The 887,099-nt window shown below is 36.3% G+C and overlaps 5 protein-coding genes, 1 long non-coding RNA gene and 1 pseudogene across 35 annotated transcripts; 4 read left to right on the top strand and 3 right to left on the bottom strand.

Annotated features, from left to right (window-relative positions):
• The first annotated feature begins 17,528 nt into the window (after nucleotides 1–17,528).
• Nucleotides 17,529–32,103, top strand: LOC137245322 (uncharacterized). Of its 2 annotated transcripts, XM_067775808.1 has the most exons (6): nucleotides 17,529–17,763; nucleotides 17,835–18,660; nucleotides 27,278–27,801; nucleotides 27,867–28,719; nucleotides 28,786–28,846; nucleotides 28,967–32,103. In XM_067775808.1, exons 1-6 carry the CDS (start codon nucleotides 17,722–17,724, stop codon nucleotides 30,522–30,524), a joined length of 3,864 nt encoding a protein of 1,287 aa, XP_067631909.1. In that variant the 5' UTR covers nucleotides 17,529–17,721; the 3' UTR covers nucleotides 30,525–32,103. The 2 variants fall into 2 exon arrangements, with proteins under 2 accessions (XP_067631909.1, XP_067631907.1); XM_067775806.1 differs by having other exon boundaries at nucleotides 28,786–32,103.
• Nucleotides 32,104–43,251: 11,148 nt separating this feature from the next.
• Nucleotides 43,252–81,644, bottom strand: Xpc (DNA repair protein complementing XP-C cells homolog). Of its 3 annotated transcripts, none has more exons than XM_067775804.1 (6): nucleotides 81,259–81,644; nucleotides 80,388–81,199; nucleotides 70,124–72,300; nucleotides 56,628–57,092; nucleotides 56,389–56,557; nucleotides 43,252–44,104 (listed from the first exon to the last, which is right to left on the bottom strand). In XM_067775804.1, the coding sequence occupies exons 1-6, from the start codon at nucleotides 81,435–81,437 to the stop codon at nucleotides 43,827–43,829; spliced, it is 4,080 nt and encodes a 1,359-aa protein (XP_067631905.1). In that variant the 5' UTR covers nucleotides 81,438–81,644; the 3' UTR covers nucleotides 43,252–43,826. The 3 variants fall into 3 exon arrangements, with proteins under 3 accessions (XP_067631905.1, XP_067631904.1, XP_067631906.1); XM_067775803.1 differs by lacking the exons at nucleotides 43,252–44,104; nucleotides 56,389–56,557; nucleotides 56,628–57,092 and adding exons at nucleotides 61,110–61,739; nucleotides 63,206–63,374; nucleotides 63,437–63,904; XM_067775805.1 differs by lacking the exons at nucleotides 43,252–44,104; nucleotides 56,389–56,557; nucleotides 56,628–57,092 and adding an exon at nucleotides 61,598–61,739.
• A 6,853-nt stretch (nucleotides 81,645–88,497) lies between these two features.
• Trpm (transient receptor potential cation channel, subfamily M) lies at nucleotides 88,498–882,252 on the top strand. 27 transcript variants are annotated; one of them, XM_067775782.1, is made up of 39 exons: nucleotides 93,998–94,501; nucleotides 146,313–146,375; nucleotides 146,503–146,639; nucleotides 234,957–235,120; nucleotides 276,350–276,618; nucleotides 452,062–452,217; nucleotides 459,403–460,067; nucleotides 606,808–606,864; nucleotides 660,418–660,500; nucleotides 691,496–691,658; nucleotides 704,842–704,982; nucleotides 709,844–709,916; nucleotides 715,309–715,468; nucleotides 718,043–718,179; nucleotides 722,817–722,973; nucleotides 735,422–735,569; nucleotides 738,419–738,605; nucleotides 738,854–739,010; nucleotides 742,289–742,390; nucleotides 780,319–780,505; nucleotides 780,866–781,055; nucleotides 786,628–786,839; nucleotides 787,073–787,225; nucleotides 787,901–787,972; nucleotides 815,543–815,599; nucleotides 826,255–826,401; nucleotides 835,418–835,575; nucleotides 836,044–836,234; nucleotides 838,236–838,381; nucleotides 853,251–853,350; nucleotides 855,510–855,631; nucleotides 859,207–859,330; nucleotides 860,836–861,068; nucleotides 866,547–866,756; nucleotides 866,927–867,305; nucleotides 867,658–867,843; nucleotides 871,027–871,164; nucleotides 877,179–877,336; nucleotides 880,522–882,252. In XM_067775782.1, exons 7-39 carry the CDS (start codon nucleotides 460,020–460,022, stop codon nucleotides 881,767–881,769), a joined length of 6,024 nt encoding a protein of 2,007 aa, XP_067631883.1. In that variant the 5' UTR covers nucleotides 93,998–94,501; nucleotides 146,313–146,375; nucleotides 146,503–146,639; nucleotides 234,957–235,120; nucleotides 276,350–276,618; nucleotides 452,062–452,217; nucleotides 459,403–460,019; the 3' UTR covers nucleotides 881,770–882,252. The 27 variants fall into 27 exon arrangements, with proteins under 27 accessions (XP_067631880.1, XP_067631883.1, XP_067631877.1 ...); XM_067775776.1 differs by having other exon boundaries at nucleotides 146,065–146,375; XM_067775779.1 differs by lacking the exon at nucleotides 93,998–94,501 and adding an exon at nucleotides 88,498–88,515 and having other exon boundaries at nucleotides 146,065–146,639.
• LOC137246118 (uncharacterized) lies at nucleotides 105,583–107,071 on the top strand. The gene is made up of 2 exons (XM_067777211.1): nucleotides 105,583–106,452; nucleotides 106,523–107,071. Exons 1-2 carry the CDS (start codon nucleotides 105,583–105,585, stop codon nucleotides 106,529–106,531), a joined length of 879 nt encoding a protein of 292 aa, XP_067633312.1. The 3' UTR covers nucleotides 106,532–107,071.
• Nucleotides 194,901–202,428, top strand: LOC137246117 (tRNA-dihydrouridine(20a/20b) synthase [NAD(P)+]-like; annotated as a pseudogene).
• Nucleotides 473,418–474,569, bottom strand: LOC137245320 (uncharacterized). The gene is made up of 2 exons (XR_010951295.1): nucleotides 473,996–474,569; nucleotides 473,418–473,932 (listed from the first exon to the last, which is right to left on the bottom strand). It is a non-coding gene; the product is annotated as an uncharacterized lncRNA (long non-coding RNA).
• Nucleotides 570,612–571,678, bottom strand: LOC137245316 (trypsin alpha-like). The gene has a single exon (XM_067775774.1). It carries the CDS (start codon nucleotides 571,472–571,474, stop codon nucleotides 570,698–570,700), a length of 777 nt encoding a protein of 258 aa, XP_067631875.1. The 5' UTR covers nucleotides 571,475–571,678; the 3' UTR covers nucleotides 570,612–570,697.
• Nucleotides 882,253–887,099: the final 4,847 nt, after the last annotated feature.

The following is an 887,099-nucleotide window of genomic DNA, read 5'->3' as shown; positions in this document are numbered from 1 at the left end:
CGATGTTTTAGTGTACGAGCTGTTGAATCAGAGAGACGAAGAATTGGTAGAGAACAGGCGTAAGCAATTATGCAAAATGTGGTCCGACAAAGTCATGCCTGCCGTTTGAAATTCAAAAGAGATCTGTCTCATCCTCAAAATAGGTTCCAATCAGCCTGTTCGATATTGCATATTGGGTTCTAACCAGAGTATTGTGCGAAAGGCCAAAGCATAGAGTCAATGAATAGGTTGGACCTTATCAGTGTGATTTCAGACCTTGTAAGTCTATCACACATCGACCACATTTTCAAAAAACGCCAAATTCTGGAATCTGCTATTTTGAGTTCCCACAAAAGCTTATAAAACGGTGCTGAATGACGTTTGGACTGGAAAGGATTTCTTCGAGAGGGCAACTCCCTATCGAGCCATTTATTTAACTTAATTTTGGAGAAAATAAAACAAGCATCCGATCTATGTATATAGTAATAAAATGCCCTTAAAAAGCGTCGTAAGTTCTCTATAGGAAAAAATTGTGGGTCTTGCTTTCTCTCAGTATTGACAGATATAAATTCGAAGACATGAAGGACTTCGCCTACATGTGAACAAGCTTTAGCAGTGAAAATAAATGTCAGATTAGAAATCGAATCCTACTTCGGACTGAGTAGGCACTTAAATCAGAAGTCCTCTCTCAATGAACAAAAATTACGCTCTGTCAGGAATCGAATAATGTGGGTAGAAGTTGGGATGTGTCCTTTGTGTATTCAAGAGAAAAGTTCTACGGAAGATTTATGTTCCTATCTGTGTCGACATCGCTGCTTTAGGAAGAAATCAGCTCAGCTTCTTCCTCTTCTTCTTGAAACGGTCATTCGCCCCATATAATAGGTGTGAACACTTACAAATTTTCATAGATATCATCTAACAGGAATTCCAAGGAAGCTTATTGTTTCATTAGGGTTGGACCAAAGAAACATGGCTGTGTTAGAGGCTTTGGTTCCACATTGCAAGTGAAAGGATGGGTAGTTTCATGTGGGGACATATGAAATGCATATATTGCACATATCGGGGTTTATCCTGGATAAAACTTTATCCTATTTAATTTGTTGTTATCAGAATAGCTTCAAAGTTTTGCTGGCTAGGACATGAGACAGACAGTTATTGGGGGCCTCTACTGAGCCGAGAGGTATAGGTTCAAAAAGGATTGGACTTCATTGGAGGTCCTAAATGGAGTAAGTTATGCCCAAACTTCTTAAGCAGCGGCCAAAATTACCCATACTGATGTTGGTATCGGAGATATGATTTTTGTCTTCCATCTTAAGGCGACCGCCCTGGTGTGGTGGAGCATGCACCACCTACCACACCGTAGGTCCTGGAAATAAGTCCAGGCCAAAACAATATCAAAAAATTTTTAAATAATTTGACAAACCATTCCGAGTGTATTTCTGCCATGAAAAACTTCTCAGTGAAATAGTATCTGCCTTGCAGCTGCTTTTCGAAGGTCCCGTCCCGTTAATGATTTTATGAAATACATTTTCTCGTTCCTCCAAAACATTTTCCCATATTCCAATGTTCCCATATATCAAATTAATTTGCCCTGTTCTCCAATAAGCTTGTGGTTTTATTAGAAACTGTTACCTCTTCTCAAATACAAATGCCCGTTTCTCAAATAAAGTTTAAAAAGGTGTAACATAACGGTGACATCTGATACGGGACCCAGCACGTTAAACTGCAGTGTCCCACAGATACAAATTTATTTTCGCCCGATTGGTGAGCGATAGAAGGCGAGGAAGGGACATCTTCGTACCCACCACCATTGTAAAGGTTTACAATGCCCACCACCACGGTTCGGCACCCTCCAGCATTGCAGTGGGTAAGTAAAAGCATTATGTTGCCGTAATCGAGCTCGAGAAATGCTCAAGAAAATTTTACACGTTTCAACTGATGCATGCAGAACGCATCTTGAACGAAACATCGTACAGAAAACGAGGTAATAGTTTACAGCATGGGTCCACTGCTAATACGCGTCCAAAAATATCGCGATAGGTGTTAGGTGTTAGAGAGAAAAATTTTAGCTCTGTCCGGAGATATTTGCGATTGAAGTTGACAATGTGGTTGTTGTATTTTTGTTATACACAGGAAAAAAAATTGTATACAAAGGGATTTTCCGAGGATTTATTTTTAATCTCACCAATTGAACCGACAAAGGTAATTTTTAATCCTACCCCCGGTTTCGGAGAGGTCCGGGGCTATTTTTCAAGTTTTCAGAAATTATCTTTTTACAGACGCACATTTTTTTTCAACCTTCATGTTATAGATATTGAGTTCAAAATCATCTGAACAATCGATTGTATCTGTATATACTTATATGCCCGATCCTAACGATTCAAGCTTCTAGGGGTTAAAATGAGGAAAAAATTGCGTTAAACCTCTTAACTAAACAATCGGTGGTATGGGATATATATTATATATATCACCCTCTTTTTCGAAAAATCTGTTGTGGGTGGGTGATATATGCTATAGTGGTCCGATACAGTCGGTTCCGACAAATTATTAATCTAACCACAGTTTCCACACCATGTTTTCATTTGGGACCAAAATTCATGGGAAAAAAGGACCAAATCGCAAAGAAATTGACCAAATACTTGTATTCTTTTACAAATGTGTCGAATTCTTGGTAAAATCTTTCATTTCAGGTTCTGGTAAAGTACAATGTCACATACACTTTTATTTTAACACAAAGCCTTATATAAATATATGTTTTAACGAAAAACCTTTGCGGGAAACCAATGGCGCAAGCTAAAGCTAATATTCTCCAGAGTTCGGTTGTATAAATATTGTTACGAATATTAGCAACACTAAGGGGTACTACCATCTCTAAGCCGATGCTAAGCAGCGCCTTGTATGCATATCCATAAATCAATCATTATATATCTACATAAACGAATCAATCAATGTGTCTACACATACATATGTACGTACACGCAGTTGAGAAGCAACGTACCACCACATGCATATATCGGAGAAACTCCCGAAAGTATGCAATGAGAGAAGCTATATAATCGTGCAATTGTAGTTTCAGCTGAGAAATTTGATAACTGATGACCAACTAGTAGATTCTGGAAATGGAAGCGCCTAGAAGATGCGAACGAGGAAATCAAAGAATATAAAAGGCAGTGACAGATAGAGGCGCTAATTCAGTTTCGATTAAGCACGCTATCTGTCGGGCAATAGTAGAGTTATTTATTGTGAAGTACTTTAATAAAGGCCATTTTGCATTATTAAATATTAGAGTTATTTATTCAACAGTTTAGTGATTCGAACTTAGCAGAAGGTTGCAAATAAGAGGATTTGCAAGTAAATTCGTTACAATTGGTGTCAGAAGAGGAATTGTTGAATAAATTCCAGAGGACAACAAGGACATGGCAAAGTTCAGTGAATTGAAGATGCAGCAACTGAAGAAGGAGTTGGAGAGCCGTGGATTGAATACAACCGGCATTAAACTCGAACTTCAGGCACGACTACGAGAGGCAATGGAAGCAGAAGGAATTAACGTGGAAGAGTATGTCTTTCATCTTGATGTCAACCAGACAACAACAAAAATTAAAGAGAAAAACGAAACATCGCAGACAGTTACGAGCACAGACTTGAACATGATATTGGCTGCAATAACTGCTCAAACATCGACAGTGGCATCTCAGCTGGAATCGCAGGAGACACGTATCCAAGATGGAAGCACAGGACGCACGCATTTCAGAAATGTCGTCACAAATGTGATCTCAACTGGAATCACAGGAGACACGCATAACATCCAAGATGGAAACTCAACTGGAAGAACAGAAAACATATATGGCATCTCAACTGGAATCGCAGGAGACACGCATAACATCGAAGATTGAAGCACAAGAAACGCGTATTTCAGAAATGCCGACACAGATTACATCAAAGATGGAAGCACAACTGAAAGAACAAGAGACACGCATAACAGACAATTACGAGCACAGACTTGAACATGATATTGGCTGCGATAACTGCTCAAACATCGACAGTGGCATCTCAGCTAGAATCGCAGGAGACACGTTTAACATCCAAGATGGAAGCACAGGACGCACGCATTTCAGAAATGTCGTCACAAATGTCATCTCAACTGGAATCACAGGAGACACGCTTAACATCCAAGATGGAAACTCAACTGGAAGAACAGAAAACATATATGGCATCTCAACTGGAATCACAGGAGACACGCATAACATCGAAGATTGAAGCACAAGAAACGCGTATTTCAGAAATGTCGACACAGATTACATCAAAGATGGAAGCAAAACTGAAAGAACAAGAGACACGCATAACAGTACAACTCGAAGCGCAAGAGGCGCATATATCATCAAAACTCGAAGCGCGCATGGACGAGAAAATAACGCGAGGCCGAGGTGGATGCTTTGAGAGGTCGTATACAGGAGTTGCAACTAAATCGCCCAGCTGTTTCAGCAAGCAATACGAAGGTAAAAACACCATCCTTTGACGGTTCTGTTCCTTTCCAGGCTTTTAAGCTACAGTGTGAGAAGACCGCAGCAGTGAACAACTGGAATACTGAAGATAAAGTTGCTGCACTGTTCATGGCATTGAAAGGGCCTGCAGCTGAGATTTTACAAACCATTCCAGAGGGTGAACGGAACTGTTATGAAGCATTGATGGGTGCTCTAGAGAGACGATACGGAACTGAGCATAGGAGACAGATATACCAAATGGATTTACTGAACCGCTTCCAGACGCCTGGTGAAACATTGCAAGAGTTTGCGTCGGATGTTGAAAGGCTGGTACATTTAGCGAATGCGGACGCACCCGTGAAATACACTGAAAGGGTAAAGATTCAGAGCTTTATAAATGCCATACGGGACGTCGAAACAAACCGAGCTACATACGCAAACCCAAAGCCAACATTCGGCGAAACGGTGCCACAAGCTCTGATTCAGGAAACAGCGTCGCTTCTGTGTAAGCCAGTTTTCAAACCACGCCGTGTGGAAGTAGAAAGACCAGAGTGGGTAGACACAATATTGGAGGTGCTGAAAAGATCGCAAAAGCGGAGTGAAAGAGTTAGCAAATGCTTCAAATTCGGGAAGCCCGGTCACATTGCACGTCATTGCGATCTTGATCCTAGTGGTTTCAACAGCATCAGTGGTCTTAATGACAAAGCTGGAGGGGATGTGCAAGAGCGAGTAGGATGTAGAGATCGAGAGCTAGCTCCAGCTATTGAATTTCCTGTGATATATGTGTCGCAAATTGGTAGAAAATCGAGCAGTCTTACCGTCAGAGTGAATGTGGATGGCAAGGAGCGTGTACTGACTGTAGATACGGGCGCATCTCATTCCTTAATTCGATCTGACTTGGTTAACAGGAGAGTAAAAACATTACCTGGAGCAAGGTTGCGTACGGTCACTGGCGAGTATAACCAAGTCCAGGGAGAAGTGGTATGTGAAGTCTTGATTGGAAAGGTCACAGTTTTACACAAATTCGTTGTGGCGGAGATCGTTGATGAAGTCATATTGGGAGTGGACTTCTTGGTTGCCCATGACATCAAGATCGATATGCAGACAAGGGTGATGCGTTATAAGAACCAGGATACACCACTTAACTTCAGTTTGCAGAAAGGGTTCAGTAGTAATCGAGTACTGGTGGAGAAGACTCGACAAAGACCACGAAAGTCAAAGGCAAAGGTTGATAGATCTAATGGGCCAAATAAAGCAAAATCAAAAGTACCTGCGAGAGAAACACTGGCATTGACAAAACCTAATGGACGCACAAAAACGAAGCAACGAATTTCCCAGAAAGAATGCGAGGGTAGTTTCAAGCCAGAGCGCACTACTGTTGTGAAACGCGGGAACGATACTGAGTATGCGAAGCCAATCCGTCAAGCGCAAGCTGTACGAGTAGTTCATTGGCCCAAAAACAGAGTGCGACGGAACGATCCAGGATAATGAGTAGTAAGATGAAACACAGGTACGACAAGGAAAATAATTCGGAAGGTTTCCGGGAGGGAGATTTGGTACTGCTATACAACCCTCACCGGCGGAAAGGTGTTCCATCCAAATATCGGTGCAGTGGGGAAGGTCCGTACAGAGTTGTGAAGAGGATCAGTGATGTCATCTACCGCATACAAATAATTGGGAAACAACGAAATAGAAGGGTGGTTCATTTGGAGAGGCTAGCAGCGGTTAAATCGAAAGATTTGTCTGATCGAGACGATCAGACTTAGATAGAGGGCAGTGTTGCGAATATTAGCAACACTAAGGGGTACTGCCATCTCTAATCCGATGCTAAGCAGCGCCTTGTATGGACATCCATAAATCAATCATTATGTATCTACAATTTATTTTCTTTTTTGGCCGTTAGTATATACCGTTGTTGTTATTGTTGAGCTCAAGGCCGGATTAAATAAAACGCTTTTATATGGTTTTAATTTAATTTAATGTCAATATTTCGACCACAGTCTGAAGTCATCATCAGGACTGCAAAAAACAATACGTATTTATAACAAACATATGCACCTAAAAACATTAAGTAACATATATCATATCAACACAACTTACATCTTAAGCTGCACTTGCAAGACTAACATTTAACAAAAGAATTATAAAACAAGTAAGGAAGGTTAAGTTCGGGTGTAACCGAACATTACATACTCAGTTGAGAGCTATGGTGACAACATAAGGGAAAATAACCATGTAGGAAAATGAACCGAGGGAAACCCTGGAATGTGTTTGTATGACATGTGTATCAAATGAAAGGCATTAAAGAGTATTTTATGAAGGAGTGGGCCATAGTTCTATAGGTGGACGCCATTTAGGGATATCGCCATAAAGGTGGATCAGGGTTGACTCTAGAATTCGTTTGTACAATAGGATATCAAATGAAAGGTCTTAAAGAGTATTTTATGAGGGAGTGGGCCATAGTTCTATAGGTGGACGCTATTTAGGGATATAGCCATAAAGGTGGATCAGGGTTGACTCTAGAAAGCGTTTGTACGATATGGGTATCAAATGAAAGATGTTAATGAGTATATTAAAAGGGATATATCCTTAGTTCCATAGGTGGACGCCGTTTCGAGATACCGCCATAAAGGTGGACCAGGGGTGACCCTAGAATTTGTTTGTACAATATGGGTATCAAAAGAAAGGTGTTAATGAGTATTTTAAAAGGGAGTAATCCTTAGTTCCATAGGTGGACGCTATTTAGGGATATAGCCATAAAGGTGGATCAGGGTTGACTCTAGAAAGCGTTTGTACGATATGGGTATCAAATGAAAGATGTTAATGAGTATATTAAAAGGGATATATCCTTAGTTCCATAGGTGGACGCCGTTTCGAGATACCGCCATAAAGGTGGACCAGGGGTGACCCTAGAATTTGTTTGTACAATATGGGTATCAAAAGAAAGGTGTTAATGAGTATTTTAAAAGGGAGTAATCCTTAGTTCCATAGGTGGACGCCGTTTCGAGATATCGCCATAAAGGTGGACCAGGGGCGACCCTAGAATTTGTTTGTACGATATGCGTATCAAATTAAAGGTATTAAGGAGGGTTTTAAAAGGGAGTGGTGGTAGTTGTATAGGTGGTCGCCTTTTCGGGATATCGCCATAAAGGTTGACCAGGGGTGACTCTAGAATGCGTTTGTACGATTTGGGTATCAAATGAAAGGTGCTAATGAGTATTTTAAAACGGAGTAATCCTTAGTTCCATAGGTGGACGCCGTTTCGAGATATCGCCATAAAGGTGGACCAGAGGTGACCCTAGAATTTGTTTGTACAATATGGGTATCAAAAGAAAGGTGTTAATGATTATTTTAAAAGGGAGTAATCCTTAGTTCCACAGGTAGACGCCGTTTCGAGATATCGCCACAAAGGTGGACCAGGTGTGACCCTAGAATTTGTTTGTACAATATTGGTATCAAAAGAAAGGTGTTAATGAGTATTTTAAAAGGGAGTGATGCTTAGTTCCATAGGTGGACGCCGTTTCGAGATATCGCCATAAAGGTGGACCAGGTGTGACCCTAGAATGCGTTTGTACAATATGGGTATCAAACGAAAGATGTTAATGAGTATTTTAAAAGGGAGTAATCCTTAGTTCTATAGGTGGACGCCGTTTCGAGATATCGCCATAAAGGTGGACCAGGGGTGACCCTAGAATTTGTTTGTATAATATGGGTATCAAAAGAAAGGTGTTAATGAGTATTTTAAAAGGGAGTGATGCTTAGTTCCAGAGGTGGACACCGTTTCGAGATATCGCCATAAAGGTGTACCAGGTGTGACCCTAGAATTTGTTTGTACGATATGGGTATCAAATTAAAGGTATTAATGAGGGGTTTAAAAGGGAGTGGTGGTAGTTGTATAGGTGGTCGCCTTTTCGAGATATCGCCATAAAGGTGGACCAGGGGTGACTCTAGAATGCGTTTGTACGATATGGGTATCAAATGAAAGGTGTTAATGAGTATTTTAAAAGGGAGTAATCCTTAGTTCCATAGGTGGACGCAGTTTAGAGATATCACCATAAAGGTGGACCAGGGGTGACCCTAGAATTTGTTTGTACAATATGGGTATCAAATTAAAGGTATTAATGAGTATTTTAAAAGGGAGTAATCCTTAGTTCCATAGGTGGACGCCGTTTCGAGATATCGCCACAAAGGTGGACCAGGGGATACCCTAGAGTTTGTTTGTACAATATGGGCATCAAACGAATGGTGTTAATGAGTATTTTAAAAGGGAGTGGGCCTTAGTTCTATAGGTGGACGCCGTTTCGAAATATCGCCATAAAGGTGGACCAGGGGTGACTCTAGAATGTCTTTGTACGATTTGGGTATCAAATTAAAGGTATTAATGAGGGTTTTAAAAGGGAGTGGTGGTTGTTGTATAGGTGGTCGCGTTTTCGAGATATCGCTATAAAGGTGGACCAGGGGTGACTCTAGAATGCGTTTGTACGATATGGGTATTAAATGAAAGGTGTTAAAGAGTATTTCATGAGGGAGTGGGCCATAGTTCTATAGGTGGACGCCATTTAGGGATATAGCCATAAAGGTGGATCAGGGTTGATTCTAGAATGCGTTTGTACGATATGGGTATCAAATGAAAGGTGTTAATGAGTATTTTAAAAGGGAGTAATCCTTAGTTCCATAGGTGGACGCCGTTTCGAGATACCGCCATAAAGGTGGACCAGGGGTGACCCTAGAATTTGTTTGTACAATATAGGTATTAAAAGAAAGGTGTTAATGAGTATTTTAAAAGGGAATAATCCTTAGTTCCATAGGTGGACGCCGTTTCGAGATATCGCCATAAAGGTAGACCAGGGGTGACCCTAGAATTTGTTTGTACAATATGGGTATCAAAAGAAAGGTGTTAATGAGTATTTTAAAAGGGATTGGGCCTCAGTTCTATAGGTGGACGCCGTTTCGAAATACCGCCATAAAGGTGGACCAGGGGTGACTCTAGAATGTGTTTGTACGATATGGGTATCAAATTAAAGGTATTAATGAGACTTTTAAAAGGGAGTGGTGGTAGTTGTATATGTGAAGGCTTTTTCCAGATCGCCACCAAAATGTGGACCAGGGTGACCCCGAACATCATCTGTTGGATACCGCTAATTTATTTATATATGTAATACCTGCCAAGATTTTAAGGGTTTTTTATTTCGCCCTGCGGAACTTTTTCATTTTCTTCTACTTAATACACAACCATTTTATAAAGTTTTCTCTAAAGTTATATTTCGTGTCAATAAACCAATCCAATTACCTCACCATGTTTCATCCCTTTTTTCGTATTTGGTATAGAATTATGGCATTTTTTTCATTTTTCGTAATTTTCGATATCGAAAAAGTGGGCGTGGTCATTGTCGGATTTCGTTCATTTTTCATACCAAAATAAAGTGAGTTCAAGTAAGTACCTGAACTAAGTTCATTAAAGATATGTCGATTTTTGCTGAAGTTATCGTGTTAACGGCCATGCGGAAGGACAGACGAACGACAGTGTATAAAAACTGGGCGTGGCATCAACCGATTTCGCCCGTTTTCACAGAAATCAGTTATCATCATAAAATCTATGCCCATACCAAATTTCAAAAGGATTGGTTAATTTTTGTTCGAATTATGGCGTTAAAAGTATCATAGACAAATTAAATGAAAAAGGGCGGAGCCACGCCCATTTTGAAATTTTCTTTTATTTTTGTATTTTGTTGCACCATGTCATTACTGGAGTTGAATGTTGACATAATTTACTTTATACTGTAAAGATATTAAATTTTTTGTTAAAATTTTACTTAAAAAAAAATTTTTTTTTAAATGTAGGCGTGGTCCTTCTCCGATTTTGCTAATTTTTATTAGGCGTACATATAGTAATAGGAGTAACGTCCCTGCCAAATTTCATCATGATATCTTCAACGACTGACAAATTACAGCTTGCAAAAGTTTTAAATTACCTTCTTTTAAAAGTGGGCGGTGCCACGCCCATTGTCCAAAATTTTATTATTTTCCACTCTGCGTCATAAATTCAACTCATCTACCAAGTTTCGTCGCTTTATCTGTCTTTGGTAATGAATTATCGCACTTTTTCGGTTTTACGAAATTTTCGATATCGAAAAAGTGGGCGTGGTTATAGTCCGATATTGTTCATTTTAAATAGCGATCTGAGGTGAGTGCTCAGGAACCTACATACCAAATTTCATCAAGATACCTCAAAATTTACTCAAGTTATCGTGTTAATGGCCATGCGGAAGGACAGACGGACGACTGTGTATAAAAACTGGGCGTGGCATCAACCGATTTCGCCCGTTTTCACAGAAAACAGTTAACATCATAAAATCTATGCCCCTACCAAATTTCAAAAGGATTGGTTAATTTTTGTTCGACTTATGGCGTTAAAAGTATCCTAGACAAATTAAATGAAAAAGGGCGGAGCCACGCCCATTTTGAAATTTTCTTTTATTTTTGTATTTTGTTGTACCATGTCATTACTGGAGTTGAATTTTGACATAATTTACTTATATACTGTAAAGATATTAAATTTTTTGTTAAAATTTTACTTTAAAAAAAATTTTTTTTTAAAAGTGGGCGTGGTCTTTCTCCGATTTTGCTAATTTTTATTAGGCGTACATATAGTAATAGGAGTAACGTCCCTGCCAAATTTCATCATGATATCTTCAATGACTGACAAATTACAGCTTGCAAAAATTTTAAATTACCTTCTTTTAAAAGTGGGCGGTGCCACGCCCATTGTCCAAAATTTTACTAATTTTCTATTCTGCGTCATAAATTCAACTCATCTACCAAGTTTCGTCGCTTTATCTGTCTTTGGTAATGAATTATCGCACTTTTTCGGTTTTACGAAATTTTCGATATCGAAAAAGTGGGCGTGGTTATCGTCCGATATCGTTGATTTTAAACAGCGATCTGAGATAAGTGCTCAGGAACCTACATACCAAATTTCATCAAGTTACCTCAAAATTTACTCAAGTTATCGTGTTAACGGACGGACGGACGGACGGACATGGCTCAATCAAATTTTTTACCGATCCTGATTATTTTGATATATGGAAGTCTATATCTATCTCGATTCCTTTATATATGTACAACCAACCGTTATCCAATCAAACTTAATATACTCTGTGAGCTCTGCTCAACTGAGTATAATGAAACATCGATTGATAATCTAAACAGAGAGTATAAACAAATGAAAGAACCGTAATTGTAAACAAAAAACTTTCAAAACAACAAAGTAATAGACGGAGAATACATAAATGCGTGGTCATCTCAGCATTACAATTACATTCAAAACGAAGACGAAGCCTTTATATTTGTGTGGGTGGGTAAAAAATGTGTCACGAATGTTTGTTGTTCCTGATTAGGTTGCGGTAGCCATGTGAACAATTCGCGATGTCCGTTTTAAAATTCATCCTCTTATCATTAGGGGTGTCCACTATGTGTAGCATTTCTAACATGAAACGTTTATTATAATTTCTCTCCTTTTCTAAAATAGCGACATTGTCAAAGTCCGGGTAATGTCCTGTATCTTGGCAGTGCGAAGTTAAAGCTGTTTTGTTGTCCGCAAAATTGTTCCTTAATTTTATGTTAGATTTGTGTGCGGATATCCTTGTCTTGAGTTTTGTTTTTGTAGTACCCACATATACTTTCTCGCATATGTGGGACCCGTCACCAGTGCAAGGAATCTTGTATACAATATCCGATTTTTCTTGTGTTGAGATTTTATCTTTTAGATTACTGAAAATTTTCCGTAGTGTGTTGTCATAGGTGAAAGCCAACCGCACGTTTTCTTTTTCATACATGTTCTCATATCTTATTATTTCTGATAATCTCGGGACATATGTTGCAGACTTGTATATCTTAACGTTTTTAGCTTCTTTATTAACGCTATCACTGGGTCGGGAATAATCGCGAATTATTTTCTTGGTCAGCTCTGTGGGAAAGTTGTTGTTTTCCAAGATCTTTTTAATAACTATAATATTTTTCTCATGGTAAATATTGTCGCTGATGGACAAAACTCGTCTGACAAAATTATTAGCAGTGTTCAAAATAAGTATTTTTTCATGTTGTGAGTAGAAATTTATGAGCCTCCCCGAGGCTGTTGGTTTTTGGTACCAATCTATGGTTAAGAAATTATTCCTTCTGATGACCAATGTATCCAAGAATGGTAGTTTTCCGTCTTTTTCTATTTCCAGTGTGAATTTGATGGATCTGTGATATCCATTCAGTGTATTCAACATTATGTTCGTATCTTCCGTTCTATTTACCATGAGAAAAATATTATAGTTATTAAAAAGATCTTGGAAAACAACAACTTTCCCACAGAGCTGACCAAGAAAATAATTCGATTATTATTCCCGACCCAGTGATAGCGTTAAAAAAGAAGCTAAAAACGTTAAGATATACAAGTCTGCAACATATGTCCCGAGATTATCAGAAAGAATAAGATATGATAACATGTATGAAAAAGAAAACGTGCGGTTGGCTTTCACCTATGACAACACACTACGGAAAATTTTCAGTAATCTAAAAGATAAAATCTCAACACAAGAAAAATCGGATATTGTATACAAGATTCCTTGCACTGGTGACGGGTCCCACATATGCGAGAAAGTATATGTGGGTACTACAAAAACAAAACTCAAGACAAGGATATCCACACACAAATCTAACATAAAATTAAGGAACAATTTTGCGGACAACAAAACAGCTTTAACTTCGCACTGCCAAGATACAGGACATTACCCGGACTTTGACAATGTCGCTATTTTAGAAAAGGAGAGAAATTATAATAAACGTTTCATGTTAGAAATGCTACACATAGTGGACACCCCTAATGATAAGAGGATGAATTTTAAAACGGACATCGCGAATTGTTCACATGGCTACCGCAACCTAATCAGGAACAACAAACATTCGTGACACATTTTTTACCCACCCACACAAATATAAAGGCTTCGTCTTCGTTTTGAATGTAATTGTAATGCTGAGATGACCACGCATTTATGTATTCTCCGTCTATTACTTTGTTGTTTTGAAAGTTTTTTGTTTACAATTACGGTTCTTTCATTTGTTTATACTCTCTGTTTAGATTATCAATCGATGTTTCATTTTATAATTGTTTTGTTAAATGTTAGTCTTGCAAGTGCAGCTTAAGATGTAAGTTGTGTTGATATGATATATGTTCCTTAATGTTTTTACGTGCATATGTTTGTTATAAATACGTATTGTTTTTTGCAGTCCTGATGATGACTTCAGACTGAGGTCGAAATATTGACATTAAATTAAATTAAAACCAAATAAAAGCGTTTTATTTAATCCGGCCTTGAGCTCAACAATAACAACAACATTATGTATCTACATAAACGAATCAATCATTATGTCTACACATACATATGTACGTACACGCAGCTGAGAAGCAACGCACCACCACATGCATATATCTGAAATACTCCCGAAAATATGCAATGAGAGAAGCTATACAATCGTGGAATTGTAGTTACAGCTGAGAAATTTGATAGCTGATGGCCAACTAGTAGATTCTGGAAATGGAAGCGCCTAGAAGATGCGAACGAGGAAATCAAAGAGTATAAAAGGCAGCGACATATAGAGGCGCTAAATTCAGTTTCGATTAAGCACGTTATCTGTCGGGCAATAGTAGAGTTATTTATTGTGAAGTACTTTAATAAAGGCCATTTTGCATTATTAAATATTAGAGTTATTTATTCAACAGTTTAGTGATTCGAACTTAGCAGAAGGTTGCAAATAAGAGGATTTGCAAGTAAATTCGTTACAATATTATCATAAATTCAACCCTAAATGTTAAAAAAAAAAAGTTGTTTCCAATAGATACATACATATGTAGGTGTTCCAATTTTTTTTTCATGACACGCAAATTTAATTTTAATTTTTCCTTCCGTTTACTAATACACCCTCACGTGTGTGGAAAATTTTGTGAGCAGTGTTTTTACCTCAATTTAAAACAAAAAAACACAGCACCAAAATTTTGGTTGCGGTTTAAAAAGGACCAAAATTGGAAAAAAGGGCGCAGCGGACTAAATGTAGTTGGAAAGGACCATTTTTGGTCCAAATGGACCAAAGTGGCAACCGTGGATCGGACACCTAAATATAGCCGTTCACCAAATTTCATCAAGATATCTCAACAATTTTGGTACGAGTTTGCGTTCAAACAGACGGGCATGGCTAAATCAACTCAGCTCCTCATTCTGATCATTTCGGCATAGTTATTGGGGGCTCCATCCCTTCTTCTTTGAGAACTAACACGAATCTCAAGGCCAAACGCAATTTACCATTGGTAATAGTCTTAAACAGGGTTGAGTCATTTTGAAATGAAACAAATCAAAATAAAAAATAAAAAATTATTCATCATTTTAAATTTTCTAATTGATGAATAAAAAGTTATTTTTTATTCAAGCATTTCTTGAATAATGGATAACATTTTCTCGTTATTCAAAATATTCTAATTAATGATAAACGCCCATTCTTATTTTTGCAAATTTTGAATAAAGAGTTGAGTTATTATTCATTATTTCCAAAATATGGAATAACAATAAAATTTTAGTTTTTATTCAGTTATTCAAAAATAAAAAAATAAACCATCGAGATGCCCTGAAAATATAACCATATGCGTAACCAGTTTGCGTGTAGTTCTGAAGCTTCTTAGGGTAATATTGAGATGATTTTGGGGAGTATTCGCGGTTTTTTTGTGGGCCGTTTGGGGGTAATTTCTGGGACACCCTGAGCATCCTCCCGGGGTCTATTGGGGTCCATTCCAGGGGAGCCCTCGCGATCCTTCTAGGGTTTTGGGGTCATTTCGGGATGCTTTTGGGGACTCCCTCGGGGTCATTTGAGGGTCATTCCGGGATCTTTTTGAGGACTCCCGGAAGGGTTCCGAACAGATCCCGAAATTATCAAAAAGATCCCGGAATGACCTCCAAAAGACCCCGAGGGAGTCGCAAAAGTTATCCCGAAATGACCCCAAAACCCTAGGAGGATTGCGGGGGAGCCCCTAGAATGGACCCCAATAGAACCCAGGGTGTCCCAGAAGTTACCCCCAAACGGCCCCCAAAAAACCCCGCGAATACACCCCAAAATCATCTCAATATTACCCTAAGAAGCTTCAGAACTACACGCGAACTGGTTACGCATATGGGTATATTTTCAGGGCATCTCGATCGTTTATTTTTTTTATTTTTGAATAACTGAATAAAAACTAAAATTTTATTGTTATTCCATATTTTTTAAATAATGCATAATAACTCAACTCTTTATTCAAAATTTGCAAAAATAAGAATGGGCGTTTATCATCAATTAGAATATTTTGAATAACGAAAAAATGTTATTCATTATTCAAGAAATGCTTGAATAAAAAATAACATGTTATTCATCACTCAAGTTTTCTTGAATAATGAATAAAAATTTATTTTTTATTTTTTCGTCAACGGTTATTCAAATTTGTTGATAACGCCCATCCCTGGTCTACACCAGGGATCGGCTGCTATTACTCGTCCAAAAATGTCGGCCGAGGTATCAAACGACGCGACTTGACATCAGTATTAATAAACCGAAGGCGGAAAATAAAAATTTTAACTCGTTCAAAAGATATTAACGAAAAAATTACCCCGTGTTCTCCGAAACCGGAGGTGGGATCCATAGTATTTTTGCGCAGAACACCTTTTTGTTACCCTATCAGTTATTTGCGTTCGTTCCAAATTGCGTTGAATATACTCAACAAGCATTTGGGCTTGAGTACCATTAGAGCTCATGTTGATAACTAGGAATATTTAAAAAATCTCAAGAGTTGTTTCGAAACAGTGGCTCAACTCAAAAAATGCCATTACTTAGGTTGAAAAAATTTTCAACTTTTGGTTCTCTAACTGGACTCGAATGTTAGATTCCATACCACAGTATTTTCATGAAAAGAAAATAAAATATATATAATTTAAAAAAAATAAATGTAAGGCGCGATAACCTCCGAAGAGATCTAAGGCCGAGCTTCTCTTCCAATTTGCGTCGTGCTCCTCTTGATTTTCCCTACAAATTGGCCGGACGGGACCTACATGTTTTATGCCGACTCCGAACGGCATCTGCAAGGCAGATGAGTTTTCACTGAGAGCTTTTCATGGCAGAAAATACACCCGGAGCGCTTGCCAAACACTGCCGAGGGGCGACCCCGCTTAGAAAAATTTTCTTCTAATTGAAAAACCTTATTTCTAAAATTTTGATGTTGCTTTGCCCGGGAGTTGAACCCAGGGCATACGGTGTGATAGGCGGAGCACGCTACCATCACACCACGGTGGCCGCCATATATATAATTTATTTTTGATTAATTACGCTTCATCACTGCTATCAACCAGGTGTTTATATCAATAAACAGCTGTTGGTTTTGGTGGTACCACCTTGGAGATAATTTTAAACTGCGCCTCAACTCGATATCCAATGTAGCATATCATCTGGAGAAATGTGTTTAATATTCATTTGAGAACTGTGCATTTTTCAAAATCTTTCAATGGTCGGAGAATAATTTAAGAATGACGTCTTAAGGAATGTTTCGACGTTGAAGATTCGAAACTATACGCTTTACAAAATTTCTCAAAGGTTGGATGGTGATTGGAGAATGAAGTGAGATATCTAGACTAGAGAACTATCTGATTTAAGAATTATTAAATAATGATGTTGGATGTCACCCCCGGAACTAGATAGATTTGGCTGGAGAGATTTTTTTTTTATGCTTGTTGGGATAATAAAAAACCAATTTTGCAGCACAAAAACCCTACCCCAAAGTTGACCTTAAACTGTGACTTAAAAACTGCTCAGTAGTTTAACTGGAGTTTACATTTGACTAAAGTTTAAGCAAACTTAGTTTAAGCTTAGCTAAACCAACTACTCAAAAACTGGTCCTTAGTAAGCTGTAACAGTACTGTTGTGACAAATCTTCTTTTCAAACACTTCCTAAAATGCTTTTGACAGTTCGCACCCATGCACACACATCCACACAACAACACGTTTGGCAAATGCCATTTTCAGCTGTTCATTGCACTCAATATTTTGTTTTTTCTTGGCTGAACTTTTGCAAAATTTGTGCAATTCAATTGCAACAGATATTGGAGAATGGGAAACAGATTGAATGGCAAACATATTGTTAGTTGTAGGTCAACTTGAACAATTTCGTATTTGGAACGGAAGGTGTCGATAGAAACAAAGAAATATGGCGAGTTATCCGCATTGCGCTGTACGCGTTAAAGTCAAGGTAAATATGCTGGAAACCATAAAAAATCCAAAGTGTCACCTAACTCTTTTTTTGTACATATTAAATTGTAGAAATGCGAACTAAATGCACCGCCTGAGTGGCGAAAATTTAGCGTCGATCCGCAAATCACATCATTGGAAGTACTTTATTCACTGCTTGCTAAAGCTTTCGATATTAAATCGGATTTCTCAATTAAATATAAGGCATTCGATCCAGCAGGCAATGAAATCTACTTGGCGGTGTTGTCCGATTGGGATTTAGATGCTGCATTTTTACGTATACATAACCTTTCCATACAAACTGCAACGGAGCCATGTCTAATGTTGCATATTGACATTAAACCATTTACCGAAGTAAGGGAATGGGATATAGATGCAACAGCGACAACGACAACGGCCAACTATAACAATGATAGTAATGTTAGCAATGTCAGTAGCGTTCAAGCGGTTTCGCCTAACTTTCCAACAAATGCAGGTGTGCGTGAAGCTTTCTCACCGTTACAACAATCTTTGGGTGCCTCACAAAAATATGTGCAAAATATGCAAACAAAGTTACCAGGTCTCATTATGAATCATATGGAGAAAACTTTTTCGATTATGCAGAGAGCTTTCAATTTAACTGAAGAGACCATGTCATCATTGCCGCCAAGACCACCACTGGCCGACAATGAATTTCGTGTATTTCTCGATGCCTTAGGGCAAATAAAGCGTACCGATGAATTGCGAAAAGTTATATTCTTTGGCGGCATAGATCCAAGTTTGCGTCGTGTTGTATGGAAACATATACTGAACGTTTATCCACATGGCATGAACGGCCATCAGCGTATGGAATATATGAGGCGGAAAGCTGAACAATATATTAAAATGCGCGACACGTGGAAAAATGCAGTAAAACAAGGTGTGTATATATCGCGGAAAGTAGGGGCAATTGGTTAAGCCCTTTCAAATTACTGACGTTTTGTTGATAATGCAAGAAATTCCCAGCGCTGGGTAGTTTCCCCCTGCCATCGATGTATTTAGCTGAAATCTCTTATTCCGCGAAGCTTATTTTTTTTTTCTTTGATCTCTAACGATTTATGAAATTTTTATCGATTCGTGTTTGATGATTTGTAGTTGTTGTTGTTTTTTTTTTTTCAAATCTTTTACCAGTTGCTTTTTATACTCAGTTGAGCAGAGCTCACAGAGTATATTAAGTTTGATTGGATAACGGTTGGTTGTACATATATAAAGGAATCGAGATAGATATAGACTTCCATATATCAAAATAATCAGGATCGAAAAAAAATTTGATTGAGCCATGTCCGTCCGTCCGTCCGTTAACACGATAACTTGAGTAAATTTTGAGGTATCTTGATGAAATTTGGTATGTAGGTTCCTGAGCACTCATCTCAGATCGCTATTTAAAATGAACGATATCGGACTATAACCACGCCCACTTTTTCGATATCGAAAATTTCGAAAAACCGAAAAAATGCGATAATTCATTGCCAAAGGCGGCTAAAGCGATGAAACTTGGTAGATGGGTTGACGTTATGACGCAGAATAGAAAACTAGTAAGATTTTGGACAATGGGCGTGGCACCGCCCACTTTTACAAGAAGGTAATTTAAAAGTTTTGCAAGCTGTAATTTGGCAGTCGTTGAAGATATCATGATGAAATTTGGCAGGAACGTTACTACTATTACTACATATGTGCTAAATAAAAATTAGCAAAATTGGATGAAGAACACGCCCACTTTTTAAAAAAAATTTTTTTTTAATTCAAATTTTAACAAAAAAGTTAATATCTTTACTGTATATAAGTAAATTAAGTCAAAATTCAACTCCAGTAATGATATGATGCAACAAAATCCAAAAATAAAAGAAAATTTCAAAATGGGCGTGGCTCCGCCCATTTTCATTTAGTTTGTCTAGAATACTTTTAATGCCATAAGTCGAACAAAAATATACCAATCCTTCTCAAATTTGGTAGGAGCATAGATCCTGTGACGGTAACTGTTCTCTGTGAAAATGGGCGAAATCGGTGGAAGCCACGCCCAGTTTTTATACACAGTCCACCGTCTGTCCTTCCGCTCGGCCGTTAACACAATAACTTGAGCAAAAATCAATATATCTTTACTAAACTTAGCCCACGTACTTACCTGAACTCACTTTATCTTGGTATAAAAAATGGCCGAAATCCGACCATAACCACGCCCACTTTATCGATATCGAAAATTACGAAAAATGAAAAAAATGCCATAATTCTATACCAACTACGAAAAAAGGGATGAAACATGGTAACTGGATTGGTTTATTGACGCAACATATAACTTTGGAAAAAACTTTGTAAAATGGGTGTGACACCTACCATATTAAGTAGAAGAAAATGAAAAAGTTCTACAAGGCGAAATCAACAGCCCTTGGAATCTTGGCAGGAATACTGTTAGTGGTATTGCATATATAAATAAATTAGCAGTACCCGACAGATGATTTTCTGGATCACCTGGTCCACATTTTGGTCGATATCGCGAGAACGCCTTCACATATACATCTAAGGGCCACTCGCTTTTAAAACCCTCATTAATACTTTTAATTTGATATCCATATCGTACAAACACATTCTAGAATCACCCTGGCCCACCCTAATGGCGATATCTCGAAAAGGCGTCCACCTATAGACCTAATGCCCACTCCCTCTTAAAATGCTCAGTAACACCTTTCGTTTGATACCCATATCGTACAAACATTCTAGAGTCACCCCTGGCCCACCCTAATGGCGATATCTCGAAAAGGCGACCACCTATATACCTAATGTCCACTCCCTCTTAAAATGCTCAGTAACACCTTTCGTTTGATACCCATATCGTACAAACATTCTAGAGTCACCCCTGGCCCACCCTAATGGCGATATCTCGAAAAGGCGTCCACCTATAGACCTAACGCCCACTCCCTCTTAAAATGCTCAGTAACACCTTTCGTTTGATACCCATATCGTACAAACATTCTAGAGTCACCCCTGGCCCACCCTAATGGCGATATCTCGAAAAGGCGTCCACATATAGACCTAATGCCCACTCCCTCTTAAAATGCTCAGTAACACCTTTCGTTTGATACCCATATCGTACAAACATTCTAGAGTCACCCTTGGTCCACCTTTATGGTGATATCTCGAAAAGGCGTCCACCTATAGAACTAAGGATTACTCGCTTTTAAAATACTCATTACCACCTTTCATTTGATACCCATATCGTACAAACACATTCTAGAGTCACCCTGGCCCACCCTAATGGCGATATCTCGAAAAGGCGTCCACCTATAGACCTAATGCCCACTCCCTCTTAAAATGCTCAGTAACACCTTTCATTTGATACCCATATCGTACAAACATTCTAGAGTCACCCTGGCCCACCCTAATGGCGATATCTCGAAAAGGCGTCCACCTATAGACCTAATGCCCACTCCCTCTTAAAATGCTCAGTAACACCTTTCGTTTGATATCCATATTACAAACATTCTAGAGTCACCCTTGGTCAACCTTTATGGCGATATCTCGAAAAGGCGTCCACCTATAGAACTAAGGATTACTCCCTTTTAAAATACTCATTACCACCTTTCATTTGATACCCATATCGTACAAAAACATTCTAGAGTCACCCCTGGCCCACCCTAATGGCGATATCTCGAAAAGGCGTCCACCTATAGACCTAATGCCCACTCCCTATTAAAATGATCAGTAACACCTTTCGTTTGATACCCATATCGTACAAACATTCTAGAGTCACCCCTGGCCCACCCTAATGGCGATATCTCGAAAAGGCGTCCACCTATAGACCTAATGCCCACTCCCTCTTAAAATGATCAGTAACACCTTTCGTTTGATACCCATATCGTACAAACACATTCTAGAGTCACCCCTGGCCCACCCTAATGACGATACCTCGAAAAGGCGTCCACCTATAGACCTAATGCCCACTTCCTCTTAAAATGCTCAGTAGCACCTTTCGTTTGATACCCATATCGTACAAACATTCTAGAGTCACCCTTGGTCCACCTTTATGGCGATATCTCGAAAAGGCGTCCACCTATAGAACTAAGGATTACTCCCTTTTAAAATACTCATTACCATCTTTCATTTGATACCCATATCATACAAACACATTCTAGAGTCACCCCTCGCTTCCCAAGGCAGTCGGTTCTATGTACCGGAGCGACTCGGGATTTTTCCCGACCAAGGACTGTCATTTCAGTGTGACCCCATTTAATTTGTTTCGTCCCTCCCACAAATTGTCATCCTCCCAGCAGCTCCTTGCAGCAGGACTGCTACATATTCTCTTACTCCGGGAAGGTATCGAACCCAATCCGGGTCCGTCTCCTCACCCCGGTCCTGAGAAATGGTTTTGCTGCATTTGCCAGAAAAGAATCTTTTTAGGACGGTCATACTCTGTTCAGTGTGTCTCGTGCAAGGGATGGTTGCATCGGACAGGTTGTTCTGGGCTTGATCCCAAAACCCGACGTCCACGTAACTTTTATAAATCTTTTGTGGCTCCTTGCTGCTCACGCCTAAGGGCGTCCCGTAGTCTACGCCTAAGCGTATCCCCACTACCTTCCAGCAGCTTCGCTGCTCAGCAAGCCACAACAAGTACCCGCTGCTGCTCGCGCCCCACGGCGCCAACAACTCAAACAGCTGATACCACTCATAACTACTACCTTCGTAGTAGAGCTGGTAGCAATGCTGAGCATCAGCCCCTGTCCCCTTCTTCTTCTCCTCCCCTCTTTTCTGGCAGCAATCGTGCAGGTCAGGGAAACAGACTCTTAGTCCCTGCCTCCGTTTGCACCGTCTGCCAGCACAGAATATATAGGTTTGCGACATCCGCTCAATGCAGCTCCTGCCTTGGGTGGTGCCACTTTCCTAGATGTTCTGGTCTCCGCGACGGCAACCCCTCCACGGGTTTCATCGCGCCATGTTGCCAGGTCGCAAACCCAAATCATCCGGGTACCCCAATGCTTGCCCAAGGGCGCCCAGTCCCAAGGCCACAACAGCAATTGCGTCCTGGCCTTCCACAACCTAGGCGTAGTCACCCTTCACTTACCCCTAGAGTGGCGGCGTCACCCCTCATGCACTTCAGAATTCTGCAGTTCAACTGTAATGGACTAACTGGGAAGATTACGGAGATAGTCGATTTCATGAAGCGGCACAACATCCGCATTGCTGCGATTCAAGAGACTAAACTCACAGCAAGATCTGCATTGCAGACCTGCTCTGGTTATAATGTCCACAGGAAAGACCGCGAGAGCGGAAATGGAGGCGGCCTCGCGTTTATTATACACCACTCTGTGCAATATCATATATTTGATCCTGGCATCGACCGCAGTGACAATGTCTTAGAACGTCAAGGCCTATCTGTCCGGTCAGGCGATGCAAATCTAGAAATCATCAACATCTACATCCCTCCTGTCACCTGTTGTCCCAGTGGATACCGCCCTAATATCGAGGCCTTACTCACTGGCAACAATCGCATTATCTTAGGCGATTTCAATGCCCATCACGACCTATGGCATTCAAACTTGCGGGCGGACAGTAGGGGTGAGATGTTGGCGGATCAAATAGACGAAACGACGTTCTGCACAATTAACGGAGACGCCCCCACACGTATGGTAGGAAGCTGTCATAGCTCGCCAGATATCTCAATCGTGAGCGCAGAACTCGTAAACTGCGTCAACTGGCAGCCGATGGTAACATTGGCATCCGACCACCTGCCCATACTTATTTCGTTCGAGCGTACCGCCGACTTCATCGTCACCGAAAAACGCACTTTCATAAACTTCAAAAAAGGAAAGTGGGAAGAATATAAATCTGCAACAGACAGCAGCTTTGCTGCCCTCCCTATCCCGACTGATGCCCGCCAAGGGGAGCGTGCCTTCCGTAAGGTCATTGAATCCGCCTCGGCACATTTCATTCCCGCCGGGAGAATTCCCGAAATCCGGCCCCACTTCCCGGCGGAGGCCGCGACCTTAGCGAGGGAACGCGACCTTATAAGACAGCTTGATCCAGGCGACCCCCAAATAAGGGATATAAACCAACGCATCAGATTGCTTGTGGACGAACACAAGCGGGCGAAATGGGAAGAGCACATAAGAGGTTGTAACCTCTCTACCGGTGTAGGTAAGCTTTGGTCCACCGTAAAGTCCCTATCGAATCCGACTAAGCACAAAGACAAAGTTTCCATCGCCTTTGGCGATAAGGTGCTGTCGGATGCGAAAAAATGCGCGAGCGCTTTCTGCCGACAATATATAATGCATCCTACGGTCGACAAAGATAGACGGAGAGCCAATAGACGTGCACATAAACACAAACTCAGCGCGTCACCAATTACCATCACTGCTAGAGAGGTTGAGGACGCCATTGGTCGCGCTAAACCATCCAAAGCAGTGGGCCCAGACGGCATAGCCATGCCGATGCTTAAAAACCTAGGGAAAGAGGGTTTCAAATATTTAGCGCATGTCTTCAACCTGTCTCTTTCCACCTTTGTCATACCCGAGAAATGGAAAATGGCCAAGGTGGTCCCGCTACTAAAGCCTGGGAAACCAGCTAACGTAGGTGAGTCATATCGTCCGATATCTCTCCTATCGCCAGTGGCAAAGACGCTTGAAGCCATTTTGCTCCCTCATTTCCAAGCACATTTGCAGCTAGCCCCTCATCAGCATGGCTTCAGAAAACTCCATAGCACTACCTCCGCGCTAAATGTCATTAGCACCCAGATAAATTGCGGTTTGAATCAATATCCCCACCATAGAACAGTACTCGTAGCGTTAGACCTATCAAAAGCTTTTGATACGGTCAACCATGGCTCGTTACTGGAAGACCTGGAAGGGTCTACCCTTCCCCATGTCTTAAAAGGTGGACCGCAAATTATCTAGGTGGTCGGCAGGCATCGGTGCAATTCAGAAACGAAACATCAAAACAAAGGAGAATTAAACAAGGGGTGCCACAGGGTGGTGTCCTATCCCCGCTTTTGTTTAATTTCTACATATCTAAGCTACCTTCACCACCGGAAGGAGTCACAATCGTTTCCTACGCCGATGACTGCACAATAATGGCCACAGGCCCAGGCCCAAAGATCGATGAGCTATGCAATAAAATAAACGGCTATCTCCCTGATCTCTCCAGTTTTTACGCCTCGCGAAACCTGTCATTGTCACCGACTAAATCTTCCGCGACCTTATTTACAACATGGACGCCCCAAATGTCGACCATATTGAACATCCACGTCGATTGCACTACGCTACCGACTGTCCTACACCCCATAATCTTGGGTGTGACGTTTGATCAGGATCTACATTTTGGTGCGCACGCAACCGCAATTGTTCCAAGAATTCAGAGCCGTAATAAAATCCTCAAATCCCTTGCTGGCAGTACCTGGGGAAAAGATAAAGAAACGCTCTTGACCACATACAAAGCAATTAGCCAGCCGATTACGTGCTACGCGTCACCCATATGGTCGCCAAGCCTAAAAACCACCCACTGGAAGAAACTACAGGCCTGCCAAAATACTGCTCTCAGAATCGCCACGGGCTGTCTTCTTATGTCCCCAGAACACCATCTGCATAATGAGGCGAGAATACTCCCCATCAGGGAGAGAAATGAGATGCTGACCAAACAGTTTCTGTTGAATACCCAGAAACCTGGGCATCCCAACAGACATCTGATTGACGAACCAGCACCGCCTAGGGGCCTAAGGAGTCATCTCCGTAAGCATTTTGAGGAAATACGGCACCTGAGAACCCAGCCGTATGAAGCGGAAAAACACAAGCAGGTCCTTGGTGAACTCCATAGACAGGCGTCGGACCTTTATGTCGGGAATTGCCCGGTGAATCCAGTACTTGAAGAAAAATATCCAGAACTCGCAGAAGAGGAACGCATACTCCCCAGGGAAACGCGTGTCACTCTTGCTCAACTTCGTTCTGGATACTGTAACAGGTTAAACTCTTACCTATCCAGAATGAACCCCGACATACAAAATGTATGCCCTGCTTGCAATGTGTCCCCACATGACACCAACCATCTCTTTAATTGTAATGTGGAACCAACGCCTCTAACACCCCTTTCCTTATGGTCCACCCCTGTTGAAACGGCAAGTTTCCTTGGACTCCCGTTAGAGGATATTGATGACAATTTGTGATCGGTCGCGGCTATTAGGTGGGGCGAGCATTGCTACAACAACAACAACAACAGAGTCACCCCTGGCCCACCCTAATGGCGACATTTCGAAAAGGCGTGCACCTATAGACCTAATGCCCACTCCCTCTTAAAATGCTCAGTAACACCTTTCATTTGATTCCCATATCGTACAACTAGAGACACCCCTGGTCCACCTTTATGGCGATATCTCCAAACGGCGTCCACCTATGGAACTAAGGATCACTGCTTTTCAAAATACTCATTAACAGCTTTCATTTGATACCCATATCGTACAAACATATTCTAGAGTCACCCCTGGTCCACCTTTATGGCGATATCCCTAAATGGCGTCCATCCATAGAACTATGGCCTACTCTCTCTTAAAATACTCTTTAATACCTTCCATTTGATACACATGTCATACAACCACATTCCAGGGTTACCCTAGGTTCATTTTCCTACATGGTGATTTTCCTTATTTTGTCTCCATAGCTCTCAACTGAGTATGTAATGTTCGGTTACACCCGAACTTAGCCTTCCTTACTTGTTTAATTTAAACATGCGTTTTATAAAAGATGCAATTACAAGGTGACTGACATTATTTGTTGTTGTTGTAGCGATTAGGGTGATGGTCCTTTGCCGGATGCAAATTCGGTACGTGCCGGTACCAAGCCCGACCATCTCGGCGACCTTCTAGGTCATACTGCCCTCCCGCCCCTAGATCCATGAGGAGTTCGGGGTCGTAAGAGCCTCGGCTGTTAATGGAACAGGATTCGCCACGGACAGGTGAGGTTGACAATTTGGGTGACGAGAAGCTATGTATTGCGCTGGCAACCTGCAAAGGCTGCGCTACATAAACCGCTTGAATCCGGTATTTTAGTCGCCTCTTACGACAGGCATACTTACTGACGTTGGTAGCTTCTCTTTCTAATCCGCCATCTTGAACTCCCAGTTTGAAACGTAGTAAATTAGGGTCGTCCCTCAGCGGTTGGCTTGAAAACACTTCGAGTGTTTTTCTGTTATGAAAGCTTCTCAGTGTAAATTCATCTGCCTTGCAGATTCCGTTCGGAATTGGCGTAACGCATGTTGGTCCCATTCCGCCAATTTGTGGGAAAAATTAAAAAGCACAAAAGTAACTCGCCCTAAACAAACTATCGAGCCAAGTATTTTTATTTATTTATTATTATCGGTATATATCAAACATCGTACATTTTCAGCGATATGTGTCCTGTACGCGCCGTTAATAGCACCTTCCTTGCAGCAATTTGTTTATCTAAAGCAGGGAGATCCTCAAATTATCATATAATTACTTATATATGCGTTTCCAAAAACTAATGGATACCTTCTTTTTCCAGGCTGCATAGCTGGCGAATTGTCATATGTCACGAGTATGGTAAAAAAAGATGTACTACGAACGGATCGTTTGCATCCTTTCTATGCCGGTAGCGACGACAATCAAAATATAGCATCACTGTTCAATATACTCACGACATATGCGCTCAATCATCCCTCCGTTAGTTATTGTCAGGGCATGTCGGATATTGCTTCTCCTCTGTTGGTAACAATGAACGATGAAGCACAGGCATATATTTGCTTTTGTGCAATAATGTCACGTCTGAGGGGTAATTTCATGCTAGATGGTATAGCAATGACACAAAAGTTTGCACATCTTACAGAGGCACTCAGTTTCTATGATCCTGAATTTTGGGATTACTTGAAATTGCAACAAGCTGATGATTTACTTTTTTGTTATCGTTGGCTACTGCTGGAATTGAAGAGAGAATTCCCATTTGATGATGCGCTACGTATGTTAGAAGTACAATGGAGCTCGTTAAAATATGAGACAAGCATTTGCAAGGAACTGCATTTGTATGAAAAGGTGAGAAGAAGTTGACTATGTTTATATTAAGCCCACTAGTAAATGAACGATTTTATATATTGTAGGAGTTTGTGCCTATAATGGAAAGCACCGCACCGACTACGTCCAGTTCACTTTCCAGTTCTTACGGTGTACCTATGAGTCCATCCTATTTGTTGGTGAAACCACGTGAAAATCCCTATACCAAGATTTGCGCGCTACGGCGTCAAAGTTCTTCAGCTTCTTTGAACTCACTTAGTTCGTCGCTGAGTGCTAGCGGAGGTGTTGGAGTAATAAATAGTTTGCGATTAGATGCAACAAAACGCCTTAATCAAAGTCTTGATGATAACATGCCACGTGCAGCGGCAAATCGGCGACGACATTCATCGAAAGCGCATAAAAGTTTAGATGAATCTAAAATGCTGCTACTAATGGAGGGTATGGAAGATGTTATGCAAGTGGAAACAAACGACCTAGCATCCACAGCAAATTATGCTGTGGAATGTATAGAGGATGTGGGTAGCGACGATGTGTTTACTAGTACGGATAGTAGCGCCAATAACGAAACAAAGGAGCATAACAATTTTACATTTCATCCAACTAATCCTTTTATAGATGATAGTCATATAATTGCGAAAACTACTGAAGCATCTAAATCGCCTACAAATGAAATTACTTTAGAGCCTGCCACTGCAGACCGCGATCGTGAAAACTGTGAAATAAATTGCGATATCGGAATTATTGGCCAAATTCCGCAATTGCCAAAAGGAATTGCTAAACTGCAAAATAAGAATATATTATCGAATTACAATACTGTAAGCAATATAATAGCCAAACAAATAGCTTCCAATATGAGTGAAGGCGTGCGACGTGTAGGGAGTGGCGGTGGTGGACACTTTAAGGATCTCAAAGAAAAAATTGCTGCAACAAGCAGAAAAGGTGAGTTTAACAAAATATGGAAAAAAACAATGCGAAACAAATGCTTTATTTTAACTATGCTTTCAGGTTTATCTTTCGATGAAATGAGTAGCAGTAGCAGCAATAGCACCGAAAGATCCCAACAAAAGTTAGTAAAAAATTTCAATGAATTTCTTAATTTCGCTTCTATAAATAAAAACCGCATTGTCGATAAATTTTCTACATCACCAACTTTGTCCAATAATCACATCAACATGGCCACATGCAGCAAAGAAAAATCCAAGTCACCTTCGCCAACAAATGCTTACATTCAAACATCTATGACAAACACAACAACAACACCAACAACGGTACATATTACAGCACCTCCACTTGTGCAACTTCAACGCAGTGCTTTCTTCTCCTCGTTGGACGAATCAGACTCATCATCCGTGCCCGATACGACTTGGAGCGGCTCTACTGCCGCTACAGCTATACAACAAAATAATAATGCCAGTAATAATAGTTTACATTTAGAGCTTGCATCCTTAAACTCATCCACGGCTCAAACGCCCGACCGCACACCGATATTAGAACGCAAAACTGCAACTGAATCAATAATAGTGGAAACCTTAGTGAAAGAGCGTCCAGTGATAGTAGGAAGCCAAATGCCAAAAGCAGTGAGTACTCCAACCAAAAACTTGCCACCTGAACCGAGCTTAACTCCCGATGATAGTCAAGATCAAGAGTATTATCCAATGACGACGGCGATAACGCGTGAATTGCGTTTAGAGGCTGAAAGTTTGGATCGACAAGTGTTTGGTGAACGTAACACCACCGATAAAAACTCATCTTCCACCACCAGCGCAGCTTCAGATTATGAGTATGAGAAATTAGATAAAGATTCTTTGGATTTGGTGCAAGATTTAAAAGAAAACGAAATTGTTGCGTGTCCTGACATAAGCGAGTTATTAATGCGGCGACGTAATCGTAATAGTCGTATAAAAAGCAGTATAGAACCACTACAGCACGTAAAAACCAATGCAGCATGGGCGGATGTTGATGAAGTGACCACCAATGCAACAAATAATAGGTATTTAAATGAAATACGGCAACCGTTTGCCGCAGATGCGATGGTGACTGGTGATGGTGTGCCACCAATGCAAAATATGCACAATCCTTTTATTGATCCATCCACAAATGTGCTGTCAAATTGGGTAACAGACGATACAATGGACATTCTTCCTAGTAGTAGTAGTTTGCCCGAAGTTTTGGTACCAATTTCCACAGGCACGCTGAATGCAGCCCCTATTGAGCTGGCGAAAAATGCAGTTGATGAAATAGCTTTTACTAAATCGTCAACGGTTACTGACGCCGCTGCTGCTGAACGCGCTATGGGCGGTGGTGGTAATAGTGTCGCTTCTGCGTTACGTCCACCACCACCCGTTTTGCCACCACCCACAGAATTTGGTGGCGGTAATCCTTTCCTCATGTTTCTTTGTTTAACGCTGCTGCTGCAACATCGTCAAATAATTATGAAGAGTAATATGGATTATAATGAGATTGCAATGCATTTTGACAAAATGGTACGCAAGCATGATGTCACACGTGTTCTAAATCAAGCGCGTCGTATGTATATTGATTATTTGAAAGAACAAAATGCTTACAAGCAACGTTTACAAAAAGCATCGGACGGTGCAGCGGCGATGTTAGCTAAGACTGCATCTGCACCGGCGCTAACAAGTACGGATATGTTGAAAATAAGCTCAAGCACGAACGATACGGCATCGCAACAACACTCCAGCTCGAGTTATTACAATGCTCTCAGCACAACAGCAAAGTCTTAGTGTAAGGGGACAAACTGGTTTTTAATGAACCAAGCTTTTGCATAACAATCACGTATGTAGCAGCTATGAAAAAACACCAAAGCATTTTTTAACTAATCAAGATTATCGAACTCGACTTTGTTCTAATGACTAATTTTCGTTTTTTTGACAGCGCTTTTACATTTTAATATACATTTTGTTTTAGTTTGCTATGTTCTATATGCAATTCGCTAGTTTAATTCACAAATATTCTGGTATGATATACATATTAAAATGCACCCTCACTAATAATCGAAAGTATTAAAGCAAATAACTACGTAGTTATGCCACTTTGAAAATCCCATATCTGCTGGTATGAATGTTAGACCGAAGTGTTTTTGCTTCTCTTGTAAAATTTTAAAAATGTTGGTAATGGCCTTTGTGATTTAAGCTAACTATATATGTAAGTATGAAAGAGGTATCAGAGAAAGAGGTTGCAGATTAGTACTTTGGCTTTAGATATTGGTATGAGCCGCTGAAAATAATATGAAAGAATGGGTCGATTTTAAACTAAGTAGCTTGCTGAGCTTCATGGAATGTGCTTATAAAATGAAAAAATGTTAAAAATCTATATTTGGAATTGAAACCAATAACTTTTTCGGTAATGTATACTGAAGTTCTTCGTTGGCGGCGTTGGCATATCCTAACCGTGCCTCGATTTAAAAAATCTTCAACTTCGGTTTTAATTATACATAAATCAAATAACATACATTTTTTTTAAGTCCGAAAGATATTTCCTTTGAATTGAGTTACATGATAAGGCCCCTGGAAACAAATCGAGCTACAAAGCAATATTTCAGCAATTATTTTCTTATCTACGAACAATTGAAGTCCAACTATTGTATGTACTTAAAAAACTATAAATGTATGCGCACTAATAGTTTTTACACCAACAAATTCATCACATTCCACAAGCTCAACATTGGCATAAATATACAAAGTTTTTACTTTACAACCGTGCATATTTATATATATTATTACTAAAAGCAAAAAAGGAAAATAACAAATTCAATGCATGTATGTTGATTAAGGTTTTTTCAATATTTTTGATGTGAACAATAAATAAATCTTATTCATAAAAAAAGAAGAGAAAAACTTATAAATATTTCGATAATAAAATATATATATATTTAAATTCCCTTTAATTGAGTATATTTATTAAAATAATAGAAAACGAAAATAAAAAAAATTTAATTATTTAATTAAAAACATGAAAAAACGTAATAAATGAGACTCAAGTCTATTGGTTAACTTAACAACCACATATTCTGTATGGTAATTAAAAGGCAACAAATAAAGATTAATTTAGCATAAACACCAAAAATTAATCGTGGTATTGATTTTGCAAATTTTTTCATTTCAACTTGTGGCTATGTACATATGTAGATGCATCGTACTGGGTGTTCAAGTAATTTTTTTTAATTTTATTAAAAACGGCTGAAATAGATTTTTTTTAATTTGATTATTTGACATGTGTTTTTGAATATTTATGAGTGAATATTTTGGTCCTAAGGAATATTAGATTTACTTCTAATATCCTTTTGAGTTTTGCAGTCGTTTTAACCAGAGACGTAGAGAATCGCCAACGACGTGCATCAATAGAAATTGTCAAACTGTGGGTAGGTAATTCACCGCATTACCAACTTGAAGATTAGCAAAAAACGCGGTGTTTTCGTTGAAATTTCACAAAAAAGTAATTGAAAACGTAAACAAATAGTTAAATTGTGGTTATTATATCAACATGATATTTTTCTTGTGTTGGAATTGACGAATTTCATGCCACATTTCGCCAATGGTGAATGACCTACCCGCGATTTGATGATTTACTGTTTCCACTGTTTCTGTTGGCGGTTCTCTAATGTTATCTGTTCTGTGGGTTTAACATAGTTTTGCCAAAGAGGATAAATATAATAAGAGCCACCAGTCTGCTACGAGTTGCGAGTAACTCGTTGGAAATTAAAAAAATTGATGCCTAACGTTTTCTAAGAGGGACATCTTTAACTGCCTCGCATTTATACATGCCGTGTAGGCACCTTGTGCAACTGTGATTTTTGGAAAGAGAATTATTTAAGTAATTAAATACAGTCGGAAATATAAACACAAATCACGTATAAAAGACATTTTATGCACATCTCGCCCAAAAAACACCACCGACTACCTCGAAGAAAACATTTAACAAATGGCTACAAGTAACAAGTGACGCCTCTTATTATATTTATATAACGGTACCCAGTAACGGCATAAACTAATGGAGATATATCTATCTATACTTCTATATATCAAAATTATCTAGGCGAAAAAAGAAATTCATTTAGCCATGTGCGTCAGTCCGTCTGTCCCTGAACACGATAATCTGAGTCAATTTTGAGGTATCTTAATGATTTTTTTGGTATGCAAGTTCCTGTGCACTCATCTCGATCGCTTTTTATACTCAGTTGAGCAGAGCTCACAGAGTATATTAAGTTTGATTGGATAACGGTTGGTTGTACATATATAAAGGAATCGAGATAGATATAGACTTCCATATATCAAAATAATCAGGATCCAAAAAAAATTTTATTGAGCCATGTCCGTCCGTCCGTTAACACGATAACTTGAGTAAATTTTGAGGTATCTTGATGAAATTTGGTATGTAGGTTCCTGAGCACTCATCTCAGATCGCTATTTAAAATGAACGATATCGGACTATAACCACGCCCACTTTTTCGATATCGAAAATTTCGAAAAACCGAAAAATGCGATAATTCATTGCCAAAGGCGGTTAAAGCGATGAAACTTGGTAGATGGGTTGACGTTATGACGCAGAATATAAAATTAGTAAGATTTTGGACAATGGGCGTGGCACCGCCCACTTTTACAAGAAGGTAATTTACAAGTTTTGCAAGCTGTAATTTGGCAGTCGTTGAAGATATCATGATGAAATTTGGCGGGAACGTTACTACTATTACTATATATGTGCTGAATAAAAATTAGCAAAATTGGATGAAGAACACGCCCACTTTTTAAAAAAATTTTTTTTAAATTCAAATTTTAACAAAAAATTTAATATCTTTACTGTATATAAGTAAATTAAGTCAAAATTCAACTCCAGTAATGATATGATGCAACAAAATACAAAAATAAAAAAAAATTTCAAAATAGGCGTGGCTCCGCCCATTTTCATTTAGTGTGTCTAGAATACTTTTAATGCCATAAGTCGAACAAAAATTTACCAATCCTTTTGAAATTTGGTAGGAGCATAGATTCTATGACGTTAACTGTTCTCTGTGAAAATGGGCGAAATCGGTGGAAGCCACGCCCAGTTTTTATACACAGTCCACCGTCTGTCCTTCCGCTCGGCCGTTAACACAATAACTTGAGCAAAAACCGATATATCTTTACTAAACTTAGCCCACGTACTTATCTGAACTCACTTTATCTTGGTATAAAAAATGGCCGAAATCCGACCATAACCACGCCCACTTTATCGATATCGAAAATTACGAAAAATTAAAAAAATGCCATAACTCTATACCAAATACGAAAAAAGGGATGAAACATTGTAACTGGATTGGTTTATTGACGAAAAATATAACTTTGGAAAAAACTTTGTAAAATGGGTGTGACACCTACCATATTAAGTAGAAGAAAATGAAAAAGTTCTACAAGGCGAAATCAACAGCCCTTGGAATCTTGGCAGGAATACTGTTAGTGTTATTGAATATATAAATAAATTAGCAGTACCCGACAGATGATTTTCTGGATCACCTGATCCACATTTGGTCGATATCGCGAGAACGCCTTCACATAAACATCTAAAGGCCACTCGCTTTTAAAACCCTCATTAATACCTTTAATTTGATATCCATATCGTACAAACACATTCTAGAGTCAACCCTGGCCCACCCTAATGGCGATATCTCGAAAAGGCGTCCACCTATAGACCTAATGCCCACTCCCTCTTAAAATGCTCAGTAACACCTTTCGTTTGATGCCCATATCGTAAAAACATTCTACAGTCAGCCCTGGCCCACCCTAATGGCGATATCTCGAAAATGCGTCCACCTATAGACCTAATGTCCACTCCCTCTTAAAATGCTCAGTAACACCTTTCCTTTGATACCCATATCGTACAAACATTCTAGAGTCACCCCTGGCCCACCCTAATGGCGATATCTCGAAAAGGCGTCCACCTATAGACCTAATGCCCACTCCCTCTTAAAATGCTCAGTAACACCTTTCGTTTGATACCCATATCGTACAAACATTCTAGAGTCACCCCTGGCCCACCCTAATGGCGATATCTCGAAAAGGCGTCCACCTATAGACCTAATGCCCACTGCCTCTTAAAATGCTCAGTAACACCTTTCGTTTGATACCCATATCGTACAAACATTCTAGAGTCACCCTTGGTCAACCTTTATGGCGATATCTCGAAAAGGCGTCCACCTATAGAACTGAGGATTACTCCCTTTTAAAATACTCATTACCACCTTTCATTTGATACCCATATCGTACAAACGCATTCTAGAGTCACCCTGGCCCACCCTAATGGCGATATCTCGAAAAGGCGCCCACCTATAGACCTAATGCCCACTTTCTCTTAAAATGCTCAGTAACACCTTTCGTTTGATACCCATATCGTACAAACATTCTAGAGTCACCCCTGGCCCACCCTAATGGCGATATCTCGAAAAGGCGTCCACCATAGACCTAGTGCCCACTCCCTCTTAAAATGCTCAGTAACACCTTTCGTTTGATACCCATATCGTACAAACATTCTAGAGTCACCCTTGGTCCACCCTTATGGCGATATCTCGAAAAGGCGTCCACCTATAGAACTAAGGATTGCTCCCTTTTAAAATACTCATTACCACCTTTCATTTGATACCCATATCGTACAAACACATTCCAGAGTCACCCCTGGCCCACCCTAATGGCGATATCTCGAAAAGGCGTCCACCTATGGACCTAATGCCCACTCCCTCTTAAAATGCTCAGTAACACCTTTCGTTTGATACCCATATCGTACAAACATATTCTAGAGTCACCCCTGGTCCACCTTTATGGGGATTTCTCGAAAAGGCGTTCACCTATAGAACTAAAGCCCATGCCCTTTTAAAATACTCATTATCACCTTTCATTTGATACCCATATCGTACAAACACATTCTAGAGTCAGCCCTGGTCCACCTTTATGGCGATATCCCTAAATGGCGTCCATCCATAGAACTATGGCCTACTCTCTCTTAAAATACTCTTTAATACCTTCCATTTGATACACATGTCATACAACCACATTCCAGGGTTACCCTAGGTTCATTTTCCTACATGGTGATTTTCCTTATTTTGTCTCCATAGCTCTCAACTGAGTATGTAATGTTCGGTTACACCCGAACTTAGCCTTCCTTACTTGTTAAAATTAATTTCGAAAATTTCGAAAAACCAAAAAAGTGCGATAATTCATTACCAAAGACGGATATAACGATGAAACTTGGTAGGTGAGTTGAACTTATGACGCAGAATAGAAAATTAGTAAAACTTTGGACAATGGGCGTGGCACCGCCCACTTTTAAAAGAAGGTAATTTAAAAGTTTTGCAAGCTGTAATTTGGCAGTAGTTGAAGATATCATGATGAAATTTGGCAGGAACGTTACTCCTTTTTTTAGAATACTTTTAATGCCATAAGTCGAACAAAAATTTACAAATCCTTGGAAATTTGGTAAGGGCATCGCTTCATGATGATAACTATTTTCTGTGAAAATGAGCGAAATCGGTTGAAGCCATGGCCAGTTTTTATACACAGTCGACCGTCTGTCCTTCCGCTCGGTCGTTAACACGATAACTTGAGCAAAAATCGATATATCTTTACTAAACTTAGTTCACGTACTTATCTCCACTCACTTTATCTTGGTATTAAAAATGGGCGAAATCCGACTATGACCACGCCCACTTTTTCGATATCGAAAATTTCGAAAAATAAAAAAAATGCCATAATTACATACCAAATACGAAAAGGGATGAAACATGGTGATTGGATTGGTTTTTGACGCAAAATATAACTTAAAAAAAACTTTGTAAAATGGATGTGACACCTACCATATTAAGTAGAAGAAAATGAAAAAGTTCTGCAGGGCGAAATCAAAGGCCCTTGGAATCTTGGCAGGAATACTGTTCGTGGTATTACATATATAAATAAATTAGCGATACCCGACAGATGACGTTCTGAGTCACCCTGGCCCACATTTTCGTTGATATCTCGAAAACGCCTTCACATATACAACTAAGGGCCACTCCCTTTCAAAACCCTCATTAATACCTTTAATTTTATACCCATATCCTACAAACACATTACAGAGTCACCCCTGTTCCACCTTTATGGCGATATCTCGAAAAGGCGTCCTACTATAAAACTATGGCACACTTCCTTTTAAAATACTCTTTAATACCTTTCATTTGATACACACGTCATACAAACACATTCCAGGGTTACCCTAGGTTCATTTTCCTACATGGTGATTTTCCTTATTTGACAAAGGATGAAGGAAAATCGTTCCAAGTTGGTCGATATTTCCCAAACGTATGTGATATGGAATTAAAAACCACTTATAAACCATCTACGAAACCCTACGAAACCAACGCAGCTAAGCTCTCATCTGAGTATGTAATGTTCGGTTACACCCGAACTTAGCCTTCCTTACTTGTTTAAAGTATAAACACATTTCATTGAGAATCTTTTCAATATTAGCTTCCATTCGGACTTTAATCGTTGAGTAAAGTGGATCGTCCCGCGTTTTTCTTTAAGTGTTACGTGTTAGTGACTTACAAGTTTTGTGTTTGTCAAATATAATTAGAACTGTTCTCACGTTTTATTGTCTACGATACATATATACATTTAAATTGGTGAGTATTTTGGTTGTGTGACACAAAAAAATATATATTGATACTTTTGGATAAATTAATAACAAAAAAAGAAAAAAGCAATTTATTACAGTGCCCAAAGAAAAAAAGGCAAAGGTGTCTTACAAGGCACCTAGAAATCTTAAAGACACTATGGCGTCGCCGACCCGACGAAAATTCTAATGTTAATTTCAACATGGCTCAAGCCATGGATATAGAAATGAAGTTTGGGGATGATGAAAGCAAAAAAGGCGCCAAAAGCGCCAAAAATGGCGGGAAAAAAGAAAGCAACAATAATAGTGTGACATTAGGCAATGCTAGTGGTAGTGTAGAAATGGAAGGAAATGAAACAGATACAGCTAAGGGCACGAACCCAAACATAAGTACAGTTACAACCACAAATATAGGTAATGCACAAAACAGTGCAAGACAAAAATATGAGGACAGACAGTTAATACAATACCCTCAAAATTTCCAAGGTGAAATTTTTGTGCTAGTAGACTCTTCGTCACATGCCACATTGAAAAATGAAAAAATGACAAATGGTCTCACACTATTCAGTCAAATAAGAGACTTGCGTATAAAAGACATTGACCACATCCAAGCCATTGGAAGAACGTTATATAAAATTATCTTTAAAAGTACATATAATGCTAATAACTTTGTTATAGATCAACGTGTCATCCAAAGAGACTTGAAACCATTCATTCCAAGAACTGCCTTGGAAATATATGGAATTGTAAAAGGAGTCCCACTCTGCTTCTCAGATGATGATGTTGCCAAAGAAGCAATCACGACTATACCTATAGTGTCGGTGAAACGCTTTACACGAAAAGACCCCAACACTGACAAGTATATTGCGACTATGACTTTAAAAATTGGGTTTTCAGGAAATAACATTCCTACCCACATTATATACAACTATACAAAGCTAAATGTTGAGTTTTTCATCCCTCCCCTCAGACAATGTGAAAATTGTGGCAGAATTGGTCACACAAAGATGTCGTGTAAAACGAAGACACGTTGTTTAACATGTGGTAAAGCTGAGTGTCAAAATCCAAAATGTGTATCTAACACCTGCATTCTATGCAATAATCAAGGCCACTTAGCCAGAGATAGGAATACATGCCCACAGTGGGAAAAAGAAGCAAAGATTGCCCGCGTCAGGGTTGTCAAGAAGCTAACAAGAAAAGAGGCACTGGATTTGTACTACCCTCGTGGTGGTAATAGATTTGAAATGCTTGAAGTTGAGGAAACAGATTTCCCTGCGTTGGAAAATAAATATTCAAACATTGTTGATAAAGACACTGAAATAAATAGAAATTTCACCAAAAAACAATATAACCACGTGGCCAAAAAGGGCAATGAAAGATACATGACCCCACCTCCCAGAGAATCTCCTCCCAAAATAGTTAGACAAAAAAATCCAATTAATCCTGTATTCAACTCTCCTGAATACCAAAAAGGATTAGTATCCCAATTTGAAAAAAAAAAAAAAAAATATCTCTAGAACATAACAACTCCAACGCTCTTGAAGAAATTCAAGGCCTTAAAGGCCAATTTGAAGCAATAATTGCTCAAAAAGATACTCTCCATATTCAACAATCAAATCCCTTCAAAAATCATGAAAATAATGCAATATAATTGTCAATTATTAAAAGCTAATATAAACACAATAGAATATTACCTAAACAAATACAATTTTGACTTCGCTTGCTTAAGCGAAGTATTCTTATCCAGAAACACATCTCATAGAAAAATACTCAATTTTAATTTATGTAAAAAACATAGGAATAATGGCTATGGTGGCGTAGCCATAGCTGTCAAACGAGAAATCAAATTCCACAAAATTAATTTCAATAGTGAATATGATGTTTTAATTATACAAACAAAAAACTTAAGTCCAAACATAATAATTTGCAGCGTATATTTCCCTCCAAATAAATACCAGTAACTTCACTGGTGAAATTTCCAGAATGTAAAATTTTTTAGAACGATACAACAACGTTTTTTTAATTGGTGATTTTAATGCAAGATCCACTGCTTGGGGTGACACATGTGAGTCAAATAAGGGAAAGCACTTAAATCATCTCATACAACAATCCAACTTTACCAATATAAATGATGGCACCTACACATTCAAAAGTGACATCCGTACAAACAACGGATCAGTACTCGATTTATGTTTCGTCAATAACAATTTCATATACAAATTTTCTGTAGATCAAACCAGAATTGGAGGAAGCCATCACTTTCCTATTACAATAGAAACTAACAACATTAGCACATACAACACTAAATTCATTTCCAAAAAAACAATCATCAAGTCACTAAATGAACTTGAATGCGACTCGTCTCTAGGTGTTTTTGAAGAAAAAATCAAAGATGAAATCCAAGATGCTACATATGTTGTTAAGAATAACCGAATCCCCAAATCTTAGTGGAATGAGGAAATAAACAAATCATACAGACTTCTTATTGTGGCATTCAAGAAGGCCAAACTCATCCCCAATCCCGAAAATTTTGAAAATTTAATTACAACCAAAAAACAATGGAAAAAAGATGTGAAAAGGGCAAAAAAAAATAATTTTAATAATAAAATTGAAGAATTAGATCTGAGTAAAGGCAAAGGTGCATGGAAATTTGTAAAGGCCCTTAGAGGATACTTCAGTCAAAATATCTCTCAAACATGGTGTGGTAACTACAATAAAGATTTCTTGAATATGTTGAACGACCAAGTACCAAGTAACTCTTTAAGACTTGCAATAAACACCGAAGTGGAACCGAACCTTGATTTAGCTTTCACCTTTGAAGAAATCCAACTAGTTTTGGCCAATAAAAAAAAGGACTCTGCTGCGGGTATTGACGGCATCTCATACAATATGATCAAAGCGTTACCAGATCTGACACTAAACAATTTAAAAACAATACTAAATGACCTTTTCTTATCAAATCAAATTCCTGACCATTGGAGAGCAATTAAAGTAGTTCCGATTCCAAAAAAAGATGCTGATCTCAGTCAATATCAAAATTTCAGACCGATCTCCTTAATACCTGTACTCTTAAAAATTATTAATTCATGTATAAAAAACAGATTATACAACTTTCTAGAAACCAACAATTGCCTTCCCAAAAATTCCTTTGCTTACAGGAAAAACAAATCATGCTCTGTATGTCTAAATTATATCCTACACAACATCAGTGTATCAAAAAATGAGAAAAAACACGTAATTCTCTGCTCCACCGACATATCCAACGCATACAACTGCGTCGACATAAGCGCTCTTAAAGATATGCTTTTTGAACTACAAATTGATCAGATATACATTGAATGGATAATAAACTTCCTAGCCCTCAGAACTCTTAACATAGGCAAGGAGGTAATTAATATTTACAATGGATTTCCCCAAGGTAGCTGTTTATCTCCCATACTATTTAACATTTATACATCCAAATTGCATGATACTACTAATACCAACACTCAAATATATCAATTCGCAGACGATTTTTTCTTTGTTGTTTCTGGTGAAACCATAGATGCCGCCAAGATAAATCTACAATATACCTTAAACCGGTTTGCAGACAAGTGCTCTGAACTGAACCTAAGCTTCAATTCAAGTAAAACAAAAATTATGCACCTAAATAGAGGCCCGCTAAAAGATATTCAAATTAGTGTTCACAACCAAACACTCCCACAAGTTCAAAACTTAAAAATTTTGGGAAGAATCATAAACAGTTCCCTCACAATCAAAGATCATTACGATTCTGTAATTAAAAAAACAGACAACAACATTAACTTTTTCAAATATCTCACCAATATTAAATCAGGGCTACATCCACAAAAAGCTTTAAATATTTATAAAACGTTAATTAGATCAAAAATAGAATACTGTGGTACCACGGCATCCAACAGCCCTAATTCAAATACCAAGAAAATAATTACTTTGCAAAATAAATTTCTAAGAAGGTGTTTAGGAGCCACCCCTTCAACACCCATTCCCTTGCTTTATGCAATTGCAAATGAACTTCCTGCCTCTGAACGTGCAATGTGGCTGACAGCTAAAGAGCTGGTAAAAATCTTTGCATATGATGATTCTATCAAATATTCCATTTGCAATAATGCTAGTCTCAATTCTAGCTACTCAAAAACCTACAATCGTTTCTCAGCGATTCTTGACAGCCTTGACGTGGTGAATCCCCATGTATTGTGTCCTGTTTCTGACCTGGTGGTCCTAGATAAATTGTTTTCTGGAAAGAAAGCAAATATGACAAGTGAAAGTGTTCAGGCCAATTTCTCAAGCATTCTAAATGACTACAAAGCCAATCTTTTTCACATAATGTTCACCGATACATCTCTTTCACACAATACGACTGGATGTGGCATATATAACTATTCCTCGAATCTAGAACATAGCTTTAATTTTAATTTTAAATCCTCATCTATTTTTGGTGAATTGATGGCTATACAAGAAGCCTACAACATAGCCATAAATAACAAATGTGATAAACTGGTGATATTTACGGACAGTTTGGGTTCGTGCCAAGCACTCCTAAACCCAAAAGCAACCAATAGCATTGTATATAATATTCATCAAGACATCATGAGTTATAATTTTAGACAGATCCACATTGTCTGTATACCTAGCCATAAAGGTAACCCAGGCAACGAAAAAGCTGATGAAATAGCCAAAAAAGCAACGATTAATAGTCCGAATAAAAGTTTTAAACTTACAATTGACGAAGCTCTCAAGCTAATAAAAACTAATATTCATGATGACTGGTATGAAGAATTTTTAAATTATGCGAGTGATAAACCCAACTTATTCGCAACAACATACCCCATTAGAAAAATAAAACTTGGTTCAAAAATATAGATATACCTACTACAGAAATTAAAACAATAAATAGAATCCTCACCGGTCATACCTATGACAAGCAATACAAAAAATAAAGGCAATCAACTCGACACGGTGTCGCTGTGGTCAAACAGACAGTTACTATCACCAAACCTTCCTATGCAGAAACCTAAATGATATAAGATCTGAATTCAATTTATTCAACAACAACTTCAGTTTTGAAGATATTTTTAGTGGTAACAACACAACCAAGATTACTCAACTTTGCTTCATTTTTAAAAAAAGCACAAGTTAAATTCTAAAGTCTGTGATTAAAAATTATAAGAGCAATATACACTTTTCTATACTTTTCTCATTTTTAAGTATATTATTTGAATATAAAACTTCAAGATACCAATATCGACAATTATATGTATATGTACATGCAAAACTTCATTTAAACGAACATGCCAAAATGGGCATTCATACGTATCCACTGATCTCATTCGCGATACAGTATAAAGTCAACATATGTGCTTTCGCTTTAAGACAAAAACCAAACCAATAAAACAGATATAAAAAATGCAACCCTACTTAGTACATGAAAACTATCGTTCAACATACAATCTTTGTAATTTCGTTACGAAGGCAAAGCAATCATTGTAAAGATTCATCCTGGCAAAACTAAACCAACCTCTACAAAGAAAACAACAAACGGAAAACAGGAACAAGCTGAAGAAAACACAATCCGATATATAACCTGGCGTTATGGACTAACGTCCGTGCCATTCAACCAAACCACAAAAAAAAAAAAAAAAAAATATTAGCTTCAAATTTAGGACGGACCACATAACAAGTGACGGCACGACTGGATGATTTTCTAACCTAGAACACATTTTGGAGTGAAAAAAAAACAAGACATTGTTAATTTTGTTTGCACTTTATTTACGGAATTTCAGGATACCAGTAAAAAAAAAATATACTTTGGCGTTCAAAAAAGGCAAACTAATTTGACGAAATTAGTGAAATTGAATTTTAGCAAATTTGGTCAAATAAGCTTTTTTATCCAATAACCGTTTTTACTTTATACCAAATAACTGTCGGAAGGATAATTCTATTTGGTCTGTTAATTACAAAAGCAAGAACTACATAGATACTTTTGGAGTTCTAACTTTAAGCCTCATGTAAAGTTTCAAGAGCAAACGGTGCAAGAATCTTCTTAATATAACATTTCAAATTTTTCGAACTTTCTTACTAAAAAGCATAAACAAAGAGGACGTTTAATACAAAAACGGGTTTCTTAGTAATACATATTTATAAAAATCTATGGCAAAGAGGGATTGTTAGAAACAATACATTCATTACATACATATTTGTACATTTACATATAATCACAAAGAAACAAAATTTTATCCACATTATTGGAAATAAAATACTTGTAACTTAAGCCCTAAGATATTTGTTTACTTAAATCGATTTTTAAAAATTATGAAATTTCAATTTTTGATTTTTTTTTTAACAGGCACATACAAAATTTTACGGAGGTGTTGATATTTTTTTAATGCCCACTTTTAAAAATTATATTTCTTCTTTAAACGCTCGCGTATAAGTAAACCTTTAATCAATTTTTTCCAATTTCCATACACACGCGCTTCATATTTTTCTCGTTCCTTTTTCTCCTGTTCCTCTTGCTCTTGATGCCAAGCGGCAGTCACTTGTTCGCCATATTCTTCACAAACCACGAAGCCATCGTAAATCGGGTGACAAAAGCCTTTGTGACAATCAAAGCCGATCAATGCTTGAGCGCAATCGACTCCCAATTTTTTGCAGACACGAAACAAGTTAGGCACTAAAATTGAAAAAATTCGAAAATAAAATTTATGATCTGATATAATTATAAAAGTAGAGATTTGAATTGGCTGCTGAGTGGAGTATCAGCCTTTTATCGAAGGACACCTCCCTCAGAATTTTATTTGACAACGATCTATCTCAAAATTTCTTTCAAAAACGCCCAATATCAATTTAAGTACATTATTATTGAGCTGAGACAGAGCGATTATGAAAAAAAGTTCTAATCTATGGTATTTAAAAAAAAAAAAAATTAGGTTGAGCGTTTTCGAACTGGCAGCTGTTTGAAGGCGATATTCAAATTGGAATAAATTTTAAACAAATGTACCTATTAGACTGGGTCGATTTATTAACCGATATTGCGCCATCGATTTTTCGATAGGATTTGGGCTCAGGAAAAAAAGTTCCACTACGCATACCCAAAAAAATAATTTTCGAGCCTACGTACTTTATTTTTTTATACTCAGTTGAGCAGAGCTCACAGAGTATAATAACTTTGATTGGATAACGGTTGGTTGTTCAGGTGTAAAGGAATCGAGATAGATATAGACTTCCATATATAAAAATCATCAGTATCGAAAAAAAATTTTATTAAGCCATGTCCGTCCGTCCGTCCGTCCGTTAACACGATAACTTGACTAAATTTTGAGGTATCTTGATGAAATTTGGTATGTAGGTTCCTGCGCACTCATCTCAGATCGCTATTTAAAATGAACGAAATCGGACTATAACCACGGCCCCTTTTTCGATACCGAAAATTTCGAAAACACAAAAAGTGCGATAATTCATTACCAAGGACGGATGAAGCGATGAAACTTGGTTGGTGAGTTGAACTTAGAAAATTAGTAAAATGTTGGACAATGGGCGTGGCACCGCCCACTTTTAAAAGAAGGTAATTTAAAAGTTTTGCAGCTGTAATTTGGCAGTCGTTGACGATATCATGATGAAATTTCGCAGGAACGTTACTCCTATTACTATATGTATGCTTAATAAAAATTAGTAAAATCGGAGAACGACCACGCCCACTTTAAAAAAAATGTTTTTAAGTCAAATTTTAACAAAAAATTTAATATCTTTACAGTATATAAGTAAATTATGTCAACATTCAACTCCAGTAATGATATAGTGCAACAAAATACAAAAATAAAAGAAAATTTCAAAATGGGCGTGGCTCCGCCCCTTTTTATTTAATTTGTCTAGGATACTTTTAATGCCATAAGCGGAACAAAAATTTGCCAATCCTTGTGAAATTTGGTAGGAGCTTAGATTCCAGGACGATAACTGTTTTCTGTGAAAAAGGGCGGAATCGGTTGAAGCCACGCCCAGTTTTTATACATAGTCGACCGTCTGTCCTTCCGCTCGACCGTTAACACGATAACTTGAGCAAAAATCGATATATCTTTACTAAACTCAGTTCACGTTCTTATCTGAACTCACTTTGTATTGGTGTAAAAAATGGCCGAAATCCGACTATGACCAAGCCCACTTTTTCGATATCGAAAATTACGAAAAATGAAAAAATGCCATAATTCTACGAAAAAAGGGATGAAACATGGTAATTGGATTGGTTTATTGACGCAAAATATAACTTTGGAAAAAAACTTTGTAAAATGGGTGTGACACCTACCATATTTATTTATTTATTTATTTATTTGTTAGTCTACAAATTTTACAATTAATCAGACTAAATATGAATGAATGAATGAATATAAATGCGAATTACAGTGTAAAATTAACAAGCATACATAGTGAGCAAAATTATATTATAAAATATGTATATACATATATTATTGAATCAGTTGTCGGGATGGACTGTGATGCCGAGCAACGGAATTGATTATCAGTGCTGTCGGAATGGACGTGATTTCGAGCAGCTGATGTATATTTAACACACAATAGTAGGGCAAATAGTGTGGGAGGTTGGAAAGGACAGATTTAGTTTAACATGTGATTTTGAAACAGTTATGAGTTCAAGGCGGTGAGTATATATTTTTTTATATTGCGACACACTTTCGCAAGTATCAATATTATTGCAGTGATTATTGAAATCTTGACACAGACAACGAAGAGGTTCATGCATTTGAAAATTCGATCTACATGTATTTAAATATAGCGGTTGGAAATACCGAGAGGGCCTAAAAGTGACATTAAACATCACCTCGCCAAGCAGAAATGGACTGTTTATCATCCCCTTAATAGTTTTACCATAAATAAAACGCCAAGCATCTCCCTTCGGCTCTGTAGTGAAGGCAGCTGTAAAAGTTTTAACCGGTTGCAATAGGGCGGTAGGTTCCTTGATGGATCCCAGGGCAAATGATTTAAAGCAAAGAGCAAAAATTGCTTCTAGACCGATTCCAATTTTTCGCTATGAACCTGATAACGCGGGTTGCAGATAATGGAAGCATATTCCAATATAGGTCTTACTAACGATAAAAAAAAAGAGTTTTAGTGGCATAGGGGTCATTGAATTCCTTTGACCACCTTTTTACGAAAGCCAAAGTGCCTCTAGCCCTATTCACACACGATTCGATATGTAATTTGAAGTCCAGTTTAGGGTCCATTATAACGCCAAGATCAGTAAAGTTTGTGACTTAAAAAAAAAAAATAAAAAAATAAATGTAAGGCGCGATAACCTCCGAAGAGATCTAAGGCCGAGCTTCTCTTCCAATTTGCGTCGTGCTCCTCTTGATTTTTCCCTACAAATTGGCCGGACGGGACCTACATGTTTTATGCCGACTCCGAACGGCATCTGCAAGGCAGATGAGTTTTCACTGAGAGCTTTTCATGGCAGAAATACAATCGGAGCGCTTGCCAGACACTGCCGAGGGGCGACCCCGCTTAGAAAAAATTTCTTCTAATTGAAAGATCTTATTTCTAAAATTTTGATGTTGCTTTGCCCGGGAGTTGAACCCAGGGCATACGGTGTGATAGGCGGAGCACGCTACCATCACACCACGGTGGCCGCCGTTTGTGACTTGCTTAATGATATAATCGCCTATCATGTACTGATAGGTTTTAAAAGATTTCCTCGTAAAACACATAAACTTGCACTTCGGTAAATTTAGTGAGATGACGTTCACGTCACACCACTCAACCAGGTTATTCAGATCCGATTGAAGAAGTGCCCTATCTTCAGGTGAGCGAATGGGCATAACCAGTTTGACATCGTCAGCGTACATCAGCGGTATGCAGCGCTTCAAAACATTTGGGAGGTCATTAATGAAGAAACAACACTGGACCAAGGTGACTGCCCTGTGGAACTCCAGAACATACATTGATGAATTCAGACAAGAAATTGTTAAACACAACGGTTTGCTTCCTACCTACCAAGTACGAAGAGACCCAAGAGAGCAGCCGTGATGGAAAACCCAATCGATCGAGTTTTAGTAGGAGTAAGGAATGGGAAACTTTATCAAACGCCTTACTGAAATCAGTGTAAATGACATCAACTTCGCAGTTCGTCCTTAAGTTATTGGATACGAGGGTTGTGAACTCCAGCAAGTTAGACACAATGGACTTACCCCTGCAAAAGCAATGTTGTGACAGGTCCACTGCCGAAGATACTGCAAAAGCCAGTTGATTTGTGACAACTGATTCAAATAGTTTTGGAATGGCACAAAGTTTGGCTATTCCTCTATAGTTTGTGACACAAGATCTACTCCCACTTTTATAAAGTGGTATTATAAACGACTCCTTCCACTTCTTAGGGAATATCCCTTGCCTCAAAGAGGTAAGTAGAAGAAAATGAAAAAGTTCTGCAGAGCGAAATCAAAAACCCTTGGAATCATGGCAGGAATACTGTTCGTGATATTACATATATAAATAAATTAGCGGTACCCGACAGATGATGTTCTGTGTCACCCTAGTCCACATTTTGGTCGATATCGAAAACGCCTTCACATATGCAACTACCAGCACTCCCTTTTAAATCCCTCATTAATACCTTTAATTTGATACCCATATCGTACAAACATAGGGCTGACTCTATAACACCCCTGGTCCACCTTTATGGAACTAAGGCCCACAAAAAGGCGTCCACCCATAGAACTAAGGCCCACTTCCTTTTAAAATACTCATTAACACCTTTCGTTTGATACCAATATTGTACAAACGCATTTTAGAGTCACACCTGGTCCCCCTTTATGGCGATATCTCGAAAAGGCGTCCACCTATAGAACCAAGGCCAACTCCCTTTTAAAATACTCATTAACACCTTTCATTTGATACCCATATCGTACAAACAAATTCTAGAGTCACCCCTAGTCCACCTTTATGGAGATATCTCGAAAAGGCGTCCACCTATAGAACCAAGGCCAACTCCCTTTTAAAATACTCATTAACACCTTTCGTTTGATACCAATATTGTACAAACGCATTCTAGAGTCACCCCTGGTCCACCTTTATGGCGATATCTCGAAAAGGCGTCCTCCTATAGAACTAAGGCGCGCTCCCTTTTAAAATACTCTTTAATACCTTCCATTTGAAACCCATGCCATACAAACACATTCCAGGGTTACCCTAGGTTCATTTTGCTAAATGGTCATTTTCCCTTATTTTGCCTCCAAAGCTCTCAGCTGAGTATGTAATGCTCGGTTACAGCCGAACTTAGCCTACCTTACTTGTTATTATTATGCTAAAAAGTAATAGGCTTTTTCGCTTTAATATTTTTGCAAATTTAAAATTTGAATTTTTATTAACTCGAAATTTTTATTTTTTTTTAATGAAATTTAATGTTATTTTCCTTTATTTTTATTCACATTGGAATATTTTCTATTAAGTCGTTTCTTTGTGACTCTTGCTTTCGAATTGGAAAAGTTTAATTCATATTCGACATATATCCTATGATTCTTATTTTTCGAACAGAAATGATCGTTATTCGGAGTTTATTATATTCTCGAAATGAAATTTTTGCTCCGCATTGAAAGCTCTTTCATATTTAATTTCCATTTTTATCTTGAAAATTCGATTTTCAATTATATGTTAATTTATTTCTTGACTAGCAGACCCGGCAGACGTTGTTCTGCCCTAAATTTGGTCTATCTGCAAACGTTTTAATAAGCTTATTCCGTCTAACTCTGCCCTCGCCCCTCTACTTTTTCCTAATCTTTGTATTCACACCTCCCTCCGTATTTTTCGCTTCATCTATCTCCATCTTCCTCTCATTCTATCTCTTTCTCAGTCTCCTTATCCTCTCTTTTCTCCTCTCTCAAGTTTTTCTCATTCTTCTTCATATCTTATTGCCAGTCCCAGAGGGTGGTATGTATTTTGTTCCAGCCCCATTCCGAGTCTCAGTCCCAGTCCCACTCCGAGTCTCAGCCTCAGTCTCAGTCCTAGTCCTAATCCCACGAATTTTACGATTGCCCCTCTTCACATTTTGTGTGAAATCTCCGAAATAATTTGAGATATTGAAATAGATCTCACATCACAATGTAGTACTCATTTCTACCTCTCGTTTGACACCCATGTTGGAAAAACTAATTTTGGGTCACATTTGGGTCAATAACTCTGGAACCGGATAAGATATGCTGATGAAAGATGTCTTAAATTTTAGGATAGACGTCTAGTAATATAATAGTGAAGGTTGCATTCAATTCAATGGAATAGTTTTTGTGTGTGGTGGGCATAGTGGTAAAAAAACAACATTTTTGGTCACCCTGGGCCCAGATTTTGGGCAATAACTCGGGAACTGGGTGAGATATCCAAATGAAGGTTATCCTAAGTTTTAGGTTAGACGTCATGTGATAGAATGGTGAAGTTTCATGCAATTCTAACCAGTAGTTTTTACGTGATGCCCGGACAATCATACAGAAAGACAGACAGACAGACAAAAATTCTAAAAATTGTAGATTTGGGTTCCGTTGGTCCAATAACGACCTCTCCTCTCAGTTTTTCTTGAATATCTTCAATGTACAGACATCAACCTGTTACAATTTTATTATATGTAGAGATATTATTTTTTCGAAGTCTAAAGTTTTCTATTCTATTTTATGATTTTAATTTTAAGTTCAAAAAGAAATCGGATTTTGGAATTTGAGTATTTTCGAATTTGAGTGTTTCGTTCATATTTCAGGTTATTTCGTATTAAGTTTGCGATATAAATAATATAGTTGAGGTACTCACGTAACCCTGCTTATCAGCTTATCTGCTTATATGGTTATATTTTTTACGCAGCTTACAAAAAAAAATACACTGTGGAGAAATAATATTTGAGCAAATAAGTTGATAACGAGCTGACGTGAATACCCTCAATAGTTTTTGTAATCTTCAATTCGATTATATATTATACAATTTTTGTTTAATTTTCGTTTACGAAGTTGAAAATAATACTTGGACTAATAAATTAAAAATAAATTCAAGGCACGGTAAGCTCCGAAGAGATTTAAGTGCGAGCTTCTTTTCCAAAATACGACGTGCTCCTTTAAGTCAATCCTACAAATTGGCGGGACGGGACCTACATGTTATACGCCGACTCAGAACGGCTTGTGCAAGGCAGATGAGTTTTCACTGAGAAGTTTTTCATGGCAGTAATACACTCGGTGTGTTTGCCAAATCACTGCCGAGGGGCGAACCCGTTTAGAAAAGATTTTGTCTAATTGTTTCTAATCTTTTGATGTTGCTTTGGTGAGCACGCTATTACCGCACCACGGCGGCCGACTGTTGAGTGGTTTGAATAACGTCCAATTTTCGAATTTGTTTCAAGAATGCTCTATCTGAGAATTCAGTTGAAGAACGACCTATCTCATATTTTGTTTAATTCAATTCAGTTTAATGCATTTTGACATTACCTGGGGTGTTTATGAAAAAAGTTCTGAGATAGGGCGTTATCGAAGGGACAACCGAGATAGGGTGATGTTCCACTCAGCAGTCGACTTAGTTTGGTTTGCCTTATTTTCGAAATTTCGCCCTTTTTTACGTTTCTTATAATAAATAATAGGGGGACTCATATAACCTTATAAATGCCTTATAAAGTGTGTAAATTTGGTATGAAAAACCATTTACACAATTTGTATAAATTTACGCGCACATTTCATTGTGTAAACGCGATAAACTCAAAGGAATGCAACCTTGCAGCCATTACAGCAGGCATTTTAATCAGAAATCTCCAACATCAGCAAGTCATTTCCAAGTATATCTTAGTAAAGACGTTTTAGTTTTAATTTTTCACTTAATCTTGACATTTTTTAATTTGTATAACAATGAAAATTTTTTTTTGCCAATAATACAGCTGATAAACAATTAATTTTACCAAGAATATTACTAGGTGCGTTCATATAACATCGTGTGTAAATGGATATAATTTTACGCCTTAGAAGTTTATATGCTTTCATGAGTCCCCCTAATGCTGTATAGGTATTAGGGTGGGTCGATTTGTATGGACGAAAGTTAACCGATATCGCGCCATCGATTTTTCGATAGGATTTAGGAAAAAGAGTTCCACTACGCATACCAAAAAAATAATTTTCGAGCCTGCGAAATTACATTTTTCTGACTTTTTTTTCGACTTTCATTTTTAAGGTTTTTTTCATGACCTACTAAAAAAAATTTCATATGTATACCCTGTCCGACCCAAAAATGTCGTGTTTTATTTTAAATTGTTATCGACAACGATTTTAGCGGACATTTTTGGGTTGGACAGGAAATACATGAAAATTGTACAATGAAATCAAAATTTTTTTAGTAGGTTATAAAAAAAAACCTTAAAAATCAAAGTCGCAAAAAGCAAAAAAAAAGTAAGGAAGGCTAAGTTCGGGTGTAACCGAACATTACATACTCAGCTGAGAGCTTTGGAGGCAAAATAAGGGAAAATGACCATTTAGCAAAATGAACCTAGGGTAACCCTGGAATGTGTTTGTATGGCATGAGTTTCAAATGGAAGGTATTAAAGAGTATTTTAAAAGGGAGCGCGCCTTAGTTCTATAGGAGGACGCCTTTTCGAGATATCGCCATAAAGGTGGACCAGGGGTGACTAGAATGTGTTTGTACGATATGGGTATCAAATGAAAGGTGTTAATGAGGGTTATAAAAGGGAGTGGCCCTTAGTTGTATATGTTAAGACGTTTTCGAGATATCGACCAAAATGTGGAACAGGGTGACCCAGAACATCTGTCGGGTACTGCTAATTTATTTATATATGTCATACCACGAAGAGTATTCCTGCCAAGATTCCAAGGGCTTTTGATTTCGCCCTGCAGAACTTTTTCATTTTCTTCTACTTAATATGGTAGGTGTCACACCCATTTTACAAAGTTTTTTCTCAAGTTATATTTTGCGTCAATAAAACAATCCAATTACCATGTTTCATCTCTTTTTTCATATTTGGTATAGAATTATGGCATTTTTTCATTTTTCGTAATTTTCGATATCGAAAAAGTGGGCGTGGTCATAGTCGGATTTCGGCCATTTTTTATACCAATATAAAGTGAGTTCAAAAAAGTACGTGAACTAAGTTTAGTAAAGATATATCGATTTTTGCTCAAGTTATCGTTTTAACGGCCGAGCGGAAGGACAGACGGTTGACTGTGTATAAAAACTGGGCGTGGCTTCAACCGATTTCGCCCATTTTCACGGAAAACAGTCATCGTCATAGAATATATGCCCCTACCAAATTTCACAAGGATTGGTAAATTTTTGTTCGACTTATGGCATTAAAAGTATTCTAGACGAATTAAATGAAAAAGGGCGGAGCCACACCCATTTTGAATTATTCTTTTATGTTGACATAATTTGCTTATATACTGTAAAGATATTAAATTTTTTGTTAAAATTTGAATTAAACAAATTTTTTTTTAGTGGGCGTGTTCGTCATCCGATTTTGCTAATTTTATTTAGCACACATATAGTAATAGGAGAAACGTGCGTGCCAAATTTCATCATCATATCTTCAACGACTGACAAATTACAGCTTGCAAAACTTTTAAATTACCTTCTTTTAAAAGTGGGCGGTGCCACGCCCATTGTTCAAATATTTACTAATTTTCTGTTTGCGTCATAAGGTCAACGCACCTACCAAGTTTCATCGCTTTATCCGTCTTTGGTAATGAATTATCGCACTTTTTCGGTTTTTGGAAATTTTCGATATCGAAAAAGTGGGCGTGGTTGTAGTCCGATTTCGTTCATTTTAAATAGCGATCTGAGATGAGTTCCTGGGCGCTACACCTACATACCAAATTTCATCAAGATACCTCAAAATTTACTCAAGTTATCGTGTTTACGGACGGACGGACGGACATGGCTAAATGAATTTCTTTTTTCGCCCAGATCATTTTGATATATAGAAGTCTATTAAATTTGGTCAAGTCAACTTGTCAATTTCGAAAAAAATAACCACAAAATACATTTTTTTATAATTATTATTTCGGTATCGAAAATTTAATACAAAATACAAATACAAGCTTTAGCGCAAAAATTAGAAAATTTACGAAAACCGATTTGTTTTTGGACGGAATAAATATTTAATGGAATAGAAAATGCTGAACTTCAAAAACAAGAATCTTAAAAAAGGCTTTAAGTATAATCGAAAATTAAAACTTCAAGATAACTATATGTTTTTCTTTAGAAAGTTTAATACAAAATAATCATCAATATGTGCGCAAAGTTTAAATTCGAATATATATTAAGCCAGAATACCGAATATTTGATCGTAAATTAAACTGAATGAAATAACTAACAACATATAACGTTCAATCTACTTATCGAAAATTTTATTTTCGAAAGTATATTAATTCGAAAATATCGATAATATATTTAAAAGAAGTTATAATCATGAAATAACTGTTAAATACAGACATTTTATATATTCGCGAATACAGAATCACAAAATAACGATGGAACACATTCGACAATTTTCAAATTTGAAGGAAAATAATCAACAATGATTGGATCAAAATATTCAACCAGACAAGATAATGAAAATGAAAGTTTTAAATTAAAAAAATTTTAAACTCAAAATACTGATTATATTTGCGCGCACAAAACAGCAATCAACTATGGTCGAAAAAAATCAACTACGAAAATAATGGTCATAACTATATATATATATATTTTTTTTTAACTATATAATACAATAAGAATATGTATATATGTATATTTAAAAATAACAGTTTAGATACGAATATTATTCCATTATCAAAGCTTGAATACGAAATGAGCGATACGACCAATACTCAGAAAGAAAAATGTATTGTAAAGTGCTGGAGGTAGATTCAGGTGGTGTGAATTTTGAAAAGTAAAGTTTTCTTTTATACAACTTCTATAAAGTAGAAGTGTACATTTCAAATCTCACAATTACGAAATAAATGCTTTGATTAAAAAATAACAAATGAAATCTAAATAAAAAGATGATAAAAAAATTTTAAGGACTACCTTTATATAAATGGACCAAAAAATAGAAGGAAATTTTTCCTTTAATACAGACATAGTCTTGTTGAATTTTGACTAAAAAACTTTAACAATAGCTCTTGTAAGAATTTGGGATTTAAAACTATAAAGATGGAGCGCAATTTTTCAATTTAAGGCAAACCATGTACTTGGGATTAACTAATTGATTATTTAAAATTTAAACACGCGCTCTACCTTTATAATTTTAAATCCCAAAATTCTTTTACAATAGCTAATGTTAAAGTTTTTTAGTCAAAATTCAACAAGATTATGTCTGTACTAAAAGAAAAATTTCCTTCTATTTTTTGGTCCATTTATATAAAGGTAGTCCTTAAAATTTTTTATCATCTTTTTAGTTTCACTTTTTTAGTGCTGCCTACAAAAAGGCAATTGCTACTTTGATTAGTAATTTAAGTAATTCCTAAGTGAAAATTCATATCTTTATTTATTTGTTCAAAATAGCAAGATTTAATAGAATTAGTAGAATTTTCGCTGACAACACTGGCGCAAACAACAGAATTCCACCTCGCATCATAACAAGAGAATTCCACCTCGTTTGTCAGCTACTTAATTTGCACAGCTAAAAATCGTGGTGAAATTCGCATACGCCTGAAAGTCTAAAAGAATCGTGTTGAAAGTCGCGCAAGCCTAACAGTATGCAAGGACGTGCATTGAGTTGGGCCTTCAACGAGGTGGAATTCTACAACGCCTGCAACACTCAGGAGGCTAGCCAAGAAGGTATGGCCTAATCTTCTAAATAGGTCGACTTGTGCGTTACGTAGCTCAAATTTTTTGACAAGCATTGCACTGTCACCGAGTTTTTAACAATATTTCAGGTTTCAAGTCCCTAGATATCCAGGAAGTTAGTTAAAAATCGATTGCAAGATTCCAAATTTAAAACTAGTTTTCTCAATATCTCGATCCATGCGCCACGGCTCAAGTTTCATGTCTCTAGCTCATCGGGAAGTTACTCGACAATCGATCGCAATATTCCCCCCGTTTTTAAAGGATTTGCAGTTATCTTGACTAGCGCGCCACCTAGCGGAACCTTGTTTTCTATAAGTTGTATTGTCACCAGGCTTCTAAATAAGTGCCAAGTTTCAAGTCTCTAGATAACCGGGAAGTTAGTTAAAAATGGATTGAAAGATTCCCAAATTAAAATCTGTTTTCTTAGTATTTCGATCCGCGTGCAACCTAGCGAATTTTTTTTGATCAAATGTTGCATTGTCACCGGGCTCTGACCCACGGCCCAAGTTACAAGCCTCTAGCTCATCGGCAAGTTACTCAAAAATCGATCGCAAGATTCCCCTCGTTTTCCAGGGATTTGTAGTTATCTCAATTAGCACGCCACCTAGCAGAACTTTGTTTTCTATAAATTGTATTGTCACCGGGTCTCGAACTATGTGCTAAGTTACAAGTCTCTAGGTAGCCAGGAAGCTAGTTAAAAATGGATTGAAAGATTCCGAAATTAATTTTCCTAATATCTCGATCCATGCGCCACCGGGTTCTGACTTACGGCTCAAGTTTCATATCTCCAGCCCACCGCGAAGTTACTCAAAAATCGATTGCAAGATTCCCTGTGTTTTTTTCAGGGATTTTCAGGGATTTTCCTTTATCTCGATTCGTCTGCCACCTGGCGGCATTTTGTTTTCCACGAATTGTAGTGCTATCGACTCGCAAACTATGTGCTAAGTTTCAAGTCTCTGGATCACCGAGAAGTTAGTTAAAAGTCGATCGCAAAATTTCCATTTTAAAATTAATTTTCTAAGTATCAAGTGTCTAGCTCAACGGGAAGTTACAGAAAAAGACTTTTCCGTGGGTAAAAAATTCGTATGGAAATGAGGGGACAAACATGAAAGCGACTTAATATAAAGGTAAAAAAAGAATTGTGTGCAAAGTATGACTTACAGCGTAAATGCACTGTTTTATTCGGTAACATGCATTCTTTGAAAAGCTCAACATTGCCGTAAGCGTTACGAGGAACGATACCATTTTCTGCTGTTGGTGGATCATACTGCTCGGTTTGCCAGTAACCGAAAAGATCTACTGGCTGATTTTTGAGGATCGTGCGCGTAAACTGTAAAAGAGAGGAAGAAAAAAGAACAACAAATAAAAAATTGATTTATATTTTTCTTTGCCATCCTCACCTTATCCCATTTAGGACGTCCTATAATTTTATAAGGCTCTTCGCCGAGTTTAACAACACGTGCCTCCTTCAGCCAAGTATCACGTGTGTGTAACAAGTGTACACATTCACGTGCATAAATCGGTTCTCCGCGTATAAAACCCAATGTTGGTGGATTAGGTGGATAGATTGCTTGGAATAGAAGTAAATGACGTTGGAGTGCATACAATGGATGGTCTTTAAAAGCGGCGATTGAAGTCGGCATGGGCTTCTCTTCGTGTATACGTCGTAGCTCTTGATCTTCGCGTATGTCGCGCGGTGTACTTTTGCTATAGTATGGTGCAAAGCTTTCCTCAAACCAAGTTCGTTCCACACGGGACTTACGTACAGTTATAGCCCAATCCGAAGAGTAACGAGCGGTAACATCTTTAATGCTCAAATCGTTTTGGAATGCGAACACGTAGGATAAATTGGAAGATGCAGATTTCTAAACAAACAAAAGTTACAATTGTGATGAATTTTAAATTTCGAAAAGGCGCTGTCTGAAATATGACTCTAACTAGCTTTAAAATGTTATTACCTCAAAACCCTCTCAAAGTTCACATCAGTTCAACCAATGACCCTATAGTAGAGCTACTTGTTTTTACATTTATCGGCTGATAGTCAAGGTATGGCGATTTTGGAAGGTTACACAGGTCAAAATAAATCATTCGCATTACAGTTTCGCAGCGCTTCTCAAACCAGCGGGGAGTGTACGGACTTTTCCTCTCGGCGATAAAGTTCACAAAGAAATGCATGCCTGAACATTTTTTTAGTTCATCCTAGCACCTAAAACCCCCAGTCCGTCTCAGTTGCTTCTTCAGGGCCTATCTTATATATAAAAAGAAAGCCTAAAATGTGTGTTAGTTTGTAGCCGGTGTTTGAAGAGATGCGTCGGTCGATTTTGTTCAAACTTTCGCATAAGTTGCGTATACCTCACGCGGTAGTTTGCACATAGGTTTGGTTTCGATCGACGCACAGGGTCTCGAGATATAGGCCAAAACGTGGACCCGTGTTTGGTGATTAACCAAAAAGTAATTCGATAATAAAATATTTAAAATTCAAAGTATAAAATACAAAGTTAATAATTTAACAACAAATAATAACCACTATACCGGGTACCCCTAGAATGTGTTTATAGAATATGGATAACAAATGAAAGCTGTTGATAAGTGCTTTAGTAGAGGGTAATTTTCATACCCCTGGGTGACTAGGATCTCGAGATATAGGCCAAAACATGGATCAGGGTAACACTAGGATGTGTTTTTACATTATGGGTATCAAGTTGAAGCTGTTGATGTGTGCTTTAGTACAGAGTAAGTTTTATGCCGCTGGGTGACTAGGGTCTGGAGATATAGGCCAAAAAGTGGACCCGGATACCCTTAGAATGTGTGTGATATGGTTATCAAATGAAAGCTGAAAGCTTTAAAGTAATTTTCATTGTGATATTCGATTTAGTCGCATCAACCTAACAAAACTGATAAATATTCATGCGAAGCCGAAATTAAGACATGAATTAATTATATCCATATACGTATCTACGTCCTATACGATAAGCCTGAAATTTGGTATATAAATTTGTCTATATTAGCATTTACGATCCTTTTTTCCAGGAAGTAGACCAGAGACAGACTGGGACTGAGACTCGGAGTGGGACTGGGACTGGGACTCGGAATGGGACTGGAACAAAATACATACCACCTTCTGGGACTGGCAATAAGGGATGAAGAAGAATGAGAAGAACTTGAGAGAAGGAGACTGAGAAAGAGATAGAATAAGACAAAGATAGAGATAGATGAAGCCAAAAAGACGGAGGGTGGAGTGAATAAAAGGATTTGGAAAAACAAAGGGGGGGAGGCCAAAATTAGACGGAAACAGCTTATTAAAATGTATGCAGATAGACCAAATTTAGGGCAGAACAACGTCTGCCGGGTCTGCTAGTTTGCTTATTAAGACACATTATTCGATGTAGTGGTGTGGGGAAATTATCCTACGGCTGATTTTATGCTGCATGGACAATTTGGTGGATATTAAAGCGCTAGTCACCAAAACTCTGCAGTCGATCATGGTTTGCGTTTTAATTTCGGATTCATATATAGCGTATTTATAATGACGTCTAGGTAAAAGCGAAGCCTGCTTTATAGACCCAGCTGTGGGCTCTAGCAGTCCGATACAATTTTTATTTATTTGGCAAGAGCTTCCTAAAATATCTACCATGTCTACGATTTGGTAACTCAAAATTTTGTTGAATTACATAGATTAATTTAATAGTTAGTACAAGGTGTAATTACTTCAGAAATGTGATCCCCCAAGTGAGTTTCAGATTCAACAAAATTGTATTTTTCCAAATACTTTATTTAGTTACAGAGATGTATTTTAAATTGTATTACTCATTCTCTGAGTATTAGAAAACCTGCTAAGTACAATCCTTCGAGGATTTATTGTAAATTCATCTAAAATTAGATCTTTTAACTCCGTACCATTTTCCGCTACCAATTTTCTGTGAGCACTCAGCATACATAAACCTTTGAAAAAAAAAAATACAATAAATATATTAAAAAAACTGTATTTACCATTAAGATGAGAGTCTGCCATTGTTGTTTTTTACCCTCCTTAGAGTGCTGAAGGAGCGTTCCACAGTTGCGGTTGTGCAGGGCCTTGCAAGCAGAATTTCAAATGCTTCTCTTATCTTTGGATGGAATGATGTCTTTTCTCGAAGGCACATACAAGATCTGTTGGCCCTAATTTTGGCAAGCCTTGTACCACAATTCCAGTTCATTACCAATACAATATAAATTATAAAAAACCTTGGCATCGGCAAGTTTGCTTTCAGTGTCTTTAAGACTCATCTTTTTGACAATATTTGGATGCAATGTAGTCAAACAAAAAGCAGGATTAATTGGCTGCGAAAACCTTTCACTTAGTGAACAAATTAGGGAGTCTATATGAAGGTGAGGAACTAAAAACCTTTTATGTTGTTGATGTTCAACTTTCAGTTTTGTGTTCTTAGTTCGCGAAGCCCTCCCCCCCCCCCTGCATACGCCTGCCCTTGAATCTAGTCAATAACTGCCCAGCATTTGCAAAAAGGCGTAAGTACATCCCTATGAATGCGTACGAACGCTCGGGGGCTATACGATATTTGCCTTATCAGCAAGTATACCTTTGCTACGCAGCGATGCAATTAATGATTAGAGATCAGTGAAGCCGTACGAACAGAGAGTAAACAGAAATACTTAAAATAAAAAGGGGTAGATTTTTTTTTGGTCTGGAAGTGGTTTTTCATAGCAGGCCCTAGGCTAAGTGCACAGGCCCTAAGGGAGGCTAGATAAATTTACACATTTATACAGCACCCGCTTACAACAAGACAAATGCTTGATTGCATTTGAATTCATTGGCGACCATACGCAGTGTGCCTCAATGAACGATACCAGCGAACTCCTAAACGAGTGCTGGAATATCTTTATCTCAAAGAGGTCGTTGGGGGTCAGATGACCTAGATGATTCGGATAGTGCCTCATGGCACTAGCTACCGGATCTATATTCTGCAAAGGACCGATAGCAATCTCCAAAAACCTCCGAGAAATGTCCTTCCAAATGACTTTCAGCAAATGACCTCAAAAAACAATGTTATACCAAATAGCCAAGGTGCCGCTATATTAAGAGAAGTTGAGAAAATCAGATGGAGGAAGGTGTTTTCTCTCAATTGGGCTTACTTATGCTAAGAAGGAATCATTGGACCAATTGTCAACCTCGCCTACCCGTGACAAATCCCAACGCCTTCGGGGAGTGTCCTTATCGCTACAACGACAACAAGGAATAATTGATCATTGGCATACTTGCTTTCGCAAAACACCTCGGTGAACGGTGAACGCAGATTGAATTTAATTCATTCACAAAATATACTGGATTCATACTGTGTCGAATATTAGCAACACTAAGGCATACTATCATCTCTAACCCGATACTAAGCAGTTACTTGTATCTACATAAACAAATTTATGTCTACACATATGTACATACAAGAAGCGGAGAGATATGTACAAACACATGCATATATCTGAGATACTCACAAAAGTATGCAATCATAGTTGGAAGTATATATGGCTATGCGAGAAGCTATATACGTGCATCTGTAGATTATAGCTGGTGAGTTTATAGCTGGTAAACAAGTAGTAAATTCTAGAAGAAGAAACGCCTAGAAGTATGCGAACGACACAGCGGAGAGTATAAAGGGAGCAAAAGCTGATTAAGCAGAATCAGTTTGATTTAAGTAAACTATCAGTTGCGAAGTATAAGTGTTATTGTGAAGTATTTTCAAGGTAGTCTAATAAAGACCATTTTGCCTTATTGAATATTGGAGTTATTTATTCAACAGTTTAGCGATACGAACGTTAGTTGAAGGTTGCAAATAAGCGGAGTTTCCCTAAATTCGTCACAATACTAAATAGATAAAAGAAAGAAAGTGTTATTCTTAGCAAATGTATATTATTAATTAATTTGAAGCCTCATGCAAAATTTGAATAAGTAAAAGTAGTAAATATTGCTTAACCACATTACAAAGGATACCAACTTTGTGAGGCGATAACGCTGACAAGAACAAATTTTGGTAGGCTGCGTAAAATAAATATTTAAAGAAATTTATGCAGAAAATAATTATCAGATAAATACATTTGTACATATTGTTTGTTATATAATCACAAATCAAAACGAGAGCAAGTAGTTATACATAGGATTGGCAAAAACCAATTAATAAGCGTATACAAAATACTTGCTGGTAGACTTAAGCGCTACAAAATGTCTATACTTCATGCGAATATTTAAAAATTATATTTCTTCTTTAGACGCTCGCGTATTAGCAAGCCTTTAATCAGTTTCTTCCAATTTCCATAGACACGCGCTTCATATTTATCTTGTTCCTTTTGCTCTTGCTCCTCCTGATCTTGATACCAAGCAGCGGTTACTTGATCCCCAAATTCTTCACAAACAACAAAACCATCGTAAAGTGGATGACAAGCGCCTTGATGAAAATCAAAACCAGTCACAGCTTGAGCACAATCGATACCCAATTTCTTACAAATGCGATTTAAGCCAGATACTAGAAAGAATCATAAGGAAATGGTTTAGATTAAAAAAAAATACAAGTGAAGGTGTCTAAGTTCGGGTGTAACAGAACATTATATACTCAGCGTGAGCTTCAATTGTACATTTCATTTCAGATAAATTACTTTTCTACATAACACGTGACACCGCCCGTTAAAAAAAATGTCTCCCCATTTCCTCTTACAAATAAAACTTGATAAGTGAAATATCATTGATTCAAAACTATTTTTTTCTAAATTATAGCTTATTAATCTAGTCTACGAACCTTTTAAACTAGTTTTATATCTAAGTTGCCGTGGTCTTTAACCGAGCCCGTCCATTTTTACTAGAAATATTTCTGCTATAAGGAAAATATGTGTACCCAATTTTGTTACGATATGTAAATTTTTCTTGGAGTTATGGCTACCGAAACATTGAAAATTGCTTAGACAAAAAAGGTGCGGTGCCACACCAATTTTTTCAAATTTAATTGTTTTCCAATTTAATGTTATAATTCAAATTAGAAAGTAAAATTCTATTGATACAAAGCTCTTTTTCGCTAAGATATAGCTTATTATTTTCGTCTACGACCCTCGTCCATTTTTTCTAGAAATATTTCTAGCTATATGGAAAATTTGTGTACCCAATTTTATTAAGATCCGTTAATTTTTCTTCGAGTTATGACTCCCGAAACATAGAAAATTGCTTAGAGCGGTGCCACGCCCATTTTTTGAAATTTAAAGTTTTTCCTGTTTATTGTTATAAATCCACTTGGGAAATGAAATAAAATTTGATATATAGCTCTTTTTTGCAAAGATGTAGCTTATTTTTTTCGTCCACGACCCTTTTAAAAATCTTTTATATAAAAGTGGGTGTGGTCCTTAACCGATTTCGTTAATTTTTCTTCAAAGCATTACTTATAGTAAAGGCAACCTCTCTGCCGAATTTTGTTACGATAGGTTTAACGATTTTTGATTTATGATTAATAATATTTGTAAAATTGATTTTATTACAAGTGGGCGGTGGAAAGCCCATTTAAATTTTTTTTTTTCAAATTTTTATCAATAGACTCAATATCAGTCCGCATGTCAAATTTCAGCATTCTAGGTGTATTATTTACTAAATAATCAGGTTTTTTGTGTTTTTCAAAATGTTATATATATAAAAAGTGGGCGTGGTTATCATCCGATTTCGCTTATTTTCAATACCAATCTATTCTGGGTCAAGATAAGCTCGTGTACCAAATTTGGTGGAGATATCTCAATATTTACACAAGTTATCGTGTTAACGGACAGACGGACGGATGGATATAGCTCAATCAAATTTTTTTTCGATACTGATGATTTTGATATATGGAAGTCTATATCTATCTCGATTCCTTTATACCTGTACAACCAACCGTTATCCAATCAAAGTTAATATACTCTGTGTGCAAAGCACGCTGAGTATAAAAATAAGCATTAAATTGCATTTAATACATACAACGTAAGTGCACAGTTTTCTTGGGCAACATGCATTCCTTGAATAGCTCTACATTGCCGTAAGCATTACGTGGCACAATACCATTTTCAGCTGTTGGCGGCTCATAGTCCTGTGTTTGCCAGTAACCGAAAATCTCAAGCGGTTGATCTTTGATCACTGTTTGTGTTAGCTATGAAAGTTTAAAAGTTTTAAATAACAAAATATAACACAAAACTACTTCACTTCACTCACCCGATCCCATTTGGGTCGCGCCTTTACAATTTTATATGGCTGCTCGCCAAGTTTCACAGTACGCGCTTGTTTAAGCCAAATTTCTCTTGAGTGTAGCGTATGTACACATTCGCGTGCATAAACCGCCTCACCGCGTACAAAACCTAAAGTTGGTGGATTTGGTGGATATATAGCTTGAAATTTGAGTAGATGCCGTTCGAGCGCATACAATGGATGATCTTTGTAATCACCAATTGCGGTGGGCATCGGTTTCTCTTCGTGTATCCTGCGCAGCTCTTGATCTTCGCGTATATCGCGTTGTGTACGTTGGCCATAGTACGATCTAAAGGCTTCCTCCAGCCATGCGCGTTCGACTCGTGACTTGCGTACAGCTGTTGTCCAATTGGGACAATAACGCGCAGTCACATCTTTGATGCTCAAGTCATTTTGAAATGCGAACACGTAGGCAAGATTTGAGGAGGCGGATTTCTAAAAGCGAAAAATCCAAATTAACGATAATGTTAGCGGGTTTGGAATGTTGACGTTAACAGTGTAGGAATTTTCCATATAAAAGTGTTGTTAAAGAATGTCACCTTAATTCGAATCACATTCATTGAATAAATTTTTTTTTAACTACCTAGTGCCGACTAATCACTTTTTTGAATAAAAATTTCAGGAAAAATAAAATTTGGATGAAAAAATTCACTTAACTCGTGCAAAATAAACAAAAGAAACAAGTTAGGAAGGCTAAGTTCAGGTGTAACCGAACATTACATACTCAGCTGAGAGTTTTGGAGACAAAATAAGGGAAAATCACCATTTAGGAAAATTAACCCAGGGTAACCCTGGAATGTGCTTGTATGACATGTGCATCAAATGGAAGGTATTAAAGAATATTTTAAGAGGGAGTGGGCCATAGTTCTATAGGTGGACGCCTTTTCGAGATATCGCAATAAAGGTGGACCAGGGGTGACTCTATAATGTGTTTGTACGATATGGGTATTAAATTAAAGGTATTGAGGGTTTTTAAAGGGAGTGGCCCTCAGTGGTATATGTGAAGGCGTTTTCGAGATATCGACCAAAATGTGGACCAGGGTGACCGAGAACATCATCTGTCGGGTATCGCTATTTCATTTATATATGTAATACCACGAACAGTATTCCTGCCATGATTCCAAGGGCTTTTGATTTCGCCGTGCAGAACTTTTTCATTTTCTTCTACTTAATATGGTAGGTGTCACACCCATTTTACAAAGTTTTTTCCAAAGTTATATTTTGCGTCAAAAAACCAATCCAATCACCATGTTTCATCCCGTTTGGTATAGAATTATGGCATTTTTTCATTTTTCGAAATTTTCGATATAGAAAAAGTGGGCGTGGTCATAGTCGTATTTCGCCCATTTTTAATGCCAAGATAAATAGAGTTCAGGTAAGTACGTGAACTAAGTTTAGTAAAGTTATATCGCTTTTTGCTCAAATTATCGTGTTAAGGCCAAAAGGAAGGACAGATGGGCGACTGTGCATAATAACTGGGCGTGGCTTCAACCGATTTCGCCCATTTTCACAGAAAACAGTTACCGCCACAGAAGCTATAACCTTACCAAGGATTGGTAAATTTTTGTTTGACTTATGGCATTAAGTATTCTAGACAAATTAAATGAAAAAGGGCAGAGCCACGCCCATTTTAAAATTTTCTTTTATTTTTGTATTTTGTTGCACCATATCTTTACTGGCGTTGAATGTTGACATAATTTACTTATATACTGTAAAGATATTCAATTGTTTGTTAAAATTTGACTTAAAAATTTTTTTTTTTTAAATGGGCGTGTTCGTCATCCGATTTTGCTAATTTTTATTTAGCACACAAATAGTAATAGCGGTAACGTTCCTGCCAAATTTCATGATATCTTCAACGACTTCCAAATCACAGCTTGCAAAACCTTCTTTTAAAAGTGGGCGGTGCCACGCCCATTGTCCAAAAATTTACTAATTTTCTATTCTGCGTCATAAGGTCAACCCACCTACCAAGTTTTATCGCTTTATCCGTCTTTGGTAATGAATTATCGCACTTTCTGTTTTTCGATATCGAAAAAGTGGGCGTGGTTATAGTCCGATTTCGTTCATTTTAAATAGCGATCTGAGATGAGTGCCCAGGTACTTACATACAAAATTTCATTAAGATACCTCAAAATTTAATCAAGTTATCGTGTTTACGGACGGACGGACGGACGGAGCTAAATGAATTTCTTTTTTCGCCCAGATCATTTTGATATATAGAAGTCTATATCTATCTCGATTAGTTTATGCCGTTACGGATTACCGTTATGCGAACAAAATTAATATACCCTGTGAGCTCTGCTCAGCTGAGTATAAAAAAAAATAAAGTGATATAAAATAAATAATTGTGCCAGAAAATTAATTTATAACTTCTTAGCCAAAGCTGGCCGATATGGATTATATATGTAATTGATTGCACCTACTATTAGGATTAATTTAATCGTAAATCTATATTCTTTTTAATTACGATTGCTGTAATTCTCTGAGCTCGTAATCGTGGACGAACAAGTGTGATTGCGTAAATCACAGTTTTAATTAAATTCAAATTTTAAAATCAGCCCAGCTTTGTGAGTAGTAAGTAGACTACATGCAAAAGTATCCAAAACCGGTTAGTTCATCTCAAAGCGAATTAAACAAATAAAAAGAAATTAAAAAGGAAAATAAAACAAAATCCACCGTAATATAATGCCTGAAGGCCAGCCTACAACTGGTTTAAAATATAGCCTTCCTCGTTTCCAATTACTTAATTCATTGATTAAATGACGCTCAATCTCTTAGGCGTCTCGTAGGTAAGCATGCCAGTTATCCATTCTAAGCGACAACAAACGACAATTGGAAGCATCAAAGAAGGTCAAATCTTCTTCAAGCTGTTTCCCTCAAATCAGTAGACGCCTTCATAGTCTTCCTCTCCCCGATTCGGGTGTCGATAGGTACAATTAATTTTCTAGGCAGGGCAGTGCCAAGGCTTTATTCGATACACTGATTTCACATCTTTATAAAGTTCGTACATGTAATTATTAAAAAAAAGTCCATACATCCTTCGGAGAAATTTGCCTTCCAAGGATCTTCTCATCTATTTTTTGACATTTCCCATAATTTCAAACCATAGATCAAATCAGGTATGCCCAGAGACTGAGTTTGTTCGAGCCGCCAAGAAAATGAGCAATATCGCAACAATGTTATTTTATTTATAGCCTTCGCTCCTACTCAGACGATATAACCATAAACAAATGAGCCAAGATGCCGCATTCCGGAATCGTTGTATTTGTAATCGGATTTGAAAAAAAAAAGTTTGATGACGTAGAGCTTTTCAAGTTTCTCGATTTTGTACATTTCTCTCATATTTCGCTAGCAGTGTTCGGAGTATTTAAAACCGTTACCTGATTAAACGACTAAGCCGTAGTAAAAATTATATATCGGAGAAAGCTTCGCTAGCTAGGTCATGTTATGCAGATGAACGAATACGCTCCGGCAGTTTGTAAACAAAGGAAAGAAAACACCTTTTCTACCCCAGCGGGTTAGGGGGTTAGAATATACCCGCGGTAGGTATGCCTGTCGTAAGAGGCGACTAAAATACCGGATTCAAGGGGTTGGTGTAGCGTAGCCCTTTCAGGTTGCCAGCACAATATATAGATTCTCCAAACCCAATTGTCAACCTCACCTATCCGTGGCGAATCCTGTTTCATTAACAGCCAAAGCTCTGGCGACCCCGAACTCCTCATGGATATAGGGGGTGGGAGGGCGGTATGGCCTAGAAGGTCGCATGTGGTTATAACAAATGTTCCCGAGATGGTCAGGATTGGTACCGGAACGTACCGGATTTGCATCCCGCAAAGGACCATCAACTCGATAACACTCCCCTAGGCCTTGGGGAGTGTCCTTATCGCTACAACAACAACAGAACACCTTCTATGAGTTGGGAGAGACAGTTGGAGGAAGCTTTGATCTCGCTTGGTGCTCCCAATTGGCGACTGTTATCGCAAAACAGGGTTAGCTGGCCTCACTGACTCAACGCACTACATTTTTATATACATAGATCGCGTCCGGACACATTTTTTCTACAGTTTACTCCTTCAATGCTCATATTGCACTTAGCCCTCTCTGAACTGAAAGTTACGACTTCTTCTCCGTCACACTCCGTAATTCTGTATCAAATCACCGTCACTTGTTGCCTGAGTGGCTATCGCCCCATTATAGGTCACGCGCGAAATAGCATATTCGGTAGCGGAGTGAAGCTGGGATCCAGTAGCCAATACGACGTTCAGCGTGGTGAAAGAGGGAAACTGCGAAGGTTCGTTAGATATCTCCATCGTGAGAGACAGGAGGCCGATGCTCATTTTTGCATATTGCAGTCAGTAGATCCATTGGCGTATTTCCTTACTTCTAAGTTTTTATTCACATCAACTAAACCAACATAAAACAAATTTTTGCCGAGTTCAATAAAAAGTTAAAAAAAGTTGTTTGCCTCCAACGCAAACATTTTCGGTCCACTAAGCAGTTCTACATTTTAAACCGAGGGTATATCCTTTAAGCGCATATAACAGGTATTATAAGGGGTAAAATGCATTTTCGAAAAATTAAAAGTAATGAACTACAGATATAGTTGGATTATCTGGTAATGCAACAGATATATTTCCATGCATTTGTATGAGCTGACACGCCATCAGAATAGGCCAAAAAGGTTGTTATTCGACTTAACCCCAAAAACGGAGAAATAATTGGCGATTTTTAAGGTTAGGACCGAACCGGTGATGCTACGAACTATCTGATAAAAGATACGGATTCAGCTAATCAAAATACATGCATAGGTCTTTTGGTTTCTTGTGCGGCTGTGTAATTTATCGCTTTTAATTTAAGATCAACCTTTTGACTCCTTATTTATATATTTATAATGCATAGTATCTGTTAAAAAATGTATACAACTTAATTAAGAAAAGAAGGTAGACCACGCTTATACTTTGTTAAATACAATAAATTAATAAAATATTTGGGGAAGATTATAATTTTGAACTTCGAAAACCAAAATCTACGTTTTGAAAGCTAACTTCGAAAAACATGGATCAATCTCTACAAAAATGTGGTTTGGTGCGATACCCAGAAAAAAATTATTTGTATTACAGAAAATTTCTCTGGATTGTCTCTTGTTGATTTCTTCGGATATTTTCTTGTCAGTAGTTTGTTTTGTCTGGTTTGTGTCTTGCCGGGATTTCTGAAAATTATGGGAGAGTCGGAATTTTAAGGTGCATCCATGCAGTACTTCCATAAACCGGAAGAAAGTTGCTTAGGATGGCAGAACTTACGGAGCGTTGTTTTGCTGCCCTCGCCGTTCCGACTGACACCTTGATAAAATAATTTAAAAAAAAATTTTAAGTTAAACAGTTTTATTGAAAACAATACTTACAAGAAGTAATAATAATACTAAAAGCTAGGTCGCTTTCTATTCTTGTATGTATTATGTGTTCCAAATATGAGCCAAATGGGACCACAAATACGATTTTTGTGAATACCTCAATCCTTGCGCCACCTAGTGGCGATTTTTTTTTTCATATGTCGCTTTCTATTCTTGTATGTATTATGTGTTCCAAATATGAGCCAAATCGGACCACAAATACGATTTTTGTGAATATATCGATCCTTGCGCCACCTAGCGGCGATTTTTTCATAGATCGCTTTCTATTCTTGTATATATTATGTGTTCCGAATATGAGCCAAATCGGACCACAAATACGATTTTTGTGAATATCTCGAGCCTTGCGCCACCTAGCGGCGATTTTTTCATAGGTCGCTTTCTTTCTTGTATGTATTATGTGTTCCAAATATGAGCCAAATCGGACCACAAATACGATTTTTGTGAATATCTCGATCCTTGCACCACCTAGAGGCGATTTTTTCATAGGTCGCTTTCTATTCTTGTGTATATTATGTGTTCCGAATATGAACCAAATCGGACCACAAATACGATTTTTTTTAATATCTCGAGTCTTGCGCCACCTAGCGTCGATTTTTTCATAGGTCGCTTTCTTTCTTATATGTATTATGTGTTCCAAATATGAGCTAAATCGGACCACAAATACGATTTTTGTGAACATCTCGATCCTTGCGCCACCTAGAGGCAATGTTTTTTTTTCTTATTATTGCATTGTCATCGGGTTCTGAACTATACTCCAAGTTTCAAGCCTGTATCTTATCGGGAAGTTACTTAAATTTCAATTACAAAATTCGTGCCAGTCAACTCAAGCTAAAGAGAACCGTTTAAAAAAGGGACGTGAGTTTGTCATCCCTAACGAAAAAATATCTATCAGATATTAAAGAAACCGTCTAAGAGGTTGATCCTTTCTATTTGTATGCTTCTATTCCTGAGTTTAAAAGGTATCTCTTTTTAAGTACAGGTCCTTTCTGACCCATATTCTGTGACACAGCGCTATCACGACCGTTGTAAAATCCAAACATATAAAGAAAACCAAATAATTGATATAAAATGATTTACACAAAAAAATTATATAAATTAAATGTAATAATAAAAGAGCCACAAAACTGTTCTAATAATTGGAATACAAACGAAGTTTAAAATGTTTTACTTACGTGTGTCATTTGTTTTATCATTCAAAACTCTTGAGTTCATTTATTTCACAATACAATTTTTCTACTCACCCTAATCGCATCTACGGAGTGTAATTTGCCTTTGAACAACTCTATGCATATCCACTGCTCTTCCGCATCAGACCATGCTTCCACCCAAATATCTGCTGCTGTTGGATTACGTTTCACTGCACCACCGCCACTGCCTTCATCATCCGACGATATTACACGCCTATCAACTTTCGTCTTATCTTTCGCTACCTTTTTTTTCTCAACAGAATTTGGCGCCTTCTTGGGTTGCTTCGGTGGTGAAGGTTCGAAATCTTCATCAGATTCATCATGCGTTTTCGATTTGTTTTTCTTTAACTTTTTTAATTGTGGACGCTTTTTCTTATCCAAACTATCATCGGCGCCATCCAATTGTGGCAATACGACTCCATCGCCATTGACTTTTTGACATGCACGTAAATTACGTCCTGAGCGCGTACCACTCGCTACTTGTTCAGGGGCGGCATTAGCACTTTTTGATTTTAAAAATTCTGTCGAAATTTGTATTTTTTGTGTTGGACTTTTCGCGTTAGCGCGTGTGCTTTTTGGTTTTGTTCCGCCTGTTTGCGACTCGGGAAATGTATTTTTATAATTTGTACTTTGTAGAAATTTGGGTGAGATATGTAGTTTGGGTGATTTGCTGCGCGAACGTGTATCACGTGTGTTAAGAGCAGACTCAGCATGCGTTTGATTTGATTTACGTTCGTTTGTTTCGGCAGTGTGTACCGTTTTGCCCGATTGTATAACAATTTTTGGCAAAACAGGTGAACCTATTTGTATAATGGGTTTATCATTTTTTGTTATATTTGTTATAGCTTTATTTTTTGCTTGTTGTTTAGTGGGAGCTTGGCGCGTACGTTTTGCGATGGGTGTTGCTCCGCTCACGCTAAAACAAGGTTTATCAGCTGATAGTTTGGGGACGATTTCACTTACTTTTGCTCCTCGCTTGCTCTTGAGGCGTGCGAGGGTAGGTTTTTTGGTGGGAACTACTGTTTCTTTGGGTGGCTTTGAGTTGCGCGCTGCATCCTCGTCCTCTTCACTATCTACTGTTTTGTTAGACTCCAAGGACCTTGTGTCGGAGTTTATGGCTATATTTTCTTTTCTCTTATTGGCTGGCTCTAGTGTCTTACATTCTTCTTTATTTGCATCGTTTCGCGATGCTTGCATCATTTTTGAGTTGCGCTGCTCTGTATCGTTTATATCTGTTTTAGCTTTTTTGGCTTCACTGTCGCCACCATTCACCTGCTTTTCACTCGCTATCATATCAGCCAGCTTTGCACTAAGTGCTCTCTTGCGTTCTTTGTGGTAGTCTCTGGCAACTTCTTTTTTTTCACTGTAGTTTTTTTTCCTTTCTAATTCTTTTTTAATGGTTTTATTCTGCTCTTTTAACGCTTCTTCAACTTTTTTTTCCTTCTTTTCTTTTTCCTCCTTATTGCTGACTTTTTCTTTATCTTTCTCTCTTTTTTTCTCTTCCCTCTTGCGGTCAGCCTTCTCTGTCCTTTCTTCACATGATGTTTCCTTTTTTAACCCTTCCTTCTTCAACTTGTTCGCCTCTAGTTCAATCTTCTCCACCTCGGCCTTTATTTCACTCGCTTCTTTCTTCATTTTGATTGTCAACAAATCTGACTGCGCCGGCCGCAGTGGCAATGGCTGCATATTAACGATTAATCGACACTGCAAACCCATCGCTCTTAACAAAATTACAAATATGAATGCAAAATCCTGCTTACAACTTGCTTCCTTCTTCCTTATTTGTTCTAGAAGCTCACGCTTTACACGCCTTCTGCTCTTCCGTACTTTTTCACCATACAAATTTGGTGATGTCAATTTGACTGCCGTTTTATACCAAGTGACCATCGATTGAAAGTATTTTATTTCTGTGCCACGATCTGGTGGATAGGCATTGCTGCTCGGTAGCAGTTTAAGTGCAGCTTGCATTAGTCGTGTATAGTTTAGCATGCGATTGTAACGATAACTTCGTGCAAAACAGCAAAGTAAACTTGTTTTGTGTAAATTGAGAAAACGTTCTTTCAAATCTCGATTCAATTTCCGTTTCAATGCCATCTCAAGATCTTGTTGTTTCTTTTCTTTGTTGCGTCGTTGCTTGGAAGGGAGTTCCACATGTATCTCAAGACCTTCGGTGGTATTCAACAATGCGCTGGAATCATGTGTGGTCGAGTGCGACACACATCCAGTGTCTTCTGAAATAATACAAAAAAACGACCCGTTGAAGGGAAGGAAGCAAGTGTAAGTGATGTTAGCATTTCCGGTTATTATATGCAGTTTTAGTAGTTAGTAGTAGCAGTGGTTAGTTATTGGAAGCTTAGTGATGCAGCGATTATTTGTTAGTGATAACGAGTGAATGCGACATGTGGAGACGAGGACGAGCAGTTAGACAAAGGACAAGTGTAATCAAATACTACACACAAAAACTAAGGAACATATACCTACTATTTTAATATAAAGGCACATACATACATACATACAAACAAACCCACAAATTTACGTACATCTGTGAGTAAAAAAATAACAGCAAAAATAATTTGTTGTTGTCATCAATTACATATTTCCCCTTCTATTTTTTCCCTTAATTAAAAAAAAAAAGTTCAAGAATTGCACATTGAAAACTGTGTAAACCAATTTCGGAACCGTTTTAGAAAAACATCAAAATTTCAAAAAGTTACACAAAATTTTCGTGAAAGTCTTCAAATGTTTATTTGGAATGTTAGCAAACATTTTCGAAAAAAAATCGAAAACTCAAAAGATTTTTGAAAACCAAAATTCGAAAACTCGAAGTTTTTAAAAAACGTCACAAAAATGTTCAGATGTTTATTTAGAATGTTAGGCGTTGTTTTCGAAACAGTTCGAAAATTTGTGTGGTTTTTAAAAATCTTCATAATCCTTCACTTGTTTTCTCAAATCTAAAAATTCACATTAGTTTTGACCCCTTTTTCAAATTGGAAGAAATTTGATGATAAACTTTTAAAAATCTCTATACATTAAAATGTAGCAGTAAAAAAACAGATTTGGCACTTTCTACCGATTGTCAAGAATTGTTTGCGTGTTCGAAAAGTTTCGAGTTATTTTCGATGTTGAAATAATAAGCACATAATTTTAATATCGAATTTCGCTTCGGAATCCTGGTTAAATTATTCAATTTTCCACCTTCTAATTATGATCGATGTTCAAATAATTTTCGAAGTTTCGCTCCAAAATCCTGGTTAAATTATTCAATTTTCCACATTCAAATTATGGTAGATGTTCAAATAATTTTCGAAGTTGGAGTTATTTTCGAAATTTAAATTTAATTTGGAAGCTATTGCAATTACCTTTTTGAGAGGAACCAGCTTCATAATTCAAATATGCTAATTTTCTTTGACATTGAAAAGTAATACTTTGAACGCTTATTAAGCTTTGGTTTATTTTCGAAGCGGAAGGCATTCTTAAAAATTAAACACTTATATTTTTATGTTATAAATATAAACTTCTTTCCTTTTAGTTTTTCGCCAAGAACTATTTTTACTTAGGTCACTTTCAACAGCGTACACTACAAGATCGAATTTTCCAAAATTATTAAAGTTAAAAAAAATGGTTGTTAAAATAAAATTACGAATGCTTTTTTAAGCTTCATTTTATTTTCGAAGTGAAAAAATTTTTCGAAACTAGATTCATATACAGCGGCGAACAAAAAATAACAGTGCCAATTTTTACCCAATTTCGTCAATCAATTTATTTTCTATATTGTAACAAAAACACTTTGTAACTGAAAATATGCAAACCAATAGCAGACGCTTTCGAAAAAATGCGAAACTTCGAAAAAATTTTACGAAAAATTAGAAATTATTTTTAAATAATTTGGGAAAAATTTAAACAACATGACTTCAGGACGGAAAAAGCGACAGCTGTTTCGATCATACCTTGTAAATCTCTTCACAGGCTTTTTTCCCGGGAGTGGGATTTGAACCCGCACTCCTACGATGGTTGATGTGTTTCAAACGCATTCAGCTACGTTATGCCTTAGTTGTTGTAAACTTACCCCAACTGCCTTCTTCGCATATTTTATTCTTTACATACTTCGTATATTATCATGTGTTAAAGATATGCTTTTTGTTGGTGGAAGGTTCCAAAGGAACTGGTATTATTGCCTTTGTTTTGTTTATAGAACTACAAAGAATTAACCATTGTTGTCTATTTAATTTAAGTCGTACAAATATTTGGTGCTCCCTGAACTTTTTTAATATTACGTTTGGCAATTTTTTTTTCCGAGGGTGTTTAAGATTTTTCTCCAAAGTGTGACTTTTTTTTTTTTTTTTTTTGAAGAAAATCTGAAACACCCCTTTGGAAACAAAAATTTTTTAATTAATGCGTATTTCGAGAGACCTATAACTTCTATTTTGTTAGACTAAACTTGGTTGCCAATTAGAGCACTCCAAATAAAAAGTTTTGTAAAATTCTCGATTTTGTTCGAAAACGTTTATGAGATCAAATGGAAACATACAAAAAAAGGAATTTGCTTTGACGAAATTTGAAAAAAAAATTGTCACCGCTATTTTTCTGTTCGGTGCTGTACTAGCAGAGTATCAAATTTCTAAAGTTTTCATAGTAAAGTTAATTGCTTTGCTCACTCTGAATAGTGAAAACCTCAATTTCGAAATTTCAAATTCGAATTTTCGTAGTCGTGTCCATTTCCACCTGCTTTGTATAAGTGTTAATTTTAACGCAGGAAAAAAATACAAATGCTTTTAAAACATCAATTCATTTCCGAAATGGTAAATATTTTCGAAACCATATTCTTATCTGTATTTCGGGAGCTGAGTATTGAACTCGAAATCTTCAACATTCACACTTTATACTAGATACCCATATTCACTCAGTCATATTTCTCTAATATCAATAAATAAAGCATATTCATATATAATTTCTTTGTCTAATCAAATCATTAATTTATTCACTTGTTTCTGGATTTAATTTGTTATACTAGCGTGGACCATGTAGGAATAAAATACACTTGAGAAAAAGATAATTTTTACTCAGTTAACTTGATAACTCAAGTTTGAATTTTCGAGTTTTAGTGAATTTCCCTTTGTGGTGTATGATTTTCAATTTTATTGGATACAACTTCAGTAAGAAAGGAACGAAAATGATTGAGAATGCCATTGCAAGATGAAATCACTAAGACTCGATTTGTTCGTCTGAGCTATCGTTCGAATGATGCCCTTAAAGAAACTTGTTAATTTTCGAAGCTTATAAAACAAATCGCCACTTTATTAAAAAAAATGTTTTCTTGGTTTTTGCATTGAATTGTATTGCATTTTTTTTTTATTTTCCACATAAAAGCGTGAGTATGTGTGTTTATGTGTGTGTGTAGGTGTTGTTGTTGTTGTTGTTGTAGGTGTGATTGTGCAGCTTAAAATCCATTGAATATTTATTTATTTATGTTCACTTTTGTATTACTAATACGCTTCATTCGGTTTTTTTTTGTTTTGTTAGATTCATTTTAAATTACATGTAATTGTTTTAACGTTTAATTATTTGAGAAATTTCACATTTTTAATATTTTCAGTACCTACGTTTGCACTAAAAGGTAAAACTGGTTTTAAATTTAATTTTGCATTTCTTTATTGGTTTCTTTTTACGTGATTTCCTTGCTTTATTGTATATGTACATATATAAATATGTGTGAATGAATTAATTTCATTAAAAAGAATTTTTTTTTTTAATTTACACGCGCTTAGACATGACAAATGTTTTTTATCATTGCTTAGTTTGATTTTTGACATGATTTAAAGTAAATTCGTTAACAACCAGTTCGAGTTAATTAATGAGTTTATATATCTGTAATATAAATTGCTTAACAAATAAGTTAGGCATACTCTTTCTGTTTTAAATTTTTGTTTTTGGATGCAATGGAATGTGAAAATTTTTTTAAATCAGGGATATGAACAAGATAGAAATTTCATTTTTGTAGAACTAAGTCCACGCCCTTTTAAAATACTCATTAACACCTTTCATTTGATACCCATAACGTACAAACACATTCTAGAGTCAGCCCTGGTCCACCTTTATGTCGATATCCCTAAATGGCGCCCATCTATAGAACTATGGCCCACTCCCTCTTAAAATACTCTTTAATACCTTCCATTTGATACACATGTGATACAAACATTCATTCATTTCATTTTCCTACATGGTGATTTTCCCTTATTTTGTCTCCATAGCTCTCAACTGGGTATGTAATGTTCGGTTACGCCCGAACTTAGTCTTCCTTACTTGTTCTTTCTTCTATTCTAATTTAAAAAAATTTCAATTAAGAAAAAATGTATCATAACAATAATAATGATAAAATAATTATTGTTAGGCTTTGAGTTCGATTCAAACCAGCGATCTTAGAAATCAGTAGGCCGATATAACAACAAAAAAAAATTGAAAATCAAAGATGGCAAAATTGCCTGAGAGGATAACAGTGACTGAATTCTACACCATCATGTTAACAGGTACACAAATCCGCATCTCGCCAATTGAGTTCCATAAAACACATGTTCCAACTATACTCCAGAAAAAGGGAAAAGGTCAAGTCGTCGTCCAAAACTGGTATTGAAAACGTAATTCCAATTCAATTTCAAAGCAGATATTTTTTAAAAAGTAAGAAAATTTTATAATGTTATGGTAATAAAATATTGACTAACGGAAAGGTGCTCACAAATAAACTGATTGTCAGCGTCAAAAAAAAAAAACTAAATGTAAAATTTTTCACTAAGCTGTGATTATTTTTGTTTATAAGTTTTAAATTTATTAAGGACATGCGACAAAATATGAAAACATTTTGTACTCACAATCCTATGGTATATACAGACGGACCATAGATACCAGAGGTGATTTCAGTCAGCGTCTTCGGACACAGTGCCAGAATATCGGTGCATTCGAGAATGTATCAGAGCATAAGCCAATGTGCTAAGTAGAACCTATACTTTCACAATACTTAGTCGAGCCGCACACGATCTCATCATGCGAAATAAAAATGGAGCGAAATCTCTTTAGAATTTTCGCAAAACTTAATTAGATATTTAAAACCGGATAACACAATTTTAAAGATCTAGATTAGTTAAGTATTACTTTATTATTAACTTATAAAGGTGAGGAAATATTTTTTCGGATTTCCTGACCTAAATTTGCCACTTTCTGAACTTCATTTGCTTTGTTCTCAAATACATTTTTCTCAAATACAATTGAAGCAGGTCTAGAATTTTTGGAAAATTCTTAATCTACAAAAATTAATGAAATTATACTACTTTATACATAATTTTTTACTTTAAATGCAAAAAATATTTTATAACAAAATGTTTACATAAATAATGGCGTTAATTTTGTAAATAGAATGTTATTTTACATACATATACATATGAAAGTAAGAATGTAAGTACCTACAAATATGTATATTAGAGCGGGTCAAATTGTATGGATGGATGTTTCTCCATCAGGAGCATAGCAAAAACGTAATCTACAGATGATTCTAAGAAAAATTGCTCAATACAACATAGCTCTAAGTCCGATTTCGAGATCCCGGTTTTTGCAAAATAGATATTTTGCCATATGAATGTAGGGTTTGGCCAAAAAGTCTTCATAGCTTCTGATAGAATTATAGGAAAAATATCATATTGGGCTTACTTTAGAGGTATTTTAAGTACATTTCAGAATCTGTATTAATATTAACAGAAAGTCGTGAAAAACCACCACGAATGGAGGGAAAAAAGATTTTAAAAAATAAATAACATAACATTACTTTTATTTTGAAAAATACGTTTAAATGGTAAATTCTAAGTAAAAAAATTATTTTTTAAATAAATTAGATTAAAATTATAAAAATTGTATTTTTTTGCTTATTACTTGAAAATATAGGTTTTTTTTTAATTTTTTTCTACTAAAAAGAATTCGAAAAAAGAAAAACTGTCTGAATGAAAGTTGACGGAAATATTTTGAACTTATTTTAGCTGTAAAGAAAAAAATTTCCATAAGAAATTTGTTAAAAATAATAATATAGTAGTTAAAAGTTCATTTTAAGCCAATTTCTCATAATTTAAGCCTGATATCTCTACTAAAATTCAAAAACACTATAGATATTAATACAGATTCTGAAATGTACTTAAAATACCTTTAAAGTAAGCCCAATATGATATTTTTCTTATAATTCTATCAGAAGCTATGAAGATTGTTTGACCAAACCCTACATTCATATGGCAAAAAATCTATTTTGCAAAAATCGGGACCTCGAAATCGGACTTATAGCTATGTTGTCTTCAGCAATTTTTCTTAGAATCATCTGTAGATTACGTTTTTGCTATACTCCTGATGGAAAAAAATTTGACCCGCTCTAATGTATATGTATGATGGATCCTGTTCAGTCACTTAGAAACCGTTTATCCATCAAAATATTATTAATAATAAGCGTTTTAGTCTAAATCCTAAAATCTAAGCGCTTCGAATTGCAAATGATAAACGCCTTATGAATACATATATGTATGTATGAAATCGCAATGTTGGTACTATTAATTTTTTGCAAAATGTTTCATTTTATACTTTGCATACGAGAACAAATCTAACTATATTAATATTGAATACGCAGCGTTCATTGCTTGACTAACTACTTGTTTCCGTTTTACTTTTTTTATTTTACAATAATTTCATCATTAGGAAATAATTTTAACTTCAATCTCCCAACAACATTTAAATTTGCATCACCAGCCACCAAGGCAGATACATACAGTTAATATAGGTACATGGGTATTGAATACTTTTTAAATTTGTTAGGTTGTCCCTATTCGCTCGGGAAATTCAGTAGAAAAATTTCCTGGTTTTGTTACTTTATATTTCGTTTTTTTTTCTGTTTTTCTTCTTTATATTTCATTCTTCGAGACGAATAGAAGTATTAATTTGTTATTGCGAAACATGTATGTAAATACTATCATTGTTATTTTAAGAGCAAGTTTTTGAAAACTAATAAAGAAATCTTAGTTAGCTGAAGCCCGAAGGCAGTAACTATACCCACCTGTAGCTTAATTTACGTTACCGCTTTTAGGGAGTTAGTGGGTTTGCAATTGGCGAGGCGTGACTGCGTGCGAATATATCAACCTTATGTACTGCCATTGGACAATTGTACAAAATAAAAGTTCTTTGTAATTGCTGCGGCACTTATTGCATTGCTAACTTTTTCTATTCGATTAAGTTTTATTGAATAATCCAAAATAAATTAGTTTATCTTATTTGAGATTGCTTGAAATTTTTCTAAAATTATTTTTTGTTGGTTTTTTGGCCCGACATTTTTCTAAAATACCCTCCTAAAAGGTAGTTACAAAACGATTTACAAACCGTCATACCAATACTAAAATGTAACGAATTAGTCAAGAATAATAAAATACGAAAGTATCTAATATTGCGACTGCCCGTAAAAATGACGTATTCATGCAAAGGAATGGAATATTAAACTAAACCGGTTCAGAATCATACAGGTATTAAGGAAGTTTAAGTGAGATGAAGAGCCACCCTCAATTTTTTGAGGAGTTTTATCGATTTTGATAGTCCTTTGCCGAGCATAAACCGGGACCTATCCGGAGCTAGCATCTTATACCAGCCCAACTGGCCTGGAATAGTTTGATATAACTATCGCAAACTTTCTTGGTGAGCCCGCCCATTACTTTCGTAAAGAACTTGATGTTGCCACAGCTTTCTTAATAAGTGTAAGTATACATTCAACTTTGTAATATGTTCAAATTAAGAACGGAATGAGATACTTAAGCAAATTCAAAAAATGTAATTCTGGCATAGCTAGTATTTCTCACATTAAGAACACATCTGTATGCACAAAAGTAACCACCTCTTCACGTGATATCTTTAACAAGGCCGTCCCACACACTAAGGATATGCCAAGAAAGTTATCTGTGCTTACAGGTAGTCGCCATGTTTGCATATATATTTCTTTTTAAATATGGTTGTAGTCTTAAATCAATATAACTCGATGAGTTTACAAAAATTCTATACAGCTAGGTATAATACAAAACAAAAAGGTGAAAGGAAAGTATGCCGAACTGAACTCTTGTATTACTAGAATCCCACAAAATATATTTTTTCATTTCATTCAAAAACTTACTCTTATTTGCTTTTAAACAAACGCATAATGTTTGCACTAAATCTACACACACAGTCTCATTTGAACAACTGGAAGCGCGTTCTAGAGATTTTACTACTAGAGCTTGCTATGACATGACACGTCGACACGACTACTTGCGTTTCCTACCTGCTACTTCCTCAAACTCTGAATCATCCGTATCGCCTGCCAGCACGGTAGATGTTGGGCGCGTTTTGGTATGTCGTTTGACACGTGTCGATTTCGTCTTACTCAATCGCTGTGGTCCACGTTCGATTTCATCGCGTTCATCATCCTCTTCTTCACCATCATCCTTCGACTTCATACTACGCATAGTAGCATGACTTTGTTTTGCTTCGCCCAATGCAAGCAGCGTATTAACATCCATAGTTGTTGTATTACATTTATTACCGCTGCGACCAGTTATTTTGGTATTCTCCTGCTCTTTTGCAGCAGCTCTTTTAGCTATGGTGTCTTTGGCACGTTCCAAACTATTGACATTATCTAGTAAATTCGCAAAGTCAAATGATTTTGCATTCCCCTGTTCTTCTGTGCTAGATTCGTTATCCTCTGATCCAGAATCAGATAATTTGCCAACTCCAGCATTACAATCGAATACCGGCGGTTTTGTTAAAGCTGTTGTTTTATCTTCGCTATTGCGTACATTGAAGAAACTTGATTGAAAGTCGATATCTTCTGGGTTTACTAGATAATCATCTACGCTTGATTCGCTGCTGGAGACGCTACCAGGTTCGCCACTTTCATTGAGCATTTTTACGTTTTTTGAAGCCGTTCGTGATGTCGATGCTGATGGTGAATTGCTGCCTGCGCTATTCGGCGATGGACATGTTTTTGGTGGTGGCCGATATTTGTTGTATAATTTCGTACGTAATGATTGGCCCGCACCTTTACGTTTCTTTATGGCAGTTTGCTTGACAACGGCGCTCTTAGGCGATGCGCCTCTGGTGAGATGAATAGAGATAATAATTAAATTTAAATTGTTTAAATGAATGCAACTCACTTTCGCCTTGTCGTAGCACCGTTTCCATGAGTTTGCGCGCCTAAAGCATGAGGTGACTCTTCGAAGTCGCTATCATCATCGTCCGATGATTCGCCACCACGCACATCCTTACTGGGCTTCCATTCATCCTCACTGGCGGAGAAACCTTCCGACATTGACTCCTCATCTTCGTCCGACATTTTTTGCACTTCCTACGCGCGAAAATGGGTGTTTTCTTTACATCAAGGATTTTATTTTGCTTTATCGATTTTCTTGGATCCGCTTGAAAATCTTCGCCTTGTTTCTTCTATAAACAGTAAAATGAAATTACAATAGTCCTCCTTTTGACATGAAATATATGAGTTGGTAACGCGGCTGAAATTGTGAAATTGTCGGCTTCATTGTGAATGCATACAAGTTTCTGCCAATCCCATTTCACACTTCAAATAACATTGGCAAGGGGAACAGCTGATGGCGAATGGCCAGAGAATAGCACAAATCACACACACTGTATGTGAATTCTGAGAGAATAGAAATGCCTTGTTTTTTGCTCGCGATAAAATAAATTGAAGCACCATTAACCGCCCATTTGTGTTTCAAACCATTTCTTTTAAATAATAATCGGCTATTAATTTTTGCAATATATGCCATCATCCGGTGGCAAAATCCTGAGCCAGATATATAATTTTGCATGTAAATGCAACAACAACGATTTGAGCCAGATAAATCTAGATAGAAAACTGGTTCAATTTGTGAGCCAGATAATTTGTTAATTACTTCTTTTTAGTTTGGCAACACTGCCTTGCCGCTAAACTTGCTTTTTCAAAAATAGATGTCGCTGCTTAGCCTTTCGCCGTATGAGTTAGATGAAAAACAGCGTGGGCATCTGCCTATCACATTTCACGTGTACGAAAATTTCACGACATCTGCTTCTCAAGTCTCTCAATGATCCAGAGCATTCCCGTGAGAATTGAGCGTGAGCCGGAGCTGTAAAACTCACTGGAAGACGGCAATAGTTAATGAAAAAATATGAGCTACCAATTAAGCAAAGATTTTAAAATATGCAAATAATGAAATATACCAGTCGTCTAAAAAACGGTTGAAAAACATTATTGAGGAAATAATTTAAAGGCCAATTAATGGTGACTTATAACCATAAAACCATAACCAGATAAAACAGCTGATTCAACCAACCTTATGGGAATCGACCCAATCGATTATTGGTGCCGCCAAGGTCGTAACCGTATCGTAGCCAACCAATTGGTTTTTGGTTTACCGTCGTAACGATAAACAGCTGATTACGTTAGGGATACGACTACAGCAATACGACATACGGCACCAATGACTTCCGCTAAAGGAAGTTTAATTAGCCCCATTGTGAATACATACAAGTGAAGGATCTTTCTATTCCTCCATTGCCATACCTACCTGGCAAATAATAGTTGACAGGGAGAACGGCTGTCGCGAATGGCCAGAGAATGGAAGAAAGGTTTATTTTTTGCTCGCGGTTATTAAATTGAAGTGCCATGAATTGCTCATTTGTGTTTCAAATCACCTTCTCTTTTAAATGTGTAAGCAGAAAGTCAAACTACATATGAATATTAATTTCTAAAATCTAGTTAATAGATTAAATGTGAGCAGCGAGTTAAGCAAACATGTTAAAATATGTAAATAATGCAATATAACAGTCGTTTGAAAAATTTGAAAAACACTATTGAGCAAATGATTTAAGTAATCGAACAGAGATTTAACAGGTGATCCAGGCTGCTTACTATTGTGAACGTTTTTTGTCAAACATTCGCCACTTGTATGAATTCACAATGATTAGCCCTTTAAGTAATCAAACAGTGATTTACCAGGTGATCGAGGCTGTTTCCTATTGTGAACGTTTTTTTCAAACATTCGCAATTGCGTTAACTTGTATGAATTCACAATGGATGAAATTAGGAAAAAAACATACGTTGTGAATACACGAAAGCAACATCAGGGGCTTTATTCACTATCTGTGAGTTTTTAAGTGTACACAACAAATTGTGTAAACTATGAAATTCTGAATCTGTAAAGCAAAACTGTGAAAAAGAAAACTCAGTGATAAAAACTTCTTGAGTTTTCTTGAGAGCCAGCAAGGCGAATCCATAGCAAGTGGTGGCAAAGCGAATTCAACCAATTTTCGCCTTGATAGCCAGTATCATGGCGGAGCGATACAAGGTGGCAGCACAGTGACATACCTACAAACACAAGTACAATTTCCATGTACTTTGTTCTTCTAAATTCGATGGACAAATGTTAAAATCGTACTGCGCCGGAAGTTGGTGTATCAAATCATATTAAAAAAATATATAATCAGCTGTCCCATGCTGCCACCTTGTATCGTTCCGAATGGCCAGTGTACACTATTGTGACCATTGTTTACTATATAGTTTGCCAGCTTAAATTGAGGTTATGTTGCGAATAGAGTGGAAGGCACTCGAATTCAATGAAAGAGACACTCGAATGGAGTGGAATGAAGAACAGTAGGAAGAGCAAAGTTGCATTGGATCAATCATTGCATCAATATTAAAGATAAATTTAGAAAAAATAATTAAATACTTGAGTATAAGCAAACATTTTCTTTCAATTACTGCATTTAGGTGTCCTAGATGCTATATATTCCAAAATTATAACATGTTATGTCTGTATAAAAATTTAACTTCAATTTCCCCAAGATTTCCGTAATATGGCCATTAGTGATATTTGTGTGTGTGTGCAAATTTTGAGCGATCAGCTGTTAGTTACGCTACTTGGTAAAGTTTACAATGATTGTGACATTCCAAACTCATACGCACTGTTGCAGAATAACTTTTTATACTCAGTTGAGCAGAGCTCACAGAGGACATTAATTTTGTTCGCATAACTGTACCCCGTAACGGCATAAACTAATCGAGATAGATATAGACTTATATATATCAAAATGATCTGGGCGAAAAAAGAAATCTTTTAGCCATGTCCGTTCGTCCGTAAACACAATAACTTGATTCAATTTTGAGGTATCTTAATGGAATTTGGTATAAAAGTCCCTGGGTACTCATATCAGATCGCTATTTAAAATGAAAGAAATCGGAATATAACCACGCCCACTTTTTCGATATCTAAAATTTCTAAATACCGATAAAGTGCAATAATTTATTACAAAAAACGGATAAAGCGATGAAACTTGGTGGGTGGGTTGACCTTATGACGCAGAAGAGAAAATTAGTAAAATTTTGTAAAATGGGCGTGTCACCGCGTACTTTTAAAAGAAAGGAAGTTTTGCAAGCAGCTTTAATTTGGCAGCAGATTAGGCAATGTTCGATTACACCCGAACTTAGCCTTCCTTACATGTTTCCTTTCATTGCGTTCGATCAACATTTTCTCACTGACATATGACTTTTACATTCAGCGCTCGTTCAGCAAAACAATGTGACAATACTTTACAGAACCGCATGTAAATTTACAGTGCAAATTTTGTGTGCAAATGAGTTTTAAAAAGGTGCACATTTTTCAGTTTTTCATAGTTAAGGAATTGACCCCCAGGGCGTACACGTAATAAGGTTATGGTCAAGGAATGAAAAACATTTTCAATCAAGCGATAACTATGCAACTGTCAAACTATTTCTAAAAATTATAATAAGTTATGAATCCACCGAGTACTATTTGTCGCCAGTTCGCATATGCTATTAATCCGATCCACTATTTCAGAGCTATTGTGATAAAAAAAAATTAGTTTAGATAGCGGATCGTAACACGTAATACGGGTCCAGCTTACTTTCAAAGGGGTTAATAAGCACAATACAAAGATATATATGTAGCTTTAGAGCTTCCGCAACCCAATTGTCTACCTCACCAACTCGAGGGGAATCCTGTTACAAATATTAATGTATTATACACATTTATTGCAGGCTAGGCTCTGGCAACCCCAGATTCCTCATGATGGGGGTGTGGGGCGGGTGGCCAGAAGGTTCAATGTGGTCACATTAGCCGCTCCCCAGATGGTCGGGCTAGTACCATATTTATATCCGGAAAAGGGCCATCAACATCGAACCCTCGGGGAGGGTCTTTATCGTTAATATAACAACAGCTTACTTTCGCCATCGCATGACAAAATAGTGGTGTTGTACCGATAAAGACACTCGCTCTGGGGAGTGTTATCGATGTAGATCCGGTCCTTTGCCGTATGCAGATCCAGTATGTTCCGGTAACAAGCACCATTAAGGTACTAGCCGAACCCCCAGCGGGTTAGGGGGATAGAATATACCCGCGGTAGGAATGCCTGTCGTAAAAGGCGACTAAAATACCAGATTCAAGGGGTTTGTAGCGCAACCATTTCAGGTTGCCAGCGCAATATATAGCTTCTCCAAACCAAATTGTCAACCTCACTTATCCGTGGCGAATCCTGTTTCACTAACAGACGAGACTTTGGCGACCCCAAGCTCCTCATTGAACTTGGGGGTGGGAAGGGAGGGATGACCTGAAGGTTTAATGAGGCCACATAAATCGTTCCCGAGATGGTCGGGCTAACACCTTAATGGTGCTGTGTTACCGGAGCGTACCGGATCTGTGTCCGGCAAAGGACCATCACATCGATAACCTTATCGCTACAGCAACAACAACAGGTACTAGCCCGACCATCTCGGGAACAACTTAGTATGACCAAATGAAACCTTCTAGGCCATATCTCCCTACCACCACGTAGATACATGAGGAACTTGGGGTTGCCAGAGCCTCGGCTGTTAAGGAAACAGGATTTTCCACGGGTAGGTGAGGTTGACAATTCGGTTGGGGAATCTATATATTGCGCTGGGAACCCCTTAAAGGGGCATACCTGCTGCGGGAATATTCTAAGCCCCCTAACCTGCCTCTTACAGCAACTTCCCAATGGTTCAACGCTGTTGAAACTGCTAGTTTCCTTGGAATGCTATTAGAGGGCGTTGATGACAATTTTTGAATGGGACGAAGCACTTTTAACACAACAACAGCAATGGCAGATGCTGTTTGTTTACTCTTCAAAGCTAGAAAAGTAACAAGGCGCTCCACTGTAATTTTATACAGCGGTAAAAGCGTTAAGGCGAAGCAATACATTCAAAGGAAGTGTAAGCCCATGTGTCCAACTTTGCACCCTGCTGCGCTTTAACGCTATAGGTCCGGAATAACATAGAACTCTTGCCTTAACTTTTTGCCTCGTTTTACATTCCACAAACGTTTTGTAGTCACATATACGTTCAGCCATATATTGAGCTCATCTATCAGGCGAACCATTGCATCAAGTCGCGGGAGTCCCCATGCAGAGTCTTGTAAATTTCCTATCATCGCGGTATTTGATTTATGTAAGTAAAATGATATATCAGCCCAATTCTAAACGAAGATTCCGTGCGAGTTTTTTCCCTTCTCCCATTCCTCGTATTCTAAATAAAAATTCCTTGTGAGTTTTTTCACTTCTCCCTTTCCTCCTATTCTGAACAATGTTCGAAAAAGCGGAAACCGGTTATGGGAGAAAATTAGGTATTATGAATGTGAGGGAGAGGGAGATTTCTCTGCCATTTCATAGGAGTTTTTTCACTTGGTTAAATTGAAGGGAATGCATCAAAATAGTTAAACGAAATTGGTTCTTTTAAGAAAGAACACTTATTTGTATAAATTTGTGCTAAGATATGTATTTACATTCTACCACAATATTCTCACTGTTAATACAACAACAACTACAACCACAATATTCTTTATTTTAAGTCGAAAAGTATATCATAAGCAACGGTAGAGCTCTTGGTATACATATTTGATGCAGCCATCCAGAAATTGCGCAAGGATTTTTAAATAAGGCTTAAATAGATTTTGGCATATGACGAAGGACGAATTCAACTCAACGTGGCCGCCAGAAAATTGCTTTGCAGAATGAAAGCAGGCAACTCCGGCGGATTTGTGTTATCCCGCCATCTTCTTATTATGCTCCTCTGATGTTGCTGTGGCACCAATTCATTACTCATTTCAGTGAATACCACATGAAATGCAATAATGTGCATTGTTTATACCTTATATCTTAATTTCAAACAAATTCGCAACAATATTAAACTTTTCAATTTTTTAAAAAAAATAAGAAATGCGCAACGAAATTTCAATTGACAAAACAGCTGACTTCGAAAATTCGAAATTCCTATTCCCCAATTTTTCTTCTCCCTAGGAGAAATGAATTGGAGGAATTTTTCCGCGGGAATAAAAAAATCCGCGAGAACAAAATTCCGCGAGAATATTTAGAATTGGTCTGTATATGATATATATACATATGGAAAATAATATCGACATACTGAAATATGGTCATTTGCAAATGGGAATATCAGCGCATCTACATAGAAAGTAAAAATTGGGCTAGGTCATGGCATGCTGAAATTTGTGGGACAGAGCCGAAACGCAAAGGGCAAAATAAACGCGAAAATATCCACAAAACTATATAGGTATACATACGTAGTATATATACGTAATATACGCGCAACAACTGAGCGGTAGCGGTTGCAAGTTGCTTGTAACATACACTTGATGGAGATGGGAAGTGGAGCAAGAAGAAGCTGTTTAGTTTTATGTTATGTGACCAAATGGAATTGGAGAACACGTGCTCCTGGTTGCCATGTGCTATATGCAGCTTGTAAATAGAGCTAAGGCAAACTAATTTCTTTATATATATTTGAAAATGGCGTATCCATTTTTATATTAGACAAGATTGATAAAACCCAAGCATTATAATAATAAATTATTAAGCATTATAATAATTTTTTAAAGAGTATAATATATTTTTTTTATATAAACATAGATTTGTTTTTGATTGTCGGCCGCTTTACTCTAACCAAACTGGCACAAAAAAATATCTTTGCGGCGAATATTAGTTGTTGATCCTGCGCATTTCGCAAATTCAGAGGACGCTTTTTTGTTGTTGCCCTCACATAAAGGTATTATTGCATTCCTGTACTTTGTGCTTATGTGGCCCGATTCGAAGCAGTTCCTTTCTTAAGCTCGTAGAGAACGGTCGTGCAAATTTCATATACGCTTGCCAACTAAACTCTTAAGGCTTTGAAATATTCTGTGTGCTATATCTTTCAAGATAAACCTTTAACTGTACACTTTTAACGGGTTAAATAGTTGAAACGGAATAATAGTTGCTTATATTTTTATTTATGAACCTATTTCGAAGACAACAATATATAGTATGAAAGTGCATTTTTAAAAATGTATTAACCACCTCTCTGCAGTACTATATGCATCACACGATTGCAAAATGTATATATGGTGTATTTCATATGAATATAAAACAAATTCTTAGTTAACACGGTTTAAAAATATCTTAATAGTAACTTTAATTATAAGCTGTGTAATCTCTTTTCTGTTAAAACTTCAACCAAATTCCTGAAAAATTAAACAAAAAAAGTTCATATATTTAAAATTTTAATTCAGTTCTGTAAAACATTAAATTAAGTCTTACAAAGTGCCATTGGAAGTGGAAAGAAAATTACTTTGTATTTTTTGGACTTTTTCTTCGGCACCAACGGAAGGAAAAAATTCAACGCGATGTTTAAACCAATGTTTTTGTTATTTATATCTTATTATGCTGCAAAACAGCTTCCTTTCTTAAACATTTAAATTTTTGATAATTTCGAAAGTTTTTTCGGCTTATAGCGATTTCAAATTGCATAAAGCAATTATTTGTGTGTTTTTATTAACATGTAATAATAAAAAAATTTTCATTAAAATTAATGAATTTGAATTTTAGTAAAGAAATATTGAAAATAATAATTTAATGACCGAAATAATAAATACCACAATAAATTTATATGATTTTTAAATATATGTATAAGTGTACTGATCGAACGAAGCTTTACTTCGCTTTGTTGTTTAAACATCATTGCATGGCAGAGTTAACATTTTTTTTAAATGGCATAGCTTGAGCTATGTGTCATAGAGCTGCGAATATATATTTTTTGTTTATTGCATTCTTGGTTCAAAACCCAAAAGTGAAGCTTGAAATATATGTGCATTCAATTATATAAATCAATGCCTTAAATGTTTGATAGGTTTGTTAGGGGATTACGTATGTACTCAGCACAGTGATGATGGCCAAATCTCTTTTCATGCAATTGTAGCTTAGTAGCTATACCTGGTCTTATGGATATTTTCTCAAACGTGCCATAAAGGAAAATGCTAGATAATATAAAAAACAACAAATTTACCGATCTCTAAAACTGTACAGTATTATCAGAAAAACGGCCACATTATATCAAGCCAGTATTTGATAAAAAAACCATTTAAACCGCAATTCAGAGAACATCTTTTAATTTCAGACTTTGTGTTACGGCGCGGTATCTAGATCATTAGAAAGCGCTCAAGAAATCATTTAATTTTCTTCTTGTAGCTAAACTAAAAGCGTTATTATTTGAAAGTATGTATTTTTTTGTATTATTCATTTTAGTTATAAAATTTCATTTGAGATACATCCTACATGTTTCATTTAAAACGTGCAAGGATTTCTTGATGATATTTTTTCAAGTTCGGCTTACGTAATGACAGTAGGAAAGTTTCATTTTTCAAGTTAAAAGCATATTATTAAATACACTCCCAAATTCCTTATTTAATTGAAAGCTATTACCATAGTAAATAATAATATTTTAAAGTGGTTTTTGCATATATTTCGTATCTTTATTTTTAATTAATAAACTCAGGTCAATAACAGACGTAAACAGCGTTACACAACTTTAAAACAAAAATCAGTAGGCCGATATAACAACAAAAATTGAAAAAATATTTTAAAAATTCAAAGGCTTTTACTTACCAAAAATTTTTTTGTTCACACTTAATTCGGTTGCACAGTCTTTTATAATTAAGATATTTTCCGCACATTGTAAATTGTTTGTTTTTCTTGCATTTAAATCCAAAATAGCACTCTAATTAAAATTAACAAGCGTTTTCTTAAGCTTATGTCCCAGGAAAAGGTGAAAACTAGTTGAGACACAAATTGAATTCGTGAGCACTGAATGAACTGAAATTTAAATAAATGTGTAAATTAAAAATAAAACTGGAAAAATGTGTGAATACTTTCAAATCGTTAATAATGAAACGTTGACATACAAAAGATGCTCACAGTCACGTTGACATAAATGTGGTAAATTTAAGCATTTTTAATATTACAATAGGACTATGGGTGCCCTTTATATTTAAAAACTGAATAACCTTAAAAAAGGTTTAAATAAAAATAATTAATAAATAAATATTTATACAATTTTCGTGAATGAATCATGGAACTACTTAAAATATATAAGCTATGAACACTGCGGATTTGAAGCCGTATCTACATTAAAAGCTTTGCCCATGGCTTAGACAGACAAACGGCTAACTGTGGAATGTATAGGGACTCGAAAATTTAAGGAATTACCTCCGACGGTAGAAAAATATGTATAATAGCTGTGATTTTTTTTACATATGCGCTTAAACTTTATATTAACTGCCAAGTGCATAAATTTATCTACACTGAAATTGTTACACAGTAAATTAGTACCAGTTGCAACTGAAATGTGCGTCTCCATCATATATCTACTCTATTCGCCACTTTTATGACCGAAAAGTGTGCGTGTCCATGATTTATCGCAACCGATAGAGCTATGGGTTATACACTATGAACAACAGGGTACGTGTCTCTGCTATTAAGCACAGCCCGTTTTATAGCGAGTTATTTAACCACTGCTGCGAGTCTTCAATAATTGCCGCTGGATGGGTCTACTAAACATTATCTAAGTGATCAGCATTTAGGCAATTAAATTTTGAATTTCCCTACATATCAATACAATTTGATTACTCTTTCCGACTAAATAAAGAGTTATCATACAATTGAACAAAATAAACAACCAAATATGAATACTTTTGAAGATCAAAAACTGAAAAGCATTTTTCGATCACTTTTTGGAATCATTTTTGAAGTCCTTTGATGATTAAATTTTAATATTTCATAAATATCAATAAATATAATAATCAAATTTGTTAGTTTTGATGATCAAAAACTGAATATAGTTTTTTAATCACATTTTGGAATCATATTTTAATCAAATGTGTTTACTTAAGGTGATCAAAATTGTATAATCATTTCTAATTCAGCTTTCTGAATCTTTTCTGACTTTATTTGTTGACTGAATAATGAATTTTATATTTGTTAAAATTTTACTTGTCATTTAAATTTAATTTTTTTTCACATACACACATTTTCTCAATCATGAGGATCACAAAAAATATATAAAAATTTTATTATTTATATATACAAAAGATATTCTCCAAAATCTGCTGCTCGTGACCGAAGAATTTCCCAACCATTTCTCCACCTTCGGCTTCCCAGAAAATACATAATGGTTGGACAATACAAAGGTTGTGAACTATTTGAACCCCAGGTAAGTGAAACTCTCTTAACATACCTGGACACGGCTTCAACATCCCGTATCGTATGGATCGTATTTTAAGATGTTGACGATAATAGCTAATGTTATATGTTGTAGTCGCAGGTGTATATCGGTCAAATTTGTTTGCAAGTTACCTGTGGTTCAAATTGTTCACTTCTGCGTGTTTTCTTCCCCTGATGAAATAAGATTATTTTGTAGTATCTTATTTTGAATGAGATATGAGGAATCAATTCATGATATACGGATTCAAAAATTATGCAAAAATCTCCACCAAAACGATTGAAATATGTTCACGAATATGATGAGAAAATGTGTGAAAAGCAGTCAAATGTTGCTCTAAAACAATTAAAGCTCAATTTTAAAATTATATCAAATATGAATAAAAAGCTTTTCGAAATAGGAATCATAAATGATTCTTCCAGAATAATCAAATTTAGGGTACATTTTTCTTCCGTTGATACATTAATTTTCGAACAGAAATTGCTTTTAATATATAAAGTTTTTAATCATCTAGGAGTACGATATTTAAATACTTGCTGGGAAGTTTAGTTGTATATACATATATATAAAAAAGGCCCGGTTAATATATATTTATTATGGAGTTATCTTGCGTTCGGGAATATACATATTCGGGAATATACATATATGGATAGACGCAACCGTTTTTTTAGATAATTGATACTGATACATCAAGGATAACCTCTTAAGGCGGTGACGCAATTACATTTTTCATATAGATGCGTTTAACACAAGCTTATGCATTCCAATAACATCGCCACAATCAACCAAGATGTTGCGTTTGTAAATATGAAGGAACTTCAGACTTGGCAATTGTAGTTTATTACGCCTTGCCCATTCACATACAAAATTTCGCGAACCACTGTTGTAAACATTCTCCCTATACAACAAAAATACTTGCTAACATATTTTTTTCGTAATCGATTGTTATATTGCAGTTTTTAATTGCGAAAAATGTTAGAAAATTAACCAACCAGTGGGAAAAATTATTTCACTCGCAAAGTGTGCCAACACCCTTAACCAAAGCAAATGTCAAATTCTTCTTCTTATGATTTGCTTGGCGGCCTCCGTGGTGTGATGGTAGCGTGCTCCGCCTGCCACACCGTATGCCCTGGATTCGCACCCCGCGCAAAGCAACATCAAAATTTTAGAAATAAGGTTTTTCAATTAGAAGAAAATTTCTCTAAGCGGGGTCGCCCCTCGGCAGTGTTTGGCAAGCGCTCCGAGTGTATTTCTGCTATGAAAAGCTCTCAGTGAAAACTCATCTGCCTTGTAGATTCCGTTCGGAGTCGGCATAAAACACGTAGGTCCCGTCCGGTCAATTTGTAGGGAAAATCAAGAGGAGCACGACGCAAATTGGAAGAAAAGCTCGCCCTTAGATCTTTTCGGAGGTTATCGTGCCTTACATTTCACATAATTGGTGAGTTGGCTACTTTTCAATATTAATATCTCCATAAAAATACGTGCAATCTACTCATAATGTATAATCATGTGTTAAACTCATCTATATGAAAAACTGGTTATGTGTCGGAGCTATTAGGCAAGATGCATACGAGGCGTAGCTTCATAGACGCGTACAAGATTTGACATGTACCCTGCAAAAATTGTTGGATCAAAAAGCGTCGTTACAAAAAGCAAACAATTATTGAAAAAAAAGAAATTAAATTTCTTCAGGTATATCCGTTCACGAAACCAAAGGAAAATGAGTGTGGCATCAAAAAAATGTAAAAAAACGTCTTGTTCTTCCTTTTTTTCAAGCGTATGTACGCTCAGCGACAACATTGCTGTACACTTAGCTACATGAAGCTTTCATGCAGCTTACGCCTAATGTGTAGCTCTCCATTCAAGTATATGTGTCCGACATCAAATCGTACAGATTTTGCCTGCAGCGTCTAATACGTGTGTATGACTCGTAGCCTTATGTGCACCTTGCCTTACCCGCCTTTTTTGGACGCATCATAGCAGTAAAACAAGGATTGTAAATTATTACATCTTGTGACATAAATCAAATTTTCAGTTTCCGCTTTCGCATTCGCGGTCCTAGGTTCAAAGCGTATCTTTTGGAAACCTCATCTAATATTTTTAGACGAGAATTTGCGAAGAAAAGTATTGAATTATCTAAAATTCCTTAAACGACTATATGCCTGCGTTAAAGTTTAATCATAATTTTTCCACGTGTATTTCTTCATCTTTTCATGCACTTAATTTGGTGGCATCACTCTTGCTGCCGGCTGATCAAGCAAATGTCAAAATAGATACGCACCGCAAATATGTTAATCAAAACAAACAAAAAAAGCAGGCGAATTTCTAAATTTCCACAGATTGAGATTTTTTGATCATTCTTATTCTGTTTTGCATCGCGTTGTGTGGTTTTGATTATAAACTTGGTGTTTCTGCCCGTTTTATTCTTGTTTCAACGTCAAATATTTCATAATACGACGATTAGAAACTACTTTAATTAAAAACATTGTGTGCTTACCGTTGTTGGTGGATTAAAAACCAAAAGATAAACGTAATTACGATCATTTGATATCAGTGCGTGCGAATGTGTTTGATAAAAACCACAATAAAAATCTTGAATCTAGTGATAAAACGACTGAAAGAATATTGCGAGATCAATCACTTTCACTTTACCGCATTCATGAATAATTTATGAACATCAATTAAAAGAAAAAAATAGAGAAACAACGAAAATATAGTGAATGGTTTAGTAACGAAAACGAACGTATACCCACATTTATTTTAGGAAATCATTAATTAAATGAGAAGATAACTTTCTGAGGAACTTAAGCCACATGCGCTTTAATCATGTATGTATGTAGAATATGTTTAATCTCTATTGTAAAAAAAAACTACGGTTTTAAGATAGCAATGTGCACATCTTTACCTAAGCATTCGTATTTTGCAGTCTTTATCACTGTATTGGCGTAGGGTGATGAGCGATCTGTGCACAGTCAGATGGCTGAAATGGCAGAGGTCATAGCACAGCATTCGCTCCCATTAAAACAATAAAGTGTCGATCCAAATGTATGTATGTATTAGAGGTTTACGCCGGTCACTTTATCGGCGGCAACGGCGTAGGCTCTATTATATACCGACGGCGGCGGCGTGGCCGGCGTGCCGACGAAGTGATCGGCGTAAACCTCTGAATTGAATCGCTGGACTTCAAAGTATCACATTGTCCACAACTAACGAATATGGAAACATACTGCCGACGTCAGTGGTATGTTGGGCGATCTGGAACAATATCATTAACTTACGGATGAAGATCTGGGAGGCTTGCAAAGCGAAAATTTACAATTATAATATTGGGAAAGGTTTTGTTTATATTTAACGAAATCGACGTTTCGGCCATTTCGGAAAGATCCGCGGTTTTTTCCTCAAAACCTCGTGGATCGTTCAAAAATTTTTGGGGAGTAGCTCCTTGCGGAGAGAGGGAGCAATACTTTAGGCGACTTACGGTTGCTATAAATTATCTACTAAGAGTCATGACTCTCGTGGCACAGATTTAACGATTAGCATCAATGCTGGCTTATAGTTCATCGCGCCAAAGTTTTTTTCGGCTATTTTTAAGAGCTACAATTCCCGACGTGCGAACAGTGGCAATCCCGACCACCAGTCGCTACCACCCATCCTGGCCCTTATACCATATGCCAGCACAGAATCCATAGGACTGCGACTTCGAACTCATACCTTCATCGACGTTACTTTCCCAGAAGCTCTAGGTGTAGCTCCGAAGACTTTCTGACGGATGTTTTGGTTTCTTTTTGCTATGCTTCCGAGCTACAACAAAAAAAAAAACACATTGAAACGATAGGGAGTAACTGTTCGGCCAAGGATGCCGCCCTCGAAATCATAAGCAGTCTAGCTGGATATCATTGCGTAACACATGGGTGAAAATCGTATAATCCTTGACGCATCTACATAATTTAAACTTTACAAACACCGTGGATAAAAGACTTAACCTCAATACTCTCCGTTTCCGGCCTTATTATATACATAAGAGATCATTATGGATGACCGCGTTCAGTTTTCACACTAATTCGACTATACCCTACGTTAAGCTAGTAGAACACCCGGTCATTTGTTCGACTGTCTTGAGAAAGCTTTTGCGTCACCACTTTGAGTGTTCTTGCGAAGGACAAAGCCTAACCTGGTTAAAAAATGTGCCTACGTATTCACATTTGTAACAGAAGCCGTCACGTGTTGGTGATTTTTAAACATGGTTGATAGGCTATATCCAATGGGATTCACTGCAAGACACTAGTTGGGGATAGAACAGCCAACTTTAGGAAATGTCAAACCGAGAGACTTGGGTGTTGAATGATGAAGTGTGAAAATCAAAATTAAGATTTCAGACGCTCTTTTATAGTTCAGCAAATAAAGTGATTTTTCAAATCCTTCTCATATATACATATAACACGTATACGTGTTGAAGATATATGCAACTTAAGTATGAGCTGAGAATCATTTCAAAGGAGAATTTAAACCTCTGAAGCCTACTAAAGGATTTTGCAACACTGATTTCGCTTATTCTTTCAGCCAATCGGGATATAAAATTCGGCACCTTTTTCGGGTAACTTGCTTTTTTAACAACTTGTGGACAATTTGAAAATATGTTCGACTTTGTACCATTTATTTAAATTCATTGTACTTTATTAATTTTTTGAAAAAAGTATGCGAAGTGAGCATTTAAATTTATTATATAATTTTTTTAAGTGTTTTGTTTTAATAACTTGGTGAATTCGGTGATGCGAAATCCGTGTTAAGCTGGCATTGAAAGCGCCTGTTTTCTCAAATAACTTTTGAACGGTTAGAAAGTGATACATTTCGCAATTGGATTTTTATAACTGGCAGTGATGCGCATCCGTTGATGCCCCTTTCGATCATATCGGACCAATTTTCGAGATGAACAATAAATGGTCTAGACAGCATTAAAAGAGTAAACAATATGGTAACGCGCCGAACGCCGCCGCCACCGCCGCCACCGCCGCCGCGCCGATATTTTTGACATTCGGCGGTGGCGTGCGAAAAACGTCGCTAATCGGCGGCGTATATCTGCATTATGTATGGATATACATACATATGTAACAATGTATCGGCATTGGCTTTTTATTTGAATAGTTGGCAGCTGCCGCTAGCATAACAATCCAGTTACGTAGCCATCTGCGGTAGATAAGTCTTATACCCAGTAGCGCTAAGTTGTCTTTACACAATATGATTTTTCAACCGATTTCGATTGCCAACCAAATCTAGAGGCAGAAATGGACGCAAACGTTTAAAAATAAAAATTAAGAAAATTCCATTTTGAGATGAGTCCCAACCGTAACATTTGTTAACTTTTTCTTTGAGACTGAAGGCAGTATACTTAAATCTGATTCGCCTTTGACTCAACTATACCAAGTCCACTGAATTCAGTCGTGCTAATCATTTTTGTATTTTAAACGCGGGATAAATATTCACCAAAGTTAAGACCTGGATGTCCTTAAAATTGTGTACTTCAATATGGGTATCACACGAAAGGAGCTGTTCAGACTATCAAGATAGGATGTTTTTCGTTTGTTAACAACAACCGGTTGTTGAGGGTTTCAAAGAGCTGACAAGCGCAATTCAAAGCTAACGTATCTCAATTGTCAACCTTACCTACGCTAGGCGAATCCTTTTAAAAATATGAATGTATCAAACACATGTTTAGCAGGCGAAACCATGGTGACCCTTAGTTCCTATGAAACTGGAAGGAATAGCCTTCAAAGGTTCAATGGGGTCATATTAAATTGTTCCCCGCAATTGTGAGCATAGTATCTTAATGGCACTTATTACCGGAACGTACCGGAAATTTTCCAGGGCATGGTATAGAAACGAATTCCACTCAATTTATAACGTTACGATCTTCTTTGTCCTTTGACTTTGAAATACACTATATTTCTGACTTGAAGTACTTTTTGCATATAATAATTCAATCATTACTTTGGCATTTTTATTTAAAATTAAGAAAGTTTTACACAAAAGTGTCGCGACCGGAAAATGATTCACGTGTCTTAATCACATTGGCATATTTCTCTTAATTAAAAAGAAGCTCCTTACATAAGGCAACCCTGCAAAATATTTCTACACCAAAGTAAGAGAGCCCTAAAATGTAGCCGTACAGTCAGCAGATTTCGAGATATTACAAGATACACATGAGTTAATCTAGTGTGGTTAGATGGAAACCCATTTTGTTCTAATTTCCTATTAGGTGGCAACCTGTTTTAATACCCATGTTAGCATATCTTCTTTAATAAAGTGTTTAATTGTAAAACACTATATTCATATGTAGTATGTATATTAGACTGGGTCGACTTAATAACCGATATCGCGCCAGAGATTTTTCGATAGGATTTGGGCTCAGGAAAAAAAGTTCCGCTACGCATACCCAAACAAATTATTTTCGATCCTGGGAAATTTAATTTTTTTGAAATTTTTTCGACTTTTATTTTTAAGATTTTTTATGACCTACTAAAAAATGTTCATTTTATTGTAAAATTTTCATGTATACCCTGTCCGACCCAAAAATGTCCGCTAAAAACGTTGTCGATAACAGTATAAATATAAATGTTTAATTTTTTTTTCAAAAAACTGTTATCGCCAACGTTTTTAGCGCACATTTTTGGGTCGGATAGGGTATACATACGAAAATTTTTTTAGCAGGTCATGAAAAAACCTTAAAATTCAAAGTCGAAAAAAAAGTCAAAAAAATTAGATTTCGCAGGCTCGAAAATTATTTTTTTGTGTATGCGTAGTGGAACTTTTTTTCCTGAGCCCAAATCCTATCGAAAAATCGATGGCGCGATATCGGTTAACTTTCTTCCATACAAATCGACCCACCCTAATGTACATATATACCAAATATAATTCAAATCGGTTGATAGTAGGGGATAGGTATACAGCCATACGCGAGTTTCTCGTTTAAAGGTAGGTTTTAAGTTAGTTGTTCTTATTGTTGTTGTTATAGCTATAAAAACACTCCTCTAAGGTTTTGGAGAGCGTTATGGATGTTAATGGTACTTTGCGGTATATTGATCCGGAACGTTCTGGCAACAAGCACCATTAAAGTACAAGCCCTATCATCTCGAGAACGAGAAGAAGTTGGGTTCGCCAGGGCCTCGGCTGCTAAATAAACAGGATTTGCCACGGGTAGGTGAAGTTGACAATTGAGTTGGAGAAGCTATAAAGAGTTGCGCTACACAACTCCTTGAACCATTTACGTATCTTATTAGTCTCCTCTTACGACAGGCAAACTTGCTGCGAGAATATACTAACTCACCTAACCTTCTGGGGGGTTTTTATGTTAGTTGACTTTGGTCTTTGCTCAGTAGATTAGGCATCGAAAGATACATGTACTGCAGTCCTTAAAAAGAATGTAGGCATCTATGTATGTACATTCCTACTGAAACTGACTTATTGAACTTATTTATGCAAAAAAGGTTCAAATTTGAATTCCTTTTATGCGAATTTGGCGTCGGCAGTATAAATTTATAGCCATACGCGAAGGTTTAAAATTTTTTTAGTTTACTTTGCTCTTCGAAAGCTGTTGATAGACGGGTTTGTGCTTCAGAAGATCAGTGCTCGAAAGACACAGCCGGACAATTGGATATATAATACTCGGTTTCGCTCAAACTCAATCTTTCTTAGTTGCTTTTTATTCTGTTACTTTTCCAGCTCTTTATTTGCCATATGAAAAGATATGTCTATTTGTTAATTACTCCCCATTGTTTTTCTTTCAAACGAATGTTATGAGTTTAAATTTAATTGGCTTGTGTACTTATTTACAGTAGCCAATTAATAGTGAAATTTATAGATATGTACACTAACGCAATAATTTAAATAATGTAAATGATTGCGTTAAAAAAGTGAGAAGCAATAAAAATTTTTCAATAATAATAACATTCGCATCTTTTTTGAAAATCGTAAACTAACGAACGAAAAGGTAATAAGTAATGTGCAAAACTGAAAAAAATTCCAAACAAACATAAATGTTTACTTTGCAAAAATGATAATTATATTAAAAATTAAAATCTGATCGCTGTGCAAGCCAGTCTCAAAATAATGCAATCCAAATGCAAATATTTCACGGTATAAGCGATACAATAATGAATAAATTTGTACTAAAAAAAAAAACTTATTTCACAATACATTAACCTTAAAAAAGCGAAAAGTTCATTGGCATTTAAGTCCAAAGAATATGCGTGTCAAAAATCATTTGAACAAAATTTATCAGAAGTTTCACTTTCCTGTATTGCGAACTAATAACAGCCAACAAATGAACTTTGTGAAAGGCTAGAACACTTTTTTTTGATAATCATACTTCCATTTCCAACACTTTGAGAAAGTTCATAAAAGCGCCTCTTTTTCAGCAGCGTGCTCCGCCTACCACACCGAAGATCCTGTGTTCAAGCCCCGAGCAAAGGAATATCAAAAATTTAGAAACACGTTTTTCAACAAAAAAAAAAAAAAAAAAAAAGAAGTAAAGGTGTCTAAGTTCGGGTGTAATCGAACATTATATACTCAGCGTGAGCTTCAATTGCATATTTCAGTTCAGATGAATTACTTTTCTACATAACAGGTGGCACCGTCCGTTTAAAGAAAAATGTTTCCCCATTTCATCTTACAATAAAACTTGATAAGTGAAATATCATTGATTCAAAACTATTTTTGCTAAGTTATAGCTTATTATTCTAGTCTACGACCCTTTTAAACTGGTTTTATATCTAAGTTGCCGCGGTCTTTAACCGATCCCGTCCATTTTTACTAGAAATATTTTCTGCTACAAGGAAAACATGCGTACACAATTTCATTACGATATGTTAATTTTTCTTCGAGTTATGGCTCCCAAAACATAGAAAATTGCTTAGTCATAAAAGGGGCGGTGCCACACCCATTTTCAAAAATTCTAGTGTTTTCCAATTTAATGTTATAATTCAATTTAGAAAGTAAAATTCTATTGCTACAAAGCTCCTTTTCGCTAAGATATAGCTTATTATTTTCGTCTACGACCCTTTTAAAAATCTTTTATATAAAAGTGGGCGTGGTCTTTAACCGATATCGTCCATTTTTTCTAGAAATATTTCCTGCTATAGGGAAAATTTGTGTACTCAATTTTATTACGATCCGTTAATTTTTCTTCGAGTTATGGCTCCCGAAACATAGAAAATTGCTTAGTCAGAAAAGAGGCGGTGCCGCGCCCATTTTTTTAAATTTGCAATTTTTCGTATTTATTGTTATAAACCAACTTGGGAAATGAAATGCCATTGATATACAGCTCTTTTTTGCAAAGATATAGCTTATTTTTGTAAACTCCTTTATATGTGAACAGACCGTAAATAAGATTATTTATCGATTCTAAGTGTTCATTGTTATCGATTAGTATATAAGCAAGTACGAATCGTTAGTTTTTAAAACAAAGAAAACTATTCGCTACCACACGAGTTTGTTGTTGTTGTTGTTGTTGTAGCGATAAGGTTGCTTCCCGAAGGGTTTGGGGGTGGGGGGGGGGGTGGGGGGGGGGAGTGTTATCGATTTGATGGTCCTTTGCCGGATACAGATCCGGTACGCTCCGGTACCACAGCACCATTAAGGTGCTAGCACGACCATCTCGGGAACGATTTATGTGGCCACATTAAACCTTCAGGCCATCCCCTCGCTCCCCACCCCCAAGTTCCATGAGGAGCTTGGGGTCGCCAGAGCCTCGTCTGTTAGTGAAACAGGATTCGCCGCGGATAGGTGAGGTTGACAATTGGTTTTGGAGAAGCGCTGGCAACCTGAACGGTTGCGCTACACACCCCTTGAATCTGGTATTTTAGTCGCCTCTTACGACAGGCATACCTACCGCGGGTATATTCGTACCCCCTTACCCGCTGGGGGTACATTCTCTGACACGAGTTTGTATCGTGTGTTTATTTATCGCAAGAAAACCAAGACATCCCCGCTTAAAAGCTTCAGGTGTGGGGTTTATCCCAAAACGCGCTATAAAAGGTACAATATTTAATTGAAATAATGGTTTATACCAAGCAGGATTACGAAAAAATGCTCCGAGAAGTTGGAGTGGATTTTCTACCAACTGCCACGCTGTTGCAACTAAAAAAATGGTTAGCGAAGTTGTGGGAGATATTGTAACGAATTTACTTGCAAATCCTCTTATTTGCAATCCTCTGCTAAGTTCGAATCACTAAACTGTTGAATAAATAACTCCAATATTGAATAATGGAAAAATGGCCTTTATTAAAGTACTTCACAATAACACTTATACTTCGCTACTCGCTGGCTTAATAACCAAACTGATTGATAACTCAAATTAAACTCTACTATTGGCCACCAGATCGCGTGCTTAATCAATAACTGATGGATAGCTCAACTCAAACTGAATTGCTTCTTACTCGCCTGCCCCGCTTTTATAGTTTACGCTGCATACTTCTAGGCTCTTCCATTTCCAGAACTTACCAACTATATTCGTGTGTGTATAGTTCTCATATATTTTCTACTTGTTTACAATTGTCTACTTTTTAGCGCTTCTCAGATGTACATATGTGAGTTTGTAGTTTACAGTCTCCCGCACACACATAAGCGTATAAGTAAATTCATCTGTGTGTGACATCTCATCTCTCGCTGCCTTGTATGTAAATGTTGCTCGTCGGAATGTGTACATATGTGTAGACGCAATTATTGATTCGTTTATGTAGATATATAATGATTGAATTATTGATGTGAATTCACGTCACTGCTTAGCATCGGCCTGGAGATGGCAGCACTCCTCAGTTTTGCTAATATTCGTAACACTGCCCTCCACCTAAGTCTGATCGTTCCGATCAGACAAATCTCCCAATCTAAACGCCGCTAGCAATTCCAAATGTAACACCCTTCTAATCCGTGATTTCCCAGTGGTTTGTATGCGGTAGATGGTATCACTGATCTTCTTCACAACTTTGTACGGGCCTTCCCAACTGCACCGAAATTGGGCTGGAACACCTTTCCGCCGGTGAGGGTTGTTTAACAGTACCAAATCTCCATTCCGGAAACCTTCCGAATTATTTTCCCTGTCGTACCTGTGTTCCATCTTACTACTCATTATTCTGGATCGTTCTATCGCACTCTGTTGCTTGGCCAATGAAGAACTACTTTGTAGAGCTTGTTCTTGACGGATTGGCTTCACATACTCAGTATCGCTCCGACGTTTCCCAACAAAAGTGTGCGCTGGCTTGAAACCATCCTTGCATTCTTTCTGAAAAATTCATTCAGTCATTTTAGTGCGTCCATTAGGGTTTGTTGATGCCGGTCTTTTCCTCGCAGGTACTTTTAATTGCGCTTTATTTGGCACATTCGATCCATCAACCTTTGCTCGATCTACTTTCCTTGACGTTCGTGGTCTCTGTCGAATCTCCTCCACCAGCACTCGCTTACTGCTGAACCCTTTTTCTAAACTGAAGTTGAGTGGCACATCTTGGTTCTCATAATGCATCACCCTTCTCTGCATATCGATCTTGATGTCATGGTCAACCAAGAAATCCACTCCCAATATAACTTCATCAACGATCTCCGCCACAACAAATTTGTGTAAAACCATGACCTTCCCAATCAATACTTCACATATCACTTCTCCCTGAACTTGGTTATACTCGCCAGTGACCGTACGCAACTTTGCTCCAGGTAACGGTTTTACTCTCCTGTTTACCAAGTCAGATCGGATCAAGGAATGAGATGCGCCCGTATCTACAGTCAGTATTCGTTCGTTGCCATCCACATTCCCTCTGACGGTAAGACTGCTCGATTTTCTACCAATTTGCGACACAGATATCACAGGGCATTCAATAGCTGTATCTAGCTCTTTACCTCTTACTCGCTCTTGCTCATTTCCTTCTGCTTTGCGTTTACGCCCACCCACATTGTTGGAACTGTTAGAGTTGGTGTTGCAATAACGCGCAATATGCCCTGGCTTTCCACACTTAAAGCATTTGACTGCATCATTATTCTTCTGCTGCGTACCCTTCAATGCTTCCAAAATTGCGTCTACCCAGTCTGGCTTTTCCACTTCCACGCGATGAGCTTTATACGCTGGCTTACTCAAAAGTGAGGCTGTTTCCTGAGTCAGTGCATGCGATACCGTTTCAGCAAACGTTAGTTTTGGATTCGCATATGTAGCCCGCTTCGTTTCCACGTCTCGTATGCCATTTATAAAACTCTGGATTTTTACCCTCTCGGTGTATTCCACGGGTGCGTCCGCATTTGCGAGATGAGCCAACCTTTCAACATCTGAAGCAAACTCCTGCAATGTCTCATTTGCTTTTTGGTAGCGGTTTTGCAACTCAATTTGGAATATCTGTTTTCTATGCTCGCTTCCATAACGTCGTTCTACAGCAGCCATCAATGCGTCATAACTGTTCCGTTCGTACTCTGGAATAGTCTGTAAGATTTCGGCAGCTGGTCCTTTCAATGCTACGAAGAGCGCGGCAACTTTATCTTCCACATTCCAGTTGTTCACTGCTGCGGTTTTCTCAAACTGTAGCTTAAAGACCTGGAAAGGAACAGAACCGTCAAAGGATGGTGTTTTTACCTTTGGATTACTCGCTGAAACTGTTGGACGATTTAATTGTAACTGCTCCATACGACCCTTCAAATCATCGACTTCTGCCTGAAATTGAGCGATTTTTGCATCCTGCGCTTCCAGCTTTGATGTTACCCTTGCTTCCTGTGCTTCTAACTGTGAAGACATTTGTGCCACCTGTAATGATAAGCGCTCTTCTTGTTCTTCCATCTTTGATGTTATGCGTGTCTCCTGCGATTCCAGTTGGGATGCCATATATGTCTTCTGTTCTTCAAGTTGTGAAGAAATTTTTGTTTCCTGTGCTTCAATCTTCGATGTTATTCGGTTCTCCTGCGATTCCATATATGTTTGCTGTTCTGCCAGTTGAGATGACACTGTCGATGTTTGAGCAGATATTGCAGCTAAAATCATGTTCAAGTCTGTACTGGTAACCGTCTGTGATGTTTCGTTTTTCTCTTCAATTTTTGTTGTCTCCTCGCTATCAAGATGAAAGACATGCTCTTCCACATCAATTCCTTCTGCTTCCATTGCCTCTCGTAGCCGTGCCTGAAGTTCAAGTTTAACGCCGCTTGTATTCAATCCACGGGTCTCCAACTCCTTCTTTAGTTGCTGGATCTTCAATTCACTGAACTTTGCCATGTCCTTGTTGTCCTTTGGAATTTATTCAACAATTCCTCTTCTGACACCAATTGTAACGAATTTACTTGCAAATCCTCTTATTTGCAATTCTCTGCTAAGTTCGAATCACTAAACTGTTGAATAAATAACTCCAATATTGAATAATGGAAAAATGGCCTTTATTAAAGTACTTCACAATAACACTTATACTTCGCTACTCGCTGGCTTAATAACCAAACTGATTGATAACTCAAATTAAACTCTACTATTGGCCACCAGATCGCGTGCTTAATCAATAACTGATGGATAGCTCAACTCAAACTGAATTGCTTCTTACTCGCCTGCCCCGCTTTTATAGTTTACGCTGCATACTTCTAGGCTCTTCCATTTCCAGAACTTACCAACTATATTCGTGTGTGTATAGTTCTCATATATTTTCTACTTGTTTACAATTGTCTACTTTTTAGCGCTTCTCAGATGTACATATGTGAGTTTGTAGTTTACAGTCTCCCGCACACACATAAGCGTATAAGTAAATTCATCTGTGTGTGACATCTCATCTCTCGCTGCCTTGTATGTAAATGTTGCTCGTCGGAATGTGTACATATGTGTAGACGCAATTATTGATTCGTTTATGTAGATATATAATGATTGAATTATTGATGTGAATTCACGTCACTACTTAGCATCGGCCTGGAGATGGCAGCACTCCTCAGTTTTGCTAATATTCGTAACAATATTAATTTTGATGATAATTCTGATTATGGTGATGCTGCCGATATTTTGGATGATGCTAATGCAGATATAAATGCTAATCGTGATGCTGCCAATGCCGAAAATGTAGTTGCTGCGGGTGCCGTAAATTCTGCCGAAAATGTTCATAATGATGCCAATGCTACGGCCAATAATGCCGAAACCTACAATGCTGCTGAAGCTGATTTGGAACGAGAATTGCGAATTTTGACCAAGCCACGCCAAGTTCTCGAGTTGAAGCGCCAAAAAAATAAACTAAGCTTAGCTACTCAGCCACAGCGCTCAGGCCAGTATGTCGACATTGAGCATACTCTGCCCAAATTTAGTTGCGATGATGTTAGCCAACCAGTTCGCAATTTTTTAACAAATTTTGGGGATGTAATGGATGCGGTGAATGCCGATGACAGCTTACGTTTTTTGAGTTTACGACGTTCTTTAGAAGGGGCTGCAAAAGTTTTCCTTCAAACCACCACAAGCTTGCGCTATGATGATCTTGTACATGCTTTGCTATCTGAGTTTGATATTAGTGTAAGTCGCCATGATGTTTATAGAATGCTTATGCAACGCCATTGGAATCAAAAAGAGGAAACTCTTCATTGTTATATTTTGCACATGCAAGCTCTGTCCCGTCGAGCTGATATTAGTGAGGAAGAGGTAGATGGGTCGTGTTTTCGCTGTTGGAAAATGGGCCACGATCATCGGTCTTGCCTGAATCCCAGGAAGATTTTAACAAAACCCAGCAAAGAAATTAAGCAAGTCGCAGGGGTTTCGGCTGAGGATGACGAATCCATTGGAGCCTTGGGTACATTCAATTTAGTGAGTATTAAGTTTAAAACTAAAAATGGTGACGTTATTAAAGATTTTGTTTGTCTTTTGACACCGGTAGTCCGACTAATTTTATCAGATGTTCTTCCGTTCCTGAAGACCTAATTGGCAGACTAGAATCGTCTTATATCTCACGATATGCCGGTGTTGGAGGGAAAAAGTTACGTATTATAAATGAATTTGGATGCCATGTAAAATCATGACTCAATTATATGGTTGGCTCATCTCATCAACTGATTATATTTATTTCATTGCATGGTCGATGGGATTGTCAAAAGGAGATGGCAAACTCAAAATGAAAGCAACACATTGGCAACATTTTCTTACACATACAAAAACTGATAAGTTTTATGTTTCCATTCCATATCATTCGCACCAACACCAATACACAGATTTTGACAATTTGAACAGACATATTTTGTTATTGTACAGATGAGCCAACCATATAGTTGAACCATGTGTAAAATTAAGAAAGTAAAATTTCATGTCATATCCGAGGACGCATTTTTTTTATTCAATTGGTATATTTTTAAGAAAAATGAAGTTACGTTATAGCAAGGCGAATTCAGTAGAGGTGGTGTTATCCCAACAGCTGATTGCTTCTTCTTGATTATTTTCCATACAATGCCTTGTACTTTAATATGTCAGTTAATCGAAATCAATGAAACTTTTCTTTTGACTTGACATTCATCTGCACGGCGAATTGGTTGAATTCGCTTTGCCACCATCTGGTATGGATTCGCCTTGACGTTATAGTAAAGACACTTTGTTGTCAATGAATAAAAATAATTTGAGTTTGAAAAATAATGAAGTTATGCTTTCACTTCATAAATTTGTAATTAGCCTTAATACTGAAAACACGCTAAAAAGATTTGGTACATAAGTAAATTCATTGTCAGACTGTAGTGACTTTTTTTCTCCACCCGAAATATTTAATATTGATATTCCGAACATATCTAAAGAACTAGATATCAACTGTAAACTAGATGTAAACTAGATATAAACTAGATATCAACTGTAATTGTAATTTGCTTTGCTCTTGCTTTCCGTTATCGAATACTGACAACCATCATGTACCATTAATATTAGAGCTTGAGTTTTATGAGTTTGCAAATGTTGCAATTCATAATGAGATTGGTTTCAATTATAGTCGGTGTGAATTTGGATTGATAAATAATTTAATTTCCAATGTTGACTGGCAACTTCTTTTTTATAATCGCAGTCTTGTGGACTGTTTTAATTTATTTAAAAGTAATATCTCAGAAATAGTAGAAAATAATATTCCTCGTCTTCCATCAAGGGTTTATAAGTTACCGTGGTATACAAAGAACCTAAAGAAACTTAAAAACCAACGTAATAAATATTATAAGTTTTTTAAGGAATCGAATTCCCTTCAACACAAGCAAGTATACTTTCAGTTGCCTTGATAAATTCTTATACAATCATTATATTAATAACTTCGAGAATAACATCAAATCCAGTCCAAAGTCGTTTTGGAATTTATTCGTTCTAAGCGATCATCTTCAGCTATTCCGCGGTCTGTGTCTTACCAAGGTATAAATTCAACATCAACTTATGACTCGGCAAATTTGTTCGCAGAGTCTTTCAAAGCGAATCTCGACTTTAGTGACGCTCCGAGTGACAGTAGTGTTATGCTAAATAACATATCGTCTTGTCTTAACTTCCCAACATTAGTTCTTGACACAGATGATATTATTATAAGTATTAAGACTATCAAGAGTTCAAAGCAGTGTGACTATCAAAATTTTCATCTTTTTTTCTAAAGAAATGTATGGTTTCGGTTGCGGAACCCTTGTTGTACATTTTTAATTTGTCCTTAAAATCAGGCATTTTTTTTGATGATTGGAAAATTACTTATATGGAACCAGTTCACAAGAATGGTAATAAGAGTGATGTTTCAACTTATCGACCAATTTCTAAATTGCCCGTTATATCGAAACTGTTTGAGAAAGTGGTTATGGGAAAGTTAATGTCGTTAGTTCAGCGGCATATCTACCCATATCAGCATGGAATTGTTCCAGGACGTTCAACAATTTCTAATCTCTCAGTATTTTCCAATTACTGCATTTCAGCGTTTACAGATGGTTGCCAAGTCGACTGCATATATACTGATTTATCCAAAGCTTTTGATAGAGTATCTCATCGAGTATTATTGGCAAAGCTACAGCATTGGGGGTTTTATTCTTCCTTTTTGCAATGGATAAGTTCATATTTATCCGATAGAATCAATTTTGTTGTTATCGATAATGTAAAGTCAGTGCCATATGTGGCTATCTCGGGTGTGCCTCAAGGAAGTATCCTTGGTCCGCTCTTTTTTATAATGTTTTTTAATGATGTCAGTGCTTGCTTTAAAAAGTGCGGTCATCTTATTTATGCCGATGACTTCAAAATCTTTTTCAAAATAAAAAATGAGTCTGATATACTTGCTTTTAACGATTGGTGCAGCAGGAATAGGCTCGCTCTCAATGTCAGTAAATGTTACAGTGTTACGTATTCTAAATTAAATAAGAATTTGATTTCAACTTATTACGTTTCTCATATACCTTTGCTAAGGGTCAATAAAATTCGAGACTTAGGTATCGTATTTGTTTCACCATTTATGTTTATTGAACACTTAAATTTTATAATCCCTAAAGCGTATTCTTTATTGGCATTTATAAAAAGAAATGGCTCAGAGTTTAGAGACCCATATACTAAAAAGTTATTGTATAATGCGTTTGTAAGATCAAGGCTGGAATATGGTTCTATAATCTGGTGTCTATATTATGAGGTTCACAGTAAAAGGATTGAACGTGTTCAAAAAGTATTTATGAAATATTGCTTATCTGACATAAATTTTGACCTGCCGATCCCGTCATATACATTCAGGTGTAAGTTAATTAATCTGCATACATTAGAGAGTAGAAGGTTAATTTCTTCTATTATATTCATTTATGATATTGTTATGGCATTATCGATTGTCCAATACTTCTTGCATTATTGAACTTTCATGTGCCACCACGTAACTTACGCCAACATAATGTGTTTACTATTGAAAATTTAAGATCTAATTATGCGATGAATGTTCCAATCACACGCGCTCTAAGTGTAATCAACTCTATTAATTCCAGTCACTGCATTGACTTTTCTATATCTCGAACTTGCTTTAAAAATATGTTATTTTCTCTTTTAAACTAAATAGTTTAGTACTATACATATACATATGTACACATATATCCATATGGAATCTAGTCTGTAAGATTTTTGTAATCATAGACTTAAATAAATAAATATGAAATATGAAATAAACTAAGTTATAAAAAACAAAAGGAATTGGAAAAGATTATTCATGATAATTATATTAATGCTGATAGTTTGATAGGATAACCTTTAGATTACGAGATGAAGATTCACTTAACCACTGACGTACCCTTTCACTCTTCTCCGCGCCGCATATCGTATGCAGAACGAAATAAAGTACAAGTAATTATAGACGAACTGCAAGCAAATGGGATAATACAACCTAGTAATTCCCATATGCTTCGCCGATTGTACATGTGAAGAAGAAGAATGGCGATACCCGTATGTGTGTTGATTATCGTACATTAAATAAAATTACAATCAGAGATAGTTATCCCCTGCCACTGATTGAAGATTGTACAGAGTACCCTCCAAGTACTCTTCTTTCCATACTTGATCTCAAGAGTGGTTTTCACCAAGTTCCTATGTCTGCTGAATCTGTTCCGTATACAGCCTTCGTAACTCCTTCCGGTCAATATGAATATCGTAAAATGTCCTTTGGATTAAAGAATGCCCCTGCGGTATTTCAAAGATTCCTTAATAATATATTCCGCGACTTAGTGGATGCGCGCAAGGTAATCATTTACATGGACGACATTTTGATTGCCACATAGACTATGGAAGAACATATATGCTTATTAAAAGATGTATTAGGGAAGATCTCTGAGCAAAAATTGCAGTTGAACCTATCCAAATGTAAATTTTGTCACGCCGAAGTTGAGTATTAAGGCTACTTGGTTTCTTCTGCCGGAATATCTCTCAGTGAGTCTCACATTACCAGTATTAAAAATTATCCAGTGCCTAAGAACCCAAAGGAATTGCACTCATGCATCGGATTGTTTTCCTATTTTAGACGATTCGTTCCGTCTTTCTCCAAAATTGCGAAACCACTTCAAGATTTGCTGAAGAAAAATGCCAATTATGATTTTGATGATAGGTGTATGGACGCTTACTCGTAACTAGTAGGCCTGTTTTAGTAATATATAACCCAAATACAGAAACGGAACTTCATTGCGATGCTAGCTCGCATGGATTTGGAGCTGTTCTGCTCCAACGCCAGGAAGACGGTAAGCTTCATACCGTATCTTACTTTTCAAAGACGGCCTCTTCTGCAGAAACTCGATATCATAGCTTCGAACTTGAAACTTTGGCTATAATTTACGCTTTGCGACGGTTTCGGGTTTATTTAGAGGGGATTCCTTTTAAGATTGTCACTGATTGTAACTCTTTAATGATGACTTTAGAGCGCAAGCAAGTTAATTCCAGAATTGCTCGTTGGACGTCGGAGCTTGAAAACTATAATTATACTATCCAATATCGCAAGGGGTCGTCTATGGGCACGTTGATGCTCTTAGTAGTTGTCATCTTGCCGCAATTGACGTTGATGGAGTAGAATTTATGATTCAAATTGCACAAGAGCGGGACGACAGCATAAAATCTATACGATCTAGTATTGAAGTAGCCAAAGTTGAGGGTTTTGATCTGAATGACGGTCTACTATATAAAATTGGGGGTAATTCCGAAAGGCTTTTTTACGTCCCAAGTGAAATGGAAGATAATATTATTAGACTGATGCACGAAAAGGTGGGTCATCAGGCTTTAGACAAGACTTACCAGAAAATTAAATCGTATTATTGGTTTCCTAATCTGAAACAAAAGGTAGAAAAGTACATTCGCAGTTGTTTGAAATGTCTAATGTATGCGGTGCCTATCCGTGCAAAGGAAAGAAAGTTACACAGCATTCCAGAGAATCCTGTACCATTCCATACGATTCACATCGATCATTTTGGTCCTCTGCCGTCTCTTAAGTCTAAGAGGAAGCTTATCTTAGTCATTGTGGATGCTTTTACGAAATTCGTAAAATTATATCCTACAAATTCTACCAGTAGTCGTGAAGTAATATGTGCCCTTGAGAAGTATTTTTCTTATTACAGCCGTCCTGCCCGCATTATTAGTGACCGTGGTACTTGGCTTAGTTTCATGGAGTTTCAAACCTTCATGTTAAGAAAAATATCAGCCATGTGACGGTGGCGACCGCTTCACCACAAGCAAATGGACAGGTGGAGCGTGTCAACCGAACTTTGAAAGCAATGCTAGGGAAGCTCACAAATCCAGTCGATCATTCCGATTGGTGTAGTAAACTAATGCCATTAATAATTCCGTGCATGGAACAACTAGTAAAACGCCAAGTCAACTCCTTTTTGGGATTGAGCAGAATGGTGCAATTATTGACGAATTTACCGAATATTTTGCTGCTAAAAATTAAGTCGGACGAAGCTTACAAAATTTGCGAGATGAAGCAGAACAAGGCATAGAGAAAAGGCAGGCCTACGATTTGACGTATTTTCTAAAAAATAGCACCGATGCAAAGAAATATGAAGTTGGCGATTTTGTTGTTATACGAAATGTAGACACGACAGTTGGAACCAATAAGAAATTTGTACCACACTATAAGGGTCCATACGTTGTGCATAAAGTATTAGGGATTGACAGATATGTAATCCGAGATATAGAAAATTGTCAGCTTACTCAGGTACCCTATGATGGTTTGATAGAAGCAAATAGGATGAGGAAATGGCTTAGCAAACCAGCTGTAGTAACGTCACCGGAATAGCAGTAAAGTATTTCATAAGTTACCATTGTAAATATAGTTCATATTAATGTTGTAAATATAACTAGGGTTAGGCTATAATCGTGGTCGATTAAATGTCAGTTTGGCCGAGCTGTAAACTCCTTTATATATGAACAGACCGTAATTGTGATCCATAAGATTATTTATCGACTTTAAGTTTTCATTGTTATCGATTAGTATATAAGCAAGTACGGATCGTTAGTTTTAAAAATAAAGAAAACTGTTCGCTACCACACGAGTTTGTATCGTGTATTTATTCATCCCAAGAAAACCAAGCCATCCCAGCTTAAAATTTTATTCGTCCACGTCCCTTTTAAAAATCTTTTATATAAAAGTGGGCGTGGTCCCTAACTGATTTCGTTAATTTTTCTTTAAAGCATTCCCTATAGTAAGGGCAACCTCTCTGCCGAGTTTTGTTACGATAGGTTTAACGATTTTTGATTTATGATTAATAATATTTGTAAAATTGATTTTATCACAAGTGGGCGGTGCCACGCCCATTTTAAAAAAAATTTCAAATTTTTATCAAGAGTCGCAATATCAGTCCATCATTTCAACATTCTAGGTATATTATTTACTAAATAATCAGGTTTTTTGTATTTTCCAAAATGTTATATATATAAAAAGTGGGCGTGGTTATCATCCGATTTCAATACCAGTCTTTTCTGGGTCCAGATAAGCTCGTGTACCAAATTTGGTACTCAAGTTATCGTGTTAACCGACAGACGGACGATACTGATGATTTTGGTATATGGAAGTCTATATCTATCTCGATTCCTTTATACCTGTACAACCAACCGTTATCCAATCAAAGGTCATATACTCTGTGTGCAAAGCACCCTGAGTATAAGAAGTGTATAAGCGGGTTCGCTCCTCAGCAGTGGTTTGCAAGCACTCCGAGTCTATTTCAGCAATTAAGGCAATAATCTCGCATAGCACATCATCTAAAAGTGTGTTAGAGTGTGAGCGATCCCTGGAACGAGTCGGGACGGGGGAAAAGCATACATCTATACTGGGTACCAGGGCATATGGGAATAGATGGGAATGAAAAAGCAGATGAACTAGCTAAAAAGGGCGCATGTCTTGAAGCTTGCTCCTTAGACATCCCAATCAGATTGGACGAGATTAAGAGAAGGCGAGAAGTGCACATGATCGACCAAGGGGGAAGGCGTGGACCCAAGGGCGGGGCTGTAAAGGGTCGAAGATTATGCGTAGGTCTTACAACCTTAGACTAAAAAGGTGCTTCTATTATTAAAAAGAGAGTATTGTAGACTCATGACGGGTATTCTGACTGGACACTGACTTCTGGCGTCATATGAGTTTAAATAGGCTTTGTCAATGATACAGATGTTGGAAGTGCGGGTTGGAGAAGGAAACGACCGAGCACGTTTTGTGCTCGTACCTTGCCCTTGTCAGGCTAAGCCTCCAGCTATTAGTGGAGGTGTCCTCCTTCCTCTGCTTCCAAACTGCGGTGTCGACTGAAATACTTTATTGTGCGGAGCGTCTTCGTCCATGCGCATAACATGACCTAGTCAGCGATACCTTTGGTCTTTTATTCGCTACAGGTGCGAACCCGCTTGGAAACACTGTTTTCTAATTGAAAAAACTTGTTTCTTAATTTCTGATGCTGCGTTGCCCGGGGATTGAATTCAGGATCTTGGATGTGGTAGGTGGAGCACGCTACAACTACACCACGGCGGCCGAAAGTATTATATGTAGCTCGGCAAAAATACAGGACAAAATGCATACTCTGCTATTACCTTCCGGGGCAGTTGCTGGCACAGAGACCGTTTACCACTTCATCAAAATGAGATCTAAGCATGCTTACCTTAGCCCTACTCCCACTGGGGTCATCGAAGCTCGAGGTGTCTAGGAACTGTGTTCACCAAATATCCACTCTTTTAAACTAACCTTTACTTGGCTAACTCTAAATGAAGCTGCAGTGGAAGTTCTATTCAAAATCTTTAACAGTCTCACTGTACATTGTAGCCTGTCTGTAAGTATTTTCAAATAAAAATATAATAAACATTTAACAATTAGTTAGTGACGTCGGTGGCATCTGGCGTCATTATTTATCTAAATTTCGCAAATGCATAAAGAAATTGTTTACCTTCCTATGCTTCTTCCCTCTCTGCGGCAAACGCTGCATTTTGTCATCGAATTGTCATGAATACAACACCGCATCTGCGCACCCGCCAGAACTCTTACTAACGCTTTGTTGTTGACATTGGAAAGACATCACATTGCATTATGGCATCTGGAATTTTTTATACTCAGCTGAGCAGAGCTCACAGAAAAAAAGAAATTTATTTAGCCATGTCCGTCCGTCCGTAAACACGATAACTTGAGTAAATTTTGAGGTATCTAGATAAAATATGGTATGTAAGTTGCTGGGCACTCATCTCAGATCGCTATTTTAAATGAACAAATGGCACTATAACCACGCCCACTTTTTCGATATCGAAAATTTCGAAAAACCGAAAAAGTGCGATAATTCATTACCAAAGACGGATAAAGCGATGCAACTTGGTAGGTGCGTTGACCTTATGACGCAAAATAGAAAATTAGAAAAATTTTGCACAATGGGCGTGGCACCGCCCACTTTTAAAAGAAGGTAATTTAAAAGTTTTGCAAGCTGTAATTTGGCAGTCGTTGAAGATATCATGATGAAATTTGGTAGGCACGATACTCCTATTACTATATGTGTGCTAAGTAAAAGTTAGCAAAATCGAATTACGAACACGCCCACTTTAAAAAAAATTTTTTTTAAGTCAAATTTTAACAAAAAATTTAATATCTTTACAGTATATAAGTAAATTAGGTCAAAATTCAACTCCAGTAATGATATGGTGCAACAAAATACAAAAATAAAAGAAAATTTCAAAATGGGCGTGGCTCCGCCCTTTTTCATTTAATTCGTCTAGAATACTTTTAATGCCATAAGTCGAACAAAAATTTACCAATCCTTGTGAAATTTGGTAGGGGCATAGATTTTATGACGATAACTGTTTTCTTCGAAATGGGCGAAATCGGTTGAAGCCACGCCCAGTTTTTATACACAGTCGTCCGTCTGTCCTTCCGCTCGGCCGTTAACACGATAACTTGAGCAAAAATCGATATATCTTTACTAAACTTAGTTCACGTACTTATCTGCACTCACTTTATCTTGGTATAAAAAATGGCCGAAATCCGACTATGACCACGCCCACTTTTTCGATATCGAAAATTACGAAAAATGAAAAAAATTCCATAATTCTATACCATTACAGATGATGTTCTGGGTCACCCTGGTCCACATTTTGGTCGATATCTCGAAAACGCCTTCACATATACAACTAAGGGCCACTCCCTTTTAAAACCTCAATTAATACCTTTAATTTGATACCAATATCGTACAAACACATTCTATAGTCACCCCTCGTCCACCTTTATAGCGATATCTCGAAAAGGCGTCCACCTATAGAACTAAGGCCCAATACGTTTTAAATAATCATTAAAACCTTTCATTTGATACCCATATCGTACAAACACATTCTAGAGTCACCCCTGGTCCACCTTTATGGCGATATCTCGAAAAGGCGTCCACCTATAGCACTAAGGCCAACTCCCTTTTAAAATACTCACTAACACTTTTCATTTGATACCCATATTGTACAAACATATTCTATTGTCACCTCTGGTCCACCTTTATGGCGATATCTCGTAAAGGCGTCCACCTATAGCAATAAGGCCCACTCCCTTTTAAAATACTCATTAACACCTTTCATTTGATACCAATATCGTACAAACACATTCTAGAGTCACCCCTGGTCCACCTTTATGGCGATATTCTGAAATGGCGTCCACCTATAAAACTATGGCCCACTCCCTTTTAAAATACTCTTTAATACCTTCCATTTGAAACCCATGTCATACAAACACATTCCAGGGTTACCCTAGGTTAATTGTGCTAAATGGTGATTTTCCCTTATTTTGTCTCCAAAGCTCTCAGCTGAGTATGTAATGTTCGGTTACACCCGAACTTAGCCTTCCTTACTTGTTTAAATTGAATCGATTCAATGCATTTTAGTATAGACTACTTGTTAAGCGTTTTATTCTCATGAACAACACAATCACTTTGGTGAATTTAACGAGGGTTTGTGCATGAAGGCTCTTGCCTTCAATTTTCTATTCCGTTTGAGCTTACACAATTTCCGTAAACACTCTACTCTACTCTACTTTACAATAGCTTTGGTTTTGAATTTTTTGTTTATTTAATTGTTGATCTAAATATGTCTGTCTATATGAATGTAGATACTTTGAAGAATTTTGAAAATTATTTGCAAACATTTATATGCGCTCATATTCAAAATTAATAACACACAATTCAGTGAGTAGTAAAGTGTAATCAATCTTTGTATATTATAAACAATTTTCTATACGCGTTTTGCGATCTTCATGAATTGTATATATATTTGTTTTATAAATACTAGATATTTGCTTACATAAACCCTCCAAGAAATCGAAGCACATACAAGGGGTAGATAAGGGCTATAAAAACTTTATAGCTGTACAACTTCCGCTACCCAATTGTCAACCTCACCTATCCGAGTGAAGTCCAGTTATAAATATGACTGTATTATACACGGCGGCCGCCGTGGTGTGGCAGTGGCGTCCTTCGCCTACCACATAAAGTTCTGGATTCAAATCAGGAGCAAAACAACATCGAAAATTAGAAACAAGTGTTTGCAATTAAAAAAAAGTTTTTCTAATCGGGGTCGGGCTTGACAGTTATTTGCAAACTTTCTTACTTACTTAATTGGCGCTTAACCGTTTCAGCGGTTATGGCCATCCAACAAGGCGCGCCAGTCGCTCCTCTTTGCCAACCGGCGCCAATTGGTCACACCAAGGGAGTTGAAATCATTTTCCACCTGTTCCTTTCAACGGAGTGGGGGCCGCCCTCTACTTCTGCTTCCATAAGCGGGTTCCGATAGAAACACTTTCTTGGCCGGAGCGTCATCTTTCATTCGCATAGCATGGCCTAGCCAGCGCAGCCGCTGCTTTTTAATTCGCTGGGCTATATTGATGTCTGCGTATAGCTCGCACTGCTCATCATTTTCAAACACTCCGAGCGTATTTCTGCCATGAAAAGCTTCCCAAAAATTCATGTCTTGCAGATGCCGTTCGCAGTCGGCATAAAACATGTAGGTCCCATTTAGGAATCTTATGACCTTTTCGAGAAAAGGATCACAACCATATTTTTACTGCATTGAAGGAAGAGCAAAACAAAAAAGCTCCTCAGGATTAACAAGGCGTCAAGTTGAAATATTTCGGTGGGATGACATAATGTCAACGGCCAAAAGGTCAATTGTAGTTATGACCACATCAAATGGCCATAAGATCAATTGACCTTATGACTACTTTAAATTTTCTTAATTTGACTTTACGGCTTTTTAGCAAATTTACGTTTTACCTTTTGACCATTTTGGAAAAAATGATGAGAATGGGTTATACGTTTAGTTAAAAATATTCTTTCTATATTAACGAGCCGGACCCGTGCGCATCTTGCGCAACCAATATAAGTCTCTTATCAAACACCAACAGAAATCAGCTGATCTATCAATGAATTAAACCTTACCAGCTTGCTCTGCCATCTAGTGTATGGTAGCAACTGCCGGTAATGCAGTGCAAATATTCACAATAGTGCCATAGTACAAATAGATATCTTTGTGTGCTAACAATCAATTATTTTTAACAAATTATTTTAATAAAATATAGCTACACAAAAGCACTACGACCAAAATTGCCCAAAGCTCGCTAATAGCCCGAATCTTCACGACCAAAACTTTATTTATAGATTTGGATTGCAAATAAGAGCGAAAAAGGGACCCGTACATAAAAACAGCAATTAGAAATAATATATATGTTGGAATCTTCACCGGTTCAGATTTTAAACCGATTTTGCCCTGCAATGAAATCAGAATAAGGAAAAGTAGCACCGCAGGCAAAACTTTTAGGTGAATAAGTACTTTTTATCTCAGAAGGGACTCAATAGACCAGTTTTTATACGTTTTTGACTAGAATCGGACCAAAATATTAAAAAAATGCGCCGTATCTGAAAATTTGAAATAAAAAAGTTTCTCTTTTCATTCGACTGAACAATAATTTAGCGAAAACAATAAAACATATACGATGAACATGATTGGTTTTATTGCTTTGCCAATAATTAATAATTATATTAATTTGCCGTCTTCAAGACCAAAATAAACATATTACAAAAATCGAACGAACCCGGTCTTGAAGACGACAAAGTAATGCAATAATTAAAGAGTAAGCTATAATTCAAAAGTAATTTACCTTATGGCTACTTGAGAAAAAAAGAGTATAATGACACTGTAACCATTTGAAATTTGGCGTTGTGACTATTTCATAAGATCATAATTTCAATTGATTTTGTGGCTATTTTAAGTTGTTATTACGCAAATTGACATTATGGCCGTTTATTTTATGTCACCTCTCCAATTATAGTTCTTATGCCAAAGAAATTCTCCCGGATCTATTTTTAATCCAGAATGAGATAGGAAGAACGGCGTCCAACTTGAAAGAGTTTTTTTATTTCAAAGAAATCCTTTTGGAATATGTCTCATACTGTGTCTTCGGCACCCATTTATGTTCCTATTCGAATACTAAATATTCCATACTCTTAGATCTGAAAGCTTTCAAACTGATTTGAAGTGGTCATAAGGTCAATTGACGTTATGTCCGTTTAACTTATGTCAACTCTCCTAAAAACTTCTAAATAACCTTTACTACAGTTTTGCTCAAGCTTTTCTAAATAATACGCATGCTTTCACACTGCTTCCACGAGAAATCAAAGCCTCTCGTATTTTCCTTGAGGGCACTTGAGAGCATATTCAAATTGTTATTGCGATGTGGCAAAAGGAGAGTTTACTATATTATTATTATTCGTTTTTATTTATTTAAATTCGCGTTGTTGGTTAAATTAAGTGAATGATGAGATTACGGCTTCCATTGTGATGTCAAACAGAATTGTTTTTCGATACCAACTGATTCAAAAGCCGCATTGGAATTCGTAGTGAAACGATTTCTATCGAATATTTTTTAATTTTTTACCACTCCTCGAGGCAGTCATTTATAATAATACTAGAGTTCCCGGCAGACTTAGTTCTGCTCGAAAGCTGGTTTGCCTGCATTTCCCTCTTCACTTTCTAACCCATTCTCCTGTACTTTATCTTCCACTTTTATACTTAGCGTGTTTTGCACACAGAGTATACTAACTTTGGTAACATAACGCTTGATCGTAACGGAATAAACGAATCGATATAAATATAGACTTTCATATTTCAAAATGCTCAGGATGAAAAAAGGAATTGATTTAGCCATGCCAGTCCGTCCGCCAGTCCGTCCGTCCGTCCGTCTGTCTGTGATCACGATAACTTGAATAAATATTAAGATATCTTATTGAAATTTGATATATGAGTTCCTTGCCAGTCATCTCCCATCTGGAATTTGATATGTGGACTGATATTTAAACTCTGGATAAAAATTTTAAAATGGGCATGGCACCGCCCACTTGTGATAAAATCAATTTTATAAATATTATTAATCATAAATCAGAACACGTTAAACCTATCATTACAAAATTCAGCAGAGAAGTTGCCTTTACTGCAAAGATTGCTTCAGAGAAAAATTAGCGAAATCGGTTGAGGATCACGCTCACTTTTACATAAAAGATGTTTAAAAGGATCGTAGACTAGAATAATAAAGATTGTTTGCGGAAAATAGTTATACCCGAACTTAGACTCCCTTACTTTTTTGGGAATAGTTTGTGTTTAAAATATGGCGCAATAGGATTAGATAAGTAATTTACCTAAAATGAACTGTACAACTGAAACTAACGCTTAGTATATAATGTTCGGTTACACCCGAACTTAGACACCCTTACTTGTTTTTCTCATTGTTGTCCATCCCTTCTTCCATTTCTCTTCCTCCCACTCCAGAACCAATTCCCCTTCTAACCACCACTCTCACTCCCACACCCATTCCCACTCCTACTTCCATACTTTTTCCTACTCCCACTCCTTCTCTCACCACAATTTCCTCATATATGGAATACATGCTTCGCCGATTACAATATCTCCATTCTCCTGCCCGATAATATTCCTCTCTGCGATATATCTACTCTCTCAGTAAACAGAGGCATTATTCATATAGTTTCTGCAAAAAAAATTTGTATCTTCTTGGGCCTCCCTACTCCCTTTTTTTTGCAATAGGTCGGCCCGAAAAAGGGTTCTTCAAACACTAACTTGGCTACTCTATGGGGTGCTGGTCAGTGCAACGGACGGCGCTGATCGGTATCAGTGGCGCCCTCAGAACAACAAATACCTTGGCACTGAATGTCATTCTGAACATACATCCAGTAGATATTGCGGGAAAGGCAGCCACGGCCCGGCCATTGGCCAATCTTCGTGATATGGGCTATGGGCTTTCTGACTTCGGACACCCTAGCCTTATTACTATGTTCGACTTTATCCCGGACAGAACGGACTATTGTATGCCGATAACTGCTCCCTATACAACCTTCACCCCAGTCATTCGCCCAATATAGGAGTGGGGAAGAGGATTCATCTGGGTCAGGGGACCGGTTAACTTGTTCACGGATGGGTCGAAGTTGGATGGAAATATTGGTGGGGGGGTCTTTTGTCAAGAGCTAAATGTAACCGCAAGTTTAAGTTGGCTGATCACTGCAGTGTATTCCAAGCGGAAGTTGCTGCGCTTAAGGATGCGGTGGATGAAATACTATCCAGTGCTACTGCGGTTAGGGAATTTAACATCTACTCTGCTAGCCAAGCGGCTATCACGGCCTTGAGCTCAACTACAGTGCGATCGAGAGTGGTCTGGGAGTGCCTAACTTCGCTTGCGATTGCATCGAACTATTTTATAATTAAGATTATATCGGTCCCGGGCCATAGTGATAACCGGATGAAGATGGCTGTAGGGATCTCCGGATTCCGGTGGTCACCTATGGTTTGCTCCTCCATAGCTGGGCCTCGAGTCAGCGCAGCAAACGTTGGGCGGACATCACCTCTTGCAGGGTAGCAAGATCTTTTCGGAAAGTGGATGGCAGGAGGTCTGCCGAAGAACTTGGTTTCACTAAGGCTCACTTATCAATGTTCATTGGCGTTTTGATAGGGCACTATCCCATGGGTATCCATGCAGTACATCTCAATAAACTGGAAACTCCAACCTGCTGCAGCTGTATGGAGGTTGATGAGGTGGAATCATCAAATCACTTTATGCTTGATTGCCCAGCTTTTGCCAGAACAAGGCGAAAGTACTTCGGTCGCGACTCACTTGGATCTCCCGAGGATTCATCCAAGGTTGAGATCAGTATCATTCGGAACTTTATCGTTGCTACTCAACGATTCTCTAAGTAGCTATATCTACGTCACCGTTTTTATTGTATGTGGTATCACAACGGACCTTCATGTTGTCCAAATGAGCTTCCCCTATCAGGATAGCTACCACCAAACCTAACCTAAACTGGCCAAACTTCAAGCAAATCGCATCACAAAATATAATTTTTTAGCCTAGGTCGGCGCATAGTTCACTTCCTAGAACGATAAGAAAGAAAACGGGCCACATTTGAATCTAAAGCATCCTCAAAATTGGTCCAGTCGTTTGGGATCAGTTCAGTCACAAACACAGGTACAGCAGAAATATATGTATATGTATTATGATGGTATACATCGGTATACCAATTTGTGGTATGCTGTTTTTCTATTTGTTCCTACAAAATTGGCGGATTTACATGTTTTAAGTACACACTTGTCGAAATAGCCTGCCTATCAGAAAAATTGAGTAGTTTTTTGATGCTAGTTGTCCCGTCACATGGGCCTGGGACAATTGGTTACCACCAACAGGTTTAATGAACTAACCAAATGATTCGAGTATAAAGAAGCCCATTGTAAAATGATTTAATCTGCATCATAACTAATTGGTTCCACGAGAAAGTTCATCAAAATTGCGCCTAAAGTGCTACTTCAGCCCGATCTCCCCGGCCGGACAGCACTGCAACCAACCAACAATTAAAGAGTCGTTCTTCATAAAAGGTATTGCAGTACATACCATTAGGACGAACTGTAGCCGTACAAGTATGAGCACGTTTTGAAAACAGGGTTGCGTGATTCCTCAGCCAAATCAAAGATACTTTTTACACCTTTCATGCAACTGGACTGGTACATTAACTTTCGTCCGAATCTCAAAATTGTAAGTCCCTAAAAGGGAAGAGATATACCCAGATAAAAATACGGAAATAATCATGATGATAATCGCAATGTATTTAGCCATGAGCGGATATATGTATATTGCTTTCTGATTAGAACTTTGTCGGAACCGACCGGATACCACTATAGTATATGTTCCTTGGCGAGCTTTTTGGCCACTGATCCCTCTAGCCAAAAAAGAAGCTTTAGGCGCTCAGGAGCCAATTATGCTCCACAGCTTGGATAGGCTGATCAGGCGTCGGTAAAAATCAGAAAAATTCTATTGGGACTGACATTTTGCGAGGTTATCGGCTTTCAAAATACAAGAACATGCCATTTTCGTACAACGCAAAATATCTCCTGCTTTTATATGGAACATAAAAGAAATCAAGACTGAAGTTGTTCATTTTCCAAAATTTGGCGGACTGGATGTCTGCTATACATAGCTTGGGATTGAGTTTTAAACTCTTGGTTCTTTACCTCAATCTGCCTCCAACAGGTCACGTAAAACTTTTTTTAAAGGAAAAGCAACATAAACTGAAAACTTCCCATTTCACACATACTCTATGAAACAAAATTATCAATTCATATTCGAGATGCCATAACTCGTCATATGGCACAGTACGGGACTGTCGAAATGAACAAAACTCTGTTCGTATACCCAGTTAAAGTGTCCTCATTTCACCTCTCTGAAGTTGGCAAGACCACTTTTACGTGGAAAAAAATTACCTATTGGGAAAATTGCCGTGAATTTGCCGTAATTTATCCGTGAAACAAAAAAAAGTGGCCATATTTTAGAAAATACAGGGTGGCACGCCAACTTCACGTGAAGTTAGCGTGCCACCCTCAGAAAACCACCTTAGAGACCAGCTAGGAATATAATTCTTGCACACGAATTTGCCGTAGATAAGTGGCATATTATATAATTTCGAAAAAAAAATTTCACTTTTTTTATGGTGCACCGCCAACTTTACGTGAAGTTAGCGTGCCACTCTTCAATAACCACCTTAGACACCAGTTAGGAAAATAATTCTTGCACGTGAATTTGCCGTAAATTTGCCGTGAATTATCCGCGAAACAAAAAAAATTTCCGTAGCCATGTTTTAGAAAATACAGGGTGGCACGCTAACCACCTTAGAGGCCAGCTAGAAAAATAATTCTTGCACACGAATTTGCCGTAAATTTGCCGTAGATAAGTGGCATATTTTATAAATTCGAAAAAAAAAAATTCTAATTTTTTTTATGGTGCACCGCCAACTTCACGTGAAGTTAGCGTGCCACCCTCAGAAAACCACCTTAGAGGCCAGCTAGGAAAATAATTCTTGCACACGAATTTGCCGTAAATTTGCCGTAGATAAGTGGCATATTTTATAAATTCGAAAAATAAAATTTCAAATTTTTTTTATGGTGTACCGCCAACTTCACGTGAAGTTAGCGTGCCTCCCTCAGAAAACCACCTGAGAGGCCAGCTAAGAAAATAATTCTTGCACACGAATTTGAAATTTTTTTTTTCGAAGTTATAAAATATGCCACTTATCTACGGCAAATTCGTGTGCAAGAATTGTTTTCCTAGCTGGCGTCTAAGGTGGTTTTCTGAGGGTGGCACGCTAACTTCACGTTAAGTTGCAAACGAGAATAACCGTTCAACCTGCGCTGAGGAAGGTAAAGCTGTGCTATATTTCAGAAATAGTTCTTCTACTGCAAAAAAGTCATTAAGGACATTAAGCAAAGTGGAAGTATGATTGAAAAAGTGTCTGAACTCAGACTCCTCTTTTAATAACAAAGGAAGGTCTTCATTAAGTACATTATTGTCAACATCGCTGTCGAAATCAAAGAAATCTTCCTTTTTAATTTTTTCGGTGCTCGCTATTTGTTTCATTAACTACAAATAACCTTGGAATATATGATACAGTTTCATCATTTCAAAATTTGATCGAAGTCTGTCAATCCTTTAAGGATGTACAAAGGTGAGACATAGCTCAAAATTAGTTGATATACACGCGCACTTATTTGTAACACATTCTTTCATTCAGATAGCGACCAAATCGGAAACAAAAACTGTCTTTGATTTCCCTAAAGAACCAAATAATAAGTAAAAACATATGAAGGCTCAGAACCAAAAGGATCTAAGTGAAATTTTTTTTTTAAATAGAGTCATACCCATATTTGTATATTTAATATAGTGTCTATTTGTTGACAATGCGATCCAAGCCATTTTGGACATTTTAGTGCCATATATTTGCCAGGCCAAAAACGTACTAAATTTTATTGCATTAATGATTGGAGCCAAAAGGATTTAAGTGCGCTCCTCCAAGCAATAAAATTTAATTGCTCGGCCAAAAGAACATGTAGAATTTTTTTAAGTATGCAGTTTTGTAGCCAGTAAGTAAGTTAATCTTAGTTTTGTAAAAAATTTCCCTAATTTTTGGCAATTTTTTTCTTGAGTTATACCCCATAAGAATTTTTTAACGTAATTTTGTTTATATGGGAAAAAGTCCTTATCCTCGTAAGAAAAAAAAAAAAAATTGCCAAAAATCAGCGATACATTCTACGAACTTAAGTTTAGCACTTTATTATACCAAAATTAAACGGGCTACAAGACTGCATACTCGAAAAAATTTTAAATGTTATTTTGGCCGAGCAATCAACGTTCGAACTTTTATTGCAACAATTTTTGGAGCCAAAAGGGTCTAAGTGCGCTTGGATCCAGAAAAAAAATTGCCAAAAATCAGCGAGACTTCCTACGAACTTAAGTTTAGCACTTTATTATACTAAAATTAAACGGGCTACAAGACTGCATACTCGAAAAAATTCTACATGTTCTTTTGGCCGAGCAATCAACGTTCGAAATTTTATTGCAATAATTTTTGGAAATTTTTGCGATAATTTTTGGAAATTTACTCTTATTTTCCATCTGCAGTAAACATCCTTTGAATTAGTTGACTAACCTGCATTCATTTAGACAGGAATCATTTCAAACGCATTTACCCAGAATTTACAATAAGTAATTTACATTAACCTTAATTATCTCAATTCAACGTCGATGTTACTTAGATCCTTTTGGTTCTAAGCCCTTCATATATGTAATACTTCTATATTGCTACAAAAATCTAAGTACATTCCCCAACATCAGAGTGACGATATATTGCTGTTTACATGTTTTTGTTTTTGTATTCAATAATCGAATGTACCAAAATTTAAGTTTTTCCTTGTCAAACTTATGCTGTTACAATCACAAAAATTGTATAGGCTGTCTTGCTTTGATTTCGCATCCAAAACACATTGCCAGCATTTTCTATTAGCAATATAGGAGTATTACATATAAGAGTAAAAAGTATTTTTTATTTGTATGTCGAATCAAATAACAAATAAAAAATATTTTTTATTTGGACGCCGAGTAAATAAAAAATAAAAAGTATCTTTGATTCGGCTCAAGAATCAAATAACAAATAAAAAGCGTATTTTATTTGAATGCCGAATCAAATAAAAGATAAAAAATATCTTTGATTTGAAAACATTTTCACATAAAAACAAGTAAAGGTGTCTAAGTTCGGGTGTAAACGAACATTATATACCCAGCGTGAGCTTCAATTGTACATTTCATTTCAGATAAATTACTTTTCTACATAACACGTGGCACCGTCCGTTTAAAAAAAATGTTTCCCCATTTCCACTTACAATAAATCTTGATAAGTGAAATATGATTGATTTAAAACTATTTTTTGCTAAGATATAGGTTATTATTCTAGTTACGGCCCTTTTAAACTTTTTTTATATCTAAGTTTCCGCGGTCTTTAACCGTTCCCCTCCATTTTTACTAGAAATATTTTCTGCTTTAAGGAAAATATGTGTACAAAATTTCATTACGATATGTTAATTTTTCTTCGAGTTATGGCCCCCGAAACATAGAAAATTGCTTAGTCATAAAAGGGGCGGTACCACTCCCATTTTTTAAAATTTGAAGTTTTCCTATTTATTGCTATAAATCCACTTGGGAAATGAAATACCGTTGATATAAAGCTCTTTTTTGCAAAGATGTTATTTATTCGTCTACGACCCTTTTTAAAATCTTTTATATAAAAGTGGGTGTGGTCCTTAACCTATTTCGTTAATTTTTCTTCAAAGCACTCCTTATAGTAAAGGCAACCTCTCTGCCGAATTTTGTTGCGATAGGTTTAACGATTTTGGATTTATGATTAATAATATTTGTAAAATTGATTTTATCACAAGTTGGCGGTGCCACGCCCATTTTAAAACATTTTTTCAAATTTTTATCAAGAGTCTCAATATCAGTTCACACGTCAAATTTCAACATTCTAGGTATATTATTTACTAAATAATCAGGTTTTTTGCGTTTTCCAAAATGTTATATATATAAAAAGTGGGCGTGGTTATCATCCGATTTCGCTCATTTTCAATACCAATCTATTCTGGGTCCAGATAAGCTCGTGTACCAAATTTGGTGGATATATCTTAATATTTACTCAATATATCTTGTTAACGGACAGACGGACGGACATGGCTCAATCAGATTTTTTTTCGATACTGACGATTTTGATTCTTTATACCTGTACAACCAACCGTTATCCAATCAAAGTTATTATACTCTGTGTGCAAAGCACTCTGAGTATAAATACCTTCATTCAAATAAAAATCACGCATACTATGCAAACCAATCTCAAGAACCTTTTTGGAAAAGAGATTTACAAAAATTTCTAACTTTTTATTTAGAGATTTAAATATTTGTTTGAGTATGCGGTTTTATAGCCCAATCAATTCTTGTCTACGAAGTCAAAAAAATAGACATCTCAAAATTCGCATTGATTTAAAAAAATTTTTTTGGAAGGTGTTTTAGATTTTCCCCCATATAATAAATAAAGAAAAAAAAATATAAAACACCCATCATAAATTATTTTTTCAAAAATCATATTTTTAGAGATCTATTGCTTGTACTTTATTAGACTAAATAAAATTCATTGGACTACAAAACTGCATATCCGAAAAAAATCAGATAACTCAACACTGAAAGTTCGAAATTTTTTTAAAACTTTGTCAAGTTTTCGAATTTTTTCTAAAACGTTTTGGAGATTGTTTTGCTTAGTTTCAGTTTCAAAATTCATGTAAGATTTTTCTTTAATTATCGAAAATAAAAAAATTCGGCAATTCAAAAGAGTGTCGTATACATGTCAAGTTTTACAATTTGATATGTTTCCATGATTTCCAATATAAATTTTGATTCAAGCATAGCAGATACGGCGAATAGAAGACCTTGTGAATCTCTAAATAAAAATTTAACTTACCAAATTTGATAAAAGTTGCGACTGCTATTTTCGTGTTCGCTGCTGTATGAAGTACATTAGAGTTTCAAGTTTACGTTAAAACTTTTAACCATATATATATTTTGGATTAGCCCCTTTTTTTGGACCACACTAGTCTTAAAAAGCTGAAATAGTTGAGCAATCTGCAATCTTTCCAAAAAAGGCGATATCCTCGTGTTGTAAAATGTTCTTAAACTTATATTTTTTTATTACCTTTATATTAAGTCCCTTTCATGTTTGTCCCCTCATTTCCATACGAATTTTTGACCCACGGAAAAGTATTTTTCGGTAACTTCCCGTTGAGCTAGACACTTGATACTTAGAACATAGGTCAGATCTATGAGACATTACAATGCAAGTGAAAAAGAAAAATCCGCTAGTTGGCGCACGGATCGAGATACACAGAAATTTAATTTTAAAATGGAAATTTGCGATCGACTTTTAACTAACTTCTCGGTGATCCAGAGACTTGAAACTTAGCACATAGTTTGCGAGTCGATGGCACTACAATTCTACCTTTATAGTTTTAAATCCCAAAATTCTTTTACAAGAGCTATTGTTAAAGTTGTTTAGTAAAAATTCAACAAGACTATGTCTTTATTAAAAGGAAAATTGCCTTCTATTTTTTGGCCCATTTATATAAAGGTAGTGCTTGAAATTTTTTTATCATCTTTTTATTTTAAATTCGATCAATTAGAATATTTATAAAATATACAAAGTTTATACATACATAGGTATGAATGTGTGTATATATGTATGTAGTTCCCTTTTGTTTTAATTAAGCACAAATAAAAGACTCGTTTCAAGTACCCACCTACATTGCAGAAATTATTTACGTAAATAAAGACTACACGAATTTTCATATGCCAAAGTCATGTTGCGTTTAAATATCTAATGTTTTTTCATTTAAATTGTATACATATTAAATTAATGCATATTGGAATATGCTAAAACAAAATAATTATGCCGAATAAAGACCAAAATACATGTGCCTACAGCGCTGCTACTTTTGCTGCTGCTTCATTGCTTTGTAGATACACGGGCATTTATATTAATGTACCTGACAGCTGTATGCAGCGACTTTTGTCAAATTCTCAACAATATTATTCAAACTCATTAAATATTGAATTTGTTAATCCAGAATCAATTTTATAATTCAAAAACCTTCTTTTGAATATAAATTTTTGATTTTGAATTAGTAAAACAACTGAAATGAAGGAAAAATATTAATTTATTTAGCATTTTGTTTTGTGCTTGTTTGGGTTTTTGTTACCCAACACTGATTCTTTGCAGCAATTTCTGTTCTGTGGACGGGGCATACAGCGACAAATGTGTTTTGCGAGTGTAAACCAGCTTTTTTTAAATCTAACTGCGCAGCACTTCTGTACTTATGTTTTGGGCATAAAACTGATTGATATAAAATACAACCCACTCAGCATTTAGGTGATTAAATTTTGAATTTCCCTACATATCAATACAATTTGATTACTCCTTGCGGCTAAATACTGATTTTTTATACAATTGAACAAAACAAATAATCAACAAGTAAGGAAGGTTAAGTTCGGGTGTAACCGAACATTACATACTCAGTTGAGAGCTATGGTGACAACATAAGGGAAAATAACCATGTAGGAAAATGAACCGAGGGAAACCCTGGAATGTGTTTGTATGATATGGGTATCAAATTAAAGGTATTAATGAGGGTTTTAAAAGGGATTGGTGGTAGTTGTATAGGTGGTAGCCTTTTCGAGATATCGCCATAAAGGTGGACCAGGGGTGACTCTAAAATACGTTTGTACAATATGGGTATCAAACGAAAGGTGTTAATGAGTATCTTAAAAGGGAGTGGGCCTTAGTTCTATAGGTGGTCGCCTTTTCGAGATATCGCCATAAAGGTGGACCAGGGGTGACTCTAGAATATGTTTGTACGATACGGGTATCAAATGAAAGGTATTAATAAGAATTTTAAAAGGGAGTTGTAGTAGTTGTATATGTGAAGACGTTTTCGAGATTTCGACCAAAATGCGGACCAGGGTGACCCAGAACATCATCTGTCGGGTACCGTTAATTTATTTATATATGTAATACCACGAACAGTATTCCTGCCATGATTTAAAGGGCTTTCGATTTCGCCCTGCATAACTTTTTCATTTTCTTCTACTTAATATGGTAGGTGTCACAACCATTTTACAAAGTTTTTTCCAAAGTTATATTTCGCGTCAATCAACAAACCCAATTACCATGTTTCATCCCTTTTTTCGTATTTGGTATAGAATTATGGCATTTTTTTCATTTTTTGTAATTTTCGATATCGAAAAAGTGGGCGTGGTCATAGTCGGATTTCGTTAATTTTTTATACCAAGATAAAGTGCGTTCAGATAAGTACGTGAACTAAGTTCAATAAAGATATGTCGATTTTTGCTGTAGTTATCGTGTTAACGGCCATGCGGAAGGACAGATGGACGACTGTGTATAAAAACTGGGCGTGACTTCAACCGATTTCGCCCATTTTCAAGGGATTTCGATTTCGCCCTGCAGAACTTTTTCATTTTCTTCTACTTAATATGGTAGGTGGTGTCACACCCATTTTACAAAGTTTTTTTCTAAAGTTATATTTTGCGTCAATAAACCAATGCAATTACCATGTTTCATTCCTTTTTTCGTATTTGTTATAGAATTATGGTATTTTTTAAATTTTTCGTAATTTTCGAAATCGAAAAAGTGGGCGTGGTCATAGTCGGATTTCGGCCATTTTTTATACCAATACAAAGTGTGTTCAGATAATTATGTGAACTGAGTTTAGTAAAGATATATCGATTTTTGCTCAAGTTATCGTGTTAAAGGCCGAGCGGAAGGACAGACGATCTACTGTGTATAAAAACTGGGCGTGGCTTCAACCGATTTCGCCCTTTTTCACAGAAAACAATTAACGTCATAAAATCTATGCCCCTACCAAATTTCGAAAGGATTGGTAAATTTTTGTTCGACTTATGGCATTAAAAGTAACCTAGACAAATTAAATGAAAAAGGGCGGAGCCACGCCCATTTTGAAATTTTCTTTTATTTTTGTATTTTGTTGCACCATATCATTACTGGAGTTGAATGTTGACATAATTTACTTATATACTGTAAAGTTATTAAATTTTTTGTTAAAATTTGACTTAAAATTTTTTTTTTCGAAATTTTCGATATCGAAAAAGTGGGCGTGGTTATAGTCCGATTACGTTCATTTTAAATAGCGATCTGAGAGGAGTGCTCAGGAACCTACATACCAAATTTCATCAAGATACCTCAAAATTTACTCAAGTTATCGTGTTAACGTGCGGACGGACGGACATGGCTCAATCAAATTTTTTTTCGATCCTGATGATTTTGATATATGGAAGTCTATATCTATCTCGATTCCTTTATACCTGTACAACCAACCGTTATGCAATCAAACTTAATATACTCTGTGAGCTCTGCTAAGTATAAAAATAATTACTTTTAATGATTAAAAACTGAAAATCATTTTTTGATCACTTTCTGAAATTATTTTTGAATAACTTTGATTTTTAAGATTTTATAAAAATGACCAAAGAGAATAATAAAATTAGTTTACTTTTAATGATCAATAACTGAAAAGAATTTTTATACTCAGTTGAGCAGAGCTCACAGAGTATATAACGGTTGGTTGTACAGGTATAAAGGAATCGAGATAGGTATAGACTTCCATATATCAAAATCATCAGTATCGAAAAAAATTTGATATGTCCGCCCGTCCGTCCGTTAACACGATAAGTTGAGTAAATTTTGAGGTATCTTAACGAAATTTGGTATGTAGGTTCCTGGGCACTCATCTCAGATCGCTATTTATAATGAACGATATCGGACTATAACCACGCCCACTTTTTCGATATCGAAAATTTCGAAAAATCGAAAAAGTGCGATAATTCATTACCAAAGACGGATAAAGCGATGAAACTTGGTAGGTGGGTTGAACTTATGGCGCAGAATAGAAAATAAGTAAAATTTTGGACAATGGGCCTGGCACCGCCCACTTTTAAAAGAAGGTAATTTAGAAGTTTTGCAAGCTGTAATTTGGCAGGAACGTTACTTGTATTACTATATGTATGCTTAATAAAAATTAGCAAAATCGGAGAACGACCACGCCAACTTAAAAAAATTTTTTTTTAAAGTGAAATTTTTGCAAAAAATTTAATATCATTACAGTATATAAGTAAAATATGTCAACATTCAACTCCAGTAATGATATGGTGCAACAAAATACAAAAACAAAAGAAAATTTCAAAATGGGCGTGGCTCCGCCCTTTTTCATTTGATTTGTCTAGGATACATTTAATGCCATAAGTCGAACAAATATTTACCAATCCTTTTGAAATTTGGTAGGCGCTTAGATTCTATGACGATAGCTGTTTTCTGTGAAAAAGGGCGATATCGGTTGAAGCCACGCCCAGTTTTTATACACAGTAGATCGTCTGTCCTTCCGCTCGGCCTTTAACACGATAACTTGAGCAAAAATCGATATATCTTTACTAAACTCAGTTCACATAATTATCTGAACATACTTTGTATTGGTATAAAAAATGGCCGAAATCCGACTATGACCACGCCCACTTTTTCGATTTCGAAAATTACGAAAAATGAAAAATATGCCATAATTCTATACCAAATACAAAAAAAGGAATGAAACATGGTAATTAGATTGGTTTATTGACGCAAAATATAACTTTAGAAAAAAACTTTGTAAAATGGGTGTGACACCACCTACCATATTAAGTAGAAGAAAATGAAAAAGTTCTGCAGGGCGAAATCGAAAGCTCTTGGAATCATGGCAGGAATACTGTTCGTGGTATTACATATATAAATAAATTAGCGGTACCCGACAGATGATGTTCTGGGTCACCCTGGTCCGCATTTTCGTCGAAATCTCGAAAACGTCTTCACATATACAACTACTACAACTCCCTTTTAAAATTCTTATTAATACCTTTAATTTGACACCCATATTGTACAAACACATTATAGAGTCACCCCTGGTCCACCTTTATGGCGATATATAGAAAAGGCGTCCACCTATAGAACTAAGGCCCACTCCGTTTTAAAATATTCATTATCGCCTTTCGTTTGATACTCATAATGTACAAACGCATTCTAGAGTCAACCCTGGTCCACCTGTATAACGATATCCCGAAAAGGCGTCCACCTATAGAGCTAAGGCCCACTCCCTTTTAAAATACTCATTAACACCTTTCATTTGATACCCATGTCGTACAAACAAATTCTAGAGTCAGCCCTGGTCCACCTTTATGGCTATATCCCTAAATGGCGTCCACCTATAGAACTAAGGCCCACTCCCTTTTAAAATACTCATTAACACCTTTCATTTGATACCCATATCGTACAAACAAATTCTAGAGTCACCCCTGGTCCACCTTTATGGCGATATCTCGAAAAGGCGTCCACCCATAGAACTAAGGCCCACTCCCTTTTAAAATACTCATTAACACCTTTCATTTGATACCCATATCGTACAAACAAATTCTAGAGTCACCCCTGGTCCACCTTTATGGCAATATATCGAAAAGGCGTCCACCTATAGAACTAAGGCCCACTCCCTTTTAAAATACTCATTAACACCTTTCATTTGATACCCATGTCGTACAAACAAATTCTAGAGTCACCCCTGGTCCACCTTTATGGCGATATCTCGAAAAGGCGTCCACCTGTAGAACTAAGGCCAACTCCCTTTTAAAATACTCATTAACACCTTTCATTTGATACCCATATCGTACAAACAAATTCTATAGTCACCCCTGGTCCACCTTTATGGCAATATCTTGAAAAGGCGTCCACGTATAGAACTAAGGCCCACTCCCTTTTAAAATACTCATTAACACCTTTCATTTGATACTCATATCGTACAAACAAATTCTAGAGTCACCCCTGGTCCACCTTTATGGCAATATATCGAAAAGGCGTCCACCTATAGAACTAAGGCCCACTCCCTTTTAAAATACTCATTAACACCTTTCATTTGATACCCATATCGTACAAACAAATTCTATAGTCACCCCTGGTCCACCTTTATGGCGATATCTCGAAAAGGCGTCCACCCATAGAACTAAGGCCAACTCCCTTTTAAAATACTCATTAACACCTTTCATTTGATACCCATATCGTACAAACAAATTCTATAGTCACCCCTGGTCCACCTTTATGGCAATATCTCGAAAAGGCGTCCACCCATAGAACTAAGGCCCACTCCCTTTTAAAACACTCATTAACACCTTTCGTTTGACACCCATATTGTACAAACGCATTCTAGAGTCACCCCTGGTCCACCTTTATGGCGATATCTCGAAAAGGCGTCCACCTGTAGAACTAAGGCCCACTTCCTTTTAAAATACTCATTAACACCTTTCATTTGACACCCATATCGTACAAACAAATTCTAGAGTCACCCCTGGTCCACCTTTATGGCGATATCCCTAAATGGCGTCCACCTATAGAACTAAGGCCCACTCCCTTTTAAAATACTCATTAACACCTTTCATTTGATACCCATATTGTATAAACGCATTCTAGAGTCATCCCTGGCCCACCTTTATGGCGATATCTCGAAAAGGCGTCCGCCTATAGAATTAAGGCCCACTCCCTTTTAAAATACTCATTAACACCTTTCATTTGATACCCATATCGTACAAACAAATTCTAGAGTCACCCCTGGTCCACCTTTATGGCGATATCTCGAAAAGGTGTCTTCCTATAGAACTAAGGCCCACGCCCTTTTAAAATATTCATTAACACCTTTCATTTGATATCCATATCGTACAAACAACACACTCCAGGGTTACCCTAGGTTCCAGGTTACCCTGGTGATTTTCCTTTATTTTGTCTCCATAGCTCTCAAGTGAGTATGTAATGTTCGGTTACACCCGAACTTAGCCTTCCTTACTTGTTCAATCACATTTTGTAATAACTTCTTGATCAAATTTGTTTACCTTCGGTGATCCGAAATTTAAATTATTTTCAATCAACTTTGTTAATCTTTTCAGACTAAACTTTTCATTGAAAATCTGACGTTTCTTCATATGTCACATTTTTTCAATCATAAAATTCAAAAAAATTATAAAAATACAATATTCAAGCCTTAAAAATGCATATGTATATGTAATACTGCTATATTGCTAATAGAAAATGCACGCAATGTGTTTTGAATTCGAAATCAAAACAAGACAGCCTGTACAATTTTTGTGATTGTAGCAGCGTAAGTCTGACAAAAAAAATTAAACTTAGGTACATTCGATTATTGAATACAAAAACAAAAATGCTTAAACAGCAATATATCGGCACTCCGATGTTTGGGAATGTACCTAGCCTTTTGTAGCAATATAGGAGTATTACATATATGAAAAAATGTAAATGCTATTCCTAACCTAAGATGTCGCCTAGCATTTCTGCAGATGCGTATAGGCATACTGTATGGAACCGGTGTATGGAAGTTTTGTGGTGTTTGAAACGCTGGTAAGTTAAGCTCGATATGCCTGGACCTGACTTAAACATCCCTCATGAATTACGATTGTCAAAAACATCACGTTACCATTATTTAAGATAACGATCATTGATGATGTTGGATGTTGTAGTCCTGTGTGAACATCGGTCAAGTTAATTATTGCCAATTACCTGCGGTTCAAATAGCTCATCTTCGAACTTCCGGATGTTTTCATCGGCTGATGAAATACGATTATTATATAGTATTTAATTATGTATTAAATATTATGGAAAAATGAATCATAATCGTGTTCACAAATGATTCCAAACATCATTTAATATGATTGAAAAATGTTCTTAAACATGATCAAGACACTTTTAAAATTATTGTGAAAAGTAATCAAATGTTATTCCAAAACAACTAAAGCACAATCTTCCAAAAATATCAATTATGGTGAAAAAAAGAATAAAAAGTGTTTAAAAATATGAATAGTAAATGATTATTCAAGAATAATCACATTTAAGGTACGTACACGTTTCTCCCGACGATACATTGATTTTCGAATAAAAAATACTTTTAAATTTGAACGTTTTCAATCATCTGGAGGTATGATATTTGAATATTTTTTGATAAACATTTTCAAAAAATGCTGGCTGGGAAAAGAAACCAAATGAGTGGGAACCCAGCCACAATTTTTTGAAAATTTTGATCAAAAAATATTTAACTATCATACCCCAAGATGATTAAAAACGTTCAAATTTAAAAGCAATTTCTGTTCGAAAATTAATGTATCGTCGGGAGAAGAATGTACCTTAAATGTGATGATTCCTGAATAATCATTTATGATTCCTATTTCGAAACGCTCTTTATTCATATTTGATATCATTGTAAAATTGAGCTTTAATTGCTTTAGAGTAATATTTTACTGCTTTTTACAGTCATTTTTTGATCATATTCGTGAATCACGATTGAAATATGCGTTTTGGTTGAGATTTTTGAATCATTTTGAATTTTTGAATCATTCTTCATATCTCATTCAAAATAAGATACTACATAATAGTAATTTTATTATAATTTTTGGCGACCTTTTTCTTCAACTAATTATCCTGTTTTGCTGGCTCGAGGTCCGTGTTTTATAAATTAAACACAATTGTTTCTTTTTTTCAAAAAACCGATATATTTCATCAGGGGAAGAAAGCATGCGGCATTGAGCTATTTGAACCACAGGTCACTCGCAAACAAACTTCACCGATATACACCTGCGACTACAACATCCAGCATCAGAGCATCAGCTATGATCGTCAATATCTTAAAATACGATATGGTACGGGATGTTGAAGACATATTCAGGTACATACATATGTCAAGAGAGTTTCACTTACCTGGGGTTCAAATAGCTCGCAACCTTTGTATTGTCCAATGTATTTTCTGGGAAGCCGAAGGTGGAGAAATGGTTGGGGAAATCTTCGGCCACGAGCAGCATTTGCATTATAAAAAAAAAAAATAAATGTAAGGCGCGATAACCTCCGAAGAGATCTAAGGCCGAGCTTCTCTTCCAATTTGCGTCGTGCTCCTCTTGATTTTTCCCTACAAATTGGCCGGACGGGACCTACATGTTTTATGCCGACTCCGAACGGCATCTGCAAGGCAGATGAGTTTTCACTGAAAGCTTTTCATGGCAGAAATACAATCGGAGCGCTTGCCAGACACTGCCGAGGGGCGACCCCGCTTAGAAAAATTTTCTTCTAATTGAAAAATCTTATTTCTAAAATTTTTGATGTTGCTTTGCCCGGGAGTTGAACCCAGGGCATACGGCGTGATAGGCGGAGCACGCTACCATCACACCACGGTGGCCGCCATTGCATTATATTGTCTTGAATAATATTTTAGTAATAACATTTTTATATACATAGTTGAACTTCATGATTGAAAAAAAGGTGTGCATGTGAAAAAAAATAAGATTTTCAATGAAATGTAAAATTTTAACAAGTATAAAATTCATTATTCAGTCAACAAATATTTATTTATATTTATATTTATTTGAAATAGTCTGCGAACATGAAAAACATTCTTACAGACTATGAGTAAATAAAATTTAGCAAATTAATAGATTATATTAAATTTAAAGTATAAAGAAAATATGATTTCGAGACCGAAAAATCAATATCGATAGAATTAGAGATTATATTGAATTCATTAACAGCCCTTGACAAAGGGGCGTTCCGAAGATAGTTTGTCTTAAAGTTTTCGCAATAAAAAATATTTGAAAATCGCAGTGTCCTTTGCGGGACTTTAAGATAAATGCGCTCCAGAAGATAAGCACAGTCAACAGTTCCTTGCATAATGCCAAAAACAAAAGTTAACGAGAGGACAGACCTTCTTTTTTCTAAAGATTTAACTCTTTCCGGCACGGTTTTTCGTTGATAATGGAAGAATCGTAAATTTCAATATAATCTTGCCTATAGGCCCAAGTTAAGCCATGGATGAATTTTTTTTTTTTTTAAATAGATCAGCGGGGGGGTGAGTTGTATGGTGGTTAGCTAAGGTAACCACTGTGAAATAAGAACCTATACACAATTTAGGAGTTTTTTTTATTTATTCAAAACAAGTATTATAAATGTTCATGGTGATAATTAAAACACTCTTTTCCTTCCCGGTAGCAAACAGGTACCTTGCATATTTTGCAGCTCCATACAGTACGCAAAGGCATATTTTTTGTGCTATACACACTGCAGCGGCTTGAGGTGCCTCTTATAGGCTCATGGTTACCCATAGCAAGCCTTATTGTTGCAGGTACTTCCGGTTTGTGCTTTTTTATAGAAGCACAGGTAGGCGAAGCCGAGTTGCTAAAAGAACGCGACATTCTCCTCTTATTACTTATATAAGCAGGTGCCAGCATATCTTCGTAAACATGTCGCGTAAAATCCTTGAGACACAACTCCTATAATCCTGAGATAGGGTCTTTTTGTAACTCTTTATAGATTATAAAAGTATGGTGCATTATAAATTGCACGGTGGTATTCTAGAAAATGAAAGAATATTCGGTGCCACCATTTTTTTGATTTGGGGTCAATCGCATAGCTTCCCGTCAATTGGTCAAATTTTTCCACGAAATTCATATATTCATTGTAGGCCTTCAAGGCCAGGGGCATGACACTTCAACTCTCTCCCCAATTTTTCCTTTTCTTCTTACATAAACCAGATCTCTGGGTTCATGAAAGTTACTAAAAATGAAAACGCAACGTTTATCTTTCCATTTCATAAAGGAAACCATCTGATTGTCACTGACTCTATAATCGTACTCCCCGCGCTTCAATTCCTTACCGGTTCAAATTAGGGAGATGTTTACGAGATTCATCTACTGTCCCACATGCATAGACGTTCTTCTGACGTAAATTGACCTGCAGTTCGTTTGACCTGGTTGTTTTGTCCGGCAAATGGTTTGAAGTTGTAAAGTTTCCAGGAGCTAAAATTGTATAAGCTTTCTTCCAGTTTGGAGGGCCCACACGAAGGGATAGTAGTGGGCTGATTACGTCCAAGCAGATTGGATAAGGGAGCTTCATCGTCAGAGTCAAACTCCTCATCAGATGGAAAAAAATTGTCACCAAGTGAAAACTGTTGCGAGTCAAGAGGAACGACTTCAATATCAGGTTCGTCTTCATCACATCCATCTCCACCCGCACAGCTATCAGTATCTGAAGGTATATCTTCATATATCAAAAAGTTTTCAATTTCACGATCAGATAACTTCTTCTTGGCCTTTTTCTCTAAAAACCCTAAATTTTTGTCCTATATTGTATTTCACTAAAATTCGCGTAAAGTTTAGCTACTTGCCGAGCGGTGGCTACCTCTGCTAACCACTTTAAAAAAGTCAAATTATTGCAAAAATTTTGGCAAGCCTGAGTTGAATTTTACACTTAGAATATCAGAATACGTATTTTGCACAAAAATAAACGGCTTATTATTGTATTTGCTTACAAGCAAAGAAAAAGTATTCACAAATGCTCACGGCCTTGAAACTCGCAATTTCGATTAAAATTTCACAACTGTAAATGACCGTTGCGCTAGGAATTTTGAAATATTTGTTTGACAGAAATCTCATAGCTGCCTTAAAGAATCATCACAATACACAATGTTTCCGTAAGATGGCGCTGTATTCAGTTACACATCAAAATTAAGGTGGTTAACTCTAGTGGCCACCATGAAGAAAATAGTTAAGATTTATTAACAATGATTGAGACCTGTAGGAGGGAACTGGTTCCGTGAAGCGAAGGCAAAGCAAAGCGTATTTAAGAAACAGTTTTTGAACACGTTCTATCCTGTCTATTCTAAATTGATAAAATGGACGCCATATAAAGGCTGCATACTCCAGAAGGGGACGTACGAAAGTGGTGTAAAGCAACTTTAATGTATATGGATTTGAGAAATCAGAAAAGATTCAGAAAGCTGAATTAAAAATGATTATAAATTTTTGATCTCCTAAAGTGACACATTTGATTCAAATATGATTCCAAAATGTGATTGAAAAACTATATTCAGTTTTTGATCATCAAATGTAAGCATATGGATTTTTCTTTTTGTTGGTTTCTATGAAATAATAAAATTTAATCATCAAAGGACTTCAAAAATGATTCCAAAAAGCGTTCGAAAAATGCTTTTCAGTTTTTGATCATCAAAAGTATTCATATTTGATTATTTCTTTTGTTCAATTGTATGATAACTCATTATTTAGTTAGAAGGAGTAATCAAATTGTATTTATATGTAGGGAAATTCAAAATTCAATCATCTAAATGCTGAATGGGTGTAAGAAAATGAAAAAAAAAGAAAATACTTCAAATACAAACAAAAAATCTTAACTTAGTAGTAGTGTAACAAATTGCAATACAATTTTGACATAATATAATGGTGCCTTTTTTTAAATTGGGTGCGGGTTTATACTTGTATTTAAATAAGTATTTAGTTGCATGACGCTTACTCTTTAGAATTGCAGCACAGCGACGTGACATCGATTCAACAAGTTTTTGGCATCTTTCAACTGAAATCGACACCCATGCGCTTTTTACAGCTTCCCATAGTTGCGTATTCAGTGCTGATTTGCGTTGGGCTACTGCCTCCTTGACATCAACCCAGAAATTTTTAATGGGGTTTGTGTCTGCTGACTGTTGCGGCCCTTCCATCACGTTGATCTGACCTGCCTCAAACCTTCTTTTTTATACCTTTATATTAAGTCCCTTTCATGTTTGTCCCCTCATTTCCATACGAATTTTTGACCCACGGAAAAGTCTTTTTCGGTAACTTCCCGCTGAGCTAGACACTTGATACTTAGAGCATAGTTCAGATCTGGGAGACATTACAATGTAAGTGAAAAAAAAATCCGCTAGGGGCGCACGGATCGAGATATACAGAAAATTTATTTTAAAATGGAAATTTTGCGATCGACTTTTAACTAACTTCTCGGTGATACAGAGAAACTTGGTACATAGTTTGCGAGTTGATGGCGCTACAATTCGTGGAAAACAAAATGCCGCCAGGTTGCAGGCGAATCGAGATAAACGAACATCCTTGAAAATCCCTGAAAATCGCAGGGAATCATGCGATCGATTTTTTAGTAACTTCCCGGTGAGCTAGAGACCTGAAACTTGGTCCGTGAGTCAGAACCCGGTGACAATGCAATATTTGATCAAAAAAGTTTCACTAGGTGGCGCATGGATCGAGATATTAAGAAAATTAATTTTGATTTGGGAATATTTCAATCCATTTTTAACTAACTTCCCGGTGACCTAGGGACTTGGAACTTGGCACACAGTTCGAGGCTTGGTGACAATATAATCTACAAAATTGCGCTAGGTGGCGCGTTAAGTGAGATAACTGCAAATCCTTGAAAAACGAGGGGAATCTTGCAATCGATTTTCAAGTAACTTCTCGGTGAGCTAGAGACTTGAAATTTGGACCGTGAGTCAGAACCCAAAATTCCAAATGCCTTTTTGTAGCCAGCACTGAAAAAGTGAAAATAAAAAGATGATACAAAATTTTAAGGACTACCTTTATATAAATGGACCAAAAAATATATGGCAATTTTTCCTTTAATACAGACATAATCTTGTTGAATTTTGACTAAAAAACTTTAACAATAGCTCTTGTAAAAGAATTTTGGGATTTAAGATTATAAAGGTAGAGCGCGTGATTAAATTTTAAATAATCAATTGTTAATCCCAAGTACATGGTTTGCCTTAAATTGAAAGATAGCGCTCCACCTTTATAGTTTTAAATCCCAAAATTCTGTTAGTATGATGTCCTTCAGTATATCAACATTCATCATCAGTCATAATTTCTCTAATCCAATGAATAATTCCCACGCCTAACCAAGAAAAGCATGTTCAGATAATAATACTGGAACCTTCATGCTTTACGGTTTTTGTTGTATACTTCGGATAGTATTCGGTATTAAGTGGCCGTCTTATATATTGACGAGATCCCTTTCCACCATAAATTACAATCTTCGACCCCTCCGACTATACCATTTACGCCTTTTGGCCGAAGGCCGATTCAAATGTTCTTTGACAAACTGAAGTCTCTTTTGTATATGCGTTTTAGTCAACAACGTTACTTTTCTTGGACTGTGGACACCCAGCTCGTGCTCACGCAAACATCGACGAACAGTCTGAACGCTTGAAGACATTTTTAAGGCATCTCTGATCTGAGTAGCAGCCACAAATGAAAATTGCTATGAATATCTGGCGATAGGCTTAACTTCCCCTACCGACATCGTTGGCTTTCTTCCATGCTTTTTGCCAGTGTTATTGATACTTGATGGCATGAAGTACCATCGCTGGTGAGCAACCAATGATATTTTACACTTCCACTTCAGTTTTGCCATAATCAATAAATTTTTTTATGACACTACTGTATAAGGAGTAACAAAAATTCAGCCATTATGTCTATACTATCAATTAAATAAAATAAACTCGATTTAATATGACCATATTGAACCTTCTAGGCCATTCCGCCCTCCAACTACTAGGGTGGTTCCATGAGGAACTTGGGGTCGCCAGAGCCTCGCTTGCTTAATATTTGTAATGAGGTGCGATTGACAATTGGTTTGCAGAAGCTCTAAATTGCGCTTATCAACCCTTTGAACTTTTTATACCTTTCATGAACATGAAATGGTATATTAACTTTGGTGCGATGTTTGTAACGTTGAGAAATATAGAAGATAGACTCACCATTAAGTATACCGAATTGATCAGGGCGACGAACTGAGTTGATTTAGCCATGTCCGTCTGTCTGTTTGAACGCAAACTAGTTCCTCTAATTTTGAGATATCTCAATGAAATTTGGCACAAGGATGTATTTTTGTATTATATTAGACATTTGTCGGATCCGGTAGGATCGGACCACTATAACATATATCTCCCAATCATTCAGATAAGACGATTTTGGTCATTCCTGCCGCAATTTAGAAAGTATAAACGTGAAACTCGGTGATATATATTCTAATTTATCATACAAGATATCCTGAAAAAATCACTTTGATCCGAGCTATATATAGTATATATCCCATACAACCGATCGTTCAGATAGAAAGATTTTTGGCCATTTCTCCCTTAGTTTCCAATACAGAAACGTGCAGAAGATTTCCTGTAAAAATCATTTCGATCGGAGCTATATATAATATATATCCCATACAACCGATCGTTCAGATAAGGGGGTTTTTTGCCATTTTTTATTTTATATTTATCTTAAAAATCGTTTAGGTATGTACATCTGTTCACTATATATTTCTTATCTTATACATCCGATTATTTCGAGATTACGAACGGGATAAGGTTATTGTTCAGCCCCATTCATGAAAGGTATGAAGACAGTCCCGTCCTTACTTGTTTTATTTACATATATTAATATTTTTATTTTTTTCTAAATCGCTACTAAAAATAACCCACATGTAAAATAACTGCCGACCATTGACGAGCGAATTAAAGAGTCCGAAATGAAGCACGCTAATAAGAGAAATAATTGAAAAATTTAAAAAGTTTACAAAATTTAGGTAGTGAACATGATGTAATAACGACAAGGTGGTATATGTAGTGACAGCGCATTTTGAAAACTCCCATAAAATATGAATGATGAGAAAAAGGGGAGCAATAGAAGAGGCCGTTTTGTGAAATAGTATAAAATAAAGTACTTTTTTTTATGAAAGCCTAAGTACGTTTTTTACACTTTTCATGAAAATAATTCTTATATTAAAGTACGTTTATGGCAGGCTCTCCGAATATACTTCTGGTTCTGCCATTAAAAGTTTCTGCCGTTCGAAGTTTGCATAAACCATACAGGGCCGCCACTTAAAGATATATTACTATCCTTTCTTCAAAGCCTTTTTGAACCTAATATTCGTGAATTCTGTTGTAGTATGGAAAACCGGAGATATTTCGCATAGTTTGTGTTCCGAAAGGCAAAATGAATTACAAGAAGAATAAACAGTGAAGGTATGGAGCCACTTAATGAAGACCAAACTCCTCCACTAATGCTTGCAGCTATTCTACTAGTAGTTATTACTAGTTAGCTGCTCGAAGAATAAGCAGCTACCTTTCAGAAATCACTTTCGCTTTCTCGGCAGTTTTTAAAGAGCAGCAAGAGCTCCTTTTCAAGATGACGCAGTGAGGGAAGGAGGTTCGATGTCCTTGCGCTCATGATGGAAATACCAGTGGCCTGCTATAGTTTGCAATACGCCTGGCGAGAGGTAGGGCTGATCATTTTATTTGAGTAATGAGATACCTGGGTACTCATGTGGAGAGTGGGGGGGGGGGATCCAAATACCCGGGCAACCTAGCATTACCCAAAATCTGTGAACAATATAAATATATAAATAAAGGCGCGCTAACCTCCGAATGGATTTAAGGTCAAGCTTCTCTTCCTATTTGCGTCGTGCTCCTTTTAATTTTATCTACAAATTGGCCGTCCCGCCGTCTTGTTTTATGCCGACTTCGAACGGCATCTGTAAGGCAGATGAGTTTTCACTGAGAGCTTTTATGGCAGAAATACACTCGAAGTGCTTGCTAAACACTGCTAAGGGGCGAGCCCGCTTAAAAAAATGTTCTTGTCATTGAAAAAACCTTTTTCTAAAATTTTGATGTTGCTTTGGCCGAGGAGTGAGCCGTGGATCCTCATTCTGGATGGCGGCGCATGCTACGATCACACCACAGCGGCCGGTATATAGTAACTGCATGTATTTGTATATGAATAGGAGCATGAGTTATTTCAGAGAACAAGAAAGGTTAGACAATACTCGGCTATCCAATTACCCGGGCATTACCAAATTTACTGAGGCAGCCGGCTCCAATAAGGGCATGGCAGTTTGCGATGTCGGGCATTGAATCGTACTGCTACATCATATGAGGCACGTCTCACAGCCCCATCTGATATTAACCAGTAAGCACCGCAGACAAGATGGGATAACCTGCGGGGCTAAAAATTATAGAAGGTCTTAACTGTATAAAGAATGTACATAAGTATGAAAATTTCTCGTCATTCACCATCGAATGGTACACGGGTAGAGTGACCATCAGTATGGTAATGTGTTTAGTGCTAAAACCCTTCAAGTTCACTCCGTCATAAACTCTTTCGTGTTTTTCTGATGGACCGCTTTACAATGAGTATTTTAACGCTATTGCTTGCTGGCCGAGATGAGCACTGGAATTGGCACCTGCCACATAAAACAACATATACATGAAAACAAAAGAGCCACCAAACGATAGGAAAGGAATATGGTCATTTGTAGAAAAGCTTGACTCTTGTGTAGTAGTTCGTTAATGTAACATTAATCTACGAGCTACAGACGAAGAATATTGATTGTACTACCATTGCGCATTAACAAAATTGTGTCTGTGTGACACCTTAAACATTGGCAAGGTGATAGTTCTGTCTTCTGACCATTTTGCAACAGGCGGAAGAAATGCTTTCGGAATACGCTTCAGAACGGCAAAAAACAGGAAAAAAAGCACCTGGAAAGGAAAAGCAAATGACGCGATTAAAAAATATCACTTAAATATGTATTAATTATAATGATTATTTTAAACAAATAACCTTTACTTTGCGACCAAAATATTAAAATCTCTATAATTTTGTTAGATAAACAAAATTATTTTATTAAAATTGCCACGAATTCGAATTGTATAAAAGTCAACACAAAATAGATTTGGAGAAAAAAAGTGACGCCGTTGCATAGTTTTTCAGAAAAATTGATTTTTGGAGTTTTTAGGACAATTTTTCTTCTTAATAAAAAAGTAGTTTTGCAAAGAGGCAAATTGAGTTTCAGAGTGGGAGTTCAAGATGGCGGATTAGAAAGAGAAGCTGCCAGCGTCAGTCACCTTGTAATTGCATCATGGGTAGTGAATAAAATGAAATAAATACACAAATTTTTTTTATTAATAATAACAAAGTGAAAAAAGCCATGAGAAGCAAAAAAAAAAAATTATCTACCTTTGTGGCTAGAACAAAAAAAATGTGTAAAAAGATATCAGTGCTTTTATTTACCTCTATATTTCCTTTGATGTTTATATAAAAAATTCACTACTAAAATTTTTATCTATCCCAAGCATCACCAATATATGTATACTAAATAACACAAAAATCGCTACAGTGCTACATTCATACTTTTATTTAATTAACAATTGAATTGAAATACAAAGAAAACAATAAAATCATTGATAAATAACAATAAAAGAAAATACAAAAAATCAACGGACTCACATTTTAATGTAAGATATTCCTTTGAATTAAATTTTGATTATATAAACAGTGTACAAACAGCAAAATCAAAACCGAAAAATTTCCACCCATTCAGCCTCCATTAAACAGCGTCACAAAGAGGAAACCACCTAACGTATGAGCTATTGGTGTATCATTGGTAAGCAAGCAAGTAATCAAACGAACATACGAACACACAAATGTTTTTATCTATGCATGTGAATACCTTGAACCCCATATCTAACTACTTCGTCGTTGTTGTCATTGACGGCATCTCATCTTCGTAGAACCTAGTCGATATTATAAAGAATAAAGGCGGCTACACGGGATTGTTTGCACTGTTTTGCTCCACAAACACCGTTGTACTTACTCGTCGTCTACACAAGCAATTTTCGTCATTCGCGTGCTTTGCAAATTTTAACTGGTGAGTGAATTTATTTATTTTACTCTGTATTTTCTAAATACTAGCTCATTTATTAAAAAAAAAAAAAGAAAACAAGTAAGGAAGGCTAAGTTCGGGTGTAACCGAACATTACATACTCAGCTGAGAGCTTTGGAGACAAAATAAGGGAAAATCACCATTTAGCAAAATGAACCTAGGGTAACCCTGTAATGTGTTTGTGTGACATGGGTATCAAACGAAAGGTGTTAATGATTATTTTAAACGTAAAGGGCCTTAGTTCTATAGGTGGACACCTTTTCGAGATATCGCAATAAGGGTGGACCAGGGGTGACTCTAGAATGTGTTTGTACGATATGGGTATCAAATTAAAGGTATTAATGAGGGTTTTAATGGGACTAGCCCTTAGTTGTATATGTGACGGCGTTTTCGAGATATCGACCAAAATGTGGACCAGGGTGACACAGATCGTCGGGTACCGCTAATTTATTTATATACGTCATACCAAAAACAGTATTCCTGCCAAGATTCCAAGGTCTTTTGATTTCGCCCTGCAGAACTTTTTCATTTTCTTCTACTTAATATGGTAGGTGTCACACCCATTTTACAAAGTTTTTTCTAAAGTTATATTTTGCGTCAATAAACCAATCCAATTACCATGTTCATCTCTGTTTTCATATTTGGTACATAATTGTGGCATTTTTTCATTTTTCGTAATTTTCGATATCGGAAAAGTGGGCGTGGTCGTAGTCCGATTTCGTTCATTTTAAATAGCGATCTGAGATTAGCGCCCAGAAACCTACATACCAAATTTCATCAAGATACCTCAAAATTTACTCAAGTTATCGTGTTTGCAGACGGACGGACAGACGGACGGACGGCCGAACATGGCTAAATGAATTTCTTTTTTCACCCAGATCATTTTGATATATATAAGTCTATATCTATCTCGATTAGTTTATGCCGTTACGGATTACCGCTATGCGAACAATTTTAATATACTCTGTGAGCTCTGCTCAGCTGAGTATAACAAGTAAGGAAGGCTAAGTTCGGATGTAACCGAACATTACATACTCAGCTGCCAAATTACAGCTTGCAAAACTTTTGAATTGTATTCTTTTAAAAGTGGGCGGTACCACGCCGCTTGTCCAAAATTTTACTAATTTTCTATTCTGCGTCATAAGGTGAACCCACCTACCAAATTTCATCGCTTTATCCGCTCTCGCACTTTTTCAGTTTTTCGAAATTTTCGATATCGGAAAAATGGGCGTGGCTATAGTCCGATTTCGTTCATTTTAAATAGCGATCTGAGATGAGTGCCCAGAGGTTCAAGGGGTTATGTAGCGCAATATATAGCTTCTCCAACGCAATTGTCAACCTCCGAGCGGCGAATCCCGTTTCACTAACAGACAAGGCTCTGGCGACCCCAAGCTCTTCAGGGAACTTGGGTGTGGGGAGGGAGGGATGGCCTGCAGGTTTAATGTGGCCATATAAATCGTTCCCCAGATGGTCGGGCTAGTACCATAATGGTGCTGTCTTACCGGAGCGTACTGGATCTGTATCCGGCAAAGGACCATCACATCGATAACACTCCCCAAAGCCTTCGCGGAGTAACCTTATCGCTGCAACAACAACAACTGAGTGCCCAGGAATTTACATAAAAAAAATAAATGAAAGGCGCGATAACCTCCGAAGAGATCTAAGGCCGAGCTTCTCTTCCAATTTGCGTCGTGCTCCTCTTGATTTTCCCTACAAATTGGCTGGACGGGACCTACATGTTTTATGCCGACTCCGAACGGCATCTGCAGGGCAGATGAGTTTTTACTGAGAGCTTTTCATGGCAGAAATCCACCCGGAGCGCTTGCCAAATACTGCCGAGGGGCGACCCCGCTTAGAAAAAATTTCTTCTAATTGAAAGACCTTATTCCTAAAATTTTGATGGTGCTTTGCCCGGGGTGCGAACCCAGGTCATACGGTGTGGCAGGCTGAGCACGCTACCATCTCACCACGGTGGCCGCCGTAACTTACATACCAAATTTCATTAAGATACCTCAAAATTTACTCAAGTTATCGTGTTCACGGACAGACGGACGGACGGACATGGCTAAATGAATTTCTTTTTTCGCCCAGATCATTTTGATATATAGAAGTCTATATCTATCTCGATTAGTTTATGCCGTTGCGGGGTACCGTTATGCGAACAAAATTAATATACTCTGTGAGCTCTGCTCAGCTGAGTGTAATATATATATATATATATATTAGACTGGGTCGATGTATTAACCGATATCGTGCCATCGATTTTTCGATAGGATTTGGGCTCAGGAAAAAAAGTTCCACTACGCATATCCAAAAAAAATAATTTTCGAGCCTGCGCAAAAAATTGCGAAAGAGTTAATTTTTCGACCAAAACACTCCCCAAAACCCAAAAAATATCTTTTTTTTTGCAAAAAACTGTTATCGCCAACGTTTTGACAACAGTTTTTTGAAAAACAAAAATATTTTTTGGGTTTTGGGGAGTGTTTTGGCCATTTTTCTTTTCGCAGGCTCGAAAATTATTTTTTTTTTGGGTATGCGTAGTGAAACTTTTTGTATGCATATAAAAGATAAAAATTCACAATGCTAAGCATATAAGAGAGAGCTCGAAATAATATATAACATTGCTGCAAACAACGGATATAAAAAAGCACTAGTAGATAAGGTCAGAAGGGCGCATGGAGAACCAAAAAGAAATAATGAAAAGGAAAATAATAACACCTGAACGACTATGATATATACTGGAAAAGCAACATATAAATTGGAAAACTTCTTTAAAAAATACAACATTAAGACAGCCTTCAAAACATCGAACAATCTAGGGCGAAAACTAAGAACTAACACCTGTTCAGAGGATCCCTTTAGCAGCCACGATGTGTACAAGCTTACATGCGGATGCCAACAAAGTTTCATAGAAAAAACAGGACGGAAAATAAGAACGAAGCTCAGAGAACACATTAGAGATTACAACAAAAAAACACTGAACCCAAACATTATACCAGAGTCTAACTTCGAGAATCACATGGTCGAAAATGAATGTTCCCCAGCAAACATCAATAAAACAGTTTGGGTCCTTCACATACAAGCAAAAGGCCGACGTCTGAACGTATTCGAAAACATGGAAATCTACAAACAGAAAATATTCGACGGTAGAGGAATAAACGAACAGATAAACACAATTTCTGACACAATATTTGAGCCTTTAAAGCTTGTTTAAAGAAACAACAATAAACGCATTAAAGCAACAAACCCACAAAGAAAGTCACACGACTAGAATTACTGACTTTTACCTGCCTCAGTCAGCCTAACAAATCGATCAGTAAAAACCACCCTCGGTTCTGAATGAACACACAGCACGTACGCACAAATATACACAAGCATCAATTTTGACCATACCAGCTCATGTACCTACGAACTATAAATACAAGACAAACGACAACAATAGATCAGAACGAAAATCGACACTGATGATGGCACAACGCAGAAACCGGTTTGTCTCGGAACCAAATTTGACAGTATGACATCATTTATCCACCCTGTCGGAAAATCAAGGTGCGTAAAAATCCTAAAGGGTAGAACAGTTACGACTGCTCAGCGATTGGCGGCATTTGTCTGAAAAAAATTATTGAATTAGTATGACGCAGTACTGCTTATACAAATAGCAGTTCGTATGATTTTTTATGGCGTCATTAAATTTAAATTTAATTGAAATTTTTTTTATTTGTTTCACTTTGAAAATAATCAGCAATTTTGATGAATGAATTTTTATTATTTAGATTTTTATTTCAAGCCTTTTCAGCGTTTTATTAGTTTCTTAAAATTTGTTCCACAACTTGGCCAAAAAACGCAAAAGTATCTCTTAATTGGTGATTTTACCTTTTTTTTTAAATAAATTTTGCATTTGACTTTAGTTATCATATAGTGTACCGAAAAGGGCCAAATCTGATGAGGGAATTTATATACTTTCCGTTCTTCTGGAAAATAAAAAACGGAAATAACTTTTTACATATGTATGTATATGTATATACTATAGTTCCCGACCCACTTTCTTCTGCTCGAAAATTTGTTTACCTACATTTCAAAAGTAAGCCTCGCTTTCCCTCTTCACTTTTTAGCCCATTATCTTCTACTTTATTTTCCATTTTCCTTCTTATTGTTGTTTCCTTCCTTATTCAATTGGTCTTCCGACCACTTCCGAACCAATTCCCCTTCTGTTTTATCAAGGTGCGTAAAAATCCTAAAGGGTAGAACAGTTACGACTGCTCAGCGATTGGCGGCATTTGTCTGAAAAAAATTATTGAATTAGCATGACGCAGTACTGCTTATACAAATAGCAGTTCGTATGATTTTTTATGGGGTCATTAAATTTAAATTTAATTGAAATTTTTTTATTTGTTTCACTTTGAAAATAATCAGGAATTTTGATGAATGAATTTTTATTATTTAGATTTTTATTTCAAGCCTTTTCAGCGTTTTATTAGTTTCTTAAAATTTGTTCCACAACTTGGCAAAAAATCGCAAAAGTATCTCTTAATTGGTGATTTTACCTTTTTTTAAATAAATTTTGCATTTGACTTTAGTTATCATATAGTGTACCGAAAAGGGCCAAATCTGATAAGGGAATTTATATACTTTCGTTTATTCTGGAAAATAAAAAACGGAAATAACTTTTTACATATGTATGTATATGTATATACTATAGTTCCCGGCCCACTTTCTTCTGCTCGAAAATTTGTTTACCTACATTTCAAAAGTAAGCCTCGCTTTCCCTCTTCACTTTTTAGCCCATTATCTTCTACTTTATTTTCCATTTTTCTTCTTATTGTTGTTTCCTTCCTTATTCCATTGGTCTTCCTACCACTTCCGAACCAATTCCCCTTCTAATTACCTCTCCCACTCTCAGTTTCACACCCACTCCCAATTCCATTCACTTGCCTACTCCCGCTCCCTCTCTCACCGCATTTCCATTATTTATAGAATCTTTATACCAAATATGGAATACTTGCTTCATTTGACCGGCCGATTTCAATATCTTTGTTTTTATAAACCACTAGAAGACCTGGAAGACGTTGTTCTCTGCTTACTTTGGTCTATCTCCGTAATTATTAAACAGTTTTTATCGCTAGCTCTCTCTCCCCCTTTTCATAATCCTTTTATTCACACCTCACTCAGCCTTTCTCTTTCTCTCCATCTTTTCCCTCACTTCTTTTCCGCCCCATCTATCCCTATCTCTCTGTCTTTGTCTAACTCTATCTCTTTCTCCTTCCTTCTTTTCTATTTTCTCTAGTTCTTCTTATTATACTACATCCCTTATTGTCAGTCCCAGTTCCCGTTACAGTTCCAGCTCAAGTCCCAGTCTCAGTCAAATATTACATGAAATTTTACAATCAAATGAACATTTTTTAGTAGGTCATGAAAAAAACCATATTTAAGGTTTTTTTAAGTCGAAAAAAGTAAAAAAAAAGAAATTTCGCAGGCTCGAAAATAATTTTTTTGGGTATGCGTAGTGGAACTTTTTTTCCTGAGCCCAAATCCTATCGAAAAATCGATGGCGCTATATCGGTTAATAAATCGACCCTGTCTAATGAATATACCGCATTTCAGGAAAATCAATCATTTTTGAATAGATCAGTCCCTGTCCGACATCCCGGAACGAAACTTCAAAGAACACTCTCCAGGCTGCTGTGAAGCTATCCTACCACTAAAAAAGATATAAATGGATAACGTTATCCTGCTCTATAATATTCCTCTCTGCGATGTATCTACTTCCTCAGTAAACAGAAGCATTTGTCATATTGTAGTTTCAGCAAAAAAAATGTTTCTCTCCCTCTCCTCTAAATTACTACTCCTCTAAATTTCGCATCATAAATAATTTTCTTTTGCAATAGGTCGGCCTCTGGTCCTCTTATCAGAAGGAAAATCTTATTTATATATTAAATATTGCGCAGCCTTACAACACTATTGACTACATTAAGCAAACAACAACAGATTTTCAAGTGCACAGCTGGGTATGTAATATTCGGTTTCACCCGAACTCAGGCTTTCTTACTTGTTAACGTAGACAATATATTATCTTCGAATAAAGGTGTTCTTAAAGTCAAGGTATAGACCGAAATAAATAACCAACCAAAAAAGAAAAATTTGATTTTTTGATTACTGGTAACCAAAAAAATCATTTAGTTATTATAATGGTTCTTTATAACCACAATCAAATTTTGGTTTTTATAATGGTTGTTTGTAACCAAAATAAGTTCTTAGTTGTTGCTGTTGTTGTTGTTGTAGCGATAAGGACACTCCACGAAAGCCTTGGGGAGTGTTATCGATGTGATGGTCCTTTGCCGGATGCAGATCCGGTACGTTCCGGTAACAAGCACCATAAAGGTACTAGCCCGACCATCTCGGGAACGATTTGGTATCACCACACGAAACCTTCTAGGCCATACCGGCCTCCCACCCTCTAGATCCATCAGGCGTTCGGGGTCGCTAGAGCTTCGGCTGTTAATGAAACAGGATTCGCCATAGTTTTTCATAACCAATATCTTATTATGTCATTCTTAATGGTTCGATAAGCCCTTGAATTCCTTTCTCTTATAACTGTTATGTCCCTGCCACAAAATAGTATCAACATACATCCTTTAAATCATGTGTCACAGCACTTAGTCACAATTATTCTACCTTTTACTAGTATATCGCCAGTTTACTTACTTTTCATCAGCAAGGATATAACTCAAATTGTGTACTTGGCCCACTCGCTGTCAGTCTTTTTCCAGTAAGTTGTGTTTAAATCACATCTTTTGTCCAAGTTAATTGCTATCGTCTGTAAGTGTGTGTGTTCAGCCATTTGAATCGTTGTAAGTTTAGGTATCCTTAATTTTTTGGGTGTTTTTGATATTTGCTCGTGCCTTTGCCTGTGACACTGTTCACTTACTTGCCATATTGCAGCTACTTACAATATTGTAACGAATTTAGTGCAATTCCTCTTATTTGCAGCTTTATGCTAGCGTTCGAATCACTAAACTGTTGAATAAATAACTCCACTTTTCAATAATGCAAAATGGCCTTTATTAAAGTTCTTCACAATAACACTACTATTGCTCGCCAGATAGCGTCTTAAATCAAAACTGATTGTCGTGCCTCTACCGTTGCTGCCTTTTATACTGTCTGATTTCCTCGTTGCATGTTTCTGGGCTTTTCGATTTCCAGAACTTACTTGTTAGTTATCAGCTATAAAATTACTCAGCGGTAATTACAGATGCATGATTTTATAGCTTCTCTCAAACCCCATGCGCTTGTATGTGTGAGCGACACTTGCACAACCATTGCATACTTTCGGGAGTATCTCAGATTTATGCATGTGGTTGTGCGTTGCTTCTCCGATACGTGTACGTACATATGTGTAGACATAATGATTGAATTATTGATGTGCATACAAGTCACTGCTTAGCATCGGCTTAGCGATGATAGTAACCCTTAGTGCTGCTAATATTCGTTACAATATTATAAAACCTGCCGCAATTATGTTAACTTGATTAAAAGTTGAGTAAAGCTAAGTGCTCGTAGAGCACAAAAACAACAATAATTAGTTTAGGCATTTGTGGTGTGTATAAATTTCACGCCACCTTCGTTTAATCAAATTGAGATTTAGTAAATTATTTATTGACTAAAAGAGAGAAAATAAAGATAAAAAGTACTTACATGCTATGAAAATTTGATACAATTAAAGTTCATTGGCAATGGTAGTTTTGTTATCTTGTAAGGTAAATTTATGCTTGCGGATCTTAAAACTATTTTTTAGACTGTAAATTATGAAATATCATCTGTTAAAATACGTACCAGACAAAATTTGAAAATGTTCATTATAATTATTAATTAAGTCACGCCAGCTATCCCTGTTTCGCAACAACTCACGCCAATTGGGAGCACCAAAGGAGAACAAGTCTTCCTCCACCTGCGGTGTCGACTGAAATACTTTCTTGGCCGGAACATACCATGAATTCATAGGTTCACCACACTACGTAATTTATGATAAGAGCATAGTAAGAAAATAACAATACAAGGGCTTAGTTGTATTGAATGTGAATGGATTAATACTGCCAGGCGAAGTAAAGAGAGACCCGTGCTTCGTTCAAAAAAACAGGTCTAAACCAACATGGATTACCGTCGATTGGTATTGGTTATGCATTGAAAAGATTACGCGCGTTCTCTGATTTTTGTTAGTGAATAAATTAGAAGAGAAACAGGCCGTTTTTGTGCAAAATTTAGAGATCTGGCGTACTTTAATATAATTTAAATTTGACTGCTTTTCTACTTTGCCTTCTCTTATAAATAGTTTAAGATACATATATGACAGATTCAAATACTCTTCGCTTACAATTTCTGTTTGCCATCCCTTTACTGTCATCCCAAGGGAAACTTGCACTTATATTATTTCTTTCACATTTTTTTCTTTTATGAGAGTTTGAACTAACTTTTTCAAATTCAATTTCTTTCCCAACTAATTGCCTCCATCAACGCCAATACTATCGCTTACACGTACGTATGTATGTATGTATGTATGTATGGAATTTAGACAGATTGTTGACGATGATGAGGTGCACCAACATTTTTGAAGAGCATCAAAGTTTTTCACAATACGTCAAAGTCTCGTTGAACTACAGAGTTCGCTTGTGGGCCTTGTCGGAAAGTGAGATGTGGTTAGCCAGTTTGCCATGTGTGCTAAGCTTGATTGTAGGTGTATTGTTGCATATGTAAGCGCTTTCATCACTGTCAATACGATTCATTCTTCAAGTGCTTAGTGCGCAAAAGAGACTATACATACTTGACAATAACGAAAGAAAGCTTATACGAATTATGCAGCTAAAAATCAAATTGAGTTAGCATTAACCATTTAGCTGGAAAATATCTTCTACTTTATTCTGTCAATCTATTTGTATGTTCAGTGGCGCACTCACAAGTTCAGTGGGTGTGGGGTGAACCCAGTTGGCAGATCTCGCGACTTTTAGGAAACAACGTAATCTATGACTGCGTCTTCTCAATTTTATCCATAATTGTGACTCAACTTTGATAGAGGAGCCGACATCTAGCGTTAATTCATCGCTGCACCGATCAGAGACTCATTGGCTCATATTATCGGAGGTAATTGTTCCGTTGTGAGAAGAACTGTGATTGCAAGCGTGAAGGCGAACTAGACGCAGTTGCTGTAAAAGTCAGCCAGTCACGGCTGATTTTATCAAGCTGTCGCTACCATGTACTGTGATCTTTTAGGTGCTGTGACAAATTAATAATTACATGGAAGCATCACTGGTTTACTCGGCCAAAGTGCATAGGTGGGGATAATGTTTATCCTTGGTAAGCTGTTGCAATTCGCTTTTATAAAATTATAAGTTAAAGTACAAGAGAAGTAAAAGTAAAAGTAAGGGTAAGAGTAAGAGTAAGAGTAAAAGTAGAAGTTAAAGCAAAAGTAAAAGTAACGGAGCAGGAGAATATGGCGCAGTCCCGCTGCAAGGATCTGCTGGGAGGATGACAATTTGTGGGAGGGACGCAACAAATTAAATGGGGTTACACTGAGATGACAGCCATTGGTCAACTCCCGGGTTAAGTAACATCAAAATTCATAAAAAAAGTTTTTCTAAACGGAGTCACCGCACGGCAGTGATTTGGCAAACACTCCGAGTGTATTTCTACTATGAAAAGCTTCTCTCCCAAAGGACTGGGGAGTGTTATGGATGTTCATGGTCCTTTCCCGGATAACGATCCGGCACGTTCCGGTATCAAGCACCATTAAGGTACTACCCCGACCATCTCCGGAACGATTTCGTGTGACCACATGAAACCTTCTAGGCCATTCCGCCCTCCCCACCTCCTAGTTCCATGAGGAACTTGGGGTCGCCAGAGCCTCGGTTGTTAATGAAATAACGTTGAAGACAATTGGGTTGAAGAAGCTATATATTGCGCTGGCAACCCCTTAAAAGGGTTGCGCTTCACAACCCATTGAATCAACTCGGCATTTTAGTCACCTCTTACGTCATGCATACCTGTCGCGGGTATATTCTAAGCCCTCTAATCCCAATATTCTACTTAATTAGCGCTCGGCGATTTTTAAGTACCTGTTAGTGAGTTTTTTGCACTTGGTACACACATCATAATATGAACGTTATTTTAAGAGTTAACTCTGGATGCTAACTTCACTGAAACGTATTTGAGTGATTTTCCTAAATCAATCTGTTCACTGAAATAATATATCGTAGGAACGGCAGCTCTGAAGGGAAAGCGTCGTTGTCAACCGCGAGGGTGTCGTGGTCGTAAGATTGTATGATACATGTGTTCTACTACACTTTTCTAATAAGTCTGTTACTACAACTAGCACTGGGAGGTTCCATAAGAATGTGAACTTTAGTGCGGAAATAATTTTTCTTATAAAACTGGAGCCAGTGTGTATACAAATGTTATAAAAACCTTTAGTCAACCCAAAAATATTAAATTTATTCTTTCAATCAATTTTCAATACCTTTTCTTAATCCTAAATTAAAGTGCCGACTTAACAATCCGAATAAGGTTTAAACAGCTTGTTTTGTGATTTACCGCTCGAGCGATTACTAAGAAAAATAATTACCGGAATTCATAAATAAATAAAGTCAGCGTATAAGAAAAATTTATTATTTTTACGAAATTTGATTTTGCAAATGTTCGTATACATATATTCGCATAGTTTTAAAACAATTTGGAGTTTGTCCTACCCATGAAATTTATAAAACTTAGCATAAATATGATATTATAACTTTTTTACATAATAGTAACTATTGAATATTAAGTATCTCAACCTATGTATTACAACCAGAATTCGCGAGAAAGTTCTATCAGAATGTTTCAACAAAGGAATATTGCATACAATTGTTACACTTGTGACGATGGAACATCCATACTTCGAAAAAAATCACTTCTTACTCCCTACTACTATTTATACACAAATTTTGTATATAGTTTCTAAATAAATCGGTTTGGATATAGAAATGAAATATACACAAACTCAATGAATATTCTCAAGCCGTTGCTTTCGTTCTTTTGCCCATCACTGGTCTATTGGACTAGTTTTTCAAACAGTTTGATCAGTGCGTTATCTAACGACACCTTTTGCTATGTACAATTATTTTATCGTAAAATATCGCCTTCTAAAAGCCCTGGAAAACTTGCCGTATTCATAACGCCATTTTCACAGTCGTTTTCTATTCTTTAGCTATTTATGACCTTATTTAAAAAACGTGATAGCTTCATAAAATAGAAAATGGAAAAATCGCTAGCCAGCTACACAATCAATAAGTCACCTAGCAACTACATTTCAAAAAGAAAAATAAAATCCCGAAAACGTCAATCAATTCGCATCACCTCGCTGTGTACTTTTAAGCTTGTAAAAACATAGTAGTTTTTGCCTAATGTCCACTTTCCGGGAGTGAAACCATGTTGCCTCGGTGACAGTCTCCCAGCTTGTTATGCGGCGTACAACATAACCTATGACTTAAAAACTTTTACGTTTTCTTATAAATGTGGGCAGTGGTTATGCCCATTATCCAAAATTTCTATTTTTAATGATCTATCTTTGGTAACGAATTACCGCATTTTTCTCATTTTTTGAAATTTCGATATCGATTTATTTTAAAAGTGGACGGGGCTGTCAGCCGATTTTGTTAATTTCCATAAAGTAAGTGTATAATGGCAGGGAAAACCTAAACGCCACATTTCAGTATGGTATCTTCAATGGCTTGGGATTTATTGCATAAAAGACTTTCGAGTTTTACTCTTGTAAATGTAGGCGGTGCCACTCTCATCATAAAATCAACCGTCCTATCAAGTTTTATCATCTTACCTAACTTTGATAATGAGGTATAGAAGTTTTCCATTTTTCGAAATTTTTGATATTGGAAAACTTTGTGATATAAGTCAGTCACCAAATTTCTTAAAAATATCAAGTTATCGTGTTATAGTTAATATAGTTAGTATAGGGTTAATAAAAATATTTTTGGATGCTGATAATTTTAATGTAAGAAAGTATATATATGTATATCTATCTCGATTTCCTTATGCGATCGCCTACAACCGTTGTCCAATCAAAGCTGTAATAGCTCCATGTATAAGTAAACGATGCCTATAAAAATTGTCTAGATCCCGACGAATGTCATTTGTCTAGGCCAATATACTTACCCTCTTATGCATAAAAAATAAAAACGGTTAACAAAGCTCTTATAGCTGATTCGAATATCGTATGGAATAGTCAGTTTAAAAAACTTCATAAACCTGTTTCTTTTTTATGAATAAGGAGGATAAAGTTCAACAAAAAATTTTAAATCTACGTTTACCTTACCGCGTTTGCGACCCCAAATTCACATTTATATTAAAAAGATTATGGGTAGTGGGTAATTAGTAACGTTATTGGAAACTCAGTTTCTATATTTTTTATAAACTTAGTGCACAGTGCCCAGCTATGCACATATCACATAAATGGTCTCAACTCATACGGTTCAATATAAAAAACCTTTCTGAGCGTTACCGGTAAAATAGTACCCAGAACATTATGTAACCGAATATCGTTACCAGTTCTTTTATCCGCGATTATGTCCCAAGTGGTAAGGCTGTCATCACCGAAAAACTCACCAGTGTCTGTGGAGAAATTTGAAAGGTAGTTTTCTTCGCTTTCACGGTTGCCACTTTGATCCATTTGCACCAAAAATGGTCCCTTCCAACCCCATTTGGTCCGCTGGTCCCTTTTCTTCAATTTTGGTCCTTTTAGGCAGTAGCCTCGATTGGTACTTTCCTTTCTTTTTCACTCAGGTAAAAACTCACAATATTGCCCAAAAATGCGCCACACTTTCGTTAGCCCCATATAATTTTGAATTTACTTCAATGGAACTCTCACCATAAAAAATTGCTCAGTCAATAAAATGTACCAGAACAATAACATTTCACCTAGGATATAATTTATGCCAGGCATTAAAAAGAAAAGTGTTGGCAAACACATTGTCGTTAATTGTTGATGAAATAACCGACTAACAAAAAAAAAACTCTTGTTTTATAATAATATTAATAACGGCTAGATGTTTCGATCGGTTATACAACACTATGTAAAATATATGAAAATAAAAAGTGCTTCTCGCCTAGCATAGCTTATGGCGAGCACTCTGCCGTGAGCCTAACACTTTCAAAACTTATACAAAGAAATTCTATGTATTACTTCTCGTTTGGCACGTTGATATTTAAATCTATCTCACCAAGTTCAATGAGTTCAAGGAATTCCAGGACTATTGTGGTGTAAAGCCACGCCAGGTAATTGAAAACTAAGTATCTTGGCACAAGAAATATTTTAACTCGAAGACAGAAGGAAGCAAATGCAAAAGAGATTTGATTTCGGAAGAAATGTTTTGTATTAAATTATTCCCATAGGTGCTAGCAGAACCCCTGACGTCTGGGATCAAAACTCACGCTTACTGAAACTAGGCTCTGATATGAAGTTTAAACGTTAATGGAAAAAGTAAGCATCTATAAAAATAGCACTAACAAAATTGCCTAGTTTCATTTATGATTTACTGAGTTTTCCACATACATAGTTCGGCAACACCAGAACGCAAATTTTGAACCGTTTCTTACTAAAACCTAACTGCACTATACATTTTATTTCATTGCAATCAACAAAAAAATGCTAGAACCAAGAGCTTTGTGACCAAAACAAGGTTCACAACGTTTGGTTGGTGAAAGACATAGACTTATCCTATGTCAAAATATAGTACCATTTTTGGTAGCATGCACATATATTTGTTTGTTCAGCTTGAATTAGAGGAAAGTCTTCACTATGTGTAGTAAAATTTTATATCGAAGCATCCTAAAATTTTGTATTTTATACTAATTAAATAAAACAAAAATTTGGTCCTTTTTTTCAATGAATTTTGGTTCCAAATAAAAACATGGTGTGGCAACCGTGTTCGCTTTACCGAAAATGTCCCACGGAAAACGTTTTACATTTTAATAAAACCATTTATACTTTATTTAAAAAACATGTGCCCAAACGCACATGCTCGTATATTGAACCAGTGCAAGCCTGGTTTACTAAAGATCTAAAGGCTTTAGAAAATAAGAAATCACGTTTATTCAAATTATATAAGAGAACCGGTTTACATTCTCATTATGCACAGTACGCTATTTTCCGTCATAAGTATTTTGAACTTAATAAAAAGTGTTATAAAGCTCATATATGTAAAATTAAAAGAAACATTATTTGCCACCCGAAGTCTTTTTACGATTTCGTAAATTCTAAACGCAGAACTAACGGGTTTCCTTCTGCCACGAAGTTTAGAAATAGCATTTCCAGCGACGATCAAGAGATTGCAAACTTCTTCGCTCAATTCTTTCACTCGAATTACTCTGCTGTGGTTGATTCATCATCTACAAATTATCCGTATGAGCTCCATTCTAGTAACTCAATATATGCCCCACATTTGCTGCCTGAAGATGTTCTACTACATCTAAAGACCCTAAAAGAATCCTTCAAATACGGTCCCAATTTGATCCCAACATGTTTTCTTAAAAAATGTGGGGAATACATTTACCAGCCCCTTACTGATCTGTTTAACCTCTCTTTAAAAAATGGCATTTTTCCGATGGCTTGGAAGGAATCTCTTCTTATTCCACTCCATAAAAAAGGAAGCAAGTTGTCTATTGAAAACTATCGTGGAATAGCAAAGCTCTCCGCTATCCCTAAGCTTTTCGAAGCAATCGTAACTAATCACCTTACATTTTCGATTTCTACATTGATAGATAGTTCTCAGCATGGCTTTTGTAGACCCAAACCAACCACAACCAATTTGCTTGAATTTACAACTCACGTCTTTAATGGGTTTAGAAACAATTATCATACCGACGTTATATTCACTGATTTCAGCAAAGCATTCGACAAAGTACGCCACTCATTACTTGTTTATAAACTCGAATTGCTTGGTTTTCAACCTGGCCTAACTCGATGGATCTCCTCCTATCTTTGCGGTAGAACTCAAAGAGTCATTTTGAAAAACATTTGTTCGAATGCCATCGATGTTCCCTCCGGTGTGCCTCATGGCAGCCATCTCAGTCATATTCTGTTTTTGATCTTTATAAACGATGTTTCCACAACTATAAAATATTCTAAAATTTTAATGTATGCCGACGAAGTAAAATTTTTAAGTCATACGCGTCGGTTGAAGAACGTTCTGTACTCCAGGCGGATTTAAAACGTTTAGTTACTTGGTGTAATGCGAATTTTATGCCTCTCAACATAGAAAAATGTAAATCCATGTCTTTTTCACGTGGGAACATACAGCCAGCTTCCTACACAATTAATGGTCAAACTCTGGAAAGCGTTGATGTTTTTGTCGACTTGGGAGTTACAATGAATTGCAAACTTAGTTTCAACCCTCATATTAATGCCACAGTCAATAAAGCGAGAGGAGTTTTAGCAATTGTGAAAAGATGGGAAAAGGATTTAGTGATTCTTACGTTACAAAAACCCTTTTTACATCATTGGTGAGGCCGATATTAGAATATGGATCGATAATTTGGAATACGCGTTATCAAGTTCATGTGGATAGACTAGAATCAATTCAAAAACAGTTTTTACTTTTCGCCTTGAGAAATATTCAATGGGACTCTCCGTATAATCTTCCTCCTTACACTAATCGATAAAACTAATAAATCTTCCTACACTTGCAAGTCGTAGAGAAATGCTCGGTGTACTATTTATGGCTAGACTTTTAAATGGATCGATTTCAAGCCAATTTCTTTTGAACGAAGTAAACTTGAATGTTCCATGCCGAGTTTCAAGGCATTATAAACCTATAATTCTTAAACAATGCAGAAGGAATTTCCAACTACACGAACCTTTTCTATGTTTGTGTGAAGACTATAACTCTCACTCGAGAATAATTGATGTTTCGGACTCGCTCTTTGCCATAAAAAGACGGTTCTATCTTCTCTTAATAATTAAAAAATTATATTTATACTTTCAATCTATTGTATTTTGTGAATCTATATTTCTCAGCTGATGAGTTTCTCTGTAGCTGAGCGGTTTTAGATCTCGGCGCTTAAGAAGCCACTGCCTCTGAAAGACTCGGTAACAAAAAAATTATAAATAACACATAAATAAGAATTAGGATACAAAAAAAAAAAGTATGTATGAATTAAAAAAAAAAAAAAACAGGATTAGCCTGGTTTCATCGGGCCACTTGAGGGCAGTGCGCTGCCACAACGTCCGAGAAAAAATAAAAAAAAAAAATAAATAAATGATTTCGTTACCGTGGTGAAGAATGTTGTTACCACACTAGAATCGGGGCGTAAAAGGAAATTTTCTGTTGAAAAATTATAGCAAAATGTTTTGTCAATGTCGCGCTAATTTCGTTTCGCTGGAATATACGTAAAGACCTTGAGTTTGTTATTCTGGCAGAACAAAAGTTGTTTATTTAACTAATTAACCGCGTATTTAGGGAAGTTCTATGGAAATGTCAATTTAAACAGCTTTATAAACCGTTGGTACTTCCTTGTTTCAAGGTATAAAAGGCCGAGTGAATTAAGTAAAAATCATTTACTTTGTATAGCTTTAACTTAAGCTTAGAAGTATTGCTATTCTGTCGAATTCCTGAAATCTAAAGTGAAAAGTTTTTGATTATTTTTTCTTCACACTACCAAATTATGTATATATAGCGCCCATAAAATTTATCTTGCTTTACTTAATACTTAACAAGCTACGGAAAGTCTTAAACTAAAATGAAATAACTTCGCGCTGCTGTTTGCCGTGCTTAGCTGCTTTTTGAAATATACAAATACTCAATATCGCATTTGGAAAAGATAGGAATATATAGAAAAGCCCATATTTGGTATCAATACATCATTCTGGTGCGTATACTTGCGCTGGTGCATTAATAAGATTGCAAATGGTGCTTACAGCTGCGCATTGTGTGGCACACATAAGACAGAACGACATAACTGTGGCAGCTGGTGTATCCAACTTAAACGATATAAGAGAACATGGATATATGCGGAGTGTACATTACCATATGCAATCTTATTAATGCACCCGTGCAAGCATACGCACCAGAATGATCTATGGATACCAAATACGGGCTTTTCTCTATATTTCTATCTTTTCCGAATGCGATATTGAGTATTTGTATATTTCAAAAAGCAGCCAAGCACGACAAACAGCAGCGCGAAGTTATTTCGTGAATTCATTTTAGTTTAAGACTTTCCGTAGCTTGTTAAGTATTAAGTAAAGCAAGATAAGTTTTATGGGCGCTATTTATACATAATTTGGTCGTGTGACAAAAAACTAATTAAAAACTTTTCACTTTAGATTTCAGGAATTCGACAGAATAGCAATACTTCTAAGCTTAATTAAAGCTATACAAAGTAAATGCTTTTCACTTAATTCACTCGGCCTTTTATACCTTGAAACAAGGAAGTATCAACGGTTTATAAAGCTGTTTAAATTGACATTTCCATAGAAATTTCCTGAATACGCGGTTAATTAGTTAAATAAACAGCTTTTGTTCTGCCAGAATAACAAACTCAAGGTCTTTATATATATTCCAGCGAAACGAAATTAGCGCGACATTGACAAAACATTTTGCTATAATTTTTTAAAAGAAAATTTTCTTTTCATGGTTTTTTTTATATTGATCTGTTAAATTTTGGTATTAACGTTGCTAAGTACCTACTACCCATAATCTTCTTATTATAAATGTGAATTTGGGATCCCAAGCGCGGTAAGGTAAAAGTAACTTTGTAATTGTTTGTTGAATTTTATCCCCCTTATTCATAAAAAAGAAACAGGTTTATGAAGTTTTTAAACTGAATATTCTATACGATATTCGAATCAGCTATAAGAGCTTTGTTAACCGTTTTTATTATACTCAGTTGAGCAGAGCTCACAGAGTATATTAACTTTGATTGGATAACGGTTGGTTGTACAGGTATAAAGGAATCGAGATAGATATAGACTTCCATATATCAAAATCATCAGTATCGAAAAAAATTTGATTGAGCCATGTCCGTCCGTTAACACGATAACTTGTGTAAATTTTGAAGTATCTTGATGAAATTCGGTATGTAGATTCCTGGGCACTCATCTCAGATCGCTATTTAAAATGAACGATATCGGACTGTAACCACGCCCACTTTTTCGATATCGAAAATTTCGAAAAACTGAAAAAGTGCGATAATTCATTACCAAAGACGGATAAAGCGATGAAACTTGGTAGGTGAGTTGAAACTATGACGCACAATAGAAAATTAGTAAAATTTTGGACAATGGGCGTGGCACCGCCCACTTTTAAAAGAAGGTAATTTAAAACTTTTGCAAGCTGTAATTTGGCAGTCGTTGAAGATATAATGATGAAATTTGGCAGGAAGGTTACTCCTATTATCGGAGAACGACCACGCCCACTTTAAAAAAAAATTCTAAAGTAAAATTTTAACAAAAAATTTAATATCTTTACAGTATATAAGTAAGTATGTCAACATCCAACTCCCGTAATGATATGGTGCAACAAAATACAAAAATAAAAGAAAATTTCCGCCCTTTTTCATTTAATTTGTCTAGGATACTTTTAATGCCATAAGTCGAACAAAAATCTACCAATCCTTGAGCAATTTGGTAGGGGCTTAGATTCTAGGACGAAAACTGTTTTCTGTGAAAAAGGGCGAAATCGGTTGAAGCCACGCCCAGTTTTTATATATATCTTTACTAAGCTCAGTTTACGTACTTATCTGAACTCACTTTGTATTGGTATAAAAAATGGGCGAAATCCGACTATGACCACGCCCACTTTTTCGATATCGAAAATTACGAAAAATGAAAAAAATGCCTTAATTCTATACCAAATACGAAAAAAGGGATGAAATATGGCAATTAGATTGGTTTATTGGCGCAAAATATAACTTTAGAAAAAAACTTTGTAAAATGGGTGTAACACCTACCATATTAAGTAGAAGAAAATGAAAAAGTTCTGCAGGGCGAAATCAAAAGCCCTTGGAATCTTGGCAGGAATACTGTTCGTGGTACTACATATATAAATAAAATAGCGGTACCCGATAGATGATGTTCTGGGTCACACTGGTCCACATTTTGGTCGATATCTCCAAAACGCCCTCACAAATACAACTACCACCACTCCCTTTTAAAACCCTCATTAATACCTTTAATTTTATACCCATATCGTACAAACACATTACAGAGTCACCCCTGGTCCACCTTTATTGGCGATATCACGAAAAGGCGTCCACCCATAGAACTAAGTCCACGCCCTTTTAAAATACTCATTAACACCTTTTATTTGATACCCATATCGTACAAACAAATTCCAGAGTCAGCCCTGGTCCACCTTTATGGCGATATCCCTAAATAGCGTCCACTTATAGAACTATGGCACACTCCCTTTTAAAATACTCATTAACACCTTTCATTTGATGCCCATATCTTACAAACAAATTCTAGAGTCACCCCTGGTCCACCTTTATGGCGATATCTCGAAAAGGCGTCCACCTATAGAACTAAGTCCACGCTCTTTTAAAATACTCATTAACACCTTTCATTTGATACCCATATCGTACAAACACATTACAGGGTCACCCCCGGTCCACCTTTATTGGCGATATCTCGAAAAGGCGTCCACCCATAGAACTAAGTCCACGCCCTTTTAAAATACTCATTAACACCTTTTTTTTGATACCCATATCGTACAAACAAATTCCAGAGTCAGCCCTGGTCCACCTTTATGGCGATATCCCTAAATGGCGTCCACCTATAGAACTATGGCCCACTCTCTCTTAAAATACTCTTTAATACCTTCCATTTGATACACATGTCATACAAACACATTCCAGGGTTACCCTAGGTTCATTTTCCTGCATGGTGATTTTTCCTTATTCTGTCTCCATAGCTCTCAGCTGAGTATGTAATGTTCGGTTACACCCGAACTTAGCCTTCCTTACTTGTTTTTTACTAGCTTTACCCGGCGTACGTTGTAAGGCCCGAGATCTAATGAATATTGCCTTATTTTTTCTGTTTTGTTTGTTGATAATTTAGTTTGTTGTTCTGTAAATTGAATTGAATTATGTACGCATATTTCGTGAAATTTTCGATTAAAATATTTTATTATTGTATCTTATTGTAATGCATGTGGGTACACAATATTTTTGGTTTTTTCGTTCGGTGCAAAGATAAACAATTTTTGTTGGCGTTCCAACTCTAGAGCAAGCAACATATAGCTGGCCATGGGAAAAGCACGGATTCTCTAAATTTAAACCTGCAATAGTAAGCGATTGTCCTTGTGCTTTGTTGATTGCAATTGCAAAAGCAAGGCGTACGGGAAACTGTAAGAGCTTAAAATTGAATGGCAAAACTGTAGGAATCATTGGGAATCAGCGGAAGGAGCACATCTTCACCCTCGCTTTTACCGCTGATGGTTGTTGCTTCGGTTACATTCGGCATTAATTTCTTAACGCCAAGTCTGGTTCCATTGCACAATTTTGTTGGGTCTAAATTCCGGAGAAGCATGATTGGTGAGCCACTTTTCAAAGTTAATATATGCGCAGGTATTCCAGGTGGTTCTAAAGAGTTTAGAAATGCAATTGGATAATTCATAATTTGATCTTCATCTATAACTGTGCCGATCGATTTAACAAGGAATTTGGTTTTGAATGCGATCATTGATTTTCTTAACATGATCATTTTTGGGAGCTAAGATTGCTCGTGCGCATAGCCCAAAAAAAATTTAAATTTAAAATTCTTAATTCTTAAATATGAAAAACCTATAGCCAAAATTTGGTGATAATTGAAGTGTGGGAAATACGTTTCCATAGGGAACACACACACATATGTTTTTCTTTATTAATTGTGTATACATATCCATTCACAAAAAAAAAAAAAACACATTTTTGTGCGAGAATCTACTTCATATAATTTACAGTTTCCGCGTATACAGTTGTGCTGATAAGCTTATCGATCCGTAGAAAAGGAATTTATTAAAATTGAATTCTATTAAAATTGGGATTTCTTAAAATTTATAATAATAAATAATTAATATTATAATTAATTTATTAAAATTGGTCGATGCCGAAATCATAGCTTTGAAGTAAGAGCATTATCACATTTTTCTTAAAAGCATTAATATTTAGACATGTTCTGACATCTTCCGGCAATTTATTGAACAATCTAACACCGGAAGAAAGTTGTCCTAATATTTGTAACACATCGCAGACTATTTTTGATTTTTATAAATAAACATATTTTTTTAACGGCGGCAGATTACTAAACGTCCCAAAGGAATAACAGCCAAACTCAACAATGCAGTCGAACTTTAGGTGTTAAAATAACCTAAGTTTGTACGCCAGCCATAGTTCTGAAAAATCCCATTTGCAGGGAAGGTGCCACGCCCCTTTTTTCCCAATTCTAAATTTTACTGTAGGTGTTAGGACTTAACGTCATATAGCTGCTTACCAATTTTCATTATCCTACCATTACTACATCCAGAGATATGCAGTATGATATATTCCATTTGTATGGGAGGTGCCACGCCCCCTTTTCCCCAATTCCACATTTTCTTGGTGGTTTAGGGATTGACCTCATATAACTCCTTACTGAATTTCAATGTTCTGGCATGTATACCTTCAGAGTTATGCAGTATCAAAGATTCCATTTGTATGGGAGGTCCCATGCCCCTTTTATATATCGAATTATGTTTAGCCTAAAACCTTCACGCCGATCGAAGGAACCTATAGCCAAATTTTGGTGATGATTGAAGTGTGGGAAATATGGAAACGAATTTCAGTGAGCACACACACACACACATAGACTTTGATTTTTATATATATTGTAACGAATTTACTTGAAAATCCTCTTATTTGCCCTTCTTCTGCTAAGTTCGAATCACTAAACTGTTGAATAAATAACTCCAATATTGAATAATGGAAAAATGGCCTTTATTAAAGTACTTCACAATAACACTTATACTTTGCAACTAGCTTGCCTAACAACCAAACTGATTAATAGCTCAAATGAAACTCTACTATTGCCCGACAGATTGCGTGCTTAATCAATAACTGCTTGATAGCTCAAATCAAACTGAATTCCAGCGCCTCTACATTTGCTGCCTTTTATACTCTCTGATTTCAACGTTCGCATCTTCTAGGCGCTTCCATTTCCAGAATCTACTAGTTGCCATCAGCTCTCAAATTTCTCAGCTGTAACTACAATTGCACGATTTTATAGCTTCTCTCATTGCATACTTTCAGGAGTATCTCAGATATATGCATGTGTTTGTGCATTGATTTTCCGCTGCTCATATACGTACATGGGACATATGTGTAGACGCAATTAGAGGCTTAGAGACGATAGCATCGCTCAGTGCTGCTAACATTCGTTACAATATAGATAAACAAGTGCATTAAATGCTTTAAATTCGAGAAGTCCCACCCGTGAAACTTATATTTTTGATTATAGCTACAAATAAACTCATCGTGTACGAAAAATTTATTATTTTTACGAAATTTGATTTTGCAAATGTTCGTATACATATATTCGCATAGTTTTAAAATATATAACTTTACAATTTGGATTGCATAAATTTTGGTCCCACCCATGACATTTATAAAACCTATTATAATTTGCATATTTGTACGTACATATATGATATTGTAACATTTTTTCATAATAGTAATTATTGAATATTAAGTACCTGTGGCCAAAAATTAAAACACAGTTGTTGTTATTTTCCCGACACGTTTCGACGTTCTTTTTTCTCACGTCATCTTCTGGGGATTTCTTAATTATATTAAAATTAAATTAACAATTTCACTTTATTTGAAACAAACTACGTCGAAACGCGTTGGGAAAAACAAAAACAACTGTGTTTTAATTTTTGACCATATGTGCTCAACCCAGCAAACACAAATATCATAAATTGGTCCATCTACAAATATAACTAGTAAGGAAGGTTAAGTTCGGGTGTAACCGAACATTACATACTCAGTTGAGTTGGTGGCAACATAAGGGAAAATAACCATGTAGGAAAATGAACCGAGGGTAACCCTGGAATGTGTTTGTATGACATGTGTATCAAATAAAAGGTATTAAAGAGTATTTTAAGAGGGAGTGGGCCATAGTTCTATAGGTGGACGCCATTTAGGGATATCGCCATAAAGGTGGACCAGGGTGACTCTAGAATTTGTTTGTACGATATGGGTATCAAATGAAAGGTGTTAATGTGTATTTTAAAAGGGAGTGGGACTTAGTTCTATAGGTGGACGCCTTTTCGGAATATCGTTATAAAAGTGGACCAGGGTTGACTCTAGAATGCGTTTGTACAATATGGGTATCAAACGAAAGGTGTTAATAAGTGTTTTAAAAAGAAGTGGGCCTTAGCTCTATGGGTGGACGCTTTTTCGAGATATCGCCATAAACGTGGACCAGAAGTGACTCTAGAATGCGTTTGTACAATATGGGTATCAAATGAAAGGTGTTAATGAGTATTTTAAAAGGGCGTGGGCCTTAGTTCTATAGGTGGACGCCTTTTCGAGATATCGCCATAAAGGTGGACCAGGGGTGACTCTAGAATTCGTTTGTACGATATGGGTATCAAATGAAAGGTGTTAATGAGTATTTTAAAAGGGAGCGGGCCTTAGTTCCATAGGCGGATGCCTTTTCGAGATATCGCCATAAAGGTGGGCCAGGGGTGACTCTAGAATTTTTTTGTACGATATGGGTATCAAATGAAAGGTGTTAATGAGTATTTTAAAAAGGAGTGGGCCTTAGTTCTATATGTGAACGCCTTTTCGAGATATCGCCATAAACGTGGACCAGGGGTGACTCTAGAATGTGTTTGTACGATATGGGTATCAAATTAAAGGTATTAATGAGGGTTTTAAAAGGGAGTGGCCCTTAGTTGTATATGTGAAGGCGTTTTCGAGATATCGACCAAAATGTGGACCAGGGTGATCCAGAACTTCATCTGTCGGGTACCGCTAATTTATTTATATATGTAATACCACGAGCAGTATTCCTTCCAAGATTCCAAGGGCTTTTGATTTCGCCCTGCAAAACTTTTTCATTTTCTTCTACTCAATATGGTAGGTGTCACACCCATTTTACCAAGTTTTTTTCTAAAGTTATATTTTGCGTCAATAGACCAATACAATTACCATGTTTCATCCCTTTTTTCGTATTTGGTATATAATAATGGCATTTTTTTCATTTTTCGTAATTTTCGATATCGAAAAAGTGGGCGTGGTCATAGTCGGATTTCGGCCATTTTTTACACCAATACAAAGTGGGTTCAGATAAGTACGTGAACTGAGTTTAGTAAAGAATAACGGCTTCAACCGATTTCGCCCTTTTTCACAGAAAACAGTTATCGTCCTAGAATCTAAGCCTCTACCAAATTTCAAAAGGATTGGTAAATTTTTGTTCGACTTATGGCATTAAAAGTATCCTAGACAAATTAAATGAAAAAGGGCGGAGCCACGCCCATTTTGAAATTTTCTTTTATTTTTGTATTTTGTTGCACCATGTCATTACTGGAGTTGAATGTTGGCATAATTTACTTATATACTGTAAAGATATTAACTTTTCTTTTAAAATTTGAATTAAAAATTTTTTTTTTTTTAAAAAGTGGGCGTGGTCGTTCTCCGATTTTTCTAATTTTTAGTAAGCAGACATATAGTAATAAGAGTAACGTTCCTGCCAAATTTCATCATATCTTCAACGACTGCCAAATAACAGCTTGCAAAACTTCTAAATTACTTTTTTTTTAAAGTGGGCGGTGCCACGCCCATTGTCCAAAATTTTACCATTTTTCAATTCTGCGTCATAAGTTCAACTAACTTACCAAGATTCATCGCATAACCCGTATTTGATAATGAATTATCGCACTTTTTCGGATTTTCGAAATTTTCGATATCGAAAAAGTGGGCGTGGTTATTGTCCGATATCGTTCATTTTAAATAGCGATCTGAGATGAATGCCCAGGAACCTACATACCAAATTTGATCAAGATACCTCAAAATTTACTCAAGTTATAGTGTTAACGGACAGACGGACGGACGGACGGACATGGCTCAATCGAATTTTTTTTCGATACTGATGATTTTGATATATGGAAGTCTATGTCTATCTCGATTCCTTTATACCTGTACAACCAACCGTTATCCAATCAAAGTTAATATACTCTGTGAGCTCTGCTCAACTGAGTATAAAAATTAAGTATCTCAACCTATGTATTAGAACCAGAAATCCCGAGATAGTTTTATCAGAATGTTTCAACAAAGGAATATTGCGTACAGTTGTTACACTTGTGACGATGGAACATCCATACTTCTAAAAAAGCACTTCTTACTCCCTGCTACTATTTATACACAAATTTTGTATATAGTTTGTAAATAAATCGATTTGAACGTAGAAATAATATATATATAAACTCAGTGTATGTTTCAAGCCGTTGCTTTCTAAAAAATCTAATAAATCAGTATTAATTACCTTTTTAGTGCATTTTCCTTATAGTCGCGAAACAAATCAGCATCTGTCCTAGCACTTGCTGATTCCAGAACTGCTGCAGGAGCCAAAGTTATGCGCTTCACTGGTATATTGGGTTGAACGAGTTTTTAAAACAGTTCGATCAGTGCGATATCTAGCGACACCTTCTGCTATATTATCGTAAAATATCGCCTCCTAAAGGACCTGGCAAACTTGCCGCATTCATAACGCCTTAGTCGTTTTCTATTCTTCAGTTATTTGGGAAAAAAATAAATAAATGAAAGGCACGATTACCTCCGAAGGCCGAGCTTCTCTTCCAATTTGCGGCGTGCTCGTTTTAATTTTTCCTACAAATTGGCGGGACGGGACCTACTTGTTTTATGCCGACCCCGAACGATATCTGCAAGGCAGATGAGTTTTCACTGAGAGCTTTTCATTGCAGAAATACACTCGGAGTGCTTGCCAAACACTGCCGAGGGGCGAGCCCGCTTAGAAAAGTTTTGTTCTAATTAAATAAAACTCGTTTCTAAAATTTTTTGATGTTGCTTTGCCCGGGGCACGGTACCATCACACCACGGCGGCCGCCAAGTTATTTGTGACCGTATTTAAAAAATGAGGTAGCTTCATAAAATAGGAAATGTAAAAAATTGTCAGATAGCTACACAATTAATAAGTTACCTATCAACCACATTTCAAAATGAAAAAATAAATCCCGAAATGTGAATAAATTCGCCGACATAAAAATTTATAGGTTATGGATATGACGGAAAATCGAATTGAAAGCCTATGGTACAGTTATGTCTAAGGCGTTATGTTATGACATAAATAACCGATTACATTGATTTCCATTGGATCAGCGTTTTATATCGAAATCGATATGGCAAGTTTGCCAGGTACTTAATCTGTATTTTTACTTCCTTTATATTAGGTCGGTTGAATGTTTGTCCGCTTTTCATACAAATCTTGCAATCGATTTTTAAGTAACTTCTGATTGAGCTACAAACGTGAAACTTTACACAACAAAAGGAGAAAAAAAATCCGTGAGGCGGCCCACGGATCGAAATAATTGAAAATTTTCAAACCAGATTCTAAGTAACTTCTCGATGAGCTTGAGACTTGAAATTTCAAACTTAATTCAGAGGTCGATGACAGCCGATGACACAATACTGAAAATGTTTCGCTAGGGGGTGCACGGACTGAGATATTTAGAAAAATCAAACAGAACGGAGGGAATCTTGGGATTGGTTTTTATGTAAGTTCTCATTGAGCCACAAGCGTAAAACTTAACAGATAGGTTAAGACACCGAGAAAATGTAAGAAAAGGAGAAAATAAAAATAAAATAAAAAAATTTTAAGCACTTCCTTTATATAAATCGTCAAAAATCAGCGAAAATGTTTGCTTATATAAGGACATAATATAAAGTAAAAATATAAAGGTGGAGCGCAATTGATTGAGTAATAATATCTCCTACCAGCTTTCCAACCCAAGTAATGTGCGCTCCACTTTTATATTTTTACTTCTCATAAATATTTTTGCAAATTTCTATGTCAAAATTTAAAAATCAAAGTTTAGCAAGAATATGTCTTTATATAAGGAGAAATTTTTCGCTGATTTTTGTCCATTTATATAAAGGAAGTGCTTACAGTTTTTTAATTTTATTTTTATTTCTTTTCGTGTTCTGTTCACTAACGTGGTAACTTTAAAGCTATGTTTTAAGTTTGATCCCACAACCTAAGGCATTTGCATGCGTCACCCTAAACTTAAGTACAATCAAATATTTGTATTAAATCGTTTTCACAAACATTTATTTATAGATAATACAAAAGAAAAATAATAATAATACCATTTCGACTGCTGATTGAAATATCATCATATTAGCCGAGCTAGGGTGATTTTCCACTAATCAGTCGATTTATACAACAACCTCAAATTAAACCGCCATAGCTAGTCTTAGGAAGTTTCTAACGTTTGCATTATTTACATCTGTAAATACAGTCGGATAACCGGGAATCTCACAACCTTTCCCAAATGAAACCACCGCACACAGTTTTCCATTCGCAACGGCCGGTGCCCCAGAATCTCCCTGACACGGAGAAGTTCCATCACGTTTAGCACAAATCATTGATTCTGTTATAATTTTATTATACATCGCAGCCATATCCGCACACTCCTGCATTGGTATTATATTCACGTGAGTAGTTTGGAGTATACATGAACGCCTCTCACTATCTCCACTTGTTACACCCCATCCGCTGACTCGCATCTTTATGCCCAGGTTCAATGTAGTATCGCAAAGTTCTATTATGTCTATTGTAGGACTCGGTGTAAAGGATGAATGTAATTTAATCACACCTATATCCATATTTACTGTTCGACGGTTATAATCACTTGGATAATGTACACTACGCACAATCCGCATATGTGGATGTCCTCTTATATCGTTTAAATTGGTTAGACCAGCTGCCACAACGATGAGGTTCTCTCTTATGTGCGCCACACAATGCGCAGCTGTAATCACCATTTCCATACTTACTAATGCACCAGTGCAAGTATACACACCAGAATGATATATTGATACCAAATACGGGCTTTTCTCTATATTCCTATCTTTTCCATTCCAAATGCGATATTGAGCATTTGTATATACCAAAAAGCAGCTAAGGACGGCAAACAGAATCGCGAAGTTATTTCGTGAATTCATTTTAGTTTAAGATTTTACTCGTTGCTTGTTAAGTGTTAAGTAAATTTGGTCGTGTGAAGAAAAAATAATCACAAAAACTTTTCACTTTAGATTTCAAGCTATCAACACAATAAAAATACTTTTTAATTTAAGTTAGAGCTACACAAAGTAAATGTGTTTTACCTAATTCACTCGGCCTTTTATACCGTGAAATAAGGAAGTACCAACGGTTTATAACTCTGTTTAAATTGACATTTTCATAGAAATTTCCTGAGTACGTGGTTAATTAGTTAAATAAACAGCTTTTGTTCTGCCAGAATAACAAACTCAAGGTCTTTATATATATTCCAGAGAAACGAAATTAGCGCGACATTGACAAAATATTTTGCTATAATTTTTCAAAAAAAAATTTCCTTTTAATTCTTATTTTATCCTAGCAGACCCGGCAGACCTTGTTCTGGCCTAAATTTTCTGCATACATTTTAATAAGCTTTTTCCGTCTAACTCTACTCCCCCCCCCCCCCCCCCCCCCCCATCTCTTCACTTTTTCCTAATCCATTTATTCACTCCTCCCCCCTTCTTTTTCGCTTCATCTATCTCCATTTTCGTCTCATTATATCTTTTTCTCAGTCTACTTCTCCTTCTCTCTTTTCTCTTCTCTCAAGTTCTTCTCATTCTTCTTCATCCTTTATTGCCAGTCCCAGAGTGTGGTATGTATGTATCTTGTTCCAGTCCCACTCTGAGTCTCAGTCCCAGCCCTAGTCTTAATTCCAGTCCCCGTCCGTCTCTGGCCTACTTCCCGGAAAAAAGGATCGTAAATCCTTCGGTATCATCATACCGACGTTATATACACTGATTTAAGCAAAGAATTCGACAAAGTACGCCACTCATTACTTGTTTATAAACTCGAATTGCTTGGTTTTCAACTTGGCCTAACTCGCTGGATCTCCTCCTATCTTTGCGGTAGAACTCAAGGAGTCATTTTTAAAAACATTTGTTCGAATGTCATCGATGTTCCCTCCGGTGTGCCTCATGGCAGCCATCTCAGTCCTATTCTGTTTTTGATCTTTATAAACGATGTTTCCACAACTATAGAATATTCTAAAATTTTAATGTATGCCGACGACGTAAAATTTTTAAGTCATACGCGTCGGTTGAAGAACGTTCTGTACTCCAGGCGGATTTAAAACGTTTAGTTACTTGGTGTAATGCGAATTTTATGCCTCTCAACATAGAAAAATGTAAATCCATGTGTTTTTCACGTGGGAACATACAGCCGGCTTCCTACACAATTAATGGCCAAACTCTGGAAAGCGTTGATGTTTTTGTCGATTTGGGAGTTACAATGAATTGCAAACTTAGTTTCAACCCTCATATTAATGCCACAGTCAATAAAGCGAGGGGAGTTTTAGCATTTGTGAAAAGATGGGCAAAAGAGTTTAGTGATCCTTACGTTACAAAAACCCTTTTTACATCATTGGTGAGGCCGATATTAGAATATGGATCGATAATTTGGAATCCGCGTTATCAAGTTCATGTGGATAGACTAGAATCAATTCAAAAACAGTTTTTACTTTTCGCCTTGAGAAATCTTCAATGGGACTCTCCGTATAATCTTCCTCCTTACACTAATCGATTAAAACTAATAAACCTTCCTACACTTGCAAGTCGTAGAGAAATGCTAGGTGTACTATTTATGGCTAGACTTTTAAATGGATCGATTTCAAGCCCATTTCTTTTGAACGAAGTAAACTTGAATGTTCCATGCCGAGTTTCAAGGCATTATAAACCTATAATTCTTAAACAATGCAGAAGCAATTTTCAACTACACGAACCTTTTCTATGTTTTTGTGAAGATTATAACTCTCACTCGAGAATAATTGATGTTTCGGACTCGCTCCTTGCCATAAAAAAGACGGTTCTATCTTCTCTTAATAATTAAAAAAATATATTTACTTTTAGTCTATTGTATTTTGTGAATCTATATTTCTCAGCTGATGAGTTTCTCTGTAGCTGAGCGGTTTTAGATCTCGGCGCTTAAGAAGCCACTGCCTCTCAAAGACTCGGTAACAAAAAAAAAATAAAAATAACACATAAATAAGAATTAGGATACATAAAAAAAAAAAAAAAGTATGTATGAATTAAAAAAAAACCAAAAACAGGATTAGCCCGGTTTCATCGGGCCACTTGAGGGCAGTGCGCTGCCACAACGTCCGAGAAAAAAAAAATACTAATATAGGCAAATTTGTATACCAATTTTCAAGCAAATCGAATAGGACGTATGTAAATTGGTATGTGGGTATTTTTAATTCAAGTCGTTATTTCGGGTTCGCATGCATATTTATCAGTTTTGCCACTTTGGTGCGACTAATTCGAATATCACAATGAAAATTACTTTAGAGCTCTCAGCAACAGCTTTCAATTGATATCCATATTACCACACATTCTAGGGGTATCCGGGTCCACGTTTTGGCCTATATCTCGGGACCCTAATCACCCAGCGGTATAATATATTACTCTGTACTGAAGCACTCATCAACAGCTTTCATTTGTTATCCATATTCTATAAACACATTCTAGGGGTACCTGTGTCCACGTTTCGGCCTATATCTCGAGACCATGTACGTCGATCGCAGCCAAACCTATGTAATAACCACCACGTGTGCTATACGCAACTTGTGTGCAAGTTTGAACAAAATCGACCGACGCATCTCTTCAAACAGCGGCGACCAACTAACACACATTTTAGCCTTTCTTTTTATATATATAGATTTTTATTTTTCACACTTCACTATAATATTAAAACGAAATGCAGATATTCGTTGCTTTTGAAATTCGGCTTAAAAATTGCACAGGGAACAACTAAGGACGCTCTTGAATTAAAAAAATTTCTTAGTACCTCTACATCGCGGACGCCCTCAGAAACCCCGGGTCCGGGGGTAATCAGAAAGTATATCCGCACCACCTGAAAATATGAGTGCCGGTGCGTATACGTAACATTTTATTATTACGTATAAACATATAAAAAAGAAATTTGCAATACATTAATATTGCGACTATAAACTGAGATATAACCTATCCTATATTTCAAAACAAATTCAAAATCGGTTCAGTAGTTTAGGAGTCCATCGCGGACAAATAACGTGACACGTTATTATTATATATAAAGATTGAAGTAGTACTGATATAAGTTGAGCAAGTTTATGTGGTAGGTGCATAGATGGGCACAGTGCACTAAGTTTATAGAAAATATAGAAACTGAGTTTACAATAACGTTACTAAGTACCCACTACCTATAATTTTCTTATTATAAATGTATGGTCCAAACGTGGTAAGGTAGAAGTAGCTTCATAACTGTTTGTTGAACTTTATCTCCCTTATTCATAATAAAAAAAAAAATAGTTTTATAAAGCCTTTTAAAATGTCATTCCGAATCAGCAATAGCAGCTTTGTAAACCTTTTTTTATTTTTTATATATAAGGGGGTAAAGATATTGGCCTGTACAAATGACATTCGTCGGGATCTAGACAATTTTTATACACAGCGTTTACTTATATTTAGGGCTATTACAGCTTTGATTGAATAACGGTTGTATGCGATCGCATAAAGAAATGAAACTACGATGTCGTTGCGCGAAGAAGACTAAAAGTTTTCGGTTCACTTAAGCTTGGAGGTAAACACATACCCTCGACGAAACCGAGTTCCATACTCGGCTTTTCTTCTCTATCAATAATAACTACCATAGGCGAGTTATCGGTTTGTTAGCAATAAAAAACCAATAGCTTGTCGATATCCAACGATATAAATCGACTTTATGTGAATTTGTCAGCAATTTGTTAAAGTCACTTTCAAAATATATTTATGTATGCACATGCCCCTCGAAATTTGCATCATGCGGCCGCCGTGGTGTGATGGTAGCGTGCTCCGCCATCCACACCCAAAATCGTGTGTTCACGCCACGGGTAAAGCAACATCAGAATTTTAGAACCAACTTTTTTCAATTAGAAGAAAATTTGTCTAAGCGGGGTCGCCCCTCGGCAGTGTTTGGCAAGCAATCCGAACGTTTTTGTGTCATGAAAAGCTCTCAGTGAAAACTCGTTCGGAGTCGGCATAAAACATGTAGGTCCCGTCCGGCCAATTTGTAGCGAAAATCAAGAGGAGCACGACGCAAATTGGAAGAGAAGCTCGGCCTTAGGTCTCTTCGGAGATTATCGCGCCTTACATTTATTTTTATTTTTTTAATTATTGTGAAGATATTTAAACGTTTAAACTTTGAGCTGGATATGGGAATATTTCGGGATACAGAGAAGTCGATCGTCCTCACTATATTAGTTAATTAATTTCATATATTGCTGTGTAAATGTACTTTTATGAAGAATATATTGTGGCGAATGTTAGCATCACTATGCTGTGAGTAAATAAATGCACAACAACACTAAATCAAGTAGCCACACTTGTGTACATGAACACATCAAAGTAATCCATTCACACATGTACATAGAAGGCGACGAAGATGTAGTCATCAGCTAAGAACAGAAGCTCCTACTCACACATACACATGCATCTAGCTAAATAACCAAGTATGGGATACAACTGTGCCATGTTCGTGAAAAGTCTAGACCTTAGGACAAATATGCGAATGAGGCAACAGAGTATAAAAGCCGCGCAAGCTGACGAATAACTAATCAGTTTGAGTTTAAACACGCTTTTGTGAAGTACGTTATAGTGAAGTATAATTGCACTACTCCCAAAGTAGTCTAAATAAAGACCAGTTTGCAATACTGAATATTGGAGTTATTTATTGCGATTCGAACGTTAGCAGAAAGTGCATAACTATCAGAAATCCTAATCTAACCTAACCTATGTACATTTTTTCATCGCCAAATACATGGGAAAAGCGGAAAATGATATAGATCTCGAATTTGTATGTGTGTTCTATATGTGGGAGTCAACCGAGTTTGTGATTCTTGTCTAGGGCAATTCTATTTTGAAAACAAAAGATGGTTATACATAATATCACATCTTCAACCGCTTTTGAAGTCGATGCAAAGATTTTCAAAGGATTCGAGTAGCCTTAATAGGCGTTTCCGTGCGCCTTTTTTTCAAGATGGTTTAATACAGTTTACAGTTACGGAGTTGATCTTATAAAATTTTAGCAGAGTAGCTTTATAAATGACAGAAATATTCCGTTAAGTATTGAATTATCACATAATTATATTTTATTTTGAAATATTATCTGTTTTTTACAAGAGTAGGAAGAGTGTGTTGAATTTCATTACAATACATACATTTCTTTAAATGCAAGGTATTGGAAAAAAACGTGTGATGATGAGCAAAGTTAACATAAATTTTAGGATATAAAACAAATCGCTAGGCGCTACCACCGATTAAGTCTATTGTGGCTGCCCCGAAAAAATTTAATTTTTTTCGAGAATTTCCTCCCCCTCAAAATGCCTCTCTGGATCCACCCATGTCGTATCTGCACCATTAAATCGCATATTCTGGTGTATCGACTTAAACAATATGTGGATTATCCGATTTTCTTCTCTTTTGCTTTTTATTGTTGTTAATACGGCTGTTGTTATTGCTTATACGCTACGCATCATTTTAAATATATTTTTTTTAAATTTATTTATCTTTCCTTTATTGACAACGACGTTGATGCTGCTGTTGTCCCCACAAAAACCTGTGGGTGAATCCTTTTCAAACGGCAGCCAAAATAGGTGAAATTATGCGAACGTGAATCCCATCGATACTACCCACTACTCCTGGGAATCCTGCTTTAGAGTAAAATACAATTTTTGCTGTTTGGGTTTTAATCCACTTCGCAGAAATATCCTCCTCAATAATATCTAAAACCAGTCCAACACCAAAATCATTTCCACAGCATTTTTTGGCTCATAATTTTAAAATAGGCTTACAGCTTTCACTCGAACGCGTTTGCGAAAATGGTACTTAATTCGCGACATGTCAATCTACAACTTTTTCGCCATTATAAAATAGATTTGATATCATATCCGTTTTGCTTTTAATAACAAATCACTTTTGCAAATGCTTAAATTTCCGCCACAAATTGATCAGCTGTTCAGTTATCTGTCAAATAATCACTTTCTTAGGTTGGCAACATCAATTCAACTTCAACCGAAATAAGTTGTAATTCGTAATACCAAACAGGAGTTGAGTTGTTTTAATTACAACCCAACTAAGTTGAGTTGTTAACCGAAATAGGGGCATAACTTATCTTATGATTACATTTTGCATCTCTCTATACTATATATACTATAGTGTTACCCAACACTGTACACCCGTAAGCTTTGACTTATTCCATGTTATCTCCCACTTCTTTTAGCAGGTGTTGTGTCACAAACAAATGTACATTTTATATGTTATCCTTCATTTTTTAACATCTACTTGTTGTTTTTACTTTTTTCTTGTCATTACATTACACAATTTTCTTGTCTCATCAAATATTCTCACGTTTACCTCTTATTATTCGCATCGAAACGAAACTGCGTATAATCCATTAAAGCAACATTTTTGTGCCTTTAGAAATATTCTCAGTTTATTAAAAATGCATTTTTTCTCAACCAGATTGCGAAAAATATAAATTCATTAAATAATTCGCAACATAAATCACTTTTATTTTACTTCAACGACAAACATATTTTCTCTTCATTGCCAAATTTTTCTCTATATTGGCATTTCGTAGAACTCCTTTATCAAAATATTCTTTAGCAGTTGAGGAAAATTTTATGATTTCTTCAATTACTGCATATTTGTATTATTTACTTGACTTCTTCGACACTGATTTCTCTTCGCTTTAATGCACTCAAGTTAATTGGAAAATTTGTTTTTGTAATACTGTTTGCAATTCATGAACAAAGTAGAACGACCGTTGCACGGTGGGGTATTCGATCAATCTAGCTGACCAAAATTAACACAGCAGTTATTTCTGTTAAAAAAATGGTTGTCTCACTTCATTGTTATGAAAGGAAATATTTGAAAGTAAATTCACGTTGTTCCCCGCAGAATTACTATGGATCAGGCCCCCGGTTTCGGATGGGCCCGGGGTCATTTTTTGGCATTACATGAAATATGTCAATATGGGTATCAAGTGAAACGTATTTTACTCTGCATATCTATTGACGTTTTTAGGTAGGGTTGCCACTTAGGGTTGCCACATCACCTTTTTATACTCAGTGGAGCAGAGCTCACAGAATATATTAAGTTTAATTGGATAACGGTTGGTTGTACATATATAAAGGAATCGAGATAGATATAGACTTCCATATATCAAAATAATCAGGATGGAAAAAAAATTTGATTGAGCCATGTCCGTCCGTCCGTCCGTCCGTCCGTCCGTCCGTTAACACGATAACTTGAGTAAATTTTGAGGTATCTTGATGAAATTTGGTATGTAGGTTCCTGAGCACTCATCTCATATCGCTATTTAAAATGAACGATATCGGACTATAACCACGCCCACTTTTTCGATATCGAAAATTTCGAAAAACCGAAAAAGTGCGATAATTCATTACAAAAGACCGATAAAGCGACGAAACTTGGTAGATGAGTTGAACTTATGACGCAGAATAGAAAATTAGTAAAATTTTGGACAATGGGCGTGGCACCGCCCACTTTTAAAAGAAGGTAATTTAAAACTTTTGCAAGGTGTAATTTGGCAGTCGTTGAAGATATCATGATGAAATTTGTCAGGAACGTTACTACTATTACTATATGTACGCTTAATAAAAATTAGCAAAATCGGGGAAGGACCACGCCCACTTTTAAAAAAAATTTTTTTTTAAAGTAAAATTTTTACAAAAAATTTAATATCTTTACAGTATATAAGTAAATTCTGTCAACATTCAACTCCAGTAATGATATGGTGCAACAAAATACAAAAATAAAAGAAAATTTCAAAATGGGCGTGGCTCCGCCCTTTTTCATTTAATTTGTCTAGGATACTTTTAACGCCATAAGTCGAACAAAAATTAACCAATCCTTTTGAAATTTGGTAGGGGAGTAGATTTTACGACGTTAACTGTTTTCTGTGAAAATGGGCGAAATCGGTTGATGCCACGCCCAGTTTTTATACACAGTCGTCCGTCCGTCCGTCCGTCTGTCCGTTAACACGATAACTTGATTAAATTTTGAGGTATCTTCATAAAATTTGGTATATATGTTCCTGGGCACTCATCTCAGATCGCTATTTAAAATGAACGATATCGGACAATAACCACGCCCAATTTTTCGATATCGAAAATTTCGAAAAATCAAAAAAGTGCGATAATTCATTACCAAATACGCATTAAGCGATGAAACTTGGTAGATGAGTTGAGCTTATGACGCAGAATAGAAAACTAGTAAAATTTTGGCCATTGGGCGTGGCACCGCCCACTTTTAAATGAAGGTAATTTAGAAGTTTTGCAAGCTGTAATTTGGCAGTCGTTAAAGATATCATGATGAAATTTGGCAGGAACATTACCCTTATTACTTTATGTCTGCTTAATAAAAATTAGCAAAATCGGAGACCGACTACGCCCACTTTTTAAAAAAAAAAATTTTTAAATTCAAATTTTAAAAGAAGAGTTAATATCTTTACAGCATATAAGTAAATTATGCCAACATTCAACTCCAGTAATGATGTGGTGCAACAAATTACAAAAATAAAAGAAAATTTCAAAATGGGCGTGGCTCCGCCCTTTTTCATTTAATTTGTCTAGGATGCTTTTAATGCCATAAGTCGAACAAAAATTAACCAATCCTTGTGAAATTTGGTAGAGGCTTGGCTCCTAGGACGGTAACTGTTTTCTGTGAAAAAGGGCGAAATCGGTTGAAGCCACGCCCAGTTTTTATACACAGTCCACCGTCTGTCCTTCCGCTCGGCCGTTAACACAATAACTTGAGCAAAAATCGATATATCTTTACTAAACTTAGCACACGTACTTATCTGAACTCACTTTATCTCGATATAAAAAATGGCCGAAATCCGACCATAACCACGCCCACTTTATCGATATCGAAAATTACGAAAAATAAAAAAATGCCATAATTCTATACCAAATACGAAAAAAGGGATGAAACATTGTAACTGGATTGGTTTATTGACGCAAAATATAACTTTGGAAAAAACTTTGTAAAATGGGTGTGACACCTACCATATTAAGTAGAAGAAAATGAAAAAGTTCTACAAGGCGAAATCAACAGCCCTTGGAATCTTGGCAGGAATACTGTTAGTGGTATTCCATATATAAATAAATTAGCAGTACCCGACAGATGATTTTCTGGATCACCTGGTCCACATTTTGGTCGATATCCCGAGAACGCCTTCACATATACATCTAAGGGCCACTCGCTTTTAAAACCCTCATTAATACCTTTAATTTGATATCCATATCGTACAAACACATTCTAGAGTCACCCCTGGCCCACCCTAATGGCGATATCTCGAAAAGGCGTCCACCTATAGACCTAATGCCCACCCCCTATTAAAATGCTCAGTAACACCTTTCGTTTGATACCCATATCGTACAAACATTCTAGAGTCACCCCTGGCCCACCCTAATAGCGATATCTCGAAAAGGCGTCCACCTATAGACCTAATGCCCACTCCCTATTAAAATGCTCAGTAACACCTTTCGTTTGATACCCATATCGTACAAACATTCTAGAGTCACCCCTGGCCCACCCTAATGGCGGTATCTCGAAAAGGCGTCCACCTATAGACCTAATGCCCACTCCCTCTTAAAATGCTCAGTAACACCTTTCGTTTGATACCCATATCGTACAAACACATTCTAGAGTCACCCCTGCCCACCCTAATGACGATATCTCGAAAAGGCGTCCACCTATAGACCTCATGCCCACTCCCTCTTAAAATGCTCAGTAACACCTTTAGTTTGATATGGCGATATCTCGAAACGGCGTCGACCTATGGAACTAAGGATCACTCCTTTTCAAAATACTCATTAACAGCTTTCATTCGATACCCATATCGTACAAACATATTCTAGAGTCACCCCTGGTCCACCTTTATGGCGATTTCTCGAAAAGGCGTTCACCTATAGAACTAAAGCCCATTCCCTTTTAAAATACTCATTACCACCTTTCATTTGATACCCATATCGTACAAACACATTCTAGAGTCACCCCTAGTCCACCTTAATGGCGATATCTCGAAAAGGCGTCCACCGATAGACCTAAGGCCCACTCCCTCTTAAAATGCTCAGTAACACCTTTCGTTTGATACCCATATCGTACAAACAAATTCTATAGTCAGCCCTGGTCCACCTTTATGGCGATATCCCTAAATGGCGTCCATCAATAGAACTATGGCCTACTCTCTCTTAAAATACTCTTTAATACCTTCCATTTGATACACATGTCATACAACCACATTCCAGGGTTACCCTAGGTCCATTTTCCTACATGGTGATTTCCCTTATTTTGTCTCCATATCTCTCAACTGAGTATGTAATGTTCGGTTGCACCCGAACTTAGCCTTCCTTACTTGTTTATATTTCTTTGTATATCCACTATCATCTCGGAAACAGCTAACCCGATTTGAATCAGATTTGGTACATTGATATAGTATTACATTTTAAGCCTTTTCACCTGGGTGTTGCCACTGAGGATGTTTTCACAAGGTTTCCACCTTTTTTAAGTTAAAAAAAATTACATGAGATATGCCAGTAAGGGTATCAAAGGAAAGGTTTTCACTCCTTCTGAGTATATACAAAACACAATTATCGGAGAATATGAAACTGTATCACGATAACTAAAAAACAATGGTATGCAATGTTATTCAACTTTAAAACAAAAACAAGCATATGTATTGTCAAAAAATGACTGACATGATAAGCCATGAAAAAAGGATATATCTTTTTGTTTGCAATGTTTCTAAAAAATTTAATATTGAAAAGTAGTAGTATTATAAGTAGAGTAACTCAGTTAAAACATGCGGTATAAAAAATCTGAAATATGATATTGTGACGAATATTAGTGACACTAAGTGATACTCACATCACTAATCTGATACTAAGTAAATAAAACCACAATAACAATAAAGCAAGCTGCCACACTTGGATGTACGTAAACAAATCAATCATTATGTCTACACATATGTCCATACAAGCAGCGAAGAGAAACGCACAAACACATGCATATATCTGAGATACTCCCAAAAGTAGGCAATCATCGGTGGAAGTATCACTCACATATACACGCGCATATGGCTATGCGAGAAGCTGTAAACGTGCATCTGTAGTTATAGCTGATGAGTTTATAGCTGGTAAGCAAGTAGTAAATTCTAGAAGATAGAAACGCCTAGAAGTATGCGAACGAGACATCACAGAGTATAAAAGGAGTTAAAGCTGAGTAATCAGTAATCAGTTTGATTTAAGCAAGCTATTAGTTGTGAAGTATCAGTGTCATTGTGAAGTATTGTCAAAGTAGTCTAATAAAGACCATTTTGCATTATGGAATATTAGAGTTATTTATTCAACAGTTTTGCGATACGAACGGTAGTAGAATGTGTAAAATAAGCGGAGTTTCCCTAAATTCTTTACAATATAAAAACACATTTAACTTTCCTAAAAGGAATTGTAACTAGATTTGATTAAAGCCAAACAAGTGAGCAAGTATTGAGGTTAGAAGGGTATATTGCTTTTTAATCCAAAAATACATCGAACTGCACACATTTTTTTATACAAATGTATGTACACTATTCAGTGGACATCGAGGAACGAAAAGGAGTACATATATTAAAAAAAAAAAAAAATTGGAATATTTTGAAAAATCGAATTTTGGTCAGCTAAATTGATGACATACCCCACCGTGCGTTGTTCGAGCCGTTTGTCCTGGTTTACAACGAAAGATAAATAAATATGGAATTCTGTGAATTTTTCTCTTCAACTTGAACCCAATACATTTTTGGCATCATCATAAACAGATGCCAGCGGTCTTCAATAATTTGCTTATTTGCTTATTTGTTATTTCAGTTGAGTTAATCCTCACCATACCAATTCATTTGTGTCAAGATTTTTTCACATAGCAGTCTTTATTGAAATTTGGGCTCTCCGTTCAGAAGTTTTGTTCTCGATCTTGCTTTTGAAAATCAATATACATTTTAAAAGCATAAGTGTGATATTAGCTTTTAATCAGTCAGGAACAATTTAAAAATGAGTGCTTAGAGCATACGGGATGGTTCACACTCAAAGGTTTCGCTTACTCCGTCCGGGGTTAAACGCTAAAATCACGCGCCGTAAGTTTTGCTTACTCCAAACTAAAACAAGTAAGAACGGGACTGTCTTCGGCTGTGCCGAAGACTTCATACCTTTCATGAATGGGGCTGAACAATAATCTTATCCCGTTCGTAATCTCCGAATAATCGGATGTATAAGATAAGAAATATATAGTGAACAGATCTACATACCTTAACGATTTTTAAGATAAATATAAAATAAAAAACAGGTAGGTACTTTGTGTGAGGATGCAAAGTTTCAGGTTTTTTGTGGTCTGCGTGTAAAAAACTATGACTACGAATCACGTATTTCAAAAATATATGACGAAAACGTAACTATTTGATGAAATTTGATGAATTTTGAAGATTCTAGCCGTAAAAAAGGGGTCAAAATGACAGTTTATATGAAGTATATAATATATATACGACCGATCTCTATGATTTTTTCAGACAACAATATATGCTATATACGTAAGCATTTTGTGAAATTTGAAGCTTCTAACTGTTAACACGGGGCAGAAATTGCGCAAAGTTTCTTATCTGAACAATCGGTTGTATGAGATATATACTATGTGTACCACCGATCTCAATGATTTTTTCAGACATCAATATATGCTATACACGTAAGCAGTTGGTGAAATTTGAAGCTTCTAGCTGTTAAAATGGGGCCGAAATCGTAAAAAAAAATATATATATACTATATATATATACTATATATACCATCATATATATATTATATATATCACCGATCTCTATGATTTTTTGACACAACAATACATACTATATACGTAAGCAATCGGTGAAATTTGAAGCTTATAACTGTTAAAATGGAGAAGAAATTGCGCAAAGTTTCTTATCTGAACAATCGGTTGTATGGGATATATACTATATATACCACCGGTATCTATGATTTTCTCAGACAACAATATATTGTTACGAATTTTAGCAAAACTAAGGAGTGCTGCCAGCTCTAAGCCGATCTAAGCAGTGACGTGAATGCACATCAATAATTCAATCATTATGTATCTACATAAACGAATCAATAATTGCGTCTACACATATGTACACATTCCGACGAGCAACATTTACATGCAAGGCAGCGAGAGATGAGATGTCACACACCGATGAATTTACTTATACGCTTATGTGTGTGCGGGAGACTGTAAACTACAAACACATGCATATACTTTATCTGAGTTGTCACAAGAGAGAGCAATAATTTGTGCACGTAGTTGTGGCTGGCGATTTTGTAGCCGAAACAACTAGTAACTTCTGGAAATCGAAGAGCCTAGAAGTATGCAGCGTAAACTATAAAAGCGATGCAGGCGAGTAAGAAGTAATTCAGTTTGATTTGAATTGTCAAGCAGTTACGAGTAAGACGATATCTAGCGAGCAATAGCACTATTATTTTGAAAGTCAGTTTCCTTTAATATGAGTTTGGTTATTAAGCTATTCGTTGCACAGTTTGAGTGTTATTGTGAAGTATTTTAATAAAGGCCATTTTTCCGTTATTCAATATTGGAGTTATTTATTCAACAGTTTAGCGATACGATCCTAGCAAAAGGGCAAATAAGAGGATTTGCAAATAAAAATTCGTTACAATTGGTGTCAGAAGAGGAATTGTTGAATAAATTCTAGAGGACAACAAGGACATGGCAAAGTTAAGTGAATTGAAGATCCCGCAACTGAAGAAGGAGTTGGAGAGCCGTGGATTGAATACAAGCGGCGTTAAACTCGAACTTCAGGCACGGCTACGAGAAGCAATGGAAGCAGAAGGAATTGATGTGGAAGAGCATGTCTTTCATCTTGATGGCGAGGAGACAACAAAAATTGAAGAGAAGAACGAAACATCGCAGACGGTTACCAGTACAGACTTGAACATGATTTTAGCTGCAATATCTGCTCAAACATCGACAGTGTCATCTCAACTGGCAGAACAGCAGACATATATGGAATCGCAGGAGAACCGTATAACATCCAAGATGGAAGAACAGAAGACATATATGGCATCACAACTAGAATCGCAGGAGACACGCATAACATCCAAGATTGAAGCACAAGAAACGCGTATGGCAGAAATGTCGACACAGATTACATCAAAAATGGAGACACAACTGAAAGCACAAGAGGCACGCATAACAGTACAACTCGAAGCACAAGAGGCGCGTATATCATCAAAACTCGAAGCACGTATGGACGAGAAAATAACGCAGTTTGAGGAAAAAATCGAAGCCGAGGTGGATGCTTTGAGAGGTCGTATACAAGAGTTGCAATTAAACCGCCCAGCTGTTTCAGCAAGCAATACAAAGGTAAACACACCATCCTTTGACGGTTCTGTTCCTTTCCAGGTCTTTAAGCTACAGTTTGAGAAGACCGCAGCAGTGAACAACTGGAATGCGGAAGATAAAGTTGCTGCACTATTCGTGGCATTGAAGGGGCCAGCAGCGGAAATTCTACAGACGATTCCCGAAGGAGAGCGGAACAATTATGAAGCATTGATGGCTGCTGTAGAACGACGTTATGGAAGCGAGCATAGGAAACAGATATTCCAAATAGAGTTGCAAAACCGCTACCAAAAAGCAAATGAAACATTGCAGGAGTTTGCTTCAGATATTGAAAGATTGGCTCATCTCGCAAATGCGGACGCACCCGTGGAATACACCGAGAGGGTAAAAATCCAGAGTTTTATAAATGGCATACGAGACGTGGAAACGAAGCGAGCTACATACGCGAACCCAAAACTGACATTTGCTGAAACGGTATCACATGCATTGACTCAGGAAACTGCCTCCCTATTAAGTAAACCAGCATATAAGGCTCATCGTGTAGAAGTAGAAAGGCCAGAATGGGTAGACACAATTTTGGAAGCACTAAGGGCATCTCAACAGAAGAATGCCGGAGTTATTAAATGTTTCAAGTGCGGCAACCCAGGTCACATTGCACGTCATTGCGATCTTGGTCCTAATAGTTCCAACAATGTGGGTGGCCGTAAACGCAAAGCTGGCGGAAATGAGCAAGAGCGTGTCGAAAGTAAAGAACGAAAACTTGCCCCGGCTGTTGAATGTCCTGTGATATCTGTGTCGCAGATTGGAAGGAAATCAAGCAGTCTTACCATCAGAGGGAATGTGGATGGTAAAGAGCGTGTACTGACTGTAGATACGGGGGCATCTCATTCCTTGATTCGATCTGATTTGGTCTACAGGGGAATAAAGTCATTACCTGGAGCGAGGTTGCGTACGGTCACAGGCGAATATAACCAAGTTCAGGGAGAAGTAATATGTGAAATCCTAATTGGGAAGGTCATGGTTCTACACAAATTCGTTGTGGCGGAGATCGTTGATGAAGTTATATTGGGAGTGGATTTCTTGGTTGACCATGACATCAAGATCGATATGCAGAGAAGGGTGATGCATTATGAGAACCAAGATGTGCCACTTAACTTCAGTTTGGAAAAAGGGTTCAGCAGTAAGCGAGTGCTGGTCGAGGAGATTCGACAGAGACCACGAAAGTCAAGGAAAGTAGATCGAGCAAAGGTTGATGGATCGAATGTGCCAAATAAAGCGAAATTAAAAGTACCTGCGAGGAAAAGACCGGCATCAACAAACCCTAATGGACGCACTAAATTCACTGAAAGAATTTTTCAGAAAGAATGCAAGGATGATTTCAAGCCAGCGCGCACTTTTGTTGGGAAACGTCGGAACGATACTGAGTATGTGAAGCCAATCCGTCAAGAACAAGCTCTACAAAGTAGTTCTTCATTGGCCAAGCAACAGAGTGCGAGAGAACGATCCAGAATAATGAGTAGTAAGATGGAACACAGGTACGACAGGGAAAATAATTCGGAAGGTTTCCGGAATGGAGATTTGGTACTGTTAAACAACCCTCACCGGCGGAAAGGTGTCCCAGCCCAATTTCGGTGCAGTTGGGAAGGCCCGTACAAAGTTGTGAAGAAGATCAGTGATACCATCTACCGCATACAAACCACTACCAAACCACGAACCAAAATGAAAGTGGTTCATTTGGAGAGATTAGCAGCGTTTAGATCGAGAGATTTGTCTGATCGGGACGATCAGACTTAGGTGGAGGGCAGTGTTACGAATATTAGCAAAACTAAGGAGTGCTGCCAGCTCTAAGCCGATCTAAGCAGTGACGTGAATGCACATCAATAATTCAATCATTATGTATCTACATAAACGAATCAATAATTGCGTCTACACATATGTACACATTCCGACGAGCAACATTTACATGCAAGGCAGCGAGAGATGAGATGTCACACACAGATGAATTTACTTAGACGCTTATGTGTGTGCGGGAGACTGTAAACTACAAACACATGCATATACCTTATCTGAGTTGTCACAAGAGAGAGCAATAATTTGTGCACGTAGTTGTGGCTGGCGATTTTGTAGCCGAAACAACTAGTAACTTCTGGAAATCGAAGAGCCTAGAAGTATGCAGCGTAAACTATAAAAGCGATGCAGGCGAGTAAGAAGTAATTCAGTTTGATTTGAATTGTCAAGCAGTTACGAGTAAGACGATATCTAGCGAGCAATAGCACTATTATTTTGAAAGTCAGTTTCCTTTAATATGAGTTTGGTTATTAAGCTATTCGTTGCACAGTTTGAGTGTTATTGTGAAGTATTTTAATAAAGGCCATTTTTCCGTTATTCAATATTGGAGTTATTTATTCAACAGTTTAGCGATACGATCCTAGCAAAAGGGCAAATAAGAGGATTTGCAAATAAAAATTCGTTACAATATGCTATACACGTAAGCATTTAGTGAAATTTGAACATATCTAAACGATTTTTAAGATAAATATAAAATAAAAAATAGGTAGGTAATCTGTGTGAGGATGCAATGCTTCACGTTTTTTGTGGTCTGCATGTAAAAACTATGGCTACGAATCAAGTATTTCAAAAATATACGACCTAAACGTAACTATTTGATGAAATTTGATGAATCTTGAAGCTTCTAGCCGTAAAAAAGGGGTCAATATGACAGTTTATATGAAGTATATAATATATATACCACCGATCTCTATGATTTTTTCAGACAACAATATATGCTATATACGAAAGCATTTTGTGAAATTTGAAGCTTCTAACTGTTAAAACGGGGCAGAAATTGCGCAAAGTTTCTTATCTGAACAATCGGTTGTATGAGATATATACTATGTATACCACCGATCTCAATGATTTTTTCAGACATCAATATATGCTATACACGTAAGCAGTTGGTGAAATTTGAAGCTTCTAGCAGTTAAAATGGGGTAGAAATTGCGAAAAGTTTCTTATCTGAACAATCGGTTGTATGAGATATATACTATATATACAACCGATCTCTATGATTTTTTCAGACAACAATATATGCTATATACGTAAGCAATCAGTGAAATTTGAAGCTTATAGCTGTTAAAATGGGGTAGAAATTGCGAAAAGTTTCTTATCTGAACAATCGGTTGTATGAGATATATACGATATATACAACCGATCTCTATGATTTTTTCAGACAACAATATATGCTATATACGTAAGCAATCGGTAAAATTTGAAGCTTATAGCTGTTAAAATGGGGTAGAAATTGCGAAAGTTTCTTATCTGAACAATCGGTTGTATGAGATATATACTATATATACAACCGATCTCTATGATTTTTTCAGACAACAATATATGCTATATAAGTAAATATTCGGTGAAATTTGAAGCTTCTAGCTGTTAAAATGGGGCTAAAATTTGCGAAAATATATATATATATATACTATATATACCACCATATATATACTATATATACCACCGATCTTTATGATTTTTTCAGACAACAATATATGCTATATACGTAAGCATTCGCTGAAATTTGAAGCCTCTAGCTCTTAAAATAGGGCAGTAATTACGAAAAGTTCCTTATCTGAACAATCGGTTGTGGGGGATATATACTATATATACGACCGATCTCATAAATTTTTTCAGGCAACAATATGTGCAATATACGAAAGTATATGGTGAAGTTTGAAGCTTCAATCTGTTAAATTGGGTAAGATATTACAAAAATCCTCTTTTTCTGAAAAATCGGTTGTATGGAGGATATATGCTATAGTGGTCCGATCCGGTCGGTTCCGACAAATGTCTAATCGGACACCCAAATACACCTGCTCACCAAATTTTATCAAGATATCTCAAAAATTGAGGGACTAGTTTGCATACAAACAGACAGACGGACAGACGGACATGGCTAAATCAACTCAGCTCTTCAACCTGATTATTTCGGTATACTTAATGGTGGGTCTATCTATTTTCCTTTAAGGACTTACAATTTTCGGTTTCGTGACGAAATTAATATACCATTTCATTTTCATGAAAGGTATAAAAATAGGTAGGTAATCTGTGTGAGGATGCAATGCTTCACGTTTTTTGTGGTCTGCATGTAAAAACTATGGCTACGAATCACGTATTTCAAAAATATACGACGTAAACGTAACCATTTGGTGAAATTTGATGAATCTTGAAGCTTCTAGCCGTAAAAAAGGGGTCAATATGACAGTTTATATGAAGTATATAATATATATACCACCGATCTCTATGATTTTTTCAGACAACAATATATGCTATATACGAAAGCATTTTGTGAAATTTGAAGCTTCTAACTGTTAAAACGGGGCAGAAATTGCGCAAAGTTTCTTATCTGAACAATCGGTTGTATGAGATATATACTATGTATACCACCGATCTCAATGATTTTTTCAGACATCAATATATGCTATACACGTAAGCAGTTGGTGAAATTTGAAGCTTCTAGCTGTTAAAATGGGGTAGAAATTGCGAAAAGTTTCTTATCTGAACAATCGGTTGTATGAGATATATACTATATATACAACCGATCTCTATGATTTTTTCAGACAACAATATATGCTATATACGTAAGCAATCAGTGAAATTTGAAGCTTATAGCTGTTAAAATGGGGTAGAAATTGCGAAAAGTTTCTTATCTGAACAATCAGTTGTATGAGATATATACTATATATACAACCGATCTCTATGATTTTTTCAGACAACAATATATGCTATATAAGTAAATATTCGGTGAAATTTGAAGCTTCTAGCTGTTAAAATGGGGCTAAAATTTTCGAAAATATATATATATATACTATATATATATACTATATATACCACCATATATATACTATATATACCACCGATCTTTATGATTTTTTCAGACAACAATATATGCTATATACGTAAGCATTCGCTGAAATTTGAAGCCTCTAGCTCTTAAAATAGGGCAGTAATTACGAAAAGTTCCTTATCTGAACAATCGGTTGTGGGGGATATATACTATATATACGACCGATCTCATAAATTTTTTCAGGCAACAATATGTGTAATATACGAAAGTATATGGTGAAGTTTGAAGCTTCAATCTGTTAAATTGGGTAAGATATTACAAAAATCCTCTTTTTCTGAAAAATCGGTTGTATGGAGGATATATGCTATAGTGGTCCGATCCGGTCGGTTCCGACAAATGTCTAATCGGACACCCAAATACACCTGCTCACCAAATTTTATCAAGATATCTCAAAAATTGAGGGACTAGTTTGCATACAAACAGACAGACAGACAGACGGACAGACGGACATGGCTAAATCAACTCAACTCTTCATCCTGATTATTTCGGTATACTTAATGGTGGGTCTATCTATTTTCCTTTAAGGACTTACAATTTTCGGTTTTGTGACGAAATTAATATACCATTTCATTTTCATGAAAGGTATAAAAAAAGCGGAAAGGATGAGTGTGGTGGTGAATGAGCACAAAACTAAGTACCTGCTGTTATCGAGCAAAAAGTCTGCGCATTCGCGCCTTGGCAATCAAGTCACTGTGGGCAGCCATAATTTGGAAATAGAAAACGACTTCGGTTATTTGAGAACCAGTAGTTACACAAACAACAGCATCAGTTCGAAATCCAGCGAAGAATCACGCTTTTCAGTAAATGCTACTATGGACGAAGGAACGACTTGTCGGACGGCCATAATCATTCAAACGGCTAAACTAGAATTAAGTAAGTTTTGTACGAAGCTCAGTTTTTCAATTCGAAGAAGTGGTTGTTTAGATATTTTGATTTTTATGTGCACTAATTTCTAATACGCACTCCTTACTCCGATTTTCCCCTGTAATAGAACCAGAACTCTGAACGATTTCAGTCCATTGTTTAGTCATTCCAAACTGATACTCAGAATTCTTAATTCAAATTATGGCCAATATATTTTTAACTTAAACTGAATTTGAAGTGTGAACTTTTTGACCATGTCTAGAATGCGTTCGCGGTATCGTTTTACACTTCCGCTACTTCCGTCGCAAATCTTTGGTATCCGTGGATGTATTCTTTTTGCCGTTTCATTTTTTCGGGGAACTTCGTCTTTTTTGTGTCCTAAACCTTGCTGACACATTTCCTCTAGCATCGGCGACACACAATTCCTGGTCAGAAAGTTGTGAAAAGTCAGCAAGAACGTAAGTTCCATCATCCATTATGCAGCATTCATATTTAAAACGGTATTTGCGTACAACTGTTCTGCTCGTCTTCCAGCCGCATCATTCTTTGTTGCTTCATGCTGTACGTTTTGAACTTTGTACGTTTTCCGGACAGTTTTTGCATTGCTTTTGCGTTCAAACGACTCCGACTGAGCGATTTTGGCGTTTCGTAACAAGTCGCGACAGCTATCCCTGTTTCGTGATAACTGACGTCAATTGGGAGCACCAAGGGTGGTCAAATCTTCCTTCACCTGCCTATCTCAACTCAGTGGAGGTCTCCCTCTTCTCTGCTTCCAAACTGGGGTGTCGACTGAAACACTTTCTTGGCGTGAGCGTCTTCGTCCATTGGCATAACCAAACCTAGCCAGCTCATCATTACACCTCCTTCGATACTCACCTTCAACATCACGGACAGACCATTATTCTTTCGGAGAACTTTTTTCTTGAGCACTTCAAGAGCCATCTCATCATCTCTCAATTCCTAGCCATATATCAGGAAAGGTATAATGACTGATGGTAGAACCTGAGTTTTGTTCGTCGAGGGAGGACTTTACTTTTCTATTGCCAAATCTGTCCAATGTAGCACTTGTTGGCAAGAGTTATTCTCCGTTTGATTGATGAGCTATATTGCGTCCTTAACATGGCCATCGCCTTCTAATTATCACCACATCCTTTTTTTTAGAGTGTTCTGATTCTTTTTTAGACAGTTTCAAGGCTATATTTGGGATCATTTCGGGATCGTATTTCGGTATTATATTGGAACTATTTTCAGGATAATTCTAGGCCTTTTTCGGCATCATTTCCATTTTTTGAGATATTTATTGTTCATCTCAATACTGTTTCGTTATTAACTTGGGACTGCCACAGGATCGTGTTGTAATCATTTTGAGATCACTTCTGCACTGCAACTATTTTAGCAATACATCAGACTAATTTTGATATTATAAAAAATTAAATTTAAGGGGCGATAGCCTCCGAAAAGATTTAAGTCCGAGCTTCACTTCCAATTTCCATCGTGTTCCTATTAATTTTTCCTACAAATTGACGGCACGAGATCTACATGCTTTACGTCGACTCCCAATGGCGTCTGCAAGGCAGATGGCTTTTCAATGTGAGAAGCTTTTCATGGCAGAAATACGCTCAGAATGTTTCTCAAATCACTGCCGAGGAGCGACCCCGCTTAGAAAACTTTTTTCTGATTGAAACATTTTTTTTTTTTAATTTTCGATGTTTGCTTTGCCCGCGGCGAACAGTGTAACTTTTTTCACTTTTAGGATGCCAAAATTAATAACAGCCAAACCAATGGAGCAATTCATTTGAAATTTTGCAGTGCGTCTGCATATACCTAAATCTGATTTGAGAATAAAAATGGGCGTGATCCGCCCACTTTTTCTCCTTGCCCTCATATAAGGTCAAATTTCACATAATCATATTTTCTACTTTAAAAGGATTTCCCAGTGCCAATATAAATACAAATTGTTTATATTTCTTAACTTTAGCTTAGAGTCTTTAGATTAATATTTAAACAATTTTATTTTCAAAGTCAAACACAACATAGGTACATATATTTGTAAAAACTGAATCGAAATACATACTTATAAATTAAAAGTGATATTTTAACTGGTATAAAGTTAGTCGGAGTCAATATCGTCGACATGCTCTGGTTCAGATAATAAGCCAATAAATTCACTCATTAATGCTTGCCGCTTTGACCTAGGGGTTTTCCGCAAACTGTTTATGAACGGGTCTGACGATATCAGCAACCTGTGCAGCAAATCCAAGTTACTACAAATTCTTAACCTTTTTGTGGTGAAAAGTTCACTATAGTTTCGTGCATCTTTGTTTCTGGACTCTTCAGCTTCTTCCGAAAGTTGACCAATAGGAAGAATAGCAGACACGATTATACTATTTCCATGAAACAGAATTTTATGTACGCTCACTGGCATATTGTACCAAGCATATTCCGATAAATATAGTACCCTTGTCTCTGTCACATAGTGGTCAAAAGCTTCAGAGTTTATTTGAAACCCACATCCTATGCATGCAAGTATTGTATGAAACCTTTTCAAAAGATTGATGTTTATGCCGGTTATGTCTGATGTTATTTCAGGATCTCCAAAGAATCTTCTCGCAGTGTTGTCATCATTTGTGTTGCCAGTTTTTTGCATATCAATCAAAAGATCAACTTCGTTTCTGAAGAGCGTTAGGTATACGTTTATGTGATGTATACACACATATGTATATTCCCGAAGCACTCAATTGCTTAGAAGTATCACCCATAATAGACGACCCTCAGGTAGGCGTGCATACATAACATAAGTTTCTGGGATAAGTGCACAACTCGTTAATTATGGGAAAACTCATATGACAAACAATGAAGGCTACTCAGTGCACAAGTTTCCATTTTCTGAGTTTTTACCATTTCAGATATAACTGTATTTTTTGGGATCTAGTATTGTAGACTTGAATTGAGGACATTCCATTGTTAGGTCACTGCGCTTCATACGTCAGCGAGGGCCTAGAGACCTTAAGTTGGCGATTACAAAGCAAAACGCAAAATTTCGCAATGGTTTGCTTTTTTATCTGAAACTATATGAAATTCCCTTTAATGTGTATGTATTCGCTCAATGGAATTGGGCGGAATCAGGCAAGTTGTATTCTATTGAAAACGAAAAATTTTCAAAGCTTACCAAACTTTTAGTGGCTGTCTAAAACAAAAAAAAAAAATTAATTTAAAAAAATTTCTACGTGGCTGAAACTCACCAATGCTGTTATAAACTACCCAAGTATGTTAAATAAAATAGTTTGAAGTCAAAACAGTTATCGAAAAATCCACCACGTGGCCACAAAGTTGGTCAAAAATTTTGGACTGCGAAATGATTTTTACACTTGTTTCAATTATCCAAGTTTCATAATGTTTATCATGGTGATCGTGGGTTTTTTACTTTGCTGTGTATTCATTTTCTTAACAGTTGGTTATTAATCTGTTGCATGTCAAAACATTTTTGAGATTGGAGAACATTGTTTTTTGGACTTTTGGCATCCTAAATGTGAAAAAAGTTACACTGTGCGTCGTGAAGCCAGGGACTTCGTTGTGATAGGCGGAGCACGCTACCACGGCGACCACCAATTTCGATATTTAGCATTGTTTAAAAAAAGGGGAATGAAGGCGGCAATCAAAAAAATGTATTCCATGAATGGGAATGCATGAATTGCATTGCGGGGTGATTGCATTAATTAACAACTCTGGGTGATAGTCAATAAAGCAGTAGTGCAAAACTTTCGCCTTGCGCTACTCTTCCATATTCGCTGCCGGAAAGCATCTGAAGCCCTACGCACTCACAACACTCAGCTACACATTTCATTCTTCGATTATTATTTCACATAATCCCGAAACAGTTCCTAAAATAAAATAAAAGTTTCTAATAAAAAATAATTCCGGAATGATCCCAGCCTCCTGCGCTGATCGAGCAGTTGACATACGTCTTGCTGTAGTAAAACTTTGTGCTTATAAAAATAAAAAATTTATAGTTTTTCATTCATTCATCTTAGCTCGTTACTTCAAAGATAAGGTTTTGTTGAAAAAAAGCAGTTCTAATACTTTGGCGGCCTCCGTGGTGTGATGGTAACGTGCTCCGCCTATCACACCGTATGCCCTGGGTTCAACTCCCGGGCAAAGCAACATCAAAATTTTAGAAATAAGATTTTTCAATTAGAAGAAAATTTTTCTAAGCGGGGTCCCACCTCGGCAGTGTCTGGCAAGCGCTCCGATTGTATTTCTGCCATGAAAAGCTCTCAGTGAAAACTCATCTGCCTTGCAGATGCCGTTCGGAGTCGGCATAAAACATGTAGGTCCCGTCCGGCCAATTTGTAGGGAAAAATCAAGAGGAGCACGACGCAAATTGGAAGAGAAGCTCGGCCTTAGATCTCTTCGGAGGTTATCGCGCCTTACATTTATTTTTTTTTTTTTTTAATACTTTGGCTCCATATTTATTGTCAAGTATAAATTGCATTTTTCGCATATACCATTTCTTGGCAAAAAATTGACACACTCTAATGTACATGCACTTAACTTTTCGTAACTTTTATTTGTTTCTTTATTTTTTTCTTCTTAACTCACGTTCTCCTTGACGGCATATGCGATATAATATTGTTACGAATATTAGCAAAACTAAGGAGTGCTGCCATCTCTAAGCCGATGCTAAGCAGTGACGTGAATTCACATCCATAGATCAATCATTATGTATCTCCATAAACGAAATAATAATTGCGTCTACACATATGTACCATGTACGTATACGAGCAGCGGAGAGTCAATGCACAAACACATATATCTGAGATACTCCTATAAGTATGCAATGAGAAAAACTATAAAATTGTACAATTGTAGTTACAGCTGAGAAGTTTGAGAGCTGCTGGACTAGTAGATTCTGGAAGCGCCTAGAAGATGCGAAGGTTGAAATCAAAGAGTATAAAAGGCGACAATTGTAGAGGCGCTGGAATTCAGTTTGATTTGAGTTGTCAAGCAGTTACGACTAAGACGCTATCTAGCGAGCAAGAGCAGTATTATTTTGAATAGTAGAATTTCATTTGAGCTATCAATCAGTTTGGTTATTAAGCAAGCTATTCGTTGCACAGTTTGAGTGTTATTGTGAAGTACTTTAATAAAGGCCATTTTGCATTATTACAAATTGGAGTGATATATGCATGCATGTGTTTGTGCGTTGCTCTCCGCTGCTTGTATGGACATATGTATAGACATAATGATTAATTTGTTGAATTGCATACAAGTCACTGCTTAGTATTGGCTTAGAGATGATAGTATCCCTTAGTGTTGCCAATATTCGTCACAATATGAAAGTATACACATTTTTAGTTTACTACCTACATACTCGTACGTGCCAAAGTCATTCACATCCAACACTATTAACTACATAGACTCGACGAATTCAATTTAGTAAAGCATACCTATAGGCGCGTTAACATGGATGTAAACTAAAATTTTACATTTACACGACTCCCATGTGCATACATACATATGCAAATGAGTTGCCGAAAGTTTTCATGGGCCAAAAAAAGGTTACCTTGAATCTAATATGTAAGAATATGTAGCTTAGTAATATTAGAACTATGTTCGACATGCTTGCTATTTATTATATTTTTTTTGGAGTGAGTTGCCTAGTGATGCTGGAACATAGTGATGCGCATGCATGCGTTAGTGTAAGCACAGGAATATGTACATATGTAGGTGTATTATATGTAGTTAAAAAGAAAAAAATGTGTAAAACATTTTACTTAGAATGAATATTTATGCTTGTCACACCATGTCAAGCTTTTTGAGTTAAATAAATTTACGCAGTTGACTAATTTTCTGTTAACCACTTACTCTTACTAAATATGTATGTAGGTATGTCCTCACAAATAGTTTTATGTTTGCTGAGCAATTTTGCATTTCACACTGCTACATATAATTTGCTGTTGTTCGCCCGTGGTGAAATGTGTGATTTTCAGTAGCTGGTTATGCGAACTAAACTAATAGGTCCGACACATAAGCACTTTTTCATATAGATGAGTTTAACACAAGCTTATGCATTATGAGTAGATTACATGTATTTTTATGGAGAACGGTAGATTCAGTGACACTTGCGCCATCTGATATTGAAAAGTAGCCAACTCTCAAATTTTGTTGCCAACAAATCATAAGAAGAAGAATTTGACATTTGTGTACAAGTTGAGCGTCGAAATAAACATTGTGGATAAGTATTGTACACAATGGAAATAAATGTAATTATCTGCGAATTTAACTGGCACTAATACGCACAAAGGCCAAATATAGATATTTTAAATGTTTTTAACACTAAAAAGAACACATGACATGGATTAACAAAGACAGCAATCGTGCGATATAGCAAATTGGAATTCAGGCGGCGTCTTCGTCAACTTGGTGTGAAACTGGCATGATTGCTGATTCTTTTATAAATAGTACAAATGCGTGTGATAATAAATTTACTGCAAGTTTAGAGTACATTTCTTGTATATAACAATTCAATGCATGCGATGCGCATGAATTCTCCTATGCAGCCCAGTTAATATATTCATATGTTGATGGCATGGATTTGAATTGTGGCTCTCCGCAATCATGGGCAATCTCTAAAGCAAGCATATGGCTGTGGTCTGTTGAGACTTCCAGAACTGTTGACAGATATTGTACAAACTACAATGCGTGTGCTATCGGTAAAATTACGCTGATTAAATGGAAATGGAGAGCAATCAGTACCATTTACAGTGGAACTGGCACATCAACTAGAAAAATGTGGTGCCACATATTTGACATTACATGGACGAAACATGTGGCAGAAGGTATCACAACCTCTTAATATTAACGCTATGTCTGAGGTAAAGAAAACGATCAAAAAACCACTTATTGTTAATGGAAATGTTCTCACCTGACAAGACGCTAAAAATTTGCATGCACAAACACAGGCTGATGGTGTAATGGCAGCACGAGGTTTACTTTCAAATCCTACACCTTTTAACGAACACTGCAGGAAAACCGAAACATCGATGGAATGTGTGCAGCCACACGTGCTGGCGATCACATACATATTCAATGTTTTCATCACCATCTTACATTTATGTGGAGCCGTCATATGAAAAGGAAGCTGAGCTTGGAGTTTATTTTATTTATTTATTTTACAATTTTACGAGCACGCAACAAATATTTGGATTTTTTGAGGAACGTTATGGCTTAAAGCCCCGCACAGAATCGAAAATGATTTTGAATTAGAAGGCAGCTTTTTCACACTACCAGACTGATAATTATTTACTGAAACTTGCGAATAAAAATGTGTATAAAAGAGGTGCTAAACTTATGTAAATAATAAATATCGAGTAAAGTGAAGATTTTTATAGAACCTGTCTTAAATTTAAATACTCACCATTAGGTTTGGTTTAGCTTATGGTGTCTATTGTGTTAAAAACGTTTGTTCTCCTAATCTGAAAAATCCTCTTAAAAATTATGACCTATATTATTGGCACCTAAGGAGTAGAAGGTTCAATGTGGTTGTTGTTGTTGTAGCAGTGCTTCGCCCCATTGAATTGGCGCGACCGATCACAAATTGTCATCAATATCCTATAACGGGGGTCCAAGGAAACCTGCAGTTTCAACAGGGGTTGACCATAATGATAAGGGTGTTTAGCGGTTGTTGGTTCCAAATTACAATTGAAGAGATTGTTGGTTTCATGTAGGTGAGTGTCTGTGAGTTCTCGGTATTTTTCTTTAAGAACTGAATGCGTCGGGAAATTCCTGGCATAGATATCACTGAGGACCTGCTTGTGCTTTTTGGCTGTGTTCTCAGGTGAGCTATTTCCTCATAATGCTGAAGCCCCTGGGCGATGTTGGCTCATCAATTAGATGTCTGTTGGAATGCCCAGGTTTCTGGGTATTCAACAGGAACTGTTTTGTTAGCATCTCACTTCTCTCCCTGATGGGGAGTATTCTCGCCTCATTATGTAGATGGTGTTCTGGGGACATAAAAAGACAGCCCGTGGCGGTTCTGAGAGCAGTATTTTGGCAGGGCTGCAGCTTCTTCCAGTGAGTAGTCTTTAGGCTTGGTGACCATATCGTGGCCCCGTAACATGCAATCGGCTGGCCAATTGCTTTGTAAGTGGTAATGAGCGTTTCTTTGTCTTTTCTCCAAGTACTGCCAGCAAGAGATTTGAGGATTTTATTACGGTCCTGGATTTTAGGTACAATTGCGGCTGCATGCTCACCAACATGTTGATCAAACGTCGCACCAAAGATTTTGGGGTGTAAGACAGTCGATAGCGTAGTGCCATTGACGTGGATGTTCAAAATGGTCCACATTTTCGACGTCCATGTTGTAAATAAGGTCGCCGATGATTTAGTCGGTGATAATGTCAGGTTTCGTAAGGCGAAAAAACTGGAGAGATAAGGGAGGTAGCCGTTCGCGCATTTTTTCGAACCTAAGAGCACTTTATCGCCGAATGCGATGGACATTTTGTCGTTGTGCTTAGTTGTGTTCAATAGGGACCTTACGGTAGACCATACCTTACCCACACCGGTAGAGAGGTTACAATGCTTTAGGTGCTCCTCCCATTTCGCCCGCTTGTGGTTATTCGCATGCTGTCTGATGCGTTGGTTAATGTCTGTTATTTCTCTCACAAGAGTTGCGGTATCCGCTGGAAAGTGTAACTGGATTTCCGCCATTCTTCTGGCGGGAATAAAACGAGTCGAAGCGAATTCGATGACCTTGCGGAATACTGGCTCCCCTTGATGGGTATCAGACGGGATTGGGAGGGCAGCGAAGCGATTGTCTGTGAACTTTTTGAAATCTTCCCATTTTCCCTTTTTGAACTTGATGAAAGCGTATAATTATAATACACATTTGGCGAAAATAAACATCAGCTGACATTTGTTTACAAATGCGCATCATTCATTGTGGCGCTGCTACTGTCAGGCATAAGCTTGTGTTAAACGCATCTATATGAAAAATGTCATTGTGTCACCGCCTTAAGTTTGCTTAAACTATTAAATTCCAGTTGAACTACAAAGATGTTTCTCAGTTACATCTTAAGGCCGTCTTTGGGCTAGGATTTTTGTACGGCAACATTGGTTTTCTTAATATTTAGATAATTTATAGATACGACAAATAAATATAATAAATGCAATGCGCGATAGCCTCCGAAGAGATTTTAGATTGAGCTTCTCTTCCAATTTGTGTCGTGCTTCTTTTAATTTTTCCTAAAAATTGGCAGGATGGGGCCTTCATGTTTTACGCTGACTCCGAACGGCATCTGCATGGCAGATGAATTGCCACTGAAAACCTTTTCTAAATTTTCGATGTTGGTTTGTCCGGGGCTTGAACCCAGGACCTTCAGTGTGGCAGTGTGGTATGTAGAGCACGCTACCACTACACCACGGCAAAAGTTTGATTTTGTTTACCCAACAAACATGGACAAAATATTTCTCCAGCCTTATAGAAATATATGTATATCTAGTTGTGGAGTTGACCTCCAACATCATTCTCTATTTATTGAAGTTATACTTATTTAGGCTCGTTGTGAAAAATTTATGAGATAACAAGTAAGGAAGGCTAAGTTCGGGTGTAACCGAACATTACATACTCAGCTGCCAAATTACCGCTTGCCAACTTTTAAATTACTTTCATTTTATTTTAAAAGTGGGCGGTGCCACGCCCATTGTCCAAAATTGTACTAATTTTTTATTCTGCGTCATAAGGTCAACCCACCTCCCAAGTTTCATCGCTTTATCTGTCTTTGGTAATGAATTATCGCAATTTTTCGGTTTTTCGAAATTTTCGATATCGAAAAAGTTGGCGTGGTTATAGTCCGATTTCGTTCATTTGAAATAGCGATCTGAGAAGAGTGCCCAGGAACTTACATACCAAATTTCATTAAGATACATCAAAATTTACTCAAGTTATCATATTTACGGACAGAAGGACGGACGGACGGACGGACATGGCTAAATGAGTTTCTTTTTTTGCACAGCCCTTTTTGTTATATAGAAGTCTATATCTATCTCGATTAGTTTATGCCATTACGGGGTACCGTTATGCGAACAAAATTAATATACTCTTTGAGCTCTGCTCAGCTGAGTATAAAAAATGAGACACAAAAGTCAGCGGTTGAAAATGCAGCTCGTGTGTATGTTCGCTGTGAATTGTATGACCAAACTTGCTTTGAGTGGGATGTATATGTATGAATGTATGCATGTATTCGAAAAACAGCTACCAACAAAATAGAAATAGCGCCTCTGTTTTTGGTATTTATCTATATATGGGGTATTCCATCCCATTTCGACCTATTTTGAACCCTGCCCCTTTAGAATTGGCTGAAAGTTTTTCTTCTTATTCTAGCTTACGAAAGACGTTTTTCAGAAGTTTTTCAAATTTTTTCATCCAACTCAAAAAAAGTTATGAATTTTAAAAAAACACCGTTTTTGTTTTCAAAATGCTATACCTTTTCCAAAAATTGACCGTTTGGGATCTTTTTTTTTTAATTTGTTTTTAAATGTACTTTTCGGAAAAAATTCAAAAAAAATTGTTGTTTTTTTTGTAATTTTTCATTTTTCGAGAAACACCGTTTTTTTTCAAAATATTTAAAACTTATTTTGAGTTGGAAAACGGTGTATTCAAAAAATCTCGAAAAACTGAAAAATTACAAAAAAAAAACTTTAAAATTTTTTTTGAATTTTTTTCGAAAAGTACATTTAAAAACAAATTAAAAAAAAAACATCCCAAACGGTCAATTTTTGAAAAGGTTATAGCATTTTGAAAACACAAATTCATAACTTTTTTGAGTTGGATGAAAAAATTTGAAAAACTTCTGAAAAACGTCTTTCGTAAGGTAGAAAAAGAAGAAAAACATTCAGCCAATTCTAAAGGGGTCGGGTTCAAAATTGGTCGAATTGGGATGGGATACCCCATATATACATATAGATATTTATTAGGGCGGGCCGATTTAAAAATCGCTCATTGCTCTGAGAAAATCGTATTCTAGGGATCAAAATAAGCAACTTTGCCGAAGGAACCATACCTCTAAAACGAATTCTGATTGCCCCTACCCAAAAGTTCGACCCAAATTGAGGGGGGGGGGGGGGGGGGGGTACATCAGAATTCGTTTTAGTATGGTTCCTTCGGCAAAATTTCTTATTTTGATCCCTAGAATATGATTTTCACAGAGCAATGGGCGATTTTTTTGCCTCCCCACAAATCGACCCGCCCTAATATTTATATACCAATTTTTGTTCAATAACAAAAAAATTTTGGTGCTCATCTCAGCTTGAGCGACCGAAGTGGCAGTGTTAAACTATAGTCAACTTTAACTTGAGTTTAAACTCGCACTGACGAACCACCGACCTCCTTCTAAACGACTAGACCGATTTTTAAAAATTTTGTATGTGTCTTCAAGGAGTTTGAGTATGCTTTAGATTCACAATTTGGTACGGGAAGTGAACCGAGGCCGACCTATTCGAAATAACCTTAATTATGATGCGATTCGCTTGAAATTTCGCACAGGTGTACGTACCTCTTTGACAAAGATAATATTTGAGACACATTTCATTCCGGAAAGTGGATCAGCGCCGATTATAGTCTACATAATACAGCTTATAGTGTGATTTGCTTGAAATTTGTTATAGGGGTACTTCCTTTCTTTTCGGAAAGTGGACCAGGGTCTGATCTATTATAATAAATCGTATTTATTGTACGAAACCGCAGAGTGCTCCTCTGAAGTTTCTTTCTGGGAAGTGGACCAGTAACCGATCTATTCGATCAAATTCTATTCACTGTGTGATTTGCCTGAAATTGAGTATATATAGGTAGCTCTTTTTTCACAATCCACTGAATTTCGGATTCAGTCATTACCTGAAGATGCTATGGCAGTCGAAATAATTTAAAAATAATAACATTCGATTAATTTATACTGTCACGGATATTAGCATCACTAAATTATCCCATCACTAAGGCGATGCTAAGGCCATGCCAAGCAGTATTTACGTTAATAATTAAATCAAGTATACACATATATAAGGCAGCCCAGAGAGATGTCACACACAGATGCATTTACTTATATGCCTATGTGCGCGCGAGAGACTGTAAACTACAAACATTCACATCAATAATTCAATCTTTATGTACCTACATAAACGAATAAATAATTGTGTGTACACATATGTACGTATACGAGCAGCAATGCACAAACACATGCATATATCTTATCTGGGTTGTCACAAGAGAGAGCAATAATTTGTGCACGTAGTCGAACAAACTAGTAAGTTCTGGAAATCGAAGTGCCTAGAAGTATGCAGCGTAAACTATAAAAGCTGGGCAAGCGAGTAAGAAGTAATTCAGTTTGATTTGAATTGTCAAGCAGTTACGAGTAAGACGATATCTAGCGAGCAATAGCACTATTATTTTGAAATTCAGTTTCCTTTAAGCTATCAGTTTGGTTATTAAGCTATTCGTTGCACAGTTTGAGTGTTATTGTGAAGTATTTTAATAAAGGCCATTTTTCCATTATTCAATATTGGAGTTATTTATTCAACAGTTTAGCGATACGGTCCTAGCAAAAGGGCAAATAAGAGGATTTGCAGGAAATTCGTTACAATTGGTGTCAGAAGAGGAATTGTTGAATAAATTCCAGAGGACAACAAGGACATGGCAAAGTTCAGTGAATTGAAGATCCAGCAACTAAAGAAGGAGTTGGAAGCTCGTGGATTGAATACAAGCGGCGTTAAACTCGAACTTCAGGCACGGCTACGAGAGGCAATGGAAGCGGAAGGAATTGATGTGGACGAGTATGTTTTTTATCCTGATGAGGACGAGACAACAACAAAAATTGAAGAGAAAAATGAAACACCGCAGACAATGGCGAACACAGACCTGAACATGATATTGGTTGCAATATCGGCACAAATGTCCGAAATGTCATCACAAATATCTACCAACATGTCATCACAATTGGAAGAACAGAAAACGTATATGTCATCACAGATGGAATCCCAAGAGACACGAATAACATCGAAGATTGAAGCACAAGAAACGCGAATGTCAGAAATGTCGACACAGATTACATCCAAGATGGAAACGCAATTGGAAGAACAGAAGACATATATGGCATCCCAACTGGAATCGCAGGAGACACGCATAACATCAAAGATGGAAGAACAAGAGGAGCGCTTATCATTGCAGGTGGCACAAATGTCTTCACAGTTAGAAGCACAGGAAGCAAGGGTAACATCAAAGCTGGAAGCGCAGGATGCAAAAATCGCTCAATTTCAGGCAGAAGTCGATGATTTGAAGGGTCGTATGGAGCAGTTACAATTAAATCGTCCAGCAGTTTCAGCGAGTAATCCAAAGGTAAAAACACCATCCTTTGACGGTTCTGTTCCTTTCCAGGTCTTTAAGCTACAGTTTGAGAAGACCGCAGCAGTGAACAACTGGAATGTGGAAGATAAAGTTGCCGCACTCTTCGTAGCATTGAAAGGACCAGCTGCCGAAATCTTACAGACTATTCCAGAGTACGAACGGAACAGTTATGAAACATTGATGGCTGCTGTAGAACGACGTTATGGAAGCGAGCATAGGAAACAGATATTCCAAATTGAGTTGCAAAACCGCTACCAAAAAGCAAATGAGACATTGCAGGAGTTTGCTTCAGATATTGAAAGATTGGCTCATCTTGCAAATGCGGACGCACCCGTGGAATACACAGAAAGAGTGAAGATTCAAAGCTTTATAAATGGCATACGGGACGTCGAAACGAAGCGAGCCACATACGCGAACCCAAAGCAAACATTTTCTGAAACGGTATCCCATGCATTGACTTAGGAAACGGCTTCATTATTGAGTAAACCAGCATACAAAGCTCATCGTGTGGAAGTAGAAAGGCCAGAGTGGGTAGATACAATTTTGGAAGCTCTGAAGGGATCACAACAGAAAAATGCCGGAGTTATGAAATGTTTCAAGTGCGGTAACCCAGGTCACATTGCACGTCATTGCAGTAGCAATTCCAATAGTTCCAACAATGTGGGTGGCCGTAAACGCAGAACTGAAGGAGACGAGCAAATCTCCAAATCCACTCAATCGTTAAACTAAAGCGAGTCAGCAGCAAGGGGCGACAGCTGACTCCCTCAATTGAATGCCCCATAATCTCTATCTCACAAATTGGAAGAAGGTCGAGCAATCTTACTGTCGGAGGACATGTGGATGGAAAAGAACGTTTACTGACTGTAGATACGGGTGCATCTCATTCCATCATTCGAGCGGATTTAGTCAACAAGCAGATCAGACCATTGCATGGAGCAATATTGCGTACAGCCACTGGAGAAGACACCCAGGTAATTGGAGAAGTAGAATGTGAAGTAGCAATTGGAAACGTCACGGTACTACACAATTTTATAGTGGCAGGTATTGTTGATGAAATCATAATTGGAGTGGACTTCTTAATCAACCAAGGCATCAAAATCGATATGCAAAGCAAGACGATGCGATATAAGAACATGGATGTGCCACTTAATTTCGGCTACGAGAGAGGCTACAGCAGTAAACGAGTGCTGGTGGAAGAGAGTCAGCAAATACCACCAAAATCAGAAGCAGTCATCTGGGCAAAGGTTGATGGAGATTGTGGGACAAACAAATTGTGGGTTGTCGAAGCAGCAAATAAATCAGCACTGAACATACTTGTAGGAAAAACAAGATGGACGCATTCCGGTAAGAGTACTCAATGAGTTCAAGTCACCATTCAATTTGACCAAAGGAGCTATTTTGGGAAGATGCCAAGAGGCCGAAGTAGTTATTAACTGTGAACAGCTCCAGGAACACTTTTCATCTAGTAATACTGATCTTTCAAATGATATCACGGCATGGACGCATGGGCTAGAGGAAGCCTATCAGAGTAAGGCAAAACAACTGCTCATAAAATACGCGAACATATTTGACCAGGATGGTTCTAAACCAGGCCGCACCAACGTTGTGAAACATCAAATTGACACTGGAGATTCGAGGCCGATCCGTCAAGCTCCACGTAGTGTTCCACTGGCGAAGCGGGAAGTTGTGAGTCAAATTATACAAGAAATGAGCGACAGCGGCGTCATCGAACCATCAGCTAGTCCCTGGAGCTCACCGGTAGTACTTGTAAAGAAGAAGGATGGAAAAATGAGGTTTTGCGTGGACTACCGGAAGTTGAATGACGTTACGAAAAAGGATAGCTACCCATTGCCAAGAATTGACGACACTCTGGACTCGCTCTCTGGTACGAAATGGTTTTCCACACTGGACTTGAAAAGCGGCTACTGGCATGTGGAGGTAAAGGAGGAAGACAAAGAGAAAACAGCCTTCAGCGTCGGAGATGGTCTTTGGCAATTTACAGTAATGCCCTTTGGACTATGTAATGCACCTGCTACTTTCGAGAGACTCATGGATCAGGTATTGAAAGGACTACATTGGAAAACATGCTTGGTGTACCTGGACGACATCATCGTATTGGGCAAGAATTTCGATGAACATCTTAAGAACTTGGAGGAAGTTTTCCAAAGAATAGCTGGCGCTGGTCTGAAGTTAAGTCCCAAAAAGTGTGCGCTGTTTAAAAAGGAAGTAAATTATTTGGGTCACAAGGTAACGACAGAGGGCATCTGCACTGCGAACGAAAAGATAGAGGCTGTAAAGGATTGGCCAAGACCACAGAACCTACATGAATTAAGAAGTTTCCTTGGGCTGTGCACATATTGCCGCCGATTTGTACAAAATTTTTCCAGCGTAGCCCATAGCCTCCATGAGCTTACAAGAAAAAATAAAGCTTTTGAATGGAAGAAGGAGCAAGAAGTGGCTTTCCAAACATTAAGGGAGCGTTTGTGCACTGCCCCAATGATAGCATATCCGATGCCAGGAGCAACATTTATTCTAGATACAGATGCGAGTGGATATGCTATAGGAGGCGTTTTATCACAACTGGTCGATGGACAGGAGAAGGTAGTTGCATATTACAGCCGTTCGATTGGAAAACCAGAGAGGAACTACTGCGTTACGCGGAGAGAGCTGTTGGCATTGGTAGAGTGCGTTAAACATTTTCACAAATACCTCTACGGCCAGCAATTCCGTGTCAGGACAGATCACGCAGCTTTAAAATGGCTACTGCAGTTCCGTAATCCGGAAGGAAAATTGGCACGGTGGATCGAGCGACTACAAAGCTATGACTTTTCCATTGAGCATCGAAAAGGTAGTACCCATGGAAATGCCGATGCAATGTCACGAAGGCCATGTAGTTTGGAATGCAAGCACTGTTCAAAAGCCGAGGCTAAAGAAGACATTATAGATGTCCGGCTAATAACTATAACATGTACAGATGAATGGGACAAGGAACAGCTAAGAAAGTGCCAGCTAGAAGATGCAGATCTGTCACGTGTTATGCAAGGGCTCGAACGAAATGAAAGACCAAACAGAGAAGAGATGTCAGCAGAGAGTCCCATTGCGAAGTCATATTGGGCACAGTGGAACAGTTTAGAATTGATATCCGGTTGCCTTCATCGAGTATGGGAGAGTGAGGATGGTAAATACAAGAATAAACTGATAGTTGTTCCCAGAAAGAGGATTCCTGACGTGCTCAGCGAGCTGCATAATGGTCCAAGCGGAGGTCATCTTGGAATCACGAAGACGCTCGAGAAGATTAAACAGAGATTCTATTGGGTTGGTTGCCGTCAGTAGGTCACTGAGTGGATTGCGAACTGCGAGGTTTGCAGCAGAGCGAAAGGGCCCAGAACACGAAGTCATGGCCAGATGAAGCAATATAACTCAGGTGCGCCATTTGAAAGGATCGCTATGGATGTCGCCGGTCCATTTCCTACTAGCAACGGCGGAAACAAATATGTACTGGTAGTTATGGATTATTTCAGCAAATGGCCAGAGGTATACCCAATCCCAAATCAAGAAGCCGAAACGGTAGCAGCAGCGTTTATAAACAATTGGGTTGCAAGGTATGGTGTACCAATGGAGTTACATTCTGACCAAGGCAGGAATTTCGAATCAGCTGTGTTCCAGGAAATGTGTAAACACGGACAACTGCATTGCATCCTCAATCCGATGGTATGGTAGAACGATTCAATAGAACATTGGAGGAGCACTTAAGGAAAGTAGTGGACAAGTACCATAAAGAATGGGATACCCGCATACCATTATTCTTGATGGCTTACCGATCAGCAGTGCATGAGACAACGGGCCAAACCCCTGCAAAAGTAATTTTTGGCAATGACCTTAGACTGCCAGCTGATTTGAAGTTTGGGATAGATGCCAATGCGGAGAGAAATGTCAGGAAATCCACTAGTGATTTGGAAGAAGAGCTAAGAGAAATACATGATCTGATAAGGCAACGAACAAAGATTATGAGTGACAAGATGAAAGCCAGATATGATAAAGCAATTAATTCAGAAGGTTTTCAGGAAGGAGATTTGGTGCTGTTATACAACCCACAACGTAAAAAAGGTTTGTCCCCGAAATTGCAGTGTAATTGGGAAGGCCCATACAAACTTGTAAAACGGATCAACGATGTAGTGTACCGCATACAAACCATCGGTAAACCACGAACCAAAATGAAGGTGGTCCATTTGGAAAGGCTAGCAACGTTTAGATCGAGAGATTTGTCTGATCGGGACGATCAGACTTAGGTGGAGGGCAGTGTCACGGATATTAGCATCACTAAATTATCCCATCACTAAGGCGATGCTAAGGCCATGCCAAGCAGTATTTACGTTAATAATTAAATCAAGTATACACATATATAAGGCAGCCCAGAGAGATGTCACACACAGATGCATTTACTTATATGCCTATGTGCGCGCGAGAGACCGTAAACTACAAACATTCACATCAATAATTCAATCTTTTGTATCTACATAAACGAATAAATAATTGCGTCTACACATATGTACGTATACGAGCAGCAATGCACAAACACATGCATATATCTTATCTGAGTTGTCACAAGAGAGAGCAATAATTTGTGCACGTAGTTGTGGCTGGCCATTTTGTAGCCGAAACAACTAGTAAGTTCTGGAAATCGAAGAGCCTAGAAGTATGCAGCGTAAACTATAAAAGCTGGGCAAGCGAGTAAGAAGTAATTCAGTTTGATTTGAATTGTCAAGCAGTTACGAGTAAGACGATATCTAGCGAGCAATAGCACTATTATTTTGAAAGTCAGTTTCCTTTAAGCTATCAGTTTGGTTATTAAGCTATTCGTTGCACAGTTTGAGTGTTATTGTGAAGTATTTTAATAAAGGCCATTTTTCCATTATTCAATATTGGAGTTATTTATTCAACAGTTTAGCGATACGATCCTAGCAAAAGGGCAAATAAGAGGATTTGCAGGAAATTCGTTACAATACTATACTGAGGCCCGGTTTTTCAGTAGTTGGTTAAGCTAACTCTAGTCAAATTTAAACTCCAGTTAAACTACTGAGCAGTTTAAGGCCGCCTTTGGCTTTTTTGTACGGCAACATTGGTTTTTTATTATCTAGATAATTTGTAGATACGGCAACAGCTGGATTTTGTTTACCCAACAAACATGGAAAAAAGAAATCTCCGACGAAATATACATATATCTAGCTCCGGAGGTGATATCCAACTTCACTATTTAATTATTCTTAAACCAGATAGCTCGCGGGTTGATATACAAATTCGTTGAACAATCACTATCCAACCTTTAAGCAATTTTGTAAAATTTAGAGGTGTCGAGTTGATCTACAACGTTATTATCGTTATCAAATTATTATCCAACCTTTGAGAGATTTTGGGAAATATACAGGTCTCAAATGAATATCCAACACATTTTACCTGTTGATATCCTATATTGGATATCGAGTTGATGTGGAGTTTGAAAAAAATCTCCAATGGGGTGCCACCAAAACCAGCAGCTTTTTATTCTGAGAAATAAACACCTGGTTGATAGCAGTGATGAAGTGTAATTGTTTTCCCTCTTTTGCTGCGTACGCTATGATTCTCGAGTTGAGCCACTATTTCGAAAACAACTCTTGAGATTTTAGAAGTATGCCTAGTTATCAACATGAACTCTAATGGTACTCAAGCCCAAATGCTTGTTGGGTATATTCGCCGCCATTTGGAACGAACGCAAATAACTGAAAGGTTAACTAGAGTTTAAGCCTGCCAGATCCGCCGCTTAAGTTCAGCTTAAACTTCAGTTAAAGTAAAGTAGACTGAAAACTGCAGAATAAGTTTAAGCGTAGTTTAACTGACAAACTGAGCTGAACTTGTACTGAAAAACTGGGATTAAGCTGGCAGCGCTCGAGAAAAAACGAGCGTATGTTGCCTACTTTTAGGCGTGCACTTAATCTTTCACTGTTCATGCTAAGCTTGAGCTTTGAGCTTTTTATTTTATGCAAATGAACAAAAAAAAAATTTTATTTATCAATACCAAAGCATCGCATTAAAATATTAAATACATAATTGCGAATACAAATGTACATGAACTATAGCAATTAAGTTGGTTTTCTCTAATTGCATAACATTTATTTCCCAGATCGTAAATACTCAATTGTGTGCATATAAACAACAAATAACTTTGACATAAGTACATGCATATGTATATGTGTTTATACAAATGTAATCCAATTTGTCATGGTCACTGCACAGCTGGTAGCATTGGTCACTTGGCGAACTCATTACGCTAGATAAACGCGCTCCTAGCGAAGCTAAAGGGTCATCAAGCGTGGCCACGCATGACCAAACCATAGATACTAATATAAAAGTAAAACAATTTCATCAAGCAGCTTTTCAAAGTTGATAAAAGGCAACAGGATTTCTCGTCGTTGTTGACGTATGTAAGCCCTTACACAAAATCTCAACTGACCAACCACAAATCCTGTGTGAACTAAAGGCAGGATATAAGCTTATGTGCCACTGTGTGTGCGTGTGTGTGTGTGTACGTGCTGCGCATTGCTGCCACACACAGCTTAGCGCGTTAATGCACGCTATTTAAATAAAAACAGCAAATTACAAGCTTTGTTGACAAGCACACAGCTGAGCGGAAAAACACGAGAATGAAGAAACGACAAAAATTTTAATTCAGCGCAATATGTTGGAAAGGTAAAAAAAAAGTCATGGAAATGTTTTGCTATAATAATCACGCGCAAAAAATTATAAAAACAACCATCAACAGCAGTTACGGCATTGAAAATGTAATAAAGTAAGTAAGCCGTGTTCTTGGCTATATCGCCGAGCTTGTACATTTTTTAAGCAAAAGAGAATTGGTCTAAAGTAACATAATGTAATATGACATAGAATGTTATATATGTTAAAACATACAGAAAAAATTTCTTGCATTACATACTGTAACAAAATATACCATAACAAGTCATAATATAATGCAACGTAATGTAACATAACATAACATGGCATAACATAACATTCCATAACATAACTTAACTTATCATAACATAATTCAACGTAAAATAGTATAACATAATATAGCATAACATAGATAACATATCATAACATAACATAATATATGTACATGATATAACATAACATAAAATAACTTAATATAATATAACATCAAATAACATAACATAGCAATATTTTTTTTTTGGGTTTTATGATTTTTTTAAGCCGCACCGCAAGAGTTTTCGGCTGTGGTACTAAATTTCTCATTTAAAGGGCAGTGGGAGTTCCATTGCTACTCTCACTCTAACCAGCTAGACAACAAACTCACGTTTTTCATAAGCGTATAACCTTATCCCATCTGTCATGTCCGCAGGTCATGTTATTGTCCCCAAGTGGAGTAAATCGTCCTAGTTTTTGCAGTACAGGTTTAAGTTTCCCCATTTTGTGAATGAATATATTTACAGAAGTAACCGTGTCCGGTTGAAAATTGTATCAGTTAGAAGTCGGCCTATCCTTGTGGTTGCTCGTGTAGTTCAGAAATTATAGTCCTTTTCCTTTCTGCAGTATTGCTGTTCCACTTTTGTTGCCAGCGTCAAATAGAAGCTTTTCGCTTCTCCGTCTTCTTCGATGTTTTTCTAACCCAAGCGCGAGGATATAAAAACAAGCAGAATAGCTTCTGCGGAAAACGTGCGATAAGCTGAAGTAAATCTCAACGCCTTTTTTTATTTGAACGAGGTGAGGGCGGTGCGGTACTTCGTATGTTTAGTTCATAAAATCTAAGCAAGCACCTTCCTTGTAAAACTCTTTGGACGTACGCAGGCTCCCGAAATGTGCTCCAAAAAGGTGAGTCTACTACTTCGCCTCACTTCGTTGAAGTGGTTATTTCTATTTACTGGCACCAACCGTATACTATAGATAGTGGGGATCCGCTTAAAGAGCATCTGATAACCGTCGTCAGGCATTAGCTGATTTATTTCAAGTTGTACGTCCCCTGAGAAGGCGACTACAACGGTGCTTTCGGGGATGTCCAAGCGAAGAAGGCTGTCCTAGGTACCACATCAGCGATCGGGGCCTTTCTTTGACCATAGCCCGTTTCGTACATTAGATACCAGCCTCTCAAGTTATCTAGCAGATATTGGGATACATTGAAAAAGCGTTCATCCTATCTGGACGAGTAATATATCTTTTTGACGTTGATCTTGACAATCGACACTCGGTCAAGCTTCATAGCACCCTTTCTTTCTCGACTTCGCAGTGTTATCTCCTCCATTGTTGCTTTCAGGCGTGACTTGAGATGGCCTCGCCTCTCAGGGACCTAAGAATACATCTTCGCAAGCATTATGAGGAAATAAGGAATCTGGAAATTCAGTATAAAAGAAGCACAAAGAGGTCCTCAGTGATATCCACACAAAGGCGTCGGACCGCTATGTCAGAAATTGTTCGGCGAACCTCGTTCTTAAAGTCAAATACCCCTAACTCGCAGTACAGGAATGCAACATCCTCAGGAAGACGCGCGTCACTCTAGCTCAACTTCGATCTAGAAATTTGGAACCAACGCTTATAACACACCTTTCTCTCTGGCCTACCCCTGTTGATCCTGCAAGTTTCTTCCAATTCCCGTTAGAGGACACTGATGATAATTTAAAAGTAGTCACACCTTATGGATGTGGCGAAGCACTGCTACAACAATAACAAAAGCTCTGGGCAGTTATTTCCACCATCTAAACTAATTGCCTCCCTATTTACTTCCTCAGACACTATGGCTTTTCAGGTTTCATGCTTTGATAAACTTTCTGAAACAATTTTTATATAAGAAATCGAGTACCGGAAGTCCTATATTCTAACCCCCTAACCCGATGGAGGATACCACAGCCCTGTCAAAGGTCGTTGTCATCTTAAGCTCTAGATTTCCGCGCCTGTTAGTCTGCAGCATACCCCACTGGGCGGCTTTTGAATATGACACAAGAGATCATAACATACCATATCATATCATAGCAAATCGTATATATAGCGCAAAAGCACAAACACATCATACCAACACTAACCTGCTGCCCACTTACTTTCGTCAGTCTTCGCCCCATTCGCATACTTTAAACATAAACTTTCTTTTGCATGTTCAGGTGCATGTGTGTGTGTGTCACGATTGCTGTGTTTTTCCTTTATTGGTGCTCGTTTATGTAATTATATTTTCCTTTTGCTCTTCTCACTTTCACTAACATGTATGTATATGTAAATCTGTATGTAAGTTTGTATGTAGTTGACCTAGTGACCTTAACTTACTACCCAAATGGCAATTAAGCTAGGAAAAGTAAATCGCTACACAAACATGCGAGGGCCATTTCACAGAAACGTGTCGGAGCTTCTATTGACCAGCTTATGGGTATTTGCTTTCTCAATTTTATACAATAAGTTTATATTATTTCAGTTTGAATAACTACTTTTTGTTTTGATTTCCTTTTCTTCTCCCACTCATTTACACATTTTTACAATACAAACGCTCATAATGTCAATGTTAGCGGTTGCTAATAGCTACTAACGCTAAGAGCCACCAGCTAGTGTGCAATAAAATATTAAAGCTATTTTGTCTTGACTATCTGAAGTTAAATAAACGCTAAGAGCCACCAGCTAGTGTGCAATAAAATATTAAAGCTATTTTGTCTTGACTATCTGAAGTTAAATAAACCAGATTTTTGTATCAATGGCGGCAATGGCGAATGGTATTAGCATTGGTATTCCGATCTTAGTATCTACCACCTTCTCTCCAAAGATTAATAAATTTGGGCTTAAACTGTCAACTGAGGCCTATAGGTTTATTGCGCCCTCTTTCTTTTCGCCTTACCTCATGTATGAGAATCAGCCAAAGACAATTCATGAAGACTGGATTGTATGCGTTTGTTTCCCAGCTTAAGTTAGTCGAGGAGTTTTTGTCCTCTTCTAGCATTAAAAGGATATGTTTTGCAATCGCATCATCTTATTTTTCTTGTAGCAATAATATTGATCCAGCACTTTTAAGCTACTAGCCCGAGCATCGCAGGAACGGTTTGATATGACCACGTTAAACCTTCTGGGTCATCCAACCCCCTCATTCCGTGAGGACTTTGCGATGGCCAGGTTTGCTAAATAAATAGGATTTGCCGCGGGGATGTGAGTTTGGGGAAGCCATAAATTGTGCAGGCGATTTTCATCTCTTCTAGAGCTAAATCCGCAGAGGTTGCTTGATGCCTCCCTCACAATTGTCTGTTAAAATTGTCTGACTATTTTAGAAGGATAACCAAAGCTTTATGTCGTGCTCCGTAGTAATACTTTCGTCTGTCTCCTGAGTGCTATCGCCATGAAGGCCGAAAGGTTTTTGGATGGCGGCCGTTTTTGGATGGTTTGATTGTTCACATCTGTACCGGGACCTAGACAACCAATTGAATGCTCCTCCTGCCGGTCAGTGAATGAGTTCTCCACGTACTCCAATACTGTTTCACTGGCAAAAACATATTGCTTCTGGGGCCGAAAATTTCTCTTTCCAACGCTTGCTGCTTCTTCCGAACAGGTTGTGTACCATAAAAGTGTGGAAAGTCGGTGGAGCTTCTGGACTTTGGAAGTGCTCCGTGTGGATTTGTCTTCATACCCAGTTTTGAATCTTTTCGAATAAGATAAGCTCTCTAATGTCGGGTTTATGTGAGTGGTTCTGCTTCCTCAATAGATGTGCTCAACAGGAACTGTTCAATAAACTAAAAATTGGAGTTTGATAATTGATTTTGTATTGTGACCAGAGTTTGCTCGAAATACCCATTTAAGTGCGCTTTATACTAAAATTATTCTAACTATCGTGATATACATCCATCTTAGGATCTGAGGGTTTTATACCCAGGATTTACCTGTGATGCGACTCCACACCATTTTCCTCTTGCAGCCTTGTATATGATGTTGTCAGCAAGACTCCACCATAGCTGCTTCGAACCATCGATTTGCCCGATTTTACTGGGGGTTCCAACATCCAATCTTTATATTTTGCGAGTGCCAATTTGTTGGTCTGAGGGAAGCGTCAAGAATACGCTTTTTGCCTCTTTTATGTTCACCGCCGGCAACTGACATGAGGAGGTGATACTTCCAATGATAACACGCAAAATTTGTGGTTGACCCACTGTCAGGTAGCACAACGCCGGCATCACCTTAAAGCACTAGCTCAATTATTTCGGGAACAATTTGATTAAAAGACGTCGAAATTTCTAGGTCATCCATGCGGTGTTAGCAAGTTCTCAGTTATAAGATAAGGGATAATAGATGAAATGATTTATATGACAGAAAGTCTACTGGTTAGCCGTATTCTTTTTTTAATCCCATTATTTTGCAAATTCTATATCCAGAACAGCCTTATACCGATTTCACACAGAAAGTTAATAAAGTAATTACTCAAATATTCTTCACTAAAGTGCTCATTGAATTAAGTTTTCGATATGAAGTTCGATCAATTTGGTGTGTTTTGTTGAGGCGGAGAGGATGGGAATAAGAGCAGAAAAGAGGAGATATAGGGAATAGGAACAGGCATTATAACATAACGAATAAACGAGATGAGACAGACCGAATGAGAGAGATAGTGATAAGAATACAGTGAGGGTAAGGGAGAAAGAGAGAATGTGTGAAAAAACCGGTGGAGAAGACTAAACAAGAGAGAAAGAGGAGAGAACAGAAAAAGAGTAATGATAGCAATTGCTTGAAATAGTTTTTAAATTATGCATATAAACCTAAGTTCGAGCAGAACAGCGGCTGCCAGAGCTGCTAGTTTTAATTTAAAATATCCATTTGCTTAAAATTTTAATAATAAATCTTCATAAGTGGCGGAATAAAGCGCATCTTTGGGCTTCTTTTAATTTCATTCATTTATCATAAATTAACTGCTTTTTGTTGTTTGTTTGCTCACGATGCAAAGTTTGTCTATTGAATGTGCTGGTGAAAAATTAAAAATGGGAGAAAATTCTTGCATTTTTATTTAATATAATTTGGCTATTTTAATCTCACGTACAATGACTTATGTAAGCTACTTGATGTTAAAATACATTTTTATTATCTACAGTTGCGAACACTAAAATGGCAGTGACAATTTTTAGTTATAGCTTTTTTCGATTATTGAAAAAAAAATCATAAATTCATTGTTTAACTCAGTTCCATGAAAATTTCGAATTCTTTATTTAGAATTTTATTTGGTATACAGATCTGTAGCTCAATCAATTCTTTTTTAACAAAGTACAAATAATAAGTCTCTCAAATTCGCACTGATTTTTTTCCAAAGGTGTATTAGATTTTCTTCCGTATACAAAATTAAACTATGCGCTCTTTGCATGAACAAAAAAAAAAAATTTTCAAAAATCAATGAGTATTTTGAGAGACTTATTATTTGTGCTTTATAAAGCTAAAATGGATTGGGCTACAAAACTATATACCAAAATGAAATTTTGAAAATTCTAAATAGAAATTTCCAAATTTTAAAACACACTTCGAATTTACGATATTGTTCGAAAAGGTTTTCGCAATTAGTTTACATAGTTTCAATTACGCAGTTCAAAAATTTTCGTTTTAAATTGTCGAAAATAAAAAAGGAATAGTATATATGTAATCAATGAAATTTGCTAATAATTATAAAAATAAATGCAAGGCGCGATAATCTTCGAAGAGATTTTAGGCCGAGCTTCTCCACCAATTTGCGTCGTGCTCCTCCTTAATTTTTCCTACAAATTGGCGGGACGGGATCGCTGAGAAGGTTTTCATGGCAGAAATACACTCGGAGTGTTTGGCAAATCACTGCCGAGGGGCGACCCCGCTTAGAAAAACTGTTTTCTAATTGCAACAACTTTTTTCTAAATTTCCGATATTGCTTTGATCGGGAGTTGAACCCGCGATCTTCGGTGTGGTAGGCGGAGCACGCTACCACCACACCACGGCGGCCGCCACTACTATTTTCATGTTAGCAACTGTAGTTCCATATAACTTTTGATTGCTCAGTCATGGAAAGTTATATTGAAATATAAAAATGCGAACCAAGTCATTATTTAGTGCAAATGCTATACATAAATAAATTCTGTAATGATTCATGAATAAATAATGACAGTACTAAGGCAAAGTAAACATAAAACCTTAACAAGAAGTCATTGATGATGTACAAAATATTTGCATATCAACTCCTGCGAATTTGTTGCCATCTTGCAAATACACAGTACACACACAGTACATATGTATATACTTATACGTTTCTGTGAATCGCATCTTTTTCTACCAAAGTTAAGTTGTCAATTACAATTTTAAATTTAATTGTATGAAAACAAAATTGAAGGGTATCTGTTAATTGAGAAGAAAATGGAGGAGTTTGATGGGGTTGTCTGTACAGGGAAACCCCTTTTAGGCGGACACCTTTCTTGGCTGCACAATTTTTCATGCACCAAGTTATAGCTAAAATTTGTAGAAAAGTTTTGCTCGCTTCAACGGAAGCTCTTTTAGCCGAAAGCAGCCAATTATTTCCTATCAAATGTGATGGAAAACTTCTACCAACTTCTTATCGGAGGACATTGAACCACCTTCATCACAAAATATTCTAATATCACATTTGGACGGACGTGATCGCTTGATATTTCTGTTAGGTAAATGTTCAGGCATAAAAAGCTCACTACTTAGGTTCGCTTTTATGTAAATGAAAAGCAAGCGTTTCAGATTGTGTGAAGTTAGGTTATATTGTGCCAGCCGGTCGATAAAGGACTCACCTAAATTGTATGTGTGCATAGCGTTACCGGAAGTTTATTCACCGACCAAAGTAAAAAAAAAAACCCTCCAAGAAACATGTGATAAAATAACATCATCCTCTCGGATTATTTTAAAAGTTTTTTCGCGCCCATCCCGCCAGCTGGCTCTTCACCTCAAACCTTGATTTTATAGGATTTTTGACACCTTGCAGGCTTACGCTTAGTTTCACACCCCTCTTGCATGATTGATCATATGCAGCTGCTGTCTCCTATCCCAGTTCATCCTTCTTTTCGCTTCTTCCTGTTAAAATTCTTTCAAATGCTTATTTGCACTCTACTACACTTCTAGTTGTTGTGCACGGTGAGTTTTAAAAAATTTAAATTTTTCTGTCGATCACCCGGGAAATTTTTCTGTGGGCTTATTCAAGAAAGTGCCTAGTGTCAAAAAAAGCCAAACGCGAAATCGCATATTCGGCGCTTTTTTTAGAGCCATTTGACATTTTTAATTTTTTAAATTTTGCAATTAAAGCTTTCATACGCGCTATTGATAGGGAAATCTATTTTCCCTTTGCAAAAAATAATGTAAACATTTATTTTATGTAACGTTACATACAATGCAAACAGTTATTTTAAATAAAATTTACAAAATAATGCATTGTTATGTTTGAAACCATAAAAGTTCGTTAATCAGTTTCTCCAATTTATTTGAATCACAATTGGCAACGATTGTATTCGCAAACTGCTCTCAATAAACAACTAGAGTATTCTGGATGAGATATTTTAACAGTGAACTCAATCCAATTAATTAATTATGCCAATTTGTAGAAAAAGAGAGATATGTTGCTAATACGTATTACAAAGTAGGCATTGACGGTGGTGGACTAGGCAAATGAAAAAAAAAATCACCACAGTCTTATGGAAATGGTGTAGATGCGCATTTTTTTAAGTTCTATTGTGAAAAAACTATTTATCATTGGTATAGTTGAATCAACTCAAAGAATGTTTCATTATTATGGACGTTATTAAAGCTTGATAAATTTAAGTGTCGAATCGCAACAGACTTGAAATTAGCGAATATTTATAAGCATTATGAATCATGCCAGTAAATATTGTGACGAATTTTGGGAAATTCTGCTTATTTGCAACCTTCTGCTAACGTTCGAATCGCTAAACTGTTGAATAAATCACTCTAATATTCTGTATTGCAAAATGGTATTTGTTAGATTACGTTGGGAGTAGTACAATTATACTTCACAATTAAACTTCACTTCGCAACTGATAGCGTGTTTAAATCAAACTGTTTTCTGACTACTCAGCTTGCGCTGCTTTTAAACTCTAGACGTTTCGCCTTCTGCTGTAACTCCTGCTTGGTAATTGTGCATACATATATGCGTGTGCATGTGTGAGAAACAACTTCGGCTGATGACTACATGTGTTTGTGAGTATATCTTCGTTGCCTTGTATGTATGTGTGTATAAATGATGATTTATGTGTTCATGTACACCAGTGTGGCTCGCTTTATGTTTTCTGTTGTTGCGTGATTATCTACTAACAGCCCAGTGATGTAAACGTTCCTTCTTTTAACGACAGTTGCTGCAAAAGATTTCCTAAAAATGCAGATATTTTGAGAAGAATTTCAGAAAAAGATGGCGGTAGATGTATGAAATATGTTCAGTGTTTTCAAGTTTTTGGTCTGGTAGTTAACTCTTGCTTTTCGCATAATTTAACCCGCAATTCAAAGTGCAAGTTATGAGGACTTGGAAATTAGTATTACACCTAAAATTCGTGTTGTAATTGAACACGTGCCTTACTTTTGTTCAAAACATGGAAAAGAACTCGCTTTTTGGACTGAGTAAGATTTTGAATCTGTGCATGTAGATTTAAAAAAAAACTTGGGTTAAGTACAGTGTTAAAATATCTCATCCAGAACACTCTAGTCGTTTATTGAGAGCAGTTTGCGAATACAATAGTTGACATTTGTGATTCAAGTAAATTGGAGAAGCTGATTAACGAACTTTTTTGGTTTCAAACAAAACAATGCATTATTATTTAAATTTTGTTTAAAATAACTGTACTATAACTAACTATAAAATAAATTTCTACATTATTTTTTGCAAAGAAACATGATTATTATTGCGTTAAAATAGATTCCCCTATCAAACACGCGTATGAAGGCTTTAATTGTAAAATTTAAAAAATTAAAAAGGTCAAATGGCTCTAAAAAAAAGCGCCGAATATGCGATTTCGCGGTTGGCTTTTTTGACACTAGGCACCTCCTATAATAAGCCCACAGAAAAATTTAAATTTTTTAAAACCCACCGTGTGTGCTATGCTAGATTATCACCTCAATGGCCGCCTGAATTTCAATACAAAAGCTTACACGACTGCAGTTTAAGAAATTTTTAGGATCTTATAATTACCGGATCGGCACAGTATATCATAGATCATCCCGCTTCCTTTAGTGTATACGTGTAATGCATCTTCCGACATTTCGCGCCTTTGCCACACCCTTCCATCTCTATTGGTACTCCAAGTACTTCACCGAAATACAGTCTTTTTAGAGCAGTGTAATATAAAACTTAGTCTTTAAAATAGAATGTTGTGTTGTACAACATCTATATCTGGAGCGGACACCTCCCTTGAGCTGGGAAAAGTTGGCTGACGGTGAGTGTCCGCCAAAGGAAGGTTTCGCTGTATTTGCAACATTCTTAGACACACCAAGTAACCGGAAATATACGTGTTTTCCCGGTTGAACACAAACGTTTGTATAGAACTCTGACCCAGGGATCGCAACAGAGATTAATTTCATTTTAAAAATATAAAAGGTTATATTCAAAATTTCGAATTGAAAAGTACGGACATATAATTAGCTTGTCTATATTGAAAGGTTAGCATAACCATATAACTGCTTCCATCATAGCAGGATACATATCTGTATACTTTTCCGTTCGCTTCCCTATCTCTATATCTATCCCAACTCCGTCCTCTATACAGACATACATACATATGTATATAATACGTCACTGTTGCCAGCTATACATTCAAAACTGTGAAGGAACTGTTCACCTGAAAAAAACGTATTAGTACCAACTTTCTCTGACTTTATAAATTGAAAATAAAAATAAAAAACTAGCAAATTCGGTCCCTGTAAACACAAAAAGGCTTACCACCGTCCGAATTGGCCCCAATAAAATGAGAATTTAATGACCTCTAACTTGAAACGCATATAAATATCAATTGCAGCAAATACGTCCCCACACTTAACTGCTTCATGTACACACGCACACACACAAGCAAAATAATCAAGAAAATATAAAAGTAAATTTAGTAGTTTTGCTATTGGACTGACATAGAGAAATTTGTGAGCGTGAAAACAGCTGTTTTTGTTTGGCTGTAAGACACAAAATTTTTATGTACGTGTTCAATTGTCATGGAACATGCGAGGGGGTATATGAACTTACTGATATATCGTCGTGAAAACCTGCTAATCACCGCGTCAGAATGAACTCTTTTATATAGATGCGTGCAACGCAATCTTATGCATGATGAGTACATTAGATACAATTTTTTGGAGACCGACAGATCGAGCGACATTAGCGCCATCTGACATACATAAGTTGGTAATCTTCTTTTGCTTTGGCTATGAGTTCTTTCGCTCTTTGCAAGTGAAATTATTTCCTCTATCCTTTGGTACCCTTCCAAAGTGTTTCACAATTAAAACTGCTTTAAATAAAGAGTAGCAGACAAAATATGCTAGCAAGCATTTTTCTTGTATAGTGAGAATGTTTATAACGGTGCTTTGCAAAATTGTGTATGTGAATGGGCAAGTTGAAATAAGTTTCATCTGATAAGTCTGAAGTGCTGTTGCGTGATTGTGGCAATGTTACTGGCATGCATTAGATTACGTTGAACGCACCTATATGAAAAAGTTGATTGTGACGCGGCGATAACCGACATAAAAGAGGCTTACATGGCTGGCAAAAACTATTTAAATTTTTCATTGAGAGCATAGGAAATCAACTCATCATAAAGTTGATATACTTTGTGTGTGACCAATATTTGTTGTTACTGTTATGCCCCTGATTGATGCATTAGCTCATGCTCTATCAAACTGCATCAATGAAGTCAACTTTGGAAAAATTGTTACTTAGCAAGCCGAAGAAATATTGAAAAATTACAAATGATATATGGCTCAACGAAAAAGGCAAGGCTTTGTGATTTGGTAAACACTCCGAGTATATTTCAGCGATGAAAAGCTTCTGAAAAGGCAGGAAATTTAGGCAAAATGACTACACAAATGAAAGAAAGAGTTACTCTGAGCAACTCTTCATTGGTTCTAGAGTTTCTTTTTGAAAAGTAGAAAAGCTTTACTATAAAACCACATTTTCCACAATATATCACAAGTCGAAAAATTTAAAAACTTAAAAAACAAAAAAAAAGAAAATGTAAAAAAAGAGCTATTCTGAGTAGAGTTTCGATGGCTGTCGAGTTCGTTAAAAGGAGCAAACGAAGAATTCTGCAAAATGATACCAAAAATAAAACCTTTACCAAAATTCAAAATATTAAAAAAATTTGGGGAAAAAATTGGTGATCTGAGTACCTTTCCAATAGTTTTGGAGTTCCCAAAAAAAAAACAGAGAAAAAAATTAATTATGCAAAATGACGCCAAATATTCACTTTTAATCATATATGGAAAAACTTATATGTGACCTGTAAACATGAATCGACCCTATTGTGCGAAAATACCGTTATTCACTTTTTGAGTGACGCTCTTTACAATGGAACAAACCGCAGTTTTCTATCTTTTTCAGTTTTTTCACAAATCGCATTTAAAGCCAAATTGGACCACAAGTACGATTTTCTTGAAATATTTCGATCCATGCGCCACCTATCGGAGATTTGTTTTCTTATTATTGCATTGTCATAAGGTTCTGCACTATATTCCAAGTTTCAAGCTTGTAGCTTATCGGGAAGTTGCTTTAATTTTAATTACAATTCGCTCACAACGGCCGGTCGCTACACAGAGTCAAGCTAAACAAAAACTTTAAACACATTTTTCTCGAAAACTTGTTTTCGCACAATATGGTCGCTTCATCATTCCAGGTCACATATATAAAAATTTTGTTTGGTTTGCAAAAGTATAAATATTTACATAGAAATTTAAAAAAATCAAAAAACAAGAGAATCTGATTATCTTTTCCTTGTGTTCCCGAAAACGAACAAGGAAGTTCAATCACGTCAACTATTTAAATTTTCCCAAAAATTTAAAAATATCAAAATTAGAAAAAAAAATAAAAAAAGGCGTTTTGAGTAGCTTTCCAATAGTTTAGGAGTTCATGAAAAAATTCTGCAAAGCTGCCCCCAGTATTCACTTTTTACCAAAGCTCAAAAAAATATATATATTTCCCAAAGCAGAAAAATTTTAAGACGAGAAAAGTGTTCAAGTAGATTTTCAATGGCTCTATAGTTTCTGTAAAGCAACAAATTTTTCATATGAATTTCAGCCAAGTCATGACAAATATTGCAATTTTTCCAAAAGTTAAAAATATTGAAGTTAAAAAAAAAAAGATTAAGAAGATTCGCTTTTCAATATTTAAAGCATTCCTTAAAAGACAAAAAAAAAAAAAACCAAAATCAAAAATTAAGCCAAATATTTTTTTCAAAACTAGAAACATTTAAAAACGTGAAAAAATTAGAAAAAAAGTTGTATTGAGTAACTTTTCAATAAGTCTAGAGTTCCTGAAAAGGAATAGAGAAGCGCAGTACAATCACGTTAAATATTCGGAATTTACCAAAAGTTCAAAAATATCGAAATTTAAAAAAATTATAAAAGAATAGATCCAATAACTTTAGAGAAGAATATAATTCTGCGAAGTTACGCCAAATAAAAGTAAAAAAATTTTAAAATTGAAAAAAAAAAAAAAATACAAAAGGAGAAAAACTGTAAATTTGAAAAAATTTAAAGCAAAAGAGGTGTTTTGTTTCTATAGTTCCTAAAAATCTTAAAAAATCTCCTCTAAACGACGTAACGGTTTACAATTTTTCCCAATGTTTAAAAATTTATAAATTTGAAAGGAATTGAAAAAGTTTTCAGAGTTCTAGGTTTCTGAAAAACAAACAAAATTTCAGCATTCAGAAGTTTCCAGACGTTGAAAAATTCATAAATTTGAAGGAAATGAAAAAAATATTTTTAGTAGCTTTCCTATAGTTGTCGTTTAGAAATTCGAAAATAAAAAAATTTTGAGGGTAAACTTTTTTTTGCAAAATTAAGCTAATATTCACTTTAACATTATCAAATTAAAAACAAAATTTCAAAAAGTTCTTTTAGGTATAAAAATTTAAAATAAATTAAAACAAGTAAGGAAGGTTAAGTTCGGGTGTAACCGAACATTACATACTCAGTTGAGAGCTATGGTGACAACGTAAGGAAAAATATCCATATAGGAAAATGAACCGAGGGAAACCCTGGAATGTGTTTGTATGACATGTCTATCAAATGAAAGGCATTAAAGAGTATTTTATGAGGGAGTGGGCCATAGTTCTATAGGTGGACGCCGTTCCGAGATATCTCCATAAATGTGGACCAGGGGTGACCATAGAATTTGTTTGTACGATATGGGTATCAAATGAAAGGTGTTAATGAGTATTTTAAAAGGGAATGATCCTTAGTTCTATAGGTGGACGCCGTTTCGAGATATCGCCATAAAGGTGGACCAGGGGTGACCGTAGAATTTGTTTGTACGAAATGGGTATCAAATGACAGGGGTTAATGAACATTTTAAAAGGGAGTGGGCCTTAGTTCTATAGGTGGACGCCTTTTCGAGATATCGCCATAAAGGTGGACCAGGGGTGACTCTAGAATGTGTTTGTACGATATTGGTATCAAATTAAAGGTATTAATGAGAGTTTTAAAAGGGAGTGGTGGTAGTTGTATATGTGAAGGCGTTTTCCAGATATCGACCAAAATGTGGACCAGGGTGACCCAGAACATCATCTGTTGGATACCGCTAATTTATTTATATATGTAATACCTGCCAAGATTTCAAGGGTTTTTTATTTCGCCCTGCAGAACTTTCATTTTCTTCTACTTAATATGGTAGGTGTCAAAACCATTTTACAAAGTTTTTTCTAAAGTTATATTTCGCGTCAATAAACCAATACAATTACCATGTTTTATCCCTTTTTTCGTATTTGGTATAGAATTATGGCTTTTTTTCATTTTTCGTAATTTTCGATATCGAAAAAGTGGGCGTGGTCATAGTCGGATTTCGTTCATTTTTTATACCAAGATAAAGTGCGTTCAGATAAGTACGTGAACTAAGTTCAGTAAAGATATGTCGATTTTTGCTCTAGTTATCGTGTTAGCGGCCATGCGGAAGGACAGACGGTCAACTGTGTATAAAAACTGGGCGTGGCTTCAACCGATTTTGCCCATTTTCACAGAAAACAGTTAACGCCATAAAATCTATGCCCCTACCAAATTTCAAAAGGATTGGTAAATTTTTGTTCGACTTATGGCATTAAAAGTATCCTAGACAAATTAAATGAAAAAGGGCGGAGCCACGCCCATTTTGAAAATTTCTTTTATTTTTGTATTTTGTTGCACCATATCATTACTGGAGTTGAATGTTGACATAATTTACTTATATACTGTAAAGATATTAAATTTTTTGTTAAAATTTTACTTAAAAATTTTTTTTTAAAAGTGGGCGTGGTCCTTCTCTGATTTTGCTAATTTTTATTAAGCATACATATAGTAATAGGAGTAACGTTCCTGCCAAATTTCATCATGGTATCTTCAAATTGCAGCTTGCAAAAGTTTTAAATTACCTTCTTTTAAAAGTGGGCGGTGCCACGCCCATTGCCCAAAATTTTACTAATTTTCTATTCTGCGTCATAAGTTCAACTCACCTACCAAATTTCATCGCTTTATCTATCTTTGGTAATGAATTATTGCACTTTTTCGGTTTTTCGAAATTTTCGATATCGAAAAAGTGGGCGTGGTTATAGTCCGATATCGTTCATTTTAAATAGCGATCTGAGATGAGTGCTCAGGAACCTACATACCAAGTTTCATCAAGATACCTCAAAATTTACTCAAGTTATCGTGTTAACGGGCGGACGGACATGGCTCAATCAAATTTTCTTTCGATCCTGATGATTTTGATATATGGAAGTCTATATCTATCTCGATTCCTTTATACCTGTACAACCAACCGTTATCCAATCAAACTTAATATACTCTGAGAGCTCTGCTCAGCTGAGTATAAAAAGATTAAGAAGAGTCGCTTTTCAGTATTTAAAACATTCCTTAAAAGACAAAAAAAAAAAACCAAAATCAAAAATGAAGCCAAATTTTTTTTTCAAAACTAGAAACATTTAAAAACGTGAAAAAATTAGAAAAAAAGTTGTATTGAGTAACTTTTCAATAAGTCTAGAGTTCCTGAAAAGGAATAGAGAAGCGCAGTACAATCACGTTAAATATTCGGAATTTACTAAAAGTTCAAAAATATCGAAATTTAAATAAATTATGAAAGAAAAGATCCAATAACTTTAGAGTTCCTAAAAAGAAGAATATAATTCTGCGAAGTTACGCCAAATAAAAGTAAAAAAATTGTAAAATTGAAAAAAAAAAAAAAAAATACCAAAGGAGAAAAACTGTAATTTTGAAAAAATTTAAAGCAAAAGAGGGGTTTTGTTTCTACAGTCTTAAAAAATCTCTTCTAAACAACGTAACTTTTTAAAATTTTTCCCAATGTTTAAAAATTTATAAATTTGAAAGGAATTGAAAAAGTTTTCAGGGTTCTATGTTTCTGAAAAACAAACAAAATTTCAGCATTCAGAGGTTTCCAGAGGTTGAAAAATTCATAAATTTGAAGGAAATGAAAAAAATATTTTTAGTAGCTTTCCAATAGTTGTCGTTTAGAAATTCGAAAACAAAAAAATTTTGAGGGTAAATTTTTTTTTGCAAAATTACGCTAATATTCACTTTAACATTATCAAATTAAAACAAAATTTCAAAAAGTTCTTTTAGGTATAAAAATTTAAAATAAATTAAAAAAATGGCTTCAATAGCTCTACAGTTCCTACTAAGGAGAAAAAAGTTCTAAGATACAGCCAAATATATTACTTACTTACTTAATTGGCGCTGAACCGTTTAAACAGTTATGGCCTTGCAGCCAGTCGCTTCTGCTCTCTGCCAACCGGCGTCAATTGGTCACACCAAGGGATTTTAAATCGTTTTCCATCTGGTCCTTCCAGCGGAGTGGGGCCGCCCTTACGCCTGCTTCCATAGGCGGGTTCCGATAGAAACACTTTCTTGGCCGCAGCGTCATCTTTCATTCGCATAACATGGCCTAGCCAGCGCAGCCGCTGCGTTTCAATTCTCTGGACTATGTTGGTGTCTGCGTAGAGCTCGTACAGCGCATCGTTAAATTTTCTTCGGTACTCGCCATCGCCAACGCGCTTCAGTCAAATATATGTATAGTTTTTACCAAAAGTCGAAATGTTTAAAAATCGACGAATAATTTGTTTGAGTGGCTCTTCAAGTTCGTAAAGAGCAAAAAATAAACATTATTTTCAAAAATTTAAAATAAATTTTTTTTCAGTTCTGAGTACCTTTCCTATAGTTCTAGAATTCATGAAAAAAAATGACGGGAATTGTTAAAATTCTTATAAAAGTACCATTTCTATAGTTCTAGATTTCCTGAAAAAAAAAAAACATCGGAAAAAGAGGGCAAAATATTACAATTCTTATAAAAATTTTAAAATTGGAAAATATAAAAAAAAAATTATTTTTATTAATCCTAGTTATTTTTATTACGTATATATATATATCAATGTAAAAGTTTTTAAATCATCAATATCATGGACGACTGTAACGGGTCATGTTCGCGTAGAAAATGAACAACGAACTGTGCTAGTCTTCTACGCGAATAACGAACTGAGCTAGTTTTCCATGCGAAGAACAGAAAAGTGTAAGTTTCCCACGAGACCGATTAAATGAAGTTGCAATAACACGCTATATTTACCGCACGCAATTGTTGTTGTGTTCATTGTATCCCGTTCATTGAAAGCCTTACTTTTCTCCAACTCGTTAACAAATGATTGCGTCTATTGTTCGAAAATATTCCGCCTGGGTTCTAATGAAAACGTTGCTATCGCTCATTCTGTACGCTTATCTGACAGTTATGCTAAGCGCAATAAATAAACACGCGAGCTACCAAAAATACATATTATTTAATTTAATTTTCTGACATTTTGTACAACTTTTTAGCGCAAAATAAATGCAAACAAATGAAACGACGTAAAGTTAAGTGAAAGCTTTGGCGCATTATCTAAGATAATATATTTAAATACAAAAATTCCTGCGTAACCAAACACATTTACGTCTATATACCAGTGAATAGAACAATAGCACTGGCAATTTTTTATCAAGTTTCGTAAATTAAATTCTTCTTACAACTAAAAATATATGTAAGGCGCGATAATTTCCGAGGGGATTTTAGGCCGAGCTTCTCTTCCAATTTGCGTCGTGCTCCTTTTAGTTTTTCATACAAATTGGCGGGACGGGACCGACTTGGTTTATGCCGACTCCGAGCGGCATCTGCAAGGCAGATGAGTTTTTACTGAGAGCTTTTCATGGCAGAAATATACACGGAGTGCTTGCCAAACACCGCCAAGGGACGACCCCGCTTAGAAAAATTTTCTTCTAATTAAAAAAACTTGTTTCTAAAATTTTGATGTTACTTTGCCCGGGGCGTGAACCCAAGATCTTCGGTGTGGTAGACGGAGCACGCTACCACCACACCACGGCGGCCTTCTTTTTAATTTTTGATATTTTAAGAAAACCCCCTATGAATTTGGTAGACTATCCTATGAAAACTATTCTCAAATATGTCTTCGAAAAAACTCGAGGAAACTTTTTATTGAGGAAAATCGATAACACGATTTGGGTAAAAATTTGTAAAAAATCAAATAAAATGTGGCCTATAAATAACTTGTACTCCATCAGACTAAAATTGATTGGGCTACAAACAGTATACCTTGAAAAATTCAGAAAACTCCAAATATGTACGATTTTCGTAAAATTTTCTTGACTTCGAATTTTTCGAAAACAGTTTTGGGATTGGTTTGTAAAATTCACAAAAGTATTTCCCTAAAATATCTAAAAAAGCAATAGAAGAATTTAACTGGTGCAGTTTGAAAATTTGGAGCTGCTATTTTTCTGACCACTGCTGTAGTATCTCAAAAATTAAGAATATTTTTGAATCTGCTTTGATTTTTTCCCAGCACACATTCGGAGTCAAAAAAGTGTCATAAAAGACACCTAGATCGGAGCGTTTACACTCATTATGAGCTCACCTAAGAGCCCTGAATGAGCGCATTTCCCTTCTTAGCCTTATTTCATACATTATGTGACCCTAAATAGACGTCCGATCAGACTTCAAAATAGGAGTCCAATCAGACTCCTATTATGTCCATTAACAGCTCATAATTTACTTCTTATTTGACTATTTTCGAAGTCATTTGTATGCATTATATAAGAGGTTAGGATCGGCCCGTTCAGGGCAGAATTTTAAAGTTGGTCCTAAAAAATGGGGTAGCATATATAGAAGCCTTGTTGAAAAGTAAAATATTTGAAATGGAACTCCTTAAAGGTGGAGCATACCGACCTCCGCGCTAATCGAAGACATACGAAGACTCGGCACACCAACTCGGGTATACCGCGGAAGCAATTTGTTGTGACGCGTCAAAAAAGTTACAAATACTTACATAGATTGTTAGTTTGCTACGTCCATACCAGTTTACAAAGGGAACAGGAAGAAACGTAATGATTATGTTTAAATTTTATTTAAATGAGAATTTTTCTAAAATAAAATATGAATATGTATCTGTTCTGAAGTTGCTTTGTTTGCTGAATAGTCTTGGCATAAGGCTCAAATTTTGCATCATATCGGAGACATAAAAGGCTCACATTTTAACGTATTCCGTTCTCGTATCGGATTCTTTAATTATGTGCGCTCTGAGAGTGTTTGGGGGGGTTATTTTCTTTGAATTTGTTAATGTGATTATATCCCCTCAAACACTATCGGAGCGCTGATAGATTTGGATTCTGAGTCCGCAATATGTGAAAAATATGTGCCCCAGAAATATGATCTTATATGATCTGATAATATTACGAGCGAACGAAGATTATAAAAAATATTAAACTAGGCAGCCTCGAAATAGAAATTCAAAAATTTTCATTTCAGACATTTCATTTTAAATAAAAATTCAATAGGTGTCGAAAACGAGCTGTTTGAGACTCCAATATGTGTCATACATGACTCTTATTAATCCTCATATGATACATTAAACTACGCTCGTATCGTACGATCGCTCATCTCGAACTCCAAAATGAACTCATAAAGAGCGAAAAATTTTCGAATTTAGGACCTCCTTTAAGACTCCGAATGTTTGCTGTGATTAGGGATATCACTATGTCAATGTATTTATATATATGCGAACTTGTCGATTTTACGATTTATTATTATTATTTCATTTGTGAAATTATTAACCGCAATATTGTGTGCTAACAGCAAGCTTTATTCCCCACGATCAAAAGCAGCACAAATACAAACTTATGAGGAATTCACCGTAATTCGTTTTCATTCCAGTTAAATCAAAAGAACCATCATGCATTGCTTTAACGCCTCTCATAAATCAACGAAAGTCTGCTGAGTTATTCGCATATCCGATTCTCGAAAACATCTCTTTGGTATCGGCCTATTCGCTTAACACGTTCGTGGACGCTTAAAATTTCATTGAGCTGCAAAAATATGTATGTATATTAATTACAAAACTGAAGAATTATTAACGTATATTTATTTCAAAATCTTAAAGTTGTATAAAATTAAATAAATAACAAGTAAGGGCATCTAAGTTAGTGTATAACCGAACATTATATACTCAGCGTGAGTTTCAATTGTACAGTTCATTTCAGATAAATTACTTTTTCCAATTTTGTTACGAGGGATTTATTTTTTCGTCCAGCTTTACTATAAATATTTCCTGCTTTAAGGGAAGTTTGTATTCCCAATTTTATTACGATATGTTAATTTTTCTCAAGTTATCATGTGCGCAGACAGACGGACATAGCTCAGTTGAGCCAGACTTGCTTCATATATATTGTAACGAATATTAGCAGCACTAAGGGATACTATCATCTCTAAGCCGATGCTAAGCAGTGACTTGTATGCACATCAATAAATCAATCATTATGTCTACACAGGTGTACGTACACGCAGCGGAGAAGAGACGCACAAACACATGCAGATATCTTATCTGAGAGATGCTCCCAAAAGTATGCAATTATAATTGTGTTCACACATACACGCGCATATGAGAAGCTATAAACGTAGTAATTTTATAGCTGATAACCAACTAGTTAATTCTAGAAATGGAAGCGCCTAGAAGATGCGAACGAGAAATCACAGAGTATAAAAGGCGGCAACAGTAGAGACACGACAATCAGTTTGATGTAAGACGCTATCTGGCGAGCAATAGTAGTGTTATTTTGGAAGTACTTTAATAAAAGGCCATTTTGCATTATTGAATAGTGGAGTTATTTATTCAACAATTCAGTGATTCGAACGTTAGCAGAAGATTGCAAATAAGCAGACTTCAGTAAATTCGTTACAATATTCTTATTCTCCATCGTTCAGTCGTTAGCGAGATAGCCACGAATAAACACTGCGCACGGCTGTCGCAGAAATGTTAAGATTCCCTGTGAGCAATAATATGGTGGGGAAACGCCACTGTTAAGACCATCTTAAACGGTAATTAACTCATGGTCTAAACATGTTTAGAGTGGGTTCTTAACTTTTTATTTAACAAAAGTTGTAGCAGTTTCATAGGTACTGGACTAACTTTTTTCTGAGCCAAAAAAAAAAAATTTTAACTTTTGTTGTGCAAAAAATTACTATAGAATGTTTAAAGTAACTTGGCAAAATAATTAACGTGAATGAATATTTATGTTTTTTAAGGTAGCCACATATTTTTTTAACATTCTGCACTTCTCTGGTTGATTTGATGTTTTAAGCGAGTAATCGCCACTATGTCTGGGATATTTGCCGTGTCAAACCGCTTTGACAAGCCAATTTTCATGTGCATTTACATGTAAAATATTGTTTACCCTTCGAAGCGACTAGAAATTGATGAATTAAGGGACTAGGGAATATTTTAAACTATTTCTGAATCTAAAATCAAATTTTCCAAAACGTTTGATAAAACTGCTTTTAATAAATGCTCGTTGCAATATCAACTTTAATTTCCTGCTAGAATGGTCATGCTCTCGCACTCACTAAACCATATTTAAATTTTTGCCGACCACTGCTTTAAAATCTGAATGCTATAGTATTCACGTCCGCGAACGTCACTGATGACCTGATATGAAACTTCTCGCTCTCTGAGAGCGCTTGAAAATGTGCATTTTTTATAATATTGGCCAGAGATGCCATCATGCTCAAAATCAAATTTGGGCATTTCAGAATAACTTGGTGGTATTTTACATGGTAAAGGTTTAATTTATGATTTTTACCGAAAATTTGCTCAAAATTGTCCATTGGAATATCAAAACCTCGACTTGATGTCAGGACTACAAAGCAGAAAGAAAATAACTTTCACCCGTGGACAAATTATCTGTATCATCGAAGGGCTGCACACGAAACGGCTTTTGTTAGCGCCTTTCGATTGGTGAAAAAGTTGGCTTCTGAGCCTTCGCATTGATGTAAGTGGATGGATAAACGCCATGTTTTTGTGGCGCGTTGCGACATTCCATTTTTGACAGCTGAGATAAATTGTAGGTATACGTATAGGTCAACGCAACATGTTTAATTAACAGCCTTTTGCGGACGACAACGCAGATACTTCACCAAGTGATCTAATTTCGTAATTTCTTATACATTTTTTGCGTTTTTTATTGTATGTACATAAACGTTTTGGTCGCATCAAAGTGAAAAAAGGGGCTAGCCGTTCATTGTTATCTTATGGCGGTGCCAGAGCAACAAAGCAAAGCAACGCAATCGAAATATATTATCTCATATTTTTTCACTTATCTACCACAAAATATTTCTACAAAACTTTGCCTGTTTTATAAATTTTGATAAGTTTTTATCAGCTTACTTGCTGTTTTCTTTGAAAATAATGAAATCGAACGGATTTCTTGGAGTTTTTTTTTTTGCGTATTTTAGGCAAATCTATAGCCATCTGATGTTTCAAGACCCATTCTTGGAAACCAATGAACTTTTGTTTACAATTAAATGAACTTCAAGACCCACTCCTGGAAACGAATTGAGAGAGAATGAATGTTTCGTATCAGGTCATCGGTGGCGAACGTGTTAACTTGTATTGATTGCTACTATTGCACTTGTATCAGCTTTCGTTTAATAATAGCTAGAGCAAAGATTTTAGAAATTATAAGATGGTACATTGGAGACTTGTAAAACTTTGTGGAATTTGTAGGACGGCTGCGCGAGGAATTCACCATACTTTTTGCTATGCTGTCCGCCTGAACATAGCTGATTTTTTAAGGCTGTTTAACTCTGTAATCTTTGCTGTAATTAATTTTGTTTTTGGAAAAATTACCTATTTGAAATAAGCTGGCTGAAAAATATTGGCATAATAGCTTAAGTTAAATCAACAATGGAAAATCTTGGAAAATTTGAGCAGATGTGGCAATTTCGCACATTCGTTGAACAAAATGTTGACAATCTATTGATCATCACTAGGAAATTAGCTACATTCCATCAACTAAGCAGCACTTTAGCAATACTACTGTTATTATTTGGCTGCTCAGACACACCAATATTAATTGGTGAATAAAACTAAAATATAAAACTCAAAAATGACTCTGGTTGTTATGTCCGCAGCATTTATTTAGTTCAAAGTCACAGCCAATAATAGCCAAAGCCATAATAATTTACACGGGTCATCAATTCTTTCTCTGATTCAAAAGCTGAACTACCAGCGCTACCGTCATCAGCTCAGTGTCATCATTGCCAGTAGCGCCAATAGCACCAAACTCGTGCCTGACACACAAGAATCGTTTCACTCAATAGCGCAAGTGAAATGTACTACGCACTCACTACTAAGTAGCGCCAAAAATTCGCTTGGAGTCATTGCGTCAATGAGCTACCATTGAGCTGGCACCGCATTAGCGCTGGCGCCATGCAATTTACATCACTAAAATTGCGCGAATGCCCAGGCTCATGACTTTTTTTAATCCAGATGGTGAAAACGAAGCAGGAGCAAAACGTATGGTGTATTCCTGGTGCAGCCGTCCCACCTTTTAGAGAATGAACGACTCTACAATGCTCCCTCTTATTAATCTACTCTGTTTGGCTAGAGTAAGAATTGTATAGTCAGGTGCGTTGTTTTCCAGCATTCGCCACAAATACTGTAAAAAATAAAAAAAAATTGTTTAGATAAAAGTTTAATAAAAAAAGTTTATAATAAAACATAGTACTGTATAAACAATGATAACAAATCAAAATAATTTCAAGGAAAAGAATATGAAATCTTGTCAGATAAATATATATAAGCACTGACGAAAATAATCTTTTAGTATATAAAGTATTTATCATTTCCTAGCTAAAAATATTATCTGATGATTAAGTAAGTAGTAAAAAATACACTTTAAATTTAAATTCATAATAATAACTTCAATAACACGTTATCAGTATCATGCAAATACCTACTTAATGCAATCAGTTTCTGTAAGGAGACTTCAAATTATCTTAATTCAGCGCACTAATTACAGTCAACCTTGTTGAAGTGGAAATTTGACTTACCATGTTTACTAAATGATAAATACGTCAGAGATGTGCGAAACAGCGAAATGAGAGAAAAAAGTTCGCGAAATTCTCGTCGAATGAGAAAAAGTATTTGGCCCTAAGTTTAGGCTTGCGTAACTTAAGAATCAATGACTTACATAATTGGCGCTTGGTCGTTTAAACGTTTAATTGGTCACACCAAGGGAACTCAAATCGTTTTCCAACTGGTCCTTCAAGCAGAGTGGTGGCCGCCCTCTTCCTCTGCTTCCATAGGTGAGTTCCGATAAAAATACTTTTATAGCCGGATCATCATCTTTTATTCGCATAACATGGGCTAACCAGCATAGCCGCTGCATTTTCATTCGCAGGACTATATTCATGTCTGCGTAAAGCTCTCACAGCTCATCACTAAACTTTCTTCGGTACTCTCCGTCACCAACGCGTACAGGTTCGTATATCTTTCGATCTCTCGATCACTCCCAGAGCTGATGTTTTCATGGTCGCATTTGCTCCGTCTAGCAGGGCGGGTACGACCAGTACCTTGCAGAGCATGATTTGTGTTTGTCGAGAGAGGACTTTACTTTTCAATTGCCTACTTTGTCCAAACTAGCATTCTTTGGCAAGAGTGATTCTTCGCTGGATTTCAGAGCTGATGTTGTTGTTTGTGTTAATGCTGGTTATCAAATAAACGCAGCCCTTACTATTTCGAAGTCTTACTATTTCGAAATTATGGCTGCCAACAGTGGCGCGGGTGTACAGGCCGATTATATCCATGTCGTCAGTATACGCCAATAATTGCACGCTTTTTTTAGATTATTGATCCAATGGGGCTAAGTTCTGCATGTAGTATAATTGTCATCAGCATAAAATTAAATAAACTGCATGATAGGGGGCCACCCTGTCTGAAACCTCGTTTAGTTTCGAACGAATCGAAGAGGTCCTTCCCATTTCTCTTTTCGCGAGTTTTTTCCAAGATTTGGCGTGTTGTGAAAATCCGGTCGATGGTCGATTTACCAGGTCTGAAGCCGCACTGATGAGGTCCAATCAGCCGATTCACGATGGGACTCAATCTTTCGCACAACACACAGGACCTTATATACGATATTAAGAAGGCTGATTCCGCGATAGTTGGCGCAGTTTGCAGTATCCCCTTTCTTGTGGACTGGGCAAAGAACATTTAGATTTCAATCGTCGGGCATGCACTCGTCCGAACATATTTTGCGAAGAAGCTGATGCATGTTGTTTTTCAATGTGGTTATTGACTTCGTCATAATCAGGTGGGGGACAATAACTCGATCATCATCGACTGCGGGATCGGGTACATCATCCCTGTGCGGTGCACCGCTGTCTCAATTTAGGAGAGCAAATAACTATTTCCTTCCATAATCTAAGTACTCTCAGGACATCGGTTACAAGGTCGTCGTTTTCGTTCTTACAGAAGTTTGCCCCGAACTTTTAAATTATGTATAACTTAAACTTCTAACACGAATAAACTACTTAGGATTGTTTACATATATATATATCCAGTTAAGTTAGAATTTAACATAGGATCTTAATCCTTCGAATAGCTTTATTTTATATTTGCGTTTTCACCAACACAAGGTGCTAGGCGTAGGTCATACATAGTTATAGCCATACAATTCATAGTTGTGAATATTTTGCAGGATACACCGCAAAAATCTATTGCGAATTCACAAAAGTCAACAAAACAGCTGGCTGTTTGTTTACACATTGCCTTGCACTTAATAACTTATAATAATAATAACTTATAATAACTTATAAAAGCTGCGCCGAGTCTATAAAAATCGCAATGAAGTAGGGGTAGATAGATTGGCTTGTAACGTATTTCTAAGCGCTACAGCTAACATCTATTTTTTCTTGGATTGGGATGGAAAAAGCTAAACAATGTATCATAATTACTACTTCGTCACAGCTATCTGCGTCCGTGAACTAAAAACCACCCCTTTTGGAACTATTGCCAACGCGGCACCACATTCGCATTACCTCAGAGTGCTGTTACATATTTATCTGTTGGTCCTGCGTCTAGGTCCAGCTTTTCATTTCATTTTTATTGAGCATTTTTCTTATACCTATCTATTTACATATGTAGCAAAGTTACAATAGCAAAAAAAAAAAAAAAAAAGTTTAACATTATGAAGTATAAATTAACGAATGCATAATATGTGTATGAGACCGTGTAGATATAAGAAAAAGGTAAGACATTTTTTATGTTAAGCTTAACATAGTGACAAATGTCATATCTATCAAAAATATTGAAACATTAGTGCAGTGGGGTGACTGCTAAATATAGAAATTAAGTTATAATTTTTTTAAAATCTACATATGATTTTTAGCCTTATTACAAGATGCTACTATTGGAAAAGCTAAAAGTAAGTAAAAGAAAAAATTATGGTGTAGGTATATAAAATAAAGTAAAGAAAGTTACTACTATTATTTGCTTTTAGTCTCTGTTAATAAGCTGCTTATTGAATAGGTCGTAGCAAAACTTCGATTTCATTATGTGAGAAACTCAGAAGAAAGGATTTCACACATTTTGTAAATTGTAGAACATTCCTCTTGGCCCGAATTTCGGAGGGTAGTATGTTGAAGAGTTTCCTGGATACAATTGTATAAAACTTTGTTGAGCGTGTGGTTCTGGAAGGAGGAACAATAACTGTAGGATGAAAGTTTATCCTAAGGTTATAAGTTTCCGGCCTCATACTCTGCAGATAACCACACCTAATGAAAAAGATTTTTAAAACTTTAAAATAATAAAGGTCCCTTATTGGAAGAATCCTTAGATCTCTAAAAAGCTCTCTTGAGGGATGCAGTCGATTTACACTAGATATTTTTTGTAAAACTAGGATAAACTGAATTTTATTAAAGGATGCTCCCCCCCAACAGCTGATACCATATAACAATTTAGAATGAACAAGCGCATAATAAACTGTTTTAAGGGTGTAGTTAGAGCAGCAACCTTTGAGATGATAGAAACAACGTAAAGAATATTGGAGATAATGCTTTAGGCGGGATATGTGGATGCCCCAGTTCATATTTTGATCTACAGTTACACCTAGATACCGAAAGTCTTCAACAACGTCAATTATAAAGCACTCGTTATTACAAATAGCGAGCGGATTAAAAATACCATACTGAGCCATTTGGCACGAATTATCGTGGAGAGCGAGACGCTCACAACTGGAGGAGTGGAAAACAATGTCTACGTCTGGTCTTATTTTTGCATTCAAGCTAAAAAACATTAGCTTGGTCTTATTGCTAACAACGAGCTTGTGTTTATCGAACCACGTTCTTAAAACATGTACATCATGATTTATGCTACTTATCAAGTCGAACGTATTTGATGAGCCGTAAGCTATCGCTAGATCATCTGCAAATGCAGTGACCTTCCCTAAGAACGGCATGTCGAAAATTGAATTTACATAGACCAGAAATAAAATAGGACCGAGGACGAACCCTGTGGAACGCCAACTTTAATTGGATCAGAGCTACTGAGGGTTCCGCAGACTTTAACGCGTTGTACTCTTCCAGTAAGATACGATTTGAACCACTCATGTATAAATCCTCGAAAGCCAGTATGATATAATTTATCAAGTAGAATTACATGATCCACAGTATCAAAAGCTTTTGTGATGTTAACGAAAAGACTCGCGCAATGTTTTTTACTGTCCAATTCTTGGTGAATAAATATACAAAAATCTAATAGAGCATCCTCGGTTGACCGGTTGGCTCTAAATCCAAACTGCCTTGGGCTGAAAAAGCTCTTGCTTTCAAGAAAAAGTAAAATACGGCTTTTAAGGGCTTTCTCGAAAACCTTAGAAATGGAAGGTACTAATGAAATTGGCCTATAAATGTTTTTATCATCCCTGTTACCCTTTTTGAACAGAGGAATAATAATCGCACATTTCAAGTCTTCTGGAAAAGTTCCTGAGTATACACTAGCATTAAAGAGATGTTTCAGAATGTCTAGTAGGTTAAGGGCTATATTTTTAAGCAATTAGTTGGAAATAGCATCATGACCACAAGAACCGGAGTTGTTAAGTTGTTTTATTATTGTTAGGATCTAAAAGCCAGAGAAAGGTTCAAACAAAAAACTATTGCCTGAACTAGTTCCTTCCCTACCTGACATCACACAATTGCAGGAAGAGGCATTAGATTGACCGACTGAAGCAAAAAAATCATTAAATATATTAGATACAGCAGAGGAGTCGTCAATGATGTTGCCATGATCACTTAGAGCAATAGACTTTTCATCACCGATGCCGTTTGGGTTGATAATACTATTAACAATTTCCCATTCCTTCTTTGCGTTGCCGCTACATTCTAGTAACCTATTACGAAAATAAGTATCTCTCTGCCACTTAATATTCTTTTGTAATTGTTTACACAACTTTTTATACCTGGAATGGAGCTCTTGATTATTTGGGTGTTTCCTACACTTTGCACCCAGTCTATTCTTAAGCTTTGTCTTCTTGATAAGGTCAAAACTTATCCAAGGTTTAAGTTTAATTTTATTTTTTCGTGGAGCGCGGGTAAAGCTAGCAAACTGGATATAATTTTGAAGCAAATTTAAAAATGTAGAGTACGCCTTGGATATGTCAGTCTCTGAATAAACATCAACCCAATCCTCTTGACGTAATTTTTCATTTAGTAGTGAATAGTTAATTTTTGTTATTTTTGGTTTCTCCTTTTTTTTTTCTTGAAAGGGAAATCCTATCTTGACACCCGTCATGGAGTGATCTGTAATATCCAGATCCAGATTAATACCAGTGAAGGTGCACAAACTGTTGGAACGGCAAAAAATATGATCCAAGCAGGTGCCAGAAGAAATCCTTGGTGGTTCGTTTAAATAGGAAATAAATCCGTTACTCGCCATTAATGCTAGATAGTTCTCAGAACTTGCATTAAATTGTAAAATATCTAAATTCAAATCACCTAGTACAACTGCAGAACTCGATTTTTCATTAATTAAAAGGTTTGAGAATTCCTCCAGAAAGGATTGACTAGATTCAGAGTGAAACCTGTAAACGCAAATCAGGGCTAAAACCTTATTCCCATATTTTAATGAAACTTCCAAGATATCTGCGCTCGTTAAACTATATTTAAAAAATTTGCAATCCATTGAATTGCGTACAAAAACTCCTACTCCACCTGCAGAATATTCATCATTATAGTTAGCAAAAAAATCGTAATTAGGAATATTGTAAAAATTCGTCTCATGAGAATATATCCATATTTCGGATACAAATATTACATCTGGGTAGACTGGAAATGTTTCTAAGTTACACAGTAATGAGTCGAAGTTCTGCCGTAGACTACGAAATTTTTGATGAATAATATAAAGAGCATTTCTGTCAGAAATAACCTGGTCTACAGAATTTAAAGAGCTGTTAATGATGAGGTTGTTGGTGTTGATATCATTTTTTTGCTCTGAGTGTGTTTTTATACGAAGTTTATGATAATAAATACGCCTCTCTTTCCTGTAACATAATCGAGCGTTATCGATTCTCGCTCCATCGCGAACATTTGAAGAAAGTGTGTTCAGTATAGTACTCGTCTGCATCGCAGTAAGCGCACTGGGGATCTTCGGCCTTTTTATTTTGTGCAGATATTTGTAAACGTACTCATGTTCAAAGAGCATTAGGGTAACGTAGTAGTTTACCTCACCAAAACTTCTGGTGCCCTATGCTTCAACATTTGTTTTTCTTTTCAATTTTCATCTTCTTCCCTATCCTTCCAGCTTTCTACTCTATCTCTATAACTTCGGCAAACTCTATCTCTCTCATTCTCAAAATTTCGAGCAAACAGCTTCCTGAAGGAAGTACATATGCGACATATTAATGTCGGCGAATAACAAAAAAAGCATCATAAGTTAGATGTTTTTTGGTCCCTAGTCCACTGCGCGCAAAAATTGTGTCGCAAGATCCTCATAATCTAGGCAAACAGCTATTAATGTCTAAAACGTCATCTAAGGTTTGTTTGATCTATTGGTGTCAATGGAGGAACCTTGCAATTGAGAGTGAGGTGGGAGGGCTTAAATTTAACTTTGTCTTTACCAATATTTAAAAGTTTTAACAGAAGAAATCAAATCAAATAAATGTTAAATGTTAAATCAAATCCATAAGAAATAAAAATGCATACATACAAATCATTTGATCTAAATCAACATCTGATGTGGTGGAATGCTTTCGCTAAATGCATGTTTGAATGGATGGTTGACAGCGAACAAACACGCAAACTGTTTTTTTCATGTAATTTTTTCTTATTTATCCTTACCATATTTTAGGCATTTTCCTTAAACATTTTCCTCCCTCCGCTTCTTAACGATGTACCGCAATTAACCATCTGACATAGCTAAGCTTTAAAATACAAAACATCGTTTTCAAATACGAAGCTTTCTGTGCAGAGTTATTACAAACTTAGTAGTTACATATGCGTGTGCACTTTTCTTAACTCAATCCGCAAATTACTAACAGATAAAGAGAACAAAATCGAAATTTTTTACATTGCAATGGGAGTACACGTGAACATCGTTTTTATACTCAGCTGAGCAGAACTCAGAGAGTATATTAATTTTGTTCGCATAACGGTACCCCGTAACGGCATAAACTAATCGAGATAGATATAGACTTCTATATATCAAAATGATCTAGGAGAAAAAAAGAAATTCATTTAGCCATGCCCGTCCGTCCGTCTGTCCGTTAACACGATAAGTTGAGTAAATTTTGAGGTATCTTAATGAAATTTGGTATGTAAGTGCCAGGGAAATCATCTCATCGGTATTTAAAAAGGAAGAAATCGGATTATAACCACGCTCACTTTTTCGATATCGAAAATTTCGAAAACCCGAAAATGTGCGATAATTCAGTACCAAATACGGAAAAGCGATGAAACTTGGTAGGTGGGTTGACCTTATGACGCAGAATAGAAAATTAGTAAAATTTTAGACAATGGGCGTGGCACCGCCCACTTTTAAAAGAAGGTAATTAAAAGTTTTGCGGGCTGTAATTCGGCAGTTCAGTATGTAATATTCGGTTACACTCGAACTTAGCCTTCCTTACTTGTTTTAATATAAAATGGTTACATTTTGAACAAAGAAAGAAATCAGAAGCCATTATAAGGTTTTCAAATTATAAATTCAAACTCGTATAACCACTACTGCAATTTTGAACCCGACCCCTTTAGAATTGGCTGAAAGTTTTTATTCTTTTTCTAGCTTACGAAAGACGTTTTTCAGAAGTTTTTCAAATTTTTTCATCCAACTCAAAATTGGTCGAAATGGGATGGAATACTCCATATATAACCTTTCCTCGAACTCTACACTATTTGTCCATTTCGGTTTGCAAGACCAAATGCATAACTCATCTCCATAACAGCTTTGGCTCTGCGCAACAAAAGCAGAAAATAACAGGAAGCAGAATTTTCATGATCTAGCGGATCTTTGTGTGTGTACAAAAATAATATGAATTCTTCGTACACAATCGTGCAAGTATTAACGGTAAATACATAGGTGAAGTTCAATTGGAGGCAAACAAGTATATGAATATTAGGCAGCGTCAATTTTCTTGCCTATAATGAGTATCCCATAAGCGAAATCTAGAGCACAAGATTTATCCATACTGTACACCTCTGAAATCAGCACAAAATGAAGAACTTAAATGAAAAATTCAAAAAATTTCGATTTCGGAAGATTTTAAATCAAGATATGTTTTCTCGTGAACAATTCGACGCGCTCTCATGCGCATACATTTATGTAGTCCACGGCGTATGAGCAACATTTTATGAATTTGTCAATACTTTAGCATAGCTTTTCAAACTAAATTTGATTAACTGACTAGCTGCATAAAACTTGGCATTGACAGATGTCACGTAAAAAAGATTTTTGTTGTTGGGAGATTGTGGAAAGCATTGTCACGAAAAATTTTGTAAGTGAAAAATGTTTTAAAGGGCAGTAGCCAGACCTGTCGTTTTTGCATGTAGGGAGAATTAAAAGTTAAGTTTTCTAGTTATTTTACGTTCCCCGGAGAGCGATCCGGCAGAAGTTTCTAGACACTCCGAGTAGATTTCTGAGCCATACTTAAGTCCATATTGCAGCCAGTTATCAACTGCGATGGAGCTTCTCTTACAATTATTCGTACCTAAAAGAATAGTCTTAAACTGATTTGGGAAATAATTGTGCCCGCCGGAAGTTGACCAAGGATGCTTTTTTGGCTCGCTGCTGTTCAGGGGTATGCCAATCGATCGGAACAAGGTTTATAATGCAACCCAAAACCGTTATGGGACAAAAGCCACAAACTGTAGTAGTATCATCGCTAACAGCGCCGCAGGTCAACCCAAATCGAATTCAAGTACATCCTCTCATCCTGCTCGGCTTGAGTTATTATTTCTTACCTCGATCCATGATTAGTAATATAATTTGCAATCGCTATTTGTTGCTTAGTGTAATTGACATGTAATTTTTCTTTACAGGCAATAAATTCTTTGTAGCTTTTCCGGGAGATGTGACATAAGATCACTCCTGCCAATAAATGATACTTTGGACTAGGTTCGCAAATGAAAAATAAGTCCTCTCTCGGCAAAGGAAAATCATGCTCTACAAGTCACTTATCGTACCCGTCCTGCTATATGGTGCAGAAGCATGGCCCTGATAACGTCAGATGAAGCGGCTCTGGGAGTGTTCGAGAAAAAAGTTCTTCGAAAGGCTCTACGTATTGGCGATGTTGAGTGCCTAAGCAGATTTAATGAAGTGCTGTATAAGCTTAACGCAGACACTAACATAGCCTAGCGAATGAAAATGCATCGGCTACCCTGGTTAGGACATGACATGAGAATGAAAGATGATGCTCCGGCAGAGGAAAACGGCGGCCTTCGCTCCGTTGGAAGGACAAGGCGGAAAACGATTTTAATTACCTTAGTGTGACCAATTGGCGCCAGTTAACCCAGGGATGAAGTGACTGCCGCGCCTTTTCGGACGGCCATAAATTATGCGCTGTTGTTGACTCGTTTTTTATTAGCTGGCTTTTGCATTTTGCTATTTTAAGAGGAACAAAAACCAGCTATGAATGTTGTTTGTTGGTGTTTTACAGTAAAACCATATATTTTTATTGACTCGAGATATATATTATTGATGTTATAAATGTGAAAGCTGTATGTGCAGTTGAATTGGTAGCTTGTAGGATCTGTTTATTTCCGGATCAGCACAGTATACCGCACACCCTACTCCTTCCACTACGTTGGCATCACGTTGGTACACATGTACTGCCTTGTCCGGAATTAGAGCACCCATACCCCAACTAACCACCTCTATTGTGGCCTTAAGAGCCCCATCGAAGCGCAGATCAGGTAGTTTGTTCGTCCTATAATTGATGACGCTATACTACTATGGCCGTACGTTCTACGCTCAAGCTGTTCTGAGGCACTGAGCCTCGTTGCAGTTGTTAACTCTATGTTCTTTGCTACCAGGGATACATGTGGAATGTGCAGAATTGCATGGTCTAGCAAGAACCATCCAATCATACCTTGATATATCACGTTCAGAGCTCAACTAGGGCTTTACATAATTTTGACAGTATTTCATCGTTAGCGAGCCTTTATGACCTAGACTTATTATTTTTGGTGTTTGCTTCATACAAATCAGGGTATAATAAATTGTGAAAATATGCAATGGAATCTGTCAGCTTCATACTGGGAAGTAGCAGTGGCTTACGAATTACTATCTGGTTTTATGGATGAGACTAGTGCTGTTTGCTATGTTCTGACTCTTCGGAGACGATTGCGAGACAATTATTGGATTACTTGGAACACTTCCTTTCTGATTTTTTTAATAGAAATTTTAAGTGTGTTAGATGTATTGTCTTTCTTTCATGATATTGAAAAGGAAAATAATGTTGCATGAAAACCCCAAAACAACTCGAGTACGTGCAGTTAATATGTTTTGATAAGCGCTGTTCCATTTCTGATTTTTTCAGTGCCAATTCGGAATATCTTCCAATCATTTAGGGACTATTTCCATATCATACCGCGATTGGTTAAGGGGATAATTTCGCAGATATTTCGGAATGACTTCGGTATTACCTTCATATTGTTTCGGTACTATTTTGGAATCCTTTCAGCACTATATTCGGATTGCTTCGGGGGCTTCATCTGAAAACATCTTCTCGTAACCTATTCATTAAATGACTCTTTCGGATAGCTTTTGAATTTTTTAGGGATCATATCTGAATTTCGGGATCATTTCGGGAATAACTCTGTATAATTTCGAGACTATCTCCGAATACTTTCGTCATTATTTTTGGGCTATTTTCAGCACTGTTTCTCTATAATTTCGGAACTGTGTCCGCGTCATTTCGAGGTTGTATTTGGTCTGACTGCAATTCAATTAGAAAATGATTCCGTGACTAATATCGCACCCTTTTTGGACTATTGTGCAGTTATTTTCAGATTGTTAAGAGGATCATTACTGGTCTGTTTCTAGACCAATTCGGTATCGTTTTATCATAATTTTCGGTTGTAACAAACAGGTGCCAGTTAAGAATTGCAATTTGCAATACATCACTATGGCTTCCTCAATTAATTATTTCATTGATTCACTCACATTTGACGGCCTAGTCCGTTTTGGTAATCTCTCACACACGTCTATTATCCTTTCTTGGCTGTAACTGACTTTAACTTGGAACACAAAGCGAGTTTAACCCATCCCCAACTGGTTTATTTTAAGTCAGTTCAAGTCTATTATTTACTATTCTGCCAAAACTGTTGATAGGAATTTGGTCTTAAAGGGAACGTGCATAATCTAGCAAGACTGAGGTGATTTCATTTGCCTTCAATACTCGTCATTGGTATTATCAGAAGGGCCTTAAATCGTTGAAGAATTTGATAGAAAAAAAAGTATTGCTATTTAGTAAAAAAGAGAATGCGGTTGTGCTTAAAACTATTTTAAAATCGTCAATATTGATAATATGCAGTTACGCATGAGGGTACCTTCAGTTGGTGAGGTCAAACAGAGGTAGTGGAATGTGGCCTTATGCCATTAACAATACCACCCCTCAAATATTGTGAAATATTGCTGTAGTATTTATTACGGGTTTTACTCCATCAGTTACTCTCAAGCAGGCAGAAGAAGAAACCAAACAATGTTTAAAATACATAATAAATCCCAGAGAGTATTTGAGTCCAGAAATATGGGGCCTATACATAAAACATGTGCATTTCTACACAAAAAAAAAAAAATCCGAGTCTAAGGGCTTCCTTCTCTATTGCGAACGAACGATTCGCCTCCAAACGATTTCGTTTAGCAATAAATATTCTGTATTATTTGCGCTCTGCCTTTACGTTTCTTATTTTATGTCAAACAGGAAGGCGAAAGCAATTGTCAATTGGTATGTTGCCATCTATATATATAAAAAGAAGTGCACATTTTGATTGTCACTCCATAACTCGAGAACGGATAGAAAGATTGCCATGAAATATTTAGGAAAGATACAGGAAGGAGAGATGATGGTTAGTTGATTTTGAAATCCCAAATCGGTTTAGCCATATGTATATAAAAATCAATTCTGTGTGTGTGTGTGTGTGTTCGCTATGGAAACATATTTCCCACACTTCAATCATCACCAAATTTTGGCTATATGTTCCTTCGATCAACACGAAGGTTTTAGGCTAAAAATAATTTCGATATATAAAAGGGCCGTGGCACCTCACATACAAATGAAATCTTTGGTAATGCATAACTCTGAAGGTATACATGCCAGAAAATTGAAATTCAGTGAGGTATTATATGAGGCCAATCCCTAACACCACCAAGAAAATGTGGAATTGGGAAAAAGAGGGCGTGGCACCTCCCATACAAATGGAATATATCATACTGCATATCTCTGGATGTAGTAAAGGTAGGATAATGAAAATTGGTAAGGAGCTATATGACGTTAAGTCCTAACACCTCCAGTAAAATGTGGAATTGGAAAAAAGGGCGTGGCACCTTCCCTACAAATGGGATTTTTCAGAACTATGGCGGCCATACAAACTTAGGTTATTTTAACGCCTAAAGTTTAACTACATTGTTGAGTTTGGCTGTTATTCCTTTTGGAAGTTTAGTAATCTGCCGTCGTTAAAAAATGTGTTAGCTTCAGTCTACCTACATCTTCTACAAAAATCAAATTCTGTGTGTGTGTTCCCTATGGAAACGTATTTCCCACACTTCAATCATCACCAAATTATTGCTATAGGGTGCCTCGATCACGACGAATGTTTTTCATATTTCAGAATTAAGAATTTTAAATTAAAAATTTTTTTGGCTGTGCGAACGAGCAATCTTAGCTCCCAAAAATGATCATGTTAACAAAATCAATGATCGCATTCAAAACCAAATTCCTGGTGAAGTGACGAAATATAAATCGAACGACACTTTTACATATGAAGATCAAATTGCGAATTATCCAATTGAAGTTCTAAACTCTTTAGAGTCACCTGGAATGCCTCTGCGCATATATTAACTTTGAAAATTGGCTCACCAATAATGCTTCTGCGGAATTTAGACCCACCAAAATTGTACAATGGAACCAGGCTTTGCGTTAAGAAATTAATGTAATCGAAGCAACAATCATCAGCGATTAAAGCAAAGGTGAAAATATGCTCATGCCACGCATCCCAATGATTCCTACAGATTTGTCATTCCATTTTAAGCTCTTACAGTTTCCTGTACGCCTTGCATTTGCAATTACAATCAACAAAGCACAAGGACAATTTAGAGAGTCCCGGCTTTTCCCATGGCCAGCTATTGTTTATCTTTGCACCTTTGCACCGAACGAAAAAACCAAAACTGTTGTGTACCCACATGCATTACAATAACATACAATAATAAAATGCTTTAAACGAAAATTTTACCAAATATCCGTACAAAATTCAATCCAATTTACAGAACAATAAACTAAATTATCAACAAATAAAACAGAAAAAATAACGGAACATTCATTCGATCTCGGGCGTTCAACGTACGCCGGATAAAGCTAGTCGTTTAATACAGTGCAAATATACTAGCGATTCGTCTCTGAGGCGAAACGAAACTCGTTTCGTAATAGAGTTAGGTCCTAAGGTCCACTTGCTGATCGGCAAGTTCTAATTTTAACTCAGAGTTAACCTGGCAAGTGGGGTTAAACTCGTACATCTTTGAGACACTTTTCAAATAAACTCTGTGTTAAAAATATAACTTGCCGTTCTGCAAGTGGACCTAAGCAAATTGCTCTCATTTTCTGCATGAGTCCCCATATTTTTCATTTAATATCAATTCTGACTTATTTCAAGTTAACTGTCTTCGGAAGGTATGACAGACTGATTTCACCTTCTTACTATCACCAGATTTATTTCCTCTGCATATTTAAATCGATTAAATTTTGTACACCTTCTTTAATTTATTATTTCCCGTACCTCATTAAAAATTTGATTACAGGTACCACTGCTTATTTGCTTTCAATAACTAGCTTATTACAAAGAAAAAAGGGTATTTTACTCATATGAAATAAGTAAGCCTTTTATTTTGTTATTTATGCACACTAATCTACCCATACAAATGTAAATTAGTACGTTCTTCCTTTGCACACTGAAAGGCCATAAAAATATGCAACAGTTGTATTGCTCTGTGATACTTCCACACAATTAAGTACATACAAACAACCACATGGAATATCACTGCAAAATAATGCGATTAGTCTAGGATGAATCCGGGATGAGTCGCAAAGGACTATGCGACTAATGCTAGTCTCTTGGTCTCTTTGTATGAGTTTAACTGTTCCCTTTTGTTTGAACATGTCCTATGAAGAGACTAATTGTACCTATTTATACCCGAAAGGGATCGATAGGACCAATCCCCTTTGTACCCATATTGTAACGAAGGAAGACTAATGCTTTTTCTCATCAAAAAGTGTCAGTTTTCGTATGGTACAAGGCTATGTACATTTTAGACGCAATATTAAAACTTGCTAGAAATTGTAACCATGTAAAAAATTACTATGTCGCCAACTCATTCCAACAGATATGGGTCGACGGTAATGGAACATATGGGCCAAGTCTTTTAGGTTCGGTATAGGGCTCCGCATTTTTCTTTAATAATTGGAATCAATCACCTATAATCTTTTTTATTTAACTCACTTCGTTGCCGCTTTTTTTATGTTTTTTAAAATGGGCTTCATAGATTTCAACCTGTTTAACCCTAACGGGTTAAAAGGACTACAGGTGATCAATTTTGCCCCAATGTAGACGATAGAGATCAATCGGCAACCGTTCTGTTTAGGGATTAGTTGCACTATTTTTTGCAGGAATAAAAGCTATTGCTTCCAGCGTTTTGTTAGCCCGTTCACATACATACTTAAGCATGTATGTGCATTAGGGCGGGTCGATTTAAAAATCGCTCATTGCTCTGTGAAAATCGTATTCTAGGGATCAAAATAAAAAACTTTGCCGAAGGAACCATACCTCTAAAACGAATTCTGGTGTCCCCCAATTTGGGTCGAACTTTTGGGAAATGGTAATTTCAATTCTACCTGCTGTGTCTTGTGGTAGCTTAAAAAAAATAACACAAGCAATTTTACGATCTGCAATTGTGTCACAGTGATACCTTCATTTTTTAAAACGGTTGAATAAAAAACCCACACATTTATGTTTACGACATGCAAATGCATCACAGTGATGCCTTGGTTTTAAAAGGGTTGTAAAAACGCTAATTTATAATAATTTTTTTTAAATTTCTTTTCTATTACTAAGTTAAATTCATTTTTTTATTTACATATGTTCTGACTAAATAAATTTCTAAAGAGAACAAGTAAGGAAGGTTAAGTTCGGGTGTAACCGAACATTACATACTCAGTTGAGAGCTATGGTGACAACATAAGGGAAAATAACCATGTAGGAAAATGAACCGAGGGAAACCCTGGAATGTGTATCAAATGAAAGGCATTAAAGAGTATTTTGTAAGGGAGTGGGTCATAGTTCTATAGGTGAACGCCATTTAGGGATATAGCCATAAAGGTGGATCAGGGTTGACTCTAGAATGCGTTTGTACGATATGGGTATCAAATGAAAGGTGTTAATGAGTATTTTAAAAGAGAGTAATCCTTAGTTCCATAGGTGGACGCCGTTTCGAGATATCGCTACAAAGGTGGACCAGAGGTGACCCTAGAATTTGTTTGTACAATATGGCCATCAAACGAATGGTGTTAATGAGTATTTTAAAAGGGAGTGGGCCTTAGTTCTATAGGTGGATGCCGTTTCGAAATATCGCCATAAAGGTGGACCAGGGGTGACTCTAGAATGTGTTTGTACGATATGGGTATCAAATTAAAGGTATTAATGAGGGTTTTAAAAGGGAGTGGTGGTTGTTGTATAGGTGGTCGCCTTTTCGAGATATTGCCATAAAGGTGGACCAGGGGTGACTCTAGAACGCGTTTGTACGATATGGGTATCAAATGAAAGGTGTTAATGAGTATTTTAAAAGGGAGTAATCGTTAGTTCCATAGGTGGACGCCGTTTCGAGATATCGCCATAAAGGTGGACCAGGGGTGACCCTAGAATTTGTTTGTACAATATGGGTATCAAAAGAAAGGTGTTAATGAGTATTTTAAAAGGGAGTAATCGTCAGTTCCATAGGTGGACGCCGTTTCGAGATATCGCCATAAAGGTGGACCAAGGGTGACCCTAGAATTTGTTTGTACAATATGGGCATCAAACGAAAGGTGTTAATGAGTATTTTAAAAGGGAGTGGGCCTTAGTTCTATAGGTGGATGCCGTTTCGAAATATCGCTATAAAGGTGGACCAGGGGTGACTCCAAAATGTGTTTGTACGATATGGGTATCAAATTAAAGGTATTAATGAGGGTTTTAAAAGGGAGTGGTGGTTGTTGTATAGGTGGTCGCCTTTTCGAGATATTGCCATAAAGGTGGACCAGGGGTGACTCTAGAACGCGTTTGTACGATATGGGTATCAAATGAAAGGTGTTAATGAGTATTTTAAAAGGGAGTAATCGTTAGTTCCATAGGTGGACGCCGTTTCGAAATATCGCCATAAAGGTGGACCAGTGATGACTCTAGAATATGTTTGTACGATATGGGTATCAAATTAAAGGTATCAATGAGGGTTTTGAAAGGGAGTGGTTGTTGTTGTATAGGTGGTCGCATTTTCGAGATATCGCCATAAAGGTGGACCAGGGGTGACCCTAGAATTTGTTTGTACAATATGGGTATCAAAAGAAAGGTGTTAATGAGTATTTTAGAAGGGAGTAATCCTTAGTTCCATAGGTGGACGCCGTTTCGAGATATCGCCATAAAGGTGGAGCATGGGTGACCCTAGAATTTGTTTGTACAATATGAGTATCAAAAGAAAGGTGTTAATGAGTATTTTAAAAGGGAGTAATCCTTAGTTCCATAGGTGGACGCCGTTTCGAGATATCGCCATAAAGGTGGACCAGGGGTGACTCTAGAATGAGTTTGTACGATATGGTTATCAAATTAAAGGTATTAATGAGAGTTTTAAAAGGGAGTGGTGTGAAGGCGTTTTCCAGATATCGACCAAAATGTGGACCAGGGTAACCCAGAACATCATCTGTTGGATACCGCTAATTTATTTATATATGTAATACCTACCAAGATTTTAAGGGTTTTTTAATTCGCCCTGCAGAACTTTTCATTTTCTTCTACTTAATATGGTAGGTGTCACAACCATTTTATAAAGTTTTTTCTAAAGTTATATTTCGCGTCAATAAAACAATCCAATTACCTTACCATGTTTCATCCCTTTTTTCGTATTTGGTATAGAATTATGGCATTTTTTCATTTTTCGTAATTTTCGATATCGAAAAAGTGGGCGTGGTCATAGTCGGATTTCGTTCATTTTTCATAACAAGATAAAGTGAGTTCAAGTAAGCACGTGAACTAAGTTCATTAAAGATATGTCGATTTTTGCTCAAGTTATCGTGTTAACGGCCATGCGGAAGGACAGATGGACGACTGTGTATAAAAACTGGGCGTGGCATCAACCGATTTCGCCCATTTTCACAGAAAACAGTTAACGTCATAAAATCTATGCCCCTACCAAATTTCAAAAGGATTGGTTAATTTTTGTTCGACTTATGGCGTTAAAAGTATCCTAGACAAATTAAATGAAAAAGGGCGGAGCCACGCCCATTTTGAAATTTTCTTTTATTTTTGTATTTTGTTGCACCATATCATTACTGGAGTTGAATGTTGACATAATTTACTTATATACTGTAAAGATATTAAATTTTTTGTTAAAATTTTACTTTAAAAAAATTTTTTTTTTAAAAGTGGGCGTGGTCCTTCTCCGATTTTGCTAATTTTTATTAAGCGTAAATATAGTAATAGAAGTAACGTTCCTGCCAAATTTCATCATGATATCTTCAACGACTGCCAAATTACAGCTTGCAAAAGTTTTAAATTACCTTCTTTTAAAAGTGGGCGGTGCCACGCCCATTGTCCAAAATTTTACTAATTTTCTATTCTGCGTCATAAGTTCAACTCATCTACCAAGTTTCGTCGCTTTAGCTGTCTTTTGTAATGAATTATCGCACTTTTTCGGTTTTTCGAAATTTTCGATATCGAAAAAGTGGGCGTGGTTATAGTCCGATATCGTTCATTTTAAATAGCGATCTGAGATGAGTGCTCAGGAACCTACATACCAAATTTCATCAAGATACCTCAAAATTTACTCAAGTTATCGTGTTAACGGACGGACGGACGGACGGACGGACATGGCTCAATCAAATTTTTTTTCGATCCTGATTATTTTGATATATGGAAGTCTATATCTATCTCGATTCCTTTATATATGTACAACCAACCGTTATCCAATCAAACTTAATATACTCTGTGAGCTCTGCTCAACTGAGTATAAAAACAAGTAAAGAAGGCTAAGTTCGGGTGTAACCGAACATTACATACTCAGTTGAGAGCTATGGAGACAAAATAAGGAAAATCACCATGTAGGAAAATGAACCTAGGGTAACCCTGGAATGTGGTTGTATGACATGTGTATCAAATGGAAGGTATTAAAGAGTATTTTAAGAGAGAGTAGGCCATAGTTCTATGGATGGACGCCATTTAGGGATATCGCCATAAAGGTGGACAGGGCTGACTCTAGAATGTGTTTGTACGATATGGGTATCAAACGAAAGGTGATAATGAGTATTTTAAAAGGGAATGGGCTTTAGTTCTATGGGTGAACGCCTTTTCGAGAAATCGCCATAAAGGTGGACCAGGGGTGACTCTAGAATATGTTTGTACGATATGGGTATCAAATGAAAGCTGTTAATGGGTATTTTGAAAAGGAGTGATCCTTAGTTCCATAGGTGGACGCTGTTTCGAGATATCGCCATAAAGGTGGACCAGGGGTGTCTCTAGTTGTACGATATCGGAATCAAATGAAAGGTGTTACTGAGCATTTTAAGAGGGAGTGGGCATTAGGCCTATAGGTGGACGCCTTTTCGAAATGTCGCCATTAGGGTGGGCCAGGGGTGACTCTAGAATGTGTTTGTATGATATGGGTATCAAATGAAAGATGGTAATGAGTATTTTAAAAGGGAGTAATCCTTAGTTCTATAGGTGGACGCCTTTTCGAGATATCGCCATAAAGGTGGACCAAGGGTGACTCTAGAATGTTTGTACGATATGGGTATCAAACGAAAGGTGCTACTGAGCATTTTAAGAGGGAGTGGGCATGAGGTCTATAGGTGGACGCCTTTTCGAGATATCGTCATTAGGGTGGGCCAGGGGTGACTCTAGAATGTGTTTGTACGATATGGGTATCAAACGAAAGGTGTTACTGAGCATTTTAAGAGGGAGTGAGCATTAGGTCTATAGGTGGACGCCTTTTCGAGATATCGCCATTAGGGTGGGCCAGGGGTGACTCTAGAATGTTTGTACGATATGGGTATCAAACGAAAGGTGTTACTGAGCATTTTAAGAGGGAGTGGGCATTAGGTCTATAGGTGGACGCCTTTTCGAGATATCGCCATTAGGGTGGGCCAGGGGTGACTCTAGAATGTTTTTGTACAATATGGGTATCAAATCAAAGGTGGTAATGAGTATTTTAAAAGGGAGTAATCCTTAGTTCTATAGGTGGACGCCTTTTCGAGATATCGCCATAAAGGTGGACCAAGGGTGACTCTAGAATGTTTGTACGATATGGGTATCAAACGAAAGGTGTTACTGAGCATTTTAAGAGGGAGTGGGCATTAGGTCTATAGGTGGACGCCTTTTCGAGATATCGTCATTAGGGTGGGCCAGGGGTGACTCTAGAATGTTTGTACGATATGGGTATCAAACGAAAGGTGTTACTGAGCATTTTAAGAGGGAGTGGGCATTAGGTCTATAGGTGGACGCCTTTTCGAGATATCGCCATTAGGGTGGGCCAGGGTGACTCTAGAATGTGTTTGTACGATATGGGTATCAAATGAAAGGTGGTAATGAGTATTTTAAAAGGGAGTAATCCTTAGTTCTATAGGTGGACGCCTTTTCGAGATATCGCCATAAAGGTGGACCAAGGGTGACTCTAGAATGTTTGTACGATATGGGTATCAAACGAAAGGTGTTACTGAGCATTTTAAGAGGGAGTGGGCATTAGGTCTATAGGTGGACGCCTTTTCGAGATATCGCCATTAGGGTGGGCCAGGGGTGACTCTAGAATGTTTGTACGATATGGGTATCAAACGAAAGGTGTTACTGAGCATTTTAAGAGGGAGTGGGCATTAGGTCTATAGGTGGACGCCTTTTCGAGATATCGCCATTAGGGTGGGCCAGGGGTGACTCTAGAATGTTTGTACGATATGGGTATCAAACGAAAGGTGTTACTGAGCATTTTAAGAGGGAGTGGACATTAGGTATATAGGTGGACGCCTTTTCGAGATATCGCCATTAGGGTGGGCCAGGGGTGACTCTAGAATGTTTGTACGATATGGGTATCAAACGAAAGGTGTTACTGAGCATTTTAAGAGGGAGTGGGCATTAGGTCTATAGGTGGACGCCTTTTCGAGATATCGCCATTAGGGTGGGCCAGGGTGACTCTAGAATGTGTTTGTACGATATGGATATCAAATTAAAAGTATTAATGAGGGTTTTAAAAGCGAGTGGCCCTTAGATGTATATGTGAAGGCGTTCTCGCGATATCGACCAAAATGTGGACCAGGTGATCCAGAAAATCATCTGTCGGGTACTGCTAATTTATTTATATATGCAATACCACTAACAGTATTCCTGCCAAGATTCCAAGGGCTGTTGATTTTGCCTTGTAGAACTTTTTCATTTTCTTCTACATAATATAGTAGGTGTCATACCCATTTTACAAAGTTTTTTCCAAAGTTATATTTTGCGTCAATAAACCAATCCAGTTACCATGTTTCATCCCTTTTTTCGTAGTTGGTATAGAATTATGGCATTTTTTTCATTTTTCGTAATTTTCGATATCGATAAAGTGGGCGTGGTTATGGTCGGATTTCGGCCATTTTTTATACCAAGATAAAGTGAGTTCAGATAAGTACGTGGGCTAAGTTTAGTAAAGATATATCGGTTTTTGCTCAAGTTATTGTGTTAACGGCCGAGCGGAAGGACAGGCGGTGGACTGTGTATAAAAACTGGGCGTGGCTTCCACCGATTTCGCCCATTTTCCCATTTTCAGAGAGAACAGTTAGCGTCAGAGAATCTATGCTCCTACCAAAGTTGAGAAGGATTGGTAAATTTTTGTTCGACTTATGGCATTAAAAGTATTCTAGACAAACTAAATGAAAATTAGCGGAGCCACACCCATTTTGAAATTTTCTTTTATTTTTGTATTTTGTTGCATCATGTCATTACTGGAGTTGAATTTTGACTTAATTTACTTATATACAGTAAAGATATTAAATTTTTTGTTAAAATTTGAATTTAAAAAAAAAATTTTTTAAAAAGTGGGCGTGTTCTTCATCCAATTTTGCTAATTTTTATTTAGCACATATATAGTAATAGTAGTAACGTTCCTGCCAAATTTCATCATGATATCTTCAACGACTGCCAAATTACAGCTTGCAAAACTTTTAAATTACCTTCTTGTAAAAGTGGGCGGTGCCACGCCCATTGTCCAAAATCTTACTAATTTTCTATTCTGCGTCATAATGTCAACCCATCTACCAAGTTTCATCGATTTAGCCGCCTTTGGCAATGAATTATCGCATTTTTTCGATTTTTCGAAATTTTCGATATCGAAAAAGTGGGCGTGGTTATAGTCCGATATCGTTCATTTTAAATAGCGATCTGAGATGAGTGCTCAGGAACCTACGTACCAAATTTCATCAAGATACCTCAAAAGTTATCGTGTTAACGGACGGACGGACGGACGGACGGACGGACGGACATGGCTCAATCAAATTTTTTTTCGATCCTGATTATTTTGATATATGGAAGTCTATATCCATCATTATATATGTACAACCAACCGTTATCCAATCAAACTTAATATACTCTGTGAGCTCTGCTCAACTGAGTATAATAAACTCCAAAAAGAAAAAACATAGGCATTTCAAAGTGGGATTTTTCAAAATTTGCCCCTACGACCCAAAGGGGGGGGGGGGGGACATCAGAATTCTTTTTAGAGGTATGGTTCCTTCGGCAAAGTTTCTTATTTTGATCCCTAGAATATGATTTTAACAGAGCAATGGGCGATTTTTTTGCCTCCCCACAAATCGACCCGGCCTAATGTGCATATGTTCGGCTGTGTAATACCAGTTGCTTGATAAAAATTGTTGACTGCAATCCATTTGGTTTGAATTGCACTGTAAACGAATAAAATTACTGAAGTTGTGTATATGATAGGGATGAGGACTCAATGCAGTAGATGCATGCATGTATGTATTTGTAAACGTGCTGACACTGGCACGGAAATAGTCTTTTATTTCGTATGCAAACGTTTGTATATACATACATACACTCTAAAAACATGCGTATGTATGAATATGTGGTGTGTTTATGTATCTCGACGGCATTGCTTTGGCTGCAACGTTGACTGATAACTGATACCTGTTGGAATATTTGCTCTCTTTACCATTACAGAAAGCAGTTGTAAGCGATTGCTATTGAGTCTTTCACATATAGTTATGTGCATATATACTTATTTACGCATATGTAAAATATATATTTATATGCACACATGTAGTTTTACAATATTTGCATATGGCTGTATAATATTGCCACACTAGCGCAGTTATTTGGCTGTATGAAGTCAAAACTAGGGGTTGCTGATAGATCTATAACTTTAAATACATGATAATTATGTGATGGAATTTGCTTTTAACGGGTTTGGGGACTTAGAATATTGCCGCCGCAAGTATACCTGTCGTAAGGGGCGACTAAAATACCGAAATGATTTAAGGTGTTGTGTAGCTCAACCCTTTCAATGTATTGCCAGCGCAATTTATAGCTTCTCCAACCAAATTGCCAACCTCACGTAGCCGTGGCGAATTCTGTTTCGTTAGAAGCGTAGACTCTGGCGACCCCAAGCTCTTCATCGAAGTAAGTGGTGGGGACATAAGGGCCTAGAAGGTGCAATGTGGGCATCTTAAATCGGTTCGGGTGCTTGTTACCCGGACGTAACTATCGGATGTATGAAAAGCTGGCAAAGGACCATCTATATCGACAACACACTTCAATACCTTGGAGGCGTGTCTTTATCGCTACAACAATAACAACTATGACTCTGGTATTGATTCCCCTCTGCTCAAACACCACCTGATGAGTCAAATACGTTAACTGACGTAAAACAGTATTGTCAATATTGGATTGAATTGAGATCAGAATATATGGAAAGACGTGTCGCTGTTTGTTCGGGACGCGCTTATTCGACAACAGTTATGACTTTTAAAAGGAAATTCATAATTTAATAGTTATTTTTTTTTACTTTTACCATAAAAGTAATAAGAGTTAGCTCTAAATCGAACTACATTCCGCACACACACACACAACATATGGATATCCTAAGAAAGGTTATTTGCGTCGTTTACAACAAACATTGTTTTTGGTTGCTACCTATGTATTTGGGATTTATTTCGTGACTAATTCGGGACTGCTTTCGAATCGGCATCTGTTTTGGAATATTTTTAGGATTACTTCAGGATTCTTTTGGGATAAGTGATCTATGTATTTAGGACTATTTCATTATTCTCTCGGCATTGCTTTCGAGATAAATTCGGGACTATTTCAGCGATATTTGGGATCACTTCAGGACGGTTCCGGGAACGCGAGCATGGCAAAAATTGCGTATATGCTCAGAGACTTTAATTTATATGTAGGTGACTTGTTTGCCTTGAGTTGCTGTATTATCTCGCTCATATCAACTCTACTACGTACCTCCCTCCCCATTACGCTACAGTATAGTGACAATACTTAGGCTCTCATTCGTTATTACTCCTTTTAGCAGACCAATACATTCTCTAGTACTCCATACAGTGCATTTACCAATATTACACCCTACACCTGTATTTACATTTTAAATGTATCCCCCAAATAGCATACATCTTACATCTTACGCTTACATTCAGGAAACCCCCCTAATAATTATTTTTTATTTTATTTATTTGAACTTATTTGTACAAGTAAGACTATGTCTTTTAGATAGTACATAAATTAGATCTTACAACTACAAATTACATATAAAAACGAGTTTTCTTGAAGAATAAAAGGTAAAGAAGATAATAACATTTAAAAAAGAAAATCTATTAATTTTTATTTGTACATTGTGTGAAAGTAGCATCTTTGGCCCATTAGTTGAATAATCAATGATAGAATTATATAATTAAGATAAGTTATGGATTAAGGAAGGATATTACTGCTAGCTTGAAACATCTGGCTTTTCCAATTACTTTCGTCTTGGAGGGTAGCGAGTTCCAAAGACGGATTGTACTGACAAAGAACATTCTGGAGGATGTCACGTACTTAAAGTTCGGGATCAATAGATTCAGAGTCCGAGTGGACTGACACAAAGTTAGTTTATTAAATAAGTAAGGCGGATATTGAAAATGTAGTAGTTTGTGTAAGAAACATAAATTTCTCATTTTTCCGAGAATTTGGGCAGCGTACGAAGATATTTCCTCTTAGAAAATACGAACCGAGCAGTATTGTTTATGGCTAGCTGCAAATTTATTAAGCGACAGCGAATCAAGGCTACCGTAAATAAGTTCGCCATAAGAAATGTGAACTATAATAAGAGCTTTGACTAGCTTCATTTTAGCGTTTCGCGGTAATAAATAGGCAGTTCTGTATAAGTTACGAAGGATATTATAGATTTTAAATAAAAATAAATAAATGTAAGGCGCGATAACCTCCGAAGAGGTCTCAGGCCGAGCTTCTCTTCCAATTTGGGTCGTGCTCCTCTTGATTTTCCCTGCAAATTGGCCGGACCGACCTACATGTTTTTTTGCCGACTCCGAACGGCATCTGCAAGGCAGATGAGTTTTCACTGAGAGCTTTTCATGGCAGAAATACACCCGGAGCGCTTGCCAAACACTGCCGAGGAGCGACCCCGCTTAGAAAAATTTTCTTCTAATTGAAAAACCTTATTTTTAAAATTTTGACATTGCTTTGCCCGGGGTGCGAACCCAGTGCATACGGTGTGGTAGGCGGAGCACGCTACCATCACAACACGGTGGCAGCCTATTATAAATTTTACCAACCACAAAGTTGATATGGTCAGTGCAGGTCAGATTTGAATTGATTTTGAATCCCAAATTGGTGACAGCATCGTAAAAAAATATTTTATCGCCATTAAACGTAATTTCAGGAAAGCTACTTAAATCATATGTTATATTCGATATTGCCATCGCCTTAGATTTTGTAGCATTAAGAGACAAGTTATTTAAAAGAGCCCAGTTCCCGATGCGTCTTAAATCATCATTCAGCCTAATAAATAAATCTTCCGAAAGCCCGATCGGGCGAGATATGTAAATTTGGGTATCGTCAGCATAAAGATGAATAGACACATTATGGCAGCAAGTGACTATATCGTTAATAAACAGAGTAAACAATATTGGGCCTGTGATGGATCCTTGCGGAACACCAGACATTATGGGCTTCAAATTAAATAACTTATCATCACATTGAACTTGCTGAAAGCGGCCAGGTAGATAACTTTGCATTAACTTAATTGCGAAAGGGCTGAAGTTATATGCTGTTTCAAGCTTTCGAAGTAATATAATCAACCATGTCAAAAGCTCTTGAGAAATCTAGAAGAACTAGAACTGTGAGTTCATTATGGTCGTAGGCTGGACGTATGCCCTCAAGAATTTTTAACATAGATGTAGCACAACTATGCTCTCTTCTAAATCCAGATTGAACCTCAGATAGTAAACGGTTATTATAAATATAGTCAGTTATCTGCTTTGATAGTAATTTCTCGTATACATTGGATAGAGCAGGTAGCAAGCTTATTGGTCTATAGTCTTTGCATGAAACCGGAGTCTTTGATTTAGGAACCGGAATGACATTAGGCCTTTTCCACTGAGTAGGAAACCTGCAGGATGTGATTGAAAAATTAAATATATGCGTTATCGAGGAGATTACATAAGGAAGAAGAAGCTTGATAAAACGTATGCTAATGCCATCGATTCCTACTGCATTGTACCTAATAGCCAAGATAGCATCCACCACATAACCCTCTGTTACTAATGTGAAATCAAAAATATTGGTATTCGGTCTAGTCTTTACCGCAATCATATCTTCGTTATCCTTATTGACATTAGCATTAGGTGTACTATGATTTGTATGATCACACAAGAAATGTGCATTCCAAACATTGGGGTCTACGTTGCATTGCAGATGATCATTTTTAGATATTGCGAAACAGCGTGGATTTTTCCAGAGAATTTTGGAATGAAGTTTGGAATAAAATTTAATGCTGAAGTAAGCTACCTTAGCATTTCGGATGCAGAGGTTGGTTTGGTTCCGTAAGAGACGGTAGGTTTCCCCGTGGTAATCATTCTGGCATCGCTATTGTGAGCAAAGATATTGATTAACCAAAAATCAGTAAAAGGTTGAGGTAAAATCGTCCATATATATATATCTTCAAAACATTTGCATATATGCGCTTCACTTATCAGCTCACTCTTGTAAACACGCCAAAAATTATGTGGGTTCACGCTAGCGCTTGCCCTTGACATTAAGAGTTCATGCGAGTTTCGTGCCTCCCATGCAGTACGTCGAGCAGCTTGTTGTTTATTTTCCAGCAACGAACTATGTGTTGTTGTATATTTCTTGCGAAAGCTTTCTTTCATTTTCATGCGCTTGTATTTGTATGTATGATATGCTTTTTTTGGCATTGTCTCCCCAATGCCATACCAATTTATATAAACATACATACATGTGTGTATGTATGTGTTTGCCTCTATTTTCCGCTTTGCTTTTGAAACACAACTATATTAATAAGTTAATTTTCTAACCTTTTAATAAACGTTAAAGCTTAATGTTAACATGTGTTGTTGGTGTTGTACCTAGGCCTTTGTGTGAGATGCGTTAATAGAAATTTTAATTGCGCATAAAAGTGGCTTCTTTTATAAGCAAAGGAAGTAGTGAAGGTCTTTCAAGTACATACATACATACATACCTACTACATGTGTGATTTTCTTATTATACTCAGCTGAGCAGAGCTCACAGAGTATATTAACTTTGTTCACATAGCGGTAATCCGTTACGGCATAAACTAATTGAGATAGATATAGACTTCTATATATCAAAATGATTTGGGCGAAAAAAGAAATTCATTTAGCCATGTCCGTCCGTCCGTCCGTAAACACGATAACTTGAGTAAATTTTGAGGTATCTTGATGAAATTTGGTATGTAGGTTCCTGGGCGCTCATCTCAGATCGCTATTTAAAATGAACGAAATCGAACTACAACCACGCCCACTTTTTCGATATCGAAAATTTCGAAAAACCAAAAAAGTGTGATAATTCATTACCAAAGACGGATAAAGCGATGACGCAAAATAGAAAATAAGTAAATTTGGACAATAGGCGTGGCACCGCCCACTTTTAAAAAAGGTAACTTAAAAGTTTTGCAAGCTGTAATTGGGCAGTCGTTGAAGATATCATGATGGAATTTGGCAAAAACGTTACTCCTATTACTATATGTGAGCTAAATAAAAATTAGCAAAATCGGATGAGGAACACGCCCACTTTTTAAAAAAAATTTGTTTATCTTTACAGTATATAAGAAATAATGTCAACATTCAACTCCAGTAATGATATGGTGCAACAAAATACAAAAATAAAAGAAAATTTCAAAATGGGCGTGGCTCCGCCCTTTTTCATTTAATTTGTCTAGAATACTTTTAATGCCATAATTCGAACAAGAACTTACCAATCCTTGTGAAATTTGGTAAGGGCATAGATTCTATGACGATAAATGTTTTCTGTGAAAATGGGCGAAATCGGTTGAAGCCATGCCCAGTTTTTTATACACAGTAGACCGTCTGTCCTTCCGTTCGGCCGTTAACACGATAACTTGAGCAAAAATCGATATATATTTACTAAGCTTAGTTCACGTACTTATCTGAACTCCCGTTATCTTGGTATAAAAAATGGCCGAAATCCGACTATGACCACGCCCACTTTTTCGATATCGAAAATTACGTCAAATAAAAAAAATGCCATAATTCTATAATAAATATGAAAAAAGGGATGAAACATGGTAATTGGATTGGTTTATTGACGCAAAATATAACTTTAGAAAAAACTTTGTAAAATGGGTGTGTCACCTACCATATTAAGTAGAAGCAAATGACAAAAGTTTTGCAGGGCGAAATGAAACGCCCTTGGAATCTTGGCAGGAATACTGTTCGTGGTATTACATATATAAATAAATTAGCGGTACCCGACAGATGATGTTCTGGGTCACCCTGGTCCACATTTTGGTCGATATCTCGAAAACATCTTCACACCTGCAATAAAGGGCCCCTCCATTTTAAAACCCTCATTAATACCTTTAATTTGATACCCATATTGTACAAACGCATTCTAGAGTCACCCCTGGTTCACCTTTATGGCAATATCTCGAAAAGGCGTCCACTTATAGAACTAAGGCCCACTTTCTTTTAAAATACTCATTAGCACCTTTCATTTGGTACCCATATCGTACAAACACCTTCTAGAGTCACCCCTGATCCACCTTTATAGCGATATCTCGAAAAATCCCTACACCTATAGAACTAAAGCCCACTCCCTTTTAAAATACTCATTAACACCTTTCATTTGATACCCATGTCGCACAAACACATTCTAGAGTCACCCCTGCTCCACCTTTATGGCGATATCCCTAAATGGCGTCCACCTATAGAACTATGGCCCACTTCCTCTTAAAACACTCTTTAATACCTTCCATTTGATACACATGTAATACAAACACATTCCAGGGTTACCCTAGGTTAATTTTCCTACTTGGTGATTTTCCCTTATTTTGTCTTCAAAGCTCTCAGCTGAGTATGTAATGTTCGCTTACACCCGAACTTAGCCTTCGTTCGTTTTCTGTTAAGTATTTTCTACTTTCCTCATTCCCATGCTTTAGCGTTCTTCATCAACATTTTTGTTATTCACCCACAGTTCAGTTGCATAAAGCTCTCACTTAACAGTTCATTGAAGCACGTTGAAAGGAATTTGTCTGCAAATATTTGTGTATGTAATGTGCATGTCCTTTAAATTGCATTTGTGCTATGCGAAACAAAGCCACACTTCAAAAGTGCTCACACGGTTTCTGAATAAATCTTATACAGGTTTTCCGAAGGACTTAAAAAGTTAAATGCATACTGTAATATTTCGTCAACCACTCGATCTCCGAAAATCTACGTCAAAAATATCCAATTCCATAATCTTTCTGGGAGTGTTTTTGCGATTAAAATAAGAAGAACAACAACAACAAACACAGTAGATCGGAATGAAACAGCATCGGCTATCAAATCCTTCGAACATTTTTGAAATCAAGAGAATTTTCGGCCTGCAAACGCTAGCAACAAAGTGCTACTCCATTTGAATGTCATCTTTAGACGTACACACGATGGATATGTACCAGAATCCTGCACAAGTGTACGAGTTGTTCGGATTCCTTAAGCAGCTAGGTTAGATTAGGTTGAGCTCTTCGGTCAATAAAGACCGACGGAATGTGTCCTTAGTGTTACCAGAATTTGTTCGACGACCAAACAGAAGAACCCCAAACAGCTGCCAGGACTTATGTTATAGAATAACTCTGTCCTATTGACAAATACTAGAGGTTTTCTAGGACCTAGCTTAATTGCTGTTTCGAGATCTGTCAACTTTGCCACTCTTAAAAGCTCGAGACTTGACCTGGGCAGCGCAGGACATGAACACAGAACGTGTTCAATCGTTACTTCCTGCACCTCGCACTTCCTACGTCTGCCGTTACTGGCGAGGTCTATCTTATAAGCATGCGACGCCAGAAGGCACTGTCCTGTTAGTATTCCTATTGTGAGCCTTAAGTCTTCTCTCTTCAGAGATATGAACCATTTTTGGAGTCTAATATCGTAGGCTTTGCACATTATCTTAAAAATTTTGCAGCTCCGCGCCTTTGTCCACGCCTTTACTGCTTGATGGGTTATAAGCAACTCTTGTCTTCTTTTGATTTCTTCCAAACAAATTGAGACGTCTATCATCGATTCAACGAGTGCTGCACCCTCCTTTGCCAACTGATTGGCCTTTTCGTTACCTTTCATCTCTTTATGCCCGTAAACGTAGTTTTTCCAATGCTTCTTTGCATTCCACAACACTTCTTCATGAAGTACTGTGCAAGGTTATTGCCTTACCCGACCCCTTCCATTAAGTTGGAGCAATCTAAGGAGCCAAAGAGTATGTACCAAAAACCCTCTGTTTTTATTTTCACAAACTATAGAGAGACTTACTAAGTAACCTGCACATAAGAGACAACGCTGACTTCTGCGGCATGAACAGACCTCAACACGCATACTGGAGAAGAAAATCAGTTGAAAGCGCCCTTTACGAGTTGATTAGTGTCAGCAACTTAAAGCTAAACCTAATTTTCAACCTCACCTACCCTTAGCAAATCTTGTTTATTTAGTACGCAAGGATCTGGCAACCCCAAGTTCCAAGACTTAGATGATACAACTTGGTTATATAAAACAATTCCCGAGATGGTCGGGCTAGCATCCTTACATCCTGCCTTTTTACAAGGATCTGTAGTTGCATGGATTGATTCTATGCCCAGTAGTAGAATTATCAACGCAACATTAGGCTTGGTATATGAAACGACTACAAGGCGCACCCTTCAGAGTAGCGTGCTGTCGCTTCTCCTATAGATACTGGTAGCGTACCAAATCCTGGAAACCTTTGGAGCAAAAGGAATCAAGGTAGTGTTTTTTGCTGCCGATTAAGGAAAGGAAATAAATGGAACATTGCGACATTTCCGACCAGGAAGTGCAAAACAGAGCTTGTGCTGCTCACTAGAAAAATACAGATTTCCTCCTTGTACTTGTCGAAACTGAACGGCACAACGGCAAATCTTCTGCAAAAGGCATTCGTGATGAAGAAACCGTGAATTGTCGCCGTATATCATCCATGATATTTGAATAGAGTGATTTCATCCATACTTACATATGGCACCCTAGTCTGAGCGAAAGCGCCGGAAAAAAAACGCATACAATTGAAAGATGAGAGGGCGCAAAGGCTCAGAAAAGCTTAGGTGTAATTTTTCATTTGCATGTGTCAGTGCAGGATTTTGTTAGCAAAAGGATTTTGTTATCAGAACAGAACGAACTCAGAGACCAATGCAAGAATCTCTGTCGGCGGCTTCAAACGGCAACTTGTTATAAAGCATTAAAAATGAACTTGTTAAGAGCCATCTTAATGTTTCTCTTGGGTTTCTGGGCCCAGCAGAAATGGTTCCAAAATGTATTTAAACTAACCGGACACCTCTGTACCATCACTCCAGCGAAATTATCGTGTTCATACCAGTATTGTGGGGCTTTCAAGGTCTTTACGTTGGCGTATACAAACAAGCTCCACCGGCTGGAGTTTTTGGAATCTCTACCGATTCCCAGAACTGCATACAAGACAAGAGTAGTTTTGTGCAACGTAGATATTTCGCTTCTGCTAAAGGAGTTCATTTCGGAAAGCGAGTTGTTTATTTAAAACTAATTGGAAAGTAGCTGGTTCTTACATTTAGCTCAACAGTTCTTTCGAATGAACGCAAATTCAGTGCTGTAGCGCCAAGAAGTGTGACTGTGTGAATCGTAAATCAACTGCCTTTTTACGTGGAGAGAAATTAAATACTGGTGAATTTGCCGCACTTTTCCCGTGGAACAAAAATAATTGCCCTGACCAGAAAATATCGAGCGGCATGCCAACTTCATGCGAAGCATGCCATGCTGTGAAAAACTACCTTTTAAAGCTGACAGCTGGCGATCGTAATGCCCATAACACTACTAAAATAGCAGTTATCTTATCGGGGCAGCAATTTAACAGGCGATACATTTAGATTCATAGTCGTGATGACAGTTTGCATAGATTAGTTGAAATTCCGGTGTTATGACTGTTTAGGTTACGTTGAAGTGGCTGTCCGGGAGCACATCTAGGCCACTTATGTTTGGCCCGTTGCGATACCACGCAAGATTCCTCTTCGAACCATTTTGAGGACTTGATAAAGGCTACCACGTTCTTTATGTCATATTAGAAGACCTGGCGCTGACTATCCAGATAGGGAGCTCAGAGAAAGCACTGCCTTGCGGCACTTATACCCGGGCAGCTGCAGATGAGGTAAACCACAGTTTCCTCCTCCGACGATAAGGCGCTCCTAACCGTGTTTTCATGATAGGTAGGCAGTGCCCACTTAGTACCGTACAAATGTTTTGATTTTATTCCTACTTAGGGTGCAGACACGGCAAAAACTTTTAGGATTCCATTTTGCCTGTGTCGTTCGATGTCTGACACACCCGTGTTTGTAGCCACTTTTTGTCGACTTTACGGTGCGTTCGTTCTATTAAGATTAGCCTCCATTAGGCAAGGGCATACCCAAGCGTTCTTGGTTAGGAAAAATCTGCCCGGTCGTACCGTGCCTAGCGAGTTCGTCTGCAATGCAGTTTATCTCGATCTCCCTGTGCGCCGAGACCCATGTGCGGTGCACATGCTTATATCGGGCCATCTCCTCAAAAAGAGATTGGCGATAGTTTAGTGTTAGTTCAGAATTGAACCAGTAAGATTTAATAGCAGCCTTGCTGTCTCTGGGATTAAATATTTCTTTGCTTATATTGTGTGTTCCTATCCTAACTGCGGCTTCCGTGATGGTTGATACTTCTGCCTGGAAGGCACTACTGTAATCGGGTACTCTGAAGGAGAGACTCCATCTCCAACTCTCACGTTTGCTTTGATCTTTAAGGTACTCTTTAATTTTGTGTAGAGGTGAAGATGGATATGCGATACATTTTTCTCAAGTCAATACCGTCTTCTTAGAATAAACACGCAACAACATAAGACCGTTTTATCATCCATGTACTAATACGCGTATCGTAAGAAAATACGCATCATTTTATACGATATTAAGATATGAGATGCTAAGTAATAAATACTTGGTTAAGATATGAGGTTTTGCACATCGGAATAACTCTTAACTGAAAACCATAATATTGTAGAAGCAAAGTAAATACTCGTAAGTAATTTCTACATACATGGAAGTGTACACTTGGCGGGCAGCGAAGCCTCGCGCCACCGTGGGCGGCTAGTGTAATATACTTACATATGTACCAGTTACACATTTGCATACGATTTTCTTGTTCAATCACTTCGGCTTCGTTGCGGTTAAAAGACAATTCAACTTGATGAAGCTTAATACATATTTCATTGCCTTTGTGTAGCACATTTTGTCTCAATTGAATTTTCAAAATGTTGCCTGCTGCTTGATGAGTGAGGCAAATGCCGGCGGCGTATGAGTAATTCGCATCATACGCATGTTTGAACAAATTGTCTGAGAAGTTTTATTTACATATTCGCTTTGATGAAAGTTAATTTAAATTCATTACTTATACAAAGCTGTTGTAGATTTTGTTACTTTGTAAAGTGTGTTGCAATCAAATTCTAAGCCATCAAATGTAAATCTTTCAGGAGCTGTAATAAATCAATTAGCAAGGTAGTACGTGTGTGATGCCTACAGTATTTGCATTGATTGACGAATATGTGATGTGAGCAAATTTAAATGCAAGAAGATTTAAATAGTTAATGCGTCGGTATGTTTCAATATTTGTTTTAACAGAAGATTTCTGAATTTCTCCTTTATACTGAAACTAGCAGATCCGGCAGACGTTCCACCATAACTTCGATATATCTGCATAAGTATTAAGAAGTTTTACCTCCTACTCTACTTCCCGTTATATCTCTCTGTCTCCCTTATTCCCTAACCTTTTTTCACTCCTCCCTCTGCCTTTCTCCTTCTTCTCGTCTCTTTCTCCTCTCCCTCTTTTCCATCACTTCTTTTCCGCTCAATCTATTCCTAACCCTCTATTTTCGTTTAACTCTATCTCTTTCTCAGTGTCCTTCTCGTTCCATTTTTTCTCTTCTCTATAGCTCTTCTTATTCTTCTCCATATCTTATTCCCAGTCCCACTCCTAGTCCAAGTCCCAGTCTCTGTTCCAGCCCCGTCCCAGTCTTAGTCGGTCCCTGGTCCATTTCCTGGAAAAAACTGTCGTAAGTTCTAATAAGTGCTTCCTATATACCAGGCAAGTCGAACCGTGAATAGATTTTGTTCGAATAGATCGGTCCCTGTAAAAGGTATCGTAAATACTAATATAGGAAAAGGGTTACCTATATACCAAATTTAGGCAAATCGACCAGTGAATAGAATTTGTTGGAATAGATCGGTCCCTGGTCCACTTCCAGACTTCACAGGAACACCTTTCGGGCTGCTGTGAAAAGATCCTGCAAATTGCTGACTTGTGACGCATAATGTGATGTGATGAATGTCCCACTCAAAGCAGGTATGCTCGCGCCGGTCATAGCGAACACACACACGAGCTGCATTTTTTGGACAAAGTGTTACTTTTTTTCAAACAATTTTGTTCATATAAGAAGGGAATCAAGTATTTTGTTTGATGCAAAACGAGGCTAAATATTTCATCCATCCGTTTTGAATTTATAACCTTGTAAACAAAATTTGTTTGATTCTTAATTTTTTTTTTTTTGTGGCAATTTGCCACGCTCCTATAATATAGCCCTCTAATTATATCAAAAATGCCCAACTCACGTAGCTAAACTTTCAAATGCAAAACCCCGTTTTAAAATCAGAGCATTCTTTGTAAAGTGATGGGCGTACAACGGTATTTAGCGTCTTGAATTTATAAGATTTATAAATAAATGTAAGTTTGTTCGCAAAAAACAAATAGAACAGATGAGAAAGCCAAGTTATATCAAGCACGTCAAAGTCATTTTATTATTTTTTGTCATTTCTGTAATTATTAACTTTTTTGGTTCAATGTTAGCCATAATCAAACCTTTTATATGATAATTGTGACGTGGTAAAAATGTGAAATAGTAAGAGTCTATAACTTAAGCAATTCAAAGCAAAAAGTTCTATAAAGCTTTATTTTTATAAGTGGGTGAGTGGTGCTAAAAAATACTGAGAGTGTTTGTCATCGAAAAATTCAGCGCAGTGGGAAAGTGCCATTTGCTGTCTATCTTATATAATTTATACGCCTTCAAAACGCAACTAGCAACTGCGCCAGTTTGAGTAATATCGCTGCAAACACCATGCAACAAATCAACACTTTTTTGTTTCATAGAAGTTGTTATTAGCTTTCATTTGCGCTTGAGTGTCTTGATCTGTTTTTGTCAATTCATAGCACATTACGCCAGTTACTCATACTTTGCGATAACTATCAGCAATTAGGAAATTAACTTTCTCTACAAATTGGCGGGACGGGACCTACATGTTTTATGCCGACTCCGAATGGCATTTGCAATGCAGACGAGTTTTCACTGAGAGCTTTTCATGGCAGAAATACACTCGGAGTGTTTGCCAAATCACTATTGAGGGGCGACCTCCTCTTAGACACATTTTTTTTTCTAATTGAAAGAACTTGTTTCCAAAAATTTTTATATTGCGTTGCCTGAGGCATGAACCCAGTATCTTCGGAGTGGTAGGTGGAGCACGGTACCATCACACCATGGCGGCCGCCACTAATAATTCAATGAATAATTCATCGACCGATAAGTGTTGTTTCTTCCCATGACAAGTACTCGTATAATTACTTTTTTCATAGTGATGCATTTGTTATTATTATTGCTGTCACTGAATTATAGTCTAGTCGTGTGCCATATTAAATAGGCAACTTATACCATTGCTATATTAAATTAACGGTGTCATACAAATACTTTAGCAAGGGCCTAAGCCGCTATACATTTCATATATGCGCGTGAAGGTTTTGCGTTGGATTGTATGATACATATTTTAGTAATTCAAGTAGTAGGCCGAAAGCACCAATCAAAAGCGCACACACAATAGCAAAACAACCACACTTTCTCACATTGAGGATTTGCGTGATTGAAAGCGCATATCATATGATTATTCCCAGCAAAAAACTTAAACCTTTTATAAGGCTTATTTCAGCTGGCCATAAGACTTATAGTATCAGGCTTTAATTCTATAAACAATATTTGTTTTGTGGGGTATTCCTTATAATACTCCTTATTTTTCTGTACTTTTGTCATCAGACCTAAGGTTTATCTGAAAGATACCGTTATATATAAGGCTTATAGCATATAATCGGTGGTTTACATAGGAAATTGGTATAGGCCGTTAGGTAGAAGATAACAACCTTATTATTAGGCATATATACGAAACAAAATAAGGTTTACATAAAACTTTATTATAAGACAATAATTGTTGTATTAAGCCCTTTTATATAAGATTAAGGTCGATAGTCTTAGCCGCTTGCCTTTTCAAAGTAAAATAATTAAATTATAATTACAATTAGTTGAAGTAAAATAATTATTTACAATTGTATTTCTAACTAGCAGACCCGGCAGACGTTGTTCTGCCCTAAATTTTGTCTATCTGCATACGTTTTAATAAGCTTATTCCGTCTAACTCTGCCCTCGCCTCTCTACTTTTCCCTAATCTTTGTATTCACACCTCCCTCCGTATTTTTCGCTTCATCTATCTCCATCTTCCTCTCATTCTATCTCTTTCTCAGTCTCCTTCTCCTTCTCTCTTTTCTCCTCTCTCAAGTTTTTCTCATTCTTCTTCATATCTTATTGCCAGTCCCATAGGGTGGTATGTATTTTGTTCCAGTCCCATTCCGAGTCTCAGTCCCAGTCCCACTCCGAGTCTCAGTATCAGTCTCAGTCCCAGTCCTAGTCCTAATCCCAGTCCCAGTACCGTGTGTTTAATAGGCATATTTTATAAACGAATTTTACGATTGCCCCTTTTCACATTTTGTGTGAAATCTCCGAAATAATTTGAGATATTGAAATAGATCTCACATCACAATGTAGTACTCATTTCTACCTTTCGTTTGACATCCATGTTGGCAAAACTAATTTTGGGTCACATGTGGATCAATAACTCTGGAACCGGATAAGATATTCTGATGAAAGATGTCTTAAATTTTAGGATAGACGTCTATTAATATAATAGTGAAGGTAAGTGGAGTAATAGAGTAGGTTTTGGATGTGGTGGGCATAATGGTAAAAAAACAACATTTTTGGTCACCCTGAGTCCACATTTTGGGCAATAACTCGGGAACTGGGTGAGATATCCAAATGAAAGTTATCCTAAGTTTTAAGTTAGACGTCATGTGATAGAATGGTGAAGTTTCATGCAATTCTAACCAGTAGTTTTTACGTGATGCCCGGACAATCATACAGACAGACAGACAGACAAAAATTCTAAAAATTGTAGATTTGGGTTCCGTTGGTCCAATAACGACCCCTCCTCTCAGTTTTTCTTGAATATCTTCAATGTACAGTCATCAACCTGTTACAATTTTATTATATGTAGAGATAAATAAATAAATAAATAAGATTAATAACAAACTCAAGCTTAATATAAGGCGTTAAAATAAGATAATTGCGTTAAGATAAAACGTAATTGAGTACAATAAATAAATATATATTATATGGTTTATGAGTAAGGTATAACAGGAATACTATGCCACATCTTATATGTTATTTCTAATTGCTGTTTTTATGTGCAGGTCCCTTTCCGCTCTTATTTGGAATCCAAATCTATAAATGCAGTTTTGGTTGTAAAGATGGAGATTCGTGTTATTACCAAGCTTTGGGCATTATTGGTCGTAGCGCTTTTGTTTAGCTACATTTTATTAAAATAATTTGTTAAAAATAAACGATTTTGCGCACACAAAGAAATTTATTTGTACTATGGCACTATTGTGAATATTCGATTAGAACTAACACTGCATTACCGGCAGTTGCTAACATTCGCAAGATGGCAGCTCAAGCACATGTAAGTTTTCATTGATAGATGATTAACTGATAGAACAGCTGATTTCTGTTGATATTTGATATGAGACTTTTATATTTGGTGCGCAAGATACGCACGGCTCCGGCTAATTATAACCTAAATATATGTCTTATTGCACATAACAAAATTAGGCTTGCATAGAACTTTTAATAAAACAACATCTGACTTTAAATTCCTTTATTCATCTTCATAATAACCTATTTAAAAACTTTATTAAAGTATATATTTTTCCAGATATCCTCTCCCAGATGTTTTTTGGAGTCGGCCAGTGTATAGGAAAGATACAATAACTGGAAATAGATCTCCTCGTACAGCGAGAAATATAGAATTTACATCATTGATGGATTTGTTGAAACGATATTATGTAGGTTTACTTATTGAACCTAGTTTTATCGACGTACTAATTTTTCAAATAAAAAAAAAAATCCAGTTTCCTTAAAAAAAGTACGAAAATTAATCGACTATAGTAAGGTTTTATTTATCATATATCCCGTTTAAGTTAAGGCGACGTTTTTTTATACCTTTCATGAAAATTTGATTCTTGGTGTGATGGTAGCGTGCTCCGCCTACCACACCGTATGCCCTGGGTTCACACCCCGGGCAAAGCAACATCAAATAGATAAGGGTTTTCAATTAGAAGAAAATTTTTCTAAGCTGGGTCGCCCCTCGGCAGTGTCTGGCAAGCGCTCCGCGTGTATTTCTGTCATGAAAAGCTCTCAGTGAAAACTCATCTGCCTTGCAGATGCCGTTCAGAGTCGGCATAAAACATATAGGTCCCGTCCGGCCAATCTGTAGGGAAAATCAAGAGGAACACGACGCAAATTGGAAGAGAAGCTCGGCCTAAAATCTCTTCGGAGGTTATCGCGCCTTACATTTATTTATTTTATTTTTATTTATTATTACGACTGTTTAGGCATAAAACTTAAACTACGAAATACAATTCATCAGTTCAATCACTCAGTTCAATTGTCATGTGATTCCGAACAGCATATTTACTTGGATGACAAACAGACCATTCTGGGAGTCACTCTTTTAAGGGAAGTTGGAAATGACGCGTTTCCAATCCTTCAGTGCTCCCAGCATAAGGCAACAAAATTTGGAACATATATTTTTCTTTTATATTGTTATTTAAGCTGCCGGAATGTATTAGTCTCCGATCAACGCAGTTATACATGTATTTGGATGTTGGAAATAACGTGTATCCAATCATCCCTCAACTTTGTTTAGTAATGGCGCTGCCGGGGTGCCCCCCATAAATTCAGAAAACAGAAATTCCGAAACACACTTTTTCTGAAAACTTTAGTCAGAACCCTTTTTTTAGAAAGAAAAAATTCTGAAGTCAAAACTCAGAAGTCAAATTTCAGAAATAATTATTCAGAAGTGAAGTTTCAGAAGTCAAAATTAAGAAGTCAAATTTCAGAAGTCAAATTTCAGAAGCCAAATTTCAGAAGTCAAAATTCAGAAAGTAATCAGAATACAGAAAAAACATTAAATTTTTCTCAAAATTCAGAAAAGTTGATTTATTTGGAAGGTATTATGTATAAAGAAAAAGTAGTACAATCTAAAATTTTAAATTGTGTGCAATGACAAGCATGTAATTAATTAAATCATTTTCGCGTTCATCTTTTTCAAAGGAATTTACAATACTAAACAAACGCTGATCGAAGTCTTTGTATTTTTTCTTGCGTTTTCGATATGGCTCACCTCCAACTGAAAATTGCTGTAGCTTTGTTTCTGTTATTGCCTGTTCGTTTTTTATTTTATTTATGAAATTAAATATGTTAGGGTGTGCCCCAAATGCATTTCGAATGGTGTTGTACCACCTTTCGATAGAATTATTTGGTTGGGCTTCACCCAAACGACTTCTTCCGACGTTGCTGTGTTCCAGGAAGTGGCATTCCAATATAAGTTACCTCGAAATAATTAAATAAGTTTTGTATTTCGGAATTGTATTCCTTTTCTTCGTTATCCACATAAAATTCCAGTTCAGATGTCAATCCGAATGCATCGATCACCATTTCTTCTGGAACAAATGCAAGTGCTAATAAATATTTCAAATTCATCGCGAAAATTGAAGAATTTTTATACCTCTTTTGCAGCCCTAATGATTGGATATGTCTCCAAATGTTTTTGGAAAAGTGGAGAAACATCTATGAATTAATGCTTCGGGAAACGAGTTTTTTACTGAATTAATTGCCGCCTTCTCGAAATCCAACATCACATATTAGTAATTGATATTAGAGAAAAATTGTAAGTTTACAAACGGCGATGGTTACTAGGACATGTTTCTGAATTTCACTAATTTTCTCTAATATCAATTACAAAAACCATTGTATAAAGCAATATGAGCAAAGCTCGCTAATTAAATACATATGATCACATATTTAGGTTAAAATGAGTTTCTTTGTTCTAATAAAGTCTTCATTATGATGTTATATGTTTCTTGTTTTTTGTTACGTACTAGTACATATACCAAGGGAACTATTAAACCATTTAAACCTCCTGCAAATAATAGAATTTCAATAGAATCGTTAACTGTATTCAAATATATACATATAAAGGAAACACTTGCCATGCAATGTATATAGTTGGGAAAAAAGTGGAGGAACAACAGAAAATGTGCCGTCCATATGAATCGAGGAGCAACTTGCTAAAAATTTAAAATTTCCTTCTGTGGAAAAAATGATTAGCCTTTGATAATTTGGCCCACTATCATATAGCAAAAATTTTTTTCCATCTATTGTTTTGATAAACTCATTTTCAAGAACGAGTTCTTTGAGATTATTAGGATTTTTCGGAACGAAATTTAGAGCACGTGTTCGCCTGACGGTGCGCACCATTTGATCGACTGAAGGGAGAATCGGTCTAACAGCTATATTTGCATTTGATATAATCTGTCCTACAATATCTCTCGAGGTACGACACTCGTCAGTAGCCTTTCCTTTTAAGTCTTTTGCCAATCGATAACATTCCACTTTCCTAGCATCTGGTGCATGTAAATGTATGCCTGTTATCTTCATGTTGTCATCATCTTCACCTGGTTTCACGTTGTTATATCGAATTAATTTGGCACCACAATTCGATTCACTTTTTTTACTAAAACATATTCACGAAAGTGAAAAAACTTCCAATTTTGTGAATTAGAATTAAGTTCTTACTTTCTACAGAAAAAATAATCTGTTTCATTATACGACCTATCGAATGTATATTCAAATCCATCTAAGAAAATTTACAATAACCCGAAAAAGTGATGATAAAAAATAAAGTCAGTGGTCATACATTAAAAATGGATTAGTAGTTTATACTTAAAATATATCAAAACTGAAAAACCAAACATTTAAGTAATCAGAAGGCAGAAAGACATTTATAACTTAAAATTTGGAAAATAACCAGATGGCTGGAAAAAAATTCAGAAGTCAAATTTCAGAAGTCAAAATTCAGAAAGTAATCAGACAGCAAAAAAACATTAAATTTTGCGCAAAATTTTGACTTCGGAAGTTTGACTTCTGAATATTGACTTCTGAATTTTGACTTCTGAAAATTGACTTCTGCAATTTTGATTTCTGAATTTTTGTTTCTGAGTTTTGACTTCTGAATTTTTGCTTTCTGAAAAAAGACTTCTGACTAATGTTTTCTGAAAAAATGTGTTTCTAAATTTTTGTTTTCTGAATTAATGGGAGGAACCCGCTGCCGGAATGCATGAAGATTCCGATCAGCACAGCTCACCATATAATGGGAGGTTGAAAAAGACGTGTTTCCATTCCCCCCTGTTCCAACTTTTGTTTGGCCTTATTTTCGTTACACATCAAATAATTTTATTGTTATATTGAAGCTGTCGGAATGCAAGTGATTCCGATCAGCAACACTAAATATCGGGTGAAAGTACCGCATTCCAGAGAAATTAGTTGTTGGAACGGTCTGGAGTTAAATGGTATATTAAGTTTGCCACGTATATCAAAAATGTAAGTCTTTAAAGGAGAAAAGATAGACCCACCTATAAGTATACGAAATGGTCAGGATGTCGAGCTTAGTTTATTTGGCTATGTTCGTCTGTCTGTCTGTTTGAACGCAAACTAGTCCCACAACTTTTGAGATATCTTGATGAAACTTGGTGAGCTGGTATATTCGGGTGTCCCATTGACTATTTGTCGAAACCGACTACATCGGACCACTAATACAACCGTTATTTCTAAAAAGAGGGTTTTAGTCATTTATTCCTGATTTTAACATCTAGAACATTGAAATTTTAGAGAATGAATGTTGTGTCAAGAGTTAAATGTCAAGATCGGTCATATAATATATATACTATACACCCGATTACTTAGATAAGAGGTTTAACGTAATTTCTTCCTCATTTTAACTGTTAGAAATTTCATAAGATGCTTACACATTTGTCATACGTTATTGTCTGAAAAAAACGTTAAGATCGTTCGTATATATGTATAATATATATCCCATATAACTGATTGTTCAGATTTTATGAATTTTTGAAATTTCAACACATTATGGTTCAGCTCCATTCCTGAAAGGTATAAGGTCTTCGGCACAGCCACAGTCTGTCCCGTCCTTAGTTGTTATACTCAGTTGAGCAGAGCTCACAGAGTATATTAACTTTGATTGGATAACGGTTGGTTGTACAGGTATAAAGGAGTCGAGACAGATATAGACTTCCATATATCAAAATCATCAGTATCGAAAAAAAATTTGATTGAGCCATGTTCGTCCGTCCGCCCGTCCGTCTGTCCGTTAACACGATAACTTGAGTATATTTTGAAGTATCCTGATGAAATTTGGTAGTAGGTACCTGGGCACTCATCTCAGATCGCTATTTAAAAAGAACGAAATCGGACTACAACCACGCCCACTTTTTCGATATCGAAAATTTCGAAAAACCGAAAAAGTGCGATAATTCATTACCAAAGACGGATAAGGCGATGAAATTTGGTAGGTGGGTTCGCCTTATGACGCAAAATAGAAAATTAGTAAAATATTGGACAATGGGCGTGGCACCGGCCACTTTTAAAAGAAGGTAATTCAAAAGTTTTGCAAGCTGTAATTTGGCAGTCGTTGAAGATATGAAATTCAGCAGGAACGTTACTCTTATTACTATATGTGAGCTAAATAAAAATTAGCAAAATCGGAGGACGAACACGCCCACTTAAAAAAAAAAAGGACTTGTGGCACTCGGGGACTGCCGCGGTAAAGCTATTGCATATTAATTCAAGTTTTGTCTTTGATATTAATTTAAGTTAACCTTTTTAAGCGTGGTGACAGATAAGAAAACAAATGTTTACTTTTATTGAATAAATGAGAAGTTAATATTTAACTTTCACTTTAACTTTAACTTTATTTTTAACTTTAACTTTAACTTTCACTTTAACTTTAACATTCACTTTAACTTTAACTTTATTTTTAACTTTAACTCAAACTTTGACTTTAACTTTAACTTTAACTTTAGCTTTAACTTTAACTTTAACTTTAACTTCAACTTCAATTTTAACTTTATCTTTAACTTTAACTTTGACCTTATCTTTAACTTTAACTTTCACTTTAACTTTAACTTTAACTTTATTTTTAACTTTAACTTTCAACTTTAACATTCACTTTAACTTTAACTTTAACTTTATGATCCGGGGTGGGTGTGAGCTTAGCACCTGCTAACAAGCCAACCTAATATAAACGCACGCAAGTCATTTTCTGTCAAAAATGTCTCATGCACATACAACTTGTATGAGAGCAACTCAAATTGAATTTGCTGCGTGAAAACCTAACTCGATTTCCAATTTTTGTTCTGCGTGACATTTAGATTTGACGTTTGCACACATGCTTTACATTGTCGCAACGCATGCTTATTTGGGTTAGGGCAAAAAACGCCGGTTGTTTGCGTGCGCTAAAAAAACGCAGTGCGGTTTTATTAGGTTGGCTTGTAAGCGACCATATATGTATACGATAAGCGATAGCACAATGGCTACTTCGTGAAAATCAACGACAGCTTTTTTAGTTTGATTTCGATGGTCGTACGTTGAGGAAGTATCGCACGCGCGCTTAACACAGAGTACCAAAGAGTGCGTGTGACACGTGTTCACCGTTCAAGCATTGAAATCAAACTAAATAAATAATTGATTTTGCTTTCGTGCTCGCTACGCGTTCGTGTTTACTAACACATTCTCAATTTGGTAACCGTGTAAATGTAGTGGTGCCCACCGCTGTTTATGATAGAGATCCAATTTTATGTATTTGGCCTGTTGCTAACACCGAACCTTTGCGAACCTTTTCGAACCTTTTCGAGCCTTTTCGGATCTTTTTTGACAAATATCCGTTACGGTTTTTTTTTTGATTTAGTCGCCAAGCCCGCGATAAAATCTATGCAATAGCTTAAAAATGTTTAAAAGTCAAATTTTAACAAAAAATTTAATATCTTTACAGTATATAAGTAAATTATGTCAACATTCAACTCCAATAATGATATGGTGCAACAAAATACAAAAATAAAAGAAAATTTCAAAATGGGCGTGGCTCCGCCCTTTTTCATTTAATTTGTCTAGAATACTTTTAATGCCATAATTCGAACAAAAGTTTCACAATCCTCGTGAAATTTGGTAGGGCCATAGATTCTATGACGATAACTGTTTTCTGTGAAAATGGGCGAATTCGGTTGAAGCAACGCTCAGTTTTTATACACAGTCGACTGTCTGTCCTTCCGCTCGGCCGTTAACACGATAACTTGAGCAAAAATCGATATATCTTTACTAAACTTAGTTCACGTACTTATCTGAACTCACTTTATCTTGGTATAAAAAATGGCCGAAATGCGACTATGACCACGCCCACTTTTTCGATATCGAAAATTACGAAAAATGAAAAAAATGCCTTAATTCTATACCAAATATTGAAAAAGGGATGAAACATGGTAATTAGATTGGTTTATTGACGCAAAATTTAACTTTAGAAAAAACTTTGTAAAATGGGTGTGACACCTACCATATTTAGTAGAAGAAAATGAAAAAGTTCTGCAGTGCGAAATCAAAAGCTCTAGGAATTTTGGCAAGAATACAGTTCGTGGTATTGCATATATAAATAAATTAGCGGAACCCGACAGATGATGTTCTGGGTCACCCTGGTCCATATTTTGGTCGATATCTCGAAAACGCCTTCACATATACAGCTAAGGGCCACTCCCTTTTAAAACCCTCATTAATACCTTTAGTTAGATACCCATATCGTACAAACGCATTCTAGAGTCACCCCTGGTCCACCTTTATGGCGATATCCCGAAATGGCGTCCACCTATAGAACTAAGGCCCACTCCCTTTTAAAATACTCATTAACACCTTTCATTTGATACTCATTTCGTACAAACACATTCTAGAGTCAACCCTTGTCCACCTTTATGGCGATATCCCGAAATGGCGTCCACCTATAGAACTAAGGCCCACTCCCTTTTAAAATACTTATTAACACCTTTCATTTGATACTCATGTCGTACAAACGCATTCTAGAGTCACCCCTGGTCCACCTTTATGGCGATATCCCCAAATGGCGTCCACCTATAGAACTAAGGCCCACTCCCTTTTAAAATACACATTAACACTTTTCATTTGATACTCATGTCGTACAAACGCATTCTAGAGTCACCCCTGGTCCACCCTTATGGCGATATCCCGAAATGGCGTCCACCTATAGAACTATGGCCCACTCCTTTTAAAATACTCATTAACACCTTTCATTTGATACTCATGTCGTACAAACGGATTCTAGAGCCACCCCTGGTCCACCTTTATGGCGATATCCCGAAATGGCGTCCACCTATAGAACTAAGGCCCACTCCCTTTTAAAATACTCATTAACACCTTTCATTTGATACTCATGTCGTACAAACGGATTCTAGAGCCACCCCTGGTCCACCTTTATGGCGATATCCCGAAATGGCGTCCACCTATAGAACTATGGCCCACTCCCTTTTAAAATACTCATTAACACCTTTCAGTTGATACCCATATCGTACAAACGCAATCTAGAGTCACCCCTGGTCCACCTTTATAGCGATATCCCGAAATGGCGTCCACCTATAGAACTAAGGCCCACTCCCTTTTAAAATACTCATTAACACCTTTCATTTGATACACATACTGGTTCACCTTTATGGCGATATCCCGAAATGGCGTCCACCTATAGAACTATGGCCCACTCCCTTTTAAAATACTCTTTAATACCTTTCATTTGATACCCATGTCATACAAACACATTCCAGGCTTACCCTAGGTTAATTTTGCTAAATGGTGATTTTCCCTTATTTTGTCTCCAAAGATCCCAGCTGAGTATGTAATGTTCGGTTACACCCGAACTTAGCCTTCCTTACTTGTTTTTATTTACTTTAGGGTTAAGGCTTATTTATAGCGATGAAAAGGCGTATGATCTTTATCATCGTTATTCTAAGGTTTATTTGTCAGGAGTGAAACCAGTACGCCTCAGTGCTTACAACCGCCTATGACAGTTTTTGCTAGGTCGTTAAATCATATGTTCACACACGCTCACCCACTCGTAATGGTACACGTGCGGATGAAAGTGAAAACCACGAAGAAACAACAATCGTATAGTTTGCTCTTTTTTGTTTTGTGCTAAATTTTATTGACTTACAGCTTTTGTACTGCGTTACATGAAACAACAAACAGTAAAGATAATAACAAAAAAAAAAAAAAAAAACAATAACAGAACAAAAACAACTTAAACAGCACGAATGTACTGTTGTTATGTAATCGAAGCAAATGTTAGTTATGCCAAAGTTGAGCCTCATTGCACAAATGTAGGGTGTCGGCGGTAGGCGTTGGCAGACGATTTGGTAAGCTAATTTGTCGTTTACTATTAATAGACAGCTTAATGAAATCAAGTCTTGAATTATTAATGTTGCTTGCTTAAGTATATTGTGTTTGGCTTGTGCTAAATATAGCTGCTCAACTTTTATTTTGATGCTATTTAATAAATCGTTTTGTTAATGCTTGGCATTTGGCAGCCATGATTGCACAAACTTGTGAGGTATTACCGGTAGGATCGATGAATAGTTGATGGTTTCCTTAATGAACGTTTGGGTTTGGTGATGACATGTGATTGGTAGGTGGTTGCTTGCTTATGACTGGTAGAAATACAAGGTCATACCATATCCCATTCTTTTTTGAATATTGAACCAGTCGATTTTTTCGCAGCCTATTATGACCATTTTTAATAAATTCAGGGTCTGTATCGTGTTATACGACCACGTATAGATAAGCACTTTCACTCAAAAGATAAATATGAATGTGTCAAAATATTTGGAAAATGATAACAAGGTATGAATCTAAACTGGTAGCGACTAAATCACATATTTCAAAATCCGAATCACCTTTTCAGACTAATTGCGATTCAAAAAATTTATTTCGATCAGTGATTGTATAACACGATACGTGCCCAGATTTAAATAAAAAGATGATAAAAAATTGTAAGGACTACCTTTATATAAATGGACCAAAAAATAGAAGGCAATTTTTCCTTTAATACAAATATAATCTTGTTGAATTCTGACTAAAAAACTTTAACAATAGCTCTTGTAAAAGAATTTTGGAACTTAAAACTATAAAGGCGGAGCGCAATCTTTCAATTTAAGGCAAACCATGTACTTGGGATTAACTAATTGATTATTTAAAATTTAAGCACGCGCTGCCTACAGAAAGGCATTTGGAATTTTGGGTTCTGACTCACTGCCCAAGTTTCATGTCTCTAGCTCACCGGGAAGTTACTTAAAAATCGATTGCAAGATTCCCCTCGTTTTTCAAGGATTTGCACTTATCTTGTCTAGTGCGCCACCTAGCGGAAATTTGTTTTCTATAAGTTGTATTGTCACTAGGCCTCTAACTAAGTGCCAAGCTTCAAGTCTCTAGGTAACCGGGAAGTAAGTTAAAAATGGATTGAAAGATTCCCAAATCAAAACTAATTCTCTTAATATCTCGATCCATGCGCCACCTAGCGAAATTTGTTTTGATCAAATATTACATTGCCACCGGGTTCTGACTCACGGCCCAAGCTTCAAGTCTCTAGCTCACCGGGAAGTTACTTAAAAATGGATCCGTTTTTAAAGGATTTGCAGTTATCTTGACTAGCGCGTCACCTAGCGGAACTTTGTTTTCTATAAATTGTATTGTCATCAGGCCTCTAACTAAGTGCCAAATTTCAAGTCTCTAGGTGACCGGGAAGTTAGTTAAATATGAACTGAAAGATTCCCAAATTAAAATTTGTTTTCTTGGCATCTCGATCCGCGTGGCGTAAGCGAATTTTTTTTGATCAAATGTTGCATTGTCACCGGGTTCTGACCCACGGCCCAAGTTCCAAGTCTCTAGTTCACCGGCAAGTTACTCAAAAATCGATCGCAAGATTCCCCTCGTTTTTCAGGAATTTGTAGTTATCTCAATTAGCACGCCACCTAGCGGAACCTTGGTTTCTATAAATTGTATTGTCACCAAGCCTCGAACGGTGCGCCAAGTTTCAAGTCTCTAGGTCACCGGGAAGTTACTTAAAAATGGATTGAAAGATTCCCAAATCAAAACTAATTTCTTAATATCTCGATCCATGCGCCACCTAGCGAATTTTTTTTGATCAAATATTGCATTGTCACCGGGTTCTGACTCACGGCTCAAGTTTCATATCTCCAGCTCACCGGGAAGTTGCTAAAAAATCGATTGCAAGATTCCCCTCGTTTTTCAAGGATTTGTAGTTATCTCACTTAGCCCGCCACCAAGCGGAATTTTGTTTTCTGTAAATTGTATTGTCACCAAGCCTCGAACTGTGTGCCAAGTTTCAAGTCTGTGGGTCAGCGGGAAGTTAGTTAAAAATGGATTGAAAAATTCCCAAATCAAAACTAATTTTCTTAATATCTCGATCCATGCGCCACCTAGCGAAATTTTTTTGATCAAATATAGCATTGTCACCGGGTTCTGACTCAAGGCCCAAGTTTCAGGTCTCTAGCTCACCGGGAAGTTACTTAAAATCGATCGCAAGATTCCCTGCGTTTTTTCAGGGACTTTCAGGGATTTTCGTTTATCTCGATTTATCTCCACCTGGCGGCATTAAAAATTAAAAGTGTTATTTTCTCTGTTCAGAATATCAAATAAAATTTTTAAATAGAACTGAAAATTTTACTTTTCAGAAAACGTTTGTAAAGTGCGTACACTTATTAAATTTGGATAGTTTTTTTTTGACAGCATTCGTCGAAAAATTATTTGTGTTGGTGAAAATAACGATGGAATAAACAAGACAGGTGAGGTCAATATTACAAAATGGTGTTGCATGTGACAATACTCGCCATCATAAATTTAGGTGTTGCATTTTTAACTTATCTGAAGCATTGATTTTTTCAGTATCGCAAAAAATACAACATTAATAGCTTTCAGAAATGTGAAGTAACATACAGAAAAACAACGCCTGCGGTCCGTTTTTCCTTTTGTGGGAGGGTTTACTTGTTTTGTCTGAGAGGAAACGGAAAAGTTTTAGTCAACAGAACTGAATGCCTGAAGCTTCCCAGTGTCATATTTTCCACAACCAAGGAATATGAACGAGACATACTGCTGACGTCAATGAGATGATAAGCAATCTGGAACAATATCATGAAGTTGCGGATGAGCACCTGGGAGACTTATTATACAAAAACTCCGTATTGACGGTATACGGTCCCAAGACCCAACATTTATCTATATATGTAGGTTCATTGAGCAGCCACCTCTGGTGTAAAAATATAGAGCTGCAGAGGTTTCACAGCAACGATGCTTCAACAAATCAGGGATAAACAGGTCTGGATAAGCCTGGCAACGTTTAGACAAACATGAAATCCTTCCCGCCGTATGATCAAACCTGACAGTCATTGTTCTGCCTTTCTCTATCTATCCACCTGCCTCACTGTCCTACCCCATTCCTCTATTATTTCCTCTTCCATCTGCATTTTCTCCTTTACCTTAATCGGCTCATTCAATTTCCCTATCCCTTTCATACTTCCGTAATTCGGGAACGTTTTATTTCTTACTCTTACCGCTCTTATCCAAGTCTAAATCTCACTATTATTCTTAATCTGATACTTACGCTTAATCTTCCTGCTAGCATTTTTTCTACTTTGCCTCACCTCACACCCTTACTTTTTATTTTACTCTGGCTCTCCATCTTCTCCTTGGTATCTTCACTTCTCCGACTTCCCTCAAATTTCCTCTACCTTTTTTTACAACTCCTATGTTTCCCGTCTCTTTTCTTTCATGTCCCCGTTTCCAATGTGAAGATATTTCGAGTTTAGCCTTTTTCAGCGCATTACGTTACTAAGGTTATAAAAAAGTAGCAAAATAGTACCAACAGTGCTTCCCTCTCTACTACTTTAAAATTTATGGCCGGATTATGAGAGCCGTCAAATTTTGTTGTTGTACTACCGACTTTAACCTAACCTAACAATTAAAAAGGAATTTTTTCACGATTTTGAATATTTCAATTGCGCTTTTATTTTGCAGAATGCGTTTATGTGAATCTGCTACTGCTAACTGCACACATTAGTTAGAATTTTATCCATTACAAAAAATGTAGTCGGGTTTTCGATCTGACTTTTTGATCTCTGCAAATATATTTCTATGCATTTACATATTGGGAACACCTTTGTTCGAGTCATTCCAGGAACCTATCCTAGTGGAATCCACCTTTTTTTTCTGGAGCGAAAGATTCCCGCTACAATAAGTTTTAGTGTTTTCAAGAATTCTTAGTTTCTGACCATGCAAAGCAACCATCCAACCATAGAAGTTTTGTAGGATGATAGTGCACGGTCATCAGATTTATGCGGGATGGCCAGGAAACCCCTCCATATCCTATAGTGAGTCCAATTGTTTTAGTACATGTATATCCATCTCAAAGTCCTACGACTGCATCCACAGGAGTTCCCTACCATCCCTAATGCCCACCCGCCTGTTACCGCCACAGTAACTTGGTGTCGTATATGATCCCATCCCTCCACAATAACTTGACATAAAATTTGAAACCATCCAATACAATGTTTAAAATTCCAGAATAGAACTTTCCTCAGAAAGAATTGGTGACCATCTTAGTTGGGTTGTTGTTTAGGGTTACTTCGGCCACAACTCCTAATATTGTCGAAAGCTTTTTTTTTATGTATACGAGTTGTAAATTGTGATATACTCCCTCTTTTGCCACGAAACTGATTCCTCCGTGCTACTTGTCTGAGTTTTATGAATCTTGCTTGAAATATTGTTTAACTCTATGCAAATAGTTTTGCCGAATATTTGTGACTTTTTGAACAGCGGGGTTAAATTCTTCACATTTCTCCTCAACTTCCAAAAAATAACTGTTGGTGTGGTGCGTCAAATATAAAAAAAACAGCTTTTCGAAACCTTTTGGAATTTAGCCATGGTTCGGGAATGATCCCATACGTGCTAACTCATCAGTCCACTTATTTCTCTCGATTTCACTAAGACGCCATGCCGAAACTGATTTGATTCAATATCCAAAACGACAGGGGAAAGCGGAAAGTTGACCCAATATGCATCAATAATCCTTCTCATTTATTTTTCCTTATAACAAAAACGAATAAAATTTTCTATCACTTTTAAACTAGTTCTTTTATTGCCACTTTTTCCATAGTTCGGAATTAGTGTACAAATTCACAGTTTACATCTATTTCCCTTGTTGGTACTATATCGTTGGTTCCGAATCAGACCGAAATTCCACATCTTGCTTCTGATACGATTTTCCCGCTTTTTCGATAGTTCCAAATCCCTCTATAAATATCTTCAATAGAAATTTCTATTACCATTTTAAGATAGTTCTAATCCAGGTGAAAAATCGAAATATTTAAACTGGTACCTTTTTCCATCTATTATATAACAAGACACATAACGAGTTTCGATGTAATGTTTCGCATTCTCCGGAATCGCCCTCTGAAGGACTTAGGCATGTTTAATATGAATTGACCAAACAGGAAGTTGCTTGTCATTTTATGATCCCTCATATGTAATAGAAAACACACACTTGCTTCGCCGTGACTGAGACATTGAAAAGTTAGCAAAACTACTTTGTTGAATTTCCCTTAGCCGAGTTCTTTTCATATGCCACACATGTTTCCTAGTAATTTGAATATTCCTATTTTTCTTCTTCCATTCATCATCTCTTTTTAATTGGAATGAAGGAGCTAGTTAGATTCAGCTTTTGTTGCCAGTCCCGGTCGGTCCCTAGTTCATTTCCCGGAAAAAAGTTTCCTATATACCAAATGTCAGGCAAATCGCACCATGAAAATAATTCGTTCGAATAAATCGGTTCCTGGTCTGCTTCTCAAAAAAAAGTTTCGTAAATACTAATCTAGGCAAAGAGATATCTACATAACAAAATTCATAAAATCAACCCGTACTATCAGGTTTTATCACCTTACCTAACTTTGGTAATGAGGTATCGAAGTTTTTCCATTTTTCCAAATTTTCGATATCGACAAAGTTACCAAATTTTTCTAAAGTTATATTTTGCGTCAATAGACCAATCCAATTACCATGTTTCATCCCTTTTTTCATATTTGGTATATTATTATGGCATTTTTTTCATTTTTATTAATTTTCGATATCGAAAAAGTGGGCGTGGTCATAGTCGGATTTCGGTCATTTTTTATACCAATACAAAGTGAGTTCAGATAAGTACGTGAACTGAGTTTAGTAAAGATATATCGATTTTTGCTCAAGTTATCGTGTTAACGGCCGAGCGGAAGGACAGACGGTCGACTGTGTATAAAAACTGGGCGTGGATTTAACCGATTTCGCCCTTTTTCACAGAAAACAGTTACCGTCCTAGAAGCTAAGCCTCTACCAAATTTCACAAGGATTGGTTAATTTTTGTTCGACTTATGGCATTACAAGCATCCTAGACAAATTAAATGAAAAAGGGCGGAGCCACGCCCATTTTGAAATTTTCTTTTATTTTTGTATTTTGTTGCACCATATCATTACTGGAGTTGAATGTTGGCATAATTTACTTATATGCTGTAAAGATATTAACTTTTCTTTTAAAATTTGAATTTAAAAAAAAAATTTTTTAAAAAGTAGGCGCGATCGTTCTCCGATTTTGCTAATTTTTATTGAGCAGACATAAAGTAATAAGAGTAACGTTCCTGCCAAATTTCATCATGATATCTTCAACGACTGCCAAATTACAGCTTGCATAACTTCTAAATTACCTTTATTTAAAAGTGGGCGATGTCACGCCCATTGTCCAAAATTTTAATAGTTTTCTATTCTGCGTCATAAGCTCAACTCACCTACCAAGTTTCATCGCTTAATGCGTATTTGGTAATGAATTATCGCACTTTTTCGATTTTTCGAAATTTTCGATATCGAAAAAGTGGGCGTGGTTATTGTCCAAACTCGTTCATTTTAAATAGCGATCTGAGATGAGTGCCCACGAACCTACGTACCAAATTTCATCAAGATACCTCAAAATTTACTCAAGTTATCGTGTTAACGGACAGACGGACGGACGGACGGACGGACATGGCTAAATCGATTTTTTTTTTGATACTGATGATTTTGATATATGGAAGTCTATATCTATCTCGATTCCTTTATACCTGTACAACCAACCGTTATGCAATCAAAGTTAATATACTCTGTGAGCTCTGCTCAACTGAGTATAAAAAACAATTAAAAGGAAATTTTCTTTTAAAAAATTATAGCAAAATGTTATGTCAATGTCGCGCTAATTTCGTTTCGCTGGAATATACATAAAGACCTTGAGTTTGTTATTCTGGCAGAACAAAAGCTGTTTATTTAACTAACTAACCGCGTATTCAGGAAATTTCTATGGAAATGTCAATTTAAACAGCTTTATAAACCGTTGATACTTCCTTGTTTCAAGGCGTAAAAGGCCGAGTGAATTAAGTAAAAAGCATTTACTTTGTATAGCTTTAATTAAGCTTAGAAGTATTGCTATTCTGTCGAATTCCTGAAATCTAAAGTGAAAAGTTTTTAATTAGTTTTTTGTCACACGACCAAATTATGTATAAATAGCGCCCATAAAACTTATCTTGCTTTACTTAATACTTAACAAGCTACGGAAAGTCTTAAACTAAAATGAATTCACGAAATAACTCCGCGCTGCTGTTTGCCGTCCTTAGCTGCGTTTTGAAATATACAAATACTCAATATCGCATTTGGAAAAGATAGGAATATAGAGAAAAGCCCGTATTTGGTATCAATACATCTTTCTGGTGCGTATGCTTGCAACGGTGCATTAATAAGATTGCATATGGTGCTTACAGCTGCGCATTGTGTGGCACATATCAGAGAGAACCTCATCGTTGTAGCAGCTGGTGTAACCAATTTTAACAATATAAGAGGGCATGGGCAGATTCGCAGTGTGGGGAGTGTACATTATACATGTGATTAAAATGTCCGAATAGCAAATATGAATATAGGTGTGCTTAAATGGCTTTCACCCATTATACCGGATCCTACAGTACAAATAATAGCACTTTGCGATACTACATTGAAACTGGGCATAAAGATGCGAGTCAGCGGATGGGGTGCAACAAGTGGATAACGTAGGTACACTCCGCATATGTCCATGTTCTCTTATATCGTTTCAATTGGTTACACCAGCTGCCACAGTTATGTCGTTCTGTCTTATGTGTGCCACACAATGCGCAGCTGTAAGCACCATTTGCAATCTTATTAATGCACCCGTGCAAGCGTACGCAGCAGAATGATGTATGGATACCAAATATGGGCTTTTCTCTATATGCCTATTTTTTCTATTCCAAATGCGATATTGAGCATTTGTATATTTCAAAAAGCAGCTAAGGACGGCAAACAGAAGCGCGAAGTTATTTCGTGAATTCATTTTAGTTTAAGACTTTCCGTAGCTTGTTAAGTATTAAGTAAAGCAAGATAAGTTTTATGGGCGCTATTTATACATAATTTGGTCGTATAAAGAAAAAATAATCAAAAACGTTTCACTTTATATTTCAGGAATTCGTCACAATAACAATACTTCTAAACTTAAGTTAAAGCCATACAAAGTAAATTTCTTTTACTTAATTCACTCGGCCTTTTATACCTTGAAACAAGGAAGTACCAACGGTTTATAAAGCTGTTTAAATTGACATTTCCATAGAAATTTCCTGAATACGCGGTTAATTAGTTAAATAAACAGCTTTTGTTCTGCCAGAATAACAAACTCACGGTCTTCATATATATATATATATATATATATATAATTAAATATATAACCGCGAAATGACTAAAATCGTCTATGAAACTTACAAAATATTTGTACCCATCCGATGTCATCGGATCAAAAGGACCACATATATCTGTATGAATCCTTTTTAGCAAACGTGATGATGTTGGACGACTACCGTTAAATGGACTTCGGCAATAAATAAAAAATAAAAAAATAAAAATAAATGTAAGGCGCGATAACCTCCGAAGAGATCTAAGGCCGAGCTTCTCTTCCAATTTGCGTCGTGCTCCTCTTGATTTTTCCCTACAAATTGGCCGGACGGGACCTACATGTTTTATGCCGACTCCGAACGGCATCTGCAAGGCAGATGAGTTTTCACTGAGAGCTTTTAATGGCAGAAATACAATCGGAGCGCTTGCCAGACACTGCCGAGGGGCGACCCCGCTTAGAAAAATTTTCTTCTAATTGAAAAATCTTATTTCTAAAATTTTGATGTTGCTTTGCCCGGGAGTTGAACCCAGGGCATACGGTGTGATAGGCGGAGCACGCTACCATCACACCACGGTGGACTTCGGCAATGCTTTCCTTGAATACATACATCACAGAAACCAACGGGCATATATGTTTCCAAGCCACGAACCATTTGATTTTGAACAAGATCTTGAACTGAACTATCACTTGCGTTACCCATTCGTTTATGCCACAAGTTACTTTCATCAATTTTACTCCAATGAGACTCCCTTTTACAATCCAGATGCATTTCATAGAGATTTCCATTTTTATATGCCTTCAGTATTGTTATGCCTCCCTTTTGAAAAAACGCAACATCACCAGAAAATGTTATTGTTATTCCTACAGACGTCAGTTTTGGAACCGACAGTAAGCTATCTCGAAGATTTGGGACAAATAAAACTTCCTTAATGGTAACAAAAACACCGTTTGACCAACCATTAATACAACCCACCGAACTAGCTTGGATACCTTGCTTCTCTTTTGCTACACTAATAATAACCGGATTCTGTAAATCTTCCAATGTAGAAAAACACGACATAGAATTGCACATATGATCAGTCGCCCCAGAGTTAATCTTAAAAACAACAGTATTTCTCAAAGATTCCCGCTTAGTAGATGATAGAAGTGAAGTCATAAAACATACTGATTTGAAGCTCGATGCCGCGCTGACTTTGCTTTGCGGCAATTTAACATATATTTTTCATATGGCCCCGCTTCTTGCATCTATATGGCAAACCCCAGTGAATTTCTTAAATTCTCCAGAAAATGCTGTAACTTTATCAACATCACATTGCCCATCTTCCCGATCTATACGTTTAGCTTCCTCTGCTAAAAGCCGCTGCTTCACCAGATCAACATTAAGTTCTGCTTCGCTCATATTCTCAAGAGCTGTAACAACAGGATCATAAACCTCGGGTAAGGTTGCAAATAATTGCGCAACAACATCATTCTCTGTAACAGTTGCTCCGGACGATTTGAGTTTACGTATAAGCTCATCAAAAACCAGAAAATGTTTGCGTAAATCATCACTTTTCTTCATTTTTAAATTGGTTAACTATTTACGTACCAATATCTGACTCGAAACAGACTTCTTCGCAAAAGTGCATTCCAAAGCTGCTCACATCTCTGTGGATGTTTCCTTCTCTCGAACATACTCCAGGTATTCATCAGCAACTAAGCTGACCAAAACTGATTTCGCTTTCTTATCCTTTTTGCTGAACTGCTCTGCCAAGTTCTGCTCTGCCGGAGGAGCCTCCTTTATGACTTCAAGAAGGTCCAGTGCATCTAAATGTAGTTGCACGCGAAAACTCCAGTTTTCAAAATTTTTACCATGAAATTGCAAGATTCCATGAGACGAGTCTTTCTTGATATCGCCCATAACCTTTTGTAATTATATAAAATCGCAGTGAAATTTATATAGTTATAATTGTGTTCGATACAAAGTTCAGAAAATGAATAAAATAATTTTCTAAAAATTTCTGACATATTTAACAAACTGATATGTGATTGCTATAACATAAAATTACAAGTATATAAAAAACAAGTACAAACAACAGCAGCTAAGCACGGCAAACAGAAGCGCGAAGTTATTTCGTAAATTCATTTTAGTGTATGATTTTCCGTTGCTTGTTAAGTATTAAGTAAAGCAAGATAAGTTTTATGAACGCTATTTATACATAATTTGGTCGTGTGACAAAAAACTAATTAAAAACTTTTCATTTTAGATTTCAGGAATTCGACAGAATAGCAATACTTCTAAGCTTAATTAAAGCTATACAAAGTAAATGCTTTTTACTTAATTGACTCGGCCTTTTATACCTTGAAACAAGGAAGTACCAACGGTTTATAAAGCTGTTTCAATTGACATTTCCATAGAAATTTCCTGAATTAAACGTGTATTTATTTATTTATTATTTATTTTATTAGTTAAAAAAATTAATGAAAAAAAACTTTTTTAAAAATAAGCTTTTATTATTGGTTAATAAAATTAACTAAAAACTATAAATAAATTGACTGTAAACAAATATAACAAATTATAAGTTCATTGTAACCTTTAACGATAATTAGGCTTTTTCGTCTGCGGCAAAAAAATTCCACATTGTACATAATTATATATTTTTAACATTAAAACTTTACACCAAAATTATTAAATCTTGCAGTTTATATCACAGTCCTAATTGTTCTAATAAAAAGCGTGTTACATTGTGATAGCAAGAAAAGGAGGTCCTAAATGTTCTTAGTTATACCATCAAAATTTAACACGCTTTTATTGGAACAATTAGGACTGTGATATAAACTGTAAGATTTAATAATTTTGGTGTAAAGTTTTAATATTAACAAGTAAGGAAGGTTAAGTTCGGGTGTAAACGAACATTACATACTCAGTTGAGAGCTATGGTGACAACATAAGGGAAAATAACCATGTAGGAAAATGAACCGAGGGAAACCCTGGAATGTGTTTGTATGTCATGTGTATCAAATGAAAGGCATTAAAGAGTATTTTATGAGGGAGTGGGCCATAGTTCTATAGGTGGACGCCATTTAGGGATATAGCCATAAAGGTGGATCAGGTTGACTCTAGAATGCGTTTGTACGATATGGGTATCAAATGAAAGGTGTTAATGAGTATTTTAAAAGGGAGTAACCCTTAGTTCCATAGGTGGACGCCGTTTCGAGATATCGGCATAAAGGTGGACCAGGGGTGACCCTAGAATTTGTTTGTACAATATGGGTATCAAAAGAAAGGTGTTAATGAGTATTTTAAAAGGGAGTAATCCTTAGTTCCATAGGTGGACACCGTTTCGAGATACCGCCATAAAGGTGGACCAGTTGTGACCCTAGAATTTGTTTGTACGATATGGGTATCAAATTAAAGGTATTAATGAGGGTTTTAAAAGGAAGTGGCGGTAGTTGTATAGGTGGTCGCCTTTTCGAGATATCGCCATAAAGGTGGACCAGGGGTGACTCTAGAATGCGTTTGTACGATATGGGTATCAAATGAAAGGTGTTAATGAGTATTTTAAAAGGGAGTAATCCTTAGTTCCACAGGTAAACGCCGTTTCGAGATATCGCCACAAAGGTGGACCAGGTGTGACCCTAGAATTTGTTTGTACAATATTGGTATCAAAAGAAAGGTGTTAATGAGTATTTTAAAAGGGAGTGATGCTTAGTTCCACAGGTGGACGCCGTTTCGAGATATCGCCATAAAGGTGGACCAGGTGTGACCCTAGAATGCGTTTGTACAATATGGGTATCAAACGAAAGATGTTAATGAGTATTTTAAAAGGGAGTAATCCTTAGTTCCATAGGTGGACGCCGTTTCGAGATATCGCCATAAAGGTGGACCAGGGGTGACCCTAGAATTTGTTTGTACAATATGGGTATCAAATGAAAGGTGTTAATGAGTATTTTAAAAGGGAGTTATCCTTAGTTCCATAGGTGGACGCAGTTTCGAGATATCGCCATAAAGGTGGACCAGGGGTGACCCTAGAATTTGTTTGTACAATATGGGTATCAAAAGAAAGGTGTTAATGAGTATTTTAAAAGGGAGTAATCCTTAGTTCCATAGGTGGACGCCGTTTCGAGATATCGCCACAAAGGTGGATCAGGGGTGACCCTAGAATTTGTTTGTACAATATGGGCATCAAACGAATGGTGTTAATGAGTATTTTAAAAGGGAGTGGGCCTTAGTTCTATAGGTGAACGCCGTTTCGAAATATCGCCATAAAGGTGGACCAGGGGTGAGTCTAGAATGTGTTTGTACGATATGGGTATCAAATTAAAGGTATTAATGAGGGTTTTAAAAGGGAGTGGTGGTTGTTGTATAGGTGGTCGCCTTTTCGAGATATCGCCATAAAGGTGGACCAGGGGTGACTCTAGAATGCGTTTGTACGATATGGGTATCAAATGAAAGGTGTTAAAGAGTATTTTATGAGGGAGTGGACCATAGTTCTATATGTGGACGCCATTTAGGGATATAGCCATAAAGGTGGATCAGGGTTGACTCTAGAATGCGTTTGTACGATATGGGTATCAAATGAAAGGTGTTAATGAGTATTTTAAAAGGGAGTAATCCTTAGTTCCATAGGTGGACGCCGTTTCGAGATACCGCCATAAAGGTGGACCAGGGGTGACCCTAGAATTTGCTTGTACAATATGGGTATCAAAAGAAAGGTGTTAATGAGTATTTTAAAAGGGAGTAATCCTTAGTTCCATAGGTGGACGCCGTTTCGAGATATCGGCATAAAGGTGGACCAGGGGTGACCCTAGAATTTGTTTGTACAATATGGGTATCAAAAGAAAGGTGTTAATGAGTATTTTAAAAGGGAGTGGGCCTTAGTTCTATAGGTGGACGCCGTTTCGAAATATCGCCATAAAGGTGGACCAGGGTGACTCTAGAATGTGTTTGTACGATATGGGTATCAAATTAAAGGTACTAATGAGAGTTTTAAAAGGGAGTGGTGGTAGTTGTATATGTGAAGGCGTTTTCCAGATCGCGACCAAAATGTGGACCAGGGTGACACAGGACATCATCTGTTGGATACCGCTAATTTATTTATATATGTAATACCTGCCAACATTTTAAGGGTTTTTTATTTCGCCCTGCGGAACTTTTTCATTTTCTTCTACTTAATATGGTAGGTGTCACAACCATTTTATAAAGTTTTTTCTAAAGTTATATTTCGTGTCAATAAACCAATCCAATTACCTCACCATGTTTCATCCCTTTTTTCGTATTTGGTATAGAATTATGGCATTTTTTTCATTTTTCGTAATTTTCGATATCGAAAAAGTGGGCGTGGTCATTGTCGGATTTCGTTCATTTTTCATACCAAAATAAAGTGAGTTCAAGTAAGTACGTGAACTAAGTTCATTAAAGATATGTCGATTTTTGCTCAAGTTATCGTGTTAACGGCCATGCGGAAGGACAGACGAACGACTGTGTATAAAAACTGGGCGTGGCATAAACCGATTTCGCCCGTTTTCACAGAAAACAGTTAACATCATAAAATCTATGCCCCTACCAAATTTCAAAAGGATTGGTTAATTTTTGTTCGATTTATGGCGTTAAAAGTATCCTAGACAAATTAAATGAAAAAGGGCGGAGCCACGCCCATTTTGAAATTTTCTTTTATTTTTGTATTTTGTTGCACCATGTCATTACTGGAGTTGAATGTTGACATAATTTACTTATATACTGTAAATATATTAAATTTTTTGTTAAAATTGTACTTTAAAAAAATTTTTTTTTTAAAGTGGGCGTGGTCCTTCTCCGATTTTGCTAGTTTTTATTAGGCGTACATATAGTAATAGGAGTAACGTCCCTGCCAAATTTCATCATGATATCTTCAACGACTGACAAATTACAGCTTGCAAAAGTTTTAAATTACCTTCTTTTTAAAGTGGGCGGTGCCACACCCATTGTCCAAAATTTTACTAATTTTCTATTCTGCGTCATAAATTCAACTCATCTACCAAGTTTCGTCGCTTTATCTGTCTTTGGTAATGAATTATCGCACTTTTTCGGTTTAACGAAATTTTCGATATCGAAAAAGTGGGCGTGGTTATAGTCCGATATTGTTCATTTTAAATAGTTTTCTGAGGTGAGTGCTCAGGAACCTACATACCAAATTTCATCAAGTTACCTCAAAATTTACTCAAGTTATCGTGTTAATGGCCATGCGGAAGGACAGACGAACGACTGTGTATAAAAACTGGGCGTGGCATAAACCGATTTCGCCCGTTTTCACAGAAAACAGTTAACATCATAAAATCTATGCCCGTACCAAATTTCAAAAGTATTGGTTAATTTTTGTTCGACTTATGGCGTTAAAAGTATCCTAGACAAATTAAATGAAAAAGGGCGGAGCCACGCCCATTTTGAAATTTTCTTTTATTTTTGTATTTTGTTGCACCATGTCATTACTGGAGTTGAATGTTGACATAACTTACTTATATACTGTAAAGATATTAAATTTTTTGTTAAAATTTTACTTAAAAAAATTTTTTTTTTTAAAAGTGGGCGTGATCCTTCTCCGATTTTGCTAATTTTTGTTAGGCGTACATATAGTAATAGGAGTAACGTCCCTGCCAAATTTCATCATGATATCTTCAACGACTGACAAATTACAGCTTGCAAAAATTATAAATTACCTTCTTTTAAAAGTGGGCGGTGCCACGCCCATTGTCCAAAATTTTACTAATTTTCTATTCTGCGTCATAAATTCAACTCATCTACCAAGTTTTGTCGCTTTATCTGTCTTTGGTAATGAATTATCGCACTTTTTCGGTTTTACGAAATTTTCGATATCGAAAAAGTGGGCGTTGTTATTGTCCGATATCGTTCATTTTAAATAGCGATCTGAGATGAGTGCTCAGGAACCTACGTACCAAATTTCATCAAGTTACCTCAAAATTTACTCAAGTTATCGTGTTAACGGACGGACGGACGGACGGACGGACGGACATGGCTCAATCAAATTTTTTTTCGATCCTGATTATTTTGATATATGGAAGTCTATATCTATCTCGATTCCTTTATGTATGCACAACCAACCGTTATCCAATCAAACTTAATATACTCTGTGAGCTCTGCTCAACTGAGTATAAAAATATATAATTATGTACAATATGGAATTTTTTTGTCGCAGACGAAGAAGCCTAATTATCGTTAAAGGTTACAATGAACTTATAAAGTGTTATATTTCTTTATAGTCAATTTATTTGTACTTTTTAGATAATTTTATTAACCAATAATAAAAGATTTTTTTTTCTTAAATTTTATTTTTTACTTTTTAGTTAATTTTATTAATTAATAATAAAAGCTGATTTTTAAAAAAGTTTTTTTTTCTTTAATTTTATTTTTTTCTGTTTAGTTCGTTTTATTAACAAGTAATAAAAGCTTGTTCTTAGAAAAGCTTTTTTCTTAAATTTAATTTAAATATCAATTTTTTTTTTAATTTTAGTAGGGTAAAATATTGTTTAAATTAATTATGTAATCTTTACTTAGTTATTTGTAACGTTTCTCATTCTATCCATTTCTTTTAATGCATCAGCATTACAAGGTTTATTCGAAGTCAACTTTGAACAGTCAACTTCTTCGATTCGAAGACCTACTAAAGACCTAACTCGGCTTAAAGCCACAGATAAATAACAGCATGATCTACAGTAGTTCCCTGCATTCTGTGCACAGTTGAAGCCCACGACAAGACAATCGGGAGCATTCTTCTTTCAGCTGTGCCATGGTTAAATTTAGAAGGAAAATCTACTGGTTTAGGCTGTATTATGTGAGCGCCATCGTTACCAAAGTCTACGCGAACCGATGGTATATCGTTATGGTATAGTTGAGCACGTCTGTAATATGACCATATAATTTCAGTGATGTGACCTATTGCTCCATTTACAAGTCCATTAGCAACGTCAACGTTAGATCTCAACATAACCACCAACAAATATTTCTAGTTCTTTTGGAAGACCTCCTGTTTTGTTAATGTCTGAGTGTATTATATTATTAACATCAATCTGATCATTGTTTTTTGTTCCATCAATTAACTGATCTTGCTAATAATCAGTTATCAGCTGAGTGAAAGAAATTGTGCTTTTGAAACGATACGTTGAGCCAACTGTCAAGAACCAATCGATAAAACCGTTGAGTGAATAGAACGGAAGATTTTTATGCTCACTAATTTGTCGTAAAGTTGTGCTTTTGGAATACGCTCCATGATTTGTTCAACTCATTCAAATGAATTTGTTTATATGTGCATACACATTTTCACGTGTTCTTGCAACAACAAAACGTTAAATACATACATATATACATATGAATATACAGATTTTCGAGAAAACATATCGTATGTGTTTGCCAAAAGTGGCTTCACTTCGGATATCAGCATCTTCGGTTGTCAGATCTTTCGCGTTCAACGCTAACGCGGTGTCAGGATGAAAAACACTCTCAATCAAATTACTGATACGAATCGCTACGTTTAAATAACCCTGACTGAGTATGAGTACACGATTTTTTATATCATGATGCGAATATATTGGGGCATATTCATAATCGAAATAAAATGTGAGTAAGTTAGTTGAAGCATATGTAAGTATGAAGCACATAAAATTGTGTCAAACAGTGCTAACTAACTTAAAATCATATTTTATTGTGACTTTGCCTATGTCGCGTTCAGTTTACAACTACTCATTGCAGATCTCTGCTCAGGTTCGTCAGTAGGGGAACTCCCCAAGGTGGAGTCCTATCCCCTCTACTGTGGGTCTTGGTGGTGAATCAGCTGCTAAGGGACTTGGAGGAGGAGAGGGGCAGTAAAGCTATAGCGTATGCTGAAGACCTTGCCTTGGTGATAAGTGGGAAGTTTCCACAAACTCTCTGCGATATAATGCAGGTGGAACCAAGAAGGGTAGCAGTATGGGCCAATGATAATGGTCTGAGCGTGAACCCAAATAAAACGGAGATGGTGCTCTTTACGAGGAGGTATAAGATGCCAACTCTCTCAGCTCCAGTGCTTGCGAACACAGTGCTAAGGATAAGTGAGTCCGCCAACTATCTAGGGCTCACACTTGATAAGAAATTGAACTGGACACAAAACACCACGGCGCGTGTCCGTAAGGCCACGTTGCCCTCTACACATGTAAAGGGGCAATTGGAGGGAAATGGGGTATGTCCCCTATGATAGTGCATTGGATATACACGGCCATAGTTAGGACAATATAGCTATATGGGGTGGCGGTATGGTGGTTCGCGCTGAATAAATCATCGACGGTTCTTGCTCTTCAAAAGGTGCAAAGATCTGCAATATTGTGCATAACCTACTAACTATAGATATAGTATGCATTAAATATGCAGCATGTGCAGCTATTAGGATGAGGAAACTGACCACATGGTCTCACTGCAACCATACTGAGATTTTAGACAGATTCTGCTTACCAGAATGGACGGATTGTGCAAACCACATACCAACTTTAACAAGGGATACGAGATATTAATCCCTGAGAGGGAACAGTGGGTAAATGACACATATTAGCCCACTGCCAGTATTCAGATCTACACAGCTGGATCTAAACTGGAAAACGGTCGGAGGGGGTATCTATTCGGAACGATTGGAGATATAAAGATCGTTTCGCCTTCCGGATCACTGCAGCGTAGATTGTAGCAGCCGAGTTTGTACCCATACAAGACGCTGTGGACTGCCCAAGGCAGAAGGTAGTCTCTCAGAGACACATTTATATTTTATCAGACAGTCAAACAGCGCTGAAATCACTCGACTCTGTCACAACTAATTCTGAAACTGTAGTAGACTGTCGCATATCACTTAACGTGATAGCTGAACAGTTTACTCTGCATCTCGTATGGGCTCCGGGGCATAGGGGCATACCAGATAATGAGATGGTGGATGAGCTTGCAAGAAAGGGTACCTCCCTTCCACTTTCGCCATCCTGGAAGAGGTTGGGCATGCCGATCTCCACCTGCAAGCTCAAGATAAAAGAGGCTCTATTGATGGAAACGGGAGCTAGGTGGAAACATCATGATGGATGTCACACGGCGAAACTCACATGTCCGGAATGGAATGAGAAGAGATCGCGTGAGCTTCTCACCCTCCGTAAGAGGGATCGTTTCTTAGTTGTGGGTCTTCTCACTGGTCACATCTGTATTGGACCGCATGCGGAAAGGATTGGCGCTCCATTTAATGATTGTTGTAGAAGCTGCGGCAACGAAGAAGAGCCTGCAACTGTTAGGCATCTACTTTGCGAATGTCCAGCGCTCGGTAGAAAAAGGAAACGTTTCATGGGCAAGATGTTTCCTGTAGATCTGACTGATATAGCTGAGGTCAATACACGTGTGGTTTCACAATGGGCCTATAAAGGCCCAAGTGTGCCGCTCCGATGCGGACGGCAGCCACTTGAACGTAACATAGCCTAACCTAGATAATGTATACTTATAGATGTGCCAAACAAATTAAAGAACCCCCGTTAGTAATAGCTATGAACTAAAAATAGACAACGGTGTGTTTATGTAAGTGTCAAAACTAAACTATTTAGGTATAGTTATTGATAATAGATTGAAATTTGAAGACCACATAAATGGCCTTAAGCAAAAGATTGCTAAAAAAATAGGTTTCCTGTACACGTCATGTAAATACGTATCGAAGAAGCACAATATCTTAGTATATAGAACTATAGTCGAGCCCCATTCTAATTACTGCCCTACCATACTGTTTCTACCCCAGCGGATTAGGGGGTCAGAATATACCCGCAGTAGGTATGCCTGTCGTAAGAGGCGACTAAAATACCAGATTCAAGGGGCTGTGTAGCGCAACCCTTTAGGTTACCAGCGCAATACATAGCTTCTCCAAACCCAATTGTCAACCTCACCTATCCGCGGCGAATCCTGTTTCACTAACAGACGAGGCTCCGGCGACCCCGAGCTCCTCATGGAACTTGGGGTGGGGAGGGAGGGGATGCCCTGAAGGTTTAATGTGCCACATAAATCGTTTCCGAGGTGTTCGGGATAGCACCTTTATGGTGCTGTGGTACCGGAGCGTACCGGATCTGTATCCGGCAAAGGACCATCACATCGATAACACTCCCCAAAGCCTACGGGGAGCAACCTTATCGCTACAACAACAACAACACTGTTTCTGGTGGCAGATAACATAACAGATAGCTTGCAAAAAATGCAAAATAAGGCGATAAGGTTTATATTAATATATGCTGAAGGAATTACAATGGCTTAGTGTTAAACAGCGCATACTCTATTTTGTAATGATTTTTGTTTTGAATATTAAACAAGAACATTATATACTAAGCGTGAACTTCAATTGTATATTTCATTTCAGATAAATTACTTTTTTACATAACACGTGGCACCGGCCGTTTAAAAAAAAAATGTCTCCCCATTTGCTCTTACAATAAAACTTGATAAGTGAAATATCATTGATTCAAAACTATTTTTTGCTAAGTTATAGCTTACTATTCTAGTCTACGACCCTTTTAAACTTGTTTCATATCTAAGTTGCCGTGGTCTTTACCCGATCCCGTCCATTTTTACTAGAAATATTTTCTGCTATAAGGATTTCGTTCCTTTTTTTTTCAAAGCATTCCTTATAGTAACGGCAACCTCTCTGCCGAATTTTGTTACGATAGGTTTAACTATTTTTGATTTATGATTAATAATATTTGTAAAATTTATTTTATCACAATTGGGCGGTGCCACGCCCATTTAAAAAAAATTTTCAAAATTTTTATCAAGAGTCTCAATATCATTTCACATGTCAAATTTCAACATTCTAGGTGTATGAAATTTGGTGACGATATCTCCATATTTACTCAAGTTATCGTGCTAACGGACGGACGGACGGACCTGGCTCAATCAATTTTTTTTCGATACTGATTATTTTGATATATGGAAGTCTATATCTATCTAGATTCCTTTATACATGTATAACCAACCGTTATCCAATCAAAGTTAATATACTCTGTGTGCAAAGCACGCTGAGTATAAAAAGGGGATTTACCGGAGTATTTGAGCAATAATATTGTATACCAAAAAGATATTCTCAATATTAATACTAGAAATAAGAATAGTTTTAGGCTTCCGCTCTTTTCCACGGAAAGGGGGCACCTCAATTTATTTTACAAAGCCTTAAAAATGTTTAATGAACTTCCTATATACATATATAAGAAACTGTGACGAGCTGAATGTATTTAAAAAGAAATTACTGTCATATTGTCGTACAACTCCAATAAGACAGATAGAAGAGATCTCATGTAATATGTGATATAGATTTACTAAACTACGCTTATAAGCTGTAATAAATAAATAAATAAATAAATTACTAAATATGGACCTATCCCTAAAATTATGACGAAGCAGAGCAACGGAAAAAAACATTATAAACGAATATTTTCTTATAAAAAACAAATAAAAAGAGATTAAAAATTTTAAATATAATTAAAAAGTAAGGAAGTTAAGTTCGGGTGAAACCGAATATTACATACCCAGCTGTACACTTGAAATACTGTTGTTGTTTGTTTTGTGTGCTTAATAGTGTTACAAGGCTGCGCAATAATACATATACATGTGGCTCTACTTTGTACAAATTTTTCTTCGAGTTATGGCTCCCGAAACATAGAAAATTGCTTCGCGATAAAAGGGGCGGTGTCACGTCCATTTATAAAAATTTGTAGTTTTTCCTATTTGTTGTTATAAATTCACTTGGAAATGAAATACCATTGATATAAAGCTCTTTTTTGCAAAGATATAGCTTATTTTATTCGTCCACGAACCTTTTAAAAAATTTTTATATTTAACCGATTTCGGTAGTAAACGCAACCTCTCTGCCGAATTTTGTTACGGTAGGTTTAGCGACTTTTGATTTATGATTAATAATATTTGTAAAATTGATTTTATCGCACGCCCATTTTAAAATTTTTTTCAAATTTTTATCAAGAGTCTCAATATCAGTCCACACGTCAAATTTCAACATTCTAGGTGTATTATTTAATAAATAATCAGGTTTTTTGTGTTTTTCAAAATGTTATACATATATATAAAAAGTGGGCGTGGTTATCATCCTATTCCGCTCATTTTAACAACAATCTATTATGGGTCCAGATAAGATCGTGTACTAAATTTGGTGAAAATATCTCAATATTTACTCACGTTATCGTTTAACGGATGGACGGACGGACGAACGGACATGGCTCAATCAAATTTTTTCTCGATACTGATGATTTTGATATATGGAAGTCTCTATCTATCTTGATTCCTTTATACCTGTACAACCAACCGTCGTTATAATACCCTGTGTACAAGTACAGCTGGGTATAAATATTAAAAAAGTTAAAGACCAAAAAAAAAATATAGAATTAAACATATATATATATTAGGGCTGGTCGATTTGTGGGGAGGCAAAAAAATCGCCCATTGCTCTGTGAAAATCATATTCTAGGGATCAAAATAAGAAACTGTTGCGTTATATATGGTCTACGAGACAAGGTAATAAGAATGAAATGGTAATTTCAATTCAACCTGCTGTGTCTTGTGGTGGCTTAAAAAAACAACACAAGCAATTTTACGATCTGCAATTGTGTCACAGTGATATCTTCATTTTTTAAAACGGTTGAATAAAAAACCCGCACAACTATGTTTACGACATGCAAATGCATCACAGTGATGCCTTGGTTTTAAAAGGGGGTTGTAAAAACGCTAATTTATAATAATTTTTTTAAATTTCTTTTCTATTACTAAGTTAAATTAATTTTTTCATTTACATATGTTCTGACTAAATAAATTTCTAAAGAGAAAAATAAACTCCAAAAAGAAAAAACATAGCCATTTAGCTGATTTTTTCATGTAAAGTGCAAAACCGGCGATTTTTGAAATGTTTGTATGGTGAACCCCCAGGGGGATTCCAGGGGGTGTGCCACTGGCATCGGTGGGTCGGGCCTCCAAAGTTAGTGGGGGTCGGTCATACATTTGGACTCGATTGGAGCACTCTAAATGGGTCAAAGTGGGATTTTTCAAAATTTGCCCCTACCCAAAAGTTCGAGCCAAATTGGGGGACACCAGAATTCGTTTTAGAGGTATGGTTCCTTCGGCAAAGCTTCTTATTTTGATCCCTAGAATACGATTTTCACAGAGCAATGAGCGATTTTTAAATCGACCCGCCCTAATATATATATATATATATATATATATATATAAGCATACCCGGCATACGTTGTTCTGCCCTAACTTTGGTTTATCTGAATAAGCTTTAAACACGTTTTACTTCTTGCTATCCCTCCTGTTCTCTACCTATTTTCCTTAATCTTTTGTTCAATCTTCCCTGGGCCTTTCACTTTCCCTGCGTCTCTCTCTCCCTCTCCGTTGTTTCCTCACTTCTTTTGCGATCCATCTATCCCTAACTATCTACATTCGTCTACCCCTATCCCTTTCTCCGTCTCTTTCTCGTGCCCGGTGCCAGTCCCAGTCCTCGTTAAAATTCCAGTCCCAGGCGGTCCCTGGTTCATTTCCCGGAAAAAAGCCTTATTAATACTTATCTAGGCAAATAGCTCCCTATAAACCAAATGTCAGGCAAATCGAGCCATGAAAAGAATTTGTTCGAATAAATCGGTTCCTGGTCTGCTGCACGGAAAAAAGTTTCGTAAATACCAATCCAGGCAAAGAGATACCTACATAACAAATTTCATAAAATCAACCGTCCTATCAAGTTGTATCACCTTACCTAACCTTGGTAATGAGGTATCGAAGGTTTTCCATTTTTCGAAATTTTCGATATCGACAAAGTTACCAAATTTCGTAAAAATATAAAGTTATCGTATTATAGGGCGGATATTCGGGCATGGGTTAATAAAAATATTCTTGGTATATATGTATATTAGGGTGGAGTGAATTTATTTTTTTTTCGAAATCGCTTTTAGCTGACCTCCAGAAAGTTGCCATTCTAGACCAGAAATAAGGTTGAAATTTTTTATTTCACCCATCGTATGTTTAGAGGTGCGCCAACGCGACTAAACTTTGAAAAAGACGGTAGGTACAAACATTTTTTTTGTTTTTTTTTTTGTCATTGATTTACTTTCGATTGTTGTTATTGTGCTCATGATTTCAAAGCCTACTGATTTTCATGGCTTAGTATGTGCCAGTAAAACTTTTACTTACACACTTGATTAGAAACATACTATCATCAACAAAGAACTGTAAAACACCATTTAAAATTTCTCGTTTTTAGTTATAATATGTAATTTTACTAAAGTTATGTATATTAAAAAAGAAATAAAATAAATATGTAAAAAATGAGCTTTGTAAAATCGCGATTATTTTGCTCAACTTCTTGTGGCTGGGGGCACCTCAAAACGCCATGCTACGAAAATAATATTTGGAGGTTTTGGTTAACTCTTATAAAGACAACTTTTCGTTGCTAGGCCATTACCAAAAAAAAAAACAGCAAAAAAAAAAATCCAATGGGTATCACTCCACCCTAATGTATATCTCGACTTCTTTATGCGATCGCTTGCAACCGTTATGCAATCAAAGCTGTACAAGTAAACGCTGCGTATAAAAATTGTCTAGATTCTGACGAATGTCGTTTGGTTAGTATTTAAGAATTCATGAGCTTAACAACGGATTATAATAATTGAATATTAAATTATTCTGTTTTTCTAAGAGAAACTGGCTAGGCCTTATTCATAAGAAAGAGAACAGATAAAGTTCAACAAATAATTACAAAGTTCCTTTTACCTTACCGCGTTTGCGACCCCAAATTCACATTTATAATAAGAATATTATGGGTAGTGGGTACTTAGTAACGTTATTGAAAACTCAGTTTCTATATTTTTTATAAACTTAGTGCACTGTGCCCAACTATGCACATATCACATAAATGGTCTCAACTAATGCGGTTAAATATAAAGAAACCATTAAAAGTAAATTTTCTTTTGAAAAATTATAGCAAAATGTTTTGTCAACGTTGGGCTAATTTCGTTTCGGTGGAATATACATAAAGACCTTGAGTTTGTTATCCTGGCAGAACAAAAGCTGTTTATTTAACTAATTAACCGCGTATTCAGGAAATTTCTATGGAAATGCCAATTGAAACAGCTTTATAAACCGTTGGTACTCCTTGTTTCAAGGTATAAAAGGCCGAGTCAATTAAGTAAAAAGAATTTACTTTGTATGGCTTTAACTTAAGCTTGGAAGTATTTTTATTGTGTCGAATTCCTGAAATCTTACGACCAAATTATGTATAAATAGCGCCCATAAAACTTATCTTGCTTTACTTAATACTTAACAAGCAACAAAAAATCTTAAAGTAAAATGAATTTACGAAATAACTTCGCGCTGCTGTTTGCCGTGCTTAGCTGGTTTTTGAAATATACAAATGCTCAATATCGCATTTGGAAAATATAGAAATATAGAGAGAAGCCCATACTTGGTATCAATACATCATTCCGGTGCGTATGCTTGCGCTGGTGCCTTAATAAGTTTGCAAATGGTGCTTACAGCCGCGCATTGTGCGGCACACATCAGAGATAACCTCATCGTTGTGGCAGCTGGTGTAACCAATTTAAACGATATAAGAGAACATATGCGGAGTGTACCTACATTATCCACTTGCTGCACCCCATCCGCTGACTCGCATCTTTATGCCCAGGTTCAATGTAGTATCGCAAAGTGCTATATTTGTTTTGTAAGACCCGTGAAAGCAATTCAAGCACACCTAAATCCATATTTGCTATTCGGACATTATAATCACGTGGATAATGTACACTCCGCATCTGTCCATGTTCTCTTATATCGTTTAAATTGGTTACACCAGCTGCCACAACGATGAGGTTCTCTCTTATGTGTGCCGCACAATGCGCAGCTTTAATGCACCAGTGCAATTATACACACCCGCATTATGTATTGCTACCAAATATTGGCTTTTGTCTATATTTCTATCTTCTCCATTTCAAATGCGATATTGAGCATTTATATATTTCAAAAGCAACTAAGCACGGCAAACAGCAACGCGAAGTGATTTCGTGAATTCATTTTACTTTAAGATTTTCCGTTGTTTGTTAAATATTAAGTAAAGGAACATAAGATTTATGGGCGCTATTTATACATAATTTGGTCGTATGAAAGAAAAATAATCAAAAACTTTTCATTTTAGATTTCGGGAATTCGACACGATAAAATACTTCCAAGCTTAAGTTAAAGCCATACAAGGTAAATTGGTTTTTTATGCTCAGTTGAGCGGAGCTCACAAAGTATATTAACTTTGATGGGATAACGGTTGGTGTACAGGTATAAAGGAAGCGAGATAGATATAGACTTCCATATATCAAAATCATCAGGATCGAAAAAAAATTTGATTGAGCCATATCCGTCCGTCCGTCCGTTAACACGAAAACTTTAGTAAATTTTGAGGTAATTAGTAAAATTTTGGACAATGGGCGTAACACCGCCCACTTTTAAAAGAAGGTAATTTAAAAGTTTTGCAACCTGTAATTTGTCAGTCGTTGAAGATATCATTATGAAATTTGGCAGGAACGTTACTCATATTACTATATGTCTGCCTAATAAAAATTAGCAAAATCGGAGAACGACCACGCCCACTTTTAAAAAAAATTTTTTTTTAAATTCAAATTTTAAAAGAAAAGTTAATATCTTTACAGTATATAAGTAAATTATGTCAACATTCAACACCAGTAATGATATGGTGCAACAAAATACAAAAATAAAAGAAAATTTCAAAATGAGCGTGGCTCCGCCCTTTTTCATTTAATTTGTCTAGGATACTTTTAATGCCATAAGTCGAACAAAAATTTACCAATCCTTTTGAAATTTGGTAGGGGCATAGATTTTATGACGTTAACGTTCTGTGAAAATGGGCAAAATCGGTTGAAGCCACGCCCAGTTTTTATACACATTGTTCGTCTGTCCTTCCGCATGGCCGTTAACACGATAACTTGGGCAAAAATCGACATATCTTTACTGAACTTTGTTCACGTACTTACCTGAACTCACTTTATCTTGGTATAAAAAATGAACGAAATCCGACTATGACCACGCCCACTTTTTCGATATCGAAAATTAGGAAAAATGAAAAAAATGCCATAATTCTATGCCAAATACGAAAAAAGGTATGAAACATGGTAATTGGATTGGTCTATTGACGCAAAATATAACTTTAGAAAAAACTTTGTAAAATGGTTGTGACACCTACCATATTAAGTAGAAGCAAATGAAAAAGTTCTGCAGGGCGAATTAAAAAACCCTTGAAATCTTGGCAGGTATTACATATATAAATAAATTAGCGGTATCCAACAGATGATGCTCTGGGTCACCCTGGTCCACATTTTGGTCGATATCTGGAAAACGCCTTCACATATACAACTACCATCACTCCCTTTTAAAACTCTCATTAATACATTTAATTTGATACCCATATCGTACAAACACATTCTAGAGTCACCCCTGGTCCACCTTTATGGCGATATCTCGAAAAGGCGTCCACCTATAGAACGAAGGCCCACTCCCTTTTAAAAATACTCATTAACACCTTTCATTTGATACCCATATCGTACAAACAAAGTCTAGAGTCACCCCTGGTCCACCTTTATTGCGATACCTCGAAAAGGCGTCCAACTATAGAACTAAGGCCCACTCCCTTTTAAAATACTCATTAACACCTTTCGTTTGATACCCATATTGTACAAACGCATTCTAGAGTAATCCCTGGTCCACCTTTATGGCGATAATCGAAATGGCGTCCACCTATAGAACTAAGGCCCACTCCCTTTTAAAATACTCATTACCACCTTTCATTTGATACCCATATCGTACAAACACATTCTAGATTCACCCCTGGTCCACCTTTATGGCGATATTTCGAAACTGCGTCCACCTATAGAACTAAGGCCCACCCCCTTTTAAAATACTCATTAACACCTTTCATTTGATACCCATATTGTACAAACACATTCTAGTGTCACCCCTAGTCCACCTTTATGGAGATATATCGAAACGGCGTCCACCTATGGAACTAAGGATTACTCCCTTTTAAAATACTCATTAACACCTTTAATTTGATACCCATATCGTACAAACAAATTCTAGGGTCACCCCTGGTCCACCTTTATGGAGATATATCGAAACGGCGTCCACCTATGGAACTAAGGATTACTCCCTTTTAAAATACTCATTAACACCTTTCATTTGATACCCATATCGTACAAACAAATTCTAGAGTCAACCCTGATCCACCTTTATGGCGATATCCCTAAATGGCGTCCACCTATAGAACTTTGGCCCACTCCCCCATAAAATACTCTTTAATGCCTTTCATTTGATACACATTTCATACAAACACATTCCAGGGTTTCCCTCGGTTCATTTTCCTACATGGTTATTTTCCCTTATTTTGTCACCATAGCTCTCAACTGAAAAGTTCTTCGAAAGATTTATGGACCTCTACGCGTTGGCGATGGCGAGTACCGAAGAAGATTTAATGATGAGCTGTACGAGCTATACGCAGACATCAACATAGTCCAGCGAAGTAAAACGCAGCGGCTGCGCTGGCTAGGCCATGTTATGCGAATGAAAGATGATGCTCCTGCCAAGAAAGTGTTTCTATCGGAACCCGCCTATGGAAGCAGAGGTAGAGGGCGGCCCCCACTCCGTTGGAAGGACCAGGTGGAAAACGATTTAAACTCCCTTGGTGTGACCAATTGGCGCCGGTTGGCGGAGCGAAGGAGCGACTGGCGCGCCTTGTTGGACGGCCATAACCGTTTAGACGGTTAAGCGCCAATTAAGTAAGTAAGCTCTCAACTGAGTATGTAATGTTCGGTTACACCCGAACTTAACCTTCCTTACTTGTTTTTAATGCACTCGGTATTTTATACCTTGAAACAAGGACGTACTAACGGTTTATAAAGCTGTTTAAAGTGACATTTCCATAGAAATTTCCTGAATACGCGGTTAATTAGTTAAGTAAGCAGCTTTTGTTCTGCCAGAATAACAAACTCAAGATCTTCATATATATATATATATATTCCAGTGAAACGAAATTAGCCCAACATTGACAAAACATTTTGCTATAATTTTTCAAAAGAAAATTTACTTTTAATGGTTTCTTTATATTTAACCGCATTAGTTGAGACCATTTATGTGATATGTGCATAGTTGGACACAGTGCACTAAGTTTATAAAAAATATAGAAACTGAGTTTTCAATAACGTTACTAAGTACCCACTACCCACATAATCTTCTTATTAAAAATGTGAAATTGGGGTCCCAAACGCGGTAAGGTAAAACCAACTTTGTAATTATTTTATTAACTTTATCCCCCTTATTCATAAAAAAGAAACAGGTTTATGAAGCTTTTTAAACTGACAATTCCATACGATATTCGAATCAGCTATAAGAGCTTTGTTAACGCTTTTTATTTTTTATGAATAAGGGGTAAGTATATTGGCTTAGCCAAATAACATTCGTCTGGATCTAGACAATTTTTATAGGCAGCGTTTACTGGTACATAGGGCTATTACAGCTTTGATTGGATTACGGTTGCAAGCGATCGCATAAAGAATTCGAGATAGATTTACATATATACTTCCTTATATCAAAATTTCAGCATCCAAAAATATGTTTATTAACCCATGTCCAAACGTCCGTCTGTCCGCCCTATAACACGATAACTTGATATATTTAAGAAATTTTGTGACTGGCTTATATCACACACTTTTTCGATTTCGAAAAATGGAAAAGCTTCGATACCTCATTAACAAAGTTAGGTAAGGTGATAAAACATGATAGGACGGTTGATTTTATGACGAGAGATATAAATTTCGAAAAATTTTGGTAAACAGGCGTGGCACCGCCTACATTTAGAAAAGTAAAACTCGAAAGTCTTTTATGCAATAAATCCCAAGCCATTGAAGATACCATACTGAGATGTGGCGTTTAGGTTTTCCCTGCCATTATATACTCACTTTACATTAATTAGCAAAATCGGCTGACAGCCCCGTCCACTTTTAAAATAAATTGATATCGAAATTTCAAAAAATGCGGTAGTTCGTTACCAAAGATAGATCATTAAAAACAGAAATTTCGGATAATTGGCGTTGCACTGCCCACATTTATAAGAAAACGTAAAAGTTTCTAAGCCGTAGGTTATGTTGTACGCCGCATAACAAGCTGAAAGACTGTCACCGAGGCAACATGGCTTCACTCCCGGAAAGTGGACATTAGGCACAAACGAAGATATATTTACAAGCGTAAAAATACACAGCGAGGTGGTGCGAATTTATTGACGTTTTTGGGATTTTACTTTTCATTTTGAAATATAGTTGCTAGGTGACTTATTGATTGTGTAGATGGCTAGCGATTTTTCCATTTTCTATTTTATGAAGCTATCACGTTTTTTAAAAGGTGACATATAGCTAAAGAATAAAAAAATACTGTGAAAACGGCGTTATGAATAAGGTAAGTTGTCCAGGGCTTTTAGAAGGCGATATGCTATGATAACATAATTTTACATAGCAAAAGGTGTAGCTAAATAACGCACTGATCGAACTGTTTGAAAAACTAGTCCAATAGACCTGTGATGGGCAAAAGAAAGAAAGTAACGGCTTGAGAAGTTTGAGTTTTGTGTATTTCATTTCTATATCCAAACCGATTTATTTACAAACTATATACTAATTTTGTATGTCAATAATAGCAGGGAGTAAGTAGTGATTTTTTAAAAGTAGGGATGTTCCATCGTCACAAGTGTAACAATTGTACGCGATATTCCTTTGTTGAAACATTCTGATAAAACTATCTCAGGATTTCTGGTTGTAATGCATAGGCTGAGATACTTAATATTCAATAATTACTATTATGTAAAAAAAGTCATAATATCGTATATACGCAAATTATAATAGGTTTTATAAATGTCATCGGTGAGACAAAAATTGATGCAATCCAAATTGTGAAGTTATATATTGTAACGAAAACTAGCAACACTAAGGGATACTATCATCTCTAAGCCGATACTGAGCAGTGACTTGTATGCACATAACCAAATTAATCATTATGTCTACACATATGTCCATACAAGCAGCGGAGAGCAACGCACAAACACATACATATATCTGAGATATTCCCAAAAGTAGGCAATAATTTGTGCAAGTATGACTCATATATACACGCGCATATGAGAAGCTATACACGTGCATCTGTAGAAATAATTTTATAGTTGGTAAATAAGTAAATTCTGGAAACGCCTAGAAGTATGGAACGAGGAAATCGAAGAGTATAAAAGAGCGCAATCTGAACAATCAGCAATTGAGTTTGATTTAAGCACGCTATCTGTTGAGAAGTAGAAGTGTTATTTTGAAAGTAGTCTAATAAAGAAAATTTTGCATTATCGAATATTGGAGTTATTTATTCAACAGTTTAGTGATTCGAGCGTTAGCAGAAGGTTGCAAAACTCTTAAATTAACGTTCGTATTATGATGTGTGTACGATGGGCTGCGCTTCATTGGCCATTGGTCATTTCTTATACAAGGGAAAAAACTCACTAACAGATATTTAAGAAACGCTGCGCGCTAGTTAGGAAGAATATTAGGGTTAGAGCGCTTGGAATATACCCGCGACAGGTATGCTTGACGTAAGAGGCGACTATAATACGAAATTGATTCAAAGGGGTGTGAAGCGCAACCATTTCAAGGGATTGCCAGCGCAATATATAGCTTCTCCAACCCAATTGTCAACCTCACCTAACCGCGACGAATACTCTTTCTTTAAAAGTCGAGGTTCTGGCGACTCCAAGATCCTAATGGATCTAGGGAGTGGAAGGGCGGGATGGCCTAGAAGGTTCCATGTGGTCAAACGAAATCGTTCCGGAGATGTTCGGGGTAGTACCTTAATGGTGCTTGTTACCGCAACGTATCGGATCTGCATCCGACAACACTGCCCAGGCCTTCGGGGAGTGTCCTTATCGCTACAAAAACAAAAACAACAACCAACAACCTAAATGGAGTTTCACTGTGAATTACCTCAAAAAGAGTTTTATCAGAATGTTTCAAATCGACTCTGATCGGTATCTACAATGCATTTGAATTTTCCCAGAGCTGCTTTTCATAGCAGAAATACGCTTGGAGTGTTAGCCAAACCACTGCCGTCGGGTGACTCAGAATAGAAAAACTTTTTTTTAAATTTGTTTATGTTACTTTGCCCGGGAATTTAACCCAGGACTTTTAAGGATCACTTTTAAGAAGTGTCTACCTCTTGCTCTCTCCCCCTTTACATTATCCTTTTATTTACTCCTCCCTCTGGCATTCTATTTGCCTGCGTCTCTTTCTCCCTCTCTATGTCTTTCCTCACTTCTTTTCTGCTTCATCTATCCCTATTTCTCTATCTCTTGGTCAGCCTCTTTCTCCTTTCCTATTTTCTCTACTCTCCAGTTCTTTTCATTCTTCTCCATTCCTTATTCATAGCTTCTGTAGCAGTTACAGTCCCAACCCAAGTCCCAGTCATAGTCCCAGTCCCAATCCCAATCTTATTCCCATTCCCGGAAAAGAAGTATTGTAAATACTAATCTAGACAAAGGGCTACCTACATACCAAATTTCAGGCGAATTGAACCATGAATAGAATTTATTCGAAGGGATCGGTCCCTTGTCCACTTCCAAAAAAAAAAAATATATATATATATCTACTATTCTTGGCAATGGCCTACTTATGAGCCAAATTCCAGACAAGAAATGTGAAGAGAATTTAATAGAATCGATCGGTCCTAGGTCCACTTCCTCTTCGTAGGAACTATACTCGTACTTCAAGGAATATTCTAAAAAAAGAATAAACGAAATCTTTCCAACCTTTCTCGAGTTTCGCGCTTAGCAACACATGCGGCGACTTATTTATATATTATACTAGAAGACCCGGCAGACGTTGTCCTGCCCTAAATTTGGCCTATCTGCATACATTTTAATAAACTTTTTCCGTCTGACTCTGCCCTCCCCCCTCTTCACTTTTTCCTAATCCTTTTATTCACTCCTCACTCCGTCTTTTTCGCTTCATCTATCTCCATCTTCGTCTCATTCTATCTCTTTCTCAATCTCCTTCTCTCTTTTCTCTTCTCTCAATTCCTTCCTTTTTCTTCTGCATCCCTTATTGCCTGTCCCAGAGGGCGGAATGTATTTTATTCCAGTCCCAGTCCCAGTCCCACTCCGAGTCTCAGTCCCAGTCCTAGTCCTAATCCCAGTCCCAATCCGTCTCTGGATAATATTACTCTGTACCAAAGCACTCATCAACAGCTTTCATTTGATATCCATATTTTATAAACACTGTCTAGGCATTCACTGGCGCACGTTTTGGCCTATATCTCGACACCCTGTACCTGTAGTAACCACCGCGTGGGGATTACGCAACTTGTGTGAAAGTTTGAACAAAATCGACCGACGCATCTCTTCAAACAGCGGCGACCAACTAACACACATTTTAGTCTTTCTTTTTATATATATAGATTTTTATTTTTCACACTTCACTATAATATTAAAACGAAATGCAGATTTTCGTTGCTGTTGAAATTCGGTTTAAAAATTGCACATGGAACAACTAAAGATTCTCCTGTGTTAAACAAATGTCATAGTACCTCTAAACCGCGGGCCCCCTCAGAAACCCCCCTCCCCCCTCTCGGCGGACCTGGTGATGTGCTATACTTGATGTCATTCGCTATAATATTTTTTATTGATGAGCAGATTGTTTAATTAAACACCAAGCAATTACACGTAAGTATATCCGCACCACCTGAAATTATGAGTGCCACTGCGTATACGTAACATTTTAATATTACGTATAAAAAAATAAAAAAAATTGCAATAAAATAATATTGCGACTATAAACTGAAATATAACCTATCCTATATTTCAAGTTAGACCAAACTTCACACGGGGTGCAAAACAAATTCAAAATCGGTTCAGTAGTTTAGGAGTCCATTGGCCTCAAACTTGTGACACGTGTTTTTTATATATTATGAATGGGTGTATAACTTAATCCCGACTTACAAAATCCGGAAACACTAAATCCCGACACGACCAAATCCCGACAAAAATCCCGACAACATGTAAATTGGGGACTTTAACATTTTTTATATATTTTGTCAGTATTTTTGAATAAGCTGGATTCAGTTTTCACTCAGTGATAAAACGATGCCATAAAAAATACACATCTTCGGTATTATTCTATTATTTTAGGCACCCCTTTTGCGTAGGCTACCTTCGGCCGAGACTCATAAAAATAATCCATAGCCGATCCAATCCGGCTACGCGATCTACAGTACCTATGTCTCCGCAGAACACTTATCTGCGTAGGCGGCCTTCGGCCACGCTTCATAAAAATAATCCTTAGCCGATCCAACACCGGCTGCGCCATGCACAGTAATTCTGCGTAGAACACCTTTCTGCATAGGCGGCCTTCGGCCGCGCTTATAAAAAATAACCCTGGGCTACGCCATGCCAAGTCCGGGTGTGTGGTATAACCGTGGCTACCGCCACGGTGATGTCCTTCTGCGTAGTACACCCTTCTGCGTAAATTTGTCTGGATTATGTGCTGTCGAGATTTTGAGTTGTCGGGATATTGTGTTGTCGGGATTTCGTTATGTCCGGATTTTGTTATGTCTGGATTGTGCCTTGTCGGTATTTCTGAAAATTGTCGGGATTATGAGTTGTCGGGATTTTGAAAGTCGGGATTATGAGGTGCACCCATTAACATTAAGATGTAGATATAAAAATGCAAAACTAAAACTAGTAAAAATTATTAAGACGATGAAATAAGTTAAAATAAAAAAAAAAATTATAATAATAATAACAATACTTTTAATAATATGAAAAAATAATGAAATGAGCAAAAGTGTTCATTAAAGAAAAAAAATACAGCGCGTTTTAGAATTAAAAGAAAATACAAAATTATTAAGTTGGTTTATAAAAACCCGTCATATATGTAATTGCAAAAAAAAAAAAATCAGTAGGTCCTTTGTGGACCTAACCCTAAAATTGGAGAAGCAGATCAACGAAAAAAAAAATTATAAACGAATATTTTCTCATACAAAAAATTTAAAAGAGATTGAAAGTTTTAAATATAATTAAAAGAAATGCTAAATGTATAATAAACAAATTAGGGTGTCTAAGCTCGGGTGTAACCGAACATTATATACTCAGCGTGAGCTTCAATTATTAATTTTTAACACCCTTCTAGTAGCTTCATTTGTATGTTTGTAACTCTCTAGGCTAGGCGCGCAAAGAGACCCATCCCAATTATTGAAGAAGGCAGTTGCTAAATAACGCGCTACAAAACGAGTTGTGCTTAATAGTGTGCTACGGCGTGTTTTTTTTTAGTTTTTTTAAACTATATTTATGTTATTATTACTAGAAATATTTCCTGCTATAAGGAAAATACGTGTACCCAATTTTATTACGATCCGGTAGTTTTTCTTCCAGTTATGGCTCCCGAAACATAGACAATTGCTGAGTGATAAAATGGGCTGTGCAACGCCCCTTTTCAGAAACTTTAATTTTTTCATATTTCTTGTTCTAATCCCACTTGGGAAAATAAATATAATTGCAAAGATATAGCTTATTTTATTCGTCCTCCGATGGTTCTGAATTTCACTTCTTTATCAGCTAGTTTTTCGTGAGTTACAAAGAAATAAATGTAGCTTAAAAAAAAAAAAAAAAAAAAACGCTTCTAAATAATATCGAATTAAAAAGTTAAAAATAAATTTCAAAATAAGTTTAAAACAATAATGAATGAACGTATTTTTGTGAAAAAAGTGTCGGGCGCTCGATATACGAAAAATATGACACAAAGCGCCCACGTTTTTTCACAAAAATACGTTCGTTCATTATTGTTTTAAACTTGTTTTGAAAATTACTATTAACTTCGTAGTTCGATATTATTTAAATGCGTGTTTATTTTAGTTTTTATACTCAGCTGAGCAGAGCTCACAGAGTATATTAATTGTGTTCGCGTAACGGTACCCTGTAACGGCATAAACTAATCGAGATAGATATAGAATTCTATATATCAAAATGATTTGGGCGAAAAAATAAATTCATTTAGCCATGTCCATCCGTCCGTCTGTCCGTGAACACGATAACTTGAGTAAATTTTGAGGTATCTTAATGAAATTTGGTAAGTAAGTTCCTGGGTACTCATCTCAGATCGCTATTTAAAATGAACGAAATCGGACTATAACCACGCCCACTTTTTCGATATCGAAAATTTCGAAAAATTTAAAAAGTGCGATAATTCATTACCAAAGACGGATAAAATGATGAAACTTGGTAGGTGGGTTGACCTTATGACACAAAATAGAAAGCTAGTAAAATTTGGATAATGGGCATGGCACCGCCCACTTTTAAAAGAAGGTAATTTAAAAGTTTTCCAAGCCGTAATTTGGCAGTCCTTGAAGATATCATGATGAAATTTGGCAGCAACGTTACTCCTATTACTATATGTACGCCTAATAAAAATTAGCAAAATCGTATGACAAACACGCCCACTCTTTAAAAAAATTTTTTAAAGTCAAATTTTAACAAAAATGTAATATCTTTACAGTATATAAGTAAATTATGTCATCATTCAACGCCAGTAATGATATCGTGCAACAAAATACAAAAATAAAGGAAAATTTCAAAATGGGTGTGGCTCCGCCCTTCTTCATTTAATTTGTCTAGAATACTTTTAATGCCATAAGTCGAACAAAACTTTACCAATCCTTGTGAAATTTGGTAGGGGCATGGATTCTATGACGATAACTGTTTTCTGCGAAAATGGGCGAAATCGGTTGAAGCCACGCCCAGTTTTTATACACAGTCGACCGTCTGTCCTTCCGCTCGGCCGTTAACGCGATAACTTGAGCAAAAATCGATATATCATTACTAAACTTAGTTCACGTACTTATCTGAACTCACTTTATCTTGGTATTAAAAATGGGCGAAATCCGACTATGGCCACGCCCACTTTTTCGATATCGGAAATTTCGAAAAATGAAAAAAATTCCATAATTCTATACCAAATACGAAAAAATTGATGAAACATGGTGATTGAATTGGTTTTTTGACGCAAAATATAACTTTAGGAAAACTTTGTAAATTGGGTGTGACACCTACCATATTAAGTAGAACAAAATGAAAAAGTTCTGCAGGGCGAAATCAAAAGCCCTTGAAATCATGACAGGAATACTGTTCGTAGTATTACATATATAAATAAATTAGCGATACCCGACAGATGATATTCTGGTTCACCCTGGTCCACATTTTGGTCGATATCTCGAAAACGCCTTCACATATAAAACTGAGGGCCACTCCCTTTTAAACCCTCATTAATACTTTTAATTTGATACCCATATCATACAAAAACATTCTAGAGTCACCCCTGTGCCACCTTTATGGTGATATCTCGGAAAGGCGTCCACCTATAGAACTGTGGCCCACTCCCTTTTAAAATACTCTTTAATACCTTCCATTAGATACCCGTGTCATACAAACACATTCCAGGGTTACCCTGGGATAATTTTCCTAAATGGCGATTTTCCCTTATTTTGTCTCCAAAGCTTTCAGCTGAGTATGTAATGTTCGGTTACACCCGAACTTAGCCTTCCTTACTTGTTTTAAACTATATTTAGCCTAGCCTAGAGAATTACAAACAACCATACATACAAGTGAAACTAATATAAGCGTGTTCAAAATAAGACTAGTTCTCTAAAGAAACTATTATTTATTTTCCTTAACAGATATACCCTATTATAAAGTAGGTTTTGAATGAATATTTTACAAAAATAAACATTGAAAATGTGATGTTTTCGAGTTTCAATAATGAATTGATTCCTACATCAAATATCGAGAGTTCTGAGAAAAAATTTGATTTATTTGAATGTTTTCTAATTCATAAAATCAAATAAAACTCGCCGCAAAAATTCTAATTAGCAAATGAAAACATATAAACTGACAAAAACAACAACTTCCTCTTCATTCAATAGAGAGCATTATACGCGCACATACACTAACACTTGTAATATTTTGCTAACCAAGAAATTATTTTGAACATAACTACCGACTACAGGAAACAAAAACAGCAAAACCAACATTGTTATAATACCATCAATATCCCAACATCCTGTAGAAATTTAGGTCATTGCATAATTTACAAATAAATTACTACTGGCTTATACACCCCACTACACATAGTTACCTACAACAACTACAAACCAACTGATTGCCAGCTATTATTGCATTTTGCTGCAGCAAACAGAAATTCGGTAGACAACAGCAGCATCGGCAACTACAGGCAAAAACTTTATTTGGTGGTTTATGTCACTACTTGCCACAAATGTGTGCCATGAGCAAGTAAGTAAATAAGTTTGTACGCGCCAAAAGTTAGCACCACATACGAAGTATGTATGTCTGTATGAATGTAGCATTCAACAGTGCCAAAACATTGGCTGCGTAGTATTCATACTCACAGATGCAACTCTAACAAGAAAAGGTGTCTAAGTTCGGGGGTAACCGAACATTATATACTCAGCGTGAGCTTCAATTGTACATTTCATTTCAGATAAATAACTTTTCTACATATCACGTGGCACCGCCCGTTTATAAAAAAAATGTCTCGCCATTTCCTCTTACAATAAAACTTGATAAGTGAAATATCATTGATTCAAAACTATTTTTGCTAAGTTATAGCTTACTATTCTAGTCTACGTCCCTTTTAAACTTGTTTTATATCTAAGTTGCCGTGGTCTTTAACGGATCCCGTCCATTTTTACTAGAAATATTTTCTGCTATAAGGAAAATATGTGTACACATTACGATATGTTAATTTTTATTCGAGTTATGGCTCCCGAGACATAGAAAATTGCTTATTCATAAAAGGGGCGGTGCCACGCCCATTTTTTTAAAATGTATACCTATTTATTGTTATAAATCCACTTGGGAAATGAAATACCATTGATATAAAGCTCTTTTTGCAAAGATATAGCTTATTTTATTCGTCCACGACCCTTTTAAAAATCTTTTATATAAAAGTGGGTGTGGTCCTTAACCGATTTCGTTAATTTTTCTGCAAAGCATTCCTTATAGTAAAGGCAACCTCTCTGCCGAATTTCGTTACGATAGGTTTAACGATTTTTGATTTATGATTAATAATATTTGTAAAATTGATTTAATCACAAGTGGGCGGTGCCACGCCCATTTTAAATTTTTTTCCTTAAATTTTTATCAAGAGTCTCAATATCAGTCCACGCGTCAAATTTCAACATTCTAGGTGTATTATTTATTAATAATCACGTCTTTTGTGTTTTCCAAAATGTTAAATATATAAAAAGTGGGTGTGGTTATCATCAGCTTTCGCTCATTTTCAATACCAATCTATTCTGGTTCCAGATAAGCTCGTGTACCAAATTTGGTCAAGATATCGCAATATTTACTCAAGTTATCGTTTTAACGGCCAGACGGATGGACGGGCGGACATGGCTCAATCAAATTTTTTTTCGATACTGATGATTTTGATATATGGAAGTCTATATCTATCTCGATTCCTTTATACCTGTACACCCAACTGTTATCCAATCAAAGTGAATATACTCTGTGTGCAAAGAACGCTGAGTATAAAAACAGTGCGTCAAACACCTCATGAAATTTAAAAAAATAAATTAAAAAGTTATATGTAAGTTAAGGATTCTTTTATAAGAAATCCAAACAAATTTATTTTTTGGGTCTTTACGACTTTTATTGATTAACATCAAAAGTATAACTGAACTTTACAAAATTATTAACTTACAACTAAACTTAATTAATTGGCCGATTCCGCTGGCGCCGCTGCTGCTTTTTGATATTCCCCTAATTATCCAACTTTGGTTGCGCGTGTTGGGCTTCCTGTCTAATTGAATTTGAGCTTTAATTTGCTGACATAGCGTGGCAATTTTGTGTGAAAATATTGAACTTCCGCTCTAAAAAAATTTAACTTTTGTGTGAAATATTGTGCAACAAGAGTTGCATATACGCTTTACCTGCATTGGTATTATTGCTTAGTAATCATTTATTGTTGTAGCATGTAACATGTATATATGATACTCCGAAATTCCCTTGAGTAGTAGTTGCATTTTATTTTTATACTCAGTTGAGCAGCGCTCACAGAGTATATTAACTTTGATTGGATAACGGTTGGTTGTACAGGTATAAAGGAATCGAGATAGATATAGACTTCCATATATCAAAATCATCAGTATCGAAAAAAAATTCGATTGAGCCATGTCCGTCCGTCCGTCCGTCCGTTAACACGATAACTCGATTAACTTTTGAGATATCTTGATGAAATTTGGTATGTAGGTTCCTGGGCACTCATCTCAGATCGCTATTTAAAATGAACGATATCGGACTATAACCACGCCCACTTTTTCGATATCGAAAATTTCGAAAAATCGAAAAAGTGCGATAATTCATTACCAAATACGGATAAAGCGATGAAACTTTGTAGGTGAGTTTAACTTATGACGCAGAATAGAAAACTAGTAAAATTTTGGACAATGGGCGTAGCACCGCCCACTTTTAAAAGAAGGTAATTTAGAAGTTTTGCAAGCTGTAATTTGGCAGCCGTTGCAGATATCATGATGAAATTTGGCAGGAACATTACTCTTATTACTGTATGTACGCCCAATAAAAATTAACAAAATCGGAGAACGACCACGCCTACTTTAAAAAAAAAATTTTTTTTTAAGTCAAATTTTAAAAGAAAAGTTAATATCTTTACAGTATATAAGTAAATTATGTCAACATTCAACTCCAATAATGACATGGTGTAACAAAATACAAAAACAAGTAAGGAAGGCTAAGTTCGGGTGGAACCGAACATAACATACTCAGTTGAGAGCTATGGAGACAAAATAAGGAAAATCAATCTGGGGTAACCCTGGAATGTGGTTGTATAACATGTGTATCAAATGAAAAGTATTAAAGAGTATTTTAAGAGAGAGTAGGCCATAGTTCTATGGATGAACGCCATTTAGGGATATCGCCATAAAGGTAGACCAGGGCTGACTCTAGAATTTGTTTGTACGATATGGGTATCAAATGAAAGGTGTTACTGAGCATTTTAAGAGGGAGTGGGCCTTAGGTCTATCGGTGGACGCCATTTCGAGATGTCCCCATTAAGGTGGACCAGGGGTGATTCTATAATGTGTTTGTACGATATGGGTATCAAATGAAAGCTGTTAATGAGTATTTTGAAAAGGAGTGATCCTTAGTTCCATAGGTGGACGCCGTTTCGAGATATCGCCATAAAGGTGGACCAGGGGTGTCTCTAGAATGTGTTTGTACGATATGGGAATCAAATGAAAGGTGTTACTGAGCATTTTAAGAGGGAGTGGGCATTAGGTCTATAGGTGGACGCCTTTTCGAGATATCGCCATTAGGGTGGGCCAGGGGTGACTCTAGAATGTTTGTACGGTATGGGTATCAAACGAAAGGTGTTACTGAGCATTTTAAGAGGGAGTGGGCATGAGGTCTATAGGTGGACGCCTTTTCGAGATATCGTCATTAGGGTGGGCCAGGGGTGACTCTAGAATGTGTTTGTACGATATGTGCATCAAACGAAAGGTGTTACTGAGCATTTTAAGAGGGAGTGGGCATTAGGTCTATAGGTGGACGCCCTTTCGAGATATCGCCATTAGGGTGGGCCAGGGGTGACTCTAGAATGTTTGTACGATATGGGTATCAAACGAAAGGTGTTACTGAGCATTTTAAGAGGGAGTGGGCATTAGGTCTATAGGTGGACGCCTTTTCGAGATATCGCCATTAGGGTGGGCCAGGGTGACTCTAGAATGTGTTTGTACGATATGGGTATCAAATGAAAGGTGGTAATGAGTATTTTAAAAGGGAGTAATCCTTAGTTCTATAGGTGGACGCCTTTTTGAGATATCGCCATAAAGGTGGACCAAGGGTGACTCTAGAATGTTTGTACGATATGGGTATCAAACGAAAGGTGTTACTGAGCATTTTAAGAGGGAGTGGGCATTAGGTCTATAGGTGGACGCCTTTTCGAGATATCGCCATTAGGGTGGGCCAGGGTGACTCTAGAATGTGTTTGTACGATATGGGTATCAAATGAAAGGTGGTAAGGAGTATTTTAAAAGGGAGTAATCCTTAGTTCTATAGGTGGACGCCTTTTTGAGATATCGCCATAAAGGTGGACCAAGGGTGACTCTAGAATGTTTGTACGATATGGGTATCAAACGAAAGGTGTTACTGAGCATTTTAAGAGGGAGTGGGCATTAGGTCTATAGGTGGACGCCTTTTCGAGATATCGCCATTAGGGTGGGCCAGGGTGACTCTAGAATGTGTTTGTACGATATGGGTATCAAATGAAAGGTGGTAATGAGTATTTTAAAAGGGAGTAATCCTTAGTTCTATAGGTGGACGCCTTTTCGAGATATCGCAATAAAGCTGGACCAAGGGTGACTCTAGAATGTTTTTACGGTATGGGTATAAAACGAAAGGTGTTACTGAGCATTTTAAGAGGGAGTGGGCATTAGGTCTATATGTGGACGCCTTTTCGAGATATCGCCATTAGGGTGGGCCAGGGTGACTCTAGAATGTGTTTGTACGATATGGGTATCAAATGAAAGGTGGTAATGAGTATTTTAAAAGGGAGTAATCCTTAGTTCTATAGGTGGACGCCTTTTCGAGATATCGCCATTAGGGTGGGCCAGGTGTGACTCTAGAATGTTTGTACGATATGGGTATCAAACGAAAGGTGTTACTGAGCATTTTAAGAGGGAGTGGGCATTAGGTCTATAGGTGGACGCCTTTTCGAGATATCGCCATTAGGGTGGGACAGGGGTGACTCTAGAATGTTTGTACGATATGGGTATCAAACGAAAGGTGTTACTGAGCATTTTAAGAGGGAGTGGACATTAGGTCTATAGGTGGACGCCTTTTCGAGATATCGCCATTAGGGTGGGCCAGGGTGACTCTAGAATGTGTTTGTACGATATGGGTATCAAATGAAAGGTGGTAATGAGTATTTTAAAAGGGAGTAATCCTTAGTTCTATAGGTGGACGCCTTTTCGAAATATCGCCATTAGGGTGGGCCAGGTATGACTCTAGAATGTTTGTACGATATGGGTATCAAATGAAAGGTGGTAATGAGTATTTTAAAAGGGAGTAATCCTTAGTTCTATAGGTGGACGCCTTTTCGAAATATCGCCATTAGGGTGGGCCAGGTATGACTCTAGAATGTTTGTACGATATGGGTATCAAACGAAAGCTGTTAATGAGCATTTTAAGAGGGAGTGGGCATTAGGTCTATAGGTGGACGCCTTTTCGAGATATCGCCATTAGGGTGGGCCAGGGGTGACTCTAGAATGTTTGTACGATATGGGTATCAAACGAAAGGTGTTACTGAGCATTTTAAGAGGGAGTGGACACTAGGTCTATAGGTGGACGCCTTTTCGAGATATCGCCATTAGGGTGGGCCAGGGGTGACTCTAGAATGTTTGTACGATATGGGTATCAAACGAAAGGTGTTACTGAGCATTTTAAGAGGGAGGGGGCATTAGGTCTATAGGTGGACGCCTTTTCGAGATATCGCCATTAGGGTGGGACAGGGGTGACTCTGGTATGTTTTTGTACGATACGGATATCAAATTAAAGGTATTAATGAGGGTTTTAAAAGCGAGTGGCCCTTAGATGTATATGTGAAGGCGTTCTCGCGATATCGACCAAAATGTGGACCAGGTGATCCAGAAAATCATCTGTCGGGTACTGCTAATTTATTTATATATGCAATACCACTAACAGTATTCCTGCCAAGATTCCAAGGGCTGTTGATTTCGCCTTGTAGAACTTTTTCATTTTCTTCTACTTAATATGGTAGGTGTCACACCCATTTTACAAAGTTTTTTCCAAAGTTATATTTTGCGTCAATAAACCAATCCAGTTACCATGTTTCATCACTTTTTTCGTATTTGGTATAGAATTATGGCATTTTTTTCATTTTTCGTAATTTTCGATATCGATGAAGTGGGCGTGGTTATGGTCAGATTTCGCCCATTTTTTATACCAAGAAAAAGTGAGCTCAGGTAAGTACGTGGGCTAAGTTTAGTAAAGATATATCGGATTTTGCTCAAGTTATTGTGTTAATGGCCGAGCGGAAGGACAGACGGTGGACTGTGTATAAAAACTGGGCGTGGCTTCCACCGATTTCGCCCATTTTCACAGAGAACAGTTACCGTCATAGAATCTATGCTCCTACCAAATTTGAGAAGGATTGGTAAATTTTTGTTCGACTTATGGCAATAAAAGTATTCTAGACAAACTAAATGAAAATGGGCGGAGCCACGCCCATTTTGAAATTTTCTTTTATTTTTGTATTTTGTTGTATCATAGCATTACTGGAGTTGAATTTTGACTTAATTTACTTATATACAGTAAAGATATTAAATTTTTTGTTAAAATTTGAATTTAAAAAATTTTTTTTTTTAAAAGTGGGCGTGTTCTTCATCCAATTTTGCTAATTTTTATTTAGCACATATAGAGTAATAGTAGTAACGTTCCTGCCAAATTTCATCATGATATCTTCAAAGACTGCCAAATTACAGCTTGCAAAACTTTTAAATTACCTTCTTGTAAAAGTGGGCGGTGCCACGCCCATTGTCCAAAATCTTACTAATTTTCTATTCTGCGTCATAACGTCAACCCATCTACGAAGTTTCGTCGCTTTATCTGTCTTTTGTAATGAGTTATCGCACTTTTTCGGTTTTTCGAAATTTTCGATATCGAAAAAGTGGGCGTGGTTATAGTCCGATATCGTTAATTTTAAATAGCGATCTGAGATGAGTGCTCAGGAACCTACATACCAAATTTCATCAAGATACCTCAAAATTTACTCAAGTTATTGTGTTAACGGACGGACGGACGGACGGACGGACGGACGGACGGACATGGCTCAATCAAATTTTTTTTCGATCCTGATTATTTTGATATATGGAAGTCTATATCTATCTCGATTCCTTTATATATGTACAACCAACCGTTATCCAATCAAACTTAATATACTCTGTGAGCTCTGCTCAACTGAGTATAATAAAAGAAATTTTCTAAATGGGCGTGGCTCCGCCCTTTTTAATTTAATTTGTCTAGGATACTTTTAATGCCATAAGTCGAACAAAAATTTACCAATCCTTGTGAAATTTGGTAGGGGCATAGATTCTATGACGGTAACTGTTTTCTGTGAAAAAGGGAGAAATCGGTTGAAGCCACGACCAGTTTTTATACACAGTCGACCGCCCGACCTTCCGCTCGGCCGTTAACAAGATAACTTGAGCAAAAACCTATATATCTTTACTAAACTTAGCTCACGTACTTACCTGAACTCACTTTATCTTGGTGTTAAAAATGGGCGAAATCCGACTATGACCACGCCCACTTTCGATATCGAAAATTTCGAAAAATGAAAAAAATACCATACTTCTATACCAAATACGAAAAAAGGGATGAAACATGGTGATTGGATTGGTTTATTGACAACTTCACATATACAACTAAGGGCCACTCCCTTTCAAAACCTTCATTAATACCTTTAATTTGATACCCATATCGTACAAACAAATTCTAGAGTCACCCCTGGCCACGTTTATGGCGATATCTCGAAAAGGCGTCCACCCATAGAACTAAGGCCCACTCCCTTTTAAAATACTCATTAGCTCCTTTCGTTTGATACCCATATTGCACAAACGAATTCTAGAGTCACCCCTGGTCCACCTTTATGGCGATATCTCGAAAAGGCGTCCACCTATAGAACTAAGGCCCACTCCCTTTTAAAATACTCATTACCACCTTTCGTTTGATACCCATATCGTGCAAACAAATTCTAGAGTCACCCCTGGTCCACCTTTATGGCGATATCTCGAAAAGGCGTCCACCCATAGGACTAAGGCCCACTCTCTTTTAAAATACTCATTAACACCTTTCATTTGATACCCATATCGTACAAACACATTCTAGAGTCACCCTTGGTCCACCTTTATGGCGATATCTCGAAAAGGTGTCCACCTATAGAACTTAGGCGCACTCCCTTTTAAAATACTCATTAACACCTTTCATTTGATACCCATATCGTACAAACAAATTCTAGAGTCACCCCTGGTCCACCTTTATGGCGATATCTCGAAAAGGTGTCCAGCTATAGAACTTAGGTCCACTCCCTTTTAAAATACTCATTAACACTTTCATTTGATACCCATATCGTACAAACAAATTCTAGAGTCAGCCCTGGTCCACCGTTATGGCGATATCCCTAAATGGCGTCCATCTATAGAACTACGGCCCACTCCCTCTTAAAATACACCTTAATACCTTCCATTTGAAACACATGTCATACAAACACATTCCAGGGTTACCCTAGGTTCATTTTACTACGAGGCGATTTTCCCTTATTTTGTCTCCATAGCTCTCAACTGAGTATGTAATGTTCGGTTACACCCGAACTTAGCCTTCCTTACTTGTTAGCTAGAAAATTCAAGGTGACGACGACGCTCACTCCGCATCTACTAAAACATTCTTATAACGTTTGTACTAAACAAAATTAATTTGCATAAACTCACCTACCGTTATGTACACTCCATTTCAGTCGCACATAAAATGAAAAGGAAAATCCATTCTAGGTACAATAGCAAAAATTCAAGAACAATTTTCAAAAGTTTTCTTTTCGCCCTCGACATTTTTGTGCTTTCTTTTGGTTACCGACATTTTGGCCTCGAAAAAAAGCGAAAGTTGTTGCCTTCGTGCATTGTTTGTATATAAAAATGTTCGCAAGTTACTACACTCACATGCACGCTATTTAAGTGCACGCGATCTGTGAAAGTTAAAAAACTCAACTGTCTCGCCGTCTGACATGCAAGTGGTCGGCATGTAGCCAAATTGGGATGAATTGTTCAGTTCAGTTGGGGTGTTACTATTTTTTGCGGAGCTTTCTTGTACATGTTGTAAATGTAAATAATAATTTCGACATTAAATATATGTGTACATTAATAACGTAAGGCGCGTTAAGCTCCGAAGAGATCTATGGCCGAACTTCTCCTCCAATTTGCGTCGTGCTCCTTTTAATTTTTCCTACAAATTGGCGGGACTGGACCTAGATGTTTTGTGCCACTCCGAACGGTATCTGCAAAGCCGATGAGTTTTCACTGAGAGCTTTTCATGGCAGAAATTCACTCGGAGTGCTTGCCCAACACTGCCGAGGGGCGACCCCGCTTAGAATAATTTTCATCTAATTGAAAAAAAAAAATTGTTTATAAAATGTTGATGTTGCTTTACCCGGGTGTATATCCAGGATCTTCGGTGTGGTAGGCGGAGCGCGCTACCATCACACCACGGCGGCCGTGTACATTAGAGTGGTCATAAAAATTTGCTTCCGCAAGAAGACTGTACCGGCCTCACACAATATTTCTTTGTATGTAAGTAATAAATATCCCAACTCTTAAGCAGATTTCACCAGCTTAATGCGTGGCACATTCCCAATGCCTTAAACCGTTTGTTTTTTAAACGGTTTTATTTAGCTTGACTTGACAGGCCGGCAGGCATGAATTTTGTAATTAAAATTTAACTTCCCGATAAGCTGCAAGCTTGAAAGTTGGAATATTGTTCAGCTCCCGATGACGATGCAATAATAAGTCAACCTCACCTTCGAGCGGCGAATCCCGTTTCACTAACAGACGAGGCTCTGGCGACCCCAAGCTCCTCATGGAAATTGACGGTGGGGAGAGAGGGATGGCCTGAAGGTTAATGTAGCCATATAAATCGTTCCCGAAATGGTCGGGCTAGCACCTTAATGTTGCTGTGTTACCGGAGCGTACCGGATATTTATCCGGCAAAGGACGTTCACATCGATAACACTCCCCAAAGTCTTCGAGGAGTAACCTTATCTCTACAACAACAACAATAAGAAAAAAAACTCTCCGATAGGTGGGGCGTGGATCGAAATATTCCAAAAATCGTATTCGTAATCAGATTTGGCTCATATTTGGAACACATAATATATACAGGAATAGAAAGCGACCTATGAAAAAAAATCCCCACTAGGTGGCGCAGGTATCGGATATATTCAAAAAAACCGTATTTGTGCTCCGATTAGGCTCATATTTGGAACACATAATACATACATAAATAGAAAGCTACCTATGAAGAAAAAAAATCGCCGCTAGGTGGCGCAGGTATCGAGATATTAAAAAAAAACGTATTTGTGCTGCGATTAGGCTCATATTTGGAACATATATTACATGTATTAATAGAAAGCGACATATGAAAAAAATTGCCGACAGGTGGCGCAAGGATCCAGATAGTCCAAATATCGCGTAGATGGACCGACTATTGGACGGCCATAACCGTTTAAACGGTTAAGCGCCAATTAAGTAAGTAAGTAAGTAGAAGTGACATCAAAAACCTTGGAGTTCGAGGAGCGACAAGCATACGTGGCTCTGAGTCGTGTAAAGCCTTTGGAAGGATTATGTATTGAGGAGTTAGATTATAACAAATAGTCACTAAATGAACTAAATCGACTGAGAAATAATAGACAATGGCTCTTGGGGGGAAACTCCCCCCGCCACGAAAAAGTACACATGAGAAAACATATATGATACATACATATGCAACTAGTTAAACTAAAAGATTTACTTGTCAACTGGTTTAAATGCAATTTAAGTACATAAATATTCTGAGAAATTAATGTAAAGGCCACAAACATACATACGTACGAATATGATAAAACAATAGCAGCTCACACAAATAAGAAAATTACATAATTTACTGTTCGTTACTACTTAGTTCATGTTCTGTTGGGTTGTGTTGTCTACGTGCCGACTTCCACAAAATGGATAGTAACACTTTCTAAAAGTTTGCTCATTAAATTTCTCAATGCACCGGTGCGTATGAGCAATTATTTTCGTGTTTTATATCAATTGCTTGCTTCCTCTGCGATATTCGTAGTAATGCGATGGGTGGGACAAATTGACACGCTTATTTTCAAATACTAAATAATTAATTTTTAAAGTTAATAGTCTGTCGCTAGTGACAGAGATACCACTGACCTTTCTAGGTTGATGAACACTGGGCAAGGTTGGTAATAATTGGGTTAGGAGCAATATTGTCGTTCAAGCAAAAACGTGCTTCTCCCATTAAACTGTAAAACTGTCTTCGCCGATACATTTCTTTTTGATTTTGAAGAGCACATATCCACGAGCGTCAAGCAATAAAAGTTGAAACTGAACAACGTGATATCGTGGATGATTTGTTATCGAGTTGGTAAAGGTTTGTTATCGATGTATATCGATTTGTTTTGTTTGTGTTATAAATTTGCTATCGATAACAAAGGGTATCAAAGAGCAACAAGTTTGTTGTCGGCGAGATTGCGAAAGTTTTACGGGGCAGTTTGAGCCCAGCGCATACGATGATTGTAGTAAAGCGTAATCAATCAATCGATTTTTCCAAAGTAGCGGAAGGAGTAGGGTCTGCGGCATACTGTACTGATCCCGAAATAAACAAATCTCACAAGCTGGCCAATCACTTGTAGCCGCAACCAAAGCAGTAGAAGCACTGGAAGAATATAGCTTAAACTGCGGCCGTTTCAACTTTTATATTATCAGCCAAGTAGCAAATTAGGCAATAAGCTCTCATTCACATCTTCTAAGATTGTGTTAGAGTTTAAGCAATCCCCAGAAGGAATTGGGACAAAGAGAAACATACATCTGTATTGGGTCACGGGGTATATGGGAATATATGTAGCTAAGCGTGGGGCAATTGAGGGCGAGCAGTTTAATGTGAGTTATAAGGGAGTAATTTGATGTGCTTGTAGGCGTATGAGTCGTGGCACAGTGGATGACGTACCCGACTCAAACGTTTGGGGTTGCGGGTTCAAAGCCCACTGCAACCAAGCATTTTTTAAATTTATTATTTTATAAATTATTAGTTTAATGGACTGTATTTTATGTTCATTTAGTTTATGGTGTATTTAAAACACGGGACGATACAAAGCATCGGTACACCTTTATTTATTTAAATTGTCTTTATTTTAATGTATTCAATTTGTTAAGTTTGTTATTTTTATACCTTTCATGAAAATGAAATGGTATATTAATTTCGTCACGAAACCCAAAATTGTAAGTCCTTAAAGGAAAATAGATAGACCCACCATTAAGTATACCGAAATAATCAGGTTGAAGAGCTGAGTTGATGTAGCAATGTCCGTCTGTCCGTCTGTCTGTTTGTATGCAAACTAGTCCCTCAATTTTTGAGATATCTTCATAAAATTTGGGTGTCCGATTAGACATTTGTCGGAACCGGCCGGATCGGACCACTATAACCGATTTTTCAGAAAAAGAGGATTTTTGTAATATCTTACTCAATTTAACAGATTGAAGCTTCAAACTTCACCATATAATTTCGTATATTGCACATATTGTTGCCTGAAAAAATTAATGAGATCGGTCGTATATATAGTATATATCCCACACAACCGATTGTTCAGATAAGAAACTTTTCGTAATTGCTGCCCTATTTTAAGAGCTAGAGGCTTCAAATTTCACCAAATGCTTACGTGTATAGTATATATTGTTGTCTGAAAAAATCATACAGATCGGTGGTATATATAGTATATATATGGTGGTATATATAGTATATATATATATATTTTCGCAATTTTAGCCCCATTTTAACAGCTAGAAGCTTCAAATTTCACCGAATGCTTACGTATATGGCATATATTGTTGTCTGAAAAAATCATTGAGATCGGTGTATACATAATATATATCTCATACAACGGATTGTTCAGATAAGAAACTTTGCGAAATTTCTTCCCCATTTTAACGGCTAGAAGCTTCAAATTTCACCAAATGCTTACGTATGTAGCATATATTGTTGTCTGAAAAAATCATACAGATCGGTGGTATATATAGTATATATATGGTGGTATATATAGTATATATATATATATTTTCGCAATTTTAGCCCCATTTTAACAGCTAGAAGCTTCAAATTTCACCGAATGCTTACGTATATGGCATATATTGTTGTCTGAAAAAATCATTGAGATCGGTGTATACATAATATATATCTCATACAACGGATTGTTCAGATAAGAAACTTTGCGAAATTTCTTCCCCATTTTAACAGCTAGAAGCTTCAAATTTCACCAAATGCTTACGTGTATAGTATATATTGTTGTCTGAAAAAATCATTGAGATCGGTGGTATATATAGTATATATCTCATACAACCGATTGTTCAGATAAGAAACTTTGCGAAATTTCTGCCCCATTTTAACGGCTAGAAGCTTCAAATTTCACCAAATGCTTACGTATGTAGCATATATTGTTGTCTGAAAAAATCATAGAGATCGGTGGTATATATATTATATACTTCATATAAACTGTCGTTTTTGCCCCTTTTTTACGGCTAGAAGCTTCAAAATTCATAAAATTTCATCAAATAGTTACGTTTACGTGATATATTGTTGAAATACGTGATTCGTAGTCATAGTTTTTACACGCAGACCACAAAAAAACCTGAAACTTTGCATCCTCACACAAAGTACCTACCTATTTTTTATTTTATATTTATCTTAAAAATCGTTTAGGTATGTAGATCTGTTCACTATATATTTCTTATCTTATACATCCGATTATTCGGAGATTACGAATGGGATAAGATTATTGTTCAGCCTCATTCATGAAAGGTATGAAGTCTTCGGCACAGCCGAATTCAGTCCCGTCCTTACTTGTTAATTTTATTTATGGTGTATTTAAAAACACGGGACGATGCAAAGTATCGGTACACCTTTATTTGTTTAATTTGGGGCGAGCATATGGAACTCTGAGGTTTCGCTCTAATGAGCCACCTCATCTTCTATTTGAAGACCCCTTTCAAAAATCAATCAATCGTCGTCGAGTGCAGACGTGTTTTTCGATCGCTCTCGCTGTGCGTAATATTTTAGTACGTTTTCATAATGTCTAACTGCATTAAATGCAAATCTAAATGTTCAGCCAACGACCACCTTGCGTGTGATATTTGTTGTTCAAAAACACACCTAAAGTGCACTAAACTGAATTCAAATTGTTTAAACGTAATATCCACAAACAAAAATATTGTGTTTAAATGTGACAAGTGTTGTGACAAAATTGCTCCATTTAGCAAAGAGAAACTTGATGATGCGCTTAATAATATAAATCAACTTAACGATTTCGTTCAAGCCTTCATAAATATACATAATGATAATATGCCCACCAACAATACTGGTGTTAATAGCAGAAGTATCACAACACGATCACAAGCAAAGGTGACTGAACTTGCTGCTAAACAAACAAGTGAGCAAATTTCTTCGCCTTTGCCTGCCAACGTAACAACTGATAACAACAAACAGAACTCGAGCGCAGTAAATTCTTCGGATGTTCTACCTCAAGCCGCTGCCCAGGATGTTGCTAGTGTTTCTTATGCAAATGCAGTTAAAACTAACGCTGCTACTGCGAGCGCAACTTTTCCTACCAAGCAAGCTGAATATATACCTGAACCAGCTGCTAATAAGAACAACGCGAAGAAGAACAATGCGAAAAATAAAAACAATAAAAACAAACACACTGTTATTATCGGTTCGAACATAAACAATGAGTTGGATGTTGCTGTTCGATTTAAATGGATTCACTTGTCGTCTTTCAAACCAACTGTTACCGCTGACAGCATACTGGATTATGTTTGTAAACAAACAAATCTGGATAAGAATTCTTTGCGGTGCTTTAAATTAGTAAAAACAAGTAAGGAAGGCTAAGTTCATACTAACATAACATACTCAGTTGAGAGCTATGGAGACAAAATAAGGAAAATCAATTTGGGGTAACCCTGGAATGTGGTTGTATAACATGTGTATCAAATGAAAGGTATTAAAGAGTATTTTAAGAGAGAATAGGCCATAGTTCTATGGATGAACGCCATTTAGGGATATCGCCATAAAGGTAGACCAGGGCTGACTCTAGAATTTGTTTGTACGATATGGGTATCAAATGAAAGGTGTTACTGAGCATTTTAAGAGGCAGTGGGCCTTAGGTCTATCGGTGGACGCCTTTTCGAGATGTCCCCATTAAGGTGGACCAGGGGTGATTCTATAATGTGTTTGTACGATATGGGTATCAAATGAAAGCTGTTAATGAGTATTTTGAAAAGGAGTGATCCTTAGTTCCATAGGTGGACGCCGTTTCGAGATATCGCCATAAAGGTGGACCAGGGGTGTCTCTAGAATGTGTTTGTACGATATGGGAATCAAATGAAAGGTGTTACTGAGCATTTTAAGAGGGAGTGGGCATTAGGTCTATAGGTGGACGCCTTTTCGAGATATCGCCATTAGGGTGGGCCAGGGGTGACTCTAGAATGTTTGTACGGTATGGGTATCAAACGAAAGGTGTTACTGAGCATTTTAAGAGGGAGTGGGCATTAGGTCTATAGGTGGGCGCCTTTTCGAGATATCGCCATTAGGGTGGGCCAGGGGTGACTCTAGAATGTGTTTGTACGATATGTGCATCAAACGAAAGGTGTTACTGAGCATTTTAAGAGGGAGTGGGCATTAGGTCTATAGGTGGACGCCCTTTCGAGATATCGCCATTAGGGTGGGCCAGGGGTGACTCTAGAATGTTTGTACGATATGGGTATCAAACGAAAGGTGTTACTGAGCATTTTAAGAGGGAGTGGGCATTAGGTCTATAGGTGGACGCCTTTTCGAGATATCGCCATTAGGGTGGGCCAGGGGTGACTCTAGAATGTGTTTGTACGATATGGGTATCAAATGAAAGGTGGTAAGGAGTATTTTAAAAGGGAGTAATCCTTAGTTCTATAGGTGGACGCCTTTTCGAGATATCGCCATAAAGGTGGACCAAGGGTGACTCTAGAATGTTTGTACGATATGGGTATCAAATGAAAGGTGGTAATGAGTATTTTAAAAGGGAGTAATCCTTAGTTCTATAGGTGGACGCCTTTTCGAAATATCGCCATTAGGGTGGGCCAGGTGTGACTCTAGAATGTTTGTACGATATGGGTATCAAACGAAAGCTGTTACTGAGCATTTTAAGAGGGAGTGGGCATTAGGTCTATAGGTGGACGCCTTTTCGAGATATTGCCATTAGGGTGGGCCAGGGGTGACTCTAGAATGTTTGTACGATATGGGTATCAAACGAAAGGTGTTACTGAGCATTTTAAGAGGGAGTGGACACTAGGTCTATAGGTGGACGCCTTTTCGAGATATCGCCATTAGGGTGGGCCAGGGGTTACTCTAGAATGTTTGTACGATATGGGTATCAAACGAAAGGTGTTACTGAGCATTTTAAGAGAGAGGGGGCATTAGTTCTATAGGTGGACGCCTTTTCGAGATATCGCCATTAGGGTGGGACAGGGGTGACTCTGGTATGTTTTTGTACGATATGGATATCAAATTAAAGGTATTAATGAGGGTTTTAAAAGCGAGTGGCCCTTAGATGTATATGTGAAGGCGTTCTCGTGATATCCACCAAAATGTGGACCAGGTGATCCAGAAAATCATCTGTCGGGTACTGCTAATTTATTTATATATGCAATACCACTAACAGTATTCCTGCCAAGATTCCAAGGGCTGGTGATTTCGCCTTGTAGAACTTTTTCATTTTCTTCTACTTAATATGGTAGGTGTCACACCCATTTTACAAAGATTTTTCCAAAGTTATATTTTGCGTCAACAAACCAATCCAGTTACCATGTTTCATCCCTTTTTTCGTATTTGGTATAGAATTATGGCATTTTTTTCATTTTTCGTAATTTTCGATATCGATAAAGTGGGCGTGGTTATGGTCAGATTTCGCCCATTTTTTATACCAAGAAAAAGTGAGCTCAGGTAAGTACGTGGGCTAAGTTTAGTAAAGATATATCGGATTTTGCTCAAGTTATTGTGTTAATGGCCGAGCGGAAGGACAGACGGTGGACTGTGTATAAAAACTGGGCGTGGCTTCCACCGATTTCGCCCATTTTCACAGAGAACAGTTACCGTCATAGAATCTATGCTCCTACCAAATTTGAGAAGGATTGGTAAATTTTTGTTCGACTTATGGCAATAAAAGTATTCTAGACAAACTAAATGAAAATGGGCGGAGCCACGCCCATTTTGAAATTTTCTTTTATTTTTGTATTTTGTTGCATCATATCATTACTGGAGTTGAATTTTGACTTAATTTACTTATATACAGTAAAGATATTAAATTTTTTGTTAAAATTTGAATTTAAAAAAATTTTTTTTTAAAAAGTGGGCGTGTTCTTAATCCAATTTTGCTAATTTTTATTTAGCACATATAGAGTAATAGTAGTAACGTTCCTGCCAAATTTCATCATGATATCTTCAACGACTGCCAAATTACAGCTTGCAAAACTTTTAAATTACCTTCTTGTAAAAGTGGGCGGGGCCACGCCCATTGTCCAAAATCTTACTAATTTTCTATTCTGCGTCATAACATCAACCCATCTACCAAGTTTCGTCGCTTTATCTGTATTTTGTAATGAGTTATCGCACTTTTTCGGTTTTTCGAAATTTTCGATATCGAAAAAGTGGGCGTGGTTATAGTCCGATATCGTTCATTTTAAATAGCGATCTGAGATGAGTGCTCAGGAACCTACATACCAAATTTCATCAAGATACCTCAAAATTTACTCAAGTTATCGTGTTAACGGACGGACGGACGGACGGACGGACGTACATGGCTCAATCAAATTTTTTTTCGATCCTGATTATTTTGATATATGGAAGTCTATATCTATCTCGATTCCTTTATATATGTACAACCAACCGTTATCCAATCAAACTTAATATACTCTGTGAGCTCTGCTCAACTGAGTATAAAAATCGCCGATAGTGATAGTAGCAATAATACCGAAAAGGCTTCTCCCAACAGAATAAGCTTTAAACTGGGTATTTATGAATCTCAGTATGAATCATTGTTTAATGCTAAGTTGTGGCCTAACAATGTAAGGGTCCAACCATTTCGGGTTTTTCGACCCGCCAAACCAAGTGTCCAAGAACAATGACAACCACAATGCGTCTACTTCTTCAACTAACATGACATCAAAGTATACAATGTATTATCACAACGTCAGCGGCATGCGAACAAAATCAACGCAATTTCGGCGTAACGTATGTGCTCATGATTATGATATTGTTGTGATATGTGAAACGTGGTTAAATCAACATATTTCATCCTGTGAATTTTTTGATGATTACTACCATGTTTATCGCTTGGATCGTTGTCCTGAAAGTTCAGGGCTTGAGCGTGGCGGTGGAGTGCTGATTGCTATTAGAAATAACTTGTGCAGTAGTGCTGTGGATCTTAACTCATATGGGAATAAGATTGAACAGATTTGTGTTAAAGTTAAATTTTCTAAATCAAAATGTATTTTCATTGTATTGTCTTATATTCCTCCCAATAGTACTATTGATGTTTATGAAAAGCATTTATCCAACCTAATCTTGGTATACAATAATTTAACTCAATTCGATGAATTTATTTACCTTGGTGACTTTAATTTAGGTAATATTGAATGGATATCCACTGATAATTTAACCTCACCATCCAATTTGAGATCAGATATCGATATACTGTTTGTGAGCAATATATTATCTTATAACTTAAATCAAATTAATTCTATTGTTAATTATTTAGATCGCTTTTTAGACCTAGTTTTTATTTCTGCTGATTTGAATTCTTCTTGTGGGGAATGCATTGCACCATTATTAAATAATAGTATTCATCACAAAGCACTAATCATAGAATTTCATTTCTACGAATTCGATAAGAACGTCGTTGATGATACCAAGTCATATAACTATAATAAAGCAGATGTTACTGGAATTAGTAATTATCTTAATAATGTTGACTGGTCATTTCTAGACTCCCTCGATGATCCACAGTTATTATACAGCAAGATAACCCAGATATTTACTCTTATGATTTCAAATTTTGTTCCTAAACATAAATTAAGGTCCAACAATAAGCCTCCTTGGTTCAATCACAGATTGTGTCACCTCAAAAATTTAAAAAATAAAGCCTACAAAAAGTATAAAACAACGGCTTCAGAGGCCGACCATTCAGTCTTCATCCGTCTAAGAAAGGACTTTGATTGTTTGAATAATTTTCTCTACAAGCAACATATGTTTAGAATTGAATCCAACTTGAGACAAAATCCTAAAAGCTTTTGGCAATACATCAACACGAAACGAAAAAGTTGTGGGTTTCCAACTACCCTGTCCTACGATGGTACTGTATCCGACAACATAGTTGATTCTTGTAATCTCTTCGCAAATTTTTTTCAAAAAGTGTATGAAGTTCATGCACCTAGTGACTATGCAACGCCAAATGCCTTGACATTGGATCAAGTTGATGGCTTTAGCGTCTCACCACAGGATGTTGCGAACGCAATATCTATTCTAAAAAACAGCTCAAAAGCTGATCACGAGGGGTTTCCTCCAATATTTTTCAGGCTACTTAACTCAATCATATCTACTCCCATCGCTAAATTATTCAATAAGTGCTTAAATAAAGGTATCTTTTTAGACTCTTGGAAGCTTTGCACAATATTGCCAGTCTACAAATCGGGTAACCGAAATGACGTATCTAACTATAGACCCATTGTGAAACAAAGTAATTTTGCAAAAATCTTGGATCACGTGGTCAAAGCTAAACTGTACGATCACGTTCAATCATATATCTCTATACATCAACACGGATTTGTCCCCTCGAGATCAACTTGCTCAAATCTGGTCTTAATTACAAACAAAATAGTTAACGCCTTCGAGAGCCAAGCACAGTTAGATGTAGTTTACACTGACTTTTCTAAGGCATTCGACAAGGTAGACCACTCCATTCTCTTGGAAAAACTCAAAGCATTCGGCATTAACGGAAATCTTCTAGATTTTTTCTCAAGTTTTCTTATGGGACGAAAACTTTTCGTCCAAATGGAATCCGCTAGATCTCAAACTTACATACATGCTTGGTCAGGTATCCCCCAAGGTACACATCTTGGGCCTCTCCTCTTTTTACTATTTATTAATGACCTTCCTGATCAATTTTCAACTGCGGATTGTCTTATGTTTGCGGATGATGTTAAATTATTCCTAAAAATTCAAAATACAATTGACTGTTCTAGTCTTCAGTCTGATCTAAATAATCTTTCTAATTGGTGTATATTAAATCATCTCCATCTAAATGTTAGTAAATGTTGCGTCATCACGTTTGCTAAAAAGTCTAAGACAGTGACTTGCGACTATGTACTAAATGGACAAAAATTGTGCCGTAAAGATACTATTAAGGATCTAGGGGTTATTTTCGACTCTAGGTTGACCTTTTCCAACTATGTAGACCATGTGGTGTCGAAGTCTTTTTCTATGATTGGTTTTATACGCAGAAACACTGTGGATTTTGTTGACCCACTTACTCTCAAAGCGCTGTACATATCTTTAGTGCGTAGTCAATTAGACTATTGCTGTATAATTTGGAACCCTTACTATCAAAATCTTACTTCTATAATTGAAAAGGTGCAAAGGGTGTTCACTAGAATGGCTTTGCGTCCTCTGTCGTGGCCTGATGGGCTTCCAAACTATATTGGCAGACGCAAGTTGCTAGGTCTACAAAGTTTGGAAGAGAGAAGGTCTTATTTTTCTATTATTTTTGTGTATAATGTGATGAATTCTAGAATCAACTGTGAACTCATTTCTAATTTAATACATGTTCACTCAACAAGTCTTAATTTAAGGACAACTCGTTTATTCGATGTAACTTTTCACGCAACCAACTATGGTTTCAATGAGCCACTCACAAGATGCGTTCGAATATGCAATTCGTATGCTAAAAATTTGAATTTCAGTTTAGAGATAAGTAGATTTAAGACTAGTCTCTTTATACTTTTTAATTAATGAGTCTGTTAGAACTATTCGGTAGACAATAATAAATAAATAAATAAATAAATAAATAAATAAATAAAATGTGATATGGAGGCGAGCACTGGGCTCTGAGGTATTGGCACCCCATCTTCTACTCGAACAACCTCAATTTTAAATTAAAAACTAAAACTATGTCTTTAGAATATTTCATAAGCCGGATGAGAATTTCAGCGCTTATGAAACAAATGAAAGAAAAAACTCATAGTTTAAGTCGCTTAAACAATATGGGAATGAAAAAGTGAATAAACTAGCTAAAAATGGCGCATGCCTTGAAGGTTGCTCCGTACACGTCCCAATTAGAATGGGCAAGACTAAGAGAAGGCGAGAGGTGATCATGATCTACCAAGCGGGAATGGCTAGGACCGTTGTGTGGTTGTAGCGTGTGCTACGCCTACCACTCCGAAGCCGCTGGACTCAAGTCCCAGGAAATCAGAAATATGGAAGATTATTTTCAATTAGAAAAGTTTTTCTAAGCGGGGTCACCCCTCGGCAGCGGTTTTGAAAATACTCCCAGTGTGTTTCTCCAACGAAAAGTTTCTCTGTGAAAATGCATCTGCCTTGCAGCTACCGTCCCGCCAAGTGGTTAGAAAAATTAAAAATGAGCACGTCAAATGTTGGGAGAGAAACTCAGCCCTAATTTCCTCGGTGGTAAATCGTACCAAGTGCTTATTTTTATATATCTTACCAAAATTTTTTTCGATATAGTAGCGGGAAAATATCATTTTCTTACGAAACGTTATCAATTATTCATGAAAAAAATTTCGATAACGTTCTTAAAAACATCCTTTTGAACATTTTTGGTATTGCTTTTTAACTGTGTGTGGGTCATTTGACTTCTGATTATTAAAACTGGCTGCGACCCCAGTTTACGGAACAAGTTTACGCGTGATGGGCTATGCAACCAACACGTAGAATGGCCAGACAAATCTGGTCCAGGCTGGAAGAAACGATCGCAATTGGTCATACTTCTAAATTGCCTCTCTATTAGCCCATAAGTGGGTCATCTAACAGCTTACTGCCTTATGGGCGCCCATGGTGCTCATATGGGTCTGCAAATAAATTACTTCTGTCGCAGCTACAGGGACGAAAAGAAGATAGAACGAGCAGAGCATTATCTATGCCATTGCCCCGCCCTTTCGTAAACCAGGTATGTGTCCAAAGAAACTCTTTTAGGTGCCTTGCGCAGCTAGATTTGGCGAACATAAACTACATCGACATTCTGCGCTGCACTAGGCAAACGCGCTGGTTTGGCTTCATCGACGTATGAACCATTTTATATAGAAAGGAAGCAAGGGCTTCTTCGTAGTATCACAACGGGCCACAATGGCCTACGTTAGTCTCCGCTTGGGAAGCGGAGGCGGCCACTTTAACATAACCTAACCTGTCGTCGTTTGGAAGACCAAATTATATGAGAACGACGAATCAAAACAATATGAGAAGAAAATAAGGCGCTCTCCAATACCTCTATAATAAAATTAAAAAAAAAAAAAAAAAAAATTGGCTGTATTAAGGCGAACTTCTTTATAATCATAAAGTCATAATAAAGACTTATCTCATGAATGAGACTACTTTTATGATACTAACTTGCTCTTAAGAAATATTTAATTGTTTTATTTCCACATCATAATCACTATTTCTGCTTAAAAACCGTACATTTGTCGCCTTAAGTAATTGGGTGGGTGGCTTGGAAGTTGCTCTTTTCAACCTCTCACGAAGATCAGCCCTAATTAATAGTTATACATCTGTTGCCTTAAATTACTTTCATTCTGACAGCACTATTAATCAATTAAATATAATTCTGTGTTGTGCGGTATCGCGTTCACTCGGACAACATACCATATGATTTCGAAATTATAAAATTTGAATTAATATTCCTGTTGAGAACTTTACACCACAAACAAGTAAGAAAAGCTAAGTTCGGGTGTAACCGAACATTACATACTCAGCTGTGAGCTTTGGAGACCATTTAACAAAATGAACCTAGGGAAAGCCTAGAATGTGTTTGTATGAAATGGGTGTTAAATGGCAGGTATTAAAGGGTATTTTAAAAGGGATTGGGTCATAGTTCTTTACGTGGACGCCATTTCGGGATATCGCCATAAGGGTGGACCAAGGGTGACTCTAGAATGTGTTTGTACGATATAGGTATCAAGGTATTAATGAGGGTTTTAAAAGGGAGTGGCCCTCAATTTTATATGTGAAGGCGTTTTCGAGATATCGACCAAAATGTGGACCAGGGTGAACCAGAATATTATCTGTCGGGTATCGCTAATTTATTTATTTATACAATACCACGAACAGTATTCCTGCCATGATTCCAAGGGCTTTTGATTTCGCCCTGCAGAACTTTTTCAATTTGCTCTAATTAATATGGTAGGTGTCGCACCCATTTTACAAAGTTTTTCTAAAGTTATGTATACTTTGCGTCAAAAAACCAAACCAATCACCATCATTCATCCTTTTTTCGTATTTGGCTAGAATTATGATTTTCTTTTATTTTTGTATTTTGTTGCACCATATCATTACCGGGGTTGAATTTTGACATAATTTACTTATATACTGTAAAGATATTAAATTTTTTGTTTTGTTGTTTGAAAACCGCCGTACCAAGCATAGCTTTAACACATAATTGCATACGAAGTATGCAATGTGTAAAAGATTAAAATATGCAAAAAGAAGGCAATTGGGAAAGACTTCACAACAGGCATGACGTAGCTGAATGCGTTTACAACCATTTCAACTATGGTAGGGGTGCGAGTTCGACTCCCACTCCCGGGAGAAAAGGCTTTGAAGAGATTTACAAGGTATAATCGAAACAGCTGTCGCCTTGTCCGTCCTGATGTCACGTTGTTTAAATTTTTCCCAAATAATAAATTATAAAATTAAAAAATTGCTTCAAATAAATGTTTTCATACATTTAAAAAAAAGCAATATGGGCAATCCCCGATTATTAAAAATCATACAAACAGCAAAATTGGTTAATTCGTTGTAGTTCTATAAATAGAACGAAAACAGCAACAAAACCAAAGTTTCTTTGAAAACCGCCGTACCAAGCATAGCTTTAACACATAATTGCATACGAAGTATGCAATGTGTAAAAGATTAAAATATGCAAAAAGAAGGCAATTGGGAAAGACTTCACAACAGGCATGACGTAGCTGAATGCGTTTACAACCATTTCAACTATGGTAGGGGTGCGAGTTCGACTCCCACTCCCGGGAGAAAAGGCTTTGAAGAGATTTACAAGGTATAATCGAAACAGCTGTCGCCTTGTCCGTCCTGATGTCACGTTGTTTAAATTTTTCCCAAATAATAAATTATAAAATTAAAAAATTGCTTCAAATAAATGTTTTCATACATTTAAAAAAAAGCAATATGGGCAATCCCCGATTATTAAAAATCATACAAACAGCAAAATTGGTTAATTCGTTGTAGTTCTATAAATAGAACGAAAACAGCAACAAAACCAAAGTTTCTTTGAAAACCGCCGTACCAAGCATAGCTTTAACACATAATTGCATACGAAGTATGCAATGTGTAAAAGATTAAAATATGCAAAAAGAAGGCAATTGGGAAAGACTTCACAACAGGCATGACGTAGCTGAATGCGTTTACAACCATTTCAACTATCGTAGGGGTGCGAGTTCGACTCCCACTCCCGGGAGAAAAGGCTTTGAAGAGATTTACAAGGTATAATCGAAACAGCTGTCGCCTTGTCCGTCCTGATGTCACGTTGTTTAAATTTTTCCCAAATAATAAATTATAAAATTAAAAAATTGCTTCAAATAAATGTTTTCATACATTTAAAAAAAAAAAAAAAAAAAAAAAAAAAAAAAGCAATATGGGCAATCCCCGATTATTAAAATTTGACTTAAAATTTTTTTTTTTAAAGTGGGCGTGTTCGTCATCCGATTTTGCTAATTTTTATTTAGTACACATATAGTAATAGGAGTAACGTTCCTGCCAAACCTAATCATAATATATTCAACGACTGCCAAATTACAGCTTGCAAAACTTTTAAATTACCTTCTTTTAAAAGTGGGCGCTGCCACGCCCATTGTACAAAATTTTACTAATTTTCTATTCCGCGTCATAAGGTCAACCCACCTACCAAGTTTCATCGCTTTGTCCATCTTTGGTAATGAATTATCGCACTTTTTCCGTTTTTCGAAATTTTCGATATCGAAAAAGTGGCCGTAGTTATAGTCCGATTTCGTTCATTTTAAATAGCGATCTGAGATGAGTACCCACGATTCTACATACCAAATTTCATCAATATACCTCAAAATTTACTCAAGTTATCGTGTTTGCAGACGGACGGACGGACAGACAGACGGACGGACGGACGGACATGGCTAAATGAATTTCTTTTTTTGACCAGATCATTTTGATACAGTAGTCTATATCTATCTCGATTAGTTTATGCCGTTACGCGGTACCGTTATGCGAACAAAGTTAATATACTCTGTGAGCTCTGCTCAGCTGAGTATAAAAATGATGACACACTGAAAACTAATCATTTCCGACCAGTCAGTATACACCTTCTATGGTGCTTGGAATCCCATCCTTCCCAAAATCATGAACAATGCAGTTATTTGTTTCTTTTTATCTACAAAAGGAAAGCAGTTATAAACTGAAACCAATAAAAAAACTCCAGGCGGCCACCGTGGTGTGATGATAGCGTGCTCCGCCTACCACACCGTATGCCCTGGGTTCACACCGCGGGCAAAGCAACATCAAAATTTTATAAATAAGGTTTTTCAATTAGAAGAAAATTTTTCTAAGCGGGGTCGCCCCTCGGCAGTGTTTGGCATGCCCTCCGGGTGTATTTCTTCCATGAAAAGCTCTCACTGAAAACTCATCTGCCTTGCAGATGCCGTTCGGAGTCGGCATAAAACATGTAGGTCCCGTCCGGCCAATTTGTAGGGAAAATTAAGAGGAGCACGACGCAAATTGGAAGAGAAGCTCGGCCTCAGATCTCTTCGGAGGTTATCGCGCCTTACATTTATTTTTAATAAAAAAACTCCAATTTTGTCGCGCGGAATCCTGTCCTTCCCGGTCTCATCAAACAGACAATTCTTTTTTTTCTAGTCCAGCGTGTAGATGAAGTAAATAAATAAATAAACTTCTCCCAGTCTTCAAATATTCCTTCATTCCTCCGCTGATTTGGCGTTGTTAAGTCTATACGCATTATTCTTTCTTTTAAACTGGATTCGGATAAAAGTTACTTACATCACGCATTGACGCCTTACTGAACTTAGCTCTGTAGATATTGCTCTTCTTTCTTTTGTCCTCCGCGGTGGACTGAGAGAGCGAATTATTAATAAATGCTTCTTCTCATAGAGATAAAGAGACTCTTCGGGAGTTTTGGGGAGCATTAACGATGTTGATAGTTCTTTGCCGGATACAGGTCCGGTGCTTCCCGGAAAATAGCACCATGAATATACCAGCCCGACCATCTCGGCGAAGATTCCACTCCCATTTCCTCTCCAGCTCCTAGTCTCAACTTGTATTTCCGTTGCCCAATATTCCATTTTTTTGTTCAGTTTCACCTGCATTTCACATATCTTTCTAGAAGCTATCTTAGCTACTTCAAACCTCTCAGCTCTTCGAAAAGCTCAGAAGAAATTAGAAAGTTCAAAACTAACATACTAATAACCTATATGTTTCCCATCAGGGTTCCTACACTAATAAAAGTGCAATATTGCAAACACAAAAAATTACACTGCATAAAATCATGAAAATATCACAGGTACACAGGTTGTAGCACATACATACATACAAGCAACCAATCCATGCAACCTATGCTACCAACGTAATGAGTACGGAAAATAGTGTATCGGCGTATCCTTGCATTTATGCAATGCTTAGTAAATGCTGTTAAGTGTATTAATGTTAGTTCCTATCTATGATAATAACAAGTGACAACTAAAATATGGTCGCAACAATGAGAGTTTACCACAACAACAATACCATTAACAACTTTTCAAAGTAAAGGTACATAGCATGAAAATATGTAGGCGTGTAGGTAGCAAAGCATGCAAAAGTCAAGTTGTTAAGCGTATACGGAGATGTGTGAGTGGCATGGAATTGTAGCAAGAGCCCAATGCCAACTAGCAAGCAACTACACGACTATTGCATGTATAAAGTTGAAAAAATAATGTAATGCAAAATTTCTACATACACTAATGAGTTTATACTTACATACTTACATAACTTATTTATTCTTCTTAAGCGCTATGCGTGCCTGTTTCTTTCTTTGTGTGCGTATATGAGTGTGTATATGTTAAAAAAACCTACCAAAAAATTTGCCTCAAGTGTCCTTAAATATGTGGTCAGTTGTAAGTCACATTCCTTATAATTAAGTAAGTTATACCCTGCTGTACTATTTTAAACAAAGTCGTGTCAAGTCAAAGTCTAGACAAAGTTGAATGAAAATCGGGTCAAAGTCGAATGAACCTGAAGGCAAAATCAAAACAAAGTCTAGTCTCAGTCAAGGCGAAATCAATGCAAAGTTAAGTCGAAATCTAGTCAAAGTGAAGTGAAAGTCAAGGCAAAGTCGAGTCAAAGTCGAATCAAAGTCACAGCAAAGTCTAGTAAAAGGTTAGGCAAAGTCGAGTCAAGGAGAAATCAAGGTAAAGATAAGTCGAAATCAAGGCAAAGTCGAATTAAAAACGGGTCAAAGTCAAAGAAAACCCAGTCAAAGTAAGTTCAAAGTCGAGTCAAAGTCTAGATAAAGTCGAACCAAACTGAAGGGAAAATCAAAGGAAAGCCGAGTCAAAATCAAAGCAAGGTTGAGTAAAAATCAAAGCAAAGTCGAGTCTAAGTCAAGGCGAAATCAATGCAAAATTAAGTCAAATTGAAGTAAAAGTCAAGGCAAAATCGAATCAAAGCCACAGGAAAGCCTAGTAAAAGTTTAGGCAAAGTCGAATCAAATTCAAGGCGAAATCAAGGCAAGGTTGAGTCGAAAATAAGTCACAGTCGAATTAAAGTCACAGCATATTCAAGTCGAATTCTAGTCAAAGTTTAGGCAAAGTCGAGTATAATTCAAGCAAAAATCAAGGCGAAGTCAAGTCAAAATCAAGGTAAAGTCTAGTCAAAATGGAGCCAAAGCAAAGTCGATTCAAATCCGATTTAAAGGCGATTCAAAATCAAGGCAAAAGCAAAGTAAAGTCTAACTCGAGTCTAAGTCGAAACAAAGTCGAGTTAAAGTTAGGTCAAAGTCTAGTCAAAGTGAGTTAAAAGTCGAGTGAATGCCAGGGCAAAGTCGAATTAAAGTCCAGTCAATGTTAAATAAAAGTGGAGTTAAAGTAAGTCAAGGTCAAGAGAGTTTGGATATGTAAATAAAAAAAAAAAAAAAAAAAAAAAAAAAAAAATATATGCCATGACGAATGCCTGAAGCCATCATATAGCAAAAAGCGTAAAGTAGAGTGTGGTGTATTTAGGCAGTTCCTTGCCGGGTACTTGCTCCATTACCTCGAGAACAATATGGTATGACCGATTGAATCTTCAGATCTGTAGGCTTTTGCCGCCTTCCCAGGACGCGGAATACTTGAAGCCCTTAACACGTTTGGACCGACGAATAGTGTATGTTTTCACAATCAAACTTCACGAGTACTTGGTCCTCACAATTTTTTGTTTAAATAATATTCTTGTTATTAGACTTATCGTTCGTCTGATGAATTACTAAATTTTTTGCTGGTATATAAGGAATGTGCGTGCTCGAATACAAAGTTTTTAAAAGTGCATTGCAATAGAGACAAGTGCGTTATAGCCGCATTATATGTTGAAGTGAGTCGTGTGTGCATCCGTGTGTGTAAATGTGCAAAAGTTCTAGTAATCGCCGGTAACAAATGGGTTCTGTGATGAAAATGCTGCATGAAAAAATTGCGATAATTGGATGGAGGCGTTAAAGATGACTTATCGTGAAATTTTATTAAAGAGTATTTCATTCTTCTCTCCGCTTTCCTTTTATGTTAATATTAGTTTTGCGTAGTTACTATTTTCTATGATTCAGATTTAGATTTTCAAATTTCAGAAGCCTTAGCTCCATTAAGAGGAAATATTTAGAGGAGATAAAACGAAGAGAAAAAGATAGGAGATGGTAAAGAAGAAAAAGAAAAACAAGTAAGGAAGGCTAAGTTCGGGTGTAACCAAACATTACATACTCAGCTGAGAGCTTTGGACACAAAATAAGGGAAACTCACCATGTAGGAAAATGAACCAAGGGTAACCCTGGAATTTGTTTGTATGACATTGGTATCAAATGAAAGGCGTTAATGAGTATTTTAAAAGGTAGTGGGCCTTAGTTCTATAGGTCGACGCCTTTTCGTGATATCGCCATAAAGGTGGACCAGGGGTGACTCTAGAATTTGTTTGTACGATATGGGTATCAAATTAAAGGCATTAATGAGGGTTTTAAAAGGGAGTGATCCTTAGTGGGTGACCCAGAACATCATCTGTCGGGTAACGCTAATTTATTTATATATGTAATACCACAAACAGTATTCCTGCCAAGATTTCAAGGGCTTTTGACTTCGCCTTGCAGAACTTTTTCATTTTATTCTACTTAATATGGGAGGTGTCACACCCATTTTACAAAGTTTTTTCTTAAGTTATATTTTGCGTCAATAAACCAATCGAATTACAATGTTTCAATGTTTCCCTTTTTTCGTATTCGGTATAGAATTATGGAATTTTTTTAATTTTTCGTAATTTTCGATAACGAAAAAGTGGGCGTGGTCATAGTCGGATTTCGGCCATTTTTTGTGCCAAGATAAAGTGAGTTCAGATAAGTACGTGAACTAAGTTTAGTAAATATATATCGATTTTTGCTCAAGCTACCGTGTTAACGGCCGAACGGAAGGACAGACGGTCGACTGTGTATGAAAAATGGGCGTGGCTTCAACCGATTTCCCCCATTTTCACAGGGAAAAATTACCGCCATAGAATCTATGCTCGTACCAAGGATTGGTTAATTTTTGTGCGACTTATGGCATTAAACGTATTCTAGACAAATTAAATGAAAAAGGGTGGAGCCACGCCCATTTTGAAATTTTCTTTTATTTTTGTATTTTGTTGCACCATATAATTATTGGAGTTAAATGTTGACATAATTTACTTATATACTGTAAAGATAATCAATTTTTTGTTAAAATTTTACTTAAAATTTTTTTTTTTGTTTCAAAGTGGGCGTGTTCTTCATCCGATTTTTATGTAGCACATATACAGTAATAGTAGTAACGTTCCTTCCAAATTTCATCATGTTATCTTCAACGACTGTCAAATTGCGGCTTGCAAAATTTACCTTCTTTCAAAAGTTTGCGGTGCCACGCCCATTGTCCAAAACTTTACTAATTTTCTATTCTACGTTATAATATCAACCCGCCTACCAAGTTGCATCGCTTTATCCGTCTTTGGTAATGAATTATCGCACTTTTTGGATTTTTCGAAATTTTCGATATCGAAAAAGTGGTCGTGGTTATAGTCCGATTTCATTCATTTTAAATAGCGATCTGAGATGAGTGCCCAGAAACCTGCATACCAAATTTCATCAAGATACCTCAAAAGTTACTCAAGTTATCGTGTTTACGGACGGACGGTCGGACGGACGGACATGGCTAAATGAATTTATTTTTTCGCCCAGATCATTTTGATATATAGAAGTCTATACCTATCTCGGTTAGTTTATACCGTTACGGATTGCCGTTATGCGAACAAAGTTAATATACTCTGTGAGCTCTGCTCAGCTGAGTATAAAAATAATAAGTCAAGAAGATGATGATGGTGACGGCAATGTTGATGATTTCTTGTGGTTAAGTGTAAACTTAATTAAAGAAAGAAATTACAGAAATATCACAGATACATAAGAAGCGTACTCAATTAGTGTAGTGATAAGATATTTAAAAATTGTGCTTTAAAGTACAGCTGAAATTATTTTTGATGTGTACAAATCTTTGCCCACGGTATGTGAAAATCTAGAATGTAAGCGTAAGCTTAGTGTAAATGGAAGTGCAAGTATCATGTTTGGAAGATGTATGCTTAGCAATGCTCCAAAAAGAAAGTGCACGTTTTATTTTAACGAGTTTGCACTTTATTTCCTTAAATTTTCTTCTAATGAAAACTTGCATAATTAGGGGCATATTATGTATAACGCAACGAGTCGTATTTTCTCGTGTGAACCAGAACTCTTATGATAGAAGAGTATTCTTTCACCTCAGTGAGTGAAAGTAAACCTGACTACCTTTGTGAAATTTTTAGTTTTATGTAGTGGTCAATGTGAATACCGTCCACTGCGACGCAAAGTTACGAGCGTCATACATAGTCTGGCCCTTAACCTAGTAGTATATTAAATAAAGGCAGCTTAAACGCGAATCTGAAGGAAGGAAGCATAAGCATGAGTTTCCTTTCTAACAGCTTTGATTACCTCCTGTACACTTTTCTAGTCTTTGATCGTCTTATATTTTTTCAAGTTTTTCGATATGTCGGCAACTCAAATTTACTTGGACATGTTGTGCATGCCATTAAGCCAGTACGAGGTGTACTAACTGGAATGTCTTCTGATGTTACATGCCTATAAGTTAGGCCTCGTCAGTAAAAGAAGGCGTTAGAGCATAAACTATTAACACGATTTTGTTTGACAATTCGCCTTAAAAATTTGCAATTATCCATAGCTCAAGATATGCAATTTTACAGTAGCTGTTAACAAATTTTAAGTTTGCAAATATAAAGAGAAAAGTGAGTGAATGCACTCTTCAATTAAATAAAAAAGTGCTTTTAAAAATATTGCAATACTCACCAATTAAAAACCTTTCAAATGTCAAAGTATTTATATGTACCAAATATCTATGCAAAAGTATTCTCATCAAACTTATCGCGCAACACTGCACATTTAAAACTATGCACTGTACAACAAATGTAAATGTAATGGAAATTGAAAATATACCAAAGGTCATTATTTCACATCAAGCTTACTCGCTTTTTATACCTTTCATGAAAATGAAATGCTATATTAACTTCGTCACGAATCTCATAATCGTAAGCCCTTAAAGGCAAATATATAGACCCCCAATAAGTATACCGAAATGATCAGGATGAAGAGCTGAGTTTATTTAGCCATGTATGTCTGTCTGTCTGTCCGTCTGTCTGTTTGTATGCAAACTAGTCCCTCAATTTTTAAGATATCTTGATAACATTTGGTGAGCGGGTGTACTTAAGTGTCCGATTAGACATTTGTCGGAACAGGCCGGATCGGACCACTATTGCATATATCCTCCATACAACCGATTTTTCAGAAAAAGAGGATTTTTGTAATATCTTACTCAATTTAACAGATTGAAGCTTCAAACTTCACCATATGCTTTCGTATATTGCACATATTCTTGTCTGAAAAATAGATGAGATCGGTCGTATATATAGCATATATCCCCCACAACCGATTGTTCAGATAAGAAGCTTTTCGTAATTACTGCCCTATTTTAACAGCTAGAAGCTTCAAATTTCATTGAATGCTTACGTACAGAACATTCATTGTAGTTTGAAAAAATTGTATAAATCGGTGGTATATATAGTATATATCTCATTCAACCGATTGTTCAGCTAAGAAATTTTTCGTAATTTCTGCCCCATTTTAACAGCTAGAAGCGTCAAATTTCACCATATGCTTTCGTATATACTTAGCAGATATTGTTGTTGTGCCCTACAATCGATTGTTCATATAAGAAAATTTTCGAAATTTCTACACCATTTGAACAGCCAGAGTCTTTAAATTGCAGAAAATGCTTACGTTCACGTTATATATTGTTAAGATAAGTGATTCATTGTCATAGCTATTTCATGCAGACCATAAAAAGCGTGAAACTGAGTTCCTGGGCACTTATCTCTGATCGCTATTTAAAATGAATGAAATCGGACTATAACCACGCCCACTCTTTCGATGTCGAAAATTTCGAAAAACCGAAAAAGTGCGATAATTCAATACCAAAAACGGATAAAGCCATGAAACTTGGTCGGTGTGTTGACCTAATGACGCAGAATAGTAAATTAGTAAAATTTTGGACATCGGGCGTGGCACAGCCGAATTTTAAAAGAAGGCAATTTAAAAGTTTTGTAAGCTGAAATTTGGCAGTTCGTGAAGATATCATGATGGAATTTGCCAGGAACGTTACTCCTATTACTTATAAAAAAAATGTTTAAAAGTTAAATTTTAACAAAAAATTTAATATCTTTACAGTATATAAGTAAATGATGTCAACATTCCACTGCAAAATTTGTCTCCAAAGCTCTCAGCTGAGTATGTAATGTACGGTTACACCCGAACTTAGCCTTCCTTACTTGTTTATTTTATATTTATCTTAAAAATCCCTTAGGTATGTATCTATTCTCTATATATATCTTATACAGCCGATTATTTGGATATTACGAATGGGATAACATTATTGTTCAGCCCCATTCATGAAAGGAGGTATGAAGTCCCGTCCTTGTTTATTTTATTTTTATCACTTTCGTATACACTTTCATTAAAATGTTGCCTCTCTAACAAGAAATACCAAAGTAAATATGTATGTATGTATTTATGCAACTGTTGCTGCTGCTTTTGGTGATTTTATTGCTACACAAGCTGTTGCTTATATTGTTTTTTGCCTTTGGCTTTGACTTTAACTTTGGCGTTTTGTTGCTGTTGTCATTGTGGCTTTTAACAAACAAAATCAATTCAATGTAACAAGCAAACAATGTTAAGTGCCACCGAGAGCCCAACGTTGGTCATAAGTGCATGCTTATGAATGTATTTGTGCGCTACTGAATTTTTGTCTGAGTGGCAACTTTTATGGCGAATAAAATAAATGCGTTTATAACAATATATTGTTGAGTTTATCACACAAAGGACAACACTATTGTCAGGGTTTGTTTTTTTTTTTTATTTTATTTTTTTGTATATATTACACCCTAAGTGATATTATTGTTTTCAATTTGATCTTGTTTTAATACTCTAGACTACTAAAAGCGAGTACTACGCTACTATGATAGCTCTTGATCTCTGCGGTTGCCGAGGAAGGGGGGAAGAAGGGGGTTCGGCCGCTGTAGTGTGGTGGTAGCTGCTGCGCTTACTACACCGAGAGTCCTGTGTTCAACTCCCGGGCAAAGTAACATCAAAGACTTGGAAACGGTGTTTTCTATTCGAAAAAGTTTTTTTAACGGGGTAGTCCTTCGGCAGTGATTTGGCAAACGCTCGGAGTATATTTCTGCCATGAAAAACTTCTCAGTGAAAAAAAATCTGCCTTGCAGATGCCGTCGGCATAAAACATATAGCTCCCGTCCCGCCAATTTGTAGGGAAAATTAAAAATGAGCACAGCGCAAATGGGAAGGGAAGCTCGGCCTTAATCTCCTAATAGAAACGGTAAAGAAATATATTTTTATAGAAATATACATATCGTGGGTAAAGGTAACAAACCTTCAGTTCTGTGAAGAAGTTATTTTTTTTTAGAAAACTAGTTTGGAAGAAAGCCCCGACCGAGTTGCTCCAATTCGGGATAACACAGGTATTTCTTGCGTGGTAGTAGAATGAATCTGTTCATTGTAGCCGCTATTCTATTATAGGTTGTTCTCGCATGCACTTGCAAAATTTTCATTATTAAAAACTGATACAAAGTTCAAAGATAGCCTGAATTGTGCTGTTGGCTCTATCTCAACTGGAGCACAAATTTAAAGGCAAAAGCCATGATTGCGGCCTAGAGAAGTACGCGCTGAAGTGAATAAGATAAAACGACAGGTTAGAATGCTGAGCATTAATGAAAAGTCTCAATACCAATCCTTAGTAACTATTGCACACCAGCCAGCACTTTTTATATGAGATATATACACGTTATTTCTGGGTGCAACCAAAATGCTTGCGATGTCTTCGCCTAATATAGGAAACGGGTAAAAACTGACTACCATAGCCGTGTCTAAGTAATGGCTTAGGCTTATATGTCAACAACAAAAATTCGATCCATATATGCAAGAGATCACTCAAAGGGATTCCCCAGCACTTCAGTGTTAGCTGATGTTGAAGGTAATAGTATGCTAGACGGCTGCCAAAATCCCTCCTAAACATGTATTGGTTCCTTTGAGCTTTTGTGAGCTTGGACGCAAGAGACTAGACATTTTGTGCTGATTATTTACTTCCGCGTACGTTTAAACCCGTTAGTAGGAATTTACGGCTGACATTAGAATTTGTATAAGTTCTTATGATTTCTGTCGCAGATTTAGTCATAGCTAACAGTTTTAAAAGCTGAAGAGTCTGCGAAGCGACGTTTAAAGGAAACACTACTTATCGTCGTCAAATTCTAAAGAAGACGATAATCCTAAATTGTGAGCATAAAGTAAGGGAAGCACCTTTGGCGCATCAAACATTTTTAAGGTCTGTACTTAACCGCAAATTAGTTGTAAAAGTGCTTTTTTTTGAGTGCTTCGCTAAGTTCCCGTAAAGTTAGCAAATCAACCTCGTAAAAACTGACTTACATTTTGCACATTAGAATGTGACTTGATCGGTAATTTGGCGCTTATTATCCGCTAGTAAGATGAGAAGAGAAACAAATTGCCGCTCTTATCTTGCTGTTTTTGGCTCTTTGCTAAGCTCGCTTGAACTAATTTGCTGCAAAATGCGGGCCTAGTAATTTATTGATCCATCGTAGGTCCTTCGCCTACTTCATGTTCATTCCTTATTTCATACTGAAGGTACTATACCGATGGTTAGAACAATGTCGCGGCACAAAAGAAAAAAATAATCAAAAGAGACTAGACATGAAGCCTTAAAGCAGTTAACTGTATATTCGCTGGCTGAGCCAAGTTCTCGTACAAAACTAATGCGACTTTGCGACATAACGATGAAAATAATACAAAAAACTCTTCAAGAACTTTAAACTATCAGGACGTATTCGATCAGCGCGCCACTCAACGAGAACTAAGACAAGAAGTCTGTCATTGCTAACGAATGACTTATTTAACGTGATGTCAAAGAACATAATACAAGTAGGCAGTCTAATGCGCTCGGGCAACATGTTCTTGTTATTATAAGCAATAAAGACATTTCTGGCAAGTTGCGGATAGTGTTATTGATCTCGAAAGACCTTTTTGGTATATAAACCCGGGTGGTAAAAACTGTGAAGCTCTAAGCTATGCATTGATATTAACTACTTCTATATCTCGACTCTGACGGCACCTACTTCGAGTCGAAACGTAAATTTCTAGCTTTACACTCAGCGCATAGGAATATTAGCACATACGAATATTAATATATACAAATTCAAAGCTTTGAAAAACTTCGTATAATCATATCAGACTAGAGCCTCAACGAAGAAGTACTCTTGCAACTAAGACATACTTTCCGCTTATCTGGCGATGAAAATGCAAATAGCCCACCCAATCAGTTTCTGTCTTCCGTCTTTGGCTTCTGCGGAAAAAGTCTGTAATAATAAAATTTCCAGCTACGTGCCCCACTCATATAGAAAAATCATATATGAAAAATCATGCCACTTAACTAACAATGACCAGCAACTACAATAAAAGCAACACTTAATAATCAACACCAATCTGCCATAGGCATCGCTTGCTCGCTAGCTTAGCTATCCCAGCAAACTTAAATGAATCATTGACTTTTGCTTTACAACAAACATTTGCCATAATTGCACAACAATCAGTAAAGCCTTAATAAATTGTTTTTATAGGAGAAGGATGCTGTTGAGATGTCATTTTTTACTTTAATGGCGCTATTTGGTAATATTTATCCACCACGTTAAAGCTTTAAACAGTAAGCACAAACTTAATTGGCGCTTAACAGCTTAAACGGTTATGCCCGTCCAACAAAGCGCCAGTCGCTTCTTCTCTTGGTTAACGGTACCAATTGTTCACACCAAGGTAACTTAATTCGTTTTCCAATTGGTTCTTCTAGCGGAGTGGGAGCAATCCTTTTCTTCTGGTTCTATAGGCGGTTTCCATTAGCAACTCTGTAACCAACTTAGGGAAATTCCGCTTATCTTAAACCTTCTGCTAACGTTCGAGTCGCTGAACTGTCGAATAAATAACTCCAGTATTCAGTATTGCAAAATTATCTTTATTTAGACTACTTTGGGAGTAGTACTGCACAATTATACTTCACAACTAATAGCGTGTTTAAATCAAACTGATTAGTTATTTCTCAGCTTGCGCTGCTTTTATACTCTCTGTTACTTGGTTCGCATATTTCTCCTAAGGTCTAGACTTTTCATGAAGATGGATCAGTTGTATCGCATTCTTGGTTATTTAGCTATATGCGTGTGTATGTGTGAGTAAGAACTTCGTCTCTTCGCTGATGACTACATACATATGTGTATGTGAGATAATTTCTTTACTTCGAGCTGCTGGTTATGTTTGTGGAATATTATTCGTTTCCTTGTACATAAGTGTGACTGCTTGCCGTTTTTGTTGTTGAGATTACTAACAGCATAGTGATGCCAACATTCGCCACAATACTTTCTTAGCCGGACCATCATCTTTAATTCACATAACATGGCCTAGCCAGCGTAGTTGCTGCGTGTTAATTCGCTGGACTATGTTGATGTATGCGTAAAGCTCGCACAGCCCATCATTAAATATTCTTCGGTACTGGCCATCGCCAACGGGTAGAGGCCAGTAAATCTTTTGACTAAATGACTCAACAAGCCTAAAAAATAATAGATAACTTTTTAAAGTCCATCTAAAATTATTCCGTCATAAAAATTTGCCTCACTTGTCAAAGAAAACTAGAACACTCCTAGCAAATTCTCAGGTTTATATTGTTCCTTCTTCTTAACCAGGATGAAGAAATAAGTCATCGAAATATTACAGAAACTCTTAAAGTTTTGTTTGTGTCCATTCTTTGTTATCGGAGTGTTACTAATTGTTTGATCTGGAGATGTTCGGCCCCTAAATATGAGAGAAAAAAATTTAAATGTTTCCTCTACCTTCCTACGCATTTCGACGCTACCACGTTTTTTTCTGGAAGAAAGCTTCTAGTATTTACCAAGAGGACAGAGTGAATTTATAACATACGTACTTGCGTTTGTTCGTCAAACAAATTCTGGTAACACTATGGACGTATTCAGTCTATGTGAGGTCTTTTTGATCGGCCAGTTCAGCCCAACCTATGCCTAATAACAATTTGCAATGGAGCGTGGTTTCATGCAACGGATACCAGGAAAAGCTTACAACACACTCTGCGGCATTTGCTGTTATAGACCATGCTTGATCCAAGATAGACGCCAGCCTGGTGCCGTATTTTGGATACAAAAGTTGTAAAATCTTATTATCATTATTAGCGATTGCGACAGCTGCATTTTTCCGTTAATATAATTTAATAAAGATCCATTTGCTTGCTCCTATTTTTCCCAATTTTTAATTTTACAAGACTAGAAGTCCTAATACATTACAATTTCAAAAGAAATAGATAAAACCACACATGCATTAAGCTCACTGAAGTGATTGCCGAAATATGTTAACCTTGCCTAGAAAAGGTCTCTGAGAAAAAATTTTATAAATTAATATACATAAATAAGAAAGGGAAATTTAGTCACACATGTAACACAGGAATAATAAAAACAAGTAAGGAAGGCTAAGTTCGGGTGTAACCGAACATTACATACTCCACTGCCAAACTACAGCTTGCAAATCTTTTAAATTACCTTCTTTTAAAAGTGGGCGGTGCGACGCTCATTGTCTAAAATTTTACTAATTTCCTATTCTGCGTCATAAGGTCAACCCACCTACCAAGTTTCATCGCTTTATCTGTCTTTGGTAATGAATTATCGCACTTTTTCGGGTTTTCGAAATTTTCGATATCGAAAAAGTGGGCGTGGTTATATTCCGATTTCATTCATTTTAAATGGCGATCTGAGATGAATGCCCAGAAAGTTACATACCAAATTTCATTAAGATACCTCATAATTTTCTCAAGTTATCGTGTTTACGGACAGACGGACGGACGGACATGGCTAAATGAATTTCTTCTTTCGCCCAGATCATTTTGATATATAGAAGTCTATACCTATCTCGGTTAGTTTATGCCGTTACGGGGTACCGTTATGCGAACAAAATTAATATACTCTGTGAGCTCTGCTCAGATGAGTATACAAATTTAGAAAAATACTTACACCAAGGGCAGAAGTGCATGAAGCATTAAAGCGATTTCCGCAGCTGTTCTTAAGCACATTGTATCTAACATCATAAGCGTAGGGATGACACCTTTTCCATACACAAAGGTGGCAAACACTGATATATACTTAAGTACATATCGCACAGAGTTATACAAATAAAATATGTTCTTGCTGTTTACAAGCACAACAAGAGACACACAAACGCACACATGTTCACTACACATTAGGTCAACAAGTCGAAAAGGTTTTCACTTTAGACAATTATGTGCATACATATTCACATATTAGTTAGTAAGGTCAACACTTGCCAAGTTTTATCAGGAGGAAAACAAAAAATGCAATAGTTTCGTGCGCGTTGGTATATGTGTGTAGGCTAAAACATCAATATGTTTATCCCTCTTAAGTTTGTCTTTCCATCCACTTACTCCCAAATTTTCATATGTTTCTGCTGTCTTAACGCTTAAAGCCATAGCTAGTCTTACATGATTACATATGGGGTATTCCATCCCATTTCGACCAATTTTGAACCCGACCCCTTTAGAATTGGCTGAAAGTTTTTCTTCTTTTTCTAGCTTACGAAAGACGTTTTTCAGAAGTTTTTCAAATTTTTTCATCCAACTCAAAAAAAGTTATGAATTTTTAAAAAAAAAACACCGTTTTTGTTTTCAAAATGCTATAACTTTTTCAAAAATTGACCGTTTGGGATCTTTTTTTTTTTTTAAATTTGTTTTTTAATGTACTTTTCGGAAAAAATTCAGAAAAATTTTTTAAGTTTTTTTTTTGTAATTTTTCAGTTTTTCGAGATTTTTCGAATTTCGCTCTTTTTTTCTCATAAAAAACTTCAATCAATTCTGCAATCATCCCCACTAATCCCGGAGTGGGCCGAGAATATTTTTTTTTTTTTATTTAATTGAAAAAAAACTTTAAAATTTTTTTTGTATTTTTTCCGAAAAGTACATTTAAAAACATATTAAAAAAAGAAAAATGATCCCAACGGTCAATTTTTGAAAAAGTTATAGCATTTTGAAAAAACACCGTTTTCCAACTCAAAATAAGTTTTAAATATTTTGAAAAAAAACGGTGTTGGAAGAGAACCGTTTGGGATCATTTTTTTTTTAAATATGTTTTTAAATGTACTTTTCGGAAAAAATACAAAAAAAAAATTAAAGTTTTTTTCAATTAAATAAAAAAAAAAAAAAAAATTCTCGGCCCACTCCGGGATTAGTGGGGATGATTGCAGAATTGATTGAAGTTTTTTATGAGAAAAAAAGGGCGAAATTCGAAAAATCTCGAAAAACTGAAAAATTACAAAAAAAAAACTTAAAAAATTTTTCTGAATTTTTTCCGAAAAGTACATTTAAAAACAAATTAAAAAAAAAAAAAAGATCCCAAACGGTCAATTTTTGAAAAAGTTATAGCACTTTGAAAACAAAAACGGTGTTTTTTTAAAATTCATAACTTTTTTTGAGTTGGATGAAAAAATTTGAAAAACTTCTGAAAAACGTCTTTCGTAAGCTAGAAAAAGAAGAAAAACTTTCAGCCAATTCTAAAGGGGTTGGGTTCAAAATTGGTCGAAATGGGATGGAATACCCCATATACTCATGTATGCTAAAGTACATTTGTCTACTTTTGTTTTAATGTTTTTTTTTGCAAAATATTTTCTCCGTTCATAAGGATTGCTTTTACAGTTGAGTAATCACAAAAGTATATCAACTCTTAAATCGCTTTTTAACTCACTTTGTGGCAGCCGCTTCTTTGTTTTTTTGTTTTTCGAAGTAAACCACTTTTTGTGCACTTGGTTAAATTCTAAAGGTCTTCATGTGATTTGTTCTCCTTAAAACGGTTCTTTTCTTGTTACTTAGTCTGCTTTGCAGTAGTTGACACTTGCAGAATGGCAAGCTATATTTTTAACTCAGAGTTAGTTTTATAATTTCTAAAAAAATTATGAACCTAAGCCGTCATGAGTAGTGATAGAACGAGTACTAAGTGAGTAGTATCGATACTTTTCCAAAAAATACTCTAGTATTTTGTACTCGATGCTGTTTACCAAGTACTGAGTAAAGTCTATACTTTACCTCGATACTTTTCCTCAATACTTTACCGTGTCGATGGTTTAAAAGTTTAAGTTCAACAGTGTATAGTTCATTCACGATAACTTGAAAAAAAATTTAACTCAAGATATCGTGGACGCTGCTAATCTACCTTTCATTCAAAACGACTTTTTAAAAATGGTGGAATTGGAGACGATTTCTGCATATGGTGGTAAAAGAAAACCTGCTGGCTCCACAAATTTTGAATACATTTTAAAATGTAGAATATTGAGTGACGTTTCGATCATTTTTAAAATTTTTTTGAAGTTGCAAAAAAAATAATCCAAAAATTTATTACCTGTTCGTTTGGTATTTTTTTTTTATGTTGGAAATTTAAAAAAAAAAAAAATGCTACAAAAATCATCTAAACTTTTTTTGTACGTTGACATTTGTTGGCCTTAATATTTATTGAAAAAAAGCATACGGAAAAAATCTAACTTTCGACACCCTGTTTAATCGCAATCCGTTCATATTTCGGTCACTTCTTTTCCACAGAAAGGGTGTATTTTTTGACAACAGTTACACTAACTAGGTATGAAGCATCATATCTGAGGGTTCACAGATGGGTATACAATGTTTGATTTCGCCCCAACTTAAGCTCCATTACTTGTGTTCTTCCATTTAAAAAAAAAAAAAAAAAAAAATACTGAGTTTATTCGCTTTTGGTAGTAAACCCGAATTACTCAATTGGATCGAGTATATTCGATACCTTATACTGAGTATGAGTACCAGCATCGATACTTTGGTCCGAGTATTTGAAATGAGTACCGGTATTGATATATTTTTTAAAAGTTCTATGAATAGTCATAGCCGTAGAGCCTATTGATGGTTAAAAATTTTCGCTCACGGTATGGGTGTATCAGTATGTTAACGGCGTTTTATCGACCAGGTATAGATCAGTTATCGAATTGTTGTACAAGCGTAATAAATTTGTTATAGATAACAAATGTCATCTGTGATTAATGCGGTTTTTGTCCTCAAGTTATTGATTTTCATCGCTGGGTTATTGATTCGTTATCGATTTGGTAACAAAACATATATCGATTTGCTATCGAAAAAATATAAATTTCTTATCCACTTGTTATCGGATCGTTACCTACTTGTTATCGACGTGTCATCGGTTCGTTAATAAATTCTTGACATTCTGATTCGAAATACAGTAAAATTTTTAACTGGTACTACTCTTATTTTTAATAAGGTGTTTAAATTCGCCATAATAGAACACTGTCAATTTTTATATTTTATTTCGGCCGGATGGCATTGTTTCTGCGCGACTTCAAAGGCCTTTGCGAATTACCTGCCTGGCCACCACCTACATGAAGTACCTTAAACTGGGCTACATACCGAAGTCTTAGAACACGGTCAAAGTTACCATCCTCTAAAGCATGCAGATCAGCCAGTCTCTTGTCGCTTCTCTTAAAAACTTTCAATGAATTTCTTAGTACATAACATACGGGACAGCATTCCTTGTTGTTGTTTAGTTTAAATAGCAAAAATACTCCGGTGGCGGGAATCTTTCCAAGTGTTGTACGTCGTGTTTCTGAGATGGTAGATAACCTGTTTATGCTCTATGGGGTGCTAGTCTCGTGGAACGCATTGCAAATAGCGAGCATTGGGACCCAGCTTTGTAAAATGCGCTATGGGCTTTCTGACTCCCAGCACTACACAATTTTTACCAGCTTCGGCTTCATCTCAGGGCGGACAAACTATTATACGCCCTCTATTTCCGCGGAGCAACCTTCAAGAGGTGAATTGAACTGGTTACTTTGTTCACGCATTGGTCGACGTTGGAAGATTGGTTTGAGGTTTCTGCGAAGAGCTCGACGCAAGCCATGATTTCAGGTTGTACGATAACTGTTGCGTCTTAAAATCCGGTGTAGCTATGCAGTTCAACTACGGTTAGATAATTTACCATCTGCTTCTCTTCTTAGGGATCTCGAGTCAGATTATAAAACGCTGAACAACATTATTCCTCAAAAGAAAGCGATATTATTTTCGCCGGAAGTGGATAGCAAGCCATCAGACGAAAATATTGGGTTCAATAAATAAATAAAATAAATGTAAGGCCGATAATCTCCGAAGAGATTTTAGGCCGAGCTTCTCAATAAGGCTTACCGATAAATGGTGTTTGATACGTCTTAAACAGCTCGAAACCCTTTTCTGCTGAAGCTGCATGGATAATGATAACTTCGATTCTTCGACACTCTTCATGCTTGACTGTCCAGCTACTGTTTATACCCAATGATTTTTTAAGTGCCTATGGCTTACGACGCCGTTCTCTTATGTGATTGGCCTACATGCTGTGCAAGTGAGCTTCCACATGATTAGTTACCGCTCAACATAGCTCCTAAGATAGCTTATAATGCGGAATAGCACACACACATCACAAAAGTGTTGTCTCTAAAACAAAGCTATTCGTTATAACAAGTCACCGCCATGTAGAGTCCCACTAATCATAATCTTGTTTAATGCAAGGGAGTGTATGGTGGAAAATTTAATTCTTTTTACCACTTTCAAACATATATTTTTTCAAATCTCCACTATTTTTACCAACATAGGGCCAGATTATGTATGACGTCATGACACTGCCGTCGCAGTCACTCACATTCACAGTCAACACTATATAATACCAAACATTTCATAAAGGCATTGAGGTTTACTGTCATTCAGTGAAGTTAATGAATGCCCTTATATGATAGCAAATTATAGTTCACACGTTACACATAACTTGGCCCTTAATCTCAAAATTAACACTGTAAACACTTTCAGTCTATGTGAAGTACTTGTTGGCCGCCCGTCCAATCTAATCTCAAAATTCTACACAATCATTGCATCGGCTTTCATTATCACTGCCGAAACTCTTAGCTTATGCAAGTTGCTGTATATCTATGTGTATGCCACTAGTTTGCTGCTTAAAGCATACGCAAAGATGTTGGCTTACTTGGCTTGTTTTTAATTAAACTCTTAGTGTTGAGAATTAAGCCGTATGAATGTCTTCTAAATTCTTGCTTTCTAGGAATAAAAGCATTTCCAATAAGCAGAATACAAAAAAACGCACATTATTTGCAAATCTTAGAGGTTTTTTTCTCTCATTCTTTTTCTTATGTACTGCTGCATTCAGTGCCTGCCCGCAATGAAAAAATACTATAAATATATATGCGCGCTTGCCTTAAACTATGTTCACACTACAGCACAGATAACTTAATATTGTATATATAATGAATTGTGTTCATACCACATATATATATTTGCAATTTATTGTGTAATGTTTCTTCTTGAAAAAGCAAAAAATTTAAGAATGAAATAAGCACGCTGTTCTACTAGGTCAGGTCAGGTTGGGTGGTAGCTTCCCTGATGAGAGGAAGCTCACTTGGACACCATGACGGTCCGTTGTGATACCACATATAATAAACTAAACTAACGGTGACGTAGATATAACTACTTAGAGAATCGTTGGGTAGCAACGATAAAGTTCCGAATGATCCCGATCTCAACCTTGGATAGCTCCTCGGGAGATCCAAGTGAGTCACGACCAAAATACTTTCGCCTAGTTCTGGCAAAAGCTGGGCAGTCAAGCATAAAGTGATTTGGTGATTCCACCTCATCATCCTCCATACAGCTGCAGCAGGATGGAGTTTCCAATATACTGAGACGTACCGCATGGATACCCATGGGACAGTGCCCTGTCAAAACCCCAATGACCATTGATAGGTGAGCCTTAGTGAACCCAATTATTTCAGCAGACCTCCTGCCATCCACTTTCGGCCAGAAAGATCTTGATATCCTACAAGACGTAGTGTCCGCCCAACGTTTGCTGAGCTGACTCGAGGCCCAGCTATGGAAGAGCAATCCACAGGTGGCTAGCGGAATCCCGAAATCCCTACAGCCATCTTCATCCGGTTCAGTTGTACCGATTCGGGCTAAGAGATCCGCTTGACAGTTACCCGGAATATCACTATGGCCCGGGACCCAGATAATCTTAATTGTAAAATAATTCGATGCAATCGCAAGTGTGGTCAGGCACTCCCAGACCACCCTCGATCGCACTGTAGTTGAGCTCAAGGCCTTTATAGCCGCTTGGCTATCAGAGTAGATGTTAAATTCCCTAACCGTAGTAGCGCTGGATAGCATTTCATCCACCGCATCCTTAATCGCAGCAACTTCCGCTTGGAATACACTGCAGTGATCAGCCAACTTAAACTTGCGGCTTACATTTAGCTCTTGACAAAAGACCCCCCCGCCAACCTTTCCGTCCAACTTCGACCCATCCGTGAACAAGTTAACCGGTCCCATGCCCCAGATAATTCCTCTTCTCCACTCCTCCCTCGGGGGAATGACTGGGGTGAAGGTTGTATAGGGAGCGGCCACCGGCATGCAATAGTCCGTCCTGTCCGGGATAAAGTCGAAACTAGTAAGAAGGCTAGAGTGTCCGAAATCAGAAAGCATATAACCCATATCACGAAGCCTGACCAACGACCGGGCCGCGGCTGCCTTTCCCGCAATATCTACTGGATGTATATTCAGCATGACATTCAGTGCCAAGGTAGGTGTTGTTCTCATAGCGCCACTGATGCCGATAAGCGCCGTCCGTTGCACTGACACTAGCATTTTGGAGGTGCTCGCCGTGTCCAGTGCTTTCCACCAGACCAGCACCCCATATAGCAGAATCGGTTTGACAACCATCTCATAAAGCCAGTGTACTACTCCTGGCGAGAGCCCCCATCTCTTTCCGATAGCCCCCCTGCAGCAGTACAAGGCAACCGCGGCCTTCCTGGCCCTATCTTCCACATTGGGCCTCCAGGACAGCTTCTTGTCCAGAACAATTCCCAAATATTTAACCCTGTCAGTAAGTACCAACGGTACCCCTCCAATCGAAGGAGTTCTGAAGTCGGGTATCTTATATCTCCTTGTAAAAAGAACCAATTCTGTTTTTCCCGGGTTGACCGCCACTCCACATGATTCAGCCCACCTAGCCACAGTATCCAGGTATCCCTGCAGAACATCGCGCAGGGTGCCCAGAAATTTGCCCCTGACTAGGATAGCGAGGTCATCTGCATAGGCAACCACCCGACAGCCATTGGCTTCCAGCTCCACAAGAAGCTCGTTGACTACCACAACCCAGAGCAGAGGAGATAGGACACCTCCCTGTGGCGTGCCCCTGCACACCTTCCTCCTTATTATGGCTCCTCCCCACTCCGCTGCGACAATTCTGCCGCATAGAAGTTTGCTAATAAATTCAACCAGAGCCGCTTCGACTCCTAAACCCACCAGAGCTCTTTCGATTGCCCCCGGTAGAACATTGTTAAAAGCCCCCTCGATGTCTAGAAAGGCACCCAGAGCATATTCTTTATGTTCTAGAGACCCCTCTATTTGCTTTACAATCGAATGGAGAGCCGTTTCCGTCGATCTGCCTTTGCAGTACGCATGCTGTGAAGCCGACAGTAACCCCCCAGGTATCCTTTCTCGTAGGTACAGGTCAATCAGCCGCTCAAGCGTCTTAAGAAGAAACGACGAGAGACTGATTGGCCTGAAATCCTTAGGAGTTACATGAGAGCCCCTGCCGGCCTTCGGAATGAAGATGACCCTAACCGTGTGCCACGACCTAGGGATATAGTTAAGCCTGAGGCAGTTAGTGTAGATGATGGCCAACCAGCGGCAGGAAATCCCTAAAGACCTTTGAAGTTGCGCAGGAATGATGCCATCCGGACCGGGTGACTTATAGGGCTTGAACGAATTTATAGCCCAGGATATTTGACTTTCCCGTAGTGGGATGGCAGGCATTTCTGCATGGCCAGCAACCGCCGACCACGCAAGCGAAGATCCCTGCGCAACTGGGACATCGGGAAAATGATTGTCCAGTAAAAGTCTCAGGGACTCCTCGCTACTCATCGACCAGTCCCCACCATCATCTCTCAGATACCCCCGAGGGGCGGGATTCCTAGAGAGTATTTTTCTAAGCCTCGCGGATTCATTGCAGCCCTCCACGTTTTCACAGAAGCTTCGCCATGAATCCCGCTTGGCTAACCTTATTTCATATTTATAAATCCCCAGACTCACCTTATAGAGCTCCCAGTCCGAGGGTAGTCTACTCCTCCTGGCTCTATTAAAGAGCCGCCTACTGGACGCTCTTAGGTCGTCAAGGGAATCAGACCACCAGGGCGGCTTGCCCTTCCCCCTGTAAGTTTTCAGTGGGCAGGACTGTTGAAAGGCGCTATTGCCTGCCAAGGTGAAGTTTTCCACCAGATCGTCTATTTCAGATTCGGACAGGTCCGAACCAGCGATAGGCGCCTCAGGCAATAGCTCTCCCAACTTCCTACAATACAAGTCGCAGTTGGTACTTTTAGGGTTCCTAAAAGATATTTTACCGGGACGTTCTTCATTCACCGAGAACTGAATATATCGGTGATCAGAGAAAGAGTGCTCGTTGAGAACCCTCCATCCAGATATCCGATCTTCCAGTTCTCTGCTAACCAGGGTGAGGTCCAAGACCTCCTCCCTTACCGCAGTAATAAAAGTCGGGTCATTCCCCCTATTACATATACAAAGTCCCTCATCTACAATAAAAGTAAATAAAGACTCACCTCTGGTGTTCGTATCCGAGCTCCCCCATATGCTATGGTGTGCATTAGCATCGGCACCTATGATTACGCCAACCCCTCTCCGCCTTGCTTCAGCGGTGATTTCGCCCAGTATCACAGGCGGTGGTCCCGTTACGTCCCCATGGGGCATATACGCTGAGACCACCCACAATTCGCTACTGCCTCGCTCGAGGCAGACCGTGGTTACGTCAGCATTGCTGAAATTAGAGAGAATAAAAGCTTTAAATTCCTTTTTAATAAGCACACAGGATCTAGGCCTACCTGCCTCCCCATGCACCAAGGTGTTGAATTTTCCCGTCCTTAATCCAGAAATTTTTCCGCCGTTACTACTCAGCCACGGCTCCTGGACAAGGACAATATCCACTCCGCCTTTCTCAAGACAGAGCAACAAGTTTGCGGAAGCCGCCTTAGAATGCTGAAGATTGATTTGACGGATTTCCATCAACACCACTCTTCTTCTTCTGCACCCCATCCTTGGCGGCTTCGCCCTCGGAGACTAGGAGGTCTTCCTCCTCCCCCAACAGACGACTTACACTGATGACGGATCCCGCCATCGATGATTCGCCCTCGGAGGCCAGGAGCTCCTCCTCGGCCCTATCATCCAGACGACTAGCACTGATGACAGATCCCGCTATTGACGGGACGTCGACAGTGCTTTCGCTGTCCAAATTAGCGGAGTCAGCATCCACAACCATGGGTACTGGCTCCCCTGCGGACGCCTCCACCTCCCGAACAGTCTCTGTGGGAGAGGAACCATCCCCCCTGGAATCGGCGTGGTAGATTTTAAGAACCACACGCTCGAGGCCATAGGAGATAACTCCCCTCGTGTCAGAGAGAGGACCGGTGGACTCTGCGTTTAGCAGAATCAGCACTTGCCGACGTGGCCCAACAGCCTCCTCTACTCTGAGGACCCTCCAGTTATGCGTCGGAAGGTTCGGGTTGCAGTAACGCATTAGTTCGAGTATTTTCTCCGGCTGAGATGGCCCGGCAGGCAACCACACCCGAGCCCTCGGTCGAAGGGGGAGATCCCTCCGTTCCACGGCCTCGAGTCTGGCCCCCCTCCAGACCTCCCCTACCAAAGAAATTATTTTCTTAAAGATACAGGCCGACCGCTCGTCAGCACAAGTAATCAGTCTAAAACCATGATACCACCCCGAGTATTCGAAGCATGGCCGCGTACCTGGGCTCTCCATAACAGCGGTCATATAGGCCGCTGATATGGCGCTGGCGACCCACGGCCACTCCTCTCGGGAGATGGCACCATCCTCCCTACTCCTATCCAGGACCCCGAGGGTGATGGAGCCTGCACGTTTAGCGATTTCGCTAAACGAAATTGCGTCCCCACCTCCTCGGGCCCTTTTTGTCGTTGAGGCATTCCGCTCATCCGACCTTTGCCGCTTCATAGCCCCCAAACCCTGCTGCTCACCCGCATCGTTCGACACCGGTGTGTGGTCGTCGCAAGCTACGACGCTCCTGGCCCACTCCAGCGTCCGGGAATGCTTCTCAGACATCTGAGCTGCATCCCTTCCGCCGTAGCGCTCCAAGATCTTCTCAGCTAAGCGCCGATCACCCAGAGCTTTCCTACGCGGCGTCGATCGCCTACCTTTCCCGGCAGGCTTCGACCCCAGGGCTCCCGTTGGGAAAGCTCCTCGCGACAGGGCTTCCTTACTAGTACTGGGCTGCTCCGTCGCATTCGTCGGACCTCTGCCTTTCCCTGTCACAGCCCCATATGGGCCTACATTGGGTGTCGGTTTCGACACCCTTCCACTAACCGAACTACCCGTACCTACGGGGTTTGAAACCAAACCCCTGCGCTGATCCGTCTGATCAGCCCTTTTGACCCGCCGGGAGCTTTCCCGGCTGGCGGCGACCTGCTTCGGAGCACTCTCCGCACCTGTCGCGTCCCCCGCACCATGACGACTTTCGCCGTCACTCCTACCCTCCTTTTTCTTCGTCTTCGTGTCCATTCTAAGAAGTCCCCCCTCAAGGCCGCTATCCGGAGCCGATTGTGTAGTCGCCCTTCAACGGTCCCGTGGTTATCTATGCTGCGCAGGGAGGCCACGCGAGGGTTGACGCATTACCTTATGAGTAATGCGTTCAGAGCCAGACCGGACGCAAAGCGGGAAAATCTTCAACCGCACCTACACCACCAACTTAACGGCGACGGAGCCGGAACGTACCTTGAGGCCCGCCACGGTTTTAACGGGACGTGGGCAGGTGCAGCATTAGCCTACCAGCCATTTCGATAGGGTTTCACCCCGACCTACTAAGGTGGCAGAATACTGCACCTACCAGCCCAAAGTCATCAATTCCTATCCATAGTCAAAATCAAGTCCCTAACAATCCGGTTCGTCACCATTGAGTACCGATCTTGACCCTTAACAGGGTCCTCCCTCCCCTGAGCTCGGCACAATGACTCAGGGGTGCGGGTTTTATCGAGTTGTCCTCTCTAGATCCGCCATTATCAGTAGAAGCAGGGGCACCTCGCGCAGGACGTGACAACCAATCACGTGTGACAATTCGTCACTATGGCCGGTCTAAGACTGATACCAGTCCCTGATCCAGAGCCTGGAACCACGTATGATATCCAAGCCAAGTATCTACTAAAAACCAGCCAATTATACACAATCATATCCATACCGCTACAAATAAGGGAAAATCAGCACGTGGGAAATTGAACCTATGGTAACCCTGGAATGTGTTTGTGCGATATGGGTATCAAATTAAAGGTATTAATGAGGGTTTTAAAAAGGAGTGGCCCTTAGTTGTATATGTGAAGGTGTTTTCGAGATATCGACCAAAATGTGAACCAGGGTGACCCAGAACATCGTCTCAATTCAATTCAATTCAATTCACTAGCAATTCTAAATTATTGTTTACAAAGAAATATATACCAATTTATGAAGATTAAGTATAATATGATTCAACTTTAGTACCAAAACATGATCTCGGGAGTGCGAAGTCTAGATCAAGAGTAGAGAAAATCTTGTTAAACTCCGCGAGAGCCCTTGAAATAGGGTCATAATTAAAATAGTTCGCTCTGATTACTTTGACGTGAAATGGATATTGCGTACGAAGCGTTCTGCACGAACATTGAAGGTAATTTTCCCCAGAAGTTCCGGGCAGTCAATCAAACCGCAAACTAAATCATAAATAAACATGAGGGATTGGCTAGACCGTCTAGACACAAGTGACTTCATGCTTATGAGGGCGCATCGAGCACTATACGAAGGTATAGGATCAGAAAAATGAAGGGGTTGAAGAGCAAATCGAACGAATCTCTTCTGTACTCTTTCCAGTCTTAGTGAATGAACAGAATATATTGGATTCCAAATAATAGAGGCATATTTCAGTTTTGAATGCACCAATGAATTATATAATGTTTTTCTTATGTATGGATCTGTAAAATCTTTGCCATAGCGCCGTATTAAGGTCAGATTCGTATAGGCCTTGGGCAAGATGTAGCTGATGTGATTAGCAAAACTAAAGCCCGAATCGAACATTACACCAAGATCAACAAATTCGCTTACGGTAGAAAGGCTATCACCAAAAAGGGTGTACGTGGACTCAATTGTATAAAGGTTTTTCGAAAGTGTCATATGAAAGCACTTCTTTATGTTCAGTCGTAGGTTGTTTTTAATGCTCCAACTAGTTAGATTATTAAGTTCATTTTGTAAAAGAATTACGTCAGACACACTCGCAATGGTTTTGAAAACTGTCAAATCATCTGCGTAAAACAGATACTGTGAGTTCCTGAAACAGGTACCTATATCATTAATAAAAAGAATCGGTCCAAGAATACTTCCTTGTGGAACGCCAGAAGTGGCTTCAAAGGAATAAGACTTGACATTCTCTATTTCAACAAAAGAAATTCTATTAGAGAGATATGATCTAATCCAGCACAAAAATTTAGAATGGATACCCATCAATTCTAGCTTACGCAATAATATGTTATGAGAAACAGTGTCAAACGCCTTTGCGAAATCGGTGTAAACAACGTATACTTGACTACCAATCTTAAATACACTGACGCAAAATTGGGAGAATGAGGCAAGGTTCGTAACAGTGGAGCGCCCACTGTGAAAACCATGTTGGTATTCATCAATGGTGCCCTTTATTGCAAAAGCAAGTTTTTCTTTAATGACTTTCTCAAAGAGTTTCGAGCAAGTAGACAGTTTAGAGATGGGTCTATAGTTTGTCACATCATTTTTATTGCCTGACTTAAATATTGGGGAAATCGAGGCTATTTTCCATTTTTCAATAAACTCACCACTTGATAGGGAAAGATTGAAAATATAATTTAATGGAATACAGAGAGACGAACTGCATTTCTTTAAAATAAATGAGGACAGACCATCAGTGTCACTTTTTAAAGAAGACTGTAGAGCGGTGATGCCTTTAATTACACCTAATTCAGTAAGAACAAAGATCCAAAGTCGACCGTTTGGGCAATATCAGCGTAATTAAAGCTACACGTGGAGCTAGTGTCAGTTAAAAAATTTGATTTGAAGTAATCAGCGAAAAGGTTAAGAGAATCCAATAAGCAATCCGAGGCTTTATCTAGAAACAACATACAACTAGGAATATTTGAGAATCTGTCGGGTACCGCCAATTTATTTATATATGTAATACCACGAAGGGCTTCTGATTTAGCCCTGCAGAACTTTTTCATTTTCTTCTACTTAATATGGTACGTGTCACACCCATATTACACATTTTTTTCTTAAGTTGTATTTTGCGCCAAAAACGAATCTAATCTCCATGTTCCATCCCTTTCTTCGTATTTGGTATAGAATTATGGCATTTTTAAATTTTTCGAAATTTTCGATAAAGAAAAAGTGGTCATAGTCGGATTTCGCCCATTTTTAATACCAAGATAAAGTGAGTTCAAATAAGTACGTGAACTGAGTTTAGTTAAGATATATCGAGCGGAATAACAGACGGTCGACTGTGTTTAAGAACTGGGCGTGGCATCAACCGATTTCGCCCATTTTCACAGAAAATAATTATCGTCATAGAAGCTATTATGTCCTTACCAAATTTCACAAGGATTGGTCAATTTTTTAAAGATATTCAATTTTTTGTTAAAATTTAATTAAAAAAATTTTTTTTTAAGTGGGCGTGTTTTAAATTATCCGATTTTGCTAATTTTTATTTAGAACACATACAGTAATAGAAGTAACGTTCCTGCCAAATTTCAACATATCTTCAACGACTGCCAAATTACAGCTTGTAAAACCTTGAAGTTACTTTCTTTTAAAAGTTTCATCGCTTTATCCGTCTTTGGTAATGAATTATTGCACTTTCTCGGTTTTTCGAAATTTTCGATATCGAAAAAGTGGGCGTGGTTATAGTCCGATTTCGCTCATTTTATATAGCGATCTGAGAGGAGTGCCCAGGAAATTACATACTAAATTTCATTAAGATACCTCAAAATTTACTCAAGTTATAGTGTTTACGGACGGACGGACGGACATGGCTAAATGAATTTATTTTTTCGCCCAGATCATTTTGATGTCTACATCTATCTCGATTAGTTTATGCCGTTACGGGATACCGTTATGCGAACAAAATTAATATACTCTGTGAGCTCTGCTCAGCTGAGTATAACAAATTAATAACCTTCGAAGAGATTTTAAGTCGGGCTTCTCTTCTAATTTGCGTCGTGTTCCTTTAAATTTTTCCTACAAACTGGCGGAATGGGGCTCGCATGTTTTTACGACTGCTCCGAATGGCATCTGCAAACAGAGAGCATATGAGTTTTCACTGATAAACTTTTCATGGCGGAAATACATTCGGAGTGTTTGCCAAAGACTATGACGACCATGATTAGAAAAACGTGATTAAAAAAACCGCCAGTTGATTCCTGATCTTGTGTACCACCACACCACGGTGGGCGAAATTGTTTTTAAACGGTTCTATTTAGCTTGAGTTGACAGGCTGGCTGGTTGGCACGAATTTTGTAATTGAAATTTAAGTAACTTCCCGTTAAGCTACAAGATTGAAACTTGGTACAAGGATCAAGATATTCACAAAAATCGTATTTGTGGTCCGATTTGGCTCATATTTGGAACACATATCACATACAAAAATAGAAAGCGACCTTTGAAAGAAATCGCCGCTAGGTGGCGTAATGATCGAGATGTTCAAAAAATCGTATTTGTGGTCCGATTTGGCTCATATTTGGAACACATAATACATACATGAATAGACCTGTGAAAAAAATCGCCGCTAGGTGGCGCAAAGATCGAGATTTCTAAAAATGTGAGGCGTAGCATAACCTTATTAAGTTTCAGTTGGTCTTATATATGACTATCAATAGAAATTTGACGCGTCCAACGCTTTTATTTAATTGTCTGATCAATGACCTAGATTGATGAGGAGTGTGATGACTAGTACCTAGGACTTACCTAATTATTTTTTAGCTTTTAGTATTATTACTTCATGTAAGTATTGTTTTCAATAAAACCGTTTAACTAAATTTTTTTTTAAATTAAATTATTACTTCGTCACATTTGACCACAGACTTACCCATATCATGAAAACGGTTGGACATTGCTATTGGGAACTATCGAATGAATTCAAATATCGATAGTTAGTTATTGAATGATTTTAACTATCGAATGAATTTTTTCATTAATTCATTCTTTTGATCTGTTCTTTAGCTAGCCCGAGGCCAGTACTGATGTCTTTTGTAGTAAACATAGTATACAAAAAAAAAAAAAAGAATTTCTGTATTGTTTTGGTTACCCCCGGGGTAGCTAAAGAACAAACTTATATCAGACAAAATGTTGAAAGTGACTAAAATACATATTATGGAAAGCGCATGAGTTTTTTGGTCTTACCAATTCATATGGCCAATATGTCAGTACTCCCCCCCTTTGGGAAGATTTTATACCGCTACAACAACAACAATAACAGGACATAATATTAGTGAAAATTAATTTGTATCTCTATTGGTCAACAACATATTTTGTTTGAACAGTCCTTCTCAAACATTCACTATTGCAAATGTCTTCGACAGGTATTGTTAAGGAACTGCTCGCTGTACTTACTGCAGTATTTGACGAAAGAGAAATTACAGGCGCTATTTCTCCTGAAGTTACATTCCTTTGTTCTGAGAAAGATGGATACTTATGGCTTAGACGGTCATTTAAATTTTAAAGAATTACCACGCTTAAAACGTTTGTCGATTAGATTGAAGTATGCTAAGCGTTAAAATGTAGTTTAATAACTTTTTAATTGAGATCACTGATATATGGGGAAATCCGCCAAACTTTGGTTTTTTTGGAGAAAAAAAAAATTGTTTTTGAAACATGGTATCACGCAAACATGTTTTTGTTAGGAACAACAAAAGGAAGCTGCTGGAAGTGCTGTTAGCTATGTAAAATCTTTTTGATACACGAGACCCGGTTTTGTAGATATCGGTAAAAATATAAAACCGAATAACCGCCAAATATTTTTTACTGCAAAGTTTGGAACACATTTATTTTAACACCTTTCTACCGATTCTTTTGAAACTTTAAAAACATATAGATATGTGACCGAAATACATATGTTTAGGTAAACAAATTTTAATACCCGAGATCCGGTTTTGGAGATATTGATAAAAATAAATCCGGAAAACCTAAAATTTTTTTTACTTATTTAAATACTTCTTAACCGATTGTGTTGAAATTTTATCAGGATGTACATATCTATGTGGGGTATATTTAGGTAAAATTTTGTTGATACCCGAAACCCGGTTTTAGAGATATCGGCAAAAATATGAAACCGGGTAACCGTCAAGTATTTCATACCCGTTTGTTAATTTTTCTCTACACCACAGTAGTATACCATCAATTGCCTCATCTGGGAATATTCACGCAAGGAAAGTTATTGATGTTTGTACATGGGGCAAATATACGAAATTTTCGCCAAAAATTGGAAACCGTCAAAAAGTGTAGACAAATTTTTTTTTTTTTTTTTTTAATTTTTGTGTTTCTTTTCATTTACTTTTAAATAAACCGTGGTTTAAAAAAAAATTTTTTTTCTACACTTTTGGACGATTGCCGATTTTTGTCGGAAATTTCGTATATTTGCCCCATGTACAAACATCAATAACTTTCCTTGCGTGAATATTCCAAAATGAGGCAATTGATGGTATATTACTGTGGTGTAGAGAAAAAATTAACAAACGGCTATGAAGTGATAAAAGTAAAATTTTTCCTATGCCCACAAAAAAACATGCTTCTGAAAAAAATTTACGGAACCAAGCGCTTCCACTTTTCTGCCTCTACCTTCAAAACTGAAAGGGGCACATCGAATTTGAAGCCCCAGGCATTTTTAGTCCCTGATAGGCTATTATTGTGCATAATCCAAATTTCAATACTCAGTAGCCTCAAAAATCTATAAGCAAAAAACTGTCAATATTGAAAATGACAAAAAAAAGTATCGCTACTTTGTGTATAGTTTTGAGTATTACTCATACTTTTAGAATCTCCGTCTCAAAAACAACATTCAGTTTAAATTCCATTGTGTTTCAGCGATGCCTTAAAATTTTATCGAAAAAATTCAAAAAAAAAAAAAAAATCAAGTGTATCGCTTGAAAAAATCGACGATTTTTACGTTTCGAACTTCTGCAAAAACTTACTATCAACTTTACTGATTTTTAAAATCATCAGATCGGATAGTCAAAAGGTCAAACTTAATGTCCTTGTACATTTTTCTGGCCTTAAGTTTTCTGCCCGTGTGTAAAACCCGAGTATCCAAAAAAGTAAAAGTTTTTGGGATTTGCCCATATGCACAGTAAAAATTTAAATAGAACGAACGATTCGAAAAAATAGTAATGAATGAATCATTCATACCAAAAACTAGTAATTCGAAAAATTAGTAATGAACGAATTTCAAATGACTATCGAATGAATGAAAATGAGTAAACTATCGAATGAAAAATATCGAGTTATTCGATATTTCACTCACTTTCATTCATTCGATAGTCATTTGAAATTCGTTCATTACTAAATTTTCCAATTACTAGCTTTTGGTATAAATGATTCATTCATTACTTTTTTTCGAATCGTTCGTTCTATTTAAATTTTTACTGTGCATATATCAGTGAACTCAATTAAAAAGCTATTGAAATAAATTTTAACTCTTAGCATAGTTCAACCTAAGCGGCAAACGTTTTAAGCGTAGTAATTATTTCAAATTTCGATAGTTTCCATTCGATAGTTCCCAACACTACTGGACATACAACGTCAAATGCGTTTGCCGTCCGTTTTGACTACAAAGGATAATTAAATTGGCCAGCGTGTGAAAACGAAAATGGCCCAGCGGCATGGCACATTTGATACTAACATTTCATATTGACGTAGTGAATACCAAGCGGCGTGTCGCACTTCAAACTTTAAAAAACTTTGCAAATTACTGCCGCCTAAAAATATGCTACATGCGAAAGCTGCATAAAGCTGTTACCAATCTGTGCCCAGTTAATATGTGACTTGTAAATTAACAACTACATTCAATTTGTGCGTAAATAACGATTAGTTCCAAAATAACATAACTCTAAACATACCCTAAGATTATAAGTGTATGTATGTGTGTTTCCATAAGCGTATAAAATTACTGTGCTTTTTTTGCTTTTTATATAGCCATTAAGTGTTCTGTGCGCTTTTGTGTGAAAGGACAAAACAAGTTGACAAAATATATAGCAAATTGAGTTGCGGATTGTACTGGCCTGTCAACATTGTTACGAAAGCTTAACTCCTTAGAAAATAATTGTTTAGCAGCAGCGTAGGAAGTGTGCATGAATAAAAACGAAATCGTACTTATTTACTCGTTTAACATTTTTTGTTTGTCAAATTATCGTTGAGGCGTGTTTGTTGTTTGGATTTACAGCTTTGGCTTGAGTGATGTTCAAGCTGATATTGAGGCAGCTTATACGCCTAAAAGTATACATGTTTGGATTAGTGAAGAAAGAAGGTGGAGCACTCTAAAAGAATGTTGTAAAATGTGAAGGGTCTTACTGCTGACTTAACTTTTGCTTGTTTTGAGACAAACTTAAAAGCATACGCAGTAGGATGGCAATTTGAAATGCAACCTGTTCTTGTAGTTCTAAAAGCCAGAAGTGTAAGCAAAAATTATTCTCTAGAGATTGGTTCTATAAAACTAGCACACGCATCACATTATAATAACTTCATCTGAGGTCGCACTCATATTGGAGGCTCCTAACTTTGAACTTAACTTTCGAAGCTCCAAAAATTCTACATTCTGCACCACCTTTCGATCAATTGTAGGTCCTTAGAATCTATTAGAATCGTCGCACGCAAATGAGCTCACCGTTACTGCCTGACTGCAGCGATTATGAACAGACTCATGGCCACGAGTAAAATTATTTTGGCACCGGACGTACAAAATGCCGACAACTCGATATTTTCTTAAAAATATCGTTGTAAGTCTTGAGAACACTAAGTTCCTAATAAAGCTGAAATTTGGTATCGAAGGCTGACATATAGTAATTTACTACGACATTTGGCAGACGCTGTTTTGCCTTAATATTTGATTTTTGAAAAAGCTTTTATCTTTTACTTCACTTCACCCTCCCTATTATCCTGTCTTTTCCTATACCTCTCTCTAACTCTCTCTTCATCACCCGCTGCCTCTGCATCTGCCACTACCTCTGGATATCACTATCCCTATCACTTTCCAACTCCCTCTGTATGAAACGTCTTTGTTTATGTGTATTTAAGGAACTGGATGTTTTGACATTTTTGCCTTTCGCAGCAGTCGGTACTATGAATTGAAGTGACAGTTAAGGTTTTCTGCAGAAAAAGCGATAAACATTCATTGTAACGCGTCTTAGTTTCCAGATGATCATTCAAAAATGTCCCGCGTTAACTTACTCCAGTGAAAACCCGACCCTATCACCGATCTGAGTGACTGCTACTGCTGCGTTTGCCAAAAATAAAGAACACTTGAATCAGTCACAGTCTTGTTTGTATGTATTGTGTAAAGGACGAACCCCTAATACCCGTCGCAACGCGTTTTCTACTAAATATTTGCGGTTCACGCTCAAATGCGATTTATCGTTGCGTTTAAGGAGACCTCCGCTCACTTAATCTCATGTTTCACGCAGCACAGGTTTAACGACAAGCATCAATGCTGACCTGATAGCCAGGCAAAATTTCATCGTATGGAACTTCAGCTCCACTATGTAAGGGTAGCACACCCGGTCACTTGCTCGACTCTTTTGCGAAAATGTCACATCCGAAGCTCATACATGGATTTGCGTGTAACCCGTTTGTGGCACTTGCAAATCTTCTGATAAACTGTTTCTTTCCTTTTTCTTAATTCCTTTCTTTCTTTGAGTACAGTAAAAAGCATTTAAACTAATTCAAACCGTTTCTATTTTTGATTAAGCGAAGTCGAGAGGTGCACATGATCGACCAAGCGGGAAAGGCGTGGGTTCAAGCGCGGGGCTGTAAAGTGTCGAAGATTATGTGTAGGTCTTACAACCTTAGACTAACACAGTTGCTCCTATCATTAAAAAGAGAGGACTGTAGACTCATGACGGGTATTCTGACTGGACACTGCCTGCTGGCGTCACATGCCTTTAAACTAGGCTTGGTCAGTGATAGCAGATGTTGGAAGTGCGGGTTGGAGGAGGAAACGATCGAGCACGTTCTGTCCTCGTGCCCTGCACTGGCCAGGCTAAGACTCCAGCTATTAGGAGTGATACAGCTGTCAGATCTCGAAGCAGCAAGTGGCTTAAGTCCTAGGAAGCTTCTAGTATTTGCCAAGAGGACGGAGTTATTTTATAACTTATGTCCTGGTTTTTGATAGGGTTTTTCAGTTTGGTCGTTAAAACAAACTTCTGGTAACACTACGGACTCAATCAGTCTATGTGAGGTCCTCATGGACCGGCCAGTTCAACCTACCTACCTATTTTTGAAAAGCAATGTGCGTTTGCTATTTAGTGCTTTATTTTTATGTTTTTCTTTGTGCTTCTGTACTTGCTCGCAGACGCCGCCGCGTCAGCTGTTGCAGTCAAGTCAACCAAGCGTAAGTCCCTAGCTACGTTATTGACTCTTTTGTACTGCGTCTTCATTTGCTCTGCTCCTTTGGTACAATTTGTAACCTCAGCAGATTGACGTAATTGGTGTGGATTTTCGTTTTAAATTTATTATAACAGCCGCTCGTATTGTTGCATGGATTCAAATGGACACACACGCGCTTTGCTATCAGCATATGCTTACATACATAGCTGTTACAGTAAAACGAGCTTTCTTGCTTACTTTCATATTAACGTTCACGTTTATGCCACATTAAGTTTACAGAACTCTTTACCAGCCATCCTTTTTTTCGCTTTGCTAAATTTGCAGGCGTTTAAAGTACATATTCCGCTTAAAATGCTACTTTTTTCTTTTCATTAAAGCAAAATAGTAATGCAGTTTTTTCTTAACTTTTTCGCAATAAATTTTATTAAATTTTATTGCTGTTTTGCTTGCTCATTAGCTTTCGTTTCTGCCTTTTTGAAAAGAATTTCAATAAAATAATTTTTTTTTTCAATTTGCTTTGACCGTTGGTTGGCTGTACCGCTAGTGAGCTATGCGAATTTGTTATTGTTACGAAGCTATCGTTGTGCTGGTTATACATGTTTCAAGAATCTAACAATTAGTAGACTAGCCACAAATATATTCTTTCTAACAAACTAGATATCTGATAGGATGCTTGAAATGCGCTTAATCTCTTCGAAAAACGAAATAACCGAAGAAGGACTTGAAGTGAGATAAAAGTAGGAAACACTAAAGATTGAATAGATGAAGGAAATAAAATGATAAACAAAGGAAATATAAACTACTAAGGTAGGAAAGCAGATGACAAAAATTGTATATGAGGAAGATATTTGAAATGTGAAGAAAGTTGGTTTAAAAGCATACCGATGTACACGTTGGTGCCATCTTCAGTGCTAAGAGAGAAGCGAGAACAAATTCAAAAGAACGAGAGATTGATAAGCGCAATTCAGAGCGTCCGCAACCCAATTGTCAAACTGACCTACGCGTGGCGAATCCTGTTGCAAATATGAATGTGATGTGGCGAATAATAGCATCTCTAACATCACTTTGCTGTTAGTAAATAAACACAACGTCAGTAAGGCATTTACATATATAGATCGAAGGCAACGAAGAATATTTCACACACATAACCAGCAGCTTGAAGCCAAGAGATTATGTCACATACACATATATGTATTCAGCAGATACGAGCGAAGAAGAAAGAGAAATAATCACATATCACGTTATCATCAGCTAAGATCAGAAGTTGTTACTCACACATACACACGCAAATAGCTAAATAACCAAGTATGAGATACAAATGTTACAGAAGGCATGTTTGTGAAAAGTCTAAACATTAGGAGAAATATGCGAACGAGGCAACAGAGAGTATAAAAGCAGCGCTAACTGAGGAATAAGGTACCAGTTTGATTTTAACACGCTTTAGTTTAGTACGCGATAATTGTGAAGTACTAATCCCAAAGTCGTCTAAATAAAGAACGTTTTGTTATACTGAAAATTGTAGTTATTTATTCAATGGTTCAGAGATTCGAGCGTTAACAGAAGCTGCAATGTAAACAGGAATTTCCCAAAACTCGTTACAGTATCATACACATGACGCTCAAGGCGACTGATAAAGAAATATCTCGAGATAAGCATGAAAGAGAACGCCAGAGGAAAAGAAAATTAAGTAACTAAAAGCTAGATAGTTTCAGAAGAAGAAACCATAGAAATTTAGAATACTCAGAATTAGATGCATGCGAAATCAGAAAAGGCCTACGACGAAAGAACAAAAACATAATCAGAACAAACAAGGACGAGACTGTCTTACGCGGTGTAGAAGAATGGTGCTGAGAAACAATCGTATCCCATTCGTAATATCCGAATAATCGGCTGTGACATAGCTATGACCATGATTCTCTTATCTAAATAATAGGTTGTATAGGATATATACTATATTTACGACCGAACCTTAAGATTTTTGCATACAAAAAGATATGCCAGCTACATAATCAATTGAGAGAGAAATTTGAGTTCAAACAGACAGAGGGACATGGCCAAATCATCTGAAATCGTCATCCTGATCATTTCGGTATTTTTATTGGCAGGTCTATCTCTTCTCCTTTAAGGACTTTCAATTATTAGATTCGTGGAAAACTTAGTAGTGAGAAAATACAAAAGACAAAAAAAAAAAAAACGAAGGGGAGAAAATAAATAGGTAAGAGAAATAGAACAAGAAACGGAAGAAGAGTACAAAGAAAAAAAATTAGAAACTTAGGATAAGAAGAATGAGGGTAGAAGAACGGATAAGATGAACCGACGAAGACGGGAAAGAAGAAGAATGGAAACTGGAAAGAAAAAATAGGGAGGAGAAACGAGAACAAATAAGTACAAGGCCCGATATACCTCCGAGAAGATTTAAGCCGATGTTTTTTTCAATCTGTGGTCATGCCAGGAAGGAGCATGATTACCTAGATCGAATTCCAATCTGGGAATACTAATACACCCATTTTAAAATGAACATTTTTTAACTTTTAAAATCGACACTATCGATTATCTTGCGTATTGTGGCCAGAACGGTAGCTACACACACATTTTTTGCAAAAAGACCCAACAAATTGTGCGATTTATCCCTAAACAGAGTGGTCTGAGATCGGTTGTGTCTTCATTTGGACATAATTGAAGACCTCAGTCCCTTTTGGGTACAATTGGGATAGGTCAATTTGAAATATATGTTGCCAGTTTAAACAAACAACAATACACGAAATGTGTTAAATAAAAGAAATTAAAGCAATTGAAAGTGGTTATTTTAGAGAAATGGGAGCCCTATACCAATCCTGAAATACTAGGACCTTATATCCATTACCGTAGCATTTGTTTTTTTTTTTTATTTATCTCCAATAAAAATATGAGAAAAATTAAAAATATTGTACTGCAGTTTAAAAAATTATGCAATCTGTAAGAATTCCCATTTGGGTAGAAGGGAGACTTGTCCGACTGTAACCTTATGCGAAAAAAGAGAGTGTATCCTCGATTAACAGAAAGAGAAAGAAAGTAGACAAAGGATCTGTCCGACAGTACCCAGAGGTGAAATAAGAAGAAATCAAAATGGGCTATAGTCGCATATTCCTTTGCGAGTCAACCCAGATTCGTTCAAGACTAAACGCCTGAACATCACTCTCTATTCGACTAGAAAAGGTAGCGCATGAGAAAGGCATGAAAAATAGTTTGATTTTAAAGCTTTAAGCTAGTTCAACCGCTATCGACTGGTAAATGTAAAGTAGTACCTATATTTAAGAATTCATGAGCTTAACACCGGCTTATAATAATTGAATTTCAATTATTATGTTTTTTAAGAGAAACTGAAAAGAAAGAAACATTTACTTGCATATTGCGATGAACCCATTTCGAAAACCGCCAACGTAATCATCATCAGGCAATTTTGTAATGTTATCAAAGGTTTCAGTAGTACCATCGTTGTAAGTGGTGTTGATGTTCGTACACAGTAATGGAGTGTATTTATTTGAAAACCCAGTGAAATTAATCGAAAATTAGTGAGAATCCTTAGCTGCAGCTTAAGTAAAAGCTAAGTGTGTGTAATAATAAAAGATAAATATAAAATCGACACTTGCTTTCGTGTAATTCTTCTTGTGTCCTTAAAAGTTACATTAGTTGTTGACTGCTTTTCACTTAACTTTTTGTAATTTTGGGCATACCAATTCAAGCAAGTATTGTAAATAACTTAAACCTTCTTTATAACACCTAAGAAATAATTCGTTCTCAACAAAGTATACAAATGCACAGTAAGAAGTTTGAGCCTAAATTTTATACCGCTTTTGCACTAAATGGGAAAACATTTTTTTATTTTATTCGTTTTAAATTTTAAACTTATTTACTTAGTCTAAAATTTCAAAATTGTTTTAAAATCAAATAAAAAAGTTTCAAAAATCTTAAAATAGAAACTTGTATACTCTTCTAGGTTTAAAGCAAAACCCCACAGTTTTAATTTCTGCTGAAAATTTAAAAATAAACAAGTAAAGACGGGACTCATACTTTTCATGAATGTGGAGCCACAATGTGTGGAAATTAAAAAAAATCATAAAATCTGAGCTATCGTTTTTATGAGATATATTATATATACGACCGATCTTGGCGATTTTTTTCAGGCAATAACGCATAATATATCTTGTGTAGTTTCAAGCTTCTAGCTGTTATAATGAGGAAGGAATTACGCGAAACCTATTATAAGAATAATTGGTTGTAAGGAATGTATATTATATATAGGACCGATCTCGACAATTATTTCAGGCAACAATAAATGTCTTATATGTATACATCCTGTGATATTTCAATCTTCTAGCTTTTAAAATGAGGAATAAATGAAAACAACTTCCTCTTTCGAAAACAAGGTTGTATGGGAGATATATGCTATAGCGGTCCGATCCTATCACACAAATATACACGCTCACCAAATTTCATCAAGGTATCGCAAAAATTGAGAGACTAGTTTGCGTTCAAACATACAGGCGGACAGACGGACATGGCTAAATCAACTCACCTCGTCATACTGATCATTTCGGTATACTTATTGGCGGTCTATCTCTTCTCCGTAAAGGACATGAGATTCGTGTCAGACTAAATACACTATCTCATTTTCATGAAAGGTAGCAAAAATTTAATTTGCGAAGAGTGCTGCAAGTCATAGATTTTTTATACTCAGCGTGCTTTGCACACAGAGTATATTAACTTTGATTGGATAACGGTTGGTTGTACATGTATAAAGGAATCGAGATAGATATAGACTTCCATATATCAAAATCATCAGTTTTGAAAACAAATTTCATTCAGCCATGCCCGTCCGTCTGTCCGTTAACACGATAACTTGTGTAAATGTTGAGATATCTTTCAAATTTGGTACACGAGCTTATCTGGACCAAAAATAGATTGATATTGAAAATGAACGAAATCGGATGATAACCACGCCCACTTTTTATATATATAACATTTTGGAAAACACAAGAGACCTGATTATTTAGTAAATAATACACCTAGAATGTTGAAATTTGATGTGTGGACTGACATTGAGACTCTTGATACAAAATTGAAAAAAAAAATTTTTAAATGGGCGTGGCACCGCCCACTTGCGATAAAATAAATTTTACAAATATTATTAATCATAAATCAAAAATCGCTAAACCTATCGTAACAAAATTCGGCAGAGAGGTTGCCTTTACTACCGAAATCGGTTAAAGACCACGGCCACTTAGATATAAAACAAGTTTAAAAGGGTCTATAATAATAAGCAAAAACTAAATAGTTTTGAATCAATGATATTTCATTTATCAAATTTTATTGTAAGAGGAAATGGGGAGACATTTTGCTTTAAACGGGCGGTGCCACGTGTACTACTAATATTCGGAGAACATCGGTTCTAATCCTTTCCACATCTAACCGGATTTAATTTTTCTTCTTTAATTGTAAGTGAATACTTCTCTGGTTTGAAATTGAAACCCAGTTCTGTGTATCCATTTTCACGAAAAGTGGTATAATTTAATCTTAGACCGAATTTGGTTTGTTCATGTATGTAGTATACAAAATTTTCAGATCTAGACTCAAACTTTTAACCGTGTAATTAATTTTTCGATGCAATTGAATAGGGTCGTTAAGCTTTTAGGTCATTTGATTCAAGAATTCAGGCTGAGAAGGGCTATCTTATATATTATTTTTAATTGCTGTTTTCGCTCTTATTTGTAATCCAAATCTATATATAAAGTTTTGGTTGTAAAGATGGCGATTCGTGCTATTAGCGAGCTTTGGACATTATTAGTTGTAGTGCTTTTGTTTAGCTATATTTTATTAAAATCATTTGTTTGTGAGCACATAAAAAAATATATTTGTCCTATGGCACTATTGTCAATATTTGATTAGAACTGACACTGCATTACCGGCAGTTGCTAACATTCTCGAGATGGCAGCGCAAGCGTGTGTAAGTTTATAGATGTTTGATTGATAGAACAGCTGATTTCTGTTGATATTTGATATGAGACTTTTATATTTTTTGTTGCAAGATGCGCACGGGTCCGGCTCATCAAAATATATTGCCCAAATATATTTTCCCAAAACCCGGCAATACTGAAATATTAAATTATAAATGTATCTTATATATGAAAAATTTCACCAATAAATAACTTAACAACTGTTAGCACCATACAAAGAAAAAATAGTAATAAATATCAAAAAAGTGAATTCCCAGTGCTAGCAACCAACATACCAAAATACAAAAGTGCTTATGTGAGCAAATGAAATATTTGGGACTACGGGACTGTCTTCGGCTGTGCCGAAGACTTCATACCTTTCATGAATGGGGCTGAACAATAATCTTATCCCGTTCATAATCTCCAAATAATCGGATTTATAAGATAAGAAATATATAGATGTGCATACCTAAACGATTTTTAAGATAAATATAAAATAAAAATGGTAAAAACCCCCTTATCTGAACGATCGGTTGTATAGGATATATATTATATATAGCTCCGATCGAAATGATTTTTACAGGAAATCTATGATATATTGGAATAAATATCACCAAGTTTAACGATTTTATATTGGAAATTAAGGGAGAAATTGCCATAAATCTTTCTATCTGAACGATCGGTTGTATGGGATATATACTATATATAGCTTCGATCAAAGTGATTTTTTCAGGATATCTTCTATGATATATTAGAATATATATCACTGAGTTTCACGTTTATACTTTTTAAAATACATCCTTGTACCAAATTTCATTGAGATATCTCAAAATTTGAGGGACTAGTTTGCGTTCAAACAGACAGACGGACAGACGGACGGACGGACAGACGGACGGACATGGCTATGCAACTCAGTTCGTCGCCCTGATCAATTCGGTATACTTAATGGTGAGTCTATCTTCTATATTGCTCAACGTTACAAACATCGGACCAAAGTTAATATACCATTTCATGTTCATGAAAGGTATAAAAATAGAACGAAGCAAGAAAAATATGCGCTCGCAGGAAGAATGCTCGCCACACATAAATGGATGTACATATCTCTTCAAATATGTGAGCTATGAAAAAGGAGCTATGAGCCATATGAAAGTAATGCTGTCTACATCTCAGTTATCGTCTCAGCAACAAAAAAGTGCAGGAAAGCATAAACCACTCAGAAAATAATAAAGCGTTAATATGAGGTATTGCTTGTACAATTGAAAGACAAAAAAAAAAGGAAACAGTCGAGTAATTGAGATATGTAAAAGGGCCATGACGTTGAACGAAGGTCAATATTATTACTGCAAATAAATTTTAATATTATTGTTGACATTGAACGCTGTAATGCTTTTGGTATCCTTCTCATATACATAGATGTGATGTTCATATGTTTGTACACGATGATGACATTAACAATATTTCACTTAACCCTTTCCAGCTGTTTTGCACTGCCGCATACTTAACGGTATTTCATTTCAATTAAAACTTCTAATGCGACACTATCACACTACCATACTGTGGTCGTCTACTCAGCAATGTCGAGTGCATCCCAATCCACCATAATGTCACATCGTATGACATATTGTTTGTGGTATTTCTGCACTGCACTTCTGCACATTACTGGTCTCTCCCTTAGTTAGGATTTCAAGTGTTACTTGTTTGCGGTATGCCATAGATTTTCTTTCAAGAGTAGTCACTTGAACTTTGCTGCTTTTGAGGCAAGGAAACAGTGTGTGATTTCGTGGTGGCGAAATATAAATTAAATGCTATTTTTATAGAAATGATAATACGAAACTCCCAAAAATTAGAACATTTTTTTAAGTGTAGGACATTGGCTCAACATGTGCAGTTCCTTACTTACATACTTATTGGAGCTTAACAGTTTAAACGATTATGTTCGTCCAATAAGATGCTCCGGTCGCTTCTTCTCTGTGTTAACTGGCACCAATTGGTCCCATTAAGGGAGTTTGAAACCTTTTCCACCGGGTGTTTCCTGCGGAGTGAAGACTGCTCTCGTCCTCTACTTCCATAGGCGTGTTCCGATAAAAATATTTTCAAGCCGGGTCTTCATTTTTCTTTCGCATAACTAGGTCTCGCCAGCGTAGCCGCTGCGTTTTCATTCGCAGGACTATATTAGTAGTTAGAGGTCCGTAAATATTTCGAAGAACCTTTCTCTCGAAAACTCTCAGAGCCGCTTACTTGTTTCTTCCAAAACTTCGTGTTCATTCAAAAAGTTTTGTAGTTTTTGAAGACGTGGTTTTGATAAAACGTTTTACATTCTTTCATTTACTCTTAATTCATTCACTTATAATAACCCAGTTTTTTGTTCAAGAGATTTTTTTCTACAAAATTGAGTATATACAAAAAAGTTAGGGGTTCGTAAAAAGTAATTTCTTCATTAGAGTAATTAATTTAACTTTTTTAAAAAATATATACATGAAAATAAATTCTGTTTACTTTCAAACCTGTTGTTTGCTTTTTGCGTCTTTCGATACCAAAACTACCCACTGTGCAGCGACCTGGACCAAACAAGCAGGCACAAAAAAAGCTATGCCATGAGAGAAAAGACACTTAACGGTAGTTGAATGAAGAAAAAATTGTTGCCACAGCGATGAATGAGAAAAGTGTAGCATCTCAATTGTAATAATGTGACTTACAAAAGCAACAAATGTTTGCTGTTAGTCACAAAATCTTTGAAGCTGTGTAAGTTTGCTTTTGCCACAGACACCATACCTTTCGTAATGTTAGTTTAGCATGTTAGTCATTGGTTTTGCAATTTATTGTATTACTTTTGTGCTGACTTTAGCTTTTTTACATATATATTTAGTTTTTTCTTTTAAGTTTCTATTTTCATTATCAACAATCTTAGGCACCACACTGTCTCGCAATTCCCTTCCCTTCAACCATTTAATGTAATTGAATCTGCTTTCTAAATTGAATTATTTTTATATCTCTCAGTATTTGCTTTGCCAAATGACGACGCTGGAGTAAATTGTTTTTTTTTTTCATAATTTTTTTCTATTGTTATGTCTTGTTTTATTATTGTTCTTAAAAACAACACATCACTCGACTTATATAAGTGACTTATCTTCTGTAGCTTGTCAGCGCTCATCGCAAAAATTTTCTTCAATACAAACAAAAATTTAAGTACAATCGTTTGCCGCAAAGCTCCTTGGAAATTGTTTCCCTCTGGTGTTCTTTGTCATTTTTATATTTATGAGTTATGATTTTTTCTCTCTTGGTATTTGCAAGGAAATAACTTTTTTAAATAAAATCTGATAAGAAGCTCCATTTCTTATATAAACTTCACTTGTATCTTTGTATGAAAGTAAGAAATATAGGTACCCTTTTTTCAGATGGGGCAGATATATTTTCGTTTAATTGATTATTTTTTTTATAAAAAAAAATCTTATCATCGCTGCTTTTAGCAACCTAACTCACTTACCTACTACATACACTGATTAGGTATACCAATATAATATTAAACATATGTGACGGCTGTGACATGTTTATAACAGTTTGTAAAAAATACTGTAACGAATTTACTGAAATTCCTATTATTTGCAACCTTCTACTAACGTCCGAATCACTCAACTGTTGAATAAATAACTCCACTATTCAATAATGTAAAATGGCCTTTATTCAAGTACTTCACAATAACACTACTACTTCTAGACAGATAGCGTGCTTAAATCAAACTGATCTATGATTGCTCAGATTGCGCTCTTTTATACTCTTCGATTCCCTCGTTCCATACTTCTAGTCGTTTCCAGAATTTACTTAGTTACCAGCTATAAAATTATAACTACAGATGCACGTGTATAGCTTCTCATATGCGCGTGTATATGTGAGTGATACTTGTACATATAATTTCCTACTTTTGGGAGTATCTCAGATATATGCATATGTTTGTGCGTTGCTCTCCGCTGCTCGTATGGACATATGTGTAGACATAATGATTAATTTGGTTATGTGCATACAAGTCACTGCTCAGTATTGGCTTAGAGATGATAGTAGTATCCCTTAGTGTTGCTAGTATTCGTCACAATACCTTAAATTAAACTTGTAATGTAAGATTTGAGCTATAAAGTGATTACGTGGAATAAAGAAATTAAATCATGTATGGCTCAATGAAGGTTTCGGGAAGTGTTATCGATGTTTATGGTCTTTGCCGGATATAGATCCGGTACGTTCGGGTAACAAACACCATCAAGGTTCAAGCCCGAGCAACTCAATAACAATTTAACATGACCACATAGAATCTTCCAGTCCATCTCTCCCCTCACCCCCTAGTTGCATGATTTTTTGGGGTCTCCAGAGCCTCGGCTGCTAAAGAAACAAGATTCGCGACTGGCGGGTGAGGTTGACAATTGGATTGGAGGAGTATTAAATTGCGCTTCCAACCCCTTGACAAGGCTACGCTACACAACACCTTGAATGATTTAAGTATTTTAGTGCCCTCTTACGACGTATGTACATACCTACCGCGGGCATATTCTAAGCCCCCTAATTCGCTGGTCATAATTCATGATGTGAGTGTACACACATTTAACTTGGTGGCAATTGAGGCCTATCCACAATCTTTTCCAATATATGGGTTATGGGTCATGTTAAATCAGCCGAAAATACCCACTGGCTGCAAATTGACCAATATGCACGGTCTGCATAACACCCTGACTTAGGGGTTGGGAGTTATTGTTCACCGACATCGGGCCGTCCTCCTATGAAGCGAAACGGCGAATTTTCAAGCCACTAAACCGCACAGCCACATTGTCGGACGCCAAGGACCCTCACACCGACGACAAGGTGGCTGTTATAGTGGGGTATACCAAAAAAACCTCAATATAATCGATGACAAATCTATAACCGGTAGATAAGAAAGCAATGAGAAGCCGATGACAAAACGACGATAAAATCTCGCTATCGACAATAAGCCGATAATAAGTCAATTAATTGTTGGTGTCGGTTGTTTTCATTAAGAAATCGATGTGTAGGTCATAAAAAATCGATAACTCGACCTTAATAATTCACTACTGATAACACTGGTTTACAGCTTGAAGCTTTTAAAAGGTAATAAGATTTGCTATAAACTGTGCATACAACACTTTTTGCTAGGCTCTGCAGATTCCAAGATAACGAACAATCATTACTTTGCGAGGAAGGGTCTCGAACACTTTTTATTTTTTTGTAAATTTTTTTTTGTTCTTGAGATATATATGATTAAGTGGGTCCAATTGGAATTTGTGATCCAGTGTAATCAGTCGATAATAAAACAATCAGGTCTGTTCTGAATTCCGACTCGTTTTGAAAAGGAAAACGAGGCTGATTCCGAGTTGATTTGTTTTTGGAGTTCTCAATTCCGATTGAAGCAAATCGATTCGAAGTCGATTTCGAATCGTTTTCATTTCGAGTCGATAATCAAGCGAAACAGCTGTTTTTATTTATTTTGGTTTTAGCTGAATTAAAATTGTGCAAAAATTTGAACAAAATGCCAGCACCAAGGGTTTTCGGAAATGCAGAAGCAAGAAGACGCGCAATTGTACCTAAAAATCGCATAAATCGATCGATCGAAATTGAGAACACGTGGGTTTCCTTTCGACCAGAATCGCTTTGTTTAGCTTGGAAACTTTTTGATAGGAAGTTTCAAATTAAGATTTGTTATAATAAATAAACAAATAGTTCAGCAAAAAAGTTGTTATAAATCTTCCAAATAAAATGAATAATTTAAAGAAACTTATTTGTGGGAAAAATAATGTAATTATCTGGGCTTAATAGGCTAATTACTTTCGATTCCGACTGTTCAGAGGCAAAACTTTTCAAAACGAACAAGTCTGGTCGGAATCGATATTCAGAACAGGCCCGAATAACTTGCGGGTAACGGCTGCTATCAACCGGAAGCCGGCAAAACTTCTCGAAAATCCTGAAATGATTTGTTTCTAGTAAAGTTACCTCTGTTGTGACATAGCTTCAATCACTGGGCATGCTCTCGTTAACTCAATAACATTGATTTGATAGACGTATACTCGAACTTCACGAGAACCACCTCACGCCTTTCAACTAACAAATGCGGGTTTGTTTCGAAATAGTAATGTAGAAAGTGCCGAATTCCTTCAATAGAACAAAGTCAGCGCTATTATATTTTAGTCCAAAAAACCACGAATCCATATAGAGGAGTGCTACATCAACCTAAATTTGAAGTTCTGAGCTCAGTGGAATTCTGTTTTCCTTTGCTTCCATTTCAGCTAACTGTAAACGAACAATTACAAAGAAAAGTTTAGCTGAAGATGGCACAACGCCGAAACCGCTTCGTGACCAACTCCAATTTTACTAGGCGTGATGAGAAATCGTTCCAATTTACTGTACAGAATGGAACTTGGTTGGATTAAATTTGAATTAGAGTTTCACTGAGCATGGTGCTGTGCCATCTTCTGGCCAAATTTTCATTCTGTTGCAGTGTCGCTTAGTTTTCAGTTGGTGCCATAGCACTTTCAACTGACTATAAAAAACATTGTAAAATTTACCTGAAGATGGCACAACACCAAAACCGGTTTATCTCCAAACCAAATTTGACAAGGTATGATGCAAAATCTTTAAAATATACGCACATACAACTTTCTATGGTGAGCTTTCGTTTGGTGAATGCAAACGGCCATCTTAAGAAATTTTTTTTATTTTAGAGCAGTTGCGCTCTATTTTCTTTTTACCACCACTTTTAATTGACTGAACATAAAAAAATAGAAAATATATGTATAAATAGAAATAGAAAAAATATTTACATTAGTGCTTAGACTTGATGTGAAAAGGAATGAATAAAAAAATGGTGACAACACATAAAATGTACATTTAAACGTTCCAAGCATGTTTATCCTAAACAAGTAAGGAAGGTTAAGTTCGGGTGTAACCGAACATTACATACTCAGTTGAGAGCTATGGTGACAACATAAGGGAAAATAACCATGTAGGAAAATGAACCGAGGGAAACCCTGGAATGTGTTTGTATGACATGTGTATCAAATGAAGGGCATTAAAGAGTATTTTATGAGGGAGTGGGCCATAGTTCTATAGGTGGACGCCATTTAGGGATATAGCCATAAAGGTGGATCAGGGTTGACTCTAGAATGCGTTTGTACGATATTGGTATCAAATGAAAGGTATTAATGAGTATTTTAAAAGGGCGTGGACCTAAGTTCTATAGATGGACGCCGTTTCGAGATATCGCCATAAAGGTGGGCCAGGGGTGACTCTAGAATTCGTTTGTGCAATATGGGTATCAAACGAATGGAGTTAATGAGTATTTTAAGAGGGAGTGGGCCTTAGTTCTATAGGTGGACGCCTTTTCTAGATATCGCCATAAAGATGGACCAGGTGTGACTCTAGAATGCGTTTGTACGATATGGGTATCAAATGAAAGGTGTTAATGAGTATTTTAAAAGGGAGTAATCCTTAGTTCCATAGGTGGACGCCGTTTCGAGATATCGCCATAAAGGTGGACCAGGGGTGACCCTAGAATTCGTTTGTGCAATATGGGTATCAAACGAAAGGAGTTAATGAGTATTTTAAAAGGGAGTGGGCCTTTCTGGACCAGGGGTGACTCTAGACTTTGTTTGTACGATATGGGTAGCAAATTAAAGGTGTTAATGAGTATTTTTAAAAGGGAGTGGGCCTTCGTTCTATAGGTGTTCGCCTTTTCGAAATATCGCCATAAAGGTGGACCAGGGGTGACTCTAGAATGAGTTTGTACGATATGGGTATCAAATTAAAGGTATTAAAGAGAGTTTTAAAAGGGAGTGGTGGTAGTTGTATATGTGAAGGCGTTTTCCAGATATCGACCAAAATGTGGACCAGGGTGACCCAGAACATCATCTGTTGGATACCGTTAATTTATTTATATATGTAATACCTGCCAAGATTTTAAGGGTATTTTATTTCGCCCTGCAGAACTTTTTCATTTTCTTCTACTTAATATGGTAGGTGTCACAACCATTTTATAAAGTTTTTTCTAAAGTTATATTTCGCGTCAATAAAACAATCCAATTACCTTACCATATTTCATCCCTTTTTTCGTATTTGGTATAGAATTATGGCATTTTTTTTTCATTTTTCGTAATTTTCGATATGGAAAAAGTGGGCGTGGTCATAGTCGGATTTCGTTCATTTTTCATACGAAGATAAAGTGAGTTCAGATAAGTACGTGAACTGAGTTTAGTAAAGATATATCGATTTTTGCTCAAGTTATCGTGTTAACGGCCATGCGGAAGGACAGACGGACGACTGTGTATAAAAACTGGGCGTGGCACCAACCGATTTCGCCCATTTTCACAGAAAACAGTTAACGACATAAAATCTATGCCCCTACCAAATTTTAAAAGGATTGGTTAATTTTTGTTCGACTTATGGCGTTAAAAGTATCCTAGACAAATTAAATGAAAAAGGGCGGAGCCACGCCCATTTTTAAATTTTCTTTTATTTTTGTATTTTGTTGCACCATATCATTACTGGTGTTGAATCTTGACATAATTTACTTGTATACTGTAAAGATATTAAATTTTTTGTTAAAATTTTACTTTTAAAAAAATTTTTTTTTAAAAGTGGGCGTGGTCCTTCTCCGATTTTGCTAATTTTTATTAAGCGTACATATATGAATAAGAGTAACGTTCCTGCCAAATTTCATCATGATATCTTCAACGACTGCCAAATTACAGCTTGTAAAAGTTTTAAATTACCTTCTTTTAAAAGTGGGCGGTGCCACGCCCATTGTCCAAAATTTTACTAATTTTCTATTTTGCGTCATAAGTTCAACTCATCTACCAAGCTTCGTCGCTTTATCGGTCTTTTGTAATGAATTATCGCACTTTTTCGGTTTTTCGAAATTTTCGATATCGAAAAAGTGGGCGTGGTTATAGTCCGATATCGTTCATTTTAAATAGCGATCTGAGATGAGTGCTCAGGAACCTACACACCAAATTTCATCAAGATACCTCAAAATTTACTCAAGTTATCGTGTTAACGGACGGACGGACGGACGGACGGACATGGGTCAATCAATTTTTTTTTCGATCCTGATTATTTTGATATATGGAAGTCTATATCTATCTCGATTCCTTTATATATGTACAACCAACCGTTATCCAATCAAACTTAATATACTCTGTGAGCTCTGCTCAACTGAGTATAAAAATTTCACACAGCTCTTTAGACAATTATGTTAACAGTGTACGTAATTTAAATATGTAATAATACGCCTAACCATTTTGACTTTCACTTCCGCTTTCACCAATGTTTTGCTCATCCAACATACTCCTTCAAATTCTAGTTATGGCATTTGAATCTCGTTCATGTATTTTTTTATCTGATGGTGAAAAATATCTGGCATTGCAGAGTTGCTGTATATGAAAATTTGTAATGCATACATATGCACGTAGAATATACACGTAAATAGATATGTGACGATATATGCGCAGAAGTGTGAATGATCCGCAATTATAAGTAATTGCTATGAATGTTTAAGTACGTACAACTCATAATTCGAGTATATTGATGCTTGTTGAAGAAACCGCTGACAACTTTAATGAGTTCTTATTTTCAAGTTTGTATTCTTATATATACTTATGAATGTGAATGTAACTATAGTAGCTATACTACCTACTTACATATAAAGACCCACTTAAGTTTTGAGTTAAATTGCTCTTGGCAAAGGCGAGAAGTCACTGACCCCAATATATTGTACATCCATTGGCGGAGGAACATTGGCAGCTCAACATATAGATGAGGACTACCCAGATATTGCAAACACCTCTACCGTTTTTATACTCAGTACTTTGGTAACATAACGGTTGATCGTAGCGACATAAACGAATATAGATAAATATAGAGCGAAAGCGGATGATAACCACGCCCACTTTTACATAAAAGATTTTTTAAAGAGCATAAAAGAAGCTATATTTTGCAAAAAACGGCTTTTATCAATAATATTTCTGTGAAATTATAACAATAAATAGGAAAAAATTCAAATTTTTAAAGTGGGCATGGCACCGCCCCTTTTATGAGTATGTAGTTTTAGATGTTTCGGAAGCCGTAACTCATAGAAAAATTAACGAATCGTAATAAGATTGGGTACACATATTTCTCTTATAACAGGATATATTTCTAGATAAAATGGACGAGATCGGTTAAGGACCACGCCCACATCTCTATAAAAGACTTTTAAAAGGGTTGTAGACGAATATTATAAGATACACTTTTGCGAAAAAAATCTTAATATCAATCATATTTTATTTTCTAAATGGAATGATATAACTAAAGGTAGAAAATATAAAAATTTTTTAAAATGGGCTTGTCAATCCCAGCCAGCATTTATTGAAAATTTTGATCAAAGAATATTTAAATATCCTACCCCAAGGTGATTAAAAACGTTCAAATTTAAAAGCATTTTCTGTTCGAAAATTAATGTATCGTCGGGAGAAAAATGTACCATAAATGTGATTATTCCTGAATAATCATTTATGATTCACATTTCGAAACGCTTTTTATTCATAATTGATATCATTGTAAAATGAACTTTAATTGCTTTAGAGTAATATATGACTGCTTTTCACAGTCATTTTCTGATCATATTCGTGAACATATTTCAATCGTTTTGGTTGAGATTTTTGAATCATTTTTGAATGCGATTATGATGCATTTATTCTTCATATCTAATTCAAAATAATAAATAAAATAATAGTACATAATAATGTTATTTCATCAGGGGAAGAAAGCATGCGGCATTGAGCTATTTGAACCATAGGTCACTCGCAAACAAACTTGACCGATATACACCTGCGACTACAACATCCAGCATCAGAGCATCAGCTATGATCGTCAATATCTTAAAATACGATACGGCACTGGATGTTGAAGACATACCCAGGTACATATGTCAAGAGAGTTTCACTTACCTGGGGTTCAAATAGCTCACAACTTTTGTATTGTCGAACTATTATGTATTTTCTGGGAAGCCGAAGGTGGAGAAATGGTTGGGGAAATATTCGGGCACGAGCAGCATTTGCATTATATTGTCTTGAAGAATATCTTAATAATAAAAATTTTATATACATACATACATATTTTTTCTGAACTTCATGATTGAAAAAACATGTGTGTGAAAAAAATAAGATTTTCAATGAAAAAAATAAGATTTTCAATGAAAATTAAAATTTTAGCAAGTATAAAATTCATTATTCAGTCAACAAATATTGTAAGAAAAGATTCAGAAAGCTGAATTAAAAATTATTATAAATTTTTGAGCACCTAAAGTAAACACATTTGATTCAAATATGATTCCAAAATGTGATTGAACAAGTAAGGAAGGCTAAGTTCGGGTGTAACCGAACATTACATACTCAATTGAGAGCTATGGAGACAAAATAAGGGAAAATCACCTCGTAGTAAAATGAACCTAGGGTAACCCTGGAATGTGTTTGTATGACATGTTTATCAAATGGAAGGTATTAAAGAGTATTTTAGGAGGGAATGGGCCACAGTACTATAGATGGACGCCATTTAGGGATATCGCCATAAATGTGGACAAGGGCTAACTCTAGAATTTGTTTGTACGATATGGGTATCACATGAAAGTGTTAATGAGTATTTTAAAAGGGAGTGGGCCTACGTTCTATAGGTGGACGCCTTTTCGAGATATCGCCATAAAGGTGGACCAGGGGTGACTCTAGAATTTGTTTGTACGAAATGAGTATCAAATGAAAGGTGTTAATGAGTATTTTAACAGGGAGTGGGCCTTAGTTCTATAGGTGGACGATTTTTTCGAGATATCGCCATAAAGGTGGACCAGGGGCGACTCTAGAATGAGTTTGTACGACATGAGTATCAAATGAAAGGTGTTAATGAGTATTTTAAAAGGGAGTGGGCCTTAGTTCTATGGGTGGACGCCTTTTCGAGATATCGCCATAAACGTGGCCAGGGGTGACTCTAGAATTTGTTTGTACGATATGGGTATCAAATGAAAGGTGTTAATGAGTATTTTAAAAGGGAGTGGGACTTAGTTCTATGGGTGGACGTCTTTTCGAGATATCGCCATAAAGGTGGACCAGGGGTGACTCTAGAATTTGTTTGTACGATATGGATATCAAATGAAAGGTGTTAATGAGTATTTTAAAAGGGAGTGGGCCTTGGTTCTATGGGTGGACGCCTTTTCGAGATATCGCCATAAAGGTGGACCAAGGGTGACTCTAGAATTTGTTTGTACGATATGGGTATCAAATGAAAGGTGTTAATGAGTATTTTAAAAGGGAGTGGGCCTAAGTTCTATAGGTGGAAGCCTTTTCGAGATATCGCCATAAAGGTGGACCAGGGGTGACTCTAGAATTTGTATGTACGATATGGATATCAAATGAAAGGTGTTAATGAGTATTTTAAAAGGGAGTGGGCCTTAGTTCTATGGGCGGACGTCTTTTCGAGATATCGCCATAAAGGTGGACCAGGGGTGACTCTAGAATTTGTTTGTACGATATGGGTATCAAATGAAAGGTGTTAATGAGTATTTTAAAAGGGCGTGGGCCTTAGTTCTATAGGTGGACGCCTTTTCGAGATATCGCCATAAAGGTGCACCAGGGGTGACTCTAGGATTTGTTTGTACGATATGGGTATCAAATGAAAAGTGTTAATGAGTATTTTAAAAGGGAGTGGGCCTTAGTTCTATAGGTGGACGCCTTTTCGAGATATCGCCATAAAGGTGGACCAGGGGTGACTCTAGAATTTGTTTGTACGATATGGGTATCAAACGAAAGGTGATAATGAGTATTTTAAAAGGGAGTGGGCCTTGGTTCTATAGTTGGACGCCTTTTCGAGATATCGCCATAAAGGTGGACCAGGGGTGACTCTATAATGTGTTTATACGATATGGGTATCAAATTAAAGGTATTAATGAGGGTTTTAAGAGGGAGTGGTGGTAGTTGTATATGTGAAGGCGTTTTCGAGATAGCGACCAAAATCTGGACCAGGGTGACCCAGAACATCATCTGTCGGGTACCGCTAATTTATTTATATATGTAATACCACGAACAGTTATCCTTCCCAGATTCCAAGGGCTTTTGATTTCGCCCTGCAAAACTTTTTAATTTTCTTCTACTTAATATGGTAGGTGTCACACCCATTTTACAAATTTTTTTTCTAAAGTTATATTTTGCGTCAATAGACCAATCCAATTACCATATTTCATCCCTTTTTATATTTGGTATATTATTATGGCATTTTTTTCACTTTTAGTAATTTTCGGTATCGAAAAGTTTGTTGGGTCATAGTCGGATTTCGGTCATTTTTTATACCAATACAACGTGATTTCAGATAAGTACGTGAACTAAGTTTAGTAAAGATATATCGATTTTTACTCAAGTTATCATGTTAACGGCCGAGCGGAAGGACAGACGAGGTATTTGCTTATTTCGTGCAAACAACTTAAAAAAAGTTTGAACCGAATCAAAATTATGAAATCTCAAAAGTTGTTCGATTTGTAAAATAATGACCCATATATGATATTGTGTCTTTTTTACGTAATAGTAATTTTTGAATGCTAGGTGTCTCAACCTATCTATTAGAAAAGGATATACCCAGCTACTTTTATAAGAATGTTTCAACAAAGAAATATTGCGTACTGTTGTTCCACTTGCGCGGATGGAACATCCCTACTGTTAAAAATTCACTTCTTACTCCCTGCTACTATTTATACACAAAATTTGTAAATAAGTTGTAAATAAATCGGTTTGGATATAGAAATGAAATATACACAAACTCAATGTATGTTCTCAAGCTGTTGTGCTTTCTAAAAAATCTAATAATTAAATATTAATTACCATTTTAGTGTTCCTGTCTGACAAGTGGTGGCTTTGCTTTCTGATTTTTAGTGTTTCGGCAGGCTTCTTGCTATGAACATAATGGAAGAGGACTTTAATGGTTTTGCATTTTCCTTATAGCCGCGAAACAAATCAACCTCTGTCCTAGCACTTGCTGGCTCCAGGACTGCTGCAGGAGCCTAACTTTTGCCCATTACTGGTCTATTCGGTTGAACGAGTTTTTCAAACACTTCGATCAGTGCGATATCTAGCAGGCCTTCTGCTATATTATCGTAAAATATCGTCTCCTAAAGGCCTTGGCAAATTTGCCACATTCATAACGCCTTAGTCGTTTCCTATTCTTTATCTATTTGTGACCTTATTTAAAAAATGTGGTTGTTTCTTAAAATAGGAATTGTAAAAAATTGCTAGCTAGCTACCCAATTAATAAGTTACCTATCAACCACATTAAAAAAAAATAAATAAAATCCCCAAAATGTGAATAAAAACAGGAGCTATGAACATAATGGACCCCTTGAGGGTCAATTCCCTAACTGTGAAAAGCGAAAACTCATATGCACACAAAATTTACACATTAAATTTTCGTGCGATTCTGTAAAGTATTGTGCACATTGTTTTGCTGAATGAGAGCTGAATGTAAAAGTCATATGTCAGTGAGAAAATGTTTATCAAACGCCATGAAAAGAAAAAAGTTATTCTGCAACAGTGCGTATGAGTTTTGAATGTCACAATAGTGTACACTGGCTGCCAAGAAAACTCATGAAGTTTTTATCAGTGAGTTTTCTTGTTCACAGTTTTGCTTTACAGAATCAGAATTTCAAAGTTTACACAATTTCTTGTGTACACTTTAAAACTAAACGTTAGCTAATAGGGCCCCAGAAGTGATTCCGTAAATTGGTTTTAGTTTAAAACTTTTTCAGTTGCTGACGTCAACACCACCCACCTTTGACAATAACACAGAAATAGGGGAATACCCGCACTTTTTTTATTGCCAAAAAAAACGGTTGAATTTGAAAAAAAGCTCAGAAAAGTTAACCATTAGTTAACTTTTTAGAGCGCTACTTGGACGCTCAAGCTCGGTCAACTTAGCCGAGCGTTTAACTTTCTCGAGAGTTAACCTTTTCGCGATTCTACTGTACTTCGAAACTTAAGTTAAAGCTATACAAAGTAAATGGTTTTTACTTAATGCACTCGGCATTTTATACCTTGAAACAAGGAAGCACCAACGGTTTATAAAGCTGTTTAAATTGACATTTCCATAGAAATTTCCTGAATACGCGGTAAATTAGTTAAATAAACAGCTTTTGCCAAAATAACAAACTCAAGGTCTTTATGTATTCCAGCGAAACGAAATTTGCGCTACATGGACATGCTATAATATTTCAATAGAAAATATTTGCTTATAATTGTTATTTTAACACGCTTATATTAGCTTCACTTATAGTTATGTATGCTTGTTTGTAACGCCAGGCGCACAATGGAGAGTTACACCCATTTAGCGGCAATTATTGTCCTGGTTTAAAAATGAGTTATGCTTAATAGCAGAGACACGAACCTCTGTGCTACGGTGCTTTCAACATAAAATATCTAAGTGGATTATAGATATTAAGGTCCGGCTTTTCAGTACAAGTTCAACTCAGTTTGTCGGTTAAACTACGTTTAAACTTATTCTGCAATTTTTCGATCTACTTTAACTGCAGTTTAAGCTGAGCTTAAGTGGCCTATCTTGAAGGTTTAAACTCTAGTTAACCTATCAGTCATTTCCGTTCATTCGAAATGGCGTCGAATATACTCAACATGCATTTGGGCTTGAGTAACATTAGAGCTCATGTTGATAACTAGGCATACTTCTCAAATCTCAAGAGCTGCTTCGAAAAAGTGACACAAGTCAAGAATCATACCGTACTCAGCAAAAGAAGGAATTTTTTTACAAAGCAAAACATGCTATTACTAAGTTGAAAAAATTTAATTAAGAACTCGTGGTTCTCTAACTGGACTCAAATGTAAGATCCCATACTATAGTATTTTTACGAAAATAAAGTGAAATATATACTATAATTTAAAAAATAAATATACGTATGTGAGGCGCGATAACCTCCGAAGATGCAATATAAACAAGAATTAAAAGAAAATTTTCTTTTAAAAATTATAGCAAAATGTTTTGTCAGTTCGCGCTAATTTCGTTTCGCTGGAATATACATAAAGACCTTGAGTTTGTTATTCTAGCAGAACAAACGCTGTTTATTTAACTAATTAACCGGGTATTCAGGAAATTTCTATGGAAATGTCAATTTAAACAGCTTTATAAACCGTTGGTACTTCCTTGTTTCGTGGTATAAAAGGCCGAGTGCATTAATAATAAGTAAGGAAGGCTAAGTTCGGGTGTAACCGAACATGACATACTCAGCTGAGTGCTTTGGAGACAAAATAAGGGAAAACCTCCGTGTAGGAAAATGAACCTAGGGTAACCCTGGAATGTGTTTGTATGACATGGGTATCAAATGAAAGGTATTAAAGAGTGTTTTAAAATGGAGTGGGCCTTAGTTCTATAGGTCGACGCCTTTTCGAGATATCGCCATAAAGGTGGACCAGGGGTGACTCTAGAATATGTTTGTACGATATGGGTGTCAAATTAAAGGTATTAAGTAGGGTTTTAAAAGGGAGTGACCCTTAGTTGTATATGTGAAGGCGTTTTCGAGATATTGACCAAAATATGGACCAGGGTGATCCAGAACATCATCTTTGGGGTACCGCTAATTTATTTATATATGTTATACCACGAACAATATCCCTGCCATGATTCTAAGGCCTTTGATTTCGCCCTGCAGTAATCTTAATATATTAGGTGTCACACCCATTTTACAAAGTTCCATGTTTGGTATAGAATTATAGCATTTTTTCATTTCTCATAATTTTCGATAGCGTGGGCGTGGTCATAGTCGGATTTCGGCCATTTTTTATACCAAGATAAAGTGAGTTTCGATAAGTACGTGAACTAAGTTTAGTAAAGATATATCGATTTTTGCTCAAGTTATCGTTTTAACGACCGAACGGAAGGACTGTGTCGACTGTATATAAAAACTGGGAGTGGCTTCAACCGATTTCCCCCATTTTCACAGAAAACTGTTATTGTCATAGAAGCTATGCCCTTACCAAATTTCAAAAGGATTGGTAAATTTTTGTTCGACTTGTGGTATTAAAAGTATTCGAGACAATTAATTGAAAAATGGCGGGGCAACGCCCATTTCGAAAATTTCTTTTATTTTTGTATTTTGTTGCACCATATTATTAATGGAGTTGAATGTTGACATAATTTACTTATATACTGTAAAGATATTCAATTTTTTGTTAAAATTTGACTTTTAAAATTTTTTTTTTAAAGTGGGCGTCTTCGTCATCCGATTTTTATTTTGCACACATATAGTGATAACAGTAACGTTGCTACCAAATTTCATCATGATATCTTCAACTACTGCCAAAAACTTTTAAATTTTCTTGGGCGGTGCCACGCCCATTGTCCAATAGTTTACTAATTTTCTATCCTGCGTCATAAGGTGAATCCACCTACCAAGTTTCATCGCTTTATCCGTCTTTGGTAATGAATTATCGCAATTTTTCGGTTTTTCGCAATTTTCGATATCGAAAAAGTGGGCGTGGTTATAGTCCGACTTCGTTCATTTTAAATAGCGATCTGCGATGAGTGCCCAGGAACTTACATACTAAATTTCATACATCAAAATTTACTATAGTTATCGTGTTTACGGACAGACATACGGACGGACGGACGGGCATGGCTAAATGAATTTCTTTTTTCGCCCAGATCATTTTGATATATAGAAGTCTATATCTATCTCGATTAGTTTATGCCGTTACGGATTACCGTTATGCGAACAAAATTAATATACTCTGTGAGCTCTGGTCAGCTGAGTATAAAAAAACAATTTACTTTGTATGGGTTTAACTTCAGTTTAGAAGTATTGTTATTGTGTCGAATTCCTGAAATCTAAAGTGAAAAGTGTTTGATTATTTTTTTTTGCACACGACCAAATTATGTATAAATAGCGCCCATAAAACTTATCTAGCTTTACTTAATACCTAACAAGCAACGGAAAATCTTAAACTAAAATGAATTTACGAAATAACTTCGCGCTGCTGTTTGCCGTCCTTAGTTGCTTTTTGAAATACACAAATGCTCTATATCGCATTTGGAAAAGATAGAAATATAGAGAAAAGCCCATACTTGGTATCCATACATCATTCTGGTGCGTATGCTTGCGCTGGTGCCTTAATAAGTTTGCAAATGGTGCTTACAACTGCGCATTGTGCGGCACACATCAGAGATAACCTCATCACTGTGGCAGCTAGTGTAACAACTTTAAACGATATAAGAGAACATTCTTTCTTATGTGTGCCACACACGGCGCAGCTGTAAGCACCATTTGCAAACTTATTAAGGCACCAGCGCAAGTATACGCACCAGAATGGCGTATTGATACCAAGTATGGGCTTTTCTCTATATTTCTATCTTTTCCAAATGCGATATAGAGCATTTGTGTATTTCAAAAAGCAACTAAGGACGGCAAACAGCAGCGCGAAGTTATTTCGTAAATTCATTTTAGTTTAAGATTTTCCGTTGCTTGTTAGGTATTAAGTAAAGCAAGATAAGTTTTATGGGCGCTATTTATACATAATTTGGTCGTGTGCAAAAAAAAATAATCAAACACTTTTCACTTTAGATTTCAGGAATTCGACACAATAACAATACTTCTAAACTGAAGTTAAACCCATACAAAGTAAATTGTTTTTTTATACTCAGCTGACCAGAGCTCACAGAGTATATTAATTTTGTTCGCATAACGGTAATCCGTAACGGCATAAACTAATCGAGATAGATATAGACTTCTATATATCAAAATGATCTGGGCGAAAAAAGAAATTCATTTAGCCATGCCCGTCCGTCCGTCCGTATGTCTGTCCGTAAACACGATAACTATAGTAAATTTTGATGTATGAAATTTAGTATGTAAGTTCCTGGGCACTCATCGCAGATCGCTATTTAAAATGAACGAAGTCGGACTATAACCACGCCTACTTTTTCGATATCGAAAATTGCGAAAAACCGAAAAATTGCGATAATTCATTACCAAAGACGGATAAAGCGATCAAACTTGGTAGGTGGCTTCACCTTATCACGCAGAATAGAAAACTAGTAAACTATTGGACAATGGGCGTGGCACCGCCCAAGGTAATTTAAAAGTTTTTGGCAGTAGTTGAAGATGTCGTGATGAAATTTGGTAGCAACGTTACTGTTATTACTATATATTTGCAAAATAAAAATCGGATGACGAACACGACCACTTAAAAAAAAAATTTTAAAAGTCAAATTTTAACAAAAAATTGAATATCGTTACAGTATATAAGTAAATTATGTCAACATTCAACTCCATTAATGATATGTGGCAACAAAATACAAAAATAAAAGAAATTTTCGAAATGGGCGTTGCTCCGCCATTTTTCATTTAATTTGTCTCAAATACTTTTAATACCATAAGTCGAACAAAAATTTACCAATCCTTTTGAAATTTGGTAAGAGCATAGCTTCTATGACGATGACTGTTTTCTGTGAATATGGACGAAATCGGTGGAAGCCACTCTCAGTTTTATACTCAGTCGACGCAGTCCTTCCGCTCGTACTTATCGGAACTCACTTTACCTTGGTATAAAAAATGGCCGAAATCCGACTATGACCACGCCCACTTTTTGGATATCCAAAATTACAAGAAATTAAAAAATGCCGTAATTCTATACCAAATATGAAAAAGAGATGAAACATGGTAACTTTGTAAAATGGGTGTAACACTTACCATATTAAGTAGAAGAAAATGAAAAAGTTCTGCAGGGCGAAATCAAAGGCCTTGGAATCATGGCAGGGATACTGTTTGTGGTATAACATATATAAATAAATTAGCGATACCCGACAGATGATATCTCGAAAACGCCTTCACATATACAACTAAGGGCCACTCCGTTTTAAAACCCTACTTAATACCTTTAATTTGATACCCATATCGTACAAGCACATTATAGAGTCACCCCTGGCCCACCTTTATGGCGATATTTCGAAAAGGCGCCCACCTATAGAACTAAGGCCCACTCCTTTTTAAAACACTTTTTAATACCTTTCATTTGATACCCATGTCATACAAACATATTCCAGGGTTACCCTAGGTTGACTTTCCTACATGGAGGTTTTCCCTCATTTTGTCTCCAAAGCTCTCAGCTGAGTATGTAATATTCGGTTACACCCGAACTTAGCCTTCCCTACTTGTTATTAATGCACTCGGCCTTTTATACCTTGAAACAAGGAAGTACCAACGGTTTATAAAGCTGTTTAAATTGACATTTCCATAGAAATTTCCTGAATACCCGGTTAATTAGTTAAATCAACAGCTTTTGTTCTGCCAGAATAACAAACTCAAGGTCTTTATGTATTTTCCAGCGAAACGAAATTAGCGCGACATCGACAAAACATTTTGCTATAATTTTTCAAAAGAAAATTTACTTCTAATGCTTTCTTTATATTGAACCGCTTTCTTTATATTGAACCGTATGAGTTGAGACCATTAGGTTTATAAAAAATATAGAAACTGAGTCTTCAATAACGGTACTAAGTACCCACTACCCATAATCTTCTTATTATAAAGGTGAATTTGGGGTCCCAAACACGGTAAGGTAAAAGTAACTTTGTAACTATTTGATGAACTTTATCCCCCTTATTCATAAAGAAGAAACATGCTTATTAAGCTTTTTAAACTGACAATTCCATACGATATTCGAATTAGCTATAACATGGCAACCTAATAAAACCGCACTGCGTTTTTTTAGCGCACGCAAACAACCGGCGTTGTTTGCCATAACCGCAATATGTATGCGTTGCGATAATGTAAAACATGTATGCAAACGTCAAATCTAAATGTCACGCAGAACAAAAATTGGAAATCGATTTAGGTTTTCACGCAGGAAATTCAATTTCGGTTGCTCTCATACAAGTTGTATGTGCATGAGACATTTTTGACAGAAAATGACACGCGTGCGTTTATATTAGGTTGGCATGTAAGAGCTTTGTTAACCTTTTTTGTTTTTTATGAATAAGGGGGTAAGTATATTGGCCTAGACAAATGACATTCATCGGAATCTAGACAATTTTTATATGCAGCGTTTACTGGTACATAGGGCGGTTGTAGGCGATCGCATAAAGAAATCGAGACAGATATACATATAGACTTACTTACATCAAAATTATCAACATCCAAAAATATTTTTATTAACCCATTTCCGTGCGTCCGTCTGTCCGCCCTATAACACGATAATTTTTTAAGAAATTTGGTAACTGGCTTATATCAGACAATTTTTTCATATCGAAAATTTCGAAAAATGGAAAAGCTTCAATAGCTCATTACCAAAGTTAGGTAAGGTGATAAAACTTGATAGGACGGTTGATTTTATGACAAGAGATATAAATTTCGAAAAATTTTGGTAAACAGGCGTGGCACCGCCTACATTTAGAAGAGTAAAACCCGACAGTCTTTTAAGCAATAAATCCCAAGCCATTGAAGATACCATACTGAAATTTGTCGTTTAGGTTTTCCCTGCCATTATATACTCACTTTATATTAATTAGCAATATCGGCTAACAGCCCCGTCCACTTTTAAAATAAATCGATATCGAAATTTCAAAAAATAGCAAAAATGCGGCAATTCGTTACCAAAGATCAGGCGCGTAGCCAGAAAAAAATTTCCAAGGGTAGGGGGAGGGGGGGGGGGGGGTTGGCCAAAGTGTCAGTAAATAATAATTACCTGTAAATATACACATATTTGTATTTTTACATATTACATATTTTAACTTTTATTTATTTGAAATTTTTCTTTCTTTCTACAAAACAATATTTGTTTTTCTTGTTTGTTTTGCCATTTGGTTTAGGATTTCTTCATGAGTTATTCCATAGTAGAGTGGATGTTGAGTAGAGCCAGCCCATTCATCCTCTCCTGGCCCATTGTATTTCTTAGATAAGTTTTTAACCTTCGAAGGGAAAAGAAAGAGCATTCGCTAGGAGCAACGGAAACTGGAAGCATCGCAGCAATTTTTATATATCGATGTACCGTAGGGAAAAAAGACATGGAACAATTATTTAATGCATCAATGAACGTGCTTGTTCGCTCCTCCTTTGGGATTGTCAAACAATGCCTGAAAAAGTTTTGCTATGTTGTTTATTATGGCGTAATACAAAAAAATATTCTTGATCATATTTTCATTTGATTTACTTGATGAGAGATTTCTTTCATTGCATTTTTATTGGGAGGTGGGTAAAGCCGCGTCAAAACCGCACATGTTTTTTAATTGATCTCTAGAATTTCAAGACTCCTCTTCGTTTGCAAGAAAACATTTTTTTTTAATGGAGCATTTTAGTGAAAAGTTAATAACTCGCTTGTATATTCTTTTTGTAGACAACACTTTTGCCTACTCTCAAAAAAAAAAAAAAATTTATAGATTTATTGCAAAAAGCCTGTGAGTTATTAACATTTCATTATAATATTCCTTATCTTTTTTTAAACACTGTATCTTGCAAACGAAGTGGAATCTCGAAAAATCGCTCAAGTGTATTTTTGTAACGACATTTCCTACATATCCTTGCAGTCTTTGTTGAAATTCCAGAGATCAATGAAACTACATTGGCGATTTTGACGTGGCTTTACTCAGGTGAAACATACGAAAATGAGCTGACTGAGCATGAAAGTAATGCTAAATTCGACATTTTAAAAGGAGCGACTACCAATAACTTCTCTCAGTGTGAAATATTATTTAATTTTATTCTTTCGCATTTTCATTATCGCTATTAATGCTATTTTCTTAACAGTGGTTTTAAAAGTGAGTAGAGAAATTATTCTAGTACAGATGTATACTTTTTAATTTTCGGAAATTTCGGGGTGGGGGTTTGAACCCCCAAAACACCCCCTACTCTGAATACGCGCCTGTCAAAGATAAATCACTAAAAATAGAAATTTTGGATATTAATATTAGGCAAATTAGTTTTGATTTGGGAATCTTTCAATCCATTTTAACTAACTTCCCGGTTACCTAGAGACTTGTAACTTAGCACATAGTTCGAAACCCGGTGACAATACAATTTACAGAAAACAAAATTCCGCTAGATGGTGCGCTAAGTGAGATAACTACAAAACTTTGAAAAACGAGGGGAATCTCGCAATCGATTTTTGAGTAACGTTCCGGTTAGCTGGAGATATGAAACTTGAGTCGTAAGTCAGAACCCGGTTACAACGCAATATTTTATCAAAAAAAATTCCGCTAGGTGGCGCATGGATCGAGATATTAGGAAAATAATTTAAATTTTGGAATCTTTCAATCCAGTTTTAACTAGCTTCCCGGTTACCTAGAGGTTTGTAGCTTAGCACATAGTTCGAGACCCGGTGACAATACAATTTATAGAAATTAAAGTTCCGCTAGCTGGCGTGCTAATTGAGATAACTACAAATCCCTGAAAAACGAGGGGAGTCTTGCGATCGGTTTTTGAGTAACTTGCCGGTGCGCTAGAGACTTGAAACTTGGGCTGTTGGTCAGAACCCGGTGACCATGCAACATTTGATAAAAAAAAGTGCTAGGTGGCACGCGGATCGAGATAGTAAGAAAACAAATTTTAATTTGGGAATCTTTCAATCCACTTTTAACTAACTTCCCGGTTACCTAGAGACTTGAAACTTGGCACTTAGTTAGAAGCCTGGTGACAATAAACTTATAGAAAACAAAGTTCCGCTAGGTGGTGCGCTGGTCAAGATAACTGCAAATCCTTTAAAAACGGGGGGTATCTTGCGATCGATTTTCGAGTAACTTCGCGATGAGCTAGAGACATGAAACTTGGGCCGTAAGTCAGAACCCGGTGACAATGCAATATTTTATCAAAAAATTCCGCTAGGTGGCACATGGATCGAGATATTGAGAAAACTAATTTTAAATTGGGAATCTTGCAATCGATTTTTAACTAACTTCCTGGATATCTAGAGACTTGAAACCTGAAATATAGTTTAAAAGTCGGTGAGAGTACAATGTTTGATCAAAAAATATGAGCTACGTAACGCACAAGTCGAACTGTTTAGAAGATTAGGCCATACCTTCATGGCTAGCCCCTGAGTGTTGCAGGCGTTGTGAAAACTTTTCTAAGAGGGGGTCCCCCCTCGGCAGTGTTTGGCAAGCGCTCCGGGTGTATTTCTGCCATGAAAAGCTTTCAGTGAAAACTCATCTGCCTTGCAAATGCCGTTCGGAGTCGGCATGAAACATGTAGGTCCCGTCCGGCCAATTTGTAGGGAAAATCAAGAGGAGCACGACGCAAATTGGAAGAGAAGCTCGGCCTTAGATCTTTTCGAAGGTTATCGCGCCTTACATTTATTTATTTTTTAAATTAGGTAGCTGTCAAACGAGATGGAATACTCTTGTTATGATGCGAGGTGGAATTTTGTTGTTTCCGCCAGTGTTGTCAGCGAAAATTCCACCGATTCTCTTAAATCTTGCTATTTTGGACAAATAAATAAAGATAAGAATTTTCACTTAGGAATTACTTAAATTACTAATCAAAGTTGAAATAGCTTTTTTGTAGGCAGTACTAAAAAATTTAAAATAAAAAGATGATAAAAAATTTTAAGGACTAGCTTTATATGAACCAAAAATAGAAGGCAATTTTTGCTTTAATACAGACATAGTCTTGTTGAATTTTGACTAAAAAACTTTAACAGTAGCTCTTGTAAAAAAATTTTGGGATTTAAAATTATAAAAGTAGAGCGCATGTTTAAATTTTAAATAATCAATTAGTTAATCCCAAGTACATGGTTTGCCTTAAATTGAAAGATTGCGCCCAGCCTTTATAGATTTAAATCTCAAAATTCTTTTATAAGAGCTATTGTTAAAGTTTTTTAGACAAAATTCAACAATACTATGTCTATATTAAAGGAAAAATTGCCTTCTATTTTTTGGTCCATTTATATAAAGGTAGTTTTTTAAATTTTTTATAATTTTTAATTCTATTCTTGTCTTATATGGGATCTATATATTGGTTCAATAAGTGGGAAAAATTAAATGAGCACAGCAAAATATTTAGAACGCCTAGACTAGCAGCTCAGCAAAGTGCGAGTTCATCCAATCATCCTTAAAGGCGAATCGTAAAAAAAATCGGTTAAGTAGCTCAGGAGTTCATCGCGGAAAAACAACTTGACACGAAATTTATATATATTAAGATTTCGTTGGAAAGGCCTAAGTCTTTTCTTATACGATCGGAAGAGAAACTGAATATTGGGTTATAGTTAACGGCTTGTAAGGGTAATACCTTTAAAACCCGTTTTTTTGCTCTACCCAGAATAGATTGCTATTGAAAATGAGCGAAAACGCAAATTTAGAAAAATTAGAAACGAATACAGATTAGCTAATGAGATTTGGTAGTCGATAAGTGCTTAACGTGGGTAGCTATCTAAGAAGACCTAGCCGACGGTGTCAAACACATATCAATGTCCGTTGATCTTCGGCCCAATAAGTTGGTACCAATCGGTGAGCTGGGTGTTCAAGTCGACCAGCCTTGGTTTGGCCGGGGAGGACTATCCACCCTCCCCTTCCATTTTGGGTTAATGGCACCCGGTTGCACAGCAACTCCACCGCGAGTTTAGTGCTTGCCTCAGTATCCCTCTTTCATTGATTTTGAAATCTCGACATCTGATTAACGTGTCAATCAGATTGAGATTGTTGTTTTTGTTGCAATTTAGGAATGTGACCAACCGATGTATAATACATTGTTGACGACGGAGCTGGTTTTGCTCAGACATTGCTTGAAGGTGGCACCTCCCTCCAACGCTATGCACCATCTTGTTATGATAAAAAACGCCCGTTCGCTGTGAACCAACTAACGATGTAACATATCAACGCAAGTGTCTTTCCTTAAGCATGAAAAGCTACTCAAATGCTCAATAGAGTGAGAGCGTCATATAATTCCTTGTGAATAAAACTAACTGTTCTTGGTCAACAGACAGGGATACTCACAAGTACTTACGACACAAACACTCGCAAGGTACATCTTCACTAAACATGGTACTAAACCACTTGCGCATCAAGATACATCTCGCTAGTCACAGGTACTTGTGCGTTTAAGATCATGTTGCAACTGAACGCAGCCAAACGTTTCATTCAGTTTTATTTGCAACTTTGATCTGCATTATTTCATACTTATACGTGCCCACATATTCATCATTATTTGTTACTGTGGTATACAACTCCAATAAACTCGCTTGTTGTATAAACTTCCTCTTTATTCATCAAAATTACGCTCCGTTTATCCACAATTTAGGGCTGTGGCCAACCTTTCCAATCATAGACCTGTGTTGGGAGGCTTTCCCGCCTCATCAATATCTTTGCACAAGCAGTCGGCCACACTGCAGTGATCTGACAACGTCAAATCTGCCACATTTTTTGGATGTGGCCATCGATTCTGCGAAGGCCTCCTATTCGCAACGCAGTCTAAAGCAGCTTCAAACACCTCAAAAGACCGGCCCACTCGTACAATTATCGATTGTTTTCGGCTGACGATAGACATACGTTTCACCATCTCTCAACGGTTTACACTCCGGTTGCCACAATTATGGGATGTGACCAACTCTTTCGTCTGCCTCTCAGGGTCAGTTTTTCAATGAAATTGGGTATACTGTGACAAGCAAGAAACCGAATTCCCATAGGTTGTACGGGGTTTGTACGCCCCAAGGGAAAACAAGTCTACTCAGAGCGTGTCATAAAGTGAACTCTTATTTGAAACCACAGCCACCGCGATGCTCCCACAAGGGGGCCATCCCCGGACAGGAGATAAGACCTGAATACAAGCATCGTACTAGCTTTTCCTGCTCTCGCGGTAGCAGTTTTTATAAAGACCATGCCTAGGGTCCCACAGGGTGATTCCAGCGTCCACCCTGCTCCCTTTCGAGTAAAATCACATTACTGATGGATTGGTTAGCCATGGTATTATGGTCACCTTTTACGACCGTGGGCATATTCTAACCCCTAACCCACAGGGGGATGAGATTTGGTAGGTGGATTACTTTCATAAAGCAAAACATGAATTCCAAAAAAATTTTGGAATATGGGCGTGGAAGTTTAACAAGCCGTAAATCAAAAGCCGTTAAAGATACTACACTGAAATTTGGCAGAGACACTATCCTTGCCAAATTATATAGAATAAGCGAAGATAATCCAAATCGGTTAAAGACCACACCCACTTTTCCTAAAGGTCTAACCTTAACAAAGTTTGCAATAACTCTATGATATTTAAATACGTTTGACCGATATTCTACCTCAATAGTGGTATGGTTTAGCTAAGAACAAAACTTAAAGTTTTGAAAATGGGCGTGACCCGCCTTTTTTTTTTTTGTTAGATAATATTTCCAAAAATATGTACTTTTAATGCCATAAGTCGAAGAGAATCTACCAGACGGAAAAATAATAGGAAAAAGCAATCGAAGTTTTTAACCCCAAAGCTAAAATTACAATAATTAAAACATTGTGATGTGCAAAATCTGAACGCTAATAACTTCATAGCTTTTAGTAGGAAAAATTAAAAGAAGTACAACGCAAATTGGAAGAGAACGTCGGCCTAAAATCTCTTCGGAGGTTATCGTGCCTCACATTTATTTATTTTTTAAATTATATATATATTTCATTTCATTTTTGTGAAAATACTGGATATATGGAATCTCACATTTGAGTCCAGTTAGAGAACCACGAGTTGTTAATTAAATTTTTTGAACTTAAATAATAGCATTTTTTGCATTGCAAAAAATTCCCTCTTTTGCTGAGTACGTTATGATTCTCGAATTGTGCCACTTTTTCGAAATAACTCTTGAGAATTGAGAAGTATGCCTAGTTATCAACATGAACTCTAATGTTACTCAAGACCAAATACTCGTTGGGTATATTTGACGCCATTTCGAACGAACGCAAATGACTGATAGGATAACTAGATTTTAACCCTGCCAGATCGGAGGCTTAAGCTCAGCTTAAACTTCAGTTAAAGTAGACTGAAAAACTGCAGAATAAGTTTAAACGTAGTTTAACTGACAAACTGAGTTGAACTTGTACTGAAAAACCGGGCCTTAGTATCTACAATCCACTTAGATATTTGATTAAATTAATTTGATTAAAGTTTAGAAGTATTTTTATTGTGTCATATTCTTGAAATCTAGAATGAAAAGTTGTTGATTATTTTTCCTTCACACGACCAAATTATGTATAAATAGCGCCCATAAAACTTATCTTGTTTTACGTAATACTTAACAACCAACGAGTGAAGTCATAAACTAAAATGAATTCACGAAAACACTTCGTGCTTCTGTTTGCCGTCCTTAGCTGCTTTTTGAAGTATACAAATGCTCAATATCGCATTCGGAATGGAAAAAATAGGCATATATATAAAAGCCCATATTTGGTATCAATACATCATTCTGGTGCGTATACTTGCGCTGGTGCATTAATAAGTTTGCAAATGGTGATTACAGCTGCGCATTGTGTGGCACACATAAGAGAGAACCTCATCACTGTGGCAGCTGGTGTAACCAATTTAAACGATATAAGAGAACATGGACAGATGAGCTGTGTGCATAGTCTAAATTACCCACGTGATTATAATCTCCAAACAGGACATATGGGTATAGGTGTGATTAAATTGCTTTCACCCTTTAGACGGGGTCCTACAGTACAAACAATAGCACTTTGCAATACTGCATTGAACCTGGGCATAAAGATGCGAGTCAGCGGATGGGGTGCAACAAGTGGAGATAATATTAGGGCTTCAAGTATACTCCAAACTACGCTCGTGAATATAGTACCAAAACAGGAATGTGCGGAAATGGCTGCGACGTCAAATAAAATGATAACAGAATCAATGATTTGTGCAACGTGTTATGGAACTTCTCCATGTCAGGGCGATTCTGGGGCACCGGGCATTGTGAAGGGAAACCTTGGTGCGGTGGTAGCATATGGACTGGGTTGTGTGAATCCCGGTTTTCCGAATATATATACAGATGTAAATAATGCAAACGTTAGAAGCTTTCTAAGACTAGCTAATGCGGTTTAATTTGAGGGTGTTGTATAACTAGTGGAACATCAGCATAGTTCGGCTAAGCTTAGGTATGATAGTATTTCAATCAGCAGTCGAAGTGGCATTATTATAATTTTTTCTTTTGTATTATCTATAAATAAATTATTATGATTGCGATTTAAAACAAATATTTGATTGTACTTAATGAGATTGTGATGCACGCAAATGCCTTAGGTTGTGGGATCAAACTTAAAACATAGCATTGAAGTTACCACGTTAGTGAATAGAACACGAAAATAAAAATAAAATTAAAAAAAATTTAAGCACTTCCTTTATATAAATGGACAAAAATCAGTGAAAAAGGGCTCTTTATATAAAGACATATTCTTGCTAAACCTTCCTGGCAACCCTGGTGACTAAAGGAATTTTTTTCGCGCTCTCTATACGATTTTGTTTTAAAATTCAAGATTTAATTGCCAATTAATTGTAAATAAAGCTAATTTCACAGACTGGGGTTCATATAACAACTTTCATCATCAAAGATTGGTTCCGGCGGACGTATTTTGTAAAAACAAGTAAGTTTTTTGAAGGTGCTCCTGCTTTTTGTTCTTGTGTTGGCAAGCCTGCTACCTCGATATAGCAACAACAACCACGAGAATCTTGTGTTCAGCGCTATCTGTTTGTCAGATAACATTTGATCTTGGTTTGTGTCCTGGACAACCAACAGTAGCGACATCAAGAACTTCCAGTTTAGCATACAGGGCTGCCACTTAACCATTACGCAGTCTCAAACTGAGGAGTTGTTATATTATTAATTCAATTAATAAAAATTTCTGAAATCATCTGTAATGAGTTTGCAACGTACCCCGACATCCCAAGGTGCAAAGCGTAGGGTGGGTGACACCTCCCCGGATATCTCTCTGCACGACATCATGTCTGCAATTAGAGGCATTGAGGGCAATGTTAATAAAAAGCTTGATGGTCTAGCGACGAAAGTAGACATTGACGAGCTAAGGCAAACAGTAGGGGCTCAAACTGAACACCGAAAGGCTGAAAATGCCGAATTTAAAGCTGAGTTGGCGCAGATTAGACGTGAGCGGTAAATAGATAGAGCTGACTCTTAAGGCGCTTGATGAACGAAAGATGCATGAAGAACGTGGTTCTAAGAAATATCCTAAACGAAGGCTAACCTAAAGCGGTGGTTCAAGCTTTATGCCGGGATAAGCTAAACTTGAAGCACATACAGGTCCGGGTGGCGCGTAGACTATATTTAAATAAAAATAAAATGGGCGTAATTGCGGAATTTTCTTCAGCGGAGATGACTAGCGAAGTACTTCAAAATGCAAAAAAAACTGTCAGGGTCCTCAATATATATTGGAAAAGATTTGACTGCAGAAAACAGCAGCACAAGAAAGTTATACTTCGATTAAAACTGTTCTATCAAAGCTTGACCCCTCGTATAAAATCTTTGTGAAAAACGACTCTATGTGTGTGAATCAGAGGTGGATGGCGTTTAACACGAACAAAGTTTTAATGTGTAATGGTCAGCCAGCTGAGGTTGTGCTTCGTAGCTTCTATGGCGAAAACCTACGCAATATAGATATTATATACGATGGTATCTTGAAGAGGATGGTTTCAAAAAACTACTCGTGGACAGTGGCGATGTTGCACTCATGTTGGCCAAATTTATATTAAAATTGTTTCTTATAATGTAGCGAATTTACGTAGCAAGCCTAAGTTTAATAACTTTTTTACGTATATTTATGCTTTTGATGTTTTCTTTTTGTTTGAGACACATGCAGTTTCTGAGGACAAATCAAGATTTTCTCACCTTTTTAAGGAATACGTTTTACATTGGGTGGATGCTGTTAAGACACGTAAAGCTGGTCGCGCTAGCAGTGGGTGTCTATTTGGTTACAAAAGATGTTTAGAATCTTTTTACAAAATACAGTTTCTTAGCGTCTCTGATTGTGTTGTACTTTCTGCCAATCTCCATGAGAATACATGGTTTATCTCCCAGTACCTGAATTGTAAGAAGTGGTGTGATGATTTTAAACGTTTGGAAAATTTACTAGTTAGCTAGAATCCGACCTCGTTTTGTATTCTTGGTGATTTAAACGCGAGAGTAGGTAAATTTCAAGATATAAACATAAACCTAGTGTCAAAAGACGTGGTCATTGATGCAAAAGGTAAACGAGTTCTGAGTTTAGCGGGGTTATCTTAAATGGAAGACTAGCTGGTGATGTGACTGGTGAATTTACGTTTTGCGTTGTTGTTGGTAGTTCGGTTATAGATTACGCCATATGCTCTTTCGATCTTCTTTCGCCAGTTAAAAATTTAAACTGATGTCACGCGAAGATACCGTGGAAGCAGATGCATGTGCAAAGGTATCCCAGTCTTATTAGCTCACTACCTATGTGTGATTTTGCTAATACAGATGATGAAATTGACGTTATGGTATATACTTTGACAAATAAAATAAAAACTGCAGCAGCAGATTATTGCAAGAAATCCAACTTTATTTCGGAGCAGGTGTGGTTTGACAGCCAATGTTTTAAGGCGCTCAAAAAGATGTTCAAACACTTAGATGAACTTAGGTCAAGCGGTACTAAAGAGCCTCCTGGGTTATATATTGCACTACGTTCTAGTTATTTCAAGCTCTGCGCTAAGAAAAAGTTAGAATATAAATGTAAAGAAATTGACTTATGAAATACTGTCAGAAACTCGGGAGACTGATGCAAGGTTGCGAACTCGTTAAAAAACCGTCTTCTCAGTGTGACTGGCAATTTGGCGTTGAGCGATTTTTACAACTATTTTAAGATTCTGCTGTCGGATACAAATGAAGTTCCTTGCATGCACTGGGCGTTAACTTCGGTGATCGACCCTTTTCTCGATGCTCCTTTTGAGCCCCGTGAGCTGCAGCTAATTCTAAAAGGTTTAAAAGCCAACAAGGCTTCCGGTCAAGATCGTATCTGTTATGAGTTTTACAAGTGCGCACCAGAGTGTCTCTTAATTGAGCTTATTGCTTTGTTCAACATAACATTTTTAAAGAAGCAAATTCCTCAATCGTTTCGTAACTCTATCATAGTTGCCCTTTTCAAAAAGGGTGATCCCGATCTTCCATCCAATTACAGGGGGCTATCACTGCTTGATTCGATATGCAAAATTTCCGCTGGTTTGCTTCTGAGCAGCATCAATGCTTGGCTTGATTGTAGCAATGTAATTTCTGAATTCCAGGCGGGTTTCCGTAAAGGCAATTCTACAATGGACAATTTGTTTAATTTAACTAATATACAGTTAAACTTTGGTGCGAAGAAGAAGGGTAGATAAACATCTTCGAAAAAATTACACTCGATCTGCTGAGTCCAGCATTAAATATAATCCTAAATTCTATTGGACTTATATCAAATCCAAGAGATCGTGTTCAAACATCCCTAAATCGGTTTTCTTAGATGATAATTTCGCGGAGGTTCCTAAAGATGTGGTTGACCTCTTCGCTGATTTTTTTATGTCCAACTTCGTATCGGATGATTCCGATGCTTTACCAAGCTTTTCTTCTGACGAAAACACGTGCCTCAACTTCGGTTCCCTCACACTTTCTTCTGAAGATATCTCCAGCGGGCTATCGTTGCTAAAGCCTTCTTCGGAAACTGATGTCGATGGTCTGTCTGCGGTCCTCTTTAAATGTTGTCCAGCTTTTGTTGAGCCTTTGAAAATCTTGTTTAACAAGTCGCTGGCGTCTGGTAGCTTCATAGATGACTGGAAAGTCACTTACATAACTCCCATTCTAAAAGTGGTAAGAAAAATAATGGTAGAAATTATCGGCCCATATCAAAACTTTCAACTATATCTAAACTTTTTGAGTGCGTAGTGAAAGAGAAGATTTATTTTGCTACAAAGTCCATTATATCTCATAACCAACATGGCTTTGTTCCCGGAAGGTCTACAGTTTCGAACTTAGCGGCTCTTAGTGACTACTGCCTAACAGCGTTTTCTGATGGTCATCAAGTAGATTGTATATACACAGACTTTTCAAAAGCTTTCGATAAAGTCTCGCATAAAATTCTAGTTAAAAAACTGGCTTGTTTAGGTTTTCATTCCTACTTCTTGGAATGGATCAAATCCTATTTATCGAATAGACGCTGTGTTGTTACTATTGACGGCATGTGTTCCGAATCTTTCGTGGCCACTTCAGGCGTACCCCAAGGAAGCGTTATTGGACCCCTACTGTTTGTCTTATTTATTAATGACATTGGAAGTTGTTTTTCATTCGCCATGTGTTTGCTTTATGCAGACGATCTTAAGTTATTTGCTGTAGTCAAAGACTCTCGCGATGAAGCAAGGCTACGGCAGGATGTTAATGCTCTTTATCTATGGTGTAGTAAATCACATTTATCTTTAGATATAAAGAAGTGTTTCAAAATGACTTTTGCGAAAATTTTTAATGTACGTAGTACGTCTTACAGCATTTCAAATGTTACTCTGCTAAATGTTAATGAAGTTAAAGACTTAGGAGTTATGTTTGACACAAAACTCTCTTTCAACAGCCACATTAATTTCATTATCGCGAAAGCATACTCAGTTCTGGGGTTTGTACGTCGTAACAGCACTAATTTCTCAGACCCATATACCTTGAAACTTTTATTTACAAGCTTTGTGCGCTCACATTTTGAGTATGCTGTCTTCGTGTGGAGGCCCTATAATCAACTTCCGATTCAAAGGATTGAGCGTGTATAAAAGTTTTTCCTTAAATTTGCCCTATGGTTTCTGAATTTTGAAAACCCGGTTCCGGCCGACGCAGCTCGTCTTCAACTGATAAACTTGCAATCTCTGGAAAGCCGTAGATCTATTTTGTCTTTAACGTTTACGTTTAACATGATTCAAGGCATCGTTGATTGCCCATATCTCTTGCATAAAATATGTTTCAATGTCCCTAGACGTAATCTTCGTGTATCTTATCCATTTTATCTACCCAAAGTAAAAACGACATTTGCTGGAAATGCACCTTTGGTGCGCTCTTTGAGAGAATTTAATACTTTGTCAGAAACTACTGTCATTGATTTTACAATGACAAAACAGGCTTTCTTAAATCTTCTGTACACTATTCTTTAATGTAAATTTATCTAATTCGTTATGTAGTCTGTAAGAAACATTGTATTTCAAAGATTACTATATTAAATAAATAATAATAAATAATAATATACAACTACCACCACTCCCTTTTAAAACTCTCATTAATACCTTTAATTTGATACCCATATCGTAAAAACACATTCTAGAGTCACCCCTGGTCCACCTTTATGGCGATATTTCGAAACGGCGTCCACCTATAGAACTAAGGCCCAATCCCTTTTAAAATACTCATTAGCACCATTCGTTTGATGCCCATATTGTACAAACAAATTCTAGGGTCACCCCTGGTCCACCTTTGTGGCGATATCTCGAAACGGCGTCCACCTATGGAACTAAGGATTACTCCCTTTTAAAATACTCATTAACACCTTTCTTTTGATACCCATATCGCACAAACGCATTCTATAGTCAAACCTGATCCACCTTTATGGCTATATCCCTAAATGGCGTCCACCTATAGAACTATGGCCCACTCCCTCATAAAATACTCTTTAATGCCTTTCATTTGATACACATATCATACAAACACATTCCAGGGTTTCCCTCGGTTCATTTTCCTACATGGTTATTTTCCCTTATGTTGTCACCATATCTCTCAACTGAGTATGTAATGTTCGGTTACACCCGAACTTAACCTTCCTTACTTGTTATATTTGAAATTAAGGGAGAAATTGCCAAAAATCGTCCTATCATTAACGATCGGTTGTGTGGGATATACATTATATATAGCTCCGATCGAAATGATTTTTATATGAAATCCTCTATGATATATTATAATAAATATCACCAAGTTTAACGTTTTTATATTGGAAATTAAGGGAGAAATTGCCAAAAATCTTTCTATCTGAACGATCGGTTGTATGGGATATATATTATATATAGCTCCGATCGAAATGATTTTTACATTAAATCTTCTATGATATATTAGAACAAATATCACCAAGTTTAACGTTTTTATATTGGAAATTAAGGGAGAAATTGCCAAAAATCTTTCTATCTGAACGATCGGTTGTATGGGATATATATTATATATAGCTGCGATCGAAATGATTTTTACAGGAAATCTTCTATGGTATATTAGAATAAATATCACCAAGTTTAACGTTTTTATATTGGAAATTAAGGGAGAAATTGCCAAAAATCTTTCTATCTGAACGATCGGTTGTGTGGGATATATATTATATATAGCTCCGATCGAAATGATTTTTACATGAAATCTTCTATGATACATTGGAATAAATATCACCAAGTTTAACGTTTTTATATTGGAAATTAAGGGAGAAATTGCCAAAAATCTTTCTATCTGAACGATCGGTTGTATGGGATATATATTATATATAGCTGCCATCGAAATGATTTTAACAGGAAATCTTCTATGATATATTAGAATAAATATCACCAAGTTTAACGTTTGTATATTGGAAATTAGGGGAGAAATTGCCAAAAATGTTTCTATCTGAACGATCGGTTGTATGGGATATATATTATATATAGCTCCGATCGAAATGATTTTTACATGAAATCTATGATATATTAGAATAAATATCACCAAGTTTAACGTTTTTATATTGGAAATTAAGGGAGAAATTGCCAAAAAGTTTTCTATCTGAAAGATCGGTTGTATGGGATATATATTATATATAGCTCCGATCGAAATGATTTTTACATGAAATCTTCTATGATATATTATAATAAATATCACCAAGTTTAACGTTTTTATATTGGAAATTAAGGGAGAAATTGCCCAAAATTTTTCTATCTGAACGATCGGTTGTATGGGATATATATTATATATAGCTCCGATTGAAATGATTTTTACAGGAAATCTTCTATGATATATTAGAATATATATCACCAAGTTTCACGTTTTTATAGTGGAAACTAAGGGAGAAATGGCCAAAAATCTTTCTATCTGAACGATCGGTTGTATGGGATATATGCTATATATAGCTCCGATCAAAGTGATTTTTTCAGGATATCTTCTATGATATATTAGAATATATATCACCGAGTTTCACGTTTATACTTTCTAAATTGCTGCAGGAATGACCAAAATCGTTTTATCTGAACGATCGGTTGTATGGGAGATATATGTTATAGTGGTCCGATCCTACCGGATCCGAAAAATGGTTAATATAACACAAAAATACATCCTTGTGCCAAATTTCATTGAGATATCTCAAAATTTGAGGGACTAGTTGGCGTTCAAACAGACAGACGGACGGACAGACGGACATGGCTATATCAACTCAGTTCGTCGCCCTAATCAATTTGGTATACTTAATGGTGAAAAGCATGGTTAAAAGCATCGGACCAATGTTAATATACCATTTCATGTTCATGAAAGGTATAAAAAGAAGTCATTTTTTTTTTTTTTTTTTTTTTTTTCAAAAAAAATAACTGAACTGGATTTAAGTAAATTCGGTATATGCTGTGCTTCAATTTGGTGAGTAATGTCCCACTAAATTTATTAAGTGTGATTTTGTTGTGTCAAAGAAACAACATTGTAATAGAATTGCGTTGCTTTTCTTCAGAAACAACCATGAATACAGTTGAAATAATCTTGGAAATTGCTGACCGACTGCATTCTGATGAAGATGTCATACATTTCGCATCGGCAAATTCATTTTTGGCTGGGATTTTGGCAACAAAAATTCAAGGGTATCGAGTTCACCGCATTTTTTACGACGAAGCGCTGATGCATTATTTCGGTCAATATTTTAGATTTCTCGAAATCAAAACCCGACATTCCGAAAATTCCAACTGGTTCTTTTCAAATGGTCGCTTCCTTACTGAAAATTTACAATATCTCTTCATTACACAAATGTCCCAACAAACAACGGTTCGGCGCAACGTGTTCAGTCTTCTTTGACGACGAGAAATCACTTATTGGGAAAACGAATATGCAGAATTGTTGACTGTTGCCATTCAATATGGAAATTTACGGCTACCAAATCTGATAGCCATAAGATTTACATATACGATGTTTCCTCGAAAAACGGATCAAGTCAACATTAGAAACATTCGCCCACCTGTTTTCGAATCAATATTGCTAACTCATGGATCCCTCGAGTTCAACGAATATATTCACCAGCGTCCCAAAAATTGTTGTTCCTACACACTTACTCACTTTTTTACTATGATGCCTTAATAATAAAAAAATTTAAAAAAAAGTAATGAAGAAATGTATCTATGATGTGTTGTAATGATTCATCTGCATCTGATCGAGTTTTCTTAAACAAGAGTATGAACAATGAACATGCTTGCAATTTTGGCAATAGGGATTTTTCAGATACAATGGAAAAAGAGATACACCACAACACAACATATCTGTCACATCGTACTTTCGGTGTATATTGAGATTATGTCTTTTTGTTATGAACTATGGAGAATCAACAAGTGTGTTCAATATTTATGTAGTTTTCGATTCATAATTGAGTATTTCTTTATTTTCAATTGAATTGATATCAATATTTATAATACATTGGGAATTCCTTCTGTAAGTATGTCGTATCGTTGAACAAAACCATAGTAGAAAACTGCGGCAATGATATATCAAGTTTTTCTCTTCAAATTTATTTTTTCAAATGTTCTTTCTTTGTTCATTTTACAGAATACATTTAGTTTCAACTGTATCTAATCATGAGCACGTATTTTATTGTGTTTTTCGTCAAATTTTTTGCACGGTTTGTATTTTCGTTTTGGCTTTTGGACATATACGTATGGGTGTATTTCGACCGCGCATTTTTTGTTTGCACATGTGCTCTTCTTAAATTAAATTTCTTGCGTTGAACATGGAGGTTTAGTGAATTTTTTTTCTTTCTCTTGAAGAAAATGCCTGACGTCTGACAAAATATCGGTCGTCGTACGCGTAGTGCTAGCAGAATGTTACTTCGAAGAAGAGCGCAAAGTATTGATGACCTGTCACAACAAAATAAAATACGACGTGAACGATATGCACGAAACAGATCTATCTGCAGAACCACAGCGGCAAAGAAATCCAGCACGACCAAGACAAATACGACGTCGTGTTCTAGAAAATATGTATCGTGCTTCTTTTAATTACGATCCACAAATTGATTACAGTATGCATGGATATATTGGATTAATGAGTGCGATATGTCCACATTGTGAAGCAGCTAAGTTTCTGGGTGAAACAGCTTGCATGTATTGTGCTAATGGCAAAGTGAAATTACCGGCATTTGAAACTCCACCTGATCCATTGCACTCATTGATTTTTGGAGGATCACAAGTGTCGAAGCATTTTATGAATCATATTCAAGAATACAATTCATCATTTCAAATGACTTCTTTTGGTGCTACAAAAATTATAAGAGACAATTTTATGCCGACATTTAAGGTGATTACTTCATGTGGAATATCTTAATTGTTCTGTAGATCTAAGTAACAGTTTATACAATGTTTTTAAGGATTCTGATCCAACATCAAATTACATTGCATACATATTACAGATTTAAGGTCAGATTTATTATCGAGCGGGTGCATTGTTACCATTTCCTGACGCTAACCATCAATTTTTGCAAATATATTTTATCGGAGATGAAAATCGTGAGTTGGATGAACGTTGCACAATTGGCTCACATACAAAATGAGCGATTATTTGCGTTCTCCAAAGATTTTTTCATCAGAACAATGAATTGGTGAAATTGTTGCAAACCGCTCTCGATCGTATGCCATCTGATAATCACAAAATCATAATCAGAGCGGATAAAACGCCTTTTGGTGAGCATGCCGGAAGATTTAATGTACCGACCATTGATGAAGTGGCAATTGTAATTGTCGGCGATCAGTTTCAATCCCGCGATATTGTACTTCATCGTGGAAACGAACAATTACAGCGTGTTTCGGAGCTTCGTCGCAGTTACAGCTCATTACAATATCCAGTTCTACATTGGAAAGGTGATGATGGTTATCACATTAATACACCAATGTTAGACCCAAGAACCGGTAAATAATATACTAATTATATTAATCAGATATTAAATAAAAACTAAAATTTAAAATCGAATGAACATATTTTTTACAGGTCGAGATGTTCAAAAGAGAGTTAGTGCGATGAATTATTATTCTTATCGATTGATGATTCGTGCACAAGAACAAAATTACATTCTGAGATGTGGTAAACTTTTTCACCAATACATTGTAGACATGTATGCAATTTCAATTTCATCCGATTCAATCAAGCCAAATTGCGATCTGAAGAGCACATACATTTGCAAGATGCAATAGCGAATGATGCAAATGTGAATGATATCGGACGTCTGACGATATTACCAGCTTCTTGTATTGGTAGTCCACGCCACATGCACATGCTATGTCAAATGTTCGAAAATACGGCCGACCAGATCTTTTCATCACTTTTACGTGTAATCCGATGTAGAACGATATAAAAAATAATTTGTTCGTTGGTCAGTCACCAACAGATCGACACGATGTTACAGCACGTGTATTCCGGCAAAAATTGAAGGCACTGATGGATTTAATTGTGAAGTTAAGCGTGTTTGGAAAGGTACAATGTTGGATGTACACGGAATGAATGGCAAAAAAGAGGTTTAACACACGCACACATATTGATATGGATGCTACGAAAAATAACACCAGACGAGATTGATAGCGTCATATCAGCCGAAATACCAGATCAAACCGTCGATGCAGAATTATTTGAAGTGGTAACAAAAAACATGATTCACGGTCCATGCGGTGAAATGAATATGAATTCACCATGTATGATCGATGGGAAATGTTCAGAGCGGTATCCGAGAGCATTAATTTCCGATACCATAACAGGCAATGACGGATATCCATTGTATCGACGTCGATCATTTGAAAATAATGGTAAAACGGCGATAATAAGAGTGCGCAATCAAGACATCGAAGTTGACAATCGTTGGGTCGTGCCATATTCACCGATACTGTCAAAAGTTTTTCAGGCTCACATAAATGTTGAGTACTGTAACTCAGTAAAGTCTATCAAATACATTTGTAAATATGTGCATAAAGGAAGTGATATGGCTGTTTGGTGAAAATAGAAATGATGAAATCACTCAATATCAAATGGGGCGATACATAAGCGGTAACGAATCAGTTTGGCGTGTCTTTTCGTTTCCTTTGCACGAAAGACATCCTGTTGTTGTCCATTTGGCAGTTCATCTGGAGAATGGTCAACGAGTTTATTTCACTACTGAGGATGTACAGCAGAGAGCAGCACAACCACCAGCAACTACTTTAACTGCTTTTTTTCAATTGTGTGAAATCGACACATTTGCCAGAAATTTGATATATGTTGATATACCGCAATATTACACCTGGAATGCATCGTCGAAAAAATTTCAACGGCGTAAACAAGGAACACCAGCTGATGGTCGTCCAGGTATTTTCCAAACAGATAACTTGGGCAGGATGTATACGGTACATCCAAACAGTGCTGAATGTTTCTATTTGCGAATGTTGTTGGTAAACGTTCGAGGACCAAAATCATTTCAGGACTTAAAAACAGTTCACGGTCATTTTTGTCAGACATATCGCGAAGCATGTCAGCTCTTGCATTTGTTAGAAGATGACACTCATTGGGACGCAACATTTCATGATGCATCGATTTCATCTCATCCACAGCAATTACGAATGCTATTTTCGATTATAATATCAACATGCATGCCATCGAATACAATTGAATTGTGGAATAAATATAAAGATTACATGACTGATATTCGGATGCGTCGCAGAGCAATGGATCCTGATTTGCTGATTACATTGGAAATGTACAATGATTGATTTCACCAAATCGTCCAATGCATGTTTTATTTGATCGAGAGTCGTAGCGTGAACAACAATTCGATTGTGACGATTTACGTACATTTGTTCAATCCAACATCACCAAATTGAACAATCAACAAAAGGATATATATAAAAAAATCATGCGAGCTGTTTCTGATAACACTGGTGGATTATATTTTTTGGATGCACCTGGCGGCACCGGAAAAACATTTGTGATTTCATTGATTTTAGCAACTATTCGATCGCAACAGAAAATTGCTTTGGCACTCGCTTCTTCTGGAATTGCTGCAACTTTATTGGATGGAGGACGAATAGCTCACTCAGCTTTAAAATTGCCATTAAATATATAGGTGGTTGAAACTCCAACCTGTAACATATCCAAAAATTCAGTGATGGCAAAAGTTTTGCAACAAGCAGCGGCCATTCTATGGGATGAGTGTACAAAAAATCATTGGAAGCATTAAATCGAACGATGCAAGATTTACGAGGAAACCGAAGGCTTTTTGGTGGTGCTTTAATTTTATCGTCAGGTGACTTTCGACAAACATTGCCCGTTATTACACGATCAACACCGGCAGATGAGATCAATGCATGTTTGAAGTCTTCCCTTTTGTGGCGATACGTGTAAAAATTAACATTACACATAAACATGCGTGTTCAGTTGCACAATGATCAGTCTGCAGGGCAGTTCTCGAAGCAATTGTTAGAGATTGGAAATAGCAAAATTCCAATCGACAAAAAATATGGTTTGATTACATTGCCAAACAATTTTTGTACAATTATCCAATCAAAAGAAGAATTAATTAAACGAGTGTTTCCAAATATTGTTCAAAATTAGACGAATCACGATTGGTTGAGAGAACGCGCAATACTGGCACCAAAAAATGTACATGTCAATGAAATAAATCATCACATTCTGAAAAAATTGCCAGGTGTGGTGACAACATACAAGTCAGTGGATAGCGCAATGAATCAAGATGACACAGTGAATTAACCAGTTGAATTTTTGAATTCATTGGAACCGACTGGTATGCCACCGCATTGTTTAAATTTGAAGGTCGGCTCATCAGTTATTTTATTACGGAATTTAAATGCACCAAAATTGTGTAATGCAACAAGACCAAATGTAAAAAAGTTGACGACGAATTTAATTGAAGCAACAATACTGACCGGCTAAGCGTACGGTGAAATTGTGCTTATACCGCGAATCCCACTGATACCAACAGACATGCCATTTGAATTCAAGCGTTTGCAATTTCCAGTGCGCCTGTCATTTCATTTGCTATGTCAGTCAACAAGGCGCAAGGACAAACACTTCGAGTATGCGGATTGAATTTGGAGGAACCGTGCTTTTCGCACGGACAGCAGCTATACGTTGCCTGTTCCAGAGTAGGCATTCCAAATTGTTTGTTTATTCATATCCCAGATGGAATAACGAAAAATGTAGTGTATCCAAATGTTTTGGATTAAGAATTGAAATAATGATTAAAAAAATTCTATGATATTTTATTCTTTTTCCAATATTTCTATTGGTGTAGCGAAGCAAACCGGGGTCCCGCTAGTTAGTGATATTTCCCAAAATTCGTTACAATATGATGATATTTCAATCAGCAGACGAAGTACTATCAGTAAATAAATGTTTATGATTGCGATTTAAAACAAATATTTGATTCTACTTAATGAGAGTGTGAAGCACGTAAATACCTTAGGTTGTGAGATCAAACATTAATCATAACCACAGCTGAGGGGCTATCTCGTTTAGAGAAGTTCTTAAAGGGGTTTATATGTTAATTGCCCAGTCCTTTGAAAGTGGAACTTTCGTTAGTATGCCATGGTCGCTGTATCAGCGCTAGTGGAGTTTGTGTTCTCATGTTTTTCTCTTGCCAAAAAACCTGCATACTAAGCCAATTGTACGTAGATCTGATGGCTAAGTGTAGGGATCGCGGTGTTAGAGAGGTTTACATGTATGATACAGATTGGAGCTAGTCCAAGTTTGGAGGGGGCTTACTTGGTTCTTTCCGTATCAGCTTGAGCATTAAGTTAATAAGCTCCCTTTCCAAAGAACTCCGCCTCTCCGTAACCATTTTTGCTACGATCAATCAGCGCCATAGTCAGTGACTACTTTGCCACATCACTAATCTTCTCGAGAACAGCCAGGTCGATATAAGCCATTTACCAATTTTCGCAAAAATATCAAGTTTTCTTGTTATAATAGTGCGGACAGACGGACGTACGGACATGGGTTAATAAATATATTTTTGGATGCTGATAATTTTGATATAAGGAAGAATATATGTATATCTATCGCGATATGTTCATGTGATCGCTTACAACCTTTATCCAATCAAAGCTGTAATAGCCCTAGGTATAAGTAAACCCTGCCTATAAAAATTGTCTAGATCCCGACGAATGTCATTTGTCTAGGCCAATATATTTACCCCCTTATTCATAAAAAATAAAAAAAGGTTAACAAAGCTCTTATAGCTCATTCGAATATCGCGTGGAATTGTCAGTTTAAAAAGCTGCAGTGAACCTGTTTTCTTTTTTATGAATAAGGGGGATAAAGTTCAACATATTAACATAATTGCAAAGTTACTTTTACCTTCCCGCACATTCACATTTATAATAAGAACATTATGTGTAGTAGGTACTTAGTAACATTAATACCAAAACTTAACAGTTCATTAAAGAATAAAAATTAAAATGAAATTTTCTTTTGAAAAATTATAGCAAAATGTTTTGTCCATATCGCGCTAATTTCGTTTCGCTGGAATATACATAAAGACCTTGAGTTTGTTATTATGACAGAACAAAAGCTGTTTATTTAACTAATTAACCGCGTATTCAGGAAACTGCAATGGAAATGTCAATTTAAAAAGCTTTATAAACCGTTGGTACTTCCGGGTTTCAAGGTATAAAAGGCCGAGTGAATTAAGAAAAGACAATTTTCTTTGTATAATTTTAAGTTTAGAAGTATTTTTATTGTGTCGTATTCTTGAAATCTAGAAAGAAAGGATGTTGATTATTTTCTGTTCACTCGACCAAATTATGTATATATAGCGCCCATAAAACTTATCTTGCTTTACGTAATACTTAACAACCAACGAGTAAAGTCATAAAGTAAAATGAATTCACGAAAACACTTCGCGTTGCTGTTTGCCGTCCTTAGCTGCTTTTTGAAATATACAAATGCTCAATATCGCATTTGGAATGGAAAAAATAGGCATATAGAGAAAAGCCCATATTTGGTATCAATACATCATTCTGGTGCGTATACTTGCGCTGGTGCATTAATAAGTTTGCAAATGGTGATTACAGCTGCACATTGTGTGGCACACATAAGAGAGAACCTCATCACTGTGGCAGCTGGTGTAACCCATTTAAACGATATAAGAGAACATGGACAGATGAGCTGTGTGCATAGTGTAAATTACCCACGTGATTATAATCTCCAAACAGGACATATGGATATAGGTGTGATTAAATTGCTTTCACCCTTTAGACGGGGTCCTACAGTACAAACAATAGCACTTTGCAATACTGAATTGAACCTGGGCATAAATATGCGAGTCAGCGGATGGGGTGCAACAAGTGGAGATAATATTAGGGCTTCAAGTATACTCCAAACTACTCACGTGAATATAGTGCAAAAACAGGAATGTGCGGAAATGGCTGCGACGTCAAATAAAATGATAACAGAATCAATGATTTGTGCAACGTGTTATGGAACTTCTCCATGTCAGGGCGATTCTGGGGCACCGGGCATTGTGAAGGGAAAACTTTGTGCGGTGGTAGCATATGGACTGGGTTGTGTGAATCCCGGTTTTCCGAATATATATACAGATGTAAATAATGCAAACGTTAGAAGCTTTCTAAGACTAGCTAATGCGGTTTAATTTGAGGGTGTTGTATAACTAGTGGAACATCAGCATAGTTCGGCTAAGCTTAGGTATGATAGTATTTCAATCAGCAGTCGAAGTGGCATTATTATAATTTTTTCTTTTGCATTATCTATAAATAAATTGTTATGATTGCGATTTAAAGCAAATAAATATTTGATTCTACTTAATGAGATTGTGAGGCATGTAAATGCCTTAGGTTGTGGGATCAAACTTAAAGCATAGCATTGAAGTTAGCACGTTAGTGAATAGAACACGAAAATAAAAATAAAATTAAAAAAAATTTAAGCACTTCCTTTATATAAATGGACAAAAATCAGCAAAAAAGGGCTCTTTATATAAAGACATATTCTTGTTAAACCTTCCTGGCAACCCTGGCGACTAAAGGAAAGTTTTTCGCGCTCTCTATACGATTTTGTTTTAAAATTAAAGATTTAATTGCCAATTAATTGTAAATAAAGCGAATTTCACAGACTGGGGTTCATATAACAACTTTTATCATCAAAGATTGGTTCCGGCGGACGTATTTTGTAAAAACAAGTAAGTTTTTTGAAGGTGCTCCTGCTTTTTGTTCTTGTGTTGGCAAGCCTGCTACCTCGATATAGCAACAACAACCACGAGAATCTTGTGTTCAGCGCTATCTGTTTGTCAGATAACATTTGATCTTGGTTTGTGTCCTGGACAACCAACAGTAGCGACATCAAGAACTTCCAGTTTAGCATACAGGGCGGCCACTTAACCATTACGCAGTCTCAAACTGAGGAGTTGTTATATTATTAATTCAATTAATAAAAATTTCTGAAATCATCTGTAATGAGTTTGCAACATACCCCGACATCCCAAGCTGCAAAGCGTAGGGTAGGTGACACTTCCGCGGACATCTCTCTGCACGACATCATGTCTGCAATTAGAGGCATTGAGGGCAATGTTAATAAAAAGCTTGATGGTCTAGCGACGAAAGTAGACATTGGTGAGCTAAGGCAAACAGTAGGGGCTCAAACTGAACACCGAAAGGCTGAAAATGCCGAATTTAAAGCTGAGTTGGCGCAGATTAGACGTGAGCGGTAAATAGATAGAGCTGACTCTTAAGGCGCTTGATGAACGAAAGAAGTATGAAGAACGTGGTTCTAAGAAATATGCCAAACGAAGGCTCAACTAAGGCGGCGGTTCAAGCTTTATGCAGGGATAAGCTAAACTTGAAGCATATACAGGTCAGGTTGGGGGGGGGAGACTATATTTAAATAAAAATAAAATGGGCGTAATTGCGGAATTTTCTTCAGCGGAGATGGCAAGCGAAGTACTTAAAAATGCAAAAAAACTGTTAGGGCCTCAATATATATAGAAAAACAGTAGCACAAGAAAGTTCTACTTCGACTAAAACTGTTCTATCGAAGCTTGACCCCTGGTATAAAATCTTGGTAAAAAACGACTCATGTGTGTGAATCAGAGGTGTATGGCGTTTAACACGAACAAAGTTTTAATGTGTGATGGTCAGCCAGCTGAGGTTGTGCTTCGTAGCTTCTATGGCGAAAACCTACGCAATATAGATATTACATAGAGGATGGTTTCAAAAAACTAGTCGTGGACAGTGGCGATGTTGCACTCATGTTGGCCAAATTTATATCAAAATCGTTTCTTATAATGTAGCGAATTTACGCAGTAAGCTTAAGTTTAATAACTTTTTTATGTATATTTATGCTTTTGATGTTTTCTTTTTGTTTGAGACACATGTAGTTTCTGAGGACAAATCAAGATTTTCTCACCTTTTTAAGGAATACGTTTTACATTGGGTGGATGCTGTTAAGACACATAAAGCTGGTCGCGCTAGCAGTGGGTGTCTATTTGGTTACAAAAGATGTTTAGAATCTTTTTACAAAATACAGTTTCTTAGCGTCTCTGATTGTGTTGTACTGTCTGCCAATCTCCATGAGAATACATGGTTTATCCCCCAGTACCTGAGTGGAACAAGTGGTGTGATGATTTTAAACGTTTGGAAAATTTACTAGTTAGCTAGAATTCGACCTCGTTTTGTACTCTTGGTGATTTAAACGCGAGAGTAGGTAAATTACAAGACATAGACATAAACCTAGTGTCTGGGATGCCTGGGGTTTCGGAAAGCAGAAAGTCAAAAGACGTGGTCATTGATGCCAAAGGTAAAATTGTTCTGGGTTTAGTCGAAGATGTTGGCGGGGTTAACTTAAATGGAAGGCTAGCTGGTGATGTGACTGGTGAATTTACGTTTTGCGTTGTTGTTGGTAGTTCGGTTATAGATTACGCCATATGCTCCTTCGATTTTCTTTCGGCAGTTAAAAATTTTTCAGTGGATAAAAAAGAATTTTCAGATCATATGCCGATTAGCATTCATCTCGAGGTTTCCGTGAAGAAGAGCAATACTCCCGTAAACTGATGTCACGCGAAGATACCGTGGAAGCAGATGCATGTGCAAAGGTATCCCAGTCTTATTAGCTCACTGCCTATGTGTGATTTTGCTAATACAGATGATGAAATTGGCAATTTGACGTTGAGCGATTTTTACAACTATTTTAAGATTTTGCAAGATCGGTCGCATTATATATCTATATCTCATACAACTGATTGCTCAGATTTTATGAATTTTTGAAAATTCAACACGTTATTGTTCGGCTCCATTCATGAAAGGTGTGAGATCTTCGGCACAGTCGCAGTCCCGCTCTTACTTATTTTTTTTACTACATTTGGACAAAGGAAGTTGTTTTTTCAACGGTATTTAGTGACTTTCACCCCTATTCTGCATTTCGATTACGTTCCCGTTCTCCGCTCCGCTTTAATCGAAGTTTGGTATTCTACATTACGACGGAATCGTAAAGAGAAGAGGAAGAGCAAATGATTTTTCGAAATCATCTGTTGGTACGGAATGTGTGAACATTGGAACAAAATAAATTAAAGCAAATTTGTAAAAAACACTGAAAAACGTTTATATTTTATTATCCACGCCATTTTGTACAAAAAAAAGTAATAGAATATATTGCCGCAGTATTATATTTTTTTGAGTGAAGTGCTTTCATAATTGTATATGTGTTTTTGTCGTTATTTTGGCCAATTCTCTGCCGTGGCCGCCAAGTTTTGTTAAAACGGATTCCTGCACGAATATAGTTGACATTTTCTAAATTTTATGGATGCTAATTTCATTGCACTGGCCTAAAATACTTTATAAAGGTTTATTTATTCCTTCCGCAAGGATTGTTTACGTTTTCGCTTCACCTTCCTCTACGCCGACAGCTTGCTTTGGCATATAACTGGACCCAACGAACAGACACAAATTATAGCTATCTATTATAATGGAATCAATAGCCGCGGCATATTTGTGGAGTTGGAAAGCAACGCATACGAAAATGGCCAGACGATAATGGAAAGGCAAATATTGCGACATTTGTGTAATCCATTTGAGATGAGTGACGAATTGTAAGAAATTGAACTTAAAAGTGGTAAAGTTTAAAGACTTATTTTCTTATTTAGGTTCAAAAAAAACTCTCGACTTAACAAGGATGCTTTCAAGTATGTGTTAGATACTTTTACGGGGCAAATACGTCCAAGGACTTCGACATCGACATGTTGTTTTTGACCTGGAAACATATAAAAAACAATCATCATCAAGCCTTCTACGTTTCTTAACAAGTTTTACTTACATTTTTGTTAAAATTCTGTTATAAATTAATAAAAAAATAAAAAGAAAATATTTTTCCGCCAACTAATTTGCAACTTAGAAAAACGGAACTACGATCAAAATGCAGAATACAAAAAATCGAACGATTCGAAGTTGGATCGAAAGAGATTGGAACACAGAATACCAAAATTGCCAAATCGAAAAAATTCCAATCCAAGTCGAAATGCAGAATTGGGCTGTTTATTTCATAAGACCCCTGCAGTCAAACCAACTAGTTATATACTAGAAAAATACTAGTTTGCCAAAAATCCCAACTAGTATAAGTACTGTAATTTTTCCATATTAGCAACTGGTATTTTTAACACGGCGATGTCCTACGAAATATCAATTGCCAGTCTCTGCATCAGCACCATACCAATTGACAAACTAGTCAATATAAACACCAACATCGTACTAGATGCCATACTAGTCAGCATACCCATCAGGGCCTTTGCGCCAGAATTATACCATATGGCATACTAGTTATTATATATATCAATATCATATCAATTGGCATACTAGTTACTGTATTCAACATCAACATACTATTTGGTATACTACTCAGTCTATGCATCATTGTAACACCAGTTGACATACTAGTCGATATTTGCATCAGCATCCTTCTAGTTAATATACTTGTCCTAGACGGGTTGCAAGATTTCTTGAAAATTGTTAAATTAGCTCAAATTCATTATATTCATTATATTTCATATCTTCTATATATATAAAAATAAGTGCACATTTTTGGTGTTACTTTATAACTTGAGACCGGCTCCACCAAATTCAACCACGGTACATTTGGGCTATCGTGTAGATGGTTTCTGTAAAGTTTGATTGAATTTGGTCGAGCGGTTCATGAGATATATCACACCAAGCTACGGCTACGTTTCTTACCAATAGGTGGTGCTTATTTCCATTTTGCATTATTCAATGGAATAGACGTTTCTAGAATTATAATTTGACGTTCGGCATTTCTCAAGTGAAAACCAAACGAAAACAAGTAAGGACGGGACTGTCTTCGGCTGTGCCGAAGACTTCATACCTTTCATGAATGGGGTTGAACAATAATCTTATCCCGTTCGTAATCTCCAAATAATCGGATGTATAAGATAAGAAATATATAGTGAACAGATGTACATACCTAAACGATTTTTAAGATAAATATAAAATAAAGAATGGCAAAAATCCCCCTTATCTGAACGATCGGTTGTATGAGATATATATTATATATATCTCCGATCGAAATGATTTTTACATGAAATCTTCTATGATATATTAGAATATATATCACCAAGTTTAACGTTTTTATATTTGAAATTAAGGGAGAAATTGCCAAAAATCGTCCTATCTTTAACGATCGGTTGTGTGGGATATATATTATATATAGCTCCGATCGAAACGATTTTTATATGAAATCTTCTATGATATATTAGAATAAATATCACCAAGTTTAACGGTTTTATATTGGAAATTAAGGGAGAAATTGCCATAAATCTCTATCTGAACGATCGGTTGTATGGGATATATATTATATATAGCTCCGATCGAAATGATTTTTACAGGAAATCTTCTATGATATATTAGAATAAATATCACCAAGTTTAACGTTTTTATATTGGAAATTAAGGGAGAAATTGCCAAAAATCTTTCTATCTGAACGATCGGTTGTATGGGATATATTTTATATATAGCTCCGATCGAAATGATTTTTACATGAAATCTTCTATGATATATTAGAATAAATATCACCAAATTTAACGTTTTTATATTGGAAATTAAGGGAGAAATTGCCAAAAATCGTCCTATCATTAACGATCGGTTGTGTGGGATATATATTATATATAGCTCCGATCGAAACGATTTTTATATGAAATCTTCTATGATATATTAGAATAAATATTACCAAGTTTAACGGTCTTATATTGGAAATTAAGGGAGAAATTGCCATAAATCTTTCTATCTGAACGATCGGTTGTATGGGATATATATTATATATAGCTCCGATCGAAATGATTTTTACAGGAAATCTTCTATGATATATTAGAATAAATATCACCAAGTTTAACGTTTTTATATTGGAAATTAAGGGAGAACTTGCCAAAAATGTTTCTATCTGAACGATCGGTTGTATGGGATATATATTATATATAGCTCCGATCGAAATGGTTTTTACATGAAATCTATGATATATTAGAATAAATATCACCAAGTTTAACGTTTTTATATTGGAAATTAAGGGAGAAATTGCCATAAATCTTTCTATCTGAACGATCGGTTGTATGGGATATATATTATATATGGCTCCGATTGAAATGATTTTTACAGGAAATCTTCTATGATATATTGGAATATATATCACCAAGTTTCACGTTTTTATAGTGGAAACTAAGGGAGAAATGGCCAAAAATCTTTCTATCTGAACGATCGGTTGTATGGGATATATGCTATATATAGCTCCGATCAAAGTGATTTTTTCAGGATATCTTCTATGATATATTAGAATATATATCACCGAGTTTCACGTTTATACTTTCTAAATTGCGGCAGGAATGACCAAAATCGTCTTATCTGAACGATCGGTTGTATGGGAGATATATGTTATAGTGGTCCGATCCTACCGGATCCGAAAAATGTCTAATATAACACAAAAATACATCCTTGTGCCAAATTTCATTGAGATATCTCAAAATTTGAGGGACTAGTTTGCGTTCAAACAAACAGACGGACGGACAGACGGACATGGCTATATCAACTCAGTTCGTCGCCCTAATCAATTCGGTATACTTAATGGTGAGTCTATCTTCTACATTTCTTTTGTTTTGTTTTTTTTTTTTTTTCAAAAAAAAAAATAACTGAACTGGATTTAAGTAAATTCGGTATATGCTGTGCTTCAATTTGGTGAGTAATGTCCCACTAAATTTATTAAGTGTGATTTTGTTGTGTCAAAGAAACAACATTGTATAGAATTGCGTTGCTTTTCTTCAGAAACAACCATGAATACAGTTGAAATAATCTTGGAAATTGCTGACCGACTGCATTCTGATGAAGATGTCATACATTTCGCATCGGCAAATTCATTTTTGGCTGGGATTTTGGCAACAAAAATTCAAGGGTATCGAGTTCACCGCATTTTTTACGACGAAGCGCTGATGCATTATTTCGGTCAATATTTTAGATTTCTCGAAATCAAAACCCGACATTCCGAAAATTCCAACTGGTTCTTTTCAAATGGTCGCTTCCTTACTGAAAATTTACAATATCTCTTCATTACACAAATGTCCCAACAAACAACGGTTCGGCGCAACGTGTTCAATCTTCTTTGACGACGAGAAATCACTTATTGGGAAAACGAATATGCAGAATTGTTGACTGTTGCCATTCAATATGGAAATTTACGGCTACCAAATCTGATAGCCATAAGATTTACATATACGATGTTTCTTCGAAAAACGGATCAAGTCAACATTAGAAACATTCGCCCACCTGTTTTCGAATCAATATCGCTAACTCATGGATCCCTCGAGTTCAACGAATATATTCACCAGCGTCCCAAAAATTGTTGTTCCTACACACTTACTCACTTTTTTACTATGATGCCTTAATAATAAAAAAATTAAAAAAAAAGTAATGAAGAAATGTATCTATGATGTGTTGTAATGTTTCATCTGTATCTGATCGAGTTTTCTTAAACAAGAGTATGAACAATGAACATGCTTGCAATTTTGGCAATAGGGATTTTTCAGATACAATGGAAAAAGAGATACATCACAACACAACATATCTGTCACATCGTACTTTCGGTGTATATTGAGATTATGTCTTTTTGTTATGAACTATGGAGAATCAACAAGTGTGTTCAATATTTATGTAGTTTTCGATTCATAATTGAGTATTTCTTCATTTTCAATTGAATTGATATCAATATTTATAATACATTGGGAATTCCTTCTGTAAGTATGTCGTATCGTTGAACAAAAACATAGTAGAAAACTGCGGCAATGATATATCAAGTTTTTCTCTTCAAATTTATTTTTTCAAATGTTCTTTCTTCGTTCATTTTACAGAATACATTTAGTTTCAACTGTATCTAATCATGCGCACGTGTTTTATTGTGTTTTTCGTCAAATTTTTTGCACGGTTTGTATTTTCGTTTTGTCTTTTGGACATATACGTATGGGTGTATTTCGACCGCGCATTTTTTGTTTGCACATGTGCTCTTCTTAAATTAAATTTCTTGCGTTGAACATGGAGGTTTAGTGAATTATTTTCCTTTCTCTTGAAGAAAATGCCTGACGTCTGACAAAAATATTGGTCGACGTACGCGTAGTGCTAGCAGAATGTTACTTCGAAGAAGAGCGCAAAGTATTGATGACCTGTCACAACAAAATACAATACGACGTGAACGATATGCACGAAACAGATCTATCTGCAGAACCACAGCGGCAAAGAAATCCAGCACGACCAAGACAAATACGACGTCGTGTTCTAGAAAATATGTGTCGTGCTTCTTTTAATTACGATCCACAAATTGATTACAGTATGCATGGATATATTGGATTAATGAGTGCGATATGTCCACATTGTGAAGCAGCTAAGTTTCTGGGTGAAACAGCTTGCATGTATTGTGCTAATGGCAAAGTGAAATTACCGGCATTTGAAACTCCACCTGATCCATTGCACTCATTGATTTTTGGAGGATCACAAGTGTCGAAGCATTTTATGAATCATATTCAAGAATATAATTCATCATTTCAAATGACTTCTTTTGGTGCTACAAAAATTATAAGAGACAATTTTATGCCGACATTTAAGGTGATTACTTCATGTGGAATATCTTAATTGTTCTGTAGATCTAAGTAACAGTTTATACAATGTTTTTAAGGATTCTGATCCAACATCAAATTACATTGCATACATATTACAGATTTAAGGTCAGATTTATTATCGAGCGGGTGCATTGTTACCATTTCCTGACGCTAACCATCAATTTTTGCAAATATATTTTATCGGAGATGAAAATCGTGAGTTGGATGAACGTTGCACAATTGGCTCACATACAAAATGAGCGATTATTTGCGTTCTCCAAAGATTTTTTCATCAGAACAATGAATTGGTGAAATTGTTGCAAACCGCTCTCGATCGTATGCCATCTGATAATCACAAAATCATAATCAGAGCGGATAAAACGCCTTTTGGTGAGCATGCCGGAAGATTTAATGTACCGACCATTGATGAAGTGGCAATTGTAATTGTCGGCGATCAGTTTCAATCCCGCGATATTGTACTTCATCGTAGAAACGAACAATTACAGCGTGTTTCGGAGCTTCGTCGCAGTTACAGCGCATTACAATATCCAGTTCTATATTGGAAAGGTGATGATGGTTATCACATTAATACACCAATGATAGACGCAAGAACCGGTAAATAATATACTAATTATATTAATCAGATATTAAATAAAAACTAAAATTTAAAATCGAATGAACTTATTTTTTACAGGTCGAGATGTTCAAAAGAGAGTTAGTGCGATGAATTATTATTCTTATCGATTGATGATTCGTGCACAAGAACAAAATTACATTCTGAGATGTGGTAAACTTTTTCACCAATACATTGTAGACATGTATGGAAAAATTGAAATTGAACGTCTCAATTTCATCAATTCAATCAAGCCAAATTGCGATCTGAAGAGTGTATACATTTGCAATATGCAATAGCGAATTATGCAAATGTGAATGATATCGGACGTCTGACGATATTACCAGCCTCTTGTATTGGTAATCCACGCCACATGCACGAATATGCACAAGATGCTATGTCAAATGTTCGAAAATACGGCCGGCCAGATCTTTTCATCACTTTTACGTGTAATCCGATGTAGAACGATATAAAAAATAATTTGTTCGACGGTCGGTCACCAACAGATCGACACGATGTTACAGCACGTGTATTCCGGCAAAAATTGAAGGCACTGATGGATTTAATTGTGAAATTAAGCGTTTTGGGTAAGGTGCAATGTTCGATGTACTCGATTGAATGACAAAAAATAGGTTTGCCACACGCACACATATTGATATGGATGCTACGTAAAATAACACCGGACGAGATTGATAGCGTCATATCAGCCGAAATACCAGATCAAACCGTCGATGCAGAATTATTTGAAGTGGTAACAAAAAACATTATTCACGGTCCATGCGGTGAAATGAATATGAATTCACCATGTATGATCGATGGGAAATGTTCAGAGCGGTATCCGAGAGCATTAATTTCCGATACCATAACAGGCAATGACGGATATCCATTGTATCGACGTCGATCATATGAAAATAATGGTAAAACGGCGATAATAAGAGTGCGCAATCAAGACATCGAAGTTGACAATCGTTGGGTCGTGCCATATTCACCGATACTGTCAAAAGTTTTTGAGGCTCACATAAATGTTGAGTAGTGTAACTCAGTAAAGTCTATCAAATACATTTGTAAATATGTGCATAAAGGAAGTGATATGGCTGTTTGGTGAAAATAGAAATGATGAAATCACTCAATATCAAATGGGGCGATACATAAGCGGTAACGAATCAGTTTGGCGTGTCTTTTCGTTTCCTTTGCACGAAAGACATCCTGTTGTTGTCCATTTGGCAGTTCATCTGGAGAATGGTCAACGAGTTTATTTCACTACTGAGGATGTACAGCAGAGAGCAGCACAACCACCAGCAACTACTTTAACTGCTTTTTTTCAATTGTGTGAAATCGACACATTTGCCAGAAATTTGATATATGTTGATATACCGCAATATTACACCTGGAATGCATCGTCGAAAAAATTTCAACGGCGTAAACAAGGAACACCAGCTGATGGTCGTCCAGGTATTTTCCAAACAGATAACTTGGGCAGGATGTATACGGTACATCCAAACAGTGCTGAATGTTTCTATTTGCGAATGTTGTTGGTAAACGTTCGAGGACCAAAATCATTTCAGGACTTAAAAACAGTTCACGGTCATTTTTGTCAGACATATCGCGAAGCATGTCAGCTCTTGCATTTGTTAGAAGATGACACTCATTGGGACGCAACATTTCATGATGCATCGATTTCATCTCATCCACAGCAATTACGAATGCTATTTTCGATTATAATATCAACATGCATGCCATCGAATACAATTGAATTGTGGAATAAATATAAAGATTACATGACTGATATTCGGATGCGTCGCAGAGCAATGGATCCTGATTTGCTGATTACATTGGAAATGTACAATGATTGATTTCACCAAATCGTCCAATGCATGTTTTATTTGATCGAGAGTCGTAGCGTGAACAACAATTCGATTGTGACGATTTACGTACATTTGTTCAATCCAACATCACCAAATTGAACAATCAACAAAAGGATATATATAAAAAAATCATGCGAGCTGTTTCTGATAACACTGGTGGATTATATTTTTTGGATGCACCTGGCGGCACCGGAAAAACATTTGTGATTTCATTGATTTTAGCAACTATTCGATCGCAACAGAAAATTGCTTTGGCACTCGCTTCTTCTGGAATTGCTGCAACTTTATTGGATGGAGGACGAATAGCTCACTCAGCTTTAAAATTGCCATTAAATATATAGGTGGTTGAAACTCCAACCTGTAACATATCCCAAAAATTCAGTGATGGCAAAAGTTTTGCAACAAGCAGCGGCCATTCTATGGGATGAGTGTACAAAAAATCATTGGAAGCATTAAATCGAACGATGCAAGATTTACGAGGAAACCGAAGGCTTTTTGGTGGTGCTTTAATTTTATCGTCAGGTGACTTTCGACAAACATTGCCCGTTATTACACGATCAACACCGGCAGATGAGATCAATGCATGTTTGAAGTCTTCCCTTTTGTGGCGATACGTGTAAAAATTAACATTACACATAAACATGCGTGTTCAGTTGCACAATGATCAGTCTGCAGGGCAGTTCTCGAAGCAATTGTTAGAGATTGGAAATAGCAAAATTCCAATCGACAAAAAATATGGTTTGATTACATTGCCAAACAATTTTTGTACAATTATCCAATCAAAAGAAGAATTAATTAAACGAGTGTTTCCAAATATTGTTCAAAATTAGACGAATCACGATTGGTTGAGAGAACGCGCAATACTGGCACCAAAAAATGTACATGTCAATGAAATAAATCATCACATTCTGAAAAAATTGCCAGGTGTGGTGACAACATACAAGTCAGTGGATAGCGCAATGAATCAAGATGACACAGTGAATTAACCAGTTGAATTTTTGAATTCATTGGAACCGACTGGTATGCCACCGCATTGTTTAAATTTGAAGGTCGGCTCATCAGTTATTTTATTACGGAATTTAAATGCACCAAAATTGTGTAATGCAACAAGACCAAATGTAAAAAAGTTGACGACGAATTTAATTGAAGCAACAATACTGACCGGCTAAGCGTACGGTGAAATTGTGCTTATACCGCGAATCCCACTGATACCAACAGACATGCCATTTGAATTCAAGCGTTTGCAATTTCCAGTGCGCCTGTCATTTCATTTGCTATGTCAGTCAACAAGGCGCAAGGACAAACACTTCGAGTATGCGGATTGAATTTGGAGGAACCGTGCTTTTCGCACGGACAGCAGCTATACGTTGCCTGTTCCAGAGTAGGCATTCCAAATTGTTTGTTTATTCATATCCCAGATGGAATAACGAAAAATGTAGTGTATCCAAATGTTTTGGATTAAGAATTGAAATAATGATTAAAAAAATTCTATGATATTTTATTCTTTTTCCAATATTTCTATTGGTGTAGCGAAGCAAACCGGGGTCCCGCTAGTTAGTGATATTTCCCAAAATTCGTTACAATATGATGATATTTCAATCAGCAGACGAAGTACTATCAGTAAATAAATGTTTATGATTGCGATTTAAAACAAATATTTGATTCTACTTAATGAGAGTGTGAAGCACGTAAATACCTTAGGTTGTGAGATCAAACATTAATCATAACCACAGCTGAGGGGCTATCTCGTTTAGAGAAGTTCTTAAAGGGGTTTATATGTTAATTGCCCAGTCCTTTGAAAGTGGAACTTTCGTTAGTATGCCATGGCCGCTGTATCAGCGCTAGTGGAGTTTGTGTTCTCATGTTTTTCTCTTGCCAAAAAACCTGTATACTAAGCCAATTGTACGTAGATCTGATGGCTAAGTGTAGGGATCGCGGTGTTAGAGAGGTTTACATGTATGATACAGATTGGAGCTAGTCCAAGTTTGGAGGGGGCTTACTTGGTTCTTTCCGTATCAGCTTGAGCATTAAGCTAATAAGCTCCCTTTCCACAGAACTCCGCCTCTCCGTAACCATTTTTGCTACGATCAATCAGCGCCATAGTCAGTAACTACTTTGCCACATCACTAATCTTCTCGAGAACAGCCAGGTCGATATAAGCTATTTACCAAATTTCGCAAAAATATCAAGTTTTCTTGTTATAATAGGGCGGACAGACGCACGTACGGACATGGGTTAATAAATATATTTTTAGATGCTGATAATTTTGATATAAGGAAGCATATATGTATATCTATCGCGATATCTTCATGTGATCGCTTACAACCTTTATCCAATCAAAGCTGTAATAGCCCTAGGTATAAGTAAACCCTGCCTATAAAAATTGTCTAGATCCCGACGAATGTCATTTGTCTAGGCCAATATATTTACCCCCTTATTCATAAAAAATAAAAAAAGGTTAACAAAGCTCTTATAGCTCATTCGAATATCGCGTGGAATTGTCAGTTTAAAAAGCTGCAGTGAACCTGTTTTTTTTTATGAATAAGGGGGATAAAGTTCAACATATTAACATAATTGCAAAGTTACTTTTACCTTCCCGCGTTGGTGACCCCAAATTCACATTTATAATAAGAACATTATGTGTAGTAGGTACTTAGTAACATTAATACCAAAACTTAACAGTTCATTAAAGAATAAAAATTAAAATGAAATTTTCTTTTGAAAAATTATAGCAAAATGTTTTGTCCATATCGCGCTAATTTTGTTTCGCTGGAATATACATAAAGTCTTGGAGTTTGTTATTATGACAGAACAAAAGCTGTTTATTTAACTAATTAACCGCGTATTCAGGAAACTGCAATGGAAATGTCAATTTAAAAAGCTTTATAAACCGTTGGTACTTCCGGGTTTCAAGGTATAAAAGGCCGAGTGAATTAAGAAAAGACAATTTACTTTGTATAATTTTAAGTTTAGAAGTATTTTTATTGTGTCCTATTCTTGAAATCTAGAAAGAAAGGATGTTGATTATTTTCTGTTCACACGACCAAATTATGTATAAATAGCGCCCATAAAACTTATCTTTCTTTACGTAATACTTAACAAGCAACGGAAAGTCATAAAGTAAAATTAATTCACGAAAACACTTCGCGCTTCTGTTTGCCGTCCTTAGCTGCTTTTTGAAATATACAAATGCTCAATATCGCATTTGGAATGGAAAAAATAGGCATATAGAGAAAAGCCCATATTTGGTATCAATACATCATTCTGGTGCGTATACTTGCGCTGGTGCATTAATAAGTTTGCAAATGGTGATTACAGCTGCACATTGTGTGGCACACATAAGAGAGAACCTCATCACTGTGGCAGCTGGTGTAACCCATTTAAACGATATAAGAGAACATGGACAGATGAGCTGTGTGCATAGTGTAAATTACCCACGTGATTATAATCTCCAAACAGGACATATGGATATAGGTGTGATTAAATTGCTTTCACCCTTTAGACGGGGTCCTACAGTACAAGCAATAGCACTTTGCAATACTGCATTGAACCTGGGCATAAAGATGCGAGTCAGCGGATGGGGTGCAACAAGTGGAGATAATATTAGGGCTTCAAGTATACTCCAAACTACTCACGTGAATATAGTACCACAAGAGCAATGTGCGGAAATGGCTGCGACGTCAAATAAAATGATAACAGAATCAATGATTTGTGCAACGCGTTATGGAACTTCTCCGTGTCAGGGAGATTCTGGGGCACCGGGCGTTGTGAAGGGAAAACTTTGTGCGGTGGTAGCATATGGACTAGGTTGTGTGAATCCCGGTTATCCGAATATATATACAGATGTAAATAATGCAAACGTTAGAAGCTTTCTAAGACTAGCTAATGCGGTTTAATTTGAGGGTGTTGTATAACTAGTGGAACATCAGCATAGTTCGGCTAAGCTTAGGTATGATGATACTTCAATCAGCAATCGAAGTGGCATTATTATAATCTTTCTTTTGTATTATCTATAAATAAATTGTTATCATTGCGATTTAAAACAAATATTTGATTGTACTTAATGAGATTGTGACGCATGTAAATGCCTTAGGTTGTGGGATCAAACTTAAAACATAGCATTGAAGTTAGCACGTTAGTGAATAGAACACGAAAAAAAAAAATTGCAGATTAAGTACCTGACAAATTCGCCATATAGATTTCAGTATAAAACGCTGATCCAACCAGTCATAAGGAAATCAATGTAATCGGATATTGAGTTCATAGCAAAACGTCTTATTAATAATTGTAATTAATAATTGGACGTTGTGACAGCGCACTGCCCGAAAGTAGCCCAATGAAACCGGCTAATCCTGTTTATTATTTTTTTGTTTATTTATTTATTTTTGTAGGTTAATTGACGGGCAGCGTTTTAACAAACGTCGAGATCTAAAATGCTCAGCTACAGAAGAAATATCATCAGCTGAGCGTAAAACTAAATTAATAGAAGGGTCGAAATTTCTCTAGTGGGCCACTTTAAAATCGATTGTCTCAGTTTTCGTTGATTAATACGGCATTTAAACGGTCTGGAAGTAAAAACTATATCCCAAAATATTTTTGCAAAACAATTTTTTTTTTCATTAGTTATTCACAGTTAAGAGTTTTTGATCATGTTATTTGAAAAAATTAATAACTCGTGAACTGTTTATCGAAACTCAACGTGTTCTACATCAAAAATTTCGTCAATTAATATACTTTGCTAAAATACCTGTTTGTTTTAAATAATTAAAAATTAAGAAAACTGCTCCGCCTGCGAGAAAATTTTGACACATTTCATTCAACTCTACCATCTCTCATTATTTTGCATTAGGTCAAAAGTTATGCATGTTTTGTGACCGCGCTACTACCTCCAGCGCTAGACGAGCACGTTTTGATGCTCGGGCGCTGAATCATCGTGTGACCGAAATTTTGTGTCAGGGAGATTCTGGGGCAACGGCCGTTGTCAATGGACAAGTTTATGCGGTGGTATCATTTGGGAAAGGTTGTGTGATTTCCCGTTATCCGAATATATTAGCAACGCGCGCGTTCACAAATAATGGCCTCTCTGTCACCTACTCTTTCACTTACTCGGACACTTCCTTCGAGGAGCTCTCTTAACCTCTTTGCCAGAGCCGATTGCCGAAAACTTATCCCCGACCACAAAACGGCAAAAGTTCTGCATGAGCAGTTTAGCTGACGATGGAAGAGCGAATATCTCAAGGAACTACACAAATGATATAAGTGGAAACATCCCCAACAATGTTCGCGAAGGAGATATGGTCGTTAGCAAAGATGACTTACACCCACCAATGTTCATTTCTGTACATAGAGTAGGCCTGTACCTGCCATATGTATGTGGAGTAAATTTCCAGAAAAGAATTTAGGCCTGGCTTCTCTTCCAATTTACGTCGTGCTCCTGGTAATTTTTACAACTAATTGGTGGGACTAAGATAATCCCCTGGAAACATTTCTTTGCGGACATAGAGTGCTCAGTACGGTTGAAAAGAGTCCCAGGAAGGATAAACGTAGTGCATGGACTAATAACGAAAGAGAATGGGGAATGGGCACCCTTGATGTGCTTTTCGATACGCATTTCCCATCGGGAGATGATTCAGAAGAGCCAGCAGAGAGCGGGTAGTGCCTGGGTGCGTGACCGATACCAAGATCGAATGGGCGCTGAAGACGTTCTCTAAGTTTAAATCGCCGCGCCCAGATATAGCCATACCTGGGCGCTTCGGGATATTCATACCCGGGCACCCAATGTCGGGTTGGCAGCCAACGCAGAGAAGACGGATAGGGTCTTGTTTACTAAGAGGTACAAGGTCCCAAATTGGACCAGGCCTATGTTATGAGGATGACCTCACAGGAGAAACCTTGCACCATATATCCAGAATCATCCTAGACAGTAAACTGTCATGGAAGCTTAACGTGGAGGAGAGGGTGAAGAAGACATCAACGGCACTTTATGCATGTAAAAGGATGCTGCAGTGTACATGGGGCGTATCGCCCTCTCTTTCTCATTGGGTTTTTACAGCGATTGTGAACCCTATTCTATACTATGGAATTCTTGTTAGGTGGAAAGCCACACAAAAAACAACCTACCTCAAAAAATTAGGGGGGGGGGGGGGGCGGGTATGCAGACTATCAATGCTTAGCATTACAGGAAAACAACCCCGACGGCTGCACTGAATGCCATTCTGCACATTCCGCATTTCGACTTGGTAGCAAAGAACATAGCGTTAACAACTGCAACCAGGCTCGCTGCGTCGACGCCGACCATACGGCCACAGTAATATAGCGTCATGAATCACAAGACGAACAGACTATAATACATTATGTTTTGGAATAAATTTAAATAAAAATACGTACATATATATAAAAACTAAGAAGAGACGGCGGACCATATCCTCCTAGAATGTGACGCAATCTCAAGACATATGGCCAAGTTTATGGGCTCACCATGGCCAGAACATTGCCAAATTTGATCTCTCAAGCCAAGAGTACTGCTAGGGTTCATCAAGGACGTCGGCTTGGATGAGGTGCTGTGATGGAGGTGAGGGCACAATAGACCAATGGTCGCAGTGTAGTCCTAAATTAATTGTCTATCTATCTAACGGAGAAGGAACCAGTCGTGGTTGACTGTGTTAAAACACGCCAAGCTGCACTAGCGCCATCCTATAATGAATGTTTATGGAGTTAAAACAGTGGAAGTGATATGCACTTTACGGAATTCATGCTGATGGCGGCTGGATAACCGAAAAATTTCATTTAATTGAGGGAATCATATCGACTTTAAACGTTTTCGTGACTGACTAAAGGGATAATATCGGTAGATACTGGCTGGGTTTTCGGTCTTTGATAGTGGGTTTATCCATGTTATTTTGGAAAGACAATGGCTTTTAACAGAGAATGACAAAGGCTTTTAACGACAAGTAGAAAAAATGTTCTATGCTGCTGATGCCCTCATGGCCAAGGTTTTTTGGCATCGGCATAGGTTTTCCGTCTGGCATTATTGATATAGAAGGATTGACCTTTTCAATGGCTTCCTTAACCTCTGTTGAGGTAACGGAGAGTTGCGAATCGTCATGGTTGTGTTTATGTACCCGTTGATTTGGACGATATCTAGCATTGTCAACTGAAGTATGCATTGCAAATTGGCAACAGAAAGCACTCGCGCATTTCCTCGAGTCCGACAGACGAAATTCTAGTCGAATAAATTATTCAAAAACTAACTAGTATGAATAACACTACAAAATTATAGTCAATGAACTATTCAAAAGCTGACTAGTATTAATAACCCCACAAAATTCTAGTCAATGGACTAGAATTTTCGCTGACTACTTTGGCTTTTGACTGCAGGGATTCATAGATTCGCACAATATGCTACATTGCGTAAACAAAATATTTCGAATAATTGTGTGAATTACCACCATGGCACAGCATGTAAATAATTTCCTTTTCTGTTTATTTAATTTTATTTGCAGAATTTTCCTTTCACAGTGCACGGCAGTTTAACAGCAGAATCAAACGGTAGCGTAAAAAGTTAAGAATCAAAACCAATGTTGGGTAAATTTACATCGAATCATGTGCAGGTGTATCATCAGTACTCGCGAACCATACGTTTGAAGAAGCCAAGGAAGGTAAATTAATTCAAGTTTATTATCGTTTTATAAATACACTTACACGAATATGTGTTAACTTGCTGTGCTGCCCAGCCATAGAATTCAACAGAATGCGGTAAAAAAAATAAATAAACAACAAGACAATTAAGTAAAAAACGCATTCAGTTATTGAAGCATAATTAAATTAATTAAAACAAAAGCAGAAAAAATAAAAATAAATACACAAAAATACACGAAAACGCAGAACCATTAATTTATTGTTTAATCGCAAGGTAAAAGGTATTTCATTGTATATGGCGTTTTTTGTTTAACTTTCACGACTTTGTGTACGCATAACTTTTTTAACAACTCACATCTGTTGTGTGTCCAAAAAATAATACAATAACAATTACACATAAAAGGTAATAACACAGTTCATGGCTCATATCAGTGCGAGCACAATTATACAAATGGAAAAATGAAAAATATCTGTACAATAACAAACATTTTTTTCACGCGTTCAACAAGCAAAATGAACGTTTTTGTGCAAGTTAATATAAAAAGTGCAAATTTCTACATATAAACAATTTTTTTTTGACTAACATTCGATATGTATTAAAAAAATTGCATACGCTGTATTATCTGAAAAAACTCATATAAATTTAAACTCATACAAAAAATGTGTTGTCCTGCGATAGTTTTTCTAATAGTACATACTAACCTGCACTTGGCACACATATTTTATACTACTTACTACATGTGTATGTATATGTATGTGTGACTGAGTGGCACCACGCTGCGTATGAGCACCATTTAATTGCAACAATTTGCAGCATATGTGAAAGTGAAAAAAATTTCAAATATGCAAATTGCATGTTACAATGTATTTAAATTTCATGCAATAATAATTTTGAATTGTTTGCGAAATTCAAAATCTGTTGCTCTAACAAAAGTTTGTGAACTTTTTTTATGTAAAATCGAAAATATCACGCTGATTCGATAGCGTAATAATTGAACAATAATTAATTCGTATGATATGCACGAAAATCTTCACAATAGCATTGTGCTACGTTGCGTATACGCAATATTTTAATTAGGTGCATACATTTATGTGGGGTAGGAGTTATATCGCACGTTTTATTGTAAATTGATGTAATGCAAAATTTTCATTTTCAGAGATAGATTGACGACATTATGTTCAGTCTTGTATTATACACTGAAAGAAAAAGACTGGTAAAATCAGCCGCCATTTGACCGTTTTAGTAGTCAAATGAACAAAAAAAGTTGTTGAGACAGCTTTGTACGAAAGTACCTATGTTGCGGCATTTGCAAGGCAGATGAGTTTTCACTGAGATCTTTTCATGGCAGAAATACACTCGGAGTGCTTGCCGAACAGTGCCGAGGGGCGACCCCGCTTAGGAAAATTTTCTGCTAATTGAAAACGTTATTTCTAAAATTTTTATGTTGTTTTGCCCGGGCTGTAAACCCAAGGTCTTCGGTGTGGTAGGCGGAGCACGCTACCATCACACCACGGTGGCCGCCAAATACATAAGTAAATATAGTACACAGCATACATAAGTACAAAGTAGAGAGCGCAGTGTGCATAAAATTCTCTTTGAAATTTGCTCATGTATTGACTGTTGCTCGCTGTTGAAATGACCAGTGAGATCAGTTGTGTTAATAAAAAAAACAGTTAGATTGATTAGGAATCTGTCAATTTTACAGAATTTTGTTAATTTAAGAGCGAAAATTTCGCTTCTGTTTAAATGACTAAACTAATTTGTTCCCTTTACAAAGAACTCGGTCGAATTAACCATAACTCGATCAATTTCACCGAATCTCCGTTAAGTCAAGAACAACCGATTTGTTGATTTTACTAACACCATTTCTTTCAGTGTACTGAATGAAATACAAGTTACTGAAAAAGTTGTCTTTCCATCTTTATTATATAAATTTGGCTCATAAAAATTGCTTTAATTTTTGAATGTAAAGTAAATAAACACGAAATAAAGCTTTAATCCACTATAAAAGCGTAAACTTTGAGGTATTCAGTAGAGAATTTACTTTTATTTGGCTGAATATTTTTTTTAAAGTAAAAAAATTTTTCAAAATAGCATCAATATATTTTTTAAAAATTAGTTGACATAATAATTAAAGTTTGTCCCTCAACCTTTCGAATTGGGGTAACTACTTCTATAGAAATAAGCCCGAGAATTCAAGTATTTAAAATAACAAAACTTAAATTACAATAAAAGGTGCGATCTGTAGGCAACTTTGTGATATTCCGTTGATGTTTTAATTAAAATGGCAAACGAAGAAAAGAACTTATATACATACTAATTTTGTAAATACTTTTTTTCTTTTGTTTTATCAATTCTCTGTATACTTTTCACTTTGAAACAGGCATTTTTTTGGTTTAATAAAGAATCAAATATAAAATAAGAAGTTAAATATACATGAACAAAATTTTTTCTCAACGAAATTTTCTAGATTTTTTAACTACAACTTTTCAATCCAATAATAAGAAAACGTAAGTTTGTAATGAGAATACGTAAAATGAGAAAAGATAAACTGATAATGAGAAACGGTAAATTAGTAATGAGAAAATATAAATTTATATTGAGAATATCTAAATTTGTAAGGAGAAACGTAAGTTTGTAATGAGAATAAGTAAATTAAAATGAGAAAAGGTAAACCGATAACGAGAAATCGTAAATTTATAATGGGAAAATGTAAATTTATTATGATAAAAGTAAACTGATAATGAGAAACTATAAACTATGTAATAATGAGAAAATATAAATTTATATTAAGAATATATAAATTTGTAATGAGAAAACTTAAGCTTGTGATGAGATGAATTTTATAACTTTAGTTATTTAAACTTTGTGGATGTAAATAGTAAGCAAGCTTTCAGAAAACAGAACATCATACTGCCCTTTTTGTATTCTGTCTTTAAAATAAAATTAAAAACATAGAAAGTTACATAGTCGGTACAGTGGAGTTTCAAGATGACTGCGCGGTTTGCTTAGCCAATATGAAATACAAACGTATTTCCCGTGTCTTAAATTGTAACCATTTATTTCATACAACGTGTATTGCACCAATATGTAGAAATATTATTTAAAAAAATGTTGAATGAGCACCTATTACGCATAATAGAATGGCTGGAGGACAATTGTGGGCTTACCTTGCGTCAGATTAGGCAAAAACTATTCTGCGATTTTGGCGTGGACGTTGGAAATCATCCCGAGGGTATGTGCTATAGTGTTAAAAAAGTGCACACACAACATACTACGATGAACAGCGATGCTAATAGGGAAAAAAGAGCCGAATATGTTAGAAAGCTAAATGCCTTCATACAGCAAGGTAAGCAAATAGTATGGATTGACGAAACCAACTTCAATCTATTTTATCGATCTACTCCTGGACGATCCAAAGTAGGGAAACGTGCTATTAAAACATTGCCAGCAGCGCGTGGTCCGAATGTACACCTGATGGGTGCCATTAAGGGTTCAAACATACTATAAATGGATCGAAAGCCAGGTTCGTTCACAGCCAGCGGCTGCGGGAATTGAATTTCCACCCTCATTCAAATGTGGCAGCGGTTGGGCAACACCTTGGAAGACCTGGTAATTGAGTGTGATAACGCGCCTTGCCACTCAGGCATCGAGTCAGCGGTAGCCCAGCACTCCAAAAATATGTCACAAGTGCTTCGATTGGATTCATACTCACCTATGTTGAACCCCATAGAAATAGTATGATCCAAACTTAAAGCAGAAGTAAAGACGACTCTGCGCGTACCTGTTGTGACTGGAGCAGGAGTAGGCGAACAGCGGCTCCAGTATTTAGAAAACGCCATTGATGACGCCAAAACGCAGTTGACGGGAGGGGATTGTGTAAGAGCTGCACAGCATACAACAACGCTTCATGCAGATGCACTCGCACTACAAGACATGACAGTGGGTCAATAAACGAAAAAGATAGATTTTGAAAAATTATTAGAGTTCCCATTATTAATTTACTTATTCTCATTTTGAATTTGTGTTTTCTCATTACTAATTTACATTCTCTCATTACCAGTTTACATTTTCTTATTACCAATTTACGCTTTCTCATTACAATTTACGTATTCTCTTTACAAAATTATATTTTCTCAATATAAAATTACATTTTCTCAATATAATTTACGTTTTCTCATTACAAATTTACGTTTTCTCATTATTGGTTTGAAAAGGTGTAGAGTTCTCATTACAAATTTACACATTCTCAATGTAAATTTACATTTTCTCATTAAAAATTTACAATTTCTCATTATCAGTTTACCTTTTCTCATTTTAATTTACATATTCTCATTACAAACTCACGTTTTCTCATTATGGGGTTGAAAAGGTGTAAAATAATAAAATTTGTTTAATTTCTTTTAATATTTTGTTATTGTTTCATTTAAAATTTGTTTTTAATATTTCATACTTTCTCAATTAAAATATTTATATATGGGGTATTCCATCCCATTTCGACCAATTTTGAAACCGACCCCTTTAGAATTGGCTGAAAGTTTTTCTTCTTTTTCTAGCTTACGAAAGACGTTTTTAAGAAGTTTTTCAAATTTTTTCATCCAACTCAAAAAAAGTTATGAATTTAAAAAAAAACACCGTTTTTGTTTTCAAAATGCTATAACTTTTTCAAAAATTGACCGTTTGGGATCTTTTTTTTTAAAAAAATTTGTTTTTAAATGTACTTTTCGGAAAAAATTCCAAAAAATGTTTTTAGTTTTTTTTTGTAATTTTTCAGTTTTTCGAGATTTTTCGAATTTCGCCCTTTTTTTCTCATAAAAAACTTCAATCAATTCTGCAATCATCCCCACTAATCCCGGAGTGGGCCGAGAATTTTTTTTTTTTATTTAATTGAAAAAAAAAAAACATTTTGATAAGAATTATTAGCCTTTATATTAAATAATATATTTTTAAATTTTTGAGCTGAAGGCCAATTTAAATAAAAATACAACTATAATACAAAAAGTTGTGTTTTTATTTAAATTGGCCTTCAGCTCAAAAATTTAAAATATATATTATGAAAAAAAAAACTTTAAATTTTTTTTTGTATTTTTTCCGAAAAGTACATTTAAAAACATATTTAAAAAAAAATGATCCTAAACGGTCAATTTTTGAAAAAGTTATAGCATTTTGAAAAAAACCCCGTTTTCCAACTCAAAATAAGTTTTAAATATTTTGAAAAAAACGGTGTTGGAAGAGAACCGTTTGGGATAATTTTTTTTTTAAATATGTTTTTAAATATACTTTTCGGAAAAAATACAAAAAAAATTTTAAAGTTTTTTTTCAATTAAAAAAAAAAATTCTCGGCCCACTCCGGGATTAGTGGGGATGATTGCAGAATTGATTGAAGTTTTTTATGAGAAAATAAAGGGCGAAATTCGAAAAATCTCGAAAAACTGAAAAATTACAAAAAACAATTTTAAAAATTTTTTTGAATTTTTTCCGAAAAGTACATTTAAAAGCAAATTAAAAAAAAAAAGAACACAAACGGTCAATTTTTGAAAAAGTTATAGCATTTTGAAAACAAAAACGGTGTTTTTTTAAAAATTCATAACTTTTTTTGAGTTGGATGTAAAAATTTGAAAAACTTCTGAAAAACGTCTTTCGTAAGCTAGAAAAAGAAGAAAAACTTTCAGCCAATTCTAAAGGGGTCGGGTTCAAAATTTGTCGAAATGGGATGGAATACCCCATATATTCTTATAATTTTTAAAATGTTTTTAATTTATTTTTTAAGATTTAAGTGCTCAAAATTATTATAATATAAAGAATGGTAGAAAGAGAAAATACTTTTCTTATTAATATTTATTAATAACAGTATTTTGGGTCTATTTTTACTACAGTAGCAACTCGATTCTTGCTAATGGAAACCGGGCTCGATGCAAATTTCGAGGTTGTCGCAACTACCAAGTGTTTTTTTCGTATGAAATAAAAGCAAATTTTATGAAAGAATTTGGTTGGCAAATAAGTTTATTATTTTTAATATGTATTTTAATTAAAAACGCTTTCGTTCATATACATAAATATATGTAGAAAGACTAACATACTTTATGTGGAACGAAAAAAACTTAAAATTTTTGTTTGTTTTGCGCAAACTCGCTTGTTCAGTATTACGCTGCTTCTAAGTCTCTGGAGCGTCATAATATCGTCTAAAGATGCGTTATTTTGATCAGCCCATTCTAAGCCTCTTCCGACTTAGCTTCCTTAAAATGTCAGCTTTTTGTTTAATTTTAAGCAACGTAGATTTTTTTGCTGTTATTATGAGACCGCACCACTCAATAAAACGCCAGTTAAAACTGATCCCAAAATACACGTGCGTAAGAGAATTAGTCAATCACAGCAATTCATTAACGAAATATATCGGGACTTTCCCGAATCTTATTGAATCTAAGGAACCGTTACCAAAAGAAACAAGGCAATGTCGTAAGTATCAAGTTCAAATTTTTTGGATGTCGCAACTATTGAGTATGTAATGGAAAAATTGTCTATGTTGCAAGAATTGAGGTGTGCAAGTACCGAGTATGTGCACGAATCGAGTTACTACTGTATTTAAACTTTCTATTAAGTATATTTTTTTTAATTTTTAACTTAAGAATTTAGTGCATGAAGCTGTAATCATTTCTTCTTATAAAATCTGTGCTTTGAAAACTTAAAGGGTTATCGTCGCTTTTCTTACCGAACTTTTGTAAGCTTATTGCTTATAAAATAGTTTTTTTTTTTTGTAATAAGGATAAATTTTGTAAAAATAAGGACAAGAAACTGCAACAAGAATCTACACTAAAAAAAGAATAATGTAAAAAAGCATGTGAAGCTCAAAGAACTTTAAGTTTTTTGATCTGTGTGGTTATTCAAAATAAGGAATGAAATAAGCTAAAACTCAAATCAAATCGTATGTTGCTATGAATCCAATACAATGAAATCTCTTTTTCCAAATGCGATGAAACTGCTATGATAGCCTTTCAGTCTCATTCCATTTTTAGCCTGTATCCTATCTTAGATACATACATACATAGCTAAGATTAACACTAAGCCTCACCACACATTTCCACTTAAACCGGCTAAAAAATTTCATACATTTACTTATTCAGCGTGAAATTGCTAAAGGTACAATTTTTTCACTCTATTTTGCGCTCGCTGGCATTTTCCGTTATTACGGCTTTCAAACGAATAGAGCTTCTATGCAGACATGCCATAAAAAACAACCGACGCTGTGACTGCAACATAAATATTGAGGGGACGAAGAAAAGCAAGCAAAACAAAAACGGGACAGAAACTACTTCAAAAAAGTGAAAAATAGTAGTGTTAAGAAACTTAACAAGCGAGCGCAGAGGAAGTGTCAAGTAGCGAAAAGTAGTGGAGGAATACAAAACACAAAAAAAAAAAAGGAACGGAATTTCATGAAACTAAATTAACACTCTATGTGTGACATATGTAGATCAATTCAACGCTTCAAAAAATTTCGAAAACTTTTCTTATCATCCTCGTTTGCTTTGTACATTATTTTATGCAAAGTATATGCATAGACAAAATTACAAACATCTGCGTCTGCTATAAACAATTGGAAGTTGATAGACGCTACGTGCCATCTCGTCACTTTTACAGTAAAAGCTCATCAAAAACGCTCATGATCAACCACATCAGCAGCAGCAGCAACTGAATCTAAATTCAAGCAAACAACTCAAAAAGGGAAAAAAGAAACACACAGCCATTTTAAATTTTCACTTAGAATTGTGTCAACGTTAAGTCACTGCAAAAATTCCGCAATATTCGGTGCTTTGGCGTTGGAATATGTTGAAGCAGAAGCGTCAAGCCAAACAGAAACCGAAAGCAAAGCCGGTAAGCATTTGTTCAAAATGTTGTCAAAGTTTGTGCGTAGAAATATTTAGTTAGCATTCAAATAAAAAACTACATACTATGCTACTTACACATTTTTTTATTTGCTACAAATTGAAATACACACACCTTGCACACACACACACACACACCACACCAACACCCGCTACACATTTATTATACTTATCTATCTATCTCACCTGCTAGTTTTATTTACAACTACTTTTTTCCATATCGTTATTTTTGTTTTTTTTAGGCTTACAGTAATGAAAACTAGAAAGATAAAAACTAATACAAATGCACCATATATACACACATTCACACAAATTTACACAAAACTACGTACAATACACTTTTGAAGAAAATAATGTTACACCTTTATTAGGCCACCATAGTCTTTATTAATCACTTTTACACACACAAACATATGTACTTTCATTTTCCATCTTCATTCTTAGGTATAATTATTTCGTCGACCACTATGAAGATCTGCAAATTTTTGATTTTTGTTTACAAAACTAGGACCATCCGATTTTTGTATGTGAATTGAATGCCCCGTTTAGCTTTATTTCATTTCCATCCCCGAAACTGCGCATTGTAACTGTTACTCTTCTGGGCTCATTGTAACCCTATAATGCTCACAGCGGCGATATGTAGATAGTGAGAAATTGGCTCCTCCCACTGCTTGGTTTCAGCAGTATCGCGAATATTTGTCTAGTTGAGCAGATGTGTCAACAGTTTGGAGGGATCATAAACTGTATACAGCCTCTCAATGGAAAACTGTTCTGTCTGCATATAGGTAATGATTCCAGTCTATATTTAGATCTGGTTGGGTGCGCATAACCAGGACACTGGTGCAATGTTCGCTGACGATTAATTTGGTTTGGAATTTTTTGATCGGAAGCTACGCGTATCTGTTTATGCTGGAACCTGTTCCTCCTTATTTCGTGCAGAGGCGTATTCGATCACCTTCAAATAGTTGAGGGATGTTAGATCGTGTAAGCTTCATGAACACCTCAAGCTGAAGCTAAAATTTAAAATAATCTTGACGTAACCTTACACTGAAAAGTAGATTTAAGTATCTTTAGATTAAGCTGTTTTAACATTTCCAGTCAAACAGACATATTACAAAGTACTCCGTAAGCAGTTCTTGAACATTGGGGGATGCAATTATCTGATAATGCTGTAAAAAAGCTCCTTTTAAAACCTTACTCTATTAATCTGCTAGAAAGAACTGCCAAAAAGTTTAGGACTCCTTAGCAAAGCGATATGTTTTTTAAAAAGGAATTTAAGGATCTCCAAAAATCAGCCGAAGATCTCTCATAGTATAGGATTTCAGAATGTTTGATCAGTTTCCAATTTACTTTTTATGACCAAATACAAAAAAAAAAAAAAAAACATAAAAATTACCACCCGAAAGAAATTGTTTAAGAAATGACATGGAATCGCTTTAATGTTTAATAAATAAAGAAATAATACCATCAATTTCTTAAATATTCCGATGAAGGAAATGGAAATGTTAAATTAACAAAAACTTTTAAAATTTACACAAATCAGGCCCTAAGCGTGCCCATCAAGTTTCTTCAGGATATCCTTTTCATTATCAAAAATATAGAACTAGAAAAAATATAAAAATTGTTGTATAAAAAATATTTTATTTAAACAAGTTATTAAAATTACAAAAAAAGTATGCAAAGCTGTACTGTCTTTTTCATTACAAAATATAAAAAGAATTAACAAAATACAAAAAAAAAAAAAATTATAAGAAGTAAGAACCAAAAAAAAAAAAAGTTATTAAAAAAATTAGGTTATTATTCCTACTCCGTAGTCGTAGCTCTCTTTCAAGGGTGACGTATAAGCCTGATTTAATTTTCACTCTGGCGAATTTCGCCCTTGGTTTGCTGAGTTCCTAGTGAAAAGTAGCGCACCTCGTACATAAAGTCGAATGTGTTTCGAGCCTTCTGTGCAAGGTTTACGTTACATACCACCTTCAGTATAACTTCACCTGCCCTTAAGACCATACTTTAATGCAGCAGCACGCCAACAACAACCGACTCTGAAACAGGCTGAAGAAAAATCAGCTCGTGACCAACAGCCAATGGTATATCACTGAAGTGGCAAAAAAGAAAGGTGTTGTTACTTCGGTACACGCAGATGGGCGAGCGTGAAAATGGGTATCTTTTACGCATGAGATGTATGCGTGTATTGCATTTGTACTAGTTATTTGAGTGGAAAGAACGCTGTTACACGCGAGGCACATTTCATTTAGGCAAAGACTACAGGGTGTTTGCCTTTATACTATTTATCTGCCTGCCGCTGCTTTAATGATTAAATAGCCCATTCTCCTCGGCGCTGACTTCGCGACTGTAAGGCGATTCGTGTGTATGGGGAAAATAGCTGTATGCTGTGCGCACTGTCGGGAGTATCCAGCGGGGGAGCCAATACTTGCAGCTCTCTTTGTACATACCTACTCCGGCGTATGCCTAATCTACTCATTTTCACGATCCTCCATACTGCTTGCATTAGTCACGCATTCTTTTGCCAAACTGTCATCACACTGTAAGTGTAATACTCTGTCCGCCGCATACCACAATCTGAGTAGAGCATCCACTTACATATGCGTCCCACCCGTTCCTCTTAGAAAATGGTTATTTTTTTGTGTGTAAATAAGATACTCAAGTCACAGTTATTCATTTTAACCTTTCTTTGTCTAGCTTAGTCGCTAATACACAGAAGTAGATGAAATTTACAGCTCTTGTTGTTTTTGTAGCACTGTTTTGCTCTATCCAATAGGTGCGACTACTCACAAATTGGACGGGTCAACACAAAATTTGACGTTGACTTCAAAGCAATAAAGGATCGTAATTTGACGAAAAAAAATTATATGGCATGACAAAGTTTGCTTTCCTATTTAGGAAACCGTTGAAGGAATTTTTTAAAAATCTGTGGTTTTAATTTTTACTTGAAAATGAAGCAATTCAAATAAATATTTTTATTAAGTTTTAACATCGAAATAACTTACAAAAAACTGGAGAATGATTTAAAACTGTACACTTTTACTTTTTCTTTTATGTTCATAGGTAGTATCCCTCAATAAACCCCAAATATAGTATCCCATCATGTTTTCATTATATTGGCCTTCATAACGTTGTTCGAAGAAGAGCCTAAAAACTCTGCTTTACATTTTGGTAAATTTAAATCTCTAATCAAATCATTAAAATCTTCAGCAGTGATGAAATGATGTTTTGGTTGTTCTCGTGTCGGTAAAAACTCCGTATCGGCATTGCTTTTATAAGAACTAAGAGATGATCCACTTCTCTGCGAAAATTTTTTCGTTGGGTCTGGTACTGGCCGTGTCAGATCATGTGCAACTGGAGCAGAAGAAGAGTCAAGATCAGGATATTTGATAGGTTTTGCATTTTTACCTCTACGTTTTTTACTCGGACAATGCCAAAGTAGCAGTCCTTAACGTGGTCTTTTGTACTTGCCAGATTCTTGGTGTTGCAAATTTCATAGATCTTTCCTCATCTCGATACCAACCTAAAATTTAGAAAGAGAAATCAATATGTCTACTTTATTTAATTTACTATTTAAATAAAATTTGCTTACCTTACCAAACATCTCTTACAATAACTACAAGCAACATGTGGAGCCTATGTCTTGTATTGATTCCAAACAGGAGAGCCAAAATATGCTTCGTAGGCTTCACAGAGGAGGAGAGATGTATTTAATTCGTATTTTATATCTCGAACTTTAGTAAATTTCCCACATATATATAAAAAAAGCATCAGCTTCATATTTACATTTTCGCGACGACATTTTAGGTTATTCTAGATTTGTACAAAACACCTCTAGCGCCATGAGTATTGTTACTATAACTATTACGAAAGCAAACTTTATACCAAAAATATGTATTTTCTTTTCGTTTTTGTTTATAATAAAACAGAAAATCATGAAATAAACTTTAGGACAAAGAACAACATTTTTTTGTAGAGTCGTGTTTTCATCAGTATCATCTAACGGGAGTCCACTTTCAATTACATGCAAACAATTGTCTACCTTACTATTTGCAAATGATACTACATTATTACATTACTACATTATATCACACTAAAACATTCACTATCACTTTTACTTTCTAAACAAACCCATTTTCGACAAACACACGAACTTTTTTTTAACGCGAATACATACGAACATTTCACAAAACTCAATTCAGGAACACACTGATAAAACACAAATACATTCAACACATCTGCTGTTGTACTAATTACCAAACTGCTTTTTATTATTACTCTATACTCTACTTTTTGGTGCTTTTCTACTCTCTATCAAACTAAAATTAGACATTAAAATATTATCATCCAATTCTACAGTGATTGTTGAATAAAAATGTATTTGCATCGATTAGAGTTATGAGTAGTAAATCATGTATGCTAGACAATTACTTCCTACTATAATTAAGTGCTAAGTACTTTTAGGCCTGCTAGTGTGCTATCAATATTATAATTAAGACTTAGTATGGTTTAAACGTAGTATATAGTTCTATATATAGTATATGTGTGATTGTGCTTAGTATGCAAATTGCTAGTGGTAAACTAGAACTACATACGTTAATACTTATAAGGAATGCTATTGGCATTTGTATTGGATTTGCTTAGTGCTATGGAGTATTTTTAGTGAGTGACAAAAATTATTTATTTTGATTATTTAAATATCCGTACATTTCACTAAATACTTTATAATCGTATGTATCAGAAAAACATAAAAATAATAGATTTTTTTTTATGTAATTTTTTAATCTTAAACTGTGTAATGTATACTCTGTATGTATGTAGTGGTATACAAGTTTAATAAGATGCCAAAATGCCAAGGATGCAAGTGGCAAAATTGGGTTGATGTGGAAGAAACACGTTTGCTTTAATGTCACCACACTTTATGCCGCATATGTAAGTATAAAAGGTTGTATTTGATTATAAATTTGATTATGAATACCGCTGCAATAGCATAATAACAACAAAACTGGAAGACAAGGCATGTCGTTGTGTGGATGGCTGAATAAACGGCAAACTGACTGTAACAACATACATACATAAGTACATACACATGTGCGTAGAAGCTACTAAACGAGGATTTGTATACAATATAATAATTGGAGTGTTATAAGGGAATGTAAATATTATGAAAAATGTGCCTAAAAGTGGAATGTATGTGCAAAACATTTATATGTAAAAAGAAATTTAGTTAATGTTAATATAAATGCAAACACAAAAATAGAAGTGGCAATTTTATGAAATTTCGACGGCTTTAATCTTATTTTTTTACTTTCAATAAAACTTCTATGAATTTTGTAACTGAAATCATGCAAACCAGTTACAAAAATATTTCCGAAAATTTGAGAAATTTTATACCAAGCTTCTAAACTTAATCAAATCACAATTTTGTTTAATTAAATAATTAATTTTTCCTTTTCACACAGGCCCAGTTAGTTCATTAACGTACATCTGTCAGCAATCCCAAAATAATTAAATAATAATAATTATTGTGTATGGAAAATTAAGTACAATAAGGTACGGTTCGTATTTGCACATTAATGTGCAGCACATTTGTCCATTTTTCGCTCAGGCACATTTTTTTTCAATATTGCACAGCTCATGTGTATGAGCATTGAAATTAGTGGGCATATATTTCCCACACGTATGTGTGCTGTGCATGTGTGTGCAAAGATGAACCCTGCAATAAGGGCTTCAAAGTAAAAAATTTTACTAATTATTTTATTAAGCCTCTTTGTGATATTCGCATTATAAAACGAGCTCTACCATGCTTTAAGTTTATATATAGGATTCGAACTATCCAGTTCGCTGCATATCACACTTTAAGTTTTTTTGTAATACTGTGTTATAAGCATGGGCGGATCCAGATAGGCATTTGGAGGGGGGGGGGGGCTTTACGAAAAAAGCCCGATTTCATTTCAAGAAATATATTGTAATGAAATCAATCAATACTCCTGTCTTCAAAAACGGTGGGAGATATTGTTATATTATTTATAACCATCTTTCCTTTTCAAAATAAATTTCACTAGACATGAATCACTAAACCGGTTGATTACCACGCCCACTTTCTATATAAAAATGAAAGATACACATATAGAACACACATACAAATTCGAGATCTGTAGTTTCTACCGCTTCTTTCCATGTATTTGGCGATGAAGATATGTACATACAATGGTGGCCATATCATATGCAACAAACAAGGTATTTACGAAAAATTGTATGTTCTTTATCATCAAATGCAGAATATTGATTGAAAGTTAGTTTATTTAAGTTTGGTATGTACACTTTTAATTTATATTTTTAAATTACACAAAATCAATTCTGACATAATGGAAAAATTTTACTTTTATAACAACTTAAAAAGTACGTGGGCAAAACAAATGTAACTTTTTGAAAGTTATAGTGAAAAATAGTAAAACTAGTATTTTGTTGCAAACCCATTGCATTTTATTACTTCGGCGCATCGTTTCGGCATTGAAGCAATTAAATTATCGATAGTTTTCATCGGGATCGATTTTCAGGCTTCTTGGAGTTTATTAAAAACTTTATCGCCATTTCTAATGCTGGTCCTAACTATTCGCCTGTTAACCAGCTCCCACAAGTTCTCAATCTGGTTGAGATCCGGGGACTGTGGTGGCCATTCCATAACATTAACCTTATTTGCTGTAAACCAAGACTTAACATATTTTGACGTGTGCTTTGGATCATTATCCTGCTGGAAGACCCAACGCACCGGCAATTCCCACTCATCATATGGCAGCATTACTTCTTCCAAAATATTTTTGTAGCCGTAGCGGCCCATAATTCTATTGCTTTTATGTAATGGTCCAACGCCGTATGCAGAAAATCAGCCCCACACCATTATATTGCCTCCACCATGCTTAACTGTTTTCTTGCAATAACGAGGATCATACCGTTCCGGTCTTCTCACATAAGATTTTCCATCACTGCCTATCAAGTTAAATTTTGACACATCGCTGATGAGATCTGTTTTCCATTTGCTGATCGGCCAATTTAGATGCTCCTTGGCAAATTTCAAACGCTTTGCCTTGTTCTTCATTGAAATCATAGGTTTGTGTGCAGGACGGCAACCTCGCTGTGAAGCTTTCAAAAGGCGTCTACTCACACTTCTCGTGGATATTTGCAAATCTAAGTCTTTTATTATTTGTCTTGGGACAATTTGAGGATTCTTTTTTGCCAGTTCTACTATCAAGTTGTCTGTCCTTTGGCTGGTTTTGCGTATGCGCCCTCCTCCGTGAATAACAGCAACCTCTTTTCTTGTAGCAAATCTTTTTGTTATTCGCGAAATGGTACTTTTGTGTATGCCATATTTGGCAGTAATGTCTTTCCGTGCCATTCCTGTCTGAAAATCTCCAATAATTCTCTTACGAAGTTCAATTCCAAATTTATCTCTTGCCATTATCAAAAGCGCGAAACTTTATTTAAATAAACACATTTATTTATTTCCAGGAACGATTGATATTATATTATGCGCAGTAGGCCGGGTCGATTTGTGGGGAGGCAAAAAAATCGGCCATTGCTCTGTGAAAATCATATTCCAGGGATCAAAGTAAGAAACTTTGCCGAAGGAACCATACCTCTAAAACGAATTCTGATGCCCCCCCACCCTTTGGGTCGTGGGGGCAAATTTTGAAAAATCCTACTTTGAAATGCCTATGTTTTTTCTTTTTGGAGTTTATTTTTCTCTTTAGAAATTTATTTAGTCAGAACATATTTAAATCAAAAAATGAATTTAACTTAGTAATAGAAAAGAAATTTAAAAAAATTATTAGAAATTAGCGTTTTTACAACCCCCTTTTAAAACCAAGGCATCACTGTGATGCATTTGCATGTTGTAAACATGCCTGTGGGTTTTTTATTCAACCGTTTTAAAAAATGAAGGTATGACTGTGACACAATTGCGAATCGTAAAATTGCTTGTGTTGTTTTTTTAAGCCACCACAAGACACACCAGGTAGAATTGAAATTGCACCTACCCAAAAGTCCGACCCAAAGGGGGGGGGGGGGACATCAGAATTCGTTTTAGAGGTATGGTTCCTTCGGCAAAGTTTCTTATTTTGATCCCTAGAATACGATTTTCACAGAGCAATGAGCGATTTTTAAATCGACCCGCCCTAATGCGCAGTGTACCAGCTATATTGAGTGACAGTTAAACCAAAGGCAACGAATAAAATACCGTTAGAGTAGTGTTACTTAAACTATTTTGACGAGTTGCATTTGTTTTGTTCATGCTCCGTTAGGGTTCATATAAAAATGGGAGTCTATATTCTTTAAGGTAACAAATACTTTTCGTTTGAAAACGTAAAATAAAAATGTACATTCCAAACTAATATAATTATACATTAAATCATAATTCTGTAAATTTTAATGATAAAATATGTACACATTTTTGTAAATAGCATGTTAGTTGCATATTGTAACGAATTTACTGCAATTCCTCTTATTTGCAATCTTCTGCTAACGTTCGAATCACTAAATTGTTGAATAAATAACTCCAATATTGAATAATGGAAAAATGGCCTTTATTAAAGTACTTCACAATAAATAATACTGCTATTGCTCGCCAGATAGCGTCTTAATCAAAACTGCTTGTAGCGCCTCTATCTGTCGTGCCTTTTATACTCTTTGATTTCCTCGTTCGCATCTTCTAGGCGCTTCCATTTCCAGAATCTACTAGTTGACCATCAGCTATCAAATTTCTCAGGTGTAGCTACAATTGCACGATTTTATAGCTTCTCTCATTGCATACTTTCGGGAGTATCTCAGATATATACATGTGGTTGTGCGTTGCTTCTCAGCTGCGTATACGTACATATGTGTAGACATAATGATTGATTCGCTTATGTAGATACAATGATTGGTTTATGGATGTGCATACAAGGCGCTGCTTAGCATCGGCTTAGAGATGGCAGTACCCCTTAGTGTTGCTAATATTCGTAACAATATGATTTGGCCACCACTGTATGTATATTGTTCATAAAAATACATCACGGTGGACGATCGACTTCTGATTCCCGAGATGTTTTCATATCTAACTGAAAGTTTAAACATTAAAAGATCCACAAAGCTACACAGAGTATAGGAAAATGTATGAGTATATATTTATATCGAAATATGATGGTAGTTCCTGGTGGAAACCATACTTAAAAAAATTTCTTTTGCAATACAAAATAAAATAGCTTTCGTTTGATACCCATTTTTGAAAAATATCGTATAGTTTTTGAAAAATTGGCAACGTTTGAAAAAGGTGGCAACGTTGTAAAACATCAGTATTGACAACATGGACACGTTGTCCTTTTTCAAGCCCTTAAAATAAATGTACAAACTGTCAGAAAGATTTGTTCGGTGGTTTAAGCCTGATGCTTTTGTGAACATGTTTTCTCACAAAATTTCGCATTTATAATATACGCAAAAGCAAGATAATCTCAAGGAAGAAAAAGCGAACTTCGCGGCACTGTATCATCTCACGCGTTCGCATATGAAAATAAGAAATAAATGCCTGGCGTGAGTTACCTCCGAGTAGATTTGGGCCGAGATTTTCTTCCAATTCGCAAATTGGAAATGTGGAGGAACTTTGCTGGTAATACTCTTAAGAAAAAAAATTTTTTTTACACAATTTTTTTTTTTATTCCATAAATTCTTTTTAATACTCTAACAGAATTTTTGTTTGGAAATATTCTCTGATATTTTCGGGTGAGAGCGAAAAAAATAGCGTTATTTTTGGCACACCCTTATACTTAACCTTAGATCACTGAGCGTCAGACAATAATAGCTAAGTATTAACAGCTTATCATTGTGTACTTAAAAAAATTCTCTTAGAATGTTTTTACAAGAAAAAAGTCATTGGGAAAAAATTTCATTAAGAAACTAAAAATATTTTTTATATTTTATATTTCAAAACCTTTGAAAATATCTAATTTAGAAAATATGAAGAAAGATATGGAAAATTTTTAAGAGTCAGATTCTGCTATCTAATATACCGAATCATTGCTGTTTATCGTGCTCATATCATGGTTTTTTAGCTTTGATCAAGAAAAAATAAAAAAAAAGTTATTTCAAATTTTTAACAAACTTTATTAACTTTTGGGTCTTTCCGAATTTCGAAAAAAATCTAAATATTTCATTAAGAAACAAATTTATATCTTATTTTCTAACAAATTTTATAAACTCTTCATTTTTCCCGAATTTCGTAAATATGTTGTTATTTAAAGACAAGTAAAGACAAAAATGTTTCAACAAATTTGTTTTCGAAATTTGGGAAAAACATTTCTAAAAGTTTAATTAGGAAAGCAAGGCGGGAATTCTTGTTCTGTGAAAGGGTAAAATGAAATTAAAATTCAAACAAAAATGTTCGAATTTTTTTTTTCACCTCATTGGTTCACCCAAAAAGAATTCCCCAAAAATTTATTTCAAAAACTTTAATTGTAATTGTATTATATTTATTGGTTTTTCCGAATTTCAAAATAATAAAGATTAAGTTTTGGTTATAAAAAAAATGAATGCAAAATTGTTTTCTAAGTTTTAAAAATTTTCCTTGTTTTTCGAAATTCGAAAAAATGAAAAAGAGACCAAAAATTATTTTAGATTTTTTTAATAAATTTTTATTATTGCTTTGGGTTTACAAAAAAAAAAAAAATTGAAATTAAGAAACAAACATTGAAATTTTAGTTAAGAAACAGAAAAAAAAAATGTGAACGTAGCCTTCCTCGGGAAGTGATGATGGCCGTACCACAGCAAGGGCCGCCACGATGGTTTTTATTCCCATTTTTAACATTGGACTGCTGGGCTCGTTTTGTCGAGCAGTTGGTTGTACGACCGAAATGAAATCTTCTAAGTACATCTAAGTACAAAGTAAGAATGAGAAGGAAAAGGCGATTTCTGACGAGTTCACTGACAAAAACTTTGCTCCTACTAATCCACAATTTTGCAACCACACCGAATAGGAAGAAGCCCCGAAAGGCAAAAGGCAGCAATCTACTGAACCTGACAAGAGTGCCTCTAAAACTAGCACTAGCACGTTCTATCCGGAATGACAGGAACCAGATCTCAAACTCTGCAAAGCAAAGAGAAACTGGAAAGCCATGTACCTCAAAAGCTGTAATACAGGAAAAGAAAATAAGAAATAAAGATGTAAATGCTAATAAGCTAAAGGGAGTTAACGATTCGACTCCAGCTTACCTTGAGATACTAAAGGGAGCTAACACTAAGACTCCGGTTTTCACAGAGACGAAGATGAACGAAGTTGCGAAGCAGTTCCTGACTGGCACTACTAGATTGGGCAAATGTTAACCGAAAGGTGGAGAGCTGATAAGTATCATGATCAAATAATGCAGGGTTCTCCGAACTTCGAAGGCAAAGTTTAAGTTAAGAGAAAAGTTTTGAGAAACCAAAAATAAATAATAATTTTTAAAAAAATTTTATGAGTTCTTAGAAATTTAACGAGTTTCGATCAAGAGCATTTCTGAAGTTTAAGTAAAGAAAAGAAAATTAAGAAACCAAACATTTATTTGAATGTTTTAACAAATTTTATTAATTCATGAGTTTTTTCGATGCAAGTAAAAAGGGAAATGAAATAAAAATTCTGCTTCGGAGCAAGTTTTCCGCCGCTTGCCAGCCCAAGCTGACACCTGCGATATATCTACACAACATTGTTAGATTTTTCCATTAAGAAGTTACATATCAGTTGATGTTCGATGGGCGCTAAGAAAAAACAAAAATGAAAAGAAAACAAATTTACACAGTTTAGTGTAATTAAGCGAGCAATTATCAACTACTCTTACTCTACTGACGTCTTAAATTTCAAAAACAAGATAACGATATTTTATACAAAACTAAAAGAGCTGGCTTCCATCACCGTCAGTTTAATGTAATCAGCAAGAAAAAAAATTTGTTTCTCACAAAGGTGTCTTTAAAACACTGGGCTAAATTTGGTTCAAAAGCAGAGCGCGAATGCGAAAATTTTAATTCAAGTTTGAGTGGCATGTACTTACTTCTCTACCAAAGCGCCGTATAATATTGGAATTGAAATATTATCACGCGCTGCTCTCGATGCTATCATTTAATGAGTGAATGTTGGTCGCTCATTTAGCTTCGATTTTACTAGAATATCACTTGTCTCTTATTAAATGAAAAATAAAAAAATGTAAGCGCGATAACCTCCAAAGAGACTTTAGGCCGAGCTTTTCTCCCAATTTGCGTCGAGCTCCTTTGAATTGTTTCTACAAATTGGCGGGACGGGATCTACCTCTTTTATGCAGACTCCGAACGGCATATGCATAGCAGATGTGTCTTCACAGAGAGCTTTTCATGCCAGACCCCGCTTAGAAAAATTTTCTTCTAATTGAAAAAACTTGTTTCTAAAATTTTGATGTTGCTCTGGGCAGGGCGTGAACCTAGGATCTTTGGTGTGGTAGGCGGAGCACGCTGCCATCACACCATGGCTGCCCTTTATTATTTATCATTAATTCTCAAATTCTCTTGCTTACGCTCGTTTGGTTAGACAATTTTTACTGCTTCTCTTTTAAAAACATTTTGCGAATGTTTGTAAATACAAATGTGTGTGCTTACATACATACATTTATTTATGTATGTGTGCATACTCATGTGTTTTCCAAAGGGGCCGAAACTGTTATTCCTTTTATAATATAATTCATTGCAAAACTACTAATTTTGGATTTTTAATATATTTGGATCAAGATAAAAATTATTTTCGGATTTTTATTAAATGAGTCCGATAGAACTAGTTAAACTCGGACTTTTAAAAATAAAATTCCGGAAATAAAAGTTAAATACGGACTTTTATTTTTTAAGGTCAAACTAATTTTTTTTATTTTGGATAAGCCGTTTCTTTGTTATCAAGCCGGACTTTTATTTTGGCCTTAAAAAATAAAAGTCCGAATATAACTTTTATTTCCGGAATTTTATTTTTAAAAGTCCGAGTTTAATTAGTTCTATCGGACTCAAAAAATAAAAATGCAGATTTTACTTTTATATGTGGACTTTTATGGAAAAAGTTCGAAAAATAAAAAGGATGCATGATTCGACATGATATTGCTATAGGGATACCTGGGAACTCAAACTTTTTCACATAGGACAATTTTTTGACCAGGACTTTTTCGACTCCGAAAAAAAATAATTATTCACCCCTATTCTGCATTTCGATTACGTTCCCGTTCTACGACGGAATCGTAACGAGAAGAGGAGGAGCAAATGATTTTTCGAAATCAGCTGTTTGTACGGAATGTGTGAACATTGCAACAAAATAAATTAAAGAAAATTTGCAAAAAACACGGAATACGTTTGTATTTTATTATATATATAGTTGACATTTTCTAAATTTTATGGATGCTAATTTCATTGCACTGGCCTAAAATACTTTATGAAGATTTATTTATTCTTTCCGCAAGGATTGTTTACGTTTTCGCATAACCTTCCTCTACTCCGGCAGCTTGCTTTGGCATATAACTGGATCCAACGAACAGACCCAAATTATAGCTGTCTATTATACTGGAACCAAAGCCGCGGCATTATTTGTGCAGTTGGAAAGCAACGCATACGAAAGTGGCCAGGCGAGAATGGAAAGGCAAATGTTTGCGAGATTTGTGTAATCCATTTGAGATGAGTGACGAATTGTAAGAAATTGAGCTTAAATGTGGTAAAGTTTAATGACTTATTTTCTTATTTAGGTTCAAAAAAACTTTCGACTTAATAAGGATGCTTTCAGGTATATGTTAGATACTTTTGCGGGTCAAATACGCCCAAGGACTTCGACATCGACTTGTTGTTTTTGACCTGGAAACATATAAAAAACAATCATCATCAAGCCTTTTACGTTTCTTAACAAGTTTTACTTACATTTTTGTTAAAATTCTGTTATAAATTAATGAAAAAATAAAATGAAAATATTTTTCCGCCAACAAATATGCAACTTAGAAAAACGGAACAATCCATGTCGAAATGCAGAATAGGGCTGATTATTTTCCGTCCCTGGTTTTCCATCATAAAAGCAAATTTCGTTCGTTATAGAAATGAACTTTTGTCACAGCGTATTTAGTTCACTATTGGAGTATTATGTGGTTTGTTGACGTAAAGTTTTTTAAGTGATATTTTATTTTTTTTAGAAGCAAACTTTCTTCGCTCAACTTGTTGGCACTAATTTGTTCAACGCCGGTTTTTTAATGTTAATTGTCTTGGTGTCAGCCACCTAATTAACACAGTAATAAAATAAATTCATTCCATTAAAACAAAAAAAAACAGCCGCAAAGACCTATAAAATACCGCCAGAAGCTGCAGCAGCTTGCGCTGCAGACAAAGCAAAAAAAAAGAACTTCAAAATGTTTTTTCACACAAAATGGGTATTTGTAAGTAATTAAAAGCAATAAACTAACGCCGAGAAAGTACTTTGTAGTTTTTATAAAAATTAAGCACGAAAAAACCAAATAAAAATATAAATAGTTGCTCATTTTAAAACAGCAAAATAAGCAGAGGTAAATTAAATTTTTATGTCATAAGAAATGGCGTACTCTTGCGAGTACAAAGTGTGTAGATATGAGCTGAGTGTTTGGTAGTTAAATAGCCGTAATCTTTTGTAACAGAGTTGCGAAAAGCACTGCCAGTCGCTCGTAAGTCACTCGATGTAATATTTGATGATCTAGTTCGAATTTTTCAAATCAAGAACTCTAAAATACTAGGTTTGAGGTACCAACAAATCGGCCTGCAGAATCTCTGCAATTCGGAGTACATTTTCTACTACTTTTTAACATGCTTATATTAGCATCATTCGTACCTTTGTTTGTGTGTATATGACTCTTCTTTTAACAAAGATCTACTGGCTTATTTAATGTTAATGTATCCCACCAATTTAAATGCGTTCGTACTTTGTTTCCAAAAAGTACCCGATTCTTAAAACAATCCGGTTCAAAAAAAGGACCCGGTTGTGAAAAGTTACCAGCTACTCTCAATAAGTACCCGAACCAAAAAAAAAAAAAAAATATCCGGACCGGAAAAAGTACCCAGTTCTGCAAAAATAACCGGTTATAAAAAAGTATCCGAATCCGCAAAAGGACCTTATCTATACTGCCTGGTAGGACTATCATAACTAACCTAGTTCTGAAAAAGTACTCGGGTATAAAAAGTACCCGGTTCCTAAAATGTATCCCATTCCGAAAGGATAACAGTTCTGAAAAATAATGTCTCGATATGCCATGCTCTACTCACCGTCTCTTTCAACTTATACGAGGCTTAAAAGCTACCTGCAGGACTAAAACTAAAGAATGATTGTATAAGATGGGGTGAAATGAGATAGATATTACTTGGGACTGCGAAAAAGGTTAGGTAAGCTAAAGGCGCAGCTTTTCTGGTAGCAGAAGCTTACTTTGATAGCACTAAGACCCGCTGTGTCACCAAATAACCACCGAAGGTCCAAGTGAGCCGAGACCAAAATATTCCTACACCTTATCATGATCCATGCATCTGCAGCAGGAGAAAAGTTATCGTATATTAAGATGAACGGCTTATCGTGTAATGGGCAATGTACCGTCTGAACACCAATCACCACTGATAGATGAGTCTTTACTTTATACAGTGATAGCTTTCACTGGCTTGGGATTTAGCTAAATCTTGAAATAGGCAGGCGTGTGATAGAAGTTAGTAGTCTAGCACCTAGAGCAACGTTTTGTGGGTGCCATCAAATGTCCAACAGTTGTGAGGATGCTCCTACTGGAACTGATTCCACTACACAAAGTCATAGACAGCTAAGCGTACCCGGTGAAACTCTGCAGAGTGGGTTTTTTATATAGACACGCAAAAGATGATATTAAGAAAGTAGCCAGATTAAAAAAAAATGACATGAAGCTCTTTAGAGCATACATTGCTACCATATATTTACCACAGATCTGTGATTATGAAAAGTCTTTTTAGGAGGATACAATATAAAGCGATATAAAAAAATATGGAGGAATACGATAAGTGAATGCTTAAATTCTTCTTTACCACTAGACAGTGAAGAAGCCATACACGTGCTGCCAAAAGAGAATACTGAACACATTGTTTTTGAAAGCGATGATAACACTTGATCTAGGATCTATATCTGAATGTCATGTTTTGAAGAAAATAAGTCACACTAGACCTAAAATAGTTATGCACTTCCCAAGTCTACTTTTATTACCTTGTTTCCACATGCGCCTTGCCAAAAAAGCTTACCTTCTTCAGCATCCTACTGTTTTTATTATCTCATTGGAACTTTTTGAATTGTATACTTTTCCCAACCCACCGCGCATTTTTTGTAACTCGATTATAAAAGATTGCAGCCCATGTGCGCGATGTTGAATGAGCGATGATATTCGCCTAATACTTACATACATATATGCCGACTAGGAATTTTTTTTCGATTCATGTCATAAATCAATGTGTTAGCTTTAATATTTGTCTACACTTATCTTTTACAGAGTTGGGCATTATTCGAATACATTTTTATTTAGATAATCATTCGAATGAAAATGTATCTTGAAAACCATATATGTAATACTCCTATATTGCTAATAAAAAATGCTCGCAATGTGTTTTGAATTCGAAATCAAAACAAGACGGCCTCTAAAATTTTTGTGATTGTAGCAGCATAAGTGTGAAAAGAAAAAAATTTAATTTAGGTACATTCGATTGTGGAATACAAAAACAAAAACGTTGAAGCAGCACTATATCGGCACTCTGATATTTGGAAATGTACCTCCTAGCCTTTTGTAGCAATATAGGAGTATTACATATATGTTGAAAAAAAAAAATGCTCATAGCTAAATTATTCATGAATAAATTATCACTGAATTAATTTTTGATAGATACATATGTATATAATCATATATGTAATACTGCTATATTGCTACAAAAGGCTAGGAGGTACATTTCCAAATATCAGAGTGCCTATATATTGATGTTTAAACGTTTTTGTTTTTGTATTCAATAATCGAATGTACCTAAATTAAAATTTTTTCTTGTCACACTTATGCTGCTACAATCACAACAATTTTATAGGCTGCCTTGTTTTGAATAATTTTCCAAAAATTTTTTTAAGAAAACTCAAAGTCTACTCATTTAACTATGAACCAAAAACGTTTGCACGTTAGCTAAAAGAAAACAAGTGTTTCTTTCCAAATTTGTTTACTATGCGAAAAAGGAACAAAATATTTTATTCGTCACTCAAATAATATTTCTTTAAATAAAGACATTTTTTTGCATTTGCAAATAACATACGAAAAAATTAAAAATCATTTATTCGTAATTCAAATATATTTTGCCCAACTCTGTCTGTATTCAATATTATTGACACATATATAGCTCATACATATAGCCAGTTAAGATCTCTATTTCTTAAACGCACATGTGATTTTGTAGTTGGCTCTCTTATGAGGGCTCTCCCAACATTGTCGCCGGCGCTAACAATTGTGTGTGTTTTCATTGTTTACTACTTAATTTTTGGTGTTTATTTTTTCTTGTTGATTTTTAATGGATTAGAAGAAAATCGCCTTTCATATTCAACAAGTTGGGGGGACAAATGTTTTGTGATGTTCTTCATGAGATGATGCATTTACATATCGTCCCATGGCAGACTAACTCTTCTACCAAATATCCGTTGCTAGCGTTGAAAGCCAATACGTTCCATTACCCTGCAGTCGAAAGCCAAAGTAGTCAGCAAACTTTCTAGTTTTGTGGGTTTATTCATACTAGTCAGCTTTTGAATAGTTCATTGACTATAATTTTGTGGTGTTATTAATACTGGTTAGTATTTAAATAATTCATTTGACTAGAATTTCGTCTGTCGGCTCGAGGAAATGCGCGAGTGCTTTCTGTAGCCAATTTGCAATGCATACTTCAGTTGACAAAGCTAGCCTTCCATATCAATAGTCCCAGACGGAAGACCTATACCGATGCCAAAAGACCTTGGCCATGAGGGCATCAGTAGTCTAGGACATTTTTTCTACTTGTCGTTAAAAGCCTATGCCTTTCCAGAATAACAGAGAAAGACCGGAAACCCAGTAACGTCAGTAACGAAAACGTTTAAAGCCGTTATGATTCCCTCAATTAAATGAAATTGTTCGGTTATCCAGCCATAAGCATGACTTCCTAAAGTGCATATCACTACCACCATTCTGAACTCCATTAACACTCATAACAGGATGGCGCTAGTGCAGCTTGGCCTATTTTTACACAGTCAACCACTACTGGTTCGTTCCTTCTCCGTTAGATAGATAGATAATTTATTGAGAATTTCACTGCGACCTTTGGTCAGCACCTCATCCCATCCGACTTCCATGATGAACCCTAGCAGTTCTCTTGGCTTGATGGATTTAATGTGGAAATGTTCTGGCCATGGTGAACCCATAAACTTAGCCCTCCCTGCGTCTTGAGATTGCGTCACATTCGTGTGTTATTCCGTTACTTTTTAGTTTTCATATATATGTACGTATTTTTATTAAAATTTATTCGAAAGTATAATGTATTGAAGTGATAAATTTTAAAGTTATATACATATGTATATATATACATACCTTTTATATATATGAAATATAATGAATAACATAAATTTGAGCTAATTTATCAATTTTCAAGTAATTTTTCAACCCAACTGAGACTAGTATATTAAATAGTAGGATGCTGATGCAAATATCGACTAGTATGTCAACTGTTATTACATTGATGCATAGACTGAGTAGTATGCCAAATGGTGATGTTCAATACACTGACTAGTATGTCATCTGGTATGATTATGGTGTATATAATGACTAGTTTGTCAATTGGTATGATGCTGATGCAGAGGCTGGCAATTGATATTTCGTAGGGCATCGCCGTGTTAAAAATACCAGTTGCTAATATGGAAAAATTACAGTACTCATACTAGTTGAGATTTTTGGCAAACTAGTATTCTTCTAGTATACAACTAGTTGGTTTGACTGCAGCGTAGTAGTGAAGCGCGTGAAATCCCCAGCGGGGTGAGGGGGCTTATAATATACCCGAATTAGGTATGCCTGTCGTATGAGTCGACTAAAATGCCCAAATGATTAAAGAAGTTGCGTAGCGCAACACTTTCAAGCGAAAGCCAGCGTAATTTATAACTTCTCCAACCCAATTGTTATCCTCTCGTACCCGTGGTGTATCATGTTACTTTATCATCTTTACCATCAACATCGATAACACTCCCAAAATCTTCGGGAAGTGTCTTTATCTTTGTAACAATAAACATACAGCAGCGAGCAGGAATTTTTTATCAAATTTCGTCAATTAAATTCTCTTCTTTTGATTTTCGATCATTTAAGAAAAAACTTTCATGAATTTGCAACCGGAGTTGTGCAATTTCAAAACTGTTTACGAAAAATTTTGAAAAGTGCGAGCTTAGGAAAAAATTCTGTAAATTTCAAACTTAAACTATGCCAACGAAATCAAAATTTCGATCTTAAGAAAAAATTCCTATGCATTTTGCGCCTGCAACTGCGCAAACCACTCTCAAAAACGTTTTCCAAAAAATTCGAAAAATGTTGCAAAAATCTCGAACTTAAGCAAATTTTTTATTAGTTTTGCAATTGAAACTAAAAAAAATTTACGAAAAACTCGAAAATTCGGAAAAACATAATACACTTCTATATTTTTTTTACTGAAAATATGCAAACCAATATCCAACTGCTTTTGAAAATATTCGAAAAAATTTTAAGAAAATTTCGCACTTTTTAGTTAAGAGTTGTATAGATTTTTTTAAGTATGCAGTTTCGTAGCCCCATCAATGTAGGTTTAACAGTACATATAATAGGTCGCTCAAAATTCGTACTGGTTTTTGAAGATTTAGATTTTCTGCCATATACATATATGCCACATATGTGCCCTTCATAAAAGAATTTGACGAGTATTTTTTTTTCGAAATTTATAACTTGTACTTATAATAAAATTTAGGGGACTAAAAAACTGCATAATCAAAAATATTCAGAAAACTCTAAATAAAAAGTTCGAAACCTTGTAAAATTGTACCGAGTTTCCGAAATTTTCGAAACGCATTATGGTTGTTTTAGTTAAGATATTCATGGAAGCTTGTCATAATTCCCAAAGTAAAAGTAAAAGAATAAAAAATTGCCAAAGCTGTTTTCGTTCTCACTGCTGTATATGGTAGAATTTGTTTTTATAAAAGAATTATGTCTGAATTCGTCAAGTGCCGCGCTATATTCAGTAGAAAAACTTGCAGTCAGTGAAATTTTTCTACAGATACATGGCATTGCTTTACAAGAGTTTTTCTTTTGATTTTAGGTCATTAATGCATCTCACACAGGGATGATAAATGGATTTTTTTCATTTTGTACCAAACGAGGAATAAAATGTACCAAATCAGCCAAAAATGTACCAAAAGTCTTCGGATGCGAATTTGAACCAAACTAGAGTTATATCCTGCTTCTATATCCAAAAACTGTTTTTAGTCAGGAAACTTTCAAACAAAAATTAAAGGTAGTATAACAGGGAACTATGATTTATGAAGAAATACTTCTCCAGTAAAAATAATAAAAGAAGTTTATCGATTGAAGCGTACAATTATGTACATATATAAAAACATATCTTTATTGAGTACCAGTAAGGAACATAAAATTAGTATTAAAAAAAAATATAACAGCTGCATTCAATGCAAAAACATTTCATAAAAACATTATAGGTACAAAAGATTTAGATTCAGGTATAAAAGTTGACAAATTGTCGCCTACATCTGTACTAATAACTCATGTTTCATTCACTACATTAACAGTTCTTCTTCTTTGAGTTCTTTAAATACCTCAGTTGAGAAAAAGCTTATTTTCGTATCTATATTATGACAACTACTGTGTTTATTTGAAGTCTATTTCTACACTTAGTATTAATTAAATTTTGTATAGAAAATATGCTTGCTACGTTTGTGGATGAATGTGGAATCGACAATATGCTTTGAGTTATTCTATAAATATTGGACAACATTTGCGGATTTAATTCATTTTTAACGCATGTTAATTCTTCCCAAAAGCTGCATATATTTAAATTCTTGAATTTTTGAAGGCTCTCATTCCCTGCTTAAGCTCTAAATTCAGAACTATTTTTCTCTATTTTATCAAATTCAGATTTCGGAAATAAGTAAACTAAACGCACAATACTATTTGTTGCACCGCTTAAAATACTTTCTGGTGAAAGCTTTGCAGACCACAACAAAGTTTTATCATTTAAATTTACTCTCTTTAATAAGGTACTACAACATTGTACATAACATTGTTTAGCACAGCTCTTAAATATGTGTACTTCATCTTTTTCGAAGAGGTTCTTTCATAGAATGATATCCACATTAACACCGCAGTAAACTTCATTGGGGTTAAGTGATTTTCGTCTGAATCAATATTTAACATCCAAATAGGACTGAAGTCTAAATAAGATTTTTTATAAAATTTTTGATTTGGTAATAAGTAAATGGATGCGAATATCTTCAGACTGCATTTCTATATTCACATTATTTATTTCATTTAAAATATACGAAAGAAATGTAAAATATACTTTATAAATTGGACTTTGAGAAATTTTAGATATTAGATTAATATTTTGATTACTGCTTTTATTTTTAAATACACAAAGATTTAAATAATACATGAGGGCATCCCATTGCTCAAGAATTCTATCTATGACTGATTGTCTAGAAAGCCACCTAGTGTGGGCGTACTTTAGTATAACATGCATTTCTGTACCGAAATGTTTTTGAAAACTCTGAAAGTCTGCTCTCCTAAAGGGGCTGTTATAAAAATTATAGTTCACGCCTTTTAAAAATTTATCAATTTTGTTGAGAAATGCATCACAAGCGGCCATTGAAGCTAAATTTAAAATGTGACAAACACATCTATTAACATGCAGATTTGGAACAACTTGCTTCAGCCTTGCTTGTACTCCCATTGCTCCCATCTTAACAGAGCAATTGTCGGGAGTGAAACCAGTCATTTTTCAAGTGCCATTGAATGGTCTTTCAAAGAGTTAATAATGGCATTAAAAATAACCTCCGTGCTACTATCGGACAAAGGTATCAAATCTATAAATGCACTTTTTATCAAAAATTCGAATCAAAATGCCAAATTTTTTGATATACATATATCAGTCGCTTCATCTATTATTAGAGAGTAATAATTCTTCTGCAAAAATGCAATTATGAATTTATAATTTTCTGGCCCTGTTATTCGAGTTATTATTTTGTGTTTTTTCATTCTATTGATGCAAAACTTGTTCACAATTTTAGAATCAGTAATGCTATTTTTCATAAGCATATTAAAATGATCCATAATTGCAAATGGCAAATTGTGTTCGGCAACAAAACAATTTAACTATTTGTTTTCTTTGTAAAATTAAAATTTTTTTTGTACATTCAGAGCTGCTTTGTAAATGGCTTGAAGTGTAGTGCTGTATTTTACAAAAATGTACCAAATATGTCAATGTAGTACCAACGTACTTTCGGGAAGCGAAATGTACCAAAAAAAGTACAAATGTACAATGATTATCATCACTGATCTCACATATTTTAATAGTTGCGTATACGCCTTAGCAAGCATATAAACATATTCTGATATCACTCCGTGAGTGATTACAAGTATGAGTATGAGTGAACTGTCTCTCAATACTTGTTTTACTCTTTTCTCTATTATGACAGTTGGTAGTCAGATGACTCAAAAGAAACTGGTGTTAAAACATACAAAGAATAAAATCTACTTGCAGGCAAAATCGGTCATTCATAGTAGCCATGCGTACAAAAGAGCAGTAGAGAGTAAAGAGAACTGACAAAAGTCATCGACTGATACATTCTCAATTGAATTTTATTTGTGGTTTGCATTGTGATTGTTTCGAACGAACGAATATTTGCAATGATTGATTAGCTTTTGGTTTATTTCCAGAGCTACATGTATACCGTCCAACAAATTTAACGATATACATAACTCAGCTGGTAGAGCACATACTTGACACCGGCTACATACTACTAATGCAGAATTAACACACGATGCTTTGCGAACTCGGAAAACTTCTGGTCCTATAAGGAATGTCGCGCAGCTTCGGAAAGAAAGCAAGCCGAATGGCCTGAGTTCGTCAAGTTTCTGATATTGCTTGTTTCTTCTTCTGTAGGTGTTTAGTAATGGTCCTATAGAGATGGAAAAGCGATGACGAAAAGTCGTTCCAATATATCAACAGCCAATTGCCCATCCAAGGGATTCAATGAAACTGGTAAATCTATACTTACCAATCTGCAAATAAATTCAATATTGCCCCCCTTACTTACAGCAGCGGAAAGAAAAATAGCAGTGGCAATTTTTTCAAATTTCGTCAACTAAATTTTTACTTTTTTATTTTCTAAATTAAGCTGAAACTTTTTGTAACAGAAACTATGCAACCAAATGTGGAAAACGTTTTCGAAAAAACTCGAATCAATTTTAGTGTAACGAAGTTAATATAAAAAGTAATTGTGTGAACATTTTTGGAGGAATATCTAAAACACCCTTGGGAAAAAAACTGTCATCAATCAATGCGAAGTTTGAGAGACCTACTACATGTATTTTGTGAGACTAATATTAATTGGGCTACAATACTGCATACCCTCAAAAAAAAAAAAAAAAAAAAAAAAAAATTCAGAAAACTCTTAATAAAAAGCTCGAAATTTTTGTAATATTGTACCGAATTTTCGAAAAATTTTATATAATTGTTTTACATAGTTTCAGTTAAAAGTTATGTGGTAGTTTCTTCTTAAACTATCAAAAATGAAAAATAAGAATTGAAGAAGTTGAATAGAAATTACCAATGCGATTTTTGTGCTCCCTGCTGTAGTGTAAAACTGTCAATAACTACTGAACCAAATTTAAAATCCGGTAGTTACTACAATTCGTGACATTTGATAAATGAAATGTTCGAACCACGCGAATGCCCTAATATTCGATCGTGCGTTGCCGATTATTCAAATAATCGCTGTTGAACGATTATTTGAAAGTTGACTTCCTGAAGTACATTCATCTACAGTAATGGAAGCACTTACTGCATCAGCCAGCACGTTAAAAAATATTTGTTTTATATCATTGTATATTAGCTCGTATTCGAATGCTTTGCTCAGAAAGAACTTAAAACCAGGGTTCAACTAAAGTCTCCTGAACTAACTAAAGCCATTATATGAAACAAAAGAAATTGGCTACATGTTGCTGGCTATTAAACACGCCGCTCCCCGTGATATAGGTTTCTGTCGCTCTAATATGCATTCGAAAACATTGAAAACTGGAAAAAGTGCTACAAATGGAGCACAGCTCCAAACTCAGCTTAATTTTTGGAGTAGTTTTTCCAAAAAGGAAAAAGAACAAAAAATTGCTTTTTTTGTAACAATACCGCTTGTTAAAGCCGAACGGTCGATTTTTGTATGGTATTTGAATAATTTTTCAGTTGCGATTATGCGGATAATCTAGACAAACCAATTATTCGAATATTACAATTCGATTTTTAACCGTACAAAGTCGAAAATCGATAACACTAGGTGTTAATCAAACGCGATTTAGAGATTCTTAACCTCTTATGAATTTTCCAATTATCCCGACTCATGCAATACCTAGCGGAAATTTTTCTGCTTTTTTCTGCATGCTCACTCACTTCTCGCTCAATTACAAGTTGCTTAGGTTTGGCAAACTCTGCCATGAAAAGCTTCTCAGTGAAAACTCATCTGACTTGCTGATGCCGTTCTGGGTCGGCGTAAAACATGTAGGCCGCGTCGCGTAGAAAAATTAAAAGTAGCGCGAAGCAAATTGGAATTGAAGCTCGGCCTAAAATCTCTTTTGAGGTTATTGCGCCTTGTACTTTTTTAAATTTTATTAGATTTCGAAGAATTTTTTTTTATATCACATTCCCGATGCCTCGTAGCAACAATCTTTTCTCCCAAGTTTCATTAATTCACTTTGGAAGTCATTACTTTCCCCCCGCTAACGACGCCAAATCGAACACTGTGCTTCTGTATCGTTAGCCATGCCACTGCCATTATACCACACAGACATGCTAACAAGTACTTTGTACTGAATTTTTCATAGTCCTCGCCAAGGCAGACAAAACCGCGCCAAATTTGTTTTTGCCACACAAGTAAAACAATCTTATTTAACGCGACACTGCCCCAATATGATGAAGTAAACTAACAGATTTCAACAAATAAATTTGGTCTGGTAAATTTAATATTTTTTATAGATTTAAAAAAAATCGATTTTCTGCTATACTGAATATGTTTTATTTATTTTTTTCACTAAATCTTTTTTGAATTTGGAAATCACATGCCATGAATTAAACATTAAATGTTTTTTTAATTTTGACGCTTTTGAAAAATTTCTCTGTCACTGATGCAAATGATCATTAACGCTTTAAACGATAATTTTTGCTAGTCATGCGCTGAACTCTTAAATACGAAACTAACTAAAAAAACAAGTAAGGACGGGACTGTCTTCGGCTGTGCCGAAGACTTCATACATTTCATGAATGGGGCTTAGCAATAATCTTATCCCATTCGTAATCTCCGAATAATCGGATGTATAAGATAAGAAATATGTAGTGAACAGATCTACATACCTAAACGATTTTTAAGATAAATATAAAATAAAAATTAGGTAGTTACTTTGTGTGAGGATGCAAAGTTTCAGGTTTTTTGTGGTCTGCGTGTAAAAACTATGACTACGAATCACGTATTTCAACAATATATGACGTAAACGTAATTATTTGATGAAATTTGATGAATTTTGAAGCTTCTATCCGTAAAATAGGGGCAAAAATGAGAGTTTATATGAAGTATATAATATATATGCCACCGATCTCTATGATTTTTTCAGACAAAAATATATGCTTTATACGTAAGCATTTGGTGAAATTTGAAGCTTCTAGCTGTTAAAATGGGGAAGAAATTGCGCAAAGTTTCTTATCTGAACAATCGGTTGTATGAGATATATACTATGTATACCACCGATCTCAATGATTTTTTCAGACATCAATATATGCTATACACGTAAGCATTTGGTGAAATTTGAAGCTTCTAGCTGTTAAAATGGGGCCGAAATCGCAAAAATATATATATATATACTATATATATATATACTATATATACCATCATATATATATTATATATATCACCGATCTCTATGATTTTTTGACACAACAATATATACTATATACGTAAGCAATCGGTGATATATGAAGCTTATAGCTGTTAAAATGGGGTAGAAATTGCGAAAAGTTTCTTATCTGAACAATCGGTTGTATGAGATATATACTATATATACAACCGATCTCTATGGTTTTTTCAGACAACAATATATGCTATATATGTAAGCATTCGGTGAAATTTGAAGCTTCTAGCTGTTAAAATGGGGCTAAAATTGCGAAAAAATATATATATACTATATATACCACCATATATATACTATATATACCACCGATCTTTATGATTTTTTCAGACAACAATATATGCTATATACGTAAGCATTCATTGAAATTTGAAGCCTCTAGCTCTTAAAATAGGGCAGCAATTACGAAAAGTTTCTTATCTGAACAATCGGTTGTGGGGGATATATACTATATATAGGACCGATCTCATCAATTTTTTCAGGCAACAATATGTGCAATATACGAAATTATATGGTGAAGTTTGAAGCTTCAGTCTGTTAAATTGAGTAAGATATTGCAAAAATCCTCTTTTTCTGAAAAATCGGTTGTATGGAGGATATATGCTATAGTGGTCCGATCCGGCCGGTTCCGACAAATGTCTAATCGGACACCCAAATACACCCGCTCACCAAATTTATCAAGAGATCTCAAAAATTGAAGGACTAGTTTGCATACAAACAGACAGACGGACAGACGGACAGACGGATATGGCTAAATCAACTCAGCTCTTCAACCTGATTATTTCGGTATACTTAATGGTGGGTCTATCTATGTTCCTTTAAGGACTTACAATTTTGGGTTTTGTGACGAAATTAATATACCATTTCATTTTCATGAAAGGTATAACAAGAAAAAAGTCGCATTTATTTAATTCGCATTAGTAGGCAGCGCTTCAACGCACCCAAATGTGACGATAATCATTTTAGTAAAACAAAGATTTCAAGGACTTTGTTTGAGGAGAAACAAAAAATAAGATACCCAAATTGATGAGGAAAAGTTTCGTAAAAGTTGCAAAGTCAGACATATTAAGAACAAGATGAAAGTTTTTCTCAATTACCAAAGTTCAAGTTAGAAAATAACAAAGAAAATAAATCAGATTATTACCTTAGGCAATTGTAATGTATTTTTTCAATCTGTAGCTAGTTTGTGTATTTATGTTTATTTTTATATTCTTGTTTATTCCTCTATAAGAAACTGCTGCTTTGTTAAGCAACTACTATTTAGGTTTCTCTCACTCCACGACCGCATATCAGCCACGTTTTAGTGGATGGTGGCTTGTCGCAATAGCTGTTGCAATTTTATCTTAATTTCGCTGTTTGTGTTAGATGCAAGCTTGTGCAAGTACGCTGGAAAACTTTTCCGGCAAGTTATTTATGTATATAAAAAAAATCATTACAAAAATTATTCATATATTTTTGACCACAGATTGAGTATATTCGCTTATATTTTAAAGACTTCAGAGTGAAGTATTAAATAAAAAAAACAAGTAAGGAAGGTTAAGTTCGGGTGTAACCGAACATTACATACTCAGCTGAGAGCTTTGGAGACTTATGGCATCAAAAGTATTCTAGAACAATTAAATTAAAAAGGGCGGAGGCACGCACTTTTTGAAATTTTCTTTTATTTTTGTATTTTGTTGCACCATATCATTACTGGAGTTGAATGTTGGCATAATTTACTTATATACTGTAAAGATTTAAATTTTTTTGTTAAAATTTGACTTAAAAACAAATTTTTTTTTTTTAAGTGGGCGTGTTCGTCATCCGATTTTGCTAATTTTTATTAAGCACACATATAGTAATAGGGGTAACGTGCGTGCCAAATTTCATCATCATATCTTCAAGGACTGGCAAATTACAGCTTGCAAAACTTTTAAATTGCCTTCTTTTAAAAGTGGGCGGTGCCACGCCCATTGTGCAAATATTTACTAATTTTCTATTTTGCATCATAAGGTCAACGCACCTACCAAGTTTCATCGCTTTATCCATCTTTGGTAATGAATTATCGCACTTTTTCGGTTTTTCGAAATTTTCGATATCGAAAAAGTGGGCGTGGTTGTAGTCCGATTTCGTTCATTTTAAATAGCAATCTGATATGAGCGCCCAGGAACCTACATACCAAGTTTCATCAAGATACCTCAAAATTTACTCAAGTTATCGTATTTATAGACGGAGGGACAGACGGACGGACGGACATGGCTAAATAAATTTCTTTTTTCACCCAGATCATTTTGATATATAGAAGTCTATATCTATCTCGATTAGTTTATGCCGTTACGGATTACCATTATGCGAACAAAGTTAATATACTCTGTGAGCTCTGCTCAGCTGAGTATAAAAATGTAAAAAAAAAATACTAAAAAAAAATGTAAAAAATAAATGCAACCTGCGATATCCTCCGAAGAGATTTAAGCCGAAATCTCTTCCAATTTGAGTCGTACTCCTTTTAAATTTTCTCCTACGAATTGGCGGGACGGGACCTATGTACATGTTTTGCGCCGACACCGAACGGTATCTGCAATGCATATAAGTTTTCACTGAGAAGCTTTTCAGGGCAGAAACCCACTTGGAGTGCTTGCCAAATCACTGCCGAGAGGCGATCCCGCTTATAAAAACTTTTTTCTTATTGAAAAAACTTGTTTATAAATATGTGATGTTGCTCTGCTCGACAATACTAAACAAATACAAAATTTATTTTCTTAAAACACATATCTATTTAAAAATAAAATACACAGAACTAGGCGAAGCATTCAAATATAAATATAGAAAAGAAATATTAAAGAAACAAAAAAAAAAAAGCTAAAAAAAGAAAAAAAAAATATAGAAAAAAAAAAATAAAAAAATAATAAAATTGAAAAAAAAAGATGATAAAAAAATTTTTAAGGACTACCTTTATATAAATGGACCATAAAATAGAAGGCAATTTTTCCTTTAATACAGACATAGTCTTGTTGAATTTTGACTAAAAAACTTTAACAATAGCTCTTGTAAAAGAATTTTGGGATTTAAAACTATAAAGGTGGAGCGCAATTCAATTTAAGGCAAACCATGTACTTGTGATTAACTAATTGTTTATTTAAAATTTAAACACGCGCTCTACCTCTATAATTTTAAATCCCAAAATTCTTTTACAAGAGCTATTGTTAAAGTTTTTTAGTCAAAATTCAACACGACTATGTCTGTATTAAAGGAAAAATTGCCTTCTATTTTTTTGTCCATTTATATAAAGGTAGTCTTTACATTTTTTTTATCATCTTTTTATTTTCAATTTTTTAGTACTGCCTACAAAAAATTGCAACTTTGATTAGTAAATTAAGTAATTCTTAAGTGAAAATTCGTATCTTTATTTTTTTGTTCAAAATAGCAAAATTTTAGAGAATTAGTGGAATTTCGCTGACAACACTGGCGAAAACAACAGAATTCCACCTCGCATTATAACAAGAGAATTCCACCTCGTTTGTCAGCTACTGAATTTGCACAGCTGAAAATCGTGGTGAAATTCGCATACGCCTGAAAGTCTAAAAGAATCGTGTTGAAAGTCGCGCACGCCTAACAGAATGCAAGGACGTGCATTGAGTTGGGCCTTCAACGAGGTGGAATTCTACAACGCCTGCAACACTCAGGAGACTAGCCAAGAAGGTATGACCTAATCTTCTAAATAGTTCGACTTGTGCGTTACGTGGCTCAAATTTTTTGATCAAACATTGCACTGTCACTGAGTTTTAAACTATATTTCAGGTTTCAAGTCTCTAGATATCCAGGGAGTTAGATTTAAATTTAAAGCTAGATTTCTCTACATCTCGATCCATGCGCCACCTAGCGGAACTTTTTTGATAAAATATTGCACTGTCACCGGGTTCTGACTTACGGCTCAAGTTTCATGTCTCTAGCTCATCGGGAAGTTACTCGAAAATTGATCGCAAGACCGTTTTTAAAGGATTTACTAGCGCACCACCTAGCGTAACTTTGTTTTCTATAAATTGTTTTGTCACCGGGTCTCGAACCATATGCTAACTTACAACTAGGTAACCTGGAAGTTAGTTAAAAATGGATTGAAAGATTCCCAAATTAAAATTAATTTTCCTAATATCTCGATCCATGTGGAATTGAGTGAGCGGAATTTTTTTGATCAAATGTTGCATTGTCACCGGGTCAGACCCACGGCCCAAGTTTCAAGTCTCTAGCTCATCGGCAAGTTACTCAAAAATCGATCGTAACATTACCCTCCTTTTTCAGGGATTTGTAGTTATCTCAATTAGCACACAACCTAGCGGTTTTGTTTGTTGTGTATAAATGGTATTTTCACCGGGTCTCGAACTATGTGCTAAGTTACAAGTCTCTAGGTAAACGGGAAGTTAGCTAAAAATGGATCGAAAGATTCCCAAATTAAAATTTGTTTTCTTACTATCTCGATCCATGCGCCACATAGCGAATTTTTTTGATCAAATGTTGCATTGTCACCGGGTTATGACCCACGACACAAGTTTCAAGTCTCTAGCTCATCGGCAAGTTACTCAAAAATCGATCGCGACATTACCCTCCTTTCTCAAGGATTTGTAGTTATCTCAATTAGCACGCCACCTAGCGGTTTTGTTTGTTGTCTATAAATTGTATTGTCACCGGGTCTCGAACTATGTGCTAAGTTACAAGTCTCTAGGTTACCGGGAAGTTAGTTAAAAATATATTGAAAGATTCTCAAATTAAAATTAATTTTCCTAATATCTCGATCCATGCGCCACCTAGCGGAATGTTTTTGATAAAAGATTGCATTGTCACCGGGTTCTGACTTACGGCTCAAGTTTCATATCTCCAGCTCACCGGGAAGTTACTCAAAAATCGATTGCAAGATTCCCTGCGTTTTTTCAGGGATTTTCGTTTATCTGGATTCGTCTGCCACCTGGCGGTATTTTGTTTTCCATGAATTGTAGTGCCATCGACTTGTAAACTATGTGCTAAGTTTCAAGTCTCTGGATAACCGAGAAGTTAGTTAAAAGTCGATCACAAAATTTCCATTTTAAAATAAATTTTCTGTATATCTCGATCCGTGCGCCACCTGGCGGATGTTTTTTTCACTTGCATTGTAATGTCTCTCAGATCTGAACTATGTTCTAAGTATTAAGTGTCTAGCTCAACGGGAAGTTACCGAAAAAGACTTTTCCGTGGGTCAAAAATTCGTATGGAAATGGGGGGACAAACATGAAAGCGACTTAATATAGAGGTAAAAATAAAAAAATTAAATGTGAAAATTAAAAATTTAAAAAAAAATTTAAAAAATTAAAAATGAATAAAAAGTTAACGAAAAGAGAAATACAAAACATGAAAGTTAAAAAAAAAAACGATTAGATAAAAGTAATGAATGCTAAAACAAAAATTCAAAAAAAAAAGTTGGGCTAAATTATTCGCAGCGAATAAAAATATATGAGTTTAATGTTAAATGTGGCAAACAACGAGAATACATAAACAAATAACAATAATATAAAACACTGATTTTTTTTAAATCGCCAATTACAAAGATTCTTATAGAATATCTCTGAACAGAAAATATCAGCATAAATCACTGCATGCATACATCTACGTCCTTACTTACTCAATTTGAGATATCTTAAATTTATTGACTGGTTATAAAAAAGATAGTTTATTCAAAACTATTGCTGATATAAAGCAAAATGCAAATAATTTTTCCTTGATTTATGCATAACTTAGATTTTATAAAGAGCAAACTTTCATTGCAACCAATTTTCTCGTATGGCCTCAGTTCATGTTTTTGTGTTTTTCGACTCGTCAATTTTTCATTTTTAAAATGAAAAAAAAAAAAAAAAATAAACGAAATTGTTTCTGTATGCAGTTTGTCGTAAATTGCTTTTTAAAGTTGCATCTGTGCGTATGAATACTTTGGAGCGAATGTTTTGGCATTGTTGCTTGCTACATTCATACAGACATACATACATACATACTTGCTATGTGGTGCTAACTTTTGGCGCGTATAAACTTATTTACTTACTTGCTCATGGAACACATTTGTGGCAAGTTGTGACATAAACCACCAAATAAAGTTTTTGCCTGTAGTTGCAGATGCTGCTGTTGTCTACCGAATTTCTATTGTTGCAGCAAAATGCAATAATAGCTGGCAATCAGTTGGTTTGTAAGTAATTTTACAGGATGTTGATCTTACATTATAACAATGTTGTTTTTGCCATTTTTGTTTCCTGTAGTCGGTAGTTATGTTCAAAATAATTTCTTGGTTAGCAAAATATTATCCGTGTTTTTTTTTTGCACCCCTATACGTTTACTTTTGTCCGTAAAACAACGCCTATCCTCGCTTAGATAATGCTTAGGAGACCCATCTAGCGGCAGTGGTTAAATAACTAGCTACAAAACAGGGTGTACCTAACGTATAGAATACATAGAATTAGTGTAGAGGGTGAAACACAGACACATATTTCAGTTACATCTGAGTATAATGCTTATTGAAATTTGGTAGTACAAATTTTATACGCGTCAATTTCAGAGGTCTATTTAAAGTTTGACGCTTAGCAGTCCATATAAAGTTTAAGCGTGAACGTCTATAGATGTAAAAAAACACGGCTATTACAAGTGTTAGTGTGTGTGCGCGTATACTGCTCTCTATGGAATGAATAAGAAGTTGTTATTTTTGTCAGAGTACGTGTTTTCATTTGCTAAATTAGATTTTTTGCGGCGAGTTTTATTTGATTTTGTGAATTAGAAAACATGCAATTAAATCAAAGTTTTTCTCAGAACTCGGATATTTGATTTAGATATCAATTCATTATGCAAACTCGAAAACTTCACATTTGCAATGCTAATTTGTTTAAATTATTTATTCAAAAAATACTTTATATATTATTTCCGTTAAGGAAAATAAATAATAGTTTCTTTAGAGAACTAGTCTTATTTTGAGCACGCTTATATTAGCTTCACTTGTATGTTTATTTGTAATTCTCTAGGCTAGGCGCGCAAAGGAGAGTTACAAACAAATAAATATAGTTTAAAGAACTAAAAAAAAACTAAAAAAACACGCATTTAAATAATATCGAACTAAAAAGTTAAAAATTATTTTCAAAATAAGTTTAAAACAATAATGAACGAAAAATACTGGCATTACTGCAAAACAGCGTGCACTGAAAGAAAAATACTGTTAAAATCAACCGAAATACGGGTCAATTCAACCGAAATTTCTCTAAATTTTTATCCATCGCAACAAGATGTTGAATCAACTGCGCACAAATCGTTGATTCGTAATTGGTCGTTTTAGTAGTCAAATAAACAAAAAAAGTTGTTTCATTATACTTTACCCATAGTTTTGTTGAATTAACAATTATTACTGACGCTCTAAGAATAATAATCAAAACTGCTAATATTAATTAATTAGATTTTTCTGTTCTTTTAAAATTACCAGTGCAAACTGTTAAATTAACCGATTTAATGTTAAGATGAGACTAACAGCGAAAGAAGTAGAAATTACAGAGATTTTTGTTAATTAGAATAACCAGCGCAAACTTTTAAATTAACAGAGCTTATTGTCGAAATGACACTACCAGTGAAATCTATTGAAACAACGGATATTTCTCTTTTCTGTTCATATGACGCTAATACCTGTGGAAAAATAAAAGTCGCAAACTTACTTAGTTTTTTTTTTTTATTTGTATAAATTACATATAAGTACATTTCATTTCTAATGATTTTATTGCTATATTTAGTAATACATTCAAAACAATATTTACAAACAATATTTAGTAATATTAATTAAAATAATAATAAGTTAAATCTGAATTCAAATAAACAAAACTTGTTCCGGATTACCATCGACAGCTTTGTACGAAAGTATGTTGTTATATATATGTAAATATGTGAATACATAAATACGCATGCTTCCTATATATATATTTGTTACATACATATTCACACACGTGTTAAGGCCGCGGCACATTGACATTAGATGCATTTAACACAAGCTTATGCAAACCAATAACATCGCCACAATCAACCAAGATATTGTGAAACTTATATTTTTAATTATAGCTACAAATAAACACACCGTGTAAGAAAAATTAATTATTTTTACGAAATTTGATTTTGCAAATGTTCTTATACATATATTCGCATAGTTTTAAAATATATAACTTCACAATTTCGATTTTGTCCCACCCATGATATATATATATATATATAAAACTTATTATAATTTGCATATATCTGATATTATGACTTTTTTTTACATACTAGTAATTATTGAATATTAAGTATCACAGCCTATGTATTGCAACCAGAATTCCCGAGATACACTGAAAGAAATGGTGCTAGTAAAATAAACAAATCGGTTCTCTTGTTCTTGACTTAACGGAGATTCGGTGAAATTGATCCAATTACGGTTAATTCGACCGAGTTCTTTGCCAAACGAACAAGTTAGTTTAGTCATTTCAACAGAAGAGAAATTGTCGCTATTAAGTTAACAAAATTCTGTAAAATTGACAGATTCCTGGTCAATATAACTGATTTTTCTGTTAGCACAACTGATCTCACTGGTCTTTCAAAAGCGATCAACAGTCAATACATGAGCAAATTTCAAAGAGAATTTTACGCTCACTGCGCTCTCTACTTTGTACATATGACGATGGTGCCACTTGTTTAAAAAAAAAATACCAAAATAAGAAAACCACCAAATCGAAAAAACACACAAAATGGGAAAACAAAAAAAAAAAACTAGTTTTTAAGTTATGAATACAAAACGAAAAACCCTTTTTGGAATTTACTGTGCAAAAAATTATAAGATACCGGGACACCTATTTATCGGGTACAATTTTGCAACTTCTCCTCCAAGCGAAATGCAAAATTGCGCCCCTTTGTTGCAAAAGTTTTGTTTGAACGAACAGGATTTTTCCAAAGTTAGTAACATTTTGTGCAAGTTTTTACGAATTTTCACTCACGCGAACGAATTTAATAAGATAATAAAAAACATCCGTTAATGTCGATGTTTCCGAGAACATAAAATTTTGAGTTGTTTTGGAATCGTTTCAACTTAAAGTGTTACGAAAATTAAACTTGCCGAATTACATGTAAAGTTACTCCAGTGGTGAATTACCTTCCTGCGATTTGATTCTTTAATTTTTTTTAACTTACAAGTTCTCTATTTAAAATGTTATGTCAAACATTTATACAAGTTTTGTTCGAAACAATCAAGTGTGGCAACTACATGCGAGAGAAGAAATTGAGAATGAACTGAAAGAATTGAGAATCAGTTTTGTGACTACTATTTTCATTTCTATTTGCAAAGCGAAGTTCAAGACTATAAATTAAATAAATTATAAACTATAAAATTTGGTGAAAATGCGTTTAATAAAACAAAATAATAAAGTGTATAATGTTTAATGTGTGCCAGCATATTTGATGTAAGCCCAATTGACGTTCGGTTAGTAAGTGGCATCGTGGTGTGATGGTAGCGTGCTCCGCCTGCCACACCTTATGCCCTGGGTTCGCACCCGAGCAAAGCAGCATCAAAATTTTAGAAACAAGGTTTTTCAATTAGAAGACAATTTTTCTAAGCGGCGTGGCCCCTCGGTAGTGTTTGGCAAGCGCTCCGAGTGTATTTCTGCCATGAAAAGGTCTCAGTGAAAACTCATCTGCCTCGCAGATGTAGGTCCCGTCCGGCCAATTTGTAGGGAAAATTAAGAGTAGCACGACGCACATTGGATGAGAAGCTGGCGTACAAAGCTGTCGCAACAACTTTTTGTTTTTTCTTTTTGTTTATTTGACTACTAAAACGGTCAATTACGAATCAACGATTTGTGCGCAGTTGATTCAACATCTTGTTGCGATGGATAAAAATTAACAGAAATTTCGGATGAATTGACCCCTATTTATTGTTGATTTTACCAGTATTTTTCCTTCAGTGTAGTTTTATCAGAATGTTTCAACAAAGAAATATTGCGTACAATTGTTACACTTGTGACGATGGAACATCCATACTTCTAAAAAATCACTTCTTACTCCCTGCTACTATTGATTGACAAAATTTGTATATATTTTGTGAATAAATCGGTTTCGATATAGAAATGAAATATACACAAACTCAATGAATGTTCTCAAGCCGTTACTTTCTTTCTTTTGCCCATCACTGGTCTATTGGACTAGTTTTTCAATCAGTTCGATCAGTGCGCTATCTAGCGACACCTTTTGCTATGTAAAATTACGTTATCATAGCATATCGCCTTCTAAAAGCCCTGGAAAACTTGCCTTATTCATAACGCCGTTTTCACAGTCTTTTTTTATTATTTAGCTATATGTGACCTTTTTAAAAAACGTGATCTATAATATAAAAATAAGTCGGGATTTCCTTCCTGACGCTATAACTCCAACCGAACCGATTTCCACGGTTTTGCATTCGTTGGAAAGGTCTCGGGCTCCGTGCGGATTAAAGCAAAGAAAATTCAGGATCGACGCACAGGGTCTCGAGATATAGGCCAAAACGTGAACCCGGGTACCCCTAAATGGGTCAAAGTGAGATTTTTCAAAATTTACCCCTACCTGGGGGGGGGGGGGGGGGGGGGGGGACATCAGAATTCGTTTTAGAGGTATGGTTACTTTGGCAAAGTTTCTTATTTTGACCCCTAGAATATGATTTTCACAGAGCAATGGGCCTCCCCACAAATCGACCCGCCCTACTATACACATATCTGGCTATATTATTATAGAGGACATTTAGTTTACTACGACACAAGCTATCGCAATTGGCACGAAGTTCACATCCATACAATAAGGTGGGTAACAGATATGTTTTAGCTAACAGCAGTCGAATTTTCACTGGGGTAAAGTGTTGGGTAGTCCAAAGTGGGCGAAGCATGCCATAAACTTTGCACTATTAAAAATCATTCCAAGATTTTTTGCGGTGTTTACATATCCTACGACTGAGTTCTTTAATTTTACTTTATTGAAACTATCAAGCGATATGATTTTCTTATAGATTACTATGCACTGTGATTTATTTGGGTTTAAAAGTAGGCCATTATCACTTGCCCACTTGTTTACATGTTCTAAGTCAATGTTAAGATAACTAATACAACTATTAACAGATAAAAGAGGGCAACTGACATATAATTGCACATCGTCTGCATAAACATGGATATCACAGTACCTCAACACACTTTGAAGGTCATTAACATACAACACAAACAATAATGGACCAAGAATCGAGCCTTGAGGAACACCCTTGGAAATCGGTAGATAATTTGATATGTAGCTCCCATTGCACACAGCTTGCGATCGCTCACTGAGGTAGGAGTTTATTAAATGTAAAGTAGGAGGTAAAAAATTGAACAAGTTTTTTAACTTTAGAGTAACAAGATTGTAGTTTACAGTGTCGAATGCTTTGGAGTGGTCCAGGAGCGTTAGAAAAGCAACAAGGTTGTTGTTAATGTTTAGCCTGATGTCATCAGAGGCTTTAATTAAAGCAGTGGTACACCCTCTACCGCCTCTAAAGCCAGACTGATTACGATTTAAAAGTAAGTTGCGGGTCAGAAATGTGTTTATCTGGTTATGCATTATACGTTCAAGGACTTTGGACAGGAATGGCAATATAGCGATGGGTCTGTACTCTCCGTTGGGTTCCTTCATCGGAATGATCTTCGCAACTTTCCAACAATCAGGGAAGACGGAGGTGGTCAGTATAGTATTAAAAACATAGGTAACAAACGGTAAAATTTTAGGGAGTAGACATTTAAATTTTTTTGGATGAATTCCGTCTAGACCAGTAGCATTGGACTTTACACCAAGGACATACTCAACGACTGCACAGTCCTCAACGTTCGGAAAAGAGTATTCGGGTATCGCACCACACAAATAATCGCCATACCTTTCATGGCATAAGTTACTGTCACAGCTAGATGATTGAACAAATTGCTCATTTAATTTATTTACGTCTAAATTTTCAAAGATATCGTTACATTTCCTACCGATGCTAATATCCCGAATGTGTTTCCAAGTCTTCTTCGACCCTATTGCTGTACTAAACTGATACTCATAGTATTTCAGCTTTTGCAGCTTTATAGTCTTGGTAACTTCTTTTCTGCGACCCTTGAAAACATTGTATGTTACAGTACATTTAAATGGTCTCCATTTCCCATAAGCAATGTTGCGCTTTTGGATAAGCCTCTTTATGTAGTTGTTGAACCAAGGCCGCTTATGATTTTTTGAGTGTTTCACTACAATAGGCGCATGTTGGTCAACAAGTGAAGCGATATTATTTTGAAGAAAACGGATATGCTCGTCGGTAGTACTTAAGATATAAACAGTTTCCCAAGGAATACTATCAACAGCTTCTTCGAGTTGGACATGATTAATATGCTTGAATAGGCAACTGCTTCACACGTGCGGCCGAAGTCAAATGATATAAAAATTAGGTCATGATTGGAGAAGTTTAGGACTGAATGCTGGTCGTAGAGTTGAATATTCGATAATTCATTAACAAAAAATATATCTAAAAGAGTACTGCTAGTTTGAGTGAAATGTGTTGGCGTTATAGTATTTACTGGGAAAAGTGCAAGGGTTTGCATAGCTAAAGAAAATTTGTTTTCACGAAGCAGGTCACTGATGAAATCTCCAACAACTACAATATTATTATAATTTAAGGTACAGTCGTGAATTTCTTCTAAAAAGTTATCAAAAGCAACGTATTTGTTTGGCCTGTACACACAACCTATGAGTATTTTGTCATGATGGGAATTTATTTCAACAAAAATGTACTATATAGAAGAAGAGGGTTCAGATGTACAAACAGTTTTACAACATAATCCATGTTTAACAAATAGAGCAACCCCATCACCATGTCCGATTCTATCTGCACGAAAAAGTTTATACTGTTGATGAGTGCTTTAGTGCTTTAGAGGGTAGTTTTCATACCCTTGGGTGACTAGGGTCTCGAGATATAGGCCAAAACGTGGGCCCGTGAACGCCTAGATAGTGTTTTTACATTATGGGTATCAAATTGAAGCTGTTGATGAGTGCTTTAGTACATGGTAGTTTTCATACCTATTGGTGACTAGGGTCTCGAGATATAGGCCAAAACGTGGATCAGGGTAACTTAGGATGTGTTTTTACATTATGGATGTCAAATTGAAGCTGTTGCTGTATGCTTTAATACAGAGTAAGTTTTACACCGCTGGGTGACTAGGGTCCCGACATATAGGCCAAAACATGGACCCGGATACCCCTAGAATGTGTGTGTATTATGGACATCAAATGAAAGCTGTTGCTGAGAGTTTTAAAGTAATTTCCATTGTGATATTCGATTTAGTCGCATCAACCTCGCAAAACTGATAAATATGCATGCGAAGCCGAAATAAAGACATGAATTAATAATACCCACATACCTATTTCATACGTCCTATTCGACTGGCCTGAAACTTAGTATATAAATTTGCCTATAGTAGTATTTACGATGCTTTTTTCCGGGAAGTATACCAGAGATGGACTGAGACTGGGATTAGGACTGGGACTGACACTGAGAATCGGAGTGGGACTGGAACAAAATACATACCACCCTCTGGGACTGACAATAAGATATGAAGAAGAATGAGAAAAACTTGAGAGAGAGAAAAGAGAGAAGGAGACTGAGAAAGAGATAGAATGAGACGAAGATGGAGATAGATTAAGCGAAAAATACGGAGGGAGGAGTGAATACAAAGATTTGGAAAAAGTGTAGAGGCGCGAGGGCACAGGTAGATGGAAAAAGCTTATTAAAATGTAAGTCGGTCGGTAGCATAATGCCATAGACGTGGATGTCCAATATGGTCGACATTTGTCACGCCCGTGTTGTAAATAACTTAGCCGATGATTTAGTTGGTGACAATTTCAGGAGAAAAACTGGTGGCAAAACAACTGGAGATGCCAGGGAGATAGTTTTTTATTTTATTACATAGTTTTCGATGGGTGGGCTGGGACCTGTGGCCATTATCGTGCAGTCATCGGCGAATGGTGACTCCTTCTGGTGGTGAAGGTATCTTTGATGAGTTAAATAAAAGTGGGGATAGGACACCACCCTGTGGCACCCCTTGTTTAATTCTTCTTGGTCTCGATGTTTCGTTCCTGAATGGCACCGATGCTTGCCGACCAGACAGATAATTTGCGGTCAACCTTTTGAGACTTGGGGGAAGGGGTAACGTGCCGTGGTTGACCGTATCAAAAGCTGTTGAAGGAGCCAGTCGTGGTTGACTGTGTCAAAACAGGCCAAGCACCGCCCTATGATGAGTATTAATGGAGATCAGAACGGTGGTAGTGATATGCAATTTACGAAAGTCTGGATAACCGAAGAATTTCGTTTAAATGAGGGAATCATAACGGTTTTAAATGTTTTCGTTGCTGACTAAGGGGATAATAACGGTAGATGCTGGCTGGGTTTCCGGTCTTTTGTAGTGAGTTTATCCTTGCCATTCTCCGTTACTCTGGAATGACAAAGTAGAAAAAATGTGCTAGGTTGCTGATGCCCTCATGGCCAAGGTGTTTTGGCATCGGCAAAGGTATTCCGTCTGGGACTATTGATATGGAAGGCTTGGCCTTTGCAATGACTTCTTTAACCTCTGTTGAGGTAACGGTGAGGTGCGACTCGTCATGCTTGTGTTTATGTGCTCCTTGATTTGGACGATATCTAACATTATCAACCGATGTATGCATTGCAAATTGGCTGCAGAAAGCACTCGCGCATTTCCTCGAGTCCGACAGACGAAATTCTAGTCGAATAAATTATTTAAAAACTAACTAGTATGAATAACACTCGATAGTTATAGTCAATGAACTAATCTAAAACTAACTAGTATGAATAATGCCACAAAATTCTAGTCAATGTACTAGAATGTTTTCTGACTACTTTGGCTTTTAACTGCAGGGTTTGTTTCAGTGGAATATATATATAAAGACCTTGAGTTTGTTATTCTGGCAGAACAAAAGCTGCCTAAAAAAAAAAAAAATGTCAATTTAAACAGCTTTATAACCGTTGGTACTTCCTATGAAATGCCGAGTGCATTAACAAAAAAAAAAAAAAAAAAAAAAGAAAAAAAGCAATTTACTTTGTATGGCTTTAACTTAAACAAGTAAGGACGGGACTGTCTTCGGCATACCTTTCATGAATGGGGCTGAACAATAATCTTATCCCGTTCGTAATCTCCGAATAATCGGATGTATAAGATAAGAAATATCTAGTGAACAGATCTACATACCTAAACGATTTTTAAGATAACTATAAAATAAACAAGTAAGGAAGGTTAAGTTCGGGTGTAACCGAACATTACATACTCAGTTGAGAGCTATGGTGACAACATAAGGGAAAATAACCATGTAGGAAAATGAACCGATGGAAACCCTGGAATGTGTTTGTATGACATGCGTATCAAATGAAAAGCATTAAAGAGTATTTTATGAAGGAGTGGGCCATAGTTCTATAGGTGGACGCCATTTAGGGATATAGCCATAAAGGTGGATCAGGGTTGACTCTAGAATGCGTTTGTACGATATGGGTATCAAATGAAAGGTGTTAATGAGTATTTTAAAAGGGAGTTAGTTGCATAGGTGGACGCCGTTTCGAGATATCGCCATAAAGGTGGACCAGGGGTGACCCTAGAATTTGTTTGTACAATATGGGTATCAAAAGAAAGGTGTTAATGAGTATTTTAAAAGTGAGTAATCCTTAGTTCCATAGGTGGACGCCGTTTCGAGATATCGCCATAAAGGTGGACCAGGGGTGACTCTAGAATGTGTTTGTACGATATGGGTATCAAATTAAAGGTATTAATGAGGGTTTTAAAAGGGAGTGGTGGTTGTTGTATAGGTGGTCGCCTTTTCGAGATATCGCCATAAAGGTGGACCAAGGGTGACTCTAGAGTGCGTTTGTACGATATGGGTATCAAATGAAAGGTGTTAATGAGTATTTTAAAAGGGAGTAATCCTTAGTTCCATAGGTGGACGCCGTTTCGAGATATCGCCATAAAGGTGGACCAGGGGTGACTCTAGAATGTGTTTGTACGATATGGGTATCAAATTAAAGGCATTAATGAGGGTTTTAAAAGGGAGTGGTGGTTGTTGTATAGGTGGTCGCCTTTTCGAGATATCGCCATAAAGGTGGACCAAGTGTGACTCTAGAGTGCGTTTGTACGACATGGGTATCAAATGAAAGGTGTTAATGAGTATTTTAAAAGGGAGTAATCCTTAGTTCCATAGGTGGACGCCGTTTCGAGATATCGCCATAAAGGTGGGCCAGGGGTGACCCTAGAATTTGTTTGTACAATATGGGCATCAAACGAAAGGTGTTAATGAGTATTTTAAAAGGGAGTGGGCCTTAGCTCTACAGGTGGACGCCGTTTCGAAATATCGCCACAAATGTGGACCAGGGGTGACTTTAGAATATGTTTGTACGACATGGGTATCAAATGAAAGGTGTTAATGAGTATTTTAAAAGGGAGTAATCCTTAGTTCCATAGGTGAACGCCTTTTCGAGATATCGGCATAAAGGTGGACAGGGGTGACTCTAGAATGAGTTTGTACGATATGGGTATCAAATTAAAGGCATTAATGAGAGTTTTAAAAGGGAGTGGTGGTAGTTGTATATGTGAAGGCGTTTTCCAGATATCGACCATGTGGACCAGGGTGACCCAGAACATTATCTGTTGGATATCGCTAATTTATTTATATATGTAATACCTGCCAAGGTTTTAAGGGTTTTTTATTTCGCCCTGCAGAACTTTTTCATTTTCTTCTACATAATATGATAGGTGTCACAACCACTTTATAAAGTTTTTTCTAAAGTTATATTTCGCGTCAACAAAACAATCCAATTACCTTACCATGTTTCATCCCTTTTTTCGTATTTGGTATAGAATTATGGCACTTTTTCATTTTTCGTAATTTTCGATATCGAAAAAGTGGGCGTGGTCATAGTCGGATTTCGTTCATTTTTCATACCAAGATAAAGTGAGTTCAAGTAAGCACGTGAACTAAGTTCATTAAAGATATATCGATTTTTGCTCAAGTTATCGTGTTGACGGCCATGCGGAAGGACAGACGGACGACTGTGTATAAAAACTGGGCTAGACATCAACCGATTCCGCCCATTTTCACAGAAAACATTTAGCGTCATAAAATCTATGCCCGTACCAGATTTAAAAAGGATTGGGTAATTTTTGTTCGACTTATGGCGTTAAAAGTATCCTAGACAAATTAAATAAAAAGGGCGGAGCCACGCCCATTTTGAAATTTTCTTATATTTTTGTATTTTGTTGCACCACATCATTACTGGAGTTGAATGTTGACATAATTTACTTATATACTGTAAAGGTATTAAATTTTTTGTTAAAATTTTACTTTAAAAAAATTTTTTTTTTAAAAGTGGGCGTGGTCCTTCTCCGATTTTGCTAATTTTTATTAAGCGTACATATAGTAATAGGAGTAACGTTCCTGCCAAATTTCATCATGATATCTTCAACGACTGTCAAATTACAGCTTGCAAAACTTCTAAATTACCTTCTTTTAAAAGTGGGCGGTGCCACGCCCATTGTCCAAAATTTTACTAATTTTCTATTCTGCGTTATAAGTTCAACTCATATACCAAGTTTCGTCGCTTTATCTGTCTTTTGTAATGAATTATCGCACTTTTTCGGTTTTTCGAAATTTTCGATATCGAAAAAGTGGGCGTGGTTATAGTCCGATATCGTTCATTTTAAATAGCGATCTGAGATGAGTGCTCAGGAACCTACATACCAAATTTCATCAAGATACCTTAAAATTTACTCAAGTTATCGTGTTAACGGACGGACGGACATGGCTCAATCAAATTTTTTTTCGATCCTGATTATTTTGATATATGGAAGTCTATATCTATCTCGATTCCTTTATATATGTACAACCAACCGTTATCCAATCAAACTTAATATACTCTGTGAGCTCTGCTCAACTGAGTATAAATAAAATTAAAGAAAAAAAAAACTTTTTTAAAAATAAGCTTTTATTATTTTGGTTAATAAAATTAACTAAAAAGTAAACAATAAATTGACTCTAAAGAAATATAACACTTTATAAGTTCATTGTAAGCTTAAACGATAATTAGGCTTTTTCGTCTGCGACAAAAAAATTCTATATCGTACATAATTATATATTTTTAACATTAAAACTTTACACCTAAATTATTAAATCTTACAGTTTATATCACAGTCCTAATTGTTCTAATAAAAAACGTGTTAAATTTTGATGGTATAATTAAGAGCATTTAGGATCTCCTTTTCTTGCTATCGCAATGTAACACGCTTTTATTGGAACAATTAGGACTGTGATATAAACTGTAAGATTTAATAATTTAGGTGTAAAGTTTTAATGTTAAAAATATATAATTATGTACAATATAGAATTTTTTTGTCGCAGACGAAAAAGCCTAATTATCGTTTAAGCTTACAATGAACTTATAAAGTGTTATATTTCTTTAGAGTCAATTTATTGTTTACTTTTTAGTTAATTTTATTAACCAAAATAATAAAAGCTTATTTTTAAAAAAGTTTTTTTTTTTTAATTTTATTTTTTACTTTTTAGTTCGTTTTATTAACAAGTAATAGAAGCTTGTTCTTATAAAAGCTTTAAATATAAGTATAGGGGGTGAAACAAAAACACATATGTATATCAGTTACATCTGCGTATAATGCGTATTGGAATTTATTAGTACACATTTTATGCGCAGCAACTTCAGAGGTGTATTTAAAGTTTAAAGCATTGTAAATATAAGTATTGAAGTCATGAGCCTGGGCATTCGCGGAATTTTAGTGATGTAAATTGCATGGCGCCAGCGCCAATGCGGTGCCAGCTCAATGGTAGCTCATTGACGAAATTACTCCAAGCGAATTTTTGACGCTTCTTAGTAGTGAGTGCGTAGTACATTTTACTTGCGCTATTGAGTGAAACGACTTTTGTGTGTCAGGCACGAGTTTGGTGTTATTGGCGCTACTGGCAGTGATGACACTGAGCTGTTGACGGTAGCGCTGGTAGTTCAGATTTTGAATCAGAGAAAGAATTGATGACCCGTGTGAATTATTATGGCTTTGGCCGTGTAAATTATTATGGTGTATTTGTATATTTTAGATTTAATGCACAATTAATATTTGTGTGTTTGAGCGGCCAAATAATAACAGTAGTATTGCTAAAGTGCTGCTTAGTTGATGGAATGTCGCTAATTTCTTAGCGATGATCAGCAGATTGTCAATATTTCGTTCAACGGACGCGCGAAATTGCCACATCTGCTCAAATTTTCCAAAGATTTTCCATTCTTGATTTAACTTAAGCTGTTATGCCAATATTTTTCAGCCAGCTTTTTTCAAATAGGTAATTTTTCCAAAAGCAAAATAAATTACAGAAAAGATTACAGGGTTAAACAGCCTTAAAAATTCAGCTATGTTGGTTATACACAGAAATACAACAGAGGGTTGTGTCTCCGCTTTTCGCAAGCGATGAGATTCACCACGCGTGACACGTGATTCACCACGTCCAAATATCACAATCCACGGATAGGTACCGGCGTGTTTGTATGGGACTTAGGCTGTTATGCCAAAGTAAATACAAATCTTTACCGATAACTGTGTTATCGACTAATTTATCGAATTCTAACAAAGTAATGTTGCATTGTCATCGGAGTTATACATGTGTGCAAAATTTCAGCTCAATCGGACACCGGGAAGTGTATCAAATTTAACTTGCAAGATTCCATTACAGACAACAAAAGTGAAAGTAAATAAAAGCTTATAAAATAAAAGCTTATAAAATAGGTAGGTACTTTGTGTGAGGATGCAAAGTTTCAGGTTTTTTGTGGTCTACGTGTAAAAACTATGACTACGAATCACGTATTTCAACAATATATGACGTAAACGTAACTATCTGCTGAAATTTGATGAATTTTGAAGCTTCTAGCCGTAAAAGAGGGGCAAAAATTACAGTTTATATGGGGTATATAATATATATACCACCGATCTCTATGATTTTTTCAGACAACAATATATGCTATACACGTAAGCATTTGGTGAAATTTGAAGCTTCTAGCTGTTAAAATGGGGTAGAAATTGCGCAAAGTTTCTTGTCTGAACAATCGGTTGTATGAGATATATACTATATATACCACCGATCTCAATGATTTTTTCAGACAACAATATATACTATACACGTAAGAATTTGGTGAAATTTGAAGCTTCTAGCTGTTAAAATGGGGAAGAAATTGCGCAAAGTTTCTTGTCTGAACAATCGGTTGTATGAGATATATACTATATATACCACCGATCTCGATGATTTTTTCAGACAACAATATATACTATACACGTAAGAATTTGGTGAAATTTGAAGCTTCTAGCTGTTAAAATGGGGTAGAAATTGCGCAAAGTTTCTTGTCTGAACAATCGGTTGTATGAGATATATACTATATATACCACCGATCTCAATGATTTTTTCAGACAACAATATATACTATACACGTAAGAATTTGGTGAAATTTGAAGCTTCTAGCTGTTAAAATGGGGAAGAAGTTTCTTATCTGAACAATTGGTTGTATGAGATATATACTATATACACCACCGATCTCGATGATTTTTTCAGACAACAATACATACTATACACGTAAGCATTTGGTGAAATTTGAAGCTTCTAGTTGTTAAAATGGGAAAGAAATTGCACAAAGTTTCTTATCTGAACAATCGGTTGTATGAGATATATACTATATATACCACCGATCTCGATGATTTTTTCAGACAACAATATATACTATACACGTAAGAATTTGGTGAAATTTGAAGCTTCTAGCTGTTAAAATGGGGAAGAAGTTTCTTATCTGAACAATTGGTTGTATGAGATATATACTATATATACCACCGATCTCAATGATTTTTTCAGACAACAATATATACTATACACGTAAGCATTTGGTGAAATTTGAAGCTTCTAGTTGTTAAAATGGGAAAGAAATTGCGCAAAGTTTCTTGTCTGAACAATCGGTTGTATGAGATATATACTATATATACCACCGATCTCGATGATTTTTTCAGACAACAATATATACTATACACGTAAGAATTTGGTGAAATTTGAAGCTTCTAGCTGTTAAAATGGGGAAGAAGTTTCTTATCTGAACAATTGGTTGTATGAGATATATACTATATATACCACCGATCTCAATGATTTTTTCAGACAACAATATATACTATACACGTAAGCATTTGGTGAAATTTGAAGCTTCTAGTTGTTAAAATGGGAAAGAAATTGCGCAAAGTTTCTTGTCTGAACAATCGGTTGTATGAGATATATACTATATATACCACCGATCTCGATGATTTTTTCAGACAACAATATATACTATACACGTAAGAATTTGGTGAAATTTGAAGCTTCTAGCTGTTAAAATGGGGAAGAAGTTTCTTATCTGAACAATTGGTTGTATGAGATATATACTATATATACCACCGATCTCAATGATTTTTTCAGACAACAATATATACTATACACGTAACCATTTGGTGAAATTTGAAGCTTCTAGTTGTTAAAATGGGAAAGAAATTGCGCAAAGTTTCTTGTCTGAACAATCGGTTGTATGAGATATATACTATATATACCACCGATCTCGATGATTTTTTCAGACAACAATATATACTATACACGTAAGCATTTGGTGAAATTTGAAGCTTCTAGTTGTTAAAATGGGAAAGAAATTGCACAAAGTTTCTTATCTGAACAATCGGTTGTATGAGATATATACTATATATACCACCGATCTCGATGATTTTTTCAGACAACAATATATACTATACACGTAAGAATTTGGTGAAATTTGAAGCTTCTAGCTGTTAAAATGGGGAAGAAGTTTCTTATCTGAACAATTGGTTGTATGAGATATATACTATATATACCACCGATCTCAATGATTTTTTCAGACAACAATATATACTATACACGTAAGCATTTGGTGAAATTTGAAGCTTCTAGTTGTTAAAATGGGAAAGAAATTGCGCAAAGTTTCTTGTCTGAACAATCGGTTGTATGAGATATATACTATATATACCACCGATCTCGATGATTTTTTCAGACAACAATATATACTATACACGTAAGAATTTGGTGAAATTTGAAGCTTCTAGCTGTTAAAATGGGGAAGAAGTTTCTTATCTGAACAATTGGTTGTATGAGATATATACTATATATACCACCGATCTCAATGATTTTTTCAGACAACAATATATACTATACACGTAAGCATTTGGTGAAATTTGAAGCTTCTAGTTGTTAAAATGGGAAAGAAATTGCGCAAAGTTTCTTGTCTGAACAATCGGTTGTATGAGATATATACTATATATACCACCGATCTCGATGATTTTTTCAGACAACAATATATACTATACACGTAAGAATTTGGTGAAATTTGAAGCTTCTAGCTGTTAAAATGGGGAAGAAGTTTCTTATCTGAACAATTGGTTGTATGAGATATATACTATATATACCACCGATCTCAATGATTTTTTCAGACAACAATATATACTATACACGTAAGCATTTGGTGAAATTTGAAGCTTCTAGTTGTTAAAATGGGAAAGAAATTGCGCAAAGTTTCTTGTCTGAACAATCGGTTGTATGAGATATATACTATATATACCACCGATCTCGATGATTTTTTCAGACAACAATATATACTATACACGTAAGAATTTGGTGAAATTTGAAGCTTCTAGCTGTTAAAATGGGGAAGAAGTTTCTTATCTGAACAATTGGTTGTATGAGATATATACTATATATACCACCGATCTCAATGATTTTTTCAGACAACAATATATACTATACACGTAAGCATTTGGTGAAATTTGAAGCTTCTAGTTGTTAAAATGGGAAAGAAATTGCACAAAGTTTCTTATCTGAACAATCGGTTGTATGAGATATATACTATATATACAACCGATCTCTATGATTTTTTCAGACAACAATATATGCCATATACGTAAGCGTTCGGTGAAATTTGAAGCTTGTAGCTGTTAAAATGGGGCTAAAATTGCGAAAATATATATATATACTATATATACCACCATATATATACTATATATACCACCGATCTGTATGATTTTTTCAGACAACAATATATGCTATATACGTAAGCATTCGTTGAAATTTGAAGCCTCTAGCTCTTAAAATAGGGCAGTAATTACGAAAAGTTTCTTATCTGAATACAACAATATGTGCAATATACGAAAGTATATGGTGAAGTTTGAAGCTTCAATCCCATTTCATTTTCATGAAAGGTATAATTAATAGGTATTTTTATTGTGTAGAATTCCTGAAATCTAAAGTGAAAAGTTTTTGATTATTTTTTCTTCACACCACCAAATTATGTATAAATAGCGCCCATAAAACTTAATCTTAAAGTAAAATAAATTTATAAAATCACTTCGGGTTGCTGTTTGCCGTGCTTAGCTGCTTTTTGAAATATACAAATGCTCAATAGGAGCTCAATGGAGAAGGTAGAAATATAGAGAAAACCCCATATTTGGTAGCGATACATAATTCTGGTGTGTATACTTGCGCTGGTGCATCAATAAGATTGCAAGTGATGCTTACGGCTGCGCATTGTGTGGCACACAGAAGAGAGAACCTCATCACTGTGGCAGTTGGTGTAACCAATTTAAACGATATAAGAGAACATGGTCAGATGCGGAGTGCACACTATCCATGTGATTATAATGTCCGAATGGCAAATATGGATTTAGGTGTGCTTGAATTGCTTTCACGGGTCCTCAACACAAATAATAGCACTTTGCGATACTACATTGAACCTGGATATAAAGATGCGAGTCAGCGGGTGTCCATGTTCTCTTATATCGTTTAAATCGGTTGCACCAGCTGCCACAACGATGAGGTTCTCTCTTATGTGTGCCGCACAATGCGCAGCCGTAAGCACCACTTGCAATCTTATTAATGCACCAGCGCAAGTATACACACCAGAATTATGTATTGCTACCAAATATGGGTTTTTCTCTATATTTCTACCTTCTCCATTGAGCTCCTATTGAGCATTTGTATATTTAAAAAAGCAGCTAAGCACGGCAAACAGCAACCCGAAGTGATTTTATAAATTTATTTTACTTTAAGATTTTTCGTTGCTTGTTAAATATTAAGTAAAGCAAGAAACGTTTTATGGGCGCTATTTATACATAATTTGGTCGTGTGACGAAAAAATAATCAAATACTTTTCACTTTAGATTTCAGTAATTCGACACAATAAAATACTTCTAAGCTTAAGTTAAAGCTATACAAAGTAAATTGTCTTTACTTAACTCACTCGGCCTTTTATACCTTGAAACCCGGAAGTACCAACGGTTTATAAAGCTGTTTAAATTGACACTTCCATAGAAATTTCCTGAATACGCGGTTAATTAGTTAAATAAACAGCTTTTGTTCTGCCAAAATAACAAGCTCATGTATATAACTCATTACGTATATTCCAGCGACACGAAATTGGCGCGACATTGACAAAACATTTTGATAAAATTTTTCAAAAAAAAATTTCCTTTTAATTGTTATTCTATATTGAACCGTAGAATTTTGTTATGAGCTGAGACCATTTATGTTATATGTGCATAATTGGGCACGGTGCACTAAGTTTATAAAGAATATAGAAACTGAATTTTCAATAACGTTGTTAAGAACCCAATACCCATAATCTTTTTATTATAAATGCGAATTTGGGGTCCCAAAATTATCAGCATCCAAAAATATTTTTATTAGCCCATGTCCGGCCTACAATACGATAACTTTATATTTTTATCAAATTTGGCAATTTTGTCGATATCGAAATTTTGAAAAATAGAAAAAACTTCGATAACTCATTACCAAAGTTAGGTAAGGTGACAAAACTTGATAGGACGGCTGATTTTATGACATTTGTTATGTAGATATCTCTTTGCCTAGACTAGGCAGCTACCACCTGCCCTGAAAAGGATAGCTCACTTGGACAACATGAAGGTACGTTGTGATACCACATGCAATAAAATAAAGGTGACGTAGATATAGCTACTTAGAGAATCGTTGGGTAGCAACGATAAAGCTCCGAATGATACTGAGATCCAAGTGAGTCGCGACCGAAGTACTTTCGCCTAGTTCTGGCAAAAGCTGGACAATCAAGCATAAAGTGATTTGGTGATTCCACCTCATCATCCTCCATACAGCTGCAGCAGGATGGAGTTTCCAGTATATTGACCACATGGACACCCATGGGACAGTGCCCTGTCAAAACCCCAATGACCATTGATAGGTGAGCCTTGGTTAACCCAATTATTTCAGCAGACCTGCCATCTACTTTCGGCCAGAAAGTTCTTGCCACCCTGCAAGACGTGGTGTCCGCCCAACGTTTGCTGAGCTGACTCAATGCCCAGCTATGGAGGATCAATCCACAGGGACCAGAAGAATCCCGAAATCCCTACAGCCATCTTCATCCGGTTCAGTTTCGCTTGACAGTTACCCGGGATATCACTATGGCCCAGGACCCAGATAATCTTAATTGTAAAATAATTCGATGCAATCGCAAGCGAGGTCAGGCACTCCCAGACCACCCTCGATCGCACTGTAGTTGAGCTCAAGGCCTTGATAGCCGCTTGGCTATCAGAGTAGATGTTAAATTCCCTAACCGTAGTAGCACTGGATAGTATTTCATCCACCGCATCCTTAAGCGCAGCAACTTCCGCTTGGAATACACTACAGTGATCAGCCAATTTAAACTTGCGGCTTACATTTAAGACCCTCACCAACCTTTCCGTCCAGCTTCGACCCATCCGTGAACAATTTAACCGGTCCCATGCCGCAAATAATTCCTCTTCCCCACTCCTCTCTAGGTGGAATGACTGGTGTGAAGGTTGTATAGAGAGCAGTTATCGGCATACAATAGTCCATTCTGTCCGGGATAAAGTCGAAACTGGTAATAAGGCTAGAGTGTCCGAAGTCAGAGAGCCCATAGCCCATATCACGAAGCCTGACCAACGACCTTTCCGCGGCCGCCTTTCCCTCAATATCTACTGGATATATGTTCAGCATGACGTTCAGTGCCAAGGTAGGTGTTGTTCTGAGAGCGCCACTGATACCGATCAACGCCGTCCGTTGCACTGACATTAACATTTTGGAGATGCTCGCCGTGTCCAGTGCTTTCCACCAGACCAGCACCCCATATAGCAGAAACGGTTTGACCACCATCTCATAAAGCCAGTGTACTACTCCTGGCGAGAGCCCCATCTCTTTCCGATAGCCACTCTGCAGCAGTACAAGGCAACGGCGGCCTTACTGGCCCGATCTTCCACATTGGGTCTCCAGGACAGTTTCTTGTCCAAAACAATCCCTAAATATTTAACCCTATTAGAAAGTACCAACGGTACCCCTCCAATCGAGGGAGTTCTGAAATCGGGCATCTTACATCTCCTTGTAAAAAGAACCAATTTCATTTTCCCGGGTTGACCGCCAATCCACATGATTCAGCCCACCTAGCCACAGTATCCAGGTAGCCCTGCAGAACATCGCACAGGGTGTCCAGAATTTTGCCTCTGACTAGGATAGCGAGACCATCTGCATAGGCAACCACCCAACAACCATTGGCTTCCAGCTCCACAAGAAGCTCGTTGACTACGACAACCCAGATCAGAGGAGATAGGACACCCATCTGTGGAGTGCCCCTGCACACCTTCCTCTTAATTATGGCCCCTCCCCACTCCGCTGCGACAATTCTGCCGCATAGAAGTTTGCTAATAAATTCAACCAGAGCCGCCTCGACTCCTAAACCCACCAGAGCTCTTTCGATTGCCCACGGTAAGACATTGTTAAAAGCCCCCTCGATGTCTAGAAAGGCACCCAGAGCATACTCTTTGTCTTCTAGGGACGCCTCTATTTGCTTTACGATCGAATGGAGACCCGCTTTCGTCGATCTGCCCTTGCAGTACGCATGCTGTGAAGCCGACAGTAACACCGAGGTATCCTCTCCCGTAGGTACAGGTCAATCAACCGCTCAAACGTCTTAAGAGGAAACGACGAGAGACTGATTGTCCTGAAATCCTTAGTTGACACATGAGAGATTCTGCCGGCCTTCGGAATGAATTTTTTATGTATAAATCTCTTTGCCTAGATTAGTATTTATTAAACCTTTTTTCCGAGAAGCAGACCACGAATCGATTTATTAGAACAAATTCTTTTCATGGCTTGTTTTGCCTGACATTTGGTATGTAGGGAGTCCATTGCCTAGATAAGTATTAACAATGCTTTTTTCCGGGAAATGAACCAGGGACCAACTGGGACTGGAACTTTGACGAGGACTGAAAATGGGACTGGGACTGGGAAGGGGAAACAGACAGAGAAAGAGATAGAGGTAGGCGAAAACAACGGAGAGGGAGAAAGAGACGCAGAAAAAGTGAAAGGCAGAGGGAGGACTGAAAAAAAGATTAATGAAAATAGGTAGAGAGCAGGAGGGAGAGTAAGAAGTAACCAGTTTTTAAAACTTGTTAAGATAGATTAAAGTTAGGGCAGAACAGCGTGTGCCGGGTCTACTAGTAAATATATATATATAGTATATGTTTAATTTTGTTTTTTGGTCTTTAACTTTTTTATTTTCATCTGTGTTTAATTAGCGAGACATGCGCATATTGCTTTATACAATTGTGTTTGTTTTTCTCTAATATCAATTTTTATTTTCTTAATTTCTTAGAAATTTTAAAAATTACTCAGTGTTTTCTTATTTTTATTTCTTACTTCCTTTATATTAGGTCGGTTGAATGTTTGTCCGCTTTTCATACAAATCTTGCAATCGATTTTTAAGTAACTTCTCATTGAGCTACAAACGTGAAACTTTACACATAGGTTTGAACACCGTGACAATGCAACAAAAGGAAATAATCCGTTAGGTGGCGCACGGACCGAAATAATTAGATAAGAATTTGGAAATTTTCAAACCAGGTTTTTAGTAACTTCTCGATGAGCTAGAGACTTGAAATTTCAAACTTAATTCAGAGGTCGATGACAGCCGATGACACGATACAAAAAGATTCGCTAGGGGGCGCACGGGAAGAGAAATTTAGAAAAATCGTACGAAACGGAGGGAATTTTGGGATTAATTTTTATGTAAGTTCTCATTGAGCTACAACTGTAAAACTTCACAGAAAGGTTAAGACACCGAGAAAATGTAAGAAAACGAGAAAATAAAAACAAGTAAGGAAGTCACAAGTTCGGGTGTAACAGAACATTACATACTCAACTGAGAGCTTAGCTGCCTTGGTTTCGTAGGGTTTCGTAGATGGTTTATAAGTGGTTTTTAATTCCACATCACATACGTTTGGGAAATATCGACAAAATTGTAGAAACGATTTTCCTTCATCCTTTGTCAAATAAGGGAAAATCGCCATGTAGGAAAATGAACCTATGGTAACACTGGAATGTGTTTTTATGACATGGGTATCAAATGAAAGGTGTCAATGAGTATTTTAAAGGTGGACCAGGGGTGGCTCTAGAATGTTTTTGTACGATAACGGTATCAAATAAAATGTGTTAATGAGTGTTTTAAAATGGAGTAGACCTTAGTTCTATTGGTGCACTCCTTTTCGAGATATCGCCATAAAGGTGGACCAGGGATGACTCTAGAATGTGTTTGTACGATAACGGTATCAAATGAAAGGTGTTAATGAGTATTTTAAAAGCGTGTGGGCCTTAGTTCTATACGTGGACGCCTTTTCGAGATATCGCCATAAAGGTGGACCAGGGGTGAGTCTAGAATGTGTTTGTCCGATATGGGTATCAAATGAAATGTGTTAGTGAATATTTTAAAAGGGACTAGGTCTTAGTTTTATAGGTGAACTCCTTTTAGAGATATCGCCATAAAGGTGGACCAGGGGTGACTCTATAATGTGTTTGTACGATAACGGTATCAAATAAAATGTTTTAATGAGTATTTTAAAATGGAGTAGACCTTAGTTCTATAGGTGCACTCCTTTTCGAGATATCTCCATAAAGGTGGACCAGGGATGACTCTAGAATGTGTTTGTACGATGATGGTATCAAATGAAAGGTGTTAATGAGTATTTTAAAAGCGTGTGGGCCTTAGTTCTATACGTGGACGCCTTTTCGAGATATCGCCATAAAGGTGGACCAGGGGTGAGTCTAGAATGTGTTTGTCCGATATGGGTATCAAATGAAATGTGTTAGTGAATATTTTAAAAGGGACTAGGTCTTAGTTTTATAGGTGAACTCCTTTTAGAGATATCGCCATAAAGGTGGACCAGGGGTGACTCTATAATGTGTTTGTACGATAACGGTATCAAATAAAATGTTTTAATGAGTATTTTAAAATGGAGTAGACCTTAGTTCTATTGGTGCACTCCTTTTCGAGATATCGCCATAAAGGTGGACCAGGGATGACTCTAGAATGTGTTTGTACGATGATGGTATCAAATGAAAGGTGTTAATGAGTATTTTAAAAGCGTGTGGGCCTTAGTTCTATACGTGGACGCCTTTTCGAGATATCGCCATAAAGGTGGACCAGGGGTGAGTCTAGAATGTGTTTGGCCGATATGGGTATCAAATGAAATGTGTTAGTATTTCATATTTTTTGTACTACCGACTGTTTTCTTTATTTATTGTAAATTTGTTTTTTGGTTTCGGTTGTACATATATAGTTTGTTGTTTGAATTTACATTGTGTTCATTTTATTACTTATTTCTTTTCAATTTTATTCAAATTTATAAAATACTAATCCCAAAGCCCTATAATTTAAAATTTTATATATGACCATTTCTGCACAATGCAGAAAACAAAATATCTATACAAAACAACTGGACAAGGAAGAACGCAGTAATTTTGAGCCCTGAAGAAGACCAAAATAAAAGGTCGAAACGTTGGCGAGAAAATAAAAAATGCGTTTTTCTGATTTATTGGACTGTAAACCCGAAACCAAAAAAACAAATTTACAAGAAATATGTTAGTGAATATTTTAAAAGGACTAGGTCTTAGTTCTATAGGTGCACTCCTTTTCGAGATATCGTCATAAAGGTGGACCAGGGGTGAGTCTAGAATGTGTTTGTCCGATATGGGTATGAAATGAAATGTGTTAGTGAATATTTTAAAAGGGACTAGGTCTTAGTTCTTAGTTCTCCTTTTCGAGATATCGCCATAAAGGTGGACCAGGGGTGACTCTAGAATGTGTTTATATGATAACGGTATCAAATGAAAGGTGTTAAAAAGTATTCTAAAAGTGAGTGGACCTTAGTTCTATAGGTGCATTCCTTTTCGAGATATCGCCATAGAGGTGGACCAGGGGTGACTCTAGAATGTGTTTGTACGTTAACAGTATCAAATGAGAGGTGTTAAGGAGTATTTTAAAAGGGAGTGGGCCTTAGTTGTATACGTGGACGCCTTTTCGAGATATCGCCATAAAGGTGGACCAGGGGTGAGTCTAGAATTTGTTTGTATGATATGGGTATCAATTGAAAGATGTTAATGAGTATTTTAAAAGGGAGTGGGCCTTAGTCCTATAGCCTTTTCGAGATATCAACATAAAGGTGGACCAGGGGTGATTCTAGAATGTGTGTGTACGATATGGATATCAAATGAAAGGTGTTAAGGAGTACTTTAAAAGGGAGTGGGCTTTAGTTCTATAGGTGGATGCCTTTTCGAGATATCGCCATAAAGGTGGACCAGGGGTGACTCTACAATGTGTTTGTACGATATGGGTATCAAATTAAGGGTATTAAAGAGGGTTTTAAAACGGAGTGACCCTTAGTTGGCCATATCTGATATCTCAAAATCGCCTAAGAATAGTTATATTTTGCGTCAAATAACCAACCCAATCCCCATGTTTCATCCCTTTCTTCGTATTTGGTATGGAATTATGGCATTTTTTTCAATTTTCGAAATTTTCGATAGCGAAAAAGTGGGCGTGGTCATAGTCTAATTGCGCCCATTTTTAATACCAAGATAAGGTGAGTTCAGGTAAGCACATGAAGTAAGTTTAGTAAAGATATATCGATTTTTGCTCAAGCTATCGTGTTAACGGGGGCGTGGCTTCCACCGATTTCTCCAATTTTCACAGGAAACAGTTATCGCCATAGGGTCTATGCTCCTACCAAATTTCACTAGGATTGGTAAATTTTTGTTCGACTTATGCCATTGAAAGTATTCTAGACATATTAAATGAAAAAGGGCCCATTTTTAATACCAAGATAAGGTGAGTTCAGGTAAGCACATGAAGTAAGTTTAGTAAAGATATATCGATTTTTGCTCAAGCTATCGTGTTAACGGGGGCGTGACTTCCACCGATTTTGCCCATTTTCACAGGAAACAATTATCGTCATAGGGTCTATGCTCCTACCAAATTCCACTAGGATTGGTAGATTTTTGTTCGACTTATGCCATTGAAAGTATTCTAGACATATTAAATGAAAAAGGGCGGCGCCACGCCCATTGTGAAATTTTCTTTTATTTTTGTATTTGGTTAAACCATATCAGTATTGGAGTTGAATGTTGACATAATTTACGTATACACTGTAAAGATATTAAATTTTTTGTTAAAATTTGACTTTTAAAATTTTTTTTAAACTGGAGTGATTGCCATCCGATTTTGCTAATTTTTATTCAGAACACATATAGTAATGGGCGTAACGTTCCTGCTTAATTTCATCATGCTATCTTCAACGACTACCAAAATACAACTTGCAAAACTTTTAAATTACCTTCTTTTAAAAGTGGGCTGTGCCACGCCCATTGCCCAAAATATTACTATTCTTCATTGCTTTATCCGCCTTAGGTAATGAATTATCGCACTTTTTCGGTTTTTCGAAATTTTCGATATCGAAAAAGTTGGCGTGGTTATAGTCCGATTTCGTTCATTTTAAATAGCGATCTACGATGAGTGCCCAGGAACTTACATACCAAATTTCATTAAGATACCTCAAAATTTACTCAAATTATCGTGTTAACGGACAGACGGACGGACGGACGGACATGGCTAAATGAATTTTTTTTTCGCCCAGATCATTTTGATATATAGAATTCTATATCTATCTTGATTAGTTTATGCAGTTACGGGCTACCGTTATGCGAAGAAAATTAATATAGGTACTCTGTGAGCTCTGCTCAGCTGAGTATAATAAAATAAAAAAATGTTAAGCACTTCCTTTCCACTTTTCCTCCACTTTTATATTTTTACTTCTTATAAATATTTTTGCACTTCTATGTCAAAATTTAAAAATCAAAGTTTAGCAAGAATATGTCTTTATAGAAGGAGACGTTTTTCGCTGATTTTTGTCCATTTATATGAAGGAAGTGCCTAAAATTTTTTAATTAAATTTTTTTTTTTTCATCTGTGTTTAATTAGCGAGACATGCGCATATTGCTTTATACAATTGTTTTTGTTTTTCTCTAATATCAATTGTTATTTTCCTAATTTCTTAGAAATTTTAATAATTACTCGGTGTTTTCTTATTTTTTGGGTTGCCGTTTTTCAATCTTAGCGGCCGCCGTGGTGTGCTGGTAGCGTGCTCCACCTACCACACCGAAGATCCTGGGTTCACTCCCCGGGTAAAGTATGATCAAATTATAAAAACAAGTTTTTTCAATTAGAAGAAATTTGTTCAAGCGGGGTCGCCCCTCGGCAGTGTGCAAGCACTCTGACAGTATTTCTGCCTTGAAAAGCCTTCAGTGAAAACTCACCTGCCTTGCAGATGCCGTTCGGAGTCGGCATAAAACAAGTAGGTTCCGTCCCGCCAATTTGTAGGAAAAACTAAAAGGGGCACGACGCAAATTGGAAGAGAAGCTCGGCCTAAAATCTCTTCCCAGGTTATCGTGCCTTACATTTATTTCTGTTTATTTGTTGTTCAATTTTGCATTATAATTATTTTTTTATGTTTTAAGAGCAAATAAATTTTAATACAATTGTAATCACTGGTTATCATTTTTGAGCCCGTTTTCTTTATTTTTTATACGTTCATTTTTTTAAATTCAGGAACGAAAATAAAAATATTAAGACAAAAAAATTGCAATAAGAAATTAAAAAAAGATGATACAAAAGTTTTAAGGACTACCTTTATATAAATTGACCAAAAAATAGAAGGCAACTTTTTCTTTAATACAGACATAGTCTTGTTGAATTCTGTCTTAAAAAACTTTAACAATAGCTCTTGTAAAAGAATTTTGGGATTTAAAACTATAAAGGTGGAGCGCAATCTTTCAATTTAAGGCAAACCATGTTCTTGTGATTAACTAATTGATTATTTAAAATTTAAACACGCGCTATACCTTAATAATTTTAAATCCCGAAATTCTTTTACAAGAGCTATTGTTAAAGTTTTTTAGTCAAAAATCAACCAGACCATGTCTGTATTAAAGGAAAAATTGCCTTCTATTTTTTGGTCCATTTATATAAAGGTAGTCCTTAAAAATTTTGTATCTTCCTTTTATTTTAAATTTTTTAGTACTGCCTACAAAAAATCAATTGCAACTTTGATTAGTAATTTAAGTAATTCCTAAGTGAAAATTCTTATCGTTATTTATTTGTTCAAATTAGCAAGATTTAATAGAATTAGTGGACTTTTCGCTGACAACACTGGCGAAAACAACAGAATTCCACCTCGCATCATAACAAGAGAATTGCACCTCGTTTGTCAGCTACCTAATTTGCACAGCTGAAAATCGTGGTGAAATTCGAATAAGCCTGAAAGTCTAAAAGAATCGTGGTGAAAGTCGCGTACGCCTAAAAGTATGCAAGGACGTGCATTGAGTTGGGCCTTCAACGAGGTGGAATTCTACAACTCCTGCAACACTCAGGAGGCTAGCCATGAAGGTATGGCCCAATCTTCTAAATAGTTCGACTTGTGCGTTACGTAGCTCACATTTTTTGATCAAACGTTGCACTGTCACTGAGTTTTAAACTATATTTCAGGTTTCAAGTCTGTAGATATCCAGGAAGTTAGTTTTAAATTTAAAGCTAGATTTCTCTATATCTCGATCCATGCGCCACCTAGCAGATTTTTTTTTTTGATAAAATATTGCATTGTCACCGGGTTCTGACTTACGGCTCAAGTTTCATGTCTCTAGCTCATCGGGGAGTTACTCGAAAATCGATAGCAAGACCGTTTTTAAAGGATTTACTAGCGCACCACCTAGCGGAACTTTGTTAGTCTCTAGGTAACCGGGAATTCAAAGAATCCCAAACTAAAATTTATTTTCTTACTATCTCGATCCGCGTGCCATCTAGCGAATTTGTTTGATCAAATGTTGCATTAACACTGGGTTCTGGCCCACGTCGCAAATTTCAAGTCTCTAGCTCACCGGCAAGTTACTCAAAAATCGATCGCAAGATTCCCCTCGTTTTCAAGGATTTGTAGTTATCTCAATTAGCACGCCACCTAGCGGGATATTGTTTTCTTTAAATTGTATTGTCACCGGGTCTCGAACCATATGCTAACTTACAAGTCTCTAGGTAACCTGGGATTAGTTAAAAATGGATTGAAAGATTCCCAAATTATAATTTATTTTCCTAATATCTCGATCCATGCGCCACCCAGCGGAATTTTTTTGATCAAATGTTGCATTGTCACCGGGTCTGACCCACGGCCCAAGTTTTAAGTCTAGCTCACCGGCAAGTTACTCAAAAATCGATCGCAAGATTCCCCTCGTTTTTCAGGTATTTGTAGTTATCTAAATTAGCACGCAACCTAGCGGAAGTTTGTTTTCTATAAATTGTAGTGTCACCGGGTCACGAACTATGTGCTAAGCTACAAATCTCTAGGTAACCGGGAGGTTAGTTAAAAATTGATTAAAAGATTCCCAAATTAAAATAATTTTCCTAATATCTCGATCCATGCGCCATCTAGCGGATTTTTTTTGATCAAATGTTGCATTGTCACCTGGTCTGACCCACGACCCAAGTCTCAAGTCTAGCTCACCGGCAAGTTACTCAAAAAGCGATCGCAAGATTCCCCTCGTTTTCAAGGATTTGTAGTTATCTCAATTAGCACGCCACCTAGCGGGATATTGTTTTCTTTAAATTGTACTGTCACCGGGTCTCGAACCATATGCTAACTTACAAGTCTCTAGGTAACCTGTGAGTTAGTTAAAAACGGATTGAAAGATTCCCAAATTAAAATTTATTTTCCTAATATCTCGATCCATGCGCCACCCAGCGGAATTTTTTTGATCAAATGTTGCATTGTCACCGGGTCTGACCCACGGCCCAAGTTTCAAGTCTAGCTCACCGGCAAGTTACTCAAAAATCGATCGCAAGATTCCCCTCGTTTTTCAGGGACTTGTAGTTGTCTCACTCAGCGCGCCAGCTAGCGGAATTTTGTTTTCTGTAAATTGTATTGTCACCAAGCCCCGAATTGTATGCCAAGTTTCAAGTCTCTAGGTCACCGGGAAGTTAGTTAAAAATGGATTGAAAGATCCCCAAATCAAAACTAATTTTCTTAATATCTCGATCCATGCGCCACCCAGCGAAATATTTTTGATTAGATATTGCATTGTCAACAGGTTCTGACTCGCGGCCCAAGTTTCAAGTCTATAGCTCACCGGGAAGTTACTTAAAAATCGATCGCAAGATTCCCTGCATTTTTTCAGGGACTTTTCGTTTATCTCGATTCGTCTGCCACCTGGCGGCATTTTGTTTTCCACGAATTGTAGTGCCATCGACTCGCAAACTATGTGCTCAGTTTCAAGTCTCGGGGTCACCGAGAAGTTAGTTAAAAGGCGATCGCAAAAAATCCATTTTAAAATAAATTTTCTATATATCTCGATCCGTGCGCCACCTAGCGGTTTTTGTTCATTTGCATTGTAATGTCTCCCATATCTGAACTATGTTCTAAGTATCAAGTGTCTAGCTCAACGGGAAGTTACCGAAAAAGACTTTTCCGTGGGTCAAAAATTCGTATGGAAATGAGGGGACAAACAAGAAAGGTAGTAATAAAATACTATAAAGAAAACAATACTATTAAGAACTTCAAAGTTTGCTGTGAAAAACAAAAAAAAAAAAAAAAGCCGGAAACGAAATAATATAAATATCCAAAGAAATAAATAAAAAAATTATATATTTTATAAATAAATTTGTATAATAACTAGTTGTAGAAATATAAAGATAAAGCAGCAGTATATGCGTGAAAAAATATTAAAAATTTTAAAGAAAAAGTAAACAAACCCAATTCTAAACAAATTAAAAAAAAAATATATAAACGAAAAAATAGAACTAGCAAAAATTAATAATACGACGAAAAATTAAAAAATTAAAAGAGATATGAAAAAATAATAAAACGAGGAAATGTATTAACTAAAAACAAATAAAACGCTACTTGGAGTTGAAAGAATATACAAAACTATTGATGTAATAGTTGATAAAATCATATAAGTAAACAAATTTCTAATACCATTTTTTATTGGGTTGGCAGTTCTTGGTCACCCACATCCCGCCGCCCTCCTAGTCGGGCGCTATGGAGTTCGGCTAAGCCCTCACACCAACGAAAAGGTGTCTACCCTAGTGAGGGCCGTGTACTTAATCTGTAATTTTTTTTCGTGTTCTATTCATTAATGTGGTAACTTTAAAGTTATGTTTTAAGTTTGGTCCCACAACCTAAGGCATTTGCATGCGTCACACTCACATTAAGTACAATCAAATATTTGTATTAAAACGCAATCATAAACATTTATTTATAGATAATACAATAGGAAAAATAATAATAATGCCATTTCAATTGCTGGTAGAAATATCTCAGCTTAGCCAAGCCATAGCGTCTCTTAAAAAGTTTCTAACCTTTGCATTATTTACATCTGTATATACAGTCGGATAACTGGGATTCGCACAACATATCCCATATGATACCACAGCACAAAGTTTTCCTTTCACAACGCCCGGTGCCCCAGAATCTCCCTGACACGGAGAAGTTCCATCACGCGTAGCACATATCATTGATTCTGTTATCATGTTCCCTAAGATCGCAGCCATAGGCGCACATTCCTGCGTTAGTACTATATTCACATTAGTAGTTTGGAGTGTACATGAATACCTCTCGTTATCTCCACTTGTTGCACCCCATCCGCTGACTCTCATCTTTGTGCCCAGGTTCAATGTAGTATCGCAAAGTTCTATTATTTCTACTCTTGAGCCCCGCCTAAAGGGTGTATGCAATTTAATCACAGCTATATCCATATGCCCTGTTTCGGGACTATAATCACATGGATGATGTATACTCTCCACACCGCGCATTTGTCCATCTTCTGTTGTATCGTCTAAATCGGTTATACCAGCTTCCACAACGATGAGGTTCCCTCTTGAGTATGCCACACAGTGCGCAGCTGTAAGCACCATTTGCAAACTTATTAACGCACCAGTGCAAATATATATACCAGAATCATGTATTGACGCCAAATATGGGCTTTTCTCTATATTCCTATCTTTTCCATTCCAAATACGATATTGAGCATTTGTATATATCAAAAACCAGCTAAGGACGGCAAACAGAAGCGCGAAGTTATTTCGTGAATTCATTTTAGTTTAATATTTTACTCGTTGCTTGTTAAGTATTACGTAAATTAAGATCAATTTTGTGAGCGCTTTTTATACGGAATTTGGTCGCGTGAACACAAAATATTCAAAAACTTTTCATTCTAGATTTCAAGAATTCGACACAATAAAAATACTTCTAAACTTAAATTAAAATTATACAAAGTAAATGGCTTTTACTTAATTCACTCGGCCTTTTATACCTTGAAACCCGGAAGTACCAACGGTTTATAAAGCTTTTTAAATTGACATTTCCAATGAAATTTCCTGAATACGTGGTTAGTTAGTTAAATAAACAGCTTTTGTTCTGTCAGAATAACAAACTCAAGGTCTTTATGTATATTCCAGCGAAACAAAATTATCGTGACATTAACAAAACATTTTGCTATAATTTTTCAAAAGAAAATTTCCTAAATATAAATATAGAAACTGAATTTTCAATAGCGTTATTTAGTGCCCACTATCCATAATCTTTTTATTATAAATGTGAGTTTGGGGTCCCAAAATTATCAGCATCCAAAAATGTGTATATTGAACCATGTCCGAACGTCCGTCTGTCCGCCCTATAACACGATAACTTTATATTTTTAGGAAATTTGGTAACTTTGTTGATATGTAAGATTTCGAAAAATGGGAAAACTTCGATACCTCATTACCAAAGTTAGGTAAGGTGATAAAACTGGATAGGACGGCTGATTTTATGAAATTTATTACGTAGATATCTTTTTGCCTAGATTAGTTATTACGAAACTTTTTTTTTCCGAGAAGCAGACCAAGAACCGATTTATTCGAACAAATTCGTTTCATGGTTCGATTTGCTTGAAATTTGGTATGTAGGGAGCCCTTTGCCTAGATAAGTATTAACAACGGTTTTTTCCTGGAAATGAACCAGGGACCGACTGGGACTTGAACTTTGACGAGGACTGAGACTGGGAAGGAGAAAGAGACGGAGAAAGAGATAGAGGTAAACGAATATAGATAGATAGGGATAGATGGATCGGAAAAGAAGTGAGGAAATAACGGAGAGGGAGAAAGAGACGCAGGGAATGTGAAAGGCACAGGGAGGACTCAACAAACGATTAAGGAAAAAAGGTAGAGAGCAGGAGGGAAAGAAGTAAAAAGTTTTTAAAACTTATTCAGATAGACCAAAGTTAGGGCAGAACAACGTGAGCCGGTTCTGCTAGTAAATATATATATATATGTTTAATTTTATTTTTTTTGGTCTTTAGCTTTTTTATTTTCATCTGTGTTTAATTAGCGAGACATGTGCATATTGCTTTATATAATTGTTTTTGTTTTTCCCTAATATCAATTGTTATTTTCTTAATTTCTTAGAAATTTTAATAATTACTCGGTGTTTTCTTATTTTTTGTGTTGTTGTTCTTCAATCGTAGCGGCCGCCGTGATGTGATGGTAGCGTGCCCCACCTACCACACCGAAGATCCTGGGTTCATTCCCCCGGCAAGTATGATCAAAATTTTAGACACAAGTTTTTTAAATTAGAAGAATATTAAAAAGAAAAAATAAAACTAGCAAAAATTAATAATACGACGAAAAATGAAAAAATAAAAGACAAGAAACAAGAAGGAAGGCTAAGTTCGGGTGCAACCGAACATTACATACTCAGCTGAGAGCTTTGAGAGAAATTAGGGAAAATCACCATGTAGAAAAATGAACATAGGGTAACCCTAGAATGTGTTTGTATGACATGGGTATAAAACGGAAGGTATTAAAGAGTATTTTAAAAGGGAGTGGACCATAGATCAATAGGTGGACGCCATTTCGGGATATCGCCATAAAGGTGGACCAGGGGTGACCCTAGAATTTGTTTGTACAATATGGGTATCAAATGAAAGGTGTTAATGAGTATTTTAAAAGGGAGTGGGCCTTAGTTGTATAAGTGGACGCCTTTTCGAAATATCGCCATAAAGGTGGACCAGGGGTGACTCTAGAATGCGTTTGTACGATATGGGTACCAAATGAAAGGTGTTAGTGACTATTTAAAAGCGAGTGGGCCTTAGTTCCATAGGTGGACGCCTTTTTGATATATCGCCATAAAGATGGACCAGGGGTAACTCTAGAATGCGTTTGTACGATATGGGTACCAAATGAAAGGTGTTAGTGACTATTTAAAAGCGAGTGGGCCTTAGTTCCATAGGTGGACGCCTTTTTGATATATCGCCATAAAGGTGGACCAAGGGTGACTCTAGAATGTGTTTGTACGATATGGGTATCAAATGAAAGGTGTTAGTGAGTATTTTAAAAGGGAGTGGGCCTTAGTTGTATAAGTGGACGCCTTTTCGAAATATCGCCATAAAGGTGGACCAGGGGTGACTCTAGAATGTGTTTGAACGATATGGGAATCAAGTGAAAGGTGTTAATGAGTATTTTAAAAGGAAGTGGGCCTTAGTTCTATAGGTGGACGCCTTTTCAAAATATCGCCATAAAGGTGGACCAGAGGTGACTCTAGAATGCGTTTGTACGATATGGGTATCAAATGAAAGGTGTTAATGAGTATTTTAAAAGGGAGTGGGCCTTAGTTCTATAGGTGGACGCCTTTTTGAGATATCGCCATAAAGGTGGACCAGGGGTGACTCTATAATGTGTTTGTACGATATGGGTATCAAATGAAAGGTGTTAGTGAGTATTTTAAAAGGGAGTGGGTCTTAGTTGTATAAGTGGACGCCTTTTCGAAATATCGCCATAAAGGTGGACCAGGGGTGACTATAGAATGTGTTTGAACGATATGGGAATCAAGTGAAAGGTGTTAATGAGTATTTTAAAAGGAAGTGGGCCTTAGTTCTATAGGTGGACGCCTTTTCGAGATATCGCCATAAAGGTGGACCAGAGGAAGATAAATATAAAATAAACAATGGCCCCCTTATCTGAACGATCGGATGTATGGGATATATATTATATATAGCTCCGATCGAATTGATTTTTACAGGAAATCTTCTATGATATATTGGAATATATATCACCAAGTTTCACGTTTTTATATTGGAAACTAAGGGAGAAATGGCCAAAAATCTTTCTATCTGAACGATCGGTTGTATGGGATAGGTATATACTATATACATATAGCTCCGATCAAAGTGATTTTTTCAAGAAATCTTCTATGATATATTAGAACAAATATCACCAAGTTTAACGTTTTTATATTGGAAATTAAGAAAGAAATGGCCAAAAATCTTTCTATCTGAACGATCAGTTGTATGGGATATATACTATATATAGCTCCGATCAAAGTGATTTTTTCAGGATATCTTCTATGATATATTAGAATATATATCACCGAGTTTCACGTTTATACTTTCTAAATTGCGGCAGGAATGACCAAAATCGTCTTATCTGAACGATCGGTTGTATGGGAGATATATGTTATAGTGGTCCGATCCTACCGGATCCGACAAATGTCTAATATAATACAAAAATACATCCTTGTGCCAAATTTCATTGAGATATCTCAAAATTTGAGGGGTTCAAACAGACAGACAGACAGACAGACGGACGGACGGACGGACAGACGAACATGGCTATATCAACTCAGTTCGTCGCCCTGATCAATTCGGTATACTTAATGGCGAGTCTATCTTCTATATTTCTCAACGTTACAAACATCGGACCCAAGGTAATATACCATTTCATGTTCATGAAAGGTATAAAAAGCAGAAATGTGAAAAAAGTTAAAGAGATATATACAAATAAAAACGCAGTAAATGTATATGGGGAATTCTTTGTCAAATCATCCGACATACAGAATTTAGTAAAAATGGGGCAACAGTAAGAAAAGTACTGTCCGCCATTTTGGATCCGCCATCTTGAATTTGAAATTTGACATCGGATTCTTGTTTAGCGACCCCCACAATATTTCTAATAAGTAATTTGTTCATTATTATTGAGGAATTATATTTTTTTCGATCATTTTTGACTAAGAAATGGCACTTTTTTGCGAGATGCCTCACTTTAGACAGTTTTTTGCAGGTTAAAAAACTTTAGTTTTAAAAAACACCTAACGGCACAAAAAACTATACTTCTCGACGAATTTGTCAGAGTGGCTTAGCCAGGTTGTCGCCTTCTCACATTAGCTCACCGCTAAACGGATGTTTAGCGGCTACCCAGAGGATACTGGCCGCAAGCGACCGGCAGTAGTGAGCTGCTTGAACCGCATGCAAAAGAATTGGTCTGGCCATTCCCAGATGAACGGCGGTCAGAAGCTTTCCCCACTTTCGTGGACTTCTACACACGGCTCCACCCTCCACAATCTCGACGAATTTTTTCTAGTAATGAAAGAAATTTTTTCCCCATAATTGAAATGGGCAGGGGGTGGCTGATTTGACAAAGAATTCCCCATATATCTCATGAAAAATTTAAAAAATAAAATAAAAAGAATGAAAAAAAAGAAACTGCTAAAAAATCCAAAATAACAATTAACAGAAAAAAGTTTTTATGCCGAAAAATTGAAAAAATTTGGAAAACTAAAGTCTTGAAAAAATGCCAGTTAAGGCTAAATAACAAATAAAAACGGGGAACAAAAAAAAAAAAAAAAAAAAAAAAAATAAAAGAAAAATAATATAAATACTGCAAATGTTAACGAAAACTGAATAAATATGAAAATATTAAGGACAGATTTTTATTTTAAGGAGGATTGTCTACAAAACAAGTGAAATATATGTATCTTATCCATCAACTGTCTGATATTCAAGATGGCTACTTTTAAGTATTTTGGCAGCGTTTTGACAGAATGTTCAATATGGTCGGCTATTTTCGGGGGCTGATAGAGTGATCGGTTCTATTTATTATTTAAACGTCTAGGCTTTAGACATCATACTTGACTTATCCACAAAGCTAATGTGATCTGAAAACCTCAACAATTATTTCTTTACATTATTGTTGTAATGGTATATTTTTTACTATTCTCATATTAGGATAACAAATCTTGAATGCATTTTCTTATTATTTCCACCTGTACGCCACATAGAGGAAATTTGCTATCTTTTTGTATGAGTTAAGCGGGGATTGCCCTCATTGCTTTAGGTGTATGAAAACATTTATTTGAAGCAATTTTTAATCTATAATTTATTTAATAGTTTGGAAAAATTTTAAACAACGCGACATCAGGACGGACAAGGCGCCGGCTGTTTCGATTATACTTTGTAAATCTCTTCAAAGCCTTTTTTCCCGGGAGTGGGATTTGAACCCGCACTCCTACGATGGTTGAAGTGTTACAAATGCATCCCAATTGCCTTCTTTGCATATTTGCTTTATGCTACGGACATACTCCGTATGTAATCATGTGTTTAAAGTTATGCGTTGGTAAGGCGGTTTCAAAGAAACTTGGTGTTTGTTGATTTTTTGTTCTATTTATAGAACTACAACGAATTAACCAATGTTGTCTATTTGTATGAGTTTTAAGCGGGGATTGCCCTCATTGCTTTAGGTGTATGAAAACATTCATTTGAAGCAATTTTTAATTTATAATTTATTTAATAGTTTGGGAAAAAATTTAAACTACGCGACATCAGGACGGACTAGGTGATCTACCTTTTCCTATCTGTTTCGTTGCCCTAACTTAGTGAAAGGTTTTAAGTTTTAAGCTGAATGAGAAGTTACTTAAAAATCGACTGCGAAATCCACCCTTAACTGTGGTTGAGTTATCTAAAGGTCTCTAAACATATCTGCCCTGCCTAATCCGGAAGATTATTGCCATTATAAATGTAATACTTTTGATAAAAAGAAACTGTTTAAAGCCCAATATTTTGCACGTACGCTACATATACATGTGAAATTAGTTATAGAGCTTACTTAAAAATTTTTAAGAAATTTTAAGTCCTTAGTAGCTGAAGCACATGGACATATGCTGCTGAAATTTAAATTCGATTCACATATGTACATATGTGTGCGCTCATGTAAAAATTCTGTGCTCTTGAATGAAGCAAGTACAGTAACTCAATTTTACACCAAAATGCTTTCGCTGTTTGAATTCCCATTCGTTGTAAATGCTGAAATTAAAATTTCCTCAAAGGCAATTACGCACCCGCTAAGTACACACATATATGCACAAGCATAATGATAATCATGCTGCTGCCATTTAACACCACCAAAACAGTGAACATCGAATTCGTTTATATTATTTTGCCGCTTAAAACTCGATAAAAACATATTAGAAAACCACTCAACAAATTATACTCACCAAATTCCATACAATTATAGAATTTGAATTTATTTCGCTAACTTCGCTATTAAAGCTTAACACGATATGTAAATGTAATGTAAAATTTCCCACCCACGCAAAACAGCATTTCATTGCCTCCTACAGCTATTTTGTTGTGCTACTTTGCTTTCATTCAAATTTTATTTGCTTCGCTAGTTGCATTAACCGTCCTGTGCATAGATGGGTACCCGGGTACCTTTAGCATATTCAAAAGCCATTTTTAAATAATCTACAGATAGAAACGTGTTAAAATTGTGGCAAGGGGAATAAGTTTTCTACAAAAAGGAGAGAAAATTTTTTCAAATATAATTTCATAAAGATGATTTTTTTATTTTATTAATAGTTCTCATGGCTGCGATACCCAGGTACCACTATTAGTTCTCACGTATGAACTGCCTTGTGGTACCCGGGTACCCAGCCATGCGAAGTAAGAAGAAAAATTATTCATGAACAGGACGGTTAAAACGGCGCTTTTCCCAGACTGCACAGAATTTTCGGCATAGTATTACCCGTACCATACCACGAGAGCACAACAAACAACCTCCACCAACCTTCGGACGTCAATATACCACTTCGATGTGAAAAATTTAATTTGTAAAACACAATTTACACTCGTAATTACATAACTACATATTTATACACATTCATGAATATTTCCGCGCTGCATAGAAAATCCAAAATATTTGGGTCCACCAGTGGGTGTGCGTGAATTTTGGGTGAGATTGACAATAGGCTCATTCCATTTCAAGACACCTGGTCCGCGCAGGACATGATTTTTGATTTCGATGAAATTTTAATACGTTGTTCTTTGGTCAAAATAATGACGCACGTGTATTTTTTTTTCGCCTCAAACAATTTTTGTTTTCGGATTTATCGGCAATTGAATTCCATAAAATGCATTCGGTATTTTATTCACGTATTTTTATACTCAGTTGATCATAGCTCACAGAGTATATTAACTTTGATTGGACAACGGTTGGTTGTACAGGTATAAAGAAATCGAGATATATATAGACTTCTATATATCAAAATCATCAGTATCGAAAAAAATTTGATTGAGCTATGTCCGTCCGTCCGTCCGTTAACACGATAACTTGAGTAAATTTTGAGGTATCTTGATGAAATTTGGTATGTAGGTTCCTGGGCACTCATCTCAGATCACTATTTAAAATGAACGTAATCGGATTATAACCACGCCCACTTTTTCGATATCGAAAATTTCGAAAAACCGTAAAGTGCGATTCATTACCAAAGACGGATAAAGCGATGAAACTTGGTAGGTGAGTTGAACTTATGACGCAGAAAGAAAAATTAGTAAAATTTTGGACAATGGGCGTGGCATCGCCCACTTTTAAAAGAAGGTAATTTAAAATTTTTGCAAGCTGTAATTTGGCAGTCGTTGAAGATATCATGATGAAATTTGGCAGGAACGTTACTCTTATTACTATATGTGCGCTTAATAAAAATTAACAAAATCGGAGAAGGACCACGCCCACTTTTAAAAAAAAATTTTTTTAAAAGTAAAATTTTAACAAAAAATTTAATATCTTTACAGTATATAAGTAAATTATGTCAAGATTCAACTCCAGTAATGATATGGTGCAACAAAATACAAAAAGAAAAGAAAATTTAAAAATGGGCGTGGTTCCGCCCTTTTTCATTTAATTTGTCTAGGATACTTTTAACGCCATAAGTCGAACAAAAATTAACCAATCCTTTTGAAATTTGGTAGGGGCATAGATTTTATGGCGTTAACTGTTTTCAGTGAAAATGGGCAAAATCGGTTGATGCCACGCCCAGTTTTTATACACAGTCGTCCGTCTGTCCTTCCGCATGGCCGTTAACACGATAACTTGAGCAAAAATCGATATATCTTTACTAAACTCAGTTCACGTACTTATCTGAACTCACTTTATCTTGGTATGAAAAAGGAACGAAATCCGACTATGACCACGCCCACTTTTTCCATATCGAGAATTACGGAAAATGAAAAAAATGCCATAATTCTATACCAAATACGAAAAAAGGGATGAAACATGGTAATTTGATTGGTTTATTGAAGCAAAAAATAACTTTAGAAAAGACTTTGTAAAATGGGTGTGACACCTACCATATTAAGTAGAAGAAAATGAAAAAGTTCTGCAGGGCGAAATAAAAAACCCTTAAAATCTTGGCAGGTATTACATATATAAATAAATTAGCGGTATCCAACAGATGATGTTCTGGGTCACCCTGGTCCACATTTTGGTCGATATCTGGAAAACGCCTTCCCATATACAACTACCACCACTCCCTTTTAAAACTCTCATTAATACCTTTAATTTGATACCCATATCATACAAACTCATTCTAGAGTCACCCCTGGTCCACCTTTATGGCGATATTTCGAAAAGGCGAACACCTATAGAACGAAGGCCCACTCCCTTTTAAAAATACTCACTAAGACCTTTCATTTGATACCCATATCGTACAAACAAAGTCTAGAGTCACCCCTGGTCCAGAAAGGCCCACTCCCTCTTAAAATACTCATTAACTCCTTTCGTTTGATACCCATATTGCACAAACGAATTCTAGAGTCACCCCTGGTCCACCTTTATGGCGATATCTCGAAAAGGGGTCCACCTATAGAACTAAGCCCCACGCCCTTTTAAAATGACTCATTAACACCTTTCATTTGATACCCATATCATACAAACAAATTCTAAAGTCACCCCTGGTCCACCTTTATGGCGATATCTCGAAAAGGCGAACACCTATAAAACGAAGGCCCACTCCCTTTTAAAAATACTCATTAGCACCTTTCATTTGATACCCATATCGTACAAACAAAGTCTAGAGTCACCCCTGGTCCACCTTTATTGCGATACCTCGAAAATGCGTCCACCTATAGAACTAAGGCCCACTCCCTCTTAAAATACTCATTAACTCCTTTCGTTTGATACCCATATTGCACAAACGAATTCTAGAGTCACCCCTGGCCCACCTTTATGGCGATATCTCGAAACGGCGTCCACCTAAAGAACTAAGGCCCACTCCCTTTTAAAATACTCATTAACACCTTTCGTTTGATGCCCATATTGTGCAAACAAATTCTAGGGTCACCCCTGGTCCACCTTTATGGCGATATCTCGAAACGGCGTCCACCTATGGAACTAAGGATTACTCCCTTTTAAAATGCTCATTAACACCTTTCATTTGATACCCATATAGTACAAACGCATTATAGAGTCACCCCTGGTCCATCTTTACGGCGATATCTCGAAAAGGCGTCCATCTATAGAACTTAGGTCCACGCCCTTTTAAAATACTCATTAATACCTTTCATTTGATACCCATATCGTACAAACGCATTCTAGAGTCAACCCTGATCCACCTTTATGGCTATACCCCTAAATGGCGTCCACCTATAGAACTATGGCCCACTCCCTCATAAAATACTCTTTAATGCCTTTCATTTGATACACATGTCATACAAACACATTCCAGGGTTTCCCTCGGTTCATTTTCCTACATGGTTATTTTCCCTTATGTTGTCACCATAGCTCTCAACTGAGTATGTAATGTTCGGTTACACCCGAACTTAACCTTCCTTACTTGTTTTATACTCAGTTGAGCATAGCTCACAGAGTATATTAACTTTGATTGGACAACGGTTGGTTGTACAGGTATAAAGAAATCGAGATAGATATAGACTTCCATATATCAAAATCATCAGTATCGAAAAAAAAATTTGATTGTGCCATGTCCGTCCGTCCGTCCGTCCGTTAACACGATAACTTGAGTAAATTTTGAGGTATCTTGATGAAATTTGGTATGTAGGTTCCTGGGCACTCATCTCAGATCGCTATTTAAAATGAACGTAATCGGATTATAACCACGCCCACTTTTTCGATATCGAAAATTTCGAAAAACCGAAAAGTGCGATTCATTACCAAAGACGGATGAAACTTGGTAGGTGAGTTGAACTTATGACGCAGAAAGAAAAATTAGTAAAATTTTGGACAATGGGCGTGGCATCGCCTACTTTTAAAAGAAGGTAATTTAGAAGTTTTGCAAGCTGTAATTTGGCAGTCGTTGAAGATATGATGATGAAATTTGGCAGTAACGTTACTCCTATTACTAAATGTATGCTTAATAAAAGTTAGCAAAATCGGAGAACGACCACGCCCACTTAAAAAAAAAATTGTTTAAGTCAAATTTAAAAAAAAAGTTAATATCTTTGCAGTATATAAGTAAATTATGTCAACATTCAACTCCAGTAATGATATGGTGCAACAAAATACAAAAATAAAAGAAAATTTCAAAATAGGCGTGGCTCCGCCCTTTTTCATTTAATTTGTTTAGGATACTTTTAATGCCATAAGTCGAACAAAAATTTACCAATCCTTGTGAAATTTGTTAGGGGCTTTGATTCTAGGATGATAACTTTTTCTGTGAAAAAGGGCAAAATCGGTTGAAGCAACGCCCAGTTTTTATACACAGTCGACCGTCTGTCTTTCCGCTCGGCCGTTAACACGATAACTTGAGCAAAAATCGATATATCTTCACTAAACTCAGTTCACGTAATTATCTGAACTCACTTTGTATTGGTATAATAAATGGCCGAAATCCGACTATGACCACGCCCACTTTTTCGATATCGAAAATTTCGAAAAATGAAAAAATGCCATAATTCTATACCAAATACGAAAAAAGAGATGAAACATGGTAATTGGATTGGTTTATTGACGCAAAATATAACTTTAGAAAAAACTTTGTAAAATGGGTGTGACACCTACCATATTAAGTAGAAGAAAATACAAAAGTTCTGCAGGGCGAAATCAAAAGCCCTTGGAATCTTGGCAGGAATATTGTTCGTGGTATTACATAAATAAATAAATTAGCGGTACCCGACAAATGACGGTCTGGGTCACCCTGGTCCACATTTTGGCCGATATCTCAAAAACGGCTTCACATATACAACTACCACCACTCCCTTTTAAAACCTTCATTAATAACTTTGATTTGATACCCATATAGTACAAACACATTATAGAGTCACCCCTGGTCCAGCTTTATGGCGATATCTCGAAAAGGCCCCCTCTCCCTTTTAAAATACTCATTAACACCTTTCGTTTGATACCCATATTGTACAAACGCATTCTAGAGTCACCCCTGGTCCAGCTTTATGGCGATATCTCGAAAAGGCGTCCACCTATAGAGCTAGGGCCCTCTCCCTTTTAAAATACTCATTAACACCTTTCGTTTGATACCTATATTGTACAAACGCATTCTAGAGTCACCCCTGGTCCACCTTTATGGCGATATCTCGAAAAGGCGTCCACCTATAGAACTAAGGCCCACTCCCTTTTAAAATACTCATTAACACCTTTCATTTGATACCCATATCGTACAAACAAATTCTAGAGTCACCCCTGGTCCACCTTTATGGCGATATCTCGAAAAGGCGCCCACCTATAGAACTAAGGCCCACGCCCTTTTAAAATACTCATTAACACCTTTCGTTTGATACTCATATTGTACAAACGCATTCTAGATTCATCCCTGGTCCACCTTTGTGGCGATATCTCGAAAAGGTGTCCACCTATAGAACTAAGGCCCACTCTCTTTTAAAATACTCATTAACACCTTTCGTTTGATACCCATATTGTACAAACGCATTCTAAAGTCACCCCTGGTCCAGCTTTATGGCGATATCTCGAAAAGGCGTCCACCTATAGAACTAGGGCCCTCTCCCTTTTAAAATACTCATTAACACCTTTCGTTTGATACCCATATTGTACAAACGTATTCTAGAGTCATCCCTGGTCCACCCTTGTGGCGATATCTCGAAAAGGTGTCCACCTATAGAACTAAGGCCCACTCTCTTTTAAAATACTCATTAACACCTTTCGTTTGATACCCATATTGTACAAACGCATTCTAAAGTCACCCCTGGTCCACCTTTATGGCGATATTTCGAAACGGCGTCCACCTATAGAACTCAGGCCCACTCCCTTTTAAAATACTCATTAACACCTTTCGTTTGATACCCATATTGTACAAACGCATTCTAGAGTCATCCCTGGTCCACCCTTGTGGCGATATCTCGAAAAGGTGTCCACCTATAGAACTAAGGCCCACTTGTGAGGACCCCAAAACCAAGGGTTTTTGTACCCTCACAACATATACCTATTTTTTCATTTTTCTTACATACATGTTATACAAGAATTGAATTTAACTCTGAATTTAACATTTATACATTTTTATGACATGAATTATACCTTTATGAATTACACGTCAAAACAAATACATGCGGTCGCATATTGAATTATTATTTACTAATTTGAAGGATAAACCAGACTTGCGCACTTTTGCACGCAAGCACAATATTTACATTTTTCGCCCACATAAGTTTCAAATATAGGTCACCCTAACATACACTAAAACATTTGGAAGGAAAATGGAAATGCACAAAAACATAAAATTATGCCGGTCAACCAACCCTTTGCGCATCCAATGCACTCAGCCACAAATACAACATACATAACAATTTAGATAAACAAAGATCAGCAGTAAAAGTCGCCAAACTAAGCGCTGCTACTAATTGGGACTTTTCTCTACATACTTACGTACAAGCATACGACACACCAACGCACGCCCTAAGCAGAAGCCGAAAGCATCAAACGAGGCCAACGCACCATCAAAACCAAGTGACAGCGAACATACGCATAAACACATATGATCGAATTCGATAGGTAAACCAAAGACTGGAAAACACGGCAGGCATACAACAAGCATACGTACGAGATTTGGCACATTGTTCGCTATGTATATTAGGGCTCCCTAAAATTGGGATATGAAATGCCGGGATAGCGGATCGCCATACATGATCGAAAATATGCATATATGTATATATACCGATGTACCACCATATGTATGATAATGGAAAGAGGGAAAACGCATGTTAGCATGTAAGCGTATGTATGTACCAATAGAATACAGCGAAAGTAGCGTTAACTAGAATTCGATTTTTGCATTCCCAACTTTTATAATTGTTATTGTAAAATTACTGACTGCCTGCGTGCAGTCCTACATAACTTTATAACTAAGGAATTATTACAATGAATTGTTTTTAGGAAATAACTGTCCACCGGCGTACAAAATAGTATATAAGGGCGGCAAATTAACTTGTAAGATCAGAAGCTAGGAGATAGGCATACGAGTCAGTGGGCTTCTACCACTGACCAACACGACCTGAAGGTTTCTACTTCATTTCGTGAATTATTTTATATTCAGTAGGAGGTTTCTACTCCAACTGACGGAGAGCTAGCAGAGGGGTTCTACCTCAGCTACTCTTATTTAGACAGGGACAAAGAATAGGAGTAGCCCTTAAGGATATCGATCCTTTTTTAATAAACTTTATAACGTTTTCAGAACTCCTTCGTCTATTTATTTTCATCGGAATAGGTTCCCCCACCAAATATAGGAACCCTGGACGGACTGGGCATACCTCAGCAGGAATTAGTCCGTCACATATGGCGCCCGAGCAGGCTTAAATAAAATCAAGGAAATCATCAAGGCTTTACATAAAGGAAGGTAACAAGGATATACGGAAGGCAAAGCAACGAAGGCTAAGCAGACAAACTAACAAGGAAAGATACGCAAATAAGAAAATGGTAAAGGTATCATGGGTATATTATCTGACCCGAGAGGAGCTGGTAAGTTACCACTCGGAGTTCGAGCTGGATGATACGGGAACGGTAGACGAACTAAGGAAGCGATTGGCGGCGTTCGTACAGGCAGAAAAGGACAACGAGAAATGGCGTGATCGGCTTACAGAACTAGCTCTACAACATGCAAGGACGACATCTAATCTAAACAAACCACAGGCAAGTAGTCGTTCGACATCTCCAAGCGCTACGTCTCCAAGCCCACAACCACCACTATATGCGATGCGACAGCCAGGCACATACGCAACCACTATAGACCGGGTAAGAAAATGGGGTTTAAAATACGACGGGGGCAAGGATCCTCTAGGGTTCATAGAACGCGTGGAAGAACTGGCAGAAGGATACGAAATAAACGTCAACTCGATACCACGAGCATTGCCGGAGCTACTCAAAGACAAAGCGTTGGTTTGGTACCGAAATAATAATCGGAGTTGGAAAGAGTGGGACTCATTCAAAAAAGATTTCCTAAAATTTTTCCTCAGCTCCAGATATTTTGAACAGTTGGAAGACGAGATACGGGCACGCATGCAAAGACCAGGAGAGAAGTTTAAGGATTATGTGCTAGCACTACAAGGGCTGATGCGACATGCCGCCTACACCGAAGACCAAAAGCTAAACCGCATATACAGGAACTCCCGCAGAGAAATCCAGCTGTATGTTAAAAGAGGCGAGGTCAGCAGCCTGGAAGAATTGGTAAGTTTGGTAGAAGATTATGAAAATATTACCCCTGACAGAGATCCGATGCGACCAACGGCAAGACCATTTGTACCAAGGCGCCCAGAAGAACGTTACCAATATATACAGGCAGAGGAGCGGGAACAGCAGACAGAGAAACAACCATCCCAGAAATCAGACCCGGCACCAAGATACATCGATACAAACACGGCGTGCAGACGATGCGGAGGAGGCGGCCATGTCGCATACGGTTGCCGTAGCGCTCGCATCGAATTCTGCTGGACATGCGGGAAAGTAGGCACACTCACACGAAATTGTTGTAGACGAACGCAGGGAAACGGCCAGAGACCTCATTGGCACCGAGGAGTGGGGTCTCCCCAAACGCAACCTCGGGAAAACTAAACACGTTAAGACATACAAAGGGCCGGATCTTGGCGAATATTACGGTGAATGGCGAAGAGGTAGTAGCAGCAATCGACACAGGGGCGACGCGAAGCTTTGTGAGTGGAACATTGGCAAGAAGGCTGAAAACAGGTATATTCAAGGCGATAGAAACACGAGTGATACTGGCAGATGGCAAACCTAAGACGATCATAGAAGCGGTACATGTAGAAGTGAGAATGAGTAACCAAGTGCTGCGAAATGAAATGCTAATCCTACCAGGACTAGTCGACGAAGTGGTGCTTGGAACGGATTACCTAGCGAAGGTGAACATGGAGATGAGATGCGGAGGACAAACGCTAACCTTGAACACAAACAATCAGGAGGAGGATGCGGTCACTTGTACAACAATGGTCGAAAGTAGAAATGAAAGTAGTCACAAAGATAACAGCCAAAAAGTTGCGAACACAGACGAGTCGGTGAGTAAATTTCTCAACAAAGAATTAAAGATGTTCCAGGAGATGTCAGGTGTATCCAACGTGGCCACGCACAAGATAGTGATGAGAGACGATCGTCCCATAAAACAAAGATATTACCCGAAGAATCCCAAGATACAAGAGATTATTAATAAGGAAATCGATGAGCTTATCGAGAAAGGTTGCATCGAAACTTCTAGAAGCCCGCACAGCGCACCAATAGTTTTGGCAAGGAAGAAAAATGGTAAATGGAGACTGTGCGTAGATTACCGCCAACTAAACGCAAGGTCAGTACCAGACGCATACCCGTTACCCCGTATCCAACACATCCTGGATAGATTGAGAAGTGCTCGGTTTATCAGCAGCCTCGATTTAAAAAACGGATATTGGCAAATCCCCATGGAAGAAAACAGCAAACAATACACCGCATTCACTGTACCCGGACGTGGGCTATATCAATGGAAAGTAATGCCGTTCGGTCTACACTCAGCCCCAGCAACTTTCCAGAGGGCACTCGATCACGTTATAGGACCAGAGTTGGAACCTTACGTATTCGCACATCTAGATGACATCATCATTACGAGCAAAACATTGGAAGAACACATAAGACACCTGGCGGAAGTATTTCAACGGCTGCGAAGAGCAAACCTTAAGATAAACAAGGAAAAATGTGAGTTTTTTAAGAAAAGTTTAAAGTATCTAGGTCATGTCGTTAGCGAGGAAGGCATTCACACGGACCCGGACAAGATAGCAGCCATCAAAGAGTTGACACCGCCAAACAATTTACGCGAACTACGAAGATTCCTAGGAGTGGTATCGTGGTACAGGAGATTCGTCTCAGACTTTTCACAAGTTTCACACCCGTTGACGTCAATGCTAAAGAAAGGAAGGAAGTGGAAGTGGTCGCAAGAGCAGCAGTCGGCATTCGAAGCATTAAAAGCCGCACTCACCCAAGCACCTGTACTAGCTTGCCCAGATTTTTCGAAGAAGTTTTGCCTACAGACGGATGCAAGCTATTTTGGCCTCGGAGCAGTGCTCACCCAAGGATCAGACAGCGAAGAACGAGTGATTGCTTATGCGAGTCGGCGACTTAACAAGGCAGAAACAAATTATTCCCCGACAGAGAAAGAATGTTTGGCAATAGTGTGGGCGATAAGGAAGATGAGACCCTACCTGGAGGGATACACGTTCACGGTAATCACAGACCACCTAGCTCTAAAATGGTTAAACGCAATAGACAGTCCGACGGGACGGATTGCTAGATGGGCACTAGAACTACAACAATACTCATTCGACGTACAGTACCGGAAAGGAAAGCTAAACGTGGTAGCAGATGCACTTTCGAGACAGCCGATGGACGAGCAACTAACTATGTTGACAGTAGAGCAAGGCAAAGACGAGTGCAAGTGGCTAAAAGCGAAGATTACAGAGGTAAGAAAGGCTCCGGAGAAATTCCCAGACTATGTGATCGAGGACGGAAAGCTCTACAGGAGAATAGAGAGTCAAGTTGATGGTGAAGACGCAGTACCCTGGAAGCTATGTGTACCGACCCCACAGAGACGCAGAGTGCTGGCAGAAATTCATGACACACCAAGCGCAGGACACATGGGCGTTCGAAAATCTATTGCACGAGCGACGACACGATATTACTGGCCCGGAATGTTCAGAGACGTAAGAAAGTACGTACAGCAATGCCATGGATGTCAGGTATACAAACCTAGTCAACAACAGGCCGCGGGTAAGATGTTAACTAAAATTCCAGAAGAACCGTGGGCAACAGTGTGTGCAGACTTTGTTGGTCCAATGCCACGCTCAAAACATGGTAATACAATGGCATTAGTTTTCGTTGACAGATTTTCAAAATGGGTGGAGATAATGGCAATTAGAAAGGCAACAACAGAAAGCGTAGTACGAGGATTTAGAGAGAGAATTTTGGCACGATTTGGCATTCCAAAGGTATTAATCACAGACAACGGAGCGCAGTTCGTGAGCAAACGTTTTAAGAAGTATTTGGAGGAGCTTGGCGTAAAACACCAGCTGACAGCACCATACACACCGCAGGAGAATCCGACAGAAAGAGCGAACCGCAACATCAAGAGGATGATAGCACAGTTTTCAGGGATAGAGCAGAGAACATGGGACGAGCTTATACCAGAGATAACACTCGCATTAAACACAAGCGTATGCGAATCGACAGGGTATAGTCCAGCATATGTAGTACAAGGCAGAGAACCAAGGATTCCCAATAGCCTTTACGACGAGCATACATTCGGTACAGGTGAGAGAATAGCTAATCCAGCCGAGAAATCAATGAAGATGAAGGAGATATTCGAGATGGTACGACGGAAGCAAGAGCGAGCATCAGCGGAGCAAGCAAAGCATTATAATTTAAGAAGAAGGCAATGGCGACCGGCTATAGGCGACCTAGTGCTGGTAAAGGAGCATCAGCTGTCAAAAGCGGTGGATAACTTTGCAGCCAAACTAGCGCCCAGGTACAGTGGACCCCATCGGATAACGAACTTTGTATCACCAGTGATCGTAGAGCTAGACAAAGTTTTCAGAGGAAGGAGGAGGACAGCCCACTTAAGTGAGCTGAAAGCATACCACGCAACAGACGCCGCCGACAATAATGAATCCATAAAGCAAAGGAATGAACAGGGTAACAAGAAGAACGCTAGTGAAGATCAAATCCCGTCAACATCGTCCAATCGAACAACAAACAATATCCCCGAGGTACAACAACAGAGAGAGAACAGCGAGGTAGCCATCTGTGGTACGATCACACGAGTCAGCGAAGAGACCGGGAGGCAACGAGGAGAGAACCAAAGTACAAACCAACAACTGATAGTATACAGAGACACTCAAGTGCAAAACAATACGGAGAATCAGGTACGGGTCGCTCGAGGAACCCAAGTACAGATCGCCAGAGGACCGATACCTGGAGCAAGATTACACATAGGAAGACAGTTTGCTATAGCAGCCCTAAACGAACACACACCCAGAGACAACTCCGGAATAACGGATTATTACGTGAGATTCTACTGCAACTCGAATCAAATCGGTAGTAACGTACACGCCCAACCGCAACAGTATCAAATCATACACGAAGAAATTTCATTTCAAGAAGTATCCGAACTTCGGATCAACCACAGAAGCGCGGTAAACTCTAACCACAATTACATAATCACATAAATATACCCTGTAACTAGGCTCATGATATACCACATTTTTTTTAAATCCACCATATACGGTGAGAGCACCCTAAGGAAAATCCACCAGTTTTTTATTTACAGTATAGACTGGAGTCACACACCGCCGATGGGAAGGGAAGCAAAACGCCAACAACGAACAACGACAGCGAAGTATTAAGCCGTTTGGACAGCGAGGTCAACGGCAGCCTCAACAAACACAACGACGATAGCGAAATATTAAGCCGTATGGACAGTAAGGTCAACGGCAGCCTCAACGACAACAACAACCATGACGACAGCGACGACGAAGGCAGTGCGAGCGAACACTTCTTCCGAGTACGGATCACACGCACCGGCACGGTGACCGTAAGCTTCGCTGCGGTAGGTGAGGGGGGAGTGTGAGGACCCCAAAACCAAGGGTTTTTGTACCCTCACAACATATACCTATTTTTTCATTTTTCTTACATACATGTTATACAAGAATTGAATTTAACTCTGAATTTAACATTTATACATTTTTATGACATGAATTATACCTTTATGAATTACACGTCAAAACAAATACATGCGGTCGCATATTGAATTATTATTTACTAATTTGAAGGATAAACCAGACTTGCGCACTTTTGCACGCAAGCACAATATTTACATTTTTCGCCCACATAAGTTTCAAATATAGGTCACCCTAACATACACTAAAACATTTGGAAGGAAAATGGAAATGCACAAAAACATAAAATTATGCCGGTCAACCAACCCTTTGCGCATCCAATGCACTCAGCCACAAATACAACATACATAACAATTTAGATAAACAAAGATCAGCAGTAAAAGTCGCCAAACTAAGCGCTGCTACTAATTGGGACTTTTCTCTACATACTTACGTACAAGCATACGACACACCAACGCACGCCCTAAGCAGAAGCCGAAAGCATCAAACGAGGCCAACGCACCATCAAAACCAAGTGACAGCGAACATACGCATAAACACATATGATCGAATTCGATAGGTAAACCAAAGACTGGAAAACACGGCAGGCATACAACAAGCGTACGTACGAGATTTGGCACATTGTTCGCTATGTATATTAGGGCTCCCTAAAATTGGGATATGAAATGCCGGGATAGCGGATCGCCATACATGATCGAAAATATGCATATATGTATATATACCGATGTACCACCATATGTATGATAATGGAAAGAGGGAAAACGCATGTTAGCATGTAAGCGTATGTATGTACCAATAGAATACAGCGAAAGTAGCGTTAACTAGAATTCGATTTTTGCATTCCCAACTTTTATAATTGTTATTGTAAAATTACTGACTGCCTGCGTGCAGTCCTACATAACTTTATAACTAAGGAATTATTACAATGAATTGTTTTTAGGAAATAACTGTCCACCGGCGTACAAAATAGTATATAAGGGCGGCAAATTAACTTGTAAGATCAGAAGCTAGGAGATAGGCATACGAGTCAGTGGGCTTCTACCACTGACCAACACGACCTGAAGGTTTCTACTTCATTTCGTGAATTATTTTATATTCAGTAGGAGGTTTCTACTCCAACTGACGGAGAGCTAGCAGAGGGGTTCTACCTCAGCTACTCTTATTTAGACAGGGACAAAGAATAGGAGTAGCCCTTAAGGATATCGATCCTTTTTTAATAAACTTTATAACGTTTTCAGAACTCCTTCGTCTATTTATTTTCATCGGAATAGGTTCCCCCACCAAATATAGGAACCCTGGACGGACTGGGCATACCTCAGCAGGAATTAGTCCGTCACACACTCTCTTTTAAAATACCCTTTCATTTGATACCCATATCGTACAAACAAATTCTAGAGTCACCCCTGGTCCACCTTTATGGCGATATCTCGAAAAGGCGCCCACCTATAGAACTAAGGCCCACGCCCTTTTAAAATTCCCATTAACACCTTTCGTTTGATACTCATATTGTACAAACGCATTCTAGAGTCATCCCTGGTCCACCTTTGTGGCGATATCTCGAAAAGGCGTCTACCTATACAACTACCACCACTCCCTTTTAAAACCCTCATTAATACCTTTAATTTGATACCCATATCGTACAAACACATTCTAGAGTCACCCCTGGTCCACCTTTATGGCGATATTTCGAAACGGCGTCCACCTATAGAACTCAGGCCCACTCCCTTTTAAAATACTCATTAACACCTTTCGTTTGATACCCATATTGTACAAACGCATTCTAGAGTCAACCCTGGTCCACCTTTATAGCGATATCTCGAAAAGGCGACCACCTATACAACTACCACCACTTCCTTTTAAAACCCTCATTAATACCTTTAATTTGATACCCATATCGTACAAACGAATTCTAGGGTCACCCCTGGTCCACCTTTATGGAGATATCTCGAAACGGCGTCCACCTATGGAACTAAGGATTACTCCATTTTAAAATACTCATTAACACCTTTCATTTGATACCCATATCGTACAAACAAATTCTAGAGTCCACCCTGATCCACCTTTGTGGCGATATCCCTAAATGGCGTCCACCTATAGAACTTTGGCCCACTCCCTCATAAAATACTCTTTAATGCCTTTCATTTGATACACATGTCATACAAACACATTCCAGGGTTTCCCTCGGTTCATTTTCCTACATGGTTATTTTCCCTTATTTTGTCACCATAGCTCTCAACTGAGTATGTAATGTTCGGTTACACCCGAACTTAACCTTCCTTACTTGTTTTACTTTTTGTTGCATTGTCCCCTTGTGTTAACCTATCTGTGAAGTTTCACGTTTGCATTTCAATGAGGAGTTACTTAAAAATCTATCGCAATATTCCCTTCGTTCCGTACGATTTTTCAAAATATCTCGATCCGTGCGCCCCCTGGCGGTTTATACTGTCATCGGCCTCTGACTTAAGTTTGATATTTCAAGTCTCTAGCTCACCACGAATTTACTTAAAAACCGATCGCGAAATTCCAAATCCTTATCTAATCGGTGTATTGACTTATCTGTGAAGGTTCACGTTTGGAGCTCAATGAAGAGTTACTTAAAAATCGATCTCATAATTCCAAATTTCCAAATTCTTATCTAATTATTTCGATCCGTGCGCCACCTAAAATCGATTGAAAGATTTTTATTGTAAATGCGTACACACATTCAACCTACCTTATATAAAGGAAATAAAAAGCGGCCATGATTTTGCTCAACATTAATCCAAATAGTATATAATTAATGAAGCTTTGTCATCAACAACTATGCTTTTGTTCTGTGATTAATTTGCCGTTCAGGTTTATGAAGCGTACAGGTGTGTAAATAAGAAAAATGTTTGTGCTTTAGTAGAGGGCAATTTTCATACCCCTGGTTGACTAGGGTCTCGAGATATAGGACAAAACGTGGACCCGGGTACCCTTGGAATTTTATTTTATTTGTTTTTATTTTTATCATTAATCAAACACAACCTTAGGTTAATTTACAGTGTTTGTTAGATTAACTTAAAAAATAACATTAAAAAATAAACTTGACAAGTGAATATGCTTAACAGATTCGTTTAACACAGAAACTAGTCTGAGGATGTAAAAAAATGCAATGAAGAAGAATGTAAGAGAAAGTGCACATTGCCTTTTTATTGACGAAAGTAGTTTATGAGCTCATTCTTGAAGCGCAGCGCATTTTGTATGGCTTTAAGTTTTTTGGGCAGAGCGTTCCAAAGGCGAACAGCGTAGACAAAAAATTGACGTTCAGTAACTAGGCAGTTGTACTTCATAGTAGTTAAGTTGAACGATCGAGGTGATCTGTTAAATTTAAGGCGGTCCATGAGATATTCAAGTTCTCGAGATGCGATGATCTTATAAAGCAGTGTTAGGCACTTTAGAAAAAATCCGCTTGGCGAAAATGGAGATGTGATCTTAACGACCAACACTATACACTAGGGCGGGTCTATTTAAAAATCGCTCATTGCTCTGTGAAAATCTTATTCTAGGGATCAAATAAGAAACTTTGCCGAAGGAACCATACCAAAATTTACCCCTACCTGGGGGGGGGGGGACATCAGAATTCGTTTTAGAGGTATGGTTACTTCGGCAAAGTTTCTTATTTTGATCCCTAGAATATGATTTTCACAGAGCAATGGGCGATTTTTTTGCCTCCCCACAAATCGACCCGCCCTACTATACACATATCTGGCTATATTATTATAGAGGACATTTAGTTTACTACGACACAAGCTATCGCAATTGGCACAAAGTTCACATCCATACAATAAGGTGGGTAACAGATATGTTTTAGCTAACAGCAGTCGAATTTTCACTGGGGTAAAGTGTTGGGTAGTCCAAAGTGGGCGAAGCATGCCATAAACTTTGCACTATTAAAAATCATTCCAAGATTTTTTGCGGTGTTTACATATCCTACGACTGAGTTATTTAATTTTACTTTATTGAAACTATCAAGCGATATGATTTTCTTATAGATTACTATGCACTGTGATTTATTTGGGTTTAAAAGTAGGCCATTATCACTTGCCCACTTGTTTACATGTTCTAAGTCAATGTTAAGATAACTAATACAACTATTAACAGATAAAAGAGGGCAACTGACATATAATTGCACATCGTCTGCATAAACATGGATATCACAGTACCTCAACACACTTTGAAGGTCATTAACATACAACACAAACAATAATGGACCAAGAATCGAGCCTTGAGGAACACCCTTGGAAATCGGTAGATAATTTGATATGTAGCTCCCATTGCACACAGCTTGCGATCGCTCACTGAGGTAGGAGTTTATTAAATGTAAAGTAGGAGGTAAAAAATTGAACAAGTTTTTTTAACTTTAGAGTAACAAGATTGTAGTTTACAGTGTCGAGTGCTTTGGAGTGGTCCAGGAGCGTTAGAAAAGCAACAAGTTTGTTGTTAATGTTTAGCCTGATGTCATCAGAGGCTTTAATTAAAGCAGTGGTACACCCTCTAACGCCTCTAAAGCCAGACTGATTACGATTTAAAAGTGAGTTGCGGGTCAGAAATGAGTTTATCTGGTTATGCATTATACGTTCAAGGACTTTGGACAGGAATGGCAATATAGCGATGGGTCTGTACTCTCCGTTGGGTTCCTTCATCGGAATGATCTTCGCAACTTTCCAACAATCAGGGAAGACGGAGGTGGTCAGTATAGTATTAAAAACATAGGTAACAAACGGTAAAATTTTAGGGAGTAGACATTTAAAATTTTTTGGATGAATTCCGTCTAGACCAGTAGCATTGGACTTTACACCAAGGACATACTCAACGACTGCACAGTCCTCAACGTTCGGAAAAGAGTATTCGGGTATCGCACCACACAAATAATCGCCATACCTTTCATGGCATAAGTTACTGTCACAGCTAGATGATTGAACAAATTGCTCATTTAATTTATTTACGTCTAAATTTTCAAAGATATCGTTACATTTCCTACCGATGCTAATATCCCGAATGTGTTTCCAAGTCTTCTTCGACCCTATTGCTGTACTAAACTGATACTCATAGTATTTCAGCTTTTGCAGCTTTATAGTCTTGGTAACTTCTTTTCTGCGACCCTTGAAAACATTGTATGTTACAGTACATTTAAATCGTCTCCATTTCCCATAAGCAATGTTGCGCTTTTGGATAAGCCTCTTTATGTAGTTGTTGAACCAAGGCCGCTTATGATTTTTTGAGTGTTTCACTACAATAGGCGCATGTTGGTCAACAAGTGAAGCGATATTATTTTGAAGAAAACGGATATGCTCGTCGGTAGTACTTAAGATATAAACAGTTTCCCAAGGAATACTATCAACAGCTTCTTCGAGTTGGACATGATTAATATGCTTGAATAGGCAACTGCTTCACACGTGCGGGCGAAGTCAAATGATATAAAAATTAGGTCATGATTGGAGAAGTTTAGGACTGAATGCTGGTCGTAGAGTTGAATATTCGATAATTCATTAACAAAAAATATATCTAAAAGAGTACTGCTAGTTTGAGTGAAATGTGTTGGCGTTATAGTATTTACTGGGAAAAGTGCAAGGGTTTGCATAGCTAAAGAAAATTTGTTTTCACGAAGCAGGTCACTGATGAAATCTCCAACAACTACAATATTATTATAATTTAAGGTACAGTCGTGAATTTCTTCTAAAAAGTTATCAAAAGCAACGTATTTGTCATGATGGGAATTTATTTCAACAAAAATGTACTATATAGAAGAAGAGGGTTCAGATGTACAAACAGTTTTACAACATAATCCATGTTTAACAAATAGAGCAACCCCATCACCATGTCCGATTCTATCTGCACGAAAAAGTTTATACTGTTGATGAGTGCTTTAGTGCTTTAGAGGGTAGTTTTCATACCCTTGGGTGACTAGGGTCTCGAGATATAGGCCAAAACGTGGGCCCGTGAACGCCTAGATAGTGTTTTTACATTATGGGTATCAAATTGAAGCTGTTGATGAGTGCTTTAGTACATGGTAGTTTTCATACCTATTGGTGACTAGGGTCTCGAGATATAGGCCAAAACGTGGATCAGGGTAACTTAGGATGTGTTTTTACATTATGGATGTCAAATTGAAGCTGTTGCTGTATGCTTTAATACAGAGTAAGTTTTACACCGCTGGGTGACTAGGGTCCCGACATATAGGCCAAAACATGGACCCGGATACCCCTAGAATGTGTGTGTATTATGGATATCAAATGAAAGCTGTTGCTGAGAGTTTTAAAGTAATTTCCATTGTGATATTCGATTTAGTCGCATCAACCTCGCAAAACTGATAAATATGCATGCGAAGCCGAAATAAAGACATGAATTAATAATACCCACATACCTATTTCATACGTCCTATTCGACTGGCCTGAAACTTAGTATATAAATTTGCCTATAGTAGTATTTACGATGCTTTTTTCCGGGAAGTATACAAGAGATGGACTGAGACTGGGATTAGGACTGGGACTGACACTGAGAATCGGAGTGGGACTGGAACAAAATACATACCACCCTCTGGGACTGACAATAAGATATGAAGAAGAATGAGAAAAACTTGAGAGAGAGAAAAGAGAGAAGGAGACTGAGAAAGAGATAGAATGAGACGAAGATGGAGATAGATTAAGCGAAAAATACGGAGGGAGGAGTGAATACAAAGATTTGGAAAAAGTGTAGAGGGGCGAGGGCACAGGTAGATGGAAAAAGCTTATTAAAATGTAAGTCGGTCGGTAGCATAATGCCATAGACGTGGATATCCAATATGGTCGACATTTGTCACGCCCGTGTTGTAAATAACTTAGCCGATGATTTAGTTGGTGACAATTTCAGGAGAAAAACTGGATGCAAAACAACTGGAGATGCCAAGGAAATAGTTTTTTATTTTATTACATAGTTTTCGATGGGTGGGCCGGGACCTGTGGCCATTATCGTGCAGTCATCGGCGAATGGTGACTCCTTCTGTTGGTGAAGGTATCTTTGATGAGTTAAATAAAAGTGGGGATAGGACACCACCCTGTGGCACCCCTTGTTTAATTCTTCTTGGTCTCGATGTTTCGTTCCTGAATGGCACCGATGCTTGCCGACCAGACAGATAATTTGCGGTCAACCTTTTGAGACTTGGGGGAAGGGGTAACGTGCCGTGGTTGACCGTATCAAAAGCTGTTGAAGGAGCCAGTCGTGGTTGACTGTGTCAAAACAGGCCAAGCACCGCCCTATGATGAGTATTAATGGAGATCAGAACGGTGGTAGTGATATGCAATTTACGAAAGTCTGGATAACCGAAGAATTTCGTTTAAATGAGGGAATCATAACGGTTTTAAATGTTTTCGTTGCTGACTAAGGGGATAATAACGGTAGATGCTGGCTGGGTTTCCGGTCTTTTGTAGTGAGTTTATCCTTGCCATTCTCCGTTACTCTGGAATGACAAAGTAGAAAAAATGTGCTAGGCTGCTGATGCCCTCATGGCCAAGGTGTTTTGGCATCGGCAAAGGTATTCCGTCTGGGACTATTGATATGGAAGGCTTGGCCTTTGCAATGACTTCTTTAACCTCTGTTGAGGTAACGGTGAGGTGCGACTCGTCATGCTTGTGTTTATGTGCTCCTTGATTTGGACGATATCTAACATTATCAACCGATGTATGCATTGCAAATTGGCTGCAGAAAGCACTCGCGCATTTCCTCGAGTCCGACAGACGAAATTCTAGTCAAATAAATTATTTAAAAACTAACTAGTATGAATAACACTCGATAGTTATAGTCAATGAACTAATCTAAAACTAACTAGTATGAATAATGCCACAAAATTCTAGTCAATGAACTAGAATGTTTTCTGACTACTTTGGCTTTTAACTGCAGGGTTTGTTTCAGTGGAATATATATATAAAGACCTTGAGTTTGTTATTCTGGCAGAACAAAAGCTGCCTAAAAAAAAAAAAAAAAAAAAAAAAAAAAAAAAAAAAAAAAAAAAAAGCTGCCTACTTAACTAATTAACCGCGTATTCAGGAAATTTCTATGGAAATGTCAATTTAAACAGCTTTATAACCGTTGGTACTTCCTATGAAATGCCGAGTGCATTAACAAAAAAAAAAAAAAAAAAAAAAAAAAGAAAAAAAGCAATTTACTTTGTATGGCTTTAACTTAAACAAGTAAGGACGGGACTGTCTTCGGCATACCTTTCATGAATGGGGCTGAACAATAATCTTATCCCGTTCGTAATCTCCGAATAATCGGATGTATAAGATAAGAAATATCTAGTGAACAGATCTACATACCTAAACGATTTTTAAGATAAATATAAAATAAACAAGTAAGGAAGGTTAAGTTCGGGTGTAACCGAACATTACATACTCAGTTGAGAGCTATGGTGACAACATAAGGGAAAATAACCATGTAGGAAAATGAACCGATGGAAACCCTGGAATGTGTTTGTATGACATGCGTATCAAATGAAAAGCATTAAAGAGTATTTTATGAAGGAGTGGGCCATAGTTCTATAGGTGGACGCCATTTAGGGATATAGCCATAAAGGTGGATCAGGGTTGACTCTAGAATGCGTTTGTACGATATGGGTATCAAATGAAAGGTGTTAATGAGTATTTTAAAAGGGAGTTAGTTGCATAGGTGGACGCCGTTTCGAGATATCGCCATAAAGGTGGACCAGGGGTGACCCTAGAATTTGTTTGTACAATATGGGTATCAAAAGAAAGGTGTTAATGAGTATTTTAAAAGTGAGTAATCCTTAGTTCCATAGGTGGACGCCGTTTCGAGATATCGCCATAAAGGTGGACCAGGGGTGACTCTAGAATGTGTTTGTACGATATGGGTATCAAATTAAAGGTATTAATGAGGGTTTTAAAAGGGAGTGGTGGTTGTTGTATAGGTGGTCGCCTTTTCGAGATATCGCCATAAAGGTGGACCAAGGGTGACTCTAGAGTGCGTTTGTACGATATGGGTATCAAATGAAAGGTGTTAATGAGTATTTTAAAAGGGAGTAATCCTTAGTTCCATAGGTGGACGCCGTTTCGAGATATCGCCATAAAGGTGGACCAGGGGTGACTCTAGAATGTGTTTGTACGATATGGGTATCAAATTAAAGGCATTAATGAGGGTTTTAAAAGGGAGTGGTGGTTGTTGTATAGGTGGTCGCCTTTTCGAGATATCGCCATAAAGGTGGACCAAGTGTGACTCTAGAGTGCGTTTGTACGACATGGGTATCAAATGAAAGGTGTTAATGAGTATTTTAAAAGGGAGTAATCCTTAGTTCCATAGGTGGACGCCGTTTCGAGATATCGCCATAAAGGTGGGCCAGGGGTGACCCTAGAATTTGTTTGTACAATATGGGCATCAAACGAAAGGTGTTAATGAGTATTTTAAAAGGGAGTGGGCCTTAGCTCTACAGGTGGACGCCGTTTCGAAATATCGCCACAAATGTGGACCAGGGGTGACTTTAGAATATGTTTGTACGACATGGGTATCAAATGAAAGGTGTTAATGAGTATTTTAAAAGGGAGTAATCCTTAGTTCCATAGGTGAACGCCTTTTCGAGATATCGGCATAAAGGTGGACAGGGGTGACTCTAGAATGAGTTTGTACGATATGGGTATCAAATTAAAGGCATTAATGAGAGTTTTAAAAGGGAGTGGTGGTAGTTGTATATGTGAAGGCGTTTTCCAGATATCGACCATGTGGACCAGGGTGACCCAGAACATTATCTGTTGGATATCGCTAATTTATTTATATATGTAATACCTGCCAAGGTTTTAAGGGTTTTTTATTTCGCCCTGCAGAACTTTTTCATTTTCTTCTACATAATATGATAGGTGTCACAACCACTTTATAAAGTTTTTTCTAAAGTTATATTTCGCGTCAACAAAACAATCCAATTACCTTACCATGTTTCATCCCTTTTTTCGTATTTGGTATAGAATTATGGCACTTTTTCATTTTTCGTAATTTTCGATATCGAAAAAGTGGGCGTGGTCATAGTCGGATTTCGTTCATTTTTCATACCAAGATAAAGTGAGTTCAAGTAAGCACGTGAACTAAGTTCATTAAAGATATATCGATTTTTGCTCAAGTTATCGTGTTGACGGCCATGCGGAAGGACAGACGGACGACTGTGTATAAAAACTGGGCTAGACATCAACCGATTCCGCCCATTTTCACAGAAAACATTTAGCGTCATAAAATCTATGCCCGTACCAGATTTAAAAAGGATTGGGTAATTTTTGTTCGACTTATGGCGTTAAAAGTATCCTAGACAAATTAAATAAAAAGGGCGGAGCCACGCCCATTTTGAAATTTTCTTATATTTTTGTATTTTGTTGCACCACATCATTACTGGAGTTGAATGTTGACATAATTTACTTATATACTGTAAAGGTATTAAATTTTTTGTTAAAATTTTACTTTAAAAAAATTTTTTTTTTAAAAGTGGGCGTGGTCCTTCTCCGATTTTGCTAATTTTTATTAAGCGTACATATAGTAATAGGAGTAACGTTCCTGCCAAATTTCATCATGATATCTTCAACGACTGTCAAATTACAGCTTGCAAAACTTCTAAATTACCTTCTTTTAAAAGTGGGCGGTGCCACGCCCATTGTCCAAAATTTTACTAATTTTCTATTCTGCGTTATAAGTTCAACTCATATACCAAGTTTCGTCGCTTTATCTGTCTTTTGTAATGAATTATCGCACTTTTTCGGTTTTTCGAAATTTTCGATATCGAAAAAGTGGGCGTGGTTATAGTCCGATATCGTTCATTTTAAATAGCGATCTGAGATGAGTGCTCAGGAACCTACATACCAAATTTCATCAAGATACCTTAAAATTTACTCAAGTTATCGTGTTAACGGACGGACGGACATGGCTCAATCAAATTTTTTTTCGATCCTGATTATTTTGATATATGGAAGTCTATATCTATCTCGATTCCTTTATATATGTACAACCAACCGTTATCCAATCAAACTTAATATACTCTGTGAGCTCTGCTCAACTGAGTATAAATAAAATTAAAGAAAAAAAAAACTTTTTTAAAAATAAGCTTTTATTATTTTGGTTAATAAAATTAACTAAAAAGTAAACAATAAATTGACTCTAAAGAAATATAACACTTTATAAGTTCATTGTAAGCTTAAACGATAATTAGGCTTTTTCGTCTGCGACAAAAAAAATTCTATATCGTACATAATTATATATTTTTAACATTAAAACTTTACACCTAAATTATTAAATCTTACAGTTTATATCACAGTCCTAATTGTTCTAATAAAAAACGTGTTAAATTTTGATGGTATAATTAAGAGCATTTAGGATCTCCTTTTCTTGCTATCGCAATGTAACACGCTTTTATTGGAACAATTAGGACTGTGATATAAACTGTAAGATTTAATAATTTAGGTGTAAAGTTTTAATGTTAAAAATATATAATTATGTACAATATAGAATTTTTTTGTCGCAGACGAAAAAGCCTAATTATCGTTTAAGCTTACAATGAACTTATAAAGTGTTATATTTCTTTAGAGTCAATTTATTGTTTACTTTTTAGTTAATTTTATTAACCAAAATAATAAAAGCTTATTTTTAAAAAAGTTTTTTTTTTTTAATTTTATTTTTTACTTTTTAGTTCGTTTTATTAACAAGTAATAGAAGCTTGTTCTTATAAAAGCTTTAAATATAAGTATAGGGGGTGAAACAAAAACACATATGTATATCAGTTACATCTGCGTATAATGCGTATTGGAATTTATTAGTACACATTTTATGCGCAGCAACTTCAGAGGTGTATTTAAAGTTTAAAGCATTGTAAATATAAGTATTGAAGTCATGAGCCTGGGCATTCGCGGAATTTTAGTGATGTAAATTGCATGGCGCCAGCGCCAATGCGGTGCCAGCTCAATGGTAGCTCATTGACGAAATTACTCCAAGCGAATTTTTGACGCTTCTTAGTAGTGAGTGCGTAGTACATTTTACTTGCGCTATTGAGTGAAACGACTTTTGTGTGTCAGGCACGAGTTTGGTGTTATTGGCGCTACTGGCAGTGATGACACTGAGCTGTTGACGGTAGCGCTGGTAGTTCAGATTTTGAATCAGAGAAAGAATTGATGACCCGTGTGAATTATTATGGCTTTGGCCGTGTAAATTATTATGGTGTATTTGTATATTTTAGATTTAATGCACAATTAATATTTGTGTGTTTGAGCGGCCAAATAATAACAGTAGTATTGCTAAAGTGCTGCTTAGTTGATGGAATGTCGCTAATTTCTTAGCGATGATCAGCAGATTGTCAATATTTCGTTCAACGGACGCGCGAAATTGCCACATCTGCTCAAATTTTCCAAAGATTTTCCATTCTTGATTTAACTTAAGCTGTTATGCCAATATTTTTCAGCCAGCTTTTTTCAAATAGGTAATTTTTCCAAAAGCAAAATAAATTACAGAAAAGATTACAGGGTTAAACAGCCTTAAAAATTCAGCTATGTTGGTTATACACAGAAATACAACAGAGGGTTGTGTCTCCGCTTTTCGCAAGCGATGAGATTCACCACGCGTGACACGTGATTCACCACGTCCAAATATCACAATCCACGGATAGGTACCGGCGTGTTTGTATGGGACTCAGGCTGTTATGCCAAAGTAAATACAAATCTTTACCGATAACTGTGTTATCGACTAATTTATCGAATTCTAACAAAGTAATGTTGCATTGTCATCGGAGTTATACATGTGTGCAAAATTTCAGCTCAATCGGACACCGGGAAGTGTATCAAATTTAACTTGCAAGATTCCATTACAGACAACAAAAGTGAAAGTAAATAAAAGCTTATAAAATAAAAGCTTATAAAATAGGTAGGTACTTTGTGTGAGGATGCAAAGTTTCAGGTTTTTTGTGGTCTACGTGTAAAAACTATGACTACGAATCACGTATTTCAACAATATATGACGTAAACGTAACTATCTGCTGAAATTTGATGAATTTTGAAGCTTCTAGCCGTAAAAGAGGGGCAAAAATTACAGTTTATATGGGGTATATAATATATATACCACCGATCTCTATGATTTTTTCAGACAACAATATATGCTATACACGTAAGCATTTGGTGAAATTTGAAGCTTCTAGCTGTTAAAATGGGGTAGAAATTGCGCAAAGTTTCTTGTCTGAACAATCGGTTGTATGAGATATATACTATATATACCACCGATCTCAATGATTTTTTCAGACAACAATATATACTATACACGTAAGAATTTGGTGAAATTTGAAGCTTCTAGCTGTTAAAATGGGGAAGAAATTGCGCAAAGTTTCTTGGCTGAACAATCGGTTGTATGAGATATATACTATATATACCACCGATCTCGATGATTTTTTCAGACAACAATATATACTATACACGTAAGAATTTGGTGAAATTTGAAGCTTCTAGCTGTTAAAATGGGGTAGAAATTGCGCAAAGTTTCTTGTCTGAACAATCGGTTGTATGAGATATATACTATATATACCACCGATCTCAATGATTTTTTCAGACAACAATATATACTATACACGTAAGAATTTGGTGAAATTTGAAGCTTCTAGCTGTTAAAATGGGGAAGAAATTGCGCAAAGTTTCTTATCTGAACAATCGGTTGTATGAGATATATACTATATATACCACCGATCTCAATGATTTTTTCAGACAACAATATATACTATACACGTAAGAATTTGGTGAAATTTGAAGCTTCTAGCTGTTAAAATGGGGAAGAAATTGCGCAAAGTTTCTTATCTCAACAATCGGTTGTATGAGATATATACTATATATACCACCGATCTCAATGATTTTTTCAGACAACAATACATACTATACACGTAAGAATTTGGTGAAATTTGAAGCTTCTAGCTGTTAAAATGGGGAAGAAATTGCGCAAAGTTTCTTATCTGAACAATCGGTTGTATGAGATATATACTATATATACCACCGATCTCAATGATTTTTTCAGACAACAATATATACTATACACGTAAGAATTTGGTGAAATTTGAAGCTTCTAGCTGTTAAAACGGGGCAGAAATTGCGCAAAGTTTCTTGTCTGAACAATCGGTTGTATGAGATATATACTATATATACCACCGATCTCAATGATTTTTTCAGACAACAATATATACTATACACGTAAGAATTTGGTGAAATTTGAAGCTTCTAGCTGTTAAAATGGGGAAGAAATTGCGCAAAGTTTCTTATCTGAACAATCGGTTGTATGAGATATATACTATATATACCACCGATCTCGGTGATTTTTTCAGACAACAATACATACTATACTCGTAAGCATTTGGTGAAATTTGAAGCTTCTAGCTGTTAAAATGGGGTAGAAATTGCGAAAAGTTTCTTATCTGAACAATCGGTTGTATGAGATATATACTATATATACAATCGATCTCTATGATTTTTTCAGACAACAATATATGCCATATACGTAAGCGTTCGGTGAAATTTGAAGCCTCTAGCTCTTAAAATAGGGCAGTAATTACGAAAAGTTTCTTATCTGAATACAACAATATGTGCAATATACGAAAGTATATGGTGAAGTTTGAAGCTTCAATCCCATTTCATTTTCATGAAAGGTATAATTAATAGGTACTTTTATTGTGTAGAATTCCTGAAATCTAAAGTGAAAAGTTTTTGATTATTTTTTCTTCACACCACCAAATTATGTATAAATAGCGCCCATAAAACTTAATCTTAAAGTAAAATAAATTTATAAAATCACTTCGGGTTGCTGTTTGCCGTGCTTAGCTGCTTTTTGAAATATACAAATGCTCAATAGGAGCTCAATGGAGAAGGTAGAAATATAGAGAAAACCCCATATTTGGTAGCGATACATAATTCTGGTGTGTATACTTGCGCTGGTGCATTAATAAGATTGCAAGTGATGCTTACGGCTGCGCATTGTGTGGCACACAGAAGAGAGAACCTCATCACTGTGGCAGTTGGTGTAACCAATTTAAACGATATAAGAGAACATGGTCAGATGCGGAGTGCACACTATCCATGTGATTATAATGTCCGAATGGCAAATATGGATTTAGGTGTGCTTGAATTGCTTTCACGGGTCCTATAACACAAATAATAGCACTTTGCGATACTACATTGAACCTGGATATAAAGATGCGAGTCAGCGGGTGTCCATGTTCTCTTATATCGTTTAAATCGGTTGCACCAGCTGCCACAACGATGAGGTTCTCTCTTATGTGTGCCGCACAATGCGCAGCCGTAAGCACCACTTGCAATCTTATTAATGCACCAGCGCAAGTATACACACCAGAATTATGTATTGCTACCAAATATGGGTTTTTCTCTATATTTCTACCTTCTCCATTGAGCTCCTATTGAGCATTTGTATATTTAAAAAAGCAGCTAAGCACGGCAAACAGCAACCCGAAGTGATTTTATAAATTTATTTTACTTTAAGATTTTTCGTTGCTTGTTAAATATTAAGTAAAGCAAGAAACGTTTTATGGGCGCTATTTATACATAATTTGGTCGTGTGACGAAAAAATAATCAAATACTTTTCACTTTAGATTTCAGTAATTCGACACAATAAAATACTTCTAAGCTTAAGTTAAAGCTATACAAAGTAAATTGTCTTTACTTAACTCACTCGGCCTTTTATACCTTGAAACCCGGAAGTACCAACGGTTTATAAAGCTGTTTAAATTGACACTTCCATAGAAATTTCCTGAATACGCGGTTAATTAGTTAAATAAACAGCTTTTGTTCTGCCAAAATAACAAGCTCATGTATATAACTCATTACGTATATTCCAGCGACACGAAATTGGCGCGACATTGACAAAACATTTTGATAAAATTTTTCAAAAAAAAATTTCCTTTTAATTGTTATTCTATATTGAACCGTAGAATTTTGTTATGAGCTGAGACCATTTATGTTATATGTGCATAATTGGGCACGGTGCACTAAGTTTATAAAGAATATAGAAACTGAATTTTCAATAACGTTGTTAAGAACCCAATACCCATAATCTTTTTATTATAAATGCGAATTTGGGGTCCCAAAATTATCAGCATCCAAAAATATTTTTATTAGCCCATGTCCGGCCTACAATACGATAACTTTATATTTTGTCGATATCGAAATTTTGAAAAATAGAAAAAACTTCGATAACTCATTACCAAAGTTAGGTAAGGTGACAAAACTTGATAGGACGGCTGATTTTATGACATTTGTTATGTAGATATCTCTTTGCCTAGACTAGGCAGCTACCACCTGCCCTGAAAAGGATAGCTCACTTGGACAACATGAAGGTACGTTGTGATACCACATGCAATAAAATAAAGGTGACGTAGATATAGCTACTTAGAGAATCGTTGGGTAGCAACGATAAAGCTCCGAATGATACTGAGATCCAAGTGAGTCGCGACCGAAGTACTTTCGCCTAGTTCTGGCAAAAGCTGGACAATCAAGCATAAAGTGATTTGGTGATTCCACCTCATCATCCTCCATACAGCTGCAGCAGGATGGAGTTTCCAGTATATTGACCACATGGACACCCATGGGACAGTGCCCTGTCAAAACCCCAATGACCATTGATAGGTGAGCCTTGGTTAACCCAATTATTTCAGCAGACCTGCCATCTACTTTCGGCCAGAAAGTTCTTGCCACCCTGCAAGACGTGGTGTCCGCCCAACGTTTGCTGAGCTGACTCAATGCCCAGCTATGGAGGATCAATCCACAGGGACCAGAAGAATCCCGAAATCCCTACAGCCATCTTCATCCGGTTCAGTTTCGCTTGAAAGTTACCCGGGATATCACTATGGCCCAGGACCCAGATAATCTTAATTGTAAAATAATTCGATGCAATCGCAAGCGAGGTCAGGCACTCCCAGACCACCCTCGATCGCACTGTAGGTGAGCTCAAGGCCTTGATAGCCGCTTGGCTATCAGAGTAGATGTTAAATTCCCTAACCGTAGTAGCACTGGATAGTATTTCATCCACCGCATCCTTAAGCGCAGCAACTTCCGCTTGGAATACACTACAGTGATCAGCCAATTTAAACTTGCGGCTTACATTTAAGACCCTCACCAACCTTTCCGTCCAGCTTCGACCCATCCGTGAACAATTTAACCGGTCCCATGCCGCAAATAATTCCTCTTCCCCACTCCTCTCTAGGTGGAATGACTGGTGTGAAGGTTGTATAGAGAGCAGTTATCGGCATACAATAGTCCATTCTGTCCGGGATAAAGTCGAAACTGGTAATAAGGCTAGAGTGTCCGAAGTCAGAGAGCCCATAGCCCATATCACGAAGCCTGACCAACGACCTTTCCGCGGCCGCCTTTCCCTCAATATCTACTGGATATATGTTCAGCATGACGTTCAGTGCCAAGGTAGGTGTTGTTCTGAGAGCGCCACTGATACCGATCAACGCCGTCCGTTGCACTGACATTAACATTTTGGAGATGCTCGCCGTGTCCAGTGCTTTCCACCAGACCAGCACCCCATATAGCAGAAACGGTTTGACCACCATCTCATAAAGCCAGTGTACTACTCCTGGCGAGAGCCCCATCTCTTTCCGATAGCCACTCTGCAGCAGTACAAGGCAACGGCGGCCTTACTGGCCCGATCTTCCACATTGGGTCTCCAGGACAGTTTCTTGTCCAAAACAATCCCTAAATATTTAACCCTATTAGAAAGTACCAACGGTACCCCTCCAATCGAGGGAGTTCTGAAATCGGGCATCTTACATCTCCTTGTAAAAAGAACCAATTTCATTTTCCCGGGTTGACCGCCAATCCACATGATTCAGCCCACCTAGCCACAGTATCCAGGTAGCCCTGCAGAACATCGCACAGGGTGTCCAGAATTTTGCCTCTGACTAGGATAGCGAGACCATCTGCATAGGCAACCACCCAACAACCATTGGCTTCCAGCTCCACAAGAAGCTCGTTGACTACGACAACCCAGATCAGAGGAGATAGGACACCCATCTGTGGAGTGCCCCTGCACACCTTCCTCTTAATTATGGCCCCTCCCCACTCCGCTGCGACAATTCTGCCGCATAGAAGTTTGCTAATAAATTCAACCAGAGCCGCCTCGACTCCTAAACCCACCAGAGCTCTTTCGATTGCCCACGGTAAGACATTGTTAAAAGCCCCCTCGATGTCTAGAAAGGCACCCAGAGCATACTCTTTGTCTTCTAGGGACGCCTCTATTTGCTTTACGATCGAATGGAGACCCGCTTTCGTCGATCTGCCCTTGCAGTACGCATGCTGTGAAGCCGACAGTAACACCGAGGTATCCTCTCCCGTAGGTACAGGTCAATCAACCGCTCAAACGTCTTAAGAGGAAACGACGAGAGACTGATTGTCCTGAAATCCTTGGTTGACACATGAGAGATTCTGCCGGCCTTCGGAATGAATTTTTTATGTATAAATCTCTTTGCCTAGATTAGTATTTATTAAACCTTTTTTCCGAGAAGCAGACCACGAATCGATTTATTAGAACAAATTCTTTTCATGGCTTGTTTTGCCTGACATTTGGTATGTAGGGAGTCCATTGCCTAGATAAGTATTAACAATGCTTTTTTCCGGGAAATGAACCAGGGACCAACTGGGACTGGAACTTTGACGAGGACTGAAAATGGGACTGGGACTGGGAAGGGGAAACAGACAGAGAAAGAGATAGAGGTAGGCGAAAACAACGGAGAGGGAGAAAGAGACGCAGAAAAAGTGAAAGGCAGAGGGAGGACTGAAAAAAAGATTAATGAAAATAGGTAGAGAGCAGGAGGGAGAGTAAGAAGTAACCAGTTTTTAAAACTTGTTAAGATAGATTAAAGTTAGGGCAGAACAGCGTGTGCCGGGTCTACTAGTAAATATATATATATAGTATATGTTTAATTTTGTTTTTTGGTCTTTAACTTTTTTATTTTCATCTGTGTTTAATTAGCGAGACATGCGCATATTGCTTTATACAATTGTGTTTGTTTTTCTCTAATATCAATTTTTATTTTCTTAATTTCTTAGAAATTTTAAAAATTACTCAGTGTTTTCTTATTTTTATTTCTTACTTCCTTGATATTAGGTCGGTTGAATGTTTGTCCGCTTTTCATACAAATCTTGCAATCGATTTTTGAGCTACAAACGTGAAACTTTACACATAGGTTTGAACACCGTGACAATGCAACAAAAGGAAATAATCCGTTAGGTGGCGCACGGACCGAAATAATTAGATAAGAATTTGGAAATTTTCAAACCAGGTTTTTAGTAACTTCTCGATGAGCTAGAGACTTGAAATTTCAAACTTAATTCAGAGGTCGATGACAGCCGATGACACGATACAAAAAGATTCGCTAGGGGGCGCACGGGAAGAGAAATTTAGAAAAATCGTACGAAACGGAGGGAATTTTGGGATTAATTTTTATGTAAGTTCTCATTGAGCTACAACTGTAAAACTTCACAGAAAGGTTAAGACACCGAGAAAATGTAAGAAAAGGAGAAAATAAAAACAAGTAAGGAAGTCTCAAGTTCGGGTGTAACAGAACATTACATACTCAACTGAGAGCTTAGCTGCCTTGGTTTCGTAGGGTTTCGTAGATGGTTTATAAGTGGTTTTTAATTCCACATCACATACGTTTGGGAAATATCGACAAAATTGTAGAAACGATTTTCCTTCATCCTTTGTCAAATAAGGGAAAATCGCCATGTAGGAAAATGAACCTATGGTAACACTGGAATGTGTTTTTATGACATGGGTATCAAATGAAAGGTGTCAATGAGTATTTTAAAGGTGGACCAGGGGTGGCTCTAGAATGTTTTTGTACGATAACGGTATCAAATAAAATGTGTTAATGAGTGTTTTAAAATGGAGTAGACCTTAGTTCTATAGGTGCACTCCTTTTCGAGATATCGCCATAAAGGTGGACCAGGGATGACTCTAGAATGTGTTTGTACGATAACGGTATCAAATGAAAGGTGTTAATGAGTATTTTAAAAGCGTGTGGGCCTTAGTTCTATACGTGGACGCCTTTTCGAGATATCGCCATAAAGGTGGACCAGGGGTGAGTCTAGAATGTGTTTGTCCGATATGGGTATCAAATGAAATGTGTTAGTGAATATTTTAAAAGTGACTAGGTCTTAGTTCTATAGGTGAACTCCTTTTAGAGATATCGCCATAAAGGTGGACCAGGGGTGACTCTAGAATGTGTTTGTACGATAACGGTATCAAATAAAATGTTTTAATGAGTATTTTAAAATGGAGTAGACCTTAGTTCTATAGGTGCACTCCTTTTCGAGATATCTCCATAAAGGTGGACCAGGGATGACTCTAGAATGCGTTTGTACGATAATGGTATCAAATGAAAGGTGTTAATGAGTATTTTAAAAGCGTGTGGGCCTTAGTTCTATACGTGGACGCCTTTTCGAGATATCGCCATAAAGGTGGACCAGGGGTGAGTCTAGAATGTGTTTGGACGATATGGGTATCAAATGAAATGTGTTAGTATTTCATATTTTTTGTACTACCGACTGTTTTCTTTATTTATTGTAAATTTGTTTTTTGGTTTCGGTTGTACATATATAGTTTGTTGTTTGAATTTACATTGTGTTCATTTTATTACTTATTTCTTTTCAATTTTATTCAAATTTATAAAATACTAATCCCAAAGCCCTATAATTTAAAATTTTATATATGACCATTTCTGCACAATGCAGAAAACAAAATATCTATACAAAACAACTGGACAAGGAAGAACGCAGTAATTTTGAGCCCTGAAGAAGACCAAAATAAAAGGTCGAAACGTTGGCGAGAAAATAAAAAATGCGTTTTTCTGATTTATTGGACTGTAAACCCGAAACCAAAAAAACAAATTTACAAGAAATATGTTAGTGAATATTTTAAAAGGACTAGGTCTTAGTTCTATAGGTGTACTCCTTTTCGAGATATCGTCATAAAGGTGGACCAGGGGTGAGTCTAGAATGTGTTTGTCCGATATGGGTATCAAATGAAATGTGTTAGTGAATATTTTAAAAGGGACTAGGTCTTAGTTCTTAGTTCTCCTTTTCGAGATATCGCCATAAAGGTGGACCAGGGGTGACTCTAGAATGTGTTTATATGATAACGGTATCAAATGAAAGGTGTTAAAAAGTATTCTAAATGTGAGTGGACCTTAGTTCTATAGGTGCATTCCTTTTCGAGATATCGCCATAGAGGTGGACCAGGGGTGACTCTAGAATGTGTTTGTACGTTAACAGTATCAAATGAGAGGTGTTAAGGAGTATTTTAAAAGGGAGTGGGCCTTAGTTGTATACGTGGACGCCTTTTCGAGATATCGCCATAAAGGTGGACCAGGGGTGAGTCTAGAATTTGTTTGTATGATATGGGTATCAATTGAAAGATGTTAATGAGTATTTTAAAAGGGAGTGGGCCTTAGTCCTATAGGTGGACGCCTTTTCGAGATATCAACATAAAGGTGGACCAGGGGTGATTCTAGAATGTGTGTGTACGATATGGATATCAAATGAAAGGTGTTAAGGAGTACTTTAAAAGGGAGTGGGCTTTAGTTCTATAGGTGGATGCCTTTTCGAGATATCGCCATAAAGGTGGACCAGGGGTGACTCTACAATGTGTTTGTACGATATGGGTATCAAATTAAGGGTATTAAAGAGGGTTTTAAAACGGAGTGACCCTTAGTTGGCCATATCTGATATCTCAAAATCGCCTAAGAATAGTTATATTTTGCGTCAAATAACCAACCCAATCCCCATGTTTCATCCCTTTCTTCGTATTTGGTATGGAATTATGGCATTTTTTTCAATTTTCGAAATTTTCGATAGCGAAAAAGTGGGCGTGGTCATAGTCTAATTGCGCCAATTTTTAATACCAAGATAAGGTGAGTTCAGGTAAGCACATGAAGTAAGTTTAGTAAAGATATATCGATTTTTGCTCAAGCTATCGTGTTAACGGGGGCGTGGCTTCCACCGATTTCTCCAATTTTCACAGGAAACAGTTATCGCCATAGGGTCTATGCTCCTACCAAATTTCACTAGGATTGGTAAATTTTTGTTCGACTTATGCCATTGAAAGTATTCTAGACATATTAAATGAAAAAGGGCCCATTTTTAATACCAAGATAAGGTGAGTTCAGGTAAGCACATGAAGTAAGTTTAGTAAAGATATATCGATTTTTGCTCAAGCTATCGTGTTAACGGGGGCGTGGCTTCCACCGATTTTGCCCATTTTCACAGGAAACAATTATCGTCATAGGGTCTATGCTCCTACCAAATTCCACTAGGATTGGTAGATTTTTGTTCGACTTATGCCATTGAAAGTATTCTAGACATATTAAATGAAAAAGGGCGGCGCCACGCCCATTGTGAAATTTTCTTTTATTTTTGTATTTGGTTAAACCATATCAGTATTGGAGTTGAATGTTGACATAATTTACGTATACACTGTAAAGATATTAAATTTTTTGTTAAAATTTGACTTTTAAAATTTTTTTTAAACTGGAGTGATTGCCATCCGATTTTGCTAATTTTTATTCAGAACACATATAGTAATGGGCGTAACGTTCCTGCTTAATTTCATCATGCTATCTTCAACGACTACCAAAATACAACTTGCAAAACTTTTAAATTACCTTCTTTTAAAAGTGGGCTGTGCCACGCCCATTGCCCAAAATATTACTATTCTTCATTGCTTTATCCGCCTTAGGTAATGAATTATCGCACTTTTTCGGTTTTTCGAAATTTTCGATATCGAAAAAGTTGGCGTGGTTATAGTCCGATTTCGTTCATTTTAAATAGCGATCTACGATGAGTGCCCAGGAACTTACATACCAAATTTCATTAAGATACCTCAAAATTTACTCAAATTATCGTGTTAACGGACAGACGGACGGACGGACGGACATGGCTAAATGAATTTTTTTTTCGCCCAGATCATTTTGATATATAGAATTCTATATCTATCTTGATTAGTTTATGCAGTTACGGGCTACCGTTATGCGAAGAAAATTAATATAGGTACTCTGTGAGCTCTGCTCAGCTGAGTATAATAAAATAAAAAAATGTTAAGCACTTCCTTTCCACTTTTCCTCCACTTTTATATTTTTACTTCTTATAAATATTTTTGCACTTCTATGTCAAAATTTAAAAATCAAAGTTTAGCAAGAATATGTCTTTATAGAAGGAGACGTTTTTCGCTGATTTTTGTCCATTTATATGAAGGAAGTGCCTAAAATTTTTTAATTAAATTTTTTTTTTTTCATCTGTGTTTAATTAGCGAGACATGCGCATATTGCTTTATACAATTGTTTTTGTTTTTCTCTAATATCAATTGTTATTTTCCTAATTTCTTAGAAATTTTAATAATTACTCGGTGTTTTCTTATTTTTTGGGTTGCCGTTTTTCAATCTTAGCGGCCGCCGTGTTGTGCTGGTAGCGTGCTCCACCTACCACACCGAAGATCCTGGGTTCACTCCCCGGGTAAAGTATGATCAAATTATAAAAACAAGTTTTTTCAATTAGAAGAAATTTGTTCAAGCGGGGTCGCCCCTCGGCAGTGTGCAAGCACTCTGACAGTATTTCTGCCTTGAAAAGCCTTCAGTGAAAACTCACCTGCCTTGCAGATGCCGTTCGGAGTCGGCATAAAACAAGTAGGTTCCGTCCCGCCAATTTGTAGGAAAAACTAAAAGGGGCACGACGCAAATTGGAAGAGAAGCTCGGCCTAAAATCTCTTCCCAGGTTATCGTGCCTTACATTTATTTCTGTTTATTTGTTGTTCAATTTTGCATTATAATTATTTTTTTATGTTTTAAGAGCAAATAAATTTTAATACAATTGTAATCACTGGTTATCATTTTTGAGCCCGTTTTCTTTATTTTTTATACGTTCATTTTTTTAAATTCAGGAACGAAAATAAAAATATTAAGACAAAAAAATTGCAATAAGAAATTAAAAAAAGATGATACAAAAGTTTTAAGGACTACCTTTATATAAATTGACCAAAAAATAGAAGGCAACTTTTTCTTTAATACAGACATAGTCTTGTTGAATTCTGTCTTAAAAAACTTTAACAATAGCTCTTGTAAAAGAATTTTGGGATTTAAAACTATAAAGGTGGAGCGCAATCTTTCAATTTAAGGCAAACCATGTTCTTGTGATTAACTAATTGATTATTTAAAATTTAAACACGCGCTATACCTTAATAATTTTAAATCCCGAAATTCTTTTACAAGAGCTATTGTTAAAGTTTTTTAGTCAAAAATCAACCAGACCATGTCTGTATTAAAGGAAAAATTGCCTTCTATTTTTTGGTCCATTTATATAAAGGTAGTCCTTAAAAATTTTGTATCTTCCTTTTATTTTAAATTTTTTAGTACTGCCTACAAAAAATCAATTGCAACTTTGATTAGTAATTTAAGTAATTCCTAAGTGAAAATTCTTATCGTTATTTATTTGTTCAAATTAGCAAGATTTAATAGAATTAGTGGACTTTTCGCTGACAACACTGGCGAAAACAACAGAATTCCACCTCGCATCATAACAAGAGAATTGCACCTCGTTTGTCAGCTACCTAATTTGCACAGCTGAAAATCGTGGTGAAATTCGAATAAGCCTGAAAGTCTAAAAGAATCGTGGTGAAAGTCGCGTACGCCTAAAAGTATGCAAGGACGTGCATTGAGTTGGGCCTTCAACGAGGTGGAATTCTACAACTCCTGCAACACTCAGGAGGCTAGCCATGAAGGTATGGCCCAATCTTCTAAATAGTTCGACTTGTGCGTTACGTAGCTCACATTTTTTGATCAAACGTTGCACTGTCACTGAGTTTTAAACTATATTTCAGGTTTCAAGTCTGTAGATATCCAGGAAGTTAGTTTTAAATTTAAAGCTAGATTTCTCTATATCTCGATCCATGCGCCACCTAGCAGATTTTTTTTTTGATAAGATATTGCATTGTCACCGGGTTCTGACTTACGGCTCAAGTTTCATGTCTCTAGCTCATCGGGGAGTTACTCGAAAATCGATAGCAAGACCGTTTTTAAAGGATTTACTAGCGCACCACCTAGCGGAACTTTGTTAGTCTCTAGGTAACCGGGAATTCAAAGAATCCCAAACTAAAATTTATTTTCTTACTATCTCGATCCGCGTGCCATCTAGCGAATTTGTTTGATCAAATGTTGCATTAACACTGGGTTCTGGCCCACGTCGCAAATTTCAAGTCTCTAGCTCACCGGTAAGTTACTCAAAAATCGATCGCAAGATTCCCCTCGTTTTCAAGGATTTGTAGTTATCTCAATTAGCACGCCACCTAGCGGGATATTGTTTTCTTTAAATTGTATTGTCACCGGGTCTCGAACCATATGCTAACTTACAAGTCTCTAGGTAAGCTGGGAGTTAGTTAAAAATGGATTGAAAGATTCCCAAATTAAAATTTATTTTCCTAATATCTCGATCCATGCGCCACCCAGCGGAATTTTTTTGATCAAATGTTGCATTGTCACCGGGTCTGACCCACGGCCCAAGTTTCAAGTCTAGCTCACCGGCAAGTTACTCAAAAATCGATCGCAAGATTCCCCTCGTTTTTCAGGTATTTGTAGTTATCTAAATTAGCCGCAACCTAGCGGAAGTTTGTTTTCTATAAATTGTATTGTCACCGGGTCACGAACTATGTGCTAAGCTACAAATCTCTAGGTAACCGGGAAGTTAGTTAAAAATTGATTAAAAGATTCCCAAATTAAAATAATTTTCCTAATATCTCGATCCATGCGCCACCTAGCGGATTTTTTTTGATCAAATGTTGCATTGTCACCGGGTCTGACCCACGACCCAAGTTTCAAGTCTAGCTCACCGGCAAGTTACTCAAAAATCGATCGCAAGATTCCCCTCGTTTTCAAGGATTTGTAGTTATCTCAATTAGCACGCCACCTAGCGGGATATTGTTTTCTTTAAATTGTATTGTCACCGGGTCTCGAACCATATGCTAACTTACAAGTCTCTAGGTAACCTGTGAGTTAGTTAAAAACGGATTGAAAGATTCCCAAATTAAAATTTATTTTCCTAATATCTCGATCCATGCGCCACCCAGCGGAATTTTTTTGATCAAATGTTGCATTGTCACCGGGTCTGACCCACGGCCCAAGTTTCAAGTCTAGCTCACCGGCAAGTTACTCAAAAATCGATCGCAAGATTCCCCTCGTTTTTCAGGGACTTGTAGTTGTCTCACTCAGCGCGCCAGCTAGCGGAATTTTGTTTTCTGTAAATTGTATTGTCACCAAGCCCCGAATTGTATGCCAAGTTTCAAGTCTCTAGGTCACCGGGAAGTTAGTTAAAAATGGATTGAAAGATCCCCAAATCAAAACTAATTTTCTTAATATCTCGATCCATGCGCCACCCAGCGAAATATTTTTGATTAGATATTGCATTGTCAACAGGTTCTGACTCGCGGCCCAAGTTTCAAGTCTATAGCTCACCGGGAAGTTACTTAAAAATCGATCGCAAGATTCCCTGCATTTTTTCAGGGACTTTTCGTTTATCTCGATTCGTCTGCCACCTGGCGGCATTTTGTTTTCCACGAATTGTAGTGCCATCGACTCGCAAACTATGTGCTCAGTTTCAAGTCTCGGGGTCACCGAGAAGTTAGTTAAAAGGCGATCGCAAAAAATCCATTTTAAAATAAATTTTCTATATATCTCGATCCGTGCGCCACCTAGCGGTTTTTGTTCATTTGCATTGTAATGTCTCCCATATCTGAACTATGTTCTAAGTATCAAGTGTCTAGCTCAACGGGAAGTTACCGAAAAAGACTCTTCCGTGGGTCAAAAATTCGTATGGAAATGAGGGGACAAACAAGAAAGGTAGTAATAAAATACTATAAAGAAAACAATACTATTAAGAACTTCAAAGTTTGCTGTGAAAAACAAAAAAAAAAAAAAAAAAAAAAGCCGGAAACGAAATAATATAAATATCCAAAGAAATAAATAAAAAAATTATTTATTTTATAAATAAATTTGTATAATAACTAGTTGTAGAAATATAAAGATAAAGCAGCAGTATATGCGTGAAAAAATATTAAAAATTTTAAAGAAAAAGTAAACAAACCCAATTCTAAACAAATTAAAAAAAAAAATATATAAACGAAAAAATAGAACTAGCAAAAATTAATAATACGACGAAAAATTAAAAAATTAAAAGAGATATGAAAAAATAATAAAACGAGGAAATGTATTAACTAAAAACAAATAAAACGCTACTTGGAGTTGAAAGAATATACAAAACTATTGATGTAATAGTTGATAAAATCATATAAGTAAACAAATTTCTAATACCATTTTTTATGGGGTTGGCAGTTCTTGGTCACCCACATCCCGCCGCCCTCCTAGTCGGGCGCTATGGAGTTCGGCTAAGCCCTCACGCCAACGAAAAGGTGTCTACCCTAGTGAGGGCCGTGTACTTAATCTGTAATTTTTTTTCGTGTTCTATTCATTAATGTGGTAACTTTAAAGCTATGTTTTAAGTTTGGTCCCACAACCTAAGGCATTTGCATGCGTCACACTCACATTAAGTACAATCAAATATTTGTATTAAAACGCAATCATAAACATTTATTTATAGATAATACAATAGGAAAAATAATAATAATGCCATTTCAATTGCTGGTAGAAATATCTCAGCTTAGCCAAGCCATAGCGTCTCTTAAAAAGTTTCTAACCTTTGCATTATTTACATCTGTATATACAGTCGGATAACTGGGATTCGCACAACATATCCCATATGATACCACAGCACAAAGTTTTCCTTTCACAACGCCCGGTGCCCCAGAATCTCCCTGACACGGAGAAGTTCCATCACGCGTAGCACATATCATTGATTCTGTTATCATGTTCCCTAAGATCGCAGCCATAGGCGCACATTCCTGCGTTAGTACTATATTCACATTAGTAGTTTGGAGTGTACATGAATACCTCTCGTTATCTCCACTTGTTGCACCCCATCCGCTGACTCTCATCTTTGTGCCCAGGTTCAATGTAGTATCGCAAAGTTCTATTATTTCTACTCTTGAGCCCCGCCTAAAGGGTGTATGCAATTTAATCACAGCTATATCCATATGCCCTGTTTCGGGACTATAATCACATGGATGATGTATACTCTCCACACCGCGCATTTGTCCATCTTCTGTTGTATCGTCTAAATCGGTTATACCAGCTTCCACAACGATGAGGTTCCCTCTTGAGTATGCCACACAGTGCGCAGCTGTAAGCACCATTTGCAAACTTATTAACGCACCAGTGCAAATATATATACCAGAATCATGTATTGACGCCAAATATGGGCTTTTCTCTATATTCCTATCTTTTCCATTCCAAATACGATATTGAGCATTTGTATATATCAAAAACCAGCTAAGGACGGCAAACAGAAGCGCGAAGTTATTTCGTGAATTCATTTTAGTTTAATATTTTACTCGTTGCTTGTTAAGTATTACGTAAATTAAGATCAATTTTGTGAGCGCTTTTTATACGGAATTTGGTCGCGTGAACACAAAATATTCAAAAACTTTTCATTCTAGATTTCAAGAATTCGACACAATAAAAATACTTCTAAACTTAAATTAAAATTATACAAAGTAAATGGCTTTTACTTAATTCACTCGGCCTTTTATACTTTGAAACAAGGAAGTACCAACGGTTTATAAAGCTTTTTAAATTGACATTTCCAATGAAATTTCCTGAATACGTGGTTAGTTAGTTAAATAAACAGCTTTTGTTCTGTCAGAATAACAAACTCAAGGTCTTTATGTATATTCCAGCGAAACAAAATTATCGTGACATTAACAAAACATTTTGCTATAATTTTTCAAAAGAAAATTTCCTAAATATAAATATAGAAACTGAATTTTCAATAGCGTTATTTAGTGCCCACTATCCATAATCTTTTTATTATAAATGTGAGTTTGGGGTCCCAAAATTATCAGCATCCAAAAATGTGTATATTGAACCATGTCCGAACGTCCGTCTGTCCGCCCTATAACACGATAACTTTATATTTTTAGGAAATTTGGTAACTTTGTTGATATGTAAGATTTCGAAAAATGGGAAAACTTCGATACCTCATTACCAAAGTTAGGTAAGGTTATAAAACTGGATAGGACGGCTGATTTTATGAAATTTATTACGTAGATATCTTTTTGCCTAGATTAGTTATTACGAAACTTTTTTTTTCCGAGAAGCAGACCAAGAACCGATTTATTCGAACAAATTCGTTTCATGGTTCGATTTGCTTGAAATTTGGTATGAAGGGAGCCCTTTGCCTAGATAAGTATTAACAACGGTTTTTTCCTGGAAATGAACCAGGGACCGACTGGGACTTGAACTTTGACGAGGACTGAGACTGGGAAGGAGAAAGAGACGGAGAAAGAGATAGAGGTAAACGAATATAGATAGATAGGGATAGATGGATCGGAAAAGAAGTGAGGAAATAACGGAGAGGGAGAAAGAGACGCAGGGAATGTGAAAGGCACAGGGAGGACTCAACAAACGATTAAGGAAAAAAGGTAGAGAGCAGGAGGGAGAGAAAGAAGTAAAAAGTTTTTAAAACTTATTCAGATAGACCAAAGTTAGGGCAGAACAACGTGAGCCGGTTCTGCTAGTAAATATATATATATATGTTTAATTTTATTTTTTTTTGGTCTTTAGCTTTTTTATTTTCATCTGTGTTTAATTAGCGAGACATGTGCATATTGCTTTATATAATTGTTTTTGTTTTTCCCTAATATCAATTGTTATTTTCTTAATTTCTTAGAAATTTTAATAATTACTCGGTGTTTTCTTATTTTTTGTGTTGTTGTTCTTCAATCGTAGCGGCCGCCGTGATGTGATGGTAGCGTGCCCCACCTACCACACCGAAGATCCTGGGTTCATTCCCCCGGCAAGTATGATCAAAATTTTAGACACAAGTTTTTTAAATTAGAAGAATATTAAAAAGAAAAAATAAAACTAGCAAAAATTAATAATACGACGAAAAATGAAAAAATAAAAGACAAGAAACAAGAAGGAAGGCTAAGTTCGGGTGCAACCGAACATTACATACTCAGCTGAGAGCTTTGAGAGAAATTAGGGAAAATCACCATGTAGAAAAATGAACATAGGGTAACCCTAGAATGTGTTTGTATGACATGGGTATCAAATGGAAGGTATTAAAGAGTATTTTAAAAGGGAGTGGACCATAGATCAATAGGTGGACGCCATTTCGGGATATCGCCATAAAGGTGGACCAGGGGTGACCCTAGAATTTGTTTGTACAATATGGGTATCAAATGAAAGCTGTTAATGAGTATTTTAAAAGGGAGTGGGCCTTAGTTGTATAAGTGGACGCCTTTTCGAAATATCGCCATAAAGGTGGACCAGGGGTGACTCTAGAATGCGTTTGTACGATATGGGTACCAAATGAAAGGTGTTAGTGACTATTTAAAAGCGAGTGGGCCTTAGTTCCATAGGTGGACGCCTTTTTGATATATCGCCATAAAGATGGACCAGGGGTAACTCTAGAATGCGTTTGTACGATATGGGTACCAAATGAAAGGTGTTAGTGACTATTTAAAAGCGAGTGGGCCTTAGTTCCATAGGTGGACACCTTTTTGATATATCGCCATAAAGGTGGACCAAGGGTGACTCTAGAATGTGTTTGTACGATATGGGTATCAAATGAAAGGTGTTAGTGAGTATTTTAAAAGGGAGTGGGCCTTAGTTGTATAAGTGGACGCCTTTTCGAAATATCGCCATAAAGGTGGACCAGGGGTGACTCTAGAATGTGTTTGAACGATATGGGAATCAAGTGAAAGGTGTTAATGAGTATTTTAAAAGGAAGTGGGCCTTAGTTCTATAGGTGGACGCCTTTTCGAAATATCGCCATAAAGGTGGACCAGAGGTGACTCTAGAATGCGTTTGTACGATATGGGTATCAAATGAAAGGTGTTAATGAGTATTTTAAAAGGGAGTGGGCCTTAGTTCTATAGGTGGACGCCTTTTTGAGATATCGCCATAAAGGTGGACCAGGGGTGACTCTATAATGTGTTTGTACGATATGGGTATCAAATGAAAGGTGTTAGTGAGTATTTTAAAAGGGAGTGGGTCTTAGTTGTATAAGTGGACGCCTTTTCGAAATATCGCCATAAAGGTGGACCAGGGGTGACTCTAGAATGTGTTTGAACGATATGGGAATCAAGTGAAAGGTGTTAATGAGTATTTTAAAAGGAAGTGGGCCTTAGTTCTATAGGTGGACGCCTTTTCGAGATATCGCCATAAAGGTGGACCAGAGGTGACTCTAGAATGCGTTTGTACGATATGGGTATCAAATGAAAGGTGTTAATGAGTATTTTAAAAGGGAGTGGGCCTTAGTTCTATAGGTGGACGCCTTTTTGAGATATCGCCATAAAGGTGGACCAAGGGTGACTCTATAATGTGTTTGTACGATATGGGTATCAAATTAAAGGTATTAATGAAGGTTTTGAAAGGGAGTGGCCCTTAGCTGTATATGTGAAGTTGTCAATAAACCAATCCAATCACCATGTTTCATCCCTTTTTTCGTATTTGGTATGGTATTTTTATCATTTTTTGAAATTTTCGATATCGAAAAAGTGGGCGTGGTCATAATCGGATTTCGCCCATTTTTAACACCAAGATAAAGTGAGTTCAGGTAAGTACGTGAGCTAAGTTTAGTAAAGATATATCGGTTTTTGCTCAAGTTATCTTGTTAACGGCCGAGCGGAAGGTCGGGCGGTCGACTGTGTATAAAAACCGGGCGTGGCTTTAACCGATTTCGCCCATTTTCACAGAAAACTGTTATCATCATAGAAGCTTTGCCCTTACCAAATTTCATAAGGATTGGTAAATTTTTGTTCGGTTTATGGTATTAAAAGTATTCTAGACAAATTAAATGAAAAAGGGCGGAGCCACGCCCATTTTAAAATTTTCTTCTTTTTTTGTATTTTGTTGCACCATATCATTACTGGAGTTGAATGTTGACATAATTTACTTATATACTGTAAAGATATTGAATTTTTTCTTAAAGTTTGACTTTAAATGTTTTCTTTATAAAGTGGGCGTGTTCTTCATCCGATTTTGCTAATTTTTATTTAGCACATATACAGTAGCGTTAGTAACGTTCGTGCCAAATTTCATCATGATATCTTCAACGACCCGAAAATTACAGCTTGCAAAACTTTGAAATTACCTTCTTTTAAAAGTAGGCGATGCCACGCCCATTGTCCAAAATTTTACTAATTTTCAATTCTGCGTCATAAGTTCAACCCACCTACCAAGTTGTATCGCTTTATCCGACTTTGGTAATGAATTATCGCCCTTTTTCGATTTTTCGAAATTTTCGATATCGTTCATTTTAAATAGTGATCTGAGATGAGTGCCCAGGAACCTATATACCAAATTTCATCAAGATACCTCAAAATTTACTCAAGTTATCGTGTTAACGGACGGACGGACGGACGGACGGACATGGCTCAATCAAATTTTTTTTTCGATACTGATGATTTTGATATATGGATGTCTATATATATCTCGATTCCTTTATACCTGTACACCAACCGTTATCCAATCAACGTTAATATACTCTGTGTGCAAAGTACGCTGAGTATAAAAATAATAAAACGATTAAATGTAATAACTAAAAATAAATAAAACGCGATTTGGAATTTGAAGAATATACAAGTAATCGATAAAACTCGTCATATAAGTAAACAAATTTCTAATACCAAAAAAATTTTAAATTTAAATTTTTTTAAGAAAAACCTAAAAATTAAAAGCAAAAGGTAAGTGCTAACAAAGTTTGGAATTGCCACAGAGATAACAAAATGATACAGGAAATAAAACCTGGAAAAATAACAGCAAAACAATAAAGAAAGAGTTAGTTAATGATGAAAAAATTAAACGAAACAAGTAAGGATGGGACTGTCTTCGGCTTTGCCGAAGACTTCATACCTTTCATGAATGGGGCTGAACAATAATCTTATCCCGTTCGTAATCTCCAAATAATAGGATGTATAAGATAGGAAATATATAGTGAACAGATGTACATACCTAAAAGATTTTTAAGATAAATATAAAATAAACAATGGCCCCCTTATCTGAACGATCGGATGTATGGGATATATATTATATATAGCTCCGATCGAATTGATTTTTACAGGAAATCTTCTATGATATATTGGAATATATATCACCAAGTTTCACGTTTTTATATTGGAAACTAAGGGAGAAATGGCCAAAAATCTTTCTATCTGAACGTTCGGTTGTATGGGATAGGTATATACTATATACATATAGCTCCGATCAAAGTGATTTTTTCAAGAAATCTTCTATGATATATTAGAACAAATATCACCAAGTTTAACGTTTTTATATTGGAAATTAAGAAAGAAATGGCCAAAAATCTTTCTATCTGAACGATCAGTTGTATGGGATATATACTATATATAGCTCCGATCAAAGTGATTTTTTCAGGATATCTTCTATGATATATTAGAATATATATCACCGAGTTTCACGTTTATACTTTCTAAATTGCGGCAGGAATGACCAAAATCGTCTTATCTGAACGATCGGTTGTATGGGAGATATATGTTATAGTGGTCCGATCCTACCGGATCCGACAAATGTCTAATATAATACAAAAATACATCCTTGTGCCAAATTTCATTGAGATATCTCAAAATTTGAGGGGTTCAAACAGACAGACGGACAGACAGACGGACGGACGGACGGACAGACGAACATGGCTATATCAACTCAGTTCGTCGCCCTGATCAATTCGGTATACTTAATGGTGAGTCTATCTTCTATATTTCTCAACGTTACAAACATCGGACCCAAGGTAATATACCATTTCATGTTCATGAAAGGTATAAAAAGCAGAAATGTGAAAAAAGTTAAAGAGATATATACAAATAAAAACGCAGTAAATGTATATGGGGAATTCTTTGTCAAATCATCCGACATACAGAATTTAGTAAAAATGGGGCAACAGTAAGAAAAGTACTGTCCGCCATTTTGGATCCGCCATCTTGAATTTGAAATTTGACATCGGATTCTTGTTTAGCGACCCCCACAATATTTCTAATAAGTAATTTGTTCATTATTATTGAGGAATTATATTTTTTTCGATCATTTTTGACTAAGAAATGGCACTTTTTTGCGAGATGCCTCACTTTAGACAGGTTAAAAACTTTAGTTTTAAAAAACACCTAACGGCACAAAAAACTATACTTCTCGACGAATTTGTCAGAGTGGCTTAGCCAGGTTGTCGCCTTCTCACATTAGCTCACCGCTAAACGGATGTTTAGCGGCTACCCAGAGGATACTGGCCGCAAGCGACCGGCAGTAGTGAGCTGCTTGAACCGCATGCAAAAGAATTGGTCTGGCCATTCCCAGGTGAACGGCGGTCAGAAGCTTTCCCCACTTTCGTGGACTTCTACACACGGCTCCACCCTCCACAATCTCGACGAATTTTTTCTAGTAATGAAAGAAATTTTTTCCCCATAATTGAAATGGGCAGGGGGTGGCTGATTTGACAAAGAATTCCCCATATATCTCATGAAAAATTTAAAAAATAAAATAAAAAGAATGAAAAAAAAGAAACTGCTAAAAAATCCAAAATAACAATTAACAGAGAAAAGCTTTTATGCCGAAAAATTGAAAAAATTTGGAAAACTAAAGTCTTGAAAAAATGTCAGTTAAGGCTAAATAACAAATAAAAACGGGGAACAAAAACAAAAAAAAAAAAAAAATAAAAGAACTCGTGTAAAAAAATAATATAAATACTGCAAATGTTAACAAAAACTGAATAAATATGAAAATATTAAGGAAAGATTTTTATTTTAAGGAGGATTGTCTACAAAACAAGTGAAATATATGTATCTTATCCATCAGCTGTCTGATATTCAAGATGGCTACTTTTAAGTATTTTGGCAGCGTTTTGACAGAATGTTCAATATGGTCGGCTATTTTCGGGGGCTGATAGAGTGATCGGTTCTATTTATTATTTAAACGTCTAGGCTTTAGACATCATACTTGACTTATCCACAAAGCTAATGTGATCTGAAAACCTCAACAATTATTTCTTTACATTATTGTTGTAATGGTATATTTTTTACTATTCTCATATTAGGATAACAAATCTTGAATGGATTTCCTTATTATTTCTACCTGTACGCCACATAGAGGAAATTTGCTTTTTTTTTGTATGAGTTAAGCGGGGATTGCCCTCATTGCTTTAGGTGTATGAAAACATTTATTTGAAGCAATTTTTAATCTATAATTTATTTAATAGTTTGGAAAAATTTTAAACAACGCGACATCAGGACGGACAAGGCGCCAGCTGTTTCGATTATACTTTGTAAATCTCTTCAAAGCCTTTTTTCCCGGGAGTGGGATTTGAACCCGCACTCCTACGATGGTTGAAGTGTTACAAATGCATCCCAATTGCCTTCTTTGCATATTTGCTTTATGCTACGGACATACTCCGTATGTAATCATGTGTTTAAAGTTATGCGTTGGTAAGGCGGTTTCAAAGAAACTTGGTGTTTGTTGATTTTTTGTTCTATTTATAGAACTACAACGAATTAACCAATGTTGTCTATTTGTATGAGTTTTAAGCGGGGATTGCCCTCATTGCTTTAGGTGTATGAAAACATTTATTTGAAGCAATTTTTAATTTATAATTTATTTAATAGTTTGGGAAAAATTTAAACTACGCGACATCAGGACGGACTAGGTGATCTACCTTTTCCTATCTTTTTGGTAAGGTGTCTCGTCGCCCTAACTTAGTGAAAGGTTTTAAGTTTTAAGCTGAATGAGAAGTTACTTAAAAATCGACTGCGAAATCCACCCTTAACTGTGGTTGAGTTATCTAAAGGTCTCTAAACATATCTGCCCTGCCTAATCCGGAAGATTATTGCCATTATAAATGTAATACTTTTGATAAAAAGAAACTGTTTAAAGCCCAATATTTTGCACGTACGCTACATATACATGTAAAATTAGTTATAGAGCTTTCTTACAAATTTTTAAGAAATTTTAAGTCCTTAGTAGCTGAAGCACATGGACATATGCTGCTGAAATTTAAATTCGATTCACATATGTACATATGTGTGCGCTCATGTAAAAATTCTGTGCTCTTGAATGAAGCAAGTACAGTAACTCAATTTTACACCAAAATGCTTTCGCTGTTTGAATTCCCATTCGTTGTAAATGCTGAAATTAAAATTTCCTCAAAGGCAATTACGCACCCGCTAAGTACACACATATATGCACAAGCATAATGATAATCATGCTGCTGCCATTTAACACCACCAAAACAGTGAACATCGAATTCGTTTATATTATTTTGCCGCTTAAAACTCGATAAAAACATATTAGAAAACCACTCAACAAATTATACTCACCAAATTCCATACAATTATAGAATTTGAATTTATTTCGCTAACTTCGCTATTAAAGCTTAACACGATATGTAAATGTAATGTAAAATTTCCCACCCACGCAAAACAGCATTTCATTGCCTCCTACAGCTATTTTGTTGTGCTACTTTGCTTTCATTAAAATTTTATTTGCTTCGCTAGTTGCATTAACCGTCCTGTGCATAGATGGGTACCCGGGTACCTTTAGCATATTCAAAAGCCATTTTTAAATAATCTACAGATAGAAACGTGTTAAAATTGTGGCAAGGGGAATAAGTTTTCTACAAAAAGGAGAGAAAATTTTTTCAAATATAATTTCATAAAGATGATTTTTTTATTTTATTAATAGTTCTCATGGCTGCGATACCCAGGTACCACTATTAGTTCTCACGTATGAACTGCCTTGTGGTACCCGGGTACCCAGCCATGCGAAGTAAGAAGAAAAATTATTCATGAACAGGACGGTTAAAACGGCGCTTTTCCCAGACTGCACAGAATTTTCGGCATAGTATTACCCGTACCATACCACGAGAGCACAACAAACAACCTCCACCAACCTTCGGACGTCAATATACCACTTCGATGTGAAAAATTTAATTTGTAAAACACAATTTACACTCGTAATTACATAACTACATATTTATACACATTCATGAATATTTCCGCGCTGCATAGAAAATCCAAAATATTTGGGTCCACCAGTGGGTGTGCGTGAATTTTGGGTGAGATTGACAATAGGCTCATTCCATTTCAAGACACCTGGTCCGCGCAGGACATGATTTTTGATTTCGATGAAATTTTAATACGTTGTTCTTTGGTCAAAATAATGACGCACGTGTATTTTTTTTTCGCCTCAAACAATTTTTGTTTTCGGATTTATCGGCAATTGAATTCCATAAAATGCATTCGGTATTTTATTCACGTATTTTTATACTCAGTTGATCATAGCTCACAGAGTATATTAACTTTGATTGGACAACGGTTGGTTGTACAGGTATAAAGAAATCGAGATAGATATAGACTTCCATATATCAAAATCATCAGTATCGAAAAAAAATTTGATTGAGCCATGTCCGTCCGTCCGTCCGTCCGTCCGTTAACACGATAACTTGAGTAAATTTTGAGGTATCTTGATGAAATTTGGTATGTAGATTCCTGGGCACTCATCTCAGATCGCTATTTAAAATGAACGTAATCGGATTATAACCACGCCCACTTTTTCGATATCGAAAATTTCGAAAAACCGAAAAGTGCGATTCATTACCAAAGACGGATAAAGCGATGAAACTTGGTAGGTGAGTTGAACTTATGACGCAGAAAGAAAAATTAGTAAAATTTTGGACAATGGGCGTGGCATCGCCTACTTTTAAAAGAAGGTAATTTAGAAGTTTTGCAAGCTGTAATTTGGCAGTCGTTGAAGATATCATGATGAAATTTGGCAGTAACGTTACTCCTATTACTAAATGTATGCTTAATAAAAGTTAGCAAAATCGGAGAACGACCACGCCCACTTAAAAAAAAAATTGTTTAAGTCAAATTTAAAAAAAAGTTAATATCTTTGCAGTATATAAGTAAATTATGTCAACATTCAACTCCAGTAATACAAAAATAAAAAATAAAAGAAAATTTCAAAATCGGCGTGGCTCCGTCCTTTTTCATTTAATTTGTTTAGGATACTTTTAATGCCATAACTCGAACAAAAATTTACCAATCCTTGTGAAATTTGGTAAGGGCTTTGATTCTAGGATGATAACTTTTTCTGTGAAAAAGGGCAAAATCGGTTGAAGCCAAGCCCAGTTTTTATACACAGTCGACCGTCTGTCCTTCCGCTCGGCCGTTAACACGATAACTTGAGCAAAAATCGATATATCTTCACTAAACTCAGTTCACGTAATTATCTGAACTCACTTTGTATTGGTATAATAAATGGCCGAAATCCGACTATGACCACGCCCACTTTTTCGATATCGAAAATTTCGAAAAATGAAAAAATGCCATAATTCTATACCAAATACGAAAAAAGGGATGAAACATGGTAATTGGATTGGTTTATTGACGCAAAATATAACTTTAGAAAAAAACTTTGTAAAATGGGTGTGACACCTACCATATTAAGTAGAAGAAAATGCAAAAGTTCTGCAGAGCGAAATCAAAAGCCCTTGGAATCTTGGCAGGAATATTGTTCGTGGTATTACATAAATAAATAAATTAGCGGTACCCGACAAATGACGGTCTGGGTCACCCTGGTCCACATTTTGGCCGATATCTCAAAAACGGCTTCACATATACAACCACCACCACTCCCTTTTAAAACCTTCATTAATACCTTTGATTTGATACCCATATAGTACAAAAACCTTTATAGAGTCACCCCTGGTCCAGCTTTATGGCGATATCTCGAAAAGGCGTCCACCTATAGAACTAGGGCCCTCTCCCTTTTAAAATACTCATTAGCACCTTTCGTTTGATACCCATATTGTACAAACGCATTCTAGAGTCACCCCTGGTCCAGCTTTATGGCGATATCTCGAAAAGAACTAGGGCCCTCTCCCTTTTAAAATACTCATTAACACCTGTCGTTTGATACCTATATTGTAAAAACGCATTCTAGAGTCACCCCTGGTCCACCTTTATGGCGATATCTCGAAAAGGTGTCCACCTATAGAACTAAGGCCCACTCTCTTTTAAAATACCCTTTCATTTGATACCCATATCGTACAAACAAATTCTAGAGTCACCCCTGGTCCACCTTTATGGCGATATCTCGAAAAGGCGCCCACCTATAGAACTAAGGCGCACGCCCTTTTAAAATACTCATTAACACCTTTCGTTTGGTAATCATATTGTACAAACGCATTCTAGATTCATCCCTGGTCCACCTTTGTGGCGATATCTCGAAAAGGTGTCCATCTATAGAACTAATGCCCACTCTCTTTTAAAATACTCATTAACACCTTTCGTTTGATACCCATATTGTACAAACGCATTCTAAAGTCACCCCTGGTCCAGCTTTATGGCGATATCTCGAAAAGGCGTCCACCTATAGAACTAGGGCCCTCTCCCTTTTAAAATACTCATTAACACCTTTCGTTTGATACCCATATTGTACAAACGCATTTTAGAGTCATCCCTGGTCCACCCTTGTGGCGATATCTCGAAAAGGTGTCCACCTATAGAACTAAGGCCCACTCTCTTTTAAAATACCCTTTCATTTGATACCCATATCGTACAAACAAATTCTAGAGTCACCCCTGGTCCACCTTTATGGCGATATCTCGAAAAGGCGCCCACCTATAGAACTAAGGCCCACGCCCTTTTAAAATTCCCATTAACACCTTTCGTTTGATACTCATATTGTACAAACGCATTCTAGAGTCATCCCTGGTCCACCTTTGTGGCGATATCTCGAAAAGGCGTCTACCTATACAACTACCACCACTCCCTTTTAAAACCCTCATTAATACCTTTAATTTGATACCCATATCGTACAAACACATTCTAGAGTCACCCCTGGTCCACCTTTATGGCGATATTTCGAAACGGCGTCCACCTATAGAACTCAGGCCCACTCCCTTTTAAAATACTCATTAACACCTTTCGTTTGATACCCATATTGTACAAACGCATTCTAGAGTCAACCCTGGTCCACCTTTATAGCGATATCTCGAAAAGGCGACCACCTATACAACTACCACCACTTCCTTTTAAAACCCTCATTAATACCTTTAATTTGATACCCATATCGTACAAACGAATTCTAGGGTCACCCCTGGTCCACCTTTATGGAGATATCTCGAAACGGCGTCCACCTATGGAACTAAGGATTACTCCATTTTAAAATACTCATTAACACCTTTCATTTGATACCCATATCGTGCAAACAAATTCTAGAGTCAACCCTGATCCACCTTTGTGGCGATATCCCTAAATGGCGTCCACCTATAGAACTTTGGCCCACTCCCTCATAAAATACTCTTTAATGCCTTTCATGTGATACACATGTCATACAAACACATTCCAGGGTTTCCCTCGGTTCATTTTCCTACATGGTTATTTTCCCTTATTTTGTCACCATAGCTCTGAACTGAGTATGTAATGTTCGGTTACACCCGAACTTAACCTTCCTTACTTGTTTTACTTTTTGTTGCATTGTCCCCTTGTGTTAACCTATCTGTGAAGTTTCACGTTTGCATCTCAATGAGGAGTTACTTAAAAATCTATCGCAATATTCCCTTCGTTCCGTACGATTTTTCAAAATATCTCGATCCGTGCGCCCCCTGGCGGTTTATACTGTCATCGGCCTCTGACTTAAGTTTGATATTTCAAGTCTCTAGCTCACCACGAATTTACTTAAAAACCGATCGCAAAATTCCAAATCCTTATCTAATCGGTGTATTGACTTATCTGTGAAGGTTCACGTTTGGAGCTCAATGAAGAGTTACTTAAAAATCGATCTCATAATTCCAAATTTCCAAATTCTTATCTAATTATTTCGATCCGTGCGCCACCTAAAATCGATTGAAAGATTTTTATTGTAAATGCGTACACACATTCAACCTACCTTATATAAAGGAAATAAAAAGCGGCCATGATTTTGCTCAACATTAATCCAAATAGTATATAATTAATGAAGCTTTGTCATCAACAACTATGCTTTTGTTCTGTGATTAATTTGCCGTTCAGGTTTATGAAGCGTACAGGTGTGTAAATAAGAAAAATGTTTGCATACGAAAATATAAACACGCTGAGGTAGAATTAATTTCGGAAATAACAACGAGAAACAAAAGTAAGGGTGTCAAAGTTCGGGTGAAACCGAACATTATATACTCTGCGTTAGTTTGAATTGTACAGTTCATTTCAGATAAATTATTTTTTTGAATTTTGTTACGAGGGATTTCTTTATTTGAGGTTCTAGAAATGCTATTTAATGCTTGATCGGAATAGGGGCGTGACACCGCCGCCCATTAGAAAAAATGTCTCGCAATTTTCTCTTACAATAAAGCTAGGTAAGTGCAATATCATTGATACAAAACTATTTTTCGCTTTAAAGCTTATTGTTCTATTCTAGGGCCCTTTTATATAAAAGTGGGCGTGGTTCTTTACCGATCCCGTCTATTTTTACTAGAAATATGTATTTTCTGCCATAAAGAAATTATGTTTTCCGAATTTTATTACGATTTGTTAATTTTTCTTCGAGTTATGGCTACCGAAACATAGAAAATGGCTTAGTCAAAAAGGGGCAGTACCACGTCGATTTTAAAAAATTTTAATATTTTCTAACATTTTGTTATAATGCCGAAATTTAAAAACCATTGCTATTGAAATCATCCTGACTCCATCACAATTTTTGGATATATTGTCACAAGTAATCTTAGCTCAAAATTAAGACTAGTGAAAAAGTGCGCTAAGTTACGATAATATGAAATGTTTTAATTTTGTATAAGCTTGTCACAAAGGGCAAAATTGAGTTTAAATATATTAAATGTATCGTTAAATTTCTAAATAGAAACACAAAAGAAATATTATCTGCTAATTGATGTATATTGGAACGATTTTCCGTCATCCCTTATCAAATTTTGTTTTGAGACAAACCGGTTTCGGCGTTGTGCCATCATCAATGTCGATTTTCGTTCTGATCTGTTGTTTTCATTTGTCCTGTATTTATAGCAGGGATGCACCTTAACGTTAAGCTAATCGTTTATCAAAAAATTTCCACCGTTTCCGTTGAAACACTTCGAAATATTATCGATAAAGAAATTATCAAGATAAATTGTATCTCGTTTTTAACCGAAACGAAAAGCTTTCGTTAACGTTAAAAACGTTAACGAAAACGTGATACTTTATGTTTGAATTGTGCTGGCAATTCTATAGCCATGGTGAAGCCGTAAGGTGGCAACAACGAGCGCACATACATACACAAACTCTATGTAATTTGTTTGTGTAATTCGTTGGTGGTAATGTCAAAAATACTCTGAGAAATGTTCGTACTGTCAAAATTCATGAGAAAAGTTGCAATCAGCTTGGATAATGCTTTCACCTTTAATGACTCCGCCATCAATCAGCTTTGCCAGCATAGTTTGAAATTAATAATCAACATAAACGATTTGATTTCGTTTTGATATGGCAGAAAACGAAACGAAATCATTTCGTTAATTTGACGATCTTAAGGTTAATAAACGAAACGAAATGACTTCGTTTCGTTTATTAACGTTGATTATCGTAACGAAATGATATCGTTTCGTTTGTTAAGCATGCCTGATTTATAGTTCGTAGGTACATGAGCAGGTCGATTGACCTTTGTTGGTTTGTTGTTTTGGTGCGTTAATTGTTTTGTGTTTATTTGTTGTTGTGGGTTTGTCTGTTGTACCTGTGTGATTACTTTGTTTCTTGTAAACAACTTTAAAGGCTCGAATATTGTGTCAGAAATTGTGTTTATCTGTTCGTTTATTATTCTGCCGTCGAATGTTTTCTGTTTATAGATTTCCACATTTTCGAGTACGTTGGGACGTCTGCCCTTTGCTTGTATGTGAAGAACCCTAACTGTTTTATTGATGCTTGCTGGGGAACATTTATTCTCGACCATGTGATTCGCGAAGTTAGACTCGGGTGTAATGTTTGGATTCCGTATTTTTTTGTTGTAATCTCTAATTTTTTCTCTGAACCTCGTTTGCCGTCCTGTTTGTCCGGTGTAACCATGTTGGCATCCGCAGGTAAGCTTGTATACGCCGTGGCTGCTAAACGTATTCTTTGAGTTAGTGTTAGTTCTTAGTTTTCGCCCTAGATTGTTCGATGTTTTGAATGCTGTGTTAATGTTGTATTTTTTAAAGAAGTTTGCCAATTTGTATGTTGCTTTCCAGTATATGTCATAGTGGCCCAGCTATTATTTTTCTTCTTGGTTCTCAATTTGTCCTTCTGAGCTTATCTACTAGTGCTTTTTTATATCCGTTGTTTGCAGCGATATTATATATGACCTCAAGTTCTCTCTTATATGCCTCTTGTGTAAGAGGTGCTCTTTCAAGTCCATGTACCAAGTGCCTTAATCCTGCATTTTTATGCTGTTGGGGTGATTTGAGGTATTATGTTTATTGTGTCGGTGGCCGTTGGCTTTCTATATATGTCATAGTAAAATCTTTTGGCTTCTTTATCAATATTTATCGTGAGGTCTACATAGTTGATTCCTCCGTCCTTTTCGGTTTCCATTGTAAATTTTATATTTCCATGCTGCTTGTTGAGGTACTTCAGTACAAGCTCTTCGTTATTATTAGTTAAAAGGCATATTATGTCATCCACGTATCCAGCATAAAATGACACGCCTAATATAGACTTGGCGGCCACCGTGGTGTGATGGTAGCGTGCTCCGCCTATCACACCGTATGCCCTGGGTTCAACTCCCGGGCAGAGCAACATCAAAATTTTAGAAATAAGATTTTTCAATTAGAAGAAAATTTTTCTAAGCGGGGTCGCCCCTCGGCAGTGTTTGGCAAGCACTCCGGGTGTATTTCTGCCATGAAAAGCTCTCAGTGAAAACTCATCTGCTTTGCAGATGCCGTTCGGAGTCGGCATAAAACATGTAGGTCCCGTCCGGCCAATTTGTAGGGAAAATCAAGAGGAGCACGACGCAAATTGGAAGAGAAGCTCGGCCTTAGATCTCTTCGGAGGTTATCGCGCCTTACATTTATTTTTTTTTTTTTTAATATGGACTTCAGCTCCTGTATATACTTTTCTTCCAGATTTTGCATGAATACTTCCATAAGAATTGCTAATGTGGGGCTTTCCATTTCAAGACCGTTTGTTTGTCTATATATTTTATTGTTGAATTGAAAATAGTTTTGACGTAAAGTGGTTCTTAGAGCATTTGTGATTTGCATACTTTTCACTTTGTTTTTTGTATTATGAACAATTGTTGAGCTAACTATGTCCAAAGTCTCCGATAGTGGTATTAATTGGTATAAATCTTTTATGTCAAAAGATACCAATTTGCTGTTCTTTGTTAGCTCTACGGTCTCAAGTCTCTCTATTAGTTCTGTTGTGTTAGCTGTTGCGTATTCGTTCCTTAGCTACAGAGTATCTTTCAATATCGTTTTTAAATATTTGGACAGTTTGTAACATGGTGCCGATTTAAAATTAATGACGGGCCTCATTGGCGTGTCCGGCTTGTGGAGTTTTGGTAGCGCAATCAGTGGAGGAGCCGAAGGGTTCATTTGGACCAATCTACGTGCCATGTTAGAATCCACTATATTTGTTGCATTTTTTATAGCAACTTTCATTTGTTTTTGGTATTCATCTGTGGGATCCTCTCTCATTCTACGACATTTCATTTACTCTATGAGATCTTCGGTTTGGATATATATTTCTCTTTTTCGATTAGCATAGTGGTGTTTCCTTTGTCCGATTTCGTTGTGACAATATTGTTTTTCCTTAGTGTAGTTTAGTCTACTAATTCATGTTTTATTTGCAATCGAGGGCAAGATAAACGTTAGTAGCATGCATATTGAAGCCGAATAAGAAGGTGAATGAGACTTCGTTTTGAAAGATTGCATTATCCACTTTTTCCCAAAACATTTTTATTTTTGTGGGCGTGTTTAAGGCTCGATCTCTACGAAATTTTACTTGCTGACTTTTCAGGTTAGCAAAAATGTACGTACGGCTTTTGATTTATGCTTGATAATATTTCTAAAATTGATTTTACACAAGTGGGCGGTGCTACGCCCATTTTTTAAAATTTTTTTAAATTTGTATCAATAATCTCAATATCAGTCCACACAACAAATTTCAACATTCTAGGTTTATTATTTACCAAGTAATCAGGTTTTTTGTGTTTTCCAAAATGTTATATATGTAAAACGTGGGTGTAGGTATCATCCGATTTTGCTCATTTTAAAGAACGATAGCTGATGAGTGCCGAGGTTAGGTTAGGTTGAACTGGCCGGTCAATATGAGTGCCAAGGAACCCATATACCAAATCTCAATAAGATATCTCAATATTTACTCAAGTTATCGTGTGCGCAGACAGACGGACGGACGGAAATGGCTAATCGATTCCTTTTTTCATCCTGACCATTTTGAATTATGGAAGTCTATATTTAGCTCGATTCTTTTATGCCGTTACGATCAACCGTTACGTTACCAAAGTTAATATACCCCGTGTGCAAAGCACGCTGAGTATAATAAAAAATTCGTTAGCCTGAATTAGTGCTTCGTGGAAAAAGCTCCTTTAAGTTAAATTATAACCGCTTTTAAACTCGATCTCGAAATTCTAGTGATAAGTATATTATTAAATTTGATTTCGAATACTGCAAGGGTAACAAAAGAGAGTAAGGAAGTGAGATTGTATAGATAAGATGTGCTTTTGTGTGCCTAAATACAGGCGAACTTTATAAGCAACACTTTTTATGTCTTAACGTTTTTTATCATCACACATCGCTTGGGTATGTTCTGTAACCATCCTGCCAGAAATACTGCAATCTTTGCTGAAATGCATCACTTCCTGACTATAAAATGCGTATTCATGAGACTTATACATCCAGTATGTGGTTTTATGGGCTTAATATTTTACCACTCTCAAGTATGGCATACAACATAATTTTAAGCCAAATCTTAATCAACTGCATGTGAATTTGGTAAAAATGAATTGAATTCTGTTTTTTATTGCTTCATAAAAATATTGAATCATATAACAGGAAAACGCAAAAGTCATAAATTTTCGCTCTTTTCTCAATGTTGCCCGTTAGGAATGCTGCCAGCACATAACCAGGAAAATGACTGCGGCTGCATACATGAGAAAAACAAATGGAAAAGTTAGCCACATATTCGGTATTTTAGGAAAAGACAAAATAGTTTACACTTGGTTGAGCGTTACCAGAGGTCTTAATGACATCAGTGGGTCGCTGATCATTGCGAATTTATCCGTTGAACAGGTAGTTAGATAAGTGTTGAGTACCGATAAGCACCGCTCGGTGCATGTAACTGTTGAGTGCAATGTTCTCTTCCTCTTCTTCTGCAATATATGGGTTCTACATTTACTGCTTCTTCGATCTTGTATGGATGGTGACAGCCCTCAACTCTGGCTGCATTCCATGTTATCTTGTCTCCCAATTCTACTTTATATCGCTCTAAAATATTCCCTATTCGAGGGTGTCATCCTTCGAAAGTTAAATGATTGAGATCTTCACTCTCAATTCCTTTATGTTATGGAATAAACTAACCTTTCTTTTTCCCAAGCTCTCTTTTGCGGTATTCAGGAAGGCTCGTTTGACCTACTGCTCCATCGCTACGTGTAGCGCGTCAAGATCGAGCATAGCCTTCAACTCTGGCCTCTGGAATGCATATAATGATATTTTCAGCGTTTATATCGTTGTTAATCGAGTTGATCTCGATACCCAGGCTACCGAGGCATATGTAATAATAGGTTTTTTCTATTATGGTAAACATCCAACTGAGGACATGCTTTTCACGTTAGACGTTTGTACACCATTATGGGCTTCGTCGCCATAGTTGACATATAATTATCACCACTTATGGCTATTTTTCCTAGGAAAGTCCTACTTTTTGTAGACCATAGCCTTCTTAGATGAGTCGATGAGTCCGATACTGCCGCATCATCTTTTTGTTATATCAACTGCTATCTACATATATGATATGATATCACACAATGTGGTCCAAAATTTACCTCTTGCAAAAATTGCAATGTCAACCGAATAACCTTGACATTTAATACTATTATCTGACAAAATTTGCAGGAGTTCATCCACTACTAGGCTCCACAAAAGGAATAAGAAGAACCCCCTTTGGTGACACCCCCACCTGTTGACTGTACTGCGCTTTTCTCCGCATTGGTTTTAACGGCTCTCGTACGAAGTAGCTCATCTATTTGTATTTCTCAAAGTATTGCACTGTCCATTTTACTGTTTTCTTTAAAAAAGGTTATTCGCCCGGTGCCAGTCTTATGCGGTTGGTCTTACTTTTGGAAGATCGGGTGCCGTGATTTATCTATGATTAAAACTAAGGTTTCTAACAAGGTCTTACTACATAGGATGTTTTTACATGTCGTCTATTTGGCATTTGTAGTAACTAATAGGAGATATGGCAGTAAGGGTGCCAAACGAAAGGTACATATTTAGCAGCTTTTTTCAACACAAATATTTGAAGCAAGTGTTACCACCTAACTTGGTGCATTTATATCTGTGGATATGCGCTACTATCTAAAAGCGACTTAACACATTAATTTATGTTTTATATATGCAGGTGTGGAAAACTTGCTACATTCTAATATATTTTAGTCAAGCTTTGCTAATTAAGGTGTTTTTCCAAGGCTGACACGTAAATTTATTTTTAAAATTAATTGAAGTATGAAAATTTGGGTATCAGCCAATAGATGAAGGTCTGTTGTTGTTGTTATTGTAGCGATAAGGACACTCGTCGAAGGATTTGGGTGAGTGTTTTCGATGTAGATGGTCCTTTGCCGGATGCAGATCCGGTACGCTCCGGTACCAAGCCCGACCCTCTCGGGAACGATTTGTTACGACCACATGCGACCTTCTAGGCCATATCGCCCTCCCACCCCCTAGATCCATGCGGAGTTCGGGGTCGGCAGAGCTTCGACTCTTAATGAAACAGGATTCGCCACGGATAAGTGAGGTTGACAATTGGGTTTGGAGAAGCTATATATTGCGCTGGCAACCTGAAAGGGTTGCGCTACACAACCCCTTGAATCGATTTGGTATTTTAGTCGCCTCTTACGACAGGCATAGCTACCGCGGGTGTATTCTAACCCCCTAAACCGCTGGGGTCTGAAGGCCTATTCCTACGTGTTTGTGGATGTGTGTCTGAAAGGAGGGGTGGATTTTCTACACTCCTAAACGAATTACAGTGCATTTTCCTCGAGCGTGTTATATAACGTCCATCTTCAGTTTAAGTGTACAGTTTTTGTCGCTAGTTTTGACACACATACACTCATAGACACAGCCATACATCCAAATACCATACAACATACAGCAAATATGTCCGTACCTATGCGCACGCGTTCATTCATTCGCTTATCCTAAGTGCTAAAGTGCACTTGAAAGTACATTTTTAGTTACATATGTATGTGGCACTGCGGCGCTTTGTCTTCAAAAGCAAAATTTTTTTTTCTTTATTGGTAGCACCAGTTTTCGCATGCACCAACGCTTGTAAATGTATGAGTAAAATTGCATCATGATACTAAAGCATTGATAAAAAATCTTTTAACACTGTGCGCAGGCTGAAGATTGCGTATGTTTGTATGCAAAAACTTTTTGAGGCGAATACTGTTACATTATCCTTTCGTTGCACACTTCATTGCTTTGATAACCGCTTCATTTAAGTAATGAGGCATCGTTCATTTGAAGGCGATAACACTGATTTGATCTACTAACTTTATAACAGCTTATATTTGTATATTGGTATATCCAGTTCTATATAGGAAAAAACACTAATCTATTTTTGTGAAATTTGGATAGTGTGTTACAATAAATAAATTTTTATCAAGGTGCTGCTACTGGTGGTATCTTTAAACAGTTGTCACCTCTTTGATATAAAAAAAAACTTTGTGTCATATTTCAATATATATACTTATATGTAGAGTTGGGATTGTACCGGGTATTTACCAGTTTTAGGGCTAAATACCAGGAAAATACCCGAAATATTCCTTTTTTGTATCTTTTTTGGTTATTAAAAATCATTTGAACCGTGCTGCTTGAAATTACAATTCAGCAATTAAAGTTATGCGTCATTTGAAATTAAAAAAATTTCGTTTTGGTTTTTGAACAAACAACCTAGCAAACAATCGGAGTCAACAATTAGTCTGAAAGGAGTCCAAACTTTGGATCGTTTGCACTCGTTATGAACTAATTTAGGAGCTTGAAGCGAATGCTATATATGTCTTCTAGCACGCTCATATTTTGCCTCTAACATAAGTCTTATACAGGCCTGCCTCCGATATCATATATGAGCCTTATTGGCCTCATATATTGCTAATTTTGAGTTCTTTAATTACACTACTTCAGGGCTTTTAGGAAGAATTTTTGATACATATCCCAAGCGGAAAACATAGGAGAGATAATTGTTGTGATAACTCTCCCATGATGATGAGATAATTGTTGCGATAACTCTCCCATGTATTAGTTGAATTAATTATTTATTTAGAACAAATTGTCGCAGAAAAATTTTTGAGTTTTTATTCTGGAGCCGCCTAGTTTACTGATTTTAATATTTTTCGTTTGTTCATAAATTCATCAAATTGGAGCCATAAAAGACTCTTAGGTGATAGCATTTTTGAGGCCGTAATTTTTCACGTATTTCGGACCTATATTGAACTCCTATACAGAACTGTAAGCGCTTCGGAAATGTATATAGGGTACAATTAGTTACGCAAACAAAGCTACCCCTCAAACATGCTCACGATGCTCATAGTTTAGCAATCCGAAACGAGTCCAAAATAAGTGGGCAATGTAAGCAAAGCCTCGAAACGCGTAGGATTTAAATGTTTGCTTTTATTTAACGGACTAAAAGCTCCTAACCTAGCATGCAAAAAATTATCATTTATCAAATATTTATGTTTGTCAAAGCGAGTTTAGAACAAATATTGAAACTTTGTTACAACAGTTTTTCATTTTAATATAAAATGAATTACATTTGTACATTATTGTTACCCTTGCTATTCTTTTTTTGTATAAGCATCGACGTTTTTCCGCTCATGGACGCGTCTCGACATTTTTAACGTAGCCGCAAGGCTGCCACACACTGTCCTGGTATGTCGAACTATATATGTCCCCAATAAGCGCTGACAATGCCTAATAAATAGGCCATATAGGTGTCAGATAATCAGAGTTTATTAGAGTTAAAAATGACGCCGGAGGGTTCCAGTAGAGTATAATATGAGCTGTTTAAAAGCCTTTCAAGACACATTTCGGACTCTTTTTTAGGCTCAAATGATATATATTAATAGGCTCATATAGGACGACCATTGCAAGAAGGGCAATACATTGGTTTCGGCCTCCCAAAAGAGCTCATAGCGACTATAACGCTCCAATTTAGATATTTTTCCGACTCTATTTTGGCTTAAGATGTTTACTGGGTAAACTTAAATTTTTGCAACGACATACATTATTGGCTAAATATTTTTGAAAAACGCTGGATTACAGATTAAAACTAATTCAACCGATAGCGTAATGGATAACTACCCCGCAGTATAGCACAAATTGAGTACATTTGGGATTGAATTTGTATGTTTGTTTCCCATATTTTCCAAAATATTATTTTTACCCTTATTTTGGGTAAATATTTGGGTATTAACCCTTTTTACCATATATAACCAATTTACCGGGTATTTGCCATTTGGGTATTTACCCCTTTCCCATCTCTACTTCCTTGCGTATCCACTTCTACCTTAAAAACGACTTAATCTATTCAAATGAAAGTTTTCTTTGCAGGTTACACGCTATACTCAAATATTTTGTATTTAGGTGTTGTTGGTTAGCATGTTTTTACAATGTTGCCACATATGATGAACTTCATATAAAAGGCTGAAAAAAACGTACATTTTGAACCCGACCCCCTCAGAATTTGATGAAATTTTGCATGGGGTTACATCTTACCCACCCAAACACAACCTCATTTTTAGAAATTGCATTTTTGAAAAATTGTGGGCGTGGCAAGGTATCGAAATATCCGAAAATATTAGAAAAATGACGATAATAGGTACTTTTAAACTGTGATTACTACGGAATGGCTTTACGGATTTCAAAGATCTTCATACCATTAGAAAGGTATTGAAATAAGCTTTCAAATACTTTGTAAAAATTTAGTACACTGAAAAAAAAATTTTTTTTAATAACATTTAAAACTGAAAAAACACTTCAAAGATCAAGCGATTTTGAAAAATAAAATTTTATTTTAGAAAGGTCTATTTAATATATATAACATATCTGAAAACTAAAATGGGTTTTTTTTTTTTTAATTTTTTTAAGTAAATGCATCTCTTGGTTACTTTCTCATATTTTGATATCACGCGTAAATTTATCAACCAATTTGAAAAATTTTTATACCGTTAGAAAGGTATTAAAATCACCTTTGAAAACATATACTGTAAAGATTCTATATTACACTGAAAGAAAAAAAATTTTTAATTTTTTTCTAAATTTTTTTTTTTCAAACTGGGAAAACACTTCAAAGACCAAGCGATTAAAAAAAAATTTTTTTTTGAATGGTAGATTTAATATATATAACATATCTGAAAACTAGAAGGGTGTTTTTTTTTTTCATTTATTTAAGTAAATGCATCTCTTGGTTACTTTCTGATATTTTGAAATCACGCGTAAACTAATCAACCGATTTCAAAAATTTTTATACCGTTAGAAAGGTATTAAAATCACCTTTGAAAACATATACTGTAAAGATTCTATATTACACTGAAAAAAAATTGTTTTTTTAATTTTTTTCTACATTTTTTTTTTTCAAACTGGGAAAACACTTCAAAGACCAAGCGATTAAAAAAAAAATTTTTTTTAGAAAGGTCGATTTAATATAAAAACTAGAATGGTGTTTTTTATTTCTTTTAAAAAAATGTATAAGTAAAACCATCTCTTGTTAACTTTTTTTATTTTGCTATTATTGTGTGACAAAAATGGTACCTAGCTATACTTTGGAAGTTATACAGATACAGATACTATGACTAAGTATTCTAATAGATTCGAACAAGAATCGTATTATCAAATTTTTCAGACACGCACAATAAATAGACATACACTTGATAAAGTTAATTTTTTATTTTTATTTATTTAGATTTAATATACAACTTTGCGCGGCTCATACTGCTGACTTTCGGAATATTTGCTTTCTTACTAGTTTGTTCAGGTAAACTACGCCTGTCCATGCTAGAGCGTTTCACGTCCGAAAACTTTGTTTTATTTTTTTGTATATCTTTGCTAATTTTTATCAATTCGTAAGATAAATCATGCCCAAAAATGTCTTTAATTTCCTTAGATGTCATGGTGTTTGGTAATAGAGATAATATTATTTGCTTATCCAAATTATTTGAGCAGTTTTCGATTTGATATTTCATGTTCTCCAAAATTTGTTCGTAGTAAGCTTTGATCTTCTTTAGGTCTTCTGATAAAGTTGACAGTGAACCACCTCCAAGTGAATCCGAAATACTTTGCGCAATTTGCTGTGTTTTTTTTGCAGTATGAATCCCTTTCTAAATATTTTCGCTTCATTGGCGATGGATGGCTTCCAAGATGAGGAATAACATGCTTATTTATATTGTCGACGAGTTCGTTGCGTTCGAGTGATTTAGTATAGCTGCTGCATGTTGGAACTTCCTTATATTCTTGATACAATTCACCGCTAGTCAAGATTTCTTGTGCCTCTTCACTTTCCGTTTCAGTAGAACGCTGATTATCAGCAATCTTGATAGTATCCTTAAGTTTAAAGCGACAACTTTCGCAAATACGGCAACGATGAATGTCGGAGACTGCTGGAAAATGCTCAGATATCAGCGCTGCTTCGTTTAAGCTAATGTTTCGAAGTTGAGAGGAACATTTTCTTGATAGCCTATCAATGCCTAGTTTCGTTCTGGTCTGTGTCTATCCGTTGTGTTGTTTTTTATAGTCCATGGGTGCTGTGGCAGGTAATGTCAATCTATGTGTCCGTGGTAGGTAACGTTAATATGCGTGTGTGTGTGCGCGGTATTGATACGTCCGAATTGTTACCTTTTCCAAGGGTTGTTTCTAGACATACCGCTTGTTAGCTAAGCGGTAGGTTGAGGTAGGTAGAAATCGGTGATTTTTGCCGTTTGGTAAATTTTTCGTTTTTGTTTGTTCATTGTTACGTGTTTGGTTGCTGCACCTTCTGGCTTGTGCTGTTTTTTGTAAACTAGTTTTAAGGGTTCAAATATTTCGTCAGAGATAGTGTTGGTTTGTTCGTTTATTATCCTGCCGTCAAATGTTTTTAACTTGTATATCTCCATATTCTCAAGTACATTTAGCCGCCGACCTTTTCCTTGTACGTGAAGTATTCGAGCCGTTGTTTTGATGTTAGCTGAGGTGCACCCCACTGGAATAAAAATTGTTTACAGTGTATTTTTTCAAAGGTGATTTTAATACCTTTCTAACGGTATAAAAATTTTTGAAATCAGTTGCTTAGTTTACGCGTGATATCAAAATATCAGAAAGTAACCAAGATATGTATTTACTTAAATAAATTAAAAAAAAAAGAAAAAAAAAACACCCTTCTAATTTTCAGATATGTTATATATATTAAATCTACCTTTCAAAAAAATTTTTTTTTTTAATCGCTTGGTCTTTGAAGTGTTTTCCCAGTTTGAAAAAAAAAATTTAGAAAAAAATTAAAAATTTTTTTTTCTTTCAGTGTAATATAGAATCTTTACAGTATATGTTTTAAAAGGTGATTTTAATACATTTCTAACGGTATACAAATTTTTCAAATTGGTTGATTAATTTACGCGTGATATCCAAATATGAGAAAGTAACCAAGAGATGCATTTACTTAAAAAAATTAAAAAAAAAAAAAACGCCATTTTAGTTTTCAGATATGTTATATATATTAAATAGACCGTTCTAAAATAAAATTTTATTTTTCAAAATCGCTTGATCTTTGAAGTGTTTTTTCAGTTTTAAATTTTATTAAAATATAATTTTTTTTTTCAGTGTACTAAAAATTTTTACAGTGTATTTTTTTGAAAGCTTATTTCAATACCTTTCTAACGGTATGAAGTTATTTGAAATCGGTAAAGCCATTCCGTAGTAATCACACTTTAAAAGTACCTATTATCGTCATTTTTCTAATATTTTCGGATATTTCGATACCCTTCCACGCCCACAATTTTTCGAAAATGCAATTTCTAAAAATGAGGTTGTGTTTGGGTGGGTAAGATGTAACCCCATGCAAAATTTCATCAAATTCTGAGGGGGTCGGGTTCAACGCATATTGGATTTGATATGAAATTCATCATATATGAAATAAAAAAAAAAACATTATTTAATAGGCCAATATAGATTTCAAACGAAAAATATTTTAAGTCGCATTTCTGTACAAATATTTCTGAGCCACTTAGTGTTGCTACTTAACCATACTATTATTAAGATATTGCATAGATTTTATCGCGGGCTTGGCGACTAAATCAAAAAAACCCGTAACGGATATTTGTCAAAAAAGATCCGAAAAGGTTCGTAAAGGTTCGGTGTTAGCAACAGGCCAAATACATAAAATTGGATCTCTATCATAAACAGCGGTGGGCGTCACTACATTTACACGGTTACCAAATTGAGAATGTGTTAGTAAACACGAACGCGCAGCGAGCACGAAAGCAAAATCAATTATTTATTTAGTTTGATTTCAATGCTTGAACGGTGAACACGTGTCATACGCACTCTTTGGTACTCTGTTTTAAGCGCGCGTGCAACACTTCCTCACCGTACGACCATGGAAATCAAACTAAAAGAGCTGTCGTTGATTTTTACGAAGTAGCCATTGTGCTATCGCTTATCGTATATATATATGGTCGCTTACAAGCCAACCTAAAGGCTCCATTACTGATACTTAGCGCATACAATCTGGCATCATAATCAATAAATGTCAATTTGTATGACAAAATGTCAAAATGAAATGGAAACAAACGAATGGCATCTCAAAATATAAACGTCACTTAGAACTTACATAGAAAATCAAAATTCAACAGACTTCTAAGTCAAGTTAAGTGTTGCTAAGTTTTGAGTAATCAGTAACATGCAATGTTCATTTAACAGAACTGTAAGTGACAGTTCTCAAGTCAAGTCAAGTCTATGCTAAGTATCAGTAATGGAGCCTTAATAAAACCGCACTGCGTTTTTTTAGCGCACGCAAACAACCGGCGTTTTTTGCCCCAAACCCAAATAAGCATGCGTTGCGACAATGTAAAACATGTGTGCAAACGTCAAATCTAAATGTCACGCAGAACAAAAATTTGAAATCGAGTTAGGTTTTCACGCAGCAAATTCAATTTGAGTTGCTCTCATACAAGTTGTATGTGCATGAGACATTTTTGACAGAAAATGACTTGCGTGCGTTTATATTAGGTTGGCTTGTTAGCAGGTGCTAAGCTCACGCCCACCCCGGATCATAAAGTTAAAGTGAATGTTAAAGTTAAAGCGAAAGTTAAAGTTAAAACTAAAGTTAAAGTTAAAGTGAAAGTTAAAGTTAAGGTTAAGGTTAAAGTTAAAGTTAAAGTTGAAGTGAAAGTTAAAGTTAAAGTGAATGTTAAAGTTAAAGCGAAAGTTAAAGTTAAAAATAAAGTTAAAGTTAAAGTGAAAGTTAAAGTTAAAGTGAATGTTAAAGTTAAAGCGAAAGTTAAAGTTAAAACTAAAGTTAAAGTTAAAGTGAAAGTTAAAGTTAAGGTTAAGGTTAAAGTTAAAGTTAAAGTTAAAGTTGAAGTGAAAGTTAAAGTTAAAGTGAATGTTAAAGTTAAAGCGAAAGTTAAAGTTAAAAATAAAGTTAAAGTTAAAGTGAAAGTTAAAGTTAAACTTAAGGTTAAAGTTAAAGTTAAAATTAAAGTTAAAGTTAAAGTTAAAGTTAAAGTTAAAGTCAAAGTTAAAGTTAAAGTTAAGGTTAAAGTTAAAGTTGAAGTTAAAGTTAAAGTTAAAGTAAAAGTTAAATTTAAAGTTAAAGTTAAAGTTAAAGTTAAAGTCAATGTTAAAGTTAAAGCGGAAGTTAAAGTTAAAGTTAAAAATAAAGTTAAAGTTGAAATGAAAGTTAAAGTTAAAGTTAAAGTTAAGGTTAAAGTTAAAGTTAAAGTCAAAGTTAAAGTTAAGGTTAAACTTAAAGTTAAATTTAAAGTTAAAGTTACAGTTAAAGTTAAAGTTAAAGTTAAAGTGAATGTTAAAGTTAAAGTGAAAGTTAAAAATAAAGTTAAAGTTAAAGTGAAAGTTAAATATTAACTTCTCATTCATTCAGTAAAAGTAAAAGATTTGTTTTCTTATCGGTCACCACGCTTAAAAAGCTTAACTTGAATTAATATCAAAGACAAAACTTGAATTAATATCAAAGAAAACAAAATGTTGCATAAATATTATAATTGCATAAGTTGATAATATGCAACAGCTTTACCGCGGCAGTCCCCGAGTGCTACACGTCCTTTTTTTTTTTTTTGGTATTTGTACTACAATTATAGAAAGCACATGACCCATTTGCACGGTATTTTGTTTATAAGTAATATGCAACATTTTAACTTCACGTGATGCCGCTTAATTAGTTGTGTACAATGTTGCTACCTGTTTGAAATAAAAAAAATTTAATATGCCAATAAAAAAAATTAAATTAGAAGGATTTTAAAAACTTGTTTGCCAATGAAATAGTTTTTGGGTAGTGTTGCCACCTAACCTTGTTTATATACATATTTGTAGAATTAAACTTGGCCGCCTGAATGTGATTATATTCTTTGGAAAATTTGTCTGGATTGTATGGCTTCGATTATATCTTGCTTAGATTTTAAAACTTAGGAATACTAGGAATAGCTTTTTTTATTTTATAAATCTTTAGAATTTTGTAACAGCGTCACAAGGTCTTTTTCACAACAAATCGGAGGAATAAGCTTGTTTACCTACCTTCACAGGGACGACATTTTTATATGTTACAAGTACTAAGCAATGTGATTATTTTTACGATATGAATAGATGTATATGGGTCAAACTAACTTTATTGATAGAAGTAATTTTTTATTTATTTATTTGTTTGTTAAAGTCAACATAGACACAAAGCGGTCGACTACTGGATATAAGATACAATACATATAACAAGGAAAGAAAACATAAGCGTAAAAAACAAAATTTAAAGTAAAAACTTAATAAACAATCAAATTAATTAACTTAAATTTTAATTAATACATAAATCAAATCAAAAATAAAAATTAGTTAAAATTAATATTGAAATAAAATTGACATCTTAATTAAAAATCTTTAAAAATATCATTCCAGACGTGAGAGTATTTCCTTACGGATAGCAGCAATCGAATACTCAAAACTAATACAGTTGTACAGTTCGTTATAGCGCGAGCACCAATTGCGAAGAGGGCTATATTTGGCAAAATTACGCCGTAGAATGGGTAAATGAAAGAGTACATAGTGTCTTGTGGTTATCGCAGGAACAGAAAAATTCAGTCTGCTTACAAGGTCAGTGGAGTCTATCTCACCGATAATCAGGTTATGAAGGAAGATTAGAAATTGCTTATGTACCGATTCAATCCAACCTATATGATTTTTATACCCCGGGGACCAAATATAGGAACAAAACTCAAGTATTGGGCGAACCAAAGACGTGTAAAGGGTCTTGGTTATATAAGTATCATCAAATTCTTTAGCTCGTCTTTTAATAAACCCGAGTACACCCGATGCCTTGTTTACAATAGATGAAATATGCATGTTAAATCTCAGTTTCGCATCAAAAAGAACACCTAGGTCTCATACTACAGATATACGCTCTAAGGGAGCACCATCTAGTATATAGGATTTTAAAGCTGGGTTGACTCTGTGAAATGTCAATAGTTTACATTTGCAGCAGTTCAAAACTAGTATATTTACTGTACACCATAATTGAAATAGATAGACAGGATCTAGAATACAATTAGAACTTTTTAAGGTGTAAGGATAGAGATTGAAAAAGTTGAGATGAATAGGTCGACTTAAAGTATTCAGCAAATAAGTTGGCAACATCATCATCCGAGCTTACGTTCTTACATCCATAAGCAAAAGCAGACGGAAATCCTGAGGTTTTTCTCTTAGAATTGACAAAACTAAAGAATTGTTTCGGGTTGTTAAAAAATTGAAGCTTACACGGATTTAAGTAACATTTATAGCACTGCTGATTAAGACGATGAAAGTTTGATCTAGCAACTAAATATGTAGAAAAATCGGAGCATGATCCTGATATTTTAAATCGTTTGTATAGCCTAGATTTAATATTATATAGTCTTACAAGATCTCTTGAGAACCACGGAGGTATAATAACACGTATTTATGTTTTCGAGTTAAAATTAAAAAATTAAATGAAATGAAAAGAATTTTCGAAAAATGCCAGGTTTTGATTTGCGAAATATATTTTTGATTAAAAATTAATAAAGTACATTTTTTTATCAAAAATTTATTTTTTTAAATGTAAATATTAATATTTTTTATCAAAAAATTTATTTGTTAACGAACTAAATTTCATTTTATTTTTTGATACTTTTTTATATTCCTCGTTAAAAAGGAAAAAGGTCAAATCAAAAATATTGTTCTTGTTTTTTTGTTTTATATTGTAAACGAAATACTAATACTTACATACAAAAAATAAAAGAAGACCAAATAACATCTTTGAGTAACATTAATTTAATTTCCTAACAATATGGAAAATAACATATTATTTTAACAACAAAAATGGATGTGTGTATGTGTTCTATAGGCGTCCAAAGTACTCAACCGATCATCACAAAACTTTCACCCTATGTGAGAGGGAGAGGGAGTGACAATATGAGGAATAAGGGAAGGGCGGGAATCTGAAGGAGAAATATAATAAAAAGCAGTAAAGTGATAGTATTTTCGATGATATAGAGAGCACAAGGGAAACGGAGGTACCCTCCTCCATTGTGTTCGATAAAACTGCGAAAGATAACAAACATTTAAAATAAATAATAAAACCTTTTTTTATCAAAAAATTAATAATGATATTGTTTTTTTTTTGTGTTTTATCAAAAAATGTATATTAGCATTTAGTTTTGTGTTTTAGAATAAAAAATAATGTTGTGGTTCTCCACTTTTTTAATATTTTTTTGATTTCTCTTAAAAAAAAATGTATCAAAATATTGCTTCTTTTTAAGAAAAATCAAATTGTCTTAAAAATGTTAACAAAAAATTTTATTTTTTTTAGCATTAAGATTTATTTATTTTCGAAAATTTATTTCTCAAAAAGCAAGGGAAATAAATAAAATGAATATTTAAAACCCAAAGAATTTATTTTAAATTAAATCCCCAATATATACTAGACCCGGCAGACGTTGTCCTGCCCTAAATTTGGCCTATCTGCATACATTTTAATAAGCTTTTTCCGTCTGACTCTGCCCTCCCCCCATCCTTTTATTCACTCCGCCCTCCTTCTTTTTCGCTCCATCTATCTCCATCTTCGTCTCATTCTATCTCTTTCTCAATCCCCTTCTCTATTTTCTCTTCTCTCAATTTCTTCTCATTCTCCTTCTTCATTCATCCCTTATTGCCTGTGGTATGTATTTTATTCCAGTCCCAGTCCCAGTCCCAGTCCCACTCCGAGTCTCAGTCCCAGTCCTAGTCCTAATCCCATACCCAGTCCGTCTCGGGATAATATATTACTCTGTACTAAAGCACTCATCAACAGCTTTCATTTGATATCCATATTGTATAAACACTGTCTAGGCATTCACTGGCCTATATCTTGAGACCCTAGTTACCCTCTACACAACTAAAAACTCTCCTGAATTAAAAAAAAATGTCATAGTACCTATAAATCGCGTGCCCCCTCAGAAACCCACGTATAAACAAATAAAAAAATTTACAATAAAATAATATTGCGACTATAAACTGAGATATAACCTATCCTATCTCTCAAGTTAGATCAAACTACACACGGGGTGCAAAACAAATTCAAAATAGGTTCAGTAGGTTAGGGGTCCATCGCGGCCAAAAATGTTGTGACACGTGTTTTTTATATATTAAGATATATATATAGGTGTTGCGAATAAATAAAACTTATTAAAAAAAAATAAAGAACAAAGTACCAATATTGAAATCTATCCAAACTTCTTGTTTTCGAAAATTTGAAAAGATTAATTCATGCAAAAAAATTTACGATTTTTATATATGTAGAGCTAATAAAATACTTTATAAGTTATTTAATTAAAAATCCTGATTCTATACATATTTATATGCCTCTGAATAAAGGCACACACAGCAGCGAAAACGAAATTTCCTCAGTGATATTGTCCTGTTTTTATTTTAGAGAATTTAAGAAAAAAACTTCCATGAATTTTGTAACTGAAACTATTCAAACCAGTCTTAAAAAGGGTTTCGAAAAAATTCGCGAAATGTTTAAGAAAATTTCGATTTTCTTATTTAAGGTTTTCACAACTTTTTTTAATTGTATATATTTGCAGCTAAACCAATTTTTATCAAGCAAAGAACAAGTTATAGGGGTCTCAAAATTAGGACCAGTTTTGGGCAATTTTTTTTAAACAATTTTTCAGAATTTGTTTCATATAAAAAATGTTTGGACGAAAATCTAAAATATCCTTCGGAAATAAAGTTGTCGAAAATATACGGATGTTGAGGGACCTGTAGCGGTTACTTTGTTTGACTAAAATTGATTGGGCTACAAAAGTGCATACTCAAAAAAACTCAAAAGATAATACTGGCACAATAATGATATAAAAGAGTACAAAACTTTTGAAAAATTTTGTCGAATTTTCCAATTGCTTCTAAAACTTCTTATAGATTGGTTTGCATAGTTTTAGTTGAAAAATTCATGAGAGCTTTTCCTACATTATCGAAATAAAACTAACAAAATTTTTACTAATAAAATTTGATTAAAATTACCACTGCTGTCATCGTTTTCGCAGCCGAATGTATATAAGCTATACAACCTTTTTTTTTTTTTGTAACTACCTTGGTTTATATCTAAGTATATGTGAGTAAAGTATATTTACTAGAAACAAATAAAAATATAAAATATATTGCTGTACATAGAAATAGCTTAATTAAGTGTACTAACGTCAAATAACAAAATGTTCACTATAAAAAATGATAATCATAAAACAATAGTAGTAGCTATTGTGAACAATAAAAGAGTAGTCTGGTGTTAGTCAGTAATTCATGCAAACAAAAACAACAAACGAATAAACAAAAAAAAAAAAAAAGCAAACAGAGTGAAATACATAGTCAAATACAGGAAACACAGGCACAAAAAACAACTGCACACTTGTCATTTTTAATGTCACCTTTCAAAGTTTGTCGCACCACAACAACCACTTCAAAATCACTATTAAAACATAGCTCGTAGTTTGCAGCAAATTTGAAATGTGACTTCATCAACTTTTATATACCTACACATACATAAAGGTATTTATTCGTATTTAATTAGTATTTAAAGAAAAAATTTTATATGATGATATATTTTCTCTCTAATTTATTTAGGTATTTGATACTAATATGTATATTTTGATTTTTCTTACTTCTTCTTTCAAAACTCTTTTTAAACAATCAATTATGCTTCTATCTTGACTTTCAACGATTTTCTTTATCTTTCTACTTCAAACCCTCACATACCTACAATATGAATACACAATAACTGACGTATGCTGTATGCTGATATTATTTGATACAATATATGATTCGGTTTATAATTCAACACTGTATGAAATCACCACCCTTTTACACTATATTTTATATGATACACTTATGCAAAATATTTGCATATACTTTTTTCTTATAAAACATATTGATTTAAAATTTTTCTTATGTAATTGTTAGTAACATTTCTTATAATTTCAATTAAAATTTCTGTTTCTTTAATTATATTTTGCAATCCTCACTAATGATATTTCCAAAAAAAAAAAAAAAAAATTATTTCATACGCACTTTACTGATTATGATTAACTATTTTTTATTATTAAACCAAATTTTTTTCTCATTTCATTTCTTTCTCACCAAAAAAAAAAAAAACAAACAATGTAATAAAAAACCGCAAATTATGCAAATTACATAATCACTGTCACCAAAATTTGAATATTTGTTGTCAATCAATCATCATCAATCAATCAATCATCAACGCAATTGCAAACTGCAACAACAATGTGAACATTTTACGTACGTATTTGGCCAAATGAATTTTTTGTTTTGTGTACGTCGATTATAAAACATCAATGCTTGCCAAAAAATATTTTTTAAATTCTAAAAAAAATTAAAAAAAAATTACAAAATTTCAAAAACTACTTACCTATAAACATTTGGCTACCGTTGATCATTGTCTACGAAATATAAAAATATATGTATCAAATTATTTTTTAATATATACTGCTATTTAAAACCCTATTGTTATTATTTTCGAAAAACGATATTTCCAACAATAAAAAAATATATTAAATGTACTTAAAAAATTGTTTAACATATTTTTTCAATCAAAACTAAATGCTAACCGCATTAAAATGCGTTGAAAACTAAAAAAAATTAAAATTTTATTTTATATTTCTTCTTGAATAATTATTCAATATAATTATTATTATTATAATTAAACATATAATCTAAAATATAACCTTTCAAAAAATTTGCGAAATTCGTCTTTAAATAATAATTGTATTAAACTTGACTGCACGCGAAAAAATGTTACAACATGCAATATTTTTTACGAAAAAAATTTAAATTTTTAAATTTTAAATATGAAAATTTTGTTAAATTGCAAAAAATGCTCCACATTTTTATTGGAAATAAATTGTAATTTTAAAATAAAAATTTCCAAAAAATGCCTTATTTATTTCAAAAATATATATATATTTTTAATTTAAATCATAAAAATTTAAAAAATCTTAAACAATTATCCTTTCATACATTTTTGTTAATTGTTTTTTTTTTTTAATTTCAAAAAATATGTTTTTGATCAATAAAAAATTTAAAAACATGAAAATATTTCCATTTTTTATTTGAAAACAAAAAAATTTTAATTAAAAAATAAAAAACTTTTTAAATATAAAAAAATTTCGTAATTTTTTATTGTTTCAAAAAACGTATCTTAAAAATTTGCAAAATTCCTCTTTAATTAATTGTTTTTAACTTGGCAACGTGCAATTTTTGCAAAACTTCAATTTTTAAATTTCAACTATACAAATTTTGTTAAATTGCAAAAAAATACTCAACATTTTTATTTGAAAAAAAAAATTTTTTTAATTTTAAATTTTTAAATAAAAATTTCCAAAAAATACTTTTCTAATTAAAAAAAAAAAATTTCAAACGTACAAAATTATTCTTTCATACATTTTTTTATTTTTTTAATTTCAAAAATTTTATTTTTAATTTGAAACATCACAAAAAAATTTAAAAACATGAATTAAATTACAAATTTTTTAATTGTACCCAAAAAAATTTATAATTAAAAAAATAAAAAAATTTTGTTATTTTAAAATCGAAAAAATTGCAAAAACAAATAATTATCAAAATAAAAAAAAAAAAACTTTCCAACAAATATTTATAACACCACTACCAATAACCCCAAATCATTTACCAAATCAATCACGTTACGCAAACTAGATACCATGGGGCCTGAAAAAAATATGTTGGGGGCTAATAAACATTACCGTGCCTAGGGTAAGCTAATGAAATTGTATTTCTAGTTTAGTAATTTTTTTTAATTATATTTTATGATTGTTTTTGCACTTAACTTCAATTAATACCATAATTTAGATTTTTGTTGGTTTTTTTTTATTATTTTTAACTAATTTTAGTTAAGAATGCGTGCTTACAATTTTGTTATACTTACTAATAGTTAATTCATTTTTAGTTTACAATGTAGATTTTATCAAGAGCCTAAAATGTGTTTGCTCAACGAGAAAAATTTCATATCATTGAAAAAAAAAAAAAAAAATGAAAAAGGATCTCACTACAGTATTTATAAAAAAAAAAAAATAAAAAAAAAAAAATACAAATAAACATATATGTAATACTCCTATATTTTTACTGCAGGTTAGATAAACTCACAAACATAAGAGTGCCGATATATTGCTGTTTAAATGCACAATAGATCTGCACAAAGGTCGTTGTGCTTCTAGGCCTAATAATAATAATAATAACAATAAATATTGCTGTTTAAATGTTTTTGGTTTTTGTATTCAATAATCGAATGTACCTTAATTAAAATTTTATCTTTTCACACTTATGCTGCTATAATCACAAAAATTTTGTAGGCTGTCTTGTTTTGATTTCGAATTCAAAACACCTTGCGAGCGTTATTATTAGCAATATAGCAGTATTACATACATGAAAACAAATATTTTTTATTAAGATTTCAAAATGTATATGGTTTTTATATTAAAATTGTCATATATCACTAATTTAACGCTATTTATGCAACGCGAAAAATTTCTCTTTGTTACAAAAACGAAATTTAAAAAAATTTAATTGAAGTGAAAACAACAACAAAAAATCTAAAAAAAAAGTATAAGTTTCTTACCTATTCAAAACAAAACTTTTGGTATAAGAAAATTGGTTTATTTTACATTACAAAAAAATTTGTAAGAAAAAATTGTTAAAATTTGATTTTTTTGTATAAACATATGTATGTATATAGAAGAAACTAGAGCTTACGATTTCTTCTCGAACACAAGCGAGATTTTCGAGACCCGAGAAATCGAGAACTCGACTTCTCGCGAGATTCTCGTGTCTCGAAGTCCTCGTAAATCTCGCGAGCTTCTCGACATTCTTACTTAATCGCTGTAGGGACAGTATTTATACACTTGTTTTTTTTTTTTACTTGTGACTTTTTTTGTTGATTATATTGCTTCAATGACATTTAACTCAAAAAATATTTATTATACACATAATTTTGTTCGCAATATTTTATTTTTCAACGAGACATCAAGAACACGGCTCCTCACGAGATTCTCGAATCTCGAATTACTCATAAGGCTCGCGATCTTCTCGAATCTCGAATTTCTCGTAAGGCTCGCGAGATTCTCGAATCTCGAATTACTCGTAATACCCGCAATCTTCTCGACTTTCAATTCAGTCGCTGCATTGGCAATATTCTATACATTTCGGCGGTTTTTACTTGTGATTTTGCCCACATATTGGCTTGTGCTACAGAAGAAATCGTGAGCTTTATATAAAACAGCCAATTAATCGATTAAGTTAAGACTAATTCGAGCTTCGAAAATCTCGCGAGAAGGCGAGACTCGCTAGAAACCTCTTCTCGAACATGCCCGAGAAATAGTAAGCTCTAGAAGAAACCAAGTTTTTTTGATAATTTTTTATTAAGTAATTTGAATAATTTTTTTAATTTTTTTGTAGTTTTTTTTTTTGGTAATTTGGCAATTTTTTTTCTTTCTAATTTTCTTTAATAAAAAAAAAAATAATTTTTTGTGTGTATTATTAGGCAGCGCTGGTTTCTAATTTAGTTTACTTTGTTTATTTTTCAAATTTTGCTAATTATTCTGTTTTAATGTGTCATAGAAGAATGTAAAAATATTAATGTTGTCTTGCAATCATTGCGAATTTATATAAGTTGATGGCAAAGCGAATTCAACCAATTCGCCGTGCAGAAGAAAGTCTAGTCAAAAGAAAATGTTCACTGATCTCGATTAACTGACATATTGCTGTACAAGGCGTTGTATGGAAAATAATTAAGAAGAAACATTCAGCGGTTGTGATAACAACACATGTTACTGAATTCGTCTTGCTTTCAGTTAAAACTAATATATTTTAACAAAAAAAAAAAAAAACAAATAAAAAAAAAAAAATTCGCTATAAGTAGAAATGCTAGATTTTCAAGCCAATTTTTGTGAATATATTTGTTTGTATACATATCTTTGTAGTGGAATAATAATTATAAATATTTCATTGCCGTTCATCTATACATGCATAAATACGCTTAAAGTTCATTCTGTTCATTTCGTTTATTTATTTGTTTAATGTTAAATGTTTGTTTACATGTTCTGTTTCCCTATAATATTTATTCTATATGTACTTGATTTGTTCTTAAAATTTTATTGGTATTTGTTTTAATTTTTTTATGTTCCTCGAGTAAGCGAAAAAATAAACTAAAAATTTAATCACTTTAATTGGGTTGTGTAAATGTTTTTTAAATACCAAATTTCGAAAGTGTTGATTGGTTTGTTTACCAATGACCTTTTCAATCTGCATTACGTCAATCAAAACAAAGTCCATCGTAAAATATTTGAATTGATAGCTAAATAAGAATGATTCATATGAGTAATGGGGTAATTAAAAAAATGTGTAATTACTACCTGCCAATAATAATGAAGTGCATAAAAATGAAAATTATTATATGTATCCTGTAGAAAGCAGCAATTTTGGTGAACAAATGAAAAACATAGTAGCAAAAAAAAGAAAAACGAAAAATTGGTTTTGCTAAGGTGAGATCATTGAGTTCATCTAACATTATAGCTGATAATTATAATGTTTTAAAATGATACGCAATTAATTTAATTTCATATACTTACACTTAATTTTTTGTGCATTTTTTGTTATTTATTTGTTCTTTTTACTTCCTTTGTATTAGTTTAGTTGGATGTTTTTCCGTCAAGTTCCATACAAAATTGGGGAATCTTGTAATCCATTTTTGAGTAACTTGCCGGAGGCCTAGAGCCATGAAACTTGGAACACGATGGCAATTTTTAACATGAGAGAAAAAAAAACTTTGCTAGGTGGTTCAGGGAACCTGCAAAATCTAAATAGGTATGTGGGTATTATTAATTCTTGTCTTTATTTCGGCTTCGCATGCCTATTTATCAGTTTTGCCAGGTTGATGCGACTAAATCGAATATCACAATGAAAACTACTTCAAAGCTCCCAGCAACAGTTTTCATTTGATATCCATATTAAATATACATCCTAGTGTTACCCTGATCCACGTGTCGGCCTATATCTCGAGACCCTGGTCACCAGGGTCAGAACTTGGAAATTTTGACTTCGAGTTTTGAGGAACTTCGCGATAACTCAGAAAGCTGATACTTTGAACGAAACTTTAGGTTCTTTTATATTGTAATATTTACAGATATTTTGAGATATTAAGAAAGTCCATTTACGAAATCTGGAATATTGCGAGCGGTATTTGAGTAATTTCCCACAGAGCAAGGTTCTTGACACCAAGAACAAAAATTAGAATTACATCGCAATGCAACATGAGGGGAAAAAATTCTCCCTAGGTAGTCCAGGGATTGTGAAAATTCAAAAAACCCTCCTAACTTGGAAATTCTACTTTCGAGTATTAAAGAACTTCCCGAAAACCTGGAGACCCGATACTTTGAATAAAACTTTGAGCTCTGCTAGGTTGTAATATTTAGGTTAAAAGAGTTTTCTAGATAGACATTTAGAAAGTCCATTTACAAAATGTGTAATATTGCGAAGGCGATTGGAGTAACTTTCTATAGAGTTAGATTCCTAAAACTAAGAATATATTTCTTAACCCGATGACAATAAAACAAAAAGGCGAAAAAAAATTTTGCTAGGTGGTCCAGGGATTGTGAAAATTCAAAAAATTGTGCGAACTTGGAAATTTCTTATATTCTATTAGGTTGTTATATTTAGGATAAAAGGGTTTTGTACCTGGGACAGGAATGGAGATATTTAAAAATACACATAATTAACAAGTAAAGGTGTCTAAGTTCGGGTGTAAACGAACATTATAAATTACTTTTCTACATAACACGTGGCACCGCCCGTTAAAAAAAATTTCTCCCATTTCCTCTTACAATAAATCTTGATAAGTGAAATATCATTGATTCAAAACTATTTTTTGCTAAGTTATATCTTATTATTATAGTCTTCGACCCTTTTCAACCTTTTAAACTTGTTTTATATCTAAGTTGCCGTGGTCTTTAACCGATCCCATCCATTTTTACTAGAACTATTTTCTGCTATAAAGAAAACATGTGTACACAATTTTATTACGACCTGTTAATTTTTCTTCGAGTTATGGCTCTTGAAACATAGAAAATTGCTTAGTCATAAAAGGGGCGGTGCCACGCCCATTTTTTTTAATTTGAAATGTTTCCTATTTATTGTTATAAATCCACTTGGGAAATGAAATACCATTGATATAAAGCTCTTTTTTGCAAAGATATAGCTTATTTTATTCGTCCACGACTCTTTTAAAAATCTTTTATATAAAAGTGGGCGTGGTCCTTAACCGATTTCGTTAATTTTTCTTCAAAGCATTCCTTATAGTAAAGGCAACCTCTCTGCCGAATTTTGTTACGATAGGTTTAACGATTTTTGATTTATGATTAATAATATTTGTAAAATTGTTTTTACCACAAGTGGGCGGTGCCACTGCCATTTAAAATTTTTTTTTTCAATTTTTTTTCAACAGTCTGAATATCAGTCCACACATCAAATTTCCCAATTCTAGGTGTATTATTTACTAAATAATCAGGTTTTTTTGTGTTTTCCAAAATATTATATATATAAAAAGTTGGCGTGTTTATAATCCGATTTCGCTCATTTTCAATACCAATCTATTCTGGGTCCAGATAAGCTCGTGTACCAAATTTGGTGAATAAATCTCAATATTTACTCACGTTATCTTGTTAACGGACAGACGCACGGACAGACGGACGGACATTGCTCAATCAAATTTTTTTTTCGATATTGATGATTTTGATATATGGAAGTCTATATCTATTTCGATTCATTTATACATGTAAAACCAACCGTTATACAATCAAAGTTAATATATTGTCTGTGCAAAGCACGCTAAGTATAAAAATTCCATTTAGAACCCCATGACAATGCTATATAGAATTGTGTGAACTGGGGAATTTTGCCTTCGTGCTTTAAGGAACTCGATAACTTATAAACCTTAAATTTTGAACGAAAATTTGAGCTCTATCAAGTCATAATATTTAGGATAAAAGAGTTTTTTTAGATGTGACAAGATACGGGATATTTAGAGGTATTAAAGAGTTAATTTATAATTGTGGAATGTTGTGTTCGATTTTTAAGTAACCACTTATTGGGCTAGAAAGATGAAGCCATACACATAGTTCGGGTCACCTTAATAATGCAACAAAATAGAAAACAAAAAGAAGATACACCATCTTTTAAATACTGCCTTCATATGAATGGATCAGAAGAAACGAAAAATGTGCCTTCATACAAAGTCACAATTTTGTTGAAGTTTGATATTCAAATTTTAACAAAAACACTTTAAAAATTTGTATGAGAAATAAAAATATTCCACACAATTAGGATTAAACAGTATACAGAATGTATGCACCTAATAGTGAATAAAAAAGGAATTGCATCAAAAAAGGCAATTCTTAGAGACCAATTTCAAAGCGAGTAGCGGGGCATTCATATGGCTGAGTCTTTAAAGGCATCTACCTTTACACTGGTATGAATGTTGGAGATTCGAGTTCAATACTCAGCTTCCGAGAAGATAGCTGATGAAGAAGTGAAATTCAGAAACATGTCCTAGTAACCATCGCCGTTTGTAAGCTTTGCAATTTTGCTCTAATATCAATAACGAAAACCATTGTGTAAAGCAATATGAGCAAGTCTCGCTAATTACATACATATGATTAACAAGTAAGAAAGGCTAAGTTCGAGTGCCTTCAGCTGAGAGCTTTGGAGACAAAATAAGGGAAAACCACCATGTAGGAAAATGAACATAGGGTAACCCTGGAATGTGTTTGTATGACATGGGTATCAAATGGAAGGTATTAAAGACTATTTTAAAAGGGAGTGGACCTTATTTCTATAGGTGGACGCCTTTTCGGGATATCCCCATAAAGGTGGACCAGGGTTGACTCTAGAATGTGTTTGTACGATATGGGTATCAAATTAAAGCTATTAATGACGGTTTAAAAAGGGAGTGGCCCTTTGTTGTATATGTGGAGGCATCTTGAAAACGTCCAAATCGACCACAATGTGGACCAGGGTGACCAGAACATCATCTGTCGGGTACCGCTAATTTACTTATATTTGTAATACCACGAACAGTATTCCTGCCAAGATTCCAAGGGCTTTTGATTTCGCCCTGCAGAACTTTTTCATTTTCTTTTACTTAATATTGTAGGTGTCACACCCATTTTAAAAAGTTTTTTCTAAAGTTATATTTTGCGTCAAAAAACCAACCCAATTACCATGTTTCATCTCTTTTTTATATTTGATACAGAATTATGGCATTTTTTTCATTTTTCGTAATTTTCGATATCGAAAAAGTGGGCGTGGTCATAGTCAGATTTCACCCATTTTTTACACCAAGATAAAGTGAGTTCAGATAAGTAAGTGAACTAAGTTTAGTAAAGATATATCGATTTTGGCCCAAGCTATCTTGTTAACGGCCCAGCGGAAGGACAGACGGTCGACTGTGTATAAAAACTGGGCGTGGCTTCAACCGATTTCGCCCATTTTCACAGAAAACAGTTATCGTCATAGAGTCTATGCCCCTACCAAATTTCACAAGGATTGGTAAATTTTTATTCGACTTATGGCATTAAAAGTATTCTAGACAAATTAAATGAAAAAGGTCAGAGGCACGCCCATTTTGAAATTTTCTTTTATTTTTGTATTTTGTTGCACCATATCATTACTGGAGTTGAATGTTGACATACTTTACGTATATACTGTAAAGATATTCATTTTTTTTTTAATTTGACTTAAAAAAAATTTTTTTTAAGTGGGCGTGGTCGTTCTCCGATTTTGCTAATTTTTATTAAGCATACATATAGTAATAGTAGTAACGTTCCTGCCAAATTTCATCATGATATCTTCAACGACTGCCAAATTACAGCTTGCAAACCTTTTAAATTACCTTCTTTTAAAAGTGGGCCGTCCAAAATTTTACTAATTTTCTATTCTGCGTCATAAGATCAACCCACCCACCAAGTTTCATCGCTTTATCCGTATTTGGTAATGAATTATCGCATTTTTTCGGTTTTTCGAAATTTTCGATATCGAAAAAGTGGGCGTGGTTATAGTCCGATATCATTCATTTTAAACAGCGATCTGAGATGAGTGCCCAGGAACCTACATACCAAGTTTCATCAAGATACCTCAAAATTTACTCAAGTTATCGTGTTAAGGGACGGACGGACATTGCTCAATCAAATTTTTTTTCGATCCTGATGATTTTGATATATGGAAGTCTATATCTATCTCGATTCCTTTATACCTGTACAACCAACCGTTATCCATTCAAAGTTAATATACTCTATGTGCAAGTGAGTATAAAAATGTAAAAATGCAGTGCAATAGATATACTTTCGTTATAATCTTTACCTAAGTTCAGTAATGTTTGTTTTTCATATACAATTTTTACAGTGTGAGTTATGTGAAGATTTTAGTATCACAGTTCGTCAAAATTATGTCATAGTTTAAATAGACATTTTTCGTTTCTTCTGGTACATTTATATAAAGGAAGTAATTGAAAGTTCGTTATTTTCTATTTTTCTGCCTTGTGCTTAATAAATTTCTGCTATTTTTCACTTCCAGCTGAAACTCTTTTCAATGTTATTGTCAGTAGTGACACAATAAGATTATATACTCGCTGCCAGTATAAACAAATATGTAACGATAGACAGAAAACATAAACAAAAATTAAAACAAACAAGTAAGGAAGGCTAAGTTCGAGTGTAACGGAACATTACATATACAGCTGTCAAATTACAGCTTGCAAAACTTTTAAATTACCTTCTTTTAAAAAGCTCACAGAGTATATTAATTTTGTTCGCGTAACGGTACCCCGTAACGGCATAAACTAATGGAGATATATAGACTTCTATATATCAAAATGATCTGGGCGGAAAAAGAAATTAATTTAGCCATGTCCGTCCGTGTGTCCATAAACACGATAAATGGTGTAAATTTTGAGGTATATTGATGAAATTTGGTACGTAAGTTCCTAGGCACTCATCTCAGATCGCTATTTAAAATGAACTAAATCACACCCACCCAAAGACGGATAAAGCGATGAAACTTGGTAGGTGGGTTGCCCTTATGACGCAGAATACAAAATTAGTAAAATTTTGGACAACGGGCGTGGCACCGCCCACTTTTAAAAGAAGGTAATTAAAAAGGTTTGCAAGCTGTAATTTGGCAGCTGTATATGCAATGTTCGGTTACACTCGAATTTAGTTTCCTTCGCAGTGAAGATTTGTCTACCTTGCAGATGCCGTTGGGAATCGCCATAAAATATTTTTTATGGCATCAATCGTTTTGTGGAGAGATTAATTAAATAGAACTATAAATAGAACTTATGTACCCATCCAATAGGTGCGACCACTCACAAATTGTCGTCAGTCCAATAGGAGGGAACAAAGAAAAAGGGGTGGTCTGCGAGTTCAAAGTATTTAACTTTAATAACGTTGTTCGCTGCACCATATGTACCACCATTACCAAAAAGTCGGTTTAAGTTAAATACGGAGCTTTTACCACATCGTCGACGATCTCAATTTATGCTCAAGTTATGGTGTCAATGGACTGAACTTTGTTGATCTTAAACATGAAGACCATCGGCACTTGGTACAGTATCGGGGAAAAATATCGAGGTAGTGTATCGATACTTTACTCAGTACTTGGAAAAAAGCATCGAATACGAGATACTCGAGTATTTTTTGGAAAAGTATCAATAATACTCACTCAGTACTTGTATCGTTCTATCCTTACTCATATCTCATAAGAGAGCAGACTTAAGGCTCACGACGGGCATCCTAACTGGAAACTGCCTTCTGGCGTCACATGCTTATAAGTTAGGCATCGTCAGTAACATCAAGTATATGAAGTGAGAGGTACAGGAAGAAACGGTTAAGCACGCTCTGTGTTCTTGCTCTGTGTTGTTGTACCCAAGACCTTCGATGTGGTAGGCGGAGCATGCTACCATCACACTACGGCGGACGTCATTGAGGTTATTGGTCTCTCTAAATTCGCTTAGACTGTTTACAATTTTTTTCGGAAGGGTGTTTCACATTTTTTATGGAAAAATATATTTCTTAAAATAAAACAAAAGGATATCTGAAACACTCTTCAGAAAAAAAATTGTAAAAAATCAATTAGAATTTTTAGAGACATATATATACTTGTATTTTGCTAGACTAAAATTGATTGAGTTTTAAAACTGCAAACTCAAAAAATATGAAAACTCGCATAAATAAGGTGGAACCTTCTTGAGTTTTCGAATTTTTTTCGAAAATATTTAGAAGATTATTTTGCACGGTTTCTGTTATGAAATTCATAGCAGTATTTTCCTAAAGTATAAAAAACAAGTAAGGAAGGTTAAGTTCGGGTGTAACCGAACATTACATACTCAGTTGAGAGCTATGGTGACAACATAAGGGAAAATAACCATGTAGGAAAATGAACCGAGGGAAACCCTGGAATGTGTTTGTATAACATGTGTATCAAATGAAAGGCATTAAAGAGTATTTTATGAGGGAGTGGGCCATAGTTCTATAGGTGGACGCCATTTAGGGATATAGCCATAAAGGTGGATCAGGGTTGACTCTAGAATGCGTTTGTACGATATGGGTATCAAATGAAAGGTATTAATGAGTATTTTAAAATGGCGTGGACCTAAGTTCTATAGATGGACGCCTTTTCGAGATATCGCCGTAAAGATGGACCAGGGGTGACTCTAGAATGCGTTTGTACGATGTGGGTATCAAATGAAAGGTGTTAATCATTATTTTAAAAGGGCGTGGGGCTTAGTTCTATAGGTAGACCCCTTTTCGAGATATCGCCATAAAGGTGGACCAGGGGTGACTCTAGAATTCGTTTGTGCAATATGGGTATCAAACGAAAGGAGTTAATGAATATTTTAAGAGGGAGTGGGCCTTAGTTCTATAGGTGGATGCATTTTCGAGGTATCGCAATAAAGGTGGACCAGGGGTGACTCTAGACTTTGTTTGTACGATATGGATATCAAATGAAAGGTGTTAATGAGTATTTTTAAAAGGGAGTGGGCCTTCGTTTTATAGGTGTTCGCCTTTTCGAGATATCGCCATAAAGGTGGACCAGGGGTGACTTTAGAATTTGTTTGTATGATATGGGTATCAAATGAAAGGTGTTAATGATTATTTTAAAAGGGCGTGGGGCTTAGTTCCATAGGTGGACGCCGTTTCGAGATATCGCCATAAAGGTGGGCAAGGGGTGACTCTAGAATTCGTTTGTGCAATATGGGTATCAAACGAAAGGAGTTAATGAGTATTTTAAGAGGGAGTGGGCCTTTCTGGACCAAGGGTGACTCTAGACTTTGTTTGTACGATATGGATATCAAATGAAAGGTGTTAATGAGCATTTTAAAAGGGAGTAATCCTTAGTTCCATAGGTGGACGCCGTTTCGAGATATCGCCATAAAGGTGGGCCAGGGGTGACTCTAGAATTCGTTTGTGAAAGATGGGTATCAAACGAAAGGAGTTAATGAGTATTTTAAGAGGGAGTGGGCCTTAGTTCTATAGGTGGACGCATTTTCGAGGTATCGCAATAAAGGTGGACCAGGGGTGACTCTAGACTTTGTTTGTACGATATGGGTATCAAATGAAAGGTGTTAATGAGCATTTTAAAAGGGAGTAATCCTTAGTTCCATAGGTGGACGCCGTTTCGAGATATCGCCATAAAGGTGGGCCAGGGGTGACTCTAGAATTCGTTTGTGAAAGATGGGTATCAAACGAAAGGAGTTAATGAGTATTTTAAGAGGGAGTGGGCCTTAGTTCTATAGGTGGACGCATTTTCGAGGTATCGCAATAAAGGTGGACCAGGGGTGACTCTAGACTTTGTTTGTACGATATGGGTATCAAATGAAAGGTGTTAATCATTATTTTAAAAGGGCGTGGGGCTTAGTTCTATAGGTAGACCCCTTTTCGAGATATCGCCATAAAGGTGGACCAGGGGTGACTCTAGAATTCGTTTGTGCAATATGGGTATCAAACGAAAGGAGTTAATGAATATTTTAAGAGGGAGTGGGCCTTAGTTCTATAGGTGGATGCATTTTCGAGGTATCGCAATAAAGGTGGACCAGGGGTGACTCTAGACTTTGTTTGTACGATATGGATATCAAATGAAAGGTGTTAATGAGTATTTTTAAAAGGGAGTGGGCCTTCGTTTTATAGGTGTTCGCCTTTTCGAGATATCGCCATAAAGGTGGACCAGGGGTGACTTTAGAATTTGTTTGTATGATATGGGTATCAAATGAAAGGTGTTAATGATTATTTTAAAAGGGCGTGGGGCTTAGTTCCATAGGTGGACGCCGTTTCGAGATATCGCCATAAAGGTGGGCAAGGGGTGACTCTAGAATTCGTTTGTGCAATATGGGTATCAAACGAAAGGAGTTAATGAGTATTTTAAGAGGGAGTGGGCCTTTCTGGACCAAGGGTGACTCTAGACTTTGTTTGTACGATATGGATATCAAATGAAAGGTGTTAATGAGTATTTTTAAAAGGGAGTGAGCCTTCGTTTTATAGGTGTTCGCCTTTTCGAGATATCGCCATAAAGGTGGACCAGGGGTGACTTTGGAATTTGTTTGTATGATATGGGTATCAAATGAAAGGTGTTAATGAGTATTTTTAAAAGGGAGTGGGCCTTCGTTCTATAGGTGTTCGCCTTTTCGAAATATCGCCATAAAGGTGGACCAGGGGTTACTCTAGAATGAGTTTGTACGATATGGGTATCAAATTAAAGGTATTAATGAGAGTTTTAAAAGGGAGTGGTGGTAGTTGTATATGTGAAGGCGTTTTCCAGATATCGACCAAAATGTGGACCAGGGTGACCCAGAACATCATCTGTTGGATACCGCTAATTTATTTATATATGTAATACCTGCCAATATTTTAAGGGTTTTTATTTCGCCCTGCAGAACTTTTTCATTTTCTTCTACTTAATATGGTAGGTGTCACAACCATTTTATAAAGTTTTTTCTAAAGTTATATTTCGCGTCAATAAAGCAATCCAATTACCTTACCATATTTCATCCCTTTTTTCGTATTTGGTATAGAATTATGGCATTTTTTCATTTTTCGTAATTTTCGATATCGAAAAAGTGGGCGTGGTCATAGTCGGATTTCGTTCATTTTTCATACCAAGATAAAGTGAGTTCAGATAAGTACGTGAACTGAGTTTAGTAAAGATATATCGATTTTTGCTCAAGTTATCGTGTTAACGGCCATGCGGAAGGACAGACGGACGACTGTGTATAAAAACTGGGCGTGACATCAACCGATTTCGCCCATTTTCACAGAAAACAGTTAGCACCATAAAATCTATGCCCCTACCAAATTTCAAAAGGATTGGTTAATTTTTGTTCGACTTATGGCGTTAAAAGTATCCTAGACAAATTAAATGAAAAAGGGCGGAGCCACGCCCATTTTTAAATTTTCTTTTATTTTTGTATTTTGTTGCACCATATCATTACTGGAGTTGAATCTTGACATAATTTACTTATATACTGTAAAGATATTAAATTTTTTGTTAAAATTTTACTTTAAAAAAATTTTTTTTTTAAAAGTGGGCGTGGTCCTTCCTCGATTTTGTTAATTTTTATTAAGCGTACATATAGTAATAAGAGTAACGTTCCTGCCAAATTTCATCATGATATCTTCAACGGCTGCCAAATTACAGCTTGCAAAAGTTTTAAATTACCTTCTTTTAAAAGTGGGCGGTGCCACGCCCATTGTCCAAAATTTTACTAATTTTCTATTTTGCGTCATAATTTCAACTCATCTACCAAGTTTCGTCGCTTTATCCGTCTTTTGTAATGAATTATCGCACTTTTTCGGTTTTTCGAAATTTTCGATATCGAAAAAGTGGGCGTGGTTATAGTCCGATATCGTTCATTTTAAATAGCGATCTGAGATGAGTGCTCAGGAACCTACATACCAAATTTCATCAAGATACCTCAAAATTTACTCAAGTTATCGTGTTAACGGACGGACGGACGGACGGACGGACGGACGGACATGGCTCAATCAAATTTTTTTTCGATCCTGATTATTTTGATATATGGAAGTCTATATCTATCTCGATTCCTTTATATATGTACAACCAACCGTTATCCAATCAAACTTAATATACTCTGTGAGCTCTGCTCAACTGAGTATAAAAATATGCAAAACATCAGTGACAAAAACAATTTTATAAAGCAATATGAGCATGTCTCGCTAATTAAATACACATAATAATATTGACATAATAACACCGGAAGCATTGCCGAAAATCCAATGTCTCTAAATATTTCACACAATTTGGATTAAAAACAGTTAGCATACATAGTTTGTACCAAAAGGTGTGTACAAGGAATAGCAAAAAAAGCAATAAAAGACAAATAAAAAACAAGTAAGGGTGCTTAAGTTCGGGCGTAACCGAACATTATATACTCAGCGTGAGCTTCAATCGTACAGATCATTTCAGATAAATTACTTTTCTACATAACGCGAAGCACCGCCCATTAAAAAAAAAAAAAAATTCTCCTAATTTCCTCTTCCAATAAAACTTGGTAAATGAAATATCATTAATACAAAACTGTTTTTCGCTAAGATATAGCTTATTATTCTAGTCTACGACCCTTTCAAACTTCTTTTTATATGAAAGTAGCCGTGGTATTTAACCGATCGCGTCCATTTGTAGCACGATTATATTAGCTTCACTTGTATGTTTGGAACTCTCTAGGCTAGGCGCGCAAAGCAGAGTTAGACTCATCTAGCGGAAATTATTGAAGAATGGTTGAATAACTCGCTACAAAACGGGTTGTGCTTAATAGCGGAGAAACGAACCTCTGTGCTACAGTGCTGTCAAAATCAAATATCTAAGTGGATTTTTCTTCGAGTTATGGCTCCCGAAACATGGAAAATTGCTTAGTCATAAAAGGGGCGGTGCCATGTCCATTTTCAAAAATTTGAATTTGTTCCTATTTTTGTTATAATTCCACTTGGGAAAAGAAATATCATTGATATAAAGCAAAGATATAACAGGCAGCCGCCGTGGTGTGATGGTAGCGTGCTCTGCCTACCATACCGAAAATCCGGGGTGCACGCCCCGATCAAAGCAACATCAAAATTTTAGGAACAAGTTTTTTGAACTATAAGAAAATGTTTTTAGGCGGGGTCGCCACTCGGCAGTGTTCGACAAGCACTCCGAGTGTATTTCTGCTATGAAAAGCTTTCAGTGAACATTCATCTGCCTTGCAGATGCCATCCGGAGTCGGCATAAAAGAAGTAGATCCCGTCCCATCAATATGTAGGGGAAATTAAAAGGAGCACGACGCAAAGAGGAAGGGAAGCTCGGCCTAAAATCTCTTCGGAGGTTATCGTGTTTTTAAATTAATACAACTTTTTATACCTTTCATGAAAATGAAATGGTATATTAATTTCGTCACGAAAGCCAAAATTGTAAGTCCTTAGATAAAAATAGATAGACCCACCATTAAGTATACCGAAATAATCAGGATGAAGAGTTGAGTTGATTTAGCCATGTCCGTCTGTCTGTTTGTATGCAAACTAGTCCCTCAATTTTTGAGATATCTTGATAAAATTTGGTGAGCGGGTGTATTTGGGTGTCCGATTAGACATTTGTCGGAACCGGCCGGATCGGACCACTATAGCATATGTCCTCCATACAACCGATTTTTCAGAAAAAGATGATTTTTGTTATATCTTAATCAATTTAACAGATTGAAGCTTCAAACTTCACCATATAATTTCGTATATTGCACATATTGTTGCCTGAAAAATTGATGAGATCGGTCCTATATATAGTATATATCCCCCACAACCGATTGTTCAGATAAGAAACTTTGCGCAATTTCTGCCCCGTTTTAACAGCTAGAAGCTTCAAAGTTCAACGAATGCCTACGTATATAGCATATTTGTTGTCGGAAAAAACCATAGAGATCGGTGGTATATATAGTATATATATGGTGGTATATATAGTATTTATGGGGTATTCCATCCCATTTCGACCAATTTTGAACCCGACCCCTTTAGAATTGGCTGAAAGTTTTTCTTCTTTTGCTAGCTTACGAAAGACGTTTTAAAATTTTTTTTTGAATTTTTTCCGAAAAGTACATTTAAAAACAAATTTAAAAAAAAAAAAAAAAGATCCCAAACGGTTAATTTTTGAAAAAGTTATAGCATTTTGAAAACAAAAACGGTATTTTTGTTTAAAAATTCATAACTTTTTTTGAGTTGGATGAAAAAATTTGAAAAACTCTGAAAAACGTCTTTCGTAAGCTAGAAAAGAAGAAAAACTTTCAGCCAATTCTAAAGGGGTCGGGTTCAAAATTGGTCGAAATGGGATGGAATACCCCATATATATAGTATATATATATATTTTCGCAATTTTAGCCCCATTTTAACAGCTAGAAGCTTCATATTTCACCGAATGCTTACGTATATAGCATATATTGTTGTCTGAAAAAACCATAGAGATCGGTTGTATATATAGTATATATCTCATACAACCGATTGTTCAGATAAGAAACTTTTCGCAATTTCTACCACATTTTAACAGCTATAAACTTCAAATTTCACCGATTGCTTACGTATATAGCATATATTGTTGTGTCAAAAAATCATAGAGATCGGTGATATATATAATATATATATGATGGTATATATAGTATATATATATAGTATCTATATTTTTTTTTTGCGTTTTCGGCCCCATTTTAACAGCTAGAAGCTTAAAATTTCACCAAATGCTTACGTGTATAGCATATATTGTTGTCTGAAAAATCATAGAGATCGGTGGTATATATATTATATACCCCATATAAACTGTAATTTTTGCCCCTTTTTTACGGCTAGAAGCTTCAAAATTCATCAAATTCTTGGGCACAGCCGAAGACAGTCCCGTTCTTACTTGTTATACCTTTCATGAAAATGAAATGTTATATTAATTTCGTCACGAAACCGAAAATTGTAAGTCCTTAAAGGAAAATAGATAGACCCACCATTAAGTATACCGAAATAATCAGGTTGAAGAGCTGAGTTGATTTAGCCAGGTCCGTCTGTCCGTCTGTCTGTTTGTATGCAAACTAGTCCCTCAATTTTTGAGATATCTTGATAAAATTTGGTGAGCGGGTGTATTTGGGTGTCCGATTAGACATTTGTCGGAACCGACAGGATCGGACCACTATAGCATATATCCTCCATACAACCGATTTTTCAGAAAAAGAGGATTTTTGTAATATCTTACCCAATTTAACAGATTGAAGCTTCAAACTTCACCATATACTTTCGTATATTGCACGTATTGTTGCCTGAAAAAATTGATGAGATCGGTCGTATATATAGTATATATCCCCCACAACCGATTGTTCAGATAAGGAACTTTTCGTAATTACTGCCCTATTTTAAGAGCTAGAAGCTTCAAATTTCACAGAATACTTACGTATATAGCATATATTCTTGTCTGAAAAAAATCATTGAGATCGGTGGTATATATAGTATATATCTCACACAACCGATTGTTCAGATAAGAAACTGTGCGCAATTTCTGCCCCTTTTTAACAGCTAGACGCTTCAAATTTCACCATATGCTTACGTATATAGCATATATTGTTGTCTGAAAAAATCATAGAGATCGGTGGTATATATATTATATACCCCATATAAACTCTAATTGTTGCCCCCTTTTTACGGCTAGAAGCTTCAAAATTCATCAAATTTCATCAGATAGTTACGTTTACGTCATATATTGTTGAAATACGTGATTCGTAGTCATAGTTTTTACACGCAGACCACAAAAAACCTGAAACTTTGCATCCTCACACAAAGTACCTACCTATTTTTTATTTTATATTTATCTTAAAAATCGTTAAGGTATGTAGATCTTTTCACTATATATTTCTTATCTTATACATCCGATTATTCGGAGATTACGAGCGGGATAAGATTATTGTTCAGCCCCATTCATGAAAGGTATGAAGTCTTCGGCACAGCCGAAGACAGTCCCGTTTTTACTTGTTTTCTATTGAAAATATTTTTTCAAAATTTTCGACTTTGTTTTGCCCGGGGCTGGAACCAATGATCTTCGCTGATAAAGAAGTGAAATTCTGAAACATGTGCTACTAACCATCGCCGTGTGTAAATTTTGTAATTTGTCTCCAATAACAATAACGAAAAGAGTTTAGTTGAGCAAATTGCCTCTGCTAGTTTTCTGTTCGTTAGTCTACATACATAGAACTTACATAGGGCATACTTAATGTGTGTTGACATATTTACTTATTTGATTTTCATTAATTGCTTGATATGATGAATATGATCATAGGCATCATTTCTTAGTTTTAAAATAAGTTTGTGTTGTAGTGGGGCCACCGTGGTGTGATGGCAGCGTGCTGCGCCTACCCCACCAAATGCCCTAGCTTCACACCCCGGACAAAGCAACATCAACCATTTTAGAAATGAGGTTTTTCAATTAGAAGAAACTTTTTCTAAGCGAGGTCGCCCCTCGGCAGTGTTTTTCTGTGTGTATTCTGCCATGAAATGCTCTCAGTGAAAACTCTTCTGCCTTGCAGATGCCGTTCGGAGTCTTATTAAAACATGTAGGTCCCGTCCGGCCAATTTGTAGGGAAAATCAAGAGGAGCACGACACAAATTGGAAGAGAAACTCGGCCTAAAATCTCTTCGGAGGTTATCGTGCCTTACATTTATTTAATTTTATGTGTTGTAGTATGCGTCGGTTAGCATTCAGAACAATTACCACTATATAATTAGTAAATCTCTTAATATCTGTCGGATTGTATTATATCACTGATTCTATTGCAGTTCAAAGTCCTTTAATGAATGGATTTAATGAATTTGATTTGAATGTTAATTGTATGTAAACATATAGATACTTATAAATTTTTTCGTACACACTCGTACATAGATACATTACTTGCATTCAAGCAAATACATTTGCACTCTTGAATATGTACTTACGTATTTGGTACATATGTACAGTACAGTCGGAAAATATTAGAACAAGATAAAAAAAGATGTTCTTGTCAGTTTAGCCTCAGGATTGTATTTTTCAAGATTGAAAATGGTCAAGCGAAAGGAAATATCCGAAATTCGAGCCCAAATCATTATTTTTGCAAAAAACAGGGAAAAACTATCGAGAAATAGCCAAACTTTTGAAAATATCTCTGTGTGCAGTTTATACGGCCATTAGAAGATATCGGGAAACTGGACCAAATACTAACAGAAAACGATCTGGTCGACCAAGAAAGGCAAATCAAAGATTCGACAAGAAAATATATGCAATAAGTAAGGCCAATCGACGGAAATCTGCATCAGAAATTCGTGCTGAAATCAATGAAGACTTGGATTCACCAATATTGCTCACGACAGTCAAAGGTCGGCTTAAAGAAAAAGGTATGATTGCACGCATTACTGTCAGAAGGCCACTTCAGGTAAAATAAACAGAAAAGACTGAAGTTCGCTCAAGAACATATTGACTGGAAGATTGATCAGTGAAAATCAGTTTTACGGCCAGATGAGTCAAAATTCGAACTTTTCGGTAGCCATAGGCGTCAATATGTTCGCAGAAACGTCAATGAAATATTCAAAGCAGATTGCATTGTGCCAACTGCGAAACATGGCTGTGACTTAGTGATGGTTTGGGGTTGTTTCAGCTACGCTGGCGTTGGTCAACTAAAAAAAAATTCAAGTAATTATTCATTAATTTGATTGGTCGTGGATTCATTGACCAACAAGATAACGATCCGAAGCATCAAAACTTTGTAACGAAAAAAGTCGCAGGTGACCTTTATACAATGGAGTGGCCACCACAATCCCCGATTTAAATCCCATCGAGCTATATGTGGGAAGAGATCTAAAAACAAAAACACCTTCGTAACCTCTGGTATTGTTTGAACGAAGCGTGGAAGAATACTCCACATCAAATACTTCAAAACCCCATCGAAAGCAAAAGGTGACCATTTTCAAGAAAATCTCTTAAAATAGCATACTCACTGTTTTCTTATAAATTTTGATGCGAACTTTCAGTAAAATTCATTAATAATGTCTTCGCATCATACAACTATGTTGAATGTACAAAACTACTGCGAATATATGAATAATACTTTAATAAATGATATGATAAACTGACAAAAGTAACTTTTTTCATCTTGTACTAATACTTTCTGACTGTACTGTATAATTTCTTCCGTCTAAAGCACTTCAACTTTACGATAATCAAGAATGGTTGTTTAAGGCCCTCTCAATCGGCAGAGTGTCTGATCAGGTGGGGTTATGTTTGAAAAAAATAAATAAATAAAATTAGTGTTTTTAGTTTTTTTCTATCGGGTCACTTGGTCCGTTTGGTTTCCACTTTTTCCCACTTAATGTTTCCTTTTAATTAAATCTGAATTTTTAACTATTAATTTGTTTTTTCTTCCTGTACACTTCTCATTACATAGTATGGTCTAGATTCAGATTCTTTTTAATAAGAGTGAAATTCGGAGAAAATTTGTAAATAGAACATCAAATTGTGGCAATGGAAATAGTAAATTGTACCAGTCGTAGTATTTATCTCCATCTATTGTTACTTCGTTTTTTTAGCTACTTAGTCGCTGTTAACTGGGCCATCTGCTGCAAGCTAATTATGCAAACGCACAAATCACGGGTAAGTAGCAGTAGATGGCGCAGTCGACTTCGACGGCAATTCGACACTTACCACTACAGCCGTTGAATCTAAAATACATAAAGAGGGCCTAAGTCTTATCCTCCACAGAGTTGGTCAACCTCTTTGCCAGATCTCGTTCGCTGAACATCTTTATCAATACACGTTATCCATCACAAGAGCATAACATACTAGCCAGGGAGTCACGCCTCTCTCTTGCTTTAGATACTATGATATCCGTGCTTATCAAAAAACAATCCCGGCATACATAGGTGTACTACAGATGTTGTTCCCCACAAGATACCAACCATATTTTCAATTGTAATGTGGAACCAACGTCTCTAACAGCAGCATCTCTGTTTCGACCATAGACAGAAATATGTAAATTTACTGAAAAAAAAAAGAAATCGTGACAGAAATTTTTACTAGAACTATGATCAAAGATTTTAGAAGAAAAAAACCGAGACAAATTTTTAATGAAAACTGTCGTCGATGCTTTAACATAGAATGGCCGATGCTTTGATCTAAAGAAACCATGACAGAAAATTGTACCGGAACTATGGCCTATATTTTAATATTGCAAAAAAAAAAAAAAAAAAACTGTAGAAAGAAATTTTTACTTAAAAAATAATGAAAGCGGAACATGGAAAATGAATAAATAGTGACACAATTTGGAAACTTAAAATAGAACGAAACAGGAACTGATATTTTCACATGAAGGAGAAAGAAATGTTGACCAAAAATAACGAAGCCGGAACTGTGACAGAAAGATACCGTTACAAAAAATTTTAAAGAATGATATTGTATTAGTGCCTAATTGTGTGATCGATGCTAAGACATGGAAAGAAAGAAGCCGCGACAAAAGATTTTGTCCCATAAATACCTAACTGAAACTGTGACATAAGTTTTTACCTAAAAAAGAAACGAACCAAGTACTGTGATCGATGTGTTGGCCCTATTGAAACTTCAATTTTCCTCGAACTGACTTTGAGAAAAATTATGAGCGGTTGCGCCATTTGGATGAGGGCGAAGCACTGTTAATACAACAGCGACCCCGATATTTACAACCGCTAGGTTGCTATTCGTTTTGACAGTCAGTCAGTCACGGCGATTTCTTCGAGGTTGCCGTTGCTATTTTTTGTGATCTTTCAGATCAGTCGCTAGTGACGGCGGTAATCTGAGAAGGTTGACAATATTGGTCCTAAACGTAAGAAATATATACGTCCGCAAATTTTCGTAATATGGCATACTGGCTCTCTGACTTCCGGCACCAGTCATTATCACAAGCTTCGAATTTATGTCAAGCATGATAGATTATTATTGCAGGTCGTTAACTGCTTCTTGTGCAAGCTGCAACACCTTTGTTCCTCCGAGAAGGAATTTAGGGTGGGACTGAATTGAGAAAGTAATCAGTTAACTGGTTCGCAGATGGGTTGAAGATGGGTGTCAGTGTTTTCCGTCAGGAGCTAGCTTTAAGCCACAAATTCAAACTGCCTGGTCATTATAGCGCATTCCAAATAAACGTCGGTGCTATTATGAGGTGGATTTGGTTCTATCCAGTGCAACTGTGTTTAGAGAATTCATCATCTATTGATACCGCCAATCGAAAGTTTAGGTCCTTAGGCCGACTGTGGTATGGCGAGTGTGGTCTGGTATTGTCCGTTACTGCTTGCGGTTGCCTTGGGTTATTTTGAGATTATAAGCCGCTAAGTTCCCGGACATAGTAACATCCCTGTCATGCAGATATCTTGAGCTGAGTAAGTATAAGTGAACCCGTCGTAGTTAGTTACAGAGAATTTGACGCCTATTCAGCTAAACCAACGTTGGACGGATACTATATCTTGCTGTGTAGGGGGGAAGTGGATAGGAGGCAGTCTGCCGAAATAATTGTGTTCACTAAAGCTTATTTATCCTTGATGTTTGGGACTCTGATAACTCACTACATCAATTTAATATTTTCATATTTCCTGCTTCAAGCATGATTATCCAGCTGGTGCCGGAACCAGACGAAAGTATTTCGGTCTCGGAGTACATGAATCTTTAGAAGATTTATACATAATGTCCAGAGTAGCCATATGCGAAACTATTATTCTATTATTAAATTTAAATCTTAAGATCTAGTTTTTTTTTATTTTAGTCAACAATGCAGAGCTTCTCCACTTTTGTGTCGATTCGTCGAGTCATCCCCAAGACCTGTTGCCATCTGCTAATACTTCTTATACCGTCATTAATCACCATCTTCCGTCTATTTGCTTGTAAGATATTCTACAGCCAAGCTCTTTAAGTACTAGTTGTTGTTAAGTACCAACTTTGGCTGACATCGCTGCAATGCTTCTGAGGCTTAAGCAAGAGGTGACTCAATTGAGTTCGCATGTTGGACAAAATTCTGCATTTGTCAGTCAAGAAAGTCTGATGCTATCGGTGGCAAGCAGATGCACTAAATTGCGAGATATGTACCACACACACACACACACTCAACAGGGCTCGCACTTACGCGCCGAAGGCATAATATAAACAAGGGCATAATAAATAACCTGCCACCAAGCTAATGCACATACGATGTGACATCCACTGTCCGAAATCACATCTCCGTAGAGAGTGCAATCACACTGAGACGCGTGTGTGTTATATACAGTGTTGCCAGATTTTTTCAGGAAAAAGGCTCAAAGGACAAAAAAACTTGCTAAAATACAAATTTTTAAGACTAAAAAAAGATAAAAGTTTAAGGCAACTTTTCGAGCGCTTTATTCATTTTATTCATAAAAAACGTATCAGTGTAAACATTTATATTTCTAGTAAAAAGCTAAAATTAATTTATTTTCCAATTTCATAGAAAATAATTCAAAAAATTTACAGATGCAATTTGTGTTTTATAAAAATTGTTTAAAGTAAGGCAATTTGACACTTTTCTACTATTGCTACTACAGCATATCTGTGAAGTTGAACACACAATTTCGCAAAACAAAAACAAAAACTGTTCTAAGTAGGTTTCAAATAGCTCTAGAGTTCTTGAAAAGAAGAAAAAAAGTTCTGCAATTTTTCTGCAATTTCAAATTTTTCCAATAGTCAAAAATTAAAAAAAAACAAATTGAAAATTTAAAATAAACAAGTAAGGAAGGTTAAGCTCGGGTGTAACCGAACATTACATACTCAGTTGAGAGCTATGGTGACAACATAAGGGAAAATAACCATGTAGGAAAATGAACCGAGGGAAACCCTGGAATGTGTTTATATGACATGTGTATCAAATGAAAGGCACTAATGAGTATTTTATGAGGGAGTGGGCCATAGTTCTATAGGTGGACGCCATTTAGGGATATAGCCATAAAGGTGGATCAGGGGTGACCCTAGAATTTGTTTGTACAATATGGGTATCAAAAGAAAGGTGTTAATGAGTATTTTAAAAGGGAGTAATCCTTAGTTTCATAGGTGGACGCCGTTTCGAGATATCGCCATAAAGGTGGACCAGGGGTGACTCTAGAATGAGTTTGTACGATATGGGTATCAAATTAAAGGTATTAATGAGGGTTTTAAAAGGGAGGGGTGGTTGTTGTATAGGTGGTCGCCTTTTCGAGATATCGCCATAAAGGTGGACCAGGGGTGACTCTAGAATCCGTTTGTACGATATGGGTATCAAATGAAAGGTGTTAATGAGTATTCTAAAAGGGAGTAATCATTAGTTCTATATGTGGACGCCTTTTCGAGATATCGCCATAAAGGTGGACCAGGGGTGACTCTAGAATGAGTTTGTACGATATGGGTATCAAATTAAAGGTATTAATGAAAGTTTTAAAAGGGAGTGGTGGTAGTTGTATATGTGAAGGCGTTTTCCAGATATCGACCAAAATGTGGACCAGGGTGACCCAGAACATCGTCCGTTGGATACCGCTAATTTATTTGTATATGTAATATCTGCCAAGATTTTAAGGTTTTTTATTTCGCCGAACTTTTTCATTTTCTTCTACTTAATATGGTAGGTGTCACAACCATTTTATATATATAAAAATGGTGTTCTGAGTACCTTTTCAATGGTTATGAAGTTCCTGAAATGGAGAAAAAGGTCTGCGAAACTAAGCCTATATTTTCTGAAAAGTCGAAAAATTCATAAAAAAAGGCATGACGTGGCTGAAGGCGTTTGCAACACTTCAACCATCGTAGGAGTGCGGGCTCAAATCACACTTCTGGGAGAAAAGACTTTGAAGAGAGCTGTCGCCTTGTCCGTCCTGATGTTGATGTGACGTTGTTTAAATGTTTCCCAAATTATTAAATAAATTTCTAAAAAAAAGTTTTAATAGTTCTAGAGTTCCTAAGAAGAAGAAAAAAAATTTCCAAAAGTAGAATCTTTAAAAAATTTTGAAAATTAAAAAAAATGCTTTTCAATAGTTCTGGAGTTTCTGAAAAGCATAAAAATTATGTGAAAAATGTCATAATTGGCCGTAATTTTGCAGAACTCTTGTCCTTATTTTCAGGAATTTCAGATCTATTCAAAAGCTACTCAGAATGCCTATTTTTTATTTTAAAGATATATCTAAATTTTAGACTTTAAGAAAAATATTTTCTCATTCGTGTAGATGCAGTTCGCAATTGTTCAAGTCCACCTTTAATAGCAGCAGATATCTCTTTTGTCTACTTGCGAACTTAGAAAATCAGTAGAATGTTACTGAAATAAACATAGTTTTGAAGCCCTATTGAATCGAATACCAAACGGAACTAAATCGCTTGGGTTGATGTTGCTTTAATAAAGTTACTATTCCTCGATTTCCATCTACCATAACGCTAGCATTATCTGTTAAGCTCCTAAAAGTCTTAACATCCAGCTTAAGTTCATTCAATGTTTTTAAAATTTAATCTACACCAAATTGTTCATCTAGAATCTAGATTTTCTAAAACTTTGAAAAAAGCTAACAAAAGCTTAAAGGTAAATCACAATTTCTCAAGCTAAACGGAGAAAAAAAAGCAAAATCTTGCTTGATAAAAGATAAAATGGCAACAGTGGTTATATAACACTGTGGTTTCCCTTGTGTTTCTTGAGTATTAAAAGTATGTATGAGATACGAAGCATGGCAACTGCCAAATGTGCAATGCAATTAAAAACTAATAACGTTGAGCTGCTATTGCTTGGAAGTGTAAACTTTTGGCAAATTCGTTGCAATTCCTCTTTGTTAACATCTATGAAGGTCCTTTGAGATGCGCATTTAAGAACTTATTAGCTGGGCTGAAATAGTTACTGGAGACTAAGTTTGAAACGCTACTTGACTTGTGTATAAATAAGTAATCCGCTAAGCTGTTTGTATTATTGAAAGGGCTTAAAGGGAAGGTGATTGCCACTTGCGTATGCACATGTTTTCTTACGGTACTTCGAGTGGTGTAATATATGCATGATTGGAGGTATGTTAGCTAATATAGAAAACTTTTAGAAAATATATCAGCCTCCGACTACTCTAAGAATTCTTCTATATAAGAATTTCAAATAATCAGGATTAACATCTATGACCTTGGAAAGAAAGAAACCACAAAGGGAGAAACCTTGGCAGAAATCGCATCGAAACTATGGCCTAAGCACCGACTTGAAAAAGAAAAAATCTGCAACAGAAATTTTCCACCGGAACTTTGGCAGAAAATTCCTACCGGAACTCTGGGTGATGATTTGACTTCGAAAATAAAAGAAACCTTAACAGAAATGTTCAGCGGAACTCTGGGCGATGCCTTATGCTGGAAGAAGAAGAAAATTTGCCAGAACTAAAAGTCAACGAAGTCAAAACTGTGACCGATGCATTGGCCCGGAAAACCCTGACAGAACTGACGCGTAAAAGAAATAAAATGTGACAGAAACCTTTAGTTAAAAACTAAATTAACCGACACTGTGATCGACGAAACGGGAATGAAGCTGACAGAAAGAGTGGAAAGAAAGAGTGACAGAAATTTTGACCTCAAATAGAACGAAACCGGAACTGTGACGGATATTTATCTTGTAAAGGAAAGAAACCGAGACAAAAATTAAAAAATAAATAAATGTAAGGCGCGATAACCTCCGAAGAGATCTAAGGCCGAGCTTCTCTTCTAATTTGCGTCGTGCTCCTCTTGATTTTCCCTACAAATTGGCCGGACGGAAAAAATTTTGTTCTAATTGAAAAACCTTATTTCTAAAATTTTGATGTTGCTTTGCCCGGGTGTGAACCCAGGGCATACGGTGTGGTAGGCGGAACACGCTACCATCACACCACGGTGGTCGAAGAAAATTTAGATCAGAAAAATACGGAACTGTGCCTGATGTTACGACTGGGAGAAAGAAAAAACAACATAGTTTATAACATAAAATATAACGAATGGAAAGAAATGACATAGATATGAAAAAATGTATCATAAATGTTTTTTTTTTTTAAAGAACGAAGCTGGAACTGTGACATAAAAAACTCATGACAAAAATTTTTAACTAAAAAGAATGAAACTGGAGATGTGACAAAGCAGAAAGATTTTGTATAATTCCTTAGTACGTTCAAAGTTAGAATATGCCTCAGTCATTTGGAATCCGATATACTCTTCACACTCTTTAAGAATTGAACGAGTTCAGCGGAAATTCAAGCGGTTTGCTCTTCAACCTCTACACTTTGATAATGCCATGCCACCCTACAATGAGAGATGCAAGCTTATAAATGTCTTGCCACTTGAAGTCAGGCGTTCTGATCAAGGCTTAATGTTTATTTTTGTTATTGTTACGAATATTAGCAAAACTAAGGGGTGCTGCCAACTCTAAGCCGATGCTAAACAGTGATATCATGCACATCCATAGATAAATAATTATGTATCTACTACATAAACGAATCAATAATTGCGTCACACATATGTACGTATACGAGCGGCGGAGAAACAATGCACAAACACATGCATATATCTTATATGAGTTGTCACAAAAGAGGGCAATAATTTGTGCAAGTATTACTCAAATAAGAAATTATACATCTGTAGTTGTAGCTGAGAAATTTATTACTAAGTAAAATTCTGGAAGCGCCTAGAAGATGCCACGAAGAAATCACAGAATATAAAAGCATCAGCGGTAGAGGCGAAAGTATAAGTGTTATTGTAAAGTACTTTAATAAAGGCCATTTTTCTATTATTCAATATTGGAGTTATTTATTCAACAGTTTAGCGATACGAACTTAGAAAAAGGGCAAATAAGAGGATTTGCAAGTAAATTCGTTACAATATAATATCTGGTGCTATTGATTGTTCCGAACTTCTGGGTCAGGTAACTTTCAATGTCCCTAACAGAGCCCTCCGCTTTCACAATACATTCCGTATTGAAGTGTTGCGTTCTAATTACTTCAGCTTTGCTCCTCTTCTAAGAGGACTTGTAGAATTCAATCACCTATCTAGGAGTCTAGATCTTGACTTTACCATGTCTAGGTCTCTCTTCAAGGCATGCATTGAGTCTTACTATCTATCACATTAGTCATACTTAAATTAATAATTTAGTTCTAAGTACATCTGTAATCTAGTCAGTAAGGTATGTTACCATTGACTCAATAAAGAAATGAAATAAAGAAATAAACTGTATTACCGATGGTTTGACCTAAAAAAGAAAGAAACGGTGCCAAAAAATTGTGCAACAAAAATTTTTATAATCTGAAATTGTGACCTGCAAATTGATATTAGACTCACGAAGTCCCTCGTATCTCTGAAGAGAGAAGACTTAAGACTCATGATGGGCATACAACTGAACACTGCCTCCTGGCGGCATTTATGCTTATAAGTTAAGCCTCGTCAGTAACGGCAGGTGTAGGAAATGAGAGCTGCAGGAAGGCTCCAGCTATTAGAGATGGCAGAGTTGCCAGATCTCGAGGCAGCAATTAAGCTAGGTCCTAGAAAACTTCTAGTACTTGCCAAGAGGACGGAGTTATTCTATAACATAAGTCTAGACACCTGATTGGGGTTATTCCGTTTGACCGTCAATCAAGTTCTGTTAACACTATGGTTATATTCCGTCTATGTGAAGTCCTTATTGACCGGCCAGTTCAACTTAACCTAAATTATGAACGATTTTTTGACTTGAAAAAAAAAAAAAAAACGAAAACAATGCTGCAACCTTTGTATTAACCTGAAAAGGAATCAAACTATACCTGTGATACAAATTTTTTGCTTAAGCAGAGCGAAGCCACAACTATGATGGATGATTTGAGCAGGAAGAGAACAAAACCTAAACTGTGACATAAATGTTGATTAAAAACAGAACGAAGGCGAAACCTTAACCGCGCCGGTTATACTTCGCTGGAACCAAAAGTTGTACAGTTCTGTTTCATATGCTTAAAACTCCTACTTCATAAAATTGTTTCTTATCCCCATGTGTATTTCCACTTCCTCTCTCTTTAGAAGTATATCAAATTCGTACACTGTGCGCCCAAGCAAATAGTACTCGCCGCCTACGTCGACGTAGGGCTACTGTTGATTCGCTGCAAACTCAGACAATGAGATAAGCGGATTGTCAATTTTAAACAAAGCTAGGAAAATGTTTACTTAGCGTGATTATCAGCCCTTGAATAAATGTGATAAAGCGATTTAGTATCATAGTGAAATTTTTGCTCACACTTGCTTTCGCATATTTATAATGTTTGTGCAAACTTTTGTTTTTTTATGATATTTGCGCTTTTAGTTTAATGTTCATACAAAGTTGGTTGTTTTGCTTATTTTGCTGCTAAGAATGACTTAAAGCAGTAGCGGCAACCAGACATATTAACTTTAATGTTTTATAGCAATTTGCGTTGAATGAGGAAGCAAAGTAAACCGTGTGCGAAATTCGTTTGAAATTGTCATGCTTGAAAGTTTTTTATTAGATATGATTTTTTTCACTGAATTCCGTGAACATGTTGCCAACCAAAATTTGAAAGTTTCGAACATTTAAATTAAAAGTATCGTAGGAGTGCGGGTTCGACTCCCACTCCCGGGAGAAAAGGCTTTGAGGAGATTTACAAGGTATAATCGAAACAGCTGTCGCCGTGTCCGTCCTGATGTCACGTTGTTTAAATTTTTCCCAAATTATTAAATAAATTGTAAAATTAAAAATTTGCTTGAAATAAATGTTTTCATACATTTAAAGCCATACGGGCAATCCCCGGTTAACTCATATAATTTAAAGTATTTAAGTTGGCAACTTTGAATCCACTCTTATCCCTCAGCTTAGAAGCTCAATGTTCATTAAAAAATGTATCAAGCAAACAAAGTTATTTGCTTCCAATGCGAGCTTTTTTGTACAATGTGAGGTAAACTCTATAAGATAAAGCTTTATAAAGCTTTCATATAAGGCCATAGCATTAAAGACAGCCTGAAAGCATTCAACCAAAAAATTAAATCTTTTTGAGGCATTAGTTTCGAAAACTGTCGATTTTTCGCTTCAAACCCTTAACAGTTAAATTACATACATCTGATAGCAAATTTTTTGTTAGGTTGAGTGGTAGCCACCGCCGGTAGTGGATAACATGTAATTCCGTTGTGATACAAAAGTTTCGTGTTTTTGTAAGTTGAGTCGAAACGTTTTGCAATCTCTTTTATTAGTTACGAAAGCTTCAAGAAAATATGTAAGTCCGTGACCATAACCCCCGTTTCAAATCTTAAAACTAGCCCGGGGCCTCACTAGTTTGAGTAGACTAGTTTTAAAAAGTTCCAGGTTTATTATTTAATTTGAAATCATTATTAACAGCATTTACCACTATTTATTTTTATGTGGCTCAGCTTAAAAGACTCTTTAAAAAAGCTCCAGGAAACTCTCAATAAAAAGTCAAAATGTGTTCACGCACCGACAGCTTTCCTACCGCAGGAGCTTTCATGTGCTTAAAAAGATTTAAATATTAAATCTTTCTCTCTTTTGGACTGACTAGACATGTGATTTTCATTTTTATATTCAGTTGAGCAGAGCTCACAGAGCATATTAACTTTGATTGCATAACGGTTGGTTGTACAGGTATAAAGGGATCGAGATAGATATAGACTTCCATATATCAAAATCATCAGTATCGAAAAAAAATTCGATTTAGCCATGTCCGTCCGTCCGTCCGTCCGTCCGTTAACACGATAACTGGAGTAAATTTTGAGGTATCTTGATGAAATTTGGTACGTAGGTTCCTGGGCACTCATCTCAGATCGCTATTTAAAATGAACGATATCGGACAATAACCACGCCCACTTTTTCGATATCGAAAATTTCGAAAAATCGAAAAAGTGCGATAATTCATTACCAAATACGCATTAAGCGATGAAACTTGGTAGGTGAGTTGAGCTTATGACGTAGAATAGAAAACTAGTAAAATTTTGGACAACGGGCGTGGCACCGCCCACTTTTAAATGAAGGTAATTTAGAAGTTTTGCAAGCTGTAATTTGGCAGTCGTTGAAGATATCATGATGAAATTTGGCAGGAACGTTACTCTTATTACTTTACAGCTGTTAATTCATATGCATTCATTTCGGACAACGGCAACAATAATAACAATTGCAATGGTGCATTAGATTTAGTTGCTTTCTCGCCTTCACCTATTCCTCGACGTTCGCAGTCTGCTGTTCTTCCCCTCAACAGTTCTCGGCCTGGGTCGGTGGTACAGACAGCTAATAACACATCGTCTTTAACAACAACAACAACAGCTCCCGCTGCACCTATCCCTCCTTCATTTGCGTCTGTCGCTTCGTCACCGTCCGCTACCACCAGTGAGCGTGCTCGTGATAAATCTGCTACTGCTAATACCAATACCAATGCTTTTGAAAATAATTCTGCTGCCGCTAACACCAATAATGCACGTAAAGTTGTTGTTGGTACAAGAACAAGTTGTGAGCTTGATGTCGCTGCTCGTCTGGAATGGTTTCATGTAGGATCGTTCAAACCGTCCGTAGAAACTACTGACATCGCTACGTATATAGCAAAACATACTTACATCAAAGAAAACTCTATATCATGCTATAAATTAATAAAAAAAAGATGTAGCGGTAGAGACAGTAAGTAAAGTAAACTTCAAAATTGGAGTTCCGTCCTCAGATAGAGCAAAAATTATGGACTCGGGGCTGTGGCCGTCAAATGTCAAAATCCGGCCGTTTGAGTTTTTTCAAAAGTTTGTCTCGACAGAGGGAGGACAGTGAGTGATGCGCCTATCACAAATCCAAAGCTCCTAATATATTATCACAATGCCGGTGGTCTGCGTACAAAAACAAATGAGCTATTTCAAACGGCAGCAACCCACGACTTTGATGTCATCATACTCGTGGAAACTTGGCTGACTGCAGATTTTTTATCATCAGAGCTTTTTGATCGTTTTTATAATGTCTATCGAAGGGACAGAGTACTGCAACCGGGGGTAACAAGAGGGGGCGGTATTTTGGTGGCTGTAGCATCTTCTCTGGCAAGTCGTGAAGTGCAACTACACGTTAATGATGCCAACATTGAGCAAATTTGTATTTCTGTAAATATAGGAGAAACGTTCCTTGATAGTATAAATGAAATTTTCTTTATTGCTAGTTACATCCCACCAAATAACAATTATGGAATGTACAAGTCACATATTGATAATATCAGCTTTATTATTGATTCTCTATTACCTCACCAAACGCCCTGTATTTTGGGTGACTCTAATCTGGGTTCTATTCAATGGGTGAGAGATCCTGATGACGGATTTTTAACCCCCTTTACATCTAAAAAGGATGTCGAGGACTTACTTTGTGATACATTGTACTCCTTTAACCTATCTCAAATTAACGACATTGGAAATGATTTAAACAGAGTGTTAGATCTAATTTTTATAAACAATGATATATCCTGTGATATTTATAAGTGTGATATGCCACTCACCTGTGAATCGGTTCATCACAAAGCAATCTCTATCCAGTTCTCTTTCTATAAATACGATAATAACTCCATTGAACCCGAGTACTACTTCAATTTTTATAAGGCGAATTTTACGGCTCTGAATGCGTTTTTCGACTCCATTGATTGGAATTTAATCTTTGAGCAATTAGACTTATCAAATATGTATATAAAGTTCAAGAGCGTAGTAGAAGAAAGCCTTAACTTATACGTCCCAGCCCACAGAAAAAAGAGATCTTTCAATCTCCCATGGTATACAAAAGAACTTTTGAGGTTAAAAAACCAACGAAACAAAGCGCATAAAAAATTTAAGAAAACTGGCTCTGCTGATGACGAAGCAAAATTTCCTGAGTGCAGGAAGAAATTTGAATGCCTGTCCAAGTTCCTTCATGATAAATATATTAATTCGCTTGAGACTAACATAAAAGCCAACCCGAAGTCTTTTTGGGTTTTTGTTAACTCAAAACGAAAATATAACGGTATGCCGAAATCAATGGAGTTTGGAGGCAAAGTTGCTTCCTCAACTCAGGAAGCATGTGAGCTCTTTGCCGACTTCTTCGGGTCGGTATTTAACAGGTTCCGGACAGTTAGTACGTCATGTGATACAACTGCCATAGCGGAGTCTGTAAATATTGGTCTGTTCACGGTTACAGAGGAAGAAGTCCTGGAGTCCCTTATGAACCTTGATGTATCTAAGGGGGCTGGATACGATCTTCTTCCACCCTTGTTCTTAAAGAATTGTGCGGTTTCACTCTATCCGCCTCTTACTAAAATCTTTAACAAGTCCCTTGAGTGTGGTAATTTCCTTGACGAATGGAAAGTGGCATTCTTATCGCCAATTTATAAGTCTGGCCCTCGAAACAAGGTAGACAACTATCGACCCATTGCCAAGCTATCCATCATCCCAAAGTTGCTGGACAAAATTGTAAATGACCAGCTATTTGCAGTTTTTAAAAACTATATTGTTCCTCAACAGCATGGTTTTTATCCAGGGAGATCCATCAGCACAAATCTCACAATATTTGTTAATTTTGTGGTTAATGCGATTGAGGACGGCGATCAAGTGGACACTCTGTACACTGATTTCGTAAAAGCTTTCGATAGTCTCAATCATAATCTTTTACTTAATAAACTCGAGAAACTCGGAATCCACTCCAACGCCCTAAGTTGGCTTGAGTCGTATCTCCAAAACAGGAAATTAATAGTAAAGATCGGCAGCAATCTCTCCAAGCCTATAATCGTTACATCAGGAGTACCACAAGGTAGTCATCTGGGCCCTTTACTTTTTTCTTTATTTATAAATGATATCTGCCAATGTTTTAAATTTTGTAGTTGCCTGATGTACGCTGATGATCTAAAACTTTATTACAGAGTTAAACACATTAGCGACTGCATAGAGCTACAGCAAGACATCTTGGAATTGATAAAATGGTGTAATAGTAACGGTCTTTTCTTGAACTTCTCCAAGTGTAACATTATCACATTCACTCGGAGAAATGCATGCATAATGAACAGCTATTACTTTAACGATACCGACTCATTCAATCGTACAACTACTGTTAAGGATTTAGGAGTATACTTAGACTCGAAGCTTAGATTCGACTTTCATAGGGAGTACATAATCAGTGCTGCCAATTCAAAACTCGGCTTTCTCAAACGTAATTCCAAAGACTTTTTTGATCCGCTAACGCTGAAAAGTCTTTACATTAGCCTTGTAAGATCCACTTTGGAATATGCCTGCATCATTTGGGACTCAGACTTTGTAACACATTCCAGCCGGTTAGAAAGAGTTCATCATTTGGAAATCAGACTTTGTAACACATTCCAGCCGGTTAGAAAGAGTTCAAAGGAGATTCACTAAATTCGCGCTTCGACGAATGTTCACCTTTGAATCGATGCCATCTTATGCACTAAGATGTAGAATTTTAAATATTCAGTGCCTTAATACTCGAAGGAAAATTTGTGGTATTTTCTTTATCAAAGACATTTACGACAACAAAATCGATTCTCCGGAACTACTTTTTCTTCTCCCCTTCTATGCACCTGAAAGGTGTCTAAGGGACAAATACATTTTCTACGTCCAAACGCGTAGAACGAATTTTGGAAATAATGAACCTATTCACAGAATGATCTCCTTATGTAACTCTGTTTGCAATCATGCCGATTTTAGCTCATGTAAAGAACATTTTAAAGCTGATGTTATTGATTACTTTCTTTTCAATTAATATGTTTCAGTATTCCTATTACTATATAAATGTTTTTACATGTAGTTTTATTTAAGCCGTAGCGAATTTTTTACAAAAATTTTTGTTATAATGTCGTTAAAATTGTTACCATATATTTTTCTATCTCGATAATTTTTGTTTAAGCTGTTACATATCTGTGAAGACTATGTCCGGTAGATAATAATAATAATAATAATAATAATAATAATAATAATGTCTGCTCAATAAAAATTAGCAAAATCGGAGAACGACCACGCCCACTTTTTAAAAAAATTTTTTTTTAAATTCAAATTTTAAAAGAAAAGTTAATATCTTTACAGCATATAAGTAAATTATGCCAACATTCAACTCCAGTAATGATATGGTGCAACAAAATACAAAGATAAAAGAAAATTTCAAAATGGGCGTGGCTCCGCCCTTTTTCATTTAATTTGTCTAGGATGCTTGTAATGCCATAAGTCGAACAAAAACTAACCAACCCTTGTGAAATTTGGTAGAGGCTTAGCTTCTAGGACGCTAACTGTTTTCTGTGAAAAAGGGCGAAATCGGTTGAAGCCACGTCCAGTTTTTATACACAGTCGACCGTCTGTCCTTCCGCTCGGCCGTTAACACGATAACTTGAGGAAAATCGATATATCTTTACTAAACTCAGTTCACGTACTTATCTGAACTCACTTTGTATTGGTATAAAAAATTGCCGAAATCCGACTATGACCACGTCCACTTTTTCGATATCGAAAATTACGAAAAATGAAAAAAATGCCATAATTATATACCAAATACGAAAAAATGGATGAAACATGGTAATTGTATTGGTCTATTGACGCAAAATATAACTTTAGAAAAAAACTTGGTAAAATGGGTGTGACACCTACCATATTAAGTAGAAGAAAATGAAAGAGTTTTGCAGGGCGAAATCAAAAGCCCTTGGAATCTTGGAAGGAATACTGTTCATGGTATTACATATATAAATAAATTAGCGGTACCCGACAGATGATGTTCTGGATCACCCTGGCCCACATTTTGGTCGATATCTCGAAAACGCTTTCACATAAGTATACAACTAAGGGCCACTCCCTTTTAAAACCCTCATTAATACCTTTAATTTGATACCCATATCGTACAAACACATTCTAGAGTCACCCCTGGTCCACGTTTATGGCGATATCTCGAAAAGGCGTCCACATATAGAACAAAGCCCACTCCTTTTTAAAATACTCATTAACACCTTTCATTTGATACCCATGTCGTACAAAAAAATTCTAGATTCACCCCTGGCCCACCTTTATGGCGATATCTCGAAAAGGCATCCACCTATAGAACTAAGGCCCACTCCCTTTTAAAATACTCATTAACACCTTTCATTTGATACCCATATCGTACAAACAAATTCTAGAGTCACCCCTGGTCCACCTTTATGGCGATATCTTGAAAAGGCGTCCACCTATAGATCTAAGGCCCACGCCCTTTTAAAATACTCATTAACACCTTTCATTTGATACCCATATAGTACAAACAAATTCTAGAGTCACCCCTGGTCCACCTTTATGGCGATATCTTGAAAAGGCGTCCACCTATAGATCTAAGGCCCACGCCCTTTTAAAATACTCATTAACACCTTTCATTTGATACCCATGTCGTACAAAAAAATTCTAGATTCACCCCTGGCCCACCTTTATGGCGATATCTCGAAAAGGCATCCACCTATAGAACTAAGGGCCACTCCCTTTTAAAACCCTCATTAATACCTTTAATTTGATACCCATATCGTACAAACACATTCTAGAGTCACCCCTGGCCCACCTTTATGGCGATATCTCGAAAAGGCATCCACCTATAGAACTAAGGCCCACTCCCTTTTAAAATACTCATTAACACCTTTCATTTGATACCCATATCGTACAAACAAATTCTAGAGTCACCCCTGGTCCACCTTTATGGCGATATCTTGAAAAGGCGTCCACCTATAGATCTAAGGCCCACGCCCTTTTAAAATACTCATTAACACCTTTCATTTGATACCCATATAGTACAAACAAATTCTAGAGTCACCCCTGGTCCACCTTTATGGCGATATCTCGAAAAGGCATCCACATATAGATCTAAGGCCCACGCCCTCTTAAAATACTCATTAACACCTTTCATTTGATACTCATATCGTACAAACAAATTCTTGAGTCACCCCTGGTCAATCTTTATGGCGATATCTCGAAAAGGCGTCCATCTATAGAACTTAGGCCCACGTCCTTTTAAAATACTCATTAATACCTTTCATTTGATACCCATATAGTACAAACAAATTCTAGAGTCACCCCTGGTCCACCTTTATGGCGATATCTTGAAAAGGCGTCCACCTATAGATCTAAGGCCCACGCCCTTTTAAAATACTCATTAACACCTTTCATTTGATACCCATATAGTACAAACAAATTCTAGAGTCACCCCTGGTCCACCTTTATGGCGATATCTCGAAAAGGCATCCACATATAGATCTAAGGCCCACGCCCTCTTAAAATACTCATTAACACCTTTCATTTGATACTCATATCGTACAAACAAATTCTAGAGTCACCCCTGGTCAATCTTTATGGCGATATCTCGAAAAGGCGTCCATCTATAGAACTAAGGCCCACTCCCTTTTAAAATACTCATTAACACCTTTCATTTGATACCCATATCGTACAAACAAATTCTAGGGTCACCCATGGTCCACGTTTATGGCGATATCCCGAAAAGGCGGCCACCTATAGAACTAAGGCCCACGCCCTTTTAAAATACTCACTAACACCTTTCATTTGATACCCATATCGTGCAAACAAATTCTAGAGTCAGGCCTGGTCCACCTTTATGGCGATATTCCTAAATGGCGTCCATCTATGGAACTATGGCCCACTTCCTCTTAAAATACTCTTTAATACCTTCCATTTGATACACATGTCATACAAACACATTCCAGGGTTACCCTAGGTTCTTTTTACAACATGGTGATTTTCCCTTACTTTGTCTCCACAGCTCTCAACTGAGTATGTAATGTTCGGTTACACCCGAACTTAGCCTTCCTTACTTGTTTATTAGTATAATGAGATTTTTAGCTGAGTTTTGGGGCTTGCAATAATTTTACCTGCATTTCCAAGCACCTATATAAAAGCTGTTAGATTAATAACCCGCTTATCCCACCACTTCTAGTATAAGACATATGCTTCCAACGTATCTTGTGTAAGGTTCTATTATCGGGTCACACTCTTCACTGTAAAAACTGCCGGTGCTCTTTCCATTGATCTTCACTGCTAATTGTACCTAATCCCTCTAACTTTTTTGTTCTCACTACTATTAAACCTGTGTGGCGACTTATATTGTCTCATCGCAAAGCTATATTTTTCTACTAAATTAATGAGTCCGAAACAGAACTTTGTGATCAAAGCCACGTTATTGGATCCCACGTTATGTTTGATATCATCGATATGGTATACAAAGAACTGTATCTTTATGCCCTCATTGCATGAATTTATTGAAGTTTCAACGCAATGAACTGCTATCCGAGAACTAATATGTATATTTTGGCTGAGGTATAGGATTAGAACTCAATCACAATAGAACCCTAGGCACGTTATTTGTTCCCGTCCAGCGCTTGACAAATTAAGCCGCCAGCAATTGTGAGCGAGATAGTTATCAAATATAAGGTAGCTCCTAGAAAGTTTTAACATTTGCCAAGAGAACAAGCTTATTTTATAAAATGCTTCCTGACTTTTGATAGCATCATTCAGTGTTTCAGTGAAGCAAACTTCTGGTAATACTATAAGCAGATTCACTATATGTGTGGTCCTTACGGACCGAACTGGTCAACATGTCTAAACCACAGTGACAACTTGGAAGAAATCGCTACGACTGACTGACTGTGACATCATCTGCGCAATGCTTGCAATTATGCTGGATAATAATCGCAATCACGAACCCCATCATAGCTGTAGTCAGAGGAACTCATAGCCGCGACAATTTCGTGTACATGTGAACGGTCACAGTGACTATAAGACAATTAGCATAGCAACAGGTTTTGAAGAAATCGCCGTGATCAACAGCCTGTAACAGCACCTGTAACAATCAAAATTTTGAGATTTTAACTTCACTGTAATGAATGCGTGGTTTGAAAAATCAGTTCTTAACAATTTCTTCAATAATCCTGTTATTGAGTGTAGTTGATAATTCCGGTGCTGATATACTCTTAAAAATTAATATTAAAACAAGCAAGGAAGGCTAAGTTCGGGTGTAACCAAACATTACATACTCAGCTGCCAAATTACAGCTTGCAAAACTTTTAAATTACCTTCTTACCAAACCTTTAATAATTTTCTATTCTTTGTCATAAGGTCAACCCACCTATGAATTTTCATCGCTTTATGCGTCTTTGCTAATGAATTATCGCACTTTTCCGGTTTTTCGAAATTTTCAACATCGAAGAACTGGCCTTGGTTTTAGTCCGATTTCGTTCATTTTAAATAGTGATCTGAGATAAATGCCCAGTAATTTACATAACAAATTTCATTAAGATACCTCAAAATTTATGACTTTATGGAGCGACATCCGCAAGTTGGACGAGGCAAGGCGGAGTTCGGATGCAGCCAAAATAGGTGAAATTATGCGAACGTTAGTCCCATCGATACTACCCACTACTCCTGGGAATCCCCTTTTAGAGTAAAATGCGGATTTTGTAGCGCTTTGCTTTGGAGTCATATGGGGTGTCCACTTCGCACAAATATGCTCCCCAATATCTAAAACCTCTTTATTAACTATAGATGTTGTCCAGTCGAACACTAAATCATTTCCACAGCATTTTTGATAGCTGCCGTCAGCAAGGAGTGTAGTTTTAAAATAAGGGAACAGCCGTCCTTCGAGCAATATTCTTCCTTACTTAACCGAAAATAACTTACAAATCAGCAAAATAACTTCATTAGCAGCTCATCATTTGTCACTTAAACGTTTTCTTACTTGGTGCTTGGTAGTTCCAAGGGATTGGAGTGATCATGAGAATTATTTCCGTTTTCGCGACATGTCAATTCTGTCACCAAAATTTTCGTCGTTATAAAATAAATTTAATATTATTTAATTGATATCTATTTTGCTATTAATAAAAAAATACTTTTGCAAATTGATCAGCTGTTCATTTATCTGTCAAATCATCACTTTTTTAGGTTGGCAACATCAATTCAACTTCAACTGAAATAAGTTGTAATTCGTAATACCAAACAGGAGTTGAGTTGTTTTAATTACAACCCAACTAAGTTGAGTTGTAAACGGTAATAGGGGCATTACTCAAGTTATCTTGTTTACGGACAGACGGACGGACGCACATGGCTAAATTAATTTCGAGTCTATCAGCCCAGTTCTAATCGAAAATTCCGTGCGAGTTTTTTCCTTTCTCCCATTCCTCGTATTTTAAATAAAAATTCCTTGTGAGTTTTTTCACTGCTCTCTTTCCTCCTATTCTGAACAATGTTCGAAAAAGCGGAAACCGGTTATGGGAGAAAAGTAGGTATTATGAGTGTGAGGGAGAGGGAGATTTCTCTGCGATTTCATAGGAGTTTTTTCACTTGTTAAATTAAAGGGAATGCATCAAAATAGTTAAAGGAAATTGGTTATTTTAAGAAAGAACACTTATTTGTACAAATTTGTGCTAAAATATGTGTTTACGTTCTACAACAATATTCTCACTGTTAATACAACAACAACAACAACCACAATATTCTTTATTTTAAGTCAAAAAGTATATCATCAGCAACGCAAGAGCTCTTCGCATATTTGATGCAGCCATCCAAAAATTGCGCAAGGATTTTTTAAGAAGGCTTAAATAGATTTTGGCATATGGCGAAAGGCGAACTCAACACGACTTGGCCGCCAGATAATTGTTTTGCAGAATGAATTCAGGCAACTCCGGCGGATTTGTGTTATCCCGCCGGTCTTCTTCTTATGCTCCTCTGTTGATGTTGCTGTGGCACCAATTCATTACTCATTTCAGTGAATACCACATGAAATGCTATAATGTGAATTGTTTATACCTTATTTCTTAATTTCAAACAAATTGGCAACAATAATTAAACTTTACAATTTTTTAAACAAAATTAGAAATGCGCAACGAAATTTCAATTGACAAAAGAGCTGACTTCGAAAATTCGAAATTCCTATTCCCCAATTATTCTTCTCCCTAGGAGAAAAGAATTGGAGGAATTTTTCCGCGTGAATAAAAAAATCCGCGAGAATATTTAGAATTGGTCTGTATATCTATCTCGATTAGTTTATGGCGTTACGGGGTACCGTTATGCGAACAAAATTAATATACTCTGTGAGCTCTGCTTAGCTGAGTATAAAAATTTGTTAATATAAATAACATTTTCAACAGCGCTGCCATAATTAAAGCACAGCTAAATACACAAACGAGCCCAGAAATAAATGAGATTGTAGACAACTAAGATTAAGGCTATCGGACTGGTTACAATGGCAGTTGTAAAAGACATAGACACGGTTTCTTGAACAATAAATGAACACATGCGCTAGTACTGAGCCAAATAGAGAAAAAGGGAAAAATTTAATCAAATTATATATCGCAAAAGGAGGCTTGCTCGCTTTAAACTTCTCGTATGATCTTCCCGGAACTAGTTAAAAAGTAACTAGTTTATTTTTAAATGCTTTTTTAAGCTGTTATCTTTTCAACGATACTTTAATATATATTTATGTGTGTTAGTGCGTTAGTATCTATATTTATAAAACATATATACTTACAAGCACCTTTTATCTACATACATACATTCATAAATTCACCTCACCTCTCTTCACAAATACGTACACCCGCGTACTTCTTTGCGCTGCCTACAAAATGTTAACTGTTGTTTAGGGCTTAGGTGATGCTGATAGCAAACAAGCGCCGGTCGAGCAGTTTAAAATACAAACGCAAAGCGGACGCTTGTAGATTGTGGTGACATTGTGAATGTTTAATATGTGAAAGCTCTAATTATGCGGTGAAGTGAGCAGCATTCCAATTAAATTGTTAGTAGGCTTCAACAGTCGTCTGCAAAAAAAATTTAATTAAAAAAGTTTTTGCTTTTATATCAAAAGAGTGAAAAATAGATGCTGCCAGTAAAAATAAATTAAGAAAAAGTATTTGCATGAAAATTGTGTAAAGAAAGTTAAAAGAAAATTCCCAGCTAATGGCGCGCAAAATAAATGATAAATCGCCATACTGAATTTAATACAAAAAAATATTTTACAAAGCTTGAGCAAAACAAAAAATTCACTTCCTTATGTCTCGTTTACGCTATCGCCGCTCCTAGTTACCATTTCAGCATGGTTATCGCGGATTCACCGTGTGTAGGGAAAAAATATTTTCGGCGCGTCTCTAAAGATTTTTCAACTGTACGACGTTTCAGTTCGGCGCTTATCACTCCAAAGCCAACAACACCGTCGACACCAATACCATTACCACCGCCATCGCTTAGCACGCAGTCGTTCAATATCGATAATATTTGTGTTGCAAAAACTGAGAAGAGTGAATCCTTTCGTGGTATACGACATCGAAAAGTAAATGCACGTAAACGTTCGACACTCACAAGTGTATTGATACTCAATGTACGTGATTTGTTGTTGGCCGATATGCGCCATAAAGAAGATGGGGTATGTTTAGAAAGCGGTTGGTAGGTTGACGGTTATGGTTTTATGTAAAGAAGATAAAACATTGACTTGATTGATATCTTAATCATCAATTAAGTCTTTAAATGATGTATGTATATTTTTCAGAAAACAATTTTTTACTTTTATTTTTTTTTAGTTCAAAATAAGACATATTTTTAATTTTCATTTTTAAGTCAAAAAGTTCCTAACTTAAACTCTTCGAGGAATATAAATATATAAGGGAAAATATGTGAACAAAATTATACTTTCACTATAAATCAAAAACTGAAGTCAAAATTTAAATCAGTTAAAACAAGTAGAAAAGTATATTTTATTGTGTTTTAAAAATTTGTTTTTATTTTAACTTATTTTAATTGAATTTCGTTTTATTTAGAATTACATTGTTTTATTTTATTTTAATTTACTTATTAAATTTGTTTTTAGTTTGTTCTATTTTATTTAGTGTAGTTTTATTATTTCATACTATTTTAATTTATTTTAATTTTTGCTCGTTTTACATTTGTTTTACTATTTTATTTTAGTTTGTTCTATTTTATTGAGTGCCGTTTTTTTTTTTTTTTTATTTCATATTAGTTTAGGTTGAACTGGCCGGTCCATGACGACCTCACATAGACTGATTGAGTCCGTAGTGTTACCAGAAGTTTGTTTTAACGACCAAACTGAAAAACCCTATCAAAAACCAGGACCTATGTTATAAAATAACTCCGTCCTCTTGGCAAATACTAGAAGCTTCCTAGGACTTAAGCCACTTGCTGCTTCTAGATCTGACAGCTGTATCACTCCTAATAGCTGGAGTCGTAGCCTGGCAAGTGCAGGGCACGAGCACAGAACGTGTTCGAACGTTTCCTCCTCCAACCCGCACTTCCTACATCTGCTATCACTGACCAAGCCTAATTTAAAGGCATGTGACACCAGAAGGCAGTGTCCAGTCAGAATACCCGTCATGAGTCTACAGTCCTCTCTTTTTAATGATAGAAGCAACTGTGTTAGTCTAAGGTTGTAAAACCTACACGTAATCTTCAAAACTTTACAGCCCCGCGCTTGAACCCACGCCTTTCCCGCTTGGTCGATCATGTGCACCTATCGCCTTCGCTTAATCTCGCCCAATCTAATTGAGACGACTACGGAGCAAGCTTCAAGGGATGCACCCTTTTTAGCTAGTTCGTCCGCTTTTTCATTCCCATCTTTTCCCATATGCCCTGGGACCCAATATAGATGTATACTTCTCCCTGTCCCGATTCTCTCCAGAGACTGCTTACACAGCATTTAGATGCTGTGCTATGGGAGTTTATTGCCTTAATTGCTGCTTGACTGTCAATATAAAAGCTAACACGGTTGCAGCTTAAGCTATTCTCTTCCAGGGTTTCTACTGCTTTGGTTACGGCTAATAGTTCCGCTTGGAAAACGCTACAGTAATCCGGCAGCCTGTAGGATCTGCTTGTTTCCGGATCAGCTCCTTCCACTACTTTGGAACCATCGGTGTACACATGTATCGCCTCGTCCGCCATTTGCGCACCCTTGTGCCAACCGTCCACCTCTATTGTGGCCTTAAGATCTCCCTCGAAGCGCAGATAGGGAATCAGGTAGTCTATTCGTCTTGTGATTGATGACGCTATACTACTGTGGCCATATGGTCGGCGCTCATTTTCATATTATTTTAATTTAATTTAATTTTTCTTTGTATTACTTTTGTTTTACTATTTTATTTTATTCTAATTTATTGTGTTTCGTTTTATTTTATTTCATTTCATTTCACTTAATTTTTTTATTTCTTTTTTTAATTTTTTTTATCTGATTTTATTTTATATTGTTTTATTTTATTTTATATAATTTAATTTTATTATATTTTATTTAGTTTTACTTAATTAGTTTTTATTTTATTTTATCTTATTTTATTTTCATCTAATTTGTTTTATTTTATTTTATTTTATTTTATTTTATATTATTTTATTTTAATTATATTTTATTTTTTAACTTTAATTTAATTAAATTTATTTTTATTTTCTTATGATTTTATTTAATTTAATTTTATTTTATTTTGTTTTAGTTTATTTTACCATATTTTAACTTTTTTATTTTTATTTAATTAAACTTTATTTAGTTTTATTTATTTTATAATATTTTATTATTTTTTATTTATTTTATAATATTTTATTATTTTTTATTTAATTTACTTTCATTTTATTTTATTTTTATTTTATTTTATGTTATTTCACTTCATTTTTTAACTTTAATTTAAATGTGTCTTATATTATTTTATTTTATTTTTATCTAATTAATTTTATTTTGTTTTATTTTTATATAATTAAATTTTATTTCATTTTATTTATTTTATCTTATTTCATTTAATTTTATTTCGAATTTATTTTATTTTTTTAATTTAATTTTATTTTATTTTGTATTTGTTTATTTTATTATATTTTATCTTATTTTGTTTTTTATATTAGTTTATTTTTATTTTATTACATCTTATTTTATTCAATTTCATTTTTTATTTTATATTACATATAATTATCATAAAAATTATTGTTAAAGGCCTTAAGCTCAACTCGAACCAAGGAAAACATAATAATAAAATAACTGTTATATTGGATCACAGATAAAAATAAGTATTTGCTTTACTTTTTATCTTCTCTTTATCTCCGTCACACCTCACCATCCTCTTCTCCCACTCCTGCTTCCCTTTTCATTCCCTTACAAGCACATTCCTTCAACCACTTCTTGGACAAACTGCCTGCTCAATCTAAGTTTTTAATAATAATATTCGTTCGCATCGCACACTTCAATGTCGACATTTTGCAACGCTCGTTTTATTTTTGTGCATCTATTTTGCAACGTTCACAGTTTTCCAATTACCTCCACACAATAAGCCAACCAGTGAGTCCGTGTTTGTGTTTTTTTCACTTGCAATATATTCACTTGACTTGGCTTGCATGGCTATGAGACCCGCGCTACTGAGTTGTGTTGAAGTTACCATTTCCCCACTGATATTCAGTATAATGACAGTTGTTGAGTAGTTTGTGTACTGGTTGGTTTGTTTTGTGTTTATGTTTGTTTTTCTGGTGTTATTTTCTTCGAAGCTTTTTCTTTTGCCGTTGCAGCTGATGGGTGAAACTTGGAATAATTAATTCTCATTTAGTTTTTTTATACTCAGCTGAGCACAGCTCACAGAATATATTAATTTTAGCATAACGGTACCCTGTAACAGCATAAACTAATCAAGATAGATATAGACTTCTATATATCAAAATGATATGGGCGAAAAAATAAATACATTTAGCCATGTCCGTCCGTCCGTCCGTAAACACGATAACTTGACTATATTTTGAGCTATCTTGATGAAATTTGGTGTGTACGTTCCTGGGCACTCATCTCAGATCGCTATTTAAAATGAAAAAAATCGGACTATAACCACGCCCACTTTTTCGATATCGAAAATTTCGAAAAACCGAAAAACTGCGATAATTCATTACCAAGGATGGATAAAGCCATGAAACTTGGTAGGTAGGTTGACCTTATGACGCAGAATAAAAAGTTAGTAAAGTTTTGGACAATGGGCGTGGCACCGCCCATTTTTAAAAGAAGGTAATTTAAAAGTTTTGCAAACTGTAATTTGGCAGTCGTTGAAGATATCATGATGAAATTTGGTAGGAACGTTACTCCTATTACTATGTGTGCTAAATAAAAATTAGCTAAATCGGTTAATGAGAAGTCAAATTTTAACAAAAAATTTAATATCTTTACAGTATATAAGTAAATTATGTCAACATTCAACTCCAGTAATGAAATGGTGCAACAAAATACAAAAATAAAAGAAAAATTCAAAATAGGCGTGGTTCCGCCCTTTTTCATTTAATTTGTCTAGAATACTTTTAATGCCATAAGTTGAAAAAAATTTACCAATCCTTGTTAAATATGGTAAGGGCAGAGCTTCTATGACGATATCTGTTTTCTCTGAAGCCACGCCCAGTTTTTATACAGACCGTCTGTCCTTACGCTCGGCCGTTAACACGATAACTTGACCAAAAATCGATATACCTTACTAAAATTAGTTCACGTACTTATCTGAACTCACTTTATTTTGGTATTAAAAATGGGCGTGGTCGGACCACGTCCACTTTTTCGATATCGAAAATTTTGAAAATGAAAAAAATGCCATAATTCTATACCGAATACGAAAAAAGGGATGGAACATGGTGATTGGATTGGTTTTTTGACGCAAAATATAACTTTAGAAACAACTTTGTAAAATGGGTGTGACATCTACCATATTAAGTAGAAGAAATTGAAAAAGTTCTGCATGGCGAAATATAAAGCCGTTGGAATCATGACAGGAATACTCTTCGTGGTATTACATATATAAATAAATTAGCGGTGCTCGACAGATTATTTTTTGGGTCACCCTGGTCCGATATCTCGAAAACGCCTTCACAAATACAACTAAGGTTCACTCCCTTTTGAAACCCTCATTAATACCTTTAATTTGATACCCATATCGTACAAACACATTATAGAGTCACCCCTGGTCCACCTTTATGGCGATATTTAGAAAAGGCGTCCACCATAGAACTAAGGCCCACTCCCTCTTAAAATACTTATTAACACCTTTCGTTTGATACCGATATGGTACAAACAAATTCTAGAGTCACCCCTGGTCCATTTCTGTAGTATTTGGTGTTGCCTTTAACGAGACTTAAACCCAGGGCCTTCGGCGTTGTAGGCGAGTATGCTATCACCACACCACCACGGCAAAAGCATGACAGAGAAATCGACTTGGTACATTTGAACATTCTACATATGATTTAGTTTTTGCCAAGTTTGCCTTCAAAGGCAAAGCTTTATTTGCGAATAATGCTCTAAAAGCTTAATATTGTATATATGTACATGTTTCTTAGAGTTTTTTCAAAGATCTAAACAAATCTTTAATCGAAAAAATACCTTCAAGAGCTGCAAACTAAAACATAATCAAAATTGCCTTTCAACATAAAACAAATTTTAAAGACCGCACAGTGTTTCAGACAAATCAGAATTTTTCAACATGTCTAAATATACTTTCCATTTTTATACTCAGTTGAGCAGAGCTCACAGAGTATATTAAGTTTGATTGGAAAACGGTTGGTTGTACAGATATAAATGAATCGAGATAGATATAGACTTCCATATATCAAAATGATCAGGATCGAAAAAAAATTTGATTGAGCCATGTCCATGTAGGTTCCTGAGCACTCATCTCAGATCGCTATTTAAAATGAGCGATATCGGACTATAACCACGCCCACTTTTTCGATATCGAAAATTTGGAAAAACCGAAAAAGTGCAATAATTCATTACCAAAGACAGATAAAGCGATGAAACTTGGTTGGTGAGTTTAGCTTATGACGCAGAATAGAAAATTAGTAAAATTTTGGACAATGGGTGTGGCACCGCCCACTTTTGAAAGAAGGAAATTTAAAATTTTACAAGCTGTAATTTGGCAGTCGTTGAAGATATCATGATGAAATTTGGCAGGAACGTTACACCTGTTACTGTATGTACGCTTAATAAAAATTAGCAAAATCGGAGAAGGACCACGCCCACTTTAAAAAATTTTTTTTTAAAGTAAAATTTTAACAAAAAATTTAATATCTTTACAGTATATAAGTAAATTATGTCAAAATTCAACTCCAGTAATGATATGGTGCAACAAAATACAAAAATAAAAGAAAATTTCAAAATGGGCGTGGATCCGCCCTTTTTCATTTAATTTGTCTAGGATACTTTTAATGTCATAAGTCGAACAAAAATTTACCAATCCTTTTGAAATTTGGTAGGGTCATAGATTTTATGACGCTAACTGTTTTCTGTGAAAATGGGCGAAATCGGTTTAAGCCACGCCCATTTTTTATACACAGTCGTCAGTCTGCCCTTCCGCATGGCCGTTAAGACGATAACTTGAGCAAAAATCGACATATCTTTACTAAACTCAGTTCACGTACTTATCTGAGCTCACTTTATCTTGGTATAAAAAATGAACGAAATCCGACTATGGATTGGCTTATTACGCGAAATATAACTTTAGAAAAAACTCTGTAAAATGGTTGTGACACCTACCATATTAAGTAGAAGAAAATGAAAAAGTTCTCCAGGGCGAAATAAAAAACCCTTTAAATCTTGGACGGTATTACATATTTGGTCGATATCTGGAAAACGCCTTCACATATACAACTACCACCACTCCCTTTTAAAACTCTCATTAATACCTTTAATTTGATACCAATATCGTACAAACATATTCTAGAGTCACCCCTGGTCCACCTTTATGGCGATATCTCGAAACGGCGTTCACTTATGGAATTAAGGATCACTTCCTTTAAAATACTCATTAACAACTTTCATTTGATACCCATATCGTACAAACATATTCTAGAGTCACCCCTGGTCCACCTTTATGGCGATATCTTGAAAAGGCGACCACCTATAGAACGAAGGCCCACTCCCTTTTAAAATACTCATTAACACCTTTCTGTTGATACCCATATTGTACAAACAAATTCTAGGGTCACCCCTGGTCCACCTTTATGGAGATATCTCGAAACGGCGTCCACATATGGAACTAAGGATCACTCTCTTTTAAAATACTAAATGGCGTCCACCTATAGAACTATGGCCCATTCCCTCATAAAATACCCTTTAATGCCTTTCATTTGATACACATTTCATACAAACAAATTCCAGGGTTTCCTTCGGTTAATTTTCCTACATGGCTATTTTCCCTTATGTTGTCACCATAGCTCTCAACTGAGTATGTAATGTTCGGTTACACCCGAACTTAACCTTCCTTACTTGTTAATTTAGAAAACGAAATTTTTGAAAGCTGTCCTTGCATAATATTTTATCGAAAATTTCCAAAAATTTTATTCACGATGTGCAATTTAAAATAAAATTTTATAAACCAAAAAAAGTTGCATATAAATCTAAATCTTCTCATATATCGAAGTTATTTTTAATCTGATTTAGAAAATAAAATTCTTTAAAGCTCGCTATTCTATATAACATTCTATCAAAATTCTCCACAAAAGCTTTGAAGCTTTGTTGGTTTTGCTAACAATTCTTTCTGGAAGTCTGGCAAATAATTTCAAGGACTTTTATTTAAGAAAAGCTCTCAAAAGCTCAACAGGAGTGAATTCGTATTTAAAAAGTTTTAAAATTTAAGTCGTATGAAAAAGGTTGGTTACTCTCTTAGTTTTTTAAAAATACCCTCTTCGTTGTTAAAAAAGGACTTCAAAAATTTTTAGATATACAAATTTATGTCAAAAATTGTTCGATTGGTGGCGCTGAAATTGATATACTTCCAAATATTTGATTCGCATTAGCTCGTGTCCGGAATACGTAGCTGACAGGAAATATGCGCGACAGTTGACGAGGGTTTGGAAATCTTTTTATATTGTAGTAGTAACAGATGTTGTCCTGCAGGAACTTTGTATATGAATTTAAAATAACTGCAGAAAATTTCGACCTCTCACTCTTTCTCACACATACTCTCGTCTCGCTATCTCTCTGCATCTCTTCATGTTACCGTCCTAACATTGTCTTCTCTTTTGTTTTCTCTCCCTTGCTTATTGCTATTCCATTGTTGTGCTACTTCCTTTTCTGGGACCTTTTCCTCAATTAATCTTTATACGTGACCTGTTTTCAACGCTTTCGCTGAGCATCTCTCTATTTTTCAGCTCTTTCTTTCTTCCTCTCCATATCTTTCTCTTTCTCTCTTTCTCATTCTATCTCCCCATTTCCCTCTCCATTGCACAATTTCTCGAACAAGCAATTTTTCGAAAAAAAAAAGTAGTAAAATCCCACGTGCCGAATTTCGCTTTCAAATTTTCGATTTCAGAATTGCTTCCAACTTAAATATCGATACCAGTTTTATCGCTCACTTCCTTTTGTAAACACTTTTCATTCCATTTTCCTCCCAATTTGCCTACATTTCCCTCACTTTATCCCTGTATATTTATCTCTTCCTGTCGAAATATCCCGTTGTTGTTGTTGTCGTTGTAACGATAAGGTTGCTCCCCGAAGACTTTGGGGAGTGTTATCGATGTGATGGTCCTTTGCCGGATACAGATCCGGAACGCTCCGATAACACAGCACCATTAAGGTGCTAGCCCGACCATCTCGGGAACGATTTATGTGGCCACATTAAACCTTCAGGCCATCCCTCCCTCCCCACCCCCAAGTTCCATCAGGAGCTTGGGGTTGCCAGAGCGTCGTCTGTTAGTGAAGCAGGATTCGCCGCGGATAGGTGAGGTTGACAATTGGGTTTGGAAAAGCTATATATTGCGCTGGCAACCTGAAACGTAGTGCTACACAGCTCCTTGAATCTGGTATTTTAGTCGCCTCTTACGACAGGCATACCTACCGCGGGTATACTCTGACCCCCTAACCCGCTGGGGTAACAATCCCATATTTCTCTTCTTCTCCATTTTGCCCTCTCTACTGTTTCTCTCCCTTATGCATAGCATAAGTTCTATTTAGATTGAAATTTTTTCATATTTTGATGCGTTTATTTTTATTTTTTCTTGTATACTCGCCTCTTAATTAAACTCCCCTTATGCTTGTTCTTTGACAAAATTAATTAATACATACAAAACTTAAGTTGTCTCTTGTTCAAAGCAATTCCCAGCCTGCTTCCTCATCAAAAACCAACAAATTAATTGAAGAAAACATTTTCTATTTTTGTTTGTTCAACAAAATTATATAACATTTTTTGTTGTAAACAATGAAAACGCAATTAAATTGTTGAACGTTGTAGCTGGGAAAAGGTTTTACAGGCATTCTTTTCTAAATAAATTTCCTTTATCGCTTTGCTCCTCGGCTAAGCATAAGAACAGCTTATAAATTGGCGTAGGCTTGTATTTGTGGATTGGCTAGCATCTATAGTACTTTTAGCTTTTTGTTGACAGTTAATTTTTAAATGCCCTTCCACATAAGACACATCCGTTTACCTTTATATATTGCTTTATTCACTGACAGCGTGCACCTTGCACATTTAGGAAGAGCTTTTCTGTTTTATGTAGTCAGATATAGTGAAAAAAATAATTGAAATACTACAACGCCTCTCAAACTGTATATTGCGTTAAAGAATACATACATTTCAATGTTTTATCGATGAATTATTTTTGTCCCAAAATTCGTTGATCTCTATATAGCACAGGCTATTTGGGCAGTAAGAAACCGTATAAAAGAAGTAAGGAAGGCTAAGTTCCGGGTGTAACCGAACATTACATACTCAGCTGCCAAATTACATCTTGCAAAAGTTTTAAATTACCTTCTTTTAAAAGTGAACGGTGCCAGGCCCATTGTCCAGAATTTTACTAATTTTTTATTCTGCGTTATAAGGTCAACCCATCTACCAAGTTTCATCGGTTTATCTGTTTTTGGTAATGAATTTTCGCACTTTTTCGGTTTTTCAAAATTTTCGGTATAGAAAAAGTAGGCGTTGTTTTATTCCGATTTCCTTCATTTTAAAAGCGATATTAGATGAGTGCCCAGGAACTTACATACCAAATTTCCTTAAGATACCTCAAAATTTACTCAAATTATCGTGTCTACGGACAGACCGACGGACATGGCTAAATGAATTTCTTTTTTCGCCCAGATCATTTTGATATATAGAAGTCTATATCTATCTCCATTAGTTTAAGCCCTTATGGGGTACCGTTATGCGAACAAAATTTATATACTGTGTGAGCTCTGCTCAGCTGAGTATAACAAGTAAGCGACTATAGAATCTGGTAATGCCTCTCATACTATCAAATGCTTTCAAACTGTTCGCTAGTCTGTTTAAACATTTTGTAAAACGGCCAAAATCACTTCGACAGTTAAGCGCGAATTAATGAATGATAATGACATAATATGATAATGACAACGAAACAAACAAACATATATGTATATTTTTGGTAGGGTTCGTATTTACATACATGCACATTTGTATATTTTTCGCTAACACAGCTCATCTGTGTGCTGACTCGAATAAAGTACATGGATATGTGTGTTTGTATTTAAAATATTTATGCACATAGCCATTTGCTGTTCAAAAAATAAAACTTGAGTCGTGTGAGCATTTTTCTTAAAAAAAAAAAAACACGTTTACTTGCCATTCGGATTCATAAATGAATTTGTATCCAGCCGTCTAACTACCCTGATATGAGACTCGAGGTAAAAGAAGGGGATACTCCCAACATTTTCCATTGAGTTCAAATTTCACCAAATTCTTACGTGTATATCATACATTCTTGTCTGAAAAATCGTAGAGATCGGTGGTATATATAGTATACATATACCGTATATAAACCGAAAATTTGCCGCTTTTTTAGCTGCTGGAAGCTTGAAATTTCATCAAATACTTATGTTTATATTTCATATCTTGTACAGCCGATTATTTGGATATTGCGAATGGGATAAGATTATTGTTCATGTTCGGCACAGCCGAAGACAGTCTCGTCCTTACTTGGGTTGTTTTTTTGCGAAATATGCAAACAAATTGCTTACATCGATTGCTTTCAATATAAATTTGCTACGCAAACATTATCAAATGTCTTTTTATTTAGTTCTTATTCTTTATAAAATTTTAACATGTAAACACCATTGGCTATGAATCATTCTTCTAATTTTCCATAATTTGCACTGTTTTTTTGTTTGATTTTCAGTAAACCTTCTTAAGTAGTTTAAATTGGTTTGAATTGTTCTAGTTTCTATTTGTAGTGACGTTTTCAATTAAAAATCAGATACCATGTTTTTTTTTGGTTTATTTCAAACTATGATACAAACACATACAGTGTATAACCGTTTCTAACGTTTTCCGTTTTCTTGAAAATGTTCAAATTTCTCAACTGCACACATACATATTTATATGTTATCTCAAACTTGAATACCCTTCTCTGTTTATTTTTTTGATTTCCAGTTGTTTGGGCAAAAACTTAAAGAAAAAGCCATGGCCGACCAAACGAGAAATGGTTATACCCTGTAAGAGTTTTTATCATGGTTTAAATCATATACATACGATCTTTCGAACTCCTTCATTGCTTTACAATCTGTATCTTAAGTGTGTTTATGTTGTTTTTGTGTTTGTCATTTATTATTGTTGTTTTTGTATACATATTGTGCTTTTCTTTCAGTATTGTTGGTAATTGTATGGAATTAAAAGAAAAAAATATATATTTATTAGGGTGTGTCAAATTTATTTTTGAAAATGCACATCCAGTTTCCGAATCTATGGGTCATACTGAGTAATATTGTGCATGGGACCATAGGTCTGAAATGAATTTCCAGCCTCCCTAATTTTGTTAGAAAATTTTATATCCCAATCGGAATAGCGGCTCCCACAAATAAAATACGTGAAAATAAATGTCAAATTCGGATTTGGATTGGGATGTACAATTTTGTAACAAATTTAGGGAGGCTCGAAATTCATTTCAGACCTATGGTCCCATGCACAATATTACTCAGTATGACCCATAGATTCAGAAACTGGATGTGCACCTGAAGTTTTTTTCCCATTTTTCCCACACAATTTGACCCGCCCTAATATTTATAAATAAAAACAAAAAAATTGTTATTAATAGATAAAAAAATCTTAACGTGTTTAAAATGTCTAAAAGTAATAAAAAAATATATGAATGAAATATGATAATAGTAAAAGCTTATTTGTTTTCTTATCAAACGCGAAAGCTAACACAAGTAAACTCCACTAATTTTTCTCTTTTTTTATCGCTTTTCTTTCTTAATGCTTTGAATAATTTGACAATAAAACAAAAACAAAAAAATCAAATTCACGCTTTGCGGCAATGACAACAAATGCGAAATAAAATTGACAGCATACACCTCGCAGCTGGATTGAGACAAATTTTCAAAAGAGAGAATGCATCAAATTTATACCATGCCCAAAAGATGAAACGAAGTAAGTAGAAAAGTAGTTTTAATTCAATTTATTTCAAAGTTTCATTTAAATGACTAGTTTAAATAAACATTTAACTATCTATTAAGAGAGTAGTACTGCGTACAAGTATCTTGCACTATTTGCCAGTTGAGGACGCTCTTTTACTACGTACAAGCCGACGATATTATATATTTCATGTTGATTCCCAAGATATACTGATATCCCACTGTCGAGTGCGATTCACACTAGCTTCATTTATTGCTGCTGTATAAACTTCAAGTACCACTTGTGTTTTTCCAGCTTGTTTGCAAAAGATAAGTTTGATAATCCTTGAAACAATTTAGAAAGTCTCCCATAATAACAGTTCTTAAATTAGCCAGAAATAGTTCTAAAATTATTCCGAATTGTAGTGAAATTCCAACTAAAACTATACCGATATGATTATATTGTTCTGCAATTATCCTCAAACAATACCTTGTTTAAATATCCTTTTTGTATGTCAAAACAATCTCGAAATAGTCCCGAAATATTCCTGAAATAGTCCTGAAATGAACCTTTACTAAAAGTCAAATGATTTACAAAACGATCTAAAATGATCCCAAGCCGCCCTAGATGATCCAATAAAATAACGAAAAGCTTCGCAGATGCTCCTTCAATAATCCCGAAACACTCCTGACATGATGTGGAAACAAGTGAAAAAGCTTTCGAATACACAACCGGGAATATCTGAAGATAGTTTCGAAATGATAGTACAAAAATAGGTTCCGGGATGAATACGCTATCAGAATTCCGAAATAATTTCGAACATAATCAGACCCGGTTATATATATTATATTGATTCAAAAAAAAATTTCTTACAACAATCGCGAAACGTTCCCAAAAACAGTCCAAAAATTACCAAGGAATCGTCCCGAAAATGAGAACAATCCCGATATGATCCGAAGATTGCTCCGCAACTATCCTGAAACGGTTTTTAAATGATTTGGTATCTCGCAACAATCCCGAAATAGTCCTAAAACATTCTGAAATCATCCACGGCCAATAGTGGCATGGTTTCGCAAACAATCCGGAATTGATCCATATCGTCCCGAAGTGATTCGTATGCAATACCGAAAAGCTACGCAGATGTTTAAAAACATAAATAAGAAATGGCTCTGAAATGAGACGAAAACGAGTGCGAGGTTCGGACATAGTCTTGAAAAAAAAAATTTCGAACTGATACCGGAACACATTTTGAAATTATCTCGTACGCCTTTCCGATATCGGGACTATTTTACAATGTCTTCTAAAACAATTTCGAAATTGTATACATACCTATGATCCTTTAAAAAATCCCAAAATATGCCCGAAAACAATATTACACTATGCCGAAAAATTTTGAAAATTATCCCAAAATAGTCACTTGTCTATGCTGACAACACTCCAGAATCTTTAACGGTTTGATTCTTAAAAAATGCTACAACCTTGCTTCATTTAATCCAATTTAAAATAGTTGCGAAATGCTACCGTAGTGATCACGAATTTTTCTATAACGATTCTGAAAACAATCCCCATAAAATAATGCCAAAGTAATCCAAAAAAGTGGGCAATTAAAAAGGGATTCATGAGTTTCTCATAATTTCTCTTGAAGTATGCCAGAGAAAAGTTCCTCCGAAGATTTGTTGCTGTTCCCGTGATGGCCTTGAAGTAAATTAAAGGCGAATAAAATTAAAGAAAAGACACTTTTTTAAAAATAAGCTTTTATTATTGGTTAACAAAATTAACTAAAAAGTAAAAAATAAATTGACTGTAAAGAAATATAACATTTTATAAGTTCATTGTAACCCTTAACGATAATTACGCTTCTTCGTCTGCGACAAAAAATTCCATGTTGTACATAATTATGTATTTTTAACATTAAAATTTTACACCTAAATTGTTAAATCTTACAATTTATATCACAGTCCTAATTGTTCTAATGAAAGCGTGTGACATTGTGATAGCAGTGAAAGGAGGTCCTAAATGTTCTTAGTTATACCATCAAAATTTAACATGCTTTTATTAGAACAATTAGGACTGTGAGATAAACTGTAAGATTTATCAATTTAGGTGTAAAATTTTAATGTTAAAAATACATAATTATGTACAATATGGAATTTTTTGTCGCAGACGAAAAAGCCTAATTATCGCTAAAGGTTACAATGAACTTATAAAGTGTTATATTTCTTTAGAGTCCATTTATTTTTTACTTTTTATTTAATTTTATTAACCAATAATAAAAGCCTATTTTTAAAAAATTTTTGTATCTTTAATTTTATTATTCATTTTGTTCCCACGAGTATAGGACAAAAACGAGGTCCAATGAGAGGGATAAGGGCTTCAGTACAACAGGGTTCGCCCTGGTACCCCGAGGAACGTTAGCGATATGAAATTTTTATACACCCTCAATTCATTCAGCCCTCGGCATCTGCTCACCTTGGCATTGGGTCATAAATACTAATAGTAAAGCCGGAGTCATTGGTGCCGTATGTCGTATCGCTGTATCCGTATCCCTAACGTAATCAGCTGTTTATCGTTACGACGGTAAACCAAAACCCAATTGGTTGGCTACGATACGGTTACGACCTTAGCGGCACCAATAATCGATTGCATTGATTCTCATAAGGTTGGTCGAATCAGCTGTTATAAGGTTACCGATACGGTTACCGATAAAGCGCCAATGTCTCCAGCTTAAATCAGAAAAAATCCACATTCATAACCAACAAATTTTCTCTCTGGCAGAGATCGGCATCAGGTAATTTTTTTGATACTATAATATATCCGCAGCAATTTGAGTATGAGTACGTATAAAGCAACCAAGCGCAGCTAGTCTGATCTACTCGTTTACATACAAAAGTTGACGTGTAATTATAAGCTATGATGCATATGGATACAAGCGACAACGACCTCTCACGAACTATTCTCGTGTTTGGTTTGCTTTCGTATGAAATTTTAATTGAAATACGAGGCAAAAGTTTGCTTCGATGGGTGAATTTTAAAGCGCAACTGCTAGCTCAGCTAATCAGTTATCAGCTGAGTGAAAGAAATTGTGCTTTTGAAACGATACGTTGAGCCAACTGTCAACAAGCAATCGATAAAAACGTTGAGTGTATGGAGCGGAAAATTTTTATGCTCTCTAATTTGTCGTAAAGTTGCAACTGTTCGTTCCAAGAAGTTATCACTAATCAACTTCGCCAGCAGTTGTGCTTATGGAATGCGCCCCATGCTTTGTTCAACTCATTCAAATGAATTTTTATATATGTGCATATACATGTTCACGTGTTATTGCAACAACAAAACGCTAAATACATACATACATACATATGAATATACAGATTTTCGAGAAAACATATCGTATGTGTTTGTCAAAAGTGGCTTCACTTCGGATATCAGCATCTTCGGTTGTCAGATCTTTCGCGTTCAACGCTAACGCGGTGTCAGGATGAAAAAGACTCTCAACCAAATTACTGATAAGAATTGCTACGTCTAAATAACCCTGACTGAGTATGAGTACACGATTTTTATATCATGATCCGAATATATTGGGACATATTCATAATCGAAATAAAATGTGACTAAGTTAGTTGAAGCGTTTTTGACAGAGAGCACATATAAAATTGTGTCAAACAGTGTTAACTGAATTAAAATTATATTTTATTGTGACTTTGCCTATGTCGCGTTCAGTTTACAACTACTTATTGCAGATCTCTGCTATGTGGGTTAAATCTGTTTTAAAATAAAATTCCAACTTTCGCTTAGCTAAAATTTTATCGCCAAAAATCTGTAAAACAAAATCAAGTGCGCAGAAAAGTATTCAACATTTAGCGATAACAGCCTAACTTCTACGTTCGCTGTATACACGAACAAAGCGAAGTTACCTGCGTTGTTGAGCCACTGTAGGTTATTCACCATCCTTCTAAACAAAGAACATGGAAGTAAGCATGGGATTCACCACGTGGTAAGAAATATTTCACATATAAAATGGCATGGTGAATCCCATACCCGCTTAATAATGGCATGGAATTGCTACAGCGGTTCGTGTCCGTTGTTCTCGCAGTTCGTTAATATGCAATTTAATATCTATGGTTATAAGCAACAATCGCCTAAGTCTCAGACTCCACGGATAAATACCGCTGTAGCTAGGCCGGGTTTGTCTGGGACTTTGGCTTTTATTGCTTGTGAGCACAAATCTTTACCGATAACTCTGTCATCGATTAATTTATCGAATTCTCGCAAAGTAATATTGTAACGTCATCGGAGTTATACATGCGTGCAAAATTTCAGCTCAATCGGACACCGGGAAGTGTATCAAATTTAACTTGCAAGATTTGATTACAGACAACAGCCAAGTGAAACTAAATAAAACAACATTAAACACCTAATAGTTGGACTTCAGGTGCGTGCTCGGGCGCCAGCCAGCCGTTGTGATATAGAGGCACTGGCCTATAACACCGAAGATCCTAGATGGATGTCAAAGGCTTCGCTAGATCATGTTATGCGAATAAATGAATACGAACAGAAAGTGTCCTTATTCAAACTGGGCAGCAGAGAAATGATTCCATAACTTAAGAGACGGCAGTGCTCCTGGTTGATGTCAGTTATCACTTAGAAATAATGACGGTTTTATTTTGCCACGGGACGGGTAAAATTACCATGCCCAGTAAGCACTAATTGAAGATTGAGTAAGGCTACAAACGCGAATCTGTTGATCAATACCTTCAAAGAATGTTTTTTTCATAGCAGGCTTTCAAAAAAGTCAAATAACATACAAACAAACTAAATGAGTAAAATTCCAACCTTATCCGGAGATAATATTTAGATCAAAGCCACTAAAATATTACATGCCCAATCTTTTGCACACATGCCTGATATAAACCCAGTGTTGGGAGAAAAGTTGAGTACGAAGATAACATCGTACGTAGGCTGTCCAGACTAAAACATCCCCTAGAGCATATACATATGTCGTATTGGCTTTTTATGCAATGCTAGATCAAGTTAAAATAGATTCAGTGGCTACAACTAGATGGAAGCAGCTTATTTAAAAACTTAAGGCTGACGTAATAAGCTGAAAAACACGTTGTGCTAGTCGTGCCCTTCTTCTAATAACGTCCTTTTGTTCTAAGCCATTTTGATCAAATGAATTCAACCAAATAAACAGTGCACTTTTTCCTGTGTTTGTGTTTGCTATAAATAATGCACATCAATTAATCTCCGGCACAATAAATGTAGGAAATGCGTTGTCAGTAGATACTAAATTGACAAAGACGTATGTACAAATTGCAGGTCAAATTTATTGCAAAATAAACTTTTTGATTCTGCGAAGAAAAGTAGCATTCTTTCAACCACACTCCTTTGTTTTTTAAATTTTTAAATTCTTAGATGGTAGATTTACCAGGTCTGATGCCGCACTGATAGGGTTCAGTCTTTCGCACAATGCATTTAACAGGACCTAATATGCGATATAAATAAGGCTGATTCGCCGACAGTTGGCGCAGTTTGCAGGATACCCTTCTTGTGAACTGGGCATATAAGAGAGGTATTTTACTTCTCTTAATTCATTCGTACTATCCTTAGGCTATGCATACAATAGCAGTGCTGAGGAAACGTATAGAGCGATATCAGCATCTCAGCAATGAAGATACCAAAAACCTTTCTATATCTGTTTTGTGTCCAGGAGGTAGGTTAGGGTTAGGTTAGGTTAAGAGGGGTGTTACCCACACTTCCACTCGGAGACATTTTTGTCCACTGTGAGTGCCCTCAGTAAGTACAGGATGGCGACAAATTCGTTTAGCCCCATTAACTCTTAGTGGTCCTCAACGAACCACTTACTTTCCCTGATGAACCCAAGAAGAAGCGAGATGTCGATCTTCCCAACCTCTGCCAGGCTGTCAAAGAACCGTGAGCCCAGAAATCTGAGCCTTCTTCTTTGAAGGGCCGGACATCGGCAGGGAAAATGGTGGATCGACTCCTCTTCCTCCTCATCCTGACAGCTTCTGCAGAGGGAGCTTGTTGGTATTCGCCACCGTCGGAGTATTGGTGCGATAGCACAATGATCTGTGATGACACCCGTAAGTACCCTCACCACATATTTGTTCAGTTTGAGAAGAAAGCTGGTGCCTTTCCTATTCAAGCATGGCCATAAGGACCTTGCGCCTTCGCAGTCAACCCTATTGGTCCATAGCAAGTCCGTTTCCTGTTCTCATATTCATCGATTCTCCCTAGGAGATAACTCAGCGGCGGTCGGATGGAGCTGTCCACCTCACTTATGTCTAAGTCGGAACATTTCCTAGCCATCTCTTCCGCGAGTTCATTCCCTTCAATGCCGCTGTGCGCAGGGACCCAGCAAAGGGAGACACTGAGAAGACTTATAGAAGCCAGAGAGGTTCTACACCTCCGCGCGATGTCCGATTTTATCATGCTGGACTTTAGTGCCCTTAAGACGGCTTGGCTGTGAACAAAGATTGTTACGTCGGTGTTGGAGACCGCACTATATTGGAGCAGCTTTGCCGCTCTGTCTATGGCATAGACCTCGACTTGGAATACACTGCATGCGTCAGGAAGTCGAGAGTCCAGGAGGTAAATTCAGTGAGTTTTAAAATGTACATGTTTTCTTTATATAATTTGTGTGAAGAAAGAATATATATTTCAAAATTCATACTTACTTATTACATCCTTTGGAACCACGATCCGTCCCCCGTCGGCATGAAAACTAAAATTACCAACTTCTACCTCATACGATGTGCTGTCTTATTGCAGTAAATTGCACGCCTTGAACGGGTTTCTGTTAATTTTTAGAAATGCCTAAAAAAAAGAAAGCTTACAATTTTTAACAGATAACATTTTCATTTGCTTTCTATTGAATATTTGTAAACCTTTATCAAATGAATGATACAGCATTTTGTGAAAAACTGAAATGAAAACAAAAACGAGCCCTCATATCTATATACTTTTTATTCCACTTTATGACCTTACATATTATGTTTTAATGAAGTAATCAAGCATTGTGCATGTCACTAAAATGCCACAGCTGTCCATAACGTTACACGAAATACACTTCAATTTAACTGATTTCGTTACATATTTGCCACCATTGATTTTCGTTTTTGCTGTTGATGTTGCTACATTTTGCAAACTGTCAACGCCAAATATGTACATTTTTAATTTAAATCACGACAAATTTTTAACATTCAATTGATTACTTATGAGTACATTATTGAATTTAAATATAAATTGGTAGACAGTGGCGTATACGTAATTATATTCAGTCCATACAATGAATAGTAGGGGGCTTGAAAGATTATCGACTAATCGATAAACCGAACAATCGGTACGAGACCGTTAGCATGCTTATTACTTGGCTAATGTTATTCGAATAGTCGCATAGCTTCGTTTAATCTAGCAATCGCTTAGCATCGACTAATCTAGTTCTCTAGCAAATCGAATTTCTGAAACCGACTTGTCTTTGAAAGTTCCGAAATTTAACAAGTAAGGAAGGCTAAGTTCGGCTGTAACCCAACATTACATACTCAACTGAGAGCAGTGGAGACAAAATAGGGGAAAACCACCATTTAGAAAAATTAACCTAGGATAACCCTGGAATGTGTTCGTATGACATGGGTATCAAATGGAAGGTATTAAAGACTATTTTAAAAGGTAGTGGGCCATAGTTCTATACGTGGACGCCATTTCAGTATATCGCCACAAAGGTGGACCAGTGGTGACTCTAGAATGCGTTTGTACGATATGGGTATCAAACGAAAGGTGTTAATGGGTATTTTAAAAGGAAGTGGGCCTTAGTTCTATAGGCAGACGCCTTTTCGAGATATCGCCATAAAGGTGGACCAGGGGTGACTTTAGAATGCGTTTGTATGATATGGGTATCAAATGAAAGGAGTTAATGAGTATTTTAAGAGGGAGTGGGCCTTAGTTCTATAGGTGGACGCCTTTTCGAGATATCGCCATAAAGGTGGACCAGGGGTGACTCTATGTTGTATTTATACGATATGGGTATCAAATTAAACGTATTAATGAGGGTTTTAAAAGGGAGTGTCCTTAGTTGTATATGTGAAGGCGTTTTCGAGATATTGACCAAAATGTGGACCAGGGTGACCCAGAATATCCTCTGACGGGTACCGCTAATTTATTTATGTATGTAATACCACGAGCAGTATTCCTGCCAAGATTCCAAGGGCTTTTGGTTTCGCCCTGCAGAACATTTTTATTTTCTTCTACTTAATATGCAGGTGTCACACCCATTTTACAAAGTTTTTTCTAAAGTTATATTTTGCGTCAATAAACCAATCCAATTACCGTGTTTCATCCCTTTTTCATATTTGGTATAGAATTATGGCATTTTTTTATTTTTCGTAATTTTCGATATTGAAAAAGTGGGCGTGGTCATAGTCGGATTTCGGCCATTTTTTATACCAAGATAAAGTGAGTTCAGATAAGTACGTGATCTAAGTTTAGTAAAGATATATCGATTTTTGCTTATGTTATCGTGTTAACGGGGGCGTGGCTTCAACCGATTTCGCCAATTTTCACAAAAAACATTTACCGCCTTAGAATCTATGCCTGTACCAAATTTCGCAAGGATTGGTAAATTTTTGTTCGACTAATGGCATTAAAAGTATTCTAGACAAATTAAATGAAAAAGGGCGGAGCCACGCCCTTTGTGAAATTTTCTTTTATTTTTGTATTTTGTTGCACCATATCACTACTAGAGTTGTATGTTGACATAATTTACTAACTTTTAAATTACCTTCTTTTAAAAGTGGGTCCCATTCTGCGTCATAAGGTCAACCCACCTACCAAGTTTCATCGCTTTATCCGTCTTTGGTAATAAATGATCGTACTTTTTCGGTTTTTCGAAATTTTCGATATGGAAAAAGTGGGCGTGGTGTGGTTATAGTCCGATTTCGTTAATTTTAAATAGCGATCTGAGATGAGTGCCCAGGACCCTACATACCAAATTTCATCAAGATACCTCAAAATTTACTCAAGTTGTCATGTTAACGGATAGATGGACGGACGGACATGGCTAAATAAATTTCTTTTTCGCCCAGATCATTTTGATATATAGAAGTCTATATCTATCTCGATTAGTTTGAGGATTACCGTTATGCGAACAAAATTAATATACCTTATGACCTCTGCTCAGCTGAGTATAAACATTTTAAATATAGTAAAATAATTTAAACACACAAAATTTAGCGGTCGGTTAATTAAAAGAAAGAGAAGGAAGTGAAGAAATGTGGCGGTTTTTCCAAAAACTGCTCCACATTATCCATTGGTTGATTGAATGCTGTGGCAAGTCGCCCCTCACTTCAACTAGCTCCAACACGTCGCATTGATATAAGAGCTTCTCAATCAATCGATGAAAATATATTGAAAAAAACTGGCTAATGTTCCGTTTTATTATCGCCGACATTTTAAAGCTGCAATGTGAAGTACTTTGTTTCAATTCAATCAGCGATGCCCAAAATGCGCCTGCCCCACTCCACAAGCCGTATCAGATGCTTCCACGAAAACTAAGCTATTTATGAGGTGGGTTTGGTCAAAGGCTGAGGTATGCTCAAGTCAATCCAGAGTCGGATGGAGGTCCCACTTCCCCCACCTAAATAAATACACAGTAAATTAGTGTTTTGATTTCGAACACACGCGGCTCTCAGGCTAAAATATCCACAACCTTGAATCCAGGAGAGAGAGAGAGAGAGAGAGAGAGAGATGTTCCCTAGGTAGTGTGGCTGAGAATATATTATAATCCATGATGATCACGCCCGAAGAGAGAGTATTGAATGACGGTAGTTCTCACCAAATAGCTATGATGACGATGGTGGTTAGACTTCGGGATGGGATGTCCAAGGATCGGGATGGCGATTATGTTGTACCTAAGGCGAAGTATTACAAAGTAAAATGAGACGTCTCAGCTTTCGTGGAAGCATCTGATATGGCTTGTGGAGTTTTCCTCTGCATGTTAGTTATGAAGTTCACCTCAACTGCCTACTAACATCCATCATAATTTGAAAGAAATTCTTAAAAGCAGATTGGCGTACATATATATGAAGCCTTGGCTGGAATCCCTTTCCTCTATATACATACTAGAAAAGGAAGGGGTAAAGATGGTTTTGATGGTGAATGAGGACAAAACGAAGTACCTGCTGTTATCAAGCAAATAGTCAGCGCAAATGCGCCTTGGCAATTGCGCTACTGTTGGCAGCTATAATTTCGAAATAGCAAAAGACTTCGTTTATTTTGTAACCAGCATTAACATTAACAACAATATCAGCACTGAAATCCAGTGAAGAATCACCTTTTCAAGTTACTTATCGTACCCTGGTATATGTTGTATAAGCATGGGCCATGACAATATCAGATGAAGCGGCTCTGGGAGTATTCGAGAGAAAAGTTCTTCGAAAAATGCATAAACCATTACATGTTGGCGATGGCGAGTACCGATGAAGATTTAATGATGAGCTCTACGTGCTCTACGCAGACATCTACATATTCCAGCGACCTAAAGCGCAGCGGCTACGCTGGCTAGGTCATGTTATGCGAATGAAAGATGATGCTCCGGCTAAAAGAGTATTTTTATCGGAACCCGCCTATGGAAGCGGAGGAAGAGAGCGGCCCCCACTCCGTTGGAAGGACCAGGTGGAAAACGATTTAAACTCCCTTGGTGTGACCATTTGGCGCAGTTTGGCAGAGCGAAAAAGCGGTTGGCACACCTTGTTGGACGGTCATAACCGTTTAAACGGCTAAGCGCCAAATGGAAGTGGGAATCCGTTTCCTCTATATATATATGAACATCCTACAAAGTTTAAATATCCAAGACGCTCTACTCGAGTACTGAGATATTCTCCGTGAAACTTAATATTAATTCGTCAATGCGCTGCACAACCATACAGCAGGTTCATCACCGTTTCTTGCGTACCTGACTACGGCTACCATAAGATATTGTATTTAAGTCCTCTTCATATAGCCAACAGTCCAATGTTAGTAAATACCGCAGTTAATCTTTACATCTGGTTGAAAATCTTACTTCGTTATAAAAGGTCACAAACTTCTACAATTCAAACAGGACTACAATCTTTTCCACGTACTTATAACCAGCATCGTTAAGAGAAGAGTAAGAGATACAAATTTGATAGGATCCAAAACCCGAGCTTGCTTATCAGCCATCTCATGTTCGCGTATGTTTCGATGCTCCTGCACCCAAAATAAGAAAACGCCTTATCGACTCGCTAGGTCTTTTACAATACTTTATCATACGATGTATGTATATATCCAATAGTGTTAACAGCATAACAAAATTCAACTTCTGTCAGAATCGAGTAAATCGGTAAATCGATCATCCGATTGGTCCAAGCTCTAATGTATAGGACTCGCACTAAAAACTGATAAGCAATGTTATATCAATGTTATTATACTCAGTTGAGCACAGCTCACAGAGTATATTAAGTTTGATTGGATAACGGTTGGTTGTACATATATAAAGGAATCGAGATAGATATAGACTTCCATATATCAAAATAATCAGGATCCAAAAAAAATTTGATTGAGCCATGTCCGTCCGTCCGTCCGTCCGTCCGTCCGTCCGTTAACACGATAACTTGAGTAAATTTTGAGGTATCTTGATGAAATTTGGTATGTATGTTCCTGAGCACTCATCTCAGATCGCTATTTAAAATGAACGATATCGGACTATAACCACGCCCACTTTTTCGATATCGAAAATTTCGAAAAACCGAAAAAATGCGATAATTCATTGCCAAATGCGGTTAAAGCGATGAAACTTGGTAGATGGGTTGACGTTATGACGCAGAATAGAAAATTAGTAAGATTTTGGACAATGGGCGTGGCACCGCCCACTTTTACAAGAAGGTAATTTAAAAGTTTTGCAAGCTGTAATTTGGCAGTCGTTGAAGATATCATGATGAAATTTGGCAGGAACGTTACTACTATTACTATATAAGTGCTAAATAAAAATTAGCAAAATTGGATGAAGAACACGCCCACTTTTTAAAAAAAATTTTTTTTAAATTCAAATTTTAACAAAAAATTTAATATCTTTACTGTATATAAGTAAATTAAGTCAAAATTCAACTCCAGTAATGATATGATGCAACAAAATACAGAAATAAAAGAAAATTTCAAAATGGGCGTAGCTCCGCCCATTTTCATTTAGTGTGTCTAGAATTTTTTTAATGCCATAAGTCGAACAAAAATTTACCAATCCTTTTGAAATTTGGTAGGAGCATAGATTCTATGACGTTAACTGTTCTCTGTGAAAATGGTCGAAATCGGTGGAAGCCACGCCCAGTTTTTATACACAGTCCACCGTCTGTCCTTCCGCTCGGCCGTTAACACAATAACTTGAGCAAAAACCGATATATCTTTACTAAACTTAGCCCACGTACTTATCTGAACTCACTTTATCTTGGTATAAAAAATGGCCGAAATCCGACCATAACCACGCCCACTTTATCGATATCGAAAATTACGAAAAATTAAAAAAATGCCATAATTCTATACCAAATACGAAAAAAGGAATGAAACATGGTAACTGGATTGGTTTATTGACGCAAAATATAACTTTGGAAAAAACTTTGTAAAATGGGTGTCACACCTACCATATTAAGTAGAAGAAAATGAAAAAGTTCTACAAGGCGAAATCAACAGGCCTTGGAATCTTGGCAGGAATACTGTTAGTGTTACTGAATATATAAATAAATTAGCAGTACCCGACAGATGATTTTCTGGATCACCTGATCCACATTTGGTCGATATCGCGAGAACGCCTTCACATATACATCTAAGGGCCACTCGCTTTTAAAACCCTCATTAATACCTTTAATTTGATATCCATATCGTACAAACACATTCTAGAGTCAACCCTGGCCCACCCTAATGGCGATATCTCGAAAAGGCGTGCACCTATAGACCTAATGCCCACTCCCTCTTAAAATGCTCAGTAACACCTTTCGTTTGATACCCATATCGTAAAAACATTCTAGAGTCACCCCTGGCCCACCCTAATGGCGATATCTCGAAAAGGCGCCCACCTATAGACCTAGTGCCCACTCCCTCTTAAAATGCTCAGTAACACCTTTCGTTTGATACCCATATCGTACAAACATTCTAGAGTCACCCTTGGTCCACCTTTATGGCGATATCTCGAAAAGGCGTCCACCTATAGAACTAAGGATTACTCCCTTTTAAAATACTCATTACCACCTTTCATTTGATACCCATATCGTGCAAACACATTCCAGAGTCACCCCTGGCCCACCCTAATGGCGATATCTCGAAAAGGCGTCCACCTATGGACCTAATGCCCACTCCCTCTTAAAATGCTCAGTAACACCTTTCGTTTGATACCCATATCGTACAAACACATTCTAGAGTCACCCCTTGCCCACCCTAATGGCGACATTTCGAAAAGGCGTCCACCTATAGACCTAATGCCCACTCCCTCTTAAAACGCTCAGTAACACCTTTCATTTGATTCCCATATCGTACAACTAGAGACACCCCTGGTGCACCTTTATGGCGATATCTCGAAACGGCGTCCACCTAGGGAACTAAGGATCACTCCTTTTCAAAATACTCATTAACAGCTTTCATTTGATACCCATATCGTACAAACATATTCTAGAGTCACCCCTGGTCCACCTTTATGGGGATTTCTCGAAAAGGCGTTCACCTATAGAACTAAAGCCTTCACCTTTCATTTGATACCCATATCGTACAAACACATTCTAGAGTCAGCCCTGGTCCACCTTTATGGCGATATCCCTAAATGGCGTCCATCCATAGAACTATGGCCTACTCTCTCTTAAAATACTCTTTAATACCTTCCATTTGATACACATGTCATACAACCACATTCCAGGCTTACCCTAGGTTCATTTTCCTACATGGTGATTTTCCTTATTTTGTCTCCATAGCTCTCAACTGAGTATGTAATGTTCGGTTACACCCGAACTTAGCCTTCCTTACTTGTTTTCTCTCTAAGTTTGTATATTAACATTCTTAAATAAAGTAGTAAAGTTTTACTGACACTTAAATATTACTTGATGGATTAGCCAATTAAATCAATTGGTGGGTGAAATGTAAAGAAGGCCAAATCGTACAAATGGTAGGCCACTTTGAATGCTTTAAGTTTTCACTGCTTCTGTATATGACCAGTTGAGTATAATAAATTTATTTGAATGCCTACATTTTGGCAACAATACCAGAAATTATGTAAATGTAATAAAATACACTCATAGCGTACCACAATTTTATGACCATCTGCCAAAGCGTGAAATATTTGATATTAAAAATCGTAAAATTTTTAACAAAGAATGAAAGGCAAACAAAGTGTTTGTGAGGTTTATTGCTCGAAAAGGTTGCAAACTTTTTGAAGTTTATTTTCTGAGGATGTGCCCATAAACTGTGAAATACTCCAAGGTACTTTAGCTTTTTGTTTTAACAAGCAATTTAACGTTTTTAAAACCATAAGTGAATTTAAGGCAATCATTGTTTACAGAAATGGTTTTTCAGGTGCATACCATTTTTATTGAAATAAAAAAATAAAGAAAGCGTAAAGATGACTAGCCCAAAATATGACAACGTAATTCAAATAATATTTGCGAATCTCCTGGATGTCTGTTTCGCCCAGCTAACTTACACAAGGTCGACTTCGGCATGTTGTTGGGAGGAGCTTTGCGATAGGTCGATGTACATATAATTGCTGCTAAAGTGTTTGGTTCAGTGTTCGTAAATAAAAATTGGATAACGTTCTTCTATTATGTGCATATTGACCAAATGATACTGCTATTATTTATTTATTTTTTTTATTGTAAAGGAATCAAGTACGGTGGGGTGGCCAAAACTAAAACAGCAGTTATTTCTGTTAAAAAAGTAGTTGTCTCACTTCATTGTTATGAAAGGAAATATTTGACAGTAAATTCACGGTGTTCTGCGCAGAATAACTATGGATCGAGCCCCCGGTTTCGGAGGAACCCGGGGTAATTTTTTGGCATTACATGAGATGTGTATTTAAATATGGGTATCAAACGAAAGGTATTTTACTCGGCATTTCTATTGATACTTTTAAGTAGGGTTGCCGCTCAGGGTTGCCACCTCACCTTATTTTTTATATTCCTTTATATATCCACTACCATCTCGGAAACGGCTTAACCGATTTGAGTCAAATTTGGTACATTGATATAGTATTACACTTTAAGACTTTTCACCTAGGTGTTACCACTGAGGATGTTTTCACAAGGTTGCCACATTTTGCCAATAGCGGACTGATACCACTTACAAAATTGATCACCACTCAAACAAGCGCGGGTATGCGCCGCCGTTTTTGTTATTAAACTTTGAAACAAACACAAGGTTATGTATTGCCAAAAAATTACTGACATGATATGCCATGCAAAAAAGATATACATGTAGAGTCACAGTTAAATTAAACACATGACCGTTTAAAATGTAGTGGATTTATTATTTTATTCAATATTTAAACTGTTGAAGTGTAGAATAATTATAAAAATACTTATAGCCGAACTAATTAGATTGGCTTATATTTAGGCGGTCCGTGTCGTCTCGAATTCAAATTGCAACTGTCCATTCGTTCGTCAATGTCGTTTTATGCTGTCCTCGTTTTGTTGTCGTTCGTCAAGAAAGGGTTGTTGTGCAAGGTTGCATATTAGTGTATTTGCAGGATCGTACCTTATGGCACGTTTAGGGATATCACGTTAAGGCATGCAATCCCACATTCGGCCATCCTGACTAATCGTTCGGCTCGAACGATGGGTCCCACTTTTTCATATACTCGGCGACTGTGGTCGTTCGTCCCGGACCTTCACCTTCACCAACCTTTTCTACCTCGTAGCGATCATGAGCCAGAACTTTCACAATCTTGTAAGGGCCAAGGTACTTCGGCCTTAACCGAAGGCAACTCCCAAATTGAGTGCGCTTGATGGCAACTAACTCGTTTTGTTTGTACCTCACTGCTTCTTTTCTTTTAACATCGTAGCTACGTTTATTTTCTTTCTGCATCAACGCAATATTTTCTTTGGCCTGTTCCCGTATAGTTTCACGTTCTAAATTTAGCTCATCGAAAGCTGCATTCTGTAAAAACTCATTTAATTCCGACAACCCGGTTACCCTCATATCACACCCCGTCAATATTTTAAAAGGTGAAAACTTTGTACTACGCGTTGGAGTGTTATTTATGGCCTGCTGAACTCTTTCTATGTGCTTATACCAGCATTTCGGCTCCTCCGCGCACAACTTTGACAACATTGGCACAACTATTTGGTGCATTCGCTCGACTTGGCCATTTCCCCTCGGAACTCCCGTTGCTATTAATAAATGCTCAATACCTTCTTTTTCGCAGTATACTTTAAAGAGGTTACCTGTGAAAGCGGCTCCACGGTCTGTTATTATACGCCTAGGATTCCCGAAATTCGCTGCCTGTTTGGAAAGACGGTCAACGACAGCTTCAGCACCAGTATTTTTGGTTGGGTACAACCACACAAATTTGGAAAAGGCATCCACCACAACCAAAATATAATTGTAGGCCTTCTTTGTTTACTCCATGGGCCCTACATGGTCGATATGGTAAGTGCTTAGAGGACGGGTCTCTTTATCTATGGGATTCAGCAGACCTTCTTTCCTCCCAGCCGTCGCGTCAGTAACAATGCATTCTACACAACTCCTTACGATTTTGCATTTTTGAGTTAAGCTGTGGTATGAAAAAGTTTTTCTCAACAGCGTCTTGGGTTTTCTTTATTGAGAAATGCCCCTGCTTGTGTGCTGTTCTTATTATCTCGTCTTCCATAACCGAGGGTACTACTATAAGTTCCTTATACAAGAGGTTGTGCTTTATAAAGAAATCTTCGTACGTCTCTCTCTCCAAGACCTTACAAATCGCTCGAATCCATTCATCCTGCTGCTGAGCTTGTTTGAGTCTATAGATTAATGAATCCTCTAGCATCAAACAGGCTACCCTACTTAACGCGTCAACGTGACGCATTTTGGTGCCACTACGATGCTCGATCTCGTAATCGTAGTCCTGTAACATCATTGCCCAACGAGTTACCCTTAGAGGGACGTCCTTTTTCTTCATTGTCATGGTGAACGCGTTGCAATCCGTGACAATCTTGAAGTGAATTCCCATCAAATATACCCACCATTTCTTCAGAGCTTCCACTATAGCTAGCACTTCCAGCTCATATGAGTGGTACTTCTCCTCAACCGGTTTTGTCTTTCGGCTCATATACTGGACCGGATGGAATAGCTGGTCTTCACTGTCTCTCTGTAGGAGTACTCCTCCGTACCCATACATAGACGCGTCAGTATGAACCTCAGTAAAGGCTTTTGCGTTATAAAGTTTCAAAACCGGTGCACTGATCAATGCTACCTTCAGCTGCTGAAACGCGGCCTGTTGACATTCCCCAAAAACAAATTTGGCGTCTTTACGCAAAAGGTCAGACAATGGTTTGGCGATCATTGCATACCCTTCAATAAATCGGCGGAAATAAGACGTTAAACCGAGAAACCTTTGCAATGCTTTTTTGTCATTTGGGATCGGAAAAGTCTTTACTGCTTCGGTTTTACCTTCTGATGGTCTTATCGTACCTCCCTCCACTATATACCCTAAGAAGTCTACTTTTGTTTTGAGAAATTGACATTTTTCCCACTTAATGTGCAAATTAAACTGTGCTGCCCGATCTAAAACTGCCTTCAGCTTTATTATCCCCTGATCCACATCCTTAGAGGGAATGATAAGATCATCCATGTATGTTACTACAGTGTTATTCCCAACAAGATCCCTAAACACGGCGTGAATGTATCTGGTAAATACAGCAGGAGAATTCGAAATTCCAAAGGGAACATACAAAAATTCGAATTGTCCTTGGTGGGTAACAAACGAAGTGTATTTCCTGGATGCTGGTTCGATTGGGACGTGGAAGAAACCATTTCTCAAATCTAAGGTTGTGAATACGCGTGCACTTTGCAGCCTCTCAATCACATCATCCATGAGCGGCATGGGAAAATTGTCTTTGATTATCTTCTCATTAAGACGACGATAATCGCAGCACAATCTCTTACTACCGTCCTTTTTCGGTACAAGGACAATTGGCGATGCATACTCTGAGGCACTGGGTTGGATAATGCCTTCCCTTAGCCACTCCGCAACTTGATTGTCAACGATGCACCTGTCAGAGTATGACATTCGACGTGGTCCTTGAAAAACAGGACTATCATCAGTTAAACAAATTTTCATCACAACTGGGGATTCCTGATGCTTCATCGGCGAATAACCTTTCACAGCAGTTTCAATTTCTTTAGCTTGCGCGCTGTTTAGGTGGGATAGGTTAATATTTACTTCGTTTTTAGGTTTTATATCGATTGATAACGACAAGTCTTTAAACTCCTGCAATACGCACATCTCTAACTCTGGCTCCCTCAACCCAGGAGACTCAGTTGGTTTCAACTTACCTTTCGCCTTAAACTCGACTTTGTCTTCCGAAACAATCAAGTCAACCTGTTTCAAAACGTTGTTGCCAATGATTGCCTGATACACAATGTCTCGCTCACGGACGACGTGAAATGTTACATCTAGTTCGACGTCATCTGCTTTTAATTTGATATTGAATCCGCCAACTGTATGAAGAACACTATTGCCTATGCCTCTTAACTGGTGTCGTTCCCCAGATAAGTCAATATCTCCTAGCATCAAGAGAACGTCGTATCTCAAGAGACACAGGTCGCACCCTGTATCCAGCAACGCCGAAAATGTGAAATTATTTATTGTCAGATCTTTAAAAATAACACATCCTATAGAGGATGAAGCACGCACCGATTCTAAAGTGTTGACGCGAGGCGTCTCTTGCTTGACTTTAGCTTCTTTTTTCGGACACTCAGCAATGCGATGCCCAGTTTGGTTGCAGCCAAAACATGTCGACTTGCGTTCGCGTTGGCAGCCATTAGCTAAATGACCTACTTCACCACATCGATAACATCGCTTGGTATCAGTTACTTGCGACTGTACTTGCCTGTATTTTTGTTGGAATCCTCACGTTTTCCCTGCGACACACCTGAACTAACCTGACGACTTGATCGTATCTTTTCATATATTATAATCTGTGCTTTCAACTCGGCAACTGACCTAGCTTGATACAAATTTGCTTTTCCTGCCCTGGAGTCAGGAATACCTTCTACAAAATTCTCTATGAGGCTTTTGTCGTCTAAATTTACGGGCCTGCCTATCTCCATAAGGCTATATAGATACTCCCGATAGTCCTCGTTTGGACGTTTCCTACGATTCCTAAGCTCACGGTGCACCTCAATAGAAGAAGCTATAACTCCAAATTCACTCTTTAGTGCTTCCTTCAGCAAACACCAACTTTTTATTCCGCGTTGGCTGCGCACGAAAATTTTAGCGGCACCCTTTAACGGCTGCTTGCCATATATAAATTTTTGCAAATCACCCCACTGCACAGCCGTGGCATTATTCTCAAAATCGTCAAGCCATTCCTCAACCGAGGGATGTCCGATACCACTAAACGATGTCAGGGAACTTTCTATATCACGCAATGTGAAGGCCGGACGACTACCCACCCCTTCTTGCATTACGTTGCTCTGAAACGAATCATTACTGTTGTCAGACCCATCGTCGTCACCGATGGTCAGGCCAAAGTGCTCACAAAGCCGATCCTGCAAGGTAGCTTTGCGTCCAGTCGTTGGAAGTCCGACAGCTACCAATTTCTCTTTCAACTCATTTACTGTTAATGTGAAAATTTGTTCCCTGTCCATGTCGAGCTTATTATATACTAATTTATTATAACCGAATCTAAATGTAAAATATTTTCAGAAATATGAATTTAAAATAATATTTATTAGGAGTAAAATTGCTAAATGATTTTTCTTGTACTCACATGTGTTATTTATTGAATTAGTTTTAGCTTTCTTTTAAACAATAACAAACATTATTTTATTACAGTTAGTCGTTTTTGATTTCACAGTTTATTATTTTTTTTTCTTTAATATTTTGATTTTCACATTCAATAACTCATTTCAATATGTGTGTATTCTTTTCCATCTCTTTTGTTTTGATTAACACATTCGTTTTCTTCTTCTTGCTTACTAGCTTTTCTTCAGATATTCTACCAATTTTAGTAAAGCACAATTCTCTACTTTTCTTTTGTTTTGATTAATACATTCAATTTACCTCTTCTTCTTTTGACTTTCTTTCACTTATTTACTATTCTTACCACTGCTTAAATTATTTTTGTATTGGCTTTTTGTTTTGATTACACCACTTTTTTTTCTACTTTACATATTAGTTTCCAATTCGTTTTAACTCTTTACATTACCATTTAATTTTCCTGAACAATCTTCTCTTTCAAAATTTTTATTATTATTTTTGTTGTTGTTTCTTTTTCATTTGCATTACAAACACATTCGTTTTACTTTACTTATACTTAGCCTATACCAATTTGCAATGAACACACAACTACATTGCGTTTGCCCTTTCGTCTTACACTCGTACTCCCACTCTTCTTTTGTATTCTCGACTTCGTCGGCCACTGCCTTCTTTGTATGTAACACTCCGTCGTACTCGCTCTTACACTTCAATTAGCCAGCAACGCATCTGTCCACACACGCACAAAATGTTTTTCTTTTTTGTTTAGTTTTTCGATTTGAGTTGATTATAATTGTTACTTAGCGCCACGGTTTTATGATTATAATCAACAGATTTTAGTATATGTGTATATACAGCAAACAATGCTAAATAAAATTGTGTGATTTTGATCACGTTCACTTGGCAGGATTGCGATCCACGCCTGACACCACTTGTAGAGTCACAGTTAAATTAAACACATGACCGTTTAAAATGTAGTGGATTTATTATTTTATTCAATATTTAAACTGTTGAAGTGTAGAATAATTATAAAAATACTTATAGCCGAACTAATTAGATTGGCTTATATTTAGGCGGTCCGTGTCGTCTCGAATTCAAATTGCAACTGTCCATTCGTTCGTCAATGTCGTTTTATGCTGTCCTCGTTTTGTTGTCGTTCGTCAAGAAAGGGTTGTTGTGCAAGGTTGCATATTAGTGTATTTGCAGGATCGTACCTTATGGCACGTTTAGGGATATCACGTTAAGGCATGCAATCCCACATACATTTTGCTGTTTTTGTTGTTGTTGTACGATAATGTTACTCCCCGAAGAGTTATCGATGTGATGGTCCTTTCTCGCATACAGATCCGGTACGCTCCGGTAACACAGCTCCATTAAGGTGCTAGCCCGACCATCTCGGGAACGATTTATATGGCCACATAAACCTTTAGGCCATCCCTCCCTCTCCACCCCCAAGTTCCATGAGGAGCTTGGGGTCGCCTAAGCCTCGTCTGTTAGTGAAACGGGATTCGCTGCTCGAAGGTGAGGTTGACAATTGGGTTTGGAGAAGCTATATATTGCGCTGGCAACCTGAAAAGGCTGCGCTACACAACCCCTTTAATCTAGTATTTTAGTCGCCTCTTACGACAGGCATACCTACCGCGGTTATATTTTAACTCACTAACCCGCTGGGGGTCTTATCTTTTTGTTTGCAATGTTTCTATAAAATTTAATATTGAAAAGTAGTAGTATTATGAGTAGAAGAAATCAGTTAAAACATGTGGTATAAAAAATCTAACATATGAAGTAAAAACAAATTTACCTGCCCTAAAATAAAATGCAACTAGATTTGATTAAAGCCAAACAAGTGAACAAGTATTTAGGTTGGAAGGGTATATTAATTTTTATTCAAAAAATACATCGAACTGCACACAATTTTTATACAACTCTAGATGTGCGCTGTTAGCTCCGTCGACTTAGCAGATGGGGTTTGGGGTATATGCCAGGGAGTATATTTAAAAAAAAAATTCCAAAATCGACTTTTGGCCAGCTAGATTGATCAAATACTCCACCATGTGGCGTCCGAGCAGCGGCATAAACTGAAAATGCAGACGTAGGGGAACGTGCGATTGCAGGTTACAGTGGAATTGGGCACCAGCCCAAGGCACTGGTTTGGCGAGTATTTCATCCTTTGTAAATGTCGTTCGGAATCGATATGACAGAAGTATGTCCGAAAATTTTTAGGAAATATGAAAAAGTATAACATGTGAATAGAAAATTACTAGAACACCGTAAGCTGGGAAAGAAGCTCGGCCTTGATCTCGTCATTCCCGGCTGTCTTTGCCATACGAACTTGAGTAAAGGCGAAAGCTGAAGTTCTCTCTAAAGATATAGTCGCTTTAGGCATAGTTAAAGACATTAGGAAGGAAAGTGGTGAAACTACTTATCTTAATCCTATTCGTTACAGATAGACATCTTAAGACTTCGGAATGCGATGAAGCAGTATATTCCTCGATTCTCCCTAGATAACCTGGTGGCGGACGTATAGAGGAGGGAAGTGAGCTATGACTGGATTCTCTTAGGTTGACGACAGAGTGCTTGTTATAGGAATAGCTAGGCATTGTACAAGTTCCACTTTGAATTATTTGACATAAAGTGTGCTAGTTGGCAGAGATTCAATTTGAGAAATTATCAAATTCTAAAAAAGCATTTCCACCTCAACAAACTTCTGCTTTCTAAGTTTTGAATTTTTGATGAGGTAATTTAATTCAACTATGAATGTTAGAAGGATAAATATTTACAGAGCTTTGCAAATGTGAGCTGATTAAAATAAAAGTAAATAAATGTAAGACGCGATAACCTCCGACAAGATTTTTGGTCAAGCTTTTCTTCCAATTGGCGTCGTGCTTCTTTTAGTTTTTCCTACAAATTGGCGCGACGGGACCTAATTGTTTTATGCCAACTCCGAACGGCATCTGCAAGGCAGATGAGTTTTGACTGAAAATCTTTTCATGGCAGAAATTCACTCGGAGTGCTTGTCAAATACTACCGATGATCGACTTCGCTTACAATAATTAAAAAAACTTGTTTCTAAAATTTTGATGTTGCTTTGACCGGGGCATTAATCCAGGATCTTCGGTGTGGTAGGCGGAGCACGCTACCATCACACCACGGCGCACAGTGGAATTTTTGCTTGGTTTAGGCGCGAAAAAGTAAACATTTTCAAGTCACATGTTTTTTTTTTTTATTTGAATGAAGTTCGTTTTTAAAATGTCCATAGTATATAACGGTAATGATCATTTCTTATAATTATTGTTCGTCATTGAGTAATCTGCTGTTAAACTGTGAGTTGTTGATGACGCGCTAAATAGTGCAATTTACAGAAGTGAAATAACGCGTGGTTTAAAATTAAATAAAACTTTGTGGTGAAACAAAAGCTAAAATATTGTTTGGTTATTTAAAATCTACACGTAATTATATTATTTTGCAAGTGTTCAAATGTTTTTTGGGTAAGTATTTTTGACGGAATTATGAGTTTTGTAATGTGTATTATTTTTTTGCTGAAAATATATATGACCGTGAAAAGAAAAGTCTTCCAAAAGTTTGAACCACGCTGAACTACAATAATTTTTGTATTTCTGCTTTAATTCAATATTATTACGTATAATTGAAATGATTCTTCATCCCCGTATGTCCCCGTTTCGTTGTAATGACGATAACAAAGTGGGAGTTGTATGAGGTGTGGGTTGCAAAACGTGCCCAAAAGCAAAAGGATAAAGCCGTTTTAGAACACGTGTGTACTGTTTTAGGGAAGGTGTAAATATAGACTAGGATTGTATGATGAATGCTGCAGTAAAGTTCGAATTATTTTATCAAAGCTTCGTATGAGATGGATTCAAGTGAATTACACCAAAATTTATTTTCTTGGAAAGTTTGCTTCATGGCTTGAAGAAGATAAGAAATTTAAATATGGGTATGTTCAACTGTGAACAAAAGAACGAGATAAGGATATAAGAAAGTTTTTGTTTGGGATAAATTCAAAAATTTTGGAGGGGGTCCAACCCCCCAAACGCCCCATCCCCCTGCGCCTATCCTCACTGAAAGTGGGTAAGACATACAAACATATAAACTTGGTTTGTATGAAATACTTCCGTTTTTCAGTGTGTTATTAATTTTTCGCGTCTAAATCATGCAAAAATGCCACTTTGCGGCGGTCGCCATGAACCAATGTGAACTGATTAATGCAACTTAAATACCACCAAAAATATTAAGAAATATCTTTACCCTCCTTTAAGGAGAGAAGTGCTTCTTAAACTCTGTTCGCTTTACTAGCGAAACCACCTTGTGTGCCATTGGTAAGAGGTTTATCCAAAGACAGCAATACAGTCGATAATCTTTGTTTGAATAACTGTGCCAAAACATTTTTGAAATTTTGTAGAAACCCTCCCTTCAGATCAGAGCCATGGCTAGTGTATTATAATCAAACCGAAACCACATCAATAGTAAAGACGTGTTCGCTCGACGCCGCTTCACTGTGTTGGAGGTTAATATGTAAGACTCACCCAAACATTGGTTTGTTTGTCCCCGTCCAACATTTCGGTTATTCAGGCTCCGATTTCTTTTTTATTTGCTCTGGGTAACAGATTTGTAAAAACTGTACCTGCTGAATGTAAGAGAGGTAGCGATTTGTCCCGCAACATACTGACCTTTGTTCATATCTCCAAGTTTCGATCGTTACATATAAATGTGTAAGTATAGGAATATCTTCGATCTAAAAGTGCCGCACTCAGGAACTATGGAACTGTTGAATCGTTTGATAGGGGTTAAATGTATATATACTGCACTTCCTGGAGAAAGAGCTTTAAAGTAATTTGCAAGGTATATTCGAAACGGCTGTCGCCTTGTCCCAATGTTTCCCAAATAATTACAAAAAAAAAATAAAAAAAAATTGCTTCACACATAAAATTTCATACATTTAAAAGACAAACCCCGCTTAATTCATACAAATTAACCAAAAATTTCCCAAACTAATAATATTCAAATATTTTATAAGCATTTGACCACAAAGTGCCTTCATTAAATTAGCAAATCTAATTAATTTGATTAAGTGCTATTCAAGATGTAAATAAAGCAGCACAATCAATGCAACATATTTGCACCCACACGCACACATACACACACGCATAAACACTCACATATATTCACACTGGATGACATTTACTTTCAACACATACACTTTCCTAATTAGATTTCATAAAGTTTAGTAAAAACAATTAATTAGCACTTAGTAAGAGATTTTGAATAAATAAATGAAAACTGCAAGGCAGAATGAATGAATAGTGTACAGCTGACGGCTGTAAAATGGATGAATGTAGAAACAACGTAAAAAAATAGATTTGCATGCAGCAGCTAGGAGCACTATGGGAGTCTTACATTCGTAAGCTGATGTGCTTAGCCGTTAATTGATGGAGAAATAACGAGAGAAAAGAAATGTGCATCAGAATGTGTTGTTTGGCTATCTATTTTGATTTGTAAACATTTTTGCTCACGGCATTGGGGAATCCTGAATGTAAGATGCAAGTGCAAGCGTAAGCGTGAGCGTAATATTTGTGAGAGGTATGTTTAATGGGTGATGATTTAAGAATGTATAAGCATATGCGTAATATGTAACATTGGTATTAAATTGGCAAATTAAATCAAACTAAATTAAATCGACCTAAATTGAGTTAATTTAAGTTAACCTAAATTAAATTAAATTAATTTATTTAATAGTTTTGGAAAATTTCAAACAACGTGACATCAGGACAGACAAGGCACTTGGGATGACCTTACAACAACTAAGGCATGACATGGTTGAATGTGTTTGTAACAGTTCAACTATCGTAGGAGTGCGAGTTCGAACACCACTGCCGAGAAAAAAAGGCTTTGAAAAAATTTACACGGTATAATCGAAAGAGCTGTCGCCTTGTCCGTCCTAGTGTCACGTTGTTTAAATTTTTCCCAAATTATTTAATAAGCTGTACATTAAATTAAATAAATTTAAATCTACAATAACAACTAGATTTCATAGCTAGTTGAATTAATTAATCAAACATAAACAAATTAAAATAAAATAAATTATAATAAAACAAAATGTTATAAAATAAATTAAAATAAATTAAATTTTAACTATTTTTTTCGACGATTTATCCGTTTCTAATCGAAAAGTTTTAGACTTAACTTTGATAAATTAAAGATGTGTTGTTAATGTGTTATCGATTTGTTATAGGACTGTTACAAATTTCTTATCGGAATGTTATCGAAAAGTTACGATTTGTTTTCAAAAATGTATTGATTACTTACCTAAAACTTATCGATATATATTATAAACAGGATGCCAGTATGTTTTAGGAAACTTATAGATCTATTATGGGAGTGTTACTAGTTTCTTATCCGCGTGTTCTCGAAAAGTTATCGATTTTGTTATCAAAAATTTATTGATTTGCTATCGAACAGTTTTCGATTTCTAATCGAAGTATTGTCAATTTGTTATCGGCACTTTACTATCTTGTAAACGACGACTCAACGGTTTGTTATAAAGCAGATTCCTATAAAACTACTATAAAAAATCGACGACACATTTGTAACCTTTCGATGACAAGCCAATAAGAAACCAATAAGAATGCGATGAAGTGCTGATAAAAAGTCGATATCAAGCTGATAATAAATCGAAAACTCGACGATAATAATTCGCAATCAATAAAAAACCGACAATAAAACAATAATTTTCGATATAGGTTGTTACTGATTAGAAGCTGGCGGAGCTTTGAGCAAAAAGCCCGAAACTATTTGTTACTGATGAAGTTTAACTTAGCCCCTGGGCGAGCTCTACTCTACTTGCAAACATAAGTTTCCTAGACGTACACCTGTAAGCTTAAAGATCGCATTCTACGAGTACTTGGTACTCTCGTCTTTTTTTTTTGCAAACATATCTCTTTGTAGTTGGTATGAAAAAAACATATTTTTTTCATTTGGTACCGAACACCGATATAAAGTGACCGCTCATGGAACGGATGGAGTTCCTAGCGTTTTTTGAAACTGCCTTACATGTTATGAAAAGAAACTATTTTAGAAGATAGCTGTCATATCCCTAGATAGATAAAACTTGCTCACAGATTCGGGAAGCTGAAAAATGTGAAGGCCGTGAGTGTTTGCAAAGCCTCCTGTTCTACAGATTATTTTGGTTGTCTGTGTGAAAATTAAAACATCGCATTTCTGAGCGAGTTTACAATCCGCTCAAGCCTTTCTGTGATATATAAATGCATGACGTTAGGGTCCTTGATAGGCCATCCTTCTCAGGCCATGCCTATATCAGCTTTAGGATCCCCCAGCGGGGGTAGAGAACGAAACAACTTTTAGAAACCCTAGTTCAACAAGCTGGACCAAGTTGATGAAACATGTAAAAACAAAACTGGGACAACCAAAGGGATTACCACTACATGAGAATCTAGAGGAATCCAATAACTTCCTATTAAAGACGCTCTCGACTGCGTATAGCACAGCTGAGAAGATTCAGAAGAAAAGCAAAGTCCCATAGTGAAGGAAGGAATCTTCTTGGAACGCTTCTAAAATAAACGTTTAAGCTGGCAGAGGTCTCGGAAAATGAAGAGTGCATGTACGAGTATAAGTATCTGTTGAGCATCTATAAGCGTAAAACGCTTAGCATAACGCTTAGCATTAAGACTTTCTCTAAGTATAAATCGCCGGACCCAGACTAGAGCGATCACGGAATGGCCTAAAATAATAATTTAATCGCCACTGCTGTGTACACTTGTTAGCAACCTAATGCTTAGGTGGTTTGAGGAGTAACCCGTGAATTTTTCGGCATGAGCAGATGTTGTTTTACGGGATGTTTTAAGCACTACTGCTAGACTAAACGAGTGCAGAGTTCTTTCCTGAAGGGCCACTTACTAAGACCTTACCTCCCACGGCCTATGCAACGGCGTACGCAGATAACGTTGCAGTTGTCTGGCATCTTATGTCGTATTAAACATCAACGCGGAGAAAACAGATATTGTCTTGTTTACTAAGAGGCCTTATGTCCCGATAAAAATTCCAAGATAAATTGAACCATAAGTTGTCTTTGAAGGCACCCTATGCATGTGAAAAAATTATGGGATGTTCGTGGGGTCTATCACCCTCCCCTCTATATCTCAGTGGGCATTTTCAGCAGCAGAAAGTAGGTCCTAGAAAGCTTCTAGTAATTGTCAAGAGAATATTGGTATTTCATAACTTAGGTACTGGGTTTTTATAGGATTTTCCGGTTTCGTCCTCGAAAAAGCTTCTGGGATTAGGGCAGATCCCAGAAACCAGTTTTACTACGCCACCCGTTAAAAGCCAGGCCCTTTTTAATTGGCACGTACGCTGTGCAGGAAACGGTATATCCGCTCCGCGGATCGCTCAGTCATACTTACCAGAAATTAGTTAAAATAAAATTCTATATACGGAGAATTTTTTATAATTGTTTGTTTGATGATGAAATTTATTTAATCTTTACCCTCTTAAGCGTTTCGAAGTTTTCATGTCTTCTTCAAGGAGTCCCGGGATTTACAAAGGTGCAGGCACCCAAACGCGTAGCCCCAAGCCAGCATAAAATACAACTGACTAAAATAAGTGTAAAAAGCTCCCTGAAGAAGTGGCAGAATCGTTGAGTCGCGTAGACGTGTACGAGAAAATTACGTTCTTGCCTGCTAATTTTTAGATTGTGCAACCCAGCTGATTGCTAATGGGAATGTGTGTGTATGTAGTATAAATATTTATACGTAGCAGACTTGTGTTTACTTCCCATCGCGTGCTCGCATATGCCTCCATCCTATATTCTTGCTGTCCTTACACACAAACTGCCAAGTCGTGACTTACGTAAGTGATATTTACAAGTACATATTTGCTTTACCAAGAATGAAAAAACCAATTATATCAACCGAAGAGAAATGGTTTACCACAAATAAGCAACATTTGATTGTTGTGTGCGTATCGTGGGAAGAAAAGTAAATTCTTGATTTGCTCCGTTTTTTGTTGGCTTAGTAATGTAGGTTGGGAAGTTTTACCTATACAGCTTGTAAAAATATAGTGTAAAGATTTTCATCAATTTGAGAACCAGCATTAACGGCGAAAATAATGTCATATGGGAGTAGGCAATTTGTGTACGGTGCAGAAATACGACGAGATAGCGCTCGGAGTATTCGAGAAAACCTTTCCTTTTTTAAATGTATTATTCTGTTCGTGATTTAAATTTTGCATATCGAAAGATATACATAGAAGTCATTTTGTAAGATTTCTATGCCCTCACCAGAAACACCCGTTATTTCCTTTTGCGTGGTGCAGAATAATTTGCACGATCTATTTCAACATCATAAGTCTATGTCAGCGTATCGCCCTCGAAGTCGTTACGGTGTCATATTCGGTAAAGAGAGGCCCCTGCAGTTATTGCAGGCCCATTTAATGCGTTATCTGGTTCATATTTATTATGTATCCTCAGGGTGGTGAAGTAAAACTTGTACAAATAGCATTACCATATTACTCGAAACCAAGGAGCATGGTATTCCGACTTAAATGATACCCAGTGGAGATATTTAAGGGCCTGTCAGCACTCTGTACATAAAGCCGCCAATTAAATAAGAAATAAGAAGCGAGGCTTCTAAATTTTTCACAAGCTTGCTATGCCCTAGACTTAGCTGCATAGGTTGCAAAAGTAATTTATATTTGAAGCTTACATCTGTTGAAAGTGCCTGGGAAAAATAAAAATAATTATTTTTTAACACATCATAGATACAATACCATACTTACATACATAAGTACAAAATATCGATATTTCGTTCTTTCTTTTTGCATGCGCTGCAAAAAAGAAACAACGCAACTCTGTTGTCAGATTAATATTTCCAGCCATTACAGAGGAGGATAAAAATCATCTTTTCAACTGTCATGCGCAGCCAACATCTTCAAAAGCTTTTTCTCAAGGGTCCGAGCTAGTTTCTTTTTAGCAGGTAGCCACTTATCGCTAATGGCGACGGTTACGGAAATGTCGCGTCTCTCAAAATCTCGCTTAATCTAAATATCTTGCTGTCGTTATTAAGAACGGACCTCGGAATAATTGGCTGAGTTGTGACTTAAGCTCATTATGCATCCTACGATAGATCCCTTTCTCTCTTCCCTATGCGTCGCCATTCCTCCCGTAAAGGGTTTATGGTTGGGATCCCTGGAAAATTTTGGTACGGAGCCCGATTGGCCTTTTCCCAAGATATGTTGTATCTCGCCACTCTCTGCAGCTGATCGGAGCGACTTTAGTCCTCTTGACGGCCTTTTCCCTTCCTTGATGTGGTTCCCTTAAAAATGAAATGGGTGGATTGGAATTAACGGCTATTTCAGAGTCAGAATTTTTACTCGATGCAATGTTGCGATGCTTATTTATTTCTGTTCATTATACTAGTTTACTGGAAATCCACTTAGAAGCCACATATCGGTGCCCATAAGTTGAAAAAAGAGAGAAGGAAATAAGCAACTTCGAATGCCCCTCTTGGCTTATGAAATCCACCATTACACCCAAAGTTGGACTAGTATCGGGTAGGCTCAGTTAGAGTGCAATATGGTGTAATATGCAGACAGTCTGGAAGAAGTAGACTAGCATAATAATAATACTATGAGCTTAGTTTTGACACTCTCTGGCTCTTTTTCTATTGAAATCTGTTAAAGTGGAGCCACTTTGGAAAAGCTTTGCGTCATCTATCAGGACTCCTTAGTATGGATAAAAATGCGTAGTTCAAAAGAAGAAGCGAACTGTCTCTAGTGGAATTTAGGGCACAAATTTATGTATGCATTACTACTCTTTGGATAAAGAAATGTTTATTTATTTCTTGCTACGCAATTGCCAAAGTATGCGTCCAAGGTCATAAAAATCATACTACAAATGCTACGTACCTTATTCAACAACTCTTTATATATGTGTGTCTATATACTTACCTGTTCTTTTGTTATATAAAAATAAATCTTCAATAGTATATAGAACTTCCTCATAAATCGATTTACAACTTTTCCCATGTCTTTTGCCTTCCCACAGATGTTGTTGCGGTCAGTCGCGTCAAACACATCAAACTATACCGGGCATCGAAAGTGGTACACCCGGTGACCCCTGGCTGCCACAAAAGCACACACGTGCACAACCTACCGATGCATATGGTACAATTGAATTTCAAGGCGGTGCACATCCAACCAAAGCACAGGTAAGACATCTACAATGATGGTGATTAATAACCAGCACATAAAATATGTGTCACTCATAGTTTAATCTAAATATTTATAGTAAAAAGGTGCATAACGAGTATTGTAGTAAATGAATGCCAGCAGGCAACTTTCTAGTAAGTAAAAATCCCTGAACTAGGATGCGATTCGCCAACCAACTACAAATATTTGTTCAAGTTTTCTGTTGATTAATGTCTGTTGGAAAATGTTGTAAGGAACCTTGCTTCAGGTTGTTAATAATAGCATTAGTAAATCTTATACATATACTAGAAGACCCGACAGACGTTGTCCTGCCCTAAAGTTGGCCTATCTGCATAAATTTTAATAAGCTTTTTCCGTCTGACTCTGCCCCCCCCCCCCCCCCCCCCTCTCCACTTTTTCCTAATCCTTTTATTCACCCAGTCCTAGTCCTAATCCCAGTCCCAGTACGTCTCTGGATAATATATTACTCTGTACTAAAGCACTCATCAACAGCTTTCATTTGATATCCATATCCACTGTCTAGGCATTCACTGGCCCACGTTTTGGCCTATATCTCGAGACCCTAGTCACCCAGGGGTATGAAAATTAGCCTCTACTAAAGCACTCATCAACAGCTTTCATTTCTTATCCATATGCTATAAGCACATTCTAGGGGTAATCGGGTCCACGTTTCGGCCTATATCTCGAGACCCTGTACGTCGATCGCAACCAAACCTATGCAGTAACCACCGCGTGAGGTTTACGCAACTTGTGTGAAAGTTTGAACAAAATTGACCGAGATGCGTCAAACACTGGCGATCAACTAACACACATTTTAGCCTTCCTTTTTATACTCAGCTGAGCAGAGCTCACAGAGTATATTAACTTTGTTCGCATAACGGTAATCCGTAACGGCATAAACTAATCGAGATAGATATAGACTTCTATATATCAAAATGATCTGGGTGAAAAAATAAATTCATTTAGCCATGTCCGTCCGTCTGTAAATACGATAACTTGAGTAAATTTTGAGGTATCTTGATGAAATTTGGTACGTAGGTTCCTGGGCACTCATCTCAGATCGCTATTTAAAATGAACGAAATCGAACTACAACCACGCCCACTTTTTCTATATCGAAAATTTCGAAAAACCGAAAAAGTGCGATAATTCATTACCAAAGACAAATAAAGCGATGAAACTTGGTTGGTGAGTTTAGCTTATGACGCAGAATAAAAAACTAGTAAAATTTTGGACAATGGGCGTGGCACCGCCCACTTTTAAAAGAAGGTAATTTAAAAGTTTTGCAAGCTGTAATTTGGCAGTCGTTGAAGATATCATGATGAAATTTGGTAGGCACGTTACTCCTATTACTATATGTACTAAATAAAAATTAGCGAAATCGGATAACGAACACGCCCACTTTTAAAAAAAATTTTTTTGAAGTCAAATTTTAACAAAAAATTTAATATCTTTACAGTATAAAAGTAAATTATGTCAACATTCGACTCCAGTAATGATATGGTGCAACAAAATACAAAGATAAAAGAAAATTTCAAAATGGGCGTAACTCCGCCCTTTTTCATTTAATTCGTCTAGAATACTTTTAATGCCATAAGTCGAACAAAAATTTACCAATCCTTGTGAAATTTGGTAGGGACATAGATTCTATGACGATAACTGTTTTCTGTGAAAATGGGCCCAGTTTTTATACACAGTCGACCGTCTGTCCTTCCGCTCGGCCATTAACACGATAACTTGCGCAAAAAACGATATATCTTAACTAAACTTAGTTCACGTACTTATCTGAAGTCACTTTATCTTGGTATAAAATATGGCCGAAATCCGACTATGACCACGCCCACTTTTCCGATATCGAAAATTACGAAAAATGAAAAAAATGCCATAATTCTGTACCAAATATGAAAAAAGAGATGAAACATGGTAATTGGAATGGTTTTTTGACGCAAAATATAACTTTAGAAAAAACTTTGTAAAATGGGTGTGTCACCTACCATATTAAGTAGAAGAAAATGTAAAAGTTCTGCAGTGCGAAATCAAAAGCCCTTGGAATCTTGGCACGAATACTGTTCGTGGTATGACATATATAAATAAATTAGCGGTACCCGACAGAAGATGTTCTGGATCACCCTGGTCCACATTTTGGTCGATATCTCGAAAACGCCTTCACATATACAACTAAGGGCTACTACCCTCATTAATACTTTTAATTTGATAACCATATCGTACAAAGGCATTCTAGAGTCACCCTTCATGCGATATCTCGAAAAGGCGTTCACCTATAGAACTAAGGCCCACTACGTTTTAAATAATCATTAACACCTTTCATTTGGTACACATGTCATACAAACACATTCCAGGGTTACCCTAGGTTCATTTTGCTAAATGGTGATTTTCCCTTATTTTGTGTCCAAAGCTCTCAGCTGAGTATGTAATGTTCGGTTACACCCGATCTTAGCCTTCCTTACTTTATATATATAGAATTTTATTTTTCACACTTCACTATAATATTAAAACGAAATGCAGATTAAACACCAACCAATTACACGGAAGTATATCAGCACATCTGAAAATGTGAGTGCCGGTGCGTATACGTAACATTTTATTATTACGTATAAACAAAAAAATTGCAATAAACTAATATTGCGACTATAAACTGAGATATAACCTATCCTATCTTTCAAGTTAGATCAAACTACACAAGCAAAACAAATTCAAAATCGGTTCAGTAGTTTAGGAGTCCATTTGCGCTAAACATAGTGGCACGTCATTTTTATATATTAAGATTAGGTACATATCGTTGTTCCCATGGAAGACTAGCACATGTCAAACATCCATGGGAAACTAACACGGTTCATGTTTGAGTTGTGCCAGTCTTACACGCGAATAACGAACTGTGCTTGTTTTCCACGCCAGGAACAGAAAAGTGTTGGTCTTTCATGGGACCGCGGAAGTATATACCTATTTGTTGCTATATATGGTAAGGACTGCTCAGAACCTGGCTATAAAAATGCTTATATAGTTTTTAATGAAATTTGGATGACTGTGTTGGGTTGAACTGGTCGGTCAATAAAGACACTATATAGAGTAAATATGTTCAGAATGTTGTCAGATTTGTTTGATGACCACACGGAAAAACACCAATAATGTACCAGGACTTATGTTATAAAACAACTCCGTCCTTTTGGCAAATGCCATAAGGTTTCTCGGGCCTAGCTTAATTGCTGGCATTAGCTGCCTAGCTTAATTACCGCCCTCAGTGGCTGAAGCCTTGACCGCGCGAGCGCAGGATACGAACACAGAATGCGCTTTACCATGTTTTCCTGCACCCTGAACTTCCTACATCTGCTACTGACGAAGTCTATTTTATAACTTTATAACTTTGACGCCAGAATCAGTGCCCAATTAGTGGGCACATCATGTGTCTTAAGGGTGCTCCCTTTAAAGATACGAACAACTTTGTGAATCTTATATCGTAGGATTCGCACATGATCTCAGCAACTTTGCAGCCCCACTCTTTTGCGATGACTGGCTTCAAAAGAAGTTTCAACACGTTGGCCGCCATTATATTACTGGTGATCAGAAACAAGTAATTTCTCGTATGCCAGTTTATAGCTGATGATCACTTATCTACTGAGGTCAACTTGCAGAGGCAAGCTATTTTTCAGCTCAGTGTTAATTAAACAAATTTTTCAAAAATGTATGAGTTCGACCCCTCATGTCAAGGTAACTCTGAGTTAAAAAGTTAACTTGTCGTTCTGCAAGTGGGCCTTAAAATAACAGTTTAGAAAAAACCTACCATTGCGTTATCTTTGATATATTCTTTTTGTTTTTCTCGTGACTGTCGTTGATACGCTGGCAGACAGCTTTTTAAGGTTTTTTCGATAAAAAATTTAAATAAAAATATTTCCATTACAAAAAAAAGTAAATAATAAAAGAGATACGCGATTAATTGACTTTTATGATTAATATAAATGTCCAGATTGTTAATATTGGCGGCATGTTTTTTTTATGCTCCATGATTTAGATTTTTTTACAAGTAGATAATAAGCTTGTTATTAATGATATATTCAATAAATACAAAAAAAAAAGTAAATATATTTCAGTTGAGTTTTTCGATTGCATAGTGACTATTTTCTGATTAATCGCTTGTTGTGATTATTCGTCTTTTTCGATTAATCCCGCATTTAAATAAATTGTTTGCTTAAACTAAGCACTAGTTAACATGTGAAGAAGTTTGTGACAGTTAAAAACATTTTTAAGTACTAATTAATTTAGTAAATCTATGATAAGTATAAAAAGCATTAATTAAGGAATTAAAAATTCTTATTCATCAATGATGACTGTGTGAAGTCTTTATTGATTGCCATCCCATTGGCGCAATCCCTTAAAACCATTTTCTCAACCTACGTATGAATCAACTTATGAAAATCTTTATGATTATTGAAGAGATTCTTGAATTATATATTCAAATTCGTTAGATTATGATACATCAAGTTGTAGTTATTCAGAAAATTAATCATTTTGATTAGTAAAATTGTAAATAGTCTCGAATCATTAATCGATTAAATTTATTTTCTGATAAGTTATTTAAACAAGTTTCGCTTTGTTCGTCGCACTAAAGGGTTGTCTATCATTAAAAAGATAGTATGAAAAGATTGTGATTAAGAAATGCTTAATTTTTGATTAATAAAAGCGGGATTATTCAATGAATCTATAATTGAGGGGATGTGTGGAATAATGGTATAAGTCGCGTTACACCGTTTTTCCATAAATCAACTAAATAAAAAGAGCACAATTACATACATATACCATATTAATCTTAGGAAATAATAGTGATATTTAACAAAGATATTAGCTTCATTTATGGAAAAACGGTATAACTCTCTAATAAAATTTTGCAGTAGTGAAGCATCGAAATGGTATGAAAATATATTCAATGTCGTAGACCAGAATGAACTGAAAAATAAAAGAATTGAAGCGGTTCCAAAAACGACTAAGTAGACAGAGAACTCCATTGTTAAAAATAGAAAAAGTTTAAAAATGATAAAAGTAGTAAAAAAAGATTGCTAAAAATAACAAAAGGAAATAACAAAAAGTTATAAGCACATCTAAATAATAGAATATAATGTATTTAACAATGGTTATTAATGTATCTGCTATTTGTTTAATAAAGTATCTCAATCAAAATATTTGATATTCGATCTATGGAATAACGGTATAACTCAAAAAAAAAAGAAATCATCCATTTTCTAATAAAATTATGTATATATAAAATTTGTTACTTTTTCCTATCAAAGAATCATACTATCTAAAATCCTACCAAGTAGGATTATTATAAATTTATTTTTATCTGCATTGTTAAGTTTTTTTCACTTTTCTCAAAAGGTTGATTCTGGAGTTATACCGTTATTCCACACATCCCCTCAATTAATCAACATACAATTTTTAGTGATTATTTAGGTACGCACATTTTGTTTAACAAACTATTACAACTACCTTATTAATTTATCATTGTTATAATCAATATTTGTAAAAACGAGCCGGACCCGTGCGCATCTTGCGCAATCAATATAAAAGTGCCTTATCAAATATCAACAAAAATCAGCTGTTCTATCAATCAAATAAAACTTACAGCTTGCGTTTTCATCTAGCGTAAGATAGCAACTGCCAGTAATACAGTGCAGATATTCGCAATATTGCCATAGTACAAATATATTTCTTTGTGTGCTCACAATTGTTTATTTTTAACAAATTATTTTAATAAAATATAGCCAAACAAAAGCTCTGCGACCAAAATTGCCCAAAGTCCGCTAATAGCCCGAATCTTCAGCTTTACAACCAAAACTTTATTTATAGATTTGGATTCCAATTAAGAGCGAAAAAGGGACCCGTACATAAAAACAGCAATTAGAAATAATATATATGATGTTAACCCAAAAGCATCCTAATATTTTTAGGGCATAACTAAGGCAATGATGATTAATTGAGCTGTAATTATGATTAATCAAAGTTTAATTAATTAGTAGATTAATCATTCTGCTTAGTCGAAAATTTGTTGTATCGGATAATCTGATTTAGTTAATCTAAATTTTATAAATTTTATTTAATAATTTGGGAAAAATTTAAACATCGTGACATCAGGATGGACAAGGCGACAGCTGTTTCGATTATACCTTCTAAATCTCTTCAAAGCCTCTTCTACCGGTAGTGGGAGTCGAACCCGCACTCCTACGATAGTTGAAATGGTTACAAACGCATTCAGCTACGTTATACCTTAGTTGTTGTAAAGTTTTTCCCAATTGCCTTCTTTTGCATATATTCTTCTACACATCACATACTTCGTATGTAATTATGTGTTGAAGTTATGCATGTTTGTAAGGCGGTTTCAGAGAAACTTGGTATTGTTGCTATTTTTGTTCTATTTATAGAACTACAACGAATTAAACAAATGTTGTCTGTTCGTATGAGTTCATCGGGGATTGCCCGTATTGCTTCAAATGTATGAAAACATTTATTTCAAGTAATTTTTAATTTTATAATTTATTTAATAATTTGGGAAAAATTTAAACAACGTGACAGCAGGACGGACAATTTTAAAATTTAATTATTCGATTAGTTAAAACACTCGACTACTTAGTTTATTGAGCTTTTATTTTAAGGATTGTTTATTGCCTGATTAGGTGCAAACTAAGTTTTTTTTTATAAGGACAAACTTACACCAGTAAAATTTTAAAATAGTTCTTGGCTCGTTGTGAAATTATTTAATACAATTAAATTAAAATCTCTACAGGGTAGCTAACGGAAGTGAAAGAAACAGTTATAGTTGTGTAAATGCGCAACAAAACTTTCAGTATTCAAAAAAGTTATAGCAAAGTTCAACTTACAAATTGTAACTAAGCTGACAGCTTAAGTTTTAGTTCTATCTTTAATATACTGGTAACGCAAAAATATGCTGTCATATTTACTTTAAGGTGCAGAACCTTTAGTGTTAAGTAGGAAGACGGCGTCTTTCACATAAAAATACTTATTAGATGTATTTGCTTCGTAGTCTTGAAACAAAGTTACTTTTCTTATGGATAATTTTTGAACTATAGAGGAATAGCAAAACTTAACGACATACCGAAGCTTTTTGAGTGCATTGGTACTAAAACGGCTTACTTTCCTTCCCTGAACATTCACCCATTTCAGCATGGGTTCTGCAAAGGTAAATCAATTAATCAATCAATCAATGACATTCAAACTGATGTTATCTACATGGATTTTGGTAATTCTTGTCCGCAAGTATGACTGTATGGGACACTTCTTAGAAGGATTTCCTCGTTCTTTAAAAGGAAGGAAGCAAACTTGATATTCAAAGATGCCTCATCTCAGTGCATCAATATTACATCTGGCCTAACTCAAGGAAGCCATCTTGGGCCGCCACTATTTTTGTTGTTTATATCATGATCTTCCAAGTAACTCGCTCCAAGATTAAAATGTGCGCAGATGATGTAAAGGTTTTTAAACCTATTCAAATTCCTGAAAACAGACTTCTTCTTATATAGCTTAGTTAAATGGTGCAATGCCAATGATATGATCCAGACCTAAGTAAATGCAAATTTATGAGTTTGAAAATCTTATCAGCTTGACGATTGCAAAAGAATTTAATGAGAGGTATGATGAATAACCAATTTTTATTTATCGAGATAAAGTTAAATGTGCTTATGAGGCCATCCAGACATTTTCATCAACTCATCTTAAGCACTTGTAGATAAAACTGTCAAAAGCGCGAAGCTTTTTGTTGTTTGTGTCTGGACTCCAACAAGCATTTCTAATGGAGAAAAGCTTAATATTTGGCTTAAACTAGAAAAGATTTATATATGCCAGCACGGGCAAATCCAAATACATAAAAGTGTGATAAGATTGTACACATAATAGACATATACTGTTAACTTGGATATCAACAAAATTCGCATGCAGTTCACATGAGCCCAACTAGGCATCCAGCTCTTTCGAGAGCACTTCACGTCAGCACCTTTTTGAGCCATTCACGGCAGCCCCCAAACGGGCAAATAACTACCTAGACTTATAATTATATAAAATAAAAAATGATGGATTGGTTTGATTAGGAATTCTGTGCATTCCAACAGCTAGCTCAACTGAATGTAATGCATTTCGTTAGATAAAAGATCTTATTAAAACTTTTAGTTCTTATTGTACAAAATATTCAGATATCCAGTTATATTGTTATATATAACAATCTTAAAATTCGTTGTATTTAACAATCTTAAAATTCGTTGTATTTAAATTTCTTAGTTTGTAAGTTGTATCTATATATTTTTATAACCCTGTTTTATAACAATTTTATCGATTTTAAATAAATAATTAAAAATAATAATACTTAAATACATTGTTTCGTCCGTCCTCTTTTGCACTTGATGCGCCTATCTGTTAGTGGCCTAATTGTATTATGTATAAATAATGTTAAGCTGAAGAGCCTAAACACTAATCTTGCCTGTATAATGAAGGAAAACCATACTGCCAGTTTCCCAAGATTATGGGATTTCCTTCAGCCTAATTTAGACCCCGGCAATACTTTATGGATTGCTGTCCCGTAATTTAAGGCATAACATGGAAAATATAATCAGATCTTTCTATACATCACAAAACTGTATTGGACCTAGCACATAGCTAAATGCGTCGAAATTGGTTCCGCAAGGTCTATAGAATACAAAAATCTAATTTTTCATCAAACCATCCCAACTCAAGTTCATTGTGAGCATTTAAAAAGAATTTATAATTTTTTGAAATGAAATCAGGAGGATTCAATACTACGCGCCATAACATTTAAGATTTGTTCACAGTTGTTCGCTACTTGTGTCATAATATATTTGGAGAATAAGAGAAGGATAAAACAATAGAAAAGTTTCTCACGTTTCGCAAGTTTCCCTTAAAAAAAATGTTCGGTGTTTTATTCCATTTATTCTTTGTTCTGCTTGTGTAATAAAATTGTATTAGCGCTTACGATTTCTCGAACATGTTCGAGAAGAGATGTCTCGCGAGTCTCGCCTTCTCGAATCTCGAATTACTCGTAACGCGAATTACTCGTAAGGCTCGCAAGCTTCTCGACATTCAACTTAATCGATTCATTGCTGTTTTATATAGAGCTTACGATTTCTTCTGGAGCACAAGCCAAAATTTCCGCAAAACCATAAGTAAAAAACCACGAAATGTATAGAAATTGCCAATGCAGCGACTGAATTGAAAGTCGAGAAGATCGCGAGTATTACGAGTAATTCGAGTTTCGAGAATCTCACGAGAAGCCGTGTTCTTGATGTCTCGTTGAAAAATTGAATATTACGAACAAAATTATATTTATAATAAATATGTTTTGATTTAAATGTCATTGAAGCAATATAATCAACAAAAAAGTCACAAGTAAAAAAAAAAACAAGTGTATAAATACTGTCCATACAGCGATTAAGTAAGAATGTCGAGAAGCTCGCGAGATTTACGACGACTTCGAGACACGAGAATCTCGCGAGAAGTCGAGTTATCGGTTTCTCGGGTCTCGAAAATCTCGCTTGTGTTCGAGAAGGAATCGTAAGCTCTAAATTGTATTCAAAAAGCAGTGGAAAATTTTATCAATTTTCGAAAATTAGATTCTTCGTTTTTTTTTCGATAATTTATGAAAAATCTTCCATGAATTTTGTAACTGAAGCTAGGCAAACAATTCTCAAAAGCGTTTTCGAGAAAATTCGGAAACTTGAGAACATTTTCCGAAAACTTTGAAGTTGTTTGAGTATGCAGTTTTGTAGCTCAATCACTTTAGGTCTAACAAAAGTTAAAAAATTCACACAGATATTTCAAAAATCAATGAGATCTGTAACTTGTACTTTGTTAGATTAAAACTGATTGGGCTAAAAAAACTGTACACTCAGAAAAATTCAGAAAATTTCAATAGAACATTCAAAATTTTCGAAAAGTTTTATCGATTTTTTCGCAAACGCTGTTTGCATCAGAGCTTGTAGAACCAAGTACAATTACCATTACCAATACTCAGTATTTGAAAACACCAATTACCAATGGTACTTGATATTCAATACACGCATTTTCAATTCTTTTTCAATAACTTTCAATTACTTTTAATTTTTTAAATGTTTGTAAAATAAAACTTATTCATCGTTAAATAGCACTGCAAACTTAGATATTTTTTTTGGTAAATAAAAGCAAAATTGTTTTTCAGAATGAGTAAATACTTGGCGTGATATACCTCTGAGTTGAGTCTCTTCTAACGGTCTGGAGGCGTTGGAATGATCGCGAGGTAGCGGTTTCGTATAATTTATTTTCTTAAAGCTGAGAATAGTCACAGTCCTAGACAATATAATATTAAGCGAGAATTCGGTGATCGCTGTGAAAAATCGTGAAAGTTGTGCTCATGATCTCAAAATAGCTCAAGAGTCGCTTAAAAATTGTGAAAAAAAAGGGTCTTTCATCAGCGTGAGGTCGCATTTTAGAGTAATAGAAGGCTGGTTTGACGTCTTTTGGTACTGCGGTACTGCTTTCATAAAATTCTTCTTCGCGCTCTTAGAATATGTATCTGGAAAGCTGCAATAATTCGGGTTTTAATTCAATAAAAAACCTTGTTCCCAAGCTAAGAAAATAGAGTGTACTATGGAACGTTAAAACCCATTTTAGCGGTCAAGGTTATCATTGTAATGAGCATAGGTATTATTTTCTGATTTCTACATCTCAAAATTATCATGAGTCCGTAGTGTTAGCAGAAGTTTGTTTTAACGACCAAACTGAAAAATCGTATCAGAAACCAGGACTTATGTTGTAAAATAACTCCGTCCTCTTGGCAAATACTAGAAGCTTTCTAGTAAAATAAAACTTATTCATCGTTAAATAGCACTGCAAACTTAGATATTTTTTTTGGTAAATAAAAGCAAAATTGTTTTTCAGAATGAGTAAATACTTGGCGTGATATACCTCTGAGTTGAGTCTCTTCTAACGGTCTGGAGGCGTTGGAATGATCGCGAGGTAGCGGTTTCGTATAATTTATTTTCTTAAAGCTGAGAATAGTCACAGTCCTAGACAATATAATATTAAGCGAGAATTCGGTGATCGCTGTGAAAAATCGTGAAAGTTGTGCTCATGATCTCAAAATAGCTCAAGAGTCGCTTAAAAATTGTGAAAAAAAAGGGTCTTTCATCAGCGTGAGGTCGCATTTTAGAGTAATAGAAGGCTGGTTTGACGTCTTTTGGTACTGCGGTACTGCTTTCATAAAATTCTTCTTCGCGCTCTTAGAATATGTATCTGGAAAGCTGCAATAATTCGGGTTTTAATTCAATAAAAAACCTTGTTCCCAAGCTAAGAAAATAGAGTGTACTATGGAACGTTAAAACCCATTTTAGCGGTCAAGGTTATCATTGTAATGAGCATAGGTATTATTTTCTGATTTCTACATCTCAAAATTATCATGAGTCCGTAGTGTTAGCAGAAGTTTGTTTTAACGACCAAACTGAAAAATCGTATCAGAAACCAGGACTTATGTTGTAAAATAACTCCGTCCTCTTGGCAAATACTAGAAGCTTTCTAGGACTTAGCCATTTGCTGCTTCTAGATCTGTCAGCTGTATTACCCCTAATAGCTGGAGTCTTAGCCTGGCAAGCTCAGGGCACGAGCAGAGAATGTGCTCGATCGTTTCCTCCGCACTTCCTACATCTGCTATCACTGACCAAGCCTAATTTAAGGACATGTGACGCCAGTAGGCGGTGTCCAGTCAGAATACCCGACACGAGTCTACAGTCCTCTATTTTTAACGATAGAAGCAACTTTGTTAGTCTAAGGTTGTAAGACCTACACATAATCTTGTGCACCTCTCGCCTTCACTTAATCTCGCCCAGTGTAAATGGGACGTCTACGGAGCAAGCTTCAAGGGACGCACCCTTTTTAGCTAGTTCATCTGCTTTTTCATTCCCATCTATTCCCATATGCCCTGGGACCCAATAGAGATGTATGCTTCTCCCTGTCTCGATTCTCTCCAGAGACTGCTTACACTCTAACACGCATCTAGATGCTGTGCTATGCGAGTTTATTGCCTTAATTGCTGCTTGACTGTCAATATAAGAGTAAGTTGCAGCTTAAGCTTTCTCTTCCAGTGTTTTTACTGCTTTGGTTACGGCTAATATTTCTGCTTGGAAAACGCTACAGTAATCTGGCTGTAGGATCTGTTTATTTCCGGATCAGCACAATATACCGCAGACCCTACTCCTTCCACTACCTTGAAACCATCTGTGTACACATGTATCGCCACGTCCGCCATTTGAGCACCCTTGCGCCAACCATCCCTATATTGTGGCCTTAAGATCTCCCTCGAAGCGCAGATAGGGAATCAGGTAGTCTGTTCGTCTTGTGATTCATGACGCTATATTACTGTGGCCATATGGTCGGCACCGAGTCTGGTTGCAGTTGTTAACGCTATGTTCTCTGCTACCACTTCTACAGGTGGAATGTGCAGAATGGAATATAGTACAGCCGTCGGGGTTGTTTTCAGGGATCCCGTAATGCATTGATAGTTTGCATACCCCCTCTAGTTTTATGAGGTAGGTTGTTTTTGTGTGGCTTTCCACCAAACAAGAACTCATCAGAGTACCATTGCCCTAATTTCTTTGTTTCTTTTAGGTAACCAGATATTAATTAATGAAAAGATTTGAAAGTATTGGCAATAATCGAAAAGAGATGTGTTTACTACCAAGTGCAACTAAAAAGTATTTGAACTTGATAATTAAATTGTATAATTACCACATACTTGTAATTGAGCAATTACCTATACCAAGTGTATTTAAAGGACGGTTTCCTCCCATTTGCTGATATTTAATTTGCTAAAAGTTTTTGTTGACAGCGACTCTTTGAACAGTTTCACAACAAAAGCGAAGATAGGAAACAAAGAAAGTTAGCAGCTTGTTTTGATAAGCTACAAGCTTGAAACAGAACCCGATGATAATGCAATAATAAGAAAAAATCGCCGCTAGGTGCTAGCTTTTAGTATTATTATTACTTCATCTAAGTATTGTTTTCAATAAAACCGTTTAACTTAAATTTTTTTTAAATTATTTTATACTACTTATTTAAAAAGTTTATTTACACATTGATTTTCTTCAATAATCATCTGTTTGTATAAATTTCTTGTTTTACAGTACGTCCGTTTATCCTTTGATACAAGACCAGAATTGCTCGTGCAACTATTTACCAAAGAGTGGAATTTGGAATTACCAAAACTTTTGATTACAGTACAAGGTGGCAAAGCGAATTTTGAACTGCAGCCAAAATTGAAGAAGGTGAGTTAAAGTGCTTTTAATGCGTTTGTTTTTGTTGTATCTTACTTACATATATTTTACCTTATACAAGCGGAATGTTAGAAATTAAAATGTGCGCTTGGCACCAAATGTCATTTATTGAGTGGCGACATAAAATTCACTAAAGCTACACAGGTCTTTTTTAAACGCGCCATTTACCCTGCAAAAATTGTTGGATCATGTGGTCCACTGGAGTACTTACCATTATACTCCACTGTAATGCAGCAATGGACCAACTCATGTTTCTACACGAACATATTGTAAGCCGATCATTGCTCGTTTTTAACGATTGTAATCACTGCACGATGTTTATTGGACTGTGGGTACTCCATGGATTACTCTGATGTAATGCGGAGCTGGAGTATTTGGTCCAGTCCTAGGGCATCGCAATGTTAATTGGACCATATTTTTTGTATGAATTGTGGTTAATTTTGGAGCACTCGGTTGGTCCATAGCGAGTACTCCATACATACATGCATGGAGTACTCGCGATTTTGCAGGGTAAGTACTCAAAAAGTTTTGTTGAAGGCAAGCTGCTAATACTTTTTAGTATCATTGCGCTTTAAATTATACTTCACTTAGGCATAACGTAAAATACTTTTTGGTGATAGTTTTGAATTGTTATACTCAGCTGAGCAGAGCTCACAGAGTATATTAACATTGTTCGCATAACGGTGATCCGTAACGGCATAAACTAATCGAGATAGATATTAACTTCTATATATCAAAATGATCTTGGTGAAAAAAGAGATTCATTTAGCCATGTCCGTCCGTCCTTCCGTCTGTCTGTCCGTCCGTCTGTAAACACCACGCCCACTTTTTCGATATCGAAAATTTCGAAAAACCGAAAAAGTGCGATAATTCATTACCAAAGACGGATAAAGCGATGAAACTTGGTAGGTGCGTTGACCTTATGACGCAAAATAGAAAATTATAAAAATGTTGGACAATGGGCGTGGCACCGCCCACTTTTAAAAGAAGGTAATTTAAAAGCTTAAATTTGCAAGCTGTAATTTGGCAGTCGCTGAAGATATTATGATGAAATTTGGTTGGCGCGTTACTCCTATTACTATATGTGTGCTAAATAAAAATTAGCGAATTTTATTATGTTGTTATTAGCGAAATCGGATGACGAACACGCCCACTTTAAAAAAAAAAATTTTTTTTAAGTCAAATTTTACCAAAAAATTTAATATCTTTACAGTATAAAAGTAAGTTATGTCAACATTCGACTCCAGTAATGATATGATGCAACAAAATACAAAGATAAAAGAAAATTTCAAAATGGGCGTAACTCTGCCCTTTTTCACTTAATTCGTCTAGAATACTTTTAATGCCATAAGTCGAACAAAAATTTACCAATCCTTGTGAAATTTGGTAGGGATATAGATTCTATGACGATAACTGTTTTCTGTGAAAATGGGTGAAATCGGATGCAGCCACGTCCAGTTTTTATACACAATCGACCGTCTGTCCTTCCGCTCGGCCGATAACACGATAACTTGCGCAAAAACGATATATCTTAACTAAACTTAGTTCACTTACTTATCTGAAGTCACTTTATCATGGTATAAAATATGGCCGAAATCTGACTATGACCGATATCGAAAATTACGAAAAATGAAAAAATGCCATAATTCTGTACCAAATATGAAAAAAGAGATGAAACATGGTAATTGGATTGGTTTATTGACGCAAAATATAAATTTTAGAAAAAACTTTGTAAAATGGGTGTGACACCTACCATATTAAGTAGCAGAAAATGAAAAAGATCTGCAGGGCGAAATCGAAAGCCCTTGGAATCATGGCAGGAATACTGTTTGCGGTATGACATATATTAATAAATTAGCGGTACCCGACAGAAGATGCTCTGGGTCACCCTGGTCCACATTTTGGTCGATATCTCGAAAACGCCTTCACATTAGTGTTGGGAACTATCGAATGAAAACTATCGAGTTATTCGATAGTTCACTAATTTTCATTCATTCGATAGTCATTTGAAATTCGTTCATTACTATTTTATCGAACTACTAGTTTTTGGTATGAATGATTCGCTCATTACTATTTCTTCGAATCGTTCGTTCTATTTAAATTTTTGCTGTGCATATATCAGTGTTAAAAAGATATTAAAATAAATTTAGCATACGTCAACCTAATCGACAAACGTTTTAAGCGTGGTAATTATTAAATATTTTTAACTGAGGAAGTGATTTTAAAAAAATCCATTTTAAGTAACCTTCTTTCCTGTTGTTGTTGTTGTAGAGGCATAAAATCTTCCCACAGGTTTGGGGGAGACCAAAAAAACTCAGTGGGTTGCGAACCAAGGTCATTTGCATATCATTCATGCGCTTTGCATAACATGTAACAAAGGCATTTAAATTGAATATTTTCATTATTTATAAAAAAAAAAATAAATGTAAGGCGCGATAACCTCCGAAGAGATCTAAGGCCGAGCTTCTCTTCCAATTTGCGTCGTGCTCCTCTTGATTTTCCCTACAAATTGGCCGGACGGGACCTACATGTTTTATGCCGACTCCGAACGGCATCTGCAAGGAAGATGAGTTTTCACTGAGAGCTTTTCATGGCAGAAATACACCCGGAGCGCTTGCCAAACACTGCCGAGGGGCGACCCCGCTTAGAAAAATTTTCTTCTAATTGAAAAACCTTATTTCTAAAATTTTGATGTTGCTTTGCCCGGGAGTTGAACCCAGGGCATACGGTGTGATAGGCGGAGCACGCTACCATCACACCACGGTGGCCGCCGTTTTCATTATTTACTTGAAGCAAAATTTACACCATTTTAAGCTGGAGTCATTGGTGCCGTTTGTCGTATCGATGTAGTCGTATCCCTAACGTAATCAGCTGTTTATCGTTACGACGGTAAACCAAAAACCAATTGCCCTACAAGAATACTGACTATCATATGACTATCATCTGATTGTCAGCAATGTCAACCTAACGATCAGCGCCTCATACAAACTTTCTATCACAAACTTAAGGAGACTTGTGCAAATGTGATGTAAACAACTGTGTACGTGTGAGTTTTTGTCTCCTTCTTATACACCAACATCGCCTACTGATTAAGTATATAGCCGTACTGCTCACTCTCATTCCTTTTCCTGGGTCAGTGCTGACACTCTAACTATCAAAAAGTGTCATAAATGATAGTTTACTGTAGATATCAGGTTTGACTGTTATACTATCATAAATGACCATTGTTATATTCCGCCAAAAATGAAACAATGCTTTTTGCTTTTTATTTACTTTATTTCATTACGTTTTTAATTTTGTACATGATAAAAGCATACGTGTTTCTTATTTGTTTAAAATAAATAGTTTTATAAGAATTCGAGTTCAGAATGTTCAATTTAAATTCAGAAAATAACAAAACAACAGAAGAGCGCTTTCCTCATGCGGAAACACATTTAAAAATGAATCACCACTAACCACTATTATTTTTCGCGTATCAATTTTTTTAGTGCGCCCCATACATTCAGACAGCTTTTGGTATTTTTTAATATTATTTTCTTTTAGCATGAAGCTTTGAAATGCTCTCTTTTTCATTTTTTTAACTTATTTTTTATATGGTTTTCGTCGGTTGAAAATGGCGGAATTTAAAAAATAACAAAACAACCGTGATAATCATTTGATTGTCATATGACAGTCAGTAGTGACAACATGATTAAATCGGATAAACTGTTCTCGCATACATAAAATTCCGTTGAGAATTATCTATCTGTCTCACATGCATAATGGTATCTGCTGTATGTTCTTTTGTTCTGTACCAGGTGTCCGAAGCTTTCCCAGTTTGAGTCCTTTTTCATGATTATAGGCTGTCGTTGGGAACATGCGGACATGCGTGAGCGATCAAAGGAACATACATAAATTTGAGTATCAATGTTTACGTCATCGCAGGATCAGCATTGTCAATTACAAGTGTGAGTGTATTAGTAAAACTATCAGCGTTTCTTGTAGGGTGGTTGGCTACGATACGGTTACGACCTTGGCGGCACCAATAATCGATTGCATTGATTCTCATAAAGTTGGTCGAATCAGCTGTTATAAGGTTACCGATACGGTTACCGATAAAGCACCAATGTCTGCAGCTTTAGTCATATTTAACGTTTTTGTTACGTTCCAATGTAGCGTGATCCAGATACGGATAGAAATTTAACATACAAATGCAACAGCAAATTGATCCATATGGTGCACATTGTTGTCGCATTTGCATGTTAAATCTCTAGCCGTATCTAGATCACGTTTCATTGGAATACGACGGTTTTTGTCTTATATAGGTTTGTTCTTTAGCTACCCCAAGGGGTAACTAAAACAATCCAGAAATTGTTATTTTGGCTTCTGGCAAGCTAAAGAACAAATCAAATGAATGAATGAATGACTGAAAAAATTCGTTCGATAGTTAAAATCATTCAGTAACTAACTATCGATAGTTGAATTCATTCGATAGTTCCCAACACTACTTCACATATACAACTAAGGGCTACTCAATTTTAAAACCCTCATTAATACTTTTAATTTGATACACATGTCATACAAACACATTCCAGGGTTACCCTAGGTTCATTTTGCTAAATGGTGATATTCCCTTATTTTGTCTCCAAAGCTCTCAGCTGAGTATGTAATGTTCGGTTACACCCGAACTTATCCTTCCTTACTTGTTTTTATTTTAAATGAGCACCTATTTTAAAATTTAGTAACTAAAAATAATAAAATCAGGTAATTTGTCGCTAAACATTAGCTAGTCATTCTGTTTTGTTATTTTCTTGCAAAATTATTAAAATGTACAAACAGCAACAATTTTAAATATATTTACTTTTAATTTTAGGAAATTCGCAAAGGTCTTCTAAAAGCTGCGAAAACTACTGGTGCATGGATTTTTACAGGAGGAACAAATACAGGTAATGCTTTTATTTTATTTTGTATATTTTGCATAACTAGGAAGTATTGTAAGAGAAAAATTCAGAAGTGGAATTAAGGATTTAAATGTATAAACCTACAAATGACAGCAGTAACGCTTAAGTCCAGGCTAGATGAAACTGACCGTTCCCTAAAAATCTCGCGTAAATTACTAGTGTCCATAGTTTTAACTGTAGTTTGTTCAAGGGTCAAATTGCATCAACAACGACGATGTTTTAATATAACAGCTATACTCTTTGCAAATATGAACGTTTTCTCGTAAAGACTTTCTTGCTGCTCCAAAATCTGTTAGATGTGCCACCCTATGCTATTGCACCGAACATTGGTTAACAGTCTCATACTTTTAGTGATAACACTATCGTTGATAAATTAATTTCGAAAGATTCGCAGTCAAGCAATTGGTTGAACTTTTATTTATTATTTTTAACTTTTTTTCCTCAAGTCTCACTCTACCTAATTGTGACGCCTACCTTATGTACTTCAAAGTTTAAGCCTCCCTTTTCAGCTTATTCGCTCTTTCATTACCATATGCATATGTATGGCCATATGACGGAAGACTCAGCACAGATGTAAGTTTCTTCCTTTACATTTCTCTCGTTCATTTCATTGTGGCACTAAGGCATGGGTATCCAAAAGCAAAAAGCTAATAGCTTTACGAAATGAGAATACAGCTGTGCTATGGAGCCTCAGACCTCTGCTCTAAGGCTTTGATAAAGTTTGTTTGCACAGCGCTTAAAGCAACGCAATAATTACTGTGAACGAAATGCACGCAAACCGTTTGTCTTGGGTGGGTCACAATTTCAACGGCGATATTTTTACATTATTTCAGTTAAGAGAAAATACCCGCTTCTTCACTTATTTGAGATCTCTAATCTTCTCTAGTCTTCTACAAGCAAAACATCATATGCAGTTACTTAAAACTTCAACCAACTGAAATGCGTCATAAATAACCATTTATGGACGCGTAATCGCCTACACTATTATGACCATTTTGTAGCATGCCATCTGACTTTTTTTGTGATAACTAACTCAATTAGGACCTGAAATATTAACTGCGTTCTACCCCATCAGTTCTTTTTAACGCAGTACCACCCTTCTTTTGCTCTGCGGCGTCAGGCGGCTATCGCTAGAAATAATTCCTGTGTCGCAGCTTTCTTATACTCTCGTTAGCCAACGCGCTGAATTTTATTAGTTCCCTTTGTGATTTAAAGAAACTGAATAAAAGAACGGTCATGGTAGAAAAAAATACAATCTCCGAGAGATTAAAGCTTAGCTTCTCTTCCAAATTGCTCCTTTTATGAATTTCCGCTGGGAAACTTTTTACGACAGGAATGCAGTCAGAGTGTTTGCCAAATTACTTCCGAGAGATGACCACGCTTAGAAATTATTTTTATGAAAAACACTGTAAATTTTAATGTTGCCTTTTCCTTGTCTTAAACCCAGTACTTTTGGTGTAGTAGCCGAGCACACTACGATGACATGATTTATGACTAAGTATCTTGTTATATGTGCCGTTGGCATCCCGGTATGCTTAAAAAAATTATTTTCTTACTTTTTGTATCTGATGTTGTCAACTTTTTAGACTCTGCCCGACATATTAGTGCCAATTGGTTGAGGACTTCACTTCTCGGTTGGTTAATCAGGTCAAAGTAGAGCTTGCTGACTAGTGTGGCCGCTTCGACCATGTTTCGAAACTATCTAAATAACTGTTGAAAGCTAATGTTGTTCTTAAGAAAGTTTCAACTTGTTGAGAGTTAAGTTAAAGCCATTAGGAAATAATAACTTGTGCTAAAGTTTCTCATTTAGGTCTTCAATCAGTCTTGTTGTTTTCTTGCTAATCCAAATTTTCAAAATCTTTATGTATGCCGTTCAGTGCACTAAATGATATACACCATAACCTCAAATGTTGAAAATAAGCTGACACTGCGTCTTTTATAACCACATAAACAGAATACTTGATAACCAATAAACTTAAAGCGTATTAAGTTTTTAGGCATGTCTAATTTTTGATTTTTCGACGTGCTTTTACGCTACGATTTGATTAAAATCTTTATTCTCAAACATTACCGCCAATCTTATTAAATAAATTATCTCTTCCAAATCAGTGCTCACCTCAAACCTTATTTTGTCAATATTTTGCCGTTTTTATGCAAATTCTATCACATTCAAACGCAGCCAAACGAAAATCATGTTGTGAGCGTACTATAAGTCAAGTACTTAGGCATACACACATACGCATATATATATATATATATAAATATATATATCTACCTACATATTTCGCAAAAAAATAAATTGGTATAACTTATTATTCTATTTTCGTCTATAACGGCATTAAACTTCATGCCTTTAGGTTCTTATTTTCGGTTTTTAGTGTTTTGGAAAATTGAACATTTGTTTTCTGGTTTTGCCAGAAGATTATGCCTTTTGTTTTTGCTTCTATATAGCTTTGCTATGCGTATTTAGAATTTTCTGAGTCTGCTTTGAAAATTATTTTCGCAATGCCCGCACAATCGTTTACTTTTATGATGTGTGTACGTATTTCGTGGCTGCCATCAAGTGTTTATCCTCTGTCTGTACTTCAATCTATGTTGGCGTATTTAGGTGGGGTCAATATCACCGTCCAGCTTTTATTGTATTAAATAAGCATTTTACTATCGAGAGATTTAATCTTTATGCTGACGTTTGAATATCTAAGTATATCAACAACGCAATATGCCATGCAATACATAGTCCTATTTAGCAAACATACTCTAAAATATCACATACAGTGGTTAGGTTAGGTTAGATTGAACTAAGACCTCAAATAGGCTGAATGTGTCCATAGTGTTAGGATAATTTGTTTCACGACCAAACGGAAGAACCTCAATTAGGTGCCAGGACTTGCGGTATAGAACTAGTCCGTCGTTTTGGAAAACACTAGACGTTTCTTAGAACCCAGCTTAATTGCTGCCTCGAGATCTGGCAACTCTTCCGCCCCTACTAGCTAAAGCATTGACCTGACGAACGCAGGACACGAACATTGAACGTGCTCAACGGTTTCTTCCTGCAGCTCGCATTTCCTACAACTCCTGTTACTGACGAGGCTTGACTTATAAGCATGTGACGCCAGAAGGCAGTGTCCAGTTAGCATGCCCATCATGAGCCGTAAGCATTCCCTTCTCAGGGATATGAGTTACTTTTTGAGTCTAATATCGAAGGCTTTGCACACGATCTTACACATTTTGCAACCCCGCGCTTTTATCCACGCCTTTCCTGCTTGGTCGATCATACGCAACTCCTGCCTCCTTTTGACTTCTCACAAAAGGATTCGGACGTCTATCGTCGATACAGCCACATTCAGTAGTAAAAATTAAAATTATTTGATCTTACGTTTGAAACAGTTTTATTGGATTGATTCATTTTTTGATTGTTAAAGTTTAGTTCTTATCTACCAGATCTGGGAAAGCGTCTATGTTGTACGAACTTTTTTACTTGCACAATTTCAAAATATTTCAATAAGCTTCTATCACATACCTTTTATTGTTATCTTAAATTACCTCTCCCTTTTTTCTCGCACTTCGCCTCTCTGACCACACTCTATTGTTATACCCTGCTCTCCTTTTGTGCTGGCCTCTCTGGTCTACTTTATTAAAATAATGTGGGTACTGTAAGCGAAAATTTAAATTTTTTCGTAATCTCAGCAAGTTGTTCTAAAAAAAACTCAATCCACTTCTCGGAAGAAGAACACTAAATATTAATATACGCAGGAATCTACTAAGACACCATGCTTGGGAGGTACATTTAAGAAGCTTGAAATATTGTGATACCACTGATATGGGCAGTAGACTTTCTTCCATTAGATGTGAAAGAGCTGAACGGCAAATGGCAGATGTAGGGTGCTATGTTTGCGTTCCGAAAAATATCTCTGACGCCGCTGATCCTTTTCGTCTGCGTACAGTGGAGTCACCCCTTTCTTACAAACTCGGTTGCCTTTCACTTTTTGTTATAGTTGTTTGAAAAGCTTCATGAGGGAGAAATGAATTTACACTCAAACTGCTGTAGGTAAAAATACCCGAGACACTTGGGATTATACCTTATGGTACGAGCTCCGGAGCGTGCCAGATTTATATCCGGCAAAAGACTATCAGCACTGATAACACTCCGCAAAACTTTCAGGTAGTGTCTTTATTGATCTAAGTGCAACTGCTACTCCTCCAAAGGCTGACTGTTGTATTTGTATTCATTTTTGAAATTTTATGGTATTTCTAGTGGCTGTACTAATTCCTATACTTAAGTGTGTTTACTACAATCTCCATTCAGTGTCAATTAAGAACAAGAAGCTAATAATATAGGAGCTCTTTACCATCCTTTCAGTGTTTAGTGAATGCAGTCGAAATATTAGTTTTTTAGTTTGTTGCTGTATTTGTTTGGATTCTGCTTTCGTGGGTTAACGATGTATCTCCTTTTTGCTGCCTCAGATTTTCCCTTGGGATTTCATGCCTGTTTGAGAAGGACTGCTTCTACCTTCACTGCATATTTATTGAGTTTATAAAGTATTTCGTATTTTCGAACACCTATCTGTCATACTCCTTACAACGTTGTTTTTTATCGCCGAACCCATGAATGCTCATATTCACATCTCCATCGGTTTGTGTGACAGTAGCCATTTGGTGCATTTGGAACTATGTGGTAATTATATCGTTTTATTATGTCTAAGAAAATAAAAATGCTGAACTGCTTGGAGTGTATATGAGTTTGTGAAACATACTTTCAGTTAGTTTGCCCTTTAATTACAACTGTTGCACCTTAGATAGATTTGGCCGATTTGTTGTTAACTTTATAGGGATCTACAAAGGCCGTTCTGAAGTAACCATTATGACGTAGATCAAGCATTTATAAAAAGAAATTAGGGGAATCGTATAAGAATCAAGTAAATTTACCTGCATGATCATATACGATAAAAGTAATGCTTAATATTTGCACCTAAATTGAGCCGTATCTTTTGGTTTCACTTAATATCCTTCTTTTTCACAAATTTTTATGGAGCCCTAAGTTTTGACTTAGCGAGCCAAAGAAATTTTCTGCAGTACTCAAAAATGTTTCAATTAAATTTATTTTGAAGCAAATTTGTTTTTGAAATTTTTTTGGGATTTATGAATTCCAGTATGCTCTTTGGACTACTGTGTGGTTGCCAAAATATCGATTTGGGTTAATGCTTAGCTTTTTATTTATCACTCTACATTTTATCTGTATTAGTATCCAAGAAATCATTGACCTCATTTAATTATTGTTTAGATTTAAGACAATTTTCCCAATGACATCACTTTTTCTTCACTCACGAAAGCGCACTAATTTTCTAATTTCATTTCATATCTACTTTTCATTTTTCAGGTGTAACCAAACAGGTAGGCGATGCTTTGCTGCTCGAAGGTCAACAACGTAGTGGACGTGTTGTTAGTATTGGTATTGCACCATGGGGTATTGTGGAACGTAATCACGAACTTTTAGGGCATAATCGTGAGGTGCCGTGTCATAGCATAAGTTCACCAAGGTGAGCAAATATATACATACATATTGTAAAGTCTATTAGTAGGTGCAGATAGATCTATGGTAACTTTGACCTTTTTATAAATACGTTGCATGTGTGTCCATGCAAAAGTTAACTCTACTTTATAATATCACTGGGGTCAAATTGTTTTGATTAAGTACTTTCAGCAAGTATTAGCTAAATAATAATGACCAAACACAGCATTCGCCAATATGAAACAGCTGTTGCATATTCATGTGCTAGACATACAAATACCCTGAAACAAGATCCAAGCTTGATTTGAACTTTTAATAGCTATTTAATGTTGCGCATACGCCATGGTGTGCATCATGTGGATCCCTAAAATTGAGATGACGTTGCTTACTGTGCTAATTATTATATTTGTGAGCATCTTAAATTTGTATACTCAGTTGAGCAGAGCTCACAGAGTATATTAACTTTGATTGGATAATGGTTGGTTCTACAGGTATAAAGGAATCGAGATAGATATAGACTTCCATATATCAAAATCATCAATATCGAAAAAAAATTTGATTGAGCCATGTCCGTCCGTCCGTCTGTCCGTTAACACGATAACTTGAGTAAATTTTGAGGTATCTTGATGAAATTTGGTATGTAGGTTCATGGGCACTCATCTCAGATCGCTATTTAAAATGAACGATATCGGACAATAACCACGCCCACTTTTTCGATATCGAAAATTTCGAAAAATCGAAAAAGTGTGATAATTCATTACCAAATACGGATTAAGCGATGAAACTTGGTAGGTGATTTGACGTTATGATGCAGAATAGAAAACTAGTAAAATTTTGGACAATGGGCATGGCACCGCCCACTTTTAAAAGAATGTAATTTAGAAGTTTTTCAAGCTGTAATTTGGCAGTCGTTGAAGATATCATGATGAAATTTGGCAGGAACGTTACTCTTATTACTATATGTCTGCCTACTAAAAATTAGCAAAATCGGAGAACGACCACGCCCACTTTTTAAAAAAAAAAATTTTTTAATTCAAATTTTAAAAGAAAATTAATATCTTTACAGTATATAAGTAAATTATGTCAACATTCAACTCCAGTAATGATATGTTGCAACAAAATGCAAAAATAAAAGAAAATTTCAAAATGGGCGTGGCTCCGCCTTTTTTCATTTAATTTGTCTAGGATACTTTTAATGCCATAAGTCGAACAAAAATTTACCAATCCTTGTGAAATTTGGTAGAGGCTTAGATTCTATGACGATAACTGTTTTCTGTGAAAAAGGGCGAAATCGGTTGAAGCCACGCCCAGTTTTTATACACGGTCGACCGTCTGTCCTTCCGCTCGGCCGTTAACACGATAACTTGAGCAAAAATCGATATATCTTTACTAAACTCAGTTCACGTATTTATCTGAACTCACTTTGTATTGGTGTAACAAATGACCGAAATCGGACTATGACCACGCCCACTTTTTCGATATCGAAAATTACGAAAAATGTAAAAAATGCCATAATTATATACCAAATACGAAAAAAGGGATGAAACATGGTAGTTGTATTGGTCTATTGACGCAAAATATAATCTTAGAAAAAAACTTGGTAAAATGGGTGTGACACCTACCATATTAAGTAGAAGAAAATGAAAGAGTTTTGCAGGGCGAAATCAAAAGCCCTTGGAATCTTGGAAGGAATACTGTTCGTGGTATTACATATATAAATAAATTAGCGGTACCCGACAGATGATGTTCTAGATCACCCTGGTCCACATTTTGGTCGATATCTCGAAAACGCCTTCACATATACAACTAAGGGCCACTCCCTTTTAAAACCCTCATTAATACCTTTAATTTGATACCCATATCGTACAAACACATTCTAGAGTCACCCCTGGTCCACGTTTATGGCGATATCTCGAAAAGGCGTCCACCTATAGAACTAAGGCCCACTCTTTTTTAAAATACTCACTAACACCTTTCATTTGATACCCATATCGTACAAAAAAATTCTAGAGTCACCCCTGGCCCACCTTTATGGCGATATCCCGAAAAGGCGTCCACCCATAGAACTAAGGCCTCCCTTTTAAAACACTTATTAACACCTTTTGTTTGATACCCATATTGTACAAACGCATTCTAGAGTCAACCCTGGTCCACTTTTACAACGATATTCCGAAAAGGCGTCCACCTATAGAACTAAGGCCTCCCTTTTAAAATACTCATTAACACCTTTCATTTGATACCCATATCGTACAAACAAATTCTATATTCAGGCCTGGTCCACCTTTATGGCGATATCCCTAAATGGCGTCCATCTATAAAACTATGGCCCACTTCCTCTTAAAATACTCTTTAATACCTTCCATTTGATACACGTGTCATACGCACACATTTCAGGGTTACCCTAGGTTCTTTTTACAAAATGGTGATTTTCCCTTACTTTGTCTCCACTGCTCTCAACTGAGTATGTAATGTTCGGTTACACCTGAACTTAGCCTTCCTTACTTGTTAGTTCTGACTTTAGTATTGCAGTTATTTACAGTTTTTCTTGTATAAATTAGTTTCTTAATTCTTGTTTTGTTCATCCATTTATTCCACTTTTTAGGTCCAAATTAGCAGTACTCAATAATCGTCATGCTTACTTCCTGCTGGTCGATAATGGTACGCAGGCGAAATATGGCGCTGAGTTAATTTTAAGACGAAAGTTGGAAAAATTTATATCAAATTTAAAGCTGCATCCATGTAAGTATGAATGTAAAGTTTTCTTCGTGAATTTAGAATATTGTCAAGGCCGAGATTGGCGAGCTGTTTTCATAACTATTCATATGAAATTAATTAACTGATATCACAAACTTTTAAGTATATAGTACTGTGCAGTAGAATTATACGTTTCCTTACCCCAATATGTTTGTAGTTTTTTCTTTGGCAAAACCAGATATACCTCCCTCCTTTTTGTAAAACTACATATCGACTGCTGAGTGGAATATGACCTTATTTTCGGTGCCGTTTAGAAAACACCCTATCTGAGAAAGCAATTGAATAACGCCATACTTCAGAATTTGTTTTAAAAGCGCCTTATCTTAAAACTTTTTTTATAAATACCCCAGATTGTGTCAAAATGTATTGAGTTTGAGTTTAGATCAGGCGTTTTTGAAACAATTCTGAGATAGAGCGTTCTTCAACCGGTTGATAGGTTGATTTTTCACTCAACAGTCGATATAAAATTTACGTTCTTTGGAACTTAACCATCCAGAAAGTTTTGGTGATTAGATTTTTTCGCTTAGCGATAGCTATTGCCAAATGTTTACAGTCATTCGTACTATTTTCCAGATGTGTGGGTGATGAAAAGCTAGGAGCCCTTGAACTTTGCATACGATACAGGTTGCAAAGAAGCTTTTGGTAGATCCTGAACCGAATGGCTGGATAAAGGTGCCTACGCATTTGACCTGGCATTCTTAGGCATGCTGCTGGATATCTTGTAGAGTTATTTGAAAATTCTGCCTAGGTGTGTAGGCCACACGAACTTTGATTCGGTGCTATGATTGTTTAGCAGAGATAAAAACACTTAAAGGTTTGGATCTGGAGCTTGATAGTTTTTCTCCAGTAGTGTCAACTTAAAATACTATGACGACTGTCTAGGGAATTATTTCATATAACCGCACCGAATATTATAGGCAATTCCAAATCCTCCTTCCGTAAGGAAGTTTTGGTCGACAGTTACTGTTCTGCTAATTGTGTGTATGTTCGCCGATATTCAAATTGCTTTTATTCTAAACTGTCACGCCTCAACGCACCAAGGAAGAAGAGCTGAAAAATAGTATTAAACCAAAAAATTAAAAAAAAAATGTTTTGAAAAAAGGGAGAAACAAATTTTTAAAACCCCAAATAACCACCAACCCTTTCTTTAACAACCATGTATTATATTTCTACATATAAAATGGCATCATTATAATTTTTTTCTTAAAGCTTGATCCCAGCCCTACTAACTGGTGAATTTTGGTTTTTGTGAAATATTAGAATAAATTTCGTTAAAATTTATGAAATGCGGTGTATTTTTGCTGTCGCGTAAAATGTATTCTTATTTTGGATATTTTACACAAATATCGACTGCGGAGTGGAATATCACCCTATTTCGGCTGCCGTTTCAAAAACGCCCTATTTTTAAAATCTTTTGGTAAACTCCCCCCTAGTTTCAAAATGTATTGAATTTGAATTCGGAACAAATTCTGAGGGCTTTCTTCAACCGTATTCAGAAATTAACATTTTTAAACAAATTCTGAAATAGGGCGTTATTCATATTGTGACGAATATTAGCAGCACTAAGGGATACTATCATCTCTAAGCCGATACTAAGCATTGACTTGTCTGCACATAAACAAATCAATCATTATGTCTATACATATGTCCATACAAGCAGCGGAGAGAAACGCACAAACACATGCATAAATCTGAGATACCTCCAAAAGTAGGCAATCATCGGTGGAAGTATCACTCACATATACACGCGCATCTGGCTATGCGAGAAGCTATAATCGTGCATCTGTAGTTTATAGCTGATAACTTTATAGCTGGCAAACAAGTAGTAAATTCTAGAAGAAGAAACGCCTAGAAGTAGGCGAACGAGATAGCAGAGACTATAAAAGGAGCGAAAGCTGAGTAAACAGAATCAGTTTGATTTAAGCAAGCTATTGCTTGTGAAGTGTCAGTGTTATTGTGTTGCATTATTGAATATTAGAGTTATTTATTCAACAGTTTAGCAATACGAATGTTAGTAGAAGGTGTAAAATAAGCGGAGTTTCACTAAATTCGTTACAATATGTTTTTTAGGATAGGGCGTTTTCCAAAAGGCAGCCGAGATAGGGTGATATTCCTCTCGGGAAGAAAATTTTTTTGTAATTTAGACATGTTCTACGCAATGTTAATGTACGAAATATTTTGTCCGAAAATGTTATAGTTGGCTTAATTAAATACTACTCGGAAATTGTTGCGCATAAAATTAGTACTACTAAATTTCAATACGCATTATACTCAGATGTAACTGAAATATGTGCCTATGTTTCCCCTCAACATTAATTCTATGTGTCACCTCTTAAAATGGTGCAAGTACACAATTCATCGCAACAGATTCAGCTATATTTATACATATATGGCCATCAGAAGGTTGTGTCTCCGCTTTTCGGTGCACCCTGTGCTGTAGCTAGTTATTTAACCACTGCCGGTAGATGGGTCTCCTAAGCATTATCATAGCGAGGATAAGCGTTTTTTTTACACGCACACGTAAACCTATACGAGTGTAAAAAATACACGGCTGTTATGTGTGTTAAAGGAGATGTGAGGATGACTCAGATTAACTGTGTATTTTTTTTTTTAGATTTATCTTTTTGCAAACCGGACAAATCGGGTACTTTTTCAAAATTTGGTAAAGTTTTAGTTGTGGGGCAATTTTTCAGAACCGGCCACTTTTTCGTATCCGGATACTTTTTCAAAGCAACTTTTTTTGCATACCTTTTTAACTGGGAAATTTTTTCTATCAAGGTCGTTTTAAAAAACCCCGGTACTTTTTACATACCGAGTACTTTTTCCGACCCGAGTATCTTTTAAGAACTGCGTACTTCCTAGTCCGCGTGTACTTTCTCAGAACCGAGTACTTGTACAAAACCGGTTATTTTTTCAGAAGCGTATACTTTTCGGATCCGGGTACTTTTTAAAAGGCGGGGAGTTTTAAGAATCTGGATACTTCTTGTCTCCGAGTACTTTTTTGTTCCGGCTAATTTTTATAAAGCCGGGTATTTTTTTTTGGATCCGGCTCCTTTTTTTGAACTTGTTAGGTTGTTTTAGAGCCGCGTTAGCACGTGGGGCAGGAACCGCACATAAAGTAGAGAGAGAGTTGCATACTCATGTTCAGCATTCATGTAAGTTTATGCAAGCACGTTAAAATGTTTGAAATTTTTGAATTAAAGACGTGTGTACAGTACAACTTATGTCAGCTCCACTAGATTCTAATTGATATCCAACTTGTATACCTTAAGAGCATTCGATTCACTACCATATTTTTTCCAATTTTCGATTTAATTTGTATTGAAGTTGTGAACTGGAAAAGTCTTTTTAACTATCACGTGTAATATACTAATCAATTGTGTCAGCTCATTTATCTGAATTTTCCGATCCATTTGTATATAAAACATAAGAATAACTTGAACATAATCCTTTCCTCCTCCTTATTTTTAAGGATGCACAAAGCTTGAATTTCTTGTGTTAAAACTTTTGTACAGTTCATAGAATTCTTGGTATTCAAAATTATTGACTATGTGGCTATCTAATTCTCAATTACATCAATTGCCATGAAAACGATGCAAACTTCGAAATTAACCTCACTTCTAAAGACAAAGACTTAAACGTGCATTGGAAGCTGAAGTGAAAGCAAATATTTTTTTATGTAACATACTGTGATGAGTAATTGTTGGCATATGCTCGACACAACTTGTCACGTTGTTCAATTGACGTGACGTAACATAATATGATATAAGTTGAAATGATGTGATGCAGATGTGATGTGATGACATGTTACCGATGTGATTTAAATACGATATTGGAAATTCTGTGATGCAATGACAATGCGCCAATGCTGTTTAAATAATATTGGCAAATACACACAGCAACATAAGTACATAATTTTTTATTATATTATTTGACAGGAATGTGCATAACAGCAAATGAGAATAATGGACTCGACAGGAAATGCACACTCTTCCAATTACAATAAAATTTGTATGCTTGTCTGTGCTATTATGCATACATTTGCAGTGAAATTAATGTTTGAGTTTTTGTGGAAGCGCATTAGGTAGGGTCGATCTCCATATGTTTTGAGGGTGAAATAATTCAAATAAGTAGAACCAAATAACATCAAACTTAAAATTTTTTCAGAATTATGTAAGTCTTAAGAAGCTCTTCTAATATTCTTAAGAATTTATTAATAATATTCACATAGTTGTTTGTAGTACTTTGCTTGGTTAGACGAAGAGATGTTGGTGAAGCTAAGCGTTTTAAATTAACAGAAATATATTTGATTACCTTTTTTTGTTTCTATTTTGTCTTTGCTACATTACCTGAATCGTATTGCCTCTATTTTGGGTCTTGAATCAGCTGTTCTCTGCCGTATTTTCAGTGTTTTCGAAATTATTAGAACTGTCACTTGTATCCATTACGCACTTTTGTTTGACCCAGGCTAATGAGCATTATGTAATATGCGATTATGAGCATTCGAATGTTGCTTGATCTCTGTAGTCTAAACAAAATTCTGCGAAACAACTGAACAGTACTTGAATTTCTGCAAATTTTAAAACATATACAGTTTTTTTAAACTTTTCTATTAATTTCAGTTACACATTCCAGTACACCGGTGGTATGTCTTGTTATCGAAGGTGGCACAAATACGGTGCGTGCAGTGTTAGAGTATGTAACGGATACGCCACCAGTGCCAGTGGTGGTATGTGATGGTTCGGGTCGTGCGGCCGATCTGATAGCTTTTGTACACAAGTAAGTTTATTTGAAGTGTCATCAAATGACCTTTTCTATTTAATGTATATAGGATCGATTTTCCGTCATCCCATGTCAAATTTGGTTTCGGGAGAAACCGGTTTTAGCGTTGTGCCATCATCAGTGTCGATTTTCGTTCTGATCTGTTGTTGTCGTTTGCCTTGTATTTATAGTTCGTAGGTACATGCGCAGGTATTGTCAAAATTGATGCTTGTATATATTTATGTGTATGTGTTGTGTGTTCATTCAGAATCGAGGGTGGTTTTTACTGATCGATTTGTGTGGCTGATTGAGGCAGGTAAAAGTCAGTAATTTTAGTCGTTTGACCTTCGATCTTTTGAACACTGTGTTAGTGTTGTATTTTTTAAAGAGGTTTGTCAATTTATATGTCCAGGTGTTATTATTTTCCTTTTCATTACATGCGTTCTTCTGAGTTTATCTACTAGTGCTTTTTTATATCCGTTGTGTGCAACAATGTTATACGTATATATATTGCTTCAAGCTCTCTCTTATATGCTTCTTGTATAAGAAAGGTTCTTTCACAAAATGCCTTAATGTTACATTTTTTTGCTGTTGGGAGTGATTTGAGTGGCCGCTGGCTATCTTGGGTGTAACATTACATCTCGAACTTTCTTTACAAGATACTTAACTGATGTTTAAGCTTTAATCTTAGAACTTCCACTAAACTCGTTATTTAAGTGGAATACAAGAGACTGCACTGAATAAACATTTTTAGAAACGTTGTATGCTCTATTATGGATGTGACGATTACACACAGGTGAGTGGCTAACTCTACCAAAGCTGGATTGCTATAATAAAAAAATTATAATATTGTGACGAATATTAGTGACACTATGTGATACTCACATCACTAGTTTGATGCTAAGTAAATAAAGCCACAACAACAATGAAGCAAGCAGTCACTTGTATCTACATAAACGAATCAATAATTATGTCTACACATATGTACGTACATGCAGCGGAGAAGAAACGCACAACCATATGCATATATCTGAGATACTCCCGAAAGTATGCAATGAGAGAAGCTATAAAATCGTGCATCTTTATAGCTGATAACTAACTAGTAAGTTCTGGAAATAGAAGCGCCTAGAAATATGTCAACGAGGAAACCGCGTAGTATAAAAGCAGCGACAGTGGAGGCACGAAAATCAGTTTGATTTAAGACGCTATCTGGCGAGCAATAGTAGTGTTATTCTGAAGTACTTTAATAAAGGCCATTTTGCATTATTGAATAGTGGAGTTATTTATTCAACAGTTTAGTGATTCGAACGTTAGCAGAAGGTTGCAAATAAGGGGAATTGCAGTAAATTCGTTACAATATATTTAAGCTTAAGGTTCTATAGATTTTTTGCTGAGATAGGGTGTGTTTGTGAGTGCTTGCCAAACCATCGCCACAGGGCAATCCCGCTTAGATACGCTTTTTTTTTAAGTATTTCGATGTTACCATAACCGAAACTTGAACCCAGGATCTTCAGTGTGTTCGGCAAGAACGCTACCTCCACTACAACATTATAAATTAGCTTTATCTTAAGTAATTTTTTTTCGGTTGCTTGTTATCTGCTACACCGTATGGACTACTCTCTACTCGTTGAACGCTTTTCCTTTTTTCTACAATTTTCTATGAACTCGTGACGTTCGGATCTATGAACCGGTATATATGGAATTTTATCCAACCAAAGACAGTTCTTTCGTGTTTAGCCTATTTCACGTTATATTTCCTTGAATAGATTTATCGCGTACACAGTTCGAAATTAACAAATTAACAGATTTCCAGGAGGTGTGACGGGTGTGACAAGTGACGAATGTGACCGCAATTCAAACCGACTTGTCTTAACTTAGACTCAGTTTAGTCAGCCCCTTGACACTGCAAAAATGCAGTATCCTTAAAATTTAGCTGGTGTCTGTACTTTGTGACTTTGGGCTTAGGTTAGATTAAGCTAATTGGGTGTGCCATATATTTGAAGAAAAACAATTGGACCCTATTACAGTTCCTTGGTTTTCAGTTATTTAGAGAATAGCTACTTAACAACGAAGGCTATCCGAAAAGGGCAGATATCGATGCAGAGTATTTCCAAATAGGGCCAACATCGACTGTTTCTGCTACTAGCCCGTCTGGCAGGGTCACAATTTTTTGATTTCTTAACTTCGGACATGTGTCGATTGTTACTACAGGCATTCCTTATCGCGGAAATACTTTAAGTCCTCTTAACCCACTGAGAGCTTTTAAGTGATGGTGGCCTGAATTTAACGAATGTTAAAAGTAACAATTTCTACTAGAGTCAACACATGTAGATTTCCCAGACTAACGTTACAAAGAGTACCAAGAAACTTATTATCCCTTACAATGATTTTTTTCTAAATATCTGCGATGCCCCAATATTAAAGGTACCGCATTTAACATCACATATGGCAGTCAAAGGTTTGGCGCCCTTGTACAGCAAATAGTAAAAGTAAAGCAATCAACTCTGTTGCTTGTTTTCCAACTCTGAACACTGCAGTATTACCCAAACTATGGATTACGGACTATTTTCATGGCAGAAGAGGTTTTTTACATATTTAACGTCTTTGAAGGAATCTTATAAATACGGACCTAATTCCCACATATTTTCTCAAAAAAATGCGCTGAACACATTCATCAGCCTCTAACTGATATTCAACATGTCCCTAAAACATGGTGTTTTTACTGCTGCTTTGAAGGAATCTTTTCTAATACCCCTCCACAAAAACGGCAGTAGCTCATGTGTAGAAAATTATCGAGGAATTGCAAAATTATCTGCCATCCCAAAGGTATTTAAATCCATTGCTACCAATCAGCTAACATTTTCTGTTTCTACATTGATTGCAAAACCGCAGCCCGGATTCTGTAAAGGCAAATCTACCATTACTAATCTACTTGAATTCACAACTCATCTTTCTAATGGATTTAGAGAAAATCTTCACACCGATGCTATTGACACTGATTTCAGTACAGCATTTGACAAAGTTTCCCACTCCTTGCTTATCCACAAGCTGGATCGACTTGGCTTCTAACCTGGTCTCACCCAGTGGATATCTTCGTGTCTCTGCGGTAGAACGCAACAAGTAATTTTTAAAAATACTCTTTCAGTTGTCATTAATGTTCCCCCTCGCGTCCCACAGGGTATTCATCTCAGTCCAATTATGTTCTTGCTATTTATTATGATATCTTTACCACTATAAAATATTCCAAAATCTTAATGTATGCTGATGATGTAAAACTTTTTAGGTCCTATGCGTCTATCGAAGAACGTTCCTCGCTTCAAGCGGACTTAAACTGCCTAGTTGCTCGGTGCAACGCGAACACAATGCTGCTGAACATCTTTAAATGAAAATTCATGTGCCTCTCTCGGAGATCTTTGCCAGGAGCCTCTTACGTAATTAATAATTTTTGTCTTGCATCAGTAAATTATTTTGTTGACTTGGGAGTTACGATGGATGCTAAACTTAGTTTCAAACTTCATATTATGGCTACTGTCAATAGTGACCTTTATGTAACTAAAGCCCTTTTTACCACATTAGTTAGACCGATACTAGAATACGGATCAATGTTCTGGATTCCGCGATATCAAGTTCATGCAGATAGGCTTGAGTCAATAAAGAAGCAATTTTTACTTTTTTCTTTAAGGAATTTTCATTGGGACTCTGCGTCTAATCTTCCACCTTATACTAGTCGGTTAAACCTTATCAATCTTCTAACTCTCGCTGGTCGTAGAGAAATGCTAGGCGTATTATTTATCGCTAAACTACTGAATGGACTAATTTCTAGCCCCTATCTTTTGAACGAAGTAAACTTCAATGTCCCATCACGAGCGTGAAGACATTACAAACCTCTTCTTTTGAGTCAGTGCAGAAATAATTTCGAATTAAATGATCCTTTTCGATGTTTGTGTCATGATTTTAACTCTCATTCGAATTCTTTTGATATAACAGATTCACTGTTCATTTGATATAACAGAAAACTCTTCTATCCCAACTAACTCGTAACAAAATAAAAAAAATATATAAAAAAATAAAATCTTTATAAGCTAAAAGCCTTAACTTATTTAACAATTTACTATATGTTAATTTTCAACTGTTATGTATATAATACTCAGCTGATGATTTTTATTCTGTAGCTGAGCAGTTTTAGATCTCAACGCTTAACAAACCTCCGCCTATCAACAACTCAACAAAAACAAAATCCGTGCGTCATGCGGCTTTCTGTCCATTCTCCCTTGACCCTTCGACTAGAATTTGTCACTTTGCTCAGTTTTATTGATATTTTGTACACAAATATATGCTTATGTACAGATATTCTCTTTTATTTGGGGTATCGTCTTTTACATCGCTGTATATGTATGCGCGTGGGGCAGTTTCAATGTATGCCGTCTGCTCGTCATAAATTTGAAATTCAATTAACTGGATTATTGCTTCGCTCGATTGTATCAAAAGTGTGAAAAGGGTTAGAAAAAGCAATAATGCAGATAAAGGATAAAAGGGTAAATTTTTATTTAATTTGAGTTGCTTTGGGAGAAATTTCACCCAACAACAACAACGAAGTAGCAAACTGCGTTAATTTCAAGTCAAACCACGACCCCAATTTCATTTTGATGTTATTAAATTGCTCCCTATAATTAATAAAAAAAAAAAGGCTGTTGTGAAAAAAATATTTTTGTTCGTGTAGGAGGGTGATTGGGCTGAATTATGTCAGTTTTGCTACGTAATTATTAATTTTTAACCTTTATTTGCGTTACGTAGGAACTTTTGATTGATATCAATCTGCCGGAAAAAACACAATCCACATAAAAAGTTGTGGTGATGCATATTCTAAGAAAACCGCGGTTACTTAGTTAATTGGATCTTAACCATTTTAACGGTTATGGTTGTCCAACAAGGTGCGCCAGTCGCTTCGTTTCTCTGCCAACCGGCGCGAATTGGTCACACCAAGGGATTTTAAATCATTTCCAACTCGTCCTTCCAGCGGAGTGGGGACCGCCCTCTACCTCTGCTTCCATAGCCGGGTTCCGATAGAAACTCTTTCTTGGACGGAGCGTCATCTTTCATTCGCATAACATGGCCTAGCCAGCGCAGCCGCTGCGTTTTAATTCGCTGGACTATGTTGATGTCTGCGTAGAGCTCGTACAGCTCATCGTTAAATCTTCTTCGGTACTCGCCATCACCAATGCGTAGAGATCCATAAATCTTTCGACGAACTTTTCTCTCCAACAAGAAAACCGTGATTATTCACCGTAAATCGACTTCACAATCCTTTTATACCAGGATAAGATATTATGAGCTAGTTCGAAAAAAAAAAATTTAAGGTAAACGGTTTTAAGATCGCGGGTTTGAATCGAGCTCAAGGCCTAACAATAATTATTTTATCATTATTATTGTTATGATAAATTTCTAAACGGATTTATTTAGGTTGACTTGACAGCTGGTTGGTTGGATGGCTGGCACGAATTTTGTAATTGAAATTTAAGTAACTTCCCGATAAGCTACAAGCTTGAAACTTGGAACATAGTTCAGAGTCCGATGACAATGCAATAATAAGAAAAAAATTGCCGCTAGGTGGCGCAAGGATCCAGATATTCACAAAAATCGTATTTCTGGTCCGTTTTGGCTCATATTTGGAACACATAATATATACAAGAATAGAAAGCGACCTATGGGAAAATTCGGCGATAGGTGGTGCCAAGTCGAGATAATCACAAAAATCGTATTTGTGGTCCGATTTGGCTCATATTTAGAACACATAATACATACGAGAATAAAAAGCGACATATGAAAAAAAATCGCCGCTGGGTGGTGCAAAGATCGAGATATTCCAAAAAGTCGTATTTGTGTTCCGATTTGGTCCATATTTGGAACATATAATACATACATGAATAGAAAGCGACTTATGATGTCCGATTTGGCTCATATTTGGAACAAATATTACATACAGTCCGGTAGAAATGACATCAAAATATCTTGGAGTTGGAGGAGTCGAGTAAAGTCTTTGGAAGGATTATGTTTTGAGTAGTTAGATTGTAACAAATTGTCAGGAAAGTCCTTGCAGTAATGAGTCACTAAATGAACTAAAGAGATTGAGAAATAATAGGCAATTAAATAAAGACAAAAACTTGAAAATAACATTATTAAAAAGAAAATTTTAGTTAAACGGTTTTATTGAAAACAATACTTACATGAAGCAATAATAATACTAAAAGCTAGAAAATAATTAGGCAGGTCCTAGGTACTAGTCATCACACTCCTCATCAATCTAGGGCGTTGATCAGACAATTAAATAAAAGCGTTGGACGCGTAAATTTCTATTGGTAGTCATACATAAGACCAACTGAACCCTAATCACATTTTTCGCAATTAAAAACTGCAATATAACACATGAATACGACGCAAAATATGTTAGGAAGTATTTTTGTTGTATACGGGGAATGTTAATAACAGTGCTTTACGAAATTTTGTATGTGAATGAGCAAGGCGTAATAAACTTTAATTGCCAAGTCTGAAGTTTCTTCATATTTACAAACGCAACATTTTGGTTGATTGTGGCGATGTTATTGGAATGAATAAGCTTGTGTTAAGCGCATCTATATGAAAAATGTCATTGTGCCGCGGCCTTTAGTACGAGTAAAAAGGGAATCCGCCGAATTGCAGAACTGTGACCAAGTAAATGAGTGCGCTGAAAAACGACGTAAGTGCCAGGTTAGCTGTGTTCCATGAATTTATTTACGAAAAGGAGTATTATGAAGAAGCGTAGGCAGCTCGGAAGTTATCCTCAACCAAAAATTTTATATTTTTTCGTGTTACAATGACTAGAATTACTGAATTTTACCTGCCTCAGTCAGCCACAGAAATCGGTCAGTAAAAACCACCATCGGTTCTGAATGAACAAACAGCACATACACACAAATATATGTAAGCATCAATTTTGACCATACCTGCTCATCTTTTTAAAAACTATAAATACAAGACAAACGACAACGACAGATCAGAACGAACATCAGCACTGATGATGGCACAACGCCGAAACCGGTTTGTCTCGAAACCAAATTTTACCAGGGATGACGGATAATCATTCCAATATACATCACTTATCCTACTACTTTATTCGTCAATTGGTAAATTCATAACCCATTTAATTTCACCCGCTTGAATGGTAAACCACTATCAAAGCCAATTAGCAAGAAACTCCGAAAATGTTTAAGTATGCAGAAACAAATAAATTTAAACCAAACTATTTATTTACCACAAACCAATTTGCTCAAATTTGTCCCAACCGTAGTTTTAACTTTCACTAACTCATCGAAAATTCAATATAGTCGTTAGCATAATTTATAGACTTCTGTTGAAGTTGTGGTAGTGGTCTCGCGGCTTATACTGTTTTGCTGCCTCTTGCTTGCTTTATGTTTGTTCAGTTACTTAGTATTTGCTGCCCCCTCCTTACCTGCTTACTAAGTTTGTATACATATATATAACATAGTAGAAATGCTCTAAGCAAAATATTCTGTATTTTTAACTCAAGTACTGTACATTACTTATACACAAACTTATTGATCTCTTTGTTCGCAGCATCAATTGTTGAATGTAGTGGTAAGGTATGTCACGTCATGTTGCTAATTCGTGTTGTTTTCATTTGACAATATCAGGACATGTCGCATTCATATATAAAACAGGGCTTTAACGATAGAGCTTGTTTTTCTTTATCAATGCAATACAAATGTACATTTATATAAGGCATGCTTAAATAATTAGCTTTGTTGGTATTTCACTGTAAAATTGTGTCGTGTTAAATTTTTTCTTCTCTTTGTTCTGCTTCCTGGATCTAAAAGCTGGCCAAAGATATTTCTTAAATATGTATCTAATTGACACGTTTTACATTTGGCTGTTAGAAAATATATTTTCTGTGCCTAATTAAATTTTTTTGTGATTTTAATTAATTTAAGCAGCAGGAATGTTTCAAGAGTGATTTTAAAATGAAATGTGTTAGATTGAACTGGAAGGTCCATAAGGAGCTCACATAGACTGAATTAGTCCGTAGTGTTACCAGTAGTTTATTTTAACCACCAAACTGAAAAACCCTTTCAAAAATCAGGAGCTATGTTATAAAATAACTCCGTCCTCTTGGAAAATACTAGAAGCTTTCTAGGACTTAAGCCCCTTTGCTGCTTCTAGATCTGACAGCTGTATCACCCCTAATAGCTGGAGTCTGAGCCTAGCAGGTCAGGTGCAGGGCACAAGCACAAAACGTGCTCGATCTTTTCCTCCTCCAACCCGCACTTCCCACATCTGCTATCACTGACCAAGCCTACTTTAAAGGCATGTGACGATAGAAGGCAGTGTCCAGTCAGAATACGCGTCTACAGTCCTCTCTTTTAATGATAGAAGCAACTCTTTTAGTGTACGGTTGTAAGACCTACACATAATCTTCGACACTTTACAGCCCCGCGCTTGAACCTACGCCTTTCCCGCTTGGGAAGTGCGTGTATAGTCTTGCCTCTATTTTTTATACTCAATTGCGTTAAGCACACAGATTATTACTACATTGGGATGGAATACATTCATCAAGATAAACATTCGTACATTAAAATGTTCGGTATGAAAAAATTAAAAGATTAATCCATATCCGAATGATCGACTCTCCAAGTGATAAAATAATCTAAAAAAGTTCTAATCGAAGGTATAACACAATGTAAGAAAAAAAGACAAACGTGATAATACCTGAATAGTGATACCATTTTTTCTCGTAGATCTTGAAGATCTAAGAATGACTGCATACAAAATTTTCCCCGGACACCACCGAAATCGTGATATATGGGTAAAAACCCGGTTTCTTGTACCTTTGGATCCTAACGAGCCTATGACTTTTTTGGTTATAAAGCGACTCTAATCCTATAATGTGTGTATGTCATTTTAAAGAATGATGTTTTGTCTATCCAAAACTGGTAAAAGGTTTAAAATCGGTTGCTAACTACAAAAGTTACAGTCATATCGATATGCGAAGGGTGTTTCTAAATTTAGACAACAACGTACCAAGTAAACATTTCACAGTCGTTTTGATACAATATTACATTTTTTAAGTTGTGTTTTCATACAAATTTTAATAACTCAGTTTTCAGCACAATTAAAAAATAAATACTCATTGAACTCATAATTAATTTCCAGCTCTGTTTCAAAACCCGAGAAGACGTGAACAAAAATTGGTTCATTGGAAAAGTTTTCACAGTTGTATTGCTTTTCTAGTTAATATTGTAGTGAAATTCGTCGTATTTCAAGCCTTCTGCTAACGTTCGAATCGCTAAACTGTTGAATAAATAACTCCAATATTCAATAATGAAAAATGGTCTTTATTAGACTACTTTGAAAGTACTTCACAATAACACTTATAATTCACAACCAATAACATGTTTAAATCAAAACTGATTACTGACTACTCAGCTTTCGCTGCTTTTATACTCGCTGTTGCCTCGTCCACCCATTTCTCCTAAGGTCTAGTAACTTCGCGAACTTCATGCTTGGTTACCAGCCATATATGTACATGTATTTGTAGTTTATAGCCTCTCGCATAGGCATATGCGTGTGGATATGTGAGTATTACTTCGGCAGATGGTGAGTATCTCTCCGTTGTCTTGTATATATGTGGGTAAATGATGATTAGTGTGTTTATGTAGCTTGCTTTAATGTTGCTGTGCCTTTATTTAATAACCTTAGGGATGTGAGTTCAATTAGTGATGCTAATATTCGTCACAATATATATATTAGCGTGGGTCGATTTGTATGGACGAAAGTTAACCGATATCGCGTCATCGATTTTTCGATGGGATTTAGGCTCAGGAAAAAAAGTTCCAATACGCATACCCAAAAAAATAATTTTCGACCCTGCGAAATTAAATTTTTGGACTTTTTTTCGACTTTGATTTTTAATGTTTTTTTCATGACCTACTAAAAAAATTTCCTGATTTTGGGTCGGACAGGGTATACATGAAAATTTTACAATCAAATGAAAATTTTTTAGTAAGTCATGAAAAAAACCTTAAAAATCAAAGTCGAAAAAAGTCAAAAAAATAAACTTTCGTCGGCTCGAAAATTATTTTTTTGGGTATGGGTAGTGTAACTGTTTTTCCTGAGCCAAAATCCTATCGAAAAATCGGTGGCGCGATATTTGTTAATAAATCGACCCATTCTAATATATATACCGAAAGAAAGGTCTAAATCTTTTCTTATTAACTGAGAATTGGATTATAAAGAACAAAGTTATAGGCTCCTAAGGGTCGAAAGGTACAAAACAACAGGTTTTTACCCGTTACTCAAGATTTTGGCGGTTTCTGGCGAAAATTTTGTTAGAAGTCATTCTTAGATCTTCAAGATCTACAAAAAAATGGTATTTTTCTGGTGCCACACAGTGTAGTTGTATTAACATGTTTTTTCTATTGTATTACATTTTTTTTAGTATCAAAAAATTAAATAATGAATTCATATCTGTTTGTCACACAGTGATCGACTTCCCAAATGATAAAGCATTTGAATCGGGTTTTATTTTGAAATTCGGAAAATTTTAAAATTAATTGTTTAATGCTGTTACCCAAACTGTTATTCCTTTTATAATAAAAGTTACTTAGAATATATTATTTTCGGACTTGTAACTTTTTAGTCCGAAAAAAATTATTAAATTAGAACTTTTATTTTTTAGGGACAGCAATAAAGTCCGGCCCAATAACTATTAAATGGTTCATCACAATGAGACGAATTTTTTTTCACACAGAACCCCTCTTTTTTATACAGAAAACGTTGTATCAAATTCCAAGGCGAGCAAACAGTTGCAAATTTACTATGGCATACTATGACTAACTAAAACTTTCAAATTACCATAAATGTTTCAAATAAAGACAGAAGAATGTATTGGTAAAAAGTTCGTTTCATTTGGATTATCCATTCTATAGTTAAAGGGCCAGATTTTTATTTCTCCTTAAAATAATAAAAGTTCGGATTTAACCTTTACTTTCGGACTTATAGAATAAAAGTCCGGCTGTACTTTTATATGTGGATTTTTTGGAAAAAAGTCCGAAGCGTAAAAATGATGCATTTTTCGTCATGAAAATACTAAAGGTAATTGTAAAAAAATTATTCGGTTTTTATTCGCTGCAAAATTTGTTTTTTTTTTTTTTTTTTGTTAATTTTCACTCCCAATCTCACTCCTCCTTCCTCTCCCACTTAAATAATCTCATATACGAAAATTTTATACCAAAGAAAATATAGCGAGTTGGAAATTTTGTTTTCATTCCCACTCATTCCTACTCCCACTTTCACTCTTGCTCCTTCTTTGAGTTTCATTTCTAGTCCCTTCACCTATACTACTTAATTTTTTTTATATTTGGAATTTCTATACTAAATATTGGATAGCTGCCTTAAATAATACGAGTATGAAGAGAATTTAAATATTTGATAATTGGGGCTGACGCCGCTCACTTATTCAAAATTTTATATAGACAGAAAAGTACCGGGGGACCACGTGACCCTACTGTGAAATTTTTGTCAAGATCGTTTAAGTTCTTTGGACGCTCAAACGTCACAATCATATATAAATTGTTATTTATAATCATTTCATTTCTTTGCAAAACAGATGTACATTGTACTACCGTGCTATCGTGCAATCATCTGCGGAGGTCAAAACAGATACAAATGACACGTGGCGTGGCCCGCCCACTTATCAAAAATTCTATACAGATCAATATATGTGGTACATATGTGACCGGGAATCATGAAAGGGACCTATTGTGCGAAAACAAGTTTTCGAGAAAAACGTGTTTAAAGTTTTTGCTTAGCTTGACTCTGTGTATCGGCCGGCCGTTGGGAACGAATTTTGTAATTAAGATTTAAGTACCTTCGATAAGCTACAAGCTTGAAACAGAACCCGATGACAATGCAATAATAAAAAAAAATCTCTGATATCTGGCGCATCGGTCGAAATATTTCAAAAAAAAAAGAAATATAGGAAACTGCGGTTTGTTCCATTGGAGGAGCGTTAAATTTCCTATAAGAATCGCTCAAATGTGAACAACGGTATTTTCGCACAATAGGTCCCTTTCATAATTCCAGGTCACACATATTAAATTATCAATGGTTTGAGCAAATTGGTTCGCATTTTCGACAAAAGACATTTATATGGGCTGTAGGTGTGGCACATCACACTTTTCCAAAATTGTATACCTATAAAAAACACACACATACATTTTTATTTATAATATATGAAAGTAAATGAATTGATGATGAATTTCAAGCCATACTTGCGTGAATTGAATGTTTGTAAAACCACTAAGTTCATTTTCCAAACTATTATTAATCAAATCTTCCTTTAAAATTTGGAATATTGCTCTAAAACTTTGCATATTTCTTACAATGCACTAAATATTTGCTACCTCCTCTTTAGATATGCCTCCGATGGTGATGAACAGCCAGTGCTGGAGTCTATGCGGGATTACTTAATTACAACCATACAGAAAACATTCGAGGTCGGCTTCGAACAAGCAGAAAAACTTTATCAAGAACTTTTGCAATGTACACGAAATAAAAATTTGGTAAGTTTATGCTTATGCATGAAAATGTGTACACAAGTACAGTTTTGTACAAACAAATGGAACCGCAGCAAAACAAATTTTAGACATTAAGGATATATACAAGTTTTTTTTCTGAAATATAACTAAAGTTTTCATTTCTTCTCATTCAAATTTTTAACTTTTTTGGAAGCTTAAGGTTCTCTTGAAGATGACACCAGAAAGTAAAAGATAAACCATTTTACGAGCTTTACAAGATGTTGTATATGTACCTAAATTCCATAAATGACCTCACGCCTAAAAAGTGAAAATTTTTTGAAGAATTAAGTGAAGTAAAAAAAATTTACTTATTACTAAAATTTGTCCAAAATTTATAAAAAAATTTATCCACTAAATTTTTTTTAATTTCAAGAGATTTTAAAAATTTATTCTCAAAATTTACAGCATTAAAAAAATAATTTTTTTTTAATTTTATGAGATTTAAAAAAATGTTTTCTAAAATATTTCAGTCATTAAGAAACATACAACAAATAATTCTAGCAATTTTTTTATTATCCTGATTTTAGAAAATTTAAAGCTTATAAAATTTGGGATTGTTTTTTTTTTTAAGTAAGTGTGACAAAATAAATTTTTCTAAAATTTATTAAAAAATAAAAAAAAAAACAAAAATGCAAGCCGTAATATTTTTTTGCGCGACAGCTGTTTAGATGACACCTTGTAAATCTCTTCAAAACTTTTTCACCCGAAAGTGGGATTCGAACCCGCACTCCTACAATAGTTGAAGTGTAACAAATGCATTTAGCCACGTCATGATTTTTTTGTTGCAAAATTCATTAAATTGACCAGAGCTCAGGTTGTATCTTGTTTTTATTTTCAAAATTCGTTCAAAAATTTATAAAAATTACATCTCGTTCTAATTTTGTCAAAATTAACCGGTCTGCACATTTCGTTGATTCACTTTTACTATCTTAATTTTAAAAGGTTGAGGGTTTATCAAATTGTTTTTTTTTTTTTATTAAGTTTAAAGATAAAAACATTTTACTCAAATTTATTCCAAAATTTTTCAAAAACAAATTTTGCATTGCTAAATTTTTTACAAATTTACCAGGTTTAAAAAAATTGTTCAGAAGTTTTCGTAATTCTAAAAACAAACTGAAATCAAAAAAAAAAAATGTTCGAAAAATTTTAAGAATTAGAAAAAAAACTGGAACGATTGGACATTTTTATTTTTTCTTATTTTATTTATTTTTGTTTTATTGTTGCAGAATCGTTAAGTCTCGTTAAAATTTTGTCGAAATTAACTGGCTTCAAAAAAGTTATTAGAAGTAATTATTTTTTATCAATTGCGAAATCAAGTAAAAAAATTGAAACTAAATCTGAAAAAAAGTTTTAAATATATTGAAAATATTTTTAGGTTAATTCAATTATAAATTCTTTTAGAAGTTTTACCCAAATTTAAAGAAATTTCATGATACCCAAACGCCGAATAAAAAAAAATGTATATCTCTTAAAATACTTAATTAGAACATATTGAATTAAAATAAAATTTTTGAAGTAATAAAAAAATATACGATTTTATATTTTGCGTATGTGCTTAAAGAAAAAGAAAAATTTCATTTACATTTTTTTTTTTATTATAAAATTTCTCAAAACTTGTAAGTTTGTAAGATGTTAATGAATTATATATAAAATTGTCGTGTCACAAGGTTTGTGACAGATCTTAACTATTTTTCATACCTCAAAATGATATGGGTAGTCCACACCTTAGTTATTTTGTTACACAAAATATTCCTCTGCGACTGGGAGTGGGAATTATGGACGGAGAATAATTAAGGAACTAGAGAGAAGAAAAACGAGGGAACGAGAAAGAGACTGAGAAAGAGATATAGTTAGGCGAAGATAGAGACATAGGGATAGATAAAGCGGGAGAGATAGAAACAAAAGAAGCTTGAGAGAAAGGAAGGAATGGGAAATATGGAGAGGAAGAAGGAGACGCAGAGAGAGGAGTGAATGTAAACATAATGAAAAGAGGGAGAGAAGTGGAGGGGGGAGAGTAGGAAGTAAAAGCTTCTCAAAAGTTATATAGTTAGACCAAAGTTAGGGCAGAACAACGTCTGCCGGCTCTGCTGGTAATATCAAAAATATTTTTTTTTCAAGCACCAAGTTTTAAATTATTTTAATAAAATTTTTTGGTAAAATTAGTAAACATTTTTGGTACATTTTTTTAAATTAATATTTTTAAAAATTAAGTTTTAACGCAAACTGACTTTTAAAACTTTGCAATATTGGTGGTCCTAATTTTTCGGCCCCAACTGTGTCTATACATTTCGTGCTGGGAAATCGGTTGCAAATTGACCTTCTGCATCCCGCACATTTGTGTTTTGTGCATCTGACCACATTTCAGCAATGAATATTAAAACCAGAAATGGAAACCTATGTTGAGTATCTTCGCTTTTATTTGCTTTCAATACACTGCGGATTCGGTGATGATTTTGTGGCTGTAACTTTATGCGTTTTATATTCTGCAGCATTTTGCTTATTACCAAATATCAAAAAGTCACATAAAAGAACAGCAACAAAAAAACTTTTTTAGTTTACTACTATAGCTCTAAAAAAGAGAATATACAATGGACAAGGCAAATAGAGCTATCGAAATTAATTAATATGAAAGTTAGTTCTATTTATTTTTTGTTTCCAGGCAGAGCATAAATGATAGTTCATTAAAGAAAGCACCCCAGAAGAATTACTACAAATAAACGAATAATTAAAATGCATTGAGACTAAAATCGAATTTCCATTTTATTTCTTTGAAAAACTTCTTTCCATAAAAAATTTTTTCTCATTTATTTTCTCAAATTCCTCTTTCCACACAGATAACAGTCTTTCGAATACAAGAGAAGCCCGAGGGTGAAGCACAGGAATTAGATCAAACTATATTGACAGCATTATTTAAATCGCAGCACTTAAGCCCCCCGGAACAACTCAGTTTGGCATTGACATGGAATCGCGTAGACATAGCACGCAGCGAAATATTTGTCTATGGCCAAGAATGGCCACATGGTAAGTTGATACGCTATAGTATACGTATTCAAGTATATGAGACAGATAAAACTGCCAGTGACAGTTTTTTTTTTTGCATCTTCCTTCGTTTAAAACTAAAAAAAAGTTTATTCATTCAATTCAAAGCGTGTTTTCGCGTTGATATGTATTTTATCAAACGACATAAATTGCTTGCTTATTAAATTTGTCTATGCTGTGCATATTTGCATATTTAGCCAAATTTTCATTTTTTTATTGTATACCTTTAGGCGCTTTAGATGAAGCAATGATGCAGGCGCTTGAGCATGATAGAATCGATTTTGTGAAATTACTATTGGAAAATGGCGTTTCAATGAAGAAATTTTTGACAATACCACGCCTTGAGGAATTATATAATACGAAACATGGTCCAGCCAATACTTTAGGGTGAGTATAAGTTCAATGTTTAAAAGGCTTGCCTATATTTAGGAGTTCGTTCATAAAGTTAAAATAAATGATTTTTGTTGGTAATAGGCTTTTTTGACCAATCGTTTCTTAATTGCAAATAAAGATATTTATTTCAATTTTTCCACCTAACGTTTCGCTAGACTTCCTAGCATCATCAGAGGTGATGTAATATATTTGTTATTTAAATATTAAAACTAAAAGCATTAGTACCATTTAACGTTGGTATCATTGTCAGTATGACAATGCATCATCAGAGGTGATGTAATATATTTGTTATTTAAATATTAAAACTAAAAGCATTAGTACCATTTAACGTTGGTATCATTGTCATACTGATATGATACCAACGTTAAATGGTACTAATGCTTTTAGTTTTAATATTTAAATAACAAATATATTACATCACCTCTGATGATGCTAGGAAGTCTAGCGAAACGTTAGGTGGAAAAATTGAAATAAATATCTTTATTTGCAATTAAGAAACGATTGGTCAAAAAAGCCTATTACCAACAAAAATCTACAAAAATAAATTGACCGGAAAAATCATAAAATAAATGATATTTCGAAAAATTTATTAATAATTACCTAAAATCAACTTTAAAGATATTTTAAATACCACGACGTATTCTCGAGGCCGGAGAAATATCACGTTTATTATAAATAGGTAGGTAGACAGCAGATAAAAGGTCCAGAGCCCTTCTGTAGACTCACAAAGGTACTCAGGGGGACCATAAGTAACGGAGAAACAAGGTAGGTCAGCCGGCACGGGTTGAATGTCCACAGCAAATGCAGGCTAAATTGTTGATACAACATTATTCTAAGCAGAGAGGATCTACGAACTCTCTTTAGGTACTAGACTAGACACTGTAGTCTACAATATCATCTAAGTAAGTTAAATTTATCAGATACACGAATCTGTCGCTTTTTTGACCTGGAGAATGAAACGTTAACATTTTCTGCGAATGTGATGCTCTGGAAAGCTGAGAATCTTAATTCCTTTGTGATTAGGAGTAAAAAGCCTGAAGAGGTGCTTAAATACATAAAAAGGCTCCACATGCAGTAATAGGCTGACAGGTGAAGCTAAAAGGTCAATTAGGCAGTGCATCGAAGCCTAGTAATAAATGTAATAGCTAAGCTCCTTCCCGTAATCCCTAGCTTAGGTGAGATGTAAGTCCCTGGGTCGAAAATAAATTTTTTGCCCATAACTCTTGGAAAAAACTTGGCCAATTGTGATGTCAGCAGATTATATCCCTAAATATACCAGCTGCTGTGGCTCAAGCCATTTCGCAGAATCGATATTTAGCTATAACTTTTATTGAAGTATTATACACCTCCGGAAGTTCATTGAGGAGCAAATGAGCGACAGTAGTCAGCTTACCGTCGTATACTCTGTGCTTTACGTTAATTTAGCGCTTTGCTTTTCCTCAATGCATCGGATGCCTAGCAGTCTTAGTGTTCACTAGGCAGCGTCCAGTGAGAAGCCTTACAAAAACGATTTCTCCAATTTTTTTTTTTTACGCCAGAAGTGAACTTATGCTTCCTTTATCACAGAAAGGCCAAATTAGCCAGACAGAGCACACTTGCGTTGTTTATAATTTATAATAACACAAAAATATTTAATTAATTATACCTACATGAATAGGTGTAAGGCAGTCAATTTATGATGAAATCAAGAGCACACAAGAAAACCAATTCCTTAACCGGATAAACGAAAAGCAGTTGATACTTGAACAGGTGTAAGGCACTGAATATATGGAGGAATCAGCATCACAAAAAACAAACTGAATCGATAGCCGAACAAGCGAAGGGCAGTTGATTTACGACTTACACAATCACACCTCTTGCCGCTGCACCACTAAATTTACATTCGTTCGTAGCAATGCTATGCGTAGTCTAAACAATTTTTAAAACATAATTTTTAAGGCCCATTTCCAAGCCAACTTCTTAACTCAGAGCTAACCTGACATGAGGGTTTCATACTTTTTTGAAAGATTTTCAAAACTGTTTGAAAGTCGACATGTTTTGCGAAATCTTAACCCTAATACACTTACTGATTGTCACCTTCATTATCTAATTCTATGAGCTTTTTCACATAGTATATGATTAACTTGTTAACGGTTATCAAATATTTTATATTAACTGTTCCCCACTGAATGCATAATTGCGATCTTCTCCTGCTCGATAATATTCCTTCCTGCGATATATCTACTCTCCCAGTAAACAGAGGAATTTTTTGGCTTTTGTAAAAAAAAATGTTTGTATCTTCTTGCCTCTTTCTCCTCTCTCCATGTTTGATCCTTGTTCTTACTTTGTATCTTCTCCCCCTATACTCCTTCATCACCCTCATTTCTCCTGCTTCCTCATTATTATCCCTATTTCCTAGTTTCATACTACAAGTTTATTTTCTCTCCTTCTCTCTGTTATCTTCATATTCCATTTCTTTTTCTCCCCCTCTCCCATTTCCACAAATATCTCTTAGTTTCCTTTTTCTCCCAGGAAGTACGCCCATACATATTCCAAAGAAATCACATCATAAATTATTTGTTTTTATAGGTCGGCCCTGGTCTCTTCCCGAAAGATAAGAAAGAGAACGAACTAAATTGTAAATCTTAAGCTTCCTCAAATCCACTTGACCACCCACACAAAATTTCATCCAAATCGTTCCAGTCGTTTAGGAGGAGTTCAGTAACAAACACAAGTACAAAGAAATATATTAAGATAATTCGGCCCCTGGTCCTCTTCCCGGAATTAATAGTTTCTCAAATATTATCTTTGTCAAAGCAGTACCCATTTACCGATTTCAAGAAAATAGCGCCATCAATAAATTTTTTTGGAATAGGTCAGTCCCTGGTTCACTTCACGGAAAGAAAAGTTTCTCAAATAATGAGCTAATCACGCAAGTACCCGAATTCCAAGGATATCGACCTCTGGTCCACTTCCCCTACATTTGTTGTGAAAAAATCATGTCAATTACCGTTCTGAGAGCAAAATATAAAACTGCGTACATGTTCGCCTTACTCGATGGTTGTTTAGGCGTAATGCTCCCACCCCGCGCAGACTTTCTTATTTATATATAGAGATTTATTATATTCCGCCCGATAAGGCGAGCTTTTTTTTTAAATGTACATATCATATAAATTGAAAAGTAGAATTTTTCAAACACTTTTATTTTAAAAGTTATTTCTGTTTGTGTACCTGCCTAAACTTCTCTAATATAAAGCGAGTTTAAGCCATATTTCTACAATTTTTCTTTTCAGTTACATTTTACGAGATGTACGTCCACACATACCCAAAGGATATGTTTACACATTACACGATATCGGTTTAGTTATTAACAAATTAATGGGTGGAGCGTATCGGTAAGTACTGAATTTTAAACAAATTATTTTAAGCTGCTTATAAACTATTGTCTTGCGTTCAAGGTAAAATGGCATTAATCAATTTAAAAGAAAAAGCTAAGAAACCTAAATGCTTTCACCAAATGATCTCTTTGCATGTAAACAAACCCATCTATGCCAAATACCGTGACAGGCTTACGTCAAATAATAAACTTTCCCATTGAAACACTCATAATTACTTTCACTACTTATTTGACTTCCCATTTTAGGGATTAATAGGTCAGCCGCTTGGTTTAGAATCGCTTTAATTTATTCTTCGTCCGAATTACGTACACTCCACTCATGATAATCGCTTGTCAGCAGTTATATGTACATATACCCAGTAAACATTTTTCGCAATCCCAGTTTCAAAAGCATTTTATCACCTGCTATAAATATGTTAAATACCGTGAAGAAAATTTAGGGATTAACATAAGCCAGACTAGGGCAACAGACTCAGCTTATTAAAAACAGTATGGTGAAAGGGAAATAAAAGGCATTTGAAAAGAATATGGGAAGAACTAGTAAAGTAGAGGTAAAAAGCAATAATGGGGAGAGAGAAATCCCCATACATTATGACGTGGACGTTACTATGCTTACGAACGGCACTATTATGGGAAGCGTTGCGATTACTATAAAAGTCTGAATTATAGTTATAGAGACGATTACCTTAACAGTAATGGTTCGGACTTCGGATATCTAATGTTCAGTTAAGGCTCTTTGGAAGTGAAGACGGAGACAAAAACGTAGGCGTTAAGTTATAGTCGCGGTTACAGTATTAGTTACGCGCCTGAAATATAGGCTACGGTTGCAGATGCGACTGCTTTGCCCATAGTTACAGTTAGGGCTACATTTAGTGTAACGACGATGATTACAGTAACAGTAACGGAATACAGTAACAGTAAAGGTTGTGGTTGCCGATACGGTTATGGTCACCTATGCGGTTACGGTTAGAGTTATTATTTGTCGACACTAACGGTTACTGTTATGGTTTCGGTTCCCTTAAATAAAATAACCTGGTTCAAGAGTTCGAACATTTTGAACGTAGACTCAGTTTTCGAATGCACGAACGTAACTGTACGAACGAATCACATCAGCCTTTCAGACTGTGAAAATACTTTTAAGATGAGTTTGATAAAACGTTTGAGTTGATTTATCATGCTTAACACAAAATGTGTCAAGTAAGTGGGTATCGTTCTTCAATTGAAGTGAAATTGTGATTTATTCACCCGGAACCAGAGTCTTAATAGTAAAAAAGCAAAAACAGCGTAACAACAAAATTTCCGTTTCCGTTTAAGTTTCGGCGCTTTTACGCGTTCCCCAGAGAGCCTGATAGCTTTGTTTTAAAAAACAATTGTAAATACCAATTATATATGCTTCTGGATTATGTTTATGCTTCTTGTATTTTAAAAAACATTACCAGGCTCCCTAAAGAAGAAATGAAAGCGCCGAAACGGGTTGGAGTGAAAAGAAAAGTTGAGTATTGCCTTCTGATTGCTCTGCAGCAAAAATTCAAAAGAAAAAAACTAAAAAAATTACTGGGTTTTTTGTTTATTGGGTAAAGTGAACTTTGTAGTCTTAATGCTTTGGCTAGTACATCTGGTCGGCAAATGTATTCATGTATGTATGGTGATACGAGTTATTTATATAAATATGGGGTATTCCATCCCATTTCGACCAATTTTGAACCCGCCCCCTTTAGAATTGGCTGAAAGTGTTTCTTCTTTTTCTAGCTTAGGAAAGACGTTTTTCAGAATTTTTTCAAATTTTTTCATCCAACTCAAAAAAAGTTATGAATTTTTAAAAAAACACCGTTTTTGTTTTCAAAATGCTATAACTTTTTCAAAAATTGACCGTTTGGGATCTGTTTTTTTTTAATTTGTTTTTAACTGTACTTTTCGAAAAAAATACAAACAAGTTTTTAAAGTTTTTTTTTTCAATTTTTCAGTTTTTCGAATTTCGCCATTTTTTTTTCTCATAAAAAACTTCAATCAATGCTGCAATCATCCCCACTAATCCCGGAGTGGGCCGATTTTTTTGATATTTTTTTTATTTAATTGAAAAAAAAAAAAATTTTATTTTTGAACAATAAACATGAAACTAACACTTCACACATATTTTTTTCCTTTTACTTACATTAATTATATTACGATTAAATTATAAATTGCACTTTATTTTTAAACAAACATAAAGAGTTGGCACTTGCATTTTTTTGTTTACTTTGATTTGCATCTCTGAATAACAGCTGAGTAGACGCTGCTGATGTTGTCAAAGATTATACGGTCTTCCAAAAATCCATAAGGAAAGTATGCCACTAAGAACAATCTCATCTTCTACGAGGGTGCCTTGTTACAAGTTGTCCAAACATATTGGTGCTATACTCAAAAACATAATATCAGAAGAATTCAACATAAAAAATGCATTTCAACTAAAGGAGGATTAAAGAATATTAACATAGAAGATGATGAAGTACTCATATCGTTCGACGTAATTTCACTATTCACAAATATTCCAACACACCTAGCAATACAGACGATAATGAAACAATGGTCGCAATTGGAAAAACACACAAACATCTCAAGAAAACAGTTCCAAAATATATTAGAGTTTTGTTTACGAGAAAATAATTATTTTATGTACAACTCGAGGTTGTACCAACAAACATACGGGATGCCAATGGGCAAACCACTATCTCCTACTATAGCGGATATAGTATTGGACAAAATACTTGACGACAGCATAGCTGAATTAAAAGAAAAGGACATATACATCAAATACATCAACAAATATGTAGATGATGTATTCGCAATCATAAAAACCAAGGACGCGGAAGACATCTTAAAAATATTAAATGCGCAACATACAAGCATAAAATTCGCTATGGAAAAAGAAAAGGAAAATAAAATAGCCTTCCCAGATGTAGAAATAATTAGAAAAAACAAACAGTTATTAATGAATTGGTACACTAAATCCATTGCATCGGGCCGATTCATTAACTATCATTCAAACCACCGTTGGAAGCAAAAAACTAACACCGCAACAAGTATGATAAGAAAAGTAGCGCTACTCAGTGAGAAAGAGTACATTGAAAAAAAACATGAAGAAAATAAAGAATATACTATTCAAAAATTGCTATCCAAGCACCTTTATTAATAGACTAATTAATAACACAATAAACAAAATTAGGCAAAACCCCGACAATTTACCGCCGGATAACAGTAATAAAAAGTACATCGGTGTAACATATATACCGGGTCTTACTGACAATCAAATACTACATAAAATAATAAACAACAAAAATATTAACTACGCGCACAAGCCGAACAACACACTTAATTATATTTTTACAAAAATTAAAGATCCAATTCCAAAAGACCAACAAAATGATGTGGTGTATAAAATAACATGCAATGGTCGATGATGATAAATGTCGAAAATGTTATATTGGAACAACCAAACGACAACTGGGTATACGTATTAATGAACAACAAAAAGATGCAGCAAACAAAAAAACGAACACCGGTTTAGCTCATCACTTAACAAAGAGCAACCATATAGCGGACTTCTCAAATGTCGAAATATTAGATATTGAAAAAAGAGAAAAAACGAGAATGTCTCTAGAAAGCATAAGAATACAACAACAAATACACAACACACTAAATTTTAAACAAGACTTTGACAACATCAGCAGCGTCTACTCAGCTGTTATTCAGAGATGCAAATCAAAGTAAACAAAAAAAAGCAAGTGCCAACTCTTTATGTTTGTTTAAAATTAAAGTGCAATTTATAATTTAATTGTAATATAATGAATGTAAGTAAAAGAAAAAAATTTGTGTGAAGTGTTAGTTTCATGTTTATTGTTAGAAAAAAGTATCAAATGTTAATATGTATATTATTTTTACATATTTAGCATTAAAGAAAATCCCCAGAAGATGACGTGAGAAAAAAGAACGTCGAAACGCGTCGGGAAAACAACAGCAACTGTGTTTTAATTTTTTGACCATATGTGCTCAACCCAGCAAACATAAATATCAGAAATTGGTCCATATATAAATATAAAATTTTTTTTTATCAATTTTATTTATATGACAAAAAAATGTAAGAAAATGATTTTTAAGTATTCTTTTCTTTATATATTATGGTAATCTACGATTAAAATAACCAGGATTAATGACTGACACAGTAAACATGTAAGTTTTCTAAAAATAATGTAACAAATAAAAAAAAATAATACTTAAAAATCATTTTCTTACATTTTTTTGTTATATAATATTTTATTTTTGAAATTTTTTTTTTCAATTAAATAAAAAAAAAATCGGCCCACTCCGTGATTAGTGGGGATGATTGCAGAATTGATTGAAGTTTTTTATGAGAAAAAAAAATGGCAAAATTCGAAAAATCTCGAAAAACTGAAAAATTTAAAAAAAACTTTAAAAATTGTTTGTATTTTTTCGGAAAAGTACATTTAAAAACAAATTTAAAAAAAAAGATCCCAAACGGTCAATTTTTGAAAAAGTTATAGCATTTTGAAAACAATAACGGTATTTTTTTTTTAAATTCATAACTTTTTTTGAGTTGGATGAAAAAATTTGAAAAAATTCTGAAAAACGTCTTTCGTAAGCTAGAAAAAGAAGAAAAACTGTCAGCCAATTCTAAAGGGGTCGGGTTCAAAATTGGTCGAAATGGGATGGAATACCCCATATATCTATATGCATATTAGGGTAGCCCTATTATCCTAAGTGACCTCATTCTCGAAAAATATTTAAATAGCCTTGAATTTGTATGTGAAAAATTTTAGGCCAATCAAAAGAGATTAAGGGCTTGTGCAAGCAGCTAGAAATTGTAAAAAGTAGACATTTTTACATTTCTTTGGTCCACCCTAATTCATTTATTGTAGACGCACATATCTCTCGCTTGTTTTCAATAACCTCTACAGATTTTGCTTTCAAGCGCATTTAAAGCTACAAAAATTGGTCAAATAGTTTTCAACTTCTAATTATCCATTTTTTAGTTCATTCAGTTCGATTTTAACGACGTGCCAAGTTTCAAAACACTATCGACTTCTGTTCAATTTTGAGAAATTTTTTTCCTGATGGGCATTGGTCATTTTATTCTATACAAAGAATGAAGAAAAAACGATTTCACTCATTATATTTTAGTCTGTAGCCCTGATATTAATAAACCGATTTCTAAGTTTGTAGCCATTTTGAGAAAACAAAAAATTTGCTTTGAAAAGGAGTAAACGTTTCTAGGATATAGGCATATGAACACTTTAATTGTTCAAAACTCGTTCTTTTGAGGATTTCAAACCTCTCAATCTTTATAGATTGGAATAATGCTTTGTATTCGTTTCTGCGCTATTCGCATGGTTCTAGCGGGTGAGACCGAAAATACATACCCCCTTTTTCTCCATGCAGCAAGGGGACACCCCTATGCACATAAATATATGCAAATGTGCGCACACTGAGTGGACTTATGATAATCTGAGTTGTTGACTTTATGCTTCAGTGCATAGTTTTAATTTACAGGCCCCTTTTATATGCCACACAATTCCCATTTGTTGCTGAAATAAATATATTGCTGTTAGTTTGGTCAATGTGTGTGTATGCGAGAATGTTTGCTTATACGTTGAATATACGCATACATTTTAAGCATACTCATAAGCATACTAAATTTTACTATACGCTTATTTTGTTGGATTTTGTATAGTCCTGTCAAAATAGGCCAAAAAATGGGGGTGAAGTTGCCTTAATTCCCAACAAGCTGAAAGTGAATAAAATTATTCAAAACATAATTAAAAACAATATTTAAAAACTCCTCATCATTCCGGTACATTGAAAAAATCTTATGCGAGGTCAAAAGTCGACAAAATGGTTTTTTCTCGCTCTTCTTGAAAATGGTAAGCTGTATAACAGAAAAATTGTAGATCATAAAATTATCCCGTTTCTGAGATAGGTTAGGTTGAACTGGCCGGTCCATGAGGACCTCACATAGATTGAATGAGTCTGTAGCGCTACCAGAAGTTTGTTTTAACGACCAAACTGAAAAACCCTATCAAAAACCAGGATCTACGTATGTTATAAAGTAACTCCATACTAGAAGCTTTCTAGGACTTAAGCCACTTGCTGCTTCTAGATCTAACAGCTGTATCATTCCTAGTAGCTGGAGTCTTAGCCTGTTTAGCGCAGGGCACAAGCACAAAACGTGCTCGATCGTTTCCTCCTCTAACCCGCACTTCCTACATACATCTGCTAACACTGCCCAAGCCTAATGTAAAGGCATGTGACGCCAGAAGACAGTGTCCAGTCAGAATACCCGTGATGAGTCTACAGTCTTCTCTTTTTAATGAAAGAAGTAACTTTGTTAGTCTAAGGTTGTAAGACCTACACATAATCTTCAACACTTTACAGCCGCGCGCTTGAACCCACGCCCTTCCCGCTTGGTCGGTCATGTGCAGCTGTCGCCTTCTCTTAATCTCTAATTGGGACGTCTGAGGAGCAAGCTTCAAGGGATGCGCCCTTTTCAGCCAGTTCATTGCTTTTTCATTCATCAATACATCAACCATGGTATAAATATTACCAGGTAAAACCATTTACTCTTCTTGGCGGCCATAATGGTTTTTTTGATTTTTAAAAAAATTTTAAAATCACTCTCTTAAACTCTGTTGAAATGCCAAACCAAAGTAAACACAAACAAGTTGTTGGTTTGACATTTTCATTTTTTTTAATGCCAAAAAAATAAAATGCTTATGGAATAAATGAAAAAATATTTCGAAAAGTTTTGAAATCAGTTTTTATGTATATGGCAAGCAAATTAGTTTCCAATATAATGGATGCCTCAACTCGTGCTATTTTTGCAAAGGGACAAAAGAAAAGGCGCTACTTCTTAACCTTCTAATTAAGAAGCGAATTTTGGAGACCACCCCAATTGATTTTTTATTCATCCTTCTTCACATGGTTGATACGTCTGTAAGCCTTAAATATGCTGAAACTTCACTTTTTAAGAGATCACCAGTCTCAAGTGTCCTCGCTACTGCCGAAAAAATGATCTTGAAGATATTCTTTGGTTTGTTTTGGTCCTTTTCCTCGCGGTTGGCCAATACATTTTTTAATTGGCGCTTAACCGTTTAGGAGATGCTGGTCGTTGCGTAACAAGTCACTCCAGCTAACCCTGTTTCGCGATAACTGACGCAAACAGGGGGTACTAAGTGGAGATCTTCCCATAACTTGCCCACGCCAGCAAAAACGCCGTAGCTCTTCGCAGCTTAGCTAAAAATCATTGTCAAGTTGGAACGGTCAAAGTCTGCCGCCATGGTGTAGAGCTAGTGTGTTGGCCTATCCATCAAAAATATTTAAGAAAATTTTTATAAATGGTATTGATTATCCCTCGGCATTACTTTGGCACCAAAAGTTCGCCCGAATTAACAGATAAATTTTTTGGTCGGCACAAAACATGCATTTAGGTGAGCCAGTTCGTAGAAAAACAAATACACGATAAGTAGTCTTCGAATTGGATGGAAAGCTAGTCCTTAATCTCCTCAGATATATATCACACCAAATTGTTATTATTAGTATATATGTATCTCTTCCGTACACCTTGGCGGTAAGTCAGGTTTTTCTTCTCGTCGGACAGACGTTGATACATTTCTAAACAATTTGTTGAAGAAACTTCCTCAGAAGAGGATTGTGGCCTGATGCTTCCTTTTGTGGGAAACTACAATACAATTCTTGAATTGAAAATTCTGGAATGTGGTTGACCGTTGAGATTTCGTATTTTCTGGTTATTTCCGCCAATAAAATAAAATATTAATGTTAGGACGCAAAAATATATGGTAATTTCTATACTAAACTGGTAATACGCGCCTAAAAATACCGAGAGAGGTGTGAAAAGACTCGTATTGACCTCGACAACAATAATCCTAATACGCAAAATATTTAGATCGTTCAAAACGAAAACGAAAAACCGAAAAATGACCCCGGAGTGCTCCGAAACCGAGGGTGGGATCCATAGTATTTTTGCGCAGAACACCTTTCCGCATTGGCGGCCTGTCGCCGCGCTTATAGGAAATTACCTTGGGTGGGTCCAACACCGGTTTGGAGATCAAAACTATATCCGCGGAAAACACTTATGTTCCCAATTTTTTTTTTGTGGGTACCACAAAATCAACAAAATTACAACAACCACATGAACATTTTCAAAACTTTCTTTTGCAAATATCCCTTGACAGACCCAAAATTTTTTACCTCCGCTTTCGGATTCGCGATCCTGGATCCAAAACGCGTCTTTTGATACCCCTCTTGTTATTTTTGGATGTGTATTAAGAGTGACATGCTGTCGTATAGAATTACCAAAAATATATTACGTTTGTTATATTTTTGTTATGAAAAGAACACCAAAATAAAAAAATAAAAATGTGAGAGCAGTGAGAATTTTTAAATTTTTTTAAACGTCATTTCGGCTCTCACCGGTTTTACCTTGTAATATTTATACCATGCTATCAACCATCTGAGATACATAGATCTATTTAAAAAGTTGCGAGCCCCATTGTATGCATTACGCATACGTCACGTACATACATACTCATTAGCTGTAAATAAGTAAGCAACTTTTTGAATCGATATATATCGGAAATGGTGACTTTAAAAAAAAAAAATTATTGAAAACATTTTTGTACATAATTTTATGATCGCCAATTGTGTCTAAACTTACCGTTTTCAAGAAAATTGGGAAAAACTAATTTCATTGACCTTGGGCCTGGAATGATGAGGAGTTTTTATACTCAGTTGAGCAGAGCTCACAGAGTATATTAAGTTTGATTGGATAACGGTTGGTTGTACATATATAAAGGAATCGAGATAGATATAGACTTCCATATATCAAAATAATCAGGATCGAAAAAAAATTTGATTGAGCCATGTCCGTCGGTCCGTCCGTCCGTCCGTCCGTTAACACAATAACTTGAGTAAATTTTGAGGTATCTTGATGAAATTTGGTATGTAGGTTCCTGAGCACTCATCTCAGATCGCTATTTAAAATGAACGATATCGGACTATAACCACGCCCACTTTTTCGATATCGAAAATTTCGAAAAACCGAAAAAGTGCGATAACTCATTACAAAAGACAGATAAAGCGACGAAACTTCGTAGATGGGTTGACGTTATGACGCAGAATAGAAAATTAGTAAGATTTTGGACAATGGGCGTGGCACCGCCCACTTTTACAAGAAGGTAATTTAAAAGTTTTGCAAGCTGTAATTTGGCAGTCTTTGAAGATATCATGATGAAATTTGGCAGGAACGTTACTACTATTACTCTATATGTGCTAAATAAAAATTAGCAAAATTGGATGAAGAACACGCCCACTTTTTAAAAAAAAAATTTTTTAAATTCAAATTTTAACAAAAAATTTAATATCTTTATTGTATATAAGTAAATTAAGTCAAAATTCAACTCCAGTAATGGTATGATGCAACAAAATACAAAAATAAAAGAAAATTTCAAAATGGGCGTGGCTCCGCCCATTTTCATTTAGTTTGTCTAGAATACTTTTATTGCCATAAGTCGAACAAAAATTTACCAATCCTTCTCAAATTTGGTAGGAGCATAGATTCTATGACGGTAACTGTTCTCTGTGAAAATGGGCGAAATCGGTGGAAGCCACGCCCAGTTTTTGTACACAGTCCACCGTCTGTCCTTCCGCTCGGCCATTAACACAATAACTTGAGCAAAATCCGATATATCTTTACTAAACTTAGCCCACGTACTTACCTGAGCTCACTTTTTCTTGGTATAAAAAATGGGCGAAATCTGACCATAACCACGCCCACTTCATCGATATCGAAAATTACGAAAAATGAAAAAAATGCCATAATTCTATACCAAATACGAAAAAAGTGATGAAACATGGTAACTGGATTGGTTTATTGACGCAAAATATAACTTTGGAAAAAACTTTGTAAAATGGGTGTGACACCTACCATATTAAGTAGAAGAAAATGAAAAAGTTCTACAAGGCGAAATCAACAGCCCTTGGAATCTTGGCAGGAATACTGTTAGTGGTATTGCATATATAAATAAATTAGCAGTACCCGACAGATGATTTTCTGGATCACCTGGTCCACATTTTGGTCGATATCGCGAGAACGCCTTCACATATACATCTAAGGGCCACTCGCTTTTAAAACCCTCATTAATACCTTTAATTTGATATCCGTATCGTACAAAAACATACCAGAGTCACCCCTGTCCCACCCTAATGGCGATATCTCGAAAAGGCGTCCACCTATAGACCTAATGCCCCCTCCCTCTTAAAATGCTCAGTAACACCTTTCGTTTGATACCCATATCGTACAAACATTCTAGAGTCACCCCTGGCCCACCCTAATGGCGATATCTCGAAAAGGCGTCCACCTATAGACCTAGTGTCCACTCCCTCTTAAAATGCTCAGTAACACCTTTCGTTTGATACCCATATCGTACAAACATTCTAGAGTCACCCCTGGCCCACCCTAATGGCGATATCTCGAAAAGGCGTCCACCTATAGACCTAATGCCCACTCCCTCTTAAAATGCTCATTAACAGCTTTCGTTTGATACCCATATCGTACAAACATTCTAGAGTCATACCTGGCCCACCCTAATGGCGATATTTCGAAAAGGCGTCCACCTATAGAACTAAGGATTACTCCCTTTTAAAATACTCATTACCACCTTTCATTTGATACCCATATCGTACAAACATTCTAGAGTCATACCTGGCCCACCCTAATGGCGATATTTCGAAAAGGCGTCCACCTATAGAACTAAGGATTACTCCCTTTTAAAATACTCATTACCACCTTTCATTTGATACCCATATCGTACAAACACATTCTAGAGTCACCCTGGCCCACCCTAATGGCGATATCTCGAAAAGGCGTCCACCTATAGACCTAATGTCCACTCCCTCTTAAAATGCTCAGTAACACCTTTCGTTTGATACCCATATCGTACAAACATTCTAGAGTCACCCCTGTCCCACCCTAATGGCGATATCTCGAAAAGGCGTCCACCTATAGACCTAATGCCCACTCCCTCTTAAAATGCTCAGTAACACCTTTCGTTTGATACCCATATCGTACAAACATTCTAGAGTCACACCTGGCCCACCCTAATGGCGATATCTCGAAAAGGCGTCCACCTATAGAACTAAGGATTACTTCCTTTTAAAATACTCATTACCACCTTTCATTTGATACCCATATCGTACAAACACATTCTAGAGTCACCCTGGCCCACCCTAATGGCGATATCTCGAAAAGGCGTCCACATATAGACCTAATGCCCACTCCCTCTTAAAATGCTCAGTAACACCTTTCGTTTTATACCCATACCGTACAAACATTCTAGAGTCACCCTTGGTCCAGCTTTATTGCGATATCTCGAAAAGGCGTCCACCTATAGAACTAAGGATTACTCCCTTTTAAAATACTCATTACCACCTTTCATTTGATACCCATATCGTACAAACACATTCTAGAGTCACCCTGGCCCACCCTAATGGCGATATCTCGAAAAGGCGTCCACCTATAGACCTAATGCCCACTCCCTCTTAAAATGCTCAGTAACACCTTTCGTTTGATACCCATATCGTACAAACATTCTAGAGTCACCCTTGGTCCACCTTTATGGCGATATCTCAAAAAGGCGTCCACCTATAGAACTAAGGATTACTCCCTTTTAAAATACTCCTTACCACCTTTCATTTGATACCCATATCGTACAAACACATTCTAGAGTCACCCCTGGCCCACCCTAATGGCGATATCTCGAAAAGGCGTCCACCTATATACCTAATGCCCACTCCCTCTTAAAATGCTCAGTAACACCTTTCGTTTGATACCCATATCGTACAAACATTCTAGAGTCACCCCTGGCCCACCCTAATGGCGATATCTCGAAAGGGCGTCCACCTATAGACCTAATGCCCACTCCCTCTTAAAATGCTCAGTAACACCTTTCGTTTGATGCACATATCGTACAAACACATTCTAGAGTCACCCCTGGCCCACCCTAATGACGATATCTCGAAAAGGCGTCCACCTATAGACCTCATGCCCACTCCCTCTTAAAATGCTCAGTAACACCTTTCGTTTGATACCCATACCGTACAAACATTCTAGAGTCACCCCTGGCCCACCCTAATGGCGATATCTCGAAAAGGCGTCCACCTATAGACCTAATGCCCACTCCCTCTTAAAATGCTCAGTAACACCTTTCATTTGATTCCCATATCGTACAAACACATTCTAGAGACACCCCTGGTCCACCTTTATGGCGATATCTCGAAACGGCGTCCACCTATGGAACTAAGGATCACTCCTTTTCAAAATACTCATTAACAGCTTTCATTTGATACCCATATCGTACAAACACATTATAGAATCACCCCTGGTCCACCTTAATGGGGACATCTCGAAATGGCGTCCACCGATAGACCTAAGGCCCACTCCCTCTTAAAATGCTCAGTAACACCTTTCATTTGATACCCATATCGTACAAACAAATTCTAGAGTCAGCCCTGGTCTACCTTTATGGCGATATCCCTAAATGGCGTTCATCCATAGAACTATGGCCTACTCTCTCTTAAAATACTCTTTAATACCTTTCATTTGATACACATGTTATACAACCACATTCCAGGGTTACCCCAGATTGATTTTCCTTATTTTGTCTCCATAGCTCTCAACTGAGTATGTTATGTTCGGTTCCACCCGAACTTAGCCTTCCTTACTTGTTAAATAAGGTTTTTAATATGTTTTGAACAATTTGACTGATTTTTTGCTAAATTTACTTACTGCTATTGATGATTTAATATTATGCATAGATTCATATGATCTTATAAGCTAGACGTCAGTCCTCTAGGCTTTCTTCTCGAAGAAAATTTCTGAAATGGCACAGGCTACGAACCGCTAAAGAGCGTAGCCCTATAGGCAACGTTTATCTTTTTCGACTCGTCAACGTTTCAGTTGTTTTTCCACGCTCAACGTAACCCTAAATCCGCACAGCTTCAGTAAATATTTAATTAAAAATATACATATAAAAGTTTGCTATTAAAAATAAATTCACAAATTTAAATCAATATTTATTATTTTTGACATCAAGCAAATGTATTCCATCAACCATTGCGCGTGCAACATAAGCCAAAGAATTAAATTGTTAAAAACATACAATAAATACCACGTTATGCAACACCAATATGCTTCTAGATATTTTGATACGCATCTCATATATTTATAGACACGTGTAAGTAGATTTGTATAAAATTTTATGATTTCTTGTGGGTCATGAATAATTTATGATCATTTCAATGTGAACCAAAAATCACTCATACGCCATGGGCTACCTATGCACATTAAAGATGAATTCACAGCCAATTTTTATGTTTACTGAAATATGATTTTTATGATAATTTAAAAAAAGAAATGAAGATATACATATCCTGCTTAAATAAAATTTTTGCCATTATTTCGCACATTTTCAGCTTGCTAAGAAATGCATTACTCAACGCCTGTGGGATTATATAGGAATATTTTTAAACTTTATTGCATACCTTCAGTCTTAGTTTTCATCATCTCAATCAATTTTTTTCTTCTCCGATTTTGGTTGCCCCCAATTTCGCTTTACAATTTCGTTTCACCCTTTTCAACCATTTTGTTCGGCTATGGGTATTTATTTTAGCTTATTTAAGTTACTTTGATATTATCTGCGATTTTCATAACAAAAAAGGTAAAAGTAGGAGTTTGCCACATTTTTATACTCAGTTGAGCAGAGCTCACAGAGTATATTAAGTTTGATTGGATAACGGTTGGTTGTACATATATAAAGGAATCGAGATAGATATAGACTTCCATATATCAAAATAATCAGGATCGAAAAAAAATTTGATTGAGCCATGTCCGTCCGTCCGTCCGTCCGTCCGTCCGTCCGTCCGTCCGTCCGTTAACACAATAACTTGAGTAAATTTTGAGGTATCTTGATGAAATTTGGTATGTAGGTTCCTGAGCACTCATCTCAGATCGCTATTTAAAATGAACGATATCGGACTATAACCACGCCCACTTTTTCGATATCGAAAATTTCGAAAAACCGAAAAAGTGCGATAACTCATTACAAAAGACAGATAAAGCGACGAAACTTCGTAGATGGGTTGACGTTATGACGCAGAATAGAAAATTAGTAAGATTTTGGACAATGGGCGTGGCACCGCCCACTTTTACAAGAAGGTAATTTAAAAGTTTTGCAAGCTGTAATTTGGCAGTCTTTGAAGATATCATGATGAAATTTGGCAGGAAAGTTACTACTATTACTCTATATGTGCTAAATAAAAATTAGCAAAATTGGATGAAGAACACGCCCACTTTTTAAAAAAAAAATTTTTTAAATTCAAATTTTAACAAAAAATTTAATATCTTTACTGTATATAAGTAAATTAAGTCAAAATTCAACTCCAGTAATGGTATGATGCAACAAAATACAAAAATAAAAGAAAATTTCAAAATGGGCGTGGCTCCGCCCATTTTCATTTAGTTTGTCTAGAATACTTTTATTGCCATAAGTCGAACAAAAATTTACCAATCCTTCTCAAATTTGGTAGGAGCATAGATTCTATGACGGTAACTGTTCTCTGTGAAAATGGGCGAAATCGGTGGAAGCCACGCCCAGTTTTTATACACAGTCCACCGTCTGTCCTTCCGCTCGGCCAATAACACAATAACTTGAGCAAAATCCGATATATCTTTACTAAACTTAGCCCACGTACTTACCTGAGCTCACTTTTTCTTGGTATAAAAAATGGGCGAAATCTGACCATAACCACGCCCACTTCATCGATATCGAAAATTACGAAAAATGAAAAAAATGCCATAATTCTATACCAAATACGAAAAAAGTGATGAAACATGGTAACTGGATTGGTTTATTGACGCAAAATATAACTTTGGAAAAAACTTTGTAAAATGGGTGTGACACCTACCATATTAAGTAGAAGAAAATGAAAAAGTTCTACAAGGCGAAATCAACAGCCCTTGGAATCTTGGCAGGAATACTGTTAGTGGTATTGCATATATAAATAAATTAGCAGTACCCGACAGATGATTTTCTGGATCACCTGGTCCACATTTTGGTCGATATCGCGAGAACGCCTTCACATATACATCTAAGGGCCACTCGCTTTTAAAACCCTCATTAATACCTTTAATTTGATATCCGTATCGTACAAAAACATACCAGAGTCACCCCTGTCCCACCCTAATGGCGATATCTCGAAAAGGCGTCCACCTATAGACCTAATGCCCCCTCCCTCTTAAAATGCTCAGTAACACCTTTCGTTTGATACCCATATCGTACAAACATTCTAGAGTCACCCCTGGCCCACCCTAATGGCGATATCTCGAAAAGGCGTCCACCTATAGACCTAATGTCCACTCCCTCTTAAAATGCTCAGTAACACCTTTCGTTTGATACCCATATCGTACAAACATTCTAGAGTCACCCCTGGCCCACCCTAATGGCGATATCTCGAAAAGGCGTCCACCTATAGACCTAATGCCCACTCCCTCTTAAAATGCTCATTAACAGCTTTCGTTTGATACCCATATCGTACAAACATTCTAGAGTCATACCTGGCCCACCCTAATGGCGATATTTCGAAAAGGCGTCCACCTATAGAACTAAGGATTACTCCCTTTTAAAATACTCATTACCACCTTTCATTTGATACCCATATCGTACAAACATTCTAGAGTCATACCTGGCCCACCCTAATGGCGATATTTCGAAAAGGCGTCCACCTATAGAACTAAGGATTACTCCCTTTTAAAATACTCATTACCACCTTTCATTTGATACCCATATCGTACAAACACATTCTAGAGTCACCCTGGCCCACCCTAATGGCGATATCTCGAAAAGGCGTCCACCTATAGATCTAATGTCCACTCCCTCTTAAAATGCTCAGTAACACCTTTCGTTTGATACCCATATCGTACAAACATTCTAGAGTCACCCCTGTCCCACCCTAATGGCGATATCTCGAAAAGGCGTCCACCTATAGACCTAATGCCCACTCCCTCTTAAAATGCTCAGTAACACCTTTCGTTTGATACCCATATCGTACAAACATTCTAGAGTCACACCTGGCCCACCCTAATGGCGATATCTCGAAAAGGCGTCCACCTATAGAACTAAGGATTACTCCCTTTTAAAATACTCATTACCACCTTTCATTTGATACCCATATCGTACAAACACATTCTAGAGTCACCCTGGCCCACCCTAATGGCGATATCTCGAAAAGGCGTCCACATATAGACCTAATGCCCACTCCCTCTTAAAATGCTCAGTAACACCTTTCGTTTTATACCCATACCGTACAAACATTCTAGAGTCACCCTTGGTCCAGCTTTATGGCGATATCTCGAAAAGGCGTCCACCTATAGAACTAAGGATTACTCCCTTTTAAAATACTCATTACCACCTTTCATTTGATACCCATATCGTACAAACACATTCTAGAGTCACCCTGGCCCACCCTAATGGCGATATCTCGAAAAGGCGTCCACCTATAGACCTAATGCCCACTCCCTCTTAAAATGCTCAGTAACACCTTTCGTTTGATACCCATATCGTACAAACATTCTAGAGTCACCCTTGGTCCACCTTTATGGCGATATCTCAAAAAGGCGTCCACCTATAGAACTAAGGATTACTCCCTTTTAAAATACTCCTTACCACCTTTCATTTGATACCCATATCGTACAAACACATTCTAGAGTCACCCCTGGCCCACCCTAATGGCGATATCTCGAAAAGGCGTCCACCTATAGACCTAATGCCCACTCCCTCTTAAAATGCTCAGTAACACCTTTCGTTTGATACCCATATCGTACAAACATTCTAGAGTCACCCCTGGCCCACCCTAATGGCGATATCTCGAAAGGGCGTCCACCTATAGACCTAATGCCCACTCCCTCTTAAAATGCTCAGTAACACCTTTCGTTTGATGCACATATCGTACAAACACATTCTAGAGTCACCCCTGGCCCACCCTAATGACGATATCTCGAAAAGGCGTCCACCTATAGACCTCATGCCCACTCCCTCTTAAAATGCTCAGTAACACCTTTCGTTTGATACCCATACCGTACAAACATTCTAGAGTCACCCCTGGCCCACCCTAATGGCGATATCTCGAAAAGGCGTCCACCTATAGACCTAATGCCCACTCCCTCTTAAAATGCTCAGTAACACCTTTCATTTGATTCCCATATCGTACAAACACATTCTAGAGACACCCCTGGTCCACCTTTATGGCGATATCTCGAAACGGCGTCCACCTATGGAACTAAGGATCACTCCTTTTCAAAATACTCATTAACAGCTTTCATTTGATACCCATATCGTACAAACACATTATAGAATCACCCCTGGTCCACCTTAATGGGGACATCTCGAAACGGCGTCCACCGATAGACCTAAGGCCCACTCCCTCTTAAAATGCTCAGTAACACCTTTCATTTGATACCCATATCGTACAAACAAATTCTAGAGTCAGCCCTGGTCTACCTTTATGGCGATATCCCTAAATGGCGTTCATCCATGGAACTATGGCCTGCTCTCTCTTAAAATACTCTTTAATACCTTTCATTTGATACACATGTTATACAACCACATTCCAGGGTTACCCCGGATTGATTTTCCTTATTTTGTCTCCATAGCTCTCAACTGAGTATGTTATATTCGGTTCCACCCGAACTTAGCCTTCCTTACTTGTTTAACTACATTTTAATGGTGATGATGCTGATTATTGTGTTAGCGTCATGCCTTTTTAGCTTGGCTTAGTAGGTGATGACAGTAGTGATGAAGATATCTTTAAGCAGTGCTAACCTTTTCACGAATTTCTTGATTGAGTTAACTTTTTTTGCTTTAAGCATTTTTATTAAGATTTTCTTTCCATCTTTGTGTGTAGTTAGCGTCTCAAAATAAATTTTACTTTAATGTTACAGCTTTTGCCGGATGGCTAATAGTCAACTATTTTTCAAAATTTTGTATGAAATTTTGAAAATTTTTTCTTGAAACGGCTTTATTTAATAAGATAAAAATTAGTTAAAATTGTGCACCAACTTTGGTAAAGTTTAAGTTGAATTAGTTAGAGAGAGGATATCTAGAATTGAATTAACATGATGGTTTACAAAAATTTAGATATAATAATAATAATAATACCCAACGGATTAATACCCTCCAAAGCCCGCCCAACCGACGCATCCGCATGACGCACGGATTTTATTTTTGTCTAGTTGTTGATAGGCGACAGTTTGTTAAATGCCGAGATCTAAAACTGCTCGGCTACAGAATAAAATTCATCAGCTTAATATTATACACAACAGTTAGAAATTATACATTTACTACATTGTTAAGTAAGTGAGCATTTTTAGTACGTAAAATTTTTGTTTTTATTTGTTCTTGTTACGAGCTAAGATAGGATAGAACAGTTTTTTTATAGTAAAAAGATCCGTTATATCAAATGAATTAGAATAAGTGTTAAAATCATGACACAAACACCAAAAATTCATTTAATTCGAAATTAGTTCTACACTGCCTCAAAAGAAGAGATTTGTAATGTCTATACACTCGTGATGGGGCGATAAAGTTTACTTCGTTCAAGAGAATTGGGTTGTAAATTAATCCATTCAGTAGTTTAGCCATGAATATTACGCCTAGCACTTCTCTACGACTTGCAAGAGTTGGAAGATTGATAAGCTTCAACCGACTAGTATAAGGAGGAGGATTTTACACAGAGTCCCACTGAAAATACCTTAAAAAGAAAAGTAGAAATTGCTTTTGTATTGATTCAAGTGTATCTGCATGGCCTAGGTATTTTGGATTCCAGACTATTGATCCGTATTCTAGTATCGGTCTAACTAAAGTGGTGAAAAGTGCTTTAGTTACATAACGGTCCCTAATTTCTTTGGACCACCGTTTTACCAATGAAAGAACACCTCTAGCCTTATTGACAGTAGCCTTCATATTAATGCTAATGAAACTAATTTTAGTTGATTGATTTAATTGAGGTTCAGTCGCGTTGAATTTACGTTGCACCAAATAACTAGGCAGTTTAAATCCGCTAGAAGCAAGGAACGCTCTCCGATAGACGCATAAGACCTAAAAAGTTTTACATCATCGGCATACATTAAGAGTTTTTAATATTTTATAGTGGTACAGATATCACTAATAAATAGCAAGAACATAATTGGACCAAGATGACTGCCCTGTGGGACGCCGAACATCGATGACATTTGAAAAAGCATTTTTTTAAATAACTTTTTTCGTTCGACCGCAGCGATACGATAAGATCCACTGGGTGAGACCAGGTTGGAAGACAAGCCGACACAGCTTGTATATAAGTAAGGATTGGGATACTTTGTCAAATACTTTACTGAAATCAGTATAAATAACATCGGTGTGAAAATTTTCTCTAAATCCATTAGAAATATGAGTTCTGAATTCAAGTAGGTTGGTAATGGTAGACCTTTATAGAATCCGTGCTGCGGTTCTGCAATCAAAGTAGAAATGGAAAAAGTTAGCTGATTGGTAACGATAGTTTCATGCAACTTTGGGATGGCCCCCAACTTTGCAATCCCTTTATAGTTTTCTACACACGACCTATTACCACTTTGTGGAGGGGTATGAGAAAAGATTCCTTCCAAGCAAAAGGAAAAACTCCACGTTTTAGGGACAGATTGAATAAACCAGTTAGATGCTGATAAATGTGCTCAGCGCATTTTTTGAGAAAACATGTGGGAATTAGGTCAGGATCGTAGTTGTAAGATTCCTTCGGAGCGTTAAATTTGAAAAAAAAAAAACTTCATCAGGAGATATGGCTGGAATATTAATTGTGTTAAGTGAGTTAAGTTGAAATGGATATACATTTAAAAAAGAATTAAGTTCAGCTGAATAGTTGGACTTGAAAAAGTGTGCAAAGGAATTAGCAATATCTTGATCGCCGCTAGACAACTCTTCCTGGTATTTTAAAGCAGAGAGAAACACTTTAACCCTAAGTTTAGAGTTTACGAATTCATAGAATGCTTTCGGATTGCAAGATATTTTCCTTTTCATCTTGCAGATGTATGTATTATAGCACTTTTTGTTTAATTCAAAATGTCTATGACGCAAAATACAGTACTACAAATAATCGGAGTGAGGGCCCGACCTTTTGAATTATTTGAAGAAACACGATTTTCGGTTTTTTAAAGACCTCAGCCCTTTAGTGATCCATATCTGGACAGGTTCGGTAGACACACGTTTTCGCTTAGGTACGTAAATACCGTAAATGATGGTATAAAAGTCAGAAACATTTTTGTCAATATCTACACCGTATTTGGGCCAAGCCACTGTAGATATAGTTTGATTAAGTTAGCTAAAATTAGCCTTCGCTGAAACTACAGTCGTGTTTAGAAACAGCGCTACTCAGAGAACTTCTTTCGAATTTGTATGCTATTTCCAGGGAAGGATGGTAAGCGGCTTCAGGTAGAGTTAGAGATTCATTTATCAATATGTTAATTGGTGAGAAGTATTAACAATCCAATGACATTAAAAGGCACGCAACTCCTTTTGATAGTAGAGGCCAACACGCTTTTAAGATCCGAGCTCATCGCCACTTACTCTCTGTGGGTCAGTAGTATAATTTCCTCTACCTGCCTTACTTCTTTTCGATACAATCTCTGATTCATATATTTTTGTTGTGTACACAAACATCTTTGCTCACGGTGGGGGGAAATACAAAATATAAGCTAAAGTGTAGTTACTTCACTTCACTGCGAACATTGTACGGTAGCAAATCAGGTAATGTAAATAAACGAAGGTAGAAAAACAAAATGATTATATAAAAAAAAAAGAAACTGACATAGAAAAAGAAATAAATTTAAAGAGTTGATACAAAAGAAGAGGAGGAAGAAAAAGAGCAGTGTAATTGCAATGTAGATAATGACGAGGATGGTAACAACGATGCTTATGGTTATCGTCACACTTGCGGAAGGCAAAAGCAAGGAATCCCCAGCGGGTTGGGGCATAGAGTACACCCGCGGCAGGTATGTCTGTCGTAAGGGGCGACTAAAATACCAAACTGATTCAAGAAATTGTGTAGCGCAACTCTTTCAAAGCGTTATCAGCACACTTTATAGCTCCTCAAAAGCGTAGCGATTAGCTATCGGTTTGTTATCGATTATTAATCGAAAATTTATCGATTATATATCGAAAGGTTGCCGATATGCTCATATTCATATCAAGTCAATTGATTGCCAAGGAGCAACATTCACCCCTTTTAGTCATAGGCTTGCCGTAATTTGCATTCATGGGAATGTTTGAATTATTACGGTCTCTGCACCTAGCCACCGGTAGATGAGGCGATCGGCCAGGAAAGGGAAAGGAAAGTTGCTTTAATGAAAGGATGTACATACGATCGCTCCCTCCGTCATGACGTCATGCCACAGGTGTTGGCATTGATCAACTTCACGGCTTCTCGAAATACGGCCATAAGTTTAAGTATAACAAGTAAGGAAGGCTAAATTCGGGTGTAACCGAACATTACATACTCAGCTGCCAAATTATAGCTTGCAAAACTTTTAAATTACCTTCTTTTAAAAGTGGGCGGTGCCACGCCCATTGTCCAAAATTTTACTAGTTTTCTATTCTGCGTCATAAGGTCAACCCACCTACCAAGTTTCATCGCTTTATCCGTCTTTGGTAATGAATTATCGCACATTTTCGGTTTTTAGTAATTTTCGATATCGAAAAAGTGGGCGTGGTTATAGTTCGAATTCGTTCATTTCAAACAGCGATCTGAGATGAGTGCCCGGGAACTTACATACCAAATTTCATTAAGATACCTCAAAATTTACTCAAGTTATCGAGTTTACGGGCAGCTGGACGGACGGATCTACGGACGGACATGGTGTAGCATTATACGTCACACACTGTATTGTATCATTATATGCCACACCTACTGTAACAAACTTGCGGCTTTACGCATAATAAATTCAAATATATTTTAGTAATAATCATATTACAATTATTGAACTAACGCAGACGGCACGGAATGCCGAATATGAGACACATATCACAGTTAATAAATTATACATATAAACACACAACCCATTGTAATATACATACAAACTAATTGTGGGAAAATACCAAAATATTCAAACTGATCTGCTGACGCTGCAAATTGTACAAAACTACATGTATGGAGTTATGCATACAAAACTACATGTATACAAAGACTGTATACAAACGTACATGTATGCATAACCCATTTCCTATGTACTTATTTTTAGTTATTAGTATTAAGATATTTATGAATGTATAGGTTAAGTAAATTAGTATAAAAGACAATAATTTATTCAATAAAGAGGAGACTTAATGTCGCACAATCAAACGTGCAACGTCTTTCAATTACGAATATTTCAATGGTTAAATGAATTTCTTTTTTCGCCCAGATCATTTTGATACATAGAATTATATATCTATCTCGATTAGTTTATGCCGTTACGAGGTACCGTTATGCGAACAAAATTAATATACTCTGCAAGCTCTGCTCAGCTGAGTATAAAAAGATATATTAGGCTATCTCTTGGCTGTCTCGTGATAAAAGAACCAAATTAATTGCCAGTATCCTGTATGTGTGCACTGTACGAGGTCCATGTATCGACTTGGACCATTGAGAGCCAAGAAAAAGAGCGCAACAACAAAGGAAAATCTTGATGTCGCGAAGTTGCTTAGTAAACAGACATCTAATGATTTCTCGGCTAAAGGTTTCAAGAACGAGGAGAATTTCAGCAGGCACATTAAAAGCAACTGATCAACAGACCTTAGAGTGGTTTTAAGTTTTATTAAGAATACGTTTTTCATTACCGGATGGCGAGGTATTTGGCGAACCATCCAGCAGACTTAACTCAACTAACGATATCGAAGGATAACATACTCGAGAAGTGTGAAAAAAAAGTAAGAAAATAAAATACATATATAATAAGTAAGGAAGTTTAAGTTCGGGTGTAACCGAACATTACATACTCAGTTGAGAGCTATGGTGACAACATAAGGGAAAATAACCATGCAGGAAAATAAACCGAGGGTAACCTTGGAATGTGTTTGTATGACATGTGTATCAAATGAAAGGTATTAAAGAGTATTTTATGAGGGAATAGGCAATGGTTCTGTAGGTGGACCCCATTTAGGGATATCACCATAAAGGTGGATCAGGGTTGACTCTAGAATTTGTTTGTACGATATGGGTATCAAACTAAAGGTATTAATGAGGGTTTTAAAAGGGAGTGGTGGTAGTTGTGTAGATGGTCGCCTTTTCGAGATATCGGCATAAAGGTGGACCAGGGGTGACACTAGAATGTGTTTGTACGATATGGGTATCAAACTAAAGGTATTAATGAGGGTTTTAAAAGGGAGTGGTGGTAGTTGTATAGGTGGTCGCCTTTTCGAGATATCGGCATAAAGGTGGACCAGGGGTGACTCTAGAATTTGTTTGTACGATATGGGTATCAAATGAAAGGTGTTAATGAGTATTTTAAAAGGGAGTGATCCTAAGTTCCATAGGTGGACGCCTCTTCGAGATATCGCCATAAAAGTGGACCAGGGGTGACCTTAGAATTTCTTTGTACGATATGGGTATCAAATGAAAGGGGTAAATGAGCATTCTAAAAGGGAGTGGGCCTTAGTTCTATAGGTGGACGCCTTTTCGAGATATCGGCATAAAGGTGCACCAGGGGTGACTCTAGAATGCGTTTGTACAATATGGGTATCAAATTAAAGGATTTATGAGGGCCTCAAAAGGGAGTGGTGGTAGTTGTGTAGATGGTCGCCTTTTCGAGATATCGGCATAAAGGTGGACCAGGGGTGACACTAGAATGTGTTTGTACGATATGGGTATCAAACTAAAGGTATTAATGAGGGTTTTAAAAGGGAGTGGTGGTAGTTGTATAGGTGGTCGCCTTTTCGAGATATCGGCATAAAGGTGGACCAGGGGTGACTCTAGAATTTGTTTGTACGATATGGGTATCAAATGAAAGGTGTTAATGAGTATTTTAAAAGGGAGTGATCCTAAGTTCCATAGGTGGACGCCTCTTCGAGATATCGCCATAAAGGTGGACCAGGGGGACACTAGAATTTGTTTGTACGATATGGGTATCAAACTAAAGGTATTAATGAGGGTTTTAAAAGGGAGTGGTGGTAGTTGTATAGGTGGTCGCCTTTTCGAGATATCGGCATAAAGGTGGACCAGGGGTGACTCTAGAATGCGTTTGTACGATATGGGTATCAAATGAAAGGGGTTAATGAGCATTCTAAAAGGGAGTGGGCTTTTTAGTTCTATAGGTGGACGCCTTTTCCAGAATGGTATAGAATTATGGCATTTTTTTCATTTTTCGTAGTTTTCGATATCGAAAAAGTGGGCGTGGTCATATTCAGATTTCGGCCATTTTTTATACCAATACAAAGTGAGTTCAGATAAATACGTGAACTGAGTTTCGTAAAGATATATCGATTTTTGCACAAGTTATCGTGTTAACGGCCGAGCGGAAGGACAGACGGTCGACTGTGTATAAAAAATGGGCGTGGCTTGAACCGATTTCGCCCTTTTTCACAGAAATAAGTTATCGTCCCAATCACAAGGATTGGTAAATTTTTGATCGACTTATAGCATTAAAAGTATCCTAGACAAATTAAATGAAAAAGGGCGGAGCCACGCCCATTTTGAAATTTTCTTTTATATTTGCATTTTGTTGCACCATATCATTATTGGAGTTGAATGTTGACATAATTTACTTATATACTGTAAAAATATTAAATTTTTTGTAAAAATTTTACTTTAAGAAAATTTTTTTGTAAAAGTGGGCGTGATCGTTCTCCGATTTTGCTAATTTTTATTAAGCGTACATATAGTAATAGGGGTAACGTTCCTGCCAAATTCCATCATGATATCTTCAACGACTGCCAAATTACAGCTTGCAAAATTGTAAATTACCTTCTTTTAAAAGTGGGCGGTGCCACGCCCATTGTCCAAAATTTTAGAAATTTTCGATTCTGCGTCATAAGTTCAACTCACCTACCATGCTTCATCGCTTTATCCGTCTTTGGTAATGAATTATCGCACTTTTTCGATTTTTCGAAATTTTCGATATCGAAAAGGTGGGCGTGGTTACAGTCCCATATGGTTCATTTTAAATAGCGATCTGAGATGAGGTCCCAGGAACCTACATTCCAAATTTCATAAAAAGTTACTCAAGTTATCGTGTTAACGGACGGACGGACGGACGGACATGGCTCAATCAAATTTTTTTTCGATCATGATGATTTTGATATATGGAAGTCTATATCTATCTCGATTCCTTTATACCTGTACAACAAACCGTTATCCAATCAAAGTTAATATACTCTGTGAGCTCTGCTCAACTGAGTATAAAAAACAAGAAGAAGTACATAGCTGCTCCCATCTCAAACGCAGTGCATTAGAAAGGGTGGTAATAAAGCGTGTCTGCTTGTATGTGCTTTAGTCCCAGTGACCGCAAACGACGTAGAGCGTACTGGCTGACGGTAGTATCGGTGGAAATGGTACTTCGAGCAGGTTATAGTCTCACACTGACAATTTTAGGCTTTAGAAGCTGTTTCCGCAGAAAAAAAACGGAATACGGCGTTGTGAAAATGGCAATATACTGGGTAATAAATAAGAAAGAGTTGGTAAAGGGATAATGAACGTGGTCCATCCCTTTGCCGACTTCACAGTGTAAACATTTGGCAGGCTGTTATGTCTGAATTTGACTTTCCTTCCTAGCTTTTACGGCTTTCTCCAAAGACTTTGGGCAACACCATCAAACCAGTAAATATTGGAAATTACCTTTTCAAGACGGGGTTTCAGATAAGAAGACTAGCTAAGGCTAAACTTCCTTAACCTGACTTTGGAGAAGATATTTCAGGAAGCAGATCCTAACCGCAGGATGCTTTCAGCAAGAGTGCGCAGCTGCCGGTGATATTATTTATTATCGATAAGCAAGGGGATATATACTTACTTACTTATCTCAGAAAAAATTGGCGCATCGCCGTTTTGATAATTATAACGCTGTTAGGAGGAATTAGGCTTGGTCAGTGATAGCAGATGTAGGAAGTGCGGGCTGGAGGAGGAAACGATCGAACACGTTCTTTGCTCGTGCTCTGCACCTGCCAGGCTAAGACTCTAGCTATTAGGAGTGATACAGCTGTCAGATCTAGAAGCAGCAAGTGGCTTAAGTCCTAGGAAGCTTCTAGTTATTTTATAACATAGGTCCTGGATTTTGATAGGGGTTTTCAGTTTGGTCGTTAAAACAAACTTCTGGTAACACTACGGACTCATCAGTCCATGTGAGGTCCTCACGGACCGGCCAGTTCAACCTAACCTAACCTAGGAGGAATCGATTCGGAACTGTGAAGATTTTAATCTATCTGAGATTTTCATCTATCGCACTCCATGAGTCGCTCCTCTTACCCATGCTGATACATGTGTCGGAACGTTGTGGAGTATAGAGAGACAATGGGGAGGTACTTTATGTATTCGAGAAGGAAGCTCTCCCCAAGATGGTTCTTTCCGTATTCCAACGGTGGGTACCAAAAGAGCATTATTAGTGAACTATAGCTAGGTAAAGGTATTTCCTTCGACAAACGAAATTACATTTTGTTTTGTTGTAGAAAAGAAAACATCATTACAACAAATTGAGATATATTACTGTACCGAATTTATTCTGGTTAAGCCATCTCTATACATATTTTACTCCATAAGCAGACATACTAGCTAAAGCCATAAGCACAACTTATTTGCATAACAGAATAATAAAAACAAAAATGGTTTCCTTTCTCCATTTGTGTCCTACAAATTAGGTAAATAAAATAAAATACCCAAATATACTTACATATGTATATATTATTATTGAACGTACATATATCGCCCATCAAAAAAGGTACAGATAAAATATTATTCTTTTCCAAATTTATACCATTTTGGTGAACCGAAAACTATAGTAGTGACGTGTGAGCGTTAATCCTACCACAAATCAAGTCCTGTAATCAAGGCCATGTTGTGCTGTATTCATTTGTGTTTTTTATTTCTGTGTGTGTTATGATGTAGGCACATTTGAATGTTTATGAAGATGTTTGCTTTATGTAAAAGTTGTTGATGTTTATTTTCTTATAAGATTCCATTAACATAGTCTCATAAACATGATTGTATATTTAGGCGTGTACCATATCCACATAGAAAGTACAAATGTAAGTAAACATACAGAAATTACACATTTTTAAGTTCTGACTAAACATTTGTAGAGATTATGTGAAGGGAAATTTTAAAGAGTGAAACTTTGTTCTTCTTGATTACTCTGATTTGCAAAGCAATTACTCGTAATGTTTCTGCGTGTGGGTTGTTTTTCAATTTTATACGCATAAGTTCGTCTCTTTACTCACTCCAACACTTGCTTAACATTTTCCTTTTCAAAGCAAATATTTATTTGCAATTTGAATTACAGCAACGAACAGAAAAATAGCAGTGGCAAATAATTGAACGTTGTGGCAGCGCAAAAATTCGAAAGTTCGAGAAAACTTCGAATTTCCATTTAGAGTTCTGTGAATTTTTCTGAGTATTGTAGCCCAATCAGTTTAGGTCATGCAAGGTTCATAGATTTTTGTCACTCTTTTTCAAAAGTATGTTAAGTTTTTCTCCATACAAAGTGTGAACAAAATTTTATATGGCAAATATATCTTGTGAGAAAAAATTGTCAGAAATCAATACATGTTGCGGTAAGCGATAAGTGATGTGATGAATATAGGGATCTTTTGAGGATCTATAAATGTGAAATGTGCAGGTCATAAAATGCTCCAGCGAAACAACGAGACATAGGAAAGTCCGATATAAGTGAGATACAATCCAGGGACTGATAAAAAACCAAAACGCGGAATTGTCACACAGTAGTGAAGTGACCCTTGCGGTGCTACTTAGCACACACTTCCCATCAGGAGATGATGTGAAATAGTTATGTAACCACGTCTACAATTCAATTCGGAGCGAGAGGTACCAGGATACCAAATTTGAATGGGCGATACAAATTTGTGCTGAGTGCAAATCTCTGTCATCAATCACAAGTCGAACAGACTATCTGATTCCATATCTGCGCTTCGAGGGCGATCTTAAGGCCACAATAGAGGTGGACGGTTGGCGCAAGGTTGTTCAAATAGCGGACGAGGCGATACATGTGTACACAGATGGTTCCAAAGTAGTGGAAGGAGTAGGGTCTGCGGTTACTGTGCTGATCCGGAAATAAAGAGATCCTACAGGCTGCCGGATTACTGTAGCGTTTTCGAAGCGGAAATAGTAGCCGTAACCTAAGCAGTAGAGACCCTGGAAGAAAATAGCCCAAGCTGCAATCGTGTTAACTTTTATATTGACAATCAAGCAGCAATTAAGGCAATAATGTCGCATACCACAGCATCTAAATGCGTGTTAGAGTTTAAGCAGTCCCTGGAGAGAATCGGGACAGGGAGAAGCATACATCTATATTGGGTCCCAGGGCATATGGGAATAGATGGAATTAGACTGGGCGAAATTAAGCGAAGGCGAGAGGTGCACATGATCGACCAAGCAGGAAAGGCGTGGGTTCAAGCGCGGGCTATGAAGTGTCGAAGATTACGTGCAGGTCTTATATCCTTAGACTAACAAAGTTACTTCTATCATTAAAAAGAGAGGACTGTAGACTCATGACGGATATTCTGTCTGGACACTGTCTTCTGACGTCACGTGCCTTTAAATTAGGCTTGGTCAGTGATAGATGAAGGAAGTGTGGGCTGGAGGAAGAAACGGTCGAGCACGTTCTGTGCTCGTGCCCTGCGCTTGCCAGGCTAAGACTCCAGCTATTAGGAGTGATACAGCTGAGAGATCTAGAAGCAGCAAATCGCTTAAACCCTAGGAAGATTCTAGTATTTGCCAAGAGGACGTAGGTGTTTTATAACATAGGTCCTGGTTTTTGATAGGGTTTTTCAGTTTGTTCGTTAAAACAAACTTCTGGTAACTCTACGGACTTATTCAGTCTATGTGAGGTCATCATGGGCCGGCCAGTTCAACCTAACCTATCCTAACAAATCTCTGGGTCCAGAAGGGATATCCCCTGCTGTGCTAGTGATGACAGGTGAAACGATTATATAATGGCTTATATTAATCTTTGCGGATTGCGGCTTGGCTAGTTTACAGGCCTATTAGTTTGACATATTTTATGCCCAAACCCTAGAGAGATCAATAGTTGTCTGTATAAAATCAGATACGAATGAAGCAATATATTCTTCAGCGCAACATTCTTTCGCCAAAGGCAAGTCAGTCGATAGTGTATTGCATAGGGTGGTCGTTATTATAGAGAAAGCCCTGCAACACCAGGAATATGCCCTAGCTAGTTTTTTGAACATTGGACATTACTAAGGTCAGGTCTTAACAAATTAGATCGATTCCAAGTTAAGCTGTAGAACTATCACGTCGCAAATGGTTCCTTGCGAGGCCAAAAAATATACATTATCGCCAATGCTGTGAACGCTGTTCATAAAATAATTTTTCAGGCAGTTCGACAGAGGACCAGCCAAACACATAGCTTATTCAGATGAAGCTTGGAGGTGTAACTCTACAAGAAAGGTAGAGCACAAATTGCCTAGGAATTATACTAGATAGTAAATTGTCGTGGAAACTGCCTGGGGAAGAGAGAGCGAAAAACGCATCCGTGGCACTGTATGCATGCAAGAGGATGCTAGGATTCCCGTTCAGTATTTACAGATATTGCCAAGCCCATACTATACTGCGAGGTCCTAGTTCGGGGACGCGCCCCACAAAAAAGTACAAATACCCAAAAAACTTGAGGAAGTATGCAGATAATCAATGACTAGCATAATAGGAGCCCTGCAAACTACTCCGACAGCAGCATTGCATGGCACTCTGCACATCCCACCTGCAGACCGAATGATCAAAAAAAAAAGCTAGCAACTGCAACAAGGCTTAAGGCCTCGAGGAAGCTTGAGTGCAGGTCGTATGAGCACAGCAGTATATAAATATAGAGCGAACGGAAACAGATCGTGAGGCCACAATAGTCTTGGGGTCTGGTCTGCTGTTTGCTGTGTCGATTCAGAATTATGGTGATCCTTCAGGCTGTCATATCACAACAGCGAAAATATATATTGATAGTCAGGCGGCATTTAAGGCAATAATATCACACAATACTTCACCAAGAAGTGTTCTGCAATGTCAAGCATAGGGGAGACTTTGCTCCCGGTAATAAAGGGATAGAATACAACGAAAAGGCAGATAAGTTGGAAGTACTCTTCAAATCGACGGTAGACGTCCCAACCCATTTGCGAGAAATCAAAAGTAGGCAGCAGATGCATATGATTCATCAAGAAGAAAAGGCGTGGGCAGTAGCGAAGGGCTGCAAAATTTATGAGATGATGTACAAATCCTGCGACTTTAGACTCAAAAAGTTGCTCATATCTCTAAAGAGAGAATGCTGAAGGGTCACAATGAGAAAACTAACTGAACACTGCCACCTGACTTTATGATTTAAAGTAAGACCATGTTAGTAGCAGCAGATGTGGGAAGTGCGAGCAGCAGGAAGAAAAGGTTGAGCACGTCATGTGTTCCTGTCCTGCGACCTCGAGATCAATACTCAAGCTACTGCAATTACAGCAATTAAGCTAGGCCCTAAAAAATTGACAGTGTTTTCCAAGAGGAAGGAGCTATTCTATTTCAAAAATCGTGGTATCTAATTTAGAGTTTGCCAAATTCTGGTATGTTCGTATTGTAACGAATTTAGTACAATTCCTCTTATTTGCAACCGTCTGCTAACGTTCGAATCGCTAAACTGTTGAATAAATAACTCCACTATTCAATAATGCAAAATGGCCTTTATTAGACTACTTTCAAAATAACACTTCTATTGCTCGCCAGGTAGCGTCTTAAATCAAACTGATTGTCGTGCCTCTACTGTTGCAGCCTTTTATGCTGTTTGGTTTCCTCGTTGCATATTTATTTATTTATTTATTAATCAAACACACAACCTTAGGTTAATTTACAGTGTTTCTAGGCTTTTCTATTTCCAGAACTTACTAGTTAGTTATCAGCTATAAAATTACTCAGCTGTAACTACAAATGCATGATTTTATGGCTTCTCTCAAACCCCATGCGCTTGTATATGTGAGCGACACTTGCACAACCATTGCATACCTTCGGGAGTATCTCAGATATACGCATGCGGTTGTGCGTTTTTTCTCTGCTGCGTATACGTACATATGTGTAGTTATAATGATTGATTTATTGATGTGCATACAAGTCACTGCTTAGCATCTGCTTAGAGATGATAATATTCCTTAGTGCTGCTAATATTCGTCACAGTATGCACAGCATGAAGAGAAAATCTTGCACCAGTTTCTGCTCTAGTGCACTCAGATCCACCACTAATTCGGCCTCTATCTCTTTTAGATACTTTCAACTGGCGAATTTAACATGGTGGTGTCCTAAGCGGTGGAAATTTTCTCAGTTGCATTACCTTTTCTATAATTCCGAACTAGCTACAACTTTCCATTTTGGAATCAGTTGGTTTGTTGGCAATATTTCGATGGTTCCAAATTAGTGTAGGTAAGGCTAAAATTGATCAGAGTACAAAAGTGCAATTCGAATAAATTCAGAAGACTTCAAATAAATAGATTGAAATTTTCATAAACACTTTTTTGAGATTTGTTTGCATAGCTCCAGTTGCGATATTCATAAAAGTTTTTTCTTAAAAAAAAATGTGGAGGCTATTTTTCTGTTCGTAGCAGTACATTTAATCAAAGGCTCGTAAATTTAAACTTGTTTACACAAATGAAATTTAAAAAAGCCATATTGTGAAAAAATGTGCGTTTGATGTATTTGGACTTTATTTGTGCCTTTAAAAGTATTCTGCTCTGTCTACTCTATTTGCAGGGTTATAAAACCCAAAGCGTTTTGTAACGAAACAAGGTGTTCGATTATATTTCAAACTTGTTATAACAATTAATTTGTTTTAAAAAATTAAAGACCAATCTCTGGCTGCGTTGTCAAGCATTAAACGTTAGAAATAATTTTCAAAACTTCAGCAAGGAAGCACCTACCATATGATATGGTCTATAAGCTTGTGAGACCTCTTTTAATCCAAATACTGCAATATTCTGAGACAGAATGGAGTTTTAGATAGATATAAGAAAGCATATGCACTTTTTCTGAACTCTGAACACTCCATTGACATATAAGAAATTTTGAAACCATTGTCGAGGTGCTACTCCGCTTATAAAAAACCTTTTCTAGCCTATTTTGATGTTGATTTTGCCAGGAAGATAAGGCTTTATATCTGCATTTCTGACACACCATCAAAATTCTCCTTTACAAGGACTACTTCGGGCAACCTAAGAGATACTGATATTCCAGATACTTTTTCATTTCATTTCTTTATTGAATCAATGGTAACATACCTTACTGACTAGATTACAGGTTTACTAAGGACTAAATTATTAATTTAAGTATGACTTAATGCGATAGATAGTAAGACTCAATGCATGCCTTGAAGAGAGACCTAGACATGGCAAAGTCAAGATCTAGACTCCTAGATAGGTGATTGAATTCTACAAGTCCTCTTAGAAGAGGACCAAAGCTGAAGTAATTAGAACGCAACACTTCAATACGGAATGTATTGTGAAAGCGGAGGGCTCTGTTAGGGACATTGAAAGTTAGCTGACCCAGAAGTTCAGAACAATCAATAGCACCAGATATTATATCAAAACTAAACATTAAGCCTTGAACAGAACACCTGACTTCAAGTTGCAAGACATTGATAAGCATGCATCTCGTATTGTAGGGTGGCATGGGATTATCAAAGTGTAGAGGTTGAAGAGCAAACCGCATGAAATTCCCCTGAACTCTTTCAATTCTTAAAGAGTATATCGGATTCCAAATGACTTTTAACGTACTAAGGAGTTATAAAAATCTTGCTGGTATACGTGTCTTTGAAATCCTTCGCATATCGTCGTAAGAAAGCTAAGTTGGTATAAGCTTTTGGTATAAGAAAGTTAACATGATTAGCAAAGGTAAATGACGAATCAAAAATTACGCCAAGATCACGAAACTCATCAACTGAGGCAAGTGTTACGTTTGAGATCAAATACACGGAGGAAAGGATATTCATTGACTTACTAAACGTTATGTTACAGCATTTACTAATGTTGAGTCGCAGATTAGTTTGTGAAGCCCAATCGTTAATAGCATTCAGATCTTCCTGGAGACTCAAAGCATCAGAAATACTGGTGATCTTACGGAAGAGTTTTAAATCGTCAATAAATAAATAAATGTAAGGCGCGATAACCTCCGAAGAGATCTAAGGCCGAGCTTCTCTTCCAATTTGCGTCGTGCTCCTCTTGATTTTTCCCTACAAATTGGCCGGACGGGACCTACATGTTTTATGCCGACTCCGAACGGCATCTGCAAGGCAGATGAGTTTTCACTGAGAGCTTTTCATGGCAGAAATACAATCGAAGCGCTTGCCAGACACTGCCGAGGGGCGACCCCACTTAGAAAAATTTTCTTCTAATTGAAAAATCTTATTTCTAAAATTTTGATGTTGCTTTGCCCGGGAGTTGAACCCAGGGCATACGGTGTGATAGGCGGAGCACGCAACCATCACACCACGGTGGCCGCGATACCTTTTGTTAATATCATCCGCATAAACAACAAATGTAGATTTGAAAAAATCAGCAAAAAGATTTACTGAAGCAGCCAGGCTCTCTGAACTGGTATCGTTAAATTTCACACAGGTTGGGTTGTTAGTACAACCTTTCTTAGACCGAACATAGTTCCAAAAAGATTTAGGAGTTGCTTTTAACTTATCCTCAAATCGGGAAATGTATTTACTGTATAAGAACTTATCAAGAACATTGAACTGAATCATATAATAGGTATACTGATCTTTAAAAGAAATGTCGAAAGTCGCTTTATATAATTTATGGTACTTATTTCTTTGATTTTTCAGTTTTTTTAACCTAGTAGTGTACCAGGGTAGTTTGTGAACTTTAACCGGTAATAAAGCGAGATTCGTAATGAAGATGTCTGACAACGCAAGCAGGAAGGCATCGAAGCATTCAGCAGGGTTTTTAGTAAAGAAAATAAAGTTCCAATCAGTTTCAGATATGAGTGAGTTAAGAGTATCATAATTTGCATCCTTGAAATTATAGGAGCGGACAGTATTATTAATGTTGTTGTTCGGCACCAGGTCGAAGAGTTCTAATGGTACATGATGCATATCAGACTTATAAATAGGAGACGTACATTCGGTCAAGTGAGTAATTAGATTCTCATCAACAAAAATAAGGTCCAAGATATTATTTAACTGGTTAACGAAGTGGTTAATCTGAATTAAGTTAGCCCCAAAAAGGGTGTCTAAGAAATTGATCTCATGAGGATGATGGATATTAGTAGGCGTTAGGCGTCGAATATGTTATTGACATGAACACAGTACAGCGAATCTGTGCTACAAGGCGGAGATACTTCTCATAAATTTACTCTCAGGTAGAATTTGCCCAGCTTAGTCACCCTGTATTTTAAAAGCCGTTCAAAAAGGGTATAGTTTACGATTCATTGCAAATATTCAAAGCATTGATTATGTTAAAAGCTTTTAAAAGCCTTAAATAAATAAGTTCGCAGTAACATTTAAAATAATAAATTCATTTGCGTTTTTCATTTGTTTGACCTTTTTTATAGCGAAAGTGTGAGGTGTTAACGACCTGTTAGTGATTCCACGAGCTTAATATAAGCGATTTTGTCGTCCTTTTGCTGAGTAGATATCCTTCCACTTATAATTCATTTACGCTCTTGTAATCTTTTATTGATTTGTATGATTTATTTTATCTTTTGTGTTAAAAAATATTTCTGCAATTTATATATTAGTATAAAGGCTTGCTTTCCTCCAAAGTCCGTACAGAGCGGCCGCTATATAGCACCGCTTTCGAGGAAACTAAGCCTGAAGGGGTGCTCCAAAATGGCTTTGATTGTTTGTTAACTTTTTTGCCGGATTCGGTTTTTTTTTGTGATATTTTGTTAATTTAATCACTTTAGGTCATTACTGTTGGACGGCCATAGCCGTTTAGACGGTTAAGCGCCAATTAAGTAAGTAAGTAAAGTCTTTACTCGCTTTTGACCGGCTTAATTTAGTAAAATGTGAGTTTTAAGATCTTGACTCAACTATTAACTTCACTTTCTCCTCAGTTATCACTCAGTATGTCTAATGAGCTGGAGTCTGGTGGTAGCGTGCTCTGCCTCACACCCCGGCAATATTTTAGAAGTAAGTTTTTTTTCAATTAGAAGACAGTTTTTGTAAGCGGGTCACCAAATGGTATTGATTTGGCAAGCACTCCAAGTGTATTTCCGCCACGAAAGGCTTATCAAAGAAAATGTGTCTGCCTTGCAGATACAGTTAGAGGTGAAGTGAGAACGACGCTTATAAAAAATTACCCTGGCCGGTCCAGCAATGGGGTGGGATCAAAATTAAATGCATGCAAAATCCCTTTGCACACATAATTTTTTTCAGTGCACAACAACCACATGAAAATTGCCAACTTCGACTGCAAATATCTCCGGATAGAGAGAGAATTTTTCTTTTCCTTCTTGAAACACTTCATAACTCCGGCATTTTTTTGTTGTAATCCCTTCAGTGCGGTAACCCAAGTCACATTGCACGTCATTGACAGATAAGCAAGAGCGAGTCAAATGTAAAGATCGAGAACTTGCCCCAGCTATTGAATGTCGTGTGATACCTATCTCGCAAGCTGGAAGGATATCGAGCAGTCTTTCCGTCAAAGGAAATATGGATGGCAACGAGCGTGTACTGACTGTAGATACGGGCGCATCTCATTCTTTAATCCGATCCGATTTGGTCAACAGGAGAGTAAAGCCATTACCTGGAGCAAGATTGCGTACGATTACTGGCGAGTATAACCAAGTCCAGGGAGAAGTGGTATGTGAAGTCTTAATTGGGGAGGTCATGGTTCTACACAAATTCGTTGTGGCAGAGATCGTTGATGAAGTCATATTGGGAGTGGACTTCTTAGTTGACCATGACATCAAGAACCAGGATATACCGCTTAACTTCAGTTTGGCGAGAGGGTTCAGCAGTAAGCGAGTACTGGTGGAGAAGACTCGACAAAGACCACGGAAGTCAACGGTAAAAATTGATGGAACGAATGGGCCAAAGAAAACAAAATCAAAGATACCTGCGACAGAAACAGTGGCATTGACAAATCCGAACGGACGCACTGAAACGAAGGAAAGAATTTTCAAGAAAGAGTGCGACGGTAGTTTCAAGCCGGGCGCACTACTGTTGTGGTACGTGGGAACGATACTGATTATGCGAAGCCAATCCGTCAAGCGCAAGCTCTACGAAGTAGTTCATTGGCCAAACAACAGAGTGTGAAGGAACGGCCCAGGATAATGAGTAGTAAGATGAAAAACAGGTACGACAAGGAAAATAATTCGGAAGGTTTCGGGAAGGGAGATTTGGTACTACTATACAACCCTCACCGGCGAAAAGGTGTTCCATCCAAATATCGGTGCAGTTGGGAAGGCCCGTATAGAGTTTTGAAGAGAATCAGTGATGTCATCTACCGCATACAAACAATTGGGAAACCACGGTATGGTGTACCAATGGAGTTACATTCTGACCAAGGCAGGAATTTTGAATCAGCTGTGTTCCTGGAGCTGTTCACAGTTAATAACTACTTCAGCCGCTTGGCATCTTCCCAAAATAGCTCCTTTGGTCAGTTTGTGTGGTGACTTGAACTGATTGAGTACTCTTACCGGAATACGTCCATCTTGTTTTGTCATAGCCAGGGTTTTTCCTACAGTGCTGATGTGTTTGCTGCTTCTACAACCCACAATTTGTTTGTCCCACAATCTCTATCAACCTTTGCCCAGATGACTGCTTCGGATTTTGGTGGTATTTGCTGACTCTCTTCCTGTCTTCAGCTTGTTGTCTTTTTTTTTTTGTAATTTAACATTTCACCAGTGCTTTTATTAGTGTTTTTTTGCACAAGTATTTCAATTTCAGCTAAAGTTTTAGTTCGGTTCCGCACCGATCCTCACATTAGGACTTATATCTTATTATTAGCCAAAGTTTTAAGATTCTAAAGTGTTAATATCAGCTGCCACTTCCTGCCACTAACTATGTTTTGCGGCAGTTTTCTGAGAGCGCCACCCTGATAAATTATTATCGTATGTAATATGTGCTCAAAATTAACATACGACATTATTTTATCCAAACGACGATATGCAAATGTAAACTTTTGTGTGTCTTTGTCGTTTTGTTATTGTTATGTATGCAAGATCTTTTAGTAACTTTAATTTCTTTATTTAATCCTATTAAACATTGTATTTGCTATAGATACATCTTACCACTTTTCCCCCTACATCTACTTACTTTTTGTATGCATGCGGTGAAAGAGGGCGGTTGTGGGTCGGTAAAAAGGTATCACCCGCACCAATTTTATGAAAAAATAATTCTAGCATATTTGTAAAGGCGTGACCAAAGTTTCACGTTGATATCTCTACTGGAAGTATTTTTGGCCACCAACTACATATAAGACCGACCACTGTGCAGCGTCGAGAAAATCTACCATGTAATAAGGTTCCCGCTTCCTTTTAATACACAGAGCATAAACCATAAATATTATTTTCAAATGGATATTATTGCTTTGAATTTTCTACCATTTGCTCATATTACCTTATTGTTAACAACTTCCCACTTTCTATTTTTTTTTACAGCTCATATTATACGCGCAGAAAATTTCGTCCGATTTACGCCAAAGTAATGAATAGTTATGCCAATGCACACCGAAAATCCTCAACTTATCAACGTTATGCTGGTGCAAATTCATTGAGTTTAGTTACCGGTTTACTGCCATTTACAACGGAAATGGCGCTATTTGAATTTCCCTTCAATGAGTTATTGGTAAGTCTCTCTCTTCCTTATTTGTCTTGTCTGATGCCGTATAGCAGACCAGTAGAGTGAACATTTGTTAGCTGCTCAAGTGCGTGAAATTTGTAGAAATTTTCTAAATTTCGTATTTTAAAGCATCATAAGTTAAATGCCAAAATAAAATATTTTCATACAGCGGTGTGACTGATGTGAGATGAAGTGAAGGATATACAAATTGTCTCATCACCACAGCACACAAGAAGCACTTGCGCCGCTTGCAAAGTTTTGTACTTTTTTATACAATAACTTTTTCCCCACTAATTTATACGTACAAATGTATGAGTATCTTGTACCACTTCTAACCATTATTACTCTCTGAATCTTTCACTTTAGATTTGGGCAGTGCTCACGAAGCGCCAGCAAATGGCTTTGCTTATGTGGACGCATGGCGAGGAGGCGTTGGCAAAATCGTTGGTTGCCTGCAAACTTTACAAGGCTATGGCGCACGAGGCCGCTGAAGATGATTTAGATACCGAAATCTATGATGAATTGCGTCAATATGCAAAGGAATTCGAAAATAAGGGTATGCACAAATGAATATAAGTATGCCTGCTTGCGCGGGTGTAGTTTGATGGTTAGGCGTGAGTTATATGACTTTGGTAGAGCGGAACTCATCATTTGTGGATATTAACAAAAGTTCCGTAATTTGATAATATGTTATGTGCTGTCGAATAATTCAGAAGTGGAATATATTTTGGCATCATCATATGATACTTTGCTTTGTTTCTAAACATTAAAGGCTGACAAGAAAATCATTAGTGAAATGGCATGCCAAAGAGAAAAATAATCAACTTGTGAGAAGAAAACCAAATTACATGAGGCAACTTTTTGATTTTTTCGTATAGTTTGAAAAGGCCTGCATGTCGACTGCTGACTGGAAGATCATCCCTCCTAGGCTGCTTTTCCAAAACGAAATATCTCACCAAACTTTTAAAAATCGCTTTGCATCGGAATTTGTTTGATCAACGTCCTAGCTCAGAGTTTTTTTCTAAAACGTTCTATCTCATTTGAAGAAGGCCTTATTTAACTTATACAATAATAATACTTTTTGAGTAGACATAGGGCGCTTATGAAAAAATTCCGAGACAAATCTTTTACAAACCAAACTCTGAGACATTGCGTATTTGAAACAAATTCTATGGTTGCACGTTCTTCCATCAAATTCTGTGATCTGTCATTTTTGAAAAGTCTTGTATGCTATTTCCGTTTTCTTCATACATATTTTAAGATAACATTAAATATATTTGATATGTTTTTTTGTTTTCGTAGATGCATAACACTTAGAGAGAAGTAAAAGCCTGCTGAAGCTATAGGTTCCAAAATATCGGTCAATTAACGGCTTCTCGACTATTTTTTGTCATGATCAAAGCTTCAAGATATCCGTAGCCAAAATAGCAACTGCCGTAAACTGTCTCTTTATCTAAAACTAAGATGGAGAGAAACTTACCGAAGTAATTAGGCGACTGGATAGTTGGAAACGTGATGGTAACATGCAGATATTACTGAGGCATGTAAGCCAATTTAAACGTATTTCAGTTGCTATAGAATGTGGTCCCTTTTTAACGTCATTATAAGAAGCATTAAGAGTATGACATCATTTTATACTGCAGTTAGTAGTGCTATAATAGTCTAGTTTATTAGGCCGCTATTTAATATTATTTTTGAAAGTGAAGAGAATCAAGCTGTGCGGATTGAGAGAAATTACAAATGCACATACCGAGAGCTTTTTTGAAAGCTGCGTAATAGAGTAGAAGACGCAAATATCGTGAGGTAAAATGGTCATATTAGGTCTGAACGCAAATATTAAAATATTGCTTTTTACCGAACCAATTTTTATCGGTCCTTTGTTAGCCTCCATACAAGCACTTGCATTTTGAAGCACACTTTGTCTGCACTTAAGTGTCTATTGTTAGAGGAAGTGCTTAGTTAGGAGATATTTGTTTATAAAAAAAAACAAGTAAGGAAGGCTAAGTTCGGGTGTAACCGAACATTACATACTCAGTTGAGAGCTATGGAGACAAAATAAGGAAAATGAACCTGGGGTAACCCTGGAATGTGGTTGTATGACATGTGTATCAAATGAAAGGTATTAAAGAGTATTTTAAGAGAGAGTAGGCCATAGTTCTATGTATGGACGCCATTTAGGGATATCGCCATAAAGGTGGACCAGGGCTGACTCTAGAATTTGTTTGTACGATATGGGTATCAAATGAAAGGTGCTACTGAGCATTTTAAGAGGGAGTGGGCCTTAGGTCTATCGGTGGACGCCTTTTCGAAATGTCCCCATTAAGGTGGACCAGGGGTGACTCTAGAATGTGTTTGTACGATATGGGTATCAAATGAAAGGTGGTAATGAGTATTTTAAAAGGGAATGGGCTTTAGTTCTATAGGTGAACGCCTTTTCGAGAAATCGCCATAAAGGTGGACCAGGGGTGACTCTAGAATATGTTTGTAAGATATGGGTATCAAATGAAAGCTGTTAATGAGTATTTTGAAAAGGAGTGATCCTTAGTTCCATAGGTGGACGCCGTTTCGAGATATCGCCATAAAGGTGGACCAGGGGTGTCTCTAGAATGTGTTTGTACGATATGGGAATCAAATGAAAGGTGTTGCTGAGCATTTTAGAGTGGGCATTAGGTCTATAGGTGGACGCCTTTTCGAGATATCGCCATTATGGTGGGCCAGGGGTGACTCTAGAATGTTTGTACGATATGGGTATCAAACGAAAAGTGTTACTGAGCATTTTAAGAGGGAGTGGGCATTAGGTCTATAGGGGGACGGCTTTTCGAAATGTCGCCATTAGGGTGGGCCAGGGGTGACTCTAGAATGTGTTTGTATGATATGGGTATCAAACGAAAGATGGTAATGAGTATTTTAAAAGGGAGTAATCCTTAGTTCTATAGGTGGACTCTTTTCGAGATATCGCCATAAAGGTGGGCCAAGGGACACTCTAGAATGTTTGTACGATATGGGTATCAAACGAAGGGTGTTACTGAGCATTTTAAGAGGGAGTGGGCATGAGGTCTATAGGTGGACGCCTTTTCGAGATATCGTCATTAGGGTGGGCCAGGGGTGACTCTAGAATGTGTTTGTACGATATGGGCATCAAACGAAAGGTGTTACTGAGCATTTTAAGAGGGAGTGGGCATTAGGTCTACAGGTGGACGCCCTTTCGAGATATCGCCATTAGGGTGGGCCAGGGGTGACTCTAGAATGTTTGTACGATATGGGTATCAAACGAAAGGTATTACTGAGCATTTTAAGAGGGAGTCGGAATTAGGTCTATAGGTGGACGCCTTTTCGAGATATCGCCATTAGGGTGGGCCAGGTGTTACTCTAGAATGTTTGTACGATATGGTTGATACCCATGTGTTTGTACGATATGGGTATCAAACGAAAAGTGTTACTGAGCATTTTAAGAGGGAGTGGGCATTAGGTCAATAGGTGGACGCCTTTTCGAGATATCGCCATTAGGGTGGGCCAGGGGTGACTCTAGAATGTGTTTGTACGATATGGGTATCAAATGAAAGGTGGTAAGGAGTATTTTAAAAGGGAGTAATCCTTAGTTCTATAGGTGGACGCCTTTTCGAGATATCGCCATAAAGGTGGACCAAGGGTGACTCTAGAATGTTTGTACGATATGGGTATCAAACGAAAGGTGTTACTGAGCATTTTAAGAGGGAGTGGGCATTAGGTGCATAGGTGGACGCCTTTTCGAGATATCGCCATTAGGGTGGGCCAGGGTGACTCTAGAATGTTTTTGTACGATATGGGTATCAAATGAAAGGTGGTAATGAGTATTTTAAAAGGGAGTAATCCTTAGTTCTATAGGTGGACGCCTTTTCGAGATATCGCCATAAAGGTGGACCAAGGGTGACTCTAGAATGTTTGTACGATATGGGTATCAAACGAAAGGTATTACTGAGCATTTTAAGAGGGAGTCGGAATTAGGTCTATAGGTGGACGCCTTTTCGAGATATCGCCATTAGGGTGGGCCAGGTGTGACTCTAGAATGTTTGTACGATATGGGTATCAAACGAAAGGTGTTACTGAGCATTTTAAGAGGGAGTGGGCATTAGGTCTATAGGTGGACGCCTTTTCGAGATATCGCCATTAGGGTGGGCCAGGGGTGACTCTAGAATGTTTGTACGATATGGGTATCAAACGAAAGGTGTTACTGAGCATTTTAAGAGGGAGTGGATATAAGGTCTATAGGTGGACGCCTTTTCGAGATATCGCCATTAGGGTGGGCCAGGGGTGACTCTAGAATGTTTGTACGATATGGGTATCAAACGAAAGGTGTTACTGAGCATTTTAAGAGGGAGTGGGCATTAGGTCTATAGGTGGACGCCTTTTCGAGATATCGCCATTAGGGTGGGACAGGGGTGACTCTAGTATGTGTTTGTACGATATGGATATCAAATTAAAGGTATTAATGAGGGTTTTAAAAGCGAGTGGCCCTTAGATGTATATGTGAAGGCGTTCTCGCGATATCGACCAAATTTTGACCAGGTGATCCAGAAATACATCTGTCGGGTACTGTTAATTTATTTATATATGCAATACCACTAACAGTATTCCTGCCAAGAGTCCAAGGGCTGTTGATTTCGCTTTGTAGAACTTTTTCATTTTCTTCTACTTAATATGGTAGGTGTCACACCCATTTTACAAAGTTTTTTCCAAAGTTATATTTTGCGTCAATAAACAAATCCAGTTACCATGTTTCATCCCTTTTTTCGTATTTGGTATAGAATTATGGCATTTTTTTCATTTTTCGTAATTTTCGATATCGATAAAGTGGGCGTGGTTATGGTCGGATTTCGGCCATTTTTTATACCAAGATAAAGTGAGTTTAGGTAAGTACGTGGGCTAAGTTTAGTAAAGATATATCGGATTTTGCTCAAGTTATTGTGTTAACGGTCGAGCGGAAGGACAGACGGTGGACTGTGTATAAAAACTGGGCGTGGCTTCCACCGATTTCGCCCATTTTCACAGAGAACAGTTACCGTCATAGAATCTATGCTTCTACCAAATTTGAGAAGGATTGGTAAATTTTTGTTCGACTTATGGCAATAAAAGTATTTTAGACAAACTAAATTAAAATGGGCGGAGCCACGCCCATTTTGAAATTTTCTTTTATTTTTGTGTTTTGTTGCATCATATCATTACTGGAGTTGAATTTTTACTTAATTTACTTATATACAGTAAAGATATTAAATTTTTTGTTAAAATTTGAATTTTAAAAAATGTTTTTTTAAAAAGTGGGCGTGTTCTTCATCCAATTTTGCTAATTTTTATTTAGCACATATATAGTAATAGTAGTAACGTTTCTGCCAAATTTCATCATGATATCTTCAACGACTGCCAAATTACAGCTTGCAAAACTTTTAAATTACCTTCTTGTTAAAGTGGGCGGTGCCACGCCCATTGTCCAAAATCTTACTAATTTTCTATTCTGCGTCATAACCTCAACCCATCTACCAAGTTTCGTCGCTTTATCTGTCTTTTGTAATGAATTATCGCACTTTTTCGGTTTTTCGAAATTTTCGATATCGAAAAAGTGGGCGTGGTTATAGTCCGATATCGTTCATTTTAAATAGCGATCTGAGATGAGCGCTCAGGAACCTACATACCAAATTTCATCAAGATACCTCAAAATTTACTCAAGTTATCGTGTTAACGGACGGACGGACGGACGGACGGACATGGCTCAATCAAATTTTTTTTCGATCCTGATTATTTTGATATATGGAAGTCTATATCTATCTCGATTCCTTTATATATGTACAACCAACCGTTATCCAATCAAACTTAATATACTCTGTGAGCTCTGCTCAACTGAGTATAAAAAAAAACAGAAGGGCAGTTGACTTTCTGCAGCTGGCTCTTTTAGCAACTAACCACTTGGAGTGGCAGGCACTTGAATTTATTACGTTAGGTAACCACATTTCAATACGTTTTCAATCATTATTTTCTCCCATTATTCGGCACATTTTTGTTCGGTAGCTTTTCTTCATTTCCTCTTACTTAAAAACTACTCAATCATTTATATATTTTGTTTGTTTTGGTTTGCTCTATATTGTTTTCTTGTAAAGGCATCAAATTACTAGATTTTAGTTATCGCACAGATGGGGAGAAGGCTCAACGACTGCTTACCTGTGAATTGCATTCATGGTCGAACCAAAGTTGCCTTTCGTTGGCGGTAGCCGCCAATCATCGTGCACTTTTAGCGCACCCAAGCAGTCAAGTGATATTGGCCGATTTGTGGATGGGCGGCTTGCGAACGCGTAAAAATACAAATTTTAAGGTGAGTGTAGTGATATGAAATATTTGTTTTTGCTTAAAATCAGAATTTACATGGCTAGTGATAAAGAATAAACTAAAGTTAAAAAAACAAAAAACGTTTAACCAGAATAGTTTTATAAGTACATTCACTGCATATATAAGAAAAAACTTTCACAATAAATCAATATAAAATACCGCTAAAATTGGCTTTTATCACACTTAAAAAAATTTTGTATCTATTCCCCAACTTCTCAGGTTATATTAGGTCTTTTGATACCTATTTATATAAGACATTTAGATTTCAAATCCAAAGAAGAGTTACAACAAATGCCACAAACGGAAGAAGAGCATTTAGAGAATCAAAATTTAGACAACGACGATTCCGATCGTTCCCAACCCGATGCAGAGGTAAGTACTCGATATTGGCTTGATGTTGCAACATGTTTGCTCTATTTTTATTTTTAGTTTTTGTTATTGAAATTATTCCCCCTAAAATACTCCTTTTATATTAATAAATTTATAGCCTAACCTAACCTTTTTAGTAAACTTATGCGAATTTCCTAAGCGTATTTTATTTGTGTAAATTTGAAAGTTAAGACAACATAAGATAACTTTATGTTGTTTAGTAAATATTACTACCTTGAAAACTTATAATATCTAAATAGGTATAACTTTCCATTTTGGTTGCTTTAAAATATCTAAGAAAGGAGGTTTAAAAAAAAAAGTAGTTTTTTAAAAAAAGTAGTTTAATACTCCTTCTCAACTTACCTATAATCTAATAAACTTTCATATGTATATACTTAGTTAAGTCGCTATAATACTTTTTTTACTATATATAACTTTGTCCTCCGACCTTTATTGTATTTGTTCTGCTGCTGCGTTGCTGTTGAAATTGCACTTACTATAACGACTACTACTGCAATAAAATATATAAAAATGATAATACAAATAAACTACTTTTATTACAAATAACTACCTACCAATTCTACTACGAATAAAACGCCACTTCTACTACAACATTTTCCAAATCTACTACTACCAACTACTTTTTCTACTATACATCTACTACTATATTTCATATAGAATGCGCTGACTAAAGCGAAACGAACGATATCGTTCAAATATAGGATGAGCAGTAACAATAATACAGACAAGGTAGTAAAATCTGAAAAATCTGATAAAATACTTACTTTATCTCCTTAAATGTTACTTAATCATGTTTTAGTTATACGTGCTGTTATAAATGTATTTTTGTAATGCAAGAAGGATTTAATTGATTCTATGTATATATGTGTATGTGTGTGAAGAGTGCATTTCCTCATATCCCTTTTATACCAAATGTATTGTAATTTTGTACAAATACTTACTAAATACTAAAAATCTGTAGGTGTTTAGTGTTAATCCCATCATAAAAAGTTCATATAACATAAAATTTGCATAATTATATATTCAGAGTGTTTTGATTGTGAATTTGTTGTAAGTGTACTACTAAATTTTTACTAACCCTCAACGTACTAACCAAAATACGCTGTGGATTGTTCTTTTGTGGCTTAAGCTATTAAATTTAGTCAAGGCAATGGAGTATAAAATAATAGAATTTAGTACTTTAAATTTTGAAAAAACTTTTTAATAAAAGAGACGGTAATAATTACAATTTTTATTAAACAAATTTAAATTTTGGAAAATTTTTTTTAAAATTCTTTTATATACTTGATCAGTAATAATAAACTACTGGATGTAAAGTTTTTATTCGATAAATTCGAAAACAAAACTAAAATTTCCCTTTATTCTCCTACGCGCTTCAACGCTTAAGCTTCTTCTTCAGGAACTCTAGTTACTTTAGTTGTAAAAGAAATAAGTTGCTAGAAACAATGACAGCAGCTTTAAAGGTATTGACTTTTACCCAAATTTAGAAAGTAGAGCCACTGCAACTGCCAAAGGGTTGGTAGCTCTTTTTTCTGGTCACTATTTTTCATTGAAGACATAAACCATAAGAATTAAACTTTTAATTTAAATTTAAAAAATTATATCAAAAAAGGCCTCTAAATACCCGGAAAACTATACTGAAACAGTGCAGAAATGATTATAAAGCTGTAGTAAATCCTCAAAATCCCTATTTAAGGGCCAAGCCACGATGGTTTCTAACTTTATTTGTGTTTAACCTATGACATGTTTCTCATTTCCTCGAAGAAATTATATTCAGTTTTCAAGTAGTCCTGAAATAGTCCTAAAATGGTCTCATATTAAATTCAAATAAGTATAATCTCAAAACTATTTTATATTTGGCGCAGAATTTAAAAAACTTGATACAAATCATGCGGAGGAAACACGGAGGAAGCAAGGCAGTTATCCGCAAGGTATAAAGAAAAATGCAAGCTAATTAAGAAGTCTGCTAGAAAAGACAAGAGGGAATGGGCTGACACATTAGCAAGTCGAGCTGAAGCGGCAGCCAGATTAAATAATATGAGGGAACTCTATGAGATTAGTAGGGAACTCACCGGAAAATACAGGAGTGGTCAAAAACCAGTAAAAGACTTAAACGGAAATCTTATTACTGAAAGCGAACAACAAATGAGTGTATGGGTGGAACACTTCAAGAAAGTATTAAATAATCCTGTAGGTGAAGCGACCTTAAATTCCAACACTATTGCTGCAAACCACAACAACCAACCCCACTTCAATGGGGTAAACAGCGCGCCCCCTACGAAAAAGGAAATAATTTCCGCAATCAAGTCCTTAAAAACGGGCAAGGCCCCAGGAACTGATGACATATATGCTGAATACCTCATAGCAGATCCAGATACCGCAGCTGAAACCTTACTTCCAATCTTCCGTCAGGTATGGGAAGAAGAATCCTACCCTCGTCAGTGGAATGAAGGCATACTTGTAAAAGTCGCAAAAAAGGGAAATACCTCTGATTGTAACAACTACAGAGGTATCACCTTACTCTCGATTCCTAGCAAAGTGTTCTCCACGATCTTACTGTCCCGAATTCAAGAGGCGGTGCACGGAACTCTAAGAGAAAATCAGTTTGGCTTTAGACAAAACCGATCCTGTGTTGATCTAATAAATACCGTCCGAATCATTGTTGAACAATGCTGTGAATACAGAACAACAGCTTATTTACTTTTTATCGACTTTAAAAAGGCTTTTGATAGTCTCGACAGGAAATATATTTGGGAAATACTACGAAAACGAGGGATGCCCAATAAAATAATCAACATTATAAAGGCAATGAATGCCGAATTTAAGTGCCGGGTCAGTCACGATGGGTGCCTCTCCGAACCCTTCGAAATTAAAAGCGGGGTGCGACAGGGATGCATACTCTCGCCGCTCTTGTTTATCTTGGCATTAGGCGAGATTATGAGGAACGCAGAAAATGGTGGACACGGTGTACAGTGGACGCCTTTCACTCAGCTAGGGGATTTAGAATATGCAGACGATGTCTGTCTGCTAAGCCACAGAATTACTGACCTTCAACACAATTTAGAAGCTGTCAACACACATGCATAAGAGGCCGGACTAAGCATCAATACAGTGAAAACCAAAGTCATAAGATGCGGCTATAGTATTTCATCAAGGCCATTGATGCTTACGGTTGACGACAATGAAATCGGAGGTGTAGAGTCCGTTGTTTATCTTGGTAGTATTGTCTCAAATAAGAGCGGTGCAGATGAGGACGTTCAGTTTCGCATAAACAAAGCAAGAATGGTTTTTGGGCAACTGGTAAACGTGTGGAGGTCCAGCCAAATATCTTTAAAAACGAAGCTTCGACTGTTTAATTCGAATGTTAAATCAGTACTGTTTTATGCTTGCGAGACGTGGAAAAGCTCAACTTCAATTCAGAAACGTCTACAAGTTTTTATTAATAAATGTCTGTGCCGAATCCTGAAAATTCGATGGCCGGAAAGAATTTCAAATGACGACTTATGGTCTAGAACAAATCAACCTAAAGCTGCCACAGAAATAACCAAGCGTAAATGGTCGTGGATTGGTCACACTCTCAGAAGACCTCCAGTAAATATAGTCAGACAAGCATTGCGATGGAATCCACAAGGAAGCCGACGACCTGGTGCACCTGCGAAAACTTGGCGCAGAACTGTGGATAAAGAACTCGAAGACGCAGGATATACGTGGAATGACATCACAAGAACTGCACCTCACAGAATAAGATTTAAGTCGGTGGTCGAGGCCCTATGCCTCAATAGGAGTTGAGGAGGATGATGATGATGACAAATCATGCTACATTGTCATTTTTTTTTTTTTGATTCAAAAAGAGGTTATCGAAATTTCTCTTGATATCAAAATTAGCGTAGCGCTGCTCAATCCAATATATGTAATTAAATATGTAATTAAACAACTTTGGAATCTTTTTTCCTGTCGCTTCGCTAATTAAAGATTTACGCTAGTGACACACCCGTTTTACGAAGCCATAAATTAAACTTCGGGGGCATATCACAAGATATTCATATATGTTTAATGGATTGTGTTGGAGGGATAGTGTTGGCCGACTTAGAGCTTGCCACTTTAACCCCTTATAGGCTGCTTTAGTCGCCTCTTTATTCTTACCAAGTACTACTAGCGGTTTTGTAGAAATCGCGGGTGTTCGGCGATGTTCACTTGAACTTCAACACACCACTTTTGCATAAAGATTGTGCCAAAGCCATTCATTTGTGAACGATGGGCCTAATTGGGACGTTCTGATATTTGCTTGATCGAATCTAATATTGGATAGCCGTTTAATAATTAGTGGTTTCTTGATTATGGTTACGGTATGGAAAAGGCATACCATGTTGCAGCCAATATAACGCTAGTTATGGTACTTTGGCAGGGTCGCTGTTGGTTGATGCCATATACCCCTACTATCTGAGAAGAACATTTTTGAAGACACTCTTTTTCGTAAGTTTCTGCGTTAATGGTTCCCATTGTATAGAACTGCGTAGATTTATGCTCACATTCACAAATGTCAGCCGACATGGCAACTCTAACTAAGTAAAAGACGATTTGAGGAGAGAAATGAAATGAGCGAGACGAAGCAGTCTGTCTCGAACCTTCAGAACGAAACGTCGTATTTAACACAATCATAATTCGCTTATAATACATTAAAGTGTATATTTATTATTTCTAATAATAATACTTTCTTCATTTAACATTAAATAAACTAGCGTGCGTCTAATTAATTATTCGGAACTCTGACAAACGTAAGTAGATATGCCATCGTGATAATATCAGAAGTGTGCGAAACCTATGCCACATAAGGATTGTCGCGTTAATAATAATTCGAGCATATTATAACAAATGTGAAAAATCTTTGCAACAATAAAAAGAAGTGTTGTGTTAATGATAAAATGCATTGAAAAACGAAAGCGTGCATAGTAAATAGTCATATATGTACATATGTACGAGGAAAAAAAGTCCAACCGTGTCGAAAAACGTACAAAGAAGTAGAAAAATTGCGTCGAAATTGTGAAATTGCAAAACACGAAAAAAATAAAAGAAACGGTAGTATACATACACACATAAATGTACATGCGTCTATATGTACATACGAACGTGCAACGCGTCGAGTTTGCAACGAACGGTCGGTTAAATTGAAAATTCTACGACTTTAGAGTTTCATCATAAAAACGAAAGGGATAGCGAAAATATTCCCATACTAAAACATATATGTGTTTATGTTGTATGCAAGAGCGTCGTTTCAACCATTTTAAAACATCGCAAAACTTCTCAACTCGTAAAAGCTGAACTCGCATTTTCAATTTCTAATTAGACAAAAACATGAACTTTCGTAGTATGACAGTTAATGATCTGCGCAACAGATGTCGCGAGCGCGGAATTGCAAAGACGGGAAAAAAACACACTTTAATCGAACGACTCGAAGAATATGAAAATGTAAACAAAACCGCGAACGCGAACGCAAATGATACATTTATGAGTGCAAATGAAACGATGCTAATGCAAAGAATAAATGAATTAGAAAAAACAATTACCGATTTGCAAGTGAGTGTAACGCAACGTGAGTGTGAAATGCCAACGCAAAGCAAAAGCACTCAAGTAGTATCTGAATTTCGTCCGTCGGTTGGTTCGTCACCACAGTCCGAACAAATTACAAGTTGCATAAATTCATTTGTGTCGGTACCGCTTACGTGCGTGCCGCCAACTAGTGTATCATATACACACGCACATTCATCGCGAATGAGTACAAATATTCAACCACCGTATATATCAATAGCAAATGACGTGCACCCGTATATGCAAGTCAACGAGAATTCTTATTGGAATAGTGAGAATATTCACAGTGTAAATTATATGCCACCCATGTCTGTTTATAATGGGCATGCTCAGTTGTGTTATGACGAAAATTTCACGCAAACGCGATTTTATAATGAACCGAATATAAGAAGCAATATGCAGTCGAATAGTGTTCATGCTCATATGCAACAAAATCATCCATTTTCAAATGTAAATATACGACAAAATCCGTATAGTAATGTGAATGAAGTGATAGCACTTTTACCCGAATTCGACCCGTCAAATGAAACATCACTAAGTGCAAATCAATTTATAAGAAGAATCGAAATGCTACGTACTGCATATCAGTGGAGTGACCAAGTATTATTATTCGCCGTACAGCAAAAATTAAAAGGGCATGCGAAATATTGGGTTGATTGTCAAAATATTTTTAAATCGTGGTCGGAATTCGTCGCAAAATTTTGTATTGATTTTGCAACCGTTGAAAACGTCGCGGATATACACATAAAATTGGGACGAACGCGTCGCCAACGTAACGAATCTCCGCAAGACTATTATTACAAAATGTTGTCGATGGGTACAAAAGGAGGAATTCCTGAATTTGCTATCGCGCGGTACATAATAAACGGCATTAACGACCATGATCTCCGTAAAAAGATCTCGAACGATTACGAAAATTGCAATAAGTTGCTACGCGATATTCAAAATTATTCGGTGTACAATAACATAAAATACGAACCGCTGAACTATAAACAGAAAATCGACGAATATACGGCTACGTCCAAAAGCCAAACGAAAAATGTTGGTGAACGTGAAATACCAGCAAACGCTAAAGTAGGTGAACGCGAAACACCTAAATCGGTTAAATGCTATAATTGTTTAAAAACGGGACATATTTCAATAAATTGTTCAGAACCACAACGTGTCGAAAGATGTGAGACTTGTAAACGTACAGGTCATAAAGCAATAAACTGTAAACAAGCGAAAGCAAAACCTAAACCAAATACGACAGTGAATAAAATAAATGATGTAATTCAAGATACAAACTTGACAAAAGTAATCAAAGTAAACGATTTCGAAACAAAAGCTATCATCGACTCTGGTAGTACGTGTTCGCTAATCCGTCATTCTATAGCCGAAAAAGTGGGCAAACTTGTAGAATGTAAACGCGTCTTAAGAGGATTCGCAGGAGGCGAATATATGTGTAAAGCAAACATTTCAGTTGTACTTGGAATTGAATTGATTATAACCAAGCCGTATTATTAGTGGTTAACGATGATCACATTGATGAAGATGTACTCCTCGGAAGAGATGTGTTTTGTAATAACAAAAATAGGCTGGTTATAGAAAACAACAAGTGTAGTTTCGAGAAATTAGAGAACGTGTCGAATATCTCAACGAATGAACGATCGGAATTGAAAGCTATTATTGAAGCAAACCGCGATATATTTTCTGAGTCTGTGGCCGACCTAGGTACATGCACAGTCTCGAAAATGAATATCGAATTAACCAACGATAAGCCAATAACTTTAAAGCCATATAGAGTGCCGTTCGCTAAACGTAAAATAGTATCTGATATTGTATCTGAACTATTAACAAATCGAATAATTCGTCATTCGGAATCACCTTACGCGTCACCGGTCGTGTTAGTTGAAAAAGCCAATGGGGAATCGCGATTATGCGTGGACTATAGAGCGCTAAATAAAATTACGGTGAAACACCCATATCCCATGCCAATAATCGACGAACATTTCGCACAACTATCGGGAAATAGTTATTTTACGACATTGGACTTACGGATGGGATATCACCAAATAGAAATCGAAGAGTGTGCGAAAAAGTTTACTGCTTTCGTGACTACGGATGGGCACTATGAATACAATAGAATGCCATTTGGCCTGGTAAATGCGCCTTCTGTATTCCAACAAGTAATGAATAAAATAATTGCGAAAATGAGAGCGGGTGAAATACTCGTATACTTGGATGACGTCATAATTCCAAGTAAAACGGTTAAAGAAGGTTTATCACGTCTTACAAAATTCTTAAATATCTTACGAGAAAATGGTTTAACACTACGTTTTTCAAAATGTAATTTTCTGGCTGAAGAAATACACTATTTAGGCCACGTAATAAATAAAAATGGTATAAAACCGGGAGAAAAGAAAATAATCGCTATCAAAAACTTTAAAGTACCATCTAGTATAACGGAAACTAGACGATTTTTGGGTTTAACTGGGTTCTTCCGGAAATTCGTACCGGAATACGCGCTAATTTCGAAACCAATAACGAAACTTCTCGCGAAATCAAACGAATCTTTTGTATGGGGTCGTGAACAACAAGAAGCATTCGAAACCTTGATCGAACGTTTAAGCAACGCTCCAATTCTGGCGTTGTACGATAGGATGGCCGAGCATGAAGTACACACCGACGCATGTAGTGTTGGCCTTGCCGGTGTGCTACTTCAGTCAAACGACAATAAAACGTGGAAACCAGTATTTTATTTTAGTAGGCATTGCACGAGTGCAGAAAGTAACTATCATGCGTACGAACTCGAGGTACTCGCCGTAGTCGAATCCCTCGAACGCTTTGGAATGTATGTACTAGGCAAGCATTTTCGACTAGTAACGGACTGTTCTGCCATAGCTAAAGTCAAAACTAATAAAGAATTAAAATCTCGTATCGCGCGTTGGTGGATGAAACTTTTAGAATTTGATTTCGATATAATTCATCGCCAAGGCACACGTATGGCTCATGTCGACGCTTTGAGTCGCGCACCAGATCAGCCACCAAACGACGTAGAACCGGCTGGGTTGGTAATGAAAGTTAATACTTCATCCGAAGACTGGCTCTTGACAATGCAGTTGCAAGACCCAACGTTATCATCGATAGTATCAGTACTTAAGCAAGAGAAGAAAACAGATCAAGACGCCCAAATTCGACAAGACTACGAAATTAAGGATCATCGATTATATCGCCGTACGAAAGATGGGTTACGATTCGTTGTACCAAAATCAGTTCGTTGGAGAGTAGTGCATTCTTGCCATGACGAAATGGGACATTTTGCACTCGACAAAACGATCCAACGAATTTCGACACATTTTTGGTTTCCTAAAATCCGCAAATACGTTAAAGATTATTTAGCAGCATGTCCAGATTGTTGCTACAACAAATCTCGTCACGGTGTGGCTGAAGGTAGGCTGCATTATAGTGAACCTGATCCCATGCCATTTCGGATCCTTCACGTCGATCACTTAGGACCTTTCGTCAAAAGTAATCGTGGAAATTGCTACGTTCTGGCAATATCCGATAGTTTTTCCAAATACCTGGTAGTGAAGCCAGTACGCAATACGAAAACCACCGCGGTAATCAACGCACTAAACGATATGACAAGCTACTTTGGACTGCCTGTCAAAATCATCACCGATAGAGGTACATGTTTTACCTCGAAGCAATTCGAACAGTTTTGTGAAAAAAATTCGATCCAACATATTAAAAACGCCGTACGTACACCTCGCGCCAACGGCCAGGTTGAGCGAGCTAACCAAACCATATTAAATTATCTTCGAACATCGACCGATAAACCGAAAGAGTGGGATTGTCATCTACGAAACGTGCAATGGTCAGTCAACTCACAGCGCAACGATACGTCAGGTTATTCGCCGAACGAACTAATTTTTAATTTTCGTCTCCGCGATATCGTACAAAATAAGCTAATTGCAGCTATTCACGATACAACCGATAATCCGAATCCGCTACCAATCGACGAAAAACGGCAACAAGCCCTTGAAAATATTAACCACGAACGAGAAAAATGGAAACGTAGGTTCGACGATAAGCACCGTACTCCGACAACATACACTGAAGGTAACCTCGTTGTTATTGAGAACGAGCCAGTAGCAACTGGCGAATCGAGAAAGCTGGAACCCAAGTTTCGCGGTCCATACGTTATTACCCGAAGCTTGGGAAACGACCGATACCTCATAGAAGATATTCCTGGTATAAAAATAACAAATCGCAAATTCTGCTCAATATTTAGTACCGACAAAATAAAGCCCTGGTGTCACAGTGCACCCGAGCTCGACGAATACGACGACCCTGATCAAATCGAGGTCGATTTGGAGTCAGGAAAGGCCGAATTGTCAGCCGACATGGCAACTCTAACTAAGTAAAAGACGATTTGAGGAGAGAAATGAAATGAGCGAGACGAAGCAGTCTGTCTCGAACCTTCAGAACGAAACGTCGTATTTAACACAATCATAATTCGCTTATAATACATTAAAGTGTATATTTATTATTTCTAATAATAATACTTTCTTCATTTAACATTAAATAAACTAGCGTGCGTCTAATTAATTATTCGGAACTCTGACAAACGTAAGTAGATATGCCATCGTGATACAAATATCTTTCCAAATTAGACCTTTCTGCCAAACTTTTCTATCAAAGTGTGTTTTCAGAAGAGAAATATTCTCTCCAGACTGCAAACAGTAGAATTGGGTACCTCTCATTTTGGAACTTTTTCTTTATTTCTGTAGATTTTAATAACATTTCTCCCATTGATAGGTGTGACTTGCACAAGCGTGGTTTTGGCTATTTTGGCAACATCTCTTGTTTTGATTAAACATTTTTCTCCAACTGGGGGTCTGATGATCCCTATGAACGACCACTTCTTGGCTTGTCCTTCACTTGGCCTACCTTGAAATGCAAAACCGTTTTTGGGGTAGTGCCGTAGGATAATCCTGCGAGTCTTGTCAACTATTTGTGACTAATGTCCAAATGTACAAACAAATTTTTAAAAAGCCCTTCCTTCTTACTTATTATAATCGTTGTTGAAGGCTTGACTTCAGAAGCTAATATACTTTTTAAAATGTTTGGAATACAAGTTCAGAAATAACTAATTCAAAGCCTACTATGTCATTAGTAAACCCTATAGGGAGTTCTTACAGAACGACCTGTAGCAGTTCTTATGGCTTAGCCTTTATTCTTTGACATTCCATTCCAATCAAGGTTCACTGCAACAGATACCTTAAGCCACAAATGTACAATCCGAGCTCTTTGTTTAACATTTTGTTTGTATTTTTATTAAAAAATGTCTCAGAGGAGACAAATGCTGAATTTGTAAATGCATCATTCCATTAATTTATCGCCCCATAATTGTGCTTATTAACATACTGTGTCTGTGTTATTTTTTCGCTTTTTTTTATTTATATACATTCTAGTTCTTTGTGTGTATCTTAGCGTATGCACTTTTTTATTTATCGTGTGGTGTATAATATATTTTAATCGCCCTGACTACCAAAAAATATACCTTGTGTTCTATTCTAGTCTGTTGAGAAGCGTTACGAAAATGTTTCGCTTTGTTTTTATGTATCTTTAAACATATGATAGACTTTTTAACCCCTGTGACGTCCACTGATCAAGTATGCGACAGAAAATCTTAGCATATAATTTAATGTATTAAATGTGTGTAAAACCATCAGTCATATAGGTTCATCTAACTGGATTATAGTCAATAGAAATCCTCTTTAATAAATTATCTTTAACAATTAGTACTAAGATATGAGGGGCTCTAAACAAAAACACAATTAGTGACTTACAACAAGTTGCTATATAAATGAGAAAAAGTGGCCAGCCTTAAATATTACACATGGTTAAAAATTTGTGTTTAAATCTTAAACTGTTTGTTTAATAATTTGTGACAAATTTAAACAACGTAACATCAGGACGGACAAGGACCCCAGCGGGTTAAGGGGTCAGAATATTCCCGCGGTAGGTATGCCTGTCATAAGAGGCGACTAAAATACCAGATTCAAGGGTCTGTGTAGCGCAACCCTTCACGTTGCCAGCGCAATATATAGCTTCTCCAAACCCAATTGTCAACCTCAGCTATCCGCGGCGAATCCTGTTTCACTAACAGACGAGGCTCTGGCAACCCCAAGCTCCTCATGGACTTGGGGGTGGGGAGGGAGGGAATGGCCTGAAGGTTTAATGTGGCCACATAAATCGTTCCCGAGATGGTAGGGCTAGCACCTTAATGGTGCTGTGGTACCAAATCTGTATCCGGCAAAGGACCATTACATCGATAACACTCCCCAAAGCCTTCGGGGAGCAACCTTATCGTTACAACACCAACAACAAGGACGGGCAAGGCGAAGGCGACAGCTGTTTCGATTATACCTTGTAAATTTCTTCAAAGCCTTTTCTCCCGGGATTGGAATTTGAACCCATTTGAATTCATACAAGCAGATAACATTGGTTAATTCTTTGTAGTTCTATAAATAGAACAAAAGCAAAAACAAAACCAGTTTCTTTGAAACCGCCTTAGCAACAAGCACAACCTTAACACATAATTACATACGAAGTATGTAGTGTGTAAAAGAATAAAATATGCAAAGAGGGCAATTGGGATAAAGTTTACAACAACTAAAGCATGACGTGGCTGAATGCGTTTGTCATCGTAGGAGTGCGGGTTCAAATCGCACCCCGGGAGAAAAGGCTTTGAAGAAATTTACAAGGTATAATCGAAACAGCTGTCGCCTTATACGTCCTTATGTCACGTTGTTTAAATTTTTTCAAAATTATAAAGTAAATTATAAAATTAAAAATTGCTTCAAATAAATATTTTCATACATTTAAAGCCATAAAGGCAACCCCCGCTTAATTCATACAAATTAAAATGTTTGAACTACATATATTACCAAACATTTTTTAGTTTTAAATGAAGGCCTTGCAAAGTTAAAATTGAAACGAGCCAGTATGACTGGTTTTGAATTAAAACATTTCGGTTTAAATTTATGTCCAGAAAATTTCCATCTTAAAATTTCTGAACTAAAATTTAAATCCGAATATAATAAAAAATTACTTATCCTCTCATAGTTTATAAAATAGACCAAAAAAGTTTAAAAACGAAGTACGGGTAAAACTTTTTGGTTTTCATTTAAAACTTTCCATTAAAAATTACATTCCTCAAGTGTGTGGACTGAAATTAAAACCAAGATATCTTAGAAATTGCCTAGAACTATTTAGTTATTTTAAAAGTATATAAACAAGTAAGGGTGTCTAAGTTCGAATGTAACCGAAAATTATATACTCACCGTGAGCTTCAATTGTACAGTTCATTTCATGAAGTACTCTGAGGAAGTAATCTGGACAGGAGTATGTAATCCTGTCCTAGGACGTCGCAATGCAAATTGGACCACATTTTATATGCAAAAAGATCCTCAAATACTCCTTAAATCATTCTTAAGGGGTATATGAGTACTCCACAACTTATCATCATTCAACATAACGTAATTCTAAACTCAAAAAATGTATACATTTTATGAAATTATTTCGTCTTGCTATGAAACGTATATTTTGGAATGATAAAAAGGGCAATTTTTTTTACTCCTATATTGGGAGTACAGTATGCTCGCAATGACTTTTGAATTAAAAATAAAAAAATAAAAAATAAAGCCAACACAATTTTTGTGCTTGTAGCAGGTATGACAAGAAAAACTTAAATTTAGGAAAATTCCCTTATCAAAAATAAAAACCAAATATTTGAACAGCAATACATCGGCACACTGATGTTTGGAGATGTACCCAGCCTGTAGTAGCAATAAAAAAGTATAACATGTATGCTGTTCATAAAGATTTTAAATAATGAAGTTAAATGCCATCCACAACCCAAAAATCTTATGGGTGCACATTTACTGTTTTGGTTTGGAACTGTTCATATGATGTTTAGCCAGGAGCGTAGCGACGGGAGGTCGTGGGTAGGGAGTTTAAACCCCCCTTGCCTCAGGATCATTTGATTTTTTAGATCGTTACAATTCAAATATTTGATGTTTTTATATCTATGTAAATAAAATTCTTAATAATTCTGCTACGTATTTACTTTGTTGGTGATATTATATTTTTAATATGCAGGCATACGTATGTACGAAGTGAACACTTATATTTTAAACATATTCTGTTTCATATTAATTCTGCAAATTATTAAATATACAAATGTACATGTTAAATTTTACTATAATTTCATAAAGAAGTTTCCTTGTAAATTTGCCTAACGACCATCTACATACATATTAGAGAGCAGCAAAAATCGAACACAACAACGTTCGATTACATTCGGCAACATGATCGTGTTCAATGATCCAACTTGCTTAAACGAACCTAATCGACATTGATTTAAAATCAACCAACTTTGTATTGTATTGTAACGAATTTACTGCAATTACCCTTATTTGCAACCTTCTGCTAACGTTCGAATTACTAAACTGTTGAATAAATAACTCCACTATTCAATAATGCAAAATGGTCTTTATTAAAGTACTTCAGAATAACACTACTATTGCTCGCCAGATAGCGTCTTAAATCAAACTGATTGTCGTGCTTCTACGGTTGCTGCTTTTTATACTCTGTGATTTCTCGTTCGCATCTTGTAGGCGCTTCCTTTCTAGAGTTTACTAGTTGGTTATCAGCTATAAAATTACTCGGGTAATAATATACATGCGCGTGTATATGTGACCGACACTTGCGCAACCATTGCATACTTTCGGGAGTATCTCAGATATATGCATGGGGTTGTGCGTTGCTTCTCCGCTGCGTGTACGTACATATGTGTAGACATAATGATTGACAGTGATGTGCATACAAGTCACTGCTTAGCATCGGCTTAGAGATGATAGTATCCCTTAGTGCTGCTAATATTAGTCACAATATTCTAAATACACGTACTTTAATGTTAAAGCTAAAGGCAACATTTTTTTTGTATTTATTTAACTGAAAAAAAAAAAAAAAAAAAATCATACCTGATCTTTCTACAATGAAAAGTAGGTTTAAGTTATGATGACTGACAATCGACTGACATGGCAGCTTTAAGAACCGATTTCTCGAAACAGTTCTTTGAAACTCTAAAAATGCATTTCATATTTGTATACCTCTTAGCTTCAGGAATACGTGAGCATGCCATACACTGTGTTCATAGCACATTGGATTCAATTTAAGTCCTCATAAATCGCAAAAATGCAGACCGTTTTCACGAATACATACTTCAGGGCGGTCGTGGAATGGCTTAAAATAATATTCGATGGGGGCATAAGACTGAATCATGTACCGCACTCTTGGAGAACTGCTCGTGTAGCTTTTCTACCAAAGGCGGGGAAGATCGGTCACGTGTATCCCAAAGACTATAGACCCATTAGCTTAACATCATTTCTGCTCAAAACCTTTGAGAGGCTGATAGATGTGTACATAAAGTCCAACGTGGATGAAAAGCTGCTCTCCACAACACAGCATGCGTACACCAAAGGCAAGTCGGTAGACACCGCATTGCATAGGGTGGTAATAAGCATAGAGAAATCCCCTGGAATATAAGGAGTATGCTCTAGGAGTCTTCTTGGACATTGCCGGGGCTTTCAATAATGTTGCAAAATGGGCGATTATGGATGGTCTTAATTACATTAAAGTACATCCTGCCTTAATCAGATGGATCGGCTGCATGTTAAATTGCAGAAAGATTACATCACAATGGGGATTGTACGAGGCCACGAAATCAGTGGACAGGGGCACGCCGCAGGGAGGGGTGCTATCACCTCTGCTGTGGACACTGGTCATCAACCAACTGCTCAGGCAATTCGATGAGGGACCCGTAAAACTTACGGCTTACGCAGATGACGTTGCAATTGTCATAAGTGGAAAATGCCTTCCAACAATTAGTTCTTTGATGGATCGGGCGCTTCGGGATATTCATACCTGGGCATCTAATGTCGGGCTGAAAGTCAATGCGGAGAAGACGGATATGGTCTTGTTTACAAAGAGGTACAAGGTCCCAAATTGGACCAGGCCTAAGTTAGGAGCGGTGACCTTACAGGAGAAACCTTGCACAAAATATCTAGGAATCATCCTAGACAGTAAGCTGTCATGGAAGCTCAACTTGGAGGAGAGGGTCAAGAAGGCCTCAACGGCACTTTATGCATGTAAAAGAATGCTGGGGTGTACGTGGGGCCTATCGCCCTCTCTTTCTCATTGGGTTTTTACAGCGATTGTAAGCCATATTCTATACTATGGAGTTCTTGTTTGGTGGAAAGCCACACAAAAAACAACATACCTCAAAAAATTAGAGGTGGTATGCAGACTATCGATGCTTTGCATTACGGGAGCCCTGAAAACAACCCCGACGGCTGCACTGTATGCCATTCTGCACATTCCACCTGTAGACCTGGTAGCAAAGAACAAAGCGTTAACGACCGCAACCAGGCTCGATGCTTCGGGGCAGCTTGAGCGCCGACCATATGGCCATAGTAGTATAGCGTCCTCAGTCACAAGACAAACAGACTACATGATTCCCTACCTGCACTTTGAGGGAGATCTTAAGGCCACAATAGAGGTGGACGGTTGGCGCAAGGGTGCGCAAATGGCGGACGAGGCGATACATGTGTACACCGATGGTTCCAAAATAGTGGAAGGAGTAGGGTCTGCGGTATACTGCGCTGATCCGGAATTAAGCAGATCCTACAGGCTGCCGGATTACTGTAGCGTTTTCCAAGCGGAAATATTAGCCGTAACCAAAGCAGTAGAAACCGTGGAAGAGAATAGCATAAGCTGCAACCGTGTTAACTTTTATATTGACAGTCAAGCAGCAATTAAGGCAATAATCTCGCATAGCACAGCATCTAAATGCGTGTTAGAGTGTAAGCAGTCTCTGGAGAGAATCGGGACAGGGAGAAGCATACATCTATATTGGGTCCCAGGGCATATGGGAATAGATGGGAATGAAAAAGCGGACGAATTAGCTAAAAAGGGCGCATCCCTTGAAGCTTGCTCCGTAGACGTCCCAATTAGATTGGGCGAGATTAAGCGAATGCGAGAGGTGCACATGATCGACCAAGCAGAAAAGGCGTGGGTTCAAGCGCGGGGCTGTAAAGTGGCGAAGATTATGTGTAGGTCTTACAACCTTAGACTAACACAGTTGCTTCTATCATTAAAAAGAGAGGACTGTAGACTCATGACGGGTATTCTGACTGGACACTGCCTTCTGGCGTCACATGCCTTTAAATTAGGCTTGGTCAGTGATAGCAGGTGTAGGAAGTGCGGGTTGGAGGAGGAAACGATCGAGCACGTTCTGTGCTCGTGCCCTGCACTTGCCAGGCTAAGACTCCAGCTATTAGGAGTGATACAGCTGTCAGATCTAGAAGCAGCAAGTGGCTTAAGTCCTAGGAAGCTTCTAGTATTTGCCAAGAGGACGGAGTTATTTTATAACATAGGTCCTGGTTTTTGATAGGGTTTTTCAGTTTGGTCGTTAAAACAAACTTCTGGTAACACTACGGACTCAATCAGTCTATGTGAGGTCCTCATGGACCGGCCAGTTCAACCTACCTACCTACTTCAGTGACAAGTGAGTATCCAAGAGTGTCAGTTTTAATAGCCAATAATTCATTATCAATGTATTTTGTTTCAGATATATGTCTCCGCTGGTTTCGTGATTACGTGACATTACAGAATATTTTAGGGATTTTTAGGAATTGCATACTAAGGGCGTTTAAATACCAGAGATGCTCGGCATTATTTATGATTTTTACTTCGATATTATTTCTAACAATTTTGAAACCGTTTCGAAAAATTTCATTTCCGCCAATCCCTAAATCGTTTTAGAAATAGTTCCAACCTACCATTTAATAATAACGAAAGCAAGCACTTCAGTGCATCAGTCATGTATGCAGTATTACACCAAAAGTTTTTTTTGTAAGAGACAACACAATTACAAGCTCACATATCTTGTGACCAAAGAAGCCCTAAATGCTGCTAGTTGGAAGAAATAAGTAGTGTAGGTAAAATTTTAAAACCGTTTGACTAAGCTGCTTTATTGTGCGGGGGCTAAATGACAGTGAAAATACCGTGAAAGAGTCCCTAAGAGCCTCGAAATAGTCTTCAGAACCATTCCGAAATTATGGGGGGACAAATGACCCCGAAATAGTCTTCAAGATAATCAGAAAAAGAACACAAGTTGACCGAAATGGCCCTGGAAGGACTGCGAAATAGTGCCCTAATGCTCCCGACAGCCCATAAAACGATCACGAAATGACAACGAAATAGTCCATAAAATCTTCTGGGAGTGACCTAAATGATTTCGAAATAACTACGGAAAACAATACCCTACCTATTTTACCGCTTTGCCACAAAAAGCTTTGCGTTCGTAGTCATTATTTTGTGCGCTCTAAAACACGACGTAGCTCATATACGGCACCAGAGCATTACTAGCACTATTTATACAACGGAGCGACTGTATAACTAATCGATTCATATTCACATCCGGAGCAGTAGCAGAGTATATTTTTCATTGCTACTGCTGCTCCGGAGTAGAAAATAGAAACATTGGTTTAAAATGAAAAATATTGAGTTTTTATGCTTAAAGTTTACCTATGTATATTTCAACATTCGAATAATCGTTCAGCAGCGAATATTCTAGTAATCGATAATGAGCAATTATTCGACTAATCTACGATGTACGATTTTTCGATTTTAACGAATCGAATTCCGAAAATTTAATATTAGAGCATTCGAATAATTAGAATATTCGATTAGTCGAATATCACCACGAGCTCTATACATTTACAGATATGATTTATTTCTTACAAAACCTGGCGCTCCGCACAGTGGTAAAGGTTTTACTGGCAAACGGTAAAAACCTAATATCTGCACTAAGGTGGCCCGTATTTTCCAATATGTTCCGATTCTCGATCACGCCCCGGGAAAATATTGAAATTTTTACACATCTTTGGTCCACCGTAATTCCGAATCGTCCCACATTTGTTATAGATTACATCTAAAGATTTTGATTTTGAACATACATATCTTAAATTAAAAAAATTTACAAATAATAGCAAGATTATAAAATAAAAGAGGTGCCAAGATTTGAATCATACGGAAAGTTTATAACTTTTTTTATAAATTTTTAGAAATTTTCGAGTACGAAGTTTTGTAGCTCACTCAATTTGACCTTATCAACGCGCTATCAAAATGCTATCCTGCCGCCTAATTTTGAGATTTTTTTTTGTGACTGGTGTAGGTCATTTTGTTCTACACAATGAATAAAAAATCTGTATTTATTTATATTATATTTGGTCTGTAGTTCTGTTATTAATATACCAATTTCTAAGGTTTTAGTCAAATTGTTTTGATAGGGAGTAAGCGTCTCTAGTGTAAAGGAATATGGACACTTGAAATGGTGAAAACTCTTCTTTTTTCAGCCCCTGGCGCAGCCTCTTAACCCACACGTTTTTTCCTCCATACAAATAAGGGCCACCCTAATCTAGACCAAACTTTAAATATGGGTGTTCGGCATTTTGGATAAGACAAGTGTTTAAACTTAAATATAGCGCAAGTCAAAATAAGAAATGGAAATACTGTAACGAATTTACTGCAATTCCTCTTATTTGCAACCTTCCACAAACGTTCGTGTCGCTATACTGTTGAATAAATAACTCCAATATTTAATAATGCAAAATGGCCTTTATTAAAGTACTTCACAATAACACTGATACTTCACAACCAATAGCTTGCTTGAATGAAACTGATTATTGCGCCTCTACTGTTGCTGCTTTTATACTGTGCGGTTTCCTCGTTCACATATTTCTAGGCGCTTCCATTTCCAGTACTTACTAGTTAGTTATCAACTATAAAATTATAACTACAGATGCACGTGTATAGCTTCTCATATGCGCGTGTATTTGTGAGCGACACTTCCTCAATTATAATTGCATATTTTTGGGAGCATCTCAGATAAGATATCTGCATGTATTTGTGCGTGTCTTCTCCGCTGCGTGTACGTCCATATGTGTAGAGATAATGATTGATCTGTTGAACTGCATAGTCACTGCTTAGCATCGGCTTAGAGATGATAGTATCCCTTAATGTTGCTAATATTCATCACAATACTATCGTAGTTTCATTCTGCGTCTCTTTTTATCATGCGCTGAAGATAGCCGGCCGTATGCACCGCCATATTAAACATCATGATTACATATGTTTTGTACACAATATTTGTCAGTTTCGCCGTGATTTGTTTTAAACTATAGTTTTTTTTTTTTCTCCACTCCCACTGTAAGATAGTTCTGATCCAGCGGAAATTCGAAATATTTTAGCTGGTACCTTCTCCCACAAGTTACAATACAAAACTTATTTTGACTTCGTTGCAATGTTTCGCATTCTCTTAAGTTGTTTTTGAAGGATTCAGGTTTGTTTAATATGTCTCGATTGACTTGTCATTGTTTTATTGTACCGTATTGAATCTGTTGCCAAATAATTACTCAGATAAAACCCTTTTCCTACCAGCTTGCTTACCTATGTGCTAGAAATGTACAAATGTGGGCAAAGAAGGTATACTCAAAGTCGGAGCTCCCTCAAAGTAGTAGAATTGTTTTTTTTTTTTTTGATAGCCTATTTATAAAATATATGTTAAATTTTAAATATGAAAACTCAAACTGTCGACTACTGATCTAAGGAAAATCTATTTACTTTCGAACTAGTACTTATTTGGTACTTTATTGTAGTTCTGAACCAAAAATTGTTATCACTATCCTACACGGAATAGGCAGCTAGCGATAATTGTCGCTCATACGCTATGGTGTACCACTGTGAATAATATGCTTCAGTAAAAAGCTCTCATTACCTCCCTGCAGTCAAAAGCCAAAGTAGTCAGCAAACATTCTAGTTCATTGACTAGAATTTTGTGGGGTTATTCATACTAGTTAGTATATGAGTAGTTATTTGACTAGAATTTTGTGGCGTTCATCATACTAGTCAGTTTTAGAATGGTTCATTGACTATGATTTTGCGGTGTTATTCATAGTAGTTAGTATTTGAATAATTTATTCGACTAGATATCATCCAAATCAACGGGCATATAAAAACAAGCATGACGAGTCGACCCTCACCGTTACCTCAATAGAGGTTAAAGAAGATATCGAAAACGTCAAGCCTTCCATATCAATAGTCCCAGACGGATAACCTATGCCGATGCAAAACACCTTGGCCATGAGGGCATCAGCAGCCTACCACATTTTTTCTACTTGGCGGTAAAAGCCTTTGCCATTCCAGAATAACGGAGAATGACAAGGATAAAACCACTACAAAAGACCGTAAACCCAGCCAGTACCTAACGATATTATGCCTTTGGTCAGTAACGAAAACATTTGAAGCCGTTACGATTCCCTCAATTAAATGAAATTCTCCTGTTATCCAGCCATCAGCATGACTTCCGTAAAGTAAATATCACTACCACCATTCTGAACTCCATTAACACTAATCATAGGACGGTGCTAGTGCAGCTTGGCCTGTTTTGACGTAGTCAACCACGACTGGTTCGTCCTTCTCCGTTAGATAGATAGATAATTTATTGAAGATTGCACTGCGACCATTGGTCTATTGTGCCCTTCACCTCCTTCACAGCACATCATCCAAGCCGACTTCCTTGATGAACCCTAGCCGTTCCTTTGGGTTTGAGGGATTTAATGTGGGAATGTTCTGTCCATGGTGAGCCCATAAACTTAGCCCTGTGTCTTGAGATTGCGTCACAGGATATGGTCCGCCGACTCCGCTGATCGATCAAAAAATTCGGCATGTGTTATTTCGTTACTTTTTAGGTTTTATATATATGTACGTATTTTTATCAAAATTTATTCCAAAGAATAATGTATTGAAGTGATAAATTTTAAAGTGATATATGTATGAATATTAACTTGGGTCGATTTGTATGGACGAAAGTTAACGAATATCGCGCCATCGATTTTTCGATAGGATTTGGGCTCAAGAAAAAAAGTTCCACTATGCATACCCAAAAAAATAATTTTCGAGCCTGCGAAAAAAATAATGGCGAAAGGGTAAATTTTTTGACCAAAACACTCCCCAAAACCCAACAAATATTTTTTTTTTCAAAAAATTGTAAAAATCAATGGCGCGATATCGGTTGATAAATCGACCCAGTCTAATATACATACTTTATATATATATGAAATATAATGAATGAAATAAATTTAATTTATCAATTTTCAAGTAATTTTTCAACCCAACTAGGACTAGTGTATTAACTAGTAGGATGCTGATGCAAATATAGAATAGTATGTCAACTGGTATTACAATGATGCACAGACTGAGTAGTATGCCAACTGGTATATTGATGTTGAATACACTAACTAGTATGCCATCTTGTATAGTGCTGGCGCAAAGGCTGACTAGTATGTTAATTGGTATGACCCTGATGAGTATGCTGACTAGTATGGCATCTGGTACGATGTTGGTGTATATAATGACTAGTTTTTCAATTGTTATGATGCTGATGCAGAGACTGGCAATTGATATTTCGTAGGACATCGCCATGTTAAAAATACCAGTTGCTAATATGAAAAAATTACAGAACTCATACTAGTTGGGATTTTTGGCAAACTAGTATACATCTAGTTGGTTTGACTGCAGGGCTCTTTCTTATCTTGTAAAACTTGCATTATTGGGAAGCGTTTAAAAGAATTTCTTATCGAATAAAGTACCTGTTCGGTACAGGTCGAAATTGTTTTAAAATTTTCATCTCAATTTTTTTCCAATTCATCTTGTAGAAGGATGAGCTGGACGTCACATTAATGCAACAACTTCACAAAATCCGAATTTTCGATATTAAGTATGTCAAGTATGTGGTTTATATGCATTGCCTACCGTCAGAATGCTCAGCGTTTGGTACTGAAGTGAGCTTTGAAAATAGCAAATGCAGTTATTACAGGAAATTACTAAATCACTATTGTTGTCCTGATGTTTTAGGTGTACTAGCTTTTTCACTATGATTTTTTTTCAGATTTTATGTAATAAGTAGTTGCATATGTTGCTTGCAGTTCCCCAACTTTTATTAGCTGACATGCAGGAAAAATTATGCATTACCGAAAGTTTTTTCTGAGATTAAAATATAACCTCAATATGCTTTTCTTCTTTTATCATTAAAGGCATTAGTAGGTTGTATATTATATCTTGCCGTTGATGCTCATACAACGTTTACTTAACGACGCTTCTATTATTGTTTTTGTAACTAGCAAAGTATTTATTTCATAATATAATTTTCATTTGTGCTGATCGTATAAAATTTAGTATAGCATTATGTGTAATTAACAGCATTAATCATTTTTTAACTTAAATGAATTTCTATTCTTTTCACTTTACTGTCTATCTTTTTTTAATTTTCTAAAAAAAAAAAATTAACAAAATTAATTAACTATACATATATAAATAATATTGAAATTATTAACTCTATGTATATGTTGTTGATAATATAAATACTAACATATTTAAAGTGCAAGCTTATAACAATTGAAAAAACTTCACCGTCGTATAATAGTTTAACATCTCATTCAACACATGTAAGTGTAATAAATGCACCTGCATATGTATGTGTAGGTGTGTGTAAACAGTTTTTTGCGGGTGGCATATTCTGCCAAACCGCATAAGAAACATTTAATAACATTGAAAAACAAAAACTGGGATATGTACACAAAAATAAACTTTGAGATACACGCACACGCAGTTGCTAAATGCGCGCATACATAAATATATTCATATCTAAATATATTGTAACGAATTTACTGAAATTCCGCTTAATCCAAATCTTCTGCTAACGTTCGAATCACTAAACTATTAATAAATAACTCCAATATTGAATAATGCATAAATGGTCTTTATTAGACTACTGGACAATAACACTTATACTTCGCAACTGATAACTTGCTTAAATCAAACTGATTGTCGTGCCTCAACTGTTGCTGCTTTTACTGTTTCGTTTCTTAGTTGACATATTTCTAGGCGCTTCTATTTCTAGAATTTACTAGTTAGTTATCAGCTATAAAATTTCTCAGCTACAGATGCACGATTTTATAGCTTCTGGCATAGCCCATGCGCGCGTATATGTGAGTGATACTTGCACAAATAATTGCATACTTTCGGGAGTATCTCAGATATATGCATGTGTTTGTGCGTTACTCTCCGCTGCTTGTATGGACATATGGGTAGACATAATGATTGATTTGTTGATGTGCATACAAGTCATTGCTTAGTATCGGCTTAGAGATGAGAGTAACCTTTAGTGTTGCTAATATTCGTCACAATATTATTTGGTTACACAATTGCTAGGGTGTTTTAGAACATGCGCTTTAATTTGCAAATTATTTTAACATTTGTATAAATGGTTAGTTTACATCTACTCTTAATACGTACACAAGTTTAAAAGCTCTTCCCTTGATAAACCACCCTGTATATAGTTCTGAAGGTCAGTCACTAGGCATTAGAATTCTTATATCCATTGAAGCATGAGCTAAACGCGCCTATGCACATTGGCATGTAATTGAAGGTGGCGTCCTGCTACACGTAGTAAATTAAATACCTCGAAAAATAGCATACCCTTGCCCTAAGAGCAAGGGCGTCCTGCCACGCACTGCAGACTTTTAAGTATACCTTTTTCTCAGCATACACAGCATTATAAACTAATTGCCTTGATAAATATACACAAAAGAGGATTGACAATGACCATTGTAATGGGGCCCCTGAGCAAATGCTTGTCGAATTGAGTAACCATTGAACAAGGGTATTGCGTACTAGCATCTACGCAAGAGCTATGCCCACCTGTGCAAGACTCCTTTGAGAGCTGTTCCTTTGCCTCTTCTCGAGAACTGAGTTGTCTTTGCAAAAGAGTTGCTCCTGCGAAATCAAAAGAGGCATTCTCTTGATCATCGAGGCAATTGTGATGAGTGTGAAGCGAAATCGATCCATAAGTTATTCTTTCCTGACTGCCTGACCAGACCTTAAGTTTCATATATGTATATTCCGCTGAAGAAATCTGTTGACAGTTTTGTAAGGGGTCTTGAGGCAAATCAGCTAATGGCATTGAACTCAGTTAAACCGAATATTATAGATATCGCCTGTCTGCCCAAAAAAATTATTTAAAAAACCACGACAGTGTTTCGTATTAAGTTTTTAGTTGGACAATACATATGTTATTAATTTTGGCCCGCAGGCTTCGAGCCAATATAATTACCCTTCTGCGTTTCTGTATATTTGGCGCCTTCATCAAGGGAAGCTGATGTTTATATATAGTAATAGTTACTCCATTATTCACAAAAAATAAAATAATTTATAAAGCTCTTATAACTGGAAACTTGCATGGAAACATCTTTTGTTTGTTACAGGAAAACTCAGATTGGTTTAAGTAGTAATGTATTGAAATGTGGCAAATTGTAAAATATTTGCAAACAAAATTTTTTTTTAAATTTCAGTATATTATTTATTGACGAATGCTCTCTGTGCTAACCAGGTGATATTTCACCTGTTCAAATTTAATACTAGTACGAATTCCCACTCGGCCCAATGACTAATGTACTTTAAAGCTATTGTCATTCACGAGGCTTAGCCCATTAACAGTTTGGTTTTGTATCTGCGCCTGGTTTTTCTCCGCTATAACTTGCACTCGGTGTGGTTGCGAGTCAAGCTAAGAGTTATGCATTAATTCTGTCTTCTTATTATTTGTAACAGGACTATTGCAAATGGAATAAATTATAAAGTGTTTAAAGAGATTTTGGATTCAGATAGTTTTAAAAATTAACAATAACTCATATTTTGATCAACTCCCAAAATACTTCAGTTTTTTGCAAATCAACACATTAATCGACTGCTGGCAACACTGTATACTTTATGGGTTTTCCTGTAGCAAATGGGCAAGTGTAGCCGATCAGTGGATATGAGGGCATCACTGAGATAGACTTTTAGGTCCTTCCGCTTTTAAACACACATCGGTCTAAAAAGTTAAAAATAATTTGTAAAATAAATTGTGGAGTTATTTGGAAACCGTAGGCGCTGTGTGACATTTTTCGTAAGTCGAGCGACTGTCACTTTTTACCACGTTTATATAAGCTCAACTTTTATGTTTGTATAGATTTATGTAACTCTTTTATACCAATTATAAAAAAAGTTAGTTTTTTTTAAACTATATTTCACATAATTTTCACTTTTTAATTTAATGTACTTTAAAAACGTGTCGTAATACCATTGAAGTAAATAAGTGTCAAAATTATATAAGTGCGCACTATTTAAAAACCGGGTACTTTTTCAGAATCGAAAACTTTTGCGGATCCAGGAAGTTTTTTGAAAACGTGTAGTGCTGTAGAACCGGTTTTGTTCGAAACGGATACTTATCAGTACCCGGGTACTTTTTTCAATCCAGGTACTTTTCAATATAAGAACCTGGTACTTTTGTTATTCTGGGTCTTTTTCAGAACCGGATACTTCTATAAGCGTGTAGTTCTTCAGATACGGGTACTTTTTAGAAACCGTATGCCTGAATATTATTCATATCTGCATTTGTCAACTACATTTTTATTTATTTTTTTTCTATAACTCTAAATAAAAAATTCGAAATGTTCGTTGAATTTTATCGAATTTTTGATTCATTTTCTAGTTTTTCTTAAATTGTCTATTAGTACCTGGGCGAGCGAGCTTTGCTCGGCAACGTTTCGTTGTGCTGGCAACGTTTCCTTTTTTTATTTCGAATAGGTGGCAACCTTAAATGGCAACCTTACTCAAAAATGTCCCTATTGTAATGCAGAGTGAAATACCTTTCGTTTCATACCCATATCGGCATATTTCATGCAAATTTTTTTTAATTTCGAATAGGTGGCAACCCTAAATGGCAACCCGACTCGAAAATGTCCCTATTGTAATGCGGAGTGAAATACCTTTCGTTTGATACCCATATCGGCATATCCCATGAAATTTTTTTTAATTTCGAATAGGTGGGAACCCTAAATGGCAACCCTACTCAAAAATGTCCTATTGCAATGCGGAGTGAAATACCTTTCGTTTGATACCCATATCGGCATATATCATGCAATTTTTTTAATTTCGAATAGGTGACAACCCTGAATGGCAACCCTACTCAAAAATGTCCCTATTGTAATGCGGAGTGAAATGCCTTTCGTTTGATTCCCATATCGGCATATCTCAAGCAATTCTTTTTCATTTCGAATAGGTGGCAACCCTAAACGGCAACCCTGTAATGTGGAGGGAAATACCTTTCGTTTGATACCCATCTCGGCATATCCCGTGCAATTTTTTTTTTAATTTCGAATAGGTGGCAACCTTAAATGGTAACCCTACTCAAAAATGTCCCTATTGCAATGCGGAGTGAAATTCCTTTCGTTTGATACCCATATCGACATATCTTATGCAATTTTTTTTAATTTCGAGTAGGTGGCAACCCCAAAACCAACCCTACTCAAAAGTATCCCTATTGTATTGCGGAGGGAAATACCTTTCGTTTGATACCCATATCGGCATATCCCGTGCAATTTTTTTTTTTTTTTTTAATTTCGAATAGGTGGGAACCCTAAATGGCAACCCTAAATGGCAACCCTACTCAAAAATGTCCCTATTGCAAGGCGGAGTGAAATACCTTTCGTTAGATACCCATATCGTCATATATCATGCAATTTTTTTATTTCGAATAGGTGGCAACCCTGAATGCAACCCTACTCAAAAATGTACCTATTGTAATGCGGAGTGAAATACCTTTCGTTTGATACCCATATCGGCATATCTCATGCAATTTTTTTTAATTTCGAATAGGTGGCAACCTTGTGAAACATGCTGAGTGGCAACACCTAGGTAGAAAGCCTTAGAAGGTGATATATTATCTCTGTGCCAAATTTCATTTAATTCGCTTGACCCGGCTATACAAACAAACAACAATTGCTCGTTTAAAGTTATAAGATAAAAAATAAAAGTTTTAATAAAAATTCTCACTGATATTTTCGTGTTCGTTGCTGTACGTAGTTTAATTGAGGTGTCGCACAATTTTAACTTCTGACGCTAGCCCTCTGAATGGCCAACGTTGGACCAAATTAGTTTTGTCGTTAAACCTTAAAGCAACCTAAGAAAACATTCGTGAGCTCAAATATGTTTTTAAGTATCTGCCTCATATGTTATTGAAAAAAAAAACTTTTCATTTTATGTTTTGAAATTCATATGTGTGTATAAGTGTACAATATTTAGATTCTAATGTGGGTCATTATTTTGAATGTGGTGGATTTTTTGATTTCTTAAGTGTAGTTAACAGACATAATAAATACACATACAAAGTACGATAGCTGGTTTTTCAGTTTACTTATTTTTCCTAGAAGAGGTACAATTTAAATGAATTTTACAATTTTTAAATATTTTTCTAAATTTTCTAAACCATCTTCACTTTAGATAAGTGTTCATACAATTAGATAATCACAAATAGATTTTCGACGTCTTACACACCTTCCATAGTAAAAACGATTATGTCAAACACCTTTCTGCACTACTATCTTTATTCCTGTCTCCGTGTATCTACGTGCCCACATACGTACACACATACATACATGTCTCTCTTATTTTGGGTTTATTAATGACTCACAGCATGACTTCCAAACTGAACCTTTGCAGGCACTTTTGGCGGACACATACTCCATACGCGATACCAAAGTTCAAGAAAATGGAAAAGTGAGTAAATTTGTAAAAAAAAACAACAAAACAAAATATAATACAATGAAACAGGACATACATAGAAAGCTACATACTTACATATATGTTTATGTCACATAATTACATATACATACGTATTTTTGTTATACGCTAAACGTGAAGTAGATACCAATAATACAAATCAAATTATGTTCATACTAATTAGGTAAATCAGCGTCTTTCATTTATATCGTATTTTTTCTCATACATATGTCGGACTCTTTATATTCCAGCTAACAAGTGGAGAAAAAGCTATGAAACACTACGCTTCTTGGGCTTTAAATTTATGCAAAACTTACCAACTCGAGTGAAGCAAGAGCATATTTTTTTTGGCTTTTTAAGCCATGTTGAGGCGTGGATGCTAGGGAAGATGCTCGGTGTCCAGCTGCGTGTCCTGCAAATAATCATGGAGGGTGTTCGTGTAGCATAGCTGTTCAGTAGAGCTTTTAGTAAAGCTAGACTGCTTAAAATGTGGGTTATGTGGCTCTTCCCATACAATTTTCTATTTTTAACTCACGAGGCTACAACATGAGCTAAAGCTTTGTAAGACTTCACTTTGTTTTGCTGATCTTCTCAAGGAGTGGATATTTGTTTTGGTCTAGAGACTAACGGCTAACGGTTGTGCCATATTCAGGGTCATATTTCGTTCGTAAATATTCCAATATATATATCTTTGAAGAAGTCGTGCTTGCAGATACAGTAGAATTAATTTTATATATACTTGCTTTATGCTTTTTGACTAACGTTATATTGAAGACGCTTTGAAGAAATCAAGCGTATTTTTTACTCTGTTTACGTAGCCAGACATTTAGTACTTCTGCATATCGAATTTTAGGTAAATGTTGTTTTAAAATATTCTTGAGATTCTAACAGCAGATCAAACTAGTCTCTGGGTACAGGATAGGCGGATATAGTCTTCGCCGCCTAGCGCGCTTGGCCTAGATGGCTTTTGTAGTTATGACGAAATTGATGCATGCTGAAAGGGAGCGCAGAGAAATGCGCATACGCACTAGTGGCGATTAAATCGCCTTTTCCGCACGTGACGTTATGCCGAACGTCGGTGCCACGGAGTGCGGAAACATGATTAGCCTGGTTTCATTGGGCCACTTGAGGTTAGTGCGCTACCCCAAATTCCAATAAAATTAAAAAAAAAAAACCCGCTTTGTCGTGGAGTCCGAATTAGGAATGGAAGTGTAAGTGTGAGTGTAAGTGGGACTGGGAGTGGGAGTGAGTAGGAGTTAGATTAGGAGTGGAATCGGGAGTGGGAGTAGCAATGGAAGTGTGAGTAGAAGTAGGAGTGTAACATAACGCCTTAGGCCTTTGATAAACTTGACATATTTTTACGCCTCGTTAGCTTAAAGAAAGATAATCAGAAAACGCTCTAAAGCGATCTCATTGAATTTTGCCGTTTATACGTTGTATACCGTATGGCTTTTAACTTTTGTTAGCTGGAATATTTTCATAGGGATGCTCACATTTTCATACGGAAAATTCACGAAACAACTGCAAAATATTTATATATAATTATGCGACTTTATCTAAAGTAAGTCTTAAAACATGGGCATCTCTTGGTGCGACTACAATCAATATCGGTTCAACAAGAGAAACGCAATTTTAGTTTGAAAATATGTAGCACTCAAATACAGATATATTGGCTATATTAATTTTCAATCCGTTCTTTCATAATGGTACGTATATAGAAAGATTGAGTAATGCCATAGTTTTTATTCCTACTTCCACACTTCGAGCTGTATTCAATAAAAATGAGTTGGATGCCTTAATATGCAGTATACTTATTTTACTCTTTAAGGCCTTCATGTTCTTGGTCATGTATGAACTCTCGTTCATATTCTGTGCCACGTCCACACACACGCAGCTCTACATCTAATAGTGTTGTTGTAGCCTATTTTGTCCAAATTTAAATAAACTAGATATTGCAGATCAATGCACTCTCTTGTCGAACGGATTAAGCTCATAAAACATATTATGTATTTGTGAAAGTTATATATTCATTTTTAATACGTGAATGTAGTTAATAATAAGACTTCGTTTAAATTCATATCAAACAACAACGGTTTAGGATGGATTGATGTGAAAAATAATTATGTGTACTCACATTGTCAACTCATGTTTAACACAAATCAGCGTAATTGGTCCTAACATATACTCGAACAAATCGTACCCTAACAGCCATTTTAGTGGAACCAACATAAACAATTCTGACAGGGGTAGATGTTTAAAGTGGCACGTCCTAGCTCAAGTTGCAAAATTTTAAGCCACATAAGATGTTGACCTTGATTTTACTATACAATAGATGAGATAATCCCTCCTTTTTTTCTTGGTACTTCGTCACTTGGAAATATGGGTTGGCACATTGAAAACCCTACTTGGTTACACTTAAGTTGCTATTAGGGCACGATATCTAAATCGATGGTGCACAGCGGTGTTATACACGGTTTCTCGAAGATGTTTGATTTATCAAAATCAACCTTAGCGTTCTCAACCTTGTTTTTTTATTTTATATTGCACAATGTATATAATTTCTCAATTATGTTTTTCTTTCCCGTTTTTCCAATGATCTGTAGTCTCAAAAATAAAGTCTCAGTTTTTACTAAATGGATACAGAACGAAAATATGTATGAAGGGTATTTATTAGAAAATAGCAAAAGAAAGCAAATCCAACTCAATAGCCCAATGGTTAGGCGATTGTGATTTCAGCAGTTTGACCGTGGTTCGATTCCCGGTTTAACCTGTTGGACCAATAATAACATACGAAATTGCGTGACGATGTTGACGTAGCGGTTTTCGAAATTGTACCATCGCAAAATGCCAGTAAATGTTTCCTTCTTTTCAGTTTTTCCCAATAAGCAAAAATAATAATTGAATAACAATTATTATATACCGCTATTAGGCTCATTAATTCTTAACTATCTTAGGTATTTATTAGAATTGACTTTGGAAGTACTATTTTCATTGTTATTTAAATCTGTTGAATTTTTGCCAGCATTAAGTATGATCGGATAAGATGTAAATGTAGACATGCTTTAAAACAAATGATCTAGCAGCCGAAATTCCATGACAAACAGAAATTAATTTTTTATTATTTAAATTTTTTTGTAAAGTACAGCACTTAAAATACTCAGTGCATGCTAAATCGCATACCGAGTATTAAGTTCCAAAAAGACTGAAGGATTTGCAATATCTTAAAAAAAATAAGAAACTCGGGTTTTCCAACTTCCCAAAGAATTCACAGTATTCTGGTCAGAATTTCATCCAGTCCGACATCATCTGCAATACAATCTTAAATTTTGTATTAGTGAGTTTGTAAGAGCTGTTTAATCGTTAGAGGGATCTTTAAAACTGAAACTGTAACTGTGTTAGTAAGTGTATTATTTATTTATTTAAGTTAAGTCTTTGAATTTATAGATTCTTACAGACTATAATTATGCAAATTTTTACATTAACTTAATCCTAAGAAAAATTAAAATCTTATATTGTTAATTAAGGCAGCGTAAGGAAAAGTTAGTCAGCACCTGATCAGTTAAAAAACATATTCAGATCAGCACAAGCCCTAGAAATGGGAGCATTTACACCATAAATAGTTCTGTAAAACCACCCAAGTTTTAAGGGTTCAAACTGTCGGAGGTTTCAGCATGGTATATTAAACTGAATTTTATCAAGAAATGATGTACAATCAACGGTCCCTGAAACCATGCCAATGACAATGAACAAGATAGAATCGATCGTCTATTTGCAAGCGTGTTTAATTCAATTAAAAGGCATCGACATTCATACGAAGGCATTGGTTCAGAAAAGTTTAAAGATCGAAGAGCAAAAACTTTCTGAACACGCTCAAGCCGATTAGAGAGGCCAATATGGTAGAGTCTCCATATGACAGCCACATACTCCAACCTCGATCTGACAAAGGCACCATATAGGGACTTCATAGTGTAGGGGCTAGTGAATGCGGAACAGTTACGACGTATGAACGCAAGCATTGCGCAAGAACGAGATGTGACACAGTTTACATGTGTAGAGAAATTAAGATTATTGTCAAAATACACCCCTAGGTTTTTGATTTCTTCAAAAGATTTCAATGTATAGCCAGCGATACTATAGCAAGTACGAAGGGTATTAACTGATTTTGGAAAAGTCACATGAAAGCATTTTTATGGTTTAACGATAAACGATTTAAACTACACCAGTTTTCGACATTACTAAGGTCTAATTGCAGACGTTCAGAGTCACCACAACTATTTATATCAGCAAACACTTTTAGATCAGCCGCAGATAGCAGATATTCCGCAAACGCGAAGCATGAGCCAATGTCATTTATAACAAGTACAAAGAACAGAGGTACTAGAATGCTACCGTTTGTGACTCCTGACGATGCAATGAAAGGACGGTATGTGGTATTATCAATATGATCGCAGGTGTAGCGGTTTAGTCGCTAATCCACGAGTAATGTAGCGAGACAAACGCGAGCATTGTTTGCTAAATTGTTTCTTAAGTATCCTATTAAAATATTGTATTATTACATCAGAGTACCAAAACATAAATAAAAGCAAAATAGAATGTAAACATTTTAGGGGTCAAAATTGTGTGCTTGAGTTTTTTTTTGTAAAATATGTTATTGTGAAATGCGCAAGTAAACTATCCGATGTTGATACACTCCGCTTGTTCAACGAAGACTTATGGCTTAAGCAGATACAACACGTCACTTACTTGGGGGACAAGGAAGAAACTGGCAGCAGAGTTGGCTGTGTTTATTTAAATGCCAAACGCCAGATAAAGAACGTAACAGTCGTCACATTTTAATTCGTCACATTTTTCATACTTTGCCAATTTTCTACTTTTGACATAGTGCACGTCTGCGAAAAATTTGTGTTTAAAATTAGGCAATGTTCTCAGTTGACTAGCTATTATTAATTTGATTGCGGAATCTACAAGTTTATTTCTGAATAAAAGTACCTACTTTTCACCAGGGTTCAATGGAAATACATAAAGCTTTCCTTATAAAAATTATCAACGATGTGCACCATTGAGTTATTTTATTTAAAGCTGGATCTACATAATCTATGTACATACATTTAGTACGAAAAAAAAAATATATATATATCCAAACTTAGTTAATAGAAATAGCTTAGGCTAGGCTTATATGAAACAATTAGATTGTCACAAGCACTCTTTGATTCTGTGATGTTTTTTAACTAAATATTTCAGATTACACTCTACATCACACTAAGCAATCAAGTTTATGCCACAGCTAAATCCAAATAAATACATCACGTAAAAATCCACGTCTTCACCAATACATCACTCTGAACAGCAATACGATTTTGCACATCTTTGCGTACATAAAAGTATATAGAAGAACTAACCTCTACAAAACGTTACACTACCACTCCTTAGTAATTTTATAAATTTTTAGTACAATAAAGCGCATCCTATTTATCATATTCACACTTGTACTGCTATTCAAATTCATGTATCAGAATACTTTTAAAAGGGTAGCAAAATGCTATTTTCATTGCTTTCAGGTCGATCTCACAGCGGGTGCTCATGGTGAACCTCCCTCTCATGTTAGTTGTTTTTCTTTTATATTATTTTTCTATCATATATAGATTTTAAATTGTTTCGAGAATGCACCTTTAGATTTACAGAATTTGTTAGAAATTTGATTGCGTTATGTACACGCATACATACAGAAATCAATACATGCTCATTTTATACTCCGTTCAAGGTATCAATCAAAAAATTCGTTCAATAAATATTATTTGATTTTATAATAGAGTTTTCATTAAGCATACACTCAAAGAAAATTCCTAAAAACAAAGAAAATAGATATTTATTAAATAAGCAAATATATACAGTTGCGGTCATGATCTTAGTAGTGCCTATAGCGCATTTAAGTGACCAAGTTTTTTTTATCACAACAATTTTTAAAAATTCACTGTAAAATCTACTAAACTAAGAAGTCCGCTTCAAAACGTGCAATCACCTGCTAGGCTTAATCTGTTGGTTTTGTTAGATTCGTTTGCCCACATTTGGGTATCCACAGTCCGAAACATTCTCGTTGTATAACGGAAGCCCCACACTTTAATCATCACCAAATTTGGGCTATAGGTGTCAGGACGAAGGTTTTTCATATTTCAGAGCTAAGAATTTTAAATTTAATTAATTAATTTTTTTTTTTTTTTCAATTTCCCGTGCGCCACTGGGTGGTGCGGCAAATTTTGTATGTCAGCAAAAGTTACTCATACGCTATGTACGTACTTAAGTGCAGAACTTTAGTTTGGTCATAGCATTTGTTTGGTCAAAGCGATTGCATTGAGTGATCTAAAGGTTTTTATTCAATTTAAGCAATCCATTGTAAAAATAGCTATCTCTATGTGATGATAGACAAAAATTGTCCAGCTAAAATATTTTGATTAAGTTATGAGATTTTGACTATGAATTGTGTGTGACAAAATAAAATTTGAAAAATTAAGCAAAGAATTATAAATTAGAGCAATGAGGGATCTAAGCAAAAAGAAGCAGAGTTGTAGAAGGTATAAAAACAGAAGAGGGAGAGATAAAGAAATTGTAAAGGGTAAGAATGAGAAAAGTTGGGAGATACATTTTGAAGAAGATCAATAAAATCTTATATACTAATTGTTTGACTTTGAGTAACGAGAAGGAATGCGTTAAAATACACCTTCTTAGTTAGATTAGTATCTGCCCAACCGGAGCAACGCTGGGTACCCTGCTAGTATACATATAAGGTACGTGAGATCGCTACAATCGTAAATCGCAAACATTTTTCACCTATCTCTTCAGAGGGACTTTGATATTAACTTTTTAGTGCAAAATATTACATTAAACCGGTAAACTACCAGACATACATACATTTTCACTAAAGTCGGAAAAAAAGAACGCGTGTTGTGTAAACAAGTAAATACGTTTTTTCACTAAAATCAATTTGTTGCATTGATTAAAAAAAAAATAGGTGCCAGTACGATAACAAAGTCCGAAAAAGCTTCGACCTGGATTAAAAACAAATTTCGTTTTTGCTGAAATGCGGTGCTGATTAGAACGTGCAAAATTTGTGTACGAAGCAGCAAAGATATAGCTTATTTGTATCAACAAATTCACAGTCGCAATATAAACGGCCGACAAATGGACACATTGATTATTTTCAATACTGACATCTTCAGTGCATACAAATCGATATTTTCGTTTTACGTTCACGTAAATAGCGAATAGTGGAAGAAATTGAACTAGCAAAACAATTTAGCTTAAAAAGGGAGGCGAAAAATTAAATTCCCTAGGTTATGGCAAATAATTAAACAATTCTTCGAATTTTCTTGAATTTGTTTTTTTTTTTTGTGGCAGTGTGGCAAAGAGCATCTGAATGTATCGAAAATAGAAATGTATCCAATTAAAAAAAAACACATCGATGTATGTTTGTCATTGAAATTTCTGTTACAGTATGTCACCAATAAAAATATTGTCTTTCAAATTTTTTTTGTTTTTCTTCAAAATTTGCGTGCCATTTTGTAAGGAATATGGCTACGTTTCAAACTATTTTAATTTTTTAAATATTAATTCTAACAATTTAAGGAAATTTTTTTCTGGTTTAATTATTTTAAACTTTTATATAATTTTAAAAAGTATGGTAAAATTTTAAAAAATTTTTGCATTGCTTTCCTTTTTACCATAGTTAAACAAAAAATACTTTCATAAGAAAAAAAACAATTGCTTAATATTTATTAAAATTATACATATGTCGTTATGGAATTTACTAAATTATAATTATCCTAAATACGATTCACACACATGCAGCCGGCAAGAAAATTTGATATTTTTAAGATTGAATAAAAGAAAGACATATAAAAATATCAAAAAAATACTAATAAAATAGGGAGTTCTGAATTTTGTGTATTTGGTGTTGGAAACGTTGCTATAACAAATGAAAGCTACGGATCGTGAACAGCTTTTTTCGTTTTCAAATTTTCCTTTGCATATTTTGTTCTATTTTGACAGTTGTTAATTTGCTATTCAAAATTGAAAAAACATACTACGATTTTTGATGTTGCGTATTTGTAATGATGTAGCAAATCCATAGCCGTATAATTTTTTGGCGTTTTGTGTAAAAATACTGCATCAGTTTACAAATACGATCATGCTACACCATTTGCACAAAATTCTGAACTCCCTTCATAATTCAATTTATTATTTATACACAAGTAAGACTATGTCTTTTATAGTATAAAAACAAAATTCAATAGAAATGGGGTCCTCATTATAGCATAGCTTTTATATAAGGTTTCAAGGAGCTGTAACATTTTTTCAAATTTCATTTTTACGAATATGTTAATAAGTTTTTCTTTTATGCAGTCCTAAAATAAATCCATTTTTTTTTTTCATATTATTTACACAAAATATAAGGTCGTCTTTACATTTAATCAAATCCATACACCCATATGCATTTATTACGTCGTTCCGAATTCAAGTTTTTAGTTCGTCTAGCTCGAACACGCCCAATTATCTGAAAATCGATAGCATCTATTACTTCTATAATATTAGGCGGCTTACATGTTAATCCGCAAAATTTCAGTTAAATATTGGGAATTCTTGCAATCGTTGTTTGAGTTTAGAAATAAAGAACATACTTCAGAACCCGATGGCAATACAACATGAAGAAAAAGAAAAAATACGCTAGATGGCGTCGATAGATTTTAAATTAACTCCTCGGTAGCCTAGAATCTTGAAACTTAAAAAATAAATTGCGTAAATCCCTATTGAAATGCAATATTGTGGTGTACCGTCAGATACTATTTCCTGCTATTGTTGCATTGCCAAGGTGGCCTGAGCTGCATTTTTGTAGGTTTTCATGTTTTTAGCTCAATGAGTAAATAAAAATTGATCACAAGATTCCACAATTCTTAATGAACTTTTTAATACCTCTTTTTAATATCTTGATCCCTTTCCCAAACTGTTTTAAACTAAATATTGGAACCTGATAGAGCTTAAAGCTTTGTTCAAAATTTCAGATCTCCGAGTTTGTTTGTTAAAATTCGAAAGCGAAATTTCCAAGTTCGGACATCTTTTAAAATTTGCACGATCCCTGGAGCAGTGAGCAAAGTTTTTTACCCTTATGTTAAATTGTCATTGGGCCCCTTGTGTGTTCCACGTTTCAAGACTCTAGCTCTCCGGAAAGTTAGTCAAAAATAGATTGCAGGATTCTCCAACTTTGTATGGAAATTGGTGGAAAAACATCGAACGATACTCATATAAGAGAAGTAAAAAGCGTCAAATTTAGGAGCGGCCTTTTCCACATTTTTTTCAACCCACTCTAAATTGGATTGGGCTGATTTTATGAACTGACCATTTCTTTTACTTTGGGCGTAAGTGTAATTATATGGCACATTACCTTAATCTTTTCTTTCTCTTACATTTCCATTTCCCTTTTTCTTTACCTTAACCTTTGAAATTCCCTTTTGCTGATAATGAGGGGGGTTTTACGATTACATTTACATTCAGATGTTTATATACAAAAGGCATTCTCACCGTATTCTTCACCCATACACACATCTTCACATATGCATTTGTACATTGTATGTAAACATTATTCTTTGAAGTTCGATATGCATATTTCTGCTCTCATAATTCTTAAAAATCTACCATCTGCTTATCTACGAATGCCATTAATTGCTTCGGTTAATGCAATTACTATGTTATTTTATAAACTTTTCATACTTATAGACTTGCATAGACATAAGCTCATGAGTTCATGTCGCACACCTAGAACAAAATTTCACTAACCCAAAAATGTAAAATTTTTAAGTTATGAGTGCCATCAAGCATCCTTAGTCAATAACTACTGAACTGAGTACTCGATTCGTCAATTCCTACACTAATTAGCGAGAAAATCTCTGTAAAAAAAATTAAATTGCGCGGGCGCGTATAGAGAAGGCAGACAGCTTTTCGCATTTTCTGAACATTGCGATCTTTTAAGTTGATCGCCGTTTTGATCTAGGTTTGCGATATATAAACTGTGTATGTTAAACAAAATAGAACTTCACGCTTAACTCTACTAACACAAATAAGCACTTAGGAAGCTTGTAATCATAATCGCATCTTAATTGCTTTACATAAATAAATATTGTTTTTGCTAAATAATATTTGCATACATGTAAATATATTAAATAGTGCAAAGCATTCATAGTACTAACTCACTTCTTCTCCCACCACACTCTTTACACCGCACCAATTCTCAATTACAAAATCATTACAATCGCTCGATTTGTTGATTAAATAATCGTAAATATTTAAATGAAAAGCTTATTTGTCGTTTCTGTAGCAATTCCTATTAAGTGCAAAACAAAACAAAAATTATAATTAAAAACTAAATTATATAATAAAAATTTAAATAAGAATTGAATGCATTTTTCACTTAAATGAATATTACTTAAACTGTATTTTGTAAATATTCTTCATTCGCTTTAAAAATTTAAGCCCACTATAGCTGCGTACTTAGTTAGTGCATTGGCTTGAAAACTTAATTTAAGTAGTTATTTAATTTTTATTTTGAATTTAACAATAACCAATTTTTTTCTTTCGTTCTTCTACGCCAAAACCTTTCATCGAAGGTATCACTCACCGATTCCGATCCATCACAGTTTCGCGATATTTTTAATTTGGGCGAATATGAATTGAAACAACATCAGCCGTTGAGACTGAAGAAAAAATTCTATGAATTTTATACGGCGCCGATTACGAAATTTTGGGCAGATTCGGTAAGTCAAAGCAATATAACAGTACTCTCCAGTAGAGCTTACGATCCTTTCTCGAACACAAGCGAGAGTTTCGAGACGCTAGAAAACGAGAGCTCGGCTTCTCGCGAGATTTTAGTTTCTCAGCAAAAGGAAAGTAGTCATAAAAAAGCTGAGAATACTTCTGAAAAAAAAAAATCTGTTTGTAGATATCCACATCTTTCATTAGGACATGTGAAACTACTGCAAAAGTCTGAACTTAATACCACTACAACTTTATACCCCTGTTGGGTATGCTGGTTTATCCAAATGAAAGTATATGTACGTTTGTGTTCTAATCTATATTAAATAGGCCAATAAATGAAATATTACAAAGTTCGCTTTACACGTGCGATCGGATCTAAGATCAAAAGAAACAAGTAAGGAAGGTTAAGTTCGGGTGTAACCGAACATTACATACTCAGTTGAGAGCTATGGTGGCAACATAAGGGAAAATAATCATGTAGGAAAATGAACCGAGGGAAACCCTGGAATGTGTTTGTATGAAATGTGTATCAAATCAAAGGCATTAGAGAGTATTTTATGAGGGATTGGGCCATAGTTCTATAGGTGGACGCCATTTAGGGATATAGCCATAAAGGTGGATCAGGGTTAACTCTAGAATGCGTTTGTAGGATATGGGTATCAAATGAAAGGTATTAATGAGTATTTTAAAAGGGCGTGGACCTAAGTTCTATAGATGAACGCCTTTTCGAGATATCGCCTTAAAGATGGACCAGGGGTGACTCTAGAATGCGTTTGTACGATATGGGTATCACATGAAAGGTGTTAATGAGCATTTTAAAAGGGAGTAATCCTTAGTTCCATAGGTGGACGCCGTTTCGAGATATCGCCATAAAGGTGGACCAGGGGTGACCCTAGAATTTTTTTTGCACAATATGGGCATCAAACGAAAGGTGTTAATGAGTATTTTAAAAGGGAGTGGGCCTTAGTTCTATAGGTGGACGCCGTTTTGAGATATCACCATAAAGGTGGGCCAGGGGTGACTCTAGAATTCGTTTGTGCAATATGGGTATCAAACGAAAGGAGTTAATGAGTATTTTAAGAGGGAGTGGGCCTTAGTTCTATAGGTGGACGCCTTTTCGAGATATCGCCATAAAGATGGACCAGGTGTGACTCTAGAATGCGTTTGTACGATATGGGTATCAAATGAAAGGTGTTAATGAGTATTTTAAAAGGGAGTAATCCTTAGTTCCATAGGTGGACGCCGTTTCGAGATATCGCCATAAAGGTGGACCAGCGGTGACCCTAGAATTCGTTTGTGCAATATGGGTATCAAACGAAAGGAGTTAATGAGTATTTTAAGAGGGAGTGGGCCTTTCTGAACCAGGGGTGACTCTAGACTTTGTTTGTACGATATGGGTATCAAATTAAAGGTATTAATGAGAGTTTTAAAAGGGAGTGGTGGTAGTTGTATATGTGAAGGCGTTTTCCAGATATCGACCAAAATGTGGACCAGGGTGACCCAGAACATCATCTGTTGGATACCGCTAATTTATTTATATATGTAATACCTGCCAAGATTTTAAGGGTTTTTTATTTCGCCCTGCAGAACTTTTTCATTTTCTTCTACTTAATATGGTAGGTGTCACAACCATTTTATAAAGTTTTTTCTAAAGTTATATTTCGCGTCAATAAAACAATCCAATTACCTTACCATATTTCATCCCTTTTTTCGTATTTGGTATAGAATTATGGCATTTTTTTTCATTTTTCGTAATTTTCGATATCGAAAAAGTATGTGTGGTCATAGTCGGATTTCGTTTATTTTTCATACCAAGATAAAGTGAGTTCAGATAAGTACGTGAACTGAGTTTAGTAAAGATATATCGATTTTTGCTCAAGTTATCGTGTTAACGGCCATGCGGAAGGACAGACGGACGACTGTGTATAAAAACTGGGCGTGACATCAACCGATTTCGCCCATTTTCACAGAAAACAGTTAACGCCATAAAATCTATGCCCCTACCAAATTTCAAAAGGATTGGTTAATTTTTGTTCGACTTATGGCGTTAAAAGTATCCTAGACAAATTAAATGAAAAAGGGCGGAGCCACGCCCATTTTTAAATTTTCTTTTATTTTTGTATTTCGTTGCACCATATCATTACTGGAGTTGAATCTTGACATAATTTACTTATATACTGTAAAGATATTAAATTTTTTGTTAAAATTTTACTTTAAAAAAAAATTTTTTTAAAAGTGGGCGTGGTCCTTCTCCGATTTTGCTAATTTTTATTAAGCGTACATATAGTAATAAGAGTAACGTTCCTGCCAAATTTCATCATGATATCTTCAACGACTGCCAAATTACAGCTTGCAAAAGTTTTAAATTACCTTCTTTTAAAAGTGGGCGGTGCAACGCCCATTGTCCAAAATTTTACTAATTTTCTATTTTTCGTCATAAGTTCAACTCATCTACCAAGTTTCGTCGCTTTATCGGTCTTTTGTTATGAATTATCGCACTTTTTCGGTTTTTCGAAATTTTCGATATCGAAAAAGTGGGCGTGGTTATAGTCCGATATCGTTCATTTTAAATAGCGATCTGAGAAGAGTGCTCAGGAACCTACATACCAAATTTCATCAAGATACCTCAAAATTTACTCAAGGTATCGTGTTAACGGGCGGACGGACGGACGGACGGACGGACGGACATGGCTCAATCAATTTTTTTTTCGATCCTGATTATTTTGATATATGTAAGTCTATATCTATCTCGATTCCTTTATATATGTACAACGAACCGTTATCCAATCAAACTTAATATACTCTGTGAGCTCTGCTCAACTGAGTATAAAAAGGGAAGATGGAAACGTCATTCTCAACGATCTTACATAAGTATCGGATCCTTGTGTTTTCGATAACGTTGAAATCGACCAGTGTTGCGGTTTGAACGAATAAAAGAAAATTTGTTCTTGGCTATCTGCCAGTCACCACAATACCTCCCGGCTAGTTATTCGACTAACGATACCGAAGAGGGATTCGGACCTGACGTCTTGATGATGAATATTTTACAGCCACTGCGTCTTTTGCGTTGTAATTGTCTTCGCTTCGTGGAGCCGGAGTTGTGGACGTCGCGGGCTCAATCTGTGGACCTTGTACTGTGAGCGTCGTATCCTCGATATCGCTATCGTTAAAAATATATGCCGCTTTTATTTGATCGATAGATATTTTTGCTTTTCTCTGTCGGATTCGTATTATAAAATATTTTTTTCGATATAACCTCGTACGGTCCTTCGTAGTTGGCTCCAATGGTTCGCGAACTCGATCCATTCGTACGAAAATATATTTACAATCTTTTAGCGCTGGCTGTACATAAGGTGAGACTTCTCTGTGTCGAACTGGTTTTGTTGTTGGCAAGTCCCTCATTGCTTTTCTTAAAACTTCAATGAATTCTGCTTCTGTTAGTTGATTCTTTTTCTCGTGTAGGAACTCCCCTGGTATTCGTAACTGTGTACTATAAAGCATTTCTGCGGGGCTCGCGCCGATGTCTGTCTTCACGGAAGTACGCATTCCAAGAAGGATGAGAGGTAAAGCAAAGCTCCAGTTCCTAGTAGGGCAACACTTAATTGACGATTTAAGTGTGCGGTGCCAGCGTTCAATAAGCCCGTTCGACTGGGGGTGGTTTGGTGTAGTACGAAAATGTTGTACGCCCAGGATTCGTTAATGATCTGAAAACCTCTGATTCGAACTGGCGCCCTAAGTCGGTGGAAATCTTCTGTGGTATGCCATACTCTGATATCCAACCACTAATCAGCGCATTAGCTACCCTCTCTGCTGTTATGTTAACTAGAGGTACGGCCACAGGCCATCTCGAAAATCTGTCTATACACGTAAGACAGTAGCGGAAACCGTTGGAAGTTGGTTGTGGTCCAATGATGTCAATATTAATGAGCTGAAATCTATCATCCACGTTCGCGTAACTTCTTAGTGGTGACTTTTTGTGTTGTTGTATCTTCGCTCTCTGACACGGAATACATCCGCGAACAATTTTAGCAACTTGGACGGCCATTCGAGGCCAAATGTATCGCTCCGCGTTGTTTTTATCCCAGGGTGATACAAATTGTGTAGCTTATGAACCACCTTTACCCGAAAGCCGTTCGGTACGTAAGGTCGCACTCTTCCGTTGGAGACGTCGCAGAAAAGTTTTTCGTGTGAGCCTGGAAGTGAGACTTTTTTTAACGAAATTGAACTATTCTCACCTGAACTAAGAAGGTCTTGGAGTTGTTGGTCGTTCGCTTGCGCTACCGCCATGGCATCAAAATCGATGGCGTCGCTCTGTATTTTGCTAATTCTGGAGAGCATATCTGCTATGTTATTGTCACGTCCAGGTAAGTGACGAATATCTGTAGTGAATTGACTAATTATGTCAAGTTGACGTACTCTTCGTGGGGGTGACTTTTCGCTGCTTTGACGGAATGCGAAAATGAGAGGTTTATGGTGGGTAAACAATGTGAATTCCCTTCTTTCGAGAGCGTATTTGAAATGGAGGACACCTTGGTACGCAGCGGTGAGCTCTCTATCGTACGCATTATATTTTTTCTGCACCGCTGTCAGCTTCTATGAATAGAAACCCAAAGGTTGAACTTGCCCATCCACAATTTGATGCAGCACAGCTCATACCGCGTCGTCTGAGGCGTCTACTGTCAAGGTTAGTTTGGAATTCGGTGCCATATATCTAATTAATGTTGCATTCGCCAAGTCATCTTTACACGCGTTGAAAGCTACCTTTTCTTCCGTTGACCAAGTAATAGTAGTATTGTCATTTTTTCGATTGACAACGATGAGGCGCTGAAGGATGTCCTGGTTCTTCGTCGCATGTGGAATAAAGGATCGATAAAAATTAATCATGCCTAGGAATTTCTTCAACTCCTTGGCTACCGTTGGCAATTTAAAATTGCGTACAGCTTCAACTTTATCATCGGGTGGTCTCATACCCTCTGCATTTATCATGGGGCCTAGAAACTTAAGCTCTCTCATTCCGAATTTGCATTTGCCGAGTGCAATTGCTAGGTTACTTTGACGAAGGCGTTCGAACACTATTCGCAGGTGCTTTTCGTGCTCCTCTTCAGACTCCGAATCCACCAAAATATCATCGATGTATGCGAAGGTAAAGTCGAGTCCCTTTATTACCTGGTGAATATGTCGCTGGAATGTCTGTGCAGCGTTTCTCAGACCGACTGTCATAAAAACAAATTCAAATAGCTCAAATTGTGTAGCTATAGCCGTTTTGGGAATACCGCATGATTCTTTGGGTATTTGGTGATAGGCCTTCTGAAGGTCGATTGCCGAAAAAATCTTTTTGTTATGTAAAATGCTCGTAACGTCGTGTAGATATGGAATTGGGTACCTATCAGTCACCGTGATAGCGTTTAGTGCTCGATAGTCCCCACACGGCCTCCGTGTCCCGTCTTGCTTTCGAACGAGGTGTAGGGGGCTCGCCCAGTTGCTCTTGGACGGCCGACAAATACCCTTTTGCAGCAGGTATTCGAACTCCTTTTTCGTTTCACGCAGCTTATCTGGCGCTAACCTTCTTGGCCTTGCAAAGACAGGTGCACCTATCGTTATGATGTGGTGTGTCACATCTAAATTGACAGGTTTCTTTTTTACGTTGATCGCCGGTGTCAACTAAAAATTTGGTTTTTGTATTGGCGTCATGAACAAGTATGCGAGCAATTCGTTGGCTATTTTCAGATCTGCTCGCCTGATCCGAAATTTGTATTAGTTTTTTGGCTTTGATTGTTCATACGTGCAGGGTGTCCGACATTTACGAGCATTTTCTCCATGTACTTGATGATACCAGCAGTATTCTTCCTTTGCCCGTTTAGGTCTGTCTGCGCGGCTACGACGTCGTGACGAGATTGAACGTGACCGATTACGATGATTGCCTTTTTGCATTAATTTTTCGAACTTCATTTCGAGGCGCTCGATACGTTTACCTATTTGGGAATCCGATGGATCTCCGGTATTACGCGCACCAACGACTGCCATTTGTTGGAAATCGCCTACTTCCAAAATTTTATCGGCCAGCTTTGCAAGTTCTGGCAGTTTAGCATCAGATGCTTGCAAAATGGGTCTTGCCTGCGCCGGCAGCCGCTGTAGCCAAAGTGATTTCAGAAATTCGCTACCAACTTTGCCCTTCGCAAGGCTGCTTAATTCGTTGTAAAGTTTCGTTAGTCGCATATCTCCTAAGTCTATTACCGAAAGCAGCTTTTGCGTTTTCTTTTGTTCGCTCTCGCAATAGCGTTCTATAATACGTGTTTTAAGGTTATGATATTTGCCAGACTCAGGTGGACTTAAAATGGTGTCGGAAATTTGCGCTAGAACAGTTGACTCTATAGCGGCAACTACGGTGTTAAATTTAGAATGTCGGTGGACACTCCAGGTACGCTGAATTACGCTTCGACCTGCGCAAACCAAATTTCTTGTTGCTCTGGCCAGAATGGTGGAACCTTCACCGAAACTTTATTAATGATCGTTCTATCATTTGGTGGTGTTACGGCAGCTGCGTCTGCCTGCCCGTTGACCATTTCGTTTGCCTTTTCTCAAACTATTTGCAACGTCGGGGTCACCAATTGTTGGGTATACTGGTTTATCCAAATGAAAGTATATGTACGTTTGTGTTCTAATCTATATTTAATAGGCCAATAAATGAAATATTACAAAGTTCGCTTTACACGTGTGATCGGATCTAAGATCAAAAGAAAAAAGGGAAGATGGAAACGTCATTGTCAGCGATCTTACATAAGTATCGTATCCTTGCGTTATCGATAACGTTGACATCGACCAGTGTTGCGGTTTGAACAAATGAAAGAAAATTTGTTCTTGGCTATCTGCCAGTCACCACATCCCTTTTACAAATATAAGAATATTTTTCAACGAGTTGCGAATTTACTCAAGTCGAGTTAGCTCATATAAATAACAAATTTTCGAAAAACCATGTAGATACCTACATTATTTATAAGAACAACAGTACTGCGCACTGGACTAAGTCACAATTATACCTTTCCATCTGGCTGTCTCCATTTATACCTATCCCTATACCAATACATATCCTTGTTTCAATCCCTCTCCACCTCCCTACACCTATCCCTATACATATCTTTATCCCTATCCTTATTTCCACCCCGTTTCCGTTTCCCTTTCCTTCCCTCCCCCCATCCCTATAGCCATCCCTATCCCAATCTCGATTCCTCCTGGTCTTCATCTACATTCTTATCCTTATCGCTATCCTCATCACTATCGCTATACCTATCTAGCACTGATATCTTGTCAACTCCATGATTTCTGAAAAGCTTTTTCCTCAACGGCCCCTTCTTGATGGTCTAATTTTTTACCACCTTCACTATTTCAACATTACATTACAAACCGAGTCATTTATCCAAATGAGCACCAGTGACGCTGGCTCAATTTCGTTTTGGATACTTCTACAGGTTAAACTCTTACTTGTCCAGAATCGACCCCGACATTCGTGATGTATTTTCAGTACGCGATGTGTTCTCACATGATACCAAACATACTTTCAACTGTAATGTGGAACCTACATATCTAACAGCAACATTCCTATGGTCCAACCCTTTTGAAGCTGCTAGTTTCCTTGGGCTCCAGTTAGAGAACTTTGATGACAATTTATGAGTGGTCCCACATACACATTGAATGGAGTCAGCACTGTTAACACAAAAACAACTACATTATTGCACAGCTTGTATCTGAAACTTTTAGAAGATAGACAAGGTCGAATTGTTTCTTTTGATATAAGAGGAATTCCCCTCTCCTCAGTCCTACCTTCCGCATCCTAAAGGTGTCACATTTCTTGTATAAAACTCGGTCGCATGTTGTCTATGATGGTTAGAGCCTATTTGGACTACCAACTAAACCCGAAAGTGCTTCAAACTCTGAAAGTTCGTTGGATTATACATAACAGGCTAATTACGTTGCGCAGCTCTTTTGTATTCCATGCTCCATAGGTGAAGATTCGTGAAATAGTGATTTCTTACATACATTTGGTAAGTTCTTTCGTTGGAGCACACTTTTCTCCTAAAATATGCAGGCTCTGTTGCAGGTTTACCTAGCAGGCTATTCACTTTTCTCACCCCAAGAGGAATACACTTCACCAATGCTCTGCACGTGAAGATTGGTAAAATAAGTGTTTTTTACATACATTCAGTAAGTTCCTTCCCCGTATCAAGCTTTCCTCCCAACAAAGGATATCCCAAGTAATTCACATTATCAAAGGCTTAAATTTTGACCATAAAGAGAAAATATACTACTACTAAGGTTTTTCGCCCTGCTCATCCACAAAGCTTCCCTTTTTGCATAATCACATTTGGAAACTGACCAGATATCAACGCCAGTACGCCTTCTCCATAGCTCATCATATTAATTTCATTCCTTCGCTGAAGCTTCTAGATTGAATGCTCATTTTATGTCTGGAAATCAATTTAGGATACACTGTTTGATATTAACTGATGTCTTCAGCTTATGGTTTCTTAGGTGAACATCCCATGAACAAATCGGGAAGGGGGTCTGAAGAATTATTCGAATTCATGCAGATTGGAGATCTGAATCAAAAATTCTCACGCAAAGGCTTTAATGGTTCTTAATGGCTAGCAGCAATATCACCTTCACTCCACCGCAGCACAACATGCACATTGAAACCGATTGGTACAACAATTAATCGGAATTCATTCGCTGATGACCGACCATTTTTTGTCAGTGCATATCCAAAGCGATACCAACTTAAGTCTTTAGCTTTTTCATTTAAGTGTTCTTAAACAAAAAGTTAATAGGAACAACCAAATTCGATTATTATTTGAAATTATTTTCAATTATATTTACACCCTGCGCTTAAAAATGTATGCTACTTTAAGTTGAAATACTGTATTTAATTTCCGTTCTGTTATTTTAGTTGTCGCGGTTATTAACACATTTTTTTAATGGTTTTTCTCTCATATAAATTTTTCCTTCCTTTCTTCTTTTTAGATTGCCTACATGTTTTTTCTATTTATGTTCACCTATACGGTGCTAGTCAAGATGGGACCGACCCCACGCTGGCAAGAAGTCTACTCAATTGCGTATATTGCCACATTGGGGTTTGAGAAAATGCGGGAAATTGTTTCATCAGAACCGGTGGCCGTAACGTAAGTAGAACTTGCGGAAAACCACGAAAAAAAAAATATTTTAATAGCAATTAAGTTTATAAACAAGACTTATCGTTTATTTATTATTAAAGTGTTTGTTTCATGAAGTACAAACAACACATTTCCTTTTATACTGATTCAAATTCTGTATTGTTTCTGCTTCAGTTCAAGGCGGAGCAAAAACATTCAGCTTATTTCCCACCCACCTAAACACTTCATCAGCATATAATGTTTAAAATTTTATATGTATTACACAACTGTGTGCATTTAAATTTTAACTAATTTTTATTTCCCCCTTCATGTTTTACACAACATTGCATCGTTGAGTTGATTTTCCATGCTCAATTAAACTTTACGCACATTCTTTTTCCCCAAGTTCTATCACTTTTGTTTTTATTTTTAATTACACTTAAATGCTTAACGTTTATCTCGCAGCTTTTTTTTATTCTTCTTTGTTTTCTTCTTCAGCCATAAATTTGCGGTTTGGGCTTGGAATATGTGGAACCCTTGTGATGCGGCAGCTATTATTTTGTTCTTGATTGGTTTGTCGTTACGCTTTCGACCCAACACAATGGATATTGGACGCGTGATTTATTGTGTAGACAGTATTTATTGGTATTTGAGAATACTGAATATTTTAGGTGTCAACAAGTATTTGGGTAAGTGAAGTGTTATTTTTGTGAATGGAATGCAACAATACTTGTAAAAAGAACAAATTCAAAAATAAAAATTTTACCAAAAACCGCTGGCTGTAATGATCGCTGTATTGCACCGTACTGTTTTTTCATTCGAGGAATTACTGATGGTTCTATGGCAAACCGTCAGGTTCAGATTTTGTAAATTTCATACCCTACAGGGACTACATTTGGGATCGCCTAGTTGTGAAATTTTTGACTTCATTATAGGACTGTTTTGAAATTGCTTCGTGAATCATCATTATAGCACAAAAATTCTGCAAAAAAAATCTCGAAACTGTCTCGCAATATATCCAAGATGATCTCGAAATTGTTTTAAATGGTTTCGAAAATATTCTCAATGTAATACCTGTTGCAGGATTAATCAAAAACTGTTTACAAAAGTCGTCTCCCATATTTCCCTATCGATTTAACAGAGTACCTCTTTGGGTCTGGATATGTTGATATCTTTGCTCACTGTAGAAGGGGGATCCAGCAACTTACGCGTGAGTATTTACGTTCAAACAATACAAATATAGCAACGAAATTTAGAGTTAGAAGATGGAAGATTACAGGAAATAAGAAAACTTAAAGAGAAGGAAGTTTTGAAAAAAGACCCAGCAACGGCAATGAACAAGAAGGAGAAAAGGAACAAAATGAAAAGGCATAATAACAGCTGATGATGGTGATTAGTGCTTAAATTAAACTAACGTACTGTATCGTATTGTAATGTACTGCACTCCACTGGATCGTACTGTACTGTAGTGCCCCTTACAGTACTGTACCATGCCGTATTGTAGCGTACGGTATAGCACCATATCGTTCTATTACCACAGTAGCGTAGTGTACTCTATTGTAACGTAACTTTTTGTACTGCAGCGTGACTTAGTTTACCGTAGTGGCGGTACAACACCGTGGTCCGTACTGTACTATACCATACCTAATCTTAGTCTAATGTACTGTACCATACAGATGCTTATCTTAGTGTACCGTAGTGTACCATAACGTTTTAATGTATCATACTGTAGTATACGAAAAGGAGTAGGATGAAAAGTAAAGAAAAAGAAAGTAATGAAAAGCAAAGAGATGAAAAGGAAAGTAAGGAAAAGGTGAGAAATGCGTATGAAAGATGCAGGGGAGGAACTTTCCTTTCCATTCATCCTGCTCTAGAAACGGGACTCACTAAACTGCTGACTTTACTCTACTTTAAGATTCTCAGTAGCTGGGACCGCGAATACCATTACTTCGAGTGAGGAAGCGCTTCGTAATCTGTATGGCTCTTCTCATATTATTAGCATACACAACTGTTTCTGTTCGGGTTCTGGGTTTCCTCCTCCGCTCTTCCATAAACTAATTTGACTAGTGATGTTCATCGCTGTCAGTGTCTTTACGAAGCGCTCTACAGGGTGGGACTTTGTTTGGTTGCGGCTTCGGCTTTCCTTCTTTTTTGCGTTCTCCTACAAAGAGCTTTAGCCAGGAATCTTAGCTGCATTTGTTGTATTTTACGCAGCTGACTATGTATTTTCCCTGTACCATCAATTGGGCATCAGCCAGTGAATTTGACAAATTCCTGACAGTTTTTTGTATGATACTTTCAATATCTATCTTTATAGCGGAAATCGATATAGTGGAAGATAATGTAGTTCTCATCGCTTCCAATAAGGCCATGGACTACTCTTTATATGACTGCAAACCCTCTTAGAATAAAGTTATACCGAGCATGCGAAACCTCTCCGTTAATGTTTTGAGGTCATGCCAGAATTGGGAATAATCAAACCGTGTCTTTCTGTCATGCTAAGAACAAAATTTGCAAGGCTGGTCGTCAGCGGGATGTTCTATTTCACAGCGCTTGTCTTGTGGCCTACCGCAAAGAGCATTGAACCTATGTTCGCCGTTAACCCTTCAACTTAATCAAAATATTTTACTAAAAAAATGTGTTAGTAGTACTTTAACTTTTGTTCATGAAATTTATTTCCTCCTTTACAGGTCCTTTGGTCACTATGATGGGCAAAATGGTGAAAAACATGATTTATTTCGTTGTCCTTTTGGCTGTGGTGCTAATGAGTTTTGGCGTTAGCCGTCAAGCCATACGACATCCGGGCAATGAGCCAACGTGGGGTTTAATTAAAGAGGTAAGTACATATTTAACAGTGAAGGGAATCTCATAAAAATTTTAGTTTTTTCTCTGTTGTTTTTCTGTTATTCACTTGTTTTCGTGTTTGTTTACTACCTTTTATTTTCAGTTGTTTGTATGTTAGTACATATTTTTATAAATTGTAATTTTATTGCAATTCTCAATGTTTTAGTTACAATGTGGGTACACATAAAACAATGTAGAGCTAAAGGTGATGAAATACTCAGCAGTAAATTTAATTACTTTAAAACTAGTTTTGGCACTGTGTGCTTTATACGAATTTTCGCGCAATGCAATTACAATGATATATCCAAATTTCTTTTGTGTAAGACAATTTCTAAAAGCTATGGTCATAGCCATTAGCAAGGTGTGCATAAATAGTCGCTGAACTTCTTGAATATCTCAATAAGAACTATTTTTCTCTTAAGTGCTTTTTATTGATTTCGTAACTAAAGCGATTTGTCACAATTTTGTTAAACACTACTTAATTTCTAATGGCTAGAAATGTAAAAAATATTGAAAGAGAACAATATCTCTGCCGTCTCTCCGAGTCCCTCTGATAAACGATCGGTATCAGAATAGAGAGACTCGCCTTGACACCCCTTGGGAAGTTGAAGCATGCATCACTAACAAGAATCAAAATATTGGCAGGAAAATAGCAAAATACAAAGAAAAATTATTAAATACAATTGCTTGACCTGAAGACGGATACCGGAAGAGTAGCCGAAATATATTGGTAGTAAAACTTAAACATATTGTGTTTTACTCAATTTGACCTGAAGCCAACTTTAAACAAAATAAGTACAATTGCTTGACTTTTTCGTGAGCGAATTGAGAGAGTTGAGAGGAATACCGTTGTAGCAGGGTTGCATTTTCATTTCCTACAATTCGATGCAGAAAAATGTACACACGCTTGAGCATAACATATTTTGCACGGATAGCACATATCTGCGTGTATTTTGTTGTTGCCACTTTTTACAATTCGTGCAACTTATGCATTTCGTGCGCCGTTTGCAATACAGAGCGATTCCTGCATATACATTTAAGAGCATCCTATCACCGCACCGTTGAGTTCAAGAACGCTTTGTCTGAGATTTTTTAATTCAAATCTTCTATCAGCATAAATTCAATCCAATTTTCAGTGAAATAATGGCATTTATACAAACAATTTTGAGATAAAGAGTTATTCAATCGAATTCTGCGATTTTTGAAAGAAATCCTGAGACGGTGCGTTACTCAACAAAATTTTGCGATTAGGTGTTTCTGAAATAATGGTAGCGTGCTCCGCCTACCACACCGTATGCCCTGGGTTCAAACCCCGGGCAAAGCAACATCAAAAATTTTAGAAATAAGATTTTTCAATTAGAAGAAAATTTTTCTAAGCGGAGTCGGCAGTGTTTGGCAAGCGCTCCGGGTGTATTTCTGCCATGAAAAGCTCTCAGTGAAAACTCATCTGCCTTGCGGATGCCGTTCGGAGTCGGCATAAAACATTTAGGTCCCGGCCGGCCAATTTGATGGGAAAATCAAGAGCAGCACGACGCAAATTGGAAGAGAAGCTCGGCCTTAAATCTCTTCGGTTATCTTCGGTTATCGCACCTTACATTTATTTATTTTTAATCGTTTCATCAAAAAAAAAAAAAAAAAACAAAAATTCAAGACGTTTTTTTTTTTTTGCTCCTTTATATAATCCCGAGAAGGCAGAACTCACAGCGCGTTTGTTCAGGCCAACAATATCAATATCATCAGCAAACACCAGTAATTGTACGCTCTTATAATGGATTGTACCATCACGACTAAGTTGTGTTGCTAGAATTATCTTCTCCAGCGTTATGTTGAAGAAGTCGCACGGAAGGGAGTCGCCTTGTCTGAAACCTTCTTTGGTTGCGAGTGGCTCCGAGAGATACTTCCCAATCCCTATAGCGTTGCTCAACGTTATTTGGTAGAGCCTTATTAACTTTGCATGGAACTTAAACACAGACATAGCAGCATACAAGCAGCTTCTTTTCGCACTGACAGATGTCGCATTGTGAAAATCTGGTCGATAGTAGATTTGTCAGCTCTGAAGCCGCATTGATAATCAGTTTGTTGACTATGGTCTTCAGTCTTTCGCACTGTACGTTAGATAGAACCCTATGCGCGATTTTAAGCAGGCTGAATCCGGGGTAATTTGGGACGGTTTGCGGGATCTCCTTTTTTTGTGGATTGGGCTGAGTACACTTAAGTTCCAATCTGGAGGTATGCGCTCATCTGACCATATTTTGCATAGGAGTTGATACATGCTCTTTACCAACTCTTCGGCCCCGTGCTTGAACATCTTAGCGGATATTCCGTCATAGTCGTGTACCGGAACGTGTTTTCCATCATCGTCGATTGGGGTGTCGAGTTCGTCTTTCCCCTCGCTAGCTAGCAATGAGGAGAAATTATAAAAAATAATAAAATCTGAAAAGTCGGGATGATATAGTGTGTATTTTTTTGTCTAAATATAACTAAGAGAGCATTTAGTACCTAAACGATGCTCTCGATTGCCTGTTGATAGAAAATGTTCGTTTACAAAATATCGACTGCTGCATGAAATATCAACCTATCTCTTCTGTCATTTCTAAAACTCTTGAAAAACGCCTATTTCTGAATTCGTTTGCAGATACTTCGAAAACGCTGTATCTTACGTCAAAAGGTATTACATTTAGCATTCAGTTAAGCGCTATTCAAACAAATACTGAAACAGGCTTTTTTATTGAGTTTTAGAAATGACGGACTCATCAGTCGATACAATCCAGTACAAACCTAAGGAAAACTGGACTACCCATATTCTTCATTTGTGCCATTTTGCTTTCCTTTGTTTAATGCAATTTATAAAAATATTTTTTTGTATTTTTTTAATTAAATTTTTTTAATATGAAAAATTAGTTTTTATTATAAACCAGTAATATTAAAAAATAATAGAGTACATGCATAAATATATATTAATAAAAATATATCTTAAGTTGTACAAATTAAATATCGTGTAAATATTTAATCCAGATATTTAAATATAGAAAAAAATTAAAAAAGAGCAACACATAGCATTAATTTTATATTTTCTCTTTCACACGTTTCTACTTCTCATCTTATTTGTCTTTTGTCCAAATTTTCAATTTACTAAAACATACAAAAAAAAAAAAAAAAACATTAACACATGTACACACATAAAAACTGTTGTAAATTTCTATCTATTTGTAAAAATTGTATTAAAAAATTATATATACGAACGAAATGAAAAAATTTTGCCCACCACTTTCACAACCATCACCATCATTTTTTTTTTTCGCCCAACTAATTCGCTTAATTGTCACCTTCGTTCAGTTAATTGCTGGCTCGATTATTGCACCCGGTTTTCTGGGTGCATTGGGCCATAACAGTCGCTCGCATAATGCACGTATTCCCGGTTATGGACAGGGTGGTTTACATCGCTCAGCGTACGCTGCAACAACAACCACTACTACAACAACAACGGAATCTTCAGCATTGCCAACATCATCATCATCATCGTCATCATTGCCAAAGTCCGAAATTTTAAATACGCTGAGCGGCAATTTGACAAATGTACACAAAATTTAAAAGAATTTTCTGTCAGTGGTTTGATAAATGGACAAAATTAGCTAATTAATAAACCAAAATTCAATAATTTATGCATTGATCGTACTGTAATGATCGTTTTTTGTTTTCTAGAGAAACAATACTAATCTAATTGATGTGATTGATTTAGATATCAAAATTATCAAAATTTATGAATGAAATCATTTTCTTTATTTCCCAATTATTTTTGCCTTGCGTGTGGCATTTGGGTTTGTGCTTATCGATAAATATGTGCCTCCGTATGTATATAGCAAAGTGTGCATTGGTAATATATATATATAAGAATGTTAATAAAATATTGCTTTTTCAAAAATCACAAAAAAAAACGCAGATTGTTATTTTTTTGCTTGCTTAGATTGCCCTACTAACAACCCTTTATCCTTTCAGAAACATCGGCATTCAGAAAGTAAATATTTAAAAAATTTTGTAGTGCGTTTCTATAAAGAAAAATCGACAATAGTGTCGATTACAGCGATGTCAAACCAAGTTGATTCAAATATTTTTATTATTTTTTGTGGTTTAATAACACTGTGCTGGGGGTTAAACTTCTAATACCAAAGTTTTGATATTCTATCCCACTTAATCCGAGCTCTCTCAATGCCGTCCTTTGTTTTTGTGATATGTTTGTTGTTGTATGTTTTGAAGTTTTGTTCCTAAAATTTTGCATTTAGTTTTAAGTTTTGTTGTTTTCATTTCTTATTTTGGTCCGATATCGATTTTGGTTTGGATAAAGTTTTAGCTTCTGGTTTCATTACATGGTTTTGCTTCCGTATCAGGTTATGTTACGATTTTGGAGTCAATTCCGGTAGGAATTCAGATTCGTTCATGTTTCGTTGCCAGTTTCGGTCAAGATCCGGTTCCAATTTGCATCCGAGTTCGGCCCTGCTTTCGGTCGTGAAGGCATGTATGGTTTCAGTTCGTGTTCGGTTTTTATCCACTTTCCTTTCTGAATTCGGCTTTTATCCGCTTTCGCTTCCAATTTGGATCGTAATTCATCCTGAAGTCGGTTTCAGTTTCGTTGTCTCGGTTCTGGTGTCGGCTGGTTTCGGTTCTTATTTCAGTCCGTTCTAGCTTGTCTCTAAATTCGATTCCGCCCTGGTTTCACTTCAGGTTTCCGTGAGTTTTCTGTACCAAATTCGTTTTCTGTTCAAGTTTCGGTGGTTAGCGTTAGATTTCAACTCGGTTTTTGTTTTGAATTCGGTTTCGATCTTGCTTCGGTTCAGGCTTCTGTTTTGCTTTCGCCCTCGTTTCAGTTAAGGTTTATGTGCGTTTCCGGTTTCAGTTCTAGATTCGGTTCAGGTTTCTGTCCGTTTTAAGTTCCGCATTCGGCTCGAGTCTGGCTTTTGTTCCTGTTTTGGTGAATGTTTCGGATCAAAATTGAGAGCCATATTTGGTTTTGGCTCGGTTATCGGTTCGGGATTCGGTTAGTTTTCGGCTCAGGTTTCGTTTTCAAAATTTAAAAAATTGCTTTACCAAATTATTATTTTTTAGCTTTACTAAATCTTTGGCCATTGTGATGGTCCTTTTATACCAAAGAAAAATTTCTTTCAGTCTCACCCCTTCAGACGGTTTCACCTATGATATATCACATACAATACTATAGTTTGGCGATACCACATGTAGATTTTGAATGCGATTCCCCTTAACCGTTTTTAGTCGGAACCAAAATTTATATGTGATACTTTTGTCATATCGTCGGAGACAAGAACAAATCATTTATTTTATTTATAATGACCACCCTAGTAAGCACCTTACGCGATAATTTTTATCTCAGCGAAAATCGTTTTAAGACCTTTAGACCTTGAGGAGGACTATTAAATGTAAAAACGAAGTTTTTAATCCTTCACGGGTTTCGTGGCTATTTTGCATCTTCCGAGGAAGTAACATATTACATTAAAAGCAAAAAATGTTTATAAAAATTAATAAGAATATTCATAAGACAAAAATTAACCTAAAATTGTTTAAACTATTCTACATAGTAAACTGATTTGCAATATTATTGAAAATCAATAAAATATTCCTAAACAAAGTTATGTCGAAAATTTAAGCAACTTCTTCAAAATTGGAGCGTTTTCGACAAAAATCGAAACATAATTTCAAATTTACTTACATACGTCCAAGACTATTGCCAATCTGCCGAACTGGGGACGGCATTACATTAAGAAAGATCAAGTTAGGTGGTATGAATTTTCAAATACCGTTGCGCAAAAAAAGTTAAGAAAGATAGCACAGTGATTCAGGCGAAAAATCTAAATTTCATGTAGAAAAAAACTAATTAAAAAACAAATCGGATTAACGGTGTTCACATCTATCTCGTTAGTTCATTGGTTGGAAGTGTTCTTTATGTGTACTTTGTTTTTACAAAACTGTAAAACCAATTTATAAACAAAAATATCGTAAAAAACGACCATGTACAGACTTAATAATTCATGAGTCAGGTGTGAATATCGTTAATTTGAATATTGTGGAAAGTAATAAACACTGTGGAATAAAAAATTTCGCCAATGATTATTGAAAACTGAAACAAATACCGACAGAAATTGCGAAGGATAATTTATTTTTATTAAACTACTAATCATTCTCTCCTATTAATATCGCTATCAATTTAAATATTAATATTTATCTATGTACTTATGTGTGTACTCTATTATGTATTCCTATATTCTGTTGAACTTACACTTTGCTTAATTTCCTTTCAGTTTCTCATGCTTTTCAAAAGCGCACAAATGCTTATTATATCGCTTTAAAATACTGTCTACTATTCTGAATAAGCTTACCATCTTTTTGTCAATAATAATCTTAATTAGTTAAGCATGTACATATACTATATATCAAATTTAAGAATTATGTTCCCCGCTCGCTCCAAACTATCACCCGGAGCATTTGGCGTATCAACGATCGTTGCAATTTTTATCAAATTTCGTCAGTAAAACTCTTGTTATTTTTATCGTGGATAATTTATCAGAAAATTTCCATGAGTTTTGTAACTAAGACTGTGCAAATAAATCGTTTTCGAAAAAACTAAAAAACTCTATAAAATTTTATTAGGAGCTCTTTTTTTCGTAGATTTTCTTCCAAACTAAGTGTAAGAAATTTTTTTGTATCATCGATCCCATGGAAGACAAGCACGTTTCAAATTCCTATGGAGGACTAGCACGGTTCATGCTCGCGTGGAAAACTATATCAACTTCTTATTCATTCGTTATTATTTATTGCACGCGAAGAACGACCTGGGCTTGTTTTCCACGTGAAGAACAGGACGGTGAAATCAATCTGAAGCACCCTTTGGAAAAAAGTGTTAAGAATCATTACACATTTTGAGAGACCTATAACTTGTTCTGTTTTTAATTTTATTTATAACTTGTACTTGGCAGAGAGAAAAGCGACTGGCGCGCCTTGTTGAACGGCCATAACCGTGTAAACCGTTAAGCGCCAATTAAGTAAGTAATAACTTATACTTTGTTAGAATAAAATTGATTTGGCCATAAAATTGCATACTAAAAAAAATCCGAGATCTCCAAGTAACATGTTCGAAATTTTTGCAACATTTTTTCGAAAACATTCTTGCGATTGGATTGCATAGTTTGATAGAAGATTTTTGTTAAAATACGGAAAATAGAAAATTGAAGAATTTTATTGACGAAATTTGATAAAACTTGCAGCTGTTATATTTCTGTTTGCTGCTGTACATATTTCATCAATGCTGTTATTATTATCATTATATAATTTTTTTTTTTTTGTGAGTCGGAACGAAAAATGTCCTTATGCATCATATTTGCTGCGACTGTCGCAGTAATCGTGTGCTAATTTCCTGACAAATTTTGGAATCGTCCGCTTTCATAGTGGAGTTCCGTATTTTTTATTCTTTGTGACCTGTCTGTTATCCCATCGTCAAGATCTCATCATTTTTATGTTTGAACTGCAAAAAGAAGCCTTCTCCCAAAGTTTTAATGAATAACACATTTCTTCATCGCAACCAGTGCGCTCCGGCACCAGCACCTTCTGGTACCAGCTCCACTGTCTCAGAAACTATTTTTTTTATTTCTCGATCCGTTCGGGTCTGAGGATTTAATTCGCCTTTTACGACGCGCAAGCATATCGCTAGAATATCTTATGTCCCTTAACCCGCTACTTGCTGCACCGCGAATGTTTGAAGAAGGTGTGTTCAAGGAAGACAATCATCTGCATTGCCATACACATCCCGGAGAGGATTTGGGTAACGAAGTAGTTTACCAAAGCCTCCAGTGCTCAATGTGGTCCATACTATAACCTCTGTGCTTGATTTCGCTGTTTGTCTGCCTAGCTGTTCTTTTTCTGGAGCCCTTGCCAAACTCCAGACCTTTCCTCCCCGATTTCTTGGGTCACAGCTTACATACCCGTTTGAAACACCTGTCCACCATCACGTTCCATGAGGAACTTTGGTTCGCCAGAACTTAGCCTGCTAAATATGTGTCTATTACATTCATACTTCTAACAGGATTTCACTAAGTGTGGTTGACAAGGGTTGCGGAAGCTGTGAAGCCGTAAAGCTTTGTATTGCGCTTATCAAGCCTTTGCATCTCAGCTCTAATAAGTCGATCAGTATTGTACCGGTGATTACCTGTACTGCTTGCCCTGTTCGGTTCGATAAGTGAGGCTCCTCTCAGAGTTTGCCCATGCTTCGTAGCAACATGGTAAATTCTGTTAGTCCTCCGCTAGGGAACTTTCAGCGGTAATAAGTTTTTGTTTGGAGTGAAAATTTGTTCCCCCATTTTTTCCAGTTGGATGTCGCTCGCGTCGAGACATTCCTTTTTGCATATATCGAGCTTTGCAAGTTTACAAATCTTATATTTACCGAAGTGTTACGCTTCAGTGCCAATAATCGATATTTGTGCTTCCCCGCATGTGAATTTCATGATCCAGAGCTCCTCTTAGGTTTGATGAATGGGGATACGAACTCTAAGGTATCTTTCAAAAACGAGATGCAAGTCATGGTAGTATGCTGGTTAAGGTTGCAAGGACGACAAATAACCTAGCATTACTTTTGCCCTAGAAAGAACGTCTTCGTTTGCGGTAAGAATGCATTTTCAAGGTGTGAAGCCAGTCTGGATGATAGTCCTCCTACTTTTATAATTTTCTATTGCTAATTTTATTAATAACCAGTACTGCATATAATAAATTTATCAATAGAAACAAATTTCAAAAAGTTTTCGACATGAATTTATTCATTGAACGGCGCGATTGATCAATTTGATGCTCCGAATGTGATTTTCATTGTTAAAAGGGTCTGTCAGATTTTGGTGTATGCGAAGATAGCTTCTGGTAATGTGCTGTTAGTAAGCAGCGGATCGCACTAGCTCCGAACTTACGCAGGGCTGTCTTATTAGGAGAGGGTAGTAGGTCTATATCTGTCTTTCTTTTAACATTATGATGTCTTAACATGTTCATTCTCAGGTGGTTCTGAAATGGTCACTGCTTTTAAGTAAATAATTTAAACACATAAATAACTCAGACAAAGGGGTTGTTGGTAGAAGTGTGGCTACCAAATGTCATGCTCTGCATCGGAATAGCTCGAGTTCATATATTGCGAAACTCTTGCTTTGCGTGACTATCTCCTTTTTTCTCTGCAGAGTACCATCGGAGTTTGAATTGCATGTCTCTTAGATTTGGTGCAACATTTCTAAAAAAAATTTAAATATAGTCATTTCTTACGTTTTTTTGTTTTCGATATTTTAGAAAAAAACTTCTATACATTTTGTAACTGAAACTATACAAACCAAACCCCAAATTCGCATTGATTAATAAAAAAAAAAAAAAATTTCGGAAAAATTGTCAAAAGTCAGTGTTAATCATTGTGGCTAAGACAAGTGTGACAACTTCTGTATAGACGTTAAAATTACAAGCAGAACCGATCACGTGATTATTAATTGCCTATCGAGGTCTCATTTTGTATCTCCTTCTATCACCTGCTGAAGATAGCTGGCCCTGTGCGCCACCATGTAGTACATCCTATCAAAACGCTTAAAAGTAGGCATCTTTGACATCCTGCCAGGCAGTCGACGGATAAGATATCACACTAGTTTTATCGACAATGGTGCTAATATTCATAGACATATAACTTGTACTTTGTTAGACTAAAATTTATTGGGATACAAAACTGCATATTAAAAAAAAAAATCGGAAAACTTCAAATAAAAATTTCGAAACTTACATACGTGAAATTTCCTCAAGCTTTAGATTTTTTTCTAAATTTTAAGGTTCGCATAGTTTCAGTTACAAAATTCATAATTTTTGTTTTTAAACCTTGAAAATAAAAAATAATTGATATACATTAATTAAGAAATTTTATAAAAATTATCACTGCTATTTTTCTGTTCGTTCTGTTCCTTGACATATCCAGCAGGACCTGTGGCGGCAGCTTTGCATTATTATTTTAATGGCTTCTGCTGTGACGTCGTCAAGCCCTTACGGCTTTATTGTTTTTCACACCTCTTGCTGCAAATCGTCACTTTGCTCTGGTAAATGTACATTTTTTTCAGGCATGTTCATCTGGTCTTCTCTTACTAAATTGATTTCGTGAGTAGGTAAGAATTGCGTTCGGTATGTTATTCGTTAAGGTGGTATCTAACTCTGGCGTCCGCATTAAGAACTCAGTTTAAAATAAAAAATAAATGTAAGGCGCGATAACCTCCGAAGAGATCTAAGGCCAAGCTTCTCTTCCAATTTGCGTCGTGCTTCTCTTGATTTTCCCTACAAATTGGCCAGACGGGACTTACAAGTTTTATGCCGACTCCGAACGGCATCTGCAAGGCAGATGAGTTTTCACTGAGAGCTTTTTATGGCAGAAATACACCAGGAGCGCTTGCCAAACACTACCGAGGGGCGACTCCGCTTAGAAAAAATTTCTTCTAATTGAAAAACCTTATTTCTAAAATTTTGATGTTGCTTTGTCCGGGGTGTGAACCCAGGGCATACGGTGTGGTAGGCGGAACACGCTACCATCACACCACGGTGGCCTAGTTTTATTTTGCCTCTGAATACTTTCTTCGCTCATCTTCGATGCTGGTTTATTCCCTACGCTTGGTTCTAGTTTATACTTTTGCCTTAGTATAGGCAAATCCATCATCCAGTAAATGGACGATGTTTATTTGTTATATTAGTTTTACTTTTATCAATATTAGTGTTCCTATTATTATTACTATTTCTCGTACAGTTGTTCTTATTGTGATTCATGTTTTTTAATATTTAAACTTTTCAAATTCATTATCATTGTTATACAGTTTTGGTATTCTAAAATCGTACATTTTTCTCAGATTTTTCTTATTCTCCTCCTTGTATTTATTTTGCCTTTAAAGTGCAAAACCTCTTCAAACATATTCGTTTTATATTGTTTATTATTATGCGTTAACATCTTCTTGTGTACTTAATGTTATTTTCATGACATAGCTTTTCCTTAAAGTGTGTATTTGTATATACTGCGTTAGTGCTTTTTAATATGCAACAGTTCATAAATATTCGGCGTTAGATATTGTTTGACGTTTTTACTGCAAAGCTACAAGTTGTTGAATTTCATTTTTTTTTTGTACTTGTTGTAACATAACATTCTTCTATTCCTTTCTTGCTGATTGTAGATGATTTGGGTTGCATGTGATTTTTGCATGAATTATGTTAATGTCGTTGGTTGTCAAATATTTGTTGCCCTGCTGGCTAGATAAAGTTGTAGACATTCATGAATTGTAAATCTGCTAAAATATTGTTTCAATTTAACATAGCAATTTGTCATCTTTTTAAATTTTTTTTGCGTACGTGTATATTTGCTTATCTATTTTCAACAAAGTTTTAGATGATACTTGAATCAGATGTTTCCTTCTTGATTTTTATTTAATCATCTAGAAAACATTTGCATAATCTTGTTATTTTGCGTCAACTTGACAAAGGCAATTTGTTCTTGATGATGCGTTATTGTGAAATCTGAGACGATTATTTACAAATTTGTAGACATAATGCTGCGGTTGGCTGTATCAGCAAACCAAACCGAAAGAAGTAACGCTGGTAAAATCTAGAAATCAGGTTTGCTGCTCTCTAGTTCACAGAAATTCAGTAAAATTTAATGCGTTATGGTTAATTCAACCTGCAAAATAACAAATTTTTTTAATCATTTCAACAAAAAAGAAACTGTTGATCCCAAGTTAATAACATTATTTGAAAATTACAGATCGTCAAACAATTTAATTGGTTTTTCTGTAAAAAAAAAAATTGGTAATTTCGACATGGCATACTTGGTGCGATTTACCTTCGAGGGAATTATGACCGAGTTTCTCTTCCAATTTGCGTCGTGCTCCTGTAAATTTCGCTACAAATTGGCGGTATGAGTTCTACATGTTTTATGCCGGCTACGAACGGTATCTGCATGACAGATGCATTTTTACTGTGAAGTTTTTCATGGCAGAAATACACTCCGAGTCTCTCCCAAACCACTTGCGAGGGGAAACCTGATTATAAAAAACTTTTTTTTAATTTTGCTGTGATTTTGCCCGAGAGTTGAACCCAGGACCCTCTGTGTGGTAGGCGATGAGAGCTACCACCACACCACGGCTACCAGCATTGAACAACTGTCAATATTATGCAAATAAATCTGCTAGTTTTAAATAGAAACTTACGCTCACTGCGCTCTCTACTTTGGTCTCATGACCATAATGCCACAGAAATATCTGTCATATCAACAGTCTTTCCTGTTATTCCAATCTTGAAGGAAATCTGTTGTTTTAACAGTTTTTATTGGCATTCTTTATGTGGCGGTAACAATTGATAAGTTAACAGATCTACTTTACTATTGCGCTTGATCCTTCAACTTATTTCCGTAAGTGGAGGGCTTTAATGTGCATAAGCTTCTTCAGGAATTTTACTCCATATCACTAAAGGAATAAGAGTCCGCTACCTGAGAGTATCTGCCTTAATAGAGCGAAGCATTCACAAAGAATGTGCACCGGCGTTTCATCCTCCAGCGAAAAAAAAGCGACATATCTGTATTTCGGATAGATTTAACTTACTTAGGTGATATCGTAGACTACGGTGTACCTTATAGTATCCCAGTAATAGCTCATAGGTCCTCTGCTTGTATTAATGAGTTTGACTGATATTCTTGTTGCTGAGAGTATAAACAACTTCGCCCGTCTATGCCCTGGGGATTCAATCCGGTGTTGTCTAAACTGTTTTGTTTCCCAGTTACATATTGTTTGTCTAGTGTACGCCTTTGTGAGTTCACAGAAGGGCTCTGTACAATAGAATTCTGTTATAGCACCCTGCTTGGGTAGAGCTATGTCGTACTTGTGATGACAATTTTTTGTTGATTTAACTGTTGAAACAGTCAATTCAGAATCAACAATATGTGCGAAGTTTATGCAACAGCTATTTGCGATGCATCGGGTGAACCGTAGTTCGGTTGATTTTAATAGCTTTTTTCTTTGAGTACAGTGGCTCCCTCTTATGCTGCAAATGACCACCTAGATAAATTTCGTATATCAAATTTATATCAGTACTCCGATATCAACCAAAACAGATTACCAAATGTGTTACCAGTTAATATAAATCCACTTAATTATGCAAGTGAACATAAAACATAGAACAACCAATTGACAAAAAATAAATAGTGTGTAACTGCCTGCAGTTATAGATTTACAGAGTGCATGATAACGAGCATATATCATCATCATTACTTGGTGCGTTACCGCCTAGACAATTTTGGTTCTTGCCTATCAGATTATGCCAATCTTTCCCGCTCATCGATAGGTTTTTCTCCACCTGTCTCTTCAAACTAACAGGATGTGTCCTTTTTGCTCTGCATTCAAATCCAGCTGCCGACAGGAAAGGGGTCGATTCATCACTTACTCAGCCGATGTCCAGGACTACAGACAAGATGACTCGGATTTCTGGGTATACGGTTTTTCGACAGTATGGCGTTCACTTCTACTTAAGTTCATCAAATAAAGCAAGTGGTTCGTTGAAGTTTACTAAGAAATAATCTAGTTGTACGAATGTGCCACCATCCGACACCTGAGGGTGTCTCCAATTGTGGGAAGTTTTCATGCACGCCTTCTTAACCTATCCTAATCTAGCCTATGTACTCCGTTACCTCTATCGCCACGTAGACGCAGACGCAGTTAGACGACAATACTTGACAACGTAGTTCCTTTTTTTCATCAAAATGCCAACACACGTCTTGCTCTTTCCTCCTTGCGAACATTGTGATGTTTCCCTCCTTTCTTGTCCCACGTTTTTTATTAGGTGTGTTGTTATGATCATTTGCATTCACGGGGACATCGACCAGTCGAAACTTTCAGTATTAGTGCAACCATTTTCCACTATCAAGAAAGCAATTTAGCGATGGCTGAAAAAATGTTTATTACCACTGGAAAATGTTTCCATTACCACTAAATTTTTTAGCGAAAGCTTCTTCCACCACCTCTATATTTTTTAATGATAATGGAAACATTTTTCACTGCCACTGAAAGTTTACGGGTATTGGAATTGAAAATGTGTTGCACTGTTCCCAACTATGTGTCAAGGTACCTTCTTTAGCAAGGGTCCATATATTTCAGATAAATCAGAAAAGTCCGTTTTTGGTGGAAGTATTAGCTAGTTGCACATTTACAGCATTCCACTTTATCTAAGACAAACTTCCGTATTGAAATTTAAGCAGCATCTTAAGCAAATACTAAAACTAGACGGTTGATATGACATGATGAGCCTAAGTATCTGTAAGCAGCTTTAGTGTTTTATCCATAAAAAGAAGTTATTTGCTCATCTTTTTTCCATTGCTTGTTTCTTCTATTACTCTAATGTATTATGTAAATGATTGATAGAGACATTTGCTTCCTTCATTGCAAGTGTATATGTAAAATATTAATATAATAATAATAATAAAAATAAAATCTGTATAAGTACATGCCAATCTTTAATACTCAAGTAAACGATTTCTCTAGCCAAAGTGTAAAAAATATTTATTAAATATGTATGGTGTTTTATGTTCATGTTTATGTATGTGTATCTCTCGTTTGTACATCGTTTATACATAAATATCTTATACCAAATCCCTTTTCCGCAAACCCCCTCTCTAGTTTAAATCCTAGTCGTCAATTTTAACCTCTTGTTGCGCCTATAAATGTCTCTCTATCAACTCTGCTCTTCTTTGGTAATTCTCAGCGCTCCTTATGCATATGTTAATCTTCTGAAAATCATTAGCACTTAAATGTATTTTTATAATTTATTCATAGGTTTATTATCAACCCTATTTCATGTTGTATGGTGAAGTGTTTGCCGATGATATTGATCCACCGTGCGGTGAGGAGCCTCATCAAAAGCCATGTCCCACAGGTAATTTTAGTAATGTTATGAACAATTTACATATACATATATATATATTTACTTTAAGTATTCAAAAGCATGGCAATCACACTCATTATGTACAGATACATGTAGGAATTATTCACTTTTCTTTATAAAATCATAAAATAGTCACAGTGTGTGTGACAATATTGCGAAAATCCAAAAATTAGCATATCCCCTCATCTATACCTTTATATGTACACATATACATATACAAGATCTTAAGTTTTGGAAACAGGTGATCTCGCACACTACTGCACGTATTGAGCTGCAACTATTTTTAGAATAATTTTTGCATTTAGCTCTACAAAGTACCAACTTAAATAAAAAGCACAGCACTGCTACGAACGAACATAACTTCAGTGCTGTAGGACAAAGCGGTGTTATTGTGTGAGTCGTAAATCAACTGCCTCATATATTCGACTAAAAAATTGGTTTGTCGCGTGTGTTGTGCATTTTACCTTGGATTGAGCACCTTCCACATATTTAGATGGTAAAAGCTTAATAGCAAAATGAAATGACATTGGGCGAATTTGATCTCTTATAATATGTATGGCAAACTTTTGTAAACGTAAACCTGGCGAAAATAATGAGATTGCTCCAGCGTCAAGTTCAAATGAATTCGCTTTTGTTTTATGCAAATTGAGTTTATCCACACTGTAAGATGTTTGTTTAGCTTTGTTTTCACATGCATATACTTTTTTTTATACTCAGCTGAGCAGAGCTCACAGAGCATATTAACTTTGTTCGCATAACGGTAATCCGTAACGGCATAAACTAATCGAGATAGATATAGACTTCTATATATCAAAATGATCTGGCCGAAAAAAGAAATTCATCTAGCCAGGTCCGTCGTCCGTCCGTCCGTCCGTAAACATGAGAACTTGAGTAAATTTTGAGGTATCTTGATAAAACTCGGTATATAGGTTCCTGGGCACTCATATCAGATCGCTATTTAAAATGAACGAAATCGGACTCCAACCACGCCCACTTTCTCTATATCGAAAATTTCACAAACAAACACATTCTAGAGTCACCCCTGGTCCACCTTTATGGCGATATCTCGAAAAGGCGTCCACCTGTAGAACTAAGGCCCACTCCATTTTAAAATACTCATTAACGCCTTTCATTTGATACCCATATCGTACAAACACATTCTAGAGTCACCCCTGGTCCACCCTTATGGCGGTATCTCGCAAAGGCGTCCACCTATAGAACTAAGGTCCATTCCCTTTTAAAATACTCATTAACACCTTTCGTTTGATACCCATATCGTACAAACGCATTTTAGTCACCCCTGGTCCACCTTTATGGCGATATCTCGAAAAGGCGTCCACCTATAGAACTAAGGCCCACTCCCTTTTAAAATAATCACTAACACCTTTCATTTGATACCCATATCGTACAAACACATTCTAGAGTCACCCCTGGTCCACCCTTATGGCGGTATCTCGAAAAGGCGTCCACCTATAGAACTAAGGCCCACTCCCTTTAAAATACTCATTAACACCTTTCGTTTGATACCCATATCGTACAAACGCATTCTAGTCACCTCTGGTCCACCTTTATGGCAATATCCCGAAATGGCGTCCACCTATAGAACTATGGCCCACTTCCTTTTAAAATACTCTTTAATACCTTCCATTTGAGATCCATGTCATACAAACATATTCCCGGGTTACCCTAGGTTCATTTTGCTAAATGGTAATTTTCCCTTATTTTGTCTCCAAAGCTCTCAGCTGAGTATGTAATGTTCGGTCACACCCGAACTTAGCCTTTTTTACTTGTTTTTTTTTTTTTATTTTGTTTTTATTATGCGGGATTTGGGAAGCACTCCGAGTGTATTTCTGCCATGAAAAGCTTTTCAGTGAAATTGTGTCCAATATTTTTATTTATTTATTTAAAGCCCTAGCTAAAAATAACCTAAATAGTAAGCAGGTTATTTAAGGTACTGTACATGTCAATCTTCTGTATCTACTCCAGTCACTTAATCTAATCTTATTCTGAAAGTTATTTATTCTAAAATATGTCCTCTTACTCTATCATCAATCTTTTTAATATTGTGTCATTAAATATAACTTAATTATACTCACTCTATGCTATACTAATTAATTTCGTTACACCACATTTTCTTTTCTTATTTATAGGTCACTGGGTAACACCGATTATAATGGCAATGTACCTTTTAATTGCCAACATTTTGTTAATTAATCTACTGATAGCTGTCTTCAACAATATTTTCAACGAAGTAAACTCTGTTTCACATCAGGTGCGTATGACTTGTATATAAGTATGTGTATGATACTGTTCAACATTTCAAGAATATTTGTCAAAATGATTTAAATTAAATATAAAATATCTACCGAAGTTTGTAGAAATTTGTTTGCACTTAATGCAATTTTCCTAACAAAACTGGCAACGTTCACCAGAATATACACGAAGATCCTTTCGAGAGGGCATTTAGAATGAAGAATAGGAATTTCAGAGCTTTTTGATAAAACAAATTTTATAGAAATATATATAGAACTAGCAGACCTTACAGACGTTGTTCTGCCCTAAATGTGGCTTTTCTGCATTTTTTAATAAGCTTTTTCCGTCTAACTCTGCCCTCCCCCACCCCTCTTCACTTTTTCCTGATCCTTTTATTCACTCCTCCTTCCGTCTTTTTTGTTTCATCTATCTCCATATTCGTCTCATTCTATTTCTTTCTCAGTATCCTTCTACTTCTCTCTTTTCTCTTCTCTCACCTTCTTCTCATTCTTCTTCATCCCTTCTTGCCTGTCCCAGAGGGTGGTATGTATTTTGTTTCAGTCTCAGTCCCAGTCCCACTCCGAGTCTCAGTCCCGGTCCTAGTTCTAGTCCCAGTCCCAGTCCGTCTCTGGTTAACTTCCCGGAAAAAAGGATCGTAAATACTAATATAGGCAAATTTCTATACCAAATTTTCAAATTTTGAATTTTTTCTAAAAAAAAAAATCATAACTCAAGAATGGCTAAACCGATTTGGGATTTCAAAATCAACTAACCATCATCTCTCCTTCCTGTATCTTTCCTAAAAATTTCGTGGCAATCTTTCTTTCCGTTCTCGATTTATGGAGTGACAATCAAAATGTACACTTCTTTTTATATATATAAGATATATGTCAATAATTTTTGAATATGATTTGCCCATGGTCCATTTCTTGCACTATTGGTGAGCTGTAATTTCCATCGGTAAAGTTTCTCTGACGAATTTTTCATGGTTTCATCCCTGACAGACAAACACCTTCACTGATCCAAGTATTTTATCTGCCAACAGTCCATGTCAGCCAAGGCGTGAACGGCCGTTTTTCTTCCTCGTTAATCGCTACACGCCTTTTACGCCACTTTGTCTAGACCATACAAGGCAATGACAGCAATAGAATGCTATTGTAATAGATTATACCATTCTGGTTTAGATCTGTTGCTAGAACTATTGGTGGTGTTATCAAGGAAAATATTTGAAGCCACAGCAAAATGAAACGTAGCATGTCGGTACATAAATCTTGGGAAATCTGAGAAGAAAATAGGAGAAATTTTCAGAAAAACATTTTTAATAGTTCAGGGATCGAATCGTCTTCCTCGATGACGTATCGAAAAACAGTTTCGCTCGAACGATAAATATGAGCGGTGTTGGAAAATATAAAAGAGCCACGTAATCGAGTAGGAAAAGTACTGTGTGCTTGAGCAAAGCAACCCTAATTACTCGCTTCAGTAAAATTCTAAGGAATATTGTATTCCGCAACAGGTTAAAGAAATTGCCTCAATATTCGTTTTGTTTCGAACCAATCGGAAAATTCTTCCCTAATCATGACAAAGCTGATGGCGGACATTTGGCATATCCATATCAGCTTTGAGGAAAACTCCAATTGAGAGGTAGCTCATAATGACACTTCTTTTCGCATAGTCAATACCTGCTATATAGTTTACGGGTAGCCCTCTTAATTCCAACTTTCACAAACAATTCATGACTAATTTTTAGAAATCTCGTAAACTCAAAATCGAGACAGGGCAATCCACAGACATAGCGAATCCGAGGCAATACACAACCGAGACAAATTTTCTTTAATAATAGTAAGTGTACTGTACTTTCTCCCATTAAATCTGCCCTGCCCTTTTCCCCGTTTTTTTCACTCCTCTCTTTTCTTCCAATCCTCCTTCCCTACTTCTCCTATCCATTGCTTTTCCCTGTGCCTCTGACTCTCTTCGTTCCTCTCCTATCCTATACTTCTCTTTTTTCCGTTTCCGCAATCGATCTCTATCGAAATATCAAAACGATTTTTTCAAACAATCCCAAAAAAATATATCTAGCCAGAAAAAAATATTGATAGCCAAAAGGCTAATTATTTTCCAAGCAAACCGTATCATGAATAATATTTTTTTAACTCGATCTATGGCACACTTCCCAGAAGAAAAAGGCCCCAAATGTTACCCTAAGCAAAAAGCTATAGATGTATTATTTTTTAAGAAAATCTCATCATACATACATTTTTTAGAACATGTTGGCTGATTCACTTCCCGGAAGGAAAAGTATACCAAATATAAACCTATTCGAAATAATTAGTATCAAACAAGTCGCATTATAAATAAGATTTATTACAGTAAATCCGGCTCTGGTCCACTTTTCGAAAAAACTTATTCAAATAATAAGGTAATGAAAGAGGTACCCCGGTACCAAGTTTCAACCAAATCGCACTATAAATAATTTTCCAAATTATGCTTTTATAGCATTATTGAATCTTCTTGAACACACCAAAAATTTCTTCAAGATCGATTCAGTCATTTAGGAGCAGTTCAGTGACATGACATATATATAAGTAAATTTAACGGGTCAGAGACCTTGCTGACAGGTAAATTTGAATTCGCGAAATTCGTCAGATGGAGCCTCGAATGCGATAATATGATTCTCGAGACTACGTCATTGTTCTTCTTGTCCATTGGGCAGAGCTCAAGTTCCAATCTTATATAAGAATAATGGGAATTAAAGAAAAAATTTCGGAAACCCTACAAAATTACTTTAAGACTGATGCCCCTTGTTATATTTAATTAAATTTCTCTCATTATTTAAAAACGTTCATGAAAAGCATAATAAAATCTCGTAGACCCGGCAGACGTTGTTCTGCTCTAACTTTTGTCTATCTGCATAACTTTAAACCTTTTACTCTCTCTTAGACTCTCTCCCCCTTTTCCTTATCTTCTTATTCACTCTTCCCTCTGCCTTTCTCTTTTTATGCGTCTCTTTCTCCATCTTCGTCTTTTCCCTCACTTCTTTTCCGCTCCGTCTATACATATCTGACTATCTTCGGCTTACTCTATTTCTTCCTTCTTCCCTCTTTTATTTTCTCTGTGGTTCTTTTTACTCTTCTCCATGCCTTCTTCCCAGTCCCAGTACCAGTCCCAGTCCTAGTCGGTCCCTGCTCCATTACCCTGAAAAAAGTGTCGTTAATACTTATCTAGGCAAAGGGCTACCGCCCCAAACCACCTTTTTGAATTGGTGTACAGTATCAATCGTGATTTAAGTAGTGCTCTAACTGAGATTTCTGCGCGGCTATGTTATTATTTTTTTGTTTATAATTATTTTTTTGTTAAGAAATAAATAATGATAATTCGATGAAAATTTTATTTCTCATTTATAATTACGGTGCCCAACACAAACCAACTTTTGCCATTATTTGAACTGTTTTTGCTGCTGACGACAATGATCTCCTATATTTCCTGCGCGTGTCAAAATTGCTGATGACGTCGGTGCTTGGTGGCGGTGGTGCTGTTGCTGTACGTGTTTCCACGTGCCTTCGGCTGTGCATCAATGTTTTTCAAATATTTATTTAGGTTTGGATGTTTCAACGTTTCACTGTCGTTATGGAGTATCAACAAAAACCCGTACTACCACCACCATTCATAGCATTATGCCATTTCTACTCGCTGCTCAAGTATTGTATACGCAAAGCGAAAGGTGAGAGAGGATTGAGAAAATTACATTTTATTCCCTGTGAGTTTATAAACTAACGTTCGAATATATTTAACCGAAAAAAAAATGTTTTTTCATTCTATTTAAAAAATGCGCTGCCGTTATATTTTGCGGTATCGTTCGTGACTATTAACATTGTTTGCAACAAAAAATAAAAATCATACATAAATAAACAAATGCATATTACTGGTATACATACATACGTACTCATACATCCACATATGCACGTAATTGAAATATTTAATGCACATTCATTGAATATCATACATATTTATATGAAAAACAAATTTTGCATGCTGGTATTGAAAATATAAAAAAAAATTAACAATCAAAAATCCGCAACAAATAAAAATTTATTTTTAAATAAATATTCAAATATACAATGCGAAAAAAAAAATAATTGAAAACAATTGCTTGTTAAAAATTCTTAAATGCAAAACATTTCAAAATACTGGTAATCAAAAAATATTTTATCACACAATCAATAAACAAAATATGAAAAACCACAATAAAACTCAACTGCATACACAAATAACCAACAAATATGAAAATAAACTAACAAAATCGTATATATTTATGTGTCGAATTTTTATGCAAAAACTTCATTTCATTTGTTGCTGATGTTATTCTAACTGCCTTTGATGGTACCATATTTGCCTTTCATGTCCCATAACATACCTACTAACTTGCATCATAATATTTACTATATCACATTTAAAATACTCGCAATTTGAAATTTTCATGGTCTATCAACGCTTCACGCACCTGTTGCTTTTGGCCTTGAACAACTCTTTGATGGTAACAAAATTGACATTAACACTTGTTCTCCCAAATGGCCTATAAAACAAACGCGAAAATCACTTAACAAATATGCATACTAATTTACATACATAAAAAAATAACATTCATATACATACCTAACAAAAACAATAAAAATATCTCACATATCGTTGTTTTTAAAAAAATTCTTCAATATAACAAAAATCTGATGATATATACTTTTTTATTTCAACTGCGCTTATCTACAACGACTTGCAAAACAATGCGTATAAATTTTAAAAATCATCAACACTCATGGCACAAACTTCGAAATCCTCGAACAACAAAATCAATTTGAATGCAAAAATAAAAAAATATCAACAACAACGTATTTGCCCAACTTGTCGAACTGTGCTGCGCACTTCTTTCAATAACTGTCACACGCAACAAAACAACGAATAAACAACACTAACAAAATAAAAAACCAACAATCGTAAAAAATTTATATATAATTTTTCCAACAATTCATGTTTATTTCAAACCAAACAAAACTTGAAATAATATGCAACGCACATAATTGACATCTGCTACGCCTAATCAACTCTATTCACAATCTACCGCTTTGCTTTAAATCCATAACGAAATATGCAAATAAAAATTATTTATATACTACAACAAATATAAAACAAAAAAAAAAATTAAAAAAAAAAATACTAAATAACATTCAACAGGATTGGAGGTACAACGTGACAATGGTTTGAAATTGTTCCTTGAAAAGGATGATATGGAGCGTTTGTATGATTTCGAAGAGGAATGCGTTGAGGGTTTCTTTCATGAACAGGAAATCATACTCAATCAATCGACAGATGAACGTGTTAAAAATACTACGGAACGTGTGGAGATATTAGCACAAAAAATTGAGGATATCAATCAGAAAGAGAATTTACAAACGGCTACAGTGCAGGTGAGTTGAAGTTTTGACAATATATTTTAGATTCGTAATATTTGAGTAAGAATGACTTGAACAGCCAATATTAGTAGTTGCTACTCCAGCGCGGCAGTAGCAATGAAAAACATATTCTGCTACTGCTCCGGTTGTGAATATGAATCTATATATATAATAATATAATTTAAAAAAATGTTTAAGTTAAACGGTTTTATTGAAAACAATACTTACATGAAATAATAATAATACTAAAAGCTAGAAAATAATTAGGTAGGTCCTAGGTACTAGTAATCACACTCCTCATCAATGTTGGGCGTTGATCAGACAATTAAATAAAAACGTTTGGCGCGTGAAATTTCTAAAAATGTAAGGCGTAGCATAACCTGATTAAGGTTCAGTTGGTTTTACTTATGACTATCAATCGAAATATGACGTGTCCAACGCTTTTATTTAATTGTCTGATCAACGCCCTAGATTGATAAGGAGTGTGATGACTACTACCTAGGACCTACCTAATTATTTTCTAGCTTTTAGTATTATTATTACTTCATGTAAGTATTGTTTTCAATAAAACCGTTTAACCTAGAAATGTTTTTTAAATTATTTTATTTTCAAGTTTTTAGTCTTTATTTAATTTCCTATTATCTCTCATTCTATTTAGTTCATTTAGTGACTCATTATTACAAGGACTCTTTCCTGCCAATTTGTTACAACCTAAGTCCTCAATACATAACCTTCCAAAGACTTTACTCGACTCTGCGCCACGTATGCTTGTCCCTCCTCCAACTCCAAAATATTTTGATGTCACTTCTACCGGACTGTATGCAATATTTGTTCCAAATATGAGCCAAATCGGGCATCATAGGTCGATTTCTATTGATGTATCTATGTATGTATTATGTGTTCCAAATATGGGCAAATTCGGACCACAAATATGATTTTTGTGAATATCTCGATCCTTCCGCCACCTAGCGGCGATTTTTTTTGATAGTTCGCTTTCTATTCTTGTATGTATTAAGTGTTCCAAATATGATCCAAATCGGTCCACAAATACGATTTTTGCGAATATCTCGATCCATGCGCCCCCTAGCGCGATTTTTTTTCATAGGTCGCTTTCTATTCTTGTATGTATTATGTGTTCCAAATATGAGCCAAATCGGGCCACAAATACGATTTTTGTGAATATCTCGATCCATGCGCCCCCTAGCGGCGATTTTTTTTCATAGGTCGCTTTCCGTTCTTGTATGTATTATGTGTTCCAAATATGAGCCAAATCGGACCACAAATACGATTTTTGTGCATATCTCGATGCTTGCGCCACCTAGCGGCGATTTTTTTCCTATTATTGCATTGTCATCGTATTGCTTTAAATGAATGAAAACATTTATTTGAAGCAATTTTTAATTTTATAATTGATTTAATAATTTGGGAAAAATTTAAACAACGTGACATCAGGACGGACAAGGCGACAGCTGTTTCGTTTATACTTGACTTTTAATAACAGGAATGAATGCATTAAAATACACCTTCTTATTTAGATTATTATCTGCCCAAACCCGAGCAATGCCGGGTACCCTGCTAGTAGATTATATAGTCGAGTCATTGCATATAAAGTGATAGTAATGCTCTTGGGTCGTATATGAGCTACGCCGTGTTTTAGAGCGCAGAAAATAGCAAAATAATAACTATGAGCGAAAAGTTTTTTATAGCAGAGCGGAAGGACAGGTAGGGTAGGGTAGGTTCTCCATTTTTCTGGTCACTCCCAAAAGGTTTTATTGATTATTTTGTTGTCATTTCGTGATGGTCTTGGAACACATATGGGGATGGTTGTAGGGACTGTTGGGATCATTTCGTTGTTCTTCCGATGACATCTTGAGATCCATTTTTTAACCTTTTTTGATGGTTTTGGGGACTATTTCAGGTTTATTTCCAGGTCATTTAGATATTACTTTGGAGTTATTTTGGGATGGGTTTGGTTGTGACCATTGCATAAATGAAGACCATTTTAGGGTACTTCCAGGGTGATTTTCACCATAATTTCGGGATAGTTTTGAAGATTATTTCAGAGCTCTTGCGGGGTCAGTTCAAGATCAATTTGTGGTAATTTCGTGATGATCTTGGAGACAATTTTACAGTACTTCCATATAAAAGAGCAGTTCCTTTGTCAAACGGTTTTAAAATTTTACCTACACTACTTATTTTTACCAACTTCCAGCATTTAAGGCTTCTTTGATCACAAGATATGTATGTGAGGTATTGTCTCTTACAAAACACTGTTGGTGTAATATTACATACATGACTGATGCACTGAAGTGCCTCAGTTCGTTGTTATTTAATGGTCAGAACTATTTCTGGAAAGATTTAGGGATTGGCGGAACTAAAAGTTTAATTGTTAGAAATAATATCGAAATTAAAATCATTAATAATTATCGTGGAAGAGCCGGAAAGTAATTACGAAAGTAACGGTGACATAAATCTGAATCGAAATGCATTTGTATTATATTATTGGCTATTAAAACTGCCATTCCTTGCTACATATTTAGTTTCTGGCCACAAAAATATGTAAGCAGGGTGATCCAAAATGGCATTCAAATACTTTGCTCACGTATGAAAAGTACGGACGTCTCCTTTATTTTGTAAGCTAAAGATATTCTCGATGACCACAAATCGGCTCTCGAAAATTGTAAGAAATTTCGATTTTTGACCATTTCTAAAACCTAAATTAACAAAGATTCAACAAAGAAGAAATATTTGGTACATACACTGCGTATACGTAAAATTTTTGTATGAACACTTTATACAAAATCGAAGTTCGATTTTTGAAAACCGAATAGTCGTTGAAATGTAGTTAGTCGAGTAATCTAAATAAATCAACTATCCGATTAGCGAAATTCGATTACTAAACGTACAAAAATCTAAAATCGTATAATAGTATACTTGATTAATAGAATTATTCGATTTTTAAGAGTCGAAATAAACACAGCAGATTCTCCTCCAAGTCGAGTCGTAGTCGCTATATGCGGTATATCTTCAAAATCGAATTCCCAGCCTTGTCCCATATCATTGAGTTATACAGTTATACAGCACTCGGCAGGGTATAGAACTAACCCAAATCTTTTGAAAAAACTGATTCGTATGAAAAAATCTTTCCTGTTTTTCGAATCAACCTATTTTTTTTAAATGTTTGACTCATAAGCATAAATGTGATTTCTCCGTTTTTCGAAGTTGGCCTCCAAAACAGGGTTATTGTTTTTCGAAGTTCTAAACTAGATCCCTACTTTTCTATTTTTATAAATCTTTATCAGCTCTGAAATGTTACCGTTTTTTAAGATTACGGCCTGTGCAGGATAAGTTATTATTATAATAGCAGCTACATGAGTTGCATTAAAAGAAAAATAGGCGGATCTATTAATGCAATACATGGAGAATTTACTTAGCGTGTCGTTACCCTCAAAAATCGAAAAAATCACAGGTGTTGGGGAGTTTTTTAAGCTAGGACCGCACTGCGCTGTTAATTCTAATGGTGATTTCGGATTCAGAACATAACATATTAACAGAACAGCCAACCTTGTATGCCTGCATAACTTATCGTTTTTAATTTTTTCGAAGATCTGCATTTTGGCCGGTCAAAACAACTACTACGCACAGCAGCGAATAAAATAATAGCAGTGGCAACTTTTTTTCAAAATAAAAAAAACTTGTACGTTGTCGAAAAAAGTCGAAAGTTTGAAAAAATTTTACGAAAATTTCGAACTTCCTATTTAGAGTTCTCTGAATTTTTTTCGAGTATGCAGTTTTGTAGTCCAATCAACTCTAGTCTCGCAAAGTACAAGTTAGAGCTCACTACAATTTCGCACTTATTTTTGACCATTTTTCATGAAATATGTTTAAAAAATCAACACGACTTTTGAAGGCCTTTGGCTTTCACTTTGTTAAACTAAAATTAATCAGGCTACAAACTTACATACTCAAAAAAAATTAGAGAGTTCCAAACAAAATGTTCGACAATTTTAAACTTTCTTGGATATCCGATTTATTTTTCGAAAACGTTTTTGAGATTGATTTGCATAGTTTCAGTGAAAACGTTCTTAGAATTTTTTTTTGTGTTAAAACATCGGAAATAAAATAGAATAATTTGAAAAATAACCACATCAAAATTTTAAAAACAAGTTTCTTCAATTTAAAAAAAGGTTTTCTAAGCGAGCCCGCCCCTCTTCAGTGATTTGGCAGACACTCAGAGTGTATTTCTGCCAGAAAACCTCTCCGTGAAAACTCAGCCCATTCCACCAATTCGTAGGAAAAATTAAAAATGAACGCGACGCAAATCATCGCGCTTTGAATTTATTTAATTATTTTAAATGAAAAAAAAAAAATTTACAAAGTGTCAAACTTCGAACTCGGAAAAGCGGAATAATTAATAACTTTTCGCTAATGGCACATTTCCTAAAAAAAATAAATTTACTAGCGTTTACAATATTTATACTTTCTATATTATTTCGAGAGTTCGCTTTGAGGTCGGCTCGAGTCTGACAAATAGCATTCCTGAAAACTCAAGTTGACCCAACCTAACAGTTAAGCCCCTCTTTCTCATCTGTGGCCTCTATTTCCGCGAAACCGCTTCGAACTCGACATGATATTATTTAATTTGATTATTTTTCCTACCGCCTTGAATCGTTCGCAAATTGAGATTGTCATTAAAACTAAAATGGATTTATGGGCGTTCAAATTGTAAAAAAACAAAAAAAACTAAAACATGCTTTCTGTAAAATTGATTTTGTTGAGCTTACCTACATTTTGGCACCAATCCAAAAACTAAACTCGAGGAAATATAATTTCGTGATATCGCTTCGAGGTCCTAAATCGAAGAATTACTTTGGAGAAAGCCTAATATCATAAATTTGCTTCGAATTTGATGCTCTTCAAAAAATTTACATTTAAGAAAATATAAATACACGATTCGCCTTGATCTTCGAAAATAGGTGCCTTTTTTCTTAGATGTTACCTCTTTCTTCTCGATTTTGTTTTTTGTTGCAGTATCGACAGCAAAACTTCTACAGTATCAAGTGTTTCTCGTTATAAAGCTCTCAAGAGCCTATGCCAAGCGCTCGCTCTGCAGATCGGTTAGATCACCACAGCTTTCATGCACTGAGCAATCCTTTGAGCTGCCCTTTCAGTCCTTTCTTCTTCACTTAGCTAATTGATGACCCGCATTTCGTAAACGGTCTATAACAGTATTTGTTTTTAAGAGACCCCGATCTCAGATATTTTTTAAAACTCCCTGTCGCCGAATATGATCAAACTATCCCCATTTCAGAATTTATAACACCAACGCCCTATCTCATCCACACCCGATTTCAGCTCCAAATGTTTTGAATTTGTGTTGACGAGAAGTGTTTTTGAAAAAAAATTCCCAGATGTTGTGTTCTCCAGCTGATTAATTGGAAAGTATATAAAAGTGAAGAAAAATCATAGCATTTTTCTTAATTATATTTAAAGAGCATCGAATTTCGTCTGCGCAAAATGGAAGAATCCTCAGAGCAAATACTTTCACACTTGGCTGTCATACATCGCTTTATGTCGGTACACATGGTCGATGGTGGCGATATGCAGGTATCCAGTATGAATATTGGTGGTGGAGATTTACAGCGAGTACGAACTGTTTCGATGTCTGATACGGAAGCACCTATGCCGGGACCGAATTTGCAGGTGAGTAACTGAAGAAGAAATTTACCGGGTAACCTAAATTAACAAAAAATTTACAAAAATACAAAAAAAGAGTGCCGCTGTTGCATACTTTTAGGCGCTTAAGCAAGATGCTCGTATAACAAGCCGTTATATACTCCAAATATCAATTGCATTAATATTTTTTCACACAGGTCACCACACGCCGTCGCTTCAATCGTTCACTCACCGAAGTACGCCCGGATGCATACATTTTCGATGACGGCACACATTTTGAAGTGGTACCGCTTCCTGAAGAACCCGATGAACTTGTGCAGTCACGCGAAGCACTAAATGAGCATATTGGCCGTAAAATATCAATGCAATCCGAATCGGATTCCGACATCTATATACCCATGTCACAAAGACCGTCCACATGTGAAACTGTTAAACGTACACCATATGTAACAGTGCGACAGGATACTGGCGCCAGTACTGAAAGCAAAGATACTTTAACACCGCTGGGAGCTGACGATGATCACACGCTGGTTGGTGAGGCATCTGATGAAACGGGGCCGGATTTTAATATCGAAGGTAAATACCTTATTAAACATCTTAACACAGGCATGTCGTTTCAACATATGGTACATAGACATCATAATTGATGTACATCACAGCGCCAGTCTATACAATGAGCACCCAAAACTACATACACTAAAAGCAATCAACAAAAAACTACAAAAAACCAAAAAAAAAAAAAAGACAAACACAAAATTCACTTTATGTATGTAGGTGCTGTAGATGCAATAGAAATTTGTTCTGCAAAAACAAAAAAAGAAAGGTAAAGCACTAATTTCTATTATTTGTTTGCTTCTTCTTCTTTCTCTTTTTACATTTGTATCATCTATGCAAAATGCACAAAATAAACAAACTCTAAAATGCTTAGCCGCCAAACGTCGTGCTGTGCGTCAACGCACCGTCTCGCTGTGTCGTCGCAATTCTGAAGCGTGTTCTATAGCTGCTGCCGATATTAACCGTTCACACATAAGTCTGAATCAATTGCCGTTTTCACGTCGGCAAATGAGTCTTACACACTCTGAGCCTGAAAGTGATAAGGACGTGATTGGAGGGGGTGCGTACACAAAAATTGCTACTACATTTACTTACACTCACACTACACACATACTACACATTTTACACATTTACAAGGTATAAGCAAAAAGTAAAGAAACCTAATTAAAAAATTATTGACTCACATTCTGTCGTAACCATCTAGATGCACATTTTCATGCAGGGGCACAAAAATCACGTATACACACCACCCCCAACCGACATCCTTTTTCCTCGCTTCCGCTCTTTCGCGCTTTCAGCATTCCACCACATTACTTAGGTTTACTAACAGCGCTTGCTTGTGTAGCGTTTGCCTTTAAAATCTAGTAAATTGGAATGTTATGATCTGTCGTTAGCCAAGCAGCAAAATATAATTTAATTTTGCAATATAATTTTATACTACTCCAAACCAGACAATTGATGGTTGACTCCATTTAACCTGCTCACCTGTTTAGCACTGCACTTGTTGTGTACACAACAGCATCATATCCTAATCATTAACCTCTTCCTCCTATTCTATCATCGCAAACCGTCTCATCTATATATCTTTATATTACAATTGCTTTTAAATTTACTTCCTTAGCATTAATTGTATACCCAGCTGTAAGTCGCACGAAAAAAAAAAAAAAGTATACAAAAAAACATCCTTATATAGTTTATAGTAAAGATTTACATGTTGTTGTTGTATTAACGATAAAGATAATCCCCGAAGGTTTTGGGGAGTGTAATCGATGTTGATGGTTCTTTTTTTTTAAAGTGAAGCATACTTTAAGGTGGACTACGCGGTTTGCATACAAAACTAAAGAAAGCCACTTCAGAGTTAAGTTCATAATAAGGATATGTAGAGCTCCTCAATACCATAAAATTCTCATATTAATTTTTATGGTCAGCGTACTTTGCACACAAAGTATATTAACATTGATTGGATGAGGGTTGGATGTACAGGTACTACACAGAAATCAAGAAAGACATCGATTTATCAAAATCATCAGTATCGAAAAAAATTTTGATTAAGCCATGTCCGTCTGTCCGTTCGTTAACAAGATAACTTGAGAAAATATTGAGATATCTTCACCTAATTCGGTATACGGGCTTATCTGGAGCCAGGATAAATTGGAATTGAAAATGAGTGAAATCGGACGATAATCATTGGTGAATTGGTGTTATGACGCAAAACACAAGTTCCAAAAAACTATGGAATATGGGCATGACACAACCCACATTTAGAAGAAGAAAATTTGGAAGTAACTCAAAATCCAATTAAAGATATTACATTGAAATATGGCAGAGACTATCCTTGCCAAATTATATAGACTGAGTGAAGATAATCAAAATCTGTTGAAGACCACTCCCAATTTTCCTAAAGGTTAGCCTTAACGAAGTTTGCAATAACATTGTATATAACTAAATTCGACTGATATTCTATCTCAGTAGTGGTATGGTTGAGCTAAGAACAAAACTTAAACAAATTTTGGAAATTTGCGTGCTTTGCACACAGAGTATATTAGCTTTGCTAATTTATCTGAAATGAACTGTACTATTGAAACTCACGCTGAGTATATAATGTTCGGTTACAAACGAACTTAGACACCCTTAGTTGATAAAATTGGATGTAAATAAAAAAGTGTCCATTCTGGTGTATAATAAAAATTAAAATTTTGTTCCGACACCATCTCTATACGAACGGACCTATTTTGGACCCGATTTGAAATGGTTTCAGGATCACTTCGGGATTATTATAGATACAAAATTTGAGAAAACTTCATGATGATCTCGAGACTGATTCGAAACCATTATAGGGTTGTTTTAAAAATGTTACATAAAATAGTTCCGAAGTGATTCTGTAACAGTTTAAAATGATTCTGAAATACCCTCGAAATGATCCAGAAGTTTTCCCGAAAGGTTACCTAATTTAACCCGAAGTGCTGATAGCAAGTCATCAAGTATGCTGTCATCAAGCAAAAAGTCAGCGCATTTACGCTTCGACAACCACGCCACTGTTGGCAGGCATATATTCGAATATGTTAACGTTTTTCTTTATTTGGGAACTATAATTATTACAAACAGCAACATCAGCTTTGATATCCAGCGAATACACACTTTTGCCAAGAAATGCTGCTTTGGACTAGGAAGACAATTGAAAAGTTAATTTCTCCCTCGGCAAACGAAAATCGTGCTCTACAAGTTAAAAAAAACGATTAGTCCCTGTTTTATTGTAGAAATTCAGTCATCTCGGTCCGTCCGCATGTCTAACCGCCCCCCACCTGGCCGTCCATTAACCCAATTACTTGATCAAGATTTTAGGTATATTTATAAAATTTAGTTCAAAGGATCCAGAATAAATTAGTACTGGAGATAGGTAAAACCAGACTATAATAACGCTTACTTTTTCGATATCGAAATTTTTTTAAGTGGTAAAAATGGAATTATTCATCACCAAGTGCCGATTAAGTATTGAAATTTGAAAAGAAGAAAATTTTAAAGTTTTACAAATCGTAAAATATTGTTTTGAGATTTGGTAATGCAATTGAAGATAACGCCCACTTAAGTTTTTTTTTTTTTTGTGTGACTTATCCTGGTAAGAAAGTATCTGTGTTTACGGTATATAACTACATTATACTGGAATTACACCTCAGTTGAGATATGGCCGAACGTATACGAGGACCTAAACAATTTTGAGAATAGGCGGGGTCTCGCTTCTCTTCTAGCTTGTCTCACTATAGTGATTTTAATTACATATATGGAACAAAAATCGGTCAATCAGTGTAAACATTTCTTTATACCATTGTTTATATGACGATAAGATTTTGCTGTCTAAACGGGCGAAATAGGCTGGAAAGCATTAACCCCGATGTTACCTTGAGCACAAATGGCGATTTCTTCATTTTTGGAAAATATGCTGAGATAGAATTCATTCGAGATGGTAGCCGAGATATCTTGATATGCTCGCAGCAGTCGATTTCGAGACATTTCTCGTCAAACTTCTTCATGATATTTACGAGAGAGCACACAGCTGGGTGTATAATGTTCGGTTCTATTCGCACTTAGACATTTTTACTTTTTTTAATTTAAATTTTATTATTATAATTTTATTATATTGTTTTTGAAATATTTTTTTTTTATTCTATCATCATCTTATAATTTATCTTTCTCTAATTTCTTTCTCTGTCTCTCGTTCGATATTGTATTCGTTATATTTCATTAGGAAAATCAGTATTGCATACGAAATCCACCAGAAACATTCTTATGAAATTGCATAGTGAATATACTTCAATTACGGATGAATTGGAAAGTGTATGCCATTTAATGGCATCGCCAACGGTCTCGCTGCCCAGCAAGAAAGGTTAGTATATTTTTTATAATTGCATAATATTTATGTGTATGTATTAGTATAATATTAATTTTTGCATTATCAAATGGTGAGTTTCATGCATAAATAGTACTACGTATAAAAAAAGTAATTAAAACATTGCACATTGCATATGACAATCACGAAACTTTTACGGTGAACGACTAAGTTGTGTAATGCACATTTACACAGCACCAAATTCGTAACTTTGGGCTAAAGAATCCAAAGGCGACGCTTTTCCTTATACAGATCGCATTTTCGAAATTACTCATTTCAGCGTATTTCATCGCATCCGGCCTGCTAACGCATTCCACACAACCGCACATACGCTTTTGACGTTTTCTTAAAGAAACCCGACAAGAACATGCATGATTAAACGACGTATCATAATCTTAGTGCTGTACCATAGTTATAAATAGCAGTTTCCACTAGTTTTTTAAATCCAAGCTTATCTATCCAAACTAGTCTACCCGACACTGCTTTTTAATTGTGATATTTTTATACTCAGTTGAGCAGAGCTCACAGAGTATATTAACTTTGATTGAATAACAATTGGTTGTACAGGTATAAAGGAATCGAAAAAGATATAGACTTCCATATATCAAAATCATCAGTATCGAAACAAAATTTGATTGAGCCATGTCCGTCCGTCCGTCCGTCTGTCCGTTAACACGATAACTTGAGAGTAATTTTTGAGGTGTCTTGATGAAATTTGGTATGTAGGTTCCTGGGCACTCATCTCAGATAGCAATTTAAAATGAACGATATTGGACTATAACCACGCCTACTTTTTCGATATCAAAAATTTCGAAAAACCGAAAAAGTGCGATAATTCATTACCAAAGACGGATAAAGCGATTAAACTTGGTGGGTGAGTTTAGGTTATGACGCAGAATAAAAAAATTAGTAAAATTTTGGTCAATGGGCGTGGCACCGCCTACTTTTAAAAGAAGGTAATTTAAAAGTTTTGCAAGCTGTAATTTGGCAGTCGTTGAAGATATCATGATGAAATTTGGCAGGAACGTTACTTAGCAAAATCCGAGAACGACCACGCCCACTTTAAAAAAAAATTATTTAAAGTAAAATTTTAACAAAAAATTTAATATCTTTACAGTATATATGTAAATGTAAATTATGTCAACATTCGACTCCCGTAATGATATGGTGCAATAAAATACAAAAATAAAAGAAATTTTCAAAATGGTCGTGGCTCCACCCTTTTTCATTTAATTTGTCTAGGATACTTTTAATGTCATAAGTCGAACAAAAATTTACCAATCGTTGTGAAATTTGGTTGGGGCTTAGATTGTAGGACGAAAACCTTTTTTTTTTGTGAAAAAGGGCGAAATCGTTTGAAGCCACGCCCAGTTTTTATACACAGTCGGCCGTCTGTCCTTCCGCTCGGCCGTTAACACGATAACTTGAGCAAAATCGATATATCTTTACTAAACTCAGTTCACGTACTTATCTGAACTCCCTTTGTATTGGTGTAAAAAATGGCCGAAATCCCACTATGACCACGCCCACTTTTTCGATATCTAAAGCTACGAAAATTGAAAAAAAAAAACATAATTCCCATTTTAACCTGCACTCTCTCCACTGTAGATTTATTTCACGTTTTATTTTTTCGTATTGAAAATTTATAAAGTGGTTCCTCGTGCACAGTTTCAACTTTTGTCAAGTTTTTCAGCCACAAAAATAATTTTACATTTTGGAATTAAACACATACATTTTCATAGCAAAAACATATCTATATATCCCATATTGTTGCGTTTTATTATTTTACTCACATTTGGTCAGACAAATTTTAACTTAAAAATCTTCAAAAAACATCTGTCATGCATGAGTTTAAAAACTGTTGCAACCTTTAAATATTTTCCTATCACAAAATTACATGGCATATGAATTGAAGGTTGCCATACCTGAAATATTTGTAATGATTGAACAAATGGTTGAAGATTTATCAGAGATTTAACTTAAATCTTCTGCGTTTCGAGATTTAATTTTATATGATATAACTTGTAAGATTTAACCTTAAATTCTCTCAGATGCCTAAATCTCTAATAAAGCTCTAAGTGGAGACATGCTATAAAAAAGTTTGATGACGAAAAATAGCTTTCAAATATTTTTTTTTTAATAGGTGGCAACCTTGTAGAAATATCCTCAAAAGCTTCACTCAAATAACACAGCTAAGAATGAAGTGAATAACTATTATACATAGTTTCGCTCAAAGTTTTCAATCCGTTTTCGGGACAGCATGAAATATAAGAGAAAAAATTTAGTATTGTTACAAAGACCTTTTGCTTAGTACCCATATTTTTAATTTTTATTATATTTTTTTTTTTTTAAATGTGGCAACCTCATTCAACTTTAGTTGACAGCACTGGTTTTAAGAAGAACTGACCTAAAATCTGTTTGAGACTAGTAAAGCTTCTGTATGGATATAAACAAGAACAATTTCTTTGTAAAGTTGAAACCTTTTTTTAAATCAAAGCTCATTTTTATAGATTAAACATCTGTCTAAACGTGCATGTTTTCGAAGGGTGTATAATCCCGACTATGTATAAAATAAACAGACCTCCTCAGTTCCTCAAGTTGCATTATACTGAAAGGACACATTTCAGATGCAAAAACTCGATAAAATATAGGTAAATGTAGTTTTAAAAATCACTTCAGGTTTCAACACTCTACATATCAACGCAAAGTGGAATACTACTATTTCTTAGCAGCCGCTTCGGGAAAATACTTTTGAAAAACGCCTTAACTCGGAAGTTTTTTTTAAATGAGCTTCCATTTTTATCAACATAAATTTAATACAATTGTTTTGGAGGTAGTGAAACAAGTTCTGAATTTCAATCAAATTATGAGATATGTTGTTCTCTAACTGGTCATATCGTGACCTTCGTGTGTATGTGTGTAGAATCAAGAAGAGCCTTAGCTTTGGTGCCTAAGACTGGCGGGAGAGTAACCGCTATTAGCTATGCTAGGCGAGAGGCGATTTTTATTTTCATATACTTTACAAGCATGAAACGGTTCCGGCACACATCTTTTAGAATTTTCCATGAGAAGTAATTTGCAGAGTTTCTATCTTTATATTACAGCAACGCTTCTCGCTTCCACTTTGTTGTCAGCCATGATTACTCCTCCACCACTTTTTAGCACATTTTCTGAAGGCACCTAGCAGTTACGACGTGTTGATGCTACACGTTGCGAAAGCTTTACTCGACAGCTCTGCTTCTGTTAGAGAAAGCAATATTTTCTAGGACACCAAAGTTGTAACACTTTCAGATTTTTTTCAGCCCGACTAAAAACCTGCCCATTGCGATCTCTGAATCTCTAAGTGCAGATAAAAAATAACTCGAACGTTTTTGACTATAATGGTTTATACGAAGCTCATTTTGCGAAACAGCTCTGTTTGCAAGAGAAAGTTTTAATTTTGTTATATTGTGTCATTATAGAAAAATTTCCCGGAGTATGTCTTCTTGGCATTAAAATTAGTCGGCAATTTGTCATGTCTGTATTTTGGCCTGTCTAGATTGTATTTTGTAGGGATAACGAAAAATTGTCTGGATCATGTTTTGTCAAGATTCTGAAATTAGGGACTAGGAAATATATATATTTAAGATTTATGTGCTTTTTTTACAAAGTTCGATTGACTAATCAATTTAGTTTAAATCGATTTATTAAAATTTTGATTAACTTCAACTGAAAATTAATTAAGTAATTTCAAAAAGAGTTGTTCGAAAACTGATCATTTTACATAGACAGCCGAACGTTTGTTTGGCTGTGAAAAAAATAAAATAAAAATAAAAACACACTTAAGTATTTCCTGCCGCTAGTAATGAATTTACATGTAATGTGATTAACCATTTTATTAAAACTTGTATTAGTCAAGAAGTAGTAATTTGTATGTAGTTTTGTGTCCCGAACAATTTTAGTTTACCACACTGCAAGTTATTTGTCTGTCAAAATTCGCCTTGATTTTGGACATTTTTTGCGAAGGGTGTTTTAGATTATGCTTCACTCAAAATATGAATGTGAAAAAAATTTTAAATATCAATGCGAATTTTGAGAGACCTAGAACTTGTACGACCTCTGCTGTGGACGCTGGTCATCAACCAACTGCTTACGGCTTACGCAGATGACGTTGCAATTGTCATAAGTGGAAAGTGCCTTCCAACGATTAGTTCTTTGATGGATCGGGCACTTCGGGATATTCATACCTGGGCATCTAATGTCGGGTTGAAAGTCAATGCGGAGATGACGGATATGGTCTTGTTTACAAAGAGGTACAAGGTCCCAAATTGGACCAGGCCTAAGTTAGGAGGGGTGACTTTACAGGAGAAACCTTGCACAAAATATCTAGGAATCATCCTAGACAGTAAGCTGTCATGGAAGCTCAACGTGGAGGAGAGGGTCAAGAAGGCCTCAACGGCACTCTATGCATGTAAAAGAATGCTGGGGTGTACGTGGGGCCTATCGCACTCTCTTTCTCATTGGGTTTTTACAGCGATTGTAAGCCCTATTCTATACTATGGAGTTGTTGTTTGGTGGAAAGCCACACAAAAAACAACATACCTCAAAAAATTAGAGAGGGTATGCAGACTATCGATGCTTAGCATTACGGGAGCCCTGAAAACAACCCCGACGGCTGCACTGTATGCCATTCTGCACATCTCACCTGTAGACCTGGTAGCAAAGAACAAAGCGTTAACGACCGCAACCAGGCTTGGTGCTTCGGGGCAGCTTGAGCGCCGACGATATGGCCATAGTAGTATAGCGTCATCAATCACAAGACGAACAGACTACATGATTCCCTATCTGCGCTTCGAGGGAGATCTTAAGGCCACAATAGAGGTGGACGGTTGGCGCAAGCGTGCGCAAATGGCGATGAATTTCAAAGAAGATGTGGATAACATAAACTGCGCCTACGCGACTGCAATCAATTACAGTGTACGAGGCAATGGACGCAGTGGCTCTTTTCAAATGTGCAGAATGTTATGTTATTTATTATTATTGTTATTGTTTGTGACTACAACTAAATTATATTTTAATGTGTGTAATTATACAAATTAATGTAAGTGAAATATTGATGAATGTGGTTTGTTGTGAAAATATTAATAATTGTCATTTTTGTTTTATGTTTTATGTTAAATAATCCAGGCTCCCTGAATAAGATGTGAAAACATCGAAACGCGTAGGAGAACAAGGAAAAACTTAGTTTTTGTCTTTCATTAACGGCCTTAAAGCTCTGAAAATCTAAATATTTAAATTTCAACAATTGGCCGAAAAATTTTTAAAATTAGAACAAACTTTTAATTTTATAGATATAGATAGGTATGGAATACAAAAATCCAAACTGTCGATTTTGTAACTGGAAAAAAAATTTAGTTACTAACGAACTAGTACTTATTTGGCACTTAAGGTCTGGTTAAGAATCAGAAACTTGTATCATTAGTTACTGACTTCCCTTTAGGAATGCTTGTATCTCTCTAAGTCTGAATGTATTTTCCTTGCAAAATTAAAACGGCTGTCTAATTAAGCGTTGGGCAAAAATAAAATTTGTACAGCGAAACCAAGGCCCATATTACGTTTTACGATCAGTGATCGAAACTAATTTTTTAAAATACATTAGCTCTGAAATGGTGAATCGGATTAGTTACATTTGTGACTTCGCGACAAATAGTACTCGTTAGATCAAGAACTTTTTTAGAAGTAGTTTCACAATTGCATAGTTATCGTTTGAGTGATAATGGTTTTCAGTCACTGATCGTAAATGTAATACGACCCCGGCTTGAACAGTAAAAAATCAGTTTAAATTAGTCGCACTTGAAGTTAAATTACACTGATAACTTCAACAGCGGCAAAACCTATCGATTATCAAATTTGCTGCCCTAGTTTTTGGTTTAGTTAGCTTAGTAGCTCTATTTACAACCAATATTTAACATGACTCACTTATTTACTCTGTCACTCATCTCTTACTTTACTACATTATTAATCCATTACAGCTTCATTGGATCGGCCCACAGGTGAAATGTCTAAAGCTGAATTTGCTGCCATGTTGGAGAAGCAACATTTAAAGGAATGCGAAGAGAACGACTATATGATGCTAGAAGGATTGTTTCAAGCACGTGCATCTGTCGATGATACGGACAATTCGCTTGGGGTGAGTAAAAGCAAAAATACATTCATTACATAAAGGCTGTGGGGAATGTAGAAAGCAACACTAACCAGAAAAATTTACACCCACTTGAATTAATCGAGTTGATTGCTTTTTATTTATTCATACATACATACATACATATATATATATATAAAGTGTGCAAGCACAGGCATATAAGCAAAAGGACGTGTTCATTTTCGCATTTGATAATTCTTCACACAAATATTTGCAAATGTATTATTGACGAGGGAATACGAATGTGTTCATTTATTGCACGTGTTGCATGCACACAAACGTTTTTTTTTTTTTTTTTTTTGTAGCTTATTTTGTTGCCTTAGCAATATATTCGGATAATTGAGTAATTAGCAAGAGTTTCAGATTCCACACGTTTGACTACATTTTTCAGTTCATATGCCAAATGCATTTGTGCCCTGTGATTTATAAAACCAACTTTGAAAAATTTTAGAAAAAATAAAAGTCTACTTTTAGGCGCACAAACGTATAAAGTTAATAGTTTAATAATATTAGGAACGACGCATTCTGCATTTTTTGGCTCCCGGGAGTAGGAGTAGTATTTTAACGAGAAATAATGATTTAAAACAATTCTATAATTGGCATGAACTCAAATCGAATGTATCTGACGAAAAAGTGTTTTTTTTTTTGCTTTTTTAGGTTCCAATATACATATCTCAAAAACTTAAGACGCCGAGACTGTTTTGACTCAGATTCGGTTTCACCGCGTCGAAACCTTCTAGAAAGTATAGTCCTATTTCTGGTTACAAATTAGATTTGGATTTTTGTCGGCCTGTGTTATTGCAGAAAAAGGCGTTTGTAGCAAATTTAAGCACGAGTATCTCGAAAACCTGAACCAATTTGGTAAATCTGACATCAGAGAACCGTTTGCAATATGCAATAAAAACCCATAGAAACCACTAATAAAAATCTTGCCACCGATTTTATATATATTTTTTTTGTCCCCAATATTATGCTCGTTCTGCTCTTAAAAATGTGATATTTGTGGAGCAAATTTTAAATTATTTAATGGATATTAAAATGCTATTTTGAACAATAACGGAATTAAAATCCAATAATCTCGGTGTTTTTGGGACTTAAAAAATTCCGGGACTTCGAGATGTTGTTGTTGTAGCGATAAGGACACTTCCGAAGGCCTTTGGGAGTGTTATCGATGTTGATGGTACTTTGCCGGATGCAGCTCCGGTACATTCCGGTAACAAGCACCATCAAGGCACCAGCCCGACCATCTCGGGAACGATTTAGTACACCCACATGAAACCTTCAAGGCCATACCGCCCTCCCACCCTCTAGATCTATGAGTAACTTTCGATCGCCAAACCCTCGGCTGTTAAAGAAACAGAATTCGCCACGAGTAGATGTAGTTGACAATTGGGTTGGATATCCATTTGGTATTTTTGTCGCCTCTTACTACAGGCATACCTGCCTCGGGTATATTCAAAGCTGGGGCGGGATCGGGATCATAATCCCTAGTTCATGTCTACGTTCGTGTTTTTAGTTATAAAATGTCTAATGCACGATAATTGCTGCAGTCGCAGCACCCGTTTGGCCGCGATCTAAAAACCAGCCCCTTTGTAACCGTCGCGGGCCCCGGAACCGCGTTTGCATTCCTTCGTGTTGGCGTTCCACATTTCTTGTTTATTAAGAGCCTTATCTTGCTCCGGCATCCAGACTCCGCATTTATAACCTGAGTGTGGTTTCTAAAAATTTGCTGAGTTGTTTATGCTGCTCAGCATTTCTCTATAAAACTATTGGCAGTGATTTGGCCGACTCTTTCCTCAAGCATTTGTCGGTTCTGAAACCATCGCCAGCATTTGAAGTGTGTTCAGCATTGTTCTCGTTTTCGTCGCCGTATGCCCTCTTACTGTATTTGGGCTTTGTTTTTCTGCATGTATTTTTTGAAGTATCCATGTCGAGAGAGCATTTGGGTAACATAGTAGGCTACCTCGCTCAAAATCTGTTATTAAATTCGGTGTTCATCTGCACAGCTGCTCATTTTACCATTGTTCTTGTCATATCCTAATCGTTTCTTCCCTGCTCTCTTTGCGACAACTTTGCTTAGCTCTTGGTCCGTCTGTTTTTTTGTTTCCCACATGTACGGCTGGTCCTGATACAGTGCGATAAGAGGAGGGTACCCTCAGAGCCACTGTTCGTTGTACAGCTGCTAGAAGCTTATAACGGCTTTTCTTACGAAGTAAGTTTTCCCGCAGTTCGGAGCCGTATAGTAATATGCATACGGTGATGTCCCTAAGCAGCTTCCTTTTGTTTTCTGTTGGTCCTCCAATGTTTGCCTTCAGCCCACATAGCATCGATACCTATTTAGATGCCTTCTCAGTCGCACTTTACGCCCAATATGTTAGTGGGGAGTCTAAATTTATTCCTAAATAATTGCCTACCTTCATTGATGCTATATTTCCGGAGAAGGCCTCATATATAATTTCTAGCGGTATATGCTTTTTTGTTAGGAGTATCAACTCTGTTTTTTCTGATGCCAACTGGAGTTCGCACGAGTTTAGCAACTCCTGTGTGCATGTCATGAAGAGATTAAGCTTTATGCTTGCCTCTTCTATGCTTCCGACTAAGCTCAACAGACTTTGTCGTCGGAGGCAATCAACTTTGCAGACCCTTAAACCATCTCCCATTAGGGCACGCGGGTCCTTCGATTAGCAGTTATTTCATTTATCGTACCAATGCTTTTCAAATCCGCTGGCACTTCTTTCTTCCGTATTTAGCTCTTCGTTGATATGAGATATGTGTGAGAATATGTTTTCCTCTAAACGTCAGTCAAATAACATGCCAAAAGTTTGCTCACTATTCCTTTTTACCTTTTTTTGTTCATTTTTGCGTTTCTAGCGTTTAGCAAATCGTTCTCTGATCGAGTTCCAACCTAGTTCTCTAACGTTAGAAACTACGTTTGCTGGGTATATGTCTCTCCGGGTTAAAGTCACGAAATAAGAAGGATGGAAAACTTTTTCGAAATGTTCTTTTAAAAGGGGTCGCAAAAATTAGGAAAGAATAAAAGAAGATCGACCTAAATCTCATCGCAGATATATGTTCACAATTTCGTATTATTAAAGTACTTTTTATCTCGCCACAAGATTTTTCACTTGATAATGTTACACATCCTCCAATTTTTCTTCTTGTTCTTATTACAGACCTGCACATCTATGGACTATAGTCATCGCCATCCATTGCGACGCGAAACAGCAGTCGAATTGTCACCATCCAAACCGCCATCGGGAGGTGGAGTACTTGGTGGTTGCGGCAATAGCAGCGACACAAGTGGGGCAGGTAGTGGTGGTGTGGCTGGCGGTGTTGGTGGTGTATTTGCCGCCAGCTCATCCACTGGACCAGCAGGTTTTCAGCTGAAAAACGAACGCCCGTGGCAACGCAATTCATCTATGGAGCAACAACAAACATATCAACAGGCGCCAGCAATACCAACTCGAGCTGCCAGCGAGTTTTTGAATGCGCCATTTGAGAGCACAGGAATACTTTTCAAAAAGTCCAGCGAAAGTCTACAAAAAGGCTCCAGCACAGAAACCGATTATTCGGCGCATCCATATCGTTTTATTAAACAAAGTTCAAATGAAACAACAACCTCAATGACTGGTTCCTATAATATTGATACACCATCGTTGGCAGCAGAGCTGTCACTCGATGCTGCCGATACCAATAATACAACACAAACAGCAACAACAATAATACAAGAACGTAGTGGCGATGGTTCAAATACAATTACTACAGGCAATATTGGCAGCGCAAGCGATACCACAGCGCGTTATCAGCCGCCTCGTGTCATCTCTATGGGTGCTGATGATGCAAAGTTACAGGATGTTCAAAAAAATAAGACAACAACACCAACACCCTTAGAGTTAGGTGCGACGACAGCAGCAACAGCTGCGGCAGCGGTAATGCCGCAGGTGCAGTTAGCGCTGCCACGTGCCATGCAATTGAAGAAACAATTTAGCATGGATCAAGCGAGTAAAGTGCAGCAGCCACAACAGCAATTACAAGTACAACATCATCAACCATCATCATCACACATGCATACAACGTCCAATTTGCTGACGGCTCCGGTGACAGCTTCCGGTTTATTGGCCGCTGCGACCGATAAGAATGCGTCAACTGGTGTGCTGCCCGCGCTTGTTATGCCAGCCAAATTGTTGTCTACACTTAAACCGCCAGGTGGTATTAAAACGCTTGGCATGAATATTCTCAAAGAGAGCAGCTCAAGCACGGAGGAGTCGAAGGAGAGTGGTGTGGGAGGCGGTGGTGACAATGCGAACATACCGCAAATCAGTACACATTTGGTACAAGACGAAATTGCTAAACTATCATCAAATATTAAATCGAGCACCGAATCGGAAAAAGATCCGCCATATAATGAGACAATGTGCTGATTAGCAAATGCTGTTGGCCATTTAGCAGATTTCACTACAAAATATACACAAATTTTTATTGTCTGTAATAATATGCGATAGAATTAAAAATGTGAGTTTTTTTTATAAAATCCACCTAACTTTCTACACCTGTGAACGCAAAAACAGCAGCAAGAGTTAATGACAAATGGTATCTGTTATTTCTTCTTATATTTAGCGTAAATTTTTTAATCGATTTTAAAATCGCTTTCGAAAAAAACTCGAAAACTCAAAACAGTTGTACAAGCCTGAAAGAAAATACTTGCAATTTTTACCAACTTTTAAGTATGCAGTTTTATAGTCCACTAAATTTTAGTCTAGAAAAATTTAACTCACTATTCGAAATGATTTTGCAAACTTTTTTCAACATAGCTTTAAATACTTTTTTTTTACAAAAAATTAGTTTTATTTTTTTTCTATTGATAAAAACCTTAGTCAACTTCGGTAAAGGTTCTTATAACTACTATTCACTGATTTTAAACTTTTCATGAAATGAAATGTATTTTTCATAATTTTCGGTGTATACCCAATTAAATTTTTTTCGAATCAACGAAAAAAAAAAATTATTTGGTTTGAACACCGCCAAAGTTCTAGTAAATTGTTTGAAACTGTTACAATTAATTTTAATTTAAGAAAGTAAAAGTTTCGATTCGATTTCGAATTTTTTCGAAACATTTCCAAATTATGTTACATGGTTTTTGATGTAAACATAACTGAAGTTTTTTCGCCAATTAATGAAAAAATTGCTGAAGTTCGTTCAACTCGAAAACTCCTAAAAATGCGAATAAAGTGTTTGAAATGGTTACAATCAATTTTAATTTAATAAAGTACCAGTTTGAAGTTTGTTTTGTTCACACTTTTTTCTGTTGTTAATAATTTTGTTATATGCGTAAAAATCTATGATCGTCTTCGAAAATAATTGAAACAAAACAATGCAAATTGTTGAACTTCTTATTGTTTGGACTACAACTTATTCGACTGAAAAGCTTCATATTTAAAAAGTTTCTCAAATTTGTAATCTTTATGATTATCCATTAAATTAATTATAAATTTTTTCGAAAAGGTTCGGGTAAATTTCTAAAAGCTGGTTCAGTTTTTTCGAGCATTAGCGGGTTTTTACAAGTTACTTAAAAATTTGTGGTTTGTGAGTCAAAAATCATGTCGCTGGCTGGATCTGGTCAAATATTCAAACAAAATTTTATTTTTTTTTTGCGTCAGCACGATTTTCACAGCTTCACTTTAAAAAGTAGTCTGAAAATTTTATCTGACCGATCTATCGACTTATTTCTCTACGTGCTCAATACGATTCTGGGATTTCTCCCACACATTAGCTTGAACTGCCCAACATTTTAAGAAAATTACTCTAATAAGCAGTTCGTAATAGTTTCTCGAAATTTGGTTGGAATTCGAACTAAATTAATGCCAGACTCCGATTTGGCATATCGAAATACATAGCGAATAAGAATCTGGTCAGATATACATTCAATTTTTTTGTGCAGCACTGTAATTTTTGCTTCTATTTTTGGGTTTACAAGTGTACTACATACATAGAATATGGGATATTTGTTATTGTGTTGTAAATATTTACATATGTGAAGATTATTTGTATGCATGTAAATTGTTAATTAGTGAAGTAATATATTGTTTAGGGAGCGCTTAGTTATATAAGTAATTGATATTATGTAAAAGATAAAATATCGTATACATACATATAAGTTGAAAAGGCAGCAAGCTGAGTATTGGTTAATATTTTAAACGTGTTTTAAAAATTGTATAGTAACTTAATTATTATGTTATGAAGTTGAGCGCAGAAATGTGATTGTTCGTTTTAACTAAAAATTGGAAGAAGAAACATTATAGTCAAATCATATGTTTTTGTTTAAAAAATCTGCTTCATATGTGTAGCAAATTATGATAGCAAATATTGTTAAAATTTTTAGAGTTTACCTCTTCAATCCGCATAGTTTTGTAAAATCAATGCTTCGTTTGCCATTTATATAATATTTTGTATTTACGGACGAGAACTTGTTTTTTTTTTTTTAATCTTAGATCGCATGTTTTTTTCGAAAAAATATACTTATGTTAACCATTTTCAACAAAAAAATTCAATCATATAAAGTAGTTTTTATTCGTATTTAAATTATTTATAATTGTTAGGTTTTTGTCGTAGTTTTAAAAAACTCCACTTGTCAACATATTACACAAAAATGGCCAAAACTTAGTTTTAAAAAGCGTATAGTTCAAAAATAATATTCTTTATAACATTGTAGAAAAACTACACCTGCGTGAAAAAATAATAACAGCAAAAAGTAGTTACGAATTGTGTTAGCCATTTCCTCTTTTAAAATTACCGTAATGTTATTTTAATTTTGTTGGTATAACATAACATTAAATACTTGCAGCCTACGGAAAAAGCTCCCGTGAATTCTAATGAAGCAAGAGTTTAAAGGAAAAACTATACAGGCAGCTACAGTGACGCCATATTGTAGGATATTATCCTTTTTGAGGGATATTTCGCTATAATATTTAGTAAAAGGGAAAAAACGAAATTTTTTTTCTTTCATATAAAAAAGGGATATTCTGATAGCAAAACTACTTGTGCATAAAAAGCTGCTCATTATATAACTAAAAATAATCAGCACTCTTACTTAATTTTACTGTAAAATGGTTCGTTGATTTTCACACTTATTGTACCCTGAAACAATTAAACTAGATAATATATTTGTATTTCTGGCAACTTAAGAAACAATTGTCATTATATATTTTGCCTGGCCTGCCATTCGTGTTTTGCACAATTCACAAAATCATACATTTATTTAGTAACCTACAACTTTCTTGTATGAAACAAATAAGAATTTATTCAGAAAACGTTATTTCTTATAATACCACCACATCCTCATGTCCGCTGCAAAGAAAATGCGTTTCCAAAGAAGTTGTTAGGAGTAGGAAGAGTAAAGTGGGTAATTGGAATCTGTGCCGGACGATCCATACAAAGCATTATTTAAAGCGTGCAATGCATCGTTTCAACTCTCTAATCAAACACGATTGATAGCTGTCCGAGCTATCCCTTTTTAACACGACTATATTAGCTTGACCTGTATAGATGCTCGTTTGTAACTCTTTAGGCTAGGCGCGCAAAGGAGAGTTAGACCCACCTAAGACAAAAAAAAAAAAGACAAAGAAACGCTCATTACCACGTACAAAGCAATTGGCCAGCCGTTTGCGTGCTACGCGTCCCCTATATGGTCGCCAAGCCTAAAAACTACCCACTAGAAGAAGCTACAGGCCTGCCAAAATACTGCGCTCAGAACCGCCACGGGCTGTCTTCTTATGTCCCCAGAACACCATCTACATAATGAGGCGAGAATACTCCCCATCAGGGAGAGAAATGAGATGCTAACCAAACAGTTCCTGTTGAATACCCAGAAACCTGGGCATCCCAACAGACATCTGATTGATGAGCCAGCACTGCCTAGGGACTTAAGGAGTCACCTCCGTAAGCATTTTGAGGAAATACGGCACCTGAGAACTCAGCCGTATGAAGCAAAAAAAAACACAAGCAGGTCCTTGGTGAACTCCACAAACAGGCGCCGGACCTTTATGCCGGGAATTTACCGGTGAATCCAGTACTCGAGGAACAGTACCCAAAACTTGCGGAGGAGGAACGCATACTCCCCAAGGAAACGCGAGTCACTCTGGCTCAACTTCGTTCTGGATACTGTAACAGGTTATTCTCTTACATATCCAGAATCAACCCCGACATACAAAATGTATGCCCCGCTTGCAATGTATCCCCAGATGACACCAACCATCTCTTTAACTGTAATGTGGAACCAACGCCTCTAACACCCCTTCATTATGTTCCACCCCAGTCGAAACAGCAAGTTTCCTTGGACTCTCGTTAGAGGCTATTGACGACAATTTATGATCGGTCGCAGCTATTAGGTGGTTCGAAACATTGCTACAACAATAACAACCCACCTAGCGGCAATTACAGACTCACGGCAGTGGTTAAATAACTCGTTACAAAACGAGGTGTGTTTAATAGCGGAGACTCGAACCTCTGTGCTACGGTGCTATCAACATAAAATATCTAAGTGGATTGTAGATACTAAAACGCCACCATATTTGCGTGTTTTTTTTAGTTTTATTTTTTTAAACTATATTTATTTATATTAAAAAGACGGTTCTCACCTCTCTTAATAGCGTAGTATATGTATATGTCTGTTCTATTCATTTAATTATTATACTCAGCTGATAATATCGCTTCTGCAGATCTTGCCGCTTGACAAACAGCTACCCATTAACAACTCGACAAAAAAAATGAACAGGATTAGTCTGGTTTCATTGGGTCACTTATGAGCATCACTGGGCAGCTATAAAATTTGCTCACGATATATTGCTTTCGTTTGCTATGGGATAAGTTTCCTACACAAATGTACAAAACTCTGAACTTCCTAAATAATTTAATCTAAGATAACTAGTAAAGTATACATTTGACAAAAATAACAAAATCTTTGAGGAAGTGGCCAAATTTTTATTCAGAATTTCGGGAAACAGAAAAAAAATTTTTTTTTTTTTTATTTTTGCTGCCATTATTTTACTCGCAGTTGTTTGTTCAGCTACCAATCGTAAGGAATTTGTATGTATCGCGTTGCTCAAACTGTTCAAGCGCTGACAAGTTTACTGAAACCATTCACATTCAGGCTAAAGTGCTAAAACAAACTGCAACGATTTTCAAAATTGTGTTGGAAGTGATGGCCCTGCAGGTAAAATATCGATCACAAATAAATGATACCCATCACAGCGCTGGTTCTTTTATTTGAAAAAGTCCTGCACTGGTTCTTTAACAAAACTATGGTGGCAGACCTGTAATGAGTCACGGTTTGGAGAATCCAGATTTTCACATGTGACATTTGAGGACAATGTGTAAACTTTGTACTAAGCTGAGTTCGTTATAATTTCGGAATTTTCTTCTTTTTTTTTAGAATAGTATCAAGACTATTTCGGGATCATTCCAAAATTTTTGTTGTGACCGTTTCTGTACTATTTTCGGTATAATTTCTATCATTTCAGACTAACTTGGTATAATTTCGGAATTTTTTTATAAATAATTTCAAGACTGTTTCGGAATCATTTTAAATAATTTGTATGCCTGTTTGCAGGACTATTTGCGGAATAATTTCAATATTATCAGCTTTATCGATATAATTTCGGAATTTGCTTAGGATAATTTTAAGGCTGCTTTGAGATCAAATTCAAGTTTTTCGTAACTGTTTCTGGATTCTTTTCGGAATGGTTCCAATCATTTC

This window comes from Eurosta solidaginis, chromosome 3 (genome assembly GCF_040869045.1).
Source record: "Eurosta solidaginis isolate ZX-2024a chromosome 3, ASM4086904v1, whole genome shotgun sequence".
In the NCBI taxonomy this organism is placed as follows: domain Eukaryota; kingdom Metazoa; phylum Arthropoda; class Insecta; order Diptera; family Tephritidae; genus Eurosta; species Eurosta solidaginis.
Note: the sequence above shows the minus strand (reverse complement) of the source record. Positions and strands in the feature narration are given on the sequence as shown.

Excerpts from the sequence above, each read along its gene's own strand:
- Xpc (XM_067775803.1), bottom strand. The coding sequence starts at position 81,437 with ATGTCGGACGAAGATGAGGAGTCAATGTCGGAAGGTTTCTCCGCCAGT. Across the intron at positions 63,905-70,123 it reads ACTCCGTAGATGCGATTAGG|AAATCCGCCTCCTCAAATCT; the intron begins GTGAGTAGAAAA and ends TTTCGCTTTTAG. Across the intron at positions 63,375-63,436 it reads CGCGACCCAAATGGGATCGG|CTAACACAAACAGTGATCAA; the intron begins GTGAGTGAAGTG and ends AAACTTTCATAG.
- Trpm (XM_067775801.1), top strand. The coding sequence starts at position 648,104 with ATGATAAATCGCCATACTGAATTTAATACAAAAAAATATTTTACAAAG. Across the intron at positions 709,917-715,308 it reads TACAGGAGGAACAAATACAG|GTGTAACCAAACAGGTAGGC; the intron begins GTAATGCTTTTA and ends TTCATTTTTCAG. Across the intron at positions 867,306-867,657 it reads GCCGGATTTTAATATCGAAG|CCGCCAAACGTCGTGCTGTG; the intron begins GTAAATACCTTA and ends TAAAATGCTTAG.
- LOC137245322 (XM_067775806.1), top strand. The coding sequence starts at position 17,722 with ATGGCGAGTTATCCGCATTGCGCTGTACGCGTTAAAGTCAAG. Across the intron at positions 18,661-27,277 it reads GAAAAATGCAGTAAAACAAG|GCTGCATAGCTGGCGAATTG; the intron begins GTGTGTATATAT and ends TTCTTTTTCCAG. Across the intron at positions 27,802-27,866 it reads AACTGCATTTGTATGAAAAG|GAGTTTGTGCCTATAATGGA; the intron begins GTGAGAAGAAGT and ends TATATATTGTAG.
- LOC137246118 (XM_067777211.1), top strand. The coding sequence starts at position 105,583 with ATGGCAGCACTCCTCAGTTTTGCTAATATTCGTAACAATATTAATTTT.
- LOC137245316 (XM_067775774.1), bottom strand. The coding sequence starts at position 571,474 with ATGAATTCACGAAATAACTTCGCGCTTCTGTTTGCCGTCCTTAGCTGG.